This window comes from Phocoena phocoena, chromosome X (assembly GCF_963924675.1).
Source record: "Phocoena phocoena chromosome X, mPhoPho1.1, whole genome shotgun sequence".
Lineage (NCBI taxonomy): Eukaryota > Metazoa > Chordata > Mammalia > Artiodactyla > Phocoenidae > Phocoena > Phocoena phocoena.
In genome coordinates, this window is record NC_089240.1 from 116,095,076 (window position 1) to 117,248,508 (window position 1,153,433).

Here is a 1,153,433-nt window from a genome sequence, read left to right on the forward strand (position 1 = left end):
ATACATTAGAAGTAAAGCTGTGGAAATTCTGGCTAGGTCAGAAAAAATGGTATGGCTTCTGCTGGTGTGCACTCTCTTTTTCTCTGGCTCTTTCTTGGCATGATCACCTGTGGAGCCCCACTGCCATTCTGTGAAGAAGCTCAAACTTGCCCATAAAGAGACCACACAAAGAAACACGTGTGGAGAGGAACCAAGGCCCCTAACCAATAGCAGGAATGAACCATTGGACGTGTGACTGAATGAAACTTCAGATGACTAGAGATCCCAGTCATTGAGTCTTCCAGCTGAGACCTCAGGTGCTGGAGCAGATACAAGCCCTTCACACTGCTTTGTCTGAATTCCTGACCCACAGAAACCATGAAAGATAACAAGTGATTATTACTGTTACAAGACACTAAGTTTTTGTGCTAATCTGTGACCCAGCAATAAGTAATAACATACATGTACTCTGTAGACCAGACCAGTGGTTTATAACGTAAAAAAAAAATCTTATATCCATTTAAAAATCTGAAAAATTAAGGTGGCCTCTATTTTCCCTGCCTCCTGGTGTTTGCAGCCTTGTATACTCCCTTCCTCTTGAATGTGGGCGGTACATGTGGCTTTCTTATAATGAATAGAATATGGCAAAGTTGATGCGCTGTCACTCTACCTTATATAAGACTCTTTCTTGCTGTCGGACTGACTGTAGGGTCTTGCTCTCCTTGTTGGCTTCGATGAAATAAGCTGCCATGAGTCCTACAACCACAAGGAAATGAATTCTGCCAATAATCAGAGTGAACCAGGAAGGAGACCCTTCTGCAGTCAAGTCTGGAGATGAGAATGAAATCTTGGCTGACACCTTGACGGCAGCCTCCCAAGGGATCCTGGTAAGCCATGCAGACACCTGACCAACAGATCCTGTGAGATAAATGTGTGTGTTGTTTTAAGCCACTGAATTTGAGGTAATTTGTTATACAGCATAGAAAATTAATACAAAAGCTATGGATCCTCTCTGAGAAAAATGTACGAAGACTCATATTCACATAGAATTCTTAGGCAACATTTTAAGTTGTTTAATGGACCCCTGATTCCCATGAATGGATCCTAGGTTAAGAACCACTATTTGCCGTGCAGTCATATGCAGAAGTGTGCAAAGCCTAGAAGATTTTGTTCGTAATGTTTTATATTGAACATTTTATTTACTCACTTTATTGTTCACTGCCTTATAATTGAGTATTGTCTACTTCAGGACTGAGTTTTCCTTACTTCATCATCTTTGGAGGTGGGTCTTTTGTACAGTTTTATATTATTTTTCCACTCAGAAGAATTCCCACCCCCAGTCACTCTCTCCACCTTTCATCCCTGTCTTTCTAGAGGCAAAACCAAGGGAAGATCAGCAGATTTCAATAAGCAGTAAACAGGAACAGCTGATAGAGTGAGGCTAATGAGTTAACCATTGCCTAAAGGCTAATGAACACAATTTGGTAAATGGTTTACATTTTTCCTATATTTCATTGGGAAGTTAAATTTAGGATACAACAAAGTTTTTTCTTTTGATCATAATTAAAATGCAATACAAAAAAACTCTCTTCTAATCTCACTGTTTAAGCAAGTGTTTTCCTTACCGTCTTTCTTCATTAATAATTGCTATGCTCTAATAAAATTAGAGGATGTAGAAAATAATACTTATTATGAATTCTCTAACACTGGCATGCAAACATCCTCATTAAAGCCAGTAATCTATGTTTTGTTGTTTAGAAAAATGTCTGTAATTCTTGCTTTTTATTCTGACTGTCCATTTCTTTGCTAAAGAAACACAGTCAAGCTCTGACAGTGTCAACTCCCATTTTTGATGGTACTGAAAGGAAGGGTCAATTTTTCTAAGGGACAAATGGAATTGTAGGGGTAGCTCCAAAGCATTGAGAAGCATAGTACACGTGTCAACTGCTTTCTGTCTTCTCTTCCCCCTCAATTATACTGTTAAGGGTTAATCCAGGGAAGGCAGCAAGCCAGTGTCCACAAGGCTCCCTGGAACTAGCTTCTGCACTTGTAATATCCGGCTCGTGGAGATGTCCCCATCTGCACCACACATGGGGAAGGCAGCCTACGTCTGGGCCAAGTACGGATGACATGGAAGAGTCCACTTGCTTGCTTGGTAAAATGACAGTGACACAAGTCACATGTAGGCATGCCAAGTGATTTAATCTTTCTCTACTTCCCCAATCACAAACAATTTGGCTTTGCCTGTTAATTTTTGTAGGTACCATTAAAAGGAATACCATAGCTAATGTTGTATCAGACCCAATTACGCTAGTGAACTGCTTCTATTTTTTTTCTTTCATGCTGTGGCATTTCCTTTCCCCTGAAAACACTCTTTCACTCAGTCTAGCAATTAACTGCTTGAACAGTATAATAAGGAAGCAATTAAGAGGTGACAGAGAAAAATTAACACTCCATTTCACATTAAAGGCTAAGTGAGTATCCTTGCCATTGTGAGTTAAATGTGTCTTTGAAAACCTTAGTTTGGATGTATTTTCCTTTTGAATAAGGAAGCTAGCTCCATGTTTTTTGTCTAACATCCCAAACTGAAAATGGATAACTAATTGGGTGCTGTCTGCTTAAACAGGCTATATTAATTGCAGTTTGTTCTGTAAGTGTCAAGGAAAACAAAATCTTTGTAATGTGTAGGCATAATGTACGGCTGCCTTCATTTGAATATGCAGGCCATGTTCTAGTGCAAATAAAGCAAACTCCTGGATGCAGTGTTGCCATGGCAGGCTGCATTTGCATAATAAATAACAGCTATCATGAGACTTTCTTTATGAAGTTCTCTGTTGTGTTGTCAGCTGTAAGAGCCCCCACTAAAGCAGCCAATATTGAGGAAGTACAGTGTGTTTTGCTTGCAAATGTGACATCCAAACCCGAGTCACTGTCAAGAATCCATTATTTTAGTGTTGCTGTCTAAATGGGATGGACTGTGTTAAGTACGTGCAAGGGATGCATGTTGAACTGTATCAGCACACATCCACAAGATGACAAGAGTATGACTTAACTCCAAGACATTTGGTTGGATTAACTCAGGGACATACTAGCTTGTTTTTCTGTGCCAAGGTCTTTCAGCACGATAGTGGTATTTGCAGTCTCATCCTCTGTTATCGCTTAAGCCTGGGTCAAGCAAGTTAGAAAATCCCTCCTGTTTCTGGTGATAGTGATTGGAACGATATTTATTAAAGGAAAGTGGGGTTCTCAACGGCTTTATCCTGTGAGATTCTATTCTGACACTATCTTAGGGCTACTAGAAGTTTCCTGATACTTATTTGTGGGCTTGTCTTTAGGCACTATATCAACTTACTTTAAGTTGGTATTAGCACGGGAGACTGGTAAATAAGTGGTTATTTTTCCATTGATTTTATATCTTCCCTCCCTTTTTCTACTTTCAGAAACTTTTCTTTACTGAATACTTCCTGAGACTCAGAAAGATGGGAGGTTAATTGTGTGTATGTATGTGTGCGTGTGCGTGCGCCTGTGTGTGTGCATGGGTGTGTGTTTCCCAAACATTAACTGAAGTGCATGGAATGTGATTAATAAGAGCTTTGCCTTACATGAATTTACACCTTCTGCCAATCTTTTTGGCCCAGATGAGATCCTGTATTTTTGTTCCCAAGAAAAGAAATCATGGCCACCATCATCATCACTTTGGCTACTATTTATTGTGTGCCTACAGCCACCTGACACTGTGTTAAGTAATATAGTGTGCCTCGTCTCATGTAATCCTTACAATTCATATGGTCCCTATTTTAAGCCTGAGAAAACTGAGGCTCTGAGTCTGGAGCCAGGATTTGAATTTTGTGCTATTTTACTCCAAGGCTCATGCTCTCTTCACCACTTAATGCCCCAAGGGCAGAATTTTTTAAAGTGAACATTAATGAGAGCTTCCTTAAACAATGTCTATTTAATTTATTTTTTATTTATCTATTTTTTTTGCGGTACGCGGGCCTCTCACTGTTGTGGCCTCTCCCGTTGCGGAGCACAGGCCCCGGACGCGCAGGCTCAGTGGCCACGGCTCACGGGCCCAGCCGCTCCGCGGCATGTGGGATCTTCCCGGACCGGAGCACGAACCCGTGTCCCCTGCATCTGCAGGCGGACTCTCAACCACTGCGCCACCAGGGAAGCCCAACAATGTCTATTTTAATGACTACAAACAGCACTGTATTTTTTTCTAAAGTCAATGAAAATAGCAATATTCATGACTCTAGAAAAGAAATGTCCAACAAATCTGGAGCTGATTCTCACCTCTTTATAGCCTGATTTATAAGGGCAAAGCAGTTAGAAGTCTGCTCTAGATGGAGGCCTAATAGGTTGTCTTTTATTTCCAAAAAGCAAAAAATGAAAAAGAAAAAACCAACAGCAAAACCTCAACAACTCATTTTCAACTTTTAAGAGCTCAGAAAGGTAGTCTAAGCTATTAAAGACTATTTATTATCTTCTTTTTTTTTTTAACATTTCATCATCTTAAATTTTCCTTGATCATATGAGAACTTGCTGTTCAGGTATCTTTATAGGGCAATTTTCTGTAGCCAAGTTCCACATCTTAAAATCATGACTCATAATGGAATTCAGGCATGAGGTGGCTATAGCATTAGCTAAAGAGCACCATTAGAATATGCTGTATTACAAGAAGTAAACAGTTGGGTACTTCAGCTTTTAAAATGAAATCCTTAAAAGCAAGGTATCTATGGCAAATGCAGTAGTAATATTTAATAATTGTGGAGAGAGTGGTGAAAATGGCAAAAAGTGACCAAACAGTTGGAGAACCTGGGCAGGTTTGTGTAGTTACAATCTGTCCTGCACCTTTCAGAAGGATTTAGGTATAAGAAAGAATTTCTTGCAACCTAGTTTTCTTTCTCTTCTTTGTGGTTGACGTAATGTCTGATCTGCTGTGTGTTGGGAGGCAAAATTTTTTCCTCTTTCAATATTTCTTTTAAATGAACATGTTCTTCAAGCTATATCGTTGTCTATCCCATGAGGTCATTGGTGGATTATTGAAGTTTCTTCTGCAGATTGATGGAGTTATAATACCAAAGACTCTAGCTGTTCTTTTACTCTTGAAAATAAATCTTTGCAAAAATAAAATCATTGTTCTTTTTTATTACTCTGATATGCCAGTCCTTTGATGTGAAGCAGTAACAAATTCATGTTTCATTATTAGGAAGTAGCTGGAATCTTTTACCATCAGTGGGCTGGGCAGCATTTTCCCCAGTGAGGGCTCACCCACAGTCACATTTCAATGAATAGTTCGAAATTTGACTATGAGAGTACTCATATATAGCAGTATTGCTACCCAGTCAGGAACTTGCACAAAAAAGCCCTTCGTCTGATCATGAAGGGGATGAGTGGAGGTAGGAGGGATGTAAAAAAGGAGAGTGTCTGTATAACATATTTCAAGCAACCCCACTCATGTCTGAGACTTCAGGTACCATATGCCTGTGTGTGTGTGTTTGCGGGGGGCTGGGGATTAAAAAATATGTGCCTAGTGCCTTTCCTCCAGAAAGCATGAGAACTTTGCAGAATTTTCACGGGAGAGAAAGGCCAGGATTCTGCGAAAAGGTCACTGTTGTGGACTGAATGTTTACCCCTCCAAAATTCATGTGTTGAGATTCTAATGCCCGATGTGATGGTATTAGGAGGGATGACTTCTGGGAGTTAATTAGGTCATGAGGGTAGAGTCCTGATGAATGGGATTAGTACCCTTATAAAAGAGACCACAGAGAGCTCTCTCTTCCCTTCTACATGAGGACACAGAGAGAAGAGAGTCATATATGAACCAGGAAGTAGGCTGTCACCAGAACCCGACCAAGCTGGCACCCTGATATTGGGCTTCCAGCCAGCAGAACTGTGAGAAAGATATTTCTATTGTTTATAAGCCACCAGTCTATTAGGTATGTGTTAATAACAGCCCGAGCAGACTGACAGTCACCCCCATGAATGCCAAATGGCAGGAGCAGATGGGACATAACTCTTTTGTACATCTAATGCCCTCTAAAGAAGAGAGATTACTTTCTGATACTTGCTCTCCTCTTGTCTCCTGTCTACTGCCCTTGGCAATGCAGAGAGTCCCCAAGTCTCTTACTTCTTCTCACATTCTCTGCCTAGCTCTGGAGATAACACATACTCTAAAGCTCACCATATCTATCACAAGAGGTTCTCTAAGAAATTCTCTCCACCAGTATCCCAAACTTACCTGAATTTGTCAAGGAATTTGTTACCAGGACATTTTCTGTTAGACTTGTCCATTGCCACCATCTAAGACATTAATGGAGAGGTCCCAAACACTTCTAGGATGGAGATCCCTTTTTAAAAATGTCAGGTAACTCCACATGATTTAGTGATCGATAAAGTACAAAACACCTGAGTACAACTACAACTCATGAGTGTACAGCTGACCCTTGAACAACACAAGTTTGAACTGCGTGGGTCCACTTATATGCAGATGTTTTTTTCAGTAGGAAATACTACACTAGTACATGGTCTGCAGTTGGTTGAATCTGGAGATGTAGAACTGCATTATATGCAGATTTTTGACTGTGTGAGGGTTGGCACCTCTAACCCCTGCTGTTGTTGAAGGATCAACTGTTTTTATCTAAAGATAGAGTTTTGTTTTATTAATCACAAAGAGATAAACAGTTACCTGAAAAACAAAAAGTAGCGGAAAATGGTGGTATGTATGTATGTGAGAAACACACTGGATATGCTCTCTATCTATATATAATGCATGATAAGGTTTTCTTCCAAGATCCCTGGTCCTCAGGATGGGAATCTTGAGATTAAAGGGGTTTTCGTCTTGAGCCAAAAACCCGGAGACTCTCCTGTTCTTTCGTTTTCCTGAATGCCATTCCCCCTAGTAGTCCAGTCCCCTCGTGCCCCTCCAGCCATTTACAGAACAAATTGTATTTCAGTGCAGGATGACTGTTCTTAGCCCCAAATATTATATAGGTGGATATATTTGTAATTTACCACTCTGTGATATCAGAATCCAATTTGTTCTGGCAGGATAAAAACAAAAAACAAAAAACTAGCTTTTCAGTTCCTGTTTTCCTCAGCTACTAGTAGAAAGAAAAAGCCAGGTCCTTTCTAGCGACGTTTCTCCATAGTCATCTACTCGTCCTGCTTCCTTCCCCCACCACACACATCCGTGCCAGTCACTTTCTCTCCTAAATCCCACATTCTTTGGCATGTGCTCAGCCTAGGACAGAGTCCAATACCTTTTTTCTCTTGACATTCTAAGCTGAATTTAATTCTTTCAGACACTCCTTCCTAATCAGATACCTTTAAAAATGCATCTCATTGTACTTGCCACATCTCTACCGCCATATCTGCTCGGTCCCCTTGGGGCAAGTGTGTGAGGGCAATAGGGCAGAGGAAGAAGTGTTCATGCTTCTATCCCAGAGCCATCTTTAGGACCCTCAGATCTCCTCTTTCTCTTTGTTCTCTTTCCTGCCAGTCAAATTCTGTCTCATTACAGATGAATATTTTCAAGTACTCACATTTACATATAACATCCATAAGACAACTTTTGTCTCCTGCAAAAAACAGGAGGGTGATTACATTTCACATATAATTGAAAATGCGATTGTTCATCACACGCATGAAAACCTCAATCAGTTATTTGTAATTTGTCTTTGGTCCTCACATCAGTGCCTTGTTGAAGCCTTTCATTGAAAGTGAATGTTACTTACCTTGTGAAAGAACTTTCTGGTAATATATTAGTATTTATTATGTAATTATTGGGAAGAGTATAAGATATTTAGCTCTCTAATTCTGCTGCTGTCAGTAAAGCCTCATAGGGAGCTAAAGCAGAATTTAAAAAGCAAGTAATAGAGACTTCAGATCGAAAGCCAAAATGCCACTGGGAAAAAGCAGAGTCAGCTGGCCTTTATGCCTTAACAGAGTCTCACGTTGTATTATCACAAGTTTAAGAATAAGCATTTTAGAGCTGGGTGAAACTTTGAGATCATCTAGTCCGGCACTCTAATTTTGCATGTGGAGAAACAGGCCTAGTGAGAGAAAGGAAATCACCTCAGGTCATATGGTCAGTGGCAGAGATTCCCAGACATGCAAAGACAGGAACCAAGGTACTCAGTACGGCTAAAAATTAGCATTAGAGATGTGGTTAAATTACACAATTAATTTCAACATCCTTATTGCCCCCAACATATTTAAAAAAACACATACGGAAAAAAGTATGAATAGTAGGTTTGTTACTTACAGCCACTAGTACTTCCGTACAAAAGTGTTTCTTTAGATTTGTGACCCCCAGATCTAATCCAGAAACACAGCATGTGTCAGTTCACACTGTGTTATGTGACATAAAACTACTTAATATAACCTGACTTAGAGTGACATTTCTATTGCACTGCATTGCTGCAGAAAGAAGTAACACTTTCGTTCACAAGTGGGTAATTATCTTTGCCAGTTGATACTGGTTTGCTATTTGCAGGTAGAAATGAAAAGAGGTACGTTCTTTGAGAGTGTATCCTTAAAAGAGATACCAGGATAAGGAATTTGTGGGATATCTATTTGATAGGTTCACAGGAGTTCAGGCAACATGAGTGAAAGAAAACATTTAACGGAAGATGTATGTTTGCGTTGAGAAGAAATTTGATTGGAAGACAAAGTATGAAAACTTACATAGGAAGCAACCTTAAAGTGGGATAGTGATTATAAGCTAAGAGGAGCTTGCTGAAAGTAAAAGGCAAATATCTAAACCTTCCTTATAGAGATATCCACAAGGAAGTTACTTGGTTGTAGAAAGATAGATGGTTTGACAGAAAAAAATAACATCCATGATATAAATACCACACACTTGCTTATATTTTGAGCATCACTCTAAGCTCAAAGCAGTTTTTGGATTTTAAGTCTTTTGTTCATCACAACTACCCCATAAGGCAGTTCCTATTATGGTCATTTTACATTTGGGTTCGGAAACTGAAGCCTGAGAGGTTAGGTATATGAGTTTTCTAGGGCTTCTCTAACGAAGTACCACAAGCTGGTGGCTAAATAAAAGAAACTTATTGTCTACGGTTGTGGCAGTCTAGAAGTCAGAGATCAAAGTCTTGGCAGAGTTGGTTCTTTCTGAGGCTCTGAGGGAAGGATCTGTTCTGGGCCTCTCTCCTTCGCTTGTAGGTAGCTGGCTTTTGCCTGTATCTCTTCATATCATTTTCTGTGCACGTCTGTGCATGTCTTCTATGCATCTTCGGTGTCTGTCTGTCTGTATGTCCAAATTTGCCCTTTTTATAAGGACACTGGTTATATTTGATTAGGGCCCACTGTAACTTTAACTTAATTATCTCTGTAAAAACCATCTCTCAAAATTAGGTCACACTCTGAGGTACTGAGGGTTAGGACTTAAACATGAATTTTGGTGGGACACATTTCAACCCATAACACTAGGTAATGGTTCTAATGTCACCAGCTAGCCATTCAAACCCAGGCAGTCTGCCCCAGAGTCTGCTCTGAACCACTACTTTATCTCTCTCAATTTTGGCATCAATATCAATGTTATGCCAAGTGGAACAAAACTTGGGAAACTCATGGGGCTTAATGATGTAAACGTGCTTCCTCTCAGTCCAAAATTTATCTGAGGTTGAAACCAGACATTGTCCATGCCGAAAACAGTGTCTGATGGAAATCTCACCTGGAGGTCAAGCGTGAGGCTGGCTTCCCTTCGCTGACTGATCTCGCATTAGACACTACACACAGCCTGTGTTCTAAGCACAATCGTTGCCTTGTCCCAAACACTTTTATCTGCACTTTCCCACCTCTAGGCCTTTGCCTCTGCTATTCCTTCTACTTTAAATGCTTTCAAAATTTTAATTTGAAAATTTTATAATCCTTTGAAGTTTATCTCCAACCTCATCTCTGTCTCTTGAGATCCTCAACTTTATCAAGTCTTTCCCTCCTTTGAACTCAAAAAGCTTTTCGAGGATATCATAGCACTTCATGTCATACTTTCTCTTAGGACACATCATATCTGTGCATCTGAACCTTTTACTATTGCCCCCGCTCCATTCACACACTCCTATTGACAATACCTTTCAGTACCCTTAGTGCTTTTTAAAAGAAAATTTCCCCAGCCTTATACATGTATAATTGACAAATAAACATTTTATATATTTAAAGTGTACAAAGTGATGTTTTGACATAGGTGTACATTGTGACATGATTACTGCAATCAGCTTACTTAACATATCCATTACCTCACATAGTTACCTTTTTGTGGTGAAGACACAGATCTACTCTCAAAAAATTTCAAGTATACAATATACTTTTATTACGTATAATTACCATGCTGTAGATTAGATCCCCAGAACTTATTCATCCTGCATAACTGAAATTTTGTACTTTTTGACCAATATCTTCCCATTTTCCCCACTCCCCCAGCCCCTGGCAACCACCATTCTACTCTCTGCCTCTATGGGTTCGACATTTTTAGATTCCACATGTAAGTGAGGTCATACAGTATTTATCTTCCTGTGTCTCACTTATTTCACTTAGCATAATGTCCTCAAGGCACATTCATATTGTTACAAACGGTAGGATTTCCATGTTTTTAAAGGCTGGATTTCATATATATATATATAAAATCTTTATCCATTCATTAATCTATATACACTATTTTTTGCCTTTATTTTATTTTTTATACAACACGTTCTTATTAGTTATCCATTTTATACATATTAGTGTATACATGTCAGTCCCACTCTCCCAATTCATCCCATCACCACCCCAGCCCCCCCCCAACTTTCCCACCTTGGTGTCCATACATTTGTTCTCTACATCTGTGTCTCTATTTCTGACTTGCAAACCGGTTCATCTGTACCATTTTTCTAGGTTCCACATATATGCATTAATATACAGTATTTGTTTTTCTCTTTCTGACTTACTTCCCTCTGTAGGACAGACTCTAGGTCCATCCATGTCTCTACAAATGACCCAGTTTCGTTCCTTTTTATGGCTGAGTAATATTCCATTGTATATATGTACCACATCTTCTTTATCCATTCGTCTGTCGATGGCATTTAAGTTGCTTCCATGACCTGGCTATTGTAAATAGAGCTGCAATGAACATTGGGGTGCATGTGTCTTTTGGAATTATGGTTTTCTCAGGGTATATGCCCAGTAGTGGGATTGCTGGGTCATATGGTAGTTCTATTTTTAGTTTTTTAAGGAACTTCCGTACTGTTCTCCATAGTGGCTGTATCAATTTACATTCCTACCAACAGTGCAAGAGGGTTCCCTTTTCTCCACACCCTCTCCAGCATTTGTTGTTTGTAGATTTTCTGGTGATGCCCATTCTAACTGGTGTGAGGTGATGATATCTCACTGTAGTTTTGATTTGCATTTCTCTAATAATTAGTGATGTTGAGCAGCTTTTCATGTGCTTCTTGGCCATCTGTATGTCTTCTTTGGAGATATGTCTATTTAGGTCTTCTGCCATTTTTGGATTGGGTTTTTTTTTTTAATATTGAGCTGCATGAGCTGTTTAAATATTTTGGAGATTAATCTTTTGTCCATTGATTCATTTGTAAATATTTTCTCCCATTCTGAGGGTTGTCTTTTCATTTTGTTTAGTTTCCTTTGCTGTGCAAAAGGTTTTAAGCTTCGTTAGGTCCCATTTGTTTATTTTTGTATTTATTTCCATTACTCTAGGAGATGGGTCAAAAAAGATCTTGCTGTGATTTATGTCAAAGAGTGTTCTTCCTATGTTTTCCTCTAAGAGTTTTTTAGTGTCCGGTCTTGCATTTAGGTCTTGAATCCATTTTGAGTTTATTTTTGTGTATTGTGTTAGGGAGTGTTCTAATTTCATTCTTTTACATGTAGCTGTCCAGTTTTCCCAGCACCACTTATTGAAGAGACTGTCTTTTTTCCATCGCATATCCTTGCCTCCTTTGTCATAGATTAGTTGACCATGGGTGCGTGGGTTTATCTCTGGGCTTTCTATCCTGTTCCATTGATCTATATTTCTGTTTTTGTGCCAGTACCATATTGTCTTGGTTACTGTAGCTTTGTAGTATAAGCTGAAGTCAGGGAATCTGATTCCTCCAACTCTGTTTTTTTTCCCTCAAGACTGCTTTGGCTATTCGGGGGATCTTTTGTGTCTCCATACAAATTTTAAGATTTTTTTCTTCTAGTTCTGGAAAAAATGCCACTGGTAATTTGATAGGGATTGCATTGAATCTGTAGATTGCTTTGGGTAGTATAGTCATTTTCACAGTATTGATTCTTCCAATCCAAGAACATGGTATATCTCTCCATCTGTTTGTGTCACCTTTGATTTCTTTCATCAGTGTTTTATAGTTTTCTGAGTACAGGTCTTTTACCTCCTTAGGTAGGTTTATTCCTAGGTATTTTATTCTTTTTGTTGCAATGGTGAATGGGATTGTTTCCTTAACTTCTCTTTCTAATCTTTTGTCGTTAGTGTACAGGAATGCAAGATATTTCTGTGCATTAATTTTGTCTCCTGCAACTTTAGCAAATTCATTGATTAGGTCTAGTAGTTTTCTGGTGGCATCTTTAGGATTCTCTATGTATAGCAGCATGTCATCTGCAAACAGTGACAGTTTTACTTCTTCTTTTCCAGTTTGTATTCCTTTTATTTCTTTTTCTTCTCTGATTACCGTGGCTAGGACTTCCAAAACTATGTTGAATAATAGTGGTGAGAGTGGACATCCTTGTCTTGTTCCTGATCTTAGAGGAAATGCTTTCAGTTTTTCACCATTGAGAATGATGTTTGCTGTGGGTTTGTCGTATATGGCCTTTATTATGTTGAGCTCGGTTCCCTCTGTGCCCACTTTCTGGAGAGTTTTTATCATAAGTTTATGATAAAATTTAAATGTCACATTTAATCAAAAGCCTCTTCTGCATCTATTGAGATGATCATATGATTTTTATTCTTCAATTTGTCAATACGGTGTATCACGTTGATTGATTTGCATATATTGAAGAATACTTGCATCGCTGGGATAAATCCCACTTGATCATGGTGTATGATCCTTTTAATGTGCTGCTGGATTCTGTTTGCTAGTATTTTGTTGAGGATTTTTACATCTATATTCATCAGTGATATTGGTCTGTAATTTTCTGTGTTTTGTCGTATCTCTGTCTGGTTTTGGTATCAGGGTGATGGTGGCCTTGTAGAATGAGTTTGGGAGTGTTCCTTCCTCTGCAATTTTCTGGAAGACTTTGAGAAGGATAGGTGTCAGCTCTTCTCTATATGTTTGATGGAATTTACCTGTGAAGCCATCTGGTCCTAGGCTTTTGTTTGTTGGAAGATTTTTAATCACAGTTTCAATTTCATTACCTGTGACTGGTCTGTTTATGTTTTCTATTTCTTCCTGGTTCAGTCTTGGAAGGTTATAACTTTCTACGAATTCATCCATTTCTTCCAGGTTGTCCATTTCATTGGCATAGAGTTGCTTGTAGTAGCCTTTGATGATGCTTTGTATTTCTGCGGTGTCCGTTGTAACTTCTCCTTTTTCATTTCTAAGTTCATTGTTTTGAGTCCTCTCCTTCTTTTTCTTGTTGAGTCTGACTAAATGTTTATCAATCTTGTTTATCTTCTCCAAGAGCCATCTTTTAGTTTTATTGATCTTTGCTATTGGTTTCTTTGTTTCTATTTCATTTATTTCTGCTCTGATCTTTATGGTTTCTTTCCTTCTACTAATTTTGGGTTTTGTTTGTTCTTCTTTCTCTAGTTCCTTTAGGTGTAAGGTTAGATTTTTTCTTTGAGATTTTTCTGGTTCCTTGAGGTAGGATTGTACTGCTATAAACTTCCCTCTTAGAACTGCTTTGGCTACATCCCATAGGTTTTGGATCGTCATGTTTTCAATGAGATTTGTCTCTAGGTATTTTTTGATTTCCTCTTTGATTTTTTCAGTGATCTCTTGGTTATTTAGTAATGTATTGTTTAGTCTCCATGTGTTTGTGTTTTTTTCGTTTTTTTCCCTGTAATTGATTTCTAATCTCCTAGTGTTGTGGTCAGAAAAGATGCTTGATATGATTTCAATTTTCTTAATTTACCAAGGATTCATCTGTGACCCAAGATGTGATCTATCCTGGAGTATGTTCCGTGCACACTTGAGAAGAAAGTGTCATCTGCTGTTTTTGGATGGAATGTCCTATAAATATCAATTAACTCTATCTGTTTTATTGTGTCATTTAAAGCTTGTGCTTCCTTATTAAGTTTCTGTCTGGATGATCTGTCCATTGGTGTAAGTGAGGTGGTAAAATCTCCCACTATTATTGTGTTACTGTCGATTTCCTCGTGTATAGCTGTTAGCAGTTGCCTTGTATTGAGGTGCTCCTATGTTGGGTGAATATATATTTTTAATTGTTATATCTTCTTGGATTGGTCACTTGATCATTATGTAGTGTCCTTCCTTGTCTCTTGTAACATTGTTTATTTTAAAGTCTATCTGATATGAGTATTGCTACTCCAGCTTTCTTTTGATTTCTATTTGCATGGAATATCTTTTTCCATCCCTTCACTTTTAGTCTGTATGTATCCCTTTTTTTAAATGCAGATGTTTATTGCCAAAAAAATTCCCTCTTAGAAATGCTTTTGCTGCATTCCATAAATTTTGGTATTTTATGTTTCCATTTTCATTTGTCTCAATACATTTTTTAAATTTCCCTTTTGATTTCTTCTTTGATCCATTAGTTCAGGAGTGTGTTTTTTAGTTTCCACATATTTGTGAATTTTTCCGTTTTCCTCTTGTTGTTGATTTCTCATTGCCTATCATTGTGGTCAGAAAGGATACTTGATATGATTTCTGTCTTCTTAACCTTTTTTTTTCTTTGGCCGTGTCACATGGCAAGTGGGATCTTAGTTCCCCAACCAGGGATCGAACCCACGTCCCCTGCAGTGGAAGCGTGGAGTCTTAACCACTGGAGTGCCAGGAAAGTCCTCTCCTTAAACTTTTTAAGACTTGTTTTGTGACCTAACACCTGATCTGTCCTGGGGAGTGTTCTGTACACTTTAGAAGAATGTGTATTCTGTTGCTGCTGAATGGAGTATTCTGCATATGCATGTTATAGCCATTTTGGTTATATTATTATTCAAGTTCTCTGTTTCCTTATTGATTTTCTGTTTGGATGATCAGTCCATTCTTGAAAATGGGGTATTGAAGTCTCCTACTCTTATTGTATTGCTGTCTGTTTGTCCCTTCAGTTCTGTTAATATTTGCTTTATATATTGTTAGTGATTCTAATGTGAGCAGGAAGGGGCCTTCCATAGTCTAAAGGAGTATGTGAAAATTGTCATATAGGGAAAGCAATGGAACTGGAAGAGTGGGCAGTGTGATTTCAGAAAGCCCTTATCATACACTAAATATCCCAGAATATTATGTGGCTCAACTAGTTCAGAAAATGTACATTATAAACTTAGAATATTTTACTTCATTACAACCACAAATGGCATCCACAACAAAATCCTCCATTGCATGGATCCTAAAGGCCCTTCTTGGGAAGAGGATACCTCCCCTCCTATTTGAGAAGCCCTGTGTACCTTGAATTATTTCCCCACTTGATTTATTCACAACCAGTCTTGAAGCTCCTTGAAGGAATGATACTTCTTATTTTTAAATATTTATTTCCCTGACAGTTGCCAACACACAGACTTGCACATAATAAAAGCTGAAGAAATTCCTGTTGAACATAATTAAAATATAACTCCTCATCAAGGAATCTGAGAATGGTGTGTTTAAAAATCCCAAATAAATGCTTAAAAATAGAATGGTTTAATTTCCCAATTATATGGACTGATTCTTCAGTGTAGTAAAACTCACTACTCAATCTGTTTATGCGAAAATTTCCTTGCTTAAATAACTCAGGCCACAACTTTGATCATGGCATGAACCAGAATAATCATTTGTGTTTGAGTTTGTGAATCAGGCCTTGCCTGGTTATTTAATTTACATCTTACCAAGGTCTTACAGAAGGTGTAATCTGGACTGGTTGTGTCTATAGGTACATGGAACATGGCTCAAACCAGTTCCTTTGCTTGTAGCTTAAAGGAGTGGATAAGTGACTCTCAAGCAGCTACGAGCATATGGGGTGATAGAAGGGGTACTAGAATGACCTGTGGAGCATTGGAAAGTCACATCCGCATCCAGACATGTTCTGCCCCTTGGGACATGCCATATTTTGGGGATAAGAACACCCCTTATGAAATACATCAGAATTTTGAGATCAGGAACTAGAGTGTGGGAGCATGCATGTGTAAGTCGAAAAAGTTCCCCATGTGATTCTGATACCACGCTCACTGTACGCCCCCTGTTGAAAACTGCTGGTATAAAACAAGCTGAGGAGTAAATGCTGTACCAATGGATTGTTTGCTCACTCTGCAAAAATTATGCCATTTTTTGCTTTGACTCATCCATAAATATCATCTGGGGATACAAAAAGGGCCACTGCACATGTTTGTACAGGTTGTTCACTGCACAAGGGCTTCTGGCCAACATGGTGAATGGGGACTGAAATCCAGCCCATGCTCTACTTACCAAGCTATGAACTCCGGCTAGGAGCTGTAATTACCGGATGGAAGAAGCCCATGTGGGCTAGGGATGAAAGCCCTGAGCATGATACAGTCATTTTAGAGGTTATTACATCTTTCAGGAAACCAAAGCTCCTCCTAGGATAGTGAAGAGTGCTTCAGTGATCTCTAGACTGTTTGATCCTAATGTGATCTAACTTATCTCCGATAGGAAGCACTGGGGTTCCTGTGTTTATTTATTTGTTTGCTCGTAATTTTTATATTTCTAGAGATTGTGTGAAGTCCAACTACTTTTCTTCAGAGTTAGTATCTTGAAATTCCCTAATGAAGGGCATCTTTGTGATAGATCTGAATATTCATTTAATCATATGACAGGCTCTGTAACAGACATTGAGATAAATAAGATAGTCTCTGCTCTCAACAAGCTTCTAGACCAATGATGAAAGCAGAGAAGTAATCACATCACGACAGGAAGTGTGACAAGTGCCATGAAAAAGAGACACCCTAGAGATACTGAGAGTACCAAGGAGGAGCCCCAACCTTGACTACTTCTGGTGTGTGTGTGTGTGTGTGTGTGTGCGCACACGCGCATATGCACGTGCATATATGTACATTGGGGGAAAGACTGAGGCTTACCAGAGGGAAGGCGATGACTGAGCTGAGTCTTGAGGGAGGAGGAGTTTCAGTAACACTTCAAGTATGGAAGTGAGGTGGGGAGGAGTCACCCAAGCAGGAGAGGCCTGAAAACAAGAAGACCTGGGAGACTAAAGAATGTGTATGTGCAGAAAGACAAATATTGTGAGATCTCACTTATATGTGGAGTCTAAAACAGTCAAATTCATAGGAGCAGAGAGGGTAATGGTGGTTGCTAGGTGTAAATAGGGTTGGGGGAGGGGGAAATGGGGAGATGTTGATCAAAGGGTACAACTTTCAGTTGTGCGAGATGGATGAGTTCTGGAGATCTAACGTACAGCATGATTATGATAGTTAGCAATATTGTACTGTATACTTGAAATTTGGTAGGAGGATAGATCTTAAATATTCTCACCACCACCCCCACACACAAGGTAACTGTGCAGAGGTGATGGATAAGTTATTTAACTTGAGTGTGGTGATCTTTTCACAATGTATACATATATCAAAACATCAAGTTGTACACTTTAAATATATACACCTTTTATATGTCAAAGATATGTTTATAAAGTTGTTTAAAAGATAAAGACACATGTATAAAGAAAAGGATGCATGCGGGGGGGTGCCTGTTGGGGGTTAATGATGGGAGTCAGGTTTGGAAACATAGTGAGGGAGAGTGAGAAGATGATGGGAAACTACTGCCCAGTTCTAAGTAGGGGAACTGGGCTTCCCTGGTGGTGCAGTGGTTAAGAATCCGCCTGCCAATGCGGGGGACACGGGTTCGAGCCCTGGTCCGGGAAGACCCCACATGCTGCAGAGCAACTAAGCCCGTGTGCCGCAACTACCGAGCCTGTGCTCTAGAGCCTGCTAGCCACAACTACTGAGCCCGTGTGCCACAACTACTGAAGCCCGTGCTCCTAGACCCCGTGATCCACAACAAGAGAAGCCACCGTCATGAGAAGCCCACACACCACAACGAAGAGTAGCCCCCGCTCGCCACAACTAGAGGAAAGCCAGCACGCAGCAACGAAGACCCAACGCAGCCAAAAATAAATAATTAATTAAAAAAATAAGTAGGGGAACTGCCACTGTCAGTCTATAAGGGATGGAGTGGAGTGAGGACAAGTCTGAATGGAAGGAGATGGGTAAGAGGGTTGTAAGAGAGTCCTCGCACTCTGGGTTAGAGTAGATGAGTGCTTCAATTAGAGCAGGGGTCAGCAAACTACAGCGCATGGGCTAAATCTGGCCCATCACCTGCCTGTTTTTGTAAATAAAGTTTTATTGGAAAAAACCATGCCCATTCATTTATGTATTGTCAATGGCTGCTTTTGTGCAACAGTGGCAGAGTTGAGTAGTTGTTACAGAGATTGTATGGCCCATGGAATCTAAAATATTCATCAATACTCTGGCCCCTTATAGGAAAAATTTGCCAATCTCTAAACTAGAGCAGTGGTTGAGAATGAAGAGAAAGTAGATGATTCTAGAGATATCATAGATAGACTTTTAATCTTGTGTTTATTCTTTTTATTTCTTTATTTTACTTATTAAAATTTTCAAACAAGAAGAGAAATAGAGAATAGGTTAATGAATACCCATCATGTAAATTTAAAAATTGTTAATATTTTGTCGTATATGCATCATCTATTTTTCCCTGGAGATATAAAGTAAATTAGATAGTTACATCATAAATACATCCATATGAATCTCTAAAAAATTTAAGAACATTTTCTCAAATGGCCATACTGGACTTTACACACCTAACAAAATTAATTTCCTGATAACATGTAATAACCATAAATTTTTAATTTTCTCAGTTACTTCAGAAATACTTTTTCTAGATTGTTTATTCAAACCAGGTTAAGAATCTAATAGTAAGAATAACTAACCATTATAAAGCTCTTACTGATTTTCTTATATGGGAATCATGACACAAAGGGTTGTCAAGAATTATTTCCTTGAAAACTCATATTTATGCTGAGAAATATATATCATTACTTTTTCAAGCTTAAAGACGTAAACAGAGAAGCTGCTTTCCCTAAATTATGTAACTAGTAAATGGCAGAGCCTGGACTTGAACCCAAGACTGTCTTTTTTTAAGGGCCGTAGTTCACACTGTATGCTTTAAAGGACTTGGTGCCTGATTGTGAGTTGTGGATGAGTGGGTAGAGGTCAAGGATGAAGCCCAAAGTTTTGGATTGGAGAACTGGGGGCCATTCACTGAAAGAGAGAATTCAGACAAAGGAGCAGGTTTGGGGTCAGGTTTGAGCTCAGTTTTGAAACTTTTGTGCCTAAAGTACTTACGGGATAGAAATGCAAGTTTTAGAAAGAGCCCTCTAGGGGCAGTGTAGGGCAAGAATAGAAGGCGGCTAGCTAGGAGGCTATTACTGTGGTCAAGAAGAGAAATGATTGGGGGTCTGGACTGGGGCAAAAGTAGAAATGAATGGAAAGTTTGTGGCAGTTTGGTTCTATTTGCTGAGATGGGAAACACTGGAGGAGGAAAATCAAGAGAAGATCAGAGTGACCAGGGTGTAAAACATGAGGCAGAGACGTGATGAGAGAAGAGGTAGGAGACGTGGGCAGCAGTGGTAAGGGGTTTAGACTTTCTTCTCAGGGCAACGGGAAAGTATGGATGGGTTTTAAGGAAGGGAATGCAGGATCCGATTTATGTTTTTGCAAATTTACTCTGGCTTCTCTGTGGAAAATGGATAAGAGGAAGCAGGGTGGAGGCAGAGAGATCATTTAGAAAATGATTGCAGTGTTCCATTGAAGAGAAGACAAAGACCTGAACTAGAGCAGTGGTGGAGGGGATGGAGAGAAGGGAATAGTTATGAGAGGTGTTGAGGCATTATAAACAAAAGGTGCCACGAAAGGGGTTGTGGAAGTTTAACAAGATGGCCACGATTCTTTGACACTCTGCCCATTGATAAGTGGAGTCTATTCCCTCCCCTTAAATCTACTTGGGCTTGTGGCTGCTTTGACCAGTAGAGTATGACAGAAGTGGCACTATGTAAGTTCTGAGGCTTGGTCATAAAAGCCAAACCACTCCATCTTGTTCTCTAGAATACTTGCTTTTGGAGTTGTGAGCCACCATGTAAGAAGGAAAACTACCCTGAGATGGGCATCTTGAAAAAAACACAGCTAGCGTTTCCTATGGATAGTCCCAGCTAAGTCACTTCTTCAGCCATTCCCACCCAGGCACTAGATATATGAGTGACGAAGTCAGCTTGGAAGTGGATCCCCCAGCCCCAGCTGTTGTAGCACCCAGCTGTTCATGTTACTCCACCAGTCATTTGGGTCGTGGAGCTGACCCTCAAGCCGTCATGATGTAGAGAAGAGCCAACCCTGCTGTCTCCTTTCTGAATTCTTGACCCACAGAATTGGTGAGCATAAGAAAATGGTTGCTGTTTTATGCCACTAAGTTGTGGGGTTGTTTCTGACACAACTATTGATAATCAGAACAGGGCTAAATATAAATATGTATTGGATATGGTCTTTGCCTCCCAGGAGCCTACAATACAGGGAGGGAAGTGAGAAAAATACAAAGATGCAAAATAAAGGAATCATATATGCATGTTAATAGTCGTGTAAGGCACACTTTATGAAAATACTGGGCAAGGGCACTCAATAATAGCAATACTGTAGTACTTTCTGCCAGTGCTTTATAAGTATTTTACATATTAAATGAATAAGGTCTTGTGCATTTACTCCTCACAACAGACCTATGAGACATAACAACTTATTGTGCCTGTTTTTCAGATGAGAAAGATTAAGGCACAGAGAGGGTAAGTAACTTGTCTAAAGTCTCAGCAGTTTGGATTTAAACCCATAGGCTTGGCCTTAAAGAGTCCTTGCCTAGTACCCCTATGGTGTATGTCTTCTTTTAGTCATGAGATATTAGTCATGGGATAATAGGGACTCTGAGAACATGTGCTCACACCCCACGTTATCTTCCACAGGAAATTTTGAATTGGTTTTTCAGTGACAGGGGGATTATGGGAAACTCCAGTCCTCAATGTAATTAAATAAATTACAAGTTCCCCAAATTCCTCTTTCTTCTTTACCTTTGCATGGCTTGCGTCTTCACATTTTTTGTCTGTCTTTAGTTAAAACTCCATGTTTTCTTTCAAAACAAACTTCATTTGACAATCCTCTGAGTTTCCGCACGCATGCAAGGGTGAATGGAATGTTTCCCGAGCCCAGCATCCTACAGCTACATAGCAGCAGCAGCACCCTGTGGCTCCTAAGGAGAAAGGCACTTCGGGATTGTTCCACGCGCCTCCTCTTTTGCTGGATCACACCCACTAACTTGCCTTCTTAGAACATTCTCCCTGATCCTGGAGTTAATTCTATTCTTGGCTCAAAAATATTGTTTGACTTGGGCAGAGTTGGTCAAATACAAATATAATTACTCCACCAGGACCGCCACTGCTGCTCAACAATCCTTTTGATTAATTTGGATTTCCTAGGACACTCCTGCTCAGAACATTCCAGACTCCCTTGCTTTCTTCACAACTGCAAGCCCACCCCTCACCTCCTATTGTATGAGCTCCCCTTCTACCTCGACACATCTCGCACATAACTGTCCTCTCCTCACATCCCACCTCACCTCGCAGATTGTGCTGCTTCCCTCCACGTCTCCCTATACCTCTGGGTGTTCCTAACCCCACTGTGTGTCACTGCCTTCAAAACCGTGCTTCTCCAGTTACCCCCTTTGTCAGCTATATTCAGTGTCTCCTACAAAATAAATTTTAAAAGGCATAGGTCACCTCTGTCTTGAAACAGACAAGCAATCCCGCTCTCCAGGTTAGTGTCAGGTTTATTTTTCTCATTCTCTTTCAACCCCTTTCCGTATATGCTGTATTTCCATATAAGTCTGTTTTATCCCCTCCCCTCCATGCCTCCTTGAAACCTGGTCATTAAGCGTTGTACTCTCCTTGTACTGTTAGAGGTCCGGTGACCTCCCGAACTCCAGTCTACTGGCCTCGTAACAGTCCTTGCCCCCTTGAACGTCTTGCAAGCTTCTCGTAACACTTCTTCAAAACCTTTCATTCCTTGCAAATCTGGGATTTAGAGGAAGGCTGATTCTCCTCCTTTCTCAATAATGGCACCTTCTGTGATTCCTTTGCCATCTTTGCTCTGCTTCCAGCTGCGGCCATTCCCTGAGATTCCCTTCTACCTCTGTGGAAGATAGAGAACCCCAGTGCTCAAGACTGAGCATTTTCGCAGCATTCATCCTCCTGTATCAGCTCCAAATCATGTCTGAAACATTGTCCTCCCTTAAAGCTACTTCTCTTCCTAATAATGACTCTGAACTTCAGAGTTGCCTTTGACTTCTCCCTCTTTCTGCCACTAATTATGTGCTTGAGGCATAGAAATCCATGCAAATATTAGCATAAGAAAAAGTAATTAGGAGGCTACACCTGCCACACATACACACAAATCACATAGTGAATTCTCAGAACCAAATCTAAGTGATTTTTGGATTATTTACTGTTTCAGCATAATGTGTGCTCAGGCTTGGATTGTTGAGAGTGTGCTTTAACAGCCCCTTCCAGAGCTGTAGTCTGGCATCCTAATCGGGTTACATTGTGGAACAGCCATCTTATTTAACAGTTTGAAATTTGGGATTCTCCTTTCTTCGAACGCAGAAGAAAGCAATGTTCAAACCATGTTAATTGACGTGTTTTGATCAAGAAGAAACCAAGGTTAGTATGAGGCTTATTTCCACAGTGACTAAGTGGAAGAGTCAACACATCAGTCTTTCCGAGCCCACCATAGAACTCTCATTTCCATTCTTCTATCCAACAACTGACACTCTTAAGTAGCTCAGATTCAAATGCAAATGCAAGCACGAGAATGCAGACACTTTGAAATCAATAACATCGTTTTGTCAGGCAATTCATTTAGTATTTCTAAAAACCAGTGAAGTTTAAAAAACAAGGGAGTTGAAAGCTTGCTTTCCTGTTCCTCGAGTTTTAATGAGCCTATTCCTCACTCTGGGACAGAGAAGCTCTCATTATAACTTGTCAGTAGAACATTAGCACCCAAGATGGAGGGAGCCCTATGATCCCAGTTAATTTTCTTTCTTTTTTTTCCCCATCTGGATATAGTTGAAAAATCTTCTAATGGGAAAACTAGCCGTTTATTTGAACTGCCTCTTTCTAAATCATAGATTCATCTACTTAAGCGTAGCATGTTACTCTTACCATGTTGGTAAAAATGTTTTTGACTGAGACTTTCTATGCTGAGATATTATGTGCTCATAAATAACGTGCAGCTCTCTTCTCTCTCCATTGAGCTCTGTGAGGCTGCATGAAGAGACTCCAGGCAGCACACTGAGCAGTCCGTGCTGCCGGAACACTTTTATGCCCCCCTCCCCCATACTTCGCCTTAGCCTTTGGAAACGGGGGAAATCAGATTTAGGATTCCGTTTTAGAGGGGGCTTTTGGAGTTAGAGATGAACACGGGGGAAGAGTGGGTAGCGGAGGGAGCAACTCGCCTTCGCCCTGAAGTTTTCACTTGATGTTACAGCCCTTGAAACGGTCAACAAATGTGAGACGAAGCAAAGTATAAGCCACCCGGGTTTCCTTTGCTGTGCCTGGTAAGTGGTTTCATGTGCTACCATGTTATATGAGTTAGGTTTTTCTGTTTTTAATTATGAGGTCTCATTGACCATTAGGTATTGCTGTGATGTAACCTTTTAGGAAAAAGAAATCTTGCTGCTTTTTTCTCCATCTGCTGTACAGGTCAATCTAGTGCATGTAATAGACCGTTTAATCGTATAATGCTCTTTCGCTCTCCAGATCATCTACCGTACACCCACTAGCCAAGCCTAGTATTCAAAACTGAAAGAACCAGGCTCACATTCCGTGTCTTGGTGGAGTAGTCTAAGAGACTTCTAGAAATTGAACTGGATGTCCTTGTTCATTTCCAAAAGCTGTTTAAAGCAGCGAAATAATCCCAGAGACTAGAGTTTTCATGGTCATTCATATTCTACCAAAAGCCCTATTTGGTTTGGTTTCTAGGATGGTCTATTAAGTCCTGTGGATGTAGCTACAGTGCATTCACTCAGTAAACACGCATTCAGTTCCACAAGCCTTTTTATGAACATCTGTATGTGTCAGGCACTGTGCTTGGCACCAGGAATACAAAGGAGAAAACACAAGGTCCTCACTCTTTAGGGAGACTGTGTTCTGTCTGAAAGGAAAGATTTGTGAACAAAAAAATTACACTAAGGTGTGCTAAGCATTCAAATAGAAGGAGAAGCCAAAAAACTGAGTGCCGTGAGGAATAACTAACGAGCAACCCAAGGCTGTCTTGGCTCAAGTTCTTTTCTTTCCCTTTCCTTTAGTTCCTTTTGCCCTCACCAATTTTAGACAATTGTGAGTCAAAGCCCTTTACATGTGTCTTTGCGACAAAAATATCTGATTGACAAAGAGGTCATCAAATTCATGCAACTAGCCTGCTTAGTGATGCGATATTCTCCACAAAAAATTGGATTATGTTTACTGCATTTGGAGACATTTCTTGCTCCTTATGAGACTCCAGGTTCTGCAGTGTTAGTCAAAGTTTAAAATACAGCCTGGCAGGGTACTTAAAAGCACACTCTTGACTCAGTACTTTCATCTTCTTCACCTCATTCTAGAAGCAAGATGGCAATGTGCTTTATAGTCACATAGGTCCGAGTTAGAATTCTGGCTCTGATTCTTGCTAGTTGTGTAGCCCTGAGCAAGTTACTTTGTCCATCAGTTTCTGCATCTGTAAAATGGGGATAATAATAGTATGGGTTCATGTGTGGAAAGGGTCTGTCTTGGTGCCTGAGGTATAGTCAGTGCTCAGCAGATAACAGCTCTTACTTTTATAATTCTCTGTCCTTGCTTAAGAAAACATACAAATAAAAATGATACCTGGATTCTAGTCCCAGCTTTGGGACTAGCCCCATGGTTTGGAGTAAACTGCTAGTATCTATGTTTCCACCTGCACTATAATGACAGCTGCATTGTCCCTTTTAGTGCTGACAATCTGTGGTTGGCTTATTGCTTGGAGTGACATTGTGAGCTCCCGGGCCTAACAGTCACCCTGGATGTCCCGCAGGGTCTAGGAGCACCCTACGTCCTGTGCAGTATCAGGATAATGTTCTGCTCCCAGAAAGAGGTTCCAAAGGCGTTAAAAATGATGTCCCAGAAGGCTTGATAATGATTTGTTACCCAGAGTTTTAAATGGTATGTAACTGCTGAGGAGGCAAAGTCTTCTATTAACCCCATAGAGGTTCTCTTAACTGTGTAGAACTAAAGAGATTGTCACTCAAAAGAGATCTTAATTCTAGGGTTTATTCAGTCATGCTTCTTTTTCTTTTCTAGCAGAGACGCTGAAAATGAAAAAAAAGGAGGAAAGATCGAGCATTTTGCCATTACTGTTCAAAATTTCTCTGAACTTGTTAACCCTGTGGTATTCTCAGAAGCATTTGAGTGCTTGTTATAAAACCACCCTGCCTTTTTATTACACCTTGAGTATAAGCAACTCAGAGCACTTGAGTTGAAATCTCATCCTATCATCATGAAATCTCATCCTATCTCTGAAGTATTTCTCTGCAAAAAAGCAAGCACCATGTCAGCCATGAGTCAAATTAGTCACTTTACTCGGCTAGCCGTAGAGGATCACATTCCAATGACTCTTATCTCTCTAGCCAACACTCCTTGGTGTTGTTTGAATTTCCACAAGGTTTGAGGCAAAGGGTCTTGTACACTAGGAATCTATTTGATGACACTCCTCTGTCCGCCCCCTTCTGTCTGCCAGGGTCAGGGTGAGCCAACCCTTATTTGGCTTTTCCTATACCAAATAAGAAACAAAAGTGGGGTAATGTTGGAGGGTCCCCAAAGGGGGAAGTACCCTGTTCCACTTTCATAATTCAGCCCATGAAGATTACTTCCACACAGTTTTATCCAGAAGGTTCACACATTGAAATAAAGCAACTGAGCGACTGTGCTAGAGCATCTCTAAAAGGTGTTGGTCCAAGCCAGTTTATTCCCAGGCTGTGTCCCGTGTAGACATTATCTGACTAATTCTTTTTTTTCTCTCGAAGCCGTTTTCAGGTAACAGCAAGGGTGTTGTGATGAAATGCTTATAACAGCCTCAGGACTCAGTCTGATTTCCTCTATCGCCATACCCCACACTCACACTCCATATCCTGACTGGACTGAACTTTTGATTTCTAGGATGAGTTATGCTCTCTAAACAACTTAAGGCACGCGCACGCACACACACACACACACACACACACACCATGAACAACACTTATATTTTAGGTCTCAACTTAAATGTCACTCCAGGAAGCTTTTGTCTCCCATAAATGACTCTGCTCTGTGCTCTATGGTATCCTGTCCTTTCCCCAAACAGCACTGATCATATAGTTATCATTTTGCTCTCTTCCATTAGACTTATAGGTATTCTGAAAGTAAAGATGTTGTCTACTCAACTGTTTTGCCACCAATGCCTAGTACAATGTGCCACAACTGTCTGTTGAGTAAATTAAGAGATTGATTGGGTATTTTACTTTCAATTATTTATTTTGGCATTTCACATTTAACCTCATCACACACCACAGCTTTTGTTAGATAATCACTCAAATGTCTTTAACTGAGTCTTTTAATAAACCATACCTGTAGATTCCTGGTCTTTTGGGGCCTTTATATCCTAATCACGTCACCATGAATGTGTGATGCAAACATTTAGATCTTTGTAGTCCCTTCTACTTCCAAACTGAAACATATCTCCAGGTTAAACTGCTATGATACTAAATGGTTGCATATCCATTTCAGATTACAACTGATTTTCCAAGAGAAATTAAAGAAACTGGCTACTAAATGTCATGTGTAAATGCGTATCTCTCTGTACTAACAATGGATCTGAACGTTAATAAATCCCCCTACTTTACTATCACCACTGCATACCCTGTGATGAATGTAAAAATTTTCAAATGAACTATCCATTTGAAGATGAAGATTTACTTGCTATTGGTTTTGTTGCCTTGGAGTTGACTCTTCCTAGCTTTCTAGAATGAAGATGTATAAAACTTGTTTTTGTATCTAGAGGAATATCTGTTCGTCCAATTATCACTTGACGTATTTATGCTTGTGCATATTGGAAGCAGTTGTAATATTTGTTGGGCAAAGTGTAAATGGGAGTGGATAAAAATATAGACTCTGAACTGTATGCTTATCATCCATCCAAATCATTCCATACAAAGAGTAAAGAAGAATGTTTGCACGTCACTACCTGCTCAGCTGGGCCACCAGACCTGGCTTTCTATGCCTCTTACTCCTCATTTCTACCTACTGAAATTCGAACCATCCTTTAAAGATATCCTTAAATTTATCCTCATTAACAACCTCCCCTCCCCACCACCACCATGGAAAGGGATCTCAGTTTCGCACAGGAACTCGGAAATCATCTAACTCAGTAGTTCTCAACCTTGGCAAAGTGTTAGAATTGCTCGAGCGAATTTATAGAAAATACCAAGGTCTGGATCCCAAATGAGATCAATTAAATCAGAATCTCTTGGTCTGAGATACAGCCTGAGCATCAGGATGATTCAGAGTACGCCAGATGATTCAAATGTGTAGCCCAAGTTGATAGCCATTGCTCCAATGTGGCTGGATCTTGAAGGGTGAGGGTGTAGGGTGGCGGCAAGGAGGAGAGAATGGAAATGTTGGCAAGGCTCAGCTATGTAGGCCTTATAATCCCTGCCAAGGAGTTTGGCCTCTGTCCTGGAGGCCATGGGAGCCAAAAAAGGGTTTTAACTGGAAAGCAGTGTGATCCCTTTGGTGTTCAAGGAATTAAAGTTCTTTCATTTCTCTGAGCTTTCTTTTAACAATCATTTAAGCTGTGAGTGGAGTAGATGACTTCCAACGACCTTTCTTATCTAACAGGAAATTATTGGCAGAGTCATCATTCCTAATAGAAATGCTAGAACTAATGCCTCCTATAAACAGAGGCTCCTCATCTTACCCTAAATACAGGCTTGTGCACAACATAGTAATTCTTTTAGAGGGAAGATTCTTCTAAGGGATTTTTAGAGGGCATGGCTGCTAACAGTCAGCTTCTGCATCACCGAGGAACTGACCTCGATGGGATAGAGGGCCTGTTAATTAGCAGAAAAAGCCACGCAGGCCAAAGCTTACAGAAAGATTTCTCCTTGCTCTGGAAACGGAGACTGGCAGCTGTGGGACACGAGCTCCAGGCTCTTCCCTGCCCTTATAAGTATGGGTCAACAGTCCGACATGGATATTTGTTGAATTGAATTGAACACTGCTTTTTAAAATCATACTTGAAATAATTGTAAGCAGACAGGCCTTTAGTTTCTGACCCTCTAGTTCTTGGCTATATCATGGGTAAGTGAGGCTCCCAGAGAGGTGACCTCTGAATATGGCATTATGTGAGCATGTACATAGAAACATTTACAGACACTGTCAGTAATTCATAATTGTCACTATTTGAAAGGCTAGGGAAACATTACCAGCTGAAATAATGGAAACTGAATCTAGCTAAGTTGTCTTCAGTGGCATTTCAGGTCACCCTTCCTAAAACTAATAATGCCCGTCATTTGCATTGGGCTGGGAAACAGTCTGCTTGGTAGGTATTGTAAGTAGTTGCTTGGGCATGGGCAGACTTCGTTGCGATGCAGAGGGGGCCATGCACGTGGATCTAGTTCAGAATATGCTCCAGAGATCCACGCTGTGTGCATTTAAGTGCTGGAGTCTCATCTCTCCTGCCTTCAGCCAATGCCAGCTTCTTTTTGCTCTTTCAGATTCATAGAAAAACCAGCACATCTGTTTGAAATTATATTTACTTTTCATTGTCATCTGGAAGAAAAGGCTTTTGCTAATGAAACTGGTGAATTAATATGGAGTGCTTGGGACTAAATATGATGGATACTCTCGACAAACACCTGCACCATTAAAGGCAATTTTCTGAGACCAAATGCTGTTTTAGGGAAGATAGAAGCTACTGTAATTGAAGTCTTGGGGAAACGTGACCCTTTATGCCTTCCGTTGCACAGAAATCATCACATGTTGTTATGTTGAGGTAAGCATAAAATTTCAATTGCATTTTGAATCTGAAAATGAGAATGCCCTAGTTTGCCCCCATTTAATTCTCTGGCTATATCAGCTGTTTATCCCTTCCTTTGCTGGGCAAGAAAGAATTAGGGATTAAAAAAAAAAAAGAAGAAGAAGAAACCACCAGAAACAAGAAATCTTAATCCATGTAATTACTCTAATTGGCTAATGGGAGTCTTTTCTCAATAGCAGACAATTCCTTGCAGTTTACGGACACGTGTTTACATTTCAAGAGGATTCAGTAAGAGGGGTTCACTTTTCTGTCTCTCGCTACGCGGACGAGCAGAAAACATGAACATGCATGGTGCAAATTCTGGGCAAACAGATGCAGCCCTTGAAATTTTCCTCCAAACAACTTATTTTTCTTAAGTTTCCACTCCACATTTTTTGTTGAGATGCTGGCTAATGAAGTATTCCTTAATGGCAGCACCACTAATAAAACATAGATCAGATTGGGCTCAACATGCCGTTCATATGCTGGAAAGAGGCAGCAGTGTGAGCCGGCACTTGTTTCCAGCTGTTTTCTTGTCATTAGCTTTTAATTTCAACAGCTACCTACTTGGGCCGCCCCTCTCTTTTCTCAGCTCAGGTATTTGTGCTGTTAGTGTGATTGTCAGTTCTGTTCTGCTTGAAAGGTTTCAGTGTACGTTGCTATGGTTACAGGTGCCAGAATTGGAAAGAAATGAAGGAGGGATCAAGTGTTTGACGTAGCTGTGATGAAGGCTTAGTGCTGAAATATTAGCTATTACTTTGGTGGATTCTATGCTATTTGACAATGAATCCATTTTAATAGAATATTTAAATGCATTCTTGAATATATGGTACATCAAAATGGAAATACGGAAAGTTGGATTTAAAGTAAATGAATATTTTAAAACAGTTTTGAGTGCATACCCTATGGGACACTTGGGAACTAAACGAACACTGTTAGTGTCATAGGTAGTATCACCTGAGTAAGTAACGTGGGCAATTTTACTAGCTCCCTGCGACTCCTTAGCATACCACTGTCTTCTTGTTTTCTCTTCATTTGTTTTCTTTTTTCCTCAGCAGCAGAGCTTGAATTCTGTAAATTTGGTATTTTGGAGATGAGTGCTGCAGTTGTTAAGGTACGTGGGGAGACAGGACTGGTTCTGAGGTTCCACAAAAGTCCCTTTTCTGTTTGCTGCTGGAAATGTTAGAGGACAGGCCTGGGGTATTGGCTGTCTCCCTCTTTCCGACGGGAGACACTCAGGAAAGCTGATTACAGGGTGTCACCCTGGATCTTGCTGCGATGCTCTGTGTGCCTACCTTGCTGTTCAAGATGATCATCCCCTCTGAAAGCAGTCAGACATGCTGCTCCCTGTTGCTAATCTTCCTCCCCAGCCCCCATTCTTTGTGTCTCTGGGGCCTTGCTACTCTTCTCTTCACTCCCATGGTCTCCACGGTGGCCTCCCCGGCTTCCCACAGCACTCGCACCGAGCTTTTCGTGGCCTACTGTGTTTCGTATCCGTCTCGTTTCACTCAGTGATTTGAGGGAATGAAGACCTTTGTTTCTTTTAAAATAATCTTGATTTGAACAAACCTTGGAGCGGTCTTACTGCCTTCGTACTACTCTCTGCACGAGGAACACCACTGTCTTACTATTCTTGGTGTCTACAACATGCTTGGAGTAGAGCATAGTGGTTAAGAACATGGACAGGACATTGGAGCCCAAAGCCTGGATTCCCAGCTCTGCCACTTACTAGCTCTGTGACCTTAGGGAGATTGTTACTTAACGTCTGTGGGCCTCAGTCTCCTCATCTGTAAACTGGGATTAATAATTGAAACTAGTCCATATAGTTTTCATTTTATATATATATATATATATATATATATATATATATATATATATATATACACACACACATATATATATGTATATATATATATATGAAGAGAGAGTCAGTCTTAGAATATTAGATAGGCACACATTAAGTAGTATTAAGTAGTATATAAATGTTTGCTTTTATTCAACAAATATTTATTTTCTACTATGTGCCAAGCTCTGTACTTGACCCTGGGCATAGAATAGAGCAGGGGAAAAAATAGATTTGGTCTCATAGAGCTTATATCTAGTGGAGAAGGCAAGCAGTAAGGAAGTAATTACAGTAAAGGGCGATGAAAGCTTACAATTCTCGCAACCCCCAGTTTTCAGAACTGTCTAAACATGTCATCTCATGAAAAACACCTGCGGAGCCATGACAAGGAATGCTCTGCTCTCTGAAGTGTTTGGGTCTACCTAGACAGATCCATGAATGAGTAAAGGTAGTTGGCCTTTCAAGAAGAACTCCCACAGACGATTCAGGCTGGAGGGACCGTGTGACTGACAGCAATAAAAGTTTCACTTAAGCCAGGGTCTGGCTGGGACTTTCGTGCTTTTACAAACAACACAAAGGACCTAATTCTCTAATAAGCAGAGCTACCAACAGCAGTCTGTACAATAACTTTTAGAAACCTGACCTTGTGACCCAGAGGCCATCCTGAAACCACTGCGCCCGCCTCCCCCGCTTTCCCCCATCACTCAATAAACGTCCAGCCTGATCTATTGTCCTGTCGAAGAGAAGGCCCATGAAATAATTAACAATCCCCTCTCTGTTCTGCTATACTTACTCCAAACGTTGACCATTCAGAGGCTCTGGAAAGACTAAGCAAAGATGATGTTCTTACCAGGTGATTAGATGACAAAGAGCCCGCTGCCAGTCTTCCGGAGCACTGTTGAATGCAGACCATGCCTCAGCATTCCTGGAAGCAGCATAATTAAGAGCTGGCCCTTGTTAAAGGACTAACTTCTTCCCACCCTAGAGGCTTGTCTGGTTACAACAGGACTACTAAAAAAAAAATTGCGACTTTGCCTTGTTTTGAGTCTCTCTATTGAAAGATTCAAAGCTGTGGGTTGTGCTAATGCTTCTAGTTACAAGGGAACGGTTTAGCAGTCGATGTACCACTATGGTAACTTTCCATTGAAAAACAAGCCCTATTATGTAGGTTTGTGGAGCTCTTTGCTTTTAACATGTCCTTGCAGAAATTTCTGAGCGGTAACTTTGGTGGGAAATAGGCGGAGCAGAGGTTTAGAGTTCTAAAAGGGAAGGCTTGGGCTTTGTTTCGTCCCTAGTGCCAGGACTGAGAAAAATCACACAGCCTGTGGTCAGAGTAGATGGAGAGACTTGCCTGGGTTGGCCTGGAATGTATCGTAACAGAAGAAGGGATCCACAGGTCAGAACCAGAAGGGCTGCATCCACTTTCAGAGCCATAGTCATATGCGAGGCCACAGTGAAGAGTTGGAGCAAAAGCTCAGAAGATGAGGCTATAAGGACAAGAAGGCAGTAAAAACAGTGATTAAGAGCATATGGCCTCAGAGACAGGCTACCTGTGTGGGTGTAAATCCGGGCTTTGCCACTTCCTTGCTGTGTATGACAGTTACATGACTGTTCTGTGTTTCTGTTTCCTCACCTGTAAAATACAGGGAGAATAATGCTACGTGCATGTGCCATTCATTTATCTGCTTGGTCTTAGACTTATTTCTTGCCCTTCCCCTGCCTCATAGGGCTTTTGGGAGGACCAATAAAGCTTTTGCATATAAAGCATTTGGAATAGTGCAGGCAATTAGTAAGTGCTCAAGACATGGTGGTGTTTGAAAAGCTAAGGTCTGGACAATATGAGCAAATGTGACTAAGAGATTAAACACGGCAGCATAGTGACATTGCTATCTACGGCCCCTAGGACCGCCTCCAAACAGCTCCTTGAGCAGACATCTCCACGGCCTGCCTGGGTACCTTTCTGTTGTCTGCCACCACACAAAGAAGAACCTGGGAGGGAGGAAGACATCATTGTCCAAAATACAGGGCTTCTCTGAGGGATGACATTTGCCTCTCACTTCTTTGAGGGCACTAGAACGTACAGGTGGTACAGGCTGCCATCCAAAAACATTTTTACCGCAGCCAAATATGTGCTGTGAACAAGTTGTGTGATGCAGCACTGAACAAAGTACCTTAGTTTTTAAATCTGGTAGAACGGAATCTAAATTCCTGTATCGTCACTTTCTCCCCTATAACCATGGACAAGCCACAAATGTTCTCTGCACCTCAATTTCCTCATCTTTCAAATGAGTGATGGTACTACTTATTGCCTTGTGAGGATTAAATGAAACATATGTGTAAAGCAGCTGGCACACTGCCTGGCTTAGAATCACTGCTTAATAATAGATGCCAGTTTCTATCCTTCCTTCTAGGGAAATTACAGACGCAATCGTGACCTCTCAGCTTACTTAGCGTGGGGTAAAATGTCACTCACCCTCTTCGAGTCTGCCATCGTATTACCTCCTGTTGGCCGTTGTTCTTCCTTGCTGGTTTACCTCCTTGTCCAGGGCTGGACATCTACTAGCACATCTATTTGGAGCTTCGGCAATGTCCTTTTCTGTCCGTGCACTGACAGAGTGCACTCTAAATCATCGTGCACAGAGAAAGAGTGGGCTTGGGCTCCCTCCAGACCAGTGTTGCTGTCCAGAGAAGCCCACTGCGGCGTGGCAGCGGGAATCCCAGACAGTTCTGACCCTTGAGGTGAGAAGAGAGGGAGCAGAGTGGTACAGGGTGGTCTGGTTTAGCTGGAATGGGACCCCAGACTGCGGCTGGAGAACCTGGAGCGGTATCCATCCTCTAGTGAGGAGGACTAACGGGTACATGGTCAGCGGCCGTGGCTCTAGCCGAATGGGCTTCAAGTCAGGGTAGGTCTCACTGCCCAGTAGGATAGTAGTATAAGTTCATAACTGACATGACTACATAGATTTATGGATTATCTTCTACATGGCAGTGGATGGGACTTGAGCATGGCAGTGCCTGAGCTTAGGGTAGTGAGACTCATGGTAGGCCCTACCAGCTCGTGGGGCTGAGTCTTCGCGGGCCTCTCAGGCCCAGGGGCTATGTGGATGGTGCCTACAGCTGCAAGGGCTGGGGGAAAACCGACTCTCCTGCCGGACCTTCCGTGCTGAATAATCATAGTTTCTGCCATTCCCACAGCCCTGTTCTCTTACACAGTACCTTGTTTTACAGCCCTTGCTAATGGGCCAGCCCTAAGCAGCCAGGTCGTACGCCACACGATCTCGCCCTCACCGCTCTCTCCACCCGGGTACTACAGCTTATTGAAGAGCAGGTAGAAACCTGGCCAAAGAGCAGCCATTCATTAAACCAGCCATTCGCCTATGAGGTGGCCTGGCACTGACAACTCTATTCAGTAGGAATAAGCTAGACCAGGCAGGTTCTAGCTACAGGAAATATAAAGGGAACTAGATAGCAGTGGGATTCTAAGGTGTGAAAGGCCCAAGTAGAAGCGGTTATGAGGGTCCAGGAGCAAGCTGAGGTCATAAGGAAACAAGAACCATGAGCAGGCTGGAGCTACGTCATTGACAAAAATAGAGAAAAGTGGAAGGAAGCCAGATGAAAGTGAGAGAAGCGAGAAAGAACCCAAAGATCAGGTTATACATGAGTCAGATTAATCATAGAGCACTAGAGAAAAAGTCCAAGAATTCCTGCTATCGAGGTTCCCAGAGGTATCTTTGATCCAGTTCCAGTGATCTTAAGGCCTGGTCATGGTTTGGTCTCTGGATGTGGTGGTTAAGGGATGGCTAGCCGTTGTAACAATGAACCTGCATTCTCAGTGGCTTAATACAATCACCCTTTCTCGCTTCATGTCTAATACAGGTGCTTCCAGTGAAGCACCCTTCCACCTGTGCTCACTCAGGGACTCAGGCTCCTTCCGTCCTGTGGCTCTGCACTCCTCTAGGTCCCTGGAGTCTCCTGCATTCAGCTGTTGGATGGGGAAAGAGACCATGAGGAAGTCATACCTCCTCCTTTTTATCCACTTTGTCCTGTAAGTGACACACACTAGCCTCTCCACATTCCATTAGTGAAAACTAGTTTCATGGCTGTACCTGGGTTCAAGGAGTCTGGGAACTAGAGTCCCTGGCTGGGCAGCCTCATTCCAACAACAGTTCTACATTTTGGAAGGGCAACGTCAATGTTTGTCAGCTGACCTTCCCTACCACAGTTCTTGGATCCCCTTGAACTCTGTTTCCCTTATTGCGCCATATCTATAATATCCTTCTTTTCCCTGTCCTCCTTACTTAAGCTAAGCTGAACAAGTCACTCTTCTTCTCAACTGATGAGCTTAGTTAAAACCAGTGCCTTTGGGAGAGAGTGTCTTTCCCATGGTCAGTGGAAGTCTATGTATTGTTAGTGCTCCCAGAGGAGAGTTTTTGGGCAGGGAACACGTTCTATTGTCTAGGTCCCTTGTCATCACACCTGAACAGGACAAATGATACTGTCTCTCACTCCCTAAGCTTTTCTGTCATCTTGGGTCCTATTTCTCGTTTCTCCCTTTTGTCTGCAAGTTAGGAACCCGCCAGCTCCGGAGAGATCTTTCACAAAACCTGGGTTCTTCCAGGCATCCCCATAGGATGAGGGGGATTTTCTCTCAAGGTCAGGGAGTTCGTAGCATTGCCATATGTATGGGAGTGCTGTCACTCCAAGTTCCTCCTCATCCTATCAAGCTAGGTTTAGCATTCTCTGGAATATGCTCACTTACTTGGGAAAAGCCTAGGGAAACAGACTCTTAGGTTTGATGTCTTATTTGGGTCACTCCTAATTTCATGTTGATATTGGGCGTCTCTCTGCCGTTTGCGTCCTTCTTTTATGAATCAGGCCAACTCTGGGTGGGAAGGAGAAAGAGAGAAGCAGAGGAAGGGCCATGAAATTGAGGTCTGCACCCCGCCCCCCCGCACTGAAGCAGGGGCAAAATTGGGTTGGAGATTCTGTAGCATAATGATTCTTAACAATGTTTTGGATAAAAGTAAACATTTTTATTTTCAAATTGTTTTAAACAGTATCAGTTTAATACTGTCAGTCATTGAAATAATAAAAAAAACAGACAATAAGAACTAGAAATGAAAAGTGATGAAAATAAGCCATTTTATCATGGAGCTCCATCAGGAAATATAAAGAATATTCCTTTTCTAATATGTATATTTCCAGTTTTTATTTTTTAAAAAGTCTCCTCTTGCCTTTCAGATGACAACCTTGTTTTTATACCCAAAAGCTAAAATCACATTTCTTCCAATAAACTCCCTCCCTAGGGTCACACTAGAGCTGTACCACTTCAGCCAATTACATATTTAGATTTTCTCTGTCAAGTGTGGACTGAATATATGGGCAATGCTATGCAGTAATCCCAGAGCAGTACAAACACCATTGATTAGAATTTCTGAGCTCCTCTTTTTTTTTTTTTTTTTTTGCGGTACGCGGGCCTCTCACTGCTGTGGCCTCTCCCGTTGCAGAGCACAGCCTTCGGACGTGCGGGCTCAGCGGCCATGGGTCACGGGCCCAGCCACTCCGCGGCATGTGGGATCCTCCCGGACCGGGGCACGAACCCGCGTCCCTGCATCGGCAGGCGGACTCTCAACCACTGCGCCACCAGGGAAGCCCTGAGCTCCTCTTTTGAGGGTACCTAAATTTACTGAGGATTCCAGCTAAGTGGGACAAGCTTAGCATTTGTTTCTGAAGGGGCTTGTGCTAGGACAGGGCCCTACTTGAGGTTTCTGGGAGCTGAGAGAACCATAGAATGAGTCTGAGCCAAAGTCCTTAGTGGCTATAAAGGGTCGTGCCAGAAAAACCAGGTACCAGATGCAAAGTCTAGAGGCGTAATATTAGGGCTGTAAGCCCATGACCAAGCTGAGGCAGGATTCTTGTGGAAGTAAAAGCAGAATAAGACCAGCCTGCAAGGGAAGTAAGAATGGTCTGGGACAAGTCCTGGGGTTCATTTATTCATTCAATCACTTATTCTCCAAATTTTTACTAAGCATTTATTATATACCATGAATTGTATATGACCTTATTAGCAGTAATGATCAGCCTCATTTGAAGGTGTAGATTTAAGCAAGACAGTCTGAATTTAAGTCCTGGTTTAGCAGCTTACTAATGGTGTGACATTAACATCATATAACCTTTCTATGTGCCAGCTTCCCATCTATAAAATGAGGGATGATAGAAACCTACTTCATAGGGTTGCAATAAGAATTCTTGTAAAGCACTTTTAACACCTGGCACATGATAAGTACATCGAGATGTTTTGTAAATAACTAAGAGTTGGAGAGGACCCCTGTTATCAAGTTGAGATGGAATAGATATTGGGCTAAAGGATTCCTTTGTACTGTATGAAGAAAGGCTTTGAAAAGCAAATGAGTGGCATACAGTAGATTTTAGAAATAATTTTTAAACGAGAAAGAGAACATATCCATTTTATTTTATTTATATACATACTTTTAAAATTTTTTTATTGAGATTTAATTGATATATAACATTATATTGGTTTCAGGTGTACATAATGATTTGATATTTGTATACATTGCGAAATGATCACCAAGATAAGTCTAGTTATCATTCATCACAATACAAAGTTAAACTTTAGGATTTATTCTCTTGGCAGCTTTTAAGTATGCTCTAAAATATTATTGGCTGTAGTCATCATGCTGTATGTCACATCCCCATGACTTATTTACAAGTGGAAGTTTGTACCTCTTGACCCTCTTCACCCATTTTGTCCACTCCCCAAGCCCCTCCCCTATGTCAGTCACCATTCTGTTCTATGTATCCATGATTCTTGTTTTGTTTTGTTTGTTTGCTTTTTAGCCACAAAAGATTCTGTGTCTTACAACAAAAAATAATCACACAGAACTAATAATAAAAATAGAAATAGAAATTGAAAATTCAGTCTAAGGAAAGAAAATCCCTCAAATACCCCAAGCATGAGGGCCAACATAATTGCTGTGGTTGAGCTTCAAATCTGGTTCTCAACTTTTGAGTGGTGAAGGTAAAGCAGGAAACACAATCAACTGTGTAGTTCTTACTATCACTAAGTGGGAAGCATACAAATTCATTATTAGGAACCAAACGTTTTTCCTCCAATCATTTTAAAATACATTCCTCACATCAGACTTATCCCTCACTATATGAGGGATAGTAGATTTGTACAGAGGTACAGAATCAAGCAGATCTGGTTTCATTCTAGCTCCATACTCAGTAACTCTGTGATCTGGGGCATATAACTTAAATTCTTTGAGACTGACTCATATGCCTGGTACATATCAATCCCTCAATAAATGGAAGGTATTTTTTTCTATTTCCTCCTCTTCTTCCTCTTCCTCTTCCTCTCCTCTCCTTCCTATTTTTCATCTCCACCCCTTCCTCCTCCTCTCCCACTACCTGATATATCATATTTGGAAACCTCTCAATGTTCATTCTGGTGCATATAATACAAAAACAATGACAGCTAACAGATATGGGACACTTACTATGTGCCAAATAGTATTCTAAGCACTTTACACTCCTTGATTCATTTAATCTTCGTTTAAAAAAACTAGGCCAATTATGTGCAAAGGGTAAAAACCACGTGAATATTTAAAGGAAAGTGTTTTATTGGAATCCAGTGAAATATCAACAGATAGATGATGTCAAATGAGTTGCAGGGCTTAACAGGTATGTTTTATTAACATTTTAACCTTCCCATGTACTTATCTCTCCTTTGGTTAAAAGGTAGAGTAGGAGCCCAAAAGAGAAAGGAGGCCTGGGGTGGATGGCTTATGCCAACTCAGATCTATACCTTGTGGATAATGGCTCTTACTTGCCTTGGCTCTGCCTTCATTGCTAGACCCCTTCACTCAATCACAAGCATAAGACTCAGTAACGCAAACAAAGATATGATTCTTATAGAGGTTTGTATCCTGGGGTCCATCCATATGACCCCCCTTAGTGTCTCTGCATGGGCTGCAGGGGGTCTGGAAAACTTGTGTTGTTACATATGACCTTGTGTTTAGTCTATATGTGTAGGTTCCTGGGGTGGTTTTTCACATATTCCATTAGATTCCTCAAGAGGTCTACGCTCCCACAGTGTCAGGAAGTACTACTGTAAAGAAACCAAGAAGACTCACATGCATAGTTCAGTCTAGCTCACCAAAGTAGGATGGCTCCTTGATGTGGGGGGATTTTCTGGGAGATATTTTGAAACCATATGTTAAGTGTCTTGGGAAACTATAGCAATGATAAGTGGCTAAACAGTAAGGATGTTGGTATTAGGGCATTCTGAGATCTTAATGCTCTCATCGTTCTCAAAACTGACAGGAACATAGGTGTTAGCTGAAGCCATGGATGTGAAGTGGTGACTTATGAATACTCAACAGACGGAGAAAAGCAGAGAGCCAAAGAAAGATCCCTGGGGAACCACAAATGTTAAAATATGAGTATAGGAATAAAAATAGCAGCATGTAATATGCTTCAGACACTACTATACATGTATTACCTTTATTAAGGAACTTAATTTTGTGACAACTTCATGAAGTAGGTACCACTATTCTTCCTCTTTTACAGAGGGGGAAATTGGAACACAGAGAAGTTAAGCAATTTGCCAGAGCTCACACAGTATATGGCATAACTGAGACTCAAACCCAGGGAGTGTGGCACCAAGGTCCACCCTCTTAACCATTATACTATACTTCTTCACCCACTTGGTCATCGGGACATGTGTTTCATTGGTACCTGTCTCACACGGTAAGTCTTAGCCCATAAAGACAGTAATGAGCCTTCACATATCTTTTGGGTTCCCTTCTGGACCTAGCATAAGTACTTATGTGCATCTAACAGGTCAACAACAAGTAATTGTCGAATGAGTGGCCTGGACTACAGACCCCCTTGGTAGCTACAGACTCATTACGAGTGGCCCGTGACCCCGTCAAAGGGCACTGAGCATTGTCTGATGATGGAACAAACAAGATATCCATTACAACTATTGTAATTTTTTTAACAGATATGTGGATCCCCTTATTATCTGTAAAATACACATTCATTTAAAGGTGTTATAGAATTCCTAGTAGCTTTGTGTTATTATGAATTATCTTAATCAGTAGATACTTAAAATATAACTTCTATTATCTGTAATGTTTCTATAGAGTCATAGTATTTTAAAGGTTAGTAGCCACTGAGTTGAGAGCGTGTTAGAAGAACACTTATCAGTCATGGTAGGCTGGGTTATTCTGTGACAAACACACTCCAAATCTCAGTGGTTTAAAACAACAAAGACTGACTTATTGCTCACACTACATGTCACAAGACAGCTGAAGATGCTGTTCTATGTCCTCTCACTCCAGGACACAGAATGTTGCAAGAGCAGCCATTTAGAATTTTGCCTGTTGCTGTGGCACAGAAAAACAAGGAACTTAAATTTTCTGCTAGGAAGTAACATACATTACTTCTATTAACTTTTTATTGACCAGAGCAAGTAACATGGTCACATCTAAGTTCAGATGCGTGGGGAAGTGTCATTTTACCGTGTGCTAACAAGAAAAACTAGAAATACTTTGTGAGCAGTGCTAATAACTCCTATACATATGGGCTTCACTTTCTACAATGTCTGGGTGAAAAGCAAGTTTGTGTAGAGTCAACTTCCAAATGATGAATGGTATTTACTCTTTGAAGGACTCCTAATAGCTCATTATTTTTGCAATAAAGCAAAGACCCAACTCATAACGCAAAAAAATCAAGTCCTTTTTAAATTTCCATCCTCTTATAGACCTTTAGACTTTTGTGTAGTTTGTGCCCATACACAAATCTTTTAGTAGATGACATGGCAAGACCTCCAGGCAGAAATGTAGTCAAGAAGAAGGAAAAGATGACTAAGAGAAGAGGGAAACGGCAAAAATGGTACCACTTGTTATGTCACTTAATGGTGTCATCACAGAATGATATTTGACTCCATCCAGGTAAGGCTGGCCAGACTGTCTGGATTTGCAAGGAGCATCTTTTATGCTTCAGAAAGCAACTTCATACACAGTCTGAGTAATATAGATTTGACTTTTTGAATATTTCTCTGTGTCTTTGCTAGTAATCACAGGAAACTCTGAGGTCTGAATCTATTTTTTTTTTCATTTTTTTACCTTAAATATTTAAAAATTGAGGTAAAATTCATATAATATCAAATTAACCATTTTAAACTGAACAATTCAGTGTAATTTAGTACACTCAAAATATTGTGCCAACACAAACTGTGTCTAGCTGTAAAACATTTTCATCACCCCAAAATGAAACCCCTTACCTGTTAAGTGATAACTTCCATTGTCCCCTCCCTCGGAAACCATCAATTTGCTTTCTGTGTCTATGGATTTACCTGGATAATTCACATAAATGAAATCATTTCATATATTACCTTGTGTCTGACTCCTTTCACTTAGCATAATCTCAAGAGTTATCCATGTTGTAGCACGTATCAGTAGTTCATTTGTTTTTGTGGCTGAATAATATTCCATTGTGTGTTGTAATGTAATAAGATATATATTTGTTTTCTTCCCACAATTCCTGAACATAGAGCTTCTAAAACCCTTGTAATTTCTTTAGTGATGGGGGTTATAGGAGCATCCTACACAGAGCTCCTAAATCCCTTCGAATTTCCTGTTCTAATGAGGCAACTCTTGGTGGACTCCTGGATAGCTTCAGGATGTGGGCTGGTCACTAGAAAGACCAAGCCGTGATTAGAAGGTTGGAACTTTCAGCCTCACACCCACCAATCCTCCGTGGATGGAAGAGGGGCTGGAGGTTGAGTTAATAATCGATCACACCTATGTGATAGAGCTTTCATGAAAATCTGTAAACTATGGGATTCTGAGAGCTTCTGGGTGGATGAATACATCTATGAGCCAGGAGAGTGATGCAGACTGACTCTACAGGGACAGAAGCTCCTGTGCTTAACCCGTCCAAACCTCACCCTATTCATCTGGTTGTTCATTTGTATCCTTTATTACAACAGTCCCCAACCTTTTTGGCACCAAGGACCAGTTTCATGGAAGACAATTTTTCCATGGACCGGGGTGGAGGAGGATGGTTCAGGCAGTAATGCAATTGATGGGGAGCAGCACGTGAAGCTTCACTCACTCGTCCACCGGCCACTCACCTCCTGCAGCCTGGGGGTTGGGGACCCCTGGTTTATTATATACTTTAGAATAAACCGATACATGTGTATCTGAGTTCTGTGAACCATTACAGCAGGGGGGGCCATGGGAACCCTTGATTTGTAGTCAAGTCAGACAGATATGTGGGTAATCTTGGGACCCACTGCTTATTATTGACATGTTTCTTTTTTTTCCCATTAATATAGTGTATCACATTGACTGATTTTCTTATGTTTGTATTACTTTGCTTTCCTGGGACAAATCCCACTTGGTCATGGGGTATAATCCTTTTAATATGCTGTTGGATTTGGTTGTTAGTATTTTATGAAGTATCTTGGCATCTGTATCCACAAGGGATTACTTGTCTGTAGATTTCTTGTGGTGTCTTTGGCTTTGGTATCACAGTAATGCTTACCTTATGGAATGAGTTAGGAAGTGTTACTCCCTCTTCTGTTTGGGGGAAGAGTTTGAGAATGACTGGCACTAATTCTTTTTTAATTGCTTGGTAGAATTTACCTATGAGGCTATCTGGTTCTGGACTTCTGTTGTTGTTGGGAGATTTTCAATAACTGATTCAATCTCTTCACTTATTATAGGCTTTGTATATGTTTTATTCATTCTTGAGTCAATTTTGATAATTCATGTGTTTTAAAGAATTTGCTCATGTCATCTAGGTTATCTAATTTGTTGGTCTACAATGGTTCACAGTATTCTCTTATAATCTTTTCTGTATCTGTAAGGTCTGTAGTAAGGTCCCCACTTTGATTTCTGATTTTAGTTATTTTTACCTTCTCTCTCTTTTTTTAGTCATTCTAACTAAAAGTTTGTCAATTGTATTGATCTTTTCAAAGAAGCAACTTTTACTTCTGTTGTTTCTCTCTGTTGTTTTTCTATTCTCTATTGCATTTATCCAACTCTAATCTATTGCTTCTTTCCTTCTGGTAGCTTTAAGTTTAACTTCCCCTTCTTCTTCTCATTTCTTCAGGTGTAAAGTTAGGTTATTGATTTGTGATCTTTCTTCTTTTTAATGTAGGCATTTACATCTAAAATCTCCCTCTGAGCTTTGCTTTCACTGTATCACATAAACTTTGGTGTCTATATCTTCTGTTTTCACTCACCTCTAAGTATTTTCTAATTTCTCTAGGGATTTCTCCTTTGACCCCTTGGTTATGAATATGGTGTTTAATTTCCACATATTTGTGAATCTTCTAGTTTTCCTTGTTATTGATTTCTAGCTTTATTCCGTGTGGTCAGAGAAGATATTTTGTATGATTTCCATCATTTTAAATTTATTCGGTCTTGTTTTGCGGGTGTGGGACTTTAGTCCAGTGAAAATTTGGGGTCCTCTTGGTAAAGGTCAACTTGCTAGTAGATATGAAAAATAAACCCACTTAACATGTCTTTTGTACAAACTTACTTTCTAATATCATTGCTTTCATTTGTAACATTGGAGACGAAGGCATTTTCATATGGTAGTTAAATGCATGGTCTTGAATAAAAAGATATGGGGATTAATATTGATTCTGTTATTTACCATCTGTACACTATCTCACTTAATTTTCACAGTAAACTTGCTAGGAATGTATTATTATTATTTTTACTTTTGGCTTCGTTGGGTCTTCGTTGCTGCACATGGTCTTTCTCTAGTTGCAACAAGCAGGGGCTACTCTTCGTTGCGATGCGTGGGCTTCTCATTGCTGTGGCTTCTCTTGTTGTGAAGTATGGGCTCTAGGCCTGTGGGCTTCAGTAGTTGTGGCTCGCAGGCCCAGCAGTTGTGGCTCATGGGCTCTAGAGTGCAGGCTCAGTAGTTGTGGCGCACGGGCTTAGCTGCTCTGCGGCACGTGGGATCTTCCTGGACCAGGGGTCGAGCCCGTGTCCCCTGCATTGGCAGGCAGATTCTTAACCGCTGCGCCACCAGGGAAGCCCAGGAATGTATTATTTATTCCCACTCTTACAGATGAGGAAATAGAGCATCAGAGAAGTCTAGCAACTTGCCCAATGTCAGACAGCAAGCAAGCAGTAGGAATGGAGTTCATTCCTAGATTTCATTCCAGAGCTCATAATCCTCCTCTTTAAAAATGCTACCTCTAATATTATAAAGTGATTACTAGCACAACATCACAAGAACTCAGAGAATTAAATAAACTTAGACTCTCTTTACAAAAGTTCTTATGATCTAGATGATGAGCTCAGAATTCCATTCATTAAAATAAAATGAATTATAAATTACTTAAAATTCATTTATTGTCTTTTGCCCCAAATTCTGATCACAAACCTACCTTTTAATGATAGCTTGTTATCTTCTACTTTTCAATGTTTGGTTTGAATCTTGATGAAAAGGTTGACAACATTCTCAAATTAAAGAAAAGTGTTTGGAAAAAATGGAAACTAGAAAAATGGAAAATGATTTCTCATGAAAAGAAAGCATGTCATCTCCCTGAGGAATAGAATACTGTTTTGTAGTTTAGTTATGTCATTAGCCATCAAGCAGTGCTTCCCTGTTGTAAAAATATTTTCTGTGAGCAGTGTACGTTTAGCTGTTTCTGACTTTGTTTGTTATTCTAAATATGATTGACATAAACATTTATTAGCCCGTTACATGGCGAATAAATAAACAGGATTGTGGAAAGATTGTTGCTGTATTAATTCTGATTTTTATTCCTCCATTCTTGTCTCCTTTTGACTCTTCACCATCCCATCAGAAATAGCTTTAAGTTTGGAAGCTCAACAGTGTCCACTAGTGGGCAAATAAAAGAATAACATGTAAGGAAAACGTGTGATACTGAAATTCAGGCAGAAAAGGCTTTCTCTAAAGACTACCAGATATGTTATCAAAATGACATTTCCAGGTAATGTCCAGATTTTGTAACAGGTTAGAAAATAAGGTTTTCAAAGAAAAAGCTCCATTCTGTATTTGATTAATGAAGAAACCCTTATTCCACGTTGAACTCAGGTAACAATATTAGAAATAGTTTCTAAAATTGCTGAAACTTTTGATTTTCACTATTTGAATATCATAGAAAATCAAAAGTGTCTTTATCTTTGAAAGCCCATCTTGTCCTTAATCCTTACCTGAAATTCCAGCTCTTACAGAAATACTTCAAGGATAGTGAAGGCAAGTGTATATTTGATCTCCTGGGGCAGTTATTCTCAAACTTTAGTGTGCATCAGAAACACCTGGAGAGTTTGATAAAAATGCATAAGTAATGAATGCTCTGCTGCTGCCAACGCCACGTCCCCACTTCAGGACTGAAGAACTTATTTCCCCAGGTGGTAGGCGTGCTCTTCAGTGCCAGCTTATAGCTGCCAGTACTCTAGGAATTTCCCTCAGCTGAAGACCTCATCCAAGGTCATACCACATTCTCAACATAGGGACATCTGGGTCAATTCACTTCAAAATCTTGAATCCTGACATTCTGTTCCTGCATAAAAGTACATTCCTCCTTGTTAAGAGACAGCGCTTTCCCCTTACTTGACAACAATGCAGAGGCTTCTCCTCATCAAGAAAACATCTTCCCCCTATAGATCTGACCCACCTCACCTTATAGCTTCTAGGACAGTAACTAAGGTCACTCACAACATAATTCAGCTGGGGTATGTTGGCTTGCTGAAAGGAGAAAGGGAGTAGACCCCAAAGGAGCTATAGGACTTAGCTAGCATGTACTAGCTACATGCGCCAGGGAAGTAAGTATTGGACCAGGTTCTAAGGCATCTATATTATGGAACAAGGAGTGGGGAAATAAAGGTGAATAAGGATGAGTTTAATAATTGGGAACCACTCTTCCAGGATACAGGGTTTAACGATTTGTCCAGGACCCTGGGCCACAGGGTAAACCTGTTGCTAGAATAAATCCTAGAAAGCTGGAGGAGGTGATGGCCCACTCAAAGTGAAGTAGAAGTGGCAGAACTGTCTCAGCAGACAATGGAGGAAGGGATTAAAAGGCATAGAGATGTGGGCATCCTAGATACATTTACATAAGGGTAGAAAACTGTGTTCCACAGGTGGACCTGAAGGATACTCCATTTACCAAAGCAATAAGAAGTGGACTGGTGAGAGGTGCATCAGCATTCATGGGAAGTCCACTGGTTGCTTTTCTCTGTATGCTGGGGCTGGTGGTAGGTGAGGCCGTCACAGAACTGAGCTCACTGATGGCAATAAGGATAATAGGTTTCTGAAATAATCAACGACAGATGGTGGAACTTAACTGTCAGAAACCAGGTAGATGCAATTATCACAAGGAGCATCAACGACAGAGTAGTAATCAGGGGCTCTGACCATCAGGAAGCTGTGGAAATGGTTAATTGAATGCAGTGTTCCTAGTTCAAGATAGACGGACAGCCATGTATTGCTCAATATATAGCATCAAACAACCAAGATGGATGATCAGGAAGTTGAGGACAGCTGCCCTAATAAAAGAGTACAATCCTATGTCTAGTTTCCAGACGTGGGCCTGGTTTCTGACACAGAACCTGTCTGAAGGAGAAGATGGCTCCTTAGGAGTGAAGCCTCTGGAATATCATGGAAATGTATACTCTATTGATTCCTCCAGTCCTTCTCAAAAAGGACACATGACCACTTACCTGGGGGCCTATACACTGGGGAAAGATGAGCACTCAAACATTTTGAAGACAATTGGGCACATTGTTCAAGTTAATATTGCTATTTGGTGATCCAAAGTGTCACCATGGTTTCATTCTTAGGGAGGGGGTATATGAGGGCCTGATAATAAATGAATTCTTGGCCTAGGGCTGCTTCACAGTGAGTACACTAGGATCACAGGCCCACCCATGGATTGTTTCCCTATTTCCAAGTGTATAATTAGAATGGACATACATGGTAGTTGGCAAAACTCCTGTGAGGCAAGAGCACTTGTAGTAGGAAAGGTCAAATAAAACCCTCTAAGATTTATTTATTTATTTATTTATTTATTTATTTATTTATTGGCCGTGTTGGGTCTTAGTTGCAGCACGTGGGACCTTTCGTTGCAGCGTGCAGGCTCTTCACTGTGGTGCGCGGGCTTTTCTCTAGTTGTGGCACATGGGCTCCTCTCTTGTTGTGGCGTGTGGGCTCCTAGGCGTGCGGGCTCAGTAGTTGTGGCGTGCAGGCTCTCTAGAGGTGGTGCATGGGCTCCAGAGCCCACGGGCTCAGTAGTTGCAGCACGCGGGCTTAGTTGCCCCGTGGTATGTGGGATCTTAGTTCCCCAACCAGGGATTGAACCGGCATAAATATTAAAAAAAAAAAAAACCCAAAACCTCTAAGATGTGCCTCCCTACAACTATACTTGACTGAGGCAGTAAAAAAAAAAATCCCATGTTATGGGTTGAACTATGTCCTCCTGTAAAAAACATATTGGAGTCCTCTCAGTTACCTCAGAATGTGACACTTTTTGATGATGGCATCTTTACAGAGTAATCAAGTTAAAATGAGGTCATAAAGGTGGGCTCTAATCCAATATGACTGGTGTTATTATAAAAAGGGGAAATTTGGATACAGAGGCAGACACACATAGAGAGAAGACAATGTGAAGAGACACAGGGAAAAGATAGCCATCTACAAGCCAAGGAGAGAGGCTTGGAACAGATCCTTCCCTCACAGCCTCAGAAAGAACCAACCCTGCTCACACCTTGACTTCAGACTTCTAGCCTCCAGAACTTTGAGACAATAAATTTCTGTTGTTTATGCCACTCAGTTTGTAGTACTTTCTTTTTTATATATATATTTATTTTTGGCTGTGTTGGGTCTTCATTTCTGTGCGAGGGCTTTCTCTAGTTGCAGCAAGCGGGGGCCACTCTTCATCGTGGCCCGCGGGCCTCTCACTATCGCGGCCTCTCTTGTTGCGGAGCACAGGCTCCAGAGGCGCAGGCTCAGTAGTTGTGGCTCACGGGCCTAGTTGCTCCGCGGCATGTGAGATCTTCCCGGACCAGGGCTCGAACCCGTGTCCCCTGCATTGGCAGGCAGATTCTCAACCACTGCGCCACCAGGGAAGCCCCTGTAGTACTTTCATATAGCAGCCCTGGCAAACTAGCACAGGATAGAATTTTGACATCACTGACTCTCAACTAATATTCTCCCATTGTTACACAAAAATTTATCCTCCTTGTCTTGTAGTAACCTCCTGGTCTAGTCACCATATTCATTCAACTTCCCCAACCTTCTTTGTTGTCCTAAATGCTGTCATTATCCTGTAAGACCTCATTATCCACACAGAAAACCCTCCAGAGAGTTCCTGGTCCTCTTTAGTGAGTGACCCTTATTTCTTTAGTGAGTGACCCTTATTTCTGTTTCACTTCAGCTATTCTTATGGTCACCCTGTGGACCTTGTTATTACCAAAAACTTTTCAGCCTATGAAATCCTAATGTTAAGTAGCTCATCCATTGACTGCAACACCAGAACAGAAGGTAATCTTCCCTGCTAATTCTAGCTGAAAAATACCAGGTACAACTAAACTAATCTAGATCCTAGATTTTTCTAGATCCCTCATGCCTTCATTCCTGCCATATCTGCTTGAGGGCTGCAGTGAATGGAGAAGGGAAATCCAGGACATCTTAGAGCTTCTCAAGGCTCCTTTGGCTGGCGTGACTAAAGGTCCTCCAGCTATTGAATATTCCTTCCATGTTGTCTTGCTCTGTACCTCACCTTGCTCTGTACCAGCCCCTTAAAAGTAAACTCTTTTTTTAAAATTTATTTTATTGAAGTATAGTTGATTTACAATGTTGTGTTAATTTCTGCTGTACAGCAAAGTGATTCAGTTATTCATATATATACATTCTTCTTCATATTCTTTTCCATTATGGTTTATCACAGGATATTGAATATAGTTCCCTGTGCTATACAGTAGGACTTTGTTGTTTATCCATTCTAAATATAATCATTTGCATCTGCTAATCCCAAATTCCCAATCCATCCCTCCCACTGCCCGCTCCCTGACCCCCCGGTTGGCAACCACAAGTCTCTTCTCTATCTGTTTTTGTTTCATAGATGGGTTCATTTGTGTAATATTTTAGATTCCACATATAAGTGATATCATATGATATTTGTCTTTCTCTGTGTGACTTACCTCGCTTAGTATGATAACCTCTAAGTCCATCCATGTTGCTGCAACTGGCAATATTTCATGTTTTTATGGCTGAGTACTATTCCATTGTATATATGTACCACATCTTCATTATCCATTTATTGTATCAATGGACATTTAGGTTGTTTCCATGTATTGGCTATTGTAAATAGTGCTGCTGTGAACACAGGGGTGCACGTATCTTTTTGAATTATAGTTGTATCTCGATACATTCCCAGGAGTGGGATTGTTGGGTCATATGGTAATTCTATTTTTAGTTCTGAGGAACCTCCATACTGTTTTCCATAGTGGCTGTACCAACTTACATTCCTACCAACAGTGTAGGAGGGTTCCCTTTTCTCCACAATCTCTCCAGGATTTGCTATTTGCAGACTTTTTAATGATGACCATTCTGGCTGGTGTGAGATGGTGCCTCACTGTACCTTTTTTTTAAAGTTATTTATTTATTTATTTATTTAGTTTTGGCTGCATTGGGTCTTCGTTGCTGCACACGGGCTTTCTCTAGTTGCGGCGAGTTGGGGCTACTCTTCGTTGTGGTTCCCGGGCTTCTCATTGCGGTGGCTTCTCTTGTTGTAGAGAGCGGTTTCTAGACAAACGGGCTTCAATAGTTGTGGCACATGGGCTCCGTAGTTGTGGCTTGCAGGCTCTAGAGCACAGGCTCTGTAGTCATGGCACACAGGCTTAGTTGCTCCACAGCATGTGGGATCTTCCCAGACCAGGGCTCGAACCCGTGTCCCCTGCATTAGCAGGCAGATTCTTAACCACTGCACCACCAGGAAAGTCCTGCTCACTGTACTTTTGATTTGCATTTCTCTAATAATCAGCAATGTTGAAAATCTTTTCATGTGCTTATTGGCCATCTGTATGTCTTCTTTGGAGAAATGTCTAGGTCTTCTGCCCATTTTTCAATTGGGTTGTTTATTTTATCGTTGTTGAGTTGTATGAGCTGTTTGTATATTTTTGAAATTAATCCCTTGTTGGTCAAATCATTTGCAGATATTTTCGCCCAGTTCTTAGCTTGTCATTTTGTTTTGTTTATGGTTTCCTTTGCTGCATAAAAGCTTGTAAGTTTGAGTGGATCTCACCTGTTTATTTTTGCTTTTATTTCTATTGCCTTGGGAGACTGACCTAAGAAAACACTGGTACGGTTTATGTCAGAGAATGTTTTTCCTACGTTCCCTTCTAGGAGTTTTATGGTGTCATATCTTATATTTAAGTCTTTAAGCCATTTTGAGTTAATTTTTGTGTATGGTGTGAGGGTGTGTTCTAATTTCATTGATTTACATGCAGCTGTTCAGCTTTCCCAACACCACTTGCTAAAGAGACTGTCTTTTTCCCATTGTATATTTTTGCCTCCTTTGTCGAAGATTAATTGACCTTAGGCGTGTGGGTTTATTTCTGGGCTCTCTATTCTATTCCATTGATCCATATGTCTGTTTTTGTGCCAATACCACACTGTTTTGATTACTGTAGCTTTGTAGTATTGTCTAAAGTCTGGGAGGGTTATTCCTCGTGCTTTGTTCTTTTTCCTCAGGATTGTTTTGGCAGGTCTGGGTCTTTTATGGTTCCATATAAATTTTAGGATTATTTGTTCTATTTCTGTGAAAAATGTCATGAGTAATTTGATAGGGATTGCATTAAATCTGTAGATTGCTTTGGGTAGTACGGCCATTTTAACAATGTTATTTCTTCCAATCCAAGAGCATGTGATATCTTTCCATTTCTTTGAATCATCTTCAGTTTCCTTTATTAATGTTTTATAGTTCTCAGCATATAAGTCTTTCACCTCCTTGGTCAGGTTTATTCCTAAGTATTTCATTTTTTGATGTGATTTTTTAAAAGTTTTTTTTTTTTTTTACATTCCCTTTCTGGTCTTTCATTGTTTGTATAAAGAAATGCAACCAATATCTGTATGTTAATCTTGTATCCTGGTATACCTTGCTGAATTTGTTTATCAGTTCTAGTAGTTTTTATGTGGAGTCTTTAGTGTTTATATATAGAATCATGTCATCTGCGTATAATGACAGTTTTATCTCTTCCCTTCCAATTTGGATACATTTTATTTCTCTTTCTTGTCTGATAGCTGTGGCTAGAACTTCCAATATTATGTTGAATAGAAGTGGTGAGAGTGGATATCCTTGTCTTGTTTCAGATTTTAGCAGGAAGGCCTTCAGCTTTTCACTGTTGAATATTATATTGGCTGTGGGTTTGTCATAAATAGCTTTCATTATGTTGAGAAAACTGTTAATTCACATTAATACATATGTGAGCTTGATCAATCCAGTGATCTGAATTTGTAAACAACTATACTGAATATTTTAGAGGACAGTGAAAGCTCATGTGTTGTCAAAGAAATGTTCTTATCCCCCTCATTCTTTTTCTATTTACAACACTCTGTTCCTTTGGTATACTCTTCCATCACTGTATGTGGTTTGGGAATAGCTACTGAGTTCCCACTGTGTATAGTTACTGTGCTAGGAAATGAGACTACAGAAATGAGTAACACAGATGTGAATTCTGTTCTCATGAGAAACCTGAAAGGTTTCTGCTGAGATATTTGATGATAGCCTTGTGAGGGTTTTCTTGTATATGAGGAGTTTCTTTTCTCTTGCTGCTCTCAAAATTCTCTTTTTTTCTTTGATTTTTGACAGTTTTATTATTATGTATCTCATTGAAAACCACATTGGGTTGAATCTGTATGAGCTTTATGTAACTGGATGTCCATATTGCTCCCCAGATTTGGGAAGTTTTCAGCCATCATTCATTTTGAAAAAGTTTTCTGCCAGTTTCTCTCTCATTTCTCCTTCTGGGATTCCCATAATGTATATATTGCTTCCCCCCAGAATTAAAAAATAGAACTACCATATGATCCAGCAATATCATTCCTGGGTATATATCCAAAGGAAACGAAATCAGTATCTCAAAGGGACATCTGCACTCCCATGTTCATTGCAGCATTATTCACAATAGCCAAGGTATTGAAACAACCTAAGTGTCTATCAATGGATGAATGGATAAATAAAATGTGGTATATATACAATGGAATATTATTCAGCCATAAAAAAGGAATGAAATCCTGGTAACAATATGGATGTTGAGGGCATTATGCTAAGTGAAATAAATCAGATAATGACAAATACTGTATGATCTCATTTATATGTAGAAAGGAAAAAGAAAACTCATAGAAACAGAGAAAAATGTCAGTGTGGTTACCAGGGGCTAGGGGGTGGGGGAAATGGGGAGATATTGGTCAAAGCATATAAACTTTCAATACTAAGACAAATAAGTTCTGAGGATATAAAATACAGCATGCTGACTATAATTAATAATATTATATTGTATACTTGAAATTTGCTTAGAGTAGATGTTAACCATTCTGACCACAAAAAAGGTAACTATGTGAGATGCTGGAAGTATTAATAACTTGATTGTGCTAATCATTTCAATGTATATATATATATATATATATATATATATATATATAAAATCTTCACAGTTTTCACTTTATACATGTAACATTTTATTTGTCAATTATACCTCAATAAGGCTGAGGAAAAAAATAGCATTAGCTATGCCACAGGCATCATGAGATATTCTGATCAACTTTGACACTTCTTGGAAATATGCTTTCACTCATTGCCGGAGCAAATTCTAGGCACTTCCAGAGATCCAGCATTGTGAGCATTGAGGTTCTTCCAGGTGGTTCTGATTGACAAAGGATAGATGGCAAAATAATGATCTCCCAAAACGGTCCATGTTCTAATCCCCAGCATCTGTGAACATATTACTTTTATGTGTCAGTAAGGGTTTTGCAGATGTGACCAAGTTAAAGATCTTGGGATGGAGAGATTTCCTGGATTATCTTTGTAGGCCCAATCTAATCACAGGCATCCTTGGAACTGTAAAGAAGGAGAGTCAGAGTGAGAGAGAGATTTGAAAATGCAGTGTTATTGGCTTTGAAGATGGAGGAAGAAGGCTGTGAGCCAAGGAATGTGAGCGGCCTCTAAAAGCTAGAAAGGCAAAGCAATGGACTCTCCCTTGGAGCTTCCAGAAGTAACATAGCCCTAATGACACCTTGATTTTCACCCACTGAGACCCATTTTGGACTTCTGACCTCCACTATTGTCAGATAATAAATTTTTTGTTTAAAAACACTGTGGTAATTCGTTACAGCAGCAGTAGGAAACTAACCGAACCCCCAAAGATTATGATGTGAAGGCTGCAGTAGTTCTGCCATAGTAACAGAAATGGGACTTCAGCAGGGGAAGCTGAGGATCGGATGAATATTACTTCCTGATTATCCCAGAAGATCTGGTCTTCTGACTCTTGACAGTGATTCCATTTAGGGGTATGTGTGTGACACTGTGTTCAGTCCTTTGTAATATATTTTGGAGACATCTATCTGTATCCGGTAGCATGCTGGGCCCTGAGAATATGAGGATGAATCAGACATGATTCTACCCTTAAGGAACAATCTGTCTCATATGGAAGTTGATTAAATAAGCTGGGCATACAATTACATCAGTGTGATCAGGTGCTAAGACAAGCAAGGTCACGGCCCTGAGGGGGAGGGCCACCTCACCCAGCCTGTGCTCAGTCTGAGAAGGTTCCAGGAGGAAAGGGAAATCTAAGCTGAAGGTTTGATTGTGGGTCAGCAATAGAGAGCAATGTGGGAAGGGAGGAGGTGTGGAAAAGAGACGGAATGGAGAGTAGATATGCCCCTAAGCACCAAGTCAGCTGAAGTTCTAGTGTGGCAAAAATGCCTCTTTCTTAGTTCAAAATCATCTGCTGGCTTTCAGAGTATTTGTTTAAGACTCCAGGAATGTCAGGGAGTTGGGGAGAGAGAGTCATACAGGCATCATCAGATGCAAAGCTAAGTTTTCAGACCATCAAGTCAGGATTCTTGATTGCAAACAACAGAAACAGTCTCTGGTTGGGTTAAGAAAGAAAGGATTTATGGGAAAGATCTTGGGAATCAATGTAAATGCTGGCAAACCACGGTGGGACAAGACCCAAATGAAGCTCAGTGGTCAGAGTCCCAGCTAACATAGGAATGGAGTGTAGATGCTGAGCAGTCAACCACTTCCCCTGCTGCCCAGTACATAATAGAGTGGTGCATCGTAGGTTTCCATTCAGATAAGACCAGGGATGACAGGGAATGTGGGTGGTAAGTGTTGGTTGGCTGCAGTCGCTTGAGGGGTTCCTCAAGCTGAGTTCTTCAGGAATGACTTGTGACTGACAGGGCTGCCCAGCCACAAGTGTTCATCTATCCCAACTATCTAAGATCACATTCCAGGAACCAGCTGGTTAGGGTGATGCTCTCATTGCTGATGTTCTTGCTACTGCTCCCACCATTGGGTAGTTTCCAAAATGCCTGTGTTTCTTTGTGCCGTTTGCTTCAGAAATTGAGAACACTTGATCGGTCTAGTACAGATTATATGGCCATGACTTGGTCCCACGGGCAGGAAGAGTGATTATCTTGCCTTTTCAGTTTCCCTTATGGGATCTGGAGCCCTGCCGCCCACCAAGGCTAACAATGAGAGATTCCCCAAACATAAGAATGTGATGTGGATACTAAGTGGCCAGCTGTCCCCTTGCTGCCCCCATATATAGTAAAGTGAAACGCTGTGGGTTTCTAGTCACGTAAGGCCAAGGATGGTAAGAATGTGGATGGTGGCACTGTTCACTCTGAGCAATCCCTCAAGCTGAGCTATTCAAGGGTGGCTGCGGCCAGCAGTTTCCCCCTGCCCCAGACTCAGATGTCCATCTATCACCCCACCCACGGATGAGGGCTTAGGCTGAAATGAGCTACCAAGTTGGTCAATCCCCCAGAATCCACTGGTAGGTCCAGCCATTCTCAGTGTGATTAGCAGCCAACATATGCATTGGAAAGTTTGGGAAGTAGACTCAGCCTGGATCAAGGACTGGAGTGCCCTGGTTCTCTGATGCTGGATGGTTGTGACATTTCTTAGGATCAGCTGTACTGGGACTGTATGCCCCAGGTGATCTGTTCTACATGGTGTCACACAGTATCCACCATGTCAGACATGTGGCATAGGACATAAACTTCCCTTTTCATAGGCAGAGTCATCAGCTGACTCTGTCAATTACGTTTTCCTAGGCAGTGTCATCAGACAACTCCCAAGTTGACCAAAATCCCGGTGTAATTCTCTCAGAAGGAATTTTAAGGTTGTTAAATAAAAAGGAGAGGTTAAGAACATGGGATTTGGAGTCAGACAGATTTGGGTTTGAATCTCTACTCAGCCATTTATTAGCTGTGTTATCTTGGGTGTATTACCTAACCTCTCTGATCCTCACTTTCTACATATGTAAAATGAGGATAATCATAATATCTACCTTGTAAAATTTTTCTGAGGGTTAAATAAAAACAGTAATATATGTTAAGTCCTTAGCCCGGTGCTTGGCACATAGCGAGCAATTGTTAGCTATTGTTATTATTATTAACAATGTCTTTTTGATCTGTTAAGTACAGCATAAATTTCTTCCTTTCCCGGCCCACCACCACCACCAAATTGTACTTCCTAGGTGTCCATAAAGAATTGAGGCTGCTTAAAACAATAGAGGCAGTTTAACTATGTTGCCCCTATTTTTCTTTCTACAGGGAAACGGGACAGAACTGAGGATGCGTCAGCCCTCAACAGCAGAGGGTGAGCAGCTTTGCCCTCCTCATCCAACTAAGGAAAGAAGTTCGGCACCTGCTCTAGAGGTCTGTGTTTTCTCCTTCACTTCCATGTTCACTAGGCTTGGATTAGAAGGCAGCTGTCAGCTTATTTTTATTGCTATGGTAACAAGAGTTCTGTGGAATTAATTATTCACAGAAAATTTCCAGATCTCTTTCTTACAGGGGATGAGGTTAGTTGGCCAAACCAGTGGTTCTGGGCCAGGGGTGGATGCCTAAGGGACTTGTTAGGGTCTGGGGTAGGAAGAGCTCGTGGTATAGCACCCACTGGCCAAAGCATGTGATGAGGATCTGTGAGCCAGGCACACCGGAGAGTAGATGCAACTTCTTCTGTTCAAAGTGACAGGCACCAGACCATAAACAGGAGAGAAGGCTGCAGAAGAACCGTCAACAAACTAGGGTTTGGGGGCATTGGAAAGGGACTGGCTTAAAGTGGGAGAAAATCTAAAGCAAGGGACAGGGCTTTGCAATCATCTTGTCCTATAGAAACATGTTTCTGAGTCTGTTTCCCCCTAGACTTTGTGATTCTTGAGCTCAAAGTTCTCATCTTCTTTGCCTTTGTCTCCTCAATGCCTGGAACATATTAGGAGCATAATGGTTAAGAATATTTATCTTGGAGCCAGGTTGACTGAGTTTGAATCCCAGCTGTGCTACTTAATACCTTTGTGAACTTGTACAAGTTACTTAACCTGTCTGTGTCTCAGTTTTCTCATCTGTAAAATGAAGATAAAAATATTACTTATCTCATAATGTTATTTCAAGTTTACTATATGCAAACTTGTGATGGGTATGTATTAAGAGTCATTTAAAGGTTTTGCATTATTATTGTTATATCATTACTTTTATTATTTTAAAATTCAAAGTCTTTAATATGGCACACAAGGAGCTTCAGGATGGGACCCTCTTGCTTACCTCTCCAGCTCCCTCTAACACACATTTCCCCCATACATACTGTAATATTTACTGTTCCCAGATCCCACCTGGGTGCTTTATACCTCCATACTCTGCTCACTCTTGCTGTCTCTCCCCAGACAGTCTGTGAACTTCTACTCAACTTCCAAAACTCACCTTAAGAGCCATTTCCTCTAAAAAGGACTGCTTCTTTTGTTTTACTCTTGCCTGTATGAAGAGTTGTCACCACGCATAGGACATCCTTTTACCCATCTTTATGTACATATCTGTCTGTCCACTAGAATATGAGCCACTCAAGGATCAGGTCATAATTCATCTCTGCATTATAGCACTTAGCACAATGCTTGCCATATATTAGGCACTCAACACACACTTATTACATGAATGAATAAATGAACAAACAAATGAAGAAAGGAATGAATACATGTCTTGGGTGTGGCTGCAGATACTTCTGAGATGACAGTGAAAACTAGTGAAGGTGACCCTTGACAGAAGACTTCAATAGACTTGGTCTTCTGCAGGAAGATTTTATCCTTTGTAGAAAGGGCTTGCCTCTATCTGGATCAGGAGGGAGAGCCTCAGGTTCCTTCCTGATGATGCCCAGAGTGTCTGAGAGACCTGCAAACTTCTAGAAGTTGCTGTGCCTGGACAGGCTTGGAAGCATCTCACTTCGCCATCGGAGTGCAGTAGCTGACAGCTGCCAAGACACTGGCTGCCACCAATGTCCCTGAACATCAAAGATCCTGGGAAGTGTTAAGCGACTGAGGATCATGGGGCTGTTGTTATCCTTGATATTGCTCAGTGACAGTATTTTTCTTGGATAAAGTTTTTCCCGAAGTCAAGGTGCAAATTTCTTATACTCAAAAATAATCTGGTTTGGGTCTATAGGTTCCTTAATTGGATGGATCCAAAGTGATAGGTACATTCACGTTGTAGATATGTGTCCTGTGCCATTTGAAGATTGTATCAGTTGGAAAACAAATGACACACTCAAAGAGTTTACTTGAAAACTATTGAATGAGGAGAGTAGTCATAGAGTAGGATGGGTGGGGTTAGGGAAACACTATGGGATGCTAAAGCACCAGGAATTTATACCTGTGGGAAGCCCTTCCATCCCTAAGCCCGAAGGGACAAGTGGAAGGAATGGAATTACCAGAACCTGGAGAGAACTTGGAACCATGCAGTAGAGGCTACCAGGCAGGATTTATGGCTAATTATGAATGTAGTCACTGCCAGAAGCACGAGGGAGAAAGATATGTAGCTGCCTTTTTTCTCCTTCCACCCTTATATCTCATTCCAGCACTTTGCATTGGACAAACTCAAATGAAAGCCAGAGAGCATAGGGAGCCCTAGTTTTGCAATCTGTAATCAGCTTCCCAAGACACAGAGCTGGATGTGGACAGAGACATTTTAGCAGGGTTGCCAGATTTAGTGAATAAAAATACAGGGTGGGCAGTTAAGTTTGAATTTCAGGTAAACAATGAAAACTGTATGTCCCATGCAATATTTGGTACATACTTATGTTTTTTAAATTATTCATTGTTTTTCTGATATTCAAATTTCACTTGGCATCTGTATTTTATCTGGCAACTCTAACTATAGAATAACCAGCACAGAGATGTTTTTGTGTTCAGGCTTATGACTAAACAATGACTTTATTACTTTAAACACCTCTGTGTGTATCTCACTAACGTTGAGATTACATTTTTCCATATATAAGAAGAGATGATCTTTGACCCAGATCCCATCCTCACGCCCATCCCCAGATAAGCTCACTGGGTCCATTGAGATGAAGGACAATTTCTCAGGAGGAACCTGCTAGATTTTAGTGAGTATGGGAAGACTGCCACATGTGAAGCATTTCAGCCAAATAGCGAATAGGTGGCAGTCTTGATCAATTTATCAAAGAGAGTAACATTTGCTCTTTTAAAATAAATCTCTGCCAGTAAGGGGGAAATTATGTAGATAGCTGAATATAAAATAAGACATTTTGATTAATTCTGATATGACTCAGGATTGACACATTGTACTATAGTGAGACTTCATTTGTGTCTTAATGAGTTGTTTTTTCCTTTTCTGAGTTATTTTTAAAATTCGAACTGACTTTATTCTTGAAATTCCAAGCAGCCATGCTTGAAACTAAAGGGCAGTGGTGAGCCATAAGTAGGAGAACTGTGTGCTTAACCTGGTAGGGTAGCTTCACCCTGGCTTCACAGTAGGGCAGGGTGGCAGAGAAGAGGGTGCAGGGCCAGTCTCATGTAATTCACTCAAAAACGTAAGTGCCTGCCAGGGCCAGACATTGAGCTAGGTGCCTGGGGTGCATAGGAGTATCAGGCTCAGTTACTTTCCTCAAGAAGCCTACAATATAAGCTTATAATATAATGAGGGTAAGTGGCATTGATTAAGCTAGCCAGCTGATTTACATGTATTACTTCAATTAATCTTCACAACAACCCTGTTGGTAGAAGCTATGATTGTCCCATTTTTCAAATGAGAAACTGACTTATCCAATCTCACACACCTAGGAAGTGACAAGACCAGGTTCTGAACACATATACAAGTAACAGTAGGATGTACCAGTATTAGTGGTTTCTGAATAATTCAATGTGTTTCAGATCAAATGGCAGAGTAATCCCTTTCCTTGTGTATAATCAGAGGAAGGTTTAATGGAGGAATAAGTATTTGAACTGGGTTTTCCTTGGAAAAGAACAGATTCAGTACAATGATGGAGGTAACAAGGTCTAAAGAGTGGCGATTAGGAGAGAATAGCAAGTGGACCGGTTTGATTCCAACATGGCAATAATGCAAGTTGGGGGAGTTAGAGGAACTCAAAAGAAAGTTGGTAAGATAGATTGAGGCCTGAGTTGGATGGGCTTTGAATGCCATAGACAGCTATTTTTTTAAGTAAATATGAGAAAGCCATTGTAACTCTAAGCAGAGTACCAACATGATCAGACTGATGCTTTAGGAATGGATGAATACTTAAGGATGAATTGGAAAGATGAGACAACATGGGCATAAGGTCTGTTAGAGATCATTGCAATAGATCAAACAAGAGGGCTGGAAGGAGAGTATTAGGGAAGACAGTGCATTGTTTGGCTGGAGAAATCATGGATGAAGTTAGTCTTCAAAACATATAGCTAGTGGGAAGCAGCTGCATCTCACGGGGAGATCAGCTCAGTGCTTTGTGACCACCTAGAGGGGTGGGATAGGGAGGGTGGGAGGGAGATGCAAGAGGGAGGGGATAGGGGGATATATGTATACATATAGCTGATTCACTTTGTTGTACAGCAGAAACTAACACAACATTGTAAAGCAATTATGCTCCAGTAAAGATGTTTTAAAATAAAGCATATATACTGAAATGAGTACAAAAGAGTTGTTCTAATTGATGCTAGGAGGCAGAAAGCAGCTGGATAGAAATTGCTCTACATCAGAACATTGTCTTAGTTCATTCAGGCTCCTATAACAGAAGAGCATAAATTGGGTGGCTTATAAACAACAAACATTTATTTCTCACAGTTCTGGAGGCTGGGAAGTCCGAGATCAAGGCACTAGCTAATTCTGTGTCTGGTGAAAGCCCACTTCCTGGTTCGTAGATGGCTGTTTTCGCCTGTGTCCTCACACAGCCAGAGGGTGAAGGGATCTCTCTGGGGTGTCTTTTATAAGGGCACTAATCCCATTCATGAGGGCTCCACCCTCATGATCCAGGCACCTCTCAATAGCCGACCTCCAAATACCCTCTCGTTGGGGATTAGGTTTCTTGGTTTCAACATATGAATTTTCGGGAGACACAAACAATCTATAGCAAACACCATCAACAGTGATCTGTAAGACTTAAGTCCAAAATGCTGTTTTGGATCTAATCCTGTTCTCTGCAACAGCATTACCCAACATGAGTTCCAAAGAACAGTTGTCCCTTGTGCTGATCCAAAAATAAAGAGTTCTAAGATCAAATAAGTGTGGAAAATGCTGTGCATTCTTCATTCTTCTTGGAGGATCACAATACATATCAGCATAGGGAAGGCTCTAAGAATTTCTATAGCAAGGAAAGTAGCTTAACTTTTATTGGCTGAAAATTTCCCATACTTATTTGACCCCGGAACCCTTTTTTAATGTTGAAATCTAGTAACGCCTGGCAGAAATTGTATTTTATGAAATTCATACCAGTGTTATCATCTTCATCTGCGATGCATTCCCTCTGATGGACTCTAGAGAGCAGTCCCTTCTTTCAAACTTAGTTCACATAAAACTGAATGTCAGTGTTTGGTGGACACCTGCCAGCGGTGACCTCTGCTGCAGCAAGTATTGATTCTGATGTTGACTGCTGGTGTCACATAAAATAAAATTTAAAAAACCCAAGGATGATGTTGATGTCACCACGGTAGATGATGGTCATCAGACTGGGAGTCCAGTTCCCAGAAGTTGTCAATTAATTTTCTCTTCAAAGATGTTTTCATCAGTTGTTTATTCATGTGAACAAACTTTGGTAGCTTTCTAATTTTTCTCCCGACCCTAGCAGCCTTAGTGATGGTGGAAAATATGTCTGAGTAATTTTGAAGTGTCATTATCTAGTAATAAAACTCAAAATGTTTAGTTAATTTCATCATTCGTCATTGTTCAAAATCTTCCTCAGACTCCTATCACAGAAATGAAGATCAGAATTATTTGCATGGCCATCATGGCTCTCCATGGTCTGACCCCAGTACACATGTGCACACACATGTGTGTGAGAACACATACACACACACACACACACACACACACACACACACACACACCACTATTAATCATTTACCAATAAGAAGGTCTGCTCTTTCTTGCTTCCTTGTAGTTAGTTGTTCTCTGTGACTGAAATGTTCTTTCCCTTGGCTGTCAAAATCTCAATTAGTCCCAAGGTCCATATCAAATGCTTCCTTCTCCTAAGAGATTTCTCAGTTTCCTCCAGTTGGAATTAGTCCCAAGTGCACTTTTTATACTTTCTACGTAACCTTTATCAGAGATTAAGTGCAAACTAGCTTTGTATGAATCAGTCTTTCCCACTAGATGTTAGTACCTTGAAGGTAGAGAATGTTGTATTAACTTTGGTAATCCCTCTAACCAATTAATCAATCCATCAACAAATATTTGAGTGTCTACTCTGAGCCAGGTACAAAGTCTTACACACCGTAGGGGCTCTATTGACGTTTCTGGACTCAAAACACAAGCACTGGAAGTGGAAGTGGGCTATCTGATGCAAGGCCTCAGGGGGTGATTCATGTCACCACCATCAAACATGCCTGATGGGACCACACGATAAGTGTTGTTGTGGCCACCCTAGGTGTGATTTTGGTGCGAGAAGCCGCGGATTGCCAGGGAAGCATACGAGAGGAGCCTGCAATTCTGCTGGGAATGCTGATCAAGTCTAAGTGAGCCAAAGAAGAAGAGGGGCTCTTGTAATTATTTTATAGATTTCTGGCTTAAGCCAGCCTGGATAAACCCTCAACAGGAAAGACTCTGCCATGTTTCCGTAGTTGGACTAACATCTTTACACTGCCACCATTTCAGGAAAAGGGCGAAGGAGATCAGGGCTCCTGGATTTGGGTCTTCCTTTTTCTTTTCATCTATGGAAACTCTGACCCCAGTTTAATAATGATGACTACCCTGATGGATCAGACACTAGAAACACGTCTCTATGACTCTGATGACAATGCTAAGGCATTGCTATTGTTGTTATATTCATTTAACAGATCAGGAGATGCAGCTCAGAGAGCGAAAGTGCGCTTATACTTTCATCAAGGAAAAGCAGATACGTTAATGAGCCAGGTCACTTTGTGTCTGGATTCTGTGGACCTGTTCACTCTCAGCTGATCAATATTAATACCAGCTAGCAGGTATGAGTACGTGCTATGTTCCAGGCATTCTCACAAGTCTTATTTTATTGTAATCTTGCCAAAAATCCTTTGAGATTCCTTGCATTTTAAAGATGAGGAAAATGAGGGTTAGAGAAGGTCAGCAACTTGTCCAAGGTCATACAAAAGGTAAGGCCAGGATACAAATTCAAGTCTGTCCGACGCCAGACTCTCCACTCTTATCCGCTATACTACATGGCCTCCTCTTGCAGTGTGGCAGGCAGGCCTAGGGGCTGCTACCTAAAGGGTGAATATCCTGTTGGTGGAATCTAAGTGACTATATTCCATACAGAATAGTTCCATGTTAGTGACTCAGTCTCAACCTTACTTAATGCTCCTCCAAGCCCTCCCTGTTACTCCCTTGGGTTAGTTGGCCCCTCTAGTCATTCCATCTGCAGGGTCACTCTGAGCTTCCTTGCCATCACAGCCTGTGTTTTCCAGGGTTTCATCCTGAGGCAGAACCATTTCTTCTAGCATCATTAGTGTCTGGAAAAACAGATCCCTTTCCCAGGTTCCTCATCAATTTCCCTGAACAGTATGAGGGTGCTGTCCATAGCACTGAATTTGTCTCATCTCCTCTGGGCACATAGCTCTACGCTCAGCTCTCTTTAGCTGCTCCTGATGGGAACAGTCTTCTAAGGAAGGACAGCCTTTCTGCCTTAGATGGTTTCTAAGCCCCAAGCCCCTTCTTAGCTCATATCCCTACATTTCCTTCATCTCTTGGACCTTGTCTCTTTTGTTTGATAAATATTGGCAGGTTCTAATAGGAAGTGCAGGTGTGAAACCCATCTCAACCACTGACTTGTTATCTGACCTTGGACAAATTACTTCCCCTTTTGAGCCTCAGTGACGTTATCTGTAAAAGGTGATGAGATGATCTCTAAGGCTCCTTGTAGCTGTGACATTCTGTGTTTCAAACTTCAATGTCAAAGGACAGTATTGCATGAACAGTACTGGGATCTTACCCATTCTCATTTGACTGCCTGGGAAGGGGATTTTACTATAGAGATATAAACTCTTCTTATCCCTCCACCTACCTCCCAAGTTCGCAAATGTGTACCACAGAGGGAAGAAAAAAATTTTAATTACACATGACCCGAGTGATTAGGATTGTCCGCAATTAAAACAGTGTACTTGTTGAGAACTTCAGTCATGCCACTGATGGAATGGTTACAGAAACCACTTTTTCAAATTGAAAATTAAAACACAAGTATGAGTGGGACAGAATACTTGAAAAGGGAATTCTCCTGGAAAATCCAGGATGCATGGTCTCCCCTCTATATAAGACAAAACTTCAGAATTCTGACTGTAGCTGCTGCTACGCCTGCCTCTTGTTGCCTTCTGTCACCCCAAAGGAAGCATGTAGCTTTGGCTTGGCCTGGTGGGAGAATTAGGAAGGAATGATGGTCTTTTTCATTCTATCTGCATTTAGCACACCCACTGAAGGGAAAGTTAGCAACTTCAAACAACACCTTGGTAATGACAAACAGTGAAGTTAGTGCAGGCTCTGATAGCCCCTGGAACATACTCTGACTAAAACAAAGGGTTCTGGCTCAGAAGGGGGTCCCCCAAACCAAATGAAAGAGGAGTTCCCAAATGGATAGCAAAATCCAGAGGAAGAAAGAGAAATGAAGGGTGGGCGATGAGACTGTTTACTTGGAATTTGACTCTTCACACTAAGCCCAGCGACCCCCGTGGTCTTGAGCTTACTTTGAAAACACAACTTTGCTAAAAAGATCAGGATTCGATGGGAACTTTCACACTTGAACATTTGCCCAGCTCTTCAGAGAAGTGCTGAAATCAGAGGGAGGGGCTCCAGCACCTCTGTGACTGCCGTCATGGCCAAGCCCAGGCTCTTTGTCCAGGGATCAGTCTTCCTAAAACATCTCCAAGCTCAAGCACTTAAGCCTGATTTGGCCTAAGAAATCCAAGCTATTCAAGCCCATGACAGTGCACTGAAGTCACAGTTTGTGCAGAAATCAAAGTGGTGGCGGGAAGTATTTAAATTTAGTTGTTTGCTGAATTCTATGTAAGCAGTGTTTGCCCAAGGTTCTTAACATAGAAGAAAAAAACTGAGCTTTACTCTGAAAGGAGGAGATAGGAACAAATAGCAACAACAAAAAGCCTGCTTTCACATCTCTGTGTTTTTATCTTCCAGGATTGAAAAAACACAGAATGGTGATAAACTTGGAAGGCCTCTATAGATAATCTTATTCAACTGCTCAGTTTACAGATAGGGCAACAGAAGCCCACAGAAGACAAAGGACTTGCCCAATGTCCCACAGCTAGTAAGTGGCAGGATTGAGAGTAATAACCAGGGCTTCTGACTTCCTGTCCTGGGTTCTCTTTGGCTCATGTGTACGTAGTACATGTATGAAAACCAGGACTTTGGCTATCTAATATTCACTGCTTCCTTCTAGCACTGCCACCCCACCTTGTGATATGGGTGGGAGTGGTGTTGATTATCCTTCCATCCAGTGGAATCTTTGGACTGGATTGTTTTAACAACCACCGGCTTTGTCAGCCTCCATCCTTTCTAGGCTTCCAGCTTCTACTGAAGGGCATCTCACACTCTTCACTGTCACTGAAGTTCCTCTCCCTGGCTGGCTGCAGAAGCTCAGTTTTCTCTCCTTGATTACCCTGTCGTCTAAATCCCACTCCTATCATCATACTTGCACTGGTCTCCTTCTCTTCTATGCATAAGAAGTAGAGGTCAGAGTGAGTCTGTAAAACATGTGCTGGCCATCTTGAGCTCAGCAAGTCTTCCCCTTGTTTTTAATGTCATGGCAAATTTCTATGAACAACGCTTTCCCTCATTTCATTCTGTGACTTTAATACTAGGCTCTGCATTTACCAAAAAAAAAAACAATGCTCGTAGCACTTCTCCGGAACATTTTGAAGTCCAGCCCCTTGAAAATTCAAGCAAGCACCTTATTCCTTTGTCTTGAAAGATAAAACAAAATAGAATGATATATTATGGTGTTTAAGAGTAAGTTCCAAAAATAAACTACATCAAATATAGATCAGTAGAAGACAAACAATCCTTAATCAAAGGAATATCTGGATCCTTGTGGATATTATTCAACTAAAAATAAATCCCTTGGAAGAAGAAAGCAAAAGATATAGAGACCACAGTAAGCTGTTTCAGTTTCTATCAGTGCTTAAAGGTAGTGGCCGCATTGCATTGTGACCTGACTTATTTGATAAAACGTGTACTTGTAAACTACAGAGAAATGAAAACAACTAGTATTATTGAGCACCTACTGTGTGCCAGGTGCTATATTCTAGGTGCTTTGCAAATTACGTCCCCTTTACTCTTCTTGACAATTCTAAAATGTAGATGGTGTTTTCCCTACTCTCATAGGACAAAGCTGAGGCTCACACTGAAAGGTAGAATGACTCTCAGTATTATACAGCTAGTAAAAACAGAGCTGGGACTTATGTGCTTATACTTGGGACACTAATGCTTTCAAAAAGCTAATATCTATTCATAAAGGGGAATTGTAAATGATACTTAGAGTTAAGTGATTCTTGCTAGAATAATAACTCTAAAAGAGCAAAAAGTGTTTATTACTTTTAAGTGATAATCCAGTCCGTTTTTTTTTTTATCAGCGCTTACAAAAACTGATCTTAAAGGTTCAGATTTGTGACAAAGAGCCACAAATGGGAATGGAGTCCCACTGTAGTTCATTTAAGGTCTGAACTCGCAAAAGCAATCCCACAGCCAATTGGTAATTGCCTTTTAGAAGACCATGTCCATTTTGGCGAAGCACTCATCCTAGGCAAGTACACAAAACATCCAAACACCTGCACTGCACTCATGTGTTTAGATAAGTATCCATAGCGTTTGGTTGTTATCTTGACTTTAAGCAACAATCACAGGTAATGCATAATCTTTTCAAAAACTGAGTTACACTCAGAGTGGCAGGAAACAGTTTGATATCAATATTTAATGCAAATTTATTGATTTTTTAAAACTGGAGAATGCTCTCATAAGCACTTTCAAAGCACATGGGGTTCATATAGAGTGTTTATGCGCCCACTGTTTCCAGAGAAAAGTTCAGGCTGCTCCAACAAACACCTCTTTGGGGATAGTTTTGACAGATCAAAGTAATGTGTGGGAAACCAAACTCCAATACTAGTATGGCAATCACCAAAGAAAGATGGAATGAATTTTCTCTGGTTAGTAGTACTAGTGGTCCTAGAGATATTAGCCAGAAGGAGAGGAGAGAGTGTCAAAAATGGAAGCACCAAGTCTAATAGTTTGTATCTTCAGCTCCATCACTCTGGACAGCTTTCCCTTTAGACAGATGTCTTAGATATAGCTATAGCCTCAAGTTATGTCTAGGTCAGAAGTGGTCTTTAAACATTCTCCAAATATAGAGACAGTTGGGCTACCCCTTCCAGCACGTATCATCTTGGTGTGTTTCAATGCATAGTCATGCCATGGGGCGGGACAGAAATCAAATGGATCTTGGGGTCAGAAGGCAAAGCTTTTGGGCATGACAGCAGTGGTAAGCTGATAGGCCTGCCGAGAGTGCTACAGGCTCTAAAGGGGCAGTCCACAGGTTAGACCCTGAACCCACTGAGGGCATCTTCTAGTGCCTTTTTACTAACTCTCTTCTTGGGTGACAATGTGCATGTGTGTGTGCACACACGCTTCTCTCCCACTCCCATTCTCCTCTTTCAGCTGAATCCACCAGAGACCCAGCCTGTTGTCCTCAGTCATTTAAATTTTTTTTTTGTTCTGAGGTTGTCCCCTCCTTCCTCTGTCTCACCTTTGCACGGCTCCTCCAATTCCTTGTTAAACAGATTTTCTGGATTTTCCCTCACTGTGCCACTTCAAATATTCAGTTCCATTATCAGCCCAGGTGTGCCCACCTGAGGCTCAGAGAAGATTATCAGCAGGTGGATCACATCTGCTAATATTTGGGTTCCTTCTTTAGAAGGACTGTGTAATATCTGAAGCAATTCCAAAATGGGAGGGACTGCTTCAGTGGGCAGTGAACTACCAGAGGCGTTAAAGCAGAAGAGGTGATTCCTACGTTTGATGTGAAACTGGACTTAGAGATTGTTAGTCCCTACCAATGTTTTTGTTTGTTTGTTTGTTTTGTAAATTAGTTTTTATTAGAAAATTTAGAAAAATTAATACACATACTATTCAGTTGTTTAAACAACTCTAATCAGTGGTACTATTAAACTTCAAAAGTCTGAAAGATTTCTTTTAACTATATTGGTTTTATGATGATTCTGGTGATTTTATTGCTATTTCTATTTTCTGATTCTATTTGTATTAGGAAGAAATGAAAAATTATATTTATTTCATGTTTATGGGTATTGGATTTTTTTCCCCATAATCCCCCTCCAGCTTTTATGTTTTTATTATATTAAATCTAAAATTCCATACCTAAACACATTTTTCATAAGTATTATTGCCGTTTGTAGTGTATTTTTATGGCTATTAAAATATAATCTATTAAATCATATGTGCTTTTACTGATATTTTACAAATTAAATACTTCATATTAGTTTTTAAAATTATTCTGGCTTACTTTCGTAGAGTATAATTCCCACGGGATTCTCATATGAGAAGAAAATTGTTTGCTCTTGTCACCTTTATTATAAATGTCCATATCGTTCTTCAGAATACTTGTGCTATTTTACATTTTCGCCAGTTACGAGATTAAGGTTCTGTCTAGCTGTCTGGTATTGAGCATTTATTACCATTTTTAGAATCCATTATTTCAAAGAAGATTGATATGCAATGACATCATTTCCTTTAATTTCATTTTCATCTAAGTTTGAATATATTAATTTGATATACATTTTATTTTGTTTTATCTTTTTGATGATTAACTGATGATTTTTTCTTAATAGACTATTCTACTTTTTATTACAGATTTTGTGCATCTTTGTTTTTTTGTTTTATGTTTTTTTAATTTAATTTTTATTTTACATTGGAGTATAGTTGATCTACAATGTTGCGTTTGTTTCAGGTGTACAGCAAACTGATTCAGTTATACTTATACATTCTTTTTCACATTATTTCCCCATGTAGGTTATTACAGAATATTGAATATAGTTCCCTGTGCTATACAGTCGGTCCCTGTTGATTATCTATTTTATGTATAGTGGTGTGTATATGTTAATCCCAATCTCCTAATTTATCCCAGTATTTTTCTTTGAGGATTTCACCCTTTTGAGGATCTGCATAAGAAAGTGATAGAAAGGCCAGACTTGCTTGAAAGAGCATTGAGAAAGTGGGAATTGGTGGGAAAGTAGAGAAGAAAGGCAGAGATGTTGTAGAAGGAACTCTTGGTGTAGCTGCATGATCTGTTTGAGCAACTACTTTTGGGGGAAGGAGACAGAGGTGCTGCCTTCATCTCTGCTGAAGACTTTTCCTGCCTAACAAGCTGGGCCTATGGGATGGGATAGAAACTAACATTTGTTGACTACTTTGTATATACCAGACACCTTGCTAGGCACATTATTTTTTTTCAGTGCCCACAGCAATGCTGAAAAATAGAGTCACGTTTATGTTGTGGACGACGACAAATTTAAAATTGAGAAAGGAGGAATTCACTTGTCCAGTGTTTCCTTCTCAATTACAGAGTTGGAAATGTGATCTAGGCCTGTGTGACTCCACATCTCTGCTCTATGCCCAGCACTGTATTTCCCCTTCATTCCTCCCTGCCAGCTCCTCTTAGGAATTTCCTCGTGAGCACAGTCAGAAAAGGAAGAAAAGGGTGGGAAGCATTTTGTCATTTTCTTGGCAATCCCTCTGATTTCTCAAAGTTCCAAGCTGAGCTGGGACAAAGTGATGGGTTTCTCATCTCATTCATCCTTCAGTCACGGATGAGATGAGCAGGGTGAAACAGACTCTTCAAAGGGGACCCTATAATGAGCACTCATCACAGCGATACCCATGATCACCAGCCCTTGAAACGGTCCTCTGCTGTTCCTTGCTTCTTCCAGAGGGAGCGTCCTAGGAGATGCTGGCAGAAAGCAGCAGGTTGAGTACCCACGGCTGACCTTGCCTGATGCATGGTTTTCAACTATCCCAAGACTACTAGGCTCTGGAGTATTTTACACAGGGTATTAGGGTGGAGCTTCCTGTGCTCCATTTGAGTGACACCCACCCCCAAGCTGTGAGCCAATGTGGCTTTGATGGTACACACCCATGCCCCTGAAGTAGCTGAAGCCTAAAGACTGTTTGAAGACAACAACTTGCCCAAGGATTCCACATAACCAGTGTTGTGGCCAGGCCCTGTTGTGGCCAGGCCCTGGACTGGGGGATGGACTGCCCCAGTAGGCTGAATCCAGCTTTGATCCAAATTTTGGACCCCAACTGGATCTCAGGACAAAGAAAGCACTTTGGGTGTTACTGGTACCACAAAGAGTACTGATGATATAGTCCCAGGTAGCAGAATGGACCTTTAAATGTGGGCTGATGGAGAGGTTGATTCCTTAATATAATCTGTGAGGCTGTTGGAAGTTTGATCCGCTTCACAGTATCTATATTTCAGGCAAGACCTGACTGCCCCATCTTCAGCCATTCTTTTGGGCTAAGGAGGTAAGGATTTGCTAAATACAAATCAATCCCACTGTCTCCTAGCCACATGGTGATTTACCCCACGTGACAGTCATTGAAGCACTCCACAAACACATATTAGGCATTTACTACATGCCAGTGAGTGTGCTGTGTGCTGGGGCCAGAATGATAAGCCACACAGGCATGATTGCTGCCCTCTAGGAACCTGCAGTCTAGTGGGGCAGGCGTATTTTAACTGAGTGATTATGAAAAATAAGTACACAATTGCCAAGAGGCACAGAATTGGAGAAAGGGTAACCATGGAATCTGACTTGGGCTGGGTATCTCTGATGAGCCTGTTGAGACCCTAACAAGGTTTCAGCCAAACAAAACAGTAGGGAGAGGAGGTTCTAGGCCAAGAGAGCAACATGTGTAAATAACCAAGGAGGGGCGTTTTCTAAAACCGTATATATATTATTTTTAAAATGGAAATCTTAAGTAGAACTGTACTGTATAACATAAACAAATCAGAGCTGCTCCAGCTGAAACCGAAATGGGGCCTAGGCCGCATCCACCTGGCTCAGCCTATCTATCAGCCCCCTAGTCCCACGCCTTCATAGATAATCCCATGGAACACATTTAAAAAGTACTAGAATAGAGCACTAGTGTAGAGGAATGTGTTGGAGTCAGACATACAGGCTCAAATCCTGGCCTATAAGTATGTGATTTTGAGCAATGTACTTCATCTCTCTGAGTTCCATTTCTTCATGAGTGAAAGATGAATACTGATACCTATCTCACAATGGAGATATGGGGATTAATTCAATTTAGAGATTTCTCAGAGTTTAGTTCAGCAACTGGTATTAAGTAGGCTCTTGATAATGTTTGTTCTCTTCCCTTTCTCTTCCCTTCTCAGGCACACCTTCTATTCTCTGCCCCAAGTCGCTCATCCCTTCACTGTCAGTCAGGGTTCCTAGTAACAAGCAACAAGAAACAAAATCTTTGACTATTCTAATCAGAAAGGAATTTATAGGAAAGATTATTGAGTAATCCCTAGAATCACAGAGAGGTCTGGAGAACCAGGTTTGGGGTTACATAACCAGGAGCAATGGCTGAAATCTCACTGCAAAAGTGATCAAGTGAGAATACTATTTTTGCTACTGCCGCTGAACACACTGAAGATTGCCACTGCTGCCCCTGGAACTTGAGCTTCCTATAACTGTCACCACATCTTCAAAGAGTATCCCTCTCTGTCCCATAACTCTGGGACAGGAGTGTTTGTTGTGTGGTGTCTAGATGACCTGCCCGTGTAAGGGCAACTGGTAATCTTGTACAGTAGGAGATGGCTTTGTTTTCTATTAATACTCATAAGGTAGGAGAAAAATCCCCAAGCATAGAAGTTGGTGTCTGCATTTTGGCAGTGTAGTGGATGCTACAGTGCACTTCCCAGAACCTTTAAACAATTACTCCTCATTTCTCCATTCCCCCTTCCCCAACCCCTGACAACCAACATTCTATTCTCTGTCTCTATGAACTTGAGTAATCTATTGTAAAATAAAATTCATATTTTATGGCAAGACAAGAAAAATTTAAACATAAAAGTTCTTCTCTGCCCTTTGGCCTCCTCTCTCCCCCTACTGTGCATTGTGTATCTGCATTATGGATCCACCAAACCTCCCCCATTTAGAGGAAGACTTGCTCAACCATAAAGAGCGACATTCTCCCAGCATCAACAAGACAACTCCTTAAAGATAACATTCATTCTTGATCATGTAAGGGGCCATATGACCCACCACGATGGCACTTAGATATGGATTATGTAAATTGTCAATAATATATCTTTTGATGTATAACCCTCTGTCTCAAAAAATTTATATAAACTATGTCTTGACTTCTAACAGGTGGATCAGTTCTCAGAGCTTTCTGAGATACTCTTCCCAGGTTATAATCCTCAAATTTGGCTTGCATAAAGTTTTCCAGTTCTTTCTTTGATCAACCTATTAATTTTTCATTGACACTATAAACCTCATATAAGTAGAATCATACAATAGATGTCCTTTTGTGTCTGGCTTATTTCGCTTAGCATAATGTTTTCAAGTTTCACCCATGTTTTAGCACATATCAGAATTTCATCCTTTTTAAGTCTGAATTATATTCCATTTTGTGCATGTGTGTGTATATATATATATATATTTTTTTTATCCACTCAAATATTAGTGGACACTTTGGTTGTTTACACTTTTTAGATATTGTATTCAGTTATTCAATGCTGCTATAAACATTAGTGTACAAATATCAGTTTGAGGCCCTTCTTTCTTTTTTTTTTTTGCGGGGGGGTACGCAGGCCTCTCACTGTTGTGGCCTCTCCCGTTGCGGAGCACAGGCTCCAGACGCGCAGGCTCAGCGGCCATGGCTCACGGGCCCAGCCGCTCCGCGGCATGTGGGATCTTCCCGGACCGGGGCACGAACCCGTGTCCCCTGCATCGGCAGGCGGACTCTCAACCACTGCACCACCAGGGAAGCCCCCTTCTTTCATTTTTGAGTTATTTTGAGTTAGTTCTTAATGGTTGTCCTTAGGATTACAATTAGCATGCTAATTTATAACAATCTCATTTGGATTACTATCCATTTAATTTTAGTAGCATACAAAAACTTTGCTCTGTATAGCTCTATTCATTCCTCCTGAATGAATGACTTGTCTTTAGTATTTCAAGAGGGCAGCTTTGCTAGCAGTGAATTCTTTCAGTTTTTGTTTATCTGGTAATATCTTAATTCCTCCTTCATTTTTGAAGGAAAATTTTGCTATATATAGAATATTGGGTTGACAGTGTTTCTTTTCAGCACTTTAAATATATCATCCCATTATCTTCTGGTCTCCATGGTTTATAATGAAAAAATCAACTCTTAATCTTATTGAGGATCCCTTATAGTGAATTGCTTCTCTCTTGCTGATTTCAAGGGTTTCATTTTGTCTATAGGTTTTTTTTTTTTTTTTTTTTGTGGTACGCAGGCTTCTCACTGCTGTGGCCTCTCCCACTGCGGAGCACAGGCTCCGGATGCGCAGGCTCAGCGGCCATGGCTCACGGGCCCAGCCACTCCGCGGCATGTGGGATCCTCCCGGACCAGGGCACGAACCCGTGTCCCCTGCATCGGCAGGCGGACTCTCAACCACTGCGCCACCAGGGAAGCCCTGTCTGTAGGTTTTGACAGTTTGACTACGATGCATCTAGGTATAGTCTTTCTGAGTTTTTCTCACTTGAAGTTTGTTGAGATTCTTGGGTGTGTAAGATAATATTTTTATCAAAACATTGTTTCTTCAAATTTTCTTTTTGCCATTTTCTCCTTCTCTGCTTGTGGGACTCCTATTATACATACATTGGTGTGCTTGGTGGGTTTGCATAGGTCTCTGAGGCTCTCTTCCTTTTTCTTTTCTTTTTTTTTTTTTTTTTCTGTACACGGGCCTCTCACTGTCATGGCCTCTCCCGTTGTGGAGCACAGGCTCCGGACACACAGGCTCAGCGGCCATGGCTCACGGGCCCAGCCGCTCCGCAGCATGTGGGATCCTCCTGGACCGGGGCACAAACCCGTGTCCCCTGCATCAGCAGACGGACTCTCAACCACTGCGCCACCAGGGAAGCCCTCTTCCTTTTTCTTAATTCTTTTTTTCTGTTCCTCAGACTAGATAATCTCAACTGATCTATCTTCAAGTTCTCCATTCTTTCTGCTGTCTGCTCAAATCTTCTGTTCATCTCTGCTATGGTCTGAAAGTTTATGTCCCCCTATAATTCATATATTGAAATTCTAACCTCCAAAGGTGATGGTCTTAGGAAGTGGGGCCTTTGGGAAGTACTTAAGTCATGAAGGTGGGATCTTCATGAATGGGATTAGTGTTTTCTAAAAGGGGCTCCAGAGAGATGCCTAGCCACTTCCACCAAGTGAGGATACAAAAAGAAGAAAGCCCTCACCTGACAGTGCTGGCACCCTGATCTTGGACTTCCAGCCTCCAAAACTGTGAAAAATAAGTTTCTGTTGTTTGTAAGCTACCAAATATTTTGTTATAGCAATCTTAATTGACTAAGACAGAAAATTAGCTCTGAGAAGTGGAGGTGTCGCTGTAACAAATACCTAAAAATGTGGAAGTAGCTTTGGAACTTGGAAATGGGTAGAGGCTAGAAGAGTTTGGAGGTGCATGCTAGAAAAACCCTACATTGCTTTAAGTAGACTGTTAAAAGCATGTGTGGTGAGGGCTCAGAAAAAGAAGAGGAGAGCTATAGATAAAGCCTCAATCTTCTTAGAGAATAAGTGAATAGAATGTGAATAGAATGTTCATAGAAACATGGATGGTAAAGGCCATTCTGATTAGGTCTTGGAAATGAGGAATATGTTATTGAAAACTGGAGGAAAGGTGATCCTTATTATAAAGTGGCAAAGAAATCATCTGAATTGTGTTCCTGTCCTAGTGTTCTGTGGAAGGAAGAACTTGTGAGTGATGAAATTGGGTATTTGTATGAAGCTATTTGTAAGCAAAGTGTTGAAGGTGAAGCTTAGCTTCACTTGAATGCTTACTATAAAATGCAAGGAAGGAGATAGGAAGGAATGAAGGAAGGTTGTTGGACTTATATTTTATAGAATAGGACTATAAACTATTCAGCTGTGAATGTGTGTATTCTTCAGGACAAAGTAAGAAGGACTTCAGAGATGGTTCAGACATCATCAGGGATGCCTCCTCAGTTTCAAAAGGAGGCACCATCACCTGGGTTTCAAAAGATCAGATGACCCTACTCAAAGTCGTGGGGACCAGAGAACTGTGAGAGTGAGGCCTCCCTTGAGACATCAGACCAGTAAAGCCACAGGCATGTGATTCCAGCTTGGGAGAGCTCCCATGTGCACTGCAGAGAAATGGGGGCAAGAATGCCCCAATGTGTCTGGAAGGGAGTACCCCTGCCTCAGGGGAGAACATGAAGGTAAAGAAGATTATACTCAAGCCTTAGATTTAATGTTGTTATAATGGGGAACTGAGAAGGCCACTTTAATGCCCAAGACTGAAAATTGTTCCAGAAAATGACTGAGACAACCTTAACATTTCATCTCTAATTGGCCTTCAGGTTCTGCACAAATAGTAAATAAAGGCAAGGGCAGAGTTGTAAACAGACTGTCTAAGAACTGAAGTGCTCAGTAAAGAACGAATCTTCAAAGACTGAAAGAGTATTTTTTTTCCTTTTTTTTTTTTTGGCTCCAGGTGTTTAAGGTAACAGGTAACTTTGTCAAAATACAAGCTGACCATTAAGGTAACAGAACTCAGGCCTCAGTGAAAATACATGACAAAGAATACAGACTTTACAAAAATATTTTAGAAAAATCACTAGACAAGCAAAGAGCAACAACCCACAATAAGCAACAACAATACCTGGGAAGAATCTGATTTCCAGAATTGCCACATTATAATATTCAAAGTGTTTAGTTTTTGATAAAAATTATGACGTATTCAAAAAATGAGAAAAATGGGCCATTCATAAGGAAAAATGAAATTAATAGAAGCTATGCATGAGGAAGCTGAGACATTGGACTTAATAGACAAAGATTTTAAATCAGCTGTCTTGAATATGCACAAAGAGTTAAAGGAATCATTGACAAAGTACTAAAGGAACCAGGAAAGTGTTTTTTTTTTTTTTTTTTTACCAAATAAAGAATATCAATAAAGAGAGAGAAATTATAAAAAAGAAACCAAATAAAAATTTTGGAGCTGAAAAGTACAATAATTTAAGTGAAAAATTCATTAGAGGGTTTCAACAGCAGATTTGAGCAGGCAGAAGAAAGAGTCATTGGACTTAAAGATACATCAATTGAAATTATCCAGTCTGAGGAACGGGAAGAGAAAATAATTTTTAAAAATGAACACGGTCTAAGAGAACTGTGGAACACAAGCAAAAATACCAACATATGCATAATAAGAGTCACAGAGGAAGCGGTGAAGAAAGAATATTTGAAGAAATATGGTCAAACTTCCCAACTTTGATGAAAAACAAAAATCTACACATCCAAAAAGCTCAATGAACTCCAAACAGAATAAACTAAAAAAGATTTACACCAAGACACATTATAATCAAATTATCAAAAGACAAAGATTTTTTAAACCAGCAATAGAGAAACGACTAATCATATACAAAGCATATTTAATAAGATTAACATCCAATTTCTCATCAGAAGCCATGAAGGCCAGAAGCAGTGAGGTGATATGCTTCTCAGTGAAGTGCTGAGAGAGAAAAAACTGTTCACAAATAAATGTATATTCAGTAAAACTACCCTTCAAAAATGAAGGAGGAAACAAAGCTTTCTCAGATTAACTAAACTGAAGGAGTTCATCACTAGCAGACTTATCCTACAATAAATGCTAAAGGGAGTCCTCCCGGATAAAATAAAAGGACTAGACAGTAACTTGTATTAGACAGTGGAAAAAATAAAAGCAGTAAAGTTAGATGCATGGGTAAATCCACATGCAAAAGAATCAAGTTGATGGATGTTAGCTGAACCTATTATGGTAATTATTTTACAATATGTGTAAATCAAACCATCATGCTGTACACTTTAAACTTATACAGTGATGTACATCAATTATTTTTCAATTAAACTGGAATAAAGAAAAGAATGAAATTAGACCATTTCCTCACACCATATACAAAAAGTAACTCACAATGGAGCAACAAACTAAATGTAAGGGCTAAAATTATAAAATTCTGAGACAAAAGCAGGAGTAAATCTTAGTGATCTTAGAATTGGCAATGGATTATTATATATAACACCAAAAGCACAAATAAGAGAAAAATATATATATTGTACTTTATCAAAATTAAAAACTTTTTGCATCAAAGGATATTATCAAGAAAGTAAAAAGACAACTTAAAATGGGAGCAAATCATGCATCTAACAAGGATTTAATTTCCAAAATACATAAAGAACCCCTACAACTCAAAGACAAAAAGAAAAAAAATTAAATGAGCAAAGGACTTCATATGTAGTTCTCCAAACAACATATATAAATGGCCCATAAGCACATGCAAGATGCTTAACATCATTAGTAATCAGGAAAATGCAAATTAAAACCATAATGAGATATTACTTCACACTCATTTATTCCTTGTGTGAACGTAAAATGCTGCAGTCACTTTGGAAAACAGTTTTGTGCTTCCTTAAAATGTTGAACATAGAGATAGAATACAACCCAGCAATTCCTTTCCTAGTTATACACCCAAAATAATTGAAAACAGGTATTTGAACATAGCCTTGTACAGAAATTTTCATAGCAGCAACTATTTACAATAGCCAAAAGGTAGAAATAGGTGTCCATCACCAGATGAACAAATAAACAAAATGTGATATATCCATTCAATGAAATATTATTCAGCCACAGAAAAGATTGAAGTATAGGTACATTTGTGATGGTTAATTTTGTGTGTCAACTTGATTGGGCCATGATAAGCATTATTTTTGGGTGTGTCTGTGAGGGTGTTTCCAGATGAGATTAGCACCTGAATCAATAGACTGAGTAAAGCAGATTGCTGTTCCCAATGTAAATGGGCATCATCCAATTCACTGAGGTGCCTGAATAGAACAAAAGGGTGGAAGAAGGGAGAATTCAGTCTCCTCAGCCTAACTAAACTACAAAGTCAGTCTTCTCCTGCCCCTGGACTCAGATTTACACCATACTCTCTTTGTTCTCAGGCGTTTGGACTTAGACTGAATTATGCCATCAGCTTTCCTGGGTCTCCAACTTACACATGGCAGATGATGAGACTTCTCAGCCTCCATAACTGCTTGAGCCAATTCCTCATAATAAATCTCTCTCTGTATATATAGATGATAGATAGATAGGAGATAGAGATATATACCTTCTATTGGTTCTGTTTCCTGGAGAACCCTAACACAACATGTTATAACACGGATGGATCTCAAAAACATTATGCTAAGTGGAAAGAAACAGTCATAAAAGATTGCATATTATATGATTCAGTTTATATGAAATATCTAGAATAGGTAAATTCATAGAAATAAAAAGCAGAATAGTGATTGTCAGGGGCTCTGGGAGAGGGAAATGGGGAGTAACTAATGGGTATGGGGTTTCCTTTTGGGGTGACAAAAATGCTTTCAAACTAGATAATGATGATGGTTGTACAATAACGTGAATGTGTTACCAAGTCCAAGCTCACTCCACTCGCCGCACAACAGGCCAGTAAATCCAGAGACAAGGTGTTGAGGCAAGGAATAGCGACTTTATTTGGAAAGCAGGGCATCTGAGAAGATGGTGGACTAGTGTCCCAGAGCACTATCTTATCAGGGTCTGGATGCTGGTTTCTTTTATAGAACAGAGGGGGGAGGAGGTGAGTAAGTAAAGTAAAAAGGCCATTCACAGGTGGGCGGGGTCAGAATGGCTCCTTGTGAGCTGAACAGAGGCACTTTAGTTCAACATTCAGGCAGAGGGGCAGGGTTCCGTGAGGCAGGCCATTATGTATGATTATAATAAAAAGAGCAACGAGGGTTTCCCTGGTGGCGCAGCGGTTGAGAGTCCGCCTGCCGATGCAGGGGACACGGGTTCATGCCCCAGTCCGGGAAGATCCCACATGCCGCGGAGTGGCTGGGCCCGTGAGCCGTGGCCGCTGAGCGCGCGTCCAGAGCCTGTGCTCCGCAATGGGAGAGGCCACAGCAGTGAGAGGCCCGCGTACCACAAAAAAAAAAAAAAAAAAAAAAAAAAGAGCAATGAAAAGCAAAGGTTAAAGTAAGAGAAACAGATCCAACATGGAGTCAGATTTTGCTTTTCCCTGTTACAAATGTACCAAATGCCACTGAAGTGTACACTTTAAGATGGTTGACTTTGTTACATGAATCTTACTTCTATAAAAAGAATTTTTTAAAAGGCAGATTTTGCCTCAGTCTGACCAATATTTAATAAGAACCTGTTGTGCACCAGCCCTGTGATGGGCACCTGAAAGCCTATGATCCACATTAGAAGCAGAAACTGCTTTCCAAGGTTTCCTAGAGGAGGAACGCACACATATACCTACACTGAGACCTTTAAAATATTGTGAGGCAAACTAAGGATGCCACAAGAATGCACAGAGGGCATGGGAGAGTAGAGCTGGGAGGTGGGTGAAGAGGGCTGCATGGAGGAGATGACACTGGAGCTACCTCATTCGCAAGACATCTTGATGTGGTAGAAAGAACATGGGCATTGAAGTCAGACTATGTAGGTTAAAGTCCTGCCTATTCTAGCTGCATATTGTGGACAGGTACCTTCATTTATTGAAGGCTTTGTATCCTCATTGTAAAATAGAGATATTAATAACCCCTACTTCCTGGGGTTGTTTTGAGGATAAGATGAGAAATGCTAGTGAGTACTTGGTTGAGACAGGCAGGTGTGTTGCTCCTTTACTCATCTAGCTCACCTCCTCTGTTTAGTCCATTGCTCTACAGGCTATGGAATTACAGCCTTCACAAGAGGTGAAGGGGTTGGGGTAGAGGTCGGAGGAGGCAAGGTGATATTATTTAAGAAGTCTTCCCCTTCCAGAATCTCAGAGAGGACTCGGGAATTTCCACTTATTTCCTTTACCACCTAGATTTGTGTGCAACCCCTAGGAAAATACTTCACCCTAGGAGTCTCAAATCCAGTATGCAGATGGTTTCAGGGGGAATTCATCTTTGATAAGACTTTAAGGCCTGTAGGCGCCCTCTGTGTGCTGCTCTCTTACTTGGTATGCTGATAGCTGTCTGGCGATTTGGACCCCAGTAACTCTGGGGCACACGGTTGCGGTGTCTGATTTCAGGAAAACCCCAACGTGCTACACAGCAGCGCATAAATAGATTAAATGGATTGTTCAGCCATAACCTTGCATCTAATCATTTCACTGCTTTTTGCTTTGTAAGTGTTTTTCTGTCCTGAGGAACTAAAAATGATGAAATAGCCTTGGCTAAAAACAAGTGAGCCAGCTGAGTAGCTCTTCATTTGCATAGCAGCTCCTCCTTTCTGCAGGGACAGTGCAGTCTGAGGTTGCTGGTGTCTGCACAAAGGCAGCAGCTGACAAGGCAAGGGAGGTAGAGGCTGATTTTTTAACGGCATATATTTTTATAGGCTTTTTAGGGGTTTTAACACATTAGCTGCCCAAATTTGTTTAAATATGTTTATGCAATAACTTAACAATAAAAATGTACTCTCAACCAAATGATTAAGTAAACACCCCCACCCCTGCACTGCTTGGCTGGGTTCTAAACTTGGGTATTTTTGCCTACCAAAGGATTAAGGTAAGTTTTTCTTCAAAGATTGAGCACTTAGGATTTTCGGTCAATGCTCCTTTCACCTTTCTCGTGGTATACTGTAACCCTCAATGCCCACTACAGTGTGGCCCATACACTGCCACTGTGTAAAATAACTATTTTATCAGAGCAAATGAATATGATATAGTGGAAATGGCACCACTCCAAAAGTTAGCAATCTTAGAGACTCTTTCCTACTAACTAGCTGTGTGACTCAATGTATTTCTTGACCTCTCTGTGCCTCACACACTAAAGGTCATATCAGATGATCTCTACAGTCTCCCCAAATATATCATTCATTATGAACCTGGTAAATTGCAAGTACATAATCACACATTCTTCTATCCAGTTTGGCTTGCCTTGAAAACATTGTTAGTCCCATCCAAGTCCTCCTTGTTCACTTATTGGCTTACCAGCACTTACAGCCTAACCTATTGAGTCATCTACTCCTTCCAGTTATTTTCTGATCCTTTTATTCTGGAGGAAGCAAGGTCCTTGAACTCTGGGTCCTAGGTTGTTTTTTGCTAACTTGTTTGAAATATGAACTCTTTTCTTAAGAGCAACCCGAAACTGGAGTGAGCCATGTCCCTGAGAGGTATTCCAGAATTTCCCCAAACTATCTTTGCACTGACCTGGCCACACAGAACTTGTTCTTCTAAGTCTTCTGCCTAATGATTCATTTCTTCATAATCAAAAAAGCTTTCTTTATTCTGCCACCAAAAACTCCAAGTCATCACTTGATCTTTCTCAGACAAGCAGTAGTTCTAACCATTATTTCACCCTTCGGTTGTGTGTTGATCATCTGCATATACTGACACGAAACCTTTTACATTAGCAGTCCTCACATGTTTCTTTTTGGGGTGACAAATATGTTCTGCAGTTGGATAGCATGGATGTTGGTTCAATCTGTGGATATACTAAAAACTATTGAACTGTATAAATGGTAAGTTTATGGTAGGTGGAGTCTACTCAATTTTAAAAACTCTATAAGGTAAAAAGCTTGTTACCACTTAAAAAAATGCTCAAGCTCTGGAGCCAGAACAGCTCAGATTTGAATTGCAGCCTTTTTCACTTACTGGCTGTGTGACATTGAGTAAGTTACCAAATATCTTTGAGCCTCAGTTTCCTCACATTAAATGAGGAAAATCATAAGGTCCACAGGCAACGCCTGTAAAAACCTTAGACTGGTGTCTGGTGTATAATAAGTGCTTAATAAATATGAACAATTATCGCTGTCTTTAACCCATAGTGGTGTTATGGGAAGTTGGGAGTCCCATCCTCTGAGTCCTTGGAAATCCTCTACTGTTCCACCTACTCTTGCACCATATTAACTGGGTTTAATACTCTGATATTTACTGTGAAGAAGGAAATTAGAACTCAAGTTGTTTTTACCATCTATATTGACATTTTTGTAACTATAAAAATCTAGTTTCTTCAGCAAACTATTATAACGCTGATAAATATGCTCACTCATCCACACTATTCTTTTAAAATAGACTTGATTTTATTACGTAAAATAAAATACACATATTTAAAGTGTATACTTTGATGAGATTTGATCAATACATGCACCCATGTAATCACCATACATTCACAATAGAGAGCATTTCCGTCATCCTAAAAAGTTCCATTGTGTCTCTCTGCAGTCATCCTAACCTTTACTCCTGGCTCCAGGCAACCTTTAACCTACTGTAAATAATTATAGATTATGTTTTCCCTTCAGTTTTGTATAAATGGAGTCATATACATTTACTCTTTTGTACCTGTTTTGCTCAACAAAATGTTTTTCAGGTTTGTTCATGTTGTTGTGTGTATGAGTAGTTTGCTCTTTTTTTTTATTGGAGTATAATTGCTTTACAGTTTTGTGGTAGTTTCTGCTGTACAGTGAAGTGAATCAGCTATATGTGTACCTATATCCCCTCCCTCTTGGACCTTCCTCCCATCCCACCCATCTAGGTCATCACAGAGCACCGAGCTGAGCTCCCTGTGCTATACAGCAGGTTCCCACTAGCTATCAGTCCTACACATGGTAGTGTATTTATGTCAAGCCTAATCTCCCAGTTCGTCCCACCCTACCCTTCCCCTGCCGTGTCCACATGTCTGTTCTCTACATCTACGTCTCTATTCCTGCCGTGCTAATAGGTTCGTCTGTACCATTTTTCTAGATTCCACAAATTTACGTTATTATATGATATTTGGTTTTCTCTTTCTGGCTTACTCTACTCTGTATGACAGGCTCTAGGTCCATCCACATCTCTACAAATGACCCAATTTCGTTCCTTTTTATGGCTAATATTCCATTGTATATATGTACCACATCTTCTTTATCCATTCATCTGTCTTTGGACATTTAAGTTGTTTCCATGTCCTGCCTATTGTAAATAGTGATGCAGTGAACGTTGGGGTACATGTGTCCTTTTGAATTATGGTTTTCTCAGGGTATATGTACAGTAGTGGGCTGCTGGGTCATATGCCACTTCCATTTTTAGTTTTCTAAGGAACCTCCATACTGTTCTCCATAGTGGCTGTATCAGTTTACATCTCCACCGACAGTGCAAAAGGTTCCCCTTTCCTCCACACCCTCTCCAGCATTTATTGTTTGTAGATTTTTTTTTTTTTTTTTTTGTGGTACGCGGGCCTCTCACTGTTGTGGCCTCTCCCGTTGCGGAGCACAGGCTCCGGACGCGCAGGCTCAGCGGCCATGGCCCACTGGCCCAGCCGCCCCACGGCATGTGGGATCCTCCCGGACCGGGGCACGAACCCGCGTCCCTGGCATCGGCAGGTGGACTCAACCACTGCGCCCCCAGGGAAGCCCTGTTTGTAGATTTTTTGATAATGGCCAATTGACCAGTGTGAGGTGATACCTCACTGTAGTTTTGATTTGCATTTCTCTAATAATTAGTGATGTTCAGCATCTTTTTATGTGTGGCCATCTGTATATTTTCTTTGGTGAAATGTCTATTTAGGTCTTCCACCCAGTTTTTAATTGGGTTGTTTGTTTTTTTGATATTGAGCTCCATGAGCTGTTTGTATATTTTGGAGATTAATCCTTTGTCCATTGCTTCATTTGCAAATATTTTCTCCCATTCTGAGGGTTGGCTTTTTGTCTTATTTATGGTTTCCTTTGTTATGCAAAAGATTGTGTGTGTGTGTGTGTGTGTGTGTGTGTGTGTGTGTGTGTGTATTATAGGTTTCATTTTTTCCCCCTTTTTTCTCTTTTTTTTAACGTCTTTACTGGAGTATAATTGCTTTACAATGGTGTGTTAGTTTCTGCTTTATAACAGTGTTAATTTCTGCTTTAGAACAAAGTGATTCAGCTATACATATACATATATCTCCATATCTCTTCCCTCTTACGTCTCCCTCCCTCCCACCCTCCGTATCCCACCCCTCTAGGTGGTCACAAGGCACCGAGCTGATCTCCCTGTGCTATGTGGCTGCTTCCCACTAGCTATCTATTTTATATTTGGTAGAGTATATATGTCCATGCCACTATCTCACTTCGTCCCAGCTTACCCTTCCCCCTCCCCGTGTCCTCAAGTCCATTCTCTACATCTGAGTCTTTATTCCTGTCCTGCCCCTAGGTTCTTCAGAACCACTTTTTGTTTTGTTTTGTTTTGTTTTAGAGTCCATATATATGTGTTAGCATACGGTATTTGTTTTTCTCTTTCTGACTTACTTCACTCTGTATGACAGACTCTAGGTCCATCCACCTCACTACAAATAACTCTGTTTCATTTCTTTTTATGGCTGAGTAATATTCCACTGTATATATGTGCCACATCTTCTTTATCCATTCATCTGTCGATGGACACTTAGGTTGCTTCCATGTCCTGGCTATTGTAAATAGAGCTGCAATGAACATTGTGGTACATGACACTTTTTGAATTATGGTTTTCTCAGGGTATATGCCCAGTAGTGGGATTGCTGGGTTGTATGGTAGTTCTATTTGTAGTTTTTAAAGGAACCTCCATACTGTTCTCCATAGTGGCTCTATCACTTTACATTCCCGCCAACAGTGCAAGAGGGTTCCCTTTTCTCCACACCCTCTCCAGCATTTATTGTTTGTAGAGTTTTTGATGATGGCCATTCTGATTGGTGTGAGGTGATACCTCATTGTACTTTTGATTTCATTTCTCTAATGATTAGTTATGTTGAGCATCCTTTCATGTGTTTGTTGGCAATCTGTATATCTTCTTTGGAGAAATGTCTATTTAGGTCTTCTGCCCATTTCTGGATTGGGTTGTTTTTTCAATATTGAACTGCATGTGCTGCTTGTATATTTTGGAGATTAATCCTTTGTCAGTTGCTTGGTTTGCAAATACTTTCTCCTATTCTGAGGGTTGTCTTTTTGTCTTGTTTATGGTTTCCTTTGCTGTGCAAAAGCTTTTAAGTTTCATTAGGTCCCATTTGTTTATTTTTGTTTTTATTTCCATTTCTCTAGGAGGTGGGTCAAAGAGGATCTTGCTGCGATTTATGTCATACAGTGTTCTGCCTATGTTTTCCTCAAAGAGTTTTATAGTGTCTGGCCTTACATTTAGGTCTTTGATCCATTTGGAGTATATTTTTGTGTATGGTGTTAGGGAGTGTTCTAATTTCATTCTTTTACATGTAGCTGTCCAGTTTTCCCAGCACCATTTATTGAAGAGGCTGTCTTTTCTCCATTGTATATTCTTGCCTCCTTTATCAAAAATAAGGTGACCATATGTGTGTGGGCTTATCTCGGGGCTTTCTATCCTGTCCCATTGATCTGTATTTCTGTTTTTGTGCCAGTACCATACTGTCTTGATTACTGTAGCTTTGTAGTATAGTCTGAAGTCCAGGAGCCTGATTCCTCCAACTCCATTTTTCTTTCTCAAGATTACTTTGGGGTCTTTTGTGTTTCCGTATAAATTGTGAATTTTTTTGTTGTGGTTCTGTGCAAAATGCCATTGGTAGTTTGATATCCCCTGCTGCTTTTAATATTCTCTATTTATCTTTAATTTATGCCACATTAATTACAGTGTGTCTTGGTGTGGTGCTCCTTGGGTTGATCCTGTTTGTGATCCTCTGTGCTTCCTGGGCCTGGATGTCTGTTTCCTTTCTCAGATTAGGGAAGTCTTCAGCTATTATGTCTCCAAATATGTTCCCTGCACCTTTCTTTCTTCTCCTTCTGGGACCCCTGTAATATGAATTTTAGTATACTAGATGTTGTTTCAGAGGTGTCTTCATTTGTCTCCATTAAAAAAATTTTTTTTTCTGTGTAGCTTGAGTGATTTCCACTATTTTCTTCCAGTTCACTGATCTGTTCCTCTGTATTATCTAATCTACTGTTGATTCCTTCTAGTGTATTTTTTTGTTTCAGTTATTATATTCTTCAGCTCTATTTGGTGCTTCTTTACATTTTCTAACTCTGTTAGAAACTTCTAACTTCTCACTGTGTTCATTGACTCTTCTCCCAAGTTGTTTGAATGTCTTTATGATCATTACCTTGAACTCTTTTTTGGGTAGATGCTTATCTCCACTTCACTTAGCTCTTCTCCTAGGGTTTTATGTTGTTCTTTCATTTAGAACATATTCCTCCATCATCTCATTTTGCCTAATTTGCTGTTTTTATTTCTATATATTTGGTAGGTTGGTTACATTTCCCAATTTTGGAGAAGCAGCCTTGTGTAGGAGACATCCTAAGGGGCCCAGCAACACAGCCCACTCTGGTCACCAGAGCTATATGTGCTATGTTTGCCCTCCATGTGGGTCCTTCTTTTGTGGCCGGCTGACTACTCTGGGAATGCTGGTAGGCATGGCTGGCCCCCAGTCTGTTTGGTTTCACTAGGTCCCTACCTAGTGCAGAGGCTGCTGGCAGCTTGTGGGCAAGGCCAGATCCTGGCACAGCTGGCTGCATGGCTGGAGAGTCCTGGTCCTGATGCTTGCCCACTGGTGGGCAGAGCTGGCTCTTGGGTGGCTGGCTGTGGGGAGGGCATCTCAGAGCTAGTGTCAGCCTGCTGGCAGGCAGGGCCATGGCACAAGGGGGTCTCGGGTTTGTGTTCACTTGTTGGTGTGTGAGGCCAGTTACTTACATGGCTAGCTGTGGAGTCCAGGGTGCCTCAGAGCTGGTGTCAGCCCACTGGTGGATAGGGCCAGGGCCTGAGCTTTCTGGTGGGCAGGGCCAAGTCCCAGGGCAGCTGAAGCCTCTGGGGTTTCTATGGCAGTCAGCCTGCTGGTTGGTGGGTCTGTGTCCTTGCCCCACGAGCTGCTTGGCCTGGGGTGTCCCAGGACTAGTGCCAATAGGCTGGTGGGTGGGGCCAAGTTCCAGCACTAATATGCTAAAGGGAGGATTCCAAAATGATGCTTACCAACACAGGTGTAATCATGGTAGAATGAGCTCCCCAAAATGGCTGCTGCTAATGTCTGTGTCCCCAGAGTGTCCCAGTTGCTTCCTGCCTCTCTGGAAGACTGTACAAGATCAGCAAGTGGGTCTTACCCAGGCCCCATTCAAATTATTCCTTTTTCCCTGGGTCTTGGAGTGAGATTTTGTGTGCACCCTTTAAGAGTAGAGTTTCTCTTTCTTACGGCCCTCTGGCCCCCCTGAAAGTAAACCCCACTGGCCTTCAAAGCCAAATGTTCTGGTGGCTCTTATTCCCAGTGCAGGACCTCCAGGCTGGGGATCCTGATGTGGGTCTCAGACCCCTCACTCCTTGGGGAGAACCTCTGCAATTGTAATTATCATCCTATTTGTGGGTCACCCACCCAGGAGTATGAGTCTTGACTATATCATGTTTCCACCCTTCCTAACCATCTCATTGTGGTTCCTTCTTTATAAATTGGTTGTAGAAGATCTTTTCTGCTAGTTTTCAGGTCATTCTCATAAGTAGTTGCTCTGTAAATAGTTGTAACTTTGGTATGACCGTGGGAGGAGATGAGCTCAGGGTCTTCCTATTCTGCCATCTTGGCCACTCTTCTCTGCCTTCCTTTGGATTTGTGGAGTTTTTCTTTTAATGATTCTATTTTATTTCCACTGTTGGCTTATTTTCTGTATTCTGAGCTGCGGCTCTGGTGCTGGGGGCAGGAGTGACACCCATGCTCTATGAGCAGAGTGCTAGGTGAGAGCAGCAGCCTCTAGTCTCCTTGGTTTGCTTCTCCTGGTGTGGAACCTCTGCCCTACAAGCAGACTGGGGTAATGGCAACCGTGGTTCCAGTATTCTTGATGCCATGCCTGGGGCAGAGCCTCCAGCCTACAAGGCAGGACTGGGTAGAGGTCATGACCTCTCTGCCAACTCAACAGGAATTTAGCCTCTGCAACTTGGAGCTGGAAAAGATGAGAAATGCTGGTAGCCTGCTATTCCCAGGAAGATCCTGAAGGGAGAGGGAGCCCTGTCCTCTTGACCACGTGCACTCAGAGTAGAGCTTCTGTCACCCTGATCTGAAAGGAAGAAGGAGGGAGTAAGTCATGTCTCACATGCCATGGACTCGCTCTGCTTTTACTGAGATTTCATGTATTTTCTTGAATGTATGGTATTTCATTTGCTGTTTGCCTTCATAACCATTTCCAGACACTTTAAGTGTTTTTTTTTTTTCTGTTTGAGAAATAATCTTCACCAGTATGGATGTTTCCCTGGGGAACAGGTCCACAGAGCTCCTCACACTCCCATTTCATATGTGGGACTCCTATTTGTTTACTTAAAAAAATATTGTCCATTTTTCTCCTTACTGAGTTTACCTTTTCTTTCAAATACATGAATATAGTTATAATACTCTTTTCCCTTTCTCATAGTTCTATCTCACTCATTTCTGAGTCTTTTTCTATTGAGTCATTTTTCTTCAGTTGATGGGTCATATTTTCCTGCTAGTACAGCTAGGCCATGTCCAGTCATATTTTGTTGTAGGCTGAATAACTGTGGTTCAGTTTGATCACTTTGAGGCTTTTTAAAAAGCTTTGTAAGGGAAAGTCTAGAATAGTTTTTACTCTAGAGATAGTTTAACACCACTATGAAGATGTGGTCCTTCTGGATTTTCTACTGAATGCCCTAGTCATCAATGAGGATTCTCAACTCTGGCTTGTTGGAACACACATGCCTCACATGTGACCTCTGACGACTGATTAGCTCACGACTTCTTGGTTAGTCTCAAAAAGATTCAGTGTACCCATGTAGATTTTATTGTTCAACTAACAGTAAAGGGAACCCGTCTGATATTTTCTGTAGCTTTTTATTTCTGTTAGCTAACTACTTTCCAGAATTCTGCCCTGAAACTCGCAATTGTCTCAGCCTCCCTGAGCTCCAGCTCTGTCTTTTTCAACTCAGTGAGCCCACTGTGCTCTGTTTTTGATCACCCTGCTTACTCTGTGATCCAGAAGGTTTTACCAGATAGAAAGCTAGGGTGATTGTAGGATTGATCTCATCTGTTTCCATTCACTCAGGAATCACGGTTCAATGATACCTATTATTCAGTGTCTAAAATGAGTTTCATATACCTTGTCCAGTTTCTAGTTTTTATAGTGGTTACTGAAGTCCATCATGGCCAGAAGCAAAATCTTGAGATGTTTGTTTTAGGCTTTGCTAGCATGAATCTAGAATATGCTCTAGATTTTACTCTTGGGCTAGTTTAGAGCTTCCTAGATTCACTACTAAATTTCCAGTGTGCAAGGAAGTTTCTTTATTCTAGCTGGTCAGAACTTGAATATCTTCCAGCCTTATGTGAGTTCTGGGATGTGTTTATAGCTCTTCAGTAATTGTTTCCTCACTAGTAGTTGCTCTTTTGCGTGCCTCATGGAGTTTCTCCTGGTGCATGCAGTCTAGCACTCAGCAACAGTCTTAAGGGGACCGCTAGGTAAATTGATGAAGCTCTTTCTCTTGAGAGCTCCATCTTTTCTAGTATTCTTCTCAACAGATTCCAACTGCCTCAGTGTCCGTAAACTCTGATGTCTCTGTCCTCAACTCAGAGAGACTACTATGTTCTGCTTGGGACCCTCCTCCCTATGCCTCAGTTCAGAAAATGCCCCCTTGCCCCAAACTGGGACAATTGTAGAGTTTTCTCTCAGGCATTACAGCTCTCACCTGTCCAATATCTAAAGCAGCTATTTCATATATTTTTTTCTGCTTTCTAGTTGTTTATGGCAGAAGGATAAGTCCCATAACCAAATACTTTATCATGACTGGAAGCCCACTAGTCCATTTTTATTTCATTGTTTATTGTGATATTTATTTTTCTAATCAAATGTGGTCAAGACATAGTTTATAACTTCCATTCTCTCTATAAAATTATGATGTAGTTTAAAAGCAAGATTTTTCCCCTTGAGTAATTGGGGGAACAAAAACAGTTTCACTCTAATTGATGGTCATCATCAGATAAAAATGTGTCCAGAACATTGGGCTGGTTATTTTGTCTGCACAGAAATGTAAGGTGAAGGAAAGTTATAGTATGCTTAAAAACCTTCTCAATTCATTGGTAAAAAAATACTTTCTAAGAATTTTTTTCTAAAAATAAGTTTATGTATGTAAAATATTTTATGGAGAACAAGAGGAAAAGGGACACGAATATCAATAAATCCAAGGTTAGTTTAAAAATTAATTCCAGAACTCGTTCAAGATTTTAATGGCCTCAAATGTTCTTTTGTAATGAAGCTGTATTCTCAGAGAGAATAAGAGCTATGTAACCAATTGGGTTTCGTGTTTTTACTTGAAAGCCAGGAAGTGCAAGTTGAAAATTAGTGTTCAGTTACAGTAAATATATCATTTGTCGTTTCTGGTAAAATGAACTGTCAATTTTCGCTGTGTACTTTCAAATTTCTGGTATTATAATTTTAAGGGCCATTTTGTGCACACACATTTGAAACTGCCTCAATTGCTTATTTTGAATTATGAGAGGTACATTAGAGCTCAATAATAAAAATGATAAAAATTAAGAAATACATGAAATGGGGCATACCTTCAGTTTCTGACAGGTAGGAAAGATTTTACATATGATCATTTATTTATAGTTGTCTATACTCACTCTTTCTACCTCTACTTCATCAATTCTGGAGCTCACCACTTCACTGAACATTCTCTAGACGAAGTCCATACTGAACTTTGTACGGCAAGATCCAACAGACCCCCGTGAGACCTTATTTTCCTAGATCTCTCTATGGTGTTCAAGGCAAATGACCACATTACTCCTTCTTGAAACTCTACTTCCTTGACTTCTAAAATACTACTCTCCTGGTTGTACTAGTTTAAATTCTCAGACTGCTTCTTTACTATCTATTTTTCAGAGTCTTTACTGGCTGATTAAACTGGTTTGCCAGAGATCCATCATTGGCTCACTTTTCTTCTACATGTACAAACTCTTTGATTGCTTTTACACAGTTTCATTCTTAGCTATATGCAAACGATCCTCAAAGTGAATAGTGCAGTCTTCTTGCCTAAGCTCCAGATGCATATGTGGCAGAATAAAGAAACTTCACATGGGAGTGTTTACAGACTTCTCTCATTCACCATCCCTCCAAGGTAAATCTTGTAACTGTCATCTAATTTCTCCCCTCCTCTTAGTATCCTAAAAAGGAACAATTATTTCTTGCTGGAACAGAGGCCACTTATGTACATAATAAAATTTTGAGGGGTGGAGAAGAGAAAGAAGACCAAAAGCCAGGAAGGCTGGGGGAAGAAAAGTGTTATCTCCACCTTGGGGAGTGCAAGAGATTACAGTCTTAGGGACTTTGTGGTTTTGTGGTATAAGATTAGTTGATCAGAGAGGAAAGAGGATTTAAACAAGGATTGCTATAGATTGTGTATAGGGATGTCCTCTAAAGTCTTTAAAGAGAAGCAAATAAATTAGTTTTGGCTATTAAATAATGATTCTTTAAATCCCACTTCATACAGAGACTGAGCCACATGCCTTCCTCTATCAAGACTTATTTTGATTAAACATATGAATATCTAACAGTTAATGGATTTCCTTATGGGCATCTCAGATGCAATGTGTCCAAAACTGAACTTGTCCAAAACTTATATGCAAAGCTGAACTCAGTAGCATGTAAAGTGGTTAAGAGCACGGATTCTAGAGATGAACTCACTGAATCTGAAGCTTTTTTTACATCACTCAACATCTGGATGATCTTGGGAATATTCCTGAATCTATCTATGCTTCAGTTTTATCTGTATAAGGGAGATTCTATAAGTACCTGCCACAGAGGATTATTATGTTGATTAAATGAGTTAATATTTGTAAAGCACTTAAAAGAGTATCTGATGCTTACTAAACAATAAATGTATTAAGTGAATAAAACACAAATCTTCATCCTTTCCCTCACTTTCAATCTTGTCTTCTTCCAGTGATCACCATCTCAGTGAATGAAACCACCATGTATCCAAGAGCCCATGCCATGCCTTGACCTTTCCTTCCTCATTTCTCACCTCCAATAGGCTGCCAGATACCGTTAATTATGTGTCCCCAATTATTATCTCTTACTCCCTGAAACTATCAGAACATTAACTCATAATTTCTGTGCTGGGCACTAGGAATACAATGAACAGATGGGCGAGACTTTTCTTCTCATGAAATCTATGGTTTAAAAGAGGAAGATAGTCTATATAAGTCCATGCCACTCTCTCACTTCGTCCCAGCTTACTCTTCCCCCTTCCCGTGTCCTCAAGTCCATTCTCTACATCTGTGTCTTTATTCCTGTCCTGCCCCTAGGTTCTTCAGAACCTTTTTTTTCTTTTAGATTCCATATATAAGTGATAGCATACAGTATTTATATATACTACCAAATGTAAAATAGATAGCTAGTGGGAAGCAGCCGCATAGCACAGGGAGATCAGCTTGGTGCTTTGTGACCACCTAGAGGGGTGGGATAGGGAGAGTGAGAGGGAGGGAGACGCAAGAGGGAGGGGATATGGGGATATATGTATATGTATAGCTGATTCCCTTTGTTATAAAGCAGAAACTAACACACACACACAAAAATAATAATAAAAGAGGAAGACAGGCATGGAACAATTAATTACAAATGTTAGGTTTTCTTCTAGATAATATGGCTATAAAGATGGTTACTTGGTCCCTTGAGGAGTCTACAGTGTATAAGAGAAACTGACACATAAAGAGAAAATTTCAAATTACAATTGTGTGATTAGTGTTCTAGTGGAGAGATTTGCAAAAGGCAGTGGGAGCTCTGTAGTCCACACAACCAAATCTTCTTCAGTGGGAAGTCAGGTAGTTCTTCCTAGGGAAAGTGACATTTTTTTCTACTCTGGAAGGAAATTAAGGAGTTTATTATATGGCCAAGGAAGTAAAGACCATTTCAGGGGTAGGAAATAATATGTGTAAAGGCATCCAGTCATAAAAAAGGTATTGTTTTAAAGAGAATTATGATAAATTCAGTAGGACTGGAACATAGAGTTAGAAGAAAGGGGATGACAGGAGGAGCTAAGTAAGGTAGGTTAGGGTTTGATGGTGACAGTCTTTCTGACAGGCTAAGGAGTTTAGCCTTAATCCTCAGGAAATAGGCACTGCCAGAAGATTCGGAGCAGCAGGATGAGGTGATTCTACCAAAATTCTTCCTTGATAAAACAAGATTAAGTCAACATTACCTTATTCATTTTGCAAAACTGTAACATTTTCTAGAAATTTTCATTTGATTAAGCCCTTATAAAACCCCTGAAACTGCTAATTTGGGCTTATGGAATTTACACCGTAAACTCTTCAGGTTTTATGAAAATCAAGACCAAGACCAAACAACAAGTTGATCTGTTCCTTTTCCTCTGCTCCTGTTGACTCTCACATTATTTGTTCTCTCCTTAAATGTTTCTGATTTCTCACTTTATTGTTTTTCAGTTTTACTCATTGACTTTCTTTCCTTCCCATTCTCAGGCCTTAGAGCTTATCACATCATTTCCTTAATCCATCCCCCAAATTCCTTGTCTCATAACAGATTTCACCATCAGTAAAGGATACCATTTGCTTAAATCTGAAACCTGGGAGTCATCTTCAACCTCTCCCACTTCCTCATCACTCATACTGCATTTATCAGTAAACCATGCTGATTCTGCCTCCAAATTTACACAAGTTTCCAAGACCACTTCTAGAAGTAGCTCATATGATACTGCATTTTGTAGACACCATTTCATCTCTTTGATTTTTCTGGTAAGTGGGTAGGGAATTTTCCAACTCTGAGCTTCCAAAAGTGTAGTTTTATTCCAGAGTTCTCACATCAAATTTTCTCCAGACCTATCTTCCAAATATCCACTGCAAGCACCATGGTTGCCAATAGCATTTAGAGACCCTGACCAGATCTGGGATAATGTAGACGAATTGCTTAGTCATGTCTATGGATATAAGAACCTTACAAATTCCATCCTCTTTCCTACTCCAAGAACCAAATTGCTTCACCTGGATTTATGGTGGATGAATCCAAACAATGATTTTCCAGTTTCAGGGGGCTCAGGGAAATGTTTATTACTTGTTATGAAGTTTTCCCACCTATTTAATCTTGCAAAACTTTGTCTTGAGTTTCCAATATTTTCCCTGTATCTTCCAAAGCTAATAAATACCAGTTTTGAAAAAGAAAAAGAAACCAACCATAGCTTCTGTTGGTACTTGGCAGGAAGGGGCTGAAATCGAGGAAAAGAGAAACTGGATGAAATTGCAGGAGAGAAAATTTACAATAAGAATCACACAAAGCTTCCTGGAAGTAAAGTCTATTTGCTGTAGAGTTGGAAAACGTTGGAAGTACTATCCCTAGAGATAGTGGCTGAGGTCTATGGATGAAAAACAAGATGTAAATAGTATTCAAAACAAACCCATTTAGATAGCCATTAATCCATTTGCTTCACAGGATCTTTTTTATCTCAAATGTATGAATATTCCATAACAACATCAAGAAAATTGAGCTTAGTACTTAGGACTCAAGTTGCTCACCTTACAAACAGTATCTATGACACACTAAAAATCATTTTTTGTAATAAAACTTCTGTAAAGAGCCACAGGGTTTTAGAATGTTACAACTAAAAGGATCTACCTTAGAGTGTCTAGTCTACCCTGTAATTTTCTAGATGGGGAAACTGAGACCTAAAAAAGGGAAGGGACTAGCTCAATGGAAGACAGACAACTGACAGAGCTGAACCCAGGGCCCTGCACTTCCATCCCTTTTTCTCTACGTACTGGCCACATGGGCACATATTTGTAATTAATGAGAATATTTTTTATTTGTTAAACTTACAGAATTTTAAACTGTTGTGAAAAATAATAAAAGAGGAAAGGAGCTATAATCCCTGCAAACACTTTCTTCATTAGACTTCAAATAATAGCCCCCATTTTCCCTTTATTCCAAGGCCTTATGGACAGTTGATTGCTGAGCGTTTTTTTTAACTCAATCTTGTTTTGCTTTATTTCGTCCTTGATTGCATTCAGCTTCTCTCTCCAGCAGCCACTTCTTAACTGCTACCATTTTGTAAGCTTCCCTGCTGCTCTAAGGCTGTCATTGTGACTGATTAATTTCATTAGCACAATGATGCACTTAAGCAGGACTAACTCATCTCTTTTGTTTTGTGTTCTGTAGTACACATCACAGACAAGAGTATTTGCAGGAGGAGATAGCTGCTTAGATGCCGGATGGGAAGAGAAAAATATAGGGACTTTTGCTTGTAGTTCTTTAAGTAAAATGTTCAGTACCTCCCGGGTCCTTGAGGAACCCAGCTAAGGTGTTCATCTACACAATCAGAATTCTATTGTTTTGCAAGTGCTTTGCTTATCCTGGCAGTTGGGAACATGACTTTCAATCTATCATTTGTCAAGTGAAGAGGAGAAAGAAGGGCACTAACATTTATTTAACATCTACCAAGTGCCAGACACTATCCTAGTAGACCTTTTGTCATCAAATGAAATGCCTGCTTCACAATGATATATCCTTTGCTGCTCAGGAAAGCTTTTTAACTAGATGTACAGTTCCCCAAAATCATGTCACTGTTTCAATCGCTGGCTTCTACCCATGCAAGTTAACCCTATTAAAAGATAAGAAATGGGGGCTTCCCTGGTGGCGCAGTGGTTGAGAGTCTGCCTGCCTATGCAGGGGACACGGGTTCGTGCCCCAGTCCGGGAGGATCACACATGCCAAGGAGCGGCTGGGCCCGTGAGCCATGGCCACTGAGCCTGCACGTCCGGAGCCTGTGCTCCGAAACGGGAGAGGCCACAACAGTGAGAGGCCCACGTACCAGAAAAAAAAAAAAAAAAAAGATAAGAAATGGGAATGAGGAGATTGTAGGGAAGATGGTGGAAGAGAAAGACGTGGAGATCACCTTCCTCCCCACAGATACAACAGAAATACATCTACACGTGGAACAACTCCTACAGAACACCTACTAAACGCTGGCAGAAGACCTCAGACCTCCCGAAAGGCAAGAAAGCCCCGACGTACCTGGGTAGGGCAAAAGAAAGCAGAATAAACAGAGACAAAAGGATAGGGACGGGACCTTCACCAGTGGGAGGGAGCTGTGAAGGAGGAAAGGTTTCCACACACTAGAAGCCCCTTCACGGGCGGAGACTGCAGGTGGCGGAGGGGGAAGCTTCGGAGCTGCGGAGGAGAGCACAGCAACAGGGGTGCGGGGGGCAAAGTGGAGAGATCCCCGCACAGAAGATCGGTGTGGACCAGCACTCAGCAGCCCGAGAGGCTTCTCTGCTCCCCCGCCGGGGCGGGCGGGGCTGGGAGCTGAGGCTCGGGCTTCGGTCAGAGCACTGGGAGAGGACTGGGGTTGGCGCGTGAACACAGCCTGAAGGGGTTAGTGCGCCACGGCTGGCCGGGAGGGAATCTGGAGAAAAGTCTGGACCTGCAGAAGAGGCAAGAGACTTTTTCTTCCCTCTTTGTTTCCTGGTGTGCGAGGAGAGGGTGTTAAGAGCGCTGCTTAAAGGAGCCCCAGAGATGGGCGCGAGCCACGGCTAAAAGTGCGGACCCCAGAGACGGGCATGAGACGCTAAGGCTGCTGCTGCCGCCACCAAGAAACCTGTGTGCGAGCACAGGTCACTATCCACACCCCCCCTCCGGGGAGCCTGTGCAGCCTACCACTGCCAGGGTCCTGGGATACAGGGACAACTTCCCCGGGAGAACGCATGGTGAGCCTCAGGCTGGAGTAACGTCACGCTGGCCTCTGTCGCCGCAGGCTCGCCCCGCATCCCACCCCTCCCTCCCCCGGCCTGAGTGAGCCACAGCCCGCTAATCAGCAGCTCCTTTAACCCCGTCCTGTCTGAGCGAAGAACAGATGCCCTCCAGCGACCTACACACAGAGGCGGGGCCAAATCCAAAGCTGAGCCCCGGGAGCTGTGAGAACAAAGAAGAGAAAGGGAGATCTCTCCCAGCAGCCTTAGGAGCAGTGGATTAAAGCTCCACAATCAACTTGAGGTATCCTGCATCTGTGGAATACCTGAATAGACAATGAATCATCCCAAATTGAGGCGGTGGACTTTCAGAGCAAGATTTATGACTTTTTCCCCTTTTCCTCCTTTTGTGAGTGTGTATGTGTATGCTTCTGTGTGAGATTTTGTCTGTATAGCTTTGCTTCCACCATTTGTCCTAGGGTTCTATCCGTCTGCTTTTTGTTGTTGTTTTCTTTTAAAAAAATTGTTTTTCCTTATAATTATTTTTTATTTTAATAACTTTATTTTATCTTACTTTATTTTATTTTACTTTATCTTCTTTCTTTTTCTTTCTTTCTTTCTTTCTTTCTTTCTTTCTTTCTTTCTTTCTTTCCTTCCTTCCCTCCCTCCGTCCTTCCTTCCTCCCTCTCTCCCTCCCCCCTTTCTTCCTATCTTTCTTCCTTTCCTTCTGTCTTTCTTTCTTTCTTCTTTTTCTCCCTTTTATTCTGAGCCGGGTGGATGAAATGCTCTTGGTGCTGCAGCCAGCAGTCACTGCTGTGCCTCTGAGGTGGGAGAGCCAACTTCAGGACACTGGTCAACAAGAGACCTCCCAGCTCCACATAATATCAAGTGGCGAAAATCTCCCAGAGATCTCCATCTCAACACCAGCACCCAGCTTCACTCAATGACCAGCAAGCTACAGTGCTGGACACCCTTTGCCAAACAACTAGCAAGACAGGAACACAACCCCACACATTAGCAGAGAGGCTGCCTAAAATCACAATAAGTCTACAGCCACCCCAAAACACACCACCAGACGTGGACCTGCCCACCAGAAAGACAAGATCCAGCGTCATCCACCAGAACACAGGCATTAGTCCCCTCCATCAGGAAGCCTACACAACCCACTGAACCAACTTCAGCCACTGGGAGCCAACATAGGAGCCAACATAGGAGTACCTCAATACATAAGGCAAATACTAACAGCCAGAAAAAGGGAAATCGACAGTAACACATTCATAGTAGGGGACTCTAACACCCCACTTTCACCAATGGACAGATCATCCAAAGTGAAAATAAATAAGGAAACACAAGCTTTAAATGATACATTAAACAAGATGGACTTAATTGATATTTGTAGGACATTCCATCCCAAAACAACAGAATACACATTTTTCTCAAGTGCTCATGGAACATTCTCCAGGATAGATCGTATCTTGGGTCACAAATCAAGCCTTGGTGAATTTAAGAAAATTGAAATCATATCAAATATCTTTTCCGACCACAACGCTATGAGACTAGATATCAATTACAGGAAAAGATCTGTACAAAATACAAACACATGGAGGCTAAACAATACACTACTTAATAACGAAGTGATCACTGAGGAAATCAAAGAGGAAATAAAAAAGCACCTAGAAACAAATGACAATGGAGACACGACGACCCAAAACCTATGGGACGCAGCAAAAGCAGTTCTAAGAGGGAAGTTTGTAGCAATACAAGCCTACCTCAAGAAACAGGAAACATCTCGAATAAACAGCCTAACCTTGCAACTAAAGCAATTAGAGAAAGAAGAACAAAAAACCCCAAAATTAGCAGAAGGAAAGAAATCATAAAAATCAGATCAGAAATAAATGAAAAAGAAATGAAGGAAACAATAGCAAAGATCAATAAAACTAAAAGCTGGTTCTTTGAGAAGATAAACAAAATTGATAAACCATTAGCCAGACTCATCAAGAAAAAAAGGGAGACGACTCAAATAAGTAGAATTGGAAATGAATAAGGAGAAGTAACAACTGAAACTGCAGAAATACAAAAGATCATGAGAGATTACTAAAAGCAACTCTATGCCACTAAAATGGACAACCTGGAAGAAATGAACAAACTCTTAGAAATGCACAGCCTGCCAAGACTGAATCAGGAAGAAATAGAAAATATGAACAGACCAATCACAAGCACTGAAATTGAAACTGTGATTAAAAATCTTCCAACAAACAAAAGCCCAGGACCAGATGGCTTCACAGGCGAATTCTATCAAACATTTAGAGAAGAGCTAACACCTATCCTTCTGAGACCATCCCAAAATATAGCAGAGGGAGGAACACTCCCAAATTCATTCTACGAGGCCACCATCACCCTGATACCAAAACCAGACAAGGATGTCACAAAGAAAGAAAACTCAGGCCAATATCAATGATGAACATAGATGCAAAAATCCTCAACAAAATACTAGCAGACAGAATCCAACAGCACATTAAAAGGATCATAAACCATGATCAAGTGGAGTTTATCCCAGGAATGCAAGGATTATTCAATATACACAAATCAATCAACGTGATACACCATATTAACAAATTGAAGGAGAAAAACCATATGATCATCTCAATAGATGCAGAGAAAGCTTTTGACAAAATTCAACACCCATTTATGATAAAAACCCTGCAGAAAGTAGGCATAGAGGGAACTTTCCTCAACATAATAAAGGCCATATATGACAAACCCACAGCCAACATTGTCCTCAATGGTAAAAAACTGAAAGCATTTCCACTAAGATCAGGAACAAGACAAGGTTGCCCACTCTCACCACTCTTATTCAACATAGTTTTGGAGGTTTTAGCCACAGCAATCAGAGAAGAAAAAGGAATAAAAGGAATACAAATCGGAAAAGAAGAAGTAAAGCTGTCACTGTTTGCAGATGACATGATACTGTACATAGAGAATCCTAAAGATGCTGCCAGAAAACTACTAGAGCTAATTAATGAATTTGGTAAAATAGCAGGATACAAAATTAATGCACAGAAATCTCTGGCATTCCTATACACTAATGATGAAAAATCTGAAAGTGAAATCAAGAAAACACTCCCATTTACCATTGCAACAAAAAGAATAAAATATCTAGGAATAAACCTACCTAAGGAGTCAAAAGACCTGTATGCAGAAAATTATAAGACACTGATGAAAGAAATTAAAGATGATACAAATAGATGGAGAGATATACCATGTTCTTGGATTGGAAGAATGAACATTGTGAAAATGACTCTACTACCCAAAGCAATCTACAGATTCAATGCAATCCCTATCAAACTACCACTGGCATTTTTCATAGTACTAGAACAAAAAATTTCGCAATTTGTATGGTAACACAAAAGACCCCGAATAGCCAAAGCAATCTTGAGAACGAAAAACGGAGCTGGAGGAATCAGGCTCCCTGACTTCAGACTATACTACAAAGCTACAGTAATCAAGACAGTATGGTACTGGCACAAAATCAGGAAGATAGATCAATGGAACAGGTTAGAAAGCCCAGAGACAAACCCACACACATATGGTCACCTTATCTTTGATAAAGGAGGCAGGAATGTACAGTGGAGGAAGGACAGCCTCTTCAATAAGTGGTGCTGGGAAAACTGGACAGGTACATGTAAAAGTATGAGATTAGATCACTCCCTAACAACATACACAAAAATAAGCTCAAAATGGATTAAAGACCTAAATGTAAGGCGAGAAAGTATCAAACTCTTAGAGGAAAACATAGGCAGAACTCTTTGACATAAGTCACAGCAAGATCCTTTTTGACCCACCTCCTAGATAAATGGAAATAAAAACAAGAACAAACAAATGGGACCTAATGAAACTTCAAAGCTTTTGCACAGCAAAGGAAACCATAAACCAGACCAAAAGACAACCCTCAGAATGGGAGATAATATTTGCAAATGAAGCAACTGACAAATGATTAACCTCCAAAATTTATAAGCAGCTCATGCAGCTCAATAACAAAAAAACCCAATCCAAAAATGGGCAGAAGACCTAAATAGGCATTTCTCCAAAGAAGATATACTTTGTTGCCAGTCTTGGCAACAAACAAATGAAAGAATACTCAACATCATTAATCATTAGAGAAATGCAAATCAAAAGTATAATGAGATATCATCTCACACCAGTCAGAATTGCCATCATCAAAAAATCTAGAAACAATAAATGCTGGAGAGGGTGTGGAGAAATGGGAACACTCTTGCACTGCTGCCACTCTTGCACTGTGAATTGGTACAGCCACAATGGAGAACAGTATGGACGTTCCTTAAAAAACTACAAATAGAACTACCATATGACCCAGCAATCCCACTACTGGGCATATACCCTGAGAAAACCATAATTCAAAAAGTGTCATGTACCAAAATGTTCATTGCAGCTCTATTTACAATAGCCCGGAGATGGAAACAACCTAAGTGTCCATCATCGGATGAATGGATAAAGAAGATGTGGCACATATATACAATGGAATATTACTCAGCCATAAAAAGTAATGAAATTGAGCTATTTGTAATGAGGTGGATAGACGTAGAGTCTGTCATACAGAGTGAAGTAAGTCAGAAAGAGAAAGACAAATACCGTATGCTAACACATATATATGGAATTTAAGAAAAAAAATCTCATGAAGAACCTAGGGGTAAGACAGGAATAAAGACACAGACCTACTAGATAATGGACTTTAGGATATGGGGAGGGGGAAGGGTAAGCTGTGACAAAGTGAGAGAGTGGCATGGACATATATACACTACCAAATGTAAAACAGATAGCTAGTGGGAAGCAGCCGCATAGCACAGGGAGATTGGCTCGGTGCTTTGTGACCACCTAGAGGGGTGGGATAGGGAGGGTGGGAGGGAGGGAGACGCAAGAGGGAAGAGATATGGGAACATATGTATATGTCTAACTGATTCACTTTGTTATAAAGCAGAAACTAACACACCATTGTAAAGCAATTATACTCCAGTAAAGATGTAAAAAAAATAAAAATATAATAATTTAATAAATGGGAGTGAGATAAAAACCCAAGGTTTAGACGTGAGAGCACTAACACAGAAGGCCTCCCCCTCACGTAAACTGGACATAAGTGAAAATAAGTTTATTATTGCTTTCTGAAAAGTTTGCAGACTTCTCAGAAATATGGTACGGGAGAAAACACTTTGGGCTGAAAGACCAGGGTTCTACTCACAACTGTGCTGCTGACTAGCCTAGTGATATTGAATAAGGCTCATCCTCCCTCTGGGGCTTGGTTTCCCCACATGAAAAGGTGTGCCTTTTAGAGTTCTTTCAGGAGTCAAATGGCAGAGATTGTGGAGTTGTGATTTGGAGAAGGGTTGTGAAGCTAGCAGTACTCTGAGCTTCCTATCCCTGCTTTAATCAAGGCACCACTTTTTGTATATCTTTTCGTTAGTGGGGTTCCAAGAAATATTTCATGTTAACAAAGATTTATATTGCTATAAAAGTTTGAAAATCATTTGATTAGATGATGTCTACTGTTCTTTTCAGCTCTGAGTCCTGCCGGTCTGTGATATTTGTGAATCCAGCTGTTGACTGCCCAGCCCTTGAGGCTACAAAAGGGAGGTAAGATTCTAGAATATTTGCTTTCACTTCTAACTCCATTTGTTTTCATTCTTCTGCTCTTGAAAACCCACTTTAAATAAACTGGCCTTGCCACTGTTTATTTCATAAAAAGCACATCCTAAACCATTATTGTTTGATTATTTCTTTCTGGAGAGAAAACACCACCTTTGTTTCTCCTTAAGAATAATCACATGGTTTCGGATAAGCTATATGTTTTTTAATTAGAGATGGGGAAAAAAATCCAACCATTGCTGAAATTCTTTGGGGAGCGGCAACAACCTTTCCAGACAGTAAGCCCTGGAGTGAGAGAATAGACTCTGATATATTGACTCACCAACAGAGTGACCAATTCAAGGTCCCCTTGATCATTCATTCCTATATGAATCCCAGGTATGCCTCTGAGATTTCCTTCATATTTTACTGTAGAGCAAGCCAGAACAGAGAGACATTCATTTGGTATTATTATCAGCAGCCAAACTTGATCAGAAAAATATGGGTCTGGAGTGTATGTTTGTTCAACAACCTCCAAGTTTTTCTAGCCATTCCAGACCCAGAGGGCTCCAAGGTCTATATTCAATGGCCAGGTTATCTTTCCCACAAATCCTAAACTGCTCCTCTCTTGGCTAAGAGAATCAGTTAGAAGTTCTGGTGCTTTTCCATCAAGTCTGAGTGCAAAATTATTTTAAGGCAACCTCTTTTGAAAGCCCGGATTTTGGTGCCTCTTTTCCCAATCTTAAAGAAATACTATATATATATATATATATATATATATATATATATATATATACCCATCAATATAAACTTGTATTTACTGCTTTAGGTAGTCCTTTAAATCAAATAGGAGGAAAACAGTTAAAATCAAAAATATATTTTTTATAATTATTGATGTAGAAAACTTTACCAGTTCTCTTTATTTCTTTATGTGGATTCAAATTATTGTCTAGTGAAGGATAAGTTTGCTGGGTATAGAACTCTTGGTAGATGGTCATTTCTTTCAGCACTTTGAACATATCATCCCACTGCTATCTGGCCTCCATAGTTTCTAATGAGGAGTTATCTGTTTAATTTTTAAAATTATCTTATTGAAGTATAGTTATTGTACAATATTATATGTTACAGGTGTACAATATAGAGATTCACAATTTTTAAAGGTTATACTCCACTTATAGTTATAAAATATTGGCTATATTCCCTGTGTTGTACAATATATCCTTGTAGCTTATTTTATACATAATAGTTTGTACTTCTTAATCCCCTACCCCTATATTTCCCCTCCCCCTTGCCCAAGGTCAAACAGCTCAAAATAGCTGAGCTAGAATTCAAACACAGTTTGGTCTGATTCTTAACCGTATGCATATCTCTCTAATGTAATGGCATATTTCTTTGCCTGTCTTTATCACTGTAAAGTAGCCTGTGTGCTCCCAGAAAGCAAGAGCCATATCTTACTTATTTCTGCATTTTCAACACTGAGCACAATCCCTAGTACATGGTAGGCTCTCATAATGCATGTTGACTGACTAAATAAATGAATAAATGTTTGCAGCAGACAGAGGCTTGGCTTGGGGCAGATGTAGGTACTGGATTGAGGCAGATTACAGAGGACCAGCCTATGTGGCGGAACACCAAAGAAGTCTAGTCAGGAGATACTTCATCCAAGATAAATAAATTCTGAAATCCAACCCAGATCACAAAACTTGCTTTAGTAGTAGACATGCATTCAGAATTTTACCTCAGCACTTCAGAGGTGAAAGAAAACGTGTAGTTCTTCAATCATTTGAGGAAGATACATTTCATATTTCAAATCTGTCAGAGGGTTTATGTGCTTTAAGAGATATGTGACCTCAAAGCTAATCCTTATCCTCTTGGCTTAGAATTTCATGTCAAGCTAAATTTGAAATGCCTTAATATAATTCTGTGGAGGCCAGAAACCCTGAAAAACATTCTGTTTCTTACGGCTTAAATGTTGAAGGTATTATCCTTCTAACATGAAGTTTGGGATAAATTTAAGGTCTATGAAAGCATAGGATTAAGAGGCTGGGGACAGCACAAATGGCTTGGCATTCATAAGCAGAAGGGTACATTGGCCTCTGCCCCTGAGTAAATGGTATGTGTTTTTACCTTTCTGAATATGTCAGACATGGTGAGACTTGAGCCATGTAATTGCTGCAAGTTGGAAATACCTTGGGTACTTTGCATGTTGCTTCCAGTGACATGTGCCTGTATCTTTGGGTTCAGAGATTTAAGAGACTAAGGGCGATCTGCCTCAGTGAAGAAGGCAGACATGAGAGGATTTGGCCAAATTGCACTGTCCGAACCTGGCAGCACAATATGTCCACACGTACTTGCATTCTACCAAACTTTCTTGATCCTAACTCTGGGAATCACAATATATTTCACAGAGTCATAGCATGTCAGAGCTGGAAAGGGCCTTAGGGCTATCTAAACCCATCATAGCAGGATGGAGAAACTGAGACCCAGAAAGGGGAAATGATTTATCCAAGGTCTCAGAAATAGTACATGCTAGGACTAGAGCCCTGGTATCTGACACTTCAATCTGTTGTTCTTTCTACTACCCCAGAGTATCTCCTTGGAGAAAGAGCAAATCAAAGAAAATGTATCTCCTACCTTAGTGAGTGGCACCACAACTTATGGCATTCCTATCTTTCATTGAATCTTCCTGGCTAAATAACATCTGAAAATGTTCCCACACTCTGCTTCTCTGGTCCTGCCCTAGAGCTTCTTTGTGCTACAAAAGAAAATCTTGCTACACATTCATAGCCCTCAACCTCAGCTGGGTCGTTGACACTTGTTGGCCTTCATTTTTGCTTGTCATTTCTTTCAGTGATTCTCCCCAAAATTTCCTAATGCCTTTAAGTCGCTTACTCAACCATCAGCAGCAGATGTTGTTGCACTATCTCACCAGTAGAATTAAAGTCGTCAGACATGAGTTTACCCAGCTTCTTACTCTTCCACTTACACTATATTTCACCTACACCCAATTTTTCTCCTTTCCTCCATTTTCAGTGGAAGATGTATTCTTTCTCACATTCAAGACTATTTCCTTACCCTGGCTTTTGGTCCCAGCTTCATCTCCTCTTCTGAGACCAATTAGCCACTCTTTATTCTATGTCTTCATGTTCCCTTTCTCTCTACTAATTTCCCCACTGTCTGCCTGTTTGTCTATCTGTCATCTATCTATGCATCTGTCTATCTCTTTGTGTACACATGTATGCACATATATTTAAACAATTCTCTTTGCAAAACAAAAATTCCCATGAATTAACAGCCCCCATAATAATCACCCTATTTTCCCCTTTCCTTTTCAAACCATGCTTCTTGAAACAGTATTCTATGCTTGCTTTCTCCACTTCCTTACTTGCCATGCAAGCCTCATTGCAATGTAATTCGGCTTCTGATCTTACCACTTCACTGAAAGGATTCTTACCAAGGTGGCCCGTGATCTCCAAGTTTAAAAATACAAGATACCTCTCTATTTTTAACTTATTGAATCTCTACTACATTTGAAATTGATTTCTACTCGCACTTGGTTTTAAAACATTCTATTTCCTGGGTTTCCATAATACTAGTTTTGTTTTTTTTCTCTGTCTCTCTGGCCACTCATTTTTAGTCTTCTTCATCAGTTCCTTCTCTCCTTCTTTTCCATTAAACATTGATGTGATTCAAGCATCCCTCCTTGGCCCAATGTTTTTCTGTCTTTACATGCTTTTACATAATCATATCCCATGGTTTCAATGACAACTTGGATGGCCAGTGACACCTAAAATAGGATATTCTGTGGACTTCCCTGGTGGCGCAGTGGTTAGGAATCCCCCTGCCAATGCAGGGGACATGGGTTCAAGCCGGGAAGATCCCACATGCCACGGAGCAACTAAGCCCGTGCACCACAACTACTGAGCCTACTCTTTAGAGACCGCGAGCCACAGCTACTGAAGTCTGCACGCCTAGAGCCCGTGCTCCACAACAAGAGAAGCCACCGCAATGAGAAGCCCGCGCACCGTGACGAAGAGTAGCCCCCGCTCGCCACAACTAGAGAAAGCCTGCACACAGCAACAAAGACCTAAAGCAGCCAAAAATAAATAAATAAATTTAAAATAGGATTCTGCTCAGACCCCTCTCCTGAGCTCCAGATCCAAATTTCTAACTGCCTGTTGCATGTCTCCAGTATCTTTGTCTAAATGTGACCCTCACTGAACTTATTATCTACCATTATTCTCAGTATATTGCATCACCATCTACCCAGGCACCTAACAATGCAACCTGAAAGTGATCCTAGACTCCTTCATTTTCTTAACTGCCTACCTCTTCCCCATTCTTTGTCAGTCACTAAGTACTCTTGATTTTATGTATTAAACATTTTTCAAACCTTTTTCTTCTTCTTTATTCAAGCTCTTTTCTGTCCTAGTTCAAGCCTCCATCATCTTTTGTCTGTACTATTGCAACTGCCTCCAAACAGCTCTTCTTGTTTCTTATGGTCAGGATGATCTTTCTAAGACACAAATCTGACCACTACACCCCTGTATTTAAACATTTCAATGGATACTCATTATCTAGAGAATAAAGGTTGATTCTTTTGCCATGGTTTACAAGGTTCTTCATAGTGTTGCCCCTATGTGACTCTTCAGCGTCATTTCCTATCATTTCTCACTCCCTCTGTATAGTCTACTACTATTAAACAACACATCACTCTATGTAAATACTGCGCTGACTTAGACCTACTGTACTTTTCTTTCCCACCTTTTTTATCTAGAAAATTCCAACACACCCTCAGCAATAAGTTCTTCTAGAGGATGGGCTATATACTCCCCTTAAGAATTTCCATAATATCTATGTAGACTTTTAGTAAAACATGCCATATTATATTGAAATTATCAGTTCATGTGTCTGTCTTCTCTATTTGACAATAGGATCCATGAGGGCTGGACTTGTGTATTATTAATCTTTGTATTTCTGTGTTTGGCATATAATAGGCACTCAATAAGTATCTGTAAACTATTTAATCATATTACTCACTCAGGGTAGATCCCTGGATTCTACTTAGACAACTCCCTTTCATTCATCTTTCTACATCTAATCATTCACCAACTTCTAGAATATTTCTCCAACCTGTCCTTTCCCTTCTGTCACTACAACAACTGCCTTACTTCTGGACTTCATATTTTTCTGCCCATACTATTATAAAAATTTTCTTATAGGTCTTTTCCTCTCCAATTTATCCTCTACACTGCAGCCAGACTAACCTCTCTTACTTGCACATTTAACCGTGTCATTCATTTTCTTAATATTGTTTGATGCTTTCACTTTTCTCTTAGGGCAAATAACAAACACCTTAGTCTGCTTTTCATTGATAACCCCTCCTTTTATTTTTTTGATGCCTCAAAACTTTTTAAAGTTTCCTAGTCATATGAATCTATGTCATGCCACTGTGGCTTTTTCTATGAAACTCCTTCTGCTTAAAATGCTTTCCCTCACCCTTGTCCCCTGAGAAAAATACCTATTCAGTTGAGATACTCAAGACTCTAGAATAGTGCCTGGCATGGAGCAGGTGCTCAATGATTATTGTCCAGTGAATGAATGTATGAATAAATATAGGTGATATTTCATCTTAGGTACGATACAAAGACAAGAGGAAAAAGAATTTGAGGGGATAATGAACATGGAGTCGGGAAGTCTGTGAGATCACAGGAAATAATTCCTCTGGTCTCAGAGAGTTTTGCAGAAGGAACAAAGATGAAGAGATAATTATGGAATTAGACAAGTGATCTATTTCATACACCAGTCATACAATGCTGGTAGATGAAAAGGAAGTAACTTTTATATTCTACTGTCATTTCCCCTTCCCCCCACACATATATCCCATTTCTTTCTTCCCCTGTGATAAGTACTCCTCAGATGGCTCAAGGAAAGGGACTTACTATGAATTAGATCAATCAGCTTGCTTTTGTAACATTTGGTAAACAAGCTGCATGGAGAAAATAGAATGTTTAATACAGGAGGAGAGTAGGACCAGGGCCGTGTGTTGAATCTTGGCATGGGAACTGGGCCGTGAGCAAATCTCAGTGATCTTTGGATGAAGCAAGAGGGCATACAAAAGCACAGAATGGATTGGGTGGAGGAGGAGAAGGCTAAGAGTAGGATGAAAATGCATGAAAATAAATCATAAGTAGAGTTACGAATTGAGTCTAAGATGGTTTGAGCAAACAGGGGAAATGAAAGGGCATCCAAAAACCAGAATTTGTACAAAACAGAGCATACAAGAAGAAGAAAGAGAAAAGGACTGAAAAGAGGCCTCCCAAATGGCCCTTTAGTCAGGACAGAAACCAGGTTACTGTTAAACCTGCTGCCTGGTGTATTAGTTTTCTATTGCTGCTTAATAAATTACCACAAACTTAGTGGTTCTTAAAACATACAAATTCTTTTTCTTACAATTGGAGATGTCAGAAGTCCAAAATGAGTCTTGCTGGGTTAAAATCGAGGTGCTGACAGGGCTACATGCCTTCTGAAAATTCTAAGGGAGAATCCACTTTCTCGCCTTTCCAACTTCTAGAGACGGTCCACATTCCTTGGTTCATGGCCCTCTTCCTCCATTTTCAAAACCAGCAGCATGGGGCCAATTCTTCTCATACTGTCACCTTACTGGTTCTCTCTCTTCTCCCGCCCTCTTCTACTTCTAAGGACACATGTGGTTACGTTGAGCCATCTGGATAGTGCATCTCAGGGTCTACTGATTAGCGACCTAGGAACCTTCATTCTCCTTTGCCACGTAACCTAACATAATCACAGATTCCGGGGATTAGGACATGAGCATCTTTAGGGGGGAGGCTCATTATTCTACCTCCCACACCTGGCCTACCCAATGCAACATGAAGACCTGAAGATCAGCCATAATCAGGGAGAGAAAAGTCAGAAGTTACCTTTCATTTCCCTGAAGGCTGCTCAGGCTGAGCAGAGGCTCAAAACATTCCTTGGGCCTGGCCCTGAGGCGTCTCTTAAGCACTAGGTAGCAGCACTTGCTGGATGGAGTACCACGACCAGCAACTTATATGCTTGCTCTGGGAGTACAGATGGATGGATACCTGAGGTTCAGTCAGTCTCGGAGTTATATCCGCCCAGAGCCAGCGATCTGATAGATCCCCCTGAGACCCTCTCGCATCTTGGCAGGGGTTGGTAATGCCATCACCATCCCTTCAGACTCCAAGCTTTTATTTTTCTCCACTTTAAATGGGAAAAAAAAGCAGTGTCAAAAGAAAGCATCTGACCAAATGATCTGTGGAGTTACTATGGCTGCTCCTGCTGACTGCAATCACCCAGAGACAATTGAGCTGAGCTCAAGAGGAAGACAGCCTATGCAGAAAATCTTTTATCAGATTGATTTTTTCATTGAGTATATTGTATATTCTGCCACCCATAATTTAACAGGGTCCAGTGTTCCCATCTTGATAGTCATCTTCATACTCATTACAAATATAATAGTCTTTTCCAAATCAGCACAGAAATAGAGGGTTGACAGGTTAAGTGAGGACAGAAACATGAAATTGCCTGACCCATATGAAGTCTTGGGTCAAAGGGACACCCCACTTGTTAGGTTTACTTTTAGTTTCAGCATTTCAAAATGCATTGACATATTAATTAGAACCTGAAATGCCAAATTATGCTCAGAAGCAGCACATTACAGGAACAGAGATGAAAGAAGATTCCTATAAGAGAAATGACTTTTTTTTTTGCCTTTGAAAAGTAAACAAAACAGGAAAAGGACAGGGTTTGGTCAAAGAAGCAGAAACACAATGAGTGTTACAAAATAAGAGATTTATTATAGGAATGTGATGTTATACTCTTGTAGGATCTTGTTACGCCGTCTATGTAAGGCTGTTGCTTCTGCATCTGGTGTCAGGCATGAAGTCATCAAGTTCAGCAATGAGGGAGGAGAGAGGAGCATGGAGTGGGGAGAGCAGGGCCAAACTGAAACCTATGAGGATAAACTGGAATGTATGGGGATCAAAGGGAGTACAAAGTAAGCTACAAGAGCAAAGTGCAAAGGAAGTTACACGAGCAAAGAAACCTGTGAAGACAAACTGGAATCCATGAAGACAATTTGGAACCAATATCCCTCTCTCACCACCATGAACTTCAAAGATGTGGATGACCTACAGGTCTCCACTGCATGAGCCCATCACCACTCTTCATTGTCTGCTAAATGAGTCCCTTGGTCAGAAGCAATGCTGTGTGGAATACCATGAGGGGGAAGAAGATGCTGGTAGTGGTTTTGGCAGAAGTACTGCAGGCATGAATGGTAAATCCATATACAGCATAAGTGCCTATTCCAGTGAGAACGTACACTGCCCTATCCATTAATGCAAGTAGTCCAGTGTGGTCATTCTACCACCTGGAAGCTGGCTGATATCTCTGGGGAATGGTGCCATATTAGGAGCTCACTGTCGATCTCTGTTTTGGCAGGTTGGACACTAGGCAGTGGCTGGAGCCAGATAAACCTTGGTGGGCAGAAGTCCATGTTGCTCATGTATCATCTCCAACCCTGTCACTAACTACTTTGTTCATGATAAGTAATGAGAAGAGTAGCTGGGGAAATAGGCTGGCTGGCTGACTTCCACAGAACAGATAAACTTATCCATCTGATTATTAAGATACTTCTCTGCTGAGTCATTCTTTGAGAGACATTCACTTGGGACACACATATCTTCACACTCTGTGCCCATTCAGAAAGGTCTGTCCATATACTTCTTCCCAGGTCTTGTCACCACGTTTCCAACTTTATTTTTTTTCAATTCCCTGAACATCCAGCCAAACCATTAGCCAAGTTCATGAATCAATGTAGACCTGTGCCTCCAGCCATCCTTCCTTTTTTTTTTTTTGCGGTACGCGGGCCTCTCACTATCGTGGCCTCTCCCGTTGCAGAGCGCAGGCTCCGGACGCGCAGGCTCAGCGGCCATGGCTCACGGGCCCAGCCGCTCCGCGGCATGTGGGATCTTCCCGGACGGGGGCACGAACCCGTGTCCCCTGCATCGGCAGGCGGACTCTCAACCACTGCGCCACCAGGGAAGCCCCATCCTTCCTTTTAAGCACAATGAACAAACACTTGCGCTGATCAAAGTTTTGCCTACTAGGAGGATTTCTCTTCACAATTTTTTTTTCCAGGGCCATCCAGAGTGAGGCTAGAGTGGTGCATCTGTCTACTTTTGGGTGGCGCCTGCACATTGTAAACTGAGCTCAAGTTTTGTTCTTTTTCAGAAAACTCGTCATAGGTGACTCCCCATGAGATCATAGATGCGGGCTGGGAGAGAGAAGATAGTGTAGCAGTAAGAAGGATGATGGGCATCTGGGTCACTTGCTCATGCCATTTACTTGTGCCTCCAGAACTTGCTTGAGTCTGAGCAACCCGAACGAGCTTTTTGGCTGACCCAATATATACCTTCCACTTGCTGCCGTGCAGGACCAACTTTGTATGTCAGTGGGTCAGACAGCATCCAATTTATGAGTGGCAAGTTAGGTCACATAGTAACTTGAAGATCTCCACTGGGGCACAATAGCAAGTAAGAAGCTATTTATCAGAAGGAGCATGCCTATAGAGGATGGCGTTTTTCTACTCCCAAAATGTAAAGGCGTATACTGTGATTCGCCAACAGCGGCCTGACAAAAGCTCTGTACAGCATCTCTGTCTATTACTGACACTTCAAGCACCATCAGCTCTGTCAGGTCATATAACCTAAGTTGCTGTGTAGCTTGCATCGGAGTCTGAACCTGATACAGAGCCTTCTCTTGTTCTGAGCCCACTCAAAACTGGCAACCTTTTGGGTTACTCAGTAGATGGATTGGACTCAAACTAGGACCAAAATGAAGACCCAAATGTCTCCAAAATCCAAAGAGGCCCAGTATGCATTGTGCCTCTGTCACCAGGGAATATGTTGATTTGTTCCAACAGTGAAACCACGTCTGAAAGAGCAACTGTAATTGGAGTTTCAACTTGATTGAGTTTATGATAATACATTGTCATTCATTCCCCATGCTCACTCTGCCTTCTGTACAAGCTAAACAGTCGACTTGGTTGGGGAGTGGTAGGTAGAGGCAGTTTTAATGGCTTCCACTTGTTATTTCTTACCCTAATAACCCTTACTCCACAGATCATGAAACAAGGATTCAGCCAGTTGCTCAGTATGTCTATTCCAACTATGCATTTGGAACTGGAGAGATAACTACAGGGTGGAATTGAGGACTCGCGGTCCACTGTGAGATAGACCTGAGGTAACACTCTCCTGAAGACCTGACCCACAAAAACCCCTATTCTGACCGGTGGACAGCAGTGGCATTTTGGATCTCCAACAGTAAGTGTCATTCATAGTCAGTGTCCAGTAATCCTCCAAATTTCTGATTATTCCCCTTTCCTCGATGCACAGTCACCCCGATAAGTGGCCACAGGTCTCTTTCTTCACCTTCTCCAGCGCACTTAGAAGCAACCAACCAAACCATTATGCTCCCTTTCTTTTCGCTAAAATGTTGACATTATGACAACAAATACTTGGTCCCCGCAAATCTCATCCTTTATTACAGGTGTCTACAGTTTATGCTTAAGTAGCTGTTTACCACTACCTAACATGGACTGAGTGTTCCTGGTATCTCTGGAAACAAGATAACTAGTGCCTTTTGATCTCATCAGTTCCTAAAATCAATTATAGGTAACCTAAAAACAATAAAGAGAATTTATCCTTAGGGCTCTGTGGTTACCCTGGAACTACTTCTGGTACCAGATTCTGCATCAGCATTTGATCAGAGAAACAGACCACTAGGGAAGATATAGAATAAGGGATTTATCATAGGGTTTTGACTTTTGGCAACTCCGGGATTCATATAAGCAGTCTATGGCTCTTGCTTATGAATCTAGTGAGGGTATGAAGTGAGCAGAGCCAGCAGTCAGGAAGGGAAGTTGAATGTGACATGGGGGATAGCATGGATAAACTGGAGCTTCTGAGGACAAATTAAAACCTGTACTTTTTCTCACCTCCTCCACACTTGATGGAGACTTGCAGGATGAACTGATACCCTTAACCATAGGTGCACATGCTCCTGACTCAGGGCTCAGAGAAACTGAAAGCAAAGTCCTGCAAGAAGTTAAGCCAGATCAGTGACAGTATGGCTGAGCTGCAGAATACCTGGTCCTGTACTAAATTTCAGAGCATAAGAACAGTTACTACTTCACTTCTGCCTTCCCAATCTCATGTAGATTCCTCTTGTGGAAAAGCCTAACCCAAAACCACACAGGAAGAGAAATTCAGGGAAAAGTAGATCCAGCCTTAGCTAAGTTCACACAGTACTGAGGCACCATACTGTACATGAAGCCAACAAACGTTTCTCAGGCTCCTCCTATGATCAGGCTTTGTGCTAGGCATGGAGGATATAGAAATATGAGACACAGGCCCTGATGTCACGAAAGTTTACAGTCTAAAGGTGGGGGGAGACAGTTATGTCACTGTGTCACAGTATGTGCTCTGACAAATATCATCTAGAATCATAGGTGATGCTCAATAAATATTTGTTAAATTACTGTATATGATAGACGTATACACAGGTGCTATAGGAATGCAAAGTTAGCGGGGGTGGCTAAAGTAGTCTAGAAGTACTAAAAGAAATGTATACTGGAAGAAGTAATTCCTGAACCAACTCTTGAAGACTGGGTTGAAGTTAACCAGGTTATAAAGAAAGAGAAAGAAATTCTAGAGAGAGGAGAGGCATGGGAATGAATTAGCATAACATGTTTGGGGAAACAAGTGGAGCATTGAGAAGCTGGGAGAGGTGGAGAGGTATGCAGGTCAAATAATGAAGGACTTGAATCACATGTTAGGGAGTTTTGACCTCAGTCTTCTAGCAGTGTTCTTCTGGTATTGTCAAATTATTCTGCTTCAAGAGTGTTTTGGCTATTCTCGACTCTGTGAAGTTTCATATAAGTATAAGAATTAGCATGTCAATTTTCTTTTTTTTTTTTTTTTTTTTTTTGCGGTATGCGGGCCTCTCGCTGTTGTGGCCTCTCCCGTTGCGGAGCACAGGCTTCGGACGCGCAGGCTCAGCGGCCATGGCTCACGGGCCCAGCCGCTCCGTGGCATGTGGGATCTTCCCGGACCGGGGCACGAACCCACGTCCCCTGCATCGGCAGGCGGACTCTCAACCACTGCGCCACCAGGGAAGCCCCAATTTTCATTTTTCAAATGTTATATTCCTCCATTTATTTAGGTATTTTAAATTTTTCTCTCAATAGTGCTTTGTAATTTTCTGGTCTTGCCCAGCTATTAATTTTTTCCTTAGTATTTTATGTTTCTGATGCTATTGTAAATGTATATTTAAAAAATTTCACTTCCTGATTGTTTTTCGCTGGCTTATGTGGAATACGTTTTTCACATTGACCAATGGCCTTGCAAAATTCACTTATTAATTCTCATACTTTGTTGAGTCTTCCGTATTTTCTTTGTATACATCAGATAATTTTCAAATACTAACATTTTATTTTGTTTTCTTTTCCAGTCTTTATACCTTTATTATTATTTTTAACTTGTCTTTCTGCATTGGTTCTTGTCTCCAGTGTAAGGTTTTATACAAGTACTAATATAAAATATCCTTTTCTTGTTCCTGACCTCAGGGTGACAGGTGGTGGGAACCTTAAATATTTTACCATCACCTAAGATGCTTGCTGTGAGCTTTTATTGGGCAAATATTCCTTATCAGATTAAGTATGTTCCCTTCTCTATATAATTTGCTAAGAGGGTTTTTTTCCCTTAATTTTGAATGGATATTTAATTTTAACAAATGCTTTTTCAGTATCTATTGAAGATGTCATATGATTTTTCTCCTCTTCTTCTGTTAATTAGGCAAATTGCATTGATTGATCTTTGAATACTGAACTATACCCCTGCATTCTGGAATCAACATCACTTGGAAATGTTATAGTATCTTTTTTTTTTTTAATCACTTGGTTCAACTTGATTATTGTCGCAGGTTGGGTTCCCCAGGAAGCAAACTCTAAGATAGAGTTCAATATGTAGAATGTGTATTAAGGAATACCTTTGGGAGCAACACTTGTGGAATGGAGGGGAAAGGAATAGGGATGGTCAGAGGGAGAAGTCATGATGTGATGAAGCCCAAGAACCTCAGCTGATGCTATGGAAAGCCCTAGAGCTAGAATGGCCCTTCAGTATTGTGTTGAGGATATAGAGTGTTACAAGAAAAGAAGTCTGTCTCACTCTATTCTCAGCTTTAGCAGATTACCACCCCAGTATGGTAATCTGTATATCTATAGGACTAGCCAGCAGAGACACTGTACTTTTGAACTAAATCCAGAGCAAGCTCCATGAGGGTAGGGAGCAGAGGATCTGGCTACTGTTGCCTTTTGGATTTGAGTGTCAATCCAACCATCTGTGCCCCTCTTCAAAAAGAAATAAAAATTTCTGCTACTCCGTTTCCAAAGCATTCTATGAAGGGCACACACCTTTTTGAAGTTATTTCTGCTTTCATTTCAAACTGCATTTCTACTGATGTGCACAGTGAATATGCCAGCATTGATATTTACATTTAGTTATTCTTACCAGCAGTCAGAATGCCAGATGTCTGCTCACACACAGTTGAGAAGCTTTCCACTCTTTGCATCCCACTTTACTTTCTTAATCGCAGTAGATCTAAGAACAGCAACAAGATGCTGATGCACTAGTCATTAATTCAATATATTTAATTGGCAAGATGGTAACAGAACATCTAGCTCAGAGGGCAGCCAGAGCCTTAGAGGAAAGTCTTAACTCAAGAGCATTTCACGAGGATCAGTATCTTACTTTCCACCACCACCTTCATGCCAGTAATCTATAAGTATTCTTCAATAGCTCTTCCTGCACATTCAGAATTCACTCCATATCTTCAACCACCTACTGGACATCACACACCTCAACATTACTACAAACTCAGTATTTTCAAAACCTAACATCACCCTCTAGCCCAAATCAGAGTCCCCTTCTAACTTATTCCTGTCAATGGTACCACGATCCTTCCTGATATCTGGCTCAAGATTGTGTCATGCTTGATCCCTTCATCCCTTCTGCTTCATTCTCACACTCAAACCATACCTACATGCTCTGAAATCCTTGAGCCTGTATCTCTGAGCCCAGTCTCTACCCTCTTTAATCTATCCAGATACTGCTGTCAGATGAATCATTAAGTGTCATATCAGTTGGCTCCTCTGTGAAATAGACACTAGTTGGAGTTAGGAGTTCAAGAGCTTTGTCAGGAGTTGGGGGGAGTAATACCTGTAAGAGACAAAAATGAGAAAAAACAGGACTGGGCATGAAGAGCATTCAGACCATGACACAGACCAGATACTTGCAAAGGGAAGAGGGAGAGGACACAGAATTTGGGCAGGGGATTCTTTAGACCACAATGCAGATCTAGCAGTCTTGGCCAAACCAACATGGAACTGTGGAGCAAATACTAGAAGAGTCCTATATTGAGCGGAGATGGCCAGGCCTTAATACTCCTACCACACTAAGTCATTGAATGGGGCTGCCTGGGGAAAACATGCCTCAGATCAAAAGTTAAGGAGGTCCCTGAAAGTGCTAACAGCAGGAGGCTGGCAGCTAACTGCATCCCTTGCAGCTGAATGGCAAGCTCGTTGTGGAAGGAAAATCTAGGCAGCACACTTCCATGGCTGCCCAAAACATATTTTTCATTTTATTATAATTCCACTTAATAACTTGCTTAAGTTCAAATTTATTTCTAACTTTTTAAGATCTCCACAGTTTTGCCTATTGAAAATGCACGCTTCTGACTATGGTTCAACCATCAGAAAAATATGTATCAAAGCCTGCTCTGTGCTGAGGAAAAAAAGTGACCAAGACACAGTATCCAGTATCCCTGCCATCAGAGAGGTCACAGTCAGTTATGTGAGACAGTCAAAAACGGATAATTACAATGAAATGTGGAAAGAGATAGGAATAATTGACTGGTTTCTTTAATGATGTTGGACAAATGGGAGGGATCAGTATTTCAAGTGGACGGACTAATGTGTAAAACATGGAGATGTGAAAGAACCTGGTGTGTTCGGGAAGTGGTAAGGAGCTCTATTTGACCATACATGGTATGGTGGGAGCAAAATGGGGATTAATAGTGATGTCAAGTGCAGTTCTATGTCCATAGCTGTAAGGATCCTGATGGTGAAAATATAGGGCTATTATTAGATTATGAGGCAAGGATATTGCAAGTATATTATTCTCTGAAATGTGTCAACTTCAATGATTACTTCTTGGTGGCTTAAACATCTGGTTCCCTTCACTTTTTACCCAGGCAACAGTCCTATCTTTAGAATTTTCAGTTGCTCTTCATAATTTTTTCCATGCAAGAATAACAATGCATTTCTTTTTATCCTGCATGTCGTGGCTGAATGAAGACATGAGTCTGAGCCACCATCCATTTTGTGAATAATGCTGCATAGGCAATGGGGAATCTTATGGTGGGGTGTGTGGAGATGTGTATATATGTGTGAAAGGATGTAGGTAAGGAATACACAGGTGTTCAAGGAAAATCGTTTTTATAATGAGTCCATTATGAAAAAAATATTGCAAATTGCCTGTTGATTTACATAGCTCTCAGATCAACTGAGAAAAATACTTTTTTTCAAATTCTGTAAAGCTTTCTGATGTACATTCACTCTAAATTTGGAACTCATTCTTAGTTTAGCAAATGTCACCCATGCCACTATCTACTATTTAGATGATGGTAGTTCAGTCAGACCTTGAAACGAGAATATTCAGGTACCATTCCCTTCTGAAAAAAATGAATGATCAGAAGTGTTCATTTTGGCCAAAAATATGCAGTTTCTGTGAATATAATTTTGAACTCAGATTACTCCTAAAAAAGGAACGTATACATGCTCTATTATTTCCAGAGATAAGGCATTTTACTGTGAAGACTTTGACACATCTTAACAATTCAACAATTTATTGTTCATTTCAAGTTGTTGAAGTGTGAATAGACTGCTAATAGTCATACTTCTTTTCACTGAATGTTGACACGACCTTAAGTTTTTTCTGTTGTTTCTATCCATTTCCTTATTTAACCATATTTAATTCTGTCTTGCCGATGATTTTTTTCATAAAATTTTAGAAATATTTTGAGATAATTTTATTGCATCATATCGGTGACACATGACAAACTTTCCTTATTACTGGTGAGGTTAGCATCGATCATTTGGTTAAGATGGTGTCTACCAGACTTTAGGACTGCTAACCTGTACCACTTTGAGAAAAGAATACCAACTAGAGTAGGATATGTATGTATAGCTCTTTTTGCCTTTATCCTTACAATATCCAGTCAGCTCCATGTTTTACCCACCCCTTTCAGTAAGTTATGTCAGATATTTGTATTAAGGTTAACCTCATTCGTCACAGTTTGCATTCAATCCCAAGATCCCTAATATCCAGGTTACTTTCCATTAAAAAAAATAAATTCATACAGTTAAGTTCATTCTTTGTGATGTACAGTTCTATGGTTTTTTTGTTTTTTGTTTTTGGGGTTTTTTTTTTTGCGGTACGCGGGCCTCTCACTGCTGTGGCCTCTCCCATTGCGGAGCACAGGCTCCGGACGCACAGGCTCAGCGGCCATGGCTCACGGGCCCAGCCGCTCCGCAACATGTGGGGTCCTCCCGGACCGGGGCACGAATCCGTGTCCCCTGCATCAGCAGGCGGACTCTCAACCACTGCGCCACCAGGGAAGCCCCCTATGGATTTTTATAAATGCATAGAGTTATGTGTACACCACCACACTGCCATATAGAACAGTTCCATTATCCTACATATCACTTCATGAGGCACATCAGTATCATCTAAGAACCTCTGGCAATGCTGATTTATTTTCCTTCCCTATAGTTTGGCTTTTTCTGGAATGCCAATTTAGTCTAACTTCTTTTACTTGGTAGTAAAATGTATTTTAAATTTATCCGTGTTGTGTGAATCAATAGGTCATTCTTTAAAATTGCTGAATAGTATTCCACTGTATGATGCCTCACAGTTCACTGTCTGAAGGACAACTTGGTTATTTCCATTTTTGGGCAATAGTGACTAAAGCTGATATAACATTTACATCCATGTTTTTGTGTGAATGTAGGTTTTTAGTTTACTTGGGAACATATCTAGGAGTAAGATCGCTGGGTCATGTGGTAAGTGCATATTTAACTTTATAAGAAATTGCCAGATTGTTTTCCAGAGTGAATGTACCACTTTCCATTCCTACCAGCAATGAATGAGCATTCCTCTTACTTGGCATTCTCCAGGATCATTTGGTACTATCAGGTTTATTTATTTTAGCCATTTAAATAAATGTGTATGGGTATCTCATTGTGCTTTTAATTTGTGTTTCCCTAATGACTTATGATTTTGAGCATCTTTTCATATGCTTATTTTCCATTCATATATCTTCTTTAGTGAATTGTCTGTTCACATCTTTTGTTCGGTTTTTATTGGGTTGTTTCTTTTCTTAATGTTGAGTTTTAAGATGTTTTTATATATGCTGAATACAAGCCCTTGGTATCTGATATGTGATTTCCTTCCAGTCTGTGACTTACCATTTTGTTCTCTTAACAGTTTCTTTCAGGGAACAAAAGATTTTTTAAATTACATTTTTTATACTGTGATCATTGTAAATTCGCATGTAGTTATAAGAAATAATAGAGATCTTGTGTATCCTTTACCCAGTTTCCCTCACTGGTAGCATCTTGCAAAACTATAGCACAGTGTCACAACCAGGATATTGATATTGCTATAGTCAAGATAGTGAACATTTGAACTACCACAAAGATCTGTCATGTTGTCCTTGTATAGCTACACCCACTTCCCTCCAGACCCCACCTCTGGCAACCACTAATTGGTTTTCTACTTCTATAATTTGTCATTTCAAAATTGTTATATAAGTGGAATCATACAGTGTGTAAGTTTTGGGAATTGACTTTTCACAAAGCCTATTTCTCCGGAGTCTTCCAGCTTGTTGTATCAATACTTCATTTTTATTGCTGAATAATATTCCATTAAGTGGTGTGGATGTACCACAATTTGTTTAACAATTCACCCATTGTCCATTGAAGGACATCTGGGTTCCAATTTTTGGCTATTATAAAGAAAGCTGTTATAAACATTTGTGTACAGGTTTATGTGTGGACATGAGTTTTCTTTTCTTTGGGTTAATTACCGAATAGTGCAATTGCTAAGTCATATGGTAACTGCATTTTAGGTTTTTAAGGAACTGCCAGGCTGTTTTCCATAGTGGCTATACCATTTTACATATCCACCAGAAATGTATGTGTGACACAGTTTCTCTACATCTTCACCAGCACTTGGTGCTGTAATTATTTTGTTTTTTACTTTAGCTATTCAGATAGGTGTGTAGTGATATTGAATTGGCATTTCCCTAATGTCTAACGATGCTGAGCATCTTTTCAAATGCTTATTTGCCATTGATATATCTTCTTCAGTAAAATATCTTTTCATGTCTTTTGTTCATTTTCTAATTGAGTTGTTTGAATTTGTTTAACTATTGACTTTGAGACTTCTTTATATGTCTAGATATTAGTCCTTTGTAGGATATGTGGTGTGCACATTTTTTCTCCCAGTCTGTAGCTTATCTTTTCATCTTCTTAACAAGGTCTTTCATAGAGCAAAAGTTTTTATTTTGATAAGGTCCAATTTATCATCTTTTCTTTTATGGATCATATTTTTTATGTCAAGTCTATGAAATGCTTTCTTAGCTCTAGATCTTGAAGATATTCTCCTATGTCTTTTCTAAAAATTTAATATTTTTATGTTTTACATTTTAACTCCGTGGTATAGTTTGAGTTAATTTTTTCTAAGGTTTGAGCCTTAGGTCAAGGTTCTCTCTCTCTCTCTCTCTCTTTTTTGGCCTCTGTATGTTCATTTGCTCCAGCACAATTTGTTGAAAAGCCTATCCTTCCTCCATTGAATTGCACCTTTGTCAAAAATCAGTTGAACATATCTGTGTAGATCTACTTGTAGGTTCTCTATTCTATTCTATTGATTTATGTGTCTGTTCCTCTGCAACACCACACAGTCTTGATTACTCTAACCATATAAGTCTTGAAATTTGATAAATTGTTTCTTCCCACTTTAATCTTTTTTCAAAGTTGTCTTAGATATTAAAATTCTTTGCCTTTTCATATAAACTTCAGAATAATGTTGTCTATATCTACAAAAAATCTTGCTCAGATTTTGACAGGAATTGCATTAAATGTGTATATCAATTTGGGGAGAATTGATATTTTTAGTATGTTGAATCTTTCAGTCCATGAACATGATATATCTCTCTAGATAATTTAGATCTTTGATTTCTTTTACCAATGTTTATAGTTTTCAGCATGTCTTGTATCTATCTTGTTATATTTGCACACAGGTATTTTTTGCCAATTGTAAATGCTGTTGTATTTTTAATTTCAATGCCCATATTTTCAACCCTATTATATAGATATACAACTGATATTTGTATGTTTATCTTATATTCTGTGATCTTGCTGAAATCACATATTAGTTCTAGGACCCATTTTTTTTTTTTTGTAGACTTGGGATTTTCTATGCAGACAATCATGTCATATGAAAATGGGTCAGTTTTATTTTCTCCCTTCAGATCTGTATGCCTTTTCTTTCCTCTACTTGCCTTACTTCACTGGCTAACAATTCCTGCACTATATTGACTAAAAGTACACATCCTTGTCTTGTTCCTGATTTGGGGGGGCAGTGTGAGTTTTTAATCTTTTGCCGTTAAAAATGAAGTTAGCTATAAGTTTTTCTATATGCTCTTTATGAAGTTCCCCTCTGTTTATATTTTTTGAAATCATTTCTCATGAATGGGTTTTGAATTTTATCAAATTATTCTTCTGCAACAATTGATATGATCATGCAATATTCTTCTTTAGCCTGTTAATGTGATGGGTGGCATCATTTGATTTTTTTTTTTTTTTTTTTTGGTACACGGGCCTCTCACTGTTGTGGCCTCTCCCGTTGTAGAGCACAGGCTCCGGACGCGCAGGCTCAGCGGCCATGGCTCACGGGCCCAGCCACTCTGTGGCATGTGGGATCTTCCCGGACAGGGGCACGAACCTGCGTCCCCTGCATCGGCAGGTGGACTCTCAACCACTGCGCCACCAGGGAAGCCCCACATCAATTGATTTTAATTGTTGAACCAGTCATGTGTGATCTGGAGAGCAAAAGTTTTTACTTTTGATCTTTAAATGTAATTTAAATTTTTTATTTTTGAAAAAATTTAATTTTTTTATGGATCGTGCTTTGGTGTTCTATCTAAAAACTCATTGCCAAAGTATCACAGATTTTCTTCTACGTTTTCATTGAGAACTTTTATAGTGTTATGTTTTGCATTTAATTCTACAGTGCATTTTGAGTCAAGTTTTATAGAGATGTAAGGTCTGTATCTACATTCCTTTTTTTCTTTTTGCATATTGATGTCCACTCACTCTAGCATAATTTGTTGAAAAGACTGTCCTTTATCCACTGAGTTGGCTTTGCACCTTTGTCAAAAAATTAGACGAATATATCTGTGTGGGCCATTACTGGGCTCTGTATTTTTTTCCATTGATTTGTGTCTGTCCTTTCACCAATGCCACACTGTCCTGATTATTATAATTGCGTAGCAGGTCTTATAATCAGGTACTGTAATTCCTTCAACTTTTTTCAACATTGTTTTAGCTATTCTAATATCTTTGCCCTTCCAAATAAATTTTGGAATCAGTGCCTTGAATATAAGTTTGAACTCAGTAAGAGTGTGCTTATTTAGTAATGACAGCAACTACAATTCATTGAGTGCTTACTATATACCAGGAACTTAAATCATTTCATTTTCACATTAAACTTATGTGATAGGGGACTAATTTCCTTCCTAATTACATACATAGGAACATTGGAATTCAGAGTGGTTGAGTATCTTGCCCAAATTCATGCAGCTTGTAGGCACTTGATAAGATCTAAGCCAAGGTGTTGCGAACCAATATAAGGCACTTTGGTAGTTCAGCAATTGTTAGGTTATTTAGGGAAATATTGTAGGCCCTATGATCCTTCTACCTGGTGGGAAATTACAAAGAATGCAAGTCTCAGGCATATACAGCACTAATTAGTAAGCAGGCCCAAATGGTCCTGCCACCTGTTCCTGAGGACTTGGTGAAATCCCACTGTGTCCTTGGGCACTGGGCCAGTTCGTAATTTATTGCCTCTCAGCTCCAAAATCATCTTTCTTTGCCTACTTTATGACACTAGCGTTTGACCGTGCAAAATACATTTCTCCTTTGCTACTTGTTAAGCTCTGCCAATAGAGGGCACTGGATGGAGACTGCAAGGTGAGAGCTAGAGGAGATTTTTCTTCTTCCAGTGTGCTATTTTCCATGTGGTAGCAAGCAGATCGGCGTGTGGGGAGTCCCAGCCGCCTTCACAGTTCATCGGGGGGCTCCCTCTGGGAAATTTCTTCATCTCCAGGGCAGCAGGCTGCTCTTACACTTCAGAGGCAGGCACCCTCTGGCAAGTTTCTTTGTCACTGGAGTGGCTGCAGTGCTCACAGTTCTCCAGCAAATGCCCCCCCAAACCCCAGTTTCTTCATTATGACAGAAGTGCAGTGTGTTTCTGTGGCAGCTACCACCTCTCCTCAGAAATCTGAAGCTCAGCCTTGCAGGGGCTCTGTGTCTGTTTCTAAGTTCTCTTCCTGCTCACATATCCCTCAGCATTTGCGACCTCTGTACACCTTGGAATCTCTCTTAACCCTTTTAATAGTTAACTACCACTTACCTAATTAACCATTCCTTACATTAAAATTTCCATGTACAAATTACGAGTTTGAATTCTGTCTCATGACTGGACCTCCTGGCGCTCTATCAATTGCCTTACATAAAAGGGTTTTCCCAAGGCCAGCACGATGGTATCCTGACAGCAGGACAGCCAACTTCTAGTCAGATCATGGATCAGAGTCCTCCTTTTGTAGCAGCACTCCGGACCAAATGAGGTTCATTCAGGACTTACGATGATACTCTTCGTGGGTTATTAGACCTCGTTCATTCAAGGATGAATGAACTTATATAATCTTTCTTTATTGTCTTAATATAATATTGATATTTTATTGCATTTTCTACTTTTTTAAAGTGGGAAATCATTTTTTTTAACTTTTTCTTTTATATTGGAGTATAGTTGATTAACAATGTTGTGTTAGTTTCAGGTGTACAGCAAAGTGATTCACTTATACATATATAATCTTTCTACTCAGTGACATATTTTGAACAACATTCGTTTTGTCAATGATTAACTTTCTAATACCTTTTATGCCAATTAACAGTCTCTGGTATAGATTTGGATAACACTATTTGAAACATTTGCTCTAGGACACTTTGGACTATAGACCCCTGATTTAGGGTCCTTCAAATGCTTAAAGCTCAGTAAGCAGTCCTGGAGTGTGGATTCCTGATCAGGAAACTTTATATGGTAGCAAATTACCCCTGGGTATAGATTTAATGCTACTTTACATAATCGTGTACATCAACCTGTTTATACTATGCTTGACAACATATGAGGTATCACAGTGACTTCATTTATCTAATCTGGCTAAGAACAAGGCCCAGTTCTGCATTATTCTTTGTCTATAGCAGTGGTCTATAAACTACAGCCCAGTGGGCTAAAGCTGGCCCAAAACGTGTTTTTGTAAACGTTTATTGGATCATAACTGGGCTCTATTCTTTATACGTAAACTTTGGCAGCTTTGGTCTAAAATGGCAGAGTTGAGTTGTGCTGGAGTCACAAAATCTAAGATATTAACTGTCCGGCTCTTCATAGAAAAAGTTGACTATCCTCTGGTCTAGAGTCATGTTTAAGAAAAAGATACTGATTTTGATTATTATTGTAAGAGAACTGAAAGCTACCAGGTTTCTTTGTTGAAGATTGGAAGGAATAATAGTGAAATCATAAGTGTAGATTTCATGCATTTCCAGTTCCCATTATCAATAAGCAATTTAAAAGCTCTAAAGTGATACAACATATTAGGCCTGGAAAGGCCTTAGAGATATTGCGTGCCTTCATTCTCAGAAGTGAAAATTAGTACGCAAAAGGATCTTATAGAGAGAGAGTAGTGACATGCAGCTTGCTGACGTTATTTTCTTTTTAACATCTTTATTGGAGTATAATTGTTTACAATGGTGTGTGTGTTTCTGCTTTATAGCAAAGTGAATCAGCTATATGTATACATATATCCCCATATGCCCTCCCCCTTGCGTCTCCCTCCCACCCTCCCTATCCTACCCCTCTAGGTGGTCACAAAGCACCGAGCTGATCTCCCTGTGCTATGTGGCTGCTTCCCACTAGCTATCTGTTTTACATTTGGTAGTGTATATATCTCCACGCCACTCTCTCACTTCGTCCCAGCTTACCCTTCCCCCTCCCTGTGTCCTCAAGTCCATTTTCTACGTCTGCATCTTTATTCCTGTCCTGCCCCAAGGTTCTTCAGAACCACTTTTTTTTCCTTTAGATTCCATATATACGTGTTAGCATATGGTATTTGTTTTTCTCTTTCTGATGTACTTCACTCTGTATGACAGTCTCTAAGTCCATCCACCTCACTAAAAATAACTCAATTTCGTTTCTTTTTATGGCTGAGTAATATTCCATTGTATATATGTGCCACATATTCTTTATCCATTCATCTGTCGATGGACACTTAGGTTGCTTCCGCATCCTGGCTATTGTAAATAGAGCTGCAGTGAACATTTTGGTACATGACTCTTTTTGAATTATGGTTTTCTCAGGGTATATGCCCAGTAGTGGGATTGCTGGGTCGCATGGTAGTTCTAGTTGTAGTTTTTTAAGGAACCTCCATACTGTTCTCCATAGTGGCTGTATCAATTTACATTCCCACCAACAGTGCAAGAGGGTTCCCTTTTCTTCACACCCTCTCCAGCATTTATTGTTTGTAGATTTTTTGATGATGGCCATCCTGACTGGTGTGAGATGACATCTCATTGTAGTTTTGATTTGCATTTCTCTAATGATTAATGATGTTGAACACTCTTTCATATGTTTGTTGGCAATCTGTATATCTTCTTTGGAGAAATGTCTATTTAGGTCTTCTGCCCATTTTTGGATTGGGTTGATTGTTTTTTTGATATTGAGCTGCATGAGCTGCTTGTATGTTTTGGAAATTAATCCTTTATCAGTTGCTTGGTTGGCAAATATTTTCTCCCATTCTGAGGGTTGTCTTTTCGCCTTCTTTATGGTTTCCTTTGCTGTGCAAAAGCTTTTAAGTTTCATTAGGTCCCATTTGTTTATTTTTGTTTTTATTTCCATTTCTCTAGGAGGTGGGTCAAAAAGGATCTTGCTGTAATTTATGTCATAGAGTGTTCTGCCTATGTTTTCCTCTAAGAGTTTGATAGTTTCTGGTCTTACATTTAGGTCTTTAATCCATTTTGAGCTTATTTTTGTGTATGGTGTTAGGGAGTGTTCTAATCTCATACTTTTACATGTACCTGTCGAGTTTTCCCAGCACCACTTATTGAAGAGGCTGTCTTTTCTCCACTGTATATTCTTGCCTCCTTTATCAAAGATAAGGTGACCATATGTGTTTGGGTTTATCTCTGGGCTTTCTGTCCTTTTCCATTGATCTGTATTTCTGTTTTTGTGTCAGTACCATGCTGTCTTGATTACTGTAGCTTTGTAGTATAGTCTGAAGTCAGGGAGCCTGATTGCTCCAACTCCGTTTTTCTTTCTCAAGATTGCTTTTGCTATTCGGGGTCTTTTGTGTTTCCATACACATTGTGAGATTTTTTTCGTTGTAGTTCTGTGAAAAATGCCAGTGGTAGTTTGATCGGGATTGCATTGAATCTGTAGATTGCTTTGGGTAGTATAGTCATTTTCACAAAATTGATTCTTCCAATCCAAGAACATGGTATATCTCCCCATCTATTTTATCATTTTTAATTTCTTTTTTTAAAACATCTTTATTGGAGTATAATTGCTTTACAATGGTGTGTTAATTTCTGCATTATAACAAAGTGAATCAGTTATACATATAAATATGTTCCCATATCTCTTACCTCTTGCATCTCCCTCCCTCCCACCCTCCCTATCCCACCCCTCTAGGTGGTCACAAAACACCGAGCTGATCTCCCTGTGCTATGCGGCTGCTTCCCACTAGCTATCTATTTTACGTTTGGTAGTGTATATGTCCATGCCACTCTCTCACTTTGTCACAGCTTACCCTCCCCCCCCCATATCCTCAAGTCCATTCTCTAGTAGGTCTGTGTCTTTATTCCCGTCTTACCCCTAAGTTCTTAATGACCGTTGTTTTTTCCTTAGATTCCATATATATGTGTTAGCATATGGTATTTGTTTTTCTCTTTCTGACTTAGTTAACTCTATGACAGACTCTAGGTCCATCAACCTCACTACAAATAACTCAATTTTGTTTCTTTTTATAGCTGAGTAATATTCCATTGTATATATGTGCCACGTCTTCTTTATCCATTCATCTGTTGATGGACGCTTAGGTTGCTTCCATCTCCTGGCTACTGTAAATAGAGCTGCAGTGAACATTGTGGTACATTGACTCTTTTCAAATTATGGTTTTCTCAGGGTATATGCTCAGTAGTGGGATTGCTGTGTCATATGGTGGTTCTGTTTGTAGTTTTTAAGGAACCTCCATACTGTTCTCCATAGTGGCTGTATCAATTTACATTCCCACCAGCAGTGCAGGAGGGTTCCCTTTTCTCCACACCCTCTCCAGCATTTATTGTTTGTAGATTTTTTGATGATGGCCATTCTGACTGGTGTGAGATGACATCTCATTGTAGTTTTGATTTGCATTTCTCTAATGATTAACGATGTTGAGCATTCTTTATGTGTTTGTTGGCAATCTGTATATCTTCTTTGGAGAAATGTCTATTTAGTCTTCTATCCATGTTTGGATTGAGTTGTTTGGTTTTTTGTTATTGAGCTAAATGAGCTGCTTGTAAATTTTGGAGATTAATGCTTTGTCAGTTGCTTGGTTTGCAAATAGTTTCTCCCATTCTGAGGGTTGTCTTTTGGTCTGGTTTATGGTTTCGTTTGCTGTGCAAAAGCTTTTAACTTTCATTAGGTCCCATTTGTTTATTTTTGTTTTTATTTTCATTTCTCTAGGAGGTGGGTCAAAAAAGATCTTTCTGTGATTTATGTCATAGAGTGTTCTGCCTATGTTTTCCTCCAAGAGTTTGATAGTTTCTGGCCTTACATGTAGGTCTTCAATCCATTTTGAGCTTATTTCTGTGTATGGTGTTAGGGAGTGTTCTAATCTCATACTTTTACATGTAACTGTCCAGATTTCCCAGCACCACTTATTGAAGAGGCTGTCTTTTCTCCACTGTATATTCTTGCCTCCTTTATCAAAGATAATGTGACCATATGGCGTGGGTTTATCTCTGGACTTTCTATCCTTTTCCATTGATCTATATTTCTGTTTTTGTGCCAGTGCCATACAGTCTTGATTACCGTAGCTTTGTAGTATAGTCTGAAGTCAGGGAGCCTGATTCCTCCAGCTCCATTTTTCGTTCTCAAGATTGCTGTGGCTATTCGGGGTCTTTTGTGTTTCCATAAAAATTGTCAAATTTTTTGTTCTAGGTCTGTGAAATATGCCATTGGTAGTTTGATAAGGATTGCATTGAATCTGTAGATTGCTTTGGGTAGTAGAGTCACTTTCACAAAATTGATTCTTCCAATCCAAGAACATGATATATCTCTCCATCTGTTTGTATCATCTTTAATTTCTTTCATCAGTGCCTTATAATTTTCTGCATACAGGTCTTCTGTCTGCTTAGGTAGGTTTATTCCTAGATATTTTATTCTTTTTGTTGCAGTGGTAAATGGGAGTGTTTTCTTGATTTCACTTTCAGATTTTTCATCATTAGTGTATAGGAATGCCAGAGATTTCTGTGCCTTAATTTTGTATCCTGCTACTTTACCAAATTCATTGATTAGCTCTAGCAGTTTTCTGGTAGCACCTTTAGGATTCTCTATGTATAGTATCATGTCATCTGCAAACAGTGACAGCTTTACTTCTTCTTTTCCGATTTGGATTCCTTTTATTTCCTTTTCTTCTCTGATTGCTGTGGCTAAAACTTCCAAAACTATGTTGAATAAGAGTGGTGAGAGTGGGCAACCTTGTCTCGTTCCTGATCTTAGTGGAAATGCTTTCAGTTTTTCACCATTGAGGACGATGTTGGCTGTGGGTTTGTCATATATGGCCTTTATTATGTTGAGGAAAGTTACCTCTATGCCTACTTTCTGGAAGGTTTTTATCATAAATGGGTGTTGAATTTTGTCAAAAACTTTCTCTGCATCTATTGAGATGATCATTTGGTTTTTCTCCTTCAGTTTGTTAATATGGTGTATCATGTTGATTGATTTGTGTATATTGAAGAATCCTTGCATTCCTGGGATAAACCCCACTTGATCATGGTGTATGATCTTTTTAATGTGCTGTTGGATTCTGTTTGCTAATATTCTGTTGAGGATTTTTGCATCTATGTTCATCAGTGATATTGGTCGGTAGTTTTCTTTTTTTTGTGACACTTTTGTCTGGTTTTGGTCTCAGGGTGACGGTGGCCTTGTAGAATGCGTTCGGGAGTGTTTCTCTCTCTGCTATATTGTGGAAGAGTTTGAGAAGGATAGGTGTTAGCTCTTCTGTAAATGTTTGATAGATTGCACCTGTGAAGCCATCTGGTGCTGGGCTTTTGTTTGTTGGAACATTTTTAACCACAGCCTCTGTTTCAGTGCTTGTTATTGGTCTGTTTATATATCCTATTTCTTCCTGATTCAGTCTTGTCAGGTTGTGCATTTCTAAGAATTTGTCCATTTCTTCCAGGTTGTCCATTTTATTGGCATAGAGTTGCTTGTAGTAATCTCTTATGATCCTTTGTATTTCTGCAGTGTCAGTTGTTACTTCTCCTTTTCCATTTCTAATTCTATTGATTTGAGTTTTCTCCCTTTTTTTCTTGATTAGTCTGGCTAATGGTTTATCAATGTTGTTTATCTTCTCAAAGAACCAGCTTTTAGTTTTATTGATCTTTGCTATTGTTTCCTTCATTTCTTTGTCGTTTATTTCTGATCTGATCTTTATGATTTCTTTCCTTCTTTTAACTTTGAGGTTTTTTTGTTCTTCTTTCTCTAATTGCTTTAGGTGTAAGGTTAGGTTGTTTATTTGAGATGTTTCTTGTTTCTTGAGGTAGGATTGTAGTGCTATAAACTTCCTTGTTAGAACTGCTTTTGCTGCATCCCATAGGTTTTGGGTCGTCGTGTTTTCATTGTCATTTGTTTCTAGCTATTTTTTGATTTCCTCTTTGATTTCTTCTGTGATCTCTTCGTTATTAAGTAGTGTATTGTTTAGCCTCCATGTGTTTGTATTTTTCTATTTTCTTAAATTTACCAAGGCTTGATTTGTGATCCAAGATGTGATCTATCCTGGAGAATGTTCCATGAGCACTTGAGAAGAAAGTGTGTTTTCTTGTTTTGGGATGGAATGTCCTATAAATATCAATTAATTCCATCTTGTGTAATGTATCATTTAAAACTTGTGTTTCCTTATTTATTTTCATTTTGGGTGGTCTGTCCATTGGTGAAATTGGGGCCATACAGTCCCCTACTATGATTGTGTTACTGTCGATTTCCCATTTTATGGCTGTTAGTTTTTGCCTTATGTATTGAGGTTCTCCTATGTTGGGTGGTGCATAAGTATTTACAGTTGTTATATCTTCTTCTTGAATTGATCCCTTGATCATTATGTAGTGTCCTTCTTGTCTCTTGTAATAGTCTGTATTTTAAAGTCTATTTTTTCTGATATGAGAATTGGTACTCTAGCTTTCTTTTGGTTTCCATTTGCATGGAATACCTCTTTCCATCCCCTCTCAGTCTGTATGTGTCCCTGGGTCTGAAGTGCATCTCTTGTAGACAGCGTACAAGAGATGCTTGTATGGGTCTTGTTTTTGTATCCATTCAGCCAGTCTATGTCTTTTGGTTGGAGTATTTAATCCATTCACATTTAAAGTAGTTTTCAGTATGTATGTTTCTATTACCATTTTCTTAATTGTTTTTGGTTTGTTATTGTAGGTCTTTTTCTTCTGTTATTTTTCCTGTCTAGAGAAGTTCCTTTAGCATTTGTTGTAAAGCTGGTTTGGTGGTGTTGAATTCTCTTAGCTTTTGCTTGTCTGTAAAGTTGTTAATTTCTCCATCAAATCTGAATGACATCCTTGTTGCTTTAAATGAGATTCCTTTCATCACCTTAAATATGTCCTGCCACTCCCTTCTGGCTTGCAGAGTTTCTGCTTAAAGGGCAGCTGTTAACCTTATGGGGATTCCCTTGTATGTTATTTGTTGTTTTTCCCTTGTTGCTTTTAATATGTTTTCTTTGTATTTAATTTTTGACAGATTGATTAATATGTGTTTTGGCATGTTTCTCCTTGGATTTATCCTGTATGGGACTCTCTGTGCTTCTTGGAATTGACTATTTCCTTTCCCATATTAGGGAAGTTTTCAACTATAATCTATTCAAATATTTTCTCAGTCACTTTCTTTTTCTCTTCCTCTTCTGGGACCCCTATAATTCAAATGTTGGTGTGCTTAATGTTGTCCCATAGGTCTCTGAGAGTGTCCTCAATTCTTTTCATTCCTTTTTCTTTATTCTGCTCTGCAGTAGTTATTTCCACTATTTTATTTTCCAGGTCGTTTATCCATTCTGCTGCTTCAGTTATTCTGCTGTTGATTCCTTCTAGAGAATTTTTAATTTCATTTATTGTGTTGTTCATCATTGTTTGTTTGTTCTTTACTTCTTCTAGTGCCCTGTTAAATGTTTCTTGTATTTTCTCCATTGTGTTTCCAAGATTTTGGATCATCTTTACTATCATTACCCTGAATTCTTTTTCAGGTAGACTGCCTATTTCCTCTTCATTTGTTTGGTTTAGTGGGTTTTTGCCTTGCTCCTTCATCTGCTCTGTGTTTCTCTGTCTTCTCATTTTTGTTAACTAACTGTGTTTGGGGTCTCCTTTTCGCAGGCTGCAGGTTCGTAGTTCCCGTTGTTTTTGGTGTCTGCCCCCAATGGCTCTGTTTGGTTCAGTGGGTTGTGTAGGCTTCCTGGTGGAGGTGACTGGTGCCTGTGCTCTAGTGGAGAGGCTGGATCTTGTCTTTCTGGTGGGCAGGACCAAATCCAATTGTTTCTTTTGGGGTGTCTGTGACCTTATTATGATTTAGGCAGCCTCTCTCCTAATGGGTGGGGTTGTGTTCCTGTCTTGCTAGTTGTTTGGCATAGGGTGTCCGGCACTTTAGCTTGCTGGTCATTGGGTGCAGCCTGGTCTTAGCGTTGAGATGGAGATCTCTGGGAGAGCTTTCACCGATTGATATTATGTGGAGCTGGGAAGTCTCTGGTTGACCATTGTCCTGAACTTGGCCCTCCAACCTCAGAGGCACAGGCCTGACACCCTGCCGGAGCATGAAGACCCTGTGAGCCACATGGCTCAGAGGAAAAATGTGAATAAAGAAAGAAAGAAAAATAAATAAAGTTATTAAAAATATATATTAAAAATTGTTTAAAATTTAAAAATTAATAAAAAAAGAATGAAAGAAAGAAAGGAGAGAGCAACCAAACCAAAAAACAAATGCACCAATGGTAACAAGCACTAAAAACTATACTTAAAAAAAAAATGGACAGACAGAACCCTAGGAAAATGGTAAAAGCAAAGCTATACAGACAAAATCACACAAAGAAGCAAACACATACACACTCACAAAAAGAGAAAAAGGAAAAAATATATATATATATGAAAAGGAAGAGAGCAACCAAATCAATGAACAAATCTACCAATGATAATAAACTCTAAATACTAAACTAAGATAAACATAAAACCAGAAACAAGTTAGATGCAGAAAGCAAGTCTACAGTTGCTCCCAAAGTTCACCGCCTCAATTTGTGGATGATTCGTTGTGTATTCAGGTATTCCACAGATGCAGGTACATCAAGTTGACTGTGGGGATTTAATCCGCTGCTCCTGAGGCTGCTGGGAGAGATTTCCCTTTCTCTTCTTTGTTCGCATGGCTCCCGGGGCTCAGCTTTGGATTTGGCCCCGCCTCTGTGTGTAGGTAGCTTGAGGGCGTCTGAAAGGACGGGGTTAAAAGAGTGGCTGATTCGGGCCCTCTGGCTCACTTAGGCTGGGGGGAGGGAGGGGTACAGAATGTGGGGCAAGCCTGCAGCGGCAGGGGCCCACATGACGTTGCACCAGCCTGAGGCTCACCGTGCATTCTCCCGGGGAAGTTGTCCCTGGATCCCGGGACCCTGGCAGTGGCGGGCTGCACAGGCTCCCGGGAGGGGAGGTGTGGAGAGTGACCTGTGCTTGCACACAGGTTTCTTGGTGGCGGCAGCAGCAGCCTTAGCATCTCATGCCCGTCTCTGGGGTCCGCGCTGACAGCTGTGGCTCACACCCGTCCCTGGAGCTCCTTTAGGCAGTGCTCTGCATCCCCTGTCCTCATGCACCCCGAAACAATGGTCTCTTGCCTCTTAGGCAGGTCCAGACCTTTTCCTGGACTCCCTCCCGGCTAGCCGTGGTGCACTAACCCCTTCAGGCTGTGTTCACGCCGCCAACCCCAGTCCTCTCCCTGCGCTCCGACCGAAGCCGGAGCCTCAGCTCCCAGCCCCGCCCGCCTTGGCAGGTGAGCAGACAAGCCTCTCGGGCTGGTGAGTGCCGGTCGGCACCAATCCTCTGTGCGGGAATCTCTCTGCTTTGCCCTCCACACCCCTGTGGCTGTGCTCTCCTCCGCGGCTTCGAAGCTCCCCCCTCCGCCACCCGCAGTCTCCGCCCGCGAAGGAGCTTCTAGTGTGTGGAAACCTTTCCTCCTTCACGGCTCCATCCCATTGGTGCAGGTCCCATCCCTATTCTTTTGTCTCTGTTTATTCTTTTTTCTTTTGCCCTACCCAGGTACGTGGGGAGTTTCTTGCCTTTTGGGAGGTCTTAGGTCTTCTGCCAGCATTCAGTAGGTGTTCTGTAGGAGTTGTTCCACATGTAGATGTATTTCTGATGTATCTGTGGGGAGGAAGGTGATCTCCACGTCTTACTCTGCCACCATCTTGAAGGTCTCCTGCTGACTTTTACTTAGTACATTTCTCTTTGCACTACACAGTGCATCTCCAACTGGAATATCTACCCCTTGCAGATATACAAAACCATGGGAAAGAAATATGGTGCATCTCCACACCTCCACCATCTTCTAGCCTTATGATCTCAGACAAGTTGCTTAACCTCTGTGTGTCTTAGTCTGTCATTTGTAAAATAGGTTGTTATGAGCTAATAGTCCAGGTGATGTGCTTAAAACAATACTAGGCACAATTTAAACACTCATTAAATATTCGATATTATTACTAGTAACCTCAAAGTATTTTCATTATTATCATTACTGTTAGTCCCAATTATACGTGAAGATTTGAAAGGAAAAAAACTTTAGAAATTTTAAAACAAATATAAACATGTTATTGACTAGAATGCGAGATTTGTGTGAATTTAGAAGATAAAATATGAGATCTCAAAGCAATATATTATAGTCCGCCCTCTGTGGGGGAATTTGGCTGGGAAAGTTGGAGAAGCTCTATGAGCTACCCTGCTGTCTCTCATTTCTATCTGGCCACAAGTCCTCTGACTCCAGACACTGTGTGACTCCTGCTTCACTAGAGGGGCTTCGTGGCTCTGATAAATCTACATTTCCCTTTGGAGCGTCTTGGGGAAAAGCTCTCTGTAACTGTTAAAGTGAGCTGACTGAAAAATTATGACTGTAATTTTCCAAGAAATTTGCCTAATGAAGGAACTCAAGTAGAATTTTGCACTTTAACTTAGGAGTGATGCAGAACTATCCCATTCTTCTTCTGGTGCTGGTTTCTTAATTATAAACTGCAGGGGCCACACAGGGTGAATAGGTAAGGCCCCTTGGGCCCATTATTCCAACACAATGTAGGGAATGAGCTGCCTTGTTACTGCTTGTTCCAGAAGTTCTCATTAATGTGATTAATATAGATAGAGCTGTCAGCTTTTTTTTTTTTTCACTTTTTTTGTTGTTCTTGTTCGTTTCTGCTTTATAACAAAGTGAATCAGTTATACATATACATATGTTCCCATATCTCTTCCCTCTTGCGTCTCCCTCCCTCCTACCCTCCCTATCCCACCCCTCTAGGTGGTCACAAAGCACGGAGCTGATCTCCCTGTGCTATGCTTTCATTCTCACTAAACAATAAAACAAGCCTAACCTTGTACCTAGGAGGCTAACAGCTGAGAGGCAGATGAGACAAATTTGGGATCTCACTAAAATCGAGTATATTATGATTTTTGAAATTAGAAACTCAAAATATATTGCATTAACATGACTAAGTTTGCCATTTGACTAAGTAAGTCACAAAGTGATCAGTTTGGGGGAATGTCTAGACATAGCCTTTAAAGATTGGGACAAATTATTTCCCCAAAATATTTCTTGATGTTCTAGGAAGGATGTGAGGGTAGGAAAAATATTAATATTGCACAAATCTCTAAATGTGGACACTTCCAGGAAGCACTTGGATAAAGCAATTAGATAAATTCCTTGTGAGGGGGTGGGTTTAAAAGCAAACCAAATGAATGTTTGGGGTTGCAAAAAAGGGCCCGTCATTTTCTGAGAACCAGTATGCATTAGGTGAAATGCTAGAAGCTGAGAATGTAGTGCTAAAAAGGGAAAATCTCGGTCTTGACAGAGCTTCTAGTTAAATGGAGGAGAAGAGAAGAAAGTCAGCAGTTCTACAGTTCAGTCTAATAAGTAATAAGATAGAGGCATCCTATGGGAGCATACCAAGGAGGAGCACCTAATGAGGCTTGGGGATAGCAAGGGAAGTCTTCTTGGAGAAGGCATCCCTTGAACTAATTTTAAAGGGGAAATAGTGAGGGAAAGTATAGGCACGTTTACGTCGGGGGCAAGAAGGCTCCTGGCAAAGGAGGATGGACCTCAAGAATTTGAAAATAGAATATGATCCAGCAACTTCATTTCTGGGTATATATGAAAAGAATTGCAGGCAAGGATTCTAACAGATATTTGTATACCCAGGTTCATAGAAGCATTATTTACAATAGCAAAAATGTTGAAACAATCCAAATATCCATCAATGGATGAATGGATAAGTAAAATGTGGTATATACATACAATGTAATATTATTCGGCCTTAAGAAGGAAGGAAATTCTGACACATGCTACAACGTGGATGAACCTTGAAGGCATAATGCTAAGTGAAAGAAGCCAGACACAAAAAGGCAAATGTTGTATGATTCCACTTGTATGAGGTACCTAGAATAGTCAAATTTATAGAGACGGAAAGTAGAATAGTGGTTACCAGGGTCTAGGAACAAAGGGAAATGGGGAATTGTTTTTTAATGGGTACAGATTTTCAGTTTGGGAAGATGAAAACATTCTGGAGATGGATAGTGGTGATTGCACTATAGCTGCAGAACAGTGTGAGTGTACTTAATGCCTCTGAAGTGCACACTTAAAAGTGGTTAAAATGGGCTTCCCTGGTGGTGCAGTGGTTGAGAGTCCGCCTGCCGATGCAGGGGACGCGGGTTCGTGCCCCGGTCGGGAGGATCCCACATGCCGCGGAGCGGCTGGGCCCGTGAGCCATGGCCGCTGGGCCTGCGTGTCCGGAGCCTGTGCTCCGGAGCGGGAGAGGCCACAGCAGTGAGAGGCTCGCATACCACAGGAAAAAATTAAAAAGTGGTTAAAATGGTAAATACTGTGTTATGTATATTTACCACAAAAAAATAAAAGGGACGGAAATACGAATGTCTTTCCCTTTTGAGATTAAATGTTGTTAGGACATTTTTGCTGTTTGAGATGAAATGGTCCCAGCTGAGACCAGTGGGCAGGTACAAAGACCAGCAGTCCCTTAAGGAATAATTCATCATGGGGGGAATATGGAGTTTGGACTGGCCATCCAGGCTCAGCATTTGAGCCTACACTCTCCTTTGAGAGAAGAGGCTGCTTGCAACATAGTATGTTGGGAGGCTGGAAACTGTGCCTGGCCTTGCCCCTCATGTACTGTAAGTATGCTTTTGAATTGATGGCTATATGAGAGTGTATGAGTATAAAACAGAAAGCCCAGACCATGGGTGAAGGTGTTGAAAACCATAGCTGATCATAACTCCAGAGGAGAGAATTTCCTCTTTTATCCTCCTCCCGACCATGGAAAGTTACTGCAGTAGTAACAGTGAAGCCATCACAGTGATGAATAGGTAAAAAATCGGTATGTGGGATGGTTTACTTTTAACAGTGTATCTATTGTGAGCACATTTGCTGGTTCTGTAAGGTGCTTAAAAGAAGTGGGGTTGGCCTAATGGAAAACATGGTGGTAGTAATGTTGATATTTTGGTGGTAGTAGTGGTGTCAAGTCTCTTTGAAATTCCTGAGTATGGATTTATAGTCCTTTGCATGATGGCATAGTCCAGCAGGGCTTCCCAAAGCAAGAAAGTTCTGGTGTAAGTTGTAGCCTTCTCCAGTGTCAAGGGGGCTACCAGATTTCCACGTTAAGAGGCCAAGTGGGAGCTACCAGAAATGAGGAGTGCACTTATCCCAGTAGAGATGACCCTGTGGTGGAGAAAAAAGGGTTCTCATGGTGACAAAATGGGTGTTGAGTAATTAATTTTACTTTTAAAGACAAGTATGTGATCCTAGACTGGTAAAGTAGTGCATAGCTGTTACCAAGAGATAGACGGGGGAAAAAAAGACATTCTAAACCAAAAATGTAACATTTATCATGTCATTTGATCCTCCACACAATCTCATGATGTCTGCATTATTGTCCCTCATGTGCTGTTGAGGAAACTGAGATTCACCAAAGTTAAGTAACTTCTTAGGGCAAGCATCTAGTGAGTTGGTGGAACAGGAATTCCAGCTCAGATGTTGAATTCCAAGGTCTTTGCTCTCATCACCACAGTGTGTGACTTCCAGATATGATATCTGGCTGATGAACCCAGTAAAAAATATATCAACATTTTAATCTTCATCCAGCAATTTTGACAATGTGTAGCCATAAACAAAGGCAAGTTTGCCAAGAATCTGACAGACTTACTGGGGCTGCTAACAAGCTTCCAAGTCCATCCAAATCGGGTGACACTCAGATAGCAAAATGAGTAAAATTTGAGAACCCTTACTTTTCATACAATCTATAGAAGACACCTGGTAACTTGCAAGTCATCATTAACTATCTTTTTATGTATATAAGGCCTGTTTCAAAAAAAACCTCCAGAACTCAGTGCCTGGCACGTAAGTGTTATTCAGTAAATATTATAGTTAAACTGAATGAAAACAAATCCCTGCCTGCTCCCACTATGTCTATACAAAACAGTATTTTGAATATATTTGCATTTTTTAAAATTCCATATTTAATGAAAAAAAACCTGGTTCATTGGACTTCAATTTGATGATTTTTTCCTTCTTTAGTTGGTGCTTCTATCATTCTGTAAAAACTGCCAAAACTGGTGGGGGGCAGTGGCTAAGTAAATCAAAGAAAGGAGGCTACAGCCAGATGAAATCAAGTTTGCCTGTGCAGTTGAGGAGAAGGCTTTCCGTATGCAGCTCCTGTAACGTTTCTAGGTACGCTTTATCCAGGACAACTGTCTCTGAGGCTGTCAGGATTTGCCTTTTCCCTTGGACGTTCATCATGGCAAAAAAGATTCTCCTTCCTAAAAACAGAGGACTAAGGTGGCAGCGATGTAATTTAGCATCCTAGCCCAATGCCAATACAACTTTTGATGAGAAACTGTTTCTACACAGCACTCCACAGACACTTTGGGAGAAATGCAGTGGTGCCCTGGAGTGGGGGGCTCTGGCATTAACAGGTTCTACCCATCGAACATTCATCCAAATTGTACTTTTTCTATATGAGCACTGGAGGGAGATTTCTGTATATGAGCTTCTGATTGGCTACTTCAGAGTCTATTTTGAAGATTCAAATATCAAACAAATCAGAACCTTTTTCAACTGGAATGGCCAAAAAGAGGTGCTCATTTAGGCCCTGATTAGTTTCAGATCAGTCATTGTTTTCCTTCAGGCAGCCTCTTCTCTCTGGTATACTGGAATGATGTAGATCTGTTTCCAGCATCCTCTTCTAAGGGAGAGCAAAATTAGGTGATACACTGGCTTAATTTTGAGAAACTTTTTTGGAAAATTCAAGCAAATGCTAAAGTAGAGAAAATAATATAACAAATCCCCATATATTCACTCTTCCCTCTACTGGATTATTTTAAGGCAAATCTTAGACACCAAACCATTTTATCCATAACTACTTTAGTATGTATCTCTAAAAGGAAAGGATTTCTTTTGTAAAACATAAGCACAAGACCATTAGCATGCCTAAAAATGTATTGATAATCCTTTCATATCACCAGCTATCCAAGTAGTGTTTATATCTGGTTGAATTTGATCAAGATTTTCCTTAACCATAGTTCTTTTTCAAATTTTTAGATTATTTTTTATTGAGGTAACATTGGTTTATAACATTATATAAGTTTCATGTGTACAAAATTATATTTCTGCTTCTGTATACACTACAGTGATGCTCACCACCAAATATTTAGTTTCCATTCATCACCATACAGTTGATGCCCTTTACCATTTCACCCTCTCCCCACCCCTTCCCCTCTGATAACCACTACTCTGTTCTCTGTATATCAGTGTTTGTTTTTGTTTTAATCTCAGTTCTCTTCCAGGTCCCTCTGGGGATTTTCTCTTACTCTTCTGAGTTCAGTTCCAGTGATGTATATATATACATATATATATATATGTGTGTGTGTGTATATATATATATATACACACAATATAATGAGGAGAATTTCACTCATCAGAAATTCTCCATGAGGAGGATTTATGGTTAAAAAACAAACAAACAAACAGAGAGCGAGAGAGGAATTATGCCTCCCCAGCGGCTTTTTGCCTTTGTCTCCACTGTGATCAAGAGCAAACCAGGGGACATGGAGCCTCCAGCTTCTCTGGATTTCTGTTGGTACAGTGAGGCCAGTGGTGGGAGCACAGCACTGATAGACATTCTGGGGTACAGGTTAGGGTTTCCATATTTAGCAAGTAAAAACATGGGACACCTCATTAAATTTGAATTTCAGGTAAACAGCAAATAATCTTTTAGTATACATTTGTCCCAAATGTTGCATGGGACATAGTATAACAATAAAAAAGTCATTGTTTATTTGAAATTCCAGTTTAACTATATATGTCCTATATTTTATCTTACAACCCTGAGACGGGTGGTAAAATGGATTTGGCACAGGGGAAAATAACTAGAAGTGCTCATGAGAACTTGGTTTCTTGTACAGTTGAGAGTGCTTGTAGGAGCTGAAGGGCATAGGAGAAATGGAGGGGACAGGAGCTTTTAAAGGTGTTTTGGGGGTTAATGTTTTTGAATGAGTAAAATTCAGAATTATATTTTTAAATGTAATTGATTGCTGAGTTATATCTCTTTGAATGTGATACCACTCTGAGACTGAATCACAATTCTGAGTATGATTTTTTTTGTCTCTCCAGGTGGAATTGGGCTCCCTCACAGTGGTTTCTGGGATAACCTTCTATTTTTGCAGAACCATAATAGGGGAAATGAGAATATTTTTATATTTGCCTAGACACTTTAAATGCTCTCATTCTTTTCAGTTTGCTCCACATTTCTAGCCCCTGCCACAAAGTTGGAATAGTGTGCATGGTCTATTTATTCAGTGGCAAAAGGAAAACTTTAATCTGATTTCCATTTCTCCTGTTCTGAAACTTGAACAGAGAAAGTAATTAGTATAAAATCACCAGGCATGACACCTGTATAGTAACTCACTAGCAGGACCTATTACACTAAGTCCCCTACATACCAAAGAGTTCCATTCTGAGAGTGTGTTTGTAAGTCCAATTTCTTTGTAAGTCCAACAAAGTTAGCCCAGTTACCCAACTAACACAATCGGCTACACTGTACCAGCTACATTACCTCTGCTTTTACACTTGCTTCCAGACATCCAGGGCTTGAAATAAAGATACTGTACTACTGTACTCTATACAGTACTATACAGTAAACCACACAAAAGCACAACCCCTTGTAGAGGATGCACGCATATGACAATGAACGCCAGACAGGTGAACTAACTTATGTGATTGGACATGCAAACCCACATTCGCATCTTTGAAAGTTCACAGCTTGAAGGTTCATATGTAGGGGACTTACTGTACAAGATGAGATCTAGAAGAGCCATTTGGCCAAGATCTTAAATTCACAAATGGCCTCAAATTTAGGCTTTTGACATAGTTTCAAAAGATACATACAGGTATATTGTGTGTATATTAAATTTTTAAAGCACCCAAATTCTTATAAATGTGTTTTGGCACTTCTTAATTTTCAGTATACATGGAACCTCAAAAAATAGAAACAGTAAAAAAAAAATGTGTCTCAGGACTCCCTTCATTTCCAGTTGGCTCTGCTCATTGGTAATGAAAAAAGACCATATGTGGTTTCTAAGTCTTTGCATACACAGTACTCTACAGTTTGCAAATGTCTTAGGTGTAACTCCTCATTTGTATATTATTCCAGAGTTTACAAAGCCTTTTCATATTCGGTTCCATATCTGATTGGGTTCCACGATAGTTCAGTGGAGTAAGTGTAACACAGATGTATAGATTAAGAAATTAAGCCATTTGCTCTTGGTTATGTGGCTAATAGGTGGCAGAATCCATACAAAGGCACAGTCGTTTACTTCCTAGCTGATTTTCCCATTGTACCAACACTCTTGGGTTCCAGCTTAAGAAAAATAACATATTTCATACACATATTCTGCCTGCTAGCTCTATTTGACAATAGTAGACTTAGATGTTATATAATTGCATTTTAATTTTTCCCTTATTTTAAAGACTCCCTTTCCCAACAGAGGGCCATGAAAATGAAATACGTCACAAGTAAAGCATTTGCTAGCCATTTACTCTTTGGAATATTTTTAAGACCTTTGCTTCATTATGAAATACCAAGCCAATGCTGAATGCCATTCAAAATGAAAAGGTCATCATTTTTCTGGCCCTGCTATCTTCAGTATAATTGAAAGCAAGAATGATGCAGAAATTAAATAAACTTATCTGGGGAATGCACCTGTTTTTCATATTTTAATGTCACTTATCATGACTTTAGAAAGAGTGAAAGACTTCACCAATGGAATGGGTGTTTTTCTAAAGCAAACTCTTTAGTTTGGGTAAGAAAGTTTTAAGGAAATAAAATAATAAATTAACATAAAATGCTCTTGAAGAAATGATGGAATTTTTCCAAAGAGCTGATTGTGCCTTTAAAATTCTTTTCATATTTATTTGCACTTCGATCTGAATGCCCATTGGAGTGTTAAAAGCTAGTGAGTGACGATTCCAGCTCATGGCAGTGAGTCTCCGGTTCACAGCATTTCAGAACATCATCTGTCACTGCCAGGGAAGAGACAGTTTCTTACACACTAGTACGCAAATACAGGCTTAGAGCCCTCTGAATCATTGTACACTGAATTAAGGCTTACCTCTCTGGAGAGAGAAAACGAACCCCACTAGTTATTTAGTCCCCAGCCAGTGGGAACAGGGATAGGATGATGAAGAGCTGCCATAGAATTAATAAACACTAATGGTAGTTGATTGGAGTGGGTGAACTGTAGCAGAGAGACACTGTGGAATGTGGGTTGATTATGTTGAGCATGGGACTAACCAACCACTTGATTCCAAATTTGAACTTTAAAATCATGGTGGAGAAGGAGGAAAGAACACTGTTAAATTCCTTTCCTAGCTGTATGGTCAACATCAGTCTTGACTGGTCCTGGCAGTGGATAACTAGGCCTCCATTTCTTAGGGAAGGCATATATGTACTTTAAATGCGTTCCTAGTTTTAAATTTGGCCTCAGTCCTCTATTGAAATATCCACTTAGTCATCAGGATGTTACCAAAGAAGGAAACAAAGTATAATACTCTTTTCCTCATTATTGAAAGGATAATAGTGATGCCCAATATATCACGGATAGAGGAGGAAATTGGATTCTATTCCTAATCCATTGTTAATGACCTAACTTCACAAAAATACTTAGTCTTCATCATACCTACTTTTGTGTTAATTGTGGAAGCAATGAGGTAACTCTTCCTGTAAGAACCAATTATCCTACATGACACCTTTTAATTCTGTAATTCAGTGATCCTCCTGAAGTTGAGAATTCGAAACCAAGTTTGGCAGTGAGCAGTTAATTATAATGGTCTTAGCTTAATGGCTAGAGTGAAAGCTTGGAAATATTCAAGAATAGAATATGTAATCATCACAACTGGATATAAATGTTTATCTGACTTTAAGGACTAGGCCAACTGATACCTCTGGTTTATATTTCAAATATTTATTGAGTACCTATTATGTGCCTGACACTTGTCTGACTGCATATATACAAGTTTTGTAGTGGGGAGAGGAATAAAAAGCACCTGCTTGAATTGAATTAAATAAACCATGTGAAAGGAGAGCAAGAAGGTTGAATCTTGTCAAAAAGCAAGGTGATTTGCAAACCACCAGTAGTATTCAATCAATCAGCTGTTAACTGGTTATTTCAAAATAACTGAATGCAACCAGTTGACTTAAAATCACAAACACTGTGAAGGTCAACTGGTTGGTATAGAACTACCCTACTTCCATTCTAGTTCGTTATAGCATTCCTTTACATTCCAGATAAAGCAGGAAATGTCTTTTTGACCAGATTACAAGGTATAAAATCAGAGTTTCAAAGTTTCTGGTGATTTTTGGAAAACATATGCAATATATAAATATTCTGTCTCAATGGGAAGTACGCTTTAAGCTGAAATGCTTCATTACATTTGATTTTGCTTATTATTAAAGTATAATTTTCCTGTTGAAATACTGAAGTTAATGTATGGAAATAAAGATATTTCCCCAAGTGACCTAACAGACACTGATTTAGTGCCTACTATGAGCTCAGCACTCTACTAGGTGCTGCATACTGGAGAGGATAATTTCCCTTATTGGTGTTTTACAGTAACCAGTTAAATGAAGTATCTGGGCTGGTATTTATTATTATGTTTTTCAGATAGATAATGGAGAGAGAAATCACCATTCTATTTAATAGAGAAAAGAAGTATAATTAACTTTGAAAGTAGTTTTTCCTTTTAACAACTCCTAATTTCTTTCTGAGAAGGAAGAATTAATTTAAGAGTCCACAAGTAATAATTCTAACAGATAGCTGTCACATATCTTACTAGGAAGAGCTCATTGGGCTGGACCTTGGAGTTGAGCATCAAAGAGGACCTAGGATATATCCATGCTAGAAAAGAGTACAAAACCTTAGGTCTTAGAAGGACATTAAAAGCTCATTTTTCTAACATCGTTTCACAGTTTAGGGAAATTGAGGTCCAAGGAGAGGAAAAGACTTGTAGGAGATAATGCAGCAAGTTAGTTCACAGGACAGTTGGACTACAACCTGAACTTGTGCTCCCTAGTCCAGTACTCCTTTAGCCAACGCACAGCACCCACAGTGGTAAAATCCAGATAAATCTGACCAGTGTGCTAAGCTCTTCTGACTTGTTGAAGAAATGAGACCACACATATGTGACCTATAACATCTGTATATTATTTATTCTTTAAGAACTCTTCAAATAGTCATTTTTACATTTAGAATAACTGGCTCAGTGTGTGCTAGGTCAGGAAGTCGCTGGAATGGGAAAATGCTAGAGAAGAAGGAAAAAGGTACAATCTCAATATTCGAAAGAGAAACCTCTTCTTTTCCTTTGGATTATGGCATTGGGAATTTATCAACAGGGGAAATACAAACACTTAAGAAATTGTGTTCTTATTCTCTTCTGCCAGAGTTGTTCACAAGGAAAATCCAATCTTAAATTTCTAGACATTCCTCTGGATTACCAAAGAACCAGAAACAGCCTTGGTGTTCTTCTAGGTGCCAGGAGAACAAGTCCTTCAACTTTCCAGCGAAAGATTTCCAGCAACGAAGGGGAAATAAAATAACTCACTCTGATGAGCATCAAGTAAGTGCTCCTTGTCTGGGTAATTGGCTTCCTGGAAGGTGAATCAGAGCTCATTTAGCAGTCCAAGGCCCAGTGAGTCCTGGCCAAGGGAAAATGAAATGTTAACACATTTAGTGCTAAATTAGAGACAGGATCCACAAGCTGAGAGCCCACACGAATCAGAGACATGAGTCACAAAGTCTGTGCTGTTTAGGGCAAATTGGCCCTGAAGACAAGTAAAAAATCAATCATTAATTTTCATGCTCTGCTCTTGATATACTTTTTCATTTGAAGGCAATTACTATTATAATAACAATAATGACACCTTATAATTTTACTTTGTAAAGTGCTTTCCTGTCTACTCCTCATAGCTTTAATTTCCTTAAGTTCAGAGGTAAAAAGTATGATTTTTCAAAATTGTTGCAAAATGACAATTCAAAGAAGATCCAGAGGTAATAAAGCTTCAATTCTATAGTGCCTAACCTAGAGTGATTATGTTTAAACCAGTATGAATGACATTTATCAGGTAGAATCCAGAAATTTTTATGAGTAATTTGTGGTGATGCTGGCTGAGAAAACATAATATGTAGCCTTGTGAATTGTGGAATAAAGGTTAAAAGTAGCTTGTGTGTTTGTCAAGGGTACATCAGTTCAACAGTCAGCAGTAACTGAGTACCTCCTAGTCAATTGCCACATGTGCTAGATTCTGAAGTTTCAAATTTGAATAAGACATTGCCCATGCCTTTGAGAGAGGAAGGGCATTCTCAGTAGAAAAAAATAGCTGATACAGAGGCCCAGACATATGAAACAGCATCCTTTGTCTGATGAAACAAAATAGTTCATTATGGGCAGATCAAAAAAGGGTGGAGAGCATGAAGGAGTAACAAAAGATGAGTCTAGGGCCAGATCTCGGAGACACTTACGGGTTAGGCTGAGGCATACAGACCTCAAGCCTGAAGACAAATGGACATCACTTAGGGGTTTTAAGATGGAGAGTGATATGAGCTGATTTTTCTTTCACAGAAAGGCCTCTTAGTTGACCTGTGGATGAGGGAAAGGAGGGAGTCCAAGTTTGGACCTTGTGATAATAATCCAGTGGCAAGATGATGAGGACTTGGGCTATGACAGTAGCAAATGGAGATGAACAGGATGTGCCTGGTATGTAAAATCAGAAAATATTGGTGATGGAATATAGCAGGGAGGGGTGAAGGAAAGGGAAGTATTGAAGCATTAAGTTAACCCAGTAAGTGCTACCATGTCCAAATATCAACTGTACCTTAACCCCCGAATCTACTCCTCACCTCAGTCTACCCTGTCTCAGTAAATGACAACTCCATCTTTCCAGTTACTCTGCTTCAGACTATGGAATCATCCTTGACTTCTCTCTTCTCATTCCCCACATCCCATCTGGCAGTAAATTTTGTTGGTTCTACCTTCAAAACATACACAGAATGTGACCATTTCTCACCAACTCCACTGCTTCCACCCTATCCCAAGCCATCATCATCTCTCACCTGGAGTACTACTATAGCCTCCCGATTAGTTTCCTTGTCCCTACTCCCACTCCTAAGCATATTCTCCAATAAATCAACCAGAGTGATTAATTTAAATATAAGCCAATCTAATCAAGCCATTATTTCTAATTTCCAGTTTATAAAAATACAGAAGATGAAGGAATAAGTTAAATAACTCAAAAAAACAATCAGACAAAGCTCTGCAGGATAACTGGCTCAGGCTCTTCAGTAAGTTAATGCCATGGGAAAAAAGTATGGGGGTGGGAGAGCTTTCTACATAAAACGGTATGTAAGAAGCTTAACAATCAAATGCAAATATATTAGCCTTGATTTAATTCTGGTTTAAACAAAACCACTATAATAAATTATGGGGACAATTAGGGAAATATAATTACCAGCTTGGGACTCGATTTGGTAGTTTTGGTAGATATGATAATGCATATAGTGATTACACAGGAAAATGTTTTTTAAAGAGATTTATAATGAGCATTTTGGAATAAAATGTCATGATATCTATGCTTTAAAATACTTTAACAAATTAAGTATACCCGAAGCAAATATGGCATAATGTTAACATTTGTTAATTTTAGGTAATGGGTATCTGAATACTTGTTGTGTTATTCCTTTTTCTTTTCTGTGTATATATATATATTTTTTTTCTTCTTCCAGTTTTATTGAAATATAATTGACATACGGCACTATGTAAGTTTAAGGTGTACAGCATAATGATTTAACTAATATACATCATAAAATAATTACCACAATAAGTTTAGTGAACGTTCATCCTCTCATACAGATAAAAAATAAAAGAAATAGAAAAACATGTTTTCCTTGTGATGAGAACTTTTAGGATTTACTCTCTTAACAACTTTCATATATAACACACAGCAGTGTTAATTCTATTTATCATGTTGTATATTGCATCCCTAGTACTTATTTATCTTATAACTGCAAGTTTGTACGTTTTACCTTTTGACCCCTTTCATCCAATTCCCTCTCCCCTCACTCCCCACCCCCAGCTCTGGTAACCACAAATCTGATCTCTTTTTCTATGAGTTTCTTTGTTTTTGAAGTATAATTGATCTACAACACTGTGTTGGTTCCTGGCACACAACATAGTCATTCGATATTTCTATACATTTCAATTGTTTTTAATTTTTATTTTTTAAATTAAATGTATATTTAAAATTTTTTGTAAGTTAAGAAAAGTAGGTCATATCTGGTACTCCTTAAAAAGCCTCCAAGGGCTTCCCTGGTGACGGAGTGGTTGAGAGTCCGCCTGCCGATGCGGGGGACACGGGTTCGTGCCCCAGTCCGGGAAGATCCCACATGCCGCGGAGCGGCTAGGCACGTGAGCCATGACCGCTGAGCCTGCACATCTGGAGCTTGTGCTCCGCAACGGGAGAGGCCACGGCAGTGAGAGGCCCGCATACCACACACACACACAAAAAAAGCCTCCAATGGCTTCCCATCCCACTCAGAGTAAAATTCAACATTTTAACCATGATCTGACCCTTACTATCTCTCTGATCTCATCTTCTACCACTCTTTCCCTCACTGACTCTTTTCCAAGAACACATATCTCTTTGCTAAGTACAGTCCTGTCTCCTGGCCTATGCATCTGTTTTTCTAGTTGCCTGGATCACTCTTCTCTCAGATGTCCACATGACTCAAAGCTTCTCTTTATTTGGGTTTCTATTTTCCTTAATAGTGAAAACTTCCCATACTACCCTTTAAAAATATCCCTTCTATCAATTTTCCCTGTGCCTGTACCCTGGTTTTATTTTTCTTCTTAATATTCATCACCACCTGACATATAATATGTTTTGTTTGTTTATTGTCTGCCTCTCTCCACTCCAGCCCAGCACACACTAGAATGTAAGTTCAATATAAATAATAGTCTGCCTGGTTTTTTCTTATTGCAGTCCTCAGTGAGGACAGATGGAATAAATATTTGTTGAATCAAATTACAGGTAGGAAAAGCTGGTTTGGTGGAAAGACTAAATTAACTAAGTTCAAGGTGTGTTGACTTTGAGGACCTGTAGCATATTTAAGTGAAAATACCTTGTTCTCTGTTTAGCTTGGAGAAGTTGTAGTTTAGATTTTAGGGTGAAAAGATAAATAATTTTGCATGTGGTAGTTCCCATTTGTTCATAAAAGAAGAAGGTAATGTCATCAATTGAAAACAACACATGAGTGAAAATGAAAATCTTGGAAATTGATGGTCTCTTATTTTGTGTACTTTGCTAAGTGAAGAGAAGTGACAGGAAGAGAGCCAACTTTAAAGTCTTTGAGAACAGCAATATATAAGGGGCAGACAGACCAAGAGGAGGCCATGAAAAAAGACCAAAAAGATATGAACAGAGATAAAGGAAAACAACAAGGAAAATCTGGTGTCATGTAAACTAAGGGAAATAAAAAGAGTGTTTTTAAGCTTTTCTTTTTCTTACTGAAGTAGAGTTGATGTACAATATTACATAAGTTACAGATGTACAATATAGTGATTCACAATTTTTAAAGGCTATACTCCATTTATAGTTATTATAGAATATTGGCTATATTCTTTGTGTTGTACAATATATCCTTGTAGCTTATTTTATACATAATAAAATGTATTATTTTTCTTACTCCCCTACCCCTATATTGCCCCTCCGTCTTCTCCCTCCCCACTGATAAGCACTAGCTTGTTCTCTATATCTGTGAGTCTGTTTCTGTGTTGTTATACTCACTACTTTGTTGTATTTTTTAGATTCCATATATGTGATATCATACAGTCTTTGTCTTTCTCTGACTTATTTCACTCAGCATAATACCCTCCAAGTACACCCATGTTGCTGCATATGGGCACTTGGGTTATTTCCATATCTTGGCAATTGTAAATAATGCTGCTATGCAACCTAAGTGTTCATCGACAGATGAATGGATAAATAAGATAAGATAGATATATACACACATATATATGTGTGTATATATATATATGTATATATATACAATGGAATATTACTCAGCCATAAAAAGAATGAAATAATGCTATTTGCAGCAATATGGATGGATGTCGAGATTATTATATTAAGTGAAGTCAGACAAAGATAAATATCATATGATATCACTTATATGTGGAACCTTAAAAAAATTATACAAGTGAATTTATTTACAAAACAGAATCAGCCTCACAGACATAGAGAACAGACTTGTGTTTGCCGAGGAGGTGATAGGGGAGGGATGGATTGGGAGTTTGGGATTAGTAGATGCAAACTATTATATACAGAATGGATAAACAACAAGGACCTACTGTGTAGCACAGGGAACAATATTCAATATCCTGTAATAAACTGTAATGGAAAAGAAAAAAAATGTGTTTAATTTAAATAAATAGAAGAAGAACTACAATCCTGCAGCCTGTGGAATGAAAACCACATTCACAGAAAGATAGACAAAATGAAAAGACAGAGAACTATGTACCAGATGAAGGAGCAAGATAGAACCCCAGAAAAACAACTAAATGAAGTGGAGATAGGCAACCTTCCAGAAAAAGAATTCAGAATAATGATAGTGAAGATGATCCAGGATCTTGGATAAAGAATGGAGGCAAAGATCAAGAAGATGCAAGAAATGTTTAACAAAGACCTAGAAGAATTAAAGAACAAACACCTAGAAGAATTAAAGAACAAACAAACAGAGATGAACAAAACAATAACTGAAATGAAAACTACACTAGAAGGAATCAATAGCAGAATAACTGAGGCAGAAGAATGGATAAGTGACCTGGAAGACAGAATGGTGGAATTCACTGCTGCAGAACAGAATAAAGAAAAAAGAATGAAAAGAAATGAAGACAGCCTAAGAGACCTCTAGGACAACATTAAACACAGCAACATTCGCATTATAGGGGTCCCAAAAGGAGAACAGAGAGAGAAAGGACCTGAGAAAATATTTGAAGAGATTACAGTCGAAAACTTCCCTAACATGGGAAAGGAAATAGCCACCCAACTCCAGGAAGAGTAGAGAGTCCAGGGCAGGATAAATCCAAGGAGAAACATGCCAAGACACATAGTAATCAAATTGACAAAAATTGAAGACAAAGAAAAATTATTAAAAGCAACAAGGGAAAAACGACAAATAACGTAAAAGGGAACTCCCATAAGGTTAACAGCTGATTTCTCAGCAGAAACTCTACAAGCCAGAAGGGAGTGGCACGATATATTTAAAGCAATGAAAGGGAAGAAGCTACAGCCAAGACACTCTACCTGGCAAGGATTTCATTCAGATTTGACAGAGAAATCAAAAGCTTTACAGACATGCAAAAGCTAAGAGAATCCAGCACCACCAAACCAGCTCTACAACAACTGCTAAAGGAACTTCTCTAAGTGGGAAACACAAGAGAAGAAAAGGACCTACAAAAACAAATCCATAAAAATTGAGAAAATGGTAATAGGAACATACATATCGATAATTACCTTAAATGTGAATGGATTAAATGCTCCAAACAAAAGACATAGGCTTGCTGAATGGATACAAAAACAAGACCCGTATATATGCTGTCTACAAGAGATGCACTTCAGACCTAGGGACACATACAGACTGTAAATGAGGGGATGGAAAAAGATATTCCATGCAAATGGAAATCAAAAGAAAGCTGGAGTAGCAATACTCATACCAGATAAAATAGATTTTAAAATAAAGAATGTTAAAAGAGACAAGGAAGAACACTACATAATGATCAAAGGATAAATCCAAGAAGATGTAACAATTATAAATACATATGCACCCAACCTAGGAGCACCTCAATGCATGAGGCAAATGCTAACAGCCATAAAAGGGGAAATCGACAGTAACACAATCATAGCAGGGGACTTTAACACCCCACTTTCACCAATGGACATATCATCCAAAATGAAAATAAATAAGGAAACACAAGCTTTAAATGACAGAATAGACCAGATAGATTTAAATGATATTTATAGGACATTCCATCCCAAAACAGCAGATTACATTTTCTTCTCAAGTGCACACGGAACATTCTCCAGGATAGATCACATCTTGTATCACAAATCAAGCCTCAGTAAATTTAAGAAAATTGAAATCATTTCAAGCATATTTTCTGACCACAATACTATGAGATTAGAAATCAATTACAGGGAAAAAAACGTAAAAAAACACAAAGGCATGGAGGCTAAACAGTACATTACTAAATAACCAAGAGATCACTGAAGAAATCAAAGAGGAAATCAAAATACACCTAGAGACAAATGACAATGAAAACACGACGATCCAAAACGTATGGGATGTAGCAAAAGCAGTTCTAAGAGGGAAGTTTATAGCAATACAATCCTACCTCAAGAAACAAGAAAAATCTCAAATAAATAATCTAACCTTACACCTAGAGGAACTAGAGAAAGATGAACAAACAAAACCCAAAGTAAGTGGAAGGAAAGAAATCATAAAGATCAGAGCATAAGTAAATGAAATAGAAACAAAGAAAACAATAGCAAAGATCAATAAAACTAAAACCTGGTTCTTTGAGAAGATAAACAGAACTTATAAACTTTTAGCCAAACTCATCAGAGAGGAAGAGGATTCAAATCAATAAAATTAGAAATGAAAAAGGAGAAGTTGCAACAGACATGACAGAAACACAAAGCATCATAAGAGACTACTACAAGCAACTCTATGCCAATGAAATGGACAACCTGGAAGAAATGGATGAATTCTTAGAAAGGTATAACCTACCAAGACTGAACCAGGAAGAAATAGAAAGTATGAACAGACCAATCACAAGTAATGAAACTGAAAGTGTGATTAAAAGTCTTCCAACAAACAAAAGTCCAGGACCAGATGGCTTCACAGGTGAATTCTATCAAACATTTAGAGAAGAGCTAACACCCATCCTTCTCAAACTCTTCCAAAAAATTGCAGAGGAAGGAAAACTCCCAAACTCATTCTACAAGGCCACCATCACCCTGATACCAATACCAGACAGAGATACTACAAAAAAAAATTACAGACCAGTATCACTCATGAATACAGATGCAAAAATCCTCAACAAAACACTAGCAAACAGAATCCAACAACACATTAAAAGGATCATACCCCATGATCAAGTGGGATTTATCCCAGGGATGCAAGGATTCTTCAATATATGCAAATCAATCAATGTGATACACTGTATTAACAAACTGAAGAATAAAAACTATATGATCATCTCAATAGATGCAGAAAAGCTTTTGACAAAATTCAACACCCATTTATGATAAAAACTCTCCAGAAAGTGAGGAGAGAACCTACCTCAACATAAAGAGGCCATATATGACAAACCCACAGCAAACACCATTCTCAATGGTGAAAAACTGAAAGCATTTCCACTAAGATCAGGAACAAGACAAGGATGTCCACTCTCACCACTATTATTCAACATAGTTTTGGAAGTCCTAGCCAAGGCAATCAGAGAAGAAAAAGAAATAAAAGGGATACAAATTAGAAAACAAGAAGTAGAACTGTCACTGTTTGCAGAAAGGATGATACTATACATAGATAATCCTAAAGATGCCACCAGAAAACTACTAGAGCTAATCTATGAATTTGGTAAAGTTGCAGGATACAAAATTAATGCACAGAAATGTCTTGCATTCCTATACACTGACAACAAAAATCAGAAAGAGAAATTAAGGAAACAATCCCTTTCACCATTGCAACAAAAAGAATAAAATACCTAGGAATAAACCCACCTAAGGAGGTAAAAGACCTGTACTCAGAAAAGTATAAGACACTGATGAAAAACATCAAAGATGACACAAACAGATGGAGAGATATACCGTGTTCTTGGATTGGAAGAATCAATATTGTGAAAATGAATATACTACCCAAAGCAATCTACAGATTCAGTGCAATCCCTATCAAATTACCAATGGCATTTTGCACAGAATTAGAACAAAAAATTGCACAATTTGTATAGAAACATAAAAGATCCCGAATAGCCAAAGCAATCTTGAGAAAGAAAAATGGAGCTGGAGGAATCAGACTCCCTGGCTTCAGACCATACTACAAAGCTACAGTCATCAAGACAGTATGGTACTGGCACAAAAACAGAAATATAGATCAGTGGAACAGGATAGAAAGCCCAGAGATAAACCCACACTCCTACGGTCACCTAATCTATGACAAAGGAGGCAAGAATATACAATGGAGAAAAGACAGCCTCTTCAATAAGTGGTGCTGGGAAAACTGTATAGCTACATGTAAAAGAATGAAATTAGAACACTCCCTAACACCATACACAAAAATAAACTCAAAATGGATTAAAGACCTAAATGTAAGGCCAGACACTATCAAATTCTTAGAGGAAAACATAGGCAGAACACTCTATGACATAAATCACAGCAAGATCTTTTTCTATCCAGCTCCTAGAGTAATGGAAATAAAAAGAAAAATAAACAAGTGGGACCTAATGAAGCTTAAAAGCTTCTGCAGAGCAAAAATAAAGTGTAAACAAGATGAAAAGCCAACCCTCAGAATGGGAGAAAATATTTGCAAACCAATCAACAAAGGATTAATCTCCAAAATATATTAATAGCTCATGCAGGTCAATATTAAAAAAACAAACAACCCGATCCAAAAATGTGCAGAAGACCTAAATAGACATATCTCCAAAAAAGACATACAGTTGGCCAAGAGGTACATGAAAAGCTGCTCAACATTACTAAGTATTAGAGAAATGCAAATCAAAACTACAACGCGGTATCACCTCACACCAGTTAGAACGGGCATCCTCAGAAAATCTACAAACAACAAATGCTGGAGAGGGTGTTTAGAAAAGGGAACCCTCTTGCACTGTTGGTGGGAATGTAAATTGATACAGCCACTATGGAGAACAGTATGGAGTTTCCTTAAAAAACTAAAAATAGAATTACAATATGACCCAGCAGTCCCACTCCTGGGCATATACCGAGAGAAAACCATAACTCAAAAAGAGTCATGTACCACAATGTTCATTGCAGCACTATATACAATAGCCAGGTCATGGAAGCAACCTAAATGCCCATCGACAGATGAATGGATAAATAAGATGTGGTACATATATATAATGGAATATTACTCAGGTATAAAAAGGAACAAAATTGGGTCATTTGTAGAGACGTGGATGGACCTGCAGTCTGTCGTACAGAGTGAAGTAAGTCAGAAAGAGAAAAACAAATATCGTATGTTAACGCATGTATGTGGAACCTAGAAAAATTGTACAGATGAACTGGTTTGCAAGGCAGAAATAGAGACACAGATGTAGAGAACAAACATGGACACCAAGGGGGAAAAGCGGTGGGCGGTGGTAAAGAAAATAGTGCTTCAAACAAAATGGCATAAAACAAGAGAAACTGCTTGGAACAATTTGACAATAAATTAAGTCTCAAAAAATTTTTGAATAAATAAATAAAATAATGCTGCTATGAACATTGGGTGCATGTATCTTTTTGAATTAGTGTTTTTGGTTTTTTCAGATATATACCCAGGATTGGAATTGCTGGGTCATATGGTAGTTCTATTTTTAATTATTTGTGAAACCTCCATACTTTTTCCACAGTGGCTGCACTAATTTACATTCCCACAACAGTGTATAAGTGTAGAGAAATAATAATTTTTAAAAGAGATAGAGACCAAATGACCTAGCATTGGCCAGGCAAAATAAAGATAGTCTCCTTAAGTATGACATTATGAAGGCAAATGGAAAAAGGTTAAGTGGAGTGTCAGAGGCTTAATTTCAGGAAGGAATGAGAAATATAGAAATAAATATTGAAAATAGGTTATTCTTTAAAAAAGATTTGCTAAGTAGGGAACCAGTAACTTGGGCACTGGGACTGGCTACAGCTCAAATTGAGTGACTTTTCTTTAGGATTAGAAGGCATTTAAACATATTTATATGCTGAGGGTGAGTGGATAATAGAGAGAAAGAAATTTTAAAAATCAAGTACTGAGAGATAACATATGAAGGAGCAATTCTGAGGAAGAAACAACAGATGGCACAAGAGGCAGACCTTCAGTAGAAGAGAGACACTCCTGCTCATACAGTAGGGATGAAGAATGGATGGGTACAGAGAAAAATCTGTATGTGGACAATGGGGAAGATGAAGGATTTCATCCCAGTGGACTCAGTATTGATGATATATGAGTCTTTGAGTGTGAGGGAGTTGGGAATTGGGTAGAAAACTTGAGTAGAGAGGCAAAGAATTGGAATAGTTACTGTGAGAAATTGGAAAAAATTAATAATAGGTAAAGGGATTGATATGTGCTATGCAGGATTCAACTGCGGTGAAAAATCAGGGATCTGTAGAGGCACTCGTTTGCACAATTTTCTGAGATTTTCTTTACCAGCCCTCTGGTTCTAAAAATGAGGAAGGAAGATGGTGTAGGGCAGGTACAACAGCATCGGGGAGTATTGTGTTGTGGTTAAGAGTGAAGGTTTTAGTCACAGACATGGCTTTGAGTCCTGGTTCTGCTACTTACTAAGCGTGTGGGCTTGGGCAACCTACTTATCCTCTCAAAAACTTAAGTTCCTCATCTTTAAAATGGAGGCAGTAAAAGTAACTACCTCATAGGGTTGGTAAAATTAGATAGAAGAATCAGTGTAAATTGCATGATACTTAAAAGCTTTCTTTAAATAGTAACTAAACACAAAAGGAAACTAAAACAGGAGTGAGAGGGAGTTGAGAGGGCTGATGAAACAGGAATTCATGGTATTGACCATGGGTTCCAGGCAGCATTGGGAAGAAAGTGAGACTCCGAGGGGCTGCTAAACTGGAAGCAAATAAAGGAATCAAGGGAACAGAGCCTTTTAGTGAGTGTGAAGAGCAGTAGTAAACGGGGTGAGAATATATAACAGGTAACTCTAAGACTGGTATTAACATTTGAGATGTAAGAGATGGAACATTTCTTGTTAATTACAAATCCAGGTCGTGGTCTTACACATTCAATATTGATGATATATAGGAGTCTTTGAGAGTGAGGGAGTTGGGAATTGGGAATTGGGTAGATATTAAGGGATGCTACCCCTTTTGTGAAAGGTCACCAGGGTCTGATCGTTCACCTTTGAGCCTTATTTTTCTGGAATGATGGTGATGATACTCTCATGAAGAAATTACCCAGCTCATGTTACCTAAACTCTCATTAGCCTTTTTGATAAATCATACCTTAAATCTATTAATTTAGAATGATAAATAAAAGTTACAAGGAATCTGAAAAGTCCCTGTTAGCCAAATAAGCCCAGTCTCCTTCCAGAAGATCACAAGATCTAAAGGAAGATTTGTGTGGATATTTTCCCGGTTGGGAGAGGATGCAGGAAGGTCATAAGCTCTTCCTGACAAATGAGTGTTTGCTCCACTCCGAGTGCCCCAAACCAGGTGTTAAGTGGTCAAGGCACTATCTTCCTGGACATAGCTGGTGACACCGACAAGGGCACCCTCCAATTATCCTTTTTCTGGACTCTGACATGATTGTTCTACGACTGGTACTTGCCATTACATCATCCTTCCCATTTTAATAGATTTGTAGAACCTCTTATCACTTTCAAGTTAATAACTTATTTTACACTGATTGCATTTAAGGTTGGCTGCTTCTTAGGAAGACAGACACTTTTTAGTCTTACTAGTAATATATCATCCTGCCGAATGGGTAACTTCGGGGGTTTCCAATAGCCAGCTGCTTCCACTCACAGACAAGTTTCAAGAAGAAAAGATTCCTTTTCAGATCTTTTCCTATTTTGCCCCTTTTACTCTTTCATGTCCACTTTGGTTCTACAACATCTTAGCTATTTTCAACCTCCGGGAGACTGTTCATAAACCAATCAAATAACTAGAGTGCATACTGCTTATGATGTGTAGTTTTCCATAAAAGCCATTGTTTGAAAATTTGTTTCAAATGTCAAAACATAAAACATCCAAGTTGTAAAATGTAAAATGAAGTTTAAATTTTCAGATGAATCTTTACTACACAACTTTCATTGGGAAAGCCTTTCTGCAGAGAATATATCAATTAACACCAAATCATCCAATTATTAGAGATAGCCTCAGACAATTTCTTCATTTCATACTTAATGAAACAAATCCACAAAAGTTAACCTCCTTTCTCAAGGTCATACAGCTAGATCAGTTGCAGTTCAGGACAAACAGGAGTGTTCCTATGGCTGTTAAAGTTATATGTGGGGGAACTTGTAACTCTCATCCTCTCCTTCAAATCAGTGCTATCTAACTTTATATGGAAAATCAGTCCTTGATCAACGTTATCTAGTGAACATCCATTTATTAGAAAAAAATCATGCCATTAGTCATCTTGAACATGGTAATTATTGGTACCCTCAAACTCACTTTTAAAGGAGTCTAAGAGAAAAGCAGGTGAAAGGGGTAGATGCACTGACATATGTATCACATATGGTTTTGTTGATTTGGAAACGCAAGTGTACACATCTCATTATGTCCAAACCAGAAGTCAAGAGAATCTTCACAGGCTACGTGGACTTTTGCACAGATCCAATATTTAGGAATAAAGAGTAAAGTTAAACCACATTGCTCCAGGAGTATATGAAAGAAGCTTTGTTGACGTGGATTTTGATTGAATTAGTCATTCAGGCTGTGCCTGATAAATGCCACAATTGCTGAGTTCATCAAAATGTGTGAATCAAGACACCATTTAATTTTATCTAACTGAAGAGGAGAAAAGGTTGCCCTTTTAGTATGGTTATTTTCATCTTGTGTACTTTAGTTTACGTTATCGACTTTAGAAGAGACCAACTCTGCAGCCTTCTTGGGACCAGCAGAGGGAGCTCAAAGACAAGTTGTGAAGCTGTAGCAACATGCAGGAAAATGGGGGCTTTGGGGAAGGGGGGTGGGAGGGTGCTCAATAATGTATATCACTTGAAAGAAAGCAGCAAAAATAATTGCCAGAAAAGTGCAGAGATGACATAAATGAAGCCAAGTTTGGGAATCTATTAAAAGGGTCATTTTTCAACACCCACATTTACCCCTCCCATTTCCTTCCATCTGCTAATTAAAATGAATTCAACAAGGTAATATTAACATCTTTTTCCAGACATACGGGAGGAGTAGCTAAGCAGTTTTGGAAACTTTCTACTTGCCTCTTTTTACCATTGCTCCAAAAAAATCTTAAAATATTTGCTCTGATAAAATCGAATTAATTAATTATATGAAGTTAGTTTTACCACAGTGATTCTTCATCCATCTTTTAATATTCATGTACCTTTATTGTAAGAAATTTTTCTTTTCCTGAGCATATATTTACTCATAAGCTAGATCTAAGTAGATTCTATGCCTATATATACACGGAGTGCAAACTTGAACCATTGTTTTGTAAACTTGATGACTCACATACATTCACGCATTAATTTATCCAACATATGTTTATTGAGGACCTGTGGTGTTCCAGATGCGGTGCTAGGACCTAGGGACCTGCCAGGGAATGTGACAGGGAAACTTACTCTCTAGTGGGGTTAACAGGTAATAACCAATCAAACAAGTAAGATAATTCAGAGCAGTTCTGTGAAGAAATTAAGAGGATAATGTGAAAGAGTGACTGGGGTGGGAGAGGGGACATGTCTCTCTGAGGGGGTGGCATTAACACCAAAACCTAAACAAGGAGACAGCCATGCAAAGACCCAGCTGGGTTTGGCAAACTTTTGTTTATAGGGCTTGTGGGTCATATATGATAGCTGTTTCAACTACTCAACTCTGTCATTGTAGCACAAAGCAGCCGTAGTCAGTAGTAAACGAACAGGCATGGCTGTGTTCCCATAGAACTTTACTTACAGAAACAGACCCATGAAAGGGGAAGAGTCTTCCAGGCAAAGGGAACGGCAGACTCAAGAGTCCTAAATCAGGGATGAATCTGGTGTTTTCTAGGAACAAAATATCCAGTGTGACTGTTGTATAATGAGCAAGGTAAAAGTGACACCGGCTTAAGTCAGAGAGGTAAACAGTGGTCAGATCACAGAGGGCCTTATAGGGCATCGTAAGACGTTTGAATTTGATTCTAAACATGGGGAGATACTATTGGAGAATTTTAAGCAGGTGAGTAACATAATCTGCTGTGCATTAAAAAAAAATAAACTCCAGCTGCTGTGTGAAAAGTGGATTGCATGGAGGAAGAGTAGAAGTGGAAGGCGAGTTACTAACTGGTCCAAATGAAAGCTGATGGCAGCTTTGATTAGGGAATAACAGTGGAGAAGGACATCAGTGGATGGATTCAGCATGTGTTTTGGAGATAGAATCAGTAGGAATTGCTGATGGACAAGAAAGAGAAAAGGGGGAATCCAGGGTTTTAAACTTGATCCACTGGGTAGGTGGTGATGTTTTTCACTGAGTTGGGAGAGATTAGGAGAGAAGCAAGGTTTGGGGTAGGATAAAAATCATAAGTTTTGTCCTGGACATAAATTTTTATCTGCCTATCAGACACGCAAGGAGGCAATTGGATATACAAGACTGGAACTAGGTGCACAGGTCAAGTTTAAAGATACAACCTATGGGAGTCATTAGACAATATCAAAGCCATATAGTTGATGAGCTCAGCTAAGGAGAATGTGTCTGATAGAGAAGAAGAGGACTGGTGCCAAGCCCTGAAGCTCTCAATATTTAGATGATGAACACAGGAAGATAAGCAGAAAAGGAAACTAAAAAGGAATGGCCAGTGGGATAAGAGGAAATCCAGGAGAATGGGCACTTCCTGGAAGTTAAATGGAAAAATGTTCCCAGTTGAGAGAGAAGGCAATAGCGATCACTCAGTTCCAGTTACTGGTCAAGCAGGTAGCAAGCAGGGAAGCTGAAATCAGAGGACAAGGCCTGTTGTGCCTCTTAAGTGGGAAAACATGTATAGGGTATGTTAAGCACCAAATCATCACTGTACTTTTTTTTTTAATTATCAATTTTAACACTTTGGAGGTTGTGCTGTAGACTCAACCTATAATGTTCTTATTTTAATCATCTTAAATCGTTTTCACATTTGTCCCCCAAGTGACAAGGTAGTGTTCTCAATTAGAGAATGCCTAGTGCTGTTTTTTCCTTAAGATTGACTCCATCTTATCCAGCTTCCTTCTCAGCTTTCTGTTACCATCTCTAACCTGGAATGAAATGACACAAAACCTTATTTCAAAACCTAAGTGCTGGAATATTTGAAACCTCCATCTCTTGAATAAATGAGAAGAGGGGATAGGAGGCCACAGCAGGCATCAGGGAAATGCCTGGCAGGAAAGCAGTATTCTGGGTGCATGAAGAGTATATTCCTTAATTTTAGAATATTTTCATCACTCTAGTACCCAGAGAAGTCATTTTCAATTCCCCTCTCACCCCATCCCCTGGCTACTGCTATTTGGTATGTCTGTGGATTTGCCTATTCTGGACATTTCATACAATGGAATCGTATAATATGTCTGACTTCTTCCACTTAGTGTAATGTTTTCAAGGTTTTTCCATGTTGTAGCATGTATTAAAACATTCCTTTTATGATGAAATAATATTCCATTGTATGGATATAGCACATTTTGTTTATCCATTCATCAGTTAATAAACATTTGGCTTGTTTCCATTTGGGGGCTATTAAGAATAAGATTGTTATAAACACTCATGTAGAAGTTCTTGTGTGAACACATGTCTATAGCTCTCTTGGATATGATACTGGGAGTGGGATTGCTGAGTCATATGGTAACTGTATGTTGGACCTTTGAGGAACTGCCAAACTGTTTTGCACAGTGGCTCCACCATTTAACATTCCTACCAGCAATGTATGAGGGTTTTAATTTCTCCACATCTTCACTAACACTTGTTATTTTCCATTTTTAAAAAATTATTTTCATAGCCATCCTAGTGGATGTGAAATGGTATCTCCTTATAGTTGTGATTTGCATTTACGTGATGACTAATAATGTTGAGCACCTCTTGATGTGCTTATTGGCCATTTGTATATCTTCTTTTGAAAAACTATTCAAATCATTTGCATACTTTCATAGGGTTGTTTGTCTTTTTATTGTTGAGTCATAAGAGTTCTTTATGTATTCTGGATACTAGATCTTTGTCAAATGTATTGCAAATATTTTCTCCCACTCTGTGGGTTGATTTTTTACTTTCCTGATAGTATCCTTTGAAGCACTTTAAAGAAAAATTTTTGACGAAGTCCAGTTTGCCCAATTTTTCTTTTGTCACTTGTCATCTTGGTGTTGTATCTAAGAAACTGTTGCCGCATTTGAGGTCAAAAGATTAACCCATATGTTTCCTTCTAAGAGTTTTATAATTTTAGCTCTTACATTTAGGTCTTTGATCCATTTTGAGTTCACTTTGTATATGGTATAAGGTAGGGGTCCTAGTTCATTCTTTTGTATAGGGGATATCCAGTTGTCCCAGCATCATTGTTGAAAAGACTATTCTTTCCACCATTAAATAGCCTTGGTATCCTTGTCAATAATCAATTGACCATAGATGAATGGGTTTATTTCTGGACTCTAAGTTCTATTCAGTTGATGTACATGTCTATTCTTATGCCAGAATCAGACTGTTTTGATTATTGTAGCTTTGTAGTAATTTTGAAATCAGGAAGTATGAATCCTTCAACTTTATTCTTATTTTTTCAAGATTGTTTTATCAGCACCCCTTGTATTTTCACAGGAATTTTAGGACCAGCTCGTCCATTTCTGCAAAAAAAAAAAGAAAAGAAAAAGACACTTGGAATTTTGACAGATATTGTACTGAATATATAGATCAATTTGCAGAGTATTGCAAACTTAACAATACTAACTCTCCTATGAACATGGGATAGGTTTTCATTTATTTAAGTTTTCTTTAATTTCTTTCAATAATATTTTGTAGTTTTCAGAATATGTTTTACAATTCTTTTGTAAAACGTATCCCTAAGTATTATATTCTATTTGAAATTAGACGGGAGTTTAGACTTAACTTGGTAAGCAATAACAGGTTATTGTAGGCTCAAATTGGAATATAATGAAAAATGGCATTTCTGGAAGTTATGGAGATATGATGCTTGGATCTCTCTTCAAGAAAGAATTTGCCATTCAGCTGTAAGGAATGCATTTATCCGACAGCCTCCACCTGTTAGCACATTTAGGTTCTGCCTCAGCCGTGCTCCTCATGGGCATCTCTCTGTCAATGACTGAGTATAGTAAGGGTATTAGGGCTTGGATATCTCTCCTCATTGTGAGATTCCTGTAATGGGAAATTTTTGCTTGAGCGTTCTCCACTGGGTTGGATGCGGCTTTGTGAGATCTGAACCTCAGTCTGAGACTCTATCTAATCCTACTTCCTGTCCGTTTTCTTTTCACAAGGATCACATCAGCATCACAGTCTGAAATTTTTCCCTACCCACTTCTGCCTACCCCTTCTTTTTCCTTTCACAACCATTACCTCCAATAAACCTTTGCATTCCTAACTCTGTTTCAGTATCTGCTTTCCAGAGAGAGCCTAACTCACACCCAGCTGAAGAAAAGAAAATAATAAAAGGATTTTCAGAAAAAAACAACCTCTTTTAAAAATCTCTTCTCTTTGGGGTCTAATACAGCCCCAGTCAGGATGATACTGTTATAAATAATAAAAGTCAATTTAGTTATGCCATAGTTTGAAGAGTGACAGAATGTAAGTATAAACAGGCACTTATCAGTGCCAGTTTGCTGCCAAATATCAACTGTTGATCAGATTCCCATATAAATAAATTGTCCAAATTGCACTAAGAAATATTTCGTAAGCAAATAGTTAGCCCTTCATTCAACTGATATTAGCCAATGTGGCTCAGATCCACAAATCCAACACTTACCTGGTACTTAAACATGTGGATGAAAAATGAGGAAAAAACCATCCATCAAGATATTTTGTGTAAAGCAGCCAAACGCAAAGCTAAGTGCAGAATTCAGATGACCATCTGGTTAATTTGGGCTGTAAATGCTATCACCTGAGATATGTAACTAATCGAGTTATTGGGCTTCATGTGGTAGAAAGAACCTAAAGATCATCAAGGAGGATGTCTACTGTCTCACAGAACAGAAACAGAAACTGAGGCCCAAAGGGAGCAAATGACTTGCCCAAGGTCACACAGCAAGCTAGTAGTTGAGCTAGGATTAGAACCAAAATCCTTGTAATTTGACAGAGCTCCTTCCCTCTCATTTTTGTGGTCAGCATACTTGAAGTGTCACTGATTCTGGCATATTCCTGTCACCAGGGAGCTGAATCCAATAAAGTATACTCATCCTCACTTTTTACCCTGCAACCCAACAGAAAATCTTCTTTTTACATCTTCAGGGATGATCTTTGATATGCAGCAGAATAGAAATCCACTAGAGGTTACACAATTTAGATTATTCAACTCCAAAGCAAAAGAAGCCCTCAAGCAACACCATCTGATTATACAACTTTGCTGTTATAGAGAATTAATCAAATTCATCCTAGAGGCTCATCTGCTGCATGACACACTTATTCCTTGATATCAAAACTCCCTAACAAATTTTAACATGAGAATTGCTCTTGACTTCTTTTCCTAGTAATTTCTGATTTTATTAAACCCCCTAAGCTCCAGAAGTTGAAAATGTGTTGGTTACTAATCTTCAATTTTCCAAAATGTTTCATAGTCAGGCTTTCTGGCTCCAAGATGTCAAGAGATAGGTCAAGATAGGTCAGCTCCAGGAAGGACAGCAAATTTATTGTTACCTTTGTAGGAAAAAAAAAAAAATGGAGAGCAGGTACAATAGAATCAGGTGCAATTGGATATTTCTCCCAAAACACCAGGTTTGGTGATAATTGTACCTTTTGGTGATTCAGTAGCTGGCACTTTCTCTTAGTCATTATTTAACTCATGTTCCAACAAGATATCAGGGAGTACAAGGCTCTATGAAGTACCAAGCTACTGGCCAAGCCTAGCTGCAGAAAATCCTATGACAAATGAAAGGATCTAGCTTGACTCCTCTGTGTCCTCCCTTTCTCACTTTTGATAGTTGTCTCTGAGGATGATCTTGTGGTTTGAGATTGGCACTGCCTTGAACTGGTGAAACTCAGGCAACTTGGCAGAGTGAGATAGGCAGAGGTTGGTAATGGCTACAGCTAATCAGGGCTATAAAAGGCTGTAAAGATCATAGAGTTTATTTCTATATCCACCTTGGATGAGTAAATGCCCTTCCTGGGTAGGTGTTGGTTGGTATATGCTTCTATGTCAAATTTTCCTATAGCAGAATCAGGTTTAAATGAATTTCAATGATAGTTTACAAGGCAAAACTGTGTATGTATGCTTGTGATAGCAAGGTATTACAAAGGCAACATTCATTCATGAATGTGTGTGTGTATCAGATACTGGGCCAGACAGTGGGATTATAATACTAAATAAGACAGAAAAAGTATCTGACCCCAGAGAACTTATGATTTAATGGGAAATAGAAACAGATAAATAGACGATTATAATACATTATACAGTGATGGGTCCTATGGGAGTGCCTAGAAAGGACTTGGGGGATAATGAAAGACTTCTTAGAGGAAGCAATATCTAAGTTAAGACCTAAGGAAGGTGAGAAGTGAGGCACAACAGAGTGTGTGCTCAGTAGGGAGAATGACATGTACAAAGCAGATTAAGAGAGTGAGGAAACGTGGGAGAAAGGCTTGCTAGATGAAGGGACTGAAAGAAGTGATGTATAGATGGAGCATGACATGTGAAGTAAGGAACAATAAGGCTCTGAGGACTGGTTAATATTCTGAAGAATAAAGTTAGGACTTTAACATCATAATGTGTATATGTCTACTTCAAGGACACTATCTGTGAGTATCCACCTTATGTGGAACTCTGCATCGGGGACTCTGGGAGCCAGAGCTTTTAGTAATTTTTATAGCAAAAACTTTTGATCATTTAACTCTGTGAATAGGTGCTATAGTTATCCTACCCCCATGTTGCATATGAGAAAACTGTTGAATAAATGAGAGAAAAATATAGAGCTAGACAGTAAGTACCATGGACATTCATGAAAAGAAAATGTCACAGAACTTGAGTAATCAAAGAAGATAGAAGACCTTGAGACGAAAATACAGGACTGTAAGGGAGAGGTCACAGTTGGATTTGTAACAATAGCCTTAGCTAGATCACCTCCCTGAAAGGAGTAACTGTTTCTAGAATACAAGCAGAGGCTGATGACTGAATCTTAGAAGATTCATGGTTTACTAAAGAGTGAAAAAGAGGAACCAGCAAATGAGAACAAGCAGGAAATTAACCTACAGTGTCCTGGAGTCTAAAGGTGGAAGGAATTTCAAGGAATGTGTGAATGGGTATGTCACCTAAAACCAAAGGAGGAGGTTACTGTGTCCTCCAACAATGCAGTTTTACTTTTTCTTTTTTTTTGGTTTTTTGTTTTGGTTTTTTGTTTTTGCGGTACGTGGGCCTCTCACTGTTGTGGCCTCTCCCGTTGCGGAGCACAGGCTCCAGACGCGCAGGCTCAGCAGCCATGGCTCACGGGCCCAGCCGCTCCGCGGCATGTGGGATCCTCCCGGACCGGGGCACGAACCCGTGTCCCCTGCATGGGCAGGCGGACTCTCAACCACTGCGCCACCGGGGAAGCCCAAGTTTTACTTTTTCTTTTCATTCCTCCCCGAAATGTACTATGTAATGAAGTAAATGTTGATAGTTTTCTTACAACATACGAAAACTGAGATGCAGAAACATGATGTGTTGACAGGTATTGAAGACAACTCTTTGATGTAGTCAGATCCTAGAGATGTTGTCAGCATTTCCACAGCCAGAAAATTTTTGGGCTCATCACCAGATCATTTCTTTGCAAAAGTATTTGATGTTTCAAAAGTAAAATTATTGATTTATTTCACGAGAAGAAAGAAGAATCTTCTGCTCTAATAATTTCTTCTTCCCCCTCCAACAAAAGCCACTTCTCTTTAGTAGAGAAATCTGGCTCAATGGCATAAGCTTAGGATTCAAAAAGTGCTTCAGTTAAAGCCATATGTAACTGCTAGTTATGTGTTCCTGCTAGAATTAGGACCCAGGAATGTGAAGTTCTAAATTGTGTGCTTTTTCTTCTGGTGGGACTCTTAATATAAATCAAATTAAGAAGAAATTAATCCTTAAAATAGTAGCTCTCTTAAATTCATTCCTTCCCAAACAGTTAACATACCATTTGGATTTTTAAGGGGCCATGACATTTTAGTGAACACTTCCTAACTTATCATGAACCAGGCTGCTTGGTCCATTGATCTTTGACGCCACATACTAAACCACAGAAAGATAGGTTGAGAATATTACAATCCAAGTTTGCTTCTTTCACTTGATAAGCTACAACTTGTAGCTCGAGAAGCAGTACCTTATGTAAAGACATTTTAAAAATATATGTCAAATTTTCCCCATAACTTTAATGGCTGTGCCCCTACACACGTGCCTATTTGAATCTAGCCAACACTCGCAAGGGTAAAGGGAATGTGCACCATTTCAACTAACTAAACTAATGGAATTTTTGTTTTCAGATACTTTATCTTCATGTAGACATGGTCTGATAAACACATTTTCAGGGCAAAAACAAGTTAAAGATGCAGAATAGATGAGAACAAAGGAAGGCTGAAAGAATAAAAGAAAACCAAGAGAAGCTTGAGGCATTCTCTTAGTCTATCTGACCTTCTACTTAGGTGGCCACTGGAAAAGGTCAAGTCTCTTTCTCTAGACAAAAGTGAATCTGATTTAAATGGAATTATTGGATTTTTCAGATCACTGCAGAATGGCAATCATGCTATTCAAATGATTCATTTCTTCTGTTGACTCCACTTTGTCTTCTAATCTTTATATAACTGAATAGCAAAAGAAAGCTCCTTAAATAATGAAAGGAACTTCAAACACACAAAGAGGCTATTTGTTTTTCTCTGTCCACCAGCTGTAAACTTCACATTAACCCTAGCTAGCCAGCTCTCAAAAATGCTCTACCAGTTGTAAGGGTGATTTGTGGGGAAAGGAAGAAAGTCTAGGTCTACTTTCTAGGTTCCTCTTTCTATGAGAATGATGCATAGGGAACATTGTCTACAGAGGGGGCACACAGGGAGGTTAAGCGGAAGAAGGTATAATAGATGTTTGGTGTGTCCTCAGATTCCCACATCAAGAATGAGGCGTCCTAACTACAGAGTGTTAGCTGTCTCCAAGCTGAGTTTCTCTCTGAGAATCACCATCATCCAAAGAGACTTGTCTCACCCAAGGTGATTCTCACTCCCCAGAAACAGCCCACATCTAATGCCTGGCAATGTGGATGTACAAATCCAGAACCCCTTATGTTGGTTCAGGACAACTCAAAAGACCCATCCCAGCTCTAGAACTCCCCATAGGATCAGCTGAAGTCTCTGTTGCAACTGTATCTCGGTAGACCCTCTCTCTGCCAAATCCTGCTTCCTCCACTCCTTTATAGTGCTGTTCTACCCAGGAAAATGCCTGCACACAAATTTTCATCTCAAGGTCTGTTTATTGGAAAATTTGGCCTAAGACAGAGTGGGAAAGTAGCGATGTTGCTGGCTAGCAAAAGAAGAAGGCCTCTAAGGAGTTGATGTTCTTCCTTTCTTCTGCCTTAGTGGTAAAATACCATATTCCTTGCCTACTAATTTCAGCCTAGGAGTTTCTGAGACTTTACCAGTACAGAGTGGATTTCTGATCTATCTATACTTTGCTATATCTAGTGTGACTCCATTCGGATGAATGAAATACCTTCTGATATTTCAACTGAATTAACTAATCAATTCAGTTAAGATGGTAGACCAACCCAACTGTGTAGATAACAGTCAAAGAAAAGTGAGTAAAATTGGACTGGGGAATTTAAGAATAATGACTAAAGACTTATGTGACTCATAAATTTGAAACTTCTTTTCTCAGTAGAGTGAGTGATTAAATAAAGGGCTGAGGTACAGAGAAAAGGAACGTATTAGTGGAGGTGCTGAGACAGGCATTATTGATTAGTACATAAGCTATTACCCTTGCACTTTCAAGTGATCCAGGCTGACCAATAAGGGACAGGAATGTTTTGTGTCTCAGTTTGATCATCTTTAAAACAAGAGATTTTGACAAGTCCAGTGAGTTACAACTTTCTCACAACCAAAGACTCTTTTAAAAAATCCCTATCCCCACCCCCAATAATACCATGGACTCCATGATTTGAGACATTAAACCCACTACACAAACTGCTTTTTATTAAGTAATAACTTATTTTCTTATATTTAAGTGATTATATATACAGGGATCTTTCAATAAGACCTTCTGATGAATGTGAGATAACCACACATTAAACCACATTAAGCTGGTAAATCTCCAGCCCAGCACAGAGACACTTGGTAGTCTAGTTAACCTGTGCAGCTTTATTTTGAGAAGCTAGAGTTTCCAATGGAAACTAAATCCAGATATCCCATTATTGGCTTAGAAAACCTATAGGAACCCCAGGACTTCAGATTGAAACATAAAGTCCCTCTCAGGTCTAATGTTCTATGTTTTATGAAATTTCCAAATTATGTTTCATTTTAGCAATTTATTTTTACCCATTTTTGTTCAATAATGAAGAGTCACATCTGATTCTGAGCCTTTATAAATCCAAGAAGTAATTGCCTTGTCAATGGATTATACAGAAAATTTTATTATAATTTTTATAATTGTCTAATTAGAGGTGAGAATCAGAAGTTCATTATAACGACCTACAAGACAGCTGGTATCAACAAAGTCACAATGACCTTCACCTCCTATTATAATTCACCATGGTAAATCCATGGGCCCCAGAAATCTGGGATTCATTATTCTAGCAACATAGCCGATACCTTCCAGTGCATGAATCCTGCCCACAAAGCCAATTCTTTGCATATATAGTCACATCTATCATCTGAGTTCTATCAGCAATTCCACCTGATTTCATGGGTTTCTGTGTTTGTAAATGAAAAGGGGACATCATCTATCATCCATCAGGGTCAACATACATTTTGTACAGACATGGAAAACATTTGGCCCTGGCCTCACGGGAAAGTAATAGGATAGACTATCTGTGCTTATTGGCAGGACTGGTGCAATTTACTGGCATGCCTAAGGAATTCCCAACCAATATGCACAACCTCTCCATTTATGGACAAGATGGCTTTATCATGCAGTGGCAGGGAGGCTTGGCTGAAAGGAAAGCCAAAGCCTCCCTTCGAGCTGCCTAGCTCCACACTACAAATATCAGCCTGAGTGTGAAAATTAAAATCTTATTTGATTCTAGGTAACATTCCACTTTGGTGCGAGGAGAGTGGAAACATGTCACATGTTAAATAATAATGACATATTAATTATTCTCTCTTGAAAAAAAAATGACTGAAGGCACAGAAGGACTACAGAAGAGCTTCTTGGGCTACTTTAAATATACTTCTACAGTGATAAAAAAAATATGACATTAATAGGGTGCATTTTGGGTTCCTCTGATTCTTGTTTACCTGAATTCATCAAATGTTAATGGACCAGGATTAATCAGTTTAGAAATGCATCCAAAGCCATGTTCAGAGACCAATGCAGTCAGATCACATATGCAGATTTCTGCCATTTTGGAAGTTACTTGACATCAATGCCTTGATTAATGGTTTTGCTACAATGCAGAGGTGGTACAGAATGCTTTTTGTGACTTTATAAGAACCACCTCTGTTAAATTGCTTCCTGTCGCGGTGTATTAGCTTCTGGGAGACTATCACTGTCACTTAGACTCTATGAATTTAGTAATCTGGGATTTAGGATGACTTACAGCTAATAGAACTGTGATTATCTGTGCTTGAAAAACACCCAGGCTTCTTCTTTACTTGTTTATGAGATGCTTGGAGGGCAACCTTCTTTATTCTGTTCTTAGGATTCAGTCAGGTAGCCTCTCAGAGGCATTGGGGAACAGGCACCTCTTTAATTCTATCACAGTTTCAGTAGAATGAGGGGTAACAACTGTGGTGTACTGAAAGGCATACTGGAGTGGAAATTGAGAACGTTGCTTTAGCAGCAGTACTAACTTGCTCTCTGACTGAGGGCAATCACTTCATTCTCTAGGACGTGGTTCTCTGATCCATAAAGGGAGAGGCCCAGGGGCATGGGAAGAGAAGGAGGTTCCCTTTTATTGAGAGTTTTCTATGTATTAGACACTTAACAGATGCTTCAGTATATTATCTCATTTTGTCTTCACAACTCCCCTAGGAGGTAGACAATAGCATTCTTCCCATTCCCAAAGGAGAAAGATGAGGCTCAGAGAATCTAGAAGTTTCAAATATTGCTCAATAGAACCCTAAGAGTTCATAAAGGTGCCTCTGGAACCCTCAAGTTAGTGAGAAGGTAGATACCTTGACCCTCAATTTCAATCAAGTGTACTTTGTTTTCATAGGTTGTATATATTGAGCTACCATGTAAATTTTTCTTTGTATTCCAGATTCTGCCACAGAAAGACAGTTGAAAATGTTGAGTAATCCCAAAGATGCAGTCTGTCTCCAACATTCTGCACAATGTCCAGATACCACAAGAAAATGCGAAAAGGTAGGCATCTGCTGGGTATTCTCATCAGAGAGCGTCAATTTCTCACATGAGTTTGAAATAGTCCATGTTGTTCTTACTACAGAAACAGACATTCCTGAGCTTCATGTGACTCATGGTGTTTTGTTTTTTTTTTTTTGACTCATGGTGTTTTGACTGTACACAGAAAGCCAGGTTGGTCTGGACAGGGCCAGGGTGAAATGCACATGTGGATTGGCTGGGTAAATTTATGCCTTCGATTCAGTTATCCTGGGCAAAACAAAGCAAAGGGTGATTTCAAAGGCTGAAATCAGGACTGTCCCCAATTTTCTAAGTTACTTGAGGCAGAGGTGAGCTATTAGGCTTGTCCCACTTAGATGAGGCCTGGACAATCTCCAATTCCCTGGCTAATTAGGCAGCCCCTATTGCCCTGTGGAAGTTTCCAATACTGCATACTGTCATAAATATGAGTAAAGCACCCCATCTTGGCTGTGAAATCACTCAAAATTACAGCTCGGTTTCACTTTAACACTCTTTACCATCCATCTCTGTCCAAGTTTATTGCTAATGACAATGTAAAAAAGGAAATCTCATAGGAGAATGATATTTAAAGCCACCCAATCAACTTTAAAATGCTTTCCTGATCAATAAGCCGTTTTTGAAAAGAATTAGGCAAACAAAACTACCCAATGTTACAAATTAGAGTTTGTACCAAAGCTGGGAATGTGACCTGGAACCACATCAGTGTATTAATTCCTCCAAATAGGCAGTGGATTCTGCCATCAGGAGCTCCATTGTCTTTGTGACCCCCCAACCCATCAAGGCCCTGGGTTCCTTGGCCTTCTCTCCCTCCCATGGCCCTACACCCTGGGTATGAGTATAAGGAATAAGAGTCTACCCATTGGGCTTTAGTAATAATCTCTCGCTGTTGGTGTTTTATAGTCTCTACAGCAGTATGACAGTCATGTTTTTTCTCTTATTTCTCCAAGAAATGTTCCTTTTCGAGAGGGAGAGATATGTTCACTATATCTTGATTGTGGTGATCATTTTGCAGGTGTATAATATCAAAACTATCAGATTGTATAACTGAAATATGGGCAGTTCACTGTATGTCAATTATACCTCAATAAATCTGTTAAAATGTTTACTGGATGCTTCCTCTGTGCCAGGACAGTACTTGATACTGGAAAGACAGAGATAAATAAGACCTCACAATTTGCATCCTGTTTGGTTGAACCATATGAAATTGCTGTTGGTATATGTGAAAAAATCAACAAGTACTGGTAACGTTTCAACCTAACATAAGTTAACAACTACAGTCACCATGAAATAGGCAATGTGAGTATTAATACCAATGTATAGATGAGGAGATTGGGGCTCACACAGATAAGGTGACTTACCGGAGAATACTCCCCCTGGAATTTGCATGATTTAGCCACCCCTTGTCTGGGTTGTCTGGCCTGAGTATACTGAGAAGGCTAACCCATACAGGGCTGGACATACGGACGGACCGTTGATCAGAGTTACAGAAGAGTAAACTCTGGGCATGAGGTTATTGTGGTTTCTATGTTCCAAGTGGCCCTCGTGGGTGCTACTCCTGAGATTCTGTTCTCCATGTTGACACTGGGCTCTTTGCTGAGGTAGTCTCTTGTGCTTGGGACTTGTGTGTGGGTCTCAGGAGCTTGCCTCCATTTCTTGCCACATCACATAGTTTTTGGTGCTTTGGTTTCTACTCATCACCTGCTTTTTTACTCTATTTCCAAATGAACTGTCTTAGCCTCTGACTTTGATTTTTCAATGGCCCAACTATAGTTTTCCTGCCCAATAGTGAATATTACCCCCTCTAGTTAGAAACAGTGCCTTCAAGATCAGGGGCTAGAGGGTCCTCAAGACATTGCAATGTAATGACTATTCGTTAAATATTTTTTGAGTTCATGAAATGATTCTTTCCATCAGTGGATATTTATTATCTATTCTTATTGAGTTACTTTACATAGAATGGGGACAACGATAACCCCGTAATTCACGGAGCTGATACAAGCATTAAATAAGACAATCTATGCAGACAACTTAGAACAGTGCCTGGTGCATAGTTAAGAGTCAATAACATTAGCTAATATTACTATACACACAGTATTTATATTAAATGGTCAGTCCATGGGTACAGGTTGGGGTGGAATAGGATTAAGGACACAACAGAGATGAATAGCACAAAGCTACTGCCTGCAAGGAACTTGCAATCTTATCATCTGATTTTAGTATAAAGGTACAATATGATTATTCAAATTTAAAAATAAAGTATAGTAGAGGAAAGGTGAAATTCCAAGTTAGGAATAGGGGATTAGGGACAACCTCATGGAGAGTATGGCATTTGAAGAGGGCCCTGAAGGACAAGACAGCCTTTGACCTGAGAGACGGGTAGAAATGGAGAGGGTATGAAGGGCAAAGGGAACCACATGGGCAAAGGCACAGTGGTAGGAAAGTGTTCCTGGGCATCTGGAGGAAAGACAAAATAGGTAGCGTAGGAGGTGAAGCTATAGAGGCAAGCTAAGGCCATATTTCCAGTGGATTTTAGTGCGGAGGCACAAGTACCTGTCAAGGTCACTTTGTCCCTTTGGAGTCCAGTGTTAAGTGCAGCTGGGTGTTTGTTGCAACTAGTGCTGAAACTGATTCAGAAGCTAACCGTGATGAGTAGCCCTAAAATGTGCTTGTTTTTGAACCACGTGATAAGATGCTGTGAGAAGAACGCAGCATCACTTGTGCGGTATTGCTGCCAAATATGTACAGCTCGAATCTAATAATGAGGAAACATCAGACAAACTCAAAAGGAAAGGCATTCTATAAATATAATAACTAGCTGGAAATATTCAAAAGTGACAAGATCTAGAAAGTCAAAGAGATTGAGGGGCTGTATAGGAAGGAGACTAGAAAGACGTAACAACTAAATATAACACACGGTTGTGAACTGGATCCTTTTACTATAAAGGACATTATTGGGACAATTAGTGAAGCTTGGATGGGATCCAAGGATTAGACTATAGTCATGCATCAGTATTAATTTCCCATATTTCCAATATTAATTTTGATGGTCACATTGCAGTTTTATAGGAGAATGCCCTTGTTTCTAAGAAATAGTAAAGTATTTGATGGAAATGGGGCATCAGTATGGCAATTTGCTTTTAAATGATTCAGGGAAGAAAAAAACTCTTGTACTATATTTACTGTATGTAAGACTTTTCTGTAAGTTTGAGATTGCTTCAAAAATATGTATAAAATTACTAAAATAGATTCCACAGGGGAAAAATAAGATTAAAATAAAGTTAGCAAGTTGTCTTTTAAAAAAAAACGCTGTCGACTGCCTGCCGTGGTTTCCTGAAGAAGGCCCCTTAGACTGCTAGCCATCTGTGTGTAGGATGTGGTCCAGGAGGCCTGCAAGGCGGAGACTGCCATGCCTTTTGAGGGACCTCACAGAGAGAAGCAGTATCTGGGAATGGTCTTCTGCTTTGGACCCTTCAGTCATATATTGTGAGCTTTGGCCCCCTCTCCTTGCTGTATGAAATAGAGGGCAGAGAGAAATTAAAATGTGGCCCAATCAGAATTTGCTAATTGACACATGGGCTGCTCTGCTTTTTCTTGTAAGAAACATTAGCAGGTGTATTTATGCCCTACCTTATACGTTTTGATAAGCCCTATGGGAACCTAGAAAATAATTTATCATGCCTCTCCTCTTTACCCCAGCATAATAAGAAACAAGCTCTGGATCAATAGTTGAAGTGCGCAGGGACCACCTACTTAAAGTGAGGTTTCAGCAGGCTAAATTCCTCTTTGAGCACCGTTAGGGATTGTCCGTGTCTTCAAAACCTGTCACAAAGGAAATAAAGTTTAGAACATTGTCAGTCCCCACTTTATACCTCAATCACTACCATAGTCTCTGCCACCACCACTATTACCACAACTACAACCTGCCATCCAAACACTGGCGGCATCTTTCTCAAAAGCCCAAGACGTGTGCTCCCTTGCCCAGTTGGCTGAAACCCCTCCTGCTATCCAGCCTGTGTAGTTCCAAGGGCCAATGAGTCAATCCCTCAGCCAGCTGCCTGTTGAGCACTTTGAATAATTTATGCTAACATTTCTTTTGTGCTTACTGTATGCCAGGCACCATGCTATGTGCCTTATGTGTATTAGTCCATTTGATTGTCATAAAATCTTATTAGGCGGGTGCTACTTTTATTCTAAATTTTATAGATGAGGATGCTGAGATTTGGAGAAGGAAAGTGACTTGCTCAATGTCACATACACGCCTCTTAAGTTGTAGAGCTGGGATTTGATCCCAGATTGATTTGACCCCAAAGCCAATCAATCTCTTGGTCACTTTGCTATATTGTCTCTCAGGCCACTTGGTCATACCAACTAAATTATGTACAGATGTCAACACCTCAGTCTAACTCAGATTTTAGAGCCAGACTGTCACCTGTGAGTGAGACCTTGGGCAAGATACTTTAAGTCTTTGTGCCTCAATGTCCTCACCTGCAAAACGGGGATAACATTACCTACCTCTTAGGTGGTAGCAAGGATTAAATTGAGTTAATGTAGGTAAAGCACATTTAGAACAACACCTGGCACATGGTAAGTACAGAATGGTTAGTATTATTATTTAAATCCGAATGTGCCATGGGGAATACTGTGTCCCCTGAAACAATATCCGGATGATGCTATAGCCTAACAAACTATGGTAATCCCAGTAGGCAGAGATTATTTTTTGCTCTAACATCAGCATAATATATTTAGGAGTTCTGCTCTAGTCACTGTCTGTCTCCTATATAAATAGAGAAACTTTGTTTTTCCCTGTAAATCTCTTAATCCACAAGTATTATGGAGAAACTACTAGCTGTTTTAGCACTGTCTTCAAAGAACCAACAGTCCAGTGGAAGAGACTAGCGCGGGACAGAGATGTAAGAGTTCGGCAGACAGGAAAGAGGTGAATTGGAATCGATGTTCACATCTAAGCCAATTGATGAGAATATTCACTCCTAAAGCATGCCGCAGAGCTGTCTGTTTGCATGTTCACCAAAGCCAGAGTCAGTCTAGCCTAGTGGGCATTGGGGCAAATGTCACCTAGTCGCCCAGCAATTCCCTATTTACTCTCCCAACTGTTTCCTACCCAGCTACCTTCACTGCTTATCTCCTTAGCCTGTGTTTTTTTTCTTAACAGCGTTTATTACTATCTGACTGGACCATATATATTTACTCATTTTGTCCTTGTCCGTCTCTCCCACTGGATTCTCTGCTCCTTGACAGTGGGAACTTTGTTGTCTTCACTGCTCAATCCCCGGGCCCCACAAGAGTGCCTAGCTCACAAAATATTCTTTGGGACAAAGGAATAAACCCTCACCAGACCTGCTGTCTCCAGCTTTCTCCTTTGTTCTAAAGCCAGGCTGCCCCCACTGCTGCTGCAGGTAATAATAAAAGTTACTGTTTACTAAGACTTCCTACGGGCCAGGCTACGTAATGTGCTCCACACAGCCACCCCGAGGAAATCAAGAATGTTATTCTTTCCAGCTTACCAATGCAGCAACTAAGGCCTAAAGACATTGTGTACCTTGTCCAGGTCCACATACTTAAGAAGTGACTGACTTCCAATAAGGGTTGACCTTATGCTCTCTGGCTTTAATCTAGCAGTATTGGGACATGGCCAAAATTTGACTCTTTTTTTTTTTTTTTGGCTGCCCCATGCGGCTTGTGGGATTTTAGTTCCCCGACCAGGGACTGAACCCGCACCCTTGGCAGTGAGAGAGTGGAGTCCTAACCACTGGACAACCAGGAAATTCCCGAACATGCCCAGAATTTGAAGCAGAGAAGTAGAACCCTAAAGAGGCAGGAGTGGTGGAAGGGTGGATGTGAGAGTCAGTGGGTAGGTGTGATGGGTTGAATTATGCCCTGCCCCCCTCCCAAATTCACATGATGACGTCCTAACCTCAGTACTTTAGAATGTGACCTACGTGTAAATAAGGTTGTTGGAAAAGTAATTGCTTCTGATGAGGTTATACTGAGGTGAGGTGGAGCCTAAATCCAGTATGACTGCTGTTCTGATGAAAAGGGGAAATCTGGACACACACACACAAGGAGAATGCGCTGTGAAGATGAAAGCAGAGACTGGAGCGATTGCCAGCAAACCACCACAGACTAGGAGAGAGGTGTGGAATAGATGTCTTCCCCGCAGTTCTCAGAAAGTACCAACCCTGCCCATACCTTGATCTCAGACACCTAGCCTCCAGAGCTATGAAGCAATACATTTCTGTTGTTTAAGCCACGCAGCTTGTGACATTTTGTTACGGCAGTCCTAACAAATTAATACAGTAGGAGTAGGCAAGGAGAAGACTGAAAGAGAGAGAGGAAAAAACTCTCACAGCGCCTGGTGGGCGTTCTTGCTCGTATTCCGTCCTTGCCTCTTCTACCTTCACCCACAACCCAGTCTGGCATTCTGAAGACGTAGCTTTCTTCTGGCAAGACCCTGGCAAGCCTTCTGAAGGAACTAGTGATTTCCTAGGAGATGAAAGCGAGCTTCCTGGTTGTCCTTGTTAACTCTGTTAACCAGGCCCACAAAGTGGGTCATAGTGCGCAGACAGCCACTTAGAAATTTCACTGCTCCTTGCAAAGAAATCTACAGAGACTTCAAGGCTCTGTGGCCTCTCCAAGGCCAATGTTGCCCTGAACTATCCCAGATCTTTGTATGAACGTAAGCTTTAGAAAATCCCATGAAGATAGCTCCCTCATAATTCACAAGTTGGTGGCCCTGCTTGATGGGAAAAGTTGGAAACAGGACGTTCAGGAGGAAGATACATCCCTAATATCTGCAGCGTCTACTGCGGGATATTGATTCCATTGTCCTTTAACCCGCTGGCACTGGGTTGATAGTATATTACTGGTAAATGAAGAGAAAATCCTGCCAGGAATTGTTAAATGGTTGCAAGTCACTATAACAAATCGTTTCACAGTAAAAATAGTGAGGGCTCAAGACTGATTTCAAAAAGAATGGCAAGAAAAAATGTTTCTCTCCATCCCAGGCCCAATACCCATCCCCACAAACCTACTCAGGGAATTTCAGTAACGTGTAGTCTCCTTCCAAGCCCCAGAAATTTCTGTATCGGACAGAAATTCCCTGTCATGACAAAAGGAACCTTTCCTCATGAGTGGGGTAAGTGTTTGATTTCTATAACACGGTGGTCAGCAAACTTTTTCTGTAAAGGGTCAGACAGTAAATAATTTAGGCTTTGAGGGCCGTCACTGCTGCAACTGCTCAGTCGTGCTGTTGTTGTGTGAAAGTGGCCACAGATCACACACAGAAATGAATGGCTCTGGTTATGTGCCAATAAAACTTTATTTAAAAAAATATCTTCCTAGTAGAACATGCTCTACTAGATGGTTTCCATCTTGGGTATGGCACTTGGACATAGAGTACCAGTCAAAACTTTGGGGAGAGTTTTATATACCATCCTAAGCATGTGGACTTTGGAGTCAGAACTACTGACTTCAAATCCTGGCTATACCACCATTTGTCATATGGTTTGGGGGAAATTACTTAACTTCTGAGCCTTAGTTTCCTTAGCTATAAAGTGAGGCTTATTAAGGTCTAATTCTCAGGACTGTTGTGAAGATGATAGCAGATAATATACACAAAGCATGCTGCATGGGACCCGGCACATGGCAGATATTCAGTAAATGTTAGTTTCCTCTCTGTTCCCCCTTCCTAAGTATGAACTTAACTTGAGGGGGACAAAAAATTGTCTGTGAAATACTCTTCTATGATTAGAATAATAATGTTATAACTTCAAAAAGATGAAACTATTTCTCTCACTTTTGGAGAAGAAAAAAATAGTACCTGTCAAATCTCAAATACAGTTACAATAAAGCCTTTATAAAAGAATTTTCCAAATCTTAAAAAAAAAAAAAAAAAATAGGCAGGGGCCAGATTTGGCCTATAGACCATAGTTTGCCGACCCCTGGTGTATAGCACAAAAAGACTAGAACTTTGCTGCCAGTAGAAACAGTGCTCCTTTTTCCAAAGTTTTGGTGTCCAGCTGTTTCCTGAGAAGTGTCATCTCAGGGCTCACATTCTTTTGCATCGCTGTCATGAAACAGAAGAGGGAAATGAATGAATCTATCTCCTTATTCCTTTTAGGGCTCCATATTGCCAACACTGAACTAAAGTGATGCCAACCTGTGACCCTTTAATTTCTTCCCCTAGACTTTATCAGCTCATAAATTTTGTGATAAAGAACAAAGAAGAAATTGCCTTGCAGAATGTCTCCTTCAGTGATGAAATGGCATCGATAGAAGAGTGCTAGACTTTGTCTAGAGCCCTGGCTTTTTGTCCCCGTCTCTGCCCCTGACAAGCCCAGTGACCCCTCACAAGTCATTTCATCTTTCTAGTGTGACAGCTCCTCCCCTTCCTACTTTATGGGATTGTCACGAGAATAAACTAAAAAGACCACAATAACAGACATGAAAGCATTTTACAAAAAACTTAAATTGTCACAGATCTATTTGTCCAAGGAAGCAGGAGGATGAGAGGGGTGCTTTTCTGCATAGATGGAAATGGTACAACTAAAATAGAACCCTGAACCCTTGTGATGTAGAGGGACCAGGACAGGAGAGGGCAAAGGGCTGCACGTGAAGCTGCGGCAGTTTCAAGCCTTCCCATTAGACTGGCTGGCTGTTGTGTCATTTATATCTGGATTCCTTTCACTTTTGGTTGTTTCCCAGCAAGTCTGTTGGAAAGAGCAGGTGCTCATTATTGAATTCCCTTGTTTATTTTTCCCCCAAATCTATTAAATCAGTACCAAACACCTAGAATTCTCTGACACTAAAGCAAGTGATTTATTTACCTATAGCTGTCTATTGCATCTGGCTTTGATAGGCTTTACTTCTATGTGCTAAAAACACAGAGCCCTTTAAAAGTTTGATTTTATTGCAAAAAGGAAGACAGCTGTATAGGGGAACCTGGATGGGAGTAAAGGAGAGCAACTCTCTGGCTGACAAGTCTAAATGTCAGTGCTTTTTTCAAGTGCATCAAAACATATAGAATCCAGGTGTGGACCAAGAGGCCAGACTTTCATAAATCCTTATAGGGAACTTTGTTTGGGTTTAAGCCTAGGGTGGGAGATTAGGTGTAGAGGAAAGAGCGGTGGGATCAGGAACCCTGATTTAAGTCTGGGTTCTGCCACTAACTTGCTGTGTGATTTTAGCTAAGTTACTCAGTCACTCTTGACCAGTGTCTTCTCGTTTGTAAAGTGAAGAGATTTTAATTTTAAGACTCCTTTTCCCACCCACTCTCTAGGAATTAAGGATTCAGTCACCATGGTGCATAAACCAATAGTGCCTACTATGGATCTCATCATTCATTTGTTCAGGAAACATTTATTGAGATGCTACCGTGAGCTAGGCACTGAGAGTATAATGATAGACAAAGACAGACTCTGATCCATCCCCTCTTGTATCCCATGGAGTAGAGACGATCTCTCTCCTCCCTCCTTTGAATCAGAGAAGCAGAAGGGCTTTGATACGATCATTGTTCAATTGCTATTTTATTTTATTTTATTATCTTTCACATTATTTTATTTTTTAATTTTTATTGGAGTATAGTTGCTTTATAATGTTGTGTTAATTTCTGCTGTACAACAAAGTGAATCAGCTATATGTATACATATATCAATTATTTTAGCCCATTCTTTGGAATAGCACAAATTTTACCCAAGTCTTAACACAATCTTGACCTGACCTAGAAACAGATTCTGCTATGGTAGTGAACACATAGTTTGACTATGCACGTGGAAGATATTTTTTGACTTAAGGCTTATTGGAGGCTGGTTTCCAGTTTGGCGCCAGAGTTGCCAAGCTTTTAGACCTTGTCTGTTCAGCGACTCTGGTTAGCCCTGTAACCTCACCAGTGGCCTTGAGCCCAACTAGCTCTACCTGTGGACTGGGCCATGGGGGGCTGGACTGGATAGAGGAAAAAGCAGCTTGAACAGGCTCTCCAGAGAAAAAGACAAACCCAGAGCTCCAGAAAGCATAGGATGTGAAAGAAATGGGTAGGATAGCACAGAAGTGTTTAAAAGGGCTGGAATGACTAGGAAGAATAGGTAAGGGACAGGAAGAAGGAAAAGTTGGGCACAGTTTTCTGGGCTCATAATAGACAAGCAGAGCCATGCTGGGGCTACTATATAGCTGTGAAAGTTAAATATTCACCCACTGACATTTATCTGCTGAGCGCCTAATAGGTACTTTGCTAGATTCTGGAGATGCAGAGGTAAATTAAGACTTCATCCATGCTCTCAGAGAGCTCATGGTCCACTGAAGGAGGCAAATGAACAAATGGCCAATTAGAATACAGACCTGAACTAGGTGAGGACAGTGTTCTAGTCTGCTTCATTCACTGCTGTTTCCTTAGCTTAGTATATAAACCTGGGACAAGACTTTGTTGTAGACCAGATGATGGCTCAGAGAAAGAGGGAAGTGGAAGAATCAAAGAGATATTAAGGAGAGAGACTAGACCACGTTTGATGATGAATTGGAGTTAAGGGCAGAGGGAAGATTCAAGGATGACCTTCAGCCCTCTGACTAGGACAATTAAGTGGACGGTGATGCCATTCCCTGAGAGGTGAACCCAGAAGTTTGAGGCAAGTACAGAGACTGCTGAATAAGGATTGGGAGGCTGGTAAGTCATGACTTACTGTGAAGCTCCAGAGGCAGCCAAAGGAGCTGAATGTGGTACTGACCTTTCTGTTTCTAACTTCGTTTCTGCCCCAGGATGTCTGTTTGTGTGTCATATACTGAGAAAAAAAGAATTTGGATCATTTTGAAGAGTTAGTAGAAAGTGAGCATGGTCTGCAGTCTGACATGATGAGAGTTAAACAGATGTGTGTTCAGTAAATGGTGTCTAGTCCCTCTGTCTTCAGGAATTCCAATGCTTGAGTAACATCCTGAGGTTTATGAAGGGATAAAAGAGAAAATCCACTCGGGGATATTTCACCTAATGTTGGTGATGTATCTCAGCTGATAGACGCGAGTATAGGGTTTGCCTTTCATCTACAAAGGACTACGACCTCATGTGTGAGTCCCTGAAAATTTGAGATTATCATTCTCATAAAGGCTTCTTTTTAGCACTATTATGGCAATTAAGTTCAGGCAGAATGGAGCCACATCCCCAAATATTATATCGGGCAGCAAGATGAAAAACGAGCACGTTACCAGAGAAAAGTGCTTCTGTCTGGAACTTCTTCTTGATGGTTTCCTTGGGGACATAAGTTTGAGATTTTATTAGTTGAAACTGGCCATAATACAATACTTGGTATGTATTTATGTGTCTGTGGGGCAGGGGACCTGTACTGGCATATTTGACCTAGAAATTTTAGTAACAGAAATTAATTAATTAATTTATTTGAAGCATAGTTGATTTACAATATTGTGTTAGTTTCAGGTGTACAGCAAAGTGATTGAGTTATATATATATTTTTCAGATTATTTTCCATTATAGGTTATTACAAGATACTGAATATAGTTCCCTGTGTTATACAGTAAATCCTTGTTACTTATCTATTTTATATATAGTAGTTTGTATCTGTTAATTCCATACTCTTAATTTATCCTTCCCCCCTTTCCTTTCCCCTTTGGTAACCATAAGTTTGTTTCCTATGTCTGTGAATCGGTTTCTGTTTTGTATATAGATTAATTTGCATTCTTTTTTAGATTCCGCATATAAGTGATATATGATATTTGTCTTTCTCTGCCTGACCTACTTCACTTAGTGTGATAATCTCTAGGCCCATCCATGTTGCTGCAAATGGCAATATTTCACTCTTTTTTTATGGCTGTGATATTCCTTTGTATCAAGATGTATATATATACCACATCTTCTCAAACCAATCATCCGTTGATGGGCACTTGGGTTGTTTCCATGTCTTGACTATTGTAAATAGTGCTGCTGTGAACATTGGGGTGCATGTGTCTTTTCAAATTTCCTGTTTTCCTGATGTGTTTTCATCTTTTCCGGATATATGCCCAAGAGTGGGGTTGCTCAATCACATGATAGCTGTACTTTTAGTTTTTTGAGGAACCTCCATACTGTTCTCCATAGTGGCTGCACCAATTTACATTCCCACCAACAGTGTAGGAGGGTTCCCTTTTCTCCACACCCCCACCAACACTTGTTATTTGTTGTCTTTTTAGAAGTTTCAGCAACGGAATTTAAATTGGGGGTTTTGTACAAAGGCAACCTTCATGAGTGAGTTAAGTGTGGAAGGAGCATTGGACTGGAGTCAGAAAACCTCTACTCCAGTTTTATCCCTGTTGTTAACTAGCTGCACGACCTGAAGCAAGTCCTTTCCCTTTGATAGATCTGTTTCCTCAGCTCTAGAATAAGGGAGTTGGACTTAATGGGCTTAGTCTCTTTCAGCTCCACTGTTCTAGGAAAATGAACTGAGAGTAAAACCACTATGACATAACTACTATAAACTACTACGAAATGAACTGAGAGTAAATAACTACTCTGCTCAACAGCTTTGCTGCAGAGTTCGTTGAAAAGGCAGTAACTGGGCTTCCCTGGTGGCGCAGTGGTTGAGAGTCCGCCTGCCGATGCAGGGGACGCGTGTTCGTGCCCCGGTCCGGGAAGATCCCACGTGCCGCGGAGCGGCTGGGCCCGTGAGCCATGGCCGCTGAGCCTGCGCGGCCGGAGCCTGTGCTCCGCAACGGGAGAGGCCACAACGGTGAGAGGCCCGCGTACCGCAAAAAAAAAAAAAAAAAAAAAAAAAAGTCAGTAACTGGTAGATGAAAAGATCATTAAAACAGCTTGTTATTTTCATTAATCATGTTTTTATCCTAGAGATTAATCTAATGCTTTTATCCCGAAGGAGCTGGCCTAAGGAGCCAAATTACAGTTCTGAGCAGTAAAGAGCTCTATGTTCCTTTGAGAGAACACCAGGTGGCCTTAGTTTAGCCCAAGTGTGCTAGCTTGGGAGGCTCTGCTAATACAGAAGGTGACTACAGACTCAGATTAAGGGTAATCAGATGTTTCCATTCTGAGACTTAGGTGAGGGCTATGGAGCGCCCCCTTCCCACACACACACACATGCTATCCCTGAGCGCTCTTCTCCCTCCCCCTGAGTGGAAAGGTGGAGTGCCCCCATAATGCACTGGGGAACTGGGACTGCTTCTCAAACAGCAAACACAACCTTTCCAATTTCATAAAGAAAGAAGCTGAGCTAGCTGACACCTCTGCAGTTTGGCTGGGGATTGTAGGAACTAATCACCCCCACTAGAATTGTGGTGGGAGTCCTCATCACCTCTGGACACTGGGTCTCTCTGTCACTGTCAACCCAGAGCCCACAGGATAAACATAACCAAGTCATGTTCTCTTTAAAGGCAGAGGGTGGAAGGTGTGAAGCCAACTGTGTGGGGTGGGAGATGTAAAGCGCTTGACGAGTCTGAATCACTTTGCTGTACAGCAGAAATTAACACAACACTGTAAATCAACTGTACTTCAATAAAATAAATTAAAAGTTTTTAAAAATAAAAATAAATTAAAAAATAAGTAACGTGCTTGACGAGCAGTGCCAGATGTTGGACTTAAGCCCCTGAAGTTTCCCCTTGTTGCTCTAGTTTGGGAATGGACCCATTTGATGACAGTATTATTCACAGCCTCTGCTGACTATAGCAGTGCAAGAGAAAGAACGTGAGTGTTCTCACCCTGTGAACCCCACCAGTGCCTCACCACCCACAGCTCCTTTTCTCACACTTACAAAGTCAGCTGAGAGGGTCCCAAGAGATCTTTCTGACCTCCTCCCCCAAATCTGTAGCTGAAGAACCAGGAGTGCAGAGCCTCAGCAGCCGGGCCAGAGACATGCCTCAGGTCACAGTAAATTAATGGAAAATTAAAACTCAAAATCAAACTTCCTTTGATGAATAGTGAACTATAGCTCGTTTCCTTACCAGTGATTGTCAACTGGAGGGACACTTGAAAATTGTGGGCAGACATTTTGGGTTGTCAGAATGATTCAGGGTAAGGGTGCTCCTGGCATTAATACTCAGGGGTCTGCAGTGCATTAGACAATCCCACGTTACAAAATGCCAGCATGTGCCATTGAGAACCATTGCAGGCCTACACCAGGCTGTATCCACTTAGAAAAATACAGAAGAATACAGAGTCATGGCTTCACCTTGTCTCCTTCTTCTCCTCAGCAGAAAGCATGAGGAGGGTGAGACTGGAGACCTCGGTTCTAGCTCTAGCTCTGGCATTACATCATTGTGATCATGGTAATCTGGCATTACATCATTCACACAAGCTCTCCTCTCTGGACCTCAGTTACCTCATTTGTAAAATAGTGGTTTTGCCAAGATGGCCCTCAAGAACTCTTCCGATTCAACATTCTGGGCCTTCTTCTTTCAGAATAGGGTCCAGGCAGTGCTTGGGCTGCAGCTTTTTAAGAACCTAGATTTCTGGACCCCGCCATAGACACGCTAAATCAGAGCTGATGAAGGTGGGGCACTGGGATCTATATTCACCTCCCCCCACAGTGATTCTGAAGTACAATAAGTTTGAGACCCATGCTGCTGTGGCCCTGAATGGGAGGTGGGAATAATCTCTTTATACTCTGTAAGTGCTAGCCGATCAAGTACAGCTCTGCCGTTTAAAACACTAGAAGCCTGGTTCTCAAACTTACTGTGGGCTCCCTGCCAGACTGCTGAGGCCTGTGGGCAGGGGTCGGGGGGAGTCAGCTCAGGGACTGGGGCTGGTGGAGGCAAAAGGTCTCAGAGGGTGCAGTCTGACTTTTTAAGACTGTAGGGCTTACTTCTCTGACACCTGAGAGGAGACAGCCTGCGCCTGTTACAGCTGCCCACCTGGCACCTGCCTTCTCAAGCAGCTACCCTGACGAGGCTGCAAGCTCAGGCTCCATGCTCCGATGGCTGCTAGCTGCAGAACTTCTTGATTTGGTCTAAGTAGGGCCTCTGCAGCCTGTCTCCTTCATCCCAGCACCGGGGGTGGAGCCTGCAGTGAGCATGTTGTGTACAGCACACCCAGAGTGAATTGATGGCTTCTTCCTGTTGGCTCGTAGAATGCTTTGCCCTTCCATCCACCAGTCCAAACTTGAAGCCCTTCATCAGTGCTCAAAGCCAAAAGGCTAAGACATAGAGTTCACCTTTGGCTAGTTTGGTGGAAAAAAGGTTGGTTCTTTGAGCTTGGAAATAACGTGTCAAACAGACTGCTTTTATTCATCATGCAAAAGATGCGAGAGTTGTGTCCCAAGGAAGCTTTGAAGATTTATTGCCTGGCATTCTCTATGGCCTTCAGGCTGACAGGCCATCAGTAATCACCCTACTAAATAATGCAAAACATGTTGGCCACAGTTTCCTCGGGGAGTCTCAGGGATTTCGAGGCCTCTCAAGAGAATGGAGGAAAGGAAGAAGTTAATAGCCAAACATAAGCTAGGATGTACCCTCTCTCCTATAGATAGCAATCTCTCTCAGTTTATTTTGCCTAAAGTCATAAAATATAAGATGGGAGGTTATGAGTGAAAGTTAAAATAGCAAAATTCCAGCATACTTTTCGTATGTATTTCTTAGAAACAAACTGTGTTTTCCCCTCTACTGCCCCCACCCCCAGAGGGGAAAAAAATCACCAGTTCCTGAGCACCAGTTCCTGCTCAGAGAAAAGGCCAAAGAATACATATGTCCATCATTCAATGGTTGGATGTAAAGATTTCATTACAGATAATTAATTTATTGAGAGTAAAAAAATAAGTCAAAACAAAGGCCAAAATACGATGCACCGTCAGTGAGGTAGGGCCCACTTTACACCTGTTGGAAAGCTTGCTAGTTATTAATCTGCCCTGACAGGAAGAAAGCATTTTTGTACCTGACAGCGTTGATAAATGTGGCGAACACTGGCCCTACATTTTAAAATCAATATGGAGTGTTTTTCAGAACAAACCTGGCTCAAGCCAGCATACCAAACATAAATGGCTAACAACCAGCATGGAGACTAATTGTTTAAATGAGTTCCAGGGGACACACAAAAATCACAAGAGGGAAAGACAGAAGACAAGGCTGATAAAAGGAAAATGGGCTCAGCTTGGTTCAAGGAAACTTTTCTCTAATAAAAAGGATCTTTGGAATGTGAAAGGGACTTGTTATGGCAGAAAGCAATAAAATGCAGGCAAGAAATGAGCAGGCATTCATACAATACTTTACAGCTAGTATGCAATTTGGGGCTGAAAGTCTGAACTATGAATCAGAATCATACAAAGCTATAGTGCAGAAGCCCTAACATAACCTCAGAATCTTCCAGGTTAGAAATATCCAACTGTAGCTTATAATTTGCCTGGATTCATTTATTTCGTCAACAAGCATTTATAAAGAATTCTGGAGAGTCGTTAGTGAACAGAACAGTGCCCCTGCCCTCAAGAGGTTCACAGGAGAGAAAGATAGAGATATAGAAGATTTCCAGTACCATGCAATAGTGCTGTGATTGAAAGAGGCATGGGGGCCTGTGAGAGCACGGAGCAGGGGAACCGAGTCCAAGGTGGCAGGAGGAGAATCCAGGCAAACCTTACTAGAGGGAGGCTATGGGGTCGGACAGGCCTGAGTTCTTACCCAGATTCTACTGCCTTGTAGTTGTGTGTGGCTTTGAGCATTTACAGATGAAGAATAGGAGTCTCAGAGAGTCTGACCAACTTGTCATGATGGTTAATTTTATGTGTCAGCTTGCCTGGGCCACGAAGCGGCCAGATATTTGGTCAAACTTTTGTCTGGATGTGTCTGTGAAGGTGTTTCTGGGTGAGATTAACGTTTGAATCAGCAGACGGAGTAGAGCAGATTGCCCTCCCTAATGTGGCTGGGCCTCATCCAATCCGCTGAAGGCCTGAAGAGGACAAGATGACTGAGGGGCCGCCTCCTACCAGACTGCCTTCTAGTGGAGATATAGGGGTTTTTTCCTGCCTTCAGATTCAAACTGAAACATTGGCTTTTGCTTATTGGCTTTTAAACTGGAGTAACACCATCAGCTTTCCTGGCTCTCAGGCTTTCCTACTCAGACTGGAGCTACACCCCGGGCTGTCCAGGGTCTCCACCTTGCTGACTGTAGGTCTTGGGGCTTGTCAACTTCCATAATCACATGAACCAATTCCTTATAATAAAACACACTCATTCCCCCTATTGATTCTGCTTCTCTGGAGAACCCTGACTAATATACTTGCTCAAGTTCACATTGCTGGAAAATGGCAGAGCTGAAATTTCGGATAGGGTCACTCTTACTGCAAAGCCCATGCTCGTGACCAGTGCACTGCCAGGAGAGTGCATGCTACCTGGGAGCTACCATCCCACACCACCACCCCTTGGTAGGGCATTTCTGTATAGAGTGCTCACGGAAAACTTGCTTTCTAGACCTTTTCTTCTCTGACAAGGAAAGGAAGCACTTGTGCCTGCTTCTGATTCCCCTTACCCATACCTCATTCTAGGGCTAATGTGTTTTTTACACCCAAGACAAACTTAGGATTCTTTCTGTTCTAGATATTTGAAATCATCTTTTTTGCATGAAGATCTCAATTGCCTACAGATCAAACAAGAAACACAGGAATCATATGTGTATGTATTCAAGTTGATCAAAATGATATCGGGAGATTGAGTTATACATACTTTGCCTAAATTATTTTCTCATTAAATAGATAAGCCTTCTAGTTGCTTTAACCGCTGTGGACTATATCACTACTGTTTAAAGGCAAAGAAAAGTAAAACTGTCATTTGTTGAACATCTATTATATGCCTGGCTCTGTCACTGTAATGGTTAATTTTATGTGTCAATCTGACGGGGCCACAGGGTACCCACATAATTGATCGAACATTATTCTGGGTGTTTTCAGATGAAATTAACATTTCAATGTGTGGACTCTAAGTAAGGCAGATTGCCCTCCACAATATGGGTGGGCCTCATCCTTAGCTGAAGGCCTGAACAGAGCAAAAAGATTGACCCTCCCCCGAGTGGAAGGGAATTCTCTAGCTGACAGCTTTGGACTTTGCACCATCAGCGTTCCCGGGTCTCCAGCCGGCCAGCCCACAATGCAGATTTGGGCTTGCCAGTCTCCGTAATTACACAAGCCAGTGCCTTATAATAAATCTCTTTAGCTAAATATACACATCCTATTGGTTCTCTTTCTCTGGAGAATCCTGACTAATATAGTCGCATATTTTATTTTATTCTTTAAAAAGTTCTGTGAGATTTAAACATTATTATGCACAGTTAACAGACAAAACAGTGAGGCACAGAGAGACTAAGTACGTGCCTAAGACTACAGAGTTAACCCATGCTTTTCCCCTTCCCCAGGCTGATTCAAGACCCCTGTTTAAGCTTCCCATTTGCACAGAGCAAAATGTTACCAGTGGCTTAGAAACGTTACCAGTGATACCAGTGTCACTAGTGGTTCCAGACTATAGTGCATCCAGCCCAAACCGTAATACCCATTGAAGGACATGGCACAGCACACACAGACACACAAATCGATTTGCTCTATGCAAATAGAGCTATCAAGGTGGGAGTGTACTTCAGTATTCACAAAAGATACCTCCTTATCCAATACGCATTTCTCCAATCTGAGAGCCTGCTCTGCACAGCAAAGACAGACCTCCAGCAAATCTAATTTTTCTCCAATGCTGAAAAACTCCAAGTTTGGAAAACTCTTTCTCATTTCTTGTCAAGGTGCTGGATGTCCTAGGTTAAGTCCAGCCCCTTACGAAACTACTGAAGGAAAAGGGCATCACAGGACACTGGACAGCAAAGCAGAGTCAGGAAGAACTGGGGAGAGGATCAGGTGGTAGACAGGGATAGATTTAGTTGAGGACTGGGCTGGCCTCAGGTTTTCTGGTGAAAGGTTGTTTCATCCAACATTTATTAAGAACCTGTGCTGTGCCAGGCATGGGAAATCCAAACACAAGTAAGACACTGGCTCTGCCTTCGAGTCCATAACCTAGCATATCTCACAAGGTGACAGGGAATTCATTCATCTGTAGAACAAATAGAACAACTGCCAACTACGTGCCAAGCCAGTGTGCCAAGTGCTGGGCATAGAGTGGTGAGTAAATCATGTATTGTATACAGCAGAAAGTAACACAATATTGTAAATCAACTATACTCCAATAAAAAATTTTAAAAAATAAAATAAAAAGGTACAGATGCATACAAAAAATCATGTATTATAGACTCCTAGCCATAATTAGGCTCACAGTCTACTGGGCCATTACACCTGGCTTCAGAATCCGCAGAGTGGGGAGAGGACCCTGTAGCTCCTCTCAGATCTCCTTTAGTTGGTCTCTTTTGAAACAATGTGCTGTGTCTCTCTTTGTAGATTCTGAATTCACTCCCTACCTCAGGAATATTACCCTATGACTGGGGAGAGATTATTGTATTTTCAGTCATACAAAGCCTAATGCTTTGGGGAAAAAATAAGACAGACAGACACAATATTCAGACATTCAATCTCCTCAGCCAGGAAGCAAGGCAGCCAGGGGGAGCAGTGACGGCCATCAGTCTTCCCTAGCCCAACCCAAGAACAAACAATCTTCTCTGAATATTAAAGGCCCGGGAACAATTTAGAGAAAAAGTCTGCACTTGCTTTCTCTCCCCTACCATATTCAATGAAATGCAATTCTGATGTTCAGAGAGGCTCCAACTAAGTAGATAATACAGCCACATTTTTCAAAGGGCCTGTCATGGCTTTTTATCCTCCACAGCATCTAATACCTGTCAAACATTTTAGATTAAAATGAGCATGACAAACACAGCCTCACTCAGCACTTCCTTTGCTCTTTAGACAAGGGACAGGGATGAAAATCAGCCTTGGGGTTTAAAGTCCATACTGGGATGCCCCCCACCCTGTGTATTAAGCATCTACTATATTCAGAAACAGTATATTAGAGATAGCATTGACTTTGGAGTTGGGCATGCCACTGACCTGATGCTGACTTTGGGAAGTCACTTCAGCTCTATGAATTTCAATTTCCTCACTTTGAGACCAGGAATAAATAATCCTTTTTCCCCTGACCGTAGGATTATAATGAGAATCAAATGAGATCACATATATCAGAGCTCTGACACATTGTAGGCCCTCAACTGATAGCCACCCATCTCCTTCATGTCCCTCATCTTGCCCTAAGATTAGCTGGAGAGCAGTCTCCTTCTCAGGGATTATACCCCTGCTTTTGCCTGGCCTTCCTTTCTACTTCTTTATTCCCTTCAAGTAACCAGGAAATACCAGAATTTCTCCTGACTTTCCTTCAGGTTTTTACTGCTTCATTCTGGTCTCCCTTTTGCTGCTAATTAGGAGGTAAAGTCATCCACTCAGTATTTGTACAACCCAATCAAATGAGAACGTTCTGTCATCACTGAGAATCTGTATCATTTAGCTGATGCAAATCCTCCGATAATGAGAAAGTTTCATATTCTGTATGAAAACAAATCTCCGGTAATTAGCATCCTCTTGTCATCAGTGTGTTCCGGCAGGTTGGCTGAATGGCCTGGGCCGAGGGATTGGCAGCTCTCCAAAGCCTCAGTCTGTTGGGAGTTCAGGCCTCTCAATAGTCTGAAAGGAAATAACTTAAGAAAGAGGGAGAATGCCCAGCACTTTTCATTTCACACCATAGGAGTGGCCTAACACTCAGCACCCTCTGTGCAGAAAGCCCCCAAACACTCGCCTGTCGTTGTCACTTTCCCATTCAGCCTTCTCTGGTCTACTGCGAATTCAGTGTTTGACTTGGGAAAGTCTCCTTCCTTCTCTTTGTCTCAACCTTTTCTGTTAATTGAGTAATCTAGGGGAGGGCCAGGAGGAACTCTGGATCTACTGGATTTGTATTCTTTGACTGTCTTCACCCCCACCCCTACCACCAACACCGAAAAACTCCCCAGGTAACTAAAAGGGGTTCTACACTGAATTCCAGTGTGATGAGGGGAGGTTCCCCACACCAATGAGCATTTCTCAGACACCAGCTGGGCATTCTACAATCCATCTCAATTCTGAAACTATCTACCCGGAGACAGCATCAGATTCCACAGGTTAAGGGTTCAGTCCTACAAGGCTGCCCCGCCCCCTTCAGACGGCAGTCACAAGCCCAGGTTGTCACTTGTGCTTCTGACCGACCAGCTATGTATTAGAGGTTCCAATGGCTTCCTCCTTGGGTTTGATTAATGTGCTAGAGTGGCTCACAGAACTCAGAGAAACATTTTATTCACTAGATCACCAGTTTATTATAAGTGAATATAACTCAGGAACAGCCAGATGGAAGAGAAGCATAGGGCAAGGTATGTGGGAAGGGGGGCCACCCTCCCAGCACCTCCAAGTGTTCACCAACCTGGAAGCTCTCTAAACCCAGTCCTTTTGGATTTTTATGGAGGATTCATTACATGGGTATGATTGATTAATTCCTTGGCCATAGATGATTGATTCAACCTCCGGCCCCTCTCTTATCCCCAGAAATCAGGGGGAGTTCCAACTCTCTATTCATGGTTGGTTCCCCTGACAAGTCCCCCATCCCCAGCTGCTTTCCAAAAGTCACCTCATTAACATAAACCTAGTTATGGTGCAAAGGGGCTTGTTATAAATAAGAAGACTCATTTCACCTTCGTGGCTCTGAAGTGATTTCAGGAGCTGAGGACGAGACCAAATTTATGACAAAAGATGCTCGCATTGCTCTTATTGTTCATGAAATTCCAAGGGTTTGGGGAGCTATGAGCCAGGAACTGTGGACAAATATTGCAGTAACTGAGACAACAGCGAAAAAGGGCTTTATTGGCAGGATATTGGGAAGCTTGCAGATGCAATGGGAGGCTGGAGACAAGGCTAGGAGACAGAAAGGAACCAGGACAGAAACAATTTGAGCTTAGACTGCTGCTTGCATGGATGACTTTCAATCATGTGTGTTTTGTGCTTACATCACTCTGCTCAAGATTGAAAGTGCTGGGATTTAGAATCTAGTTGTCTCTATTTAGGTCACCTGCTGGCCTCTTGGATTTGGAACAAGGGTAGGGCAGAAGGAGCCTCCAGGAACCCTTTTGACTTCCATTATGGGAAGGCAAGCTTCCTGATCGCCTCTGCAAATTCAAATAGCATGATCAAACTATTCCGTTTATTGACCCGTTAACAACAAACAATATCTTAGCTTCCTACTTTTGTAGCCTGAGAAGCTGGAGTCACATCCTTCCCTTTTCATCTCCTCACTACCTTCCTCCAGCTTTTATCTGCTTGTTCCTTTATTTTTCCTATTGCCAAGGTTGATAAGTTGTATGCTTTATTTTGCAACCATGCTTAAGTTTTCCATGCTTTTTCTATAGATTAATTTTTTAAATAAAGTTTAACATTTATTATTTTTATTTATTAACTATTTTGTTTACACGTCAGTCCAGTTGATGTCTCTCTAGTTATTTTGGTTGTCTAAAGCTCATTTTCTAGTAGATTCCTCAGGAAGGACTCATGGGAATAATATCCCCTGATTTCTTACATGTTGACAACAATTTGTAGGCCTTTATTCTTGAAAGTCAGTTTTGCTGGATAAAGAGTCCTTGGCGCCCACTTTTCTTTCCTAGATGTCTTAAATTTATTATTCCATTTTCTTCTGGCATAAGGTCTGATGATAATCTAATTTTCTTTCCTTTATAAGTAAAATGCTCTTTTTTTTTTCTATATGTCCAAGGGATTTTTCTCTTTCTTTAAAGTCCATTGGTTTTACTAGAATGTGCCTTGGTGTTGTTGGTTTGGGGTCAGTATTCCAACACATGCAGTGTATACTTTCAATATGTAATTTCAAAAAAATTTTTCTAACCAAGAAAGGTTTTTAAATTGTATTTATGGCATTCTGTTCCTTTGGCCTTCTTCAGCAATTTTTATTATGTATATATTCACTATCCTTTGCCTATAATCAATATTTATCATTTTTGTCTCTCAAACTCATTTTATCTCCATTTCTAAGTTATTAAAAATATAGTTTTACCTTTTATTTTAAAAGGCTCTATTGTGTTTTTTCACTCCTTTATTCCTTCTAGTTAGTCTTTGTTTTTCAAATGATTCTTCTTTGTTTATAATTCTTTCCTGAGTTCTGTCACCTACTTTCTGAGTGTTTTAACTTCTGACATATATTGTTCTTTCACATACTGTATCATTTTCATAATATCTTGTGAGCAGATCTTTCTGGCATACTTTCATCATCTGTGGGATGTTATGCTTCTTTCTTTTTTTCTTATAATGACTTTGTGGGAGATTTGGCCTTGATAAACTTCGCTTGTCCGTTTTTAAGAGAAATTAATTTTATGTTCTTTGGTGTAGTGTTCACAAACATCACGTCTGGCCTTCTGAGATTCCCTGGCTTTCTCTTCTCCCCTAATTTATTCTGGACCTTCTCTCTGCTTCGTCTCTGTTGTCCCTCTCCTGATCAATTCTGATTCCATTACCATTAATTTCTCCTCACTCTGGGGCTCAAAGGAAGCCATGGGCCAATCAGTTTTTAGTTTTGACGGTTCATCGGGGCTGGAGTGCTTCAGTCCCTTTAGCAGTTTTTTCAATTTTCAGTCGTATGATTTCACCTATGGAGGCCTGAGTTTGTTTGTTTGTGTGTTTGTCTGTGGGGCCTCTCGAGAACACGCCATGTACCCACTCTAATTCGAACTTCAAACTGGTCATGTTTCACAGCCTACAGTGATACCTTAAGAATTTCCTTCAGTACTCTTCTAGGGTAGATCCAATAACTTCTTTTGTAATGATTTATTCTTATTTTGCTGGATTACATCTGTAGGGAATGCTTTAAGAAAAGGAGTTAGGAAGATGAACTTTCTGAGTCCTTACATGTCTAAAAATGTCTTTATTCTGCTATGAGGTTTCACTAATAGTTTCAGTGAGATAACATTGTAGTTTTCCTTATAACTTTGTATATACTTCCTGATTGTATTCTAGTTTCCAGTGTTGTTTATGGGAAGTCTGATAGCAGTCTGCTTCTTATTCCTTTAGAGGTGACCAATTTTGAACCTCTGGAAATCTTTAGGACTTTCCTTCTCTTTGTTGTTCTGAAATTTCTCAGTAATGTATGTGTGTGAGAGAGAGAAAACAAGTCATTCTTCATTATTCTTTTTTGAGGACTAGATGGGCCCTTTTCATCTGAAGACTTATGTCCTTCCACTCTGGAAGAAATCGTCTTCTACTGTTTTCAGGGACAATTTCCTTCCTTCCATTTTATCTGTTCTTTTATTCCAGAATTCTTATCAGTTAGCTGTTGGACCTCTCTGTGTTAGTTTTTAAAAATCAATCTTATTGAACTATTGTTCAGTTACAACAATAAGCATTCAGTCTGAGCATGCATTTACCCATGTGACCACCACCACAATCAAGATATAGCATAGATTCATCATCACAAACATTTTTTTCATGCTTTCTTGCAGTTTTTCCCCCCACCTCCAGCTGCAGTCAACTGCTCTGCTTTCTGTCTCTATAGGTTACTTTGGCCTGTTCTGCAATACCATATAAATAGGATGATATCAATACAATGTGTATCTGGCTTGTTTGTACCTGGCTTCTTTTGCTCAGCCTGATGGGTTTTTTTTTTGAAATTTATCCATGTTGTTGTACTTATCATCGTTGTTTCTAAGTAGTATTCCACTGTATGAATATACCAAATTTATTTACCTGTATTGATATTTTATATCAGAGTTTAGCAGTTCAGAGTACATGCTCTGTAGTTCATGATCTTTGCCCTCTGGTGTCACACTTGTGGTTATGTTCTGTTACTTGGCAAAAGGGACTTTGAAGTATTACTAAACTGATCTTAAGATAAAAAGGCTATTCTGTATTATTTGGTGGGCCCAATGTAATCACATGAGCCCTTAAAATCATCAGAGGGGCTAAGAGTGATATAGCGGTGGGGAAGTCAGAGAGATGTGAAGCAAGAGAAGGACTACATGTGCCCTTGCTGGCTTTGAAGATGAAGGGGACCATGGGCTAAGGAATGTAGGCAGCCTCTGGAAGGTGAAAATGATCTCAGGCTGACAGTTAACAAGAAAATGGGAACTTCAGTCCTACTACAACCTCAAGAAACTGGATTCTGTCAATAACTGAATGATCTTGGAAATAAATCATTCCTAGAGCGTCCCAGTAATAGCTCAGCTGACCAACAACTTGATTTCAGCCTTCTGAGACCCTAAGCAGTGGACCCAGTTAAGCATGCCTGGACTTCTGACCTACAGGACTGTGAGATAATGCATGAGCACTGTGTAAAGCCACTGTCTGTGGTAATTCGTTACGGCATCAATAGAAGGGTAGCATAGAGCCAGACTGTCCGGATTCGAATCCTGGCTCCACTGCCTTGTAACTGTGTGACCTCGCTCATGAAGTTCAGTTCAACACTTTGGATTACTGAGTATGGATGTCTTGCCAGCCCTCAAATTCAGTCAGTCTCAAAGTACACTTGCCTGTGCTTTTCAAGTCTGTCTTTTCCCTTGACTTTTTGTGAAATATTCATTTTCCAAGTGCCACTGAGAGAAATTCTGGCATTTGTTTTGCCTCATCCTTTTCTCAGTTCCCATATCTAATCATACACCAGACCCTGTTAAGTCTCCCTGCACAGTGATTTTTGAAAATAACCCATTCTTTTATTTTCACCCCTACTGCCTCTGCCTTAGTACAGCCTCTCACATTCTCTCACCTGGATCGTTGCTGCCCCTGCCTCTAATCTCAGCCTCTTTAATTCAACACTCCAGACAGCCATGAGTGCCTTCTTGTCTAAATACCACTCTCATCATGCTACTGCCTTATTTAAAACCAACAAACCAACTAACTAACTAACCAACCAGACAACCAAACAGCCAAGCTAAAAGCACCTTCTTTGGTTCCCAAAAGCTTCAGTACAAGTAAAAGTCAACTACTTATCCTGCCAGTCAAAGTCTTCCACAATCTTGTCCCTGTCTTCTTTTCAAACTTTGTACTGTGTTTCTCCCCAAAGGAACCCTTTCATTCCAGCCATATGGTCCATTTGACATCCCGATACTCATACTGCTTATATGACCTGCAGTGCAATTCTTTCACTTATTCTTACCTAATGTTCTTTCCATCCATTAAAGCCCAACTTGACTCTCACTTGCTCCATCCACCCTTCTTCCGCCCAGGAAGGATGCTGGGAATACAATACTAAAATCAATAAGCCTTTTCATTCACCTTTACCGAAAATTATCTGTCTCATCTTATAGAACCTTCTAATACCAACACTGAAAATTCTCACTGTTCAGGAAAGTGAGGTCCAATGAGGAGAAGTGTCCTGCAATGGTGACACAGTGAGTGGATGACTCAGAGGTGAGTCTAGAATCTAGATCTCTGACATCTCAAGTCAAAGCATTGACCACTCCCCCTGCTCATTGCATTATAATTTATCCTATGGTTCTTATACACTGCTGTCTTAGAGTATAGATTTTTCAGTTGGTTCCCACATCCCTCATTAGTACTGAGTTCCAGAAGGGCAGGTGATATTTCTCCTACTTCTCTGAATTCCCCACAGCACGTAATCCATTGTTGTGGGCAGAACAGGCATTAAGCAAATATGTATTGATTGAACAAGATACGATACATCACAACCTGACATAAAGAATCAATTTTCAGTGTCTCATTACCATATTCTATCAATTAAAATTAGTAGTGGCCTTGGGTCCCTGAGCAGTTACAATGACAAAGCATGATATTCCAAAATAGTCAGGTAAACTAGAGGCCCTAATGTATATTTCATAAAGTCTTTGAAGGGCAGAGCTGGAATTGCCCAGAAGGTCATTTGACATAGCAGTCTCCTTTATTCCCCCCATTTTATTGATGGGAAAATTGAGATTCACGGAAGAACAAACAGGGCTTGACCAAATGTGCACGTTAAATGAATGGCATAGTCAGGACCAGAAACTAAATCTCCAAATTCCTGAGCCAAAATTTTCCATAACCCAAGAGAACAGGTTACATACAATGGTTGAACTGTTAAGTCCCTAGAGTTTGGAGTCTGACTGACCTGGCTCAGCCACTTGAGCAAGTCATCTCATCCCAGTGAACCTCAGTTTCTTCATTTTCAGTCATAAGCCAGCCGAGGAGACAGTACTCTCTATAGGTTGTGACACTTCCTGCACTGGATGGAAAAGACCCAACCATCAGCTGAGGTCCAAGGCCATGCAGGCCCCTAAAGACTAAGGGGAAGCCATGGATGGCCCAGTACATGCACAGATGTGCCCCAGATGTCGTCCATAAGCCCGAGATCAAGCAGTGTGGTCCTGTGCCTGCCTGGCGTGGAGACAAACGTGAGGAGCATTGGGGAGATTAACTAATTACATACTGTGAGGAACCAGGGAGTAGGCACTGAAGTAATAGGACAGCACCCTCAGGAGCTGTCATTCCTCCATGAAGGGCCCATTGTGAAACTGTCAACAATGGCAGTTGAAAGTCAATGAGTGGAGGAGGACATCTTGTCTCCAAGGCACTCAGTTGGAACTGCTTAGTGCTAGGACAGCCAGAGGGACTTTGAGGTCTCACCAAATGTTACCAACCAAAGAACCAGAAAATGTAGAGAATAGTATTTCAAGGGTAAGTAGCACCAGCCCCTTGAGAAATTGTGACTACAGGGACAAAGATACTAGGGGAATGCTCTGACCTCCAGGTAGAGTTCAGACAGGACAAGGCTGGGTGTACGGACACCAGGGGCACTTAAGAATTAAGTCATGGGAGATGAGGTCTGATCCGAAGCATGGAAGACAAGAGGAGGAAACCCATGACATGGAGTCCAGATTTAATAAGTGTAGAGTGCTCAGATATCAAAATAAGTGGTAGAAGGAAACTGGTTTATTGAGCAGTTACTGTACATACTAAATTACCACGGACTTAGTGACTTAAAAACAATATCCATTTATTATCTCACAGTTCTGTGAACTGAGTATAGAATGGCTTAACTGGAACCTTTGCTCAAGGTCTCACAGACTACTGTCAGAGTGTCACCAGGACTGCGGTCTCATCTGAGGCTTGGAGTCCTCTTCCAAGCGTATAGGTAGTTGTTGGCAGAATTCATTACCTTGCAACTTGCTTCTTCAAGGCCAGCAGGGGAGAGACTTTTATATCTGATCTCCACTCTCTTCTATAAAAGGCTCACCTGAATATCTCAGACCCACCTAGAATAATCTTTCTCTTGATTAAGTCAAACTAAATAGGGATCTCATTACATCCGTTAAGTTCCTTCATCTTTACCATACAACATAATCTAATACAGATGTGACATCAATCACATTCACAGATTCTGCTCACATTCAAGGGAAAGGATTATACACCAGGAGACAGGAATATTGAAGACTGTTTTAGAATTTTGCCAACCACTGTCTGTCCTCTGGCCTCCAATGACGCGCATCCCTTCTAAGTGCAAAATACATTCACAATGTTCCCAAGAGTCTCATCTCATTATAGCATCAGCTCAAAATCCAAAATCTCATTTAAATCTCATCAGCTAAAAGATCCAAATCTCATCATCTAAATTATCTCTATCAGGTACAGATGAGGCTTTCTCTCCATCTTTTAAGCTCTTTACATGTATTGTACTATTATACTTAATTCTGAGGACAGTCCTGTGCATACATTTTCATCATCCCCATTTTAAAAATAAGGAAACTGAGGCATTTAGAAGTTAATTAACTTGCCCAGGGTCATTTAGAGATTAAGTTTCACAGTTAAAACTTGAGCCCAGTTATGTGGAAATGTGTTAACTGTACTCAGTGTCTCTAGAGAAGCATGTTCTGAAGCCCTCTTGGCAAGTAGGGGATCTTAAATAGTCATCCACATCACCAGTAGCCACGCTTTGGGGACTGTTAAGACTCTCAGACTGGAGAGTTAAATGTCAGATAGCATCACTAGCATTTTAGTATGGATGAAGTTCCCTGCTTATGTTTCCATGGTGGAGGTGAGAATTGGGTTGAGAGAAGAGTATGAATTAATGAGAAGAATAAAACAAATGTTAGTAGCTCCAATTACATGATCTAAGAACCAAAAAAAGGAGGGGGAAATATGTGAGTACTAGCTCCTATCCTGCCATAACTTGATATATGACCTTGGGCAGATAGCTTTTTTCCTCTTTGAGCCTCAGTTTCTTTCTTTGTAAAATGAACATGTTGAATGCCAGATGGTCTCTCTAGGCCATTTTCAAAGGCCTGCAATGTTAACAAGAGGAGCAACCAACAATGCAGACAAATGTCATGATTTGGCATTTGGTAGAGCAAAGAGACCTGGTTATTTAAATTCCATGACATTGTTCTTAAACAGAAAATGCTTGAGCATATGGACATAGCCTTGACCTCAGAACATGTGATGGAGCCTTACACAGTATTGCCAGGGAAGAGCCCAGGACCTTTGAGAAACAAAGGTGATATTTAAGCCATTGATGACCATTATTTTTATAGTCTTTAAAAATATAGACTGCTATATTTTTAAAAAGCAGGGTCCTGAGGAGCGTCAAAGTGAACAAAGCCACATTAGAAGTAGATATATCTTGAATGCCCTGGTTGGGGAGGGCCAGAGGACTTGAATGCCTGGATAGAGGAAACGGAGCTGTGGGCATGGGGGTGCAAAGTTAAACGGGGAGTAAACACCTCCCTCTCAGGACTCCACTGATTGAACCCAAGTAACCATACACATCCTGCAGTTCCCTTCCCTCCATTCATGAAGCCCTACCAGTTGGTTTCACTCATTCCACAAATGCTGATCGTACAACTCCTATGTGCCAGACACTATGGGGGACTATGTCAATGATAAATGATATATAGTCTAGAACCATCCTACTCACTCCTTTTTATTCATGATGTCTGTCCCTTGATCTTCCACAGAGTATCTGAGACAGTTATTCATCCTTCAAGTCTCAGGTCCGTGTCTGCTTGTTGCATGAAATTTTCTCCGGTGAATATGCTCTTCTCTTTTCTTTTCTCTTCTCTTTCTCTTCCCTTCCCTCCCATTCTCAGCTCCTTCTGTGACCTCCTCACATAATACTTGCTACTCCCAGTCTTATGCTTCAGGTACATATGCATAGCTGTCATCTCCCCTGGTAGTCTGCGTGAGGAACTTGAGAACAGGGAATGCTTTGTTTGTCATACAGTAGGTGTTCAGTGCTGCAAATTCTTCCTGGGGCTGCCCTTAGTGGCATGTTTCAGAATCATAATCACTATTATCACTGTTCTAGGGACTGTACTGAACACTTCATATACACCATCTAATTTAATCCTCATTATTCTACAGAGTCAATTGGCTATTAAAGTAGTACGGTTCCTACAAGAACCCAGGTCTGCCTGATCCTCAAACCTGTTAAAATACTATGCTCATCCACCTCCCAGAGGAGCCAGTAATGCACTGTCATCCTTTTATGGCTCCTATAAAGGTAGTTTTAGTTAAAAGCTAGCTCTTCTCAGCTTTGTTTAGGTCCAGTCAATCCTGAAGTGAATTTGCACTTGCCAAGCCCACCCAACTGCAGGTTTGGGTATGGAAGAAGGGGAGTGGAGGAAAGTGGGATGAAAGCAACCCCAAAGCTCACTGAGCCAGGGGAGATGATCCTCCAGGATCCCCAGTGTTAGCGGATATGATGGAAAAGAATCTTGAGATAAGAGAAAGAGAGAAACCAGCCAGAGACAAAATGATGACAGGTGGCATAGCTAGGTTTGCCAAGTGGTTACTTGGAGGTTGTTTTCAGGGAAGAGCAGAAGAGGGAAAACCCCTACCCGGTATATTCAGTTCCTTTGACCACAGAAGGGAACATCGGAGGTGCTCAGCTCCTTGAAGCCACCCCACACATCCTGCTTACTTTTAGTAGGAGCCAGTGAAGGCCAGTATTGGCTGCTTCAGTGTCACCTTCGTGCCCTCGGCAGTGATAGACTCCACTTGACACTAGAGGCTTTTACCAGGTCTGTGACACATAGATGCATTTTTGGCTGAAAATGTAGAAAATACTAGAAAATAAACTGGCCATTGTTTGTTAACAAAAAGCGAAGAGCAGCTTTTTGAGCAAGCATCACAGTGACCCTTCCATCTGAGCACTCCTTTTTACCTTTCTACACCAGAGGATGAATACTTCTTTATATATTTACAGTCAGTTGCAATAAACTCCGGGCTTTACAAAACTCATTTACAAATTGAGTTTTTAAAGCTGCATATCAGATACAAATTAGGTCCTCTCCCACTTTACTTAATAGTTTATATTCCAATCACCTTTCTTTGCTCATATTTTTGATTAACAATTTAAAATTTGTCTCTCGGGTGATTTTTAATAAATCATTTGGTGGTGCTCAGGCTGCATATTTCTGCATTCTCTGCACACACACACTCAGCTGCCCAAGGCAGTTGTTCACACCTCAGCACTTGGAAGACTCCAAGAGGCTCCTTCTTCAAATATATTTTATCAGCTGCAGATAGATAAGTCGCCGTGTAGCGCATTGTTAATATTGAAAATGTATTTGCACACACCTATATATTTATATCTATGTATTTGCACACACCTATATATTTATATCTATGTATTTATATATATTTGTTTCCATTTGTCAGAGATGCTGAAAGATTGCAGGTGCTGTTGGAGTTTTGCCTTTACCAAGGGCTTTAGGAGTTCACATTCTCCAGGGTGCAAACTAGAGCCCTAATAAGAGGATGAGGTACTGTCCCTTCCAAATGGGGCTGCTGGCTCCCCAGAAGTAAGAGCAAATGGCACTCCTGGAAGGGCAGGAGGAGATGGCATGACAGGAATGAGGATGTCCAGCTGCTACACACTCAAACTTCACTGTTCTGGAAGAAGGCAAGCTGCCTGGAGAAGTAGTCAGACTCACCCCCACTCCAAAGGGCAGCCAGGTACCCAGAAACCAGATACAGCCACTTCTTTGAAGCTGGAGCGAAACAGCCAGAGCACATCAAACAGGTTTAGAGTTCAGGGTGGTGCAAGCAGAGGGAAAACGCCCATCGTGGAAGGGCAGGATGAGGCGGAGATCCAGGGAGGCAGTAAGGTGGAGGTGTTTGTCAGCAGGTTCCAGGTCTCGTCTGAAGCTGGCTTCTGGAATGGGAGACGTTAAGTGATTAAAAGCACAAAGTCTTTGGAGTCATACAGACCTAGGTTTACATCCTGGCCTTGGGACTTAAGAGTGCGACTTTGTGCAAGTTGCTTATTACAGCTCTGATTCTCAGTTACATCATCTGTTGAACAGGTGTAATTGCAGCAGTCACCTCCTAGGGTTATGGGGATGACTGGATTTGTTGGTACAAGTTGCTCGGAAGAGTGCATAGCCCAGAGTGAGTGCTCAAAACTAGTACTCATTATTAAAATTAGACTAAAATAAAATAAGACATTTAGACTTTAGAGGAAGGGTAGGTGAGGATGGACCCTTACCCTTACCTGGAGAACCTGGGTGACCAGATCCCAGGTGGGCAAGTGTTTGATCATAAAGCTTTAGTTTAATGTGTGTCGGGGGGCAAAGCCACAGGAAAAAATAAGCTCAGTTGCTAGAATTTCGTCATTGCATTAGAGAAGGATTTTATGATGAGGTCCCTGAAATGTTTAACCAAGACTTCCTAAGTCCCCCTTATTGGTTAGGCATGATTCTCTGGTTCTGCAAGGGGTGGGGGACCGGTCGGCCGGTCCAGCTGTAGAGAAAGAAAGGCTGAAGGGACAGAGCACTAGATGCTTCCCCATCTTGTGGCCATAGCCAAGATGTTGACAGGGACACTCAAAGCCAACTCGTGCTCCTCTGGTTCTCAAAGCACCTTAATCCAAGGCATCACCAGCTTTGGCCTAGATTATTATAACAGCTTCCTAACTGCTGTTGCTGCTTCCACCCTTGTTCCCTCTGCCCAGAATCTGTTCTCAAAATGCAGACATAGTAATCCTGCTAAACAGTGATTCTCAGCCCGTAATGCACATTAGAATCATCTGAGGAACTTTGGAAAATACCCTATTCCAAAAAGTTAGATCAGAACCTCTGATGTAACATTTTATTTCTTGCTCAAACCTTTTAGTGTCTTCTTTTCTGTCTCAGAGAAAAGACAGCTTCCTACCATAGCTTATATGATTAGTTCATATGCCTGTTTTTCTGACTTGATCTTCTACCATTTTCCTCCTTGCTCACTATGTTCCAGACACACTGTTCTCTTTGCTCTTTTTTGAATGTGCCAGGCAAGCTTCTCCCTCACATACTTTTCACTTACTGTTACCTCTGCCCAGAGCACTCTCACCCTGACACATACATGACTCACTCGCTCACTTTCTTTAGGTCTCTGCTTAAATGTCATTTCATCGGAAAGGTCTTCCATGCTGAGTCTATCTGCAGTACCACTCCAGTCACACTCTGTCCCCCTGTCCTGTTTTCTTTTTTTCACACACTATCACTACCTGACTTTATATTTCAGATCAGTTTATTTCTGTTTTCCCCACTAGAATGTAACATCTATGAAGACAGGGATTTTTTTCTGTCTTGTTCATATCTATATGCCCAGCTCTTAGAGCTGTGTCTGGCACATAACAAATATTTTGTGGCTCGTTGGTTGAATGAATGAACGAGTGAGTGAGTGAGTGAATCTCTGTTCCATCTTGCTAGGCTCTGAGTGTATGGGAAGAGCCAGAGGAAGCTCCCTGGCTGTAACAGTGCATATTCAGCACACGGGTAGGTAGAACTGGTGTGCAAAGTCTTCGCTCAGGACTACATTAATTAATTGAAAATCTATTAATAATCAATATGTCCAGATGGCTTTTGTTTCAACGATCATAGGATGGATTTCTAGCCATCCTAAAAGCTTGTTGGTACATAACTTGATAGGTATCACAAAGCCTTGTTTAGAGTCTTGGAGTGGAAAGATTTCTGAGCTTAGCTCTAAAAATGTAGCAGATGGCTATGCAAATGTGGTAACTGATAGTAATACCACATTTGCATAAATACTGTATTTTCAAAGCAATTTATTGCTTTACAAAAAGCTGGACCAGAAATGGTACATTATTTGTTTCCCATTAGCCCTTGAATGTGATTCCAGTTCATATAATAGGCTGGGTGGCTCTGCAGTGCTCAGATTTACCCTGTAAAACCTTGTGAAGCCACCATGTGGATCCAAGCAGATCTCGAAATAGCATGAACCTTCCCCAAAATGGTTATGCCCTATTTTTCGTCATTGAGGAGTGACAGAATTGGCCCTCACTGCTGCCTTTTTGCTTTATTTCCACTTTACCCAGCCCAGCCCAGCTGGACAGTTCACTGTCACAGGAACAGTCCTGCCTTGAGCATTGCCACTTCTACAGCTGTGCTTCTGGAATCTTCCCTGCCTAGAAAACTCTCTGTCTTTTCAGCCTGTTTGAATTCTAGCCCCCCTCCAGGGACACATCAAGTACCCTCTGCCCAGTAAAGTCTTCTCTGACCATCCCAGATCAAACCGATGACCCCTCTGAACTCCGGGGGAAACCACTGCTCATGCCATCGACTGGGCCCTTCAGTAGCTTCATCTCTGGACGTCACACTGTAGTAGCAGAACTAAAATAGTCCTAGACTTAAAACTATTCTAGACCCCACTTGACAAAGTTTTTTTAGAAAGCCATAAAATGATCAAGTTGATCCACAAGTAAAATAACTGCCTGCCAAAACAAGTTCTTCATTAAAGGAAGACAATAAAATGTAGACACTTGATAAAGTAATTTTTACAATACCCATCAACCAATCAAAAATTAATAGGCCTCGGGGCTTCCCTGGTGGCTCAGTGGTTGAGAGTCTGCCTGCCGATGCAGGGAGCACAGGTTCGTGCCCTGGTCGGGGAGGATCCCACATACCGCGGAGCGGCTGGGCCCGTGAGCCGTGGCCGCTGAGCCTGCGCGTCCGGAGCCTGTGCTCCGCAACAGGAGAGGCTACAACAGTGAGAGGCCCGCGTACCGCAAAAAAAAAAAAAATTAATAGGCCTACAAAGAATCAGGAAAATGTGATGTATAACCAGGGGAAATGTTAATTTAAAAAATAGACCCAGGGCTTCCCTGGTGGCGCAGTGGTTAAGAATCCACCTGCCAAGGCAGGGGACACGGGTTTGAGCCCTGGTCCGGGAAGATCCCACATGCCACAGAGCAACTAAGCCCATGTGCCACAACTAATGAGCCTGCGCTCTAGAGTCCGTGAGCCACAACTACTGAGCCCGCGTGCCACAACTACCGAAGCCTACGCACCTAGAGCCCGTGCACCGCAACGAAGAGTAGTCCGCGCTCACTGCAACCAGAGAAAGCCCACGTGCAGCAACAAAGACCCAGCGCAGCCAAAAATAAATAAAATAAAAATTTATAATAAACAATAAAAAAATAGACCCAGAAATAACATAAATGGAGTTAGCATACAAATATTTTAAAACAGCTATTATAAATATGTTAAATAATGTAAAGAAAAACATACATATAATGAGAAGAGATCAAATCTCTAAAAATGAACTAAATAGAACTTCAAGAGCTGAAAAATACAATACCTGTAATGAAATGTTCACTGGATAGTTGTAGGAGCATATTAAACACTGCAGAAGAAAATATCATTGAACTTGAAGATGTTGTAGAAACTATATAAACCAAAGCACAGAATAGAATGATAGAAAAGAGCAGAACAGCAGTGGTCCATGGGACAATATCAACAGATAAAGCAAATGTGTAGTCACATTGCCAGGAGGAGAAGAGAGTGCAGAAAATTATTTTAAGTAATGATGGCCAGGGACTTCCCTGGTGGCGCAGTGGTTAAGAATCTGCCTGCCAATGCAGGGGACGCAGGTTTGAACCCTGGTCCAGGAAGATTCCACATGCCACGGAGCAACTAAGCCCATGCGCCACAACTACTGAGCCTGTGCTCTAGAGCCCACTAGCCACAGCTACTGACCCCATGTGCCACAACTACTGAAGCCTATGCGCCTAGAGCCTGTTCTCCACAACAAGAGAAGCCACCGCAATGAGAAGCCCACGCACCACAACAAGGAGTAGCCCCCGCTCGCAGCAACCAGAGAAAGCTCGCAGCACAGCAACGAAGACCCAATGCAGCCAAAAATTTAAAAATAATAATAATAAATAAGTAAATTAGAGTGGATTCAAAAAAAAGAGTAGAGAATATGTATGCCAATATTATCACTGATTCTAATTGGAAGAAAAGGCCTTTAGAAATTCATTATTTGGATCATCATTTGTGAAAATTATTAAAAGCTTTCATGAACCATTCTAAAGTAAAACGGGTTTTAAATATTGAGGTATAATTTACACAGAATCCCCAGATATTAAGTGTACAGCTTGATGAGTTTTGACAATTGTATACAACCGAGTAACTACTAGCCAATCAAAATATAGAAAATTTCCTTGTACCCCTTCCAAGTCAATTCCCACCACCCAGAAGTAACCAGTTTCTGATATCTATCACAACAGATTAGTTGTGTTTGTTATATAATTTCACATACACGGAAATCTGCAGTGTTTACTCTTTTGCGTATAACTTCTTCCACTTTTCATAATGGTTTTGAGGGTCATCCACATTGTTGCATATATCAGTAGTTCATTCCTTTTTAGTGCTGAGTAGTGTGTTTTTGGATGAATATAACACAAATTGTTTTTCAACCTCCTGCTAATGAGTTTTTGAGTTGCTGTTGTTTTTTCATATTATGGATAAGGCTCTTGCCCAAGTCTCTTTGTAGACATGTTCATCTCTGCCTACTAAAAGAAAATGTCACATCATTTTTGAATTTTCTGTATCAGAAATCCTGGGAGATTTCTTGACATGGGCTAGAAAGGTGATAATTAAGCATGTGAAGGATTTTCTCCTTGCTAGGAAAAGATTTTAAAAAAATGAGAGTGACTGTTGGGTTAGATAGTATTCCAAATGAAGAATTGATTGGTAAAAGCGCAGAAAGAGTTTTCATTTTCCGATACCAGCTCTCTGAGCCGGACTTATTTGTAAGGTTCCTTAAGTTCGGCTGACTCTTGGTAGGGACTGAAGGGCCTGTTGCAGACTGCTTCGTTTGGAATCGTGGGCAAGCACGTAAACGCAGAAACACAGAAAGGCAATGGACTTTTTACTGCTGTTTATTAGGACAGCGAAAAGTCAGAGACTGAAGTTCTTCATGGTGGGCTTCCTGAGTTAAGAAGGCCGCAGAGCCTCCCTACCTATATCCTCCTCCCTCACCCCTCAGCCGGGTTAGGGTGTGTTGAATGAGGTACCTGCCTCTTGGGATTTTATGTGAGCGTAAATTAGTGAGCTTCTACTGCCAGGGTAACAGCTTGATAGGCAATCAGCTTAATAGCTAAAGGTTACTCTTAAATATTACGTTGCACATTTATTTTTATGTCCACCTTGCAAAAGTGCTTACCAAGGAGGTGTATGCCAGAAAGCACTATTGATTCGAGAGCCCTTTGCTGCGCTGTGGTATGTACTCTCATTAGGCCAGCATCTGCGATGTGAAGGACTCTTCCTGCACCAGGAGCTGTGTGAAAACGGCCAGGAAACTGGTGTGTTGATGACATCACGCTCTCACTCCTGCTTTTCCACCGTTGAGTGCAGACACTCTTGGCCTTTGCTTGTGTTGTTCTTGGGAACTCTGAGGCCACTGGGCAGTGCAGGGATGCTTATCAGCCTGAGTTCTCTCAGCATTCCGCAGCTACCTTGCCTTCCTCATGCCATGCTCTCCTACTGTCCACAATTGCCTCTTGCTCTCTTACTGGTCACTGGGACTCTGGATGGAGGTGCGCATGCTTCAGCGCATTTAAAGCCAGCTGATACAGTGAAAGGAACTGTAGAGGGAGACAGACTTGGGTTCCACTCTGGACTCCGACCCTCACTAGATGTGTGCCCTTGGGCTAGTGACTTCATGTCTCAGCCTCACTCTTCTGATCTACGAAATCAAGATAACAAGAGCTCATTTATAGAGATGACAAGAGAATTAAATGAAAGAATGTGTCTAACAATTGGCACAATGCCTGGTACATAGTAGCCACTTGGCAAATATTACTCTATACCTTTTTCTTAGCATGAAGCAATCCCCATGGCCCTCCAGGATCCCCCAGAGACCCCAGGTTCTCTCTGCTCCCCTGACCCATTCACAGGCTAAAATGTGTACATGCCATCTGTCTTCTTCCCCTGACTCTGCTCAGGGCCTTCCTGCTAAGATCTCCCCTCTCAGTCATGACCCCCTATTCCTCTTCTATCAGTATTCCAAGGGTTTACAGAAATTAAGAGCATCTCCTGTTCTCACAATGGTTGAGGACCCTTGGCCTGGCCTGTAGCATCCAGAGATTAATCTTTTCCTTTACCTGGAGCCCTCTTTAATGGGACCGATGCCTTTGGTATCTTGACAACTGGTTTAAGCCTGGCTTTAACCAGCAGATCCTTGATTCTAGCTGAGCTGGTAATGGAAGGGGGAGAGACACTTACTTACAGCTTCCACCAAACTCTGACCAAATGCCTCAAGGACTGGCCATAGCCAAGACCCAGCTTTAAGGCAGGCAGAGGCACTGGGCTTTATTTTACTCACTCCGCAACTCTATGAGCTTGAACTTGGCAAAGGCATGGCTAGTGACAATGTCAGCCTCATGAGACTTCATGGAGGGAAGAGCAGAACTTTTAGTAGCAGTTGTCAGTTTTCTGGTGCCTCAGCTCGTGGAGCCCTGATGTTTACACTGCGGTCTGGGCTGCTTGTGCCTGAAAAACCTGAATGTCTCCAAGCTTCACAGAGCTTCACGGAGCTAGGAGGCAGCAAAAGCATCCTTTGACTTTACTGAATTCCTTGGCTGTGTCTACATAAACATAAAGCAAGTGATAGAAAGAAGAACCAGTCTAGTCAAATGAGCTCTTTGGAAGACAATCCAGCTGGTTTAGGTCAGAACTAGAGGGACTTCCTCAGAGGTAGCTTTTTCGAAGCAACAGGCTAAAATATCATATATTCTTACAAAGCAGACTGGTACATTGGAAGACAGATGGGTGTGGAACTACCTACCCGATCATGCAATGTGGTGATGAGTTGCCAAACCCCAAGTCACTTTGTTCTCCTATGTAGTATACTTACAGAATACTTTCCTGTAATAATTATCTGATCTCTTTGGCCTCTCTAACTACAATCTGTGTTACCAATTTCAGGAGATAAGGAGAGAAGCTGCTTTACCCTTCTTATCCTCAGTGACGTATTTTTGCTATTCTGATTTCAGCAGAGAATGAGCAAACAAGGCCGGGTACTAGCTCTGTGCCCTCCAGCAAGTCTTTCTGCCTCGCAGGCTCGGCTTCCTCACCGCAGAACGTATGCAATCATATATGTTGATTAAATGCAGGAATAAATGAATATAAATGGGGATAATAATAACACTCAGCTTATAGCAGTTTTGTGGAGAGTAAATGAGAAGCTCCACGCATTTATGTTCCTGGCACATAGCAGCAAGAGGTACAGTAGGTGTCAGCTCCTCCTCTCTCCCCTGCACACACATAGCCCCACCACCCTGCAGGCAGCCCTGTTCAGATTGCTGTAGCAAATATTTCGTTTCAGGCTGTCTTCCTTCAGCACCTCTCGAGACTGCCTTCCATGCAGCTGCTGTGTGCATGCTGACGGCAGGTGACTCAGGGACAGTGTTGTTAACAGGGTGATGGAAACCGCCACAAAAGAAGAGGATAGTCTGAAGGCAGAAATAACTACCGTGAGCGCAAGTGCCCATTGATCATTGTTCCCAGCAAGCTGAAAAGGTGCACTTTGGGGCTTCCCTGGTGGCGCAGTGGTTGGGAGTCCGCCTGCCGATGCAGGGGACGCGGGTTCGTGCCCCGGTCCGGGAAGATCCCACATGCCGCGGAGCGGCTGGGCCCGTGAGCCATGGCCGCTGAGCCTGCGCATCCGGAGCCTGTGCTCCGCAACGGGAGAGGCCACAGCAGTGAGAGGCCCGCGTACCGCAAAAAAAAAAAAAAAAAAAAAAAAGGTGCACTTTGTCCCATTGGAAGTTTTGCTGAAACTAAATTTCTTAGAATATTTCAAGATTCTTAGTCATTTAGATACTTTGCCAAAGCAGAGAAATCCCAGCAGGAAACAAACCTGATAGTTTACACACAGTACCGGAGGGCATGAACTAGGCTTCAGATTTCTTTGAGAGCTGATGCGTGCTCAGTGGTGTACGAAGGAAATGGGGGATATGGGGTTAGCTGCTGTCACCACTGAAGACCCTCGTGGCCCACCCCATGTCAATGAAATGTTGCTCTCTTTGTGGTCTCATCCTCCTGGCCCTAGCAGCTTTTTCTCGACATGCTTCTTTTTGACCCTTTCTATGTCATATCTGATATTTTTATCCTCTTCTTCCCTTTCCCTCTTGTGAACTCACTTCTTACAGGTTGTTGATTTTCCCCCTCTATCACATTGTCCGTTCTCCTGTGCTGGACGTGGCCTTCAATTTGATCTGCCAGATTATCCCAGATATCTCATCAAATTTCAAGTTTGCAGCTAGAAAGGATATCATTCAAGAAAATAAAACTGCCCAAGAATTAGAGTTGCATTAAAACAAATGGGCTTCCTAGATAGGTTGTGAGATCCCCTTCACAGGAGGTATGCAAGCAGTGGCTCACTGGCCCACTGATGTAGACGTTAGAGGGAAGGTTTTAATATCTGATGGGTCTCAAGAATTCTGAGATTCTATAAACCTTAGCAAGACAAACCTTCTCATTTTACAAATGAAAAAATTAAAGTTAGAGGTTTAAGGAGATGCATTCAGTACATAAACAGGGATAAGAGCCCAGATTTCCTGACCTGTAGTCCAGGGCTTTTCTCACTATAACATACTGGTGTCCTAATCCCACATTTGGTCTCACTTTCCCTGAAAAGTTCTCCTGGATTAGATGCATTTTGGCCTAAGTTGCACTCTACCTCAAGTATAACACCTTATCTTCCAAAAACATTTCACCACCACCATGACCCCCACTCACACACCCATAACATGAGGGAGGGGCATTAAAATTTTTATTAAGAAATGTCTTTGCGCCAAGCTATTGGATGTACCATTGCCAATAAAAATAATCAAATTTGGAAGAGGTATCTAGGAAGTTAGGTTAATACCCTCCCCTTTCAGGTGCTGCCCATGCCTTCCTTCTTGGTTACTTATGGCTACTTAGGCACAAAGACATAACTGAACCTTTAGGTTGGCCCTGCTAAGTTCAGCATTACACAGGATGAAGAAAACTAGAGTCTTGCCTTTGGGGAGCTGAGATTCTTGTTGGGAAGATAGCACACATGTGAGAAAAATACTTGAGGACAATTACAAGTAACATGGTAGCAAGTGTGCGATCATATGCTTCTAATTGAAACTGTAGGTAAGAGCTTAGGGTACACGAAGGGGAAAGATTAGGGCTATTTTTCCATCGATTTTTTTCACAATAATTGCTCTACCATCATCATCATCAACAAACAACATTGATATGTGCCTGCTCTGCTGGAAGGGGAAAAGAGGAGGCGTTCAGGTCAGGATGGAGGTCCAGGCCACGCACGTATCAGGCAGCAAGTGCTTCAAGGCCAAGAATGTTCAGGTACATAGGTGGGCAGAGGAGGTGGTGAAAGCAGAGATCCCCAAGGGCCTGAAGAGAAAGGGAGGACTTTCCTGCAGAATGCTGGTCTCAAGCTGCTACTTAAGGAATAGCTAGGAAACAGAGAAGTACAATGTATGTCAGGTGAGAGAAACTATAGAGAAAGGTTTAGTTTACTATGAGGTTGTAGAAGATAACGTTGAAGAAGGAGGCGCCCAACTGTGAAAAACCACAAAGGACACATTAAATAAGGAGTCTGTGCTTTATCCTATAGCCACTAGAATACAACTGAGGATTTTGAAAGGAAGAGGAGAGGGGTAAGCTTTACAAAAAGTCTTTTAGAAGGATTCATTTGACTTCCAGGTGTGGGCTGTTAGTTGTAGTGATAGTGGGGGAACGATCACTTAGATGTGCATATGGAGTCAAAGCCTAGAGCTACGGATTTCACGAAGAAATGGGTAAAACCAGAGCCCTTCTTTTGGTGTGAATATGTATGGAAAACAATACACTACATTTGAAAAACAAAGATCAAAGGAAGTTGTTTACTTAAAATCAATAGGTAAGTCTTTAGTGATTTGAGGTATTTCACCTCTTCTTCCAGTTTCATGTTTTGAAGGGAATATAAGAACAAGGTGAATATTGATTTCTTCTTTTAATTATGCACGAGTAAAAGTATCTTATATTACTGTGAATATCTTTTCTTTTTTAAACCTAAATATACCTAAAATACTACTTATTGCTAAATTAACAATTCAACAACATTAAAGTGAATACTTAAAAGTAAGCTCTTGTTCCTGATAGTACAACCCTTTCTCTTTCCCATATTCCCTTCCAGACTTAATCCTTATACACAATTTATTTCACATGATTGTCATTACAGTTATTTATGGAACTGTCATTAAAACCTACATATTAAATGAATGTGTTTTCATTGAAAACTCACAAGAATAAACCAAAATGTTACAGAGTTTAAAATAAAATGCTGTGTTGACACAATTTTGTTATGATTCCCCAACTTCTCTCTAAACTACACCTAAAGTCATGCAAGATGTCAAAAGGCCCACTCGTGTTTAAAAACCTGAGACTTGGCATCCCAAGAACATACAGTGTTGATATTTTTAGGATCATTATACTTTTCATAAAGATATAAGATGGGCTTTAAGATCTGGAGCTAATGGTGGCAATACTTATTTAATTTTTCCAATAATAACAGCAGTTGCATCTTTTGTATGTCTGTCAATTGCCAGGCACAGGTGCTGAGCAATTTACATACTTTAACGATCTCACTAATTCCTTACAGCATCCTAATGGGGTAGGTATTATCCTCATTTTACATGAAAGGGAACTGGTGCTCGAAAGATTAGTGACTTAGACAAGATCACAAAGTTCAAAATAGCAAAGGGGGATTTCAGATTTAAGTGGGCCTCATTCCTGTGTCTGAACTCTTAACTGGCTCTCAAGATAATATTTTCAATTTTAACAGGAAAGGAGCGATTTTTGTTCCTCTTATTTAGTGCCTCAGTCCCAGCTCCCGTGTAACTTTTTGTTTCAGCAGTAGCAACGCTACGGAATCCTTGATCAGAGCCATAAGCGGAGCGTGACCAACCCTGTGGCTGACACTAAAGGCGTGAATCCCAGGGGAAGTGGGCACATTGAGAGACTGCCCTGACCAAGCCTTTGGAGGATTCTACCTAGTAGGAAATTGCTTCTTCCTCCAATGATACGGCCCAGTTCTGAGCCGCTGGGAATCACTTACATAATCCATGTGTTCTCATATTTCCATGTTATAATACCTGTATGAGTTAGGAGATGGGGCAGGTATGTGACTAAACGCAAATCCATCCCATTAGTCTTTTGACAAATATTCTTTGAGTACCTCCTCTATGTCTGCCATCATGTTTGATCAACTCTTGTCACTCTCATTTGTGTTTGCACAAATGTCTTCTGTTTCTTTTATTGGAGCTTCAGTTAATCCTTTCATCTTACTTTTTGCTTATTTTTCTCTACTGTATATCTGAGGAAACAGAAACTTCCGTGGTAGTTTCTTGTAGGCAGTCCGGGCTAGCCATGCCAGGCACTCTGGTCACTTTCCTGATGGAGTACTGCCTGAGGAAAAGTCTTCCGGACACTCACTATTAGTGCTTTGGGCAGGGCAGGGCCCAGGTCCAGCCTCCTGGGCATGCAACCCATGTAGTCAGAGGGCTGTGCTTAGAAGGGCCCCAGACTTGGTTGAATGCTCTGCTGTTGCTGTCTTGAAATGCTTAGTGATTTTTGAACAAGGAGCCCTGCATTTTCATTTTGCACTTGGCCTCGCAAATTATGCAGCTGGTTCTGGATGGGGCCGTGGCGCACTGAAGCCAAAGGGAGCTGTGCTCACATACACAATCCTTCCCAGCCTCGCATAGATCCCCTTATTGGATTGCAGGTGGATGTGAAGATGCATGGCCAGTTCACCTCACTAAATGGTAGTCTGCTCTCCAATAACCAGGGTTAAACATCTTTCAGTTATATTTTGAAAATTGCTCTGCAGTCAGACATCCTCTAGGTATAGAATGGTAGAGCCAGAAAAGTGGCTTATACTTAGCTCTACCACTTGCAAGATGATCTTAGTCACTTAATGTCTTGAGGCCTCAATTTTCTATCTGTAAAATGGAAATAACAGGGTCTGCCTTACAGACAGGGTGTTTGTGAGACAAATAAGATAATGTATTTGAATATAATTGAGTGCTATTCAAGCTTTGAGATCAGTATAATCGTTTATTCTTTCCAAGGTATATGTACAATAGTTTAGAAGTTTTTCTACTTAACAGAATAAACAGAAGTGATTATTTTAAGAAATAACTGTAGGAGTTAGGAAATCCACAAAGAAATAGATCAAAGGAAACATAAAACTTTGCAGAGAATACATGACATTTCTGGTGTTAGAAACTACCGAAGTGATTAAATAACCACCATGATATTTTTAAGTTCTTGTTGCAGTTCTCATTATTTTAAATAACAGTTAAGATCTCAGGAGCATCATTTCTCAGCTACAAATCTATTGTCTTTCTGCACATTAGCCTAACACTTCAAAAAGTAGAACTGGAAATATTTGGGAAGAATTTGCGACTATGTGTCTAACTTCCAAATCCCTGTACTCATCTTTCTCCTGTCCTTCTATTTGTTGACAGCTGATATTAAATTCTTGTTGTGGTTGTTTTTAAAAAAGAAAGAAAGATGTTTAAAATAGTATTTCTCTTGGTAGTGTATATATGTCCATGTCACTCTCTCACTTTGTTCCTTCCCCCTCCCCGTGTCCTCAAATCCATTCTCTACGTCTGCGTCTTTATTCCTGTCCTGCCCCTAGCTTCTTCAGAACCTTGTTTTTTTTTTTCTCTTAGATTCCATATATATGTGTTAGCATACGGTATTTTTTTTTTCTCTTCCTGACTTACTTCACTCTGTATGACAGACTCTAGGTCCATCCACCTCACTACAAACAACTCAGTTTCATTTCTTTTTACGGCTGAGTAATATTCCGTTGTATATATGTGCCACATCTTCTTTATCCATTCATCTGTCGATAGACACTTAGGTTGCTTCCATGTCCTGGCTATTGTAAATACAGCTGCAATGAGCACTGTGGTACATGACTCTTTTGAATTATGGTTTTCTCAGGGTATATGCCCAGTAGTGGGATTGCTGGGTCGCATGGTAGTTCTATTTGTAGTTTTCTAAGGAACCTCCATACTGTTCTCCATAGTGGCTGTATCAATTTACATTCCCACCAACAGTGCAAGAGGGTTCCCTTTTCTCCACACCTTCTCCAGCATTTATTGTTTCTAGATTTTTTGATGATGGCCATTCTGACTGGTGAGGTGATACCTCACTGTAGTTTTGATTTGCATTTCTCTAATGATTAGTGATGTTGAACATCCTTTCATGTGTTTGTTGGCAATCTGTATATCTTCTTCTGAGAAATGTCTATTTAGGTTTTCATACACTACCAAATGTAAAATAGATAGCTAGTAGGAAGCAGCCACATAGCACAGAGAGATCAGCTTGGTGCTTTGTGACCACCTAGAGGGGTGGGATAGGGAGGGTGGGAGAGAGACGCAAGAGGGAGGAGGTATGGGGATATATGTATATGTATAACTGATTCACTTTGTTATAAAGCAGAAACTGTCACACCATTGTAAAGCAATTATACTCCAATAAAGATGTTAAAAATAAAATAAAATAGTATTTCTCCTGTGTGTCAGAAGATGCTGTTAATTTATTACCTCCCCTCCATTTCCACCCAGCTATATGCAGTTACCCTGGTATAACTTTTATTAAGTTTTTTTTTAAACCAGGGTAAACTATACCCACCAGAACTGCCAGTCTTCTGTCTTGTTAGCTAGTATGAGGTGAAGAGCCTAGCCATTTTTGAAGGTTGTGCTTTTTTTTTTAATTTATTTTTTCTAAAGTTTAGTTGTTTTATTGACACAATGTTGTGTTAGTTTCTGTTGTACAGCAAAGTGATTCAGTTTTTTTATATATATGTGTGTGTGTGTGTGTTTATGTACATATACATATATTTATATATATATGTGTATATGTATTCTTTTTCATATTCTTTTCCATTATGGTTTATCACAGGGTATTGAATATAGTTCCCTGTATTATGCAGTAGGACCTTGTTGTTTATCCATTCCATATATAATAGCTTCCATCTGCTAACCCCAACTTCCCACTCCGTCCCTCCCCCACCTCTCTCCCCCTTGGCAACCACAAGTCTGTTCTCTATGTCTGTGAGTTTCTTTCTGTTTCATAGTTAGGTTCGTTTGTGTCAATATTTTAGATTCCACATATAAGTGATATCATATGGGATTTGTCTTTCTGTTTCTGACTTAGTATGACAATCTCTAGGTCCATCCATGTTGCTGCAAACGGCATTTCATTCTTTTTATGTCTGAGTAGTATTCCATTGTGTGTGTGTGTGTGTGTGTGTGTGTGTGTATGCCACATTTGAAGGACGTGCTCGTAAATAAGCTTTCTCTTATCCTCCATGGCTGTCTGACAGTTTTCTGGGAAGTTGGCCCATCCACTGATTTATCTAGTGAGTTCATTTGCTACATTTCCAGAGTAAAATGCATAATGTGCATTTCTGATTTACAAGCTGTGCTTTGTATCTATTTCTTCCAATCTAGAATTTGCTTCGTGGTTAAAAACATCATATTTCCAAGTTAGCAGAGAAATAGATGGAGCGTATGCTGCTCCAAAAATTTAGGGAGGGGCTATCTCACAACCACTGCTAGGGCTGTTTCATCCCCAATCACCTCATTCTAGAGGTGGTCAGCCTTGCCTAATGTGTGCATAAATGATCCCAACACCCAAGCAGTACATACCATTTGACCATTAAGATGGTCAAAAGCGTCGATCAACCATTTGTGGTTCTGTTTTGCTTATCATATACACATGGCTTCACAGCGTAAAATGTAAAGTTAAAAAGTAATTTTACAGTTCCTTATATTTCATTTCATTTTGTCATATCACCAAGAGCCATTCATAAAAGAATCTTCATATTCCTATGGCTTAGCCCCTGGTCTTACACAGATCCTGCCTTAGCACTTCGGCTATTTAAAAAAAAAAAATAGGCAATAACCCTCCTGGATTAGTGTCCTCTGAGGTGTTTCACTAGATTTGTCAAACTCGCCTTCCCCGTAATACCGCGAGGCTGATAGGTTGGAGGACTTTGGAAGGTGCATATGTGCACAGCCTTAAGCAAAATATACCCTCACTCACAGTATTAATGACAAAAGGGAAACAAAATGGAATGATTCCATTTGCCTTCAAGCCAGCAAAGGGACTTTGTTTCTGACCGGCTATGCTTAAGCCCTTGAAATCAAGGCTGCTAATGACAGCGGGACCAGAATTGTGTAAGGTGCTCACGGAGAAGATGCCGCCCACCCAGCCCAGGAGGCTGGCTGCCCAACGTCAAGGACAGAGCAGGTTATGGCTGAAGTACGGGCTCTACCAGTGGCCACTTGGGCCCAAGGCAAGCTGCTTCTCCTCTCCAGGCTCCTTTTTCTGCAGCTGTAAAAGGAGAGTGTTGGGGTCCTCAGAATAAGTGGGTTTTGATAGGGAGATGACAGATAAGAGACTGTAGAGCATCGTGACAAAGAGCATGGGCTATGTAGCCAGGCTGCCTGGCTCTGCCGTTTAGGAGTTGAGCGGCCTGAGGGGAGTTGCTTAAACACTCTGTACCTTCAGTTTCTTCCTCCAGAGTAAACAGGAAGTTATAGTGCCTACTGCACAGCACTGTCAGGAGAGTGAAATGAACTCATACAGGGAAAGACCTTAGCACACAGGACCTGGCACACGGCAAATGCTCAGTAAGTAGTAGCTATTATTACTGGTGGTGGTCTGCAAGCTAAGAAAGATCCAGAATTTCTGATTAAGATAATGTCTGGTTCCGGAGTCCCAGAAAGCCCAAAATATCAGGCACCGCCCCTCCCAGGGCCCCTCAGCCACCCCACTGCTGAATACTAAGTCACTCTCCTCTTCACCTAGCTGAGCCATTGGTGACTGGAAGGTTCCCCCTCCCTGCCCCCATCAGCACACACACCACATACACCCTAACGCCCCCATCCCTTCACAGTGCTTTACCCAAACCGGAAGGACATCCACAGGCACACGCAGGTCCACCATATCACACTTCCACACGCACACATCATTCAGAGCATGCTCTCACATACACACACATACACAAAGTCTCTCTCTCTTGCTTGTTCCAGGACCATTAAATGCAATCATGACATTTCCACATGTAGGCTTAGGGCAGTGGCCCAAGCCTACGGTGTGCCCCAGGAGGCCGCCTCCCTCACAGCACTCTGCACCTCGCCTCTGTTAACAGAAGCGGTGCGCTCCGGCTGGGCTGGCGCTGCCCCCGTGCAGCTAGCTGCCGAGCGCACGACCGCGCCTCGCGTTCACTGACCGACTGAGACCGTCGTTACCTGAAGTTCAAAGCCCTCCTCTTTCCAACTCTGTATGGGCCCCAGATCACAGAAGGAGTCCCTTCCTGCATCACAATCACTGCCATAATTGCCGATGCAGAGGTCAGAGCAAAATTACAGCGAGAAACACCAGTGATCTATTCTCCTTCCTGAGCCTCTCCACTGCTTCCGTGACCTGTGTAAACTGTAAGTTGTTCTAACAAACAAATCATGTTCTTCCATAGTTTAAGGTCCGGGTACTAAATATTGGGCCTGAAGAACATAGCATGTTTGGAGCGCTAACTTATTTGGTTAGCTTGAATTCTCCGCAACACTGGTTCAGGGGCCAAGTCAGTCACTGAGAACAGTGGGAAGCAGGAAAAGCTGCTAGTGATGGAAATTCAGTTTAAGCAAATGAGTTCCCCCTATTCCAGCTGCCACCTTACACAGTGACCATCCCTTCAAGGTTATCGAACCGCTATGGAGCACCCTCTAGCCTCAAATTTTCTTTCACTCTGTTAAGACGCTTTCTCTCCACTGCCCTGTCCGTTGATGCACTAGCGCAGCAATGCGGGTGTCAACGTGCTACAGGAAAAGCACCAGCCCCCAGTAGACCACAGTCCTGCTGGGAGACCTTGTGCCAGACATGTCTCCACTTCTCCCTGGGTAGCAGTTCCTCCATTGGCTACGTAAAGGTTATAGGCCATGTTCTTGAACTTCCTCTTTGGTGAACTGTCTGAGATTATCATTTGAGCTGTGCTCACTTATTTCTAAGACCATACAAGGTCATGTCCTAGATTTGCAAAGTACCCCGGACCTAGGAGCTGCCCCTGTACCTGTAGTCATTCCCTGGACTCCACAGGGTTCACTGATCAGGGCACTGAGTGAGGGAGTGTGGCTTAAAAGCCTTTACCACTTATAATTGTAAAGCCGCTCTGAAGAAATCAGATCTCAACTTCCACAACTAGAGACACCTGAAGGCAGAAGCCAGGACTAAAAAGCCCAAGAGCCAGCACGGTGGGGAGGAAGGGGGTTGTTCTTGCGGTCGGAGGACCCAGCTTCTGGTCCTGCTTTGCCACCCATCTCCTGGGTGACCCATTTATGTCTCCTCTCAGGACCCTTATTTTTCCTTTTTAAAGAGAGTTGGACTAAATGGTCTCTAAGATCTCTTCCAATTTTGAGATCTGTTTTTTCTCCTAACGCTTTTACGTAGAATGTAACCCATTCTAGAGTTACACACTCTGTCCCCAGTCCTGGGCCAGTGTTTGGTTGCTAGGGGAAACAGGCAAGCAGACGTGTATGACAATCCTTCCCGCCCTCACCAGTCACCAAGGGCACATCCGTCCTCCTGACAGTGTCAGCAGGGTCACCTTTGTGTCTGGACAACAGCACATTCACATTATTTCTTGATTGAATAAGAGCGCCATTGACTACCTGACAGACAAAAAGGCAGTGGGTCCTGCATGACTGCAGTATGCGCTCCCACTGTCAAGGAAACCATTTGATCATGTGAGCTGATAGATGTGGAGGGGCTGTGTAAAATACAAAGTATGGTGGAAACGGGAGCTGTTATGAAAGTAGTGAAACACTTATCCAGTGTTCCACTGTGGCTGGTTCTTGCCATTTTTGTTGAAATAGGTAATTGATCTCAGCGTCTACGTAACCACAGGAAGATTACCCAGCATGTTGTTTTTATAAGCTCCTTCTTACCTAAGTGAAAGAAAAAAAATTATCTAGCCTTTTTATTCCTGGGGCACTGAATTCAATTTTAGACCTTCCTTAATAAGAAAATGCCAGCTTTTCTAGCCTGTAATCTGGTTATCTAACATCTTGCTAAAGTGATTAAAACTGATTAAAATGAGGAGGGAACGCTCTTTTAAAAAAAGAAAGGAAAAAGAAAATGATTGGATTTCTACGCCTTAGGTTACACTTAAGGAAGGATTGAATTAACTTGATCTTGAATGAATAAAGGACACTCTAAACAATTCTAAATTTATTCCAGGTCTGAACATTGTTTTCTGGAATGCTTCAGCACAAAATGTCACTGTCACTTTTATTTCATAAGCACAGATATCTTTTAATACATAGATAATGTACTTTATAGAGGCTCTTTAAGAGCATTCACACATGCATAGATATTTATTTACAACTGTTTTTGCCAGACCAAAATAGAAAAGGCTTAGTTGACTTTCAAGCACTTGCATTTTCCAATTTGAAGACGAGAATTATGACTGCAGAGTACCTCATTTACATAACCAAGAGGTGGCAGTGTTACATCCATTATGTATTCACTGCACCAAGTATCATTTAACAGTAAAAAAGTGCAACGTGTAAATAAAAATATGTAACAAATATTTCTGTCCTTTTTAAATGGCTGCTTCAGTGATAGCCACTAAAAACATTCATTAAAGTGTGATGTTTCCTTGTAAACAGCAATCCCCCCTCTCCCCCCAAAGAATCAAAGCTAGGAACCACAATTTATTACCACCAGTGAGTTTACTGCAGCTCTGGGAATCCATACACATCCCCTTCAGTAATCACTTGTTTTCTGGTAAAACATTCACCTCCTTCCCAAATATAGATAAAAATCAACGTAAAAAAGCAATCACAAGATTCCCCAAAGTAAGAACTTCTATGTAAAAAGCAATTTAGAAAAAAAAGTCAAAGAGTTGAATACAAACAGCATCCTACACACTGATTATTATCACAGAAAAATAACCATTTGAAATCAAACCCTTTTGGTGACCTCCCAAGGTTGTTTTGAGCATCTGCTAAATTATGCCTTGTGACTTGGGTTACAGTCCAATTAAATTTTACCTAAGCTACCTGAATCTGTTCTGTTTTATTTTGGGTTTTCTATTTCCAACCAGTCTAGGAGATTGAAAAACAATAACAGCCAAAGCAAGGAACATTTAAAAACTGGAACTGTTGGGCCCCCAGTTTCCTATAAAACTACTCTTGGTGAAAATCAATACCGTAAATGTATCTGAGCAGTCAGGAATGGATATTTGGAATAGAAGTTCTTAGAAAAGTAGTTTAAATAGAAACTGAGTACTTTACATCTGGCCTTATAGAAAGTTAGGCAGCTCAAACTTTCTGTCACTCATAGGAAAATACATTATTTATTGGCCGCACCTAGCGGCATGTGGGATCTTAGTTTCCTGACGGGGAATTCCTGACGGGGAATCGAGCCCGTGCCCTGTGCATTGGAAGCGTGGAGTCTCAATCACCCCCAAAATATGTTATTTTAAACCATGAACTACATAGTGCAACATCTCTAAATGAACACCATCCCCTAGAACTAAACCATTTGAATATTTGGAAATATTTTTATGTTATTTAGATACTTCCGCTACCTATTAGCCCACATCCAGAGTGTTTGTTGTACAGGTTCTAAAAGTTACCTAAAAACAAATAAAGGCCATTTAGAACATTAGTATCTGACACATACCGAAATATTACGAGCTTTCAATTTCTAAAAGAAATATTCTATGGAAGAGTCATGAGATTGGCAGTTCTGACTGATTGTGGGCATTTGAATATTTTAGATCTGTCCTTTTTATTTCTTCTTCTGTATTTCATTTTAAGTCAGAAATTGTGGTTGCGATGGAGAGTACTGAGTACTTTTTTTACATATGGCACAAACAGCAAACATTCAATGTATAGGCTGAGAACCTAGTCTGGGAAAATTCGATCTATGGACAGGATTCAAAGAGCACATTACGTAGTATTGTGCCAATGGCCACATGAGTGGATCGCAGACTCCCTTCCAATAACTTCAAAGTGGGCAAGGGTTTCAGTTTCTGAAAAGGGCTGGGGGAGTTAATTTAATTCTTGCAGTCGCCCCTAAGAAATCTTCCAGTTTCATCACTTTGTGGAATAATTTCTAGTCTCAATTTCATTCTTAATCAAATTGATGCATTATGTTATTTCCTCCAACATGAAAATAACAATGTATTTTAGTGTTTTAATTGAATTTATATTCTCATCCTGTGTATGAATTCTGTGGTCGTGTCATGATATCTGATGTCTCATCAATCAGGGGCTGATGAGACTATCACCTTCCTCTGTATACAGATACTCCTGTCATGCACTGAGATTCTCCCCACCTACCCACCATGCCTCTTATTTTTCCTCCTCACTAAGAGAGTTCTTATTCTGAGGAAAGATATAGGTTGGTCAAGAAAAGGAGGAATAAACAAGAATAATATCAACATTTATTCGTTTGTTTACAGCATGTCAGGTACTCTGCTAAGAGCTTTACACTGATTATTCTACATGATCCTCACAAGGCCGTTTCAGGTAGATACTATTATTATCCCTATTTGAAAAATGAGAACACTGAGGCTCAGAGATGTGAACTGACTTGCCTAAAGTCACACAGCTGGTGAATGCCAAAGACACAACACAGTGCCACTTAAAGGAGGCACCACCACCACCAATAACTTCCATTTACTAAGCATTTTACAAGCATCAGTTTGTTTAATCCTCACAAACCTCATGAAGCAGGGGCTAGCGTCGTCTCTACTTTATAGATAAGCAAATGGAGACACAAAAGTCATGTAACCTGCATAAGGGCAGATATCCTGTAACCTGGGATTCAAGCCCAGCTCTCTCTTGACTCCAAAACTCTTTAATGTCCTGCTCTAAAATAGACAGAACTGAAGGTGAAGGTGGGCTCCAAGGATGACTCACCTTATGAAAGCACATTCACATAATCCTGAAGCTGTCCAAAGATGTGAAATTCGACTTTATGCTTCCGATTGGTAGCTCCCCTTCAAAAGTAGAGCCAGGGGCTCTTTCTGCACACAAACTCACATTTCCCTTTCACTCAATACAGTGTTTGGGTCTGTCCCGTAAGTAGGAGTCAATCCAGAAAGAAACATGCTGATATCAACCTTCTGACTAAGAAAAAAATCTTTTTTTTTTAATTAAAAAAAACATTTGGGGGGGCTGCATTGTGTCTTCCTTGCTGTGCGCAGGCTTTCTCTAGTTGCAGAGAGCAGGGGCTACTCTTCGTTGCAGTATGCAGGCTTCTCATTGCGGTGGTTTCTCTTGTTGCGGAGCACAGGCTCTAGGCGCTCAGGCTTCAGTAGTTGCAGCATGCAGGCTCAGTAGTTGTGGCTCACAGGCTCTAGAATGCAGGCTCAGTAGTTGTGGTGCACAGGCTCAGTAGTTGTGGCTCACGGGCTCTAGAGCACAGCCTTAGTAGTTGTGGCCCGTGGGCTTAGTTGCTCCGAGGCATGTGGGATCTTCCCAGACCGGGGCTTGAACCTGTGTTCCGTGCATTGGCAGACAGATTCTTAACCACTGCACCACCACGGAAGTCCCCAGAAAAAAATCTTAATTGACCAGTTTCATCAAAAGAGTTGAAGGTCTTGCCCATATAGATATCACTTACAGATGTAAGTGATTCCTTGCCAACACTTATACCACCAAAGCATCATGGATGGAACAGATCCCTTTGGATTTCACAGATCCTTTAAAGAGTGGTGCTGGTTGAAGAGGGAGGGGACTCTGGCCCTGAATATTTGCATTTGAAGGGACAAATCATTGAACAGTAAGGTATAAGAGATCCAAAGAAATGAATTAGAAATGGTAGAATTTCATACACATTTTATGGACTACAGTGCAAACCTAGGACTACAGAGCATTCTTATTCTCAGGAAAAAAGCTTCTTGGCACTAAGGCACCAGGAAGCAGAGCTATCTACAAAAGACCACAATTTTTAAAAAAACTTTGTTTTACTTTGTACCAAAGAAATGATTTCTGTCTTAGTCTCCAAAGATTAAAAAAGCTCATGTGCAAAGACAGAGACATCTATGTCTTGAATTATTAAAGTTGTCAGTCCCTATTTTTAAAAAGTTAAATTAATGTGCAGTCCTGGATGTCTGAGCCTCACTTCCATTTGCAGGAGGCAGCAGGAAGGATGCTGGATCCCTCTCTCCATTTCTTTGTTAAGTAATGAACAATCTGAAAAGATGAGTTATTTGTAATCAACCCATCCACTTAAAAAAAAAAAGGGCATGTCTAAGAGAAATCCAGTCATCATCAGTTGAAGTTTGGGTTCAGTGGCAGGCTTGTCTTTGGAAAGCTAAGTATTAAATCTTATCTGTTGGTTTGTGCATCAGAAATTTATTGCAGGCTAGTCCACTGGGCTTTGCCTTGTGCGATGCAGTATGTTGCTGGTATATATAATGAAAGAGCTTGGTGGTACGCTCTTACATCAGAGGTTTTCTGTTTAAGCATTGTGCATAAATATGGGTAATTTCAACCAGAGTAAATACCATGAAGATATAACTTCAAGTCAAAGCTCTGTCTCTCTGACCTTGGACAAATTACTTAACCTTTCATGCTTTAGTTTTCTCTTGTGTAAAATACGATGTTTGATGCATTCATCCCACAGGTGTTTTGGGTATCTATTGTATGCTCAACACTAAGGTTGTCATGGTAAACAAGACAAACCCCTTGCCTTCACATTGGTTGTAGTCTAAGTGGAGAGACATCCAATAAATGTATAAACAAATAATATAACGTATAATTTCACAGAGTAGTATGTTCTGTGAGAAATAAAGCAGAATAAAGGAATGGAGGATGATGGGTAGGATGGATGGACTGTCTTTTTGGTAGACTATTTCACAAAAGCTTCTTTGAGGTAGAGACTTCTGAGCAGAGACCTGAATGAAAGAAAGAATCCAGCCATGCAAAAATTTAGGGGAAGAGCTTTCCAGGCAGAAAGAGACAGCACAAAAACTCTAAGGCAAGTTGCTTAATATGTTGGAGGTACCGGCTGGAACACAGGAAAGAAAATTGAGAGCAGTAGGAGATACGGCAAGATCATAGAGAGCTTTCTAGGCCATCGTGACTTTGGGTTTTATTCGAAGTCTGACGGGCAGTTACTGGGAGTTTAAGCAAGGAAGTGACTTGATCTGACTTACATTTTTAAAAAGAGAATTCTGTCTGCTCTGCAGAGAATAGACTATAAGGGGGCAAGGGTGGAAACAGAGAGCACTTGGAAACTATTAGAATAATCCAGGCCAGAAATGATAGTGGCTTAGATCCTGATTGTCTTGAGCAGAGGTGGTGAGAAATGGTCAGATGTGGGACATTATCTTGGAGGCAGAGCCAACAGAATTTCTTCATAGATTAGGTTTGATCTGTGAGGGCAAGAGAGGTGCCAAGGATGATTCTGAAGTTTTAGGCCTGATCAACTGAAAAGTTCAAATTGATATCAGCTGGGATAGGGAAGACTGAGGGGGCGGTTTGGGGCCTTCATAAGTTCTTATGGACGTGTGAATCTGACATTCCTATGAGATACTTAAGTGGAGATGTCGAGTCAGCTATTGAATATATGTGTCTGGAACTTAGAGAGTGCTTAGATATGGAGAGAAAGACTTGGGAATGTTGATGGTGTTTGAAGCCATGAAAATGGAAAATCACCCGCTAAAGAAGAAAGTGTACATGAAAAAGAGAAGAGGTCCAACGGCTGAACCTGGGTCACCCGTACATTAACAGATCAAGTAGGTCAAGTGGAATCAACAAAGGAAACTGAGAAGGAACAGCTAGTGAGGTAGGAGGAGAAATAAGAGAGTGGTACTTCAGAAGGAAAGTTTCAAGGCAGGAGGAAAGTGATAAATCGTATCAAATTTTGCTGAGAGATAAGTAAAATGATAACTGAGAATTGACCACCAAATCTAGCCACATGGAGGTTACTGAGAAATATAATAGTGGTGGTTGCTGAAGAATGTTTTGTGAAAGCCTGTTGGAGTTGGTTGAGGAGACAATGGAAGGCGAAGGAGAGACAATGAGTATAGACAACTATGTATTTTTAGGAATTTTACTATGAATAGGAGCAGAGAAATGATGTACTGACAATGCTGATCTTACCCGATTATAATGAAGTTGCTTCACAAACTTAAAATTTATATACAAATAATTAGGCTATGATAAAAGGGAATTACTTCCTAATATCCATAACTAGCAAATTCACTTTATGTGTTTCTATGTATTCATGCTTTGTAAAGGTTTATTAATTATTTTTTTATGTTTTGTCAGATGCTTGTTTTTTTATTTTTTTTAATTTATTTATTTATTTTTGGCTGGGTTGGGTCTTCGTTACTGCGTGCTGGCTTTCTCTAGTTGCAGTGAGCGGGGGCTACTCTTCGTTGCGGTGCGCAGGCTTCTCATTGCGGTGGCTTCTTTCGTTGCAGAGCACGGGCTCTAGGCGCGCGGGCTTCAGTAGTTTCAGCACACAAGCTCAGTAGTTGTGGCACACGGGCTTAGATGCTCCGCGGCATGTGGGATCTTCCCAGACCAGGGCTCGAACCCGTGTCCCCTGCACTGGCAGGCAGATTCTTAACCACTGCACCACCAGGGAAGTCCAAAGGCTTATAAATATTTTTAATTGGCCACCTCCATGTTTATTTTAAGCACATGACAGTTTTGACTGAGTCAGGCACCCCTTGATATGAAACACAAACCTTTTGCCATATGCTCATTGGCACTGTGGATGCCTTTGTTCACTGAGAGACAGAATCTAAGAGAATGTCTATAATTTCCCCATCAGCCTATATCCCCTGACACATATACTCCCCAGAGGGATTACACTTTCTCTTCAGTCTTCAATAGAAGCATGAGATCTGTGAGGAAAATAAAACCGGATGAGTCGAAGTCCTAGAGAGTGGCTTGAGGTCAGTGTCACAGTTATGGAAAGAGATGCATCAGATTAAAGAATGAAACATATCTTGATTTCTTTTTTTTTCAATAAGACAATCATGGAAAGGAAAGGGAAATAAAACTTGTATTGGAATGAAACTTTCAAAAAGACCTTGAGGGATAGACATGTGATTGTCATTTTTTTTTTCATTCCAAATTATTTAAGGAGTTCTTTAGAACCTAATCCCATTCAGTTAAAAAACGGAGATGGAGGAGGAGATTACGCCAATAAGTGGTTGACAGTATTCATTAGTTCTGGAAGTTCTGGCTCTCACCAAGATTCTCTGTATTCTCAAATGATATTTAGAGTAAAAGAGAAACAGTTTGACCTAAGGCAAAGTAAATATTGACTGCCATCTCAAGGGTTTATCTGGCAGGCATGGTAAAAGCAAACGATGGCCAGTGTGCCAAAGAGAGAAAGGGCTCCAGTCACCAGGTACAGAGTCTGTAATCATCACCCACAGACATTTAGGTCAGGAAAGGGAGCTCTCAGCTTGGAAAACAACCTACAGTGTGGATTTTAGCCTACATACACTCACATGCGTGCACACACACACACATGCACACAACCTTTATGCAGCCTAATACCTAAAGACCAACTCCAGATAATGTTCTTCATGGAGAGAGCAGTCAGCAGATGCATAAATTCTGTTTGTTGACATATTTATTCCCAGGGCTGATTGTGTTAATTTCCAAACACTCTTGCCTTGATGAGAGCTAGTGGGGAGGAAAGGGAAACAAACTCTGTGGCATTGTATAATTATATCCACAGTTAAAATTTTCTTTTTGTTTCTCATCAAGATGCAAGGCTTACCCTATATCACTGTGCACTGACAGCTCTAATAGAAGAAAAAATAAAGCAAACAATTAGCCTTGGGGAAAAGATGAACTAATGCACAATTCATGAATTTGCTACTCATTCAACCTGCTGTGATTCTAACAGAGTTGAGGAAATATAACAGTGAGTGATTTTGAACAATTTTGACTTACTCTTCTGAAAAAACACTTGGTGTTGGGATTATTTAAAATGTGACTGCTTCTTATGGATCATATGCAGAATACTCTTTCTCTGAGAGAGATTGTTTCATAATATAATTTGGTACAACCTTCCTAAGTAAGCCTGGGATGAGAATAAGGGCAGCTTTATTACTGACCGCAAAGCACCCTTTGATGGCATACGGTTTCACAGACACGGGTTCCATCTGCAGTAGTCAGAACTCTAGGTAGATTCCAACCCAAGCCAGCTTATGCAAAATGAGAAGTTACTGGTTTAGGTTACCAAGTATAGAAGAAGGAGGGGTATAGCTGGTTGTCAACAATAACTGGAGCCAGGAACTTCCCTACCCCCTAACAGAGCTCTTTTTCTCCATTGTCAGTTTCTATATCAGTTTTATTCTTTCAGGTTAGCTTTTAAAATGCTAGGGAAGAGAGACCTTCAAGATGGCAGAGGAGTAGGACGTGGAGATCACCTTCCTCCCCACAGATACACCAGAAATACATCTACACGTGGAACAACTCCTACAGAACACCTACTGAACGCTGGCAGAGACCTCAGACCTCCCAAAAAGCAAGAAACTCCCCACGTACCTAGGTAGGGCAAAAGAAAAAAGAATAAACAGAGACAGAAGAATAGGGAGGGGACCTGCACCAGTGAGAGGGAGCTGTGAAGGAGGAAAGGTTTCCACACACTAGAAGCTCCTTCGCGGGCGGAGACTGCGGGTGGCGGAGGGGGGAAGCTTCGGAGCCGCGGAGGAGAGCGCAGCAACAGGGGTGTGGGGTGCAAAGCGGAGAGATTCCCGCACAGAGGATCGGTGCCGACCGGCACTCACCAGCCCGAGAGGCTTGTCTGCTCCCCCGCCGGGGCGGGCGGGGCTGGGAGTGGAGGCTCGGGCTTCGCTAGGATCCAGGGAGAGGACTGGGGTTGGCGGCGTGAACACAGCCTGAAGGGGTTAGTGCACCACGCCTAGCCGGGAGGGAGTCCAGGGAAAAGTCTGGACCTGCCTAAGAGGCAAGAGAACATTGTGTTGGGATGCACGAGGACAGGGGATACAAAGCACTGCCTAAAGGAGCTCCAGAGATGGGCGTGAGCCGCAGCTATCAGCGCGGACCCCAGAGACGGGCATGAGACGCCAAGGCTGCTGCTGCCGCCACCAAGAAGCCTGTGTGCAAGCACAGGTCACTCTCCACACCCCCCTTCCGGGGAGCCTGTGCAGCCCGCCACTGCCAGGGTCCCAGGATCCAGGGACAACTCCCCCGGGAGAACGCACGGCGCGCCTCAGGCTGGTGCAACGTCACGCCGGCCTCTGCCGCCGCAGGCCCGCCCCGCACTCCGTGCCCCTCCCTCCCCCCCGGCCTGAGTGAGCCAGAGCCCCCGAATCAGCGGCTCCTTTAACCCCGTCCTGTCTGAGCGAAGAAGAGACGCTCTCAGGCGACCTACACTCAGAGGTGGGGCCAAATCCAAAGCTGAACCCCGGGAGCTGTGAGAACAAAGAAGAGAAAGGAAAATCTCTCCCAGCAGCCTCAGAAGCAGCGGATTAAAGCTCCACAATCAACTTGATGTACCCTGCATCTGTGGAATACCTGAATAGACAAGAAATCGTCCCAAATTGAGGTGGTGGACTTTGGGAGCAACTGTAGACTTGGGGTTTGCTTTCTGCATCTAATTTGTTTCTGGTTTTATGTTTATCTTAGTTTAGTATTTAGAGTTTATTATCATTGACAGATTAGTTTATTGATTTGGTTGCTCAGTTCCTTTTTTAAAAAAATATAGATATATATTTTGCTTTTTCTCTTTTTTTGAGTGTGTGTGTGTATGCTTCTCATGTGATTGTGATTTTTGTCTGTATAGCTTTGCTTTTACCATCTGTCCAAGGGTTCTGTCCATCCTTTTTTTTTTCTTTTTTTCTTTTTAGTGTAATTTTTAGCGCTTGTTATCATTTGGTGGATTTGTGTTTTGGTTTGGTTGCTCTCTTCTTTCTTTCTTTTTCTTTTTGTATTAATTTTCAATTTTTTTATTTTTTAATAACTTTCTTTTATTTTATTTTATTTTTCTTTCTTTTTTTCTCCCTTTCTTCTGGGCCATGTGGCTGACAGTGTCTTGGAGCTCTGGGCGAGTGTCAGGGCTGAGCCTCTGTGGTGGGACAGCTGAGTTCAGGACATTGGTTCACCACAGACCTCCCAGCTCCATGTAATATCAAACAGCAAAAATCTCCCAGAGATCTCCATCTCAACGCTAAGACCCAGCTCCACTCAATGACCAGCAAGCTACAGTGCTGGACACCCTATGCCAAACAACTAGCAAGACAGGAACACAAACCCACCCATTAGCAGAGAGGCTGCGTAAAATCATAATAAGGTCACAGAAACCCCAAAACACACCACCAGACGTGGACCTGCCCACCAGAAAGACAAGATCCAGCCTCATCCACCAGAACACATGCACCAGTCCCCTCCACCAGGAAACCTACACAACCCACTGAACCAACCTTAGCTACTGGGAGCAGACACCAAAAACAATGGGAACTATGAACCTGCAGCCTGCAAAAAAAAAAGACTCCAAACACAGTAAGCTAAACAAAATGAGAAGACAGAGAAACACACAGCAGATGAAAGAGCAAGGCAAAAACCCACCAGGCCTAACAAATGAACAGGAAATAGGCAGTCTACCTGAAAAAGAATTCAGAGTACTGAGAGTAAAGATGATCCAAAATCTTGGAAACAGAATGGAGAAAATACAAGAAACGTTTAACAAGGACCTAGAAGAACTAAAGAGCAAACAAACAATAATGAACAACACAATAAATGAAGTTAAAAATTCTCTAGGAGGAATCAATAGCAGAATAACTGACACAGTAGAACGGATAAGTGACCTGAGAGATAAAACAGTGGAAATAACTACCGCAGAGTAGAATAAAGAAAAAAGAATGAAAAGAATTGAGGACACTCTCAGAGACCTCTGGGACAACATTAAATGCACCAACATTCGAATTATAGTGGTCCCAGAAGAGGAAGAGAAAAAGAAAGGGACTGAGAAAATATTTGAAGAGATTATAGTTGAAAACTTCCCTAATATTGGAAAGGAAATAGTCAATCAAGTCCAGGGAGCGCAGAGAGTCCCATACAGGATAAATCCAAAGGGAAACATGCAAAGACACATATTAATCAAACTATCAAAAATTAAATACAAAGAATAAATATTAAAAGCAGCAAGGGAAAAACAACAAATAATATACACGGGAATCCCCATAAGGTTAACAGCTGATCTTTCAGCAGAAAGTCTGCAAGCCAGAAAGGAGTGGCAGGACATATTTCAAGTGATGAAAGGGAAAAATCTACAACCAAGATTTCTCTACCTAGCAAGCATCTCATTCAGATTTGATGGAGAAATTAAAACCTTTACAGACAAGCAAAAGCTAAGACAATTCAGCACCACCAAACCAGCTTTACAACAAATGCTAAAGGAACTTCTCTAGGCAGGAAACACAAGATAGGGAAAAGACCTAAATAACAAACCAAAAACAATTAAGAAAATGGTAATATGAACACACATATTGATAATTACCTTAAAGGTAAATGGATTAAATGCTCCAACCAAAAGACATCGATTGGCTGAATAGGAACAAAAACAAGACCTGTATATATGCCGTCTACAAGAGACCCACTTCAGACCTAAGGACACATAAAGACTGAAAGTGAGGGGATGGAAAAAGATATTCCATGCAACTGGAAATCAAAGGAAAGCTGGAGTAGCAATTCTCATATCAGACCAAATAGACTTTAAAATTAAGACTATTACAAGAGACAAAGAAAGACACTACATAATGATCAAGGGATCAATCCAAGAAGAAGACATAACAACTGTAAATATTTATGCACCCAACATAGAAGCACCTCAGTACATAAGGCAAATGCTAACAGCCATAAAAGGGGAAATCGACAGTAAGACAATAATAGGGGACTTTACCACCCTGCTTTCACCAATGGACAGATCAACCAAAATGAAAATAAATAAGGAAACACAAGCTTTAAATGATACATTAAACAAGATGGACTTAATTGATATTTATAGGACATTCACTCCAAAAACAACAGAATACACTTTCTTTTCAAGTGCTCATGGAACATTCTCCAGGATAGACCATAGCTTGGGTCACAAATGAAGCCTTGGTAAATTTAGCAATATTGAAATCGTTATCAAGTATCGTTTCCGACCACAACACTATGAGACTAGATATCAATTACAGGAAGAATACTGTAAAAAATACAAACACATGGAGGCTAAACACTACTAAATAATGAAGAGATCACTGAAGAAGTCAAAGAGGAAAGCAAAAAATACCTAGAAACAACTGACAATGAAAACACGATGACCCAAAAGCTATGGGATGCTGCAAAAGCAGTTCTAAGAGGGAAGTTTATAGCAATACAATCCTACCTCAAGAATCAAGAAAAATCTCAAATTAACAACCTAGCCTTACTCCTAAAGCAATTAGAGAGAGAAGGAAAAAAGACCCCAAAGTTAGCAGAAGGAAAAAAATCATAAAGATCAGATCAGAAATAAATGTAAAAGAAATGAAAGAAACAATAGCAAAGACCAATAAAACTAAAAGCTGGCTCTTAGAGAAGCTAAACAAAATTGATAAACCACTGCCAAACTCATCAAGAAAAAAATGGGAGAAGACTCAAATCAACAGAATTAGAAATGAAAAAGGAGAAATAACAGCTGACACTGCAGAAATACAAAGGATCATCAGAGATTACTACAAGCAACTATATGCCAATAAAATGGACAACCTGGAAGAAGTGGACACATTCTTAGTAAAGCACAACCTTCTGAGACTGAACCAGGAAGAAATAGAAAATATAAACCGACCAATCACAAGCACTGAAATTGAAACTGAGATTAAAAATCTTCCAACAAACAATAGCCCAGGACCTGCTGGCTTCACTGGCGAATTCTATCAAACATTTAGAGAAGAGCTAACACCTATCTTTCTCAAACTCTTCCAAAATATAGCAGAGGGAGGAACACTCCCAAACTCATTCTATGAGGCCACCATCACCCTGATACCAAAACCAGACAAAGCTGTCACAAAAAACAGAGAACTGCAGGCCAATATCACTGATGAACATAGATGCAAAAATCCTCAACAAAATACTGGACAACTACATGTAGCAGAATGCAATTAGAACCCTTCCTAATACCATACACAAAAATAAACTCAGAATGGATTAAAGACCTAAATGTAAGGCCAAACGCTATCAAACTCTTAGAGGAAAACATAGGCAGAACACTCTATGACATAAATCACAGCAAGATCCTTTTTGACCCACCTCCTAGAGAAATGGAAATAAAAATAAACAAATGGGACCTAATGAAACTTAAAAGTTTTTGCACAGCAAAGAAAACCATAAACACGCAAAAAGACAACCCTCAGAATGGGAGAAAATATTTGCAAATGAAGCCACTGACAAAGGATTAATCTCCAAAATTTAAAAGCAGCTCATGCAGCTCACTATCAAAAAAACAAACAACCCAATCCAAAAGTGGGCAGAAGACCTAAATAGACATTTCTCCAAAGAAGATATACAGATGGGCAAGAAGCACACGAAAGGATGCTCAACATCACTAATCATTAGAGAAATGCAAATCAAAACTACAATGAGATATCATCTCACACCGGTCAGAATGGCCATCATCCAAAAATCTACAAACAATAAATGCTGGAGAGGGTGTGGAGAAAAGGGAACCCTCTTGCACTGTTGGTGGGAATGTGAATTGACACAGCCACTATGGAGAACTGTATGGAGGTTCCTTAAAAAACTAAAAATAGAACTAAGTATCATACGACCCAGCAATCCCACTACTGGGCATGTACCCTGAGAAAACCATAAATCAAAAAGAATCATGTAACACAATGTTCATTGCAGCTCTATTTACAATAGCCAGGACACGGAAGCAACCTAAGTGTCCATCGACAGATGAATGGATAAAGAAGATGAGGCACATGTATACAATGGAATATTACAAAGCTGTAAAAAGAAACGAATTTGAGTTATTTGTAGTGAGGTGGATGGACCTAGAGACTGTCATACACAGTGAAGTAAGTCAGAAAGAGGAAAACAAATACCGTATGCTAACACATATGTATGGAATCTAAAAAAAAAAAAAACGTTCTGAAGAACCTAGGGGCAGGACAGGAATAAAGACGCAGACGTAGAGAATGGACTTGAGGACACTGGGATGGGGAAGGGTAAGCTTGGATGAAGTGAGAGAGTGGCAAGTACTTATATATACTACCAATTGTAAAATAGATAGCTAGTGGGAAGCAGCCACATAGCACAGGGAGATCAGCTCGGTGCCTTGTGACCACCTGGAGGGGTGGGATAGGGAGGGAGGGAGGGAGACGCAAGAGGGAGGGGATATGGGGATATATGTATATGTATAGCTGATGCACTTTGTTATACAGCAGAAACTAACACAGCATTGTAAAGCAATTATACTCCAATAAAGATGTTAAAAAAATAAGGATAAAAACAAATAATACTAGGGAAGAGATCTTATTGATCCAGTTTGTGTTAAGTTCCCATTCTTATACCAGTGAATAGTCCCTTGAGAGCTACCTCTGGGAAATACAAAACTATCCATGCCCCCGCAAAGCTTTCCAAAGCCCTTTTCTGAAGTGGTTTCTGGGTGTATGCCAGGCACATAGCATTACCTGGACTAAGACCAGGAGAAGTAGTTACTACCTGCCTAGAGTTTGGACCTATTCATATCTCAGACAAGATCAATGGAAAATCAAATGAAAGAAAGGGAAAGAATTCACAACTGTATTTTATCTCCCCAATAAATCAAATGGATTTAATTTTGCCGGACTCCCTTCTAGGGCATGAGTACCCAAGTTGGGGTTGAGGGGAGTTCATTTGTCAGCCTTTTTTCTTCTTTCTGAAAGCAGTCGAGAACTAGACACAGGAACCAGGTGGAACTCATATCTTGGTAGTTGCTAAAGGTGGATTGGAAGAAGCATTTTGGACTGGTTGCCAAAGTGCATGTTCCATATTACTCCCTCTCCAGTCTATATCATGGGATTTACATATGGGGAGAGTTGGGCGTTTCCCCAGTTACCCACACGGAAGGTCATGCCCTGGATGAGCAGGGGGCAGAGGGACAACGAGGAGGGAGACTTGCAGTCTTACCTGTGGAAGCTAGGTCCTGAGCCCCGATCCAGCTCTCTTTACCATATATGGGAGCAGGGTTAGGGAGTAGAGCAAGTGCCCCCAAAGACAGCAAGCAATAAACATATGTTTGCATGTATCCAGTGACACCTTCCCTATCTTGTTAATCAGATAAATCATTTTTCCTCCCAAGGAGAGGAAAATGTGACACATAAAGAGAAGGCCTTAAAATGTCACTTTGATACTACTTCCTCCTGGGGAGTGGAGCAAAACTTCTCTCATGGGAATATTAGGACAGGGGAATTGGGTTCTGGCCAACATAATATTATAACCATGATTATACTGTAGTTATACTCTTTATACTTTTTTCAGTTTTTATGTCTTAAGCTTTTTCTGTGTTATCTACATTATCTTCCAAATCATAATTATAATGACCGCATAATGTCTCATCATTTAGATCGGGGTCCCCAGACCCCGGGGTGGGACCAGTACTGTTAGGAAGCGGGCCGCACAGCAGGAGCGGAGCGGCGGGCGAGCCAGCGAAGCTTCATCGGCCACTCCCCATCGCTCCCCATCGCTCGCATTATCGCCTGAACCATCCCCCACCGTCCCCCACCTCAGTCCGTGGAAAAATTATCTTCCATGAAACTGGTCCCTGGTGCCATAAAGATTGGGGACCGCTGATTTAGATGATTACTGCTTCACCAGATAATTTACCTTTATTAAATATTTAGGTGGTTTCCTATTTTTCTACCCTAGGTACTACTTAAATGGACATTTTTATGACTATAGTTTATTCTCTCCTTTTGGATTCTTTCCTGAGGTTGAATTCTCAGAAGTAAGATTCCTATGCCAAAGGCTATGCATATCCAAATACAAAATGTTCATCCTAACCTACACTGCCACCAGTGATATAGGCATGTGCCAGTTTTACCACAACATCATGGATAGCCAATAGCATTTTGGTCTTGACTAGTTTACTGGCTATAAAAAGCACTTCGTTAGTGTTCTCTTTTGTATTTCTTTGCTTGCTAGAGGGTTTAAGTATTTTCCCATATGCTTGTTTACTAACAGCACTTCCTTTTATAAATTGTTCACCTCCATCGCCCACTTATCTATTGAGCTTCTTAATGTTTTTCTTAACAATTTGTATGAGCTTCTTAGATTATATACATCCTAGCCTTTGTCATGTTTACCGGTAATTTTTTTCTCATCTGTTGTTTGCCTTATTATTTTAACCATTTTTATGTGTATGTAGAGGTTTAGAAATTATGGAGTCTACATCAACCATTTCTCCCTTGTAAATTCTTCAGTGGCTTCGAAGCTAATGTTATCAATCTCTTGTTCTGATGTCTCTTGGGGGATAGAGTTATAAAAAAAAAAGACATGTCACACTTGGAAAAAAGTTTCATAAGGATCAAAGCAACCTTGAACTCAACCACAGTTTGTAAAGGAATTAGTTAAGCTGCGAGTTGATTTTTCCTTATTCATGCTGAAAAAGACTTTTTAAGCAACCAAATATGGATCACAGCGGGAAGTATTAACTTCTAACACTTTCCGGAGAGCACAAACCTTCTGTTATTCCATTCACATAAAATACCAGTTGACAGATGGTATTTGCCAGAAAATAGGGGAGAAAAGCATTCAAACACAGATTTATAAATTGAAAATTCTCTCAAGAAAAGTACCTGTCTGTTTGGTTGGATATTAAAGAGATAATAAGTCTGGGGTCAGTGTAGGAAAATGAAAAGATAGGATGAAAGGAATTTCGATCCTAAGCCTGGTTCAATTCTTAACTAGCTATGTGACTTTCATCAGCTATTTACCCTCTCTGGGCCTAAGTTTTCTCATAGATTTAATAAGGAAATTGGACTGGAAAATTTATTAAATTCCTTTTGGTGCTGGCATTCTATTCTTCTTCATTCATTCTTTCATTCATTCAACAAATACATCTTGAGCCCATAATATGTAGCAGGCACTCTGCTGGTTGCTAGGAATGCAGCGTTAAATAAGAAAGAGTCCCTATATTCATTGACCTCTAGTAGGGAAGAGAGAAAACATTGACGTGTCATGTGGTCAGTTCTAGAATGGTGCTGGAAAGCTAAGGGAGCAGAGGAGCACCCCATCCTCATGCCTTTCTCAGCACAAGCTGGGCTGTCAAGGGGAAGATTTCTGGGGGAGGTGACACAAAACTGAACCTTAAAGATGAATCTGGTTTCATTAAGGAGAGAAGGGATGTGGGCCTATGAGTTAGTCTATGCAGAGGAATCAGGAGCAAAGACTGAAAAGCATAAAATGGCAGGAAGCGGGCAGAGAACTACAAGTTCTGATGTTACAGGAGCTTGGAGTTTGAGGCACAGAGACAAAGCCAGAAGACAGGGCTCAGCTCGTGGAGGACCCCTTGTATTAGGCTAAGAAATCTGGAATTTATTCTCGAAGAAATGGAGAGCCATCATAGGACTTCAGGCATGAGAATACCATGGTCAGATTTGTGTTCTGGCAGAAGCAGGCAGGGTGTGCGAGAGGGGGCAGGATCAGGTAATCTACTGAAAAGCTATTGTCATAATCTAGGTATGACCCCATGGCTTAAATGAGAAGAGTAAGGGTGGCTGCATATGGCTTTTCAGGTTTTTCACTGCACAAGGGTGCTTGGCTGAGGGGGCAAATGGGAGCTGAAATCTAGTCTGTGTTCCAATTGGCAAGTACCTCAGTGAGAGGTTTCGCCCTCCTGGAGAAAGAGACACTGTGTTCTAATTCACACAAAGAAGTCATAAGAGCTAGCATTGACCCTGAGGGTAGTAGTCATAGATATGGAATAGATTTGAGAAATATTTAGGATGGATGTAGGCAGGACTTAAAAAAATTACTATTAATATTAAAGAAGCTAATTATTTGGTATTTTTAAAAATATCCTATTAGGTGGCATTGATCTTTCCCCTCATTAAATTTGCAAACATAAGTTCTGAACTATATCAAAATTAAGTTTATTTAAGAAAAACTGCTAGAGTTAACAGAAATTATCAGTCCAGATATTTCCCCCACCTGTGTGGCGTACAAGTGCTGTTCCATGGGGTGGGCTATGAAAGATGGAGAATGAGAACTCTTATGACTATAGTGCTTCATGGTCTCTTGGTATATTTATGTATTATATTGCTTTTGATTTTCACACAAATCTTCTAAGGAAGGCAGAGCAAATGGCCTTATTCCATTTTTGTAAATGAATAAACTTAAGATCAGGAAAGCTAAGGGGCTCGGCTGTGGTCACACACATAGACTCAGATACAAGATTAGAACCCAGCTTCCCAGGCTGTGAGACCAGTGCTGGTCATTTCTTCACACCAACTGGCATCCATGACTACCCTGCCTATTATGATCTCACTGCTAGACTAGTCTGAGAGACACCATGGCTGAAAATTCCTGTTAATTTTCAATAATCATCATGCAGAAATTATAGTGATACTTAGAGTTCATTAGTTAAGACTGTTTATTCAACTAGAAAAAAGTACTCAATGTCATTCCCATTAGAGTAATGAAGCTGACAGGATTGGAGGAGCCACCCTTTCTCTGGCGTTCTTTCCAGCATCTGGGCCTTTGGTTCCCATATTAATTATTGGGTGCTGCATAACAAATTACCCCAAGCCTTAGTGACTTAAAACAACAAAGAATTATTTATTATCTCTCATGGTTCCCGTGGATCAAGAATTTAGACAGACCACTGTGCAGATAACTTACCTCTGCTCCACAGTACCTGGGGCCTCAGCTGGAAGAAAGGCAGACTGCTCACTCACCCACATGTGCAGTGGTTGGTGCTGGCTGTAAGTTGATGGCTAAGCTGGGATGCTCAGCCAGAACATACCGTGTAGCCTGGGCTTACAAAGTGGTGGCTGAGTTCCAGAGAGCTAGAGAGAAAGGGGTGGCGGGGGGAAGCTGAAGGAGAGGGATTGAGAGAGATTGATTTATTGTAAGAAATTGGCTTACACAGTTATAGAGGCTGACACGTCCCATGATATTCAGTCAGCGAGCTGGAAACCCAGGAGAGCCAGCGATGCAATTCTAGTCCAAGTCTGAAAGCCTAAGAAGCAGGGCAGACGATGTAAGTTTCAGTCTGAAAGCCTAAGAAGCAGGGCAGACATGTAAGTTTCAGTCCAAAAACCAGTGGCTTAAGACCCAAGAAGAATTAATGTTTCAGTTCAAGTCTGAAGGCAGGAAAATACTGATGTCCCAGCTCAGCGGTCAGGCAAGAGGAATCCCCTTTTACTCATAGAAGAGTCAGCTTTTTTGTTTTATTCAGGCTTTTCAACTAATAAAATGAGGCTCACCCACATCATGGAGGGCAATCTACTTCACTCAGTTTACTGATTCAAACGTCAATCTCACCTATAAATACCCTTGCAGACGTGCCTAGAATAATGTTTGACCAAATATCTGGGCACCTCGTGGCCCACTCAAGTTGACACATAAAATTAACCATCACAGTAGATATGTCATAAATATTTATGAAATGGATAAATGGATTCAACAAACAGTCCTCAGTATCTACTCTGTGCCAACCTCTGTAGTAGGTGTTGGGGATACCGTAAGACACAGTCCCTGCCCTCACAGGTCTCACAATTTAGTGGGAAGGGCAAACATGCCAGAGAAATGGACTGTGGTGAGGGCTTTGGTCGCGGTAAGCCGCAGGTGCTCTGGAAGTGCAAAGAATGTAAGCTCCTCTCTCAAATTCTGTGATGAGGGGAGAATAAAGAAGGTTGTCACAGAGGAGTTAGCCTATGGTCATAATCCTGAAGTAGAAGTAAGTAAGCCAATGGGAACAGGAGCAAGGGGGAGGAAATAGCATCCCTGGAAGCCAGAAAAGAAGGTGCAACGGTCTAATGAAGTAATTTTGGGTGACTATTAGTGAGGTTTCTCCAGAGAAACAGAATCAATAGGGTGTTTGTGTATTTCTCCCTCCCCCACCCCCTCTCTAATAGAGAGACAGAGACAGAGAAAGAGAGACAGAAAGACAGAGAGAGAGAGAGATTAAGGAATTGGCCCACACAATTGTGGAGGCTGGCAAGTCCACATCTGCAGGGTAGGCCAGCAGGCTGGAGACCCAGGGGAGAGTTGGTGCTGCGGTTCGAGTCTGAAGGGTGTCTGCTGGCAGAATTCCTTCTTGCTCAGGGGAGGTCAGTCTTTTCTATTCAGGCCTTCAAGTGATTGGATGAGCACCCCTATGCTATGGAGGGTAATCTGCTTTTCTCAAAATCTACTCATTTAAATGTTAATCTCGTCTTTAACAATTTTCAAAGAAACATCTGGAGAAATGTTTTACCAAATATCTGTGTACCACAGCCTAGCCAAGTTGACATACAAAATTAACCTTTACAGCTGTTAAACATGGTCGAGTATGCCGAGAGCAGAACTCATGTGGAAAGAGATAAAACTAAAGAGGCAAATAAGGTCCAAATCCTTAAGGATCTGATAAGTCAAGCAAGGAACTGAAGATTTTACCCTGAGGGCAATGAATAGCTATGGAAGGGACAGATTTTCATTTTAGACGAATTTTTCTGATGGTAGAATTTTAATTGGAGAGTGTAGAGCATGGAGAACTAACAGCAGGAAGACCAAAGAGGAGAAAATTACCACAGTTCCAACGAGAGACAGTGGTAGCCAGGACTAGGGAGGTGATGGAGATGGAGATAAATGATTGTAATCTGGAGATAATTTGGAGGTAAAAGTCCTAGGAATTGGTCAGGGATCTGATGGATTAGGGAGGGAGAAAGAGCCTAGGATGGCACTCAGTTTGCTGGTTGGGGCCCTGGGTAGATAGAGATTTCAATTCCTAACATGAAGAAGAGAACAGGAGGAAGAGGTGTGAGAGAAATGAGGAAGGGTTCATTTTGGTACACGTTGAGTTTGAGATACTGTGAGATCCCGGGTAGGGTCATGATGGAATGGAGATAGGCAGGTATATCCCCTCTCCTTTCTAAAGCGGTGAAAGGTGTCTTGAATCTACCATGATTCATCTGCCCTTTTCTCTTCAATAGGCAAATACATTCATCGTAAATTCCTTATAATGTTTCTCTGATCTAATGATTATCACCCTCCTCTCCGGATTCACTGTGGATGCCATCTAGAATGACACAATGGAGCTGCACACACCAGCAACAGCAACAAAAATTCCTGAATCTCCTTGAGGATTTTAGATTAAAACAATAGAGTGTGTGTGTGTGTGTGTGTGTGTGTGTGTGTGCGCGCGCGCACAGGCGTGTGTGTTTTGGCACTAGATTCCAAGCCATTCCTATTGTCTCCAGGGTTCTGGCAACTTATTTGACTTAGATGATGTCAAGTAAACCCCTGCAGTACCTCCTAAGTTGTCCTTCTACATTTTTATCCATACAGAAGCCAGTGGATCCTTTTTAAATGTAAGGTCATGTTACTCCTCTGCTCAGAGCCCTCCCATGGCTCCCCATTTCATTCTGAGTAAAAACCAAAACCCTAATAATGACCCAGAAAGTCCTACAGGATCTGTCCCCTGGCGATTTCTCTGACCTTCTTCCATCCTTATTCTCAGCACCTCTGCTCTAGCCACATTGATTTCCCCGCTGCTTCACAAATGCACCAGTACACTTCTATCTTCGGCCTGAAATGTGTCTGCCAAATACCGACATAAACCCTTTCAGTCTGTACTCCAACATCACCTCCTCTATGAGGCCCTCCTTGGTCATCCTAAATAAATCTTGTGTAAGTATGCCAAATGCAACACCTGCCCCTCTCCCCCACCCCACACGCATGCAGATTCAGACATTTCTCTACGTAAGGAGAGTTGCCTGGCAAAAATGAATGTCATTTTACAAAAGGTCTCCTGGGATAAGGCAGTGTGGTGTGCTGGGAATGGGGTAATCCATGGAAGGAGGATGAAGTCAGCTTCCTTTGGGGCCACAGGTGGCCTGGTCCTGCCTAGACCGTACGCCCACTTCTGACGGCTTTCTCCTCTTTTCCTAACACTCCACTGTACTTCCCTAACATTGCCTTCTCCCATTAAAATGGCATGTCTTCAGTTTTGTCCCCAACTCCAGGTTCTCTGTGTTGACCTTCAGAAGAAAGGAGCCCTGGCCCAGCTATGTGAGTCAACGGCACTGTCCTAGAAGTAGTCAGGCCCACGGGACCACCAGGGCCTCTTCTCTCTCCCTGAGCCTTAGTGTCTTACATCTCTCCTCTGTACTGCGATAATCACATTTTTGTACATTTACAGTTCTTCTTCAAACAGAAGGACATAAGCTATCCTTCAAGAGAGGGGCTTAAAATCTCCCTGACATGAATGGTTGTCTTGGCTCAGAAGCCATGTGAGGGCTGTACCGGCAGAGGGCGCCATCTCAGATCTAGATCTCACCATCTCAGGAGTCTATGTCTTATTTCCCATTTGAGCCTCTGGAAGTAAATGTTCTATTCTCAAGTCGTAGAGAATATGATTATGCTCTTTACTGGACATTTATGTTCCCAGCCAACAACTTATTAGATACGCTAGGGAAAAAAATGGGGGTTGGGGGGCTGCTGTGAGGAGTAGGCCAAAGGGACAGAATGCCCTGAAACACTGCATTTGCTTTAGGCTCTCTTCCTGTCATGCCTCCCCCATCACTGTATCCGCAACCCCATTACGGTCCTCACACCAGTCTAACAAACACACCGTTATAACTGAGGAGCATTTTACTGTTGTCTGAAGGCATTAGGAGTTGGCTTAACAACTTGGCTATTCAACAGAGACTATTCAAATTATAAATAATGATTCATCACTAGCTCTTTTCATTTTAATTTTTCACCCATGTACGGTATCTCTGCTTGCCAGAATGACAGCTCACTATCAGTGAGCCAACACGAGTAGAGAAAGAAAATACCCAAAAGAGAAAATGAAACTAGCTGAGAAGTTCAACATACATCCTTCTATGCTGAGTCTGATCTCGGAAGAGAGGAGAACACTTTCAGTTAGAGTTGGAAATCTAGGACAATGTGTCTCTAAGAAATGGAAATTGCAAATCCTGTAGCTAGTTTGTTTCTCCAAACTGGGAAGCTATTTTATGCCTCTGCAGCTTTCCCAGGGGACTCACTGTACCTAGAGTGTCCTCTCTGGAGTGGCCTCCCTTTCCTTGTCTACCTAGCAAGCATCTACTTTTTTTTCAAGACTCAACTCAAGCCCCACTTCCTCTGGAAAACCCTCCAGTAATATTCAAAGATTGGCTTTATTTTCATGTACCTGTAACAGTTTTACACGTTTCAGTTTGAAATACGTTTATATTTACAAAAGAATTGCAAAGATAGTACAGTTTCCATAAACCATTTCCTTAGCTTCCTCTAATGTTAACATTTAACATCTCACAGAATCATTACACATTAATCAAAACTAAGAAATTAACATTGCTACAATACTACTAACTCAACTATAGAGCTTATGTGAATTTTACCAGTTTTTCCACCGATATCCTTTTTCTCTTCCAGTATCCCACATTGCATTTAGCTGTCAATGTCTCCTTAGTTCTCTACAATCTCTGACAGTTTCTCACTCTTTCCTTACTTTTAACCTCGACACTTCTGAAGAGTACTGGTCAGATATTTTTCAAAATGTCGTGTTTCTCCACTGTAAAGTTATTACCTTTCCTATTCATTAGAAGTGAGTCACTAAGTCCAACCCACACAGAAGAAGAGAGAAATGAAGTTACACCTCCTGGAAGAAAAAACATCAAATAATTTGTGGAGAGCTTCCCTGGTGGCGCAGTGGTTGAGAGTCCGCCTGCCGATGCAGGGGACGTGGGTTCGTGCCCCGGTCCGGAAAGATCCCACATGCCGCGGAGCGGCTGGGCCCGTGAGCCATGGCCGCTGGGCCTGCACGTCCAGAGCCTGTGCTCTGCAATGGGAGAGGCCACAACAGTGAGAGGCCTGCGTACCACAAAAAATAATAATAATAATAATTTGTGGATGTTTGTTAAAACCACCACAGTAACTAATAAATATTTGGAGGAACACTTCGAGGCTGTACAATTATGCCATTTTGCCTTAAAGTTTCACCTACTGACTTTAGCATTCATCATATCTTGCCTGCAGTACTTATCACTGTAGTGTTCTAAGAGTGATTTTATATCTCTCATTCCTTCCACATTTTAATTGGAATTCTTTTATAAGGAAGATTCGTCCCTTCTTCCCACTAATTTATTCATTTATTTATATCCATGTGGACTTATGGGAGTTGCTTTACACTTCGGGTTATAATTCAATACTATAACAATTGATTTTGTTGCTCAAATTTTCAAGTGTTAGATATAGGAGCAATTTTAGTTGGGTTCTTGTGTCATTTTAACATCACCTGTAATATTGTATTACGACTTGCCTGGGTATGTGTCCATCTCACCCAATTAGACTGTAAATCCTTGAAGACAGAAATGTCGTCTTATTTATGTTTGTGTTCCTAGTGTTGAACACAGTGCCCCACACATAGTAGGTCCTTGATGAAAACCTGTTGAATGCATTAGCAGTCAAGAAATGGGAGTGGGAGAATTTTCTCGCTTTATAAAAGAATCTGTCACTTCAGTCCCACACAAGCCCGTATGAGGCCAAAGGAAACTTGGATCCGAGTTGTTTGCGAAGAGTTCATCATTCTTATTTGGATATCATCTAACACAGTTGTAGACCAATTTGTGGACAGAACTGCTGCAGCCAAAGAAGAAGGGGTGTTGTTGAATGGGTGAGCAGAGAGAAAGCGTCTGAAATAGTGAGAGTGCTCCCAGAATCCTGGCCTCCCAGGTTGGCAATGTGCTTTGGAAAAGCACTTGGAAGCGGTCTGTTCCCTGACACCCCAGGCAGGAGCCGGAGAGCAGCATAGGTTTGAAAGTAAGGCTATTCAGGCAATCAGAATGTTTGGCCGAGCAATGTAATGCTTTAAGATAACATCTTCTATAGCTCAGCGTTTTTGACATTTATTTTAATTTTTGGTTTATGTTATTCTGGGAGAAAAAGCCAGCAAGTGGCAGAATTTTAGAAAATCTCTGACTTTCACCCATTTTTGTCTTTGGGGAGGACCATCAATCCAAGATTCTTGACAGAAAGCCCAAAGCTCCTGCAGGCAAAGCTGTATGAAACTGTGCCTGGATGTTGGCCCAGGTATCAGAGAGCTAGAAAAGGCTGCCCTCAGGCAACCATAGCACCTCTGGTCTTTCAACGTCCAGAAGAGGAAGATAACCAATGATCTTTGGGGCAGGGTGAAAACCTTTCTAGTAGCAGAGTTGGCTAAGGCGTCCATCAGACTTGAGTTGGAATCTTTTCAACCTCTTTCTTGCTATATTAACTTGAACAAATTACTTAGCTCTCCAAACCTCAGTTTCTTCATCTGTAAAACGGTGATGATAATAGTGCCAACCGGATAGGTGGGTATAATGATATCGTGGATGTGAAGCCCCTAATGGAGTGATTGACTCATAGAAGGTTCCCAAGAATGACACCTGTCATGAATGTATTCCCAAGGCTCCAAACACTAACATTCCCCGAGCACTTCCTCTTGCGCTTTCAGAGTTCTTACCTAGTCTGCGGTAAGTAAATACCGGATGCTGCTCTGTGCTGTTGCAAATGGGAAAACAATTAGCAAGACTTCCTCATGCAGCCCCCAGGCCCCCAGCCTGTAACCTTACCTTCTAAGCCTTTGATCATGTTTCTAGCTCTCCTCAAAATGGCTCCCAAAAAACTTTTAAATGGTTACCAGCTTCCAAAGCCTCCAAAGTCAACCCCCTGCTTGTATTTATTGCCCTCTCTTCAGACTGTCCTGTGGCTCTCTTGACAATACACCATGTTGCCATGGTTTGTTCCAGTAAAAGGAGATGAAGTCTCTTGTGTTTGTCCCTAGGTAGCCATGTTGCTTCCTGATCAAGTGTTACAAGCTTTTTTTGTTTTTCAGTAAGACTAGAGATGGGGAAAAATTCACTCCTTGTCAGCCAGAATCCCAGAAAAATCCTCCTGCGTGAGAACTGATCATTGCCTGGAAGCCCTGGTTAGAATGCAGTGATTAGTTTGGAATGTTGCCTGACTTCTGAGTAGCACGCACTAAAAACACAGAGCTCTAGCATGCATCTCAGCTTCACCTGCAGCCAGGCTTCCAGGCTTCCCGTCAGGCTGATGGAGATGAGTCTTTGAGAACAAGCCTTTAGGGCAGACTCTGGCCAGCACAGCACTGAACATTCTATAAGCCGACAATAAATAGTAGAAACACGTCATAAGCACCTATAAAAACTATATGGCCTGACCTCATGCAGTGCAAGATATAACTCCTGTAATCAGGAGCTAAGTGGCCAATTTTAGGACACTGGTTCCCTGCCATCAATCTCCTGCCTCCAGGACTGTGATTTGATCTGTGCAGTTGAGGAGAAAGTTGGTAACTGGGCAGGATATTTGTCTCTAAATATCTGAGGAGAAACCGTAAAAGGAAGAGCTGAAAATTATTCACTGTGGTCAGTGGGGCAAGAAAGAGATTACGAAGCTTAAATTGTGTTTTTCCAAGCATCAGCCTAGCTGCATCATTAATGAAAACAGCATGTAACCAAAGGTGAAACAGAGGGCATTCTGGAGACTCATCATTAAAATACTTTTACTGCCTTATATTTGTAGGCAAGTTAGTCAGGGATAGAAGGCTACGAGCCTCCTTATGAGCCTCCAGAACTGGGGGACAAGGTCAGACAGTGTCATTCTGATTGGGATAATAAGAATTGAAAACGAAATAGATGGGGTTAGCCATCTGTGGAAATCTTTTCAGAAGCAACCAACCCTAAGAGATAACTTGAAAATGTGTTGCTAATGAAATGAAGGCAAGTCCCTAAAATTTCCTCAGGAAGCTGCCAATCAAAATGTCACGCATTTAGGATCTGCTGTGATCTCAGAATTGTTAATTAGATTGGGAGTCAATAACAGCTGGCATCTTACACTTACTTGCTGAGTAACCTTGGGAGAGCTCTTTGACCTCTCTGAGACTCGGTTTCTTCATCTGCTGCATGGTAAAGGCTAATACCTACCTGGTAGAATTGCTGTATTATATGAAAACATTCATTAGAAAGTGTTTTGTAATGATATGAACCCTAAAATATTAGTTTGATGATGATGATGAAAGTGACAGAAATGCAAATGGGGGTGGGATATAGACAAAAGACCACTGCCTTGTATATTTCTTTTAAGTGATTATGACCAGGACTTTCTGTCTGCTTTAGTAATATCTTAGGATGGAAGTGTCCCCAGCCTATCTCCTTTAACCCTCAAATCGCTACAATTACCAGGATTTGTCCTCCAAAGCCCCCACTCATCTCAGAGTCATTCTTCCCACCTGGTGGCATGTATCTGCCCTTACTTTGCTGAGCATCCCCCTTTCCTTCTTTCCTTTTTCCTACCACTTTTCTTTTGCTTATTACTCTCTCAAATATATATATATATATATATATATATATAATAAGTTAAGTCAAAAGTATGTGCCCTTGATTAGGTCAATAACCTTAGCCTTTGATCTAAAGTCCGCTCATCCCCCAGTGGGGTAGGGACCATATTGGTTGATTTATTTTGTTTGGAATCTAGCTCAGAACTCCCCAAGTGTTCCAAGATATTTTGGGGTTAGTGGTGCTACAGTCCCAAGAGATCACCAAGTCTCTATACAATATGATATTTTATCATGTCATTCTGCTGTTGATTTCAACTATATACATATCTTCTACCCACGCCTCCATCTCCACCAGTTTTTTGTAATTTCTGCTCTACTGTTGACATGTCAACATTGTGTTCTACATTGGCTATTCATTGTCAATACACATAATACCATTTGATTGTTTAGGAAAGCATTGGAGATAGACTTCTGCAGTGGAAGGAACACTATAGCAAAGAATCAGGAAAACTGGGTTCAAGTACTCAGGCTACCATTAACTGGCTATGTGACCTTGGACAAGTCACTTTATTTGTTGAACCTCAGTTTCCTCATCGATAAAACTGAGATGATCGCTGCTTGGTGTGCTTGTTTTACAAGCCATTGTAAGGATTTCACACTTATGCTTCTCATAACATCTATTACATTGTGCTTTAACTGTTTGTTTACTTTTTTATGTCCTCCATCAGAGTAACAGTTTCCTGAGAGCAGGACCATCTGTATCCCCAGAATTTGGCAGAAAGCCAGGCACATAGTAGGTTCTCAATGATATTTGTGGAAAGAATGAGCACATGAATAAATAAGGTCATGATTGTGAAAGTGCTCTGCAAATATGAAAACGTGCAAAATTATTTCAAAATGTTCTAGTGAGGCAAGTATTTGCATACCCATTTTACAGATAGAGAATACTCATAGGGATAAAGTGCACCGTCCAAGGTGATACAATGAGTTGGTCAAGGGGAAAAGAAAAGCTCCCTGTCTCTTGACACCTTAACCAGCTCATTTCCCACCATAGTACACTGTCTCTAATTTTGCTATGAGCACTGTTATTCTTTTTTTTTTTTTTTTTGCGGTACGTAGGCCTCTCACTGTTGTGGCCTCTCCCTTTGCGGAGCACAGGCTCCGGATGCGCAGGCTCAGCAGCCATGGCTCACGGGCCCAGCCACTCCGTGGCATGTGGGATATTCCCGGACCGGGGCATGAACCCGCGTCCCCTGCATGGGCAGGCGGACTCTCAACCACTGCGCCACCGGGGAAGCCCAGTACTGTTATTCTTATTGGTTGGAGTTTTCAGGTATTCTACCTTGGGCTGTGTGGGATGAAGTTGTGGTAGTGCCTAGTTTGGCTTGGACCTTTCAAAGATATTACAGGGTGTAAAAAGTAGTTGGTTGTATATAAATACCATTCTGCGGCTTTGGGATTTTTTGGTTGTTTGTTTGTTTGTTTTGTGGTACGCGGGCCTCTCACTGTTGTGGCCTCTCCCGTTGTGGAGCACAGGCTCCGGACGCACAGCCTCAGCGGCCATGGCTCATGGGCTTAGCCGCTCCACGGAATGTGGGATCTTCCCGGACCGGGGCACGAACCCATGTCCCCTGCATCGGCAGGTGGACTCTCAACCACTGCGCCACCAGGGAAGCTCCAGTAGCTTTGTTTTTTATCAGTTTGGTTGTAAGGTAATCTCTTAGGCCAGTAAAGTCAGTGCAAAAATACACAACTTTTGAGCAGTCCAGCTCAGTAAGAAACTAGTACCGAAGTAATGGAGTTAAAAATATTCCCAGGAGTGATTATTTGCAGATTATCAGACAATTGACAGGAAGCCAGGCTCTCCTAAAGCTCTTTAAACCACTTTTTTTTTTCCTCAGGAAACCAAGTAACTCGCCTTTACTTTATTAAGAAATTGTTACCCTAGGATTTTTCCAGCTAGAATGGATGCTAAAGGAGTAGCAATCACCTTTGTGAAAAAAGTGTAGGACAGCTTTCAGGAGCCCCGCAATTGCAATGTGGTGTCTCAATCAGTTACACTGAAATAGCAGCAGCTGCAGAGGCATTGTTACCATAGAAATACAATGAGCATAGCTTATAGAAGTGGACAACTGGACCTAAGCACCCCACACACTTCTATGTGAAGACGGTTCAGACCATAATTATGCCAACTCATGCCACACACAAATACCCATTTTAATACGTAGAGCACAGTCCCTGGAATCTTCCCTAAATTTCCCTTTTGGGATTGTATTACAGCAGATATCCTGAGTAACCAAACCTAGACGCACTCCAAGAAAACCCTGTGTTTTGATTCAGTTCCACGCTACAATAGTCATCCTTTCTGCTGCAGTGTCATCCTCCCGCCCCAAGCAGGCCCTTAACTTTTCCCATCTGGGCTCTTGCAGTTACCCCTTAGATGGTCCCCCTGCCCTATTTTTGGATCACCTACAACTCTTCCTTTACATTGTTCCTGGAGTGGTCTCTCTAAATTTCAAATATATGATTGTGTTACTATCCTATGAAAATCCTTTCCAGTGGTTTCCCGTAACCTCAGCTGTGTTTCCAAAAATGTATTCTGGGGTTCCATTGTCAAATAAGTTTGAGAAGTGTTTCTGAAAATATCCCTGCTTCTGGGCGTTCACTGTGCATTCTGGTGTATTGAGAGCTCTGAGAAGAGTATTACAGGAAAACTGATTTGTTGAATCCCACTGCTTCCATACTGATTTGCCCACAGAATCCTTTTTTGTACCACCTTTATCAATGTGTCCAGAGCACTGATTTACCAATTTGACATTGAAGACAGCGTCAAAGCAATGTACCACTTTCCAAAAAATGGTTTGATAAGATGTGTTCTCTTTTAGTTACAAGTTACCCAGAAAACCTTGAGTTCTTTTTTTTTAAAGCTCACTGACTTGTATATTTTATTAATTCATAAACTTTATTTTATAGAGAAGTTTTAGATTCACAGCAAAATTGGCTGGCCATCATCATAAAATCTACAAACAATAAATGCTGGAGAGGGTGTGGAGAAAAGGGAACCCTCTTGCACTGTTGGTGGGAATGTAAATTGATACAGCCACTATGGAGAACAGTATGGAGGTTCCTTAAAAAACTAAAAATAGAACTAATATATGACCCAGAAATCCCACTACTGGGCATATACCCAGAGAAAACCATAATTCAAAAAGACACATGCACCCCAATGTTCGTTGCAGCACTATTTACAATAGCCAGGTCATGGAAGCAACCTAAATGCTCATCGACAGGCGAATGGTTATAGAAGATGTGGCATATATATACAGTGGAATATTACTCAGCCATAAAAAGGAACGAACTTGGGTCTTTTGTTGAGACGTGGATGCATCTAGGGACTGTCATACAGAGTGAAGCAAGTCAGAAAGAGAAAAATATCGTACATTAACGCATATATGTGGAACTTAGAAAATGGTACAGATGAACCGGTTTGCAGAGCAGAAATTGTGACACAGAAGTAGAAAAAAAACGTATGGACACCAAGGGGCAAAGCGGCGGGGGGGGGGGGGGGGGATGAATTGGGAGATTGGGATTGACATGTATACACTGATGTGTATAAAATGGATGACTAATAAGGAAATAAATATTAAAAAAGGCTAATCCTTTCCTATCATCAAGGGTATGATACCAAGAACAGTATTCAAACAGAAGAGATGTGTGCTGAATTTTGAAGGGGGGATAGAAGTTTGCCAGTTGAGAAGTGAAGTACTGGCATTTGCTATGGACTGAATTGTGTCCTCCCCAAATTCATATGTTGAAGCCCTAACTCCCCCCCACAATGTGACTATATTGAAGAGAGGGTCTTTAAGGAGGTGATTAAGGTTAAATAAGGTCAAAAGTATGAAGCCCTAACCCAACAGAACTGGTACCTTAATAAGAAGAGGAAGAGTCACCAGCACTCTCTCCCGCAGAGAGACGGTGGCTGTCTGCAAGACAGGAAGAGATGCCTCACCAGAACCCAACCATGCTAGTACTTTGATCTCAAACTTCCAGCTTCCAGAACTGTGAGAAATAAATTTCTGTTGTTTAAGCTGCCCTGTCTATGATATTATATAGTCTGTGGCAGCTCCACCAGACTAAGGCAGCATCCAAGCAGGGAGAATAGCGACATAAGAAAAGAGTTTGCATAGAGTAGTAGGGAATGAAGCCAGATCGTGAAAGCCCTTTATATTGTGCTAAGAGTTTTCAGAAGCACTAGGCTATAGGATGAAGTCCAATGTGTGTTCTCTTCAGCAGTAGTTATGGTGTTTTGGGAAAAATGTACAAGAAAAGTGAAACCAGTCTGGAAATAGGGCTGGAAACACTGAAAGTTCTGGGAACTGATTTTTTTTAAAAAAAGCAAGATTGATAAAGGATGATCTGATTTTCAGGAGTGGAATCTTCAGCACCCACATCATTTCTGAACTGAATTATCATAATAACTTCTTAACCATTCTCCCCACATCCAGTCTTGTCCCCTCCCACCTCCGACAACCCAGTTTTTCTATTGCAGCTAGAGTCATAGATCAGTGGTTTTCAGAATTGAGTGTGCGTCAGAATGGCCAGGAGGGCTTGTTAAAACAGATTGCCGGGCCCACTCCCAGAGGCTCTGCATCAGCAGGTCTAAGTTAGGGCCCGAGAATTTGCACTTCTGAACGCTCCCAGGTGCAAAATCTTGGACCGTACTTGGAAGGCCAACGATAGACAAATCTGATCAGTCTCTTGCTAGAAGTCCTCAATATCTCCTTAGTGCCTCAGGATAAAGTCCTTAATCTGGCTAATAAAGTTCTAGATTGTCTGGCCTTCGTTGTTGTCTTCTGCCTCATATCTCATCCCTTCCCTTGTTGAACTGTGTGATGCTCCCTATTCTTGCTTTCTGTTTAATCTTCTATGACTGAGCATGTATTTCTCCATCTGTCTGGAACTCACAATAGAACCCTTCCTCCATCCAACTACTTCATATTTATCTTTAAAAACTTAATATACCTATAACCTACAGGAATCCTCCATTCAGCAACTAATCTGAAGGAGATGCCCTTTATCTGTGCTGCTAAAGCATCCTGTACCAACACCCACTGTTGTACTTACCACGTGGTATTTTAAGAATCTATTTGCGTGTTTGTTTTTCTCCTTTAGAACATAGCATGTTGAAGGACAGGATCTTGTATTTCGTTCATTTATCTGTTTTCCACGTGCCTAGCACAGTGCCTCCACATACAGTAAGTTCAATTAGTGCAGGATAATTAAGAAAATAAATGAGTGCATGGGCTCTGGCTTCGGTAAAGACCACAAGTAAGTCACTGCTGCAATTTATCTCTTTAACAACCTCGGAGGTAGGTACTAATAGAACAGCCATTGTACAGATAAGGAAACTGAGTCTCAGAAGTCAAGTAGTCTGCCCACAGTCACCCAACTAGTGAGTGACGAATCATGATAGGAACCCACATATGTCTGACTCCAAAGTTTGCTCTTTTAACCACTCTCCTATTCCATCCAAATGACTGGCTATATAGAAATCAAACATCCTGTAAGCTGCATCTAACTTGCAAACATGTAGGAAGTAGAATGTGCCATTCTGGAAACCATATATGAGAAGTCATGTTACTGCTAATAGGCCCTTGCATCAGGTCTGAGTGATGCTTCTTTCCACCATCCTTTAATATAGTGTTTGAGGAATATGTGTCCATCCATGAGACTCCACAGCAAATCAAGGGGAAGAGACTCAGCTTACCCTTGTAGGACATCAAAATCTAATGTACACACACACACACACACACACACACACACAGTGGAAATGTTCCACATAGTTTCTGTTGGTCAGAATTGGAGGCTTGTAGAGAATTGTAGGTAGTTTTTTCCCAGAGCTCTGATTATTGCATTCAGAGAAACCCAGTTTGTGGGTACATTGCTGTTTATATCTGTAAACACCAAATATGTAAAGATGGGCGTGAGTTTAATCAATCAATCAGTTAGTTTTGGGCAGGAAATAAGTCAGATCTCTGGCTCATTAATTCAATTAAAATATCTCAACTGTAGCATATTATAGCCCCTGGATATATGTAGGCGTTTTCTATAATGCTTAAACACAGCTATTTTAGAAAATAAATTTTATAAATAGTGTTAAGAATTGGCAATGCAAACCTAAGACCACATCCTTGAGGAATCTACCACTTCTTTTTGTATCATGAGCCATTCCATGAGGACTAAAAGAGCGTCATGGCAATTTGCCTCTTGCCACCCTCCCACTGCCCCCCAACCAACTTATGCAGCCAAGTCAAAGATGGAGGTGAGGGTCAGGAGAACAGGGAGGCCAAATATGTGGTCAGCCCACATTCTGTTTTTCAGTATTGTCCCTAACCAGTAAATAGCAACAGCAATTCTGGAACATGTCAAGTAGGAAGCAGGTAGCACTAAAACCCTAGTTCTAGCGAGCACTTTATCACAGTGGCTCTAATTGCCACTCCCCTACTTGGCACTGGTCTGTGAGAAGGTATTCATTTGGGCAGTGGGAAAAGGTAAAATAAGTACACACACACACACACACACACACAGAGCTCTCCAGAAGCATACTATGAGACAGTATCTATTGTGAGTGATGTCTAGGCTTAGCACTTTGGGAAGGAAAGGGGAGAAAGTGGGATTATGCAGAGGAAGAAGTTGAACAGCAGGTCCCGCAAAGCCCCAGCCAACCCAGTGAGGAGCTCTGGAGTGCCGATTCCCTGACAGGGGTATCTCTGGTTGGTCTGGAACGTCCAGGCTCTTCTACTCTGACCTTGTTCAGTCATCGTGAGCCACCTCACGTTCGATTTCTCCACTGTCTAATCTAAATAGATTCCTCTTTTCTCCAGCCATCACACGTGCTGGTCTTGGTGGCTTTCCTGATGGCGTCATCTGGACCCTCATGGTATAACCTAAGCCCCTGATCACCATGTCTTTCTCAGGCTGGGGTTGCTGCTCTTGCACATTGAGAGTTACAGTGGGCGGACAGGGGAATCGAGAGATGCCCAAGTTGATCACCTGCCACGATGGTAACTTCTTTTCTTGCTTGTGGTCCCAGAACACAAGGAGCCCCAGGTGCTCTACTGGTAGTTGTAGCTTATAATTCAGTGTTACCTCCACTGTGTGCCCTGGTAAAAGCAGGCTTTCTTTGGTGACAAGGACTTCTACTCTAACTCTATTGAGCTTATAGTTCCAGGGACAAGAAACACAAGGTCTCCCATTAGGTGGCAGGGAGGAATAGTAAGTGGGGGCACTCCTGCTCTTGTATCCATTGTTTCCCAGACCATGTCTTCATCCTATTATGTCACAGAACCATATATAAGTCTTTGATTTTATTCATACACTGCATCCTGAAAAAGGGAATCCCATGCTTTCAGGGTATCGCCTTCAAGGTAGCCCTACAGCTGGGACTGCAGCAGGCCTACTGACATGCTATCAGGCTGGCAATTTCTGTGTGGTACAATATGTGAAACAACCAGTGGAACTCGTGGTTTGGAGCCTACCCCCATACTCCTTTTCCTGCAAATTGGGCTCTCTTTTCTGATGATATGTTATGTGGGATCCTACTTCGGTGAATCCTCTTAGAAGCCTTCAGATAGCGGTGCTGGCTGAAGCCCTGCAGACAAGAAAGCTAATCACATACCTGGGATACCTACCTGTTTCTGAGAACAAACCACTGCCCTTCTAGGATACAAAGGGACCGATTGGCCACACTCATGGCCAACTGATATCCTCAAGGAAAGATAGCATATTGGAAGGGCAGTGCTGGCCTCTATTGCTGGCCCGTTGGGCATTTGACACCCGAAGCTACATCAGCCTTGCTGAATGGAAGTCCATGATGCTGGGCTCATGTATAGCCTCAGTTTCTGCCTCCGTGTGTCTAGCATGCAGTTTTGGGGTAGCTGATGTCAGAGGTTAGCTAACATCAACTGATCAAGACATCTTAACAATGTGATTGTTCAGTCCCTCTCCCATAGTAGGTGCTCTCTGGTTAGTGTTAAAGTATGAAACAAAGACCTTCGCAGGTTGTGCCCACTCTGATGTCTATCCACGTGGCTTTACTCCAGAGTTCCTTCTCCCAGACCTTTCGATCCTTTTTCTTTTCAGGCCCCTACCAGCCAGACAAGCCGTTTGCCACTGCTCATGAGCCTGTACATATATTCCAACCCCTAAACACTTCTCCTTCCACAAAAGGTGGACGGTAAGGTGAACCGCCTGAAACTCCACCCATTGGGAGAATTTTCCCTCATTGTTGTCTTTCCTGGCCTCCCTTGAATGAGATTATAATGCAATTGCTATCCATTTTTGGTTTTATGCTCATCTACCAAGCTGACCCATCTTTAAACCAAGCTTGGGATTTCTCAAAATCAGTTGATCACATGGGACTCCCAATATGGCCATAGGCCATAGGGAGAGGAGATGGTGCAAATGTGGTAGATGACACTGGGATCTGGGCTACTATTTCATTCAGCTTGCTGGTACCCTCTGGTTTTCCTTGCACTCGGTCTCAGATGTAGCACTTCCATCTTATGATGGGTTATTTCTGGACTCACCAGACCTTACAACTGATTGATCTGACAGAACCCGACTCATAGTGGGGAATTCCAGATGCATGGTCACTCGGTGTCCTACAGTTAGATAATCTCTCACTCTACCAGTATCCAGTACCATAACAAGAGTTGTTTTTCAAAAGGTTTTAATTCTCTAATGCGTATGGCATGGCCTTACTCCAGAACTCTAGGGGCTCATGTTATGATTCTCCCTCCAAGCTTTCCACAAACTCAGTGTAACTTCTTCTTCCCCCTCCCCAATATCTGTAAAATCATAGTCTGCAGAAGTCATATGGCTCAAGCAGCAGGGCTGCTTGTACCCTGGCCTGCTGCAAAGCTCCTTCTTGCTCTATGCCCCACTCAAAGCTGATAGCTTTACTTTTTACCTGGTATATGGGCTGGAGCAGTATTGCAAGGTGTGAAATATGCAGCTCACATAACCTAAAGAGGCCTACCAGGCACAAATGCTTCTTTCTCTGTGGTGGAGCAAGTGCAAAAATTGGCCTTTTCCTTTGATGAGAAGGTCCCAGCGCTCTACTGATAGCTGGGCTCCTAAAAACTATAGTGATCTGGCAGACTCCTGAATCTTTTAGCATTTATCTCCTACTTCCTGTGTAGGAGGCATGTGTCTTACCAAGGTCTCCAGCAGCTTCACCATTTCATCCTGCTACAGTCCAATTAGCATGAACTCATTGATTTAAAAGATCAATGTGATATTCTACAGGATGTGCAGATTGTCCAGATTGCTTCAGATTACTTTATATCCAAGGGTCAGACATTTTTCATAACCCAAGGGCAAAACTAATCAATGGATATTGATTTCCATCCTTGAGAATATGAACTAGTTTTGATCCTCTTTGACTGGGTAGAAAAGAAAGAATTTGCCAAATCTGCAGCCACATGTCACGTACCTGAGACCATCTTAATCTCCTCTAATGAGCATATCTGACACTGTGGCTGTGATTTGAGCTACCACTTACTTGAGTTTATGGTACTCTGTGGTCATCATCTAGGATCGATTCCTTTTCTCCGGGGACCAGACTGCTGAATTAAATGGAGATACGATGGAAATTACAACCTCTGCATCCTTCAGCTCCATCCTTACTGTGATACCAATTTCTCCCACTCCCAGAATGTGATATTGGTTTAAATTTACCACCTTCATCTGGGTCGGGGTCGGGGCAGCTCTAACCCTGCAGGCCAAGGTTCCAGTGTGTGTGTTATTCAAACTTCCAAGTATGCCAATCCAATTATACATATGGGACCAGGGAAATGACCAGTAGATGGGTTCATGGACCCACTAGACCCACAGTAAGCAAATCTTGGCCAGGACATTGCTTATTTTCTGGCCTCTAATATTTCTCCACTCTAACAGAGGAGTCATGACTTTTGATTATATCTCATTTTCCAGAACTGGGTCACATAGCCACTCTTAGCTGTAAGAGAGGCTAGGAAGATGAGCATTTTTAGTATGGTGAATGGCTGGGGAAATTGTCAATGCAAACAAAATGTGAGTTCTGTAGGTAAGGAAGAAGTGGAAAATGGATGTTGAGTAGGTAACTAACTAGCTGTGTCTGCAACAGCAATACCTGTTGGATCCAAGAGGTTTACTTTTTTTGATATGCCATATCCCTTTTACTCTTGATGTTTACATAACCATTCTAGAAGAATTACAACAATGTTCAGTATTACTCCATTTAAGGTAATGTTTACAAAATACTGGGGTCTCCTGGCATCAGTGAGGCCATGTCCTCAGAGTAAGTGCCCACATGACTCTGAACAATATCTCTGTCTCCAGCTTTCCAACCTTCCAGAATCACATTTTCCCCAAATTAATATGAATTATTAAAAACATTTTCTGTTTTCTGCTGTCTGTAAGGGAGATAGAGAGGGCTAGTTGTTCATTAGTCTTTCCTGCTTTTTTGATGATAAAATTACCTCTGTTATGAAGATGATAAAAGCTGGTAATTAGATAGTAATTAATTTACCTAAAATCCTTATTTAGAAAAATTAATTTGTCAAACGTATGTAGGATCAGAATTTAACCCCTAAGAGTAAAGGAAAAATAAGAGTAAAAATAGAGAGTAAAGCAGACCTTAACCAAATTGTCTGTCAGATAATACACAAATGCCTGAGTCCACAGAACATAAAAGTGTCCTCTACTTTTGGTTTAACTGTATATTTCAAATCATTTGACATCCATAGAATAAAGACTGTCTCCTGTGTATCATTCAACTCATTCCAAGTTTCCTAATGGACATGAGGTCTTTTTTCTCTTCTCTCCGCTTACCCCATTTGACTAACCCTTCTCCGTCGGAGAGAAACCTCTTCCTTCTGAAATTACTCCAACTCATTTCGCTCTTCTGCAGCCACTTAGACCCACTGATTTTTCCTCTTGCCTGTGAAAAGGGTAATCAAGCATTCTGCTCCTTGGACACTTGAAGGATTGCTTAGTGTATTAGAAAAAGGGGAATTTTCTATTCTGAGGAATAAAAAGAGAAAGTGTGAAAGAAGCTGTTACTTTCATCTGCCTTCAGAGTGGAGTATTTACAAAACAATCAGATATTTAACATGCCCAACATCAAACTACTCTTAGCACTTTCACTCTGCATTATTCAGCTAAAAGAATTCTAGTTCTTTCTCAGCATGGAGTTGCATAACCAGAGAACAGTTTTAGTTATTCTGGCCTAGGTATGCTTTGTGCATCGATAAGGAAAGCAGGAACAAAGATTAAAAACAATACGCATCCCATCGCACCTGTATTACTCTCTGCCTCGAATTGATTTTTGAAATTTGATGGGTCTAATGAACTCCAGGTGTGTGCCAGTTAAATTATAGACCTGCACCATGTAGTTACAATCATCTCTTACATCTAATGCCACTTTAAAGTTACAGAAGACCTGCTTTTATACATTACCTCATTTGATTTTTCCTTGGACTCCTATGATGGTACCTGAATATGGTAGTCATTAGCACTGATCACAGATGTTTAGGCTCTTTCTCCTTCTTGGCACATGGAAAGATTGTACTTCCCTGACCTCTTGAATTTATGTATAGTCACATAACTTGTTTTGGCCAATGAAATATGAGCAGATGCGTCATTTCCAGGTGGAATTTTTTACAGCCTGTCTATGCTTTGACACGCCCTCTTTTCCCTCCATCAGAGCAACTAATCTCTATCTGGATTTTTATCTCTGTTTCTGTCTCTGTCTCCATCTCCATCTCTATCTCACTCATTCTCTTGCTTTTACTGTCTCTCTCTTAGTCACACACACACACACACACACACACACGCCGCGTGTGTTTCTCTTTACATCTCTGCTTCATTCTTTACTTCTCACTTGTCCTTTTGCATATGGCCAGCATGCCTGCCTCCAGCAAATGGCAGCCCTGGGCCCCAGGTCTACATGATCAGCTTTCCGGAAAAGAAAAGCTGATTGCCCAAGCTTGAGACAGGTTTTCATCCCTGGATCACTCAGCTGCAGCTAGGGGGTACAGGGTCATACGGAAAGTAGCTGCTCACTTTATGCTAAAGGCAAGGCACATTCTCTAAGAAAAGGGAATAGGCACAGTGAAATGATGGGCTTTTAAAGAACACCAGTCAAAGCTAGTAGGCTTCAGAACAAGAAAGAGAACTCAGGTGTTCTGACTTATAGTTCAGGATTATTTTCTACCACACTCCCTGCTGCAGCTTCAAACTCGTATTTGGAAGAAATGATTGGGCCTAAACCCTATCTAAACCCATGCAATAATACTGTTTATAACAGGGCACTACTATACTTTTTTAAAATAGGCATATACAGCAACACAAAAATAAACTGCTATCTGACAGAAGACATGCATTTTTCATTGAACAAAAAAGCATAACTTCCTTGGATTTATAGCTGTAGAATATTTTAAAGACTCTTTTCCCTTGTCTTTTCCCAATGTTTCTGTATTGAATGATCTGTTTTTGTCCTAAATCCATCTAAAAGAACTTGTCTTTGATTCTCTTCTCCAACTTTCATAGTTATATGTATTTTATATCAGATAGTTTTGGCTTAATTTATATTTTCCTAAGTTAACATTAACTCTTTAACTGTTAGTGTTCCCTAGGAATTTGTAACAGCATGAAGATGAACTTAGTAACTTGTGCTTCCCTCAGCTTAATAAATATATTATTTTTATGACTCCTGTGATGTTACTGTCACCATATGCGTAGTCTTTACAAGTTCAACATGCAAAACTCAATTTCCTCTGAAGGATTTTTGTGTAATTTGGGTAAGCTCCCATTACAACAAATGAGCGGTGGCAACTTAGTCATGGTTCTATGAATAGAACTTCTCCTCACAGGGTTAGTTCATCCAGGGGAAAGATGATAATTCTTCTATCCTCACTAAAGAAATAAGATATATCTTCTTCATTCACTTGTCCTCACCTGATGTATCATATATCTATACCTGACTATAGTGTAAAAAAAAATTTTTTTTTTTTTTGCGGTACGCGGGCCTCTCACCATTGTGGCCCCTCCCGTTGCGGAGCACAGGCTCCGGACGCGCAGGCTCAGTGGCCAGGAGCGGCATGTGGGATCTTCCCAGACCAGGGCACGAACCCGTGTCCCCTGCATTGGCAGGCGGACTCTCAACCACTGCGCCACCAGAGAAGCCCAGTGTAAAATATTTTTATCATATGTTCTCTTTAACAACCAATAATTGGGCTATGTTTCTTAAATCCAGAGTTTAAAGTTATCCAGATATCTGCTTAACCCTAACTTTGTTTTTGAGGCAGAATGATGTGGTAGGAAGAGCTCAATCCAGGATTGAGAAACATGGATTCTATCCTACTAGCTTTGTTCCTTTATTAACAGCAGAGAACCTTCTACAAGCCATCCAAACTCTGAACTTCTATTTCCTCAATTGGAAAGGATTTGTTATAATACTGTTCAACCCATTTCTCAGGCTCACTGAAGGCTCAAAGTCGATGCATGTGGGAATTGTTTTAGAAACTGAGACCCAATATATAAATGTGGTTTGCCATTAGTATTATTTTCCGTAGGAGTCTACCTCTTAACAAACCCTTCAAGATCAACATTCAAAGAGAAAACTTAAGAACAATCTTAAATAGAAAGATAAGCAATCCCTGACTTAGCAGCATCTGAGTCATAAATGATTCATATATGCAGTTTGCCACAGTTATCCCAACGGTTGCTGTCAATGTAAAAACACTGGAAACTTTTAGACAAGCTGTAGGTTCACAAATGGAAGGAGGGAAGACAGTGTTTAATAAATAAATCACTTTAAGAAGAGACCCAATGACAGATTCATAGTCACACCGTGTAGCTGATGCCTAAATCCAAAATTTCACACACACCCTCAAATTTTTCACTGCAAGAAATCCTACCAGTTATAGACTCCATTGCGTTAATATGTATCTTCTTCCTTCCTCTCCTTCCTCTTCCTCTTCTTCCTCTCCTGCCTGTTCTTCTTCTTCCTCTCCTGCCTCTTCCTCTCCTTCCTCTTCTTCTTCCTCTCCTTCCTCTTCCTCTTCTTCATCTCCTTCCTTTTCTTCTTCTTCCTCTCCTGCCTCTACCTCTTCTTCCTCTTCCTCTCCTTCCTTCTTCCTCTCCTGCCTCTTCCTCTCCTTCCTCTTCCTCTCCATCCTCTTCCTCTCCTTCCTTCTTCCTCTCCTGCCTCTTCCTCTCCTTCCTCTTCCTCTTCTTCCTCTCCTTCCTCTTCTTCTTCCTCTCCTGCCCCTTCTTCTTCCTCTCTTTCCTCTTCCTCTCCTTCCTCTTTCTCTTCTTCCTCTCCTTCATCTTCCTCTTCTTCCTCTCCTTCCTCTTCCTCTTCTTCCTCTCCTTCATCTTCCTCTTCTTCCTCTCCTTCCTCTTCTTCTCCTTCCTCTTCTTCCTCTCCTTCCTCTTCTTCTTCTCCCTCTCCTTCCTCTTCCTCTCCTTCCTCTTCCTCTTCTCCCTCTTCTTCTTCTTCCTCTCCTTCCTCTTCCTCTTCTTCCTCTCCTTCCTCTTCTTCTTCTTCCTCTCCTGCCTCTTCCTCTCCTTCCTCTTCTTCTTCTTCTCCTTCCTCTTCCTCTTCTCTCCTTCCTCCTCTTCTTCTTCTTCTCCTTCCTCTTCCTCTTCTTCCTCTCCTGCCTCTTCCTCTCCTTCCTCTTCCTCTTCTTCCTCTCCTTCCTCTTCTTCTTCCTCTCCTGCCTCTTCCTCCTCTTCCTCTTCTTCCTCTCCTTCCTCTTCTTCTTCTTCCTCTCCTTCCTCTCCTCCTTCTCCTTCTCCGTCTTCTAACAATGAGCCCTGTAGGGCTATAGAAAGTACATGGTTCTTAATACCTAAGGAGCTTCCTCACCCCTACATTTCAGGAACACAACTCTCAGGATCCAGATATCAGACCAGTGACATTATCTAAAGTTCCATTTCCAACTATAGTTTGATCTCTGCCACCTTTCAGATCAATCCCCTTAGACTGGTCAGTCTGCTGCCTCTTAGATCCATCTGCCTGTCTTATCACTCTCTGACTGTGTATATGGGAAGGACGCAAGTGGGTTATGCCAATGGTTACATTTATATTAGGCTACTGAAGGAAATGACCCTGCTTTTCCATTTAAGATTCTATTTTTATTGAGGGCAAATTAGACTCTTTATCTTGAACTACATGCAAAAGGTTAATCCCTCCAATAAACATTTATTGAGCACCTGCTGTGTGCCAAGCACTGTGTTAGATAATGTGGTATATGTAGAGAAGAGTAAGCCACTATCAACATCTTCAGGGAGCTTACTGTCTAATGGGAAAAGGGGTATCAAATTACAATGCAATATGATAAATACTGTGCTGAGGAATATACAGGGTTCTATGAGATATTAGGAAAGACTTTCTGGAGGACAAGTTTTTAGAGAGGTGAGGAGGAAGTTGGAAGAGTGCTCCAAACAGAAGGAATAGAGTATGCAAAGTTCAACATTGAGATAAGGCATGACATATTTGAAGAAGTGCAAATAGTTCAGTGTAGCTATACGATAGAGTTAGCTGAGAAGGTGGGAAGATTAGCAAGAGACCAGGCTGTGACAGAGAGCTTTATAGGTTTTAGTAACATATTACTGTGGTTTCCCAATTATGTGTAATAGGAAGTCTGAGAAATCTTGGAGTTGAATGAGGTCAATAAAAAATAGGTGGTTGCCAAGGGGGAGGGTGATGGGAGAGGGTTGGATTGGGAGTCTGGGATTAGCAGATGCAAACTGGTATATATAGAATAGATAAATAACAAAGTCCTACTGTATAGCCCAGGGAACTACATTCAATATCCTGTGATAAACCATAATGGAAAAGAATATGAAAAAGAATGTACATATATGTATAACTTAGTCACTTTGCTGTACACCAGTAATTAACACAACATTGTAATTCAACTATACTTCAATAAAAAATAAATTTTAAAAAATACCCCTCTACCACATCTAAGGTCAGAACGTGCTAAGGGAGAAACACAAGTCAGGCAAACAGAGGTAAAAATATCAACTTTATGTTGGAGAGCATGACTTTACATCTGTCAGTCAAGTAGACTTGTTAATATTGCATCCTTAATTTGAATCTATTCCCCCAACCCCAGGCACCACTGGAAAGTCATAGGTTTCTCTTGTAGCAGGTCACAAAGTGAGTTCACAAAATATAGTAATTCATATTAACGAGCATATACTTTGCTATGCATAATTGCTATACCAATCGACCCTGTTTATTTTCCTTTAGAAAGTTTTGTAAACTATATCATTAGACATAGACAGCACAGGGATTTAGCATTTTCAAAGTCAAATCTGATTCTGATAAATGATAAGATGCAATGAAATGACACATGGGAAATATCAAGTATGTGGAGGGAAATTTAAAGAGTCATTTTCATTGCTTTGTTTTCTGCGTATCTAAACTCAGGTACTGGGTTCAGAAAGCAGGGGAATTGACACTGAGATGTTAGGGCAAAGTAAATATAAATGAGATATCTATTCGTGCCCCAGGAAATTGCTACCTGCATAAAGGAGATTTTGTCTCTGGGCCATCAGTTAAAATCAAGCTGGTACTAGTCAATACTGCTACTAGGGCACTGGCCACACTCCTTTCTTGCACAAGCATTTGAATGCACTTAATATTACTTAGAATATGTGAGAGCCAGAATCTGGGCTTTGTCGTCTTGTTACAGAGGTTTATATTGTGTGCCTGTGTGTCTCTGTGTGTGCGTGTGAGTGTGTGTGGCATCGGCGGGGGAGGGGTGAAAAAAATAAAAACTGAGCCTTCTATTTTTTACTTGTGGTATGGATTAATTAGGTTGAACATGTTTCAATATAGACTTTCTTTTCAAAACAGAATAATTCACTCGGAAGTGAGTCAGTCAGAAGCACTTTATGACAGATAGCCCTTCAGTATATAGAAGTAGCAAAAGAGCCAGGAAAAATGGACGAATATTGGGTCTATGCAAGGGCCAAATTGACAAAGAATTGGCTGAGGGAGTAGGTCAAGGCCACCTATGTCAAATAAGTTAAAAGAAAGAAATTACCATTCCTTTCTTGTATTTATTTTGGTTCTTGAGTTGGCTACTTTATTCTATTAAACACATAGCACTGTGCTGAGCATTTTGTTTGTCCATTCTACAAATATTTATTGAGCAACTATTAGGTGGCAGATACTTTGCTCAGTGCAGGTATAAAGTGAGGGACAAAATAGATATTGTCTCTGTACTCACCAATTTAACAGTCTAGCAAGATAGGCAAATATTCAGCAAATTAATCTATAAATATATGAATGAATGTATACATACAAATTGAGATAAGTGCTCTAAAGGAAAATAATTGTGTGCAACAAGGAAACATTACAGTTGATTGTGTTAGGGAAGGCTTCTCGGAGAAAGTGACGCATTTCATTTAAAACTCAAATAACTGTAAGTGAAAAGTGTTATTACCTGTATTTTACAACAAGAAAGGGGAGATTTGTAGTGAGTAAGGAAAGCGCCAGCAGGTAACTCAGCTAGTAATTGAAAGAAATGGAATGAAACCCGGCCTACCTGATACTGCAGTTCATACTCTGCGCTCCTAGCCTACACTGAGCACCAGGTTGAGGAGCAGGTGTCTGTGAGTTGCTCTCAGCTGCTTGTTCAGGTTCATGCGTGTTATCAGCAACAATCCTGTCCTTACCACTTACTTAAACACCAGCACCACTCTCCCTTCTGGCAGTGAGCAGGGCACATGGCGTGGTCCCAGGTAACAAAGAGACAACAGACCTAACCACGGAGCAGTGCTCATGGATTCGGAGTAGGATGCATTGTAACAGCATTTGATTGCTGTGAAGTAGTCACTCCATATTTTGGGTTAAACTGGTTTCTTTCTACATAAATCTGTTCCCAAATTGAAGTTCAGTTATCATTGTAGAGTTGTGGAACTCTCTCCACCTTTTCCAGAAAATTGGTTAAAGATAGTGTCAGGCTAGGCACCTTATAGAACTGTTCTTGTTAATAAAGCATCTAGCTATGTATAGATCAAGTATTTGATCCAAATAGTCAGGAGAACAACTGAGGAAAATCAAATAACAGAGAAAAAATTAACAGAAGGACAAGAGCAAAAATGAATAAACTGACACCAAAATCATAGAGAATATTAACAAAAGCAAAAGCTGATTCTTTGGAGGGGAAAAAAGATAGACAAGCAGGTAGCAAGAGCCAGTGTCAGGTCCAGGAAACATTCTTCTATGTTCTTCATTGTCAAATGTGCCATCTTAGACTAATCTCATTTCTCTCACCACAAGCAGAAGGTAGCTGCACTGTTATTTCACACAGTGCCAGGCTTTTCTGTTTGTATTGGAACAATATATATTTCCTTTCCTCTGCAATTTCCTAATACAATTTATGTAGAGCTGGCTACATCATTACTCTGGACCCAGACCCCATGGCCGAGAACCCATCTCGGCCAGGTGGAATGGTGGGACCACAAGTGAGCTGAGACTCCACTGTGCCATCTGAATTCACTTAAAAAACACAATGTCAGGGGGGAGCTTCGGGACCGCGGAGTGGTGCACAGCGACGGGTGTGGAGGGCAAAGCGGGGAGATTCCTGCACAGACGATCGGTGCCGACCGGCATTCACCAACCCGAGAGGCTTGCTGCTCACCCACCGGGGCGGGCGGGGCTGCGAGCTGAGGCTCGGGTTTTGGTTTTGGACGGAGCTCAGGGAGAGGACTGGGGTTGGCGGCTTGAACATAGCCTGAAGGGGTTAGTGCACCACGACTAGCCGGGAGGGAGTTCGGGGAAAAGCCTGCACCGGCCGAAGAGGCAAGAGACTTTTTCTTCCCTCTTTGTTTCCTGGTGCGCGAGGAGAGGGGTTTAAGAGCGCTGCTTAAAGGAACTCCAGAGACGGGCGCGAGCCGCGGCTAAAAGCGCGAACCCCAGAGACGGGCGCGAGCCGCGGCTGAGGGCGCGAGCCCCTGAGACGGGCGCGAGCCGCGGCTAGAACCGCGGACCCCAGAGACGGGCGGGAGACGCTGGGGCTGCTGCTGCCGCCACCAGGGGGCCTGTGTGCGAGCGCAGGTCACTCTCCGCGCCCCTCTTCCGCGGAGGCTGTGCAGGCCGCCACTGCCAGGTTCCCGGGATCTGGGGACAACTTCCCCGGGAGTACGCACAGCGGGTCTCAGGCTGCTGCAGCGTCACGCCGCCTCTGCCGCAGCGTCACGCCGCCTCTGCCGCCGCAGGCCCGCCCCGCACGCAGTGCCCCTCCTTCCCCCATCCCCCAACCCCCGGCCTGAGAGAGCCGGAGGCCCCGAATCAGCGGCGCCTTTAACCCCGTCCTGTCTGAGCAAAAAAACAGACGCCCTCCAGCGATCTGCGCGCAGGGGCAGGGCCGGGTACGAAGCTGAGCTCCTGTGAGCTGTGAGAGCAGGGAGGAGAGGGGGAGGTCTCTCCCGGCAGCCGCGGAGGCGGCGGATTGAAGCTCCACAATCAACTTGAAGTGCCCTGCATTGTGGAATACCTGAATAGACAGGGAGTGATCCCAAATTGAAGAGGGGGAATTTAGGAGCGAGATCTGTGATTTTTTTCCCTTTTCCTCTTTTTGTGAATGTGTGCGTGTATGCTTCTGTGTGAGATCTTGTCTGTATACTCTTGCTTCCACCATTTGTCCTAGGGCTCTATCCGTCCATGGTTTTTTTTTTTTAAAAAAAAAAAAAATTTTTTTTTAATAATTAATTTTAATAGTAATAACTTTATTGAACTTTACCTTCGTTCTTTCTTTCTTTCTTTCCTTCCCTCCTTCCCTCCTTTAGACAGCGAATCACCCCAGGTTGAGGGGGTGGTCTCTGGGAGCAGGATTTATGATTTTTCCCCCTTTGCCTCTCTTTGTGAACGTGTATGTGTATGCTTCTGTGTAAGATTTTCTCTGTATAGCTTTGCTTCCAACAGTTGTCCTAGGGCTCTATCCGTCCATGGTTTTTTTTAAAAAAAATTTTTTTTCTTAATAATTAATTTTAATTGTAATAACTTTATTGTACTTTACCTTCGTTCTTTCTTTCTTTCTTTCCTTCCTTCCTTCCCTCCTTTAGACAACAAATCACCCCAAATTGAGGAGGTGGTCTCTGGGAGCAGGATTTATGATTTTTCCCCCTTTGCCTCTCTTTGTGAACGTGTATGTGTATGCTTCTGTGTAAGATTTTCTCTGTATAGCTTTGCTTCCAACATTTGTCCTAGGGCTCTATCCGTCCATGGTTTTTTTTTAAAAAAAAAAATTTTTTTTTCATAATAATTAATTTTAATTGTAATAACTTTATTGTACTTTACCTTCGTTCTTTCTTTCTTTCTTTCCTTCCTTCCTTCCCTCCTTTAGACAGCGAATCACCCCAGGTTGAGGAGGTGGTCTCTGGGAGCAGGATTTATGATTTTTCCCCCTTTGCCTCTCTTTGTGAACGTGTATGTGTATGCTTCTGTGTAAGATTTTCTCTGTATAGCTTTGCTTCCAACATTTGTCCTAGGGCTCTATCCGTCCATGGTTTTTTTTTAAAAAAAAAAAAAATTTTTTTTCTTAATAATTAATTTTAATTGTAATAACTTTATTGTACTTTACCTTCGTTCTTTCTTTCTTTCCTTCCTTCCTTCCCTCCTTTAGACAGCGAATCACCCCAGGTTGAGGAGGTGGTCTCTGGGAGCAGGATTTATGATTTTTCCCCCTTTGCCTCTCTTTGTGAACACGTATGTGTATGCTTCTGTGTAAGATTTTCTCTGTATAGCTTTGTTTCCAACACTTGTCCTAGGGTTCTATCTGTTCTTTTTTTTTTTTTTTCTCTTTCTAAATATTTTTTAGTACAATAACTATATTATACTTTATTTTATTTTTACTGTATCTTCTTTCTTTCTGTCTTTTTTCCTTCTTTCCCTCCTTCCTTCCTCCCTTCCTCCCTCCCTCCCTCCCTCCTTTCTTTCCTTCTTTGCTTCTTTCTTCCTTCCTTCCTTTCCTCCTTTCCTCCTTTCCTTCTTTCTTTCCTCAAACTTCTACTAATTCTCTCTACATTTTCTCCTTCTTTCCCTCCTTCCTTCCTTCCTTCCCCCCTCCCTCCCTTTCTTTCCTTCTTTGCTTCTTTCTTCCTTCCTTCCTTTCCTCCTTTCCTTCTTTCTTTCCTCATACTTCTACTAATTCTCTCTACATTTTCTCCTTCTTTCCCTCCTACCTTCCTTCCTTCCTCCCTCCCTCCCTCCTTTCTTTCCTTATTTGCTTCTTTCTTCCTTCCTTCCTTTCCTCCTTTCCTTCTTTCTTTCCTCATACTTCTAATAATTCTCTCTACTTTTCCTCCCTTTTATTCTGAGCCGTGTGGATGAAAGGCTCTTGGTGCTCCAGCCCAGGAGGCAAGGCTCTGCCTCTGAGTAGGAGAGCCAACTTCAGGACACTGATCAACAGGAGACCTCCCAGCTCCACATAATATTAAACGGTGGAAATCTCCCAGAGACCTCCATCTTAACACCAGCACCCAGCTTCACTCAACGACCAGCAAGCCACAGTGCTGGACAACCTATGCCAAACAACTAGCAAAACAGGAACACAACCCCACCCATTAGCAGAGAGGCTGCCGAAAATCATAACAAGGCCACAGACACCCCAAAACACACCACCAGACGTGAACCTGCCCACTAGAGAGACAAGATCCAGCCTCATCCAGCACAACACAGGCACTAGTCCCCTCCACCAGGAAGCCTACACAACCCGCTGAAACAACCTTAGCCACTGGAGACAGACATCAAAAACAACGGGAACTATGAACGTGCAGCCTGCAAAAAGGAGACCCCAATCACAGTAAGATAAGCAAAATGAGAAGACAGAAAAACACACAGCAGATGAAGGAGCAAGATAAAAACCCACCGGACCTAACAAATGAAGAGGAAATAGGCAATCTACCTGAAAAAGAATTCAGAATAATGATAGTAAGGATGATCCGAAATCTTGGAAGTAGAATGGACAAAATGCAAGAAACAGTTAACAAGGACCTACAAGAACTAAAGATGAAACAAGCAACGATGAACAATGCAATAAATGAAATTAAAAGTACTCTAGATAGGATCAATAGCAGAATAACTGAGGCAGAAGAACGGATAAGTGACCTGGAAGATAAAGTAGTGGAAATAACTACTGCAGAGCAGAATAAAGAAAAAAGAATGAAAAGAACTGAGGACAGTCTCAGAGAGCTCTGGGACAACATTAAACGCACCAACATTCGAATTATAGGGGTTCCAGAAGAAGAAGAAAAAAAGAAAGGGACTGAGAAAATATTTGAAGAGATTATAGTTGAAAACTTCCCTAATATGGGAAAGGAAATAGTTAATCAAGTCCAGGAAGCACAGAGAGTCCCATACAGGATAAATACAAGGAGAAATACGCCAAGACACATATTAATCAAACTATCAAAAATTAAATACAAAGAAAGCATATTAAAAGCAGCAAGGGAAAAACAACTAATAACACACAAGGGAATCCCCATAAAGTTAACAGCTGATCTCTCAGCAGAAACCCTACAAGCCAGAAGGGAGTGGCAGGACATACTGAAAGTGATGAAGGAGAAAAACCTGCAACCAAGACTACTCTACCCAGCAAGGATCTCATTCAGATTTGATGGAGAAATTAAAACCTTTACAGACAAGCAAAAGCTGAGAGAGTTCAGCACCACCAAACCAGCTTTACAACAAATGCTAAAGGAACTTCTCTAGATAAGAAATGCAAAAGAAGGAAACGACCTATAATAACGAACCCAAAACAATATAGAAAATGGGAATAGGAACATACATATCGATAATTACCTTAAATGTAAATGGACTAAATGCTCCCACCAAAAGACACAGATTGGCTGAATGGATACAAAAACAAGACCCTTATATATGCTGTCTACAAGAGACCCACCTCAGACCTAGAGACACATACAGACTGAAAGTAAGGGGATGGAAAAAGATATTCCATGCAAATGGAAACCAAAAGAAAGCTGGAGTAGCAATTCTCATATCAGACAAAATAGACTTTAAAATAAGGACTATTAAAAGGGATAAAGAAGGACACTACATAATGATCAAGGGATCGATCCAAGAAGAAGATATAACAATTGTAAATATTTATGCACCCAACATAGGAGCACCTCAATACGTAAGGCAAATACTAACAGCCATAAAAGGGGAAATTGACAGTAACACATTCATAGTAGGGGACTTTAACACCCCACTTTCACCCATGGACAGATCATCCAAAATGAAAATAAATAAGGAAACACAAGCTTTAAATGATACATTAAACAAGATGGACTTAATTGATATTTATAGGACACTCCATCCAAAAACAACAGAATACACATTTTTCTCAAGTGCTCATGGAACATTCTCCAGGATAGATCATATCTTGGGTCACAAATCAAGCCTTGGTAAATTTAAGAAAATTGAAATTGTATCAAGTATCTTTTCTGACCACAACGCCATGAGACTAGATATCAATTACAGGAAAAGATCTGTAAAATATACAAACACATGTAGGCTAAACAATACACTACTTAATAATGAAGTGATCACTGAAGAAATCAAAGAGGAAATAAAAAAATACCTAGAAACAAATGACAATGGAGACACAACGACCCAAAACCTATGGGATGCAGCAAAAGCAGTTCTAAGGGGGAAGTTTATAGCAATACAAGCCCACCTTAAGAAGCAGGAAACATCTCGAATAAACAACCTAACCTTGCACCTCAAGCAATTAGAGAAAGAAGAACAAAAAAGCCCCAAAGCTAGCAGAAGGAAAGAAATCATAAAAATCAGATCAGAAATAAATGAAAATGAAATGAAGGAAACGATAGCAAAGATCAATAAAACTAAAAGCTGGTTCTTTGAGAAGATAAACAAAATAGATAAACCACTAGCCAGACTCATCAAGAAAAAAAGGGAGAAGACTCAAATCAATAGAATTAGAAATGAGAAAGGAGAAATAACAACTGACACTGCAGAAATAAAAAAAAATCATGAGAGATTACTACAAGCAACTCTATGCCAATAAAATGGACAATCTGGAAGAAATGGACAAATTCTTAGAAATGCACAACCTGCCAGACTGAATCAGGAAGAAATAGAAAATATGAACAGACCAATCACAAGCACTGAAATTGAAACTGTGATTAAAAATCTTCCAACAAACAAAAGCCCAGGACCAGATGGCTTCACAGGTGAATTCTATCAAACGTTTAGAGAAGAGCTAACACCTATCCTTCTCGAACTCTTCCAAAATATAGCAGAGGGAGGAACACTCCCAAATTCCTTCTACGAGGCCACCATCACCTTGATACCAAAACCAGACAAGGATGTCACAAAGAAAGAAAACTACAGGCCAATATCACTGATGAACATAGATGCAAAAATCCTCAACAAAATACTAGCAAACAGAATCCAACAGCACATTAAAAGGATCATACACCATGATCAAGTGGGGTTTATTCCAGGAATGCAAGGATTCTTCAATATACGCAAATCTATCAATGTGATAAACCATATTAACAAATTGAAGGAGAAAAACCATATGATCATCTCAATAGATGCAGAGAAAGCTTTCGACAAAATTCAACACCCATTTATGATAAAAACCCTCCAGAAAGTAGGCATAGAGGGAACTTTCCTCAACATAATAAAGGCCATATATGACAAGCCCACAGCAAACATCATCCTCAATGGTGAAAAACTGAAAGCATTTCCACTAAGATCAGGAACAAGACAAGGTTGCCCACTCTCACCACTCTTATTCAACATAGTTTTGGAAGTTTTAGCCACAGCAATCAGAGAAGAAAAGGAAATAAAAGGAATCCACATCGGAAAAGAAGAAGTAAAGCTGTCACTGTTTGCAGATGACATGATACTATACATAGAGAATCCTAAAGATGCTACCAGAAAACTACTAGAGCTAATCAATGAATTTGGTAAAGTAGCAGGATACAAAATTAATGCACAGAAATCTCTGGCATTCCTATATACTAATGATGAAAAATCTGAAAGTGAAATCAAGAAAACACTCCCATTTACCATTGCAACAAAAAGAATAAAATATCTAGGAATAAACCTACCTAAGGATACGAAAGACCTGTATGCAGAAAATTATAAGACACTGATGAAACAAATTAAAGATGATACAAATAGATGGAGAGATATACCATGTTCTTGGATGGGAAGAATCAACATTGTGAAAATGACTCTACTACCCAAAGCAATCTACAGATTCAATGCAATCCCTATCAAACTACCACTGGCATTTTTCACAGAACTAGAACAAAAAATTTCGCAATTTGTATGGAAACACAAAAGACCCCGAATAGCCAAAGCAATCTTGAGAACGAAAAAAGGAGCTGGAGGAATCAGGCTCCCTGACTTCAGACTATACTACAAAGCAACAGTAATCAAGACAGTATGGTACTGGCACAAAAACAGAAAGATAGATCAGTGGAACAGGATAGAAAGCCCAGAGATAAACCCACGCACATATGGACACCTTATCTTTGATAAAGGAGGCAGGAATGTACAGTGGAGAAAGGACAGCCTCTTCAATAAATGGTGCTGGGAAAACTGGACAGGTACATGTAAAAGTATGAAATTAGATCACTCCCTAACACCATACACAAAAATAAGCTCAAAATGGATTAAAGACCTAAATGTAAGGCCAGAAACTATCAAACTCTTAGAGGAAAACATAGGAAGAACACTCTATGACATAAATCACAGCAAGATCCTTTCTGACCCACCTCCTAGAGTAATGGAAATAAAAACAAAAATAAACAAATGGGACCTAATGAAACTTCAAAGCTTTTGCACAGCAAAGGAAACCATAATCAAGACCAAAAGACAACCCTCAGAATGGGAGAAAACATTTGCAAATGAAGCAACTGACAAAGGATTAATCTCCAAAATTTACAAGCAGCTCATGCAGCTCAATAACAAAAAAACAAACAACCCCATCCAAAAATGGGCAGAAGACCTAAATAGACATTTCTCCAAAGAAGATATACAGAATGCCAACAAACACATGAAAGAATGCTCAACATCATTAATCATTAGAGAAATGCAAATCAAAACTACAATGAGATATCATCTCACACCAGTCAGAATGGCCATCATCAAAAAATCTAGAAACAATAAATGCTGGAGAGGGTGTGGAGAAAAGGGGACACTCTTGCACTGCTGGTGGGAATGTGAATTGGTTCAGCCACTATGGAGAACAGTATGGAGGTTCCTTAAAAAACTACAAATAGAATTACCATACGACCCAGCAATCCCACTACTGGGCATATACCCTGAGAAAACCAAAATTCAAAAAGAGTCATGTACCAAAATGTTCATTGCAGCTCTATTTACAATAGCCCGGAGATGGAAAGAACCTAAGCGCCCATCATCGGACGAATGGATAAAGAAGATGTGGCACATATACACAATGGAATATTACTCAGCCTTAAAAAGAAATGAAATTGAGTTATTTGTAATGAGATGGATAGACCTAGAGTCTGTCATACAGAGTGAAGTAAGTCAGAAAGACAAAGACAAATACCGTATGCTAACACATATATATGGAATTTAAGGGGAAAAAATGTCATGAAGAACCTAGGGATAAGACAGGAATAGAGGCGCAGACCTACTGGAGAACGGACTTGAGGATATGGGGAGGGGGAAGGGTGAGTTTTGACAGGGCGAGAGAGAGTCATGGACATATACACACTAACAAACGTAGTAAGGTAGATAGCTGGGGGGAAGCAGCCGCAAGGCACAGGGATATTAGCTCGGGGCTTTGGGACAGCCTGGAGGGGTGGGAGGGGGAGAGTGGGAGGGAGGGAGACGCAAGAGGGAAGACACATGGGAGCACATGTATATGTATAGCTGATTCACTTTGTTATAAATCAGAAACTAACACACTATTGTAAAGCAATTATACCCCAATAAAGATGTTAAAAAAAAAAATAATAAAGCAAAGTAGGAAGAAAAAAAAAAAAACACAATGTCAAAGGTAAAATTATTAAGAATTTCAAAGAGTGGATATATGTGTATGTGTGGCTGATTCACTTTGCTATACAGCAGAAACTAACACAACGTTGTAAATCAACTATACACCGATAAAAATTAATTTTAAAAAGTAACGAATTTCAAGACTGCAACCAAACAGCTTCAGTCCCCAACTGCAAGGTCCTTCTGAGCACAGGGCACTGTATGGCTACACTGATAACATGCTCACGAAGCCAGCTCTGGTGGATCACATGATTGTTCATTACATTGGGACTTTTGCCAATTCAGCTCTTAGAGCTTTAATAAGCAGACATACAGACCTAATTCCACCAGATGGTACATTCTCGAGACTGTACCAGTAGAATAACTCTTCCAACTAAAGGCTGCTTGTTTTACTTTAAAGAAATGGAGCCAATGAGCAATCAAATCAATCAGCAAATACTTGAGCTCCCACTGTGCTGTGGAGGAAATCAGCGAAGGTAGAGACAGACAAGCTTCCTGTCCTCCAAGAGCTCACAATCTAGTTGGAAACAGAAACAAAAGATGACTAACAGATGCATATCTAACTTATTTTTCTTAGTAGCCGCTTAATGTCTCATAATATGCCGCTGTTTATTCAAGTGTCCCCTTACTAATGGGCTCATATTGTTGCCAGTTACATGTTAGCTTTTTAAAAAAATAGATCAGTTAGCTCTTGATGTGTTACTAACCACTCTCCCAAATGTAGTGGCTTAAACAGCAATCGTTTACTAATTCCTATGATGCTAAGGATTGACTGGGAAGTTTTCCTCATCTGGGTCAACTCAGCTCATCTCTGCTGAACTCACTCTTATTTCTATGATGTACTGGCACATTACAGAAGGTTGGATGTTCAGGATGGCCCCAATCATATCGCTGACAGTTGGCAAGCTGTTGGCCACAGTGACGGGACTGACAAGTGCACACGTCTCTTGTCACCAGCATTCTGGCTAGGTTGATTCACGTGGCAGGCTTAAGCTTCCAAGAAAGCAAACAATCAAGTTTCAATGCACAGGCACTTTTGAAGCCTGTTTGTATCATATTGGCTAATGTGTTATTGGCCAAACAAGTCGCATGGTCAATCTGGATTAAAGGAATAGAGAAATAGAATCTACCTCTTAATGGAAGGATTTGATCACTTTTACAATATATCACATCAGTTTTTTTACACCGAATAATTTGCTACAATAAATATATCTATATGAGTATGGTGGCTTTATTTCTATGAGATAGATTTCCTGAAATGGAATCATCAGGCTAAAGGGTATGTGAATTTGTAACTTTAATAGGTATTACCAAATTGTTTCTAGAAGACTAGTAATTTATAGTTGAACAGCAATTCATCAGTGTTCTTTATCCTGCCTCCTCACCAGGAAAAGATGTTATCATTATATTTTTTTTGACAATCGAATGAGTGAAAAACAGTATCTCCCTGTTGTTTAATTTGTGTTATCTTGACGACTAACGTGTAGTAACCTTCAGAAGACAGTTATATTTGTAAAAGGTGATGTGTTAAGGTGACTGAGGACAAGTAAAGAGGAATGCTCAAGTGATTTACACATGGTGCCTGCTGGTAGTTTAGTTGTTGAGATAAGTCACGCATAGAAGTCCAGCATTTGGACTTGTTGTAAAACACCATAACAGGAGTACAGATAGAGTGCATGTAATAGAAGTACCGAGCGAGTTTTGTCTGACTGGGGAGATCAGGGAGGTTCCTCAAAGAGGTGATACAGGAAGTGCCATTTCTTGAATCATGGGCATATTTTATCACGTTTTGCATATCCGTCTTATCTTCATAGCTCTATTTTGCTTTCGCTATTAGAGTGAGGAATGAGAGAATATAACATATGCCAGTGGGTGGTTGGACAAAGCTAAACATAATGAAAATTTCACCGGAAAAAAAGTACACATAGATGACAGAGATGATTAGGTGTTTCAGTAGTATGGAAATTAGTCTTTTGGGGATTGATCCTGGAAAAAATAATTCTGTCACTTCTTATTTTTTTATACCAAACCCTGGGTTCGTTCTGCTATAGGTGGTGGGGTAATCATTTGTTTATGAATTTCCTCTCATCCTCAACCTTGTGGTTGAGTTGTTGCTGCTAAGTTTTAAATGCAGATATCAGAGAGAAACACAAGCCAGCTCCAGGCAGTCTGGAAGGAGAAAGAGAGAATGCTCCCAGACCTGGAACTAGCTGAAGGAACGCTCCTGGGCACCAGCAAGGGGAGGGCATATCCTCACAGGTGCCCAGAGGCCTTGGCCCACGACATGGGATGTGCTCACACACTCGCTCAGGCCTGACTGCTGCCGGATGGCCCCTCTCACCAGCCACTGGACCTATGCACTGCACCCTAGATGGGGGAGTGTTCTGGAGAAGTCCACTTAGGCATCTTTCCAACCCACGGCAGACAAGTGACTCTTAAAGATCTTTAAACCTCTACATTGGGCTGTGCTTGGTACTTGGATTGGGGGTGAGTGGGTAAGTGGCTTCCCGCAACCAAGATGCAGACCCAGGCTGGCCACGGACTAGACACGCCACTGTGCTGCTAGCCTGGAGTGGGCATGGCTACCACCAAGCCCCATCCCGAGATGCCCTGGGGCGTGCACAGCCAACTCCAACTCTCCCCACACCTGTGCCCAGGTTCCTACTCAGAGCAGAGGACAGCAGGGCCCAGGCAGAGAGGACAGGCCTAGCAGGGCCTAGGGTGCCAGAGGGTGGGAGAGCAGGTGGCTAAGAGCTGAGCCTGGGAGGCGGCAGGATATGAGACCTCACGCAAACCAAGACTCCAAGCCTCTGGCGCACACTCCAATGCCTCATCTACTTAACTTACAAAACACAATTTGTAAGATAAAATCACTTTTTAAATTTAAGACAGCAACTGTGGAGCATTTCTGAACATGGAGCCCTCTGCAACCGCACTGATCACACAGTGATGAAGCTGGTCCTTGTAGCAGGAATGTGAAAGGTAGATGCAAAGGATGGGTGAAGTTAAAAAATGGATACAACTGTGAGGCTACTGTAATAGTTTGAAAGTGCTGACCCTTCACATTCCTACTTCACACTTCTCACTAACACCTGCCACTTCCCTTTGCACACTTCACAAGTATAATAATCTCACAACAACCTAATCCCATTTACCCACCTCTTGCCACTTCTGCTACTGGTGTCGTATTTATTACTTCTACACACATTATGAACCTCATCTTATGGTATTATTACTTTTACTTTAATCAGTCAGTTGTGTTTTAATTGTATTTGATAAGAAAAGTAAAACCTATTATTTCATATCTGTAATTTCTGATATTCTTCTTTCTTTTATAGATGCTGTTTTCCATCTGGTATCATTTCCCTTCAGCTTGATAAGAATCATTTAGCATTTCTTGTATTACAAGTCACCTGATGACAAATAATATTAGTTTTTATTCATCTGAAAATGTCTTTATTTTACCCTCATTCTTAAACAATATTTTTGTTGGATATAGACAAGTTGACAAGGTTTTTTTTCCTTTTAAATACTTTAAAAATGCTGTTTCACAATCTTCTAGTCTACACTACTTTTGATGAGAAGCCAGTAGGCATTCTTACCATTGTTCACTATATGCAATGGCATTCCCTGTTATAGCTGTCCTCAAGATTTTCTCTGTTTTCGGTTAGGTAATTTGATTATGATGTGACCAATTTTGATTTATTTTTAGTGGCTTTGCTTGGGGCTTTTTGAGATATTCGGGTCTATAAGCTAATATTTTCTGTCTTATTTGGGAACTTTTTGGCCATTACTTTTATATTCTTTCTGCTCTATTACTTATCTCTTCTATTCCTGGGATTCTAGTTATAAGTACAGTGTACCTCTCAGTATTCCCCAAGCCTGTGAGGCTTTTTTCATTTTTGTCAATTTTTTCCCTCCATCTTTCAGATTGGATAACATCTATTGTTTTGTCTTCAAGATCACTGACTCATTATTCTGCCGTCTGCCATCTACAATCTGATATTAAGCCCATTTAGTAAATTATTCCTTCCGATTATTGTACTTTTCATGTCTAAAAATTCCATTTTTATACTTTCACTTTATCTGCTAAGGTTCTTTCTCCTTCACTCATTAAGGCCAGGCTTTACTTTAATTCTTTAAGGACATCTTCTTTTGGTTCTTTGAACATTTTTATCATGGCTGCTTTAAAGTCTTTATCTGCTGTATGTGAAGTCTGGACCATCAGTGGGTCAGTTGCTATAGACGTTTTTTTCTTTACTATGAGTCACACTTTCCTGTTTATTTGCATGTCTACTAATTTGTTTTAATTCTCTTTATGGATATTGTTGATGACACAATTTAAATACTTTAGATTCTTGTATCTTTGTCTGGAGAGTGTTGAGCCTTTAAATTATTAGCCCATCATCTTAAACTTGTGTCAGCTTAAGTTTGTACTTTGGTAGTTAAAATGTATGGAAATTCCACAGTGTTTCTCAAGCTCCTCTTATTTGGTGGACTCAAATTTCAAACTTTGTATCCCCTCCAAATGTTGTCAGGGTTTGGTTTTAGTCTTTGTTAGAGTAGGTCTAGAGTCAGCCATAGCGTAGTTCTTAATCTTAAGGCACACACTTTCTGGTGACTCACCTCAGGATGTTATTGTTTTTTGTTTTTTTTTTTTGGCCCTGCCACGTGGCTTGTGGCATCTTAGTTCACCGACTGGGGATTGAACCTGGTCCCGCAGCAGTGAAAGCTCTGAGTCTTAACCACTGGACTACCAGAGAATTCCTTTTTTTTCTTTTTTTAGGATGTTATTGAATTTTTAATGAGAACTTTATACAGGCATGCCTCATTTTGTTGCACTTCGCAGATAACGTTTTTTTACAAATTGAAGATTTGTGGTAACTCTGCATTGTCAGATGATGATTAACATTTTTAACAATAAACTATTTTAAATTAAGGTATGTACATTGTTTTTTAGACATAATACTATCACACACTTAATAGACTACAGTATAGTGTAAACATAACTTTTATATGCACTGGGAGACCAAAAAATTCATGTGACTTGCTTTATTGTGATATTCGTTTCATTGTGGTGGTCTGGAACCAAACGTGTAGTATCTCCGAGGTCTGCCTCTACTCTGGCTAGGTCAGACTTCCAGTGTTCCCCAATGCCAACTGACCTCTAGTATCTCTGTTCTCTTCTCAACCTCATAGCAGCTGCTCTCTAGTAAGCATCGTGCACTCTCAACCAGCACTTGCACAGGTCAGTCTAGAACTCATGGGATACTTCTGACTCAGACTCCTGGGCACCCCCCACCTTTGCAGCTCCTTTCTCTTCAAGTGCCCTGCCCTGCAGGTTCTAGCCATTTCTGATTCCTTGAACTCTCATTTCCTCCTTTTCATTTCAGTGAGACCACTGTGCTTGGATTCCAGTCCTCTGCACCATGTTTGGGAAATTGTCCTTGGGCAGAGAGCCATCTGTTGTCCAAAGTCTGAAAACTGTTGCTTTATGTATTTTATCCAGTTTTATGGTTCTTATGGTGAGGAGGTTTATCTGGTACCAGTTACTCCATCATGTTTGGAAACCATATTATTTTTTAGTCAACTCCTTTCCTACTGGTGGTTGCTTGCAATCACCAGGCCTTTGGCCAGAGACATGGGGTATAATTCTGGGTCTTTAAGTGGCCTACTTCTAATATACTGAATACTTATATAATTATATATAATTTATATAATTACATTTAAAAAGCCAGAATTAGTGAGTTGATGGTAAGGAGACAGTGTTGTTAAAGTAAGTATAGCATCATTTGTGCTGCTGTTTAATACTTCATCAATTAGCAGTTATTTTTAAGATTGGTTACTTGTTTTTCATTATGCCTCCCATCTGCCTTCACATTAATGAGCTTTCTAGTTTTTCATACAAGTAATATTTATTGAGCCTTTACTAGGTAATACACACACATGCACACACACGCACTACACTGTGTACTGTGGATACAGAGATTAAATGCAGTCCTACAAGAAAATTACTGTCTGTGTGCCAGTACCATACTGTCTTGATTACTGTAGCTTTGTAGTATAGTCTGAAGTCAGGGAGCCTGATTCCTCCAGCTCCATTTTTTTTTCTCAGGATTGCTTTGGCTATTCAGGGTCTTTTAGATCAATGGAACAGGATAGAAACCCCAAGATAAGCCCACACACCTATGGTTAACTAATCTATGACAAAGGAGGCAAGAATATATAATGGAGGAAAGACAGTCTCTTCAGTAAATGGTGCTGGGAAAACTGGACATCTACATGTAAAAAAAATGAAATTAGAACACTTTAACACCACACACAAAAATAAACTCAAAATGGATTAAAGACTTAAATGTAAGACTGGACACTATAAAACTCTTAGAGGAAAACATAGGAAGAACACTCTTTGACATAAATCACAGCAAGATCTTTTTTGACCCACCTCCTAGAGAAATGGAAATAAAAACGAAAATAAACAAATGGGACCTAGTGAAACTTAAAAGCTTCTGCACAGCAAAGGAAACCATAAAAAGACAAAAAGACAACCCTCAGAATGGGAGAAAATATTTGCAAATGAATCAATTGACAAAGGATTAATCTCCAAAATATACAAAGAGCTCATGCAGCTCAATACCAAAAAAAAAAAAAAAAAAACCCATCCAAAAATGGGTGGAAGACCTAAATAGACATTTCTCCAAAGAAGACATACAGATGGCCAAGAGGAACATGAAAAGTTGTTCAACATCACTAATTATTAGAGAAATGCAAATCAAAACTACAATGAGGTATCACCTCTCACTGGTCAGAATGTCCATTATCAAAAAATCTACAAACAATAAATGCTGGAGAGAGTGTGCAGAAAAGGGAACCCTCTTGCACTGTTAATGGGAATATAAATTGATACAGCCACTATGGAGAACAGTATGGAGTTTCCTTAAAAACCTAAAAATAGAATTACCATATGACCCAACAATCCCACTAATGGGCATATACCCAGAGAAAACCATAACTCAAAAAGACACATGCACCCCAATGTTCATAGCAGCACTATTTACAATAGCCAGGACATGGAAGCAACCTAAATGCCCATCAACAGACGAATGGATAAAGAAGATTTGGTACATATATACAATGGAATATTACACAGCCATAAAAAGGAATGAAGTTGGGTCATTTGTAGAGATGTGGATGGACCTAGAGACTGTCATACAGACTGAAGTAAGTCAGAAAGAGAAAAACAACTATTGTATATTAACGCATATATATGGAATCTAGAGAAATGGTACAGATGAACCTGTTTGCAAGTCAAAAATAGAGACACAGATGTAGAGAACAAACTTATGGACACCAAACAGGGGAATAGGGGGTGGGATGAATTGGGAGATTGGGATTGACATATATACACTAACTAATATGTATAAAATAGGTAACTAATGAGAACCTGCTTATAGCACTGAGAACTCCACTTCACTGTACAGTAGAAACTAACACAGCATTATAAGACAACTATACCCCAATTTAAAAAAAAAGGAAAGAAAAGTACTGTCTAGTGAGGGAGGCAGACAAGTAAATAGATCATTAACATAAGGCCTAACTTGTTGGAATATTTAGTAAAATATCTGGGAAATGACAAATAGGGAAGTGTTGATACCTTTCTCACTGATCTGTCATAAATGATCCATTCATTTGATTGAGCCCATGCTCAAACTTGTGTGTCATTCAAAAATCTTCCTGTGTTTTACTTTACATCTACAAAGTTAGTCTCCTTAATTCTGGCTACATCGAGTAACACAATATAAATGTTTTCATATATAACATTTTAGACACAAATATAAATTAAGTTTTAAATAGGTGTTTTGATCAAACTGTATAAATGTGAAATTAAATTAGTAGAAAAAATGAAATACAATTTTATTGCTCCTTTTTCTATGTTAGAAAAATAATAAAGCCATTCATTCAATATGCTGTACATTTTATGATTAATCCACAATTGAGGATACTATACTTGGCTTCTCCAAATGTATGGTGACACAGAAGGGATTGAGAGGAAGCACATGAAACACCTATCCCCTCTTTATTAAAAGGCTAAGAGTTGTAATAGTTCTTTTTGATGGGTTAAGTACTGACCTATAAAAGTGAAGAAAATAGGCCAAGGAAGAAGGGGTAAGCCGGGTGGAAAGAGGTTGAAGTGTGGTTGCGTTGCTATAGAGTTATAAAACTCCTAGACCTGATCAAAGAGAGGAAAGCCAAAGGGGTTCTTTCATGTGCTAGAATAGGACGTCTCAGAACATTCTTATGGAAAATAAGCAATGATCTTGCTTAACTGCTAACTGGGCTTCTTGGAGACTTTTTGTGTCCTTTTATTCCAACATCAGCAGTTTAATCAGGTTTATGAAGAGAGAGAAGAGCTTGTTAAAACTCCTTCTTTGTCTTTTTTTTCCCCCTCTTTCCTGCACACTGTTCAAAATCAACCAATAAATGAAAAACCTACATGGTAATGTCTCAGCTCATTAATGTGAAGAAAAATGGGAGGCATATTGGATAACAAATAAGTAACCAATCTTAAAAATAACTAATTGATGAAGTGCAAATGATGGCCCTTTCATAGTGCTATATTTAGTATGACTGAGATTCTTCCATAAAAACTTCATTTCAGAGGAGATGGGAAATTTAAGCTTTAGAAGAGCAAAAAGTTGATTTTCAAAAATGAGGAGGAAATGAGTGCAGAATATCCAGATGCTTAGGAAGATGGAAAGACTATAATCTCAGCGATAATCTATTCGGTTCTCTTGTTTCCCTGAATTTTTATCTTAGAGCGTCCAGGCTCTTAATGCATTGAACATAAAATTTGCATTAGATCCGTGGCAAATATTTAGCATCAGCGAAAATAAAAATTACCAATCACTTCTTGGTGCTTGTGGCATGGGATAAGAGAAGAAGGAAGAAAATGAACGTCTTCTCTATTTTGATTGCTAAATTTCAATGCAAACGACAAGGCTAGCATATATGTTTGTGGACAGAAATGCAGACATTTTTAGAAATGCCATGAGTCACTGCTTAATCAAAAGGTCAAAGTAGACTTTTTAGATATAGGTTTCTATATGGTCTTTTAAGATTGATTCTGTGTGAAAATTTGTGATCTGTGGAGCCAAACTACTTGGGTTCACATCACATCTCTCTGGTTTGTTAATTTAATCTCTCTATGCCTCAGTTTATTTGTTTTTTAATGGGCAGGGAATAATATCTTCCCTTTAATGTTGTAAAGATTTAAAGAAATTATGTATGTAAAGTGCCTAAGGTAAATTTTGGCATAAAAATAGATGGTAAATGAGTGGAAGTTATGTTATTCACCAGAATTGAAACTTCCTGAGGGTATAAACTATGCATTATTTGTGATTGTATCTGCAATATTTTCATAAGTGCCAAGCACAAAATAAACACAATAAATAAATGTTGAATGAATACATGAACTCCAGTCCCCCACTGCATAAAATCATATGTACATTGGTCATATCAATGATGGTGTTGGCTGCTATTAGTGAATTCTCATTGACCACAACCAATGTAGTCAATAACAGGGTCCTTGTAGGAAACGGTTATTCTGGCTCTGCTTCTATGTAATGCAGGTGCTTGAACTACAATATGGGACCACTAGAGGGCAGAGAGACAGCAACTGGCTCTCTGACAGTAAACAGTTGGAATAAATGAAAGGCATATGGTTTGGGTTTTAACCTTTTGGTATTTCTTCTTTAAATTATTTCATCCAGGGGACTTCCCTGGTGGCACAGTGGTTAAGAATCCGCCTGCCAATGCAGGGGACATGGGTTCAAGCCCTGGTTCAGGAAGATCCCACATTGCCACAGAGCAACAAAGCCTGTGCACCACAGCTACTGAGCCCAGGTGCCACAGCTACTGAAGCCCGCGTGCCTAGAGTCCATGCTCCACAATAAGAGAAGCCACTGCAATGAGAAGCCCATGCACCGCAACGAAGAGTAGCCCATGCACCGCAACAAAGAGTAGCCCCTGCTTGCCACAACTAGAGAAAGCCTATGCACAGCAACGCAGACCCAACGCAGCCAAAAATAAAAATTAATTAATTAATTATTTTTAAAAGTACTAGTAAAATAAGAAGAAATAATACCCAGATAATACAAGTTTAAAGTGTTATCTTTAGGATTTCCCATGTATAGTATCATGTCATCTGCAAACAGTGACAGTTCTACTTCTTCCTTTCCAATTTAGATTCCTTTTATTTCTTTTTCTTCTCTGATTGCTGTGGCTAGGACTTCTAAAACTATGTTGAATAAAAGTGGCGAGAGTGGGCATCCTTGTCTTGTTCCTGATCACAGAGGAAATGCTTTCAGCTTTTTCACTGAGTTGAGTATGATGTTAACTGTGGGTTTGTCATATATGGCCTTTATTATGTTGAGGTATGTTCCTCTATGCCCACTTTCTGGAGAGTTTTTATCATAAATGGATGTTGAATGTTGAATTTTATCAAAAGCTTTTTTTGCATCTATTGAGATGATCGTATGGTTCCTATTCTTCAATTTGTTAATGTGGTATATCACATTGATTGCTGTGTGAATATGGAAAAATCCTTGCATGCCTGGGTTAAATTCCACTTGATCATGGTGTATGATCCTTTTAATGTATTGTTGGATTCGGTTTGCTAGTATTTTTTGAGGATTTTTGCATCCATGTTCATCAGTGATATTAGCCTGTAATTTTCTTTTTTTTGTGATAACTTTGTCTGGTTCTGGTATCAGGGTAATGCTGGCCTCATATAATGAGTATCACCTCACACCTGTCAGAATGGCTATCACCAAAAAGAACGCAAATAACAAATGTTGGCAAGGATATGGAGAAACAGGAGCCCTCGTACACTGTTGGAGGAAATATAAATTGGTACAACCACTGTGGAAAACAGTATGGATGTTTCTCAAAAAACTAAAAATAGAACTACCATATGACCCAGGAATTACACTCCTTGGTATATATCAAAACAAAGCAAAACAAAACAAAACACTAATTTGAAAAGATACATGCACCTGAATGTTCATAACAGCATTATTTATAATTGCCAAGATATGGAAGCAACCTAAGTGTCCATCAACAGATGAATGGATAAAGAAGATGTGGCATACACACACACACACACACACACACACACACACACACACACACACACACACACAAAATGGAATACTACTCAGCCATAAAAAAGAATGGAATTTTGCCATTTGCAGCAACATGGATGGACTTGGAGGGCATTATGATAAGTGAAATAAGTCAGACAGAGAAAGGCAAATACTGTATAATATCACTTATATGTGGAATCTTGAAAATACAACAAACTAGTGAGTATAACAAAAAAGAAGCTAAATCACAGATATAGAGAACAAACTAGTGGTTACCAGTGGGGAGAGGGAAGCGGGGAGGAGAAGAATAGGGATGGGAGACTGGGAGGTACAAAGTATTGGGAGTAAGGTAGGCTACAAGGATGTATTGTACAACATGGGGAATATAGCCAATATTTTGTAATAACTGTAAATGGAAAGTAACATTTAAAATTTTTTAAATTAAGTGTTAAGTGTCAAATCCTCTTTTTCATCCATTCTAAACTGATTATATAAAGTTAAGAGTCAGAGAGAGGCGCAGTTTGCAGATATTTTTGAGTTTTAGATATGCAAATTTTTATATTCTTTTGTTGTTTGCTAGTCAGTATAATTAATTACATTTCACTGCATACATGGGACTTTTCCAAAATAGTAGAGAAAGTACCGAGCGTTGTCATTGCATTTCAGGAGAAAAGTAACACACTTTAAAAAATGTTTGCCAAAATGATGAAATGTTCTTTCTGATTGCAGTATAAGTAATATACTTCAGTAGCTTTCAGTGAGTAGAAAATCTAGCTGTGTCACTTGGTTTAAAGACTTATAGCTATCATTTTTTAGATTAGAAGTGTGGTAGCTAGGACGTTATCCTGCCTTTCAAAACTATGCCATCTATGTGTAAGGGAAATGGGAATGACTAAGCTCATTAGATAGGCACACAGATGCCTGTCAATCAGTGACCCACGTCTTCCCTCAGAACCAGTACAGTTGGAGAAATTGACCTCTTTCATTTTAGGCTGCATTATGAACAAGAAACAAATATGGAACTATAAAATGTACAAATGAAATTGGGCTAAACTGGGGGGGAAAAGGCAAAAACTGAAAGGTTAAAAAAAATCCAGAAAATTGCTATCCCATTATAGAGGTAAGACCAATGCAAATAACTTAATTTTTAAGTTTTATTGAAGAATAATTCATGTCATAAAAATCACCAATATAACATAGAGCATTCAATGGGTTTTAGTATACTCATAGTGTTGTGCAACCATCATCATTATCCAGTTTTAGAACGTTTTCATCACCCCAAAGAGAAACTCTATACTCATTAAGCTGTCAATCCCCATTCTCCCCTTCCACTTTCAGACCCTGAAAACCACGAACCTACTTTCTGTTTCTATAAATTTGCCTATTCTAAACCTTTCATAAAAGTGGGGCCATACAATATATGGCCTTCTGTATCTGCTTATTTCATTTAGAATGATGTCTGTATTGAAGCATACATCAGTACATCTTCCATATTATTGCCTAATAATATTTCATTGTATAGATACACCAAGTTTTATTTATCATTCATCATGTGGTAGACATTTGGGTTATTTCCACTTTTAGGCTTTTATGAATTGTGCCGCTATGAACACTCATATACAAGTTTTTGTGTGGACATATGTTTTCGTTACACCTGGATATATACCTAGGACTAGAATTCCTGGGCGCTATGATTCCCATGTGTTTACCCTTTTGAGGAATTGTCAGACTGTTTCCCAAAGCAGCTACACCATTTTACATTCCCATGATCAGTGCTTGAGGTTTTCAGTTTCTCCACATCCTTGCCAACACTTGCTATTACTTGTCTTTTTAATTATAGGTATCCTGATGGGTATGAAGTGGTACCTCATTATGATTTTGATTTGCATTTCCAGGATGAATAATAATACTGAGCATCTTTCCCTGTGCTTATAGGACATTTGTGTTTCTTCTCTGGAGAAATGTTTAAGACCCTTTGACCAATTTTTAGTTTTTAATATTTGTCATTTTATGAGTTCTTGTATTCTGAAAATGTCTCTTATGAGATGTATCATTTGCAAACATTTTATCCCATTCTGTGGGTTATTTTTCACTTTTTTTTTTTTTTCTTTTGCGGTACACGGGCCTCTCACTGTTGTGGCCTCTCCCATTGCGGAGCACAGGCTCCGGACGTGCAGGTTCAGCGGCCATGGCTCACGGGCCCAGCCGCTCCGCGACATGTGGGATCCTCCCGGACTGGGGCACGAACCCGTGTCCCCTGCATCGGCAGGCGGACTCCCAACCACTGCGCCACCAGGGAAGCCCCTATTTTTCACTTTTTTGAAGATATCCCTTGACACACAATTTTTAAAATTTTGGTGAAGTCCAGTTCATCTAGTTTTTCTTTTGTTGCCTGTGCTTATGTCATGTCTAAGAAACTGTTGCCTGATCCAAGATCATAAGATTTATTCTTAGGGGTTTTTTAAAATATAAACTTATTTATTTATGGCTGCGTTGGGTCTTCGTTGCTGCGTGCAGGCTTTCTGTAGTTGCAGTGAGTGGGGGCTACTCTTCCTTGTGGTGTGCGGGCTTCTCATCGTGGTGGCTTGCTTTTGTTGTGGAGCGCGGGCTCTAGGCACAAGGTCTTCAGTAGCTGTGGCACGTGGGCTCAGTAGTTGTGGCTTGCGGGCTCTAGAGCACAGGCTCAGTAGTTGTGGTGCACGGACTTAGTTGCTCCGCAGCATGTGGGATCTTCCCGGACCAGGGCTCAAACCCATGTCCCCTGCATTGGCTGGCGGATCCTTAACCACTGCGCCACCAGGGAAGTCCAATGCTTAGGTTTTCTTCTAATAGTTGTGTAGTTTTAGCTGTTACATTTAGGTCATTGATCCATTTTGAGTTCAATTTTTTTTAATATGGTATAAGGTAGATATCCAACTACATTCTCTTGCATGTGGGTATCCAGTTGTTCCAGCACCATTTGTTGAAAAGACTATTATTTTCCCATTAGATGATCTTGGCACCACTGTCAAAAATCAATTGCTCAATGGACTTGTAAAATAGATAGCTAGTGGGAAGCAGCCGCATAGCACAGGGAGATCAGCTTGGTGGTTTGTGACCACCTAGAGGGGTGGGATAGGGAGGGTGGGAGGGAGACGCAAGAGGGAGGAGATATGGGGATATATGTATATGTATAGCTGATTCACTTTGTTATAAAGCAGAAACTAACACACCATTGTAAAGCAATTATACTCCAATAAAGATGTTAAAAAAATAAATTGCTCATAATCATAGATTTATTATCCAATAACCTTTAAAATTTATTTTTTACTAGAGTCTTGATTTTTTAGGCAATCAGTTATGTCAACTACAAATAGATAGGATTTTTTCCTGAATATTTATGATTATTTTATTATTCTTATTGTAGTAGAAATAATTTCCAGAATAAGATTTAGGATTAGTGGTGATAGCAGGCATCTAGTTGTTTTTCCCAACTTAATGGAAATCACTTAGCATAATGTTTGCTCTGTGTTTGAGGTAAACAGACATTGTGTGGTTCACTTGTTTCCTTCAGTCCCTACTTAACTTTTTTTTTATTAAAAATGCCTACTGAATATTGTCAGATGCCTTTTGGCACATTGATACATTTTTCTTCTTGAATTTGTTAATGTGATAAGGTGTACTTTTGTCATTAAGGCAACATGATAACCGATGCAAAATGAACAAGTAGACCAATAGAACAAAATAAAGAGCTCTGAAATAGAAAAAAAAGAAATCAATTGCTCATGGATGTATGGGTTTATTTATAGATTCTCAACTTGATTACATTGATTTATATGTCTACATTTAGGCCATTAGTACACTATCTTTATTACTGTGGCTTTGTAGTAAGTCTTTACGGATTGTTTTGCCTATTCTGGGTCCCTTACATTTCCATATGAAATTTAAGATCAACTTGTTAATCTCTGCAGAAAAAGCAACCAGGATTTTGATAGGGATTGCACTGAATCTGTAGATCAGTTTGAAGATTATTGCCATCTTAACAATATTGTCTTGCATTTCATAAACATGAGATATAATTCCATTTATTTAGCTTTTCTTTCATTTATTTCAACCTAATAATCTTTAATAACTTAATTTTATAGAAGGAACTTTTTTATGGGGTGGGCTTTGGCAGTCATCCATCTCCTGTCACATTGTGACGCCTCTTTCTGGCATTTGTATTGTCTTATGCTTTAGGTATTTTCTTGGAAAATATAATAGATGATATGCAGTTGGACTTGGGTTAATACAATCTCTGTCACTTAAGAACCGTGGGATCATAGGAAAATTAAATCATTTTTGGTGCCCCAATAGCCTCTTCTTTAAAATGGAGAAAATGCCAGCTTCAGGATTACTGTAGGGAATCAGTAAGTATTGGAAAGTCTGCATCCTCTGGCACATCATGCTCATCAATAAATGGTACTCTCCTTTATACCCCTTGCTGACATACAGAAGAAATCTTTCCTTAAGATGAGTGCTAAGGGATAATGGGAAAACCAATCACTGATACTGTGCTACCCTTGCAGGTAGTAGATACAACTTTCTTAAAATAATAGTCATCTCAAGAATCTTTTGGGGGAGATTTTAGGACATGTATCTTTCAAATCACACACTATAGACTACTCTCCCACAATTGTATTAAGCATTTACTACACACATAATTTTGTTAAGAATCACAGTCTTGTGAAAGGCAAAAATAACACTGCCTAAAGGTACTGCCATTTGAGGTGAGGAGACAAGAAATAAAAAGTAAATAAGTTAGAGCTGTCATGGAGATCATACCTGTTAGTATCTTCTCAAGAGAATTATCCCAAATAAGCGATATGAGGCTTCAGAGGAAGGAATGATCGAATATGGCCTGGACTGATCTACAAGGCTTCAAGTAAATGAGGTGAACTTCGCCTTGGACTTGGGTAGCCTTAGATAGGAAGAGTAACGGGGGAGGAAAGGGAGGCATGAGTAAGAGAAAATTTGTGTGATTTTTCAGGCCCAATCATAGGCAATTACAAAGCTTTCCCTGGCTTCGTGGGGTAAAGCTGCCCTGCCCGTGCTAGACTTGGGTCTCAGTCACAGCACTGCAGCCTCTGAGGGGAGCTGCACTCAGGGACTCTGATCCCTCTGACCAGTCACCCACTTCACATATTTGCATTCCTAACTCCTGTGCCTTCATTCCTAGGTCTCGTTATCTGAGGCCTTGGACAGAAGTCCTCTTCAGGGGCCCTTGCCTAGGCCTCCTTATCAGGAGAGGAAGGGAAAACCTTAAAGACACTTGCACACTCTGATTTAGTACCCAGTGCTTTTCCACACCAGCTCAGGGTCTGTAAAAATATCAGAGCCCTTTTGTTCCAGACTCTCTCAACAGTGAGATGACCCTCCCATCTGTACAGATCACCTGACCCTCAATGGGTACGCAGTTCCACAGAGCAAAATGGAACAGGGGCTATCAGCACTTGCTTCGGGTTTAGCCTCTTGCTTATATTATCACAGAGAGTGATTAAAGGCTTAACTCTTTCATTTTTGGCTCATGGCTTTAATGGGCTACTCCAACAGCTGACAGCTCATCAATCTCTCCAAGCTCAGCTGAGCTCTTGATAATACGAGCAACTTGCCCTGACTATGCGAAAGAGCACATTTCTTGGAAGAATATGAGATAGCTTAGAAAATTGAAGGAAAAGCTAAGGAAGCAAACTTCAGAAAGGACAGAGGGCAGAGAATCCTAGGGAGTAATATCTAATTAACAATACTTCAGGGATCACTTTCTAGGTGAATCAGGCCCAAGCCTTGTGTTTAGTACTTATATAACTTCATTCTGAGTGAAAATTCCAGACAGAGAGAGTTTGGCCCGATTAGAGTCACATTCCCACTTTAGGTACCTTGCTTGATGGTCCACCAAGCTTGTATCCAGTAGGGGTTGGGTTGTTCCCAAGAGAAACATTTGCTACAGGAAGAGGATGACTGCATACTGGTAGAGGGGGAAAAAAAAGACACGTAAATTGTAGGGAAGCATTTGGAGGAATAGTAAGGATCCCAGCTTCCCAGGGCCACAGGGTTCATGTAGAATAAATAGTAGGGGATACACTAGGAATATCAGAGGTGTATTGTGGGGAGTCTTAAAAGTCAGACTAAGGAGTTTATTCTTTATCCTACAGCCACAGGGAGACATTTAAAATATTTTGTCAGTGAAGCAAATGATAAAAGTAATCATTTAGGAACGTTGCCCTGGTAACATGAGGATGAATTGGGGAGGGAAGGGGAGCAAGCTAGGAGGTTACTATAAGAACAGGCATGAAGTATTAGCTCCTGAAGGAGGATGAATGGAAGGAAATGGCTAGCCATTGCAAAGGTAGATTTTGGCAATTGACTGGTTGGATGAGAGTTAGGAGAGTCAAGATGGAAGCTGACCAAGAGATATATTGGGAAGTGAGGGAAAGCACCTTGTTTTAGGTGAAAAGAAAACCTCAGCTTCTTCATCCATCAAACAGAGTAAGAACTAGATCTTTAAGCTGACTTCTAGCTCTCAATTTTTCTGATTATGTGAGTTTTGTTTTAGACACATCTGTATGTATATTAGGCTTGTGCATGCATTGTTTAAACACATAGGCCTGTTCTCTGGGGCTTAGGGCTGGATCTATTATTCAGTCAGTCATTTTACTTTCTGTCCCTAGACTATTCTTAGTCAGGAGACAGTTGTGCTGTTCCCTGCCGTCCCACAGCAACAGGGGCACAGTTCCTTATATTTGCGTATCCCTTTGCAGATGGAGTATTCTTCACACCCATGATGGAGGATGCATTTCACTCTGTGAGGTAAGCAGTATGGTAATATAACCATTTTATTGATGAAGAAATTGAGGCCTAATAAGATGAAGAGACTTGTCCAGAGCCACACAACTAGGAGGTGGAGTTAGGACTAAGATTCAGTTATTCTGCTTTAGTCCAGGACTCTTACGCTATACTAGCTATGAAAAAGTCCTGGCCTTTGAAGAAATTAAGACAGCATACAGGGCTTGCCTGGTGACGCAGTGGTTGAGAGTCCGCCCGCCGATGCAGGGGACACAGGTTCATGCCCCGGTCCGGGAAGATCCCACATGCCGCGGAGCAGCTGGGCCCGTGAGCCATGGCCGCTGAGCCTGCGCGTCCGGAGCCTGTGCTCCGCAACGGGAGAGGCCACAGCAGTGAGAGGCCCGCGTACCGCAAAAATAAGACAGCATACAAAGGACTAGCTGACAGGGTACTATAGCAAATGAAAATATTATAAGCATTTGGGTCCTTGAAAATCAGGTCTGCCTGCTTTCTTTCCAAAAGTCAGAATATGGATTGAACAGAAGAGGGAGATGTGTGTGTTATAGAATGATTTCTGTGAGCTGGTTTCAATAATTTACTTTCTATCTCACTTCTCCCTAACATAACCACATAGTTCAATGAAATTAAGTATCCTTCAAAATTGGGCATTTAAGAAGAAGCTTATTGTTGAAAGGACTGATAAAAATAGAAAGATATAAGAAATGAGACCAGCCACTCAGTATTTCCACCTCTCATCCATTGTCCTTTGGCTGAAGTATGGAATGCTCTTATGGTTTGGGCATATGCGTCACCACAGGGATGAATGTCACTCCTGGTGGACAATGTTAATGGCTCCTCCTGGACCATGGCTCAGCTGCATGAGTACCCTGATAGCCACCGTTCCTCATTTTTTCCTATTCCAGGGAGCACTAGTGAATAGTCAAGTTGACTCTTAGGGCATCGCCCTGAGAGGCAGGGATGTTTGTAATGGCTTTTACCATTCTTGCCTATCACAGTAGAACCACCTTCCTATTGGATCTTCTCCCCCAAGCCCGCAACTCTCTAGAAGTGGAAAAAGGCGCTTATGATTCATTGATCTATTGCTTCCTAAAATACAGACAAAGGAGAGGGAGGTCTAGCAATATTGGTTCAGCTACATTATCTTCTTTAAGGAGAAAATTTTAAAAACTCAAAACACTCCTCTGATTGGGTCATGCAGACCAGTACAAAGTTACCTTTTGAACCCTGAGGTATTTTGAAAGGACGTTTAAAAAAGCCATGCTAATAAAATCTAAGCATCAGTTTGGCCTTTATTTGTTACAAAAAGAGGAAAACTCATGTGCAGAATCTCAAATCTGCTTCCCCATTCTTTAGCCCAACCCCTATGATCAGATAATCACAAATAGAGCTTCCAGAACCGTCCTCTGTCTGCTGTCCATCAGTCCATCTATCTCATAAAGGCAGAGGCAGAGAAATCATCCTTTTGAGCCACTGCCTTTATCTTCAAACCTGACAAATTCTGGCTAAGAAAAAGGCCAACATAACAAACTAGGTTTCACGGAATACTGATTATACCTGTTTACCATTAAGTTGTCTGTCTTTGTGTGTGTGATGGAGGGGGGAGGGCTGGGGGCAGGTAAGTCAATAGATATACTTTTTTTCTATTTTAATTATTTATTCCCATAAATATTTTTTTCTTAAACCTCTAGCTCTTGTTACAATATGTCTGCTAGTGAGTACTCACAGATAACAAAAATGAATTAGCAAAAATGGAAAACACGTACTAACAGAAAAAAAGCTACCAAAATCTTATCCACACCCTGTCACATGCGTACAGCTTTAAAGTGGTTGGTAAAATTTTTCAAGTTCATTTTTCAGGCAAGTTTTCCCTCAACGTATATGCATTCATGATCACTCTCAGCTTGGGACCCTTTTGAGAACTTTCATCTAAGTCAGTGTTTTATCTTCTGTTGAGGCTCTACCCTAAAAGAAATGAGTGAGCATCTTGTCCCAGATATTAGCAGTTTGAATCTGATGAACTAATTTGAGGAGTAGAAATGACACTTCAGTTAAACTAGGCCTCTACATTTCTTTTTTAATTTACTTACACCTATCCCCAGAACTTGAGTTCCAGTGAACTGAGCCCACATGAAGTGCCAGGCACTTTGCTCGTTGATGGAGATAGAACCCCAGATAGAGCATGGCCCTTACACTCAAGACCCTCAGAGCCTACTAGGAAATACAGAAATAAAAGCAAATAATTCTAATACAATGCAGAGTGATACCTGTGACAACAGAGGTTTGTTCCAAGCACTATATGTACCAAACAGAAAAGGTACAAATCTACTTAGGTGTAAGGAGGGGCTTTCCTGAAGAGGGGATATTTACTTAGGGTGTTGAAATATGATTAGGAGCTTTTCAGACAAAGCAAAATGAGTAAAGGCAATGTGAAAAGAGTAAAAACTGATAGGAAGCTAAGATGACTGTTAGAGCCAAATATATGGGGCAAAATAAAAAATTCAAAAAAGCCCACTGATTTACAGCTTAATCATATGAGCACAATGAATATTTAGAGACTGTATGATATAAAAAGAACAATCAGAATAAGCTATTATGTCTTCCTGAATCTCATTTAAAACCTAATTAGATCTGGGGGGAAGCTGGCAGAATCCTGTCTGGGTGGAAGGAGATAGATCTGTCAGTGTAAAAAAAAAAAAAAAATAATGAAAAGTCAGCTTATTTCTCTACAAGCCCAGCGTTTATCTTTAAACTCTATTTTGCAATGCTAGAAGAGTAGACACTCGTGTTAGAAGAGGTATTCTGGTTTATACATTTTTAAAATATATTTTCATCTGATCCATACAACCACCCTTTGGGGTATGGACAAATAGAACAAGTATTCTTATCCATTTTACCCATATATAAACTAAGCTCAGAGAATTAAAATCCTTGTCTGAAGTCACAAAGCATGTCAGTTTGCAGAGTCAGAACCAAAACCCAGATCTTCTGATGCTAAGTTCTCTGTTCTCTACTATGCCGCATACTTTATTTACCAAAATCTGCGACCAATGTACAGAGCAAATTATGCCATAAAATTGTAACTGTACTCAAATTGTTCTATGGTAATCTTCAATTATATCAATTAATTAAAATGAATTAATTCACTTCTTCACAGTAAATCTATTTATAATCATATCCACCTTGAGAGACATGTAGGCATGAGGTAACTTTTTTCCAGAAAGCCTTACAAGTGGAAAACTCTGTATTTTTCTGCACCTTGCTTATTGCCCTGGGAGGCTGACTTACGTAGACTTACATCAATAAGGTCCCTTGCCTTCAACTTCTTGTTGGGTTTGGCCAGTGGGAGACAATGACAGGTGAGAGAAAAAGATGAAAGCGAGATTGGGGTATGTATTCCCCTGCCTTGCCCCCTGCTGTTCTACAATGGGATGACAGTGTCCCTCTACTAAAGGCCACAGCTCCTGTCCTGTGGCCCTCTCCATATTACTACAGGCACACCTCGTTTTATCATGCTTCAATTTATTGTGCTTCACAGATAATGCATTTTTTACAAACTGAAGGTGTGTGGCCACCCTGCATCCAGCACGTATATCAGTGCCGTTTTTCCAACAGCATTGGCTCACTTTGTGTCTCTGGGTCACATTTTGGTAATTCTCACAATATTTCAAACTTTTCATTATTATTATGTTTGTTATGGTGATCTGTGATCAGTGATCTTTGATGTTACTATTGTCATTGTTTTGAGGCCACGAACTGCGCCCGTATAAGATGGTGAACTTAAGAATCGCATGTCTCTCACTTCACATCAAAACCTAGAAATGATTAAGCTTAGTAAGGAGGGCACGTTGAAAGCCAAGGTAGGCCAAAAGTTTGTTGTCTGTGCTCGATAGTTAGCCAAGTTGTGAATGCAAAGGGGGGTTCTTGAAGGAAATTAAAAGCGCTACTCCAGTAAACACATGAATGATAAGAAAGCAAAACAGCCTTATTGCTGATATGGAGAGTTTTACTGGTCTGGATAGAAGATCAAACCAGCCACAACATTCCCTTAAGCCAAAGCCTAATCCAGAGCAAGGTCCTAACTCTCTTCAATTCTATAAAAGCTAAGAAGAAAAGTTTGAATCTAGCTGAGGTTGGTTTATGAGGTTTAAGGGAAGAAGCCATCTCCATAACATAAAAGTGCCAGGTGAAGCAACAAGTGCTGATGTAGAATCTGCAGCAAGTTATCCAGAAGATCTAGCTAATATCATTAGTGAAGATGGCTACATTAACAACAGATTTTCAATGGAGATGAAACAACCTTCCATTGGAAGAAGATGCCATGTAAGACTTTCATAGCTAGAGAGGAGAAGTCAATGCCTGGTTTCAAAGCTTCAAAGGACAGGCTGACTCTCTTGTTAGGGGCTAATGCAGCTGGTGACTTTCAGTTGAAGCCCATGCTCATTTACCATTCTGAAAATCTCAGGGCCCTTAAGAATTATGTTACATCTACTCTGCCTGTGCTCTACAAGTGGAACAACAGAGTCTGGATGACAGCACATCTGTTTACAACATGGTTTACTGAATATTTTAAGCCTACCATTGAGACCTACTGCTCAGAAAAGAAGATTCCTCTCAAAATATTACTGCTCCTTGATAAGTGTCTGGTCACCCAAAAGCTCTGATGGAGATGTACAATGAGATTAATATTTTTTTCACACCTGCTAACACAGCATCCATTCTGCAGCCCATGGATCAAGGAGTAATTTTGGCTTTCAAGTCTTATTATTTAAGAAACACATTTCATAAGGTGATAGCTACCATAGATAGTAATTTCTCTGATGGATCTGGGCAAAGTAAATTGAAAACCTTTTGGAAAGGATTCACCATTCTAGATGCCATTAAGAACATTCGTGATTCATGTGAGCGGGTCAAAATATCAACGTTCACAGGAGTTTGGAAGAAGTTGATTCCAACCCTCATGGATGACTCTGTGGGGTTCAAGACTTCAGTGGAGGCAGTAGCTGCATTTGTGGTGGAAATAGCAAGAGAACTATTAGAATTAGAAGCGGAGGCTGAAGATGTGACGGGATTGCTGCAATCTCATGATAAAACTTTAAGGGATGAAGAGTTGCTTCTTAAGGATGAGCAAAGCAAGTGGTTTCTTGAGGTGGCATCTACTCCTGGGTGAAGGTGCTGAGAAGATTGTTGAAATGGCAACACAGGATTTAGAATATGACATCAACTTAGTTGATAAAGCAGTGACAGGACTTAAGAGGATTGACTCCAATTTTGAAAGACGTTCTACTGTGGGTAAAATGCTATCAGACACTGTTGCATGCTACAGAGAAATCTTTTGTGAGAGGAAGAGTCAATCTGTACAGCAAACTTCATTGTTGTCCTACTTTAAGAAAATGCCACAGCCACCCCAGCCTTCTGCAACCATCACCCTGATTGGTCAGCAGCCCTCAACATCAAAGCAAGACCCTCTGCAAGCAAAAAGATTACAACTCTCTGAAGGCCCAGATGATGGTTAGCATTTTTAGCAATAAAGTATTTTTAATTCAGGTATGTACTTGTTTTTAGACATAATGCTATTGCTACAATATAACTTTCACATGCACTGGGAAACCAAAACATTCATGACTCATGTTATTGCTATATTCGCTTTATGGCAGTGGTGTGGAATCAAACCCACAATATCTCTGAGCTATTTCTATATGCTTTCTGGGTACCAATAATCATTCTCTCCTTTGCCCCTTCAAGCCTAGCGTTGGTAACAGCTCCTGTTGTTATCCCTGGGGCACTTCACAATTCCTTGTTGCTTTTCCTAAACGCTCCCATGCTTTTGCAAATAGTCCCTATGCTAATTCCTCCTCAAATTATCCAAGAAGAGTGTGCCGTCCATTTCCTGCTTGGACCCTGGCTGATAAAGCCCCTAACTCTTTGTTTCCTTGTATCCATCTTCTCATACAAGCTCCTGGTTTTCTAATATCCATCATATATTCACTGACGCGTTCTTATTCTCACTGTTTCCCCAAATCCCCATGTTCTGGTCAGTGCTAGCTCTTAGTTGTGAAAGCATCCATATGAATATCTCTGTCAGATGTGTTTAGTGTTTAAGGGGGAAACCCTTTAGTCCCTAAAGGGCTATGAAGTTGTTGATGCTTAAAATGTAATTGCACTAGAGTCATGGCAAGACTCACGCCACGTTTCACAAATATGACACATGTGTATCTATCTCAGCTGGATGTAGGTTTGTTAAAAAGTTTCAGCTTTAAGCGGTTGATAGTGCAGTAGCAAATCCAAGCTGAACTATTTAATTATGATGACCATGCATCCTAGAAACTGTTTTTGTAACTTGGACACAGTGCCTTTCTCAACAGTTTATTTTCTTGAAAGAAAGAAAACTAAGAAAACCAACAATGGATTCTTATGCAAAGAATATTTCTAATAGGAAGAGAGCTGTTATTTTAAGTATTAACATTGTCATGGACACAGCATAAACTGGCTTCTCTGTGACTACATTTTTCTTCCTACATTTAAAATGGGAACCCTTTGAATATGGGTTACTGTGTTGCAAGTTAGCACCTGCAGCTCAGGCAAGAGTCTCTACACAAATCAGAGAGCTACTGGGAACAATTATCCATATGTCAGAGCAAAGCCTGTATATGTGCATGCCCATGGAAGAGCTCAAATGAACGTGAACATTTGAGATTCTGCAGAGCTGTTTTACTGAATAGTATTTTCTTACTGAAGTATAGTTTATTTACAGTGTTGTGTTAGTTTCTGGTGTACAGCAAAGTGATTCAGTTATATATATTCTTATTCTTTTCCATTATAGGTTATTACAAGATGTTAAATATAGTTAGTTCCCTTTGCTATACAGAAGGACCTTGTTGTTTATCTATTTTATATATAGTAGGGTGTATATGTTAATCCCAAACTCCTCATTTATCCCCCCACCTTTGGTTACCATAAATTTGTTCTCTATATCCGTGGGTCTGTTTCTGTTTTGTATATAAGTTCATTTGTATCATATTTTAGATTCCACATGTAAGTGATATCATGTCATATTTGTCTTTCTCTGTCTGGCTTACTTCACTTAGTATGATAATCTCTAGGTCCATCCATGTAGCTGCAAATGGCATGATTTCATTCTCTTTTATGGCTGAGTAGTGTTCTATTGTGTGTGTGTGTGTGTGTGTGTGTGTGTGTGTATATATATATATATATATAGAGAGAGAGAGAGAGAGAGAGAGAGAGAGAGAGAGAGTTTTCTATGGATATATGCCCAGGTGTGGGATTGCTGGATCATATGTTAGCTCTATTTTTAGTTTTTTAAGGAACCTTCGTACTGTTCTCCATAGTGGCTGTGCCAATTTACATCCCCACCAACAGTGCAGGAGGGTTCCCTTTTCTCCACACCCTCTCCAGCATTTATTGTTTGTAGATTTTATGATGATGGCCATTCTGACGGTGTGAGATGATATCTCATTGTAGTTTTGATTTGCATTTCTTTAGTAATTAGCGATGTTGAGCATCTTTTCATGTGCCTCTTGGCCATCTGTATGTCTTCCTGAGTAGTATTTCTGAAGTCCTACCTCAGAATACTATAGTACAGAGAAAGTTCGAGCAAATATGTCAACAGCAAACATGCTTGTTTGGTGTTAGAAAACTGCATCAGTTCATTTTTTTGTATTTACTGATCTGATCTGTGAAACAAACTCTCAGCTGATTCATATAACTCTTGTGTTTTGCTGTTATTGCCCACTAAATTGACCATTTGACCAAATTATTGGTTGCTGTGGTTTTCTGTAGAAGAGGGTAAGTTCTGACAAACTGTGGGGGATGGAGGAAAGCACTTTAGTTAGCTTTGTAATGAACATCCACAAATGATCCCCAGAAACAAAGCATCTAGTATGGGATGGCAGATTCCTAAACCATCATCACAACCTGATTCTTTAAAATAGCACAACAATGCAAACAATTTAGTGATAACTTCTAAAGCTGTACTTGAAATAGGGCAACTTCCACGCACAGAAATAGAGAATTTGTTGCCGGGATGTTTGTAGTGTCTGTGGATTTTTAAAATAAGTCCCAGTTTTACTCTTGATCTGGAACATCTCATTATCATCATCAAGAGGGATATTTGGTTCTGATGTCTTACATATTTGCTATCTTTAAAATATAGCCAGGGGATTGCAGTCCCTGACGTTTACATTTATCTAATTTATTGTCCACAGGCTTTGAATTGCTTATTTAATTTAAATTAATGGGCCATGTTCAAATCAAAGAAAGCTAAACAAATTAAGGCAGAATAGTCTAATCTGGCACTTTAAACTCTAAGATTTATTGCAGACATTCAAGATTTGAATTTGATTGCATTTATTGAATCAAGCCAGGAAGCTATTTGACTCTAATGGTTGGGCTAGGTTAATCTATGATGAAGTCCAACCTAAGATTAGAGGTGGGAGTTCAACTCAGTTCAACATCTGAGCACTGCATGCGCTATAGGTTCTGGGTACTGGGGAGCGAGAGAGGCTAGGCCTCATACCTCACCTTCAAGGAGCCCACAGTTTATTGAGAAGAATCAAAGGGAGGGATAATATCACAAAGGATGAATTTTCCTATCTTCTCTCAATTTGAGGCCTACCCTCTGAAGATGATATAACTTCCAGAGATACATTCACTTCAAAAAACTTTTCCTAAGCACCTACTACTATGTGTCAGAAACTGGTACCAGTGCTAGCGACTGGGAATACATAGATGATTTATTTATTTTTTTTGGTAACTGAGATGTACATGGAGAAGACAGAGAAAAGAGACAAATATTTACAATAGAGTAGGACTTAGGAAGATACATGGACCCTGTGAAGAGAAGCACAGTTTGTTCTGGAAGAATTAGGGGTTATGAGATGTTGCTAGCTGATACATTCAATAAGCATTTAATAAGTGCCCACTATGTGACAGGCCATGAGGGTAAAAAGATGAATAAGAAATACTTCTTTCCCTGGAGGAGCTCATGATTTAGTGGACCTATGTATTGCAAAGTTCTAAAAATGTCTGCATCAGACGGGTTGTTGTTCTTAACAACAACAAAAAATTTAGAAGCCTTGACCTTCTGAAAGAATAACTGGCTTAAAGTTAAAAACAAATAGAAAATGCTGTGGACAAAATAATGGACAATGTACATTTAAAGACTCAGAAATGTCTATTAGACAAAGATTAATAAACTATTTTACTGAGTTGTATTGTATATAAAAAATAATTTAAAAGCTGAAGTTCAAAAATGACTGGCAATGCAATTATGATTTCCATAAATTAAATTACATTAAGTGGCCTCAAATATTTTCCTTGGTTTAAATTCCAAGTTATGACACTAGATTGTTTATACAATATTAAAGTCACTGGTTGAAATGTGTAAGACTTGGTCAACTAGCTCTTATCTACTTTATGCTAAATGATTTAATTGTAACAACAATACTTTTCTATAAATATAACAATGTTCAAACACTGATTCACAAAATTTTTGCCTTAGTATATTTCTGTATGATCAGGAGTTGTTGAATCGCTTGGGTACAGAACTTTTTGCAGTTACATAAAGCAGTTTGTTTGCATTTACAAATGACGATACTTTTCAAGTTCCGAAATTCACAAATATTAAGATTACATATAATTTCCCCCCTAAAACTTCTGTGTTATGGCTAAGGATAATAAATTTTGGAGAATTTTTATACATTCATCACCAACAGTGGACTTTCTTGTGGGGTCTGTTTTTACCCACACAAGTTTTTATCACTTCGAATTATGTGAGGTTGACTAGAGAACAATCGTGCCCCTTGCAGAGGAAGTGCTTGCCAGTCCACCAGCCTAACCTGCCAGCTAAGTGACTCCTGAAGGTCGCTAACAGGGTGGGAGAGAGACAAATTATTACATCGTCAACCTTAAGGGCAACTTGAAATTATTTTAAACTTTCAATATGAACTCTATAAATGCTATACTGTAGTATATAAAAAATCATATCCTTATATTTTTAACATATATACCTGGCATTATCTCTAACTCTTTCCAAGGAATAGACATCTTAGATAACTCCAGTCGCCTCTCCTATCTTCCATGTTTTTGTTTTCTAGTATTATAGTCCCACCTTTTTTTATCACATCACCCCAAAATTCGTCATTAATATAATTGTTTGTACCCAAATCAGTCATTAACATGATTAGCCGTTGATTTGAAGTTAGCAAGCTTGTTCTGTAAAGATGAGGTAGTAAATATGTTCATCTTTGCAGGCCATACAGTCCCTATCACTACTACTCAATTCTACTGTAGTAGGAAAGTGACCACAGACGGTAGGTGAATGAATGAGAGTAGCTGTGTTTCAATAAAACTATAGGTACAAAAATAGGCAGTGGGCTGCATTTGGCCCAGAGGCCATAGTTTGCCAAATTCTGGTTTATACAGTCAGAGCTTTGTTCAGCTTTAGTTTCCCAGTCCCCCCTTCCTTTTCTTAACTTTTGCATCCTGCTGTTTGTAGGTTCAATTTCCTTCTTTCTGAAATGAATCCTCATGTAGGTTTTTCAGAAGCGATCTCTTAAAGTGTAACCACTCTTTGACAGTGAGGAATTCCTGAAGCCCTTCAGTCTAGAGTTCCTAATCACATTTGACTTGCAAGGATTTTAGGCTTTGTGTAAAAAAAAAACAAGTTCCAAGTTCGGATTTTTTTCTTCGAAAGGTCCTGCTCTAACACAAAATTTTATCTACCTTATATTTAAAACTATTTAATCATGATATAAATAGGGACAAGGACCGAAAAGGAATGTGAGAAAATAAAAATAATTTGATAGAAAGATAGGATTGGTAGGTGATTTTTTTTCTAGTTATGTTTGTTCAATAAATAAAAATTTTAAGTACTTGTCTCAACTGATTCAACTTTCTTTTCCTTAGAGAAAAAAGATATTTCTAGCTTTCAAGTAAATTGGTATAATATCAATATCTAAATAGAATGACACTGATTCCCCTTTGTAAGCTCCCAGTTTCCTCAAAGAATACCTTAGGGAAAGCTCCTGACAACTCCCTGCAGTTGTACTGTCCGGATGACACAAATGCTTTGAACACTGATTCCCAGAAGTGTATGCTGGATCCTTCCCCAGAGGCCTGTGTGCCCACCTCATGTGCTGGCAGTTGGCATCCTCTTGGCATAGGAGTTGTACTGCATAGTCAAACCCAGCTTCTATCAGTAGCATGTGAGTTGCTGATTTAATCTCAGATATATGTTGATTTTAATGCCCTTGGCCATGGCTGTTTGGAAAAAAAAAAAAAAAAACCTGTTACTAGCACTACAACTAGAATAACCTTAATCTTACACTCACAGCCTTTAATGATTACTGTTACAGTGTAATGTAATGTAATATTTTGTATCAGTTGTCGATCACTATATAATAAACTGCCTCAAAGCTTAATGGCTTAAATAAGCAACTATTTCTTATCTCTCAAGATTCTGTGAGTCACCTAGGATGTTTTTCTGGTCTGGGCTGGTTTGATTTATCTCTGCTGGGCTCACTGACGTGTGCGGTCAGGTAGTGGGTTGAATGGCACCCGGATGATCTAGGGTGGACTCACTCACGTGTTTGGCACTTGCCAGGCTATTGAATGGAACACTTAGATTCACCTCTGTAGTGAATACTATGGCATGCAAGCCAGATCCCCCTCTTCAAGGCCAAGACATTTTTCCCACAGTGACTAGAAGTGTTGCCTGTTGGCAACTTACTGCTGAATCTCTACCCCAATAGTTGTCAAAAGCAGCTGCCTAGCCCAAGATCATACTCCCTCCTTGAGGGCAGCCCTCATCCAATGACTGGCTGATGCAGACATCAAAGTGCCTGGCCCTTTGCCTTAACTTGAAACAACTTTGAGGGGCCATCTCAGCTCCAGAGTTCCCCAAGGGATCAGCTGAGACCTCTGTTTCAACTGTGCTGCATCTTAACTTTCCCCGTGACCAATCCTACATGTATTCCTGCCTCACAGTTGTTGCCAACAGCACTCCCCAGTAAACTTCCTGCTTGAAAATCTCCATTCCAGAATCTGTCTTCTGGGGATCATGACCTAAGACATCCTGAATGTGGCCTCTCATCCCCCAGCAGGTCTTGTGCTCACTCACGTAGGTGCTTACAGGGTTCCCGAGACCATAAAAGTAAACTGCAAAGTCTTTTAAGGAATGGGCTCAGAACTTGCACAATTTCTTTTCTGTCACATAATTTTGGTCAAACATATCAGTTATTAAAATAAGTGAGAATGGGTTAAATAATATTAATAGCATTGGTGGTGATGACAATGCCTTTTCAATGCTTACTTTGTGCCAGGCACTATTTTAAGCATTATATGTATAATAACATCTTTAATACCATAACTTTATGAGGTAAGTGCTGTTGTTTTTTACAGATGAACAAAGAGTAGAGTTTCACCAAATATTTCCCCAAACAAGCTAATCTACTACATGAAATCTGTGAAATACCTCTGATCCTAAAATGGGGATGGGTGACACAGCTCTGTGATGTACAGAACAGTCACTCCAATCAGCTGATTTCACGCTGGGACTTTAAATCACTGAGCAGTGCTGATGCTAGTGAGAAGTTTCATTAATTTGAGAATTTTATCAAATGACTAAGACTTGGGTGAAGCAGGGACGTTCTGAACTTTTTTGGACTCTTCAAATGTTGTGGCCTTCAGTTCACTTATGCTCATAGACCTTTACTGTATTTTATTCACTGAGGGATTCCTATGCCAAAAGAATTTCAGTTGAAGGATTAATCTGGTGAAGTCAAACCCTCTGTCGTGCATCAGAGCAGACATTTTAAGCATCAGTCCAGCTCACATTTGAGGAGAAGTGGATTTAGTTACTGATCCCATGTATTTATGCTGTCTGCCTTTTATTTTAATGATTGCTTTTCTCCAATCTCCCTTGATAATCAGAAACTCTGTATTTATGGCCACCCGAATACTACAGTGGCAGCACGGATTTAGCATAGAACTTCAGACAGCTAAGAACTGACTCACCATCCCCTCATTCCTCTAACTTAACCATTTCTAATGGAATGTAAGAGCAATGTTGTTGCACCCTTGTCACCCCACTGATTGGCAGGATGTATGTTTGGTCTAGCTGGCTGGGTAGGGATTCACTTTCTCCCTCACTACTTGACGCAGACATGACAAAAAGGCTGATGTGGCCATGGGAATGCAAGTTGCTATCCTCTTATACTAGAATTTCCAAGAAAGCTTCTGGAGAACAAAAAGGACAGCTTAAATACCCTACATTTACAGCCTGTGCATTTTCACCATTGTGATATTGTAAGTGGCCTAGTGCTGTCTCCGTGGATTCTCGACCTGAAGCGCTAACACTTCCTTGTCACTTTTACTGCAGCTAGAACACAACAGATACGATTCATGATGCAAACACATGTACTTTTTCCCTTAATAAAATAAAATCTCCGAAGTCATTTTCCAAAGTGGGGCACTGTTCAGTTGTGTTTTTAAACAACTTGTCTATAATGCGTTATCAGAAAACTTTGGCTGAGAAGGGAAGATGTGATTACTTCCTCTAAAATGTAGTCACTGACTTAAAAAAATCATAACCACGCCCCTGGGACAGTCAGTAAAATCATTCATGAAAGGTGACTGAGCATCAAGTTTGAAATGTTCCCCAATGAACAGCTGCTAGCCGAGTCAGAATAATAATTTTGATTTTATTGTATTTCCGTTTGTTGAGTATATTAAATTAACAGAGCTCAGTGTTAGGCTTCTTGACCTCAGTATTATTGCTATTACTCATGGAGTAAGATTTTCACCCAGGGAAATTATTTTGATTAATTTCTCAGTGGACTAAGGAAAGATTTTATCTCATTTCTGACTCATAAGGTTACTATTTCATTCACTTCAGTTGGCAATGGAAAAGAGAATTCTCTGAAATTGCCGTGCTGCAAGAGGGAGGAGATATGGGGATATATGTATATGTATAGCTGATTCACTTTGTTATAAAGCAGAAACTAACACACCATTGTAAAAAAAATACATTTACTGAAGAGTTTATGTGCAAAGAGAATTTTAATTTCTGATGAAAAGATAAGTGGCTTTTTTTCTTCCTTAGGAAAGAAACTTGAAAGTCTATATGCAAACTGGCTTTAGGAGACTGTACCTTCCTTAGATGCAAGGGGAATGTTTCAATGTTTAAACACTTTTGTATGTTTGTATATAAAATGTCAAGTGACATATTAAAATAGCATATTATAAATAAAACCTAAATGCTGATAGGTATGGCAAAAAAGAAAAAGAAATTGCCGGGCCACTCATGCCCTATTTTGTATTATATTTGGGGTTGTCTACTTCCATAATTAGGAGAGGACCATAACCTTGACAACAGAGTTCCCAGAGTTCCTGACTACTCTCCACAGACCACTGGGTATTGAGTGCACCTGACTCAGGGAAAGTCTCACCTCACTAAATATTAGGGCCAAACTTCTCAAAATGAGAGAACACTGGCATTTTCATTCATACAGTAATGTGCTAAAAATGCTTTCAGCAAATGGTTTGTTATAGCTGAGTTTAAAATGTGCAGAAATCCCTAGTTTTTTCAGCTGGGTCTCTATTCATTCTTGCCTTACATGACTGACATGTCAAGTAAGAGGTAGGGAAATGATTTTTTTACTTGCCCCAAATAAGAACACATAAAGGCATTATTGCAGTTTGTTTTCTTTTTTTAGGTCTTCCCAATTCCACAGAAGACATCCTGTTCCAAGAGAATTAAAATCAAATCATCAGTTAATTGTATCTATATACACAGATATTTTCTTCAATGTTCAAATCCCTTTGAAATTGTCTTCCCTTTAGCTCTTAACTTCTTACTAAGTATGTTTTTGGTGCAAGCCTGAAATCATCATTAAATTGCCACAGATGGTTCTGCTTTGATCACATTTTTCCTCAGTCAGTCTTGCCCTTGATGTAGCTAAGGGCTAGCTTTCTGCTTTGATTTTCCTGAGATTTTGGAAAGTAGAAATGCAAATGTCATTTTACACCATAAACTGGACTAAATTCTGTTTCCTCTTCATAATTCCTTGGAGGATCTTTGTTAATGTTGGTTTAAGTCTTGTGGCTATTTCTAACCATGTAGCATGTGGATTATTTCCCTGAAATTTGTTTGATTTAATTTAGTCTTCATGATCAGCTGAAGCATTTATCAAAATCATTAAAATAAACCCACTTTTCATTCATTCATCTCTCTGGATGTTGTAGAAAAATGTGTTTAGGATCAACATTTCAAGCCACTTCCCCTAGCTTTCCACTTTCTTATGCCACCATAAACCCAAATAGCGATAGTCCCTAGTAATAGCCAATTGTCCACTTGCCCCTCACCCCGCCCGCCAAAATAATGGATTTGCAGATGCCAATGCTGATTTTTGTAACCAGTTTTCCCAAATCCATCTGCAAAACTTTGTTTTATATGCTGGATACATAGTAGAATTCCCTTCCAAATATCTGTAGACAAAGGGCCACCTCTTAATTCAAACTTTGAGTTCTTTAAGGATGGAGACCTCCTTAACCTTGATTATGGACCTTCAAGAGCCAGCCTAGTGCTGGGCTCTGAGAAGATTCTTAGTGAATTACAGACTGATTACCTGAAAATTACAGGCTGTTAAAAGGCTGCTAATTAGGAATTGTAGAATTGATTAAATAATATTTTATACATTCTATGAAATTAAATTGAATCTAAAAGATATACTAGAGCCCTTTAAAAAGGATCAACACTATAGGAACCATAACTGGAGGTAAACATGAATGCAAACAGTCCAGAAGAATAAAAGGCAGCATCAGATTGTTGCTTGAACCGCCCCTACACACACACACATACACCTAAAGTGTGCCCCTCCTTCTTTCTCCTTTCCCATTATCTGGAGAAGAGTTAAAGAAGGGAAATCATATGGGAGATGATACTGTGCTTATCTTTCTTGTTCACTTAATATGCTTATAATTCTTGTCACTTCTGGTTTACTTTGTTCCTTATAAGTGTTTGTATTTGTATATGTGGGAAGTAAATAGTAGTAATAGCATAGAAATCAATTGTAGCTTAAAACAACATAACTAAATTTCTATTACTGTGACCCCAAACAATTGCAGAAAGTGGGTGGGTCTGGTTAATGTCCAACTTGAATCTCCGCCTGAATATCCAAGTATTGATGTTAAAATAAAGGAGATACTTTATAGTAGTTAATTTTAATTTCCTCATCTCTTTAGCAACCCCATGTGAAGCAGGAAGAAGTGGTGTCCAATGACAATACCATATTTTTTTTCCCTCTCTCTCTACTGGTCACCTCCAAGTTAGGATTGGCAAAAACTGCCTTAAGTGGCTTTCCACAGTCTGGTGACCCAAATGCATGTGTTCCTTTGTACCCTTCTGCTGAATCCCTAGTGAAATAGTTAATGGATTTTGTAGAAATATTATAGAATATTACCAATAAACCTTTTTCATTTTATAAGTGAGAAAACCAAGGTTCAGGGAGGTAAAGCTAGTTGGTTACACTCAGTGCAAATACAATTATGCCATATGACACAGTAAGTATCATGAAAACAAAGGGTACTTAGGTTATAATTTCAGCATTGGGGGAAAATAAAAATAATCATACCTCCAATAATAATAATTCTCCTTATTTATTTTTGTCCTTTTCTTTTCTTTTTTTTTTTTGTGGTACACGGGCCTCTCACTGTTGTGGCCTCTCCCGTTGCAGAGCACAGGCTCCGGACGCGCAGGCTCAGCAGCCATGGCTCACGGACCCAGCCGCTCCATGGCATGTGGGATCTTCCCGGACCAGGGCACGAACCTGTGTCCCCTGCATCAGCAGGCAGGCTCTCGACCACTGCACCCCCAGGGAAGCCCTGTCCTTTTCTTTTATCATCAAATTTACATATAGAGAATGCACATACAATATTTTAAGTGTACCATTGGTTTAATTTTGACAGTTACAAATACCTGTGTAAATACTACGTAATCAAGAATATAAACTATACCCATCACCTCAGAAAGTACCCTAGTTCCCCTTTGCAGTCAGTTCCAACCCAACCCTAATACAGCCATGTTTGGATTTTTACTACCATTGATTTATTTTCCCTGTTTTTGTACTTAATATAAATGGAATAATAAAGGGTTTACTTTTTTATTTTTCTGGCTTCTTTAACTGAACACACCATGAGATTCATTTAAATTGTCCACATATACCAGTGTTCTTTTTTTTCTTATTTTTTGGCTTAAAAAAAACCCAGACATTTATTTTTCACAGTTCTAGAGGCTGGAAGTCCAAGATTAGGGTGCCAGTATGATCTAACAGAAAACTACTAGAGCTAATCAATGAATTTGGTAAAGTAGCAGGATGCAAAATTAATGCACAGAAATCTCTTGCATTCCTATACACTAATGATGAAAAATCTGAAAGAGAAATTAAAGAAACACTCCCATTTACCATTGCAAAAACAACAAAATATACCTAGGAATAAACCTACCTAAGGAGACAAAAGACCTGTATGCAGAAAACTATACGACACTGATGAAAGAAATTAAAGATATCACAAATAGATGGAGAGATACACCATGTTTTTGTATTGGAAGAATCAATATTGTGAAATGACTATACTACTCAAAGCAATCTACAGATTCAGTGCAATCCCTATCAAATTACCAATGGCATTTTTCACAGAACTAGAACAAAAAAGTTCACAATTTGTATGGAAACACAAAAGACCCCAAATAGCCAAAGCAATCTTAAGGGAAAAAAACGGAGCTGGAGGAATCAGACTCCTTGACTTCAGACTATACTACAAAGCTACAGTAATCAAGACAGTATGGTACTGGCACAAAAACAGAAATATAGAGCAATGGAACAGGATAGAAAGCCCAGAGATAAACCCACGCACATATGGTCACCCTTTCTTTGATAAACGAGGCAAGAATATACAGTGGAGAAAAGACAGCCTCTTCAATAAATGGTGCTCAGAAAACTGGACAGGTACATGTAAAAGAATGAAATTAGAACACTTCCTAACACCATACACAAATGTAAACTCAAAATGGATTAAAGACCTAAATGTAAGGCCAGACAATATAAAACTCTTACAGGAAAACATAAGCAGAACACTCTATGACATAAATCATAGCAAGATCCTTTTTGACCCACCTCCTAGGGAAATGGAAATAAAAACAAATGCGGCCTAATGAAACTTCAAAGCTTTTGCACAGCAAAGGAAACCATAAACAAGACCAAAAGACAACCCTCAGGATGGGAGAAAGTACTTGCAAACGAAGCAACTGACAAAGGATTAATCTCCAAAATATACAAGCAGCACATGCAGCTCAATATCAAAGAAACAAACAACCCAATCCAAAAATGGGCAGAAGACCTAAATAGATATTTCTCCAAAGAAGATATACAGATTGCCAACAAACACATGAAAAGATGCCCAACATCACTAATCATTAGAGAAATGCAAATCAAAACTACAGTGAGGTATCACCTCACACCAGTCAGAATGGCCATCATCAAAAAATCTACAAACAATACATGCTGGAGAGGGTGTGGAGAAAAGGGAACCCTCTTGCACTGTTGGTGGGAATGTAAATTGATACAGCCACTGTGGAGAACAGTATGGAGGTTCCTTAAAAAACTAAAAATAGAACTACCATATGACCCAGCAGTCCCACTACTGGGCATATACCCTGAGGAAACCATAATTCAAAAAGAGTCATGTACCACGATGTTCATTGCAGCACTATTTACAATAGCCAGGACATGGAAGCAACCTAAGTGTCCATCAACAGATAAATGGATAAAGAAGATGTGGCCCATATGTACAATGGAATATTACTCAGCCATAAAAAGAAACGAAATTGAGTTATTTGTAGTGAGGTGGATGGACCTAGAGTCTGTCATACAGAGTGAGGTAAGTCAGAAAGAGAAAAACAAATACTGTATGCTAACACATATATATGGAACCTTAAAAAAAATGGTTCTGAAGAACCTAGGGGCAGGACAGGAATAAAGACACAGACGTAGAGAATGGACTTGAGGACACGGGGAGGGGGAAGGATAAGCTGGGACGAAGTGAGAGAGTGGCATTGACTTATATACACTACCAAATGTAAAATAGATAGCTACCGGGAAGCAGCCGCATAGCACAGGGAGATCAGCTTGGTGCTTTGTGACCACCTAGAGGGGTGGGATAGGGAGGGTGGGAGGGAGACACAAGAGAGAGGAGATATGGGGATATATGGACACCTACAGAGGAATGGATAAAGAAGATGTGGTACATATATACAATGGAATATTACTCAGCCGTAAAAAAGAATGAAATAATGCCATTTGCAGCAACATGGACGAACCTAGAGCTTGTCATACTGAGTGAAGTAAGTCAGACACAGATAGACAAATATCATATGTTATCACTTATATGTGGAATCTAAAAACAGGGTACAAGTGAGAAATAAAGTTACAGATGTAGAAAACAAACTTATGGTTACCAGGGTGTAAGGGGCGGGTATAAATTGTGAGATTGGGATTGACATATACACACTACTATATATAAAGTAGATAACCAATAAGGACCCACTGTAAAGTACAGGGAACTCTACTCAGTACTCTGTAGTGGCCTATATGGGAAAAGAATCTAAAAAAGAATGGATATATGTATAACTGATTCACTTTGCTGTACACCTGAAACTAACATGACACTGTAAATCAACTATACTCCAATAAAAATTTAGAGAGAGAAAATAAATAAATAAATTCTGGAGGATGTTGAGGTTTTGAGTAGGTTCACCATCCTGGTACTTCTTCTCTGAGCATATCCCAGTATAGAGCCTTCCAAACGTCAAAGCGTAAATTTTTCAGGGTAAATTTTTCAGGTATCTTTTGATCTGTGCAAAATAGAGCAAGCCTGTTGCCTCTTCTAGATATTAAACATCTGTTAGTATAACCTCATAATGCTATTGATTCATGGAACCTACTAAGACAGCTAGTCTTTTTTACAGGTCCCTCACTTTTTTAATATGTCACCCTAAAACTGCACTACTGTTTTTATAGAGCTTGTTTTATACACAAAAGCAGGACATTGAAATGTGTCACTATTAAATTTCATCTTTTTAAAATCAGAATCTAAAACCAAGAGGCTACAGAGATGGGCAAAATCTATTTTTCATAATAAGTCATTATCCCTACTGGCTTTGTGTCTACTAATGATTGGGTAAGCATGTCAGCTATGCTCACATTTAATTCATTAATGTAAGTGATTACTAGGACAAGGCATAAGATAGAGACTCATTAGAGATGTGTTAATTTTGACCTATCAATTAAGACAAAGATAATTTAACCCGATATGTAGCAGTACAATTGTCTGGTCACAATTTATCCCTCTTATGGATAGGATATGAGGAAAGGCTTTGTAAAATGCCACATAGAAATCCAGTTACACCATTTTCACAGAATACCCTTCATATGTCGGTCTGACAAAATTCAACATAGTCCATCTCATCACCTTACTCCATAACATATCTGCTTCTTAATTTCCCTATTTCTGACAAAGAGGCCCTTTCTCCTTCAGGCCACCCAGGCTTGAGAGTTAAACCATTTTTGATACCTCCACCTCCCTCTCCTCCTGGTCAATTAATCACGAAACCAATTGTTTGCTCTTCATTATAATGCTCTGCAACTCTTATGTCTCCATTTTCCATTTTTACCACCCTAATCCAGGCCTTTATTACTTCAGACATGGAGCACTGCAGAAGCTTAACTGATTTCCCTCATTCTTTTATGTAGTGACAGTGTAAAGAATGGCTCCTTTTATTCCTGTCACTCCCATCTAAAATGCATTCACTCATTTCTTCTGTACACATTTATTAGACATGGGGGGGCATGCTTTTTCTTGTCTCTTCAAGGAACAACCTCTTACAATCTCTTTGTAAGCAACTTGAAGGCAAAGATTATAGTATCAACCCCCCCATCATTGTCCACACAAATATTACACAAATACTGTTTAATAGCTGTACAGTACACAAATACAGTAAATAGCTGTTAACTAGAGATCAAATCCATTGAATCGATTCAGTTATTTCACTTATTCTCTTATTTCCTACTTATTAAAGATAGGTAGGGAATTTTTTGTAGTACCATAGTTATGTGAAGATATTTATATGCAACTTTTTAGAACCAAGAACACCACATTGAATTCATCTAGGTGGTCTTGTGGTAAAGTATTAGAAATTTGTCATTTGAGAATCTTCCAAATGTATAGGATACTACTCCAAGCAGAAATCTATTGGCAGACAAAGCACCCTGAGTTCGATACTTCACTTGCAGTGTTAGGCTGAATGGTATTTGGCAGCAAAATACATCCAGAGACCTCCAGAGACTCATTAAAAGCAGATAATGCTGAAGCATAGCAAAATGGTTTCCATTTGGACCATGGTGCCAACTTAGATGTATGAAAAAAAAAATGATTAAGTAGTTCCTTGCAAGGACATTCATCTAACTAGGCAGTTCTTAAAAACAGTTAATGTGTGTACACTTATTAGGTCAATGTAGTTGACCCCTAACTTCTTTGAACCGTACAACCTAAACACAAGTTACAGGAGAGATGGCCTAATACCAGGCCATGTATGTGCTAGAAAAGTAAAAACAACTTATGTGACTTTAAAGTTGAAGTGCTAGTACATAAATATGCCTGCTTTGTATGACATAAGAAATGAGAATAGTCGCTCTGTGAGAGAACAACTTACATTTATTTCAAACCTCAAAGCAAGTGCAAATCTTTTTCTAGTCACTAGAGTAATTCATTGTCATTGTAGAGCATTTGGAAAGTTTGTAAGCACAAAAGGAAAATGAAATTCACCTGGAATCCTACTACTCATTATGACTCCTGTTACCATTTGGTGAAACTATGTAATTTTAGTATGTTTTTATAATAGGGATCTTATTGTGCATATAGGCAAAAGAAATATTTTCTACAATCAAAAACGTATTTCATTTTCTTATGTCATTGATGCTGTGTAATTAATATCCACACATCTGTTTTTATCTATTTTAATTTTTTGTTGATTCTTATTAGTGCTTTAACGGAGGAAATCAAGAGCATATGCATTATAAATATAACTGTATGATGTTTGTTTTGGCAATTTTGCCAGCTATTACGAAGCCTCTTTTTAAAAGACCTCACTGAAGACATAGTAACCTCCCATGAAATATGAAGCACTTTGGTAGCTGCCAACAAGTGTTGAGTAGGCCCCTTGCAGAGAAGACTGAGGGTCTTACTTCTTGGAGCCTGTATAGTAAGGAACATTGGAACACTGGACATTGTTTGTCTGGGAATTAAGGAGATCTGAGCTCTAATTTTGACTCTGCCACTAAATCACCACTAACCTCATTTTCTTATCTAGATACGGAATTAGGGGGGTATTAGGAGAGGGAGAATATTTGAAATGATCCAAAAACTCATCAAAAACCTATTCTGATCTAGACAGAAGGTACAGGTGCTCAGTGTTTTACATATTGGATGTTGAACAGCATATCCAGGTCAAAAAGTTCATGATATTAAGCAGTTATAGCTATAGCATTAAATTAACTGGAAATGTGGTAAAGGGTAAAGGAAAAAGAAATTGTGTCAGCCCTTCTAAAAATGCTCTTCAGTGAAAAACACAACATAAAGTTCTCCTTTACAACTATAAATATTTGTAAATAGTCATTAGATAGCTCTAGGTCACTGGTTTGCTGAGGTTGGAGTCTTGACTCCCATTGCCCCCTTCCTATCATAACATTCCTTTTTCTGTGCCTATTTTTTATTCTTTCTAATCTCATAGCAATGGGTCAACACAGGCCCATGGTAAATACCAAGTCTCAAGTAGGGCAGTTCATTATATTAAGGCTTTGAATTATAATATCTTGTACCCAATTCATATTCTTATTAAAGTAGTTACAGTTAATCCTTCCTGAACTACATCTGCTGTTAATTCCTTTCAAAATGGACTAGGAGAACAATTGTTATGTACACTAATAAGGTTTACTAGTGAGACCTTTTTGGTTTGGGGGGGCTCAGTTTTATGGAATGAAAGTTGGAGAATGACATTATTTGGCTCTTCAAGACCTCACAGACTAGATTATAAATGATACAAGGGACAGAGCTCTGACAAGGTCTCACAGTGATAAAGCACTAGGGCCAGAGGCAGGCAAAAAAATGTAAGAATCTCAAATCCCTGTCACAGAAATCTCTAATTTTTCAAAACTAATCACATCCACACTTTCAGAATATGAGAGCGAAATTCCACTTTCTTAGCCACCTGCCATTTCCCCGTCACTGCTCCTGTGTTCACCTTCCTTAGATCTGGTTTCTCTTCCCTTCATTCAAACTGTTTATTGGTTTGCTTTGACCACTTAGAACACAAAGTCAGCAAGAAGTCTTTGAGGGGTGGGAAGAGACAAGAACACTCTAGGGGAATCAAGAGATTTTGCCTGGGAAGTGCATTGCCCTGCTATTCCCTGTTACTAGCCATAGGGAACTGGGAAAAAAGGATTGGGTGTCAGATGAAGAGCAGACTGAAAGCAAGGAAGCATCAAGGATCTTTTTTCTCTCTCTGGGATCTCTGGGGGCCTCTCTCTGAAAGATATGGTGAAATATGAGGGCAAGTGACAAAGCATTGTCACATGTAATTTGAAGTTTGCTGGCAGGAGAACAGACTGAATGACACGTAAACCTTCCTCATTGGCACTTGGACCCACGTGCCACTTGTTTCCAAAAGCACAACCATAAACACCAACTGAGGACTTTTTAGAAAAGAACAGAGGACCAAGGACTTTACATGTAAGTAGTGGCCAGTTTATAGCATCTCCAGGGAATAAGGCAGTGTGATAAGGGAGAAGGGCATTTAGAGAACCAGCCAAAAGCTCCATCTTCTTTTATTAAGTGTTCTGCTCACACCCATGAAGGTTTCTCCAAGACAGCTCTTGGCAGAGCCTTGAGAGAAACAAAAATTCAAGTTTCTATCTAATAATGGAAAACAAAGAGTTAACTAGATGACTGCTAAAGCATGTCTTCAATTGCTCTTGGTCATACATCCCTATGAGGAAAATAATAGCAACTCCCAGCAGGGCTAATGTTCAGCTAGTACATTCTCGTACGGCCCTACCTATTGTTTGCATCTGTTCTAACTGGCCAGTACCCATTTAGGCTATAGTACTTCTAAAGGGAATTTTTGAAACAGAGTTTCCTCTCATGATTTTGCCCGAGATACACTGCTCATGGACAGGAAGGCCTCTTCCAGAGGGTCACTGGAGAGGTCTAGGGAGTCCACGTGAAGGAAACTTCTGTACTTTACATTTGACAGCCCATTGCTGCCAGTTCTTTAAGGGTTGACAAAGTTAATAAGCCACAGAAGACTTGGGGAATGTGTGCATATAAGTGAAAAAGCCTATGTTTAAGCTCTAACTATGTCAGAAGCCACACAGCCAAAAGAAGTCTAGGAAACCTCAAATAGCTGCAGGGACATTCTGGGTGGCTCCCCTGAGCAGCACCTGTAGTAGGTGCGGCGGCTGAGGCAACAACAGCTGCGCAAAGTGGTTAGCAGTGACATCACTAAGTTTAACAAACCCCAGGGTGAGCCCCACATCCTACCTGGTTCCCTGAGATTTGGAAGCATTTAGTGTCTCTGGTCACATGGCTCTAACTAGTTTCCTGCTGCCTTTGCAGTCCAGCTCGTGGCTATTGGGTGAGGAGGAAAGCACCAGAGAACAAAGCCAACACCAGTCATTCACCCGTTCAATCTGAGGGGTGAGTGTGAGAAAAGAATCATGAAAATGCAAGTGTTCTGATTCTAAAAATGAAGATTAAATCCATTCCTATAAGCAAGTATAGGAGGATCTTGGAGGTTCATGATTCCTGCATGTCATCTCACAGTGTACGTGCAGCCCTACGAAGAGGCAGAGAGATGGGCTATAATAACCAAACATCTTTTTTAGTTTGATACACTGTTATCCGGCAATGAAGACCTGGTTCAAAATGTACACGAAACTCAGGGAGATGGGTGCCTTACAAAGTGGGCTGTATCATGCTATAACGAAAATTGCACAGATTTGGGGGCCAGGTAAACCTGGATTCAGATCCTGGATCTGCCATTGAAGGTATATTCTGTGACTTCAATCAACATGGTTTCAGTTTTCTCATTTGTCAAACGGAACTAGTAATAGCACCTATTTACTAAGGTTTAATGGGGATTAACTAGAATACTGTATATAAAGCCCCTAGTACAAAGATCTGGCACAGAATAGGTGCTCAGTAAATGGTTATTCCTTTTCCCTCCACTTTGCCCTCATTTTTCCTTGGCTTCTTGGAGCGCAAGGGTTTAAGTCATAGACACAGACATGAGCCCAGGAAGGCCAGAAAATGAAGGGTGACTAAGCATGGCCCTCCTTTTCTCCAGACAGTAGGTAAAGATAAGCCACTGCTGCCTTGCGGGCTCTGAAAGGTTCTTCTATATCAATGTGGGGCACATAGAAGGAGGTTAAAGTAAGTAATTTATTAAACCAGTGCAAGAGGCAGGAGGGAAAATGTAATGACTTCTCAAGTTTCCTTGGTCTTCTCTGTGCATCTTTGCTCTGAAGACTTCAGCCAGGTGGCTTGATAGGGTATGGGCTTGTCAGGGTTAGGGTATGCTATGGGAAGCTCAGCAGTTCCCCAGCTTCACCCCAAATGCCTAATAAAGATACCCACTCATGAAAACTCATAACGACCGATCAGAGAAGTCTAAGAATTGAGGAACTTAGCTAAAAATCTTTATGGGCAGCCTTTTGTGAGAATACTGAAGAGGAAAACCAAGAAAGAGGATGCAAGCAGCAGTGTCGCCAAGTAGGCTGCCCTACTTACCTTGCTTAGGATCAGTACTAAGTCTTCTCTCAGACAAACCTAATGGAGTAGTGGCGTAAAGCTCAGACATTACAAAGAATTTAGTTCAGAGAATAGCTGAAAGTTACAAATGCTTATCAGAGTCAAGTTGTTTCCCTAGCTCGACTCTGCAGGTGCTTTAAGGAATGCCAGGAAAAAGCAAACATGTTACAATCATGCCATATTTTATATGTAAAATTGGAATTCCCTATGTTGAATCTGCTTGAAGATCAATTAGAAATGATTTCTTTATAAAAAGATTCACATCAGGATTTCTTCCAACAGTGTGTTTTAGAAGGGCTTTTCTCCATACGCAACTCCTCGTGAACGCACCTATTGGGCAAAGGCAGGAAGTCCTGTACAAAGACGGAAAGAAGTGATGATTTATGAAGAGCCAAGGAAAGCAAGAGTGAACTGAAGACGATTCTTTCCATTTGTTCAAGTGCCTTCTCCGTTGGTTCTCCTATGCTAACAACCAATCACAAGGAGAAAAAGTTACCCAGGGGCTGAAAGTATAAGTGTGGCTCCTGAATTGTCTGTTTGGAATCAGACATTGCAACAATGTTGCTATATGTGCAACAGAATCTCTGGTAATAAGTATTATGTTCGATAGTAGCTATATACTCTCATTAAACCTCTTAAATACTGATTCTAGGGACCCAGGCAGTTCACGTGTGGCAGCTATAGCTTTTTTGCTGCTGATAGAGGAGAAATTATAATTTAGAAAGGCAAGAAGGAAATGAAATTAGTTTCTATTAAAATTAAAGGAAAGGGCTTCCCTGGTGGTGCAGTGGTTGAGAGTCCGCCTGCCGATGCAGGGGACACAGGTTCGTGCCCCGGTCCGGGAAGATCCCACATGCCGCGGAGCGGCTGGGCCCGTGAGCCATGGCCGCTGAGCCTGCGCGTCTGGAGCCTGTGCTCCGCAACGGGAGAGGCCGCAACAGTGAGAGGCCCGCGTACCGGAAAAAAAAAAAATTAAAGGAAAGCATTAACTGACATCATTCAGACAAGTCAGAGCCATTAGGAGATCAAGTTGCATGTCTAAGATCATGAAGCCCACAGATAAAGCAATAAGTATGGAATCCATTTCTCTTCTAAATTTATCCGATATTACTTCAAAACCCTGCTAGAAACATAGTTCATTTCCTCATGCCCATTTCCTAGTTAGAGTTATAAAACTTTATATAAAAGACTGAAATTATCCTACATTGTAAGACACTTACAAAGTTGTTGTTTTGTATTTACTCCGGAGTTGTATCCTGGCCCCAAACACTGCATACAGTCAAAAGTAATTTTAAAACAAGCCAAGTCCTTACTTGTATTTCTTAACATTGAAATATGTCAGAGTCTCAGCAGGACATAGATGGCGTACTCAAAGGGTATAAGTCGGGAAGGTTTAATATAGGGCCCATTTTTACAGAGGGGTAGGCAGGGTAAGAGAAACCCACAAAGATATAGAGTGCCTGGGGACTAAGAACAGAGGGAAGCTGCTACTGCTTAGGATTGAAGGAGCCAGGGGACGGAAGTGGTGTTACTAGAACTCAGTGAGAGCTGTAGTCATGGAGAAGGGCTCCTCAACAGGAATCGTGGCTTTTGTCAAGGACTGCAGCCACTGCCCTAAGCATGGACAGGTTGGGTGTGAGGTGGGGAATCAATACCCTACCCAACTTCTCTTTCTTGCCATCCTTTGATCTTACGCTAGTGCCTCCCACTGACTGAATCTGATCCTAGCCCAGCTAGAGACCCAGGAGATGCGGTACCTGGAGCCTCCAGGGGTACAAAACAGAGCAGAGAAAGGTAAAGAATGACTCTGCAAGAACGAATGGAGAATAACCATCACAAATGTGAATAGGGATTCCTAAACCGCATCAACACTTCCTTGAAGTGTCCTTAAGATGTCCCATTTCTCTTTCATCCATTTCCTTCATAAATCACAGCTCTCCTCTCCATAACCCCTGAAAAACCCTCCGTCTCTCCACTCTACATGCCTCTTATTAATGTCTTATGCTGCTACTCTTCACCCTTGATTCATTCTGTGTCACAGAACCCCAAGAGTAAATCTGATCAGGCAGAACCCCAGGATCTTTCCAGGATGCAGGAAAAGAAGAGACTGACACATACCACACTAGAATTCTCTTTAGCAAACAGGAGGGAAACACTAGAGGACTTCATTTATTAATCACTTTTGTCCTTTTACGGTAAGGTTTTCTAAAATTCTAACCCCACCACCCATTCCTTACCATCATAATTAGTATACCTTTAAAGTGTCCTTATTCTTTTTTCTTTTCATCCTTAAAACACATGCATACACTCAAACATATACAATGCTGTACAATTCCATTAAGATCTCAAGCTCATTAATTAGAATGATACCTCTGATGGAAGCCAGGGTTGCTTTCTGCTAACACTTTCACACTGAGTGGTACCATGTCCGTCCTGAGCCCAAATGGCTTTTCAGGTTGCTAAAGGGAGTTTTTCCTCATCATCGAAGTGAAATGCCAGGCTTATAATAACCACTGCCTGGAGACAGGAGCTAACAATCTATTACACCAAACCCTGAGAATCAATTAAACTACTTTATTGAATCAATGAGTCAAACTTTCATCAAGCATCCTCTCTAAGTCCCTGAAGCAGAGCCATCATTTCCTTGGATATCCATTTATCTCAGTGTTTTTCCTCTTTTTCAATTCTCCCATATATCTGTCCATTTTCTATTTTGGCAAAAGATACATGGTATATTTATTTGTTAGGCCAGGGAAGTGGCTGTTAGCATAAGACCACAAAATAAAATTTTTAGTGAAGAAGAGAACCATATGGTGAAGTTGGGAGGAGGAAGAAATAAAATACCTAAGGACTTTATTATTCTAAGAATAAATTATTAAGAAATATTTAAAATACACTAAAACAGCACAAAATCTTGTTTAAGGAAACAAAACTGCACAAGTATAAAAGAAGCCATGTTACCAAATATGAAGACTCAGTATTACACAAATGTTCATTTTTCCAAATTACTGTATACATTGAACACAATTTTAAAAACACTGAGGGACTTCCCTGGTGGTGCAGTGGTTAAGACTCCACCCTCCCAATGCAGGGGGCCCGGGTTCATTCCCCGGTCAGGGAACCAGATCCCACACACATGCCGCAACTAAGAGTTCACATGCCGCAACTAAGGAGCCCATGTGCTGCAACTAAGGAGGTGGTGAGCCACAACTAAGGAGCCCACCTGCCACAACTGCCACAGCTAAGACCCTGCATAAATAAATAAATATTTTAAAAATAAATAAAAGCAGTGAAATTTACTCTGGAACTTAAAATGAATCTTGTGCTTATAAACACAGGAAAAATAAACATTTGTGATCCATCAAGAAAATTGTGTAAAAAAAATTAGAGGGTTCTTGTATCAAAAAATAACTTTAAAAGCATAATATTACCACAGAAGGAGTCAACTCAATGAAACAATAGAGACTTTTGAGAGATATTATCAGATATAAATATATATATATATGATTAAAATGTCATGTCAATTTAATAAGAATAGTGTCATATATGACGTTTAAAAAAAAATCCAGCAAACCAACAAAACTTTATGTAAGGAAAAACTATGAAGAAACTTGAAGTCAAATGACAAATCAAAAAAAAAAGCCCTAATCTGTAAACCACTATTACAAATCAAAAAGGAGTAACATTTCCCCCAAATTGGTAACTATATGAATTTTAAAAAGAAATGCAGAAGGCAAACAGAGGACAAGATAAAACATGAAAAAGTTCAATCTCACAAATAATAGTGACATAAATAGAGACACAATTTTCAATTAAATTCATGGAACATTACAAATTGTAATAACTAGTGTCGGCAATGGAATGGGGAACGGGAATGTTGATAGGCTGAAATTGGGAGAGTGATCTGGTGAGTCTCTGGAGGCATTTTGGCAGAATGTACCAAAAAACCTTAAAAATATACATCAGCTGGGACACAGCAATTCTGCTTCTAGGAATTTGTCTGAAGGAAAAAAATCATGTTAATTTATAGAGATTTAGCTACTAGAATGCTCATTTCAGTGTTACATGTGACACCAAAAATGATTCCTTTTATTTTCTTTCTATCTCCTTTCCCTACATTTCTATAATGAACAGTTACTTTTGTTATAGGAGAAAAATAACTGTTGTTTATGAGCAGACCTAAATAAACAAGGGAGCCATGATGATTTAATGGAAAGAACACTGAGCTAGTCACCAGAGATGGTGGATTCCAAAACTAGATGGACATCAGAAGCACCTGAACGACTCGTTTTTAAAGATCATCTTTATTTGAGAATGTGTCAGTTTTGGCTTCTACCCTCTGCTACTTGATTACCCATCACTCCCATGGCTGTTAACAAGCCAAGCTTGGTGGTGACGTCTTCTAGCATCATCCCTGGCCTGCAGAAGAGAGCCACCTTTTAACCTTTTAGTGATGCTAGTGCCACTCTCACTAGCACATTCCTGAGGTCCTTGGTGAATTCTTGAGGTCCTTTGAGTTCCCCTGTGGAACATAATTATCTGGTGGTTTTTATGGCCCCACTTAATACATCTCTTACAATATCCCCACTTTCCTGAGCTTTTTTATTCTTTCCTCTACCATCTGCCAGGGTAACTCTGGCATTTCCACTTCCTACAACATAAGATGTATCTTTCTCCAGGTTTCTAAGAGACACACTAAGTGAATTTGTAACACTCACAGGGGTCCTTGCCAGGTGTTAAATCCTGTGCCCTAAGAAAATACCCTGAGTCAATTAATTCTTGATAACTCATTCTTAAATTCCACCTCTCTTGTAGAAGCATCCGCAAAATTCAATCCCAGGGAGTACGATGGCTTTTACAGGACATGCTAACAAATTCTTGCAGCCCCTTCAGAGTATAATCTCTTTCCTCCTTCTCAGACCCACCACATCCTGAGCTAGGTTACCCTGGGATTTAACCCATTACTGTCCTGGCAACCAGGAGAGGAGATGCATGATCCTTTTAATGTGCTGTTGCATTCTGTTTGCTAGTATTCTCTTGAGGATTTTTGCATCTATGTTCATCAGAGATATTGGCCTGTAGCTTTCTTGTTTTGTGACATCTTTGTCTGGCTTTGGTATCAGGGTGATGGTGGCCTCGTAGAATGAGTTTCAGAGTGTTCCTCCCTCTGCTATATTTTGGAAGAGTTTGAGAAGGATAGGTGTTAGCTCTTCTCTAAATGTTTGATAGAATTTGCCTGTGAAGCCATCTGGTCCTGGGCTATTGTCTGTTGGAAGATTTTTAATCACAGTTTCAATTTCAGTGCTTGTGATTGGTCTGTTCATATTTTCTATTTCTTCCTGGTTCATCCTCGGAGGGTTGTGCATTTCTAAGAATTTGCCCATTTCTTCCAGGTTGTCCATTTTATTGGCATAGAGTTGCTTGTAGTAATCTCTCATGATTTTTTTTATTTCTGCAGTGTCAGTTGTTATTTCTCCTTTCTCATTTCTAATGCTGTTGATTTGAGTCTTCTCCCTTTTTTTCTTGATGAGTCTGGCTAATGGTTTATCAATTTTGTTTATCTTCTCAAAGAACCAGCTTTTAGTTTTATTGATCTTTGCCATCATTTCCTTCATTTCTTTTTCATTTATTTCTGACCTGATCTTTATGATTTCTTTACTTCTGCTAACTTTGGGGTTTTTTTGTTCTTCTTTCTGTAAGTGCTTTAGGTGTAAGGTTAGGTTGTTTATTTGAGATGTTTCTTGTTTCTTGAGGTAGGATTGTATTGCTATAAACTTTCCTCTTAGAACTGGTTTTGCTGCATCCCATAGGTTTTGGGCCGTCGTGTTTTCATTGTCATTTGTTTCTAGGTATTTTTTCATTATCTCTTTGATTTCTTCAGTGATATCTTGGTTATTTAGTAGTGTATTGTTTAGCCTCCATGTGTTTGCATTTCTTACATTTTTTTCACAGTAATTGATGTCTAGTCTCATAGCATTGTGGTCAGGAAAGATACTTGATATGATTTCAATTTTCTTAAATTTATCAAAGCTTGATTTGTAACCCAAGGTATGATCTCTCCTGGAGAATGTTCCATGAGCACTTGAGAAGAAAGTGTATTCTGTTGTTTTTGGATGGAATGTCCTATAAATATCAATTAAGTCCATCTTGTTTAATGTGTCATTTAAAGCTTGTGTTTCCTTATATATTTTCATTTTGGATGATCTGTCCATTGGTGAAAGTGGGGTGTTAAAGTCCCCTACTATTATTGTGTTACTGTCGATTTCCTCTTTTATGGCTGTTAACATTTGCTTTATGTATTGAGGTGCTCCGATGTTGGGTGCATAAATATTTACAATTGTTATATCTTCTTCTTGGATCGATCCCTTGATCATTATGTAGTGTCCTTCTTTGTCTCTTGTAACAGTCTTTATTTTAAAGTCTATTTTGTCTGATATGAGGATTGCTACTCCAGCTTTCTTTTGATTTCCATTTGCATGGAATATCTTTTTCCATCCCCTCACTTTCAGTCTGTATGTGTCCCTAGGTCTGAAGTGGGTCTCTTGTAGACAGCATATATATGGGTCTTGTTTATGTATCCATTCAGCCAGTCTGTGTCTTTTGGTTGGAGCATTTAATGCATTTACATTTAAGGTAGTTATCAATATGTATGTTCCTATTACCATTTTCTTAATTGTTTTGGGTGTGTTATTGTATGTCTTTTCCTTCTCTTGTGTTTCCTTCCTAGAAAAGTTCCTTTAACATTTGTTGTAAAGCTGGTTTGGTGGTGTTGAATTCTCTTAGCTTTTGCTTTTCTCTAAAGATTTTAATTTCTCCATCGAATCTGAATGAGATCCTTGCTGAGTAGAGTACTCTTGGTTGTAGGTTTTTCCCTTTCATCACTTTAAATATGTCCTGCCACTCCTTTCTGGCTTGCAGAGTTTCTGCTGAAAGATTGGCTATTAACCTTATGGGGATTCCCTTGTATGCTATTTGTTGTTTTTCCCTTGCTGCTCTTTATATGTTTTCTTTGTATTTAATTTTTGACAGTTCGATTAATATGTGTCTTGGCGTGTTTCTCCTTGGATTTATCCTGTATGAGACTCTCTGTGCTTCCTGGACTTGACTATTTCCTTTCCCATATTAGGGAAGTTTTCAACTATAATCTCTTCAAATATTTTCTCAGTCCCTTTCTTTTTCTCTTCTTTTTCTGGAACCCCTATAATTCGAATGTTGGTGCATTTAATGTTGTCCCAGAGGTCTCTGAGACTGTCCTCAGTTCTTTTCATTCTTTTTTCTTTATTCTGCTCTGCAGTAGTTATTTCCATTATTTTATCTTCCAGGTCACTTATCTGTTCTTCTGCCTCAGTTATTCTGCCATTGATCCCTTCTAGAGTACTTTTAATTTCATTTATTGTGTTGTTCATCGTTGCTTGTTTCATCTTTAGTTCTTCTAGGTCCTTGTTAACTGTTTCTTGCATTTTCTCCGTTCTATTTCCAAGATTTTGGATCATCTTTAGTATCATCATTCTGAATTCTTTTTCAGGTAGTCTGCCTATTTCTTGTTCATTTGTTAGGCCTGGTGGGTTTTTGCCTTGCTCTTTCATCTGCTGTGTGTTTCTCTGTCTTCTCATTTTGCTTAACTTACTGTGTTTGGGTTCTCCTTTTTGCAGGCTGCAGGTTCGTAGTTCCCATTGTTTTTGGTGTCTGCCCCCAGTGGTTAAGATTGGTTCAGTGGTTTGTGTAGGTTTCCTGGTAGAGGGGACTGGTGACTTTGTTCTGGTCTTGAGGCGCGATCTTGTCTTTCTGATGGGCAGGACCGTATCCATTGGTGTGTTTTGGGGTGTATATGACCTTATTATGATTTTCGGCAGCCTCTCTGCTAGTGGGTGAGGTTGTGTTCCTGTCTTGCTAGTTGTTTGGCATAGGATATCCAGCACTGTAGCTTGCTGGTCGTTGAGTGGAGCTGGGTCTTAGTGTTGAGATGGAGATTTCTGGGAGAGCTTTCGCCATTTGATATTATGTGGGGCTGGGAGGTCTCTGGTGGACCAATGTCCTGAACTCAGCTCTCCCACCTCAGAGGCATGGGCCTGACACCTGGCCAGAGCACGAAGACCCTGTCAGCCACAGAAGAGAAGGGAGAAAGAAAGAAAGAAAGAAAAACATAAAATGAAATAAATGTATTAAAATTTTTTAAATTTTAAATTATTAAAAATTAAAAAGTAATAAAAAAGAAAGAAAGAGGAGAGAAACCAAGCCAAAAAAACAAATCCACCAATGATAACAAGTGCTAAAAACTATACAGAAAAATAAACAGACAGACAGAACCCTAGGAAAATGGCAGAAGCGAAGCTATACAGACAAAGTCACACAAAGAAGCATACACATACACACTCATAAAAGAGAAAAAGGAAATATATATTTATATATTTTTTTTAAAAAAAGGAGGAGAGAGAGCAACCAAATCAATAAACAAATCTACCAATGATTACAAACTCTAAATACTAAACTAAGATAAACATAAAACCAGAAACATATTAGATGCGGAAAGCAAACCCCAAGCCTACAGTTGCTCCCAAAGTCCACTGCCTCAATTTTGGAATGATTCATCGTCTATTCAGGTATTCCAGAGATGCAGGGTACATCAAGTTGATTGTGGAGCTTTAATCCGCTGCTCCTGAGGCTGCTGGGAGAAATTTCCCTTTCTCTTCTTTGTTCGCTCAGCTCCTGGGGTTCAGCTTTGGATTTGGACCCGCCTCTGCGTGTAGGTCGCCTGAGGGCATCTGTTCTTCACTCAGACAGGAAGGGGTTAAAAGAGCAGCTGATTCGGGGACTCTGGCTCACTCAGACGGGGGGGGGGGGGGGGGAGGGGGGAGGGGCATGGAGTGTGGGAAGAGCCTGCGGAGGCAGAGGCCGGTGTGACGTTGCACCAGCCTGAGGCGGGCTGTGTGTGCTCCCGGGAAAGCTGTCCCTGGATCACGGGACCCTGGCAGTGGCAGGCTACACAGGCTCCCGGGAGGGGAGGTGTGGAGAGTGACCTGTGCTTGCACACAGGCTTCTTGGTGGCTGCAGTAGCAGCCTTAGCATTTAATGCCCGTCTCTGGTGTCCGCGCTGATAGCCACAGCTCCCGCATGTGGCTCATTTAGGCCTCTCAGGATGGTGAGTGCTGGTCGACACCAATCATCTGTGTGGAATCTCTCCACTTTGCCCTCTGCACCCCTATTGCTGCACTCTCCTCTATAGCTTCGAAGCTTCCCCCTCTGCCACCCCCAGTCTCCACCAGTGAAGGGGCTTCCTAGTGTGTGGAAACTTTTCCTCCTTTGCAGCTCCCTCCCAGAGGGGCAGGTCCTGTCCCTATTCTTTTGTCTCTGTTTTTTCGTTTTCTTTTGCCTTACCCAGGTACATGGAGAGCTTTTTACCTTTTGGGAAGTCTGAGGTCTTCTGCCAGCATTCAGTAGCGGTTCTGTAGGAGTTGTTCCACATGTAGATGTATTTCTGATGTATTTGTGGGGAGGAAGGTGATCTCCATGTCTTACTCCTCTGCCATCTTGAAGGTCTCCTCCAAAAAATAAATATTCTGTAAAATCCCCAGAGGTCAAAGTGGAAATCACAAGGGAAATGAGAAAATATTCTGAGTTGAAGTATAACAGAAACACAACATACCAGAATTCATGAGACAGCTAAAGCAGTGCTGAGAGGAAAATTTATAACATTTAAGGCTTATAATATAAAAGAAGGAAAATCTATCAATGACTTAAGATTTCACCAAAAAACAAAACAAAACAAAAACTAGCTAAAGAAGAGCAAATTTAAGAAAAAGCAAGGAGAAGGAAAAATACAAAAATAAGAGCAGTGAAAATGGCAACAAAAATCAGTAGAGAGAATCAATGAAATGAAAAGTAATTTCCTTGAAGAAATCAATAAAATTGATAAACTAGCTGAAATGACCAAAAAAAGACACCAATTACAAATATAAGAAATGACAGAGAAGAAGTCACTATAGACAATGCAAATATTAAGAGGATAATAAGGGATACTTCAAACAATGGTGTGACAATAAATAAATTTTACAACTTAGATGAAATGGATGAATTCCTCAAAAGATATGAGCTTCCAAAGCTCACTGAAGGAAACAGTGATAACTTGAATAGTGCTGTTATCCAAAGAAATTGAATTTGTAATTTAAAAACTTCTGACAAAGAAAAATCCTAGTCCAGATGGCTTCTCTGGCAAATCTTAACACACATTTGAGGAAAGAATAATAACAATTCCACACAAATTCCTCCAAAATATGTAACAAAAGGAAACCCTTTCTAACTCGATTTATGAGATCAGCATTACGCTAAGGAAACCAGACGAAAACATTTCAACAAAAGAAAACTACACAAGAATATCCCTAACATGAATGTAAAATCTTCAACAAAACACAAAATAGACACAAAACACAAAAAAATAGAATCCAACAGTATATTAAAACAGATAATGCATTATGACAAAGTGGGGTTTATCTCAGGAATACAAGGCTAGTTCAATATTCAAATCCCAATCAGAGGAATTCACCATATCAACTGACAAAAGAAGAAAACCATATCATCATCTCAATAGATGAAGAAAAAGCCTTTAACAAAATTTTACATCTATTCATGATAAAAAAGATAACTCCCAGAAATCTAACAGTAGAAAGGAACTTCCTCAGTCTGATAAAGGCTATCTCTAAAAAAATTTTCATTTCTCCATTGATGATCTAATTTCACTATTTCTTTAGTCACAGAAAAAATTTATTTTTCAGTTTATACTGAACCATGACTTTTATTCACATGCTAAAAATTCACCATAATCTTTTGAGATATTGGATTAATGGGGAATATTCTAACCTTACCAATGATTAAACATCACACCAGACAGTCTAGAACCTCTTTAGCATGTATAATTTCCCCAGAAAATAAATGTCATTTCAATTTGTTGGGACAGACATGAGGCTACACAGATTGATATAGGAGACTAGGAAGTCTAAACAGCATTTTTTTTTTTTTTAGATTTTTAACTAGTTCGTATGCTTTCATATCACCTCAACTTTTACCCATGCTTTCTGTGGTACTCGGGACCTCCAATCAAAGTCTTGCTTAAGTTTGACAAAGAAAGATTAGTTCAGGTCTTATCATTATTCCCCTCTATAGCTACTTAGGCTTCAGTTCTTTATGTTCTAAGTCATTTACCAATCTTCTATCTACTGTAGATCTTTCAGATTTTTGTTTATTTATCTCTCGTGCTGTAGTCTTCTCTCCTGTTCTCTTTGTGGTTATGGTTTATATGTGTCTTATTTCTTTGTTGCTGTTTTTAATGGGATTTAAGGTAGTAGCATAGATAACCACATGTTTTCATCTGCCATTTTTTATAACTTTACTGTGGTATAGTTTATATAACATAAAATTTACCCACTCTAAGTGTAGATTTCAATGATTTTAGTAAATTTACAGTTGTCTAGTTTTACAACATTTCCATCCCTCCAAAAAGTTCCTTCATGTCCATGTGTAGTCAATACCCACCCCCAGACCCAACCCCAGGCAACCAGTGAACTATTCTGTCTCTACAGATTTATCTTCTCTGGAAATTACATATAAATAGAATCATACAATATATAATCTTTTGCATTTGGCTTTTTCTCACTTAGCATTATGTTTTTGAGATTCATTCATGTTGTGGAATGTATCAGTAGTCTATTTCTTTTTATTGATGAATACTTTTGCAATAAAACCACATTTTGTTTATCCTTTCACCAATTGATTGATAGATATTTGGATTGTAGCTATTATGAAAAAATACTTCTGTAAACATTCCCCCACAAGTCTTTGTGGAAATATGTTTTCATATCTCTCAGATAGGTATATAGGCATATATACTGTTTTTAAAAGTGTTTTTAAAAGTGGATGCAGCATTTTACATTTCCACCAGCAATGTATGACCACTCTAGGGTTTGCATTTTACTGGTGTATCACTGTGATTTTAATTTGCATTTTCATAATGAGTAATGATGTTGAACATTTTTTCATGTTTTTATTCACCCATTCCTATATCTTTTTTGCTGAAATATCTGAATCTTTTGAGCATTTCTTAATTGTGTTTCCTTCTTATTATTGAGATATGAGTAATTATTCTTGATACCACTTCTTTAGCAGATATAAGACTTGCAAATGTTTTTCTTCCAGTTTATGGGTTGCCTTTTCATTTTATCAATGTTTTCTATTGAAACACAAAACCTTTCTATTTATGTAAAGTGCAATTTATCAATCTTTTCTTTTATGGATCATGCATTTGGTGTCATATTTATGTGCTTACCTAATCCAGGGTCACAAAGATTTTATGCCAAAAGTATTATAGTTTGATATCTCACATTTTGGTATGATATATTTTGAATCACTTTTTTGTGTTTTGTGTGGAGTAATGGTATATTTTTTTTTTACATGTGCTACCCAATTGTCTCAGGACCACTTGTTGAAAAAACTATCTTTTCTCTATCAAATTGACTTCTCAACTCTGTCAAACATCAATTGACCATAAATGTAAAGGTATTTTGAGAATTTCAGTTCTGTGCCATTAATTGATATGCCTATTTGTACACCACTCCCATACTGTCTTTACTAATGTAGTAACTTATGAATTGGGAAGTGTGAGCCCTCCAGCTTTGTTCTTTTTTAATGTTGTTTTGGTTATTCTGGGTCACTACATTTCCCTATGAATTTCAGTGATACTTTGTCAATTTCTGCAAAAATGCCAATTGAGAATTTGATTGCAGTGAATCTATAAATCAATTTGCCACCTAATGTTAAAACTTAAAATGCATGAACATGGAATGTCTGTCCATTTGTTTGTCTTCTTTAATTTCTGCCAACAATGTTTTACAGTTTTCAGATACAAGACTTGCACTTCTTCTGTTAAATTTGTTCCTAAGCATTTGTTTTCTTTTTGATGTTGTTGTGAGTGAAATTTTCTTAATTTTATTTTTGGATTATTCATTGCCTTACATGAAACACTCTTTGATGGTCACTCCCAGCCCTTTCCTGTAAAATGCTAATTGCATGTTAGTGTGTGAACATGTACATAAATATAGCTTCCAGGACTGTTTGCAATAACTCCATATACCCTCTCCCTGAGAAATCCAAGGCCCAATGCTTAAGAATTACTTTCATATAAACAACTAGGTACATTAAAATGGGATTTTAAAAAAGAATAAATATTGCTCTCTGAATTTAGATGCAGATTTTGTGAATTTAGATTATCTTAGTTGGTTTAATTCCTGACAATCAACTTTTATTAAAGAATATAGCTAGGCTTTAGAGTTATAATAAGTAGACAGGCTGAGAGATGGAAATAAAATTATTCTGATTGGGTACATCTGTGTAATAACCTATAAATCTGTTTGGTCTTCGCTCATGATAATAGAGTTCTTGTTATGACATAATATTACAAAACTTTTTACATGTCTGTACACAACTTCTCAGCTTCCTATGGCCACAGTAACATGTAAGCAATTACAAAATCTCAGTGGCATAAATGGTAAGTATCTTTTTAGCTCACAACACTGGGTCAACTAATCTAGGCTGGACCCTGCTGAACAGATCTGCTAATCTCAATTTTGCTTGCTTATACATCTAGGGGTTGGTTTATCTATGTTGAGCTCAGCTAGGCAGCTCTTTTTATCTCAGATGTGTTTGCTCACACATCCGGTGGTTGTTTGATCTAGTCTGGGATACACTAGGCAGCTCTGCTAACGTCAGATATGCTTGTTCACACACCTGGGAGTTGGCTGATCTAAGACCGGCTCAGCTGTGGTAGAAACTCTGCGTCACTTTTCTCTCATCCTCCTTTGGGGTTCAGTGAGCTATCCTGAGCTCGCCACGTTCTTTCAGCAACAGCAGATGCTCAAGAGCAAGTGGAAAGAAACAAAACTGAGTTATTGGTAGTGAGGTAGATGGACCTAGAGTCTGTCATACAGAGTGAAGTAAGTCAGAAAGAGAAAAACAAATACCGTATGCTAACACATATATATGGAATCTTAAAAAAAATGGTTCTGAGGAACCTAGGGGCAGGACAGGAATAAAAACGCAGACATAGAGAATGGACTTGAGGACACGGGGAGGGGGAAGGGTAAGCTGGGACGAAGTGAGAGAGTGGCATGGACATATGTACACTACCAAATGTAAAATGGATGGCTAGTGGGAAGCAGCCACATAGCACAGGGAGATCAGCTCAGTGCTTTGTGACCACCTGGAGGGGTGGGATAGAGAGGGTGGGAGGGAGATGCGAGAGGGAGGGGATATGGGGATCTATGTATACGTATAGCTGATTCACTTTGTTATACAGCAGAAAATAACACAACATTGTAAAGCAACTATACTCCAATAAAGATGTTAAAAAAAAAAAGAGCAGGGGCTTCCCTGGTGGCGCAGTGGTTGAGAGTCCACCTGCCGATGCAGGGGACGCGGGTTCGTGCCCCGGTCCGGGAGGATCACACATGCCTCAGAGCGGCTGGGCCCGTGAGCCATGGCCACTGAGCCTGCGCGTCCGGAGCCTGTGCTCCGCAACGGGAGAGGCCACGACAGTGAGAGGCCCGCGTACCGCAAAAAAAAAAAAAAAAAAATGAGCAAGTGGAAAAATGCAAGCCTCTTGAGGGCTACGTTTGGAATTGGCTCACTGTTACTTCCAGCTTATTCTACAGTCCAAGGCAAATCACACAGTTCTACTCAAGTTTGAGTTTGGGAGGACACTGCTGCACCATGGGCATATGGAAGGATGAGGAATTTGAAGCAAATAATACAATCTACAACGTAACTTTAGAAATAACTGACTATTAAAATTCTGAAATCATTATGAATCTGTCAGGATTATTCAAACCCATACTTGAGAGTCTCACCCTCAGACCCTCTCAAAATGACCTCCAAAACTGCCAACTCAGTATGAGAGTCAGAGACTACTGAATGTCTTAGTATCTGTGCCTTTGTTCTGCTTTCTGCAATTTAAGTAAATACATGCATTTCTAATACAGGGCTACACTGGTGTGCCGACCTATACAGTATGCCCTGAACTACAGACATCTATCTAAATGATGCTTTGGAATATCACAACTAATATATTTAATTTGATAAGAAAAACAAATGGCTTTGTGCTTTTGAAACTGTGCTCTAAGCATTTGTTAGCCCTTTGTACACTGCTCCCTCTGTTATCCGCCTCTAATGGATATATGTTTCAACACTCCCTAAGCCTCTTGTGTTGAGGAGACTCTGAGTAGGATGTTCAGCAGTTGGCATATGATTCCTAGTTGGCAAGATTACAAATAATCACTAAATGGTAGAAAAAATCTCAGTGTGTCACAAAAAGAGAAAAAAAATTGACATGTAATTAGACTGTACTCACTTAGTAAATTATATTGGGAGCAAAGGAAAATTGCATTTTGAACAAATATATCAAGAAGCTAGTATTTTACTCTAATTTGTAGTTTGACTATGGGTTTCAATCCAACTGTGACTACGAAATTATTTCACCCAGTGAACTCTAAATATAGGAAAAAATGGAAAACAAGAATCAATTTATGTAAACTTGAAATTTCTTACAAATATTCTTCTGTTATTAAACCAAAAATAAACCTAACATTATTTCATAGTCTGAAACGCCATAAGAAGTCACATGACACTCAGATAATACCATGTCTACAGAATGTTGTGAAACTTAGGAGAATCATAAGTTTAGGTATAGTCAGATATATGTTTGGATAAGAACAAACAATTGGCTCAGTACAAATCCTCATCTATTCACAGATCTGTTGATTCACTAGGGAACTGGTCATAGTTCCTTTTGAATAATTCATTTTAACAACTGCTTATTGGGTCCTCATCAGGTACAACACCCGTGATAAGTGTTGTGTGCATCATCCAGACATGTCTTTGGAAGACTCAAGTCCAAAAAGGGAGAGAGACACTTAGAGAAATACTAATGAAAGAACTAACATTTATTGAGTGATTACTGGGCACTGTGTTATGGTAATTATGTCATTTAATCCTCACCACCCTCCTATGACAGAGGTATTATCATTATTCCCATTTTACAGATGAGGGAACAGAGGTCCCTTAAAATGGTTAATTAACTGGTGCATCGTTTCACAGCTAGTAAAAAAGGCAGAGCTTCAATTTGAACACAGTTCTTTTGGACTCAGTAGTAATCACCATTGTCTAATAGGTGATAAGTGCTCCTCAAAGAAAAGTGATACATTAAATATTATGGAAGGGAGCCAGAAAGGGGTGGGGTGTGGTGAGGAATGGAATTCTAGGCAGAGAGATACATGAGCAAAGCTAAAGCTCTACAGATGATATTCAGGCAATGGCAAGGAATTCTGGCATAGCTGGTGTGTTCAGGGTGTGAAGGGGAGGGAAAATGCAGGGAAAGGAGCCTGGAATACAAGTTTGGGGCGAATTTGTCCCAGGTTTTGAATGCTTTACATAGGAAATTGGGCTTTATTTTTTAAAGCAGTGGGCTGCCATAGAAAGTGTTTTAGAAAGGGGGTGATGAGTTTTAAATTATGAGATCTCTGTGCTGCCATGTGCTATTATTCAGAAAACTGCAAGTTTCCATTACTGTGGCATGCTGGCCCCGGGGTGGATGGGGAAGAAAGTCAGCTTGAAAAGCCCAGGCTTGGGCCAATTTCAGTACTAAATATATAGTGAAACTATCACATCAGTGCTATATTAATCTCCATATGTAGATATTTGTAAAAGCTGGGCCATTTGAAAGTTATTTCTCAAATGGATAAAATTGATAGTAAACATTCAGAAATCACACTTTTGGGAAATGCATGAGTTATAAAGTGAAAGAAATATACCATCTATATAGAGGTGACTTGCAAAATGAATTGTTTAGTGAGGTGATGAGATACCACATTAGGACCAAAAATAAACTTTTCTATTCCATTGAAGTTCTTTTTTGTTTTGTTACTTCCAGAACTCCCATCCTGACTCCCTCATGGTCCTAGCTCAATGTTTTGCACATACTGATCTCTCTGCCTGAAAAACCTTTTCCCTGTCTCTTTTCTTGATTCAGTCTTAATGGTCATGCAAAACTTGGGTTGGTCATCACCACCTGCTCCAGTAAGCTACCCTAGCATGTTTTCCCTACTCCATTCTTAATTAGGTGTACATGTTGTGAGCAACCAAAGCCTCTTGTTCTCACTTCCAGCTTCTCTTATAGTCCCTCTTATACTGGATTGCAGTATTCTGTTTACTTTTCCATGTCCCAATGACTGTGAGCTCCATGAATTAAAGGATAGGTCCCCGTCTTTTGTATTATTTTTCCACGTGACTACATATGCAATAAAAGTATGTTGATTGTGACTTCAAATTATATTACAAAGTGATCATAATCAAAACAGTATGGTACTGGCATAAAAACAGACATATAGACCAATGGAACAGAATAGAGAACTCAGAAATAAACCCATGCATTTACGGTCAATTGATATTCACCACAGGACAGTAGAACTGAGTTCTTTATATATATATATACTTTTAAAATATTGGGGTTTCCCTGGTGGTCCAGTGGCTAAGACTCCACACTCCCAATTCAGGGGGCCTGGATTTGATCCCTGGTCAGGGAACTAGATCCCACATGCCACAACTAAAGATTCCGCATGCCACAACAAAAGATCATGCCACAACTAAAGATCCCATGTGCCGCAACTAAGACCCAGTGCAGCCAAATAAATAAATTTAAATATATAATTTAAATCTTATAATTTAACTCTTGTTATATAGAATAGCATGATGAATAAAGTAAAGAAATTAAAGGCCCTTTCCTACCAACAAAACACGAAGAAACAGGAGATTACATTTTCATATGGTGTACTGAGTTGACTTACTTTATGTAATATTTTAAAAGTTTTTTGCATTAGCTATCTCTTCAAAAAGACATTATCAACATAGCTTCCCTTCATATTGTATTAGTGTTCTCTTAAAATCCAAGCATTTCTTTTTAAGACATCCTCAAGGATGAACATGGTTTAGTTACAAGGAGAGAAGCCAACAGAAATACTTTTGGCACTGAAAGTTTGCACTCTGCCAGAGTATAATTTATTCCTGGATTCACATAGTTAAGAGTATATATATTCTCTTCACAGAGCACATTGTTTACTACATCCCCATAAAGATGAAGGGAAGAAAGGTTAAATAACACACAAAGCCCATGATTTTCATATTTTGCAGAAGAAATGAGCATTCATTCATTCAACTAACCTTTGACTACCTTACAAATACCACAGTTGTGGGTTGGATTCCCTAGGGAGCCAGTTCTGAGTTGGACGTCAATGTGCAGGATGTTTACTAAGTAGTGCCTTTGAGATAAACACCTATGGAAGGGAGAAGAAAGGAAACAGGAGTGGGCAGTGGGAGATCTCAAATTATGATGCAGCCCAATGATAGCCTTGTCCAACCCCACAGGGATCTCTGAAGCTATAGTTGCCCTTCAGAATTGCCATCCCCAAGAATGGATATCACCAGGCCTGTATATTTCTAAATCAGTTACTCACTGTGTCTCTACCTTGGGGGGGGATGTGACCTTGAACAAAGCAGCTCTGTGTAGCTGAGATGTTTCCTGAAGGGGCTGACAACTGAAGGCTTTCTGCTGAGAGTACTCCCAACAACTAGGGGAATAAGTCCTTCACTGAAGGGGGATCTGGGTGGCACGTCATCTTGTCTACCATAGCTATGCACTACACCAGGAAACACGAAAATAGGTACAACTCTTACCCTTGGAAAGGTCAAAGTCTGGTAGGGTAGATTGTCTTGGAAACACACAAACAAATATAGTATTTTATTTGTTTTGTGGTTATGGTATTTAAGACATTGTTACAAACACTTCACATATATTATCTCTTTTAATCCCCACCAGGACCCAGCATGGGTGGTACTATTAATACAATAAGTCCCCTATATACGGACCTTCAAGTTGCAAACTTTCAAAGATGCAAACGTGCGTTCGCATGTCCAATCACGTAAGTTAGTTCATGTGTCAGGTGTACATTGTCACGTGCGTGCATCCTCTACAAGTGGTTGTGCTTTTGTGTACTTTACTTTTGTGTGAAAAGTATTATAAACCTAGTACAGTACCGCACTACATAGCCGATTGTGTTAGTTGGGTACCTAGGCTAACTTTTCTGGACTTGCAAACAAATTGGAAGTATGAACTCGCTCTTGGAGTGGAACTTATTCATATGTAGGGGGCTTACTGTATCTCCATTTAACAGAGGAGGAAAAAGAACCTATGGTAAAATGACTGGCCCAAGGTCTAATGGTAAGTGGCTGATGGACACAGGATTCAAACTGTTTCAGTTTGACTTAAGTCTGATAAGTGATAAAACAGTGGGTACCATAGAAACAGACACAAAAAACAGAATCAACTTTGTTCGCATAACTCTGTTTCAAAGAGCAGAATCATTTCTAAAGAGATAAATTAGGAGTTGGGATTAATATATACACACTACTATATATAAGATAGGTAAACAACAAGGGCCTACTGTATACCACAGGGAACTATACTCAATATCTTGTAACAACCTGTAAGGGAAAAGAATCTGAAAATGAGTGTGTGTGTATGTGTGTATATATATGTGTGTGTGTGTGTGTGTGTGTGTGTGTGTGTGTGTGTATATATATATATATATATATATATATATATATATCCGAATCACTTTGCTGTACACTTGAAACTAACACAACATTGTAAATTAACTATACTTCAATTAAAAGATTAAAAAGAATAAAAAATAAAGTGCAATGGAGACAATGTCAGTTCTTTGTTTTAAAGCCTCCAATGACTACTCATTGCCTTTTTAGGACAAAGCCAAACTCATCAGCATGTGGTTTTCCAATGCACTTTATGAGGTAGCCATTCTAGCTCTTCACCCTTATCTTTTATTAATTGCTATGGCCTCTCGCATCCCTCACCCCCTCATTCACCCACACTGTCAGATCGAAAAACTTGAAGTTTCATTACCAAGTAAGTTCATGTTCTCTTAAACTTATGAGCCTTTGCACACACAGCTCCCTCTTCCAGGAATGATTTTACCAGGATGATCCATGATCATCCAACCAATTCCTATATGTTCCTGAAGGCTCATTTCAAGTGCTACCGCCTCTCTGAAGCCTTCCTCAAGTTTCCCAGGTAAAGTAAATCATTTCCTCCTCTTCATGCCCCACTGTAACTCATGCATAAGTTTACTGTAGTCCCATCACACTGTTTTATAATTATTTATACGCATTGCTACTTCTTTCACCTGAAAACAAGGATTGTGTTTTACTTATCTTCAGATTTCTAGGTTCTAGCTGTTTGTGGCACGAAGTAGGAGATGAATATATTTTTTGAATGAATGGACAATCAGCCTTGTGGCATCTGCCTCTTAATAAAGCTTCTGAATCTCTGATATCCTCTTCATTTCCACAAGTACTGACTAGCTCAATACCTCATCATTTCAGACCCAGGCTATGCCAGCAGCCTCCTAGGTAGTCTTCTTGCTTGTAATCTTACTCCTTCCTCTCCCTGCTTAGGCTATCTTCTGCATGACTAGCAGAGTGATTTGTCTGAAACATAAACGGGATTACACCGATCCCTAGTTAAGCGCTTTCCGTGGATCCCAATGACACATAAGATAAATTTTATATTTTACGTTGCTTATATTTTCCGCTAGTTATTTGTCCCCTGCTGATCTCTGTAGCCTCATCTCTCATTACTCCCCTCTATTCAGAGTCAGAATGATAAAAAGTGGTACTCCCCGGATGGCTACTAATTTGGCACCCAATCAAGGCGATATTCTTTTTTTTTAAAATTAATTTATTTTTTGGCTGCATTGGGTCTTCATTGCTGCGCACAGGCTTTCTCTAGTTGTGGCGAGCGAGGGCTACTCTTCATTGCGGCGCACGGGCTTCTCATTGCGGTGGCTTCCCTTGTTGTGCAGCACGGAGTCTAGGCGCACGGGCTTCAGTAGTTGTGGCTCACAGGCTCTAGAGCACAGGCTCAGTAGTTGTGGCTTATGGGCTTAGTTGCTCCATGGCATGTGGGATCTTCCCAGGCCAGGGCTCGAACCCGTGTCCCCTGCATTGGCAGGCGGATTCTTAATCACTGCGCCACCAGAGAAGTCCCAAGGCAATATTCTTTAAACACATACTTCTTCAGCCTCGTTTTTTCAAGTGAGGTTGGAAAGATATGAATTTTCTAATAATAAAATTTGATGCTTCTTTACGTTTAAGGTAAAGGATTTATGACATTAATTTATTCCATACAATTTCCCAATCCTGACAACCCCTTGGGAGGCATGGTGAACCATTTAAAATGTAGCTACTAGATGACATTTCTTATTCCAAATAACTAGTCCTATACTTTGCTGCTGAATTTAGGTGACTGTCCACTGACTGGTCTTGGGTTTGGTTGTGCCACCTGCCTGTAGTTGGAACCTGCAACTTGCACATGTGTGTTGCAACAACCGTTCAACCATGAGAAGTCGGCACCACTAGGAGTATTTTTATTTCTACTTGAGGTACTGAATATTTCAGTCAAAAGCTGTCCGATTTCTGTTTTGCCAGTTATATAATGATTGGTAGATAGAAGCATGAATTAACTGGTTTCATTTACTATTTAACACTTCAATGTTTTAGCGCCCAGAATAGATTGACACCCTGTGCAGCCACCTGTCTGCCCTCCTCCTAAATCTGATTCTGTCTCTACCCACCTTGCTTAACCAAACCATATATCTGCAAGGACCCGTGATTGCCTAGAAAACTCCAATTCATCTTTTTTATTCTCAACCTAAGGGCCGCCATCTCTATGAAACCTTCCCAAATTCCCCAGGAAACTTAAGTTTCCTTTGTCTGTTATATATTTATATTGTTATGTACTTTAGTCGATCACTTATCACACAGTATTTTTACTACTGGTTTATATGTTTGTCTTTTCTGCTAGGGCAAAAAATATCTTAATAAAATACAAAGAACAGGGTTTCCCTGGTGGTGCAGTGGTTAAGAATCTGCCTGCCAATGCAGGGGACACGGGTTTGAGCCCTGGTCTGGGAAGATCCCACATGCGGCAGGGTAACTGGGCCTGTGCGCCACAACTACTGAGCCTGTGCTCTAGGGCCTGCGAGCCACAACTACTGAGCCCACATGCTGCAACTACTGAAGCCCACGCACCTAGAGCCCGTGCTCTGCGACAAGAGAAACCACCGCAATGAGAAGCCCACGCACCGCAACTAAGAGTAGCCCCCACTCACCGCAACTAGAGAAAGCAGCGCACAGAAACAAAGACCCAATGCAGCCAAAAATAAATAATAAATAAATAAATTTATAAAAAAACATACGAAGAGCACACTCATTTTTCTTAAGGTATATTTATTGTGAGTTTGATGAAAAAAGAGAGGGATATCTGAAATTAGGCTGATACAGGACAACCGTAAGTATCCACATCCTGAATAATCTCACACAGGGCAGAAGTATGATCGTGTTGTAGGGTAGGTTAGACAGGCTAAATTAATTTGATTATCAAATTCCTTTTTTCACAGACCACCCATTGCCATCTCTCATGACACTAGCATCAGATTAGTTTGGGAAGTGCTACACTCCACCATGACAGCAAATGTCACCCACGTAGAAATCTTATCTGTGTTTACAGAGGAAATGTATCAAAACAAAACTTGCATTATTTTTACCCACTCATTGTCACTCATCAGTTTTATTTATTTATTTATTTATTTTTTTTTTTTTTTTTTTTTTTTTTTTTTAGTTTTATTTTTTAAAAAATGGATCATGTGGCTCAGAGCTCCTACGAGCCAGTTCACATTGTTTGTTGTTAACTTACCATTCCATTACAGAGGTATCAAATGGAATGATTCCATGCCAGGGGCACTGACATTTCGCTTCTGACTGGCTCTGGATAGGAAAATGTTCCTCTCTACCTTAGAAATACTATCCAAGTGTAATTATACATGAACAAAAAAATCTGCCAGTGATCTCACACCAATTTTAGAAACACCAGTGTGAGTCTTCTTACACTAATCAGACTTTGTATGTAAAAGTCTTGATTACAGACTCTTCAGGAAAAAATACAGTATTCACTATTACACACAGCTAAGCCATTTACTCACAATTCCTCGATCATTGTTCTACTTTATATGACCATTTGGTATTTAATTGCTCACCTTATTGGAGAGCCCAGCCCACATTGTCTGCAAGATTATAAAGGCAAAGGAAGTTGGAGATATTAACTACCTAGAGGGGACCTTTTTTATATTTCCATATAGGTATAATTTAAGATGGTCGCATTTTTCTCGCAAGCTCAAAATAAATGTAACCCATACTAACTGTATTTTATTATAGGCAAGTGACATTACAGTTCCATCAGCTATTTAAAGTAAATGTATTCGAATAAAAGTTTCAATTTGGCATAGTAGTTAAAAGCATGGACTCTAGAACCACACCATGTGGACCCCATCCCTTACTAGCCACGTGACATGGAACAAGTAACATATTCTCCCTGTGCCTTAGATTTCTCAACAACAGAATAAAGGTAATACTAGTCCTTGTCTCACAGAATTTTAGGTGGATTTAATGAACTAACACTTATAAAGCACTTAGAATAGTAACTGAAACATTAGTAACGCTATATAACTGGTAGCAGATGTATTAACTGCAAGCCTTCACCATGCCTTTAATATGCTTACGTTCCTTGTGAATCCATGGGAGTCTAGCTATTAAGAAATGGACTAGCATCCTATTTATTCAACACTGCGCTAGAGTTCCTAGCACTGTAAATAAGAAAGGATTCAGCTACACTGCTGAAAGTGGTTTCAGTATACAAAAATTCATTTTATTTCTACACACTAGGGATGAAGAGTTATAAATGCAATCAAAATGTCTAAATGTCATTTATACTAGCAACAAAAATACTAGATACCTAGAAATAATCCAGTGAAAGTTGTGCAAGACCATTATATACAAAATCATAAAATTTTAATTGAAAGTTATCTTAAAAATCTAAATAAATGGAGAACAGTGGTCAGGGGAAGACTCAAAAGAATAATGATATCAATTCTTGCCAAACTAATCTATAAATTCAGTGTAATTCCAATTAGGAGAGTAAGTTGTGGGTTAGACTCCCAGGGTTCAAATTCCAATGCAGCCACTTACTACAGGGGTCCCCAACCCCCAGACCCGTGGACCACTATCAGTCCGAAGCCTGTTAGGAACCAGGCCTCACAGCAGGAGGTGAGCGGCGGGCGAAGTGTCACCTGCCGCTCCCCATCACTCGCATTACTGCCTGAATCATCTCTCGCATTACCACCTAAACCATCCCCCCCCAACCCCGCCCATCCGTGGAAAAATTGTCTTCCACGAAACCAGTCCCTGGTGCCAAAAAGTTGGGGACCGCTGACTTACTATATGACCTTGGGTAGGTTACTTCACCATTCTGTACTTCAGTTATGTTGTCAGATGAACACAGATAATGTACTGTTTTCCTTTGGGGTTTTTGTGAAGAATAAATAAATATAAAGTGCTTAAAATATTCCTGGCACGTAGTCAGGTCCTCTAAAAGTGTTACATATCGTTGATGTTATATTAAGAACTGCAGGTCCATAAAGAAAAGAAACAAACAACCTAATAGAAAATAGGCAAGCAAATGAAAAATACTTTACAGAATAAGAAATAAAACTGTCCAAAATGCATTTAAAACAATCTTTACTAATAATTGTAAAAGGCAAATTAAAACTCTAAATACTTCTTCAGTCATATTGGCAAAGACTAAAATGTGTTGGCAAGAATGTAAGAGAAACAAGTGTTTTTGAACACTGTGAGAATATAAATTGGCACCATTTTTTTTTTTTTAAATTGGCACCATTTTATAGGAAAATATAACAGTAACTAACAAATTACAAAGTGTACATACATTTAAAAAAATTATGTACATACATTTTTGATTGAGCAATTCCATTTATGAGACTTATCCTACAAAAACTGTCATGTAAGTACACTAAGATGGAAGGATGTTTATTGTCATATTGTTTGTAATACAAGAACTGGAAAAATCCTAAGGATCCATATTATTCAGTCAATGAAAATAAAGTGATAGAAAGTATACATTAACATGGAAAAATGTCCAAGATCTAATGTTAAATGCAGAAAAGTGAGTCCAACAAGGTAACATAATTTAAAATTTTTCTCATAAATGTTAGTATGCACATAAAAATCCTCTGGAAGGATGTACAGAAATTGTTCACAGTGGTAAACTTCGAGGGTGTGAGTGGAAAGGGAATGTATGTGACTTTTATTTTCTATTTGAAGCATGTCTCAACTGTCTAAAAATATTACAAGGTGAGAGCATCATTTTTATAGTAAATAGATTTAATTCTTCTAAGCTTTATTTAATTAACATGGTTCCCACTCTTAAGCATGTTTCTTAGCTTGATATAACTATGTTAAACTATTTATCTTAAATTATTTGAAGAAGTACTAAAGACTTCCCCAATTCAGTAGGATAGAGTGTTTAGTTTTTAAACTTATGAAAACTTTGTATTTTTGTTTTGTTTTGTATTTTTTACATCTTTTTTGGAGTATAATTGCTTTACAATGGTGTGTTAGTTTCTGCTTTATAACAAAGTGAATCAGCTATACATATACATATGTTCCCATATCTCTTCCCTCTTGCGTCTCCCTCCCTCCCACCCTCCCTATCCCACCCTTCTAGGTGGTCACTAAGCACCGAGCTGATCTCCCTGTGCTATGCGGCTGCTTCCCACTAGCTATCTACCTTACGTTTGGTAGTGTATATATGTCCATGCCCCTCTCTCGCTTTGTCACAGCTTACCCTTCCCCCTCCCCATATCCTCAACTTTGGAATGATGATTCATGAATGTTTTAATTCTACCTTTTCAGGTGCATGCTAAAACTGATTATATATTTCACCAGAGCCAAATAGCAAATGTTTTAGTTCTCTGAATGTTTGAACACTTTTTGTCATTTCCCTATATATCCCTCCCCAAGACAATGAAGAACTATGCCCTTGGGCTTTCTTTAGTCACCAAGGAATTTCCCCAGCCATAGTAACTCTGCAGTGGCTTGGACATTAAAAAGCACCACTCTTGACACCTTGGGATGGGGGTGTAAGGAGACCCTGGAAGACAACATGCTCTAATTGCATAAAGGGAGCATTTATTTTTAGCACTTCTAAAGACCCTTCCCAAAACGACCTTCCACTTTTCCTCATCTCCCCACCATCAGTTCTGACAGCCAACATGCCAGAGAGGGTATTTCCTCCAAGACTTTCACCACAGCCACTACATTCGGTGGTTCATTCTGTTCTTTTTCTCCCACCCTTCACCATGCATGACCTATTATTTTGGATGTCTTACCTAAAATCCCTCCAACATAATGTGACTACATTTAATATGTAAGTCTCAGTGGATATGTGAATCGTCTCAGTTCCTTCCTACAAATTTCCCTTGTATGCCTTGAAGATCATTCACTTCTTGGCTACCACCAGGTAACTTCTCCATTCTTCCTCATTTTCACAATGTCCACGTAGCTCTTCTCAATTCTCTGTTTCTAGCCTGAAATCACTGCCTTCATTCTGTCAAGACTTTAGTGAATTAAACTTGCCCTACTGAGTATCCTACTCTTGTTTTAAATCTGAGGGGTTATGTTCAACTCAGAAAGTGTATTACCCAGGCTTAGGTTTTTTCAATGTAGATGATGAGGAGGCAGATATTCACATGCTGAAAGTTGTTCTGGGTGTTTGCATTCAGGAAACCACCATCTAAACTGATGTGCACTCCCAGAGCAGGGAAGGGTTGTTCAACTTCATACTGAAGGTTCTGTCAAGTGCAACATGAGGGCGAAAAAGGTCTCCAGATCACAAAGGGAGATGTAAAAATGTCTTTATTCAGACTCTAAAATAGTGTATGTAGAATACTCTATCAATCTTAAAAAAAACCTTCAAAAACTGATATTTGGATTTAGCAAGGTTGCAGTATACAAACTCTATACACACACAAAATATTTTATTTTTACATATTAGCAATGAACAACTGCAAACTGAAATGAAAAAGAGTGCATTTTAAAATAGCATCAGAAAATATGAAATACATAGGGATAAATCTGACCAAAGTTGTAGAAAAACCATACACAAAAAACTAAAAGTCACTGCAGATATAAACTAAAGAAGACCTAAGTAAATGATAATATGAGGGGTAAAACATCTTATCTACGTTGAATTGTGGTCCCCAAAAAGATATGTATAAGTCCTAACCCCCAGTAGCTATGAATGTGACTTTTTTTGAAAAAATGTGCTTTGTAAATGTAATTAAGTGAAGAATCTGAAGATGAGATCATCCTGGGTTATCTAGATGGGCCCTAAATCTAATGACAAATGTTTTTGTAAGAAAAAGATGAGATACAGAATACCTCAGATAATACCATGTCTACAGAATGCTGTGAAACCTAAGAGAATCATAAATTTAGTTATAGTCAGATATATGTTTGGATAAGAACAAACAATTGGCTCAGCACATATTCTCATCTATTCACAAATCTGTTGATCCACTAGGGAACTGGCCATAGCTCCTTTTGAATAATTCATTTTAACAACTGCTTATTGGGTCCTCATTAGGTACAACACCCATGATAAGTGTTGTGTGCATCATCCAGACATGTCTTTGGAAGACTCAGTCCAAAAAGGGAGAGAGACCCTTAAAGAAATACTAATGAAAGAACTAACATTTATTGAGTGATTACTGGGCACTGTGTTATGGTAATTATGTCTGTCCTCCAAAACAAAGACTGGAACTACCAGAAGATGGAATAAACAAGGAAACATTCTGCACTAGAGCCTTGGGAAAGAGAACAGTCCTGCCAACACCTTGATTTCAGACTTCAGGCCTCCAGAATTGTGAAAGAATAAATTTATTTTAAGGCACCCAGTTTGGGGTAATTTGGCAGCTCTAGGAAACGAATATACAGATGCAAGAATTACACTGGACATCTCATCAAAAACTATGCAGAAAATAGTGAAAAGTGAAATATTTAAAGTACTGAAAGAAAAAAAAAACCCACCAACATAGTATTCTGTACCCAGCAAAATTGTTCTTCAAAAGTGAAGAGAAGTCGCTGGGTGAGGTGGGGATTCTGGTGCCAGGAGCCCAGTTAGAAGAAATGATACATTTCCTCACTGCCCTCCTGTTCTCTTTGTGAACAACATGTGTTTTCCAAGAAGTTAAGTGAAACTAAGGATCCAGTTGGTGGCCACTGAACAGAGCGAAGCCGTGTGGATGAAAGGCTCTTGGTGCTGCAGCCAAGAGTCAGTGCTGTGCCTCTGAGGTGGGAGAGCCAACTTCAGGACACTGGTCAACAAGAGACCTCCCAGCTCCACGTAATATCAAACAGCGAAAATCTCCCAGAGATCTCCATCTCAACACCAACACCCAGCTTCACTCAATGACCAGCAAGCTACAGTGCTGGACACCCTATGCCAAACAACTAGCAAGACAGGAACACAACCCCACCCATTAGCAGAGAGGCTGCCTAAAATCATAATAAGTCCACAGACACCCCAAAACACACCACCAGACGTGGACCTGCCCACCAGAAAGACAAGATCCAGCGTCATCCACCAGAACACAGGCACTAGTCCCCTCCACCAGGAAGCCTACACAACCCACTGAACCAACTTTAGCCACTGCGGGCAGACACCAAAAACAATGGGAAATACGAACCTGCAGCCTGCAAAAAGGAAACCCCAAACACAGTAAGATAAGCAAAATGAGAAGACAGAAAAACACACAGCAGATGAAGGAGCAAGATAAAAACCCACCAGACCTAACAAATGAAGAGGAAATAGGCAGACTACCTGAAAAAGAATTCAGAATAATGATAGTAAAGTTGATCCAAAATCTTGGAAATAGAATAGAAAAAATGCAAGAAACATTTAACAAGGAGCTAGAAAAACTAAAGATGAAACAAGGAACTATGAACAACACAATAAATGAAATTAAAAATACTCTAGAAGGGATCAATAGCAGAATAACTGAGTCAGAAGAACGGATATGTGACCTGGAAGATAAAATAGTGGAAATAACTACTGCAGAGCAGAATAAAGAAAAAAGAATGAAAAGAACTGAGGACAGTCTCAGAGACCTCTGGGACAACATTCAATGCACCAACATTCGAATTATAGGGGTTCCAGAAGAAGAAGAGAAACAGAAAGGGACTGAGAAAATATTTGAAGAGATTATAGTTGAAAACTTCCCTAATATGAGAAAGGAAATAGTTGATCAAGTCCAGGAAGCACAGAGAGTCCTATACAGGATAAATCCAAGGAGAAACATGCCAAGACACATATTAATCAAACTGTAAAAAATTAAATACAAAGAAAACGTATTAAAAGCAGCAAGGGAAAAACAACAAGTAACACACAAGGGAATCCCCATAAGATTAACAGCTGATCTTTCAGCAGAAACTCTGCAAGCCAGAAGGGAGTGGCAGGACATATTTAAAGTGATAAAGGAGAAAAACCAGCAACCAAGATTACTCTACCCAGCAAGGATCTCATTCAGATTTGATGGAGAAATTAAAACCTTTACAGACAAGCAAAAGCTGAGAGAGTTCAGCACCACCAAACCAGCTTTACAACAAATGCTAAAGGATCTTCTCTAGGCAAGAAACACAAGAGAAAGAAAAGACCTATAATAACAAACCCAAAACAATTAAGAAAATGGGAATAGGAACATACATATCGATAATTACCTTAAATGTAAATGGATTAAGTGCTCCCACCAAAAGACACAGACTGGCTGAATGGATACAAAAACAAGACCCATACATGTGCTGTCTACAAGAGACCCACTTCAGACCTAGAGACACATACAGACTGAAAGTGAGGGGATGGAAAAAGATATTCCATGCAAATGGAAACCAAAAGAAAGCTGGAGTAGCAATTCTCATATCAGACAAAGTAGACTTTAAAATAAAGACTATTAGAAGAGACAAAGAAGGACACTACATAATGATCAAGGGATTGATCCAAGAAGAAGATATAACAATTGTAAATATTTATGCACCCAACATAGGAGCCCCTCAATACATAAGGCAAATACTAACAGCCATAAAAGGGGAAATCGACAGTAACACATTCATAGTAGGGGACTTTAACACCCCACTTTCACCAATGAACAGATCATCCAAAATGAAAATAAATAAGGAAACACAAGCTTTAAATGATACATTAAACAAGGTGGACTTAATTGATATTTATAGGACATTCCATCCAAAAACGACAGAATACACATTTTTCTCAAGTGCTCAAGGAACATTCTCCAGGATAGAACATAGCTTGGGTCACAAATCAAGCCTTGATAAATTTAAGAAAATTGAAATTGTATCAAGTATCTTTTCCGACAACAATGCTATGAGACTAGATATCAATTACAGGAAAAAATCTGTAAAAAATACAAACACATGGAGGCTAAACAGTACACTACTTAATAACCAAGAGATCACTGAATAAATCAAAGAGGAAATCAAAAACTACCTAGAAAAAGGTGACAATGAAAACACGACGATCCAAAACCTACGGGATGCAGCAAAAGCAGTTCTAAGAGGTAAGTTTATAGCAATACAATCCTACCTTAAGAAACAAGAAACATCTCAAATAAGCAACCTAACCTTACACCTAAAGCAATTAGAGAAAGAAGAACAAAAAAAAAAAAAAACAAAAACCAAAGTTAGCAGAAGGGAAGAAATCATAAAGATCAGATCAGAAATAAATGAAGGAAACGATAGCAAAGATCAATAAAACTAAAAGCTGGTTCTTTGAGAAGATAAACAAGATTGATAAACCATTAGCCAGACTCATGAAGATAAAAAGAGAGAAGACTCAAATCAATTTGAATTAGAAATGAAAAAGGAGAAGTAACAACTGACACGGCAGAAATACAAAGGATCATGAGAGATTACAACAAGCAACTCTATGCCAATAAAATGGACAATCTGGAAGAAATGGACACATTCTTAGAAATGCACAACGTGCTGAGACTGAAGCAGGAAGAAATAGAAAATATGAACGGACTAATCACAAGTACTGAAATTGAAACTGTGACTAAAAATCATCCAACAAACAAAAGCCCAGGACCAGATGGCTTCACAGGCGAATTCTATCAAACATTTAGAGAAGAGCTAACACCTATCCTTCTCAAACTCTTCCAAAATATACCAGAGGGAGGAACACTCCCAAACTCATTCTACGAGGCCACCATCACTCTGATACCAAAACCAGACAAAGATGTCACAAAGAAAACTACAGGCCAATATCACTGCTGAACATAGATGCAAAAATCCTCAACAAAATACTAGCAAACAGAATCCAACAGCACATTAAAAGGATCATACACCATGATCAAGTGGGGTTTATCCCAGGAATGCAAGGATTCTTCAATATATGCAAATTAATCAATGTGATACACCATATTAAGAAATTGAAACAAAAACCAAATGATCATCTCAATCGATGCACAGAAAGCTATCGACAAAATTCAACACCGATTTATGATAAAAACCCTGCAGAAAGTAGGCATAAAGGGAACTTTCCTCAACATAATAAAGGCTATATATGACAAACCCACAGCCAACATCGTCCTCAGTGGTAAAAAACTGAAACCATTTCCACTAAGATCAGGAACAAGACAAGGTTGCCCACTCTCACCACTATTATTCAACATAGTTTTGGAAGTTTTAGCCACAGCAATCAGAGAAGAAAAAGAAATACAAGGAATCCAAATCGGAAAAGAAGAAGTAAAGCTGTCACTGTTTGCCTATGACATGATACTATACATAGAGAATCCTAAAGATGCAACCAGAAAACTGCTAGAACTAATCAATAAATTTGGTAAAGTAGCAGGATACAAAATTAATGCACAGAAATCTCTGGCATTCCTATACACTAATGATGAAAAATCTGAAAGTGAAATTAAGAAAACACTCCCATTTACCACTGCAACAAAAAAATAAAATATCTAGGAATAAACCTACCTAAGGAGACAAAAGACCTGTATGCAGAAAATTATAAGACACTGAGGAAAGAAATTAAAGATGACGCAAACAGATGGAGAGATATACCATGTTCTTGTATTGGAAGAATCCACATTGTGAAATGACTATACTACCCTAAGCAATCTACAGATTCAATGCAATCCGTATCAAACTACCACTGGCATTTTTCACAGAACTAGAACAAAAAATCCCACAATTTGTATGGAAACACAAAAGACCCCGAATAGCCAAATCAATCTTGAGAATGAAAAATGGAGCTGGAGGAATCAGGCTCCCTGACTTCAGACTATACTACAAAGCTACAGTAATCAAGACAGTATGGTACTGGCACAAAAACAGAAATATAGAGCAATGGAACAGGATAGAAAGCCCAGAGATAAACCCACGCACATATGGTCAGCTTATCTTTGATAAAGGAGGCAAGAATATACAGTGGAGAAAAGACAGCCTCTTCAATAAGTGGTGCTGTGATGACTGGACAGGTACATGTAAAAGTATGAAAGTAGAAGACTCCCTAACACCATACACAAAAATAAACTCAAAATGGATTAAAGACTTAAATGTAAGGTCAGACACTATCCAACTCTTAGAGGAAAACATAGGCAGAACACTCCATGACATAAATCACAGCAAGATCCTTTTTGACCCACCTCCTAGAGAAATGGAAATAAAAACAAAAATAAAGAAATGGGACCTAATGAAACTTAAAAGCTTTTGCACAGCAAAGGAAACCATAAACCAGACCAAAAGACAACCCTCAGAATGGGAGAAAACGTTTGCAAATGAAGTAACTGACAAAGGATTAATCTCCAAAATTTACAAGCAGCTCATGCAGCTCAATATCAAAAAAACAAACAACCCAATCCAAAAATGGGCAGAAGACCTAAACAGACATTTCTCCAAAGAAGATACACAGACTACAAACAAACACATGAAAGAATGCTCAACATCATTAATCATTAGAGAAATGCAAATCAAAACTACAATGAGATATCATCTCACACCAGTCAGAATGGCCATCATCAAAAAATCTACAAACAATAAATGCTGGAGAGGGTGTGGAGAGAAGGGAACCCTCTTGCACTGTTGGTGGGAATGTAAATTGATACAGCCGCTATGGAGAACAGTATGGAGGTTCCTTAAAAAACTAAAAATAGAACTACCATACGACCCAGCAATCCCACTACTGGGCATATACCCTGAGAAAGCCATAATTGTAAAAGAGTCATGTACCAAAATGTTCATTGCAGCTCTATTTACCATAGCCAGGACATGGAAGCAACCTAAGTGTCCATCAACAGATGAATGGATAAAGAAGATGTGGCACATATATGCAAGGGAATATTACTCAGCCATAAAAAGAAATGAAATTGAGTTATTTGTAGTTAGGTGGATGGACCTAGAGTCTGTCGTACAGAGTGAAAGAAGTCAGAAAGAGGAAAACAAATACCGTATGCTAACACATATATATGGAATCTAAGAAAAAAAGTCATGAAGAGCCTAGGGGCAAGAAGGGAATAAAGACAGAGACCTACTAGAGAATGGACTTGAGGATATTGGGATGGGGAAGGGTAAGCTTTGACAAAGTGAGAGAGTTGCATGGACATATATACAGTACCAAACGTAAAACAGATAGCTAGTGGGAAGCAGTCGCATAGCACACGGAGATCAGCTCGGTGCTTCTTGACCACCTAGAGGGGTAGGATAAGGAGGGTTGGAGGGAGGGAGATGCAAGAGGGAAGAGGTATGGGAACATATGTATATGTATAACTGATTCACTTTGTTATAAAGCAGAAACTAACACACCATTGTAAAGCAATTATACTCCAATAAAGATGTTTAAAAAAAAAAGACACAGGTAGTCAAGGTGATAGAATACAATATCTAATCACATTTTGTCTAATTGATGAAGAAATTCATTTTAAATATAAAGATTCAGGTAGGCTAAAAGTAAAGGTATGGAAAAAATATTCCACATTAACAATAATCAAAAGAAAGCTGTTGTAGCTATATTAATTTCACAGAAGCAAACTTTAGGACAAGGGAAATCATCAGGGATTCAGAGGGACACAACATAATGAAAAAGAAGTCAATTCTCCAAGAAGATATAGAAATGTTAAATGCATATGCAACTAAAAACAAAGTGTCAGAATATGTGAAGCAAAATCTGATAGAGATGAAAGGAGAAATAGACAAATCCACTATTACATTTGGAGACTTCAATACCACTCTGTCGTTAATTGATAGATCAAACACGCAGAAAATCAGTAGGTGACCTGAACAGCACTATCAATCAACTTGATCTACTTGACATTTATAAAATACTCCATCCAACAATAGAATACATATTACTCTCAAGTGACATAAAGCATTTATCAAGATAGGACAAATTCAAAACCATTAAACATACCTAAAAGAATAGAAATTATACAAAGTTTGTTCACAAACCACAATGGAATTAAACTGAAAATCAGTAACAAGAAGGTAGTTAGAGTATCCCCGAAATATTTGGAAATGAAATAGCATACTTTTGTATAATTTGTAGGTTAATGAAAAAGCCCAAAGAGAGATTGAAAATATATTTTTTAATCTAAATGAAAATGTGTTTAACAAAATTGTAAAGAAAGCAGAGAGAAAAATAGAGTAAAAAATCAGTGAAATTGAAAACAGGAAAACAATAGAGAAAATCAAGGAAACCCAAAGTCGGTTCTTTGGAAAGATCAATAAAATTAATAAGCTTCTATTTAGGCTAACCAAGAGAAAAGAAGACAGAATTACAAACATCAGAAATATCAAATATTACACATATCGGGTCAGCTGAAGGGGAAGGACCCACTCCCACCTGCTGGTCTCGCGGAGCCTCAGTGCGCCAGAGGGATGAGTCTCAGGCTGTGCCAGGAGTGAAGTGGAAGGTGGAGGGCGGGGCAGACTCCCTGCTGAAGCACAGATGGGGCCCGGCGCCTCTCTGACCCTGCTGTCAGCCATGAGAGGACACAGGGAGTGGTGGTTGAGTGTGGCGCCCCTTTGCTTCCTCCTCCGCTATCTCAGGGAAGTGAGGCCTTGGTTTAAGGAGGGTGACCTCGGGTCAACAGAGGGGGTGTCCCAGGCCTTAAGATAGGTACCGTGATGATCCATCTATTCCAGGAGATCAGGGTCCGCGGAGTTCATCCAGCCCTTACTGTCACCCCAGGTAGGCCCTGGGCAGGTGTGGCCAGATGCGGTGACCTCCTCTTGGTCTCGGGAGAGTGAGCTCTTGTTCTGCAAGTTCTGCCTCAGAGCAGCAGAGGGGTGGGGTGCAGGCCTGCCTGGCCAGGAGAAAGCCGAGGACTCCGAGTGGGCACTGATGGGACCATCCACCCCAGGACGGTGCAAGCAACCCAAAGGCCGGCCTTCCCCCTCCCGTCAGCGCTGGGGACTGGGGGCAGGATTGTGATTGCAGTCTGCGGCCTGAGGTGGCCCTCAGTTCCTCTTACAGGGACTCAAGTAACCCCGGGAGCGAGGATCTTGGTCTGAGGCAAGTGTCCTCGGGTGAGCAGAGCGGAGGAAGCCCAGGAAGGGCCGGGAGTCAGTCAAGGTGAGGACCCTGAATGTCGACCAGTGGACCCCCCCACACCAGAGCAGAGGGGACACCACAGTGCCTGAGCTCACACAGCCTACTGTCTTGCCTGGAATCTGCAGGCTGAGCGGGCTGGTGTCACCCTCAGGAGTTTCACAAGTCCTCCCACTGGTCCTTAGGGCACAGACCAGTCAGGAAGACGGGGGACCCCCCAGAGCACTGTCTAAGGGAAGACCTATTAAGATGGCCTTGGTCAGAGCTGACAGGGTCAAGTTTCTCACACTCTTCCTCTCTCCCTCAGACCAGTTGGCCGCCATCACCACGCCCTGCCCACACCCCTGCCTGCTGCCCCCAGCACGGGTCATCATGCTTCACAGTCGGAAGAGTCAGTGCGACGTGCTTGAAGTAGGCCTTCAGGCCGGAAAAGAGGCTCAGGGCCTGGTGGGCGCACAGGTCCCTGTAGCTGAGGAGGAGGGGCCAGTGCCTCCTCGCTCTGTCCTTTGACCCAGGGCACCGCAGAGGCTGTGCCTGCTGCTGGGACGCGGAGTGTGTCCCCGGAGGTCGCAGAGAGCCCGCTCCTTCATGGCCGTCGCAGCCATTCCACTAAGCAAGTCAAATGAGGGCTGCAGCAGGCAAGCAGAGGATGTGAGCACCTCCCAGGCTCCCGGGTTCTTGCTCTGTGACGTGCTAAACAAGAAGGTGGCCGAACTGGTGCAGTTCTTAAGTGTCAAGTATGTAAAACAGGAGCCCATCACAAAGGTAGAAATGCTGAGGAATGTCATCAAAGAGCACAAGGACCACTTCCCTGCGATCTTCAGCAAAGCCTGTGAGTGCATGGAGGTTGTCTTTGGCATTGAAGTGAAGGAAGTGGACCCCTCCAGGCACTCCTATGTGCTCGTGAAGACACTAGACCTCACCTACGACGGGATGCTGAGTGATGACCAGCGCGTGCCCAAGGCCGGCCTCCTGGTACTTATCCTGGGTGTGATCTTCTTGCAGGGCAACCGTGCCCCTGAGGAGAAAATCTGGGAAGTGCTGAGTGTTACTGGGATGTATGCTGGGCAGGAGGATTTCATCTACGGGGAGACCAAGAAGCTCATCACCAAAGAGTTGGTGGAGGAGAAGTACCTGGAGTACCGCCAGGTGCCCGACAGTGATCCCCCACACTGCGAATTCCTGTGGGGTCCAAGGGCCCACGCTGAAAGCAGCAAGATGAAAGTCCTGGAGTTTTTTGCCAAGATCAATGAGACTGACCCCACTGCATTCTCACGCTGGTATGAGGAAGCTTTGAGAGATGAGAAAGAGAGAGCTCAGGCCAGAGCTGCCGCGGGGGCTAATACTTCTGCCATGGCCAGTGGCAGCTCCAGTGTCATGCCCAGCAGCCTCTCCTGCCCTGAGTGAAGTCAGAGGAAGATTCTCCACTCTGTGTTTGAGGTCAAGGTTCTAAATAGTGGAGGGCTGAATTGCAGATTTTATCTTTTTTTTTTCTAAAGGTTTTTAGCTTTAGAGTCTAGGTTCGTGAATAACATTGGTCACATATTTATTGCTGTTTGTCAGGCTTTAGAATAAGAATTTTGCTAGTCTGTAACACAAATTGGGAAGTCTTTCATCATATTTTGCGATCTGGAACAGGATAACATGGCATTGGAATAGGAATTTCCTTAGAAACATGCAAGGGCCCAGGAATAAAATAGATGGGAGCGAGAAATAGAAGAAAAAAATGTAAAAGATGGTTATCCTAAGAATCCTGTATCCCATTTAGTCTGTTGTTTTGTAAGATTAAAGTTATACACCTCGATTTACTTGACTAATTAAACAAGGTGTGAGAAATTAAATCTTAATAAATGAGAGTCCTGGCTCACTAGCTCATTTATGCTTATAGGCGGGTGTTAGAGGTGAGAGAAAAGCCTAGAATGGAAAACTGGTCCTGGCAGTTTCTCTGGGATCGTGGAGAAGCATAGCCCAGTCTCCACCTGGAGCAGGTGTCCTGCCCTTCTGTCCCCACGCCACTGAACACAGTGCACAGACTTGGTGTTCTATACACATCATCTGCAAGGATTTCCTGAGAAAAGGCTGATATTTCTTTGAAGTGGTGCCCAGAGGCTGGCACTTTTTCCCCCTGGGAGAGCCAGAGCCCATGCCACTGAGAGGACATTTTAATTAAGTTATCTTGAGCGCAATTTGGCCAACTCTGAGCAAGGGCTAGATTTTTGGTGGGGCTGAGATGAATGAAAATAGTTGTTTGGAAGGAAAAGCAGCTGAGGGGGGAAAGGAGTTAGTCCTTGACTCAAATTCCGGAAGCTTTGAGTTGCATTCAACTGGGGAAGACCTCCCAATATCCAAATTAAAGATTATATCCACTAACAGGGAAAATTTACTGAGTTTTATTTACAAAGCAGCATTTGAGGCTCACTCGTTTTACGTCCTAGAGTGCTATGTGTTCTCTGAGATGCCATGGAGCACACACACACACACACACACACACAATCCCAGGAGAGACTGATAGAGTCTGGGGTCAAAATCATATTAGAATTACTGCTATTATTAAAGATCCATTAAATGCCAGGCCATGTGCTTGACTTACATTATATACTGTACATTCCAGCAGTCCCACAAGTCAGGGCTTATTAGACCCACTTCACAAATGAAGAAACTAAGGCTCACATTGGCCACATAGCCATGGACCCAGTATCACATGTCCAGTAAGTGACAGAGCTGGGACTGGATCCCTGGTCTGAATTCATCGAGGTCCCGGCTGTTCCCACTACTCCCAGCCTGAGGCCGACCTTTTGTCTCTTAGTTCGTTTCCCTCCCCAGTACTGCATCATGGCAACAAAAAGAAGGGCCCTGTGTCCAGTGTGCTAAAAGCAGGCCTAAAGAAGGAAGGAGACGGTGAGAAACTGGACTTGGGGATTGTCTGTGAGCTTTATTTACCTCTGGTCCTCCTGCCTGGGTCCCAGGGCTTCCTGAGAGCTGAGTGTGCCCAGATGCTGGCACTTCTGTCCGGGCCTGGCACTGTCCTGCATTATGCACCCTTCCACTGGTCTTCCTTCATGTGCCCTCCTGTCCAGCTCTGGATCCTGGCCTGCTGGCCGGCTCATCACTTCCTCTTCTCTGAAGACTGGACCCTGCTCCCAGTGGAACAGCCCCAAATATTGTGTCCAAGTTATTTTAGTATGTCTCCCATTTTCTCGTTAGGTTAAACAGAAAATTAACTTAATCCCTCACCCATATGAAGCTGGATTTATGCAGTGATGTCCTGAGAGAAGGGATTCCTCTGGGCATGACTTAAAGTTCTGAAATGTCAGCAGGACCTTTCTCCTTTACTTTGAGAAGCAAGGATTTGGCCAGAATGACCAGGAGCCAGGGAAGGATACTCTCAGTCAGTGAAGGTCATTGAGAGCATCCTGGCGAGAGCGATTGCCAGAGTCCACAAGACAGCACGTACAAAACCAAGTCCAGAGAGCCCCAGGCACGCTGGCGGTCAGGGCTCTCTGAGCCCAGAGTTCAGGGCCCAGAAGGAGAGATGGTGGGGAACCTGGGCGGGTGGTACTGGACGCCTTACAAGAATAGGCTGGGGAATCTCGGCATCCTCATGACCAGCCGGAAGCCCCAGTGTGGTCTGAGTGGGTAGGTCATTGGGAGGAGTGGACCAGCCACATGCCAGACACCACCCGCTGCCTTAGAGTCGCCCGTGTGTCCTGTCAGGAAGAGCACAGCTGCTCCCCTGCATCATTTGGGTGAGCTACATTTCCTGACACCTCTAGTGGTCCAGTGCTCCCTTGCCAGTGTCCCCGCGCTGGGAGCTGTCTTGATGCCTGCTGGAGGCTGGGATGTGCCCCTGTGCGCAGTGGACCCCTCCATAGCAGTTGGGCTATGTGAGTGAGTGGGGTGGTGACCGACGTCTGCCAGGTGAGACAGGCCAGGGGCACCAATGAAGAGTGGAAGGCCGTGCGCAGCCACAAGGAGGGGGCAATTGGAGGGGCGATCCCTGGGACTAATCACCTCAGAGACTCTGCAGCAAAAGGGCTGGGTGTGAACGCGCATTGAAACATGATCCAGGTGTTGTCCCCTGCTCAGGCTGCCTCCCACGGATTCTGAGCTGTTGGGACACTAGAGGGCGGGTGTCCTGTGGCTATGACTGCCGGTCTATGTTGCCACCAGATTCTGTCTGGGATTGAGGATTGGCCTGCATTATCTTCCCAGGCAGTAAACTGGGATATCGTAGGACTTTACTCATTTGCTTTCCATTTCTTAGAGATCACTGTCCTTCATGGCCTGATGTTCAATCAGTTAAAACTTGTTTCATATATTTCATCTGGATTTTTAGGTATATCAGGTAGGAGTTCAGTTCCTCTTACTCCATTATGGCCAGAAGCAGAAGTCCTATAATGCAAATTAAAACCAGAATTGAAAGACTATGGGACACATTTATGTTAATATAGACATACTTACATACAGCTAGGAGAATATACAGCAAAATGTCAACAATGTATTTCTCTGCTAGTGGATATGTAATTGATTTCTTTATTTTCTTATTCACGGTTTTAAAATTTTTCCAACATTTTGGAAACACATATGAATTACCTTTATAAATATTTTAAAATGTGACTTTGACTGCCAAAAATAAATACACATCCTCTAAATGGTTTGTTTGCAAAAAATTGATCAACCTCTTGCTGGATTCTACCCAGATTCTGGCATGCCTACTGCTTGTCTGACTAGAAAGAAAAAGAAATGCAATCCAATTAGTAAGCTATGTGTAGTCATCCAACTTCCCTCATACTTTCAAAGACAGTGCTGCACAGATAAGAACCCACCTCCTTTTTAAAGCCCTCTCTCCAGAAAAAGTATATTTACATCTAAATCATATTCTCCATGATATGATTAGATCCAATATTTATACGAAGGACAGTACACAGGCAATTTGGGGAGAAGGAATTATAATTATCACGTTCATTACTATGAGTGTTGTTTATGTCTCTTGTCAGAGCGCATAATAAATAAATCATGTTATTTTAAAAATACGTTCTTCCGTCATTACTGCATTAATTCCAAGTTGTGCCTGAAAATGCACTTTTATTTTCTTATGACTGACGCAACATTTTCATTAGAATGTTTATCATTTTCTTTCATAGACTATTTATCAACACACAGTTTCTCAACACATGGTTATCTTTCACAAAGTAAATATCATGTAAAAAGTGCTATAATTGATAATTTTGACAGTCTTCTCTACTGTATATGTTACGTGCTTTGTTGTTAGCTGTATTTCACATACTCATTTTCTACACTCAACAATTCCACTATTTTAATGGTTTCATTCACACACTGCCCTAACAAAGCCATTAATGCTTATTGATGTGATTCAGTATTATTTATACCTTAGGATATTCTCATCACTGTATTGTTTGTTCCTTGTTCTTTACTTTTCTTTCTTTTTCTCTTTCTTTCTTTTTATTAGAACAACCACATAGCCGCTTTCTTCATGTGAACAATTTCTCTTTATTAGACCATGGCCAACTTTCTGGAACTAATCAATCCCTGAGTTTAACCAAATGATTTTGATCCAAATGTGTTTCTGTGGATTTTTCAGTTGTAAAATATATACACATTATTTATTTCTTTGCAATGGAATAATCTTACAATACTTTTATTTTTCCATTTTTACAACGTAGGTTCATATTCTCCAAAAAAAAGGGTGCAAGTGAAACTATACTTCAATTTAAGAAAAAAAAATAATAAAGATACAAGTGAATTAATAAGCGCCAGTAACTCTGCCAATACTATTTTTTTTACCAATACCACTTAATAAATTGGCTAGCATTTTCCTCTTGAAAATTAAAACTGTTCCTAATTTTCCCACATTATCACCTTGTTTCCTTTATATGCATTTGCTCTAGATCTAAATAATTTGATCACTATTCTACACTTTTAAACAATTACACATTACTACTGTAAGACATTTTTTTGTTTATATGATTATAAGTATCCTGTCATTTTTGCCCTTTCTGCAAACTCCTATATTATCTGTCATTTTCTCTATATGCACAGTTTCATATACTTTAAACTATGTCTGCAATGGGCTGAATAGCTGTGTCTCCCCCAAATCCTTATGTGTTTGGAGGTGAGGTCTTTGGGAAGTAATTAGGTCGTGAAGGTGGAGCCCTCATGAATGGGATTGGTGCCCTTATAAGAGGCCAGAAAGCTAGCTAGTTCTCTTTCTGCCATGTAAGGATACTGAGAAGTTAACAGTCTGCAACCTGGAAGAGAGCTTTCACCAGAACCCAACCATGCTGGCACCATGATCTCACCCTTCTAGCCTTCAGAACTATGAGATATCAAGTTCTGTTGTTATTAAGTCACTCAGTTTATGGTATCTTTTTATAGGAGCCTAAGCTGACCAAGACAGTGTCCAAAACCATTGTTTTATAACAGTCTTTTAAGAAAACTCTCAGATATTTCAGCTTCTTTGATCTTTTCGAAGGAACAGTTTTTGTTCCATTGATATTATTTATTGTTTTTCTAATTTCAATTTCATTGGTTTCTGCTCTTATCTATATTATTACTATCATTCTTCTTGCCTTGGGTTTAATTTAGTTTTATAATTTCTCACGGTAGGAGCTGATGCTATCAAGTTGAGTCTTTTCTTCCTTTCTAATATAAGCATTTAATGACATAAATTTCCCACTTAGCTCTTCTTTAGCCAAGTCCCAAAAATTGTGATATGGTGTATTTAGATTTTCATTCAGTCCAAAATATTTTCTAATTTCCTTGAATAATTTCTTTTGAAGCATGTGTTAGTAAAAATGTGTTGTTTAATTTCCAAATATCTGGGAACCTTGATGATATTTGAAAAAAATATTGAGGCCTTAAGTGCTAGAGTGAGGAGTTGGTAACTAATGTGTTGAGCAATGGGGAGCCTTGATGATTTTTGAGAAGTATGCTGACATGATCTGAGCTATGTTTGAGGAAGGACAATCTTGAGGGATAGAATGGATTGGCGGCAGGAAGTAGGGAGGTAGCTAAGAGTCAGCTACTCATTCTAGCCAACTATGCCAGATCATGCACTTACATCTATTGAATTTCTATTTCTGAAAGACCATTTCTAAGTATTCAAGTCACTTTGAATTTAAATCCCAATTTAAATGTACTAGCAAATTCACTAGTTAGTGTCATCTGCAAACCTAATTAGCACATACTTTATCTCCATGAATGACTGGTTTAACCATTACCATGGCCAAGCCAGTTAAATTGCTCAATTTGGGCTAAAGTTGTTGCTACTGGAATAGATATTTGCATTTAATATATGCATTTCAAACTATAAGCAGTTGCTACTTAGCTACTTAGAACCTAAAACGTAATTGTCAGGAGACGTAATTAGTATGAAATCAGAATCTTATAAATCTCTGCCTAATTATTCTGAGTTATATATCTAGATGTCTGGTTGCTATATATTTTTCCAAGGTTTCATACTCTTTTAAACCAAAGCATTTAAACCAAAGAACTGTGAGACAATAAAGTTCTGTTGTTTTTAGCTATCCAGTTTGTAGTACTTTGTTTTGGCAGCCCAAGAAAACGAATACAGATTTTGGTACCAGGAAGCGTGATGCTACTGTAACAAATATCTAAAATATAGAAGCAGATTTGGAATTGGATAATGGGTAGAGCTTGGAAGAATTCCTAAGTGTTGATTTTTTAAAAAAGCTTAGATTGCCTTTAAGAGAAGATGGTAAAAATATGAACACTAAAGCACTTCTGGTGAGGCCTGAAAAGGGAATGATGAATGCATTATTGAGCACTGAAGGAAAAGCAATCCACGTTATAAAGTGGCAGAAAATTTGTTTGAATTGTGTTTTTTTGTTGGGTGAAATGTAGAACTTATAAACTATAAACCTGGATATTCAGCTGAGAAAATTTTCGAAGTGTGGAAGATACAGCCTGATTTCTTCTTACTGCTTATATTAAAATGCGAGAGTAAAGATATAAATTAAGGAATAAATTATTAAGCCAAAAGCAACTAGCACTTAATGACTTGGAAAATTCTCAGTCTATCTAGATATCATGATCTGGAAACAAGGCCAAGGGTGTGGCTGAACAACTGTTGGCTAAATTGATTAGGTACGTGCTTTGTGGATCCAATCAACCATCTCAGCAATAGGAATGTGGTGATCCTGGAAGGATCTGGGAGAAACCCCATGTCAAATGGGGTGAATTCTCTTGACATTCATGGAAGACAGAAAAGATTTTTGAGAAGTATACCAACATGGCATTTCTAGCCTAGATTGAAAGGGACAGAGGTGGGACAAGGTGAAGGAAGCATGACTCTAAGGGCAGAGCCATGGATGCAAAGGCCAGAAAGAGCACAGGCCAAGGGGGCAGAGTGGCCATCTCCTTGTTTCCAGAGGGTAGGGCTGCTGCCCAGGGCTAAGAGGACAGAGCATTCTTAGGTCCTGGAACCTAGTGAAACTTGCCCTGCTGTGTTGTGAACTTACTTTAGATTAATGACACCTTTTTTTTCTTCTTCCAATCTCTCCCTTTTAGAATAGGATGTCTATCTTTATATATATATATATAATTTATTTATTTTTTGGCCGCGCCACACAGCATGCAGGATCTTAGTCCCCAACCAGGGATCGAACCCAGACCACTTGCAGTGGAAGCGCTGAACCACTGCACCGCCAGGGAAGTCCCTAGGATGTCTATCTTAAGCCTGTTCTATAATTGTGTCTTTGAAGCAGATAATTTCTTTTCCAGTTTTCACGGGTCTATAGATGGAGAAGAATTATGCCCCAAGATGGACCATACTCATAGTCTCACCTGTAACTTATTTAAATGATGTATATGATACGATTTGAGACTTTAGTTGATTATGCTTAGATGATATTTTGGACTTAAAGTTGATGCTGGAATGGGTTAAGACTTTGAGGGATGTTGGGATGGGATTAATGTATTTTGTACATGGGAAGTACATGAATTTGGGAGGATGCAAAGGGAAGATTGTTATGGGTTGAACTGTGCCCCCCCCAAAAAAAAAGATATGTTGAAGTTCTAATTCTCAGTATCTGTGAAAGTGACTTTATTTGAGAAGAGGTTCTTTGCAGATGTAATCAAGTCATTATTGTGGGCTCGAATCCAATATGACTGGTGTACTTATAAAAAAAGGAAATGATGTGAAGACACAGATACAGGAAGAACACCACAGAAAGGTGGAGTCAGAGATTGGAACGAGGCATCTACAAGCCAAGGAATACAAAGTATTGCTAGCCGTCCCTGGAAGCTAGGAGAGGGGCACGGAACAGATGCTCCCTCATAGTCCTCCTAAGGAACCAGCCTTGCTGACATCATGATTTCAGATTTCTAGCCTCCAGAGCTGAGAGACAACCAATTTCTACTGTTTCAAACACCCAGTTTAGCCAGTTTGTAGTACTTTGTTTTGTCATCCCTCTCAAACTAACATGCCCACCCTCAAGTCCCATCCATATATTTTTTTAAGCAACCTGTGAAACCCAGGATCCTTCCATTTTCAGGTGTTTGTTCAGCCAAACGTAGCAGCACGATGTCTTGAGCACAGTATAAAGCAAATTTTGCTGCAATTTCTATGACTAAAACTAGACAATATTATAAGTTTAAGAATCATTGCATAAATTAAAGAACTACTAAAGAGTATGCTTTGAAAACAGGGTAGACGGGTAGCAGAAATTTCATCCCAGTGTTCAGATTCTCCATATGACTAACCTTTGCTTACTGATTGATGAATGTGTTTACCTGTCTTCTCCACAAGCATGGAATTGAATATCAAATTTGCAGCTGACTCACTTTTTAATGGATATTCAAACACATTCTTTTTCAAGTGCTAAGTAAAAGCTTATCCTTAGTGAAATAAAATGTAGGCAAGAGGCAAATAAACTTGTACCTTACTAAAGTGTTAGTGTGAGTTCCTTCTTAGGTTGTTAACTGGGATTACATCTGTCAGTTATCAATGCCCATAGGTCTTTGAAATATGGAAAATGTATGTTTAAAGATGTACGGGAGCATAAGTCAAAAATCAAATGATATGAGCCACTTCATTGTATAGTTTTGAGGTCAAAGAAGCTGCTGAAAATTCATGAAATATAATAGGTTTCACAATGTTAAAAAAAGAAAAAAGAAAAATTTGTTTCTATTAAATTTACTTTAATTGTTCAATCTCTAGGGGAAAATACACTGTTATATCAACTTTGAGTTTGGAGCTGTATTTTGGGAAGGGTTTTCTTCTCATTTTCTTTTGTGCAGCAGTAAAAATATTCTTCCTGTTGGGTATAAAGAGAAAATGTAACCATTAGTATGAGAAGAATCATATATTCATCAAATATTTACTAAGTATCTACTATGTATCTGTCACCAAGCTGGACAGTGGCAATACAGAGACAAGTAAGATATGGTCCCTGCCCCCAAGGAATCTCACTGACAGAGGAAGACACAAAAAATAACAATTACAGTATGTGACGTTAAGAGAGCTATCTGATTCTTTCAGGATTGGTGGGAGGGAGTGTGGAGGATGGGCACACTACAAGAGGTAGTAATTGAGTTGAATCTTAAAATCGGCAAGTGCATTACAGGGAGATGTGATAGTACGGACTACTGAAAAGGTACGAAACAGCATGTTACACGGGATACACTCATACTAAAAAAGCATTCATTGTTTGTTTGAAATTCAAATTTAACTAGGTGTCCTGTATTTATATTTTCTAAACCTGGCAACTCTTTACGTGAACTGAACACATTTCTGTGTTGCTGGAATGTCAAGTCCAAGTCAGGGGTTGTGAGAGACAGAGCTGGAAAGGTAGGCACATGTCAGATCATGAAAAACTAGGTTTATGAAGTCAGAGAGCTTGTACTTAGTTTTGAGAACAGTAGTGAGCCATTGAAACGTTTTTAGCAGAAGAGTCATACAGTCAGACTTCTCTTGCAGATGGGTTATTCTGACATCATATGGAGCATACATTGAAGTAAATAAGGGTAGTGACAGGGAAATTATTAAATAGACTAATGTTAGGTTTATCCAGGAGAGATGATGAGCTTAAACTAGTGCAGTGGTTGGGAGAGATGGAGATAAGGTGGTGGAAGAAACTTCTAGGAGTAAAATCCAGAAATTTGGGTAGTTGACCAAATGGGGGGATGAAAGAGAGGGGGAGTCTAAGAGGGCTCCAAAGATCCTGTCCTAGTGACAGGATGTATGACATGGAAAACATAGGAGAAAGGGCAAGACTTTCAAGGAAGATGACAAGTTATATGTTAGGCATGTTTATTTAGCTGGTAGTGCTAGTGAACCAGCCAAATGGAAATGACCAGCAGGTATCAGGGGAGTATTCTATGTCGGCAACATAGATTTGGGAATCGTCAGGATAGAGTTAAAACTATGAAAGTCAGAGAACCAATTAAGAGCCCTCATTCTTAAAGTTGGTAGAATTAAAAATCTTCTTGAAGGACGATTGCCACTCAGTGTAGTTCTTTTTAATACTGGCTCATCAATATACCATAAAAAGATTCAGTATAATGAATATACAATCACGGCAGGACACTGTACTTACTACAAACCATGTGGAGGAGTTCCTGTTTATCTTATTTGTGGAATTATTTCATATTTAATATAGCTCAATATAACATGAGATATTGTAGCTAGAAATAGGCCGTGTAGAAAAAGCTAACAGTCAACATTTTTGTGGAATGCGTGTATCATTCTCATCACAAGGTATGACCGGACATCAACAACAAGATGACTTATCTGAGCCAACGTCAGCATTTATAAAAGGGAATTTCTGGCCTTGCATCCAGTTTAAAACTTCTACTCTGTAACATTGGTTGTAGCTTTAGGTAGCAGAGGAGCTTGTTCAATTAAATGGCAATGTATAGAATAATGTGGGTGAAAAATTAAGGTTCGCATGAAGAGCAATTTAACTTGGAAAGAACACTTATATGCTAAATAAAACTGAGTCTTTCATTGCCTATCAAGGCTTTAAGGTATGCATATCAATAATAAGCGCAGGACTTCCCTGGTGGTGCAGTGGTTAAGAATCCGCCTGCCAATGCAGGGAACAAGGGTTCGAGCCCCGGTCCAGGAAGATCCTACATGCCGCAGAGCAACTAAGCCCGTGCACCACAACTACTGAGCCCACGTGCTTCGACTACTGAAGACCGCATGCCTAGAGCCCGTGCCCCGCAACAAGAGAAGCCACTGCAACGAGAAGCCCACGCACCGCAAAGAAGAGTAGCCCCCGCTCGCTGCAACTAGAGAAAGCCCGGGTGCAGCAACGAAGACCCAAAGCGGCCATAAATAAATAATAAAAAGCACGTAGGCGGATTATTGAGAGATGTGTCAGACAAAGAACTAAACAATTTCCATGTTTTTTCATATAATTTTCCTAGAAACCCTATGAACTAGGTATATGGTCATTCTCATTTTATCACTGAGGAAATTTAACTCAGAGAGGTCGCTTAACATTTACAGAGAGACAATTTTCAAAGTCTACATTTAAGAATTATATATATGTATATATATATATAATTTATATACACACATATATACATACATATATATGCACACAAACATCTGTGTGTATAGCCACTAACACACATATATTTATGAAAATGTATAGCCTAGTTACTTTTTATCACTGTCAAAATAACCATTTCTAATTTCAGTATTTGGTTCACAGTTCACACCATAAAATCTTCAAAGGGTATAGTATAACATGGATTCCTCCCTCTCTGAGCAGTTATGAAATTAAATAATCAACGTATTGCTTTGCCATATGTCAAGTTACCTTCCTAGATTTAAGCCATATAATCTCAGAGTTGAAAACTATTTGAAAGTTTATCAAGTCCAACCTCCTTTTTTGTGTAGGAATCTCTCTTTGACATTCTTGACATATGGCTTTTTCGTTTCCACTCAAATATTTGCAGTGACCAGGAGGAAAAAAAAGTCACTAATTCCGATGTTGGGGAGCTGTGGTAGGTCCTAAATCTGTCTTCTAAAGATGTACAGGTCTATCCTTGTTGTTGCAAATAAATGGCAAGATTTCATTCTTTTTTATAGCTGAATAATATTTCACTGTGTATATACCACATCTTCTTTATCCATTCATACACTGATGGGCACTTAGGTTGTTTCCATATCTTGGCATTTGTAGATAAGCTGCAATGAACATTGGGTGGCATATATCTTTTCGAATTAGTGTTTTCATTTTCTTCAGATTAATACTCAGAAGTGGGGTTGCTGGATCATATAATAGTTCTATTTTTATTTTTTTGAGGAACCTCCATACTGTTTTCCACGGTGGCTGCACCAATTTACCTTCCCACCAACAGTGCACAAGGGTTCCCTTTTCTCCACATCCTCGCCAACACTTGTCATCTCTTGTCTTTTTGATAATAGCCATTCTAACAGGTGTGAGGTGGTATCTCATTGTAGTTTTGATTTGCATTTCTCTAATAATTAGTGATGTTGAGCATCTTTTCATGTACCTGTTGGCCATCTGTATGTCTTCTTTGGAAAAGTGTTTATTCAGATCATTTTTTAAAAATATTTTTTCTTCTGACTCCTTCACAGTACTTCTTAGAGTACTTATTCCCACTTTTTGCTTCACTTTTGGTTTAGAGAACTAGAAGTATTTTAAACATTATTTTTTTTAAGACCGTGTGTCTTCAGAGAGTACCATATGAGTGAAAAACAACTTTCTTTATGATGTTTGTTTGTTTTACACTAATGTATCAGGAAGAATGCTTCACTGTTAATAGTGGGGTGGAGAGGAAGGACACATTATGATGATCTGTGCTACTTTCAATCCTAATATAATTTATCTTTTAAACTAATCTGAGAATGAGGCAAGCATAGCATTCATATTGGAAAAAATCACAAGAGGAAAAATAGCCTCACAGATCTACAGGCAAAAGTAAGTTAATCCAACTTTTTAGGCAAAATCTTTTCCTGTGTCATGTTCATGGATTTGAAGACATAATATTGTTAATATTCAAATACTACCAAAATTAACCTACAGATTCAATGTGATCCTATTAAAATTTCAATGTCCTTTTTTACAGAAATGGAAAAGCTGATACTAAAATTTATATAAAATTGGAAGGGGCCCTGACTAGCCAATACAATTTGGGGGAAATAAAGTTGCAGGGCCCACACTTTCCAATTTCAAATTTACTACAAAGCTACAATGATCAAAACAGTGTGGTGCTGGCATAAGGATAGACACAGAATTACAATATAACACAGCAAGTCCACTCCTGGGTATATACCCAAAGATTTGAAAACATTCAAACAAAAACTTGTGCATAAATGCTCTCAGCCTTACTATTCACAATAGCCAAAAAGTGGGAACAACTGAATTGTCCATCAGTGGATGAGTGAATAAACAATTGTGGTGTGTCCATACAATGGGACATAATTAAGCCATAAAAAGGAATGAAGTACTGATACATGCTACGATGTGGATGAGCCTTGAAAATATGCTGAGTGAAAGAAACCAGATACAAAATGTCACATGTTGCATGATCCCATGTGTATAAAATATCCAGAATTGGTCAATCTATAGAGACAGGAAGCAGATTGGTTTTGTCAGGGGCTGGGAGAAGGTTGAGTGGGGAATGACTACTTAATGGGTACAGCATTTCCTTTTGGGATGATGAAAATGATTGGAACTTGATATAAGTGGTGGTTGCACAACATTGTGGATGTCCTAAATGCTGCTGAAATGTATGCTTTAAAATGGTTAATTTTATGTTATGTGAATTTCATCACAACAAAAAATGAAAAGTATATAAATGCAATCATACAGCATGTAACCTTTTGAGATCAGCTGGTTTCATTCAGAATAATTCCCTTGAGATTCATCCAAGCCATTTGCCTTCTATGTCTTCAGAGAAACTGATGAAATGGCCAAGGCTAAGCACAAAGCCAGCTAGCATGTGAAGGCATTCTCTAGCCATGTTAACATTGCTCCATTCATATTTGTTTATATTTCCACCAGGTGTGACACCACACCTATCCTATCATCTAGTCCATGTTTCTCCCTTTTGTTTCTAAAGCTATAAACTCTTTACCTAATTTAGTGAGTATCAGTATTAGTTACTATAGCTGCTGTAACAAATTGCCACAAGCAGAGAAGCTTAAAACAAGGCGAATTTATCATCTTAAAATTCTGAGAGGCAGAAGTCTGAAGTGTGCGTGACTCAGTGAAAAAGGTATTGGTAGGGCTGCATTCCTTCTAGAGACTCCAGGGGAGACTATATTTCCTTGCCTTTTCCAGGTTTCAGAGAATGCTGGCGTTCCTTGCCTCAAAGTCCCTTCATCAACCTTCAGAGCATCATTCCAACCTCTGCTTCCACCATCACAGCCCCTCTCTCTGTGACCCTAATTCTACTACCTTCCTTTCATAAGATTGATTACATTGGACCCACCTGGGTATTTCACCTTAATCTCCCCATCGCATTTCCTTAATTTAACCTCCCTTTTGCTATGTAAATTAACATATTCACAGATTCTAGGGTTTAGAATGTGAACATATTTGATTCTGCCTACCTCAGTGTTTGTTTTTTTTTTGAATTCCAGACATATTGGTTCAACAGCATTCCCTTGATTTACCAGCCTAGTTAGACTTTCAAGGCTCATCAACTGAATCCATTAATTTAACTGCAATGCATTAAATGAATTGAGTAGAAAGCACCACAATAAACTGGACATGCCAATCATCCTGCATGTGTCTGGACACACACAAAATGACTTCTCAAGAGTCATAACTTTTATTAAAGTATTAATACAAGCCTTGCTTACTGCTTTCCATACTCTGCCTATTTGGGAGCAATGCTTGAGATATTTTGCAGACTAAATATGCATTGATTAATGGTTCTTTCCACATCTTTTCACCAAGATAGTATTTTAATGGTATGTATTATTGATTTGCATTTTCCCACAGTAATAATTTGTATTGGTAGATAAAACAAAGAGATGCTTAAATATTCACTTGAGTTGTTTTTCTAATTCTTTTTTTAAATTAATTTATTTATTCATATTTTATTTTTGGCTGCATTGGGTCTTCATTGCTGCACACGGGCTTTCTCTAGTTGTGGCGGGCGGGGGCTTCTCTTGTTGCGGAGCACGGGCTCTAGGCGCACGGGCTTCAGTAGTTGTGGCTCACGGGCTTAGTCGTTCCTCGGCATAAGGGGTCTTTGCGGACCCAGGCTCAAACCTGTGTCCCCTGCATTGGCAGGTGGATTCTTAACCACTGCGCCACCAGGGAAGTCCTCACTTGAGCTATATTATGATCAGTACTTTCAGAGGCACAAGATAATAGAGACAATATAAATAATCTCATAGAAGCTAAGCAATTCTTCCCACACTAAAATGTGAAGGCATGTCCAAATGGCAGCATTTTTTCCTAATCCCTACCATATTGGGTTTTCAAAGATAAGTTTCTCACTACCAAACTAAAGTTGATTCTCAATTTATAAAACTAAATCACTTTTAAAAGGCGTTCAGACTCCTTAAAAAGTTCCACTATTACTTGTGACAATTACTAGTTGTAAATGTAAAAAATATACAAAATCCCACCATATATTCTGGGCCAGTTGACACCAATGAGAGTGCTGGGACATTTATTCCCTCTTTAGTCTGAGATACCAAAGGAATGTTAAGAGGTCTTCTGGCCTAAAATCCAGCTCGCTAGATTTGTGGCATCTGCCCATTTAATAAACATGCCTCTGTGTATTCCTTGAATATGTTGACTTAATAGGGCCAAAGACAGAGACCAAAGCAGGAAGTTTCCTTGAGGACAATCTTGGTAGATAGACCTTCAAGCTTTGTTTGGACAGTTCCTAAGATTACTCTGGGGTTTTCTAAGTTACCTCTGCCCTCGCCCTTCTCTCCCTGCCCTCCCACCCCATGCTAACTGCTTGCTGATCATGCTCTTTGCTTGTATTTTCATATGTATCTGGTTGGACTGCTTTGATATAAGGGAGGATCTCTCTTTAAGCTTCAGTTTTATTGTGTGTCACTAAGTCCAAAGGATAGAAAGCCCTTTTTATAGGCTGTGGGCTGTAAACGTTTCTGGGATATCTTTAGCGCAGTCTGTAGCAACTGAGGATTTGCATTACCTTGCCTTTTCCCTATATGTCAAGACAGATAATTTACTAACTTTTTAAATGGACTGGTATATATTGATATTTCATTGTTTCTTTGTTTTTCTTTGTTTCCATTTGTCTCGCTAAGCTGTGAGCTGAGAGGTTTGAGAGCCAGACTTTGAAATGAGTCAGCTGTTTAGAGCCCAGACACTGAAAGAGGTTTCCGTAGCAACGGAGATGTGTGGGAAAGCCTTATGCACACTATAGCTTAGGAAGCAGGATTTACTGGCTGAAGTGCAAAGCTTCCCCTCCGTCCAGGAGTTATTTTCTTAGTACAGGGATACTTGATTATCAAGTGTTAGTTTTAGCTAACATTCAAACATGGTAAAATTTCTTCTCAGGGTGAACTTTGCATTTTGTGGAAATATATTAAATACTGATATTAAACACATACTCTTTCAAAAATAATCATAAAATCAATAAAGCACAATTAACTAAGGGAGCTAAGCTTTAGTCAATGGTAAATAGCAAAAGTATCTTATTGATCTCATCACAAACATATTCACTGCTACAATGAATTCAGTCTGGCAAATGTCTTGCCTCCATTCCTATCTATAAAGTGGTCATTAAATATATGGAAAACATCTGACACCTAGCAGCGTTCCTAGAAGAGATTTCAGACAACCAATCCTTATTCGACCTATGGCCAGCTGATTTAATTGGTTAGAAACTGACTAAGCAAACCAACACTTCTGGTCTGATTCAATATTCCACTCAACCCTAGGTAGTTGCATTGTGATGGAGCCATTGGGCAGAAGTGAAAGAATCAGTGTATTTCCACACATCCACTATTGGAGAAACAACTCCAAGGGCATTCCCTTGGTAACTCATTCCCAGGAAACTCAGCTTTCTGCAATATAGAGGCCACATATACTGCCTGGAGTTTTGCAAACTAATTACAAGAAGACTTGTGATCTAAGAAATATTGCAGTTGGACCATGAGGATAACTATAAACAAATTCTGCCATGTGGAAAATTTTACAAAATATTATATCTCAACCTAGAGCTAAACACTGTAATTTGCTAGGCCAGGGTTTTCCTCCCATAATCTTTGGGGCTATTGTGAGAACATTAAGAACCATTCTTTTCTCTTTGTTTCTGTTGATGACCTCTGCACTCTTGTCACCATTCTGCTGAAAGGAAGCCTTATCTCCCCTACAGAATCATTTTGATTTCTAACATGACCTCAAAATCTTCAGCTAAAAACTGCCTCAAATTTGTGGTCATGATAATTTAAATATTAAATGGTCTTTTAAAGGTGGCTATCACTGGGCTTCCCTGGTGGCGCAGTGGTTGAGAGTCCGCCTGCCGATGCAGGGGGCACGGGTTCGTGCCCAGGTCCAGAAAGATCCCACATGCAGTGGAGCGGCTGGGCCCGTGAGCCATGGCCGCTGAGCCTGTGCGTCCGGAGCCTGTGCTCCACAATGGGAGAGGCCACAACAGTGAGAGGCCCGCGTACTGCAAAAAAAAAAAAAAAAAAAAGTGGCTATCACTAAAAGCTATGTGGGAGTGCATACAAACTAGCAGCAATGCTTTGTAACTTCAAAATATGCCATGATTCGAGATTTGATTCCATATTTATAGAAACAGCAAGAATTGCTTGCGTGATCAAGTAGTACAACTTCCTCACTTTACGGATGGTGAAACCAAGGCTTTTATTGAGAGAAGAGCATTTCTCCTTCAATCACATTAAATTAAGTGAGGTTTGGAGATGATTTAATTTGAAATACATTTTTAATTCCCTGCTAACATATATTTTAATGTCAAATTACATTTGGTTTACATACCTGTGTTTCTTCAAAAGATCTTACATATCTGTAAGGTATTTAATGGAATTGGAAATAAAACTTAATCTTCTGTGTCTAGGGTCTGTAACTTTTCTTTGACAACTAAAATGGCCTTCCCTCTTGGTTGATGATAAAGTGGAAAATTTTGAAAAGGCCTAGTATCATCCAGACTTCTCTGCAATGGTCATAAATGCTAAGTATGTAAGTGGCACTAACTCTTATTTCTGCATGAATATAGCAATATTAAAGCCATAGCTGTAGACTCAACAAGCTACCTCATTCAAGACAAATAGTATCTTATGGTTCAAATGAAAGAATTTTTGTACTGGTTGTCTTTCATCAGGTAGGCTCTAAATAGAAAGAATGCCTGTAAAACAATGTGTACTTTTCAAATACGTGTACTGATTTAACTATTGTGCCTGCTTTCCATATTGGAAGCACTGAGATAGTTGAGTAATTAATATGTTTTAACAAATATACATGACAAATAGTTTGCGCTTAGTAAATGCTTGTTGAATGAGTGAATGAACATCCCCAGTTGGTTTTTACCAGTCTGTCTCATGAACTCCTTATCCTCTATCCCATCCTCCCAAGTTGGGGGTACTAATGTATGCATCACATATCATGTACATTTCCAACTGGATCTTTTTATTTGAGTCTCAGGGCTAATAGTTCTGCCCAGATACTAGACATATCTTCTTGAACTGTGAGCTCTTTCCTCCCAAACTAATTATATCCATAAGCGAACACCCTTTTCCATAGTTACCCCTTCCAATCAAATTCAGTTCTGTTCCAAATAACTTTGTCCCTGTTAATAACACTTTTATTCTCGTAAGCTATTCAGGCTTAAAACTTTGAATCATCTTTGGCAGTTTCTACTCACAGAGCTCTCGTTTCATTCAGTCACAGACCCTATCCATTTTCTTTCAAAATGACTGTCATTTTCATCCACCTTATTTCCCTTCTCTATGCCCATTTCCAAATATTTATCCCCTCACCCTTGGATTATTGCAACAGCCTCCTAGCCTAGCCCTCAGGTTCCAAGTTCTCCCTCACCCCAAATTATCTCCATTGTCCTCCCTCTCTGCTATACCTCCTTACAGCATTTCTAATTTGCATCTCTCAGTTTAGCACTGAATTCCATAATTTTGCACTGGTGTTTGTTGCTGTGTGGAAAGCTCGTTTCCCCAATGTATTATAAACCCCTTAAAGGCACGCATAGTATCTTAAACTGCTCTGTATTTCCTACAGCCCTGAGCACAGAGTGGCCACTCAAAAAAATAAGAAAAGCATATGAGTAAAAAATAAATAGAAGGCAGAATAATAGGAAGCAGACAAGAAGAGGAGAAAATAATCAAAGAGGAAATGAAAGGGGGTTTTCTATGCAAAAATACCTTTATGGAGTGAGATCTCCCAGTCCTGTCCCAGTCTGCCTCTGTTCCACTTGCCCTAGTGGAGCAGCTACCAGGCTTCTATTCCATGTGTTACTTAGCATGAAAATAGGACCCACTACAGAGCTGATACCTTGGCTGGAGTACTGAATTTTGAGATGGTTTGGAAAGACAATGGGAAATGAAGAGTCTTCGCTAGGACTTCCCTGGTGACCAGTGGTTAAGAATCCGCCTGCCAATGCAGGGGACGTGGGTTCGAGCCCTGGTCCGGGAAGATGCCACATGCCTCGGAGCAGCTAAGCCCGTGGGCCACAACTACTGAGCCCGTGCGCCTAGAGCCCGTGCTCTGCAACAAGAGAAGCCACCACAATGACAAGCCCACGCACCACAACGAAGAGTAGCCCCCACTCACCACAACTAGAGAAAGCCTGCACGCAGCAGCGAAGACCCAACACAGCCAAAAAATAAATAAATAAATTTATTTTTAAAAAAAGAGTCTTTGCTAAAGAAACAATAAACAGCAAATCTCGAGTAACCATGCCTTATGCTTGTGACACTGTTCACCAGAAGAGGCTTAGATATGTTTCAGTAACACATAACCCCCAAATCTCAGAGACTAGAGACACAAAAATTTATTTCTCACTCACACAAAGTCACTTGGGGGTCATTTAGGAGGCGGAGTTTTCAGCCATTTAGTGACTCAGAGATTGATGTTCCTTCTGTCCTTACAATGTATCCTCTTCCTGGTTACTAAAGAAGGGGAAGAGACAGCTTGGAGATGGCCTAGGAGCTCTTAATGCTTTGAATTAGCAGTTACATGTGTCACACCCACTCACAGCCCATTAGCCAGAGTTTTCACATGGTTCCAACATAAGTAAAAAGATACTAGGCTATATATGGGAACACGTGGAAAACTGGGAGAGCACTAGTGTCTTCCACAAGCACCTTTATGTTATCCAAGGAGTTTTACATCTATTGATCACTTGGTTCCCACAGTTCTGTGAGGTGTCTGGGACAGACAGCAGCTCTTTTGTAAAGAAGTAGCAACCAAGGCCCGGAGGGCAAAAGTGACTTTTCTCGGTTACAAATTTAACTAGTGGCAGAGGTAGAATTAGAAACACGGTGCCTCTTTTCACTCCTGAGTTCTTTATGCTTTAAAATATTTCCTGCTGTAAAGAAAAAAATCGACAGCCAAGAGCAAGCCAAGAGGATGAAGATGGTTGACTCACTTCATACTCAGCCACTTTCAGGCACTTCCAGATTAAATGAAAATATCTCTCTTCAGATTGTAATAATAATAAATAAATAAAATTATCCAGAAACTTTTCGAAGATATTATCAGATGTTTGACGATTTTTAACTAGACCCATGGATTTCTTTCACTGGCAAAAAAGAAAAAAAAAATCTCTGTTGACCTGAAAGTGGTTACCATCACAAAGTAGTTTAAAAGAATTAGTAAAGAACATCTTGCTTAACAGTCAAAAGAGATGCTGAAAGGAAATCCAGTCAGAGGAAGCTTAATATTAAATAGGTAGTCTTATGTTGGTCGTGTGACATTACACACATACCCATGAATATACTATGCCATACAGATAACTGGTCAACTAGACTTCAAAATAACGGATGTGTCCCATGCATTACTATGCTTCTCCTTATACTCGTCTCTCCTGCATGAATATACCCCTGATGTAATACTTGTCACATTGTGTTGCAATCATTGATGTGCTTGTCCCTCCCCTTTCTCCAACCTTTGAAGACAAAGATCATGTGTTATTGGTTGTTATAGTCACAACACATAGTGAAATGGTCCTACCTCTCTTGTTCCCCCTTTGAAGGTTCCTCAGCTTTAGTTGATCACTTCCATGTTCCTCAGTGCTCTGCCCCAGGTCCTATACTCTTCTCAACCTATACTAACCTCTTGGGTGGTTTCATCTACTCCCATGGATTTAAGTACCATTAATATTGTGGTTATGCCTAATCTCTGACTCTGACTGAACTTTAGACGCACCAGTCATTGTCTACAGGACCTGTCCATTGGTCCTGAAAGTCAATACAATGCTGGCTGACCCAATTCTCTCCCTCACCACCCCCAAACTGCTACTGTTCCTTTGCTCCCTGACTCTTTCAGTGGCACCACTATCCAACCAGTGACTCAAGCCAGATATTTGGGAGTCCTTCTCCTACTCCCTATTCATTTTCCACCATGATCAATCAATCACCAAATCCTGACCTTTCTATTTCCTAAAACATCTCTCAAATCTGTAAAATTTCTCCCCATCTTCACTTTCACTGCATTAATCATGACACTATCACCTCCCAACTGGAATACTCCAATCTTTCCTCTTCTACCCCATTTTCTTTACATCAAAGAGAGTGATCTTTCTAAAATGCCAGTATGATCTTGTCACTGCCATATGTAAAAGTAATCAATTATCTGTTATTACTAGGTGCTTTGAGTACACAAAGATAAAAATCTAGATGAGGGTGGTGTTATGGACTGAATGTTTGTGCCCCCCTCCAAATTCATATGTAGAAACCCCAATCCCAATGTGATGGTATTTATTAGGTGGGGGTCTTTGAGAGGTAATTAGGTTTAGATGAAGTCCTGCGGGTGGAATTCTCATGAATGGGATTAGTGCCCATATAAAAAGAGGCCAGAGATCTGGTTAACTCTCTTTCCAACCTGTGAGGATACAAGGAGATGTCAGCAATCTATAGGCTGGAAGAGCATCCTCATCAGAACCTGACCATGCTGGCACCCTGACATTGAACTTCCAGTCTCCAGAAATGTGAGAAATAAATTTCTGTTGTGTTTATAAGCTACCCATTCTATGGTACTTTGTTATAGGAGCCTGAATTGACTAAGACAGGTGAAGGTGCAAGGAAAAGGTAGTCTATAATCAGTTAAGGTTTTTGGATACAAATAATAGAAACTAACTCTGGCTAACTGAAGGGGAAAAGTTTATTGAAAAGATATTGGATAGTTCACAGAATCAACAGGAAATCTGTCAAGGTAGGTTCAAAATAGTCAAGAACCAAAGGTAACTAGGCAGCAAGAAATACAGCCAGTCACTCCACAGGAACAGCTGGTGCTGGCAACACTGCCACAGGTCACTTGACTACTGCCTCAGTGAATAATCTCTAACTTTCCCTGTTCCTTTTCATCTCTCTCAGAATTCCAACTCCCAAGATGGAGCATTCAATTGGTGAAACCTAGGTTATACACCCATGACCAAATACCAGGGAAGAAGAGGTTGAAGTACCAGGTAACTTCAAAGTCCATCATGGAGATGGAGCCCTAATTCCCACCAAGACTTACACAATGGCAGATTCTCTCAGAATAGAATGGTGGTCTAGATATTAGGTAGCCAAAAAAAAAAAAAAGACAACTGTATATAATCAAGTTTACAATCCCTATCCAAGAACCTTGGAAACAGATATATTTCAAGATTCATACATTTTCAGAGTTAGAACAGTAATAAGACCCACATACTGCATATGAAATAACACAATGAGAGTAGCCCATTATCAAACACATTTATATTTCTGAACTGAAATAAATGCTTATTAACACTAAACTGAGATAAATAAAGACTAGAGAGAGTCTCACATCACTTCAGATTAAATTCTACTACCAAATAAGTTCAGATCAGATCTGATTTTTTTAATGATTTTGAAAACTTTTCTATCTTCATAGCTTTGGGGGTTTGAGAATTGCAAGAAAGAGATGGTCAACCTATCTGTGTTAGCACCATAAAGACTCATCAGAGTTTCTGGAGAAAGGAGAATGTGATTATTCTGAAAGAATCAAGGATGACTTACTGAAGAAAGTAACATTTGAACCCAGTCTAACATAAAGAATGGATAAAATCTGAATGGACCTGAATGTGAGGGAGGACATACACATTAGAAGGCATAGCAGGAGGGAAAATCCCTGGATGGAAAGACAAGGAAACATGTGAAGAATAGCTGTGGTCAAGTTTCAGCATCTGTGAAGGAGAACAGGATATAACCTTGAAACATAGACTAAATCATAGAGCGCCAGATTAAAGGATTCATTTCATTCTCCAGCCAATGGGGAGCCATCGAAGTTTTTTGAGTATGGAATTACAAAATCAGAGCTATGCTTTTGGAAGTTTAATCTGGCTATATTGTGTCAGTTTCAAATAATCCATATAGATAAATTTTATCTGATATCACAGGAGATGTTTAATTTATACAATTGAAATCCATTTTCTCTTGCCCTTGTGTCAGTAAAGATAGCTGCTTGACACCGCCCAGTCAATATTCCTATCCTTTCAGAACACTCCTGCTCAATTGCCTACTAAGAAGTGTTGAAGAATTGTCGGGAGACTTGTGAGGAACTAAGTTATTGGTGTAAGATAAACCACAAATACACAATGTAATGCAGAATAATGGACTTAGAGGTTAATATTTAACGACTTCTTCAGTTGCTTCAGTTGTTTCATTTAATGGTCTGGTATCAGTATGCCAGATGCTGATCAGAATAATGAGTTAATTATAATTATTCCAAGTGAGGGAAAGAGTTAAAGAGAAGATCAACCCCAACCAACATTTATTGAACATTCAGTGAGAACCAGACATTATCCTAGATAATTTCTGTACATGATACTCATGTCAGGAATGAACTATTTCTTGGCCATGCACCAGGAAAACAATCTCTCTCCCTTCCATTCTCACCCCAAATTCACCCTCCTTTCTTGGATACAAAACAAAACTTCCATCTTCGGCATACTTTGTCCTTAGGAGCAGGAACTGGTAATTTTCTTCATTACAAAGTATCTGTAGTCACAGCTACCACAGAGACCTATGTATTAAAGACCATTGGCTGCCCCAGCTGATTAGCAGCCAAAGGCACAAACAAAATGCATTCTCAGCACTTTTTTATGACATTAGCCCATTACTTCCCACTAAGTGTGAGTTATAAAAGCGTCTTCCCTGCCCCCACCCTAACTACTGCATCTGACTCAGTAGTAGTGTCCTCCCTACAAGCTGTTATCTGCAGACTCTGCCATGACACATATTGGCCCGTTATGGATGAGATCAAACTGCAGAATATTTTTGTTCTATGGGCTAGAATATTTCCAGTAATTAAAGGGACTTAAGAATAAGTTGGTTTTTTAAAATTATATTATTTAATATAATTAATTCAAAATATTAACCAATCAATACAGAATCGGTTTAAAATATTAATGACATAGCTTACAAGGAAAAAGTTGTTTTAAAACCATTTATTTTTCATGTGTTTCACCAATGTCATTATAATACTATATACTCCATCCCTTTAAATCCCATAATCCCTCCCACCAACAACTCATCCTCCAAAGTTACTCCTCCTTAGCTTGGAGAAAACATTTTTGCCTCAATAGTCAATAGTCTTGAAATTTCCTGGCTATAGTTAAAGAGATTTTTTTAAAAAAAAAACTTCATATGTATCTGGCTACTGAAAGATAGTATGACTCAATGCAACAGTTCTTGACTTGCTTCTCCCATGGCACATGGAATGGAAAACCTGAATATGCTTACCCCATTCCTCTGAGCAAGTCCCAGTACGCTCGTCATAACTGCATCCCTTTTCTTCTCATTCAAGAAAGCAAATCAGAATATAAGGGACTGAGAGTGACCCCACGTTATTCTGGTTTTTTCCTACTCAGTGTTCTTTCTTGGCCCTTCCTCCACAACCTGATTTCAAGCTAATGGTTCAGTCATAGGGACATCTCTTCTCATACTATATTCTTTTTTAGGGACTTCCCTTGATATCTAAAGATCTATTTGATGTCTATATATTGACAACTCCAAAAATTTATATTTCCAAGGCAAATCTCTCTTCTGACCCCCGGAAACCCATCTGTTCCTCTGTCTACTTGATATTCAAGTTTTCAAAGACATTTCAAACTCAATTTTTCCTTGTAATCTTCCCCCACCAGCTAGGTCCTCTCTCACTACGCCATGCCTCAGTGAAGCGTTTCCATTTAGTTCAGTAAGTCAGAATCCTAGGTGTCAGCTATAATACCTCCTTCTCCCTCAACATCTGTATCTAATCTAAGTCCAAGTCCTGTCAATATCCCCAGCTAAAGATTTCTTGAATCTGTCCATATTTCTCCTTTTCTATAGCTTTTCCCCTAGTCTAAGCCATCACCCAATTTCACCTGGACCACTGTAATTTACTTTCTACACAGCATATATGGAATATAATGTTAATGGTGCCCTAAGGAGTTGCTCAACTCGGCAGTTCTCAAGCCACTGGAGAGGAGTAAAATCAGGGGATCATGGCCAGAAGTCAGTTTCTGGAATTGTGGAAGAAGAGATGCTCATCTTTAAGCAGATTATTGTGAAAGACACCCATCTCTCTGTGGAACAGTCTAAGATCACAGTTGATAGGAAAATATTAGTAGAGTCTACAGGAGGTAAAATTCAGGAGCTGAGAAGCCTGGATTCATTTTCTGGGGAGAAATTAGCACGCACCCATAACTCTTATGACAATCCTAAGCCTGCCTTCGAGGATGCAACGTGGCCACCTTAAAAGCTCAGTACTCGGGCTTCCCTGGTGGCGCAGTGGTTGAGCGTCCGCCTGCCGATGCAGGGGACACGGGTTCGTGCCCCGGTCCGGGAAGATCCCACATGCCGCGGAGCGGCTGGGCCCGTGAGCCATGGCCGCTGAGCCTGCGCGTCCGGGGCCTGTGCTCCGCAACGGGAGAGGCCACAACAGTGAGAGGCCCGTGTACCGCAAAAAAAAAAAAAAAAAAAAAAAAAAGCTCAGTACTCTGAACTGTCATTTATTTTCCACAAATGTCTGCTTTAGCTTCTAGATTTATTCAGCTATATCTGATAAATTCAATTTTCTGGAAGAGGGGAGAGAATGAACAGAGGGATGTGGATGAAGACAGGGATAAAAGGAACAGAGGGTCAATACTGGAAAAGAAAGGGACACATAAGATGATCTAAAACCATGAGAAAATGTTTCACCCATAGTCTCCTCTGTCCTCTTGCAAAATCACACAATCAGTCTCACCATACATTTCTAATTAGACAGGAGCCATGGTAATGGTAGTGTTCCTCATCTCTTACCACTCCCACTGCATTATCCCCTTCCAGCCACATTGTTTCTTTCCTATTCCTGGAGTATACTAGGCTTGCCCCAGCCTTAGGGATTTATACTTACTGTTGCCTCTGCCTGGACCCATCTTCTCCCAGGTATTCTCATCACCTTCTCCCTCACGTCCTTCATGCCTCTGCTCAGACAATTTTCTATCAGAGAGGATTCCCTAGCCTCCCTCACCTGCACTTACTATCCCTCTTGTCTTTATACCCCCAGTAAAGGGGTTACCCTCAGAGGAGTAAGGTCTTCTCTCTCTTTTTCTTTTTCTTTTCCTTTTCTTCCCTGTGGTATCTACAGCATTTTTTCTAATTGATATAATTGACATACAACATTGCATTAGCTTCAGGTTTACAACATAATGATTCAATACTTGTATACATTGCAAAATGATCACCACGATAAACATTTAGTTAACATCCATCACCCATACATGGTTACATTTTTTTTCTTGCAGTGAGAACTTTTAAAATCTACCCTCTTAACAACTTTCAAATATGCAATACAGTATTTTTAATTAGAGTCATTATGCTGTACATTACATCTGCATGACAGTTATTTTATAACTGGAAGATCGTACCTTTTGACCCCATCACCCATTTCACTCCCCTTCCCACCCCCTGCCTCTGGCAACCATCAATCTGTTCTCTGTATCTATGAGCTTGGTTTTTTTTTTTAGATTCCACATATAAGTGTGATCATATGGTGTTTGTCATTCTCACTACAACATTTTAGAACAATACCAGATTTATAGTAGGTATTCAATAAATATTTGTTATATGGAAAAAAGAATAAATAATCCAATGCAACCTAGTGATGAAATACCCTAGTGAAAATTTTTCCTATTAATTACTAACAAGTGCTAACAAAGAAAGTCTTACATATTTAAGCAGCATCAATTTGGTTGGATAGAATCCAGGAACTATGACAATCTTTGCCAACACCCACTCAAAACCCCTTTTGCCCCATCCATCTGCTAAATGTTTCTATTCATATATTTGCCTTGTGGCTTTGTTTTCAGTCCCATCCAAACTTTTTCTTGTCCAAAGGAAGAAACACAATCTCAGTGTCTGGTACATATTTAGCCTTTTCCCATTTGAGATTTGGTGTTCTATCTTTTCCCAGGCATTCTGAACCACAGCCTCATCTTCTCAATCGTTATTATACAGCCACGCCACCTGCTTTGCTCACCACATTGCGGATCTGAAACAGGTTCAGATCCTGTACAGACTGAGTTAAGTACCTACCTCCTATTGGGAATGTATAGGCAAGCTGAGCTGTGTGTAGGCGCTACAACCGTGGGAACGGGTTTTCAAGCAGCTTTTAGGAGCTGTTTGAGTTGTTATGCTTATGACAGTATGCAGCAGAAGATTGTATTAATGCTCACTAAACTCTAGAAAAAATACTAAGAACTGAGTTTTTCAGAATTTAAAAATAGAAATGTATACATATTTATACAGAACCAAAATAAAACACTAATTATTCTACTGAAATTATATTGGGCCTTTTGCCTGTGAAGGTTTTACATGGAGCATTTTATAAATGTGGATAAATCAGTCTAGCAGAGAGAATAAGAGGAAATGCAACTCTTATGCAATGGTTAAATGGCTATGGAAAGTCCATGAAATTTATACTAGAGTCATACCCAGAATCCCAACTCTTAATTTCTTCAGGGTGATTTTTCCAACAGATGATACTAATTTAGGACACAAGGAATAAAAATATTTCCTGGTTTATTTTACATTTTAGTTATAGTTAAGATATTTTTCATGCCCAATCTCAGAGCATGGTACAGCTAAAAGAGAATTGAAATGAGAACCAGGGTTTAGTCATAGTTCTGTTAAAAAAAATTGGTGTTCAACTTTAAGCCAGTTACCTATCCTCTCTGAATCTCAGTTTCTCCATCTGGACAATGCAGTCATGTAGTAATAATGGTTCTTTTAAAAAAATTTTTATTAGAGTGCAGTTGACTTACAGCATTGTGTTAGTTTCAGGTGTACAGCAAAATGAATCAGTTACACATATACATATATCCACTCTTTTTTGGATTCTTTTCCCATATAGGTCATTACAGAGCAATGGTTCTTAACTGAGGGTTGTATAATACTCCCAGATGGGACTTTGGAAATGTATGGTGGCATTTTTTGGCAGTTAGCAGGCAAGTGTATGAGCAAGAATTGTCTCCCTCAAAATACCAGTAGTGTTCCTCTGAGGAAACACTGGACTGGATTTTTAATATTCCTTCCAGCTCTGACATTCTATGATCCTGTGATACTGCCTCTCTTAGATTCACTATGTTAAAATGTAAAATACTAACATTTGGAACCTATAAAATCACTTTTCAAATGATTTTGAAATGGTTTTTCTTTAGGATGTGATATAAATTTTCAACTTTTCTTACAGATGATAAGTTGTCTTGGGTAGAAATACACACTGAATATGACAAAAATAGCATAAAGGAGGAGAAAAGGAGAAAATGGACCTATACAGCTCAAGGTTTCTACATATTCTATGAAGCAATAAAAGATCAACTCTAAGTAGACTGTTAAAATTTAAGGATGTATACTGTAATCTCTAGAGGAAACACTAAAATAAAAATATAAAAGAGATATAGCTACAAAAGATAAAATAAAAATGGATTTTTAGAAATAAATATTCAATTAATCCAATGGGGGAAGGGAAGGAGGATTAGTAGAATAAATGACAATGGAGACCTCAGAAAATAAATAGTAAAATGGTAGACCTAAATCTAATTCTATCAAATTTTACAGTAAATGCTGATGGCACAAAAACACTCCAATTAAAATGCAGAAGTTGTTAGAATGGATAAAAACCAAGACCAAGTATGTGCTATCAACTAGAGATATGCTTTAAATTTACAGACACAAATCGATGGAAATAATATGGATGGGAAAAAAAATACATGCTATATAGAAGTATGCATAGGTTAATTGCAGTAAAAAAAAAGTATGCATAGGAAAGTAGGGGTCACAATATTAATATCAGATAAAATAGACTTCAATAAAAGTATTACAAAAAATAAAACAGAAAATCTAAATTACACAATAAATCTTAAGGAATTTGAATTTGTTATATTTTAAAAATTACCCCAAAAGAAAACTTCAGGCAATTATAAATTCAATGATAAGTCTTATCAAGCATTTAAGGAGGAAATAGCATGAATCTTAAAGTCTTTCAGAAATAGAGGAAGAGGAATTGATTCACAACTTATTTTATAAGGCAAAGCATAAACCTCATTTTAAAATCTGAGACAGTCATTACAAAAGAAGAAACTAATAGAATATAGGCACAAAACACTTAACACAATTTGAGCAAATAAAATTCAAAACCATAGAAAGATATATCATAATAATGGAACATTTATCCCAGGAATATAGGATTGATTTATTTCAAAAATTAATCGGTGTAATTTGCCATATTTATTGAATAAAGGGAAACACCACATATGGCAAAATTCAACACCCACCCAGTGTAAGAACCTGCAGTAAACTAGATACAGAAGGGAAATTCTTATTCCAATAAAAGACATTTACGAAATACCTAGAGTCAGCATCACATTTAATAGTGAAATATTGAATGCTTTTCCCCTTAGAACAAGGGGTGAATAGCCACTTTCACCACCTATTCAGCACTTTCCTGGAGGTACTATCCACTGCATTAAAGCAAGAAAAAGAAAGAAAGAAAGAAAGGTATAAAGATCAGCAAGGAGGAAACAAAAATCTTCTTAGGTTTAGATCTCAGGAAGGTATATATAAAATATCACAAAGAATGTATAACTAAAATTACCAGAACTAATTTATATCATTTAGCAAGGTTGTAGGATACAAGGTTAACATATAAAATCAATTATATTTTCATATGAAACAGCTCCAATTGCAAATTAAAATTAAAGCAATGCAGTTTACAACAGCAACAAAAAGCATTATATTCCTAGGAGTAAATCTAACAACAGATGTACAAGACCTCTATACTGAAAACTACAAACCGTTGCTAAGAGAAATTAAGAACTAAATGGAGACATTTGCTATGTTCATGAATTGGTAGATGTAATATTTTAAAGATATCAGTAATCTCCAAATGGATCTACAGATTCAGTGCAATCTCAAACATAATTCCACCATGCTTTTTGTTGTAGAAACTGATAACCTAATTCCCTAAATGTATAAGGCATTAAAAGGATCTAGAATGGTGAAAGCAGTTAGAAAAAGAAAAACAAATTTGGAGACGTACACTACCTTATTTCAAAGATTATTTAAAAGTTACATTACTCAAGGCAGTATAGTACTGTCATAAAGACTAATGAAATGGAGTCCAGAAAAAGACCCACACTTATAACAGTTATTTAATTTTTGAAAAAGTCACTAAAGCAATCCAATGTTGAAAGGAACATCTTTTCAACAAATGGTAGTGGGAAAATTAGGTATCTGTATGGAAAAACAATGAAACTCAATCCCTGCCTCACATTGTAAACAAAAGTTAGTTTGAGATAGGTCATTGACATAAATGTAAAATAATGTATATTGCATATTTATACAATGGAATACAACTTAGCAAGAAAAGGGAACATACTACTGATACACACAATGTGAATGAAACTCAAAAATATTATGCTGAACAAAGAAAAGCCTTACACAGAGTACATTACACACCATATGATTCCACTTACATGAAGTTCTAGAACAGGCCAAACTAATCTACTGTGAAAAAATCAGAATATTGCCTCTGGTGGGGGTGTGGGTGGGATGTGACAGGAAATGAAGCATTAGGGAAATTTTTGGAGTGATGGTAATATTTCTATATTTTGATAGAATTTTGGATTACATGGTGTATTCCTTTATCAACACTCATTGAATTTCTGCATTTCATTTTATGTAAATTTCACCTTAAGAAAAGAGCTATAAACAAACATTTAACTATGGTTGATGATATGCATTCTGTAGTGTTTCCTGATGAAGTGAACTGATGTCTGCCACTTTTTTTGAAATGCATTAAAGAAAATAAGATGAATTGATTGGTGTATATGTGATACGTGATGAAACAGGTATTGTAAACTGTTAATTCTAATATCTACATAATGTGTATATTCATACTCACTGTATAATTCTTTCAATTTTCTGTGTTGTGCTTCAAAGATTTAATTGTAAAATGTTGGTAAAAATCAAACAAACAGATAGGGGTAAATACGTATATTTATAATGATAAGGAATTGTCTCCAGGATAAATCATTGAGTGAAAAAACATCAAAGTACAGATGCTTCCATATGTGGAACACATATGTAATATGTGTGTGTGTGTGTTTGTGTAGTTTCTTGTATTCTATGCATAAACTATTTTGGAAAGATAGACAAGAAATCATTAATGGTGGTTGTGTTGTGGCTACCTCAAGGGGTAGGGACTGGATTAGAGGAAGACTTACATTTCATTGTATAACATTCTACACTGTAGGAAATTTTATCCTTATGATAATGTATTACTTTTTCAAAAAGACCTACATAAAAACCTAAAAATAAGGAAAATAATAAAATTAAAATCTCCTTATCATCTCTATTTAATGAGCTAGCAATGAGCAAAGCTTAGGAGACTAGGACTTGGAATCCAACAAGGTCATGCCTGTGCTACTCATCTGAGCAGGCAAGTAATCGATTTCAGGAAGATCAGTCACAATACACATACTCACACACCTGTGTGGACTTTAGGCAAGTTAAATTTCCTGAGCCTTTGTTCATCTGTCAAAATAGAGATAATCATATAAGGCTGCAACTTTTAATTACATGGCATATTCAAATGCATGGGTGGAGCAAGGTCTACTTTTAAGGTCTTAGCCCGCACGATAATAGACCAAAATAGAGTGTAAAAAAAAAATTGATTGACAATCATTTGAATAGCTGGATTTCAATGAAGCAAGGTACATTTCTTCAAAAGAACCACCATAAGAGCCCAAATGCTCAGGAAATCATTGATAAACTGCCAGGATAAATTTACTAACTCGAGGGACTGTAGCATTCTACATGTGCAGATAAAGGGGCTTCAGTTCATCCTTAATGAATCCCTGATGTCTGAATGCCTGGGAATCTTTACTCAGGTGAACCAAAGTCATGTGGCTGGTTCCCTGCCCTTAATACATTTATTAAGGCCAAGAAGTACTCTTCTGGTGTTCTAAGACTCAATTTCCAATGTGTGTGTGGGGGTGGGGCAGGTGGAGGGAGTTTCCCCCCACACCAACGAAGGGACACCACCACGGTGCCTGAGAATTTAACTTAATTCTGACACAGTTTCTACCAGAGATAGCATTAGGTGCCACAGGTTAAGGGCTCAGTCCTGCAAGACTGCCCTCCACCCCCTCCCTGCCCCAACTTCAGACATCAGTCACAAGTCCAGGTTATCACCTGCATTTCTGACCAACTGACTACAAAGTGGGGGTTCCAACAACCCCCCAACTTGGGTTTCAGACACCAGCCTCAAGTCCAGGTTGTTACCTGTACTTCTGACTGACTGGCTTTAAATCAGAGGTTCCCACAACCTCCTCCTTGGGGTTGATTATTTTGCTAGAGCAGCTCACAGAAACATTTTACAATACTTACTAGATCACCAGTTTATTATAAAACGATATACCTCAGGAACAACCAAACAGAGGAGATGTATAGGGCAAAGTATGAGGAAAGGGTGTAGAGCTACCATGCCCTTTCCATGTAAACCCCCGCCCCCAAATCTCCAAGTGTTCACCAACCTGGAAGCTCTCCAAACCCTTTCCTCTGGGGTTTTATGGAGGCTTCATTACATAGGCATGATTGACTAACCCATTGGCCATTGGTGATTGAACTCAACCTCCAGCCCCTCTTCCCTCCTTGGAGGTCTTGGGGGTGGGACTGAAATTTCCAACCTTCTAATCACGTGGTTGGCTGCTCTGGCAACCAGCCCCCATCCTTAGGTGCTTTACAAAAGTCATCTCATTAATATAACAAAAGACCTTTAAACTCTTATCACTTAGGAAATTTCTAGGGTTTTGGGAGCTGTGAGCCAGGAAGTATGGGCAATGACCAAATATATATGATAAATATATTTTGGTCATCTGAATGACCAAATATAGATTTCTTATAAATTATAATATCACAAATACATTAAAAATTATAGAAAAATTCCAGTAAACTATTAATACTTTTCTGGCACTGAAGGGTTAATCTTCACCTATCTAGAAAAAGTGTTTATTCAAACAACTACTTCTTTAAAGATTTCAATTTTATAAGGCTTATTCAACTGCTGGAAGGTTGTAGGTATATGACACAACCATTGTGGCATATTCAAAATGCACATACCTATCTGCTTCAGATTTAATTTTATATATTCCCACATCTGGCTTTATACAAAGGAGAAAGGAAGGTGTTGAGTAGGCAGGAGAAGGCAAACAGCTCCTCTGTTCTCACTGATCTAATATACCGTGGTGTTCCGGTATCTGAGTGTTTCCACTAGATCAGTGTTTAATTCAGCAAATATTTATTGAGTATCTACCTATTCTGTGTCAGGCACTATCATAGGCACAGGAAGAAAGTGCTGTGAAAGAAAGATCAGAGTCTTGCTTTTGTGGAGTTTGCATTCTCACTGGGGAAGATAGACAATATATAAGTAAAGATATATACAGGAAGATAATTTTACATAGTGTTAACTGCTGTGAAGAAAATAAAAGAGGATGATATGAGAATGATTTAAAGGGGGGGGCAGGGCATCTTTCTCTAGAGTGGCCTGGGAAACCCTCTATGAAATAGTGACATATCATCTGAGACCTGAATGATGAGAAAAAGTAAGCTATACGTGAACTTGTGGGAAGGAATAGCAAGCAACAAGGACTGGTTCTTAAATATTCAGGCAGGTGAAAATCTCCCAGAGGACTGATTTAAATGATGATTTCTGGGCTCCAACTTCCCTATTCTGGTTCGGTAGATGTGAGCTGAGCCCCCAGATCTGCATTTTAGCAAGCTTCATGCCCACCCCAAGGCATTTCTGATTCTCATGATCTATGAACCACATTTGGAGAAACACAAATCTCGGGCCTGCTTATTGGTGTGTGGGATGAATTTTCATACTGAAGCCCAAGAAAGGTTGGGGAATCCAGAGCTTTGGGCCTAGAGAAAGGATCCCTAGAATCTTGTGACCCTAGAGGCACAGACAGTGGAATAGACAAGCCAGGTGGAACCTCGAAGGCTTGTTATTCAAGGCTGGAAAGGGGATGAAGGTATGGAGATCAACTAAGGTAGGGAGATCAACATTGATGGGTTTAGTCAATGTTCCAACTAGCAGAAATCAGGAAATCAGTGAGATCCGCAAGAGTCGAAGGCTTTTTCTAAGGCAGGCTGGCTCTCTGCCGTGCTTCACACTTCCTGCCATGTGGAGGTGGCCCTGAGCTCATAGGTGTTGATTGAAGACAGAAGGACCTCAGGAACCTGCAGGTGTCTCTAAGGGAGAAAATGGTCCATTTTACCTCTTGCATTGTTTTATCTCACCAGTAGAAATATCTCAGTGTTGACTGAGAGCAAATTGAGTAAGGAGGAGATGCAATCTTTTTATTTCCAACCCAGATGATGATAACGAGCTTCACCACATTCTAATTACTGATTTCTGCCTAGAGGAACATCTCGGCTTTTCCAATTAACAATAATTTAATATGTTATTGCTTATCCTTTGTTCTTTTTCTTTGAGCTCATCCAATTACTGCATACTGCTTTTGTTTTCGTAGTCCTAAACACTAACTTTATTATTTTTTCTTATGAGATTTTTTCTTAGATCTTGTCCTAATTATAAAGTATTTCCAGTTGTATTTAAAATCATGGTTAAATGCTTCATTTGGGGGGTATATAACAAAAGAGTGGATGAAGTATCAGCTTTTTGTTACTGGGGAAATAATGCAAGTAACAAAAAAAAGTTTTGAAATTTTTAAACAGCCCATTTTTATCTATTTAAACTATTATCAGCTCAAGGTATATGCAATTTAAACTAAATTGTATCTTCTTTGCAAATCAATGTCTTCGGAAGCAACCCCCTTGTTTGATTGTATAATCAGTCCAGGAGTCATTCTGCACTTTCTAGCCTTTCACACAGTGCGGGGCTCAAACCATCCTAGGAACACAGTGGTTTTGTGGTATTCCAAAAATATTTTAGAAGGAAACCAACCACGGGCACAAGATTTCCCCAGATGCTACTCTACCAATTTTTATTGAGTAGTAACTATCTGCTAGGCATTGTAATTAGTGTCTTCCAAACAGTGCTTGCAGGCTATACCTCATAATTAACTGTGTCACAATGTTTTACAGTTCAATGCAACTATAAACTTCCTGAAGACAGAAAACATATCATGCCTTTGTTTGCCCCCATAATAGCAAGCAAAAAAAAAAAAAAAATAGGGTCAGTGTGGGTTTCCAAAAGTAAATGGATTGATATGTTTAAGTGCCATTTCTCATTCAATGCACTGGCTGCATTTGTGCTATATGAATCTGTCCGAGTACAAAATCCAATAAAATTAATCTTTTTAACCCAGTCGATCATCTACAACTACACTGAGACCATGCTTTGTCCCTTCTGTGGGCTCTTAGATAGGCTTACTGATCTGTTGATGGGAGAAAAATAGAAGTGTAAATTAGACACATTTCTAACAGTTTTTCCAGTCTCTATTAAAAAGTTCCATAGCCTTGTGGCCAAAGGACAATTTTCATGACCACTCTAGTAAGAGAACTCATCATCTTTATTTCACTGACTTCATTTATAGCATTTCTAGTCTAATAGAAGAAATGATGTAACTTCTGAACCATTTATTAGTAGAAGAATACACTTTTAATCAGATTGTATACTTTGAAAAATGTTAAACATATTGGAATATCCCAATTACCCTTCCCAAGGGATTGGGCAGTTTGCCCCACTGCAATAAATCTTTGCCTTGTACAAATAAATTATTAGCAGTATGGCTGTGAACACTGTCATCCCATTCAAATATGCTAAAAAGCTCTTCGGTTGATTTGTGCTTCTGTAAGAGAATGTGTTGTAAATGTTGATCTAACTACAGCTGTGAGAATGTGGAATAGACAGAGGGTAGTAGAATAAATTTTGAACTTAAAATAGGAAGAACCGGTGCTAGGCCTAACCCCATCATTACTGGGTAACACTGGGCAAGTCATTGTACCTCTCTCAGGCTTTGACTTGTCCCCTGTAAAATGAGGATAATGCTGCCTGCCCTCCCACCTCTCAAGGCTGTGAGGATTTACAAGCTTTGTAAGCAGCGGAGCACAGTACAAATTTAAGGGATGATAGCCATGGCACAACAAACAAATTCCTTTACCTTGAGCTTTTCTTTATGAACAGAGCATAAATTTTCCTGGGAGAAATTCTAGTTTCTAAATAAATAAAACTTACAGCTCTACTGACTAAAATGTGTTCTTCTTTTCTTTTTTCTTTTTATTGAAGAAGTGTTGATTTACAATGTTGTGTTGTTAGTTTCAGGTGTACAGAAAGTGATTCCGTTATATATATGTATTCTTTTTCAGATTCTTTTCCATTATAGGTTATTACAGAATACTGAGTATAGTTCCCTGTGCTCTACAGTAGGTCCTTGTTGGTTATCTATTTTATATACAGTAGTGTGTATATGTTAATCCCAAACTCCTAATTTATCTCTCCCCTGCCCTTTCCCCTTTGGTAACCATAAGTTTGTTTTCTATGTCAGTGGGTCTTTTTCTGAAAAATGTGTTCTTTGCATGGAAACATTGTCCAGCTGTCTCTAGAAATGTGTCTCTGCCCCCTCTCTCTGACTTAGCTACCTTATTTCCAACTACTGCTCTCACCATGCAAATCCTCTCCATTCTTTCAGGCCCATTTAAAGCCTAGGTCTTCAGTGTTGATTCCACACCACATTGATTTCTTCCTACAATGAGCTCCCAGAGATCTTATTATGGTCTAAACCATGTGATTAATGCCAGGTCCTCTAGCAATCCTTCCCTGACCACCTCTACCAGGTCTAGGTTATGGGCCCTTTCTCTGTGTTCCCAGAGGCCCCTGGGCAAACCTCTTTTCTAGCACCTGTCACACTTCACGTTTTAAAGAGCATTATGCAATATATCTGACATGAAATTGAACAAAATGATATTTTGATTATTTATTTACTCATCATGCAGCTTAAGAAATAATGGCATCATCAATATGCTGAAGCCTCCTAGGCACCCCTCCCAAACTGCGTCACCCTCCCTAACTCTCAGAGGTGGCTACTTCTTTGAACTGATGTCCATTATTCCGTGCAATTCTATATCACTTAATGACAGCTAGATGTAGAACTATACACCATATAGTATTATTTGGCATATTTTAAAAACCTTATATGGAATTATACTGGAATGATCTTTCTGTGATGTTTGCTTCTGCTCAATATTGTTTGTGAGATCTCTCCATGTTGTATCCTTGAGTAGACAACAACGTAGTCATCAGTTCTTCTAATTGGTAGACTATTTTTTCAAAAAATATTTTAAGATAATTATGCTATGAACTTCCTTAAACTTGTTTTTTGCTGCATGTGTACCTATTTTTCTGTAGAGCATATACATAGAAGTGAAACTGTTGAGTCATAAGGTATATATGAGGTAAGCTTTAATAAATATTGACAAATCACGCTCGAAAGTGGTTGTGTGAATTCACACTCCCATCAGAATTGTGTGGGATTTGCCCTCAGTCTACATACTCTCCAACACTTCGTGTGGTTAGACTTGTAAAATCTGATGGATTTTGTGCCACTCCAGATCCACACTTCATTCTTTTCTATCCTGCAGCGTGATCCAGGGGGTGGAACTCTATGCGTGACCGCAAAGGGTTCCCTTGTCTTTGACTTCTATTTGGTTTCACATGGGGAACATCAGAAGGAAATTGAATGGAAGGTAGAATTTTCATTCCTTCAGTCCTCTCTCTGGGAGTCATCACATCACGAGCCAGAATTATACCTTCATAGCTTCTATTGAAGTGACATTTTCCTTACTGATTTGTAGGATTTCTTTACATATTCTGGATACTAATCCTGCTTTCAGTTATGTACACTGCAAATATTTTCTCCCAATGTGTGGTATGTCTTTTTACTTAAAAAATATTTTTGGGCTAATTTTTTTTACAGTGGTTCTATTTATCAAGTTGTTCCCTTTATAGTATATGTTTTCCTTGTCTTCTTAAAAAAACTATTTCTCTACTCTAAAGTCATTAAGATATTGTCCTAAATTTTCTTCTAGAAGATTAATAAAAGTTTTGCTTTTCACATTAGACTTTTAAGCCACCTAGAACTGATTTTTGTATATACTATGGAACAGAAATGCACATTTACTTAATTTTCATGTGGGTAGCCAATTTTTCTAGAACAAAGTATTGAACTGCTATTCTTTCCCTACTATGAAACATTTCATGTTTCTGTTTCATGCTACCTTTCTCTTTATCACTCCAGGTTTAGTATATGTGCTGACAAAGTGAGCATTCCCATTTCACTTTATTATCTGGTTCTGTGACTATCTCCCTGTAATAATTTTCTATTGCTGCTATAACAAATTACCACAAACTTGAAGCTTTAAAACAACACAGATGTATTCTCTGAACTGTACATTCTGGAAGCCAGAAGAAGTCTAAAATCAATTTCACTAGGCTGAAACCAAGGTGTCAGCAGGGCCAAGCTCCCTCTGGAGGTTCTAGGGGACAATCCATTTCCTTTCCTTTTCCAGCCTTTAGAGGCCTTCTGAATTCCATAAATTCATTGGCTCATGACCCCTTCCTTCATGTTTCAAAGCCCAATAACTTCAAATATCTCTCTCTCTGCTGAGCTTGTCACATCGTCTTCTCTGTTCTGTAGTAGAATCTGCCTCTGCCTCCCTCTTGTAAGGACGTTTGTAGTTATATTCAGGGCCCATCTGGACAAACCAAGATAATCTCCCCATCTCAAGATTCTTAATCACATCTGCAAAGCCCCTGTTACTATATAAGGTAACATTCACAGGTTCCAGGGATTAGGACCTGGATATCTCTGGGGGCCATTATTCAGCCAATCACACTCTCCATGAATCCTATGAGCTTCTTGAAGGCCTATACCCTTATTGGTCTTTAAACTCCTAGTGCATCAAAAGTAGCAAACGTTCAGCACACATTTTCTGAATAAATAAAATTTTGTTTCATCTCCATACTATTATTGTAAACTCCTTCGAGGAAGACTTTGTATCTTTAGCTTCTTTCATACCTTCCAATGTGTCTACAATAGCACAGATCTCTAATAAATTCAATACTCTTTTGAGGCAATATGGTAGAGTAGAAACAGATCTAGAATCCAGTCCTGGTTGTATCACTTATAAACAAGGAATTTTAAGGCAAATTCATTTTTCCTTCTCTGGAATTCTCTTTCTTCATTGATAAAATAAGATGAGGAAAGAGTAAGCCTAGATGGTGAGGGCCCAAGCCCCCCACTTCTAATTCATTCAGAGCATTTCTGCTTTTATCTGTTTTATATAACTACTGAACATTTTTATACAAAATTTTGTTTGAAAAAATAAAAGGTTCTCTTCCTTTAAACCCTTTTGAAAATTACTGTCCTCATCACAGTCTACCATGGGAATACTGAAACTCAGGTGTACTCTTTGTCTCCTGGATTTATTTTCTGAAACCACTGCCTTGAAACCATTGTGTTGAAAAGACCACTAGGACAACTTGTGCCCTCGTCCTGGTGGTTGCTAACGTCGTCTCTTGTCTTAACATACAGATCCAACTGTGTAAGCTCTAAGATACCAAATGAATATGTGATCAGACACATATTTCCTACAGGAAAACCAAGATCTAAATCTGCTACACAGACTGATCGAATTGCAAACCACAGCGATCACTTGGGGAGAAGGGATAGAGGAACACCGAGTCAATCGATAGGCCAGGGAATTTACTGTATTCAGTGTAGGGGGGTATACAAAATGCTCCTTGAAAGTGAGAATGGTGTCTTATTCATATTCATCCGCACACATTTATACTGAACAGATGACACAGTATCTGCCCCCAAGGGACTTATATCTTAGTATCTTGCATCCTATGCACAACTTTAATCTACCTCCATCAGTAAGACTGCTAAGCTGATTAGATTGACTGTAGGCCAATATTTGCAGTTACTCGGATATGACTTACATAGTTTCTCTCTAAACTTCATCACAGAGCCCCTAGAGCACACTGCCATATATCCCAGAGATGCTCAATAAAATTACTGATAAGGAAGATCTTAGTTTTGTTGTTTTGGGGTTTTTTTGTTTTTGTTTTTGTTTTGCGGTACACGGGCCTCTCACTGCTGTGGCCTCTCCCGTTGCGGAGCACAGGCTCCCGACGCACAGGCTCAGCGGCCATGGCTCACGGGCCCAGCCGCTCCGCGCACGGCATGTGGGATCTTCCCGGACAGGGGCACAAACCCGTATCCCCTGCATCGGCAGGTGGACTCTCAACCACTGCGCCACCAGGAAAGCCCGATCTTAGTTTTTTTTCATGTATTTCCATAGCTTTTCTGAAAAATAAAATAAAATCCCAGCCTCATTTTGTTATATGAGAAAGGATCATGTTTATGTATTCTGATAACTTACTATCTGTGTGACCTTAATCAGTCCCTTTCTACCCCTGTGCATCATTTTTTCCCATCTGAAAAAATAAAATGAGAATATTCAGACTAAATGATCTCTGAATTCCTCTTCAGACTCAAGGCTTTACTATCTATTATTACAGGAGTAAATGTATCATTTTAACCCACTGAATTGGTTTTCTTAGCTGTCTGCACCATTCAATAACTATTTATTTAATGCTTACTAGGTGCAAGAATTTCACTCAGAAAGAAAAAAGAGCAGCAGGAAAGTGTTGATTCTGTTGGTGACTGATAATATTATTCATTGGCACAAATTGTGGGGTTTCTGAATTTTGTTTTCAAGTCAACCAAGAGTAACCATGGCAAAATAGGTTAAGTTGACTATTGCCCTATGTTGAAGTGTCAAAGTCTTAAATTCCTCCTCTGCAGCAAAGGTAGGGAAATAAGAAACATGCCACTCTTTTCTGAAGCTCAATTAGTTAAAATTAATGCAGGAAGCTGGGTTATTTCAATCGACGTTTCAGAAATTCTGTGACAGATCATTTAAGGGTGGAAGTGCGATCCAACTACTACTTACAAAATTAGATTACTATTTTTTAACGCCCCGTTACAGCCATACAACTTAAAATCAATAGTCTGGGTTCTTGAGGAATGTGGTAATCAAGAAGAGATTAATATTGTAAGTTTTGTTATAAAAGTGAAGTCTGGTCAATTTTTTAAATGATTAAAATCAGGAAAGAATTTATATTTTAATTGCATCATAAATAGTATAAGAAAAGATGGATGGAAAAATCACATGATGTGTGTAAAAAAATGAAAAATAAACCAGGCATCATAAAAAAGAATTTTTTAAAAGGTAGAAAAATTTAGAAACACCACTCAAAAAAATCACTTGACATGTAAGTGAAATTAGTTACATTTGAACTGGTTATTTGTTTTTCTCTTGATTCTATCATTGTGTTATAGTGACTTATTTCATTAGAAGATATATATTGGCAGTGTTTGTTAACAAGTTGCTTCCTAGATAAAGCTATTTGAATATTTCTTATCAGTTTCTTAGTATGACATGTTAGGAGTGATGACACTCTGCATGCTTTTCATGCAAAGAATTTTCTGAACATTTCCTACACAGGTCAAGTCCCTAATCCTTCCTTAGCTCTTCTTTACTCTCAATTCAAACTTTACAGAGAAGACTCAAGAAGATCAAAGCCATCTTTGGTGAGTTTCCTTGAGGTCCTTCCCTTCTACTTCTGAAGTCCTCTCTCTGTTCACTTACTCCCTCATTTTCTTTTTGTATTTTAGAGAAAGAAACATCTCCCCACTATTTTAAGTCAAATTCATCCCTACAGTTTCTTTGATTCCATTACTCTCCACTGGTTCTTTCCTCCAAGCATACTCATCTCTGCTCTTCTGTATTCACTTCCTGTACTTCCATCTCTAGCACTCATCTTTCATCTAGGCTCCAGATCTAACCTTACCAACTGCTAGGTGGATATTTTCAGGTAAATTTTCCTTAGACTCTGTAAACTCAATGTTATTTTATTTTATTTTATTTTCCACTAATACTGGCTTAGAACTTGTGCTTTTTTTTTTAAATTGGAGTGTAGTTGCTTTACACTGCTGTGTACAGCAAAGTGAATCACTTATACATATACATATATCCCCACTTTTTTGGATTTCCTTCCTGTTTAGGTCACCACAGAGCACTGAGTAGAGTTCCCTGTGCTATACAGTAGGTTCTTATTAGTTATCTACTTTATACATAGCATGAATAGTTACTATAATTGCTCTCATTTTGCAAATTGGCTAAAAATACCTGAGGTCACACAACCTAGAGGGGTGGGATAGGGAGGGTGGGAGGGAGACACAAGAGGGAGGGGATATGGGGATATATGTATACATATAGTTGATTCACTTTGTTATACAGCAGAAACTAACACACCATTGTAAAGCGATTATACTCCAATAAAGATGTTTAAAAAAAAACAAAAACTCAAGGCCAGTTCAACTCCTCCATGAAGACTTTTTCATCCTTCTGTTTGAAATCATTCCTTCTTGCTTTGCAATCCCTTCAAGTTCCACTTGTTCCTACGAGGTTTTCGTTCCAGTTGCTATGTTCCTACAAATCCTGGCATAGCATAGGCGCCTGTTTGAAGTGAATTGAATCAATGCATAATTGGTACAATACACTGAGCTATGATTATGGTAATATGTTATACCATGAGAAATCAGTTTCTCTTAGTAAAAAATGATTATCAGTTGCTTATTCCATATGGTTTAACCTAATACTTAGCTCTCTAATTGAATTTTCTACTATTAGTTCTTTTTTCTGGAAATGAATTTTTACAGTATAGATGGGTCGTGATTCAGTCTGAGTCCATGGTTCTCATAGTTAGAACAGAAAATGTCAGTTAGATCTTCTTATTTGTATTCCTGCCTTTTCAGCAGTCTCATTTTATTCCCTAGATCATGTCACCTAAGTCACAGCACTAAGGTCATGTACACTCAAGGCTAACAGCTAAACACAGTGTATGGCTGGAAAAAGGTCAGCACATGCACTTAATGGAAAGCAGTCATTCTGGCCAAAGATAGTATGGCCAAACACCCTGAGTCATTGGAAAAGTTTAATTTTGCTTCAGCTGATCTGGTTCCACCAAGAAGATCCTACCACATGTTTGCTGCGCTTTACAAATGAACTGAATTCAAATTCCCTTCTTTAAATTCATGGTGATCTGTTCATAGGAATTACTAAGACCTTTTCACACATGCAAATTGAATACACTTGTAACCTCTCTATAATTCCCTCTACTCTGAGGAGCCCACCAAGGTAAATGATTTCCCGGAAATAGGTGGCTTCTCAGGATGCCAGTCAGTACATTTGAGTTACACTTTGCATTTCCCCAACTATCAAATATGTTCTTTAGAAGTCAACAATCAGTGGAAAGGATATAGTTTTATTCTCCTATATTTAAAGTATTCTATTTTTATTATTCTGGTCAATTAATCTCTTTGATGGTTATAATCCATTTTTAACTATATCTCAGATGTTACATTGTTCTGGTCATTTTACATAGTAGCAAATTATGTTTTTGTTTTGTTTTGTTTTGTTTTTTGCGGTACGCGGGCCTCTCACTGTTGTGGCCTCTCCCGTTGTGGAGCACAGGCTCCGGACGCACAGGCTCAGCGGCCACGGCTCACGGGCCCAGCCGCTCCGCGGCATATGGGATCTTCCCAGACCGGGGCACAAACCCGTGTCCCCTGCATTGGCAGGCGAACTCTCAACCACTGCACCACCAGGGAAGCTCAGTAGCAAATTATGGAAAGGATAGAATGATTCTTTAAACTTGACTGGCTAATGTCCAATTAATTCTATACAAATGTTCAATACGTTATAATTTGGAAATATATCGAGTTTTCTTATGTCATATATCCTTAAATACAATCAAGCATCTAATCATTGCCCCTTTGGAATCAATAAGGAAAGAAGTAGGTGCCTTGCCAGCTCGAATTCTGAAATAATTTCTAGGTGTAACCTATGTATCTGAGCCATCATGACACCCTTAAAAACTCTTTTCTCATTCATTGCCAAAGCTACCCGTGCACTGAAAAGAGGCTTAGTAAATTTCCCTAAGTTCTTCCTTCTACTCTCCATCATCCATTTTGCTCTGCTGCTACATTGCAGGTCCCTATCCCACTTCTTCACTCCTGGATTCTACCCATCTGCCCTACTGTCTTGTTTAGAATCCTTGTTTGAATTGTATGTTTTTCTGGCTTCAATTTGGATACTGTCATTCAGCACCCTATACACCACCAGCCAGATCCCTATGCCCTTGGGATTACAGCCCAGGTACAACACCCCAGGCTTCAGCTTGTCCAAGAACAAAGTTCAGACACTCTGCCTGATCTAATATTGACAATTCTGCAGCCACAAAACCAAACCCACATACCAAATGCTTTTGAAAGTTTTCAAAATCCAGGAGTCAAGGCCAATGCATTTTGATAACTATATTAAAGATGTTAAAAAAACAAAAAAAAGAACAAGGGAGAAAGGAGCCAATCAACAAACTGATTTGGAGTCAGTGGATGTAAGTTTGAGTCCCTGCTCAGCCATATACTATAGCTGATGACACTGGACAAGTTCATAGTTTCTAGGGGCTTCTCTTCCTCATCTGTAAAATAGGGTAACACCTTTCCTGCCAATTTCTTAGAGCTGTCGTAAGGACTAAACAAGGTAACAGAAGCGGAAATGCTTTTCAAGCAAAGGAAAATTATCCTTACTGAAATAAGGACAAATAAGTAACATTTTGAAAGGCATAAAGCCTTTGACACTTTACAAAGTGGCCAAGAAAATAATTATCTAAAACATAAAGGTATCCCAGCAAATTCTAGTTTCCTGTGGCTCCTGGAGCGTCCTAGAAAAGTTAATAATTCATGCTAACTGGCTCTTGCCATTTTTTTACTTACAATTTCTCCCATTACTCCATCACTCTTGTTTATTACATGCAGAAATGGCTGCCTTTATATTTCATGTATTCTTTCCAATATCAAGACGAATACAGCACGGTGACATGAATAATAGCCAATCTGCCACAGCATACGCTACAGCTCATAACATGATTCAGTGATGCAGTTTTGGTCGTGCAATGTTCCTTGATTTGAAGTTCTGGAGGTCTATGGTTTCCCTCCATATTAACTTTGAGCATGTCCTGTCAGTATTCTAAAGCACGGTGGCTTTGGACTGAAGGGATGCTCTATTTTAAGGGACAAGGACTCTTAACATTTAGTATAGAACGTTTAGTCCGTAGACTAATTCAATCCTTTTCTTAGTTTTCATGCCCTTGTTTATATCAGAAATAACTTCCACACCACAGCTTACATAAATATTGGCTTCACAAAATCTTCCATTGCTTTTCCTTAATTTTCTTTTCCTAAAGAGTAAGGCTCAGTTAGTAGAGCTACCACCAAAAGCGTTTTAATTGAATGAGCAGTCTATAAAGTAATCAGTGGTCATGCTGAGGGCAGTCCCATTTATGGCTTGTCTGCTTGCTTGTAATTTAAAAAAAAAAAAACAACAGCACTTTCTGGGAGATTCTTTCTTCAAGTCTCTGAGATATTCTCTTTGTTCTAGGACATCAACCATTTTCACATCCCCATACCTGTAAAGTCACTTATCTATAGAAGAGTCAATTCTCTATTTTTAGCGGTGCTAATGGTCAATTTTCACACAATAGAGCAACCTGACCAAACAGTGACCTGAAACAGCATGTTGAGACAGATGACATGCAGACTTTCTGTTACAATCCAAAATACTGGCTGTTAAAAGCTATATGTGGTAACAGTCAAATCCGGGCTGTTTAAAGATGGCAACCACAGCACAACTTTGGGAGAGTTATTTTCAGCTCAGCTTCAGATAGACATTGAATTCTTGCTCTGGGACAATGGAGCGAGCTCTTTTATGAGCCAAGGTTGACATTTCAACTGATTGATACATATTTCTTGAGCCCTTGCCATGGCTGTCAAAGTGACTGAATTGTTTGATTGAGTCAGAAGGCAAAAGCCAGGTTTTAAAGCACAAATTAAATTTATGAAGTGAAAAACTAAAATGAAAATGCCTGGGCGAACAAAGCTGAGATACCTTAAAAATTCCCCCAAACAGTGTGTCCAAAGAGCAGGCTGAAGGGCAGCCAGCCACAGCAAGGGGCAGCGAGAGTCATGGTGCATATGGTCTCCAAAAGGGATGGGGAGATGTGGGCAGATCGCCAGGCATTCTGTCTGTTTTCTCCCGCAGCCACTGGCTCTCTTAGAGGGGAAAAATGGATACCTCTATTCTCTTTGGCAGGCAGGCATTAATCAACTGGTAAATATGAAATGGAAATGCCTACCGTGTATAGTATTCTCTAGGTGCTGTAAGAAGGGGATACAAAGAAATATGTAATACGAGCTCCAGGCTCTAGCTGCTTAGTTAGGGAGTGAAGATACCTCTGCATAACAATCCTACACTAAAAGTTTGTGCCATGTGCCAAATGAGAGGTATACCTTATGAAGGTTATGGAAGTGTGTAGTTCTCCATCTGTTTGGACCATTTCCACCTTCCTTCCCTGACTTCACAAGCTAAGGCAAGTCCTTTCAGTGTAGGCTCTCCCAGAACCTCCACTTTCCTTCCTAGTCCTTTTTTGGAGTAACTCTGTGATTATTTTGTTTCTTGCCACCTCCTTCTATAACTGTAATTAACATGAAAGACCAGGGCATTTTCCTGCTCAACGTTTTCCTGTATCTTCAGTATTTAGCACATTGCTTAGTTTCCCTCTCATGTAACGTAGCATGTTTTTTGATATTTATTTTTAGTTAACTTTAATTGAATATGATTTACATACAGTAAGCTAAATTCATTCAACGTACAGGTTTTGGTAGATGCATACAGCCACAACCAGGATACAGGCCATTTGCATCACCTCCAAAAGTTCTCTTGAGCCTCTTTGCAATCCACCACTACCTCTGATCCTGGCTGCAGGCAACCACTAATGCTTTCGTCCACACTTTTTAGAATTTCTACAAAATTTCATTTTCTAGAATTTCGAGAGTTTCATATACATGGAATTATACAGCATGTACCCTTGTATCAAGCTTCTTTCATTCAGCATAATGATTTTTTAAAATAAATTTATTTATTTATTTATTTATTTTTGGCTGCGTTGGGTCTTTGTTGCTGCGTGCAGGCTTTCTCTAGTTGCAGCGAGCGGGGGGCGACTCTTCGTTGCGGTGTGCGGGCTTCTCATTGCGGTGACTTCTCTTGTGGAGCACAGGCTCTAGGTGCGTGGGCCTCAGTAGTTGCAGCACACAGGCTCAGTAGTTGCAGCTCACGGGCTCTAGAACACAGGCTCAGTAGTTGTGGCACACGGGCTTAGTTGTTCCGCAGCACGTGGGATCTTCCCGGACCAGGGATTGAACCTGTGTTCCCTGCATTGGCAGGCGGATTCTTAACCACTGTGCCAACAGGGAAGTCCCCAGCATAGTGATTTTGAGAATCCTTCATGTTATTGTGCTGCCACAATAATTTTTATGCATCTTACAACAGTATTTTCTGACAAAGAATGCATTTCTGTTTTATTATCATGTTTCCCTCATATATTATTTCAGTCATTTTATCATGGCAAATGAACAAGTGTGTTCCAAGTAGTGTGTGAAATTTTGTAGTTTGTTAATAAGTGAGAATCCTCAACAAAGGCTGCACATTTTCATCATTGTTAAATGAACTTGGGTAAAGTATTGGAACGAGGATCACATGATTTTATACATTTGAAACTCTGGAGTTAACTTTTTTTTTTGGCTCTTTGTCATGTCTATGAGATGGTCATTGTTTTCACCTTGTAATATAGCTAAGCGCTTGTACCAGGACTAGGAAATGTGTCAGATCTGCCAATTATTTGTCAATCATTTCTGCTTATGTTATTTATATAAGCCCCAAAGCTGAGTTTCCTTGAAGGAATATTTTTAAGTGACTTATCAATTTTTCAAAAAGTTTCTTTATTTCCAGCTAGATTTTTGAAAATCCACAAGTTGACTTTTCCGGGCTCACGGAAACTGTAATTAGTTGGAATCAGGAGAAAGTGAAAGGATGAGCAAGGGCATCACCTTAAGGCACTTTGTGGGGTGGAACGCCCCGCTTTCCTTGGGACACCTTGCCTCCCTTATGCAGTAGATGGTCATGTAAATACCAAGGGAGGGTGCCAGTATATATGCATGTATTCAATGTCAATAGTTTTTTCTTTATTAGTATTTGAGCTAAAATATATAAATAGAACATCCCTCATTTTGAAGACCATTGCTAGGCAGTGGAGAGTTATTGAGACTTGGTGAGCAGAGGAGTGACATAATAAAAACGGGTATTATCATTATATTAACTCAGTGCTACTATACAGAACGTGTTGCAAAGAGTAGTGACTGGTGGCAAGAGGAATAGTTAGAGGTTGTGTTTGTTTTTACTTCCATTTATTTATTTATTTTGGCTGCATAGGGTCTTTGTTGCTGTGCAGTCTTTCTCTAATTGCAGCGAGCAGGGGCTACTCTTCGTTGCGGTGCGCGGGCTTCTCATTGCGGTGGCTTCTCTTGTTGCCGAGCACGGGCTCTAGGGCGCATGGGCTTCAGTCGTTGTGGCATGCAGGCTCAGTAGTTGTCCCCTGTAATAGCAGGCAGATTCTTAACCACTGCACTACCAGGGAAGTCCCTTCCATTTATTTTTTAGTTAATATATTTAAGTAATATACACTCAAAGGACAATATATAAAGGAATAAAGAGGATAAAGTCCTCTTCCTCTCAACTTTCAGACCAACTCCTTAGCTAACTGTTAATAGTTTCTTGTGCATCATTCTGGATGGTTTCTATGTGGATGCAACATATGCACGCGTGCCTAGACTTGTCTATTTGCGTAAATGTGATTAACCGTTCACACTATTGTGAACATTGATTTTTCATTTAACAATATACCTTAGACATCTTCCCACACGTGTAAACAGAGAACCACCTGATTCCTTTTCAGGGCTACTGAGTATTCCACTACATGGATATGCCATGGTTTGTAAACCAGCTCTCTTTTTTTCCCCTATTTTTATCCTTATTAGAAAAAACTCCAGTGGCCATATGTGTACATATGTCTTGCATAGGGTTATTTTTAGAAGCAAAATTTGCTGAGTAGAAGCACATATCGGTTCCTATTGTTGCATAACACACTGCTCAGTCAAACACTAGCTGTTTGTTCATTCATGATTTCCTGGGTTGGCAGCTTGGACAGGGCTCAGGGGGCGTGGCTCATCTCTGCTCCCCACGATGCCAGATGGACCCACTCACGCATTTTCAGTCTGTTTGTGGGTTGTCTGCTCCTAGATGTCCCTCTCCCCTGTCAGGGGCCTCAGCATTAAGGACTGGGATGCCTGGACCCCTCTTTCTCACCTCATGATCTCTCTCTCCGTGTGGTGTCTCATCCTCAGAATTCGCCCGGGATGATTTACGAGGTTGTAGTGATACAAGCGAGTGAGAACAGAAGCTGAAAAGCTTCTTAAGGCCTAGAGTTGGAAGTCACACAATTTTTTTAATACATTTATTTATTTATTTGTTTGTTTGTTTGTTTTTGGCTGCATTGGGTCTTCGTTGCTGTGCGCGGGCATTCTCTAGTTGCAGCGAGCAGGGGCTACTCTTCGTTGCGGTGCATGGGCTTCTCATTGCGGTGGCTTCTCTTATTGTGGAGCACGGGCTCTAGGTGCGTGGGCTTCAGTAGTTGTGGCACGCGGGCTCTAGAGCACAGGCTCAGTACTTGCGGTGCACGGGCTTAGTTGCTCCACGGCATGTGGGATCTTCCTGGACCAGAGCTCAAACCCATGTCCCCTGCTTTGGCAGGCAGATTCTTAACCACTGCACCACTAGGGAAGTCCGGAAGTCACACAATATTAATTCTACCACATTCTATTGGTCAGAGAAAACTCATAGCATCCCAGACTAAAGGAGTGGGAAGATAAGTCACCTTTTGATGGAAGTTGCAACAATGTTACACGACAATGACACCTGTGTATAGAGATGGAAAAAGATGTTTAACCATCATTGTAAACAATTTTTGTAAACAATGCTCCCCAAAGGATGTGGACATTTTAATTTTGATGTATCTTTTCAATTAGGAGAATATTGTAATATTCAGATCACTGTAGAATAATAATGCAAGAATGATACAAGACACATTGTAAAGGAACTCACTAACTGATTAGATATGAGGTGCTAGGCAAGAACAGAAGATTCTTTTAATGTTGTTCAGAACTAGGTCTCTAACGTCATTGACCAAGTTTAGAATATTAGGACTGGGGGAGACCATAGGACTAATTTGTTCCAACCCCATCTAATGTTGAGATTCCCTCTTCAAACACATTCCTAACGTACTTGAGCACCTCCATTTGTAGGCACATCTCTGTCTCCTAGGATAGCCCATTCCTTTTTTGAAGAGTCCTGCTAAATGGGTCTCTCCTGATTTGAGCCAAATATTGCTTCCCTCCTCAGTCCTGCTGTTAATCTGTAGAGGCCAGAGAATGATTGCATTCATCCTTTGCCATAAGGGCTTCAACAACTGAAGTTCACTACTGTGTCCTCCTTTAGTCTTTTCTTCTCTTGATTAAACTTGCCCAGGTCCTTCTCCCATTTCCCATATCACGTAACTTCCAGAATTGTCATCCTCTCTAAGGATAGCAGAATTTGGATATGTTCCTCATCGTCAATCTCTCTCAAACTACAGTGTCCAGAACAGAACACAGTTCACAAGGATGGCCTGACTAGCATATAACAAAGCAGACCAATTAACTCTTTTTCTTGGACATGTCATTTTGGTTAATAAAACCAAGGCTGCACTAGCTTTTTGGGAAGCTACATCTTATACTTTACTCATTTCTACTTTCAGTACTTTCAGTTTCTTTTTTTCCAAGTATACTCCTTTCAGTACTGTGCCAGGAGTCACTTGAAAAATCCTATCCTTCCAAGCCAGGAGCTTTTTGCTAATTTTCCATGGACAATCCTTTATTTTTTAAAAAAAAATAGGTTTAATAAACTCTCATTCATATTCCTACAGAGTGATATTACCAGTACTTGGCCATTCTTTTCCCAAATGATAATTTATGCATTGCACGCTTTACAAGGGAAGGGAACAAAACATGAGGTGCTCTGCAAAAAATGCTATATCTTGCTTTCTGTCCTGAGGAAATACGTATGCTGGCTATTTTGTAATTTTTAAGTATAGAGGAAGCCCACTTCTCGCTGTCCCAAATGAGAAAGGGAAACTCCGATTAGACGTTAAGACTAAGATGAAATAAACAGGTGATGCCAACGGAGCTTGGTTCTTCTGAGAGAGTGAAGAAGGGTGGGGTTTATACTTTTCAGCAAGAAACATTATAAATAGGATTGAAAAACCATTACAGGTCAAAACTAATTGCTCTTTAATATTATCTCTATTATCTTTTGTTGAAAAATTCTTTTTTTTTTTGAGTTCAAAATCTTTCACTTGCTCCCTTATGAAAATAATCAGTTGATCAATTCAGAGCCTGGAAAGGAGAAGTATTCCCTCATCTTTGACTAAGAATTCCCCTAAAATAAGAACAGGCTTTTTCTCAACATAAATATAAAGTTTTATATTTATTTATATATCTGTATACATATAGCTGACTCACTTTGTTATACAGCAGAAACTAACACGCCATTGTAAAGCGTGTTAGACTCCAGTAAAGATGTTAAAAAATATATATTTATTTATATCAGTCAAGGTTCAGCTTTTAGATTCAGAGGAAGTGTTTAGCTTGGAAAGATCTTTAAGGCTCCTGATTATGTCACAAAAATACATTCACTGTCCTTGCCAAGTTCTTGTGATGAGCAGATTTTATACATATGTTATGGATGTCCTCCTCCAAGTCATTAAAAAATTGTTGAACAGGTCAAGACCAAATTTTCAGCTCTGATGTATGACACTAGAAAGTTCCCTCCAGGATTGCAGTGAGCCATAATCAGCATCTTTTGGCTACAGTAGATCGACCACGGCTGAATCCACCAAGCTCTACTGGGCATCCAGCCCATGCTTCTGTAACTCATCCAAAAGGACAACATGAAACACACCAATATCTGCTTTCCCAGTGAGATGCCATCTTTTTTCTTTCTCCCTGAATTCCTAGTTTTGAACTCAGCAAGTTTAAAGTTGTTCCACAGATTGGTGTTTATTTAACCCTTCATAAGGAAAGACATATCTAATGCAGAGATGTGTTTTTAAATGTCTGTAAAGTTCTCTAATCTAAAAATGCCAAATTCATCTATGCACCAAATAAAGTGAAGTAGCCCAATGCACACTATTCTTAGCTCAATCTGCCAAAGGACATTTGCATAATATCACAATGTACTGATTTCAGCTGTTTGTAATATCAGGCCCAGACGGAATAAGGCTAAGAAACAGAGTGGAAGTGGTGATAGATGCTACAATACTGCTTTTCATTAATGAGAAGTTTAAAGAATGACCTCTAAAAAAATAACACTTGTCAGAGCCTTAAATGGGTACTGTCTAAGGAGTATTGATTGATCTCGACTAGCCAGGAAATGAGAAAAAGGAGAGTCATAGTGGAACAATTCATCTTTGTCAATAAAAGGAATTTCTGTTTCTATTGGAAACCATTTCTCCCCTGGTTCATAGCATGCAGTCTTTAAGAATGGTATATTCTGTAGCAATTTGCATGTGTTACCTTGGAAAGTCCTCCAATTGCCAGAATTACGTGTGCTTATACTTGTCACCTTAAACCACTCTTAATCACATTCACCTACCAACGTGAAGTGCCATAGAAGTGAAATGTTGACCCAATGCACCCAAGAGTTGTTTAGTATGGTAACATTGAAAATGGGGAAAAGTTGTCATTTATGTCAATGAAAAGTAAAAATTACATTCTGTTATGTTGTCTAGATGGTATTGTTTTCATTAGAATGTAAGTCCCATGAGAGCAGGGATGTTACTTTGCTCAATGACATGTCCTCAGCACCTGGCAGAGTGCCTGGCACATAGCAGACACTCAATAATATCCGTGAGATGAATAAATGGATTAATGGATAACTTCTTCAATACACATATCTACTGAATGTCTACTATGGGCAAGGCACCAGAAAACATGCTGTTGGAAGTAGTCGTTCATTTATTCAGCAAATATTGAATGCCGACTATGTCTCAGGCACCGAACTAGGTTCTAAGGGTATAACTATGGAGAAGATGGAGTGTGCCTTCTTCGGAGCTTATAGCCCAATGACAAGTAGCCAGGAGTAAAAGATAGATTCTCTGCTCTTGGGAGCTAGCTATTTAAAAAATCAAGTTGGGGAGGCAAGACATAAACATAAGGAAGTTAAATAATGAAGAATTTAACCTATATAACACAAAGACTATCATCCTTCTTTAATGTATGATTCCAAGGCTTACAGACTCCACCTGCAACTAAGTTCATGTCCAGTTTTTTTTCTTTTCCTTTACGAGGGCTTCGCACTATTTTATTTTCATTTATCATTTTTTCTTTCCTGCATACTATAAACCCCCGACCAAACAGGAAGCAAAATAAAGTGTGATACATCTTGTTTACTTTAAAACATCACAACCTTTCTGCCTACACCACCAAAAGCAATCATACTTCAAAGTCCGTTGGCTGTATCATCTCAGCACTTTTAATTTAGATGTAGTTACATTTGCATAACAGTTTAGCTGTGAATTTGGCAGGAAATCTCTGAAGAGTTATTTTGGTTCTACAGAGAGCGTGCCCAATGTCTAATAAGCAGATCTCCTGTGCAGTATTGCATTTTTATCTTCACAAAAAAAGTACCCTGGAGGCTCATACCTTGGCAAAAGCTTTTTTTGCTAACCAATAATATGATTAGCAGCATTGTTTTTCCTGAGAGTGATAATGTGGTAAAGCCTGTTGAGTTTTTGAAACCATAGTAACAATACAGGAGAAACTCAATGAAAGTGATATTTTAAAATTTTTGTACGGTTTACTTTTCTGATTATAAAAGAAATGCATATTCATAGTTATATATTTGGAAGATACAGAAAAATAGAGAGAGGATAAAGATCACTCATAATCCTACCACCTGAAGCTAAACAGTCTAATATATTGGAGTAAGTTGTTCTAGTTATTTTTTTTCGCTCTGTGTGTGTGTGTGTGTGTGTGTGTGTGTGTGTGTGTGTGACAAACTCAGAAGTGTATGCTACAGGCCAAGGGCAAAAAAACACGTTATCTCACATGTGCTTCTGACTGATTATTAGAGACTACTCATGGACTAAAGCGGATTCTAAGGCAAGGACACCGTGAGGATTAATAATGGCTGCCTTCTTTCCTTCATTCTTTCATCCTTTGTTTCTTTTTAAAAAAATTTTTTTTTTAATTACAGAAAATTTCAAACATAAAACAGAATAAGCAAAATAATGGGAAACCCCATGTACCCATTACCTAGCTTCCACAAGTATCAACATTCTGCCATTTTTGTTTCATCTATATCTCCCGCCCAATTCCCAAGCTACTTGATTATTACATTTGTACACTTCTTTTATTGGTAAGAATGGCATATGTTAAAATGTACGTATTTCAACTGCACAATTTTGAAAAATGGATACATCCATGTAATCTACACCCATGTCCAGAGTTCCCTTTGCAATCAATCCTGCCCCTCCTCCATGGGCAACCAGAATTCTGACTCATCTAGAACTTCATATACATATCCAAATACATATACATAAACTTATACACAGACATAAACATATACATGTACATAAACATATACATATACAGTATGTTCTCTTTTGTGTCTGGGTTCTTCATTCAGCATAGTACCTGTGAGATCCATCCATGTGATTGTGTGTTTCAGAAGTTCGTTTTGGTTTTTGCTGAATGAATGAAGATACAATGGTTTGTTTATCCATTTTTCTGAGCTATTTCCAGTTTGGGCTCTTATGAATAAAAGTGATGTAAACATTCTGGTGCACATTGTGTGTGTGCTTGTGTGTGTGGGTGGGTAGATATAATTTTATTTTTCTTGAATAAATACCCAGAAGAAGAATGGCTGGGTCACAAAGCAGGAGTATGTTAGTTTTATAAGAAACGGTCATGGGGCTTCCCTGGTGGCGCAGTGGTTGGGAGTCCGCCTGCCGAAGCAGGGGACGCGGGTTCGTGCCCCGGTCCGGGAAGATCCCACATGCCGCGGAGCGGCTGGGCCCGTGAACCATGGCCGCTGAGCCTGCGCGTCCGGAGCCTGTGCTCCACAATGGGAGAGGCCACAACAGTGAGAGGCCCACGTACCGCAAAAAAAAAAAAAAAAAAAGAAACGGTCAGACTTTTTTCCAAAGTGGTTGTAACCTTTTCCCACATCACCAACAATGTAGGAAAGTTCTAGTTGTTCTACATTCTCACACACATTACGTATTATCAACCATTCCAGAGAGTATGTTAGTGTTACATGCTGGTCCAGTCATTAGGATGACCTAACACCCACACTTCTAGGTTAAGGTCGCAATGTCTATGGTGTCGCGAGGGCTGCTTCCTGACCAGCTAGCGGCTGCGTTATGGAGACAGAGTTGGCGGGAATAAGCACCGGTGACGGTGTCTTGGAAGGCTCAGGACAGCTGAACGATCAAGCTAGGTCTACAGAGCAAACCATCATGCTGGAAATAGAAGCTGTCAGAACTCTTGTGGGCTTAGGAAGCATACACCCTCCTGCCGCACGGAAACCAAGCCGCACTTCCCTGAGAGCCACGTGGACCACCGCGCGCACGAAAAGCGCTCTGCCCAGCACCTGAGCTTGTCCACGCAGGTTCTCCTCTCTGCCATTCTCTAATACATGAGCTCCAGCCACCAGCAACGGCAGGATTTGGAGGGCAGTGGCCGACAACTCGCAGCTCAGTCACCTCTTTGAAGATGACACCAATTCTCAGGTTCGTGAAATGTTGTATCGCAGGAAGGACAGCTGGTGCCTGGGCCCCAGCGCCCGGAAGGAGTCCCACATGGCCTCATCCAGCGCCAAAACCTCTCACGGCAGAAGAAGCCCTGTGCTGCTAACACCTGTCCAGGTTATTCAAGAATTTAAATCCGTGGGCATGCTTGTGGCTCCTGTCACCTGTAATCCTACTAACTTGAAGGTGTGTGTGAGGCATCCAAGAGAAGATGATTCCACAGAGAGCTGGAGGGATAGAGGATGTGGTCAGTGGGGTGGGGGGGCTTGAATCAGGGGTTCCAGAGGAGCGGTTTCCAATGGTAACGGTGAGGGGAGTGACCCCGGCGGGGGGACTACCGGGTTGAGGTGGTGGGGAAAGAGGACTCCCTCATTGGCTCTGAGAAAGTAAGGGCTTGACACCAGGAAGTCGGCTGCGTGCATTGTAGGCACAGTTGACTTCCCAGAGTGATGGTGGTAGCTGAGGCGGAGCTGAACATGACTAGGCTACAGAAGGCTCCATTCGTAGTGGGCAAATGTCTACAGGTCAGAAGGGAACAGCAATGGGGACGGGGAGCAGAGGGCTGCACAGCAATTGGCATGAACTTGGGGCAGAGACTTACACAGGAAGATTGAGGAGTGATGGAAGAAATATTGGTTTAGCCAAAAAGTTTGTTTGGGTTTTTCTGTAACATCTATGGTCATGCTGATTTCATTGATTATTTATACCCTGCCTCATTCCCAAAAAAGGACTCGAAGCAGGGATTATTGGTTAATCCCATGATTCTTTCTGTGGAATATATCCTTCGGTCCTCTCTTGTGAAAACATAAATAGGAATATTACATATAAGCCACTCTCTGGCCTTAAGGCATGCAATTCAAGCAGTTCTTAATGATTATTAAATATTAATGAATGGATTTATTTCTTTTTCAAACTTTTTACGTGCTGTCTGTCTTGCGGGATTTTAGTTCCCTGACCAGGGATTGAACCTGGTCATGGTGGTGAAAGAGCCGAGTACTAACCACTGGACCGCCAGGGAACTCTCCATGAATAGATTTATTTGTTAATGTATTCCATTGTAAATACAATGATTAATCTCATTCTCAGATGAAACACCAATAAGTCTAATGATCTTATATTTGATAGAGCACCATAGAATTATCAGTAGTTGAATAACTGTTTTAATAAGTATATTCTACGTAAATTCTGTTCCAAGTGGTGAACTCAAAAGAAAATACATAGGAGGGGTGGGGGAAGGAAGCATTGGGAGTTTGGGGTTAGCAGAAGCCAACTATTATATAGAGACTGCATAAACAACGAGGTCCTACTGTATAGCCCAGGGAGCCATATACAATATCCTGTGATAAACCGTAATGGAAAAGAATATAAAAAAGAATGCATGTATATGTATAACTGAATCACTTTGCTGTACAGCAGAAATTAACACAACATTGTAAATCAACTATACTTCAATTAAAGAAAAAGAAAATACAATTCTTAGAAACACTTTCATGCCCTGTATTAAGTTAAAAATAGCTGTCACATCACATGGTGTGGAAATCTGAGATTCATTTTTATGAACAGTAACTATTCACCCTCCCCTGTGAGTGTCAACATTTGAGGTTTTCACTCGACCATCGGATGCTCAAAGACAACCCTCTGCTGCTTCTGGGCCTTTTCATAGAGGGCTGGTAAGAGGCTGTCCAGATAACCTGAATAACAGAATTAGATGGGCTGGGTTCAAGATAGCAGTTCACCACTTACTGGCCATGTGATCTTGGACATCCATTTATTCCCTCTAAACATGTTTCCTCATCTGTAAAATGGGAATAATAAGAGTTCTGTCATCTTTGGGTTTTCACAAGGATTAAGGCAATGTTTGCCTGTAAACTGCAGTTTAGCACAGTGCCTAGCACAGAGTACCCTTAACGAGTAGCCACATGCAGCTTCTTCCATAAATACTAGACGTTTAGGCGTGCTTCCCTAAGGTGCAGCTGGGTCCAGTTCTCACATGATGACTGGATGCTTGGGCCACTGGCTCTGAAAACCATACCCTGCTAAACGTCGTGGAGAGACAAAGGAGTGCGATGAAGGTAAGTCAGAGTTAGAACAGAGAACTAGACGGTCCAGACACAGGTTTCCTCTTGTCTCCCCACTGCCTGGTGATCTACTCTCTCTCTCTGCTTTCCACCACTTGTCCAAGCAGAAGGACCCATCTTGGCCTTTGCCTGCTACACAGCAGTCTCCTGAGAATAAAAGAAATAGTATTAGGATTGGCTTTACAGCTCTTTGCAATATGTGCTTGTTATAGAGCCAAGAAACCTTTCTTGCCACATAATTTCATTAAACACCATACTCACAGATCACTCATTGTCCAGATGTTCACACCACAAACTTGTGATTCGTTATAGGCACCCCTGAAGCCCTCCTAGCATTAGCCAAGCCCAACCCTTACTCTGCTCTTCGTTGCAGTTGACAAGCAGGCCTGTGCCCAATAACTGCCTGTGGAGATTCACCTTCAAGACTGCTACCACCACCCCATCCCAAAATGAAGTATCTGTTTGTCCAGGGCATTGGTTTCTCATATTATGGTGCCCTTCAGCCTACAGTGAATGCCTCTATGGTGGGTAATGCCAGGAAATTAATCATTATACTAAGAACATAGCATGTTGGCTAAATAGCTAATTTTTTAAAACTGCTTTTTTGACCTATAGTTGTTGCTTGTAGCACAAAACATAATCTCCTGGATATGTCACTGAGCAACACAACAAAGGATATTAATGGTGTCAAGAAGCCATAGCTGGTGGGTAAACCATGTCAAGGTTAGCGATTCTCTGTGGCCGGGTCATCAGTCCTTACAGTCCATGAAGCGGCCAAGAAGTACTCCTGTAAGGAGGCAGGCTTCTGAGGTCTTTCAGACACCCTTTGATTTCTGTGGTGAAGCTTGGAAGCCGAGCATTTAGGAGCTCATGTTGGAAAGCCCTCTGGGGAGTCACATAGGTGTGGGAGAATCAGCAATACTACCATGCCTTTAAAGAATTATGTTTCAGGGCTTCCCTGGTGGCGCAGTGGTTGAGAGTCCGCCTGCCGATGCTAGGGGACGCGTGTTCGTGCCCCGGTCCGGGAAGATCCCACATGCCGCGGAGCGGCTGGACCCGTGAGCCATGGCCGCTGAGCCTGCGCGTCCGGAGCCTGTGCTCCACAATGGGAGAGGCCACAACAGTGAGAGGCCCGCGTACCGCAAAAAAAAAAAAAAAAAGAATTATGTTTCAGCTATGCTTGTGGTTTTTACAGGAAACCTGGAGACCATGACAAACATAGCATCTGGCCTAGAGCCTGCCTATTCATTTCCTAAATGGTATCTTGTGAGGAGGAGAACTTTTTAATTTTTATGAAATATAATTTTTCAATATTTAATCTTACTTTCTGTTAATATGGTGAATTATGTAGAATATTTTTACCTTATATTGCTAGGATAATTCCACTCAGTCATGAAGTATTTTATATTTTACATATTGCTAGATACAATTGCTAATACTTGATACAATATTTTTGGATTTGTGCTTCCCTTATTGGAATGCCTTTGACAAGTTTTAGTATCAGGGTTATTCTATTTTCTGAAAGACCTTGTGTAAAATTGTTATTATTTCTTTTTGAGATGTTCAATAGAATTTACCAGTGAAATAATTTGAGCCTGGGGTTTTGTTTGCATAGATGTTTCTAATAATAATTTCAATTACTTTGACACATATAAGGCTATTCAGATTTTCTATTTCATCTTGTATCAGTTTTGACCGTTTTGTTTTTCAAGTGCATTTTATCTCGTTTGTCTAATGTATTGGCATACTATTTCCCTTTTGACATCTGTAGAATCTATAGGGATATCTGCTCCTTCATTCCTAATACTGGTTGTTTGGTTTTATTCTCTCTCTCTCTTTTTTTTTTTTTGGTCTGTCTTGCTAGGGTTTCATCGATTTTATTAACCTCTTAAAAAAACCAACGTTTGACTTAGTACAATTTTTATATTTTTCATTTCATTGATGTCTGCTCTTATCTTGATAATTTCCTTTCTACTAACTTTGGATTCAGTTTGGTATTATTTTTTCTAGGATCATAAGATAGAAATGTAACAATTATTTTTACCCATTCTTTTTCTGTAATATAAGCATTTATTATGAATTAATTCCAAGCATGCTTTAGCTGCCAATAACAAAGTTTGCTATTTCGTATTTCCATTTTCTTTCCATTTGAAATATTATCTACCTTCCCTTTTGATTTATTTGTGCCATGAGTTATTTAGAAATATGTCGTTTTATTTCCAAATAATTAGGGCTTCTCTAGCTTTATTATTGTAATTGATATCTAATGTACTTTCATTGCAATCAGAAAAGTAAACTCTCAAAACAAACTTCTGAAATGTATTAAAACTTGATTTATGTCCTTGTATATGGTCTATGTTGGTGTACATTCCATACGTATGTAAAAAGAAAGGAGGATGTATATTCTGCAGTTGTTTGGTGTTGTATTTTATAAATGCCAGTTTGGTTAAAGTGGTTGATAGTGTTCTACAAATCTTCTGTATGCTTACTTATTTTCTGTCTAGCTCTATCAGTTATTGAGATGGGGTGTTTACTTCTGATTATGTTTGTGTGTTTATCTTTTTCTCTCTTTAATATAGACAAATTTGTTTCATTGACATTTTTGGCTGTGTTTTAGGCACACGTAGAGTTAGAATTTTTATGTCCTCCTAATGTATTGTTTATTATCATTAAGAAATGCCCCTCTTTCTCTCTAATAAAACTATTTATTTTGAACTGTATTTAGTATAGTCACTCTGGATTTCTTATAGTATTATTTATATATTATTTTCCATCTTTTAGCTTTCAACCTATTTGTGAATGTTCATTTAAAGTTCATTTTTTGTAGATATAGGTAGGTCCACCTGTTGTTTTGTCTGTTTAAACTATATTTTTTACATTTCGCCCCAGCTTTATTGAGATATTATTGTCATATAATGTACATAAGTTCAAGGTTTACAACATGATTTGATACACATATATATTACAAAATTATTACCACCATAAGGTAACACCTCCATCCCCTCATATAACTACCACTTCTTTTCTGTGGGGAGAATATTTAAGATCTACTCTCTTAACAATTTTCAAATATATAATACAGTATTGTTAATTATAGTCACCATGCTGTGTATCAGATCTCCAGAACTTAGTCATATTTTATTTAGTTGGGAGTTTGTACATTTGACCAACATCTCTCCATTTTCCCTACCCCCCAGCCCCTGCAAACACCACTCTACTCTCTATGAGTTCAGCTTTTTCAGATTCTGCATATAAGTAAGAATATACAGTATTTGTCTTTCTCTGTCTGACTTACTTAATGTAGCATAATGCCCTCAAGATTCATCCATGTTGTCGCAAAGAGCAGGATTTCCTTCTTTTTTGTGGCCGAATAATATTCTAGTGTGTGTGTGTGTGTGTGTGTGTGTGTGTGTTAAATGTGATATATATATATATACATATCTCATATTTTCCTTATCAATTCATCCATCAGTGGACATTTAGGTTGTTTCCATGTCTTAGCTATTGTGAATAATGCTGCAATGAATGTGGTATGGATATTTCTTTGAGACAGTGTTTTCATTTCCTTCAGATGTACACCCAGAAGTGTGATTGCTGAATCACATCGTATTTCTATTTTTAGTTTTCTGAGGAACCTCCATACCATACCAATTTCCATTCCCACCAACAGTGCAAGAGGGTTCCCTTTCCTCCACACCCTCATCAGCACTTATCTCTTGTCTTTTTGACAACAGCCATTCTGACTGGTGTGAGGTGACATCTCATTGTGGGTTTGATTTGCATTTCCCTGATGATTAGTGATGTTGAGCAACTTTTCATGTACCAGTTGGCCATTCATATATCTTCTTTAGAAAAACATCTATTCAAGTCCTTTGCCCATTTTTGAATCAGATTGGTTAGGTTTTTGGTTTTGGGTTTTTGCTTTTTTTTTTTTGCTATTGAATTGTATGAGTCCGTTACATATGTTAGATATTAACCCCCTATCAGAGAGATGGCTTGCAAATATTTTCTCCCATTCTATAGGTTGCCTTTTTATTTTTCTGATTTCTTTTGTTGTACAGAGCTCTTTAGTTTGATATCATCCCACTTGTTCATTTTTGCATTTGTTGCTTGCACTTTTGGTGTCATATCTAAAAAATCTTTGCCAAGACCAATGTTAAGGAGCCTTTAAGCCTCATTACAGTGTCCTTTACTCAAGATTTAATATATCTCCTCTGCTATGGTGCTATCTTCCTGACAACTCTACCGTATGCCCTTTGTGAGATGAAGTTTTTCACTCTGGCTGGTGAGAACACAGAATACTCCCATCCCTATGGGAGCTTTGGAAATTGTTCAGCCTAATGGTTTACAGTGATTCTATTTCCTGTGCCTGGTAGTTTCCTCTCATGCATGCACAGGAGTAATAAGCCTAAGACTCAAGGGAACACTTCTGCAGACCTCTGGAGTTTTCCCTCTGCAGCTTTCTCCTCTCTGGTACTCTGTCCCATGATTACCAGCTGCTTAGGCCTCCCTGAATCTTGTTCTTTGACTTTTCAAATTCAGGCCGTGTTTGGGTTCCCCCTCACTCTGCGCTGTAGCTTGAAAACACCTCCCAGCAATAAGTTGGGGCAACTGGGGGGAGCACCTCATTTATTTCTTTTCTCTTTATGATAATAGTCCTGTGCTTCCTGTTGTCCAGCCTGAAAACAATTGATTCATTTATTTATCCAGTTTTATAGTTGCTTAAGCCAGGAGAGTAAATCTGATCCTGATCACTCTACTGTGGATGACTGTAGAACTCTGTGACAAATTTCATGGCTTCTTATTTCGTGTTGATCTTTTTTTAAAATTTTTTTTTTTTTGCGGTACACAGACCTCTCACTGTTGTGGCCTCTCCCACTGCAGAGCACAGGCTCAGCGGCCATGGCTCACGGGCCCAGCCGCTCCACGGCACGTGGGATCCTCCCAGACCGGGGCACGAACCCATGTCCCCTGCAACGGCAGGCAGACTCTCAACCACTGCACCACCAGGGAAGCCCTCGTGTTGATCTTTTAAAGCTTTTCTTTTTTTTCTTTAAGTACAGCAAGCGTAGCTCTTTTATATTTGATTACACATTGTTCCAATTTCCCAGGTCTTTGTGGATTATGATTTTTCTATTGTTGTATAACAAGTTACTACAAATTTAGTCACTTAAATCAACAACCAATTACCAGCTCACAGTTCTGCCTGTCAGAAATTCAGGCAGAATTCTTTGCTTGGGGTTTCACACATCTAAAATTCAGGATTTGGGCTGGCTGCGTGCTCATGTGTAGCTGAGAGTCTTCTTCCAAGCTGACATTGTTGTGACAGAATTAAATTTCTTGCAGTTGTAGGACTGAGTTCGCAGTTTCCGTGTTGACTGTCAGCTGGGGGGCGCTCTTGTTCCCAGATACTGTCTGCATCCCCTGCCACGTGGCCTTCTCCATCTTCAGAGCCAGCAACAGAGATTCTCCCTTGTGCCAAATCCCTCTCATGCTTCAAATCTCTTCATCAGAAAGAGTCCAGTAAATTATCCTCTGTAGGCCTGATTAAGTCAGGCCCACTGAGGATAATCTCCTTATCTTAAAGTCAGCTGATTTGAGACCTTAATTATGTCTGCAAAATCCCACTACAGCAGCACCTAGATTAATGTTTGATTGAATAACTAGGGCAGGAATCTTGGGGACTTAGAATTTTGCCTACCGCATTTGGTATGTTTCTATTGCCTATTGTTTCACTTGATTCTTGCTCATGGTGTCCTGTTTCCTAATGTATCTAGTTCTAGTTGCCTGTTTACTTGATATTTTATTAGAAGCTTTATTAACAGGAATTATATGAGGCCTAGAATGATAGCTTCCTCCTCCAGAGGACTTTTTGTTTGCTTACAGGAGGGGCCTGTGGGCATTACTTTTCCAGGAACACCTTAATACAAATTTAAGGTGTGTGTTTGTCCAGACCACCCAAGACCATTAGTGGTCTGGTTTACTTCTGGTTCACCTCTACCCTGAGGATATAACCCTTTGGTGTGGCAACTTAAGAGTGGCTGGTAATTTATTCAGTCTTTTCCCCGCTACGAGGACCCTGGGATTTGATCACTGTCCTCCTCATGCCAGGATGTTGCCCAAAATGCAGGGCTGCTTTTTCAGGTCAGTTTCACAGTTGTTTCTCTCACAGTGGAAAATACACTCAGAGCCAATGTGGCTCTGAGTGTTGGGATTCCCTCTTCGTTCTCCTCCTAGATTTTGGTTATTTCTCTAGTTCTTTTGTGCTTTAATAATATGTTTTATATTGCATCTAACTTGTTTTAGATGTACTCTATAGAAGATTATTCTGATTGTCTAGCTGCCAGTTTTAGAAGTGGATGCTATCGCCATTGTTTTCTAGTTTTAATGTTATTTTTAAGGAACTTGATGCCATTTTGATTCCTGTTCCCTTGTATGTGACCAGTTATTTTTTTCTCCGTGGAACATTTTAGGACCCAGCTCTGGTTTTGTATAATTTCATGATGATGTGCCTAGTATGGGTAATTTTTCCCTTTGTGCTGAGCACTTAGTGGGTTCTTTTGATCTGGAAACTCATATCCTTCAGTTCCAGGAAGTTGTCTAATATACTTTGTAATTTCCTTGTCTATGATTTTACTATTCTCCCTTTCTAAAACTTTAAGTAATTGGATGTTTGGCTTCTTGTAATGATCCTCTAGTTTTCTTGTCTTTATTCCCTTGTATTCCCTTTATTCCCCTTTTCTCTTTTTCTTCTATTTCACTGAGATTTGCTCAAATTTATCTTCCAATCTTTCATTAAATTTTCACATCAGCAATTACATATTTAATTTCTGAGAGCTCTACCTTGTTTTCAGAATATTCCTTTAAAATACCATCCTGTTTGGGGCTTCCCTGTTGGCGCAGTGGTTGAGAGTCCGCCTGCCTATGCAGGGGACACGGTTTCGTGCCCCAGTCCATGAAGATCCCATGTGCCGTGGAGCGGCTGGCCCCGTGAGCCATGGCCGCTGAGCCTGCGCGTCCAGAGCCTGTGCTCCGCAACGGGAGAGGCCACAACAGTAAGAGGCCGCAAAAACAAACAAACAAACAAAAAAACCCATCCTGTTTATGCTCAGTGATGGGATTTTCTCTGATTATCAGGGGATATAAATTACAATGTCATTTAAAGTTTTCTTTTATTCAATGCATTATCTCTATTTCCTCCAAGTTCTTTACTTTTATTCATTCTGAACTCTGTTGTTAATATTAGAGTCTTTGCTTGAATGTGTAGTGATTATTTGCTATCCATTCATATTTATTAGTGAGTTACTAAAAATCTCACTGGAATTTCTACATTTGGGGACCAAGACTTTCTGTATGTGAAATGACCATGAATCAGGAACCTGACTCTTGGTGGGAGACAGCTAAGTGTGTGTGTGTGTAGCATTTTGTTTAGGCCAGTTTTCACAAAGAGGATTTCTCTGATCTCTAATCTTTGGGGCCCCTGTTTTGGGAGCCAACAGAGAAAACGGGGCTGTGGACTCTCAATGTTCAATATGAAAACTTGTAACTAATTCCCTTATTTTCAGTATAGAACCTTACTTCAGGCCTCATCAGTTCAATCTGGTATCCTCCAGTCCAAAATCCCTCCTGTCATTTCACTCTTTTGTCTTTTCTCTATATATCTGCTTCGTTCCTGTAGTGACAAAGTGACTTTCTCTGAAATCTCTTAGATTTCCCTCTTCCATATCATTTACTTGCATGAGGCTGTGGTATATCATGGTGGCAACTCCCAGCCAGCATTCTATTATATTTTTTTTCAATCATATAAGTGTTCCAGTGTATCGATGTTTCAAATTCAAGTTCTTAGGAAAAAGAATCAAATTAACCCAACTTAGACCAGGGGTTCCATTTTGGTCGTATCAGCTGCAAGGGGGGAAAGCAGGTCATCTACAGCTTATAGAAACCTTTTTAAACTTCTATATAGCAGAAAAACATCATAAACAAAATTAAAAGGCAAAGTACAAGCTGGGAAAAAATTTGCAATCCATATAAGAGACAAAGGGTTAATAGATGCATAGATGAGGAGACAATACATACGAATAGAACTAAAATAAACACCTGATAGCAGAAAAATGGGTAAAGGGCTTGAAAATGCCATTCACACTAGTGACAAGTAAATATATGGGAAAACATTCAACACCAAACAGTAATAAAAGCAATAAAATTTAAACAGAAAAGTTTTTACCTATGACATAAAAAGGAATAATGATATTCAGGATTAATGGTAGCCCATGTAAGTAGTCACCCTCAGACACTGCTGATAAATTTGTAAACTGAAATTGGTATAATCTTTCTTGAGGCTTTTTGGTATCATATCTAAAAGGAATTAAAAGGAAGCATTCCTGGAGCGCTTGGTGTGCTGGGCACTTGGGCAGAGGCTGGGGGTTGGCTGCAGGGAGCTGGGGGGCGTGGGATGCTGACAGTATGCAGCTCTGAGGCCCGGTATGGAGCCCCAGGGACCTGAGGTGAGGTACCCAACCAACCACGATGGGGCACCAGTGCCGAGGCTCTCAGTGGGCTTTAGACCACCCTTCCCTTTGCTGAGAGTGCTCCTGGGGAGTCTGAGGACCTCACAGTCAAGGCCTTGCCCTTAGGATCTGCTAAGCCAAAGGTCCCATTGACTGCATCAATCATCATGGCAGGCACTTCACCTGGATTATCACATTTAACCCTCACAAATCCATGGAGTGAGTGCTACTATTACCCTGGGTCTTGCAGAAGATGTCAATATTACTTTTGAAGATCAACAAGAGATAATTTTGCATGGACTGACTAGAAGAACAGAGCTAAAGGAAGAAATAGAAGTGATAAAGCAACAATTCCAAAAGCTAGAAGATGCTTGTGATGACATCACGCTGCCAGATGACTACTTAATGACACCTTATCCAATTGGTGATGCTTTCACTAGCCGTTTTCAAGAAGAAACACCATAAATGGTAGAAGAAAAATTTGCAAGAGGAAAATGACATCTTAGAATTCATAGTGGAATCAAATCAGCAAGTGTGAGCAGATTGGAAAGTTCAATTACATGCCAAAATTAGGATCAATATAAACCTCAAAGCTGATGAGCATTAAAAGTTCTATACCTTTTTTTTTGGCCATGCCACGTGGCATACAGGATCTTACTTCCCCAACCAGGGCCCGAATCTGGGCCCCTTGCAGTAGAAGCATAGAGTCCTAACCACTGGACCACCAGGGAATTCCCAATATACTTTAAAATTTTTATTTAATACATCCAAATATTGTTTAACATGAAAAAATAAGCATTTCTTTTGACCCAGCAATTTCACTTCTAAAAACTGCATCCTAAGAAAAATAAACATAGATGTATATTAAAAGCGACACGTGTTCAACAGAATATTACTGACAATAGAGAAAAACAGTAAACAACCTTAATGTCCAACAATAGGAGACCAGTTAAAGATATGTATGGCACATGCATGCAATGGAATAATGGAATATAATATGTATGCTGTATATAATAATGGAATATATTTATTCACTATGCACATACATATTTATTAACATTCATGTTCTGAACATATTTAATGACATGAATTATGTCATTTTAAACCTAAAAGCAAGTTACAAAATTTTATATATCTAACATGCTCTTATTTTTGTAAAAAATAGAATAATGCATAAAAACGAAAGGCTACACATTCTCAAGCTAATAATAGTTATCTCTGGGTAGTGACATTAGGAGTCATTTTACTTTTTTCTTTGTAGTTTTTTTAATTTTCAGAAATTCCACAGTGAACACATATCCCTTCTGTAAATATGAAAAACAAGTAAATGTTATTTTATGTATTAAATAAAGAGATCTTGTATTGTGGAACAATTTATTGGTTACTTCAAAGCACAGGCGGTCTTACAATAGGCAAACGCTTGTCCAATTTTCAGGTCTGTACAGACCTGGAATTTCTGTGCTAAAGGGCAAGTAGTAAATAAGAGATAATATGCCTTCCTGTCTTCTTGCGGGGAGGCCAGGCTACCCTGTTACATGGGGAAATGGGGAGGCGGCTGCTGATGGGGAACTGATCATTTTTTCAGTGCTCAATCAGTCTCTCTCTCTGTTTTTGTTTTTTTTTTTTTTTGGCCACGCCGCATGGCATGCAGGATCTTAGTTCCCCCACCAGGGATTGAACCCGTGCCCCCTACATTGGGAGAGTGGAGTCTTAACCACTGGACCAACAGGGAAGTCACTCAATCAGTCTTATAATTGGTAGAAATTCTTTCCAGAGTCTGTCAGTAAGTTGTCTCTCAATCTTACTTTTCACTGCTGCTGAGTTTTCATCTTTTTATGTGCATTTTAGAGGGAAATTGTATGAGACTGCAATAGATATGCTAGCCTGAAATCCTTTTAAAACTAAATGTATAGGAAGAATTCTCTCTCTTGATCTACAACTTTCTTGTCATATATGTGATGGTACCTTAAGTGGGCCTTTTTTCTTTTATAATATTGCTTCACAGAGACCAGTAATTCCTCCCACTTCATCATCACTCTAGGAAACTGGGCATGGATTCCTGACATATTGGGGGGAATTGTCTTGTTTTTTGTATTTATCCCGGATCTCTGAAACAGAGGACCTGTAACCCACTCCCAGATGCAGAAGAAAGGAATGCGACAGGCAGGGACTGGGTTCTGGGAACAACGAGCTTTGTCATTTCCAAAGATCACCTCTGGGGGCTGAGGCTGCTTTGGCTCTGGTTTTCTGAATCGTGACTCTGAGATCTTTTCTGAAACGGGAACATTATTAGGAGCCCAAGTTGAAGGCCCTGGAATCAGTTCTGCTCTCTTGGTCTGCAGGAAATCCAGACATCTTGTAGTTGTTAACGTGTTTGGGGTAAAATCACCCTGAAAGTTTGATTACACCTATATAGAAATTAAAGTGGCTGCAAGAAAAAAAATAACTGTACACAGATCCCACTTCTGGCATATCATGTGTTGATAAAACCACTCTTCGAAATTTTTTGCTAAAGTGGTAATAAAATGGATGGACAAAATGGCTAGTTACATGCGGCTTTTATAGAGATTGGGAAGCGAGGCTTTCTTAGAAGGTCACTGCAATTTTCTCCTAATATAATTTGCTTTGACCTGTCAAAATAAAACTTCTTTTGAATTACATATTTGCTTTTAATCCTAATACCTTATGTGTGCTCTCCTGCAAATGTATCATTAAGTTATACAGTTTTAAGTTTGAAATGGAGCGAATTGAAAAAATGTAAAAATTATCTTTCGAAAATAATGATGTAGCTCTAGAGAGGAGTTGCGATTCAGTTTTGTGTGTGTCTTTGATTTATTCTCACCCAAATTCACAAACCTGAAAAATCCTGAAAGCCAGTCTCAGATTTTTTTTTTAGATTGAAGAAAGTTTGGATATCATCTAAACCTAATTCCTAATTTTATAGAAGAGAAAACTAGGATTCTCTAAGATTAAATATGTAAACCTAGGATCATACAGCAGAGTCTTAAAATCACGCTTTCCAGCATATTTATGAGATAATGAAATGAACGATACGCAGCCTGCAGAGGACACCACTGCAAAATCCCGTGATAACGAAGTCCTGTACTCATTTGTGGAGCAAATATTTTCTTTCTGCGAAGAAAGAAGAATCAGAGCATCTACTGCTTCTGCTATCCCTTAGCTATAAATTGAGCTCAGAATTTTTTTCAAAAGCCTATTTGGTAATTGCATAAAATCACAATTAGGGATGAGTCACTCTACACGCAAGCAAATTTTTATTGAGATTAATTTATGCTAATCAAGGTGAATGGGCTGACCATAAGCAATGGTATTAGCTAATGTAGATACATGGTCAAATTATCAGAGTGGTGGTGCTTTTACTAATAAGACAGTTTTTAATGAAACAGGCTCCCTCAACCCCTGCGCTACCGCTATAGACTTGTCAGTCCTTTACACCCCCTAAGGCCTATTCTTCCTAAGCTTTGACGTTAGCTAGCAGAAACTAAAAACGATTTCATAATTCTTTCACAAAAATCTTTCTGGCATTTAGTGTCTCGTTAGGCACCTAAGCAGTAGATAAATCTCAGCTTCATGGAATCCAACTGCCTCTGTCTCTAATGGAGATAAAACTAAAGAAAAGACCATCGATTTCTGACACCATCATGATTTCCTGCAAAATTATGTGAATATATTATTGTCCTTCTGATACGGACCCCTCTAGTGGTTGCCTTGTGGACTTTTAGAGAATAGTTACTAATAGACTTCCCTGGGAATGCACTGGTTGTCTAATGATGCTTCATTTTTCCATATAGTCCCTCCTTTTCAGAATGTGTTTATTGCCCCCAATTCTACAAGCACTGCCACCCCCATCTCCTTACCCATCTCTCAGCCTAAAAATGCTGCAGTGACTTCAAACCAGTACACAGTTTCATTTGATTTCATCTTGAATACATGTATGCATACCTGAAATATTTAAGAGGCCAGTTTGGATTAATGAAAATTTGATATTTCTGAATGTTTTAGATGACTAGCAATAAAAAAAATTGTGTATGTAGAATGCTTTTATGCTTCCAGAAGAATTTCAAACCCATTGTTTCATGTGATCTCAGAACCTCACTGAGAAGTTCACAGCACAGTTATTAGCACCCTCATTTTCCATGTGAGGATCCAGAGGCTGAGAGGCTGAATGACTTTTACCAGCTTATTCACCGAGTAAGTCTTGTAGTAGAAACTGACACCTACATACCTTAACTCCTACCTAAATGACTTTTTCTCTACATGCAGCTAAAATGTTTCACTTTTTAGGCAATCTCATTGGTATTGGTGTTAGGCAATTTGCACCAAAGAATTGAACGATATTATTTAAATGAACTTTTACCATAACTAATAACTGAGTATTTCTAAAGTGTTTGAAAAGAGTTCATGAAAATTGTTATTACAAAACTATTCCTGAGATACTTGGAATTCTAAATAGAAAAAGCAAGAAGTCAGAGGATTCTAGGTAGAAGGGGAGAAAACAGTCCATCATTTTCTGATCCAAAGTTGGCTTTTTAAAAATGACAGCATGAGGTTAACCGGATTGCCATTCCCATTTAGCACACGGAAACGATTGTTTCTAGCGGTGAGTGCAAATCCATGAACGTTGAAGAATAAGACATTTTCACTCTTTCGTAAGACATTGTGTGTCCTCTTTACTTCTCTCTCACTTTACTGTAAGTCTTGGACCTAGCAAGTTGGCTCTATTTGGAAGCTTTTCTTTTCTGATTCTTTGAACTCCAGGGAAACACATCCTGTGCACTGCAGCTGGTACTACTGGGCTTAGAACCTCCTCCTCGTCTCATATTTATTAGTCATATCTCTCACTCCTTACCTTTATCGTGCTACCTTTCAAGGGGGTGGCAGTATAGTGTACTTATTAAAAACATAGGTTTAGGGGTTAGATCGCATGAGGTTTGATCTTATTACTTACTGCCCTCATCAGTTTCTAGACATATGACCTTGGATTTCTTACTCAGGGTCACTGATTCCTTTTCTGTAAAATGGTGTTCACATATTAATCTGCAGGAGTCTGGATGAAGCTCTCACATAGCAGGTGTATGGCTGAGACAATGCAGGGATGAGTCCTAAAAGTAGCTCAAATTGATCATTAAGCCAGACTGTTTAGACTGAGGAAGGCTGTGTCACTTGGTTGCTATAGCAACCGAATTATAGATAGGTAGGTAAATAGGTAGATAGATAGATAGATGGAAAATAGACAGATAGACATAGATATTGATAGACAAAATCTACATTCCACCATGGCTAATTAATTATGCTACCATCCAAGTATAGAAGTTTCTGCCATATATATGTGTTTTTCAAAGAGTTTCTGCAGTTCATTCAACTTGAATTCTTCTGGGACGCTAGTTAGGATATTTAGGTTGCAAGTAACAGAATACCTGACTTAAAAAATAACTTAAAATATAGGGATTTATTATCTCACTTAATAAAACTCCACAGTTAGACTTTCCCTGGGGTCTGTAATGGCAGGACTCCCACTTGATTTCTCTGTAATTATTTTGGCTTCCCCCTCATGGTTGCAAGATAGCTGCCACAGCTCAATATATCACTTTGTCAGAGGACTCATCAAAAAGTGAGAAGAGGACACTTTCTCCTACTGCATCCTCTGCTCTTCTTCAGGAAGGAAACCTTTCACAGAAGTACAAAATTCTCACCCTGAAAGAGTTCCCCTTACATTTTTTTAGACAAAACTGGATCACATGCTCAACCCTAAACCAATCACTGGCAAGAGAGCAATGGGGTTACCATGCTTGGTTTAGATTGGAGAGGTACCCGCCTTCTCTGGGCACTTTGCTACCTATCCTGAACAAAATCAGAGTCTGTTAGCAAGGTGGCAGTGGAGCATGGCTGTTCGATAGGTAATAACCAGCAGTATCTGCCATGGGTATGCAGAGACTGGTATCTGGCAATAGATTTCTGTCTGATGTAACCTTACACAAAGATCAACCTTCCCTGTGTCATAATACTAAAAAGGAAAGCCCATGAGATTTACTAAAAAGTGATGCTAATTATGGACCACTGCTTTGTGTTTTTTCTTTCTTTTTTGATATAGAAGTGAAATTTGATATACAAAACCACATAGGCTAAAGCTGAAGTTGGGAAGGAGGGTAATCTGGAATATTAACAATTCATAGAACTTTTCAAGATCGGAAGGAACATTAGAAAATATCTATATTTATAACTCAGAATCCTTTGCCCAGTGTTTGTTTTCAATAGAGCATCCATGTCAAATAATTTTTCCCCTCTTCTTGAACACTTTCAATGATGGGCATCTCACTACCTCATGATGCAGTCCAGTGCTCTTTTAAACAAGTCTATTAAATATTTCAAGTTTATGCTGACCCCCAAATCTATCATCTTCAGCCATTCATCCTAGTACTTGAATCCAGCGCCATACAGAACTGATCTAATCTCTCTTCTAAGTTCTACACATCCAGAAATTGCTTGGTTCTTCTTCCATGTAACAACGCTGCAAATATTTGAAGAAAGCTATTGTGTGCTTTTATGTCTCCTCTTCATGAAGTTATTTGTCCCCAGATCCTGCATGGTTTCATAGCCCATCACCATCCTGGTCCCTTGCTTGTAGCCTTTGCTCATCTTAAAGGAGGCAGCCAGAGAAGGATAACAAGCGCAGAGGGGGGCTTATCTCCTTCATTCGAGATACTAAATATCTATTAAGGCAGTCCAAGTGGGCACTACATTTATATTTAAACTGTGGACTTATACTAAAATAGATACTTAGTATACCTAAGTCTTTTTTTATGTGCAAATTTTCAGCCTATCACCTGTGTCCTGTAAAGGTACTATATTTATTATTTGCGGTATTTTAAAGGGAGGGGTGTAATTTGAGTAAAAGATGTTAAATTGATTTGCTTAAATTCATCTCATCAGATTAAGATTTCTCTTCTTACAAATCTTATGCCTTTTTTCCCCTTTTATTAAAGCATCTTTATTAGAGTATAATTGCTTTACAATGTTGTGTTAGTTTCTTCTGTATAACAAAGTGAATCAGCTATATGCATATGTAGAGCCCCATATCTCTTCCCTCTTGCGTCTCCCTTCCACCCTCCTATCGCACCCCTCTAGGTAGTCACAAAGCCCCGAGCTGATCTCCCTGTGCTGTGCTGCTGCTTCCCACCAGCTATCTATTTTACATTTTGCAGTGTATATATGCCAATGTTACTCTCTCACTTCGTCCCAGCTTACCCTTCCCCCTCCCCATGTCCTCAAGTCCATTCTCTACATCTGTGTTTTTATTCCTGTCCTGCCCCTAGGCTCATCAGAACCTTTTTTTTTTTAGATTCCATATGTATGTCTTAGCATACAGCATTTATTTTTCTCTCTCTGTCTTACTTCACTCTGTATGACAGACTCTAGGTCCATCTACCTAACTACAAATAACTCAATTTCATTTCTTTTTATGGCTGAGTAATATGTCATTGTATATATGTGCCACATCTTCTTTATCCATTCATCTGTTGATGGACACTTAGGTTGTTTCCATGTCCTGGCTATTGTAAATAGTGCTGCAATGAACACTGGAGTACATGTGTCCTTTTGAATTATGGCTTCCTCAGGGTATATGCCCAGGAGTGGGATTGCTGGGTCATATGGTAGTTCTAGTTTTAGTTTTTTAAGGAACCTCCATACTGTTCTCCATAGTGGCTGTATCAATAGACATTCCCACCAACAGGGCAAGTGGGTTCCCTTTTCTCCACATCCTCTCCAGCATTTATTGTTTGTAGATTTTTTGATGATGGCCATTCTGACCTGTGTGAGGTGATACCTCATTGTAGTTTTGATTTGCATTTCACTAATGATTAGTGATGTTGAGCATCTTTTCATGTGTTTGTTGGCAATCTGTATATCTTCTTTGGAGAAATGTCTTTTTAGGTCTCCTGCCTATTTTTGGATTGGGTTGTTTGTTTTTTCTATATTGAGCTGCATGAGCTGCTTGTATATTTTGAAGATTAACCCTTTGTCAGTTACTTCATTTACAAATATTTTCTCCCATTCTGAGGGTTGTCTTTTCATCTTGTTTATGGTTTCCTTTGCTGTGCAAAAGCTTTTAAGTTTCATTAGGTCCCATTTGTTTATTTTTGTTTTTATTTCCATTTCTCTAGGAGGTGGGTCAAAAAGGATCTCGCTGTAATTTATGTCATAGAGTGTTCTGCGTGTGTTTTCCTCTAAGAGTTTTATAGTGTCTGGCCTTACATTTAAGTCTTTAATCCATTTGAAGTTTATTTTTGCGTATGGTGTTAGGAAGTGTTCTAAGTTCATTCTTTTACATGTAGCTGTCCAGTTTTCCCAGCACTACATATTGAAGAGAGTTTCTTTTCTCCATTGTATTTCCTTGCCTCCTTTGTCATAGATTAGTTGACCATAGGTGCGTGGGTTTATCTCTAGGCTTTCTATCCTGTTCCATTGATCTATATTTTTGTTTTTGTGCCAGTACCACAACTGTCTTGATTACTGTAGCTTTGTAGTATAGTCTGAAGTCCGGGAGCCTGATTCTTCCAGCTCCGTTTTTCTTTCTCAAGATTGCTTTGGTTCTTCAGGGTCTTTTGTGTTTCCATACAAATTGTGAAAGTTTTTGTTCTAGTTCTGTGAAAAATGCCAGTGATAGTTTGATAGGGATTGCATTGAATCTGTAGATTGCTTTGGATAGTATAGTCATTTTCACAATGTTCATTCTTCCAATCCAAGAACATGGTATATCTCTCCATCTGTTTGTGTCATCTTTAATTTCTTTCATCAGTGTCTTACAGTTTTCTGAGTACAGGTCTTTTACCTCCTTACATAGGTTTATTCCTAGGTACTTTATTCTTTTTGTTACAATGGTAAATGGGAGCGTTTCCTTAATTTCTCTTTCAGATTTTTCATCATTAGTGTATAGGAATGCCAGAGATTTCTGTGCATTAATTTTGTATCCTGCTACTCTACCAAATTCATTGATTAGCTCTAGTAGTTTTCTGGTAGCATCTTTAGGATTCTATGTACAGTATCATGTCATCCACAAACTGTGACAGTTTTACTTCTTTTCCGATTTGGATTCCTTTTATTTCTTTTTCTTCTCTGATTACTGTGGCTAAAACTTCCAAAACTATGTTGAATAATAGTGGTGAGAGTGGGCAACCTTGTCTTGTTCCTGATCTTAGTAGAAATGGTTTCAGTTTTTCACCATTGAGAATGATGTTGGCTGTAGGTTTGTCATGTATGGCCTTTATTATGTTGAGGTAAGTTCCCTCTATGCCCACTTTCTGGAGAGTTTTTATGAAAAATGAGTGTTGAAGTTTGTCAAAAGCTTTTTCTCCATCTAGTAAGATTATCATATAGATTTTATCCTTCAATTTGTTAATATGGTGTATCACATTGATTGATTTTCATATAATGAAGAATCCTTGCAGTCCTGGGATAAAACCCACTTGATCATGGTGTATGATCCTTTTTTTTTTTGTATGATCCTTTTTATGTGCTGTTGGATTCTGTTTGCTAGTATTTTGTTGAGGATTTTTGCATCTATGTTCATCAGAGATATTGGCCTGTAGTTTTCTTTTTTTTGTGTGACACCTTTGTCTGGTTTTGGTATCAGGATGATGGTGGCCTCGCAGAATGAGTTTGGGAGTTTTCCTCCCTCTGCTATATTTTGGAAGAGTTTGAGAAGGATAGATGTTAGCTCTTCTCTAAATGTTTGATAGAATTCGCCTGTGAAGCCAGCTGGTCCTGGGCTTTTGTTTGTTGGAAGATTTTTAATCACAGTTTTAATTTCAGTGCTTGTGATTGGTCTGTTTATATTTTCTATTTCTTCGTGGTTCAGTCCCAGAAGGTTGTGCATTTCTAAGAATTTGTCCATTTCTTCTAGATTGTCCATTTTATTGGCATATAGTTGCTTGTAGTAATCTCTCATGATCCTTTGTATTTCTGCAGTGTCAGTTGTTACTTCTTTTTCATTTCTAATTCTGTTGATTTGAGTCTTTTCCCTTTTTTTCTTGATGAGTCTGGTTAATGGTTTATCAATTTTGTTTGCCTTCTCAAAGACAGCTTTTAGTATTATTGATCTTTGCTATTGTTTCCTTCATTTCTTTTTATTTCTGATCTGGTCTTTATTGTTTCTTTCTTTCTGCTAACTTTGGGGTTTTTTTGTTCTTTCTCTAATTGCTTTAGTTGTAAGGTTAGGTTGATTATTTGAGATTTTTCTTATTTCTTGAGGTAGGATTGTATTGCTATAAACTTCCCTCTTAGAACTGTTTTTGCTGCATCCCATAGATTTTGGGTCATCGTGTTTTCATTGTCATTTGTTTCTAGGTAGTTTTTGATTTCTTCAGTGATCTCTTGGTTATTTAGTAGCATATTGGTTAGCCTCCATGTGTCTGTATTTTTTACAGTTTTCTTTCTGTAATTGATACCTAGTCTCATAGCGTTGTGGTCAGAAAAGATACTTGATACGATTTCAATTTTCTTAAACTTACCAAGGCTTGACTTGTGACCCAAGATATGGTCTATCCTGGAGAATGTTCCTTGAGCACTTGAGGAGAAAGTGTCTTCTGTTTTTTCTGGATGGAATGTCCTATAAATATCAATTAAGTCAATCTTGTTTAATTTAAAGCTTGTGTTTCCTTATGTATTTTCATTTTGGATGATCTCTCCATTGGTGAAAGTGAGGAGTTAAAGTCCCCTACTATTATTATGTTGCTGTCAATTTCCCCTTTTATGGCTGTTAGCATTTGCCTTATGTATTGAGGTGCTCTGATGTTGGGTGCATAAATATTTACAATTGTTGTATCTCCTTCTTGGATTGATCCCTTGATCATTATGTAGTGTCCTTCTTTGTCTCTTGTAATAGTATTTATTTTGAACTCCATTTTGTCTGATATGAGGATTGCTACTCCAGCTTTCTTTTGGTTTCCATTTGCATGGAATATCTTTTTCCATCCCCTCACTTTCAGTCTGTATGTGTCCCTAGGTCTGAAGTGGGTCTCTTGTAGACACCATATTGTGGGTCTTGCTTTTGTATCCATTCAGTGAGTCTGTGTCTTTTGGTTGGAGCATTTAATCCATTTACATTTAAGATAATTAATGATATGTATGTTCCTCTTACCATTTTCTTAATTGTTTTGGGTTTGTGTTTGTAGGTCTTTTCCTTCTCTCATGTTTCCTGCCTAGAGAAGTTCCTTTGGCATTTGTTTTAAAGCTGTTTTGGTGGTGCTGAATTCTCTTAACTTTTGCTTATCTCTAAAGGTTTTAATTTCTCCATCGAATCCAAATGAGATCCTTGCTGGGTAATCTTGATTGTCCGTTTTTCCCTTTCATCACCTTAAATATGTCCTGCCACTCCCTTCTGGCTTGCAGAGTTTCTGCTGACAAATCAGCTGTTAACATTATGGGGATTCCCTTGTATATTATGTGTTGCTTTTCCCTTGCTGCTTTTAATATTTTTTCTTTGTATTTAATTTTTGATAGTTTGATTAATATTTGTCTCAGCATGTTTCTCTTTGGGTTTATCCTGTGTGATACTCTCTGTGCTTCCTGGACTTGGTTGACTATTTCCCTTCCCATGTTAGGGAAGTTTTCCACTATAATCTCTTCAAATATTTTCTCAGACCCTTTCTTTTTCTCTTCTTCTTCTGGGACCCCTATAATTCGAATGTTGGTGTGTTTAATGTTGTCCCAGCGGTTTCTGACACTGTCCTCAATTCTTTTTATTCCTTTTCCTTTATTCTGCTCCCTGGCAGTTATTTCCACTATTTTATCTTCCAGGTCACTTATCCGGTCTACTGCCTCAGTTATTCTGCTATTGATTCCTTCTAGAGTATTTTTAATTTTATTTATTGTGTTGTTCATCACTGTTTGTTTGCTCTTTAGTTCTTCTAGATCCTTGTTAAATGTTTCTTGCTTTTTCTCCATCTGTTTCCGACATTTTGGATCATCTCTACTATCATTACTCAGAATTCTTTTTCAGTAGGTTGCCTATTTCATCTTGATTTATTTGGTCTTGTAGGTTTTTACCTTGCTCCTTCATCTGTAACATATTTATTTGGTGGTGGTGCTGTATTCCTGTCTTACTGGTTGTTTGGCCTGAGACATCCAGCACTGGAGTTTGCAGGCAGTTGGATAGAGCTGGGTCTTGGTGCTGAGATGAGGACCTCTGGGAAGCCTCACTCTGATTAATGTTCCCTGGGGTCTGAGGTTCTCTGTTAGTCCAGCGGTTTGGACTTGGAGCTCTCACCATGGGAGCTCAGGCCTGACATCTGGCCTGGGACCCAGGATCTTGCAAGCTTTGTGGTGTGGTGAAAAAAGAAAGAAAGGAAGAAAAAAGGAGCAGTACAATATCAAAGAATAAAAAACAAAATAAAATTAGAAAGATAAAAAATATATTAGGAAAAATAAAACTGTAATTGAAACAACTGGTTGCTGGGGGTTCCTCCCATCTCCTTAGGTGTCCGTGGTCTCCCAGCAGTGCCTGGTAGGTGCCCTAGTTGTGCAGAGATGCGAATTCCATGTCCTCCTAGTATGCCATCTTGACTCTGACCCCCCTCGTGTGTTTCTCAGTTCTTTCATGTATTCACATTTTTATTCCTTTATTATTTTTATTTAGGGGGCTCAATTTTCTTTTCCTATGGTGAAGAAATCATTTCTTGTGTTCATTGTGGTTGTCAAGGCCAATGAGCGCCAGATCAAACAGGCTGTGAAGATGCTCTACAACCTTGATGTGGCCAAGGTCAACACTGGATCAGGCTGTGTCCTAATGCTGGGCAGCAAGCCACAGCTCCCAGTTGAGACAGGAAGTAAGGGGCATGGCACAACCATTAAAAGAATGACACAGCCCAGCCATTGAAGATACGACAAAACTCCTTATGCCTTTTTAAACGCAGCTGAGTTGTGGTAACTGTTGAAGTTCTGTAAGAAAAGGGGCTTTCAAATTTGTTTAGGTTGGGGATCTCAGTCCTGGCTACATAATATCATCTGGAAAATGGAAAACAAAACAAAACAAATCAAAACAAATATCACAAATAAAACCCTTGATGTTCAGGCCCAACCCTACACCAATTTAACCAGAACCTCTGGAGATGGGCCTGGGCATCACCAGTTTTTGGAAAACTTTCCAGATAATTCTTATGAATAGCCAGGATTGAAAATAATTGCTTTATAGTGACACAAGGCCAGAAGTTCTGGATACATTAGGAAATGGGTCTCTAATTTTAATATTATAGCCTAGTATCTTAGAAACAAGATAGTCTTCTCAGGTTCAGATGTTTTTCCAAATTTTTTAAATATTTTGGACAAAAGTTAGAAACCCCTTACATTTATTCATGTACAGTAGTTCCCCCTTGTCCATGAGAGGTACGTTCCAAGACCCCCAGTGGATGCCTGAAACCACGCATAGTACTGAACCCTATATAAACTATGCTTTTTCCTATACTAACAGGCGGGTAGCATATAGTGGGTGGATAAGCCACGCAAAGGGATGAATTACTGGCCCAGAGCAAGCAGGAGCACGGGAAATTTTATCACACTGTTCAGATGGCACTCAATTTAAAACTTATGAATTGCTTATTTCTGGAATTTTCCATTTAATATTTTTGGACCATAGTTGACCTGGGTAACTGAAGCCATGAAAAAGGAAGCCACAGATAAGGAGGGGGGTAATCCTTTGTAAATATATAATCCCTTTTCCTCTCTAATATAACTACTAGCATTTTTGTATGTTTTCTTACAGTTTCCCATGAATCTCTTTTTTATAGTTTGAATCATACTGATATTAAGCCAAAATATTTTCAAGTATTATTCTTTATACTTATCTTTTTAATGAATGTATAATATCCTAATGAAAGGATGTATCATACTTTCTTTACCCATTTCCCTGCTGTCAGACATTTAAGATAGCTGTTTTAGGTAATGCTATATGGAGTACTTTCATCCACATAACGTTTACTATATTTTGAAAATTTTCCCAAGCATAAGTCCCAGAAGTGGAAGTAATTAGTCAAAAGGCATAAATATTTTACTACATATTTTATAATTGCTTTCCAAGAGATCTCTAAAATTTGCAATAAAAGTTTTTACGTATGATAATACTGGTTCTGCCACACTGTAGTCAACATTAGGACTAACTTAATATTTTACAACTTAATAAGCAAAAATGACTTTACATTGTTTTTTTCAAATTGACTTTCCTTGATCATCCACATAATTAAATGTGTGCCTCCTTGTAAATATTTTCCCACTCTACTATTTTCTTTGTTATATTGGAGTAAAGGGGTAAGATTGAGGGGGAAATAATAATAATAATATTTTTAAAGTGACCATGGGGCTTCCCTGGTAGCGCGGTGGTTGAGAGTCCACCTGCCGATGCAGGGGACACGGGTTCGTGCCCCGGTCCGGGAAGATCCCACATGCCGCGAAGCGGCTGGGCCCGTGTGCCAATTTTGGCATGTTATATTTTTCCATAAATTAAGTCAACTTGTGTAAGTTTTAAAATGCTATTTCTTAGTGAATGTTTCTCCTAGTACGTATCCAATGGATAGATCCAATTTTCCTCATGCAATTTTTTCACTGGTGGTTTCAAGATTTTACATTTTATTCTTATTGCTGTCAGATGTCTCTAGATTCACATAGATATAAGCCTAGACTGATAAGAAGTGTTTAAGAGCTGGGTTTCCCAATGCTGAAGGGATGCATGGTTCCTGGACTCTGTGAACGTTGAGACTATGTAGCATTCTTGCATACAAAGTTAGGAGTTGTCAGGCTTTTTCACAGGGGTACTTGTGTAGTAGTTGCAAGGGACTGATCTCTAGGCATCACAGCTTTCCAAGGGACAGTGGATATCCTGGTGGCTGAATTTCTCTCAGAAGAATTGTAGGCTGTGAGCAGGAGAACTGACAGTATCTGAATGTATCATATAGCTGCATAGGTTTCACTTGATTTTTTAAAAAATAAAGAAATGCACTGTTACTTTCATGCAAGTGCCATGGAGCAAATTCATATGATGTTATTGATGTGTGTGTATGTGTATATATATATATATTTATATTTATATATTTATATTTATGTGTGTAATAGATAGATGATAGATAGACCTATTTCTTCCATCTATAGGTTCCCATTGTATTAATAGCCTGTATCAGTTTATTCATTACTTACATTTTTATATTCTCCTCTTACCTGCCCAGCTGGGTTGTAAGTACCTCAGTCACTAACATTTACTCCTTTTTCTGCCACTGATTACAGCCTTAAGCCTTTCCTTCTCTGATTGTGAGTCATCTGTATATTGGGCATTCTCATGGTCATCTGTATAATGTAGAAGGAGTGTAGAAGCTCCATGTAGTGTCTTCCAAGTCTAATGTCCTAGAATTACAAAGCTATCTTTGATGAAGAGCAGGTGTTCAAAACCTCATGTTGATTTCATTATCACTTTGTGGCAGGGGAAGCTGATGTGAAAGATCGTTAGCATCCTTTTCATGCAAATGTCATGTTTCTCACTGTAAGCTGGGAATCATAGAAATATATAGGCTTCCACACTGATAGCAATCCATGCCACTGAGCTGAGGAACTCAGAGAATGAAACTAATCCTCAGATCTGAAAGTCCATTGGTCATTGAACATTCTCCACAAAGCACTGTGTTCAGTGCTATGGGTTGTACAATATATTAGTCAGAATAGGCTTGTTATGCTGCAGAAACAAACAACCCCAAAATATGAGAGCGTCAAAATGACAAAAATATGGTTTTTCATTCATGCTACGTGTCCATCACATGTTGGCTGGGGAAAATCTTCTGCATCTCATCCTCACTCACAGGCTAAGGAAAGTTCTACCTCTGTGCTTCCATAATTTCTGAGCCAAAAAATGAGAATGTGGTGGATCGTATCTTAGTTCTAAAGCCTTCACTTGGAAGTGACAAGCGCACTTTCCACTCACATTTAATTGACCAACAAATGATGAGGCTGGACTTAACTTCAAGGGCACAGGGAAGTGTCACCTACCTCCTACCATTTCTGGAAGGAGAATCAGAAATATTTGGTGAATAGCTATAATGACTACCATGTTTGATGATTAATATGAGATAATATATACCTTTGAGGAACTCTAAGTTTATGACTCATACCCACAAAAAACTACAAAACAAGGCAGATTGTAATAAATGCCAAAAGAGAAATGAAATCAAGTATTGTGGGGCTTTAGTGGAGAAGAAGATCTATTTGGCCATGGTGGTCTAAAAGCACACCATTCCTTTCTGTAAAGGTACCTCTTTTACTTCAAGTTTGTGGGACCAAACTCATCTTTATGGGAATCATGTCCACTATCTAGATGTGGTCTTCAGATACCTCACACTATATATAAGCACAAGATTTCCAGTAGTACTGCAGAGGAAAGGTAAAAATAAATGTGAGATGGAGTCAGAAGCTCCATCAGCCATTGGGCTTGATCTATGATTTAGCTTAGGAGAGAGAATAAATTTTTGGTTCATGTATGCAAGTCAGTTCAACTGCTGTTACTGTGATCATCTATTTCAAACTTTCTTCCAAATGTGCAGACTCATATCTGAAATGTTTCCCACCAACACTGGCAAAGTGAAAGTGAATCTCATAGTAAACTTTTCAGGATGGTAGTTAGACCTTGGGCATTGAAACTGATTACACTTGGAAGCTTTCTATTTGCAGTACAAGTTCACTGAATTACTGCTCAATTCCTTTTAATCATGCTCTGAGCACTTCTCAGTGGATTTGAATTGAGGCATGTTTTATTTATTCATTTATCATTGATGGAGCTATTAGAATGCCAATTCCAAGCCTCATTATATATGTAGCTTCTTAGATGGTTTTGCTTTTGTATCTGTGGATTTCTAATTCTTTCATTATTTTGTAACCCTTGATAATTCTTAGCTGACCACCCAGCCAATTCCTGTTCTCCAGTTCTGACTGAGGCCAGGTTACTTAGTTCAAATTACACTGACTGGACATTAGTGGACCCAGATATCACAGCTCACAAATCCTAATCCCAGTTCCAGTGTTTGTCTCAATAGTGTGAGCTCTAAATGCCAAAGTTCCTCCATGACACCCTCAAATGCATATTCTTCTCCGTATTATTTGTCTGTGTATATGGTCCTCACAGATAGATCCTGCAAAGAAAACTTCCTGGGAATTTCTGTGGCAATTCTATTTAGCTGTGGTAAAGTTTATATTTATTAGATCTTTATGTAATTTAGGGAGAAGGATGCACAGTCTAAAAGCTTAAAGGAGCATTTTGACAACAGCTGAAAGAAATCAGAGTTACTTTGTACTGGCAACGGTTTTATTGTTCGCAAATGTATGAACTGTCTTTCTACCATAGGTTAATTGTTATAAAAGATTGCATATCACTAATTTAGTTTCATTGTCTCTCTTCATTCTTAGGTGGTGACCTTCCTTCTTTTACCGAGAAAATAGAAGCAATCAGAAAAGAATTTACACATCCTCCCACTGCCAAATCCACTAACCCCACTACATTGTACACAAACACAGTGCCTCATCCTTTTTTCCTATATAACAGCAACCCTTCCGCCTCAGTCCAGGATCCCTACACAAGGATTATAATTAGCGTCCCTCTCCACTGCATCATTGTATGCTGATGAGAATGATCTATGACAAACAGAAAAAAAAACATGCTGTAAAATCTCTCCATTAAAAAGGAAACCCTTCTGAGACATCCTCCCCACTCCTCCACCCCCGAACTTGTTATCTTTTGCCATGTAACAAAGTCTCCTAACCTTGGTAGCTGAAAACAATATGGATTATCTCACAGTTCATGTGGATCAGGAAGTTGGGAGCAAATGAGTTGGTGGCTTTAGCTCAGGTTCTCTCCGGAGGCTGTCATCAAGCTGTTGGCCAGGACTGCAGTCCCAACTCTACTGGAGCTGAAGGGTTCACGCCCATGCTCAATTCCCAGGTTGTTGGTGGGCCTCGATTTCCCGTGGGCTATTGGACGGAGGTCCCTAGTTCCTGGCCACACCACCTGGTCTTCTCCATAGAGAAAGAATGGCAGCTTGCTTCCCCCGTGCCAGTGTTCAGAGAGATAGAGAGAGAAGCTACAGTCTTTATGTAAATTAATCTCCCAGAAGTGACACCCTATAACTTCTGACGCATTCTATTCTTAGGAGTGAGTCACTAAATTCAGCCAGAACTCCAGGGGAGAGGATTACACAGGGGCGTGAATACCAGGAGCCAGGGAATCATGGGAGAGCAGTTTAGAGACCGACTACCATACTCCCCTAGGTATTGCCATAGTCCTCTGCTTCCCTTTCTAGCTCAACTCAAAGGAGTATCCAATACTTACTGTCTTTATTTTCTCACCTCCCACACCTGTATGGTTTTTACCCCCTCCACCCCATTGAAACAACTTTCACCTTGTCAAATCTAATGATCCATTTTCATTCTTTATATTAAGGATTTATCAACAATATTTGGCCCAATTAATTAGTGTCTCCTTCTTGAAACAGTCTCTTCATTTGGTTTTTAGAATTCCTTAGTCCCTTGGTTCTCCTGACACCCCACTGGCTTTTCCATGTCAACCTCCTTTGTTAGTTTCCCCCCTCTTTTATCTAATCTCTAAATCCTATCTCATCTTATCACCTAGATTATTTCATCCAGATTTACATCTCATAAGCATCTAAATCTTAAAATGTCCCAAACAAGACCCTTGATTTCAACCCACAAAATTAATTTCCCCAGTGTTCCCCATCTCGCTGAAGAGCACCTCCAAAAGCCAGATTGCATAAGTAGAGATCTTAAGTGCCTTCATGGCTTATCTCCTCTTCGGACACGGATTCAGTGTTTCAGCAAATTCAGTGTACTCCACCTTCAAATACATCCCAAACTAAACCCCTGCTCTCACCACTAGCATTTTGGTGTGACATACCGAAACTTAAGAGATGGACTTAAGCAGTGCTTAAAGGGAAATTTATAGCTGTAAATGCGGAGTGCTTATCTCTTTATTGATATTCTCTATTTGGTGATACATGGGTCTCCTGGTGTCCTTTTGTTCTTCATCCACACTTTGCTTTAGCTCTTGAACATATTGAAGATAGTTGATTTAAACTGTGCTAAAGTGCAACATCTGTGCTTCTTCAGGGCCAGTTTCTCTTGACTACTTCTCTTGCTGTTTGTGGGCCATACTTCTTGCTTCTTTGCATGTCTCACATTTCTTTGGTTGAAAATTGGACATTTTACATAATATAATGTGTCAATGCTGGAAATCAAATTCCTCCTCTTCCGTAGGATTTGCTATTTCTGCTGTTGTTGTTTGCTGGTTTAGTCACCTTCCTGAGCTAATTCTCTAAAGTCTGTGGGGTTGTTTATTTTTGTTTGTTTGTTTGTTTGTTTTTGGCCATGCACTTTATGGCATGCTGGATCATGCGGGATCTTAGTTCCCTGACCAGGGATCGAACCTGTGCCCCTGCAGTGGAAGCACGGAGTCCTAACCACTGGACCACCAGGGAATTCCCAGTCTGTGTTTTATAAGGAAATCATTTGTTGTGTGTGACCACTGAAGTCTCTGCACAGTTGATAGTCTAATTGTTGGACTAATGATTAGACAGAGATTTCTTAAACGCTTGCATTGTGAGCCCAGGGGCTCTGTTCTCATGTTCGGCACGCTGTCCACACTTAAGCAGATAGTTTCCAATTCTAGTCTTCCTGCTTGTGAAGAGCCTTAAGTTCAGCTCAAGGTGAGAGCTTAGGACCTTCTCATGTCTTCCCTGAGCATTCGCACAGCCCTGGGGATGCATGCAGCCCTACCCATGTGCTTAGCCTTCTAGATTTCCAGGAATATATTGGAGCTTTCCAAAGCCCTCTATGGACATCTTGCTCCCAAGCTTTCCTTTTAAGCTTTTTGGTTAGCCTCTTGTTTGCCCCAGCTGTTAAACACATCTTCAAATAGCTATGATTTTAAACAACTGCTGTAATTGTTTTCAACAAAGACCTTCAAGAAAAGGTAGTTAGCATTGGCTGAGTTCTGAGTCAGCTCAGATAAAGATAAGCTTTGGGGGTTTGTATCTACCAGGGAGCCACCAGGTAAAATAATGATGAGAATGGGGCTTTCACAGAGCTCCAATGCCACTCTGTCCCCTCCAGTGGCTGCCAGAATTTTTTGGCTACTGTGGAGAAGAGGGGCTTAGGAATAGGGCTAATTGAAATGCCACAAAGCTCGCTGTCCTTACCAAAATTCAACTACTTTTCTTGAACAGATGCTCCCAGATTGTTCTCAGCCTTTGGTTAATTTTCAGAGTTCTGAAAAAGTTGATTCTGATAATGACAATCTTTTCATCGCTTTTATGGAGGAGAGCATTTTCAAAGTTTTCTTACTCCATCATTCCCACTGATGGCACCTAATTGCTGTTATTTTGACTAGAACATTCCTTCTCTCAATTTTTGCATAGTTGGCTACCTCACTTTGGTCAGGTCTTTGATAATGTAACTCCTCAGAGTTACATCCACTCTTCCTGAAATACCCACCATCACCTTACCCTGATATATTGTCCTGATAGTATCTGGTATTGTGCTATATAGTGATCGTTCGCCCTGTAGAATGTCACTCTATAAGGATGAGAACTTTGTAAATTTTGTTTACAGCTTTAACTCCCTCATGTAGCACCATCTTTGGTACATAGTATAAGCTCCACAATTATTTGTTGAATCAGTCAATAAATTGGACTATTTAATTTATTATTCCCCATAATAAAATATCTGGCTTAATGACATCTGTTTTTAATAAAATAATATTCATGGTTTTGTATGAATATTAATGTAGTATATACTAATTAAAGTATGGAAAATGTAGAAACATAACCATAGATGCTCTTGTGAACATTTTGGTATATATCAAATCAATTTGTTTTGTAGAACCGGATTGTTTTTACCTGAACACATTTCTGTATGTGGATGAACCATAATTTATTTAACCTTGATGGACATTTAAGTTGTCTCTAATATTTTTTTGTTAAACTGTGGTGAACAGCTTTGTAAAATTTTTTCATTTTTATGGCTATTTCCTAAGATTAAAAGCCTACAATTAAATTTTCTGATCATGGAATATATAGAATGTTAAGTCATTTTTATACGTATTACTAAATTTCTCTCAAGAAATGATTTTATTAACTTTTACTAACTTATACCCTCATTAACAGTGTCGTAGTTTTCCTATTCCCTGAAAGCATTAACTTTACTTTTATATTTCCTTTATGAATTCTTAGGCCAATAAAAAATGATGTCTTATCTTAATGTTCATTAAGATAAATACTAATGAGGCTGTGCAGTTTTATATGTTTATTGAAAATCTTTAATTTTACAATTATTCACACTTTGACTTTTAAAATTTTTTATTGTTCAATTTTCCCTTATTGATAAGGGAGCACTCTATTAAGCAAATAATTCTTTATTGAACATATAAGCTCTTTGTTAGTTTCTCCTTTCTATTTTTATGTAAATTTTAATGCTTTTATTTCTAGTGCAGCCAAATGTCACAATTTTATTTATGTAAACACTAAACATTATTTGTTGTGTTTAATAATTGATATTTTCTATTTCCTTGCTACAGTGAATAGGACTTTTGTCCTTTATATTTTTAAGTGATTATATTGGTATGTAAAAAGGGTATTGATATTTATTTAATTTTAATAAACCCTCTTTTATATTCTAGATAGTGTTATTTGTGATGTCTCTTTAAGGAAAGCTAAGAAAATATAAAAGTACTTACTCATATGGAAAATAAGCAGCAAAGCCTACCCCATTATTTATGGCTTGACGTCCTAGGCAGATTCTTAAGCTATAATACTCAAAGTGAAACCAAGCATGTGGTTAAAATGTAATACAGAGGGTATTTACCTAACTGTCCATGTGCTTTTCTGAAGATTGCAAGTTCCTCTTGCTCCAAAATTTATAGAACCAACTGCAGTAGCTCTGGATTGAAAATTCTCACCGCCCAAATCTGCAGCTACTCCATCCCTGGCCAAAAAAATAAAGCTCACATTCTTATCGTGCAAAAATACAATCACTATATCCTCTCACTAATGATTTGTCCATTGCAGTTCCTTTCCTTTCTAATATTTTACCCCATCCCTGTTCTATTTTTTCTGCCTCATTTCTCTCTATTTTTCATTAACTTTCACTTCTTTCAAGCTCTTACTCATTTTTCCTCTGTTGCTCTTAAAACAGATCCTCTTTTATTTTTCTTAACAATTTATCAGTTTTTTTCTCTTTTTTATTTCAATTTTAATTACAATGTCACTTGAAAATAATGATTTACTCATCCCTTCTTTCAACACATATTTATTCAGTACCTACTCTAGGCCAGACATGGTTCCTCACACTGGGGATATGTCCCCAGCTACAAAACAAGACACACAATAACTCTACACTCACAGCAGAAACAAGATAATGATCAAACCAAACCTTCTACAGTATATCAGTTGGTGATGTGTTATGAAAAAAAATCAGCAGAGAAAGAGGATATTGAGTGATGATGGCAAAGAGAGGTTACAATTTTAGGTAGGGTGGTTCAGGAAGGATGCTCTGATAAAGTGACATTTGAGAAGAGACTTCAAAGAAGGTAGAGAGGGACTTCCCTGGTGGCGCAGTGATTAAGAATCCGCCTGCCAATGCAGGGGACACAGGTTCGAACCCTGGTCTGGGAAGACCCCACATGCCGTGGAGCAACTAAGCCCGTGCGCCACAACTACTGAGCCTGTGCTCTGGAGCCTGGAAGCCACAGCTACTGAGCCTGCGTGCCACAACTACTGAAACCCACGCACCTAGAGCCCATGCTCTGCAACAAGAGAAGCCCCTGCAATGAGAAGCCTGCGCACCCCAATGAAGAGTAGCCCCCGCTTGCCGCAATTAGAGGAAGCTTGTGTGCAGCAACGAAGACCCAACGCAGCCAAAAAAAATTGTTTTAATAAATAAATAAATTTATAAAAAAAAAAAGAAAGAAAGAAGGTAGGGAGTCAGCCATGCAAAGATCTTGATCTGGGTAAGCAGTGTTCCAGATAGAACAGCTTGTGAAAAGTGCCGCTCTAAATCAGAGATGAGTCTGAAAAGTAAGGAGGCCAGTGTACCTTGTGCAGAGTGAACAAGGGGGAGAGAGTTAAGAGATGAGGTCAGAGAAGAGGTAAGGATGGTAATGTGTATAACCTTGTAATGTGGTTATAATGTGTATAACCTTGTAGACTTTTACCGAAGTGTTTAACAGGTTTCAAAAGTCACATGTTCCATTTTGGGGGCTATTCATTTTGATGTGTATCACTTTGGCTGATGAACAGAAAGGATATTTTGGTCATTTTTTTCAGTTATGCCAAGGCTCAGAAATTACATCTATAATAATAAATTACTCGAGTTGATAATATTTGACTTAAAACATTTCTCTCAAAACTATGTCTGGGCTTCCCTGGTGGCGCAGTTGTTGAGAGTCCGCCTGCCGATGCCGGGGACGCGAGTTCGTGCCCCGATCCGGGAGGATCCCACATGCCGCAGAGCGGCTGGGCCCATGAGCAATGGCCGCTGAGCCTGCGCGTCTGGAGCCTGTGCTCCGCAACGGGAGAGGCCACAACAGTAAAAGGCCCGCGTACTGCAAATAAATAAATAAATAAATAAATAAATAAATAAATAAACTATGTCTGACATTTCCCCAAATCCATTCTATGAATGTGGAATACCAATCACTATTACACGAAAAAAGGGAATTCTATGGTCAAATGAATTTGGGGAACTATGGACTTAAAAATTAAATTTGTGTGGTTTCTTTGCCATACAAATTCTCAGAATTTTAAAATATATTGAATCTGCTTTACTGAACCACCAAAACAGACACATACCTGCAGCATTTCATAAACTTCTTTGATCAAACAAACAAAAACTCAAAACATTTTTCTGATGGAGAATGTCTTGGAACTTGCTGAAGCAAAAAATATTTTGGAAAGTTGTCTTCCAAACAAGCTCCATTATCTTCCATAAGCCTCAATAATCTGAGGCCAATCTGATTTTTCCTCCTCTGCAAATTCACTATATTTTCCTGCATGCTTGCTTTCTTGACTATAAAAATTAAAAGTTTTTGCCTGATTTTTTTCCCCATATCTTCAAAGAAAAGTCTTTCAGTTTGCAGATCCAGATCTTCACTTCTTCAGAAACATTTTCCTTCTTGAATCTTGCTTATTTTGGTTTCTCATCTTGTTCTGGTTCCTTGTACAAGAGCATGAATTGTCTGCATTTGCCTGATCCCTCATACCTACCCTTCCTTCCCTTTGCATAATCATCTTTTTAACTGGCAGAACCTCGATACCGTTGTAGTGTTGTTCTGATTGTTGTCACTTCTTCTAAAGATTCTAATTCTCTTGGTGAATTATGATTTTCCTTATATGTTTTCATTATTTCATCCAATTCCTTTTGATTTTTTCATTCTCTTAGCCAAAGACTTTCCATAAGTTTCTTTTCTTATACTCTCATATTTAATTTCTTATTTTATACTGTCCATTTTTAATAATACCCATTAAAAATGTTTCCTTAAATGTACTTTTCTTTTCTTCCATAAATTCTTTTTTTTCTATTTAAAAAAATTTTTTTGCCCACGTCATACAACATGTGGGATCTTAGTTCCTGACCAGGGATTGAACCCATGCCCCAGACCACCAGGGAAGTCCCCATTAATTATCGTTTAAAATATGCCCTTTCTCTTGAAAGAGGAGAGGTTGTCCATGATCACTATTTCCCCATTTGCAATGTGTGACTGACACAGGGGATGTGACATCCCAAAGACATTCATAATACCCTTTACCTTGTCTTTCTTCCTAGACTTCCTTGCAGCTGAGTGTGGCCACGTGACACAGTTTTCAGACAATGAAATTCAAGCAAATGTGTGTCTAGGGGAGTAGGGCTTGCTGAAAACTTTTTATATGGAGCATACTAAGTTGGCATGTCCCATTGACACTTTGTGTCTTCCTGCCTGAAATTCAGATGTGAGGCTTGGAGATCAAACAGCCACCTTGCAACCAGAAGGTGAAAAGCCACACACTAAGCAGATAGAAAGAGCTTAGATTTTTTATGACATCCCTGAGTATATATCACTAAAATAAATAGACTCATCTTTTTAGACACTGCTAGTCTGTTTCCTGATACACACAGACAAATGTGAGTGGATTTTCCTTTTATACATTTACTTTTTACCAGTTTGCTATGCAAGGGGACAGGCTGTTATATATTCAAAAACACTGTGTGATGGAGGAGAGTATGAAGAAGGAGTTGGTGCTTTGGGAAGTCCCAGAAAGAGATTTCCATCTCACTGTGATATCTTCCTTCTGTTTCGTAAAGACATTGAGCAATGGGACAGCTTTATATATTCAGATGCCTTTTAGATTAGCCTCCATTCCAGTTCTTTGATGGCTCTGTCTGGCCTTCTTCCCAGGGCTGTTGTCAGAAATGCAGCCATCTGTACAGCTGACTATCTGCTCCTGGTAGCTCTGTGCCTCCTGGAGCTTTCCAGGGTAGTTGTCGATATTATGGCACTTTATTGGCAAAGGGGTCTCAAGGAGGCTTGTTTCACATCTGCCCTATGTTTCTTCCTTGCCTGCAGCCCTTGTCCTTCCAAATGAGGTGGTCACTGTGATACTGAGCAGGACCCTGTGGGGCTCCTGGGCACAAAAGCCTTTCTGTGTCCCACGTTTCTTGATTACAGGAACTAGGCTTCATTCAGCCTCCATGACCTTCCCTGAGTTCCAAAGGGCAGGTTCAAGCAGTTGCTAATTAGGGAAAGGAGGGGATGCGGAGACAAGAGAGGAGCAGTTCAGAAACAATAGTGCATTTCTGCAGTGTCAGTTGTTACTTCTCTTTTTTCATTTCTAATTCTGTTCACTTGAGTCTCCTCCCTTTTTTTTTGATGAGTCTGGCTAGTGGTTTGTCAATTTTATCTTCTCAAAGAACCAGCTTTTAATTTTATTGATTTTTGCTTTCATTTCCTTCATTTCTTTTTCATTTATTTCTGATCTGATCTTTATTATTTCTTTCCTTCTGCTAACTTTGGGGTTTTTTGTTCTTCTTTCTCTAATTGCTTTAGGTGTGAGGTTAGGTTGTTTATTTGAGATTTTTCTTGTTTCTTGAGGTAGGATTGTATTGCTATAAACTTCCCTCTTAGAACTGCTTTTGCTGCATCTCATAGGTTTTGGGTCATCATGTTTTCATTGTCATTTGTTTCTAGGTATTTTTGGACAACTACATGTAAAAGAAAGAAATTAGAACACTTCTTAACACCATAGACAAAGATAAACTCAAAATGGAATAAAGACCTAAGTGTAAGGCCAGACACAGTAAAACTCTTAGAGGAAAACATAGGCAGGACACTCTTTGACATAAATCACAGCAAGATCCTTTTTGGCCCACATCCTAGAGAAATGGAAATAAAAACAAAAATAAACAAATGGGACCTAATTAAACTTAAAAGCTTTTGAACATCAAAGGAAACCATAAATAAGACAAAAAGACAACCCTCAGAATGGGAGAAAATATTTGCAAACGAAGCAACTGACAAAGGATTAATCTCCAAAATTTACAAGCAGCTCATGCAGCTCAATATCAAAACAAAAAACAACCCAATCCAAAAATGGGCAGAAGATCTAAATAGACATTTCTCCAAAGAAGATATACAGATTGCCAACAAACACATGAAGGGATGCTCAATGTCACTAATCATTAGAGAAATGCAAATCAAAACTACAATGAGGTATCACCTCACACCGGTCAGAATGGCCATCATCAAAAAATCTACAAACAATAAATGCTGGAGAGGGTGTGGAGAAAAGGGAACCGTCTTGCCCTGTTGGTGGGAATGTAAATTGATACAGCCACTATGGAGAACAGTATGGAGGTTCCTTAAAAAACTAAAATAGAACTACCAGATGACCCAGCAATCCCACTACTGGGCATATACCCTGAGAAAACCATAATTCAAAAAGACACATGCACCCCAATGTTCATTGCAGCACTATTTACAATAGCCAGAACATGGAAGCAACCTAAGTGTCCATTGACAGATGAATGGATAAAGAAGATGTGGCACATATATACAGTGGAATATTACTCAGCCATAAAAAGAAAGGAAATTGAGTTATTTGTAGTGAGGTGGATGGATGTAGAGTCTGTCATACAGAGTGAAGTAAGTCAAAAAGAGAAAAATAAATACCATATGCTAACACATATTATATGGAATCTAAAAAAAATTTTTTATGAAGAACCTAGGGGCAGGACAGGTATAAAGATGCAGACATAGGAATATACTTGAGGACATGGGGAGGGGGAAGGGTAAGCTGGGATGAAGTGAGAGAGTAGCATTGACATATATACACTACCAAATATAAAATAGCTAGTGGGAAGCAGCCACATAGCACAGGGAGATCAGCTCGGTGCTTTGTGACCACCTAGAGGGGTGGGATAGGGAGGGTGGGAGGGAGATGCAAGAGGGAGGGGATATGGGGATATATGTATACATATAGCTGATTCACTTTGTTATACAGCAGAAACTAACGCAACATTGTAAAGCAATTATACTCCAATAAAGATGTTAAAAAAGGGCTTCCCTGGTGGCGCAGTGGTTGAGAGCCCGCCTACCGATGCAGGGGACACGGGTTCGTGCCCCGGTCCGGGAGGATCCCACATGCCGCGGAGCGGCTGGGCCCGTGAGCCATGGCCGCTGGGCCTGCGCGTCTGGAGCCTGTGCTCCGCAGCGGGAGGGGCCACAACAGTGAGAGGCCCGCGTACCGCAAAAAAAAAAAAAAAAAAAAAAAAAGATGTTAAAAAAAAAAGAAACAATAGTGCAATCTTGGGGCAGGGTCCTGGTTCCCCCCAAGTGATATACATAGCAATATCTTTGAACTGTTTTGCAGATACTGAAATCTCCACCAGGTGGGAGAAATTAACGGTATGCTCCCCACAAGCACGTCGACCCCAGACCAGTTGGAACCAGAAAGTTGATGATGCTGACGCCTACTTACCTCACCACGAACCGGTCAGAAGAAAGTCCATGAGCTGATCACAACCTCTTTGAACCATTTCTATAAAACTCCTCACTCTCCCCTCCATGTTGGGACACACAGTTTTGAGGGCATTAGCCCACTGTTGCCCCCTTTGCCTGGCAAAGCAATAAAACTATTCTTTTCTACTTCACCCAAAACTCTGTCTCCAAGATTTAATTCAGTGTTGGGGTACAGAGGCCAGATTCAGCTTCCACTGTTGCCTTTTTCCATGATGGACTCTCCATATGACCATAATTCTCTGATGCCTTTTCAGAAGAGAGTTAGGACCAGGATTAGCACTTTTCTTCAATATGCTGACATGTTCATAATATTTAGAAGAAATTTCTTAAAATTTCAAGTAGGTGAATAGCACCCTTACCTGGTCTCCAGAGATGAAATAGATCCCCTGCCACCCTTTTAACTCCTTTGTTTATTCCACAGGTGGATACTCGGGAAGAAGTAGACACTTTTATTCAAATCCCATCTTAGGCAGAGTTCCCAAAGTTTAGTTTAAACTTATGAACACACATAAACATTCAGAAAGGAAATTAAATTTCTCAGTTCCAAATATAAATGTCCTGCTACATGACATTTGCCACTTAATCTAATGCACCTCAGTCCAATCAGTGAGGTACAGTCTGAAGTGCACTGGTCTGGGACCGGGAGGGTCACATAACGAAGTTTGTGACCAAGGTAAAGGGATTTAATTTTCAATTTCTCCTTTTTCTCATCTGTAAAAAAAAATGTTTGGATTAGAGTGAAGTTCTCAACCAAACTATACAGAAGTATAGGAAACTATGCAATATCTGTACTGTGAACCTCAGGAATGAACAAATAGGATACAAGGCAGAAGAGCGGAAGAGGGTATGTTTTCAAGGCATGAAATAGAAGGTACTAAATTAACGTTCCTTCTAGCTCTGATATTCTGCTACAGCATGTGTTTTAGTGTGTGACAAGACATTTCTTGGAATTACCACAGTCTCATCAAAAATGGGTTCCACATTCCCAAGTGGGAGAAGTGTATATATGTATTTACACACACATACCATAGTGGTTGTTTATTTTTATATTTTTAGAAAGTTTATGCCTTTGTACAGTTCTCAAATTTTCTACCCAGCCATATATTACATATTTTATAATTAAAAAAAGAAAATGATCATTCTCTCCCCATAATGACATACTCATTTGGTAGGGGGTTGTCCAACAAAAACCAATAGACTACATAATATGTCCCTGTCAGTTTCCAAAAGGGATCATACAGCAGCAGCAGCAATAATGATGATAGAAAACATTAAACCCTTATTTGAGCCCCCTTTTTGTTTTATACCTCTATTTTTGTGTTATATAATACAGTGAAACTTTCTTATTTACCATCTGCTAGGCCCTGTTCTAAGCTCTTTAATTTAATCTTCATAAGAAACCTATAAAAAAGGCACTATTATGATCCCTATTTAATAGATAAAGAAACCTGGGGATATGGAGTTCTACAATAACAGAATGACACACCAGCACATGAAATAGCAATGGGGGATCACATTAACACAAAGAACTCTGCCAAGGTGAAGTCCACTTCTCTGTCAGCAGAGCATTAAGGAAGTGCTTCCTCTCTTTGTTCCCTAGAGCTGTGGGTCTCAATTGTATTGACCTGACACATAAGTTTTGAGAGATGTGAGACATATTTTGTTACTAATACTAGTTCAAAGACCAAAGTTTGCTAATTATGTACTTTTTATTTTATTTTTACTTTTGCTGTGCCATTCAGCTTGCGGGATCTTAGTTCCCCAACCAGGGACTGAACCTGGGCCCGGGCAGTGAAAGCGCAGTCTTAACCACTGGACCTCCAGGAAATTCCCAATTATGTACTTTTTAAAGCTAAAAAAATTGTGTACAATTTAGTGGGTTTTATTATATTCACAAAGTTGTACAAACAACACCACTAATTCCAGAATATTTCAACACCTCAGAAGGAAATCCCATACCCATTAAAAGTCGTTCCTCAATCTTCCTTCCCCCAGCTCATGGTAACTGCTAATCTACTTTCTGCTCTATCAATTTGCCTACTCTGGACATTCCATATAAGTGGACTTGTACAAATATGTGTCCTTCTTTTTTTTTTTTTTTGCGGTACGCGGGCCTCTCACTGTTGTGACCTCTCCCGTTGCGGAGCACAGGCTCTGGACGCGCAGACTCAGCGGCCATGGCTCACAGGCCCAGCTGCTCCGCGGCATGTGGGATCTTCCCGGACCGGGGCACGAGCCCGTGTCCCCTGCATCAGCAGGCGGACTCTCAACCACTGTGCCACCAGGGAAGCCCCTATGTGTCCTTTTTTGTCTGCCTTCTTTCTCTTAGCATCTTTTCAAGGTTCATTCACGTTGTAGATATGTCTGTACTTTGTTCCCGTATGGCTAATAATATTCCATCATATAGATACACCACATTTTGTTTATCCAGTCATCAGTTGGTAGACATTTGTGTTGTTTCCACTTTTTAGTTATAGTGAATAATGCTGCTGTGAATATTCATGTACAAGTTTTTGTAAGCTACTATATGTAAAATAGATAACCAACAAGGACCTACTGTATAGCGCAGGGAACTATATTCAATATAGTTGAATATAGTTGTAATAACCTATAATGGACAAGAATCTGAAAAAGTTTTATATATATAACTGAAAAAGTCATATATATATATATATATAAAACTAAATCACTCTACTGTACACCTGAAACATTATAAATCAACTATACTTAAAAAAAAAAGTTTTTGTGTATATACCTAGGAATGGAATTGCTGTGTCATATGGTAACTTTATGTTTAGGTTTCTGAGGAATTGCCAGACTTTTTTCCAAAGTGGCTGCACCAGTTTACATTCCCACCATTGGTGTATGAAGATAGCAGTTTCATCACATCCTCACTAATATGTGTTATTGTCTTTTTAAAAAAATGTAGCCATTTTACTGGGTGTGTTTACTGCAATTTCATTGTGGTTGTGATTTGAATTATCTAAATTACTAGCAATGCTGAGCATCATTTCATGTACTTATTGGCCATTTTAATGTAGTCTTCAGAGAAATAACTATTCAAATCACTTAACCATTTTTAAGTGGGTTATTGTCTTTTTATCGTCAAGTTGTAAGAGTTATTTATGTGTTCTGGTTAATTTCTAGAGTTCTCAAAAAGTTGATTTAGAATTTTTGCCAGTGCTCTCATGGCTTTTATGAAGGAAAATATTTTCATAGGCCCTAGCTCCAACATTCCCAAAGGCCTTCCCTAATTAGATACATTTTTAAAATAAATTTATTTATTTATTATTTTTGGCTGTGTTGGGTCTTTGTTGCTGCATGTGGGTTTTCTCTAGCTGCGGCGAGCAGGGGCTACTCTTCGTTGCGGTGTGCGGGCTTCTCATTGTAGTGGCTTATCTTGTGGCAGAGCATGGGCTCTAGGCATGCAGGCTTCAGTAGTTGTGGCTTGCGGGCTGTAGAGTGCAGGCTCAGTAGTTGTGGCTCATGGGCTTAGTTGCTCCGTGGCATGTGGGATCTTCCTGGACCAGGGCTCGAACCCATGTCCCCTGCATTGGCAGGCAGATTCTTAACCACTGTGCCACTAGGGAAGTCCCACTAATTATATACTTTTAATAACCAATCACTGGAAGATAATTTGCAAGCTATATAACTGCCAAAGGATTCATACCTAGAATACATAACAAACTCATAAAACTGTATGGTAACTTTTTAAAACTCCAATAGAAAATAGATAAAAGTCATGAACAGACATTTCAAAAAATAGGATATAATAAAATGGAAAATTAAAACATGAAAAGAATGTTCAATATCATTAGCCACTAAGGAAAATGCAATTAAAATCATAATGATATATGTTATGCACCTGTCAGAATGGTTAAAATAAAATAGAATATTGACAACGGCAAATGCTGGTGAAGACGCAGAGAGTTTGGATCACCGTATGTTTGTGGTGGAACCTATAATAATACAGCCATGTGGAATGTAGTGTGTCAGTTTCTTTTAAAACTAATTATCAGGGGCTTCCCTGGTGGCGCACTGGTTGAGAGTCCGCCTGCCGATTCAGGGGACGCGGGTTCGTGCCCCGGTCCGGGAAGATCCCACATGCCGCGGAGCGGCTGGGCCCTTGAGCCATGGCCGCTGAGCCTGCGCGTCCGGAGCCTGTGCTCCGCGATGGGAGAGGCCACAGCAGTGAGAGGCCCGCGTACCAGAAAAAAAAAAAAAAAGAAAAAACAAAAACAAAACTAATTATCATACGACCCAGCAATCACACTCATGCATTTAGCCCAGAGAAACAAAAACTAATGTCCACACAAAATCCTGTATGTGAATGTTCATAGCAACTTTATTTGTAATAGCTGAAAACTGGAAGCAATGCAAGTGTAGTTCAGCAGGTTGATAATTAAACCAACCGTGGCACATCCATACTCAGAAATACTATGCAACAATAAAAAGGAATGCACTATTGATACATGTAACAACGTGAATGAACCTCAAGGGAATTTGGCTCAGTGGGAAAAACCAATCTCAAAGTGTTACATTATGTATGATGGCATTTATGTAACTTTTTTTTAATGTAACATTCTTGAAATAACAAAATTATAGAAGTGGGGAACAGATTAGTGGTTGCCAGCTTTTATGGATGGGAAGGATGAGAGGGAAATGGATGTGACTATAAAAGAACAATACATGGGATCTTAGTGGTGGTAGTTACACGAATCCATACATGTGATAAAATTACATGGATCTTCACACACACGAGTGCATTGTAAAACTGATGAAATCTGAATAAGCTCTGTAGATTGTACCCATGTCAATTTCCTTGTTTTGATATTGTAGGATAGTTCCCATTGGGGGAAGGAGGTAAAGAGCACACAAAGTTCTCTGTACTCTATGCATCTTCCATGAATCTATAATTATTTCAAGATGAAAATATAAAGAAATCAACCAGAGAAGACTTGTGCTTAGTCCTACAGTTGTAATGTTGCCCTCTACATTCTGATAGCTTCCCTAAAGTGCAGAGAAGAGGTGAGAGGAGTCAGAGCTAGTAATCAGGAAATTGAAAGGAACCACAATAGATCCATGTGAGTGAATACCATGGCAGAAAGAAAGGTTCAGAAACTCCACCTTCTGTTATCAGAGAGTAAAGTACAAGGATAATGTAATAATGGGGGAGAGTTGTGAGAGTATAAGTTTGCTTATTTATGTGTCTTTGTTGTTAAAATTTTACCCTGTAAATGTTTTAATAGTGGATTTCAAAATGACAGTCTCTCAACCTCACTAAGGGTAGTTTTAGATCTAGGGCATTTTCCCACTATATTTCTATTTTATACTGTGGGAACAATTCTGGTTCTGAGAAAATGTAAAATCTTTGATGTGTTCTCACACTAGCAATGCCAGGGAAGAAGAGGCAGATGAGTTTTCCTTAAAAAACCCAAGGGACTGAACTGACTCTAGTTCCATAATTGGTGGCAGAAACTCTGTTATTTGCTATGATATTGCTAACATCAGAACGTGGTCCTCGAACACTTTCTAAAGAGTATACCTAGCATTCTAGTCAATAGGGTAATTTAATTGTAGACATCCTATCTTCCTCATTAGATTATATTCTTTTCCAGGACAAGGATCATATTTATTTCATCCCCGTATCCTGAGCGCCTACGTAAGGCCTGGACCTTAGTAAGAACCCAATACGTTTTTGATAAATAAAGATTGAGGGTAGCAGATGAGGTCATCGTTCTTGGAAAATGTTTCTTTTGTGGTCCCCAGTCTTGATAGTAAGGGTAGCATATTTCATTCTCTTTACCATTTCTGTGAGTTTTACTTTCAGTGTTTGAGGTCCAAATATGGTCCAGTGATAGAATAGTTCTAGATCCAGGGCCAAGGTAATGTATGAATAGACTGGAAATTGCCTACGTACTATGTTTTGAGGGAAGGACTTCACACCCAGTTACCCAGAAAGCCTTTATCTTGGTCCATTCTGGTTGCTATAACAAAATACCACAGACTGGTATTTTCCTGGTAAAAAACAGGAATTTATTTCTCACAGTTCTGGAGGCTGCAAGTCTGAGATCAGGGTGCCAGCACTGTCGGGTGAGGGCCCCTCTTCTAGGGTGCAGATTTCTCGTTGTGTCCTCCTATGGAGGAAGGGGTGATGGATCTCTGTGTGGTGGCTTCTAAAAAACACTAATCTCATTCAATAGGCGTCCACCCTCGTGACCTAAGCCCCTCCCAAAGGCCCCGCCTCCTAATACCATTACACTGAGAATTGAGTTCAACATATGAAATTTAGGAGGGACGTGTTCAGACCATAGCAGCCCTCAGTAGACTCCTAGACTGGGTTAACTGGAGTATCCTTAAACATTGACTCTAAAACCCTCATCTTCCAAATAAAAAACCTGAGAGAGGAGAAGTGACTCATTGTAGATCATCAAGCAGGTGAGGGAGATGGCTAGAACTGGAGTGTCTATCTCCAAAATTCTAATAAAATAATGAAAACCACACTCAGCTTCTTTCTCCAATGATAGGCATTTCTTTAAGAAACAATGAGCTGGAATGGTCTGGAGCATGGACTGACGGATGCAGTGTGGGATTAGACACGTATAAAATACAAACAGGAAACTTGTCAGTATTTCCTAATGCACATTTTGAAAATAACCTCCTTGTTGTCATTAGAGCAAGAGAACAAAAGAATGAATGCCTAAAGCGTGCTCCCTACAGAAGTGTCTAGGAACACAACCAAGAGAAAATTCCTGTTCGGCATCCTTGGTCATGTCGCAGAGGACTTGAAGTTCTGATGGTCAGACTGGTCAATGACATGGTCAATGCCGAGTAGAAAGTGACAGCACAGTGAAGGGATCTAAGGTGGCTCTGGGAGCTTTAACCATCAACAGATGCAAGAATACTTTGAAAAGGTGGGACTTATTGGTTAAATAATCAAAGTTTATGCTGAAATGATTATTGAAAAGTGAGAACATTTAATGTAGTGTGGTTACTAAATAGTAGGAATGGTTTTTTCCTTCTGACCTGAGAAAATTTTTTGTAGCTACACCTTGTAATATCTGGAAAGGCTGAATTTTATGGATTTAGAAAAACATTGTTGAAAGGCTCAAATAACTACCAGATAGCACCTTTATTTATAAAGGCTACCAGGAGAGGAGGTGAGAGAGTTGGAGGAAGACCACACGTGGAAGAGCCTCCAAGGGCCAAATCCAGAGGTTTAGAATTGATCAGACATTGTCTAATAAGGAAATAATATGGCCTAAAGGATTTTTAGGACGTTTATCTAGCTGGGATAGGAAGGGGAGATAGTGGGAGACAAGAGCATTAATTCAGGTGGAATGTTCCAGAGAAGGTGGCTGTAAGAATGGTTAAAAAATAGAAAACAAAAAGCAAATAAATATTTGGCAACCCTCAATGATTAGCCATGGGAGATGAAGAGGCAATGCAAAGAACTTGTTTTTCTGAGCTTGAAGCTGGTAAGAATGGTCTTACTCCTGATTTGGGCCAGCTTGTGGGAAAGCCTAGTGAGTTCAATTCGTTATTGATGTGGAGAAATAGCTAAGCTTTAGGGGAATGTCTACATGGGCTTGGGGCATGAATTAGACTTAGCCAGATATTACGATTTGGAGATTCATTAGTCAGCAATGATTTGTGAAAACAGGAGATCAGGTGAGCACTTGGAGTGGATGGAAAGGTAGAAGATTAAAGTGCAAGCCTGTGGGACAGCTTCAGCTACCCAGATAAGGACCTAGAATGTTTAAAAGCTACCTGGGAAAGAAGAACAAAGTGGAAGGAATTATTACCAGACTTCAAGACCTACTACAGAGTTACAGTAATTTAGACAGAATCAATAACTATACCAGTAGGACTGAATAGAGAGTCTGGAAATAGACTCACACATACGTGGTTATTTGATTTCTGTCAAAGACACCACAGCAGCCTAATGTGGAAAGAAAAGTCTTTTCAGCCAGTGGGGCTGGATATCCATATTTAAAAATTAACCTCAACTAGGACCTTACACCATACACAAAAATTAATTTGAGCTGGATCATAGTTGTAAATTTAGAAGCTAAGGATAAGACACAAAAATCAATAATAAAAAAAGGAAATTTATAAATTAGATTTTATCAAAATTAAGATTTCTGCTCACTAAAAGACACCATTAAGACAATCAATACAAAGGCCATAAACTGGAAAAGAATATTCACAAATCATATATCTGACAAAGAACTGGTATCTGGGTTATATAAAGAATTCCTACAGATCAATAATAAAAAGACAATGTGATATACATGGGCAAATCAGGGGAGCACCCACGTCACACAGGAGGATACATGAATGGCCAATAAGCACATGAAAACGTGCTTGACATCACTAATCATCAGGGAAATGCAGATTAAAGCCAAATGTGATACCTCTACACACATACCAGAATGGCTAAAATTAACAAGACTGGATACACCAAATGTTGACAAGGATTTGGAGCAACTGGAACTTTTTTTTTTTTTTATGCGGTACGCGGGCCTCTCACTGTTGTGGCCTCTCCCATTGCGGCGCACAGGCTCCGGACGCGCAGGCTCAGCAGCCATGGCTCACGGGCGCAGCCGCTCCGTGTCATGTGGGATCTTCCCAGACCGGGGCACAAACCCGTGTCCCCTGCATTGGCAGGCGGACTCTCAACCACTGCGCCACCAGGGAAGCCCAACTGGAACTTTTATACACTGCTGGTAGGAGTGTAAAAGAAAGTACTACTTTGGCAAAAGTTCTGACAGGCTCATAAAATGAACCATACATCTACTCTAGGACACAGAAAATCCACTCCTTGGTATTTACCTAAGAGAAATGAGAGTCCATGTCCACAAAAACCTGTGTAAAACTGTTTATAGCAGCTCTCTTCCAAGCAGCCCAAATTTGGAAACAGCCCAGGTGTTGTCAACTGGAAATGGGTAAGCAAACTGTGGCTATAGTCATATTTTGTAATACTACTTATCAGTAAAAAGGGATGAAAGACACACGACAACATGGATGGATCTCAGAAACATTTTCCTGAGCAAAAGAAGTCTTACAGGGCTTCCCTGGTGGCGCAGTGGTTGAGAGTCCGCCTGCCACCGATGCAGGGGATACGGGTTCATGTCCCGGTTCGGGAAGATCCCACATGCCGCAGAGCGGCTGGGCCCGTGAGCCATGGCCGCTGAGCCTGCGCGTCCGGAGCCTGTGCTCTGCAACGGGAGAGGCCACAACAGCGAGAGATCCGCGTACCGCAAAAACAAAACAAAACAAAAAGTCTTACACAAAGAGCACATATGTATGACAATATTTGTAATAAGTTCTAAAACAAAAACAAGTCATCTAAGGTGAAAAAAAATCAGACCACTGGTTGCCTGTGGGTGGTGGATGCATATTGACTGGGAAGTGGCACAAGAAAACTTGCTGTGGTGCTGGAAACACTCTATATTACAGGGGTTTGCTTTCCATGGTGTATGCGTTTGTCAAACCAAACTAATTGGTACACTTAAGAAGTTTGTACATTATATGAAAATTTTAGCTCTCCTTCCCAAAGAAGTATACAAATAGTGTGTGTGTGTGTGTGTGTGTGTGTGTGTGTATGCGGGCATGCGTAGGTGCATGTATGTGGTGGTGTATGGAGAGGGAGGGAGAGAGGTTATTTTAAATAAATGTGTAAATCTGAAAATTCCAAATAAACTGTATTCAAAGGAAAAATCATTAAAATGTACATTTTAGATGGAAGGAATTTGCTTGAAGAAAGTTTTCCTTTCATTATCTTGCTGCTGCTTTTCTTTCTCTATATGATTGTACTGGTCAAACAACCCATATTGCTTGACAAATTCTTTTCAGAGCAGGCAAAGAACAGATTGTTCAGTAGAGAAGGGGGAATTAGTAAGACCCATCCACTCCAGTCTAATAAGCAAGGCTGTGAATCATACTTTGCTCAGACAATTATCTTTGATTTTTGTCTACTGAAGAGAGTAATTTACTCATCAGGTTTTTACAAAACATATAGAGCAACTAGGTTTCAAAGACAGGCCAATAATCCAGACTTAGGTGGCTCACAGCCTCTTTCTGGCAGTGAGACATAATGGAATGAAGCACTGCGGGGAGGTTATTCTTCTCTGGAGCATCACTTGCGTAGCAGGGGCTCTGCCTCCTATGGTCCAGCTACACTAGGCTAACTGATGTTATCTGGACACTCAATGCTATTTAATGACTCTATGCTTTGCTTATATTGTTTTCTGTCCTAGAGCCACCTACACTACCTTTCTAGCTCATCTTTTAAGACTCAACTCAAAGATCAACTCCTCTTTGCAACTTTTTCAGTTTCCCTGATCAATTTCTTCCTCCACTGTGTTCTCCCGACACCTTGGTTATACGTTTTACAGTGTTTATACTAACTGACTAAATTTGACAGTTGCATGTCTACTATTCTAGACTGAGCGTCTCTGGAAAGTAGAACCTGTGTATTTGGTTCCTAGCACAGTTTAGTCACATGATATATTACTTGATGCAGGTGACTCCAAGGAGATTTGAAGACCTCCTGACTGAAACCTCCGAGAGCAGGTAGCAGGACTCTTTATTCACTGCCCTGGCCGCTACACACACACGCACACACACCATAGGGCAGTGTTTTGTGTGGATTTGGCATACAGTATGTCGGTGAACGTAATGATGGTGTACTTTGAAATGTCCCTAAGACCCAGGAAACTCAAATGTTGTGCAAGCTGTTTTGTTCAGCTGTTTTATATTCAAGGGAAAACTGTAGTACAGCCAGCCTTTGAGAACTAATTGAACCTAGTTTTGCAACTTTTAAAGAAGAAAAGAACACTTGGGTTGTGACCATCCAGTTTGTACCAGGGTATTAGTGATGGAGAGGTTTACATATACGAAGAATGTAAAGCTGAGCAATTATTTCCAGTTGGAATTCCACTTTATTAATTCCAGTAAGGAAGGGAAATTTCCACGTTGCTAAAACCCCAGAATCTCTCTTTTTCTGCAAGACTGACTCAGTCTCAATCCGTTTGTCCTTGCGTGAATGCTTTCTCCACGGCTCAGCTACGTGCCGCGCTGCACTGACAGCTTATAAGGTGATAAACGACCTGAGCAACTGACTCCAGGAAGCCAAGCTTTTACTCATTCATCGCCCTTGTACATTTCTCTTACTTTAAGCATTAACTTTACAGAATCAAAAACAAATTATTTTAAGAGTGCACACAATTATTTAGAGTACAGAATGTTGCAGGCATGCTCATTTGTTGTGAGGACACACCTGGGCAATCCTCCTTAGTGAACAGAAGTGTCATAGCTTCAGAAGCCATCTTACTTTATTCTTCCTGGTATTTTTTGAAGTATGGCTGACATATAATATTCTGTTAGTTTCAGGTGTACAACATAGTGATTGATATTTTTATCCATTATAAAATGATCACTATAAGTCTGGTTACTATCTGGCCCCGCACACAATTATTAAAGTATTATTGGCTATATTCTTTGTGCTGTACATATCCCCGTGACTTGTTTATTTTATAAGTGGAAGTTTGTACCTCTTAATCCCCTCACCCCGCCTCCCCTCTGGTAACCACCAGTTTGCTCTTGGTACCTATGAGTCCGTTTCTGTTTTGTCTTGCTTTTTTTGTTTTGTTTTTTCCGCGTTGTCACAAATGGCAAGATTTCATTCTTTTTCATGGCTAGTATTCCACTGTATATTTATATACCACATCTTCTCTATCCATTCATCTATTAGTGGGCACTTAGGTGGCTTCCATATCTTGGCTATTGTCAATAATGCTGCAATAAACTTAGGGGAGCACATATCTTTTTTAGGTTATCTTATTCACATTGTTTTTTTTCAGTTGAAGTATAGTTGATTTACAATGTGTTAGTTTCAAGAGTACAGCATAGTGATTCAGTTATACATACATATATATATTCTTTATCAGATTCTTTAAAATTAATGTTTTTGTTTTCTTTGAGTAAATATCAAGAGGTGGAATTGTTGGATCATATGGTAGCTCTATTTTTGACTTTTTGAGGAATCTCTATACTGTTCTCCATAGTGGCTGCACCAATTTACATTCCCACCAACAGTGTAGGAGGATTCCCTTTTGTCCACGGCCTCACAACTCTTATTATTTCTTGTCTTTTTTTTTTTTTTTTTGCAGTACGCAGGCCTCTCACTGCTGCGGCCTCTCCCGTTGCGGAGCACAGGCTCCGGACACGCAGGCTCAGCGGCCATGGCTCACAGGCCCAGCTGCTCCGCGGCATGTGGGATCTTCCCAGACCGGGGCACGAACCCGTGTCCCCTGCATCGGCAGGTGGACTCTCAACCACTGTGCCACCAGGGAAGCCCTCTTGTCTTTTTGATAATAGCCATTCTGACAGGTGTGAGGTTAGGTATCTCACTGTGGTTTTAATTTGCATTTCCCTGATGACTAGCGATGTTGAGCATCTTTTCATGTACCTGTTGGCCATCTCTATGTCTTGAGTCCTGGCTTTTGAAACTTAGCTGTCCCAGCCTCCCTACTGAATAGACATACGTCATCTTCCCAGAGGAACAGAGCATCTCTGAGAACTTTCGGGGGCACATCTATGTGTGTGTGTATGTGTGAAGCGACTGATGAGAGACAGAGAGGCAGAGTGTGTGAAACAAAAATTAACAGGAAAGGAAATATTGGGTTGACATTTGGTAAATTAGTTTAGAATCCTAATACTGAAAACCATCCATTCCTGCATAAGGACAGAATTGCAGCTGTTACAAACCTCTTCGAGAATGCCCACATAGAAAATGAAACATTCCCCTAAGGATGCCATGTACTTTTCTGTATTTATTATTAGAGTAACTGTGATGAAGAAAATACCATGTACTCATGTGATATTAGCAAAAGGGCCGACTGATTTGGCATAGATTATTGTTCTCTGTGCAACAAATTCAAACTAACCCCTAAAGAGCAGTACAATGCTTAGCGATTAAAGAGGTCCAGGATGTGACGATCCATGAAAGAATAGCACTCAAATGCTATTTCTCTGTCTGGATTTTTCTCCTTTTTCTTTTTTTTCCCATTTAGAGCTAAAGAGCAGCCCAGAATTTGAGGCACATTCTGTTGTGTGTACACGCTTGTAGCGTTCCCATTCACTAGGGGGGAAAGAGTGTACCCAAGGTGACAGAACAAGCTAGCACGGCGGCCGGGTGTCTTCATTCCAGGATAGCTAAACACACATGGAAGTCAAACCATGGGACCACATGTTGGCATATAGAGTAATGGAAAGTATGAAAAGTTGTCATTGTCAATAAGGCTAATAATTTGGGGCACAAGTGGCCTACCCTAGCTACAGTTCTCCACTTGTTTTTCGTTTTTAACATCTTTATTGGAGTATAATTGCTTTACAATGGTGTGTTAGTTTCTGCTTTATAACAAAGTGAATCAGCTATACATATACATATATCCCCATATCTCTTCCCTCTTGCGTCTCCCTCCCTCTCACTCTCCCTATCCCACCACTCTAGGTGGTCACAAAGCACCGAGCTGATCTCCCTGTGCTATGCGGCTGCTTCCCACTAGCTATCTATTTTACGTTTGGTAGTGTATATATGTCCATGCCACTCTCTCACTCTGTCACAGCTTACCCTTCCCCCTCCCCATATCCTCAAGTCCGTTTTCTAGTAGGTCTGTGCCTTTATTCCTGTCTTACCCCTAGGTTCTTCATGACCTTTTCTTTTCCCCCTTGGATTCCATATATATGTGTTAGCATACGGTATTTGTCTTTCTCTTTCTGACTTACTTCACTCTGTATGACAGACTCTAGGTCCTTCCACCTCACTACAAATAACTCAATTTCACTTCTTTTTATGGCTAATATTCCATTGTATATATGTGCCACATCTTCTTTATCCATTCATCTGTCGATGGACACTTAGGTTGCTTCCATGTCCTGGCTATTGTAAATAGAGCTGCAATGAACATTGTGGTACATGGCTCTTTTTGAATTATGGTTTTCTCAGGGTATATGCCCAGTAGTTGGGATTACTGGGTCCTATTGTAGTTCTATTTTTAGTTTTTTAAGGAACCTCCATACTGTTCTCCATTCCACTTGGGTTTTCAATTGGAAATGGTCATCCATTATGCCTCTGCCATATCCCTGTAGAGATTTTGGTACTGTAGTGGGATGCTGCTATAATCAAGACCTAAAATGTGGAAATGGCTTTGACCAGAGGTTGGAAGAAGTTTGAGAAGCATGATAGGAAAAGCCTAGATTGCCTTGAAAAGACTGTTCGTAGGAATACAGTCGTGCCAGTGAAGGCACATTTCAATTTAACCTGTGAATGACACACCTCAGCTAAATGAGGCTTCTAAGGCACATCTGGATGACAGTTATTCAAAACGGTTATCAGCCCTGATTCCACCACCCCTTCTATGCAGATTGGTTACAACCAGACGGTGCAGATGAAAAGGTGATCCTACTGGATATTCATTTTCCCCCATGTGTTCACTTGGACAATGGGTGCTTGGAAAATTCGGAAACATGTAGCTGGCTCCTTTGAAAAGTTCTTCGGTGAAATTGACTGACTGGCTTAGGACTGGGACGGTGTGCTGCGGAGGGAGGTGAGGGCAAGGGCTACAGGTCACTTCTCCCCTCAATCCTTTAAGGATTCCATGGCAATGAGTACGTGTTCTCTCCAGGTACAAGCACAGGTCCTGGAGGAAAATGCTGGCATTTGTTTTTCTTTTAAATAACTGCAAGTAGCTTGAAGAAAGTCGCTGCAGCGGTTGTTGTTTTCCTTATTGGTCTCCTAGGCTCAATACAACGCAAGGATTGGATATACACTCACAGAGAGTGTGACGACGTGAGATTGACTGGGCGCCACAGAGCAGTGGGCTCAGACTGTGGTGGGAGCCCAATCCAGCATGTTCCCAGGCCTGGCCTAAAACCACAGATGGTCCTGGCACTGCCAAAGGCCTGAGGATCACCGTTCTCTGGCAGGGTTAGTATGTGCTCTGTGAAACTATGGCTTCATGGCCAAATAAGTCTGTTCATCCCAGCAGCTCCCAAAGTTAAGCAGGCTTCCTTAACAGAAGACTTTCTAGAATTCAATGTGCTAATGCTCATTTTCAATCCTGAAAGAGAGTGTGCGGGCCAGTGGTTCTCAAAGTGTGGTTCCCCAGGACCAGAGGCCTCAGCATCACCTGGGAACGTAAACATCCAAACACTTGAGCCCACCCCAGACCTACTGAATCAGAAACGCTGGAGGTGGAGTCCACCAATCTGTGTCTTACAAGCCCTCCAGGTGTTTCTGATGTGGACAAAGGTCTGAGAGCCAATAGTCCTTGTGATGTTTTTCCAAAAATATTTCATCACACGTGTGGCAGGGCTAATATTTTCAACCATGAGAAATGATACTGAAGTGTGTGTGTGTGTGTGTGTGTGTGTGTGTGTGTGTGTGTGTAATGAAGATGTGTGAAAGTATCACTGTTTGTAGGGAGGTATTTTGGAGGACGATTTAATTATTGATTTATTTAAACACCACCTTCTGTTAAAAACAACTTGCAGCAGCTCGTTGAGAATGCTGTGACTAAAGGATTATTCCTGGGCATTTTGGCCCCTTCTTATTTATGCCAGGCCTCCCCAAGACACCAAGGTTCTGACTTGTTTATGACTAGCAGACCTATGCTATTCCTGAACAATGAAAAAGCAAGAGCCACAAGCAAACTAATCAATAACCAAACCTTAAAGCCCTTGGAGCAAGAGTTAGACGATAGGGCTTCCCTGGTGGCGCAGTGGTTGAGAGTCCGTCTGCCGAAGCAGGGGACACGGGTTCGTGCCCTGGTCCGGGAAGATCCCACATGCCATAGAGCGGCTGGGCCCGTGAGCCATGGCCACTGGGCCTGCGCGTCCGGAGCCTGTGCTCTGCAACGGGAGAGGCCACAATAGTGAGAGGTCCACGTACCGCAAAAAAAAAAAAAAAAAAAAAAAAAAAAAAAAAAGAGACAATGCACTACTTTTCTCTACGGACTGAAAATGAGTGGGACTGAATAGGGGGCAGGGTTGAGCAAGTCTACTTATGGTATATGGTACCCAGGCTCCTGTCCAAGCTGGGCAGGCAGCCTCTTTCATGCAAGCTGGACCTTAGAGCGCTGGCAGGATGAAGGCTTAAGACGGGATCACAAGGTGACCGAGCTGGGCTGGACTAGGAGATCCTGCTGAACCTGGCCCAGACATCTTAGGAATGCGCAGCCTCCCCTCTGTGCAAAAGCATGCTGCCTGGGGCCCGGGTAACTTCATTTGATGGATGCCCTGAAAAGTGCCAGTCAATTATGTTTCACCTGTTCCTCCACTCCTACTTACCTACATCGACTACTCTGAAAGCGTCATAACCAGGCAATGGCAGCTTTGGGGAGCTAGTGAAAAGTCATCAACATTGAAAACGTTTATGGTTACACAAATGTATGCCTTTGGCAACTCAACAAACATACACTAAAGGTACGCGCACTTCATTGTAAGTTTTATATTAAGAGAAAAAACTGCAGGCACTTCCCTGGTGGTCTAGTGGTTAAGACTCTGCACTTCCAATGCAGGGGGCGCGGGTTTGATCCCTGGTCAGGGAGTAAGATTCCACATGCTGCGCGGTGCGGCCAAAAGATTAAAAATAAAAAGAGAAAAAACTGCAACGAACATTGAACTCTAGTTACAGATATACATAAGGAATTAGGAGGAAGTGTACATATGTCTGCAATCTATTTTGAAATATGTCAAACATAAGATGGATTGATAAATTGATGGACGGATAGATGTATAGTATAGTAATATGTTAATGGTGGAACACAGGTGTACGTTTACCGACGTTCACTGTAAAAATCTTTCAATTTTAATATATGTTCTGAAATTTTAATAAAAAGAGAAAATGTTTATGTTTTCCTTCAGTTTTCGGAGGTGGAAAGGACTTGAGATATTTAGTCCCGTTCCTTCCCTCTACTGAGAGAAATGAGAAACAGAGAGGGGAAATGACAGAGTGAATGGCAGGGAGGGTACTAGAACATAGGTGTCTTTTGTACAATGCATCGCTGAATGGGAATGAGAATTCTTCTGTTCCAATCTGAAGTTCAAGTACAACAACTAGTACAATAACTACACTTTCAAGAGTGTTCGTGTAAATGTAAATCTCTAGACTAGATTATCTGAGGGCAGTGACCTGATGTACATAATTCAGTGTGTAACTCCAGTTTCTACCACAGTTCACGGCACATAATGGACGCTCAACAAATACACGTTGGAGGATTTTTCTTTGAATGAATAGAAAGAGTTTATTCGGTGCGTATCTGGGTATACAACAACAAATATTAAACAACTTTTTTTAAACTTTTTTGTGCACAGGACAGAAATCTGCCTGTACATGCTATGTCCACTTTTGGAACACAGATTTTAACAATTATTAATGCACAAAATCTTACATATCATGCAACTCTATGCCAAGATTCCAACTTTCTTCCATGCAACAGATATGAAGATCTAAATGGAAACCTAGCTAAGTCTTAAACACTTTTCCAGAAGCAGGTATAAGTATATGTTGTTTAGGGGTAACCAGTCTTTTAACATTTCCTTGTACACAATATTCACGCGCCAAATACAATGACAGGAGGACTTATACATACACAGATAAGACATTTCTTATTTTAACAACACGAAAGACAACATCACAGTTCCACAGTTCCTGTCTTTACACAAGAAGCCACAATAGTAGTTTAACATGATAACACAAATGGAATTAAGAGAAATCTATACTTGAGGATAATCTTTTTTTTTTAAGTAATCTTTACTGACTGGGGTTGACAACACAACACAATTTCTACGCACAAAGTACAGCACAAGAACTCGATCAGAATACTACGAATGTAAAGGGAAAAAAAATTTGGTAAAATCACAAGAACACTGTTACTTTGAGCCTGAGATGCCAATTCAGCTTCAACCCTGAATTTGGTTGAGTTGGATGAAGTGACACAGAGTCAATAGAACCACTGAATTCCAGAAATCATAAAGTTGCGCTATGCTAAAGTAAAGAATACATACGACTCAAGCATAGACAGAAAACATTAAGCCAAGAAAACAACACGGGTCCACAGAATTTTGTGTGCCCCTACAAAACATTGAAGCAGTTAATTTTGTTCTGTTTTGTTTTGTCGTTTGCTTTTGAAGAACAATGGTGGTCTTTTCAATTTTCTTGGTTGGAGAGCGATTTTTTAAATCAGCATTAGTGCTGTGAAATGTTTTTGGTTTGTCTTCCCCAAAGCATAGGTGAGATCATGAGAAAATTGGGCAGTCCTTCTCCCAGATTTAATTCACTGACCGTGCTTGGCACTCTTTTTTCGCACAAGCTCGTTCTAAATTACGGGGCGTTTGTATGGATGAGAAGAAGGTTTGATGGCAGATTAGAGCAGTGAACTCTGCCTTGTTTGTTTGGTAAACATCATGGACAAATCTGAACTTTTGGGTGAAGGACTGCTAGAATTAACAGCACCTGGAGGTAAGGTTCTGTTACAGAGCCCTTGTTTTGCCCTCACTGGCTACGTTGATTCATTGTGGCTCATGGATTTGCCTCCATTCAGTACGCCGGAGACACTTCTGCTCTTGGTTGGGGTCCCGCTTCCAGATCGGGAGAACTCCGTGAGGTCGTGCAGAGACGGCTCCTTGTACATGGCCACTGCAAAGCACAGAGACACGGCATCAAAGGCCACCGCACTGGCCCTCAACTCCCCTTCTGCCCACTAGGCTTCCAGGCTGGAGGCCAAACCTGAAAAATGCCGCTTTCAAGGACTCAGGAGAGAGCGGACTGGACCAGATGAAGCAAAATCCAGTCTTGGTACAGAAGCGTGTAGAGAATTCTAACGCCTAATTTCTATCACTGATGGTTTTAGATATATGAGAGGATTAATGAAAAATGCATTTAATAAAGCTCTTAGAAGTTTAAACATTTTCAAACACTGATTTCTCTCAGACTTTAAAATGAAACTCTCCAAGACTCTAAGTATCAGCACAGTTCTTAATGCAACAAATGGTAAATATCATTGTTGTGCTGTAAATAACGGCCCTGGCTTACACTTATGGAGCACTTAGAATGTGCCAGATACTGTTGTAAGTGCTTCACGTGTGTTATCTCATTTAATCCACATGCAAATCCCACGAGGCAGGTGTTTGTATCCATATTTTACAGAAGGAACTTGAGCTCAATAATCTGCCCAAGACTACCTGTTTACTAAAGGCGGAAGCTGGGCTTCGGACCCAAGTAATCTGGCTGCAGAAAATGTGCTGTCAAGGGGCGCTGTGTTGATTTGACTGGATGTCTGCCCCTCCTGTAAACCGCTCTTCTCTGCCTGGATTTTCTACCGCTTCTCCACCACATCTCACTCCTTCTAACATCCCTAATTCCTGCAGCCCCTCCTGTAAACCGCTCTTCTCTGCCTGGATTTTCTACCGCTTCTCCACCACATCTCACTCCTTCTAACATCCCTACTTCCTGCAGCCCATTCCTATCCCTCACCCTTTCTCATTTACTACTAAGCTGCTATTAATGACAAAAAAACAAAACTATGAATGAATGAAAATTGTTGGGACAATACGGTTGGGCCCTTAGAGAGACAGGCCCAAGGAGCTTTCTGATAAGCGTTAAGTATGCACACATTTTAGCACCTGTGTTCCTGTCCAGGGATCATTTGGGCATAATCTGGGGTTCTTGGCTGTCCTGAGTTAGCAATTAAGCTAGTTCCACATAAGAAAGGTGTTACCACGTGCAGATATACTATGGAAAAGTTAAAATCAGGAGATTAGATGCTACTGTCAATGCTTTAGTGTTTTTTTAAGTGTAAAACGTTACTGAATTTTTGTATAAACGCCTCAGTATGGAAGAATTACATTCCACTTTCGAAAGCGTGAAAAAGGATTGATTTCAATACCGATACTCATTTAATCCATAGCTGGTATAATATCAAGTTTACCTTTCAGTGGTTTGGGCAGAAAGTGAGCTGCAGGCTTGTTCTTCTTCACATGGTTTCCTTTCATGATCTCTCCTTCTTTGTTCAGACCCAGATACCACCCTCGGCCTGACTGCTGCTGACGGTATATCATTGATGAATATGTCACATAATAATTTTCAAACACCGATTCTTTGAATTTGCACTCAGGTGTGAAATGTTCCTACAAGAGAAGTAGATAAACAAAAGCTCAATATTTATAGCTATGAATTTCATGGAGAACCATATCCTTCAGGAGTTCAGGACATACTTTGTTAGAGCTTGTTATGACTGGTGTTCTATTTTAATAGCAGAAACTATTATCATTGGAAACTAAAACTATATATAACATTTCATGTGATGCTTTAGAAAAGGCCCTAAGTGCAAGTGCTACTGATCAATGATTAGCTCTCTTTGTAATAAGGTAATGGAAAAATTAGAAGCAGCCACCTAAGTGTAATGTATTGGAAAAATACAGGAGCCAAAGATTGAAAAGACAAGCATAAAACTGTCACATGGAGCTTTGCTCCCTTCCGGATTAAATGAGAAAATAAACATCCGATCCCTGTACTTAATTTTCATAGATTATCCAGTTACTATGTACTATAATTTTCAATTGCCCCAGGCTGAAATCTGTGTTATACTGTTACAATGCTGGCTGCCTAGATTTCTAAAGAGATGCTACAAAGAAAGATTACCTTTTACTTTTAGATAAACCAAATTGATTTTTTTTTCAGATCATTGGACCTTGACTTAAAAAGAAAAAAAAAATTCCCTCATCACCCCATCCTTGCCTTACAGTAACATTTCACACAAATCAATATAGAAACAAGGAATTTACAGTAATTCTACAAGCAGACATGAGAGAGCAGGCCAGGAGACTTTGAACCCGGCAACGTGGTTTCCTGCCACGTACGTGGCCATGTTTTCTTTGGACTTGCCCGTACAAAAGAAGGGTTCCTGACCCAACAGACTGTTTTTGAAAACAAACAAAAAAACCCATAAAACCTTCTTTCAAGTTTTGTAATACGTGTATGTACGCAATAAACAGCTATTTAAAATATCCATTTATAAGCAAAGTGAAATGAACAGCAGATTTTAATCTCTAAGTAATCTACAGAGCAGCAGTGGGTCCACTTGGAGTAAAAGATGATGAGGAAAATGCGAAGTGAGCTACATGTGAAAGTGGCACTAAGGAAGCCATTCAATTTGTACTATTTTGCTGAGATATTATCAGGAATAAGTTTTTTTTTTTTTTTTTGCGGTATGCGGGCCCCTCACTGCTGTGGCCTTTCCCGTTGCGGAGCACAGGCTCCGGACGTGCAGGCTCAGCGGCCATGGCTCACGGGCCCAGCCGCTCCGCGGCATGTGGGATCTTCCGGGACCGGGGCACGAACCCGTGTCCCCTGCATCGGCAGGCGGACTCTCAACCACTGCGCCACCAGGGAAGCCCAGGAATAAGTTTTGATAAAACCCTGAAAAAAAACCCACCTTGCAATAAAAATACTGCAAGCTTTCTGGACACCTGTCTTTTCTGAATGATGTCTCCATGGTCCTACCTTCCTTCATGTTAGATAGCATTCCAAGCAAAGCACACTATCTGAGCGACAGACAGTGATTTACTATCAGAGAATCACTTCCGCAAAGAGGGACAGATTCCTCAAATGAGGCAGCCTTTTTCTGAAAGTTAAATAATTGAACACTTTTTTCTGGAAATCCACAAAATCTGTTTCACTCAGTAATCTCACTGGTTCCCCCATCTGGCTTCCAGGGTGCACAGATCAGAGTCATCTTTTGGCATAATTTCAGCCTAGGGGCATACTTGATAGATCCTCAGAAGATTCAAACAAATTCAACCTACTCAAGAAGCAATGTACTTTGAAGGCAACTATCACGTGGTAGGAACGAAAGTGTTCTATTTATGGGGCTGTGAACGCTCCTCTTTGTAGAATTCTCAACGTAGGGAAAGCCAAGGTATGTCTACAAAGAAATCTGACTAAAATAGTCTCCATGTGTCCTCTAGGGATGAGGACAGTTGTACAGAATGTTGGTTTCGCCTTGCCTAGCGTAAAATGACAATCTAATGTGACATTTAAAATTCTCCACAATTCAGGGACATCCCTGGTGGTCCAGCGGTTAAGACTCCATGCTTCCAACGCAGGGGGGCGCAGGTTCGATACCTGGTCGGGGAACTAAGATCCCACATGCCGCGCGGTGTGGCCATAAATAAATGAGTAAATAAATAAATAAATCTTCACAACTCAGTCGCTACCTTGCCTTGTCTCCACCATAGAACCATGTGTGCCTTTACAGACGCCATTCATGTCATTTCTGTACCTCTCCACCTACTGGCTTTCCTCTCATTCCTCAAGGTCTAGCTCAAATATGACTGCCCCTGGAATCATATATGATCTCTCCCAGTCAGAACCGATGACACTCATATTTGTGCTCCCGGAAACTCTATCTACATCTCCAGCATGGCCCCGTGACCCAGGCGTGTGCATTCCTTGCTCCAGAAGACAAGGAATTTGTCTTATTTCTGAATTCACCTTCCAGTCATAAAGGACTGGTCGTACTGTCTAGCACATAGCAGACCACTTGGTTTTGCTTACAGGATCTGCACTGCAGAGATTCAGATTGAATTCGGAAATTCCAGGATTCAGAAGTATCAACCAGTAAAAAGTCTGCAGGGAATTTCCCGAACACCATAGAACGAAATCAGCTGTATATAGAAGGAGGTTGTCATTGCAGGGACAGATCCTGCATGTGTGACTTCGTAACTGTTCAGAATAACAGATACTACACAGATACCGGCACCTACAACGTGAGGAGGAAAAACACTCGGCAATTGTTACAACTATTGGAAAATGGCAAGGAAGGACTCAATGAACTGAATGCTCTGTCACATCCTGGCAATTTCTTAGTCATCACCACTAAATTTGGACTCAAGAACTCAGTAGAGAGGGAGGAAAATGAGGCCAAAAAAAGAATGTTGAAGCAACCAAAGGAGTGCTCTGTTCTCTGTGTGTGACGCTGTCATTTTATCCAGTGCTGGAAGGAACAGGCAGAAGAGGCTTGATTTTTATCAAATGTGGAAAGACGTGAACATCCCACCCAATACAGGAAGGGCCACCAAAGGGAAGAGGGGGTGCAGGTGCCTCTCTGTCTCAGCAGTGGTTCACAGAAATAACAGAGATTGGATTGCATCCTAACCAGAGAAGCCCTGTTCAGAGAATACCAGGTAGACATCTGGCAAGGAATCAATCTCCTTTGACTGACCTGAAGCTGATTATTAGCGCTCTCGGAAAAGGTACCGTAGTGGCCTTGATACACAGTAGGCACTAAACAGAGGCAGCAGTCACTGTGCTCTGTATTTAACATGCATTAGATAAATACCTGTTATCATAATAAATGAATTAAAAAGATGTCAAGCATTCCTTGCACAGCCACTAAGAAATTATTTGGCGTGAATACAAAAGAAAAGGCGCTTTATATCTTCTAACCTTTTATGCATCGATTTCTCTTAAAAGTTGTTTACCTCTCTTGCACACCTATACTAATTTCAGAGGAATAATGTTAGTAATCTTCAGAGGAATAACTCTGAAAAAAATATAGATATTCAATCTCTCTAAAATCTCTTCTCTGTAATCATCATCTCTATTCCCCTTAAAGTTCAAGGTTCAGTGAATATTGAACTTCTTATCCAAGGAATCCATACTAGTTAGTTACTAGATCGTATTTTGGGTGATGAATGAAGAATCTACATAATGAGCAGATCCAGGAGCAAAACCTAATACCTCTCTCTCTTTTTTTTTTTTTTTTTTTTTTACCAATTTACTCACTATTAAGGGCAAAATAGTTCTTTGGAGGTTGAAATATCACTGACAAGAAGAAAACATTTGAAACCCTCAACATCAGGTCAGTAGAGCATATAGGAGAATACCTACAGCTACAAATGGTGATGGTCAGCTGCCCTTATCAGGACATACCTCCACACAGACTTGGAGAGGCATTAACGCAATCAGTAACATTGGATATATGCAAAGAACCCCCAGATGCAATGGTGTGCTACAAAGCATTTTGGTCCAGAACAAAGGCTCTGGACCTGGGTAAATTGCTATCCTCTTTAGGGTCAGAAGAAGCAAGAGTGCCTTGAGTTGCCCCTGGCACCAAGGGCAAAGTATGGAGGAGATGCGTAACTCTCTGGCCTCCTGGAGCTGGAGCCAGTTCAGAAGAAGCATGGGCTGTGATGGTGGCTTCCTTGAAGGGAGCCAAGTAAGGGGCTCGTCACTCAGCAGGTGATGTGCAACTGCATCCTCAATAGCCATATCCAAAAAGGTGAGAGCTCGAAAACACCTGTATATCATGTACGTCATTCCCGTGCCCTAAACACATCTACGACAACCACAATACACACACCACGACTAAGTGCCTTCCTGATTAAAAGAAGTCATTCGGCAAACATAGGCCTTAATATCAGGTTTTTCATACTTTTGCCCCCTGCTTTTGTATTTTCAGCTATGCTACCAACAGATAGGGCGGCAGTGTTTCACTTGAGTCTGTACCTCAGTAGGCTTTGAGGAGTGCCATGACTATTCTGGCCGTGCCATGCGGCATGCGGGATCTTAGTTCCCCAACCAAGGATTGAACCTGTGACCCCTGCAATGGAAGCGTGGCGTCTCAACCACTGGACAGCCAGGGAGGTCCTGCCATGACTATTGTAAACGTTTCCTTTGAACACATTTCTCTCAAAAGAAATCTTTTTTTAAATGGGTTGCGCTGATTTCCTTGCATCTCAAGAGAGCAGCAGAGTCTCCTCAGGTTGTCCGTACATAAAATGGCAACACTAAGGTCCTAGACTGTTGAACAAAGCCTGAACATTGAATATAAGCTTTCGCATATGTATACGCTATGTCAAGCGCACAAATCCCGGTAGAGGTGAATGTTTCTCAATACATTTTGTTCTAGTCACATGTAATATTTTCATTGGCATCACAGAACACAGAAAAACAGTTTAGACATCGATGAGTGAGCATTTAAAGAAACTTTAAAAAATGAACCTAGTGAAACATGATTTCCTCTTTTCAGCAGGTGCTATAAACATATTATAACTGATCTATCTCTCCCTTTAATCCTCTCACTTCCTTCTCTTTTCCTCCTCTCTTCTGGCCACATTTTCAGTAGCCTGAAGATCCAATTAATTTAACAATTACTGCCAATAGCAAGGGTCACTCTTCTAATTCTCAGCCACGTTCTGATGACAATTTATTTTCTAGGTTTAAAGTTAGCAGGTTATTGAAGCAGGTCTGACTTGTGTGCGTCAATTATTCCCCAGCCTAAAGAAAATAATATGCAAATTAAAATTAGATTTTCAACTCTGTTAAAAAAGAAAACAAAATAGAGTCTTTAAAATATGGGGGGTGACACTGTAACTACATATAGTCTCTATATAAGCTTCCCCTCTATCGGTGATTTCAAAATCCAGGATTAATGATTACATTCAGGATTTTGATCAAGGCGCGAGAAAGGAGAGGACTGGGAAGAGGGAATCAATACTTAGCCAGTGCACTGTAGCTGAACAAAATTATTAATTCAGGACAAACAGAGTTTGGTTTGTTCACTCAGATATCCTCTGGACTGTGGGATACTTGAGGGCAGCTCCTAGCATGGGGCCTGGCTTAGAGTCAACGATCAATGTAACTCTGGCGAAATAAATAACAGAAAGAATGAAATATCATAGGAAGAGGACTTGGGAGCTAGCTTATACAGATCCAAAAAAGGGTTAAACGTGGCGGGGTATGAATAGAGGGCTGTTTTAGAGAGACCGACAAGTCAGAACTTGCCTGCCGGGGCAGAAAGAGTAGGTGATAAAAGGAGGAAAGCAGTCTACAGGTAAATTCAATTTAAAAAACTGGAGAGGGAGGGAGAGAGGGAGGAGCGAGGGAGGGGTGGAAGGGAAGGATGGAGGGAGGGAGGTGGAGAGGGAGGAAGAGAAGGGGGACCAATAAAGACAAAACTGATGCTGAAGCTGCAAAATAAAGAGATTTCCTGGTAACCAAGATATAAGCATTAGACTGATATTCTTGGTCTTTGGGTCCGCAAATAGCAGACACTGCAACTAAATTCTATTAACTTGATTTTTGTAAAATGGCGCAGGGCGGGGGCGGGCGGGGGGCGAAACACCTGACCTTACAGGATGGACGAGGAGCCAATGAGATGATGTATGTGAAAGAAGCTCTGAAAATTGTAAAGCTCCATACACATGAAACGTGGGATTACTCTGATAATACATGCCCAGAAAACCAAGGCAAAATAAATAAATTCTCTCTTCTTTTCGAAGTTCTTTTCACCCTGGAATCAATTTCTAAAGAAAGCATCTGCCCATCTGTGTTTTATTAACATGGAAGGCGATAAATTCCGCCAAAAATTAGGACTGCACATGAAAGACACTCAGTGTTCTCCTCCAGGCCTGGTTCCCCGAAAACTGTTTCGCTTCCTTCCATTTGTCATTTTGGTCCGCAGTCGGCTGAAAAGGCTGCAGTGCTTCGAGCCACAGCACTAAACAAATGAAGTGCTGAAGAATGGGCCTCGTCAAATACCGTGCCACAGAATGACTTCAAAGTACCCATGCTAACTGGCAACCACTTGTAAAGAAACACATTATAATTAAGAATATGCACATGGGACTATTTCTCCTCATATGGTTATAGTGAAACTTCTTGGTAGCAGTTTTGTATTCCAAGACATCTAACAGACATTTTCATTTACCTTATGTTGAGCCCACAAAATAGGGAGCGGAGTATTGCTTTTTCTCAACTCTTCCCAAACAAAAAATGAAAAAAACCCCAAAAGTTAATGAGTTTGTCAACCGATGCCCTGTTTAAAACAGAATTAGGATGCAGATATGACCACATTTTAGCCCTGGGTTTCATTGAGTCCTTTGCATTGGCTTGTTCTGGATTGTCATACATCTCTGTAGAGCAGTCTCATGCAATGTCAAATTTCACAATCTGTTTTATAAAATACACTGAGATAAGCTACAATAAAGCAGGAGACAAAACAAAAACACCATATCCCTTACAGAGCCTAAGAGGGGTGATTTTTGTTGTGATAAAAAATTACATGATCCTAAGGCCTCACTCAGCTCCAAACCTGGTCTGCAGATACATTCTGAAATGGAAGTAACTTGCCGAGACTTGTGACGAAGCAGAGGGACAGACCATACGTCTCCAGGGCTGTATAACTGGCCCAAGGCAGTGTCAGGCTGACCCAAGCCTCGTGGAAGAATACAGATTGGTTAAGAATCCAATTAGCAGAAGATGGATTTCATTTTACATAAGATATGCTACAGAGACTGTGGCCATCATATTATTTTTTTAATCTTACTAGATTAAATCTTGCTGTTGAACAAAAATCTGTGGAAAAGCATGTTTTTTCAGCCAAAGAACAATTCTCTGAAGTGAGTAATTCTCTCCAACTTTGTCTATTATGTGTATTAACTCGTGGTGTTGGCTTTTCTTATAAGCAGGGCTGACCTATGTGCTTTGAAAGGGGAACCAAATATCAGATATGATTTCTAAAAATAAACTTTCCTGTCTTTTGGCTGGTTACTGGAATTAATCTGTGACCATTAGCTAACTATTCTCCATTACTGTGAAGCTTTCTAATTTGTGGCAAGATTCTTCTGTATAATAACTTCACAGGGGGATCTAAGCCCATCGGCAAGAGAATGACTTTGGGAATATTTATAGTCAGTGAGAGAATAAACTTAGTAGGCTGTATCCTTTTAAATAGCTCTTCCAAGCTCCTGTCCAAAAATTCAAAGCCTGGGAACTCTGAAAACTTTTCCTAGACATCCAACAAACTGTCATGTAAAGGAGAAAGGTTCTTTCTGCGTAGATCAATTGAAAAAACTCTGGCAAGGTAGGTGGCCTATTAAAAATAAAACCATACCCACGTGGGTGCATAGCTTGTTCTAGTACTGCAGGCAATTGTGAAGGTGGTAATTCTGATTTGTACTGGATAGCAGTTGTGTTAGATTTGATAGGGTCTGTCTCTGTAGAAGAGAGTCATTTACAATTGCCAGGAGTCTACTTCGTCAAAGACTTTCAAAGAAGACTTCTTATTTTTTCTCTTGCACAGGGAGGAAAGCAATGCCACTGCTCAGAAGGAAATCACTAATGCCTGCTTTGCACCGCAAACCAGAAAACCTGGAATCACAGGGCAGGGTGCAAAGGCCTCATCTATAAACCAAGGATGAGAAAGACGTCGTAGAGGGCTATTGGACTGCCACATCACATAACACCTGCAAATGACTTCTGGGGATAGGAAATCTTACAGAGTCCTATTTCTACGTAGAGAGCACATTTCCACTAACATTTGCCCCTTGAAATGAGCTAATGAAAGGAAGCTTGTGACAGTCACTTACCATGAGTCTGAGTAGTACTCAGGGGTAGTCAGTTCATTAAGTTAAGACTCAAATGGAAGAATTCATTCTCAACTACTCCTTGCCCCGGGAGCCTAGGCCCCTTTGCGCATCTAACGATCTGACTTAATCTCGACAGCAGGCCTCTGTACCAGCTTCAGAATGGCCTGAGAGAGGAGTTCTACCACCTCACAAGTGAGAAAGCCACAGGAAAGAAGCCCTTAACAAGCCATTCCCTTATGAACTCAACTGCAAGTGCGCCTTTTCACCCAAACAGTCACTGTGTAGACAAGAGCTGTGATGTCAATTCTCTTCTCAACGGACAGTTCCAACATTGGCTGACGGTTCAGCCGCCCTTCCTCCTATTCGTGTGCCCTGGCTCTCTGAACACCAAAGAGCTCTGTTCAAACCTGCCTCTTCCACCTTCCAGATTTCTGACTTTGGGCAATTTACCTGGGCTCTGATCTTGCATCTCTAAGAGGAGAATAGCATCACGTGCCTCCCAGGGAGGACTGCAGGGGAGCACGGAAAGCAGCTAGTGTATGTGTTGGTGCTCACAGACTGTGGGATCCCTTGCCTTCACTTAATTTTCTGTTCACGTGACAGCAAGGAGAATGCAGCGTCCTCCCAACTTGAAACTGGTATGAAAACTAGTGGTTATCAGTGCGAACAAACGGAGTAGAGAAGCACCTTTCCAGTTCACAGAGAGGTTCATGTTACACATTAACTGTATGGGTGAGGATTGCTTTCGTTAGTGATTCCTATGCAAGGGTAACAATACATGAGCTCTTAATATGGGGCTTAAGATATCCTAGGATTCTAAAATTGGAATTACTGCAATGTGTATCAGTGAACCCACATGATCTTAAAGAGATCTGTGAACTAATCCAGTATTAATGGCCCAAATGACATCTACATGTCTCATTTTAATGCCACAAAAGTACAACATTATCTCATTTCTTTTGTTCTAAACCAGTGTTTTGCTAGTTCTACTTTCATAATGCAGGTTACTAATAACAATACCGAAAAATCTAATAGTACCTTATGTTTAAGCAGTGCCTACTTTTAAAGTTTTCTACAACTGCTTAAACAGTTTTGGCATTCGAATGAGATAAGGGACAGTTTAATAATGATGATGATAAGAAAGGTAATGATTACAATGGATTTGGTGGACCTTTTTTTTTTTTTAACAGTTGAAGAAATGAAACCAGAGATATTAATATACTGGAATCTGGCTTTCACACTTTCTTTTAGAGAATGAATCCAGAGCAGGGAAGCAGCTCCTTCCAGAGGAAGCTGAAATCTGTTTAAGGTAGCTGCTGTTGACACGCGAGAGACCCTTATTTTAAGGCAACCTGATCTCTAAGGGCTGAAAAACACCGAGGACCCAGCAGTGCTAACTGGCCCTGGGCTGCAGAAAGAAGGAAGAGCTTTAACTCAAAGCACAAGCCAAGCCCGCCAGCCTGTCTGCCACTGGCTTCTCCACCAGGCCAGGCAGCTTCCCATGGATCTTAAGTAAATGTGTCCATGGAACATTCTCCTAGCTCATGCCATGAAAACTTCATTCTTCTACTGCAAAATACTCATCTCTGAATCTCAGCACACTTGGGTTGTTTTTTTTTTTTCTTTTCAGGGACCTCTCTACACTCAGAGTTTTTAGGGGATGACGCCAGAGCAATTTTACTGAAACTAGGCACAGAGGTGGGTAACCGGTCAGAGTCCTGCATGCGTGCATACGCTCGCAATAGAGACAGACAGACTGACAGACGGGGGTGGCAGACAAAAAGAGAACAAGAAGTGAACGCAGAGAAAGTCCATGCGATGATTTCTTCTTTTTCCCAATTCTGTAATCCTGTGGCCTTTGAGAAATGCCTGCTATTCCCCACCCCGTACAAGGGGGAAGGTGGGAAAGTGAGCCATCTCACTTGTTGGAGAAAATCTGTTTCCTGTCCCGATTCCCAGCTGTGCTCAGACCTCAGGGTAAAATCTGAGAAGCCACCTAGGGCAGGTTGTTCTTCTGTTAGTATCTATAGAGGAGCCTGATACACGAATAAACACATTTCTTCCCAGAGATTTTCCTATATGTAATGTACATCCATCTCTGAAAGAAAAAAAGGGAATCCAGGTCTTTCGAGAAACTCAGGATGAGTGCAAAGTTCATTAAAATAAGATACTTTGAAAGATGAACGTTGCTATCATAAAGTGAATTATATTTTCATAAGAGGAATGTAATGCTCAGATGTGTAGCTATGGTGCAGTAAACAAGACAACGGTTCCCTGTTTATGACCAAACTGTGGTCACCTGTGATGCCGTTTATTATAAGCATCACCTGATATCATGGTCAGGGAGAAACCACTGCAGGGAAGCCTGAATTCTAAGAACGCAATGCTTTACAGGAGTGTTTAGGCCGAGTATCCAGCTACAATTCATAAATGAGCTTTTGATAGCTTAGTTTAAATTAAATTGGGTCTGTTCTAGATTTCCTGAAATACCGCAACATTTTTAGATTAATTTTTTAAAGGGTTTTGATGACATTCAATTTTGAGATAGGCAAATTACAGTTCTTTATCAAAATATGCAATTTCAATTTTCAAATATTTGTTACCTTAAGTATTACCGGAGTTTGAAAACACAATGCAAGAATATAATATAAACTCCGAGGATATATCAAAATGATTAATACTTCATAAGCTTTGCACAACCATGACCTGTTTGCAATAATTTTCAGCTTCCATTTTCAACAGTGTAGACTGTTAAAGCATTTGCACGAGAATGCAAAATACATAAATTATCCCTGCAGGGAACACTTAAAACTTAAGGTAATTATATAGCATAGAAGTGACTTCAAAGAACTCCAACAAAATAACAAATAATTCTACAGTCACCCTTTAAAATGCTTATTATTCTGTGTTACCAGTGATCTTGACCACTAAAATCCCTCTCTTTACAATTATATTCACATTATCAATTCTTACTTTGTTCTTTTACCATCAAGCTCTTACAGCTGGCCCTGAAAATTTGCATGCTGTAAAAGCTGAACTAGAAAGCTAGTAGAGATGAATTCCCCAGTTATATCCATGCTGTGAACAGAACCATAACACCCCCTTAATATATCTTATCATTGCACTTTTATACTAAACACGCATCCAAATCAGGTCCTATTTTTTACATTCCTCCTGTTCAAAATCTTTTAAGGGCTCCCTGCTGCCTACAGGATAAAAATCCAAACTCCCTGGCCTGGTGTTCAAGCCCTCCACAATCGCGCACATGTGTTCCTACAACTTTAGCATAAGATTCCTCCAAACCAGCCAGACTGGAGAAATAAGGCCAGGACCAAAAGGAGCAGAGATTGTTTCTTATGAATGGAAAAATATCTCCTCCAAACCAATTAGTGTGCTTCGGAAGCTGGGATAGTCACTGTGATTAGAGATAATATATATATATATTTTTATATTATATATTTTATATATTTTAATTCAAACAAACGCCTTGCGCTTCTGGAACAACCGAGCAGCCTCATGTCATGGTTCCACGCGCTGTGACTTAGCAGGGGCTGCCCCCGGGTATGCAATTCTCTGGGGGCCACTTGCTAATAATCGGCACCTCTTCCTTTCACAGCACATGGAGGAAAAAGAGTCAAATGTCAGCGTGCTAGGAACCTCCAGGCTCAGCTTCGGCTGGGATGCAAAAGCACTTTACAATTGATTATTTCTGAAGACTTTTCACAGTATCGAGGAAGAGGGTAATGAAATCGTATCTGAACAGAAGGAAGCTAAATTATTTATCTCATACTAATTTATACCAGACGGCTGGTGATGAAAAATCTATACTGGCAAATCTGCTGTATATATTACTTTAAAGATAATCAAGGGGGCTAAAACCTTAAATGGTCACAATATATTTGGATTTAGTTTTATGGCTCCTATCGATTCCATACATAGGTTCTTCTACGTGCACGTGATTGGGACGTGATAAATCGTATCACCAAGTCATTAGAAGCTGCATCATCTATTCATGAATTACATCAGCATTGGATTGCTTCTCTTTCTTTAACCCGCAGAGAGAACACATTTGGGATGTTGCCACACGAGGGTGCCTACTATAGCCCCCTGCATCAGGAGGGTGCAAATGACACTCCTTCCCCAAGAAAGAGAGAAGGAGTTGGCCCTTCAGCGAGATCACAGTCCTCAGGATGAAACTCCCTCACTGAGCTTCAGGCAGAACGGGTTAAATGCTGACTTCCGACTACAATAAACAGTTGATGACTGGAAGGGAGATAGGGTGTACCAGATGTACATCCTTTTCCTTTTCTGCCCAAGTTATGTCTCCTGGGAGAGGGTTGTATGGGTTCAGCATCCAATTTGGGCCTGTCCTGGATCCACCTCCTCTCTGCTCTGAAGCTCACCCCTGGAGAAAGCCCAGCCTTGTCCTTTGGTTGACTCTCAAATGCCAATTGTTCGGGGAAGGATAGAAGACGTTCAATTACATGTGCTGGTTCATATCAAACGACGTTCACATGAGCCTAGCTACTCGATACTGTTCTCCAGGTAAAGCAGGTAAAACTTCTGGCCCTGGAAAGGAATCGGTTTGTGTACAGAATCCCAAAGTATGATTCGCCTAGTGAATCAGAGCTTCTCTGAACAACATCTTTATATAATGTTTATTATTTTGCAGAACGTGCAGTATCATCTCTGGTTGACTTATGAAGACCAATTATCTTACATAATTATGGGGGTTATATGCCTTCAAGTCAACAAAGATTTTTTGAGTGCCTATCACATGCACCATTTTTCCTGAACTAGATGCCGATACTCATGGTGCTTTAGCACTCTGGGGAGAGCAGCTGCTGTCCCCCAAGAGCTGTCCAAAGAGCACTTCCCAAGCTGCAGCCAGAACTCATGCAATGCCCCCAAGTGTGTCCTTACGGTGAGAGACAACAGACCAAAATTGAGTTCCACAGTCTATTGTGGCCAAGCAAGATACAGACCTACTGTGGGTGAATATCTTCCCACTACGATAACCTGATTGAGCATTTATTCCATTTGCAAAGGATTCATTTAGTAGTCTCATCTGTTACAGTTAGGTGTTCTGTCAGCAGCAGCAGCAGCTAAGCATTTACCAATCTCTGAAAAAGTATGACCATCCCAGGTCAAGGTATAGATTAGAATGGTAATAGCTTATGTTGAAACCTAAGAACAAATCCTTCAGAATCACGTGAGAATGATCGAAGTTGCCACTGTGATATTACCTAAAGGAACATAGAACCCGTACATTCTATGACTAGCCAAACTCGAGTTAATTTAATCATAGTAACTAACTGCAAGTGATACTGTACACCATCTGCCAATATAAGATAATAAGGCTCCATTGTTAAATCACTGTCCTGCACGGCGAGGTTACTAGTACTCCAATCACCAGCAACAGTATGCCGTAAACACACTTTGGTGTCGCTGAAGTTATACTTTCTGCAATTCTGATTTATTGAAAGAATGTTTTCAGAAGCCAGACATTTGCAGAAAATCATAGGGAAAAGGCATGAACGGGGGGGGGGGGCTGTGAGTTAAGTGACCAGAATAAAAGACAGTACGAATACTCCTTTGAGTGAACACTAACAGAGTTTCAAATCTCAGAGCTTTGGGGGTGACTCCATAGGCCATGCCCAGTTGTCAGGGACTTTGCTAATTTTCTAGCGTTACAAAGAACCAGGAGGGGGCAAATCAAACGGATGTGATGCCATCAGAACTTCGGTGTTTAACTTTGCGCCAACGCATCGAATTACCGGTGCGGTTCCAGTGAGAGAGCAGAGATGGGCGTATACACAGCAACCCGTCACTAAAGGACAGACGTAAACACAGAGTCGGTGTGAGAACTGCTGCAGATCACATTTTGTCTTCTTAGCAACATTAACTCTCTGTTCTTTTAAACAGTCTTAATGTTTATCCAAAGTTGCTTACTGTATCTTGAGTGAGCAATAATAGGTTCGATTTTCCCTGAGCCTGAGTCACAGCCTGGTAGTAAATTAGCTGCTCAGGAAGGTGCGTTACTTCCTTGAGGCCACTGAGCCATCATTTAAGGCATTAAAGCTTGCTTTCATTTATGAAGATGCTACTGACTCACTTCAGTAGGAGTTGTTTTTCCTGCACTGCTGATGCCTGAGTTGAAGGAATGTACTCGTTTTTTTTCCTCCTTGCAGTATGGATGGACTGGGCTAATGACACGTTCTTGTCAACTGCATTGTGACCCATGGAGCAAATGCCCACGATGTTTATTCTGCAGCTGCAGAACAAAGCGAAGTCCATGAGGGCTGGGGGAGACCGCAGATTCCTCGATAGCGTCCTCTAATTGACATTGACTGCGTAAGTGGCCACTAGTGCCACAAAAGCCACCCTTGTAGTAAAGCAATAATTTACCACATGAGGCAAATCCTGTCGCTCCTCTACTCAACACCCTCCAATGGCTTCCCTTCTCAAGAATCAAAAGCAAAGTCCTTACCTTGGACAATAAGATCATATGTTATCTGATCCCAGTTATTGATACTTCTCTATTCTAGTCTCTCACTTGCCCCTTTTTTTTTCTTTCACTTTATGTCAGTTACACTGGCTTCCTAGCTTGTCCCTTGAACATGCCAACCATATTCTCACTTAAGGGCTTTTGAATTTGCTGATACCTCTGTCTAGAATTTTTTTCCTTTAGATGTCCACCTGAACCCTTCCTTCCTGTCCATCAAATGCCACCTTAACAGAGAGGCTTTCCCTGACCACCCTATATGAAAGCTGCCCCTATCTCTCAGCATGCCCTGTCCCCCTAACCCTGCTTGTTTCTTCTCCAAAGCAAATTATGTATGAATTTGTTTATATCTACTTCTGTCTACCCGCTCTAGAACATAAGCTCCACGAGGACAGGGACTATATTCTGTCCATTGTTGTATTCCAGTACTTGGAACAGCGCCTCAAGCTCTGTATTCACGCCGTAAAAATTTGCTAAATGAATAGACGGGTGGATTCTGGTGGCGTGATAAATTGAAGGGACAAGTCGGTCCAGATTATTAAGGTCTCTGCATAAGTATTAAAGAATTAGTTTGTCATAAAATGATATTTTGGCTCCTTTGAGGTACAGTTATTGGGGCGTTCATTTTCACTGTGGTTATGAACTGCATTATAATTGTAAACCAGCAACTCTACCCGGAGAAACAAAATAAACCTTTACTAACATTCTTTTGAACTATACATGAAAGGCTATTCATAAAAAATGGTAGGTCAAGATGAAAGGAAATAGCTAAAGAGAATAATACCTTTGAAAAGTATGCCAACAGGTAATTAATCATTGAAAGCAGCAAATCCTGATGGCTAGTAAATTTCAAGGGCTTATCTTGTAACATATGAAAGTGCAATCTTCTCCTCAACATATTAGAAATGTCAGTTCATTGTACTGAACAAAAGAATAAATGAAGAATACGTCTTTCCCAAGAAGATGCTATTACTTTTGATGATTTCATTAAAAGACATTAAATAAAGATTAAAACACTAAAATATCAAGAAGAGTTTAGCTAGGGCCCTAGTGCTTCACTCTGATGTGTTCTTCATGGGGGTTTAATGCCTGATATGACTTGTGCTTACATTGCCCCGTGTAGAGCACAGGCACCTCAGGCTGAACAGATGCAGTGTAGAAGGGTTCACATCTCATTTCCTTGCCGTGGACCACATTTCGTCTTCCACTTACCGAAACAAAGATAACGATTTTTAAAGAAAGAGGGATGTTAAAGAAGAGATAAATGCCACAACTTGCTAATTAAGTACAATGGGATACAAAAACCACTTCAGTGCCACACTTTAGATGTTGTTTAGAGAAAGGAATAATTTGGAAGGAAGCACAGTGAAGGAGAAAGAAAAAAGAATGGTTTAATTGTGAATACACTTTGCATAAATAAACATTTACATTTGTCAACAGCAATAAATGCAATCCTTACCACTACTGCACTCACTGGATGATTACAGGAGACAAGTGCCTTGCTTAATATGGACCAAGAAGGAACTTTATCTAACCAAATGCCTGGGATGGTTCTGCCAGTAGTAGAGGTTCAGGGCCCTGATCCAGGTGTAATGAAGAGGTTTGGCTGTATTCCCTGTGAGATAGTCTCTTTTGGATATAAACTAATGGACTAGATACTGGAACCTTATAAAATAAAGCAACATGCATATTAGGCCTCTAGTTGTTCTTTTCATGGAAACTGGTTTGTAAGATATGCTCACTTCAATCAAACGTCTTGGCCTGTCGATTTTGACACACGGGGAAAAGGAAAAGTGGATAAACAGTCTTAACTAAAGGCTAATGGCAAATAGCAGCCCAGAACTGTCGTACTTTCCACTCTCTTCTTCATTTTATGTTCTATATTAAGGCAACTTTGCGCACTGGTTGAGAAAATAGGTTTTCAAGTCAGACAGTGGCCGAGCACAAATTAGAACCCAGGTCTGTCTAACCGGGTAACTTTGGGCAAGTACTGTAACCTCCGGCCTTAGTTTCCTCACCCTTAAAATGGGAAAAATAATTTTATTCATAGGGTTGTTGGGAGGATTAAATAGGTTAAGATTTGGACTAGGCTGCCTAGCCCATAATAAGGAAGAGAATTTTCTAAAGCAAATGTTTTAAATTCAGGAACGAAGGGCACTATTGTAGGACACTGGCATTCACGTAAAGCACAATTACTCTGTGCCTGAATGAAACATCGGGGCAGTGCTGGCTGCTAACAAAGTCGTGTCACTCCCCTGTGCGAACCAGAGCGGGGCTGACAACCAACTCACGCCTGCGGTCAGCATCACATCTGCTTCGGGATGCTTTAGGCGTTTGGTTCTGAAAATGGGGTGGTGGCAGGTACTGAAATTCTGTGAACTCATTTTTGGGGTAAAGTCGGTTTTTCTTTCTGTCCTTAACCAGTCGTCCTTCGAGCAGAGGTTGGGATCCTCTCCCTTCAAGAACTGAAACAACAGCTGGTAAACATCTGGCTAAGAAATCCCTGGGGGGTTTCTCTGGATATGCTCTTCCACTCCTCTGCTCTTTCTCAGCTTTTGAGGAGCAAAGCCGCTTCTCCTGTTGCCAGGCAATGAATTCCAAGAGCTTAATTTGGTTAGTGACTACTAAAAATGCATCTCCTTCTAGTGCACCTTCTTGCCTACATCCTAGTTCCTAGGCCTTTTTTGTTTTTTGTTAATGCTGACGTCTAAAATTACTGTTCAATGCTGCGCTGCAACGGTGATCTGTTCATGGTACTCTTCATCTGCGAGTGGTCGGGTATTAGTGAAAAGGGGACCTTGAGTGGGCACTTGATTGTAATTAACAGTTCAAAGTCTGTTTCTTCCATTTGACTCTAAGCTCAGAGAAGGCAGGGGCTGTGTTTGCCAAATGTCAGGCAATCAGTGGATTATTGCTTGAATGGATGGATGGATGGATGGATGGAAATATATATACTATAGGAATCTATTATGAAAGGAGTAGAAGAAGAAACATTTATTCAGGATCTTACTAACCCGCTAAAGTAAAACAAGAGGAGCTGAGATTGGGTGTGTAATTTGGTGAGACAGTCAATAGTAGGTGGAAAAAGTGAAGAGAGAAAGGGTTAAGATGTGCTAAGGAGGGGCTACCAGGGTTGATCTATGCGTGTGATAGTTACTTGAGAGGGAAACTGCCTTTTAGGGGCTGCTATCCTAAACAGATTTTAGCCAATCAGTATCGATATTACATAATGACGGCGTGAAAGGATAATTATTTAGTATCCAATCAAAGGATGTGTAATTAATATGAAAGTGTAATGATTATGTTGCATCCAACCTGAGGTTAACATTTGGAGCTCAACTGCTAATATGAATGCTTTGCATCTGTTCACAGCACATACGTTGTTATGCTAACCCTACGTTTGGGGGGTGTAACTGGAGAATGCACACCTTCTTTGGGGCCACTCTCGCACGTGGGGGTCATACCTGTGATCCTAGGATACTTTATTCATTCACTCAGCAAACATTTATTGAACACCTACTACGTGCATGAAAAGTTGAGACACTAAGCTAAGCACTAGGGCTACAAAAGTGGACGAGACATAGCTGTTTTCTTCTCTTTCGGAATTTACGGTCTGGTTAAAGAAACGAGAGGTAAATGTGCAAGTACTGTTGGCAAGGTGAGTATTGAAGTAGGAGTTATCACGGTACACTATGGGATCTTGGAGGACACACAGTTAAGCTATCTAGTCAGGGAAAGAGTTGCAGTTTGGTAGACCCAGGTTTAACAGCCATTTTATCCTGAGGGCCACTAGATAGGCTCAGTCACAACACTGGATATTTGATAATAGAAACGGCCGACATTTACTGAATGCTCACAGGATGTCAGTAACATGCACGGGGCTTATCCTATGGAATAGGAGGAAATACCATATGGAAATCCCACAGGTGCTGGGAGGAAAAAGAACAGAGTTGCCTTGGGAAGTTTTCTAAGAAGGCTTTCTCTAGGCTGCAGTGGCTTCTCACAGCTGATAGCAACAGAGGACAAGAGGCATCCCGTGGCCCTCTCTCTTGGTTGGCAAGGAGTTCACCTGAGCTTGTTGGAGGGTGGAGCACAGCACCTTGGGGTTCTCGTGACAGCCAGTGATTGCACAGTGCCCGTCACCAGAAAGAAGTATATGGGTCTAACGTGAGTAAGTTTTCTGGCAGACGCCAGCAGGTCACTAGCTTAATGCTGGAGGGTAAAAATGGTTTTAAAAATGGTGGGAGGAAAGGAAACAGCCTTCTCTTCAATCTTCCACGTAGCTATTACTAAAGTATGAAACAAATGACAGGTGGAGAGAAGACAGACGCAACGTCCAGGGAAACAGAGACGGCTGGGAAATCCTCATTTGGGAACATGGTGAGGCATCTTAACCATGGACGTGCCATATACAGAAAGGAAGAACGTGCCAGCTACAGGCATTGTTAAGGCCTAACTTCCGCAGCCTGACTGACAGTGTTGTATTTAATGACCCCTATTGAAGCTTTTCAGAAATGATGGCATTTCATAGATCACCCCTGTACACTCTGAGCTCGATGCCCAATTATTGGTAAAATGACTTCTTTATAGCGTCCTCCTTGAAGGAAGCCTTGTCTTTAGGAGTTACAGAAAATCAGTCTCAGCAAGAACAAAGCTAATTAATTGACATAGGTTCATGGATGGCCTATGGGCAGGGTACTATACTAGATTCTTGGAAAGGAATGAAAAGATTTAATTGAACCTCTGGCTTTAATTTTGACCCCCAAGGGTCGCATTTATTATGAATAAACACAACCCATTAAAATCACTAACTGACAGATTAGGTGTCTATGTGACTCCATCAACTATTAAAGTAACATTAATCACTCCATATTCTTCAATGATCTTACTAGAACCAAACACAGATTCATCTCTAGCAGGCACTGACTTCATACCAGAGTGAGCATGTAAGAGATGGACATTTGCCTTTACCCCTAAAAAGCCAGTAACGGGAGCCTTCACTCGAGTCACATGGGTATGCACAATCTATTTGAAAATATTTTAAAACTTTGACCCAATGTTATACGATGATATCGCGTGTGATGCTGGAGTCACATGGCTTACTTTTTATTATCTCAACTTTTCACTTCATGGGTACGGCTATATGCTTAAAGAAATCAAATCTTTTACCGATGACTGGGCTTTATGGAGGCTTACTCTGGGAATTCACAACAGAAATCCAGTTTATTTTCCAGTATTTCACCTGCTGAAAGAAATCACCAGCCCCCACCATGATTACTGCTCTGATGCCACCAATCACAACCTGAAATATTTGATGACCCCAGGCTTTTGACGATTCTGTTTCCTCCTCAATTACTAGAGAAGACAGCAGAAGAGTCTAGTGAAGATCTCACCTTATTGATTTGCTTCAGATTTTTAAAGTGAGCTGAGAGTAAGGTATTTATTATGTTTAACTGGTTGGTTTATTTTCTTGAGTATCAGCATGAAAGTACAGACTGCGAAATAAGTTCCATTTGCACTCAAGTAATTTTCCCAAGTCATTTTCAGAATGAGCAAAAAGCGTGAGCCTGTCGAAACGGACGAGATTCCTTTAAAGAAAGGTGTGACCAAATACAACCAGCAATTAGGAGCAGAAATCGCCTTCACTACAACAGCCATCAGCTAAGGCGCACAGCACATGTGGGAAACTAATCCTTGAAAATCTTCTTTCCTTTCGTACGGCTACTTAAATGAAAGCACCTAGCTAATCCAATTATTCTAACTGTCCCTTTAAAATTAAATTTTTGATTTATTTTGGCTAGGTAGATAATTCAAAAGTTATGACAAATTTGAATTCAGTTGACCGGTATAGAAGAATTATCATTCTTCGGAAGTATTACAGAAAAGAACTTTCCAGTTTGTCTGAAAAATGTTTGTGCATTCAAGGGTCTGGAGTAGCTTCTGTAAGTCCAGTTACATTCTTTTAGATCAAGGAGTTCTAATGCGGAGGGATCCTGGGCTCTGTCACCCCATTTCACTAAGACTCTTACTAACGTCTGGCAAATGCTTTGAACCTTGGGTTTCACAATTTATATAATGGAAAGTATGATACTGACCTTTCTCATTCATACGTTAAGGGGTGATGAATACTATTTCTACAAAGCCATATAATTACAGCTTGATGTTTTTCACATAACCGTCTTTAAAGAGGAAGTTATGTTTTAAAGTGGAAGCCCTCATCTCCTGCATATTCTGACAAATACCTCAAATTGAAAGAAACTGCCCCACATCACACTTCAATGATATAAGGCGAAATATAGGATCTTAACTCAAACTGATGGTGAAATACCAGCTTGCTTTTTCTATCAATCTTATATAATCCTGAAAGTTGGTCTTCTTATCTCTCTAATCCTTCTGAAATGTGAAGGACATGAGTAATGGCTTGAAAAAAAAAAAAAGAATGACAGATCTTCACCATCACATTAATACCTTCTAAATCAATGACCTAAAAAGGTTCCACAGAGTGATTTTTTAAAAATTAAATGTAAAACAAACATTGGAAACATAACCATCTTTCTTGTTTCCATTAGCCATGTACTTTTGTTAATTTAATGTATACTTGGAGTATTCATGTCTAAACAAAGGTATCACATAGATTATTAACTCATCATTGGTCAGGGGAAATAAAATTAACTGGATTTCCAATTTAATCTGTCAAAGGAAATCATTGTTAGAACCCACTCCTTTAAAAGTGAAATGGTATAGCCTTCCCTGAAAATCCTTTGGGTTGCAAATAAGTGATGGCAGCCTTATAATCTTTTGTTAATCCATCTGTATATTTTGTTTAAATAATTTACACCTTGTCTAGCAAGGCAAGCCAATGATTTGGAGTGCCCTTCCTAGAAGTACTCTATGGAATACATTCTATTTGAATGCCGCTCTATCTATGTAAGATATTTTTCATTTTTAGAATACGTGATTTGTAATTTATTATATTTGCAGGAGTTACATAGGGAATACATGCTCACTTTAGTATTCACCCAACAAAAATATAACTGAGAAGAATAATTTCTGCACCAAAGACCATCTTGTACAGTCCAAGGATCCAACAGAAAGACATCTGAGGAGTTCTGCTCCTTTAGACAATATACACTGTGTTCTTTCCAGAAGTCTATTACCACTACTACTGATTTTCTGGAGGAATCAAGAGCTGGTAAGTGGATAACAAGAGACCCAAACTGCGTGATTGCTTGGCTAGTATATGTCATTTTCCCTTCTTGCCCCAATCTCTATCAGAGCTGTCTTACTCAGCCTTCTCTTTCTGTTGCACACTGAATAAATAAGAGCTTGGGAAAGTTTATTAGCAGTATAACCCTCAAGTCTCACCCTGTCAGATGCTTGGTGTTCCTCTAGAATTGGCATTTGTGGACGCAGAATAGTGATTTGCTTTGTACCTATTCCATAAATCTGAACTGTGATTCTCTTCTTTACTGAGAGACCTACAACGAAGTAAGGCTCTAGCTTTCCAAGCTCCGATGCTGAGTCCACTCAGCACTCTGGAGCCCCAGTGGGGATGAATGAAAATATTTCACTGTGAACTCTGGTGATGTTACTGCCGCCGCGTTACTTTACCGTATTAGATGCTTTCCATACCCAGGAGTCCAGGAGGCAGCATGATTCTGTCGGGAAGTCTTCCTTGTTCCTCATACAGCCTTCTGTTTCAGCAATAATATTAGATAGTAATTTAATTTATCTGCCTATGATTACTTTGGTTAAAAAAAATGAGAGAGGGAAAGAACTGCTAGATTCGGTGAGATAAAGATATAGGAATAAAGATGGATACTTCTTTATTCACGTTCACGGGTAGTTTGCCATTTTCACGTGTTTCGTTCTGTAGGAATGGTTTCATTTTATTTGATTCGATAACTGGGATATAATGAGAAATAGAATCAAGCTGTGAAGATGTTCATGACAAAATCTCTCTCGCTAAACACTAGTTCTTTAAATGTGATGCAAATTTCATCAGGTGCTTTGAACCATCGTTATCACCTTAGTCTTTGGGAAGAAGAAAACACAATCTTCAGTAAAAATTCTAACTTGTATATTAACCAAGTTTTGCTTCTCTCTGGAGGAAGTAGGATAAGATGCAAATAAACAAAGCTTCACTATAAGAAATGAGGGAATTTGCACTTACATAAAGCCTCATCCGAGTCTATGTGAGAAATACAAAAAATTCCACGTCAGTCACGTTGAAATTCATGAGGTCCTAATGATGTTCCTGATTTCTATAGGCCTGGCACTGAATGATTGACTTCCTGAGCTCTGACAAAATCAGATCCATTGTCCTTTTAATTTTATTATTTTTTTCCTACGAAACAGTTCCTTTTTACACAAAAGTACAGTGATAGGCAACGACAAGTACAATAAAACGGAAAACGTTCCCAGTTAACAATGAATGATTAAACTGTCTCAGTAGCTGTCAATACGGTTCCATATTCTTGCTGAATGAAAAGACGCCTTTGGAATATGCTTTAACCATGATTTTAATTTATATATTGTTCAGCACGAAAAAATTAGCTTACTAAATAATGCTTTCTAAAAAGCATTATCCAAAACTAAATCGCAGCAATCAGCAATACACATACTGAAATCTTCCTGTCCAGGAAATTCCCACTTTTAGGTAGAGTAAAGCATGTCTCCGTGACAGAGGAATAAAATGTAATTCAGGTAAAATGGCACGTCTGACTCTGAAAACATTTGGATTCCGTTCAGAAGTTGCTTCTGAACACTAAAAGCAGCAAGGGCCTCGTCAGTTTTCCATTTGCTGATTGTTTCTAATCTACTCTGCAATGAAAAAACACGCCCACGCCTTACTAGTGGATGATCATTAAGAAGGAGAGAATGGCTTTTAGCGAGCTTCCATCCACAGTCCAGAGGAATGCATGGGCTATGGGGCAGAGACTCTGATGGCTGCTGAGTAGTGCCGGGCGCTGTCACCAGGCAGCTGACAGACAAGATAGTTGGAGGGTCCCTTTGCTCCAGAAGGCTCTCGGCTTTCACATTTCCTTTTTCATCGTCTGCTCCAAAGCCATATTTAGGGTTTCTAAACTACCCGTGCTTTCTAAGGAGCTTCAGCTTGGACAGGACCAGCTCCTCCCCCACTCCCCAAAGTCAGATTCTGGACTAATGGAAAGAAAAAAAAATCAGCGTAAGTTATTCAAGAGAACAGATTGACCTCAAATGTGTTCTTGGAATTCTGTATTGGGCAACATGGTGTTCAGGGCAGAAGTCTGTCTTCCTAATTATATTTTGCTGAGGTGAATATTAAAATGATTGTGTATTTTCTGAGCCTCCTTAGATACGGAGGAAGAACTGGGAAGTCTAAGGCTGAAATAGCATGGAATTTAAAATTTTCTACATGTACAAACCACAATTTTCCATGTCCTAGTTGCTTCTAATCAATTCTGAGCCTGACTGCTCAACAAAATCCATAAAGTAGTTAACATTACCTTGATTATTTATACACAGATAGTTGAAGGTTGACTAATGAGCCTTAAGGAACAAAATCTACACAGCAGCTGATGCCCTTCATGAACGAGTACACAGTAAATCCACACTAGAAACCAGGAAAGTTGTTTCCAAGCTCAGGCCTTGGGCAGAGACATCCATTAAAATCTTGAGAATGGCAATATTTGAGTTACATTCGCATTCTGTATCTAGTCCCAAATGAGTCATCCTTAACTACTCTCCCTCACTCTCCAATATGTAAGCATATAGTAAATGAATGGACATATGGTTGCGGATAACCTTAGCCACAGACATGCAAATAAACCAGCACATGTTTCACTTATTAAAAAGCAAACTGGCAAACTATCTAAAATCCAAATTTATATGAGAAATAAGAGCTGGAGTGGGGGGGGAGGGGGAGGCGTGCACACACTCTGTTCTATATTTTCAGTGCTTTGTACTTCACCAAATCGTTGCAGCTGAAACTAGTTATTTCAGAGTCACGGTGGGGAAGCCCTACAGAAAGTCCCACAGCATCTTCTGTGAGTCACCTGTCTCTCTGGTATTCTTTGTTATTTGACAGTCTACTAGTCCCATTTAGGTCCCTTAAATTTAGCACCCCTGCCTCCTCCCCCTCCCCTCCCCCACCCCCCACCACAAACAGGCAGCTGCTTCGAGAGTGTCTTCTTAAATGGCTCCATAAATGAATAAGTAAAGACTATGGCTGTTCCAGTGGCCTGTTTTGGCTCAATGGTACAAACTCCCAGCTGCTGAATTCCCCAGGAAGTACCGCTACAAGAACAATCTGTTTGATTGATGCAGCGAAGTCTGAAAATTGTTATGACATGAAGTTCCCTATCCAGATTGGAAGGAAACTTTGGCTAATACAATCTTTTGAAGACACTAATGTGAGGGTCCACCTTACATACTTTAATTTTTGGCCAGGGCCATCATGAAGCTCAGTTATTCCAAATTACTAGTTGGTTTTGAAATATTATATTCGATACTTGAACAGGCTCTGAAAAGACACATCATTCCTTTGTTCCAGTGAAATGACCTCATTTATAGGATATTTTAGGAGAAAATATTCAGAAAAGCAAGCGATAAAGTTCAGCTGAAGAAGGGAAGTTGTTCCAAGAGAGATTAGTTGCTCATTAATCCTCAACACTAGTCTGAGGTTGTGTGTGTGTGTGTGTGTGTGTGTGTGTGTGTGTGTGTAAGAGCGAGAGAAAAAAAGGAAAATTAACTAAAAAATTAAGAAAAAAAATTTTCCACAGATGGCTGGTTCTGGAACACCAGGCGGTTTAGAAAATGCCAGAGGGTTTCCCACATAGGGCCAAGAAAAACTATTATACCTCTTTTTAAAAGAAACAGGGGCAGGAGGACCAAGAAACAGAGAAAGAAAGAAAGACATGAAAAACCTGAACCTCTGTCTACAAATATCCAACGGTCTGGCTGCAAGAAGTCAGGCAACATATAGTAACTAGTTTGGTGCTGAGAAGTGCAAAGAAAAGAAAGTGTATGAGAGAAGTTCCCTTCTCACCCTTTCTACCTTCCTCACCACTGCCCCACTCAGTTTGCTTCCTCTGTTGTTTTTAAATTCAGCTGTTCATCGACCTCAACACTCAAGGACATGCTGGGTCCACCGAGCTCCCTGGAAATGAGGGGGCACAGCCAGGATCTCTGTCTGTACAAAAGGGGTTCTCAGTGCCCTAGAGTGTGCTCTTTTAGTCCCTTCCCTCCCCTTTAGCCTGCTAGCCCTGGAAAATATTCTCTAGGTCAGAGTGGGCAGAGGTCACCCCAAGTCAAGATCCAGGCCTTACTTAAGCCTAAAATTCCTTCCTTCGTAACTAATTCCTTCTTTCAAAGCCAGGCTGTCTGCTTCTCCCTGGTCTTGTGAGGCCTGGGAACCCATGTCAATTCTCCTTCAGGTATCGTGTTGATTCTGGGGCTCAGTTCAAGCCAAGGCTCCTGTGGTTTCAAGTTATTTTTGATCTGCAATTAAGATAGTTTCATCCCTGCGTGCTGAGCAGCTATTATACTTACTGCAGTCGTTCCTGCTTGGTTTGAGGGAATAGTGAGTGAGCCGTACCTGTGCATTTTAAGAAGACACAGGGAACTTAATTTTGCAAGATCTCACAAACTCTTAGAATCTATGTATCTACAATGTGCCCTTCTGGCTGGGCCTTTGGGAAATGTATCTTAAGCACCTAGCATACTATAGTTAATCAGACATTAATTCTGAGCAGAGGGACACTATGAAAAGCATTTCATTCCCGTTTATGAGGAATACGCAGGTTACCCTGCAGTAGGTTGTTTCAGTATCCCGTAAGTGCTCGTTACATGCAGGCAGTTTGGCTGAGACGTAATGGCACTTAATTCTTGAAAGAAAAGCAAAGTCTTTAGCTTCATATAAAACAGATGGCAAAAGTGTGTGCCCGACCACTTTCTTAACAGGCACCAGGATAAAACAGAGCGTCAAAAGGTGCTATTTTAAAAGAAAAAAAAAGCAACTTGCTGAGAAGAAAAAAAAAAAGCAAGGAGCAATAATGTCATCAACTAAATTAAGGCTGATACAGGACTGGAGGCACTTTGTCATCAGTTTCCCAGGTAATCAGGTGAGGAGGGACCCCATCCTGGGTACAAGCACGTGAAGCCTCTCTCTCATTCTCTCTGTATCTCTGTCTCCGAGACACACACACACACACACACACACACACACACGTGCACTTCTCACTCCTGTTCCACTACCTCCTGGGAGCCTAACTGAGAAGAGGACTAGATGACACACATCAACTTCAAGTCTGGCTACAGGGTAGGCTATTCTCACTCGTTAGCCAGTGCCATTTTACTTTAACACGTACTCTATCTCTAAGAAGCTGTAATAGGGACTTTCTGTCCTATGCTTTAATTCCCTGGCATTTACACTGTGTTTCTTAACCTGACCATCCACACTTTCAAATCAAGATGTTCCAACTGTGAATGACTGCAGTCCAGCCTCCCTAAACTGTTAGGGCAAAAGAATGGATTTCCCTCTTTCTGAGAAGAGCCCAAGTTGCTATATAAGGTACCTCGTGAACATCATCAATGCATATCCAACATCTAAGAGTTTTTTCCCAAGTATAATACACAGCATATTTGCATTTCTGAAAGGAAAAAATGTTTTTATTGTTAGAATCTAGCCGTATTCTCTTACTGCTAATGAGAAAATTGGTGAGAAAGCTACATTCTCCTAAGTCACGATCAAACATGTGTAAGAAGAGAATATTTGAATAAGAAATGATAGTAAGAAGCATTTAACTAAAGTGGAGAAGTTGGGACATGGCAAAATGGACTGGAAAGAGGACTGGTTTGGAATCAGAAGACTTGAGTTCAACTTCCAATTCTGCCACGTATTTTTGAACTGTGTGTCCTTTGGCAAATCACTTCATCTCTCTGAACATGTGTCCTCATCTATGAAGACATAATAATAAGCTGTGCCCTGTCTATCTCACAAGGTGGTTGCAGGGATCAAACAAAGAAATGAACACAAAACACTATACACTTTAAAGTGTTAGACTAGGTCAATTACCATTATTATACATGAGCAGGATACACGACAATATATAATCTGTAAGTCAAAGACCATTATTAACTATTCTGTTTCCTCCCATTTTTTCAAGGATTCAAGTGCCCTGATCTAGACATAGAGGTTGCACACATTTAGGTATTTGGGTGTTTCACAAAAACAAAACTGAAGAAACAGAAAACAATGTAAATAGACTATTATTCTTTAGCCATTCAAATAATGATGTGGAAGAATATATGAGGGAATATTCATGACAAAAAGAAAAGGCTTCAAACATGGTATGTGTAACACTCCTATATATAAAATAGATAACTAATAAGGACCTACTGTGTAGCACAGGGAACTCTACTCAATACTCTGTAATGGCCTATATGGGAAAAGAATCTAAAAAAGAGTGGATATATGTATATGCATAACTGCTTCACTTTGCTGTACACCTGAAACTAACACAACATTGTAAATCAACTATACTCCGGTAAAAATTTTAAAAAATATATGTATAGAGAATTCTAAATATATATATTTATAGAGAGAGAAAGAGAGAGGTAGAAAGGGAGAGGTAGAGAGAGAAAGAAACAGACAGCCACTCAAAGGAACTATAATAGAATGTTAACATTGGTTGTCTCTGTTTAGGAGGATTTTTTTAATGGATACTTTTTCGTATTTTCCAATTTTTCTACAAACACACATGACACTGATAAACAGAAAATTAAAATGCACAAAATCAGGTATTCTGTTAGAGACAGGGACGGGACAGAGGGAGAAAAGGAGAGAGAGGGATGGACAAAGAGAGAGGGAGGGGCTCAAAATTCTTGTCCCACCTACGATGATAAGAAAGTTACGAGGATATTTCAATAATTACTGAAGAGACTTATGAGGGTAGAGCTTCTTACGAGCAGACCAGCTGAATTTTCATGAAGCACCGGACTGGTGGGGTAGATTCTGGTGAAATGGCTTTGAAATCGAGTTCCGATACACCTTGGCCATGCAGTGGTTGCCCGTGCCCTCTGTATGGGAAACCCTGCCCTGCGCTCCCTTCAGTAAGCATACAGATAGAGTGCAGACCAGGGTCTCCCAACAGCAGCTGAGTAAACGTTCCACTTCAGGTTTTGTCTTCAGTTGTGATTTTAGGTGGAAATGGATGGCTCGCTGAGTTACCTTTTCCTTTGGAATTGTCCTCCTGCAGTGAAGAGTACTGGCTGATGAGGGGAGACCGTGACCATGTGGATCAGTTTGTCCCCTGTGAATAACTGTACTTTTGGACTTTCTATAAATCCTTTTAATTCGGCCTTAGAAAAAAAGGCAAAATCTGACAATATAATACATGATAAGATCCTCAGTCTTCCAAGAATTATAGGCTGAAGTCAGCATGTCACTATATGGACTGTAACAGCAAATAATAAGTTGAACATTTATTAACTCTCTGTGCTTTTCACACTGTAAAATGCTGTGCCTGTGTTATCTCATTTAATCAATCCATCCTCTTAAGGACTCCATGAGGTCTATACTACTATTACCCCCATTTCAGAAATAGGGAAACTAAAGGACAGAAAGATTAATTTCTTTATCCAAAATCAGAAACCTTATAAGCAGCTGAGCTGGGTCTCCAATCCATGTCACCTGACAGAGCCCTCCCTCGTAACTCTGCAAGCATCTTGAAGGCAAATATTAAGTGTCATTTATTAACGATACTGGAGCCTGCTTAAACCCAGGACATCAAAAGGCTGTTGCCACAGGGTGAGAAGTAGGGTTATTCTGTTCTATTTTGGAGATAGAGACCACGGCGCCATTGTTGGCTATCTATCTTGAGTCTGAAAAGCCATTAGCAATAGACAAATGTAGAGATGCAGTAGCCAGTTGGATATACAGGTCTGGTTCTCAAGAGGGAAGCTGTTTGCATATGGATAGGAACTGGAGCCTGTGAATAGATTTAATAACCTGAGAATGTGTGCAGAAAAGAAGACAGCCATTGAGGCCGAAACCTGGGGGTTAGCGACGGCACCAACATTTAAGAAGAGACGAAGGAAAGGGAGGAATCAAAAGAAAAATAGAGAGAAAGGAGTGTTGGGAAAGCCAAAGAGAAGAGTTCGTTTCCATGAGGAGGAGGTGATGAACCTAGTCCAATGCTGCATGAAGAAGAAATAAGGTGAGGACTGAAGGGAACAGTGGATTTTGTTTGGTGGTCACTGGTGACCTTAGCAAGAGGAGTTTAAGGATAGTAATAAGGGCAGAAGATAAAGTAAAAAGCATTGAGGAATTAAGAAGTAGATGAGAAAACAGACCCAGCAAAGGTAAAGTTGGCTCTTGGTTATCAAGGGAAAGAGACAGTTTGAGAGGGAAAGAGTCCCAGGAGAGACTTTTTAGGGTTGGACTCCTGAAATGATCTGTATGCCAATGGGAAAAAGCTAGTGGTCAAGGAGAGAGTTAAAGTATGGGAAAAAGAATAATTGATGGATCTATGTCTACATGGCTTTGGGAAATGACACAATCAAGGGAAAGATAGAGGGCTTGGTCCTGAAAAGGATTTCTTTTGGGAGAGGGAGGTTGAACTGAATGACCTGTAAGATCATTCTCAATATTAATACTCTTTGATGAAGGATGAAAAAAATCTTAACGCTGTTACAGTGAGTTTTGGATGGCGAGGAAGGAAAAGTACTCCTATGGACTCAGGCTTGTTCTATGTGGCACAGAACAAAGTAATGTTAAAAGGATCCAGTCTACTTCAGACAACTACCAGTAACCCCCTCACCTGATGCTAAACCTAGACTTTTTTCAGCAAAGAGGTCTCTCTCTCTTTTTCTGTCTTACTGGATTTCTTCTAAAAGCTCAGAACGAAATGTGATACCTTTGCATGAAAATGACATGCAACATACAATCTACATGTACACTGACAAGAATATATTGGAAATATGTCACTTTAATAATGTGGATTGGGGCTCCCTCCCCCACTCCTGGCCCCATGCTGTCCTTACTATCTCTAGATTCCCCTTCCTGCTTCTCCCAAAAATACCTTTAGGATTTCTCCTGTGTGCATAACAAATAACAGCATGATGTACATTTCAGCACTCCTTCAAAGAGGTTCCCAGGTGCGGATACAAGCAGTAGAAGATCTTGTGTTTTTTCCTTTAGATCTAAATAGTCTGAATCTCAGTATTGCTCATGGGAACTGTTTCAAAGGCTGAAGTGTCAGAATCAGAAAGGAAAGAAATGTGTGGGTGGCAAGTTGCTACATGCAAACCTGTCATATTCTTCTTTCATTTTCAGACCTGAATATTCATGGATGCAGAAATTATAGCTTATTCCAGAGTTTTTATTGTCAGCATCAAATATAGCAAAAAATGTCAAGAAGATAAGATTGGTATATTTAAGTGTAAATGTTCAACAAATTTGATCTTTAACTCAAATATCTCTATCTGTTAATGAGCCCTTTCATTCCCTTTGAATATACTTTAAGGGAGGGTTCTGGGGCAAAGTACAGAGTAAAATCTCATTTATTCAAATTTCACTACTTTGAAATTTACAGTAACTTAAAAACAGAATGGGGAGAAACTTATCCTTGTTTCGTGATCAATTTAGACATGAGTACAAAATAATGACACTGAAGAAGAAACTTTAAAAATATTTGTTAATCAAATTTTTAAAATGTATGCATAAAGACTGTTTTATGACAACAATAAAAAAGAAAACATTCTAAACATTCATCAATAGAGGACTGGATAAGCAAATTATGGTACATACATACAACAGAATATTACCCGCTTTTAAAAATGATATGGATGTACATTTACTGACAAAATATGTGCACAAGATGTAAGTGAAAAAAGCAAGTTACAGAACAGCACATACAGAATTATCACATTTATGTACAACAAAGTACATATATATGTGTGTGTGTGTGTGTGTATATATATATATATATATATATACACATAAAGAGGCATATGGGTGACAGACACTGAAATCTCTGGGTGGTGAGTTTGTGGTGATGTTTAACTTCTTTTCATTTTTATATAAAATAAAAAACAGAAGTAACAAAGTACCTCTGAACAAACTTTTCTGGAATTCACATGTAAACAACTGAGACATTAATTATACATCATTTCATTAAATCAGGTCATCTCAGGACCCTTACCAAAAAAGGAATAAGCATAGTTTGAGTTAATCTAGGGAACAGGTGTTATTGCATCTCTTTAAAAAAATACTTTATAAGACTGACCCACTTCGTAATTCTTTTTTAGTAGTGAGTGGGCTTTGTGTGTGTGTGTGTGTGTCTGTGTGTGTGAATTGAACAGCAAGTCTCAAAGTTGTTCTTTAGCTGTGGCACACACACACACACACACACACACACACAATCACCACCATCACCACCACCAACCACCACCACCATTTCCATTATTAATCTACATCATCATAAAGGATATTAAAAGATATTAAAATTGATTATATAACTCTTAGTGGGAATAAATGTATACTTAAAATACTCATAGTGTTTCCTAGCAACAAATCTAAACAAATGAGAAAGGAATCAATGGTTGGACTATAGGAGTTCAACATAATTTAGGCTGAATGATATCTCCACTTCATACAGTGGGATACTCTTAGCCAGAAAAACCTCTGGTTTTCATATTTATATTTACCAGTTCTTTAAATAAATCACCATTTCCATATAATGGAGTAGGATAAAATTATGAATCTTACAAACATAGTCAACACTTATCAATGTCTTCCTCATACAGAACTTGGATATTTACCCGTCATACTGATTTGAGTTTAAGCTTTACCCTTGGAAGTTGAAGCACCCACTGTATGTCAGGCACTGTTCCAGGCACTGAAAATAGGTCACTGAACAAAATAAAGACCCTGCCCTCAAGGAGCTGACATTCTAGTAGAGAGAGGCAATAAATAAACATGTACATATTCATTCAACAGAAACAGTGAACAAAACAAAATTCTTGCCTGCATATAATTTATGTTCTAGTACATGGATACAAAAAACATACAAATAAACAGTTTATTCAACAAATATACATTGAACATATTTATCATGATTTGACCTATTTATACATACTACATAAATTATGGACAGTGGGAGATGGAGAATAAGGGGGACAATGTGCTATTTTAAATTAGGGAAGCTTTACAGATGAACTTATTTGCAAAGCAGAAATAGAGACACAGATGTAGAGAACAAACGTATGGATACCAAAGAGGGAAGGGAGGGTGGGATGAACTGGGAGATAGGGATTGACATATATATACTAACTAATATATATAAAATAGATAACTACCAAGAATCGACTGTATAGCACAGGGGACTCTACTCAATGCTCTGTGGTGACCTAAATGAGAAGGAAATCTAAAAGAGAGGGGATAGGGCTTCCCTGGTGGCGCAGTGGTTAGGAGTCTGCCTGCCGATGCAGGGGACGCGGGTTCGTGCCCCGGTCCGGGAAGATCCCACATGCCGCGGAGCGGCTGGGCCCGTGAGCCATGGCCGCTGAGCCTGCGCGTCCGGAGCCTGTGCTCCGCAACGGGAGAGGCCACAACAATGAGAGGCCCGCGTACCGCAAAAAAATAAAAAAGAGGGGATATATGTATACGTATAGCTGATTCACTTTGCTGTACAGCAGAAACTAATACAACACTGTAAAGCAACTATACTCCAATAAAAATGGATTTAAAATAAATAAATAAATAAATTAGAGAAGTTTATTTGATAAGGTGATATTTGAATCGGGACCTGAGGGCAGTGAGAGAGGGAGCAGTGGGTCTAGCTAGGGAAGAGGAGTCCAGTCCGAAGGAACAGCCAGTGTGAAGGTTCTACAGCAGGGGAGGCTTGTCATGATGTGAGGAAGGAACAGGATAAAAAACACTGTCACTTGAGCATAGTGAGTGGTGAGTGAGAAGCTACTGAGTATGGGGAGGGTGCAGTCAGACAGAGAGCTGGGGGACCATGTCACAGAGGGTCTTACAGTCCATACTAAAGACTTTGAAGTTTGCTCTGAAGAAGCCATTAGAGGAATCTGAACAGAGGAGTTATTACACGATCTGACTTACATTTAAAAAGGATGAGTGGAGAATCGAGTGGGGAAGCATGGGCTGTAAGAAGGAAGACTAATTAGGAGGCTGTTGCCATAATCCAGGTATGAGAGGGGGAACCTAAAAGGTAGAAATGGAGGCGATGAGAACTGGCTTGGTTCTCAAGCTGCATATATCCCGAAGCAAAAGCCAAGATCTGCTGATGCACTGGGTGTGTAATGTTAGAGAAAGAAAAGACAAAGACAACTCCAAGGATGTTGACCTAAGCAACTGGAAGGATGGGGTTGCCATTTATTGAGATGGAGAAGCTTATGGGGTAGAGCAAATCTGGGGAAGGGATATGAATATTTCTATTTGGACAAGCTAAATGAAGGATGCTAATTACGCACCGAAATGGAGATGTTAAGGAAACGATTGGAAATAAGATTCTAGATTTTAGATAAGAGATCCAGGCTGGAGGATTTGGGGAGTCACCCATATATGGATAGTATTTACAAGTCATGAGAGCAGTACATCCAGAGAGTAAATATAGATAAAGAATAGATCCAAGATCTGAGTCCTGGGGCCCACCAAAGTCTAAAGGTGAAGAAGATAAGAAAGAATCAACAAAGGAAACTTGGAAGGATTGGCCAGTGAAGGAGGAGAAAAACCAAGAGAGTGTGGTACCCTGGAGGCCAAGTGAAGAAAGTGTTTTTAGGAGGAAGGGGTGGTGAATTGCAGCCACCGCCAGGGTTAGGTCAAATAAGAGGAAGAGTGAGGACTGGACACTAGATTTGGAAATGTGGAGGTAACTGGGGATTTCGAGAAGAGTAATTGGGTGGAATAATGGGGGGGGGGGGCGGCTGGCAAAAGCCAGACTGGAATAGGTTTAACGGAGAATGAGAGAAGATGAGGGGAGATGCACACACAATTCTTTGAGGGGTTGTGCTGTAACAGGAAACTAATAAATGGATTGGTAGCTGGTGAGGGATGTATAATCAAGGGAGATTTTCCTTATTTAAATGGGAAAAATGAGAGCATGTTTGTATGCTGATGGGGATTATATGTTAGGAAAATATGATGACATAGGAGGGATCATTTCTGGAGTGATCATCTTGAGTAAGAGATGTGGGATTGAATCCAGTGGAAAATTGTAAGGGCTGGCTTTATATAGGAGCAAGGAAAAAGTGACATAATAACAGGGGGGGAAAGGCAGAGTATGTAGGCACAGATATACGTAGGTAAGAGATAAGCTGGTGGAAGTACAAGGGAAATTTTATTTTCTCTTTTCTCTGTGAAACAAGAATCTTAGCCTGAAGAGCGGGAGGAGACATTCAGGATTTTAGGAGAAAGAAGTACGAAACAATTAAGTAGGTTGGTATACAAGTAACTCAACTAGGGAAATTCTAAAATACTAATACTAATATGGAAAAGGAGGTAGAAGAAGAAGGCTTTATATATGCTAACATATTTAAATCCCTCAACCTTATGACTTAGTTTTCTATTACTATCCCCATATTACAGATGAGAAAACAGAGTCAAGTCAGCAATTCATCTGTGTAGTAGGCTTATTGGGCAGCATGGATGGTCCACCAATGATCAAGAATTTAAAGTGAAATCAGATGGTGGCACTGTGTTCACTTCCAGCAGCACTTGTACAGATGTTGAATTGGCAAAGATGTGAATTTAACGAGGGCGGGGGTGTTGCCAGTGATTAACAACGGGGGGAGAGAGGGGAAGTTGAATTAAATTGATAGCGTGTGAAAGAATGATTATCATAATGAATTGTGTCACCTAAGCAGGGGAAGGAGATATAAGTGAGGAAATGGAATTGTTAGAGTCTGGGGACTAGAAAGAATGAACTGTATAGGCAGAAGGTGGTAGTCAAAGAATGGGATGCTTGAAATTGCGTTGGGGGTAAAGGCTACTTTGAATGATAGTCTAACGTTTTCCTTAAGAGTGGATGGCTGAGGTAGGGTGGACAAGATCATTGGAGAAGCAAAGTTCAAGGAACTGAGAGGTCAAAGCACTTGAGAGTCATCTATACGGACACCGAAATCATCAAGATTTACAGCAAGAGTAATGTGGGGGGTGTTTGTCAAGGGGCAATAGATATTAGTGTTGGAGAGAATGATAAACACAAGAAACACTCCCTTTATCTCCTATTCATAGAAGGTACAACCAAAGCAGGACTAAAAAGTGATGTATGGCCCAAGGGTAAACTAAGAATGGAGAAAAAACACTTGGGAGTTCTCACGGTTATGGTTCCGAAGACCACCCAAAACCCTTGCCATTTTCCCAAATAATCAGTTCACTGTTCCTATCAATTTGCTACTTGCTAACTTCTGCTGCTATGAGCCCGTTAATTCTATGGCTACTCTCTCGTGCCCTTTTTTCCCAATGAAGCAAACTAGACTCTGTACGATGCAAAAGCAGAGCTCAAGCATTGCGATAGCTCCAAACAGAAAGCTTGCTAGATATACACATTTTTTTAAAAAGTCCTAGTTGCCTAGTCCAAGAAACGGGATTTACTCTACACAAAGGCAAAAGATAAATGAAATCTAAATCTCTCTTAAATTTGAACTACTCATGATTTCGTCACGAAAATCTTGAGGAATCGTAATAGTCATCTGCTACACTTGAAACTACGCTCTATACCACACGCAACAGTAATTCTGTGAAAGGAAAATTCTTATGATTTTTCTATCTTATTATTTAATTAACATATTTTCACATCGGGGCAATTCTGATCATCTAATATGCATCTTAGTGACAATGTCACATATTAATTAAACCAACACACACACAAAAGGGAGTGAAAAGCTGAAGTAACTTAGACACTGTCTAAAGGACACCCTGTTTTGCTTTTTTATCTTTTATAAAGGTAATATAATAAAATTAATTTTGGAAACTTTGATAAAGGTGTAAAAATAAGAATCGCATATGATTCTACCATGCAGTAATAACCATTCTTTAATCTTTTGGGGTATGTGCCTCCTTTCTAGGAAATGAGAGCCAAGAGATGGGGCCTGAATCCTCTAAGAGGTTTTGTTCTTGTTCTTGTACCTTCTCAATCTTTGCATTTTGTAATAATTCAAATTCAGGCTCCTGTTAAATTATGGAGAAAATACATGCTAGTTGTTAAGGCATCATGACTATTAATGAAAGGTTTTGCTCTAGATGAGAAATAGCTGTTTTGAATGAATAAAAGCATCTTCAATCTGCAGCAGAATGGCTTAGTATAGAGGTACTGGGGGGTGACCAAAGATTAGAGACAGCAGAACAAAACACAGAGAGGAAAAAGCTAAAAAGCCCATACTTCAGTGAACCTGCAGCTGTTTGGTCCTTACAAGATCTGACAGCCCGGCAGCCTAAGAAAACAGGGTGAGCTGAAACTGGCACAGGCGAGGTCTATGGGGCCATTCGAGGTTCGAAAGCATGTCAAAAAGTGGATGGGATTAATGCACTTGGGAAACCCAGTTAAATGTCTAGCAATGATTTATTTCCATGAATATATGTTTTCTTCCCCTGTATGCATCACTGAACTCAGAAAGCCTTAACTGGTCCCTCAGTCTCCCTATCTATAAAAAAGGTAGGCTGTAAAGGGAAAATGGTACATTATCTGAATCTGAGTAGATCACTTTTGTGGAGACGGTAGTGATTTCCTTATAAGGAATTCACAAAATTATGAACTCCTACCCATAAATCAGCCAATCAGAAATTTAAAAGGCTGGGGAATATGATTAACATTGCAAACGGCTCTTTCAAATTTAGTTGATTCCTTCCCAGAGAGCTTTTCATACTTCACTACATCATGCACGGCCTGTTAGGGTCATGCACTGATAGAACATCTCTGCAAAACAGAAGAGTGGAGCTGGTGATGAACTATGGGTTGATATCTTAGGAAATAAAGCTGTGTTCCAAATAAATTATCCTGTAAAATGGATAACTAAGCAGTTAGATTCAGTCATGTCAGTTTTTCTTTTAGTATCTTTCATGTGTTCTGTGTTCCTTTGGATAGATGGCTATACCACTCACACCTATATTGGGTCCAAATCAAAGCTAGAAAGAGGAAAGCGCTGACTGTGAAACTATCGCGATGCCCTACTTGTGCACATTTATGACTGGACCATATGGTTTTCATGATAGATAGGTGAGCCATGGAAATTTTGAGCTCTGAAATGGTCCCAGACTTATATAACATGAACTTGCATGAGTGTAGTGTTTTTTTGGGTTTTTCCACTGCTATTCTTCAGTTCATTTAACTTAGAAGAGCTTTCAGCTGATAATGAGCAAAGAAGTACACTCAACCAAGTAAAACAGGATAACAAAGCACCCAAAGAGACGCTTTTCTTTATAAAAAAGTTTCATAAAACACTCAAAAAAAAACCCGATTGCCTTTTCATAAGCTGCACTTATATGCTAAAATTGAATCAGATTCTACAATTGCACGAGCCTCATGAAAAGTTTCTGAAACTTTTGTTACATAGAAGGATGCCTTAAGTCCAATGTTCGTTCAGCCACAGCGATGCGGAGGCAAACATTTGCTGAGGACCTATGTATGTCAGACAATTCACAGAAGTAATCTTCATGAACCCCAGACATATGTGTTGGGTTGGCCAAAAAGTTCGTTCGGGTTTTTGTAAGATGGTACAAAAACCCGAACGAACTTTTTGGACAACCCAATAATACCCCATGTTTTAGATGAGGAATCTGAAGGTCAGAAATGAAAGGTAACTTGCCCAAGGTCACACAGCGGGCAAGTGATAGTGAAGGATGGACACGCTTAAGATGTTTGTACTGTGTCTCAGGTGTGGGTTCTCCTAAGTCCTCTATTTTCCGTGACCCTATGAACATGGAAAATAAGGATGGTATAATTCTTTCCCTTACATCCCTATAAATGTGTTTTGAGAGAGAAAACTTGAAGCATTGCCATGTCTAAGGAATATTTACACTGCCCCTAAAGATTGTACCACTGAGGTGCGCTGTGTCCCTAAGACAGAAAAAAAACTACTGAGAGTAGAAAGCTCCATCGTGAACTCTTCAGCACAGTCCTACAAGTTAAATGTGCTCAGAATCCTCATAGCTCCTAACAGAATTATATACATCTCCATCTTCAAGTATATTTTCAAAGAAGGGACCTGGGAACATTGATCTCACTGTGTTTCTCTACAATGAAATAATTTGTGCAGAAATAGGAATTTTATGACAGATTCTATTGTCCTCTAAAAGTTATCTTTAATTTTACTGCCATGTAGAGATCGATGAAAGCAAGGAGACAATAAACTATGAAACAGCTTTTCCTGGCTCATTTATGAAGGAATAGGACAGAACTCCTCGGGTTTAATTTTCAGAAATCCCAAAGGCCAGCATTTTTGGTTCTCGAGGAAATTCAATATAAAGGAATAGATAAGCAAAACTAAGTCAAATCTGGTACATCAGACCTTCCTCTCCCTTCAGACCACCAATGTTTGGATGTTTTATCTGCTACCAGTTCCTCCAAAGAAATCTCAAGCATGTTTTCTTGCCAGAAAAAGTGATATAAATTCTAGGGAATCATGACTTGATAAATGTGTAGAAGAGAGAAAATGCCCATGAATATATCAGAAGCTTGCTGATACTTTGTAGTAACACTAACAAAACCTGTTAACATAGTATATTAACTAGGGTAACTTTGGGTGTAAATTTGTTTTAATTTGACCTCTGATTATATATTTGTTAAATCGTACATATTCAGTTATGCTCAGAGATCCCTTTTGATAAATATCAAGTTTTCAAATACTGTTTTACTGGGTTTGGAATGAAACTATAGAATGGATAATTACTATCCGAGAGAGGAAAGCCTCTAACTACCACAATTACCCACATTAATTCAAATTGCATGAAAAGAGAAATAACAAATGTTTAGAAGACTGCACTATGGGGGAAACTAAACAAACCAGCACAAAGAAAAACCTGATACTAACAGAGGGAGGAAATCATGTATTTTCTCCTGTTGTATGGGGTAATGAGATGCAAGCTTTGAGTCCACTCGACTTGTTTCCCGGGTCATTACCAGTGGGCAGGAATACAGGCTAGGCAAGTGAGCCCTTCATTAGGTGATGTAATAACTGAGTGCACCACAAAAGCCTATTTCTAAGCCCAAATGAGAAATTTTCACAGTTGAGAAATACCTAGTTACGTACCTTACCATTTTCAAAAGCTGTCTACCTCCCTTTATACAAAGCAAATTGCCATATTTTGACACCATTCAAACATTCATTTATTATATGAGTCACAGACCATGGAAATGTGACATTTCCCACAGTTCAGCGGGATGAATAGCAGGACCATTAAGCGGAGGCGATTAGAAGACACAGACAGTCATCCTTTATTGCTCAAGCCCAATTACGTCCCCAGTGGAATCCTAATGGTACTTTTATATAAATAAACCAGATAATCAAAGGCAGAGAAAAAGAAAATAATGTTATCATGAAAGATTCATTAGAAACTGATGACAATCGTTTTGATCACAAGTAGAAAATAACCGTTCCTTTCCCCAGGTACAACCCATCTATTTCAAAGATGATCCCCCGCCAACCAGTACTGAGGAGCGTTCATTAGGTCTGCACTCTACTCAACACCACTGCTGAGGATTTTATGAAAAGACTTAATGATGGATGCAAACTTGAGGCATTTATGGCTTGCAAAATAGATTCCAGGAGTCACAGGGATCAAATGTAATTTTCTCATTTCATGTAAGGAAGGGAGCTGACTGAGTTCATACATTCACTTGAACAGGGCTTAGAAGAGGCATCCTCAGCCTTCTAGCTCAGTGTGCTCACCTTGTAACTCCCCGTGCAACTGCGACATTACTACTTGTTCAACCAGTGTTTCTCACGTACGATAAAAAGGACCTGATTAACCAAGTGGCATTTTATGCAACCCTATTTTGGAATGGTGACAGAGACTTGGTAAACACGCAAGCCTCCATGAGGAAGGGGGAAACCCACGTGTAGTCTGGCTCTCCACATGGTTCCTTACTAAACTGTACCATTCTTGATTCAGTCATCTCTTACTATGTAAATGAAAGAAATCATTTCTTTTCTCTCAATCTTTGGCCTCTAACATAGCAAAATGTTCTTCTATCATTTACTAAGTGTTAGTAAAGTGTCTACCAGGTATTTAGTAATGAATTTGGTATGGGGGGAAATATAAAAAGAGAAGGCACCATTCTCATCCACAAATAGCTTAAAATATGGTTTGGGGGTGCCCGACTTACACAAAAGAAACATCTGGGGAATAAAAGAGGTACGTGAAAATATGACACACATTCTGCTCTGAGAACACAAAGTGAGGCCCTGTGATGCTTCTACAGGCTTTTATAAGGTTGTAACATTACAAGGAAATTGTCTGATATTATCAGATACTTCTTTAATCTCTGTACTTAAAATTGGCTTAATGAAGCCAAACAGAGTAGGGCCTTAAGGATGTGTAATCCAGCTTCTATCAAGGGACTTCTGCTAAATAAAAATTTGAAGACTGTAAGTTCTCCCGCGAGCAATTCAGGAGAGAAGGGAACGACTGAAGACAAAACAAACAATGAAGCAAAAACAAACAAGATAGTCTACCTCATTTGAATTCAGAATGTCACACTTGAAGGGAAAATGAACTACCAGGTATTCTTAAAAAAGAAAATTTCAATTAAAAGCAGGAATAAAAATTGAGTTGGTAAGGAAGCTTCTTTGAGCAACCACAAAGACACACAATAAAACTGTCTGGAGGAACAATTTTCCCTTGAATTAAGTGGGATGGCCACATAATTGTTTGGGGGACTACAGTCGGTATCATAACGGCAAGAAAAACTTTCTATATTTCTGGAAAATATATGAATCTGCCACAAGGTTGTATCAGAGGTGGTGATACTGAAATTCCACAGAAGATTGAGATGCGCGAAACAACTAAAGAAAAGTTCACGTATGTTGCAAGAAAGCCACTTAATATTTCTTGGCCACACTGCCTCACGTATAAACATTGCGTACATACCTACGACTTCTGGAACCATGAAGAATTCTTTCAGCGTGACTCTAGCCCACAATAATCAAAAAACTTTTAATGGACTAAAGGACGAATTTCACGTTACTCTTTTTTGGTTTATTTGTTGTCACAAAATATACCTATTTTGACTTCGCATTTAATCCAGCAGTATAACATCGTAACCCAAATATAGCAGTTTTTCCTGACCGTTTGTTACATACACATACCGTGATGTAAGCAATAGGGCTCGGAAAGAAGAAATCACCATATTCGATATTATGTATTTTGATATTATTATTACACTGGGTTGTCTCTATAATTCTACCGGTAGGGTCCTAGAAACAGGAAAAACTTAGAATAAAACTCCTTTTATGACAAGTTTCTTTCTCATGACACAAACTAAATTCTCTCAAATGGGATGCTCCTTTACGGAAAGAGTACATGTATATCAAGGGTCCCCCATGAACTTTTGACTCATCATGGATTCTGGTAAAGCAGCTCTGTGTATGGCTTCCTGAAAGATTAATTTCCTCAATATATTGAACGAAACACTGGCTCATGACGAAATGGTAATGGGTTTGGTGGCAACAATGACGACAAATAAAGGTTTAATAAAATCTCATAAAAAAAGACAAATTTTCTCTATTACTGCTGTACTTAGATAGACTCTCCATGAAAAATGTTATTGTTTTTTAATGTCTTGCTGCTAACTTTTAAGAACAAAGTTTTATCTTAAATTCTAAGAGAAAATACATTATTTATGCAAAAGCGATCCTGGTTGGCTTCAATTTTCCCGTAATGTTACAACAAATGTTTGAAAATGCAGTGTAGCCACTTGATTGGGTGAAGCCATATGCTAATTTATAACCTATGAAATAGTCATTCATTCATTAAGGAATTAAATGTTGGTAACATTCAGAAAATGAAAGTGTTATTATAAAAGTGAAATGGGAACACGATGAACATTTGTGAAGTAATTAACTAATGTGCCAGAAATGAGCAACTTCCTGATGAGACTTCCCAGGTTTTTTCACAGTGGGTCCTACTTTCATTTCCCCTAACTTGAAAACACCAGATGAAGTTTGAGATCCCTCAGGCTGAGGACTGCTGAGCCATTTAAAAATCAGGATTTAATTACTAATAGATGCTATTTACTCAGGAAATCAGTGGGTTGGTATCTCAAACTATTATGACACATTTCATATAGAGAGATCTCTATACAAATGATAGTGGGGTCTCGGTAGAATTTCTTGGATTACTGAAATCTGGGTTTGATGAAATCTATATACTGCTAGCTAGAAAAATTATATCATATTAAAGGAATGACTCAGAAACTGTACGAATGACACCTATACTTCAGGATTAAGCAGTTACACATAGAAAAATGCTAGAATGTATGTTTGTAAAGCCTCTCAAAGGATGACTTAAGTCACCATTCAACGATGCATAACAACACTCCAGGAAATAACAATAATAATAAACACTCAATTAGGCATGGATGGTTAAAGCAAAGTAAAAATCCAAACCCACTAACTGTCCATCTTCTTTCAGCATGCTTTTGTTTTCTTAATAAGGAATCAATTTTATTTGGCAATTTATTATTTTAATATCGTTCGAATTTAAGTATTTTTTATGTTTTAAAATGCAACAACATGTCTACAATTACCTTCTACTATGGAGAGTAAAGTTGGGTTTTGGTGAATGGCAATTTTTTTTTAATCTTTATTTTATATTGGAGTAGACTTGATTAACAGTGTTGCGTTAGCTTCAGGTGTACAGCGAAGTGATCCACTTATACATATATATGTATCTATCCTTTTTCAAATTCTTTTCCCATTTAGGTTATTACAGAGTGTTAAGCACGGTTCCCTGTGCTCTACAGTAGGTCTTTGTTGGTTATCTATTTTATTTATTTATTTATTGTTTTAACATCTTTATTGGAGTAGAATTGCTTTACAATGGTGTGTCAGTTTCTGCTGTACAACAAAGTGAATCAGCTATATGTATACATATATCCCCATATCCCCTCCCTCTTGCATCTCCCTCCCACCCCCCTAGGTGGTCACAAAGCACTGAGCTGATCTGCCTGTGCTATGTGGCTGCTTCCCACTAGCTATCTATTTTACATTTGGTGGTGTATATATGTCCATGCCACTCTCTCACTTCATTCCAGCTTACCCTTCCCCCTCCCCGTGTCCTAAAGTCCATTCTCTACGTCTGCGTCTTTATTCCTGCCCTGCCCCTAGGTTCTTCAGAACCATTTTTTCTTTTTAGATTCCATATATATGTGTTAGCATACGGTATTTGTTTTTCTCTTTCTGACTTCACTCTGTGTGACAGACTCTAGGTCTATCCACCTCACTACAAAAAACTCAATTTCGTTTCTTTTTATGGCTGAGTAATATTCCACTGTACATATGTGCCACATCTTCTTTATCCATTCATCTGTTGATGGACACTTAGGTCAGCATGCTTTTCTACATCAGCATTTAGTCAGTACAGTAACCACCCTATCACAGCACCGATCAAATCTCATTATGGTTCCAATTTTTAAACTCAAGCAGCTCACAATTATCCTGACAAAAATGCCAAGTACTTCCCTCTCCCAAAAGGAAGATCGACCATATAAAAAGACTATTGTATAATTGCTTCTATATTTGCCATTTAAAAAAAAAACACTTTGTCAAATATTCTGACAGAAAATTCTAAGTAAATTAACAGGAGAGCCTGAGCTTTAGGTATGTGATCAAACAATCTAAAACCTGCTTGCAGAGCTACCTGTATGAATATTCGCACAAATGGGCAAAAAAAAAAAAGCAATGATGGTAAACTTATTTGAAAAGATCTGCCATCATACAATCTCCTCTACTGACTCATTGAATTTCTGCCATATTATGGCAGATCTTTACCACTACGGTCGGAACAGGGATTACGGTGCCTGGGCCAGGTGCTCCCACACTGTTGACCGCTGAGGTTGGAGCACCGCCCTTACAGCCTACTCAGAATTTCAGAGAGTACTAATAACCTTGTGGAAGAAAGAGTGTTTCCTTTTTCATTTTGGGTCCCTGAAACTATCAAGACTGAGGTGTCCCCAGCTGTCAGAAGGAAAGTTCTGAAACAAACCTGGACCAGAACTGTTTCAAAAACATCTGGAATTCTTCTATTTCTTTACTGTTATTACTCCTCACCAGTTTGCTTGCATCCTTTGGATGTTTGGGCGGTACACAGTTACAAGAACAACACTACCATCCAGCCAGCTGTTTGCCAAACTGCCTCTGTGTCCACACAAAGGAGCAAGCTAGGAGACCAGAGCCCTTACCTCTCCGACAGCAGGAACCATGGAAATAGAATGGACTTGAGGACACGGAGAGGGGGCAGGGAATGTGTTATAGATGTTGAAAGACAAACGAACAAAACAAAACACCCCCCACCCTCACCTTGATGCTGAAATCCACCAGTCTTGCCAAGGCTTGAGAGGTTCAAGGCAGCTGCCGTTGAGGATTGGCAAATAAAAGGATGAATTACGGAGTGGAAAAAGGCCCCCGTCAGAATCTGGAGAGAAGGTACACCGAAAAAGCTTCCAAATCATGTAAAATAAAACGCTGCTCTGCGTGCCCTCAGTGTGGACAGAAATCAGGCCAAGGTCCAGAGCAAAGAAAAGTACTGAGCAAAACCACCCATCGCGGTTCTGTCGATCTCTTTTCTCCAGGTTAATTATTGGTTTGAATAAAGTCTCCTGCCTAGATCAGAGACACTGGCACTTAATGTGTTTCCTGAGCCTATTATCTTACGTGAAGTTTAAGAATTGTGAGATTCAAATACGCCTGTGACATAAATAATGCTTTGATTTATGGGCAGCCCTACTGGAAGCAGAACTTTTTTTGTCTGAGCAAATAATTCTCTTTGGGAATATAGGAGTACAAAGAATCAAAGTCAGTTGGCTGGGTGGCTTCCCTTGCTGGTAAGGATATTAAGAATGAAAATATAATAAACAGCTTTAATAAATGTGCTTTTTATCCACTTGCTGTCTCTAGTGTTAAACGCCTCTCTAACCAGCCATCTAATCAGAGAGAAATGGTCCCTGAGTAACAGGGATCTCAGAGCAAGAGGAGATGCGAGCGTCAAAACCTCGCTCCATTTCCTCATCAGTGATGAAAATCACTGGTAGGAAATGAATTCCATTCTGGATAAATGAGCACTTGGTATTCCCCAAAAGATCAGATGTTAATATATCTTGCATGTTGTAACTCCAAGAAGGCGCATCTCTATCGATGGGTCAGTATTGTTTCTCTTCGCTATGCCTACCTACTACTGCAGCATGACATTCCAGAAAAATGGAGGGGAAGATGTCCCCATGTCACTGTCCAAACGTGAGTTTGACTCTGATATACCTTGAAGCTTTGGTTGGTTGAATCCACTGTAATCCATCTGTTACCCAGGTGGGAGATTTTTTTTAAAGAGTTGCACATTTATAAAACTTCTAAAGCACTTCAACATATCTTTTCTTGATATAACTGAAAACCATTTTTCCCACTGCATTCAAGTTTACCTTGCTAGGACATATAAACGTGGTCTTAATGTGATCTGCTGAACACTATGGTGTCAATCACCCAATATATAGTCAACACAACCGGTAAATTTCCATAATGATGCCCCCCTACTCACCCCCATCCCCAAGGACGTTCGAATTATTTCCCTATATGGATTTTCTTACAGTGAGTTCTAGACTAAAAATAGCATTGCCAGGCTGTGGAAGTTGGGGAGGAACAGTTTATGCTGATCCGTCCAGTAGATCAACTGTTAACAGTTAGGGCTCTGAACTTAGGACGAATCTCACGTGCACTGTAAATTCCAGCCATTGTCAGTAGAGATCAATGTGATCACTGGGCTGCCTAGTACCTTGTGGATGTTCCACAGATATCTGGTCACTGATTGGTTGATGAAGCTCCTGGACCATTTCAGGCGCAGATGTGTGACTGGGCTTTCTGAGACTGGAAGAATGGAGGGAGTTTTCAGGAAACCTTTACTTGAAAGGTTATGATAACACAACATTGTAAATCAACTATACTCTAATATAAAATAAAATAAAAATAAATAAATAAAGGTTATGATACAGTATAGAAACACTCAGCTTCAGATCTCCCCGAGGCTCTTCCTCTAACTTCTTCAGCGCAAAGGGTCTGCAAAGTGTTAACACTTGTATTACAGGAAATCATTGTTATGATGTGGGCAGGAACCAGGGAATACCGTATACAATATTTTGGAGAATTCTTTAATCAGACCAACAACCAAACATTTTTGTTGTTGTAGCCTTGCTGATTTTGTGACCAGATTATAGGCATCTCACTTCTGAAAGCTATCACTGTCATTTTCTAGTGTCTCTTTGTCAATTATGAGACTATTATGGGATGATTCACACCCTCCCTCTGTTAAGCATTTTTCATTCTCTGTATTATTACAGTCTACATTCTAACACCTTGGGGCAGTTATTTACATTTGACTTTTCCAAATCTCTATAATAATTTTTTTCTCAGGTAAAAATGGACATCATCTCTCATTTTGGCTACTCCTGTTTTATGCTGAGCCAGAATTCCTATAGAGCCTACATCCGAGGCTCTTATGGAAGGGGATGTTATATATCATGGCTACTGGCTATATGTAAAATCTTTCCAAGAAATCAACTGAGGCTTTTCCAGTACTTTCACTTCCAGGAATGTCAAAAGCAGTTAGTATCAGAGTATCTGATGAACAACTTAATCAGAATTTTAGCACAGACGTGTAATCTATTCACACATTCAGCCTGGGCAAAACATATTAAATATATTAGTCGGGGGCTTGCCAGTTATTAACCTTGGTTACAGCTATTATAATGATCAGAGAAACGCTTTCATTTAAAGTTTCCCTGTTCAGAAGTCACAATTCCCTTTAAGTGGTGTAACCATTGAAACCAGTACTATTGCCTTCATTTTTTTTCTCACGTCTCAGTAATTCACTTTCTTATGTAATCTTGAAACGTTAACACTTGAGAGAATGCATGAAAAGTTATAATTGGGCCCTTTCACGTATTTTAAATATTCAAAAGCCTTGACAGAAATAATGTGATTTTTCTTTACTTTTTGTTATACACATCTTTATTAATTATTTTAATGAATATTTATTTAAAAGATAATTTTTGCTGGGTATTGCTCTATGTCTAAGAAGGGGGTGGAGAAAAATAAAACCAGTTATTACTTACTGAGCATAGGATTTGGTAGGTAAACTATTTTAAAATATTTAACTTTCACGGAAGAAAAAGCATAGCAAGAAAAAGGGTCTTGATGGGCTCTGTGTTTTTCTATCACATGGTGGATTAAAATTATACAAACAAGAAGGCAGGGACTAAAAACAATGTCTGCACCAAGACATGAGATTCACTGAACGATTAAATGAAATATAGCTAAAAAGTCTTATTTGCTCTGTTTTATAAAGCTATCAAGCATTACAGAATATGTTGCCAGAGCAATCTCTAAAGGTATTACACGTTCAGTGCAGGGTATGTATTTAAAACAGAATTATTTTAGGAATTCCAAAATAACTCATCCCGTAATAGCAACAGAGCAATGAGCATAAGATTGGTTTCTTCCATTTGTCTTTCGTGTATGTGTGTTGTATGCGTGTGCATATATGTGTACGTGTGTGCATTATCTCCTTATATCTGGTTTTATTGGCTAAAATTCTTCTTTGTTATTCTTGCCAATTATTTTATTCTTTAGCTCCAACACACTGGCTTTTTTCCTACAACTATGAATTTAGCTCCTGAGTTAAAGCCATGAGACACTCTTTTAAATATGTACCCCATGACCTTTCATTTGGATTATTTTTTCAACTTGGCCTCAAAAACGCAATACAGAGCCAATCTTACTCTATTTAGCCATGACTACTATTGTCTCCTTGATTTCTGAGGAAGTATCGTCCTCGGTCATTTTTTTCATCTAAGAAACTACGACCTTCACCCGGAATAATTTCTCAGTTTGGTCATTTTTTTTTACAGAGACCATAAAGAGAAGGCCCTTGACTCTGAAGGCACAACCAACCAGAGTCATCTAATTTCACTCACATTCAAATAATGTCAAGCTAGATTTTCTTTCACATTTGAATGAAACTTCCATTAACTGCAAAGAGAACTAAACATGTGAAATAATCTGTGACTTGGGAAATCTATTTTGGGTTTGAAAATTATGCTGATTCACTGGTATTCTGAAGGAATATCTAAAACGAATACAGAAAGTTTGGTATATTTTTCAGTACAATAATTGTAATGACCTCTAATTCAATAGCACCAACACAATAACTACAAAAGCCTCTTTAAAACATAAAGCTTGTCTGCTTGAGCTTAGCAGAGCGATTCATTAGCAAATAAAATCTGCTTGTTTTCTCTGCTTTTCTTCCTGTAAAATAATTCCATGTCTACATTTTCCATTTTTAGTGATACCACTCAGAAATAGGGGTGTATGTGTACAATCCATTAGTCTGAACTGAAAATGCCCATCAAAACTGTTTAACCCCATAGCCACTGAAAATGAAAAAGTTTTCTAGATGTAGGCACCAAAATTGGGAATCTAAGTTTTCAGAGTCAACATTTTTTAAATTTTATATTAAACAAATCAAATTCAACAATTTGTGAATTAACTGAAATATACAAATAAGCTAATGCTGTAGTTAGAAGTTAGAATTTATTCGTATCTACTCGTTTTGCAGGGGGGTGATATATATGATGGCTACTGGCTATATGCAGAACCCATAACGATCATTTTCTTCTATATTGGCTATGATAGCGCTCATGTTCATTTTAAATATATTTCCTTTTATAATTGAGTCAATCCCACCTCCTTAAAGAGCTGTAATGTTTAAACCAGTGCCCTTGCATTTAATTCTATTGAATTTATAAGTCTCTGTGATAATAACCCCAGAAGTTAAACTATACGAACTTGCTGATATACAGATTTGACATAACTCAAACATTTTACATGCTACAAATGTTTGCTGGGAGAACATTCATCACTCTGAAGTGATCGATGAATTCATCTAAATTTTAACATCCTTTCTGTACTACAATATGGTCTTGAGCTGTGAAGCCATATCACTGAAAATTAGATCTTAAACTGTCATACACTAACATCAGAGGAACTAAAGAAACCTGCAAATGAGTAAGGTCGCAGTTGACAGCGAAATGTCCTGAACATCTGAGGCATGTTAACATAAACCAAGACCCCACACATAGTATGAAATCAAAACATGTATCAGAACCGATTTTAATTCACCTGGACAATTTAAACTAACTTTCCATTAAATAATGGTATGGAAGCCCAGTGACTAGAATGGTGAACCCAGGAAATCCTTGCTGTTGGATCCTATTTTCTATGACACTTGTTCATTTGGGGGAAAATGTGTTAAATTTTCTCTACTTCAATTTAGCTATCAGTAAACTTATATGGCCTATCTAAAAAAACAGAAAACAATGGTCATTTCTCAATTTATTGACTAATTATCTTATTTTTCTAAAGAGATTTGGGATACCTGAAAATATAATGTTAAAAACTGGGTTCTTCAGAGCAGGTATTTACTCAAAGTGTCTCCCAATGGATTGTTTACTAGGTACAATAAAATAAAATAAATTTTAAAAAGCAACAACTACACAGTGGAAAATCAGTCAACATCTTGAATGGATCATCAAAATTAACATCTGTGAGGGGAGAAGAAACTTGCTAAGTTTAAGCTAAGTAAAAATAATTCAATAGAGAAGGAAAATATGCCCCCTTAGTTCAGATTCAAAGTCTGCCTGGGGCCCTGGGATCAGTAACACACACTGCCTCATTCCCATGGCATCAGGCGGACTCTTAGAGAGACCTGCTTCCTGGTCTTGCATCTAGTTTGCTGTGATAGTCCCAGGACCATGAAACACAGCAGTGAAATCACTCCTAAAAGCCCTCTCTAGAAATATCTGAATGGAAAAGGTTTACTTGTCAAAGGATTTCTACTTGTCTACACATGTTAGCTATCCCAACAACAACCCAAGCACCACAGTGTACTCTGGAAATGGAAAACTAGTGTTGAAGAACAGGAAATAATTAGGCAGGGAAAAATGCTGCTGCCAAGTTCTGGAATATTCCAAAAGCAGAAGAAAATGCTTTGGGCTCAGCTTTGAGTCTTTATTATCTTGTTTCTAATATCTGTTATTACTCCTCTATTAAGATAGTTACTAGGACATTAATAACATTTTTACATTTAAGACTCTTGTTTTCCTAGAGCGAATGTTCCTTTATTTCAAGCAGTTTTGAAATACGTATTACAAATGGCTTTATACTATTAAGTTTTCAGGAACTCTCAAAAGCTTGGGTCCAACTCATTATTCTTAGTAAAGGAAAACCAGAGGTATGAACAAAGTTCTCTATACACAATGAGTAATAATTTCCTTACAGTTCTAGAAAGACTTAGTTATATCATGGACAAAAGTAAATATGTTATGAAATAATGGCTAATTATGAGTCTCTGTGCCACAGGTGGTTTCCCACTGCCACTTGAGCCTACATCAAGTCTGTCCCCCATGGCAACAAGGAAAAAAGGGAGGGGGAAGGGTGCAAGGATCCTGAGATTAATCATGGAAAGCAAATTGCTATCTCTGCAGCAATAACAATGTGGAGGTATTGTTTCTTTATTTAATGACCAAAGGGGGTAAGAAATGGTAAAAGTGTAAAACTGAATTTAAAAGAAATCGAGGAGAAAAAAATAAAAGAAATGGAGGGATGTAGAAGCAGAAATGCAAAAGAAGATAGAAAAAAAGAAAAGGAATCTCTCCGAAGGATCAGCATTTTCTTTCATCTCAAGAAACAAGCCTTCAGAAATGTAAAGGCAATTTGTTTACAAGAACAGAAAAAGAAGGTCAGCTTCAGAAATTTCAGATATAGGACAAAAGTGCCTATAAATTCATGGTTTCTGACTTCATTGCGGGGGGGGGGGCAGTTCTCAGTGCTATTCAGCAATCATTTTTCTTAGTTGTCTATCAGTGGTTTTCAACCCAGGCTACACATTAGAATCATCTGGCGAGCTTTGGAAAATAGTACTGCACAGACTCCACCCTCAGATATTCTGATATTATTGGTTCGTGTTCAGCACAGAGAATGGAATGTTCTTAAAGGTCCTCAGGTGATTCTAATAGGTAGCTAAGCTTTCTATCATCTGACTAGGGCGTCAAGAAACGTTTTTCGGTAAAGGACAAGATAGTAAATAATTTATGCTTTACGGGCCACAAGGGCTCTTGTTGCAACTATTCAACTCTGCTGTTGTATCGCAATGGCAGCCATAGACTTTTGAATGGGTGTTACTGTGGCCCATGGGTCACAGTCTATCCACCCCTGGTCCGCATCTGTCCTCATCTCTTTGCCTCCTGTTGTAGAAACAGCATCTCTTCAAGGTGAATCTAATCCTCTCACTTCTACTCAGTTCCATCACTCTCTCCGACTCCTTTGGGACCCTACTCCACATAGGGTCCCATCTCCTATGTCTTTAGCACCTCCCTCGGTACTAGCTCTTGCCCTTCAGCTAACAAATATATTCAAGAGTTTAAACCAAAGAACCCTCAAAGCCTTCTTCAATCCCATGTCCTCCTCTAAATACTCACCCATGTCTCCCTTTCCCTTAGAAAGTCTACACCTACTGCCTCTACCTCCTCTCTTCCCATTCATTCCTCAAGTCACTGCAGTCTGGCTTCTGTCCCCACTACTCCACAGACAGTGCTCTTGCCAAGACTGCTGAAGACCTTCATACGGTGTGTTCCTAGTTCTTGTTTTACTTGTTTTCTCCGAAGCTTCTGACATTGTTGACTCTTCTGAAAACTCTCTCCCCACTTGGTTTTTGCAATGCTGTGATATCTGCCACAATTCGTTCTTTTGCTGCTGGCCGCTTCCATGCTAGTACTGCCTAATATTATTCGACAAACTCTTTTCTCCTTACGCTATGTATTCCTCAACTCTTCTCGTGGCATCAACCACCACCTACATGTGGTAACTCCCGCATTTTATCTCTAGCTCACATCTCTTCCTCAAGCTCTAGGTTCATATTTTCAAACATCTATGTCAAGTTGTACTCAGGTATCTTTTTTTCTCCCCCCAATCTGTAGTTTTTCCTTTATTCTCCATCTTGGTTAATAGCTCACTATCAACTCAACTGCCAAAGGTAAAATTCTCACTCTCCCTCAGGGGCCCTAATAACCACTGCTGTGCAAATTTTAAAAAATGTCTACCTGAGGATACTTTATTTCCATCTGTGCAGTAAATGGCAGCTATACATGTTCAACCATACATGGTGTTCCTACTCTCCCTCCAAATCCAATCAACCACCAAATCCTCACGATTCTACCTCTGAAATGCCTCGCAAATCCATCTCCATTAAGCCATTGCCACTGAAAACGTTCTAAGGCAGACCTTAGTCAGCCCTCACCAAGATAATTTTCAATAACCTCCTAACAGATTTTTTTACTTGCCCACATCAGTAGCCTCTACTTCCTTTTCTTATTTTTGCTTCCTCCCTAAGGTCTTTGTCCAAATCTTATTTTCTCTTTGTTAACGAAACTGCATACAGTATTTCAGTAGCAGAAGTGCCACAGTTTTATGTAAGGGAAGCTTTCCCTTTGGTGACCGACCCTCTCTTCCTGATGAAGCAAGATATTTCATCTAGCTTTTTGGTCTTGTATTGTTGAAGTCACTAAGACAGACAATATCCTGAGAGAGTCTGAGTACTATATTTTTCTTTTTTTTACTTTTATTTATTTATTTTTTTTGCGGTACGCGGGCCTCTCACTGCTGTGGCCTCTCCCGTTGCGGAGCACAGGCTCCGGACGCGCAGGCTCAGTGGCCATGGCTCAGGGGCCCAGCTGCTCCGTGGCACGTGGGATCCTCCCAGACCGGGGCACGAACCCGCGTCCCCTGCGTCGGCAGGCGGACTCTCAACCACTGCGCCACCAGGGAAGCCCAATATTTTTTAAAAGATGATAATAAATGGAGTACCCACTGAGGATAGTGATCAACGTGGTGATGGGACCCCAAACCACAATCAGTAAGAAGTAATGAGAAGAACTGGGTAACTTATCCTGGAGAAGATTCTGATTCTTTCCTGGAGCAGACTAATTTGGGTATTTCTTCCTCTACGAACTCTAGGATTATCAATCAGACATCTCTCCTCCTTAAAGAAAACCTCGTTTCTTTTCCTTAATAGGAAACACTTACTTAAGGTTTCCCTTCCTTAATAGGAAATGCATACAAAGTGGTCCACATTTTGCTGTATATTGGCCTGCCCACCAAAGAAAGGAAGCCCATCCATCCACAATGCTGATTCCCCTGGAAAGCCTTCCTTAGAAATGAGCTCACGTTGACATTTACCATCTGCTAGAATAACGGTCAACTTGAATGGTAGGCTATGAGTTTTTGACATCAATTCCCTACATGTAATACTGCATGCCCTAATTTTCTTGAGTGGGAGCATGTGACATACTGCCTAACTTACATGCCAGTTTCTCATTTTAACTTACATATTATTTGCGAACTGTTTTAAAAAATTTACTGTTGCCAGATTTTAAAAAAATCAACCTTTCTCATCAGGGCACCGCAATGGTGACCGCACAGGCTCAGTGAAATTCTGGATGCTTTACCAGTAATGATTTCCTACACCATCTGGTATTACCTTCTCAAAAGTATGCCCTGTATATTCCATTTCCTTCCCATACCTGCATAGTAGTTGCAGAAAGCAGTCATTTATTTTATGAAAAACCTACCTTTGCATCTGGTCCTGATGAGGTAGTCTGTTGATCTAAATGAGGTTAATTAAAATCCTTTGTTACTAAATTATCTTAATGCACAAATCTGAAAGACAAATCCCCTTTCCTATTGTTTATAATAATGGCCATGTATTAATAAAGTGACAGATGTCATGAAGTTTGCAATAAACTCAAATCTTGCATTTGTAAAAAGAATAAAACCCCTGCATTTATTAAACAACAAGACAGTTGAAATGGCCTGATAGGAATGCTGATCGTGATCAGGATTTGAAGATTACGCTTCCAATCTTTTATTGTGGAATCTGAAATGCACTACCCAGGTTTACCAAATGAATAGGCCCTTTGGTCTCACTCTTCTCCCGTCCCTCTTTCCCATCTTGGTCTCTGAAAAACAGAGTTATGACATGGTTTCACCAGGTCTGAGAGTCTTTCTACATACCTGGCTTTGAAATAAATTTAAGGAACAGGCCAGGGCAAGGGTGTTTAAAGGTAACCACTTTTGCAGTTTGAGGAACAGATTTCTCTAGTCATGGTAATAGCCTACTTCAAGGCTATCTAGAAGGAAGTTTGAGAAGCAATCTTCTCCATTTTTAACATCTTATCCTTTTCTTAGAATATATGAAGTTCAAAAACAAAGATTAAAAAATATTCATATATTAAGTGGTCTCCTGTACTCTGCATCTAGATCTACTGCTAAGAATAAAATCCTAACCCTGGTACTGTACCATTTCTGCCTATGTTTAAGTGTAAAAATTTTAAAAGTTTAATGTGGCCCCAGGTTCCTAGCTGAACTGTTGTCTACATGGTTTATAAATTTCTTGGAAAAAGTTTCATTTTGTACTCTGTACATTATAAACTTTTAAGAAAAGGCAAGCAGGAATTTGTAAGGAGATTGAACTGTGCTTGATGGAAAAACAGAATTTAAAGTAGAGACAGCAAATGTGACCTAACTGAACTGAAGATAAGATACAGAAACACTTCTAAAACTGTTCTTTATGTCCTAGAGGTGATTTGAGGATGAGGTTTCATTAATTTCTTTAGGAGTAAACATGGATAAATATATGTTGAACTGAGTTATAGAAATGGCTTTGCTTCCCACAGCTGCAAAGCACCACAGCAAGACAGACCATTATATCATATGCTACGCAAAATAACAACCCACATGCCAATGTATGCAAAAATGTGTAGTGAATCTTTGAATTTTATACCCAAACTGTTAGCTTCAAATGATTAATTAGTAATAGATATAATTTTCACTGGAAATTAATGTCTTTTCAAAGATATTTCCATCCAGACCACTCTTCCTCAAATCACTCAAATCTGCAATGATAACACATATGCAGCCTATTTCACTTCATATCAGGTGAAAACTAGAAAAATCAAAACATGAACACAGTGAAAGGCTTACCGAGGTGTACAGGTATCCCTCGCTGTTCATTGCCAAATACAGCTTGGTCTGAACTCCTTGAATAGCCACCACTCGAAGACCCACAGGGATGAGGTTAAACAGAGCTGCAACCAAAAAGAATTGAAAACAAGGTTATGATTTCGAATTCCATAGCTTTTCAATGTTTCCAGCAGGACTGTCTGGTCTTCCAAAAGTAATGTGTGCTTGGTAGGAATATTCATATATATATATAAATATATAACTCCAGATAGATAGGGCCTCTTCTACCTTTCAGTATTTTTTTTTTTTTTTTTTTGCGGTACGCGGGCCTCTCACTGTTGTGGCCTCTCCCGTTGCGGAGCACAGGCTCTGGACGCACAGGCTCAGCGGCCATGGCTCACGGGCCCAGCCGCTCCGCGGCATGTGGGATCTTCCCGGACCGGGACACGAACCCATGTCCCCCGCATCGGCAGGCGGACTCTCGACCACTGCGCCACCAGGGAAGCCCCCTTTCAGTATTCTTGATTCATGGTTGCAGTCATATAATGGGGACTATAGCTACATATTTTTAAACACCGCGGAGAAAATGGAAGACAATTCCATGGTTTGTATAGTGTTGGAGGTGGGAAATCTTGATGCTTCTGTAAAGATCCAGTTCCAGAAATTGGTCTACATATTAAATAGCTTTATTTTCAACCAGCCAAGGTTTTAAACTACTCCCTTAGACAACTGCTGAAATTCAGACACAGATATGATCTATCAGCTGGGGAGAGATTCCTAGAATCTTAGAAAAGACACTAGTCCAACTCCTTCACCTAAATTATCTGTATTATTTCCGACGCAAGCAGAAAAAAAGAGTTCCAGGCCTTGAAAAAAAAGGAGTCTTACGTTCCCACAGTAGTATTTCTTAAAGAACATTTTCTAAGATTGGGTTGAGATAGGTTGTCTTTTAGTCTCTGGGAGCAAAGGTTATAGGAATAAAAACAATGAACTTGAGAGGTTTATTTATTTCATTTTTTTTTTTTCCTAAATAGTTGTAAGTGGGCAGCTGGCTGGTGCCCAGGAGGCCTTCATTTCTCCATTTGAAGGTTTGATTGCGTGAAACTTACACCCCGGCTCTCCTCACAATCACACACCACTCACTGGATGAAACCAGTGGGCGTCTTCCCCCTACCAGCTGTCTACTCCCTCCTACACCAGGAATAAAAATAAAACAGTACATTTTTAAAACGTAGTGCTTGCCACACACATCTTTTGAAAATAGCCTGTGCACCTTTCTCTCAAGAGTCCTAGACCAATGTTGACGATTTTTGCCTTGGTATGATAGGATGATAAATTGGTCTGCTATCATTCCTGTGAACGAGAACGTAAAGCAGTCACCCCGTGGGTAAGAATAGTTTCTCTCAGATCTCTTATCTTGGTGTATGTATGTTCTACTACAGTAGGTGGGGTTACAGAGTTGAGAAATATTAATGAAGAACTCAATATTCCTTGGCGAGCCTACAATGTACCTTTCCCTTAAAGTCAGCGTGTCACCAGAGAGGAGCTAGGACATTGTACGGTTCAAAATACAAGTGCTCCTACCACATGCCACTGATGGCATTTCATTCAATACTCATCATATTTGAAGCTGTGCCCTTCTGTTATGTGAGGTGAAGGAAAGTAATTGCACAGATTGCGAGCCAGGATCTAATGCTATATTTGACCATGCAGTGCCCAGGAATGAAGTCTGATCTCATTGAGCATGTCACGTATACGTTCTATCTCTTTCTGTTGATGGTATCTTGCTCACGGCAGGTGCTCAACACACATTTGTGGACTGCTAGCAATCTGTATGGTGAAACCATGATAATATTACATTTTGGGAATGTAATCGATCACAATCCCATTATATAAAAGCTCATAGTTTTAAATTCTGATATCTAAAAAACCAAATGAAACCAAACAAAAACCTCCATATGGGTTTGGCTTAAAAGCCATACCACTAGACAACTAGAACACCAGTGTATGTCTGAATCCTAGTTTAGTCAAACTAATAGATGATAATAGATGATAGATGACAGGTAATAAAGGGCGCTCAGAATTGTTTCTAGAACTTCAATTTTTACAATATTCTGAACCTTCTTAGTTCTCTGAATGCAGGTGGTAACGAGCAAAAAACAGAGAAAGAGAGAGAGAAATATTTGATTTTCACCGTGTGCCCTAACTCCTCTCTGAGGTGGGTTTTAATGGGCAATAAAATGCTTAAGTCCCAAACATCAGATAGCAGTAGGAGGAAGAGAAGCAAAGAACATCAGTAACCCATGCCCGGCATTATGTATTCCTGAATAATGGTATGAACTCTATAGTGGCCATGGATTTTTCACTACGTACCATAAATTTCTGTGAAGCCTGATTCAGAAACAAAAAATACCACTCTAAAATAAAAAATTGAAGAGAGCAGCAAAAGTGGAGAGTGACGGGTGATACCAGTCCAATCTTTTTTCTTTTGACATTCAAGATAGATCATAAAACAGGTTTGTTTCAAGTCTGTCTAAAGGGACAGTATTTCCAGATAAAAATGCAAAGAAATTACATCAAGGGTGAGCTTGCACAGGTTCAATATTCTCCAATATGCCTTTGCTTCTCTAAATCTGGAGTACTTCATGGACTTAAGGTATTATTTTGATTAGGATGAAAATATGCTGAACATGAAAACACTTGATTTTATTTGTGTATCTAAAACACATTCACTAAACACCTAATATCTTTTTCCATTTCTGCCAAAATTTTGAAGATTTTAATAAATAAAAGGGCCTTCGTTTCTTGTTTTCTATTGTGTCTACGTAAAAACAAACTCCTTCTACCTCGAAGGGACCATTTTTCTCAGAGATGTGCACACAGTTGGCACTCAGTGTTTGCCGAATACGAAAGCGAGGCCATCCTTTTTTATCAGTTGGGTTAAGATCAATTTCTCAAAGGGAGTAATTTAAAAAGTATATATTAATGTAGACTGGAAAGAGTTGACCCATTGAACTGGTAACACTACTGGAGTTTTGAAAGGAAAGCTGCCTATTCTAACATCGCCCTCATTGAACCCATAGCAGGTATAATAAAACCACTCCCTTGAAATGTCTATCATCTTTTCCTTTTCAGGGGGCAGTAGATATTTTACAATGGTTGACTTGCTCATGATGAGAGTTTATTGGACTAACATTTATCATTGTACTAAAGCTACCTAAGGTCAGCTTGAATGCATAACATCAAACGTATGTTTTTAGAAACAGATGTATCTGGGTAAACGTGAACTGATTTGTTTTACCATGATCTGGCTTACCGTGTCAGAATTAAAATATCATAAAATCAACCACGTTGAATTAAGAAAAAAATGAAAAATCCTAAAAATTAATAAAAATATAAACATAATACCAGGAATGCATATTAAGGAAACAGTATTAAAATGAAAAAGTGATAGTTGGGGAAAAAAAACTTGTATTTTTGTTCCACTCATTTAAAATAATTAATTAAATAATGAATGCCAAGAAAACTGCTTGGCTTAGGGGAAAAAAAAGAAGCCATCTGCACGGCTAAACTTCCATTTCAATGATGATCATTTTAATGATCACTTTAACCATTAAACATTCTTGTTTCATGATGACTTACACCCTACAATGTACTTAAGTGGGAAGAAAAGCTAGCTCTCTGGCCCCTAGTTATACTTGGCAGCATGGGTAGAGTGAAGCCCCACAGACCTGCTATTTATTTTGAGATACTTTTCATTTGTATGCTTCATGTGATGGTAATACCATCAGCTGACGCACCTCTCATTATTTCATTGTGCCTAAACACAGATTCTGTCTCTTTAAAGGCCTGACAATATCATTAGTATACAGAAATGCCATGCATATCAGTCAGTTATAGGACAACCAAAAGGCACAAGCTATGCATATGCAAGAATTGAAAAGTAAAACCTACTACCTGATTCCATAGTTAAGAAATGGAACCTTGATTTACATACATATGTGTGTGCGTCTGTGTGTATATATCTACGTGTGTGTGACATCCTAAAATGACTACATATACAGTGTGATCTTGATGCGTATGCCATATTGCTGTTTATAAACAAATGAATTGTCTGGGTTTTTTTTTTCCCTTTTCAGGAAACGCATGTGAACACTGGACCAAAAATAAGTTTTTCACTGATTTCCATCTGCAAAAAAAGTTAAAAGTAGATGGGGGAAAACCTGACCGGGTGGGGTTCATTCGCAGCTGATCGTGAACTTCCTTCCAATAACGCCCAATGAATCTGTTTTGCTGAGGCCCTTTGGAAAACGGAGCAGCTTACATCCCCTAATTTCTTTCCCAAACACCTATTTAAACATACAATTTATGGGAATGTTTTATTACTGGTCATAATGGACTCATGTCTGTTATAGGAGTGCAGTAAAACCTTCTAGTTACCCTTGACTCATTTTTTTCGAATAGAAGAATGTATGCATGAAAGAACATCTAGCATACTCATCGCAGAACTTCAGGATCACAACAGTAACACTGCATTTTGCAAAACAGTGCAAAAAAACGAGTAAACCATTTAAGTATGGAACTTGTTCACCCTAGGTACCAACAGAGCTTTCTTTAAGGGTAATTAAAGGTGACTTCCTCTTGAGGTCTTGCATTGGCCGTCAATCAGCCCACCAGCCCAGGAAGGTTTCTTAAAGGATGTGAAAACTCTTTTAACACTCAACATTGGAACCCTTGTCTATGGCTTTGTCGTCTCTAGCCCCACATCTCTGAAAATGCTGCAGAGGACTTGTTAGCATTCAGATGGGCTTTCCTTGGCAATGGGACTATTTCTGGGAAAATAACAAAGCCTGAGGGAAATGCAATATAAATTAGGGAAAATTGGGAAGGAGTGGTGAGAGCTAGGTGGTTTAGCCTCATGGAACACTGAATAGGTCTGCAGCAACCTGCTAATTGCAAAACCCCACCAATTATTACCATTGAAGAGGGCGTTACTATTTGTGAGTTTATGTTTTGATGACTCCAAATAAATAAAGCATATGTAACAAAAGGTTATATAATATCTTGGAATCACTATCCTTCAGTAATTGGAAATAAAATTGACTTTCTTTTTGATGTGTTTCTCTTTTAGGTTCACCGTGATGGAGACTCTCCAATTCGGTCCTAAGACCACGGTTAAAAATAAAGCACTCAAAGAAATGTCTTTACCCACCTGTGGAGGTATCTCAGTGTTAAAATCCCAATTAGTCTGAGAGTTATCAGTGTCTGTGGAGGTGGGGGGAGCAGAAGTGAAAGCTTGTAATGATGAATTCTCCTGACATGAAACCTCTCCTCTCTCTTGGGATGAGACCGGTTCTTAAGAGTAGAGATAACCGTGCTATTTCAGGATCAGTGTGTGGGTGAGTAAATTTTCTGTGGGAAAAAAGTAATAAAATCCAAAGGACAGCCATAAATCTATCCAGATTACCATGGAGATGACATTTGGATTGTTCTTTAGAATGGTGTCAACATTATTTGCTACAGTTCACTATTCTAGATATTTTCATGTTCCCCTTCCTTTAGGTTAACCTGCTGAAACAGGATTATATAGTGTTGACTCTATTTTGGATTTGCTTTGGGATTTAGCAAGGGTTGTTAATTTAAAAAAAAAAGAAAGAAAACACAGTGTCAACAACATGCTGGGATATACTATTATTTATTTTGCAGTCACTTACTGTAAGTGCTGTCCTCATCTTTCGTGCCATCAATGGTTCCATCTGCCTGCAGCTGCAAGTGGTAACCTTGTCGGCTGTATAGTTTGGTAACTATACCCTTAAGCTGAGGCTCTGCAAGGAGAAGGATGGTTTGGATCAATTGATAAGTTGTACATATATAGTTGAAAAGACTCAGATTTCAGAACTCTAATTTTATTTAAAAATTTTAGTGGAAAAGGTCAGATGACACTTTTAAAGAGTCCCCTGAAAGAAAGAAAACAAACCAACAAACTCCAAGCTTCAGAACCAACCTCCGAACTGAAGAAACATTTGATTTCTACCTGGTAACACTGGTAAAGCCCTAAAGCTACTGACAGCAGAGACAGTTTCTGATAGCGTGTCCTTTGGCTTACAGAGTGGCACTCTATCTCACTGAGCATTCGAAATGGGTTGGCAAATGGCATATTCTGCCTTTTAACAACGTGCTACTTCTTATGTGGAAGGAAAAGGAGAAATACTAAGATGATTTAGAGTGGTTTACCAAGCAGGGACCAAAAACACACTAGCAATGATTTCCCTCAGAAATACCACAATTAGAATAAAGAACTCCCTCCATTCTAAGAAGGTTGAAAACGCATAAATAACCCGGAACCCCATCAAAGGACTTCTATTTAGAAAATTGAGCCGCGATACAAAAAAAGGGGGAGGGGAGAATAAAAGAACCATTATCATACCCTATCGTATTAATTATCCTTAGGGAAAATGGGTGCAAAGAGCAGGGGTTTTGTTGGTGGGGAGGAAAGAAAATTAGTTCATATTTATTTTCAAATTTCGTATCAAATATAATTATCCAAAATATTCTCAAAATGATTTTCAATAATGAATCACCATAGATTAATGAAGTGCCTCATTTATCAATAACAGCCATGTTATCCAAAATTTGCTTTTATTGAATACAGACACCTGCACTGAAATGATATTTACGTGATTATTCAGGCCACATAATCATGCTTTACCACAGCTTAAACCTGTTTAAAAACAAGCCTAATTTACAGCTAATGCCTTAAAAACTTCGAGCAAGCAGAAAATGTGTGTCTGCATTTCTATTCCAGGATGTGTAGAACACACAAACAGCGAAATAACAGATTGTTGAATAAGTCTGAAATTCTGTGATATTTATCTAGTAAAAGGAAGGAAACAGCTTAAAGGATACATTTGGTTGAGAATAGCCAAATAAGCTGCCTCTACGCCTGAAGGTCTACCTTGACGCAACCCAACACCTCTAGCTGTGTGAATTTCCCCTGGCACCGGAATACCGCGCTACTCTTCTCACTGAACAGGCTCAAAAGGACCCACGATCTGGCTCTGAGTTTAAACTCTCTTGAATCCTGCATTTTAGTAGCAAGTAACCACAGTTTGACTAGTCTCAACCAGATCACTAAGCTCTTTGCCACAGGTTCTAGGAATCCACCCCCTTCTCTCCAGCAAATATTTCAAAGCTGCACCACAAGTCTGTCCCGATAAGCTTAAAAGTGATCAAAGAAACAGAATGCCTAGATAGCGGAAGCCCACGGCCCTTGGGGGTGGAAGCTGGAGGGGAAGGGTCAGAGCTTCGGGGGTGAAGGCAAGGGAGGGATTCCCCGGGTTTCCTGGGGTGGGGGGTGGGCAGGGGTCTGCCCAGCTCCGCGCCTGCAATTACACGCCACTCACGCGATAGCCACGTCTGGGTCACGCCTGCCCAGAGCCCACGGGCTTGCACACATGTGGCCTGCCTGAAGCTGACTGCGCGCCCGCTGGGCAGGGTATGCCCCCAGGCTCTGCGCCTGTCCCACGGCAGTTGCAATGCAGCAAGCCTGTTACTGTTACGAAGGAGGCGAGAAAGCGATCGCTTCCCACGCACGCACACCAGCTAGGTGGCCACATCCGCACTAGATGGGCCGCCGACAAACTCACCTCCGCTTCCATCCACGCCCCCCAGCCCCCTCCACACCCGTAAAGTACGGGGGGGCGAAAAAGCCAGCCAAGAGCCCCTTCCAACCTGGTCTCCTTCTGCGCCTCTTCTTGGAGCCGAAGAGTTTGACCCGGGAAAAGACGTTTAACTTGTTCTTGTCGCAGCTGGTCTTGCCTTTGCTGGGGCTGCTGACACACTTGCAGGCGTTCGATTTCTCACGCTCCCGGGCTTGTCGCTTCTGCCGGATGAGCGAGCTGGCGATAGCCGCCGCCATGGCCACGACGCCCACCACCACCACTTCTTTCCGGGCCCCTCTCCGGGTTCGCCTCCTCCCCCCGCTCCTCCGCCGCTCGTCCGCTCGGTCTCGCGCCTCCGCCGCCTTCGTCTCCGGAGCCGGCGCTCGCCCGGGCTGCTCCGCGCTCGGGCTTCAGCCGAGGAGGGGGCTCAGCATGCCGGCCGAGCTCCTCCGGCGGTGGTCCGGATCCCGCGCGGGCTGCCGGCTGCCTGGGTCCGAGCCGACGCCACAGCCCCGGGCCGGGATCGCGGACGAGACTGCCAGGCGGAGGCAGAGCTGCGCGAGTGCGTGCGCTCGGCCCCTGCGCCCCGAGGACACTGTGCGAGTCCAAGTGGCTCGGGTCGGAGTTTGGCGGCACCCACCGCCCGGTGCCGCGCGGCGGGGGCCGGAGGAGGGAGGCAGGCGGAGGGAGGGAGCGCGGGCGGGAGAGAGGCCGGGAGCGCGGGCGGCAGCAGGGAGGGGGGGATGGAGGAAGCGCGCGGGGGAGCGCGCCCTCGCCCTGGCCCCTCCGAGCCTCCGACTAGTCCTTGCAACTTCTTGGCCTGCCGATCGGGAAAAGTTGGCCTGTGCCAGCTTTCCGACGGGGCTCAAACAGGTAATGGCCTTGCATCTTCGCTGCCGCCGCTGCCGCCGCTACCGCCGCTGCTGCTCTGGGCGCGGCACAGACTCAGTATAGGAATTCCGTCGCCGCAGGCACCCTCCGGAAGAGCGCGACGGCCTCCCGCGGCCCCCTCCCCCGGCGGCCCCTCCCTCCCGGAGCCCAGCCCGCTGGCTCCCTGCCGCGGGCCGCCCCCACCCGCCCCACCCCCCAAGTCCCCGGCGGGCCGCTCGGGCTAACACCTGTAGGGGCTCAATCTCCCAAACCCTTCTCCCCTCCTCTTCCCCGAAGGAGCTTAGGGAGGAAACCGTGATGGAGGAGGCACTGGGATGAGGCAGTTGGGTTGGAGGAGCCGGGGGTTGCTTGGCGATGGGGGCGGCGGAGTGGGATGTTCCGTTAGTGTGTGACTCTTAGCTGGCCAGGTTACGCCCGGGCTGGAGCCCCCGCCCCAGGCTCGGACTCACAACACCCACTCCCCTCCAAACACACACTCGCTGAGGTTTTTCGCATGGCGACACTTGTAGCCATTGAGGAAGGAGGCCGGGGCTCGCAGACTGCTTTAGCCCCCGCGGCCGCGGCAGCAGCAGTAGCAGCGGCGGCAGCAGCAGAAGGCACTGCAGAGCTGCGCCCGCACGCCACGCTGCCACCCGGTGCTTTTTGCTGACTTTTCATTTCAGGCCAATCTGTGCGGCCCGAACCCCGTTTTTCCTCTCCACAAAACAGAATGCGCCCCCTCATCATTCTGTTCGGCTTTGGGATCCAAACAAAGAGCTTGGGTGGTGTACCATAAGCAGTATCTGGGAAATGCAGGGCTGAGCCTCTTTATTTAAGCTCTGGCGCGTCTCCAATACCCTAACTTTCCCCACCCCCTCAAGCTCAGGCAGCCTGCCTCCCTTCAACTCAGGAATCAAGTCTGGCTTGTTGCTCACTTCGCTCAGTTCACAAGTTCTGTCCCTTCTCTGTTCTATATTTTAATCTGGAGAAGAAAGAAGGAATTTTGAGGTCAAATGTAACAAAAAGAATAGTCCGTCCACATCTCTCCCTTCAAACAGACATGATGGTTTTACTATGTTAACTTGATTTCTGATGCCAGAAAGGAAGCCCCCCAATAGTAAGTCTGCTCCAACGTGGAGCTACCACTATGCTGTTTACTGGACCTCCACCCCTTTGCAGATCTTTGCAGAGTTGATACAGATGCAAAACCAAATGCCTAGACTCTGGTCCTTTCCTGAGCTCTTTTGCCTGAACCTCAACTAAGAAACTGAAATCTTTCAGGCTCCTTAGCCCATCAGAGTTGAATCACTTGAACCTTCTGTAAATTTCATTGCTCCACCGGGGAGGCTGCTGCCACCTCCCTTCCACCTTTCCCCAACCTTGAAGTGTCTCTTGCCCTGTCAGAAGCACGATTATGTGTCTGCTAAAGTGGGCGGGGGTGAAAGTGCAGGGACCGAAATGGATAGATACAGGAGAATGATGCCGAATGGTCTGAAATCCCCTGCAGGTTAGTCTACTGCTCCTTTGTGCTTTGCACTTTCCCAAAAGAAAAGGAAGGACAAGGTAGGAGAGTTTTAGCACCTCAAGCCCATCGGAAGTATCTTCAGACCTGAATTCACAGGGGAAAAACCCTGGTCTGCTCCCACAGAACTCTGAACACCTTAAAAATTGGGACTGGGGCTTGGTCACCACTATATTCCCATCTCCTGGCACAGTTCCTGTCACATGCTTTATGCCCAATAAAAGTTTATTGAAAATAATTGACAAATGACTGATCGATACTGATTCTGAAGGGTAGGAAGATGTTCCCTGGCTCAGAGTGTATGTGATTTGAATTCCAAGTACCACGAAGGGAAATAATCTCACCAAAAGAGGGGTCAAAAGGAGCTCTGACCAGGACCAAATATCTGGGGTGTGGGACGGACAGTTATGAGATTCCTCCTCACTGGCCATGTTTTTACCTTCTGCTGAGTACCAACTCCAAGGGCCTTTTTTTTTTTTTTCTTTCTTTCCTCTTGCTTCTCTCTTGGGACCTTGAACCAAAGCAGGCATGACAAAGCTAAAGAAAGACAGAGTTCTGATTCAGGCAAGGGAGAGAACTTGGGAAGAATGAGGGAATGGTACTGAGAAAATGAGGAGGGCTTTCCCAGGCTCTTTCCTCCGCTTCTCCACCGGGAGAGCACTCATTGTTTGCTTGTCCAAATGCCATTCACAAGGTATTTTCAGGTGGGTATTTGAGGTAGACAGGCACGAAGAAGACTTCAGGAATATATAATGAAGAGGGGGGGAACGTCATTACAAAGTCACAAACACAAACATGTAAATACGCCAGCTCTGTCACTAACCCCTACCCACCACCTCAGGCTTTTTTTATTTTTTTAAATACATTAGAGAATTAAACTCTATGCCATGAGCATGGAACCACTGGGTCAAAGCTGATAACCAAATGATTCTATGGGTGTTTATAGATATCTTTCTTGCTCTAACGTCTCTTGAAAAATGAGAGGTATGGGGGAACCAGACTCTGTGTCCCATGTCCCTGTCAGCCCATAAAATGTACTTCTGCCTATTTATATCCCCCCTTTATTCTTTCAACTCCATGGACAGGAAAACGAATGACATGTGATGGGTGAGACTGGAGACAGGGGCAGCTAACTCTCTGTGGTGTGTCTGCCTACAGACCCCATGTGTTCTCCTGTCTCCTTCAGTGAGAGAACTCACAGAGGTCTATCACTGGAGAGGGATCATGGTGGGCAGGGGGTGGCGGGGAGGGACTGAATGAAAGCCATTTTGACTTTGGGTCCAAACTGTATTGTACAATCACGTTAACCACTAATGAAGCAGATATTTTCATCCTCTCCTAACTCTCGTGTGTATTTCTCAGGTGCTCTCAGAGAAGAGTGTGAATATAACTCTGAAACCCTCAAAGCAGATCTGTGCTAAAACCCCATTCATCTTTTTTATTTCTAAAAGATTTTTTTGATGTGGACAATTTTTTAAAGTCTTTATTGAATTTGTTACAATATTGCTTCTGTTTTATGGCCGCGAGGCATGTGGGATCCTAGCTCCCTGATCAGGGATTGAACCTGCACCCCCTGTATTGGAAGGCAAAGTCTTAACCACTGGACCACCAGGGAAGTCCCAAAACCCCATTCATCTTGGGAAGGCAATAATGAAAGAAAGACTCGCAGGCCACCCTAGAGAAGCATATTTTGCCTTTCCTTTCTGTCTTACTGCCACCTCAGGCCAGCAGCATGACATTTCAGTGGGAGGATGAATAAAGAACATTCCTTTGACACTTCCAAAGTGTCTTTTGCTCCTGTCTTGCTCTGTTGCTACCAGTTCCCCCTGCGCCCTTGTTAGGGAACTTCCTGGATCTCCTGCAGATCCAGAGTTTCAATTCTCCCTGCTTAACTCCAAGGCTCCCAACTCTTCTATGCTAGGTGGGCCTACTCGCTGCAGCTCCTCCCAGACCTTTGCTCCCCACTGCCCTAACCACCAAGCTCTCTCCTCCATCAGATTCAGGAAGAAAGCATCCTTGGCTCCTTTCTCCAAGTCAACTCACAAAGAGTTCTAGCCTGGGAGACAGGAGGCATACCTTTGAATCCTGTCTCTACCACTAACTGGCTGTGTGACCTTGGACATGTCGTATCTCCTGTTGGCGCTTCATCTTTCCCACCTTTATTTATTTTTAAAAAATATTTATTTATTGATTTGGCTGGGCCAGATCTTAGTTGCGGCATGTGGGATCTCTTAGTTGCAGCATGCAGGCTCTTAGTTGTGGCATGTGGGATCTTGTCCCTGACCAGGGATCGAACGCCCCCTGCATTGGGAGCATGGGGTCTTAACCACTGGCCCACCAGGGAAGTCCAAGCTTTCCCATCTTTAAAATCATCCTTGAGACTTGATGAATGGCTTTCAAATCATATCCTGCAGAGCCCTAAGAGTACACAGATGTAAGTTCCCTCACCCGTGTTTCAACCATAGCACTTCTTTCCTCTCTTTTATATATTGGGACTCATTGTGTGATTTCTTATGAAAAAGATAAAAATAAAAAGATTCCACTACTAAAAACAAAACATTTGAAGACCTCTGGATGAGATGTTCTGGAAAGTCTTTTGGGCCCTGGGAGCCTATGATTTTTCTGCCTGTTCCTCCTACCTCTTCACCTTGCCCTCCTCATACTTGCCCTCTGCCCTTTCTCTTCCCATCCCATCAGAATATAAACTCCACATGGGATCCCCAAGAAAAATACGAGTCTCTTCGGCTCCATTCTTCACGGCTTCACTTGAGAAGCAGGCTTTGGCATTCTTTTCAGGGAGAGTTATGTGAGTTATCAGAGGAGAGAATGCTGATTGTTGTCTGCCAATCTCTTTTGGCAGGCCTTGGCGGAGCTGGAAAGAAGCTGGGGGGACCTGCTCTCAAGAGGCATCTCCAGGAGAGAGGCAGAAACCCAAACAGATGTGACTGTGACGAGTAAAAACGAGAGAATTCAGACAGCCTAATCAGGAGCAGCCTCAGTACTTTCTGAGCAGGAAGGAACTGGCTGTCTTTCTGAAAAGATTTCAAACACCCTTCCTCCACGAAGTGAAGATAAACACACTCAGAGCCACTTGCCAGTTGGCTCTCCAACTTCACTGACAGTCCATCAAAACATCTCAGTGACCAGCTAGTTACCAGGTCAAGGACTGATGATGAGCTCAAAGGGAGGGAAGGGGGGCAGGTTCAAGTGCACCATGGTCAAGCAGCACTGGGATCCAGCTGGTAACTGAGTAGGGCAGCAGAGGGGGTATTGAAGAGACCGGGCAGCAAGTACCACCTTTTGTCGTCTATTTAATTATGTCCAAAAGCTGAGAGAAACGACTGGATAGAAATACAAATGAGGAGATTAGAGAAACGCCATTAGCAAAGGCTCCGGCCACTTAACTCCAACCAGGAAGAAAAATGAAATTTAAGGAAATCTCGTCAATGTCACACTGGAATTCTAGAGACAGAAAGAATGACTACTGTATTCTGTAACATAACCTGACAAATGTATTAGCTGGCAAAGAGTCTCTCCTAGTCAGATCATTTAGGGGTATTATGCTTCAGAAACAAAGATCTCCAGAATCAATTTTTTTAGCAATTGATTGGCTCTCTCCTGATTTGCATTCGGAATGAAAAGCCAGGGAACCCTAGGCTTGCACTGCTCTAGAATAGTGGGGTTGGTCTTCATTATGTCCCCTTTCTGAGATCATTCTCTAAATACTTAAGCTATAGAATGTACTGAAGCCACCTCTGGTTTATATTTAAATCAAATAAATAAATAAATAGATAGATAAATAAATAAATAAAATCAATTGGGAACACACTAATTAATTCTGATCCTTAAGAGGAAAAATCCTATAACCCATATGGAAATTTCATTGTGCAGTCATAATTCATGAACATTAAAACCATAAAGCACCCTGATGCTATTAACCGCATCTATGAATTCAGCTCCTTGCCATTTTAATTAGCCATAGCAGCTGCAGCATCAAGAGTTCAAGGTCCCCGATTACCTGCTTGGTCACTTTAATCAAGAAAACCTGGACAGGACATGGAAGCAACCTAAGTGTCCATCACTGGATGAATGGATAAAGAAGAAGTGGCACATATATACAATGGAATATTACTCAGCCATAAAAAGAAACGAAATTGAGTTATTTGTAGTGAGGTGGCTGGACCTAGAGTCTGTCATACAGAGTGAAGTAAGTCAGAAAGAGAAAAACAAATACCATATGCTAACACATATATATGGAATCTAAGAAAAAAAATGTCATGAAGAACCTAGGGGTAAGACGGGAATAAAGACACAGACCTACCAGAGAATGGACTTGAGGATATGGGGAGGGGGAAGGGTAAGCTGGGACGAAGTGAGAGAGTGGCATGGACATATATACACTACCAAGTGTAAAATAGATAGCTAGTGGGAAGCAGCCGCATAGCACAGGGAGATCGGCTGGGTGCTTTGTGACCACCTAGAGGGGTGGGATAGGGAGGGTGGGAGGGAGACGCAAGAGGGAGGAGCTATGGGGATATATGTATATGTATAGCTGATTCACTGTGTTATAAAGCAGAGACTAACACACCATTGTAAAGCAATTATACTCCAATAAAGATGTTTTAAAAAAAAAGAAAGAAAAAGAAAACCTGGAGAAAAATATCGGATTGCTGGGGTGGAAGTTTCTCCCTTGATCATTCGGAGAGGGGAAGGATCACAAGAAAATGAGCTTAAGCTTCAAGATGTGGGGATTGAAGTTTTGTACGAGGAAAACATTCTTTTCAGCAAGGGTTGTCAAATACCATAGCTGATTGCTGATTTTCCTATAGAAGCTTTTGTGACTACAACAGAAACCTTATCTACCTTGGTGGATATGTGGACTCAAGGCTCTCATTCTGTCATTAAAACTACACATTCACATACCCATGACCTGCAACCAAGAAGGGGTCACGAGGAAAAGAGTAGCAACACCATTACTGAGAAAGCGTAAGGTCCTGTCTGATGGGGCATGGAGATAACTAGTGCCTTTGCCTTTGGAAGATCATATTGGGTGAACTTGGAACATGTGGGTCAAGGCAGTCGCACCCATTTTCTAAAGTTTCTCTCGTTTAACGTGTGGGTAATACTTTGTACATACAATACATTTATTCTCTACTACATGGTTTGCCCCAGTGGTGACAGAGCATCCAGGGCCAGCAAAAGCACCAGCTTCTCTGAGATCAATTTAGTTTTATTCAATAATATTTGAAGATCTTGAAGGAACAGTTGTTATTTTATGAGGTGACTGGTGGCTAACAAACATAAATGAGGTGTTTCTATGATGAAACACTTCTGGCAGATGAGAAATGTGCAAAACTCAGAGGCAAAATATCTGTAACACTGGGTTCATTTCTTGCCCAGTGAACTAAGTAATCTAAATGAAAAGCTAGGGGGAAAAAAGAATGGAGGATTTGAGGCAGAAGCAGACAGTCATTTTTCTGGATCTAAGCTGTTTCAGGAAATAGGATTTCTGGAGGAAGGTGACCTAAACTCAAGATGTGTGGAAGGGAATGCAGTGTTTACAAATGATCTAATGTTCACTGTTACTCAGCATTAGGGGGGCAGGATTCACAAGCAGTATAAGGAACTCTGGATTGATTTCCTATTTGCCAATGGCACTGTTTCCATCAACTTCCTGTCAAGAGTTGCCATCTTTGAAAGGAGCAGAGAGGTATGGGAAACTACTTCAGTGCTCTTTCAGGATTAAGTCTTAACACATCTCTTTTCAGACAGCAGCCAGAATTTGGGCAGCAGAACCTGCCGAATTTGGAGAAAATGGTATCCTCCAGATTGTAAGGAGGGGTCAAAGGCCAGGTCAATGATCCCCCTGAGAACTGTGCAGATGCCCTAGAGGATTTTTAAACTCTCCACCCTGCTTTAGTTGTTGTTCATTTGTTTTTCCGTTTGGGTTTTGTGTTTTTGTTGTTGTTTTTGCCCAAACTGGGGTTTCAAATGGTGATAACACTCGATAAATACTGTGGTTATAATTGGATAAGCAACTTAAACCTTACAACACCTGTAAGGTAGGTGTTGTCATTATTGCCATTTTATAGAAGAGGAGAAGGCAGTCTAGAGAGACTAAGCGATATATCTATGGTTTCCTGGCCTGTACGTAGGTGGCAGTGCCCATATTTAAACTAAAGATCCTCAGCCAATACAATGTTATGTGTACAAGGCCAGCCCTTTTTCTTCTTGGCACCGGGTTTGGAATTTGGGTCGCTAAACAGTGGTGCTCGGATATGGCTATCTCTTGGCTTGGTTAACAGAAAAAGATGGAATATGGCATGCTTTTCAACTCAGCTATGCTTTTTTCTTTTTTTTTTTTTAAAGAAAATTTCACTACCTTTCTCACTAAAATTCAATGATTATAAATCACTGCTTAATGCTACTCTGGGTTTCTCAGTCCAGGGAGTAAGTACTTTGACACCAGGGCCTGGTCTGACTCAGGTAATCTGGGGTTTGGGGATGCTATGAGACCCAAAAGACATTCCCCGGACTCTTTCTTCACCCCTACTTAGTGGAGACAAGAAGTTAAAGCTACTCCCAATTCTCTCAGTTCTTTTCATACAGGGAAAACTGGCTTTCCACACTGTAAGCATTTTTGTGCCATCTGCTTCCAGCTACAGGAAGCTTGAGTTCAGCCAAAAGAGAGAAAAATATTACACACAATGTATTCACTTCCATGCTCTGACGCCCGTGACTATTCTTTTGCAATCGGGTTTCTCCAGTATCCATTCTAACGAATTTGCTCTAACTTTTCCCTTCTGACAAACAGCTAAAAGTATCATCAACAGATTGAAACTATTTACTAACTTCTCCTGTAACCACTGAAGACCTCAAGCAATTTGAGAAGCTGATTTCATAACAGGGGCCTTGATGCTCAATTAACAACCTCACTTTAGAGAAGGGATCTGAGGCAAGAGAAGTTAAATGAATTTGTCCTGGGCCAAATTGTTCATTCATTCATTTAAAATCGACTGAGAACCATTTGCCATGTACCAAGCTACACCCTGAAGGGGTGCGAAGGTACCTTGAAAGACGCAAAGGTACGAATAGCTACAATGGGTTTATCGAGCACTAACTATATCCCTGGCACTCTTCTAAGTCCCTTACCCTTATTGACTCACTTAATACTTAACAACCACCTTATGGGCTTATCCCCATTCTACAGATGAAGAAGCTGAGGCAAAAAGAGGTTAATGAGTTCATTCAGGTAAGAAGTAGAGGATTCAAATCCATGCATTCTGACTTACATCCCGTGTTCTTAAAACTGCTCTACTGCCTCTCCAGTGACTGTCCCTGGCCTCAAGTGGAGGAGAAAGAGAAGTAAATAAAATGACTAAAACCAAATGTGATGAAGCACAGTAAGAGTGGTACCAATGTCCAAAGTGCTGGGAGCATGCAAAAGGAGGCACAGCTAACTGTGGGCAGAAGTTGTCAGCTTCAGAAAACACACACACACACACACACACACACACACACACACACACACACACACAAAACCATCCCACTAAAGATGGATTTTGGAGGATGAGAAAGAGCTAGGAAGTCGGGGAATGAAACCGGGTAAAGCCAGACTTCAAACCTGGGTTAAACTGACTCCTGGTGCTGAGTTCTTACCAGGCTATGTTACTTCACCTCAGGTGAGAGGATTTACACAATCTTGGATTATGACGCCCCTACACTTTGAATCACTTGGCAACAAGTTGATCCCCTATTGTAACCATTCTCCAGGAGTGTACTTTTCTGTGAAATATTGATTACAGGTATGGTCGTGAAGCATTCTGGGGATTGTGCTAGGTGGAGGCTCTGATGCACGTTTGTGAGTTGTTTATTTCTTGCTTGTAAACCAACTGTCTTCCCTTCCCCACTCACTGATCGTGTTCCGCACAATATTGTCAATGGTGATGTTCAAGTGTACAGTAGTTTATCGATTTACAACTGCCATCAGCAGAGGGTTTAGTAGAAGTAATCCTTTTGGAAAGATGCCAATCAAAATGAAAATTAAATTGGCATGTATGCCACAGTGAGTCATGCATTCTCCTCCTGCAATAACTGGGGTGAGCTTAACAACCAGAGATTTGCGTGTGGGCAGTTATTAAATAATTTTATGATGATGATGATAAAACTTTAAGCTAACAAATGAAAGATTATGGGGAGGGCTTCCCTGGTGGCGCAGTGGTTGAGAGTCTGCCTGCCGATGCACGGGACACAGGTTCGTGACCCGGTCTGGGAAGATCCCACATGCCGCGGAGCGGCTGGGCCCATGAGCCATGGCTGCTGAGCCTGCGCGTCCGGAGCCTGTGCTCCGCAACGGGAGAGGCCGCAACAGTGAGAGGCCCACGTACCGCAAAAAAAAAAAAAAAAAAAAAAAAAAAAAAAAAAAAGATTATGGGGGGGGAAATGACTGTCCAAGCCACGTAATCCTAGTAATTCCTCTATGTAGATTTCAGTATTCCTATTGGAGAGGGACAAGTAGGATTTGGTTAGTGTTTGAATATATTTAAAACAAATGAAAAAATCTTCCTACTTACTCATTCCTCTTTCCTGCCGCTAAAATACCAGTGCCTACTTTCTCTATCAGAATATTGGTATCCTTTGGTCTGAAAAAAATATACTTAAACAGAATTGTTAAGGGAAACAACAGTGCCCTATTTCATTATAAGAAGAACCAAGACAACATGCTGTATGTACGTGTGTGTGTGTGTGTGTGTGTGTGTGTACACTCCGTGTAGGCTTCAGGCAATGCTGTAAAGCCAGCACCTCAGCCCAGATGCCCACCGCCCTTATGAGGCCCCAGCTCTTGCAGATAAGACTTTAGCATCCAGGTTGTCCTAATTCTTCTCCTTCATTAATATTGTCCTTCCCCATATCCCATCCCTGGGTCGGTGCTTTCCAATAAGACAGCTCCTCTCATCGGTGCTGGGTTAATGATTACTAATAATGTCCTCATGACCCCTGCCCCCTGCCAGTGGCTCATTCTAACAGAATTTATGGAGGCAATATTATATTGTACTACAAAAGAGCGCCTCTAGTGGTGATATTAAAATGACAGAACAGCCTGCCAAAGTAGCTTCGAGGGAACTAACAGCTTTGGAGAATCCCTCAGTTTAAAGGTCCCCTGCAGGGCTTCCCTGGTGGTGCAGTGGTTAAGAATCCGCCTGCCAATGCAGGGGACACGGGTTCGAGAGTTCATCCGCGAAGATTCCACATGCCTAGGAGCAACTAAGCCCGTGCGCCACAACTACTGAGGCTGCCTGCACTCTGGAGCCCGCGCGCTGCAACTACTGAAGCCTGCGCGCCTAGAGCCTGTGCTCCGCAGCAAGAGAAGCCCGCGCACCACAACGAAGAGTAGCCCCTGCTCGCCGCAACTAGAGAGAGCCTGCGCGCAGCAACAAATACCCCACATCTTTACCAACAATACCCACTTCCCTTCTTCATATTCACCACTCACTCTAATTTTATCATATATTATGTGTGTGTCTGTGTGTATATATTCCTGGCGATTCCTCCCTATAGATTTCAATATCCCTTTTAGAGAGGGACAACTAGTATTTGGTTGACCTTTGAATATATTTAAAACATCAAAAATATTCCTACTCACTGCATTCCTCTTCTTATGCTCCTTCAATCGTTCAATTGTTTTGCTTCAATTCTGGAAATTTAGCCATCAACTCTTCATCTACTGCTTCCCCTTAGGTCTCTATTCTTCTTCTGAAGCTTCTATTAGGTGTATGTGAGACGTCATTCTCTCCTCCATTCTTTCTTCTCTTTCCTAGTCCCATCTCTTTAACTTTGTAGAATCGGGGTGCTTCACCGATTCCCTCTCTAGTTGGATTTAGTCTATTGCTTGATTTTGTTTTTATTCCACTGATGCACACACAAATACTGTATTATACATAATATAACTCACATATAGCATATTAAAAATTATATATGTATATACATACATGCATGTGTATACATACATACATACACATATATACTTTTTATAATGTCTGTTTCATCTTTTCTAATATGTCTGCTATTTTTTTCACAGCATGCTGTTTATACCTTATGGTTTCCTATTCCTTCCTTTATCCTATGGAACATTTTGAAGATGCTTATGTTAAAGTCTCTTTCATATTGCCTTATTACACAACTTTTCTGGAATATAGATCACCCTGTTTATTGTCACTTCTGACTACCCCTGCGGTGTCTTATTTCCCTTCTTGCTCTGTAAATTTGACTGTGGGCTCACCTTCAGCCGGAGAGTTCTTTTCTGTAGAAGTCCTATGTGAACCCTGCATGGCAGACTTATCCATCTCTACGATTCTGTGTTCTTTCTCTGCCAGTCTGCCAGTACTCTCTGAGTTTCACTGGATCAAAGTCCATTTTTAAATTTTAATTTCCCAGCTTTTTAGTATCAATTAAGACGTGGGGCTTTGATTTCTTACATTCTAGGCCCAGAATGCACACTCTACCCATATTCTGCATCCCCAGGCCTTGAGTCCTGATTTATCATGAGCTGGACAGGACTTCTGGCTCCTAGCTTTATGCAGGAAGCTCGAGGCTCTGCATCAGGGCTGTGGCTTCACCTTAAGCCCCAAGATATATATCCAAGTCTAGTACTCTTGATGGCCATGTAGCTTTAACGGTTGCACTTTGCTTTGGCTTTGAATTGCTGCCTTGTTTCTGTCACCTGGAAAGTTTTCTTTTTAGATTTTGAATTTTCTTTCATACTGTCAAAGACATGCTTCTGTTTTATCCACTCTTTCTATGTTTTTATGGAAGGATAGGGGCTTCTGCAAGACCTTAGTTCAACATATTGACTAGAAGTCCTGATTCAAACTTCATTTCTACCATAACACTAAAATTGCTTATACTAAGATCATCAATAACCTTCTTATTGTTACTTGCAATGACTGCTTCTCAGTCATTACTTTACACAACCCTTCGGCAGCATTGGATGCCATTGACCATTCTCTTCTTGACATTCTTCCATAGGCTTCTCGAGGCTCTGTTCTCCTGGTTTTCCTCCTACCTATATTTCACTACTCCTTCTCAGTCTCCTTCTCCTGTTACTGACCATTTGAGTTCCTTAGGATTCTGTCTTAAGCTGTGTAATTTCTCCCTCATTCTCCTCTTTGTAGGTATTTACTCTTCATTCGTCCACTCAACGAGTGTTCTTGGAGTACTTACTATGTGCCGGGCTGAGTTGTAGGTATACAGCAGTGAACAAGGCAGATGGGATCGGGCTCACATGGACATGAGAGTCCCATGAAGAGCCAAAGAGCGAACTCTTAAACATAAATAAGTAGTTATAAATTGTGATTGCTGCCGTAAAACGAAAGAACAGAATGCTAGTCGAGAGTAATACCAAAGAAACTAATTGAGATTGGAAAGTCAGGGAAGGACTCTAAAAGGAGATGACACCTAGCTGACTCTTGATATATGATAGGAACCCAGTCTCACGAATAGGGTAGGAAATAACTACCTTTTCTACTGTAACAACTTCAGAAATATCCATCATTTTTGATGGAGTTCAGGACATCATGCCCCTAAATATGGCACATTGAAAATGTTAAGCTGAAGGAGTCTGAGAAAACAGCAAAAGCAGGAAAGTCACTCTCACCTTCCATCCTCCCTTCTCCCCAGACACACATCATAAAACCCTCATGTGATGGGCTTCCCTGGTGGCGCAGTGGTTGAGAGTCCGCCTGCCGACGCAGGGGACACGGGTTCGTGCCCCGGTCCGGGAAGATCCCACATGCCGCGGAGCGGCTGGGCCCGTGAGCCATGGCCGCTGAGCCTGCGCGTCCGGAGCCTGTGCTCCGCAGCGGGAGAGGTCGCAACAGCGAGAGGTCCGCGTACCGCTAAAAAAAAAAAAAACCCTCATGTGAGAAGTGCCCTTCTCGTACCCAGGGGAAAGGAGCATCATTATCTCCAAAGGCCTTGCTGAGTTTCCCCCAGTTTACTACACTTACCTCATACTCCTTGGCCTATTATATTTCTACATGACTGCCCATTCTTCATCAAAACTAGCATAAAAATACTCAGGTCTAATTGTTCCTTCTGGTCTGCATTTCCTTATGAAGACTCTTATGTCACGTTAACCTGACGCTAAGTAATTTTGTATGCTTTTCTCTTGTTAATTTGTCTTTGTGTGCTGTTCAGACCCAGCCAGGGTTGAGGCTGGGTCTGAAACCCAAAAGGGTTGAGGAAACCTTTGTCCTCCCCTACACTTTCATCAGCTCAGATAGCTCCTCTGAGCTCTACACATGGATAGTTCTACCCGAATGCCATTCAGGACCTCGAACTAAACAAATCTGAAATTGAACTCATCTCCCCAAACTGTTTCCTCCTCTCTTCTTCCACGTGGCTATTACATGTGTTTCTCGTAGCCTATTCCTTTCTGGATTCATCCACCATCTCAATCAAGCCAGGAACTTAGGTATGATCCTGTGTCCTTTGCTTTCCCACCTCACTTCCAAGGAGTAACCAAGTACTGCAGGTTCTGTATTCTTACTGTCTTCTGTAAATCCCTATTGTTAAGACTTTCACCTATTCCAGTTTTATTTCTCGCCTGAATTTCACCATGGCCTCCTCTCTGCTCACTGCTCCAACGTTAACAGACAAATCTGATCATGCATGCCCTGTTAACAACTCTCGGCGGCTCTCCACTGACAAGCCTTCCATTATGAGGCCCCAGACTTCCTTGGCACCCTTCCTTTCTCAGCCGCATTGTATTTCAGCCATACCAAAGGACTTCCCTTCCCCAAGACACCCCTTCCAGCCCTTCAGCCACTCCAAGTGCTACAGCTTTGAAAATTCTCTTCCCTCTCACTAGCAAATGCTTTACGATTTATTTCAGGCGTGATGTCCCCTGGGAAACCTTCCTCAACAATCCCCCTGTAAAGACAGTTTCTTCTTCTCTGCTCCATAGCTATTATGGCATTTACAGTGTTCATTTTCCGTCGACTTGTCTGTCATGCCCACCAAACAGTGAGCTCCCACGGCAGGGACTGAGCCCTCATTTCTGGATGCCCACAGCTACAAAGAGTAGGGACTCAATAACATGACTGTTTCTTGGCTAAATGAATTAGCTAACTGTCCCTTTCTCTGTTTATAAAGGAGGCATCTGGAAAACTGAAATGCAGGAAGGGTCTATTTTGATAAGAGTAGGTTCACCTACAAATGCATGTTAGAAGGTAGCCATGTTTTCACATAGACAGAAGAACTATATAGTTCAGGCATCCAACTATAAGCCGGGAATGACTGGATCCTTGTGAAAGGGAAAGAAGTTAAATCACGTTGGTAACTAGGTTGGCCCATATTTCATATTAAAATAATTCTTCAGAAGTATACAACACGTTAAGGTCTGACAGAGCCCTTTTACAACCATTGTCTGATTTGATATGCTTGAGAACTGGTGACAAAGCCAGAGGAGATTTCAATTGGCTCCATTTTACAGACCAGAAAACTGTTTCTCACCAAGAGGTCACGGTTTGCCTACCATCACACACCTAATTTATTGATTGATCAGTTGAGGCCCTGCCCCATTCCAAGGAGGCAGTGTAGTTGCTTACAAAAAGGTATCCAGGGAAATAGAGGGCAGCGGAGTGAAGAAAGAAGTCAAAGGGTAGCAGAGGCCAGCAGGCTTTCAAACCTCAGGTTTCTGAGTCCTAGGCTCCTTCCCTTTCAGCTCCATTAGGCTGTGACTCCAAAAGGGTTTCAACCACTGGGCAGTGATCGGCAGGAGTTCTGTTTGCATTTAAAAAAAAAAAAAAAAGAAAAGAAAAGAAAAAAGGAGCAACGATTTTGACCTCACAAAGCAAGTAGCCCGGTATCTGTTAGAATAATCTCCCCTCAAATGTAAGCACTGACAGTTAAATCCAAACTTGAATTACTGTAACTATCCTGCTTGGACTAGAAACCTAATCAACCAACAGAGAGAGGCATGGTGAAATGAGCTGAGACCACAAAGAAAACTGGCCCACGAGGGTACAGGGGCTTGGGTTTGGTTTTCAGAGAGAGAGAGAGAGAGAGAGAGAGAGAGAGAGAGGGAGAGAGGGAGAGAGAGAGGGAGAGATTTATATATAATTAATAAATATATTTAATACATATACATATTAAATATATATATTAAAATTAATTAGATCAAGAGGTGACTCGGTTTCTGAGGTAAATGAATTCAATTCTGATCACATCCCATTTTACAGTCATCCGCCTGCTCCTAGATTTTGATGAGAGTTTAAACAATGATGTGGCTTTAGTTGGATCCCATGCCTCAACCAGAATCACAGTTACCATTTTCCTAAGTGTTTTATTGAAATTGAAAATGATAATACCTATAAAACCTCTCCAGGGCTGACATTTCCAAGTCTTTTTCAGCACAAACAAAATTAGAAAATGGAAAATATAACCTTTCTCGCCCTGTATTTTCTTCACAGTGTATAAAATTGAAAGGTAGTCTCTATTCCAGAATCACGACCAACCAGCAGGAATAATAATAATGATGAGGAGTGATAACAGAAGCTAGCATGTTTTGGAGCTTTTACTCTGGACCAGGCTCTGTTCTAAACCCTTTACGCGTGTTGGCTTACTCAACGATCACAGCAACCCTATGAGGTAGGAACGATTATTATCCCCATGTTACAAAAGAGAACAATGAGGTACAATGAGGTTAAAGTTTTGGCTAAGCTAGTGACTGCTGGAACTGGGTTCCTAACCCAGACAATCCTGCTACACTCAGATGTGCAAATAATCTTTTTTTCTTTAATTTTTCTTTTCTTTTCTTTTGATTCTTTTCTCTTTTTTAAAAAATTTATTTATTTATTTTTGTCTGTGTTGGGTCCTCGTTGCGGTGCACGGGCTTCTCATTGTGGTGGCTTCTCTTGTTGCAGAGCACGGGCTCTAGGCGCACAGGCTTCAGTAGTTGTGGCACGCGGGCTCAGTAGTTGTGGCTCGCCGGCTAGTTGCTCTGAGGCATGTGGGATCTTCCCGGACCAGGGCTCGAACCCGTGTCCCCTGCATCGGCAGGCGGATTCTTAACCACTGCGCCACCAGGGAAGCCCCAAATAATCTTAATTTATAGTTGTTTGGTCAAACAGATGGATTACAGATTTCATGGGTCACTTCTGACTTTTTCTACTCCTTGTTGCTGTTTTCTGTTTATATCATTGTCAATTATCATTCCAGTAGTAGAGGCTCAGGGAAGTAAAAACCTATAGGAAGTTGTATGAATTTCTTCAAGAAGTGGAAATATGTTTCAGGGTTTTCTGTGGGTTTTTTTTCCGCCTTGATGCCCGTTGCAGTGATTTCTATCATACTTCGCAGCTTTGAAATCACTTTTTCCCCTGTACACAGCTAACCCTGGTGTTGCCATGGAGACTGAGATCAATGCCACAAGAGGGGCCCTCATCTGCATATTTTGTTGATTAGCAGGGGTATTTGCTAATCCCTTCCAAATTCTCCCATCCACTACCATGACTAATCTCACACGTTGGCAATATATGGGATTCAAGAATGGTAGGAACTGATCCTCTCAGGTTATTTAACACTTGAGTTCTGTTCAGTAACAGCTTAATTAAACCTCGAGGGAAAAAAAGTCAACAGAAAAATAAAAGTAAGTCTTTAAGGAAGTTTGTTAATACGAAGGGAAAGTCAGAATTCACCGCTGTGAGGAAGAGCGAAGAATACAATAATATAAGACAACATAAATGGTACTTTTCATCCTGAGTATTCAGGAGTTGCTCATCCTGACCAAGTCTCCTGTATTAAGAGTCTTCTCTGTGCCTGGCAATGCGCCAGGTGCTGTCATATCTGTTACTTCATTTCATTTTCACAATAATCCAATGAGGCCCAGAGCAGCTGAGTCACATGCCCCAATTCAGACACCCACCAAGTGATACTATCTTAACGAAGCTGGACCACCCAAGTGTCTGACTCCCTCCACGCCCCTGGAGTGAGTGGGACTGGAGATGGGGCTTACTTGCCATCCAATAACTTGATTCTCTAGAAGATAGCAATAGGGTCAATGAAGAGAAACTACAAGGAAACAGATCAGGGCTCACTTTGACAATGCCATTTCTAACAATAGGGGCTGTCCAAAAATGGATAGAACGGATTCTCTCGGGAGGTAATCAGTGCCCTGTCATTGGAAGTGTTCAGATAGGGGCTGCGGGGTTCACACAGGCCTGGTAAACTCTTATCAGATGTTGTAGAGAGGATTCTAGCATTTAGTGAACGATTGAATCAAATCATTATGGATCCCACTGTCAAAGCCCAACACAAAAAGACCACCAGAGAAGCCCGCTGGTCATAAAAACATGCTGGGCATGAGAAAGGCACCCCCTGAGTAGTGGCTCAAAAGGGAGAGTTAGTGGAGAATACTTCGAGCATTCTAGAGGCTGGGATTGATCATAAGGTGGTTTTAAAGCAGAATTTTGTTAAGCTCAGTCCTTTCAAATCCAGATCAGAATTTGTAAATTAGGTGAGTTGCTGGAATAGTTAGTGGTCTTATCTTTGAATCACAGGAGTAAATGTGGATTTACTGTTAGAACAGTCCAAGCTAAAAAACAATAAGACACAAAGAAGCTGTCACAGACCAGAAGAGATGAAGATGTGACGATTAAATGAGATATGGTACCCTGGATGGGACTCTGGAAGGGAACAAGGGTATTAGTGGAGAAACTGGTGAAATCTGAATAAAATCTGGGGTTTATTTGATAGTAATGTACCAGTGTTGGTTTCTTAGTTTTCATAGATGTACCATAGTAATTTAAGATGTTAACATTAGGGAAAATTGGATGAAGGGTAAGTGGGAACTCTCTGTATCATCTTTGCAACTTTTCTGTAAATCTAAAATTATTCAAAAAATTTTAAGTTTATGAAGAAGCAGTTTGAGTTTCATTTGTCTTGTTCATCATGGCTTGCTTCAATTGATCTAGTTTTTGAGTCATAGATCAATATGTTTTACAAGTTGTGGTCTGTTTTGTTTCTCACCTTGATTTGGAAAACATTTCACGGGCCTTCTAGTCTGAATAGAGTTTCTATGTAACCTGAACTATGGGGAAATAAGTAATCGGATTTGATGGGGATGGAAAAGATGTGTCTAAAATGAGACCTATTTTTTCACTTTTTTTTTCCAATTTTATAATTTCCTGAGTTAAGGGGACCATCTTGAGTACACAAATGATGCTGTACCAACAGGGCAGCGAGAAGAAAGCCGCTGAGTTTGTAGGGAAAGGCACGCACGCCCTCCATCACTGCTAATAGAAAAGCACTAAGCAAAGACTAGTGAAGCCCATGATATGGTTATTTACCAGGGGATACAGCTCGCCGAATCTAACACCCAGAGCACGAGAAGTTGACACAGGCCTAGGACAGCTCCTTTCTGTCTCATTGAATCAGAAACTGCACTCTTGTTCTTCCTAAGCTGTACTGGGAGATTTCTCAGCTAGCAAGCACCAGACGTTACGCATTTCAAGTTTTTCCCTCTTCAGAGGAGCCGGCTGCAGATGGTGTTTGTGACTGCAGCAGAGGAAATGCCACTGAAGGCAAAGAGTATTGATAATATAATAGCTTCTTTCCTAACTAAGGACATTTGTTTTGGCATGCATTTCCACTGACATTTCCTTTTACGTGCCCGGGAAGCTTGAAGTTCCTTTTCTCCTCCCTGCAAAAATATTGACATTATTGGTAATGGACAAAGCATGACTTAGCATTTGCAAAAGCAAGGACTAGGCGTTGTATTGAGGCAACTTTTGTTACGGGTTTGCACATGATAATTAGAAATAGTATTCAGTTGTGTCCAAGGTCAACTGTCATTTCCACTTTTCGAACTACAGGCTTGATGGAATGATGGAAAGAAGAATCCTGGGCCTGAGTCTCAGTTCTCTTCATAACTTGTCTTGAGACTTTTGGAAAACTGTCTGTACTCTGTCTAGATGTTTCCTCATCTAGAAAATAAGAGGCCTATGTACACAAAACCTCTTTGAATTTAATTAACCCACCACTAATCAGAAAAACAATGGTCATGGGAGTTTATCACATAGCCATAGAATTATTTGTCCATCATATTCACTTGCTTCATCAAATTGAAAAAGACATGAAGCACAGGAAGCCTGAAGCCCCAGGGCAGGTTCTCCACTTAATACAGAAGATAGTGGGCCATATGGCAAAGTGGTTAAGAGCACAAACTCTGCCACTAGAAAACTTAGGTGTGATTTTTGAGTCCATACCACGGGAGCTGTGTGACCTTAGAACACCAATTAATCTCTCTGTTCCTCAGTTTCTTCAGCTGTAAGATGAAAATAACTACAGTACCTATCTCCTAGGGTAATTGTGAGAGCGAAATGGATTAATATTGGTAAAGAGCTTAGCATGTATTTGGCATATAGTATATACACAATAAATTGTACTTGCTGCTTCTGTTATTCTTCTTGTTGACACGTCTTATTAAAGTCAATTTTATCTGCACAGATATCTTGACAAAAACAGCCAGAACCTTCCATCTAGTACAGACCAACAGAAATGACTAATATTCAGTTGAGACCTCCAATGGGATCCCATCTCCTGAGCCCGCCCTGGTCTGAACTGTCTGGAATGGAAGAGAATAATAGCAAATACTTACATCGTACCTACTGTATGGGCCAGACACTGGTCCATTGCATGTATTAATTAATTTTATCCTACTGAAGAGGTGGGTACTATTATTCTCCATAATTTGGGGGATGATAAAACTGAGGTATGAGGAGGTAAAGCAACTTGCCTAAGTGGCAGCTAGTATATATCAGAGGCAGGATTTGGACCCTAACCGTCTGGTTCCAGAGTCCCTGCTTTTTTTTTTTTTTTTTGCGGTACGCGGGCCTCTCACTGCTGTGGCCTCTCCCGTTGCGGAGCACAGGCTCCGGACGCGCAGGCTCAGCGGCCATGGCTCACGGGCCCAGCCGCTCCGCGGCATGTGGGATCCTCCCGGACCGGGGCACGAACCCGTGTCCCCTGCATCGGCAGGCGGACTCTCAACCACTGTGCCACCAGGGAAGCCCCAGTCCCTGCTTTTAACCCTATGCTTTGCTGCCATAATAATAGCTCATATCTATTAAGTGCCCACTGAGTGCTACACTCATTACAAACCTTATCTCTAACCCTTACGGTAACCCTGCAAGGAAGGTATTATGCTTACCTCAGTTTTTAACAGACATGGAAAGTGATGCTGAGAAAGCCTAAGTAACTTGCCCAACACCACAGAGCGACGGAGGGCTAGAGGCTGTCTCTTTAACCCGTGTTCTGCCCACTCTACTGCATTGTCTCTTAGCAAGAATGAAATTCCTGTTTTTTAGCTTAGTTTTTTTTTTTCTTCTCTTAAACTCAGAGTCTTTCTAGTGGGAGATGAAGGTAAATTTTGCTCAGTGACAAATTTCTGGAGGGGCTGGATAACTGCAACACCAACGTTCCCTCTGGGAAATCTGCATAGCGGGCCCATTATTGAGGGTCAGGAAGCAGTAGCCTTGGGTGAAGGCCCCCTGCTGCTGGCCCAGGTCCCACAGGCACTGAGGAGATCTGTAGATCTCTCCAACAAGAAGATTTTCTCTTCTATAAAGGGAAAGCGTTGCTGAAGCACATAAAGAAAGCTTTCATATGAAATTCAAATTTGCTCAACCTTCCTGAGAATGAATCTTAAGGGAACAAAATAACATTCTGACTAAAGCCCATAATCACATCACTTTTTACATGATGAAATACAATGAGATGCCTGGAAGAAATCACCGTGGAACAAATTCACCCGACTTAATTCTATGGGAGAACCGTTCTTCTAGATGTACTCTGGAAGTACACAGGCTATCAAAGAAGCCAACACATTTTTGTGATCTACTAGGAAAACATATCTAGTAAAATGTGAGACAGAGCCAATGATTAATATTCCTTGTCCTTAGATGCTTGGAACCATGGCCTACAAAGAATGCTCCAAAAGGCATTACAGTGAACAACAAAGGGCTGGAAAAATGTATCAGCTCTGCAGTGTTTATGCTTTTCCCACTGGACATTACTTTTATATAGCTCCTTATTTCAATTTTGTGTAAAAAAAGTCTCCCAAGTTCAAGAGGGTCACAACACTCAATATGAAAAAGAAGACAGACTGAAAAACTTATATTTTAAATAGAACAGTGAGTGACTTTCACTCACCCAGTATTTTAATATTATATTATCTTTTCCAAAGCTGCAGTTAGCAAAAACTGAAGAAAAATGTGTGAATTCATACTGCTGAGGAACCTTATAAGCAGTAAAATATGAACACATTTATATTAAATAAAAGCCTTTTATGAATCATAATTCATCATGCAATAGCTTATTTGCTTATACTCTAAGCTGATACATTTTTTGTAGCTTTCCTGTTTTGGCTCTGTGGATTATAACTCCAGGATATGCAAAGTTTCAGAGGGAAGTCACTCTCTTATCTAGCATTTAAATACGGGTAGACAAGAGATAACATTTTTCCCTTCTCTCGTTGCCAATGAGCCATAGCCCCTTGACCCTACAGAGAGCACTCGTGGAAATTTACCATGAACAAACTCTGACCTCCAAATTGGAGAATGGGTTTAACCAGGCCATATGCATAATTATCGCATAGTCAAGCACGCACAGAATTTTGGAATATTATGTGGTTGGTGGATTTTTACGAACATTATGTTGGGTGCTCTTACTTCTGCAACAATGGTACTCAAGCACAGATCTAAGATATCATGGTAAACAAAACTCAGAAAGTAGGAATTAGAACTCTTCTCATACTCTAGGCTTTACAATGAGTAGGAGACAGTGGTCATCTGCCACTGGAGGAGGGGCAGGAAAGCCGAGGGAGGCATCACCCGCTCCTCAATCCTAGGTGCATAGCGTGGGGAGGGCGGGAATAACCCGGAGAAACCCCACAGGCGCTAAGGACCTGGAGTACACCGAGTACCAGCCAGTGGCCCTCTACTGCTGTGATGGGCAAGAGAATAAAGAGAGAACACCCCCATCTGTCAGGGTTCCAGTTTAGAGCCTGCTAAAGCCCGGGGTTGAGGAAGGAGAACAGAAACAAAGGATCCAGGTACACAGATTGAAAGCCCTGCTAAAGAGAAAGCTGTAATCCTGCTCTTAAGTACGGTGAAGCCTATTGTGAACTGAATAGAACTAAAGCAACAACAAAATTCAGCTCCAGATCAATCTCACAGTGGACTGACCCCAAACCAAATACTAATGGCCTAATAGAAGAAAGGTATTCCCAGTTTGGGACACTGATATAATTTACCTCAGTTTCTGTTCTTTCACATATAGTAACTTGTATTCAAACGGAAATTACATAAACAAACAAAACAAAAGACTTCCAAAAAAGGAAGAAAATAGGAAACTTTCTCAAGAAATAGACTATAGAACCAATCCCAGAGATGGCCTAGATGAAGGAATTATCAAACAGGGACTTTAAAGTAACCATGATAAATATTTTAAAAGATCTAGTGGAAAAGGTGAGTAACATGCATGAATGGAGATAGAATTTCAGCACTGAGATGGAAACTATGAATAGAGAAAGATGGAAAAGCTGGAAGTGAAATGTAGACTCTCAGAGATGATGAATTTGTTTTAAGGCGTTATCAGTTGACTGGCTATAGCACAGAATGAAATTTGTGACTTGGATGCATGTGAATATGAAGTATCTAAAAAGAAACAGAAAGAAAGAAAACAGTAAAAAAAAAAAAAAAAAAAAAAGGAACGGAGCATCTGATATCTGTGGCACAATAGCAAACCAGCTGACATACGAGTAATGAGAGTCCCTGGAGGAGAAGAAAGAGAGAAATGAGCAGAAGGAATATATGAGGGGATAACTGCCAACAATTTTTCAAAATTTATGGAAAGACAACATCTTGACTATCCAAGAAGCTCAGAGAATACTAATCAGGATTAATACAACAAACAAAACCAGCTAGGCATATCAGAGTCAAACTACTAAAGACACTAAGATAAAGAGACAATCTTGAAAGCATCCAGAAAAAACAGAAATACTACATACTGGGCAACAATGATAAGAATAACATATAACATCTCATCAGAAATGAGGAGACAGAATACAGTGGAATACCATCTCAGCCCCTCGTTGAAAGAAAAATAAAGCCTGTCAAACCTGAATTACATATCCAGCAAAAAATAGTTTTCAAAGATGAAGGTGAAAGAAAGAAATTTGCAGGAAAGAAGAAGCTGAAAGAATTTTTATGCAGCAGAAATACACTATAAGGAATACTCAAAATAAGCTCTTTATACTGAAGCAAAATTATACCACCTAGAAATCTAATTCTGTAGGAAGAAATGAAAAATGCCAGAAGGAGTAAATATGTTGGTAAATATAAAGAATCATTATTTTAAAAAATAGCATGTACATGTTTACATGTGTGTGTGTAGAAATCACATCAAAGACTATTGACTGTTTATAGTAAAATAATAATAACATAACAAGGAGGGGTTATAGCACATATAGAATAAAACATATGAGAAAATGATCATAAAGGCAGTGAGTGGGATAATTAGAAGAATAATTCTGCAAATTTCTTACATTCTATGTGACGTAATAGAATATACATTGAAAGTAGCAGAGATAAAGATGCATACCGTAATCTTGTGAAACTGCTAAAAATAATACAAAGAATGTAATATAAAAATATCTGATTCACTTCAAAAAGGCTGGAAAAAAGGAACAGGGGGATGCAGAGAGATTGGACAAACAGAAATCAAGCACCCAAATGGAAGATTTAAATCCGAACATATTAATAATTATGATATGAATGGTCTAAGAGCCCTAAATAAAAGGCAGAATTTGGGGACTGGAAGAAAAGAAATGACTCAGTTACATGCTACTTACAAAACACACTTTAAACGTAAAGACACAAAGAGGATGAACGTCAAAGGATGGAAAATATGTATTTTGCAAACACTGAGCCTAACGTTGATGGTGTGGTAGGTAGGCTTCGTGGAAATGAATACCACCAGAGATAAAGAAGGAAATTTAATAATTATACAATGGTCAATTTATCAAGAATATAAATTCCTATATGTGCTTGCACCTAACAGAGGTATTACATATATGAAGCAAAATTTGATAGCAATGAAAGAAAATACGGATAAGTTCACGATCATGGTTTGGGGTTTCAATACTCATCTCCAAGGCACTGACTGATAGAACATGTAGACCAAAAATTCAGAGTATAGAACTGAACAACACTATCGGTCAATTTGACCTGATATAAATTTGTAGAACACTGCACTAACCAATAGCAGGAAGCACATCCTTCTCAAGGCCACCAAGTAGACTATGAGCTCGGCCCTTCTAAATACTTTAAATAAATGTCTAAAGATTAAAATCGAACAGAATATGTTGTCTGATTGCAACAATATTAAGTTTAAAATCAACATCAAGAAAGTATACTAGTCCCTCCACCCCAATTTGGAAATCAAATATCACATATTTAAATAAGCCATGGGTAAAAGAAAAATCTAAAAAGGAAGTTAGAAAATACTTTGAACTGAATGATAATTAAACACAATATATCAAAAAATGAAATGAGTCTGAAGCAGCCCTTGTAGGGAAACGTATAGCTGCTTTAAATGCCTTTACTCAAAAAGAAGAAAGTTGTAAAATAAATGAGTTATATTTCCACCTTAAGAAGCCAGAAAATGAAGAACTAAATCCCAAATGAATAAGGAGGAAGGACATAATAAAAATGAGGCTTTCATCAGCGACACAGAAAACAGATAATCACCAAAGCCAAAAGTTGATTCTTTGAAAACATTAATAAAAATTTAAACCACTAGCAATACAGATGAAGAAAAAGAAAAAAAATACAAACTATGAATATAATAAATGGAAATGAGGACATCGCTAGAGATGCTGCAGACATTAAAAGGATAATGAGAGGCTGTTGTGGACAACTCAATAATATGACAGAAAACACACTGAAAAATAGGCCAAACCCTTGAACAGATACTTCAGTGAAGAAGATATACAAAGAGCCACCAAGCTTATGAAACAGTATTCAGCATCCTTCATCATCAGGCAGATGAAAATTAAAACAAATGTAATACCACAATATGCACACAACAATAGGAAGAATGGAAGTAACTGTCAACCCCAAATGTTGGTGATTATGTGGAACAATCAGAATTTTCACTCTTGGGAGTATAAAGTGATGGGAAACTGTTTAGCAGTAGCTTAAAAGTTAGGGAATTCCCTGGCGGTCTAGTGGTTAGGACCCTGCGCTTTCACTGATGAGGGCTCGGGTTCAATCCCTGGTCAGGGAACTATGATCCCGCACGCTGGCTGCGCAGGCAAAAAAAAAAAACAACCCCAAAGTTAAGCTTCCATCAACCTTAATACCCAACAGTTTCACTGCTAGGTGTTTGTCCAAAAGAAATTAAAACATGTTCACGAGAAGATTTTTAAAAATTGTTTATAGAAGCTTTACTCATCGTAGTCAAAATCTGGCAGCGGTCTAGACGTCCCTGAGTGACAGAGTAGGTAAACAAGCTGGCATATTCATTCAATGGAATACTTCTCAGCAAGAAAGTGTCATGACTTACTGATACACACAGACACCTGAGTGAATTTCAAAAACCTTATTCTGGGTGAAAGGAGCCAGACACAAAAACCCCCCACCTACTACCATGTTTCCATTTATATGAAGTTCTAAAGTAGCAAAAACAACCTATGATGATAGAAATAAGTTCAGGGATTGCTTCTGGCAGCAGAGGGGTGTTGACTAGGAAGGGGCATAAGGGAACTTTCTGGGGTGACGGAAATGTTCTCTACCTTGAATATAGATTACATGAGTGAATGTATTTTTCAAAACTGATCAAACTGTCTACTTAAGATCTGAGCACTTAACGGGATGTAAATTATATCTAAATAGCAAAAAGCAAAGCAAAACAAAAAACTTTAAAAAGTAATACACACTCAACTTCTAATGTGTGGATGTGGGAGGCTGGTGAGGGAAGGAGACTGAAGACTGGAAAAAGAGTAATGAGTGGAGAATAGTTCCAGGAGGATTTCTCTAAGTGAGATATGATATGGAGTCCTTGTTAGAATGTATCAATAGATTCTTGGGTCCCAACCAAATCAGCCAGGAATCGCCAATTTTAACCAGTTTCACAGAGGATACTGATGGCACACACTGAAGTTGGGGAACAGCTGGGTTACAAAACTTTCAGCCCAGAATACAGAATTTTACCATAGGGAAATAGTGTAGTTAGACAACACTGAAGCTAAGGCTTGAAATGTGATTTTGGATATTTTCATGAGTGATGACTGTTATGAGTCTGCTTTCATATGTCTATAAAATCAGATCATTTTATTTTATTGAGAAGAGTTGACATTGTAATTTTTGGTTGGATGCTTGAAACTTTGAGCATCTGACAGAAACTATAACATTAACCGAGAATCTAAATTTTCCTGTTATTGAGATGAATTGTCAATATGTATTCATGTAAAAAATGTTTAAGGAAATGGAGTTATATTGTATCAAAACAATAATTTTGCTTCTATTACGCATAAAGCAGTCATAGAATTGCTATTGGAACAAAAAGACATGAGCTTGGGATTGATAGCAACCTATCAACTTTTTTTTTTTTTTTTTTGCGGTACGCGGGCCTCTCACCGTTGTGGCCTCTCTCGTTGCGGAGCACAGGCTCCAGACGCGCAGGCTCAGCGGCCATGGCTCACGGGCCCAGCCGCTCCGCGGCATGTGGGATCCTCCCGGACAGGGGCACGAACCCGTGTCCCCTGCATCGGCAGGCGGACTCTCAACCACTGTGCCACCAGGGAAGCCCCGGACTATCAACTTCTGACATTGGCATTTTAAATATATAAAGATCTTGCAATCAGAATAGTAACAATCAGCCAATCAACAAACCAGTATTTGTTCAAAATCGATTATACCTGGGATAGTATGGCATTACATGGACCTATTTTAAAGACTGGCTCCAATGTTCATGAACTGGAGAGCTCGGTCTCATTATTTAATCTCTCTGAGCCTCAGTTCCCCCAGCAGTAAAATGAAGAAATTATTCACCTCCCTTGCAGGATGGTTGTAAGAATTAGTTATCAGTGTACAGTATTTAAGCTGGGGACTGGCCCATAGTCGATACTTAACGAATGGTAGCTCTTTTCTCTTGGTCACACGGTCTAACCACTAGGGTTACTTTAGCTTCTTTTTCTTAATGAGGAAGAAGGAAACTGCTGACCAAGAACAAGGATCAAATGGATCACATATTTAGAGAATGAAATAATATGGACAGGAAAAAATAAGAGTCTGATTGGATGTTTTCGGAGTGTTAAGGTCTATAGAGCAGGATCATGATGTGATTTCGGGGAAAGGGACCAAAAAGGCTTCTTCTAGAGCCTTTTTGAGCTGCTTCTAGACTATATATGCCATGGTTTGTACTGTACATCCAGAAGCCGGCAGAGCACCTGTAACATAGTAGGTTCTCAGTGTATATCTGTTGAGCGAATGAAAGGGGCCGAAAGGAATCGTCACAGTTGTGCTCTACCTTGGTATTCTACTACGTAGCAGTGGTTAACCGAGAAGTCAAGGAATTCTCAGGACCCAAACAAGAGTTTGTGGCTTTGTGTTTTCACATAAATGGCATTTTATGTTACTACTGTGATTAGTCCTGTGCTATTGATTAGGGGGATAAACAAAAAGAAGGGTTCAATGTGAGCCTTGCCTCCAAGGAATTTATAATCCAGTGGGGAAATGAGCACAAGGTTCAAAACAAATGAAGGAGTTTAGAATGAGTGTCACATGCTTGGTTTAGCCAGTAAGTCCTATGAGAGCTCTAGGGGTGAAAGAATCTTATTTGTCTAGGGGAGGGCTTTGGAAGGGCATCTCAGAGGACATGAACCAAAGTCTAACATACATTTAAGTCCCTGGTTAAATTACACCTTCTGAATGAGGCCGTCCCAAATCCAGCCAGCAGAAGGCTGCTATCCTGGTCTTGATCCCCCGTGGCTTTTTGTATTTCCATTCCAGCACTTGTCACAGTGCTGGGCAACCAGACTATGCCTTCCTGGAAGCCAGGCCCTATGGCTCTTTCATCTTGGCACCTTCCTCGGTGTGTAGCACATCACGGAGAGGATGCTGCATAGAGGACACGTTAATGAATTGGACAAATTCCTCTCGATGTAATGGAGGCGATGGGATTGGTTGAAGCAGTTCTTTTAGGGAAGGATGGAGATAGGACTGGAAAGCTATGTTAAGCCAGCCTGTTGTGAGCTTTGCTTACAGAATAAAGTCGACCACCCCCTGCCCCCGACTTGTTGGCATACAGAATGAAGCCAGTGAAGGTTCTTCCAGAGAGAAGGAACATGGTGAATGTGGCATTTGAAGACCTCGTCATGTTCCCTTACACTAGCTAGTGTTAGAGCTGGAAAAGTATCTTCTTATTCAAGTATGCAGTTAAGCCCTAGGAGAACAATGAATAGTACAAAGAATGCCTGAGAGGCATGCAGATAACCAACCAAAGAAACAGTCCCGGTAAATACCCCCAACTCCGACTCCTCTAGAGGCCTCGTATATGCCTAAATAACACCCATGATGTCATGCAAGGAAAGGCTCCTGAATCAGCAGTCAGTCCTCTAAGAACAGAGTAAAGCATGGAGTATGTTGGGAAAGGGTTACTATTTGGACATTGCAGCTACATGTTGAACCAGACATGGGAAATTGGCATAGGTAACAGAGTAGAGTTTTGGGTCCAGGAGACATGCGCATACCCTCTTTAAATATGTAAATGACCATACCTGTTATTTACAACTCCCTTTGAGGAAAGTATTTTAAAAATTCTATTTTTAGAATAGAAGTAGTAGCATGTCATATCAGATAGCTGCTAAATCCTAAGAAATGCTAATAAATTACTCAGAAAATTGCAAAACAAGGTAAGCAGATTCAAATGCAACCATTTTTGACATTCTCACAAATGAGGCACTATTAAAACATACTTCAGCAAGTCCTGGTCAAAGAACTCCTTCTCAACAGAATGTAGATATGTTTTCATTCTGGTATACAATATTCAGACTTCCCAATGGATAGATTAAAAAGTAATCCTTTAAATTACATGTATTATAAAAGAAGTCTTCACTTTACAAAAACATTCACGAGGATCCTTTCTTACTACACACCCCGTGTGGATTTCAAATGGTACTTGATTTACATATAATTTTCTGGAAACAATTTAATTGTATAAAGCAAGACACACTTGTTCTGTAGACTGAGATATGCTTAAACTTATAGGCCATGCCCAGTGGCACTGCTGGAATTAAAAGAAATGTTATGGCATATTCATCTTTCTCCCACAGATCAGATTCCCATCTAATCTGTTTGGTTAGATTCAAGTACAAACCAACTTTATGCTTACAAAAGACTTCTAGATTGACTGATGAAGTGTTATAAATAGACGTGTCTGTAATATCCCCTGGTATTCCCAGGGGAACTTACAGAACTTTTTCTACCCAAAAGGCACTTGCTTCCTGTAGATACTCTCCTTCCTTCTCAAGAAGGATGAATTGTCCCACCACCCAAGATCTCTTCACTTCCAATAGTATTCCCAACTCCAAGCCTCCAGTTTCTAAAGCAAATGGCAAGGGCAAATACACACTTCCACTACACATTCTAAAGACACGATTTGAAGGTAGTCGTTTCGGTCCATTTTATAAGATCAGCTTAGATTGTTTAATCATTTGTCCAAAGCAAATAGATTGAAATATCTTTGAGTGTTCTCTATGCAGCCATTGTCGAGATATTCATTCGCTCAACAAACACTGAGTATCTACTAAGCCCCAGGTCCGGGGCCAGGCAGTCAGAGCTATGTATTATAAGAAAGTGCACTTTGAAGCACTGCCCAGGTTAACAGCGGCCTCAATGTTTGAAACGAATGATCTATGGAACAGCTGAAAATACACATCTGCATCCCCTGAAAAATAGACTAAGCGATCACTGATAAAAAAAAACAATTAATACATACATCATTTCCTAAGTGCCTATCGATAAGAAAATGAAACAAATATACTGTTTCCTGTAGTTCCCAAAGAAGGGGAAATCTGTCTTCGTATGTTCTAAATTTCGGAAATTCTCAGTCAACATGATACGTGGACTATTAGGCAGAGGTAGGCATAGCCACGAAGAGAAGGCCCACAACCAGCTAGAAAAAGAAAAGAACACGAAGGGACCTTGAAAAGCTGAAACAGTAGTCACGGGGACAAGCAGAAAGCAGCACAGCGAGGATATAAACACTTAGAGAAATAAATGGGTGAGCTACAACGGGACTGGTTAGACACAAGACTTTTAATAGGCTAGAGAGGCTTAGAATCCTTCAGCAAGCATGATCACGAGGAAGGGTTACACAGAGCACAGCTACTGTCTGTTCTCTGGTTTCCCTGCGGACCAAATGAGAGCCACCAGACTTAAGTAGAGGAGGGGGGATTTAGGGTGGATGTTCTTGCCCTGAGAGCCGTTGAAATGAATTCTTTAAAGAGCTTGTGTGTGTGGTGGCTGAGACAGTCTCACCTGTATAAGAGAGGTGAAGCGTTCTCCAGTCTAAACGCAAAGAGATAAACTACCTGACCTTTCTTGGGACTCATCGTTCTTTGGTTGCATAATCCTTTCTCCTGGTCTCATATGCACTGTGTTACCATGGACCCACAGCTTACCCTATATCGCATCAGGTACTTTTTAACTTTCCTTTCAAAGAGACACTGCAGCATCCTCGGTTGCTACCAACCTGTCCCTGAGTTTGCACTCATTTCTGCAAAGGGCCTTGGTTTGCCATGAACATACACCTATTTAAAACAGACACGTCTATTTATAACACTTCATCAATCAATCTAGAAGTCTTTTGTAAGCATAAAGTTGGTTTGTACTTGAATCTAACCAAACAGCTTAGATGGGAATCTGATCGCTTCCAATGAATCTATGCACTTGTCAGTGCAGTAACTGTTTGGTGAGAATTTCTTATGGCACAGACCTTACTCAGCAAAGAATTAATGTATGCATTCCACTCAAATACTTTACAAGCAAAGGGACGAGTTTAAATGTTTCTGCCACGTGTACTATAAGGGACGTGGAGTCCGTAGTTCCCTTAAGGATGATTATAAGCCGTGCCCCATCTGAGTGGTGGAAACTTTGGTGGGTTTCTTGCAGGCATGAGTTGTGAAAATAATCAGGAAATGAAATGCTGACCCGAACTCAGAAAGTCTCTAATGACTTCCATCACTAATACTGCCCGTGATGCCCTAACCGTTCAAAGAAGCTTTTCTCTCCTTTTCATGAGGAGATCAGTTGAAAATAACCAACTAAGCAATGCCCATGCAACGTGACAGATCAATCGTAACCTTCATCTGGGGATGCTCCGGGACCACTTCGAGTAGTTCAGGAGATCTTGTGAAGTTCTCAGAAGGGAAAATCTATCATCAATCCCAGTTAATTCCATGAATAAACACATGCTACTCAGCAGTTTTTGAACAGGGGGGAAGGATTTTGAAGAAACAAAAATTGCAAAGAGTAATCATGCATCTGGATGAAGTGTCCTAGCAAAATAAAAAACGTTTAGAGGGGTGAGCATTCTCCAGGGTCCTCTCGAGTTCAATGATCAAGGAAGTGCAAAGGGCTGCAATGGAAGCGTTTGCTTGACGATGCTACTTCATTCAAATAATAGGAAGCCTGGCATAAAGTTTCCAAAGAAAAGATGCCATTTTCCATTTAGTTACGTGTTAACATTCCTCATCAAAAAGTAGCCAGCGGAGTGGGTGACGCCCTCCCCAAGAATCCCTGTCCTGTTATTTTCAGAGGCTGGAAAGTGGCTGCTTGGGCAACCTTGCCTCATTTTGTTTTCCTCCGTGAGCCGGAGGCTCTTGGGCGTTGGTTCCATTAGCTATCTGCCGCATCTCCCTGGCCGCCATGGAGGAACCGATCGTCTCCTAGTTTCGCTTAGATATGGAGTGCCTATCTTCTGTGATTTCCCTGAAGATACGCCTAATAAGATTCTCAGAATTAATATGTGATTGTGTCCACCTCCCCTTAGCTCTATGTTGCCTTCCCTTTCCTTCCTTTCCTAAGCTAAAAGCAACATACATTCCAAGCCTATTATAATCATTTATTCCCTTTTCTTCCTTTAGAAATTCAAATGAATGTTTTGTGCTGTCTGCCCAGAGTAAAGGCAAATCTGGAGGTAGGAAATCTCTCTTGAAGCAGCTTGTGTCAGTTTCCTAAATACAAACAGGGCTTTAAATAGACAAACATTCACTCTTCTATAACAATTAATATCCAAAATTCCTTAGGCAAAAACCAAAACAAAACAAAGGAAGCAGTTTTCAAAGAGTCTATGTTCAACAGCCACACATCATGGAGTACGGGGGAAACTCAAGAGCCCCAGTCCATCCGGAAAGAAAAGATCTCGACAGAAAGATCGCCAGCATAATTTTGTTAATTTCCACAAAGGCGTTAATGTCCAGGATAAGCTCTCAAATCTCTGCCCTTCAAAAACATTGCTTAAATAAATCTTACCTGAATACGACTTCCTTAACAAAGCCATGCTTCTTTATAAGCTGGTCCTACCCAGACAGTTGCTGTCTACATTTGGAGCAGACACAGAGAAAGGAGATCAGAGAAAGTTTAGGGCATATCTAACGTATTCTCCAAGGTACTGGCCAGAAACATCAAGCCCATACTCGCGGTATAGAGAGATCATTAATGGGCATTAGTGACAGACCATTATGACTCTCACAGATCATTAATGATTCATCACGCAGCAGTATTGTTCTGGCAATAATCAGACCATTGCTTGGTCTCAGATATAAGCTTTGCCCATACTATTTGCTTAAACTTATTATTTCCAAGCAAAAATTGTATTTTGCCTTCTAGAATTACGAAAAATGGTCTGTAACAGGATCCCTCCACATTAGAGGAGTTTTTGGAACTAGCTGCCTTCTTTGGTAGATGCCTCTCCCACGGTCAGAAATCTTGTTGTCTGAAAGGCTCCCCAGTAGCTTTTGGGACGTAGACAATGTGTCTTTTATTTTGAAATTGAGTTACTGATGAACTGGACATGCTACAAGCAGAACCAACATTTATAAGAATTACAGCTGTTCAATCTTCTGTAACAATTACTTGTCAAATGTTGAAATTTTACCTGAATTTTGAGTTTCTTGCCAAGAAATGCATTTTCATATCGAAGTCCTTTGTTAAAAATTCAGAGAATCTACTAGCAGCTTATGATGAGGCTTTCAGCTAATTATAACAAAAAGCAAGAAACATTTTAGCATTATGCCATACACGTTACGGAAGCACTCAACAGTGTTAATGTAGGAATCAAAATTTTAAGGAAAAGTGAAACCCCAAACCAAATTGTCATTCTTTTTATTTCTGCCTTATGGAAGATCCACTATTTTGGTTAAAAATTCAAATGGAAATGGAAATAGAAATTTAGTTATTCCGGGAGCAAATGAGTCTTTCCTATTGAACAGATTGGATTCTCCTTCTGTGTGGCTCTGGGAAAATTTCCCTTGAGTCAGAAAGAAAGGAAATCTGTCTCAAGGTCTGAATATCGTCACTATCAATGAATATTGAAGGATTACTGACACCCACAAGGAGCTATATTTATTGAGCCCATCACCCATACTCAGTGCTATATGGAAAGGAAGATTATGCATACCCAAAGGCATTCCATAAACTTACATAATTTTTTTTCCCTTAAACGTCTCTGCATAATCAAAATTGCCTTGCGCTCTCTCCCTCCACTTTTCCATCCAACACAAGAGTATATGAGACAACAGCTGCAGACGGGAGCCCCTCCCAAAGGGATCCAGCCTCAAGCGAAATTGGTTTAGCTGTAAGGACGGGATTTCAGCAGTAGGCAGAGGATGGAGAAAATTTGTTCTGCCCTGAAATCAAGCATCCTCCCCCGCCCCTTTCCGCCGCCCACAGCCCAGGGGCCAGAGCAGCAGGAGCCCTCAGAACCCACAGGGGCCAAGGAGTTATTCCTCAGCAGGGAAGTGTGTCCCGGTTTTGTAAGCTTTGCTGTCACCGTTAGTTTTTGTTTGTTTGTTTTATTTTTTTTTAATTCTTAACAATTTTGGAACAGAGAGCAAACATTTTTAACATTTTCATTTTGCACTGGGCCCTGCAAATTAAGTAGCCAGTCCTGACCCCTGCCAGCCATTAGTCAGTCATGCTAAGAGGGGCAGAGTGTGGCCACGGGGTCTCCCCCATGGCCCTGGGGCTGGCAGGCCACCAGACACACAGTTGCATATGCTCGGATCCCTGTTTGCAACCCAAAATGGCTAATGGGAGAATTCAGGCTTCAGTGAACTCCTTACACAGGAGAGATGCCAGCTTCCTTCAAACAAAAATAGAAAACCCTAATACGGAGGCAGTCTCTCTTGGCCAATGGAAGAACTCTTTTTAAAAGGCATTTCTCAAGGGGTGAAATTAAGTCATCTCAACCTGGGTGGTCTCATGGGGTCTAATCAAGAGACTCAGTCTTTCTTGTAGCTGTGCCATAGCTTCTTCTGGCCGGGCAGGGGCTGCACTGGTCAGTGCACCGGAGAAGGAGGTTCCCCTGGGATGAGAGCAACGCAATCTTTGCCTGTCTAGACAGCACAGAAATAAACAAAGTGAGGCTGACACGGAGCCAAATTGCAAGGCAGGTGAAATTTATTTCTGCTCTCCTTTCTCTCCTTTCCCCCAACTAGTTGCCAGGCGCTCGGGGCCTAGGTGCTGCTGTCCAGCTGCTGGAACTCCACTGCAGGAGGAGCCCCCTACTAGGTGTGGCAACTCCCTCCGTACCCCAGGCCCTACCTTCTCTTGCCTTCCATGTCTCCCCAGGTCAGGCATCATGGAGGAAAGCAATCTGATTAAACTAATTCACACGAATTTGTGAATAAATGACAGCTCTCACAAAGGTGTTTTCATTTTGAAAGAAAGTGTCTTGTTCTTCGACTGGCATACCCTTGGGGAGTGGGACCAATGGAAGGACGTCAAGCAACAGAAAGGTACAGGGGATGTTAGTGCTCACCTGTTCTATTTAGCCTTAGGTGGGGATGGACTTCAACGTTTTCATCACTTCTTGCTTGATTTCACTTTCTAAACCTTAGGGCTAAGGTCCTCCCACCCTTTCAAAAGTAGCAAGGCGGGGATGGGTTTGGGCTGAGGCAGCCCATTGGTTCACGGTACCACTCCCAACCTCACAAGCCAGACTGATTGAGTTCTCGGAATGTACCAGGCTCTTTCACACCTCGGCGGGTCTGTTCAAGATCTTCCCCCAGCGTGGGGTGCCCTTCGCCCTTTGTCTGCCTACTAATCTTTCAAGTAGGACATCTACTGGGAAGACGTGTCTTCCAGCCTCTCCACACTTCTCAGTTGACCATAGCCTCCTTGGTCCCTTCACTGTACCCAACACAAACGTCTATCACTGAACCATTCAACTTGACTGCATTCAGCTGTTTATATTTACCAGCCTGTAAGTGGCTCGAGGGCAAGGGCCCCATGTGACCTGACAAGCACCTGTGGACAAATGAAATCAACAGAGAACGGGGTAACCTAAATGGTGAATGCACTAGGAGTCTGAGCCTACGCGGCTGTCATAATTGTGACAAACAGATTCGCAGGCTGTAGGGCGCAGTTTTGCGCTAGTTGACTTAGACAGGGGTTGCATGGGTGCCTTCACTTCCTTTACGAGGATTTCATCCAGGTAGAATTGATACTGGGGTCAGCGCTCAGTGCTGTGTCACTCACCCTCTTCTAAGAGATGCCATCAGCAACTAACTCTCTCTTTCTGCCCATTGGCCAACAGCACCCCTCCAAAGTCACAATCTATCGTCTGCCCCTACTGGCAGAGTCCAAACTAAACAGAAGTTGACAAATCTAGTTAACTCTCTGGCGAGTGGCCTTTCAGCCCAGCCCAAGAAGTTACAGATCTCCAAGCTTTCATTGCACTGTGGTCCAGCAGCCCGAGTTAGCATCCTGCCTTCCTGGAGGCCCCAATCAATACTCTGCCCACCTCTTGCAGCCCAGACACATCAAAAGCAATAATGCCTGATATTTAATCATTTCCCATTAAAATGCAAGGCTCTGTCTCCAGGCCCCCTTGACAGTCTAATTGTTTTAAAATGTCTGCAGAAGCCGATGTAAACAGATTTGTAGTACGTTGTTTACATGCTGCGCCATCACAGCCTCTTGGCTAATTAACAAGAGCGTTTTGCTGCAAACTCGGCATCTTGGCTGCACTGATCCCTCATGTCGGGAAGAAGTTATCGGAGAGAGGAATTTATGGGAGTAAGGACAGATACATTTTTCATTAAAAAGTACCAATGCCTTGAAATTTTATGCATACAAAAAAACCCTGCATGCAGATGTTTATAGTGGCTTTATTCATCATCGCCCAAAAGTTGGAAGCAACCAGGATGTCCTTCAGTAGCTGAGTGGATAAATAAACCGGTACACCCAGACAATGAAATATTATTCAACACTAAAAAGACATGAGCTTTCCGGCCACAAAGAGACATGGAAGAACCTTCAATGCATATGACTAAGTGAAAGCGGCCAATCAGAAAAGGCCACATACTGTGTGATTCCAACTCTGTGACATTCTGAGAAAGGCAAAATATGATGACAGTAAAGTGTTTGCCAGGGATTGGGGGGAGGAAGGGATGAATGGGCGGAGCACAGAGGATTTTTAGGGCAGTGAAAACACTCTGTATGATACCATGATGGATACATGGCATTATACATTTGTCCAGACCCACTGAATGTATAACACCAAGAGTGAACCCTAAGGTAAACTATGGACTTTGGGTGATTACGACATCACTCTAGGTTCATCAACTGTAACAAACGTACCACTGTGGTAAGGGATGTGGATAATGGGGGAGGGGACAGGGGTATATGGGATGTCTCTGTAGCTTCCCCTCAATTTTGCTGTGAATCTAAAACTGCTCTAAAAAATAAAATTGAAAAGTACTGAGTACCTAGTATGTTCCAGGAGTCCATGTTTTCTCACTGGATTCTCAAGACAACCCCGTAAGGTTTTCTTTGTTGTGCTTTTTGTTTTTGTAAATGAGGAAACTCAGGCCAAGAGAGGGGAAGTTCCTTGCCCAAGGTCACGTAGCGGGCAATTGGCTGGAGTTTTGTCAAGGGTTTCAAAAGCTTGCTTGGTGGTTAAACTGGATGCCCTTTATGGTTTCTCCCGAGCCAGAGTTTTCACAATCACGAGTCCCTCCTCCTCTACAGAGCGTTCTCCAGTGAGCCCAGCTGCTGGAAGTCCGTCACCAACTGCCCGTGTCTCTCATTTTCCACAACACCAAAGAGTCCCAGGGAGGAAAGGAAATCTCCCACAGGCAGCCCCACCCCAGTCAGAAGATAGGAACGGCTTCACCCCTGTCAACTGCCAAGGGCCACATCTCCCTGTCAATTTCTCTGAGTGCAGCAGGGGCAGAGAGGCAGCCAGGGAGATCCACTTCTCCCTTACCCCCATGAACACAGGAGTCAGCTTCAATAACAGTTCATTGTTTATCCTGCCCACAGCTCAAACCCCAATCAGCACCTGCACTGCCCTTAGGTACAAGAGGCACAGATGAAGCCTTGGCCACTCCCAGGAATACTCATTAAAATTGAGTATTTTAATGTAACAGTCACAACTGTGCAACAAGTTAGGCGGTGGGATCGGGGTGATAATCATTTCTTCATTGGGCTACTGTAAGAATTAGATGAGAAATTCACGTAAAGTGCTTAGGGCGGTGCCCGGCACACTGTGATCGGTCAGTGAAATGAGTCCTCTTCTCTTCCCCTCAGTCCCTACTGGCCCATTTACTTGTATCCCCTGTAATCGCATCATTATCCTTCCCGACGTTTTTTGGCAGCATTTTTATGGAAACTGATCAATAAGCAAGCAATCTATGAACACTAACTGAGTCCTTACAATGTACCTTGGTACAATGTACCTTTGCCATGTGCAGGAGACACAGATGGAAAGAACACACATACACACAGAGCTCAGACTCTAAAAGGATGATAAACATGAATGCAATTTAAAAGTATCACTCAGTACCCAAGGCCATCAGGGATATGCTAAAGGCAGAAACTGGAGCTACGATGTTGAAAACAAGATTTGATTTGTCTAAGTCACTGGTTATACAAACTACGGCTTCCCAAATATTGATCGTGCTGTCTGTGTTCTCCCATTACGGTCTTGTAAGAACTAGTGCACACAAGCTGGATACTGCTCTATGTGCTCTTAGTAACAAGAGCTGGCTGATAGCCCATCTCGGATACTTGGACGGGTCTTCTTCTAGAATAGTCTATTCTATGTCAGGGTTAAAAAGCAACGTAGCACACGCTTTGTTCTGCTCGATTCTGCTTCTGACATCGTAGTAAATAACACCTGAATTTGTCAATGAACAAATTCAAGATATACCAAAAATCATACATTTTTAAACTTGATGCCTGGTCTTTTAAAGGTGCTGAGGGTGTGTGTGTCTGCGTGTGCGTGCCCATATGAGCACACATGAGCAGGCAGGCACACATCGCACCTTATCAGCAGGAAGACTTGTTCCAGGCAGACGTGATTTTCAAGCATGATGGAAGACTTATTCATCTCTTGCAAAACTGTATGCAATGCAGGGACAATAGAAAAGTTGTTTGGTTTCTGCAGTTTCTCTGAGGGAGAACAAATTAATGAAGAACCGTTTCTCTTTGTGTTCATAGCACCCCCTGGCGGAGAGCTAGCATATTTCAGTTGCACGCTAATCCTCCCCGCTTGAACAATTTTTATTTTCCTCTCAATCTATGGAGGGAGGGAGAAAGAAATTAAATATTTTGACTTTTCTAGATTTATATTTCATGACCACAGGAATAAATTACTGTCCACTTTGTTCACTTACTCTGAAGATTCTCTTGACTGAATTTAAAATTAATGTCAAATCCTTATTCTAGGGAAATTTCTTTTTATTCACCAAACATTTCCTGAGTGCCTATTATTATGTGCTAGGCCTGTTCTGGGTGCTTGAGACACAGGAATAAAGAAGCCCGGGTCCCTGCTGGGGAGGAGCTTGTCCAGAGCTGAGAGGTATCTTGGAAGGCCATCTTCAAAAGTGCAAGGCTGGGAGGCTCAACCGGGCCTGGTAAGACTCACAGACAGTGACCAGGAACCACGAAGGCGTCATAGAGAAGGTGACGGTTGACCTGAGCATTGAAAGTTGAATAGTTGTTCACAAGGCAGATGTGGCTGGTGAGGGACACAAGGTATTCCAGGCCGAAAAAGTAGAAAGAGCAACCTGAACCCACATGGGACTTACCGGAAGGTGACGTCGTTTAGCATGGCCACAGGGTAAGGGACGAGCGAGCGACGAGCAGAGGATTTTGGAGGCGTGAACTGAAGAGGCAGGCAGGCAGGCGATCGTTTAGAAAGCCAGTTTAAGGAGTTTGGACGTTACCCCAAGCGCAACTGGGTTTTACACTAGAAATGATTAAAAGTGCTCTCATAAAGGTAACGTGGGCTGCAGCGCGTAGAATGCAGGGGAGGGGGGAGACGAGACAGGGAGCTCTGGTAAGTGATACAGTGAGAGATGATGAGGGTAGAAAGTGAAGTTGTAGGTTCCTTCTGAAGACCCCACCAAAGCCTGGATCATTGTCTATATCAAAACAAAAGACAAAACAAAACAAAACAACCCCACAAAAGACAAAACAAAACAAAAAAACCCCTAGTTCTCTTCACTATAAAACAATTGATTCTTGGGTTGGGGGAGGGGGCAGGCAGTGATTACGTCAAATAGTCATCTAAGCTGCTCTTTGATTTGGCCAACACCAGGCAGATGGGCTCCATCCCACCTGTAGATTCACAACGAAGTGAAACTAAGTCCCCCTAAAACCAAGTTCTTTTGCCAAGTTTATGATCAACCTCTCTACCCAAAACGTTGTTCCCTTCCTTGTCCCACCCCTGCTCCCCCTCAAGATTGAGGAGAATCAAAGAAAAGGAGGGACTGCAACTGAGTAGCACCCTCTGGGATCCTCCCAGGTACAAAAGCTTTTCCGTGTCCCCCGTTTCCTCTTTGTAGGAAAAAGGCTTCAGCCTCCTAGACCTTCCCCGAGTTCCAAAGGGCAGATTCAAGCAGTTATAATTAGAGGAGTGAGGGAATGCAGGAAGAAACAACAGTGCAGCCATGGGGCAGGGTCCTGGCTCCTCCTGCAGGGTGGTGCGTAACAATGTGACGCATATCTCTGAGTCCTTCTATGGAACTAAGATCCCCACCCAGGTGGAGGATGGTAACTTCAGGCTGAGCACAGGCACGTGGGCCCCAGACGGGTTGGAACCAGAAGGCTGATGACTGAGATTCCTAAAACACCACCCCATTACCTCACCACCAACCGTCGGGGAGTTTGGGCTTTTTGAGCACTACCCACCCGTTCTCCTTGCTCGGCCCTGCAATAAACCTTTCTCTGCTCCAAACTCTAATGTTTCAGTTTGTTTGGCCTCACCGAGCATCAGGGTGAAGTGGTGAAAAGCATGGGCTCTGGGGCCAACAGACAGAGACTCGAGTCCTGGCTCTGCTACTCGTCGGAAGCTATGCTTCCTTGGGCCTGTTTCCTCACCTCTCTGAGTTTCAGTTTCCTCCTCTGTAAAATGAATGTAATCATTGTACCTATCTCTCAGGGTGCTTGTAAGAACTCAATTAGGTAATGCACGTAAAGCACGTATTACAGTGTCTGGCACATAATAAGCAGTTGATAAAAGCTAATGTATCTCCCCTTCCCCTTGTTCAGCGCACCCAGGAAGGTGAGCGTTTTGTAAGATGCCTGCCTCGGGTACTCTACCTTGGGCTGTCAGGAAAGCCTCTATTTGAAAGGTACCCGATGATTTCAGCAGTCTGTTCCCTTCCTAACCAGGACAGAGTCTAAATTCCACAGGGAGAGCTGAGAACAAGCCAGGCTCTCTCGATCCAGACGGCCTGCTCTGCGTACCTGCCAATTCTTACTGGAAAGCACGGAGCCTGGAAACAAGGCTGGCAGCAGAATCCTATGGGATTTCTAAGTCAGCCAAGAAAGAGACAGGTGAAGAGGAAAAGGCCCAGGCAAGATAGCTGGACAAGTGGATTTGGCATTACTGGGTACGGATGCAGAGAGGCAGAGAGCAGAGCTAGGCCTGAAGGAAGTCCTTGGGTCAAGGTGCACCTCCCACAATGGCTTTTTACAGGAGCCTCCCAGAGTTAGCATTCCTAAGAGTGAGTCCTCGGGAACACTAAACCGACCAAGACGCTCTGACTGAAATGATTCTGTGATCAGTAAGTTTGGAAAAGGCCATTCACCATGCCCTACTCGTGGAGATTCATGTTCTACATGTGGATGGCTGAAGGTTCTCATAAAGCCTACAGTAAAGAAACCTATTATCTGTGAGAAACTCTGGGTTAAACATACTCATTTGCCCCTGGAATCGTTTATTTCCCACATTAACTACTAGTGTTACTTAATACCAGTATTTAGTGAAAAACATTGGGGACATGTCGGGCTAACGTCTCCTTGGGCACGAGCCTCTTTAGCCAGGGCAGAATCACTCAGGGGGCCCCTGTGAGTGGCTCCAAGGGTTCTAATCCTAGGTTGGCACTGTATTTTCCACATATGTATCAGATGACCCCAGAGGGATGGGGTCGGAAAGATGCCCCGGATAGGGCTGCCTCCGCGACTTCTGGTATTTCTGGTTTCCAGGTGAGGGCTCCCTTAAGGAGGTTTTGAAAACCTGGTACCCAGAAAAAGGTAAAACTGAAGCCCTTGAAGAAGGCAGTCCACTTGACCTAGAAGGAGTGGAGCTTCTGGGTCGGCCACAGTGCTTCTAGGCTTCTGAGGTAATGAAGGGCTGGAAAAGGGAAAGAACTCAAGTATCATTTCTCCAGCTCGAGGGTGCCCCGCAGGCCCACCTGCCCCAAACCGCTCCTGCAGCAGAAACTCCCTCCTTTGACACACGAGGTAACAGAGACTCAGGAAGTTTGATCATAGGTTGGTGTTACAACCAATCCTGCTGCTTTTGTTCCAAGACAATTTAAATATCGTGTTTCATGGAACTACACAAAATGCTGATAACCTTGCGATGTGATACTTGTTCTGGACTGAATTGTGTGTCCCCCCCAGAATCCGTATGTTGAAGCCCTAGCCCTCAGTTTGGAGATAGGGCCTTTAGGGAGGTAATTAAGGTTAAATGACATCACAAGGGTGGGGTCCTCATCTGACAGGACTGGTGTCCTTATAAGAAGAGGAAGAGACACCAGAGAGCTCAGGAAATCTCTCTCTAGCTCTTTCCTACCACCCCTCCCCCAAGACTATGTGAGGACACGGCGAGAAGGTAGCCACCTACAAGCCGAGAAGGTAGCCATCTACAAGCCGGGGAAAGAGGCTTTACCAAAAACTGACTTGTTACAGCACCTTGACCTTGCACTTCTAGCCTCTAGAACTTTGAGAAAATGAATTCCTGTTTAAGCCACACTGTTTCTGGGATTTTGCTATGTCAGCCCTAGCAGACTAATGCTGTACCTCTTTCTTCTAAAGCGTATGTAACTTTGCATTTCTTTTCCAAACAACCCCACCTAGAGGACAAAATAGTCCAAATTTGTAAAACTATATAACGCTTGGAAAAGATGCAACCAGGAGCAGTTTAAAAACAGGAATGCAACTGTAATGAAATAGAAATGAAGCAAAATCGCGATGTCCAAATGCAAGGTGGAATCAGTAAACATTTAATGAATGACTAATCTGTACCTGGATCTGTGCTTGACGACAATAGGCAGCTGGGGTGGGAAACACGATGTTGAATAAACTCTAGTCCCTTCCTTCAAGGGATTCTGCCTTTAGTGGAGGAGACAGAGAAACTTTTAAAAAGCAAAGGAGGAGTTCTGTGTTAGAGAGGAGGGACTTCTAACACATTGGTCGGGGTTTGCGAGGCTGGACTCAGGAAAGGCATCCAGAAGAGGTGATATGAAGCTGAAACTAGAAGCAGAAACAGGATGCAATCAGGTGAAAGCAGTTAACTGCTCTAGGAACAGGCACAACCCAGAGGAATCACACAAAGTCTCTACGCTTAAATGAGCTCTTAGCTCCCAGGAGAGAGCAACCAACACACATATAATTCATTACCTTACAAGGTAGTAAGTGTAAGGACACAGATGTGGCACAAGTCATTATGAAAGCACAGAGGGGGGCACCTACCAAACCTAGCCGTGGCGGCAGTCAGGGAAGCCCTTCTCAGAGCATGTGGTAGGAGCTGACTTTTGATGGCCAGTGGTCAGTAGTCAAGTGAATTGGAGGGGGTGGGAAAACGTCTGGGATTCCAGGCGGAGGGAACAAGTACAAAGACATACAGGCCTGAGTCGATCGGACCCAGCTGAGAAATGCAGCAGTTCGGAATGCTTGGCACACAGATTCGCAGGAGTGGGACGAGACGTGGAGCTGTGAAAGTTGCTAGTAGGCTGGATCATGTGGCACCTCGTGGACCACAGAAAGGGATCTGCTACAATCCTGTATGCCCCTGGGGGGAATATGCAAGTGTTTTAAGTGAGGGAGAGACCCGACCCGGTTGGCATTTTAGAAAGAGCTCAGCGGCTGCAGTGTGAAGATTAGTGTGGTGGTTGCCAGTACGAGACTAGAGGCAGAGGATGACATCTCGAGAGGATGTTTATCCAGGGAGCAATGTCGAGAGCCCAAATTAAGGAACTGATGCTGTGAACAGAGAAAAAGAGGACTTCAGAGCCGCTGTAGATGCAGAGTTGATAGAATTTGGTTATGGACTGGAGATGGAAGGTAAGGAAGAGGCAGGTGTCAGGGAGTACTCTAGGGTTTCTGACTTGGGCAACTGGATGGTTGGGGTGTTGTCATTCATCAAGATAGGGAACCTTGGAGTTCATTTTCCCAATTTTCTATTTTTACAGGTGAGGAAACTAAACTTGCCCCACATCATTCGAAAAGTGAGTGACAGCTGGCACTAGAAGCCAGTATTTTCTGATTCTTTGCCAACTGTTATGTGTGCACGCACACATATGCACACACATGCACAAATTCAGTTTTGGATATGCCTGCGGGGCCGTGGAGATGATCTAGAGTTAGTAGGCCTGGGATATGGAAGAGGGACCTGGATTGGAGATAGAGATTGTGGAGTAAAGAGCAAAGAGACGGTAATTGCAGTCCTGAGGGGTAGGGAAGATGAGATGAGATGCCCTAGGAAGGATGCCTGGAGGGAGATGCGAAGGAGGCTGAGGATGAAACCTTGAGAAGTGCTAACATTTATAATAGAGGAAGAGGAGGGAGTGAAGGAGGGGAAATAGCATCTTTCTACTAGCACCTTTTCTTCACTTTTTGTAACCTATGTTGTTGAAAGGTACCACTTTTGGAGATGTGCTTAAAGGGAGTAACCACCTCTTCCCTTTTTGCTTTTTTCCGTGTCCATTAGCAGGAAATTATGTCCACACGCTGCAAAAGAATTTTCCAGTTGGAACAGATCTTACATCAGACCCTATTACAGAACGTATCCTATCAAGTGGAATGTATGAGGGGTATCCACAATCAAAAGTAATGGGGTCATGAGGGTGAAGCCTAATTAATTTCATCTAAGAAGTGGGGAATTAACCATGTTTGCCACTGTTATCATCATCATCATCAACATAGCAATTATTATTTACATTATTCACTTATCCTATTTTATGGATGACAAAACAAAGGCCCAGATTATGGATAGTAGAACCTGCTCAGGTTCACACAGTCAGTAGAAGAACTTAGACTTGAACACATTTAAGTCTAACTGTGGCTATGACAGTCCTGAACAAGAAGGGTTTCCTAATAATATTCAACAAATATTATTATGAATTGAGCACCTTCGATGGACCATACTCTAGAAAAGTGGTCTCCCAAGTGGGATACATGAGTCTCAGGAATGGGCAAAGGAATCAGATGTGGGGAGAACATATTGGAACTTCAATTATATGTATTTTACTCATCCTTTTTTATTTGTATGCTTGTGTTTATTTTAGAATATATTTAGAATATAATTAAAATATATCAGTAGACATGTACATATACATAACTTGTACATAAATAAGTATGTACACTCAGGTAGAGGTGTGTGATCAAAAGGTTTGTAGATGACCGGTGTAGAGACAGCGATAAACAAAACCTCACTAGCCCTGACCTCTTAGAATTTACACATAACGCTGTCTGTCTCCTGAGCCCACGTTCCTGAGTCTCTTTATTTTATACACCTTTGAAGTACACAAATCCTTTGTATTGCTTGGACCAAAGCACAGACCACAGATGTAATTTAAAATATAGTTTTGTGAACAATTTATTTTCCAGACATTTATCCCCAGAGGCTATTTCTCACTGTCAGAAAAAATCAGAGGTATCTATGTTTGAATCAGCACCTTCCATTACTCATTTTTATCGATGATGATTTTCTTTATAGTTGAAACATGAAAAGAATTTTAAAATTTGAAATACATACCCAGATAACTGACCATATTACAGGTTAGCTTCAATTTTCACACATTCCCTAAGCACTATTTTTCTTTTATATGTTGAATCCACCAATTCTCTCAGACATTCACCAGATATTTGGGAGCATCCTGGATTCCAAGCACTGTTCTAGGCACTCAGGAATTCAACTTGTATGTCAGCATATCTCCAATTTTTGTCTTTTCCAAAAGCTAACTGCTAAGGAGAGCTTTACTTATCTGGAGTGTTATTTTTTTCCCTTGCTCTCAGTTACCCAGCCACCTACAGCAAAAAGGAAGGCCCTGTCAGGTATTCAGTGTTAACTGTCAGATAAGAATAGAGCAAATATGTAGGAATTTATTTTATTGGTAGAAATGAAGTCACAGTTCCAGAAGCGGTTTCCCTTTTGATGGCTATGAGCTACGCTTTGAATTTTTAGAGTGCAAAGATCAGGATGTATCTGAATTATTAAGCATCTGTCCTGTCAGTATGTTAGTTTCAAGAGAGCCTAATTCAGCCAAGAATCAACAATGCCGAACTATAAGATTCCTGGAAACTCTGAGACGAGAATATGAATCCTATAACCATCCTGACCGTTCTAGTTGTGTGGTCAAATCTGGGCACTGTTTGAGTCTGAGACTTAACTCTGTGAAAGTAAACTTGGCTTTCATGAAATGTCTCAAGGTGAGCTGAGAGTTAAGCTCAGTGATACAATATGGTGACAGGATTGAGATGGCTGGCTGGACTAGACAATTAACAAGCATACTTCAGTCTGTTAAGTAGCAGTATTCTTGTTGGCTTAATCAAAATTGATCAGAGGGCTTCCCTGGTGGCGCAGTGGTTGAGAGTCCGCCTGCCGATGCAGGGGACACGGGTTCGTGCCCCGGTCTGGGAGGATCCCACATGCCGCGGAGCGGCTGGGCCCGTGAGCCATGGCCGCTGAGCCTGCGCGTCCGGAGCCTGTGCTCCGCAACGGGAGAGGCCACAACAGTGAGAGGCCCACGTACCGCAAAAAAAAAAAAAAATTGATCAGATCCTAGGCTTCTAACTGTGCTCTTTTGTTTGACTAAAGCTGGTGAATGTTTTCTGGACTGGTTGTGTCTTCCTGCTCTCTGAAGAGCTAACAGATTATTCCTCACTCTTGTTATCACCACCATTACCATCACCACCAACAAAATCATGCTGCCAACATATAAACAGATTCAGATTAGGAGACTCACAACTGAAATAATGCCAGTCTTTGATCATAGCAGTGACAAGTGGCTCCCACTTTAAAAACCTACCTTATCAGCATTTACTATGTACATGTAATAGGTTACTTACACACAAGCCTAGCTGGAATTTTGGATAGAAAATACCTTCTTGTTTTTTTTCTAATGAAGGAGCATGCCAAATAGATTTAAATGTTCATGGTCTGCTTAAAACTAGAGAGAGAATTTCCAGTAAAATGGATGTGGTGTGATTCAGCCCATGTAGATAATAGGCACTAAAATGTAGGCTCTGTGAGGACAGGAACATTTGTTTGGATCCCTATCATGTCCTCAGTGCCTCACATGACAGCTGGCACATGGTAGGCAGTCAATAAATTTTGTTTTGAATGAATGAATAAATACAAGTATCACAAAGAATGTCCACTTGATTAACCTGACTCCTTCCCCTCTCCCCTCAGGCAGATGGGGGAGTTTCTTTTAGTTTCATGAATCAGCCATGCTCCCTCTCCCACTGGGACTCTGCATCTTTTGTTCCTGCTCTCTGGAATGTTCATTTCCAGAAAAATGAACCCCTTGGTTCCCCCTCCTCCCCACATTACTTCACCAACTTAACTGCCCTGATACTGCTGTCTTTAGAAAGGCCCGCTTGCACAGTTGGCCCCTTGGCTGGTGTCTGGAACTTGGCTGACAAAGAGTTCCCTACACTCATATGAGGCTTGCACAAAATGATAAATGTGATTCACTGCATTTAAACAATTTCGTACAAACAATTTCGTATTGATGCTGAATCCTATCTGTTTTCCTTCTGGGTATCTGGAATTTTGCCATGTACCAGGCAGGTGGTGCCTACGTGACCAGCCCTCAACAGAAACCCTGGGCACTGGGTCCCTAATGAGCTTCCCCGAGAGACAACCTTTCACATGTGTTGTCGCGCTTGTTGCTGGGGGAAATAAGGGTGTCCTGGGTGACTCCACTGGGAAAAGAATGTTGGAGGTTTGAGCCTGGTTTCCTCCAGATTTCTCCCCATGCATCTTGTCCCCAAGCTGACTTCGCTCTGTATCCTTTTGCTGTAATAAACCATAGCCATGAGCACGACTATATGCTAAACCTTCTAGTGAATCACTGATCCTGGGGGCGGTCTGCGCAACTCCCGACATATCTCCTACTATAAACTCATCACATTTCATGAAATAAACAATGGCCTCAGATCCACCCGAGACTGCAAGCTTTATGGGGGCAATAACCTTGCTGGTTTTGTTCACCACAGTATCATCAGCACCCAGCAGAGTACCTGGCACACTGTGGATATTTAAAATATTCGTGTGACGCACGGATCAATGAAAGAATACATAAGCTAGAGAACTACGTATGGGAAACTAAAACCTTAAGGCTACACGTACAAACTCATTGTTAAAGGTAGAAGGATGGTTAAACCCAATATTGCTTCTGATTTTTACACCTCAGGGTCCAACAGTTTCTTGCAGAATACATATTTAAAATTATAACAAGAGCTAATTCGAAAATATGATCTAATAGATTCAGCTTTTTTCTCTTGCCTTTAACATAGCACCTGGCATATATAAGACACTAAAATATAGTTACTTAAAAAAGAAATTTATATATCTATATCTATATCTATATATATCAAGTTCAAACTCTATAATGAAATTGCTACACTAGTTTGCTCTCAGAATAAGAAATCAGCCTGGACTGTGAAAATCCATTCGTTAGCGAGTCATCACAAATTTGCATTTTTTTTCTGGAAAACTTACCCATACTTCATAGAATCACTTATTTTTGGAAAATATTTCTAAGCTTCTAGCTCTAACCCATTTATCATAAAGGTCCAGAGAGGGAAAGAGCCTACCCAAAGTCTTCACTGTACGAGCAGTGTATGGGGGATTGAATTTTTACTCCAAATTCATATGCTGAAGTCCTAATTCCCCCAACACCTCAAAATGTGACTCTATTTGGAGATACGGCCTTTAAAGAGATAATTACATTAAAAGGAAGCCGTTAGGGTGGGCCATAATCCAACAGAAAGTTGTCCACACAAGAGCAGGAGATTTGAACACAAAAAGAACCAGACATACACGCACACAGAAGAAAGTCCATGTGCGGGCGCAGCGAGAAGGTGGTCATCTGCAAGCCAAGGAGAGAGGTCTTTGAAGAAACCACCCCTGCTGACAACTTGATCTTGGACTTCTAGACTCCAGAACTGTGAGAAAATAGATTTCTACGGTTTGAGTCATGCAGTCTGTGGTGTTTTGTTATGGCAGCCTGAGCAAACAAATACAAATGTCATCCTTCAGATGACAACCTTTTGCTAAGCATCCCCATCAGACCAGAGAAAAGAGAAGGCAGCTGGCAGCCATAGATTCTAGGAGCCCTGGGCAGCTTCACCCCCCCTCCCGCTGCCCAGTCAAATTTCCAGCTGGAGAAGCCAAGGCAGCGGGACGGGGCTGCAGTGAGGCATGGGGAGGAGCCCGCCCTGGCAGACGGTTTGAAAGCAGGCTGCTGGGTGCTGGTCATTAGCAAGCAGGTTCCTGGAGATGGCAGCATTAGCTAACGATGACTCCTTCAGGCAGGCCAGCTGCCTTTTTGCATTTTCCCTAACAATTTACAGAAACGGTAGGATAAGGAATGGATCCAAATAAAGCAAGGACTCTTGCCAGGGCCATATGTTTCTAACTGGGGTGGGAAGCCCTAGCAGAGCTTATAGAATGTCTTTCTCTTGACTAATTTCAACCCCCCCCACCCCCCCACCTCCCATCCCTTTAGCAGAGCACAGTCTCCATGAACGCCAGGCTGCCTGCGGGACGATTATACCATTGCATCACTCAGTGTGGGTTGCAAATTTCCCATCCCAGTCATCCTGGTGAATTTACAGTCCTGCCCATTCCCCTTCTCTCCGCCCATCCTTCCTCCCCGCTACCTCGGGGCAATGTACCATGCATATTTCTGGCTTCAGGCTTGTGTTCCCACTGTATCCTCCATCTGGAATGCCCTCCTTCCCTTTGTCTAATTCCAATCCTTTATCTACTTCTAGGCTGAACGAAGCCCCTGTCATCCATGACGGCTTCCTTGGGCACCACAACCTGCAATCAGGTCTCTTTCCCTGAATCACAATGATGCGGTGTGATGAGCGTCCTATAACAGAGCTGTATGCGAGAAGCTGTGAGATGGGAGCAGGGGGTGGATGGGGGCAGGGCATAGAAGCTAGGAGAAACAAGCCTGTGTGTATACCTGGTGTGGCACTTAATCACATGCTGCCCTAGGAACATGTATGACATTGTGGTTTGACTCCCAGGTCACATTACATTTTCTGTATGTTGATCACGGCTACGTCAGGGGTCCCCCTGCCAACATTACCTCCCTCCTCACACCCCACCCCGCCATCATCTCTGCTTCACCTACCGTGTGTGTGTCACTGGCTATTTTCCCAAGCTGCTTGCCACTCTGTTAACTTAGTACGTGTTGAATATTACTGTAGAGGTGAGTTTCAATCCAGCGTGGCACCTCACTGAGTTTCTGAGAAAATCTAAAAATAACTGTCTTGTGATTGTTTTCAGTCATCATTAAAATGTCAGGAAGCGCTTGAAGGAAGAGCTAGCTGCTCTCTGCGAACTCTTCTGTGCCTAGAAATGAGTGTGAGCCCAGAGGGAGCTAGCAAAGGAACAGAGGCTGGAGGCCACCAAAAAGCGCCTAACTCAGGATCCCTGACGTTGAAACGCTCAGATGACTGAGGAAGCCCATGTACTGAGTGCTGCAGTGAGCGGTGGGCGAGGAGACCTGGAAGCCGGAGAAGACAGAGAGGGAGCGGGAAGAGAAGAAAGCTGATTGAGGACCAGCTCTACACCAGTCTCTGTGAAGGCTGCTTTACCCGGATTATCTCATTCAACTCCTTTGGCAACGCTGTGAAGTTGGTACCATTACCCCGCCCATTTCTGACATGACAAAAAGCAAGATTCGTTGATTAGTCCAGAACTGCACACCTAAAAAGTAGCAGGGGTGGGACTTCCCTGGTGGCGCAGTGGTTAAGAATCTGCCTGCCAACGCAGGGGACACGGGTCCGAGCCCTGGTCTGGGAAATCCCACAGGCCGCAGAGCAACTAAGCCCGTGCGCCACAACTACTGAGCCCGCGAGCCACAACTACTGAGCCCGCGTGCCACAACTACTGAAGCCCGCACACCTAGAGCCCGTGCTCCACAACAAGAGAAGCCACCGCAATGAGAAGCCCCCGCTCACTGCAACTAGCGAAAGCCCGCGTACAGCAACGAAGACCCAACGCAGACAAAAATAAATTTATTAAAAAAAAGAAGTAGTAGGAGCGAGATGTGAACCCACGTCAATTTGACTCCAGCTGGCTGTTCTATCCACCCCTGGGCTGACCCGGCAAAAGTAGCACTGAACACCAATGCCACCTAATGCTTCAGCTCTGATGTCTTGGGAGGAATGAGAAAGTTGTGTCTGCCCCTCCAAGTCAAGGTGTAAGGGGAGGAGAAAATGCAGGAGCAGACAAAGCCACGCCTGACAGTCACCACCTGACAGTCACCATCACGGTACTTCCTCCTCCCATCAGACCCTGGAGGGCCTTTGCAGCTGGTCCTCCCTGCTCAGTGTACACAATGAGGGGACACACCCTGGCTAGTGGAAGGGGCCTGCTCTGGGTTCACAAGGCCTTCTCCAAACAAGGGTTAGGGTTAGGTTAGACTTTTCCATGCAGTCTTTCCCAGACACAGTCAAGGGAATCAACAGCCCAGAGGCCATCAACTGGGCCACTGAACTGATGGGGGAAACAGAGCAAGTTCCTGGGTCCTAGTGCCCGGCACCCAAGCTCTCAACTCAGCTCTCTTCTGGCTCTCAGACCCTCCCTTCTCAGTAACCACCATCTGAAGGTTGAGATGATGGGGCCTCACCCTCCCCTCACACAGGAAATGCAAAGCCCTTGGCATATCACACGCTCCCTCCTTAAACTGCTGGCCCCCTTGGCCTGCCCTGAAGCATTCTGGTCCTGCAGCAATTTTTGCTTTGTAGCAAGTTTTGATTACAAAATCTGTCCGAAGTAAAATCATTTATCCTTCTTAAAGGATGCAGCCAAAATCGATGTATGCATTCTATCGTCTATAACAGTCATTTTATTTATGCTAATTATAGACCCACAATCAATTATTTGGCTATTTACTAATGGAAAATAAGGAAAGCGGCTCATGTGAATAAATTCACGCCCCTCCCTCCATTTTTAACCATCTTGGGATGGTCTGCACTGCACCTACTTCACTTTAATACAAATGTGCTCGGATGCCACGTCTGGGGGAACAGCAGGCCGCTCTCCTGGCTGGTCTCTTTAAGGCCAACCAGTAGCCAAGAGCAAAGTGCAGCCCTTCGTAATGTGTGGGAATCGAGAGGGTAAAAAGGTTTACTGCATACAGCCTGCACTCAGTTTTCATGCAGGTTGGTCAAAGTCATGGTTGGCTTTTGATTCATAAGTAAAGAAGCAAATTTCTGGTTAACTGTAGACGCCCAGACCAAGGACTGAGGATGACATCACGAAACTGATGAAATCACTTTTGCTTCAAGATCTAACGCTCCTAAATTTTTGCAATAGATCGGGAACACTGCAAACACCAAGTGAATACTGGTGCCCTGACATCTCCTTAGAGCTTATTTCAAACTGGTCACCTTCCCTGTAAAGTGCCATTTCTGGCAACTGGCTGAGAGGGAGCTATTTATACTAAGCAAAGCAGGGCATTGCTCCCGCAGACACCTCAAGTGTGCTTGTCTCATCACCTGGTTCTCTGGGCTAGCAAACATGGGAAGAATAAAGTTCTAATATGGGCTGAGGAGAAAGATAATGTGTGGAGCAGTTACAAAGGCCAAGCTTGTTGATCCCAAGCCCTGGGTCACAAGGGGACAGGGCAATGGGATGACCTTTAACCCTGTTTTCTGCAGCCCTGCCGGCCTCACTCTGGGGCCGGATCCTGGCCTCCTCATTGTCTCCTTTGTCTTACTTCTTAAGCGCAGTGTGTACAAGTGGAAAGGGTACAGCCTCCAGAGTCACAGAGACCTGGACGGACTCCACCACTTAGGGGCTGTGTGACTTGGAGCAATTAGGTCACCTCTCTGAACTTCAGTTCCTCCTCTGTAAACTGGGGCTATGCAGGGTTGTTGGGAGGCTAAGGGGAGATGATTCGAGTAAAGCAGCTGACACCTAACAAGACTTCAATAAATGGCAATTGTTCCTGCCAGTACTGAAGGCCTGGATCCTGTATTTCCCTTCCCTATTCCTAACCATTAGCACAGTTACTTCGTGAATAAACATAGCCTTTGATGAGTCCCTGCTATGTGCCAGGAACCGTGCTAGCTGCTCTTCATGCCTTGTTGGGTGGGGGAATGTGGGGAGATGATGGTTATAATTAAAGGAACAGTTTGGTTCCTGAACTTCTGCCAACCTCAGCAACCATTATTCACCTTAGAGATGCTCGTGTCACAGACCCTAAACAATGCACAGTTAATCCAGATCAAAGTTATTTACACGTGTTCCCCTAGCACATCTGACCTCCTTGAGCAATTCCTTGCATCCATCCTAAGCTGAACAGGCAGAAAGGAGCTGCTGTATGATCTGAACGTCTGTGTGCGTGTGCATGTGTGTGCCACAGAGAAAGGCAAGGGCTAGAAAAGCTCTGCAAGGGTTTGCAAGTGTTTACTTTACATGAACCATCCCCTTCCAGTGCTGACGCTTGCAAAGAGGAACCAGGAAGCCATCTCAAGCCTACCTGGGTGTTAGTCCCACTTTGCAAGGTTGCAGCCCCCTTAGAGAACTGACATTCCAGAACCCAATGCGGGCGGGGTAGGGTCTTGGGGAACGCGGCCAAAACAAAGGGAGAAATTAACAGACAACGCATTGCAGATTAGAAGACTGAAGGCTACAAGGCTTGCCTTGGTCTACACCCCCTCACCTCATCCCGGCCTCCACTTCAACTACTGTCAAGGCCTCCAGTTTGCCTCCGGTAAACTAACGTACCAGAGGGACTTCAGCAAGAGGTCACTGAGTCAACAGCAGAGCTGGGTTAGAACCCACATCTAAACTGTGTGAACCCTGGCCCTCTAACACTCCACCGAAAGTGATACCTTGTAAGCTACAAGGAAAAGAAATCCTGGCACAATTGAACAAGGACAGGTCAACATGAGACCTCAACTTTCTTCCAGCTCCTAGGAACACGTGTCTGGACATACATTGCGCTATCAGAGACACTGGTCAAAATCCTGAACGTGCAGATTTATGTTCCTCTCTGGCTCTGATCTCAGCAGAATCATCATGTTAAGTGGGCTGGAAAGAACCCCAGGGGGTTCATTTAAGTCAACTCAAAGGGCCTCTGCCCGTGCTTTTTATGGTCCTTGAGATTTAATATTCTCTACCATGCTGCCTGGTCCTCCCTCACCTGCCATTCATTTCTTATTAATGATTACTTATGAATTTGACAAAGGTCACAGACACGATTTTTTACTCTCATTACCAAACTCAGTCATAACTTTTGAATTAAATAGGACTGCTCCCCCAGAGCTCTGAGCACTTCATCACTCCTGGAACGGCTTTGGAAATGTTCAAGGCCAAAGGCTTTGAAAGGGCCACGGAGGCAGCAGGCTGGTCAGGAGTCACGCTGCCGTCCACACTGTTAAAGCTGGTGGCAAGTTGGGCTCTCAGAAAGCAAATGAAGGGACTTCCCTGGGGGCTCAGTGGTTAAGAATCCGCCTGCCAATGCAGGGGACACAGGTTCGAGCCCTGGTCCGGGAAGATCCCACATGCCGCGGAGCAACTAAGCCCATGCGCCACAACTACTGAGCCTGTGCTCTAGAGCCCGCGAGCCACAGCTACTGAAGCCCGCACACCTAGAGTCCGTGCTCCACAACCAGAGAAGCCACTGCAATGAGAAGCCCGCGCACTGCAACTAAGAGTAGCTTCTGCTCGCCGCAGCTAGAGAAAGCCCGTGTGTGGCAATGAAGACCCAACACGGCGAAAAATAAATTAATTAATTAATTATTTTAAAAAAAAGAAGCAAATGAATAGTGTGATGTGTGCCCCACTGGACTTGGGAACAGGAGCCGGGGCTGGGCCCTCCACTGTCCAGCACAGTGTCTGTCATAAAGCAGCTCCACCGTCAATGCCCACCAAGGTGGCACCAAGTGCCCTCCTATTTATCAAACCCAGAGGGTATTTTTCAACTAGACTTCAAAAGATCTGTTTGCCAGCACTTGACATTGAGAAGCACACTTTGCTCTTGGATATTCCCCCACTCTGGGCTTTCCTGACCCCACGTTATCCTGCTTAACTTTCCAGCTTCTCCATCCCCTCTTCTGTCTCCCTGACGGCCTCATTTTCTACTTCAAACTTCTAATCATGGCTAGTACCCAAGATTCTGTCAACACCTCTCTTCTCTTCTTCTTCCTTCGCTTCTCTCTAGATCTGAGCTGTCCAGTGGAACTTTCTGCAATGATGGAAATATTCTATATCATTGCTGTCCAATATGGTAGCCACAAGTTAGATGCAGCTATTGAACAAGTAAGCATGGCTAGTGGGATTGAAGAACTGAATTTTAAACTTCATTTAATTACAAATAACTGAAACTTAGCTAGCCACACGTGCCTAAGTGTGATCTTATTGGCTAGCACAGCCCTAGACACTTGTGTGTGGCAGTCTCGTACCTTCACCTGCCTCCAGGGAGCACTTCCGTGTTTATCACTCCTCCATGTCCTTTGACTTGATAAAACCAAGTATATGTGGAAGAATTTCATAGATGCCACTTCCAATGAAATCTCCACTTACAGGCCCAGCACACAGGAGAAATACTCGTGAAATGAGAGTGTGAACAAAGGGCAGTGAGTTCATTTTAATTTCATCCATTGTTGTGAGAACTAGATTTTTGGAATGAGATCAAGACTGTTCAGATGAAGAACAAATGACTTAAGCTGGCTGTTGAAAGACAGAACCTACGTTCTTCTCCAAATGTACTGCATTCCTTTACCACCTGTAGGACAGGAAGAGCTCGGATTCTGTCCTCTGAAGAGGCAGCGTGGGGTTGGGTTTAACATCTTGGCACCTGCAGTTGGACTGTCTGGGTATGAATCCTGGCTCCACCACTTGCAAGACAGAAATGTGCGCAAGTTACTTAACCTCTCACTGCCTCAGCTTCCTCACTGTAAAATGGGGACGATAATCACAGCACTTACTGCATGGACTTATAGTGAGGATTAAGTGCAATAACACATAAAAGTGTACCTAATGCAATATCTGGCCTAGAATAATGGTTATAATAGTAGCGAATCTTGACCTAGATTACAAGCTTCCTGAGTTCACTAAATCTCCCTTAGACATGCCATCCATTAGGAAGTCCAGGTCTAAAATGAGGACCCAGGAGTTCCTGGTGGTGCAGTGGTTAAGAATCTGCCTGCCAATGCAGGGGACCCGGGTTCGAGCCCTTCTCTGGGAAGATCCCACATGCCGTGGAGCAACTAAGCCTGTGCGCCACAACTACTGAGCCTGCGCTCTAGAGCCTGTGAGCCACAACTACTGAGCCTGCGTGCTGCAACTACTGAAGCCCGCGGGCCTAGAGCCCATGCTCTGCAACAAGAGAAGCCACCGCAATGAGAAGGCCGCGCACCGCAACGAAGAGTAGCCCCCACTCACCGCAACTAGAGAAAGCCTGCACGCAGCAGTGAAACCCCACGCAGCCAAAAATTAATTAATTAATTATTTTAAAAAGTATATAATTCGATGGTTTAAAATGAGGACACCTTTAGGGGCAGAACTGCCTAGTAGGCCTAGTCCTGTACACTCACTTCTGGAGTACTCTCAGCCCCTGGGTTTCCAAGCCTCGTAGGGCTGCTCACAAGTTAATATAATTGTTTTCATAGCCGACTACAGAATTCTGGAAGATATTCTGGATTTATAAAGGGATAGTTCCCAAACTGGCTGAGTTTTTCATCATAGCTCATTATAACTAGAGACAATGGAGCCCCCCCCTGCTTGGCTCACAACCAGCTTGGGAAAAATACGTACATGTATACATAATACACAATACAAAAATATATGTATATATATTACATTGCATATTTATTTTATATAATATATACACATCAACATGTATGTATATATACATAATATGCATATGGACATATAAACATATACATAAACCTATTTTTTCCCAAACTTGCTTTGAGCCAAGCAGAGGGCTCCACTTTCTCTAGTTATAGTCTATCTACCTAGATATATAATATAAATATACAATATTACACACATCATATAATATATGTAGTATATATTATATCTAGTACATACATACATAACATATCCTATGTAACGGAGGGGTTTCCCCTATTTGAGGTGGTCTTAATACCTGGAACTCCTCTAGCTGGGAACCTGTGTGTCCTTGCTGGTTTGGGGATAGACACATGGCTCACTCCACGAATATTTGCAGTCCTTCCACGTCACATCCGCTACATCTGCCTGTGCACAAAAGCATGGCTCTTGTATCTGTAAAGACTGTGTCTCCTGTACAGCAAGCAAGACAACTGGATGCTAAGACCTTAAAGTCAACATTTGTTTGGGGATTGAATGTTCTGGTAACAGTTAATTAGCACCCTCATTCATAGTATTATCCTCAATCCTAAACCATGAACCTTAACACAAGGGGCTGCTTCGGCGGATACTGAAGAGTTGGCATCCTTCCCTTGAGGTACCACCCACTCCCTGCCTTGAATTCACCAGCTGTCCAGCAAGGCCTTGCATGCTTTGGCCACATGGTAAGTTGCAGTTCTGTGCTCCATCTGGTGCTAAGAATACATCCTCAGCCACGGGACAGCATGCCACTCTTGCATTTATGTACTGGGCAGAGAAAAAACAGAGCTGGAGAAGTGGTTGAATCGGGGCAGCAGAAGTACAGCAAGTACTCACACCGTCAGCTGGTTGCTCTGTAGAAAGAAGCAAGTGGTTACCAGCCAGACACCCTGCTTCCCACCCTGCGCTCGAGGCACAGAGGAAAGGAAGACACTGTCACTTCTTCGGATCCAGTGGTCCCAAACGAGCGTCCTTCCCCCCCTGCATGAGTAGCATTTGCTGACTGTGTTTCTAGCTTGTACCCTGAGCTGAGAAGCCCCTTCCTTTGCCTCGGGAGCCTCAGATCCAGGCCCCACCAGGACAGCCCAGCAGCGCAGGAACCAACTATGATTAGGAAGCATGTCAACCCTGAACCCGGGCCAATGGACTCTTGGCAGCTTTTCAAGATGAAAGCATGTGTAATTAACTCTCTGATACGCTCGTGGAATAAAATCAAATTCTATTGTTTCACCTGAAATAAAATTCGGGTATAGGGCAAAGCTCTAACCCTTGCTGATGGAAACACAAACCTTTTAAAAAATCGTACAACAGTCCCTAAGTGGGCACCCTTAGGCCTGCTGCTGGTCCTTTTAGTGCCGGGGTCGGCAAACTATGGTATGGCCCCAAGGTCAAATGCAGCCCACTGCCATCTGTTTTTGCCCAGCCACAAGTTAAGAATGTTTTTTTCATTTTTAAATGCTTGAGAAAAATCGAAAGAAGAATAATGTTGCATGATACATGAAAATTATATGAAATACAAATTTCAGGGTCCTTAAGCAAATTTTTAATGGAACACAGCCATGCCCATTTGTTTCTGCATTGTCTGTGGCCGTTTTCTAACTACAGTGGCGAAGTTGAAACGTTACAGCAGAGGCTGCAAAGCCTAAAATATCTACTGTCTAGCCCTTTATGGAAAGAGTTTTCCAACCTCTTTCTTAGTGTTCCAAGAGTCTCTTTTATAAACTGCTATTAACTGTACCTTTATCAAATTAGATGATGGGTTTAAATGCACCTTCTTGGGGATTCAAAAGGCAACACAGAGGCCAGGAGGAAATCTGGGGTCCTATAAGAGATGGCTGTTACTCCTCTTCTCAATCAGTTCCTTCACATTTATAGCAAGGATCTACTCAACACAATAAACATGTACTAAGCCTCCGAATGGCAAAAAGCAAAAAAAGAAAAAAAAAAGTGGTCAAGAACTCAAGAGTTGGAGGGACCTTGCTTTGGATATCGCTTCCATCACTTGCTTAACAGGTAAGCTGGAGAAGTCCTGTGACCTTGCAGAGCCTCTTTCCTTATCTGCAAAATGAGTTAATAATATATTAACCTGGGACTTCCCTGGTGGCACAGCGGTTAAGAATCCGCCCGCCGATGCAGGGGACACGGGTTCGAGCCCTGGTCCGGGAAGATCCCACATGCCGCAGAGCACCTAAGCCCATGCGCCACAACTACTGAGGCTGCGCTCCAGAGCCTGCAAGCCACAACTACTGAGCCCACGTGTCACAACTACTGAAGCCCGCGTGCCTAGAGCCCCATGCTCCGCAACAAGAGAAGCCACCGCAACGAGAAGTCCGCGCACCGCAATGAAGAGTAGCCCCCGCTCGCCGCAGCGAGAGAAAGCCCACGCGCAGCAACAAAGACCCAACGCAGCCAAAAATAAATAAATTTATATATAAAAAATAACATATTATCCCATTTAGTGCTCACAGCAGTCCAGTGTAATAGGGAAGAACAAATCTGACTCCATATCCCGTCTGTTTCTTTAACTTTGACCTTTATATTCTATAGCTTTTGCTACAAGTTAATCGCTATAGGGATGTTGCCTATAGCTTAAAGTATACCTAATGGCCCATCTCCCAGGACCCTGCCTCCTGAGCAATGAAGTTAAGCTAAAATACCTTCATTTACCCTCATAGGAAACATCCTGCCCAGGCTCACCTGTGAATGGCAGCAGGAAAGAAGACGTTAACACACGTCCTCCGGAGGCTGGCAGGAACCAGGAAATATTTGCAATAACGCATTGCCTTTTTAATTTTACCTCCTCACCCCCCCAGCTTTGCTCTGTAAAAGAAACTAGCATCCTGACGGGGGCAAGGTGGGACACTTTGGGACACTAGTCCACCGTCTTCTCAGTCTTCTGGCTTTCCAAATAAAGTCACCATTCCTTGCCCGAACACCTTGTCTCTCAATTGATTGGCCTATCGTGCAGCGAGCTGTATGGACTCCGTAACAATCTGCTAGGTCAAAGTGCTTTTCAAAGGCAAGAATAAAAATGCCTTGCATGCCTGCCAGTGTGATGATTATTACATGTACTGTCTCTCCTCTATTTGCTCAATTAGTCATCCCTTCAAGACTGTCAGACCTATTAAGCATGGCTTCCCCTTACAGAAACTCATTACATGTGTTGCCTTTGACCAGGTAGGACTCTGTGACCCTGTCCTCCAGTATACACTCCACCAGCTTATTTGACATGGAAAGTCAGACTCCCTCATCTCACTCATACCGTGCCAGGCACTCTGACCCCATGCCCAATTGTCATATAGCAGAAAGAAGCCAAGACATATTTCAAAACAAATCAAGGTATATACAATGTGAGTTAGAGATGGCCTGAAGGGAATTCCAGAAAAAATGTCACCACATGAAAACAGAGAAGTGCTATGTTGTCATGGTTAAGAGAGCTGGTTCAGCAGTCAGATGGGCTTGGATTTGAATCCTCCCTCTGCCCCTAACAGCTGTGAGGCCTGGAACAACTCATAATCTCTTTGAGCCTACTGAAAACCCTTCCATGTCTCCCCATTGCCCCAGAGATAGCGTCACCATCCCCAAGGCGACTGTCAAGACCCTGCATGATCTGGCTCGTATGCAACTCTCTTTTCTCTCCGCTCTCAAGCCTTCCTGGACTTGTTTCACATCCTTTGAATGTTCCATGTTCTTTCCTACCAAAGGGACTCTGCATGTGCTATTTCCCCAGCTGGGAATGAAATGCCCACCCCTACTCTACTCTTGCCTAATTCACCTAGTTAACACCCATTCATCCTTCATCTTTCTTGTCCTTTTAGGTGTTCAAGGTCTTCTGCTGGTGTTCGGTAGGCATTCTGTGAGAACTGTTCCTTGAGGCCTGTAGATGTATTTTTGATGTATTAGTGGGAGGAGGTGAGTTCCGTGTCCTACTACTCTTTCGTCTTGATTCTCCCTCTCCCATTCATGCTTCAGACCTTAGTTTGAATGTCATACCTCCAGAAAGTTCTTCCTAACCCCACCGCCATGTCCACACAACTGGTTTCTGGACAGCCCCTACGCCCACTGCATCCTATGCCTCTGTGGGCTAGCATCTGACACCAATACTTACATTTTTAAAAATGCAAAGCGGGGATTAATTGTTAAATGTCTGTCTCGCCCATGAGAACAAGGATCTGGTCACCATTTGGTCTAGCACCTAGATTTGTGCCTGCTACATAGTAGGTGATCAATAAATACTTATTGGATACATGAATGAATGACTCTGGGATGTGCTGTTTCTTAGAGGATATCAACTTTATCATGTCACAGAGCGAGAGGTTCCAGAAAGCTAACATCTGCACAGTCGTCAGTTCACTGATGACAAAAGGACTCAGAAAGCAGGAAGAAAACCCTCTCAGAGTAGCAGTTCCCACCTCCCCGCTGACATAATTTCAGGGCAAACCTCCTTCTCTGTTGCTAGCCAGAATGCTACTCTAAGCCAAATAATGCGGCCCACGTTAAGGGAATTTAAATATCTTTTCGACGTTGCACATGATTTATAATGTCTGCAAAGGCAGAGCTGAGATGGTTGATGTTTCCTTACACTGCAAGAAATTAAGGTGTCTATTTTCCCCAGCAGGTGTGCGAATACTGTAAATGCAATTAATGCTAATGACAGCACGTGCCCGCCAAGAGAGCAAAGTGAACGAGGGAAGTTGTTCCTGTTATAATCTTCTCGCAACTTCCCATTGCCTCAGCAAGGAGGATGCGGCTTCCTTTTCTGCCTCTTAAGATACGAGCAATAATCTCACTCTTAGTTTCCATGTCTTTTACCCAAGACAGATATAAGTTCCCTATAAACCCATTTTGAGCAGAGTAACACTGAACGTGGTGTTCTGGCATTCAACTCCGCTTCTCATACTTTCATGTGTGTACAGATCCCCTGGGTATCTCGGTAAAATGTAAATTCTCACAGGCCTGGGATCCTTCATTTCATGCCGTGGGTTCACAGACCAGACTTTGAGAAGGGAGGTCCTAATGGATACTTTAGCCTTTTTTGGTATCATCAGTAGTAAATGATGTGCTCAATGATCATTCTGACGCCCTGAAAATTCCTTCTGAACCATCCCCCAAAGAGCAGAAATTCAAGACATCAACTTGAAATCTTGGGGCCACAGTTAAGGATTCCCCAGTAAAGCAACTCTCTGGAATGCTAAGGGCTGTTTCAAGCTTGGAGTAGGATGGCTACAAGCAGAAGCTGTAGTCAAAACAGACATGGACATCCTGGTCCAGCCATTTACAAGCTGTGTGACCTTGGCCAGGGCATTTATCCTTACTGAGCATCAATTTTCTCACCTGTGAAAAGGGATGATAATTGCTGAGGGAATTTGGAGGATTAGAGACTAGAGATATAGTGCAGAGCCTGGCAGTGATTGTATTAGCACAGCCAAGCGTCATCTTGGCCCCATAAAACCTGGTTGCATATAAGACCCATGCTAGCTGGCCAACTAAGCTGAACTTTGTGGAGGGAAGCTGCCACAGGGAAGGGGGCCCCTGCCCAGAGAAGGGGGCCTCCGGAGGGACTGAAAAGTTACAGACGTTTGGGACTTGGTCCTTAGCCCTTTGAGATCACGACTGTCATCGGCCCCATCAGGAACAGCGTCTTGGAAACCCAGCATCACCCACAGGCCCCTTTCTACTCACAGCCACCCTTTCAGGCCTGGCTGTTTAGGTACCTATCACTTTACCTTCAGACACCATGAAACACTTTCTTAAAACTAGAAACATCCTTCTCTCTATGGAATTTGGAAAGTTTTATAGTTTTTTAGGCATGCATTTCATTATCTGATGTATAAGCTCTGGAGTCAGATGGTCCAAATTTCATGTCTGACATGTAGTTTCTTTTTTTTTTTTTTTCGGTACGCAGGCGGCACGTGGGATCTTCCCGGACCGGGGCACGAACCCGTGTCCCCTGCATCGGCAGGCAGACTCCCAACCACTGCGCCACCAGGGAAGCCCTGTAGTTTCTTTTAACTTCTATGCTGTTCAGAGTCAGGATAGAGGTTACCCTTAGAAGTTAGTGACCAGAGTGGCTCTTTTTGGGGTGCTGTTAATGTTCTGCTTCTTCACCTAGGTGGTCATTATTTAGGTGTGTTCAGTGTGTAAATATTAATCACTAATTACATATGCAATCTTCTGTATATGTATTATACTTTACTATAAATTTTAAAACATGCCATTCATATTAACTCATCTACAAAGACTAGGCAATGATGGGAATAAATGCTTTTATGTTCAAAAGGCGAGAGTAAGTAGGATAGTTTAAAAAACAAATCTCGCAAGCAGCCAGTCTCCGTGCCAGCAGCCTAGGAGGTGACATCTCATTAATCCTCCCCATCAGCCCACTTCCTTTTATTTTGGTCTATGTGAAAAAAAGGCACGAAGCAGATTCATGGAAGCCTAGAACTCCTGTGAGAAGGGTAGGAAGGACTGTACAGTTTGGGGTCTGGCAGAGCAGCGCCCGGACTTGCTTGGTTTGGTTCTGTCCCAGGTGGTGTCTAATTGTGTGACACCGCGGGAGCCAACATCCTGCGTCAGCTGCAGGTATGAATCAGCGTGGAGCACCACTCAGCTGACTGTTCTCATCCAATAACGCTGTCACCGAGCTTATCTCTCACGTAGAGAACAATGATACACACTTGATCCATGGCTACTTGGCAAGCAGTCATAAATGGATCCTATTTCATGGCAGTTACTGAGGTTAGGATTTTTTCTTCAAGATATGTTTGTGTGGACACAGGAGCTGCATTGCAAAGGAATCACTGGGTTGGCCAAGGTTCTTCCGGAAAGACCCGATATCTATAGTAGCCCTGACAGCAGCGTGGTGGGGTAGTTAAGCATGTGGCTTTTAGTGTAAGAAAGACCCAGGTTCAAGTCCTTGCTCTGCCACTGACTACCGGTGTGACCTTGCACTAGTTCCCTAACCTCTCTGTGCCTCAGTTTTATTAGAAATGGATCAGGTTGCTTGGAGGCGTAAACAAGCTAATGTCTGTGAAGTGTGCCTAGCCCAGGACCTGGCACAGATTTAAACACTCAATAAGTAATTGTTACTGTGGCATCATTATGCCCGCGACTGCCATGGAAAATCAATGAGATAAAATGTAGAAAATGCCTGATGCGAAGTTAGTGCTTGATAAATGTTAACTGTGATCACCTCGAGACCACTGTTTCAGAGATTAGCATTGGTGTGGGAACATCTGGCCCATAGGGAAGCTGGGTATTTTCCTGATTAGCTGGAGTATAATCTGACTTGTAAATGAAGAAAAGGAGTTACTGTCCCTGAAAAGGTCTTGCCAAACCCCCGGGGGCTGGGGCTGGCTCACCTTGTGCCTGGTTGCCCATGCTGCCCACCTGCAAGGAGCCATCCGGTTACAAAGTTGGACATGATCTTTTCCCTGAAACATTATCCTGGATCTCTCTCACTTTATATTTATTCATATAGCTATTCACTTGCAGGTCCTCCTTTAGCACATGATTTCCCCAAACGTGTTCCAAAAATCAATAGTCTTTGAAAATGTATTATTCAGTGAAACAAAAATGTTACGTGGTCAAATAAGGCAGAAACTCTGCATACTATACCCCTCTTTTGAGATCTGTAACATACACTGGCCTATTGAAGGTTCTGACAAGTCCTACCATTCATGCAATCACTCGTTCATTCATTCATTTAATACAACATGTATTGAGTGCTTACTGTTTGCCAGTCACTATTCTAGGCACTGGGAAGAATATAGCAAAGAACAAAACCACCTTACAGGGCACTGTTTAATCCAGTGTTTCCCGACAGCATTCTCTCTGTAGAGACCCTTCATGATTCGGCACCCAATGCCCCACCCTCACTACAGCTAAAATGAGTATCTAGAATCTCCAAAGCCTGGCATTTGATCTCACACCTCTGTGCATCCGCTTTGCCCTCCTCCCCACTGGAATGCTTTTTCTCCCCTCAACCCACTCCCACCTCACTAACCCCATTCTTCCATCTGGATTCTGCTCAAGCTGAAAATTCTCCGAGCAGGTCTCTTAGTTCACGCCACCAGGCTGAACGCCCCTCCTCTGCACTCGCGTCGTGCACAGGGCACACCCTGTACCGTGGCACATTCGTAATGATCTTTTTACTTGTCCATCCTCAACCAGACTCTGCATTCCTAGAAAGAAGTGACCGTGCGCCATCCATCTCTGTATTCCCAGAACTTAACTTGTGTTTGGCTCTCAGTACTGACTCTGCAAACAAGTGTTAAATGCCTGTGCGAATCGGGGCCAACAGTCTAGTGTTATGCAAATGATTTTCCAAAGGCACCAGCTCTTAGCAGGCTCAGCCTGGGAGGGTGTGATTTGGCAAGCGTTGGACTTCAGCCCCAACCGACCCCATTCCCCCATCGGCCTGCCACCTTTTGGCCAGCAACCCTGAAATGGAAGAATGGGGTTCCAGGCCGGGGTAGGGGATCTTAGGGGGAACATTAGACTGTCCTGCACAGCCCTTTCAGACCTGAAACACTATATAAATAACCTAAATAAAATAAGTAAACCAAAGAGAACTTTGATGCAATCCTACATATAATTAGCATGTTTCCTTTCTCTTAAGTGATTATTAATTATTAATAATTATTTAAGCGAGACATAATTATTATTATGTTATTTAATATAATTATTAATTATTATTAACTTGGCTGTACTCCGCTGATGGCCCATTAACCAAATCGGACATTCTGCAGCTCATTCTGTAGGATTCCCACTACAATGAAACAAGTTAAAAATTGGCCTTACTGCTGTATTTCATTTATATAACTTGGGAATTATAAATAACATTGAGGATTGCCAGATAAAATATAGGATGCCCAGTGAAATTTGAAATTCAGATAACAATGAATTTTTTTAGTATAAGTATGGCCCATGCAATATTTGGGACATACTTATACTAAAAATTTTTGTTGTTCTTTACGTGAAATTCATATTTCACTAGGCATCCTCTATTTTTATTTGCTAAAACTGGCAACCCTATATGTGATGTTTTTGTGTATCAACAGCTATAGGATAGTCAAATTTTCCTGGTACTGTACCTCCAGAAATAATTATAGGGCATTTAAGGGCAGTAATCAGTGGATAAACATGGGAACACCCTCGCTTCTTTCCCTGACATTCAGGATGGAGTAGACAAGGAGAAAGGAGACTGTCATGATTCTGGAAGAGAAAGAAGCTTTTCTCTCTGAAAGGAAGGGAGCAAACTCAGTTTGGAAGGATTTAGAACATCAAGGTTGGGTTGCTAAATTCTGCAGAGGCTGTGATAACAGATGCATTTAAAGTGAAAAGTAGAAAGAGCCTTCATTTTTGCTATTGATTGGTTAGGTTCTGTTCTCCGTGCTTTCAGAGAAAACGTAAATTGATGACTTCTTTAAAAGCAAGTTTTTCGAATATTACAATGAGGAGAATAAAAGTACCTATGCCTCAGGGCTTTAGCAAGAACTAAACCTGGTAACACATTTTAAGCACCCAACCAGAGAAAAGGTTCCAGAAATTGGAGCTGCTAATATTATTATCATCTCTATTGTTGGTATTATTTCTAAATCTGGGGCAATCTTCTATGAGCTTCCCTTCTTCCAGAATACAACAGGAAGGACTACAACACAGGAATAACTGGTTAGGTGAAGGGCGGGCATAGGGAGCTCGATACCTTCCATCTTGTCACTGCTGAATTTGTACTCTAAAATTACAGCAACCCCCAACGACAGCAAAGGTTTTACCCAGACAGAATTTTTTTTTTTTTTTTCCCGGGATCTTAGTTCCCCGACCAGGCATCGAACCTGTGACCCCTGCAGTGGAAGTGTGGAGTCTTAACCACTGGACTGCCAGAGAAGTCCCCCCAGACAGAATTTTGATACTGTTTATTTTCAATTATTATGTATTTTGTGTGTCAGTCCTTTAACTCCGTGCTGTTTTCAACCATGTTTAGCACTGGCACTGAGCAAACTTTGCTAGTTTTGTGAGTAAGTTGCAGAGATGTAAAGATGGCCAGAGGTTGGGTCTCATTTTCTATTCAAAAGCATGTTCTGTTAGCCGGATGGTAAATTAGAATCTCAAGTTCTAACACAAATTGATCGACTATGGTTTTGGCCACTTTTTCTTTTACCTCTGTGATTTATTTAACAGGTCATTAGCTTTGGTAACTTTTAAAATCCACGAAGTACTCTAACTACACATATTATAGATCTTGTGTTAGACTGGTGTTACGTCTCATACTATTGGTTACTAACAGGAATCTAGACAAAGTGTCATTCATTGAGTCTTGCTGGCAAAGCTAGTTATGAACGTATACAGAGTGGGCTCAAACCACAGAAGCAGAGAAGACTATTTCCCCACTGCGCTAACTGCTGCGTCATTGTGAGTTCAAGGTGATGGCTGGTCTATATTTAGTCCAGAAAAAGGGCCTCACTGAAAAGCTAAAGAGGTGATCAGTTGATACTCAGTAAAGGCAAATGATAGTAGCTGCGTAAAATTTAAAGAGGGATCAGGATTCCAGGAAGCAAGTTAATCCGAATAGAACCATGAAATTAGTTAGTCCACCCTTATGGCCTGTGCCCCCCACAGTCCGTACTGTGCCCGAGAACTGGTCCTGATGCACAGTGCTATTCCTTCCAGTGAGGTCACATGCGGGCCTTCCAGAGAAATCCTGATCTCACTGGGCCCCTAGATGACAGGAGCAAAGTTGGACTTACTGATGAGTAAGGCAGATGGGCTTCCCAAGTCTCCGGGACCAAGTGGGCGGTGATGGGGGAGAGGAGCAAACATGTCACTGTTCCCACTTGTACATGTTAAGAAACATTAAACATCAATAACAATTGCCCATTAGCCTAAGAACTCTGAAATACTGAACAATCAAATGATGAACATTATCCACTTTTCATAAAGCCATGCTACAATATATTGTTAAGTGGCTAAGGCATTACAACCAAAGTAAAATTTGGACTGTCCATATTCCATAACAGTTTATGTTTATAATCTTCCTTCTTAGCCGTCAATACTTTTGCTAAGGCACAAAAAATAATTTAGGATTAAGCAATTTAATACAAACTGTATTTCATGGAGGAGTTATTTCACAACTTGAGAACACAGACCATTCAGCATCCATCAAGCGTCTACAGAGCACACTTAAGGTACCATATGCTGGCAGTAGGACACACCCATGCCTTTATTTTGTTAAGATTCTTTCTAGTTTTTTCGGTTGATTTTGTTAAAGCCAACCCAGAAGGGGTTTTACCTTTACAAGTGTGTACACGGATAGATTCAAATAATCTTCCATACTCTTAACACAAGCCCAATGTACCATACAGTCCAGTGACACCAGTACCACTGTCCTCTGTCCTGTCATTGTGCCACTCCTTTGCTCTAGGCCCTGTCTCAGGACCAGACTTGAAGGAGATGATGATCTACTAGAAGGGAGGAGATAATGGTTTCTACCCACTCCTCATAGGAACTAGTAAAAGTAGGACCGCAATAAGTAACTTGTTTATTTATTTATTCTTTGGCTGTGTTGGGTCTTCGTTGCTGCATGCGGGCTTTCTCTAGAAGCAGCGAGCGGGGGCTACTCTTACTTGCGGTGCATGGGCTTCTCATTGCGGTGGCTTCTACTGTTGTGGAGCACGGGCTCTAGGTGCGCGGGCTTCAGTAGTTGTGGTTCATGGGCTCAGTAGTTGTGGCTCGCGGGCTCTAGAGCGCAGGTTCCATAGTTGTGGCGCACGGGCTTAGTTGCTCCGTGGCATGTGGGATCTTCCCGGACCAGGGCTCGAACCCGTGTCGTCTGCATTGGCAGGTGGATTCTTAACCACTGCACCACCAGGGAAGTCCCAGTAACTTATTTTTAAACTTAAAAAGTGAAAGAACTAACAGTGAAGTTTAGCTCACCCTACAAAACACACCTCAAATGCCTCCTCTGTAGCAACAGAGGTGATGATGATGAACCTGATGATGACGATGATGCTGAGAGCTAAAACGTATACAGCACTTACCAGAAGCTAGTCAAGGGCTTTGTACGTATTAACTCATTTAATCCTGACTTCATTCATGTGAAGGGGGCACTGTATTCTCCCAATTTATAGATGAGGAAACTGAGGTATAGAGAAGTTTAGTACTTTGCCCAAAGTCATCCAACTGGTAAGTAGCAAAATTAAGATTCAAACACAGACAAGTTGGAGCCAGAGGCCATGCTCTTATCCGCCACGCCAAACTGTTACGCCTTCCTAGAGCTTCCATAGCACCTCCACAGAGTCTGGCTTAACCTTACACAGTTGGCACTTAACAGAAATGACTAGAATACAAGGCATGTTATCTAAGTGTCCACTTCCCCCACTTAATGGTGAGGTACTTGAAGCCAAGACCCATGTCTTATTTGTCTCTGTATGCTCCAGGGCCTCGCACAGCATCTAGACCTATTGTATGTCCAGAATAAATTTGTTACATGAACTAGTTTGAAATATTAGGCCGATCCCTATGAAATTGACATTGTTACAAGTCAAAATAGTTCTTTTTCAATTTCATTTAGTTCAACCTTCTAGAACACAGACAGCACCTACCAGCTCGGAAGCAAACCTATTCTTCATGTTCTTTCAATGCTTTATTAATTCGTAGCACACTGATACTTACAGGAAGAGACTAACACCATCAGGTAGTTTACTCATCTACCACTGCCAAGACCAGAACATGGAAAAGTTGGTAGCCTGTGATTTACTTATGCAAACATTTCATGCCTCATTTTCCTCTACTGCAGGTACACAATAATGCCTCAGGGTACCCTACAGTACCATTTTTAAAGGTCTCCAAACCAACAACGGCCAGGGCATTAGACGTTTTATCAAGGTGACATCCACCTTACCAATAACTTTCCAAAGCAAGTCTCCACTTCATCCCTATCCCCTTCTCTCATTCATTCATTTATTCATCAAGTAATTTTCAAGCATTTCTTCCAGGCCGGGCCTTGAGGATATAAAAAAAAACACACACACACTCAGCTCCCACTGGTGGCTTTTTGTTAACTCCTAAGTGGTAACAGCAGCTCGCTCCACGAGATGGCACTCTTAATTCTTCTTTGTATTCCTCTACTACCATGAAAGGTCGTATGATTTTTCCACTGTTGCAAAACAAATAGAACCAAGAGGGGTTTTTTTCACGACTGGTGTAGCTGACTGCTCATATGAACATATTTCAGACACTTCAAAACAATGGTTTTCTCGGGGACATTCAAATGTTACTTTGGGAGAGGGTGTATGTTGCAACATGGAGGGCATGTTGTGATGCGAAGCGGTTGGAACCTTCTCTTATTGCTGGTCCTGACCAAGAGAGCACGCAGGCTTATGGCAGAGAAAGGCAGCAAGTTGCACAGAACACCGCAGGCAAAGAGCACTGCAGCAGAAATGCACTGAGGTAGGCGCTTTGAAATTCCTCATACTCAGCTGCTCCATCCCCACCATTCCTACCCACACTGGTTCCAGATGCCCATGCCCACTCTCACCTCGACCCTCTCTACCAAAGGCACAGGATTCAGCTGAGTTTGGCAAGTTTTGACCAATGATTTTAATTCAAGAGAACAGCCTAAGGCTGAAAAGAATAAGTAGGAAAATGACTATTTTTTGAATGCTGAATGCTGAGCAGTTGATAAGCAAAGTGCTTTAGCAAACTTATTTCATTTAATACAAGAACCCTATGAGAACGTTTTATGTACAAACACGTATGTAATACCTGATTCTAAGCACTTCACAAATAAGATTTCATTTCAACTGATCATCATAACATTCCTATGAGGATATACGCTATTGTTATTTCCCTTCTATGGGAAACTGAGGCATAAAGGGATTACTTGACTTGCCAAAGGTCTAACAGCTGGGGTTCACAGCCAGGAATGTCAAACTCAGTGTCTGGGCTTTTATGCTGCATCTCTGTTTCAGAGAAAAAAATATTAGGTCCATTGGATAAGAATGCCCTCAAATTTCTGTTACGAAACTTGTAAACTTACCTGACTCTGCACCTTCTCTGTTTGGCTAACATATTTACCAAAACGTCCATGACACAATAAAAAAATCACCTGTCATGCCAAGGACCAGGAAAATCACAATGTGAATTTTAACAAAAGATAATCAACTAATGTCAACATTGAGATGACTTTGATGTTGGAATTATCTGACAAGGATTTTAAAGCAGCCATCATACAAATGCTTAAACAACAATTAGAGATTCTCATGAAACAAATGAAAAAATATAGAATCTCAGAAAAGAAATACAAATTATAAAAAAGGACAAAAGGGAAATTATAAAAATGAAAAATACAATAATATAAATTAAAAAATCACTGGATGAAATCAATAGTAGATTGATGACAGAGGATAGAATCAGTGAACTTGAGAATGGATCAACAGAGTTCACAAAATATGAATAACAGCAATTAAACAGACTGTAAAAAAAAAATGAACAGAACCTCAGAGATCTGTGGAACAACAACAGAAGATCCAATATTCATATCATAGGACTCCAAGAAGGAGAGGAAGAAAATGGAACTGAAAAAATGTAAAAACATAAGGGCTAAAAACTTCCCAAGTTTGGTGAAAGATGTAGACCTATAGATTCAAGATGCTGAGCAAACTCCAAATAGTATAAACACAAAGAAATGCATGCCAAGACACATTATAATTAAACTTCTGATGAATAAAGACAAAAAAGAAATCTTGAAAGCAGCCAAACAGAAAGAACACATCACCCAGAGAGAATACCAATTCGACTGACTGCATATTTCTCATGTGAAACCATGAAGAACAGGAGGGAGTTTCACAATCTTTCAAGTGAAATTCAAGAAAACTTTTTCAAGAAAATTCTTTTCTCTGAGGAAGGCCATGCAAAGAGAATGAAAACACTAGCTACAGTCTGGGAGAAAATATTTGCAAACCACATATCTGACTAAAACTATCTAGAGTATCTAGAATATACAGAGAACTATCAAAGCTCAAGAGTAGCTTTTCCAGTCAACGGCCTGAGGTGACCTCTAAAAATGGTTCGCTATTCACTCGACCCAGAAAACCCCACAAAACCATGCAAGTCAAGAGGTTCAAATCTTTGTGTTCACTTTAAGAACGCTCGTGAAACTCCCCAGGCCATTAAGGGTACGCATATCTGAAAAGCCTCCAAGTGTCCGAAGGACGTCACTTTAGAAGCAATGTGTGCCATTCCGTCGTTACAGTGGTGGAGTTGGTAGGTGTGCCCAGGCCAGACAGTGGGGCTGGACGCAGGGTTGGTGGCCCAAAAAGAGTGCTGAATTTTTACTGCACATGCTCAAAAATGCAGTGAGTAACACTGAACCTAAGGGCTTAGATGTAGATTCTCTGGTCATTGAGCACATCCAGGTGAACAAAGGCCCCAAGATGCAGCGCAGGACTTATAGAGCTCATGGTCCGATCAACCCATACATGAGGTCTCCCTGCCACATTGAGATGATCCTTACTGAAAAAGAACAGATTGTTCCTAAAGCAGAAGAGGAGGTTGCCCAGAAGAAAAAGACATCCCAGAAGAAACTGAAGAAACAAAAACTTATGGCCCGGGAATAAATGCCGCAAAAAATAAATACAAATAAAAGTAAAAAAACAAAAAAACCCCAAAAAGCTCAAGAGTAAAAGTCAAAAAATCCAACTGAAAAAAAAATCGACAAAAGTCAAACAGATATTTCACCAAAGTGGATATATAGAGGGCCAATAAGCACATAAAAAACCATTCAAAACCATTAGCTATCAGGGAAACGCAAATTAAAAGCACAATAAGATACCACTGTACACTTAGTAAAATGGCTAAAATAAAAAATAACAAGAGAAAATTCTGGTGATGATGCCAATAACTGGATCACTCATCTATTGCTCTTAAGAATGTAAAATGGTGCAGCCACTCTGGAAAATGGTTTGGCAGTCCCTTAAAAAATTAAACATGCAACTAACTATCAAATGACCCAGTAATTGCACTCCTAAGTATTTATCGCAGAGAAATGAAAACCCATCTTCACACAAAAATCTGTACAAATATGTTTACAGCAGCTTTATGTGTAAGATCGGAAAACCAGTAGGTAACAGCTCAGATGTTCTTTAATGGGTGAATGGTTATGCCAAGGGTGGTATATCTATATCATGGAACTCAGGAATAAAAAGGAAAAAAAATTATTGATATGCACAATACCTGGGTGAATCTCAGGGAATTATGCTGAATGAGAAAAGCCAATTCCCAAAGTTTACATACTGTGTGATTTCACATATATAGCATTCAAGAAATGACAAAATTATAGAAATGGAAAAGAGATTAGTGGTTGCTAGCAGTTAGGGATGGGGGAGGGATGGTGAGAGGGCTGCAGGAGGGTGACGTATGTGGTTATAAAAGAGCAACATGAGGGATCCATCTGGTGTTGGAACCGTGTGTAGTCCTAAGAGTGTTGATGCACACACAACTCACACAAGTGATAAAACTGTACAGAATTTAATATGTATACGCACACGCAAGTGCAGGTGGTGCTGGGGAAATCTGGGTAGAATCGGCATTTTATAGCAGTGTCAATGTCCTGGGTGGTATATTGTACTGTGTTAATGCAGGATGTGATTGTTAGGGGAAGCTGGGCAGGTCATGCAAAAAAAATCTCTGCTTATTTCTTGCAACTAACTGCATGTGAATCTACAATTATACCAATAATAATTTCCATTAAAAAAAAATCAAGAGTTGCTCAGTCACTTAAGGCTCCATATTCCCCTCTAGCAGCCACCTATTTTTTTAGTTTCCCTGCACAACCAGCTTCTGATTTCTCTGTCTCAACTTCCTCAGCCCCAATCAATTCTCAGTCCACCACAATGGATACTATCACTCCACTGAAATGGCTCTTGCCAAGGTCAACAACGATCTTCTTGTCATTCTATCCCTATCTTTTTCTTTTCTTTTTTTTTTTTTTTGCGGTACGCGGGCCTCTCACTGCTGTGGCCTCTCCCGTTGCGGAGCACAGGCTCCGGACGCGCAGGCTCAGCGGCCATGGCTCACGGGCCCAGCCGCTCCGCGGCATACGGGATCTTCCTGAACCGGGGCACGAACCCGCGTCCCCTGCATCGGCAGGCGGACTCTCAACCACTGCGCCACCAGGGAAGCCCTCTATCCCTATCTTACTTGATGTCTCACCCTGCTGACTGCTCCTTCCTTCTAGAAACATTCTTTCCTTCTCCGTCTTCACAGGTCACTCCTCAATCTCCCTTTTGGGCTCCTCTTTCACTATCTGCCTGTTTCTCTTCCTCCCAGATCATTCAGTAATTAACTTCATCAAGACCTGCAAGGTACTCACCACCTTCTCACAGTTAACCATCTACCCTATGTCTTCAATTCACTCTATCCAAACCTTTGACTCAACAATCCATCACTGTATTCACTCTCTTGCAAACAATCTTAGCTCACTAATTTCTCTCTCCCTCTATCACATCTGCCTTGCAAAGTCCCAACTTCAGTCAGCTCTCCTCTCTGCCTACTACATCCCTCTATTTTAGCAGCTGAATATTGTCTGCAAAAGAACACAGCAGTGTTGGCAGGTTTCGTTTTAAAATTTAAAAGCCTGATTTTAAATTTCAAATGAGCCCTCTATGTTGCCTGAACATCACACCACTTGCTTTCATGTTCACATTCCTACTGCCAAAACAACGATTTCACAGCTTTCTCTCCCTTCTCAAACCTACAAACAAATCCAACGTCTAACCTTTCGCTCACAGATGATGTTTTAGGCCCACTCAATTGACAAAGGAGCAGCCCTATAGTAAAATGTCCCTGCTTCTCTCTGTGGCTATCTCCTCCACTTGTGCTCAGTGTTCATTGCATCCCCTCTAGCCTTCTAAGGGGTCCCCTTCCTCTCATTATTCCCTCTCTTTCTTGCATCTCAAATTTCTCCCTCTCCCTCTGATCATCTTCAGCAGCAAATGGGCTTGCCTTAGGTATTTGCCATTTTTACAAAAAATTCCTTTTACCCTAAATCTCCATTCCACCTGCCACCTCATTTCTCATCCACTTCACAACAAAATCTCTTGTGTAAGTAGTCTGTAGTCACCATTTTGACTTTACATCTCTCATTTTTAAAAAAATTATTTATTTATTTATGGCTGTGTTGGGTCTTCATTGCTGCACGCGGGCTTTCTCTAGTTGCGGCAAGCGGGGGCCAATCTACTGCGGTGCGTGGGCTTCTCATTGCGGTGGCTTCTCTTGTTGCGGAGCGCAGGCTCTAGGCGCACGGGCTTCAGTAGTTGTGGCACGCGGGCTCAGCAGTTGCGACTCGCGGGTTCTAGAGTGCAGACTCAGTAGTTGTGGCACATGGGCCCAGTTGCTCCGTGGCATGTGGGATCCCCCGGGACCAGGGCTCGAACCCCTGTCCCCTGCATTGGCAGACAGACTCCCAAGCACTGCACCACCAGGGAAGCCCCTACATCTCTCATTTTTTCCTCAACTCTAATTCCAGTTTCTCTCCTCACCACTCACTCTACAGACACTGTTTTTGCAAAAGTTATCAATGACCTTCATGTCATCGAAGTCAGTGGTCTCTTCTCTGCTCTTAATTTACTTGATTCCCAGCAGGACTTGACATATCTGACTATTCCATCCATTCTAAAACCTGTTCTTCCCTTGGCTTCCAGAACGCTGCACTCTCCTGGTTCTATTTCTATCACACTGGCCTCTCTCCCAAACTGTTTTGCAGCCTCCTTTTCTTCTCATCCTAAGTGACCTCATTCAGTCCTATAGCTTTAAATACTGTCTATGTACTGATGACTCCCAGGTTTACATTTCCGCTCATATCCAACTGCCTACTTGACATTGCCATCTGGATGTCTAATAGGCACCTTAAAACTATCACAGTCAAGTGAGGGGCACCGGCTTGGGGTGTGTGTGCCTGGAGCACTCCAGACTCTGGCCACTTTCAGGAATATCTCCGTGGATTCCCAGCCGGGGGTTGGGCCAAAGCTCCTACATTGGGAGCTCCAAGTCTGAAACACTGAATTAACAGAGAATCTCAGACCCCAGGGAATATTCATCAGAGTGAGGTCTCATGGAGGTCCTCATTTCAGCACCAAGACCCAGCTCTACCCAACAGCCTACAAACTCCAGTGTTGGAAGCCTTAGGCCAAATAACCAGTAAGACAGGAACACAATCCCACTCATAATAAATAAATAAATAAATAAGATGGCAAAAAAATATGTCACAGATGAAGGAGCAGGTAAAAACCTATAAGACCAAATAAATGAAGAAGAAATAGGCAATCTCTCTGAAAAAGAATTCAGAGTAATGATAGTAAAGATGATCCACAGTCTTGGAAATAGAATGGAGGCATGGATTGAGAAAATACAAGAAATGTTTAACAAAGATCTAGAAGATCAAAAGAACAAACAGAGATGAACAACACAATAACTGAAATGAAAAATACACTAGAAGGAATCAATAACAGAATGACTGAGGCAGAAGAATGAATAAGTGAGCTGGAAGACAAAATGGTGGAAATAACTGCCAAGGAGCAGAATAAAGAAAAAAAAGAATGAAAAGAATTGAAGACAATCGCAGAGACCTCTGGAACAACACTAAAGGCACCAACATTTGAATTATAGGGGTCCCAGAAGAAGAAGAGAAACAGAAAGCATCTGAGAAAGTATTTGAAGAGATTATAGTTGAAAACTTCCCTAACATGGGAAAAGAAATAGTCACCCATGTCCAGGAAGCATAGAGAGTCCCATACAGGATAAACCCTAGGACAAACACAGCAAGACACATATTAATCAAAGTAACAAAAATTAAATTCAAAGAAAAAAATATTAAAAGCAGCAAGGGAAAAACAAAAAATAACATAGAAAGAAATCCCCCTAAGGTTATCAGCTGACTTTTCAGCAGAAACTCTGCAGGCCAGAAGGGAGTGGCAGGATATATTTAAAGTGATGAAAGAGAAAAACCTACAACCAAGATTACTCTACCCGGCAAGGATCTCATTCAGATTTGATGGAGAAATCAAAAGCTTAACAGACAAGCAAAAGCTAAGAGAATTCAGCACCACCAAACCAGCTTTACAACAAATGCTAAAGGAACTTCTCTGGGCAGGAGCCAGAAGAGAAGGAAAAGACTTACAATAACAAACCCAAAACAATTAAGAAAATGGTAATAGGAACATACATAGTGATAATTACCTTCAATGTAAATGGATTAAATACTCCAACCAAAAGACATAGACTGGCTAAACAAAACAAAGACCCATACAAAAACAAGACCCATATATATGCTGTCTACAAGAGACCCACTTCAGACCTAGGGACACATACAGACTGAAAGTGAGGGGATGGAAAAAGGTACTCCACACATATGGAAATCAGAAGAAAGCCAGAGTAGCAATACTTATATCAGACAAAATAGACTTTAAAATGAAGACTGTCACAAGAGACAAAGAAGGACACTGCATAATGATCAAAGGATCAATTCAAGAAAAAGATATAACAATTGTAAATATACATGCACCCAACGTACAATCACCTCAAAGCAAATGCTAATAGCCATAAAAGGAGAAATAGACTTAACACAAAAATAGTGTGGGACTTTATCACCCCACTTACATCAATAGTCAGATCATCCAGACAGAAAATCAATAAGGAAACACAGGTGCTAAATGACACATTTGACCAGACGGACTTAGTTTATATTTATAGAGCATTCCATTGGAAAGCAGCAAAATACACATTCTTTTCATGTGCACATGGAACATTCTCCAGGATACATCACATGCTGGGTCACAAAGTGAGCATTGACAAATTTAAGAAAACTGAAATCATATCAAGCATCTTTTGCAACCACAACGCTATGAGGCTAGAAATCAACTACAAGAAAAAAACTGCAAAGAAATAAACACGTGAAGGCTAAACAATATGCTAATAAACAACCAATGGATCACTCAAGAAATCAAAGAAATTAAAAAATACCTAGAGACAAATGAAAACAAAAACATGATGATCCAAAACCTATGGGATGCATCAAAAGCGGTTCTAAGAGAGAAGTTTATAGCGATACAAACTTACCTCAGGAAACAAGAAAAACCTCAAATAAACAACCTAACCTTACACTTAAAGCAAGTAGAGAAAGAAGAACAAACAAAATCCAAAGTTAGTAGAAGGAAAGAAATCTTAAAGATCGGAGCAAAAATAAAGGAAATAGAGATGAGGAAAACAATAGGAAACTTCAATTAAACTAAAAGCTGGTTCTTTGAAAAGGTAAACAACATTGACAAACGTTTAGCCAGACTCATCTATAAAAAAATTGGAGAGGGCCCAAAGCAATAAAATCAAAAATGAAAAAGGAGGAGTTACAAGCAACCCCACAGAAATACAAAGAATCATGAGACTACTCCGAGCAACTATATGCCAGTAAAATGGACAACCTATAAGAAATGGATACATTCTTAGAAAGGTACAATCTCTCAAGACTGAACCAGGAAGAAACAGAAAATATGAACAGACCAAATTGCCAGCACTGAAATTTAAACAGTAATTTAAAAACTCCTAATAAACAAAAGTCCAGGACCAGATGGTTACATGGGTAAATCCTACCAAACATTTAGAGAAGAGTTAACAGCTATCCTTCTGAAACTATTCCAAAAAATTGCAACATGTGTTCCTTTTGGAAGGAACACTTCCAAATTCATTCTATGAGGCCACAATCACCCTGATACCAAAAAGAGGCAAAAATATCACAAAAAAAGAAAATTACAGGCCAATATCACTGATGAACATACATGCAAAAATCTTCAACAAAATACTAGCAAACCGAACACAATGATACATTAAAAGGATCATACATCATGATCAAGTGGGATTTATCCCAGGGATGCAAGGATTTTTCAATATCCACAAATCAATCAATGTGATACACATTAACAAACTGAAGAATAAAAACCATATGATCATCTCAATAGATGCAGAAAAAAATTTTTGATAAAATTCAACATCCATTTATAATAAAAACTCTCCAGAAAATGGGCACAGAGAGAATATACCTCAACCTAATAAAGGTATGATACACCCATAGCTGACTTCATACTCAAAGGTGAAAAGATGAAAGCATTCCCTCTCGAATAGGAACAAGACAAGGATGCCAACTCTCACCACTTTTATTCAACATAGTTTTGGAAGTCCTAGCCACAGCAATCAGAGAAGAAAAAGAAATAAAAGAATATAAATACGAAAATAAGTAAAACTTTCACTGTTTGGAGGTGACATGATCCTGTGCATAGAAAATCCTAAAGACACTACCAGAAAACTACTAGAGCTCACCAGTGAATCTGGTAAAGTTGCTGGTACAAAATAAATATACAGAAATCTGTTGCATTTCTATACACTGACAATGAAATATCAGAAAGAGAAACTAAGGAAACACTCCTATTTACTATCACATTAAAAAAAAATACCTAGGAATAAGCCTATCGAAAGAGGCAAAAGACCTGTACTCTGAAAACTATAAGACATTGATGAAAGAATTGAAAACCATACAAACAGATGGAAAGATATATTGTGTCCTTGCATTGGAAGAGTCAATATTGTTAAAATGAATGTACTACCCAAGGCAATCTACAGATCTAATGCAATCCCTATCAAATTACCAATGGCATTTTTCACAGAAATGAAACAAAAAATTAAAATATTTGTATGGAAACACAAAAGACCCCAAATAACCAAAACAATCTTGAGAGAGAATAACAGAAACATAACTGGAAGAATCATGCTCTCTGACTTCAGACTATACTACAAAGATACAGTCATCAAAGCAGTATGGTACTGACACAAAAACAGACATGTAGATCAATGGAACAGGATAAAAAGCCCAGAGATTAAATCCACATAGTTATGGTCAATTAATCTATGACAAAGGGGGCAAGAATATACAATGGAGAAAAGACAGTCTCTTCAATAAGTGGTGCTGGGAAAAGTGGACAGCTACATGTAGAAGAATGAAATCAAACATTCTCTAACACCATATACAAAAATAAACTCAAAATGGATCAAAGACCTAACTGCAAGACCAGGTACTATAAAACTCCTAGAGGAAAACATAGGCAGAACACTCTTTGACATAAATTGCAGCAATATTTTATTGGATCCATCTCCTAGAGTAACGGAAATAAAAATAAAAATAAATGGGGCATAATCAAACTTAAAAGCTTTTGCACAACAAAGGAAACCATAAACAAAACAAAAAGACAATCTGCGGTCTAGGAGAAAGTATGCAAATGATGCAACCAACAAGGGATTAATTTCTAAAATATAAAAACAGCTCATACAAATTAATATTGTTAAAAAACAAACAACTTAATCAAAAAATGGGCAGAAGACCTAAATAGACATTTCTCCAAAGAAGACATACACACAGTCAACAAGTGCATGAAAAGATGCTCAATATCGCTAATTATTAGAGAAATGCAAATCAAAACTACAATGAGGTATCACCTCACACCTGTCAGAATGGCCATCATTAAAAATCTACAAACAATAAATGCTGGAGAGGGTGTGGGGAAATGGGAACCTTCCTACACTGTTGATAGGAATGTAAATTGGGCAGCCACTATGGAAAACAGTATGAAAGTTCCTTAAAAAACTAAAACTAGAACTACCATATGATCCAGCAATCCCACTCCTGGGCATATATCTGGAGAAAACTCTAATTCAAAAAGATACATGCACCCCAATGTTCATAGCAGCACTATTTATAATAGCCAATACATGGAAACAACCTAAGTGTCCATTGACAGATGAATGGATAAAGAAGATGTGGTATACATATAGACAATGGAATATTACTCAGCCATAAAAAAGACTGAAATAATGCCATTTGAAGCAACATGGATAGACCGAGAGATTATCATACAAAGTGAAGTAAGTCAGAAAGAAAAAGACAAATATATGATATCGCTTATATGTGGAATCTAAAAAAGTGATATAAATCAACTTTTTTACAAAACAGGAACAGACTCACAGACAGAAAACAAACTTATGGTTACCAAAGGGGATAGTGGGGTGGGGAGGGAGAGAGAAATTAGGAGTTTGGGATTAACATATACACACTACTATTTATAAAATAGATAACCAACAAGGACCTACTGTATAGCACAGGGAACTATGTTCAATATCTTGTAATAACCTATAATGGAAAGGAATCTGAAAAAGAATATACATGTGTGTGTGTGTGTGTGTGTGTGTGTGTGTGTGTATAACTGAATCACTTGGCTGTACACCTAACACAACATTGTAAATTAACTATATTTCAATTTTAAAACATGGTTAAAAAAATCGTATCATTCATTTCCTTACTTAAAATCTTCCAGGGACTACGCAAGAGACTTAGAATAAAATCTAAACTCCCTTTCCTCCCTATTTTCCCAACCAGTCCTGTGGGAAAAGCCAGGGAGGGATTTCACCCTCCACTTTCCAGAAAACAAACTGGGGAAGAGGGCAAGGGAACCAACATATAAACACCCACTCTATATCTGCACTGGAGGAGGAGAAGGTTGTTTTATTTGTAGGAAATTAAAAGCCCTTGGCAGTTCTTTACCAAGCCTGGGTCAAATAGTCTGGCATCTCCAGGGTCTTCCCGGGGGACTGATTTCCATGTTTCTCTAATCTGAAGCCCCTGCTTCAGGTGGGCTGGTTTCTCCAAGGTGTTACAGTGAACCAGAGAACTTCCTGCCTCCAAGAGTTTGTTAGAATTCCCCCAACCATCTCTTTACCTCACTTCCTACTGTCCTTTCTCACCACCCAGCAAAATGCAACCATCATTCACTACCGTGGCCAGAGGGCAGCACTGACAAAAGGAAAGGCAATGAAAACCTTGGCCTTCTGTCTTCTGGTCCAGCTAGATCTGCAACTAAGTAGCTGTGTGACTCTGGGCAAGCCACATAACCACTCTGAGGCTTAATGTTATTGAAATGGTCCCTGTTAACACTAAGATTCCAAAATCAACTGCTAGTTTTCAAGTTGCAATACATTACCAATTCTACTAGCACCAGGTCAAAGAGAGGAAATGTAATAGTTTTATAAGAAGTAAACAAAGGGCTTCCCTGGTGGTGCAGTGGTTGAGAGTCCACCTGCCGATGCAGGGGACACGGGTTTGTGCCCCGGTCCGGGAAGATACCACATGCCGCGGAGCAGCTGGGCCCGTGAGCCATGGCCGCTGAGCCTGCGCGTCCGGAGCCTGTGCTCCGCAACGGGAGAAGCCACAACAATGAGAGGCCCGTGTACCGCTAAAAAAAATTAAAAATAAATAAAGAAATAAACAAAAAAAAAAATCATTGGGACTTTCCTCTTTTTCCCTGGAAAACCTTCATGGTTAACCAATGATTCAATCTTTCTTTAGTGAGACAGGGAAATCTTTAAGCTCCTGAACCAAACTGCCAGTATCTGCTCACTTACTAGCTTCCATTTGCAAGAGTTTGAGACTGATTTCTTTAAAGTGGTGGATCCTGCTTGACTTTTCAAAGCAGAAGATTTTTCCTCATTATCTGCACTGCGAAAATGTTTTAAAAGAAATTAAATGAGGAACGATTACTTGCTATTTGAATTAGCCCTTAATCACCCAGAGCTCCAGGGATGCACTGTCTCTGGTGGCCCAGATATTGCTGCACAGAGAAAGTACGCTGGGCAAACCCAAACTGCCCGCCCAGTGCCCAAGCCTAAGTAAGGCTTCACGGCCTTTCAGCCTCTTTCCTCTCCTATATCCTATCCATCATCTGGTCCCGGATCTACCCAGAAACACTTCCTAGATACGTTCAGACCCAAAGAGCCAGTCCTTCCCCCTTCACCTATCTTAATGTTTTTGTTTGTTTGTTTTCACATCTCTGTGCCTTTGTCCTTTGCCTTTAGTAAAATCTCTGCCTCTGATATCCAGGCTTAGTTCCCATTCCACCCTCTCATATGTAGCTGAAATTGCCCCTCCTCTGTGAAGTCTCTGCCCCTACCCTTCCTACAATGAGCAGGAGCGTCTCACAGTAACCTTCAGACGTTCCCCGTCAGGGCTGTCTTCTCTATCTCTGTATCGCCAGCATCTGGCACAAGGCTGGTGAATTTGCAAAGTAGAGTTGACCCTTGAACAACACGAGTGTGAATTGCGCAGGTCCACTTACACGCGAATATTTTTTTCACTAGATATATAGTACGGTACGTGCTAGATGATCCACGATTGGTTGAACCTGCAGGTGCAGAACCTAGGATACAGCCAGCCAACTATCAAGTTCTAGGCAGATTTCTGACTCTGTGGAGGGTCGGTGCCCCTAATCCCCCCATTGTTCAAGGGTCAGCAGCACTTACTCACTGTCTATTGAGCACGAGAATGGATCCTCAGAACCTGGATTTGCACATGCAGGAAACAAAAGTTCTACTTCCTTGGCCTGACGCTTACTATGATGTCAAAGCCCGCCTTCTGTATGTCACTGTTCACTGGCCGCTTTCTTTAGGGAAGTCCTTTTCCTCTACTATTGATTGTGGTAATGCATTTGAACTGATGTCCAAAGACTTAACAGCTGTTTTGTACTTGACTGCAATCAAAGGAGGCAGGAACCAGGCTAATGTGGACTGTTGACCTGGAAGGCTCCCTCGGGGGTCTGAATTGTAATATCTTGATGTCTGCAGCAACACTTTTAACTTCTGTACAAAGCAAGATATTTAAGAACAGTCAAGCTGGTTTTGTCACTCTAATGACCCCAATTGGAATTTGCCAGTAAAACAAGAAGAAAATCTCCATGAGCATTCGGCTAGAAAAGTAAAAAGCAATTAAAAAGGGTTCATTTGTTAGTTGTCTACATTTCTCAACTTTTCCCCAGGACATATTTAAAATCTGCGAATTTTGACAGGAAAGACATTAGCTTTGATCTGTGGTCTGGATATCAAAATGTTTACCATAGTTAAGATGTTGGCTCCTTAAAACGTAATTAATCCTTAGCCCCTTCACCCCTTTTTAAACTCTTCAAATTTATGCAATTTCACCCAAGAGTGCCTATAACTTAACTGTATCCCAAGGAATTAATTTTCAGGGGCATACGTTGAGTGGTGTTTCTAGTTTCTCACAATCATACCATCTTTCTCCTTCTAAAAGCTCAGTCTTCTCTACAGGAGGACCAAGATGCATCTCTGCATTGCTCCATAGTGCATGGTAGGACGTCTGGCATAGACTCTGCCCTCTCTGAGCTGTAGCTGATGACAACACAATAACAATAATGAATATAATAAACATGCATTGACACCAACTATAGTTTCTGTAACTTTTACTATTAAATCTTAGGATCTCTGTAAGATAAGGGTTATTATCCCTATTGTGTGTGCATGAGGAAACTGAGCTTTAAGAGATTTTCAGTGTCTTGCCCCAAATTGCGGTTAGTGGGTGGCAGAGCCAGGAAACAAACCCATGTCTCTCTGTCCCCAAAGCCAAGACACTTTTTTCTCTTACAGGAGCCTCTGACCAAAATGGATTGCTTCATCTCATTTCTTTTCTGCAGGTGAACAAACTGAGTCCTAGAGAAGGTCAGTGAACATGTCCAAGGTCACATCAAAAGGAAGTGTTTGAGTAACTTCAAACCCAGTTCTGTGAGATTCCTAAGTTCTTGCGATCTCTCTTATACTACCCTGTTTACACGAATGGATGGACCTCAGTTGACCTGAGGCTGATCTCATGGGGTGTCAGGGTAGCTTGGGGACTGGAGGGCGCAATGGGTGAGGGGCCGTATTTTAAAAGGTAGGAGGGGACGGTAGCCACCATCTTATCTTCCTATTCCTTAGTGACTCAGTTTGGCCCTGGGCAGCCTGATTCCCTGTGGTTCAGAGCACTGGTGGGGGACGCTGATTCTCACACAAGATATGTACACATCCTAATCCCTGAACCTGTGAACATTGCCGTATTTGAAAAAAGAGGCAGATGTCATTAAATTAAGGATCTTGAGATGACATCATCCTCAATTATCTGGGTGGGCCCTAAATCCAATTACAAATGTCCTTATAAAGGAAAGGCAAGGGATATTGGAGAAAGAGGAGAAAAAGACACAGTAGAAGAGGAGGTGATATGAAGACAGAGGCGTAGATTAAAGTGATGAAGTTACAAACCAAGGAACACCAAGGAATGCCTGAAGCCACCCCAAACTAGAAGAGGCAAGGAACAGATCCTCTCCTAGAGCCTCTGGACGGAGTGCACCACTGCCAAAACTCGATTTTGGGTTTCTGGCCTCCAGAAATGCGAAAGAATATAATTCTGTTGTTTTAAGCCACCAAGTCTGTGGCCATTTGTTATGGCTGCCACAGGAAACTAATCCACGCCCTGAGTGTGGCTTGAGGTGCTTCCATCTGCAGACACACAAAAAGAGAGCTCTGTCTACCTCTAGGACTGAGTAGTTTGATCATGAGAAACCCCCTACCAGGAAATCCAGGGTGCTTAGAATGCAGAGTGCAGGGCAATCTTAGACTGTAACGTACACGGAGTAAGTGGATGGCGGTCAGGGCCTAGCAAAGGCCCTGTGATTAGAAACATCTGGGCTAATACAGGTGCCATGAAAATCTTGATAGGCATGAAAGTAAGGATTCTAACAAACTAGGCATCAATACCATACAAGATGTACTAACCTATAAACATGAAGGATTCAGCACGGCTTCAATGAGGACAATTTGTCCTGCCTTTACACTTCACCTGAAGCTGCATGATGTGGAGAAATGAGCATAGACTGTGCTCTAAAAACCTTGGGTTTCATCTGTGGCCCTGTCCTAGGTCCCAGAGTCATCGAGCTGACAATGAGTAGACACTTTCTCAGTTTCCTTACCTGCAAAATTGAGACAATGCCAGGAACAATCTCACTGAGATGTCAGGACTGAGTTAAATATTACAAGTTTACATGAAGAATCACTGACACAAAACAAGTGCTCACTAAATACTAGTTGGTGTTCTCTTCAGTCATGAGACCTCAGCCTGCAGCTCTGTCACTGCCATCCTTTCCTTGCGCTGGTTCAAGAGTAAGAGGCAAGATCTATTCTCACAGCCAATGTTCTAACCTAAGTGTAAGATGGCTCAGAGCAGGAGCCTCCTCTCCATCCTGGACCGAAGTCTCAAAATGGTGAAATCCAATGGACTTCATAGCTCTGAAAAAGAGTGGATGGCTTCTCACTTTTATCTGCCCACTGTTTCTCAGACCTTATAGCAGAATTCCCTGAGTGAGGTATGCGACTTTTCTTAACCATTATTTATTTGTAACTTACGATAAAATTTTAGTCACATTCATGAAATGAATGATTCATTGAGATTACATTTTAAAAAATGAAATCAACGATACAATGCAAGCTACCATCCCAGTTACTGGGCTAGACTCTGGCATGACATTTTGTGACGGCAGTCACTTCAGTGGCTGGGAAGACTGGATGACGCAAGGGACGTGGCATCAGGAATGAGTACTTTCTATGAAGTCACATTTCATTTACATCGTGACATCAAACGACTGAATTCATTTTCATCTGTTACGCTCAGTTCTTGGGCCTTACCTGGAGTCTAATCTGTCAGATCCTTTCAGAGGTGTTACCAGTGAAATCTGTCAGCATGACAAGTGGTCTCTTTTATTCTTACTGTTAAGTGTTCCTGCATTCTGGGATTCTGACAACTGAGAAAACTCCTGTAACTTCTTATTTAATCATGGGAAGCCTCAGAGGTGAAGAAACAGACCTATTGTCTGAAAGGCAATAATTTTGTTTTAAAATATTCGCCAGTGAAAGGAGAGGTCAGGCTAGAGTAAGGAAAATTCAGTGCTACCAAGTCACAAGTTCATTCTGCTGTAGCGGATCAGTCATTTAAAGGAGAAAAAACCAGAATGGTAAGTAACTCCAGCCAGGAATAATACCACGTATGTGTTTGTCCTTAATGGAAGAGGTATTCTGACATTCTGTGCTGTGTCTGACGTCTTAGAGCTTCTCCACAGAAGTGTGGTTTTCTTCGTTTTGTTGGGAGTTCTCTTTATAACTATAAACACAGGGTATAAGAAGGGTCAAGTTATTCCCTCAAGAAGGTAAACTGTAGGTGGAATGGAGCCAAATTAATGAACTCCTACGTAGGTTTAAGTTATTTATAAACCTGAGAAATAAGCACAGCCTGGATTTACAAGTGCCTGTAGCTAACATACTTAACTCTTTATGAACCAGCTAAAAATACTCCAATCCTCATTTCTACACTGGGGAAATTTTGGTTTAGCCAAGTCAGTTCTGCCATAATGAATCCAGGCTAGTTTGTACCGTGAGTTATTTCTGTGAGTAACTGACAAACCCACTCTGAATCATCAAGATCCATCCAGATTGAACGGCTGTCATGGATTCTCGGCAGATAACACATGAATGGCAGGTCTTGAGCAGGTGAGCCTCAGGAACACACACAGTCTACGTTGTGAGACACGTTACACAAGTTGTAAGACGTATGTTTGGGAATATACAACGAGTTGTGAAGATAATCGGGGAGTGATTCTTTTCCTAGACAACATGGCTCACATAAGGGTCCCATTGCAGTCGAGTTCAGAAAGACTTTGTAGAAGCAGAAATAGTTATAGAACCGGACTAGACCAGACAAGTCTGAAGATGGGGACCGTAAGCAATAAATATAATTTATTGTCCAAATCAGGGCATTTTTGAAGATGAAATGAGGAGTTATTAATAATTGCATCAAGACCTAGTTCTAAGGCATGGGGAGGGCACTGCTAATATTATAACTGATGTTGGCAACAGACAGAGGACATCTTGCATGATGCCTGGCATGTAGAAAAGTTCGATAAAGTTTTGTTGAATGAATAAATAAAGTAAAATTGGATCCCTTTATTTCTCCGAACCTTTCAGTCAAACATCCACTGCGGCTGTTATACCATTATTAAGAACTTCACGGTAGCCATGGTTTTGATTCAATTTTGTTATAATAAAGGGAGAAACTGGAGTTATAACCACCAAATCCAATGGTTTTGTCTCAGCTTACGCTCTCCTTGATCTTTTGAAGAATCTAACAGTATTGGCCACCGCTCTCTTACCTTGGCTTCCATGACATTGTGCTGTCCTGGTTCGCTACTTACTTTTCTGACCACTGCTCCCTGTTCTCTTTTCCTAGTTTCTCTTTGTCTTTTTCTTCCTTGGCCCTAAAACCAGGTATTCAAGGGGGGCCATCCTCGACTCCTTGCCCTCTCTTTCTACCCATGTTCCCTAGTGGTCTCATCTACTCTGTGTACTCCTCACACAATTCTTAAATTTGGGACTCCCTCCAAAGCATCAATTCTACAATACGATGCTGTGCTTGCACCTCGGACTCATCTTTTTGAAACAGAACTCAACATGTTAAATCAACTCTTCCTTCTGCTGTCTTTCTTTGAAAGGCACCTCCATTTGTCAAGGGACCAAGTCTTGAAGCCTCAAGCTCATCATTTTTTTCTTCCCTCTGAGCCATGCATCCAAGACAACACCAGGTTCTCCTGGACCTTTTTAGCAAATTACTCCTACATTTGCCCAACTCTAAATGCAACTGCCTTGGTTGAGGCCTACCATCTCTTTCTTGCTATGGTGTTATCAACCTCCTAATTAGCCTTTCTGCTTTCATTTCTAGCTTCCCAATCCAAATCACTGGGGTTTGAAGTTTCCTCTATTTGGATGTCAAGGCATGACCTATCTTAGCTGCATAATTGCTACTGCTGAAAAACAAGAGAGGTGATTCATAGGTGATCCAAGCACTAGAGAAAGTGAGTAGAAATCGCTACAATCCCTTCTAATAGCTGAAAGGGCAGGTAGGAGATAGGGGACTGGAAACTGAGTCAGGACGACCATCCAGACTGCTGGAGGGTAGGAGCTGCTTCCTATTTATCGGGGTCCATTCGGTGTCATTCATCTCTACTCGGGTTGCCCAGGAACCAAATGTAAATGCAATGTTGCTTTCTGGGCGGCAGAGTGAGTCTTTCGATCTGATGCCAGATGGTGGGGTAGCACCCAGTCTGATTTAGGACTAAGAAGCAAATGACGGCAAGAACCCACCCTTTGAAAAACAGTGTCTACTTTGGAGCAGTCAGTGCCATCCTTTCTGACTGAGTTCCAGAAAGGAGTCAGTTTCTCTGGGTGACCCTTTCAAAGAGAGGCCTACGTCACCACATTTAGACCTAATGTACTTTATAAAGCGTGACACACTTTGCTCCCACAAAACTTAAAAATTTCTTCTTCATTTACTTGAAATATCCTCAGTTCCCTAACAAGGAAAAACTGTTGAAGCTCAATGGCAGGCACCCTGCTTCTCATCTATCCTCTCAAACCCCTTTGCTTAGCTTTTTGGTACCACTCACTTCACGCTCATGGACAGATTCTTCAAAGGTGACACTGCATTTTCTCGTAAAATGCCCTCTATCTCATTGTCACAGCTCTTCCTCCCACCATCATTCCCTGTCACATGTCACCTGCACCTGACTGGTGCAATGCACTGTGGGCCTGAAAGCATCACTCAGAAACCCAGACTCTTATTTTCAACATGCACCTATATGCACCCAGGGTGGGCAGACTCAATCAGTAGTTGGAGCCAAGAGTGCTTGACCAATGATGCTGCTGACGAGAATTCTTCATTGCTAATTAGCCCAGCATTACATATGTGTCTGCGGGATGCACACACACACACACACACACACACACACACATACACACACACTTGAAACAACACACAGTATCAAGCTCTTCCTGGTTCCTAAAAGGAGAATCAGTAACACGATATACCACCCTGCCTATGCGCGTCATGTGGCTTTTCTGCTTTGTCAATTTGACTTAGGTTCTTTTTGTATACACACATCTTATTTTTAAAAGGCTTCTTTGCAATTCAAATCTCTGTTGTGTAAGATTATCAGAAGAAACTGTTCAATTCAGTCCTGCTTTGTGCTATACTGTGGTTAAGTTTTGAAGGAGACAAATTTCAATTTTTGAGACTGTCCTTCCCACCAAACTACATTCAAATAATTTTAACTCTGAAAATTATTATCTACAGTCTTAAAAGTCTTAACAAATTTCTTTTTTTTAATTTTTAAATTTTTGGCCGCACCGAGTGGCACGCGGAATCTTAGTTCCCCAACCAGGGATTGAACCGCAGCCCCTGCAATGGAGGCGCGGGGTCTTAAACACTGGACCACCAGGCAAGTCCCTTAAAAGTCTTATAAGTTCGCTTCAGACTATGGGATACAAAAGAGCCCCACAGTACTTTTAAAGAAATATTGAAATTGCAACTTAATAGTAGGGCAAAAGTTAACAATCTTATTTCATACTACCTAATGTTATCATGACTCATTTGAGATTAAAAAGGAAGACTCATAATAATTACTTGTTGATACCAATTAAATGGAAAGGCAGATGTTTCAAGTAGGTGCAAAATTAATGTCAGATGTCAAGTTGACGTAGGTTTCTCTATGTTATATAAATACAAATCAGTATGTGTATAACCTCCTATACATTCAACTTTAAATAAGCACACTTGGATGTGGATAACAAAAGCCATCTATGGTGACTCTAGGGAAATAAATATACAAGGTAATAGCAGATGCCAAGTTATTTTCAGATACTGGTGTCTCAGGAAACCTCTCTTTTTCCTGTCCTGAAAGTCTTTCAAAATTCCTTGCTATATTTTCAGATAACTTGATACATTCCATGTGAAATAAAGTGAATTGATATAATGGCATAAAATATGTGATAAACATAAGCACCCACATACACTGAGGAAGAAATCTAAATATTAAAATGTCTGAAGCTCTTGTTAAATTGAATGGCTGGATTATATTTTGATTGGATTTGTGACCCAGCAATCTGAAGGAGGAGGGTAGGGGTGGAGGAGTCTGTTAGGGCCTACAGTTTAATTAGTCCTGTGCTAAGTGGCTGGAATGGAAAAACAAATTAAAATTTCATGATTCCAAAATGTGTAGGGCCAGTTGAATTCTGCAAGTGTTAGGACCTAAGCACTGTTAATTCTACAGGGCAAGGGGGAAGTAGGGGCACTATTAAACATCTGGTGTGGCTGACGACCAGAATGAAAAAGTCTATGAACTCTGTCCATCTTTGTGGCTCCAAGATGAAGCATGGTGCTTGGCATATAGTGGGTACTCAATAAACAGATATTAATGAATGAATAGATTAACAAAAAATGATACTTAAATAACAACACTGTTTTCCAAAATACTCTTAATTATTTCAGTCCATGGCAAATACTGGATCTATACTTCTCCATGCCCATCTTACTGTAGTCGTTGTTCTTGTTGAAGACTTACTCTCCCCTTACCACTCATATTTTTCTTGCTATATCACCTACCTAATCACTGAAATTAACATGTCCTTAGGTTGACCAGAAGTAAGGAAACAATTCTGAAAATGATCTCCCAATTGAATGAAGGAATCTAGTCAAATTAGGAGTTTGAATCTATTATTTATACTTTTAGAACAGCAAATTTCAAACTTATGTAAATGAAACCATTGGTGGAACTCAGAATAAGAAACAATTAACAGCAGAGCTGGTATGTATGGGGAGGTGGCCTTTAGTCCCACCCTCAATATGTCTGACCTCTAACTTCATCCTCTCTCTCCTAGCATTCCGCAGTTCAGAAGCCCTATGGTTTTGAAACGCAGAGTTTGAAAACTAGTGCCCTAGGACATGCCTTCAGCAAGGGTAGAGAAGGGAAGCCGAGTTCTAACGCAGGGTGAGGATGGGAGGCATGGATTTGGAGCTGGACAACAATAGATTGACTTGAAAGAATACATCACAAGGTGAAATAAGCATGAGCTACGATCAGATTATGGCAGCCTCCTGGAATAGCACGGCCATTGGTGGCTGCTGCCTTAGCAGAAACACTCAGAGTGCACTGGTGCAGCTCCTGTCAACACTTCCAAGTGTAGAAAGTGCTTTTCTCCCCATATGCTTTCCCACTGGCACATCTGTATTTCTTTCCAAAGCTCCACCACCTGAGAAACTGAGTTGATACTACACCAAGGAAACTACTCTGCATCCTGGTCCAAGCAGAGGGTGTAACCTCAGGGGGAAATGGTTATCTCTGGTGCTAGAGACACACCACACAGGGGACAGACAGCTGAGAGTCTCTGAAAGTCATGTGCCCTGCTGCACTCCACTGTCCACATCCTTTAACCAGGAGCGAACACTTTGGCAAAACTGGGGCATTTCCACCCCAAAGCCAAATGGAACGCAGCACCCAGGGCACTCTGAGGAAATGTTAAAGTCATCAAATCAAGCCATATCAAAGCACACCCTCACAAAGAACTAAGGCCACACTATATTTTAGCAGAGCTTTGAATGCTTACACCATTCCTCTCTCCCTGGGCATAGCCTTTAGGGCCCAGAACACATGCCACCTCCTGCAGGAAGCCTTCTTCTACTGCAGTCTTTAACGATCGGATCTCTCGCTTCTCAGGCGTTCATTTGCACTGACCGTTTCTACCACATCTCTCAGGCTAGACACCATATAATAGTACACAGTAATGAACCACTTAGCTCTAGGCCCAACTTCTAGAAATCAGCCACCTAGGTGAGAGCTGTGAACACTCAATCAATAGCTTCAGTATTGATTTCTCTCTTTATTGCCACATTCATAAAGCCAATGGCATATCTTTACTTTGATGTTTAGTGGACATCTCAAAACCGACATGACCATAGGAGGACACGAGATTTCCAATCCCATGACTACTCAATCCTGATTTTCCCCCAATATTCCCAACCTCCGTAAATGGCACCTCCATCCACCCAATTGTTCAGCCCCCAAGCCTAAAATTCATCCTTCATTCTTATCACTCCATCAACTCCTACATCCAATCCATCAATAAATCTCACTAATTCTACCTGTAAAATCTATTCCAAATCCAACTACTTTCATCATCTCCACGATTACTCTCGAGTCTAGACCAAACCACCATCATCTCCTGCCTGTACTGTGCCCACATCCTCCTAACTGAGCTCTCTGCTTCTGCTGTTTGTTGAGCCATCGTGGTCCATTCTTTCATTGTCATTCTCTCTCTCCCTACCCCCTTTCTCTTCCCTTTCCCTCTCCCCGACAAACGCTTTGGTCAACTGAAACTTTATTAGGAAATCCAATGGAACCAATAGCTGCCCCTTTGTTTCACTTTCCTTTTGTTTCTTGTTCTGGCCTCTAGAGCAGGTCTGAGCTCCTGACATCCATTTATCAAAAGACATGTGAGAGCTCCGAGTTTTCTCTTCTTTTTCTCCAGTATCCCCAGTTCTTTCAACTATTTCTAACAGGAGATGCTTTCTTGGCATCTCAGGGTGCTCTCCTCTGGATTCTCTCCAGTTTGTCCACATTTCCCTTAATTTAAGATTCTTCTTCATAAACAGAGGGCTACCTACAGATTGGTCCAACCAAGAAGTGCACAGCTTGCCTTGATCTGGTCACCACATTTGTTCTAGTCAAGCTTGGATGACTATGTTATTTTAACAGCTGCTAAACAGAAACTACTGGATCCAGTTAAGTTATGGGTCAATCTAGATACCTCCTCCAGATATCAAAAGCACTGCACCCAAAGCAGTTTTTCTACTTTTGAATCTCAGTGTAGAATTTTCTCTACTTGTTAAGTTTGGGCTGATCATTCCAGACTGTCAAGATATTTTTGAGTCTTCTTTATTATCACAGTCATGATCATCATCCCTTACAGCTCTTCTCTTTGGTTTTGATAAGTTGCTCTCTGGCTTCGGTGAAATCACTGATGAGAATGAATGAATGAGTAAGTGATGAACTAGGACATTTCCAGCTCAGAATATAATTGGAGTAGGTGTGGAACAGATTTGTTCTTCCCTTTTCAACTTATATATGTAAATGGAATGTTCATTAAACATATTTTCCGTATTCTGAAAAGCTTCAATAGTCCAAATAAAAATCTAATTTTCTTAAAGTTTTTCCATTCATAAAAGACACAAAAATAGACTTGAAGAAATGGAAAGTCATTCCTTGTTTTTTGATAGGATGACTCGACAGTATAAAGATGTCACTTCATTTATAAGTTTAATATATAGAGTTAAATTATAAATTTGACATAATCCCAATTAAAACATCAAGTTCTTAAAGAACCTTCAAGTTAGACAAGCTGTCACTGAACCTCACATGGAAAAATTAACAGGGGTCATAGAAACACAAAAATGAAAAACTATGAGCAGGTACTAGCCTTACCAGAAAATAAAACATACTATAAAGTCTCTATAATTGAACAGGTGTGGTACTAGCACATATTTACAGACCATTGAAAAAGAATAGGAAGTTCAGAAATAGACCCAAGTAAATATGGAACTTTAGAATATAAGGAAGACCATATATTGAATAAATGGAGCAAAGATAAACTTTTTTGATAGATGGCGCAGGGACAAAGGTTAACCATTTGGAAAAAGAAAATTAGATCCACACGTCACACCATACATTAGAATAAGTTCCAAATGGATCAGGGATCTAATGCAAAATGAAACCATACAAGCACTAGAAGAAAATATGGGTGAATGCCTCTTTAATCTGGATGTAGTAAGAGGTCTTCTAACTAGAACTCCAAATCCAGATACAATAAAACAAATGATTTTTAAATCTCATTGTATAACAATAATTTTTTAAATGAATGCGTGTCAATAAATACCATAAACAAAATGAAAAGGTAACTGGCAAACCAGTAGAAATATTTGCAACATGTATGACAGGTTAACAGCTAATATCTCTAATATGTAAGTAATGCTGAAAATCTGAAGGAAGAAAAACAAATCCCAGATAGAAAAATGGCCCAAAATATGAATAATTCACACCAAAAGATGATATAAAAATAATCTTTAAGCTTATGAAAAAAATTCACCCTCACTCATACTAAATGATATGCAAGATAAAATTATGTTAAGAATCCATCTCTCACCTATCAGATTTGCAAAAATTAAAAACGATAACATTCTCTATAGGAGAGGTTGTGGAGAAACAGGCACTCTCATATATAGCTGGTGGGAATGCAAACTGGTACAACTCTTGGGAAGGGAGTTTGGCAATATTCAACTGAATTATATATGTACTTACTTATTGACTCAGCAATCCCACTTATCAGGATTTATCCTGAACATCTAGCTTCAACAATATGAAAATACATAAGCATAACATTATTTATTGCAGCATTATAACAGCGAAAACGTAGGAAAACATGGTGTACTATAGAATACTGTTATTGTGATTTTTCTGCAAGTCAAAAATCATGTCAAAATAAAAGGGGAAAAAAAAGGATTTCTTCAGCCCTCCCTTCTCATAGTATCCATCTCACTTGCATTTTAAAAATAGAGAATCAAGGCTTTAAATGTATAAGTGAACAGAATATTTAACAAATCAGTAATCACACTGTTGTAGTCCTCCCCAGACCGACAATAAATTCTGTAAGAAGTCAGTCAATCGGGTCAACACCATTTATCTTGAGAATTCCTACTGTGCAGACAGCACTCCAGGAGGTCTCATCTCATGTCACGGTAAAAGTGATGGAGGTCGTTCTGCTTATTCTTCAATGTCTCCCTAAAGCTACTTATCGAGGACCTTTGAGTCCTGCTTACCAGGACTTAAGCATACTGCCAGGGCGGTTAAAGAATGCCTGCAGGGCTTCCTTGGTGGCGGAGTGGGTGAGAGTCCGCCTGCCGATGCAGGGGACGCGGGTTCGTGCCCCGGTCCGGGAAGATCCCACGTGCCGCGGCGCAACTAAGCCCGTGAGCCATGGCCGCTGAGCCTGCGCGTCCGGAGCCTGTGCTCCGCAACGGGAGGAGCCACAACAGTGAGAGGTCCGCGTACCGCAAAAAAAAAAAAAAAAAAAAAGGAAAAAAGAAAGAAAGAAAAAAAAGGAATGCCTGCAAATGCTGGGTTTTCATCCTTCTGTATGGGAAGGAGGACAGTCTGCAAGCCCTTACTCCCTCGAGTTTCCTACAGCTCAGTGTCATCAGCAAGGGCCCATCAAGAGCCTGAATTTGCTTCATTTGAAAATCAAACAGCAACCTGAAGACAAGTGGTTCATAAACCCTTTAGAATGCATAGGCCACCTATGGATTTCTTCTGCATACACTGGCAGGCTAAATTTTATAAAATTTTGCCACTTCTCTGTAGGGAGCATGTATGCTTTCCTTCTTAAAGAAATGTCAGTGTATCAGAGATGCTGTAGAGGAAATACGTAAAAGAATGGATGGGAAATGCAGACAGTTAGAAGCGCTAAGGTCTCTTCCCACTCAAAGACGGCATAATTATATGGTTTAACTCCTCTGAAAATTTTCTGATCGATCCTTCTTCAAGAAGATGTAATTATATGTGCTGCCTTTGTGCCTCCTCCAGTTTTGTACCTAGACCACTGGATTGAAATTAAAGATGTACATGTTTGTCTACAAGAAGCACTGGCAAACTTTTGCTATAAAGAATCAAATAGTAAATATCTTAGGTTTTGTGGGCTATATGGCCTCTGTTGCAACTACTCAATTGGGCTGTAGTAGTGCAAAAGTAGCCATAGACAACATGAAAATGAAGGGGAGTGGTTGTGTTCCAAGAAAATTTTACTTATGAAAAGAGATGATGGGTGGGAATCCATCTGAGGGCCATAATTTGCTGACCCCGGTCTATGACATTTAAGACAGAGGCCATGTCCTAAATCGTGACATCCCCAGTTCTAGTACAGTACATGGAAACCTCAAGGGTAACCAGTAACCAGTTATTGAATGAGTACATGATTGACCACAGGGTCACACTGTCTGGTTATGCCTGGAAATTTCAGTATACCTCATTTCTCCCAGAGTATGAAGCACAGAAATAACCTCAATCATAACTGTAATCCAATTATTCATATAATGTCTGAATAACGTCTACAACATTTCTACCAAGTCACTGTCCATTTCTACTTAAAAATGGACATTCCCCATGTCTTAGGGTATCCCAATTCATTTTAGGAAGGCCATGCCCAGCTGAAACAATTTCTTCTATTGAACCAAAATCTGTCTCCTTGAATTGGTCCTGGAACCTCCTAATCCTACTCCTAAAATCATAAACTATGGGCCAGAAAAGACCTTAGATTTCACCTATCCCAGGTTCCTCATTTTACAGATAAGAAATTCAGGCTCAGGGAGGTCTAGAGAGTTGCTCACAGGAGCCCAGGCTATCATCAGCAGAACTCTGAAAGAGGCAATTTCGTGTGTGCTGGCATCACTGGCTGGATTCCCCGCAGATTTGGTAAAAATCAATCATCTTTGGTGTACTTTCGGAGTACTGTTTTTTTTTCTTCTTTCAGCAGAAATACTTTTCTTAAAATGAACCTTAAAATAAAATAAAGTGGGTGTATGCTTGTTTACATCCAACCAGGAATGTCAATTGAGATGCAGGACGGGCAGCCCTGGACTAGCAGTCAGGAGACTCGAGTAGTGCATTTACCACGAACTCAGATGAGGTCACGTGGGCAAGTTGTTGAACCTCTTTGGGTTAAATTAGGTGACTTCTCGAGCCCCTTCGAGTTCTAGGATTCATCCTCTAGATGAAAAAGGCAGAATAATTCAAAGCATAGTTTAGGCACCTTTTTTTCCCAAAAACCTAATATCTTTCACCTCAGAAAATATTACAGCCTCTACAGTGGTTAACACCAGGGGCTCCTGAGACTTGGGTTCAAATCCCAGATCTGCCACTTACTTGTTATGTGACCTGGGTGCAGGGCATTTCGTCTTTTACAGGTTCAGTACCCTTATCTGTAAATTGAAGATAAAAGTACCTACCTCACAGGGTTATTGAGAGGATAAGAAATGAGTTATATAAACAAGATATATAGATGGTACTGTGAAATCAAATTCATATTTTATGGCAAGACAAGAAAAATTTAAACATAAAAATTCTTCTCTGCCCTTTGGCCTCCTCTCTCCGCCTGCTGTGCATTGTGTACCTCCATTATGCATCGACCAAACCTCCCCCATCGAGAGGAAGACCTGCTCAACCGTAAAGAGCAACATTCTCCCAGCATCAACAAGACAACTCCTTAAAGAACATTCCTTCTTGATCTCCTAAGGGATCACATGACCCACCACTACGTTGCTTAGATCTGGATTATGTGAACTGTCAATAATACGTCATTTGATGTACAGCCCCCTTCTCTAAAAAACTTACATGACTGTTCCTTGATTTCTAACCTGCGGAACAGTCCTTAGAGCTTTCTGAGATACTCTTCCCGGGTTGTAATCCTCAAATTTGGCTCGAATAAAATTTTCCAATTCTTTCTCAGATCAAGTGACTAATTTTTTGTCAACAGTACACAGTTGTGCTCAGTAAGTGAAATCCCTCATCACCCTAATAATTCTGAGAAAAAAGCAAGCTAGAAATTGCAACTATAAGACTGGGTGTGGGTGTGGATCATGAATGCTTCTAGCCACTGTCAGGTGGAAAGTCCTCCTAGAAATGGAACTTCCCAAAGACAGCCCCTCCCTCTTTTGCTCATATCATAAAGCCTCCAGACCTTTCTACAAGATGCCTTGTCTCTCACCTTCAAGTTCTTCATTCATAGAGGTGTGGCTCAAATGTGGAAACCATCTTCAATGTTTGCTTTCAGAATTCTAGTTTTATAATGCAACATGAGAAATGACAGATAAGTGGTCTTTTCGTATTAGTACAGAATTATGATGGTATAATTGATGGCCAACAATTTCTTCCCCCAAACAGGAAACTTTTAATAATGGAGTTAAAAAAAAAACCTAACTAATATGTAAAGTGGGTGCATATACTGCTTAGTTCTTGATTCTCTGTGGAGGAAAAATAGCTTCTTTTATTTTAGGAAAATCTATGTTATGTTAAGAATACTCATTACAAAATGCACATTGTATTCACACACACTTCAAGTAATAACTTGAAGGTGGGCTAATGTTATTTACAATAAAGACTCAGAAAAGAACACTAACAAGTCAGGTCAAGTGTCTTATCAAAAGCAGCCAACTAAGCCAAAGATCAAGCCAAGACTTGAATTCATACCTTCTGCCACTTCCCTGTGCTGCAGTCACTCACCTTCTAAGGATTTAATCAATTTGTGTCCCTGTGAAGCAGGTCAAATCAAACAGAAATTAAAGTACAAATGGTAGGTGGTACATCGCATTTTGCAAAAAAAGAATGAAGGAGGTAAAACAAAAATTGCTTCATTCAAGCAAACAGTTATAAAGTGGCAATATGGTAGATATCATGAAGAATTCTAAAGAGGTAGTAGCAAAAAGCATTTTCTATCCTCAAAAATCTTCTCAATTACAGACAAAAACATCAACTTTCATTCAACTCATCAATCCGATTTCATTCAATTCAGCTACTGTTCAATCCCACGAACATTTACTGAGAAGTAAATTCCACAAACATTTATTGCCACGTGCCTGGCGCTGTCTTAGGGCACTGAAGATAGGTAAGACAGAACCCCCAGCCTCCAGGACAGAGAGGTAGGTAAACTTCTCCTGTAAAAGGCCAGATAATAAATATTTTAGCCTTTGTGGGTCATTCAGTCTCCATTGCAACAAATAGTTGCAATAAACTACAAAAAAAAATAAAGAGCTGAATAAACACTACCGCTGGAGCATGAACACAGCAATAGACAACATGTAAATGAATGAGCATAGCTGTGTTCAAAATGGAAAAATGTTTTCAATCAGTGCTTTTAACTGGGAGTGTTTTTGCCCCCACTGCCACTCCCCACATCACGGGCACATTTGGCAGTTCTACAGAATTTTTGGCTGTCACACCTTGGGGAAAGGGGTGGTCTGCTACTTGTACGTCAAGGGTAAGCGACCAGGGATGCTGCTAAACATCCTATAATGCAAAGGACAATTCCCCACAACGAAGTTATCTGGCTCAAAATGTCAATAATAATTGAGAGACCTTGTTTTAAAAGCAAGCATTCTAGTTGAATTAAGAAAGTGAGAATGTGGAACCTAGAAAAATGGTACAGATGAACCGGTTTGCAAGGCAGAAATAGAGACACAGATGCAGAGAACAAACGTATGGACGCCAAGGGGGGAATGGGGGGGTGGCATGAATTGGGAAACTGGGATCGACATATATACACTACTATGTATAAAATAGATAACTAATGAGAACCTGCTATATAGCACAGGGAACTCTACTCCACTTCCCTTTACAGTAGAAACTAACACAACATTGTAAAATAGCTATACCCCAATTAAAAAAAAAGAAAAAGAAAGTGAGAATGTGAAAAAAAGAGGATAAAAAAATCAGAGATTTGGTACACCGAACCAAAGAATTTTTTAACAAATGCTATTTTAGCCCTCTAAGAGAAAGTATATTTTCTCCGAGATAATTTTTCTTCTGCAACATGAAATCAAAGCAGGCTCTGAAATTAAAGTGAGTTGCTTAAAATGTTCAGATGACTGTTTTCAAACCAGGCTCTAGTCTGTCAGATTGCTCACTAGGTAAATTTACTTATACATGAGAATTTTCAGACAACTAATAACAATGTATAATATCTTTCACCCTGTTTGCTCCTGGTTGAATCCAGGCATTCAAATTCTCACAAAGAGAGTGACCAAAGGAAAGTAATGGTCACAAGATGAAACTTCTTCATTGAGACTCTTGAGGACATTAATACATGTTTTCACATATCTGAAGGCAATTGAGCTTGTTCTGCAGCGTTCCATGGCAGGGGTGGGGATGGGACGGAAAAGGAAAATCAATTCGTAACGATAAAAGCCAACTTTCCCTTTGTCCTCTTCTGTTGAAGACTCACAATGATCCCAGTAGGTAGGTACTAATATCATGATCATTTTATATATGTGAAAACTAAGGCTCAGAAAGGATAAATACTATGCCCAAGGTAAAGAGACAAAAACAAATAAAAAACAACAACAAAACTCGTCAATGGCTAAGCTGGAGATCCAAACCACTGTGCTCAAGATAGACGTATAGACAGTACTGAAATGATTCAAGCAAAGATCAAAGAGGACAGATGTATTTGGATAAACTGACCTTTTAGGTCACTTCTAAACCTGAGGTTGCCAATAAGTAAAGAACTAAGTAGAAAATCCACTTTTGGAAGAAAGGGTCTGATCCTCTTATAGGAAAAGCAAGGGTCTTTAGGATATCCGTAGGCAATGCCTAAGAGGCAAACAAACTATCAGCTGTCACAAGATTGCCAACCTCAAAAGATAACGCAGAAACAATCCAGTCCCTTGGCTATGGGAGCCCTGCCTGCTTCCTCCCTCCTCAATCAATTTCTTGCCTACCAGCATCAAACCCCTGACCCTGCCGAGGGGACTGACACTCAGCCAATCGGATTCTCTTCTTGTCTGAAACTCTTGCAGAAAGCTGAAGGCTTGCTCCGCATCTTAAAAGGAGTAAGCTGGAAAAAAAAAAAAAAAAAAAAAAAAAAAGGAGTAAGCTGGTGATAATTACTGACTTCGCTAAGTGGCAGCTTTGTCTTTCAAACTGATGAGAAATCACTAAAATCATTCTCGCCCTCAGGGAGGTGAGAGAAGAGTGGCTGAGAAGGGATTCTGCTTACAGGAGCCAATTATTTTTAAGAGGCTACCTCCCCCTTAACATCAAGAAGCTAAAAGTTTCCATTTTTTAGCATCAATGGGAACAGAAAGCATGGAACCAAATATTGTACTAATTTCCCATCTTTAGAATGCCTAACAAAGGAGCACTGCTATTTAATAGCATTAAAAGTACAAAAAGAATCTCCAATAACATGATAAAAATAATGTTGTTAAAGTGGCCAAGCAGTTCCTCAACTGGTGGGCAGTGTCGTGAGGCCATAGTAGTTGTCCATTACCACAATCATCAGGCTTGTACTGAGTACTCAGCCACTGGAGATACCAAGCTTAACTCGCCCTAGTCCCCCAGGAGTTCCAAGTGGAGCAGGATGGAAAAGCAGGTCAACAATGAACATACCATGTGCGACAATACATGTAAAGGGTATGGGATCACCAACTCTGCCCACGGTGTGAGGATGACGAAAACAACACCGATCAAGGCGCACCATTCTAGGACTCACTCGGGGAGAAGGGGAAAAGGCAGGGAAAGCAGAAGGAACCTCATGAACAGAAACATGAGGAGGATGAAAGTCCACAGCATGACTGGGGAATGACAAGTAGGCCAGTAAGCCTGGAACAAGGGGGGCTTTGAGAGGAAATGAAATTGGGAGAGTTTGGATACAGCTGAAATATATTAAACACTGTGACAAAGGATGGGACAGGAGATTACAGAATCTAAACTTGTACTTGGACAAGTAAAGGGCACCTTGAAGGTATGTTGGTTCAATTCCCTGTATAATTATTCCCACTATAAGTACTATAAAAAATACCATGACCACAAATGTCACCATTTTTGAGCACTACGTTCCAGGTTTGGTGATACACATTGTTCAGTGATACTCACTGTTTCAAGAGAACCGTATCATGTTCATAGAGATCAGATAATGTCACTGATGAATTTGTTTTTATGCAGGGGATTGAAGCATGGGAGTGAACTGGTAACTCATTTTCCTGTGGTCTCTACCCATGCCAATTGGCACCGAAAGGCACCAGTCTCAGGAGCTCCTCTACCTGAGAATATTTACATTCCAAAGGCCAGCCTAGCCAGTGGGAAGCAAGAAATATAAGGGAAACAGAAATACTAATTGATATCAAGGTCATGGAATGGACAGGAAGAATGTGATCCAAAGCACATGTAGAAAGGACAAACTTCGGGCAAGAAAAGAGAAATTTTCTGTGAGGAGAAGAATGGGACAGAGGGTGACTGCAAATGCCTACAAGTTTGTAGGTGCAGAGGAGGGAAGCTAAGGGGGTTCACCTGGACTTTTTTCTGCAGTGTTGGGAGTTCCTCTGCTAAGTAGGTGAGATGGTTAATTTTATGTGTTAACTTGACTGGGCTAAGGCACTCTCAGATTGCTGGTAAAACCTTATTTCTAAGTGTGTCTGTCAGAGTATTTCTGGAAGAGATTAGCATTTGAATCCATAGACTGAGTAAGGAAGATTGCTCTCCCCAGTGTCCTTGGGCATCATCCAATCCATCCAGGGCCTGAATAGAGAAAACAGGCCAAGGAACGGTGAATTTGCTCTCAGCAAGGGCTGGGACATCAGTCTTCTCCGGCCCTCCTACACTGGTACGTGATTCTCGGGCCTTCCAGCTCTGACGGGGACTTAAAGCATTGACCCTTCCCCCATGCACACTGATTTTGGGGCCTTTGGACTCAGGTTGTGACTTCTACCATTGTTCCCCTGGTTCTTAGGCCTTCAAACTTGGACTGAATTACACCATCAGCTTGCCTGGTTCTCCAGCTTCTAGATGGCAGATTGTGGACCTTCTTGGCTTTCATATCACATGAGCCAATTCCTATAATCTCGGGGTGTGTGTGTGTGTGTTTCTCTGGAGGATGATACAGTACGCTTCAGATGGTAGAGGCTTGAGGCACGTGGCATGGGTTTAGGACATCTGCTGTGGGAGAAGAAAGCAGGAGACAATAGGCTACAATAATGGACCTGATGACTTCAGTGTCAAGACCGTGTATCCCGGATGCACTTTACTCATTTTTCAATGTAAAGAATCAAAAGGTGAAATTCTTCTCTTATTATATCCCAGAGTATAAACAATCAGAAAAATTAGGACATGACCCATGATGATACTTTTTGTAAAAACTGACCTTATGAAGGTCAAAAGTTAAGAGATAACTGAGGATGCATCACAAAAACAACTTCTTATTCTTAGTGATAAAAAGTACATCTTAAAAGTAGATCTGTGTCAAAGATCTTGGCCATAAATACAGACTAAGTTTCATGGAATTCTGCCTATATTCTGCCTGAGCATAATCAAAGAGCCCGTGATATGATAACACGTCGCCTTCAAAGAGAAAGAATCAGAAGTGGTTAGGATTGTCCACGTTAAAAAAACGTCTAACTCATCCCTTCCTTCACTTATCCTGTGGCTGCACAACCCCGAAGGAAGAGGAATGTTGTCATTCTGCTTCGGTAAGCAGTATTACAACTTATTGCAAGGGAATTATACACCCTACCCGATTTGTGCTTAAGAATGATATTTGTGCTCATTTTCTCCTTTTTTTTATAATGAGTTTTTGTGAATAACCCTTGTTATCATAGATCTTTTATTTAAAAAATTATAAACTAATTAATTATTTGTTTGTCTATTTTTTTATTTTTGGCTATGTTGGGTCTTCGCTTCTGTATGAGGGCTTTCTCCAGACGTGGCAAGCGGGGGCCACTCTTCATCGTGGTGCGCGGGCCTCTCTTGCTGCAGAGCACAAGCTCCAGACGCGCAGGCTCAGTAGTTGTGGCTCACGGGCCTAGTTGCTCCGTGGCATGTGGGATCCTCCCAGACCAGGGCTCGAACCCGTGTCCCCTGCATTGGCAGGCAGATTCTCAACCACTGCGCCACCAGGGAAGCCCTCATTTTCTCCTTTTGTGCATTTCCTCCACCACACAGGCAGCTGCCAATCCACTTCTTAGGCAGAGAGGACACTAGCCCAATGAGTTGAGCAAAGCCTTCCTTTGAAGAGGATGATTCTTGGCCCACTGAAAAAGACCATGGGAAGGCTGGCCTGTCATTTAACTCATTTCCCCTTCTCCTACCCATCACTGCAGGATCTCGGTTGTGAGGGATAAATGTGGCGGTCAAAATGACTGTTTCAATGGTCTTAGGAGTTGCTCATTGGGGCAATCAATATATACAGGGTAATTATGGAACATGTTCTATGGAGTCAGAGATGGGTTCAAATCCCAGCTCCACAATTTACTAGCTAGTTGACCCTGGGCACGTAAATTCAAATTCATGCTCCAAGTCTCCATTTTCTCATCTCAAAATTAGGGGCAAATAATAAGATCAAACTTACAATATTGTTGGGAGGATTATAAAGATAATGCACGTAAAGCTTTAGCATGGCACCTGGCACAGAGAGGTGCTCCATAATGTGCAGCTACAGAAAAACAATTCAGTGCTTCCTCTTGCTTTTGTTCCAGAGGGAAAAGGAACTTGTCCTTTGCCTTGCCAGGCCCCATCATAGGCATGAAAACCCTTTCAAAAATGGACTGCTATGGTTAAGAACTTGACCTCTGGACTCTGCCCAAGTTCAAGTCCCTGTTCTACTTTCCTGTGACCTCAGGAAAGTTACCTTTCTAAGCACCAGTTTTCTCATCTGCAAAATGAGAATTAAATGAAATCATGGATGTAAAGCACAGTGATTGGCATATGGTATACACTAAAAATGTAGGCAATTGATATTATTGTTGGGTAGGCTCACTCTGAGCTTATGAAGATAAGATGACATTTTTCAGAGGCAGTCTGACAAAAATTGAACTCAAGGTTTCCTACCAGTAGTGTCCAAAGCTCTGCAGTATACTTGGTTCCATGATGGCAGCCAAACTCACATCAGGCTTATTAATTGCTTGGCTTCTTAAACAGGGAGTTTCTAACTCCTCAGGAAATGAAGAAAGAGTTTGGCTACACTGGGCTGACCTGGGAGGGCTTCTAGAAAATCTGACCCACAATGGTGGTTCTCATACTGTGGGTAAGGGCAGTTATGGAAGTAGCATCTAACGAAAAACTTTTGCTGGTTGAACAGCAATACATCCTTTCAGTCCCCATCAGTTCAGCTATCTGATTTATAACGATCCTTTCTAGCTACCTGTCCTTTCTTAAATATTTGGCTGTGCCTTTTCCGACAGGACCTTTGTATTAACAAGTCTTCAGAATTTCAGGATGATTTGCCCAAAGCGTTAGGTGCTCTCGGGAATGAGTTTGCCATTTCTGAAAACCTCTTATCTCTTTTAGGCTAAGTGAATACCATTAGACAAAGGATGTCTACAATGTACTACTGGTACCCGAGTGGTCAAAAAGTTGGAATATCCCTTAAATGACTATTTCCCAGCAAGTCATTTATACCGTTCAAACAAAATCCATCCAAAATAAAACAAAAGAATGGTGCCTTTCCACAGAATATAGAACATAAAAACACAGGTCTAAAGTACGAATTTCTCAAGTGGTAAAAGGAAAGACCTGAATAGTAATATTTCACAGAATATTCTAGTCCTGAAAGCCTCTTCATGATCTGCCCGACTATGCAGAAACAAAAAAAGAATCAGATCCAAAGGATGCTATTATGGGTAGGAACCAAACAACATAGCCCAAGGCAGCTGTCCCTCACTTTATCTAATAAAATGCTTTGATGTTAGAAAGTTGTGTATAAATCAATGCTTATTTAAAAATACTTTCAAAAGGCCTTACAAAGCAATCTTGCAGTGGATCCATTAATAAAATGAATGATTACTCCCATTTTACATCTTTTACAAATTCAAATGCTCAAATAATAATACTTGAAGTGGGATTTACTTATGACCCAACAGACCCTAGCTCCACAGCTATATACCTTAAGCAACTTTTACCCCAAGATGGGCATTATGGCCCTACGCTGGTACACTGGTATATTAATACATAGTAAACTGAATTGCAAGCCACAAAGCTTGTGACACACGGAACTGTAGCATGGGTGGTGTATATATGGCACCGCAGCCTACTCTATATAAGATTACACTCCTGATCGTTGGCTACATTTTAATATTCAGCTGATATCAAAGGAAAAGTCTAACCCTAACTCCCAGAGCATGTCATGATTCTGTAAGAACTTGTATACGAACTAGAAAATGGCATTGAATACCAACCACCTGGAAACTTCCAAGGAACAGATGGGCATGCCGTATGGTCCTGGTGGCCTGATCGCAGTGACTGCAACTTCATAGCCCCTGTCTACTGAAGGTCTTTCCTGAAGTGGAAAGAGAGTAGGAGAGTGAAACAAGTCGCTGATATAAACATGAAGACAGCAAGAATAAAAGAGCTTGTACTATGGGGAGGTTCCTTGCAAGTGCAAGAACAATTTCATATGCATAAAAGAAGAATGATATAGGACTCTCCAGAGTCTTTAATATTATAATGTGCAGTGCAAATCTCCAGAGCAGGGAGATGGCAAACAGCTGTTTCTCAAACAGTTTTACTCTTGCGACCTTTCCTAGGGGAGCATTTCATTCGGGTAACAAATTTGGAAATGCTGCCTTAAAGTCAATTTTAACAACAATAAGAACAACTAACATTTATTAAGTGCCAGGCACAGAATATGTGATACTCAGGTACCAGTCTGGAAGGATGATGTAAAATGGGTCCCAATATGTAGCTTGGGACAGCGGCTAAAACCTGATGAGGACGCTGAAGGCCCATTTATATATGGCAATGGCTGGATTGGCTTAAGGGTGGCCTGATGAGTTAAAAGACTCACCCAGAGCTGCATCTTCATCATCATTAACAGTGATAAAAAAAAAACTTCATTATTCTAAAGGGCAGACAGCAGAAGCAAGAAGAACTACAATCCTGTAGCCTGTGAAACAAAAACCACATTCACAGAAAGACAGACAAGATGAAAAGGCAGAGGGCAATGTACCAGATGAATGAACAAGATAAAACCGCAGAAAAACAACTAAATGAAGTGGAGATAGGCAACCTTACGGAAAAAGAATTCAGAATAACGACAGTGAAGATGATCCAGGACCTCGGAAAAAGAATGGAGGCAAAGATCGAGAAGATGCAAGAAATGTTTAACAAAGACCCAGAAGAATTAAAGAACAAACGCCTAGAAGAATTAAAGAACAAACAAACAGTGATGAACAATACAATAACTGAAATGAAAAATACACTAGAAGGAATCAATAGCAGAATAACTGAGGCAGAAGAACGGATAAGTGACCTGGAAGACAGAATGGTAGAATTCACTGCTGTGGAACAGAATGAAGAAAAAAGAATGAAAAGAAATGAAGACAGCCTAAGAGACCTCTGGAAAAACATTAAACACAACAACATTCACATTATAGGGGTCCCAGAAGGAGAAGAGAGAGAGAAAGGACCCGAGAAAATATTTGAAGAGATTATAGTTGAAAAATTCCCTAACATGGGAAAGGAAATAGCCACCCAAGTCCAGGAAGCGCAGAGAGTCCCAGGCAGGATAAACCCAAGGAGAAACACGCCCAGACACATAGTAATGAAATTGACAAAAATTAAAGGCAAAGAAAAACTACTGAAAGCAACAAGGGAAAAACGACAAATAACATACAAGGGAACTCCCATAAGGTAAACAGCTGATTTCTCAGCAGAAACTCTAGAAGCCAGAAGGGAGCGGCACGATATATTTAAAGTGATGAAAGGGAAGAACCTACAGACAAAATTACTCTACCTGGCAGGATCTCATTGAGATTCAACAGAGAAACCAAAAGCTTTACAGACAAGCAAAAGCTAAGAGAATTCAGCACCACCAAACCGGCTCTACAACAAATGCTAAAGGAACTTCCCTAGGCAGGAAACACAAGAGAAGGAAAAGACGTACAATAACAAACACAAAACAATTAAGAACATAGGAACATACATATCGATAATTACCTTAAATGTGAATGGATTAAATGCTCCAATCAAAAGACACAGACTGGCTGAATGGATACAAAAACAAGACCTGTATATATGCTGTCTACAAGAGACCCACTTCAGACCTAGGGACACATACAGAATGAAAGTGAGGGGATGGAAAAAGATATTCCATGCAAATGGAAATCAAAAGAAAGCTGGAGTAGCAATTCTCATATCAGACTGGACTTTAAAATAAAGACTATTACAAGAGACACAGAAGGACACTACATAATGATCAAGGGATCGATCCAAGAAGAAGATATAACAATTGTAAATATTTATGCACCCAACAAAGGAGAACCTCAATACATAAGGCAATGCTAAAAGCCATAAAAGGGGAAATCAACAGTAACACAATCATAGTAGGGGGATTTAACACCGCACTTTCACCAAAGGACAGATCATCCAAAATGAAAATAAATAAGGAAACAGAAGCTTTAAATGATACATTAAACAAGATGGACTTAATTGATATTTATAGGACATTCCATCCAAAAACAACAGAATACACTTTCTTCTCAAGTGCTCATGGAACATTCTCCAGGATGGATCATATCTTGGGTCACAGATCAAGCGCTGGTAAATTTAAGAAAACTGAAATTGCATCAAGTATCTTTTCCAACCACAACGCTATGAGACTAAACATCAATTACAGGAAAAAATCTGTAAAAAACTACAAATATATGGAGGCTAAACAATACACTACTTAATAACCAAGAGATCACTGAAGAAGTCAAAGAGGAAATCAAAAAATACTTAGAAACATATGATAATGAAAACACGACAGCCCAAAATCTATGGGATGCAGCAAAAGCAGTTCTAAGAGGGAAGTTTATAGGAATACAAGCCTACCGCCAGAAAGAAGAAAAATCTCAAATAAACAATGTAACTTTACACCTAAAGGAACTAGAGAAAGAAGAACAAACAAAACCCAAAGTTAGTAGAAGGAAAGAAATCATACAGATCAGAGCAGAAATAAACGAAATAGAAACAAAGAAAACAATAGCAAAGATCAATCATACTGAAAGCTGGTTGTTTGAGAAGATAAACAAAATTGATAAACCATTAGCCAGACTCATCAAGAAAAACAGGGTGAGGACTCAAATCAATAAAATTAGAAATGAAAAAGGAGAAGTTACAAGAGACATGGCAGAAATACAAAGCATCCTAAGAGACTACTACAAGCAACTCTGTGCCAATAAAATGGACAACCTGGAAGAAATGGACAAATTCTTAGAATGGTATAACCTTCCAAGACGGAACCAGGAAGAAATAGAAAATATGAACAGGCCAATCACAAGTAATGAAATTGAAACTGTGATTAAACATCTTCCAACAAACAAAAGTGCAGGACCAGATGGCTTCACAGGTGAATTCTATCAAACATTTAGAGAAGAGCTAACACCCATCCTTCTCAAACTCTTCCAAAAAATTGCAGAGGAAGGAACACTCCCAAACTCATTCTATGAGGGCACCATCACCCTGATAACAAAACCAGACAAAGATACTACAGAAAAAGAAAATTACAGACCAATATCACTGATGAATATAGATGCAAAAATCCTCAACAAAATACTAGCAAACAGAATCCAACAGCACATTAAAAGGATCATACACCATGATCAAGTGGGATTTATCCCAGGGATGCAAGGATTCTTCAATATACCTAAGTCAATCAATGTGATACACCATATTAACAAATTGAAGAATAAAAACCATATGATCATCTAAGTAGATGCAGAAAAAGCTTTTGACAAAATTCCACACCGCGTTATGATAAAAACTCTCCAGAAAGTGGGCATAGAGGGAACCTACCTCAACATAATAAAAGCCATATATGACAAAGCCACAGCAAACATCATTCTGAATGGTGAAAAACTGAAACCATTTCCTCTAAGATCAGGAACAAGACAAGGATGTCCACTCTCGTCACTCTTATTCAACATAGTTTCGGAAGTCCTAGCCACGGCAATCAAAGAAGAAAAAGAAATAAAAGGAATCCAAATTGGAAAAGAAGAAGTAAAATTGTCACTATTTGCAGATGACATACTATACATAGAGAATCCTAAAGATGACACTGGAAAACTACTAGAACTAATCAATGAATTTGGTAAAGTAGCAGGATACAAAACTAATGCACAGAAATCTCTTGCATTCCTATCACTAATGATGAAAAATCTGAAAGAGAAATTAAGGAAACACTCCCATTTACCACTGCAACAGAAAGAATAAAATACCTAGGAATAAACCTACCTAAGGAGACAAAAGATCTAAATGCAGAAAACTATAAGACACTGATGAAAGAAATTAAAGATGATACCAACAGATGGAGAGATATACCATGTTCTTGGATTGGAAGAATCAATATCATGAAAATGACTATACTATCCAAAGCAATCTACAGATTCAGTGCAATCCCTATCAAATTACCAATGGCATTCTTTACAGAACTAGAACAAAAAAATCTTAAAATTTGTATGGAGACACAAAAGACCCCGAATAGCCAAAGCAGTCTTGAGGTTAAAAAACGGAGCTGGAGGAATCAGACTCCCTGACTTCAGACTATACTACAAAGCTACAGTCATCAAGACAATGGTACTGGCACAAAAACAGAAATATAGATCAATGGAACAGAATAGAAAGCTCAGAGATAAACCCACGCACCTATGGTCAACTAATCTATGACAAAGGAGGTAAGGATATACAATGGAGAAAAGACAGTCTCTTCAATAAGTGGTGCGGGGGAAACTGGACAGGTACATGTAAAAGAATGAAATTAGAACACTCCGTAACACCATACACAAAAATAAACTCAAAATGGATTAGAGACCTAACTGTAAGCCTGGACACTATCAAACTCTTAGAGGAAAACATAGGAAGAACACTCTTTGACATAAATCACAGCAAGATCTTTTCTGATCCACCTCCTAGAGAAATGGAAATAAAAACAAAAATAAACAAATGGGATCTAATAATAAAAAGAAATACTTCACCATTATAAATCACTTGCTATGTTTCAGGCACTGTGGTGAATCAGTCCTCAAGCGAGTCCTGTAAATTTCGATCCTACTATTGTCTCTATTTTACCCTCACTTATCCCAATCATCCAGTGAGTGTCAGAGGTAGGACTGAAACCCAGGTTTGTTGAACATGAGTTCGGTGTTCCTTCCATTCCACTAGCTGTCTCTCATTAACGCACTGGCGAAGACAGGTTCGGAAGGACCTGCAAGGATACCACGTAGAGCAGTATGTGCTGCAGGTAACTGCACCCAGCAGAAGGCACTAGGGGAAAATGATATGTATGAATGGATTCTCACAGCTCAGGATTAAAAATACTGAAAAATACAATCAGCAAACCAAACCTTTTTAACCTGAAATAACCTGCAAGCAAACTCTATGTGGACGCTAATTGCCTTGATGAAGTAATGAATCTATTGTTCACTCTGCATTTGAAAATTTCCATTAAGGTAAAACAACACTCGAGAGACAGACCTAATTGTGCAACATGATCTGTGAAAGCCTCTTACTAGTAAGACAAACATGCCCTTAACAGTGATGTGTAACACCCAGTATCTTCCAATTCTGAGAAGTATACTTTTGTGCATTAAGAGGTAACAGAGGTTCCTGTTTCCTTGATATGACACCCGGCCTCGTTTCTAAAACATCAGCGTTGCATCTTCAATTGAGACACCTGTATTGGGTACGCACGGTGTTCAAAGAAGATGTGGGTCCTGCCCTCTACCGAAAGATGAAACCCTTTAATCTTAGGCAGGCAGTGATAAGATCAAAATGGAAGGCCTCAACAAAGTGCTTTGAAATCAATGGGGAGGGATTGATAGCAAAAGTGCCTGGAGCAGGGGGAGCACTGGCAATAGATCCAGGAAGGCAAAGGCCGAGGTTGGAGTTGAGCAAGGCTTTGAAGGCTTTTGAACCTGACCAGTTTCAAATTTACAGGGATGGGCAGTGTTGCCCACATGAAAAGAAAAGTGAAAGACCCCAAGTTAAAGAAGAAAGTTCAGGGCTTCCCTGGTGGCGCAGTGGTTGAGAGTCCGCCTGCCGGTGCAGGGGACACAGGTTCGTGCCCCTGTCCGGGAGGATCCCACATGCCGCGGAGCGGCTGGGCCCGTGAGCCATGGCCGCTGGGCCTGCGCGTCCGGAGCCTGTGTTCCGCAACGGGAGAGGCCATAGCAGTGAGAGGCCCGTGTACCGTAAAAAAAAATAAATACATAAGAAGTTCAGAAATGAAGATACTCAATAAACCAGGTTTTCTATTTATGGACAAACACATTTGAATGCAAATTGATGCGGCTCCCATTTTTATAGCTAACAAGAGATTTACTGAAGCAGTGTTTTATGTGACTAGTATAGCTATTACTCTAGAATAAATTATTTTGTAAATAGAGAAGATAAATTGAAACTTAGTCACATCTTGAGCAACAGTTTAAGTCACCAACCTAGGTGATACCCCAGATGGAGGAGCGAATCTATCCAAAGGCTGGTTTAGATCACTTAAAGAGTTCAAACTTCAAATCAAACTGTGTTTTGAACACCTCCTAGATTCCTAGTCCTGGCTCAACTAAACTCTGTGAGCCTCAGTTACCTCATGTATGAAATTGGGATAAAATAGCTACAATACAGGATTTAAACAGAGATTAGAGAAACTTGACATGTACTTGGCTTAGACTGGGTCTTCAAAGAAATGGCGGCCATGGTAATTGCTGCTCGTCATCCAAAGCCCGGTGCGGTGCACAGGGGTGAGGAGAGGTGGGCTGGAGGCCCCGCTTGAGGCAATATTCCACAAGGTTCCCCCACTTCTTTTCACACAGGCGTATCACTCCGCTTTTCTAACCATTCATTAAACTCCTCTATCATCCAAAACATCAGCTTCCAAACTAGGTGGAGGAGTATTAGAGCAGCTGTAGTGCTCACAGGAGAGGGGAGCTGATTCTATGAACAATAGGCTATCACCTAAAAGACAACTGGGCAATTTGGAAAACTCTACCCTTTTAGTTAGATGAATAAATATCCCATCCTTGTACCTAACAGTCACCCAGCAATAGTTTCTATTCCAAGAGAATGTGGGTTGTTAATTCAACTTCCCACAGAACTAGGTAAACATGGGAGTAGATGGGAAAGCCCCAAGATGAGGGACAGTAGGCTGAGGAGGGATGTGAAGCTTGATACCTAGGATCCTGCGTCAGGAAATAGAGGTGTGAAGTGCAGTGGCTTGGGTGCTCGTCTACCAAACAGCTGATCCCTCTCACCCTCAGCTCTGACTTTCTGTGCTAAGGGGATCCTCCTTGCTCCGAAGCACTTCTCCACCAAAGGGTACCAAATGGGCGGTTCTACACATCAGGATCGTGACAGCATCAGGTCTCTGAAGTCAAGTTTAGAGGCACTAAAAGGAAGAGCTAAGGTCACCAAGGAAAAGCATGGTTAAGACCTCATCCTCCTTGAGGCAGTCCTGAGAGCCTCCCTTGCAGAGAAAGTAGAGCACAGCTCAGGCAAGACAATTTGGGTTTGAACCTCAATTCCTCCATTTTCTAATGGTGTGATATTGGGCAAGTTACTTAGATAATTTGATCATACTAACAAATGTTTGAAATAAAGACAGCCTGGGCCATTCCTCTTCTCAAAGCTGCCCAGAATCAAGATTACCAGTTTCAGCAAGAATCTGGAAAAGGAGAAGCCCATGGCCATCACCATTTGGCCACGAAGTCCTCGAACTTTTTGAACATTGAACCACCCAGCTGAAGGCAGCAAACACTTGGAACTTTTATGAAATCAGACTTCAACCATATCCATTAGTCCAATTTCCATCCATTCTGACTGTGCATAAAGTTGCTAGGAACCTAGCAACAAACTGAGTCTTATTTTGAACCACTGAGATACATACAGCAAGAAGTCAGTTCAGCCCCCATTCAACCCATTTTTCCCCTCATTTAAACACATGAGGATACGGAGACCCAACGAAGGAATGGACCTTGTTCAAGTTACATAACTCACTGAGAGCGTCTTACTATGATAAGGGAATAAAAGCAAAGCTAAAAACAGGAACCAGATAAATTGAAGCTGCTTTTGAAAAGAATAAATCAAAATCTATTAAATTAGCTGAGAGGTAAATTTAATTCTGTTCTTTGATTATCCTTCAGAGGACTGATTTCTCTGAACTTGGACGAGTTGAATTCCTGTTTGTCCTTTAAAATATTATGCAAGGCTTCACAAAATTCCTTTTTCCTGATCTCATGGAACCAAGAGGACATAGGGAAAAGTGATAGATAATTTTTAGGGATGTTTTAAGAACTAAATACTCTGAAGGAAGCAGCTAGCCCAGTGCCTGGCATAGTGATAGGTACCTAGCCTGTGTGAGTTCATTCTCAATGGTTAGGTTTAATATTCTAAGCTTTTGAATTTTGAACTAGATATGAAAACAGGCAAAAGAAAACACTGAAGAATACTTTCATCTCTGCTCATCATCAGCTCTGCTGAAGAAAGAGAGTGAACAGAGGGAAGCTTTCTCAAAGGATTTCATTGAAAAGAGTGAACGAGATTATGCTTGAGCCTGGGCCCTGGACATAAACTGACTGACATTACTTCTCCCATGTGGGAGTTTTGACACTAAGCTCCTGGAAGGAAGGAACTCTGTCATACTTCTCCAGATCTCCTATAGTAGACACAAGGGGGAAACAATGACTGGGTAAGGACTCATTGAACCAGAGCTCTCAGCTCTCTTCTGTGAAATCGTTGCATTGAGCTCTACTGGAAAGTCTTATAAATAGTTTAGATAACTTAAGAAGCTTTTGGTAGGGAGGGATAAATTAGGAGTTTGGAATTAACATATACCCATTACTATATATGAAATAGACAACCAACAAGGGCCTAATATATAGAACAGGGAACTACACTCAATATATTCTATAATGGAAACGAATCTAAAAAATATTTATAAAAAAAAGATAGATTTACATATATATGTATATACATATATATACATATGTATAACTGAATCACTTTGCTGTACACCTAAAACTAACACAACATTTTAAATCAATTATACTTCTGTTAAAAAATAAAGGAAAAAGAACTTGCACTTATAAGCTGGTAAGCCAACCATGGGAAAAACCCAAATATAAAATTAATGGAAAAAAAAAAAAGCTTTTGGAGGGATGAGGGAAGGATTGGGAGGCGGAATTTGGATTAAATTGAAATTATGACCTTAGCAATCTAAGGAAGCAGGGCATTGGTGGTGATTAAACAGAAGCATTATGAATGTCTCCTAAAGAGTAATTCTCAGACCATAGCTTTCTGATTGGCATAGTTATTATACAGCCAAGGGGTGCTTAACAGGGTGATGTGTCTTCTCATGAGACATGTGGCAATGTCTGGAGATATTTTTTGTTGTCACAACTCAGGGGGCGGGGGGCCAGCTGAGACGCTGCTACTACTATCTACTGCATAGAGTCCAGGTATCTGCTCCACACCCCACCACTTTCAGGATAGCCCCTGACAACAAAGAATGATCTGGCCTGAGGGCACGGGGAGGGGGAAGGGTAAGCCGGGATGAAGTGACAGAGTGGCATGGACATATATACACTACCAAATGTAAAACAGACAGCTAGTGGGAAGCATCCGCATGGCACAGGGAGATCAGCTCGGTGCTCTTGTGACCACCTAGAGGGGTGGGAGGGAGACACAAAAGGGAGGATATATGGGGATATATGTATATGTATTTATGATTCACTTTGTTATACAGCAGAAACTAACACACCATTGTAAAGCAATTATACTAAAGATGTTAAAAAAAAAAAAAGAATGATCTGGCCCCAAAGGTCAATAGTGCTGAGGTTGAGAAACCTTATTCTAGCCCAACATGGGGCCTGGAACTGACTGACTGAAGGAAAAAAAGGTACGTCAACTGATGTTTACAGCAGGAAAGAAGCATGAACAATTACGCTCCCTGGGTTTTAGTTCTCACTTGTGTTTCCCATGTTAATTTGGTGTCATTTATAACCCGATGCTATTCATTAACAAGCATATGAATGTGTTGGGTTGATCTGATGAACTCCTCTATGTACAAACGAATTAGGCACCATTGCATAAAGATGATACATACTACCCCTTGGAGCATTCTAGGGAAACAGGTCCATTTCTGATTTTCCGTCCCCACTCCTCTACCCCACACAGGAATAGAACTAAGCAGGAGAGAAGACAAAGTTCAGATTCTGTGTTAAGTCTAACCTCTTCCCCCTACTTGCAGAGGTATTATTCCTTTCTTTGCAAAGCTCTTTCCTGAGGCCAGGAGACAGGTGAAAAAAGGATGACAGGACGTCAAAAAGTTTCACAAGTCAAAGGAATATACAGACTCCTTGGTTAGCTTTCAGGTTCCACCATGGAGACCCCAACCTACATTTGAAGGTACAGGATACTGTCTCAGCACAGGTTTAACTGAGACACAGGAGAGTAGTACTGGATAGGCATAGGGGGAAAAGATGTTGTTAGAGGTTGGCGCATGAGTGCATCCTTTTCTACCATGACATTTTGCTGTCTTGGTAAAAAGGGTACTGAGCCGAGTCTAGCAGCTGTAGCCTCTGGTCTTAGTTTAGAAATGGGTAGTAGCCTAATGTAGTTTTAATTAAGGGGTAATCCAACTACAAGACTTCCTTTAAAAAGAATTGTCCCCCCAATCCTCCGGACCACCTTACACTATGAGAAGTTAACTAATTTTTGATTTTCTCATCCTGAAAAAACAAAGCTTCTTCCATTTTTTGAGGCCACTAAGAAGAGTTACTTGACCTTGGATGAGGGGACACCCTGTACAGAAAACTTTCATCCAGTTTTGCACGGTTAAGTTCACATATCCTTGAGATGTAAATTCGTAAATCCTAGATGAAAACTCAGCTCAATTACATGGACTCTATATCATATTGTCATCTCAACAGTTCTTCACCACAAAACTGTGTGTCTGTGCTTTTTATATACTAGCTCTTTGATTCTGCAAGAGACCCTCTCTGTTAGACAAGGAATCAATTTCCATCGTCTAGCAAGGATGCACATGTTTGTAAAGTTGGCAGAAAACTTGCTTTATTGGAAACTCACGTAATGTCATCCTTGATTGCGGCATATTAATACAACTTCAAAGAATGTCAGTTTGAAAATACTGAACTCAAGAGGCAATTTACTTTTAATTTGAATGCCCAGTGGTCCAATATTTTTAGGCTATTAAAAAATATCGAGCAAGCTTAACTATATTAAAAAGGACAAACAACAAAAGAATAAATCAGTCCTGGCAAAGGCTTAAACTTTACGTGCACTGTGGAGAAGAAAAATCGATGACATCTTTACAAAGACCTACTCTTTCTTTAGCAGTCTGGCAGTGTGTGATTAGTCATCACTCCCTCTATCAAGGGTCATTCTAACCGAACTCATTTCAATGATTTATGCTAGTTATTTACAAGAAGTCTAAAAAGGTGTGAGAAGTGGGGAGACATTTGTTCTGTATTGAAATGAACTGGGCTACGAAGTCCGGATGTTAAGAGGGACATATGAGAAGCTTGCATTCAATTACCTCCTTCCTGCATTCTGCTCTACTGATTATTTCCTGAAGCTCCGACCCCCTTGGCTTCCTTAGTACCTGCTTCTCCTGCTTTTCCTTCTCTCACTCCTGAGGAGTCCCTTCACTTCCAGATCACCTTCTCTGCCTCCCCTTCCTCCCTAGACGATCGCCTCTGCTCTGATGCTTTTACCACCACCCACAGGCTGCTAAGTCCTAAATGTCTGCCATCAGCCTAGAACTCATTCCTGAGCAATTTAAAGGCAGGTCCACATAGTGTCTGAGACACAGAAACATTGCTCAATAAGGGTTAAATGAATAAATGAATGAAATATAAATACAGATTCATGGGATTTCAGTGAAAGACACATGGAGGAAAAGTGAAGTTGTCCTAGACGAGCCCGTTCTAGAGCGATTGAGCTGTCCTTGACAAGCCCGTCCTAGAACCCGGCTCACAAGCTGACCACAAATGTATGAGTGAGCTCAGGAAAGATAAACAGAACCTATAGGCTATCTGTAACAGACCTAGCCACCCTATTGACTACGAGAAAGAATAAATTTTTTCCTCTTTCAAACCACCATGTTTTAGGGTGACTTAAAATACAAGAGCCAACTGATAGTTCAGAGTTGGCCGTTCATGCTAGTCTTTGTTCCTCAAGGGCAGAGATAGTACCTCTTGTCCGTGGTGTGCCTAATAACCAGCACCGTCCCTGGTCTGTACAAGACAGTAAATACCTATTGACAAATACATCAATTCTGTTAATGGTGACTGCAAGCGTCATCAGTCATTTGCTGCCTAGAATTACGGCAAATGGCAGGTTTAAACCAGAGTATCAAATTTGTTATTGGAATAGGTTAGTTGTAATGATAAATATTTACTGAGTATTTCTTGACGGACACAGTGCTAGGCCTGTGGTCTCTATATAATAAAGCTCTATTTAGTAGGGATGAAATAAAGGGTGTATGTTTAAATGGAGTCCTAATTGGGAAGGGAGGCAGATCTCTTTTTAAGACACCAGTAACTGCTCCCAAAGAAAATGCTGCACTAGAATAAAAGGCTCCCCAACTATTCTGATGTGCTTTGGGGATTTCTTCCTCCTTCAGTAAATATTCTGGGTATATTTAACCAATTATCCACTAAGTGAACAGCTAACCATGCATGTCAATTAGAAATTTACTGACCCAGTTCACAAATCTAACACGAATCCAAAATTGCTACCTTCTCAGAGAAAAATCAAGAGATTACAGAAGGAAAATGGCTGAGGAGGGAACAAAACAGAAAAGTTACTGGCTGGCAGCGCCTATAACTCCTACTTTTTGAAATGCCCTTTGTTCCTTATTGCATGAAAAGAAGTAGACTTTGTTCACAGCCTGAGGCAGCCTGCTAGACAAAGGTGCTCCCTGTATGAATGACCTCCTTGAGCCCACATTATCCCATAGAAGGCTGTGATTAGGCTGGGCTTTGTGGGCTGGATGTATTCTAGAAAGGGCTCCAGTAGAGGGGCCGTGGGAGCTCTACTACTTCTTTGCTTGTAAGTGTTTTTCCGCAATAAAGTATTTTAACTAGTGGTGTGCGTGCATGCGTACGTGCGTGTGTTCACACCTTCTTTGAATGCCAACTAGTGACCACAAGGGGCATGTTTCACTTGTCTTGGGGCTTTGTGTTTTGGGGAAGGGCTGTGTCCACAGTGCTGTGTGGGCAATGGCAGGTCTCTGGGAGAATTAAACTGAGACAGTTCCTGCTCCATTGAGGTCCCAAGTAGAGGACCTGCACATAACCTGGGGGAATGTGCTCACACCAAGAGAGAAGAAAAGAAGGAGCAAACAACCCCAATATGAACATGTGTGTCCCTATAACCTCCTTGCATTTCAGACAGACTACCCTAAAAAGAGGTCCACCTTTAGTGCACAAGATCACTGCATTCCAAAGTGGGCACAAAAATCCAATGCATGAGTGGAACCCCTGAGCTCTCACTGGGAGTGCCCAAAGCCGGATAACCTAAAAATGGGGGTTTTCAATCTGTACAGACCCCACCTCAGAATCACGGAAGTCCCAGAACTCTGCATCACCGCTGTCCTTTTCTTAGCGGGCAGCACATGGCACAACCAGTTAAGGCTGCTTCAAGGTCTAGTGGTTCCATGAGGAAAAGTATGGGTTAGAAGCATTCTTCCACTTAAGGAAACACTGCAGGAAAAATGACCTGCACTTAGTAGATGTTCATATAGGGAACAAAGGAGAAGAGGATGTGACAAATCTCAGGGATGACCGTTTGTTCAACCCCTTGCCCACTGCTGATACCAACGTTTCAACCAGGATGTGGGGAAACCCACAAGGGAAGTCTCCCAATGGATGCACTGGGTACGTGCACTCTGCTGAGAGGTGAGAGAGATTTCTGTAGCCCTTCTCTAACAGCAACTCCTACCAGCAGTGGACAAGATACTGCTGAGCTCTTGAACATGGATGGACCGGGAGAAAATCATACTAAGTGAAGTAAGCCAGACAGAGAAAGACAAATACCATATGATATCACTTACATGTGGAACCTAAAATATGACACAAATGAACTTATCTACGAAACAGAAACAGACTCACAGACATAGAAAACACACTTATGGCTACCAAAGGGGAAGGGAGGGAGGGATAAATCAGGAGTCTGGGATTAACAGATACACATAACTATATATAAAACACATAAACAACATGGACCTACTGTATAGCACAGGGAACTGTATTCAATGTCCTGACATAAACCATAATGAAAAACAATCTGAAAAAAAATATATAACTGGGACTTCCCAGTTCCAAACCACTGGTGGCACAGTGGTTTGGAATCCGCCTGCCAATGCAGGGGACATGGGTTTGAGCCCTGGTCTGGGAAGATCCCAGATGCCATAGAGCCACTAAGCCCGTGCGCCACAACTACTGAGCCTGTGTGTCACAACTACTGAAGCCCGTGCGCCTAGAGCACATGCTCTACAACAAGAGAAGCCACCGCAACGAGAAGCCCGCACACCGCAACGAAGAGCAGCCCCCGCTCGCCGCAACTAGAGAAAGCCCGTGCACAGCAACAAAGACCCAACGCAGCCAAAAATGAAAATTAATTAAAAATATATATATAACTGAATCATTTTGCTGTACGCCTGAAACTAACAAATATTATAAATCAACTATACATCAATTTGGAGAAAAAACAAAAGCAAAGCAAAACAAGAAAAATATGGTGCTGAGCTTTTTCTCAGGTCTTTTATACCTAAAAGAGGGAGTCAGGGGTCAGGGTATAGGATGAGCTAAGGCAACACAGTGGAGTAGAGGATATCAGGCTTGGGAGATAAAAAGACTAGGCTACAGATCCCAATTAAGACACATATTAGCTATATGACTCCGAAGAAGTTATTTCCCATCGCTACACACCAGTATCCCCACCATGTCCTGCAAGATTGATGACACCTACCTCATGGGTTGGGAAGAATAGCAATAATAAACCTGAAGTGCCTGGCACAGAAAAGATGCTTTAAAAAACTGATAGCTAAGCACCTAACCAAAGCACAGTATGGAACTTCCTACACAGAACAGACCACACAAATTCCCGAGACCTCCTTCTTCATGCTTTTGGAGGGAAGTGGACCACTTCCTGCAATCTCATTCCTTGTGAAAGTCACACAGAACAATCTCTTGAGAGCGACCCAACCCAGTTGGGTAAGACTTTCTCTTCATGTGCCTTTAAGTCAGTTCTCACTATGTAATGAAGGTTTTGTCATTCAGGGATTTAGGTCAGCAGGTATTTTGTGAGCCAAGGTTTTAAGGTAGAAGGTCAACTGGCCTGAGGTGATTAAGAACTGGCCCGCAGCTGAATACTGCACACCAGCACGGTGAGTAAATCCCAATTCTGACACCGCAGATGGTACAGCATTTCGACAGAGCCATATTTGATGAGAATTTGCCCTGTACACATGTTGAAGCTCAACCTCGCCGTTTCTCTTCTTTTCCCTGAAGAACAAGCCACCTTTTTAATCCATCGTTTTTCTGACAGCAGGCCCGTGGTCCCTCCATGTCTTAGCTGCATTGGAGTATTGGCTCTACCATGTCCCAGTCAGGTGATCTTGGACAAGTTATTTCACTTCTCTTAGTCTCCATTTCCTCTTGCATAAAATGGAGAGAAAAAAAAGTCGCCTACTTACTTCTAAGGATTTTTGTAAGACTTAAGATAATATTAGGTAGAGCACTTGGCACATAGTAAATTCTGGATAACTGTCCGTTATTGTTTTCATTATTATTTACCATAGACTAGAGAGTAAGGTTCCAACAAGTAATGAGAACTCATGGCTAATATCTAAACCTCTAGGTAAAAACTAATCAAACAGAAAAGGGGAAATGCTGAGAGCAGGTCTTAATAACATTCCTATTCATGGTGGTAATTTTTTTTTAATAAGAAACACTTCTAATTTTATTTATTTATTTATTTTTTTGTCTGTGTTGGGTCTTCGTTTCTGTGCGCAGGCTTTCTCTAGTTGCGGCGAGCGGGGGCTACTCTTCATCGCGGTGCGCGGGCCTCTCACTGTCGCGGCCTCTGTTGTTGCGGAGCACAGGCTCCAGACGCGCAGGCTCAGTAGTTGTGGCTCACGGGCCCAGCTGCTCGGCGGCATGTGGGACCTTCCCAGACCAGGGCTCGAACCCGTGTCCCCTGCATTGGCAGGCAGATTCTCAACCACTGCACCGTCAAGGAAGCCCCATGGTGGTAATTTTAATGAGCTGAGAAAAAAAATTTAACCAACAGAATCAGCTTTTTAATAATGAGAAATGATCTTTCCTCATTTCTGCTATTATAGGTGAAGAGCATCCTCTGGCTTAAAGAAAGATGAGGCAAGTGACCAGTTCTGTTATTTATCTAGGGAACGTTCTATTGCACTCAAATGGAATTTAGCTTTTCATAATCATTCTATGCTTTCTCTGTGTGTCCTTGACAAGGTCATCACCTCCTTGAGGGTGAGGGTCATTTCACTTCCTTCTTGTGAGTGCTACACTCCACCTAACTCTAGGCCTGCAGAATTAGCAGATACTTCCTGAGTCCCTTCTGCCTGTGACAACGTATTATCACAGCAAAGCTGAGAATGGCGTGCAGACAGCATTTTTCCCTTTAAAACTAAGATGTTTCAGCAACAAAATTGCTTTTAGACAACAAATGCACGTACAGGGCAAGAGGGGCAAAACTGAGCATATGGAGAAGACATGGAGGGGAAAAGGAGGCCAGAAAAACCACGTTTCAATCAAGTCCTGTCATTCGCTGGGGAAGTGACTTAACCTTCCCATATCTTAGTTTACTCATCCGTGAAAGGTTGGTAGCAGCCCCTACCTTACGGGGGTTTTGTGATCTTGCCTCTAAGGGGCTTTGCACAGCGCTCTCACTGCATGTAGAAGTGGCCCAGTGGAACTGTGCTCCCTTTTCCTTCCTCCTCGGAGATCCGATATTCCAGACAATGTATACTGGTTGCTTCCAAAGCTGGACATGCTTGAAGGTTGACCTGGAGCTGTTCTGAAAATATATATCTTAAAATAGCTGGGGCTCCTAAGTAGAAATAGGCTAGCACATGGGTGGAAGTGAACATGTGATTTTGATGTGTCGGAGTGAGTGTGGATAATGGCTGTGAAGCAAGACAAGGGTAAGTGTTTGATAAAATGCAGGATGTAATATCTCTTGTTCCACATTTTCCCACGGGCATTATTCAAGCGGCATATTCTCAAGCACGCTGACAAATGCTGTAGCGTATAACAAATAAATACCTGAATCAATGTAATTTAGAATGCTAGGAATGATTTAGAAACATAGATAACACTGAAAGTCTCCCAATCATGGCAAAGTCAGTTTTCACACGTTACGCTGTGGGAGCTGGTGATGTCTGGATGATAAGAGGGCAAATGCCCCAGTGACGACAGCCTCGGGGACAGATACCCAGATCAGGGGCAGCTGGCGGCAACTTCTGCAATCTCACCCTAGAGCAGCAGCTATCAAGTCAAGAAGCACGTAGAAGTCCTCCTCTGGCATGTGGATACGCTCTCCTCCTTCCCCTCCTCCCCCATCTTCTTCTTTAAGTATGATCACGGTGCTCCCGAGAATCATAGAGAGCAGAGCAAGGTTTCAACCACTGCTTGCAAGAAAGGAGGCTGATCACAAGGTGGCAGATTGCCACGCTCCTATGCAAAAGCCAGATTACATTTCTAAAAGCACAGAGAGGCAATGAGGCAAGGGAACGTCAAAAAGGTGAGAGAGAGAGAGAGAGGGAGAGAGAGAGAGAGAGAGAGAGAGAGAATGTGTGTGTGTGTTGGGAAGGATGGATACCTTACATGGACACAAGTTCTAAAGGTCATATAAGTGCTGCCTGTCCAGCAGTGACCTCTAATCACAGGGCACCTCCTGAAGAGGCTCATGCAACCAGCATGATAAGAATTGTAAATGGACAGCTGACATCATACAACCAACCTTATGCCAAGGTAATTTTGTTCTAAGGCAGCGATTCCAACCCTGTTAGTACATTAGAATCACCTGGGGAGCTTTTTTTTTTTAAAAATATACCCATGTCAAGACTCGGCCACAAGAGATTTTGCAGGGTTTTCATTTGGACAAGTTATTGGTTATTGCTTGATTTTGGTCTGATGTTGGGCTCAGGCATCACTACTATTTAAAAGGTCCTCAGATAATTCAAGTGTGGAGCCGAGGTTGAGAATCATTGACGTAATCTAAGCAAGTTTGCTGAATGTTGGGTCCAAAGACTTAGTGCTGATACGTGAACTTGTAACTAAGCACATTTTTTATTTAGTTCAGCTGACACTATTTTTCACAGCAGGACAGCAATACTTTCTTTTTTTTAGTTGAAGTATAGTTGATTTACAATGTTGTGTTAGTTTCTGGTGTACAGGAAAGTGAGATACACAGACACACATACACATATTCCATTTCATATTCTTTTCCGTTATGCTTTTTTACAGGGTATTTTTAAAATTTTATTTATTTTTGGCTGCATTGGGTCTTCGTTGCTGTGTGAGGGCTTTCTCTAGTTGCGGAGAGCAGGGGCTACTCTTCTTTGCGGTGCACGGGCTTCTCACTGCGGTGGCTTCTCTTCTTGCGGAGCACGGGCTCTAGAGCGCAGGCTCAGTAGTTGTGGCACACAGGTTCAGTAGTTGTGGCTCACAGGCTCTAGAGCACAGGCTCAGTAGTTGTGGCACACGGGCTTAGTTGCTCCACAGCATGTGGGATCTTCCCGGACCAGGGCTGCTCGAACCCGTGTCCCCTGCATTGGCAGGTGGATTCTTAACCACTGTGCCACCAGGGAAACCCTATTATGGGATATTGAATAGAGTTCCCTGTGCTATGCAGTAGGTCCTTGTTGTTTACCTATTTTATATATAGTGGTGTATATCTGCTAATTCCAAACTCCTTATTCCTCACTCACCCCTTTTTTCCTTTACTAACCATAAATTTGTTTCCTATGTCTGAGTCTGTTTCTATTTTGTAAATAAGTTCATTTGTAGCATATTTTAGATTCCACATATAAGTGATATCATATGATATTTGTCTTTCTCGTTCTGACTTACTTCGCTTAGTATGATAATCTGTTAAGTCCATCCATGCTGCTACAAATGGCATTATTTCATTCTTTTTATGGCTGAGTAGTATTCCATTTATATATGTACCACATCTTCTTCATCCATTCATCTGTCAATGGACATTTAAGTTGCTTCCATGTCTTGCCTATTGTAAATAGTGCTGCTATGAACATTGGTATGCATGTATCTTTTGAAATTAGAGTTTTTGTCTTTTCTGGATGTAATCCCAGGAATGGGATTGCTGAATCATATGGTACCTCTATTTTTAGTTTTCTAAGGAACCTCCATACTGTTGTCCATAGTGACTTCACCAATTTACATTCCCGCCAACAATGTAGGAGGGTTCCCTTTTCCACACCCTCTCCAGCATTTATTATTCGTAGACTTTTTAATGATGGCCATTCTGACTGGTGTGAGGTGATACCTCATTGTGGTTTCGATTTGCATTTCTCTGATAATCAGCAATGTTGAGTGTCTTTTCGTGTACCTGTTGGCCATCTGTCTTTGGAGAAATGTCTGTTTAGGTCTTCTGCCCATTTTTTGACTGGGTGGTTTGTTTTTGTTATTGAGTCGTATGAGCTGTTTGTATATTTTAGAAATTAAGCCCTTGTAGGCCACATCATTTGTAAATATTTTGTCCCAGTCTGCAGGTTGTCTTTTTGTTTTTCTTATGGTTTCCTTTGCTGTGCAAAAGCTTGTAAGTTTGATGAGGTCCCATTTGTTTATTTTTGCTTTTATTCCTATTGCCTTGGGAGACTGACCTAAGAAAACATTGCTATGATTTATGTCAGAGAATGTTTTGCCTATGTTCTCTTCTAGGAATTTTTTATGGTCTCATGTCTTATAGTTAAGTCTTTAAGCCATTTTGAGTTTATTTTTGTTTAGGGTGTGAGGGAGTGTTCTAACCTCATTGATTTACATGCAGAAAGACAGCAATACTTTCTTGATGAAAGAAACAGTGCATTGATTTGCATTCTGGCACAAGCTCCTCATCTCATCACGGACTGGTAACAAACAATTTCAGACCCAGCCCTGAACCACAGACCACATTTGGAGTAGGACTTCCCTAAAGATAGCAGGCGGGGGTCAGAGAACAAGGGAACGGCATCCATCTTCAAGTGTGTTACTTGTCAGAGCCCAGCTTTGATGGAAACACGCTGCTCAGTGGGGCCAGCATGGCATTTCCCAAAGCATATTTGTGGGATGTTACTACATATTACAAATAAAAAGGTTCTGATAGCTGGAGTATGTTGTTTACCACTGAACTGCCCAAAGAGAGACAAATTCCTAACCTGTAAGACTCCTTAAAACCTTTAATACTCTCTAAGAATGGTGTGGAATTCAGGAAACATGTATGTGATCTCTCTTTTCACAAAGACATATGATCAGCGCTTCATGAAACATAATTTGGAAAATAGTGATCCAATAATTATTGAAGAACACGTGCAAGCGAGTAGAGTTAATTCTGCATTCTCTTCAACCAGGCAAACAAGTTATCATTTAAAACAAAGGAGTGAAAATTAGAGCTGAAGCAGCAGCACATCTGGTGCATCTCCTTCACAGAGGCAGACCTCCAGGCCTTAGGGTTGGGCTTGACTGGGGAAACAGCTCAAAGTCATCCAGGCTATGCCTTTTCGGATGTGGACCACAGTCTACCTGGGTCATACCGTGCTGGGTCAGAAAGGCAGATTTTCTTAAGTGGTTTATTAACTGGCTGTGAAAAGGAAAAATGCAGTAGGTGTTGCTGAGACATCAGAGCCCCGGAAGCATGTTGGCAACGCAATCCCTGATGTAACAGCTTTGAAGGGGGCAGCGCTATATGGATAGATAACTTCCAGATTTTTTTCAAGGATCAGCACTTAGATTTTGACTTTGTTTTAAAATCAGAATCACCACCATCGTTCATCCAGTAAGACCTTTCCGGGAACTTTCCCAGGGCAGTGTTCATTTAAACATAAATACTTGAAATGGAGGCAGATAACCGAGGGAAACCTCAGTCAAGAGAGTTGTAAAGGAGAGACTACTTCTCAGGAAACATCACCACTGTCAGGACGGGAACACCAAGGCTCAAGGGGGAAGGGAGGCCTGTTGCTGTTGCTTTAAAAAGTGAATCATCAAAGAATAAAAGCTTGTTAGTTCCTAGCAGAAAAGCCAGCCTGGAGACTGAGTTGAGATGCGTGTATCTAATAAGAGAATAATAAATGCGCATCCTGGCCTGAAATTGAATTATTGGCTGTTATGTATACTTCTTGATCAAATTATGAGTTTTCCAGAGAGTAGAAACTATCCCCCAAATACAACTTAATGTTGTATTTGCTGCCATAACGTAGGGAAATAGGAGAGAAGAGAGACTGTGTTTCAGTGCCATTACTAGTTCCCTAACGTTGTTAGGAGATAACAAGTTGTCTTCTAAGAAGTAGCTGACAAGCAACCAAGAGAAATACATTTGATCACTTTATGGGGAGAGGACAGTGTTTATTCATTGCTAATCACCAAGGCCTTCAGATTTCTGGCTTTTTAATTCGATTTCCATATGGACCAATATTTTACTCCTTCTTGTGACTCTGCAGTTAAGCTGCCAATGGCTTCAATGAGCAAAGAAACCTCTCTGCTGTTGTTTTGTCATCCTTCATGTCATAAAACAAAGGCAGGGTGACCCTAAGTCATAGTTATTTTGAAATTAAAAGATTCAGAATAAGGTCTTTTATCTCTACAGAGCCACCCAAACATATGGCCCCATGTTGTTCTAATCAAATAGGAATATCCCCTCAATTCTCATCTTCAAGGGGACAGATATGGAAGCAGTTATACCCTTCCTATAAGTCAAGACATTTTTAGATATCAAGCATCAGAGGTGGCTTCGTTCTATTGAACTATTAATTCAAATAGCATTACACCCATTTTTCTCAAAAGGCAAATTAGTATGAAAATGAGGAAGACACAAAACAGGAGACAACAAAGTTAAAGAAAAGGTGAGGATGAAAATGAAAACATGTCCCTCGGCATGTTCCTAAATACTCTCCTACCGTCTTTCTCTCCTACCATTTAGGCAAGACTGATATTCATGGTGACATATTCTCTTTCTGGGATAAACAAACCAAGGCAGTATCAGAGTAACAGACATTGTGCTTGTTACAAATATGCGCCCTTAACATTTGGCGCATAGTTTTGCTCTCTTTTGGTTGGTGAAAGCTGGCACACTTCATCACCGGGCTGGAGCACAGATTCTCTTCTCCTCCAACCAAAGTCACTGTGGTTGGATGCCTCTCTGAATAAAAAGGTTATGGATGTCCTGAGGGAGGAGATAGAATATATATATAACATTCTTTTTTAATCACATGAAAACAGGACTGTAGGAAGGAGGCCAGATGCTTGATTAAAAGATGGTGACAAATCCCTGAGCTTTGTAATACTTTCCTATATTGCGTGAACTCCTTCAAATCTACTATTGTGATCAGGATTTTCAATCCTACAAGCAAATGCTAGGAATCCATGATGTCTTTTTCTCTGTAGATTTTCTCTGTAGATTATCTACTTGTAAGCATGTATATCTTGGTGTAATTCTTCTGAACAACCTTCAAACATCAGTAAAAGCCCAATGACTGGCATTTCGGAAGCAACAAACTATACTGATAATAGATTGGCTTTCAGAAGTTACTCTAAATCAGTGATTTCATTTTGGCACACATGACAATGAAAGGAAAAAAATGAACAAAAGAATAAAGCTTTGATGATTATACTTTCTCTTGCCAAGAGCCTCCTGGAACAGGAAGAAAAAGATTTTGGTAACGATCTCCACTCTCCATGTGGCTTTCTTATAACAAAGAGCGTTGCTGGTACTGGGCCAAATTAGACTCTCAGATATTTGTATGTGCTTCTTCACCCAAATTCCAGTACTCACATAAGATTCCATCATAAGTGGTTTTTATGGAAATAATCACATCACCGAAAATCACAAGTATCTGGAACAAACTAAAGAACTTATTTTGGAATTGGCTGCTCAGAAATAGAGAGCTGTTTTGGGCAAAGTGTAATCTGTCCTTAGTATATCCTGAAAAGCCAGGGAGGTATATCAGGCCTTCCATGTACTATTTTACATGAATTCTGAGGGCCCTGGACACAATACAAAAACGTCTTTTCAAAGATAGATGATTGTGAACAATTGTAACTAAGTTATCTGTACTAAATCTCAGATCATCATAAATTATGGAAATAACCTGGCCCTTATAAAAACATCACCAACCAAAAGTAACACCAAGACTTTATAATAATGCAAAAACAGTTGGTAGATTTTATCAATTCAGTAAGGAAGAAGAAAATTAATTCCAGCTGTATCATAATACACATAAACCTCTTTGACCTAATTTAATCATTTGTAAGACTTATCCAACTCTAACTCACATTTCACCCCCAAATTTCAATGAGTGTCTCATTTTTCAAATGAGTGCCGCACACACACAATCTCATTAGAAGAGGTCATACTGGCAGCTCGGCATTGCACAGATCAAACCATGGATGGCTTAGCCGCCCTGTCCATTGCCTTCACCTGCATTGCCTTCACCTGGAATTGGTGGGCAGCCACAGTCAAGGTCAATTTCATGCTTTGGCAGAAAGACCATGAGAGGAACTCTCTCTTCAAAATGCTTCACGTGAGAATAAAACGTTTCAAGGTATGGACATAGTTTAGACTTGAGAATCTATCCATTTGTAGTAAAGCGATCTCTTATTTCTACTAATCATAATAAAATGTTACAACAACTGAAAGAGAGAACTGAAGACTGTACCTTACAGAATTTAAAAACCAGTCTTGCAAAAATCTTCCAGGTCGCCAGAACGGCCACTGAACCCTTTTAAACCCACAGTTACTTCACCTCCTGGCAATGATGAGTTTCTGGCCTTCTGTATCCTACATGAAGCAAGCATGTTAATTTCTTAGCATAGTTTCCTTATTTATCCGAGGTCTCTTCCACAGCATGCTTCCTTTCGCCCCCATCTAAGGTCTTCAGGATCCTGTTAATTTGTACAGAGATCAAGTGTATTCATTTTAAGGTCTGGGTTCACCATTAGCTTGTGGCTCCTTGTTTAAAGGGGGTACAGTAAAATTGTAAATAGTGTCAAAATATCATCCCAGAAAACCTCTAATGCATCTAATACTATTTATAAATAATTCATACAAATCAAGAGGGAAGTATTAGCTTTCACTATTCCAGGAGAGCAAGACTAAGGGAAACCTTCAGTCTGAAAGCAGACAATGACCACCATCAAAGTATACAAAAGTGAAAGGCTGGAAGCCACATTTAACACAAGGACAGCCAGCTTAAAAAGTATCCAAACCTTGTACAAGAGAGCTTCACTGCAACCCATTCTCTAAAGAATTTTTCATATCTGAAAACATTCATAACATTATTCACGATACACTCCAGATATTCTGAAAACTAATAGGTGGGATAGGGAGGGTGGGAGGGAGTGAGACGCAAGAGGGAAGAGATACGGGAACATATGTATATGTATAACTGATTCACTTTGTTATAAAGCAGAAACTAACACACCATTGTAAAGCAATTATACTCCAATAAAGATGTAAAAAAAACACTATATGTAATAAGAACACACCCATTAAAATTAGTTATTTAAATGTTGTTTTTTTTTAAACTGAGAATTGTTAAAACAATTTGAAGTAAGTTTCTAACCAATTGCTTGACTGAATTTAACCAACTTTTGTTTTTCAGGACGATGTGCAAGTACAAAAACAGTATAGTATCTGTAATACAGATACACACATCCATAAGAATATAATTACATAATAAATAGTATATTTCTCTCATACAGACACTGTTTTGTGCTTGCAAATATATATATAGAGAGAGATATAGATATATATCACATACAGATATCATTTTATAGAAAAGAAAGAAAATATTGCAATGCATTATATAAAGTCATTGTCACTGGCTGAATTTTTTTGTTTCAGTGAAGCATAAAATCAAGTTAGTATCTTCTAAATGAAACCACCAAAAATTTGTCTTACTCACTGTAAAGGGCCACCATTTATATCTCCAGATGACATCAGCACTCATATGCAAAGTGGATAGCTTGCATACGGGAGTATGAGTGGAAAGTAAAGGCAAATGCTCTATTCTATTGCTGAAACAGAATTAAGCATAGAAAAGTGTACACTTCTCATTTTCTGCCAAAGAACATTTAAAGCTCTGTTTGGAAGGGAGGAAAAAGGGGAGACTTTGAGATGTAAAAATTTGCTTCCAAAACTATAGACTAGACTCAATGTGGAGTAATTTCCTCAAACACCAAACTTTGAACAGAACCACACAGCAGAAAGACAGCTGTACTCAAGATCTCATAATGTTGCAAAAAGGGCAACTTGAAATCGGAACAAAGGCACTTCTAGAAATTGTACCAGAACCATTTATGCGAACGTGTACACCGAATGCCAAAGGACTAGTGAATTTTGTCACCCCCAATGTCATTCACTGGTAAATTGCGTGGATAGTATTTGATCTTGGGTTGGGGGGGAGGGGCGTGGGAGAACATGAGCTGTTTTACGATAAGTATACTTCTCAAATGTCATTTTGGAAATCAAAACGTACACAGATGGCAAAAAGTTGACCACACTTGGTAATGTGAAAAATGTCCCTGTTTGATATATGCAAAACAGTTGGAAAAATGAATGAATACTCTTTCTAGAGATGAGGCACTTCACAGATAGATTTGTAGCACGGATTGAGATGAATACCTTATTGACCTCAGTTTAAGTAACAGCAAGTAGAGTTTTCCAAACCTGTACTCGAGCTGCAAAGAAAAACAAACTACTCATCGTTTCCTTGAGGCATGCATTTCACTATGGCAAAGCGCACCGGGCGTGCATGACAGGGGAAGTCTGGGCCTGCTTCAGCCAACTGAGGAGATCATGAGCATTCTTCGAACACAAGGCAGAAGGCTTTATGGAGTGGAGAAGAGGGAGAAAATTTCGAACAATCTTCTCATTATTTCATTTTGGAAGGGCCATTCCTCAGCCGACTGCTGCTTCAGGAAGGCGATGTGATGGGACCAGACTCGGCCAGATGCTGGCTACGGGAGCAAGCAACTTTAGCAGCCAAAACGGGGCAGTGTCATGACACCAGCTGAACACGTGTCAGCTGTGAGAAGCAGGAAGATGCTGCGCGCCCAGCCAGACCTGACTGTATTATACAGTGTCCCATCTGAGACTGCATAACACACTCACTGGCGAGCCACGGGGCCTCGGAACGATGTCAGGGGCCGAACAACACACAGCACAGCAGAGGGCAATGCACAGTCAGAAAGAAAGAGAAAGAAAGAAGAATGAGAGGAAACAAGCAAGACACACGTCCGTCGTGCACAAACCTTCGGGCTCTGTGTGTTCTTTGTGATGGACTTGCTTCAGCGGGCAGCAGAAGATTTCGTGACACTTAGCACGAAAGGGGGACTCTTTTTTCTTTAATTCCGCAGATTGGATGGAATCTTGCCGTAACATAATGTATTCCTGTGTGCCAGGGGGGGCGTCATCCAGAACTGTGGTCACCACATAACAAAATGAACTCAAGTTAGAGCTTCAGGAAAGCAGCGAACGTCTTACATCAACTCTACTCCCAGGAAGACTACAGAAACAACATTCCCAAGAAAAGTTTCAAAGAAAAGCATTGCATAGCTTGGGGGTTTTCTTTTTAAGGGCTTAGTTTTATAATACGAAAGCCCTGGGAATAGTTTACTCAGCTATACACACCTCGATTGCTTGTATAATGAAAATTTAACAGTGTTAAACTGTCCCGGATGAACAATAAAACATATTAATACCAATAACCATATTGTATCTAAATAAACACCATGGAGAGCTCACATGTTTCAGCTTGAAATCTAATCTAAATATTTACAGGTGAAAGTGGCAAATGTCCACCAACTTCTCAGTGTATTACTTTAGGTTTTCTTCCTCAGTCTGCTCCTGGAGAGGGCCCGGCTTCCGTGCACTATGTACTGAGTCTGACAAAAGAATTCATTTCTTCCCCAAAGGGAACTGGGGCTGTCACAACCATTCTTCACATATTCGAAACCCCCTAACGCAGAGAACCAATTCCAGTTGAGAGCCTAATAATCAACATTGGCTCAAAGACCTACCTTGAATTGCGGAACAGCAGGGCCTGGTTCACTAATTCTGGCCTCAGATATACACCAAGCCCCTCTCAGCTTGCTAGGCCCTTTGTGCATTTTCCTAAGCAAGACTGTGAATTTCTAGTGTTTTCTCCCTGCAAAAACAAGGTGTCTGCTTTTACAGGGTCTGCTGCAACATTCTTTAGCCTGGTAACTACCCACCAAAGTGGGTGCAAATTTGATCTGCATCTGCAGAAACAGAGAACTGACCCCAGTGTGGATTTTTTTCTCTGTCATGCCCTTCCCAATGAGGCCATCTCATTTTACCGGGAGTGAGTCACTGCCCCTAAAGATATGATTCACGGCGAGCTGACTCATTCTACTCCCCCCAGTACATACACTTAACATGCATTGAGAAAGACTGACACCAGCGGCACACTTCCTATGGGGAGAATAATGCTGCAGTGTTTGTAAAATACCAACAGCTTATGGCTGAAATTAGATGGGATCTCAAGCTTCCATGTTTGGCAAAACATTCCCAGCTCACTGGCTGGGATCCTAACGGACATTAAGAACTTTCTTTCATGTTGGAGTAAAAATGGTATAAAAACCAACATAACTTTGAAATTCGTATTATGAGTTTAGAACAAGTTCTTGATAGATTGCTTGTATGTGGAATTGTTGTCTTCCTTTATTAAGTCATTAAATTATGCAAGAAGGTGATGAATATTTTAGTTACTTCTCTTTCTATTTTCCTCTAGCGCCCAGCAGCACTAATCAAAAATATTATATAGACAAACCACCACTGCTTTTCCTGGCAGAGTTCCCTTCGTCTACTAGGAATGTGACTATAACTTCTTAGAACCTGGTCGTTGAAGGCACATCTTCGGTAGCAACAGCTGCTATTCAAACCATGTGCAACCATTACCTGCCATGAGCAGTTAGTTACGATACTATAGACACTTATCAAATTCCAGCATCACAGGTAAAGATAAATTCTGATTTTACCATACAAAATATTTTAGGGGGCTTCCCTGGTGGCGCAGTGGTTGAGAGTCCGCCTGCCAATGCAGGGGACACGGGTTCGTGCCCCGGTCCGGGAAGATCCCACGTGCCGCGGAGCGGCCGGGCCCGTGAGCCATGGCCGCTGAGCCTGTGCTCCGCAACGGGAGAGGCCACAACAGTGAGAGGCCCGTGTACCGCAAAAAAAAAAAAAAAATTTAGGGAAACCTCCCAAACTTGGAACTCAAAAAAAAAAAAGCAAAACCCTGCCCATGATTATATAGAAGGTGAGAAATCCCATTTTCATGCACTGTATATAAGAAACAAATTTTAAGATTAAAGGACAATTGGAGGATTAAAAAAAAAGAACTTTTGGATAATATGTAGAGAACTTGCTATTCAGAAGTACATGGTAAACACCAGTAAATTGTCTTCCATTTTCATTTTTCAATACCAAAAATGACGTCACAAATGGGCATTTCTGGAGATTAATGACAGGCTGAAGGTAATAGCCTTTGGCTGACTCTCCAGCCATCAGCTTTTCCCCGCTGGTCATTAATTCCCAGAAAATGCCTTGCACTGACATCATTATTGTTTAATTAGATACAACTGGTTATCCGTAACATACAACAAAATTCTAGTGAAAGCAACCCAGTGACTGATACAAGAACCAGCCCCCAAATTCATCATGATGGGAAAGCATGAAAGTCACAAAAGTGCAAGATAATTGCTTTCCACAAAATTCTCTCTCTCCTGTTCTTTCTTCAAACTGAATTTAGCAAGTGCAAAAGGTGCCAAGATGCGAGCATTTAAGGTGCCATCTGAGTAATGACCACAGGCACAGAACATTTCCTTGGAAATCGTGAACACCTGGGAGTTAACGGCTTAGCTTTGGGTCCTGGCCGTCTCTACTCAATGCCCCAAACATCAGTCAATTCAGGCAAAACAGAGAGAAAAAAAAGAATATTCAATCTATCAGTACACCTGGGTGCCGTGTTGACACGAGAGCTAAAAATATTTTGGACTTATTAAACAGAAGTAGCATCATCCACGCAACACCTCACACAGGTGTATAAAATCTCTGAACGTAAATTTATTTTGTATGAAAGATTAAAACTATTATATCAACTTCATTTATTCTTAGGGCTCCTTCAAGTAGGACAGTGGATGCATGTGCAATTGACAGCAGCGGGAATGACAGGGGACTTCGCACAAGACCCCAGCGTCAAGGCAGGTGGGTACCTTAATTCTACTTCTTTACAAAGAGGATGAGGAGACAATGCTTCCAAGGGGCACTAGCTCTAGAAAAGAGAGACTTGTAAAGAAGTCAGCTCATCGGAACAGGAAGGGTGGGATTTACCTTTCCCTGGCTTAGTACTATGACTTCTGCTGTTTTCCCCCTTCTAGTGCATTTCTTCTTGCACATCACTTCTAGCCTCTGAAAACCACTCTCGCCTTTGTTCACTGGAACCATTTGTCCACATTTACTCAACGACTCCTGCTGTCCTTCTAAATAATATTTATCTAATCTTGAAGGTGCACAAAAGACTCCGGTGATTAGGCAGATGATAGATTTACACCAAACCTCTTCCAGTTTCGGAGGTTCAACTTGACTCTTCAAGACAGATAAGATGGTAAGAGTGGCTTAGCCCTCATGGTTGATTTCTGGGCCGTGGGGCCCATGCTTTGAGAAAGTCCGTGAGCCCCATGACAACAGCAGTCAAGGAGTAGGCCTCTGCTGGGAAATGGCACCCACTCAGCCAGTGCCCTTGGCCTTGATCACCTACTCAGAATTCCAAAGTCCCACAAGAGTGGTTGAGATTTGGAGGAGACAAGTGCACACATGCAAATTCACACACCCACAGACACGCAGACACTGACAGGCGGCATAGGCAGAGATGAGGGTGGCAGAAATAAGTGACTTTACTGGTAGCATGACAGTTAAGAGCACAATTTATGAAAGACCTAGTTCCCATTATAAAAGGTGTTTATTTACTAACCATTAGGTGGGCAAGCCTGCATCCAGGATTGGTTTCCCAGCATCAGTACTGGATTGGCATTAAACCACCCCCACTCTCCCCCAGGCTTCTCAGCAATCACCTAGATCAAGGTCATGGTCAGGGGTTGGGGGGGTCATTCATGGTAAGGGAAGAGAGTTTATGTCTAAACCTGATGACCTGGTCTGAGGTACTCCTGATCACAGAAAGAGTGTTCCCATTTCAAACTGGATATAAAGAAAGCATCAATCTGTAGCAAAATAATCTTTGATAAAATTAAAGATAATTCCAAGTAATATACTTCTTAAATGTGTTTTTTTTACTTAAAGAAGTTAACAATCATTTATCCTTTCTATGTTTAGAAAATCCACTTCCGGAACTTCCCTGGTGGTGCGGTGGTTAAGAATCCACCTGCCAGTGCAGGGGACACGGGTTGGATCCCTGGTCCGGGAAGATCCCACATGCTGCGGCGCAACTAAGCCCATGTGCCACAACTACTGAGCCTGCGAGCCACAACTACTGAGCCTGTGAGCCACAACTACTGAAGCCCACGTGCCCTAGAGCCTGCGCCGCAACTACTGAGCCCGCATGCTGCAACTACTGAAGCCCATGCACCTAGGGCCTGTGCTCTGCAACAAGAGAAGGCACCGCAATAAGAAGCCCGCGCAACTCAACGAAGAGTAGCCCCTGCTCGCTGCAACTAGAGAAAGCCCGTGTGCAGCCCCTCCCCAAAATTATCCACTTCCTGTTTTACTCTATAACTTTTATCAATAAATATAACATAGGTGGGGCTTCCCTGGTGGCGCAGTGGTTGAGAATCCGCCTGCCGATGCAAGGGACGTGGGTTCGTGACCCGGTCCGGGAAGATCCCACATGCCGCGAAGCGGCTGGGCCCGTGAGCCATGGCCGCTGAGCCTGCGCGTCCGGAGCCTGTGCTCCGCAACGGGAGAGGCCACAACAGTGAGAGGCCCGCGTACTGCAAAAAATATATATATGTATATATACACACACATATATATATATATATATATCATAGGTTACATAAAATACCTACCCAAATATTTAGTAGTATCACGAACACTACAATCTTCCACAACATTCCAAACACAATTCCTTTAGCGATAACTTAATGCAACCCCTTTGTCTTAAAACATAAGGTAAATAAAGCTCAAGAAGGGGAAGTGACTTGACAAGCCACACAGCTATTGGAAAAGCACAGCCTAGAAGCCAGGATTCCAGTGTGTTTACCAAAAAGTCTAAAGTAAGACTGCTTTGTACAAACATTGATATATTTAACAGGGATGGGGATCACCGGTGTTTCTTAGCTTCAAAGATTATCTCTGTCTCCAATGAAGTTTTTTTTTTTTTTTGCAGTATGCGGGCCTCTCACTGTTGTGGCCTCTCCCGTTGCGGAGCACAGGCTCCGGACGCGCAGGCTCAGCGGCCATGGCTCACGGGCCCAGCCGCTCCGCGGCATGTGGGATCTTCCTGGACCGGGGCACGAACCCGTGTCCCCTGCATCGGCAGGCGGACTCTCAACCACTGCACCACCAGGGAAGCCCAGTTTTCTGTCTTTATTCAAAGACAGAAAAGCAACCAGAAACAACCTAGGAAACTAGTTAGACAATGCCACAAAGGCACCCGGTCCCTCACCAGGCCACTGTGATTCGCAAGGTGTGCTGGCTTCAAGCTGGAAGCAGTTAACAAGCCCTCAATTATTTGATGATGCTGTTTTTTCCTTTTTATTTTTATTTTAATTAATTAATTAATTTTTGGCTGAGTTGGGTCTTTGTTGCTGCGTGCGGGCTTTCTCTAGTTGCAGCGAGCTGGGGCTACTCTTTGTTGCAGTGCGCGGGCTTCTCATTGTGGTGGCTTCTCTCGTTGCAGATCACGGGCTCTAGGTGCGCGGGCTTCAGTAGCTGTGGCGCGTGTGCTCAGTAGTTGTGGCTCGCGGGCTCTAGAGTGCAGGCTCAGTAGTTGTGGTGCGCAGGCTCAGTAGCTGTGGCGCACAGGCTTAGTTGCTCCACAGCATGCGGGATCTTCCTGGATCAGGGCTCGAACCCATGTCCCCTGCATTGGCAGGCGGATTCTTAAGCACTGCGACACCAGGGAAGCCCTGTTGTTTTCTCTTTTTAAATGAACTCTTCAGAAAGATGACTCAACATAATTAATGACGTGATTTTAAGTCAAAGCAAATCTGAGATCACCAGGGCAACAGAAGTGAACACAGCCATGGGACTACCAAAGTTATTAGACATATGTTAGTGACTTCAACAAGCAAATACTTGAAAACATCTATGAAACAGAAAATATGGCAAAATGTACAGATTATCAAATGTCCTCACATAATGAGAAAGAAAGTGAGACGAAAAAAGGAGTAATTAGAGCGATTACTTTTCCCTGTCACTGAGCACCTGTCAAGCTGAAAGGTACATAAACCACAGGATGAGTTAAGACCTACATTTTGCCTCCCAACTTACACTCTATCTACTTATGTGTATCCATTGTTCAAGCTTTACTGCCACACTGGATACTATCAAGATGGCAGGTTTAAATGTAAATGAGTAACTTAAATAAATAATTCACTGAACTGAATTGATCAATACTAATGATCATTTGATTTGGCTAAGACAGAAATAACTGTAAAATATTTCTAGAAATTTCAGTTACCTTCGCCTTTGCGATCTCCCCCATCTCCATGCAACCCCCAAGCACTATCCAGCCTTCCTCCAATTCTGTTTGTTCAGGCTGTTTTGCTCTTTTCATGGTAGAATACAATGCAAACTCCATACCACGGTGGCCACCCACCTCCTCAGTTCCATCACATGCCTGTCTTCTTCCACACACTAGCTTTACATTAGTATCTAGAATATGCTAGGCTTTTTCCTGGCTAAAGACCTTGTACTTGCTGTTCACTCTGATGCCCCCTTTATGTCCTTCAGGCTCTACTCAAATGCCACGTCTTCTGAGATGTCTTTTCAGCCATGTTAGGTAGGTTTGCACTCGTCACAATCTGTACTTATTTTATGTATGTATGTAGGTATGTATGTATCTCTCATCTGACTCTTCCCACAAGAATACAAGCTCTCTGAGGCAGCAACATTCTTTGTCTCATTCGCTATTCTATATGTGGGGTCCATCATAAAACACACTCAAAGAATTCTTATGAATCAAATGAAGGATGCCCTTCTTCACCCAGCCTTCCCACAAAGCTCACTCTAACTCTTCATGTCCATATGACATTTTTAAAAATTAATTTTATTTATTTATTTATTTTTGGCTGCGTTGAGCCTTCGTTGCTGCACGTCGGCTCTCTGTAGTTGTGGCGAGCGGGGGCTACTCTTCATTGTGGCTCGTGGGCTTCTCATTGCAGTGGCCTCTCCCGTTGCGGAGCACGGGCTCCAGGCGCATGGGCTTCAGTAGTTGCAGCACGTGGGCTCAGTCGTTGTAGCGTGCAGGCTCTAGAGCTCAGGCTCAGCAGTTGTGGCCCATGGGCCCAGTCACTCCGCGGCATGTGGGATCCTCCCGGGCCAGGGCCCGAACCCGTGTCCCCTGCACTGGCAGGCGGACTCCCAACCACTGCACCACCAGGGAAGCCCCATATGACATTTTAAGAAATTTAACCTGTCATGCCTTGAGACAGCTTTCTGGTCATAATCCTAGGTTTTTACTGACAAGTTAGATTGATAATTATTTTCTTATATATGGTCTCTCCTCCACAACTTGAATGTCAGCTCCCAGAAGACCAGAACAATGTCTCTTTTGGTATCATCCTTGCTTTCCTAGTGGCCTACAATGCTTTGCACATGGTAATTTTGCATGCATAAAATTAGTGCCTTCTAGGGAGAGCGCTGCCTACCTTGAAGGCGAGTGCTAAGAAGAAGGGGTCAAAAACGGAAAGAGTCCAGCACATTGCCCGGTACCTGGCAGGCACATAGTAGTGGCTGCAATGGAGGAAACGCTGCCCATGACAGAGATGGAGCCGGTGAGCAGTGTACCAGGATCCCCACCCTGAGTCACAGCTGACTTCCCGGGTGACCTCTGGAATGCCATGTCAGATCTCTGAGCCTCAGTTTTCTCATTTCAAAAATAAGTCATGTGGACTAGGCCAGGGTAGCGCAACGTTAGGACTTTGACACCTGGGGCTGGATAATTCCTTGTTCCGAGAGGCTGTTCTGTGCACTGTAGGATGTTTAATAGGATCCCTGACCTCTACCCAGTAGATGCCAGTAGCATCCCTGTTCAACTTGTGACAACCAAAGAGGTCTCCAGATATTGTCAAATCCCCCTTTACCAGTGGGACGAGAGCAAAATCATCTTAGTTGAGAATCACTAGACTTGATGACAGGTAAGCCCCCTGTTTCCTATAAACCTCTCTGTAAAGCAGTCGTACCAATCCTGGAAGCCCCTTTGTGACCTTCGGAGATGCTCATCATCTTGCAAGGACTCAGCTCTTCTATTCAGGGGTGTTTGGCCCACACAGTCCAGACCAAAGAGTGAGGAAAATGCGCTAGTGAGCATGCCAATGATCCGGGTAACAGAAAGCCCCTAACAAGATGGAAAGCACTACGGCTACACACCAGTGGGGTCCTTACTCAGCCCCGGGCAAAGGCTTTCTCCAGTGAGTGATGACACAGAGCAGCACCAATGGCATTGCTCAACTCTAGGGGAGTAACTTCAGGCACGTGCTGTGAATAACAGACAGGGCACAGGCTACCAAAGACCCTGCTCAAATGGGGATGAGAAGCAAGGAGACAGAGCAACTCTCTGTGGCCTTATCTAAGGAGCTTCCTTGAAGGCCGGCATTCTCATCATCAAAGGGGCCATGTCACCAGGAAGGATGCATATCCCTACTGAAGATAGAAATGACTCCCTTAAGAAGAAAAGCGGCAGCTTCCTCTAGCAGAGCAGAGTGTGCTTTCAGAAGTCCCCTGCCCCAGCAGGAATGACATAGGTTTTGTCCCTACTGCCATTTCAAGCACGTGAGAAAGAAATGCCAAGAAATACATTCCACCTCAGAACACTGGGTGATGCTAACACATCTCAATACACCGTTCAGAGAGCTGATACCAGCCCATTACTTTCAAGTTTTCTAGCCGGATGTCATTGCATTCCTCTCCCGTGCACCCTGCTCAAGTCCAAGCGAAACTGAAGTATCCATCGTAGTGCACTGCAAGGCTTGTTAAGACACAGACTGCTGGGCCCCCTCCACTAGAGTTGCTTGTTTTTAATTAATTTATTGTATTTTATTTATTTTTGGCTGCATTGGGTCTTCGTTGCTGCATGCGGGCTTTCTCTAGTTGCGGCGAGCAGGGGCTATTCTTTGTTGTGGTGCGCGGGCTTCTCATTGCAGTGGCTTCTCTTGTTGCAGAGCACAAGCTCGAGGCGCGTGGGCTTCAGAAGTTGTGGCATGCAGGCTCAGTAGTTGTGGCACACGGGCTTAGTTGCCCCACGGCATTTGGGATCTTCCTGGACCAGGGGTCAAACCCGTGTCCCCTGCATTGGCAGGCGGATTCTTAACCACTGTGCCACCAGGGAAGTCCTCCACTAGAGTTTCTGATGGAGGTGTTCTGGGGTGGGTGTGAGTATTGTCATTTCTAACAAGTTCCCAAGTGCTGCCGCTGCTGGTCAGGGATCACACTGGGAGTATGATAGCCCCAGCTGTTCGTTTTACCTGCTCCAGCTACCTCTGCCATCTGCATTCTCCGCCAGGAACAAACATAATCCATACCAGTGGTTCTCAGCTGGGGTTGAGCCTTAGCGTCACCTGGGGAACTCTAAAAACTAAAGTACCCATGGTGCCACCCCAGATCAATTACACTAGAATCTCCAGCCTGGGGCCAGAGCACTGGCGGGTTTCCAAGCTCCTCGGGTGATTCGACTGCACAGCTAGAGTTAAGAATGACTGTTTTAAGCCATTCCTTGCTTTCTCCAGTGAAAATTCCTCTCTCATCTTTGGAGGGTGGGCTCTGGAGCCTGATTATCTCACTACAGTCGACCCTTGAAAAAGATGCAGGGTTGGGGTGCCAAACCTCCATGCAGCTGAAAATCCACGTATAACTTGTAGTCAGCCCTCCCTCTCCACGGTTCCTCCATACCCGTGGTTCCGCATCTGCGGATACAGCCAACCGCGGATCATGTAGTCCTGTAGTATTTACTAGTGAACAAAAATCCCACCATGTAAGTGGACCCTGGCAGTTCAGATCCATACCGTTCAAGGATCAACTGTATTTCCATTTCTTTGCACACCTCAGCCAACGGCGGCCACGTCCCCTCGGGCAGTGGTGCTATTCACTGCGAAAAACTCTACAGCAGCTCATATCTCCCCACAGCCGGTCCGTTCCAGCCTGAGCACTCAGCCCCGGTGGTTTGTCCATAGTTCTACCACAGCATTAACCCACCCCTGCCCTGTGTTTTTGTTGTGTTTCAATATGACTATCTCCTCACTAGCCAGTTTTGTTGCAGTGAGTCAAAGCAAGCTCTCTTCTTATTAATACCCCTCAAGGTCAACGTCTTGGGTTGGTGAGAACAGGTGTCTTGGCCCTGAAGCCAGTCTGTGATGCTGCATCTCACCCTCAAGGTCCACCCAGAGCCACTGCAAACTTCACATGTGCCCCAACTTGAACCACAGTGCAGTCTAAGCTCATGGTCACAAGACAAAATGGTACCAAGAATTCATCGGGAACCTTGTTGGTGACTGGCTCAATAAATACACTAGTCCTTCTTTTATGACATCACAAAATAGGGAGGTTTGCATTACATTTTCCAGAAATTGCTCCCTTGAACCCTGTAATTCAGGGGCTCTCCACGCTAGCTACAAAATCAGGATCACGTAGGGAGCTTTTATAACATGCCCATGCCCGGGCCCCACCTCCAGAAATTCTCCTTTAATTGGTCTTGGAGCGGGGTATGGACCTTGGTAGTCAAGCTCCCCAGGTGGTTCTAAGGTGCAGCTAGGGTGGAACCAGTGTGTCTAATCAAAGGAGCAAGAGAAAAATTAAGGCCGCAAACGTAAGCACAATTAACTGCGAAGATGTTTTCCCGAACAAAGAAGGAAGCGCTCTAGGAGATACTACAACTTCAGAGTTCTAAGCCCCTTAATTAAATATGGAATACAAATGGCTCTCTCAAGGAGTAAGGTTTAAAAGCCTAAGGGAATGAAAAACGAGGTACTGGCAAAGGCGTCATAATCCACCAGTCCTGGTTCAAATCCCACTTCTAATCCCAAACTCCCAGTTCTCCCCTCCCCCACCTCCCTCTCTCGGCAACCACAAGTCTGCTTGGGATTAGCAGATGTAAACTATTATATATAGTATGGAGAAACAAGGTCCTACTGTATAGCGCAGGGAAACATTCAATATCCGGTGATAAACCACAATGGAAAAGAGTATGAAAACAGAGTGTCTATATGTGAATAACTCAGTCACTTGGCTGTACAGCAGAGATTGCCACAGCATTGTAAATCAACTCTACTTCGATTAAAAAAACAATAATTTTTTTTTTTAATCCCAGTTCTGAGACCGGAAGTGGTCTCGACAGTGTGACCTCGGGCAAGTCCTGTCTCCTCTTTGAACCCATAAAATAGCCTGATAGCTATTTTGAAGTCAGGACCCTGGACCAGTAGCATGGGTACCACCTGGGAGCTTGTTAGACATGCAGCCCCGCATCCCTGCCAAGTCTAGACCCACAGAGTCAGAATCTGTATTTTCACAAGGTTCTGAGGGGACTGCTAGTCATATTAAAAGACTGAAATATGCCTAGAACAGTGGCTGGCAGATGGTCATGCAGTCGGCCCTCAGTATGGGTTCATTCCCTTTTCCCTTGAGGCCAAACAACTATTTGGGTGGCAATTAAATGTATATTCCTGGAAACCCAGCCACAGGGTAGAAAAATGAGCACTGAACTTGGGAGACCTCTGCCACCTACTGTATAACCTTGGGCCCGTCAATTTCCTACCTTTTACAGACGATCCAACTGAATCAGAGTTTAACTCCTAACAAGGTTGTTTTTAAAATTAAAAGAGATACTTGGATGGAACCATCCGGCACAATGTCTAGCCTTTGATAGTTACTCCACATGTACTAAGTACTCCCTAAGCATTAACGGAGGCTGAATCCTGTTTAACATGAAAAGTGACTTTCTCAAGAAAACAAATGCCAACCACCTACTTTCTAGCTGGTCCAGACAAGGCTTCACACGGCCCTCATGTTAGTTTTCTAACCAAAGTATGGAGAATGACCCACAGGAGAAAAAGACGGCTGTACTGCTCACAGAGTAATAAAATGACTGACAAATGGTATTTCTTCCAGAATGCCATCTGGAATTTCTTGAAAATGTTTCATTATGACTGGTTTCACTGAAAAGTTTTATTTGGTCTCACTTATTTTGTTTTTTTAATACAGAGTGCTTCTAGCCACGATGTCCTAGGGGCTGAAATATCTAGGCAGCCTTTAAAGATTACTTATAGATTGATTCTAGGTATGGCTTTTCCACCAAATCTTGCCTCTTCCTCCGTGCGTAATGATGGAAGCCACTGGCACCATTTTGTAAGCGGCCTTTCTCTTCAGACACAGTAAACTAAGGGGACTGCCCGCAGCACGCTGTTCCAGCCAGCTCTGCCGTGTGTGTGTGTGTGTGTGTGTGTGTGTGTGTGTGTGTGTGTGTCTGAGGCTAGAGACATGCCTTTGTCTTTAATAACTATTAGTACAGGAGCTCCGGTTAGGCTCACAAAATGATGTCATAGCTACTCACAGAAACGTTCTCGCCTGAAATCTTTGATCTTAAGACCTTTCTTGGGCAACATCACAGGCTAAATTGCTATAGAAAGCCTATTTTCTCCTATCAATCTTTTCCATTTTTAGAGCATTAAATCTCAGAGGAAGGAGGTTTCGTCACCTACATACTAGAGAGTGCACTCTCAAAGCATTACACCCGTCTTTCTAGAAAATGTGTTCACTGTCACCATACTTCTTCACATGGATGGCATGCTAGAAGAGGCCTGCAATACGCATGATCACTATTTCCTTCACATTTTTATTTCATGTTTTGAAGGCTAAGCTCTAATTAAAATCTCATGGCTGCTCCAAATCTCCTGAGATGTCTCGAGAGCCCGGGAAACCCCACCTCATAGGCTCTGCTGACAGCCAGAAATTTCTCAGTCCTGGTGACAGTGACTGGAAAATTATATTGTAATGTTGCTTAAAAATTATATGACTGGGGCTCCCCTGGTGGCGCAGTGGTTGAGAGTCCGCCTGCCGATGCAGGGGACGCGGGTTCGTGCCCCGGTCCGGGAGGATCCCACATGTCGCGGAGCGGCTGGGCCCGTGAGCCACGGCCGCTAAGCCTGCGCGTCCGGAGCCTGTGCTCCTCAATGGGAGAGGCCACGACAGTGAGAGGCCCGCGTACCGCAAAAACAAACAAACAAACAAACAAACGAAAAAAAAACAACTGTATGATTGGGAGAGTGATCAGTACCATCAAAGTCACCTCTACATCTCCATGTCCCCCCAAAAAGGTATCTAAGCAGCAAACTCATTTTACTTTATCAGTTATAAAATACTACCCTCACTTTTAAGCAAGCAGAGTTCTCTTACTTCCTCTTCCTGCCACTGTTCCATGAGCATATGTGCTTCTATCACTTACTGATGTGCCCTTCCAGCCCCAGCGACATTGAAGAAAGTTCACTCAAGTACATTAGCAGCCCATCATGGCTAACCCTTTGGCAGGAACCATGAAGTAAATACCAATATATGGGCTGATCTATAAAAACCCTTTCTCAAAAACTATTATAAAGTATGCATATGTCATTGTGGCTTTGTGATACCTGGCATTCAACATAGTATGGCTGTGCCAGTGGATTGAGAAGCAGTAAAGGGGGAAAGAAGGCCCCAGAAAAGAGAGGGGAGAAGGCTCTTTCAACTGATCAGGACGTGAGCCCTGGCATGTCTTATTTCATTTAAACGATGCTCTGGTTAAATCTTTCCCTCCCTAGTTAATCGCAAGCTGCACTCAAGCTTATCAGAAGACAGTTAGTTCAAAAAATGATACAAATGAACTTACTTACAAAACAGAAACAGACTCACAGACTTAGAGACCCAACTTACGTTACCAGGCAGGAACTGGGGGAGACAGACCGGGAGGTTGGGATTGACATGTACACACTGCTATACTTAAAATAGATAACCAACAAGGACCTACTGTAGAGCACAGGGAACTCTGCTCAATATTCCATAATAACCTAAAAGGGAAAAGAACTTGAAAAAGAATAGATACAGGTACATGTATAACTGAATGACTTTGCTGTACACCTGAAACTAACACAACGTTGTTAATCAACTACACTCCAATATAAAATAAAAATGTTTAAAAAAAGGCAGTTTGGGGGCTTCCCTGGTGGTGCAGTTGGGAATCTGCCAATGCAGGGGACACGGGTTCGAGCCCTGGCCTGGGAAGATCCCACATGCCGCGGAGCAACTAGGCCCATGAGCCACAACTACTGAGCCTGTGCGTCTGGAGCCTGTGCTCCGCAACAAGAGAGGCCGCGACAGTGAGAGGCCCGCACACCGCGATGAAGAGTAGCCTCCACTCGCCGCAACTAGAGAAAGCCCTCGCACAGAAACGAAGACCCAACACAGCCATAAATAAATAAATAGATAAATAGATAGATAGATAGATAAATAAATAAATAAACAAATAAATAAATAAATAAATGGGGGGAAAAAAAAGGCAGTTAGTTCAATTTGGCCACAACATCAAATTCATTTATTTGCAAGCTCAAATGGTCTTCAAAACCTCCAGGAAATGCAGTTCTCACCTATATTCTGTGAAAGAATTCTTCCCCCTTAAGATAGTTAAAAGAGTTGAACTTTTTAGCTAATGAAAAGCTTTAGAACAAAATTCCCAATTACAACAGCTGAAATCCAGAAAAGAGTTCTCAAACAGAAATATTCCAGTAAAATGAGTGCTGTTCTCTGCACTCAGGCCTGAAACAGTTTCTAACTCCCCATTCAATAAACAGAGCTGGTGTTTCTGCTGAGGAGGCCTGTCCCTGCAGGGATCACAGATGGAAGAATATAGTGTGCCAGGTTAGAACCTACTCTAAATTGTTTTTGAAAAATTTCAAAGCTAATGGTATTTGAGTTTGTTTACTCTTGGCAGCATTTCTGTTCAAGAAAAGAGGCATTATGAATGTCTGAAAAGCCTCGAGCCATTAAATGTCCTTAAAATAGCATTTAATGATTTAGGTGTAAATGAATCATGAACACTTAAATAAAACTTCCCCCTCATTCCCTACAAACCCGGCTGGTTAAGTGAGGTTTTAGCAAAAGAGCACTCCTTAATCCTATCAAAGGTAAGGTCTTCTGAGGTGGGTTCAAAGCTGGATTTGGTGCTCCCGTTTAGGACACTAGGAATAGTCACATATTTTTTTTAAGTTATTACAAAATTGCAAAGTTGCATTTTTCTTCTTTTTGTATTGAAGTATAGTTGATTTACAATATTGTGTTAATTTCTGCTGTAGAGCAAAGAGATTCAGTTATATATATATATATATATATATATATATATATATATATATATATTCCTTTTCATATTCTTTTCCATTACGGTTTATCACAGGATATTGAATATAGTTCCCTGGCCTATACAGTAGGACCTTGTTGTTTATCCATTCGATACTCACATTATATTTTTGCAAGGAGTAAAGTGGAGTGCCTGGTGTGTATACACACTTTCACATATTTCCAATATCCACAACAATCCCATAAGGCAGGTGTCATTATTGTCCCCTGCTGGCACAGAGGAACCTGAATGTCAGAGAGGTTAAGAAACATATCCAGAGGAACCCAGCAACAGGATGAAAGCTGGGATTCAAACCCAGGTCTTCACGTCTCCAGAGCCTTTACTCTTACTCACTACACTTGATTTTATATCCATGGTAGGCAGAACGATAGCCCCTCAAAGATGCCCACACCCTAGTCCCTGGAACCTGTGCATATGTTACCTGAAGGTTACAGATGTCATGAGGGTTACTAATAAGCTGACCGTTACAAGGATTAGCCAGGTGGGTGCAACGTAATCATATGAGCTCTTAATATCCAAAGAGAGAAGTCTCGGTCACAGAGATGAGAAGGAAGCAGAGACAGGCCAGAGTAAAAGCGAGAAAGGACTCAGCAGGATGTGGCTGGCTTTAAACACTGGCCTGAAGGAGGCCAGGACGAAGGTATACACGTAGCTTCTAGCAGCTGGGAAGAGTCCTCAGTTGACAGCTAGCAAGGGGGCAGGGATCCCCGTCCTACCAGGAACTGAATACTGCTAACAACCAAAATGAGAAGGGAAGAGATCCTCCTTTAGAGCCTCCAGAAAGAGATACAGCCAAGCCAAGCCAAGCCAAGCCAAGACTAAGGTCTTAGCTTGGTGAGCTGCGTGTCTGACTTCTGACCTCCAGGACTGTAAGATAATACATTTGCATTGCTTAAGCCACCTACATTGTGGTATTTTGTTCGGGCAGCAGAAAACTAATACAATATACAATGCTTAATGCTGAAAACCTAACTAGGTTCTACAGCTCATAAGCCTTCAACAGGTAATTTAATAACAATAATCAAATATCATTATGTAGAACTGACATATCGTCATCACCTTCAGCCTCAGAAGAAAACATATACACAAAGATGCTTCCTTTGGCCTTTTCATTTTCCACTGCCTCTCATAATACTACCTTTCAATATTCTTTCAACAAGTATTTGTTGGGAATCTACCATATACCAGGCACTATTCAATGTATACAGTATACAGGAAAAAAAAAGGAGAGAAAAACCCTCGCCCTCATGGAGTTTATACATATGGAGTGGAGCTGAGGGGTAAACAGAGAGTAAATAAATCAGGAAGATGAGACTTCCAAGGGTCTCTGAGTCACTCAAGGGAAGGCAGGGGCTCGGAATTGCCGCTAGACCCATGTACATAAGAAATAAACTTTTACAAGTTAAGCTCCTGCCACGTCAGTTAGCTTTCCTTTAGGGCAATGCAAGGAGATGTCAGAGCAGAGGCCTGAGTGAAGTGCCATGGAGATATCCAGGAGACAAGTGTTCCCAGCAGAGGGATCAAAAATGCACAGATCCTGAAGGAAGAGTAGGACTTGCTGTTTTGTGTATTTTTTTTTAAGAAAATGAAGAAAGCCAATGTGGCTGGAAGTCAAAGACTGAAGGGGAGAGTGGGAGGAGGTGAGGTCAGAAAAGCAACAGGAAGCCTGCTCACTAGGCCGTGTTAATACCTCTGGCTTCAATTCTGAGTGGTAGGGAACCATTGGATGGATTCAGGCAGGAGAGTGATGGGATCTGGCTCATGTGATCCACAGCTCATTCTTGCCACTATATAAAGAACAGACTTCAGAGGAGAAGGACAGAAGTAGAGAAACAGGTTAGGAGGCTACTGCTACGATGCAGGCAAGGGTTGATAGCAGTTAGGACTTCGTGGTATAGGCGGGAAGAAGTGGTTGTATTCTGGGTACATACTCTAGGAATATAAGCTTTTATGAACAAAAGTATAATGGCTAACATTATGCAGCATCTAACGATGCTGCTTAATATAGATACCCTTTGAAAATGGTAATTCCGTGGAATATACACTTCCCAGAGGGGAAAGTCTCTCCTTTCAGCCTAGGAGAGAAACCTCCTCACACTTCGCTCTCTCCTGCACCATGTCATTGTACTAAATGTGCCTGTACAGACTGGGATCCAGCAAACGTTCACACAGCAGGAAAGTATTAATGGCAGTGATGGAGATGAGGATGGGCAGTTTGCAAAACAACATTCTTGAGAAATCGATTATTTTGATCCTTTACACTGTTCTTGTTTCTCTTCCATCAATCTATTTTCTTCTGTCATTATGTCAAAGATTCCACCAAACCAGTCTAACACTTCAAGTGCTAGTGGGAGAGGGGAAGGGTGGGAAACAACCTTAGAACCGAAGCGCCTGGACACCTAGCCCAGCCTAGGAGCCCGTTAGTCCCTTTGACATGCCTCCAATATTTGCATTAATTAGACTCATACAGAGAAACCCAGTCATTTGAAGAGGGTCTGTTGGCACCATCAAGAAATTGAAACACTCCACACTTCACAAGCTTGAAAAATGTCAGCTGGGGCATGGAAACATTTCCCAGTTCTCATACCAGAGGGGGCCTTCTGCTTCCTTCCTAACGGAGAGTTAAGTGGAGTTCAAGATTGCACCAAAGAAAGCCAGGGCAAAATGTTCCACATAAATCCTCTCCCAGCCAATTAGGCATTTAGTTGCTGAGTGGTGGAAGAGATAGAGGGTCCTATGAAATGCAGAACTGCAATCGGTAACCTTCCACAGATATCTAGAGAGCAACTCTTCCTTCTTTCCTCTCCCAATGTCTCTATCTAACACTTGTTTAACTGACAACTTCTCAAAGGCAAGCTCAGGGCATGTGAGATAGTCTCAGAAGCTTGAGACATCACCTCTGAGGCAGTCAGTCCCTAGTTGGCAAAGAGATCCTCAGGTCAAGCTATGGCAACCTGGAAGAAACATCTTGGGCTGAGAGCAGGGTGGGTCACAGTCGGATGTAGGAAGCAGCAATGGTGGACTGAACCACAGGGTACTTTGGATTACCAGCCTTTTCCTGCAGGCTATTTTAGACTTTCCTCTGTTCTACATGGAACTTTGGGAGCCCCTTCTGATGAGCACAAGAGGAACATGGCTTTTATGCTGACATCCATATTTAGGGTGATTGGAAATAACGGAGGAAGTGGCAAAGTGAAGCAGAAGAGGCAGTAAGCATGCCGAGCTGGGAATCTCCAGCCAGGGGAGGCCTCCTGCCTCTGCTCCTGGCTTCATCTTTGCCTCTTTGCCCCTGAGCAAGTCCAGTTTACTTTTCTTCCCCCAGAAGCTCGCCAGAAGCATACTGCTGTGAGCAGACTTGTAACACGCCCCAGCAATGGCTGCAGGAAACAGGCTGAGGAAGGCCCCTCAGCTCACGGGGTAAAGCAGGAGCTGTTTGAGTCCTGTTGCCATGATAATTGGATTAGCCCCGCTTGTCAGGGAGAAGGGCCTGCGATTATTGAAGAGTACTGTAATGGTTAATTTTATGTGTCTCCTTGACTGGGCCATAGGGTGCCCAGATATTTGGTCAGACATTATTGTGATGACAGCAGCTACTGCTTCCTGAATGCTTATTAGGTCCCAGGCACTCTTCCTATGTGATCATTTTTATCAATGTGTCCTGCCAGATTGCTAGATTTGGAAATGCCCATACATACATTAACCAAAAAAAAAAAAAAGAGAGAGAAAAAAATCAAAAGGCAGACCCATTCCGAGATCGCAGGACATGAGCTGCCCACCTTCATGTCCCAGTCTGTCTCCTTCCTCCCAACTGATGACCCACTATTTTACTTCCTCTTTTTCCATATTTGAAACTGATCTAGCCCAACCATAAATCTAACAATTGTGGGTTTCAGTGTTTTCTCCATCATTCTGCTCTGCATGTGTCCCCAGTACCCTGGGCAAGTACATTGGGTCTGTGGAGTTGGAATCTTTCCTCCAACTCTTTCAGTGTTATGACAGAGTGAATTTTTACTTGATGGGAAGATATTTTGTATTTCATTCCATATTTTATAACCATGTGTTTATACACACTGGAAAAGGTTAAATTCAACACTTCAACATAATTCTGTGCTCTCCTTGCTCAGAGGTGATTATCCTAAGTGAAATTTGTCCATAATCAGCATCATTTCTCTTGCGTGCTATCAAAATGTTTTAATGCAGTGACTGAAAAACAGAGTGTTGTTATCACGATTATACAGACGAGACGCAAACTCAATACCATGTGTGACCAGTAGAATAGTAACCAGCTCGATGTGTTTAGCATTTCAGTTCCAAAAGTACATTTTCATATAGTGCTTCATTTTTATTTAATTTTGATCTACCTAACAACTCTGTGACATAAACAAGGCCAGCATTGATATTATCCTGATTGCTATAAGGAGGGAAGCTGAGGCTCTAGGAGTTATTTGCTTAAGGTTACCCAGAAAATATACGCCAGAATTAGGAACACAACCAGGTCCCTGATCCTAAAGCTGGCATCTAATACACAGATAAATTTCTTAGGTTCAATAAGCTCATTAGCATACCCATTTATTCAGCATTTACTACATATCAGATCTGTGCTAGACTCTGAGACATACAGAGATGAGCAAGCCAATGAATGTTTACACGAGGTTAACAGGTGCATGAATCGATCTCAGCTTCTTTTCGTCTCGTCTTACGCAGCTCTTCAGAAGGAGAAGGTGTATGTGCGTGGGGTATGTTGATGTGATAAGAGAGACATTTCTTTCCTTGAGGTACCACGCTAGACACCATGCATGCACGTGTACAAGCAGAAAACCTTGTGACCTAGGCCCACTGTGGGCCGGTGGCAGACACAGACGCAACCCTGCAAGGAAACACCCTTAGACAGGGATTATTCAATTGAGGCTTGCCAGCATTGGCCCTTGAGAGCAAGTTCCTCCAGACAACTTTTTAAATTTTCCTTCTTGAATTGGAATTCAGAAATAACAACAACAAAAAGAGTAGAAGGAGTCCCCCCAAACAGGCTGAACTATACTCAGCTGCTGGAGGAGATGCTAGTACTTTTCCTCATTGAATTAAAAGGAAACAAACCCCTAATTTTTTCCGTGTTTTGGCAAGAAAATTATAAGTAGCTGTGCCCCCTGGGTTTGGCATGAATCTAAACACAGGCGGGTGTCTGTAACCCTAACGTGGGAATGCTGTCACGCGGTGGCACACGCGTCACTCAGCATTTGGGGTGGGAGGGGCGGTGGGAGGCCTCCTGAGCTCGATGCCCTACAGGACCGCCCAAGCCCAGGCAGGTGGTTTTACAAAGGCTGTTTCGCCCAGGCCAGGCTTCCTTTCTCCTGCTGGATGGGGCCTCGTGCCAACCTGCAGGTGCCCTGGAAACAACGTAGAGGAGGGTTGGGCTTCTCTCACATACCCCGTTTCACCTCAGGGCCTGTAGTGACTCAGCTCGGCCACTTCATACACAACACGGGTAAACGTGAGGTGAGGGTTTCAGGCCCTGCCTGGCCAAGCATGTTACCCGGGCACAACCCCAGGCATAAGGAGAATGGAGTGACGGAGGGCAGATGACGCCACGGGAGCCAGCCCCACCACTGGAAACAGAGGCCATACAGTGTCTGCGAAAGCCTGTCAGTTTCCCTCCTTCTGCACTTCTGGGAAGTCCCCCTATCTTGGGCGTGATCAGCCACAAAGACAGCCCATTAACGTCATACGGAACAAGGTCCCTGGAAACTTTCCTACCGGACCCAGAATAGGGGTTCAGTCAAGGCTGGTAACTGAATTGCTTCCCTTTGGCCATCTTTAAAATAATGGCAAGAGAGGACACTGCCCCCTTGGATGCTCTGAATCATTGAGACAGTTCTATTTTCTTCTACAGAAGAAAAAGTAAAAGCCACAGCCAACCAGCTTCTCCATAGGACAGAGGTTTACCCTACCCCCCCCCCACTCCATTTCAGCACTTGCCCCCCGCTGTCTAAAACTTTTACCTTGCGGTTGAACTGAAAGCGAGTTGATCCAAACATACTGAGGAGGGTTGGGAGGTCTGTCTGTTTATCTGTTTGTTTTCTTACGCCAAATCCTGGGGGAGTAGTCGGAGCAGAGGCAGCCCTCAGACCAGTTCTCTGGAGTCTGGATCAGCATCCTACGCAGCAGAGCATGGCGCTCACTGATGACGTGTCTCAGTACTAACCAATCAGGAACCAAGGCAATAAACCAGCGCGACAAATATGCTGGCAGATAACGGAGATGGACAAGGGCATGAGTGGCTGTGCAAGTGATGTAAAATGAGGCCCAGGAACAATCCAGAATTCAGAAGCTCAAGGCTTACAGAAGCACTCCGCGGGAAGCACAGGCAGCCACTAGGAGGCTTTAACGAGGAGAGCACGTTACTTGGAGAAAACAAAGATCTGGCTTCACTAAAAACGGAGAGAGGCACTGGCATCCCCATGTCACCAGGAAGTAGAATGACCATATTAAGAGAATGCCAAAAATAAGTCACTGCCTTTTCATAACACTGGAAAGGCACAGCAATTAGAAGACCTGCGGTCTATCTCTGACTCTGTGGCTCACTAGCTTTGTGATCTTGGTGAGTCACTTAAGTCTCCGAATCTTTACTGCTTCATTTGCAAAGTGGGAACAACTGTACCTCCTCTGCCTACTCCACAGGGTAGTATTTAATTAAGGTGTCAGAGAGGGCAGCTGACACCAGCTGAACGGCTCTAGGTGAATATGTTGGGGGAAGACTGAGCTGGGCAAAGGGGCCTGAATACATGGGGATCCGGTTAGAGCTAGTGTCTGGCTGAGACCACAGCCTTGCTTGGTTCGCACCCTCCCCTGACCTCTCCTGCCTACTCCCTTCTCCCCCAAAGAATCCCTGTCCCAGAATTTGCTTCTAGGGAAGCAAACTTAAGACAACCAACTTTCAACAACACAATTAAGAAAAACTAATATACGCTATTTTTCTCCTCAAAGGTCGACTTTGGGCTATATTTGATTGAACTAGGCACCCCAGATGGTGAGGCAGATCGTTCAATCCAGTCTCCACTGCCTTCCGTTGTCTTCAGGAGTCAGGAGAGAGATCTGTGAGCTAGATGGCACTACAGGTGACATTACTGATACCTGGGCCTGTCTCTCTAATTCTGTTCCTCAGGAGAGGAGGGCATTTTCACTAGGGTCTGGATGGATCTGTGCTACAGTGATCCCAAAGAATCCCGAAGGATCTTACACAATGTGACTTGCACTGGTCTCAGACCTTAGGAGTGGCTCTGTGAAAGGGGGACCAAATGTCCTCAGGACCACGGGCAAATCCTATGTTGAGAGCAGGGAGTGGGGAACCTCAGAGTCGGAGAGGCCCTTCAAGAACATGGCTTTGTTCATTCACAGCCCAAGCAAGAGACAGCCTTCAGCTGGAGTTTTCTCACACTCATTGCTAAAAGTCATACTTATAACCAGACACTTGTTACCCAAAACAGTCGTTCTCTAAACCTTGGCCCTGATAACCAAGTCAGTTTTGGCCACACTAGTGAGAAGTGGGGGAAAGGCAAATTTATCGCCTGCTAGTTTTGAGATGGGTGCAGATTTTCCAGCCACAGCTTCTTTCCCGTTCCTAAAGTAGATGACAGGAAGAGAAGGCTGCAGTTAGACAAAAGATGTGCAAAACACTGCCGTTTCTCACGAAAGGACTATATTCTATACTATACTATATCCACTCACACATAATTGCCAGACTGCAGGAAGTCAATATGTACTGACTAGGATTCCAAGTAAGTAGAGTGAGGCATCGAAAGGGACCCTCATGTGGATTCACTCACCCACATAAAAGCAAGTCAGTCATTGTAACACAATCCCATCAAGACCCTGGTGAAAATGCCCTCCTCTGCTGAGGAGTAGAATTAGAGAGACAGGCCCAGATGTCAGTAATGTCACCTCTAGTGCCATCTAGCTCACAGATCTCTCTCCTGACTCCTGAAGAAAATGGAAGGCAGTGGAGACTGGCTTGAAAGATCTGCCTCACCATCCGGGGTGCCTGCTTCAATAAAATACAACACAAAGTCAAACTCTGAGGAGAGGAATAGAGCATAGTTACTTTCTGAAATTGTGTTGCTGAAAGTTGGTTGTTTTCGGTTCGGTTTCCTGGAAGCAGAGCCTGAGACAGGGATTCTCTGGGGGGAGAAGGGAGTAGGCAGGAGAGGGCAGGGGAGGGCCCTAAGCAAGGCTGTGGTCTCAGCCAGAGACTAGCTCTAACTTGATCCTGCAAGGAGTCCTGGACCACAAATGGCACCATGGGGTTGGTCCCACCTTCAGGCGAAGGGGTTGAAAGTGTCGTTGGCTGTGGGCTGCCCCCAAGGACGAGGAGGCAACACCCCTTAGGCGAGAGGCCTCCTGCTACAGAGAAGGGGGCAATTATGAGCCTCAGCAACCAACACTCCCAGCAGCGTAGGGAGAGGTACACGCGACTGGTAAAGGGAATGTGGGCAGGGCACCAACAGTGTCCACTACGCCTGCCAAACATCAACCAGATACCCGGTAAACAAAGCTTCTTACCGTGGGCCAGCCAGCTCCCTGGCGACCTGTCTATCCTCACCTCACACTCCTCTCCCCCTCGCTCACTCCACGCCCACCACATTGGTCCTTGCCCGTGCTCTCATCTTAGGGTCTCTGCACTCACTCTTCCCTCTGCCCAGAGCGCTCCGTGTGCACATATCATCTTCCCACCTGAGCCTTCTCTAGCCATCCCCCTCTGCACACACCCACACACCTGAGCACCCCTATCCCTCTTCCTTGCTTTATTTCTCTCCACAGCACTTATCACCATCTGACATAACGTGTTTTATTTATATTTATTGTCTCTTCTCTTCTTCCCCCCTTGAATGTCAGCTCCAACAAGGCAGGAATATTTGTCTTTTTTTTTTTTTTTTTTTTTTTTTTTTTTTTTTACTCACTGCTGTATCTCCAGTGCTAGAACAATGCCTGGCTCATTAAATATTTGTTGAATAAGTAAATGAATGGCTCCTTAATTTTAATGCCTTCTCCCCTAAGCTCGAGCTAGCTGGAATCTATTTCCAATGTTCACATTTTCCCCCTCTGGTTCATTTATACCATTTCCAGTGCATTAGGTTCGCTTTTAAAAGAACCTTTATAGCAATGGTTATGTTTCTTCCCACTTCATATTTTCAAATGTCCACCAAATCAACGAGTCATCATATCCACATTGGTTATGAGTCATATTTGTTTTGAGAGTGAAAATACTTAAAGCCCCCAATCCTGCCAATCATGAGGGACAAGACACCGCAAGAAAGAATCCATTGACACTTACCCAGTAGACAAATAAAATTCTAATGGAGTAAAGGTATGTCGTATATCCTAAAAGGTTCCCAAGCCCCCAGCCTCAACCCAGGAAGCTGTATCTGAACAGAAATCTATGTTGCTTTGGTCAACTAAAGCTATCCATATAAGCTACTTATTTTAGGAAACCTACAAAATAATATGTGCTCCTTTTTGTACCCCTTCTGTAGTATATAATACAGTGTTGTGAACACAATCAACTTATTAAGAGTTTTTGGATCTGGAATGAGAAAGAAATCTTGGTATATCACAGTACACTTGCATACACAGTACCTATTTTGAAAAGGCAAATGCTTTACTAACTGCTTCAGTTCATTGGGGGCACAAAAACAGAAGTGAAAATTGGGTTGCGCTTCCTGAAGAATCGGTATGCTTTCTCCTACTTCCAACAGCAAAGGTGCCCAGCAGTGGCTCCAAAACCCTTCGGGCTACGTGACCTTGGGCTGTCTCAGCCTTACCCTTCCTCAATTATAAAATGGGAAGAACCTCACTGGGGTTGTTGTGAGGATCCCATGAGATCATAAATGTGAAACGACTTCCTAAACAAGATACACGCATAAGGTTTGAGGTAAATCTGTTCTCTAAGTTCAGCTTGGACACGGGCAGTGTTCTGTAGCTTTAATTATCTAGGGAAAAAAAACAGTAGTAAGGTAGAAAGGCCTTATAAGTTATGACCACATGGATGAGAAGGTAGGAAATCGGGATTCAAGTCACTTGACATCTGAAACTGGCAGATGTGGCCAATCTACTCTTCCACGTCTAATCTTGTGCTTTTTCACCTGTTAAAGAACTCTGACAGGTCCTGCCAGAAAAAGCAATCTTTGGCCTTTTTCCCAGGCTGTCCCCTTTGTTTCTGGGCTAGTGTCATCGACTCCATTCTAGTCTGATAGATAGCTGCAGTGTAGCGTGGTGGTTAAGAGCACGGCCTATGGAATCGGAGCACGTGAGTTTGCGTACAATAGCCCTGAATTACTAATCGGACATGCTCAGCAGTGCTGCATGCCCTTGAGGAGCCTCGGCATCCTCATGTGTAAAACTGGCAAGTGAGTGTGACTATGAACCTCATTCACAGGGTTGTTCTCAGGATGAGATACATGACACGTATAAAATGTCCAGTCCAAAGAATTAACTCCAAAACGGGCAGCTGTGGTTGTTCACACAGATGAGCTGTGTTCTTCTGTTTCGGTTTCAACTTTACCTTTTACAGTTCCAGGCCCCAATGTCCTCGAGAACATTAAGGAAGCCTTCCCCAGCTGCTAGAACCAAAGCTAAGCCGCCTCATCGAGCCAAGGCATCATGGATGTGACTGACAAGGCCTCTTCCTTGTTTGAGCCACAAAGTGACAACGTGGAAAGAGCATTGGGCTCGGAGTCAGAAGACTTCAAGTGTCAGCCCTACATCTTACCAGCAACTGTGATCTAAAATTTCCTTTTACTTCCGCCCTAGAAAGTAAGCTCCTGGAGGGCAGGGACCATATCTAAACGTTCATCCAGCACAAGCACGGTGACTAGAACCTAATAGGGCTTCGATAATGACTCGTTAACTCAATTAAAGACATGAACATGTCCGAGTCTCAATTTCCTTATGCATTCAAAAGAGTAATAACTGTGGAGCTGCCTATCGCTCAAGGTTGTTTGGCAACTAGGCAGTGGCTCTTGCAGTATAGTATCCTCTCCTTCCTCTTTCCTTCTATTTCTCCCATTCAACTATGACTGCCTTTTGAAGTTGGCACCCTCTGCCTAGTCTCTCATGATTTCCCTCCTTCTATTCCCTACTTGTTAATACCTATTCATCCATAAATTCTCAGCTCAAAAGGCCCTTTCTCTGATTCTTCATACCTCCTCACGCTATTAGAACTCTTCCATATGTCCTCCACGGAACTCAGATTAGATTATATTTGCCCGATGGTTTCATTCTTCCCGTTAGACTGTAAATACCACCAGGGCAGGGCCCCATGTCTTCCCTGCTCACCACTACCTTTCTTGTTCCTCGGCCAATTGTTAACCTACACGGACAGCTTATTAAATGGCTGTTGGATGAATGAGTGAAGGGGCGGTTAAATGAATGAATGAGAAGCAGTTAAAATAATCATTGTTTCTGCCTCACCCTTTTCCAGAACCTTCCCATTGTTAGTTTAAGACCATTGCCATTGTGTGGATCGTTCCATTCCAACGCACTCAGGAATATCACTTTGCAAGCCCTACTACTTAACAGGAAAAATATACTATAACAAATTCTCAGACACTGAAACTGAGAAAGCCAGCACACAACCTTTGTGGGCACCCGTCTACCTCATCATGATCACAAAAAGCTTTCCTTTCCTTGGACCCGCACCATCTCTTCTGCTCTAGCATTCGAGCCCCCTGGCTCTCATTCCTCCAGCTTGCCTGGAACCTGATTGAGTCCTCTACTGTTCTGATCCTCTAAGACCTGTGTTCAGCAGGTCCTCATCTCAGGCGGTGCTTCCCAGACTCTATAAGGTTGATGGCTGGCACTTAGCACTTCTTTCGGCTTAGCAAAAATGGTGGGGAAGGGAAAGAGGAAGGGAAAAGGGAAGAGGAGTCATCTCTGCTTGCTTCCCAAGGCATGACCATTTTTCCTTCTTCCCCATCCTTCTGCCGGCTCATAGTACTGGGGGTGAGGGGGAAAGCAAAATCCCTCCTGCTACAATAGAAGTCATGAGCTAGCTCCGTTTAGAGAATCTTCCCACTGAATCTCTACAACCTTCCCGGGATTTCACTATTATCACTGTTCCTATGTTCCAAATGAAGAAAGTCTATGACCAATCATTCCCCTGGCAGCAGTCCCATTAATGCCACCATTCTTCTGATATCTTCGTCCACAAGAAGTCCTTTGTGTGATATAAATGTGATGCCTGGCACTGTGATTGTTTTTGCTGTCCACCATAAGCATTAAAATCATTCATCCAACTAATATTTTCTGAGCATCAAGCATCAGCTCAGCACTTCTCAGCACTGGGAAATACAGCAGTGGACAAGACAGACACAGAACTGCAGGAATGAGAGTGGGGGCAGAAAGAGAGACACACTACTGTACAGCACAGAAAGAAATCACTTTCTCTGCTGCAGTACAGATGAAAATGGACAAATCAAAACAGGCCAACATAAAGTTTTTACAGTCTTCCACTTGCAAAAGATTCATTTAATCAGCAGACGTCTATCACATATCTACTCTATGCCAAGCATACTGCTATGCACTGGGGATGCAAAGTGAAACAAGGTAAACGTGGTCCCTGCCTTTACCTGGGAATTTCGACCAGATGGTCTCAAAGGTGCCTCCCAGCAAGAATGTTTGATTGTTTTTCCACCCAACAGTACAAAAGTCCTTTGATTTGATGCCACCGTAACAAATCCCAAGGGTAACAACAGGCAATCTGTCCAAGATTAGAAGGGCATCTCCTTAGAATCCTACAAAAAGAAAACCCACAAAATCTCCCTGGTGACTTAGACAAGACCAATACACATGGCTTTCACAACACATCCCATAGCCAAGCTCTCTTGAACAGGCCCATTAAGGAAATGACAAACAACTCAAAGCAGCAGGCATGGAGAGCTCCAAGAAAAATCATTCTCATTCATATGCCAGAGAACAGAGTTATTACGGTGGCATCCTTGCTTATAACTGTATTTCAAGGCTAGAACAGAGAAAAACCTGCCATGCTGCTAAGCCAAAACATGGGCTGTGGGGGCTCAGAGTGGAGGAAGAGACTGAATGTTAGTGTATATTGGAAACCCACTCGTTTTGTAACATGAGGGAAAGAGGATACCCAACCTCTACCTTTGGAGCTTATTCTACATAGATATTTCAGCACAGTGAGGGTTTGAAATCAGTCCACCACTTATTCAATCTACACATTTCTGTAGTGCCTGTTATGTGTCAAGCATTGTACCAACTTGCACACGAGACAGTGATAGGGCTTCTCTTTCGCTAAGTCACACAGATCCCCGGCGTCGTTATCGAAACACCTCTCTCCAATTTGTATCGTTATACACATTAACAACAACAACAATACCAATAGTAGAAAGCTACAGGATTTTCCATTTGCCGGGGACAGTTCTAAGTACTATACATATATCAATTCACTTATTTTTCAAAATAACCCCGTGAAAGAGGTACTATTATTATTCCCATTTAGTAGATGAGTAAACTTTAAGGCACAGACAGGTTAAGTACCTTGACCAAATTGTAGCTTTTTTTTCTTGCTCAATTAAACAATCTGGTGTTGAAATATATCATCCCAGGAATGTTCTCAGTACACTTACCACGTTGCAAACTAAGATATGCCATGCTGGCTTTTACTGAAGTTCAGCAGCCCCTCAATTATTAAGCAATCAAGAAACAAACAACTACTGAGGACCAAAGAGGTGCCTGGCTCTGGGCTAATGGAAGCGATGTAGTCTGCTTGGGCTACTATAACAAAATACCACAGACTGGGCAGCTTAAAAATAAAAATTTATTTCTCAAAGTTCTGGAAGCTGGAGGTCCAAGATAAGGGTAACTTTTTGAGGAAAAGTTTTCCATAATTGCTACACCAATGTACATTCCCATCATAACCATACTGCTTTGATTACTATAGCTTTGTAATACACTTAGAAATCAGAAAATGTGATGCCCCCAGCTTTGTTCTTCTTGCTCGAGATCAATATTGCTAGTAGGGGTCTTTTTGGTTCTGTATGAGTTTTAGGATCGTTTTTCCTTTTTCTGTGAAAAATGCCATTGGAATTTTGATAGGGATTGCATTGAATCTAGAGATCACTTTGGGTAGTATGGACATTTTAACAATATTAATCCTTCCAATCCATGAACACAGGATATCTTTTCATTTATTTGTGTCTTCTTCAATTTCTTATATCAATCAGTGTTTCCAGGGTACAAATCTTTAACCTCCTTTGTTATATTTATTCCTAAGTATTTTATTCTAAGTATTTTTATTTCTTTTTCAGATAGTTTGTTGTTAGTATATATAGAAACAATAGATTTTTGTATGTTGATTTTGTATCCTGAAAATTTACTGTATTCATTTATTCTGATTTTTCCATGGAGTCTTTAGGATTTTCTTTTCTTTTTTTTAAATTCAATTTTTTTGTCCTTAAAATACCATCTAAGAAACCTAGAAACTAGCAAAAGTCATGGCTAGGCACTTGAGGAGACATAGAAAAATACAGACCTGAGAACATAACATGGTAAACCAAAGCAGTGTGCAAAGTTAGGTTATTGGCAAAGATGACCATACATGAATTAAAGAAAGTGACTGGTTAAGAAAGAACACAATGATGCAGATAGGACAAACATATAGACCCAGAGGAGGAATGATCAAGAGAGTAGCCACTCTCACCCTTGATAAATTTCTATTTACCCTCTTAGAACTACAGGAGGCCCAACTATAGTCATTTTTTTTAATTTTTGAATTTTATTTATTTCTTTTTATACAGCAGGTTCTTATTAGTCATCAATTTTATACACATCAGTGTATACATGTCAATCCCAATCGCCCAATTCAGGATTTTCTATATATAAGATCATGTCATCTGCAAATAAAGAAAATTCTTCATCTTCTTTTCTGATTTGGATGCCTTTTATTTCTTTTTCTTGCCTGATTGCTCTGGCTAGAACCACAAATGTGATGTTTAATAGCAATGGTAAGACTAAGCATCCTTGTCTTCTACCTGATCTTAAAGGAGAAGCTTTCAGCTTTTCACCATTGAGTATGATGTTAGCTGTGACCCTATCATATATGGCCTTTACTAGATTGAGTTACTTTCTTTCTATACCTAAATTGTTGATGGTTTTAATCATGAAAAGATGTTCAATTTTGTCAAATGCTTTTTCTGCATCTACTGAGATGATCTGTGATTTTTCTTCTTCACTTTGTTAATGTGGCGTATCACATTGATTGATTTGCTTATGGTAACCTATTCTTGCCTCTTAGGGATAAATCCCACTTGATCATGATTCTTTTAAGGTGCTGTTAAATTTGTTTTGCTAATTTTTTTTTTGATGATTTTTGCATCTAAGTCCAAAAGAGGTATTGGCTTGTAACTTGCTTTTCATATTGTGTCCTGTCTGGCTTTAGCATTAGAGTAATGGTGGCCTTCCAACTTGAGTTTGGAAGTGTTCCCTCAATTTCAATTATCTGCAGGAGTTTGAGGAAGACCTGTATTCATTCTTCCTTAAACATTTGTTAGAATTCACCCGTGATGCCATCTGATACTGGACATTTTGTTGAGACATTTTTGATTACTGATTTTATCCCCTTACTCATGACTGGTCTGTTCAGATTTTCTCTTTTTCATGATTCAGTCTTGGTAAATTGTGTGTTTCTTGGAATTTATCCATTTCATCTGGGTTACCCAACTTGTTGACACATAAGTGTTCACAGTAGTCTCCTATGATCCTTTGTATTTCTGTGGCATCTGTTGTAATCTCTCCTCTTTCACTGCTGATTTTGAGCCTTCTCTCTTTTTTTCTTTCTTCGGCTAAAGGTTTGGTAATTTTGTTTATCTCAACAAAAAACAAACTCTTAGTTTTGCTGATCTATTCTACTGCCTTTCTGGTCTCCATTTCATTATTTTTGCTCTGATCTTTGTTATTTCCTTCCTTCTACTAACTTTAGACTTAGTTTGTTCTTCTTTTCCTAGTTCCTATACATGTAAAAGTAAAATCTTCCTATTTTCTTAACGTAGGCATATTGCTATAAACAATCCTCTTAGAACTGCTTTTGCTGCACCCCATAAGTTTTGATATGCTGTACTTCCATTTTTGTTTGTCTCAAGATTTTTTTTAATTTCTCTTTTGATTTCTTCTTTAACCCATTGGTTGTTCAGCAGCATGTTCTTTAATCTTTACCTATTTGTAACTTTTCCAGCTATCCTCCTGTGATTGACTTCTTGTTTCATTGCATTGTGGTTGGAAAAGATGCTTGGTATGATTTCAATCTTGTTAAATTTGTTAAGACTTATTTCGTAGTCTAACATATGATCTACCCTGGAGAATTTTGAATGTGCACTTGAGAAGAATGTGCATTCTGCTGCTGTTGGATGGAATGATCTATATACGTATCTTAGTTCCATTTGGTCTAAAGTATAGTCCAAGTCCAATGTTTCCTTATTGATTTTCTGTCTGGATGAACTATCGTTTGTTGAAATTGGGTTATTAAAATCCCCTACTGTTACTGTACTGCTGTCTATTTCTCCCTTCAGATATGTTAATATTTGCTTTACATATTTTGGTGCTTTGATGTCAGATGCATAGATATTTAAAATTATTATATCCTCTTCATGAGTTTACTCATCATTATATAATGACTTTCTTTGTCTCTTGTTACAGTTTTTGACTTAAAGTCTTTTTTATCTGATATAAGTATAGCTTTCCCTGCTCAATTTTGGTTTTCTTTTGCATAGAATATCTTTTTCCAGCCTGGCATTTTCAATCTATATGTGTCTTTAAAGCTGAAGTGAGTCTCTTGCAGGCAGCACATAATGGGGTTTTATTTTTTTTTATCCATTCAATCACTCTATGTCTTTTGATAGGAGAAATTAGTCCATTTACATTTAATGTGATTACCAATAGATAAGGGCTTGATGTTGTCCTTTGTTCAGTTGTTTTCTAGGTGTTATGTTGATCTCTGTTCCTTTCTTCCTCTCTTGCTGTCTTCCTTGTTGCTTTGATGATTCTCTCTGGTGGTACGTTTTGATTCCTTTCTCTTTAGTGCATCTACCATATGTTTTTGTTCTGTAGTTGCCATGAGACTTACATAAAACATCTTATAGTTATAACAGGCTATTGTAAGCTGACAACAACTTAACTTTAATCACAGAGAAAAACCCTGCATTTTTAATTCCCCTCCCACATTTTATGTTTTTGATGCTACAGTTTACATCTTTTTATACTATGTGTCCATTATCAGATTATTAAAAATAACATAGTTATTTTTAATAATTTTGTCTTTTGCCTTTCTCTTCTTATAAGGGGTGCTAGTTCCATCATGGGGGCTCCATCATCATGACACGATTACCTCTCAAATGCCTTACCTCCTGATACCATCACAGTGGGACTCAGGGCTTAAACACATGAATTTTGAGGGGCCACAAACATTCAGTCCATAAAAAAGGAGATAGATGATGTCAAACTCTTATTGTCCCATTTAGAGTGTGAGCTCTTTTAGGGAATACATTAATACCTGATAATGCAGTAGTTAAGAATATAGGCTGTGGGCTTCCCTGGTGGCACAGTGGTTGGGGGTCCGCCTGCCGATGCAGGGGACACAGGTTCGTGCCCCGGTCCAGGAAGATCCCACATGCCGCGGAGCAGCTGGGCCCGTGAGCCATGGCCGCTGAGCCTGTGCTCCACAACGGGAGAGGCCACAACAGTGAGAGGCCCGTGAACCCAAAAAAAAAAAAAAAAAAAAAAAAAAACAAAGAAATATAGGCTGTGAATTCATATTAGAACTGCATTTAAATCTCAGTCACACCATTGATGAAGTATGTAGCCTTGGGCAAGTTACTTAACCTCTCTGAACCTTATAAAATGGGCATAACGAACATTCTGAGTGGGACAGATTAAGTGATATTATCAATATAAAATAATAAGTACACTGCCTATCCAAAAGCAAATAATGTACACTGGTGAAATATCAATACATATGTATATCACATGTAGCAGAGAATAAGTAGGAATCAATGGTACTGAGGACAAGAGCTGAAGGAGGTCAGCAGAGCAAGGATCAGTATAAATAGCAGGTGTAAGAGAAGGCTTCATGGAGGATGTAGAGTTGAAGGATGCTTCAGAATGAGCAAAGTAGAGGAGGGAGGGCGTTTTGGACCAGGGAACAACCTGAGCTAATAAAGAGGCCTAGGCATAGGAAGCACACAAGAAGTGATCGGGTGGGGGTGTGTGTCAGGATACCAGGAACAGCTTCTGTTTCATAATATTTGCTATTACCTTTCTCATTCCAAAATAGTTCTGTATTCTGAAATGCACTGGGTCCCAAGGGGTATGGAGAGAAGACTGAGGTCCTATACTACATTCCCTGCTTACCTTAGGTAATTATTCTAAGGAGAAATCCTCAAATGGTGTGAATATTGCAGGAATATTTCATAGGAGAAAAGGTTCTCTGAAAATCAAAGTGATTATCGTATAATGTGAAATTGCAGCTACGGCCGAACTTGTATTATAGCAGTGACAATCTAAGTGGTGGCAATGACTGTCAAATCATTGCAAAATAAAAGACTGTCAATCGGTTCAATCCACCAGGAAGGCTGGTGAGCCACTGACTGTGACAACGATCTAGTTAGTTTAGCCTGAATTGCGTATTTCACTTTCCCGTGCAAAGGCTCCAGTGGCTGTTGTATAGTCTCCACCACAATCGGGGGACGAATATGTGTCTGAGGTTGGCTCCCTTGAGGTCCCATTAGCCTCTAAATTCTACTTCCTGTGGCACAGAAGCATCTTAGTAGTTTTACATATCTGATTTGGAAGAATCTTTCTCCAGGTCCTTCTGACATCCTCAGACTCAATATTTCACTAAAAAAGGAACAAGAAGAAAAACAGCATCTGGGCTACTGCACCCTACTTATGAGCCCCATGTTCACAGCACAAAGAGGTATCTGATCATGAAGACCATGTTATTATTATTAAGGATGTAGTGATGGTTTCACAAATAATTAGAATCTAACTCCCTTCAGCAAAAGAAATGAGTAAAGCACATGTTGTGACACAGTGCCTACAGCCTCTTTACTTTGCTAACTCTCCAGTGTACCAATTCCTGTCATTTCCAGCAACTCATTCCAATTTTCCTGGGACTCTGTAAAGCCATACTATATACACGTGCCATCAATGTCTTTTAAATTTACTCTTTAATGATGGTTCACATTTTAAAGCTCAGTCTCCAAATGGAATTACTTGGTGGTTTTGAATTTACTGAATACTTTTAGTTGCATCTTATTTATTGGAAAGCCAAGCTCCTCCTGCCAACATGACCCCATAAGTATATTACTGCATCTGTACTGCGTTCACAAATAGCCCTAGAGAGATTTAGTCCAGCAGCTCTATGAGTGTTATAAACAATAAATAACTCAAGGGAACAGAAAGCAAATGGCATATTCAGAAAAAAACAAAACAAAACAAAAGAATGATATTCATTTTCAAAGCCTCCTGATGCCTTACTGAAACTTTCTGGTCAATCCAGTGTATTTGATATTCATGAAATGTAAGTTAAAATAAATAAAGCCCATATTACCACTACCACCCAAGTATACTCCATTCCAACCACCCTTCCATCAGGAATGACATGTGTTAAATCAATATGAGACCAGTAATAAGAGTGTACCCAAGAAGGGAGAGCAAGCACTAACAAATTTCCTTTTTAGATAATGCTGTATTGATATAAGCTAGTGCTCACAGAGCTGACCATATTATGTTAAATAAAATCTACGATCCCCATCCCACCTCACATCACTGAAGTGTAATTGGAAAGGACTTTTCATCCTTCCCTGCCTATAGTCTCTGCCACAGATACATTTAAATTAACTTACTTCTGCTCTTAAAGCTTCGCATGCCCGCTGTGGAAAATTTGGAATTAGAAAAAGCATAAAAAAGCGAACAACTACACACAGGCCCACCAGTTGGAGATTGTTGACATCTTGGTATATTTTTTCTTCCAGTTCTTTTTTCTACATATTGTTAATTTTTGCCCATACGATTAGAGTCAAAACTTTTATATCTCAATCTTTTCACATAACACTATACAATATAATAAGCATTATCCGTGTTATTAAAATTCATCACACAATTAAATTTTAAATGACCATATAATATGCTATCAAACTATCTTCTAGCGTCAAACATTTAGGTTGTTTCCATTTTTGTTACAATAAATAAAGCAGCTATGAACACCTAAATCAGATTTGTAGACAAAATGCCGATAAATAACAATAAAATGTCTTAGCTTTTGTTTTAGATGTGGAATTACAACTTCAAAGGATATATACATATTAAGTCTTTAGATACATCTGGTCAACACGATTTCTAGAAAGATTGGCTGGATGTACATTTCCAACAGCAATGTACTTGAATACCAGTCTCGACTTAATTCTCTTCAACAATGTATATTATCAGTAAAACAGAGATAAATCAAATCACTTTTTGCCGATATGGTAAATGTAAAATGGATATTTTATTAATTTGAATTTCCTCGATTACTAGAAAAGGAAGTTCTCATAGGTTATTGGCTCTTTGTAGATTATATTTTGTAAATTGACTCTTTAAGCACTTTGAGACTGCAGTCATGTTTAAAAACAATGAGATTCTAAATGTTTTCAAAGTAGAAGAAATCAGGATTCGTTCCATCTCCCTAAATCTATCCTAAATACCTCGTTTTTGTCCAAACTTACTCCCAATTGTGCTTTCCTCAGTGGGGATAGCTGACTTTCTCGATGACTTTATATATCAATGAGTTTATCCTCAGACTCCTCCTCTTGCTTTAAAATAAAGATCCCTTAGTCCGGTGGTTCTCAAGCTTCAGTGCACATAACAATGAGTTAGAGTGCTAGTTATAATGCAGATTCCTTGGCCCCTCTCCCAAAGATTCTGATGCAGCAGGTCTTGGGTGGGATCCAGAAAGTGTTTTTAACAAGCACTCCTGGCTATTCTGATACAGGTGACGTAGAGACTGTGCTTTGATAAGCACCACTTTAAGCCACTCATCCTAGATCTTTGGTAACGTTAGAAATCTCACAGAACTCTCCTGTGCTCTTTCATCAGTTTCCTCTCCAGGGTCTCCCTGTAGGGGCATCACTATGGCATTAGGGCCTGGATGCTTCCTGGTAGAGTAGGACATCCCACTCAATGCAGAGCATTTCACAACACTGGTGCCTGCCCACAAAATGCCAATAGTTCCCTTCAGTCAGTGCGACAGTGCAAAAATACTCCCACCACTTTTCCAAATGCAGTACCGCTCCTGGGCATGAAACACTGCCAGAGCCACTTTGGCTCAGATTTTTAGGGGACGTCTGACCACTGCCGATAGACACTCACTGTGTGCCGTGTGTGTGCGTGTGTGTGTGCGTGTGTATGCGGGTGTGTGTGGGTGTGTGTTTAGTCCAATATCATGTTTGTTTCTTTTTAACAACCCTGGATCTACTTGTTACCCCTCAGAGAAGATGAAGACACTTGACACATACGCAAGATGGCAGAAATAGAGCAGAAAGGGATCTAGGGAACAAAGAGAATAGGACTGTCTCTCTTGGACTGTATGGATCAGTATCTTTTTTAATCACAATGGAAGAACAACAAGGTGCTGTAAGGCTAAACCATGATGGCTCATATGTCTCTCAGGTCATAAAGCCCTCGCTATACTCTTTGCCAAAGCTGTCGTCCCATGTCCAGGCTGACTCTGATTTTAGGCAACCAGGTGCCTGCTGGCATTGGAGGCTAAGGTGTGTGTGGAGTATGCTGCCTTGGAATGCCCACCACTCAAGAGCAGAGATGGGCTGTACGAGATGGTGGGTACACATTGGGCTGTTCTTGGTAGCCAGAGGGCCATTTGCGTAGAAATGCACTGCTATTTTGGTCGCTGCGAGTTTTGATGACCCCTGGGCCTTCCTTTTCTTCCTTCCTGGCAGTGAAGCCACAGTGAGGAAGGCTCACCATGAAAACAGCTACATCGGTAGTTGGTAAGCTGTCAGTAAGTCGAAAGAATCTATTTCTGTCTCAGTCTATGGAATGTAATAGTCCAGCTAGCATGCTTCTTGGGTCCATTTAATTTTTTGTCCTAAGTGGTCTGGAGGAAACAGACTAAAGTGATTCTTCTAGGGACACCTTCTAGTTAATTTCATCATGAAGATCCAAGCCCAGGAACCAGTCAAAACATAAAGCAGAAAACTTGCAGTGGAACCAAGGGTGAGCAGGCAGGGCCATATTGTACAGGTGGCTGGGTGGGGGCAGGCGCCAATGCTGCCCCTACTCCTGCAGCTACCACTATGGGGATGAGCAATTCTGTCCTCTGGTGGATAGACACAGCATCCAGGAAACAACTGCAAGATCATTTTTGCAAGTTCCAAAGACAAGACCCCAGAGCAATCGTGACTCAGTAATTCTCTGGCCAGCAGTACCATCAGGATGTTCATAGATGCACAATGGTAGCAAGGACAATGAATGAATCCCTCTCAGGACTTCTGCCAGGACACTCACTGGCCATGTGACCTTTTTAAAAATATATTTATTTATTTTTGGCCGCATTGGGTCTTCATCGCTGCAAGCGGGCTTTCTCTAGTTGCGGCGAGCGGGGGCTACTCTTCACTGCGGTGTGCGGGCTTCTCATTGCAGTGGCTTCCCTTGTTCGGAGCACAGGCTCCAGGCGCGCGGGCCTCAGTAGTTGCAGCACGCAGGCTCAGTAGTTGCGGCTCGCGGGCTCTAGAGCGCAGGCTCAGTAGTTGTGGCGCACGGGCTTAGTTGCTCCGCGGCATGTGGGACCTTCCCGGAACAGGGCTCGAACCCGTGTCCCCTACATTGGCAGGTGGATTCTTAACCACTGCACCATCAGGGAAGCCCCGGCCATGTGACCTTCTGGCAGCATAAAACACTAATAATAATCGTTCCCTCTTCCAATTCCCCATCACTCAGCTCTCACATCTGTACTTTGCCTTGCCCCTTCAAGGACCCCAATATGTCCACACTTATACTTTCTAATGGGAATACAGAACTCCCCATCTGGCTCTGTATGGATGCTCCAGACTTCTCTGGGGTCCCCCTTACTCGAAAACCTATTTTGGAAGTGTGTTAGTGCTCTGTTACAGAAATCTCCCTCAGAACAAATCTTTGGTGTTCCTATTCCTGCCTAGAACTGTTAGAGGAAGAAGCTCCTGGGGTCCCTCCTTCCACCCAGGCAATCAGCCTGTGGGGCCCGTGTCTTACCCGAATGCTCAGCCGGGGGAAAGGACAAGCGTCTACTCTGCAGGCACTCCTCCCACTGCTCCCGGGTCTCTGTCTACACTACTCTAGTCATCTGACCTTGGGGAAGACACATCCTTTGTCAGCTCCTCTGCCTCGCTTAGTCTGCTGAGTACAATTAACGACCCGGGTGGAGGCTCTGTGCCTGTGATCTCCACGCTCTACGTTCTTTGTCTTGAAAAGACTCTCTGAGTATTACCACCTGTTGCCCCCATCCTGACTGCTGCTGAATTTCTACCCCCAGCCTGACTTCTCATCTAAACCCCATTTCTGTATCATCCACTGGGTGTCTCATCTGTACTGGGCTGGCCTGATGGTACTTCAAGAGGTCTAAAACCAAAATCTTCAAAACCACAGACCAGTAAGCCAAAAGGGAGAGAACACAGTCTCTCTTTTCTGACTTCCCATCTTCAGTCTTCAACCCCAAGTTCTCCCAGTTCCTCAACAGGGTGCTTATAAGTACAAGCTTTGGAATCAATCAGACCGGGGTTTGATACACATGCTGACTCAGCGTTTTCTGGCCATTTGGCCAACGATTCTAAGGCTTCTTTTCAGCTTCATTGAGATATCATTGGTAAATAACATGGTGTAAGTTTAAGATGTACAACATGATGATTTGAAACATACATATTGCGAAATGACTCCCACAATAAGATTAGTTAACACATCCATCACCTCCATTGTTAGCTTTTCCTACATGGGTGGCCAGAACATTTGAGATCTGTTCTCTTACCAACATTCAAGTAAACCATGTGGTATTGTTGATTACAGTCGCCATGCTCCATTCTATTCCTTCTTAAGGGGAATTTCCTTAGCTTTAAACTAGTTTTAAACAGGACCTATTTTCCATGGTGGCTGTGAAGATGAATTGAGAAAATATAGTTAAAATACTTGCTTAGCTCAAAACAGCTCCTCCTGAAACGGTAGCTGTTACCGTCTTTCCGCTCATGTTTTAAAGGTTTATCTACTTTACCTTAGGCGAACCGTTTCAAACCTTCTCTCACTGTCCTTCATTCACGTTCATTCATGTAACCGACAGGTATTTATTGTGTATTAACTACGTGCCTGGAACTGAGTGGGCAGTGAAGATAAAGCAGTGAACAAGAGAGACACAGTCTTCATCCTCACCAAGCTTACAGACTAGTGGGCAAAGACCAACTTTAAAAAATACAACTCTGATCAATATTATGAATGGGGAAGTAAAGATCAATAGCTCAGCACACAGAAATGAGTCCTAAATCATTTATGACTAGGCTTTTACAATGTCCTCCAACTGGTCTCCTATTTCTAGCCTCTCACTTTGCTAATCCAGTATACACACGGCCACCAAGGTAATCTTCCTGAAACACTGCTTTCTTCATGTAAGTCTCCTCCGTAACCTTTCCACGGCTGCCCACTTCAGGAGGCAGCTTACGTGCAAATGCACAGGCTTTGGAGTTAGACACAGATTTAAACCTGGTCTCTGCTACTCACTAGACGTGTCAACAAAGACGCCTAGCTCTGTAAGCCTCGGTGACATTAGCTGTGCAATGGGAAAAGAACTGCTCTCCACATGTGGACTTTTACACATTGCTCGCCCTGCCTAGAAGGCCTTCCCCAACCTTTTCTCTGCCATCTCGGTCTGAATGACTCCTACGTATCCTTCCATCAGTGCTTCAGTAGCAGCAACAGATGGGACGGAAGAGCAATGAGATAAGGTCAATGACGGTAGATGACAGTGGGCGTCTAAATCCCTGATCCAGTCAGAAGTTCCAGGGAGGGCGGGGCTCATATAAGCCTTGCTTGGCTAAGTGAACATGGATCCCAGGCCTGGAATGGTTCACATTCCATTGAGCACTAACTACTATGAACAGTTATGTGAGGAGACGCTAAGGCCACATGACATGACACACAGCTGTTAAGTAGTCTGCTGGGCCGGCGCTGTCCTGGGCGCAGCAAAGGCCTGGACACGCCCCCAGAGCTCACCCCACCAAACCACTCCGAGGACGATGGGTCTCAGCCCTCACACCACATCTGGGGCCCGCGCGGTCAGCCAGAGAAGCTGTCACGTGAAAACATTTCAGGGCCAGGGCACTGGTCCAAATTCAGATCTGAGCCAGGATCCCTCCCTCCATGACAAAGAAATCCCTGGCTTCTGTTTTTTCTTGGTGAGGACTCTTGCAAACAGCCGCTGCATCAGGGAACACGCTCTCGGGCTTTCCACAGCCCAGCTGACAAATTTTTCCACCCATCCGAAGCTTAGCCACACCACCATCTACCTCTGAAGTGAAATCCCACTTGCCTGAATAAATGCCATGGGATCTTTCTCCAGCTGCAAGAGGCATATTTGCTCTGGTGTTTAAAAAGGCTTCTTCTGACATCAACAATAACAACACAAACCAAGATTTCCTAGTGGAGCTGGGGACGAAAGGAGGCAAAAGGGAAGGAGTCAGAACACTGGCTTACTCCACTGCACACCTTTTAATTACCTAAGCTGTGTAAGTTGTCCGGGGGCAAGTACGACCTGCGTTGTTCGCCTCTCCGACATCAGCAATTCGCACAGGTCAAACCTAAGAGCACTTGGTCCGTAAATATTTCTTGAACATCCACTAGGGGCCTGAACAGACACTACTAGACACTAGGCAGGTGCTCAGTATACATGTGGCGAACTCCATTCCTGGTTTCCTCATGCCTCCTGACCCTGAAGGGCCCAGCAGCCACTTCAGACCTCACTCCTTTGCGGGAGAAACACGGGACGCAGGTCGCTTTCAGTCAACATGTCCAGACCACTCCCTTTCCCCGTGTCCTCTTCCTGTTTCAGAGCATTCATAGCTTTTTTCAATAGAAGGTTCAAAAAATACTGAGAGATGATGATATGCCCAAAGCTTGTCGGGGAGGAGGAGATTCATAAGGGGGAGAGAATCAAACTCCCTGCCCCGACACAACTCCCGAAGTCAGGACTCAGATGCGAAGCTCTCTCTCGTTCTCTCTCACATTTCTCCAGCCTTCAGTCCGTTCTTTATTCAGGACTAAGGAGGTTGTTGCTGTGACTTGCATATTGGAAAGGTTTAGATGAGGGAAAAAAAAAAAAAGCAGCAGCTTGTGGGCGGGGAGAAGTGCGGGAGGGATATCAGAACTCGAAGAAACTGAACACGTACAGGCCGTGGGTTGAGGTTGATATGTTCAGCCGATTGCGATCCCCCTACCATGTGCAGCAATGGAGTCCACAGCCCAGGCTGGGGAATGCCATCTTTTCGGCCTGTTCCTTAGTGCAAAAAGCCAGTCACACGGGCAGAATTCTCTCCATTTCCAGAACAATGGTTGCCAACTGGAAAGGCTGGTGAGGTTTCACGAGGAACTGATGCTTTTGACCCAAGCAACACTTGCCCAGAGAAGGTCTTCTATATCTCCAACCAGAAAGCAGTCAGAGTTAGACAGAAGGGTCACTGCTGCATACGTGGTGGACCGGGACGAGCATGAACCGGCTGCCCTTCCCCTTGGATTTCGCCAAAGCAAAAACTTCCATGCAGTGTATCAATATTTACCCCTCAAAGCCTATTTTTCGCCTTTCCTAAGGTAGCTAATAAACGAGGAACTAGCTGTCAGAGCCCTAGGGAATTGCCTGCAATTAGAAGCATGAAATGGAGAGCGAGGCCAGCTCCCTAAGTGAGGTCACTCACTCTCTGTCAGCAAACGGGAAATAACACAATTATGTGTGTGTATGAATGTGTCAGCGTCCTCGTGTGTGGGTCTATGTGCATGTGTCCTGGGCTTACAATCGTGGCAGGAGCTAAGTTTTAGAGAAAGAAAATGGGAGAAGAGAAAAAGAATAAGAACAGGCTGTATGTTACAGGTCCTATCTGCTCATAGGAGCCCAAACCATTTTGACTATACATATGTCAACATTTCACGGCTCCCACGGGATGCCCAGCTCCAATCAAAATCCCACAAGCAGATCGTCTTATTTACTAGTGTCCAAAGCTCCACTCTCTCAGATTTCCACAGAGGATCATGTCCTAGCTCCTTCCCAACACATCCTTATGCGATATCACCACTCTTAAGACTTTACCCTTGGCCATGTCTGAACTTGAACTCTGGACACTCATGCCCTCACTGCTCTTCCTCCTGCCAGTCTTCACCATCTGATAACTGAGTACAGAGCCTGGGTCTCCTCCCTTTCCCACACCCTGAATTCCAATCCATCACCAAGCCCTACGGATTCTACCTCAGAAATGGGTCCCCAGTCCGAATCCTCTCACCATCTGCACCCCACCACCCTATGCCAAGCTACCATCACACGCCTCCACTGGACTCCTACAGTGGGGTCCTAATTTATCTTCAAACTTGCCCTTTTCCACTTAATTACTCAGATAATCTCCAGAGAAATCCCTTAAAGACCAAAATCTGATCGTGCTGCTCCCACTGCCTGCACACGTTGCTTAGAAGAAAATCCAAACCCCTTAGGATACCTTGCAAGGCCCTAGGTGATGGGCCTCCAGCCCACCTTCCTGGCTTCATCTTCTCTGACTCCGCCCCAGGTTCAAGGCTCTTTTCTGCCCTTTGGACATAATCCACTAGTTCCTGCCGTGGCAGCTTTGCACCTCCTCTGCCCTCTGCCTGGAACACTCTTTCTTCGTCCTTTTGCTTGGCAGCCCCTGCTCATCATTCAGGTCTCTCTTAATACCCCTTCAGGCCCCTGTGGCTAAAGAAGCTTTCCCCTCACTTCGTCCCCCCCGTCCACTCTGCCGTATTTCCCCAGTGCATTTATGACCATATGATAGTAGCTCTGTATCAGGTTACACGTTGATGGCGTTATCTCCTCGCTTTGGCTTGTGCGCCGCTACATCCCCAGAGCATCGTCTGGCACATAACCAGTGCCACTGTGTGGAAAGGCAGGCCAGATTTGCTTCTCACTTTTCTTTTGAAGTTGGTAATTCCTCTTGGCTCCCGAGTTTCAGGATTTAGCATCTGGACTGAAATACTTGATTAAATTACGACACAGAAGGTGGGACTGTTGGCTGGAATCTTACCCGGGCCTGGTCATTCCGCCACAGGCCCAAAGGCTGGTGGCCATCCCACCGTTCCCTCTGTTGTACATCACCAGGAAAGCTGCGCAGGGGAGCGGGCAGCTCGGCATGCTGGGGGCAGAGCTGGCTGTGTAAGGGGCCAAGGGCAGAGGGTACGTGCTCTTACTTTTCTTTTAAACATATTTTTAAAACATATTCCCTTTATGTCCCTCGTTAGGAGCCATCAACACACCCATCTCCAGGAGTCCTAGGCTCTTGGGAATCTCCGAGCCTTTGACTACACAGTGCTTCCCCTCTCCCGTCCGTCCCTCATCCACGGGGCAAACTCCTAACGATTCTGCAAAATCCACTACGAGCGGAGCCGTCTCTGAAATACTTCCCTGGCTCCCATTCCTTCATCTGGCTCCCACCATATCTGGAACAGGTAAATTAACAATGACAAAGCAATGTGATGGCTTCTCTCCTAAAGCGTAAACTCCATGAGGTCAGGGGCTGGCTTTTTTGCCTTTACATAGGGGAATGGGTTCATTGATTCATTCGTTCATTCGATTGGTCTTTCACGAGACATTTATTGAGCACTTACCATCAAGAAAAAAAGTTCAAGATCAGTGCTTGTCGTCCATCCCACGGCACACACCACACCCCACGGCACACACCACGACTACTGAGAGTGACCTCCTGGCTGCATTCCCTACTCCAGATGAATTTCCTATTAGTCTGAAGGTGTCAGGAATCATGAAAATGAAATGATTAATCCCTTGAAGATCCACACGGATATGAAAAATTGGTAAACGGGAAGCTTTCTGAGAAAAGAAACCCAGACTGCAGTACAGAGAGAGAAACAGATGGAAATGATGAAGACAAGGTTAACAGACAGAGAAGGCGAAATGAGGAATGCCAACCAAAGTCTACTAGGATTTTCAGTAGGAGATAATAACAAGAAGGGGGAGAGGAAATATTCTAAGATGTAACGGCAATCATTTCCAAGAATTGCAGAAAAACACATGAATCCTCAGGTTTAAACATGCCAAGTTCCAGGAAGGCTAAATAAAAACAAATCTGTACTCTAGGGGCTGGAAGAAAAATCAAAAATAGTTAAAGTGACCGAAGAAAAACAAAAGATTGCCTGCAAAAGAAAGATAATTAGATTGACAACAGCCTTCTCCACAGCAAGACAAAGAGCAGTGTTTTGAAACTGCTACACTTGGCGGGGGGGTGGGGGGGGGGGATAAAGCCATCTCTACCCAGCTAACCCATCGTTAAGAGAATGAAAGTGAAATTTCAACATCTTCAAAGAAACACTGAGTTTCTTGCTTAGAGAACTTCAGTACAAGAATATTCTATAGTTTGAAAAGAAGGCAACCGAATCTAAATGAAAGGAGTAGAGTGTAAGAGACAAATGGCAAGCAAAGAAGTTGCTAACGAATCTAAATAAACACTAACTGGAAATAATAAAGGAAAATAATAGGTAACGGCGGGAGTGCAAAAACAAGGTGGTTCTAAATACTAGCAGACAATAATCTGGCACATGGTAATTGGGAGATCAAAGATAAAACGTTCCAGGTTCTTTACAATTCTTGGGAGGAAAGTAGAGAAACTGAATAGTCTTAGATTTGTAAAGCTAACCATGAACTTCTTAACATTTAATGAAACCCAGTAAAATAACAGAAACAAAGACTAAAGGAGGTCTGGTCTTGGTTCTGAGTGTTCATTCTACTGCAGACTCAGAAACCCACTTTCCTTGAGACATTATAATTACGATGTCAGGTATTTCTGTTAGGCTGCTAGAGCAGGGCACTAGACAGTCGTCATTTTGATGGCTATACTGAGGGGGAAATGCGGCACCTGTTTCGTTATACACACAAACGTTCTTAATGTGGCCAGTCAGCTGAAAAACCAACACAGGGACCATTTCCCTTATTTTAGGAACGCCATCTCATACTCACCGGGTCCCTCCTCGTCCTCTGAAGGAAACCATCCTTCCTTTTCCATCAGAATTCCATCACCCCTGCAACTTCTCTTCCTTTCCACAGATGCTCTCACAATTTCATTGTAACTAATCATTTCAACCTTCTATTCATCGACTTTACCTCGTTTTAGGGAAGGAAAAAAGTCTCAGTGGGAGCTGTGCCTCTCCCCCATCTTCCTGTCAGTGCAAAAACAAGCAGGAAGGATAGAAGAGGAAGACTAGAAAATCAGAGTGACGAAAACCCTGCCTAAGAAACAGCTTGGCAGAAATATTTAAATACCATCAGTACATTTATTCAGGCAACGGCTTTTTGAAATGTATTAAGGAATTCTGGGTGTATTTGATAATGGCCTCTAGATTTAAAGCAAAACACAGATTGTATGCAGCATAACATAAATGCTTAAATAAAACCATAAAATCATTAACAGGTGTCTCTGAGGGGCCCATCACCACATTTGACTAAAAATTCTTGGTGTCAAGAAACACACCGAGTTAAACATCGAAAGAATCAACGGACAAAGAAATGTTGAGTCTCATGATACGGAAAAGAGCAGCGTGCGATGATGAATACTCGAATCTAGAGAACTGGGCTAGACAGAGTCAACTTTTCATGATCTGTTATAGTAAGAAAAGGGCTTAAATGAAGATTAATCTCATAGAAGCTGAGATCTGCTATGGTTTCTGGGAATGGTGAAAAGAAAAAGGAGAAAACAAGATCTAGATCCCAGTGAAAGAGTTTCCAGTCCTTACCAGTTTAAAAGCAGCTTAACAATGAAAACCAAGGGAATGAAAATACGAGTTACCAAGCACTGATGACTGTCCCTTGCATACAAGCTTCTAGGACATCGATAAAAGTGACTCTTCAGATTTCATGACTGAATATGCCAACAGTCAAATTTGAAGGTTGATATGCTGCTGCAAAATGTTATTGCAGAACAGAAGACAAGAAAACTGACAAGTCCATAAAAAATTCAAATGGCGAAAAGAGTAGGGACCAATAAAAGTCGACTCCTTCAGCTGAAAAGCGACCAACCTAGTCTAGGGAACCCATTTCTCCTGGTGCGCCTGTTTCGTGGGGTAGAACCCAGCCCCCGGGAGGTTTAGAGGAGCCGTGTCCGGGTCAGGCTGAGAATTTTTCTCAAGTAGTTAAAGTACGTATTTTCAAAGCCTGTAGCTTTGTTTCATAAAATGGAAAAGCGCGGTCCAAGAGGCTGCCTCATGGTTACTGCTCCTTCCAAACAAGAAGTCCCCAAACCCACAGCCAGTCGATTAAAAGGACACCACCTTGTGTCAGGACACTTGAAGTGTGGTCACATAGAAGTAGCCCGAAGAAGGTTTCAAAGACGCACTGTCATTTCCAGGAGGACCTGACTTAGTATTTATATGTATGGGGCAGGGGTGAGCGGTTGAAAATGAAACATGGTCAGAATTGCATCGCTATTTCTGGCAATGATGCCAAATGACCCTTACAAATTGAATTCTTTGGAACATCTATTATCTCCACACACATGTGTCTAGTACCTGACAGGTTCCCAACCCCGTGCTAGGCACTGGGAAAACAGCGCCATTCAAATACAGGCCCTGTAATTCAGTGGTTCTTGATCTTAGGTACATATGAAATCCCCTCAGCCTTACGTCCAGACATTCTGATTTACGTGGCCTGCCGTAGAGCCTGAACGTTGGTAATTTTTGGAAGCCCTTCCAGGTGATTCTAACATACAGCCAGGGTGAGAACTACCAGGCTAGTTGCGAGCAGTGACACGTGCACCCCAAGAGAACAAGTCACATGGACTACTTTTCTTCCTTGACAACTTATGACTTGAACTGATATATACTGAAAAGAAAAACTTGGGTAAAAACTAGACCGTTCTCTAATGTGACAGAAATGCAAGTGTCAGGAGTCTGTACTCCTATTAGGGACTTACTCATCCTCTACAAATCAATATGAAACATTGAAGAATACTTTGAAATCTCAGTGAATGCCTCATAGACCTAAGTATAATTGTGACTCACCTAGAAGAAAAGAAAGAAGAATGGCTCAGGAAATCTGTTGGTGGTTTGAACACTAAAAAGGAACCTAGGCCCAGATGGGGTTGGGTGGCCCAGAATGTCCCTAAAACCTGGGATTCTTGGGATGGGGAGGTGACTGAACACAGAATCCTCGAAGTCAATGGTGCTGGAGCCTGCTTTGGAAACAAGGCAGTGATTCCTTGACTCCTCCACGGAAACACAGAGTCTCTCACCCACTTACATGTAGGTCTCCTTGAAGAGGAATAATAGGACTCTCTAACTGGCTAATTATAATACAAACATGAGAGAGACCTTAATTTTCATAAACACAAGATAATGATGTGACTACCCTGACAATGGACTGCGCCAGGTGCTACGATGTGGATAAGCCACGCTTAGGAGGAAAATGAGACTCCATTCATGCCCCGAGCCAGCGTGCTGAGGGCACCTGGGAGCCCCCAGAAGGAAATGAGCCTCTGCAGGGGCCTTGGGGACTTTGGGGTGCACATATAAATATACCCTGCCCTTGGGGAGCTCCGTGGACCGCTTGTCCTTGGTGGGGCGTTTTGGTCGGACATATTTTTGTTGCATTTTCTTTGGGAAGAGGGGTGCATGCAAATCGCAATTCCGTGAAAAACAGTGATGACAAAATTAACTAAGAGGCCCTAAAATGCTCTGGCTTTGAAAACACTTCGTCAGTAAGTGGTGTTGTCTAGGCCATGTCTTCAGCAAGCGAAAAGTCAACAGTGGAGCATGTCAGAATGGCTGTTAACCTTTATTCCCAAATCTTCAAGGAAAGGAACTCCCATTACCTATGTGGTAACGGCTTCACTACTGAGCCACTACTGTGACAAAGAATGGGGCTCCTTCTGCCACAGAGCAGTGCTCTGCCAGTTTGAGTTTATGATGACAAGTTCAAGGGCGTCACAGGTTTAGTAGATGCAAATGAAACATTCACCTCATGTGGTCATTTTAGTGAGAGCTTTATACAGTTGGATAAGAATCATGGAAAGAAATTCCAAATAACTCGATTCACAATACTATCAAGTGAATTCTGAATCTGGTGTGTCTGAAAAGATGGCCCCCAGGCCCGAGATCAAATCCTGGCTCTTCCATTTACTCACCTTGTGACCCCAGGGTCACAGAAGCAAGTCACTTAACCCCCAAGTCTATTTTCCTTCACAGCAAAACGGGGACAGGGACAGCATGCAGGATGCAGAGCTGCTGTGAAGATTCAGGGAGCTGATCACGGCATTCAAGACGTCATCTGCTGTTGCTGTTGTCCTTGTGGGGATTGGTCTACTCCTTGTCTTGCTCATACTAGGTTCGTTCATTCCCACAATCCATTGACTTATTTCACTTATATTACCTGAGCTTCTGCCATGTGCCAGGCCCTGTTCTAGGCCCTGGGGACACAGCAGTGAATAAACCCAACTCCATGTTTTCTCGGACCTTACATTCTAGTGGGCAAGACAGACAATGGAAAAATGAATAAACAGATAAAAAGCATAATGTCGGGTAGTGACATGTGCAGGGAAGAACAATAATGCAGGATAAAGCGAGAGTCAGTGACAGGGCCTGCTTTAAATAGAGCGCCAAGGAGACCTCACTGAGGGCGACACTGGAGCAGAGACTTGAGGTTTCAATCCTCCCCAGTGACTAGGCCACCTTCTTTTTTGATTCAATCACTCAGGCATTTGGTCTAGCAGGCTCCCTCGGCCCTCCGTTCCTGTCTCCTTTTCCCAGCAACATGTTTTGCTTGCTCGGGGATGTGTGATGACAGCATCTCACAGAGGCAGGGGGAAATGTGTCGTTTGCAGCCCAGCTAAAATGAATGCTGCCGATCCCTAAAGAGTAAGCTGCTACCTTTTTTTCCCCTCCTTCTAAAAATAGCTGGCTGCTTCAGGAACGCGCTGTGTAACAAAGATGCTGCGTGGCTCCCCAACATTTCTTTCCTATTATTCCAGTCTGCCAGGACAGTAGAGTTAGCTCCTGCCTCCTCAAGGAATTGTGGCCAGACAGCCAGGCACACAGGATGCGGAGGCCTCTGTTAGGAAAAGCCTTGGAGGAGGTTTCTTAGCTCAGCTGAACTCAGAAAGCAGGGGAGGAGCAGGTCGGGACGGGGGTGGGGGTGGGGGGTGGACTCTCCCAGCACACAGGATGCTACAGCATCACCTCCATGAGAGCAGAATCGACTGGAAGGACATTCTGACCCGTCTCAGGCCCCCTTAGTCACGTCTCCACGAGCTTCTCCTCCCCCTTCTCTGACAGACCCGAAGTCGAACGATAACAAGATTGTGGGCTGGGAAGAGAACGGAGAGTTAAAGTGCAGGCTGCAGCTGGAGTGCTAGTCATTCAGCCTTCGCACAGAGAACAGAAGCTGAGTCAAAATGCTCTGGGGCCCAGGCATTGCATGCCTGACGGTAACAGGGCTGTGGGAAGCGTCGCATGCGGCCTCTTCATTTTCTGCCCTGATTCCAGCTGGGATGAACGCAGGCTGAGATCAGGTCCAGTTTCTAATAGCAGCTATGCCACTGAGGGTGCTTTCGATGGGGTGTGGGGTGGGAGCTTTGGGGGAGTCCCCTGAAAGTCTAGCACCAACTTGGCTTCCTGCTCTGAGCCATCCTGGTGATCTGATTGGTTCCTGATCTCATTATTACACCTGTTTTCTTAATGCGCCACATACATCTGGGGGCTCGTGGGCAGCTTTCCTTAGCTTTGAGAATTAAAAACCTATTATTGATCCAATATCAAATAAGGATGCTGATTAGAAAGGTGGCCTGATATGCCAGCGAAAGCATTGAGTGTGAGCTCAGAAGACCTGGGTTTTACCGTGTCTCTAGGTAAGTGGAAGAAAATGCATTGAGAGAAGACGGAAAGGAAGGAAATACACCAAAATGGTCAGAGTGGAATTGTCTGTGCAGAGGGATTACCGGCGTTCTGTTCCTGCTTTATCATTTTCCACATTTTTCAAATCTTATCTAATAGGCATGACAAATCAGAACACCAACGTCATGTAAGATAAAAGATCAGGGTTAGAATCTCATTTTTATCATTTATGATTTGTGTCGCTTTGGAGCCAGCTACAATCCCTTCTTTGGGTCCTTTGTTTTCCCATCTGTGAGGAGAGGCAGAGGCTGGAGGAGGAGATGGTAGTTCTAGCATTCTGTGTTGCTAACACTTTTTTTTTAATACTAGTAGATATAGGCAATTTAAAGAGCTGGGACGTTACCTCTATTTCAAGTCACCCTGACCAAAGTTGCCTTGTGCCGCGGAGCTAACCCTTTTCGCCGGGGCAATGACACTCGGCCCAAGGGCGGGCAGGTGTGAGTATTTTTCTGCATTTGCTTGGAGTCACAGTCATCCTGATCTTGAAGTGTGTGATTAATAAGTATTCATGACATCTGCCTTCGGCTGAAGCCATTTCTTTATTTTGAATTCTGCTTTGGAGTGTTCCTCAGAAACATAGATAACAAAGCACATCGATTATTTTCATTTCAGCCTTACGACCATACTGTTAAACAGCAACAGTATTATTATTATCCCCTTCTTATGAATGATGGAACAGGCTCCGAGAAGCACACAGAAAGGTTCCAACATTTGAACCCCTGTCTGCTCAGCCATGCTAAATACCATTCCTGGAATTTTACCGAAGGGGAAAAAAAAATGTGGGCAAGGCTTTGCTGGGGGCGGGGGGATGGTCACTGAGATTCTAGTCATTGGTTTTTCTGTGACTCAGGACGATCGAATCTTCTAGCAAGGATTCTGTTCTTGTTGTTGTTGTGCTGTTTCCCTGGTCCCTGGGCCATGAAAAGAACAATCCGCACAGCAAAAGCCTCTACCACCACTCCTACCAGGAACTCGAGGCTTGGGAGGCTTGGGAGTGGGTGTGGAAGATGCTGACAGAGCCCCCAAGTAGCAGGTGGTAATTCTGCTAAGATCTGTGCACCTCCCATCTGAGAATTCCTCCAAGCCCGGGGAGAGGTGAAGATGACAGCAGTCCCCGTGGCAAGCCCCTGGGTGTAACACTGAATGACATACAGGTGACAGGCTTCCCGACTTTGTTTTATGGTCCCAGTCCAATTCAGTCCCCAAGTAGAGCCCGTCCAATTTCTAAGATTCAGGACGTTAACATGGGCTTGTGATGGGCATGGGCAGCCTCTGGAAGGGTATGGTTTCTCAACGTTGTGCTAACATGACGTTTCTATCCCAAGAGCCGACGGCAGGGCTGTGCATGCAAACACAATGGGTGTGAGCACCTCTACAACTTGCTCACTAGGTGACGTGGGACAAGTCTTGGAATCTCTTTGCACTTCCTTTTTTGCGTCAATAAAGTGGAGATAATAAGTCTATCGTACAGCACGTTTATGAAGATGAAATTAGGACATTTCCCCTAAGTATGGACAAACTATTTTCCAGGTATGTTCATAGGTGTTTGGTGGATATGTACGTGAATCAGGGCGTACATGAGCAGAGTCCATGACCCCATGATCTGGAAAAACACTGGGTTGAACAAAGCTAAGGTATTGTATTTATACTCTTACACCAACAACTTCTCAGCCTATCAGGGCGTCTAGGAGCTGCTCAGAAGCCCCATGGACAGCTCGAGGTAGGCCAAGAGTGTTAGGTTAGCCCAACGAAGCCATTCTGGACCGCCAGCTTATCCAGAGGATGTAGAGAAAAGATCAAGCTATGACCCCCAAGTCCTCCTCCCTTTGCCTAAAGAGCATCATCTGTCCAGCTCAAGCACTCAGGCTGGCACCAAGCTAGTGCCCAAGGCCACCAGTGACGACCAGGTTGGTGACCTTTGACCCCCAACAACAATCCATGAGACTGGCTGGCAATATATGTCACGCACGAAGACTGGAGTCCATGTAAGAAGACATTAAGGAAACGCAGACTAGAGGCGACATTGCTACCTTGGTAGGGTTGGGTTCAGGTTCCCACGCAGATAGGACAAAGCCAGCAAGATTAGAAAGTTCAGGTAGAGGCCAGAGTGTCAGAGCAAAGCCAGATGGGAGCATCCGCTGAAAGAATCCCCAAATGAGGAAGCCACTGCCAGTGCTAAAGGAACGGTCTTTCTTTCTGCCAAATCACGAACACTTAACTGAGCAACCTAACCGTGGCTAAAGCCAAGCAAATAGCTGAGATGTGAAGGAGACATAATAGATTATAAAACAGTGAGAGAAATAGACTGTGACACGATGGAAATGCAGATGAGCATCTATCATCCCTCTTTGGAACTTGGCCTCTACACACGGGACTCAGCCGTTTATTTACTGACCATTTACAGTGTACCAGCTGTCCCAGCGACACTACACCAGTTATACTTACTGATTGCCTAGGGTAACACTGGTAAAAGTAAGTAGCAGGACCAGGATTGAAATCTGGGTCGATCTGATTCCAAGCCCAGGCTTTTTCATTAACCGGTGAGAGAGGCAGTTTGCTTGGCTTTCCTAACCCTCTTGGCCTCTTTCAGTAACGTGTCCCAGTGCTGGATCCTTACCAGGATCCCACAGCTGGCCCCCAGGCCTGAGCACTGGTATTTGGTCCCGCGTTCCCACAGCCCACAAACCCTGGCATCTCAGGCCTTTTTCTTTATGTAAGAGGGGTGTTGCCATGTCTGCATGCCTAACAAATCCTTGACTGACTAAATAGTAAAAAGAACCCCAACTTATGCCAAGAAAGGGGAAATTACCCCTTTCCCAAGGCAATCTGAAAATCTTTCCGTGAATTTGGGAACATTTTCAAACATGCTTTGCCTGTGCCTACCGTCAGGCCATCGTTCTAGCTGTTTTCTTTAGTGGGAATGTCTCTGTGTGGTCGAATCCGGCATGTTTTTCAAAGTCCATCATAAATCATGGTTCCCACTATGAAGCATTTGCTCATTTTCCCAACATGCTGGGGCTTTTCGCTGCTCTCAATCTCATTGCAAATATTTTATCTTGTATCACGGTCAGCTAATAATTTACCTCTACCCCAAACTTCCCAATCATTACCATCAACCGGTCAAAGCAGGGACTACATATTCCTCACATCCATGGGCCCTAAAACAGTCAGAATAATAAACACCCAGAAGAAGACTCCTGTCCCCAGAAGGTACCCAGGAGCGATTCCATGACTTGAATGGATACACAGATGCCCAACACAGATCCTGACAGCTCCTTCCACTTCCTGGGAAAAGGAAGAAAGAGGAGTGACCCTTCCAGGTCCCTGAGCAAACAGCCTCTTACTGGCTTGGAGGCTGGTCTTTGTGTATACTCCCAAAGTGACAGGGCAACATTTTAAAACAATGTTTAGAGTTGACATAAAAAATAGTAAGCCAGGCAAATTCGGTCCAGAAATCTATAATTCCTTTGAAATCACTCTATTTAAAATGACAAGCAGAGATCGATTAATCCAAGGCTGATGAATGGATAGTCTCATCCCCCGATCTGTCTTCCCCTTCATCTGCTGAGTATACATGTTTTATTGACGCAATAACGTTTCCATGGCAGTTTACATTTTGAACTTTTCACAGTCCTTTTCCTTTTGCATTCGGCATGCTAAACAGGAGTCGTTAGGTCCACATAGAAGACAAGGAAAGACTGAAGAACGGTGATGTTAAAAGGTCATCCTCCAAATCATAGGCAGATCTGAGAACAGAACACTGACTTCGGAGACTTGCGCTCTGAAGACATATTAACCAACTAGCCTGCTGTCCATACGGAGGAAGGGAAGAAAAATGTCACCGAATTAGAGTTAGAAAACTCTTCTATCAACATAGCATTATTGAATCAATTTACAGTAAGGGATTGACACAAACTGACCAAAATTAGGCAACCCACGGAGCAGATTAAAGATCACAGATACCCAGACCCCACCCCGCGCCCACTGTCAAAATCTTGGCAATAGCGCCCAGGAATCTACATTTTAACAGGCTTCCATGTGATTCTGTTGTGCAGCTATGGCTATGTCCCATGGGTTTATGCCACTGCAAAGGTGTCACATTTGAAGTCTCGCGCCAGGGTTCTGGTCTGCCTTGCCCTGAAGACCTATTCAAAATGGCAGTGGGGGGAGGGGGGGGGAGGGAGAGTCGTCAGGCTGCATTCAGGGAAAATGAACTCTGTAAATAGGCCTGAAAAAGTCCCTGGAAGAGAGCATCCAGACCCTCTGGTTGCACCCCACATTTGGCTCTGACATTTCCTCAGAATGTGCTTTTCACTCCTCCATCATCCTGGCAAAGAGAAGCCATTCAAACCCAGGCTATGATTCCACAGTAATAAACGGCAAACACTATTTCATTACATCTCAAAACCCATTTGTAAACAGACAACGTCACTCCCCTTTCAGGGACAGGTCCTCGTCATGATTTCCTTCTCTTGCACCTGGACAGAAAAAGCCTCTACTATCTAGAAACCCCAAATATAAGTCGGGTTACTATTAGACGTGTGAAACTATGATGAATTAAATTACCCCAAATTACAACAATAAACAGGGCCGGAAGGAAAAACAAACGAACAAAGAGCCATCACATCGAATAAGTAGCATTTCAAAACCATCCTTAAAAAAATAATCTGATTTGACCAGTTTTGTCAATCCTTAATGACTGGAAGAATTCAATAGTTTGTTTGGGGGTTTTGGTGCAAAGATAAAACAGGAAGAAAGAACTTAACAGAAACAACCTGCCTCCCCCCCCCAGGATTAAATCCAGACCAGCCCTGAGGGAAGGTTCTCCCTGTTTCCCTGTTAGCATTATTTGTACTGTGCTTGAACCAGGTGAGCTAATGCCTCATTAATGAGAGCAAGGCTACCACTGAGATAATTCCTCCCCTTCCGGGCCTTAAAAATAAAGAAAATACAAAAAGCCATGGAAAATTTACATGTGCCTTTCACAAACTTCATTCACTAATTACAAATCAATCATCAGTGCTCTCAGAGACCCTCCTCTTAGGACTCCTCCAGAGAGAGCTGCCCACCCTCACCTCCTATGGTTCCCCTGGGCAGCAAGCAGCTAAAGACCAAGAAAGAATTGAGATGCAGGCAAAGCGGCCCTAAAGCAGAGGGTTCGCCCCACGCCTGCCCCCTGAGCAGCTACTGCGTCTCACACAAATACCCTTCCAGTCCTTTCAGCCCCACCCCATTTCCTTGAATGCTCCCTCCCACCGTGATTTTGCAGCTACACCACTCTGTAATCTAGTCTGAGTTCCTGGCCTCTGCCTCTTCCTTTTCCCATTCCCAAAGAATACAGCCTAGCCCCTCAAGCTGCATTTCTTCCCTGTTCCCGAGACGGCAGGGCTGGGGCATCCGTGGCTCAGAATACAATTTATAATTTACCTGTGCCCTTTTTCTGGAAAACCAATCTGCCTGACACGTTGACAGCTTCCAAACCCACTAATGGTTTCCAAAGCTTCTGTAAAGCCAAGACCTTGCTACTGTTTCTGGGCCTCTCTTGGACCTTTCTTGCCTTACAAAAAAGAAAAGAAAGAAGGAAAACATAATTTTTCTTCTTTGGACCCACACACACAAAAAACCCTCATGGCCAGGCTGGGAGAATCCTGGTGCAAACTCCTTGGGGAGGAAAGGAAGTAGTGGGCAAACAAAGGCTGAGTTCATCTTAGAAAACCCTTTCAGGTGTCATAGCAAATGCTGTGCTGTACTATACCCCACCCATATCCCCTCGGCACTCCCAGTTCCTATACAAACGGACAACTTTCTACTGCGATGATCCGCAATGTCTGCCTGCCAGGAACTTCCTCTGGGGCCGCAGGAACTTGCTCAGTCTGGGAATGGGGGATGCTGGCACTTAACGGACACGAGCTGATGAAAAAATGCTCCAGTTTCTTCAACTCTGAGGCATGTTCTGCACAACTCCCATGATCCCCCACGACGACTGAACTGACTGAAGCCCAGGTGCCCACAGCGGAAACTTACTAAATAATGTACTGTGTATACTGGCTTACATTCCTTGCTTCCTACTCCCCCCGCCATAACAGTGCTTCCTGGAAGTACCTCCCAAATAAACCACTTGAACTCAAATCTTGTCTCGAGGTCAACTTCAGGAAGAAGCCGACTCAAGCCCCCTATCATTATCATCCCCAGTCCCATGACTGCCTTTCCCCAAGCCCTGCCGCCGTCACTACGTGGTAGACTCTGTGGGAAAGCCAGCAGGCATGGGAACAGGGCACAGCAGCCTTCCTGCCTGTAAGCGAATGCTAGCGCTCTCTGCAAGGACTGTTCATATATGCAGTTTACATCCAGAGCGGCGTGAGTCAGGACACTTGCCAGGCCTGGCTCAGCCCTGCAGGAGGGGCCTAGGGCATTTCTGAGGCATCTCGAGGATTTTACTGTTTAGGATGCGGAGGGACGCTTAGTGAGCTGGCCAGGATGTTCACTGAAGGGTGTCACCTTAAAACCGCTACTAGAGGACTTCCCTGGTGGCGCAGTGGTTAAGAATCCGCCTGCCAATGCAGGGACACGGGTTCGAGCCCTGGTCCAGGAAGGTCCCACATGCCGCGGAGCAACTAAGCCCGTGCGCCACAACTACTGAGCCCGTGTGCCACAACTACGGAAACCCGCACGCCTAGAGCCCATGCTCCGCAACAAGAGAAGCCACCGCCATGAGAAGCCCGCACACCGTAACGAAGAGTAGCCCCCGCTCGCCACAACTAGAGAAAGCCCGTGCGCAGCAACGGAGACCCAACGCAGCCAAAAATAAATGAATTAATTTAAAAGAAAACCTGCTACTAGCATCATTCATCAGGAGATATATGCTAAGACTTCTTGCTGAATCCACCTGACTGGCACTCTAGAAGATTCCCAAATTAGGGACTATACTTCTTGGCTCTGGTCTGGAGAACTAGGCTTCCCTGGAACTGACCTAGTTCATTCAACAGTACACTCTGTATCTATGAGGACAACTTTCTTCTGGCATCTTGATGATTCCACGTGGAGGGCCTGCCTATACTATAAGAGAGTTATAACCCGGCCTCTGCCACCAACTCACTCACCCCTCCCCTCGAAGGAGTGACCAGTCTGTTTTATGAGTTTGGAGGAAGGAACCAGCATATCTGGCTCAGTTCCCTCCCTTCCCTTGGAGTCTGCTTGCTTGAAGGAACATGTGTTCTGGTCTGCTTGGCCACAGACCTAAGCCAAAATCTCTAAATAGCTTTATCACAAATCAAGGTGATCTGTTCCTCTCCATCTATCTCACTACTGTGCCTCATTTGGTTCAGGACTCAGATGGAGAATGAAGGGCTGTATTCACTGATCCACTAAAGCCTCAAGAGGACCCTGTGACTTGTCGTCTTCTACTGTCAGAAAGGCTCTACAGGGGAGGAATCCCAGATCCTCAAGGGTTCGAGTTGATGAGTTCATGGCCTTCTCTTCATCACTCTCATCAATTTCCACACACTCTTCAGAGAAGTAAAGGTACTCATCACTTGTCATGTGAACTTTGGAAAACTGCTTAAACCTTCAGTACCTCCATCATAGGACTGTTGTGAGGATTAGCTAGCAAGCCAAGTGCCTTTAAAAATACCTGGCATATAGTATGCATAGAACACGTGGTAGGGAAGTTTACATGGTGGCTGTCCTGGTTTCTCCAATTCCCTCTGGGTTCTGGCACCATCGCTGATCACACTTCGCCCATTCCACAGCGAGTACTTCTATAGATACATTTTTGTCCTGGATCATAAGAAACTGCAAAGTGAACAGCAAGCAGCTCTGTGATGTCTGGATAATTTTTCCTCAGTTGGTCCTGCTCCTGTTGCACAAAGGGTACCTCCAGGGCTTTGGGAGGCCTACTGATCGCAGAGCAACGTCTACTCCATAATCCCCAGTGAGGTGACTGGAAAACAGCAGGAGATGACTTGAAAATCTCATGCCAGGTCTGGGGTGGCACATTCCTAACATATTGACTGCTCTGACAATCCCAAGTCCACAGCGGCCAAACAGTGCGCACGACGCTTCTGAACAGACTCCTGACGTCTTTCACCAGCTCATTGAAGTTGGCAAGTGAAACGAACACATTTGAAATCTCTGATCTGGGTAAACCAGATGACAGGAGAAACAGGCTTTATGATGAAGGCGGGGAAGCTTGTAGGGGCCTCTAGACTGCAATGCAAAGAAAGCGTCCACATTCTGAGAGGCCACCGTCAGAAGGGGGCAGCAATGAGTCAGAAAAGGGCTGCTTTCAGCTTATCACGTTGATTATAAAGTCCCACTTCTGATGTGGTCAAAGTTATCATTAATAAAGATATTAAAATGAAGCAAGCAGAACGCACTGACAAACTGCTTTGAGAAAGCTGCTTCAGTTAGGAGAACGATCACATGACTGCTGGTGGGTCAGGCATCACATCGATATCCAGCTGAGTAGTGATCACATTTCAACGGGACCAATATGAGTAGAAGCAGAAGAAACCTGAAAGCTCAAGTCTCTAAAGCCTCTTTTTTTTGTTTGTTTTTTTTGCGGTGCGCGGGCCTCTCACTGCTGTGGCCTCTCCCGTTGTGGAGCACAGGCTCCGGACGCGCAGGCTCAGCGGCCATGGCTCACGGGCCCAGCCGCTCCGTGGCATGTGGGATCCTCCCGGACCGGGTCACGAACCCGCGTCCCCTGCATCGGCAGGCGGACTCCCAACCACTGCGCCACCAGGGAAACCCTAAAGCCTCTCTTTGTACACATGGGCTCACTGAATGCTCCAAAGGAGAAGGAATGTGCCCACGTTCACTTGGTGAGAGTTCAGTAGCAGCGCCACTGCCACAGCCAACACATCCTGGCTTTTGGACCAAAAGCTCTTTTTACTAAACCAGACTGTCCCTAAATTACACACACACACACACACACACACACACACACACACACACACACCACAAAAAAAAAAAAAAAAAAAGGTGGCAGCAAGAGTGAAAGAGACGAAATGGAAATGTGAAAGATTTTTTTTTGAAGCTGATCCTAAATATAGTGATGTAGTGGCCTCAAAGAGCACTATGAATTATGCCAGAATAAAGAGAAATTTTAAAGGAGCGGCATCGTCCTAAATAGCGAAGCAGTCGAGGACTTACGTAAATGCACACTGAGCTGTGTGCCTTCCCCACCCTTCATGTTACCTGGTGAGCAGCAAGTCTCGCCTAAGGGAATTTCCTTTCCTCTAACCTACCACAAATTCGAAATGATAGTTCTCTTTTGGACAACTGCTTCCAGTTCAGTAACATGATGGAAGTGTTCACCACGTCTGCTTTCTCGAAGTTTGCTCTTCATTTTCCTCTTTTTACTCTTCAGTCGCCTGGGTGTGGCACATTTTGTTCCAGGCAGCATCCGGAGAGTCTATTTTGGCTGCAACAGGTGGCCGTGACATCAAATTAGGCTTTCAGCTCCAATTAAAAAGAACCTTCTCGCTTCCCGGTGGCAGTCGCAGCCCGGGAGCAGCAGGGGCTGCCGGAAAAGAGGCCCTATTTTCTCCTCAGTTGCCGGTGGAACGATTTTCAGGAGCTACACTGAGTCCAAAAGGAAAGTACATGATCGCTTCATCTGAAAAAAGGAGCAGCCGGGAATTTTTTAAGGTCTGGCCCATCTCGCTTGGAAAGAATACATGTCTGTGTCTATGTGCCCATATCTGATGGAGGAAGGGAGCCATACCACCAGAGAGTTTAACCATCTTGGAGCAAAAGCTTTGCTGAACAGCTGACACACTTCTCTGCTTCCTTAAATAGAGGAGAGAAAACAGTGTAAGTCTCCCTGCCTACCCGTGCTTCAATGTTACTTTCATGGAGTTCTTGCTTCTTGACACTGAGGCTTGTAGTTCATACATGCTCTCTCGGGAATTGGTCCTTGGCTTTCCTTTACTCTGTTTGGTTTAATCAGGCCCCTTTCACTACCAAGACCCCCGCCCCCCTGCCATGACTGCCTTGCGCTTAAAAGCCTGTGACCCCCAGACACTATTCTGCTCTAAGCCTCTCAGCCCACAGAGCCCTGGCCAGCCAGCTTCTCCCATGAGTAAGGGAGTCCTGGATCACAAGAGAGTTTGCCTCTGCACCAAGCACACTGAGCAACTGTGCTTCGGGAGGTCTAAGGTCTGCTTATTTTCCATGGATCTCCCTCATCCCCACATTCAATCAAGGTCGCTGGTTACCTACCAGGGGATCAGGCACTTTGCTGAGGGTACAACTGTGAAACCGACTGACACGGTCTCTTCTCTCATGCAGCCAAAGCCACGTGGGGGACACGGGGAGTAAACATGCAGTTACACTGCAGTGTGAGACGCACTATAACGAGGGGAGCACAGGGTGATGTGGGATCGTAGACAAGGAACTCGGAAGAAGACTTGAAAAGTGTCAAGGAAATCTACTCCCAGAGGAGTAGGAGATTGAAGGACGAATAGAATGAATGGTGGGCAGAAAGTACAATGAACTGAGATGCAGTGAAAATCATCATTATTTGCTGTTATCAGTGTAACTGTCTCCAGAATTTCCCTGACCCCTTCCAACGTACTGGTGTGTGAAGTACTTCAACATCAGATCAGCAGGAATGGTAGTACTGGGTATAATTAAGAGCAAAGAGACTGTTTGAGGCTCTATGAAGTCTCATCTATGAATAAACTGCAAAAGGATTTCTTATTCAAAACCCACAAACCATAAAGGGAAAGAATGATGAATGTGACTACATGAAAAATTTAAATGTGAACATAAAAAAGATACCACGAAGAAATTAACCCAACAGGTCACAGGTTGGAAAACATGTAATATATTTAACCAACAAAAGGATTACCATCAACAGTAAATAAAGAACTGCAACAAAATCAGTAAGAAAAGGGCCAAAAAGCTCATTAGGAAAAAATAGGCAAATGATAGGAATAGGAATTTCAAGGAAAAGAAAGGCCTAAAGGCCAAGGAGCATATAAAAAGATGATCTACACCAAACATCATCTTGAAGAGGTAAATTAACAAGGGGGAGAACGGACAGCCTCTGGGGAAAATAGTTTGGCAGTGCCTTTCCAAACTAAAAATGCATAGGACCACGAGGCCCAGCAATTGCACTTTCAGGCATTTATCCCAGAGAAAGGAAGACGTATTTTCAAAAACTATAAATTATACAAATGTCCTTCAAAGGACAAGTGGTTAAACCATGGTCCACCCATACCATACAGCAAGCTACATGCAACAATTTGGATGAACCTTGGGACTGCCCTCGTGGCGCAGTGGCTAAGAATCCGCCTGCCAATGCAGAGGACACGGGTTTGAGCCCGGGTCCGAGAAGATCCCACATGCCCGCGGGGCAACTAAGCCCGTGCGCCACAACTACTGAGCCTGCGCTCTAGAGCCCGCGAGACACAACTACTGAGCCCGTGTGCCACAGCTACTGAAGCCCACGCGCCTAGAGCCCGTGCTCCACAACAAAAGAGGCCACCGCAATGAGAAGCCCGCGCACCGCAATGAACAGTAGCCCCGCTCGCCACAACTAGAGAAAGCCCACGCGCAGCAACGATGGCCCAACGCAGCCAAAAATAAAAATGAATTAATTAATTGTTTAAAACGCTTATTAAAAAAAACAATTTGGATGAACCTCAAGGAATTTATGCTGAGTGAGAAAAGTCCATCACCAAAGTTTACATACTGTATAATCCTTTTCATGTAACATTTATGAAATAACATAATTAGAGCTGTGGAGAAGAGGTAGTAGCCAGAGATTAGGGAGGGTGAGAGGAGATGGGTTTGGCTATAAAGGAGTAACACAGGGACATCTTGTGTACAGTGGGTATGTTAACTGTGGTGGTGGTTACATAAGGCTACACACATGATGAAATTACCTAGAACTGCCTCCCCACCGCACACACATGAGTGCACTTACAACTGGAGAAGTCTGAGTAAGCTCTAAGGACTGTCAGTGGTTTTGACATTGTACTACAGTTGGATAATATGTTAACACTGGAAGAAGCTGGGGCGGGGGCTCAGGACTGTACCTTTCTTTACAACCTCTTGTGAATCTATAATTATTTCAAAATAAAATGTTTTAAAAAATTAAAAGCGGGCACAGACCTGAGGCAAAATTTTAACTTTTGTTTGATATTTTTGGCAGGCATGTAGGAGGAGTTAATATTATTTTCTGTACCAACAGTCTATGTTGGAATTCTTTTGTGATCATAATACAGAATAACAGCAACACAAAAAAACGCAGGTTAAAGAGCGAACAGGGTAGTTACCAGAGATTAGGGAAAGGGGATGGATGTGGCCATAAAGGAGTGACACAGGGAAGTCTTGTGGAAAGTGACTAAAGCATAACTCATTTCAAATCACAGATCTATCACTTACTAGCTGTGCGATCATGAGAAAATTACTTCGCTCTCAGAATCAGTTTCCTCTCTTATAAAGTCAGCACAATGCTCCCTGCCTTACAGAGATTTCTTTTTGTAAAATTAATTAAAATAATGGCTATAACGTGCCTGGCATAGTACGAATGTGATGAATGGCTGCTATGAAATGATGATAATGATGATGATAAGGTTGCCCCCTTTTTCTATAGCCTCAGCTGAAATTAATTTGACATGTTGCCACAAAGTAAGCCAAAGATGATTCGATTTAACCTATGGAGGCTTCCTTACATGGACAAGTTTACCTTTCGTGGTCTTCTTGACTTTAGTAACATCAAATCATATAGACAATTCCATAAACTGTTAGAGAAGGTAAATGAGGATAACCGATGTGCTATCAAGTCTGCCAGAGTTGTATGACTATTGGTCAATGTTTTAACCACAAAGAAAGGTAGAACTTGAGGAGGTATTGAGAACAGCTGCTGGGGAAAATGCTCCGAGTTCTCTTGGTCTTCCACAGTCTCTGTCTCATAGCCACTGACAAATGTTTCAACAGTCCTTGGCAAGGCTCCGCGAACTCAGCCCAACTCTACCCAGCTATGTGCAAAAGAACTGACACTGATTTAAATGATCAAATGATAAAACCTACTTCATAGGGTTATTTTAAGGATTAAATGGAATGATCTCTGTAAAACACTTAGTACACTGTCAGGTCGATATTCAACACTAATATTAATTTACCCAGCTCCCATTAAGTATGAGTTATATCAGAAACAAACTCTACTGACCGTGAGGTTGTGTCTGAGAAGTTCCTGATGAAATTCAGCGGTCATCAGAAGTGAACTGGGTTAGAACATGCACCCACTCATCATTCCTACCAGGCAGAATTTGTGCAGTGTGAACTCCTAAGTCTTGTTTTGCTGTGAACCCAGGTGTTGATGCTATGGACATTTATCAAGTTCTTTGCAAATTTATCATTTCGTATGGTATTAATTCTAACTCCAAAGTGGCCCTGCCTTTTTAGTGACAATGTTCATGGGATATGTATTCTCAGAAATGCTATTACCAAGTTCCTTATGGTGTCTCCCAATGATTCTTTTTCATCTCTATTACTGCTGATTCCCTTGACATTTCTAACTTCCAGCCATAAAGAGCCCTTGAAGCTATGGTTTCTCCATATGACTTTCTGCCTCAGCCTAAGAAAGATATCTTGGAGTTTATATGAAGAAAGTCGATATTTATGGGACAGCTTAATTGCAGCAGTGCACACAGGCATGTGAACAGACTTGACCGTGTTTCAAGGATTTTTCTATCTAGGCTGAGGATTCCACTTGTAATTTAATTTTTTTCCACAAAAGATATCTGAATGCATGTTGCACTAGGCCTACACTGTTCTAGGAACTGTAGGGAGATCCAGAAATCATGAGGTCGAACCTATGCTTCAAAAGAACTGAAAATTCATTGGGGAGGTAAAATTTCCATACATGAAACAATCAGAGAAATCGGCCAACCAGGTCCGTCTCATGGAATTAAAAGAAGATACAAAACCACTGCATTACTGTTCCTCGTCCTGGTCTTCGGGTCAGGGTGTCAATAGCCGATTTTGCTGCTGGCTATGCCCCCAAATAAACCTCTCCAAGAAATCACTTCCCATTTCTGAAAATGTTTATATGTTAAACTAGGGATTCCTAACTGCATGCTGAGTGGATGTAACGTTTATTCTCAATGTCTGAGGTCCATCATCCAACCATCAAACAGGCTTCCAGTGGCAGAATTTGAATGTTCCTATAAATTCCCCTCTTCCATAGTATAAGGCTTGAATCCCAAATCAAGATGGACCCAATGGTTCTAATCACCTAATGGGGAAAGGCATGGTGGGTGACTGCAAGGTGGTCTGCATAGGACTCTGCAGGCCTCCATCTGTGGGAGTTCTCTTCTCTTGCTACATTTCCTCACTGGAGGAGCTCATCCGTTGCCATGGCTTTCACAATCATCGTCAGGGGGGTAATCTCCCAAAGTAAATCTTCAGAACCTGACCCTCAACTCTAGACCTGCCTTCCAGATGGCTGCATCATCCCAAAGTAGATTTCCTCAAGGATTCCCAGTTCTATCAAAGCACCATCACTGTCCCAGGCAGTTGGCCCCTGTCTGTTGATTCCACAGACATAACATTTGATTCTCGCATCTCCCTATTTCCCCACATCGAATCTGTCCCCAAGTCCTGATAGTGTAGCCCCCAGATATCTGCATCTGCCCACTTACCATCTCCACTGTCACTTTCATAGCTCATGCTAATATCTTCTCTTCCCCAGAATGTCCTTAATAGGACCCCTTGTTTCATCTCTTGCCCCTTCATCCAATCATTCTATCTAGACTGCAAATCCATATCAAGCACTTCATCTATGTTTGTTGAACTGAGATGAATTAAATTGCATTATCCAATTTCCTTAAATGGCAGCTTCCATATTCAGAATGCGTGCACATTAATGACTTAAGGATGCTCTCAGTGCCAGAGAATAAACATGATTTCAAGGTATTTTGTAAGCATACCGTCCCAGGACTTACAAAGAAAGATACACTTTTATTATATTCACATGCTATTAAATCACCAGCACGTTTGAAGTATGATGAGCTTCATAATATCCAATTCATTAATGTTACAAGTTCATATTTTATGGTGCTACCCTGTGAAAACCGAGCAAAATTCTGAGAGTAAGGGGCTCACGCTCAGATAGGGTGTACTGCTGGCCCATCTACAGCAATGAGGAAGCCATCACTAAATTAAGCCCTGGTGAATGTGAGAGGTTAATTTATGTGTCAAGCCTGAGCCATTTATTCCCAGCTCTGCTATCTTTCTAAAGGATCAACCTTACAGGCATCAATCTTGTACAGCTACACTGAACCACACAGTGCCCGCCAGGCAAGCCGCCCTGGGACGTTACTGAATGAATGCAGGCCTTTACTGCCTTTGTCGTTGCCCATTTTCCCTCCTGTCTCATGTCAGACAGAGGGAGATTCCCAGACTGCTCTCAAGTCATGCCTTCTCCGGAAAGATACAGGTCACCCTTGGCTACCTCTCCACTCCCATCCAGATCCTGTTTCACAAAGCTCTAGCCACGTGGACCTTCTGGAGGGTTCTCAAACCAATAGCGAGCCCTTTCCTGTCTCTGGGCCTATGTACCTGCCGTCTCCTCTACCTGGAATGCTCTTCCTCCGCGTACGCACGTATCTAGCTGCTTTTCATCATTCATTCAGATGTCAACTCAGGTGCCACTTCCTTTATTGAAAGTAGCCACCACCTCAGGTGCTCCTTAGGCCAGTGGCATCATTATCTCTGCATTCCTGAATCGATCAAGGCAGAAAAAGAAACTTTAATAGCAGAATTTATAACCTTTTGCTGATGAAAAGTTCCTTTTGATTTTCCCGAAGCTTTAGGAGGTAGAGGAGCGATGGTGTATCAGTCAGTCCTCTTTCGATTGCCAATGGCAGAAACCTCAGTCAAATGAGCTTTAGTAACAATGGGAATTCATCGGCTCACAAATGGGATGTTGAAGGGCACATGTTGGCTTCAGGCGTGACAAGATCTGAGGGTTTGAACAATGTCAGCAGTGCGCGGCCTCTGTTGTCCATCTCCTAACTTTGCTTTTCTGTGTGTCGACTTCATTTTCGGGCAGGATTTGCTCACATTTGGAAAAGATGGTCACAGAGCACTAGGCTCTGTGCTGAGGACACAGCCATGAATAAGAACGGCAAGGGCCCTGCTGTCTTGCAGGCATGACTTGGCGCACGGTGAACTGTCTGGGCATCTAACCCCTTCTGACACGACACGGGGGTAAGATGGGCAACACTGCAGGCAGCAAGGACATATATGTGTGCAAATAAAGAAATAAGCCGAGTCATTTCAGATAGTGACAATGATATTTAATCCACCCTCAGGACACCTTGTCACAGCTTCCCATAAATTTTAATTCTAGACAGTCTTTACTGAGCACCTACTCTGGGCCAGCCTACGCCAAAAGGCTGGGAAGCAGACCCAGGGCTACGTTCCATCCCAGTAGGTGAACTTCTAGGTGGTTGAGATGGGGGGGGGGGGGGTGGTTCAAGAAAAAAGTACTGGTACAAGAGTCCCTGTACAAAGTGATGAAGGGCAGAACCGGAGTATCGGAAGTGGTAATGGACAGGAAGAGATCAGCCATCAAGGATTCTGAACGAATGCTGCTCCCTGAGAGCTACAGGGAAGTCAAGAAAGCAGCAGTTCTCAACGAGAACAGAAGGGGAGGGAATGATGAGCTTGGTCTGGGACATAGTTATTTGAAGGCTATATGGAAAGCAGTTACCATTATCATTCTGTTCCTATTTGTTCAGGACCTGTATATACCTAAAAGTATGCTTCATAGGGGCTTCTCTGGTGGCTCAGCGGTTGAGGGTCCGCCTGCCGATACAGGGTACGCGGGTTCGTGCCCCGGTCCGGGAAGATCCCACATGCCGCGGAGCAACTAAGCCCGTGAGCCGTGGCCACTGAGCTTGCGCATCCGGAGCCTGTGCTCTGCAACGGGAGAGGCCACGACACTGAGAGGCCCGCGTACCGCAAAAACAAAACAAAACAAACAAAAAAAAAGTATGCTTCATATACATTATTTCACTTAATTACACATCTAGTGACTCTTGGCAAAGGAGGTGCTGTTAGCCCCACCTTTTACATATGAGACACATGAAAATCAGAGAGGTTATGGAACCCATAGAAGGTCACACAGCAAGTTAGTGACACAGCTGGCCTTTGACCCTCTACCCCTATCTGACCCTTTCTACCTTATCCCCCTACCTTATAACCAGCATCTTCAAATACGGCAACCACAAAGATCTTACTGGCTCATCTTCCCATTAAAACCATTTCCATTTGAAGAAAGAAGCAAAGGGGATGACTAAACCCCATGTTGATTTATTTTGGAAGACTTTTCACAAGACTCTTTAAGGAGCTCTCTGACAGTGCTAATTTTAACCAAGTCATTGTAGAACAACCTTGGATTCCTCCATGGAAGGCAAAGTACAAATACAAGCGGATGACTCAGCACAAACCAGTCCAAACTCGTGGACTTCCCTGTGGCGCAGTGGTTAAGAATCCGCCTGCCAATGCAAGGGACGCGGGTTCGAGTCCTGGTCCGGGAAGATCCCACATGCCGTGGAGCAACTAAGTCCGTGGGCCACAACTACTGAGCCTGTGCTCTGGAGCCCATGGGCCACAACTACTGAGCCCACGTGCCACAACTACTGAAGCCTGCGCTCCGCAACAAGAGAAGCCACCACAATGAGAAGCCTGCACACCGCATTGAAGAGTAGCCCCCGCTCGTCGCAACTAGAGAAAGCCCGCACGCAGCAACGAAGACCCAACACAGGCAAAGATAAATAAATAAAAATTAATTAATTAATTTTTAAAAATCCCAAACTTGCTTAGAAATTCCCCCACCTTCCCTATACTGAGGCCGCCCATACTGAGGCTGTGGCACTACTTCCCAAAGAGTCTACCGGCAGTGAATCGTCTTCTTATAATCCTCTTTTGTCCTGGTGTTGAAGGCAGGCCCGAGTTGGGCTATGGGACATGTCCTGCAGATTATATGTGGCAGTAAGCATCTGTTTGCTGAGACCACAGATCAGAGGGGGAGGTGACCAAGGAGGGGCTGAGACTGTAGTCACAGCAGTAGCAGCAGCCGTGGAGATCTGGTCTCAACATTTGCATGAGGTCCTTCACTTTAAGAGCTCCGAGATGCTGGCCTGCATTACTGTTACCATGACAAAGAGGCCCAGGACACTCTAAACCCAAATTCTCCCCAAGATGCTGTCCTATCCCTCTGGCTGATCTCACCACCATCCCCAAGGAATGGAGTAGGGTGTTTCTTCAGACTTCAACCTGGCGCCCACAGCCCAGGGGATGGGGGATTTTCTCCCTTGCTCTTCTGAACATGCTCTTCAACGCCATGCTGCCAATCACATGATCGGTTTTTCATTCCACAAACATATAATGCTCCCCTACTGTGTGTGCAAGACACTGTTTTAGGCTCCAGCAATACAGCATGACCAAAACAGACAAAGATCCTTGCTTTCATGAAAAAGTGGGGAGGGGCAGACAATAAAGAATCAGCATAATAAATCAGTATATTATAAAATTTAATAAAAAGTATAGTATAATTTGATGAAAAGGGAGAAATGTGAGCAGATTAAGGGGGAGCAGGAGTGTCAGAGTTGGGGTTTTTAAATAAATAATAAATCTAATAAATTAAATAGGGTGGTCAATGTAGGCCTTATTGATGTTGTAAGAGAAGAGCAAAGACCCGAACGAGATGAGTGATCTGGTCCAGTGGGTACCTGAGAAAGGCCCATTCAACCCTGAAGCAACAGCCAGTGCAAAGGCCCTGAGGTGGGAGCCTAGCATATTTGAAGAGCAACCAGAAGGCCTCTGTGGCCAGAGAAGAGTGAGTCCTGCCCAGTCAGCCTCTTAGAAAGCCAAGATGATTCCTTTAGGCCCAGAGTGCAAACCTTGTACCAACTTCCACACCTAATGCATTTGAACGAAATACCAGAACAGGAGCTGCAACACTGTTCACAGCTGCATCCCCACTAGGAAAATAGTGCCGATTCAAAAACTATTCGTTAATGCATGGCTGAATAAAGGAAGGAAGGAATATAAAAATATGGCTTTTATTATTACAAGCTGACCTCCCCGTCACCTATCCAGTTCTTACTTAATCCCAGGCCCAGGGGATCCTCATTTACAAATGTGCAAAGTGCTGTAAATCAGCTGAGAATCCATTTGAACTGCCTAAAATAAAAGAGGCAACTAGATTGGAGGAGTCTGTGAGTACAACCTGCCCTGGGTCGTGTGGCGGGATCCAGGAACGGGTAGGTCAAGAGATAAAATTACTTGTTCCATCATCCTGGGTCACATAAGCACTCAATGCACAGTGTATTCTGCAGTTCCCTGCACTTTGCTGCATGGGGTAGACTACACTGTATCTTTAACATCTTCCTCTCTCTGATCCGATTTGCTGATATTAAGTTCCAAAGCATTTAACGGCATCCTCGTTCCCTAGCCCTTCACTTCTCAATCCCATCTCTCCACTACTTCCTCCTACACGGGCTTGAATTAATTTTGTCTTGACGTCCCCACAGACCTGGAGCAAAGCACGTGCCACCCTAACGGATCTTACCACCTTCCCTGTTGGCGGTGGCTTATTCAACAAACATGCGTATTGTGCCTGATAGGTGTTGAGCACCATAAAAGAAGTTAATGTCGTGGGCCCTGACCTAGAGGAGCCTTCCGGCTCTCCAGCTGATATGGATTACAAGCCACGCTATTACTTAGCACCGGAGAGGACGGACTAATCAACCTCCCTCAGGTACTGCCTGTGGATGTGTATATATTGGTACACTCTTTGTAGAAAGCCATTTGGAACTCTGTAACAAGAGCCTAAAATCTCATACCCTTTCCCCTAGTAATTTAAATGCTGGAAAGCTGGAGTGAGGAAACAGAGAAGGGGTCAAATGTTTACACACAAACGTATTTATTTGCATTGTTATTTGGGAAGGCGGGAAGCTGACAATTAAATTTGCCCAAATAAGTGAATACTTAAATATATTTCTGTATAACTATATAACCACTAGGAATATTTACTGATACGGGGAAATGCTCACTATATAATGCTAAGGGGAAAAAATGGATACAAAACCGTATGTACCACATTGTTTTAATTTTATTTTAAATATATACAACATGTATAAGACATTGGGAAGAATGACAACAAAACGCCAACTTGATCTTCTTTGGGTGTTTAGTGTGACAGGCACTTTGTGTACTTTACTGACTCTCCCATGATAAGCAAATATTCTAACTTCTGTATTAAATGTTTATAAATGGATATTTTATAACTTTCTAAAAAAATGAATAATTTAAATATTCTAAGATGGGCGATAGGCGTTTATTAAAACATTGACCTTATCTGGGGGGTTGGGGGTTCCTCCAAGAAAAGGGGATGTGTATTACACATGTATATTGCATTCCATCTAGAGAGGGGGGAGTTGGAGGAGATTTTTGAATCTCTTCCATTTCTGCCTTTGAAGGACACAGTCGTCTTGTAGGAAGGCGTTTAACACGGAGCTCTCAGGAAGTCAGGCCAGGCCCAGGGTGCCCTCACCTCCCAGGAGTCTCCTGATCCCCAGAGGGCAGCACAATCTCCAGAGGAGAGGGAAATAAATCACCAAAGCTCCTCTCACAGAGGAATCCGCAGGAGCTTCAAATCAAAAACCCAATCTCAGAAAACGCTTATTCCACTCCCACGAGCCCCCGTCCAGGGCAGGAATTTTCTCTACTGTTTCTCTAGGAGTTTGGGCAGTCAGAATGTACCTCAATACCAATGAGACCCGAAGACTTCCTCTTCCATACCTGAAACGATCTCCTAAAACACAGGCCCACACTACTGACCTTTCCAGTCTACATTCTCACCACAGTGAGCCCGGTTTTCAGTGATACCAGGCTCCCCACTGTTTGTTAAACACACTGTGCTTGGGTCAAATATTAAGCCTCTGCTTGGGCTTTTCCCCTTTCTCTCAACAATGGCTGTCTGTACCTGAAATGACAATCATTTATTTCTCTTTCTCTCTACTCAAAGCCATTATGACTTAACCCATGAGGCATAGCTGATTGGATCAGAATGGCCAATGTGGCAATGGAACACAGGAATTCTGGCCCATCTCCGCTGGATCCTTGAACTAGGGAGTGGATTTAAAGCTGAGGCTGATGTGGCCATTAAGTGTGTGAAAGTAGAAGAAAGAAAACAAACAAACAAAAAACTCGTGTGTGTGTGTTTGTGTTTCGTGTGGGGAAAAGGAGAGAAGCGATAAACTTGAATCAGTCTTAGAAGCCGGGATGAGTGCCTATATGACCCAAGATGATGGAACAAGTAATCTTAGCTCTTGACCTACCCGTTCCTGGATCCCGCCACACGACTCAGGGCAGGTTGTACTCACAGACTCCTCCAATCTGATTGATTGCCTCTTTTATTTAGGCAGTTCAAATGGATTCTCAACTTATTTACAGCACTTTGCACTTCTGTAATAACTAAGCCAGTAAAATATGATTAAAAGAATTGTCTTCAGCCTAAAGGATAAGCTCCACGATAGCCTAGATGATGCTTGACTTATTCGTCTCTTTGCCCCTGACATTGACCAAATAAGAGGCCCTCAACAAGTAGTTGCCTTAGTTGGGCAACATCATGACTCCCTCTTCTTTGTGCTTACAATGTTCTCCCAGTTCTCCTTAGTCAAGTTCAAGCTCCAATTTCCCTGGCTCCTTGAGTTCACAGTGATGACCTCCTTTCCCTAAACTCCTCTACAGCAACCGCGGTCCACACGATTCACCGTCGTCCTCGGTCATACACTGTCATGAACTCTTAACTCCCTGTGTTAGCTGTGTGCGTGCACATATGCGCGCGCTCGCGCGCGTGTGTGTATCTGTGTGTTCAATCTTCTCAACAGCTTGTAAGCTCTTTGAAGGCAGGGGCTACCTGCCTTCCACTTCTCACTGTACTTCCAGTCCCTGCCACTGTTTTTGCTCACAGCAGACGCTAAATAAATATTTGCCTAACAAATGCAGCATGTATTCTAAATTTGCCTTTTTCTGTCTCTCAGCCAGTCTTTGGCAGGAAACTAATAGTCTTCAAAGCCACGGCTTCAAGCCAGCAGGGTACTGGGTGCCTAGCAGCAAGTGGCCTGAAAGAGTTAATGAGCTTCATCGAGTCTGAGAGAATATAGCTTGTTTACTTTGAGGCCAACATATTTGTCAAGTACCCAGTGAAACATGTGTTGTGCTAGGGTGTTTAGATTTTTTTTTCTACTGCATTTGTGCCATAATACAATAATGTTTCTATCTGAAAGCTGCCTGAATTCAACTAAAAACTACTGTGTTCAGTTATATCGAAAAAGCAAAATTTAGGTTGTAGGGTTTTGTTTATTTTAATGTTAACAGAAACAAGGTAATGGATAGTAAAATGCATATAGAATGGAAAACATACTGCTTTCCGGATGGGGCAAATTTCCCCCTCAAAAGACTTCACCAAGGGAGGGATAAATTACAGATCTGCAACTATACTCCAATAAAATAATTTAAAAATTAAAAAAAAAGAGGGCTTCCCTGGTGGCGCAGTGGTTGAGAGTCCGCCTGCCGATGCAGGGGACACGGGCTCGTGCCCCGGTCCGGGAAGATCCCACATGCCGCGGAGCGGCTGGGCCCGTGAGCCATGGGCACTGAGCCTGCACATCCGCAACCTGTGCTCCACAACAGGAGAGGCCACAACAGTGAGAGGCCTGCGTACCACCAAAAAAAAAAAAAAAAAAAAAATTAATAAAATTTAAAAAAAAAAAGAATTCTCTGAATCCAGAAAAAAGGCAGGAATGAAGATATATGAACAAAACATTCCGCTGCTACTTAAGGAGGACAGATCTGAAAGTCTTTTTATCTTTGTTTCATCTTTAAAGTCAAAAATAGTCATTTGCCAAGCATCATTTTTCTTCATGAACCTAAGAACCTACACTAAAACACGACACGCTTTCGCTTGCTAAATCAGCCTCCCCATGCACTTATCTCAGCAGCTTAGTAGAGATGATAACAAATAAGCCCGGGCTGCTCGTGTACCACAACTGGACCAAACGGATTTATTATTGAACTTGAAAAGTCAAGGGCTGCGGAGATACCCCCAAACCTCCCTCAACTGCTCTGGGATGAAGCACTTGATGTATCTCTAGCAACTTGGGTCACCGAGGTACATACATTTCCTCGATGTAATAACTGGTTGTCTGCAGGAGATGAAAAATGAAAAGAAAGGACAGTTGAAATGAAGGGGAAAAAACCCTCTAAGACCGCTTCTCTTAAATTTCTTATGAACTGTAAGTCAAAAAGGATGTTCTACCATAATCAGAATTCCAGTCATGTTTTCTCTTCCCTCAAGGCCAATCTTTGGGGCTATTTGCTCCCTAATTACCCACAATGCTTAGCAATAGTGAGTACGTGCTGTGGAAGATACTAGAAGAAATACCTGAGCACTGGATACAGTCCATTTGCTATAGTACACTTGGTTCCTTACTGATAGAAAAGGACTCTTTTTTAATAACTGTTAATTTTTCCCCAGCCAGCAGTGAGGGCTACAGGCCTGTCTACAACTGAGAGTAGAGACTGACAGGCATGCTGCTGGTTACAGCTGTTTATGGGGCAACCTTCTAGCGAACACTGTCTAGGACAGCATGAATCCCTTTGCTTTAGTGCAGATGTTTTTGTGAAACTCTAACCCACCAGGGAGTTGAAAGTCGAAGCAGAATCCTTTGTCAGGAATCAAAATGATGAACCAACACCTCTAAACTGAAACAGGAAAATACACTCATTAAAAATAGAACATGTAAAATAGATAGCTAGTGGGAAGCAGCTGCATAGCACAGGGAGATCAGCTCAGTGCTTTGTGACCACCTAGAGGGGTGGGATAGGGAGGGTGGGAGGGAGACGCCAAGAGGGAGGGGATATGGGGATATATGTATACATATAGCTGATTCTCTTTGTTATACTGCAGAAACTAACACACCATTGTAAAACAATTATACACCAATAAAGATGTTAAATAAAAAAGAACGTGTCACATTGTCTCGTTTTGGGGATGAGTTTTCTTCCAAACGTGAAAACAATTCTCTATGGCCAAAGGGCTCCAGGCCTCCAACAGACCTAAGGTAGCTACATCTGAATAGAGTCATCAGCTCTGTAAATCGATACACAAAAGCCTTCGTGTTTCCAATTTTACCCAAGGATATAGAGACAGGAGAATTTGCTGTTTCCAAAAACTCAGGGTGTGCTTCTCCTCAAGTGGACCCTAAATGTATATGTCTAGTAAGAGCCTGACAAAGGGCGATTTGCAGCATTCAGAAATAAGTTTGTGGGCTCAAATAAAAACAAACAAGCATATGAATAGGAAAGAATGACCAGAGCTCAGTTTCTAAGAAATGTAGCTCCTGTTTTCCCACGTCCATTTCCTAAGAGCTTAGGTACACGTGGATTGAAAAACCAGCAGCAAACTAACCCCCTCATCAAAAAGGTCGCTCCTCTATGGAATTCAGGGGAGCTCACCTCTCCTGAAGGCAGGCTTTAGCCATTTACTGTTCCTGAGATTGGCTCCAATGGTATACTTGTCACTCCCAACAGTGGCCCTTTAAGCCTAGATATGGTCTCGAAGATAAGTGGTACAAGCTATAAAGCCAGAAGAGGTTAGTACCTTTTACAGCAAAACAAGCCCACTAATCCCAGCCTCCCATCCCAGATCCCAGTTTACGGTGCCATTAAAACCAAACCCCTTTCCTGAAATAAACTGAAAAATAACTCCAGCACAAGATAGAAGGGGGGGAAAATGTCTAAAAGGAGTGTAATGTGTTTGTTTGTGTTAAGTTTTGAGTTTGTTTGCTTCCTGGTTGTTCTGAAATCGCAGCACTGTGTCGGTGACAATCAACCAGAGTCCCTTGAGTCTGGGCTTTGTTGCTGGTCCCCCAGCTCTAAAGGCCTTGGTTTGCAGAGGCTCAGCCATCTTCTCCAGCCTGGACGCAACTTGCATTTCGTGGCCGGGTCGTGGTAGAAGGAGTCGGGAGTAAAATTTGAGGCCCACCTTTGCCACCTACTCACAATACCAAGACCTTGGGCAAGTATGACCTTTCCAGGTCTCCTTAACTCGTCTATAAAATGCTAGGTCTCCGTGGCTCTTCTAGCTTGAAATGTCTTTGGGTCTATACCATTCTGACCAGGAGCATCCTGAGTTTTTAAGAAAATCTAAATTTCTTTTTTTTTTTTTTTCCCCTCTGGTCACACCACACGGCCCACAGGATCCTAGTTCCCTGACCGGGGACCAAACCCACGCCCTCGGCAGTCAAAGTACAGAGTCCAAACCACTGGACAGCCAGGGAATTCTAAATTTAAAATCTAGAAAATCTCCATTTCTTGGAGAGTCACAGGGGTAGACTTGGGGAAGATTCTCCAAGACATTTCTTAACATGGATCCCCAGTGGCTGCCTTGCGGGTTAAAGAAAAGTCCCCCCCAGGACCCGGGTTCCGCAGTGTGGCCTGGGAGCTCAGCCAGTCAGAGAGAGAGAGAGAAAGCGTTGCCTGCCACCCTTACAATGAGGGGCTCCTTCAGGCCCTTGGTGCTCAGTCAATGTGAATGGGGCAAGGCTACCCTCTAAGTCTCACTCTTGGAAGCCCCCAGGGTGAGTAAGTTGGGAAGGAGGTCACTCTGGTTGAGTGACATCATCTTAGTCTTCAGGCCAAACAGCACACGTGTGGCCTCTTAGCGATGGCTTCCTCACTGGCCTCTATGCTTTAGGCCTCGCTTTCTTCACACCATCCTGCGTACTGCTGTCGGATAAATATCCCTTAAATATTTTCGTCTTATCAGTGTCCTGCTCAAAACTCGTACTGGCTCCCAAATGCCTGCAGGATGAGGCTCACGTATCTGCCTTCCCCACCAATCTGTGAGGTGGTTGAGGGCACAGGCCACGCCATATCATCTTGAGATTCACAGCATCAACCATAGTAACTGTACACACACAGGAAGCTGGATTAAGAGATGAACCTGTTGACCTAAGTGGTGGATTATAGCCGATCTTCATTTTCTCTGTTTTGCTAATCAATATTTCAAAATTTTCTGTAATCAACGCATTTAGCTTTGCTTTCCTAAATGAAAAAAAAGCCACTGTTTTCTTAGAATTCAATGTAACCTCTTTTAACTTTCAACTCAAGAGCTAAATCCCAGATACCAGCCATGCACAAGCCACTACACACTCACAGTGCTCACCCTGGAAGGGCTTCTAGACCAATCAGGGATGCGGCAAATAGAGGAGCAATGATGCCATAGGAAAAATACAGCAACAGCTGTAAGGGTGGTCCCAGCAAAATGTCACGGGAGTTCGGAGGAGAGGAGAGAGTGGGCCCATGGCCACAGGAGAGGGTGCCTTCTCCTCAAAAAGCTGATAGGGATGAAGAAGCCTGGTTGTTCTACCCCCAAATGACCACACCTCAAGAAATGCTTGGCTTGATTGCAGGTAAGCACAAATGAATTGCTGTCATGATAGAAACTGCTTTTCAATGCTGCCTAATTATTCCGTAGCACAGTAACAATTTGGCATCCTGTCTAACACGTCAGAATACCTTGATGGGAATTTGTATTTTCTTTCAAAAGTGTTTTGTTCACGGAGCGTGGCTCTCTGCTCACGGCTTTGAAAATAAACTGGATGAAACGTGCTCTAGGTTTCAAAACTGTGTCCGCCATTGGGTGGCTTAGGAGGTCGGAAATCACAACACGCAATCCCAAGGGAAGAAATGGTAGGTGTCCAAGCTAGTCCAGCATAAATCCTATTAAACTCATCATCATACGAACGTACCCAGCACTTTGACATTTGACCCAAACGGTCTGTCTGGAAGTTATGCAAGGAAGATATTGTTATCCACATGTCCCAGATGAGGAAAGAATCAAAGAAGGTTAAATGCCTTGCCAAAAGTGCAACAACCAGTAAGGGGAGGAGCTTGGAAAAAATACTATGCATATTACCGAAGCTAGTCCAGTTACAGTATAATTGGTGACAAATCATTCCCTCTCTTTCCTCCTGCTCTGCACTAGAGCATACCCAAGACTTCAGGACAAGAAACAAGAGAGGGAGAGGGGAAAAGGACAGCTCCCCAGTCTGGCAGAAACGAGTGCTCCTTCTGCCCTAGAGCACCTGAACTGAAGGTTCCAGAGTCATTAATCTTTGCAGAGAGCTTGGTGGGTGACCCCTCCCGAGGGGTCAGGGCCTATGGAAGTCAAGGTCTGCCTGCTCTGGGTTGCAAGTACTAACAGGAACTGAAGTCACATCTGACACTGAGAAAAAGCTGCAAAGGGGAGCATTTGAGGATCGTGGGCTCCAACTTGGGCAACGATGCTCTTTTCACACTACTTCCCCGGAGCGTGCCCCAGCATCAGGCGTCATCCCACATTGCCTATGTGGCATCTTCCAAATAAGGGCATTCGGTAGCTTAACAACAGAGATGGTACATGGGAGGATAAATTAGCTTCTCATGACTGAAAAAGAATCAAGGGCCGAGTTCAAGCAGTCTTCCTTATTAGCCTTCTTCCAGCCCTGCCAAGTCATCAAAGGCTGTAAGTGCCCGTGTTTCTGTGCAGGAACTAAGAGATGAGAAATAAAAACTATGTAGGTGGCCTTGGCTCTTTCTGAAATTTTGCTTTTAAAAATTAACATACAGTAAACCTGACTTTTCTTGGTGTACGGTTCTATGAGAGTTTTAACACATGTATAGATTCGGGGAAATACCACCACGATCTACACGATCTGTCACTCCAAAACACTCCCTGCTCGGGCTACTTGCCTGCCTAACTCCTAATTCCTGACAACTGCTTTGATCTACATCACCATAGCTTTGTCTTTTTTTTAACAGTGTCACATAACTGAGACAAATGGAACCTATGTGGTGTGTGTTTCACCTGGATCTGCATGAGCCACACTTGCAGCCCTGCTGCTTCCATCTGCAAGTGTACAGCCTGGCTGGGCAGAGGGTTCAAGAAATACCTGTGAAGACTGAATCTCTCCACTGCTTCTCCTGGGTCCCTTATGGATCCTTAGGGCCACAGACAGGGACAAGGCATACCGGGTGATGCCAAGGTCCCACTGTGGCATCTGAGCAGAGATGAATCATCTCAAAATTCTTACTAAGGCTCAATCACCTTTTGGACATAAGGCCCCATAGTCTGCACAGGGTGTGCTACATGGACCGTTAAGCCTACTACATTCTACTACTTCTCCCTAAAACTCCATCCCTGGGCTCCCTCTCTTTGCACAAAACGAGCTCTCCCACAGTGAGCTTACTGATGCTTGCCAAAATTCCCTCAAGCTTCAGCCCAGACCCAAAGACAATGTCAACAGCACTTAAGAGCCCAAGTTTTAGAGCCCATTGGCCTGTTCTGAAACTTGCCTTTGTCCCTTTTTTAAAAAATTTAACCTCACTGTGATGGTTTCTTCATCTGAAAAGTGGGGACTAATCAAAGATCTCACATAGAGTTATTGTAAAGATTAAAGGAGATAATTCCCATGAAGTATTACCTGGACATAATACTTGAATACTTAATTCCCATGAAGTATTACCTGGACATAAGGGCTCAAGAAGCATTAGCTGTTATTATAACAGTGGTACCACCAGTGGCATTGACTTGTTAACATTTCAATCTCTTGCATTAGACTGTGACCTGAGCTCCTTGATGGCAGGGACCTGGTATCATTCATCTCTCCAGCCCTAGTGGCTTGCCTAATGGCTAGCCAGCACAGATTCTGGCTAACTCCCGCTTACATTATAATACATTCATTCATTCATTCAACCAATATTAATTAAGCACTTCCTATGGGGTGGAGGTGAGAATGAGGGTGACTTTGGCTTTCTTTTTCTCTGCCTAAGACAACACCTCCCTGTAAAGCCAGGCCATCTCTCTCGATTGGTCCTCTTACATGATTGGTGTCACAGGCTTACACAGCATAGCACCTGGTGCACTGAAAGATCCCAGTTAATATTTGCCAAATGAATATCTGCAAGGAAGATGTACATACGAATGACTGCATGGATGAACACACACACTTCTCTACCATCCCATGCATACACATAGCCCAGTGCACTGCAACTGGCTCTCCCCCAACCCCCAATTTCTACAGCAGCTAGCACTGTGTCTGACACAGTGTAGATAACCTGTTAATGTTTGTTGAAAGAGTCTCTCTAGGTGAATGATCTAGAAATGGGAACTCAAAGGCCAAGGAGAAAAAGAAAAGGCCATTAAACCATCAGTGTGCATCACAGGCAGCCCTACTTCAGTCTTCTGCTTTAGAGAGAATATTTAGCACAACACGTTTGGGAGAAGAGATGAGGACTGGAGAAAGAAATATGGCCGTCAACTGCACAAAACGTTAAAGCACCAAGAATAATAGATGAGATCACCAGGGCAGGGTATATAGAGATGGAGAAGAGGAGAAAGCCCAGACGCAAGCTCCAAGGGTCCTACCATTTAGAGATTGCTTAGAGGAGGATAAGCCAGTAAAGGAGGCCGAGAAGGAGTAGCCGGTGAGGAAGGAGAAGCAGGAGAACGTGAAATCAACTAAGCCAAAAAAAGAGAGCAGTCAGTCATGGATGCGATTAAGAGATCAAATGAGATGAGGAAAGAGAAGACCATTTTACTGGGCCACACAGGAGGTCACTGGCGACCTTGACAAGAGTAGTCTCAATGGAGGGATGACTGGAATGGGATGAGGAGAGAATGGGCAAAGTGTCGGCTGTCAGTACAGACACTTCTTCTAACCTTCGGGGGAAACAATCTGCTTGCCAAATACCTTTTCAGTAGTTCATTTCCTGCCCACTACTTAAAAAGGCCTTTCTCCTGGCCAAATCACAGCAGTTCTAGGATGCAAATAACAGGCATCCAGAAAAGGGAGGCAAGCTCTTAGCCTGAGAGTCGCTGGCTTCGGCAGTCCCAGGGAGCCAGGACTTGTCTGCCTGTGCCGCCCTCTGTCCGCCGCTGAGGCCCTGGCACAATCTTGTCCTCTCCACTCCATCCACTATTAACGACATCACTGTAATCAAAAAAGAGTTAGGGAGAATTTGGAACGTATCACGTAGGAGCTGCAACAAAATACTCTTGTTATTCGATGATGAATTTTTAAATGAAACATCTCAATACAGATTTCTCCCCAAGAGATGTTCTGATTTGAGGCTGACCTTGATGTACTTCCAAGAAACTGTCTATTTACAAATTAGGCCCTAAACCTAGATGCTTAGGGAAGATTGCAATGCAGTCTTCTACCCTGCTCCTCCTGTGGGCTGGACTTCAGAGCAAGGGAAGTGCCAGAGAGGCTCTGATGAGAAGCTTGTCCACCAGGCCTTGAGAGGCATATGCAGAGGTTTCCCCGTCCTCAGGGGGATTGGGTTTAAGTGTAATTTTAATTTTACTTTGCTTTTAAAGGGATCGAAGAAGAAAAGCTGGTATTTAAAGCCATTTCCCAAAACAAAGCCCAAAAATCTGATGAAGATTTTCAAGCTTGGTTGAGACAGTGCCAGGAAAATAATGAATCTGGAACTAGCCTGGCCTCCTGTTGGCATTGCCGAAGCTGCTAGTGAAAATGTATTTATGGAAACCAAGCCATAGGTCAACTGGCCCAGCGCAGCACTTCAGTGAAAAGACCTCCCCCTTTATTCATCTGCTAAAAGCAAGAAACTACAGATGCTGCTTCATGCTTCACAAATTGCAAATCCCCAGCATGGTCCAGAGAGAAAGTTCTCGAACCTCACAGGATGGCATTCAGGTGACAAGTCCCTGCTCCCCAAACTCATGGCCAGATTGGGTTCTACCTATGACCTCTCATTCCTCTGAAAAAGTGGGACTTTTGCTGCTCTGCAGGTGTCTGAGGGCCCTCTCCATTCTGTATCTATACTCAGGCCTCTTTCACAGGGAGTCCCTTGATACCAATGCCCCAAACTGAGGAGCACCAGACAGCACTTCAACCTGCATCCGGTAGCCGTGTGTCAGGACTCTTCCCCGAGTAACTCACTGGCCCAGAAGATGAGGTCTCCTCACTAGTGCGGCATTCAAAGAAATAGTCTCCAAGCCCAGGCAATCCTTATCCTGCAAAACCCTGCGATTCTCATCTATCTTTCACTGAGCAGCTACTTCCTTATATCCCTGGCATGGAGAGAAGGGTCTTTACGTGGAATATCTCATTTTGAGTCATGAAACAACCCTTGGAAGTTGGTATTATTATTCTCTGCATTTCTTAGACAAGCCAGCTGAGGCTAAGAGGATAAGCCATTGGCCCCAAGCCATATATGTAATAAATGTCCGAGCTAAGACCCCAGAGCCCAGGCCCCCTCTCTTGCACTCTCTCCTTGGGAGCAAAACGCCTGCCCGAGTTAGTAAGTAGAGTGCTAACTCCACTGGGAAGGGTGCCTCCCAAAGGGCCAAGGCAGGAGTATGATCTCACACACACACACACCCGTACATAACAATTTGACAAAGAAAGGGACAGTTTGGAGGCAGCCTAGAAGACTTGACCTGAGGTCAGCTATGACTCAGCCACAGTTCTGGGTCCAAAACACCCCGTCATTTGAGCAATGAGATAATGTCCTCTTTGGTGCCCTCTCCTCCCCTGGCTTCCTCAGAAAAGCCAGTAAGAAGAAATATAACCTTTTGTTTGCTTGTTACAGAGCTAATTCTTCCTATCCACAGAAAGAACCGACTCAGAATTTGACCTCACAAGACAAATCTCTGGACAGTTAATTAAGAATCCATTCTTAACTGGACTCAAAGGTACTTTCCATCTCCTTAGTTCACAAGGAAAAAAAAGCCCCAAGATACTGCAAGAAAAACAAAACCGGGGAAATTCTCATTATACTGGTTCCTTGTACACGGTGCTCTTCAAGTATTTGGTTTGTTTGTTCTGCCTTGCAACATACAACTTTTCATCTTGGAGATTGCTCTAGGCCATTTACAAGATGAAAACTTTTCATTTGAGCCTGACAAGCAGTTTCTGCAAACATCAGACCAGCCAAGATTCTACTCTGCTCATGAAATTTCTATCAACTCTACACCTAAAATTCCAGGGGTGGGGGGGCGCAGTAAATCTCACCTGCTCTCTCCTACTGACTCTAAACCCTCCATAATAATCACACTACGGGGTTTTTTTTGGGTGGGGGTGGTCTGTGGGTTTTGGTGGGGTGGTTTTTTTTTTGCGCTATCCGAGGCAGGAGAGGGGAGTGGTGATCAAAGACTAGGCCACCTGGTCCTCTCCAGGGCATCAAAGTGGGCTCCGGAGCTGTGCATGAGGATGTTACTGCCTCACCCTCACAGCCCACGGCCAGTGACGACGGGCTACAGAGGCCTTCTGCGACCCGAAATGTGGGATGTGTAGCAGGGTCTGGCCATCTCATCTTCCAGGCTGTGCACAACTCATTCTTGTCAACGTGAGTGGCACCCTACACATAGGGCCATATGTGGCAACCAAAGCCCTACCATTAAGGCTCTGTCTCAACATTTCACTGAGCTAAGAGAGTATGCATGAGCTTGCCAAGTTTCCTAAACATGGATTCCAATGAAAATCACATAAAGAACACACCGCTAAAGCTTTATTATCTGACCTACTGGGAAGTAGGCATATCTGTCAAAAATGGCCTGGTTAACTACAAAGTATCCAACAGTCACAGAGCCATGGGGCTAAAAGAAGGAAAAAAAACAAAAGCTTAAGTGGATCTTCCCTCCCTCTAGAAGGACTGGGAATGAGCCATGCTTGGGTATTTTTATTCAAATTCTAATCATTTTAGCAAAGACCATCACTGGAAAAGGGACGAAGGCAAAAGAGGAGAATGAACTTCTCTGCTGAGAATAACACCCTGCCTTCTCAGCCCTCAGGGCCAGTGTGTACAGGATGACACCGATACCCTTTGACTGTCTAAATGAACCTTTTCAGGAGCAACAGTGCCTGAGATAGTCTATAGCGAGATGCCTGAAATTATTCCCGGAAAGGAGGCTGGGTACAAATTCAAAATTAAAAATTGGTTATTAGTATAACTTTACAGGTTATTTAATGAATGCATGGTGGATTTTTATTTTTTCCATCTCTTATGTGTTAGGCACATTATAGGAAATCCATTTACATCATTTCATGCAATCCACACACAGCCCCATGAGGTAAGCACCACTGTCCTGATTCTACTGATTCAGCAAACAAATACTTAGGGAATGCTTACGTGGGCCAGACACCTAAGTTCAGGGTAGTAAGGAACTGACCTAGGGTCATACAGCCACTAAGTGCAGAGGAAGACACGGAACCCGTGTATTTTTGACTCCTAAGCCTGGGCCCTTTCCACAAAACTATACTCTCATTCCAGCTTCCGTGATGCCTTCTGTTATCCAAAAGTTCTGTACCCAACACTGCCATCCTCAAAGTTACCCAAATATAATTTGCCGTTTTCTCCTTCCCATCTCCTCATTAAAAAGTCCTTGTCACCAAAGAATACAAGACAATATTAATTACGCTCTTAGACTCAAAGCACATGAAAATTGAGGATGTGAAGAAAGAGGAGGGAGACACAGGAGACATGGGTTCTGGTCCTCCTTGCCATGAAGGCGTGTGTGACCTTGGGCCAGTCACTTGGGCTACTAAATCTGAGTCTCCTCACCTGTCCTCATAGGAGAAAAAGGTGACTGGCTCTCCACAAGGATTACAAGAAGGTCATGACGGGAGTCTATGAGCTATTTTTAACACTTCAATAAGCCTAAGGGAGCTGGATTGTAAAGATCCCTGAGATCTAGCAGACCCCAGGGAAACTCAACGAGTGCCTTTGCTTTGGGAAGGAATTCTATAAGCTTACGGTGGTCACACTGATTATTTCATGCTGACCAGATGCTCTAATCGGCAGTTATCAATGGCCCTGAGCAACAAGCAATGGGAAAAGAAATTATGATGTGATAAATGTCATTTACGTAGTAGGCCAGACATTTTAAAACACAGAATGCAGGGGAAAATTAATTAAGGGTGCCCTTGGTGATGAAAACTTTTGGACCCACTAGACTAGATCATATCCAAGGGCCTTTCCAGCTCAAAAATCCTCTAAAGCACTCCTGAGTAGCCGATAGATGATAGGCTGCATCTTAGAGCCAGGCACGCTAATTACAGGATGAAAGATTAAAAAGCAGCTTCTGTGTTGCTGCTTCTCAAATATGCTTAGATATTACATTTTTTAGTGGCTAAAAAGCAGTGGCAATTTTCTCGCCGGTATTATTCTATTCAGGAAAGGGGTAATCTAGAATTTTAAGAATGAACGTTTCCCAACACCCTATCACCACCATGGGATTAATAAAGCATTTTAATTTCGAAAACCATCTGTCCCTTCCTTCCTTCCTTCCGGTCCCATGTATTGAAAGTGTTTACTACTTATCCCATATGCACAGTTCTCCTTTGCCCAGTGTGACCTCCCACATAAGCTACTGGTCACCATTGCTCTAAGGATGCTGCTCCTGTAAGTGGCGGGAGGGCTGAGATGAGGCAGTAAGTGGACAGAGGCGGCCCGCGCTGAGCAGTCAGCGTGCACCTGCAAGGAACAGCCCGGGAAAAGGTAGCCAACTGTATTCCGAAACAGAGTCTCAGGATGGACCTGTAGCGTCACAGAAGGCTTGGACTTTCACCCCCTCCATCTTTACATCCAAAATGGCGTTCTTCGCTGCTGCACAAGGAGATGTCCACGGGACACGCACTGAGCCTTCCAAATCAAAGTCCTAAGTCCTAAAAGCACGTGGAGTCATGAAGATGATTTGTCTAAGCACTGCTGCTCTGCTCCCCCAGCACAGATGCTGACCTCTGCCAGCTCCTGTGAAGAGGGTAGACTACAGCTTGCAACAGAAGTGATAGATGTCTACAGATCATTCGGACAGTGGAGTCTGAAGGAAGCCAGTTGAGTTCAGGGCTCCTGCTGGCTCCATGCACAGAGGGGACTATCCCTAGAAGAAAGGATCTACCTACCCGGGGCTCTTCATTCTGATGCTTATCAACACCACTTGCCAACAGAAGTGATGAACCCTTCATCTGGAAAGCATCCAGGAACTGAGACTTCTGTTGGTGAGGCCGTTTTCAATTAAGTGATTACATAGGAACCAAAACTAATACGTGGAATGGAGAAAACAGATTCGGTGCGGTAGAGAGATAGGAGGTCAGAAATCGTTTCGTATCAAGAATCAGCAAAGAAAGCATCCTCTGTGCGCACACAGTGATGGTGGGTTACCCCCAGAGAGGCTTGGCTTACATCATAAGCTTTCGCATACAACTCTAGAAGACTATTACCTAATTAGATGACGCAGATAAGTTGACAATTTCACCTTCCAGGTACATATTCCATTGCATTTTTCTAAGATTAGTATTTATTTTCGTCAACTGATTTCCTTAGGAATGGACTTCTCCCAATTAAAGAGACAGAGTGAGTAAAAGCAACGGTCAGAAGCTACATTCAATGACTTCAAATGCTCGCTTTGCGGCGTACTCTCTGTGTAACCTTGGGAAAGTTTCTTCACAGTTCCAAGCCTCCGTTTCCCCATTTGTAATGTGGGTATAATACGTCTCTTGCAGAGTTCTTGCGAAGATCAGATACCAGGCAAAGGCAGCACCTGACAAATGGCTAATATTCCATATGTGGTGGCTAGTTGTTATGAGTTATTAGCAGCAAGCGCACTACATGGAAGACTGAAATACGGCCTGAATTTAGTAAATGTTTGGCTGCACACGGCCTGGACAGAAAAGAACCCCTGCACCTTGATTGGCACCCACTGGGCAGTTGAAACTAGTAAGCAATTATTCATGGCCCCAATCCTACTTATCAATTGTTCCAGGAGGACAAAATGTTCAACCGTTGAAAGGGAATGAACTCAGTGTGCTGGACTTATAAAAAGTAATTTAGCAAGAAAGTCAGGGGTGATCAAAAGACCTGGGAGTTTGCTCTGCCTACATTTAACCTCTTTGAACCTCAATTTCCACATCTGGATAGTAGATATAGCAGTCTCTAACTGATCACTTCAATATATTTCTGTGAAAATCAAATGAGATATAGAAGGTCCGTGTAAACCAGAAAGAATTCAACAGTAGGAAGCATGGCTGTTATCGCTGCCATCATCATTTTTAACTGGCCCTGCAATCCTTTGAAATGTATTTTATCTTTCACTTGAACTGCCAACAGCCCCTTCCTCTGCAAAGAATTCATCCTTAGGAACTGAACCATTCACTGGGTAGAAATAGTATCACAAAATATGTCACAATCACAGAAAATTTCCGGAGAACAGGGATGCTCCTGGCTTCTCCTGTATAATCTCTGACCATTTTCAGAGTTTGGGAACAAAACTGCATAGGGAACAACACACATAAACAGGCCGTTTTTGGTACTGCAAGCCAATGTGCTGTGAAGTGGAGCTTGATTGCAGGGGCCATCGGATAAATCTGAATCACTTCATTACACCAGCATGGCGGAAAGGGCTCTCCGCACCATCACCCCCACCCCAGTTCCCTTTTCAATTTATAATTAACCACTTTGCCGTCCCCATTTCCTAATTCTTCAGTTGTGCAATGTGCATGGCAAGCTTTAAAAAAAAAATCAGCTAGTGAGGCAATACTAAAAAGAAAGCACAGTCAAGTATGCGTATATGATAAATAGAAGGACGAAAAAATGAAGACTGTAAACTTCTAGAAACTCTGTCAAAAAGTTGTTTTGTTTTTTTTTTAATTTTAGTGCAACATGCTTGAAATGGGAAAGAGGAAACTTGTTTTTCAAATCCAGATAAGGGATGCATGGGGAAAGGGCATGGCTCTGAAATCAGACGGGTTTATGGTTAAATCTCAACTCTAGTATACTTATTGGCTGTGTGCCTTTGACCAAATCACTTTAGCCCCTCTGAATCTTAATTTCCACATCAGAGTGATTGTGAGGAGTAAATTAAACATCCCATTACAGTGGTGATGCAATGGTAGGTGTTCACGAGTGCTAACTTCTGTCAATTGTTTGCCTCTCCTGACGAGGAAGACCTGCAAATTGTGCTGGAGTAATTTCTATGTGTATACCACGACCCTGAAGTCTCAGCGTGTAGAAGATGTGATGTTTGGAGAAACAAGGCTAAATAACAAGCTCATCACAAAGTGATTTCAAAGCATTTTGATCATAAGACAACTACAGGTCTGCTTACGGTTTCTGTCCATCCAAAATTCATATGTTCAAGTCCTAACCCCCTGTTAAGAATGTGACTGTATTTGGATATAAAGCCTTTAAAGAGGTAACTGAGGTAAAATGAGGCTATTAGGGTGAGGCCCTAATCCAGTATGGCTGGTGTCCTTATGAGAAGAGAAAATTTGAACACAAATATGCACTCACACAGAGGAAAGACGACGTGAGGACAGAGAGGGAAGACGGCCGTCTACAAACCAAGGACAGAGGCCTCAGGATGAAATCAACCCTGCTAATGCATTGACCTTAGGCTTCTAGCCCCCAGAACTGTGAGGAAATAAAGGGCTGTGGTTCAAGCCACCGCGGTATTTTTTTAACGACAGACTAGCAAACTAATACAAGGGCTAACCAGACAGAGGGGGCAGGCGTTTGTGCTTATTAACTCTGCCACGCTAACCGGGGTACCAGTCAATGCCTATAAACACTTCAGTGTGATTTCACAAAAAGGCTCTCAACTGATATATCTGGAAAAGGAGATGACGGACTAAAAGTAAGGGGATGATATTACTCTTGACCTTTTTTAAAAGCTTGGTGAGGGTGGGGACTGAGGGTGCAGACAGTCAAAGAGAACTCAGGACGAGGAACACACGCTGAGCTCCCGACTTGGGCCTGGCAGTCCAGACTCCAGGAGTGAAAAAAGAGAGAAACTCTCCAGGGATGAGGCCTTTTCAGACAGTGTCCTGGAGGAAGAGAGACCAGCTTTCCAGGTGAAAGACTTTTGGATTTATCAAGTGTAAGGATGTCCCAGTGCCATCTACAGGAGCTGTGCAATCAGCAGAGGGCTCTCACTTTTCCAAAATTCTTGCTCCACATTTAGCCACTGAAACAACATCCACCCTGGATCTTACAACCAGGAACGTTCAGGAGCTAAAAGCAGACTTCCCTGTTTATCTTTTACAACTCAATCGACAGACTTATGGCTGGAACTCCCAGTGTAGAAAACTGGACTCCTAACACCCACCACTTGGAACGGTAGACTCCTGGAAATCTGCTTGTCTCTACCATTGGTGGGGACTGCGTTCTGTCCTGTGTGATACGCAGTTAACTACACGCCTACCCATGCTCCCTACAGCACTGGAACCAGTAATAACAGAACTATGCCCTTACTACAAAATTATCGCGATATGAGGCAGAATGGGTGAATCAATTAAGAAAGGGAGGGAGAATCATATTTATGATACAACAATCCTATTAGGTAAGCATCATTAATTCCGTTGAACAGACGAAGAAATCCTGTCAGTAGCTGGCCAGGGTTAGAGCAACGAAGTTTGTGATCTTTGTAGTACCGCCTCGCTACAGAGGTCAGGAAGAGTGAGAAATTACATCTAATTGAGGAGACCTGGGAAGATGTCATACTTCAGCCTGACCTTGAAAAAGGGTGTCACGGTTGCCTAGGGCTACCATGGCAAATTACCACAAACTGGGTGGCTTAAAACAACAGAAATTTATTTTCTCACAGCTCTGGAGGATGAAGTTCGAAATCAAGGTGTTGGCAGGGCCACTCTCCTCCTGAAGGCTCTAGGCATCTTTCCTGGCTGCTTCCTAGCCTCTGGTGGTGGCCAGCAGTCCTTGGCTTGTGGCCGCATCACTCCAGTCTCTGCCTCCAACTTCACACGGCCCTCTTCCCCGCGTGTGTCTGTGTCTTCACAGGACCTTATAAGGACATGGGTCTTCAGATTTAGGGCCCACCCTAATCCAGTATGACCTCATCTTAACTAATTCCATCTGCAGAGCACCTATTTCCAAATGAGATCACATTCTGAGGTTCCAGGTGGATGTGAAATTTAGGGGAACACTATTCAACTCAGAACAGATGGTACACTTTCAGCAGAGAGATATGAGAGGAAAAGCTTCTCCAGTTTGGGTAAAGAAACAGCACGAGCGAAGATGCAGAAATAGTACAACATGGGAGTTGTTTGGAGAACGGTAATTGGTTTGCTCTGGCAAGAAAAGAGGTAGGGCTATAGTGGTAGGTTGAGACCAGTGTATGATGGGCCTAGAGTGATTCCCGTGGGGAGGACATCAGCAGATGTCACTCCAAAGGCTTGAGGAAAGTCTCTGATGCCTTCAAAAGGCAGAAAGAATGCTCAGCCAATAGCCTTCTGAGTTTGGGTGTGTGTATTCATTCTGAAAGCAGCAGTAGTAGCAACAGCAGAGAGCAATTTCCATGCACCATCTTCTCCTTCCTCTCCCCACGATGACAGGAAGATGTTGAAAGGGAAGGTATTAAAGGCGGAAATGTATAGAGCAAAAGCCACATTCTTCTTCTTTACCCAGGATCATTGGAACGTGTATATCCATCATTCCGACATGACAAATGGCCAGGGATGCTCCGCTCTGATTCAGAAATGCACTGAATCAGTGAGTGTTCTGAAAATGGCCTCACTTATCAAACAGATGTATTTTGTGAATATAATTCCAAAACACAGAGGAGAAATCCATAAAAAATATTGCTTTCCTCTTTTAGGATGTAACTCATTTGAAATTCGATAGCTCACCTTTGTTTGATATTATCAGTACACATAAAAGTAATAATACAATCACTAAAAATATGAGGTTAACCAGTAAGTACCATTTTCAAGGGCCTACTATGTGCCAGATTATGTACTCATATTCTATGTAACACTCACAAAATATTCACCAGTACTTAGTTAAACTACGTTTTACAGATGATAGAAGTGAGATTCACAACAATCAAGTGATATGGCCAAGAATTCAAGGTCCATGTTTGTTTCATCTCAAAGTCCCTGCTCTTTTCACTGTACGACGTTGACTTAAAAACCTTCTACACAACTGCCTTTAACCACATTTAACCAGCGCGTCGCATTTCTGGAAAAACATTGCATCTGCTCTGTCATACAATTTCAGTTTTCAATAAAATTGTCCTCTCTGCCAGGGAGTTGTATAATCATATCTGTCATATCTGTGCCGGGGGATTCTGTTATTCGCATTAATCAAAAGTATAAAAACGTGATTTTAGACTCACGTATAAATAACTCTGTCCATAACTATAGCCGGTTTCTTCTCAGGTGGGTCAACTCTACGTTCAATGATTCTTCTTTTTTTTTAACGTTCAATGATTCTGTTTGAAGTCGGTTAAGGGGAAGAAAGGCAACGCTCCCTGTTTTTGCCTCTAGCATTAAGAGCTCTTGGTGAGACTGATATAACATGAATGGAAATTATTCTATCTACAGCAGTTACCATTGGTTGAGAGCTTACTATGTGTTATGTCCTGTTTTAAGAAGTTATCATACAATTATTCATTTGATAATCATAACTTCCTTGTAGGATAAGCAGCAGGTATTATCCCCTCTATACAAATGAAAAAACTTACACGTAGAAAGATGAATTAACTTGGCCAAGGTCACACTGCTGGTAAGTATTAGAGCCAGGATTTGAACTCAGGTCTGTCAGACTTCAAAGCTGTCAGTACACTGCCTCCCATCAGCTCGTTCTAATAAAAAATTATCTGATGAACTAATGCATCCGCTATAAAAAATAAGGTCAAAGAGAGGGTGCATGTTATAGTGATTAAAGTGGAGGCTTTAGAAGACACTACGGAAGAATGTCTTCACAGCCTTGGGGTTGACAAATATTTCTTAGGACACAGACAATATGAACCATAAAAGAAAAAAACTGATAAATCAGACTTCATTCAATTAAAAGATCCTATATATCAAAAGAGCAGAAAAGAATAATCAAGTCACAATCTGGGAAAAAATATTCACAAAACATTTATCTGACTTGTATTGGAATATATAAAGAAGAACTCCCACAGTTCAATAGTAGAAATATGAACAAGCCAATAAAAAATAGGCCAAAGACTTAAACACGCTTCACAAGGAAGATACACGAATGGCCCAAAAGACATGCGACCATGCTCACCAGGCACACGTCAGGGAAACACACATTAAAACCATAAGGATACCACAACACACCCACTAGAGTAGCTACAATTAAAACGACTTCAAATATCGAAGTGCTGTCAAGGATGTAAAGCAGCCACAACTCTCATACGTTGCTGGTGGCAATCTATTTGGAAATATGCTTGGAGGTTTCTTGAAATATTAAACAAACTCTTTCCATATCACCCAGGAAATCCATATCTAGATAAATACTGAAGAGAAATGAAAACACATATCTACAAAAGACCTGAACACAAATGTTCGTGGCAACTTGATCTGTAGTACCAAAAACTGAAAACAACCCAAATGTCCATCAACAGGAGGAAAATAAACACACTGTGGTATATTCATACACTGGCATGCTACTTAATAATAAAAAGGAACTACTGACAATCTTAACAACACGGACAGGTCTCAAAATCATCATGCTGAATGGAAAAAAACCAGACTCAAGGGACTTCATAATGTATGATTCCATTCATCTAAAATTCTAGAAAAGACAAAACTGACCTATGATGAAAGTAGAAACAGAACAGGCCTTTGTCTGCAAAGTGGGTGGAGAAGTTCTGGGAAGGGACAAAAGGGAACCTTGGAGGGTGATGGAAATGTTCTATATCTTGATAGGGTTGAGGGCTGCACAGTTGCAAGCATCCGTCAAAGCTTATAAAATCGTACACTAAATGTTGGTACATTTACTGGTATGTAAGTTTAACCTAAGTCAAAGATGTTTGTGTATAAGAATTACTGCAATAGAGACTACTATATATAAAAGAGATAAACAACAAGGACCTACTGTATAGCACAGGGAACTATACTCAATATCTTGTAATCACCTATAATGGAAACAAATATGAACAAAATATATACATATATATATATATCTGAATCACTTTGCTGTATACCTGAAACACTGTAAATTAATGATACTTCAATTAAAAGTAACTAAATAAATGTTTAATTAAAAACAATAAGTACTGAAAAGTGAGTTTTGAAATCAGACAGACTTGGGTTGAATCCAGGTCCCATCATGTAACTTATTCCACTAGTATTTATTTACTGAGCCTCTGTGATACGCCAGGCACTGTTCTCATTACTGGAGATACAGCAGTGACCAAAGCAGACAAAAATCACTACCCTCACAAAGTTGCTTGGATACTGTGCTAAGACTAAGGGATAAATCACTGAAGGATTTTAAGAGAGGGAGTAAGATGATCCAGTTTGTACTTTGAAAAGCTCATGCTCAAAAAAAAAAAAAAAGAAAGAAAGAAAGAAAGAAAGAAAGAAAGAAAGAAAGAAAGAAAGAAAAGAAAGATCACGCTCATCCCTATTCAGTAAATGAAGATCCCTTATCAGCTGTGTGCCCTTAGGTAAGTCACTCTACCTCTCTGAGCTTTATCTTTGTTTTAAAATTGGGAAAAATATTAACGCCTATCTCAAGGATTATCATAAAGATTAAGGAAATACACGTAGCAACTGCTATTTAAAAGGTGCTCAGTAGCTATTACTATGATCAACCCTGAGATACTTCTACTCCATTACATGAATTGTTCAACTTCATTACTGCAGCTGGAGTCATAAAATAAAGAAAAAATGCATTTTCTAAATGATGCGACTGATCATCTGGGGAAGCCAAAAGAAAGCAGATCCCTCGAAGTTCACTCTGTCCTAACATTACATCCCTGAGAATCTGACCTCAAGCCACTAAGGCAGGAAAGAAAAGAATTCTCCACGGGGAAAAAATCTCATCTTTGAGGCCCTCTGGAGAAAGTGTAAATACTCCCTGATTTGCTGTGTGAAAATCAGCATGTGTCAGTGGTGGGCCTAATTAACGGGGAGACAGTTTTGTGAAGGTAAAGAGTTCTGAGACTGATGGAAGTCAGGAAAGGGAAGACCTGTAGACTCTCCTGAATCAGGGGTTCTCACACCTGCCTACTCATCAGAATCCCCTGGGGGACTTGAAATGTCCTCTAGATTTGTGACCATGCTCTACATCTCCTCACTCAGACTGTCTGGGGGTGGCGCCTGAGCATCTGTACTTTAAAAAACAAACGAACAAACAAAAACTCAAGATAATTTTGACAGACTCGAGTCCTGGATCAACAAACAGAACCAGTGTTTAAGGGCAAACCCCTCCTTCCCTAAAGGGGACACTGAAGCCAAAGAGAGGAGCGGAAACTAAATCATGGTTCCCCCAATAGTCAGTGGCCGAACAATCGGGATACAGAGGGTTGGTGGAGAATACGATTGCGTGCGGGGGACACGGGAAATGTGGTAGGACACGGGGAGGAGAGCACGGGTTCGGCCCCTGATTATTGGGGGAACCACGATTTAAGTTTCCGCTCCTCTCTTTGGCTTCAGTGTCCCCTTTAGGGAAGGAGGGGTTTGCCCTTAAACACTGGTCTGTTTGTCGATCCAAGACTCGAGTCTATCAAAATTATCTTCTAACGTAGACATTACACTCTCCATCTTGATAGATGAGGGAATGGAGGTCCAACAAACTGAACTCGGCCAAGACCCCACAGACAGTAAGCGGCAGTGCCATGATTCAAGCTCATATCTGAGCCATCCAAAGTGTGTGTTCGTAACCACTCCACTGTGCCGCTATCCTGGCTGGGAACACTGGCCTGGCCACCTGTCACTAGTTCTCGGGTCCCATGGATAGGCTGAAGCCTTGTGTAAGTGGATCTCTGGCCCAGCAGATGAACGATCTTTGCTTCCCACGCAGCACAGAGAAATTCCACCCAAAGAAATACAGATCTTCAACTCAGGAAGTCTAGAGACCAGCTCACCCCTCACCCCAGCAACGGTGTCTGCCTGTGAACTGCCGTTTTGCCTTCTTGAGTTTGTTTGTTTCTCTCTCTCCACTGTGGTGCCCAGAAGCAGAGCAGTTATCTTCATCCTGGACCAATGCACAGCAAAGGGAGACCCAGACAGACTCAGCATGGCTCGCCCATTGTCAGGTCCACAACAAGTCTGCAGACTGCAGCTGGGGCTCAGTCGGGTTTCTTGACAGTGACAAAGTAGGTTAGAAGACTGGGGAGGAGACCAGCCCAAGAATAGCCTGGATTGTCCAGCTGGTGGCCTGAAGCCAAGCAGGAACCGTGCCAGGGCCACAGCCGGCTGCAGCTTCTTTACGAATTATGGCAAAGCCAACGGGACGTTACTTTGTGGAGGGCACGCAGGATACTTTTGACTGTGATGTGTATTCTAATAGAGTGCGTGCTGTAAAATGGATGCAGGTCACAAAGACAAGAGAACCAGCAGAAATGAGACAGAATGAAGACGTCCTGGATGGACCGAGGACACGCAAGTCAGTTGTGTATTTCCATTTCCTCCTACTTCAATAGCAATGATTATATATAATTGTGGGTTTAAGCCATGTTGCGCCCAGGTTCTTTGTGACGCTAATGTGGTACGGATGATAGAAGGTTTGCAATTAAGAAGATAAATAAGGGAAGGTCGAGGCTCTGCCCTGGAGGTCTCCGCTCTGCCACCGAGTGAACGCGTGACCTTCGGTTACGTCATTTCTCCTCTGTTTGAATCAGTATTCCCAGGTGAAGGAAGGAAGGGATTGGACTAGATCACTGGGTTTCAAACTGTGTTCCTCAGAACCTCCTTAGGAAGCACTCTGGGGGGAGATAGGTGTGGGCAGTATGCAGCATCTCCCCCTTCCCTTTACTCCCTTCAACCAGAGGGCTCCGTGGTTAAAATAATTTTGAAAACCAGTGAACTCAATGATCTGTAGGGTTGACCCTGTAGAAATTCTATGGTCTTCATGTGCTGTGAGGAAACATCCACGGACAGGCTAAATCCTTGAGACCCCTGTAACTGGATGTTGAGTTATACGTATTTATGCAGAAGTACACTTCTCTGGGGAAAGGGTTAATATTGAATAGTTTGCATCAGATTCTCGACGGTATCCATGAGCCCTGCTAGCAGGAATGTGGAGTGTTCAGAAGGCCCTGCACCACAGAAATCCATTACACTGTAAATCTAGATAGGGTATAAATGAGGATATTAGGATATATCTACAAAGAAAGAAGAAATCAAAAGGAAAGGAAAGGAAAGGAAAGCAAGAGATCGGTTCCCATCTAATCTAGCCCATCAGAATTAGAGAAATCATTACAAGCCACACAGAGTCTGTTCAAAGAGGAGACCGAGAGCATTGTCCAAGCTAATTAGAACCCATTATAGTGACGAGAAACAATTAATACTTCCATAAGACACTCTCAAAATGCGCAACTGATTTCCTGGCGTTCAGAAAGGCTTGGCACAGCTCCTGGGAACTATTTAACAGAAAGGTGTCTGAAGAATGAACAGGCACAGAAATAGCTTTCCTTTGCACTTCCACGTCAGACTGATGTTCACCTCAAGACAAAGAAAACAGATGGGAGTAACAGTTCAGCTGCCAGAAACAGAATCCCCATTAGACTTTCTTGGCGCATAGTAGGCACTCAATAAACACTTGCGGGTGGGTTAAGAGACTGTCCCAAATCAATCACTGGTAGGAACAGTAAACTCTTTCAGGCCCCGAGAGTGCTTTTTCATGAGGCGTGAGATCCCTACTTGAACTTTCTGGGCAGCTGCTAAGACTCCGATCGTGGCCAGGCCCTCTGCAGAGGCAGACTGGTACGTGGCAGTCTGGAGAACAAATTACCTGGGAAAGAGTTCATGAGGGTCCCTACACACCTGCCTTAGAGGTTACTGTTCCCTTGGCACCGGCTAGCCAACCCGCATGGAACTACCTCCCTGGGGTGATGTAGCCTGGGGGATTAACATGGCTTGGCCCAGTGCGTGCCTCTGCCTTTCTCTGCGTTCCCACGTCACCGCAGCAGCCCACACCTACACAAGCTCTCTTGGTACTTGCCTCACACTACCTTGGGTTGTTGGACTTAATCTGCTCTGCAGTTACCTGACCTCCCTCGTTACACTGCATATACCCCATGAGAACAAAGAGAAAACAAACCAAAAAGAATCCTCAGAGTCGGTGTTTTGCTTCTGGGAAGTCCTTATTTAGCTGGTCTCGTTAGTGTCATTTCTAAACGTGTCTTTTAAATGTTTAGAAAAGCAACGTGAATAGCTGGAAAGCTGTTTCTATTTTACCACCTGACAGCTCTTTGACTTTGGTCAGGATCAACTAGCTCTGCTTTCGTTTCATCATCTGTAAAACGGGGATAGTAACACACCACACATTCATATATACATTTGTCAAATACTTGCTGAGAAGCTGCCCTTGGCATTTATGCTTGGCACAAAGGGTAGACTCAGAAAAGTTTGCTAAATTAATGAAGGAACACGGGACTTCCCTTGCAGTCCAGTAGTTAAGACTCCGAGCTCCCAATGCAGGGGGGCACGGGTTCGATCCCTGGTCGGGAAACTAAGACCCTGCAAGCCGCACGGCGCAGCCAAAACATAAGTAAATAAAAATAAATGAAGGAAGGAACAAATGAATGAATGCCAGGATATACGGAACACTACCAAGGTATCAACGTTTAGGTGCCCCTCTATATTCCCCTTGAAGCCCAATTTTACTGAGCAGGTAGTGTCCTATATTCTTTTGCCAAGCATAATACAAGTGGGCCTGATGTAAAAGTTATCACTGGCAGCAGGAAGGTTCTAGAATGATTTAAGAGACTCAGGGCTAGGTACATGATTTGGGGGGCCCAGTACAAGATGGCAACCGCAGAGCATTAGACCAAGCACAGAACACACACCCAGGAAACCAGCCCTGAAGAGACCACTAAAGTTCGGAAGTCTCTTTCATGTCTATAGCCGATAAAAGGGAGTGTTAAAGAACAGCTTTTTTTATTTTTGGTATTTTGACGAATGGAAGTTTTCTTGCTTTTTTTTTAAAATTTTGATCTGTCAACTCTTTCAATCATTTTCTTTGTGATTTCTGCTTTTCTCCTTCTTGTAAACTCTGACCATTATTACACAGCAATAGGATATGAGGCAAAGATGAACTTACCTGCGTGTGAGGGAGATTTCATTTAATTTCTTAGTTTAATATAAAGTTGAGAGACAATGACTTATAAACCAGATCAGGGAGGGAATACTCATTCCTTCCATACATTTTAGGAAATATCATCCGTTGTAAAATTCAGTGGCATTTTCTTGACTATGCAACCCCACTGGGGCATCATTTAAAACTAGTTAAAACTTTTCCAAGCTATGAAGAAATGGAAGTAAATGGCTTTCCTTCCTTCCTTTAATTCTTTCATGGGCTTAAATGCGTTTCTGGAGTCCCGATTAAGTGCTGGCAAAGTGCTGGGTACTCTGAAGACAAAGAGAAAAAGATACTGTCCCCTTAAACAGAGAACATCATGAGGGATGGATATGACATGAAAACAATGAGAACAGAAAACAGAAAACATGAAAACAGAAAAACAAATGCTATACTCAAAATATGCCAACGCACAGAGAAAAAGAGGAAAGCAGGCTGAAATTTACCTTAGCTGTAATGCTTAAAAGCTAACTCCTGAAAGGGCAGCGGGCTAGATGTAGACAGACAGAGGGCAAGGAAGTTTCTTCAGGGAGAGCAAAGGGCATATGGAAAGATAAAGAAGTTGTACAAATAATGTGTGTGTTTTTTGTTTTCCCCACTAGAATGGAAATTCTATGAAGAAAGGACCTTGGTTCTGTTTTGTTCACAGCGGTATACCCAGTGTCTAGACATAAATAGCTGCTGAATGAACAAATGAACGCTCTATTCTGGAACTCTTAAGTATTTTGGTATGACTGGGAAGTTAACAGGGATGATGAGAGTTGAGACTGGATAGAGAGGAGACAAACTGGGCAGAGTTTTGTGTAGCACGCCAAGGGGTTCAGGCTTTATTCTGTATAAGCAATATGGAGCCACTGAAAGACACTGAACGGGAAAGCGACACGGTCACCATGAGCGAGTAAATGGCTTCTGAAGGAAGGGGGGGTGGGGAACGTGGAGGAGGGCTGACTGGAGGTGAAGAGGCCTCTACATTATTGGTGTCATTGATGATTGAGATCATGAGAGCACGGACTAAGGTAGTGGCCGCGGGGCTGGAGAGGACATCTGTTTAAGGAACAAACTCAAGAGAACTTTGCGACGGAACAGATTTGGGGGAGGGTGGGTGACCGAGAAGGAAACATCTAGGCTGGCTTTCAGCTTCCTGACTTGGTGGAATCACTCACAAAGACCTGACCTACCTGGTGCATGCAGGGCAGCGTGTGGAGGTGGATGATCAATTAGGACATACAATAGCAATATAGCAAGAGAACTCGTGCAACGCCTGGAAAATGAGTTTGCGGGATGTCATACTCATGAAACTTGTCAGAAGATAGCACAGCGCAGTTTTCATTACTACTGTCATTTTCTCGTAAGAGCACAGGCTTCTGAACCCCAAATGCAATGTATTAGGGATGTCTTTTAAGCAGCACATCATTACAACAAATTGGAGAGCTGATAGCTTGTCACTGACTCCCATGTATAACCAACCACAGCAGCAGGAAACTAAATTTGAAATTCTAACACCAATGGGAACGCTGAAAGCCACCTGACTCAGTGACTATATCCGTTCATCCACCTGTTCTAAGGGCTGTGCAAGAAAACGGCAACAATCTTGGACTAAAATAAATGAAAGTCATAGAGATCTGAGGGCATGTGTGCGGGTACACGTGCATGTGTGCGAGTACACGTGCATGTGTGCACGCCTGAGTCAAGTACACCGAGTGGTGTAACGCCAAGATGCAAGACAAAGAAAGGATGGCCACACTTTGTGAGCCCTGACTATGTTTTGGCCACTTTTACATCCACCACGCTCATTCAATCCTCACACCAGGCTGAACTGACAGGAAGGTAGGTACAATCGGTTACATTCTAAGTTTCCTGACGGCAGGGTGAGTGTTTCGTTCACTCTGATATCCGTACACCCCAGCAGAGTGCCTGACACGTGGTCCACTAGGTCTTTTTGTAAATAACTGAATGGAGAGAGGGAAGGAGAGCAGGCATCAGCCTCATTTTACAGTGAGCCTAAGAGGTCCAGCTGGGATTTATATGCTCTTTGACCCCATGGTGCCATTTGTTTCATTTTCTAATCCAGCCCGCTTCAGATCCCCCGACCCCGAGAACAAGGGCTCAGGCAAGACTGCCACCATATAGAAGCGCCATCTCTATAGCTCTGCCAAGTCACCACTCTGAGACCTCACCCTCACCTCTCAACACCCTTTTCACTGAGTCACTATCTCCTCTGTCTACTTCTAAGTCTTCAACTCTTGAATACTTAATGAAGGTAAGGAGAACCCCTCAACATTGTAGGAAAAGGAATGAAGGAGAAAAGTCTAACAGTATATCAGATCAGCAGAGTATGGGTTTGGGAAACTAACAGCTAGGATTTCAGGTACACGTATTAGTTTTTAGCATCCATCACTAAAGGAGACTGAGGATGCGTCCCTGCCCCTGTGGACCTCACCCGTGTGAGCAAGCACTGTAAATCCAAACATGTAGTGTGACTAAAGCTTTCCACGCGCCTTCTAGTGCTGGAGGCCATCTGGAAAGTCGAGTTTAGAGACTGAAAGACTACAGCTTCCGGGACAGTTTGCTGGTCATGCTCAGGGATTGGGTGACAAACATCTTCCCTCGGCACCTTTCAGAATGAGTTTCAAAGCAGCCTTGCTTGAGTTTTCATTGAAGAACAATAATAAAAGGACCAGTACTGCCCATGTTCGTGGCATTTCATTGTCTACTTAAGACCTTGGTGTGCGTCACCTCCTTCAAGGGTCACAGCAAGCCTCTGACATGTGCAGGGGAGGCGTTATTTTCTCCATGTTCCAGATGAAGGCATAGGCTCAGAAAGTGAGGTTCAATGTCTTGTCCAAGATCACAAATGGCAAATGGCAGAGCTGGGATTCAAACCCAGCGTTTCTGAACGCAAGCTCTTCTATGACACCGTAGTTTCCAAGTGCCAGAGGACTACAGAGAAAAGGGCCTTGAGTACGTTTGGGGGCTCTGGGAAGGCTCCTTGGAGAAGGGAGGATTTGAACTGGGATTAGAAGAATGGATAACTCTTTGGTCGACAGATCCAGAGGAGAAAAAGGACGCTGGGGGAAGAGTGGTGACAAGAGAGCTGAAAACATTTGACTGGGGCTTCAGGAGAGCAGACCCATGAGAAGTAAGGCTGGGGACGAGAGTAAGAGCAAAGTCATGCAGGACTTTGACTTTGGGACAGAAACGACTGCATCTGGCCGACATTAAGGTGGTACAGAGGTCTGGGAACAGCAGAGGGCAAGATCGCTAGGCTATACTTGAGAAGGCTTACGCTTGCACCAGTGTGGGGAATATACTGGCAAGGCAGCTCTTTGCCCCGTACAGGAAAACGGGATTGGAGGCAGCTGTCTGGGACCTGCTGTATTCGATTTTGCGTCACTGTTCATTGGATACTTCTCATCCTCTCTCAGTAGAAAAAAGAAATTTTTTTTGAAGCCTGGACTTGTATTCATGGCCATTCAGTGGCAACTGCTGTTTGCAGTCTGACCTTCAAACACTGTATTACCTGGGTTAGACACAGGACTCCGAAAAGCTCCTGGGCCCCGGGGGGGCCACCCAGAACAAGGCCTACCTTCCCGCTTTCTGGGTGAATTACAGCTATAATCTATAAATTTCCCCTACAAAGATGTGTAAGAACTTACAACGGTTACCTCTATTGTAAAGAAAATGAAAAGTATTTGTGAGAATTTCCTGTGGAAAAAAAAGGTCATTGAAAATGGATTAAGGTAGGTTACGAGCAGACAGACAGAATAACACTTTGTAGAAAGAAAATGCGCACGAGAACACTCTGGGGATTTGATTGTTGAAATTATGGTCCTCTTCTCCACGGTCAAATGGAATAAAAGGTCAGAGCCACCATTTTCTCCACAGAAAGCTGCTGAAGTTATAATTTTAATATGGATGGGCTCCACAAATAAAAAGAGGTTTGCTGGTGCCCTGCAAAACAGCTGCTTTGACAACAGCAAGTGTTTGAGCCACTTAAGATCCTAACTATAACTCAGTGCACATTTAAAATATTGAAAATACTAACAATGAGCTGTTTTAACCTGGATGTGAGAAATGCAGAAAGGAGTTGTGCTACAAGGTATGTAACTTTGTTCCCATGGTGAACACCGGCCCCAGACACTGCCTGGATGCAATTCTCGGTTCACGTGGTCTGGCTAGGACCTCGTCACTTTCCAAATATCATAATCGCAATTCATTTTCTTGACTTATATTAAGTTTCTCTTTCCCTTGTAGGACTAGTTAAGCCTTCAAAATAGAATGTGTTCCAAGATGAGGAAGGTATTTCTTTTTGCAATTTTTACTGAAGTAGAGTTGATTTACAATGTTGTGTTAATTTCTGCTGTACAGCAAAGTGATTCAGTTATACATATATTCTTTTTCATATGCTTTTCCATTATAGTTTATCATAGGATATTGAACATAGTTCCCTGTGCTACACAGTAGGACCTTGTTGTTTATCCATTCTATAGATAATAGTCTGCATCTGCTAACCCCAAACTCCCAATCCATCCCTCCCCCGCCCCCCTTGGCAACCATCAGTCTGTTCTCTATCTCCATCATTCTGTTTGTTTCATAGATAAATTCCTTTGTGTCATATTTTTATTTATTTATTTATCTATCTATCTATCTACTTATTTATTTATTTATATTTTGGCTGGGCTGGGTCTTTGCTGCTGTTCACGGGCTCTTCTCTAGCTGCGGCGAGCGGGGGCCACTCTTCGTCGCGGTGCGCGGGCTTCTCGTTGTGGTGGCTTCTCCCATTGTGGAGCACGGGCTCCAGGCACGCGGGCTTCAGTAGTTGTGGTGCGAGGGCTCAGCAGTCGTGGCTCTCGGGCTCCAGAGTGCAGGCTCAGTAGTTGTGGCGCACAAGGGCCTAGTTGCTCTGCGGCATGTGGGATCCTCCCGGACCAGGGCTCGAACCCGTGTCCCCTGCATTGGCAGGCGGATTCCCAATCACTGTGCCACCAGGGGAGTCCCTGTGTCATATTTTAGATTCGACATATAAGTGATATCCTATGGTATTTGTCTTTCTAAGACGAAGAAGGTATTGAAATATCATCTGTATCTAGCTCGGGTAAACAGTGGGAGCCTCCACTGATGGTCAACAAAATCTTAAGTGATCTTGCCCATGATCTACTACTTAAAAGATGAATGGAATCAATACCAAATTGATGGAGGGTCACTCTTCGTATGACAATAGTGTGAGAAAATGTCTCTTTTTGCCACAGCTTGTGACTTCCCCCAGTCAGCTTCTGTTCCTAAGGAATTAGCCGTTGCCCCACACGTCTTAATAGACTTTCTCATGGATATGTTATTGACCTTAATGGGTAGGAACTTAGCTACATCTGCACAGGTCTCAAAATATACTTGGCTAAGGAGCCTGGCCACAGGGAAAGAAGGAGGAATGATGGAGGGGATACAGAAGAAAGGGGAGGAAGGAGAGCAGAGCTAGAGGGAGAGGTAGCAACAAAGGAGGGACAGAACCAGAAGAGGGACACAGGAGAGCCCACTTGGAAGCAGCCCCTAATTCCAAGTCACCGCTCCCAACTACATGGCATTCACTCTCCTCGAGTCAGTTTTACCTCCACCGTCTCACCTGAAGCTGGCTTCCTACTCAAAGATTTAAGGTAACTGACAAAAACAAGGCTGAAGTCTTGAACCTGTACTGGCCAAAAGGATGATAGCCACCAGCTACACGTGGCCACTGAAATTTAACTGTAAGTTAATTACTATTAAATAAAATGAAAAATTCAATTTCTCACAAGGATTATCCAAATCCCAAGTGCTCAAAAGCCACACGTGACTAGTGGCGACCATATCAGACAGTGTCGATACAGGACATTTCTGTCACCATAGAAAGTTCTATTAGATAGCACTGTCCTAAACTATTCTATGTGGGACTTGATGAAACCTCCATAACACTGTCTAGACCTTCCCTTTCTGCAGACCTGCGCTCTCTCCCTGGGAGCTGGCCTCTGGGTGAATTTAATGTACTTTCCAACCTGTTTAATCTCCATGGGCTAACTCCCCTAATTGTCTTAAGGAAAGATTACTTAACGGTTTCAGTCAACAGTAATGATAACGATAGCTAACATTTACTCAATAGTATTATAATTATACCAGGTATACTTCCAAGCACTTGACATATCGTGTACTCAATCCTTACAACCTATTTTACAGAAGGGGAAACTGAGGGATTGAGCGGTTAATTCTTTGTCCAAAGTCATACTGCTGGCAGGCAGCAGAACCAGTATTTGAACCAAGGCAGTTTGACTCCAGAGACATTTAAGTTACTGAGTGTTTTAAGGGACTCTGAGATAAAGAAATAAAAGACAGAGTTTATGTACTTTGAGACCTTGCAATTTAACCCAGGAGACTAACAAAATGAGGTGAATAGTAAACTATTCAAAAAGCTGATAGCTACCATGAGGCTTTGGCCCCATAGTAAAGCGCCTTTTCCACTCATATAGAACAGCCTTGTTAAATTACAGGCTTTTGCATGAAGGCTTGTTAAGTGGTAACCCTACCTGCTTAACCTGCAATGAATGTCAGAGCAGATACAAATAACTACCATCCTTGAGTTTTCTATGTAAACACACCTCCCTGCGAAGAAACGTCAAGGTCAGAGCTCATCTTCTATGAGAAAACTCCACTGTGACTGCCAAAAGAGACTACAGTCGCTTCACCGTAGGACGGGTTGAGACATCATGGGGCAGGAAGCACACTAACTGGGAAATCAAAACACCTATATTCCCACACTGGCTATGCCACTGGTTAACAAGCATCACCAACTGGGGTGGGTCCATGCTTCTTTCTAGATCTTAGTTGGCCTATCAGTAAAATGAGAGAGAAGTAGACTTCTCTCAGAAGTAGAGAGAAGTAGGTCAGAGATTTCCAAGTTTGGGTATCTGACCTTCCAGGCGGTCATTACGGCAGGATATCTGCCCATCATTTGTAGATTTTCCTTTCCCACCTCCATTTTCACACTGTCCTTTTTCCCACTTGACAAAAGAGAGACAGACCTCTTGGCCACCCTTAATTTTACTATGGAGCATTGTCTCAGGGAGTAACACCCTCTGGAGTACAAAACAACAAAGGGAAGATTCAAGAACATGGAACTCCTGAAGGAGAGTCCTTGTAGAACAAACCCAAGAGTGCTGGGGTAAGAAATATTGATGAGGCAGGGCCTTTATTTCATCCAGGTGACAAACCATGGCAAGACTCTGTGCCTTATCGACCTCTCTTCACGTTAGAATTTCAGTTCGGTGGTACCTGTCACAGGAGAATATAATCAAATCAAACTCTTTTAACCAGAAAGTCAACCTTAGCTGGCTGATTGGTTTGACAGTGAGGGCTGGTTTCACAGCTGAGGTTATATGGTGGACACTTTCCATAAACTGAATGAGCTAACTGATCATTTCCAAGGTCGTGATGAAAATATACATAAAGTATGTAATAAATATACAAAACTGTGAAAACTACATCCTTTAAAACCATTTAAAGTCATGAGTTATATATGTAAAAATAATGACATGTGAACGGTTATATAGTTTTTCAAAATACTTTTATCATTTTAGGGGGAGTACAAGCTCTATTAGTCTGGGTTTCTCTAGTATTCTAAAAGCACTTCTTACTCGTTCCTTTTAATCCCTGAGCCAAACCTCGCCTCATTTTAAGTCTCCAACATTTGCATCACTGGATTCTGCAAATTTCCTTGAAACGTGTAACATCCTACCTTTCAACTTCTTAACTACGAATCAAGAAGAATCTACTACTTCATCTCTCTCCTGGCTCATGAATGCTGATCGGTAGTAATTTGATGTTGTCTTTCCCATGTGGACTTGATTAGGGAGAGACTGTTTTCTTTTAAAAATCAAATTTTGCACTGGTGCGAACACAGCCACTTTGTTCCTGAAATTAGCTACAAAATGCAAAACAACTGCTAAAGCTCTTCCCGTGAAACAGCTGGTTGATAAATGTTAATAATCTCTAGAGAATAGTAGTGATAGTCAGCACCAGGTATGCTTCCAGAAGTATTTTTTGTGTCTTTAGTGGAGGGAAAGCATGGGAGAAATTCATGGTTAGGAGAGATACCGGTATCTTTTGTTTCCTAGATGATAAGAATGAATAGGGTTTGCTTGTCAATGCCTTTTAATTTTGGTGACTTCATGATCTGTGTATTCAGTTTATAGACAAAAACAATGGAAGAGGTGAACAAAAGGATCGAATGGAGCAGACATGATAAGTAGGAAGACGCTTTCCAATCACATATTCAGGAAACGTATATTGAAAGCCTAATACGTGCCAGGCCACGGGTTAAGCACCGGAGATAGAAAGGGCTGAATGAGATGCAGCCTCGGCCCTCTACAAGCTCACAGCTCAATATGAGATGAGGTCGGAAACAAAACTGTCAACTTTTGTTTATCTCACTTTTATGACGATGATGCCATAAGAGCGGAATGCTATCAGAACACAGAGAAAGGACATCTGGGGGGATTCTTGGGTCATTCTTGGGTCATTATTTTTGGACAAAATAAGGCCTGTGCTACGACTGGAAGACTGAACAAGAGGTAGAGGGAAAGGACATGGTACACAGAGAAATAGCAGGTGCAAAGGCAAGACTGTCAAAGCATATGGCCCATTCACAGTTGGAATGGAGGTGTGCGTGCACGTGTGTGTGTGTGTGTGTGTGTGCGCGCACACACACACGCGCCCGCACACAAGAACAGCAGAGCAGGGGCTTACGGTGGTGAGAAATGAGGCAGGTAAGAATTAAGAATTTGAGAATTACCCTGAACAAATGAGTCTACACTGAGCAAAAGCTATATGCTAGGTACGCGCCAGGATGCTAGGAGTGAAGGGGTGGATGTGAGGATGGGCAGGACGTATTCTTTGAAGGGATCACAGACCAGTTCATCACACTACCAATATTCACCCACATAGGGTTCCAGAGAACTTTCAGTCAGCCCTTCCCTTCAGATTCAGGCGATACAGTCCAATAATCCACTTGTTCCTCAGCCCACCGGGTGATGGGAATCGGGAACTGCCTATGTAATTTATTCAACGCATCCCCAGAGTCTTCATTCAAAAGCACAGGGCATTCATTTCACGCTAGGAGCCACATCACAAGGCCCCTCTCGTCATCAGCGCACTCCATCTTCTCCTCACCCCTTACTTCTCTCTCCCTCCCATATGACCTCTCGATTCTTTTAATTCCTTTGCTCCCACCCTCTGCCTTAGATCTGGCTTCCGGAATCAGTCACCAGTAGGTAGTCAGGATCAAGGATCATTGATCAGGGCTGAGCAGTCTGGCAAGGCTTGGAAGAACACCCAGGAACGTTCAGTACTATCGGGGAGCGTGAGGGTAAGAGTGTAGCCAGCAGTGGAGGACTTGACTTATGGGGTAGGAAGGTCTCAGCTGAAGCGAGTCTTTCAGGTTGAAGGATGTAATCAGGGTTGGGGGAAGGTTCCCTAAGGTCAAGAATGCAGGTGGGACCGGAGATGGGGTATGGGCAGGTCTGGGGGAAATCATCTGAGTTGTTGGGTGTTGTCAGAATCCAGGAATCCAATTTGAGCTAAGCAGAGTAGTTGTGCTTGGAATAATTACACTTTTCTTATTTCAAGCCCATTTTCTCTGCTTTAACAACACCATCAACCTTTCCCCTATGTAATGTCACAATCCTTGTCCAACCCATCCATATAGTCAGGACACACATACAGCAGGGGAAAACAAAAGAAGATGAAACCCAAACTCAGAATGTATTTTTCAACGTATATGTATTTTTCAATGAAAAACAAATTATGATAGCGGGAGGAAATGCATTTCAGTAACAGACTTCTGCATGGAACTCAGGAAGACACTGAAAAGCAGCCACTGAGGAAGTTGTACAAAAAAAAGGTTGAGGAAATCATCATTTCAGCCAAATAGAATCAAATACATGCCTTCACAGACTGGTGCAGGAGAAACCTTCATCTATATGATCCAGGGGCCTGGCAGCAATCAGCCAGGGTCCTCGCCCCAGCTCTGCCACCAGCTAGCTGAGAGTCTTCGGGAAAATTCTACTTCTCTCAGACCCTCAGTTTCACTGTCTATAAAATGAGCACGTTTGACTATGAAGACCAGAGTCAGAAGGGACTTCAGCATTTCTTTGTGGTATTTTGTTTTGTTTCAGAAGCAAGCTAAAATTGTCATGTCTTAAGATCCTGTGTCAGTTCACTGTGGGTTGTTTTAATGGAGCAATACCATCATCACTTCTCATTAAAATGGAAGCACGAATGGAGATGAACCCCAGCCACAAAAATTACCTACAGGCACTAATAGGATAAAGGAAGTTTGGGGAAATATTAATGGCACTGCACCTAATGATATGAATGCCTTTTAGTTAGAACTTAGTAGCTTCCTCCCAAAGAGCTCAAATGGTGTCACCTGACTTTAGCACGCTCGTCCTCACCATACTGCTGGGAAGTGAGGACGAAAATGATTCGCATCGTCCACTAGTACTGCGTGGAAGAGAAAGTTGAGGCCGTGTCTAGCTGACAGCAAACTTGGGAAGGAACGCATGTTTCACAGGTTCACAGACAAGAAGTGATGTCCCTGCTTTGGGGGGTAATTGTGGGAGGTTTTGTGTGTGTGTGTGTGTGTGTGTGTGTGTGTGTGTGTGTGTGTGTGCGCGCGCGCGTTCTACGGAGACACCAAGAGGGGAGGGGACAGTGAATAGTGGCAGGGATGCAGCAGACCTCAGGTCACCTGTCTCTCACGCATGTCCTTCCCACCTGATACTTCCGGTAAACTGTATGGAGTTTCCGGCAACAACACATCCCCAGCCATGCTTACAGAGTGTAAACATAAAAGTGACTCAGTCAACAGCCCCTGCTCTCCTCTTCCCTGAGTACAATTTAGAAGATGGGAAACACTGGTAGCTGAAGAGGCTAAAAGAGCTAGTAAGTGCTTCTAGGCTTTGGCCAAGGTTACTCTGGACAAGTGGGGACCCTCAGAAGAACCTGCAGGGCTCTTCCCAGGGACCCAAGTGTGCCTGCTTCCAGCTGAGAGGAAGCAAAACGAAACTGCCTGGGGACAAAAGCAGTCAAAAGGACCTTGCCCCTTCCCAAGCCCTAGGAAAATAGTTATCTACAACTATAGCTATCTATAGTGATTGCCAAGTGTGGTTGCCAATTTACCAAACACTAGTCTTAAAGGAATGGAATAATTATTACCCAAACTCTTGTTTTTTAAAAAAATAAGTGGTAAATTAGAACATCATTTCCTCAATAAAATGATTAGCATTAGAATAATCTTACAAGGTGAGACTCTTATCCTTCTGATAAGTAAAAGCCCTCTGGTCATAAACTTAGACATGGCATTTTTTTTCTACAGGGTGCCTTGAGAGAGAAAAAGACGGCTGCATTATGTGTCCTATGTAGATACCATATAGCTTAACTAACTAAAAAATTTGTAGCACCTTGTTTATAATGGACTCTTGAGTCTGCAGGCTTTACAGACCTTAACTTATTTCACCCTTAAAACAACCAGGTAGGGCTTCCCTGGTGGCGCAGTGGTTGAGAGTCCGCCTGCCGATGCAGGGGACACGGGTTCGTGCCCCGGTCCAGGAAGATCCCACGTGCCGCGGAGCGGCTGGGCCCGTGAGCCATGGCCGCTGAGCCTGTGCTCTGCAACGGGAGAGGCCACAACAGTGAGAGGCCCGCGTACAGCAAAAAAAAAAAAAAAAAAAAAAAAAACCAACCAGGTAACTAGGAACTATTTTTATGCCCATTTGACAGATGAAAAAACTGAGGCATAAAGCCATGGAGGAACTCACCTAAGGTCATATAGCTTGTAAGTGACAGAGGTAAGATTCAAACCCAAACAGGCTAGCTCCAGAGCCCAGGCCCTTAACCACTCTGTTTTTCTGACTATGGGTAAGGAAACTTACCAGGGGTGGGATTGTTTCTATTTTTTTGCTCTATTAGAGCACAGAGCCCAGCTCCATGGCTGAACATGGTAATTATGGCCAATGTAGCACTTTGAGCTCATCTAGCATAATTTCTCTCACCTTACTCATAGGGAAACTGAGACCCAAGACAAGTCCAAGATCAAACAATAAGAGGATGGCAGAGCCAGAAAGTGAAAGTATATGCCATGACCCATCATCGCCCCAGCCTGAATTTCTTCCTCTCCATCATGTCCTTAAAGCCGAACTTGCCCTCTATTGGGTTAACAGATCTAGATAATCACTGCATCATCAAGAGTCTGTGTTGCCCACACAGGGAGGGAGAAAGGCACATTTTCCCACATAATGGAAATATTTTTAAAGAAAAGGCTGACATACCAAGTAAATAGGCTCTAGAACTAATTTCCGTAATGCAGTCCTATTTTCCCACTGAACACATTTTTAAAATAGGAATATGTAATATTTGATTTTCTTGTCACACGATATTATGAAAAGTGTATCAAAATAAAGAGTCACAGGAAGGAAGCAAGGAAAATTAACAGAACTACAAAGAACATTTTAAAAAGTCACCCATGATCTTCCATCTCTTCAAGTCAAATGTTGAGTACTGTTATAATGTTGCTGTGCGACAAATATTTTAAATGTACAAAACTTCCAAAACCTCCCAAGAAAAAAAAAAAGCAAGCAGCAGAGCTTTTGCAATGTATGTGTCCCTCTGGAGGCGTGTACTAAATTAAACGGCCCAGCCCCGCTCCAGGAGAGATGACCCCTATATACCAAGGAAGTGGAGGTACCAACAGGAGGCTGAAAAGACTCCCCAAGAAGATGTCTCTGGGGTATAGAATGAATGTTGTGACACAGCCACAAAGGCAGCAACAGGCTCAGTAGGAGTGACAGTACGTATCCTCTGTTTTTTTAGGGTTCGAGTTATTTTCAATATTCAGATCTCGGGCTTCCCTGGTGGCACAGTGGTTGTGAGTCCGCCTGCCGACGCAGGGGACACAGGTTCGTGCCCCGGTCCGGGAGGATCCCACATGCCGCGGAGCAGCTGGGCCCGTGGACCGTGGCCGCTGAGCCTGTGCGTCCGGAGCCTGTGCTCCGCAACGGGAGAGGCCACAGCAGTGAGAGGCCCGCGTACAGCAAAAAAAAGAAAAAAAATTCAGATCTCCCCAGCACCACTGACCACTCTGCCCCATCCTTCCTCTCCCCCTAGAGGGTTAGCTCCTAGACTCTGCTCCTAATCTACTGATAACCCCATGGGTTCTTCTACGTTTTTTTTCATGTCCACTTTTTTCTTTTCTTTTTTTAATTGAAGTATAGTTGATTTACAATGTTGTTTTAGTTTCAGGTGTACTGCAAAGTGATTCAGATAGATATAGATGATATAGATGACGTATTCTTTTCAAAAATATTCGTTTCCATTATGATTTATCATAGGATAGAGGGTATTGAACATAGTTCTCTGTGCTATACAGTAGGACCCTGCTGTTTATCCTGTGGGTTCTTCTGAATACCCTGCCAGGACTGGGGGAACCAGCCTTAGTAACAAACTGTAAGATGCAAACCTTGCGCGTAGCTCCAGATGTGCAGCTCCGCAGATGGAACTCAGGGATTAAATTCATTTAATCAAATTTTGAAATTCAAAATTGGATAATTTTCAGTTAAGGCAAAGATTTGGCTGGCGTTCACTTAGTTGAATAAGCTCAGCGATGACCAAAATGACTTCTTATTGGCTTGGATGGCAGAGAGACTGGTGGTCCAAATGATGTATGAAAAATGTTAACATCAGCAAATTAGCTTACGGTAATAGTAATAGTAGTCAGGTACTAGTAGTACCTGATGGTAATAGTAGTCAGGTACATTGGGGGTGGGGGGTGAATTCTTGAACTCATATTGGAAATTTCTCAAGGAGGGTGAAATTAATATCTGTTTTCTTAACAGCTATTATTCAGATTTTGGCTATAAAACACATGTACCACATTTTGGTGATAAATCAAGTATATATACAACATACGCTATTCATTTGTGACTTCACTTTTGCAATCGAGCAGGACGCTATGGGGCTCCTAGACGCAGAAGTCTTTCTGTGCCCCCTGTTTCTTGTTTGTAGGGAACAGACCTTCAGCCTCCACGACCTTCCCAGAGTTCCAAAGGCCAGATTAAAGGAACCAGAGAAGCTCATCAGGAGACCACCTGAGGCCAGATTAAAGGAATGCAGGCCCTTCGCACACCCGGATCCTTATCAGCGACCCGGCCCTTGAACCACTGCTATACAACTCCTCACCAATTCCCCCCGGAGGTGGGACACACTGTTTTTGAGACACTAGCCCACTGTATCCCTCTTTGCCTAGCAAAGTAATAAAGCTATTCTTTTCTACTTCACCCAAAACTCTGTCTCTGTGGTTTGATCTGGCACCAGTGCACAGAGGCTGAGTTTTTGGCATCTCTTTCAAGTGTTGATGAGGGGAAACAAACATAATCTATATGATTTTATTAGTAACCCATAAGACCTTGGAAGATAGGAAAAAATCTTATCATATAATAATGAAAATAAAGCAATTTTATTGTTACAGATAAAATTAATAATTTTATTTATAAGACTCAATCTCTCTCTCTCTGCCTCCGGTTTTTACCTGTTCCCTAGTGAGGAACAAGAAGCAGAAACATTTCCACCTAGCTCACTGTGTGTCTCTGTGGTGGACTCTTTTACTTACACACCCCAAGCGTCCTTCATTAACCCCTTTCCCTTCTGCCCCTATACTCTCCCCTGCTGTGAATGTCTTCTGCTCTTGGCTTCAACTATCCCTATGCTAATGACCCTCAAATGGCCTTACTTTCTGTAGCAGACTAACTTGTCAACTAAGTCAGCAAATCAAATTTCTCATTCTCGTTACAGGTGAATAGGCACAGAGCAGATGCTCCATAAATATGTGCTGAATAAATAACTGAATGGGTCTATGCTATATAACAACGAGCTATAATCATAGGCTCCTCAGCTGGGGTCTCCAAATCATGTTGCATAAATGTGCAGGGAAGCACGCGGTTTGGAAATATGCCGAAGTTTATTACTGTTTTTCTAAAAGGCTCCGGGGAAATACTGTCATTCGAAAGGGCTCTGCTCTCTTACCAACATGCAGAAGGGTCAGGCTTGAAGGAGTATGCAAACACTAATATATATGATTGCAACATGTCCATCACACAAGGGGCCCAAACTTCTAGTCCGGAACCAAGAACTTCATTTTATTTGAGATGAATAAGTTCTAGCGATCTGCTTACAACATAGCACCTGTCGTTCACGACACCGTACTGTACACTTCAAAATTTGTTAAGAAGGTAGATGTCATGTTAAGTGTTCCTGCCACAGTTAATAAAAAACTTAGGTGAATGAGACGGCCAATCCATCTAGATGCACAGAAGGCAGGATAGAATGAGCATCAATGGAGCTTTGAGGTTTAAGTAAGGGCTGAAAGAAGAAATTGTACATGGATGCCTCATCCCGAGCATGCCTGCTGGCATCTTCCCTATGGGAGCTGTTCTCTCAGTGGATTCCTGTCTTTCATTTTCTGGCCACTGAGAAGTATATACAATTATCCTGGAGATGGCTGAAAAGAAGACAAAGTAATAACGATCAACTAATTGTTTTTAGAAGCAAGATGAGAACGAGGGTTTTTACACTCTTCCCTTTAAGTTGTATCCCTGGCTGTCTGTTGCCACTTACAGATTAATCAAACCTATACTGTCCTTCCACAGCAAGTTGGGAAATAAGTTTCTTCTTTTATGCTAATGATATGTTTTAACTATTTCTAACCAGGAACGATGCCAAGAGGAGCGAAGAGAGAAATGGCACTTGTATTTAACGGTGAAGGATCATTGGGAATTATATCAAAATGAAAATTGTACTCCCGAGAAGCCAGTGTGCCAATATTGAAGAAATCCATTTAGCAAGTCAGTCGATTTGGTGTCCTGGGATTTTATTTTACTGCTGAGTTGTCCTATCCAGAACACCAAGAGGCTATGCTGATCACAGCCACACTTTTCACAAGCGCCTCATTGGGTCTTTCTCGAGCTGGGGTGGACAGCAGCTGATACCTACCTTGAAAATTTCCTAACCCGAAGTATTTCCTTAGAAAGGACCTGGCACACGGTAACTCTTCTTACCGATTTTTCGTTAGAAACTTCTATGCTAAAGAAACTTCCTGGTATTGTCATAGATATCTGCAGTGGGAAGATGCCATCTGAAAATAACATTCAAACTTAGGGGGTCGTGCAGAGGTAGAGCTACAAGGGAAATCATCACCATTGTGGGAAACAACAGAGACATCTAACCATAATAGGAGACTGATTAAATGTGACAGTCGAGTCACACAATGAATATTATGCAGACATAAAAATAATGATGTAAAAGAATAATGACACGGGAAAATATTCATGATTTACTATTAAGTGGGGAAAAAGCAGGATATCCATCTCAGTGGGGATAAATATCCTGCCTAGAGTAATATAACTACCGTGGAAAATACCAGGAAAAGAACCAAGACTCGCCCAACCCCAAACCATGTTCATGCCCCTATGTTACATTAAACCCCAAAATTCAAGGTGGGAATCCCCAAATAAATTACAACCTCCACCAGTCTTGACTTAAATGAAGCCTTGGCACAGATTTCTAAGCAGAGTTTGTAAAAAACTTCGTAAAAATTGTTTTTGGCATCTTAAAAGAATCTATCTAGACAGTATGTGTCCAAGCCTGGAGACTTCCTAATTTGAGAAATTACAGGTTTCCCTTTATCTCTCCAGAAATGCAGTGTATGGTACCTTTAGAGTGAGCCTTTTTGATATTACGAAGAGCCCTGGATTGAGTCTCGCTCCTGGATTCTAGGCTGGGATCTGTATGTACGGCGTGACCACGTGCAGGTCTCTTAAGCACTGGGAGCCTTAATTCTTTATCTCTGAAGGGTAAGGTTTGGATTGGATATTCTCTCAACTCTTTCAGCTTTCTGAGTAAAGACGGAAAAACACAGGATTTAGACTCAGGCGGACTTGGCTTTGAATCCTCACCAGCACCTCCACTAGGCTACATGGCACCTCTGTGATTGAGAAAAGCTCAAGGTGGACAGAGCTCTGGGAGGAACAGTGTCTCTGCACAGACTGGACTCTAGTCCCATTAGCTCCCTCCTGCAAGCCTTTGAAATGGAGACTCCAGGCCCAGTACAAGCCCATAGGTACTGAAGCTGGGAGTCAAACCATCTGTAGGAAAGGATAATGGGGCTGGCTCATAATTTAATAGTCAACACACACTCACCTGTTGGTGCCTTTTCACAGTCTTATGGCTGTCATTGCTAATGAACTGCTACTACCTAAGGTTCCTGGAAGGATCAAAAATAGAGTATTCACTTTCCCTCAACTTTGGTATACTTAGAAGACAAGTTCCGCTCAAGGAATGAAACTGAATCGGTTATTATTGCTCTCACAGCCTACGTGGCTACTGTGTGTCTGGTACTATACATGTGTCTTACAAGAGATAGAGAAGCATTCTGGCCAGGAGCCTTTTCTTCCAGGCTTGGCTCACTGTGTGACCCTGGGCAAGCCACTGACCCTCTCTGGACCTCACTCCCTCCTGTAAATCATTCAGGGATGGGCTCGAACATCTCTAAGGGTCCTACTGGTTCTGGTCTTTATGACTCCATAGCTCCCAGAGATATATAGATATACAGATCTATGCATAGATATAGACATAGAGATCCCAGAGTCCAGTGGAGAGTAGAAGCAAAAGTAGCAAAATCAACAACCATGGAGACGGCTTCTCGATCACAACTTGCTTCTTTAATGATAATGATTAAAAAAAGGTGTGTGTGGGGGAGTATTTGGGAAAGTATTTCAAGTACCTATAAATGCCCGTTGAACAGTCTTAACACAACTTGTATTACCAGTGACCTTCAAGAACATTGTAAAGCAGCCTTCTCCTAAATGTCACTAGAAAATAAACACATTTCTGCTTTCAACCTCTCTCTAACCTCTGGACTAGGTAGTTCTAAAAGTCCCTTTTTGTACCAGCTTGCAATTCCCATCCACAATGTATGAGAGTACCTGTTGCCCCACGTTGTCATACTTTAAAATTTTCACCATTCTGATAGGTGGGAAATGGCATCTTGGTGCTGCTTTGATTTGCATTTCTCTCATTATGAGTGAGCCAGAACATTTTTCCTATGGTTAAGGGCCATCTTTAGATGAGATTTTGGTAAGCTGTCTGTTCACGTCTTTCTTCCCATTTTTCTGTAAGGTTTATAGTCATTTAATTCTCAAGTTAACAGTTCTTTATATATTAAGTATATTAGACCTTTGTGGTAGAGTGCAAATATTTTCTTCATATTTTGTCAGTTGTCTTTTGACTTTGTTTATGGTGTTTCATAGTACAATTGCTTTTAGTTTCATACAGTCATACTTATCAGTCTTTCATGTATTTACTTTTGCATCTGGACTTTGAGTGATGGTTAGAAAGCATTTCGCTACAACAAGGTTTAAGGGGTAGGCACCACATTTTTTCTAGCATTTATATGCTTTCATTTTTTATATTTCTTTGCCTGTACCATTTGGGGTTTATTCTTTTATACAGTGTGAGATAGAAGCTTAATTAAATGATTATAGTAATGGCGTACAATGCATACAATAAAATAGATATCCTTGAGTACATACTGATATAAATAAATAAGTAAATAAAGAAATGATGGAAGAGGGCAGATCCTCTTTACAGTAGAATTAATAAAAAGAGAAGGAATGATATAAGTAGAACATGATCATTGGGAAAACGCCACAAAAATAATTGTTGCAGTCAAGAAATATTGATGGGTGGTAAAATTAGTGAACAAACACATGGTGAAAAACCACATATTTCCCCACAAGATACTCATTAGTATCAAGAGAAAATTAGTTTCTTTACAGTGGAATGACCTCGTGTCCCTGTATCAGCCAAGCGATCAAAGTTAACATGACCAGTAAGGAGACAGACTGACATCATGTACCTCTTGATAAGATGCATTGGAAAGGTCACGATATTGCTTCTGTGTTATTCCTGCCAAAAATTCATACTCTGAGTTTAATTATGAGGCAGCTTAAGACAAAACCATATTGAGGAACATTCTGCAAAAAAACTAACCAGCGGGCTTCCCTGGTGGCGCAGTGGTTGAGAGTCCGCCTGCCGATGCAGGGGATATGGGTTCGTGCTCCGGTCCGGGAAGATCCCACATGCCGCGGAGCGGCTGGGCCCCTGAGCCATGGCCGCTGAGCCTGCACGTCCGGAGCCTGAGCTCCGCAACGGGAGAGGCCACAACAGTGAGAGGCCCGTGTACCGCAAAAAAAAAAAAAAAAAAAAAAAAACACTAACCAGTACTCATCAAAAGTGTCAAGGTCATGAAAGACAAGAAAAGACTGAGGACTGTCACAGACTAGAAGAGACTAAGGTAACAGGGCCACTAAATGCTATGTGACATCCTGGATGGGATCCTTGACCAGCAAAGGGACAACTGTAGAATAACTGGTGAAATCCGAATAAAATCTACAGTTTAGCTACTAGTATTATATCAATGTTTGTCTCCTCACTTCAATAATTATGCTATGGTAACACAAGAAGTTAAAGTTAGGGGAACCTCAGTGAAAGGTATATGGGAACTCTTTACTAATTTTTCCACTTTTCAGTAAGCCTAACATTTCAAAATAAAAAGTTTTATAAAGGCCCTCCTTGCCTTCTGATCAATTTCATCCAAAGTGAACAACTGAAGGAGTAAAGCAGCTTTCCTCATCTCTGCTTAATGAAAATGGGCCTCTAGGACAATAGGAAACTCAGGCTTAAAACTCCAGTTACTGGTTAACGACCATAGCTGAATACCGCCCCTTCTAGAAACTCTTCCCTGGCATGGCAACAAGCAAACAAGGAGGCATGGGAACCAGACAAACCAAATTCTCCCTCTGTTGCACATAGCTATATCATCTTGATTAATTAAGTGTCAATATCTCAGAGCCTTACTTTCTACAACTGTCAAATTAAGATAACTCCCACCTTGTCGTAAGTTGGAATAAAGATTAAATGGGATACTGTGTTGTCAAAAGGATTAAATGAGTTAAGGTTGTAAAAGAGTCTCTCACGGTGTTGGACACTGAGTAGATGCTTAGTAGGTAATAACTACTGCTTTCATTATTTTTATTATCATGCCAGTTGACCCAATCTTTCCTCTCAGGATCAATACATTTAAAATTATTGAAACTATTTCTAGTGATCAGAGACATCACGATTTTCCTCCTCCATCATACTGGAGACGACTGGATCCCTGAAGTAGGAAGCAGCCGCTCCAGTTTTGTTATTGTCTGTCTTAGTCTGCTTGGGCTGCTATAACAAAATATCATAGATGGTGGCTTAAGCAGTAAGACACCCCTTGTCCTAGAGGCCTGCAAGCCTGGGATGGAGGTGGTAGCATGATCAGATTCTCGTGAGAGCTCTCTTCCTAGCTTGCAGACAGCTGCCTTCTCACTCTGTCCTCACCTGGCAGAGAGAAAGAGAAAGCTCTGGTCTCTTCCTCTTCTTATATATAAGGACACTAATCCCATCAAGAGGGCTCCACCCTCATGATCTCATCTAATCATAATTACCTCCTAAAGTCTCCACCTCCAAATACCATCATTTCAGGGATTAAGGCTTCAACAAATAACTTTTGGGGGAACATAAACATTCAATAATATATAGCACTGCTGTACCTTTTTACATTTCAAATACCATTTTCCTCGGTAGATTTGAGAAAGTGAAAACATTTTAAACACGTAATTCTTTGACTAGAAAAGATGACATTATTTTCTCTTGTGTTTTCCTAATTCATATAATGTGTATATACAGATATTATGAATTATACTGAATATAGTGTTTTTTTTCACTCAGCATTTGCATCAATATACTTACTGACTTATTTAGGAAACAGAGGAAATTTAGGGGTTTTAACCATGCTTAATATTTCATCAATGCTCACTACCCCTCTATTGCTGGGTATTCTATGGTTTGCTCTGCCATCATTCCTCTAAACAATGTTCTAATGGGCTGAAAGATGCATCAATAAGGATCCCCACGTTTGAGAACATTTCCCTGTATCAGTAAATATTCTTTCACAGTACACTTTTTAACAATTGCATTATATTTCATTATGTGTTCCATTTTCTCAACTAACTTCCTGTTACTGGACTAGAGGTTGTACTGACCATTTTGCTCTGAGAAATGACCCTGCAACAAAATTCCTTGAAAAAGTGGCCTTATGCACATCTTTGATCCTTTATTTCAAATGAACTAGAAGTGGAATTGAGGGATCAAAGGTTTCACGACTTTTTAAGGTTTTGATACATACTGCCAAGTTGTCCTCAGAAAAGCATATTATCTCAACCCCGAGAAGGCTATGAAAGTACCCACTTCCATCTACCCTTACCAATGTCATCACGCTTTGAAAAATCTCTTATTTTAATACGTACAAAATATTTCACTTTTGTTAACTTTTTTCTTTTACGACAGCTAAACATTTTAGTCTCATTTAAAATGTGAATTACTTAAATTCGTGAAGGGGTTTAAAAAATACCATTTAAGTGATGATGAGGAAGTTTGGTGTTTCATATTTTGATAACAAGCAGTATGTGGAAAGGGTAGGAAAGGTACTATTATCCCTATCTCTATTTTGGTAAATGAGGAAGTTGTTCAGAAATTCAAAGTGATTTTGCCAAGGTCGGTGAAAGATCACGACTCCCAGCGTTTTTCCCAGTCCCTTTCCAGCCTGAAGTTGCTAAGTAAACACGGAGTGGGTAAGGAATCTAAGCTTTTCCAAATGCAAATAGAAAGATGACACATAAAATACAGTGATGGGAGTCAGATCAGCCCTCTCCTCTCCCCTTTCCCCTCTGAGCATTAACTTGGCAAAAGAAAGCAAAGGCAGGAGGCAAGTGAGGCAGCTGGGCCCGCGAGGTCTCCCAAGCATAACTAGAACATATTTTATTTGCTTCAGCATTTGGCTCCAGAACAGTACTTGGGATGACAGTCTGCGAGGTGCCTCGGGGCCAATCACATGGCTTCCCTACCGATGTCCTATCTAGGTTGCTGGAGCCTCCCTGGTCCCAGCATGTCTCCGGTTGGCCTTCTGCATGGAGATCCAGAAAGAAATGGGCCACTCAAGGGACCGTTACTCTCTCCCACGCCACACAAATATGCTCCTTTCTTAATTTTCGTTTCTGTGTTTTTAAGAAAGATGCAAATGCACCACTTCTTTTCAAGCAGTCATATTTTATTTGACGTCCTTTCCAAAATATTCATTTCCTTCCCTCACAACAAAAATTCAAAGCTGACCTCTGTGGTGAATAATTCAGCATTCTTTTCAGTGACGTAATCTTAAGTAACTACTCATTTTACTCTAGAAGATAGATGATAGATTTTTACATATGCAGAATCTATATTATATGTACTGCATATGTGTTTATATATAATATATATGTCATACACACATATTTATGTCCTATATATACGTACATACATATACACACACACACACAATAAATGACCTTTTGGATGTATGAATGAAGGCACTAATGTGGGTCGAGAAGTAGGGAAGAAGGAACGAGCATTCATTCAGAGACTACTATATGTTAGGTATTATAATTGTATTATCTCATTTAACCTTCCAAGTAACCCTGTAAATGGGACAAGATGATGCTGGGCTGGTCTCTCAGACCAACTGGACATTTTCATACCTCAGGTTCCCCCCAGACATACGAAAGGTTTTCGGTATATCTGCATCAAGTGATTTCACTTTGGGCTGTGTTAATTCAGCATGGTTTAAAGTAGAGACAACTAGACAGAACTCCTTACAAAAATCAAGGCCCAAGATCATGTTTTGTTGTGCAGATCAGTGAATGAAGCCCTTTACAAAACGGAGGCCCCCAAGGTATGTCCCCAACTCTTAAATCTTCCAGATGGTATCAAATGTCTCTCGTAAAGCTGTACCACAGTAAATCCACTCTGGAGTATCTTTTTTAGTGGAGATGAATAAATCAAACTCATTAAAAGGCATGCCCTCAACTCTATCAAATGTCTCAAGTAATTCAGCATTGGAATTACCAGCACAGCCAGGCCAGGGAAGTTTGCAGTGAAGACAAGTAGATCAAATCCCTTAGAAAACTGAGGCCTGAGGTGTCATCTCGACTTTTCAGCTGGGGGCCTTGGAAGGTCACTTGCTCTCATCTGCCATGAAGCCCTAGATGACAAATGATTTTTGCACTTGCTTACCTTAGGAAGCTGCCAAAAGTAACTCCCAAAATCTGTTCAGGACTAAAAATTTTCCCAGCTGTGATTCCTAAAGGGAAGCAATCCTTCCACAGTGGCCACTATGATGCAGCTGAGGAGACTTTGTCCAGGCCCCAGACCACGTACCTGTGGTGGCCAAGCTCGAGTAGGGAGAAGGTTGGCCTGGGCCTCCAAAGCCCAAGGGACTCCATTTTCCGTCATTCAGGAAATCTTCCTCTCTTTATTCACTAATTATTTTTAAGTTTTTAAAAAGCTTTGTTGAGCTATAATCTACATAAAACTCACCCTTTAAAGTGAACAATTCAATGGTTTTTAATACATTCACAGAATTGTCCAACCATTAGTACAATTAGTTTGAGAACAGTTTTCATCACCCCAAAATGAAATCCCATATCCTTTAGCAGTTAATCCCACTCATCTCCTCCCCAAATATATTTTCTATCTCTATAGATTTGCCTATTCTGCACATTTCATATAAATGGAATCATACAATTTTTTTAATGTTGCTGTGAAATGTAGCGATTTTCGCTTCTTATAAAGAAGGAAATGGGGGCTCAGAAATTAAATAATTTGCCCATGGTCACACAAGTAGAAAGTGTCAAGCCAGGAAACAAACCAAGGTGTGCCTGGATCTAAAGGCAATGCTGTTTTTATCTTTCCATCTTATACCTTCTAGAAGACCTGGTTCTAGCCCTGCCTTGGCCATTATTTTGCTTCGTGAAATGGAATGATTCAACACATACTTTGGAATTTGGCAGGAAAGGCTTGCTGATGATCTGTCTGTAGGTATTCAGAGACAGAGAGCTCCTAGCTCGAGGAACAGGGACGAAGAAGGTTCCATTGGCTGACATGGGTAAAAAGTGGAGAGAAAGGTAAAAAGTGGAGAGAAAGGTATGTCAAACTAATAAAACCAAATACTCACATTCTGAAGATCTCCAGAGTGTAACAGACATAGACTAAAACATGGTGAAGAAGAGAGAAAGGAGGATAGAGATGAAGAGCAGAACGAGCTTCTGCATCACAGGCATCTCCAAGGAAAAACCAGAAGGACTGGAAGACAACAATGGTTAAAAACATAACTGAAGATAACCCTCCTAAGCTGAAGAAAAAGCTGAGTCTACTGATAAAACGGGTTCCTCACATTCCAGGCAAAACCAGTGAAAAGAGATCCACACTTGGATAAATAGGGTGTATGTCTTATGTAAGTAAAATCCCACAAGAATCCAGTCTAGAAAAAAAAGAGGTCAATTACAAAACAACTATCAGTCTGGCCTTCTCTGGGGATGTGTGGGTTTCTTCCTTCCGATATTTAGTACTGCAGAATCTTTCTAGGAAAAACTAACACCTTAAGGGTCCAAAAGTTGTGGAATAAAAGGACAAGCAACCATTGTTACCATCCTTGAAAACTACAATATGATGTTTAACCCGTAGAGGCACTACAAGAGTAATGGAAAAACCATCAAACTCGATGCCCTACGATCTGCTGGTGGTGTGGACATATGAAACCACTTAACTTCTTTAAGCCTTGGTTCCTTCCTATTTAATATCAGGATAATTTTAATACCTTCTCATAGCTTTGTAAGAAGGATAAAACATGATGGTTTTTACTTAGAATTACCAGTTCACCAGTAGAATCAGCCTAATGGTTTTCACTTTCCTTTCTTAAAGTGGGTCTGCTCTGTCCTCCCCTTCTCAGGAGAGATTTGTCGTTGAGACAGCATGACCCACGGAGACATAAACATTCCCTTTCTCCTTTTCTCAGTGTGGCAACAACACAGCTACAAGCATCTCTCTTTTGCCCAGGGAGTAGCAACTCTCTTGACAATCTAGGTGCTCCAAGCTTTGGTCCCATCTTCTTTAGTGAATCATATCACCCCCTCTCCCTAGAGTGGAGCGGATGCGTCTTCCTTTATGTTACTGATGGCTACTCTATCTTCCTTCACCTCTTCTGTATTACGGGGCCTGGTTCATGCCTGCCTTACTACCCTCATTAGATGGAGCTGACTTAGCATTGAGGAAGAGAGCAATGTTAAGCTTAAATTCCACCTTTTGTATTTTTTCCCCAAGGACTGCCACCACCATTGAAATTCTACAATTCAAATTTTCTAAACTATGGTATAAATAATGTGATTGATATTCAAGTCATATTCTTTAATTTCTATACTTCACGATTTGGTCCTGTTCTATTTGCTATTTTAGGTATATATGAGTGTATCCCAAAATCCATTTTAATTCCCTTGGTGGTTAGGAATATGGCAATATGATGTCCATAAAGAGCTTATAATAACATGAGAAAATGTTTATGGTAAAGTGAAATTAAAACAAATCAAGATATAATATTGCATTTTATATATGATCTCAACTAGAAAAAATATATAGAGGGATGAGTGGAAAACTATGTTAAAAGGTTGGTAGTGATTATGAGTGGGTGATGGGATTGCGGTTAAAATGCGTACATAGGTAAAAGAAATCAACAGTAATTGTAATTCCCATAATGACCAGGTATTGCTTTTATAAGTTAAAAAAAATTAAGATATACTTCAGGAGGTAAATATTTAGGCATCCATCTCCTAAATATTAGAATACTTCTAAAAGGTAAGTACTTATTTAAGGTTTTATTAATTTTATTAGAATTAAAGAGGTTTATTATATAATGATTACATATAAAATATATCAAATACACATCAAATATATCAATATAACCTAAAAAATAAGTGACACGGATTTCCCTGGCAGTCCAGTGGTTAAGAGTTCGCCTTCCAGTGAAGGGGGTACGGGTTTGATCCCTGGTCAGGGAGCTAAGATCCCGCATGCCTCACGGCCAAATAACCAAAACATAAAACAGAAGCAATGTTGTTACAAATTCAATAAAGATTTTAAAAATGGTCCACATCAAAAAAAGAAAAATCTTAAAAAAAAAAAGTGACACAAAATTGGCATACTTACAAGGAAAAGTCAATAAATCCACAATGACAGCAGAAGAGTTTTAACTAACATCTCTCAGAAAGTGACAAATCAATCAGGCAAAAAATTAATACAGTCATAGGAGATTCGAACTACATAATTAACAAGCTTGCTCTAATTGAACCGTATAGAGCCCTGCACTCAATGATTAGAGAATACACATTCCTTTCAAGCACACGCAGGACATTAAGGAAATCTGATCACATATTAGCCATAAGTAATTCTCAAAAATTCCAAAGAAATGCTTTAAAAAAAGAACACAAGCTCCTTCAGAAAGCCCAAGATCCAAAAACAAATGGTAACAAAGGAGGAGGGAGGGAGAGAGCCCTACTAGGCTGTGTGTTTGGAAACTGAAATAGCAATCTAAATAATTCATAGGTCAAAGAAAATATTGTAATGAGATTTAAAATATGTTGAACAGAGTAAGCATGGTATATACTTAAAAGGTGAATACTTAAAAAAAAAAAAAGAGCCGCCATATTAACTTTGCGTTCCATTGATCTGGATGATTGAGAACTGACTGTGTCAGGAGACACCAGTGACTGGTCTCTTTCATCTATGTTACCTTTCCTGCCTTGTATTCCTCCAAATACCAAGGAGGACCCTGTGATAAAGTTTCTGTAGAAAATATCACTTGGAATGTTTGAAGATTAATTGAGACATAGTGGAGATAATTGATGAAGAAGACGGGAGATTTCCAAGGCAGGGATGAGACAGGAGCAAGAGGAGGAATAGGAAGAAGAACAATGAATTAGTCTTGGTACGAAAGGAAAGACCTTTTTCTCTAAGATTGGACAGAAGGGAAAAAAAATGATGGATGTGAAAAAAAGACAGAAAAAAACCTAACAAGTTATATAAAAAGGATAATGACCAAACTTTGGTTACATGGCAACCCTGGGTTCTGAAGTCATTCCCTAAAACAGTGTACTGAAAGTCTACTTTCCATACATTTTTTGCTGCATTCTTTTTTGGAGCACACAATACACAACCATTTAAAAACTGATTGTCCTAAATCTAGCTAAAGTTTAAACTCATCACATTCCAAAATTTCCCCTTCTGTCTGCCTCTACTCTGTCAAGTACCTTTTCTCTTTCTTTATATACTCTTTATCCAAACCAGTTCTTATGATTTCCTTCCCTGTCGTCGTTTTCTATAAATCGTTAATTGTATGAGCATTTGTAATTCATGCACTGCTGATGGTGACTTTCTAGCGGAAGTGAAACATGTCCGACCACATTCAACCACCCAAGGTAATCTCTACCAAGGCCGGCAACCCAAAGATGCTACTTGATCAGGGAGAACAATTCCCATGCCAGCCACATGAGGGAGCATCTGCAATGGTCTTAGAAGGCACATACATGTGGAACATATATGAAAATCACCAAAGCAAGCAAGCTTGGACTTCCTTCCTTCGAAATAAATGGCACAGCTTCCAATGGAACACCTGCCAAGCTCTCCAGTGACAGTGTTTATCAGTTCTAAGTCAGGCATTATTCCAAGCACTTCAAATGTATTAAATCATTCTCTCTTCGCAAAACCGACAAGAGACTGCCATTATAATTACCCTCACTCTACAGATGAAGAAACAGGGGCAGCACCGATTTACAATATACATAGAATAGAGCATAAAAGCAAATTATTCTGGAATCAAAATAAAGGATTGGCGTATTACCTATAATAACTTTCTAAAGCCCTCTGGCCTAAATCAGGAATCATCAATCTTTCTCTACAAAAGGCCAGACAGTAAATATTTTAGGCATGGTGGGGGCCATATAGTCTTTGTTGCAACCACCCAACTCACCCATAGTATGAGCACGAAAAGAGCCATGAGCAATACAGAAACAAGTAAGTGTGGCCGTACTCCAAATTTTACTAATGGACAATGAAATTTAAATTTCATATAATTTTCACATATCACAGAACATCATTCTTCTTTATACGTTTTTCAATCATTTACAAATGTAAAAAGCGGGACTTCCCTGGTGGCACAGTGGTTAAGAATCCGCCTGCCAACGCAGGGGACACGGGTTCGAGCCCTGGTCTGGGAAGATCCCATGCGTGGGATCTCCCATGTGTGGAGCAACTAAGCCCGTGCGCCACAACTACTGAGCCTGAGCTCTAGAGCCTACGAGCCACAACTACTGAAGCCCGCACACCTAGAGCCTGTGCTCCGCAACAAGAGAAGCCACTGCGATGAGAAGCCCGCGTACCACAATGAAGGGTAGCCCCCGCTTGCCGCAACTAGAGAAAGCCCGCGCACCGCAACAAAGACCCAACACATCCAAAAATAAATAAATAAATTTATTTATTTAAAAATAATGTAAAAAGCATTCTTAGCTTATGGGAATTGTTCTCCCTGATCAAGTAGCATGTTTGAGCCATATAAAAACAGGAGGCAGGCTGGATTTGGCCCGTCAGCTGGAATTTGTTAACCCTTGGTCTAAATCAGTAACACATCTGATAACAAATGCACTGCACCATAATCACAAGGATAAATTAGATTTCAAGTGTAAATTGTAAGAAAAAAAGGCATAAAAGAACGTCAAGAGGAAGACAGGGAGAAAGGGAAAGAAAGAAGAAGATGGGGGAGGGAGAAGGAAGAAGGAAGGACGGAGGAGAGAAACCACTTTGACAGTTATGTTTCTAAGCCATTATATTTCTAAGACTGTATTTAAGTAACCATGAATGTGTGCAAGATTAATTCCTTCTCAAGGATGTTCATACCTACATGATTTATAATTACAAAAAAACGAACAAAACCCAGATAAATAGCCCGAGGAGAGGAGTTAAATAAATACAGTAAATCAATGGAATAATAACTACGTTGAACGCCATGTTGTCAGAGTATCGATGGCATCTGATCATAAGGAACTCTGAAGAGTTTCTAAATGTTTACACTGATTTTAAACATTTGGGGCTTAGGAACATGAAGAAAAAAATATTTTGTTTTCCCTGATGGGCTCATTCTCCTATCCATGGTGACATCAGCGAACCCACAGAAGACCGTCATACAGCCATGCCACTAGGAAAGCAGTACTCAGTGAAATCCAAACATAGTGCCCCAAACATCATTTTGGTGAGAAGTTTCTCTAGAAGCCACTTTTTTTCTTTCTTTTTTTCTTACTTTTTCTTTTGGCAGCTCTGTGCGGCTTGCAGGATCTTAGTTCCTGGACCAGGGATTGAACCCGGCCCGCCACGCCACGCCCCACCCCCACCCCGCAGTGAAGGCCTGGAGTCCTAACCACTGGACTGCCAGGGGATTCCCTGGAGGCCACTGTTTAAAGACTGTTGCAAAGTAAATAATTTGAATATTTCATCCACGTTATAATCTTATGGGGATATTTTCAGGTCACAGAACATCCAAAAACTGGGCGGGAAAAAGGTCAGATCAATCCCGTCAAAAGCTTTCCCAAATTATTAATGACACATTCCCAGTCAACTCCATTGACGCTTCACACCAGGAAACTCACAGCACTGAATACCTGCCTTACAGACTCCTTGAAATAAGGCAGAGCCACAAATAAATGAACAAAAGGTATTAAAAGCAACCAGGAGATAGAGTATTAAGGAATGAATAGTGTCCTCAAGATACCACTGGTCAAAGATAAAGCTGTATTGAAGCAAATTGTCAGCCTGATATGAAACATTGACAAAGTACTAAGCCCTGAAGTTTGGGATCCTTATCTAACCTCAAGCTTTGGACTCCAAGACCTCTCACCCATGACTCACTTCTCTACAACTCACAGGGCTGCAAAGAAGTGCCATAAACCTTCTCATTGGCCTCATGCACCAACCCGAGGCTAGAAAATGTCAATGATTCTTCCATCCCATACCCGTCATCCTTGGTCATTAATCAAAATGTAAGCCCCTTCCTCACCTACAGTCTCATTCTCGCCTCCCTGTGCTGCCCTTGCCCATAAACCTTCCCATGTGTGCTCTGATTCCTCAAGACCACGGAAGAAGCAGCTTGACAGAATGCTTCTCCAACTCCTACCTTTACTGGAACCTAAGTATCTTCTGTCGACACTGCCTTCCCAGCAGGCTTTCAAGTGAAGACTGGTTACTCTTCCACCTACTCTTCATATCTCACGAAATAGGAATATTGGAGATCTGGCCCTGTTATTTACTAACCTGACACCATGTTCATCATTCCTGAATGCTCATATAAAAACCCCTGGTCTCTTGAAATGCTTGCCTCTTAGCTATCTACCTCTCTGTGCCGCGTAATAACTCTTCACATTCATGACCTACTCAGAACGATTTTAGTTCATGGACTATCACCTCCTTCTCTACCCCAAGTCCTGACATCATCCTCGAGAGACCTGCATTTCCGTCGCGTCTACCAGACTTCTGTCTTCACTTCCGTCCCTACCCTGCCTGGATCTGACGGTTACAAATCCAAGCTACTTGCCCTCCAGCCCCCTCAGATTCTTTCCACCACTGTCCTTCTGCCACCACCCCAAATTCCAATATTACAATCTACCCTTTCAGGTTCACCCAGCAAGAGAAAGAAATGCAAACCGGGCAGTTAAGCAACATTACAAACTCATGATCTCCAACCTTTGCTAGAGTCTCAGCAACAGCCCTTTATACTTTCAGTCCATAATCTACTCTCCTCAATGACCATGTTAATTAAGCCTTCACTACCTTGCTCAAAAGCCCCCGCCCCTTCCAATTTCAATCTTTGCCTTGACCCCATTTCACTAACACAATTGAGGCTTTCAGCTATATTCTGCTTAACTTTCTCCATCTCCACCAAAGTATTTACAAGTCACATCCTTCCTGATTTTCTTCCCTCAAGAATGAGGACTGTGGCTTGGTCCACATCCCCTCCTGTCATCTCTTGGACACTGGCCCTCAGGTCACCTCCTAAATCTCAAACCATTCTCTCCATGCAGGCCCTTTCCTTTCAAAATATAGTTAAGCTAGAGTCTTTTCACGGCTTAAAATTTTAAAAGATACCCTCCTGTAAGGATGTGTCCCCAAGAAGCCACTCCCTTCTCCCCTCCCTGCCACATCAAAACCATTAGAAGTACCAAACTACTCACTAACGGTCTTCTTTTCCTTCACTTCCTACTGACGTCTCATTCATCTGCGTCTTGCCCTTCCCACTTCATAGAAGGGGCTCTTGGGAAGGTCAGCAATGACCTCCCAAATGCAAAAGCCTGGGGTTCTTTGTAGGCTTTATCTTTCTGGAAGTCTCTTGTACATCACACAGTGTTGAAACACTTGCTCCATCTTGAAATTTCCTCCTTTTTTGGCGTCCATGACAACGCATTCTGGTTCTGCTTGCACCTATCTGACTCATGGCCTCCTTGTAACGTCTGCCACAGGATTCAGGACTGGCCCCGACATGTGTAGACTCAATGGTACTCACTGGATTCCAATCCCTATTGCCCCAACTTCCCGGCCTTCACATCACTTCACCAGTGACATGTCCTTGTTATAACTGTCAGTGCGAGGTTAGATTTTTAGCAATGATATATATATTTTAAAAGATGATGACCTTATCATCATGTCACATTACATGATATAATTTTATTTATAAAAACATTAATATATTTACCCCTAAAGCAAGGAGAGCCATAGCGCGGGTTAGCAGAAAGGGTCTTGGTTTAATCATTTAAAAATGAGAATAGTAACATTACCCTCAAAATCTTATGACGATTAAATGAGATAAAGGGGCTGGAGACACCAGAACCATGCCCGGTACACAGCAAGTCACGTGATACACGTTTGCTGAACCCAAATCTAAAGTCATTGAGTGTCCTTGGCCATTAAACAATTGGTCAGTTGCAAAAACTCAAAGTTAGTCAAGACAAGTAAAGCATCAGCCCAACAAATTGTCTGGTACACTCAGATCGAGGCCAGAGGTTAGTATCCCCTGGCGTATGTACCCAAGCACGCACGTGATGACATGGCAGTCCACCGTCTCTGGTGGGAGGCCCAGTGCTGGCCTCCATTCCTCTCTCCATGATTCCTGCCAGCAGCATGATGAGTACCAGTAGCAGCAAAGAGTTGGGAGAGCTGGAGCCTGAGCTCCCGTGGCTGGCAGGCAAGGCAGGCACGGAACACATTTGCTGCTGTTCCAGCCAGCGTGCCGGCAACATACTCCTCCCCCAGCTGTGATCCGGCGCAGATTAGCAAACCCCTTTATAAAGGTATCAAACACCAACATCAAGAAAACCAGTGGCAGATGGACTGGAATTGGATTTCTGTAAGCAGTCATGTTGGCAGGACGCAGCCAGTCTTTGAGTGCCTCACGCACCACCCCCGACCCCCTCAAGATTGATGAGGTCACCATGGGACTTTGTGAATAGATGCAGGAGGTGAAACTGCCACATTTCTTTAGCTCCTCTTTTTTGGCTGTCAAGTGAAATTACCTAGTGTGGCTTTGGTAGGGCCCAAGGCAGTCACAAATTTAGCACACATTACACATATCCATTGCATCTCTTCTACCATGCCCCTTATTCAAAGTGGCATTTGATTGTATTGGGAAAGTATTTGTTCTTACGTAAGCTTCCTTAGACCATATAAAATATACTGTCACTACAATCTAACTGATACAGAGATGTTCACAGAATGTGATACTGATCTTTTTTATTTCAGGAGTGGCATTAATATATAACATTCTCCCATAATAGCATACAGCTTTTTTTTACATTTTCCTAAAAACATGTTTAAACACTTCCCTACATAGTCAATACACAATATGATGTAGGATACTTTTAGTCCAAAGGAATACAGCATGTCACATATTATCTTTCATGAGTCCTAAAGACGTATCTGTAAGACTTTAAGTGTCTCAAGCCATTCATCTGTCTAAATATAATCTCATTCACACTTTGTGGATTGCTGCATGGATTCAGTTTACATCCAGAGGAAGACACTAATGATGACATTTAAATCACAAGATACCAATTAACATCTGTGCTTCTTTTGTACCAACTACACAGATTCATTTCAAGTCAAGTTTTCACGCAATACTGACAAGCCAGAAACAGAGATACATCTTTAAACACGCGAAACAAAAGGCCAAGGGCGTTTTGTACCCTTTCTTTAATGTCACTGTAAATAAAGAGGCTGAGAAAAGCAGGCAGACAAGGAGTGAAAGGACAATGCAGGACTCAGAGAGGAAGAACTAAGGAACCAACATGCCTCTATTCTTCCAGGCCAGTCATTTCATCTCCAATTGTTGGAACAACATCAGGAAGTGTCACAACACAATACATGCAGACACATTTTCTCTGCAAATTGACTTGTTTCTGCATGCTTTCAAAAGAATGGACAAAAGGCAGACAATGACCATCACACAGAACCCCTCCGCCCAGAGGTCCTGGGTCTCTCCAATTTTATTTGACTGGGGTGAGCGGTTTAAGACACACACTGCTACCCAAATACATGATGCAAAGTTGAGATCACAGTGTATACAGAGCTATTTTTATCTGCATTATGGTATAGTTTCCACATCACTAAATAGCTTGAAAAACATAAATTTAATATGTATATATAAAACACCATTATATGGATATACAAAGTTAAAAATAGGGTTTTAAAAAAACAATTGTATTCAATTTACTTTTTTAAAATTTAATTTATTTTTCTATACAGCAGGTTCTTATTAGTCATCCAATTTATACACAGCAGTGTATACATGTCAATCCCAATCTCCCAATTCATCACACCACCACGACCACCCCCCCGCCACTTTCCCCCTTGGTGTCCATACGTTTGTTCTCTACAATCTGTGTCTCAATTTCTGCCGTGCAAACCGGTTCATCTGTACCATTTTTCTAGGTTCCACATATATGTGTTAATATGCGATATTTGTTTTTCTCTTTCTGACTTACTTCACTCTGTATGACAGTCTCTAGATCCATCCACGTCTTTACAAATGACCCAATTTCGTTCCTTTTTATGGCTGAGTAATAATCCATTGTATATATGTACCACATCTTCTTTATCCATTCGTCTGTCGATGGGCATTTAGGTTGCTTCCATGACGTGGCTACTGTAAATAGTGTTGCAATAAACACTGGGGTGCATGTGTCCTTTTGAATTATGCTTTTCTCTGGGTATATGCCCAGTAGTGGGGTTGCTGGGTCATATGGTAATTCACTTTTTAGTTTTTTAAGGAACCTCCATACTTTTCTCCATAGGGACTGTATCAATGTACATTCCCACCAACACTGCAAGAGGGTTCCCTTTTCTCCACACCCTCTCCAGCATTTGTTGTTGGTAGATTTTCTCATGATGCCCATTCTAACTGGTGTGAGGAGATACCTCATTGTCGTTTTGATTTGCATTTCTCTAATAATTAGTGATGTTGAGCAGCTTTCCATGGGCTTCTTGGCCATCTGTATGTCTTCTTTGGAGAAATGTCTATTTAGGTCTTCTGCCCATTTTTGGATTGGGTTGTTTGCTTTTTTGATATTGGGCTGCATGAGCTATTTATATATTTTAGAGATTAATCCTTTGTCCACTGATTTGTTTGCAAATACTTTCTCCCATTCTGAGGGTTGTCTTTTTGTCTTGCTTATGGTTTCCTTCGCTGTGCAAAAGCTTTTAAGATTCACTAGGCTCCATTTGTTTATTTTTGTTTGTATTTCCATTACTCTAGGAGGTGGATCAAAAAAGATCTTGCTGTGATTTATGTCAAAGAGTGTTCTTCCTATGTTTTCCTCTAAGACTTTTATAGTGTCTGGTCTTACATTTAGGTCTATAATCCAGTTTGAGTTTATTTTTCTGTATGGTGTTAGGGAGTGTTCTAATTTCATTCTTTTACATGTAGCTGTCCAGTTTTCCCAGCACCACCTACTGAAAAGACTCTCTTTTCTCCACTGTATATCCTTGCGTCCTTTGTCATAGATTAGTTGACCATAGGTGCGTGGGTTTATCTCTGAGCTTCCTATCCTGTTCCATTGATCTATATTTCTGTTTTTGCGCCAGTACCATATTGTCTTGATGACTGTAGCTTTGTAGTATAGTCTGAAGTCAGGGAGTCTGATTCCTACAGCTCCGTTTTTTCCCCTCAAGACTGCTTTGGCTATTCAGGATCTTTTGTGTATCCATACGAATTTTAAGAGTTTTTGTTCTAGTTCTATAAAAAATGCCACTGTTAATTTGATAGGGATTGCATTGAATCTGTAGATTGCTACGGGGAGTGTAGTCATTTTCACAATGTTGATTCCTCCAATCCAAGAACAGGGTATATCTCTCCATCTGTTGGTATCATCTTCAATTTCTTTCATCAGTATCTTATAGTTTTCTGCATACAGGACATATGTCTCCCTAGGTAGATTTAGCCCTAGGTATTTTATTCTTTTTGTTGCAACAGTAAATGGGAGTGTTTCCTTAATTTCTCTTTTACATTTTTCCTCATTAGTGTATAGGAATGCAAGAGATTTCTGTGCATTAATTTTGTACCCTGAAACTTTACCAAATTCAGTGATGAGCTCTAGTAGTTTTCTGGTGGCGTCTTTAGGATTCTCTATCTATAGTATCATATCATCTGCAAAGAGTGACCGTTTTACTTCCTCTTTTCCAATTTGTGTTCCTTTTATTTCTTTTTCTTCTCTGATTGCTGTGGTTAGGACTTCCAAAACTATGTTGAATAATAGTGGTGAAAGTGGACACACTTGTCTTATTCCTGGTCTTAGAGGAAATGCTTTCAGTGTTTCACCATTGAGAATGACGTTCGCTGTGGGTTTGTCGTATATGGCCTTTATTATGCTCAAGTAGGCTCCCTCTATGCCCACTTTCTGGAGAGATTTTATCATAAATGGGTGTGGACTTTTGCGAAAATCTTTTTCTCCATCTATTAAGATGATCATATGGTTTTTAATTCTTCAATCTGTTAATATGGTGTATCACACTGACTGATTTGCATATATTGAAGAATCCTTGCATCCCTGGGATAAATCCCACTTGATCATGGTGTATGATCCTTTTAATGTGTAGTTGGATTCTGTTTGCTAGTATTTTGTTGAGGATTTTTGCATCTATATTCATCAGTGATAATTGTCTGTAATATCCTTTTTTTGTAGTATCTTTCTCTGGTTTTGGTATCAGGGTGATGGTGGGCTCATATAACGAGTTTGGGAGTGTTCCTTCCTCTGCAGTTTTTTAGAAGTGTTTGAGAAGGATGGGTGTTAGCTCTTCTCTAAATGTTTGATAGACTTCATCTGTGAAGCCATCTGGTCCTGGACTTTTGTTTGTTGCAAGATGTTTAATCACAGTTTCAATTTCATTACTTGTGATTTGTCTGTTCATAGTTTCTATCTGTTCCTGGTTCAGTCTTGGCAGGGTATACCATTCTAAGAATTTGTCCATTTCTTCCAGGTCGTCCGTTTTATTGGCATAGAGTTGCTTGTAGTAGTCTCTTAGGATGCTTTGTATTTTGGCGGTGTCTGTTGTAACTTCTCCTTTTTCATTTCTAATTTTATTGATTTGAGTCCTCTCCCTCTTTTGCTTGATGAGTCTGGCTAACGGTTTATCAATTTTGTTTACCTTCTCAAAGAACCAGCTTTTAGTTCTATTGCTCTTTGCTATCGTTTTCTTCATTTCTTTTTCATTTAATTCTGCTCTGATCTTTATGATTTCTTTCCTTCTGCTAAATGTGGGTTTTGTTTGTTCTTCTTTCTCTAGTTCCTTTAGGTGTAAGGTTAGATGGTTTATTTGAGATTTTTCTTGTTTCTTGAGGTAGGCTTGTATTGCTATAAACTTCCCTCTTAGAACAGTTTTTGCTGCATCCCATAGGTTTTGGATCATCGTGTTTTCATTGTCATTTGTCTCTAGGTATTTTTTGATTTCCTCTTTGATTTCTTCAGTGATCTGTTGGTTATTTAGTAAAGTATTGTTTAGCCTCCATGTGTTTGTGTTTTTTATGGTTTTTTCCCTGTAATTTATATCTAATCTCATAGCGTTGTGGTCAGAAAAGATGCTTGATATGATTTCAATATTCTTAAATTTACTGAGGCCTGATTTGTAACCCAAGATCTTATCTATTCTGGAGAATGTTCCATGCGCACTTGAGAAGAAAGTGTAACGTGCTGTTTTTGCACGTAATGTCCTATTAATATCAATTAAATCTATCTTGTTTATTGTGTCATTTAAAGCTTGTGCTTCCTTATTAATTTTCTGTCTGGATGATCTGTCCATTGGTGTAAGTGAGGTGTTAAAGTCCCCCACTATTATTGTGTTACTGTCGATTTCCTCTTTTATAGCCGTTAGCAGTTGCCTTATGTATTGAGGTGCTCCTATGTTGGGTGCATATATATTTACCATTGTTATATCTTCTTCTTGGATTGATCCCATGATCATTATGTAGTTTCCTTCATTGTCTCTTGTAACATTCTTTAAAGTCTATTTTATCTGATACGAGTATTGCTACTCCAGCTTTCTTTTGATTTCCACTTGCATGGAATATCTTTTTCCATCCCCTCGCTTTCAGTCTGTATGTGTCCCTAGGTCTGAAGTGGGTCTCTTGTAGACACCATATATATGGGTCTTGTTTTTGTATCCATTCAGCGAGCCTGTGTCTTTTGGTTGGAGAATTCAATCCATTCACATTAAAGGTAATTATAGATATGTATGTTCCTATGCCCATTTTCTTAATTGTTTTGGGTTTGTTTTTGTAGGTCGTTTCCTTCTCTTGTGTTTCCCACTTAGAGAAGTTACTTTAGCATTTGTTGTAGAGCTGGTTTGGTGGTGCTGAATTCTCTTAGCTTTTGCTTGTCTGTAAAGCTTTTGATTTCTCCATCAAATCTGAATGAGATCCTTGCTGGGTAGAGTAATCTTGGTTGCAGGTTCTTCCCTTTCATCACTTTAAGTATATCATGCCATTTCCTTCTGGCTTGTAGAGTTTCTGCTGAGAAATCAGCTGTTAACCTTATGGGAGTTCCCTCGAATGTTATTTGTTGTTGTTCCCTTGCTGCTTTCACTAATTTTTCTTTGTCTTTAATTTTGCCAATTTGATTACTATGTGTCTCGGCGTGTTTCTCCTTGGGTTTGTCCTGCCTGGGACTCTCTGTGCTTCCTGGACTTGGGTAGCTATTTCCTTTCCCATGTTAGGGAAATTTTCGACTATAATCTCTTCAAATATTTTCTCTGGTCCTTTCTCTCTCTCTTCTCCTTCTGGGACCACTTACAATGTGAATGTGGTTGCGTTTAATGTTGTCCCAGAGGTCCCTTAGGGTGTCTTCATTTCTTTTCATTCTTTTTTCTTTATTCTGTTCCACAGCAGTGAATTCCAGAATCCTGTCTTCCAGGTCACTTATGTGTTCTTCTGCCTCAGTTATTCTGCTATTGATTCCTTCTAGTGTATTTTTCATTTCAGTTACTGTATTGTTCATCTCTGTTTGTTTGTTCTTTAATTCTTCTAGATCTTTGTTAAAGATTTCTTGCATCTTCTTGATCTTTGCCTCCAATCTTTTCCCAAGGTCTTGGATCATCTTCACTATCATTATTCTGAATTCTTTATCCAGAAGGTTGCCTATCTCCACTTCATTTAGTTGTTTTTCTGGGGTTTTATCTTGTTACTTCATGTGGTACATATACCTCTGCCTTTTCATCTTGTCTATCTTTCTGTGAATGTGGTTTTTGTTCCATAGGCTGCAGGATTGTAGTTCGTCTTGCTTCTGCGTCTCTCCTGTGGTGGATGAGGCTATCTAAGAGGCTTGTGCAATTTTCCTGACGGGAGGGAGTGGTGGTGAGTAGAGGTCTACTTTTTTCTTTTTTTAAAGGAACTTTTTTTTTTTTTTTGGCTGCGTTGGGTCCTCGTTGCTGTGCACCAGCTTTCTCTAGTTGTGGCGAGCGGGGGCTACACTTCGTTGTGGTGTGCAGGCTGCTCATTGCAGTGGCTTTTCTTGTTGCGGAGCACGGTCTCTAGGCGTGCGGGATCAGTAGTTGTGGTGCGTGGGCTCCGTAGTTGTGGCTTGCATGCTCTAGAGCACAGGCTCAGTAGTTGTGGCTCTCGGGCTTAGTTGTCCGCGGCATGTGGAATCTTCCCAGACCAGGGATCGACCCCATGTGCCCTGCGTTGGCAGGTGGATTCTTAACCACTGCACCACCAGGGAAGTCCCTTCAATTTACTTTTTTTTTTTTTTTGCGGTACACGGGCCTCTCACTGTTGTGGCCTCTCCCGGTGCGGGGCACAGGCTCAGGACGCACAGGCTCAGCGGCCATGGCTCATGGGCCCAGCCGTTCTTCAGCATGTGGGATCTTCCCGGACCGGGGCACGAACCCGCATCCCCTGCATCGGCAGGCAGACTCTCAACCACTGTGCCACCAGGGAAGCCCCCTTCAATTTACTTTTGATTTGGCTAGGAGATTGGAAGCTTGGCAGTGGTGAAAGCAGTCACATAAACAAATAGTGATCCTTGACTTTTATTTTTCTTTTGCAACTGTACGGAATGCCTTGGGAATCACTGGCATTGTGGCAAAAGAGCAATCAGACACCTGTGCTATGAGAAAGATGAAGACCGAATGATGATGGCCCAAATCTCTTGTCATTCCATCTCTCGTTATAGGTCCCAAGAAGGTCCATGCTATGTTTAGGTGAAAGCTGAAGTAAAAGTGTTTGTGAGTGTGTGTGTGTGTGTGTGTGTGCACGTGCGTGCATGAGTGTGTGTGTGTTGCCCAGAGGAAGGGTGTGATCATGGAGTGTGATCAAAGAAGTTCTGCTTTAATCTGTTTTATATACATCAGGCTCATGGATAGCATTTTTTGAGTAAAAGAAGGTTCTGCTGCCAAACACATAAGTGCAAACATACACACACACACGCACACACATGTACACACACACAGACCTACACACATATACAGATACATAAAATATCAATAAAATAAAAATGTGAGAAGCACTGGTGTGGGAGAAAGAACACAGTATTGGAGCCTGTGGACTGGGTTCACATCCTAGGTCAATCATGTTAGCAGCTGTATGACCTTAATGAAATCATTTTTTCTTTCCAAGTCTGAAATTTCCTGATCTGTAAAGTGGAGACAAAATATCCACCTCATAGGATTATTATATGCATTAATGAATAATACGCAAGAAAACACATACCCAAGCACTAGGTACCTAGTGCATAGTTGGTACTTAATATACACTAGCTGAGCCTGAATTTACCTGCTTAGTGGTCCCAGAAAAGATGAAATTAGAAGGACATCATCATGAAGTCAACTTGTCAGATTCAGTCTACATATAATACTGCACGTAATCTTAAATACTATCAAGCAATTAGCTCAATGGTTTAGACAAGGGCTGGGCAAACTTTTTCTGCAAAGGTCAGATAGTAAATATTTCTGGCTTTGCACGCCATATCGTCTGTCGCAACTATTCAACTGTGCCATCGTAGTGCAAAAGCAGCAATAGACTATATGTAAACAAATGGGCAAGGTCCAATAAAACTTTACTTAAAAAAAAATAGTTAGTGGTCTGCCTGCAGGCTCTACTTTGCCAACCCTGGTTTTGACAAGCACATAAGGTAAGCCTGGCAAGGAATTTGGGGAAACAAGAGTACAAAATCCCCAATGGAACTTGTCTTACAAATAAGAAAGAAGGGATGAACTTGGATACCAAGGAGTCCGGTGGGAGAGATAGAAGTTGTATTCTTGTTGAAGTTGTATTCTTGCCCCAGTGAATTATTGGGTTATTCTTAACCCAGTAAGAATTATTGGGTTATTCTTAACCCAATAATAAGTGACATTCTAGATGAGGGTTAAGGCTCATCAACTTGTGTCAATGGCAACCAACGTGGACCCTCTTACTAGGAAGCCACAGGTCCTCCAACAATCCTACCAGATACTCTGCTGGCAGCGACATGCAATTCACCAGTGTTTCTGTCTGTATGTGCCTGCCCACCCCCGTGTGTGACTCAGGCATCCTTTTTGGTTATGCATCGCTATTAAAAAAAAAAAAAAAACACCCAAACTAGTGGCTCCAAACAACAATTTACTACATTATCTCACAGTTCTGCGGATTAACTGGGCTAACTTAAGAGTACTTACTTGGGGTCTCTCTGGCAGCTACAGTCAGATGGAGGCTGATGTCCTCCAAAGTTTCACCTGGGCTGGATGTCCAAGATGGGCTTTTCACTCATGTGTCTGGCACCTCAGCCAGGATGGCTGGAGCAGCTGGGCGCTGGGCAGACATCTCTCTCTCTCTCTCTCTCTCTCTCTCCACGTGGACTCACTATCTGAGCTCCCTGCATCATGAGGAACTAGAGCAGTTGGATTTCTTACCTGGTACCTAGCTTCTCCCAGAATGAGCACTGCAAGAGACTCAGACCAGTGTGGCTCCAAGGCTTCTTATGATCTAGTCTAGAGAGTCATCAGTGTCACTTCCACCGAATTCTAACGGGCAAAGGCCAGCCCAGGTTCAAAGGGATGGCCTACATGCAAGGAAGCATTATTCATCTGGATGCCATCTTTGGAAACTAGGTGCCACAGGCATGTCAAAAGTTTACCATTTTGAAGATCAAGTTTCTGGACCTGTTCTTGGCTGACTTATTTAAACGTCTGAAGTCAAATCAGGTCACAAACTCTAAGCTTACTCGATCTCCTCATAAATGTGTGTTTCCCTAGACAATTTGGCTACGGAGTACAACGTGTCAGAAGTTTTGGTCAAAGTCTCCTCACCTTCCTAAGGAACACGCAGAGCCCCTTTACAATAAAGATGTAAAATGTCTTCAAAGAAGCTGCAGATAGCTTAAAGACATTTTTAAAAACTGACCTTTGAGGTGAAAAGCAATCACTGCTCAAGATTCTAGTCACAAAGCCTGTTTGAGGGTAAATCCAAAGCAAGAGGATAACGGTTCCTAGATTATTCAACAAAAATAGCGGAAAATATAAACCAGAATCACAAGGGATCTTACAGAACACCTAATTCACTTTCCCACACAAGGAAGGTGCCCTTTCCGCAATAAGTTCTAGGGAACTGATCTTCAACCAACTACTCTATTCCATGAAAAAACGATTTGCATGCATTATTTCATTAACTCATCACAACACCCCTATAAGGTCATTATAAAGAAGGCAGTAGCACTATTCCCATTTTACAGGTAAGGAAATTGAGGCTCAGATAAGTTAAGTGATTTGCCCAAGGAAACATGTAGGAATTGGCAACAATAGGATCTAAAGCCCATTCTGGCTGATGTCAAGTCCAGCGCTTTCTTCCACTATGCCACCCTGCTCGTCTGGCCAGCCAGCATCTGTACCTATGAAGTAATCAACCATTCTCTCATGAAATGGCCTGTTCCAATACTGGGCAGTTCTAATGATCAGGGGGAAATGCTTCCTTAGTGAACATTTACCCCAACAGTTTTTGTGTTCCATCAAGAGAAGCCTTTCCTGCAGGGATTCTTAGTCTCAGAGGGCATGGCTGGGTTTCAGTGGGACCATAATTCCTTGAAAGAATATGTAAATTGTACTGTTTACAAGCATTATTCATGGCAGTGGGTCTACAACTTTGATCAAATTCTCAAAGAAGATGACACAAAAATATTCAGGAGCAACCAATCTATAAAGAAAGCAGAGCTGTGTCCGATGGGAGCGGATGAGCTGTCTAGTCATAAAGACCCTGGTCTTCACAAGTTCACATTCCACTTGGAGAGATAGAAAACGCAGCTGTGCAACCACAGCAGGTACAAAAAATACAGTTCACAATCAATAGGTCCCTACCCTTGCATGGATATGTAACAGAGCTGAGCAAATGTTTCCCCCACAAATTATTTTGGCCATAAAATCATTTCTTTAAATGAAATCTCATGCTGATTTCAAATACAGGTTGCAGATAAAAAGAGAACTTCTCTGGTCAAAGGAACGAAAGGTTCCCCACAGCCTTGTCCGTTCACAGTCTTTCTTTAGCACCTATCTCCCACCAACTTCCTCTCTATGAAGCCCTGGATACCCCTCCAGAGTACACCTATAGGGTCTTTGGAGAAGAGTTTGAAAACCAAGTGTAGCTCTGAGGGTGGTCTCTCAGAGCCCATTTCCTTCTATACTTTCCTGTAGCCTTAGGTCTCTGTATTGTACCTAATTACCAAACGAGCTTTCCATGTGTTCCTAGCTAGGTTACACCAGAAGTTGAGAGCGAATGGCATAAAAGACATGCCAAGAAGGAAAGAGAAGAAGAACCCTCAGAAGCCACAGACAAAGGAGGACTTGGCTTAGACATCGGGAGACATAGGTAGGAAGGAAGGCGTCAGCCAAGCTGCCGAGGAGCCTAAGGAGTTTTGATACATTGGCAGCAGCAAGTGGGAGCTCATATCTGCACTTTGCCGCTCACCGCTTCCTGCTCTCCCGGGGTCTGAGTGACAGAGGAACCATGACAACAGGGATGGATGGATGTTTTCTTTACTCGTTTCTCTACCACCTTCCTGGCTTCACTCAATAACCTTGCAGTCTCAGGAGGGAGATCGCACACATTTCAAAAGAACAGCGGAGGACTTCAATGGACTTTCTGTTCTTTTTTGAAATTTCGTGGAGGCAAGGAAGAATCGGGCTTATTTGTCAGCTCTCCTTCCCCGGCCTGGTGAAATAATTAGAAGACCAGAGTCAGAGTATCTGATTATACTCGGAAAGAAATGTGGTTGATATTCAGGGGCTAACGTGGAGAGATCCGTGGGCCTTCGTCTTCCCCTCAGCTCTGCAGGGAAACTTTCAGTCTGCGTATGGATTACATCAAAGCAGAGCAAAACCGGAGTTTCTGGCAGCTATGCTTTATTAAACAAATCAATTTTATTTGGAAAGGTAAGTTACATGACATTCTTTTTTCTGTATCTTTTTTGAAGAAAGGTACTGTGTAAATAAGTAATGTTAATAATAACAATAAAAGTGTTCAAATTCATGCACAAACTTTGAGAAAGAAAGGGGAACGAAAGCCAGAACATTTAGACTTATTCATCCCAATGGGGGTATATCTCTCTTGGACATTTGAATTTAACAAATCTTTATCAATCACGTACTAGGTATGAGATAACTTTCACCAGGGGTCATGAGGCTTACATTACTGTCCCATTTTAGAAACGAGGAAATCAAGGCTAAGAGTGATCAACCAACTTGCCCGAAGGAACACTGTTGGGTAACAGAAAGGTAAGAAATTTCACTTCCAAAGAACCCTCCGATACACCATCCGCTTTCTCACAGGAAAATACACGAAATCTTATTGGCACAAAAAGCCACGTAAATGCACATTTCATGACACCCACTCCTGTGCTTCTACCCACAACTGTCGTATTCCAGGCACCGTCCACTTCATGACCAAATGACTGCAGCACAGGGTAAAGCCCCCAGAAGCCCCTTCGAGTTGTGGAAATAGTCATCTTGGAAACAGTCAAGCTCCCAACTGATGTGACCTTTTCTTGCATAGAGCAAGTGTTAACTAAAAGTGAAAGTTAGTTTCGGAAGAGCTGATTTCTCTCCATTGTTGCATGTCTTATTATCCCTCACATAATGTCTCAAGAGCAGGGGAGAGGAATGTTCAGCGACAGGGTCCACATGCTGTCTGAGCATTGCCTTCTCTCCCTGAAAGATTATGACTGTCCTGCTCCAAAAACCACTCCTCTCAGCATTATCAACATTTACCAAGTGCCTTCCAAACAAGGAAACACACACATTATAATCACAGTAGCAAATTCCACATACTGAGTACTTACTCTGTGCTAGCCACTGTGGTAAGTGCTAGAAATTCAGTGACAAAGACAGTATCCTGGAGCCTACGTTCTAGGAGGGGACACAGAGGTTAACCGGGTGATCACCACTCAGTAGGAGAAGTAGCCGAACAGGAAAAGAAGCTCCAGCAGGGAAACAAGTCTGGACACTCAGGGAGAATTTCCAGCAGGAGGAAACATCTAAGTTGAAACATGGCAAGAATGAGGGAAGTTAGCTAGGTGAATGGGGAAAGGAGGGGGAGAATATGATCCTGACAGAAGGAACAGTACGTGTGAAGGACCAGAAGCAAGAGAATGTTCTGGAAACTGAAAGAAGTGCATTATGACTAAAGTTGGCAGTGCAGGGGGAAGTGGGGGGAGGGAGATGGTTTGAGAGCTGAAGAAGTAAACAGGGGCCCATTCTCAGAAGGTCTTGTAGGCCATGGTGTCTGGAGTACACTGAGAAGGCACTACAGCCAATGGCTTATTCTTTGGTCGCCATGATTCACAGGTGGTAATTGTGGAATTTCAAGTGCCTTGAATACTGGGCTGATTTTTCATAAATACTTGCTTTGTTGATTTTTCTACTCCTTCTATTTATTCTGCTTAAAGAAAAGCCCTCTGAAGACAGATTGGTTTTCTGAAAAAAATCAATGTTTTTCTCATGTTGTGGAGGGGTGGAATTAAACATTATTTCTGGGACTTCCCTGGGGGCGCAGTGGTTAAAAATCCACCTGCCAATGCAGGGGACATGGGTTCAAGCCCAGGTCCGGGAAGATCCCACATGCCGCGGAGCAACTACGCCCGAGTGCCACAACTACTGAGCCTGCGCTCTACAGCCTGTGAGCCACACCTACTGAGCCCACGCGCCTAGAGCCCGTGCTCTGCAACAAGAGAAGCCACCGCAACGAGAAGCCCGCACACCGCAATGAAGAGTTGCCCCCGCTCGCCATAACTAGAGAAAGCCCGCGCAACAACAAAGACCCAACACAGCCAAAAATAAATAAAATTTTTTAAAAATTATTTCTTAAATTTACTTGTTTCAATGCTTTAAAAGATTGCTAACATTCCTCTTCAGTTAAAAAGTAAAAGATGTATGGGCATGTTTTTATAATACCATCACCAAGGACAACGTATGCTATTATCTCTGCATCAAGAATGGCCAGTGCAGTGCCATTTGTGGTATCTACTGCATGAAAATATCCCATGGCAGTGAAGAGACCCATTATAAACACTGTATGGCACTGGTCTGTCTTTCCATCATCTCGCCACCTACCAATCCATCTTTTGCCTCATTTTGAAGATCATTCAAAACAGCCCCAATAAATACACAATGTGATTTTTTAAAATTAATTAATTAATTTGGTTGTGCCAGGTCTTAGTTGCGGCATGCATGTGGGATCTAGTTCCTTGACCAGGGATCAAACCCAGGCCCCCTGCACTGGGAGCATGGAGTCTTATCCACTGCACCACCAGGGAAGTCCCGGCAATGTAATTTTTTAAAACAGGTAAAGAAATTGAGGAAGGGTAAATCAAAATGTGTCACTAAGATCAAGTGTAGATCAGAATTGCACTCAGAACTACACACCATGAAGTCCTATTTAGATGTCAGAGAACGACCCAAACTAGGGACTTCCCTGGCGGTCTAGTGGTTAACATTCCATGCTTCCATTACAGAGAGTGTGGGTTCAATTCCTAGTCGGGGAACTAAGATCCCACATGCCACGCAGTGTGGCTATAAAAGGAAAAAACAATTTTTTTAAAGAGACGACCCAAACTAGATTCTGACCTTTCCAGTGGCCAAAGCAATTAGACCCAATCAGTTTTAACAGTGATCCGCTCAGAATCACTAGAGGGAGGGAGCAGGGTTTTGGGAAAATTATCCTCACCCTAGAAAGATTAACTTCCTGAGAGTGGGGATATTTCTAACATGTAGTTATGGTTGTGTACTTCAGTGGATGTGACCATTGAATAACAAAATTCCAAATCTCCATAAATTAGAAAACACATTAGTTGCTCATAAGAAACACAGCTTTTCCTGGCAATGAGGATGGAGAGAACAGCCTCCCTCCCGTGGGCTCTTCTAAAGGGTATAGAATGGGATATGGTGGACAGTTCTTTCAAAACCATCCCTCCCATCAACACGATGACAGGCTTCTGACGAAGAGCTCCAGTAGTGCCCTCCATGGGCGATCCAGCGCCTCGTGCTGAGGTACAATTGAAAGAAGGTGAGCTTAGGAGGTTTGAGGTGCATTTCAGGGACACAGTTCTCAGATATACTCACTTCATTCAGAAAGAGCATTTCTAGAGGAGCAGACAGAAAAAATATAGTTTCTTCACCCACTACCCCCAAAAGAGAAGCCCTTTTGAAACTCGGGCACATTTCTCAGCCCCCAGGCAAAGCAACAGCTCAATGTGCAATAATTCTGGATGATATATTTAAGGTATTGGAGATATAAAATGTCCTTTGTTTGCCAAGGGACCAGTAAGTAAACCTTCAAAGGCATTTTTATGTCAAGCAAATACTTAAGGATCACAGAGAAACTCACTAGTGATCTGTGGAATAATAGTACACCTGACCTACGAAATAGGGGAAGATTGGAGAATTATACTGATTCTGACCTTTACCAATGCAACAGAAACACCCTGGCTTCACAAATATGTTTAAGCCGCCTGGGTGATGGAGCTCCAACTCTTATAATCCACTTTAAAAATCAAATAGCAGCCCAGATGCTGTCAAATTCATGACATTCTGCTGCTTCTCACAGCCACCCTCTGCTTGGAAGCTGGAAGGCCAGGCCTCCAGGGTCTCTCCCAAATCTGGTCTTCCTCCCTTTCTCTGAGTTCCATGGGGTTTGATCGCCACAGGGTCTCTGCTTCTTCTTGTCTTCTACAGTGGCAACTTGCAGAATGTTCCACCAGTATTTTCGAACATCTTTTTGAGCCCCAGGATTGTGTATGCATGTGTATGTGTGAAATCTAACCTGGAAGTCAAATATTTAAAAAATAAATACATGTAGAATTTCTCTGGTTGAAGGCACCCCATCATCCCATCATCTCCTGTAAAACACCTTAGGTCTCTGGGGGCTCAGCTTGAGACCACAGCCTCGCAACAAGCACGGGTTCAGATGAGGGCTGATGCCCTGAAACTGAAGGCAGACTCAGATCCCGTGGCAGAATATATTAGCTCTAATAAAGGCAGCCTTTTTTTACCATCTTTGGATGGGTTGGCCACTTTACTCTTCCCCACCTATTTGTCCCCTAACTCCTTGTGACATGGCTTCCTTTGGCCACCTCTCTACAGTAGAAAGTGTGCTGTTGAGTGAAAAGGACACTGGCCCTGGGTTCCATCTCCAGCTGCCTCCTTTCCTAGCTCTGCACAAGTCTCTTCAAATCTCTGACCCTCACTTTCCCTCTCTATGCGCTGAAGGAAAGAACTCCTTCCTCAAGAGTTGCTGTGAGTATTAAAGGAGGTGATGTTTGTGAACCTGCTTGTAGATCTGAAAAATACTATAGAAATAGAAGGTTATGCTATTCATTTCCTATCACTGCTGTAAAAAAAAAAGACCATAAACTTAGTGTCTGAAAAGACACAAAATTCTTCTCTTGCAATTCTGGAGGTCAAAACTCCAAAATAGGTCTCATTGGGCTAAACTCCAGGCATCAGCAGGGCTGTGTTCCTTCTGGAAGTTCTAAGGGAGAATTCACTTCCTTGACTTTCCCAGCTTCTAAAGGCGGCCCGCATTCCTTGGCTCGTGACGGCACATCACTCTGACCTCCGCTTCAGTTTCCACATCGCCCTCTCTGAATTTCCTGCCCCCCCCCCTTTTCCTTATAAAAATCCTTCTGATTACATTGGGCCCACCCAGACAACCTAGGACAATCTTCCCATCTCAAAATCTTTAACTTAATCACACCAGCAAAGTCCCTTTACCATGTACGTTAATACATGCATATGTTCCTGGGTTACGTGGGAGACATGGGAGGGGGCACTATTTAGCCTAGCACAGATACATGTCAGATACTTATCTTTCCAGATCTATGCTCCATCCCTCTCCACCGTGCTCTGTGCTCCAGAAGGCTGACCTCCAATGGACTATAATCCATTCGGTTCCCTTCCCCTCTGGATTCCAGTTGGGTTTGGCCAATAGGAGGCACTGGCAAGAGAGTGAATGAAGGGTGAGGGGTATGTATCCCCACTGCCAGATTCCTTGGTGCTAGGCTACAGGCTGGTGGTCCCTGTGTTCCTCCACCAAAGACCACAGCTCTGTCCAAACAGCTGGTGCCCTCTCCAGGCTCTGCGGCCACCCCCTGCCCCAGCTTCATCAGGACAGGGGGTGATAATAACTCCCAGCTGCTGTTTGCCCTGGACTGTGCCCCCTCCCTTGTTGGTTTCCTTTAGTTGTTAACCCTAAACTCTGACCACAGCTTTGTAAATAGTCCTTTCATTAAATTATCCTCTAATTACTCCCTTGGGTGCACGGCTTGTCTCCTGCTGGGACCCTAACTGATAAAAATACCAAAAGTACTTTTAGAAAGCTTACCAGGATCACCGTCTATAAACCTTCTTGCCTGCCCTCACCCCCTTGACCTCTCTAGAATATTTGATGCTGTCAACAGCTCTTCCTTACTTTTCTAAATACAGTATAGGTATATTCTTTCAAAATAATCAGGACATTGGGCTTCTTTTAGCTCTTTGAACAGGCCAACCTCTTCCCACACTATTCTACATGCTGTTCCCTCTGGCGGTAATGCTCTTCCATTGCTAGTTCCTTCTCAGCATTGAGATCTCAGTTTAGATGTCATCTCTTAAAAGAAGTCCTCCCTGTTCCTTCGCTTTAAAAGTAAGCAACTATTGGTCACTACAGTAGCACTGTTTGTTTCCTTCATAACATTTTCACCATCTGGGCTTAATTAATTAATTAATTTTTTTGTCTCCAGGAGAGTTAAGGGATGTCTATCTTGTTCTCCACTTGTGCCCAGGGCTGAGCACAAGACCTTACAACACATGACAGTGAACGAAGTCAGAAGAGCAGAAGAATATGTTGCACACAGTGTCATTAAATTTTTTTATCTCACTTAATCCGTAGAACAGTCATGTGGATAAGTAGATATTCAATTCCATTTGCAGAAAGGAAGCCAATCCTCCATGAAAGTAAGTAATCTGCTGAATGTTAATCAGCTAGTAAGCTTGGAACAGAGATTTGAAACCAGGCATCCTTTACTCCGTGGCTCTTTCTAGTAATAGCTAACGTTTCTTGAGCACTTACTTTGTGCCAGGCCTGTACGAAGTGCTTTACAGACATCCTCTCATTTTAATGCTCACAACAACCCAAGAAAGAGGTAATAATCATTATCCTTAATTAACAATGAGGAAACTGAGGCTCAGAGAGGTGAAATGACTAGCGGGAGGTCACACAGCTAGGAAGCAGTGGAGTTGAGGTGAGTCTAGTTGGGTCTGACACCCTTTCCTTTGCACCAAGAAGTGCTAGCCCCCTTAGAACAGAGTTAGAAAACCTAACGCCTAGAATAAGGTAAGGCTTAACCTAGAAACGACTTATTCCAGTATTTCCCAGACAGGATGAAAGAGGAAGTGTTAGGCTTATTCCTGGAAACAACAGCCTGCTGTAACCAGAGGAGGGAGAAGGCAGAGAATTTCAGCTCCTATTTCGCTTCTATATTCTCCATCAGAGGTAATGAGCCGACCATTGGAAAAGGCAACACAAAGGTAGTTTATTGGAGAAAGGGAGGGGCAGGGCCAAGTCGGGCAAGGAGGCTGGAAAAGCAGCCCTGGCTATCCTAAGGCATTTCAACTGAACTGGGATAGAAGCTTCAGGAAAGCAGGGATGTTGTTTTGTTCACCCTGTTATCCCTAGAACAGCAACTGGCACATCGCACGCACTACGTCCATGTTTTAGGAATGAATTAAGCGAGTCTCCTGACCCACTTAGATGACACCACAGGCACAGAGAGCGCGTGTAGATTCGATTTCCGAGTGACCCTTTGTAAATTGAGGGAAGGAGGAGAATGTGAGCCATGTCCGAAGACTAGGGATGGGCCATCAATTTTCCAAAAGGTTGACTATTTACATTTTCAAGCAAATTAAACTAGATCAATGGGATACTTTCCCAGAGCAGTTTGTTTAACAGGGTGGCTTGGGAGAACTTTGCTGTGAGGAACCCCAGTGTTCACTATCATCTTTTGTTCTATTAATTAAGCATTTACTGTGTGTAGGGGCTGTACTAAGTGTTTCTAGTGCTGTATCTCATTTCATCCTCATAAAAGCCCTATAAGGCAAGTACTCTCATTATTCTCTTTTCACCGGTGAGGAAAGTGAGGCACAGGGAAGTTGAGTACCTTGTCCTGGTCTGACTCCAAAGCCCAGCCACAAAATAGCCCCATCTCATCACTGTAGTAAAGAAACCTGCCAAGATAGTTAGAGACACTCTCCAGTCATATGGGTTAACTATGAGACTCAGAAAATAAAGAACTCAGTTCACTGAAGCGTTACTTATGTGAGGGGCTGGCAATTTAGAAATGGAGGGCAAGAGAGGTGTTAGCAGCTAGGAAGAGAAGGCAGATTAGATTGGCAACACCAAAGGACACTTAAGAACCAAAATCCTTGGAGGGGGTTAGGGGATGAGGAGGGGAGATCAAGACTTGACTAAGAAAACAGAAGTTCAGACAACCTTCAGGAGACTAATACAATGTGTATGCTGACAGAGCAAGGGTTTCTTTTAAATCCCCTATTATGTGAAATAGAATGGGCAGATCTATTTTCTATCATAACACATTTAAATGAATAGAATAGCACTCTTGAGAGGATTAGCTAGGATTAGAACGTGCATACAAAAGCACTGATGCTCATGTATGGTGAGCTGATTGGAACAAGAATTTCAATCTGAGTTTCTTCTGCAGGATGGACTTCTCCCACTGACACCTAAAATTATATTCTGGATGACTTTCTTTTTTTTTTTTTAATTTTTTTTTTAATTTTATTTTTTCAATTTATTTTTGACTGTGTTGGGTCTTCGTTTCTGTGCGAGGGCTTTCTCTAGTTGCGGCAAGTGGGGGCCACTCCTCATCGCGGTACGTGGGCCTCTCACCATCGCGGCCCCCCCCGGCCCCCCCCCCCGCTGCGGAGCACAGGCTCCAGACACGCAGGCTCAGCAATTGTGGCTCATGGGGCCAGCCGCTCCGCGGCACGTGGGATCCTCCCAGACCAGGGCTCGAACCCATGTCCCCTGCATCGGCAGGCAGACCCCCAACCACTGCGCCACCAGGGAAGCCCGACTTTCTTTTTTGTTTTTTTTTTAAATTAATTACACGTATTCATCCATTTAACTCGCATATACTAAGCACCTAGTGTATTTTCAGTATTGTGCTTGGCCACCTCTTAGCTTTGCTCTTCCAACTAAACCCCAATACTTCAACAGAACTCAGTTGCTTGGATAACTTTGATTCTGTGTTCTAGTTCCAGTCATGGCTCCTAACTTTTTCAGGTGACTCTAATGGGTATTTTTCAATTATACCAATCACACCAACTTGGATTTTTAATTTAATGTGAAAGCAGGCATTTGAACCAAATGTTACTAACTGAACTTGGGTTCACTCGCCTGACGTGCAGTAAAGCCAATCTACTAACACTGAGTTTTGGTGAAGGAAAGTACAGTGTTTATTTGCAGGGCACCAAGGAAGGAGAACGGGCAGCTAAAGCTCAAAAGACCCAAACTCTCTGATGGCTTTCAGGGAAGGGTTTTTAAAGGCAACATTACGGGGAAGGGTCAGAGGGTGTGTGATCAGCTTGTGGACATTCTTCTGACTGGTTGGTGGTGAGGTAACAGGGTAATGTTTCAAGAATCTTAATCATCAACTTTCCAGTTCTAACCAGTCTGGGGTCTATGAGTTTGTGGTTAGCATGTAGTCATGTCCTCCACCTGGGTGGGGGTTTTAGTTAATGCAGAAAGACTCAAAGATATTCATCAGATTGTTACCTACATCCCTTCAGGAGGAACTAGGAGTCCTGTGACTCTATTGTTCTAATCATTACTGCTTGAGTCCGCTATCTGGAATGCTTCTAAGGCCAAACAAGAAGCAGGAAGCATGGAGGGGCTTGTGCCTGAGATGGTCACGCAGGGTCCTACTCTGTTTCAGTCCCCCTTTTCTTTGATATTTCTAAATCCTAAGAGTAACAGGGGCAGGACAAGAAAAGGAATAAAGTTTTGGATAGAGAAGTTAATCATAAACTCACCCAGGAACTCGATTTTAGGGGGATTTGGTTTCAAAAACATCACAATACTCAATGATTGTGGGTGAAAGAACAACCTGGAAAATTCACTAGTATGATTTATGAAAATCTTATGATAGCAAACCACAAAAGCAGTTATTCTCTAGAAAGAAACTGATGCCCATTCTGTCCAAAACACTCAAAAATTGTTTACATGTTTAGTAGCCTGTCATGGAGAGGAAATGGCTTGAACATTCAAGCACATGAGTAAAACTGCTGACCTGTCAGAATATTCCATCATGGTATTTGACAATACTGGGCATTTAGCCATTAACTAGAAGAATGGGCACGTCCACATTACCTAAGAGTTTAAATGAAACTTACACAGAGTGATAAAGTAGGCATTCTTACCTGTGTCTATTTCCATTTCAAAAGCCTGAGCTACGCTCTATCTGTATAATAGTGCTGTTATTCTCAGCAAGAGATGGATATTCTCTGTGGCCCACGCTAATGTGGTAACCAATCACGCAGAACATAGGTTTGGGTATGTGAGTCATTTGGACCATGAGTCATTCCAGGAATGGAGAACTGTGGTAGTATAATATCCCAGGCAGTGGTTTAGTGCAGTAGGTAAAGATATAATCAGCTCATTGTTGGTACCTGAACTTAGCAGTTTAGGGACAGATTCACATTTTACATGATGATGGTCAATTCTCAACTGTAAACTGAAAGTGACAAATATAAAGTAATTACTGCAGTGTAGCTTGCCTACTTATTAACATCCATTTAAGTAAAAATATTTGACTTTAATAATAAAGGACAGCTAATGATTCCTGTGGGTCTCTTAATTTAAATATTATTTTTAAAAGACAGATGACCCACTGTAATTTATTCAATTTTGTACAGTGCTCATCTCAACTGAACTATATGTAATTTTTTAGACATGGCCCTTTTAATATTTTATGAGCTGACATAATGTGAGAGTGAGCTCACTTATCATTGAAAGACATCACCGTTATAATGTTAAATCTGTATTTCAGAGAATTAGATTTTCAAATGTATCATGGATTCTGATTAGTACCTTATTATTTCATTTTTAATAGTCTACGTGCAGCTTTTAAAATCTGAGCCTATGGAGGACCCAAAAGTTTCCTTGTTTCTGTACCCACAATGGTTGTCACATTCCCTGGCACATTACTCCCTGCTCCTCAATCAGCTTGTGTTTAATATGTAGATGTCAGTTATTCCTCCCAGCTGTGTGTCATCTTTGGGTATGTGTGCTACATTTCCGCATGGGACGTGCGTACACGAGAATGGACTTCAGCTGGAGTAATAGCCCTGGCTTCTACCCACCTGTGACTTACCCTACTACAAGGAAGAGGAGTAAGTTACCAAACTTGGTAGTGCACTTTCATTGGGCTACACTGCTCAGTCAGGGAGAGCTCATTTATATTAAAAGGAGACAGGTGTAGGAAACAGTTTGGTGTTTTCTCAATAAGTTAAACATAAAATCCCCATATTATCAGAGAAGAATCGCGAGCAGGTATTCAAATAAATACTTGAAAATGAAAAGTTCATAGCAGCACTATTCACAATAGCCAAAAGGTGGAAATAACCCAAATCTCCATTAATGGATGAATGGATAACCAAATATGGTATATCCATACAATGGAATATTATTCACCCACAGAAAGGAATGAAGTAGTGATACATGGTACAACACAAGTGAACCCTTGAAAACATGCTCAGTGAAAGAAGCCATACACCGAGAGCCCCATAAGGTATGATTCCTGAAATTTCCAGAACAGGCAAATTCATATAAAACAAAATAGATTAGTGGTTACCAGGGGTTTGAAGGAGGAGGGAATGAAGGGGTACAGCCTAGTGGGTATGAGGTTTCCTTTTGGGGTGATAAAAATACTTTGGAACTAAAGGAGGTGGTAATTGCATGACATTGTGAATTGTACACTATAAAATGCTTTCAATGGTAAATTTTATGTCATGTATACTTTACCACAATTTTTTTAAATTCCACAAGTACTGGGGATTCAGCCTTATCTGTCCCTTTCTGACCAGAATCAGCATCCTGGGTAAATGTAGCTGCACCTGTGGACCTAACCTTTCCCTCAAGTTCGCTGTCCCCACGTCTGAACGTGAAGGCAGTTAGGGGGTAGGTACAACTGTCAGCAAACACTTCTCACTATAGATCTAATGCCAAATTCTCCCATCAGCTAGCTTTATTGGTAAAAATGTTGGCATTCTGTCTCCATCTGTCTGCCTTTTGAATTTTCTCTCTCCACTGACTCTTAACTTGAAAAGAATGGAATGTTTTTTTACTGGCATCCCCCACCCCATCAGCAGAATTGGAAAAACCAGACAAGTGTGGTTCCTGTGGCCTCGTCTGATTCAAGATTGAACAGTAGAGGATTAAAGATAGAGACAGGCCTATAAGCCCCCTCCACTACTGCTCAGCCTCCCAGGTGTATAAAGGAAGGCTGAGTATCTGTTCAGAGAATACAGCAATGAAGGAAACTTGTCTGCCCACAAGATACCAGGACAATGTAGATACAAGCCCTCATTCAGCATTCTCCTACTTCGGTCATTCAGGCCGCTCACATAACCACTTCAAGAGATCTGGGAGGCATGCCCATGATTGCCCAGTTGAGTCAGTGGTCAACATGGAATCCAGAGACTGGATTCCCTGGCTACTCAAAGTCCTCTTTGGACTATAACGCACATCGTCGCTATGCCAACAATGTCTGGGTGTATCTTCTTAATGATCTAAGAACCCATCTATGTCACCACCTATAACACATCTTCCCAGGTTCTGGATAGTGCTGGGTTTCACACTGATTTCAGAACCCATCAGAACTGGGTTTCAAATGTCGGTTCTGCCACTGATGGGCTGCATGACATCAAGCAAGTTAGTCAAACTCACGGAGCCTCAAGTTCCTCACCTGTAAAATGGAGATACAGCACCCCCTTCCTCTAAGATTAGTTGGAGGTTTCAATGAGAAAATGTATTCAAAGAGCTTTGCACACTGCATGCTTTGTGCTATTAGTTTATATCCTCTGTAATGGGGGTCCTTTCCAATGTCCTTAAACAGGCGTTATTTACATTTCAAGGGCTGTTTAGTTTTAACGAAATAATTCATCTTTTTGGCTCGTTGTAACTTTTCTGACAAAACAGAAGTAACTTAATCAAACATGATAGCATTCCCCTCCCTCACCCAATACCAGCCCCTGATGTGACCACCATCAAAGAGTTTTGTGTTTATCTTTCCACATAAACAAACAAAACTATATATGCCCATATTTAGGCTTGCTTTTTAACCAAATAGGATCGTACTATACATGCAGCTGTAAAACTAGCTCGTTTTATTTAATTATATACAGTGACAGTCTTTCAAGTTTATAGATAACTAGACAGGTCTATAGAATTCTTCTTCTAGCTGTATATTACTCCAAAGTAGAGGACTGTAACAATTTATTCAACCATTCCCCTATGGAAGGCCATTCAGGTTCCTTCTAGTTTTTTTAATATTCCAAGTAAATGTTTCAACAAATTTTCCCGTAAATATATCTTTATCGAACGATCTTTCATCTATCATATAAATTCTAGAAATGGGATTGCTGGATCAAAGAGTATATGCATTTAAATGCTAATAAATACTGCCACATTCATCTCTCAACAAGTTATAGTCATTTGCACCCCAACCAGGACATCAGGAGAGCACTCCTACCCCACACACTTGGCAAATGTCAATGTTATTGATCTGTTTTATTTGAACCAGTGTCAAATAAAGTGACATCTCATTTTAATGTGCTGTTACCTGATGATTAGCAGAATTGAGAACCTGTGCAACTTTGTATTTTCCCGATGGATGTTCATTCAGGTTCCTTACACTTTTTTAATACTCCAAATAAATGCTTCAACAAAACTGTACTTTCTCCTTTCAACTGCCTGTTTAAATCCTTTGTTTACGTAGCCATTGGGTAGCTCCTTTTTGTTACGAATGTAGGTGTATTTTGCGTATTAGCAATATCAAATATTTTCTGTCAGACACATGCAAATTTTTTCTCCCAACTGATCATTTTTATGGAATAAAATCTGTAAACTTTTTTTTTTCTTTAAAGAGTCTAGATCTGTGTCTTGCTTAAGGAGAATCACCCGAAAGTCATATATATATTCTCTTCCACTGCTTTTTAATACTTTAGTAGCTTTCTCTTTACACTTCACCTTTAATACATCTACAATTTATCTTTGTATGTTGTGAAGAAGAGGTTCTATTTTTATTTTCTTCACCATATATTTAAACACTTGTATGTAAGTCAAGCCATGCTGTACACCTTAAACTCATGTAGTGCTGTATGTCAATTATATCTCAATAAAGCTGGGATAAATACATAAATAAATAAATTTAAAAAGAAAAGGCTACAAATAGGAAGGAAATAAAATATTCTAGATTCATAAAAGAAAAAAAGAAGCTAATGTCATTAAACATATATGATTACCAATATAACCACAAAAATTAAAAGGCTATTGCAAGACAGTCCTTCAAAAGGTTAGTCAGAGTTGCCATGTGATCTCTCAATTTCTCTCCAAGCATCTACCCAAGCGGGATGAGAACGTATGTCCACACAAAAACTTGTACACAGCAGCATTATTCATAGTCACGCCAAACTGGAAACAACCCAAATGTCCATCAACTACTGAACAGATAATGTGATATATCCATAAAATGGAATATTATTTAGTCATAAAAAGGACTGAAGTACTGATACATGCTACAATGTGGATAAACCTTGAAAACATTATGCTAAGTGAAAGAAATCAGTCACAAAAAATTATACAATTCCATTTATAAGAAATGTCCAGAATATACAAATCGGTTAAGAGATACAAAGTAAAGTAGTGGTTATCTAAGTCTGGAGGGGTGCAGGCTGGGAAGAAATGAGGACTAACTGCTAATGGGTATGGGGCTTTTTTATGGGATGATGAAAGTGTTCTAAACTTGACGGTGGTGATGGTAGCACAACTATCTAAATATACTTAAAACCACTGAACTGGGACTTGAGGACACGGGGAAGGGGAAGGGGAAGGGGAAGCTGGGACGAAGTGAAAGAGTGGCATGGACATATATACACTACCAAACGTAAAAGAGATAGCTAGTGGGAAGCAGCCGCATAGCACAGGGAGATCAGCTCGGTGCTTTGTGACCGCCTGGAGGGGTGGGATAGGGAGGGTGGGAGGGAGACACAAGAGGGAGGGGCTATGGGGATATATGTATACATATAGCTGATTCACTTTGTTATACGGCAGAAACTAACACACCATTGTAAAGCAAATATACTCCAACAAAGATGTTAAAAATAAATAAATTTTAAAAAGAGGAAAAAAGCAAACCACTGAACTGTATACGTTTTTTTTTTGCATTTTTGAAAACATTTTATATTGGAGCATATTTGATTAACAATGCTGTTAGTTTCAGGTGTACAGCAAAGGAACTGTATATTTTAAATGGGTGAATAGTATGGCATGCAAATTTTATCCCCCTAATAATAAAAATTAAAGAGATTTTTTTAAAATAAAAATTTTAAAAGCTAGTCTTTCCCTACGGACTTCAGTAACTCCTTTAGCATTAGCAGGTTCCCATATATACTTACATCTATATTTTCTACTCTGTTCTGTTCATTTGTTTGTCCAATTTGGATTAATATCATACTGATTTGTTTATAATCAAATTCACATCTGACAGGAGAACTTTCCCCTCACACTTCTTTTCCTCCAAGACGTCCTTATCAATGCTATCATGTTTATTCTTCCACATGAATTTCAGAATCATGATCTCAAGTTTAAAAAAATATCCTAGGGCTTCCCTGGTGGCGCAGTAGTTGAGAGTCCACCTGCCCATGCAGGGGACACGGGTTCGTGCCCAGGTCCGGGAAGATCCCACATGCCGCAGAGCGGCTGGGCCCGTGAGCCATGGCTGCTGACCCTGTGTGTCCGGAGCCTGTGCTCCGCAACGGGATAAGCCACAACAGTGAGAGGCCCACGTACCGGGAAAAAAAAAAAAAAATCCTAAGTATTTAAGATAATAATTCTTGCCATGCAGGGGCATGGTATGTCTCTCACTTTGAACAGGTCTTCTATTCTGCCATTATATAAAACGTTATTGCTTTTCACATAGGTTGTATCTTTATAATTAATTTTATTCCTGGGTGATTGTTTTAGTTACATATTATTATGAATGGAATTTTGTCTTATTTCTGGCTAGCTAGTGCTATTATAAATAAAATCAATTGATTTTTTATATTTATTTTGCATCAAGCCACTTAATCAAATTCTTATTTATTCTCAAGATTTTACAGTTGAATCTTCTGGTTTTCATAGATATATATTGATATTGTATTCAATAATGACAATTTTGTCACTTTTCCTTTTTATAAAACTGATTTCTTTTCCTTGACATCTAATATTATGATTACCTTTAAAACAATGTTAAATAGTATTGATGATGTGGGAATCCCTGTCTTGTTCCTAAGTTTTTGGAAATGCCATTTGTATTTCTCCATCTATTATGTGTACTATTGGTTTGTAGTAAATATACTACATCATGTTAAACAAGTAGCTTTCTATTCCTATTATACTTAAAACTGAACATTCATTCCTGATTTTTAAATCTCTAAAAGTACTTTCTTTGTTTCGTTTCTACTGATGATATGGCTTTTTTGCTTCAAATCTGCCACACTGATAAGATTTCCAATTGTTGAACCAGCCTTGCATTCCTGGAATAAACCCAACTTAATAAAGTGTTTCTGTCACTCGTCCCTTCCGTCTCTCCGCCTTCTCTACCCACCTGTCAACCTGAGTCCCTGGAGAGAATGAGTTCATGGGAACCTATTTGTTCAGGAGTGTCAGAAAACCGGCTTGTGGGCTGCCCCTGCCCTTTCTAGTCTCTACCCTGGTAGGGTGCCTCTGATCTGCAGTCCTTGGCTTTTTTGGGCTGGAAGCTCGCCATGAGTCACAATGGCAGCTGGGTCTCAGAGGGAAGCTCGTCTGAGTTTGTTGTCTGCGTAGGCAGATGTTACTTCTTTCTTGCTGACTAAATGACTTCTCAGTTCAGCCATACGTGGCACAGATGGCAGTTAAGTTTTGGAATCCCATGGCATTCCTTCTGATTTTGGGGCTCAGTGCATTTGTGTAATGGGTAGTCAGGAGAACAATCTGATCTACCTTTGGTATAAGATTGGCATGAACATTTGGGAGGGATCTAAATCTTTACCTGTCACGTTCAAAGCCCAATCAACTACAATTGTCCTCACTCTTGACATAAATGAAAATGTTGAACAATGCATAGCGGTATATCTTCACCACATTTTGCTTTTCTAGAGAAGCCCCTCCCAATTTATAGCTCAGACCCCCTTCTCTCATGTATTGAATATGATGTGCATAGCCAATCCTATGGGCAGTGTGCTAGGCCCCAGGAATCCCACGAGTCAAAACCCTGCTCTCAAAGCAGTCATTTTCGTAAGGAACGAATGAATCAACATGATATAGTAAGATAAGATGTGACAAAAGGAGGACATACAGGACCCATGTCCTTCGAGTCTTCCCCCCAACCTCCATTTGGATTCAATAATGGATTTTCTTTCATGTCTTAAACAAGAGCCTCGGGCTTCCCTGGTGGCGCAGTGGTTGAGAGTCCGCCTGCCGATGCAGGGGACACGGGTTCGTGCCCCGGTCCAGGAAGATCCCACATGCCGCGGAGCGGCTGGGCCCGTGAGCCAAGGCCGCTGAGCCTGCGCTCCACAACGGGAGAGGGCACAACAGTGAGAGGCCCACGTACCGAAAAAAAAAAAAAACAAGAGCCTCACCTAGAGTGATAATCCCGCAAAACATTACCTTACAAAATGCAATAACATACTAACAAGAGCAGCTCATCATCCCTGCATCCCAGCAGTGCCTACCACAGAACCTGGCTCTGTAGCAGCAAGCGCCCTGTCTGTGTTTTGGATTGCATGAACGCATGGATGCAGTCAAGTATCAAAAGCACTAGAGCCTACAGAGGAATAGGGTGAAGCAAAAATGAAGGAATGAAGAGGTAAATAGATAAGCAGGCTGAAACTAAACGAAGAGGTGCACATAAAAGCATCACTAGTGCCACAGAGTTCTCTCCCCCATGTAAAATGACATGAATAGCACCACTGTCACTCAGAGGGAGGTCATTACGTTTTAAACTAGAATGTGCAATACGCCTCCAGTTTATTTTCTTGGAGATGCTGGGTGTATCCTGACAAAAACTAGATTTCTGCTTTCATGCATGTGGTTTGTAGTCACTCGGAAATAGAAACGCTCCAAAGAACCATTTTCAGTTACAGTGAATTCAGACTGCCTGAAATAATTCTATGCCTAAAATAAATCAGCCTTTACTATATGTCTATAAAAAATTGACCAACACTCATACACACGCCTCGTCTCTGGCTCTTCCCCATGACATCTTCTATGTAAGTGTGAGAAGCACTGCCCCAAATTCAAACTGTTCACTGTCTGCTTCAATACACTTCCTGCTGCTTAGTATAGCTGGGGAACGGCACATATGGATTAATCCAACATCCTAGTTATTGGAGACCCACCAAATATACTTAGAGCCCTATTAAATATACTAGGCGTAGATAGAAATGTGCAAGAGTAAGATGACATTAAGTCAAATTCGACCTTTCTGTGATGATCCCGAATCATCACAGAATCCAATAATCCAGGTGTAAGATGTACCTGGGTAGTACACAGAGCAAATCTATTACCACCGTCATTCCAGGCCAAGGGCTGGCTAACATATCAGTAATTTTTTATTTTTTTTGTGTGGGGGGAGGGAGGTCTGCGCGGTTTGTGGGATCTTAGTTCCCTGACCAGGGGTTGAGCCACGCCCCCTGCAGTGGAAGCGCGGAGTCTTAACTGCTGGACCGCCAGGGAAGTCCCCACATATCAGTAATTTTAAAATGTCACAGATATCAACTTTGACTACTCGGATACGACAGAACCTTAGAACCGAAAACCCCTGAGGATCACTTAGCCTAGTGGATGACAGTTTTACTCAGGGCTTGGAATGGAGCCCTTTACTCAGATGCAACCCTGAGAAGAGCCCCTTTGTATACATGGAACTTGGGATTCCGGACTGAGGTCTCAGAACGCCTCCTTCAGTGATCTGAGGCACCTCTGTGGAACCCTACGAATCTGCAGAATGCAGTTGACCAATTTTCCCTGGATAGGGCATTTTCAGATGAGAGAACTGAAGCTCACAACATCAAGGTGACTTGTTCAGGTCCCACTCTAAAACAGTGACTGATCTGGAGTGAGAAGCCAGGTCTCTCGACTCCCGGTCAGGGGCACTTTCCAGCCCTAGCAGTCTTCCTGAGAGTTTCTCCTGCTCTGTATTTGCTCTAGGAAATAGACATTAGCCCTGGTTTCTGAGAGTTGCAGGTTAAGCACGTGACTCATTTCAGCGCCATTCTGAAAGTCTTCCTAGCTAAAAGAAAACTACATTTTCCCCTTGTTTTAGGCCATTAATCCAACAATGAGGTATCCCATATCCAGGAGCTGGTATAAATTACAAGTCCCTGAAGCTTTATTTCTAACATTTACTTAGATAGGAGGAGTTGCTTTAGCTCATCCATCTGTTCATAGCTTTTTTAAAAATAAATTTATTTATTTTATTTATTTATTTTTGGCTGCATAAATATAAATAAATAAAATAATTGATTTATTCTATTTATTTAGATTTGGCTGTTGCGCACAGGCTTTCTCTTGTTGCGGAGGGCGGGGGCTACTCTTCGCTGCGATGCGCAGGCTTCTCATTGCGGTGGCTTCTCCTGTTGCAGAGCACGGGCTCTAGGCGTGCGGGCTTCAGTAGTTGCGGCTCACGGGCTCAGTAGTTGTGGCGCACGGGCTTAGTTGCTCCGCGGCATGTGGGATCTTCCCGGACCAGGGCTCGAACCCGTGTCCCCTGCATTGGCAGGCAGATCCTTAACCAGTGGGTCATCAGGGAAGTCCTCATATCTTTTTATGATATGTGATATATTGGGGTATTTTTGATTGAAATATTCTTTCCAACATTGTTGGCCTTGTTTTAGTCTGCTAGACTTTAGCATTGGTAATAATGGTTACTTATAGAAATCTATAAGCTAAAACTAGTATAGAGTGTGACATGCTTGAATGTTGAAATTTTGTTTGCATATCACACCCACCCCCACTACAGGATTAGGAAGCAGTCAATCTATTCACAATAAATGAATAAGTGAATGAATGAGTTTGGGATATTTGGGGGATTTGGGGAATCAGCAAAGCCTTCTTTTCCTAGTCCACAGCCTTCTCCAGCAGAGAATCTAACAGTAGCTACCATAGAACGAATATCTACTAAGCACGAGGTGCTTTACATACATTATTACTCTGAAATGGGTACAAGATCATCACATTTTACAGCCTAGGAACTGAGGGTCAGATAATTACTGAAGAACTAAGGTTATGTAAATTTGCAGTGAACCAAGGGGTCAAACCTTGAAACCTGGAAAGCCAGGCAGTGTGTTAGCATCTCCATCTGAGGAGCAGGTGTTAACAAGATTGGCGCAGGTCAGTCACTGTATGATGGGGGATTAGGAAGTTCATGTTTACAGCATCTTCCCCTAATCTTGTTTGAAAGAATACAAACTCCATGAAATTACAGAGCACTGTTGTTATTAAAAGGGATTTTGAAAACTGCTGAATGTACTTTCAGCTCGAAAGACTGTGCTGGGAATCATTTTAATTCAGATTCTCATTTGGTATGAAAGCAATAAACATCTTTTGAAAAGATTTCTTTCTTTGCTCTAAGTGCTTATGTGTAAAACTGTGGGTGTAAATCTTCTTAATTCTTCCTGAGCTATTTGAAAATCTTAATCATGATCAGAGTATAAAACAGAACAAGGTATTATATGTGTATCATTAAAAACTGTATTTGCTGAAACGTCACTTTATGTTTCTTTTCTCTGGCTTAACTGATGGTAGTTCTCAGTGCTGGATAATGCAAACTCTCCATGATAAGAGAGTTGCTTCTTTGACTTTCAGTTTAAGCCCTGGAAATGTACAGGGTTTTTTCCTGCCAAGATTAATTTCAATCTCTGCAAATTAACAGGAGAGGGGAAGCAAAGATGCATCGAGGAGCTCTTCTGGGTAGGTAGAAAGAACCCCGGAATAGGAGTCAGGAGACCTAGCCACTAGGCCCAGGTTGTCTGGCTATGCCCATTCCTCTTTCTGAGTTTCAACTTTCTTACCAATAAAGTGATGGGACTAGGCAGATGACCTCAAAGGCCCTTGTAGAACTTGGGTGCAAAGATTCTTTGAGATAATAGGGTGCAGAATAGGAGTCTACTAGTAAAATAGGGTCACTCAACAAAGGTGCATTTGCGCACCTACTTTGTGTCAGGGCAATGCTGAAAGACGCAAAAAAGGAAATGAGCCTTCAGAGAGAAGCCGCCACATGCAGACCCAGCAAAGAAGAGTCAGAGAAGGCTTTCCAGTAGAAGAAGCATCTGAGCTAAATCTTGACGGCTCTTTCCACATATTTCAGAAAAGACAGGGAAATATTACTTGTTCCAATTAGTGCCCTGGATAGGAAATGACCTAAAATTAGTTAATTAAGAAAAGTTAGCTTTGGAGGTATTTTCTGAGTATAACAACAAGACATAAAAACCTATAGAGAAGAAAACATAGATTTTCCGTCAGAATGGCTAAAATTTTAAAGTCTGACTATACCAAGTGTTGGCAAGGATATGGAGCAGGTAGAATTCTTACAAGCTACTGAAAGGAACGTAAAATCGTGCAGCCACTTTGGAAAAGTTTGGCACTTGATCAAAAAGTTAAACCTAGAGTTACCATGTGGCCCAGCAATTCCAGTACTAGGCATCTACCCAAGAGAACTGAAAACATACGCCCACACAAAAAATTGTACATAAATGTTTAGCAACATTATTCACAATAGCCAAGAAGTAGAAACCTACAACTCCATTGGCATATCCATACAATGGAATATTACTCAGCAATAAGAATAAATGAGAAATGACATATGCTACAATATGAATGAACCTTGGAAACATTATGCTAAGTGAAAGAAGCCATTCACAAAAGATACATATAATCCCATTTATATGAAACATCCAGAAAAGGAAAATCCAATCTATGGTGCTCGAAATTATAGTGGTTACCTTCGTGGTGAAGAATAAACTCTGGAAAAGGGCAGAAGAAGGGCTTTTCAAGTGCTGGTAATGTTACCTTTCTTAATCTGGGTGCTAGTCAGAATGCTTTGTTCAATTTGTAAACATTTAATGAGCTGTACACTTAGGATGTGTGCACTTTTCTGTGTGAATGCCATTCTCCTAAATTAGTTTACTAAAAAAGTCTAAAGAGGTTATTTACACTTCAGCTGTTTCTATCTTCTGGGAGAATATTAACTCTACACAATCAAATATCTGCATCATCTTGAATGCTATGTTTGAACTTAAAACCAAAAGAGGAGCGGTGCCTCTTTGATGTGATCTTCTTCACTTACTCCCTGGAATGGGCTTCAAACATTTCTAAGATCATAAATAGCAAGTATCCTGTGGCTGGCACTCTGGGTATCCAAAGTAAGAGGGCATACATTTGAAATATAAAGGGCAATTTTCCAGCAAAATGAACACCTTCATCATGGAAGCCCTTTTCAAAGCAGATTTATCCCACCGTCTCTCCTTCCTCCCTTCCTTTCTTCCTTCTTACCATCCATCCATTCCTCTAACCATCCATCTATCCATCCACCCATTCATTTAACAAATACTGAGGTCCTACCATGTGCCTGACACCGCGCTAGGCCCTACCACAATGAACAAGACAGATAAAGCCCATGCCCTCGTGGGGTTTCCCAAAGAATATCACCAAGGTGATTGAGAATTCTAATATTGCATCTAAGATCAAAACTCTTTTTGAGGCTTATACAGACTTTTAAACCTCCACAGCCATGGATCTAGTCATATAAATGACTAAAATGTCTTTTCTTAGACAGTGGACTGGGTCCAGTTTCCTATATTACTTGCTGATTTGACCATTCATCTAGTGATATTAAGAGTGCCCGTACATACTGATTCTCAACATAAAGTTGTAAGAAGTGTACCAAAATAAGTTGAAAAAAAGTCTATTCGTCAATAATGATATCACAATAGTTTCTATAATTAGCACAAAGCTAATTATTATTAAAAGTATTATTAAAAGCTCTTATTATTAAAAGTACATCAACAAATGTATATAGTTGCAGGCTCCCAGAATGGACAAGAAGATCCAAATGAATACATAATTCAGTCACGTTCTATCATATATGCAGAGAGGATTTGAGATCAAACACCAGGACCCATTCATCCTACCACCTAAAATATGGTAACAGGAGCCTGGATAGCCACATGAGATGAGGCCCTGATTTGATCCATGCTGGTGGCCCCTTTTCTCTTCGAAAATTACACTGAATTCAAGAGGATTAATCAACCCAAAAGTTAATCTTCAGAACTGCCCTCATCTTTTATGTTCTAAGATTGAAAAGGGTGGGCGGGGGGCAGGGGTGGGGGGAGAGATGGAGAGAAGGAAAAAATGTTAAGCATCTAAGCATCACTTTCACAGTCAAAGGCCTGAAGACTCTGCTGAATATTTAAGAAAAGACTTTCTAATCTTACACAAAAACCAACCCAAAGTTAGGTGATTTAAAAAATAACCACTGGGCCCTTTTCTTTCGAAAAGTTTTCAGTGATGCATAAAAAGATTTTAAAAACCCACAATTTAAGTTCCTTTGTTTCAGCTATAAACTCTGCCTTTTCATCTAAAATCCTGAGTCACCTGACCCCTTAACTCTCCCCTGCAGAAAGCCACCACACAGTGTGCCTGAGTCACTGCCACAGTAATAGTTGGTGTGACACCAGGCTTTTCTTCAAGGGTAAGAAAAGATTTCTTCAAGCGTAAGAACATTGACTTAGCAAATATTCTAACGGAAAATGTCCAGGAGGGTCTTCCTGCTTCACTGCCTCAGGTCTGTCAGGCTCCAGGAGATAGGACTAAACGTTTCCAACCGTCTCCTCAGGGGAACCTTCTGGGCTATGTGTGGGCCACTACACAAAGGCCCCAAGAGACCCTCCTGGCATGGCTGACTATTTTCCTGTCCTTTTCCACAAATGTACTATAAACATACTTTTCCAAATTGCTTTGTACACGCAACATTATTGTTCAGATTCGTGTGTGTGTGTGTGTGTGTGTGTGTGTGTGTGTGTTGGCATATCTCCATTCTTTTCATAAATTTTTTTATTGAAGCAGTCGATTTACAATATCGTGTTAGTTTCAGGTGTACAGCACAGTGATTCAGTTATACATATACATGTGTATATATGTATATATATATTCTTTTTCAGATTCTTTTCTATTATAGGTTATTACAAAATACTGAGTATCGTGCCCTGTGCTATATAGTAGGACCCTGTTGTTTACCTATTTTACATAAAGTAGTGTGTCTCTGTTGATACCAAGCTCCTAATTTATCCCTCCCCTCCCCCACGTTTCCCCTTTGGTCACCATAAGTTTGCTTTCTATGTCTGAGTCTATTTCTATTTTGTAAATAAGTTCATTTATATCATTTTTTCAGTTTCCACATATAAGCGATATCATATGATATTTGTCTGCCTCGCTTACTTCATTTAGTATGATAATCTCAAGGTCCATCCTTGTTGCTGCAAATGGCATTATTTCATTCTTTTTAATGGCTGAGTAATATTCCATTATATATATATATCCATTCATCTGTCAATGGACACTTAGGTTGCTTCCATGTCTTGGTTACTGTAAATAGTGCTGCAATGAACATTGGGTTGCATGTGTCTTTCTGAATTATGGTTTTCTCAGGGTATATGCCCAGTAGTGGGATTGCTGGGTGGTATGGTAGCTCTATTTTTAGTTTTTTAAGGAACCTCCATACTGTTCTCCATAGTGGCTGTATCAATTTACACTCCCACCAACAGTGCAAGAGGTTCCCTTTTCTCCACACCCTCTCCAGCATTTATTGTTTGTAGATTTTTTTGACGATGGCCATTCTGACTGGTGTGAGGTGATATCTCATTGTAGTTTTGATTTGCATCTCTCTAATGATTAGCGATGTTGAGCAACCTTTCACGTGCCTTTTGGCAATCTGTATGCTTTCATCAGATTCATCTTTATTGATGCATGGGGATACAGTTCATTCATTCAAACTGCCATAGAGCCTTCCATTCTTTCAATATGTTGCCATTTATAATATTAATCCACTCTCATATTCTTGCACATTAATTTTTGATATAGCAATAAACATTCTTGTTTATGTCTTCGTACACGTGCAAGGAATTCTCCCTAGTAAACATCTAGAAGAGGGACTATGGGATCATAATAAGGTATGCACATCCCCAAGTTTGCTAGATATTGCATTGCTGAAGTGCTCTTCAAAGCAAGTATATAAATTTATACTCCCATCAGAACTCCTAGTTCCCTGCCTCTTGCTTTGGTATGACCACTTGGCATGCTCATGTTTTTTAATGTTTGCCAATTTGACGGTTGTGAAGGACTGTCTTATTTTGAATCTAATTTACATTTCCCTCATGACTAGTGAGGTTGAGAACCTTTTCTAATGTGTTTACAGGTCAATTGGGTTTTCCCTTATGTAAAATGCCTGGTCATATCCTTTGTATATTTTTCTAACGAATTGCTTGTCTTTTTCATAATGATTTTTAGACTACAGCTTCTGGATATTAATCCTTTCTTATTTATAAGAGCTAAAAATAGTTTCTACCAGCCGGTGGCTCATTATTTTAAATTTTCTTTGTGTTATACTTCATCAATTAGAGTTTCTATTTTTAATGAAGTCAAATTTATCAATCTTTTCTTTTCTGGTTTTCATTTTGTGGTTTTAAGAAATCTTTCCCTAGTTTGAGAGCATTAAGATATTCTTCAAATTTTTCAAAAGCAAATAATTCTTGCTTTTAACATTTAGGTCTTTAATCCATTTGGAGGTTACATTTCTGTATGGTATGGGGTAGGGAATTTTACTTTTTTCCATCTAAATAACCAATTGTCCCAGGACTATTCTATTGTAATGTCCCCTCTGTCATATACCAAGTTCTCATATATGTATGAGATTGTTCCTGGAATTTCAATTTCGTTCTATTGGCACTTTTGTCTATCCCTGTACTAATATCATATTTTTTATTAATATGAGTTAATAACAATGCTTCCTACCTGACAGAGCTAATCGCATCTTATTTTTCTTCTCTAAGATGATCTTCACTAATCTTTACCCTTTCTCTTTCCATACAAATTTTAGGGTAAGTTTGCCAAGTTCCACGAAAAAAATTTGTGGGGGAGTTTGATTAGAACTGCACTGAACTGCAAGTTAATTTGTGGAGAATTGATTTATGTATGATATTGAGTCTTCCAAACCATTTAAATGGTACATATCTTCTATTATTTATACTTAGGTCTTTGTTCATTATCTTCAATAACATTTCATAATATTTCTTTAAAAGACACATATTTTGTTAGGTACATATCCAGATTTATTATGCGTTTTGCTATTATGTAAATGGTTTTTTTCCTTTCCAATTTAGCAAGTTATCTTCCAAATAAACTCTAATTCTAGTATTTGTTCATAAATGACACGAATAGCTACGGAAATACAGCTTGTGTGCTTGAAAGTAGCTGACATTCTGAGCTCACCAAATTAGAGTCAATTTTGTCCTTTCATTAAACAAAGTACGATAATTCCTATTATGTTCAGAGACTGCTTTTCGGTTAGTGTGACAGTGTTTCTATATTTCAGAAATGATATTTTTTCCTAAGAAGGCTTCTACTTTTCCTGCCTGGGGCTCACACCACTGTCGTAGTTCTAAAAGCAAAGGTTTTTCTTCTTATTCTTTAGAATACATTTTTATCGTTTATTTTCATTTAACGTGTACACTTGTTCAAAGGCATGTTTTTTCTCCTAAGATTATTGCTTTAGAGGACACACAAGCAGGCGTGCACACGCGCGCGCACACACACACACGCAAACATACTTTATCTGGGTTCTTCAAATATATGAAGTGTTTCCTCTTCCTTGTTCTGCACTTACATTTCTTTCTAACTACTCTCAAGTCTTTCTGTCCTGATTTTAACCATTATTTTTTTCTTCTTTAAAGATCTCTTTTTCAAAGACAAAGCAGCTTCTTTACCATTTTCCTCTTGTTTTAGACAGAGATTCATACTCTTCAGTAAATCCGTACTTATCATCAAAGAACTATCTTCTACCAACTTTACATCACACACATCTGCATATTAACAATAACACATATCCTCTGTAACAGACTCTCCAACAGATGAAATGACTCCAAAGCCATCTAAATATTCATATCTATAATCATCAATGTCCTCTTTTACTAAATTTTCACCAACATTCATAAGTTTCAAGGTCTCCTTCAGGTGATCCCGTACTTCAGTTTTTCAACACAGTTTTAAAATCCTCTTGCAATGATTTGATCAAAGGTTAAAATTGTTTTTCAGAGGAATGGTTTATTTCCATTCTATGAATATACTCACAGGAACCCTGGGCTTTTGTATTTAGTTTCTTATTTATTTCTGAAAGCCTTGAAGTATTTATATTTACCTTTGGTCTTCCTTTTCTTTTTTTTTTTTTTAATAATTCTCTTCTTCAACTTTTTCCAAAATAGCTTTTAAAAGTCAACGGGGACAGGAGGAATCACATGACTGGGTAGGACGTGGGGGAGAAGGGGGAGGAGGAAAAGTGGAGGCGGGACAGGACCAGCTTCCCTGAGGGGTGCCTGGGGGAGAAGAGGGGTTCCCACGATTGGAAGGGCCCACCCACGGTACAGGGATCAGCAGGGATGGGAAGAGACCTTCAGAGAATGGGGGATCAGAGGGTAACACGGCGACCGTCTCACCCGACTGCTCGGGCCATGGCGAGCCTGCTGTGATACTGGGCCTGAACCTCAGCCCGCTGCGGGCTCCCTCCATTCCAGCTGAGTCTCAAGCCCGCCCCCCAAGGCGTTTTCCAGCCACTCAGGTTCTGAGCCTAAGCACCACGACACCCGGGCCTTTTCCAGCACACAGGTACTGAGTCTAGGCCCTCACTCCACCTAAGCCCTGTCCACATGGCCTTTTCCAGACCTTTTCTTTTTTCTTTTTCTCTTGTGATTCTGTTTTGCCTTGTTATTTCATTTATATTTTTATCCTTTCTAATATATTTTTTATTTTTCTTAATTTTATTTTATTTTTTATTCTTTGATATTTTTCTCTCTTTTTCTTTTTTTTGCTGTACCACGTGCCTTGCAGGATCTTGGTTTCCAGGCTGGGGGTCAGACCTGAGCTCCGGTGGTGGGAGGGCCAAGTCCAAACCACCAGACTAACAGAGAACCTCAGAGCCCAGGGAATATTCAACGGTGTGAGGTCTCCCAGAGGTCTTTATCTCAACACCAAGACCAGGCTCCACCCAACTGCCTGCAAACTCCAGTGCTGGACGCCTCAGGCCAAACAACCAGCAAGACAGGAACACAAACCCACCCATCCAAAAATATGAGATGACAAAAAAATACGTTACACATGAAGGTGCAATGTAAAAAACTCTAAGACCAAATAAATGAAGAGAAAACAGGCAATCTACCTGAAAAAGAATTCAGGGTAATGACAGTAAAGATGATACAAAATCTCAGAAAAAGAATGAAGGCACGGATCGATAAACTGCAAGAAATGCTTAAAAAAGACCTAGAAGAACTAAAGAACAAACAAACAGTGATGAACAACACAATAACTGAAATGAAAAATACACTAGAAGGACTCAAGAGCAGATTACCTGAAGCAGAAGAACGAATAAGTGAGCTGGAAGATAGAATGGTGGAAATAACTGACGAGGAGCAGAATAAAGAAAAAAGAGTGAAAAGAACTGAGGACAGTCTCAGACACCTCTGGGATACTAAATGCACCAACATTCGAATTATAGGGGTCCCAGATGAAGAAGAGAAAGAGAAAGGGTCTGAGAAAATATTTGAAGAGATTATAGTCAAAAAAATCCCTAACATGGGAAAGGAAAGAGCCACCCAAGTCCAGGAAGGGAAAAGAGTCCAATACAGGATAAACCCAAAGAGAAACACACCAAGACCCATATTACTCAAACTAATAAAAATTAAATACAAAGAAAAATATTAAAAGCAGCAAGGGATAACATACAAGGGAACCCCCATAAGCTTAACAGCTGCAGTTTCAGCAGAAACTCTGCAAGCCAAAAGGGAGTGGCAGGACATATTTAGTGTGATGAAAGGGAAAAATCTACAACCAAGATTACTCTACCCAGCCAGGATCTCATTCAGATGCGACAGAGAAACCAAAAGCTTTTCAGACAAGCAAAAGCTAAGAAAATTCACCAGCACCAAACCAAATTTACAGCAAATGCTAAAGGAACTTCTCTAGGCGGGAAACACATGAGAAGAAAAAGACCCACAAAAACAAACCCAAAACAATTGAGAATATGGTAATAGGAACATACATATCGATACCTACCTTGAATGTAAATTGCTTTCAATGCTCCAACGAAAAGACACAGACTGGCTGAATGGATACAAAAACAAGAGCCGTATATAATGCTGTCTACGAGAGACACACTTCAGACTGAAAGTGAGGGGATGGAAAAATGATATACCATGCAAATGGAAATCAAAAGAAAGCTGGAGTAGCAATACTTCTATCAGATAAAAGAGACTTTAAAATAAAGATTGTTAAAAGAGATAAGGCAGGGCACTACATAATGATCAATCCAAGAAGAAGATATAACAAGTGTAAATATTTATGCACCCAGCCCAGGAGCACCTCAGTACATAAGGCAAATGCTAACAGCCATAAAAGGGGAAATCGACAGTAACACAATAATAGTGGAGGGATGTTAACACCCCAATTACACCAATGTACAGATCATCCAGACAGAAAATAAGTAAGGAAACACAAGCTTTAAATGACACAATAGACCAGATAGACTTAATTGATATTTGTAGGACATGCCACCCGAAAGCAGCAGAATACACTTTCTCCTCAAGTGCACACAGAACATTCTCCAGGATAGAACACATCTTGGGTCACAAATCAAGCTTCAGAAAATTTAAGAAAATTGAAATAATATCAAGCATCTTTTCCGACCACAATGCTATGAGATTAGAAATCAATTACATGAAAAAATGTGTAAAAAACACAAACACACAGAGGCTAAATACTCTACTAAATACTCAAGCGATCACTAAAGAAATTAAAGAGGAAATTAAAAATACATAGAAACAAATGACGATGAAAACATGACAACCCAAAAGCTATGGGACGTAGCAAAAGCAGTTCTAAGAGGGAAGTTTACAGCACTTCAATCTCACCTCAAGAAACAAGAAAAATCTCAAATAAACAATCTAACCTTACACCTAAAGGAACTAGAGAAAGAAGAACAAACAAAACCCAAAGTTAGTAGAAGGAAAGAAATCATAAAGATCAGAGCAAAAATAAATGAAATAGAAACAAAGAAAACAATAGCAAAGGTCAATAAAACTAAAAGTTGGTTCTTTCAGAAGGTAAACAAAATTGATAAACCTTTAGCCAGACTCACAAAGAAAAAAAGGGAGAGAATTCAAATCAATAAAATTAGAAGTGAAAAAGGAGAAATTACAACTGACACCGCAGAAATACAAAGGATCATAAGAAACTACTACAAGAAACGGCATGCCGATAAAATGGACAACCTGGAAGAAATGGACAAATTCTTAGAAAGGTACAACTTTCTAAGACTGAACCAGGAAGAACTGGAAAATATAAACAGACGAATCACAGGTAATGAAATTGAAACTGTAATTAAAAATCTTCCAGCAAGAAGAAGTCCAGAACCACAGGGCTTCAAAGGCGAATACTATCAAACATTGAGAGACAAGCTAACACCTACCCTTCCCAAACTCTTCCAAAAAACTGCAGAGGGAGGAACACTCCCAAACGCATTCTACAAGGCCACCAGCACCCTGATACCAAAAAACGACAAATGTATCACAAATAAAGAAAATTAAAGACCAATATCACTGATGAACATAGACACAAAAATCCTCAACAAAATTCTAGCAAACAATCCAACAACACAGAAAAAGGATCATACACCATAATCAAGTGGGATTTATCCCAGAGATGCAAGGATTCTTCAGTATACACAAATCAGTCAATGTGATACACCATATTAACAAATTAAATAAACACCATATGATAATCTCAACAGATGCAGAAAAAGGTTTTGACGAAATTCAACACCCACCTATGATAAAAACTCTCCTGGGCTTCCCTAGTGGCACAGTGGTTAAGAATACAACTACCAATGCATGGGACACGGGTTTGATCCCTGGTCCAGGAAGATCCCACATGCTGCGGAGCAACAAAGCCCATGAGCCACAACTACTGAGCCTGCACTCTGGGGCCCGTGAGCGACAACTACTGAACCCATGTGCCACAACTACCGAAGCCCACATGCCTAGACGCCATGCTCCGCAACAAGAGACGCCACCCAATGAGAAGCCCGCACAACAAAACAAAGAGTAGCCCCCGCTCGCCACAACGAGAGAAAGCCCGCCTGCAGCAACGAAGGCCCAATGCAGCCAAAAATAATAAATAAATTTATTTAAAAGAAAAACTATCCAGAAAGTGGGCATAAAGGGAACCTACCTCAACATAAAAAAGGCCATATATGACAAACCCACAGCAAACATCATTCTCAATGGTGAAAAACTAAAATCATTTCCTCTAAGATCAGGAACAAGACAAGGATGTCCACTCTCACCACTATTATTCAACATAGTTCTGGAAGCCCTAGCCATTGCAATCAGAGAAGAAAACGAAATAAAAGGAATATAAATTGGAAAAGAAGAAGTAAAACTGTCACTGTTTGCAAATGACATGATACTATAGACAGAAAATCTTAAACATGCCACAAGAAAACTACTAGAGCTAATCAATGAATTTGGTAAAGCTGCAGGATACAAAATTAATGCTCAGAAATCTCTTGCATATTTATGTACTAACAACGAAAGATCAGATAGTGAAATTAAGGAAACACTCCCATTTATCATTGCAACAAAAAGAATAAAATACCTTGGAATAAACCTACCTAAGGAGGCAAAAGACCTGTGCTCAGAAAAGTATAAGACACTGATGAAAGAAATCAAAGATGACACAAACAGATGGAGAGATATACCATGTTCCTGGATTGGAAGAATCAATGTTGTGAAAATGACTCTTCTACCCAAAGTAATCTACAGATTCAATGCAATCCCTATCAATTACCAATGGCATTTTTCACAGAATTAGAACAAAAATTTTACAGTTTGTATGGAAACAAACAAAAGACCTCAAATAGCCAAAGCAATCTTGAGAAAGAAAAACGGAGCTGGAGAAATCAGGTTCCCCGACTTCAGACTATACTACAAAGTTACAGTAATCAACACAGTATGGTACTCGCACAAAAACAGAAATATAGATCAATGGAATAGGATAGAAAGCCCAACGATAAACCCACACACCTATGGTCACCTAACTTATGACAAAGGAGGCAAGAATATACAATGGAGAAAAGACAGTCTCTTCAGTAAGTGGTGCTGGGAAAACTGGACAGTTACATGTAAAAGAATGAAATTAGAACACTCCCTAACACCATACACCAAGATAAACTGAAAATGGATTAGAGACCAAAATGTAAGACCGGACACTATAAAACTCTTACAGGAAAACATAGGAAGAACACACTTTGACATAAATCACAGCAACATCTTTTTTGACCAACCTCCTAGAGTAATGAAAATGAAAATGAAAATGAAAACAAAAATAAACAAATGGGACCTAATTAATCTTAAAAGCTTTTGAACAAAAAAGGAGACCATAAACAAGATGAAAAGACAACTCTCAGAATGCTAGGAAATATTTGCAAACGAAGCAACTGACAAAGGATTAATCTCCAAAATATACAAACAGCTCATGCAGCTCAATATCAAAAGACAAACAACCCAATCAAATAATGGATGGAAGACCTAAATAGACATTTCTCCAAAAAAGACATACAGATGGCCAAGAGGCACATGAAAAGATGCTCAACATCACTAATTATTAGATCAATGCAAATGAAAGCTATAATAAGGTATCACCTCACACCAGTCAGAATGGCCATCATCAACTAAATCTACAAACAATAAATGCTGGAGTAGGTGTGGAGAAAAGGGAACCCTCTTGCACTGTTGGTGGGAATGTACATTGATACAGCCACTACGGAGAACAGTGTGGAGATTCCTTAAAGAACTAAAAATAGAATTACCATATGACCCAGCAATGCCACTACTGGGCATATACCCAGAGAGAGCCATAATTCCAAAAGACACATGCACCCCGGTGTTCAGTGCAGCACTATTTACAATAGCCAGGCCATGGAAGCAACCTAAATGCCCATTGACAGACGAATGGATAAAGAAGATGTGGTACATATATACAATGGAATATTACTCAGCCATAAAAAGGAACGAACTTGGGTCACTTGTAGAGATGCAGATGGACCTAGAGTCTGTCATACAGAGTGAAGTAAGTCAGAAAGAGAAAAACAAATACTGTATAGTAACGCATATATGTGGAATCTAGAAAAATGGTACAGATGAACCTATTTGCAGGGCAGGAATAGAGATACAGACATAGAGAACGGACATGTGGACCCTGGGATTGGGGGAAAGGGAGGGTGGGATGAACTGGAAGATTAGGATTGACATATATACACTACCATGTGTAAAACAGATGGCTAGTGGGAACCTGCTGTATAGCACAGGGAGCTCAGCTCAGTGTTGTGTTGACCCAGATGGGTGGGATGGGGGTGTAGGAGGGAGGTCCGAGAGGGAGGGGATTCATGTATACATATAGCTGATTCATTTTGTTGTACAGCAGAAACTAATACAACATTGTAAAGCAACTATACTCCAATTAAAAAAAAAAGTCAATGGGTTTAAAAAGAAAAGAATTTGATAAATTTCTTCTTGAATACACTCAAGTGAGGGAACATATTCTCTAATGGGGTGTCAGCTCCTTTACTTAGAAATAGGAACAAACTGAACTTTGAATAAGCGGGTACAGCAGAATCAGTGCTATACTCTGGTTTTCAATTTCCATAGCAGTAGCTACAGCAAAGTCACTATGGACTTGTAAGAAGAATCATTGGAAAGGAATATTCTCTAAGTTCTTCCCAACGATCCTGTCTCGTCTTCATTTGTTCTTTGTTTTAAGTTAGTTAATTTCTCTTTAGAGAGCCCAGAAGAAAGGAAGAACAAACCTCTTCACCCAAGCATACTGAGGGGAGATGGGCAAACCTCACAAAAACAACGTAGGACCTGAAAGAAAGTGAAACATGGGAAAAGAGATACCAATGTTGCATGCCATGTTGGTTGTCAGAATATACCTTTATAACATTTTCTCCTTGATTCTTACTGTTGAAGAGGAGCACTATTGATTTTTATATATTAAGCCTATACCCAGAAAACCTGTGGAACCCTATATTAGTTCTATTCATTTGTCTACATATTCTAGTACGTTATCTGTGTAGACAATCATGCCATCTGTGAAAATAAAAATCTGTTTTCAACCCTTCTATTTTTCTTCTCCCAATGAGCTGGTTAGGATCTCATTTATAAACCTGAATAAAAACTCTGACTAGAGGTTTTCTTGTCAGTTTTGCTCCTGACTTGAAAGAGACATATGCACTTCTAATACTTTACCATTAAGCATAGTGTGTGCCATAGGGTTTTGGGAGATAGCCTTCAACAGGTGAAGAATCTACTTCTAGTTTGTTAGGTAGGGTTTTTTTCTTATTCATGTTGACGTTTATTGAATGACTTCTTTACGTCTTGAGATGACAATAGGTTTTTTTCCTCCTTTAATCTATTTTATAGTTGTGAATATCACACAGTATTGCATTTCTGTCAAATAACCTGGTCTGTATGACACTGGCTTATTGGTATTAGAGATTTCCTTTACGGCTTACTACAAGGTCGATTTTTACACATGTGCCCTATTCGTTAGAAAATCAATATTATTCTCTAATCATTGGGTGTAGGGTTCTATACAGGTCCTCCGCATCAGGTTTTACCATTTTGTTATTCAAATCTTTTATATTCTGAACAATATTTGTTCGCTTGCTAGATCCCCATCATTGCCTTCCCCAAAGATGTCTAGCACCGGGCACTGTCCACAGATCCTGAGCTACAACAAGGATCAATCAAATGGAAGCGAACCATTTGAAAGGCTTAGTTAGGCAACTGGTTTCACTGTTTTCCTACCCTCACCAGCAATGTTGTTTGGATAACCTAGAATCAAACACTTTACTCGCAGAGCCATTTGTTCCCTACTGACCATTGTGCAAAGTTATAACACAGCTTACTGTGATGAGCTGGCAAGAAATGTTTGCCAAGTTTCACAGGTTTGGGGGAAAGATATTATAACCCTGAAAGGCATTTTCTTTTTATTTTTGTTTGGAAGTGTTTGTAACTCTAAGAACAAAAGGTAGTCCTTTTACTGTCTCTTCTCGGATAGCTGACACTAAACTTCTCTACTGTTATCAGTTCCCTAAATGAGTTGAGTTGTATTTAATTACTGCTGAATACAGGGGAGATGTGTGTTGGTCCTTTTGTTTAGTACTTTAGGATGAGAGGAATAACAGGTGTGGTGTTGTGTCAGTGTTCCTTTATTCATTTCAAAGCCACTCTTTATCACAAAAATGTACAACTCATCCAGGCCACCAGCCTCAAGGAACCGCAATAGATACAATTCTAAAGAATTCCAAGCTAGCTCTGTCTTTCCCTCATATATCAAGTGTGGACAGAATGTTTTGTTGAATAGTTGCCATCTCAAGGGAGGTTATAGCTGGCAGATGATCTGAGCAGCAAAGGCTGCTCTTAAATCACTACATATGACAGACCAAACCTTAAAGAAAATAAGCCTATCTAGGCTCAGAGAGGTGAAGCAACCTGCCCAAGGTCACACAGTCCATCCATGTTTCTCTTCCACTGTTTCCATCCCAGTCTAAGCCACCACCGTGCCTGGTCCAGTCCACTGCAACAGCCTCCTAAAGAGTCCCCCTACCTCCAGCATGGCTCCTGCTTTGATCCATTCTCTACCTTCTTACAGCCAGGGTCAACTGTCTTACTGAAAACCCGCAAATGGCTTCCCGTTGTTCTTCCAAAAATGTTTAAACACTTTACCACAGATGGGTATGGCCTGGAAGGTGCTGTCCCCTTCCCATCTCTTCAGCCTCAGCTTTTCCCACTTCCCCTCTCATGTGCTCTGCTCCGGCCATGCTGGCCTTCAGGTCATGCACTAGAACATGTTGCATTCTCTCCTTATGCCTGCTCTTCCCTCTCTCGGGAAAGTTCCCTTTACACGCCCTTGCCTAAACAGCTCTTTGTTCTTCATATTCCTTCCTCATCTCCAACCTCAGGTCTTCACGACTTCTGGTCATGAAGTTCCATCAGTGAAGTTCACTGATGCCCCAGACGGGGTCAGGTCTCTCGTAACACGTACTTTTTCTTCATAGCACCCACCATGTTTGTTACATAGTAAGTTCAACACCTATTTGGTAAATGCGTGAATCAACTGTTTAAGGTCTCTCTTCTTGACTAGATGGGAAGCTCCAAGAGGATCACTAGTGCCATTTGTTAGATGGACGAATCAGTAGTAGATCCAGAATTTGAACCAGGATCTACTCCCTAGTTCCTCCTGTTCCCCAGACTCTACGTTCCCACTCTGCCTTACTCCTCTGTTCCTCTGTCCCCCACCTGTCAGACCAGGAGCCTCCTGCAACAGGCACTGCCTAATTCCACTGGTGGCTGGCGGCGGCACTGGGGAGGCTATTCCCTGTGCCGCCCAGACACTCGTCGGCAATTACTCCTCGTCTAGGGAGAGTCTTCATCACCGGCAGAAGCAGCAGCTACCTGCTAATGCCTCAAATCAGGATATTGTTCCTTCCCATTAAGGATGGCTGTCTCCATGCAGCCCTCTTTTTAAACGCTCACAAGCCCATTACGGGGAAGGTAACACTTGCTTATCCATCCCTCGGTCAACGGGTTTGACTTCACGCTCTTCACCTGGCTCAGCGTTGGCTCAGGTGCTCACACAATTAAATGGAAGAAAGAACTGAAATCAGAAAGAATGGAGGGGAAAGAAAGAAAGAAAAGGCTCTCAATTTGGCCACAGGCTGAATCTGTCTTTCTATTCTGGCCGATTTTTCCATGAGTTTGGAATGGATAATTTAATTTTAAATTAAATTACCCGAATATTAAGGTACCCATCTAACAGCAAATGGTATGTGTGTGTGTATTTCTCCAGTTACCTTCATTTACATAGCTTGAATCTATAACGACCAGCCAACATTCCCCATAAGAAAAAGTGCTCTCTGATGATTATACCGGTGCCCTATTCTGACCATGACAGTCTGTGTGTGTGGAGCTAGCCTTCCCTACATGTAAACCTCCCCAGTAGCAAGAACGTCACACGAATGGCTTTTCTGGTCACCTAACACCAAAGCACTCGGTAGGCCATTAGTGCATCCTGGATTAGAAAACCCAAAAGGTGTAAAATGGGAATTTGTGATCTGAGTGTGGCCTAATTATCACACGGCCAAATACAGTCAGTGCATTCACTGGAATAAATGCACTGGCACGGAAGCATAATTTGCAGCTCACCTGGATACCTAACTATTTACCTGAAGCAGCGTCTGTTTTTCACATTCACCAGAATCTAAAATGAAAAGTAAAGGGAAGAGAGGGGCCACAGCATCTTCTGCACGTACAGGGATTAATCTGCTTGAAAGTAACCAACGTTAGTGGGTGGTATCTTTTTATTTTAATGACCTGATGTGTTCTCCCCTGTCATCTCTTTGGCCAGTGGCTGAGAGTCCGCCTGTCGACGCAGAGGACACGGGTTTGTGCCCCGGTCCGGGAGGATCCCACATGCCGCGGAGCGGCTGGGCCCGTGAGCCATGGCCGCTGAGCCTGCGCGTCCGGAGCCTGTGCTCCACAACGGGAGAGGCCACAACGGTGAGAGGCCCGCGTACCAGGGGGGAAAAAAAAAAAAAAAAAACACCAGTAAGTAGAAATACGAATAAAATGCTACCATAATGTTTCTAATGAGTTATGATTCCACACCAATCTGAATACTTCAGAGGTGAAAAAGAATCCATTAACTGAGGCTGGAATCTGATTCTCACCTGGGAGCCCGGGAGGAGGAAAATTCCCATTTTTTTTCTCAGTGCCCTCCCCAGACATTTTGGCAACTCTGAGAACTCAGTACCTTGAAGGTGGCGAGGTCACTTGGCCCAGGTAACAAATTGTGCCTCAGGTCTGCCCAGAAGTATCAGAGGAGGTATTTCAGCCCATGGAGCAAACAGCGCCTGGCACAGGTGTGCCGATTTGATGACACAGAAGAGGAGAAGGAATGTTCTCTCTGAAATGTGCAGACTTGAAGAGGTGGGGTTTCGTGCGGGATTGTTTTTCCTGTACCGCTGCACGTGAGCTGCTTTGCAGATCGATTCATCATGCTGCAAAAGGACTGGAGAATGTGATGTTGACTGACCCTGAGGGCACGGCTTCAATTCAAGTGCATTGATTCAACAAGGATGGCCCTGTTTGCTAGTAGGCTCCAGCTGCCCACTCACCAGACCCCTTGGTGCTCCTTATTTAAAGAGCAGGAGGCATCTCTGAAACTTTAATCTGCACCTTAATAGAACAATTCAGGACCAAAATGTAAAATAAGACGTCGTTTTGCTGCTGTTGTCGTGTTTTTAGTATTTGATCCAAGTGCATGTAAACTGTGAACAATCTCAAACCTATGGTTCAAGCAGAGGTCACGGGAGGTGACTTAGTCGAGCTGAAGGATGTTTAAATGAATGGTATTGAGGACTACACAGTAGATAACCACAAATGATTCATTCAATTCATCAGCCCAATAATCAAGACCAACTGTGAAAAACATTGGATCCACTCCGTGGAAAAAGAACCTGAAAGAACACACGGCCCATTCCTGACATTATAAGTGATCTCTAGGCCCTAGGCAGCTAATATTTCTTGAGCACTTATGTGCATTTACCACAATTAGCTATTTAGCCTTCTTTACAAACATCAGCCAACGTGGCCCTTTCAACTTTGCTCAGTAATTAGCTCCCATCTTTAACTCCTACGTGCACGAAGGAAGGGTGGACAGAAAATGTGACTTGGAGTCAGACAGGTCTGGATTCAAATCCTGACTTTGCTGCTTACTAGCTATATGACCGTGACCAAGTTACTAAACTTCTCAGAGCCTTTAGTTCCTCATAAATTGTCATGAGGACAATTTCATAGATTGTCACGAGAATGGAAAGAAAGCATCAATAAAAATGCCTAGCACATGGCACTACTCAACAGATGCCAATGGTACCTCCACTTAAAAAGCCACTGGAAGAGAATTAAAATAAAGATTACCGGGCTTCCTTCGTGGCGCAGTGGTTAAGAATCCGCCTGCCAATGCAGGGGTCACGGGTTCGAGCCCCGGTCCAGGAAGATCCCACATGCCGTGAAGCAACTAAGCCTGTGAGCCACAACTCTACTGAGCAAGTGAGCCACAACTCCTGAAGCCCACGCGCCTAGAGCCCGTGCTCCGCAACAAAAGAAGCCACCACAATGAGAAGCCCGAGCACCGCAACGAAGAGCAGCCCCCGCTCGCCACAATTAGAGAAAGCCCGTGCGCAGCAACAAAAGACCCAACATAGCCAAAAATAAATAAATTTTTTAAAAATGTTAAAAAAAAAAAGAAAGATTGCCAACAGAACGTTTGTTACTGATTAGTTTAAAACAACTATGTTTGGAGAAGTTTAGGTTTCTTTAGAAATCAAACCCACCTTTGAATGCCACAGGGAATTTTTGCTATCCTGTATTTAGAAATACTGTGTCACCTCATCACAGAACAGAATGCAGTATTAGGCAACTCAGTTCTTAGGGGTAGGGACCATGTTTCATGGTCTCTGTGTCCCCAGTACCCAGCACGGTGCCAGGAACAACATCAACACTCAAACAGTACCTACGTACATATATACATACATACATACATACATACATACATAGTTTTATGGAGCGGCATCATAGCATGGAATCTGAACCAGCCCCTGAGGCCAGATTTGAGGCAGATGCTTCCGTTTTCATATTAACAGCCATCTTTTAAGAATCTTTTAGGAGCATCAATTCTCAGTGGGGATAGAACTCCAGATATCCTGTAAACTTCTTAAAATGCAGAAGCCTGACTGCCACCTAAGAGTCAATAACAGTAAGCCCTCAAATAGGAAGTATATTTTTTACTTACGTACAGTCCCCTATACATCAACGCATTCACGCCTCTCGACAACCATATGAAAGCAGTGGCAACATTTTACCCATTTGACAAATGAAGAAAGTGAGGGGACTCGGAAAGGGTAAGTGATTTGCCCAAGGGCACACGACTAGCAAATGACAGAATCAGGATTCAACCAAAGTCCACGTGTCTGCATCTTTCCTACCATTTTCCATCTACTTGAGCTACCTGAACAACACCTATAGGGCTTAAGCTTGTGCCTTTCTTTTTTTTTTTTCCTTAAAGATTCCACAGTGGTTCTGATTCATATGCCTAGTTAAGAGTCAGTCAATTAGGAAATGATTAAAAACATGCGAGAGACAGAGAAAGAAAGCAACGGCCAAGGCCATTAGCCCAGTTCTCCAAATCTGAAAAACAGTATGTGAAATAACCCATCCCTGTGAGTCAAGCAGAAGAAATTAAACCTTCACATGGCTGCGAATCAGCTTTACAAGCTTTCTAACACTTCTGCCGCTACTGGCTCACCCTAAACAATCTGTCACCACATAGCGAGGCTGGCCCGGCTGTTTCCAGAAAGGACACGATTGCATGATACCCACCAGGCCTGATAGAGGGAATTGTAAGGCCAATGACATGATCTATGAGGTATCCTAACTTACTACCAAAGAGTAGATGTTATTAGCAGTTAATATTGCCTATCCTTTTCCCAACTGAATTTTTAAAGACTTTGGAAAATAATCTAAACCTCAATGTTATTGCAGAATCAAGAAGCAACTACTGCCCTAGTTCCATAACGAATGCTGATCAAATACACTTGAATTGGAAAAGTATATTTAATTTGCAGGTTTCTGTCTACATGTTCTGCTTCTGTTTTCTTTGATAAGATCAGTGAACAAAGTTGAGAGGACTTTTTTTAGTTCAAACGTTTTCCTATAATGGCAAATCAATCTTCTCGGGCAAACAGAACATCAAAACGCTAACCATCGGAAGCTATCATTGGAAGTTGATCCGATTTACACATAAAAACATCCACTAAAACTTAAATGAAACTTTATAGAGGAACAAAACTGACTAAAGGATTTTTTTGAGTCTTTTAAAGCAGCTACTACAATAACTGCAGAAGTATGCACAAATCGTGCCAAATCTAATCAATCTTGTGTATTTCTTCCGCACCGTTGCAGAATACGCTTCATAGAAGGGTAGCACAAGCTCACAGCAGGCAAAATGTGGTAGCTGAAGTCAAGCACAGCTAATTTACTGTTAGGACAGATGAGATCTACAGAATTCCCCAATCCATCCTAATCAGCTCTGATATGGAGGACCGATTCCCAGCATGCATTGCTTCTATGGGTTTTAATGTCGATGATATAGACTTCTTGGATCTAGATGGATAGAGGAAGATGGTAGCAGTATGTGAGCAGAAGGCCTATCCTATTTTACATGGCAGCATTAAGTATGATAGGAAGGCCGAGCCTAGTAGGTGGGAGCCAGGAGCAGGTCTCAGACCCTCCCACCAGAATTAAGAGCTCAGAGAAAGGGGCAGGGGCAGGGGCAGGTCTCATAGGCCTAGACATCAGTATATATACTACAAGCCTAGAACATAAGTCTCCAGAACAGTTTCCCAGGACAAAGGCCATTCCCCCTCTAGCTTCTTTTTTTGGGAAGAAGAATTTGGGGCTGAACCGCCACCCGCACACCCTCTCCCCACCCAACAGCTACCACAGTTACATGCTTGGAATAGAATGGGCTACGGGAGAATTCTGTTGAATGGAGAGATGGATGAGTATACCAACTCTAACATGCAAAGTCATGGGCACTGAAGAATAGTGCAGAAGGGGTTAAGAGGGTGGACAATATGATCGCAAAGTTCTGAGTTCAAAACCTAGCTCTGAAGCTTGCTAGCTGTGTCCTAGTGGGTAAATTACCTAACCTTACCTAAAAATGGGGGTAGTAGTACTTCACCCCTACGACTGTTGTGAGGATTAAATGACTCAGTGCGTCTAAAGCACTTAGTGAAGCGCCTTCATCACGGTAAGTACTCAATAAATGTCAGCTGTTGCTATTATCATGATTAACAAATGACCGGAAGGCTTTTACGTTGACCAAAATGAAGAGACTGCTACCTCAAAAGATCATAAAAAGCAGAATCATAGCCAGTTTTTCCCCAACACACCTGTTATGTAGTTTCTTAAAATTAAATATTCTACAGCCCCAGTGCCAATCTCTTCTGGAGCTCTGCCATTCTCTCACTCTCTGCCCCATATCTATTTGTAGCCAGGGAGGACAGATTTCATACCTGTGCAGAAGTGTTACCTGCCAAGTGATGAAATGAGAGAGGACATGAAAAGGCAACGAGGAAACATTAAGGAGGCGGGTGGAGGGAGACAAATCCAAGAAGAGGTTGGTACCTGGCCTCATTTCCCCCTCTCCCCCGGACTCCTCTCTCCCTCTCTCGTGCACCCTTGACAACATCCCAACTCAGGTTACACCTAACTCTTGAACGACTCCACACTGCTCGCAAGCAGCTTAACATGACTGGACCACCATGCCACCGTGCTGTCTGTTCCCCTCTAAACTGATGCCCTCAAACCTCAAGTGTGCGCCTTCAGTGCTGCCTGCCACCCCGCTCTACCCCCTACCCCAGACGCTATTTCATGTCTCCTCTCTGCTCACACCTCTTAACTCTTTCTTCCTCCTCGCTCTCAGCTGATGACCTAGCTTCTAATTTCAGAAAGAAAAAAGAAACAATTAGGAGAAATTCCACATCCTCCCACCACGCTATCTGCCCACCTACCAGCATCTGTACCCACCGGCTCTGGCTGCTCTCTGTTAACTGTGGATGAAGGGTCTCTGCTCCGAAGGACAACCCTCCACCAACACTAGGAAGCTAATACACCTGCTTTATTTTTCTTCATAGTATTATGACATTATGGTAATTTCCAGATAATATAATATAGGTCCATTTGTTTACTGTCTGAGCCCCCCCCATGAGAATATAAGCTCCTTAAGGAAAATGTTAAGGGGTACCAGGCACTTACTAGGCACTCAATGAATATGTATCTCTGGAATGAACAAAACAGCGAATGAAGGAAAGAAAAACACGAATTTCTCACTGTGTGAAATTCCCTTTTGAATGCTTATAGCTCTCTCCCTCTCTCTCCCCCGTGTCACTCCCACCCCATCTTTGGGATAGAAATCTAATGTCCCAGGAGGCTAGGTTATTAAAAACCGAAGCTCTACAGGGAGGTATGCCCTGGACAGCCACGTGAGTGACGATGCCTGCATAGAACCTGGTCTTGGCTAAAGAGTGCCAGTGAGTGAGGCCCTACCCACAGAGCAGGGCCAGCCAGACAATATGGGAAGTAGGCTTGCCAAGCCAAGGTCTGTGTAGGCTCCAGATCCAATGAGAGGAGAGCTTCTTAACTCCCTTCCTTCCTTGCCACTGAGCCTGAGGCTCTGCCAGGGAAAGTCCAACACTCAAAGGTCTACGGGAAAGTATCCCAGGGAGAAAGGCTATGGCTTGTATACACCATCTGTACAACGCTCAGGAAGCCAGCCAGCCTGAACGTGGGAGGGGGCCTCTAGCTTGTACTTTCTGTCCATGCATACGATATTCAGTTTCTGAGCGCTGTGGCCAACGTGGATGAAGGATCATAGGAGATAATGGATGTAAAAGTGGCTTGTTAGTTAGATCACATGCTTGACACACATCAGGAGGTTGTAGAGAAGATGGAGATGAAGGAGGAGGCGGAGGAAGGGAAAGGGACCTTGGGGGAAGGGAAGAAGAGGTGGAGAAGGGAGAAAAGGAGAAGGTAGAGAAATAATTTAGTTCTACACATCACTGGTGAATATAAGTTAACCTGAAGATTGCAAATGTGACTACTGGACTCTGACAGTCACCGGTTTAGGCACCTTGGCCAAGTCCCTTTCCTTGTCTGAGCCTTGGTTTTCAATCACCAGTCAATGCAGAAAGCTGTCATCTCTAAGGACCCTCGCAGCTCTGACCTCTGTGAATCCATAATCTTGACAGGCACCAGCTTGGCTCCGTGATCTGGGTCAGTGGAGCCACCAAGCACCGAGGCCAACCAGGACAGTCTGGAGCTTTAGCAGACGTCCTTAAAAACAAGCAGAGACTCCGGGTGCCAGAAGTACTTTGGTCCCGAATGGAGCCTTAGCTGCCTTCCCATAGACCCCAGCTTTCTTCCCAGGAAGACATCCTCCCGGGGTACCCATTGACGGTACATCTCATTTCACGGCTTCTTTTTCCTGAGAAATAAACAGCACAAAGCATCATTTGTTCCCCAGCACAGAATGAGCCAGTCCATTGAAGTTCGGCCAATTTGTCCTTTAATACCGTTTATTGGCTCTTTAATGATGAATTCATTTGGGCACTTGGCCCCAGATTCTAATTCACAATGACTCAGTGTAAATGAGACCTCTCCCAAGCTCTGCTCCTGGCCCCTTTTGAACTTTCGTAAATCACACCTGGCTGCCTCAGGAACAGGCCACTCTAGTCTTACTTTGGGAAAGGATCCAGCCTGGCAGGCAGTACACTTACAGATTTTATGGACCACATGGTAAAATCAACCAGAGACAGGTATCCCCAGAGGCAGCCAGCCCGTGGGAAGGGAAGAGACACAGTCTGTGAACACCCTGTTGTTTCCTTATTCTTGAATCTTTCCAAGTTAACCGGTGTGGAATCTAAATTGCTCGCCCGTATACAGCCTTGGACTATCTTATACAGAGACGTCATGATGTACTGAAGAGAATACCGCAGCTGGGATCCAAAAGACCAAAGTAAAATTTTGGCTCCAACCACTGATCACACTTTGGGCAATTTACGCAATTTCTCTGGGCCTCCTAATTCTCCCCATCTCTAAACTGGAGATAACAATAGTACCTAAGAAATAAGGTCAACTAAGATATCTTTGTCTCAAGTATATGCACAGTGTCCAGTACAAACGTATACAATAAATATTAGCTACTAGCCACTGATGGTATTAAATGAAATCAGCATATGTATAGGCATGCTGTGGGAAATAAAAAGAGCCCCCCAAAGCGTGTTTCCAAAAGAGAGGACCGCGAAGTGAGCAGCTAATTGTTAGCCTTCGTTTCCGGACACGGCATCCTTGTCATCACGAGCAAACCGCATGGATTCACATTTGTCCAAAGGGACTAAGCATCGATATGGGCGCAAATTCATGGGCACAAATTTTGTGTATCCAACACGTAAATACTCTGCACAGGCTGCAGCATCATTCTGATAGCTGACGAGTGGCAATGTCCCAAATGTCCAAAATGACAAAGGTCCAAAACAGAAGCCTAGCTGAGGAAACGAAAATACGCATATAATCGACTACCAGGCCACAATTAAGATGATGCTCGGAGAGCATATTTATTGACAGAAAAACATGCCCAAGATACGCTGTTGAATGGGGGGGGGGAAAGGCAAGTTAAGAAACAGATGTTCTGAGTTACACTTTATACACCTCTCTTGTATGGATTTTCACAAATATATTTTACCTTGGAAATAGAGTAATAAAAAGTGTCCCACCTGATCTCACTTTTGCAAATATGTGGTACACATGTTAAAATGCATAGAAAAACTCTCAAAGACTTTATTTACACTTCAACATGACTCTTTGGGCATAATAGGAATTTAGGTGATTTTCACCTTCTCTTTGGACTTTACTTGAACTTTCTGGGTTTTTTTTTTAATGATTTTTTTAAAAACAAGGAACATGTATTTATTCAACACCATGACAGACAGCATCCCTAACCATAAGGCTCTAAGTCTCCTAAACTAGCCATCACTTGGTTTGAGAGGCTGATATGCCGGTTTCTGGAAGGCCCGGACCTCCATTTACTCTGTCAGAGAGATGAAGGGAGGGATATTTCTTGCTTTCCCTGGTGCATCTGCCCGAACACTCAAGCCACCTTTGAAATTGCTTTGAAGGTACATTTTAAAATTAAAATGCCACTCTGGGAAGAGAGGGGAAGAGAAAATGATTGCTTAATGGGCATAGGGCTTGCTTTTGGCGCGATGAACATGTTTTGGAACTAAACAGAGTTAATGGTTGCACAACATTGTATCTGTACTAAATGCTATTGAATTGTACATTTTAAGATGGCTAATTGTATGCTGTGTGAATTTCACCTCAATAAAATAAAAACAAAAATTAAGCCATGACAGTGAGTGCTGGTAATTTCAACATGGATGCGGAAAATTTGCCTCTTAGAATTTTTGTGTATCCAACACGTAAATACTCTGTACACCTCGATCAAAATTTTCATAGATGCCTTTTTACTTTGTTTCCAGGAGATGCATATTATGAACCAATATGCAGTTTTCATCATGTCATTACCACAGCCATAGGATATTAGAACTGAAAGACAGTTCAGCCATTTTGTTTTACAGAATAGGTAACTGAGGCTAGAAAAGAGAGAACTGGAACACACAGTAATTTACAAAATCAGATTTAGAATTCAAGTGTCCTTGTCCAATGTTCTGTCCAGAATAATCCACTCCTAGTCTTTTCTTAATTCAATTTCCTGGGCTTCTTTATAACTATTTTTAAATATGTATTTACTCTTTGATCAAAGTCTCAGCCTCATGCCATTTTCCAGAATTTGCTTTCTGCACCCAAAGTCCTTTCATATACTGTATACTGGTCGTATGCTTTGATAGTTGTATTGAGCAAACTCATCCTTGTTTAACACAGTTATACGAGTTGTGAGAAGCAGGTGATGGGTTGCGGATTAACTCAGTAATGCTCCACACCTTCTCGGCCCTACCACTTTATCCCTGGGAAAACTGAAGATCTGGCTTTCATCTGGGTCTCAAGAACACTGTCATTAACACAGCGGTTTCAATGTCTGCACCTCTCACACTGCCCTGACTCCAAATCGCAGCTAGATTATTTACTTGAAGGACAAAGAAATCTTTCCATCCACAGCCAAGAAAATCATACCTTACTTGTATTTTGCACAGATTAATTTCTGAGAAGGCTTACGATCAAATGTTTCTCAAATGTGTCTCTTCGTAGTAGGACTGCATGCTTGCCTGTGATCTGTTATTTGGAATCCAAGAAGCACTGGCATGATGGAGGCAGCAAAGATCTGGGCATTTTGTTAAGTTACATGTCACAAATTTGCAGTTTTGCGACACCTGCACTCAGCACTTTGGAGTCTGGGCTGAAGCATGACCGTTCCTGCAAAACGGTAGGTTTTAAAAACATTCTGGGCACCTCTGGCATTCTGAGGAGTTTAGATACATTGGGAGACTATGATCTGAATTGAATCTGGATCCCAGCCTCCAGCAGTTTACCCACTGCACACCCCACTGGTGAAGCCCTGTATGTTTATTTAACATCAGTCCTTAGGCTTGCAAACAAACAAGACAAAAGATCTCAACTTGTTTCCTGGTTATCAGAGAGCCAATGATGACGTGTTAAGAAGTAACTTGAGCAGGAAGGAAAGGAGAAGAAATCCTATTTGGTTACCACCCCGATCTGTGCACAGATAATTTAGAATCAGAGCCTTTTTTTTTTTTTTTTTTTGCGGTATGCGGGCCTCTCCCGTGGCGGAGCACAGGCTCCGGACGCGCAGGCTCAGCGGCCATGGCTCACGGGCCCAGCCGCTCCACGGCACGTGGGATCCTCCCGGACCAGGGCACGAACCCGCGTCCCCTGCATCGGCAGGCGGACTCTCAACCACTGCGCCACCAGGGAAGCCCCAGAGCCAATTTTATGGTGGGGTTTTTGAGGCAAGGGAACAACCTATGAGTTTTCCCAAATGGATTCAACAAAGCCAGCCACAGTGGGATTTACTCAGCATTACTTGAAAGAAAAACTCCCCAAACAAATAACTCCCAGAATTACATTTGAATTCTATACATAAGTCAACATACAGCAAACTTCAAAAGGAATGTCCATGATATGTCCCCTCCCAGAGCCTCCAATCCAGGGATAAAATGGGAAGGTTGTGATTTTCTCAGTGATTTTCCCACAGTGTGACACACATGTGAGGAACACACTCCACTGGGGGCGGGGGGGTTGGTACCCAGATTATGATACAACCTCAATAATAAGTTCACTGTGTTCGTGCGTGCGTGCGTGCGTGCGTGTCGTAGAAGCCAGGCAGCGGGGCAGCTGAGGACTGGTAGCTGAAACATAATTGTTGGCACCCAGGGCAACAGGTAGCCCATGGAGTCTGCTAGTGCACTCAAATTTATTTCAAAAGATAAATCAAAGGTGAAAACTTCTGGACTACATAAAGTTTCCTTCAAGCTCTGCAAAATAAATGAATCAAAAACAGTATCATCATTACAAGATTTTTAAATATCTGAACTTCCTTGTGGCCACATCTAGGTGGTACCTAATTAGACTCTTAAGAAAGGATGGAAGCAATGCTTTCGACGCCCTGTTCATGTCCATGTAGACCTCCACGTAGTTACTGCCCTTCGGTGGTTATGACCTGATGGAAGTAATGGGTTTTGGAGATAAAACCTGTGGACTCAGATTTGAGCTTTGCCACTAACTAGTTTTATATACCACAGTTTCTTCATGTGGATTCAAATCCTGGGATGACATTCTGCAAATCCCCCAACTCTTCTATGGTTTACTCTCCTCATCTATGAAATGAGGATAATGGTAGTGTTTATCTCCTAGGCTTATAGCTAAGGATTTAATGAAATGACACATGTAGAGCCCTTCAAGCTGCCCACAGCAGAGGCTGTGCCCAATAGATGTTGTGACAGGTAATAGTAACATCGTCTTTGTCCCCTTATCATTTAGGTGTTTTCATAGCTCCCTGAATATACTAGGAACGGGAAATTGGCTTTTGGATGAATTTATTAAGCTTTTATACTATGATGTACATCATCAACAACACAATAACTACATTTTTGAGCTATATATAATGTCTCATGCACATGACTACGCTAGGCAGTTTACCATGAAGTAACTTACTTAATACTAACAATGCATCTGCAAGAGAAGTCCCCAGTAGAGGTTCCTATAGGTTAAGAAAGCGACACTGCTAGTCACATCACCAGTAAGTGACAAAACCAGGATTTGAACTCAAGTCTCTCTTATTGGAAAGTGACTATTAATAATGACAATGACAACAGCAAAGCTTCAGTGCATTCTTACTATGTACCAAGCATTGTACCCAATGTTAAAGCTGCATTACACCTGCATTAGACAGATTCTGCATGACTGTAAAACACTGCCTTGGTATCACAAATCACATAGGAACCTGAAATACTGGGAGAATCGGGGTCCCAGAAGGGAGGAAAAACAGAGGCTATCCCTTGGTCTCTGGCCTTATCCAATGATAGCAAAATGTAGCAAAAGCCCATGCTGTAGAGGGAACCATTTGGGCCCTAAGTAGAAAACCTACTTACACGAACCCTTCCTGGGAAGTTGGGTCATAGACTACTAGAGCTAGCTAGGACCTAAAGAAATCAAACTTACAGCCGCCCTGACTGGTAGACCAGAAACTTGAAGACATGATAAGTGGAGCAATGCGTTTTCATCGCCTCCCACAGAACCTCAGGGGTGTTGCAAGCTTTTTCTTTTTGGGCAGGGGTGGGGGCCAACTCCAACAGTTACCAAGGGCTTTGTAAGGGCCCCAAGGCGCACAGAGGGAGACGGACAAGTCACAAGCGACATGAATTCAAGCCAATTGCCAGTTTTCAGAGGAGGAAAACTCCTTTCCAACGGGGCCCAGGGTGTCAAGGAAAGCTCAGTAAAGTAGATGACGTTGACAAATGACAGGAAGAATTACGAGGAGAAATACCTTTAAGTAAACAGCTGTAGCAGAGGCAGACAATGTCAAGGTGTGTTCAGGAAGCACTGAGGGCTCCAGTCTGGCTGGAAATGAGTCAGGTGAAGGAGAAGAGAAGGGCAAATGGCTGTTCAGTTGCTTGGGAAGCCCAGACACACGGAGCTGAGAAGGGTAGACTATTTCTTAGCAGCCCAAGTCCGCATGTGGGACGAAGATGATTCGAACTGGGCCTTAGAAGGATGTACCTGGCACTGCTTTAGGGTACAGGTCGGAGGCGGAAGAGGCCAGTGAGGAGAGACACGTGACACTGGAGAACAATTAGAAGGATGTTTGTCGCAACAGCAAAGACAAGGGGTAATGAGAGTCTGCCTGCAATGGAGGAATGGCCTGGGAAGTGCAGAGAGGTGGCCGCCGGAGATACTTTTCCTTCCCTTCCTCTAGGTCTGCGCTTAATGGCTGAGTGGCACTGAAGTGATCTGAAGCAGTAAGTAGTCCTCATACCTTACTCCCTAGAGGCTCTTGTCCCCTGAAGGGACATGACTAACTAAACAGCTTCTGAATACTCACTCGTGTCCTCTGGGCTGTATCTGGCCAAACTCTGGCACAATTGAGCACCTTCCTACATCCTCAAATTCTAAAGTTCATCACCTCATCAACCCATTTCTACCGATTGCCTTTTTCTCAGGGAGGGGTTTCGGGGTAGGATGTGTAGACAGAAGCCAGCCGGTTCCAGACAACAGCCCTTACCGTGACCACATCAACAGCTGCATCTCATTGTCGGTGGCCACTGCTTTCCTGGGTCTTGGCCCCTCGCTAGGGCTTTTCACTGCACCAATCCTCAAACAACACAGGTATCAGCTCCCCCTGACCTCCCCCCACCCCCGAGATCAGAGCTAACAGAAACAGCTACTTGGCAGTTAGGTATGTCCATTCAGAAGTCAGTATTTACCAACTAAAAACTCCGCGAAAGTAGCCGGGAGGCAAACAGTAGTTATCTAGATATTCCAAGAACACCCAAAGCCCCACCAGAGCAACCAGTCCTCAGTACTGCATGTTTCTGTTTGATCTACTCAAAGCAATTTACATGATCTTCCCACCGTTTCCGTTAAAAGTTAACTAGGTGGATTCAGTTTTCTTCCTTAAGATGAGTTACCTACCGATCGCAGGATCAGGCGATATAATACTCGATAAAGCCTTGTCTCTATCTACAGAACACATCTCAAATCTTCCTCTAACAAAACCTACTTCACAGCTCTCCCCAAGACTAAAAAAGGGATAACGTCAAGCAGAGCTTGCAGTCATCAGCAAGGACATGGACGATCAAGTCTTCTGAGGCCGAGTGCTGGGGCGGGACTAGTCAACTGTGCAGTACCAGCACCTGAGCAGGACTAGTTACCAGAACCGACTACAGGCAAAGTCACCGCTACGAAATAAGATGTAAAATTAATGGGCCTGTCAGCCTTTTGCAACACACTAGGTAGAAAACGTGGCTTGAGTGGACTGGGGAGAGCCGTTCTCCCAATCACGCCCCAGCTGACACATCCATGTGCTTTCTCGCCTTCAAAATTGTCCCGTGCTAATTCCACATGTGCTTACAACTGTCAGATGGCACCTCCTTGGCAGAAAGATGAGATAACTTGACCAAGATCTTTCTGTAGAGGATGCCAGGTAGTTACGTGAATGAAGAAGAACGGAGCAAGCCCGATACATCCTTCAGAAATAAGGTTGTCCCACCTAAACGTCCGTCGACAGATGAGTGGATAAAGATGTGGTACATATCTGCAATGGAATAGTACTCAGCCATAAAAAAAGAATGAAATGATGCCATCTACAGCAACATGGATGGACCTAGAGCTTATCGTACTGAGTGAAGTAGGTCGGACAGAGAAAGATAAATATCATATGATATCTCTTATATGTGGAATCTAAAAAAAAACATAGATACAAATGAACTTATTTCCAAAACAGAAAGAGATTCATGGACATAGAAAACAAACTTATGGATACCAAAACAGAAAGGGGGGCGGGGGAGGGATAATTAGGAGTTTGGGATTAATAGATACACACTACTATATATAAAATAGATAAACAACAAGGACCTACTGTATAGCACAGGGAACTCTACTCAATATTTTGTAATAACCTATAAGGGAAGAGAATCTGAATAAGAATATGTATGTGTAACTGATTCGCTGTGCTGTACACCTGAAACTAACACAACATTGTAAATCAACTACATTTCAAGTTTTTAAAAAGTTTAAATAAAATAAAGAAAGAAGGTTGTCTTTCATACAGGCCCTCTAAAGTGCCTGTTGGTTTGTAGTTAGATCGATATCCCAAGGGAAACTTGCTAAAGTGGCAGGACCCAGAAAACCAAGATTCTTAGGGACACGGTAGACATCACTATACACCTTTCTTAACAGCGCTGCGTGAAGAATCAGCATATATCTCTAAAGTTAAGTGAAAAACAAATCACTCTACAAACTTTATGTATACAGTGCAAGACCATTTTAACAAATCCGCATGAGTTAGAAGCAAAATTTGGAACGGACTTCAAGAAACTGGAGCTAATGGACGGGCTGGATGTGGAAGTACCGAGGCTCCGCGCAGAATGGGCCTCCTCTGGGCGACAGGAGTTGCAGGTGATGGACGACCACACCTTTTCGAGGGCAATGCCATACGGAGAGACTAGGAGTCCTGTTGAAGAAGAGCCAGAAAAGGAGAGGGCGACCCTACTGAAGCACCAATCCCCCACTGAGGGCCAACTATGTGCGAGTCATGGTACCGAGTCCAGGATCAAGTAAAAAATGTGCTCTCTGGCTTCAAGGCACTTAAAGCCTAACTGAAAACAAAAAGCATGTTCCCTTGCAAAGATCACTGATTTCAAAAAAAAAAAAAAAAAAAAAAAAAAAGGGCAGTGTACACTGAGGGCCAAATAAAGTTTCCCAATCCGGAACATTCTATCAAAAACCGTGAGTTGTTTTTGTTTTTGTTTTTGTTTTTTTTTGCTGTGTTGCGTCTCTTTGTTTCTGTGCGAGGGCTTTCTCCAGTTGTAGCAAGCGGGGGACACTCTTCATCGCGGTGCGTGGGCCTCTCACTGTCACGGCCTCTCTTGCTGCAGAGCACAGGCTCCAGACGCGCAGGCTCAGTAGTTGTGGCTCACGGGCCCAGTCGCTCCGCGGCACGTGGGATCCTCCCAGACCAGGGCTCGAACCCGTGTCCCCTGCATTAGCAGGCAGACTCTCAACCACTGCGCCACCAGGGAAGCCCCAAAAACCCTGAGTTTTAATGCAGGCTTGACTCCCACTCTATGTGAGCCTGGGTGAGACAATGCCCCCTCGCTGGGCTCCCAGTTCCTCATCTACACAATGCTGGGTTTGGACCAGATGACCTGTAGACTATTGATCTGGCACCCCTAAATTGGCTCTGTGGATTGGTAGGGTGAGGGGAGGGCAGAAAGTGCTCTCCCAGTAGTTTACTGTTTCCCAGCCTGGAAACAGTAAACTACAAAATTGCCCCCAAGTACACACAGTCATGGTCTCTGGTCGGCCCTCTGAGCTATTTCCCAGCTTCTCTGGAAACATTTGTTTCCCTCCCCTTTAATCAAGGAAACTGTTGTTTCCAAAAGCCGGATGTTTCAGGAACAGCCTTTGGACGAGGTGGGAATGACATGACCTAAAGCAGAGACTTCTGCTTACAAAGAAGTTCCAGACCCTTGTGAAACCCAGAAGCCCCCACTAAGGGAGCAGAGAGAGATGCTATAGGGACAGGAAGCAACCCAAGCAGTTGCACACATTCTTAGCTCATTCCAGCAGCTTCCAAGATTGGCCAGCAAGCAGGAGGTGACTTTTGACCACTAAAATACCTGAAAAACTGACTGTGGGATAGTGGTGAGCCAGACAGAGGCAACTCCCATAACAGGGACTCAATAAGAAGCTGAGGTTTTGAGACGAGGTCATAAAGAAGAGATTGATTGGGTAGTAGAAGAACACAGTCCGTCAGACCTCGCTTTGCATCTCAGCTCCGCCATTTGCTAGCTGAGTGGCCTTGGCTAAGTTGCTTCACCTCCCCGAACCTCAGTTTCTTCAAATGTAAAACTGGAGATGATAATAGTATCTACCTCTTTGAGCTGGCATGAAGATCACATACGACTTGGCGCAACACTTGGAATAGAGTAGATCCTAAATCAAAGATAATAAATATGAGTATACCTGGCCATCCCTTTCTGCATCCTCGTTCCCCCTAAGAGATGCTCCTTATTTACATCTCATCAATATATCTGCTCTCAGGAAAAGATCTAGCAAATCCATCCACTTGTTAGGGACCAGGGAAAATTCTGAGGGGTGTGATGTCAATATCTGATAAGGTCTCCTATGCTTCCCCCTATCAGGTAGCGTTTTTAGCAAGGAGAAAATGTATTAAGACAAGTAAATGAAGCTCAAATGACGAACTTTCAGACTTCGGCCAGTTCATGAAAGCGGTAAGAGCATCTTCACATTATGCCAGATTACAACACGTGGCCAGCATTTTTGCAATTCTACATTTTGCCAAAGGAGGAATAAATGCCTGTTCAATTCCACTCAGCTTCATTCGGTTCAACTGAATTGAACAGATTCTGTGCAGTCCCGTGCTGGGTGCTTAGAATGCAGACAAGAAGAAGACCCTGTCTTGCCTTCAAGAGGCTCAGCACCTACAGGACTTTGCAGACATGGAAGCAACTCTTGAAATATGAACAGACCATGATACTTGCTATGGAGAAGTTGGGGGAATATATCATGGGAACACAGGAGAAGAAGAGATCTATTCTGTTTGGGGGAAAATAGGGGAAAGCTTCATGGAACAGGTAGAATCTGAGATGAGCCTTGAGAAACAATGAGTATTTTCAAAGGATGAAGATGGAGAAAAGGGAGGTCAAAAATGGAGGGAAGCTACCGGCTCATGGAAGATAAGAATGCACCAGGATAAATACAGAAATCCAATGTGGCTGGGAATCAAAGTAATGAGTAAGAAAATCGTTTTTTAAAACTGGAAAGCTAGGCTGTGACTAGATCAGAAAGGGCCTTGAAAGTCCCCCTGTAGTTTGTAACTGTGGAAGAGAACTAACTATATGACTGGTACCATGTTTTAATGACACTGTTTTGGTGATTATGTGGACTTAGAAATAAAAGGAAGTCATCGTACTGGAAAAACAGGCACAAATAAACAATATTAAGAATTAAAAGGGGCATAACTGCAGATGCAGCAAAGAAAAAAATGATTAGATAATGTTATGAGCAACTTTACAGCCATAAATTTGAAAATTTCAATGAAATAACCCAAATTACTAGAAAAATGTAAATTTTAAAATTGACTTCAGAATGGTCCTATAACCATTAAAATTTTGAAAGCATCCCATTAAACAAATGTCAGACCAATGGGGGATTTTACAGTCTAGTTCTACTAAATATTCAAGAAACACATAATTCCAATCTTATATAAACACTTCAGAGAGAAGATAGGAACATTTCCCAACTCATTTTATAAGCTAACTCTCATCTGGGCACAAAAAATAGACGTGAATAATAGAGAAAGGAAAAATACATACTAGCCTAACTTGTGAACATAAAAGTAAAAATGCTCAACAAAATATTAGCAAGTGAAATCTAGCAATGTATAAAAAAGAAAATAAATCGTGACCAAGTTGGGTTAATTCCAAGAATTTAAGTTTCTTCTAGCATTAAAAATTTTATGAGTGTAAAGGAATGCACTGCTTTAAAGGATTAAAGGAGAAAGAAAAAAAAACTATGTTATATGACCACCTCAAAAGACACAGAAAATATGTTTGGTAAAAATCAATATCCATTCGCAATAAAATCTATTAGCTAACTACAGGTGGAAATTTCTCCAACCTGATAAAATCTATCTGTACAAAATATTTTGGAAGTATCATAACTCAACGATGAAATATTATAAGTACTCCATTTAAAATCAGGAACAAAAGAAGAACGTCCACTCATATCGCTTTGGTTCAACGTTGCGCTACAGGTCTTAACCAGCACAGTACGGCAAAACAATGGAAAAGTCGGCCAAAGGACTAGAAAGGAAGAAATAAAACTGTCATTATTTGCAGATGATATGATTGACTACACAGAATAAAAGAATCTTAGGAATTGTTAGAATTTTATTAAGAGAATTTAGCGAGGTTGTTAGAGGCAGGCTTCGAAAGTACAGGTAGTACTATTCTATTTCCCAGGCTATAGGATGAACACACAGGGGTTCATTTTATTTTTTCATTATAATCATTTTTATTTTCAGGCACCTGTTATATGTACTCTTCAGTATGTGTATTTCACCATAAACTTTAAAAAGGAAACGAAAAGCTTGGAGGCAGAAGGTCAGTGCTGTGCTCTCGCGGTAGTCCAGGTGAGAAGAGGGGAGGGCTTTAAACAGGGCAGTGGCAGTGATCGGGAGGACAGGCCAGCTGAGGGCTTAGAAGAAGCCCCCTACGTGGCCTCAGGGCTCAGCGGAGGATGGCGAGAGAAAGAGGGGTCTCAATAAGGCACAGAGGCCCCTTCACCTCCCGGTCAACGAGGCCTCCGCTCTGCAAGCGACCTTTGCGCCAGAGCCCCTTTCCTGACAGCCCCACTCTGTACCCCCTAACAGCAGACAGTGGAGCTGCTGTCTCTTGCCCCCAGGGCTACGACTGGGCAGGAGCCCATCTTGGCTCCCTGCCTGGCTTCCTCTGGCAGCTCCAGGCCTGGGAGCACAGCCCGTCTTAGCCCTGGCCTTCGAATGACATGTCCAAATGGGTGGAGTCAATGCGCATTTACTGGGTCTGACTGACCCAGCCTCTCTTCTTAGTATAAAAGTTGGAAAAAACAACCTCATAATAAGATAAGAACAAATCTTACTCACTGAACTAATCTCTGTCAAAGGCATGGTAACCTGGCAAACTGCTGTGTCTGGCTCTGTTTCGGGCTTTTGGCTGCGGGGGACGTTGATGGAGAGGATCTTTTCTGTCTCAGAGAGAAGCATGATTGTACATCCTAAGCCCCAAGAGCAGCCGGACGGCTGCGAGAATGCTGATACAAATGTAGAGACTCGAGGGTTGCCCTTCGGCTTCCTTCAGGACCAAGGACTGGGCTCCTAATCGCACAATGCTTCAACTTGCCGTCCTTGAGCCTCTCTGTACCATGTCCTCTCCCCTGTCCCTAGCTCTGGATCTCACCTGTGAATTGAAAGGGAAGGGGACCAGGCCAGGAGTATATCAAACTCTTCTCCAAAGACCCACAGCCCTCTTCTGTGGAATCCCCTGGTGGGTCCCTGAGGTGGGGAAGGATGAGTTTCCCACCTGCATTTCACGCACAGCAGCTCCCATTTGACCTGCTGGAAATATAGGACTTTGCATAAGATTTCAGAGACGATTTTTTAAAATCCCTGTTAAAAATATATAAAGCAGAAAAAAAAATATGTGTGAAAATCGCTATATTAGAAGAACTCTAGGTCATGCAAATGACAACATCTTAGATCAGTAAGTCCAAGAAAGCCAGAACCATAACGGAAGTACTGGTGGCAACTGAGTGGCAGATTTAAGTATGAGGACGGCCCATCCGTACTCCAGAAATAATGAAAGAGCCATGTGGGTCCTCCTGCCAGTTTCTGGGCAAACACACACGTGTGCACATGTGCGCGCGCACACACACACACACACGCAGCCACCACCGGGGAGGCAAAACAACTTCTTTGGGTCATCATAATGCTGCATCCAAAGACCGGGTTTGAGCTGGGTTTGCAGAGCAGATGGCCTCAGCTCGGAACACAGCTTCACCACATTCAACAGACCACATCCTAAGGACAAACAGGCAGAAGATTTAAGGACGAGAGGAAAAGCAAATAGGTACCTCAGCGGGGACACACTCGCACCTAGAAGTGAGAGGAGTGGAGAGATGGAGGGAGTGAGAGGGAGCGACAGAAGAAAGGAGGGAAGAGAGGAAGGACAGGGAAGAGGGAGGGAGGGCGGAAGGAGGCGAAGTTGCAGAGAAAAGCAACAGCAGGGCGTCCTGAAGAGCACTGACAGCAAACACCACCAGGAATTTGCCCAGAAGACCGAACCCCAAAAGGTGGCCGATGCAGGGAAGGCAGACGCTACCTAGAAACTTGGCACTCAAGGGACCAAGTTGAGGTGACTTCAGGGGAGCTGGAACACAAGGAAGAGGAGGGGAAGTTTTTTTCCTCCCTTTAAAAAGTACCAACACCTGCGAACAATAGGCTTCCTCCACTAGCCAGGAAAGGTGAAACGCTTCATAGTAATTCCCACTTCCTTGAAAAGTAGAAGCTCAGAGGCCAAGCCTCGATGCAGGGATGTAATCTCTCGTATGCCAAAGGGAAGCAGGCATGGCTAACTTCATATGTGCGCCATCTTCCTCGGTCCAAGTGGAAGAAACGGCTACATTACCATCCATCCTCAGCTCTCTTCCCACAATACCAGGAGCCAAGAAAGGCAGCTGCTAAGGCAAAGCGTCTCGAGAAGACACAAAAAGATGAAGCAAGAGGAGAAATCTTTTGTAAGGATGAGATGCTCCGAGTTTGTCCAGTCGCCAAACATGCCGCATGCCCCTGCAAACTGAACAAGTCCATCAAGACTGGGGAAAGTTTGCTGCTAAACCGTAAATGCACTGGACTCAGAGACCCAACTCTGACCTCTGCCGAGAAGCTGGCGTTAGAACCGAAGGCCATCTTCTCCTCAAAGCCATTTTGACAAGAAGCCAATAGTCCACTATGCCTCCAGAGATTACTGATATTGTGGTTCGGTTAGAAATCAATAAATGTACTGTTTAATCATCCTGAAGCCAAAAGCTATCGAACAGTCTGCTGCAAATACCTAAAAACTAGCGCGATTTGTACGTGACATGGTAACATATTTTTAAGTAAGAAACAGGTTTGCAATTTTGAAAAAAAGAATATTCAATGGATTGCATATAACTTTGCCTTTCAAGAGAGCTGGAAAAGCTATTATTCTTGAGGAATAAAAAACAGATTTTGAGGAAGGATAAAATCTTCAGAATAAAGATAAAATACTTCTGCGATGAAAAAGAAATACTGTTAAGGCCTCCATCTATTCCCTTTAAAATTGCAGCAAATGAAACGAGATGCAGATTTTTAAAATCGGTTTAATATCTAAGGAAACTATCAGATGGAACAACCCAGTAAACACTTTAACCACAGAACAGTTTCAGAAGATGAGGAGGGCAATAATGCTCTGGAAACACAAGTGAAGTACATAGAAAGGGATCGACTCTTCAGGCTTTCAAGTCAAGTTTACAACTGGAGTGTCCTGAGGTCAGAGAAAAGCTTTTGAGAGAAACGCAAAGCAGAGCCCAAAGTAATAGTAGGCTCCCAGCCAGCCCAGGCTCCCCCCATTAGAGACCCAGGCATCTAACACAGGCCGTCTTCCTTCCTTGTGGTCTCCTGGCGGACCTCCTGGGAGAATGCGGCCGAGGCATCCCATAGGACGATGCTTTCTTATCGCACTGGGCTGTTCAGAACTTGGATCAATTCAATAGTTCAGGCCTGGGGAGTTCCCTGGCGGTCCAGCAGTTAGGGCTCCACGCTTCCACTGCAGGGGGGACAGGTTCGATCCCTGGTCAGGGAACTAAGATCCCGCAAGCTGCGCGGCATGCCCCAAAATAAATTAAGTAATTAAATAAGACATTGTATCCGTTAAAAAAAAAATTAGTTCAGGCCTGTGCTGTCTGCTTCCATATTTCACAACGCAGAACTAAAACAAGGGAAGGGGAGAACCTCTGCTTAGGGTGATGCCCTAGTGAGAAGGGCCAACTTGTGATGGCCACGAGCAGGCTGAACTCCGTCTCTGCGTGACTCATACTTTGAGGTATAGATGGGCGCATCTGTGACCCCTCCCACAAATTACAGTCATTGAAAATGGGGCTGATATTTTCACCATAACAAATTTATTTAAAATACAGAACTTCAAGTAATTCTGAGAGACATCGTCCAAATGTGTAATGTCCTTACCTGTCCCTTTGAGACATATAAGTATATGACAAAGCCACACGCCCACTTCCATATTATGCAACTCTTTGTTTCTTTCTCACAGCTGTCCCAATGGTGGTAAGACCAGTGCCCAGACTATTAGAGAATTTGGGTCAATGTGGAGAATGGCCCCACAGGAAGATTTTCACCTCTCGCCCTCCTCCCCCTCTCTTTGCCTCTCACCTCTCTGCCTCGCTAAACTCACCCTTCCTTCAAGGTCTAGCACCAGTATTCCATCGTCTAGGAAGCTGTCATAACTTTTCTATTCTCAAATTTCTATGGCATTTATAATCCTCACCACGATACAGTATCTTACACTCCTCTAGTTATGTACGTGCATCTTCCCCTCCCCACTGTTTTATAACATGATAATTATCATCATCAAACAGCTCGCTGAAGCCATGGTACAGTTGGGGAAAATAAAAATGGGCTTAGAGACAAAAGTGCTAATTTTTTTTTCCCCCGGTACGCGGGCCTCCCACTGCCGCGGCCTCTCCCGTTGCGGAGCACAGGCTCCGGACGCGCAGGCTCAGCGGCCATGGCTCACGGGCCCAGCCGCCCCGCGGCACGTGGGACCCTCCCGGACCGGGGCACGAACCTGTGTCCCCTGTACCGGCAGGCGGACCCCCAACCACTGCGCCACCAGGGAAGCCCCAAAAGTGCTCATTTTAAAGTCCCTGCTTCATCATTTACTAAGAACGTGACCCAGGGAAAGTCACCTCTCTGTCTGAGCCTTAACGCCTTCATCTGCAAAATGGGAGCGATGATTCGTGATGATAAAGGAGGAGGAACGGCAGGAAGAGAAAATGAAGTTCTTGTCAGCAGGGCATTGTGAGATGTCAAACTCTGGCATCGGATGGACCTGAGCTCTGTCATTTACCCACCGAGTCACCAAATTCAAGCTCTTGAGACTCTCGCAGTCTGTTTCCTCATCTGCGAAACTGGTACAATAGTACCTACCCTGATGACTTGCCTTGTTAGTTAACAGAAGAAAGGACCGAGTAGAGGGCCTGGCACACACAATGCCTCAAACAAATGACAGCTATGATTATTCCACTCATGATCCTGAATATGAGTCAGACTTGCTCCCTGACCTCAAGGGGTTCCCAGTCCAGCAAAGGAAAAATGAGAAACACAGAGAAGCATCTCCCTCCCAGTGCGCAGAGGCACACGCTGACGGCCAAATGGGTGGTCCAGACATGAGAGCTCTGGCTGGTGGAAAGGAAGGGAGAGCTCGAGAAGGCTCCATCCATGTGGGAGGGCTCCGCGCTCGATTAAAGCACAGTTCCTCGCCAGTCCTTCCCAGCGTAAGTGCCCACTCCATGCCAGGCACTTTCCCACAAGAAAACCCAAACTCAGGAGTTTAAACAATGTCCTAGAGGCAAAGTGAAATCTGTGATGAGAGCTACGCTTTAGGAAAATTAAGCTGAAAGTGCTGTGCAGAATAAGACATTTAAGAGGCCAAAGAGTTCATAATGTCCAAAAGATGGAAACAACCCAAATGTCCATCTAATCAACTGATGAAGGGATAAACAAATATGGTCTGTCCATACAACAGAATATAATCTGTCCAGAAAAAAGAATGAAGATCTCACATATGCAACAACATCGATGTACCTTGAAAACATTAGGCTAAGTGAAAGGAGTCGATCACAAAAGTCCACATACTATACAATTCCGTTTATATGGAAGTCCAGAATAGGGAAATCTGTAGACAGAAGGTAGATTCGTGGATGCTTAGGGCTGAAGCGAGGGGGTACAGGAGGATTGTGGCATGACAGCTCAACGATTGGGGCTTCTTCTGGAGGTGATAAACAATGTTCTAAAATTGATGTAGGCAACTTGTATGGTATGTGACTTATATCTCAATAGAGCTGTTTTAAACAGACGCCAGTCAGGAGCCTGAGACTGAGACTCAAAGACAGGTAGGAATAACGTGGGAGAGGAAGGAGTGAGGAAACATTCTCAGATTCGGACTCAGAGAAAGATGGAGATTACAGAGGCGGTGTGGAGAGTCCAGCGCTACTTCCCACTACACCTTCAATGCCAATTCGTTCAATTCTCATGCCAGAAACTTCTAAAGGAAAGGTTGGGCTTTGCTTGTAGGAGCCCAGAGTTTCCTAATTTCCTGCTAACTGTGGTCTTATGGCCCTTGTACTTGCAAACTTTCAGGGCTGGATGGCGAACCAGCCTTGTTGGGAGGACGGCTTGGGATTTGGGCCTCTGAGATGTTTATCCTCATTGTTTCTGGGAACTAATTTAAATATTTTAATGAATCATTTTATTGGGCTCGGCCTCAAAGAATACATGAGCAAAGAGAACAAACTTCTAAGATGGAGTTAGCACTCCAGATTTACTAAGGAAAATATGTGAAAGCTGTGACACAAAGTTAAAACGGGGCTTTGACATTCTTTATAGAAAGATTTTAAACTCTTCGTTGTCAAGTGCGACGGAGCCTGGATCTGCTGACGCAAGTACTGCCCTAAAGGGCAGAGAGGATACCAAGAAGATGGCGAATAAGCTGCGGGGGAGGGCGACAAGAGTCCCCGAGCAGCAACTCTGTCAAATCACTCTCACGCCCCGCTGAACAGATGAGGAACTCAGGCCTCAGGATATTTCCAGAAAGCTTCAAAGCCTGTTAAATGATCCTTTGTGCAGAGGCCATGTTATTTTTTCATTGTGATTCTACTTTTACCACGTATCAGGCCCTGGGGATATAAAAGTGGTTAAGCCGCAGTCCTACCCTTAAGGAGAGTGAGGGGACAGGTGTGGACAAGGGAATTGACAAGTATAACAAAGGATGATAAACAGAGGCACATGCTAGCCACTGTCATAAGGGGCACCTGGCCCCTTATGAGAAGGCTGCTAGATGTTATTTTATAACATGTAAAATTACGGTTGTAGGGGAAAAGAAGATTGTAACTTGCTCCTCTAAGATGACTTTCCTTGAAACAAAAGCAACTAGTTATTTGTCACAAATACATTACATACTAGAAACCTCTTAAAAAGCCAAGGCGACAAAACGAACTAGGCCCCGCAGATGGAGCATAATCAGAAAGCCTTAGGTCATCGATAAAATATGCTGATCGTGAAATACTTATCCTTCACCGCTGAAAAAAGAAGGATCAGGCTATGAAAGCCGGCCTCACAGGCCATCTGCTAGGGCTATGGCTGGATCTCCAGTGAATCTTGGGAAGGAGAGCTTAAAATAAATATTTATATAATGAACTAAAGAATGAGAGAAAGATGGAGGGAGGAAAGGACAGAGGGAGGAGAGAGAAGAAAGGAGATGCAATAGGGATGATTTTGTGCCTTTGGTGTCACCCCTCCTCTTCCGGGGGTTCTAGCACGTAGGAATCATGAGGGTTCATTCATGAACAGATATTCGTTATCTCAAAATATACACTTATCAACTGCTATAAGGATACTGAATCTAAGAAGAAGGGGAGGGGGAGAAGAGGGGGAGGGGGAAAGGAGGAAGAGAAAGGGCCATCATTTTATTGAATACCTAGTATTATCTCAGTTAATTACCGAATACACTCTGGTGAACTGGCAACAGTCAAGGAATATGGACTCTGGTCTTAGCTCTGCCACATCCAAGCTGGCCACTCTGCACCTCAGTTTTCTCATCTTTAAAATTAAACAACCATCCCTGTCGTAACCATCTAGAAGACTGTGAAGACCAAAGGAGAAAATGGAAGAGAACAGGCCGTGGAAACTCTAAAGTCCTATACACACATGATAGTCACTCTTAATAATTTTATTTTCCATTATGGAAAATACACTGGCGCACAGTTAGAGAACTACAGTGGCAGCTCTTCTTGCAGCCGTCCTGGCAACTCAACCCAAGCAGCCCTCCTAAGCTGGAAGAAGCCTAGGGGTCACAGGGTCCTAGCCCTTCATTTCTCAAAGGAGAACACCAAGGCCCAAAGAGGGGAAGATGGTTTACCGATGACACACATCGATGTTCAATTAATTCAGTAAGTATTTATTGAGCATTTGGGCAAAACACTGCTCTAGGAGTGGGGTTGGGGGGATGGAAATAAAATGTGTCTCGTAGGTGAAGATGCCTACAATCCATCCAAGTTACTTCATCTCTTTGTGCCTCAGCTTTCTCACCTAAAAGACGGGGGCAATAATTGTATCAATGCCTACCTCATAGAGTGAACTGAGTGAATACATGTGAATACATGCCTGGAACATAATAAACTATATGCATTTTAATATAAATATATGAAATATATTTATATTTTAACATGCTTTTTTTTTTTTTTTTTTTTTTTTTTTTTGCCATACGTGGGCCTCTCACTGTCGTGGCCTCTCCCGTTGCGGAGCACAGGCTCCGGACGCGCAGGCTCAGCGGCCATGGCTCACGGGCCCAGCCACTTCGCGGCATGTGGGATCTTCCCGGACCGGGGCATCGGCAGGCGGACTCTCAACCACTGCGCCACCAGGGAAGCCCCACATGCATGTTTTATATTTGGAATATATGTGTGCATGTATTTGTGTGTATACATAAACACATATATTCACTTATGTATTTAGTTTTATATACTCATATATTTCGAAGACTAGAGTGAGGCAAGGGCCACCCTCCTACATCTTCAGCTGTTTTTTTTTTTTAAATCCTGGCAAGCAAAGTCATGGAGACGTGGGTCACGCCACAGCAATGGTCCAGCGGCCCGTCATTCGCTGGGAGGGGGTTGAGACACAGTTGCAGTGGCTGTGTGGTGGCCTCCTCACCCTGGGCTACACCATTAGGCATGTATGTGTCCTGAAGTCCAGCGCTCCAGCCTCCCGGTCGCCCGCCTCCCTTGGGTGGGCCATTTCAGTGGTGGTGCTCTAGGTGTCACCCCTGAAGACCCAGCCTAGAGGCCTCACGACCACGCATCCCAGTGATTTTGTCAGTGCCTGACTGACAGCACTAAAATACCTGTCTGCTTAAGACAGCAAGAGTAGCTTTGGCTGCCTTCAGAGGAACGCAGACTGCTACAGATGGGGACGATCTCAAAAGGCAGAGCTGGAGTGCAGAGAGAGAGTAAACACGCCCCAGCTCGTGGGAAGAGCCTGGGCACAGGTGCAGAGCGGGGACGTGCAGGATGCAGTCAGGGGAGCTTGCTCTGGGGACCGATGCCCGTCCGTGACGATGGTATCAGACATCAGAGAGGCCTGGGAATAACTGTGCACCACCCCAGGGAGGCGAGGCTGGCAGATGCTCAGTGCCATTACAACCTGTGAGAGCCCTCTTTTTTTTTTTTTAAAAAAAAAAAAAAAAGCCAATTTCATGGAGACAGAGAACAGAATGCTGGTTGCCAGGGGCTGGGAGGAGGGGGAAAGGGGTGATGAAGGTGAAGAATACAAACTTCCAGGTATAAGAAGAATAAGCTCTGAGGACCTAACGCACACGGTGAGTATAATTATAATACGGAATTGTATACTTCAAAGTTGCTGAGAGTAGGCTGCAAGCATTCTCAACACACACACACGCACACACACACAGGAGTTACCTATGTTAACTGTGTAGGGTGATAGATGCATTAATTATGTTTATCTTGGTAATCATTCTACAATATATATAAAATCATCACACTGTACATTTTAAATATTCACAATTATATCTGTCAATTATTCCTCAATAAAGTTTATTTAAAAAAAGAGTTCTCTTTTGGTACCAAAGAAAGAAAATTTGAAGATATATAGTTATGGCATCATCCTCCAAAGATGAAAGATGTTTTGAGCAGGAAGGCTAAGGATAGAACCAAGGCTGCTTAACTAAACAGAAAATTTTGATCAAAGTATATCAATATTAACTCTATTTTATAGGATTCCAGTATTTCTGCCAAGAGTGTTCTGTCGCAGTGCCACAGAAAATTTCCCCAATGAAACTGTTTCAGTTTATGAATGCTATCTATTTGTAGAAAAAACACACACGCGCGCACACACACGCTGCTACGTGTCATAAATGGGGAAAGTTTACATAAGAGAAACAAAACAGAACACCCAAAATGAACAGTACATTTAAAATAAAAGGCTTCAGGACTGCCAAGAGTGAGCACAACGAACAGAGGACACATTTTCCCCGCTCTAAAATCCTTAGACGCGAAGCATTTTTCAATCTCCAGTTTACACCTGACACGTTAAAATGCCATCACTAAACTGCTGGATGAACAACATCCCTGCCACCCCTGCCCATCTTCTGCTACGTGGACAAATGATACATGTGAGTGGTGATGTAGCAGAAACGCTGCAAAGGTTTCTTCTGAGGGCATCTCGTAGCAGAAATGATTATAAATTCTAAGACCAATAAAAACTGGGGCCAGATTTCTTTGATACCAGAAAGAAAACCAATCTCTATCTTGTTTCAGGGAGACAGAAAAAGCACAATCTTTAGAATCAAATATCCATGGGTCTGAGTCCTAGCGCCAACGCTTCTTAGGTGCATGATCTCAGTCAAGTGTCTTAGTGTCTTTGAGCCTTGACTTCCTCATCTGTAAAATGGGCATTGTGGCACACCTACTTCACAGAGCTGTTATGACATTAAATAATAGCTGTAAAACCCTTCACCATTGCCCAACATATAGGAGACATTCAGTTAGCATTAGTCACCGAGTTACCCTGCCTTTTTATGATAACTGCTTTGAGATATAATATACATACTATACAATTCACCCATTTAAAGTGTGCGATTCAATTATTTTTTGTATTAATTCACCGCGTTGGGCAACTCTCACCACAGTCTGTTTTTAAAATATTCTTGTCACCCCAACAAGCTTTTAGCCATCAGCAGTCACTATCCTGCCATTTTAATCCCCACAAAAGACCACTAAGAACTTGGGCCCTGGAGCCAGACACAACTGAGTTCAAGTCCAAGTTCCACTACTTGCTAGTTGTGTGATCCTCAGCAAGTTACTCAACCTTCCTGGGCCTCAGTTTCTTCACTGTAAGAGGGAGATGATAATACCACCTACTCTGTGGAGGCCTGCCGTGAGGATCTGGTGAGACATGCATTTATATCACTCGCCAATGGCTGGCCCAGAACGAGCACCAGATACGTGGCAACCATCGTCCCCACAATCCTTTTCATTCATTCTGCTCGTTTTCCTCTTCCCCTTCTTCACCTGTCTTTCATTATCATTCCATTAAAACGCACCCCCAGGGCCCAGAATAGTACCTTCCTTGCATATAGTGAGCATAATGTGTATTTCATGAACTAATTACTTAATTATGTAGCGGTTGTGTGTGTGCATGTGTATAGATTTCATTTAGACCAGATCTTCTTCCAGAAAAAAAAAAATTAAAGTGGCTTCTTGAATAGTAGTAAAACATCGTGAAAGCAAAAGGAAATGTTCACATCTAATAATGCCAACTAGAGGCAAGTTCATCTCAGGGCTGTGTCTATCAACACTGCTCCAAATTATCATGATCACTGTCTAAATTCAGCCCCAGGGACCCAGTGGCTTTCAGTCACATTCTAGAACTCCAGACCAAGCTGTCACCTCCCTCCCCACCGGCTTTTCTCACATCCTTTAAGTGTATGAACCTACAACTGCCAGATACACTATCAGCTCCAAGGAGGTTCTTACCAAAGGCTCACGAAGCTAGTAGGTTGTTAAGCCATGATTCAAAGCCAGGCCACCTGACTCCAAAGTCTACGTTTTCTTGGCTGCATCACACAGCTGCCTTATTAGGATCATTAACGTTTTTTTCAGAAATCAAAAAAGAAAAGTATATTTGCCTCTATATGCATTCTGCAATGATGGCAGGTAACACGGAAGTGGAAAAACACTACTAAAAGATACAACCACTTAGGGACTTCCCTGGCGGTCCACTGGTTAAGACTCTGCGCTTCCACTGCAGGGGGCATGGATTCGATCCCTTGTTGGGGAACTAGGATCTTGCATGCTGCACTGCGTGGCCAAAAAAAAGATACAACCACTCAATAGCAGTAGATGTTGCTATTTCAAACCAGGTTGGGGTTGACTATACTTGGCTTATCATTTGAAATACATGGTTAAGTTTTAATGAATCACTTCTTCACTCTTAAGAGTCCATTCACAAATGCCTTATTTTTGGTGAGAAATCCTTCTGACCTGCTGCGTAAATGGCAGCATGATAGAGTAGAAAGAGCACTGGAGTGGGAGTCAGATGGCGGGGCCACTAACCGCTAGCCTTGGCCAAGTGCCTTTGTTCCTCTGAATCTCCATTTCCTCTTCCAGGGAAATGAGGGGGACTGAACCAGGGATGACTAAGGGCCCTCTGGCTCTAATATTCTGGATTCTCTGATGTCTCTGGGCAAAACAGAACTGACTGGATTCTCTTAACACCCACTTAATTTAAATAATTAATGTCTTTACAGCCTTGGATGGCAAGTCATCAAGTGACTTAATCATGAACTCCTCAGAGAAGAGCAGAAAACTCAGGTCTCCATCCAAGGCCTCAGGGCCCAGATGACTGGCAGCTGACTTAGTAAAGGGAATGAGAGGAAATTCACAGCCACAGAAAGGATGTCCCCTGTGTAGAATGATTTGCCTTGGAGAGTCTGAATTGTTTTACCTTGAAGTAAACCAACTCCATAAAGCAAACAAGAGAACTGAGTTTGCTTTAGAAAAGACAATTATCTAAAATCTGGATGTATGGTGATATTGTATTAACACTCCAAGGCAGTGTGGAAAAATAAACAAATAAAATCTAGATGTACAAAATAGATGTATCGGGGGCAACTGTTCACAGTACAAAAGAACATGGGCTTGGTATAAGAGCTCCAGCCAGTTCTGTTCAACAACTGGACGTGTACTAGGTCCTGATTAAATGCCAGGTCCTGGGTCAGCGGGTAGGGCTACCAAACTCAGTAAAATCAGCCCCTGCCCATGAAGATCCATTATCTCCCCGAAGAGACTGACACTTAAACAGGAAGCATTCCTGGATGAGGTGACATGTAAGCCAGGGTTTGAACTTGCTTTTACCCAAACTCTGGGCCTCTGTCTCCTCATCCGTTCAATGGGGAAATGAAGCCTACCTTACATGACTGAGGCAAGAGTTCAATGAGGCAATCGGTGGAGAAACTGAACACAATAAAAAATCCATAACAATAGTGGATGCATGACATCATAGCCCACGATGTTTTCTCAATCTTCTGTAAAGCATGACCTATATAATCAACTTATTTTTGTGTTATTTCTTTTCTGCCTCACTAGAATGCCCTATATGAGGACAGGGATCTTTGGTTTGTTCTTAATATATATCACCAGTATCTAGAGAGGTGCTTTTACTTATGTAAGTACTCACTGGATAGTTCTGGAAGGAAGGAAGAAAGGGACAGTCTTTAGAAAACTTTGCTATTTTTAGCAAATTCCATAAAATACAACCTAAGTTAAAAGTGTGTGTGTGTGTATTGGGCTTCCCTGGTGGCGCAGTGGTTGAGAGTCCGCCTGCCGATGCAGGGGACACGGGTTCGTGCCCCGGTCCGGGAGGATCCCACATGCTGCGGAGCGGAGCGGCTGGGCCCATGAGCCATGGCCGCTGAGCCTGCGCGTCTGGAGCCTGTGCTCCGCAACGGGAGAGGCCACAACAGTGAGAGGCCCGCGTACCACAAGAAAAAAAAAAAAAGTCATGAGGGGCCCTTTAACTCAATGAGGAAATGCAGAGATCCCCAGAATCACTTCTGTTAGTACAATTCAACAAAAGTTTATGGAGCACCTACTGTGTGCCAGGCCCTACGCAGGGGACTAAAGAGAAGTGTTTTGAAATATTCATTTCATAGTACTTTATACAGAAACTCTCAATCTCAACAGCAAATTAACAAAAGCTGATGTTCATGAAAAACGTACCAGCTCCAAAATAGTGGGATGTTCATATTATGGCATTAAGATTAATAACCTTTATTTATTTTGCTGATTTCTAACATACTTTTTTCCATTGGTATTTTTCCTCCTGGATCAAGAAAATACAGAAACAAATACTTGTCATTTATCCCAAAAGACCAACTTGTTTGGGGTAATTAATATACAACAGAATATAATAATTCTATTGTAGATTTGTCTATTCTGGTAGTTGAATTCTTCCCATGAATATTATTTTGGCATTCTCTTGCATCTGAAAAAAGAATACGAACACTAACATGAAAATGGCAAACGCCCCTTCTCGCTGCAAACCTAAAACTAAAAGCTGATTTTAATGGTCTTTCAGTGGAAGTGACCTAAAGCGACCTAAAGTAAAGGAAGTCGTTCTGGAGGTTGGATCGTGTTGCTTCTAATGGGTAAAGAAAGAAAAAAGGGGAGTGGAAAAAAAGTTCCATTTGGCACTGTGTCTAGTTAACGGAGAAGAGAAAAGAACACCAGGGGGAATGTTAGTGAGGACAGGAAAGGCCAAATTGAAGAACATCCAGCAGGAAGGAGAATGGTACAGAGTGACCATATTCCTGCCTCTGCCATGGCAACCACCTGATTACTGATGGCTAGACCTCCCTGGGGACTGCTAATGAGAAAGCAAAGCCAACCATTTTGCTATGAGATATGCTACCAAACTGGACATTAAAAATCTCAGCCACAGCATTAGACGAGGAATAACCAAACTATAACGACTACTAAAGGGAAGCATATAACAGTAATAACAGCCACCATTAACAGAGAATTTAAAAGATGCTCCTGACACTGTGCTAAGGACCTAGTAGGAGTAACCATTAAAAATGTTTCAAAAAAAAAAAACAAAACAAGGCACCAGAGACCATACAGCCCAGTGGTTCTCAGTTGAGGATGGTTTTAGCCCCCTGGGGACATTTGGCAGTGTCTGAAGACATTTTTGGTTGTTACAACTTGGCGGAGGGGGAGATGCTACTGGCACCCAGTGAGGAGAGGCCAGCGATGCTGCTAAACACAATGCACAGGATGGTCCCACACAGCAAAGAATTATCCAGTCCAAAATGTCAGTGGTTGAGAAATCTGGCTTAAATTCCACCCCTCACAGTACAGAGGAGATCAAGGTCCAGAAGAAGTGTGTCTTGTCTAAGGCCATTCTTATCTATCATCTATACATCTATCTTTCTACCCATCCATCTATCGGCCATAGTTTAAAATTTCATTTGAATCAAGGGTCCTGTTACTTTGAAAAATGTGAAAACCACTGATAAACTGAAGCAGTGCTTATTCCCTTTTCCAAGAGGCCCATAACGATCCAGAAAGGTATACAACCCTCTGAATTAAGTTCTCTTACTATCATTCTTCAGATGAGAAGCACAGCCATAAGCAGAGGGCTCCATTCCGTTCCTCCCCTCCACACGCATATCCTACATCCCACGGGTGCCTGGGGTGATGCTTCCCTGCTGCTCAGGACCCAGACAAAGCACTCCCTGCCCTCCTCCCTCAATTACTGCCCACTCATTTGCTCAACGAAGCATCCCCTCTCCTGCTTCCTCATGAACCCCATCCTCTTCATATCATCTCCTTGGTAAAAGGCACTAAGCTGGGGCTGGGAGGAAGCAACCAAGGTAGTCTAGAGAAAAACAAGGCACAGTCCAGGTCCCCTAGAGGCGCTCCAGGCTGGTAGGGGATGCGGAGGGGGCAATGAATGACTTCCACCAGGTAAGCTGGACTAAGAGTCTCTGGAGGCCACACAGTGCTGTGGGAGGCCTCAGCAGGAAAGGATACATATGGCAGCTGGGAGAATCAGAGAAGGCTTCCTGGAGGAGGCAGCTGTTGTCCCTTTACAGAAGTGCGTACACTGTGAAACGAGGAGAATCCACAAATGAGGAGACAAACACAAAAGGAGCCTCAGACTCCCTGGTTTTAGAACTTCTGACAGACAAGAGAATATTCCTGAAGTCCTCCCCCACCTACCCCCCCCCCCACTGTCTCAATGATTTTTACAGCCTCTGCTGCCAGGGAAATAAAAACCAAATTCCTTACCTTGGCATCCAATGCCTTTCACTCCCTAGTTTAAACCACATCTCGCACTACAGGAGGCTGCCAAGGGATCCGAATTGGTCTGCTCATCACCACCAGCACTCCCCGGGAGCTTCTCGCCTCCCAGCCTTTGCCCATATGTAAACCTCTCCCTCTGAGAGCATCCAAGTCCTTGCTCACCTCGCACACCGGCAGCTTGCACTCTGCCTGATAATAATAAATGTAACTCCTTGAATTTACTATAAATATAAGGATGAGTAGTAATTAGTAAACAACATCTTCATTTATTGAGTACTAACCACACGCCAGGCACCTTACATTTATTGCTTTACTTAATCCTCCCTGTTATCATCCCCATTTTGCAGTCGGAGAAACTGAGGCAAAGAGAGACGCGTAAATTGCCCAACGTCCCTCCGCTAACAAGTGGCCGAGCAGGGATCCCCGCCTAGTTCTGGCAGGCCCCACGGTCGAGCTGCATCCCCCAGCCTCTGCAGTGTCTGCCTGCTCTGTGATGCCTTCCTGGAGCCCCCAGCTCTCCGAGCTCCCTTGTTCGTCTGAACTCTGAAGCACACGGGGCCTGCCCTCTTGGAGTCCATGCTGCCTCTGGCTACTGATAGAAATGATCAATGGTAATAATAGCAGACGTTTAAATAGTCCTTCCATGTGGCAGGGACCCTTTAAATTCCTTGACTCAGGTTAGCTCATGTAATCCTGCCAACAACCCTATTATCGTCATCTCTGATTTACTGATGAGACAGGTGAAGCACAAAGAGGTTAAGACATTTGCCAAAGGTCTCACAACTAATTAGTGGCCGAGCTAGGATCTGAATGTAGGCAGTCTGGCTCCCATGTAGTCTTCCTAATTGCTGTATTACACAGACCACCTCTTGGGCACTAACTCATTTAATCTGCACAGCAGCCCTCTGAGGCAGGTACCATCATCCCTCATTTTATAGATAAGGAAATTGAGGTTCAGAGATGTTGCCTGAGGTCACACAGCCAATAAGAAGAGGATCTGGACTGGAACCCAAAGCCTGTGCTCTTAACCACCACAGGTCAGCCCCTCCGAACAATGACTTCTCTTGGGTCTCCCCAGCTATATCCTCTACAGAACACCATCAACCAAACACACCAAAAACAGCAGGTTCTAGCCATAGAAAATTCAATATCCTGTGATAAACCATAATGGAAAAGAACATTTAAAAAAAGAACTGTATGTGTATAACTGAGTCACTTTGCTGTACAGCAGAGATTGGCACATTATAAATCAACTATACTTCAATAAAAAAATAAATTAAAAAAAATCAATGGAAGCATCTTTTGTTATTTTTTTTAAAAAAAAAAGCATTTCTGATTTTCAAGCTACATTGCTACAGGCCCCCAGGAGGTCTACTTGGACCCTGACCTCAGTTAATTGGGAACATGCCCTAAGGGCGGCTGCGGAGCCTGGGTCTCCCAGCCCTCCAGGCCCTGTGGGCTGTGGACCAGCAGGAGGACTAAGCCCCTGGCTCCCTGGCCCCAGACTGAAGTCAGGTCCAAACTGACAACCAAGTTCACTATTGAAATACAGATGACTAATGAAGCAGAGGAGGCAGGAAAAAATGACAAGTGGATTACTCATTTTTAAGCTACAAACGTACAATTATAACCTTACTCACAAATAATTTCAGGTGGCGCTCTCCTGACAAGTAAGGATGACTCTCTGCATGCAGTAGCACCATTTTATAGTAGTGAGCGGTATGGGGAAAAGCATATCATCATTTATTGTTGTTGTTATATCCCCTAAGGGCCGCCAGTGTTACCATTCTGACATCACTATAATTGATTACATTTCCTTCTATTCCTCATCCATAGAGCCTGTCACAGAATGAGTTACCAGTTTTCGTCCTCCACAAAAAACAGATCGGACAGGATTTTAAATGTTTAGGGTGTTTTCTTGAGACCAACATCTCCGCATCATTTGTAAACAAAGCAACTATATGAGGTAAAAGAAAGCATATGTCTGTATCTGGGGGGGATCTGGATTCCAGAAGTGGCTCCATCACGACCTGTATGATCACAAGCAAGGCAGTCACCACTCTATGCCTGTTTGATGGTACCCAGGATTTGTTTGAATCAAGTGTAATCAGACATGCAGACGCAAGTTCTGGGGTCCAATCAGAGCTCTGCAGCTTCCGCTCTGAGTCACCCTGGCCAGTTCCCCCTCAACTTTGGAGTCTCAGTTTCCTCATCTGGAAAATGGGAACAACAGCAAGACCCTCACAAGGTTTCCTTGAGCCTCAACTGAGAGCACGTCTGTGTGGCTCCCGAGCCACAGTTGGTGCTCATGAAGCACTTGCTATTATTACCACAATCAAGTCAGAAAAGACAAGTGGGACCCAGGAGTGAACTGGGGCTGGGGGTGGAGGGTGCGCTGGGAGTGGGCTGGCGATGGACACAGCCAGCCTGAGTTCCAAATGGAACTTCTCACACGGATCCTCTGGGGAGGGGGTGGTACTACTGAGGTAGGAGGAGAGAGAGAGGTCCTGGGTTAACCTGCATGCTGACACTTTGGTACCTCTCCAGGCTCCAAAACAGAGTCCAATGACCAAAATCACGTAATACAGGTTTTATGCTTCTGTCTACGTGAAAGAAAAAGAAAAAAAAAAAAAACGCTTTGAATCTTCTTCTCAAAATTATGAGGCCAAAATGGTCATGACATGGAACAAGGACCCCACTAACTGAAATCCATTACAGAAGGGAGGGGAGAAGTCACAGAAATAGAAATTGTTACACATATGATTTCAGGGGTATTTTTAACTCTCCTTAGAAACAGCCTCCCTATGGGAATATTCATAGTTAGGACTGATTATTTCATAAACGTCCTCAGTCTGATCCAGAAGAAAAAAAAAACAAAACTGTTGTCACTAACACCAGTGAAATAAAAAAAAAAAATTTTGGCAAGAAAAAGATGTTCAGTTCTTTTTTCAGCTTGCAAAATTATGGATTTTGTAGTGTCCCACCTGCCATTCATTTAAAAAAATAGTTAAGAATGAAAAGTATTTTTTCCCTTCGAAGAAGCTCCAACATAATCTGGAAGAGCTCCTATGTTTATGATGTGGTTCCACAGAGCTGAATGTCTTCGTTTGTACGAGCAGGAAGTTGTATCAATTAAAACAACAGAACAAGCAAAAGAATTTGATGCCAGTTATATCAGAAACAGCATTTTAAACGACCCAGAGCCCTTAACTGAATCCTAGGTAGATCAATTAAGCAAGCGTGGGCCGGGCACCTGCTCGCTGCCCAGTCCTGTGTGAGGGGACATGGTTTGAATGAAGATGTGTGGCTGATAAGCTCACAGCTGCTGCAGAGCCAAGGTCTTGCAAAGAGGTAGTACAGTAGCTGGAAAGGCCAAGGGCAGAAGGTAACAAGAGGTTCGACTGCTAAGACCAGCGTCCTCCTGCTCTCCCATCTGCCATATTCCGCCTGCATCTCTGGCCCCTGCGACTAGTGCCGGGATCCCCTTGTGCCTGGTTGCACTGACGGGCCTTGAGCGAGTCACTTCACCCCTATGAGCGTCCAAACATCAAATGGGGACAGTAAGTGTACCTACACCTCGTATGGCTGGGCACACTCTGGCAGTCAGCCTTGGCTGGAACACAGCCAAGTTCACACCTGTTTACATCCTGTCTATGGCAGCTTTTGCGCTACAAGGCAGAGCTGAGTAGCTGGGATAGAGTCTAAAATACTTACTATCGGCATTTTACAGGAAACCTTTGCAGACCCCTGCCTTAGAATGCCCTCCCCTTTCTCTCCTACTTCGATAAATCCTCTTCATCTTTTAAAATTTAGCTCTAGTCCTCTCCACCACGAAGCCTTCCCAGAACTTTCCACCCTGCCAGTGTCCAAGGGAATTTGAACCTCCCTCTTCTACGCACCCCACGCCCACTTTGCACTCAATTCATTGCCCCTATGAAGCACTGATCACATGGGGATGGAATTATCTGCCCGAAACCCAAGACACTGACCTCCCTGGGGGAGTGAACACCCAGCACCAGGGCGTGACCCGGAAATGGTACTAAGTAGTTCAGCAGTGAACACCCAGCACCCAGGGCATGACCCGGAAACGGTACTAAATAAGTCCTGCTGGAGTGAACGGGCTGGGCACTCCTGTATTCGTAACGTCGCACAAAGCTACCACAACTACCACTCAACAATTACCTTGGCACTTGCGGAAGTCACCGTACAGCCTGCCCTGCTGCCGGCAGGGAAGGGTCACACACCAGGCAGAGCACAGCTGGGTCCTCTTGCCTCTCCCAAGGGCTGACCTCCTTAACTCCAGCTGCACACCCAGCTTTGGCCAATCCCCCACCTGTGGCAACACACCCACCACGTCAAGTGCCACCTACTACAGGTGTCCCAGCATGCCCACGGGCCTGAGTTTTTTGAGCCTGCCATTTTCCTCTTAGGTCCTAATCCTGGTATCAGGGATGGAGCCTAGTGCCACAAAAGCACTGGACTCGGAGTCAGAAGACCCAGCTGTTACTACCGGCTCCTCTACTTTCTAACTGTGAGAACCTCGGGCAGCGCAGGCCCCAGCTTCCTCATCGATGATTTGGTCATGATAATGCCGCCAGATCAGAGGAAGCCAGGAGATCATAGGGGTGAAAAGAGCTCTTCTCGCTGGAAAGTAGTGATGCTCAAGGGATCGGAACATGGCCTCCTGCCCCAGGAAGACAGCTCAGCATCATCTGGGGGACTTTCTCAAACCCTACCCAGCTCTGGGAGATGCGGAACGCGGCCTAACTCACTTGAGAATCAGAGCTGGGGTGAGGCACTTTTACCCATTGGAGGAGTACCGTCTCTCAAGGGTCCAGGTGCTGTTGGACTGGGTTGCCAGTGGTGGCATCGTTAGAAAGCTGTGCTTGGGCAGGGGTTGGTAACTTCGAGATAAATGACCCCCTCTCAGGAGCAAGTAAGCCAGCTGTATCTACCTCCCCCAGCATAATGAAAGTTAGGAGCCAGCCTGTAATAATCAATGTCCCACCAACCCTCAGCACATCAGAAGGAGTCAAAACACCGCTTTACAAAGTTTGCCAGTCCTGCAATCCCTTTTCACTTTGGTCTGGGGCTTGATCTCACCTTAGGACCGCTCTCTGCCTTGGAGGTGCTTCTTGGCTCTCTGACCTGAGTCTACTCTCTCTCCACCTCTGAAGTTCATCCTCCTGGACCTGCAGGCATTGCCCTACCTTAACCCGGGTCCTAGCTTATTCTCAGTTGGGAAACACAATCTGCCCAGGGCAGGAGCTGAAGAAGCTCGGCATGAGCACCAGGCTCACCCTCAGGACCAGGGATGCTGGCGCTGCCTGGCCCTCAGCTCTTGTTGCCGGAGTCATGCCTCCTTCCTTATCAAATGAGACCCCACCTTGTCGCCCCAAACCCAGTAACATGCTTCTTGCTTTGCTCCTCTGTATCCAAGGCTGTGTTCCCCAGTTCCTCCAGATCTGGGCTCCTGCCTTACTCTTTCCCGATCTCTGTTGGCCTGGAATGCATACTCTCAGTCCTGACTAGGCCCGCCATCACTGTGTGTTGCCAATCCCCCAGGCCCACGTGACTCTCCGGACCATACTCTCAATTTGATCCAAGGCCTTGCTGCTAACTGTTCTCCCCAGCACTCGAGCAGTCCCGCCTGGGGTGTCTGCTGTCTGCATCTGTGCCCTTCCTGGCCTGGCCCCCGCCTAGTCCATGGGGTGGAAAGGCTCTTTCTGCCTTATGGCACAACTGCTCAAGGCCTGGCCTTTGGAATGGCCAAGACACGAAGGAAAAGTGCAGCTCTACTGCTCACTGGCTATACGTCCTCAAATATGTCAGTCTGCTTTAACTTCCTCATTTATGAAATGATAAAAAGAGTAGCCATCTTAGGAGAGTCATTGTGAGAAGTAATTTTTAAACATGTTGCATTCATTCATTAAAGAGTTGAGGGCCTACTCTGTGTGAGACACTGAGCTGAGCTAGTCCGTCACTGGGGTATACAGTGGTGCCCCCTGATGCGAACATTCTAGTGGCAATTAGCAAATGTTCTTTAACTATTAGTTAAAATCATGAAAATGCTGGTTAGAGATCATCTCGTTTTAAGTGTTTACTAGGCCCTCTGCAGTATACTCCAGCACCTGCAACACCCATGCGGGCATAGCAGCAACTATATAATCATTCTGAACACTGCGCCTACTTTAATCCCTTTGTTTAATAAATGGGGGTGGGGGGGCGCTCCTCTGCGGAGATGCTCTGTCTGATGCTATGGAACCAGTGTTTCCAAACCTGGTTCTTCAGCTAAATAGTCTGGAAAATCCATATATATATATATATATATATATATATATATATATATATATATATATATATATATATATAAAATGCATAATTATAATGTATATATAATGTATATATAATGCATAATTATAATTATAATGTAATATTTAATATAATATATAATACTATGTGATATATAATACAATGTAATATATTTTTCACATATTATACCCCCAGATCTGTTGAATCTGAATCACCAAGGTCAGGGATATCTGTCTCTTAAAGGTTCCTCAAGTGACTCTGATAACCGGCCCAGTCCAGCTTGGGAACTGATGCTGTGGAGAAAAGAGAGATGGAGGCCTAAATCCCACCCTCAAGGAATTTGGTGGGGGAGCCATGCTGGTACCAGAGTTCACGTGGCCTGCTTTAGACCCTTCACGAAACAGGTCAACTATTGCACACGTGCGGAGCGGGGAGAGGCATTTTTGTTAGGGGCATTTGAGAAAGATTTCACACCAGCGATGGGCCCCAAAAAATGAAGGAGGATTTCTTGCATCTGCAAAGTAGAGGGGTCAGACCCCAAAGCTGCAGCAGAGAGCAATGAGATCCAGGCTGGTACTCCTGTTCAAACTTCTGAGGTTTTCTCATGAAGATGGTGGCTGCTGAGTGAGAGCGCCCAAGTGTCAAGGTGACAAAGAAGCCCCGGCAGAGAGCTAGCAGGCAGGTCTGACTTTGCTAGAAAAACGTCAGCAGGATGACTACAAGATCCTGAAATTCTGACTACGACCACTGCTGCCTTCCTTTTGCTTTAAGATGAGGCCACGTCCCCAGTGTTCCATCTCATCAGTTCTCTGACACCTTGGGGAAAGCCAGCAGTCGATCCCTAGCTTATGTTCAAAGCCCTACAATAAGGATCCCTCCCTTTCTTCTTTCAACTAGTATTAATGGAGAACCTTTTATGAGTTAGGCACAGGGCTATAACTGGATGGATATGGAAAAAGAGATGCTCTTAAGATTGAACAAATATACGACAGAAAGTATAAGTTCAAATGATTAATTTTAAAACTCTTTAGTATTTCTGCCTGCTTATTTTTCTAGATGAATTTCGCTAGCAATTTGTCACATCTCGTAAAGTATCCCACCAGGTCTTTAACTGGCATGCACTGACAACTCAGGGGATACTGTAATCTTTCCCATATGTTGTCTTTTCAACTGGAGCGAGGTATCTCTCCCTTCATTTATTTAATGCCTTTGATTCCTCCCTTTAGGATTGTATAATTTTATTTAAATAAATCTCATGTCCCCAATTAAATTAACGCCCTAGTATTTAATGTATTTTGTCTCCAATGCAAATGATTCTCTTCCTCATTATATTCTTCAGTTGTTGGCAACTGGAAACATGACTGTGTTCATGTGCCTTGAATTTCAAGATGTTGTTGACCTCATTTACACCGACTAGTATATGATGACCCTGTATGTTCTAGGTATGCACAGTCTTTCCAGGGTATATCCGCAGTAACTATCACAATGCCTTGCATATAGTAAGTGCTAGGCCTATTGAAGAAAGGTACTCATCTAATTTCTTTTTCCTTCTAATGACTATGGCTCACATTTCTAGTACAGTGGTAAAATATGGTAGAGCTTTAGTCCTACCGTCATCTGTAATTTTTTCTATTTTTATGGGAACTCTCTTCTCTATGAAAGATAGTGTTATATCTTTTATTTACATATATAAAAATCATATTATTTTTCAGGTCTCCAAATACATTGTCCGAGAACAGCTGATGCCATTTCAACATGTATGGAGGTATTATTTTAACTATGCTTTTCTATTAATAGGATGAATTGGCACAGTAATTTTTTTTTTTTTTTGCAGTACGCGGGCCTCTCACTGCTGTGGCCTCTCCCATCGCGGAGCACAGGCTCCGGACGCGCAGGCCCAGCAGCCATGGCCCACGGGCCCAGCCGCTCCGCGGCATGTGGGATCCTCCCGGACCGGGGCACGAACCCGCGTCCCCTGCATCGGCAGGCGGACTCCCAACCACTGCGCCACCAGGGAAGCCCGGCACAGTAATTTTCATTTTATCATCTTATCCTGTGCTCCTGGATTACATCTCACTTGGTCAGAGATCAATTTTTAAGTAAAATTACTTCTGTTTATAATTATTTAATAAATAATGAATATCCATAACTGAAGTTGGCCTATAATTTTCTTTCTTTGTACTTTTTCCCAATTTGAAGATTGAAATCATATTTCTTCAAAAAGTAAATTGGGAATTGAGTTAAAGCAGCATCAACTCAACATTTAAAAACAATTTAGGGGAGACAAATCTTTTATACTTGTGGAAAGTATAATGTAGGGAAAGATTATAAACTTTGTAGCCAGATGGATCTGAGTTCAAATCCTAGCTCTACCACACTTACTTGCTGTGTGATTCAGGCAAGTCACCTAACTTTTCAGAGCCTATAATTATTATAAGATCTGTAAATTAGTATTACTAATAGCTCTCATATATAATCATTATATAAATTGGACCTTATAGATACGTGTGTGTATAGATGTATGTATGTATGTAAATGATCTAGTCAATAGTAGGCAGTCAAAAAATATCATGGCTTTCAAAGTTTGGGTCTTTTTATTAATGTATTAAGTCCAAATACCCACAGTTTGTGTGGGTTTCACGGTAAGACTTTAATGACTTCTTCTTTCTTCCTCTGTAATAGGTGTAGTCGTGTTTTCTATTTAATCATGCATGACTTTTTATATTTTGTAATTTTTCAAGGAGTAATTCATTCCCACTCTGATTTATCTGACTTATTAGCATACAGTGGAGGGTACTGTTTCTCTGCAAATTTCTAAACCTTCTGTATTTGCTGTCAGATCTCCTGTCTCATTTCTAATTTAACAAATTTGTGTTTTCTCTTTTGTAGTTAGGCAAGCCATTGTTCATTTTTTCCCCAAAAATCAGCTTAGGGTATATATCAGCTTTTTCTCCAGTTTATTTATTTCTGCTTTTAAGTTTATTACTTCCTCTTCCCACTCTCTCTGTCTTCTGACACTGCTCCTGTTGGAAAACATCTAGGTGCAAGCTTAATTCATTATGTCTTGCCTTTCCTTTCTTAGCAACATAAACACCTAGAATAATGCAGCTTCCTCTAAGCGCCACTTTGGCAACATCCCATATTATTTTGATATGTTCATATTTATGTTTGTTTTGCTCATTAAAAAGTCTGGGTTACTGGGTTCTGCACTTCTCTCAGAATCATGGTACTATTTAAGAGAGTATGTTGTTAATTTCCCTTGTTTGTTTTTCATTTCATTACAGCTTCATAAAGTGTTTTTTGGGTACTTTTGTCTTTTATATTTACAAAGCATGTATCTAAGTCCAGGCATATCATTGATTTTTATAAATGATCTCCATGCATTTGCAAAGAAATTTTATCACGTTAAAGTAGTAAATAATGTGATTAGTTTGAAATTTATGCTGTCATTTCTAATTAAAATAAGAGCAAGGGGACTCTGAAAAATGTGCATTTTCTTTGTTAGATTCTAATCTTAGTTATGGGAATTCTTCCAAAGGAAAATGAAATGCTATTAATTTCCTAACATTACCACTTAACATAAGAATGACAGTTAGTCTAAACAAAATATTATAACGTGTTAGTTCTAACCAAATGTAGTAATTCGTGATATTTAAACTTGGGAACACAGTGAAATCTCATTTTAGTAGAACTGAAATATACCAGTGTTGCAAAATGCACCTCTTCTAGAGAGATGGCCATTGATCGGAAGAAAAAAACCTACATACTTCTTTTCTGACAATTGATCAGAACTTTCCAAGTATATACATTTCCCATTGATGGGGATTAAATGGGAAAAGGGCTTCAGTGGTCAAATACACTGGGAAATGCTACCTTACACAAAGGTTTCCTTTCTTCAAAATTTCTTAAGGGGGCTTCCCTGGTGGCACAGTGGTTGAGAGTCCGCCTGCCGATGCAGGGGGACGCGGGTTCGTGCCCCGGTCCGGGAGGATCCCACATGCCGCGGAGCGGCTGGGCCCCTGAGCCATGGCCGCTGAGCCTGTGCGTCCGGAGCCTGTGCTCCGCAGCGGGAGAGGCCACAGCAGTGAGAGGCCCACGTACCGCAAAAAAAAGAAAAAAAAATTTCTTAGGGTCTTCATAGACTAATGTAGATTATGAATCTCTAAAAAAGGGATATAGGTTCCCCAGTATTTGACCATGGAATGCATCATTGCTAAGCATGTTGAAGCACTAGTGTTTTCACGGAATATACCTTGGGAAACACTATTAGTAAAAGACAATAGCAGCTTTACAAAGGCAGGACTGTCTGGCCTTTGCAAGCAGGTTTCCCAGGCAAGCACACAAATACACCCCAGCAGGAGGCTCTGTGAAGTCAAGCTGGCCATAGTTCTTGCAGGACCATGAGAAAAAGTCTTCTCACCAGGAGGCTGGGGCAAAGCAAATGTTGGGGCAGGCAGTGAGAAGAATGCACTGTTGACTGTTCTACAAACTTCAAAGGATGCCTATCCCTTAGGATCAAAGCAAAAACCGTCCCAAGTCAGAGTGAGCTTTAGATGGCAGAGGAAGAAGAGCAAGCTTATATTACAGTGTAAGAAATACGCCCCGGGCTTCCCCGGTGGCGCAGTGGTTGAGAGTCCGCCTGCCGATGCAGGGGACACGGGTTCATGCCCCGGTCCGGGAAGATCCCACATGCCGCGGAGCGGCTGGGCCCGTGAGCCATGGCCACTGGGCCTGCGCATCCGGAGCCTGTGCTCCGCAACGGGAGAGGCCACAACGGTGAGAGGCCCGCGTACTGCCAAAAAAAAGCCCTAGAAATACGTCCCTTCTCCTTTGATGTTCACAACCAAATAATGATAGTGCCCTCTCCCCTTCACCGTCACCTCAGGCCTCCAGAGCAGTTTCTCACATTCACTGGGGGCCTTGGCAACTGGCTCCCAGCTTTCCTCTCCACTGCAAGTCCCACCTTCACCCTATATGACCTCAATGTACACAAGGATGACATATCCAACCACTGGCTTCTCAGTTTCTTCTCTCCCCTCTCCAAAGATCACCTCCGCATACCGACGCTGATCGCTAGAATTTACAGTCACCTGGAACAGTTCAACTCTGATATCTTAAGTTCAGACAGCCTATTTTCTGGTCACTAGTCTTCTCCACCTATTACTCTCACTCTTTCTGCACTTACATAGATGGCAGCGGAGTCAGAAGATTCTGAAGGCCCCAGGAAGTCTATTAGGCCACTCTTGCCATCCATCTTAGATATCGTTTTACCTGACTTCAATCACCCTTTTGCCAATAACCTTAACTTCTGTGCCTCCTTTTCCATCCGTTTCTCCCACCTGACAACCCCTAATCCCAGATCAACATGGTGGAACATATGTCATGGATCCATACAGACTGGTGCCACTACATATTCATGGGTCTTCACCCTGCCCAACAAGTATTCTACATGACCTACTCCATTTTCTCTCCTGTTCCTCGCTGAATCTTTTCTCCCGTTTCCTCAAGCCTGACCTCACTACCTGTCAAAATATAGCTCCCGCCTACCGCCCCTTCACCTGCTACTCTCCAGATACACTGAACGACTGATTGTTTTTAGAAGACGTCATGGTCTCCCTTGCCACGGGATGCTGTTTCTTCTTCCTGGAGTGCCTTTCTCCTGCTCCAGGTGAAACTTACCTGTCCTTCCACCTAGACACTGCCCCTCGGGGAACCTTCACCCGACTCCCTGCCCTTGGGCTAGCTTAGGGGCTTTCATGATCATGCACATTGCCTCCTGAAAACCCAACCTCTCAACCCAAAAATTGCCAGACTCTCCTTGAAAGCGGGCACCATTCCTGTCCGCTCTCGGGGCCCCAATATACATCACAGAGTAGGTTAGGCTAGTCGGCCCTCAAACCATGTTTAGTGAATGAGCACAGAGCCAATAAACACGTTTTTAAAAGGAGTGATTCAAATGTAAAATGATTTTAGAAGAGCATGCTAGACTTTACAGGGGTCTTTTCCTCCTGCTTCACATAGCTAACTTCTAATCACCCTTCAAGATTCAACTCAAGGACTTCCCTGGTGGCGCAGTGGATAAGAATCCACCTGCCAATGCAGGGGACACAGGTTCGATTCCTGGTCCAGGAAGATCCCACATGCCACGGAGCAACTAAGCCCGTGCACCACAACTACTGAGCCTGCGCTCTAGAGCCTGTGCTCCGCAACTGCTGAAGTCCGCGCGTCCAGAACCTGTGCTCCGCAACAAAGAGAAGCCACCACAACGAGAAGCCCGCACACCGCAACAAAGAGTAGCCCCCGCTCGCCGCAACTAGAGAAAGCCCACGTGCAGCAACGAAGATCCAATGTAGCCAAAATTAATTTTTTTTTAAAATTTAATATAATTTTTTTTAATTACAAAAATAAAAAGATTCAACTCAAAAAGTTCACCCCAACACCCTAGAGCTAGGGTCAATGTCCCTCCTCAGGGCTGACCCAGCCCCCTGCACTAATCTCACTCACTGTATAGTAATTACTTACATGTTGGGCTTTCTACCTAAAGTGTGAGCTTTCTAAGGGCAAAGAACGTGTATTACATTTATATCTGTATCTACGCACTGAGGTCCTCAGGCCATGCCCAGGTTGAATGATTTGCTAGGACTCATGGGACTCAAGAAATTACTCCTCTCACAGCTATGATTTACTACCATGAAAGGATACAAAGCAAAATCAGGAACAGGAAAAAGCACATGGGGCCAAGTCCAAGGGAAACCAGGTGCAAGCTTCCAAGAGCCCTCTTCCAGCAAAGTCACAAAAATATGCTTAATTCCCACAATGACGAGTTTCGGCAACATGTGTGAAATGTTGCCTCCCAGGGATGCTCATCAGATCAAGTGTTCAAGGCTCTTCTCTCTGCCAAGCACGTGTCAACATCCCAGATGCCCCAGAGGAGAGCAGGTGTTGGGCAGAAACCACCTTGTTTGCACAGTGGTAACGGATGGAACCCTTCTGAATCCAAATTCCCAGACACCAGCCACAGACCAACCTTGTAAGCAGGCCTTTCAAAGGAGAGCAGCCAGGCCTGCTGTGGTTACTCTTTTCTGCATAATCCAGAACACCTAGTACTTGAGCTTGGCGCCGAGTAAATGCATGAAGAATGAATGAATGCCAGACATTTTATTTATTTATTTTTATACATTTATTCTATTTATTTATTTTTGGCTACGTTGGGTCTTTGTTGCCGCACACAGGCTTTCTCTAGTTGCGGTGAGCGGGGGCTGGTCTTCGTTGCAGCACGCAGGCTTCTCATTGCGGTGGCTTCTCTTGTTGCAAAGCACGGGCTCTAGGAGTGCAGGCTTCAGTAGCTGTGGCACATGGGCTCAGTAGTTGTGGCTCGCGGGCTCTAGAGCGCAGGCTCAGTAGTTGTGGTGCACGGGCTTAGCTGCTCCGCGGCATGTGGGATCTTCCCGAACCAGGGCTCAGACCGTGTCCCCTGCATTGGCAAGCGGATTCTTAACCACTGTGACAACCCGGAAGCCCAATGCCAGACATTTAGATGGGCAATTTACCTATGTGACCCCATGACTTTTCACAATCACCCTATATTGTATGCGTTATTATTCTAATTGTCGACAGGGCGAAACTGGCTCCGCGAGGTTAAACAACATGCCCAGAGTCATAGCCAGTAAGATGGCAAGGCTAGGATTTGATCTTATGGCTGCCTGATCCAGACCTCATGCCTTTCGCACTTTACCCCAACTGCCCACTCAGTGGGGATTATATTGTATAAGCAGCAAACGAGTAGAGTAGGGTAGGTAGACAACAAACACACAGATAAGCTACTGAACTCACAAGACACATACACAACCAAACGAGTTTGCAAAAGTTCTCGGAGAGGCGCCTGACGCGGAGTTGCTGAGGCCTCTTCTGGTTTCCATCCACTCTCCAGAGGCAGCTATGCGGCAGGGCGATTGCTAAGGCACGGGGCTACGCCACCATTCAGAACTCAGGCGCTTGCCAGATGTTCAGCTCCGCTCATTAGGGCTAAGAAGACAGAAGCCCACCAAGGATGCCATCTGTGCCCTGGCCCAGGGATGGGGAGCTGGAAATAGCCAAAGCACAAGAGTGCTGAGGCCCTAACTGAGGTGCATTCACCTTTCTGTGCCAATCTTGCCTCCCCCAAACATTCTGAGTGTGCCAATCCTAGTAGTACCCACTCATCTCAGGAGCTGGTGTTATGTGTGCGTTTAGGAAAAATCTTTCAAATCACTGTGAAGCAACCTTTACGTATCCAGTTCAAGTTCTTTGCCTCATTTTCAATGCCTGCTCTGGCCAGTACCCTAGCCTGGGTCCTGGGAATACAGAGATCAACAGGGTCCGGTCACCGTTCTTGAAGCCTGTGTCACAGAGTAAGGCTTCAAAAGTGGGTGTTCCCTTGCCCCCCTCTCCTAAGATTGACTAGGGACTGTCCTCTATCAATGCAAAGTTGAAAGGACCTACTGGAATCAATATCAACAATACTAAGCACATTATATGCATCATTTTAGTTACGCCTCTTATTAGCCCCACGTTGCTAAAAAGTCATTTCAGGGGGTCTGGGCATGGGGTAAGCATTCTTTCAAACAGTGTGGAATACTACTCAGCCATAAAAAAGAACGAAATAATGCCATTTGCGGCAACATGGATGGACATAGAGATTATCATACTAAGTGAAACAAGTCAAACAGAGAAAGACAAATATCATAGGATATCACCTACACGTGCAATCTAAAATACGACAAAAAGGAACATATCTATGAAACAGAAACAGACTCGTGGACATAGAGAACAGACTTGTGGTTGCCAAGGGGGAGGGGGGCTGGGGGAGAGATGGATTGGGAGTTTGGGATTAGCAGACGCCAACTATTATACATAGGATGGATAAACAACAAGGCCCTAGTGTACAGCACAGGGAACTATATTCAATGTCCTATGATAAGCCATAATGGAAAAGAATATTTAAAAAAAGAACGTATATACGTGTATAACTGAATCGCTTTGCTGTAAAGCAGAAATTAATACAACATTGTAAACCAACTATACTTATTAAAAATAAATTAAAAGTTTGTTAACATTTTCTTGTATTTTGAGTGATCTGACCATTTTCAAGCAAGTGTTTCTATATGCAAATGAGGACACATAACTCATGCCTATTTTTGTAGACTCCTGGGTGTTTTCTATCATTCTTTGTACACAGTCAGATGGTCAATAAATCTGTACCTAACTAGCTCGGTAGTATGCTGACAGGTTGATATTAGTTAGTAACAAATGCGATTTGGTATGGACAAGCTCAGGCTCTGGAATTAGACGACCCAGGTTAGAGTCCACACTCTGTCACATACAACACACGTTGTGACACTGGCAAGTCACTTGACATCCTTGAACCTCAGTCCCCTCTAATCAGAAGCAAGAGAATCACACCTCTCTCAAAAGGTTGCCGGGAGGATCAGATGAGGTTATGCATGTGAAAGTGCTTTGTAAGCTGGAAATCGTTCCGTGGAAGGGATGCTAGTTATTAAAAGCCCAGTCAGAACATCCTGAAGCCTGGGGAGACAAGATCCGTCCCCAGTCTGCGCTGTTGTTCCCCTGCAGTGTATTAAGTGAGCTTGGGTAGCCTTGCACTTGGGCCTCTGTGGAGGGAGCTGCTGACGGCTGACGGCTGACGGGCTGCGGTCACAGACCTCTCTTGGAGCCCACGTGGGTCTGCTGTGGCCAGACTATTCCATCCTTAGTTCAGAAAGAGCCCTTGCGTCGGGAGGGCAGGACAGACTGGCTCAATCCTGCTGCCTCGCTTCTTCAGCCGGCCTTCTCTAAGTCCACACCAGCTTCTCAAAGGCAGTGAGTGCTGTGGTTAAGAACTTGGGTTTTGCAGTCAAGTAGAAGTGAGTCTGAATCCCAGCTTTACCACTGACTGGGTGTTTGGGCTTGAGAAAGTTATTTAACCCACCTAAGCCTCAGTTTCCCCATCTGCATTCCTAGCTTCCTCATGGTCAACTTCCCAATCTACATCTCCATCCTGCGTCACATTTCTTTTCTTTTTTTTTCTTTGCCACACCTCACAGCCTGTGGGATGCTAGTTCCCCGACCAGGGGTCAAACCCGGATCCCTGGCAGTGAGAGCACGGAGTCCCAGCCAACCACTAGACTGCCAGGGAAGTCCCCAGGTCAGACTTCTGAAAAACACACTTATATTTCCAATGATCTACTCTTTTGCTTCCCTTTCGGGCTCCACAGCTCAACCCCGGTTCAATCAAACAGGACTCATTCACCCACCTCACTCACTGCTCTGTGGCTAGTGCGCCCAGTAAATGACAACACTCGGCGACTCCAATCAGAAACCGAGGAGTCATCGTCAGGTAAAGGTACCTTTCATCCTTTACCCTTATTCCCCACATCCCACCCATCAGCAAGTCCTGTGGGTGGGCACAGACGCTCTAGCTATCTCTCAGATCTGCCCACGCATCTCCCTCCCCAGGGCCCGCACTCAGCTTCCTCCCAGTCTCCCAGCAGGTCTACTGCACAGCCTGCTAACGGGTCTCCCTGCTTCTACTCCTTCCCTTCTTCAGATCTGCACTCAGTCAATTCTGATCTTCCCTCCTGTGCACAAACCCCCGGGTCCCAGTCATCATCTCCTTGTTTCCACCTTTGTCCCTTACAGTCTACAAAGTGAAAGATGACCCCCAGAATGGGACAAAAATATCTGCAAATCACACATCTGGTAAAAGACCTGTATCCAGAACATATAAAGAGCTCTTATAACTCAACAGTAAAAAGACCAATGACCTGATTTTCTAGATGGGAAAAGGAGCCATATAGACATTTCTTCAAAAAAATATGCACAAACAGCCAGTAAGCACATGAGTACATAATTAGTCATTCAGGAAATGCAAATCAAAACCAATGAGCTACCACTTCACATCCACTAGGATGGCGTGAATCAAAAAGTCCACTCCCAGGTATATATCTGAAAAAAATGAAATCACTAATTTGAAAAGACACATGCACCCCAATGTTCACTGCAGTACTATTTACAATGGCCAGGACATGGAAGCAACCTAAACATCCAACAACAGAGGAATGGATAAGGGTGTGGTACGTATATATACAATGGAATATCACTCAGCCATAAAAAACAACGAAATAATGCCATTTGCAGCAACATGGATGGACCTAGAGAGTGTCATACTGAGTGAAGTCAGACAGAGACAAATATATGATCTCGCTTATATGTGGAATCTAACAAAAGGCTACAAATGAACTTATCTACAAAACAGAAATAGAGTCACAGATGTAGAAAATAAACTTATGGCTACCACAGGGGAAGGGGTGAGGGATAGACTGAGAGATTGGGATTGACATATACAACCTACTATATATAAAATAGATAACTAATAAGGACTGACTGTATAGCACAGGGAAGTCTACTCAGTACTCTGTAATGGCCTATATGGGAAAAGAATCTTAAAAAGAGTGAATATATGTATATGCGTAACTGATTCACTTTGCTTTACATCTGAAACTAACAACTCTGTAAATCAAATCTACTCCAGTTAAAAAAAAAAATTATGAACATTGTATCACCTGTCCAATGGCTCCCCATCCCACTCAGCATGAAAGCAAACATCCTTATGTTGGCCAAGACGGTCCACCATCTGAGTCCCGACTGTCTCAGGAATTTCAGCGCCCACCACTCTCCATTGCCCACCCCACTCCAGCCACCAATCTCCTTCCTCCTTAGGGCCTGTGCACCTTGCTCTTCTATGCCTGGAACACTCTTCTTCCTCATGCATCTCTCACCTCCTTCTGGCCGTTACTGAAACGCCACCTTCAGCATGAAGTCTTCCCTCCCCACTCTATATGTATAAATTAGCATCCTTCCCCCCCGACCACTGCTACTCTTCACAGCACCCATCACCACCTGATATGCTCCATGTTTACATTTACTAGTTCCCCCCACCCCACTATAATGTAAATTCGACAAGCACAGGGATTTTTTTTTGGTCGGTTTTATTCCCTGAGTTATCCCCAGAAACCAAGGATAAGGCCTGGAATGTAGTAAATGCTCAATAGTTATTTGTGGGATTAAGAGCAACTGCACTGACCTTTTCAAAATGGAAATACAAATTGAATCATGCTACTCCAGGCTTCAAAGCCTTTAATGACTTCCCATTGTGGTAGAAAAGGTTTCAATCCAGCATCGTCTCCTGCCATCGCTCACTCACTCTCTCTGCTCCAGCCCTGCTGGACTTCTCTGGTTTTCTACCACGCTCTTCTTTTTCCCACTCAGGGGCCCTCACATCTACTGGTCACTCCTTCTGCAATTCTCTCCTCCCTTCTCATCCTATACTAACCCCTCCACACCCTTCCCTTTCTACCTGGAATATCACTTAACTTGGGGAAGCCTTCTTAGAATCCCTAGACTAGTACAAGTCTCTCAATTTTGTGAATCTCCTTCACAGCCCTATCCCATTTCTCTTATTAACTTATTTATATTTACCTCTTCGATGTTCTGTTTTTCTAATGTTTATTTTTTATTTCTTTTTTCTTATTAGTCATCCATGTTATACAAATCAGTGTATACATGTCAATCCCAATCTCCCAATTCATCACACCACCACCACCACCACCCCACCACTTCCCCGCTTGGTGTCCATACATTTTTTTCTCTACTTCTGTGTCTCAATTTCTGCTCTACAAACCGGTTCATCTGTACCATTTTTCTAGATTCCACATATATGCGTTACTATACAGTATTTGTTTTTCTCTTTCTGACTTACTTCACTCTGTATGACAGACTCTAGGTCCATCTGCATCTCTACAAGTGACCCAAGTTCGTTCCTTTTTATGGCTGAGTAATATTCCATTGTATATATGTACCACATCTTCTTTATCCATTCGTCTGTCAATGGGCATTTAGGTTGCTTCCATGGCCTGGCTATTGTAAATAGTGCTGCACTGAACACCGGGGTGCATGGGTCTTTTGGAATTATGGTTCTCTCTGGGTATATGCCCAGTAGTGGCATTGCTGGGTCATATGGTAATTCTATTTTTAGTTCTTTAAGGAACCTCCATACTGTTCTCCGTAGTGGCTGTATCAATTTACACTCCCACCAACAGTGCAAGAGGGTTCCTTTTTCTCCACACCTACTCCAGCATTTATTGTTTGCAGATTTTTTTGATGTTGGCCATTCTGACTGGTGTGAGGTGATACCTTATTGTAGTTTTCATTTGCATTGATCTAATAATTAGTGATGTTGAGCATCTTTTCATGTGCCTCTTGGCCATCTGTATGTCTTTTTTGGAGAAATGTCTATTTAGGTCTTCCATCCATTTTTTGATTGGGTTGTTTGTCTTTTGATATGGAGCTGCATGAGCTGTTTGTATATTTTGGAGATTAACCCTTTGTCAGTTGCTTCGTTTGCAAATATTTCCTCCCATTCTGAGGGTTGTCCTTTCGTCTTGTTTATGGTGTCCTTTGCGGTTCAAAAGCTTGTAAGATTAATTAGGTCCAATTTGTTTATTCTTCTTTTCATTTTCATTACTCTAGGAGGTGGATCAAAAGAGATGTTGCTGTGATTTATGTCAAAGTGGGTTCTTCCTATGTTTTCCTGTAAGAGGTTTATAGTGTCCAGTCTTACATTTAGGTCTCTAATCCATTTTCAGTTTATTTTTGTGTATGGTGTTAGGGAGTGTTCTAATTTCATTCTTTTACATGTAGCTGTTCGGTGTTCCCAGCACCACTTATTGAAGAGGCTGTCTTTTCTCCATTGTATATCCGTGCCTCCTTTGCCATGAGTTAGGTGACCATAGGTGTGTGGGTTTATCTCTGGGCTTCCTATCCTTTTCCACTGATCTATATTTCTGGTTTTGTGCCAGTACCACATTGTCTTAATGACTGTAGCTTCGTAGTATAGTCTGAAGTCAGGGAGTCTGATTCCTCCAGCTCCGTTTTTTCCCTCAAGACTGCTTTGGCTATTCGGGGTCTTCTGTGTCTCCATACAAACATTAAGAGTTTTTGTTCTAGTTCCGTAAAAAATGCCATTGGTTATTTGATAGGGATTGAATTGAATCTGTAGATTTCTTTAGTTAGTATAGTCATTTTCACAATATTGATTCTTCCAATTCAAGAACATTGTATATCTCTCCATCTGTTGGTATCATCTTCAATTTCTTTCATCAGTGTCTTATAGTTTTCTGCATACAGGTCTTTTGTCTCCCTACTGAGGTTTATTCCTAGGTATTTTATTCTTTTTGTTGCAATGGTAAATGGGAGTGTTTCCTTCATTTCTCTTTCAGATTTTTCCTCATTAGTGTATAGGAATGCAAGAGATTTCTGTGCATTAATTTTGTATCCTGCAACTTTACCAAATTCATTGATTAGCTCTAGTAGTTTTCTGGTGGCATCTTTAGGGTTCTCTATGTGTAGTATCATGGCATCTGCAAAGAGTGACAGTTTTACTTCTTCTTTTCCAATTTGTATTCCTTCTATTTCTTTTTCTTCTCTGACTGCCGTGGCTAGGACTTCCAAAACCATGTTGAATAATAGTGGCGAGAGTGGACATCCTTGTCTTGTTCCTGATCTTAGAGGAAATGCTTTCAGTTTTTCACCATTGAGAATGACGTTCGCTGTGGGTTTGTCGAATATGGCCTTTATTATGTTGAGGTAGGTTCCCTCTATGTCCACTTTCTGGAGAGTTTTTATCATACATGGGTGTGGAATTTTGCCAAAATATTTTTCTGCATCTATTGAGATGATCACATGGTTTTTATTCTTCAATTTGTTAATATGGTATATCACATTGATTGATTTGCATATATTGAAGAATCCTTGCATCTCTGGGATAAATCCCACTTGATCATGGTGCATGATCCTTTTAAGGTGTTGTTGGATTCTGTTTGCTAGTATTTTGTTGAGGATTTCTGCATCTATATTCATCAGTGATATTGGTCTGTAATTTCCTTTTTCTGTAGTATCTTTGTCTGGTTTGGCATCAGTGTTATGGTGGCCTCATAGAATGAGTTTGGGAGTGTTCCTTCCTCTGCAATTTTTTGGAAGAGTTTGAGAAGGATGGGTGTTAGCTCTTCTCTAAATGTTTGATAGAATTCATCTGTGAAGCCATCTGGTCCTGGGCTTTTGTTTGTTGGAAGATTTTTAATCACAGTTTCAATTTCATTACTTGTGGTTTTTCTGTTCATAGTTTCTATTTCTTCCTGGTTCAGTCTTGGAAGGCTATACCGTTCTAAGAATTTGTCCATTTCTTCCAGGTCGTCCAATTTATTGGCACAGAGTTGCTTGTAGTAGTCTCTTAGGATGCTTTGTGTTTCTGCGGTGTCCATTGTAACTTCTCCTTTTTCATTTCTAATTTTATTGATTTGAGTCCTCTCCCTCTTTTTCTTGATGAGGCTGGCTAATGGTTTATCAATTTTGTTCATCTTGTCAAAGAACCAGCTTTTAGTTCTATTGCTCTTTGCTATCGTTTTCTTCATTTCTTTTTCATTTATTTCTGCCCCAGTCTTTATGATTTCTTTCCTTCTGCTAACTGTGGGTTTTGTTTGTTCTTCTTTCTCTAGTTCCTTTAGGTGTAAGGTTAGATGGTTTATTTGAGATTTTTGTTTCTTGAGGTAGGCTTGTATTGCTATAAACTTCCCTCTTAGAACTGCTTTTGCTGCATCCCATAGGTTTTGGATCATCGTGTTTTCATTGTCATTTGTCTCTCGGTATTTTTTGATTTCCTCTTTGATTTCTTCAGTGATCTCTTGGTTATTTAGTAACATATTGTTTAGCCTCCATGTGTTCGTGTTTTTTACGGGTTTTTTCCCTGTAATTTATTTCTAATCTCATAGCGCTGTGGTCAGAAAAGACGCTTGATATGATTTCAATTTTCTTAAATTTACTGAGGCTTGATTTGTGACCCAAGATGTGATCTATTTTGGAGAATGTTCCGTGCGCACTTGAGAAGAAAGTGTAATGTGCTGTTTTTGCATGGAATGTCCTATTAATATCAATTAAATCTATCTTGCCTATTATGTCATTTAAAGCTTGTGTTTCCTTATTAATTTTCTGTCTGGATGATCTGTCCATTGGTGTAAGTGAGGTGTTAAAGTCCCCCACTATTACTGTGTTACTGTCGATTTCCTCTTTTATAGCTGTTAGCAGTTGCCTTATGTATTGAGGTGCTCCTACGTTGGGTGCATATATATTTATAATTGTTATATCTTCTTCTTGGATTGATCCCATGATCATTATGTAGTGTCCTTCCTTGTCTCTTGTAACATTCTTTATTTTAAAGTCTATTTCATCTGATATGAGTACTGCTACTCCAGCTTTCTTTTGATTTCCATTTGCATGGATTATCTTTTTCCATCCCCTCACTTTCAGTCTGTATGTGTCCCTAGGTCTGACGTGGGTCTCTTGTAGACACCATACATATGGGTCCTGTTTTTGTATCCATTCAGCACGCCTGTGTCTTTTGGTTGGAGCATTTAATCCTTCACGTTTAAGGTAATTATCGATAAGTATGTTCCTATGACCATTTTCTTAATTGTTTTGGGTTTGTTTTTGTAGGTCCTTTTCTCCTCTTGTTTCCCACTTAGAGAAGTTACTTTAGCATTTGTTGTAGAGCTGGTTTGGTGGTGCTGAATTCTCGTAGCTTTTGCTTGTCTGTAAAACTTTTGATTTCTCCATCGAATCTGAATGAGATCCTTGCCGGGTAGAGTAATCTTGGTTGTAGGTTCTTCCCTTTCATCACCTTAAGTATATCATGCTACTCCCTTCTGGCTTGTAGAGTTTCTGCTGAGAAATCAGCTGTTAACCTTATGGGAGTTCCCTTGTATGTTATTTGTCGTTTTTCCCTTGCTGCTTTCACTAATTTTTCTGTCTTTAATTTTGCCTATGTGATTACTATGTGTTTTGGCGTGTTTCTCCTTGGCTTTAGCCTGTATGGGACTCTCTGCGCTTCCTGGACTTGTGTGGCTATCTCCTTTCCCATATTAGGGAAGTTTTCGACTCTAATCTCTTCAAATATTTTCTCAGGTCCTTTCTCTCTCTCTTCTCCTTCTGGGACCCCTATAATGTGAATGTTTTTGTGTTTAATGTTGTCCCAGAGGTCCTTTAGGGTGTCTTAATTTCTTTTCATTCTTTTTTCTTTATTCTGTTCTGCAGCAGTGAATTCCACAATTCTGTCTTCCAGGTCACTTATCCGTTCTTCTGCCTCAGTTATTCTGCTCTTGATTCCTTCTAGTGTATTTTTCATTTCAGTTATTGTATTGTTCATCTCTGTTTGTTCTTTAATTCTTCTAGGTCGTTGGTAAACATTTCTTGCATCTTCTCCATCTTGGCCTCCATTCTTTTTCCGGGGTCCTGGATCATCTTCACTATCATTGTTCTGAATTCTTTTTCTGGAAGGTTGCCTATCTCCATTTCATTTAGCTGTTTTTCTGGGGTTTTCTCTTGTTCCTTCATCTGGTACATAGCCCTCTGCCTTTTCGTCTTGTCTATCTTTCTGTGAATGTAGCTTTTGCTCCACAGGCTGCAGGATTGTAGTTCTTCTTGCTTCTGCTGTCTGCCCTCTCCTGTTTTCTTTAATAAAGCATGAAGATGGAGACCATTTCTATCGTATTCAGTACCCTGGTGCCTAATAAGCACATAGTAGGTGCACATAACTATTTAACGAGCTGCTAAAAGTACCTGCTAATGGAGCTCAAATCACGTTAACTTCTGAAATGTAAGGCCATGGGTTTGGTGTGCCCTGGGACTGACACACTGATTAGTCTGGGGACCGGACAAAGAGGCCCCTGGAGCTCAGGCCGAATTAACACTTTGCAGGGCTCAAGCACTTAAGGTACAGGTTCTACCTGAGAAGCCCACAGGCTGAGCGAAACCACCTCTTCTACAAGATCTAAATTGCTGCTACAAACAACAGTTATTTACAAGTGCATATGTCACCTGAATACAAAGACAGATAGTTTCCACAACTGAGTTCCAAAAAATGTGTTTCACCGCATCTTTTTCTAAGCTGCAAGCAATGACTGCAATGTTTATTGTCAATATTTTTGTTGTCAAGTGAGAAAATAGCACAGATAATCAGCTATAGTTTCTGTAGATAAAAATGACAGCCAACAGAAAGAGAAAGATAAAAATACCAACACATAAAAACATCATCAATGGCATTACAGACAATAAAAATAGACAAGTTGTAAACTACCGGGGAATAACAAAGTACTCTCTCCAAGAGGCCTTTAATTAAATACATGATTCTTCAAAATCTGCCACTAAATAGTCCATCCCTCTAATCCTTAACACTTTGGGGGAAGAAGTGGCTTTTGGATTTTAGGTATAGTATAAGGGTTAAGAGAGAGGACTTGGGGGAGGTTTCCTGGCAGTCCAGTGGTTAGGACTCAGCCCTCTCACTGCCGTGAGCCCGGGTTCAATCCCTGTTCAGGGAACTAAGATCCCGCAAGCCACACGGTATGGCCAGAAACAACAACAACAAAAAGGAAGACCTGGGCACCAGTCTGCCCGGATTCAACCCCTGGCTTGGTCACTTCCAAGCCGTGTGACCTTGGGCAAGTTGTGTTACCTCTCTGGACCTTGGTTTCCTCCTCATCTGTAGAACAGAGCAAAAATAATACTTCCCTTATAGGTTTTATGAGAATGAACTGCACTAATACATGAAAAGAACAGAATAATTCATCCAATGTTATTTTCTTTGGGGCGGTGGCTGTTATCATCATCCACATGCAACATGAGCTAAAGGCTAAGGAGATATTGGCACGCAGAGGTCCTGGTAGACAGTCGTTAATAAAAAGAAGAATGTCTGCGCATTTGGAGAATCATCTAACACCATTCAAGATAACAGTGTTGTAACAACACACTGTCAAAAATAGGGCGTAGTGATACAAACACTGCATTCCCTCGAAATTTGATAAGCAGGATAGAAAATACAAGGAACCCATGAGATTAAAAGGCCAACGGGAGGGACTTCCCTGGCAGTCCAGTGGTTAAGACTCCAAGCTTCCACTGCAGGGGTCACGGATTCAATCCCTCGTCAGGGAACCAAGATCCCACATCCCACATGCCCCCCACCAAAAAAAAGGCCAATGCGAACGTTCTTTCCTCTAAGAACCGTGCTATGACGATTTTGAAAAGGGAGCCAGGAGTCTCTAAGGACATTTATGTTTGGATATTTATTTGGTAATATGGGTTACTGATTCCCCCTTACTCGTGCCCAAGATAACAGGCCCAGTAGTTTGGAAGAGGTACCAGAGTCCAGATAAAAACGTTGGAGACAAGAAGTTGCGTCCCTCTTACCCACTGCCTGAGACACTCCCCTTTCTGGGAGGCCAGTTCATCTCCGCATCCTATGAGAAAAATGGCCTGGGACTGTCCCAACTCCTGTCCTGATGATCCCTCACGACAGATCCCTTCTCTCCCGTCTCTGTGGCCCTGCCCCTCGGGCACATGCTCCCCCCATGCTTGGACCCCTCCTATCCTCCCCCAACCTTATGCTTCCAGAGGCCTCCTTCTAAAGCCAAGCCAGATCCTGTCACCGCCTGTTGAAAAGGTCTTCAACAGGTCCCCACTCCATCGGGAAAGAAAGTCCAGAAACCTTAGCAGAGCATTCAAAGCCCTCTATGGCAACAGTGCTCTAACTTTTTCATCTCAGGATCTTAAAACTAATTGAGACGGGAATTCCCTGGCGGTCCAGTGGTTAGGACTCTGCACTTTCACTGCCGAGGGCCTAGGTTCGATCCCTGGTGGGGGAACTAAGATCCCACATAGCACCTTGGCCAAAACAATTAAAAAAAAAAAAAAACCGAGAGGTGGCAGAGAAAAGGGGGGTAGGCAATTTCTTGAAAAATCGTAATTACTGAGGAGCCCAAAGAGCTTCTGTTTATATGGGCTATATTTGTCAATATTCATCCTACTAGAAATTAAAGCTGAAAAAAGTTTTTAAATATTCATGTACTAATATAATTAAAGTTAGCGATAATAAACCTACTACATGTTAATATAAGTAATAGAATTACATGGTAACATAAATACCATATTTTTATGAAAAATAACCACACTTTACAAAAAGCAGCACTGTTCTGTATTTTCTGATTTTCACGTCTGCCTGTCCACTTGATTTGTTGTGATAGGCTGTTTTAGCTGAGATACACGAAAAATCTTCAGTCTTACACAGATATGCAATAATAAAAGGTAAGGTTTCACAGACCCCTTCAAAGGGACTCGGGGACACCCCGGGGGTCCTCGGACCACACTTTAAGAAATCCTCAAAAATCTTCAGTCTTACACAGATATGCAATAATAAAAGGTAAGGTTTCACAGACCCCTTCAAAGGGACTCGGGGACACCCCGGGGGTCCTCGGACCACACTTTAAGAAATCCTCAAAAATCTTCAGTCTTACACAGATATGCAATAATAAAAGGTAAGGTTTCACAGACCCCCTCAAATGGACTCGGGGACACCCCGGGGGTCCTCGGACCACACTTTAAGAAATCCTCAATCGGCGGCTTCCTGGGGACGGATGTATGAGCATCAGAGTCAGGGAGGGATTATAAAAAGTCACAGGAAAACTTTGGGGAATGATGGATATGTTCATTATCTTGATGGTGGTGATGCTTCCACAGTGTATACATACATCAACACTTATCAAATTGTACATTTGAAATATATGCTGCTTGTTGTACGTATGTCAATTATACTGCAATAAAGCTGTTAAAAATAGGAAAAAAGGAGAAAGAAAAAGAAACACTGCTATTAACGGCCTCAGCCTTCCTCTCCTCTTCTCCCTCCACTCTCCACAAAGCCACACACAACCTACACTCCCACTGCGTTACTAACAGCGGTCCCCAGCCCTGGCCCGACCCACCCTGGTACCTCTCTGCCTCCCTCCCTCCTCCCACTAGAGAACTTCCTCAAAATCCACATCAAATGTCACCAGCCCAAAAAGGCTTCCTAGATCCTAACACCGTCCTGAGGGAAAATTAAGCTAGTGTCTCCTCAACTTCTGTGGCTCAGGAAAGAATCAGGTGAGAGCAGCTGGGGGCACATCTCCATCTGGATTTCCTCAGATTGACTTATCTCCTCTTAATCTTCATCGAATCAAGAAGAGACACCCAGGGACTTCCCTGGTAGTCCAGCGGTTAAGACCCTGTGCTTCCACTGCAGGGGTAACTAAGATCCCTGGTTGGGGAACTAAGATCCTGCATGCCGCGTAGAGCAGCCAAAAAAGAAAAGAAGAAACACCCAAAAAGGAGATCAAAGAAGGCTATAAGCAGAAGAAAGCAGCCTAGTGTTACAGGGCCTGGGAGGAAGATCCATCTCCACTTCTAGGGGCTCTCCCACAATACAGAGGGAGTGGTCACAGCTCCATATCCATACTCAGGGACCTCTGTGGGGACAAGGGCCACATTTGGCCAATCCTTCAAGTGCCTGGCCCCCATCGCAGGTACTCACAAAGTACCTGTGCTGCAAGTGACATAGGACCTCCTCAGTAAGACTCAGCTTCTCAGTCTACAAAAGGCATCTAAGAGCATCTACCTGTCCAGGTTGCCCTAAATCCTTATATACAGTGCCTTAGTTTCCTAGGGCTACCTTAACAAAATACGACAAATCAGGTGGCTTAAAACAACCGAAATCTATTGTCTCACAGTTCTGGAGGCTAGAAGTCCGAAATCAAGGCACCAGTAGGGCTCTTCTAGCTTCTGGTGTTTGCCAGGGATCCTTGGCTTGTAGACGCATCATTCCACTCTCTACCACCGCCTTCACATGGCCCTGAATATCTCTATGTGTCTCCAAATCTCTTTCTCCTTATAAGGACATCCGTCATTGAATTTAGGGCTCATCTGAATTCTGCAGAAGCTCATCTTAACTTGATTACATCCGCAAAGATTCTATTTCCAAATAAGGTCACATTCTGGGGTTCAGTGTAGATGTGAATTTTAGGAGGGATCCAAGTCCACCCAGTACACAGAGCATGTGTGAAAGTGCTGGGTAGGTACCCAGCTCGTGGGAACATCCTCCTTCCCTTCTGCAATCGCAGAAGAGGAGCAGAGGGCGCCCTTCTCAGAGGGAGGCCCCGGCTTGCAGGAGGTTTTCTCCTTCCATACTTAGCAGATGTGAGGGACCAACAGGGAAATGACAGACAGCCGCGGGTAATGACTGTTTTCCCCCTCAGCTCCTGCTTTCCTCACACGCTCCTCAGCTACCCACGTGGTCAGTGCCGCAAAGAACACACACCTGCCAATTCAGAGAGAAACTTCAAATGCTATCCAGGAATCACCTCCGTACATTTAGGGACTATAATTTCATGCTAACATTTCTCAGTGAGGGGGATAGAATTTCCCAGGGAGAGTATATGTTTGGTGGATGCAGCCTACACAATAAATCCAAAAGGCCAGCTTTTTCGAAGGAGTAAAAGGGAAAGAATGACTCTGAGTCTAATTACCCTAAAAATGCCTTCCCAAATCAGCTCTGATCCAGAGTGTTGCGATGTAACTGGGCTTTCTAATGTCAGTGGCCACTGGTTACAAGAAAGCATAAAACACATTGGGAAAGGATCACAAAGTCTTTGTTGAAAAACAGAAACCAAAGAACTATGGTATGTCCATCTTTAACACCGCGAGGCCAGGAATGTTCAACAAAACCGACAGGAGGCGTGAGCTGGAAGCAGTGTGTCCCTAAGGTCAGTTTTCTTTGTCAGCGCATAGCAGGCCCCCAGGGGCTTGGATGCCCGGGGAGTGTTTCGACATTCTTGGGGGCGCATCCAGTAGGGTCCTGACCCCCACCACCCGCCCAGAACACAGGGATATGTCTGACAAAGAGGTGGCGGGCCTCGAGTCCTGCTCTGATTCCCTTTTGTCCTCAATATCAAGCCTTAAGTACAATTTTGGGTTACTCAAAATATCATTACTTCTCAGAGGCAACCTGGACTTAGTCTCCTGCAAAGTTAAAATGGCTTTGACCTTTTCCGGTGTCAGTCTTGGCGATTTGGCCATGTATTTACAAAACCCTAGATGATTTCCCTTAAGGATTCTTTTTCTCTCTCTGCCTTTCTTCTGTCCATCGCTCTTCCTCTGTTCGTTCAGGATGTTTGCCTTGGCTTCTTCAAATTGTGATACCTAACGCATGGTTACTTTGCAACATTTCAAAGATTTTCCATGTCTAGAACTACCTACATAACGTGTACTACTGAAATACATAAAATTAAAGATTTAAAAATTAAATTAGAAACATGGAATTGACATCAAAAGGGGGACCACATGGTGTGTTACATCGAGAATACTTTGTTAAATGGACACAGGGTCAATATATAAGGACTCTTTACAAACACTGGAAACTTTAAGTGCTCATACTTATAAGAGCTACTAATATTATACCTGGTTAGTACACTTGGTGAAAGAAAAGTGTGTTTAAGTTTAAAATGTCCTAAGAAGAGCAGCTAAGTATCTGGGCCAAAATTCCCATTCAAGTAATTACATTTTCCCAACCAAATGTTAATTAGCACTTCTTAAAAACACCATTGAATAATACTACTTGATAAGATTACTTCAGCAGGTACAGGTCACCATGTACAAAACAACCTGGATCTCCCATGGGTTACTTTTTCTATGAATTGGAAATCTGTTGCCCCTGATTCAGGGATGAGTCCCCACAAAAGGAACCTGGGACAACCCACTGAGACACAGAGAAACTTCTTCATATGTATACTTTCCACAAACTCTTCTGAGAACACTTTACACCAATCCTTTGCTTATCCAGCACAAAAGTGATCTGTGCATTTTGCCCAACCAGAACTCAGGTGATAACAGGAAGAGGGGGCAAAAGAGGTCTCTTAGAGGTGCTCAAGGGTGCTCACACACACACATAATATAAAGTTCTAGAAATTTATTCACAGAACAGCTCCTCAACTCCGCACCGAGAACTTCTTTTCGCCTACTTTCCAGAAAGTTTTTAAAGGTTGGATGAGCAATCTCCGAACATCCAAGAACTATCAAGTGGGAGGGAGGCGATCAAGTACCACCAGTGCACCATTAACAGCAACTCAAAGTGACAGGGAACAACTTCCCTGCCAGGGAAGGGGACCAGAAAAGAAAAAAAAGAAAAAGAAAAGAACTCAGAACTCAGAGAGTAGTCTCAGATCATTTGGTGCAGGATAAAATGCTCCTCATGCCTCAAGAACTGATTCTTATTAGGAAGGTTTTGAGTCTCCAATAAAAGGTAGATTACATTCAGCAGTATTTGCTTCAAAAAAGCAAAGTAGTGGGCTTCCCTGGTGGCGCAGTGGTTGAGAGTCCACCTGCCGATGCAGGGGACACGGGTTCGTGCCCCGGTCCGGGAAGATCCCGCATGCCACGGAGCGGCTAGGCCCGTGAGCCATGGCCGCTGAGCCTGCGCATCCGGAGCCTGTGCTCCGCAACGGGAGAGGCCACAGCAGTGAGAGGCCCGCGTACCGCAAAAAAAAAAAAAAAAAGCAAAGTAGTGACTAGGACATTTTAGAAAGATACTCACTCATACTTTCCACATTAAAACTATTCTGCTACCACACTATTCACAATAGCCCAAGACATGAAAACAACCTAAATGTCCATCAACAGATGAATGGATAAAAAAGGTGTGGTACACATATGCAATGGAATACTACTGAGCCATAAAAAGAACAAAATAATGCCATATGCAGCAACATGGATACAACTAGAGATTATCATACTAAGTGAAGTTAAGTCAGACAGAGAAAGACAAATATTGGGTTGGCCAAAAAGTTCATTCGCGTTTTCCTGTAAGATGTTATGGAAAAACCCGAACGAACTTTTTGGCCAACCCAATATCACGATACCGCTTATATGTGGAATCTAAAATATGACACAGATGAACTTATCTATGAAACAGAAACAGACTCACAGACACAGAGAACAGACTTGTGGTTGCCAAGGGTGAGGGGGGTGGGGGAGGGATGGAGTGGGAGTTTGGGATTAGCAAATGCAAACCGTTATATATAGCATGGATAAACAACAAGGTCTTACTGTATAGCACAGGGAACCATATTCAGTATCCTGTGATAAACCATAATGGAAAAGAATACGAAAAAAAAGTGTATATATGTATAAGTGAATCACTTTGCTGTACAGCAGTAATTAACACAACACTGTAAATCAACCATACTTCGGTTTTTTAAAAAATGTTAAAAAAAACTATTTCGCTACCTAAATGGCAAACAGTCAAAGCCAGGTGTCCACAATGACATCCTCCCTAGGGTGCCCGAAAATGAGAAGACCCTAAAGAGGTTTATTTCGGAGGCGGTGATTTGAGATTCTTATTCAATAGTGCACCTTCTTTCTTCCCACTGGATCCAGCCCTCATGTAGCCCACGACGTAGGCCGAATCTATGTGCAGTGCCTTCCCTTTATTCCAGAAACATTTACTGAGCACTTTCTGTGTGCCAGGCACTATGGCAGATTCCAGCAACAGAACAAGGTACAATGGCCAACGCCTGCACAGACTAGACAGCGTATAATAGAACACCAATTACTCACTGGGCGGTAAGTGGCGGGATGCAGTAAGCCACAGAGATTAAATAACTCCAAGGAGGGGCCCCTAACACTGCTTTGACCCCAGTGCTGTAGTATCCTCACTCTGGGGGCCCAGCCTCTGCGTTCAGTGCCCCACTTGGACTGCTCTCCCATGGCAATGGTTCATGCCCTGAATCTATTCTGATCCTCTGCCTGAAATGGAGCAAGGACCCTGTGGGGCTCCTGCGCACAAAAGCCTTTGTGTGCCCCACCCCCCCGCTTTCCTGTTTGCAGGAAATAGGATTCATTCAGCCTCAGTTCCAAAAGGCAGGTTCAAACAGTTGCTAATCTGGCAAGAGAGGGGATGTAGAGACTAGGGAGGAGCAGTCAAGAAACAGCAGTGCAGCCTTGGGCCAGCGTCTGGGTTCCCCCTCAAGGGATACACATAACAATATCTTTGAGCTGTTTTGCAGATACTGAAACCCCCAACAGGTGGGAGAAATTAACGTTATGCACCAGCACGCAGACCCCAGACCGGTTGCAGCCAGAAGGTTGATGATGTTGACGCCCACTTACCTCACCACTAACCAATCAGAAGAACGTCCAAGAGCTGATCACACCCTCCTCTTTGACTTCTCACTACCCCTTCCAGGTTGGGACACACAGTTTTGAGGGCATTAGCCCACTGTGATCCCCTTTGCCTGGCAAAGCAATAAAGCTATTCCTTTTCTACTTCACCCAAAACTCTGTCTCTGAGATTCAATTCAGTACCGGGATACAGAGGCCAAATTTTGGCTATATGCCCTATATCCTTCTTTTTTTAAAAAAAAAAAAAAAAAAAAAAAAAAGCTTTATTCTTTTGGGGTTTTCTTTTTTTTCTTTTTCTTTTTTTTTGGTGGCGTCTCGCAGCATGTGGGATCTTCACCAATCCCTCGTGCCCTCAGGAATGCCAGGGAAGTCCCACTCTATATCCTTTTAATATTCAGCTTTCCTGGGCCCTGTATTTTAAGGAGTCAGACTCCTAAGAGGACACCATCATATAAACCATGCATTCTCTCGGAGTCAATATAGCCTTCAAGGGGGTAAAATTCGGTTCTTAGTGAAGGAGGCAAGAAAAAAATCTTACCTATTACAATGGTGTGTGGCCCTCCAAAAGCTCAGCCCTACCGAACAAAATCTTACTGCTTTGTATTCAATTTCTCCTGTTGGGTTTTCTTGGCTATCACACGAGCGACAATGACAATGAATTCACAGATGATAAACAAAACACATGTAGGATCAGCGCTACAAAATTATGGTCAATACATGGTTGTGATTGGAAGACTCTCTGGATTGACTGCTTTTTCTAGAAGTTATAGAGCAAGAAGTGGCCTGTGTGTGTGCCTATTAGCTGCCACTGGCTACCCCTGTTAATGTTTATATTTGATCTTCAGATTATATTTTAGTGTTTAATTCTAAAAATGTCATTCAACCCATCACTGATTACGTCAAATGCAAAGAAAAACTGTCGGCAAGATCTGAATGAGTATCTAGCAGCTAGTTAAATTAGAAGTTATTTTCCTAGGGGAATTTCCTTGCAGTCCAGTGGTTAGGACTTGGTGCTTTCACTACTGTGGCCCAGGTTCAATCCCTGGTCAGGGAACTAAGATACTGCAAGCCATGCATTGCAGCCAAAAAAAAAAAAAAAAAAACAAGTTATTTTCCTATATGAAGCAATAGTTAAAAGTTAAACTCACTAAAAATATTTTTAGGAAGTTAATTTATTCAATTTTTTTTTTACTTTTGTTAGAAAAACAAGTTTTAAATGATTTTTAAAATTTGATCACATTGCTATTATTACATATTTCTATAAGTTGGAAATTTGCATATGTAATTTGATACATTGTAATTTTTTTTTTTTTTTAAGGTATGCGGGCCTCTCACTGTTGTGGCCTCTCCCGTTCCGGAGCACAGGCTCCGGACGCACAGGCTCAGCGGCCATGGCTCACGGGCCCAGCCGCTCCGCGGCATGTGGGATCTTCCCGGACCGGGGCACGAACCCACGTCCCCTGCATCAGCAGACGGACTCTCAACCACTGCGCCACCAGGGAAGCCCGATACATTGTAATTTTTAAGTAAATAAATTACTCAGCAAATACAAATAAATCAATAAATTTACTGTTAGTACCTTTTTAATATTTAGTTTAACTTTTACCTTTAAAATGTTTGTCATTCTTAATCCTGCATGTTATAAAGAGTAAGTAAACCATACACTTACTCATTTTATGTATAAAGTACAGATATACATATAATACATAAACAGATATACAAGCATATCTCTGGTATTAAAATATCATAGAAAAATATATATATATATCATAGGGAAGTAATAAGGAAAAAATATCTAGAAAGGATCTTTAGGGGAGCAACAATAAAAAAAAAAGGCTTGAGAAACACTGAGATAAACTAATCTCCATTGCCTTGACAGGAATTAATCGTAATACTATGAACAGAGTTGGGAAATGAGAAGATGCTCCATGTACCAAAATTTGACGAATTCCCCGAGGATGGAAAGCACATGGGATCAGATCGACAAGAAACGAGGAAACCATCGTTCAAATCATATGTAGGAAGATAACAGGAGATAAAGTGCCAGTTAGAGGAACACACACACACACACACACACACACACACACACACACACTCCCTCCCTCCCTCCCTCTCTCTCTCTCTTTCTCTCTCTCTCTCTCTCACACACACACACACACACACACACACACACACACAACAGAAGACAGAGGCCTTTAACCACAGACTAAAACCTGCAAATTATACTCTAAGGAACTCTGGCTTCTGGGCCTGAGACAGAGGCTGGAGTTAATTCCGAACTAACAGAGATCGAGGGGAAACGGCTGGAAAGGTAGCTCAACATAGACAGAGATACCCTGAAGCCTTCTTTATCCAGAATAAAGGTCTGCTCGTCCTCATCAGGGGGTCAAGAGTCCCCGGCCCAAGTGCTTACTCCATGCCCAGACCCCCTGAAATGACTTCTCACTGCATCTGGGAAAATAATTCAGATCCCTGAAAGAAAGCTGACAAAGCTATTCACGATGCCATACCTGTGCTTCAGCCAGGATCTCTCCCTTCTTCCCACATGTGCTGTCCCTGCTCACGCACTCCCCGGCACCCCCAACCCTGCTCCACTCTTCCTTTTCTGGATGACTCTGCTCAGCTTTTGGGTCTCAGCTCCTCGACCTTTGCCCACTGTTGCATACTTTGCTCACAGCCCTCAGGTAAACGGACAGACAGCTGCATTTACCCTGCTTTAGCCCCCACGTGACCATGAGCTCTGAAGGCAGAGTACCTACTCTTCTGGTCAACGACTCCCCAGGGCCTAGTTCAACTTCATAGCTCAGGAAAATATTGATTAGATTCACCTACCATGGGTGGAAGAGAGATCTGGAGCCGGTCAGGGCTTTTGACAGTCAATTCACAAACTCCCTCCCTGTCCCAGTCAGCCAAGAACCCCAACTACTGGCAGGACCAAACCTGGCTTCCACTTTCCCAACTACCTCTGATTTTATAGGAATTTACCTCAATGTATTATTGCCACATGAGGATTTCCAACCACAGCTGCCAACGTCTTTATCAAGAGGTAATAACAACAACAACAAATTCCTGACCTGGAAGTTAAGAAATCTGAAGAGTTTGATGACTGGTTCTACACCTCATAGTACCCTCCCCTCTCTAGGTTTCAGTTGGTAAAATAAAAGAAATGGGCCTTATCTTCCAGTTTCCTCCTCCTGCTCTAACAGTCTGTGACTTTTAATCCTAATTTATAAATCAACTTATTCCTGTATGACTGGGTTGACTGGGGGTGGGGGGGAGGTTCATCTTGTTAAATATAAGAGGGAAAATAAGAAAGGGAAATATCTACTGTTGTGGGTTGAATTGCGACCCAAGAAAGATGTTTTCAAGTCCTAACCCCCATGCTGTGGACTGAATCTTTGTGTCCCCCCACCCAAATTCATATATTGAAGCCTTAATCCCCAATGTGATGGTACTGGAGGTGGGGTCTTTGGAAGGTACTCAGGTTTTGATGAGGTCACAGGAGTGGAGTCCCCATGATAGCAGTGATGTCCCTGTAAGGGAATGAGGAGACATGGGCTCACTCTCTCTCCACCATGTGAGGACACAGCAAGAAGATGGCCACCTATAAACCAGGAAGAGGTCCCTTATCAAGGACCTGACCGTGACGACACCCTGACTGCAGACTCCTAGCCTCCAAAACTATGAGAAATAAATGTTCACTGTTTAAGCCACCCAGTCTACGGTATTCTGTTACAGCAGCCCGAACTGATTAAGGTCCCTCAGTACCAGTGAACATGACTTTATATGGAAAAAGAGTCCTTGCAGGTGTAATCAAAGTAAGATGAGGTCACAGTGGATTAAGGTGAGCCCTAACCCAATGACTGGTGTGTTTCAAAGAAGAGGGGGGACAAGCTTCAAGATGGTGGAGAAGTAAGACGTGGAGATCACCTTCCACCCCACAAATACATCAGAAATAAATCTACATGTGGAACAACTCCTACAGAACACGTACTGAACGCTGGCAGAAGACCTCAGACCTCTCAAAAGGCAAGAAACTCCCCACGTACCTGGGTAGGGCAAAAGAAAAAAGAATAAACACAGACAAAAGAATAGGAACGGGACCTGCACCACTGGGAGGGAGCTGTGAAGGAGGAAAGGTTTCCACACACTAGAAGCCCCTTCGCGGGTGGAGACTGTGGGTGGCGGAGGGGGAAGCTTCGGAGGCTCGGGGAGGCTCGGAGGAGAGCACAGCAACAGGGGTGCAGAGGGATAAGCGGAGAGATTCCCGCACAGAGGATCGGTGCCAACCAACAACTCACCAGCCCAAGAGGCTTGTCTGCTCACCCGCCAGGGCGGGCAGGGCTGGGAGCTGAGGCTCAGGCTTCTGTCGGAGCGCAGGGAGAGGACTGGGGTTGGCGGCGTGAACACAGCCTGCAGGAGGTTAGTGCGCCACGGCTGGCCGGGAGGGAGTCCGGGGGAAAGTCTGGACCTGCCGAAAAGGCAAGAGACTTTTTCTTCCCTCTTTGTTTCCTGGTGTGCGAGGAGAGGGTATTAAAAGCCCTGCTTAAAGGAGCTCCACAGACGGGCGCGAGCCGCGGCTATTAGCGCAGACCCCAGAGACGGGCATGAGACGCCAAGGCTGCTGCTGCTGCCACCAAGAAGCCTGTGTGTGAGCATAGGTCACTCTCCACACCTCCCTTCCGGGGAGCCTGTGCAGCCTGCCACTGCCAGGGTCCCGGAATCCAGAGACAACTTCCTCGGGAGAACGCACGGCGGGCCTCAGGCTGGTGCAACGTCACGCCAGCCTCTGCCGCCGCAGGCCCGCCCCGCACTCCGTGCCCCTCCCTACCCCCCGAATCAGCGTCTCCTTTAACCCCGTCCTGAGCGAAGAACGGACGCCCTCAGGCGACCTACACGCAGAGGCGGGGCCAAATCCAAAGCTGAACCCCGGGAGATGTGCGAACAAAGAAGAGAAAGGGAAATCTCTCCCAGCAGCACCAGGAGCAGCGGATTAAAGCTCCACAATCAACTTGATGTACCCCGCAGCTGTGGAATACATGAATAGACAACGATTCATCCCAAATTGAGGAGGTGGACTTTTGGAGCAACAATATATATTTTTTTCCCTTTTTCTCTTTCTGTGAGTGTGTATCTGTATGCTTCTGTGTGTGACTTTGTCTGTACAGCTTTGCTTTTACCATCTGTCCTACTGTTCTGTCTCCCAATTTTGTTTCTTTTTTTTTTTTTTTTTTTTGCTGTACGCGGGCCTCTCACTGCTGTGGCCTCTCCCGCTGCGGAGCACAGGCTCCAGACGCACAGACTTAGCGGCCATGGCTCACGGGCCCAGCCGCTCCGCGGCATGTGGGATCCTCCCGGACCGGGGCACGAACCCATATCCCCTGCATCGGCAGGCAGACCCTCAACCACTGCGCCACCAGGGAAGCCCTGTTTGTTTCTTTTTAGTATAGTTTTTAGCACTTGTTATCATTGGTGGGTTTGTTTTTTGGTTTGGGTGCTCTCTTCTTTCTTTCTTTCTTTTTTTTTCTTATTACTTTAAAAAGATTTTTTAATAATTATTTTTTATTTTAATAACTTTATTTTACTTTAGTTTATGCTTTTCTTTCTTTCTTTTTTTTTCCTCCCTCTTATTCTGAGCCATGTAGATGACAGTCTCTTGGTGCTCCAGCCACGAGTCAGGGCTGTGCCTCTGAGGTGGGAGAGCCAAGTTAACGACATTCGTCCACAAGACACCTCCCAGCTCCACGAAATATCAAATGGCGAAAATCTCCCAGAAATCACCATCTCAACGCCGGGACCCAGCTCCACTCAACGACCAGCAAACTACAGTGCTGGACACCCTACGCCAAACAGCTAGCAAGACAGTAACACAACCCCACCCATTAGAAAAGAGGCTGCCCAAAATCATAATAAGGCCACAGACACCCCAAAACACACCACCAGATGTGGACCTGCCCACCAGAAAGACAAGATCCAGCCTCATCCACCAGAACACAGGCACTAGTCCCCTCCACCAGGAAGCCTACACAACCCACTGAACCAACCTTAGCCACTGGGGGCAAACACCAAAAACAACGGGAACTACGAACCTGCAGCCTGTGAAAAGCAGACCCCAAACACAGTGAGATAAGCAAAATGAGAAGACAGAAAAACACACAGCAGATGAAGGAGCAAGATAAAAACCCACCAGACCTAACAAATGAAGAGGAAATGGGCAGCCTACCTGAAAAACAATTCAGAATAATGATAGTAAAGATGATCCAAAATCTTGCAAGTAGAATGGAGAAAATAAAAGAAATGCTCAACAAGGACCTAGAAGAACTAAAGAGCAAACAGTGATGAACAACACAATAAATGAAATTAAAAATTCTCTAGAAAGGATCAATAGCAGAATAACTGAGGCAGAAGAACGGATAAGTGACCTGGAAGATAAAATAGTGGAAATAACTACGGCAGAGCAGAATAAAGAAAAAAAAAAAAAAAACGAAAAGAATTGAGGACAGTCCCAGAGAACTCTGGGATAACATTAAACGCACCAACATTCGAATTATAGGGGTCCCAGAAGAAGAAGAGAAAAAGAAAGGGGCTGAGAAAATATTTGAAGAGGTTATAGTTGAAAACTTCCCTAATATGGGAAAGAAAATAGTTAATCAAGTCCAGGAAGCACAGAGAGTCCCATACAGGATAAATCCAAGGAGAAACATGCCAAGACACATATTAATCAAACTATCAAAAATTAAATACAAAGAAAAAATATTAAAAGCAGCAAGGGAAAAACAACAAATAACACACAAGAGAATCCCCATAAGGTTAACAGTTGACCTTTCAGCAGAAATTCTGCAAGCCAGAAGGGACTGGCAGGATATATTTAAAGTGATGAAGGGGAAAAGGCTACAACCAAGATTACTCTACCCACCAAGGATCTCATTCAGATTCGACGGAGAAATTAAAACCTCAGAGACAAGCAAAAGCTAAGAGAATTCAGCATCACCAAACCAGCTTTACAACAAATGCTAAAGGAACTTCTCTCGGCAGGAAACACAAGAGGAGTAAAAGACCTACAATAACAAACCCAAAACAATTAAGAAAATGGTAATAGGAACATACATATCGATAATTACCTTAAATGTAAATGGATTAAGTGCTCCAACCAAAGGACACGGACCGCCTGAATGGATAGAAAAACAAGACCCATATATATGTTGTCTAAAAGAGACCCACTTCAGACCTAGGGACACATACAGACTGAAAGTGAGGGGATGGAAAAAGATATTCCATGCAAATGGAAATCAAAAGAAAGCTGGAGCAGCAATTCTCATATCAGACAAAATAGACTTTAAAATAAAGACTATTAGAAGAGACAAAGAAGGACACTACATAATGATCAAGGGATCGATCCAAGAAGAAGATATAACAACTGTAAATATTTATGCAACCCAGCATAGGAGCACCTCAATACATAAGGCAAATACTAACAGCCATAAAAGGGGAAATCGACAGTAACACAATCATAGTAGGGGACTTTTAACACCCCACTTTCACCAACGGACAGATCATCCAAAATGAAAATAAATAAGGAAACACAAGCTTCAAATGATACATTATCAAGATGGACTTAATTGATATTTATAGGACATTCCATCCAAAAACGACAGAATACACTTTCTTCTCAAGTGCTCATGGAACATTCTCCAGGATAGATCATATCCTGGGCCATAAATCAAGCCTTGGTAAGTTTCAGAAAACTGAAATCGTATCAAGTATCTTTTCTGACCACAACGCTATGAGACTACATATCAATTACAGTAAAAAGTCTGTAAAAAAACAAACACATGGAGGCTAAACAATACACTACTTAATAACCAAGAGATCACTGAAGAAATCAAAGAAGAAATAAGAAACTACCTAGAACAAATGACAATGAAAACTAGAAGACTCAAAACCTATGGGATGCAGCAAAAGCAGTTCTAAGAGGGAACTTTATAGCAATACAATCCTACCTTAAGAAACCAACATCTCGAATAAACAACCTAACCTTACCCCTAAAGCAATTAGAGAAAGAAGAACAAAAAAACCCCAAAGTTAGCAGAAGGAAAGAAATCATAAAGATCAGATCAGAAATAAATGCAAAAGAAATGAAGGAAACGATAGCAAAGATCAATAAAACTAAAAGCTGGTTCTTTGAGAAGATACACAAAATTGATAAACCATCAGGCACACTCATCAAGAAAAAGGAGAGGACTCAAATCAATAAAGTTAGAAATGACAAAGGAGAAGTTACAACAGACACAGCAGAAATACAAAGGATCATGAGAGATTACTACAAGCACCTCTATGCCAATAAAATGGACAACCTGGAAGAAATGGACAAATTCTTAGAAATGCACAACCTTCCGAGACTGAACCAGGAAGAAATAGAAATCATGAACAGACCAATCACAAGCTGAAATTGAAACTGTGATTAAAAATCTTCCAACAAACAAAAGCCCAGGAGCAGATGGCTTCACAGGCAACGTCTATCAAACATTTAGAGAAGAGCTAAGACCTACCCTTCTCAAACTCTTCCAATTACAGCAGAGGGGGGAACACTCCCAAACTCATTCTACGAGGCCACCATCACCCTGATACCAAAAGCAGACAAAGATGTCCCAAAGAAAGAAAACTACAGGCCACTATCACTGATGAACATAGATGCAAAAGTCCTCAACAAAATACTAGCAAACAGAATCCAACAGCACATTAAAAGGATCATTCGCCATGATCAAGTGGGGTTTATCCCAGGAAGGCAAGGATTCTTCAATATACGCAAATCAATCAATGTGATACACCATAGTAACAAACTGAAGAATAAAAACCATATGATCATCTCAATAGATGCAGGGAAAGCTTTCAACAAAATTCAACACTCATTTATGATAAAAACCCTCCAGAAAGTGGGCATAGAGGGAACATGCCTCAACATAATAAAGGCCATACATGACAAACCCACAGCCGACATCGTCCTCAGTGGTGAAAAACTGAAACCATTTCCACTAAGATCAGGAACAAGACAAGGTTGCCCACTCTGACCACTATTAGTCAACACAGTTCTGGAAGTCTTAGCCACAGCAATCAGAGAAGAGAAAGAAACAACAGGAATCCAAATCGGAAAAGCAGAAGTAAAGCTGTCACTGTTTGCAGATGACATGATACTATACATAGAGAATCCTAAAGATGCTACCAGAAAACTACTTGAGCTAATCAATGCATTTGGTAAAGTAGCAGGATACAAAATGAATGCACAGAAATCTCTTGCATTCCTATACAATAATGATGAAAAATCTGAAAGTGAAATCAAGAAAACACTCCCATTTACCACTGCAACAAAAAGAATAAAGTATCTAGGAATAAACCTACCTAAGGAGACAAAAGACCTGTATGCAGAAAATAAGACACTGATGAAAGAAATTAAAGATGACACAAACAGATGAAGAGATATACCATGTTCTTGGATTGGAAGAATCAACGTTGTGAAAATGACTCTACTACCCAAAGCAATCTACAGATTCAATGCAACCCCTATCAAACTACCACTGGCATTTTTCACAGAACTAGAACAAAAAATTTCACAATTTGTATGGAAACACAAAAGATCCCGAATAGCCAAAGCAATCTTGAGAAAGAAAAACGGAGCTGGAGAAATCAGGCTCCTGGACTTCAGACTATACTACAAAGCTACAGTAATTAAGACAGTGTGGTACTGGCACAAAAACAGAAATATAGAGCAATGGAAGAGGAGAGAAAGCCCAGAGATAAACCCACCCACATATGGTCACCTTATCTTTGATAAAGAAGGCAGGAATGTACAGTGGAGAAAGAACAGCCTCTTCAATAACTGGTCCTGGGAAAACTGGACAGCTACATGTAAAAGAATGAAATTAGAACACTCCCTAACACCACACACAAAAATAAACTCAAAATGGATTAAAGACCTAAATGTAAGGCCAGACACTATAAAACTCTTAGAGGAAAACACAGGCAGAACACTCTTTGACATAAATCACAGCAAGATCCTTTTTGACCCACCTCCTAGAGAAATGGAAATAAAAACAAAAATAAACAAATGGGACCTAATGAAACTTCAAAGCTTTTGCAGAGCAAAGGAAACCATAAACAAGACAAAAAGACAGCCCTCAGAATGGGAGGAAATATTTGCAAATGAAGCAACTGACAAAGGATTAATCTCCAAAATTTACAAGCAGCTCAATATCAAAAACTCAAACAACCCAATCAAAAAATGGGCCGAAGACCTAAACAGACATTTCTCCAAAGAAGATATACAGATTGCCAACAAACACATGAAAGAATGGTCAACATCTTTAATCATTAGAGAAATGCAAATCGAAACTACAATGAGATATCATCTCACACTAGTCAGAATGGCCATCATCAAAAAATCTAGAAACAATAAATGCTGGAGAGGGTGTGGAGAAAAGGGAACCCTCTTGCACTTTTGGTGGGAATGTACATTGATACAGCCACTATGAAGAACAGTATGGATGTTCCTTAGCAAACTAAAATTAGAACTACCGTTTGACCCAGCAATCCCACTACTGGGTATATAACCTGAGAAAACCATAATTCAAAAAGAGTCATGTACCATAGTGTTCACTGCAGCTGTATTTACAATAGCCAGGACATGGAAGCAACCTAAGTGTCCATCGACAGATGAATGGATAAAGAAGATGTGGCACATATATACAATGGAATATCACTCAGCCATAAAAAGAAACGAAACTGAGTTATTTGTAGTAATGTGGATGGACCTAGAGTCTGTCATACAGAGTCAAGTAAGTCAGAAAGAGAAAAAGAAATACCGTATGCTATAACACATATATATGGAATCTAAAACAAAAAACAAAATGGTCATGAAGAACCTAGGGGCAAGACGGGAATAAAGACACAGACCTACTAGAGAATGGACTTGAGGATACGGGGAGGGGGAAGGGTAAGTTGGCACAAAGTGAGAGAGTGGCATGGACATATATACACTACCAAATGTAAAATAGATAGCTAGTGGGAAGCAGCCGCATAGCACAGGGAGATCAGCTCGGTGCTTGGTGACCACCTGGAGGGGTGGGATAGGGAGTGTGGGAGGGAGGGAGATGCAAGAGGGAAGAGATATGGGGGTATATTTATATGTATAACTGAGTCACTTTGTTATAAAGCAAAAACTAACAAAACCGAAAAAAAGAATGCATGCCGGGCTTCCCTGGTGGCGCAGTGCTTGGGAGTCCGCCTGCCGATGCGGGGGACACGGGTTCGTGCCCCGGTCCGGGAGGATCCCGCATGCCGCGGACCGGCTGGGGCCGTGGGCCATGGCCGCTGAGCCTGTGCGTCCGGAGCCCGTGCTCCGCGGCGGGAGGGCCCGCAGCAGTGAGAGGCCTGCGTACCGCAAAAAAAAAAAAAAAAAAAAAAAAAAAAAGAATGCATGCCTCTAGTCACAGAAAAAAAAAAAGAAGAGGGACACTTGGACACAGAGAAAGAGGAGACTCACACAGCCACACTGAGGAGGAAGCATTGGGAAGACAGGAGCCATGATCGGAATGCCAAGGATTGCAGGCAACACCAGAGGCTAGTAGACGCAAGCAAGCATTCTCCCTAGAGTCTACAGAGGGAGCATGGCCCTACCGACACCTTGATTTTAGACTTTTAGCCTCCAGAACCATGAGACAATGAGTTTCTGTTGTTTCAAGGCACCGAATTTATAGTAATCTGTTACTACATTCCTAGGAAATGAGCACAGGAACCACCTTAAGGAAAGACCAAACACAGAAAAAGTATTCTCGTTTTACCTAGGATCTGCTGCCGCTTGACTATCCCTGGTGGGCATGTCCTTGGATCCTGGTAATAAGAGAGCTTCCGAGGACAACTGCTAGTGAAATGGGGTTCTGGCTATACAGGAAGGAAGCACGTGTGCAGGAATAGACAAGAGGACTGAAAATAGCCCTGCTTAGAGTCGCCATGAGATTTTTTTCTATTCAGAACATTTTGTGCTGCTCACAAACCCTGCAATAACTCAACCACTCTAAGAGCATCAATGAAGGGATGTGTTTACCAAAACCCCGGATCAGCAACAGAGAGGTATCCAGGACAACATATCCACTGTCTCAAGAAAGGGTTGGATGAATATCCAACATGACCATGGAAGCAAGCAATCATGAACAAGGGCTCTTCTGGACATATGAACTGAGGGGAGAGTGCCCAGACAATCACTGCTTGCTAATTAGAGAGCACCCCAATATCAAAGTATGGCTACTAAATGACAATAGGCCCTGAACAGAACAGCAAAATTTCCAATTTATTCTCATTAAACAAAGACTCTAAGAGACAAAGAAGTAGGATCTGCAACAGCAAAAATGATGAGGCAACTGTAGTCAGGGGCCCTGGGCTCCACCCATTCCCAGCTCGGTACTCATTCAAGGAGCATGACAGCAGCTATACTTTCAGTATCTTCTGATGATGAAGACACTGAACCAGAAACAGCTAGAATGCATTCAGTAGTTCTTTTAATTTGTATGCTATTAATAATAAAAGTTAACACATACGACACTTACTTTGTACCAGGCACTGTTCTAAGCCCTTTTGGGGAACATCTAACTTAAGCCTGACAACAGCCTTCAGAGGTACAAACTGTTACTATGTCCATTTTCCAGATAACAAAACTGAGGCTTGGAGAAATTAAGCAATATGTCCAGCATCATCACACATCGCACAGTTTGTGTGTTCTAGATGGAGAATCTCAAACCAATCGGATTTCAGAGCCTATGTTCTTAACTTGCCATCACAACAGTAAGCACAGACGCTAATAAGCAGCAGCACAGATATGGACCACGTTAATCACTGAGTCAAGGGCTAATACTAGCTGTGCATATTTCATACCTGAAGCATTCACGTCACCCCCACTTTCTTAGGGTCCAGGACTCACAGGTTGGGACCCAGTGCTGGAGACACTTTAGAGCTTAGTCCAGCTCTGTTTCTCTATGGAGGACCCTGGCAGGTCAGTGATGGCCAAGACGAACCTACTAGACAGAAAGCTCTCCTCGACTCCCCATCTTAGGCAAAGAATCCCCCAGCATTCAGATGGCAGGAAGTGTAGGGATACAACTTCTTTGACTTGTTAGGTTGTCCTCCACGAGTCATCTTCAGGAGACTGCAGCTAACGGTGGACTCCGTGACTCACTATTCTGGGGTAGAAACTTGGAAAGCCCTGGATACCGAAAGAAAAGCAGAAACGTTCAATGGCTCTTACTGGCCACCACACAGGAGCCTGGACCCAGCCGTCTTCAGAGGCGTGTTTGCCCTGCAGATGCAGACGCCTAGTGGATTACAGATGGGTAGCAGAGGGCATGGCTAATGCCTGCCTGAGAGTTCTATTTTCTCCTCCTTGCTTAGCATGAGCTCCCAAAGAATGCTGGACCAGATACAAAAGCAGTCTTCTGGAACTGGTCCTCTCCACTCTTCAGAAAGTGCTTGCGATAATGATTCAGGGATTCCCCCTGCGAATGACCGTCTCCTGGTAACAGCTGCGAGGCCAAGGTTACGCAATCCCCAGCTAGGGGCTGTCTGTCAGGGTAAGCCCTGGGCAGCAGAGCCTTCTCCAATGAGAGCAAAGGAAGCACCTGAAACGGGGCTCCGAGGACCTGCTGTGCTGGGTGGTAATGGAGAGCTTTGCCGTTACTGCCCTAGGTTACCCATGCTCGCTGACTGAACCTTCTGCTGAGCTACAGACCCAAGCAGCTAACTTCCTACCTGACCTCTGCCACCGGCAGGGGCAGATCTGCGTTTTGTGAGGCCTGAAGTTCATGTAATTCAAAAGATTCTTTTTAGAAACAGAAAATGAAATTATGGATACAAAATGAGCCAATGAGCCATATGCCCTTGTAAGGGGCCACGGAAGTCCAGGGCCCCGAAGCTGATACTTCTTTAGATTCATGATAAATCCACCTCTGCCCACAACTACCTTAAAGGTCACACGTGGAAAACTGAAGTCACCATCTCTCCACTCCTCTCACATGCTGCGAGGGGCAGACTCTAAGGTGGCCCCCGTCAGCCCACGCTCCGGGGGTCATGCCCTCATACCATCCCCGCCCCTTGAGGGTAGGTTCCATTCCAGTGCAATATAATCACGGACACATACTCACATACACCCCATCACCTTTGCAAGGAGACCCCCTTGCTGGCTTTGAGGACGCAGCCATGTTGAGAAGGCCCAGCCAACAAGAAACTGAGGCCCCCAACCCTACAGCCCACAGACCTAAACCTAAGTAAGTGGTCCTCAAGCTTTAGTGCACACAAGAATAATCACGGGAGCTTATCAGAAATCAGGGCCCACCCCCAGAGGGTCTTAGCAACCGGCCACGGGGCGGGGCTGAATCATTTTTCACAAAATGGTGGTTCTGATGCTACACTTTGCTAAACCACGATCCTAATTGCTGTTCATTTGCCTGCCTGGAGTCCTTGTCATTTGTCCCCTCCTCTCCACTCTCATTGACACCTGCTTAGTGTGTCTCTTGTCTTGTCTTACCTGCACTAATGGAATATTCTATCTCCCCGTTCTCCCTGCTTCAAATCTCTCACATCTCTTTAATCTATTTTTCATAGTACCCCCAGAATGATCCTCCTAAAACTGAAACGGGATAACGTCACTCCCTTTCCTCAAAAACCTTCAGTGGCGATAGAAAGATTAACAAGGTCATTCCTCACAGCCCTCGTATACAGAATTATAAACTTCTTAAACAGCGAACTACAGAAAAATGATTAGAGAAGATACAATACATCCATATGATGGAACAGTATGCAGTCATGACAAACGATGTCTTAAGGATGTTTTAATCACATCAAAAACTGTTCACAATGTGATAGGTGAAAAAATATAAATAGTAGAGCTCAAAACATGCATGATCCCCATTGCATAGATAAACACCGAAAAGAATTCACAAAAAAACCTGAGTGGTTTTTCCCTTGGGTGAGTTATGTGGTCTTCTTTGTATGTTTCTATATTTTCAGGTTTCCCACAACAAGCACGTGATGAAAAAAAACAATAAAATAACCTGTAAATAATGACTAGGACTCCTCAGTGTCAGGAATATGCTGCCAAACCTGGCAGTCAAGGCCATCCAGGACCCTTGCCACTTTATTCGGCCTCAGCTCCAAATACATCTACCCTCCAGCCACAATGACCAACGTGCTCTTCCCTTAGCTACACACCATGTCTTTGCTCACATGGTTCTTTCCACCTGGAATGAGGCCTCTTCCCTTGCCATCTCCACCTTTAGATCCCTTACTCAACTCCCCAGGTTCAGGTCAAAAGCTACCTCCTGCGGGAAGCCCTTCTCTGATCCCTTCCTGATGCATGTCCCCCCTCCTGTGCCTTCCTACAGCAGTCACTTGCTAGCTCATTTGCTCCTTCATTTATCACTCAATCAATTTCACTTTCAAGCACATAGTTTACAGGCCTCTCTATCCCACAGAAGGCAAGTGGTGGGAAGGCACAGGCCAGGTCACAATCAACTCCCAACTCCTCACTCGGCCCAAAGGCTTGGACATCACAGACGCTCTGTAAGAGGAGTGCTGAAATGCAATTAAACATACAGAGGATTTATAGCAAGTAAATCACTGCATCTTTAGGAAAGTGGCTGAGTGTGGTTTGGATCCAGTGGGACATCATCTCCTGATTAAATTCAGCATTTTACATGATAAATAGTGCCATCAAACAATGTCCTGGCTACAGATTACCGCATATCTTCATGAGGAACAAACTTAAAATCTAAGGCGAGACAAGGTACAGCGCAGTCCATGAGCCGACACCTCTGAACTTTACGGGTCACTATCAATGAAGGTGAGGAGAAAGAACCGGGTCCTTAAGCTGCTGCTTTAGGTCAAATTCATGTGGGGAGTCAAAAGCTAAGTGAACTACACACCACAAAGCCATTGGAGGAAAACAAGACCCAAGACAGACACTGTTGGGAAAATCTCAGAACAAAATAGGCTCTTCCAAGGCATCGTTTGAAGGGCAGGAGCACAAATGTAAGAAGAGAATAGGAAGGGAAGTGGCATTTCCTGAGAATCTACCACTTGCCGGGCGTGTGATACAGGTGGTACATGCCTGGTATTATTCAGTGCTCACGACAGCCCTGCAAGGTAGGAACTGTCATCCCTGTTTCACTGATGAGCACCTGAAGCCTAGAGAAGTTACATCGTTTGATCAACATCACACAGCTAGGAAGTAGTAAAACAAGGACTCAAACCCAGGTCTTTCTGATGTAGCGCCAAGCTCTGTGCATTAGACCAGATCATAATGGGGCTCCCCATCCGACATGAACTCAGCTAGAGTTCCTCCAAGCTGCCACCAGAGAGCTCTTCCTGAAGCCCGATCCGAACACGCCACTTCCCCGTAGAAAACGCTCTACCAATTCTCCGGTACCTAAGAGAAAATGGCCAGGCTCCCTGTATGGCACATGCGATTCTTTAGAATCTGGCCCAGGCCTACATTTTCAGCCTCCCTCTTATCTCACCCACATGCTTCCCAAACTCACCATCCTCTTTTGTGATTCTGCATCTTGGCAAGTGATGTGCCCTCTGCATTCCAATTTGGAAAACTTCTACTCGCCCACCAAGACTCATATCAAATATCACCTCCTCGGAAAAGGCTCCCTTGAGCCATTATCCTTTATACATTAACACTTCTTTCCTCTGGTGTTCCTCTAATACACTGCACATAACTCAATTAAAGAACCTGCCAAAGTATACGGTCTATCTGCCTTCCTGGACCATCAGCTCTTCAAGGATAAAATAATCTCTAAACAGTCTGTATTTGGCAGACTAGCTGGCATATAATAAAATGCTGATGGGAAAATGGCAGGTTTAATCTAAACATTAAGAGAAAATACATTCTAATTGTAGATATGAAGATAAGCAAATGTCAAGTCAGCAATTACATTCACTTACGAACGCGCACGCACACGCGTCAAGCCGATATGTCAACACGACATTAATTAGAGCAGAGTAGAAACTCAGTCAATGTCAATCATCTCAACTCGCTCTGGGCATCTTTCTGTTAACCAATGTCTGAGATATGAATGATGGTGACACCGGAAGAATGAGGACATCTCACTCAGGGATGTGGTAATATCAGTGTCCCAGATAAGTTACAACCAACAAAGGGATTACACCAAATACACGACCAGGTGTCAAAACCCCAACTGGCCATGACCTCTCACGAGTGATACATAATGATAAACATTCTGACCACCAGCGTCTCTGGCATCTCAGCTGGTGATCTCAGAGCCCATAAGCGGTACCTGCTCTGATCAGCCACACTTTTGATCCAGAAGATAAATAGGGCATCATCCATCAGCCCACAAAGTCAGACAGATTCCACTTAGCAAGAATGAAGGGGACTTCCCTGGTGGTCCAGTGGTTGGGACGTCACGCTTTCATTTCAAGGAGCAAGGGTTCGATCCCTGGTCGGGGAACTAAAATCCCGCATGCCGCGTGGCTCGGCCAAAAAAAAAAAAGAAAAAAAAATGAGGGAAAAGGTTATAACGTACATGCCATAAACTGCTTTTTTTAAAAAAAAAAATAGGTGTCCTCTCAAACAATAAAATGGAAATGCTGTGGAGTAATGATTTGCAAAGAATAACAACGCAACTTTACCAGAATATAAACTACAAATATCTACCCTTTCAAAAACCAAACAATTACACTTAAAGAGAAGACATCATACTTCACAAATATAAGACTCTAGAGTTCAAAATGAAAACTAGGATACTATTTCACGCTCAGATGAATAAATGTGAGCGCACAGTCTAAAGATGCATGGTGTTCCATTTAAGACCACGAGTAAACCGAACTATTTTTCATGAAAGTTTCATACTTAATAGTCAAAATGCCAAGTCTCTAAATCCAGACGAGTGTTGTGTAGACAAAATTCTGGAAGTTTCATCCATCTAGCCATCCAATCAAGGTTCAGTAAGATGCACGTATTGGCACCCTGTACTTATGACTGGCCTGGAGGTATATCAGCTCAAATTCCCAAAACTCAGTCACTTGCTGCCTAAAGCCTACAGAAAGCCAACTTCCAATATCCTTACTATTTAAAAAAGATTAACTCTTTGTATTTTACGATAAAAAGGTAATGGTCTTCTCCATAATAAATAATAACATTTTTACTTCCCTACCTCATGTACTACAACAAATATATATTAATATAAATGTTGAGGGGGAGAAAGTGAGCTGCAGAAGAAAAAATATAGTAAGAAGATGTTTACGTAAAGTAAAAATTTAACAAAAAAGAAATGATATCAGGGACTTCCCTCGTGGTGCAGTGGTTAAGACTCCGTGCTCCCAGTGCAGGGAGCCTGGGTTCGATCGCTGGTCGGGGAACTAGATCCCACATGCGTGCCGCAACTAAGAGTTTGCATGCCACAACTAAGGAGCCCGCCTCCGCAACAAAGACCCGGAACAACCAAATAAAAAAGAAATGATATCTTCTTTCCAGATAGTCCCAAATGTAACAGCAATATAAAAACATGAGTGGAAGTATTCATGCCTAAGTCAGGATCCTAATAACGTCCACGCGTGGGGGAGGGGAATATGATCAGTGAGGGATCAGTGAGGGATACACAAGGGGCTTCGAGTGTATCGGTCATATTTTGTTGAGTGGCAGGTCCATCAGTGTTCACTCGATTATTCTTCATGTCATTTTTATATCTGAAATACTGATATTTCCTTGTCATCTTTTTTAAAACAGGGCTGGTGTTAATTCCTTGAATTCCCCTCATATGACGTAACTAAAAATAAACGCTGCTCATGTTGTTGAACTGAGAGGCGTTCTCTCTCAGTAAAGAGAAATTTATCAAGATGTGAAGTCTGAAGCCACCGCTGTCATTGAGTAGACAGTCTTCTGATTCCAAATAAGAACATTAATACACAAATTCTCTGCTTTCGTCTTCATAAAATACCCCTGAAGGAGACACTAGTATTATTTTGTGTTTGGTTGATAATGAACTTGATGCTCCAAGAGGTTAGGGAAGTTATGTAAGGTCACACATCTAGTAAGGGTGGGGCAGGGACTTGAATCCAACTCCAACTCCTAAATTCTCTCCTGCTTCTCACCCCCTCTTCATACTGTTTTGCCAAATATCCAGTGCATCCCGGCGTGAATCAGAAAAGGGTCCCCATCTGGAAGAGCATTGTCTGGACTTCAGTTCCACTCACCCCCAGGCCTAGGCGCCCTCGTGCACAGGCCCTACCCCCTGCTCACCTTGCTTCTCTCTGGCCTACATACCTCTTTTACCCAAGGCTTTCTTCCTAGATCTCCGAGACCCCTTTCACAAATTCAGCCTGACTGGAGTCCGAACAATTGTTCAGAATGATTTGGGATCTATGATGACCCTGGGTATCAAAGAACATCCCGGACACCTCACCAGAGAGCCCCCAGGAGCGGTGAGGGCCTCTGAAACAGACCAGGCTGCCTGCCCCCAGACCCACCTGCCAGCTCGTGCCCAACCGGCCCAGCAGGAGGCCAGTTTCCCTTACTGGGCGGCAGGGAGGAGCTCCTATAAGATTTCCTTTGAAACCAGAGTCCTGTTGCTAAAACTACAGTATTAGTTAAAAGTATAAAAACCGTTCCCCTAAATCCTTTCAGTCAACTCTTCAAGTCTATCCTGGACTCTAGGCCCCAAACACTGCTTATGCGTTTCAGGCCCACGGCTTCCCCTCCCAGAAAGCCAAGCTTTTCTCATCTGTGCCAATGCACCATCCTTACCACTGTGAGGGTGATGTCTCTAAACCACAAGTCTGATCAGGCCTCCTTTCTGCACTTGGCCTTTAAGTCCAAGCTGCTCAGCCAGGCCTACCGGCTCTGTTGCCATCTGGTCTCTACCCTCTTCCCATATGGCTACCTGCTCTACACCGAAGTCATCTCCTGTCCCCAGCATGGCATGTTCTCACAGACCTCTGGGACTTTGCAGTTGCTGTTCCTTCCGCCTGGAATGCCATTCCCCACCTCCTTCCCTGGAGAACTCATATCCACCCAAGACTCAGCTAAATGTCATCACCTGGGTGACGCCTGGGTGACCGTGCCTCAGCTTCCACACCTCGGCAGCTTAGTGGCTCCCTCCTCCATGCTTCCAACCACTTCTCACTCGTTTCTATCACGTTTCTTGCCATGATATGCTGTAAACAGCTGTTTGCGAGGCTGCCTAGCTAATCCTCTGCATGTGTCTCAGCACTGCCTATAAAGTCCGAAACACTGGCCTGACATCCAAGGCTGTCCTTACCAATCTAGCTTCAACTTACATCACTAACCGGACCTCCCATCACTTCCCTTCCTATACTCTTGCCTTTCCCTATCGTCCAAGACAAACCTACTTCTCACTGTCAGCCACCATGTCACATGCCTTCTCAACCCTTTGACTGCCCCCTCTGCCCTCCCCCAGATCCCACCTAGCTGTCAAGGACCAGCTCCCAGTGCCCCCTTCCAGGAGCCTCCCAGCAGGAATCAATTTCCTCCTGCCCTGAATCCCCATAGGCCCTTGACGGTGCCTTTACGTGGGCCTCATCGCATGGGGCCTACTAGATTGTGAGCTCCTGGCAAGCAGGGTGCGTCCCATTCATCTTTGCGTCCCCATAGCTGACAGTGGGTGCCCAATGCAAGCTTGAGGAAAGAGTAAGGATCCACTCTCAGGGCTATTTTTAAAAGAAGAATCCTTATTAGGAATGTGTGAAAATGCAAATTCCAGACTGTGCTCCTTTCTCCTCCTTAAGAAAACTATTATTAGATGCCTAATTTCTCTTAGCTTGTACAACAGAGTCCCCAAAGGATACGGAAAAAGCTTGTGAAAGAAATAAGTGCAAAAGAGTGTGGGGAGGAGACAGCCTATGAAGAGCTTCTATCTGAGGTTCTAACCCAGCCCTGAGATAGATGACGACCTGCCTTCAGCAGAAACGGGGTGTCTATAGACCCCACGTCCCAATCCAAGCTCTGCCTTGTGGCCTTGTTTGTCTACCTGCTGGTCTCCTTATGCCCTTTCATAGTAACTTTTATTTTGTAAAAAGAAAACATTCAATTTCATACCTAAATCCAATGCTTTTTTTTGTTGTTGTTGCGCCATGTGGGAGCGCAGAGAATACCCCCAATGCTTTTTCTAAAATATATAAGGCATTACTAGCAACTCAGGCTGCCCATTAGTCAACAGCTTCCTGAGGCCCCGTCCCATCCCAGTCCTGCGAAAGAGTGCGCTAATTGTTTCCTTGTCAATGTGTGATTTCCAAATGAATGAATAAGTTAGAATGCTAATGACTCTATACAAGGAAACAATGGATTATCTTCCCTACATTGTGATTATGATATTGCTTTGACATATGCAGCCGATTCATAAACTTTTCAAGGGTGAAATGCATTGTTCTATTATTTTCCTTTCTAAACATTCACGTCACCTCAATGTGACTGGTACTCTCTTTCCTGCCATAAAAAAACAGAACACAAAAAAAAAACCCGAAAAGCATACCTAGGATGTGTTTTGCCCCCAGTGGGTCCTCAAGAAATACAGTTGTTTAAAACTAACTTCAATCAAGAAGATATGATTCCAACATAAGAACTCAGATATGACTCTGTATTTCTATTTTATTGGTATTAAATTCCCTACTGGTCTATAAAAATCCCATACACCTTCAGAAACAGTGGAGACGGTTTTGAAATGGTTACTTTTTTTTTACTCTTTAATATCAGGACCCAAATCCAATCTGATAGTTCTTGGGCTAGTTCTGCACCAGGGCTGAAGGCCAGCCTTAGCAAAGGGACTCCTTAACTCTTTCTGGCCAGCAGGTCATGTGAGGAAAGGACAATGAACCAGGCCCACAGGAGCCTTGTCCCGATTCCACATGGGGCTTGTGCCAGACTCCTGCTCGCATAGCCTACGCTTGCCATTTCTTCCTTCCTCTCCGCCCTCTCTCCATTTTCCACCCTTGCTTAATCTGACTTCCGCTTTCTTGGCTCGTAGCACAAACCAGGTACTTGATCCATCCTTGGTTTGCAAGGTCCTCGTTCTCGGAGTAGACCATTACTCTGTGAACTTCTGCACAAAGTCCTAAAGACAGCAATCTTTAAAGGAGAGACAAGATCAACTTGTTCACTACTGGCAGACGCCGTAAAGCTCTGGGGATAATTTAGACGGTTTTCCACCAGCCCTATGCCAGAACGCTGCAACCACAAATTAATCTGTATATTCATGTTCGAACAGTCAGAATCTGCCGGCAGACACAGATTTTCTCAAATCAAGATACAAATTTTACATAACACCTGATTAGGCTAGGAGACTTGGAAATTTTATTACCCATGATTTTTTTTTACCCTGCGCCAAGAACCAAAAGACACATTAATTTCCAGATTTATATCAGATATATGCCAACACCCCCTGCCCCGTTGATTTCTACTATCAGTCAGTCAACAAACATTCATCAAGTGTGTATTATGTGCTAGGTATTAAGGGGGATTCAAGAGGTATAAAACCTGTCTATCCCCAGTCCTCAGATTATAGTATAGTTAGTGCTGTGGTCTGAATATGTTCACAACTTAATGCTGGGGACAAAAATTGCAGCCTGCCGTTCCAGTTAGCAAGGAATGCTGCCAGCCATCAAGCCACCAGCCACTGCAGCCTCTTACCCCAACGCACGGTGCGCCTCAGAAGAATTCAGGATGGAGAAAAAGCAGGATACTGGCCCTGGAGGGTTAAGATGCATATCTAAGGAATAATTTCAGTGAGCCCAGACTCGGGCAACTTCCCCTACATAAGACAGACACTAAAATCATTAACTTGAAATGTCTGTTTTTAGCGATTAGCAGTAATCTTTTGACGCCCCTGTAAGTTTTTTTTCCAGCAAAAACTCCTATATATCCTGGCTCGTCCTTTACCTCCTCAGAGCATTTCCTCAAGCTGTCTGAGAGGCTGTCTCCCAAGGTTAGTCCTCGATAAGGTCCCCAAATAAAACATAACTCACAACTTTTAGGTTGTGCGTTTTTCTGCTGCCATCAAACACCCGCCAAGGTGAGAGTTTTAGGTGAAGCCTTTGTAAAGTGATTAGGTCACGAGGGCAGAGTCCTCACGAATGACGTCAGTGCCCTTATTTATAAAAGAGACACTAGAAAGCTCCCGCACTCCTTCTGCCATGAGTACAAAGCAAGGCATCGGCAACGCGGAACAGGACCCTCACCCAAACATGTTGGCATCCCGATCTTGGGCTTCTGGGCTCCAGAGCTGTGAGATGTAAATGTCTGTTGTTTATAGGCTACCCAGTTTGTGGCACTGTGTTATAGCAGCTCGAATGGACTAAGACAGAGAAACAAAATACATACCAATTTAAATAATTACCAATCTAAGACAATTTGCAAGAGCCAATGAATAGTAGTGTCAAAAAATGATGTAGGAAGTACTTTGCGAAAGTCCACACAACGGAAATGTCTGTTCAACCTCCGCGGCTCTCCACTGTCTCCTCTATACAATGGAACAAAACAAACTGCCCCACTTGCCTCATCCAGTTGTTTTAAAGAGCAAATGATACGCAAGCAATGGAAAGCAACTCCAGAAGCTCTATTTTGCCACACCAAGAAACCTTGGGCAAGTCCTTCACCTTCTCCAGGCCTCAGTCCCTTCAACTGTAGAATGCTGGGTTGATCTCTGAGGTCACCGAGTTTAGGGCGATGACACGGAAAATGGAAAGAAAGGATGTGAGGGACATCACTGACACCAGACTGCCAGGGGAGACTTCCACACCCATCAGTGTTTCTATACCTTCGGATCTAACAGCCCCAGAGAACGGTGCTGAGTACTACACAGGTGTTGATATTTTCACGCTAACAGGCCAACAATCCCATCACAAATGTAGAGCCACGGGCTCACACTCCACACCACCTGGTCCCATCGGGAATTTGTGCACTCTTGCAAAGTTTGACACTCTCCATGAAAACCTCGAGGTGGGCAGGTCCAGAATGTCATTACCAGAGATATAACTTCTCCAGTCAGCTTCAGATCTACGTGCTTTAAAGAAAGATCAAGTGAGCCATGCCTAGAAAAACATGATACCATGTGTTTCGTGTGGTCTCAATCTGCATAATTTGGGTGTGAGGTCTGTAATCACAGTTAATTTCTTTCTTTCATTCTTGGCCACAAACCCATTCCAGTTGTCTCCCTGCTCTGTCCTCTGTTTGCAGGAAAGAATGAGGGATTAAACCGCGAAAATCCTTTATATATCTCTTTCCTTATCTTAAAATTACTGACTCAGCGGAAGGAAGGAAGGAAAGAAGGAAGGGAGGCAGGGAGGGAAGGGAGGAAGGAAAGAGAGAGAGAAATCTACCACCCAAACCACCTAACAGTCTTTCTTTTGAAAAATACATTTATAAACCGCAAGCCAGCAAGATCAAGAATGGACACATGCAAGAGACAAGACACCATAAGTGACTTTTTCACAATAGTTTTACTTTACAGGACATTGAACTCTATGGTCAATATTCCATGATGCTAATTGGCTTGTCTGTCGGCAGCCTAGCACGGGTTATTTGGGAAAGAAACAGATCACAACAATCCTGAGAGTGGTGTGAATGGGGAGAGTTTTGAATGGAAGGGTTAGGGTTAAGGTCTGGTAAGTTCTCATTTTTAAGCAAAGTCCTCTCCAAATATTAAGACTGTCTTAGTCCTCAGGAGTCAGTCTGGAAGGATTCCATAACTGAATCTGCACTCCTAGGCAAGAAAGAATAGCAGGGAATGATGGCCAATCCAAGTGGGGCATCTCACAGTGGACTGGTGAAGCAACACACCCAGACGTGGTCCCCTCTTATTTTTATTACCCTCCCATTACATGTCTTCAAACTTTTCATAACTTGACCTGAGTTGACAGCAATTTTCCCATTCAGAGAAATCATTCTTTCATTTCTTTAGGAAAAGATGCACGCACCTCTTTCCACAATCAGATTACAAACTTTATTTCTGCTCATACAGTTCTGAGTCGGGCAGTCTTGTGATTCCAGGACATAAATAAAAACGTACAGAAGTTGGATCGTGTCCCAGCTCAGCTGCTTCCTAGCAGTGTGAACATAGGCAAATCGCTTAACTCCTCTGCGCCTTAGTTTTCTAATCTGTGAGATGGGGATAACGGAAACAACTTCTCAGGATTGCTGAGGATTCAACCTGCCCTGTGTGTGAAAGAGCACTTGGCAAATGGCAAATGGCAGATTGTATGTTTTAATATGTGTCTACCTAGAAGATGCAAGTGTCCTGGACTAGTCATATTTATTTTTGTATGCCCAGCATCCAGCACTGAGTGAGACCCAAATGAGACCTTTATGAGATGCTTGAAGAAACCATGAATCGCTGATGAGTAAAGGAACGCACTCCCTGGGTGTCCCCATTAGTACCAAGAGCAGGGACCACGTCCTGTGTGTCTCTGTTCCCCAGTATCCAGCACAGGGCCGGGCTCAAAGCAGCTGATCGAGTAAGTTTCACCTGATGAATGAATGAAGCTCCTGCCAGGTTGGACCCATCACCAACACCTCACAATCATTTTTACTTCCATCCCTGTCTCCCCTTGCCCCCACCTGGACTGCACTTCCGACTCCCCTGGCTGCTCTCATCCCAGCCCTTCCCCCTCACAGAGCCTTCCCCGATTTAGCCCACCTAGCGCACAGAACGGACAGCTCAGCTTTAGCGTTTCTATCCTTCCAAGCTGCTCACTGCCGTTTCAGATATAACCTCCTGAGATCAATGAGAATGCAACCTCTTTGGGGACCAAGACCAGGCCTTATCAATGTATGAAATTCCTTGCAAAGACTGGCACCAATGCTGGGCACTCAGCTAAATGATGACCTTCTAGAACTGATGTTCCCTAAGGGTATTCCACGCACAAATTGCTCCAAGCTTGGGTGGCCACTGCAAAACTTCTATTATCCAGAATCCTCAGAAATTGAGTTTTCTGGGACTTCCCCAGTGGTCCAGTGGTAAAGAATCCGCCTTACAATGCAGGGGACGTGGGTTCGATCCCTGCTCAGGGAACTAAGATCCCACGTGCCATGGGGCAACTAAGCCCGCGCGCCACAACTACTGAGCTCACGCACCTCAGCTAGAGGGCCTGCGTGCTGCAAACAACAGAGCCCACGCACCCCGGAGCCTGGGCACCACAACTAGAGAAGAGAAAACCCGCACGCCACAACTAGAGAGAAGTCCGTGAGCCGCAACGAAAGATCCCGCATGCCTCAACAAAGATCCTGTGTGCTGCAACTACGAGCCGACAAAGCCAAAAATTAAAATTAAATAAATAAATAACTAATAAGTAACTAACCAAAAAAAAAAAAAGAAATTGAGTTTTCTGAAATACTGGGGGTTAAATGTTTTGTTTCTTAGTGCTGTTTCTCTCTGGATGAAGAATCTCATTCTAACAGATATCATATACTTCCTTAACTTCTCAAGTAGAGGATCTCCAACACGATTTGGCCACCATATGTGCATCAGCCTTGCAACGGGCTGGACATACAACCTCAGATGCAGTTGAAGATGGTGCACGACGGGGCAGCCTGATCTAGCTGGTACATGTGTGACCGGGTGTGGTCACCGCTGCGACCACTTCTAGACAGGCTGGCACACTGACCCCTCCTCCAGGGAGTACTGTATAAGAGGTTGCTGATCTGTATTCCTGCCCCCAGGTACACCCAGAAAGTAGGAGTACCCTCAGGCCGTGCTGCTTTCAAGCACCATTCAATTCACCAAGCGTTCACTGAACCCCTCCTACGGACCAGGTGCCCAGCGGGAGCGAAGGGTTCCACGGTTCGCTGCAAGTTGAAAGGAACAGAAAACAAGGAACGGGATACGCTTTTCCACAGCGTTGGGGCAGACTACTGACGCAGCAGCAGGAAGATAAAGCGCCTCCGTTACTGACTCATCCACCAACCACTGACCCCAGGCTGCTCGGCAGAACCAACAAGTCCCTGCCCTCTTGTGGCTCACAGTCTAGGGAGGAACAGACAGGCAAATACAGCATGACTGATGTAGTATTATTAGTTATTTATTATGCAATAAGATCCCTTCTTTCAACAGAGATGTCACACGTTAGCAGTGAGCACACGGGAGGAGCAACAGCTAGGTGTGCCTGGGGGCCCCTGGGAAGGCCACAGAGACACCAGCCCTGCCCTCCACGAGCTCAGTCCAGCTGGAGGGGCGGCAGCAGGAAGGGAAGATGGACTGTCATTCTAAGTGCCTCTTCTCCTCCTTTCTGCCGCAGCAACGCCCCGGCCCACTGTGGTTGGGACAATCACTTCATTCGGCCGCCCGCTGCAGAGATGCAGGCCTCCGGCCAAGCAGATCACGGCCACTCGGGGCTGGCTCTCGTCTAATCTTCTGGGGAAGGCAGTGACCACAAGGAAGGACAGCCCTGAAAGAGAAACGGCCTGCCCGGCTACCATCAGCCACGGCACAAGCACAAATTGAGCGCCTACTGTGTACCGAGACACTGTACTCGGATTACATCAGTCCCTCACCCCCCAGAGGCCATGGTCCGCGAGGGAGACAGACCCGTAAACACAGAATATGACGCGTGTGACAAATGCCATAATCCAGGAACGCACTGGATAAAGTGCTGAGATCGTAGTGGGAATTATCTGCTGGGTTTAGGGAGAAGGGTGGGGAAGGCAGGGAGGGTGGACGTTTGAACTGGGTCTTGAAGGGACTTGAAGGGCTTTGCCAGGTGGCTGAGGTGGAGAAGAACACTGGTGGCAGATATCGTCGGTTACTCACTGAACGGAATTCCCTTACCACCTCCTCTTCCGTCTCTAACAGAATCCAGACTGTATTCAGACTTTTGCTTTAGACAGAGACCCTCTAGGCCAATCTGATCTCAGTGATGAGGGCTTAAGTAATAACAATAGTAGCAAACATTCACATGGCGCCTACTGCGTGTCGGTCACTGTTCTTAGTGTTATATACATTAAGTGATTTAATCCACGCAACAACCCAAGGAGGTAGGCACTATTGTTATTCCTATTTTACAGATGGGAAAACTAAGGCACACACTCTGTATGCTTCACCACTATACCCTATTGTCTCTTTATTACGAGATGTTGATGGTCCACATGGCAAAAGTGACTCTGGTGAGCAGTCTCGGGGGGACCTTCACCTAAACGTCAAAGGGTCAAGCCTGAAAGGGAACACTGGAAGGGAAATCCTAAATATGCTAAATTGTCCTTAGTGAAAAACGTCCAATCTCTGAACTTCAACAGGACCGTCAGTCTTCTCTGTAAAATAAATTGAAATGTCATGAGGTTGCGTCTTCAAAATCGCGTATTGTTCTAGTACATATAGTATTAAACGTCCTATAATATTTCCATCACTGAATGACAGCCAGGAAGCAGAAATGTAAGCTCTCCTGCTGATTCGGGCCTGTCGCTTTCACAGTACACTATCTTCTATTTGTCAACAGTAAATTGTTCACTGGTTCCCTTGGGGTGCGGTGGGGAAGGTATTAAAATGAAATTATCTGGGCAATGAAATCTTAGGAAGCAAGCGTGTGACTTCAAACGTGAACAATGCTAATTTGGGGGAACTTCCTGACAAAAGGCCGCGTGTCATTTGTATGGCTGAACACCCTTCCACCAATAAGGGCCTTCTAAGGAAAAACCATTTATAAAGGCACACTTACAGCTACAGTGCTACACCAGGTGCGCTCACGCACCGTATCTCGTTTTATTCCCCAACAAAGCTTGGTAGGTGCATAATATCATTATTCTCATTGGACAGGCTCATGAAACTGAGAACCGGGGAGTCAAAGAGGCTCACCCAAGGGCACCCAGTTCCTGTCCTCTTTCCACAAACATGCTCCGTCCCCTCCTTCCCACCCCCACCCCACTCGAGTCTTCATACAACAAATGAGCACTTCGCTGAAGAGGCGAAGGTCAGTCGGCAGCCCCATCCCGACTACAGCAGCCGCTGTGCATCACACACCCACTCCCACGCTCCAGCTCTTCGCACACACACGGCAGGCAGGTCACACCCGACGAGTCCAGCACGCCCGGATCTTGTCCAAGGGAGGCTGGAGCAAGCAGTTTTCACTTTGGGTTGGCGGTCTCCCCACCGTAGGATCGGCTCTCCCTTCCAGGCCTGCTAGGTCCTCCCTCCTAATCTACCCGGCCAGTGGCAAGGGTCAAGCACAGCACCGCTGAGAGAGAGAGAGGGAAAGAATATGCACCGACTGGTCCTAACAGTAATCCACAACTAATACTGACCAAGAACCTCTCCTCCCCGTGACTCTGACTCACTCACTACTCCTTGCAAGTGGCCCAACACTGCTCTCACCCGCCCCTTTCAGGTCCTCAAGAGAGCTGATCTAGCTAGCTGCCGCTCCCTCCTAATTTCAGAAGTCAAAGAATCCAGAGGAGCTCCAGGTGAATCCCCGGACCAGGGAGATGTTCATTCTCCCAAGATATCAGAATGGTTCAGGCTTTCTTCTGCAGAAACGAAAATCTGGCATGCTTGCATCCGCCAATCAGCAAGTGGTTTTCCACACCAAAGCAGGTATAGACACGGGTAGAGACCAATTTAGTCCGTGCAAGTGTTATATGTATGCATCTACACACACTTTAGAGACTGCAATTAAAAAAGCTCTTTGTGCACTTTACAGAGTCAAATAGCTGTAGACTACATTTGAAATTCTGCCTCGCAGAATTTATACAGGAATGCAGGAAGGACCTCACTCCTGTTCAGTAGAAAACAACTCTGACTGCCTGACTGCCGGGCAATTCTTTTTTTTTTCTCCCCAAGCAACACGCAAAAGTGTGCAATCCTCTTCCCCCAGATTATCTGTGTGACTGTCGCTCAGGTTTTTACTCAAATGCCACCTTAGCTGAGTCTAGCCCTGAACACCACACACAAGACCTCAGCCACTGACTACCATTTTGTGTGTTGTATGCCCCCCAAAATACACACGTACATACACACGTGCACACAGGAGTGTAGGCCCAGGAGGGCAGAGATCTCAGTTCTAGTCACTGCTGTGTCACCTCTACCTAGAACAGTGCCTAGCGCATACCAGATAGTCAATACATATTTGTTGAATGAATGTTATATGAAAAATCCTTGCTTTCCAAGATGAAATAAAAATTTCCCAAACCAACTTAAAGTCTCATTTCAGAATGTATAACCTTCTATATTTCTTCAGGTTTGCTAATGCATTTCTGACCTGGCAGGACCATCTTCTTCAGAGGAAGCACTCAGATGCATGTTCCAGGACACTTTACTGGGACAGCTCTCACCATTATAGCCTCAGATGTAGACCATTTAGGTCTGGTTCATGCACAGATGAAACCAGCCCTGGGCAGTACCTGTATTACCTTTGTTTTGCACTGGAGCAAAACTCATCAAATCAGACTCAGTGCTGCAGGATTCATAAATCCCACAGGGGCCAAGCCTGAACTGTCTACGGGGACAGGGTATGCTGAGCACGTTCTGACACTTGCCCGACCACTCGGGCAATAACTACTTTTTAAAAACAATAAGAAAATTGTAAAAAAAAAATGTATTTATTCATTACGGCAAAATCACAAAATCCATGAACTCTGTAAAGTTTTGCTTTGCTAGAAGTTCATCTCACTTTTGCTTTGCTAGAAGTTCGTCTCACAAGTATACCTGGATACTTGTGCATAATGAAGTGTCTCCTTCAATCCACTATCTGATCCCAGCTTTCCTTTCTACTGTTCAGGACACACCAATCCCCTGATTCCACAGCAGTGTGACTTCACAGTGTTGACCCTAAAATGTAGCCTTTGTCAACAGCATCACCAATATCCATACATTTCCCTTGAACTGGGATGGGCTTCTTACCAGTTGTAGCTTTGGTTTTACATCCGGCATTGCTGAAACAAGAGGAGACCATGTTGCAGGAGACTGCAGAGCAGCGTCTCTCCCCCGGAATGAGCTGAGGGATTCCCGGGACAGCCGCAGCCCACCCCACGGGTCCAGCCCACATCCCCACGGCAGTAAGACCACAGTCAGGACACAGACGCTCTGAAAAAGCTCTTCAGGGGCTTCTATTCTCTGCCTTAGCCCACCCCCAATGACAACCACCCTTAAGCCCTTAGGGGAATGATCTATTATAAACACTAGATGCTTAAAAGCTATTATCTTGTTAATAACAGCACCCTTAAAACTTAAGTCAGGATCTGGCATTATCCTCTATATTTTACAGGCATGAATATTGATATAAAGCTCTGTAGTGATTTTCTCTTGCATAAAATAAAGCAAGATAACAGCAAAGCAGGAAATAAAACCTGAGTTCTCGGGTCCCAGTGCAATACGGGGACCATTATGACACACACACTCTAAGGTTTGATTTCCACTTTTAACTGGTCTAGTCATCTGAAGATAATATTCCCATCAGTCAGCTGCAGATAAGAGAGACCGAATACGCTAACGTGCACCTAACCGGGAATTGGACCTGCATAAGAAATGAGAGGTGGCTCACCAATGTGCCTTCATTTATTTGCCCAATATTTATTGAGGATCTGCTATATACCTTAGAAGTAAATGATATGAAGGTCATTACCAATCACTGTTGAAAATGGTTCTGCAATCACATTGGGGAAACTTAAGAGAGGACGGGAAGGAGATGCAGAGAGAAGTGACACTGCCCAATCACACCCTTTCTAGGTGCTAGAGATGGAAGTGGACTCCAGAAAATGAGAGTCATCATTCTGGACTCCTCTCGCCCCCCTAATTAAATGAGATATAAATGGACCACTCATGTTACTGTTGGCCTTAAACCCAATCTCCTCTACCCCTTGAAGAGTGCCCTCAGGTCTTTAGACGTCATCCATCTTCGTTCCTACTTTGCCGAGTCTAAGCTTGGACCACCTGCATCAGCTTTCCCACTGCTTTCCCAGGCAGCCAGAGCTTTTCAAAATGCACATCAGGGCTTCCCTGGTGGCGCAGTGGTTGGGGGTCCGCCTGCCGATGCAGGGGACACGGGTTCGTGCCCCAGTCCGGGAAGATTCCACATGCCACAGAGCGGCTGGGCCGGTGAGCCATGGTCGCTGAGCCTGCGCGTCCGGAGCCTGTGCTCCACAACAGGAGAGGCCACAACAGTGAGAGGCCCGCGTACCGCAAAAAAAAAAAAAAAAAAAAATGCACATCAGGTCACAGGGCTCTCCACCATACAACCCTCCACAGGTCTCCCAATGCATTTAAAAATGACAGTCAAACTCCTCATCCTGACAGATCAAGCCCTCAACGCGTTTTGCACTGGCCCCTGCCTACGTCTTGAGGTGCACCTCATGCCTCTCTAGTCATAACGAATGTTATTCAACTATTCACATTTATACTTACATTTGCAAACCCTCTCCTTCTCCTTCCCTCTCTCTCTTACTTCCCTCCGTTCCCCTCCCCTTTCTTTGATTTCAGATGCGCTGTTCTCGCTGCTTGAAATTCTCCCCGCCCTCCTCTCTGCGCGGCCAACTCCTAACTCGCTTTTCTGATCCCAGTTAAACGTCTCTTTCCCCAGGAAGCCTTCCCTGCACTCCTTCCAGGCTGGGTTAGCTGCCCTCCTCTGGGCTCGCACTGCTCCCTGGGCTTCTCCTATTACACACTGCTCACACTGTGTTTATCCCAATCGACAATACCCTTGTGCGTATTCCCCACTAGACTGTGAGCCCCATGAGGGCAGGGACCATCTATAGCTTGTTCACCTTTGTATCACCAGCACCTAGAATCAAGCCTGACACAGAGCTGGCACCCAACACATGTTCAATGAATGGATTAAGTGAAATACATGGAACTGTACTGAAATTTCTTCATGGCAACTTCTGGGTAATATTTGGGAGAGCACATTTACTTTTCTGCAACTGCTGAAGTCAAAGCTGAGAGCCACCAGGAGTGATGTAAGTTGGAGCCGTTAATGAGTTGCATCCTGCCTGGCTATACCCCCAGCTCTCAAGAATGACGTTATCTGTTAAATACCAATGGTCTTTTTGACTTAATAAAAATTCATGACCTACTAATAACTAGCCATATTACTTCATACTTTTGTATGAATAAAGTTGATTAAGCTGCTTTCTGGGCTGGTAGTATCTCACTGCTAAACAATCCATATTCTGAATAGCTAAAAGGTTATCTCACACTCCTGTTACCAGTTTTAAAACAAAACAAAACACTGCAAACGCATATATGGATTTCTAAGCACAGAGCCTACAATTCACAGAACTCCAAGGCCTTTGATCTTAGTAGCACAAAATAAACAACATTAAACCACGAGACGCCACTTCACACCTCTCGGAATGGCTATTATGGAAAAGACAAGAAATAACAAGTGTTGGTGAGGATGCGGCCAAAAGGGAACCCGCATAAGCTGTTGTTGGGAATGTAAATTGGTGCAGCCACTATGGAAGACAATATAGAGATTCCTCAAAAAATTAAAAATAGAACTACCATAGGATCCAGCAATTCCACTTCTGGGAATTTACCCAAAGAATACAAAAACACCAACCCGAAAAGATATGTGCACCCCTATGTTCACAGCAGCATTATTTACAATAGCCGAGACATGAAAACAACCTAAATGCCCATCAATGGATGAAGAAGATGTGGTATATACATACAAGAGAATACTACCAACCATAAAAAAGATAAAATCTTGCCATTTGGGACAACATGGATGGACCTTGAGGGTATCGTGCTAAGGGAAATAAGTCACACGGAGAAACACCGTATGACTTCATTCATATGTGGAATCTAAAAAACTAATCAACGAATAAAAATAAATAAATGAATGAACAAACCAAACAAAACCACGTAGATACAGAGAACAGAGCAGTGGTTACCAGAAAGGGGAGGGGGAGGGTGAAATGGGCAAAAGGATCACCTGTATGGTGACCCATGGAAACTAAATTTTTGGTGGTAAAAAAAAAAAAAAAAAACTTTAACAACAAAGGCTTCTACTTAAAAATCTAATGAGTTTTATTCACTTAAAAAGATCATATCCCACGGTTTTGTTCACAGTCAGCATTTAAACTCATCCGTTGTTATCACTGAGCCTGCTTGAATTCTGTATAGTTTCGTCTTTTCATATATTTCTTCCAATCAGGGAACCTGCTTGTTCATGCAGAGAGAAACGGTGTTTTTGAAATTCTTCTTAAAAACTGGAAATCACTGAGAACATCCACTGCCACATGAGTGGCATAACTCAGGGCATGCAAGGCCGGGCCTGTCACTAGGCTGACTCGCTGCTCAAGAAACCCTGCCTGAACTTCCTTCGGTTCTCTAAGTAAGCCCGGTTCTCACTGTCTACCAGCCTTCGCATGTACCGTTCCCACTTGCCATGAAACTGGTTCCGTCTCATCAACTGACGAACCCTTGCTCATCCTGCAGGTGTCAGGTCAATGTTCCCGCTACTAAATGCCCCCCAGCTAGGGCAGTGCCCTTCTCGCAAGCTTCCCCAGCTCTCCATCCTTCCCACTGTCAGCCCTGAGGGAGCAAGGACAGGGACTCTCTGCCCCTCAGTGCCTGGCACTGAGCCTGCCAGTGGCTGGTGCTCTTTGAATGAATGGTGTCCAGATTCTCAGGCATGTGTTTCTAAAGTATTGTCTATCACCCAATAAGTGTATCTGCGCGCTCTCTGCTCACCAATGGGAAGCAGAATATATTAAACATTGCTAGGGCTTTTATTAGAAACCAGAGTCCACTTGGGGAGATTTCTATTTCGGGAAACATATAAAAGATGTTCTGGAGGGTTCTGAAGATGGCAAGGGGCGTGAAGAACAAGGCTTAGGAGCCGGTACACAGAGTGGGAAATATGTGCCCCGATACAAATACAGCACTCACGGCACTGGCTGTACAAGCCAAAGCCACACACAAGACGCGTGCAAACCATCTCATGAGAGGGCTGGGAGGAGAGAGGATGCACAGTGAAGATGTTCAGAGGGGCTACACAGATCAACACTAAAGTCCAGGCCTGGATATTTCCTCTATTTCATGCCAAGTATTCAGCAAAGGATTGAGAGAAAGAAACTTAATTGTCACATATTTAAACCTAATTTGTGCGCCTGAACATAAGCCATGTCTCACACGTAAAAGAAGCAGAGGAAAACAAAAATGTCAAGTTGTTCCAAGATTAACTAGGAAGTTACAATTTTCCAAATGACAGAATGAGTCAAATTTCTGTTCAAACAAGCACTTAATGTACTTGCTTTATGGGCCAGTCTCTGTCCTAGGCTACTGGACATCCACAGATGAATGACAGCGGCCTTGAGCTCAAGAAGTTTACAGTACAGGGAGAGAGACTCACAAAGCAAAAGGGAAATGGAGATAAACTGCAAAGGCCACTGGAAGGCACAGTCCACTCCAAATGCAGGGATGAAGGATCATGAAGGCTATCTCAGAGAAACCACATTATTTCTACCAAAACATCACTGTACCAAAAAAAACCCACCATAAAAAAAATACACAGACAGAAGAGGACCAACAAAAGCCCTATTCTCTCTTCTCATGGTTCTCAAACTTGCAAGCCATTTGGATTAACACCTCCATCCTCAGGTTCCAGCCTGATGGTTTGGGCTCTTCCTTCACTTCATTCACCATATTATTTTGATGACCTAGGACTAAGACTGAGGAAACAAATCGAGTACGTTAAAACAACTTCTCCCGGGAACTCCCTGGAGGTCCAGTGGTTAGGACTCAGTGCTTTTACTGCCGGGGCCCAGGTTCAATCTCTGGTCAGGGAACTAAGATCCCACAAGCTGCCCAACACAGCCAAAAAAAAAAACAAAACCAGGGCTTCCCTGGTGGCGCAGTGGTTGAGAGTCCGCCTGCCGATGCAGGGGACACGGGTTCGTGCCCCGGTCCGGGAAGATCCCACGTGCCGCAAAGCGGCTGGGCCCGTGAGCCATGGCCGCTGAGCCTGCGCATCCGGAGCCTGTGCTCCGCAACGGGAGAGGCCACAGCAGTGAGAGGCCCGCATACCGCAAAAAAAAAAAAAAAAAAGACAAACAAAAAGACCCAACTTCTCCCATCACTTAAACAACAACAAAAAAATAATCAACACCCATGCTCACAGCAGCATTAGCCAAAAGGTAGAAGCAAACCCCAAATGTCCATCAGCAGAGGAAATGGATAAAGAAAATGTTGTACATACATATGTGACAGTTGATTTTATGTGTCAACTTGGCTGGGCTATGAGATGTTTTACCAGATAGCTGGTAAAACATTACCTTGGGGTGTGTCTGTGAGAGTGTCCCTGGAAAAGATTAGCATTTGAGTCAGTAGACTTAGTACATAAGATCCCCCTCACTAATGTGGGCAGGCACCATCCAATCCCTTGAGGTTCCCAACAGAACAAAAGGCTGGGGGAAGGGCAAATTCTCTTTCTCCTTGAGCTGGGATGTCCATCCCCTCCTGCCCATGGACATCGGAGGTCCTGGTTCTCAGGCCTTCAAAGTCCAGGACTTACACCATCCGACCCCCCACCCCACCCCCAGGCCTTCGATCTTGGAGTAAGAGTTACATCATCAGCTCCCCTGGTTCTCAAACCTTTGTACTCAGACTGGATAACACCATCGGCTTTCCTGGTTCTCCATCCTGTAGATGGCAGACTGTGGGACTTCTCGGCCTCCATAACCACATGAGGCAATTTCTATAATAAATGTCCTCTATCTCCATCTCTATCTATATAGAGATATCTTATTGAGTCTGTTTCTCTGGAGAACCCTGACTAATACAATATACACGGGAATATCATTCAGCCTTTTAAGAGGACATTCTGACACATGCCACAACATGGATGGACCATGAGGACATTATCTTAAGTGAAATAAACCAGTCACAAAGAGATAAATACTATAAGATTCCACTTATATATAAGTTCTCTAAGACAGTCAAACTCATAGAAACAGAAAGGAGAGTGGTGGTTTCCAGGGGCTGGGGGCAAGAGGGATGGGGAGGTGTTGCTTAATGGGTAGAGTTTCCGTTACACAGGATAAAAAAGTTCTGGAGATCGGTTGCACAGCAATGTGAAGATACTTAACACTACTGAACTGTGCACTTAAAAATGGTTAAAGATGATAAATTTTCTATCACGGTTATTGTATCACAATTAGAAATAAAATTTTTATGAAGGATCATGCTGTAAAGCTACATGGTACATTGTCTTGAACCTCTACTCCAAGAACAAGTGGTTATGGTACACAAAGGCCCCAAAGAGTTTAACTTGTGTAGAAATACCCTACTCCATCTAATGAAAGTCTCCTTACCTAATGTAATAAACAGGACAAAAAAAAACCCCAATGTTCAGCTCTTTTAGTCACAGGTAAGTACACTGGTATGAGAGACGAACACACTTTTAAAAACTGTTCTTGCCTTTGTGGGGAAAAAACAATACAGGCAAACTTTATTTAGGTCACAGCAGTTACTGTAAACATCTCAAGGAAAGCTTATTAATAACAGCCACCCACAAAGAACCTGGTTTCATCCATGGAATGTCAAGGAGTCACTGGAAGGAAGACTGGGGGAGAACTGGACTGAATTTTGGAAATCAGAATGGTAGCATCTTTTTGTAGTTGAATTCGGATTTAGAAATAGCAAATGGAACCAATATTTTAAATTTGGAATTGGAACTAGATGATGTGTGAAGGGCTTCTGGCTCTAAATCATAAAGACTGATGGCTTACTTCATTTAGAAAAAAATCAGGGAAACATCCTAAATATTTAGGCCAATCCTTGACTCTGCTACCAGTAGAGTCAAAGATGACACCTTTACTATCAATGTGGTCACATAGAAATGCACTGGGCTAGGCTCCTGTTAATAAGTTGCTTTCTGGCCTTGGGCAGATCACTACATCGCTGTGGGCCTGATTTCCCTCTTCTCTCTAATGGGAAGGTTGGGCAAAATGGTTTTTATGGTCCCTTCCAGCCATTACAATCTCTCATTAAGAACCTTGGAAGTATGAGAAGGCAGACAGCAGAAGCAAGAAGAACTACAACCCTGCAGCCTGTGGAACAAAAACCACATTCACAGAAAGACAGACAAGATGAAAAGGCAGAGGGCTATGTACCAGATGAAGGAACAAGATAAAACCCCAGAAACACAACTAAATGAAGTGGAGATAGGAAACCTTCCAGAAAAAGAATTCAGAATAATGGTAGTGAAGATGATCCAGGACCTCGGAAAAAGAATGGAGGCAAAGATCGAGAAGTTGCAAGAAAGGTTTAACAAAGACCTAGAATAATTAAAGAACAAACTCCTAGAAGAATTAAAGAACAAACAAACAGAAATGAACAATACAATAACTGAAATGAAAAACAAACCAGAAGGAATCAATAGCAGAATAACTGAGGCAGAAGAACGGATAAGTGACCTGGAAGACAGAACGGTGGAATTCACTGCCACAGAACAGAATAAAGAAAAAACAATGAAAAGAAATGAAGACAGCCGAAGGAACTTCTAGGACAACATTAAACACAACAACATTCACATTACAAGCGTCCCAGGAGAAGAGACAGACAGAGGACCAGAGAAAATATTTGAAGAGATTATAGTCGAAAACTTCCCTAACATGGGAAAGGAAATAGCCACCCAACTCCAGGAAGTGCAGGGAGTCCGAGGCAGGATAAACCCAAGGAGAAACATGACGAGACACGTAGCAATCAAACTGACAAAATTTAACACAAAGAAAAATTATTGAAAGCAACAAGGGAAAAACAACAAATAACATACAAGGGAACTCCCATAACGTTAACAGTTGATTTCTCAGCAAAAACTCTGCAAGCCAGAAGGGAGTGGCATGATATATTTAAAGTGATGAAAGGGAAGAACCTACAACCAAGACTACTCTACCCGGCAATGATCTCATTCAGATTCGATGGAGAAATCAAAAGCTTTACAGACAAGCAAAAGCTGAGAGAATTCAACACCACCAAACCAGCTCTACAACAAATGCTAAAGAAACTTCTCTAAGTGGGAAACACAAGAGAAGAAAAGGACCTAGAAAAAGAAACCCAAAACAATTAAGAAAATGGGCATAGGAACATACATATCAATAATTACCTTAAACGTGAATAGATTAAATGCTCTAACCAAAAGACACAGGCTGGATCAATGGATACAAAAACAAAACCCATATATATGCTGTCTACAAGAGACCCACTTCGGACCTAGGGACACATACAGACTGAAAGTGAGGGGACGGAAAAAGATATTCCATGCAAATGGAAATCAAAAGAAAGCTGGAGTAGCAATACTCATATCAGATGAAATAGACTTTAAAATAAAGAATGTTACAAGAGACAAGGAAGGACACTACATAATGACCAAGGGATCAACCTAAGAAGAAGATGTAACAATTGTAAAAATATATGCACCCAACATAGGAGCACCTCAATACATAAGGCAACTGCTAACAGCTATAAAAGAGGAAATCGACAGTAACAAAATAATAGTGGGGGAGTTTAACACCTCACTTACAACAGTGGACAGATCATCCAAAGAGAAAACGAATAAGGAAACACAAGCTTTAAATGACACAACAGACCAGACAGATTTAATTGATATTTATGACATTCCATCCAAAAACAGCAGATTACACTTTCTTCTCTTCTCAAGTGCACATGGAACATTCTCCAGGATAGAATACATCTTGAGTCACAAATCAAGCCTCAGTAAATTTAAGAAAACTGAAATCATATCAAACACCTTTTCTGACCACAACACTATGAGATTAGAAATCAATTACAGGAAAAAAATGTAAAAAACACAAACACATGGAGGCTAAACAATACGTTACTAAATAACCAACAGATCACTGAAGAAATCAAAGAGGAAATCAAAAAATACCAAGAGACAAATGACAATGAAAACATGATGATCCAAAACCTATGGGATGCAGCAAAAGCAGTTCTAAGAGGGAAGTTTATAGCAATACAAGCCTACCTCAAGAAACAAGAAAAATCTCAAATAAACAATCTAACCTTACACCTAAAGGAACTAGAGGAAGAAGAACAAACAAAACCCAAAGTTAGTAGAAGGAAAGAAATCATATAGATCAGAGCAGAAATAAATGAAAGAGATACAAAGAAAACAATAGCAAAGATCAATAAAACTAAAAGCTGGTTCTTTGACAAGATGAACAAAATTGATAAACCATTAGCCAGACTCATCAAGAAAAAGGAGACGACTCAAATCAATAAAATTAGAAATGCCAAAGGAGACGTTACAACAGACACGACAGAAATACAAAGCATCCTAGGAGACTACTACAAGCAACTCTGTGCCAATAAAATGGACAACCTGGAAGAAACGAACAAATTCTTAGAAAAGTATAACCTTTCAAGACTGAACCAGGAAGAAAGAGAAAATATGAACAGACCAATCACAAGTAATGAAATTGAAACTGTGATTAAAAATCTTCCAACAAACAAAAGGACCAGATGGCTTCACAGGTGACTTCTATCAAACACTTAGAGAAGAGCTAACACCCATCCTTCTCAAACTCTTCCAAAAAATTGCAGAGGAAGGAACACCCCCAAACGCATTCTATGAGGCCACCATCACACTGATACCAAAACCAGACAACAAAGATACTACAAAAAAAGGAAATTACAGACCAATATCACTGATGAATATAGATGCAAAACTCCTCAACAAAATACTAGCAAACAGAATCCAACAGCACATTAAAAGGATCATACACCATGATCAAGTGGGATTTATCCCAGGGATGCAAGGATTCTTCAATATACGCAAATCAATCAATGTGATACACCATATTAACAAACTTCAGGAGAAAAACCATATGATCGTCTCAATAGATGCAGAAAAAGCTTTTGACACAATTCAACACCCATTTATGATAAAAACTCTCCAGAAAGTGGGCATAGAGGAAACCTACCTCAACATAATAAAGGCCATATATGACAAACCCACAGCAAACATCATTCTCAGTGGTGAAAAACTGAAAGCATTTCCTCTAAGATCAGGAACAAGACAAGGATGTCCACTCTCGCCACTATTATTCAACATAGTTTTGGAAGTCCTAGCCACGGCAGTCAGAGAAGAAAAAGAAATAAAAGGAATACATATTGGAAACGAAGAAGTAAAACTGTCGCTGTTTGCAGATGCCATGACACTATACATAGAGAATCCTCAAGATGCCACCAGAAAACTAGAGCTAATCAATGAATTCGGTAAAGTTGCAGGATACAAAATTAACGCACAGAAATCTCTTGCATTCCTATACACTAATGATGAAAAATCTGAAAGAGAAATGAAGGAAACACTCCCATTTACCGTTGCAACAAAAAGAATAAAATGCCTAGGAATAAATCTACCTAGGGAGACAAAAGACCTGTATGCAGAAAACTGTAAGACACTGATGAAAGAAATTAAAGACGACACAAACAGATGGAGAGATATACCATGTTCTCGGATTGGAAGAATCAATATTGTGACAATGACTATACTACCCAAAGCAATCTACAGATTCAGTGCAATCCCTATCAAATTACCAATGGCATTTTTTACGGAACTAGAACAAAAGCTCTTAAAATTTGTATGGAGACACAAAAGACCCCGAAGAGCCAAAGCAGTCTTGAGGGAAAAAAAAAAGAGCTGGAGGAATCAGGCTCCTGGACTTCAGACTATACTACAAAGCTACAGTCATCAAGACAATGGTACTGGCACAAAAACAGAAATATAGATCACTGGAACAGGATAGAAAGCCCAGAGATAAACCCACACACCTAATCTATGACAAAGGAGGCAAGGACACACTATGGAGAAAAGCCAGTCTCTTCAATAAGTGGTGCTGAGAAAACTGGACAGCTACATGTAAAAGAATGAAATTAGAACACTCCCTGACACCATACACAAAAATAAACTCAAAATGGATTAGAGAGCTAAATGTAAGACCAGACACTATAAAACTCTTAGAGGACAACATAGGCAGAACACTCTTTGACATAAATCACAGCAAGATCTTTTTTGATCCATCTCCTAGAGTAATGGAGATAAAAACAAAAATAAACAAATGGGACCTAATGAAACTTAAAAGCTTTTGCACAGCAACGCAAACCATAAACAAGACGAAAGGACAGCCCTCAGAATGGGAGAAAATATTTGCAAATGAATCAACGGACAAAGGATTAATCTCCAAAATATATAAACAGCTCATGCAGCTCAATATTAAAAAAACAAACAACCCAATCCAAAAATGGGCAAAAGACCTAAATAGACATTTCTCCAAAGAAGACATACAGATGGCCAAGAAGCACATGAAAAGCTGCTCAACACCGCTAATTATTAGAGAAATGCAAATCAAAACTACAGTGAGGTATCACCTCACACCAGTTAGAATGGGCATCACCAGAAAATCTACAAACAACAAATGCTGGAGAGGGTATGGAGAAAAGGGAACCCTCTTGCACTGTTGGTGGCAATGTACATTGATACAGGCACTACGGAGAACAGTATGGAGGTTCCTTAAAAAAATAAAAATAGAATTAACATATGACCCAGCAATGCCACTACTGGGCATACACCCAGGGAAAACCATAATTCAAAAGGACACATGCATCCCAATGCTCACTGCAGCACTGTCTACAATAGCCGGGTCATGGAAGCAACCTAAATGCCCATCGGCAGACCAATGGATAAAGAAGAAGCGGTACATATATACAATGGAATATTACTCAGCCATAAAAAGGAACGAAATTGGGTCATTTGTAGAGACGTGGATGGATCTAGAGACTGTTATACAAAGTGAAGTAAGTCTGAAAGAGAAAAACAAATATGGTATATTAACACATATATGCGGAACCTAGAAAAATGGTACAGATGAACCAGTTTGCAGGGCAGAAATTGAGACACAGATGTAGAGAACGAACATATGGGGACCAAGGCGGGAAAGTGGCGGGGGCAGGGGGGTTGTGTGATGAATTGGGAGATTGGGATTGACATGTATACACTAATACGTATAAAATGGATAACTAATAAGAACCTGCCTTATAAAAAATATATGTACAATTCTAAAAAAATGAATCTTGGAAGTATGTCGGTGATGGTCGCAGAACAACCTGAGTGCACATAATGCCACAGAACTGTACACTTAAAAAAATCACTGTGTATTTTCCCACAATAAAAAGTAAAAATGAAGATTTTTAAAAAGAACCTGGGAGGTGAAAACAGCCACTGCGAGCAATAGCTTATAATGAGAACTGCAGGAAGCCCAAATGCTTCAACAAGAGACCTCTAGCCTTGGCCTTTATTTCTTTATTTTTAATGAAGTAATCCCTGATCCGTAAAGAAACATTCAGACACTCCAGAGATGATGCTATGAAAAGAAAACCTTTTCATAAAACAGTAAGTCCTTCAATATCGCAATGACCTCCCCATCCACCATTTAAATCCAACCTGTATATATCAGGCTTTCAGAAAGCGAGCCTCTTCTCTATCAATATGGTCAAGTGAGAGGCACCCTGGTCAAAATCTCACTCTCAGTAAACCAAGCAACTCAACTCCTGGCTCAAAGGCAGGAGAACAAGTTTATTATCTTCTACCAGGTTTTCAGATCCTAGGGAGATGCCTTTGCACTAAAAAATCAATACAAGATTTTTCAGCGTATTCAGTTTTGTCACTTGCCTGGAGACAATGGCCTCAGAAAAGAGGACGAACTGTCTTACTTCCCTTTCCTCCCTTTCTGTGTGCACTGCCGTTTAAAGACATGCTCTTTGTTCCATAAATTCAAAGATTGCTTTTATGTCCAGTGGGGTAGAGACAAAAAGCTGTGTTTTTTAAGTGGTGAAATCTGTCAAAATCCCAAAGGCTCTTGTGATACAAATCGGGTCGTTCTATACAGCCTGAATCCCCAATTCCACAGGGGAAATAGAAACCATTTATAACTCAAAGTAACTAGCAGTAATAGGTCAATGCACCTGACTGCTCATGAACCAGTGACAGCGACACTGCTGGCTGCCTGGGGGAGACCAAGTAGGGAAGTGTCTGAGCCTGGCCCAACCCTTGCAATCCCACCCCGCCCCACCTCCTGCCACGTACAGGCAGGAAAGTGGTACCAAGAAGGGGGAATGCCCTTGCCCACCCGCTCTGGACTGGCAAAGGATTATCTTAGAAGTCGCGCTTTCCAGACCCTTATCCCCCCCACATGAAGATCCATTGAGGTCCAGCCCCCAGAAGGGTCAAAATAACTGCTCACTGACCTCCACCATTCTCACAGCTATGCTGGGATGGCCAGCTCTGGATGGCATCCCCAAAGCTCCCTCCCAGCCCCGCCCTCTCTGGAAGGGCCCAAGGCTTTGAAATTCTCTTCCTGGAAGCAACAGAAAGAACGGAGGCCAGCCTGACAAGAGAGAAAGGAGCAAGAATGGAGAAAGGAGGCTTCCAAACAGAACATCTGCCTGTGGAGGATGAGCAGGGCTGAGAAAACTGAGGACCCAATGCACACAGTTCATGGACGACAATGCTGGGCACAGAGCTCAGGGCTATTTTTGGAGATACTGAACCCTGTGAGAATCCACTGAAAGCTATGGATGCCACCACCAGAAAAATGCACATTTACACATAATAGCCAGGGGTCCTTTGATGTCTCTAGGACAATGTTTCCCCAACTTGCTCAATGATAAGAATCACCCAGATGCTGATTTACAATTCACAGTACCAAACTCGCTTCCTAAAGTTCTTTGTCAGCAGGTCAGGGGGAGGGGTAGTTTTTTTGTTTTTGTTTTTTAACAAACCCTACAGGTGACTGTTAACTTCCTGCAAGCTAGAGAAACACTGCTCAGGAGCAGTAAGCCCCGTAATTGGCTGTGCGTTCAAATCACTTAAGGAGATTTATAAACCATATGGGTTCATAAGCCCCATACTCAGATCTACTGAGTCAAATTCTCATGGTGGAGATGTATGTGGTGGAAGGTGGTGCTGATGCCCAAGCAGGTTTAGGAACCTCAGCTCTAGGGGTCCCTGGACCAAAGATGAATAACCCATGTCCAACTTCACCCAGGTTCCCTCCCTGGTAGCTTGGGCTGGCCAGGGCCCGGGGGCCCGGATGGCTATTATGGGCATCAGGTCACTCACTGCTTGACATATCACCAACATGGGACAGAGTGCTTTGTGCACTGAAAGTCCAGTTCCTCTAAGTAAACCTCTAAAATATCGGCTCCGTGAAAGCCGGGATGATTATGTGTTCTGCTCACTGCTGTCACATAAGAGGTTCAACAAATATTTATTGACAAAGTAATGGATGAATTACTTAATACATGAATTAGTAGAGTTGGCACTCTGTATCCACAAATTCCACGTCTGTGGATTCAACCAACTACGGATCTAAGAAACGTTTTTTTTTTTAATTCCAGAAAGTTTCAAAAAGCAAAACTTGAATTTGCCCCAGGCCATCAACTATTTACATAGCATTTACATTGTATTTACAACTATTTACATTTGGTATTAGAAGTAATCTAGAGATGATCTAAAGTCTACAGGAGGATGTGCATAGGTTATATGCGGATACTACACCATTTTATATAAGGGGCTTGATCATCCACGGATTTTATTTTGGTATCTGGGGGTGGGGGGTCCTGGAACCCATCCCCAGTGACTGTATAACTAAAATCCATTAAATTGGAGTATGACTGTCAGATGCGTCAATCTGTAGATTTATTTCTATGGCCAACAAGCCCTTTAACAAGAACCCTCTAACTTGAATAATCAATACGAAAATCACTACTATTTTAATAATATTATCAATATGACCATTGACCAAATTCTATGTTTGTTTTTCACACATTATTTCATTCTATCTTTAAAATAGGCATGTAAGATAAATATAACTATCTCCATTGCGAAGAGGCTTAGAAAGATTATTTGCCCAAGATCATACAACGACTAAGCAGAGGAACTTCTATGTGAACCCAAGTTTCTAAAATCCATGCTTTTAACCATGCAGCCACTTTCACCTGGAATATGGTCCACTGTAAAGTGAAAATTATACCCCAAATCAAATTAGCAATATTAAATCCAGATGGATTGTTGCTGTCATTCTAAGGGCTTCTGATATGGCCTGGAGTTTCAAAAGGTACAAGAGCATTTAAAGAAACCTAGGAAGGATGCTGAGAGTGCTGGTTAAGTAACACATTTACTGAGTACTGTACCTCTTTTGTGAAAAGGGCCCTCGAGGAGGTTTAAAATCTAGTTGGGGAGATAAAACATGAGCAGATGAAAAATGCATCATCAGATTTATCCAAAGTAGTCCACGGACACTGCCAGATGGGTAACCGAGAAGCCCAGTGCAAGGGGTAAACAGATCCTGTAGGGAGGGTGGGAGAGAGGCTTCCTGGAGGATGTGGGTTAAGCTTGGACATGAAGGATCACAAAACGTAGAAATAACAGGTAGTAGAGCATTCCAGATCAAGAAATGGTAAGAGCTGGAGCAGAAGAGTCAGTTTGAAGACAATCCACAAGCAATATATTGTTTATGTTAATTTTCATTATATCATTATGATCATTATATACGTCCACTGTAGAGAAAATAGAAGATACGAATAAACATACATATACATATACATCCTCTGTACATCTTCTATAAGCCAACGACCCAGAGATTCCTTTTGATATATATTCTTTCAGGGTTTATTCTAAGCATATTTGTGTGTGTATTTATTTAGACATATGCATATTTGTCTACATGCATTTAATTTTATATGTATAAATTTATACATGCATATACGTATCTTTACATACGCACAGATTCATATACATATGTTTATCAAATACGAATAATGTTTGTGGTGCCCAGTGAGAAAGATCAAGGCAGCAGAGGAAAACTTTTCACAACCACAGGCTCCAAATGACCATCTCTCCTTTGTCACCCCCAAATCCACACCCAGTGCATGCACTAAAAATGATAGTGTGGAAGATTATTTAATGACATAGAAAAACATTCTAACAGGGTGCTGAGGGGAAAAAAGCAGGTGATAGTATCTACTGTGTAATCCCACACACGTACTTAAAGATGTATACGTGTGTATTATAAGATTGAGAGAAAAAAGACTGGCAGGAAAATCTCAAAAAGAACCTGGGAGTACGACCCTTGGGGGATATTTTCTTCTTCATGCTTTTATGATTTTCCGAATTGCACGCATTATTTTGTAATCTGAAAAAAATCGACACCACGAAACAGAAGCAATAGTAAAAGCAGACCAATTCAAAACGGTCAGGGGCGTTCTGGTCAAGATGCATCCTAGGTTTTTTACACAGCTGAAACCGAATTAACATTGACCAGAAAACAGAGAAAGCAAAGCACTTCTGTTTGGCCAAGACCTGACTTCCAGGCTTTGAAGGGTATCCGCCTTTGACGGGCCCAGCGGGAGGGTCAGGCGAAGGCAGGGCAAGGACGCCCAGATCGCTAGAAGGGGGTGGGGGTCAGGACACTCTTCCTCCGGCCCCGCCCGCCGCCACCATCTTAACGCTGCCTCCCACCGGCTGCAAAGCGCCCGCGGTCTAGACCTCCAGGCCGTGGGCTGCCCCCGGCGCCCCGCCCCCTCGGCGGCATCCCCACGCGAGCGAGCCGGGCCGCCGGCACCCGGGGCCGGTGGGCAAAGCCCTGGGCTGCACGCCGCCGCCGCCGCCACCGCCGCCGCGAGCAGCTTTGTCATGCCCGGCGCCGAGCACTTCTTCGCCAAGTTTCACCTTCCGTGACACAACTTTTCCGTGTTTCTTTTTTCGGCAGCCGCCGCATCACGAGGCTCATGAGCACACAGGTTTGTAAACAACCCGCCGGCCGGATCCGCGGCGACTGAGGGACACCGGTTAAGCGGGCCGTTCGGCGTTCGCGCCCGGGTCCGAGCTTGTCGGGTCCCAGTTAGTCGGAAAACAAACGCTCCCGGGAGCAAGAGCCACGAGGAGCGCCGGCCCCGTTTCCAGGAGAACCGCTCACATTGTTCCCGGGGCTCCGAAAACCACGCGCAAATCCAAGAGCTCTTGGAAGTCTTTTCAATAAGCCCCCCAAGGGAAGAGGCGAGCACACACACGGAGAATCAAAGGCAAAAGAAGCAGGTCAATTCACAATACTTTCAAAGTCGTGGTTGAAAGAAGATTCTTAAAATAGCTGTAGGCATATATTCAAGAACTGCGCTCAGCCTGCCTTCTTTAGCTTGTTTACTTCTACTTTTAACAGCAAGATAAATATTTGAAGAACTCGATCTGTTTACTGACCCCCAGTGCAAGAGCAGGAGACCTGCTACCTACATAATTTGGAGGGATTTTTTTTGAGAACTGGGTTTCACATTTGTTATTAAACTTACCTATAACCACGCGATAGACCCGTCACTGTTCATTACGGCTGTTAAACCTAGGTTCTGCAGCACCAGAGAAACACGGCACGAGTCCTAACTTTGAGAACTATAATTAATAATGCTCGTTCAAGGCGTATGTCTCTGTTCACAAGGTATATTTTTGGAAATATTATCGAACTGAAGGCAGCATAAACAGTATAAAAAATAAAGCTCGCACTTTATTTTTCCATTTAAAATGAGTTATATAATAAGTAGTGGAATGCTTCTTCCATGGAGCCACATGTTAAGGGGGGGATTTCTTTTACTGAAGTTATAGCTATCAAGGGAGAAAATCCAGACATGAGGATCCTCCAATGAGCCCAGCATACCCTAAGGAACCCCATTCACTTAATGAAAACCACTGACATCTGTAGACAAGACAAGGGGGCAGAACAGGAGAGAAAAGGAGGGAGGGAGGGAAGGAGGAGAGGGTGGGGTGAGAGAAAGAGAAGGGAAATGAGACAGATGATTCTGCCGAGAGGCAGACTGAAAGCATATGCCATGTAATGGAAAAAATAAATAAATAAACAATTGGGAGTTTTACCCAGTTGTGAATTAAGAGGAAGTGTAATCGATAGAACACAGGTGAAACAAGCTCCCAGACTCAGTTCTGGGGAAGAAATACCATTATTTTCAAACTGACAGATGCTTACATCTTGAAAGTCAGAATCATGGCCAACTGAGGGGAGGTGCACTTTGGAAAGTACAAGTGAGGATGTCCAAGGCCAAAGAGGAAGGAAAAGGCACCCCTAAGGCTTAAGGTAGGACTGGGTTTCTCTCATCTCTGCGGGGGCGCAGCACAGTGCCGGAGATAGATAAGTCACTCAAGAAATCTGTTCGGAGATCTCTTTGGCTGTACAAAGATCACAGCCATGGAGCAATCATGCCTGTATAGGCAAACTCTTCCTAGTCATGTCCACGTTGGCAAACAGCAAGTAATTTGGTCCTTGTGCAAACCTGGATTAGAAAAGAATCAACTGGGCTTCCCTGGTGGTGCAGTGGTTAAGAATCCGCCTGCCAATGCAGGGGACACGGGTTCGAGCCCTGGTCCGGGAAGATCCCACATGCCGCGGAGCAACTAAGCCCGTGTGCCACAGCTACTGGTCTCAACCCGAGACTGTTTTCTCATCTGTCAACTGGGAATAATAGTAGTATGTATATCTATCTTGGATAGCTTGAGATATTTCATGTCAATCCCTGGCATATGGTCAGTGCTCAAAAAAACTATTGCTGTTACCAAATGCAAGTTCGTGTGCCTATGTCAGAGTTTGGAGTGCAGAACCCCAAACTCCACAAAGGGCTTCAGCAAAGCATTTTTAAAGGCCAGGTGAGGGGGCTGATCACAGGGTGTGTGATCAGCTCGCACACAATTCTCTTGATGGTGAAGTAACAGGGCAATTAACTTTCATCAGTCCTTAGGCGCCAGAAGGTCTAGGGGCTCCTGATCATCAAGTAGTTAACTTCTTCCATTGCTGGTGGGTTTTAGCATCTGAAAAACTCAGGAAATATGCATGAGATACTATTGTCTGGGTACTTCAGAGAGGAACTACAGCAGAGGATATGGGGGAGGGGTCTGTCCCCAGCAGGACCCGTAGCGTCCCGCTCGGGTTACATTATTTTTAAGACTCCAACCAAAATTACTTCCCCATCCTATCTAGATGTCAGAAACTCAATCACTGACATTAATTCCCCGGAGTTAAAGCGCTGCCTCTGGCAATCCTTAGTTCAATGCCAGGTGCTGTGCCAGTAATTTGGGACCCACTAGCTATGTGACCTCGTACAAACTACATAATCTCCCTCAACTTCAATTTTCTCATCTCTAAAGTCCATAAATACTATTCACTATTTCACTTGGCTGTCATGAGGATTAAATGAGATATATATAAAAATCATGCATGCCTAGTAAATAGTAAGTGCTCCGTAATCTAGAAGCTACTATAATAATGATAATAATAACTATGATCATTATTAAGGATGAATAAGACGTACCCTGGCTTAAAGGAATTCCCTACCTTGCCTAGATCATTCAACAAATGCTCCTTATGGGCTGCCAAGTACAAGACCCTGTTGAGTGCCCTAGGGTGGGGGTCTTCCAAGAAACCAGATGCCAAGACAAGAAGAAGGGCTGTCAACTGGGAAAGGAAGCATGCTGACCAGAGAGGTGGCTAGGTCTCAGGGACCATGAGTGCATCCTGCGAGATTCCATTTCCATTCAGTTCAATAAAGGGAGAACTAAAATATGACGACAGAAATCAAAATAGTAGTTGCCTTTGAAGGGGGAATGATTAGAAAAGGACACAAGAAGACTTTCTGGCGTGATGAAAATATTCTATCATGTGGGTGTAAACATTTGTCAAAATTCGTGGAGATGTACACCTAGGATTTGTTCACGTTGTATATAATCTTCAATTACACAAAAGGAAATTGGGTTCGTACCATTTTTTTAATAACTCTTTTATATATAATTTGGCCTCTGACCAGGCCTGCCTTTCACCAGAAGATTTTTTTCTTTCTTCCCAGGCCCTACTGACAGGCTCCATAAAGGACAGACATGTATACCTGAGAATTCCTTTGGGCAACAGTGATTGTCCAAAACCAAATCTGAAGTCTCTGCGCAAGGCGGAGAGCAGGCAGGCCAAGCAAACGCCTCAGCTCAGCCCAGCCCCAATGCACCCCCTGGAACGTCAACCTAAACCTTACACCGACATAAGCCAAGGGTGCTGCCAGAGTTTAAAAGACTCAGCAAGGACACCTACTACGCTCTGCCCACTGCCTGTGGGGAGGGTCTTAGCCAGTGACACTAATACCATTTCCATTTGAAAATCGATGCTATATGTAACGTACAAGGGCAGAGGCATGCGTAGGGCATGAGAACTGCTTAACAGTGATCTCAACGGACAGTCCTTCACATTTCCGTTGTGCCCCAAGAATCAAGAACTTATCTCTTTTCTAATATAAAACTCCCATTTTCAGGATTAATACCCTGGAAAACAAGGCTTTAGAGAAACACAAATGGCCATCCAATTCAAGGAGGAATTCGACCTGCAGGCTGGAGTGGGGGGCATAATGATTACTATTTCACTTTCTTTAGGAAATTAGTGCCATTTACCCAGAAATTCACACCCCTAAGAAATGTTTCATCAAGATATGGCTTTCACCAAAGTGATAAAATGTCACGTTTTAAAATGTCAGAAATCTCATTCAAGTGAGTTCGTAGAACTGGTATATCACAAATAAATAAGCTACATCTAGAGTTGGTGAGGACTGACGAGGATGAACCACGCTACACAGGATGAGAAATCCTGCTGCTAACGTGTCTTCTGGATCCTCTGGATAGGGAAATGTAAATGGGTGGCTGCAGACAATGATTTATGCAGACATTTGTCTCTGCTAATTGCTAAAGCTATATTTATGTGCCCGATCCTCGCATTCCAAAGACCACTTAAGCTTAGCACGGTAATAGACATGGAGGATCCCCTCCACCTGCCACACTTTAACTCATGGGAGGTTTTTTTTCCCTCTTTGAATTGTTTAATCTTGGCAATTATCTTGTATTCCTTTCAAATTTCTCAACTCCAAAAATACAAGCCATAATGAAGCAGACACTAGAAAGCCCTTTTATTGGATATATTTGAAGAGCTGCAACACATTCCGGTTGTTCTGTGTTGATTGTAATTCCCAGAATGAGGAGTTGATTTGAACATAAAACAGCACAGCTGCAAAGAGACCTGGAATGTTAAGTTTCCTCTCCCTAGTGACTGCCTCAACAAATCAGCCCTCCAGCTTACCACCCAGACCCTGACTCCAGTTCTCTCCCAGTTCTGGCCCTGTGCTCAGAGCCACCATACATGTCCCTGCGCACGAGGCATGGACCTCAACCCCACAGCTCACTTTCTGCTCCTTGCTCATCCTGCAACATCCTTTCGGACTCCAACCTCCCTCACACCTCCAGCCCGAGGATGCATCCTAACGCCTTTTAACAATTTGAACTGTACTGGCAAGAGACTTAGAGGAAGCAGAGCTAAGAAGATACAGTGCCCCTAACCCGCATCCCACTCCTGCTCCAGCCTGTCAGTAAAGAAGCTGCACACCACTGGAAATAATAATGACGAGGATTTGGGGACACTGTGCACTCATCTTCTGCACCTATCCCCAAGAACAGACCAACGCATCTGATTAGAGATCTCCCTGGCCACAACCCCTCACTGAGGCTGTGATCACCATCTCGGCCACGGAAGCAAATCTGGGGCTTATGACACTCCATAATACCGTACTGGTCCATGGTGACACGCACCAGGTGAAAAAACAAGCCCCTGTATGAGTAATAGGGAGATTATGATTGCTAGTTTTTTTTCTCTCTCTCGTTTTTTCCCCAATTTATTTATTTATTTTGGCTGCGTTGGGTCTTCGTTGCTGCGCACGGGCTTTCTCTAGTTGCGGCGAGTGGGGGCTACTCTTCGTTGCGGTGCGCGGGCTTCTCACTGCGGTGGCTTCTCTGGTTGCGGAGCACGGGCTCTAGGCGCACGGGCTTCAGTAGTTGCAGCACACGGGGTCTCGGTAGTTGTGGCTCGCGGGCTCCAGAGCGCAGGCTCAGTAGTTGTGGCGTACGGGCTTAGTTGTTCCGCGGCATGTGGGATCTTCCCGGACCAGGGATCGAACCCGTGTCCCCTTCACTGGCAGGCAGATTCTTAACCACTGCACCACCAGGGAAGTCCCTGACTGCTAATTTTTAATAAGAGGTCACCAACATCATGACTTCCTGTGGGTGAAATACCTCTAAACACCTGCTTCACCTGGCCCAAGTCTGAGAAAGACACTTCACGGAGGCGACTGCAATAATCCACCAAGACCAAGATGAGCTTTTGGAATGGCCTTCCAGGTTCAAGACTTGATACGCTGGCTGCCTGACCACAATGCCCTGTCCTTCTTAGGTATGGTTAGAGAGGCTACTGGAAAAGGCCAGGGAGGGAACTGAAAATGAGTTGCACCCATAAATGCACGTGTGTAACGTAATCTGTTACAGCGACAGCTGTGCAAGTGGCTGGCGTCTCGGACTCTGCGTGGAACTGTCCTCCACTGCCCAGCAGCCAGCAGAAACCCAGCCTGACGTTAGTGCTGGCCTTCTCAGAGAGAACCCACAGCCCACATGGCCTTTAAACCTGCCCAGATGTGATGGCTCTCAGGCTAAGCACAAGGGAAGGGGTTGCTGAAAAAACACACCCAAACCCAAACTCCAACTACAAACCAAATAACAGTTGTGGGGTTTTTTTGGCCATGTCATGCGGCATGTGGGATCTTAGTACCAGGACCAGGGATCAAACCCGTGCCCCCTGCAGTGGAAGCGCAGAGTCCTAACCGCCGGACTGCCAGGGAATTCCCAAACCAAATGACAGTTTTGAAATCAAGAATTGGCTAGGACTTTCTTTCACTCAATCTACAAACAATTTGGTTTTATCTGTAACAGGCTACACAGTCTCCGAATGCCACAGGAACACGGTTGCAGTAAACCAGACACAGCCTTAACTGAGTGCTTTTACAACAGAGAACTGCTGAAAAGATCTTATGTGACAAGGTAGAGAAGAGAGTCAAAGCTAAGTGAATAGCTGCTTGAACAACCAAATGTTATTCTTCCCTGAAATGGAAATAGGTCCTCCTGTTCAGGAGCTGAGTGCCCTAAACTATATATTCATCTGCCAATTTAAAAGTTTATGCATGGGACTTCCCTGGAGGCGCAGTGGTTAAGAATCCGCCTGCCAATGCAGGGGACATGGGTTCGAGCCCTGGTCCGGGAAGATCCCACATGCCGTGGAGCAACTAAGCCCGTGCGCCACAACTACTGAGCCTGCGCTCTAGAGCCCGCAAGCCACAACTGCTGAGCCCGTGTGCCACAGCTACTGAAGCCCACGCACCTAGAGCCCGTGCTCCGCAACCAGAGAAGCCACCGCAGTAAGAAGCCCGCGCACCGCAATGAAGAGTAGCCCCCGTCGCCGCCAACTAGAGAAAGCCCACAGGCAGCAACAAAGACCCAATGCAGACAAAAATAAATAAATAAATTTTTTAAAAAAAAGAGCAAATGTTAAAGAACTTAACCTAAAAAAAAAAGTTTATGCAAAGCCTAAATACACAAAAGATGATTTGCTGCTCAAGAGGCCATTTTAATACTTTCAAACACAATCAAGATTCCCCTCCCGCCTCCCAAAGAGGACAGTCCATCTTGTCTGGCTATGTTACTGAAAAAGGTTAGAGAAAACATCATCGTCCATCATTGGTCTTAATAACTCAATGAGTTGAAGAACATCATTTAAAAAGACAAAGAGCAATTTATATGCTCTGAAAGCCGTATTTCATTAAGGAGCACAAAATAACTAATTACCTGCTACCTGTGATAATCTTCTATGCAGTTATGATAGGCTGTGAGCATCAACCCCAGGTGATGGGGTGGGAGGCCAAATTTAAATGAGCAGTAGGCTCCGAAAACATTATGAAATTCATTCAAACTGTTGCTAAATTTTGACTTGATTCAATCATTTGTCACACCATCATTCAAAATTAAGTGTGTATATTCAAAGTACCCAATAAACGTTCAATCCTGTATCTGTTGCAGTGTGCTCCCGAGTCACTTAGCTTTAAAAACTCCAAAAATGACTTCTATACATAGGAAATCTGTAAATAACCCAACCTCTCCATGAATATGGTCAATAAACTTTATTAGCTAAAAATATAAATAGACCTGGTATCTTTCATCTCTAACATAAAAAGTAGTCTTTAAAATTTAGTCACACAAGACTTTTAACATATTTACCTGAAAGGGTAAAATACCAAGGGCTACTAGGCATTCACTATTTTGAAAATACTCTATATTCAACAACCAACAGAAAGACAGAAATGGGATTCGGGCTCTTAGCAGCCATAAGATTCCCATCTCCTCGGGAAAGTAAACTCCCTTCTTAAAAGTTGTCTTGTAAAATTACTTTAATTTATTCTAATTACAACCATAATTCCAAATGCTAATTACACAATTCATACAGAGAGGTGTTCGGTTTCAAATGTCGTGAGTCAACGTAAGAAAATGTTATGACGTACACCTAGTAAAAATTTTCATTATCAAGTGACAGAAACTTGTCCTAATGTTTCCAGACTTCTTACTCCGTTCTGGACAATTACAAATTATATTCCTAGAACAGCATCTCATTTTCTGTGAATGAATTTGGTTTCAGGGTCCTCCCTAAAGGTAGCCTGAAATAAGCCTTAGGTAACCACCTGATGGAAATCGGGGACCAAAGTTCCGGAAACAAATGAAATACTCCCAGAAGCAGAAGGGGAATCACTTGCCTAGGTCAATTTGGTGCTACCATCTCCAATTGTATTCACCTGTCTGGGCCCTCAACGGAAAACAAAACCTTCTAACGACCCGGAAGTCACGGAAGTCACTTTCTCTTATCATACGAATGCCTGTTTGAAACGCACAACAATTAGGGAAGCTCTGGAAATGTGTAGCAGGAGTTCTACTTTCCGGGTGACCGTTTCAATTAATCTGTGCGCCTCAAACAGCCTGCGGGTATCAGAAGGTCCGAAGGGAGTGACCTCTAGCCTTGAGCCGATGGCAACACTGACCCTTAGTACAGCAGATCTAAACGCCCCACAAACTTCTGGAGCCTCTCGTCGGCGCTTCGCCTAGTTGGAAGAGAACCGGCTCCATTTAGAAACAAGGATAAAGGCCCTGAGCTGAAGACTTTGACAACTTTCCGCGGGGGAGGGCTGACGCTGCCCCAGAATCTCCCGGGAAAGAAAGCTCTTGAGAGATGGGGAGAGGCGAGAAGGAGGAGATGAGAAAAAGGAAGAGGGAAAGGAGTGGGAGGGAAGGGAGCCCCAGGGCTCAAGGAGGAATCGGGGCCCCGTGAACGAAGGCTGGGGCTCCCCCCACTGCAGCCCCACTTCTGCAGCAGCGTGGACCCGGCGTGGGTCGCTACAGCTCAGCATGCCTGGGGCCCTCCGGGCCGGTCCAGCCCACTCCGGCGTCCGCTCTGTGGCCGTTCCGGACACTTGCACCTAAGGCACCTGCCGTTTCCCCACGGCTCTAACCACACCCCCTCTTCTGTGCCTCTCTGCACCCGGGTCTCCAAGGATGCTGTCTCCAGCTTACATTCCGGAGCTAAGCCGGGTCCTCAGCAAGGCCACGGCTAGGACTGGTGGGGGTCGGGGGGACGCCCCTTCCTCCTCCCGAGTTCTCCCGGGCCTGAGCCCTGTTCCGCTGCGCCTCCCCAGCCCGCCGGTGGGAGGCCCGAGGCCAAGAAGCGCTCTTCGGGGGACCGGCGGCCGGGCGCCGCGGGCCAGGTGGCTAAACCCCCCAGAGTGGAGGGAGGGGACTCTCCCCTCCCGCGGGGACCCGCTTCTGCTGGGCAATGGTACCAAGGGGACAAGAGCCTTTGTTCTCCCGGGGCTCGGCGAGGCTGCGCTGCCGACGCGCAGCGCGGGCGGCGCCGGGGCACCGGGATCGCTCACTTTTGCACGCGGCGTGTGGAAGGTTGCAAGCTCCTGCCTTCTGGGGAGGGGACGTAGAGAGTTGGGGAGCGGAGGGCGTGAGGGGGAAAGGAGCGTGGGGGGAGGGGTTGTGCGTGTCGGCCAGGCTCTTTGTTTGCATTGGGGGCGGGGAGAGGGGGGTTGAAGGTGGATTCGAGCTTTGGTTCTATGAGTGGGGCAGATTCCTGAGTATGTCACCATGTTGCACCCGCGCAGCACACATATGCACACTCGCGCACACGCAGACACAGGCAATCGCACGGAGAGGGGACCGGCCGGTGAGAGGCAGCGCTGTTCCCGGCGCTCGCGGCTGCAGCAGCTTCTTCTGCCCGCAGCGCCACCCCGGTGCGTCCAGAGGGGGAGCGAAGAGGCTGGAGGCACTCGCGGGGCGACAATTCCACGAGGAAGGAGGGAAAGTGGTGCAAACCCAGGGCCCCCAGCGGCCCGGCCCCCGCCTTTCTCGCCGGGGTCGCAGAGGTCACGGGCAGCTTAGGCTCCGGGAGGGAGGCCGGGAGCCGCCGGAGGGCGGCGCGCACGCGAGTGGGCGAGGGAAACCAAGGGAAGGGAAGCTGGCGGACTCGGCGGGCGGGCTTACCCTTGGAAGCATCTTTCTCCTCTTTGGGTTTGGTCACCTTTCCACTCATAGATCCCAGCTTGCTTGACAAGGTTCGGCCAGGAGACGGAAGTCCTCGCCGAGCGGGCCGGACTTGGGAGAGTGCTTAGGGCGGCAACTCACGACCGCGAGCTCCCTTCGGTGTGGCTCCGGGCAGAAGCCGCTTTCCCCCAGCGCTGCCGCCGCCGCCGCTGCCTACGAGAGAGTGGGGAGGAAAGGAGAGGGGTGAAGGAGGAGCCGCTGCCGCCGTCGCCGCCGCCGCCGCGAGCCCGAGCGGCCGGCCGCGGGAGGAGCCGCTCGCCTGGCTCCAGAAGTGCAGAGACAAAGCGGCGCGGCGCTCCCTCCGCGCCCCGCGCCCGCCGCTCCTGCCCACCCCCGCCCGCCCGCGGAGAGCCGCGCTCGCCACCCCCGGGGCCGCCGAGAGGTGCGGCTGGGACTCCCTGGCTCGGCCGCCGGCCTCCCGGGGCTCCGCGCCGGCCGCTCGCCGGGCCGGCGCGGGGCCGCGAGGGGAGTTGCCTGGGTGGGCTGCCCGCGCGCCGGCGGGCCGCTTCCCCCGCCTCTGCCCATCCGCTGCGGGCCGCCAACTCCATCAAAATAAAACGCCGAGGAAGGTTAAAAAAAATGAAAACAAAGACGAAAATATTCACTTAAAAATGACGAGCCTCCCCGAAAGGGAAATGTTTGAACATGTGATGAGCAACGTGTGAGCCTGTTACACCGCAGAGCCGCGCAGCTCCTCGCCCGCGGAGAATCGAGAGGGGAGGGTCACCTCTTTCTTTCTATTGAACCAATTTTCAGGTTCCTATAATTTTGCCAAAGGGGGGGGGTCCCGAGCTGCTGGCGGGCGGAGGAGCGGGACGCGACGGCCCTTACCTGCTCTCTCCGTCTCCCTACACCCACACCCCCTAGGAGCTCACCCGCTCCCTCGCTTACGCTCTCCTTCCAAAGAACTCTCGGGTCCCGGAGAGCCGCGATTCGGCACGGCGGCGCATTCTATATAAACGACAAGGTGTGGGCACGCGGGGGGCGGGGGCCGGCGGGGGGCGGGGCCGGCACAAAGCCGCCGGCGGGCTGTAGTAAAAGGAGATCTCGGCAGGGGCGCGCCGACGTCAGCCGCCGGGTGGCAAAACCCAGGCGAGCCCAGAGGAGTGCGGGCGAGCGTGTCAGCCTGGCGTCCCCCGGCCCCTCCGGGGCAGGCAGGGCCCTCGGACGCCGCCGGAGCGGACTCGCACTGTCGGCCGCCGAGATCGAAGCCCGGCGCCCCCCGTCCCCCCTCCCCGCTCCCGTTACCCCCTCTGATCCCGGCGCCCGCCTTCCCCGCAGCGCTGCCTGGGCCCGCGCTGGTCGCCACCTACACTTTGGGGACTCCGCTGTTGGCAAGTGCCTGCACCGAGCGGTGGAATCTCAGTCCGGGAGTCGGCGACTCCTCGCCTCCGGCCAGCTGCCCAAGTTGAGACAGCCGGACTCTCCGCGAGAAGGGCGCGCTGGGATCTGGGTGTCAGTAGGGCACAGAGTGAAACTGACCGCGGCGGCTGCCACCTCCCACCCCACCCCCACCCCCGCACGCAGGCCCCTCCTCCTAGGGCTGGTCGCTCTGGCTGGCAAACTAGGCGCAGAGTGCCCACCACCCGGGATGGCCAACCCCAGACAAACGGAGTAAGGTGGGACTGGGGGCGAGTGCTGGAGAGGGATTAAGGGATCGACACGTCGCCTGGGGCACGCTAGTGACAAAACAGGGAACGTCCCTGAAGATTTGAACTAAAAGGAAAACTGCTCAGAAATTGTACAAGAGAGGGGCGGATGGGGAAGAAGAGAGAGCCTGGGAAAGGGAAGGGGGGACAGGGTGGCCCTGGGACATCCTGGGAAACCCTTTCCGCGATGGCCCTTTCTCGGCGCGCGGATACCCGGAAGCCCGGCGCTCTGTTGGGGCACTGGGGTCGCCGCTGTCAGGACTTGGTCCTCAGGGCGGTCCATTAATCAGACCATAGGCTCCAGCCTGGCGGTGGAGACGCAGCAGCGACTCCAATGAAGAAAACCCGTTTCCCCTTGTCCCACCCAACTCCACCCGCTCCTTAATTCGGTTTCGTTAATGGCATTAAACCAGGCGAAGAAATTATATAGATGGATTAGTCCTACTGAATCCCAGGCGGTGACTCAATTACAAGAGCCTGCTGTGGCTTTCAAGACCAGGAGAGTGGGCTGCCCCTGCCTCCAGCCCGGGTCTAAAGGTTGGCAACCCTCTAAATTCAATTTGCAGCCTCTGTCCTTGGTCTGGGAGGAACTCCAGGCCTATTTTTCTTGTAAATAATATCTAATAATCTGGAGGTTGATGACACAATGTGATTATCCAACCCAAGTTTAGATCATTAGTATCAGTACTCTGGGAAAGAAAGAATTTCTCTTCAAATGACCGGAATTCAAAAGGGGTGGAAACTTGGGTGGGTTTAGAGGAAAGATGAAGGGGAAAAGGGTAAAGAGTCCTCAGTTTACACCCAATAATAATCAGTTACTATGGATTTAGCACCTACCCTGTGCCAAACAGTGTGCTAAATGCTTTACATCATTATCTTATTTCATCTTCACAGCAGTCCTAGGAAGTGTTATTTCCATTTTACAAATGAGGAAACTGAGGCTCAGAGAGGTTAAGTAACTTGCCCAGAGGTCACACAGCTCGTAGTGGTGGAGCCTGGATAAAAAACTAGGAGAGCCAGGATAGGAAACCAGGTGGGTCTGTCTTTTCCGTGCTCTTCTATTAGACCACATGGTCTCTCAACACTCCTATCAGCCTGTTAAAAAGAGGGGGGAAGCACATTTTCACTGAACCTATCTGTCAATCTTGAACCCCTCAGTCTTTTTAAACTCCCTTAACTCAGCACATTCAAACACACATACACACACACACACACACACACACACACACACACATACACACACATACACACACTCCTCTCTTCTGTACACATAACATTTGCTTTGTCTACATAACTCCAGTAAGCAACAAGACCCTCTTTTGGGAAAAGGGTCAGTCTCTGTCTTGGGGGTTATTAAGCATGGTCCATCCTGAGTATCTCAGCTTTCCTGACACACTAAGATTTCCAGGGAAGTTTTCTGCACAGAGAAGACTCCCTCATCCCGCAAGCCCTATCACCTCTGGCACCTCCGGCACAGTTAACTTCCAGCTGGAAGCCAGATATCAACCCTGTTCCTTGAAGGACAATAATAGTTAACATACGACTAAACCTAGGTTAGTTAATATGATTGAGGTGAGTTGAAGAGACGTCTGCTTGGGAGTATTAGTGGAGTCTGCCTGTCCATGAACGCAAAAAGATAAAGTGTGTTTCTTCACCATAAACCACTCTGCCAAAGAAATAATCAGAAGATAAAGAAACTAGACATTTCATGCAAGAACAATATAGTGATGTGTGTTCGTATGGGGGCAAATCAATGACGTCATAAAGGCATTCGTGCCAGAGACCAAGAATCATGAATATTCAAGGAGCAGGACAAGCAATCTGCTCTAAACAAAGCTTCTGAAGACCCTGCTAGGGGGGTCACGGGCAGCCTCTTTCATGAAAGGCATGGAGGCCTTCCCTTTTTCCAAGCCCTGTGAGAATATGAACAAAATGTCGTTGGTACTGGCTCAAAAAAGGCACGCTCCAGTGTGTTCAGCCCCTGAGCTCCTTGGTAATTTCGGATGATCAGCCACAGGAAGATCTGACCTCTGCGTGAGGGTATTCAGAGGGTGGTCTTTTCCCCACCACCAAATGGACTCAGTGTGGAAGCATCTCAATGAGCCCGGGGTTAGACTGTAGCACTTCTCTGCCCCTCCCAGATCCTTCTGCCCCATCCCACTGGGGTGGAAGCTCCACTTTCACTCTAGCAACTGGTGCTATCTGATCCCTTCACTCCTCCCTGCCTCGTCACTATGGTAAAATGGTCCCTTCTGTCCTGTCTCTGCCCCTCCTATGAGAGAGAACTCCATTCATCTGACACAACATGGGGCACAGGGATTACCCTGTATAGTCAGGTAACTCAGTCCTGGAATTAAGGCAATATTCTAAAACAAAAGGCTGCAGGGCCACGCGCCTAAAGAGGGCCTGGTTGTTTTCCGGAGGGAGGAGCTGAGCTTGAGTCTTCGGTAGGAAAGTGGGAAAGCTACTGAGAGTCTTATCCTCTTGGCCCTGTCATCTCCCTGGTGTCTGTTTCATGCCAGTCCCCAAATGTCCCAAGACACCAGCCTCTGGATTCCAGGTTCGCTCATCCTCCAGCAGCTCTGAGCAATGCTTCTGGGCAAGATGCCACTCGGTTCCATTGTCTGCGTGGGAGGGTAAGGGTAGGGTGAGTGGGGTCGTGGAGGACAGATACACTTAGGGCTTTTTCCTGTCAGGTTTGAACTGGCTGAGTGTAGAGCCATTGTCATCAGAAACCACCAAATTAGACGTTTCAGTGACAAGACTGCTTCTCACTGGACCAAATGTGTTTTTCATTTGTGAGAGCACTTCACAGCAGAAAGCTGGTTCAGAAGGAGGCAGCCTGGCAAAAGCTACACTTCCAGCCAGGATACTTGAGACAAAGAAAGGCCCAAGGGACCAAGATCTGGGAGTTGGAAGTCCCTTTAATTTTTAAGCTCACATCTCAGCACTTTGAATTTTGAGATCCAAATGCTAGAGCTCTGAAAGGACTCATTTCTGATGCAAAGTCTACAGTGTTTATCTATGTCATGACTTAAGATTGCTTTCTAGCAGGATCATAGGTGAGCTGGTGGATTTCTGTGACGTAAGAGTTGGGTAAAATATAATAAGACCCTACTGTATAGCATAGGGAACTCTACTCAATACTCTGTAATGGCATATATGGGAAAAGAATCGAAAAAAAAGAGTGGAAATATGTATGTGTATAACTGATTCACTTTATTGTACACCTGAAACTAACACAACATTGTAAATCAACTATACTCCAATAAAATATTTTTTTAAAAAAGAGTTGGGTAAAATAATCTCCAAAGAGGGTGACTGTGGCATGGCCATTGCGAGGTGGGCACTGACTCCTCCCCTTGATTCTGGGTGGCCTGTAACCGCTTCACTGGTGGAAGTGATGCTCTATTCGTTTTAGGCTAGGTTAGCAAAGGCCATGCAACTTCTGCCTGGCCCTCTTAGGACGTTTGCTCTGCGGAAAGCCAGCCGGCATGATGTCAGCTTACCCTCAGACCACCGTGGTGGAGACGTGACATCTAGGCTCTTCAGCTGACAGTGCTAGCTGAGCTCCCAGACGACAGCCAAACCATCAAATGACTGCAGCTCCAGGTGACATCTGACCTCAACCTTGTGAAAGACCCCTCAGTGGAGAACTACTCAGTGGCACCCTTCTCAAACTCCTGACCCATAATATTAGGAGCAGAATTAAATGGATGCTTTTAGGTGCTACATTTTAGGGTAATAAGTTATGCAGAAATCGTAACTGGAATAGTGACCAACAATTTCTCCTAATCCTGTATGCATATGCCACTCCACCCTCTAGAGGTAATGTCCTCTTAAATCCAGGCTGGCCTCGTGGCTTGTTCTTACCAAAAGAATGTGGCCGAAGTGATGCTGTGCCAGTTCCCGGCAAAACTTTAGGAGACTTGGCAGCTCCACTTTCTTTCTGGGGGAAGCCAACCACCACATAAGAAGGCAGACACCTTGACACCCATGTTGCGAGGAAGCCCAGGCAGGCTATGCAGAAAGACCACGTGAAGAGCCGAGAAACCCAGCTCACGGCAGGAACGAGGGTCCAGAACACGACCACAGTCAAGCCACCCAGCCAGCGCCCATCCATTCAGCTGCAAGGCTCCAGAATTCACGGAGTAGAAAAGAGCCAACTTTGCTGCGCCCTGTCCAAATTCCTGACCCACAGAACTGTGAGTAGAACTGAGAGTAGGGAAAAGTTGTAAGACAGAGAGATGTCCACGATTTCTCTGAAAACAGCTTAACACTAAGATCTTTCCAATCTATACCAAACATATAAGTGATTCTTCTGCCTCCCTTGAACTTGAACATTTAGACCATTGTAATGCAATGTTGGCATGCCTGTCAGGAGTGAACATCTTTAAATGTTCTGTCACTTTCTTCTCTAGTGAAGGAGGAAACAATGAGCTAGAACTTGTTCAAGGATTCTCCCAAACAAGGAACATCACTAGGCAGCATCAGCTCCCCACCCAGAGTCCCTATCAGTCCACAGCCTTCAGAATCTCCCGTGTCAAGAGGAAGGGGTCATCAAAGGTGGCCTTTTCCTCACGGCATGTTCCTGATGTTCTCTACATCTGAAACAGAGGACCTAGCCATCGTCTCTCCCAGTAAATAACACCCAAAAGACTTTGGCCAAGGTGGGCCAAAGAAGATTTTCAGACGCTGCTCTTCCCTCCATGCTACTGGATACACTGCAATGCTAACAGAAAACATGTCAGGCAGAAAAATATTATGTCTTACAAAATTCTTGGCTATAGCGGTGAATTGTTAGCACACTCCCATTTGCCCTTATCTTGAATCCTCAATGAGACTGTAAACTCCAAGGTGACAAGGACTGGGTTAAACTCTCCTAAGACGAACTGCCCCCATGCCCACTCCACGGTTTACACAGCGCCTGGCACATCAAAGGCGCAGGACATAGTCTCATCCTTGTAACAGCATTTATTTAATCTACTGGCTTTCCTGCTCCGCACTAAATCGTTATCCAGATTATGCCATTTTATACTCACAGCAACCCTCTGAATTAGTGACTATTATTAGCTCCATTTTCCAGAGGAGAAAAGAAGCTCAGAGAGGTGAAACAACTTCCCCAAGATTGTAGTAAACGGATACACCCAGGAATGAGACTCAGGTAGGGTCTCCTGTTTCCAAAGACCCTGCTCTTTCTACTCTGCGACACTGCATATTTTGTAAATGTTAGAAAATAATTAGTGGCTCTAAAACTTCTCTTTATTTAAAAATAAAGCCAAGCAGGGACTTCCCTGGCGGCCCAGTGGTTAAGACTCCACACTTCCAATGCAGGGGGCACAGGTTCAATCCCTGGTCGGGGAACTAAGATCCCACATGCCGCAGGGCATGGGCAAAAAAAAAATTTTAAATAAATAAAGCCAAGCATTAGAGCAAGAACAGAGATCTCAGGGCTGACTTGGCTTTCATTCGTTTTCTGCCCATACCCGCCCCCCACATGGTAGACAGAGAGGTGTGCCAGTGGGTTTCCCCTTCCAGGAAGGTCTTCCTATCCAGCTGTCAGGGGCCTGTCAGGGGGCAGTCTCTAGAGGTCAGCTCCTTCAGGGTCTGCCTCAGCTGCAGAACCCTGACCTCACCGGAAGTCATGTCCTTCCTGGGGCGGCCCACATCCCAGTGAACGAGGCCTGGCCATCTGCGCTCAATGCAGGCTCTCTGGCAGAGGGCACTCACGCCACAGCTCCCCACCTGAAGGGCCGAGGCTTTGATGCGCCTGCATCGCAGTTCAACTTCTCCCTCTGCCCGATCCCACCTCCTCCCTCTTCCTTTTACAGGTGTTGATCCCTAATGAGCATCTTCCAGCACAAACTCCATCTGCTTTCAGAGATCCCAGCCTGTGACTCCTCTCTCTTTCTCTCCAACACTGTCTGACGGCCCAGGCTTTTGGTAAAGAGAGATTCTGAGAAACTTCCTCTTCTTCTGGTGATTTAAGTGACCATCACTGTGTTGCTAGTGCCTTTTGCCTCCAAGTTGCTTGGAACCCTCTTTGGAGCGTCAGGGTTTGGCGCTTGGATTTATACCTGCCCACAGAGCCCGGATACCCAGCTGCTACTGTCTCTAACAGTTACATTTTAGGAAAAGAGGAATAACTTGCAGATGGTCAAGAAATTCCAAGCTGGGTTTCTAATGATGTGATGAGACACTTGTACCTGCACCCTCCTTACCTAGAAACTGTAACCCAGTTGGTGTGATTTTACTTGGCACAGAATGGATTTGCACCTGGCACATAGCTGGGGTGATGGTAACCATCACACTGTTGTTGGTAGAGCTGTAGCTGCCAGTCTGCGGCTGTGTTCTTCTCTAAGGGACTCGCCATACTCGGTTTCCCACTCCTGCGATTCTTCATTCTCCTCTGTTCCGCTTCTGCCAGTGCAGCCTCCGGTGGTATTTTCCTTTCCATGTTGTCATCCCCTCTCCCACTACCGGGGTCTAGCATGACTGTTCCCTATCACTTTCTTCTCCATATTTATTCACTCTGTTACATAAAGCCTCCCTTTTCCCTATATCACCCAGCCTGAAAGGTCAGGATTTACTGTGGTCTCCTTCTGGAGAGAGTATCTCAGATCAGTGATAGGAGATCTGCCTCCCTGCCACTCAGCCAGCAAAAGAGGAGCCCCTCTGAGGGTCCCCACTTACTACGGAATGAATGAAGCAGCAGCAGCATTTTTCTTCCCCATAGGCAAGCACTAGAAGCATTGTCAAGGCAGCAAGACTAATGACCCAAAACAGGAGAGGCAATTAATAGATGGCGCTTTATATAAATTGTCATTTCATACTTCTAACTGTCCTAGAAGTTAGATATTGTCACCCTTCGTTTACAAATAATGAAAAGGGCTGAGAAAGAGCAATTTACCTGCCCGGGTAGCGGACAGCAGTAGAGGGATTTGAACGTAGGTCTTTCCGTTGCAAAAATCTAAGCAGTTTGCACTGCCAGATGCTGACATAGTCAAGAAGGCTCACCTACCAGTCTTGGCACTGGGCCACAGGATCCTGGACGAGTCCATGACCAGTGAGTGAGCGATGGCTGTGGCTTTGGTGTTAGTGGAGAGGACGTCTCTGAGAGCCACGTCAAAGCATGCGCTCAAGAGAGCTACACACTGGGGCCAAAGGCAGAAGTCTCTCCAGAGGCCACTCCTCCACAGCCACAGTCCTACCCTGCGCCTCTTTGGTCTTCCTGCTGGGGTACTGAGCTCGACTGTCTGTGGTCAGCTCAGGTACCACTGCCACTCCTGACCAAGGCCAGGAACCAGGTTACCCAGAAGGCCCTTCGTTGTGTGGTTCCAGCTTAGACTTTGCCACTGAGAGAAACAGGCCTGGAAGGTGGGAATGAAGCAGAAGTCACCGTTCTCGGGACGCTGCGACATTCAGACGGTGTGACGTCACACATCTCTCTATGAGCTTCCCCTTCCGGGTCACCTTTTTCAGCGAGACCTGGTGACTTCTCAGAATTCCAGTGAGTTCTGACTTCCTCACCCCCTCCAATGCTTCAAGTTGGAGTCATTATGTAACAGGGAAGAGCTAAATCGGACTCCCTTGTTGGATCTGTTTCTTTGACTTTAACCTTTGCTTTTCGTTGCTCTTGTTATTATAATCACACATAAGGGCCTGCCTCAGGGAACTCTGCCCCTCTGCCTGAACGTCGAACTAAAGTGCCTCTGTTCAGCTCACAGGGAGAGGATCTGACCCTGCCCACCTGTGGATGGCTGAAATTAACACACCCCCTCACAGAGGCTGGTCATTCCAGGAAATGTTTTGCAAGACTGATGGCCCTTTTTACTTCACTTCCTCACCACCTCTCCCTCTCTATTTTGCCTTTTTACTTACTTTACTTCCCTCTCTGAATCTATAAAAGAAACTGGCATCCAGACCCTGATAAGATGGTTATTTTGAGACATTAGTCTGCCATCTCCTCCGTCTGCCGGCTTTCCGAATAAAGTCGTCTTCCTTGCCTCAACACCTCGTCTCCGATTTATTGGCCTGTCGTGCGGTGAGCAGAGCAAGCTTGGACTCAGTAACAATCAGAGACATTTGATCCTCTGGCATAAACCTTGTGGACCTTCACTCTCCTAGCTACTCCCACTTTTTATAAATATATACATAGATATGGTTAGATAGATAGATCTCTTCTTACTGCAATATTTCAGTAGTTCTATTTTCACGACTGTGCCCAAACTAATATAGGTTCCACCCTGAGCCTCATCACCAGCCCTGTGTTATTAAAGAGCGACTCCCTGGAAGTAATGTAACTAAGGTCCAGTCATCTAAAAGCCTTTCTTCTTTCTCTTTAGAAACCACAGAAGATTCTGGGAAGATGGTGAACTAAGCATGGGTTGTTTCCATTCTCAACTCCAGGCTGCCTGCCTCTCCTCAGCCAAAAAGCTACTGAGGTCTGTGGAGAAAACTCGGATGTGAGCGAAGCCCTAGGCATTGTGGGAGTCTCAGCAGAAAGAAGTGTTGTCGCGCCTTCTCCCTTGAGGGCTGAACAAAGATGGGGATGCAGCACCAGAAAGGCCCGGCCCAAGGAGACCAGGAGATCGGGAAACAGTATCAGACCTGTATTGCCCGTCTCCTAGGCCTCCTGCGGGCCAAGAACGAATGAAGTAAAGGAGCAGAGAGGCACTCTGCGAGGAGACCTAGGAAGAGGGCGGCTTCCTTCAGGTACTTAGTTTCCCACCACTTGAGGGCCTCCTAGCCTCTGCGGAGCTCTCAGAGACCCCTTCCACCATGAGCTGACTACTATGGGCCAACAACAAAACCCTTTATAACCATCTCTGTGCAACCAGCACCCAGTGGAAAGTTGATGAAGCAATGTATGTCTAAAGAAATGAACTGATTGGGGGATAACAAATGCCAACTTGAACAACAGCTATAACAACAAAATAGGAAATAGAGTCACAGATGTAGAGAACAAACTTACGGTTACCAAGGCGGGAAGAGGGGGTAGGGTGAGTTGGGAGATTGGGATTGACATATATACACTACTATGTATAAAATAAATAACTAATGAGAACCTACTGTAGAGCACGGGGAGCTCTACTCAGGGCTCCGTGGTGACCTAAATGGGAAGGAAATCTTAACAAGAGTGGAGATGTGTACGTATAACTGACTCACTGCTGTACAGCAGAAACTAACACAGCACTGTACAGCAACTAGACTCCAGTAAAAATTAATTTAAAAAAAGGTGCTTACACAGAGATTCAAGTGCAGCCTAAAAAGAGGCTTTCTGGAACTACAAAATGTGATTCCCCAACTATACAGTTCAGAAAATGAATTGAAGGAAAGGATGATCACTGCTGAGACCCAAAACAGTGACCTGGAAGAGAAAGTAAAAGAAGAATCGCAGAGCACAAAGTCGAAAATACTAAGACAGGGAATCATGAAGGAAAATGTAAGAGACTTGTAGACCCTGAAGAATAAGAAGTCTTCTAGAAGAAGAGGGAAGAGACAGAGGAAAGGCAGTAATATTTTTAAAAGATAATAGAAAAGAGATTTGCTGAGCATAACAGCTATAAGATTTAAATAATTTAAAAGATGCAAAGAATAACTGTTTGGAAATTAAGAAATATACCCCTAGAACACCACTGGATCAAAAGTGAAATTACAAACTATCTAGAAAGCAATTTAAAAGAACACTTTATTCTAAAACCTACTTGAGGCTTCCCTGGTGGCACAGTGGTTGAGAGTCCGCCTGCCGATGCAGGGGACGTGGGTTCAAGCCCTGGTCCGGGAAGATCCCACGTGCTGCGGAGCAACTAAGCCCGTGCTCCACAACTACAGAGCCTGTGCTCTAGAGCCCATGCACCACAACTACTGAGCCCACGTGCGTAGAGCCCATGCTCTGCAACAAGAGAAGCCCACGCACCGCAACAAAGAGTAGCCCCCACTCGCCACAACTAGAGAAAGCCTGCGCGCAGCAACGAAGACCCAATGCAGCCAAAAATAAATAAAATAAATAATAATAAAAAAATAAAAATAAAACCTACTTGGCACAGTAAACGGCCTTTCTCAGAAAAAAAATTATATTCTTAAATGTCTTCAGTATTAATGAACAAAGATAAAAGAACTTAGTATTCGTCTTAAGATATGTGGGAAAGAACCAGAAATTAAACTAAAAAGAACTAGGAAAAGGCTTTAACAACAAAAAAGATGGAATTAATGAGATAGTCAAAACTTGTTCTTTGAAAACACATATAAAACAGATAACCTTCTTGCAAGTCTCATTAAGGAAAAAGGGAGAATAAACATTGACAACACTGGAAATGGAAAAGTATACATAAAAGATTTAAATAATTATAAAATGACACTACATTAAACTCTACCACAGCAAATTTGAAAATTTAGACAAAAGGGATGATTTTTCAGAAACCAAAATTAACCCAACAAGAAGTGTTGAATAGGTCAATTATCAAAAAAGAGATTAAAAAAGTGAATAAATATCTACCACTGAAAAAGTCATCATAACAGAGTGGTTCAGCTATTTTAATTCAACTTTTTTTAAAAACAAGTAATTTTAATATTATTTAAACTACTTCAGGCCATAAAATAGAAGGAAAGCTCTTTAATTATTTTTTGTCCCCAGCTTTATTGAGATATAATTGACACATAACATTGTGTAAGTTGTTTTGTTTGTTTTTTGGGTGTTTTTCTTTCTTTTTTTTTTTTGGCCGTTTGGCTTGTGGGATCTTAGTTCCCTGACCAGGGATTGAACCCGGGCCCTCAGCAGTGAAAGCACTGAGTCCTAACCACTGGACTGCCAGGGAACTGCCCAACATTATGTAAGTTTAAGATGTACAATGTTATGATTTGATACACATATATTCTGAAATGTTTACCCAAATAAGGTTAGTTAACCCAGGTTTCACCTCACATAATTACTATTTTATTGTTGTTGCTGTTGTTATAGTAAGAACATTAAAGCTCTAGTCTCATAGAAACTTTAAAATATTCAGTACCTTATTGTTAACTGTAGTCTCCACATGCTATATATTAGATCCCTGGAACTTCTTCATCTTATAACTGAAAGTTTGTACTCTTTGACCAACATCTAACCATTTCCATCAACCCTCAGCCCCTGGCAACCACCATTCTTCTGTTTCTATGAGTTCAATGTTTTTAGATTCCACATACAAGTGAGATCACATAGTATTTGTCTTTCTCTACCTTACTTATTTCACTTAGTGTAATGCCATCAGGGTTCTTCCATGTTGTCACAAATGGCAGGATTTCCTTCTTTTTCATGGCCGAATAATATTCCATTATGTATATATACCACATCTTCTTTATCCATTCCTCCATCAGTGAACACCTGGGTTGTTTCCATGTCTTGCCTATTGTGAATAATGCTGCAATGAATATGGGGATGCAGATATCACTTCAAGACAGTAATTTCATCTCCTTCGATATATACCCAGAAGTCAAATTGCTGGATCATATGGTAGTTCTATTTTTAATTTTTTGAGGAGCTTCCATACTGTTTTCTACAGTGGCTATACCAATTTACATTTCTGTTAACAGTGCACCAGAGTTCCCTTTTCTCTACATCCTCACCAGCATTGGTTATCTCTTGTCTTTTTGATGATAGCCATTCACACAAATGTGAAGTGATATATCATTTTGGTTTTGATTTGCATTTCCCTGATGATTAGCGACACTGAGTACCTTCTCATGTACCTGTCGGCCATTTTTATGTCTTCTTTGAAAAAATGTCCATTCAGGTGCTTTGCCTATTTTTTAACTGAATTGTTTGGGTGTTTTTGCTATTGAGTTGTGAGTTTTTTATAGATTTTGTATATTAATCGCTTATCAGATATATGGTTTGGAAATACTTTCTTCCATCCTGTAGGTTGCCTTTTCATTTTCTTGATTGTTTCTTTTTCTGTGCAGAAGCTTTTTGGTTTAATGTGGTTCCACTTGTTAATTTTTGCTTTTGTTGCCTATGTTTTTGGTGTCATATCCAAACAATCATTGTCATGACCAAGGTCTAGGAGCTTTTTCAAATTCTACAGTTTCAGGTCTTACAATTAAGTCCTTAATCCATTGCAAGTTAATATTTGTGAGTGGTGTAAGATAGAAGTCCAATTTCATTCTTTTGTATATGGGTATCCAGTTTTCCCAACAGCAGTTATTGAAGAGACTATCCATTCTCCATTGAGTATTCTTGTCTCTCTAGTGGACTCTTGATTCTGTTTCATTGATCTATGTGTCTGGTTTTATCTCAATACCTTAACGTTTTGATTACTATAGCTTTGTAATATAGTCTGAAATCAGGACGAGTGATTTCACTTTCTTCTTTCTCAAGATTGCTTTGCCTATTCAGGGTCTTTTGTGGTTCCACATGAATTTCAGGACTGTTTCTTTCTATTTCTGTGAAAAGTGCCATTGGAATTTCGATAGGGATAGCAATGAATCTATAGAGGGCTTTGGGTAGTATGGACGTTTTAGTAGTATTAACTCCTCTGATCCATGAACATAGGATATCTTCCTATTTGTGTCTTTTTCAGTTTCTTTCATCAATGTCTTTTAGCTTTGGGTACATAGATTTTTTGGTTAAATTTATTACTAAGTATCTTATTGTTTTTGATGCATGGTAGTGGAGACCAGTGTTGGGAGAAAGGCTGGAGGTGTACAAGTGCACAGATGCAGGGTCTAGCTGCAGGTGAGCCTAGTGGTGCCAGTGACAGGAGACAGGGCCAGATCCAGGCCCACAAGCAACTGCAGAGGCCCTGGCTATCAGTGTGCACTTCCACAGCTATAGGATGTTGCCACAGATGCACACATGCCAGTGAAGGCTGGTGATGGGTGTCAGGCCCGCAGTGTGCGAGTGCACAGCTGGAGGGTCTAGCCCTGAGAGCACACACAGTGGTGTGGGTCAGCTGTGGGGGGTCTAGGTTTGCGCCTTGCACTCCTGCAGCCACAGAGGCCTGGGCTGCCTGCCTGTGCAAATTCAGGGCTCGGGTGGGAGCAGGGTGAAGGGAGTGGGGAAGGACTCGGATGGCTAATGTCAGTAGAGGCAAATAGCTGTGGGGCAAAAGCCTAGTGAAATCTGTAGGGGGTTTATGGCGGGTGTGTTGGCCACTGGTTTCTTCGGTGGAGAAAGCTGGGGTCATCTACAGAGCAGGTCAATGGGAACCCCCTTAATTCTTTTGTAGGAAGCCAATCTAAATTTAATATTCAAATCTACAAAGGAGGCAACCAAAAAGAAATCCATAAACACTCACTTTTAAAATGTAGATGCTGGGGACTTCCCTGGTGGTCCAGTGGTAGAGAATCTGCCTTCCAGTGCAGGGGATGTGAGTTCGATCCCTGGTTGGGGAAGATCCCACATGCTGCGAGGCAACTAAGCCTGCGAGCCACAGTTATTGAGCTCGCATGCCACAAACTACGGAGCCCACGTGCTCTGGAGCCTGCACGCCACAACTAGAGAGAAACCTAAGCAGACCACACACCGTAACAAAAAGATCCTGAGTGCCTCAACAAAGATCCTGTGCGCCGCAACTAAGACCTGACGCAGCCAAAAAAAAAAAAAGAAAGGAAAATAAATAAATACTTTAAAAAATGTAGATGCTGAAATTTTGAATACAACATTAGCAAATACAATCCAACAATCTTTCAACAAAGTAAAATTATAGCTACATAGGACCATAATTCTTCACCCTTCCTTGCGTCCAAGAATTTTTACATGTGATTTTGGAGTTTCTGCCATCAACGTGGTATACATTTCCCTGCCCCTTAACTTTGGGATCAGCCAAATGCCTTTGGGTGAATAAAATGAAGTAGACGGGTACCACTCCCCGGGCTAGGCCTCAAGAGGCCTTGTGCATTGCCGCCTCCCTTCTTGTGCTTCTGCCTGCTTGCCCCACAAGGAGGATAAGAGTCACCTGGGGCAAAGCTGCTCCCACCACCACAACCTGAAGCAAAGCAGCCCCATCGGACCAACAGACTTACAGCAACAAGCAGAGCCACTCAGCTGAGCCCAGACTAGACCAACCAGACCCCAACTAACCTGAAGAAAACATGAGCAGGAAGAAATGATTGTTGGTTTTGAAGCCACTGCAGTTTTGGCTGGTTTGTTTCACAGGAATTACTGACATATAGGATTATATTTGGAAATGCAAAGGAGGTTCAGTATCAGCAAATCTATCAACATAATTCATTACATCAGCAAATTAAAGAGGAAAACTGTATGAATAATGATATCAAGAAAGGCTTAAAAGTCAACTGATAAAATTCAGCTGCTCTCCTAACACATTTCTAAGTTAAATAGGATTAGAAGGAAATTTCTTAAAATAATACAGATTGTTTACCCAAAATGGATGCCAAATATTATCCCAAATGGCAAAACACTGACCTACTTGAATAAAATTCAGAAGTAGACAAGAATGCCTCTTACCCCCATTATTATTCAACATTGCCTTGGAGATTCTAGCTTATAAAAAAGGCAGAATAAAAAGAGAGAAAGAACTAACAAATATCAGAAAAGCCATCTATTTCTTCGTCTGCTAGTGGTATATTTGTACAGCTACTCAAACAAAACACTCTAATAAAATCTGTGAGACTTATTGAGAGAATTTGGTATGGTAGAGCATACAAGGTTACTATACAAAACAAATGGTGCTTCTCTATTCAAGCAATCAACACCAAGAAATGAAAATGGGAAAAATCGTGTTCATAATAATGAAAAAAACCTATATAACAAAAAAAGTGTCAGGCCAGTATGAAGAATTACAATAGCTTACTGAAGGACATAAAATCTGGAAAAAGGGAATGAATTAAAGAATCATAAGACTTTATATCATAAAATGTCAATTCTCCCAAAACCAGTACCCTTTTTAAAATCCCAAGTTAAATTCCCAACATAATTTTTCAAGGAAAAAAGAGGGAATTTATTTTTACAGATGGTCCCCCATTTATGATGCCTCGACTTACGAGTTTTCGATTTTACAATGGTGCAAAACCAATATATACTCGGTAGACAGAGAAAGACAAATATCATATGATATCGCATATAGGCGGAATCTAAAAAAATTATACAAATGAACTTATTTACATAACAGAAAGAGACTCACAGACTTAGAGAACAAACTTATAGTTACCAGAGGGGAGGGGTGGGGTGGAGGGATAGATTGGGAGTTTGGGATTGACATGTACACACTGCTTATTTAAAATAAAATGTCTTTCCATGAAAAAAAAATAGTGATTTTGCTTATGAATTTTGATAATATGAATATGTTGTATATCTGTGAACCTTTATATTAAATAAGTGTTTGCCTTTATATATAGATATAGACACAGATATAGATATAGATATAATGAAACCATACTTCGAATTTTGAATTTTGATCTTTTTCTGGGCTACTGATATGCGGTCAGATACTCTCTCGTGATGCTGGGCAGTGGCAGCCATAGCAGCTCCCCGTCAGCCACGCGATCACCCGATACCCTTACAATCATTCTGTACCCAGACAACCATTCTGTTTTCCATTTTCAGGACAGTATTCAATAAATTACATGAGATATTCCACACTTTATTTTAAAATATGCTTTGTGTTAGAGGATTATGCCCAACTGCAGGCTAATGTAATTGCTCTGAGCACGTTTAAGGTAGGCTAGGCTATGTTGCTCTGTAGGTTAACTGTATTGAATGCATTTTTGACTTAGGATATTTTCAACTTATGATGGATTTTTGAAGATGTAACCTCATCATAAGATCAGGAAGATCTGTATACATAATCTTAACACTTAGTTGGAAGAATAAAAACCTTAGAATAGCCATGAAAAATAAGAATAATGAGAGAGAAATATCTTAACCAGATATCAGATATACCCTAACGTCACCATAATCAAGTCAAAACATGGTAGTGGCATGGGAATAATGGCAATTAGATCAGAGGAATGAAATAGAGAATGCAGAATTAAGTCCCATATATAAGCAGTTAATACATGGCAAAAGTATTATTTCACTTTAGTGGGAAAAAGATGGATTGTTAGTGAATAATAAGGATGCAACTGGCTATTAATTCGGAAGAGTAAAAAATTGGACCTCTATTTTATGCCCCAAATCAGTAGTTTCCGGGTAAAGACATATTTCAATATAAAAGCAGTAAAAGTCCTGCGAGAAAATCTAGTAAAATACACGCGCAACCTAGGAGTGGGAAAACCCTCTTAACCAATCTTTAGAACCCAGAAGTTATAAAAGAAATTTAACTATATACATGTTTTCAAAATTTTGCCACAAAGCCCAATAATTAAAATCAATAAAACAAGAAATTGGAAACAGCGCTGCACACAGGGAGTAGATGTGGGGCTTATAGCAATAATATAGGAGGAGGTCTTAGAAATTGACAAGGAAAACAACCCATTCAAATAGGGAAAGGATATGAAGAGCCACTAAGAAGCAAATCCAAATGGCCAAAAAGTTTTTCAAAAGATACTCAGACTCATGAATAGCCAGAGAAACTCAAGTTAAAATAACAATGAGACGACCTTTTTCATAGAACTGTTAAAACTTAAAAAGAGCAGAAAGATCAACTGTTGGTGGGATTGCAGGAAAAGGTGTACACCCGTACATTACTGGTGGAACTGTGCCTTTGTTACATGCTTTTTAGAAAGCAATATGGCAACATTTAATGAAATTTAAAACAACATGTATACACTCTTCAACAACTTAGCTATTTCATTCCTGGGAATCTGTCCCAGAGTAAGAAAAAAAGTGCAGGTAAGGGTATATATACAAAGGTGTTTATTGCAATGTTGCTTTTTCTTTTTTTTTTGCAGTACGCGGGCCTCTCACTGTTGTGGCCTCTCCCGTTGCGGAGCACAGGCTCCGGACGTGCAGGCTCAGCGGCCATGGCTCACGGGCCCAGCCGCTCCGCGGCATGTGGGATCTTCCCGGACCCGGGCACGAACCTGTGTCCCCTGCATCGGCAGGCGGACTCTCAACCATTGCGCCACCAGGGAAGCCCTGCAATGTTGCTTTTTAGTGACCAAAAAAAAAAAAAAAAAAAAAAAAAAAAAATGGAAGCAAAGTGAATGTCCACTAAAAGTCGAATGGATAGAGAAATTGTTCTCCATCACAAAATTCTGTGCGACCATTAAAAAGAATGAAACCAATCAACTGCAGTTGACTTGTGGGTTTTGTTGAATGAGAATAATAGTAATGATGCTAATAGCAAACACTCACATATAGCGCTATTTTAAGTGCTTTATGTATTTTAACTCAATGAATCCTCATAATAAACCTATGAGATAAGTACTATCATCATCGTTTTCCAAATGAGGAAACTGAAGCCCAGAGAACCTAAAGTCACACAGCTAGTAGATGGTAAGAAGAATAAGATCCAGAGATATTTAAGTAACATGACATAATTTTTGTAAAATAATCTATAACAAAAAAGATACATTCATGTGTCTATGTGTACATATGCATGTTTTATATAATTATATGAGAACAGAAATATGGAAGGATACATGAGGCTAGCAATGCGAGTTATACATTTTTACATAATTATATATGTGTTTAAGTAAATTACAAATAATTAAAGAGCCACAGCATTTCAATAATGGACGATTCTAGAGGAACTGCAGTTGCTACACCAGGTGAGGCACAGAAGGGAAGTCTGCCCCAAGTGAAGCCCCTGCAGATCTCCATCACCCAAGGTCTCCTGCCCCGCCTCTGCATCCCTTGGCACTATGTTCAGCCCTCCCTTATGGCAGAACTACTGTATTTAGAAATGCCAGGTGCTTTCCCATCCTACCTAAGCCAGGAGACTTCCTGGAATCCAGTCATCATTGTGCTCTGAGATTTCCCAACCACAGAAGGCTTCTCAGATCCCTTTCTGGTGCATAAATCTCAGATTTGGGGCATAGAGACAGAGAGGATCTGCCTCACATTCACCTTTCTTAGGGAAAATAAAGCTTTATCTTGGGACAGCTTCTATCCTCGCTTCATCTACCGCAAGGTGATTTAAACTTTACGATTCCACCGACACTGCACACTCAGGCCTAAGGTGTTTACACAGATAAATGGACAGAGATCCCTCCTCCCAAGGAGCGTGCGTTCTTGAGGAAGGATATATCTTTTATATTAGGCGCTCAGTGGATGTTTGTTGAGTGAGAGAAATGATAATGTACAGGAATAATTCAAATAAAAGGTAAAGAGTGAAGTATTAAATTACGATCTATAAACAAAATGCTTTGGGAGTGGAGAAGCACGAACACCTTGAGAAATGGTTTCACAAAGAGATGACATTTGAGCTAGATGTAGTGTTTCTGAAAGCGTGGCAGCATCAGACCCTCTGAGGCACAGGAGAACTCCAGACCTGCTGAATCAGAATCTCCAGAAGTGAGTCTCAGGAGTTGGTATTTTAAAGAAGCCCTCGGAGTCCTTCTTATGCACGCTGAAGTCTAGACGTTAAGTTGTGTGTTACGGTCCAAACTGCAGTCTATCTTGGCGACTGGTCCATGGTAGCTTGAGAAGAAGGTGTATTCTGCTGTTGTCAGATGAAGTAGACTATAGATATCACTTATATCCAGTTGACTGATGGGTAGTTCAGTTCAACTCTGTTCTTACGGACTGTCTGCCTGTTGGATCTATCTTTTTCTGAAAGAGGGATGTTGAAGTTTTCAACTATGATAGTAGATTTATCTATTTCTCTTGGCAGTTCTATTAGTTTTTGCCTCACATAGTTTGATGCTCTGTTGTTCTCCTTCTAGTAGCTGCTAGGCTACTGGTTTTCAAGGCTGCCACTGATTTGGCGAGAGGAGGATGTACATAGGGAAAGTTAAAACACTACAAAGTCCTCTATTCTTATCAAGGTCCAGCTATTTTTCTTAAATAAAATGCTTCATGGATTTTTGAAGCCTTTGGTTAATTTCCAGAAAAAGTTATAAAAAAGCTTATTTTGACAAATTTCCCAGTGTTTTCCCCGCTTTCATGGAGGAATGCATTTTTGGACACCCTTACTCCTCCATTCTGTTAAGTGCTTCTCTCTTTCTACTGCTTTTTGCATCTAGACCCATACTGTTTCTGTGATAGACCACGAGAAATGGGGCAGATTTGGGTGTGCAGAAAGGTAAGGAAGGACACAGCAGTCAAAGGCATTAGTAAAGTGCCCAGGCATGGAAGCAAAATGGAAAGATGAGGAATGAGATTGGGAAGGTGGGTTAGGGCTAGAACATGGAGGGCCTGGGGAATGCCAAACGAAGTATGAACTTTTCCTGAAGGCAACAGAGAATCATTAAGAGATGTGGGACAAAGAAACGAACAAAAACAGGAGGACCTTGACTTTCACAATGCTTCTCAAATCTGCCCACGCGTCAGAATTATCAGGATGGCTTGCTAAAAGTCCAGGTTCTGGGGCTCCATTCCCAGACCTTTGAATCTGAAGTTCCGGGGATGTGGCCCAGAAACTGTATTTTTAAACAATCTTTCCAGGTGATTCCTGGGCAGCCAGCCTGGCATTGGTTCATGAAATGGAGTATGGGAAGCATTGCTTTACTGAAAAATGCATTCCTGAAAAGTTGTTTGTTCATGGAGTTTTTCTTAGCGGAGTCATTTGTTCAAAGTACTAGACAAGTGTGCTATTTAGAGGCAACATCCAGCAAATCGCCTTCTCTAGAGTGTTTCGATAAAACGAATACCCAGTTTGAACGCAAAACCCCTGACAACTTTCAACAAAATGTGATAACACGTTTGGGTGGTAAGACCAGCGCCTGGTATTAATGGTGCCATATGGTCGCACAAATGCAACATGGGGAAAATAATTCAAAACATTCTAGCTTCATCTAGCTTTGCAACAACATGAATGAACCTTAGAGTATTATCGGAAAGGAGAAAGCACTAGTAGGATGCGGTGTCAATAGAACCACGGCTTCAAAATGGAAATAGCCACCATGTGTATCCATTTTGAGGTCACAGGGAAAGCTGAGGCAACACTCTAGATACAGACCAGGTCGTCACTCAACCCAACTCATGCTCCTATAAGGAGGATTAGACAAGATGACTTCCAACATTTTTCCTCTAGGTTTAAGTTTTTTTGTTTTGTTGTTTGGGCCTATGTGGCTTGTGGGATTCTAGTTCCCCGACCAGGGACTGACCCCGGGCCCTCGGCAGTGAGAGCACGGAGTCCTAACCACTGGGAAGCCAGGGAATTCCCTAGGTTTAAGATTTTAAATTTATGGTATTTAGACACTCATCTACCCCAAAGATGGGTGAAAGGAAAAAAAAAAAAGTAGGGATATAATGTTCAAGTATCAGTCAGTAATCCATTCTTCTACAAAATGCACGCAGATGATTCTGAGTCTAAAGATTTGCTTCCTCCAGCCATGTAATATTTTAAGATTGTAGTTTTCATTTAAAGTAAGCATATCTGCTACTAAAGTGTCTCTTCGTTTTCATGAAAACACCTTGATTTGGCAAGCTGGAATGCTGGCATAGTACTTTGCATAGCGAATGCTCAAAAGTTAACCTTAAAAGCAAGAAATTGTTAGCGTTTAACCTTCCCACAGCCAAGGCAGCTTCTTTTTCTCTCAGAGGGCCCCTAACGTCTCCCCCAGAACTTTCCAGCTCCCCTTCAATTCCAACTCCTTCCCCAAGGCCCATTGCTATAAACGGACTAGAAATCAGAGACGAGTCCCGACGGGTATTGCAGGGAGGAAAGGGAATCCAAGCAAGTCTTTTGTGCACCTGGGGTGGATTCCCTCTGTCACAGGGCCTGCCTGAACTACAGGAATCTCTGCTCTAGGCAGCTCTGTGTCACTCTGTCACCGTACAGCAGAAAAGGCAAACACAGATAACCAGTGCCCTGAGCCAAGTTCAAATTCTCAGCGTTAGTAACAGGAGAGGAAGGACAAGGCACCTAAAAAAAAAAGGCAACTCTAAGTAGAGATGTTAAGAAAGGGTTAAATTTAACATCTGAGGTGCTTTCCTGCTGGCTAATATCTTCGCTTTGGGGCAGGAGGGTGCAAGGAAAGGACTCAGACTTTTATCCCTAAGCTACGTCCTGCCCTGACATTTGCCTCCCTGACCCAGGCTGAGGAAACCTGGGCTGGGGTTACCCAAGAGGATCACGGTTCCAGTAGCATTTCCCCCAAGGAGTTTGGTTTCACCTACCTTAGAAGTGGAGATGCAGTGGGCCCGGTGGTGAGGAACAAAAGATATTCCACCATGGACCAAACTCTTAAAGGGACCCGTTGTTATTAGTGCCGACGGTCACGCGCTCCGGGGGGGAGGAAGCTTCTCGGTCATATCACCACCATGCGTGTCTGAGATTTGCAAGAGTCTGCATCTGAGCCAAAGCGCCCCCAGCTCCCTAAGCCCCTCGTGGTTTCAAGGGCTCCAGGCAGGACAAGCAAATAGTCCAAAGTGATGGCAGGGGTCAGTGGACCCCGTGCGGTGCATATCAGACTGTTCTGAGGAGTGGTAAGTCACAGGGTCTATACTGCAGCTATTTTTAGTGAAACCAAATTCCTTCCCCAAGTTCTCTAGCCTCCAACTTGTTCTAAGTGTAGGAGACCAGCTGTGGTCAGATCATCTTACCGGACCAAGGCTCTGTCAAGGCGAAGGAAGCAAACCAGGGAGGTGGAGCTAAGAGCTGGCGACTGCTGGTGCTTTGGTTCCTCACCATCTCAGACATCTCCAGAGGAGGAGCCTCTGGAGAGGAAAGTGTTACCACCCAGGGGAGTGGGCATTCCCCTCCAACCTGGCAGAAACCTGAGAGGTAGATGACATCAGAGGGAAAAACTGAGAAGTTGGCAGTCCTTCCCCTCTCCTCCCCAATTCCTACTAACTCTCTCTCCCTCTCTCCCATGCGCGCACACACATGCACTCGCACTCCGAAGTGCGTGCCAGGTCCTACAGGCCAAACCCGGATCTTGGCCTGGAGTTGCTAGAAGGGTCTAGAAAAGAATATCATCATCCAGAAGGCAGGCCAGGGGCGAAAGTATGAGGACTGGTGTCTAGTCACTTTGCAGCTGTCATTCATTGTTCTCACAGGTAGTTTTAATGGGGAAGATAATTCACGGCGAACATTTATTTTGGATCCAAATCTTGGCCAGAGATGTTAATTCAGAAGAAGACAGCTCTCTGGGACTTCCCTGGTGGCGCAGTGGTTAAGAATCCGCCTGCCAATGCAGGGGACACGGGTTCGAACCCTGGTCCGGGAAGATCCCACATGCCACGTAGCAACTAAGCCCGTGTGCCACAACTACTGAGCCTGTGCGCTCTAGAGCCCATGCTCCACAAGAGAAGCCACCGCAATGAGAAGCCCACGTACCGCAATGAAGAGCAGCCCCTGCTCGCTGCAACTAGAGAAAAGCCCGTGCGCAGCGACAAAGACCCAACACAGCCAAAAATAAATAAATAATAAATAAATAAATTTCTAAAGAATTAAAGAAAAAAGAAGACTGCTCTCTGGGATCCTGAGAGCGCTAACTGCCTTTCCCAGGTTCATCTAGGTGAGTGCTTTACATACTGTGGGCCACGAGCCACTTACACAGTAGTGAAAGCTATTTAGCGGGCTGTGATCAGCATTTAAGAATGAAAAGAAATAAAATAAATAGAGTAGAAAAGAATAGAATTTAATAGAATAGAATAGATTGCACCCAGTAAGGGGGAATATTGTTCTGTGAAACTTTTGTCTCTCCTATGGACATGTGTACTCAATCACTTCATAAAATGTGTCTCACTGCTGGTCATCATAAAATTTGTTTGAAAAACACTGAGCTACATGATTTGGTAGAAAAGACCATGAAGATAAGCCCTCGGGCAACCCCAATTTCATAAATATTACTACTAATACTACTATAACCACTATTCTGGGGGTGTTTATTATGTGTCAGGCACTACTCTAGTTCATGTTCATCATCTTATCTAATCTTTATCACAACCTTCTGAGGTAAATTTATCCAGTTCTCCAGAAGCAGCAGCAAGGCTCAGTATCAATTTCAGGCAGCAAGTCAGGGGAAGCACCAGGGTATAAACCAGGTCTGTCTGTCTCCAAAGTTTGTGTTCTTAACCACCCTAGACCCCTCCCCTCTTTAATTGGTCAATGTATAGTTAAATCCACTAGTTAAACACATATGAAAAGCCTGGCTGTGCTGGTGGCTTTATATAAAATAAGATGAGATACTTAGAAAAATAATTTCAGATTCCCAAAAGCTTCTAGTAAACTCTTATTAGAAAAGAGGGCTTCGTTTTGCATTAGAATTAGTTGCCTATTAGAACCCCACACCTCACCCCCAACCTCAAGACCCTCTAAGGGGCATCTGGAGAATCAGCTGGAAGAATATGATTTCCTGGTACTAGATTTTCACGGCCTTACCCCTCTGGCTGCTTCCACTCTCTTCCACACAGAAATCTTGTACCGGGCCACATTTGGTGATCATCTTTTTATAGTTCGAGCTAAATCAGTTCAACCACTTTTGAGTTGATGAGGGAAAAAAGAATCATACTTCTTCCACTTCCAAAATAAGCTTCTCTTCTGGGCACACAGAAAGCTCAGAAAAGGCTGAAACTTAAAACTTCCCACTTCACATATGGGTACTTTTAGGCCCTCATTACTTTTAAATTTACTTTTAAAAGTCCTAGTGATTTGCTCATTTTGCAGGCTCCTATGTTCTGTTGTCATTTTTGTAATTCCCACAGCACACACCCTACGCGCAGACTCAGTGTGTTGTCGACCAGAGGCATTGGCCTCAATAAGTGCCAATAAAAGGCCGGCTGAGAAGGGACATAAGTACCGAACACAGCCTCCTGCAGGTTAAGTAAAAAATGCCCCAAAGGGCAAGCCCCGCTTTTGTTTCCTGGCTGCTTGCATGGGCCAGAGCAATACCACCTGGCTGCTGGCTTCAGAAGGGACTTTTCTCCCAAGCACGGCAGGCTGAAACTTGACCTCACTGGCTTTTCACTTCTCTGTAGTAATTCTTGGCCACTCATCAGAGCTTCTGTGATCTCTTTGTTTGAAATGAAAACTAATTGACTCATAACCACGTGCAGAATTTCCAGGCAAGAAGCTCTCCATTGTCACCAGGACCTGACCAGACCCTGGGGCCACAGGTGCTGTCAGGAGTACAGCCCGAATCTCAGCTGGGCACCATGGGGGCCCAGCCCCTTCCTGGCTGGACTTCGCCCTCAGGGGCTGACATTTATCCCCACCTGTAGCTACATCCTTCCGAAGCTTTTCAAAACAAGACCAGTTGTCTCAGTCCTCGCATTCTCCTGGCTATTCTATTTTTGCTGGGATGGCATCGGATCTCGCAGGCCTGCCCCAGCCAGAGCAGGGCTGACTTGTTGAAAGGGAGCCCTGGGGCTCCCCACCCCAGGACGTGGCCCAAGCCCTGCCCGTTCTAGTGGCCACACTCGCGGAAGCAGGGGCGAAGGACACAGTCAAGGGGTTCTACTTCTCAACCTTACCGCTCTGCCTGAAGCTCCTATGAACAAAGGACATTTAATAATAGAATTCCTCCTCTGGTATTTATAGCACCAATTGCTCAAAGCTGTGTTAGGCTTTAGGTTTTAAATCCCAGCCTTTGTCATAACCTCCCCAGGAACTGGAGTAGAAGGCAGGTATTAGCAGCCCCACTTTGCAGACCAGGAGACTGAGGGATGGATGAAAAGGGTATTATTCCAAGGACGGACAATGAGGAAAGGCAGCCCCGAGAAGAGGAAAGGCCGCCCAAGCCCGGCACCAGGCTGAGGAAGTTTGGTCCTTCACTCCTTCATTCATTCATTCGCCCGACGTTGATTAAGTTCTGATTCTTTTCTAGCTACTACGCTAGACACCAGGGAAACAGAGAGGAGCAAGTTTCTGTTCTCCTGTTTCCTTAACAAATAAATTTCCAGGAAAGGAAGGGGGAACTTATGATTAAAAGAGATTTGAGAGACCAAATGCAATGTACGGACCTTGTTTAGATCCTGAATCAAATATAACAACTCTAAGAACACATTTGTGAGGGACTTCCCCGGTGGTGCAGTGGTTTAGACTCACGCTTCCACTGCAGGGCGTGCGGTTCGATCCCTGGTTGGGGAACTAAGATCCCACGTGCCCCGAGGCCAAAAAAACACCACATTTGTGAAAGAGAGGGGGAATTTTAATATGGACTGGACGTTTGATACTTAAGAGATTGTTAATTTTCTGGTGTGATAGAATTACATTGATAAAATTACCTTACCATTTAGAGACAAACTGTGAAGCATCTGTAGATGAAATGATACGATATTTGAGATTAGCTTTAAACAATACATGGTTAATAGGAGGAAATGGGCAGGGATATAGATGAAACAAGAATGCGCTTGAGTTGATGGTTGTTATAGCTGGGTAATGAGTACAGGGTAGTTCACTGGACTTTTCAGTTTTGTGTGTGCTAGAAAATTTCTACAACGGATGAATAAAAATCATTTTTCAAAAGAAAAGTCATGGTACCTGCTCTCAAGGAACTCCCAGAGTCAGAATCACCTGGAAACCTGTACTGACAGTCATTTATGATGAACCCCCGCCTCTCCTAAGCTACAGTGGCCAAGTTCAAGGAACATAAGGACCCAGCATGGGGCCCCCGGTCCAGAGCAAGTGACGGTGGAAGGGGGGGATTGGGAGGGAAGCTTCTCAAGTAAAAGGAAGGCTCTGAAATGGGAAAGACCTTGAAAGAAGGTCACTGAGGTTGGTGCCTATAAAGCAAGGGAGGGCATGACCCGAGATGAAGTTAGAAAGTAGGAGGGGAAACAGATTACACACAGGGCCTCATGGGCCACGGTAAGGAGTGGAGACTTTTCCCTGAAAGCAAAGGGAAGTCAATAAAGCACTCCAAGCAAGGGGCTGACATGCTTTTATTTGCATTTTTAAAATATCCTACTGGCAGCACGGTGGGAAATGTAATGGTGGAGATAGGAGGAGAAGCAGGGGACCGGCTGGCCGACTATTAGAGAGGACCAAGTGAGAGACACTGGCGGCCTCTTCTGGAATAGGGGGATGGAAGAGAATCGAACAGATTTTATAAGAATTAGGAAACAGAATTAACAGAATGAGGCGCCTATGTGGAAGTGCGCGTGAAGGAGTGGGAGAAGTCAGGGATGTCTCCTAAGTTTGTGTCCAGAGTGGGTAGATGGCGGAGGTGGGGCTGAGGGCGGGGTGAGCACCTGCAGGAGAAAGTGAAGATCAGGAGATTTGTTTCGGATCTGGCGCCCAGTGTTTGCTGGGCAGTTCAGCCAGGGTGGTGTGGCTTCACCAGGCGGAGGGCTGAGTTCAACTAACATCCTCCCACTTGGGCAATCCGCAGGCTAATTGAGCTACTTGGGGTGTCACGGTGCCCCACTCATTACTGCCCCGGGACCATTTCCAAAGTGTCCATGCTGGGTCTGTGCTCTCTGTGATCTCTGTTTTCTAGGAGTTTCTTTTCGGGGACCTGGCATGGATGAGTCCAACTGCTCGGTAGGATGGCACAGGCAGAGTAAAAGACGAGGAGATTCTGGATCAACCTGGAAGGGCTAAGAGAGACCACAGGACCACTACCACACCCACCTCCCACCTGGAGAGACCCTCGAATTGCCTCCCCAGCCATGAGCTCACCTGTTCTTCACAACAGCGCTGTGACAAAGGCAGGAAATGACATATTTGACAGATGTGGCAGTGAGTGTGCCCTGATGACAGGGACAGTGACGTCTTTTTCCATCTCTCTCTCTTTCTCCCCCTCGGTACCCCAGTACCCAGCACATGCCTTGGCACAGAGAAGGGACACAGCAAGCACGTGGTGAAAGACAGAAAATGATTTCATTCAATCTTAATGAAACACAGGAAACAGCAGCACCTTCCCCGAACCGTCCAGACACTATCTAAGGTTCCTATCTAAGGCTATCTGGACACCGTTTCCAGAAACACAAAGCTCACCCTACAAAACAGGTAGTTTGGCGGGGGGACTGTTTTTATTTATTGTCATTTGTTTTATATATAATTTCAAAATGCCAAATATAGTAAATGCTGGGGCCTAGCGTCCCAGAAGCCATACGATCCATAGTGAAGAAGAATGTAGTCAAGGAATTTGCTTCAACAGGCACAGAGATTGTCATCTGGGAGAATGAGATTTGCAAGGAAAGCAGCAGGCCTTCATCCCAGGAGCCTGGGGTCATAAACATCCTATGAGGATGGCAACAGGACGGGCAGGGCTGGAGACAGGGAGGCCAGGTTAGAGGGCTGTGGGAAAAGAGGAAGACAGCTCCCTGTAGGGGATCCAGAGAGGCAGAGAGAGAGGGAGAAGGCCCAGATCTGAGGAGAAGGCCAGCTCTGGAGCTGTTCAGGTCCCTCAGGCTGAGGTCTGCATGTGGTCACAGCTACGTTACCCAGGGGCCAATGGATTTCTGGTTTGGAAGGTAAGGGGGAAAGACAGAGGGGGCTTCCCTGAACGTATCAGTTAGGACTTCACATCCAAAGTGATAGAAACCCAACTTGAACAGGCTTCCCCTATCAGGTGGGTCCCTCTCTGATAACCTCAGAGATGCAAGTCTAGTGGAAAGAGACCTACCTCTTTTCCAATAACACCAACCAAAATTCCAGAATTGAGTCTCATTGAACTGGATTGGCACTGTGCCCTAGACCCTGGAATTCATCAGTAGGCCAGGCCCAGGTCACACGCATAGGCATGTGAGGTGTAGGTGGGGGTCAAGCCCACGCAAACCAACTGTACTGAGAATAGGAGCCGAACGGTTCCGCAGTGAAAAATTAGTGTCATCAGAAGATGGGGAAATGAAAGCTGGGTGGGCAGAAACAGCAGAAGTCCAGTGCACTGGAGGACAAGACTGTGGAAAATAATACACACAAAACCCCTTGAGGGGAATGAGCCCAGGCAGGAGACGGGGAAACAGCACTGGATGAGGACGGGGAGGAGCGTCAGTGGAGAGATGGACGTGTGATGGGCTTCAGAGACTTTTGCCCTGTGCTTGGGGCAGCAACAGAATTCTTCACAGGATTGAGGAAAAATGCTCTTCTGCCGGGCTAGTCCCAAAAAGAGGGCCTCAGCCTGGTCACGTGTCGGCGAGCAGCTAAACACCTATACTTTGGGCCAAGCAAGTATTGTTCGTTTGTATCCTTATTTCTCCTGTCAAATCACTCTGGTCCAGCCTCCTTCATGAATCTCAGCTATTATAAAGGCTGACATGATTGATACTGTACAGCAGAGATCCTGGAGCCGTCATACAGGAAAGGGCTCCTGGACCACCAAGCCAGAGTCTGGCTCTTCCGATTCCAAGGTGAGTAAGCGAGTAGGAACGAGAAACTGAAAAGCTGTGTATCAGCCTGTTGGGATCACTCCATCTCTTTGAGTTTTAGTTCTATGATCTGTAAAACGCAGATAATGTCTTTGGAAATACCTAGCATCCTACCTGGTTCATAGTAGATTCAAAAATTACCATTCCTTCTTCTGTTCTACCCCCCATCCTCCAAGGTGACATGGAAAGCCGAAGTACTTCCTGAAAGCATCTGTTAACTCATCAGCTGAACCATAGTCTGAAATCCTGAAACCAGAGCTAAACCACCTTATGCCTCTGGCCCTCCTGACCCCTTGGTGTCACTGGGAATCGCCTGATGGGCCGTTCCCTCTTCTTTTGTGGAAGAGTGGAAATAGTCATACCCTATCCTTCCCAGGAATCTGGGGGTGTTACTCATCTGCTCACTCAGGTGAGCCTCAGAGGTCATCTGGTCTAATTCTCTCCCACATATTACTTACAAGGAGACGGAGGCCCAGAGCGGGGAAGAAGTTGGCTCAAGGTCACACAGCATCTTAGGGATAGACTCAGGAGTAGGCATTAGGGCTGAAAGACCAGTGCTCTTTCTATTGCTACACAGCTGCTTATAAACCTTTTTTATTTTCACAAAATGAAGTATATTTATTAGCTAAACCAACTTCTTTTCAACATACATCTACAGTAAAGGCTTTTCAGAGATGTGGCAGAAAGATGAAATGAAGACTTCCTGAAAGAAAAGAGTCACCCTACTACTACTCATCCAACCGGGGCTGATGATGTGGAATGTGGGGTGTGAGGAAAGGAAGCCACTAGGCCTAAGCCACATATTCACAGTCTCAAAGTTCTACTTTTTACACCATCTAACAACAACAACAACAGCAAACATATAGTATTTGGTATGTACCAGACTCTGCTCCAAGACCTTTACTGATAATAACTCATATAATCCAAATAAAGTTATACTACAGTGATGTTTTAAGTGCATGTTAAAAATGTTAATATATTAACAATATTTTAAACATAGCACAAGTGTTGTAACACTATTTTGGCATTCCTTCTTTTCTTAATCTATCACAAGCTTCAAACAATGAAAGAGGCCTGGGTATTGACCTTGGAAAGGCCCTGCTACAATCCACTCATCCATCCATCTATCTATCCACTCATCCACTCATCCATCCATCTACCCACCCACTCATACACTCATCAGTCCAACCATCCATCCAATCATCCATCCATCCATCCAGTTATCCATCTATCCATCCATCCACCCACCCACCCACCTACCCATCCATCCGACAGTTGCCGCGTTCCTCCCATACACCAAGCCTTGTGTTTGGTGCTAGTGATGCAGAGATGAAGAGAATACACTACCCGTGCTTTAGTAGTGGGGAGAGGAGGGATAAGTATGAACTTACATGGAAACCACTGTGGGACAGTGGCATAAAGGCATGGAGGAGGGGCACCTTGCCAAGTCTGTTGGCTTAGTTATTTTTAGTGGGAAGTGTCAAGGAAGACTTCCTTAAGGAGGTGACACCTCAGAGGAGACCAGGAAAATAACAGTAGGAGACTTCAGCTTCTGGAGTAATAATACCCTTGGAAAATCTGATGAAAATTGTATCTCTCTAGATAAGTGCATATGTACACTTACACACACATTTTACCTTTTCACAGGTGAGTTTAAAATCCAGCTCCGTCACGTAGAGCCTTAGAGCCTCTGCTCTCTAATTGGTAAAATGAGAGTAACAACAGAACTTGTCTTCCTCTCAGGGTAGCTGTGACGATCAAATGCAAATTTGTGTGTAAAGCACCTGCAGAGACTTGGCAATCAATAAGTTGGCAATCAATCAGTCTCTATCCTTCTCCTAAGTGGAATTTAATTCTCAAAAGCAATGAGATGACAGTGTAGCCAAGAGGGTAAAATGATCTTTTTTTGTCTCCTACAGAGTCTACTGTATTTTTTTTTTCCTTCTTCCATCATGCAGATTAGTTTGTGTGGCTTCATTTTCCCAAGTAGCTTTTTATGGCCAGCCCCTTAGATTATTTGGACTCCCTTAGGGTACCCGTAGAGATGTGATCCCTGCTTAGGTCAGGAGGCCATTCTTTCCCTTTGGGAATCTTCTTTTCTACCCGAAAGGACTTTAATATGTATCTTCTTCTAGGGCTTCTAGAAGTCCCTGGCTATATATAGATCAGCGATTCTAACAGGGTAATGACTGGCATGGCCTGGAGATGCTGTGTCAGGCCTGCAGAACAATACACCACCCCAACTCATCTCTTAGCTTAACTTCTAGGGTCTGTATTAGTTTCCTAGGGCTCCTGTAACAAAGAACCACAAACTGGGTGGCATTAAACAACAGAAATGCATTCTCTCACAGTTCTGGAGGCCAGACGTCTGAAATCAAAGTGTGGGCAGGGGTGATTCCTTCTGGAGGTTCTGAGGGAGAATCCATTCACTGCCTGTCTCCTAGCTTCTGGGGGTTGCTTGGCATCCCTTGGCATTCCTGGGCTCCTATGTGTATCACTCCAATCCCTGCCGCCATCTTCACATCCCGCCTCTGTGTGGTTCTGTGTCAAATCTTTCTCTCCTTTCTCTTAGGAGGACACTTACCATTGCATTTAGGGCCCATCCAGATAATCCAGGATGATCTCGTCTTGAGATCCTTAACTTCATTACATCTGCAAAGACCCTTTTTCCAAATAAGATCCCCTTCCCAGGTTTTAGGAATTAGTACCTGGACATTCTCTTGGGGAACCACCATTCAATCCACTGCAGGTCTTAATTCCATAACCAAAGTCTAGCTTTTTCAAGCCTGGCGATTTGGCTTTTTCAGGATGTCACTACCTTTGAGTAAAAGGGAAAAATATATCAGTTACAAATTGGTGCCAGACCCAGGGCTGGGGGCTGCATCTACATCCCCTCACTTAATCTCCACAGCCCTGTAGAAGGCAGATGCTCAGATCATCTTTATTTTGCAGATGACGCTGAGAGTACTTCAGTCATTAGCCCCAGGTCATACAACTAGTACATAATGAAGTTGCTTTCCAACTCATCTCTGCCAGATTCTGAAACTTCATTTATTGAGGCCTGAGCCTGGGCAAGGCACTCTCCTATGTGCTTTACAAATCAAAACACATCGAACATTCATGACGACCACACAAGTTAAATACATTATTAATAGTTCTCCCCTCCCTGTAGATGAGGAACCTGAGACACAGAGACATCTAGTAACTTGTCCAAGGGAACATGGCTAAAAGACCATGACCCTGGATGTCCTTCATTTGTAAGATTAAGAATGAAGATTTAATAAATGTGCACTACGTCAGTCACTTTGTGTTTTTCACATGGAGTCTTCCCTGGAAACTGGCAAAACAGATTATTATTATTATGTTTTACAGAAGGGAAACCAAGGCTCAAAGGGGGGAAATGACTTGTCCATGCACGATGAAGTGGGATACCAACCTAGGTCTTTGCAACCCATCAGGGAGGCTCTAGGGAGATGACGTATGTGACTGGGCCTCACTTTGAAAACAAGATGCGGGTTTTAGGGAAAAGTAAGTACTTAGCCCTGTCCTTACAGTCTTCTTCCTCTTCATCATCATCATAATCGCCATTGCTGTCAGCAGCATCAAAGTACCACTGCCGCTGCCCAACCTGAAAAGTCCAAGGCCGGGGTCAATGATGCCCAGGGGGTGCTACTGGCTCACACAGCTCTGATCTCATCCTGACACTTCTGAGAAAAATATTACATAACCCGAGGGAAGAAGGATGAGTTGGCATGAGGCACACAGTTCGGTCACTTTGCAGTCACGCTTGGAGTGTCTAATTAAGCATCAAGTGTGTGCCTCCTGGCAATGGCTGCAAAGAGGTTCAGGACAGAAAGCCTCACCCCCGACATGCACAAGGAACCGAGAAAGTAGAATATGGAGAGCCACGTGTCACCAAGGGCTTCTCAAGGGGGGCCCAGCTATTAACAACGCTGGGGCAGGGCCGGGGACTGAGGGGAGGCTGGAGTTGATGCCACCAGAAATGCTGGAGATCAAGGGCAGCAGGGATCTCCCCTCCCAGGGCACGCTCCCCAACACACCAGCTCCAGCTCCTGCTTTCCCAAGGCTTCATTTTGAATGATACCATTCAGCCTGTCTGACTCTTTCCTCCCCCTCAACTCCCGTGGAACCGGCACTGTGGTTGTTGCCCAGGTCCTAGAAGTCTCCTCACATGCTACGCTTACGGCCCCACCTCTCTTCTAAGAAGCTCTTCCCCTTGCACTCTGACTGTGTGATCTAGGAAGCACCCCACCTCCCATACCCACTGTGACCGTGGAGGTAGGGTCCAAACAGCACTCCTAAGTCTGGCCAAGCTGCACCTTCTACTGGGCATTTTCAAATTGGAGCTGGAGGGGAGGACCCTCTTTGTTCTTCGGTCAATGGCAGGATGTGAGCTTGAGGTAGCCCTGCGGTCAGCTTTCTCAGCTCATGGAGAACGCCAGCCTCCAGCAGGAAAGGATGAAGATGCCCCATGAAGAAAAGAGAGATGAAAGAAAGAACCAATGCCTACAAGCATTCTTCTTCCTGTTTGCCGGCTGTCCCCAAGGCTAGCTCCATTCTTGTCCTTCCCCTGGCTTGATCACAGGAGCCCACACATTCCTCCCTTCTTTGGTTTAAGCTGAATTGAATTGTGTGTCTGTCACTTTCAATGAACAGTTCTTATACCCTCCACTTGCCAAGGAGAGTCGTAATTATCCTATCCAGTCCATGGCATTGGGGGCCTCATAACATTTCTCTGAGGCAGCTGGTCCCATTCTACAGATGAGGAAGCTGAGCCACGGAGTCCTAAGGCGCCCAGCGAGTCAGTGGCAAAGCCCGGAATCTGTGTTCTTTCCCTACCCTTGCCCCTCAAAGTTATTAACCTAATCCCTGCGACATGTGTCAGAGCCCTCCCTCCATCCTCTCTGTCCTCCCTGCCCATCCGCCTAGGCTAGGGCCTCTTCACTCCTTCCCTAGTGGAGTGTACTAGCATCCTAACTAGCTCCCCTGCCTCTCCCCATCTCCAACCCACTATTTCCGGCCAGGATTCCTAAAGCATACCTACTGGTTATATAATTTGCTCAGTTAAATAATCGCTGTGGCCTTCCCATTGCCTACTCAATTAACTTCGGAGCTTGGCATTCAAGGCTCTTCCCAACCTGGACCTAATCAACCCTTGTATGTTTCTCTTCCTTTCTCTTGCCACCCACTGTTAAGGTTCCAGCTGTACCAGCTGCATTCCTGTGCCCACCCCTTGGCTCAAGTAGATCCTCCGCCCAAACTGCCCCTGTGCCCACTGTGGAAATCCACCCGGTTCATTAAGGCCCAACTCAGACACCGGTGCTTGCATAAAGCCTTCCCAAGGTCACTAACTGCACGTCATGGTCGCCTCTCGGAATCCTCATGGACCCTTCATTCTGTCCTTTCAGGGCACTTTTCATACTGCTCTGGATATTATAGCTACCCTGAGATTTTTCTCAAAATCTTTACCAGGTCAAGAGGGCCAGGAAGACAAGGTCTGTGCCTTCCTTCCTGATTTCATTCAACATACATCATTCAGCACCTTCTGCATGATTGGCACTCTTCTTTGCGCTAGAGGTAGTAAATTATAGTAGATAACAAGCCAGGCACTATTTGAGAATTTCATGCACGATAGCTCTTACCATTCTCACAATAATTCTACAAAGTAGGTATTGTCATGCTCATTTTATAGTTGAAGAAACAGAGGCCCAGAGAAGTTAAGTAACTTGCCTGAGGTCACACAGCTAGTAAATGGCAGAGCTGGGATACAAACCCAGGCAGTCTGGCCCTGGGGGCAGCGCTCTTAAGCACTCTGCCAGGCTGCCTTTAAGCCCTCTTCCCTTTCAGCATTCTCTTCAGAGGTGATCCTACCTGCATCTTCATATCTTTTTTCTTTCATCCACTCATATCACACAGTTTTATTGATGCCTGCTGTGAGCCAGGCACTGATGGTGATTCAGCAGTGTGGTGGGCTGAATGATTGCCCCAAAGATATATCCACATCCTAATCCTTAGAATCTACGAATATCCACTTACGTCACAAAAGATAAGATGAAATTAAGGATCCTGAGAAGAGGAGCTTTTGCTGAACTATCCAGGTGAGTCCACTGTAATCACAAGGGTCCTTATAACAAGAAGGCAGGGTGATCAGAGTCAGAGAAAGAGATGTGACGACAGAAGCAGAGATTGGAGTGATGCAGCCACAAGCCAAGCAATTCTGGAAGCCACCAGATTCTCTCCTACAGCCTCTAGAGGGAGTCTGGCCCTGCCGACACCTTGATTTTGGCCCAATGATACTGATTTCAGACTTCTGGCCTCTAGAACTATGAGAGAATACATTTCTGTTGTTTTAAGCCATCCAGTATGGGATCATTTGTTATGGCAGCGCTAGGAAATTAATACAGACAGGGAGCAAGATAAATGTGATTTCTGCTCTCATGGAATGGACAAGACAGATACTGATTTTTTAAAAATTAGAAGGTCACTCTATTAGGTATGTGAAATAAGGCTAGTCCTAACTGAGATATGCTGTGTCAATTACACATGAGATTTTGAGGACTTACGAGGAAAAAAAGTATAAAGTAGCTCACTAATTTTCTACCGATTACATGTTGAAATGATAATATTTTAGATACATTGAGTTAAAGAAAATATATTATTAAAATTAAAAAAAAAATAGAAGGTCACTCTGTGTTCCAGATGGGAACTACAGGGTACAATGAAAGCTTCTCGAGCAGCAGCCCACGGCCACAGCCTTCCTGTCCCTTAACACATGTGAAGGGGACAAAGGGATGAGATTGATGGCTGAGGGCTGGAAGAGAGACTTAGTACACTAAACAAGCATGACAGGGGAGCATTTTGAACACTGCTACTGAAAACATGAAATTCATCATGAGATCACCTTATGAGGCTACGAATGAAGGGATCTAATCCTCATCCTTGCTGCTGTCAGCATTTTCATAAAGGCTACCCAGAGGCTCTTGCGGCCCTTGGCCCAGAAGCATGCCTCTCTCCTTTGTTAAGAACCGCACACAGGTTACCGTGCAGGCAGTCCTGTAGCCACCTGTGCTGGGCTGACAAGTAGGTCACCTCCATTCAATTGCTAGTGACGGACTAGAATACTGTTTGGAGAAAGACTCTGAGGCCATGTCCGGGCTCGGTCATCATGACTGATTAGCAAGACCTGCCATGAGCTGCATCTAGTGGAAGGGGAACACGGACACCGTGTATTTCTGACCATCCTCTAGAACCCTGTTCTCAACCTTTAGCTCACATAAGAATCCCCTGGGCAGGGGGGCTTATTAAAACCCACACTGCCGGGCCCCACCTCGAGAATCTCTGAAACATTCGATTTGGGGTGAAGCCTGAGAATGTATATGACTCGCAGGTGCTCAGATGATGCCGGTACTGCTGGCCCAGGTACTGCACTTAGCAAACTGCTAGTCCAGAGCGCATCTCAAACTTCTCCACGAGCAGCAATCACACGGAGTCCTTGGGAAAAGGCCGCTCTGAGTCAGCAGGCGCGAGGTAAAGACCAAGATTCTGTATTTCTTGTAAGCTCCCAGGCAGCGCCCATGCTGCACTAGAGATTACACACACCTTGGGTGGAAGGAGCTAGAAAGACAGTCCTCCATTATGGTGGCATGGCACACGAGGGTGCCAAGGACAATTGTAAGGTGTCACAAATAATTTGGAATGAATCGCTTTCCCTAAAAGTAACCTCGGGAAGATTCGTTCTTTTCTCTATTTAGAAAGCCTGTCTTTTACTTGCATTCTTGTATATGATGAAACATGCGGGATTTCCCTGGCCGTCCAATGGTTGGGACTCCGCACTCTCACTGTTGCCGGCTCGGGTTCATTCCCTGGTCAGGGAGTTAAAATCCCACAAGCCGTGTGCCTCGGCCAAAGAATGAAAAAAATTTTTTTTAAAAGAAAGATGCAATTACAGCAAATCTACCAGGAACTGTATATAGACTCAGACTCAAAGACCATATTCCATCTCTCTCCCTCCATTACAATCCCATTTATTTATACAGATACACAGGGAGTTGTGGAGGGACCCAGAGGACCCTAGTCCACCCTTCCTGGCCCAGGGAAGTTCAAAACAAGGGGTTACTGGCCCTGGAGGTGTTGGGAAGGATCTGGAAAGCTGTGTTGAGGGAACTGGAGGGGAAGGTGGTGGGCCAGGCCGGGCACTCCCCCCGAGGACAGCCCAGGGTCCGGCTGGCTCCACGGCTCACTGGGAGGACGCAGAGGAGGGGGTGGGGAATCTGGCACCTTCTGGCATCTTGGAGAAGCTGGTCCCCAAGGACACCCAGCCCAGGTCGTGCTGCGCCCGAGCACCGTGTAACTGTCCAGAGCGCACGGCAGCCCTCTGAAGGTCACCTCCCACAGGCGGCAGCAGACAAAGGCCAAGACCACTGGGCTGGAGTGTTAGGATGCAGTTCCTTGGAGAGGACATCCCACTTCTTGCCCCTAAGCTGAATTACAAGGACGACATGAAGGCTGAGGAAAGAGAGACAGTGAGCTCTGGAAATAGAAGGGCGAGAGGGAACACAGCAGGGTGACCGGTCACTCATCCTGCTTTGCCCAGACCGAGGGGTTGCTCAGGATGCAGGAATTTCAGTGCAGAAGTCCGGACAGTCCCAGGCAAACAGGGACGGTCAGTCACCCAAGCACCCAGCCTTTCTTTGGGCCTCCTCACATCTCACGTTCGGGCACTACATAATTCCCTGCCCCTCCTCAAACACACCATAGTCTCTGGAAAGTTCATGGTGCAGTTCTGGAGCATCATTGCTTACAGAAAGTTAGCCATTATTATTGCAACTGTGGGCACGTTTAGAGACACACAGTACAACCTACAGCTCACTCAGTCTTCTATATCTCTGAAAAGGAAGAGGCAAAGAAGGGAAGAGGAGGGGAGAGGAGAAAGAGAAGGGTGGGGAGAGGAAGAGGACATGCAAGTGAATAGGAAGCTGTGTTTTCAGAGGGGAGGGAAGATCCCACACCGTTTCCTTTTCCTTCCCGTGGGTTCCCTTCTGGCTAGTTTAGCAGGCTTTTCTTTTTTTTTTTTTCGGTACGTGGGCCTCTCACTGTTGTGGCCTCTCCCGTTGCGGAGCACAGGCTCAGTGGCCATGGCTCAGGGGCCCAGCCGCTCCGTGACATGTGGGATCTTCCCCGGACCGGGGCACGAACCCGTGTCCCCTGCCTCGGCAGGCGGACTCTCAACCACTGCGCCACCAGGGAAGCCCTGCAGGCTTTTTTTTTTCTCTGCTCCCTACCTTGCTTGGTATAATGGGCCTATAAAGTGATCCTGAAGCTGCCTTCTTCTAGGTTCTGGTTCATCATATAAAAAAGCTGTGATCTTTGTGGATGAGGATGGTTGGACCAACAAGGGAAAAGCCCTCACCCTATATCTGCTGGCCTGGGCTCACCTATGGGAGTGCAAAGCCCACGTATCCTCTAAAGATAATTGACAAGCCCTGATCATACTTGTATGTTTCAGGAGTCCCGGGCTTGGGTTTTTCCACACCAATTTATCAGCAAACGGAAACAGCAGAATTGGGGTCCCTCTTTTTTGGGGGGAGTTATCTCCTTCTTGGGCTGCAAGGGAGAAGATATAAAACTAAATTCAAACCAAAGACTCATATATAGAATCCTGATGCTTTAAAAACCCAAGGTAAATATATCTATATATCTCTCTATATATATATCTCTGAATGTATTGAATTTGACTCTATCATTTCTGGATTTTTGGTCTTTTTCTTAAGGCCTCTTTCAGGTAAGTACTTAACAACCCAGGATACTTTCTCTCCCCTTTCTGATTTCTTTCCTCATGTCAGGTGGGCAGGGGGTGGTTTCATAGGGTCCAGATATCTATGATTTGCTTCTTGTCTTTGACCAGTTGCAGTCCAAAATTGACATTTCCTGGCCATGTAACTTATCCTGTCTGTTCTTTGCAGTCCTTAGGCAAAGGACATCCCACTTCTTCCCCCTAAGCTGAATTACAGGGATAACACGAAGGGTGAGGAAAGAGACAGCTCCGTAAATAGAAGGGCAAGAGGAAACACAGTGGGGTGACTGATCAACCTGATTTGCCCAGACTCGAGTGGATGTTGCTGCATCCACCGCTGAAATGCCCAAGTCCTCCTCTAATCTTTATTCCCGTGGACCCTGCAGGTTGTTCTGTATCATCCATCCTTTCTCTGACTGTGCAGCCTCCTCAAGTCCACTAGCCTACATCAGAGCCCCATCCCAAAGTAACAGGAGCCAGGAGAGTATGTCAGGCAGTATCAGGGTGTGGGGGAGGTATATTTCTCTACTGGCCCCAGAATATCTCCTGATCAGAGGATGCCTCTGTCTTCAGATGGCAGAGAAAGAACCAGAGTGGCTCCAAAGGAAAAGAGGAAAAGCAGCATCTCACCAGGGGAGGACTGATGACACAGGGATCTGTGGCCAGAGGCCCAGTTAGCAATGTGTTCTTGGAGATGATTTCAACTTCAAGAATCTATAGCAGTAGGAGGAAATGGCTTGAAACTTAGTAGATTTGGGGCTCTGGCCAAATCGTTTGTAACATCCAGGGACCAACTGAGCTTTCTTCTTCCCTTGCTATCAATTAGTTATTTCTATTATTTCTCCCTATCTTTCCAGTCATGTTTTTGCCATTAGCTCATCTCAGTTATGTTGGCATTTCAAGGAAACACTTTTTCCCATAAGGCAAGTTGATGTAAGTTGATCTTTACACATTCTCAGGAGACTTGATTATTGAAGCCCCCAAAGAATCTCATTATCAAATGTTTTAATGACGACAATCCTAGCATGTGGTCCTTCCCATTAGTTTAGAACTATGAAACATTTTTTTAAGACATCTTTTCTTTGTTCAACAGACAAAACTTTTAAATCAAATACATACACGCCTTAGTAAATGGATAGCTTTTTGGTGATATGGGAATTATAATGCTGAACTACTACAGCAGTAGCTGAAGGAAGCATGTGTTCAAAATTCTCCCAACAGCATTTTAGCCATAGGTACAAAGAAGTCTTAAAAATGCGTTTATTCATATCCTTTGTTTCAACTGCATTTCTAGGAATTTATAGTAAGAAATAATTAAAGATGTATGCACAGAGACTGAACTTCCACTTAGAATGTAGAAAGGTGCACGAGAACATCGCTTCCACCATAACAATGAAAAATAAAACTGGGTAATTTATAAAAACATAACATTTCTTGAGCCCAACAGAAATCTGAAGTCACAGGGAAAGCAAGCAAAATGAGTTCCAGGAACATGAAATCTTCTGAGAAGAGATGAGACTCATGATCTATTTCATCTTTGGCAGAGCAGAGGGAAAAAGGAGTCCGCCACACAAGTTGTATCAGCTAACATTTTAATGAATTCTTAAAGGCCAAGTATGGGTTAGCACATCAGTTTGGAATAGCTAAGGACCACAGACATAAACAAATCTCACACTCACTTCCACAAACCTTCACTGGGTGTTTACTCGAAAGATTGAAGGGAAGGCAGGAGACTGGAAAGAACTCTCCTCAGTGACAGAGGCCTGCAGGAGGTGATCGCTGATGCTGGTATCTGGACCAGCAGCATCGGCATCACCTGAGCACTTGCGAAGCAAAAGCTTTAAGTGACTGGGGGAATGGCAGCAAATCCTTTTGCTCCCAGGTTCCAAGCAGAAATCTATTGCCTCAGGAGGAAGGGTAGAAGCAAAAACCTTCTGACCCTGAAGGAGGGGCAGGAATCCATCTTCAGCTCGGGAGCCTTCAAAGATCCCGAGCAAAGATCCCGAGCAAAGATCCCGAGCAAAGATCCACATCGTCTGGGAGAGGGGAAGGGAACTTTCACACTAGATCAACCATGAAAACAAGGCAGAATTGGGGTGTCATAGGAAAGAAGGGCAAGAACATTGAGAAAACCCTACCCTTGAGGTCCAAGTATACAGGGCTTGCCTAAGAAGGGGGCTGGACCAGGACAACAGAAAACTTTTGCATCCCCTACCATGAGCCTAGCATTGAGTAACAAGGAATAGTTTAGCAAGAGTGGAGAGGCAGTCAACCTCTGTAGGGCAGGTGGATAAGAACTAGCAATTTCCCCAATGGTGGGTAATAGAAACACTGAGAAAAACCCATGAGCACCCCAGTTCCATTCTAAGAACAAGGTAACAGCAGCCAAGATCTGGAGAAATTTGAAGCCTGTAGCACACTTAGGTAAAGATAGCAATAACAGAACAACCCAAACCCTGCTACACTCCTGACTAGACTGACTCAAGTCCCAGTGGCCTAACAGAAGAAGAGGGGTACTCATTGCTAGGCTAAATACCATTTACCTCTGTTTCTTGTTCTTCTAACCATGATGGCCAGGATTCAATAAAAAATTATAAGAAACACAAAAAAGCAAGTTTAAAAATAACATTGTCAAGTGATGACATAGTCAACAGAACCAGACTCAGAGATCACCCACTTGTTGGAATTCTTAAAGAGACTTTAAAATAAATATTAATAATATGTTAAAGGTAGAGGAGTATGATATTAGTTGGAAATTTGGATATATGCATATAAATTGAGTAGAAAGTGGTAAAAATTAAGGTAAACATAAAATATATTATTTTCACATTTAATTGCCTAATTTAAAACAATTTTTTATTAGAGTACAGTTGATTTACAATGTTGTGCTAGTTTCAGGTGTACAGCAAACGGTATTTTTAAAAATTTCCTTGAGATGTCCTTTTTGACCTATGGGTTATTTAGGAGTGTGTTGTTTAGCTTTCAAATGTTGGGAGATTTTTCTATTATCTCACTGTTATTGATTTCTAATTTGATTCCATTGTGATTGGAGAACACACTGCATTATTTCAATTCCTTCAGATTTGTTGAGGTTTGTTTTATGGCCCAAGATATGGACTATCTTAATAAATGTTTTGTGGGCCTTTGAAAATAATATGTATTATACTGTTTTGGAGTGGAATGTTTTATAAATGTCGATTAAATTCTGTTGGTTGATGATATTCTTGATTTCTCCTATACTCTTGCTGATTTTCTGTCTAGTTGTTCCATCAATTGTTGAGAGAGGGGTGTTGAAGTCACCAAATATATCTCTGGATTTGGCTGTTTCTCCCTTTTTTTTTGCTTCACATATTTTACAGCTCTGTTTTTTTCATGCACTTACATTTTAGATTCCTATGTCTTCTTGGTGGATTGATCTTTTTGTCATTATATAATGTCTCTGTCATTCGCTGGTAATTTTCTCTGCTCTGAAGTCTACTTTATCTGATATTAATATAGCTACTCCTGACTTCTTTTTGTCCTCCTTTGACTTTCAACCTACCTCTATCATTATAAAGTGAGTTTCTTATAGACACTATATAATTGGGTCATATTTTTAAATCCACAATGAAAATCTATGTTTTTAATTGGTGGATTTAGACCATTTACATTTAACTTAAATGTTGCTATGTTAGTGCCTAAGTCAGCCATTTTATTTTTTGTTTTCTGCTTCTCCTCTGTATTTTCCTATTCTCTGTTTTCTTTTTCTTGCTTTCCATGGGAATTCCATTTTGATTTATCTATAGTGTTTTTGACTGTATCTCTTTGTATAAGCATTTTTGAGATATTTCTAGATATATCATTATATATATCTTACTTATTACAGTCTACTGGTGTCATCATTAAACCAGTTTGAGTGAAGTGTAGAAACCATACCTCCACTGATATCCCTTTACTCTCCCCAGTTTTGATATAATTGTCTTAAATAGTTCCTCTACATACAATTAGAAATACATGAGACAGTGTTCTAATTTGTGCTCCAACTGTCAAACATAATTTGGAAAACTCAAGAAAAGAAAAAAAGCCTATTTTATTTACTCATATTTTTACTAAATGTCTTCTTTCTTCCCTCCTGATATTCCAAGGTTTTTTTTTAATCATTTCCTTTTAGTTGAAAGAACTTCCTTTGGCCTTTCTTTTAGGGTAGGTCTGCTGGTGAAAAATTCTTAGTTTTCCTTTATCTGAGAATATTTTGATTTCCTTTTTATTCCTGAGGTATATTTTCATTGGGTAGAGGATTCTGAATTGACAGTTCTTTTGTTTCAGCACTTGAGAAATACTGTGCCAGTTCCTTCTAGCTCCATGGACTCTGATGAGAAATCCCTCATTCCAACTGCTTTCTCCCTATAAACAAAGTGTCATTTTTCTCTTACGGCTTTGAAGATTTTTTCATTGGTTTTATTTTGCAGAAGTTTAATTGTAATGTGTCTTGGCATAGATTTTCTTTGGGTTTATCCTTTTGTAGTTTGTCCAGCTTCTTGAATCTGTGTATGTCGTTGCCAAATTTGGAGAGTTTTCGGCCATTATCCTTTAAGTACTTTTATAGCTCTGTTCTCTTTTTTTCTTTCCTCCAAGACTCTTGTTTCATTAATGTTAGATGTTTTATTACAGTTTCACAGGTTTCTGAGGCTCTATTTGTTTTTGTACTATATTTTCTTTTTTGTTGTACAGATTGAGTAATGTCTATTATTCTATCTTCCAGTTCACTGATTCTTTCCTCTGTCTCCTTTTGTTGTTGAAGCCATGCACTAAGCTTTCCATTTCAGTTATTGTGTTTTGCGATTGTAAAGTTTATGTTTTGTTCTTCTTTACATCTTCTATACCTTTGTTGAGACTTCCTATTTCTTTGTTGAGAGTTTAAGTCTTTTCATTCTTTTCAAGTATAATTGCTCCTTGAAATATTTTTATTATGGCCACCTTTAAATCTTTGTCAGATAATTCTCACACCTGTGTCATCTTGGAATTGGCACCTCTTTTTCTTAATTTTAATTTTTTGTTTTTTGGCTGTGCCGCTAGGCATGCAGGATCCTCATTCCCTGACCAGGAATTGAACCCACGTCCCCTGCACTGGAAGCATGGAGTTTTAACCACTGGACCACCAGGGAAGTCCCGGAATTGGCACCTCTTGATTATCTTTTTTTATTCAGGTTGAAATCTTCCTGGTTTTTTTGTATACGTAATTTTCTATTGAAACTTGGAGAATTTCGTATTGTATTCTAATTCTTTGGATCTAATTTGTTTAGCTGGCTTTCTCTGACACCACTCTGGAAGAGAGAGGATGACAGAGCCTCATTGCTGATAAGTGGGGTTAGAAATCCAGCTTTCCCACTTGACCTCTGTTGACAATCAGGAGGAGGCACCCCATTACTGTTGAGTGGTGAGTAGGATTTCTGGCTTCCCATTAGGCCTCCATTGATACCTTCCTGCCTTGGAGGGGTAGGAGTTCTTTGTCACTGCTCCCCCAAAAACTTTGACTGACACCATGAGGTGGGGGGCTCACCACTAGCCATCAGGGATGAACACTGCTCCCTACTGGGTCTTCCCTGACATCATCTTGGTGTGAGCTTGGGTCACCTTGTAACAATCTGCAAGGATAGAAGTCTAGGCTCCCCATTCTGTCTTTGTTGGTATGAGTGGGGGTGGGGTCATAGTTTTTCTGTGGTGTTTGGCTGGAGTAGAGCAGTATTGTCTAAAAGTTTCTGGCTTGCTAGGCTGCCCCTTTCCTAGTCCTTTGGCTAGAGAGAGCAGCCTTTTATTGGGGCTTTTTTATTTTCTTGGTATGTGCCTATTACTCTTTCTCTGTTACTGACTTCATCAGCGCCAAGTCTGGGACATATGAGGAAAAACAAAACCCAGAGAATTCAGTAGCATGTTGTACCTCAGGTCCTGAGGTCCATACATAGTTTGTATTCTTCTCCACATTTCACAGTCTTCTTACATTTCTTTTATATATAATTTCTAGGGCTTCTCATTGTACTTAGTAGAAGAAAGAGGATAAAGTATGTACATATTCTCAGAAGTGGAAGTCCTCCAAAAATATTTAAAGAATTGAAATTATACAAAGTATGTTCTCTGGTTACAAAAGAATTAAACTAGAAACGAATAACAGAAAGATATCTAGAATATCTCCAAATATTTGAAAACTAGGAAATACACGTCCAAATAACTTATGAAACAATAAAGAAGTCACAAGGAGAATTAGAAAAAAAATTGAGTTGAATAAAAAATAAAACATAATATAGTCAGAATATGTTGGGTATAGCTAATGCAGTGCTGAGAGGGAAATTTATAGTACTACGTGCATAAATTAGAAAAGAGGAAATGTCTCAAATCAATCACCTAAGTTCTACTTCAAGAAAACTAGAAAGAGTAGAGGAAATTAAACATAAGACAAGCAAAATGAAGGAAATAATAAAGATAACAGAAATAAATGAAATAGAAAACAAACAATACAGAAGATCCATGAAACTAAATTGTTTCTTTGAAAATATCAATAAAACTGATAAATCTCTATCAAGACTGTTCAAGAAAGAAGAGATAAAACACAAATTTTCAACATCAGAAAATAGACTAGTGTTATAACTACTGCCTCTAAAGATACTTAAAACATACTAAGGTTATATTATGAACAACTTTGTGCCAATAAATTTAGTAACTTAGATGAAATTTAGTAACTTAGATATTCTTTGAAAATCACAAACTACCAAAATTATTCAAGAAGAAATAGATCACCTGAATGTCCTTATGGTTACTAAAGAAATAAAATTTGTAGTCAAAACATTACTGCAAACAAAACCACAGCCCCAGGTTAAAAACCTCCCCAAAGAACTATTGACTCAAGAGGAAGGAATAATTAACTCAGTTTACAAGGCCAGCTTTACCCAGATACCAAACCAAAGACATTACAAGAAAAGAAAACTACAAAACAATATCCCTCTTGAATATAGATGTAAAAATCCTTAACAAGATGTTAGCATATTTAACAATATATAAAAGAATAATATATCATACCTGAGTAGAATTTAATCCAAGAACATAAGTTTGGTTCAAAATTCAAAGACCAGTGGATAAAGAAGATGTGGTACATATATACAATGAAATACTACTCAGCCAGAAAAAAGAACAAAATAATGCCATCTGCAGCAACATGGATGCAACTAGAGATTATCATACTAAGTGAAGTAAGTCAGAAAGAGAAAGACAGATACCACATGATATCACTTATATGTGGAATCTAAAATATGACACAAACGAACATATCTATGAAACAGAAACAGACTCACAGACATAGAGAACAGACTTGTGGTTGCCGAGGGGGAGGGATTTGGCAGAGCGATGGAGTGGGAGGTTGGGGTTAGCAGATGTAAGCTTTTACATGTAGAATGGATAAACTACAAGGTCCTACTGTATAGCACAGAGAACTATATTCAATATCCTATGATAAACCATAATGGAAAAGAATATTTTTTTTAAAAACAAGAATGTATATATATGTATAACTGAATCACTTTGCTGTACAGCAGAAATTAACACAACATTGTAAATCAACTATACTTCAATAAAAAATTCAAAGACCAATAAGGCAATTCACTATAAAAATAGATGATTTTAAAAGTTTTCCTTTTTTAAAAAAACTTTTAAAATTTATTTTATTTAGTTTATTTTTGGCTGTATTGGGTCTCTGTTGCTGCAAACGGGCTTTCTCTAGTTGCAGCGAGCAGGGGCTACTCTTCATTGTGGTGCATGGGCTTCTCATTGCAGTGGCTTCTCTTGTTGTGGATCATGGGCTCTAGGCGTGCTGGCTTCGGTAGCTGTGGCTCGCGGGCTCTAGGCGTGCTGGCTTCGGTAGCTGTGGCTCGCGGGCTCTAGAGCACAGGCTCAGTAGTTGTGGTGCACGGGCTTAGTTGTTCCACGGCATGTGGGATCTTCCTGGACGAGGGCTCGAACCCATGTCCCCTGCATTGGCAGGTGGATTCTTAACCACTGTGCCACCAGGGAAGACCTGAATTTTTTCAAGGTTTTTATTATCTCACTCCATGCAGCTAAAATATTTGACAAGATTCAGCATTCATTCATGTTAAAAACCCTCAGGAAACAAGGATGGAAGAGAAATTTCTAAAACTGATAAAGGGTATCTATAAAAAACCTCAGCCTGTAGACCTTCTTTAAAAAAAAAAAATTGCTCTATCATACGCAAATGATGAAAGAGTTTACGTTTTTTTCCCTATGATCAGGAATAAGACAGGAATGTCCACTCTCACCTCTCTTATTCAACATTGCACTGGAGGTCCTAGCTACAAATATAGTAGAAATAAGAGGATATTTACTCTCAAATCAAAAGAGATTTGAAAGGAAGAAATAAGTCTTCATTCATAGAAGACATGATTGAATCTGTAAAAAATTTCAAACAATCTACTACAAAGCTTCTAGAACTAATAAGTGAATCTATCAAAGTCATAAGATATAGGGTCCATTTACAAAAATCTATTTCTATATGTTTACAATGAACAGTTGGAATTGAAATTTTAAAAGAAGCATTTCATTACCTCTTACAATGCCATCAAAATACATACAAGATCTGTATCCCGAAAATAAATCTTCCCTGTAGTACTTTTTAAAATTAATTAATTATTTTTGCCTGCATTGGGTCTTTGCTGCTGCATGCGGGTTTTCTCTAGTTGCGGCGAGCGGGGACTACTCTTTGTTGCGGTGCGTGGGCTTCTCCTTGTGGTGGCTTCTCTTGTTGGAAGCATGGGCTCTAGGCGCTTGGGCTTCAGTAGTTGTGGCACACGGCCTCAGTAGTTGTGGCTCGCAGGCTCTAGAGCGCAGGCTCAGTAGTTGTGGAGCACGGGCTTAGTTGCTCCGTGACATGTGGGATTTTCCTGGACCAGGGCTTGAACCCGTGTCCCCTGCATTGGCAGGCGGATTCTTAACCACTGTGCCACCAGGGAAGTCCTCTTCCTTGTAGTTATTGTTTTTAGTAGATATGGACCTCAAACTAGATAAATGCCAATAATAGAGTTCTGGGTAAATTATATATGGGTCTTTCAAATAAAGGAATGCTATTCAATCACTAAAAAAGACATTGTAGATTATTATTTATCAAATGTGTTTTAAATATCTTATGTTTTTTAAAAGTTTAAAAATAATATATGCAGTAAAATGTTGTTTAAAACTATCTTATACATAGTGCATAATAATGAGCTGCAATAGGTAAACAAAGATTTACATGACAACTTCCTCTGGATGATAGGATTATGAGTGTTTTAAACTTTTTCATTTATTTGCTTATGTGCTTTTCTTCATTTTTATACATGAGCATGTATAGCTAACATCATAAAAAATAAATAATGCTTTTATACATTAAATTTGGTCTCAGGACTTCCCTGGTGGTCCAGTGGGTAAGACTCCACGTTCCCAAAGCAAGGGGCCCGGGTTCAATCCCTGGTCTGGGAACTAGATCCCACATGCCGCAACTAAGAGTTCACATGCTGCAACTAAGAAATCCGCATGCCAGAACTAAAGGTCCCGCATGCCACAACAAAGATCCTGCATGCCGCAACTAAGACCCAGTGCAGCCAAAATAAATAAATAAATAGATAGATAAATATTTTTTTTAATCTATAAAAATATAAATAAATTTGGTCTCTATCAGCTCTCTTGTATGGTTGAGATGGAATATTACAGAATGACGTACATGTATTAACTTTCTAAATTTCTCTTCATCTTTTCCACCTTCATCTGAGTAGCTCTCTAAATTTGGTCCCAACCTTCTCACATAAGTATAGTGAGATTTGGGTGGTTCAGTTTGACCTTCATATATTCAACATTCTAGAATCTCAATTACATTTCCTATTTCCCCCAAATACTTTGAGATACACTGATATTTTACCATTCATATACGATTCTGCCTTTTCTTTTTTTAAACACCTTTATTGGAGTATAATTGCTTTACAATGGTGTGTTAGTTTCTGCTGTATAACAAAGTCAATCAGCTATACATATAAATATATCGATTCTGCCGTTTTGAATTTCCTTTATTTTACCCCTAGTGCAGTTGGTATGACAATATAAAACATCATTAATTCCAAGATTAGTTTTAATGAAACAATAGCTTAAATGATCACATTTCTATTTGCATTTTAAAATATCATTTAAGTATTCACATCATGTATATATTTAATTCAGATACTGCTGAGAAACATAATTTCTGTTTTACTTGTACTGTCTGCGTTGGGAAAAAATCACTCATTTACATCTTGAAATTATTATGTTAAAATGTTCCTGAGCAGAAATCAGATCCTGTATTGTCAACAAAGTCTTTTGCCTGATATTATTTCTAAAAGTCACCTATTCTACCCTGTCTATCAAAAGAGTATTGAAATCAATACACACTGGTCAGTCACTGGATTTGAAACAGAAAACTGGTCCAGGGCTCTAGCATATGATTATGGAATTGAGTGAAAAACACTGGTAACTGAGTTAATTAGGACACATCTGCAGCATATAGCACGGCATTTAAGAGAACAGGTTCTGTAGTGAGACTGCTTGGGTTCCAAATCTTCGCTCACTAGCCAGAGGACTTGGGGAACTTAACCTCTCTCAGCCTCCATTTCCTTCTTTGTAAAATAGGGGTAATGCCAGTACCTTCCTTAGAGGGATGATATGAACATTAATTAAGTCACTACATGCAATGCACTTCGAATAGTGCCTGGCACGTTGTAAGGACTCAATAAATATTATCTATTATTATTTGATAAACTGGTGGTTTGGAGTGAAGTCAGTTCAGGATACAGATGGAACGAACACTGGATTAAGGGGCCCTAATTAATCTAATGACAGCTATGTGACTGGCAAAATATACCACCATTCACCAACTGAGTATTGAAGTACATATACCTGTGCTAATTGCTATCTCATAGCATTATCTGGTTTAATGTAATCCTACCAGACAAGTATCAGCATCTCCATTTCATTTCATAACACAGTGGTAAGACTTCAGACAGAGAATCAGATTTCCAGGGTTTTAATCATGGCTCTATTATTCACTAGCTACGTGATCTGGGGCAGATCACCTAAACGTTCAAAGCTTCAGTGTCCCCATATCTAAAGCGGGGAACAGTTGAAGCAAAAGGCCTGCATCATAGACTTACTGTGAGGATTACATGAGTTACTACATATTAAGGTCTTTTAGCACAATGTCTGGCCCATAAGTGATCAAGACGGCTTAGCTGTTATTATTGCTACTAGAACAGATGATCATAAATATCTAGTCGCAGGTCACAAATCTGTCTAATTCTCCGTTTCATATTCTTTGCATGGTTCTGTGCTGATTGTGATGGCAAGTCAATTCTTTCTTGGTTTCAGTGAAGATCCTCATCTTTAAAGTAAGCATTGTGATCTCTTGTTATAGTATAAAGCTGTCTTGCTTCTCTAAAAAGCAATGACTTCTGGATGGACTTACATAGTCAAAAGTTGGACAAATAGTAGCAGTGCATTCTTTCCTCAATAGCACTTAGCGTGACAGCACAGATACAAGGCTGAAGAGGGGTACCAGTAAAGATGGCACTGTGACCTAAAGCACAGGTATCTGCATGATTTGTGAATTATTTTTAGTTTTTCTAGTGGTTATAAGAGTATACAGCATATATGCAGCATATATGATCCGATACGCTCGCAAACCTTACTGAGAAGCATTGGGAATGTGCTTCTGTCCAAGCCAAAGGTAACATAAATTTGGTTCTTGGTCTTCCTCTGTATTAAGGATGGGAAAGGTTGTGTCTAAAGAGAAAAAGGCAGGGCTTCCCTGGTGGCACCGTGGTTAAAGAATCCGCCTTCCAGTGCAGGGGACACGGGTTCGATCCCTGGGCCGGGAAGATCCCACATGCCATGAAGCAACTGGGCCTGTGCGCCACAACTACTGAGCCTGTGTTCTAGAGCCCAAGAGCCACAACTACTGAGCCTATCTGTCACAACTATTGAAGCCCACATGCCTAGAGCCCATGCTTCGCAACAAGAGAAGCCACCGCAATGAGACGCCCATGCACCGCAACGAAGAGTAGCTCCCACTCGCTGCAACTAGAGAAAGCCCAAGCACAGCAACAAAGACCCAATGCAACCAAAGATAAATAAATAAATTTATTTTAAAATAAATAAATAAAGAGAAAAAGGTAAACATCAAAATCCACATTCAAGGAACTCCCTGGTGGTCCAGTGGTTGGGACTCTGCACTCCCAATGCAGGAGGCCCGGGTTCAATCCCTGGTCAGGGAACTAGATCCTGCATGCTGCAACTAATAGCCTGAATGACACAACGAAAAAGATCCTGCATGCCACAACCAAGACCAGAAGCAGCCAAATAAATAAATAATTTTTTTTTAAAATCCACATTCATGAGGAAATCTTTCTATGAAGATGATTGAGGAGCCTGTCTAAGTCCATTAGGTCTGTTATAACAAAAATACCTTAGACTGGGTGGCTTAACAACAAACATTTATTTCTCACAGTTATAGAGTGTGGGAAGTCCAAGATTAAGGCACTGATAGATCAGTGTCCGGTAAGCACTCACTTCTTGGTTCATAGAAGGCCATTATCTCCATGTGTCCTCACATGGTGGAAGGGGAGAACTCTGGTCTCTTCAGCCCCTTGTAAGGGCACTAATCCCGTTTATGAGTGCTCCACCTTCATGACTTAATCACCTTCTAAAGGCTGTACTTCCAAACACCATCACATTGGGTGGCGTTTATTTCAACATATGTATTTTAGGGGGACACTGTCTTTAGCAGAGCTCCAAACAACGATCTCCTCTGGACAGCCTCAAATACCCTTGTAAGATATAGCCTCTGAGTTTGCCAGCCAAGGCATTTTTGTTTCCTTTGACAGCAAAAAGAGTTCATTTGAATACTTAGATTTCAGCTACAACATTAAATTGGTACCAAACCAACTTGAGTTTTTGTTATATTTGAACAATGTGATTAAAAGATCTTTTTGAAAACTGTGAAGAACAAAATTTAGAAGTCAAAAAGGTCATAAGAGACATCTTAGCAAGAATACAGAATTTGGTGAAACAACCCAGGAAAAAAATGAGAGGAGGTGGCTAAGTGTAATGTCTCTTTACTTCATTCTTTTTCTTCAGTTTTAATGAGACATGATCGACATGTATCACTGTATAAGTTTAAGGTGTACAGAATGATGGTTTAATTTACATATATTGTGAAATGATTACCACAGTAGGTTTAGTTAATATCTATCATCTCATATATCAATAAATACCAAAAAAAAATCTCCTTGTAATGAGAACTCTTAGGATCTACTCTCTTAACAACTTCCTATACATCACACAGCAGTGTTAACTATAGTCATCATGTTGTACACTACATCCCTAGTACTTATTTATTTTATAACTGAAAGTTTGTTCTGTTTCCTCTAATCCACTCCCCAGCTTGCCTCTGGTAATTACATACCTGATCTCTTTTTCTATGAGTTTGGTGTTTTTGGCTTTTTTAATTAGATTCCACAAATAAGTGAGATCATACACTATTTGTCTTTCTCCGTTTGACTTATTTCACTTAGCGTGATGGCTTCAAGGTCCATCCGTGTTGTCGCAAATGGCAGGGTTTCCTTTTTTTATGACTGAATAATATTCAACTGTGTGTATGTGTGTGTGTGTGTGTGTGTGTGTGTGTGTGTGTGTGTGTGTATCACAGAGTCTTTATCCATTCATCCATCAATGGGTACTTAGGTTGTTTCCATGTCTTGGCTATTTTAAATAATGCTGCTATGAACACGGAGGTGAAGACAGCTTTTCAAGTTAGTGTTTTTGTTTCCTTTGGATATACTCCCAAAAATGGAACTGCTGGACCATTCAGTAGTTCTACTTTTAATTTCTTGAGGAACTTCCATGTGTTTCTCCATAGTGACTGGATCAACTTACAATCCCATGAATAGTGTGCAAGGGTTCCCTTTTCTCCACATTCATGCCAGCATTTGTCATCTCTGGACTTTTCAATGATAGACATTCTAACAGGTGTGAGTTGATAGCTCACTGTGGTTTTAATTTGCATTTCTCTATTGACTAGTGATATTGAGTATGTTTTCATGTACCTGTTGGCCATTCATATACCAAAGAAATCCTGAGAAAAAAGAACAAAGCAGGATGCTTCACACTTCCTGATTTCAAGCTATACTATAACATTATAGTAACTAAAGCAGTATGGTACTAGCATAAAAATAGACAAATAGACCAATGAAATGGAACTGAGATCCCAGAAATAAACCCAAGCAAATACAGTCAACTAATATTTAACAAGGGAGCCAAGAACACTCAATGGAAAAAAGAGATTCATTTCAATAAATGATGCTGGGGAAACTGGATATTTACATGTAAAAGAATGAAAGTTGGGGCTTCCCTGGTGGCGCAGTGGTTGAGAGTCCGCCTGCCGAAGCGGGGGACACAGGTTCGTGTCCCGGTCTGGGAAGATCCCACATGCCGCGGAGCGGCTGGGCTCGTGAGCCATGGCTGCTGAGCCTGCGCATCCGGAGCCTGTGCTCTGTAACGGGAGAGGCCACAACAGTGAGAGGCCTGTGTACCGCAAAAAAAAAAAAAAAAAAAAAAAAAAAAAAAAAAAAAAAAGAATGAAAGTTGATCTCTATCTTACACTACTCACAAAAATTAACTCGAAATGGATTAAAGACTTAACTATGAGACCTGAAACCATGAAACTCCTAAAAGAAAACAGAAAAAAGCTCTCTGGCATGGGACATAGTAATGATTTATTTGGAAATCACACCTAAAGCACAAGCAACAAAATCAAGAATAAACAAGTGGGACTATATCAAACTAAAAAGCTTCCATACAGCAAAAGAAACCATCAACAAAGTGAAAAGACAATCTACAGAATGGGGAAAAGTATTTGCAAATCATATATCTGATAAGGGGTTAATATACAAAGTATATAAAAAGTACATACAACTCAACAGCCAAAAAAAAAAAACCAGCCAAATAATTTTTACTTCATTCTGAACCGTGTACCATTTATATTGCATTCAAATTGTCCTCTAAGGAAGCTATATGAAATGTTCAAAAACAAGTAAGAATGCAACGTAATTAGTCTATATTTATGTTTGGGGAAAGTTCTTTGAAGCAAATTATACACCAAGAGTATAGCTTCAAATAAGTAGGACTAAGTACTGTAAAGCAAAAAGCATGTTAACAGGACTTTTATCATTGCAGCTTTGGTCTGCGATCAACTGCACCATTAAGCCCCCTTACCAACTGTTGGCACCTAACGCATATCAAGCCAAAGGTACTCCTTGTCAAGATGGTGTACTGAGATAACAGTAACAAAAACGAAAACAACCTTCTCCTTCAAACACAAAATAGACGCTAGATAAAATATGACAAAATCATTTAAAAATGCATGGTCAAGATTAAAAATAGGAAGAGGAAATACCTTTGTGCCAAAAACCAAGAAGGAACTCAAAAGTTAGAATGGCGAGCAGATATTTACATGATCACAAGGACAGGTCTTAGAGTTTGTATTTTAACATCTATTCAAGGATAGCAAATAAGGACTCAGGCCCATGTAGAAAGCTAGAATTGAGCTCCCTGCATAAAGCTACATGCCCCCTCCCTGCCCCCACAATAAACATGTCCTTTATGTGAAACAGAGAATCGCAAAACTTTGCCTACCAGCCAAGGGAAGCAGCAAAGTAGCTTGTCATATTCTCATCAGTACGGGTAAAAAAAGTCAATTGCAAGAATGAGTCCCCAAATCTGCCTGATCCATGGAAATAAGACTCAAATTCACAATACCTGCATGGTTCAGGAAACTGAAGCCAAGAAATAAATATAAAAATAAATTTGAAGCAAGAAAATTCTATAGGGATCTGAAAAAAAGGGCCAAATTGACCTATAGGATTGCATCTGCAACCAAAGGGTCTGGGATACCTACTGAAAATAACTTCCTCTGAAGACTAGTTCATATTCAAGAATTACAAGAAAACAAAAGACCATGAGTGAGATTTTGGACCCCCTCAAAACTAGAAATAATTCAGCATTTAAAATGTACTTAGTTTAGGGCTTCCCTGGTGGCACAGTGGTTGAGAGTCCGCCTGCCGATGCAGGGGACACGGGTTCGTGCCCCAGTCTGGGAAGATCCCACATGCTGCAGAGCAGCTAGGCCCGTGAGCCATGGCCACTGAGCCTGCACGTCTGGAACCTGTGCTCCACAACGGAAGGGGCCACAACAGTGAGAGGCCCGTGTACTGCAAAAAAAACACAAAGTACTTAGTTTAAAATCTCTGAAATTGTTTTTTAAAAAATAAAGAAAAAGGGCTTCCCTGGTGGTGCAGTGGTTAAGATTTCACCTGGCAATGCAGGGGACACAGGTTCGATCCCTGGTCTGGGAAGATCCCACATGCCGTGGAGCAACTAAGCCCATGCGCCACAACTACTGAGCCTGTGCTCTAGAGCCTGTGAGCCACAACTACTGAGCCCAAGTGCCACAACTACCAAAGCCCGTGTGCCTAGAGCCCATGCTCTGTAACAAGAGAAGCCACCGCAGTGAGAAGCCCATGCACCGCAACGAAGAGTAGCTCCCGCTCGCTGCAACTAGAGAAAGCCCGCACACAGCAACAAAGACCCAATGCAGCCAAAAATAAAATAAATAAATTTATTAAGGGAGAAAGAAAGAAAGAAAGGAAGGAAGGAAGGAAGGAAGGAAGGAAGGAAGGAAGGAAGAAAGAAAGAAAGAAAGAAAAAGAAAAGGAAACAATATAGTAAGAATAGGTGGATTTAACAGATGATCCAAGTAAAAACTTCCAAATTTGAAAAATGTAACCATCGAAATGTTTAAAACTCAGTGTATTAGACAATATATTAGACATCATTGGAAAGAGTTAAATGAACTGGAAGATAAAGCTGAGGACATCACCAAAAACACAGCACAGAGAGATAAAAAGAAAATATCAAAGTGAGGTGAAGAGACATGAAGGATAGAATGAGAATAGCCAACACATAGTCATCAGGAGTTCTAGAAACTTACAATGTAGAAGCAATCTTCAAGACAATACTTGCCAAAAACTTTAGAACTGAGAAAAGCTAGTGTCTCCAAATTCAAGTATCAGCATACTGAATCCCTAGCAGGTTAAGTTACAACAAATCACAGGTAGGCACACTGTAGTGAAATTGCAGAACAATTAGCAGCCAGAGAGAAAAGACAGATTAATTGCAAAGAAAAGAATGCCACAGTGTATGTCAAATATATCTCAATAAAAGTGGAAGGAAAAAACAAAGAATGCCACAGTGGCTGTAGATACTGAATCACCAGTAAGAGATGTCAGAAAAAATAATATATTCATAGTGCTGAAGGAAAATAACAATCTAATAAGCTATACACAGCTAAGCTCTCATCTTAGGGGAGCATAAAATACTTTTATAGGCATATAAATCCTGAGTTTATTATTCACAGACCATCACTAACAGAAACACTAAATGACACGTTATCACAAGAAGGAAATAAAACTAGAAGAAAAGTTTGAGATACAAAAAGCATTGTAAACATATAAAGCGTTATAAACAATTTGATATACCTAAATAATGTTACATCCACTACTACAATATAATACTTATATAGCACTTGCTACGAGCCAGATACTATAGTTAGCACTTTACAACAATCTTTTGAGATAGGTACTGATATAATCCTATTTTATAAAGGAGAAAACTGAAGACTCAGAGAGGTTAAGGGACTTGCTCACTGTCTCACAGCTAGCAAGTGGTGGAGTCTGGCTACAGAATCTGTGCCCATAACCTGTTTGCTGTATTGCCTCTCCAATAAATATCAACTCCAATATAAATCACTAATAAAAATGGTAATGCTTGAAGCAAGCACATATGTTAATAAATGGTAAATATAAGGTGAAACTAAAAATCTAAACAATAGTAGCACAGAAGATGGAACGTGTGAGCTCAGAATTAAGGCATCCTAAACTCATTTTATTTTTTAGGAGGAGAGAAATATTGATTAAATTTAATCTGTATTGAGTATAAAGTGTAAAACTTTAAGGATAATCACCAAAAGAATAGCAATAAAATGTATATCAAACCAAGAGAGGGGAGAAAAGGAATAAGGAATCCTTGACTACTCCAATGAGTAAGTAATGAGAAAAAAAATACGTGTAATTCACCAGAAAGGAGAATTCAATAAGTTCCAAGAATACAATGCCATACAGACTTCTTTCTTTAACCACATTTAATACAATTAGAAGTCAATAATTATAGCAAAAATGTGGACTTTAAGGAAGTTATAAGTGAAGTATTGATTAAAGAAGAGGTCATAATGGATATAGTGTTTGCAATAAACAACCCTGAAAGTAATAGGAATACACATCAAACTTTGTGGGATTCGGTTTAAGGGGAATATTTAGGGGAAATTTTATAGTTTTAAGTACATATATAGAAAACAGAAAAAAAATGAAATTAATGAGATAAAAGTTCAAATCAAGAGGCAAGAAAAATAACAATAGAGTAAACACTACTAAAGCAGAAAGAAGGGAAAGAACAATAAAAGTCAAAATGAAATATTAATAAAAACAATAGAAATGATCAACAATATCAGAAGTTGGTTCTCTGCACACACAAAAAAATGTTGGAGGATATTACTACAGATTTTGTAGAAATTTAAAGATAATACAATAATACTGTGAATAGTGTATGCCAATAAATTAGAAAATGTAGACAAAATGAATACTTTCCTTTTAAAATGTGCTTAAACTGATCAAGAAGAATATCAGACTAAAAGTACTAGAGAAACTGAATACTAGCAAAAAAAAAAAAAATCTAACCACTAGACCAAGGAATTTTCCAGACTATTTTGCAAAGGAAACTTAAAGGAAAAAGCAAAAGAACATTCATTTATTTAAACAGCTTTACTGAGGTATAATTGAAATTCAAAAAACTGCACATATTTAATGTATACAATTTGATGAGTTTGGACATAAGCACACACTTGTGAAACCCTCATCACAATTGAGGTAATAAACATACATCACCTCAAAAAGCTGCCTCGTACCCCGAGTTTTGTTTGTTTGTTGTTTGTTTGGTAAGAACACTTAACATGAGCTCTACCCTCTTAACAAATTTTCTAAGTGCACAAAACTATTAACTCTAGGCACAGTGTTATAGAGCAGCTCTCTAGAACTTACTCATCATGCAAAACTAAAACTTTTAGCCATTGAACAACAACTCCCTACTTTTCCCTCCTCCCAGCCCTTGTCAACCACAATCCTACCATCTACTTTCATGAGTTTGACTACTTTTAGATACCCTATATAAGTGGAATCATGCAGTATTTGTCCTTCTGTGACTGTTTATCACTTAGCATAATATCCTGAAGGCTGGTCCATGTTGTTGCATGAGATAGACTTCTTTTCCTATTTACTTATTTATAAATATTTATTTATTTGGCTGCACCAGGTCTTAGCTGCAGCACGCAGGGTCTTTAGTTGCAGCATGCGGGCTCTTAGTTGCAGCATGTGGGATCTAGCTCCCTGACCAGCGATCAAACCTGGGACCCCTGCATTGGAAGCATGGAGTCCCAACCGCTGGACCACCAGGGAAGTCCCTCTTTTCCTTTTTAAAGTATGAATAATATTCCATTGTGTGTAATACCACATCTTCTTTATCCATTCCCATGTCAAAAGACATTTTTGTTTCTTCCATATTTTGGCTATGGTAAATAATGTTGCAATGAACACGAGAGTGCATATATCTCTTTGAGATCCAGATTTCATTTCTTTTGGATATATACCCAGAAGTGGGATTACTAGATCATTCATTCCCACCAACACATTACTCCACATCCTCACCAACTTTTTAAACTTTTGTCTTTTTTTTTTGACATCTGTCTTCCCTCCTCACCAAAACATTCACTGTAAGCTTCACAAGTCTTTGGTCTTTTTGAAAAATAGCTAATCTAACAGGTGTGCAATGACATCTTATTGTGGTTTTGATTTGCATTTCCCTGATGATTAGTGATATTGAGCATCTTTTTTTTTTAAACATCTTTATTGGAGTATAATTGCTTTACAATGGTGTGTTAGTTTCTGCTTTATAACAAAGTGAATCAGCTATACATATACATATATCCCCATATCTCTTCCCTCTTGCGTCTCCCTCCCTCCCACTCTCCCTATCCCACCCCTCTAGGTGGTCACAAAGCACCCAGCAGATCTCCCTGTGCTATGCGGCTGCTTCCCACTAGCTATCTTTTTTTTTTTTTTTTGCGGTACGCGGACCTCTCACTGTTGTGGCCTCTCCCGATGCGAAGCACAGGCTCTGGACGCGCAGGCTCAGCGGCCACGGCTCACGGGCCCAGCCACTCCGCGGCATGTAGGATCTTCCCGGACCAGGGCACGAACCCGTGTCCCCTGCGTCGGCAGGAGGACTCTCGACCACTGCACCACCAGGGAAGCCCATAGCTATCTATTTTACATTTGGTAGTGTATATATGTCCATGAGCATCTTTTTATACACTCATATTGGCCATCTGTGTGTCTTCTTTGGAAAAATGTCTTTTTCCCATTTTTTAATCAGGTTATTTGATTTTTTTGATGTACTCCCACTTGTCAATTTTTGCTTTTTTTGCCTGTGCTATATTAGTGTCATATCCAAGAAATCATTCCAAGCCGATGTCAAGTGGCTTTTCTCCAATATTTTCTTCTAGAAGTTTCACGGTTTCTGGTCTCCTGTTTAAGTCTTTAATCCATTTTTAGTTGATTTTTGTGTATGGAATAAGAAAAGGGTACAATTTCATTCTTTTGCATGAAGTGCAGATATCATTTTCCCAACTTCTCCATTTGTTGAAGAGACTATCTTTTATCTATTGTGTATTCTTGAAGATCAGTTGACCACGTCCTTATGGGGTCAATTGAGGGCTCCCTATTCTGTTCCACTGGTCTATATGTCTGTCTTTATGCCAGTACCATACTGTTTTAATTACTGTAACTTTGTAATAAATTTTGAAGCCAAGAAGGTATAATGCCTCCAGCTTTGTTCTTTCTCAAGATTGCTTTGTTATTTGGCATCTTCTGTGGTTCCATATGAATTCTGCGATTGTTTTCCTCTTTCTGTAAAAAATGCCATTGGGATTTTGATGGGAATGACATTTAATTTGTAGATCACTTTGAGTACTATGGACATTTTAACAATATTAAGTCTTCCAACTCATGAACATGGGATGCCTTTCCATTTATTTGAGTTTTCATTAATTTCTTTCATCAATGTTTTATCGTTTTCAGTGTACTATTCTTTCACCTCCTTGGTGAAGGTTATTCCTAAATATTTTATTCTTTCTGATGCTATTGTAAGTTATTTCCTTTCCAAATAATTCATTGTTAGTGTATAGAAATGCAACTGACTTTTTATGCTGAATCTGTATTTTGCAGATTTACTGAATACACTTATTAGTTCTAACAGCTTCTTTGTGAATCTTCACAATTGTCTACATATAAAATCATGCCAGCTGCAAACAGACTATTTAACTTCTTTTCTGATTGGGATGCCTTTTATATGTTTTTCTTCCCTGATTGCTCTGGCTAGGACCCCAGTACTATGTAGAATATAAGTGGTGAGAGTGGGCATCCTTATCTTAGTCTTAGTGGCACCCCTTATGCATACATTTTGGTTATACAGATTGTATATTGATTATTTTTTTCTACTGGTTAATTTGAGATGATTTCTGAAAGAAGGAGGCAGTAAAGTCTTTACTTCAGCGGTCTTCAAGTGTTTCTTTGCACATTTTAAAGCTGACACTTTTTTTGTCATATGTGTAAGTAGGCACAAGGAATACAATTTTCCACAGATTGTGAATAAAATAAAAACTGCTAAATCATTATTTACTACTCACCATTATCTACTTTATTCTATTTTACTTTTTAGCTGTGAACTAGTATGATTCTTTTTTATTTTGGCTGTGACTCAGGGCTTGTGGGATCATCTTAGTTCCCCAACCAGGAACTGAACCGGGGTCTTCAGCAGTGAAAGCACCAAGTCCTAACCACTGGACCACCAGGGAATTCTCTAATATGATTCTTTTTTTTTATTCTTTTTTTTATAAATTGAAGTATAGTTGATTTACAATGTTGTGTTAATTTCTGCTGTACGGCAAAGTGATTCAGCTATACACATATATATACATTTTTAAATATTCTTTTCCATTATGGTTTATCATAGGATATCGAGTATAGATTCTCTGTGCTATACAGTAGGACCTTGTTGTTTATCCATTCTATGTATAAAAGCTTACATTTGCTAACCCCAGCCTCCCACTCCATCCCTCCCCCCACCCTCTCCCCCTTGGCAACCACAAGTCTGTTCTCTATGTCCATGGATCTGTTTCTGTTTTGCAGATAGATTCATTTGTGTCATATTTTAGATTCCACATATAAGTGATATCATATGGTATTTGTCTTTCTCTTTCTGACTTACTTCATTTAGTATGATAATCTCTAGTTGCATCCATGTTGCTGCAAATGGCATTATTTCATTCTTTTTTCTGGCTGACTAGTATTCCATTGTATATATGTATCATATCTTCTTTATCCATTCCTCTGTTGGTGGACATTTAGGTTGCTTCCCTGTCTTGGCTATTGTGAATAATGCTGCTATGAACATAGGGATGCATATATCTTTTTGAATTAGAGTTTTATCTGGATATATGCCCAGGAGTGGGATTGCTGGATCATATGGTAATTCTATTTTTAGTTTTCTGAGGAACCTCCATCCTGTTTTCCATAGTGGCTGTACCAACTTACATTCCCACCAACACAGTAGGAGGGTTCCCTTTTCTCCCCACCCTCTCTAGCATTTGCTGCTTGTAGAGTTTTTAATGATGTAGAGTTTTTAATGATGGCCATTCATCATTATATGCAGATGACATGATACTATATATAGAAAACACTAAAGACTCCACACAAAAACCACTAGAACTGATAAAGAAATTCAGCAAGGTGGCAGGATACAAGATTAACATACAGAAATCAGTTGCATTTCTTTACACTAACAGTAAAATATCAGAAAGGGAATACAAAAAAAAATACCTTCTCAAATTGTATTATACAATTGTATATTTAAATACATAAAATTATATTATTATGTATTTAAATATACATAGTTCCTGTTTTTCCTTGACCTCATACATCCATTCCATCCCTCCCAATATTTTTAACATAATATGTTTTTATACTTGAATGCCTATAATTAAGCCACATCAAAATATACATATAAATTGAAATTAATTTAAAAAAAATTTCTACAAACACACGGCTCTATATTTCTTTTTTCTGGATTACATTATAATTACAATATCACTATTACACACTTTTTAAAAATAACATAAATATATTTAGTATTTTGATAAAATTATTAACCTAAAGATAAAATTTTACTGCAAATTCATTTCTGAGTGCATTGGTTCTGAATTAACTTATGCACCTCTGAATTAATACTACTTTTTGAGGGAATGAGAAAGGGTTCAGCATTAATTCTATCCCTCTTTTACATTTTTGTATGTGTGAGGGCTAAGAAACTTTGTTCACATAAACAAGTATTAAAAGAAGTTTGGTATAGCAAAGTCACTCAATTCCCTGAACCCCTTCTGAATCATATGCCCAAATCACTTAGCCATATTTCATCAAAAATTATGTTGAATGATCTATCAGTGGGCAAGTCTATTAAGTCCTCTTGACATCTTTCTGAGGCCGATCAGTTTCAGGAGAGACTACATAAGGAGAGGATATGGAAATAGATACAGAGTACCTATGCCTTCCCAGGGATATATCCACCCAAACTCAAAGAATTGATTCTACCATCTCAAAACTGGAAGTTTCTGTAATATAACTTTTTATTAAAAAATGAAAAAAATGGGCTTTCCTGGTGGTGCGGTGGTTGAGAGTCCGCCTGCCGATGCAGGGGACACGGGTTCGTGCCCCAGTCCGGGAGGATCCCACATGCCGCGGAGCGGCTGGGCCCGTGAGCCATGGCCGCTGAGCCTGCACGTCCGGAGCCTGTGCTCCGCAACGGGAGAGGCCACAGCGGTGAGAGGCCCACGTACCGCAAAGGAAAAAAAAAAAAAAAACAGAAAAAACCTGACAAAATGTTAACATTTATGAATATTGGATGTGATATCTTGGTGTGTCTCTTCTAGTACTCACTATACTGTTCTATGAATTTAAAATATCTCATTTGACATAACTCATTTCAAGTTGACAATGGTTAAAAGGACCTAATGAGAACATTCTGCTCAAGTCTGAGGACAAGTCCACCCACTGTCTAGCACAACTGATTCCATTATGGCATTTAGTTGCTTTGACTTCTCAGACTTCACTGTGAAGTTCAAGATGTACTTTTTAAAATAACCATTCAAATCCACTGAGAAAGTGCGTAGCGAATGTGGAGGCTTGTCAAATTTGAAAGTCCCAAATATGGCGGATGAGCTTGTATATTTAACCAGCCTCCACCACCACTCCATCACCACTCACCATAACCACATCCACACACACTGAAAATGCACTGTGTAGCAGGATCCTTGAGAACAGGATGATAGCCAAAGCTTGATAACCAGGATATTTGACCTAGGGAACTGATGGGGTTGGGATAGGGTAAAGAATGACTCTGAAACTACCTAACCTGAAAGAGGTAGCATAAACGGTAAATACTAAGCTTGACTACATAGCTTAGATGGCCAAAACGAGTACTACCACACCAAGGCTCTGTGAAGATCATTGCAAAAGCAGCCTGTCAGGTGAGAAGTACAGACTGATCGACCTGGTGACCTGGGTTCCAATGCTGGCTCTCCTACCATGTGCTAGCTTAGTGATCTTGAACATGTTCCTTAATCTATGCAAGGATTAGTGTCATTGCATGTAAACTGGGGGTTATAACTATCTGATTGTTGTGAGAATTAAATTAAATGTTTTGTTTGTTTGTTTTGGCCAAGCCATGCGGCATGTGGGATCTTAGCTCCCCGATCAGGGATTGAACCCGCGCCCCCTGCGGTGGAAGCATGGAGTCTTGACCACTGGACCATCAGGGAAGCCCCTAAATAAGATGATTCTATGTAATAGGTCCTGGTTAAACCTAGCACAGAGTACGCATTCACTCAAAGCATGTTCCTTTCATTTTATCATTTTCTAAAAGACATTTTCACACGATTTTAGGTATTGGAGGTTGAGAAGAATAAACAGATAAATACATGAATGATGGTTTGACATTAGGGAGCGTATGAGTTCTGAGTAGACACTGATACTCAAGTTTGGGATAGTGCCCTGGTTAAAGAGCTCTGGTGTCCAACTGTCTGGGTACAATTCCTGGCTCTGCCATGTTCTAGAGATATAAACATAGACAAATCATCTGTCTGTGCTCAGTCCCTCAGCTAAAATAGTGCTGCTATAGACTGAATGTGTCCCCCTAAAATTCATACGTTGAAACCTAATCCCCAGCATGATGGTATTAGGAGGTGGGGTCTTTGGGAGGTGATTAGGTCATAAAGGTGGAGCCTTCTTGATTGGAACCAGTGCCCTTACAAAAGATACCCCAGAGAGTTCCCTAGCCCCTTCCACCAAGTGAGGACACAGCAAGAAGCTGGTCATTTATGAACCAGAAAGTACGCCCTCACCAGACACTGAATCTGCCAGCAACTTGATCTCGGATTTCCCAGACTCTAGAACTGTGAGAAACAAATTTCTATTGTTTATAAGCCACCCAGTCTAAAAGACCAGTGCCTTCTTCATGAGATTGTTATAGGGACTGAAAAGGGATAATCAACGTGATGCTTTAGCATTGTGATTGGCACATTGTAAGGACTCAGTGTTTATTTTGCACACATACACACCCAACTTTACTCAAGGCCCTATTCCCGACCATGCCTCTATGACTTTCTATTACAGTCGTTTCTTCAAAACACTGCTGAATGAATGCTTTAATTGACAGCCAAGGTGAACAATCATTCCTTTATAGCCTTGCTTCTCAAAGTATGTTCTGCAGAGATCAGCAACATCAGTGTTACCTGGGAGCTTGTTAAAAATGCAGAATCTCAAGCCCCGCCCCAGACCTACTGCAGCAGAAGCTGCATTTTAACAGGATGCCCAGGTGTTTCCAATGCACGACATAGACCGAGAAGTGCTCATTTATACCTCGACCTATTCTCTTGTCCCCACTGTGAAACGCCTTACAGTCCGGTAGCAGGCAGAACTCCCTCTAATGCTTTCAAAAAAGCCTCCACTGTGACTTTGATCTCTTTTGCAAGTTCTCGGTGTCCTCTGGTCTGGCCAGCCCTTCCAGGACAAAGACAGACAAATCTACTTCTGCTTCACTTCCACCACTGAGCACAGCACTTGTTAGCCTGGTCTCTCCAACTCAACTGTAAACTCCTTGAAGGCAAGGACCAGGCTTTATGTTTCTCCTGTATCCTACCCTTTCTCTCAGCTGCTCAGTGTAAAGGAAGTATAGCTGTCAACCTCAGTGTCTTGATTATGATCATTTCGGCAGAACTTCTTGGAGGGAGAGATTCTCTAACTGCCATGGCTCAAGGTAGCAGTTCAAAGGGAGTGTCAGAAAGAGTAGCCAAACCCCGTCCCTAGCACTCCCGATTCTATTCCAGAAAGCTGCTTTCCCAAGTGAGCGATGATGCTGACAGGGTCAAGTGCATCCTGGGATGGCTTGCCTGTTAGCTATACTGTTGGCCTGCCCATCAAGTCACCTGTCCTGAAGATTCAGAAACCCTCAGAATAACAACCCTGGAGGCAGCCATGGCACCAGTCATGGAGTAAGAAGAAAGACTAGATAATTTGGGGGGAAATTTTTCTCTTTTTTTTTTCTTTTCAGGCACTGAAAAGGCAAGTAAGAGAAGGGGGAATAAGGTTGAGCTTGGATGAGCACCATGCTAACTAAGCACTTTATACAGATTCTTATTTATTTTATCCAACCTAAGTTGTTTCTTTTTATTTTTATATGATTTCTAACTCACAAAAAGATTTGCAAGGGCTTCCCTGGTGGCGCAGTTGTTGAGAGTCTGCCTGCCGATGGAGGGGACACGGGTTCGTGCCCCGGTCTGGGAAGATCCCACATGCCGCGGAGCGGCTGGGCCCCTGAGCCATGGCCGCTGAGCCTGCGCGTCCGGAGCCTGTGCTCCGCAACGGGAGAGGCCACAACAGTGAGAGGCCCGCGTACGGCAAAAAAAAAAAAAAAAAAGCTTTGCAAGAACAGTACAGGAACTTCTGTATACCCCTACATGGACTCACCAACTGTTTACATTTGTCCCATTTGTTTTATCATTTTATCATTCATTTTCTCTCTCTCTCTCTCTCTCTCTCTATATATATATATATATATATATACACACATATATGTGTGTGTGTGTGTGTGTGTGTATGATATGTATTTATTTGTATACACACAAACACGAACATAATTTCTTTTTCTGAACCACTATGATGGAGACATGTGCCACTCAACCCTTAAATACTTCAACGTGTATTTCCTAAAAACAATGCCATTCTCTTTTTTTATTGGGTAAAATATACATCACAAAGTTTACCATTTTAACTATTTTTAAGTGTACAATTCAGTACAATTAAGTACGTTCACATTGTTGTGCAATCATCACCACCATCCATCTCCAGAACCTTTCCGTCATCCCAAACTGAAACTCTGTACTCATTAAACAATAACTCCCCATTTCCCACTCCCCCCAACCTCTGATACCCAAAATTTCGTTTCTGTCTCTATGAATTGGCCTACTCTAGGCACCTTATATAAGACGAATCATGCAGTATTTGTCTTTTTGGAACGGACTTATTTCACTTAGCATAATGTCTTCAAGATTCATCCATGTTGTAGCATATGTCAGAATTTCCGTCCTTTTTAAGTCTGAATAACATTCCACTGTATAGATGGACCACATTTGTTTATCCCTTCATCTGGTGATCGATACTTGGATTAAGTCCATCTTTTGGCTACTGTGAAAACTACTGCTGTGAACATGGATGTACAAATCTGTTAGAGTCTCTGCTTTCAGGGGGTTTTTGGCATAAACCCATACGTGGAATTGCTGCATCATATGGTAATTGTATTTTTAACTCTTTGGGAAACCACCATACTGCTTTCCACAGGGGCTGCACCATTTTACATTCCCACCAGGAGTTGCATGAGGGCTCCAATTTCTCCACATCCTCACCAACACTTCTTATTTTCTATTATTTTGATAATAGCTAACCTAATAGGCATGAAGTAGTATCTCATTATGGTTTAGATTTGCATTTCCCTAACAGTAGTGACAAGGAGCATCTTTTATATGTTTGTCACTCATTTTTATATCTTCTTTGGAGAAATGTATATTCAAGTTTAATTTAGTTCTTTTGTTGTTGTTATTGAGTTGTATGAGTTTTTTATATATTTGGATATTAATCCCTTATTAAATATATGATTTGCAAACATTTTCTCCCACATCATGGGTTGCCTGTTTACTCTGTTCATAGTATTTCTTTGATGCACAAAAGTTTTTAATTTTGATGAAGTCCAATTTATCTATTTTTTTCTTTTGTTCACTGTGCTTTTGGTGTCATATATAAGAGATCACTGCCAAATCCATTTTTATGAAGTCTTCCCCTATGTTTCACTCTAAGAGTCTTACAATTTTAGCCTGTATATTTAGGTCTTTGATCCTCTTTGTGCTAATCTTTGTATATGATATAAGGTAACGGTCCAACTTCATTCTTTTACATATACATATCCAGTTTCCCCAGGACCACTTGTTGAAAGACTGTCCTTTTCCCATTAAATGACTTTGGCATCCTTGTCAAAAATCAATTGGCCTTATATATATGGGTTTATTTCCAGACTCTCAATTCTATTCCATTAATCTACGTATCTACCCTTATGCCTTTACCACACTTTTAAAAATTACTATAACTTTTCAGTAAGTTTTGAAATGGGGAAGTGTGACCCCTTGCAATGGATTGAATGTTTGTGCTCTTCCAAAATTCACATGATGAAATCCTAACCCTTAGTGTGATGGTATTTGGACGTGAGGTCTTTAGAAGGTGATCAGCTCATGAGAGCAGAGACCTCATAAGTGGGATTAGTACCCATATAAAAGAAACCTCAAAGAGCTCCTTTGCCCCTTCTGCTATATGAGGACACAGTGAGAAGATAGCCATCTATGAACCAGAAGGCAGGTCCTCACCAGATGTCAAATCTGTTGTGCCATGTTCTTGGACTTCCTAGCCTTCAAAACCGTGAGAAATAAATTTCTGATGTTTATAAGCCACTCAGTCTATGGTATTTTGTTATAGCGGCCTGGATGGATGAAGACACTCCTCCAAATTTGTTTTGGTTTTTTAAAAATTGTTTTGGCTATTCAGGGTCCCTTGAAATTTCATATGAATTTTAGGAGCGACTTTTCCATTTATGCAAAAAAGGGGCTATTGTGTTATTGATAGGAATTGCACTGAATCTTTAGATCAATTTAGGGAGTATTACCATAGTAATAATATTAAATCATCAAGTTCATGTACACTGGGTATCGTTCCATTTATTTAACTCTTCTTTAATTTCTTTCAGCAATGTTTGTAGTTTGCAGTGTATAAGGCTTGCACTGCCTTGGTTTAATTTCTTAGTATTGTGAATGAAATTGTTTACTTAAATTCCTTTATGGATCGTTCATTGCTGGCATATATAGAATTACAACTGATCTTTTTACATTGAGCTTATATCCTGAAAATTTTCTGAATTTGTTTATTAGCACTAATAGTTTTTGTGGATGCTTTAGGAATTTCTATATATAAGATCATGTCATCTGAGAACAGAGGTAGTTTTACTTCATTTCAATTTGGATATCTTTTATTTATTTTTCTTGTCTAATTGCTCTGGCTAGAACTTCCTGTACAATGTTGAATAGAAGTGGGGAAAGCAAGTTTGCTTGTCTTGTTCCTGACCTTACAAAGAGAGTTTTCAGTCTTTTACCATTAAATATGCTGTTCACTGTGAGTTTTTCATAAATGCCCTATATCATGTTGAGGAAGTTCCCGTCTATTTCTAATTTGCTGAATGTATTTATCATGAATAGGGGAGTTGAGTTTTATCAAATGCTTTTTCTGCCTCAGTTGAGATAATCATGTGGGTTTTTTTTTCCTTCATTCTGTTAGTATGGTATATTAAATTATGTTATGGACTGAATTGTGTCCCCCCACAAAAGGCATATGTTGAAGCCCAAACCCCCAATGTGGCTGTATTTGAAGATAGGGCCTTTAAGGAGGTAATTAGATTAAAGGAAGTAATAAGGGTAGGGTGTTAATCCAATAGGACTGGTGTACTTATAAGAAGAGGAAGAGACACTAGGAGTGCATGAGCACAGAGGAAAGGCCATATGAAGACACAGCAAGAAGGAAGTAAGCCAAGGGAGCGGTCTCACCAGAAACCAACCAGCACCTTGATCTTGGACTTTCAGCCTCCGTATCTCTGAGAAAATAAATTTCTGTTATTGAAGCCACCCAGTCTGTGGTATTCTATTATGGTAGTCCTAGTAGACTAATATACATTGATAGTTGTTTGTTTTTTCTTAATGTTGAACCCCTTGCATTCCTTAGACAAATCTCAGTTGCTCATGGTTTATAGTCCTATTAATATACTGCTGGATTTGGTTGCTAGCAATTTGTTGATGATTTTTACATCTATGTTCATAATGGATATTCTATAGTTTTCTTTGCTTGTGATGTCTTTGTCTGGCTTTGATAGGGGAATGCTGGTTTCAAAGAATAAATTAGGGAGTATTGCCTCCACTTACATATTTTGGAAGAGTTTGAGAAGAACTGGTGTTAATGCTTCTTTAAATGTTTGGTAGAATTCATCAGTGAAGCCATCTGGTCCTAGGCTTTTTTTGTCAGGAGGTGTTTGATTACTGACTCAATCTCAATTTGTTATGGGTCTACTTAGATTTTCTATTTCTTCTTGAGTCAGGTTTGGTAGTTTGTTTCTAGGACTTTATCCATGTCATCTCGGATATCTAATTTTTTGGCATGCAATTATTCACAGCATTGTCTTATAATACTTTTTATTTCTGTAGGTCTGTAGTAATGTCCTCAACTTCATTTCTGATTTTAGATTTGAGTCTTCTTTTTGTGTTTCTTGGCCAGTCTAGCTAGAGGTTTGCAAATTTTGTTGATCTTTCTGAAGAACCACCTTTTGGTTTGGTTGATTATATTGTTTTTCTATTGTGTACTTTAAAATTTTTCCACTCAACTCATTCCTTCCTTCTGCTACTGTAGGATTTAGTTTGCTTTTTTCTTCTTTATGGTGCAAAGATAGGTTATTGATTTGAGATCTTTCTTCTTTTTTAATGTAGGCGTTTATAGCCATAAATTTCCCTCTGAGCGCTGCTTTCACTGCATCCATTACGTTTTGGTATAATGTCTTTTCACTTTCATTCACCTCAAAATGTTTTATAATTTCTCTTGTGATTTCATTTTGATCCATTGGTTGTTTAAGGGTGTGTTGTTTAATTTCCACGTATTTGTGAATTTTTCAGATTTACTATTTTATTGATTTCCAGTTTCATTTCTTTTGAGTTGGAGAAATTATAGGATTTCAATATTTTTAAATTTATTGAGATTTGTTTTGTGGCCTAATTTATGGCATATATCTCCTAGATAATGTTCCAAGTGCACTTCAGAAAAATGTATATTCTGTTGTTGTTTACAGAGTATATTAGGTCTAGTTGGTGTATAATATTGTTCAGCTCCACTATTTCTTTATTGATCTTCTTGCTATTCTATTCATTTTTGAAAGTGAACTATTTAAATCTCCAAATATTATGTAGAACTGTCTATTCAGTTCTCTCAGTTTTTGGTTCATATATTTTGAGGCTCTATTATTAGCTATGTATATACTTATAATTGTTGGATCTTCTTGATGGACTACCCCTTTTATCAATAAATAGTGTCATTCTTTGTCTCTTATAATGATTCTTTAATTAAAGTGACTCTCTTGTAGAGAGAGTATAGCTGGATCATTTTTATTAAAAGTTTTTAATAAAATTTCAGAAAAATCAAGGGGGAAGTACAGAGATTTCTTATATATCCCTTGCCCCACACATGCATAGCTTCCCTCATTATCAACATTCCCCACCAGAGTGGTACAGTTGTTACAATTAATGAACCTCCATTCACACATCATAATCACCTAAAGTCCACAGTTTATATTAGGGTTCACTCTTGGTGTTGTACATTCTATGGGCTTGGACAATTGCATAATGATTTTTACCCATCATTACGGAATCATACAGAGTATTTTCACCGTCCTAAAAATCCTCTGTACTCCACCTATTCATCCATCCCCACACAGCCCCTGGCAAACACTGATTTTTTACTGTCTCCATAGTTTTGCCTTTTTCAGAATGTCATATGATTGGAATCATATAGTATGAAGCCTTTTCAGATCGGCTTCTTTCATTTAGTAATATGCATTTAAGTTTTCACTATGTCTTTTCATGATTTGATAGCTCACTTCTTTTTACTACTGTATAATATTCCACTGAATAGATAGACCATAGTTTATTAACCATTCACCTACTGAAGAACATTTTGATTGCTTCCAAGTTTTAGCAGTTATGAATAAACCTGCTATAAACATCAGTGGACAAGTTTTTGTGTGGACATGAATTTTCATCTCCTTTGGTAAATACCAAGGAGTGCAAATCTTGGATTGTATGTTAAGAAAGTGTTTACTCTTGTAAGAAACCACCAAACTGTCTTCCAAAGTGGCTATACTATTTTGCCTTCTTACTGGCAACAAATGAGAGTTCCTGTTGCTCCACATCCTGGCCAGCATTCGGTGTTCTCAGTATCCCAGATTTTGACCATCCTAGTAGGTGTCTCATAGTATCTCATTGTTGTTTTAATTTGTATTTCCCAGATCACATATGATGTGAAGTCTCTTTTCATATGCTTATTCAAAATATGTATATTTTATTTGGTGAGGTGTCTGTTAAGGACTTTGGCCCATTTTTAAATCAGGTTGTTTCTTTTCTAATTGTTGAGTTTTAAGATTTCTTTATATATGTTGGACAACATGCCTTTATCAGGTGTGTCTTTTGCAAATATTTTCTTCTAGTCTGTGGCTTGTCTTCTTATTTTCTTGACATTGTCTTTTGCAGAACAGAAGTTTTTAATTCTCATGAAATCCAACTTATCTATTATTTCTTTCATATATTGTGACATCGGTGTTTTACCTGAAAAGTCATCACAATACTCAAGGTCATGTAGATTTTCTTCTATTTTAGCCCCTAGGAGTTTTATAGTCTTGCATTTTACATTTAGATCTGTGCTCTATCTGGAGTTAATTTTTGTGAAGAGTAAAGGTCTGTGTCTAGATTCATTTTTTGCATGTGGATGTCTAGTTGGTCCAGCACCATTTGTTAAGGAGACTATCTTTGCTCCTTTGTCAAAGATCAATTGACTATATTATGTGTGTTTATTTCTGAGTTCTCTATTCTGTTTCACTGATCTATTTGTCTACTCTTCCACCAATATCACACTGCCTTGATTACTGTACCTTTATAGTAAGTCTTGAACTCAGGTAGTGTCAGTCCTCCAAATTTATTATTCCCCTTCAATAATGTGTTGGCTATTCTGAGTCTTTTGCCTCAGCATATAAACTTTAGGATCAGTTTGCCAGAATCCATAAAACAACTTGTTGAGATTTTTATTGGGATTGCATTGACTTTATAGGTTAAGATGGGATGAACTGACATCTTGACCATACTGAGCCTTCCTATTCATGAACTGGAATACCTCTCCATTTATTTGGTTCTTCCTTGATCTAGTTCATCAGAGTTTTGTAGTTTTCGTCACATAGATCGTATACTTATTTTGTTAGATTTATAACAAAGCATTTCAGTTTTGGAGGTGCTAATGTAAATGGTATTGTGTTTTTAATTTCAAATTCCACTTGTTCACTGCTGGTATATATGAAAGTGACAGACTTTTGAGTATTAACTTTATATCCTGCAACCTTGCATTCATAATCACTTATTAGTTCCAGCAGTTTTTTGTTGCTGTTGTTGATTCTTCCAGATTATTTACATAAACAATGTCATCTCCAAAAAAGTTTTATTTCTTCCTTCCCAGTCTGTCACCTTTTATTTCCTTTTCTTGTCTTATTGCATTAGCTAGAACTACCAGGACCATGTTGAGAAGGAGTGGTGAGAGGGGACATTCTTGCCTTTAGACTGATCTTAATGGGAAAGCTTCAAGTTTCTCATTATAGAGTATAAGGTGAGCTATAGGATTTTTGTAAATGTTCTTTATCAAGTTGAAGAAGTTCCACCCCAGCTTACTAAGAGAATTTTTATCATGAATCAGTGTTGGATTTTGTCAAATGCTTTTTCTGCATCTACTGACATGATCATGTGATTCTTTTTCTTTTTTGTCTGTTAATATGATGGATTACATTGATTTTCAAATGTTGAATCAGCCTTGCATACCTGGGATAAATCCCACTAGTCATGGTATATAATCTTTTTTATACATTGTTGGACTCAACTTGCTAATATTTTGCTGAGGATTTTTACATCTATGTTCATGAGTGATATTGGTCTATAGTTTTCTTGTAATGTCTTGGTCTGGTTTTGATATTAGGGTAATGCTGGCCTCAGAATGAGTTAGGATGTATTCCCTTTGCTTCTATCCTCTGAGATTGTAAAGAATTACTATAATTTCTTTTTTAAATGGTTAGTAGAATTCACCAGTGAACCCAATCTAGGTCCACTGCTCTCTGTTTTGGAAGGATATTATTGATTTGATATCTTTAATAGATATAGGCCTATTTAGATTGTCTGTTTCTTCTTGTCTGTGTGAGTTTTGGCAAAATGTGTCTTTCAAGGAATTGGTCTATTTCGTCTAGGTTATCAAACCTGTGGGCATAGAGTTGTTCGTAGTCCTCCTTCATTATCATTTTCCATTTTTTTCTGAGAGGAGACATTGTATGATTTAGTCTTTTAAATTTGTTAAGTTGTGTGTTACGGTCCAAACTGCAGTCTATCTTGGCGACTGTTTCATGGTAGCTTGAGAAGAAGGTGTATTCTGCTGTTGTCAGATGAAGTAGACTATAGATATCACTTATATCCAGTTGACTGATGGGTATCGTTCAGTTCAACTCTGTTCTTAAGGACTGTCTGCCTGTTGGATCTATCTTTTTCTGAAAGAGGGATGTTGAAGTTTTCAACTATGATAGTAGATTTATCTATTTCTCTTGGCAGTTCTATTAGTTTTTGCCTCACATAGTTTGATGCTCTGTTGTTCTTCTAGTAGCTGCTAGGCTACTGGTTTTCAAGGCTGCCACTGATTTGGGGAGAGGAGGATGTACATAGGGGAAGTTAAAACACTACAAAGTCCTCTATTCTTATCAAGGTCCAGCTATTTTTCTTAAATAAAATGCTTCATGGATTTTTGAAGCCTTTGGTTAATTTCCAGAAAAAGTTATAAAAAAGCTTATTTTGACAAATTTCCCAGTGTTTTCCCCGCTTTCATGGAGGAATGTATTTTTGGACACCCTTACTCCTCCATTCTGTTAAATGCTTCTCTCTTTCTATTGCTTTTTGGTTCTCGACCCATACTGTTTCTGTGACCTTAGGCTACTCGTGTTATTTCTCTGGGCCCTCTTCCTCTGTACGACATAGAGGGGTCTGTGGGTGTGAAGGCCAGATAATCTTAAGATCCAAGATTAGAATGTAAGTTACAATTGATGCATAAAACAGCATTGTCTCATAGTTTAATTTTAAGCATTAAAAAAATTTCTTAATGGTATGTAAGAGAGCATCTTACCAGAGTGGCATCTTAGATTGCATAAGGTACATTAAGTTAGTCATACTCAGGAGGCTTTAAAGCACATTAACTTCATGGCCAGCTGATTCAAGCTTCATCATAAGGGTGATCAGATCCTATTGCTTCTCCTCAAGCCCTGAGCCCAGGGTCTATTATTAGACTTCTCAAACACCCCCTTCTCTATAAACCTGGAAAAAGGGGTAAACTTCAGCCTATTGATTTTTAATCCTAGATCATTAAAACTGGCAGGAAGCCTAGAGATCAATGTCCAACCTCCTCTGCAAAAGCACTTCTCAAGGACACGCAGAGAGTTAGTGGCAGAGTGAAAGTTAGAACCATGGTCTCTTGTTCTTCTCTACTAGACCAGGCTGCTGCTCTTTTATCCCTTCCCTCTCAGCTTCACATTTATCTGCATATCATTTTTTTCATTTCATACCAAAGGCATTCTCACCTTAATGGGCAATTAGAATGGAGACAACTACACATTTTAAAAATCCTTAAACCATGTTTGTACTTTAAGTAATGTGATTTCCATTTGGACATGAGTAAAAATGCCAAGACAAGCCATAGCCCTGTTGTAGACCAGGTCTTCCTCCTTCCAGGCGGCAGCCAGATCACTACTGGTGAGGAAGAGTGGGCTGGCGGCGGCCTTTGTTAACCCTGAGTGGCAACCCAAATGTTTATAAGTCAATTGGGTCAGGAAATGCAGGTTTTAGCTTCAGCTCTGACAATAGCTAGCTGGCTGTATGACCTGAGGTCTTGGTTGGTGGGGCAACACTTGGTCTGAGGTTTCTGCAGCCAAGATGGAGCAATCCGGAAGGCAATATTTTTATGAGAAGCTGGATCAGAAGCTAAACAGTTGAGATCAGGCATATTCAGGGTGGTATGCCCGTAGACTCAAAGGCTAAACAGATAGGGATTAAGAACCTCGAAAAAGCGTATACCCCTTGATGTAGAAATTCAGTTTCTAGGAATTTACTCTCTGGAAATAATAAGATAAGCATACAAATATGTGTACATATAAGGATGAATACAGAAATACCGCTCATCACAGTGAAAAACGGGAAAGAATTGAATAGTCAACAACATGTGATTAAGTACATGATAGCTCCTCTTTACAGTAAAATGTTATGCAGCCACTAAAAATAAAAATGAAGTATGTATTTGTGGTCATGGAAAACTTTTCCCAGTTTATCAAAAGGTAGGTTATAAAATAATGTCTGAAATATAATTCCATGTATATAAATTTAAAGTATATGTAGCTCTGTATGCATAGGAAAAAAGACTGAAAGCATATCGTTAAAGAAAATAAAGCAGAAGAGACTACGGAACAGGGAAGACTATGAGAACGAATCCATGAACCTGAAAAGATGGATCTTGGACAAAGCAGTACTAACAGAGGGAAGACAGAACTTTTCTTTGTGGTCAGAGCTGCTCTGACTTTGTGGAAGGCTCTTGTGGGGAAATATAGGGGAGGGGTCCCAAGAACTTAAGGGCCTGTGCCCCAGAGCAAGGCACGTCTTTGACCCACATATCCGCATACCCCTCCAAGCAACACCTAGCCCAGCTCCCCAGTAAGTGCTCTGTCAATGTTTAGCGACTGAATAATGAGAAACAGATACACAGCTATTGCTCACTCATCAAGAAACAATTTTTTTACATAACACAGCAGAGGCAAGAACTGCATGATTTCAGGCAAATCTCCAAGTTAACATTTCAGAAAAAACACTTCATTTACAATATTCTGATATTTTCAAATACATATATAGACAAAGAGATTACTCACTAAGTTATATTTCCATAACTTACCCTGAGTTGGGGGAGAGACAGGCCTGCAAGCCTGCCATATTGTAGAAGATTTATTACATTAAAATGACTTCTCATTTCTATAAAATGATTAAGCCCAAGTTGGCTTTGAAAGGATATGGAGCAATCAGCCTTAGTCTAGTACTCAGGCTGGCACTGACCAGCTGTGAGGTGATGAACAGGTCATGTCCAGCCCACTCTGAGGCCTCCATGTCTCCATCCATACAACCTATTAAAAACCTCCTCCAAATCTAAGAGTAAGGTCTCCACAGTGGATAAAAGCTACAGTAAGCCTCCGTGTCACCTGTTAAAAATATAGAAGACTATTTGCATTCCTGCCCAAAGTCTTGTCTCCATTGGGGCTTCTGGTATTGAACGTGCCTAACTCCCTTCCCCCAGTGGGATGATTCTGCTTGCGTTGACTCTCATGGGTCAGAGTCACTGCTGAAAGGACTGAGAGGACAAGTTGATCTCCAGAGAGAACCATGAAGACTGGTGGCGGGAAAAGAAGACCCCACTCTGGTCAGTAGTAACCTCCACACATTAGATTCCTCCTCAAAAATATCTCCTGCATATTCCACCAGTTGGAGAGATGGTGGTGTTGACCAATGGGTTTGCACATACATAGAAGCCATTCACCCATTGGTGTCTACTGCTTTTAATCAGCTCTATATGGGGAGGAAATGATCTTGCTCAAAGTTGTGCTGATTCCTTTGCAGGAGGGAGAAGAGAGAAATAAAACTAAAAATAGAACTGCCATACGACCCACCAATCCCACTCCTGGGCATATACCCTGAGAAAACCATAATTCAAAAAGAGTCATGTACCACAGTGTTCATCGTAGCACTATTTACAATAGCCAGGACATGGAAGCAACCTAAGTGTCCATCGACAGATGAATGGATAAAGAAGATGTGGCACATATATACAATGGAATATTACTCAGCCATAAAAAGAAACGAAATTGAGTTATTTGTAGTGAGGTGGATGGACCTAGAGTCTGTCACACAGAGTGAAGTAAGTCAGAAAGAGAAAACAAATACCGCATGCTACACATATATATGGAATCTAAAAAAAAATGGTTCTGAAAAACCTAGAGGGAGGACAGGAATAAAGACACAGATGTAGAGAATGGACTTGAGGACACGGGGAGGGGGAAGGGTAAGCTGGGACGAAGTGACAGAGTGGCATGGATATGTATACACTACCAAATGTAAAATGGATGGCTAGTGGGAAGCAGCCGCATAGCACAGGGAGATCAGCTCGGTGCTTTGTGACCACCTAGAGGGGTGGGATAGGGAGGGTGGGAGGGAGACGCAAGAGGGAGGAGATATGGGGATATATGTATATGTATAGCTGATTCACTTTGTTATACAGCAGAAACTAACACACCATTTTAAAGCAATTATACTCCAATAAAGATGTTAAAAAAAAATGGAAGGAAAAGAAAAAAAGATACACAAAAATGGAGAAAGGAGGTAATTCATTCACCATATATCAGATTCGTCCTCATCAGTGATTCTGCTTTTCTTGGCCTGTTATACCTCCTTCCTTTCCATCTAGGTTTTGGATATCCGGAAATTATTATTTTCCTCTATATTAGTTAAGGTAAGTAAAGCTGGGCTCTGTAACTCAAACTTTAGTAGCGAAACAGAAAAAGAGTTGTTTACCACTCGTGTCATAATCCAGTGCAAATATTCCTGGCTGGATAGCTCTCTCATTGTCATCCTGGATCCAGTCTCCTCTAATCCTCAGAGTTCTTTCCATCAACCTGATTGATATACAGGAAAGGGATTGAGGATTACATGGAGTTATTCTGGGCTAAGTCTGGACAAAGTTCACATCGTTTACACTCATGTTTTATGTGGAATAGTCACATGTCCACACCTTACTGCAGGGGAGCCTGGGAAGTATAGTTGGGCTATAGGCCTAAGAAGAGTAGAACACGAATGTTGGTGAGTGCTAGAAGTCTCTGCAACATCCTCCAAGGTCAAGTCCTCCATTCTTTGATATTCAATCAGGAATGCAAACCCCTAAGTCATTGCAATAAATCTGGAGATAAGAAAAGACAAAAGGAAAACAAGTGGGGATCCTGAAACTGACCACAGCATGACTAATACCTCTTCCAAGTAACCCAAAGGGAATAGTCAGCCCACAAATTAGAGGTTACTTGAATGAAGACAGAACACCTACTGACAGGAACTGCTTTCTGACAATAAAGCACTCGATGGCTGAGTCACATAATTAGAGGTGAATGACAGGTGATACAAGCCATGCACACGCTCTCTCAGCCTATAAATCATGCTGCTAATTAGGGGAAGTTACAACAAATGTGGCCAATGGGAGACATGCAGTGGGAGAGGATGCAGAAGTCCACATATGTCTGCAGACATATTTCTAGACTTTGGGAGGCAGTGGGTTGAATGGAAATAGAGCAGCCTCTGGAGGTAGACAGTCTGGTTTGAGGCCCAGGTCCTGCCATTTACCAAGTCTGTGGTCTTGGGAAAAGATCTCAGCCTCTGCTAAGTCTTGGTTTTCTCATCACTAAGATGAGTATAATAATGATACCTTTCTCACAGAGCTACTGGGAAGGGTAAATCGTTGCTGTAAAATTCATTGGCATGAAATTTGGCATAGAGAAGATGCCCAAGAGAGGGTCTCTTTTTCAAAACATTGTCAAGCTGATTTCTAAATGTGGGGCCTGGGCTTCCCTGGTGGTGCAGTGGTTAAGAATCTGCCTGCCAATGCAGGGGACACGGGTTCGAGCCCCGGTCTGGGAAGATCCCGCACACCGCGGAGCACCTAAGCCCATGCACCACAACTACTGAGCCTGAGCTCTAGGGCCTGCGAGCCACAACTACTGAGCCCATGTGCCACAACTACTGAAGCCCGCGTGCCACAACTACTGAGTCTGTGCTCTAGAGCCCGCAAGCCACAACTACTGAGCCCATGTGCCACAACTACTGAAGCCCACGTGCCTGGAGCCCGTGCTCCACAACGAGAAGCCACCGCAATAAGAAGCCCACGCACTGCAACGAAGAGTAGCCCCCGCTTGCCGCAACTAGAGAAAGCCCGCACGCAGCAACAAGGACCCAACACAGCCAAAAATAAATAAAATAATTAATTGATTTAAAAAAGAAGAGATGCAAAGAAAATAGTCTTTAAAAAAAAATGTGCAGCCTGCTGTTCTAGCCTGTCCTCGACTCCCAGATAGCCAAGCAGACAAAGGCGAGAGAGGAGGAAATGAGATCAGAGAGCTAAGAGCAAACTGCATAGGAGACTTGCAGACCGCTGCGAAGGCTTTTGGCTGTTATTCTGAGCGCAGTGGAGGAACCTTCGCGGATAATGTTAGTACCTACCTCACAGGGTTGTTCTGAGGGTTAAATGAAATAATACGTCCATGCTTAGCCCAATGCCTGGCACATAGACGTCGGCATGAGTACTCATATTATTTATTATTCTTCTGAACAAAAGGAGAGTGGTACCGGCTGGGTGAGGAGAAAGGGAAAAGAAATTGTGGCGTCCCTCTGGCAGGCCTCTGTCTTCTTAGTAACGTAGAGGGTGGAGTGGCCGTGCAGTGGAGGTCTTGCGGGGGAGTCGCAAAGGCCTGGCAATGCTGCAATGACGAGCACTGTCTTCCTCAGTCCAGCCTCAGAGGGGAATGTCTGAAGACAGGATGAGATCATGCCTGGAAAGTTCTCTGTGCTCCAGAGGAGAAAGACGGCCCGCACATTTAAGTCACCATTATTTGGAAAGCCAAGTGCCAGGCTTTGAAATGCAGCCAGTCTCTCTTCAATATCTAGTTATGTTTCCACAGCACAGGAAGAAAAAAACCCAACTGTTTACATGCAGTAGTATTTCTGGTAACTGAACTTATTAGTTTAAAAGGCAATATTTACTGAGCTCACAAAATAGCATGCTTTCTGCCCACAGAGACCTGTTTTAATTAAAGCTCTACCTTTAAAATTCATTAAAGTAATCAGTTCTAAGAGATTAGGAGCCCGCATATTAGATTTCAACCTGGGACTGCCACATATTCCCTTCTGCAGGTGCAGGAGGCAATGATTTAAACAACTGTGAACATCTCTCCTTTCAGTGGATTTCAGTTTTATTTAAAGGCACTGGCCGGCTAGCCTCAAGAATTTCTCTTTTTTATTAGGCATGAGCGGCTCAGTCGCCTTACTACGTGGATCACCTCATTATTCTCGTCACCTGGGCAGAGCCGTCACTCAGAAGCTGTCTCTCCCAGGGCAGAGGGGATGGGAAGGGGAAGGTGACTACGGAGAGATGAAATGCCACCATGTTCCCCGGCCCCAAAGAGGCTCTGCTCTTACACCCTGGCCCCCTGGCTGTGGGGTAACAGGGATGGCTGGAAGAGCTCAGTGGGGACAGCTTAGAGGGGTAAGGATATAGTAACAACAGCAATGACAACCACAACTATAATTGCTACAACGTATGCAGCACTTACTATGTGCTAGGTCTACACACTGTGTGTTTTGAGCCTCTTAGCAACCCTACGAGGTGGGCGCTCTGATCAGCTTCATTTCACACATGAGGAAATAGAAGCTCAGGGAGGCCAGGTGCCTCGCCAAAGCCCACATGGAGAGGAAGTGACAGGAAAGCAGCGTAGGCAGAAGACGACTGGCCTTGGAACTCCACTGTGGCCACTTTCTAGATGTGAGCTCTGCGACGTCATTTTCCTGACCTTTGGTTTGCTCGCGTATAAAGGGTTGCATCTACCTGACAGGGTAACGGCAAGGATCCCATGCGGTGACGTGAGGACAGCATTCAGCACAGAGCCTGGCACAGAGGACGCACCCAACGCAGGGTAGCAATTCGTATCCGGTGACGGTAAAACGTGAAGTCGGGCATCCAAGCATCAGAGAGCCAGCTCCCCTGCACCTGGACGACCTCCCTGCAACCCCGACTGGGAGACAGGGGACGGGAGCTCAGTTCACTCGTGTGGGGATGAGGCAGAGCTCCGAGTGCGAGGCCGTGGCAGCAGACGACGGGCAGCCCCGCTCCGAGGGTCGTGGAAGGCATGCGGCGGAGATGTCAGGGACAGGCTGACGGCACAGAATGAGGCCCGGGAGGCGATAGCTGGGCTTGGAAAGGGGCCTCAGTCCTTTGTCCCTGGAAAACAAGCCGTCGCTGCCAGATCGAAACACTAAGAAAGGCCCTTGATGGCAATCTTGTCCAACCTCTTCACTGTTCACGCGGGGCTACCGAGGCCCCATGAGTGCAAGTCTATTTTATTTTACGTCCAGAGAGCAAGTGTCTACACTGGAGTTCAAGGTGACTCCGCCACCTGACTGGCTATAGGACCCTGACAAAATTATGTCATCTCTTCATGCCTCAATTTCCTTACCTATAAAAAAGCACCTATTTCACAGAGGTTTTCAAGGATGGAATGAGAGAATGACTGTAAAACCCACAGCACAGGGTTTGGCACCTGCGAAGCATTCAGTACAAACCCTCTGGCACTTTGCCCCCGTCACAGTCACCTTCTCTGCCGGCCCAGAAGCATCCTCGAAGCTGACTCACACTGGCCCCTGTGACAGTTGGGCCCGGTGAGGGGTCTATTCTGTGGGGCTCTGGAACACGGAGGCCCTGTTTCAGTGCTCCCACGCTGGAAGCCCCTTTGGGATAACTGAGCCCCAGAAGGATGGGTTCCAGGAGTCCCCTCTTGGGGGATCTTCCTCACCAGCTATGGCTTCTCCTGCTGAGACTACTGAGCCGTGTCTGCCACAGGCTGGCGTTTGGCAACAGGCTCCGGGAGTCCCTGAAGTGAGGCCGTGCCCACCCCTGAGCCAGGCTCGCTCCCTCGCCAGGCACTGAGCGGGGCACGGAGACTACAGTGGCATGCAAGGTGGATGCTGGCTCAGCCCTCAGTGATCACAAACAATACTCAGTTGGGCAAGAAGTAACAGTAAAAGGTGATTCGCGCTATTCACATATTTATTTAACCCCTATGGATTGAGTTCAATTTTGTGCCAAGTCATATGCTCAGTGTTAGAGAGATGCGGTGATTTAAAAGCAGACACCACCCCTGACCATAAGGTACTTACAATCCAGTGAAGGGGACCACGTTATTGCAACGAATACTTCTTGTTTGAATTACTTGCTTGGTGTGTAGGTGATGGAAAGAAAAGAACCAGATTGCTAAGAGAGCAGATATTGGAGGCTTGACCCAGCTTGGAGGATCGCAGAGGCAGTAACATTTGGTCTGAGCTCTAAAGGATGCAGAGTTTTCTAGGCAGAGGCAGTAGGAGGCGGGGTGGCGGGTGGGAGAAACCATTAGAGGCAGAGGAAACTTTGAGGAAGGCCCCAAGAAAGGAAAGCCCGTGACAAGTTGAAGGAGTTGAGAGACTGCTAGTGAGTCTAGGGTATCAGCAAAAGGAAGAACGGTACAGGATGAGGTGATGAGGCCAGTAGGCCCACATCACCCAAGGCCTTTGGTCCAGAATAAGGAGACTTGCTTTCAGGGCCAATGGGGAGCTGTCAACGGATTTCAAGCCAGTGAGCAACATTACCTGACTTAGGTTTTTGAAAGATCTGGCTGCCGTGGGGAGAATGGATTGCGGGAAGGCAGACCAGAGCGGAGGGCAGAGCCCTGTTCGGATGCTACTGTCCAGTGAGAGGTGATGGGAGCTCAGAGGTGGAGAATGGGAAGAGGGAATAAGCACAGTGGGTTGATCCGAGAGAGACGTCAGAGTTCTTTTTTTTCTCGCGTTTTTGTTTGTTTGTTTGTTTGTTTTTGTCCTCACCGCAAGGCATGCCGGATCTTAGTTCCCCGACCAGGGAACAAACCTGATTCCCCTGCAGTGGAAGCGTGGAGCCCTAACGTGGACCTCCAGGCAAGTCCCTGTCAGAGTTCTAACTGAAAAGCCTTGCTGATGAGTTGGACGTGCAGTGTGAGTGAGCACAAGTGGTCAGGAGTGACTCCTTCTCAGGCTTGTGCCCTGGGTAGATGCTGGGACCTGGTCATGCGGATGGGAAACCCGCAAGGAAGAGCCGCTGCAGAGTGGTTTGGAAGAATGGGGAGCTCCTTTTGAGATGAGTTGAACTGAGATGCCTGGGAGGCAGGGCAGTGGGCAGTTGCATATACAGATCAGGAGCTCAGAGGACAGGAGAGAGAAATCTGAATTCCGTCAGCTCAGTATAGAGGCGGGAACTGCAGCCAAGGAGTGAACGAGTTCATCCGCAGGGGCGTGGAACGTGAGCACAGAGGAGGACGGAAGACAGAACCGTGATCGACTCCAGCAGGTCAACGTCAGGAAGAGGACAGACCAAGGAGGCTGAGAGGAACCAGGAGGGATGGTAGCTGGGAGAGTGAGGGCTTCAAGCACAGAGTGACCAACAGTAGCTCTGGGACAGATGTCCAGTAAGATGAGCATGGGAAAATGTCCATTAGATTTAGCAACCTAGAGGTAATTTGGGACGATGAAGAATCAGCCCTGCTCCCCCCTTTAGCTGACAGGTATTTTTTAACGTGACTGTAGTTAAGTTGCAGAATCTAACCTCAAATTCTTCACATGTCCCTTTGCCCCTTTCCCAGGCCCAACCCACATGTTGAGAACTCCAGTGGTTGGCAGGACTCCCCCAGAGTACTGCCCATCTGGTCCTTCAGGTCTCTGGGTAACTCCCAACTGCTAGCTGTTCCAGGCATCATTTCTCTAACTACCACTTACCACTAATTTGGTCCTCATGTCGGCTTCATGTTGTTTGCCTTTTACTGAAGGCTAATAGTTAGGCATTAGCTACAATTTATTCCTACAATTACTTTTGAAGGGCTCAGCAATGATAGCAGTTTCCAATCCTCGCCTATCAAATGTGTTTCTGATGCCATTATAATCATAGAATTATATAAATAAATGAACAAGCAAATTACCCAAAGCAAAATGTGATTAGACTCCAGGCAGCCCATCTTATTCTTTGGTACTCCAGATACCCTCCTTTTTAGGTACCTCCCAATCACTTCCCTCACCCCTTCATGGATACACAAAAATGAAAGCATAAGACTGGATTACTGTAGTGGCAGACACAAATTTTCAGTTCCATCTTAGAAAGTTCGATGATGTGGATGTCATTGAGAAATTAGCAGTTCTTGCAAACCACAGAAACTCATAATTAAGTAAACCAAATGCAGGATCACAATTTGTTTCCAAATTAGTTGTTATTTTCTTATACAGGAAAGCAGAGCATAAGTGAGGATGGATTTATTTCATATTATACAAATTCATCTATTAACATCTCCTTTGAGGATTCTCATCAAGTTTAGTTTCAAAGATGTCACTAGTGGGCTTCCCTGGTGGCAAAGTGGTTAAGAATCCGCCTGCTAATGCAGGGGACAGGGATTCGAGCCTTGGTCCAGGAAGATCCCACATGCCACGGAGCCACTAAGCCCGTGCACCACAACTACTGAGCCTGCGCTCTAGAGCCCACGAGCCACAACTCCTGAAGCCCATGCACCTAGCTCCGCAACAAGAGAAGCCACCGCAATGAGAAGCCCGCACACCGCAACGAAGAATAGCCCCTGCTCACCGCAACTAGAGAAAGCCCACGTGCAGCAATGAAGACCCAACACAGCCAAAAATAAATAACTGGAATAAATAAATTTATTAAAAAAAAAAGATGTCACTAGTGACTACTTAACATCTGGACAAAATGGTTCCCTCTTACTCTATACTTGTTTTTGAATTTATTAGGAATGTAACCGAGTATTATCTACCCAGTTTGGCATCTCAAAAATACCATATAGTTACGGGTAACAAAGATAAGACCAAACGTGAGCAGTCTAGAGGCTTCTTCAAGGGGTTGTGCCCATTGTTCTGGGCTCCAGGCCCTACTCAGGAACTTGCGGAATATACCCTCTCAGCCAGTTCCTCCCAACAACTCTTTAGCTCGATTCACAAATAACTTTAAAGACCAATTACAATTTGACACCATGCCCTCACAACAATCTACTTGGTCTCCATTCCCTTTTCTGGGCCACCCCCTCCCCTCCCACCATCTTTGAACTCAGATAAGGATCTACTTCTAGAAGTCTTGCTTCTCACAGGCTGGTCTCCCTGCTTCCCCTGAGGTTTGCTGGTCTGTGTCCTTGTTACTTCTGGAAAGCCCTCTCCTTTAAGAAAGAGGCCAACGCTACTGGGATCACCACCCCACGCGTAAAGTCTGCTCAGGAAAAGACATCTCCTTCTTTTATAAAGTCCCTCTTACTCTGCTATTGCTGGGGATCAATGAAACAGATCTCTGCGCAGCTAGAGTGACCAATGCCATAGCCCAAGCTAATTGTCCTTCCAATCTCACTTCAAAATTGGTCCTTTCTTTTGCAGAGGCCTTCACCCTCAATCTCAGCTGGCTGCTCCAGCCTCTGCTTCCTGCCTCAGCTATCCTGAGGGAACCACAGAATAAATTAGTTGGCAAGTTAGCCAACTGAGAAACAAAGAGGCCCCAACACCCATCAGAGGTTAGAAGTTTAAAAAAAAAAAAAAGGCAAAATTTTCAGGTTTCGAATGATTTCTTTTTTAAAAGATTTCAGTGCCCTAACTCCAGTTTGAGAACTGAAAAAAGGTCTTTCTGCCACGGTTTGGAATGCACAGACCACTTACTTCCTTTTTCAAAGGGAAAACAAAAACGAAAGCAAAACCAAGGGTCTCAGTGTCATTATCCATTGATGTCTGCCTTCTCTTTTATTTCATGATCCGCTTGATTTTTGTCCTTGTTAGTTTTGAAAATCTCCGGCAAGTTTCTGAAGCTTGATGTGACAAGGTGAAGTGGCTGAAAAGAAAGTCAGCATTTGGCAAGACTCATTAACAATAAAGAGAAACAATGGGATATGAATTTCTAGGTGGGCTGTGTTCTAAAATGAGTAGCTTATAAATAAACACTATAATTGTGATTTGGGGCACTACTAACAGATCCTCTTTAAGAAAATCCTAACCACAAAACTCAGAGACAATGCGGATAGATTAGCTTATTTGCATTACAAAAAAGCTCTTCCTGTTTACCAAAGGATTCACCACAAGACTTCTTTAGTGAGAGCGCATTTGTACAAGGTTTCTGCTTACAAAAAGAAAAACATCAATTTGTACTAGAGTTACAGGAACTCTCCAATGGGTAATATGAGAGCCACCCTCTATTAGATGATTTATCTCGGGTCAGCTGGGATGGAAGGCCACGCTCGGGAATGTGCTGGCTCACTCTGCCAGGACCCTGGAATCCACTGAGTAATTCTAATCTCATTTTCCCCAGATGCCCCACTCTCCTGTTTTCTGAGTGCACATGTGTGGAAGAGCGTCCTCAGAAAACAATCTTTGGGGACATTTCGACTCAGATATCGAGGGATCACAACATTCCTGCATTCCCCTGCCTTCTGACCTCCAAGGTGGGGATGGGTGAGGTGGGCGGTCAGGACTCCCAGAGCCACTGGACTTGACCTGAACTCTGATCTGTGGATATCCCTGTGGATCTGAGGCCTGGATGAAACTGCTTGAAGTCTCCGTTTAAAAACTTTGTTGATGATTAGATTAAAACAGCTCCAAAGTTCTGTCATGGTACAAGCCTCTGTTTGTGTCTGGAAGCTCTGCCAAACAAGGCTGTTTGTTAGTCTCAGCAGTTATGGAAGGAAGCTTTAAAATGTAGCGTAATGATCTTCCATCTCTTCACACTTGGCAGTTTCCAGAGAAAGAAGCAGATAACATAAAAAGTCGACCGTTCTGTTCTCCCCCGAAGAAGAAATCAGTGAGCAACCTTTACCATTAAGGGGCCCATCCTACCCTGATGGGGCAGCTTCTCCTCCTATTTTGGCTGGGGGAAGAAACAAAATAAACATCGCATAAACCAGCACTGATTCCCCCTGATCTGCAGCTGGAAGCAGATGAGCATATTATTAGAAAGTGCCTGTGGAGCTCAGCAGACCTGGGTGTGAATCCCACCTCCGCCACCTCTTCTCTGTGGAACTTGGACACGTGATTTCATCTCTTTAATGAGATGATTCTTCATCTGGGAAATCGGGAGGATACCATCAACCTTGCAGGGTTGCTGTAAGTGTAAAGGGCTGAGAGAGTATGGAGGCTGACACAAAGTAGGCCCTTAATAAATGTGGAATTAATGACCACTTATACATATCAAAACTAACACTGTCCCTTTAATTCTATCTAAAGCTTAATCAGGGTCAAAAGAATACTGATGGATTGTGACAGAAAGAAAACTAGACAGGTCATTAGGCTTTTGATGCAAATCCTAGACCCAGGAAGGATTCGATTCTCAGATTTCATTTCGAGTTAAGTTAACGAGGGTGGTCTCATCAGGGTCTGTGAGTGAAAACAGAATTCGATTAAATGTGAGTGATGACCATTAATGGATGGTAAGATTGTCAACTCTGCATTGCCACAGTTAAGCCTAGCACCTTGGGTCATATACCAGGGCACGTGGTGATAGTGTGACTTCTTTGCACACAACTCACCTGGAAGGAAAAACAGTGCCAGCGCAGAACCTGCTGGTCTTATTACCTCAAAAGTGTGGACCCATGACGACAATCCTTCCCAATCACTTGCAGTGACTGAACTCAGTACTTTAGAAAAGGGGAGAAGAGTCAGATGTTTTTCCTTTCAAGCCTGTGGCCCCCAATCATAGACGCCTTCAGGAACAAGGTAGCCCCTTTCTGAGGATCTCCTTCTGAGAGCAAGAGGACCCTTGGCACTTCTTTTCGTTGCCTTGGATTAGTTCAATGAGAAACATGGCTAAATAGAGAGTAACATTAGCAGGTGTCCTACAGAGCAAAATAAAGCAAAACAAAGCATGAAACTTGCTTTGGCTTTAATGAATCTCTTCTTCTTCATCCAATTTAGTACGGGAGAAAATATTAGCTGACTCCTCTCACTCAAGCTGTATCAGTAACCCTTTGCCCTGACCCCCAGTTGAATTCGCCTTATCTCAGGGTGGAAGATGTTTTCCTACGACACCCTCTCCAGAAGTGCAGGTAGCCTTTATCTCCCCTTATTTGCTGTGAGAGGATCTGAAGCCTGGTGCTACAGAAGCTTACTGAGGGCTCCAAAGCGCTCTTTGCAGCGAGACCCCATTCTGGCTACCCCGGGTCTCTTCAGGCAAACACAAAGATCAGTCTTTAGGCTACACTAATTATCTCAGGTGGTGTTTCTGACCTTTTGCAGTTCAAGTTCACGTTCCTCCTTCCCCAGGGACCATTCATGTATGCCTTCATAAAGTATTTCTTGAGCACCACAAGTGATGAACACTAATTTGATGGGTAGATTTGGGTAGATCACTGGACAAGCTCAACTCAATGCAGTCCCCCTTTCTCTTGGGAGCAACTGTACTCCAGGGAGTAGGTTTCTCCTCTGCTCCTCTGGGTGGGCAGCCTGCCCTGGTTCTGTGCTGCTTGTACTGAAGTTGGGTAAGTCTGCCTAATTTTTACAATTCATTTAACAGACACATTTCACTTGCTCATTAAGCTAGGTTTCCTAGCCTGGCCTCCATCAGCATTGAAGTGATAGTTTAAAGTCCACATTTACTGTTTTGTATATTTCTCAACTTGTTCAGAATCTGGATGATGAAATGGAGATCGGGACCACCCCCCGCCCCGCCATAAGCACCAACCGTGTGCCAGGCGGACGGTCTAAGTCACAGGGATAGAATAGTGAGTGTCATAAACAGAGTTCTTGTCTTCATGGAGCTTACATGTCTGAGTCTCCCAGGAAACATTTCTGGTGTGAACTGCCCTTTTCTCACCATCACTCGTGTAGCATGCTATCTTCATGGAGCAGGTGATCAGGATAGCCCCCCAGCCAGAGGACGTCAGTGGCAGAGCCAGGAAGATGTTCTGCCCTGCTTTCCTGCTCATGCCTTTTCCTAAGATATCTTTGCTCAGAGTTGTGTTCCTAAAGGATAGGACTGTTGCTGAAATAGAGAAAGAATCCTACCTATTATAATGTCAAAACTTGGCACTTCTTTTTCTTTTTCAAATACTGTTCTCTTCTTGTTTATAGATCACATCAATGCCCTGTGGCAGAGTCAAAGCTTTTGAAGTTTCACTGTTTAGGATTCAGCATTATTTCAAAGCCCAGGAAACTTTAAACCTGACCAAACATCAGATATAATTTTCCAAATAAAACCGGAGAGTTTCCAAAAATATTCTATGTGGTGCACTGTGCTTAAAGTTTTGAGGTTGTTTCAATGTTTTTAGGTGTGCAAGTCCACGACTTGGAAGCAATTCTATTTCTACTGGGTAGATTGGCATTACCTCCAATAAGTCGTTTCAATCAACATGCTTTGACTGGGTGCCAATGATGCACCCAGAAGGGTGATAACTGTCATCTCCTATTTGCCCGAGCTCTGCCCAGCTTTACGTAAGAAAAGCCTATAAAATCTATGCAAAGTAAGATACCAGAAGCCCAGTCTCCAACATGGGTGGGGTTAGTCTCAGTCTTGCTATCTGGACCCTGCTCTCTGGTATGTATATCTGAATGGAGACTTTGGCTCTCTATGCCCACCCAAATACAGCCTCCAAGCCAAATCTCACTGTATGTGCCCAACGACAGCTTCTAATTACCATTCCAGCTCCTCACGGGTACTGGAGCTCTGCTCTGCCCCCACTACGAACATTTATCTCGTGCTCAAGAGTTCATGTGATAACTGGCTTTACAATCATCTCTTTCACATGCTATAAGGTTCGACTGCCAAAGTCACAGTCACATGTCAGCTAAGGCTAATCTCAGTGAGAGTCAGACCTAAAGATTCCAAAGGGATAGGTGGAGAGAGAGTCAGGTGAGAAGTTAGGGATGATTGGCTTGGAGGAAGCGAAGGAGACACAGTCTGCTTTATCACCTCTCCCTTCTCATGCACTGACTGAAATACGGGTTAACTATGATGATTATTTTCTAAACCACCGGTCTTCAGGACACATGGCCTGTCAAATTTTATATGATTTACGGTGTTAAAGACACTTAGAAGTTCTGACCCCAGACATTAACAGTTCTTGTACATTTTGATTGTTTATATCAAGGGTTAAAAACTCAAACATCAATCAATCGATCGATAAATAAATTTGTAAATCCAAATTTGCAGATTGTAAAAGAAACTCAGATGTATGCAAGGGTCTCATATATAACATAAATGAGTGAATGGGCTAAATGTAAGACAACAGGAGTGCTGGGGACATGGGGGAGCTAGAGTGTGCCTACTCTATTTAAAGACATACCAATTCAATTAAAAAAAAAAACAAACGATGGGACAAATTAAGCAGGTCTGTGGGTTAGATTTGTCTTGGGATCCACCAGTTTGCCAAACTTAGTTTTACAGAGATAAGAGATAATTGTACCATCCTTGGAAGTTCAGGTTTTATCATCTCTATAGCTAACTTCTTCTAGATAGAACTGTTGAACTTTGCACAACTGTGGAACAATGGAAGGAACGCTGCATCCAGGAGCAGAAGGCCTGGGCTCTAGTTTAGATCTTATAAAATGTGCTTATAAATAAAGTGATATTGGATAAATCCCTTGTCTTCTTTAGGCCTTAGTTTCTTCATCTGTAAAGCTGCCTGTCCTAGACAGCCTTTAAGGCATCAAAGCACCTTCATCTCTAAGATTCTTTTTTCCATTTCTAATGGTTTTGGGAGACGGGAAGAGAAAGATATTAGACTACCACTGTTTACTTCCATGATGTGCAACTAAGATGTCCACGATCAAGATCTGAAACAATACATTCTATTAAGACTCATGACAAGCACTTAAGTTCAGTGTGTATACACGTGCACAAGTGGTTTGGGACAGGATATAGTGAGGGACAGCAAGGTGGCACCGTTCCATTTTGATCTTTTTCCAATAATGCCGATGCACAAGTCTGCCTCATGAATAGCTGTGAGCAGGGAAACAGGAAACGGATGCTGCCTAAGCATTTTTCATTCACCATTAACTGATTATTCACTCAACAAACATTGAGCACCTCAGATTCTGGTGATGCTGAGCTAAATGAGCAAGGTCTCTTGTCCCACAGAGCTCGGTGACAAGCATTAAGAGGCATCTGGTTTCAATGAAGAATATAATGAACAACAAGAATGTAGTGGCTGAAGTGTTGCCAAATGGTGTCCTCCCTTCAGGTATAAATCGGTTGTATTCAAACTGGTCCTAGAGCCGCAAGGTTCCCCTTGGGTGCTTCTGGGACCATCACGGTTAGGAACTAGTAGAGGCTAAATGAGTAAGACTTTAACTATACCTGCTGGGCTTCCCTGGTGGCGCAGTGGTTGAGAGTCCGCCTGCCGATGCAGGGGACACGGGTTCGTGCCCTGGTCCGGGAAGATCCCACGTGCCTCGGAGCGGCTGGGCCCATGAGCCATGGCCGCTGAGCCTGCGCGTCCGGAGCCTGTGCTCCGCAGCAGGAGAGGCCACAACAGTGAGAGGCCCGCGTACCGCAAAAAAAAAAAAAAAAAAAAAACAAAAAAAACTATAGCTGCTGTGCTTTGATGTAATTTATGTACTGGGGTTCCTCACACGACTTCACTTGAAAAAATGATTTTATTAGTTGTGGTAAGCTAAATCATGCTCCCCCCCATCATGTCCACATCTCAATCCCTGGAAGCTGTGAATGTTATCTCGTATGGCCAAAGGGATTGATTGGTAGATGTGTTTTAAATTAAGTATCTTGAGATGAGGAAATAATCCTGGATTATCCTGAAAGAACCAATACAATCACAGGATCCTCAAAAAAAGGAAGCAGGAGGGTCAGACTGAGAAGGAGAGAAGGCAATGTGACAATGGAAGCAGAAGTTTAAGTGTTGCCGCCATGGGACAAGGAATGCGGGCAGCCTCTAGAAGCTGAATAGGCAAGAATGGATTCTCCCCTAGAGCCTCCAGAAGCCCTGCTGACACATGGATTTTAGTCTAGTGAGACTCATTTTACTTTCGACATCCAGAATTGTAAGGTAGTAAGTTTGGGTTGTTTTAAACCACTTAGTTTGTGGTGATTTGTTACAGCAACTATAAGAAATGAATACACTAGGATAAAACATGACGTTTGGAGCGTACTAGTTAAAACCAGGTCTCCTTTAACCTAGACGTAGAGAGACATTTTCCCAGGGCAGTGCCTCTCCGTGACTCTTTCTAGGGTCCCTCTAATCCTGGCATTGCTGTTAGAATTCTAGGTATGAGCTACCCAAGTGCCCTAATTTTGAACTAGTTCCACCCCCACCAGCTTCCCCAGGCCAGAAGCTGATTGTCTCTTGCTTTAGGGAGAGGAGAAACCTCCAGTTTCCCCCTCTGTAACAGCACTGACCCACTTCTGCAAGCCATTGCTAGTTAACGATCTGAAAAGGATAGGGGAAGGCTCATTGTTCTCCATCTTATTTTCTAACCTGGCTGGATTAACAGCTAATCAGAAATTAATGCTCTGAGTAGGCACTTCCTCTGACTCAACAGTGAACAAGTCAGCAAAAACTTTAAGTAACCACTTTATTGCCTGCCTCCACTGCAACAGGGTTAACAATTATGAGGCAGGGAACTTAGCCGTCATCGTTTCCCATTGGGATTTTGGCTGTTCTTTCAGTTCCTGAATTTAAAATGAAACAGGAAATAAACAGTGCATGGTAAAAACTTATTACGTAGTGAGGTCGACAGAGGTTTTCTTCAATGCCTCTTTCCATTTGGAGCATCAGGGCAGGGGAGAGGAAGGGTCCGTACGCTGGATATTAGGTGATGGGATTCTAATCCTGGTTTTGCTACCAACTTGCTATGAGTTTAAGTCCCTCAGTTGGCTTATCTGTAAAATTGGGATAGGGAGCTTAATATCAAAGAATCTTGTCATCTTTGGTAGTCCAAATCAATGGTTCCCAGATTTTTGAATTTCATGGACCAATAACACTTCCCATGAACATTTTGGAGACATACATAGGATTTACAAAGCTTGACTGCCAAGTGAAGGCATTGTAAAAAGCTACCACAATAATTTCAAAAAAGAAAAGACAGGGGCTTCCCTGGTGGCGCAGTGGTTGAGAGTCCGCCTGCCGATGCAGGGGACACGGGTTCGTGCCCCAGTCCGGGAAGATCCCACATGCCGCGGAGCGGCTGGGCCCGTGAGCCATGGCCGCTGAGCCTGCGCGTCTGGAGCCTGTGCTCCGCAATGGGAGAGGCCACAGCAGTGAGAGGCCCGCCTACCGCAAAAAAAAAAAAAAAAAAAAAAAAAAAAGAGAACTGGTCATTATGTTGAATCTTTTTGGCTTTATGAAAAACTCACTCCCTTGTCTATTTTTTTCTCATTTAGATACAGATATAAGAAACATTGTCGGGAATTCCCTGGCGGTCCAGTGGTTAGGACTCTGTGCTTCCACTGAAGGGGCACAGGTTCGATCCCTGATCAGGGAACTAGGATCCCACAAGCTGCGTGGCCAAAGAAAGAAAGAAAGGAAAAAAAGAAACATTTTCAAAGATTGGCAAAGTTCCTCAGATCCACTTTTGGGATTCAATGTTCTATGGCACCAAACTTTCTTATTTCTCCCTTAAAGTCACCCTGGGTGGATGATCCCTTCCGCCAGGCCTGCTTACTGCTACTCCAGTCAGAACCTTGTCAAGGGGAATGCCACTGGGCCTCTTCCTCCCCAGGAGGGAAAGGACATCTATGTCTAAAAGCCTCAGCAGAGAACAAGACAGAGAATAAAGTGGCAAAGGAAGCTGGGTTTGATGAGTCGGAAAAAATCAAACAAACAAATCAAAAGGACACGCATGGCACATCATGCATGCATGTGCATGCATTCTGAAAGAGGAAATCTAGGAAATTTGAAGTTTGGCCTCAGGCATCTGAAGCTGGGCATCATTCATGTGACTCTGGTTAACGGAGAAAAATGCCATACTCCAGATCTCTCTGCCCCTTAGGGAGAGTAGGCGTCTCTAAGCATCTCAGCAACTGCTACAGAGATAATCCCAGCTCAGAAATCTTGGGGCTGCTTACTGCTTCTCAGGATGGATCAGTGGCCAGTGTCGCCACACCGTGCTGACTTTTTAAAAAAAATAAATTTATTTGTTTGTTTATTTATTTATTTATTTATGGCTGCACTGGGTCTTCGTTGCTGCACGCGGTTTTGCTCTAGTTGCGGCAAGCAGGGGCTACTCTTCGTTGCAGTGCGTGGGCTTCTCATGGCAGAGGCTTCTCTTGTTGCAGAGTATGCGCTCTAGGCACACGGGCTTCAGTAGTTGTGGCACGCGGTCTCAGTAGTTGTGGCTCGTGGGCTTTAGAGCGCAGGCTCAGTAGTTGTGGCGCACGGGCTTAGTTGCTCCGAGGCACGTGGGATCTTCCCGGACCAGGGCTCGAACCCGTGTCTCCTGCATTGGCAGGCAGATTCTTAACCACTGCACTACCAGGGAAGCCCGTGCTGACTTTTTCTCTCACGGGCTCAGAGAAGTTGGGCGACTTACCCAAAGTCACAGGCTGGTCAGTGGGAAAGCTGAGATCCCATTAAGGACTGCTGAAATACAATGCCTGGACTCTCTTTTTTAAAAAATTAAGATAACATTGGTTTATAACATTATATAAGTTTCATGTGTACAACATTGTATTTCTACTCCTGTGTACACTACAGTGTGCTCACCACCACAAATTTAGTTCCCATCCATCACCATACAATTGATGCCTTTAACTCATTTGGCCCACTCCTCACTACCCCTTCCCCTCTGGTTACCACTACAGTAAGTCCCCTCCATACGAACCTTCAAGTTGCGAACTTTCGAAGATGTGAACGCATGGTCACATGTCCAATCACTTAAGTTGGTTCACGTGTCTGGCGTACACTGTCACATGTGCGCATCCTCTACAAGTGGTTGTGCTTTTGTGTGCTTTACTGTACAGTACTGTATAGAGTACAGTAGTATGGTATCTTTATTTCTTGCCTGTTCACGCTATGCTACCCCCTGTATGCCAGCTGTTGTACTGTACTGTAAGATTAAAAATGTTTTATTTTTTGTGTTCGTTTTTTATGTATTATTTGTGTGAAAAGTATTATAAACCTATTACGGTACAGTTCTATATAGCTGATTGTGTTAGTTGGGTACCTAGGCTAATGTGTTTGGTTTAGTTTGGCTTGGTTTGTTAATTTATTTTTGTTTGTTGGTTTTTATATTCCATATATGAATGAAATCATATGGTATTTGTCTTTCTCTGACTTATTTTACTTAGCATAATACCCTCAAGGTCCATGCATATTGTCACAAATAATGCCTACGTTTTTTTTGCCCATTTTAAATACAGTTCTATTTAAGACATTTTTGCATTTTCCACTTACTATACAGTGCTTGTAAAGTGCAGTGTTATTTCCTTTCCCTGTGCACACGTTCCATGTTCAAGTACCAAGAAGGCCCAGTTTACTACAGCAGCTCAACTTTGAAACTGCCATGGAATTTGCTACAGATTTGGGTCCTTCAATGTTGTGTGGAACAATGCTCACCCTGTGCTAGGCTGGCTTAATCAACCTCTTCAATGGTGGGCCCAGAGGAGGCACCAGCAGACGGAGGAGCTCCACCACCAGGGAAGCCCCCGGGCATTCCTCCTGGCATGCCTCCTGCGCTCTGGTACAGCTTGGCAATGATGGGGCTGCAGACTTTTTCCAGCTCCTTCTGCTGATGTTCAAATTCTTCCTTCTCTGCAGTCTGGTTCTTATCAAGCCGGTTGATTATTTCATTACACTTATCAAGAATCTTCTGTTTGTCCTCATCATTAATTTTGCCTTGAAGTTTCTCATCCTCAACAGTAGCTTTCATGTTGAAAGCATAGGATTCAAGAGAATTCTTCAAAGACACCCTATCCCGCTGCTTCTCATCTTCAGCTTTGTACCTCTCTGCTTCCTGAACCATGCGTTCAATGTCTTCCTTGCTCAAACGGCCCTTATCATTAGTGATGGTAACCTTGTTCTCTTTTCCTGTGCTCTTATGCACAGCAGAGACATTGAGGATGCCATTGGCATCAATATCAAAAGTGAGTTCAATCTGAGGAACACCACGGGGCAGGAGGTATGCCTGTGAGTTCAAACTTGCCAAGCAGGTTGTCATCCTTGGTCATGGCACGCTCACCTTCATAAACCTGAATGAGTACACCGGGCTGGTTGTCCAAGTAGTTTGTGACAGTCTGTGTCTGCTTGGTGGGAATGGTGGTGCTATGCTTGATGAGGACAGTCATCACTCCAGCAGCAGTTTCAATCCCAAGGGAAAGAGGAGTGACATCCAACAGCAGCAAGTCTTGAACATTTTCAGATTTGTCTCCAGATAGAATGGCTGCCTGGACAGCTGCACCGTAAGCAACAGCCTCATCAGGGTTGATGCTCTTATTCGGTTCTTTCCCGTTGAAGAAGTCCTGGAGAAGTTTCTGAATCTTGGGGATGCAGGTTTAACCACCCACCAGGACAATATCATGGATCTGAGACTTGTCTAGCTTGGCAGCCCGAAGGGCTTTCTCCACAGGGTCCAGTGTGCCAAGGAACAGGTCAGCATTCAGTTCTTCAAATCGGCCACGGGTAACTGAGGTATAGAAGTTGATTCCTTCACAGAGGGAATCAATCTCAATAGTGGCCTGGGTGCTGGAAGAGAGAGTGCGCTTAGCACGCTCACGAGCAATACGAAGGCGACGGGCAGCCTTCTTGTTCTCACTGATGTCCTTCTTGTGCTTGCGCTTGAATTCTGCAATAAAATGGTTGACCATCCGGTTGTCGAAGTCTTCTCCACCTAAGTGGGTATCTCCAGCTGTAGATTTGACCTCAGAGATCCCATCCTCAATAGTGAGGACTGACACATCAAAAGTGGCACCACCTAAATCAAAGATCAGCACATTTCTTTCTGCTCCAACCTTTTTGTCTAAGCAATAGGCAATAGCTGCAGCAGTTGGCTCGTTGATGATTCTAAGTACATTGAGCTCAGAATAGTTCCGGCACTTTTGGTAGCCTGATGCTGAGAATCATTAAAGTAAACGGGTACTGTGACAACAGCATTGGTAACAGTCTTCCCAAGGCAGGCTTCTGCTATTTCCTTCATCTTTGTCAAAACCATGGATGACACCTCCTCTGGATAGAAACTTTTTGTCTCTCCCTTGTATTCTACTTGAACCTCAGGCCTGCCTGCATCATTCACCACCATGAAGGACCAATGCTTCTTATCAGACTGGACAAAAGCATCATCAAATCTTCATCCAATGAGGTGTTTGGCATCAAAAACCGTGTTGGTGGGATTCATTACAACTTGGTTCTTTGCAGCATCACTGATCAATCGTTCGGTATCAGTAAAGGCGACATAGCTTGGGGTAGTTCGGTTCCCCTGATCATTGGCAATTATTTCCACCTTTCTGTGCTGGAAGACACCCACACAAGAATAGGTGGTGCTAAGATCAATGCCAACTGCAGGTCCCTTAGACATGGTTGCTGGAGTGCAGGCCCAGGTCCGCTGGAGGAGAAAACAGCAATCTGTAAAGCTGCTGCCACGTTCAATGAGACCCAATGCCTACATTCTTAACCATGGTTATTTACTGCCTCCCAAATAGTCCAGTTTTACCACAGCAGAGGATATATGACGGTTTGGTTTCCCATTCATCGAGAAGGTTTTTTTGATCCAGGTAATAGAATGATTATGGTAAAATCTAGATGAAGGGTAAATGGGAGCCTTTGTGACTATTTCTGCAAGTGTGAAATTATTTCAAAATGAAAAATTAACAAAAAAAAGACTGCCCCAAACTATCACTATTTGTAGATAACATGATTTTATATATAGAAAACCCTAAAGACTCCACAAAAAAAACTGTTAGAATAAGCAAATTTAGTAAACTTGCAGGATACAAAAATCTATATACAAAATCTGTTGTGTATCTATACACTGATAACAAATTAGCAGAAAGAGAAGTTAAGAAAACAATCCCATTTATAATTGCATCAAAAAGAATAAAATACCTAGGAATAAATTTAACCAAGGAGGTAAAAGACCTGTACACTGAAAAATATAAGACAGTAATGAAAGAAATTGAAGAAGACACATATAAATGTAAAGATATTCCATGCTCATGGATTGATAGAATTAATACTGTCAAAATGTCCATACAACCCAACAGACATAGAGAACAAATGTATGGATACCAAGGGGAAAGGGGTGGCGGTGGGAGGAATTGGGAGATTGGGATTGACATATATACACTTTTGATACTATGTATAAAGGAGATAACTAATGAGAACCTCCTGTATATAGCACAGGGAGCTCTACTTGATGCTCTGTGGTGACCTAAATGGGAAGGAAATCCAAAAAAGAGGGGATATATGTATACATACACCTGATTCACTTTGTTGTACAGTAGAAACTAACACAACATTGTAAAGCAACTATACTCCAATAAAAATTAATTTTAAAAAATGTCCATACAACCCATACTACAGATGCAATGTAATCCCTGTCAAAATTCCAATGGTATTTTTCACAGAAATAGAACAAACAATCGCAAAGTTTCTATGAAACCATAAAAGACCCTCAATAGCCAAAGCAATCTTAAGAAGAACAAAGCTGGAGGCATCAAGCTACCTGATTTCAAACTATTTTACAAAGCTATAGTAATCAAAACAGTATAGTATTGGCATAAAAACAGCACAAAGATCAATGGAACAAAACAGAGAGCCTAAAAACAAACCCATGCTTATATGGTCGATTAATCTGTGACAAAGGAGGCAAGAAGATACAATGGGGAAGGGACAGTCTCTTCAATAAAAGGTGCTGGGAAAACTGCACAGACACATGTAAAAGAATGATATTGGACCACTATCTTACACCATACACAAAAATTAACTGAAAATAGATTAAAGACCTGAATGTGAGACCTGAAACCATAAAACTCCTAGAAGAAAACATAAGCAGTAAGCTTCTTAACACAGGTCGTAGCAATGATGTTTTTTTTATTTGACACCAAAAGCCAAGGCAATCAAAGTAAAAATAAATAAATGAGACCACATGAAACTAAAACCTTCTGCTCAGCAAAGGGAACCATCAACAAAATGAAAAGGCAACCTACTGAATGGAAGAAAATATTTGCAAATCATAAAGCTGATAAGGGGTTAATATCCAAAATATACAAAGAACTCATACAACTCAACATCAAAACAAACAATCCAATTAAAAAATGGGCGGAGGACCTTAACAGACATTTTTCCAAAAACTACATACAAATGGCCAACAGACAAATGCAAAGATGCTCAACATCACTAATTATCAGGGAAATGCAAATTAAAACCACAACGAGATACCACCTCACACCTGTCAGAATGACTACTATCAAAAGAACAAGAAATAAACAAGCGTTGATGAGGATGTGGAGAAAAGGGAACCCCAGTTCATGGGAATGTAAACTGGTGCAGCCACTATGGAAAAAAGAACGGAGGTTCCTCAAAAAACTAACAATAGAACTACCATATGACCCAGCAATTCTACTCCTGGGTATTTATCCAAAAAAAACCAAAACCAAAAACACTAAATTGAAAAGATATATGCACCCCCATGTTCACTGCAGCATTGTTTACAATAGCCAAGACATGGAAACAACCTAAATGTTCATCAATGGATGAATGGATAAAGACAAACATGGTGTATGTGTATGTGTGTGTGTCTCTGTGTGTATTGATATAGGTATAAAATATTGGAATATATAATGGAATATTATTCAGCTGTTAAAGAAATGAAATCTTTGGAATTCTCTGGTGGTCCAGTGATTAGGACTCCGAGCTCTCACTGCCGAGGGCCCTGGGTTCAATCCTTGGTCAGGGAACTGAAATCTCACATGCCACACAGCGCAGCCAAAAAAAAAGAAAAACAAATGAAACCTTGCCATTTGTGACAACATACATAGACCTTGAGGGTATTCTGCTAAGTGAAATAAGTCAGACAGAGAAAGACAAATACCGTATGATCTCACTTATATATGGAATCTTAAAAAAAAAAAGAGAGAGAACTCATAGATATAGGGAACAGGATGGTGGTTGCCAGAGGTGGGGCGTGGGTGAAATGGCTGAATGAGGGTCAAAAGATACAAATTTCTATTTATAAAATAAGTCACGGGGATGTAATGTACAGCATGGTGACTATAGTTAATAATACTGTATTGCATATTTGGAAGCTGCTAAGAGAGTAGATCTTAAAATTTCTCATCACAAGAAATTTTTGTAACTATGTATGGTGACATGTTATCTAGACTGAATGTGATGATCACTTCTGATATATACACATATCAGATCATTATGTTGTACAACTATAACTAATATAATGTTATATGTCAATTACACCTCACTAAAAAAAAAAAAAACACCAAAAATTAAAATTTGGCAAATTTGTTGAAAATGATCACAAAGGCCAGAGTGCTGAGTATTTATGTATCAGGCACGGGGCAAAACACTTTATGTGCATTGGTTCATGTAATTCTCACAGCGATGCTTTAAGTACTACAACTATCCCCAATTTACAAATGAAGAAACTGATGTTCTAAGAAATTAAGTAATCTGGCAGTGGTCACACAGCTAACAAGCAGTAGGTCCTGCACTTCAACCATGATCTAGGCTGATGCTTCTCTACTATAGCACCCTGCTTGGAGATGGGGTATTGGTATTTTAAGCATATAGATGTGAATACATGATATTAACAAATATCCATTTACCCACATTCTGTGTTATCAAATCTTAATTTTAGCCCATTTTTGTTTCAGACCTCATTTATTTTTAAGAAAAAAACCCATTTCAGATAGAGTTGAGAACCCCATTGTACTCTTTCCAATCCATTCCCCATTTTTCTCTTCTTCTTGTTAGTTAGGAATACAGTATTAAAGTTCCCATGCATATTTTTAATAATTTTACACCATACATATACATCCATAAACAATGTACACTATTAGTGTATGTATTTTTCAACATTTAACAAATGAGGTCATACCGTATCATGAGGCAACTTGGTTTTTTCACTCAACATTATGTTTTCAAGATACTAAATGGTGTCTCTGTGCAGATTTTTTAAATTACAGAATCAAATTTATCAGTTGCTTCCTTTATGATTTGTGCTTTTCTGTTTTGTTTTGTCTCGTTTTGTTTAAGAAAACTTTTCCTGTCCTGTGATCATGAAGATTTTCTCCTGGGTTTGGTTTTACATTGTATGTAATAAAGGTTTAATTTTATTTTCCCTCAAATTATCCCCAATTCTACCAGAAGCATATACCGAATGATGCTTCCATCTCCCTGCTGATTTGATATCCCACACCTGACATATATCCAGGGTCCATGCTCATCTGAGTATATTTCTGGGCTCTCTATTCTGTTCCAGTGTTTTTGCCCCTCCCTGCACCAAGCACAGTGTCTTAATTACTGTAGCTTCATAGGAAGTTTTGTTTTGTTTTGTTTGTTTGTTTTGCCTGCACTGAGAGGCTTGTGGGATCTTAGTTCCCTGACCAGGGACTGAACCCAGGCCTCAGCAATGAAAGCATCGAGTCCTAAACACTAGACTGCCAGGGAATTCCCATGTACCTTTATAGGAAGTTTTGATATCAGGTAGAGCAAGATACTCTGCTCAGTTCTTCCAAAATCTCGTAGATATCTCTCCCCCATTTTTCTATTCTCTGCAACAGTTTGTAAAAGAGGGACTATCTGATCCTGGAAGATTTGGTAAATTTCTTCCGTAAAACTGCCTGAGCCTAGTATTTTTTAAGGTAGAACATTTTTGAATATTAACTCACTTTCACTAATGTTTATTGGTTTATGGAGGTATCTGTTTTCTTCTTGAGTCACTTTTGATAGACTTTCTAGGAAAATATTCATTTCTTTTAAGCTTTCAAGTTTACGGGCATAAAGTTGATTGTAGTTTTCTCTTACGATCACTGAAATCTCTAATTTACCAGCAGGACTGTCATATTCCCTTTTTTGTTCCTAAAATTATTTGTCTTTTCTTGACCATTGTTGTTATTTTCTCACTGTACTCATTCCTTTTTTCCCCAAAGAACCAATATTTAAATTTTGTGGATCCTCTCTCTGATTTGTTTTCTACCAAACTCATTAATTTATTTCTGCTCTTTACAATTTCCTTCTTTCTAATTTACTTTGTTTTTCTTTTTTCTGCTTTCTTGAGTTGAACATTTAATTCATTTATTTTCAATTTGCCTTCGTTTTTAAATGTAGTTAAGATTGTAAAATTACCTTTAATTATCACTTCAGCAAGATAACACTAGATTTTTATTTTTAAATAATTTAAGGCTGACAGAAAAGCTGCAAAAATAATAAAAGAATTCTTATGTACCACAACTCAAATTCCACAAATGTTACCATATATATACACACACTTAATGGTATATATTATATATTTTTCTAAACTGCTTTGTTTGAAAGAAAGTTGCTGACATAAAGTCTCTTTTTCCCTCATATTTTAGTGTGTATTTTCTAAAAACAAGGTCATTCTTTTACACAATTACGATACAATAATCAGATATCAGGAAATTCACAATACAGTATTATAATCTATAGATCTTATTTATATGTCACCAGTTATCTCACTAATGTCCTTTATAGCAAAAGGATCCAATTTAGGATTATGTATTGCATTTAGTTGTCACGTTTCTTTGGTATCCTTTAATCTAGAACAGTTCTGCATTTCTTTGTCTTTCATGATCTTGACAATTTTGAATAGTACAGGCCATGTATTTTGGAGAATGTCTACCAATTTGGATTTGTTTGATTTTTCCTCATGATTAAATTCAGGCTATTTCTATAACTTTGGCAGAGATGTCATACAAATGATGTGTCCTTCTCAGGGCATCTTATCAGGAGACGCATGATATCTATGTCCCATTACTGGTGATATAAATTTTGATCACTTGGTTGCGGTGGTATCTCCAGGTTTCTCCTCTGTAAAATTACTGTTTTCTTCTTTGTTATTACTAAGTGTCCTATAAAGGAAATTCTTTGAAAATATGTAAATATGCCATCTTTCAACAAAATGTAACCCACTAGTTATAGCATCTATTAACGATTATTGCCAAATGGTGATTTTCTATGATTCTGCCTACATTTATTAACATTTTCTGTGAGGAAGAGCTTTCACAAGTTCTCCATTTATTTATTTATATTGATATTTGTATGGACTCGTGGATTCATAGCAGGGCCTGGGGGGAGAGTAAAGCAGCTGGGGCACAAAATTTAAGGAGGTACTTACTCTCAGCATTGTGCAAGCACCTTCTGAAAAACAACATGTCTAGGGCCTTTTTTTCCTGTCTCTGCTTCTGTTCTCATCCCTTCCCATCTAGCAGTTTTACAGTCATCTCCACCCAGCCCTACAGGTCCCTATTCCAGAGCCAGGTCTTACAGACTCAGTCTGGAGTTTCCACCCAGTGGTCATATTGTGGACTCGGCAGATCTTTTCACTGAACTAATGGGCCACTTGGCTCACACCTAGGTCATGAGGCTGTATCTGTGTCCTCCTATTTCTTAAGGCCTATATCTTGCAAGGGATGTGGTCTCAGGTAACATTTTGCAGCTTCCTTTCATGAAACAAGGTAAAGTGTTCTGTCCCCCACTCCCAGTTCTTGCTTTTAAACACTGAGCTGGTCCTGATCCCCCTTTATATGTGGAGCACATTAGCTGCCTCACCAAGGACCTAACCACTTGGCCATCACTGCCTATTACTAGATCAGGAGCCCAGCAACATTCAGCCCTGCTCACACTTGTGCTTTGCTTTTCTGTATCTGATCCATGGAGATAACTTGTGTTCTATCCAAGACCAGCTGTGTCTTTTTGTTTATCTTTTCTGTATATTATCCATCAATACTATTGTCTACAGCAGAGGAATTACCAAAGTATGTGACATCTCAAAGTATGTGTCACCTCTTATTCTTCATTCAGAGATATTTAACCTATGACTGTATAGACACATTATAAATGACCTATTACATTAGTTATGTTTTTCAAACTTCCTAATGAAATTTATATGCTCTCTCTTTATTTTATCTAGGTATTTGAAATCTAGCTAATAATATATTCCAGTGTTAAACACAAGCTTTAGATTTCAAATAAGGGAAGCTGGAGAATTAAATGCAAACAAGATAGGACAGCTTCGTAAGAAAATTTGATTACCACTGTAAGATAAAGAAAAAGAATAAAATGAAGGAATTAGTCCTACTAGATATTACAGATTCAGCTTTTTGCTTCTGTGTCAAATACATAAGAGAGAGGGGTTATTTTTATCTACGTATGCATGTGAATTTTGTTTCATTAGCAATTATGATAATGGATCTGCTCACAGAGGAGAGGGTAATTGTCCATTTACTCAGGCTCTAACCAACTTTAAAATTAATTATGTGGCATATAACATATGTTTGATGATCAACTAATAAACTCATTTTAAGAAAGGGCTGGAGGCTGGCATTCTAGGATTTTTTACTGTGGGCTGAATATTAAAATCAAAGGCAGGTTCCATGTTTTGAATTCCTAAGTTCATTCTCTCCAGGGTCTCATTTATGTACCAAATAACTGACATGGGTTTGTGGTGGAAACATTCAGTTCTAGCTACCTAAGACAAATGACTAATTACCCTGGACAGCAACTACATGAACAGACAACCTCCTTTTAATTAAATATCAGACTTAGTATCTATAACATTCATGCCACTTCAGAAAACATAATGGAAATGATGAAACTGCAAGTCTTTTGGAAACATAGACTAAAAGGTTGTAAATATGAAACTCAATCTTCCATTTTAGAACTCATTTTCATATATACTCAAATCCCTTGCTTTATCTCAAAACTTTTCAATTCAATAGTTACAAAATGGAAAGGCTTTGGGAGATATGAAATCAACATGCTGAATGCTTAAAGAATGATAGATATAGACATTACAAAATTGGAGTCAATGTCTTGCAGTCTAACAAAAGCCTGACAAAAACTACACTGCACATGATAGATAATTTTCATCTTCAAATCTGTTTTACATTTGACAACAGAATATTCTGGCTAAGGAAAGATGTTTTTTCCCTCAACAACATAGTCACTGTCTTACACTTAACATCATTATTTCCCCCTTTCCCAATCTCTCTTGTCACCATCTCAGGCTGGGTCCTTATCACCTCGTGCATGGATTACAACAGCCTCCAAGCTGGTCTCGCTCTTTTTCATGAAAAAAATAGGGGCTCCCATTTACGGCATGATTACTATGGGTCAGGCACTGGGCAGAGCATTTCATATATTTTGTCTTGTTGACTCCTTACAGCACTCCTATGAGACAATTACATTCTATTATCAGCTTCATCTACAGCTGAGACAGTTGAGGGTCAGGAGAGAGAGAATGCCTTGCCTGAAATCACACAGCTAATCAATGACAGCGCTCAGCTTCAGACTCAGGCCTCTGGGGCCCATGCCTATTGCCCTGTGCTTGGAGTAGAGAAATAGTTGTCTTTACTCACTCTAGGTCCTGCCACTCAATTCATCCTTGCAGACCAATGCCCGAGAATCTTCCTGAAACACAACTCTCGTTACCTCCTTTCTGCATTCTCAGGAAATCTGAGTAACTCTCCATTGTCAATTCAACAGAGTCCCAGAATTTCTGTAATCTGGGCCCAGTGGACCCCTCTGATATTACTGTGTATTCTCTGTAAAAACAATATCTCTCTTTATGGTCCATGGGCCAGGCGTTTGTTGATGCCATTCACCCACATCTGGCTACATCATCTCTTGCTAGCCTTTGTTTCAACATCTACAAACTGGGGATCATGATATTGTTCTTGTGAGACTGAGATTTTTAAATAAATTTAGTTTATTTTATTTATTTTTGGCTGCCTTGGGTCTTTGTTGCTGCACGCCAGCTTTCTCTAGATATGGCGAGCGGGGGCTACTCTTCATTGTGGTGCACGGGCCTCTCATTGCGGTGGCTTCTCTTGTTGTGGAGCATGGGCTCTAGGCGTGCAGGCTTCACTAGTTGTGGCACGTGGGCTCAGTAGTTGTGGCACGTGGGCTCAGTAGTTGTGGCGGATTCTCAACCACTGCACCATCAGGGAAGCCCCAAGGCCGAGTTTTAATGGATGAAAGTCCCTAGTGCAAGGCCTGGCATACATATAGCAGGTTCTAAAGAAAAGGAGGCACTGTCTATTCATGTCTCATCCCTCCTTCAAAATGCACTTCCTGCCTCCTCTTCCATGGGTATGATGGGGAGACCTTCAAGATGGCAGAGGAGTAACACGTGGAGATCACCTTCCTCCCCATAAATACATCAAAAATACATCTACATGTGGAACAACTCCTACAGAACACGTACTGAACACTGGCAGAAGATCTCAGACTTCCCAAAGGGCAAGAAACTTCACATGTACTTGAGTAGGGCAAAAGAAAAAAGAAAAAACAGACAAAAGAATAGGGATAGGACCTCCCCTCTGGGAGGGAGCTGTGAAGGAGGAAAGGTTTCCACACACTAGGAAGCCCCTTCACTGGTGGAGACTGCAGGTGGTGGAAGGGGGAAGCTTCAGAGCCACAGAGGAGAGCACAGCAACAGGGGTGCGGGGGGCAAAGCGGAGAGATTCCCACACAGAGGATTGGTGCTGACCAGCACTCACCAGCCCGAGAGGCTTGTCTGCTCACCTGCCGGGGTGGGCGGGGCTGGGAGTTCAGGCTCGGGCTTCGGAGGTCAGATTCCAGGGAGAGGACTGGGGCTGGCAGCGTGAACACAGCCTGAAGTGGTCAGTGCACCACAGCTAGCCGGGAGGGAGTCCAGGAAAATGTCTGGACCTGCCTAAGAGGCAAGAGACCATTGTTTCCAGGTGTGTGAGGAAAGGGGATGCAGAGCACCACCTAAACAAGCTTCAGAGACGGGCGCAGCCGCGGCTATCAGTGTGGACCCCAGAGACGGGCATGAGACGCTAAGGCTGCTGCTGCCGCCAACAAGAAGCCTGTGTGCGAACACAGGTCACTCTCCACACCTCCCCTCCCGGGAGCCTGTGCAGCCCGCCACTGCCAGGGTCCCGTGATCCAGGGACAACTTCCCCAGGAGAACGCATGCTGCGCCTAAGGCTGGTGCAACATCCCGCCGGCCTCTGCCGCCAGTCTCACCCCATATCCGTACCTCTCCCTCCCCCCGGCCTGAGTGAGCCAGAGCCCCTGAATCAGCTGCTCCTTTAACCCCATCCTGACTGAGTGAAGAACAGACGCCCTCAGGCGACGTACACACAGAGGCGGGTCCAAATCCAAAGCTGAACCCTGCGAGCTGTGCGAACAAAGAAGAGAAAGGGAAATCTCTCCCAGCAGCCTCAGGAGCAGTGGATTAAATCTCCACAATCAACTTGATGTACCCTGCATCTGTGGAATACCTGAATAGAAAACGAATCATCCCAAAATTGAGGTGGTGGACTTTGGGAGCAACTGTAAACTTGGAGCTTGCTTTCTGCATCTAATTTGTTTCTGGTTTTGTGTTTATCTTAGTTTACTATTTAGAGTTTATTATCGTTGGTAGATTTGTTTAATGATTTGGTTGCTCTCTTCCTTTTCTTTTAATATATAGATATATATTTTTTTCCTTTTTCTTTTTTTATGAGTGTGTATGTGTATGCTTCTCTGTGTGATTCTGTCTGTATAGCTTTGCTTTTACCATTTGCCCTAGGGTTCTGTCTGTCCGTTTTGTTTTGTTTTGTTTGGTTTTTGTATAGTTCTTAGCATTGTTATCATTGGTGGATTTGTTTTTTGGTTTGGTTGCTCTCTTCTTTCCTTTTATTTTTTTACTTTTTAATATTTTTTATTTTTAATAATTTTAAAAATTTTAATAACTTTATTTTATTTTATTTTTCTTTCTTTTTTTCTCCCTTTTCTTCTGAGCCATGTGGCTGACAGGGTATTGATGCTCCAGCTGGGTGTCAAGCCTGTGCCGCTGAGGTGGAAGAGCCGAGTTCAGGACATTGGTCCAGCAGAGACCTCCTGGCTCCACGAAATATTAAAAGGTAAAAGCTCTCCCAGAGATCTCCATCTCAACACTAAGACCCAGCTCCACTCAACAACCAGCAAGTTACAGTGCTGGATACCCTATGCCAAACAACTAGCAAGACAGGAACACAACCCCACCCATTAGCAGAGAGGCTGCCTAAAATCAGAATAAGGTCACAGACGCCCCAAAACACACCACCGGATGTGGTCCTGCCCACCAGAAAGACAAGATCCAGCCTCATCCACCAGAACACAGGCACCAGTGCCCTCCACCAGGAAGCTTCCACAACCCACAGAACCAACCTTAGCCACTGGGGGCAGGCACCAAAAACAATGGGAATTATGAACCTTCAGCCTGTGAAAAGGAGACCCCCAACACAGTAAGTTAAGCAAAATGAAAAGACAGAAAAACACACAGCAGATGAAGGAGCAAGGTAAAAACTCACCAGACCAAACAAATGAAGAGGAAATAGGTAGTCTACCTGAAAAAGAATTCAGAATAATGATAGTAAAGATGATCTAAAATCTTGGAAATAGAATGGAGGAAATACAAGAAACGTTTAACAAGGACCTAGAAGAACTAAAGAGCAAACAAACAATGATGAACAACACAATAAATGAAATTAAAAATTCTCTTGAAAGAATCAATAGCAGAATAACTGAGGCAGAAGAACGGATAAGTGACCTGGAAGATAAAATAGTGGAAATAACTACTTCAGAGAAGAATAAAGAAAAAGGAAAGAAAAGAATTGAGGACAGTTACATGGACCTCTGGGACAACATTAAACACACCAACATTCGAATTATAGGGGTCCCAGAAAAAGAAGAGAAAAAGAAAGGGACTGAGAAAATATTTGAAGAGATTATAGTTGAAAACTTCCCTAATATGGGAAAGGAAATAGGTAATCAAGTGCAGGAAGAACAGAGAGTCCCATACAGGATAAATCCAAGGAGAAACACACCAAGACACATATTAATCAAGCTATCAAAAATTTAATACAAAGAAAACATATTAAAAGCAGCAAGGGAAAAATAACACACAAGGGAATCCCCATAAGGTTAACAGCTGATCTTTCAGCAGAAACTCTGCAAGCCAGAAGGAACTGGCAGGACATATTTAAAGTAATGAAAGGGGAAAACCTGCAACCAAGATTACTCTACCCAGCAAGGATCTCATTCAGATTTGATGGACAAATTAAAACCCTTACAGACAAGCAAAAGCTAAAAGACTTCAGCACCACCAAACCAGCTTTACAACAAATCCTAAAGGAATTTCTCTAGGCAGTAAACACAAGAGCAGGAAAAGACCTACAATAACAAACCCAAAACAATTAGGAAAATAGTAATAGGAAGATACATATTAATAACTACCTTAAATGTAAATGGACTAAATGCTCCCACCAAAAGACATAGACTGGCTGAATGGATACAAAAACAAGACCCGTATATATGTTGTCTACAAAAGACCCACTTCAGACCTAGGGACACATACAGACTGAAAGTGAGGGGATGGAAAAAGATATTTCATGCAAATGGAAATCAAAAGAAAGCTGGAGTAGCAATTCTCATATCAGACAAAATAGACTTTAAAATAAAGTCTATTACAAGAGACAAAGAAGGATACTACATAATGATCAAGGGATCAATCAAAGAAGAAGATATAACAATTATAAATATTTATGCACCCAACATAAGAGCACCTCAATATATAAGGCAAATGCTAACAGCCATAAAAGGGGAAATCGACAGTAACACAATCATAGTAGGGGACTTTAACACTCCTGTTTCACCAATGGACAGATCATCCAAAATGAAAATAAATAAGGAAACACAAGCTTTAAATGATACATTAAACAAGATGGACTTAATTGATATTTATAGGTCATTCCATCCAAAAACAACAGAATACACTTTCTTCTCAAGTGCTCAAGGAACATTCTCCAGGATGGATCATATCTTCGGTCACAAATCAAGCCTTGGTATAAATCGTATCAAGTATCGTTTCTGACCATAACACTATGAGACTAGATATCAATTACAGGAAAAAAAATCTGTAAAAAATACAAACACATGGAGGTTAAACAATACACTACTAACTAACCAAGAGAGCACTGAAGAAATCAAAGAGGAAATCAAAAAATACCTAGAAACAAATGACAATGAAAACATGACGATCCAGAACCTATGGGATGCGGCAAAACCAGTTCTAAGAGGGAAGTTTATAGCAATACAATCCTACCTCAAGAAACAAGAAATATTTCAAATAAACAACCTAACCTTACACCTAAAGCAATTAGAGAAAGGAGAAGAAAAAAACGCTAAAGTTAGCAGAAGGAAAGAAATCATAAAGATCATATCAGAAATAAATGAAAAAGAAATGACGGAAACGAAAGCAAAAATCAGTAAAACTAAAAGCTGGCTCTTTGAGAATATAAACAAAATTGATAAACCATTAGCCAGACTCATCAAGAAAAAAAAGGGAGAAGACACAAATCAACAGAATTAGAAATGAAAAAGGAGAAGTAACAACTCTCACTACAGAAATACAAAGGATCATGAGAGTTTACTACAAGCAACTGTATGCCAATAAATTGGACAACCTGGAAGAAATGGATAAATTCCTAGAAAAGCACAACCTCCCGAGACTGAACCAGGAAGAAATAGAAAATACAAAAAGACCTATCACAAACCCTGAAATTGAGACTGTGATTAAAAATCTTCCAACACTTTCAGATTTTTCATCATTAGTGTACAGGAATGCAAGACATTTCTGTGCATTAATTTTGTATCCTGCTACTTTACCAAATTCACCGATTAGCTCTAGTAGTTTTCTGGTAGCATCTTTAGGATTCTCTCTATATAGTATCATGTCATCTGCAAACAGTGACAGCTTTACTTCTTCTTTTCCGATTTGGATTCCTTTTATTTCTTTTCCTTCTCTGATTGCTGTGGCTAAAACTTCCAAAACTATGTTGAATAACAGTGGTGAGAGTGGGCAACCTTGTCTTGTTCCTGATCTTAGTGGAAATGGTTTCAGTTTTTCACCATTGAGGATGATGTTGGCTGTGGGTTTGTCAGAAATGGTCTTTATTTTATTGAGGTAAGTGCCCTCTGCGCCTACTGCCTAGAAGGTCTTTATCCTAAATGGGTGTTGAATTCTGTCGAAAGCTTTCTCTGCATCTATTGAGATGATCATACGGTTTTTCTCCTTCAATTTGTTAATATGGTGTATCACACTGAATGATTTGCGTATATTGAAGAATCCTTGCATTCCTGGGATAAACCCCACTTGATCATGGTGTATGATCCTTTTAATGTGCTGTTGGACTCTTTCCTAGTATTTTGTTGAGGATTTTTGCATCTATGTTCATCAGTGATGTTGGCCTGTAGTTTTCTTACTTTGTGACATCCTTGTCTGGTTTTGGTATCAGGGTGATGGTGGCCTCATAGAATGAGTTTGGGAGTGTTCTGCCCTCTGCTATATTTTGGAAGAGTTTGAGAAGGATAGGTGTTAGCTCTTCTCTAAAAGTTTGATAGAGTTCTCTGTGAAGCCATCTGGTCCTTGGCTTTTGTTTGTTCCAAGATTTTTAATCACAGTTTCAATTTCAGTGCTTGTGATTGGTCTGTTTACATTTTCTATTTCTTCCTGGTTCAGTCTCAGAAGGTTGTGCATTTCTTGTATAGCACAGGGAATTCTGCTCAGGACTCTGTAATAACCTAAGTGGGAAAATAATTTGAAAAATAATAGATACACGTATAACTGAATCACTTTACTGTGCACCTGAAACTAACACAACATTGTTAATCAACTATACTGCATTATATAAAATTAAAAAATTTTTATATTAAAAAAAAAATCTTCCAAACAAAAGCCCAGGACCAGACGGGTTCACAGGCGAATTCTACCAAACACTTAGAGAAGAGCTAATACCTATCCTTCTAGTACTCTTCCGAAATACAGCAGAGGGAGGAACACACCCAAACTCATTCTACGAGGCCACCATCACCCTGATACCAAAACCAAAAATGCCACAAAGAAAGAAAACTACAGGCCATTATCACTGATGAACACAGATGCAAAAATCCTCAACAAAATACTAGGAAACAGAATCCAACAGCACATTAAAAGGATCATACACCATGTGCAAGTGGGGTTTATCCCAGGAATGCAAGGATTTTTCAATATATGCAAATCACTCAGTGTGATAAACCATATTAACAAACTGAAGGATTAAAACCATATGATAATCTCAATAGATGCAGAAAAAGCTTTCAACAAAATTCAACACCCATTTATGATAAAAACCCTCCAGAAAGTAGGCATAGAGCGAACTTACCTCAACATAATAAAGGCCGTATATGACAAACCCACAGCCAACATTCTTCTCAATGGTGAAAAACTGAAAACATTTCCTCTAAGATCAGGAACAAGACAAGGTTGTCCACTCTCACCACTATTATTCAACATTGTTTTGGAAGTTTTAGCCACAGCAATTAGAGAAGAGAGAGAAATAAACGGAACCCAAAATGGAAAAGAAGAAGTAAAGCTGTCCCTGTTTGCAGATGACATGATACTATACATAGAGAATCCTAAAGATGCTACCAGAAAACTACTAGAGCTATCGGTGAATTTGGTAAAGCAGCAGGATACAAAATTAATACACAGAAGTCTCCTGCATTCCTATACACTAATGAAGAAAAATCGGAAAGAGAAATTAAGAAAACACTCCCATTTACTACTGCAACAAAAAGAATAAAAAACCTAGGAATAAACCGACCTAAGGAGACAAAAGACCTCTATGCAAAAAACTATAAGACACTGATGAAAGAAGTTAAAGATGATACAAATAGATGGAGAGATATACCATGTTCTTGGATTGGAAGAATCAACATTGTGAAAATGACTCTACTACCCAAAGCAATCTACAGATTCAGTGCAATCACTATCAAACTACCAATGGCATTTTTCACAGAACTAAAACAAAAAAATTCACAATCTGCATGGAAACACAGAAGACCCCGAATAGCCAAAGCAATCTTGAGAAAGAAAAATGGAGCTAGATGAATCAGGCTCCTGGACTTCAGACTATACTACAAAGCTACAGTAATCAAGACAGTATGGTACTGGCACAAAAACAGAAATATAGATCAATGGAACAGGATAGAAAGCCTGGAGATAAACCCATGCACATATGGTCACCTTATCTTTGATAAAGGAGGGAAGAATATACAATGGAGAAAAGACAGCCTCTTCAATAAGTGGTGCTGGGAAAACCAGCCAGCTACATGTAAAAGAATGAAATTAGAACACTCTCTAACTCCACACACAAAAATAAACTCAAAATGGTTTAAAGACCTAAATGTAAGGCCAGACACTATCAAACTCTTAGAGGAAAACATAGGCAGAACACTTTATTACATAAATCACAGCAAGATCCTTTTTGACCCACCTCCTAGAGAAATTGAAATAAAAACAAAAATAAACAAATGGGATCTAACGAAACTTCAAAGCTTTTGCACAGCAAAGGAAACGATAAATAAGACGAAAAGACATCCCTCAAAATGGGAGAAAATATTTGCAAATGAAGCAACGAACAAAGGATTAATCTTCAAAATTTACAAGCAGCTAATGCAGCTCAATATCCAAAAAACAAACAACCCAATCCAAGAATGGGCAGAAGACCTAAAGAGACATTTCTCCAAAGAAGATAATCAGATTGCCAACAAACACATGAAAGGATGCTAAACATCACTAATCATTAGAGAAATGCAAATCAAAACTGCAATGAGGTATCACCTCACACCAGTCAGAATAGCCATCATCAAAAAATCTACAAATAATAAATGCTGGAGAGGGTGTGGAGAAAAGGGAACCCTCTTGCACTGTTGGTGGGAATGTACATTGATATAGCCACTATGGAGAACAGTATGGAGGTTCCTTAGAAAACAAAAAATAGAACTACCATACAATCCAGCAATCCCACTCCTGGGCATATACCCTGAGAAAACCATAATTCAAAAAGAGTCATGTACCACAATGTTCACTGCAGCTCCATTTACAATAGCCAGGACATGGAAGCAACCTAAGTGTCCATCGACAGATGAATGGATAAAGAAGATGTGGCACATATATACAATGGCATATTACTCAGCCATAAAAAGAAACGAAATTGAGTTATTTGTAGTGAGGGGGATGGACCAAGAGTTTGTCATACAGAGTGAAGTAAGTCAGAAAGAGAAAAACAAATACCATATGCTAACACATATATATGGAATCTAAAAAAAAAATAAAAAAGGTTCTGAAGAACCTAGGGGCAGGAGAGGAATAAAGATGCAGACATAGCGAATGGACTTGAGGACACGGGGAGGGGGAAGGGTAAGCTGGGACGAAGTGAGAGAGTGACATAGACGTATGTACACTACCAAATGTAAAATAGGTAGCTACTGGGAAGCAGCCACATAGCACAGGGAGACCAGCTCGTGCTTTGTGACCACCTAGTGGGGTGGGATAGGGAGGGTGGGAGGGGGACGCAAGAGGGAGGAGATATGGGGATATATGTATATGTATAGCTGATTCACTTTGTTATACAGCAGAAACTAACCCACCGTTGTTAAGCAATTATACTCCAACAAAGATGTTTAAAAAATGGGTATTATAATAATAGCACCTAGCCCACATGATTGTTTTCAGCTTTGGTGATACTATTAGTAAAGCATCCACTAGAATATTCCAGCACACCTGAGGTGCTTGATTCTTTCACACAATTGATGCTCAGCAAAAATCAAATCTTCATTAATTAATCTATTTTATATTTTATTTTCATAGCAGGAATGGGTTTATCGTATCTGCCATACTCTTCCCGCTCTCATGGTGATGGCTGGCCCTGGCACGGCAATACACTGCACTCAGTGGTCTGGGGCTAATGACACAAGCCTACTTTCTTCACTAGGTCTCTTGGAGGGATATGGCTTGCTTTGCTTTCCCATTTCCCAGCTCGAAGACTAATGTACACGGTAGTGATGTGTTCCCCAGTAAAATTATAGTCACAACTCCAACAGAGAGTTGTGTCTGGGTCTAGCCTTGCTGGAATATATGGCTTTGATAACAGAGGACTAGAGAGTCTCACTCTTCACATTCACTGTTCATAGGAAAAATCCAGCTGGAATCGCCACACCATGCCTTTCAGTGGTAAAGGGAATACCACTAATAATTTCTCCCAGCCAAAATGACCTCTTCCTTCAAAACAGGGGTGCAGCTTCTCCTCGGAAAATTATAGTTCTGTTACTAGAATGTCTCTTCATCAAATTTCCCATTCATACAGCCAGGCAAGGATGAATAAAACATGCTGGTGGTGAAATATACTAGGTACAAGGTCCCATTTAATTCCATTCTACTGTTTCAGCACATTCGGCAGAGGTAAGTTTCCTAGACTGCCACAGGATTTTGCTGTTTAATACTTAAAATAGCAAGCAGAGGGTACCAAGTTGCTTCCTATCATGTTGAAGCAGACTTGTATCCAAGTATAGTGTGTAAAAGTAGAAGTGTCCCTGCTTATCAAAGATACGTGAGAGGTTGACACATTGAAAATAATGCCTCTACTTAGAAGCCTCTGTAGCTTCAGTACCAATCTGAGGGTCTCGGGGTTAGCCAGCTTCTTCTAGCTAATCAGCAACTTCCAAAGGAGGCATTCTTCATGCAAAGTGGAATCAATATTTGCAAATCTCGCAGGTAGTGTTTGGTCTAGCAAGACAATGAATGACCACAATGGTCCTCAGTTGAGGACACAAGGATTAACAAAGCAGAAGAACTCGTTACCCTATCCTACTAAGGTATTATCATACTAAGGACAATTAGCAGCAGCATTATTAATATTTACTCTTATCTATTGAATGCTTACCTTGGGACAGGCACTTTCCAACACGCATATAATACTCTGAACAATTCTAGGAGACGGGTATTATGATTTCTACTTACATTATCAGCTATGTGACCTTGACTACATTATTTTACCTCTCAGTTCCTCTACCGACTCGGTAAAATGGCGCCTATGGGAACTGTCAGGTCATCACAGGTGCAAACACACGCAAGGGGCATACACCAATGTCAGGTGAAAAAAACCCAATGATTTGTCACTATGTGTTTGTGAGCAAACTTGGTCTGTGCTTGAGAGACTCTTAGCAGTGTTGGGCATTTCAAATGCGGGCTGACATTGCCAACGGCACCCAAATGGCTACGGTGGAGCTTCGGTGTAGAGGAAAGATCGCTGAACACTGAGGCCTGGATGTGGGCTCCAGTTCAACTACTTAGTCTCTGGGAGACGTTTTTTTCCCAGGACTTTATTTTTTAAGTTTTTTCCCTTTCTAAAAAAATTTACTATAGTTGATTTACAATATTGCATTAGTTTCAGGTGTACATCTTCAGATTCTTCTCCATTATAGGTTATTACAAGAATATAGAAGAATATAGTTCCCTATGCTATACAGTAAATCCTTGTTGTTTATCTATTTTATTTATAGTGATGTGTATCTGTTAATCCCATACTCCTAATTTATCCCTCCCCCTCCCCTTTCCCCTTTGATAACCATAAGTTCCTTTTCTATGTCTGTGAGTCTGCTCCTATTTTGTAAATAAGTTGATTTGCATTATTTTAAAAAAATTTTTATTGGAGTATAGTTGATTTACAATGTTGTATTAGTTTCAGTTGTACAGTGTATTTTTTTTTAGATTCTACATATAAGCAATATCATGATATTTGTCTTTCTCTGCCTGACTTACTTCATTTAGTATGATAATCTCTAGTTGCATCCATGTTGCTGCAAATGGCATTATTTTGTTCTTTTTTATGGCTGTGTAGTATTCCATTTTGTGTATATATATTTCACATCTTTATCCTTTCATCTGTTGATGGACATTTAAGTTGCGTCCATGTCTTGGCTACTGTAAATAGCGCTGCTATGAACATTGGTGTGCATGTATCTTTTCAAATTAGTTTTCTCAGGATATATGCCCAGGAGTGGGATTGCTGGATCATATGGTAGCTCTATTTTTAGTTTTTTAAGGAACCTCCATACTGTTCTCCATAGTGGCTGCACCAATTTACATTCCCACCAACAGTATAGGAGGGTTCCCTTTTCCCCACACCCTCTCTAGCATTTATTAATTGTAAACTTTTTGATGATGGCCATTCTGACCAGTGTGAAGTGATACACTGGGAGACTTTAAAGAAGGCAACAAGGCACTTAACCTCTCTGAGATTTCTCTGGAGACAGACTAAGTGGGTTTGAATCTCAGTTCTGCCACTTGCTAAATTTGTGACTTTAAATAAATTATTTCAAATTTTTGAGTCTTAATGTCCTTATCCATGAAAGATAGTACCTAGTTCATAGATTTCATAAGATCTAACATAGATCCTTAGATAAGGAAGAAGACTTGGCATTTAGAAATTATCTAAATCTATTTTGTATTCAATGACCAAATAAAAAAGATGCCTCTAGAAATGGTTAGAATCAATTATGAAGTATATTAAAGTCAATTAGGGCTGAGTGATAGAGATACTATCAATAATCCATTATATTTGACAGTGTGTGTCAAGGACCTTAAACATATGCATAGATTTAAAACAGTCATTCTACTAGGAATTTATAACAAGAAAATAATCAGTCAAAATACAGTCAAATTGATTCATGGTAGAACTATGTATAATTGGTTTTGAAATAGCAAAAACTGAAAGCAGAAAAATGTCCAGTAATCAAAGATCGGTTAAATGAATTATGGTAGAGTTGTGTGGTAAGTAACCATGAAAATGCTTTCAACAAAATTTAGTGACTTGAAAATATGCTCACAATAGAGGTTAATATTAAAAGCAGAGTACAAAGCCATGAATACAGCCTGTTCATTAAAATATTTTATCTATCTACCCATCCAGGGTAAAGACTTGGAGAAAATGTACCAGATATAATAGGCATCTCTAGGTTAAGGTATTATGGATAATTTTTATTCTTATTGTTGTTTTCTTCATTATATTTTATCTTCTTTAAATGTGCCATAATAGTTAAGTATAGAGGCAGGATTTGGTGGCAGTAAAGTGTGAAGTTTCCAGTGTCAGAAGACCCAGGTTCTAATTCTAGCATTACCACTTCCCAGCTCTGTGAACCTGAACAAGACACTGGATTTCTTTGGACCTCACTTTCCTTCTAAGTTAAATGGAAATCATAATATTTACCACAGAAAGTTGTTGGGAAGATTAGTCAATGCATGCAAAACACTGAGCCCAGTCCTGAGCTCTTAGCATGTACTCAAAAGCATAAGTCATTGTTATGTATTCCTTTTAAAATCAGAAAGAAAATGTTACTTTAAAAATAGCTCTGGACTTCAATCAATACCTACGGTCGGTCATAGGCCCCAGGTATTTTGTTTGCCTAGCAGCTTGTTGGATAGCAAAAGATGAGCAGAACAAGAAACTACTTAAATAAAGGCCCCATCTAAAACACAACACAGAAAACTTGTCCTTTTGAAAGGATTTATACTCCAAAGGCCCTATGAGAAAGACACAAAGAGTGTGAGCACAGAGCTAGCAAAATCAGACCCCGGCTTCCTGGGATATTTATCGAGGGTTTGTCCTTTATGACCACACTGAATGTTTTCACCATATCCTGCATTTTGATATTCTGTGGGAAGGTGATGGTGCCAGGTGTCCATCAGTAATCCTTTCCAAATGACATGTCAGGCTGTACCACATCCATCCATCAGCTTCCTTACACAAACTCAGGGTACCAAAGGACACTGGGCAAGGCGCTACATGCACTGAACTGTAAGTAGTTCATCAATCACTCTCCAGAAACCAGGGCAGGGAAAATGATTCCCTCCTTCTCCAGGAAGTAATCAGCCCTAAGTAAGATGATACAGAGTCCTTTAGAGATGCCGTCCTCACAACCCAGTGCCAGGTCAGGAAGCAGGAGATGGACTGAGTTCAGACACAGAAAGAAATGTAGACAGTTCACCAAAGCACTGTACATAGAGGAAGCAGCGTCCAACATAGATGATGGTCAGATACTGAGTCAATTGACTGAAGATGCCAAACCAGAGCAGATGTAAGGTGGGGAATCAGAGTCTGAGGATTCAATTTCAGATTGGCAATGGCTCAATGCACAAGAAGGCTGAACACAGGTAATAAGATACCAAGAGATTTGCACGGGAGGGAGGCGCACCTCTCCTTGTTCGGTTATTCAGGTACAATCTGGGTACTCTCGACAACTTCAGGAAAGCTCCCTGGGAAGAACACTCCCAAAGCCAAATAACTGCCCTGGGAAATGATGCAAAAACACTACTGCAAAACTGTAAATGCTCACCAGATTCACTAGAGTCTGGGGGTTCTCCCAGACTCCATGCTCTCTTCTTCCTGAGCACACAGCTAGGTGACATTGCCCAGTCACCCTTGCAGCTGGATATGGTCATGTGACTGAGTACAGGCCAATAGAATGTGAGATGAAGTGACTCTAAAACCTACTATATGCAACAGCTCCCCTCTCCCTGCCCCAGTTCCTGTTGACCTGCATTAGACTGTACGAAAGAAACAAACTTTTACTGTTTCCAGCCACTGCGTCTTTGGGGTAGTTCATTACAGCACTCAGTCTACCCTGACTATGCAGTTAGTTAATCATGTTGTTCCCTTCCTCCCTATATGAGCATCACAAGCATACTCCAAAGTTATATCTCTTAATTATATTGTCAACTTTCTTTTTAAAATATTTTTTTCTTCTTGATATAGCAGTAATGCATGCTTACTGTAAGAAATATGGGAAACACTGAACAACACAAAGAAGACAACAAAGGGGAATTCCCTGGTGGTGCAGTGGTTAGGACTCCACGCTTTCACTGCTGAGGGCACGGGTTCAATCCCTGGGACATTCAGAAGCATCGTCCATTCAGAGATAATCAAGGTTGATATTTTGGTTCATGTCTTGTCAATATATTTCCTAGGAGTCTTTATATTTGTGTATATTTCAAAACTGGAACCAGGGTGCTCATCATGTAGACTCAATACACATGCTTCCCCATCACAATTTTTATAGCTGCAGCAGAGATTCTTTAATAAAAATAACATTAACTTTCCGATATATAACAAATAACTAGTTAGAAAACAGAATCAAAGAAAATAACCCATTTAAAGTAGCAACAGAAATGATTCTTACTAAAACAATTCTCTCAAGAATATTTATAAATTTCAACAATCCAGATAACATACAAATAGGATTCTATTTTGAAGCAGCCCAACTTATTCTTAAAGTTCAAGTGGAAACACAACTTGTAAGAAACCCGAGGAAAATTCTGAAAAGAAAGAGTTGTGTGAGGATGCTAGCAATAATACCTATTAAGATATCATAAAACGTGTGTAATTAACACAGTTTGATGCCATTAAATGAATGGACAAAATTAATGGAACAGAACACAGAATCTAGAAATTGCCCAAAATATATCTCTTAAAAATCTGTTTTATTATTAAGGAGGCATTTAAATTCAACAGGGGAAATGAATTATTCAATAAATAGTATTGGGCCAACTGGCTAAGCATTTGAAAAAGAATTAGGTTGGATACCTGCCCCATTTCTTATACTAAAATAAATACCACGTGGATAAAAATGTTAAATGTTTTCTTAAAAACTGATACCATTAAAGTAACAAATGTAAACAGGGAAAATTTATTACATTCTCAGAAATGTTTTGTAAGTATGACACATACACCAAGAACCGTTAAACAAGAGACAAAGACATTAAAATTTAAAACATTCCATGTATCAAAATACCATGGATACTATGAATAAAATCAAAAGATAAGTGGCAGACAAAATACTTTCAACATATCTGGGAAAGAATCTAAAACTTTAAAGAGGTTTTATATACCAGTAAAATGAATTTAATAATCCATAAGAAAATGGGTAAGGAACATGTATATAGAAAAAGAAACGACTCAAATATATGAAAAGATGATCAATTCCCTCATAGCAACAGAGATACAAAATTAAACTAAAACAAATTATCATCTTCCAACTAGAATTGAAAAGCATAACCTATACTGTGTTCCAGGATGTGAAGAAACACCCTCATTCATTGTTAGTGGTAATTAAACTGGGACACCCTCTTTGAAGGACAATTTGGCAGTGTTTATCAACATGGCAAATGTACATACACTTTGATCCAGTGATTCCAGTAATAGCCATTTATCTTATGATTCTACGTGCCCGTGCGCAATGATGTGTGCATGAAGATAATGCCTTCAAAATTATTTGTAATAGCGAAAGACCGTAAACAACTTTGGGACTGTTTACATAAATTATAGGATATCCATATGTTTGAATACCACACAGCCATTAAAAATAATGAAGAAGATCTATTCACACTGAAATGGAAAGATTGCCAAGATACATTGTTAAATAACAAAAACAAGGTTCAAACAGTGTGTAGAATATGCTATCGTGGTTGTGAAAAAAGGCAGGGAGATAAAAATATACAGATATGCCTGTACGTGAACAGAGTATCTCTCTTGAAAGACACACAACATAAGCGAAGTGGTTACTTCTAAGAAGGGTAAGTGGGGAATTGAGAGCGGTGGGAAAGAAGAATTTATTCTTCAGTGTAAAGCTTCAACAGCTTTTGCCTTTTCCCACATGTGCATGTATTATTAAAATTATAAAGTAAGAAAAAAAGCCAAATTTTGGAATCCTCTGTCATGTACATTCTTTGGGAAGTTAGTATTTCTATGTAAGCACAGAATGCTTGGATTTTTCGGGGTGGGGAAAAATCAGACACAAAATTGTTCCAGCTTAATTTCCCCAATGTATCCAAACTCTAATGTAGAAAAATCACACATTCCTAATGTGAAAAACAGTTGAGCTACATTTCAGCCATGACTACGGTAAAAGTGAAACAGATACCTGTCAACTGTCCACAGAAGGGCAAGATCAATAATTATTGGAAAGGGAAGGGTCATGAACAGATAGATGCTGGGCTAGATAGTCTGCACGCACCTTCTCATTTATTCTTGCTGGCAAGGTTGTGACGTAGGAGTTATCTCCACTGTACAGATGAAGAAACTAGCTCCTAGAGAGGAATGAAATTGCCCAGGGTGACAAGGCTAGTGACTCCGAGGAAGCAAAGAGGTAACATTCTGTGTCATTTCTGAGAGGTCCACTGATTAAAAAGAACAGGAGATTTTGCCTTTCCTACCAGCTCAGGAGGTATCTAATACAGCAGTGTACAGCCCTCGTGCCACCCAAAGGCATTCTTATGCTTACCATTCCTCCTCATCATGAAGGACGTGAAGTATTCCTCATCCATAAAATGAGAAGTATCTATTTAGCAGGGTGGTTACAATGATTCAAAATAAATTATGTGCAGTGCCTGGTACATCATAGATGCTCAACACATGGTGGTCCCTAGCACTGTTCTCATGATCCACTGACACTGACAGCCGCGTGGGCAACAGGGGAATCCTGATTCCAGATTATGGAAATATCTGGAAGCAGGATAGTAAAGGTTTTAAGAATGTGAGCTCTGTCTGACTTATCTCATTTAGCAATATGCCCTCAAGGTCCATCCCTGCTGTCCCAAATAGCAGGATTTCATTCTTTCTCATGGCTGAGTAATATCCGAAGATAGAATATCTATATCTGTACCTATATCTATATATAGCCACACACACACACACACACACACACGCACCCCACATCTTCTTTATCCATTCATCTGCTCAGGGACACTCAGGCTGTTTCCATATCTTGGCTATTGAGAATAATTCTGCAATAAACTCGTCAGTGTTATATGGTATCATTTATATGTGGAATCTAAAAAAGCCAAAATCATAGAAACAGAGGGTAGAATAGTAGTTACCAGGGGCTGGGGGGTAGGGGAGTTGAGGAGATGTTGGTCAAAGGGTACAAACTTGCAGTGAGAAGATGACTAAGTTCTGGAGATCTAATGCACAGCATTGTGATGGTAGTCGACAATACTACAATATATACTTCAAAGTTGCTAAGAGACTAGATCAAAGTTGTTCTCACCACAAAAATGAAATGATGATAATGTGACCTGACAGAGGTGTTAGCTAATTCTATGGTGGTAATCGTATTATGGTGGTAATCATATTGCAATACATAAATGTATCAAGTCAACACATACGCCATAAACTTACACAATGTTACCTGTCAACTATACCTCAATTAAAAAAATAATAGGGCTTCCCTGGTGGCGCAGTGGTTGAGAGTCCGCCTGCCGATGCAGGGGACGCGGGTTCGTGCCCCGGTCCGGGAAGATCCCACATGCCGCGGAGCGGCTGAGCCCGTGAGCCCTGGCCGCTGAGCCTGCGCGTCTGGAGCCTGTGCTCCGCAACGGGAGAGGCCACAGCAGTGAGAGGCCCGCGTACCGCAAAAAAAAAAAAAATAAAAAATAATAATAATAATGCGAGCTCTGGAGTGAGAAAGACCTCTGTCTGTATTTTGATTCCACAACTTCCTAGCTGTGTGACCCTGAACAAGTCATTTAACCGCTCTTAGCCTTCATTTCCTCTCCTTAGAAAGGGGATGAGCGTTCACAGGCACCATCTCACAGGTTTGTAAGGATTCAGTGAGATGCTGTGCAGGACTGACTTAGCACAGTGTCTGGTGCCTAATAAGTGATAGATAAATGTTATGTACTATTTTTTTTATTAATTAATTAATTTATTTATTTTGGCTGCACCGGGTCTTAGTTGCAGCATACGGGATCTTCGTCGCGGCACGCGGGATCTTTAGTTGCAGCATGCATGCGGGACCTAGTTCCCCCACGAGGGATGGAACCCAGGCCCCCTGCTTTGGGAGCGAGGAGTCTTACCCACTGGACCACTAGGGAAGTCCCCTATTTTTTACTCATATGCTTTTCTGTGCTTAGACGGAGACCCCTATGTTTTATACCAGAACTCATTGATCATGGCTTTGAACATCCAAGTACAGAGATACTCATAACAAAGGAAAAGGAGAAACATATCAAAAATTGTCACCTCTGCTGTCAAAAATACTACTTAGTCATCCTCAAATTCCACCCTCTCCATGACCCTCTTCCCCGATCCCACCCGAGGGAGATCTAATTGCTCCTTATTCAGGAGTCCCACGGTACTCTGGTTAGACTTCTGAGTCAGCATATGTGAGGACCCGTGTGGCTTAGTGAGGCTGACCATATAATTTATTGTTCAGATCAAGACACTTTTGAGAGTGAAAAGGGTGCCATTAATCATTTCACTGGAACAAGAATAAACCAGGACTGTCCCAACAAAATCAAGACAAAAGTAGCTCTATGCTTAGTGAAATGAAAAGGAGCTTTGGTTCAGATGAAGCCCTTGTGCATAGTAGGTATTTTAGCAAATGATAACTATAATTTTGTCTACATGTAAATCATGAACCTCTTGGGGTGGAGAGGCCAGGTTTTAATTACTTTTCCACGTCCCCAGAACCTCACTTACAGGATGCCCGGAAACCATGAGGGGCTTGTTGAACTGGCCAGCAAGTGACACCTGTCACCACCTCCAGGGCAGGCATCCCACTGCATGCAGGACAGCGGAGAGCATAATGACGCCTGCCCCCAGGAACCACAGTCCCAGGAGATCAATCACGGTTTGAGGTTGCCAAGATATGACTCACGCAGGTACCAGATGGAGCAACAGTTCACCCCCATGGAGAAGAGACAGAGCAACATCAGCTTCCATGGTGGGCGTCAGCCCCTCCTGGTCAGCAGGTCCTGGCCCACAGGGAGATGGTCTGCACCCACCACTCTCCTGCTGCAAGCGAAGGACCCGTCCCGCCCCACCAGGAACAGATAGAGCAGTGGAGTTGACCAGGCACCATATGACACACGTAACCAGAGCAAAGGAGCACGCGTTAAGTCTGAAATGGGGAAAGATCCCCACACAAGGTGTGAGGACTGTATCTGTGGTAAGGGAGTGTTCCAGGCCCAAGGCCCATTCTTATGTGGCCAAACTGGAGGGAAGGAGTGTCCATAAGACTGCATGCACACACGAGACTGCTTCTCCCAATGACGCTTAATGAATACGTGTTGGCTGAGTGAACTGGAGTCAATATCACATTCTCTCGTCTGAAGCCTACATCCCTGACTAGGGCTAGCAGGGCTGTCTGAGAGGGAGAAGCAAATGTCAGCAAGTAGGTGCTGGGAATGGGAATGTCAGGTGGCCCTAAGGGGCTCATAGTTACCTATTGATTGATATTTCAATTTAATATTCAAACATTCATCAAGTGCTAACTACACGCCAGGCACCAGACACATGGTGACTGAGATTCAGTTCTTGTCCTCACAGAGCTCATGCACGGGGACGGTACAGGCAAGGTAACTGGTGATCATGGCAGTGCCCTGATACCCCCTCCACTGACTCTTCAGGACAAGCCTCAACTGAGCCCCTAAGGATGGGGTCTGCCTTCACTAGGCTTCCTTCCTCCAGCCAGAAAATCCAGAGTCACAGATAATCCAGATGCCCTGAAGTCCAGCAGAGGACAGAGAGAGCCCACTCAGAAGCACAGGCTGACCATCCTTTCATCTCTGAAGGCTCTCCTGCCCAGGCCGGGAGTCAGAGGCTTGGAAATATTTCTGCAAGTTGGAGTGGGTGTAGGAAGAACTCAGGGATCACCCTGTATGGCTCCCTGAGAAATCAGTAGGATCTGAGGCAATTCTCATAGAAAATCCGTACCTTCAATAATGGTTCCTGAAATGTACTTGCCTGAGCCCTGGACCGCAGAAGAGCCAGCTTGCATGTCCCTTGCACCCCTCTTGTTATCTTAGTCTCTAACTACCTTAATCTCATCCTGTCACATCTTTTAGTTAATGTTGTTGTATCCATATTGGGAAGAAAAAAACAAGGCAAACTTCTGGAGTGACACACAGATGAATTAGAATCCGACTCTTCCACCCATTGGCAATGTGGCATCATTGGATCCCCCCTGGACCTCCATTTCCTCATCTGTTAAATAAGGGCTAATGATGCTTGCTTTGATGGGCAGCTATGGGCACTGCATGAGGAAATGTATTTAAAACGGTTTGGGAAATGTAAAAATGGAGTAGGTAGCCTAGTACCTGACATACAGAAAGTGTTCAAAAAATGTAGAGTTGTGATGAAATGTGAGTTAGGGAGCTCTCCAGAGATGGGTAACTGGGCTGTTGAAAAGTCATACAAGAGCCCAGATGAATCCTCTCCTCAAAGGCAGCCAGTGGCTTTCTCTCAACACCCCCCAGCATGCTATTTATTATCCCTTCTAACTTTGTTGAACCCACGGTTGAGGCTGGCTAATCTATAACAACTGTCTCTAATGGTAATCTACAGTTTGGCTAATCTAATGTTTTAATATTAAGTATATAATGGACTGAAATAGAATTTCTCAAATTTATTCAGAGTAAACACAGCTTTGCAAATTAGCCACTTTTGCCCCTTCCAGATGGTGGTTAGAAATGCCGGCCAAATGCAAGCATTTATCAGGGTCATTTATTTAGGGGCCAATTTGAGTTCAAAACCCTGCTCTCTTTACTTGTGTGCAAATAAACAGAAATAGACTTTGAGAATTTGAAAGCAAAATTTTTACACTGGCTGGTATATAAACAATCAATACCCAAATTGTTCTCAGTGTTCACCATCTTTGCTAGCATTTTAGGATGTAAAATGAGGTTGATAAATCCTACCCATAATGAGCACCAAAGTCAAGGCTTCCTGCACCAAGATGATGGGCAGTTCACTTAAGTGCTTCCATCTGGAGCTTGAAATACTTTGATATCCTCATCAATAGGTGAAAGCAACTTTAAAGCCATGATAAAGTATGAGGCTTTGCCATACTCTAATCCAAAAGATTTACCATGAAATTTAGGGCCATTCCAACTGAGTCGCTAGCTAAGCATAGCTGAATAACTCAAGGAACAATACAAGCCTAAAAGATTGGTTCAGTTTCCTGATGACTAACAAACATCAAATTTTACTTTCCAAGGTAGAGGCATGGAATAAACCTATCTCAAGTTGCCAACAACTGGAAATACCAAAGCAGATCCAGCCTGAGCTGTGAACATTTAGAGTCTCCCACACACAGCCAAGTTGGCTCTTTGGATGACGCTAAAGAGTGAATAAACCCAGTGAATAAACATACATTCCCAGCCCCTCCTATATCAAAGGATAAATACTATTTATTTATTCAATAAATATTTCTTGAGCACCTATTGTGTTCACTGAGATAGAAACTGGTAGAAGACACTTCTCTCAGAGGGATTACATTTTTGTGGGTGAGACACCAAACAAACAAGTAAATGGATGATCAGATATTATGATAAATGGCAAAACAGAAAAACTGGGGAGCTATCATAGAGAATAATGGATTTGGGGGAAAGACACAGCCCTTTCTACCTTTTTTTTATGCTTAATATGGTTTGTGAATATTTTCTCCAAGCATTTGGCTTGCCTATTCATTTTCTTAATGGTACCTTTTGATAAACAGAAGTTCTTTATTCTCAGCAAGTCTAGTTGACCAAGGTATTTGCTTATATATTTATTTCTTGCTGTGTCCTGCCTACAAAAAACACTGGTGACCCCCTGACTGCAAAGATATTCACTTATGTTTCCTTCTAGAAGCTTTGTAATTTAAGCATAATATTTATATTTATGAGCCATCTTGAATTATGTTCTGTGCATAGTGTGAGGTAGGGGTTAACAGTATATTTTTAATATGGTTATTCAGTTATTCTAGTACCATTCCTTGAAAAGACTTCATTTTTGCAAGTGAACTACTTGGGCAGACTGTCAAAAATCAACTGAATTTAGAAATTTAGGTTTAATTCTAGAATCCCCACTCTGTTGCATCGATCTACTTTTCTATCTGTATGCTAGTACCACACTGTCTTAATTACTGAAAATTTATAGTAATATTTGAATTCATATATATAAGCTTATTAACTTTGTCCTTTGTTTTCAAGATTTGGCTATTTTATACCTCAACACAATAAAGGTCATATATGAAAAGCCCACAGCTAACATCATAATCTATTGGGAAAATGTGAAAGCCTTCCCTCTAAGATCCAGCACAAGGCAAGGGTGCCCACACTTGTCACTTCTATTCAAAATAGTACTGGAAGTCCTAGCCAGAGCAATTAGACAAGAAAAAGAAATAAAGGCATCCAAATAGGAAAAGAGAAGTAAAATTATCTCTGTTTGAAGAAAACCCTAAACACTCAACAAAAATTCTACTAGAACTAAAATGAATTCAGTAAAGTTGTAGGATACAAAATCAACATACAAAAAACAGTGGCATTTTTACACAGAAACAATGAACTATCTAAAAAGAAATTTAAGAAAAGAATCTCATTCACAATAGCAACAAAAAGAATAAAATACTTAGGTATAAACTTAAAGAGTTGAAAGACTTGTACACCAAAAATTATAAAACATCAATGAAGGAAATTAAAGGAGACACAGATAAATGGAAAGACAGCTTGTGTCCATACTACCCAAAGAGATCTATGAATTCAGTACAAACCCTATCAAAATTCCAATGGCAGGCTTCCCTGGTGGTGCAGTGGTTGAGAATCCACCTGCCAACACAGGGGACACGGGTTCATGCCCCGGTCCGGGAAGATCCCACATGCCGTGGAGTGGCTAGGCCCGCAAGCCATGGCCACCGAGCCTGTGCGTCCGGAGCCTGTGCTCCGCAACAGGAGAGGCCACAACAGTGAGAGGCCCGCGTACCGCAAAAAAAAAAAAAAAAAAAAAAAAAAAAAAATTCCAATGGCATTTTTCAGAGAAAAACAGTCCTAAAATTTATATGGAACTGCAAAAGACTCCAAATAGCCAAAGCAATCTTGAGCAAGAAGAACAAAGCTGGAGGCATCACAGTTCCTGATTTCAAAATATATTACAAAGTGACAGTAATCAAAATAGTATGATACTGGCACACTAAAGAGACACATAGACCAATGGAACAGAATAGAGAGCCCAGAAATAAATCCACACATTTACACTCAACTGATTTCAACAAGGGTGTCAAGAACACATAGTGGGAAGAGTCTCTTCAATACATGATTTTGGGAAAACTGGAAATTCACCTGCAGAATAAATTGGAACCATATCTCACACCATATACAAAAGTCAATTCATAAATAATTAAAGATTTAAACATAAGACCTGAAACTGTAAAACTACAAGAAGAAAACATAAGGAAAAAGCTTCCTCACATTGAACTAGGCAATGATTTTTTTTGGATATCACCTCAAAATACCAGGCAACAAAAGCGTAAATAGACAAGTGGGATTGCATCAAACTAAAAAGCTTTACCTCAGCAAAGGAAACATTCAACAGAGTGAAGAGACAGCCTACATAATGAGAGAAAATGTTCGAAAACCATTATCAAGCAAAAAAGGGGCGAATATCCAAAATATGTAAGTAACTCATAAAACTCAAGAGCAGAAAAATCAAATAACCTCATTAAAAAATGGGCAAGGGACCTGAACAGACAGTTTTCAAAAGAAGACACTGAAATGGCCAACACGTACATGAAAAGTTGCTCAACATCACTAATCCTCAGGGAAATGCAAATCAAAACCACAATGAGATATCACCTCACACTTGCTAGAGTGGCTATTATCAAAAAGACAAAAGACAACAAGTGTTGGTGAGGATGTGCAGAAAATGGAACACTTGTACACTGTTTGTGAGAATGTAAATTGGTACAGCTATTATGAAAATAGAATGGAGATTCCTCAAAAAATTAAAAATAAAAGTACCACATGATCCAGTAATCCCACTTCTGGGTATATATCCAAAGGAATTAAAATCTATATCTCTAAAACAACTACAGTTCAATAAAAGTAAGCAAAAATAAAATAAAATCTATATTTCAAAGAGATATCTGCACTTCTTGTTCATTATAGCATTATTCACAATAGCCAAGATATGGAAACGACCGAACTATCCACTGACAGATGAATGGAGAACGAAAATGTGGTATGCATATACCACAGAATATCATGTAGCCTAAAAAAAGAAGGAAAACCTGCCATTCAGAACAACATGGATGAACCTGGAGGATATTATGCTAAGTGAAACAAGCCAGATACATAAAGACAAATATTGCATGGTCTCACTTATATGTGGAAGCTAAAATAGTCAAATTGATGGAAGCAGAGAGTAAAATGATAGTTGCCAGGAGTGTGTCTGTGTGTGTGTGGGAGGAGTGGGGAGATGTTGGTCAACGAGTTCAAACTTTCAGTTATGCAAGAATAAATTATAGGGATCTAATGTACAGCAATATGAATATAGTCAACAATGTTGTATTGTACACTTGGAATTTGCTAAGAAGGAAGATCTTAAGTGTTCTTACCACTAAAGAGAGGAAAGAGAAAGAAAGAAAGGAAGGAAGAAAGGGAGGGAGAGAAGGAGGGAGGGAGGAAGGAAGAAGTAACTATGTGAGGTAATGTGTTAATTAACTTGATTTTGGCTATTATTTCAAAATGTATTATGTATATCAAAATATCGTCATACACCTTAAATATATATAATTTTTGTCAACTATACATCAGTAAAAATGGGGAAATCTGTAGAAACAGCTTGTCAATTTTTTCAAAAGAACCTTCCAGGATTTTATTTTATTATATGATCTAGCAATTAATTTGGGGAGAATGAACATCTTAATAATATTTAGTCTTTATCCAGCAATTTTTACACTCTTCAAAGTAGAGCTCACGTACATCTGTTATATTTTTCCTAAATTATGTTATAGTTTTGATGCTATTGTAAATAGAACTGTTTGCTTAAATTTTTTCCCAAATGTCTTGGGTCACTATAAATATATACTACTCTTTTTGGAAATTGAGTCATGTCAACTTGGTAGACTCACTTATTTGTTTGAAGAATGATTTTGCAGATTCCTTAGAATTTTCTACATAAACAATCATGTTGTATGCAAATACAGGTGCTTTTAAACTTTCCTTTCTAATATTTATGCCTTTATTTTACCTTATTGCACTTGCTAGGATTTCCAGAACAATGTTCAGTGGAAGCGGTGAGCCTGGGCATCTGTGCCTAATTCTAAATTTAGGGGAAAGTATTTGTATTTCATCAATAAATATCATGAGACCTGTAGCTTTTTCTGTTTCCAGTCTGCTGAGGTTTTGTTGTTGCTGTTTATCATGAACAGGTGTTGGATTTTGTCCAAATCTTCTTACTCTATTGACGTGATCATACTTTTCCCCCCTTTCCCTTTATTCTTTTGATATATTGCTGGTTTCGACTATATATTTTGTTAAGGATTTTTGCATCTATGTACACAAAGTATATTGATTTGCAGTTCTCTTCAAACCAATTACTTTGCAACATTTTGGCATCAAGGTTTTGCTGCTTCATAGAAAAATGTATGAAGTGTACCTCCTCCTCCATTTTATAAACAGGTTTGTGTATGACTAGTGGCGTTTCTTCTTTAAATATTCACCAGTGAAAATTCACCAGCATCATCGTCCAACTTGCTGCTCAAACTCAAAAGTTATTTGAGATACTTCACTGTCAGTGCAAAGTGATGCCTTCCAGCCCTTGAGGTCTGTGAAGAGGGAGCCAGAGGCCCAGAGTATGTGTTTTAAAAGCTGTTCCTTCTGTTTTAAACAGCTGCTTGTCAACGCCTTCCTAAGATATAGAGCAGGATGTAAAAATAAAAATAAGGGCATAAACAGATCGGTTTTATGATGAAAATGTTGCTGTGGAGTAGTGATTTAACAGAGATCTCTCATCAGTGTCAAAAAAACCCAAACATTTTCAAAATTACATTAGCCCAAGGTAACCTAAGTGTGACCCACTACCTTTGCTGTTTACACAGATTCCGTTGTTTGCGCAGTCTTGCCTCTGTTATGTGGCTGAGGCTTACATTTAGCTCAAAAGGTCTCAGAGAATTTATACATCAATTAATTGTACCACAGACTTGTTCCCTAGCTGTTCCTCATTTAGTCAGAATGGATCAGGCTTTTCAGGAGTTCTGACACACCCATACTTAGGCGCAGCTGATTTATTACAATCTGCCCATCAGTTCCTCTCTTCCCTGCTGGTGGGCTGTAGGAAATATTAGACACCAACTATTGCCAACATTCTTGATATTTACAAGCGAGCATTTAGGAGGATATAAACTCCTAAATTATATATGCCAGTTTTCATGAACAGATTTAAATTGTGATCAGTGATCAGAGTGATCAGGATTAAATGGCAAAATGCTAGCACAAAGAATTATTTCTTCCATACAGTTCGACATCAAAATACAGTGCCGTCAGGAATCTTTTTTTTTTTTTTTTTAACTACCATCAAGCTGATACCAGAACTCATCCCACTCCCTTGTGATAGCTTCCTCTGCAGTTGGCTCTGGCCCGGAGTCTAGGGGTTCAGGAATATCAGAGCAATGGCAATCATTTCTTGATGAAAGCTTCCTCCTCCAACAAAACTAGCAAATGTGTTTTCCCCCTGTGAGATTTTCCCCACAGATTCTCTGTAATAATTATGACAGCACTGAATATATAAATTCATATTTAAAAACACTGAAGTTTATATTTCATGTAAGATATTCTTATTTCTACGTATTTTTTAGTATAAATTAACACAAGCAATATAGGCACAGGGTTAAAAGAAAAATAAAGGACCTTGTTGCTGATCCACTTGGCTGTACAGCAAAGACTGGTACAACATTGTAAATCAACTGTACTTCAATTAAAAACAAATAAATAAAGTACCACAAAAGGGCCTATTTTGAAAAGTGGGTCTCCTCCCATGCTAGACTTTCCAGTGGCCACTATTTCAACAATTTCCTATGTCCCCTTCCAGTACTTTTCAATGTTGATATACAAATATGTATAGATGCATCCTTTTAAATCATAAGTGGGAACACACCACACAAGCTATCCTGGACCTTGTTTCTTTTCACTGAATAACACCCTGGCAAGAGCTCCATCATCACCTAAGTCCAATTTCCTCATCTCTTCTCTAGATTTCTGCTGTAGTACGTTTAATTGAAATTCTTATCGAGATAACTGAAGATTCCAGGCAGTTGTAAGAAATACAGAGAGATTGCTTGCTCACCTTGCTCAGTTTACCCAAACGGCAACATGTTACAAAACTATAAACCAGGCTACTGACAGTAATATAATCCACCAATCTTATTCCGATTTCCCCGGTTTTAATGGTTCCCATTTGTGTGTATGTGTGTGTACGTGTTGCATTTAGGGCTACACTTCTTTTTTCTTTCTGTGTAAGTTTGTGCATCCATCACAAAAGTCAAAATACTGAATAGTTCCAAGGACACAAAGGTCCCTCCTGTTGCCATTTTATAAACACACCCACTTCCCTCCTGCTGCCCGCTCTCCTGTCCCTAATTCCTGGTAACCATTAATCTAGCCTTCATTTCTAAAATTTTGTCCTTTCAAAAATGCTATAGAGGGACTTCCCTGGTGGCACAGTGGTTAAGAATCCGCCTGCCAATGCAGAGGACATGGGTTCGATCCCTGGTCTGGGAAGATCCCACATGCTGTGGAGCAACTAAGCCCGTGCGCCACAACTACTGAGCCTGCGTGCCACAACTACTGAAGCCCAGGCGCCTAGAGCCCGTGCTCCACAACAAGAGAAGCCACCACAATGAGAAGCCCATGCATCACAACAAAGAGTAGACCCCGCTCACCGCAACTAGAGAAAGCTCGCACACAGCAACAAAGACCCAATGCAGCCAAAAATGGATAAACAAATTTTTAAAAATGCTATAGAAATGGAATCATGCATTTTAACTTTTGGGGATTGGCTTTTTTTCCACTCAGTGTAATTTCCTAGGGGTTTATCCACGTTGTGTGTTTCAGTAGTTCATTCCTTTTAACTGTTGAGTAGTAGCCCATGGTATGGATATGCCACAGTATCTTTAACCATCACTTGTTGAAGGACATCTGAGCTGTTCCCAGTTTTTGCCTATTAAGAATAAAGATGCTATGAACATGTGTGTACAGGTTTTTGTGTGAACATAAATTTCCAGTTCTCTGGGATAAATGATCAAGGGTGCCCTTGGTGGGTTATATGATAATTGCATGTTTACTTTTTTTTTTTTGCGGTACACGGGCCTCTCACTGCTGTGGCCTCTCCTGTTGCGGAGCACAGGCTCCGGACGCGCAGGCTCAGCAGCCATGGCTCACGGGCCCAGCTGCTCCGCGCCATGTGGGATCCTCCCGGACGGGGGCACAAACCCATGTCCCCTGCATCGGCAGGTGGACTCTCAACCACTGTGCCACCAGGGAAGTCCTGCATGTTTACTTATGAAAGACTCTGCGAAACTAGTTTCCAAAGTGGTTGTACCATTTTGCATTCGCACACCAATGTAGGAGTGAGCCAGTTTCTCTGAATCCTCACCATCATTTGCTGTTATCGCTGTTTTTGATTTTAGCCATTCTGATAGATGTGTAGTGATGTTTCATTTTGGTTTTAATGTGTATTTCCCTGATGGCTAATGATATTGGACATCTTTTCATGTGCTTATTTGCTATCTGTATATCCACTTTGATGAAATGTCTCTCCATGACGTCTCTCGGTCATTTTATAATTGGAGTTTTTGTTTTTTTGTTTTACTGCTGAGTCTTGAGAGCTCTTTACATATTCCTGATACTAGTCCTTTGTCAGATATGTTGTTTGCAAATATTCTCTCCCAATCCATAGTTTATCCTCTTCACACAGAATTTCACAGAACAAAAGTTTTTAATTTTGATGAGGTTAAATTTTTATATTTTTCCTTTTATGGATCATGCTTTTGGTGTCAAGTCTAAGAACTCTTTGCCTAGCCCAAGTTCCTAAATATTGTCTCCTATGTTCTTTCTAAAGTTTTTATAGTTCTATGCTTTACATTTAGGTCTGTGATCCGTTTTGTGATGATTTTTGTATAAAGTATGACGTTTAGTTGAAAGTTTTTTGTTGTTGCTGTTTTTTGCCTGTGGATGTCCAATTGCTCCAGCACTGCTCATTGAGAAGGCTATCCCTCCACTGAATTACTCTTGTACATTTGTTAAAAGCAACTGAGCAGATTTGTGAGGGTCTATTTCTGAATTCTTGATTCTATCCCGTTGACCAATGTGTTTAGCCCTCCACCCAGCAATGTAACACTGTCTTGATTACTGTAGCTATAGAGTAAGCCTTATTACCAGGTAGAGCGATTCCTCCCACTTTATTCTTTGTCAATATTGTTTTATCTATCATAGGGCCTTTCCCTTTCCATATGCTTGAAAAAAATGTGCATTCTGTTGTTGTTGGACAGAATCTTCTGTATATGTCAATTTGATCCTGATTGGTTTATAGCATTGCTCAAATCTTTTATATCTTTGTTGATTTTCTGTGAGGAAGTTCTATCTGTTGCTGAGAGTGGAGGTTTTAGAGTTCCCAACTATAATTGTGGATTTGCCTATTTCTATTTTCAACTCCATCAGTTTTTGCTTCATATATTTTGAGACTCTGATTTTGGGTATACACACCTTTAGGATTGTAATATTTTCCTCAGTGATTGATCCTATTATATAATGTCCCTCTTTGTAGTGATTATTTATTTATTTATTTAACTTATTTATTTTTGGCCATGCCACGCAGCTTGCACGATCTTAGTTCCCTGACCAGGGATCGAACCTGTGCTCCCTGCGGTGGAAAAGTGTAGTCCTAACCACTGGACTGCCACAGAATTCTCTGTCGTGATTTTTTAAATTGGAAGACTATTTTATCAGATATTACTATAGCCACACCTGCTTTTTAAAGTTAATATTTGCAATTTACATCTTTTTCCATCCTTTTACTTTCAACTTATTTATGCCATTGAATTTACTTATGACATTCAAAAATAGTGTTGAGAAGGAATTTAAGCCACTAAACGCTTACATTAGAAATAAGCATAGGTCTCAAATCAAAAAAACCTAAGTTCCTACATCAAGAAACTAGAAAAGCATTAAAGTTTTGTAAGGAGTATATATTTGTATCATGTTTTTTTACTTGTGTAATCTTTGTCTTTTAACTATTGTATTCACACCCTTTATATTTCATGTAATTACGGATATATTAGCACTTGAATTTGTTGTTTTATTATTTGTTTTCTTTTTTTAATCCTTTTGGTTCCCATTCCTCTGTCCCTCTTTCCTTGCCTTCCTGTGGGCCAGTTAGACATTTTTTAAATCTCATCTTGACTCATTAAGTGTTCTTGAGTCTCTCTTTGTGTAGTTTTCACTACACAAGTGTAGTAGTTGCTTGGTGTATTACATTATAAATATGTGCCTTACAAAAGTTTACTGGTATCAACTTTTTACCATTTCAAATGTGGAAACCTCACTCTGGGTTAGGTCTCTCTACCCTCCCCACTTTTAAATATCATTATTTTGAGTATTAGATGGTGTTATTATATTGTATTTAATCACTAATAATGCTTTAAAAAACTCGTGAGGAAAACAGTTTACTATATGTACCCATATTTCTGCTCTTTCCATTGTTAATCCTTCTTCCTTCCTGATGCTTCAAATTTCATTCTTTTATCATTATCTTCCTGTTTGAAGAATTTCCTTTAGCCAATATTTAATGGCATGTCTGCTAGTGAAAAATTCTTTTAGTTTTCCCTTGCCTGAAAATGTTTTTGCTTTCTCTTCATTCCTGAATGATACCTGAAACAGAATTTGCGGTTGACAATTCTTTTCTCTCTGCATTTGAAAAATGTTGTGTCACTTCCGGCCTCTATGTTTTCAGATGAGAAATACATTTTTGAACTGGTGTGCCCGTCTAGGTAATATGTCGTTGCTCTCAGGCTGCTTTTGAGATTTTTTTCTTTGTCTTTATTTTTCAAAAGTTTAACTATGATGTGTCTTAGCATCTTTCTTTGATTTTCCTATTTACGGTTCACTCAGCTTCTTGGGCCTGTAGCCTTGTGTCTTTTGCCAAATTAGAACTTTGCAGCCATTGTTTCTTCAAATACTCTTTCAGCCTCCCTATCGCCTATCCTTTTGAGGCACCGATTATACAAACATTGGGATATTTTATTATCCCACAGGTCCCTCAGGCTCTGCTTCTTTTCAGTCTATTTTCTCTCTCTGTTGTTCGAAATGGGTGGCTGCTATGGTTCTGTCCTCAAGTTTATGTCCTCCGTCATTAAACCCATTCAGCAAGTTATTTATTTCAGTTATTGGAATTTTCAGTCCTATAATTTCCATTTGGTTCTTTTTTATGACTTCTACTTTTTGCTGAGATCTTCTATTTTTTCATTTGTTTCAAAAGAATGAGTAATTGATTGCAGAAGCATTTTTATGATAGCTGCTTTGAAATCCTCGTCAGATCATTCCAACATCTGATTCATCTCAGTGTTGGCATCAGTTGATCGCTTTTCCTCATTCACGTTGTGATTTTCTGGTTCTTGTTATGATGGGTGGTTTTCAAGTGTATCCTGGACATTTTGTTCATTAATTTAGGACTCTGAGAACTATATAATTCTTTTATTTCGGCAGGCATTCACCCTGTTTTAGTTTAGCGTAAGGTCTTGACCTAATTTTGTGGGCTGTGGTTCAAATGGCAGTTTGTTTTCAGAGACTCTGGTATTACGTTGGTCAGCTTCATTTATCTGGTGCCCCCGGGGGCTTCCTGTGTTTCCTGCTGCTGATAACTGAGGGTTTCATAAGGTCAGGCTACAAGGTGTTCCCAGTGGGGGAAGGGAAGGGTATGTTGAGATTACCTTGCTGACGCCCTAAACTGCTCTGGTGTCTCTGGGTAGGGGGTAAAGACATTTTTAACTATGATGATAAAGAGGTTTCCAAGATCTGGCCGTTTGCCGTTGACTGGGTGCCTCTCGCCTGCCCTGGTGTCTCCGGTGCATTAGGACAAACGTGCTCCCCAGACTGGGCCTCGGTCAGCCTTTATAAAAATGTTTATTTAAGTTTTAACACTTCTATGGCAGGATAATTTACATAATACAAAATTCATCTATTGTAAGCATTAAAAATGACTTTTTTGTAAAGTTATAGACTTCTTTTTTTTACATCTTTATTGGAGTACAGTTGCTTTACAATAGTGTGTTACTTTCTGCTTTATAACAAAGTGAATCAGTTATACATATACATATGTTCCCATATCTCTTCCCTCTTGTGTCTCCCTCCCTCCTACCCTCCCTATCCCACCCGTCTAGGTGGTCACAAAGCACCGAGCTGATCTCCCTGTGCTATGCGGCTGCTTCCCACTAGCTATCTATTTTACGTTTGGTAGTGTATATATGTCCATGCCACTCTCTCACTTTGTCACAGCTTACCCTTCACCCTCCCCATATCCTCAAGCCCATTCTCTAGTAGGTCTGTGTCTTTATTCCTGTCTTACCCCTAGGTTCTTCATGACATTTTTTTCCCTTAAATTCCATATATATGTGTTAGCATACGGTATTTGTCTTTCTCTTTCTGACATACTTCACTACATATGACAGAATCTATGTCCATCCACCTCATCACAAATAGCTCAATTTCGTTTCATTTTATGGCTGAGTAATATTCCATTGTATATATGTGCCACATCTTCTTTATCCATTCATCCAATGATGGGCACTTAGGTTGTTTCTGTCTCCTGGCTATTGTAAATAGAGCTGCAATGAACATTTTGGTACATGACACTTTTTGAATTATGGTTTTCTCAGGGTATATGCCCAGTAGTGGGATTGCTGGGTTATGACAGCAATGGTAGTTCTATTTGTAGTTTCTTAAGGAAGCTCCATACTGTTCTCCATAGTGGCTGTATCAATTCACATTCCCACCAGCAGTGCAAGAGTGTTCCCTTTTCTCCACACCCTCTCCAGCATTTATTGTTTCTAGATTTTTTGATAATGGCCATTCTGATTGGTGTGAGATGATATCTCATTGTAGTTTTGATTTGCATTTCTCTAATGATTAATAATGTTGAGCATTCTTTCATGTGTTTGTTGGCAATCTGTATATCTTCTTTGGAGAAATGTCTATTTAGGTCTTCTGCCCATTTTTGGAATGGGTTGCTTGGTTTTTTGTTATTGAGCTGCATGAGCTGCTTATAAATTTTGGAGATTAATCCTTTGTCAGTTGCTTCATTTGCAAATATTTTCTCCCATTCTGAGGGTTGTCTTTTGGTCTTGTTTGTGATTTCCTTTGCTGTGTAAAAGCTTTGCAGTTTCGTTACGTCCCATCTGTTTATTTTTCTTTTTACTTCCATTTCTCTAGGAGGTGGGTCAAAAAGGATCTTGCTGTGATTTATGTCATAGAGTGTTCTGCCTATGTTTTCCTCTAAGAGTTTGATAGTGTCTGGCCTTACATTTAGGTCTTTAATCCATTTTGAGCTTATTTTTGTGTATGGTGTTAGGGAGTGATCTAATCTCATACTTTTACATGTACCTGTCCAGTTTTCCCAGCACCATTTATTGAAGAGGCTGTCCTTTCCCCACTGTACATTCCTGCCTCCTTTATCAAAGATAAGGTGACTACATGCGCGTGGGTTTATCTCTGGGCTTTCTAACCTGTTCCATTGATCTATATTTCTGTTTTTGTGCCAGTACCATACTGTCTTGATTACTGTAGCTTTGTAGTATAGTCTGAAGTCAGGGAGCCTGATTCCTCCAGCTCTGCTTTTCATTCTCAAGATTGCTTTGGCTATTCGGGACCTTTTGTGTTTCCATAAAAATTGTGAAATTTTTTTGTTCTAGTTCTGTGAAAAATGCCAGTGGTAGTTTGATAGGGATTGCATTGAATCTGTAGATTGCTTTGGGTAGTAGAGTCATTTTCACAATGTTGATTCTTCCAATCCAAGAACATGGTATATCTCTCCATCTATTTGTATCATCTTTAATTTCTTTCATCAGTGTCTTATAATTTTCTGCATACAGGCCTTTTGTCTCCTTAGGTAGGTTTATTCCTAGATATTTTATTCTTTTTGTTGCAATGGTAAATGGGAGTGTTTTCTTGATTTCACTTTCAGATTTTTCATCATTAGTGTATAGAAATGCCAGAGATTTCTGTGCATTAATTTTGTGTCCTGCTACTTTACCAAATTCATTGATTAGCTCTAGTAGTTTTCTGGTAGCATCTTTAGGATTCTCTATGTATAGTACCATGTCATCTGCAAACAGTGACAGCTTTACTTCTTCTTTTCTGATTTGGATTCCTTTTATTTCCTTTTCTTCTCTGATTGCTGTGGCTAAAACTTCCAAAACTATGTTGAATAAGAGCGATGACAGTGGGCAACCTTACCTTGTTCCTGATCTTAGTGGAAATGCTTTCAGTTTTTCACCATTGAGGACGATGTTGGCTGTGGGTTTGTCATATATGGCCTTAAGTATGTTGAGGAAAGTTCCCTCTATGCCTACTTTCTGCAGGGTTTTTATCATAAATGGGTGTTGAATTTCATCGAAAGCTTTCCCTGCATCTATTGAGATGACCATATGGTTTTTCTCCTTCAAATTGTTAATATGGTGTATCACACTGATTGATTTGCGTATATTGAAGAATCCTTGCATTCCTGGAATAAACCCCACTTGATCATGGTGTATGATCCTTTTAATGTGTTGTTGGATTCTGTTTGCTAGTATTTTGTTGAGGATTTTTGCATCTATGTTCATCAGTGATATTGGCCTGTAGCTTTCTTACTTTGTGACATCCTTGTCTGGTTTTGGTATTAGGGTGATGGTGGCCTCATAGAATGGGTTTGGGAGTGTTCCTCCCTCTGCTAAATTTTGGAAGAGTTTGAGAAGGATAGGTGTTAACTCTTCTCTAAATGTTTGATAGAATTTGCCTGTGAAGCCATCTGGTCCTGGGCTTTTGTTTGTTGGAAGAATTTTAATCACAATTTCAATTTCAGTGCTTGTGATTGGTCTGTTCATATTTTCTATTTCTTCCTGATTCAGTCTTGGCAGGTTGTGCATTTCTAAGAATTTGTCCATTTCTTCCAGGATGTCCATTCTATTGGCATCGAGTTGCTTGTAGTAATCTCTCATGATCTTTTGTATTTCTGCAGTGTCAGTTCTTACCTCTCCTTTTTCATTTCTAATTCTATTGATTTGAGTCTTCTCCCTTTTTTTCTTGATGAGTCTGGCTAATGGTTTATCAATTTTGTTTATCTTTTCAAAGATCAGCTTTATTGATCTTTGCTATTGTTTCCTTCTTTTCTTTTTCATTTATTTCTGATCTGATCCTTACGATTTCTTTCCTTCTGCTAACTGTGGGGTTTTTTGTTCTTCTTTCTCTAATTGCTTTAGGTGCAAGTTTAGCTTGTTTATTCGAGATGTTTCCTGTTTCTTAAGGTAAGATTGTATTGCTATAAACGTCCCTCTTAGAACTGTTTTTGCTGCATCCTATAGGTTTTGAGTTGTCGTGTCGCCATTGTCATTTGTTTCTAGGTATTTTTTGATTTCCTCTTTGATTTCTCCAGTGATCACTTCGTTATTAAGTAGTGTATTGTTTAGCCTCCATGTGTTTGTATTTTTTACAGATCTTTTCCTGTAATTGATATGTAGTCTCATAGCGTTGCGGCTGGAAAAGATACTTGATATAATTTCAATTTTCTTAAATTTACCAAGGCTTGATTTGTGACCCAAGATATGGTCTATCCTGGAGAATATTCCTTGAGCACTTGAGAAAAATGTGTATTCTGCTGTTTTTGGGTGGAATTTCCTATAAATATCAATTAAGTCCATCTTGTTTAATGTATCATTTAAAGCTTGTGTTTCCTTATTTATTTTCATTTTGGATGATCTGTCCATTGGTGAAAGCGGGGTGTTAAAGTCCCCTACTATGAATGTGTTACTGTCAATTTCCCCTTTTATGGCTGTTAGTATTTGCCTTATGTATTGAGGTGCTCCTATGTTGGGTCTGTAAATATTTACAATTGTTATATCTTCTTCTTGGATCGATCCCTTGATCATTATGTAGTGTGCTTCTTTGTCTCTTCTAATACTCTTTATTTTAAAGTCTATTTTGTCTGATATGAGAATTGCTACTCCAGCTTTCTTTTGGTTTCCATTTGCATGGAGTATCTTTTTCCATCCCCTTAATTTCAGTCTGTATGTGTCTCTAGGTCTGAAGTGGGTCTCTTGTAGACAGCATATACATGGGTCTTGTTTTTGTATCCATTCAGCCAGTCTGTGTCTTTTGGTGGGAGCATTTAATCCATTTACATTTAAGGTAATTATCGATATGTATGTTCCTACTCCCATTTTCTTAATTGGTTTGGGTTCATTATTGTAGGTCTTTTCCTTCTCTTGTGTTTCTTGCCTAGAGAAGATCCTTTAGCATTTGTTGTAAAGCTGGTTTGGTGGTGCTGAACTCTCTCAGCTTTTGCTTGTCTGTAAAGGTTTTAATTTTTCCATCAAATTTGAATGAGATCCTTGCTGGGTAGAGTAATCTTGGTTGTAGGTTTCTCTCCTTCATCACTTTAAATATGTCCTGCCAGTCCCTTCTGGCTTGCAGAGTTTCTGCTGAAAGATCAGCTGTTAACCTTATGGGGATTCCCTTGTGTGTTATTTGTTGTTTTTCCCTTGCTGCTTTTAATATGTTTTCTTTGTATTTAATTTTGACAGTTTGATTAATATGTGTCTTGGCATGTTTCTCCTTGGATTTACCCTTTATGGGACTCTCTGTGCTTCCTGAACTTGGTTAACTATTTCCTTTCCCATATTAGGGAAGTTTTCAACTATACTCGCTTCAAATATTTTCTCAGTCCCTTTCTTTTTCTCTTCTTCTTCTGGAACCCCTATATTTTGAATGTTGGTGTGTTTAGTGTTGTCCCAGAGGTCTCTGAGACTGTCCTCAGTTCTTTTCATTCATTTTTCTTTATTCTGCTCTGCATTAGTTATTTCCACTATTTTATCTTCCAGGTCACTTATCCGTTCTTCTGCCTCAGTTATTCTGCTATTGATCCCATCTAGAATATTTTCAATTTCATTTATTGTGTTGTTCATTGTTGCTTGTTTCATCTTTAGTTCTTCTAGGTCCTTGTTAAATGTTTCTTGCATTTTCTCTATTCTATTTCCAAGATTTTGGATCATCTTTACTATCATTATTCTGAATTCTTTTTCAGGTAGACTGCTTATTTCCTCTTCATTTGTTGCCCTTCTTGCGCTGTCACGTTTCAATCCTTACGAAGCAGCCAGATCATATTCCTTCCCTACTTACAACACAGAACTGGTTTTCCACAGCGCTAAAAATAAAATCCAAACTCCTTAATGTGGCCTGCCGGGTCCTGTATGATCTGGCCTCTGCTAGCCCCTAAAATCTCCTACCACTCCCCCACTGCTGTCCCCAGTCTGCCCACAACGCCTGAGCCCCAGTTCCCTTCTTTCTGTCCCAGCAATATATGTGCTCTCCCCTTCTCGGTGCGCTTGTACTTGCCGTCCCCCACCCCCTGAAATACACAATGCCTGCCTTCTTCTCGTCACTTAGATCTCACCTCCTTGTAGAGGCCTTCCCACTCTACCCAAGCTGAAACACCCCCTCCAATCCCAGAGCTCCATTTCATTTTGTTCACTGCAGTTACTGCAAGCAGTAATGACAGCGTTGGTGCTAGTTTATTGCCCGAGCCGAACCTTCCGGTGACAAGCTCCGTGAGGGTAGGGTATTTGTATTCCCTGGCACTTAGAACTGTGGCTGACATGTAGTAGGTGATTGTTGGGCATTTTTAATATAAAAAATTTTTTAATATATATTGGATACCTTTCCATATTTTTATCATTTTTGTAACGGCTGCATATTTTCCCACTGTGAAATGTACTACCGTTTGCTCCCTTGAACATCGAATTACTGTAACAACTCAGCATCACATGAGTTATGCGAATGGACCTTGGAATCAGACAGACTTGGGTTCAAACCCTGGATTTACTACTTACTAACTATGCAATTTCATACCAGTTCTTAATTTTTCTGTGTGTAATCCAGTTTCTTATCTGAAATAATACTATCTGCCTCACAGAGTTGTAGTGAGGATTAAATGACAGGATGTAAGGGGCTCGGGATCGTGCCATGCTCCCAGGAAATGGAAGTGAAATTGCTCTATTTCGCTTTCGCCTGAAGTGGCAAAGGCCCTCCCTAGTGCTTTCCCCTCCCTGGCAATCCTTCGCAAGAAAGACATAACCCAGCCCAAAGAGACTAACTGAAGCTCTCCCTTCTTTTTCATGTGACCCTCCCTTTGTACAGACTCTGATGGAATCTGGAGCCCTGCACTCTGTCTGTGAGCAGCAGCACATGCCCAGTGAAGAGGATGGGGCTAAGGATGCACCCAAGCGCATTAGGTGAATAAACGGCAAAACGGAGACTGAAAAATACCTTCTGCTCCTCCTGCCAGAATTAGAGGACTGGGGAATTCCTGGGACCCCGGGAAATTGTGAAATAAAATGAGAGGAACTGGTTTGATTGAAATTTTCCTATGATAAAGTCAGCCACACTCCAGCCACCACTGTGACTTGTGCCCCTGGTGTTTGGAACCTTGTTCTTAAATCAGGAGAAAGGTGACGCAGCAGCGGACTAGCTTACTTATCAGGAAGAAAAGCGGCATGTTCTCTGGACTCTGAAAATTTATGTTCTTGCCTTTTGCCCATAATCAAAAAGTACTGACAAGCTGACACCAAAATAGGAGATCACTGTTGTAGACCTTACAGAATTAAACATCATTACCTTATCTTGACAGATTAACTAGAATTACACAACCAATAAGGCTTTCTGTGATACCACCCAAATTCAGGAAGTTGTGGGGATCATTAGTGTTGCTTTCTTCTACATGAACACCCTTCTGTGAGCCTGGCCTTTCCTCCCATCAGCTGGCACAACTCTGTTGAACAACCTACACAAAGCACCACCATGTGGGAATGGCTACAAACCCTGGCAATCCTGCAGCAACCTGGACATTTTCCATCCATAAAATAAGAATTTGGACTTTGAACGAGCCATTTCTTTTTATGTTTTTTCTCTTCCTCTTCCAATGATGAATGTAGTAAGTCTCTAGCTAAAGGCATGTTGAATCTTTTGCAAGCCCCGCCCACCCATCTCTCTCGCTGATATTCTAAATATATGTCTTGTGTCCAGATGGGAGGAGGGATGAGAGGGATAGGGACAAAGAAATATTTATTTGATTTACATCTTATCTTGCAGTAAACTGACGCTGCTGGAAAATGAAATTTGACACCTTAGATTTTTCTTAAGCAGAATCTTATAAAAACAGAAAAAATAAGTCTATTTTATATGTGGTAATACTTTTGACAGAAGGTTAACTCCAGATAACAAAAGCTGAATAAATTAGGCTTCCTGTCATGTAACCCAGATGTGGTAGGCTCTCCCCTTTTTGACATGAAAGGCATCCTTGCCAACCTAGCGCAGCACCAGGGGATTCGGTTTGATTGTCTCTTGCACCTGAGCGCTTGTTTGTGGTGTCTTCTCCTGCAGGTAACCAGTAGAGGCACCCCCTAATAATCCAACTGTCAGGGGGATACCTTTCCAGCACCATCTTCTTCTGAGCAATATCAACCAAACTATACCATTTGCAGACCCATGACATCCCTTCCCTCCAACCTCAGCACAGCGCACACCAGATTACAAGGCGAGAATACAAAATTCTTTACTGAAGAGGGAGAGAAAGAGAGAGTAAATGGAAGTCGTGGTCTTTTGTAACCTAATCACAGAGACTCCAGTCACTTTTGCCATATACTGTTCATGAGAAGTGAGTCACTGGGAATTCCCTGGCAGTCCAGTAGGATGCCGGGCTTTCACTGCTGAGGACACGGGTTCGATCCTTAGTCAGGGAACTAAGATCCTGCATGCCACGTGGTGCAGCCAAAAAAAGAAAAAAAAGAAAAAAAATAATGTGGGGATCCATGGAGCCATTTTAGAGACTGTCTGCTACATGTGATACTCAGTGAAGGCGCTACTGAAACCCAGGGAGAGAGGGATGATCTCTTCAATATATGGTGCTGGGTTAATTGCATATCCATATGGAAAATTAACCATGACCCTCGAATTGTATACAAAAATTAACTTGAGATAGGTGGTAGACCTAAATGTAAGAGGCGAAACAATAAAACTTCTAAAATAAAGTATCAGAAAATGCCTCCATGACCTTGGAGTAGGCAAAAATTTCTTAGAGCATAAAGAGTACTAACTACAGATGAAAAGATTGATAAAGTGGACTTCATTACAATTACGAACTTATTAATGAGTTTAATTAAAATATAAAAAAATAATATATTAGCTTAATTAGCACTAGCTACTAAAACAAACAATGCAACAACGGTTTATTTCTCACTCACATTACAGTCGGATGTGGATTAATTCTCTTCCAGGCAGTGACTCAAGGACTCAGAGTGCTTCCATCTGGTGGCTTCAAGGTCACACCAGTGTTATCCAGACAGCAAACAGGGGCAAGAGTTTGGAAAAGGCAAACTGGATACTCACCCATCTAGGTGCACAGGTGACACATGTCATTTCCACTCAAACTCCATAGACTAGAACTAGTCCATGGCCAATCCAGCTGCAAAGGGATGCTGAGAAGTGTAGGGTAGCTCGGGGCTGTCCATGAGTACTGACAGGCTCTGCCAAGAAGATGAAACGGAAAACAAACTACTGATCACTTTGGATACTGTTACTACTTTAAGTTGAAAGAATTTTGAAACGGACACAGAAAAATAAATGTGAAGGAAAAAAATGAACTACTACCTAAATGAAAACATTTAGACATTCAGGTCATCTCCTGCTCATCCGGATTTGTAAAGATCCTTTTTCTGCCATCCTGACCACTGAGACCACTCGAAGAATTTACATTGGACAGAGCAGAAAGGTACTGGCAAGAAAGAGATGAATAAATCTTGAAGATGAGAGGAAAGAACAAGACCAGAGTAGGCAGCACAGGCTAGGTTTGGGGAAGGTTTTGGAGAGGTTGAGAAAGAAAAATGAGAGAGTTTGGGGCACCTGTACTGGGGGTAAGCAGTTGAGAGAGAAAGACAGGGAGGAAGAAGTTTTAGAAAGAACTTCATGAAGGTGTGGCGTACACTGAGATTGGAATGGGGACCTTTGGATCCTTCTGAGACAACATCTATAATGCTAATTACATTGGTTTTTACATCTTTTTCTTGATGTTCAGAATCTTCTTTCTTTGACTGTGACTTTGTGCCCAGACTGGTCAATAGGTAGATGAACTTCATAAAGGTTATGTAAATTTCTTTAGAAAATTCTGACAAACACTTGCATGAAGTGCCTACTTTCAAGAGGTGATAGCAAAGTAGATGTTGTGTGGAATGACGGCATCTGCTTCCTTGTGGCTATAAGAGCATTACGAACCACGAACGGGGCTCTTACGCCCAGGAACTTAGACCCCCACTGGATGTCCTCCCACTGATACCAGCAACTGATGTTTCAAATGGTAATTTTAACGTCAAAATGAGAACAGCCAGGGCACTTCTACTGGGAGGTTAATGAACAATGAGAAAGGCGATAGAAGCAACTTGATGTGTAAGAAAGAGCAGTATCTTTGGAGTCAGGCAAGCCTGAATTTTCATCTGGGTTTATTAGTTCAGCTATATGACATTGGACCAAGTATTCAAGATTTCTGAGTGCCAATTTCCTCCTCGGTAAGATGGTAGGAAGGGCATTACCTCACAGTGTTAGGGCAGGGGTGTTAAAGATCATACGTATGAAGGACTCAGCACGAGGCTTGGTGAAGAGCAAGTGTTTAATATACATGAGAGCCCTTTGCCTTCCACCTCCACTTTCTGGATGCCAAAGTTCAGGGAACGAGATGAGTAAGGCTTTGCGTAAGAGATGGATGATAGGGAGAATGTTCCCGGGACAAGAACAGTACAAGGAAAGAACTGAAGGTGAGGAATGATCATGGCATTTGCTGAAAAGAGCAGAGACTTTGTGAGGGAAACTACAGAAGACAAGAGTTGCACAGGGCTTTCCAGACTGCCAGGCCCTTCACGGACTGGCCCCATGACCTCTCCATCTTCACCTTATACCATACCCTAGTCTCTGAATTTCACCGAGAGCAGCCCTCTCTCAGCTCCTTGAATATTCTGTGCTTTCTCTCACACCTCTCTCCCACGGGGCATCTGCCGATGCTGTTGCCTCTGTCTGGAATGCTTCCCCCATCTCTGCATCCTTTACTGTTCATTCCTATTCATCCTTTATATGTTAACTCAAATGTCAGGCAAGCCTTCCTTGAAAACCTCAACTAAGTCAGACCTGCTCTGAAAATAATCTGTAACTTTCCCTTCTATCACTAATCACGGTTTAGAATCATCTATTACTTTGGGTAATTCTTTATTTGATGTATATACCCCCCCTCAGTGGGCCATCATCGTATCCCTAACATCTAGGGCATAGAAAGCCCTCCATAAATGCCTTTTCAATGGATGAATGAATGAGTACATGTCTTCTGATGGGATTAAAAGTCAATCTTGTCATTCAAAGGTCTCTCCAATAGGCTCTCTGGCGAAGCAATGACAGATTGGTCTGGACTACCCATAAATGTCCCAAATCTCCAGCCCGGAGGCAGTGCCCCATTGCAATCTTCTTTGCAGGCTGAGAGTTGATGGATAGCTCTCTAGTAATCCCTATTGTATCACCTAGCTGTGTGTGCTATCTGTGAAACTGGTCTCAAAAACTGAAAGTTAATTTAGACTCACTCCCTAAATGCTATACCAAATGCTTTATATAAAGGAATCAAAACCTCTGCTTAAACGCTTGCTTTCTGAGCAAGGGCTCTCTCTGCTGACATAAGCCAATAAGAATGGCAATGTGGAGGTAAAGCCAGAAGCACCAACTTCAACTCTTTTGCTACTTTCCAACTTGTAAATGATTGGTTTGGAGTCTTATTCTGTGGATCCCACAGGGAAGGCCTAGAATCAGTTTACAGAATGACAGAAGGTTGTAATTCACATAAGAAACAATTTATCAGAACTGCTTCAAGATGAAATGGTTGGCTACTGTATAGCACAGGGAATTATATTCAGTATCCTGTGATAAACCATAATGGAAAAGAACATGAAAGAGATTATATATATATGTATAACTAATTTCTGCCATAGAGCAGAAATTAACACGTTGTAAATCAATTATACTTCAATAAAATAAAATTTTTGTAAAAAAAGATTGAATGGTTGGGACTGGAAAGCAATGAGTTCTCTGTCACTGGAGGCATTCAAGGAAAGACTGAATAACCCCTTTACAAAATTACTGCATATCAGACGGGGAGGAAAAAGAGAAGAGCCCTGAGATTCTTCCCAACACTGACACTGGGAGATTCTGCAATGGGTGTTCTTTGAGCTGTCTCTCTAGTCATGCGGAATGGGTTTACACTGAATCATCTCCTCTCTTCCCTGGATTCCCTTGACCCCAAGAGTCCTCTGGCCAGGATTGGGGTAGAGTCTGCGGCCAGGAAACATAACGAAGTTAATACTCTTACAGAGACTGAAACCATGACTTTGGTTCTCATTAGCTCCGTCCTCTAACCCCCCCAACTTCACAGGCACATTTCTGATAGGCAGCAGCAAAATTAATTAGAGAGACAGAGAGAATCAGAGAGAGAGAGAGAGAGAGAGAGAGAGAGAGAGAGAGAGAGAGAGGGAGAGAGAGAGAGGGAGGGAGGGAGGGAGAGGGAGAGGGAGAGGGAGAGGGAGGGAGGGGGAGAGCACTCCACACCAGGCAAAGTGATGGAATCCAATGACATCTATTTCATCATGATAACTTTGTACTCCTGTTTAAGAATGAAATTTTCAGGGGTGATAAAAATTAAAATGCTGGTTTTGAAGTATTCTGAGTGAGAAATTTTCTATCAAAGCCAGAGGAAATGTTATGCAAAAGGATTTGCAGCTTCCACCACGAGAGACATAAATCTCACATATTAATAGATTTGACCTAGTTGCAATCATAGTCAGCTTCATTCTCATCTCGTCTCCCTCCCATGTTTATTCTGTATTTGGCTATAGCTCACTCTGAAAGTCCACGGGATATCCGTGGATATGCAAAAAGAATGAAAAGTAGGCAGTTAGCATGATAATAAACAGAAATGAAAATAAACTGGGCTCGAAGATCTTTCAGTGTTGTTAACGACTTTAAATTATTAGGGCTTGCAAATTATTAGTCTTTATTACTCTTGCTGTCTCCAATTTAAGATCATACATTAGATTATCTCATTACACAGTTAGACCTTCAATTATGCTTGATGATGGCAAATATGAAAAGGCGCTCACTGGGCTACCTGTTGAATTTCCCATCACTCTCCCCTCAACTAAGGAAGAGCTGTAATGAATCTGCTTAGCAAATCTCTTTGAACTTTAAAGTCACACAGGATCTCGGAAAGCATCTAACTCAGAAATTCTCAATTTTCCCATGAACATCGTAGAATCTGAGAAAAGCCATAGACACTTTCTTCAGAACACTGCACATATGTATTTACACACACACACACACACACACACACATACACACACAATTTGCATACAGTTGCCTGGAGCTTAGAGACTGCCATGAAGCCCATCCATGGAGCCCAGATTAAGAAGTGTTCCCACGCAGACATTTCCTGTGAAAGACAAGGAAGCTAAGTGTAAAGACCTATCTAGATTGATCTTCCCAGAGATGCTGTTCCAATTGCAATCTGATTAAAAATGACAATTTTAAAAAGAAACTGAAGACATGAGGTTTAAGAGACGTCACCTGATTAAAAAAACACTATGAATAAACTTTGAGAGTCAGGAGTCATTATAAAATGTGGGACTTGCATATATATTTTCGAAGTGGAATATCATTTTTACGTGACATGTCCAAAGAAGAACAATGGCCCTTCCACCTGTTAAACTTGCTACACATTCTTTTATTTCACACTGTCATGTATATTTTAACATATAAGTCTACACTTTCCTTCCTGCTAGTTTCTTTTGAAATTGCACATATCAGTTTAACTATATTTTCCCCCCATTCTAAGGAAGGCCTACAAAGGTACTGTTTGTATGGTTACCTGTTTGTCTATTTTCTTGAGGAAATAAATTTAGTGTGGACCCACTGAAACACGAAAAGGTTTTCACCTTGCAGTTAAGCTTCTTGAAGGGTAAAGTGAAGATTTACACATTGTCCAAACCCTGGTTGCTTCCATACTCTCTGCATTGCAATTACTTCCCTGGGGTACCTTTTTATTAGGGTCAACCACAGAATGTTACCTGCAGAGGTTGCTATAGACCAATGTAGCTAGAGACCGAGCGCTTACCAAAAATTCATCATCTGTGATTCTATCAAATCCCAGTTACCCACAGAGTCATGTGAAGGCTAGGACCAAACACTGACGCCAGGAATCAAAGACAGCATCACCTATGGGCTTCCACAAATCCTCTCTTTCCTTGAGTATAATGGAATTCACTGAGCTATGATATGTCCTATAAACCTGAAAGCAAACATTGCCATCCCAAAGGCTAAGCACAGATCCAGGTGAGAATATTGACGCTGACGGATTGGATGCCATGGAAACTGAGATAGACCTAATTTAAGCAGAAGCCATTGCTATTTATTTATTTATTTAGATCAGCCTTCTAAACCTAGAGTGGAGTAAGAGGTTAGGGGCCTCTAAAAATAACATGTTTGATATATTTAAAACCACTGGTGTTCTTCTGAATGCAGGGCAACAAATATCAAATTCTATCAATATTTGCCACTTCTTTGTAGTGAAACACTGGGGTCTGGGACTATGAAATTCTTGAGGTTGGGCTTGAAAATGCTTTTGGCAGTTGGTGGAAATTGCAAAAACGCTGAGTATTCCCAATTTTCACGAGCAGAATTGTGTACTTTTATAGCTGAAAGTTATCTTGGAACCGGTCCAATTCAGAGATGATTTGACTACATACACGACTGATGAACGTGTCTGCTCACTCTTCTCCAGAGAGAAGACATAACCAGGTGAGCGTTGGTTTTACCTGCACTCATGTGAACAACAGTTTGATTTGGTCCACAAAAGAATTAGCAGGCGTAGATCCAACTGACTAGGAAAAAGGGAACAATTTTCAGTTTTGCAGACTTCTGGTTTCCTGGATGTTGACCGTTCTTGCTCTTGGTAGCCTTGACGTGAGCCTCATAGGACAGGGAGGGCAGACAAGCAAACAACCATACACGGAGCATCAAGGTCAGCACACCACACTCCAGTCTCTGTCAGTGGCCTGGCAAGTGCCAAGGCCAAGTCAGAGTCAGAGCACAGGCAGCCTGTCCTCAAAAGTGACTAGCCTGTCCTCAGACTAGTGAAGGGGGGACATACAGGCATACTTCTGGGCACATCTGACAGTCTCATACTGTGGCCAAGCAGTGCCCACATGGCTCAGTGTTTAACATGTGGACTGTGACGTCAGCTCGGTGTGAATCCTGGGTCTGCAACTACTTGGTCTGTGACCCTTGGCAAGTTATTTAATATATTTGTGCCTCAGTTTATCATCTGTAAAATAAAGATAATAGAACCAACCTTGGAAGATTACAGTGAGGCTCAGAATGAGATCATACAGCTGTGATAGCTAACCCTTAGTTGCCTCACAAATTGAGCACGTAAGCACACAACACAACAGCTGACCTAGAGGAGGGGCTTGATGTTTGGCAACTATTATTATTTCTCCTCTTTAGCATGGGGCGCAACCTTTTCTCACCAGCCCAGAACACTCACTAAATCACGTGGCCCTTTGAACACTAGTCTGGACCCTGCTAAGTGTACTGCTTAGGAGGCCAATGCCATAGTATACCAGTATCTTACCCATGTAAGTGTGGCTCATCAGTGTCACGGCCCTGACTTAGGGACACAGGTCAACCCTCAGCAGCAGTTTTGTCTTTTTTTAAATTTTATTTATTTTTGGCTGCGTTGGGTCTTCGTTGCTGTGTGCGGGCTTTGTCTAGTCGTGGCGAGCGGGGCCTACTCTTCTTTGCGGTGTGTGGGCTTCTCACTGCGATGGCTTCTCTTGTTGAGGAGAACGGGCTCTAGGTACGTGGGCCTCAGTAGTTGCGGCACACAGGCTCAGTAGTTGCGGCACGCAGGCCCTAGAGCACATGGGCTTCAGTAGTTGTGGCTCATGAGCTCAGTAGTTGTGGTGCGTGGGCTCTAGGCACACGGGCTTCAGTAGTTGCAGCACGCGGGCTTCAGTAGTTGTGGTGCACAGGCTCAGTATTTGTGGCTCGTGGGCTCTAGAGCACAGGTTCGGTAGTTGTGGCTCACGGGCTCTAGAGCGCAGACTCAGTAGTTGTGGCGCATGGGCTTAGCTGCTCTGCAGCATGTGGGATCTTCCTGGACCAGGGCTCGAACCCGTGTCCCCTGCACTGGCAGGCAGATTCTTAACCACTGTGCCACCAGGGAAGTCCCCAGCAGCAGTTTTAGTCACTTCCACTTCCAGGTCCACACCCTCCCCTGGGCCTCAGCCTCCTCATTTATAAAATGAAGGGGTTAGGGGAGAAGATCATCTCTAAGGGCCCTTCCAGCTCTGACACTCTAAGTCTTTATGGTTTTATACCTAGAGATATAGACGTGTAGAAACATCATGTTCTTGAGATTTTTAAAGAAGTGATAGAGACACAGACAGGGTTGAGGTTAGTAGAGGTAGTGATGAGTTCAACCCTTAGGAATAAGTGATAGAGAAAAGAGTTACAAAATTGCCATAAGAACGTCTAAGTAGGGAGCAAGGAAAGGGGTATATGAGAATTAACAACCCAACCTCAATCAGTTTCAGTGAAGACAGGAGACGCCTGCTGCTGGTGGGATACTGACCTGTCTCCACTCATCTCACCCAAAGACATGGCAGACCCCTGACAACTCAGAGCCATGGGCCACGTCTGCCCTACTGAACACTCCCTGACTGGGATCTCGGACGGGGGCAGATCTGACCAAGGCCAAGGGTTTGTTATAGAAGAAACAATGCTCCATGCACCAAGGCCAATTTGAATGTAAGTTTACACACTGTAGTTCTTGGCATGAAGCAAGAAAGAGATTTGTTTGAACAGAGCAGTATTTCTATTTGCAATCATACCCCCGTGTGCTGCGATCCTATTAATTCTCACAAGCCAAGGGACTCTGGAAGGCCACCTTCTACCCAAAGCAAAAGCATGGTCCCGAACACTCCTTGAAAAACCACTACCTATTTTAAGGTGGAGGGAAGGAAATCAGATCGGCTCCCCACCAAGAGGAGGGCAGAAAAAAACAGTGCATCCATTAATAGGAGGCAATCTGGTATGGCGGATAAAAGCATGAGCTCTGGAGCCAGATGGCCTGGGTTTTCCTCCCGAGTCTGCTGCTTCTTAGCATGTGACCTTGGGCAAATTATTTAACCTCTCTGTGCCTCAGTTCTTCATATGTAGAGTGGAAGAAATAATTGAGCCTAGTTCATAGAATTGTTGGGAAAATTGAATGAGTTAATATTTATAAAGCAGTTATAACAGTGCCTAGTGCCTTTTAATTGTTTCCTAAACAAAATAATCTTTATATGCCTGGCACCAACTAAAGTATATGAAGGTCAGTAGCAATTTAACTGCTTTTCTCCTTTATTAAAAATCTTCCTCTACTTGCAGAGCGTAAGTACTAATTGCCAAAATCAGTAGAGAGGGTTTTAGATAGCCTCACATTACTTTAAATCCAAGACTGCCAGATAGAATGTTTTTGTCTTCAAAATTCATATGTTGAAATCCTAACCCCCTCAAAGTGATGGAATTAGGAGGTGGGGTCTTTGGGAAGCAATTAGGTCATGAGGGTGGAGCCCCCCTGAATGGGATTAGTGCCCTTATAAGAGAGATCCCAGAGAGCTCTCTCTCTCTCCCCTTCCAATACTTGAGGACACAGTGAGAAGAAGGCCATCTATGAACCAGGGACGTGGCCCTCATCAGACATCAAATCTGGCAGCACCTTGATCTTGGACTTCCCGGCCTCCAGAACTGTGACAAATAAATTTCTGTTTTTATAAGCCACCCAGCCTATGGTATCTTTGTTATAGCAGTCTGGATGGACCAAGAATGACCAAACTCAGGGAATGTTCTGATCTAAATGATAAATCGAGAAAGATGCATCTCACATAAGGCACTTGTATTAGTCAGAATAAGGTAACTGCTAGAAAAAAACAGACTCAAATACGTCTGATAGGCTGAAACACAATAGAACTTTACTTCTCACACATTTAAAACTACCAAGAGGTGTTCCTGTTAAGCAGCTTTGTTCTAAGCAGTGACTCAGGGACCCAGGCTCCTCCTACACTGTGGCTCCTTTCTCTTCCACACATGGCTTCCTAGATCACTATACTCCTCTGTATCAGGCTAGTGAAAAGAGAAAATGTGGCGGAGAAAACGCACATGATGGCCTAGAAGTGATACACATCTCTTCACTCACATGCTATTGGTGAGAACTAGCCACAGGATCCCATCAAACTCTAATGAAGACTGGGAATGTAGTCCCCAACTGGACAGCCACTTTCCTGTGACCACTCCACACAGTGGAAGGGGAACATGAATTTGGTGGGACAGTTAGCCATCTCTACCATAGGCTCTAGGGTAACAATTGTGGAATTAGCAGAGTAAGGGTGGGGTAAGACTCTGAGCTCCTAGAGGTCAGAGGCTGTCTTTTATTCTTCTCTGTGTCCTCAGAACCCAACACAGGAATGATATCGTTGTAGGGAACAAAAAAGTCAAGTTGGCAATATGCCAGTAGAGTACCCAATTCTTCTTTCTTGTGAGCTGTCTCTTCTGGGTCTCTCTACCTGGTACTCTCCATTCTCAACCTTCATATGTGGGCTGAAACCTAAAGTTTCCCAAACCTTTTCCATCACCACATAAGAGAGATCCAGGATTCTTGGCTTTCAAATACCTCTAGTACCTCCCCCTCCTCCCACCTAATGAAGACAGTGGGCCTCTCATTTGTACATTTTTTTGAGACAGGTTGAAAGTACAATTTATCTTCTGTAGTCACTCATTTAAAAACTCCTTTATGTTGCAGAAATATTAAAGATCTCCTCTCTAATTTGGGGTTTCTCTCTTTGTCTATTTTTGTGATAGCTTTCACTCATACAAGTTCCCTTTCTCTCTGAATTCTAGTCAGGGATCAACTCTTTCCAAATTAGACAGTGGAAACAATTCCCAGCAGCACTGGTCTCTCCCATGCAGTCAGGCTTTGGCGATATAACCCAAGTCCAAATATCTCCCAGAAGTTAAGGATTTAAACGTGAATGGCTGATGTCACCAGTCTTTTCTGAGTAGGTAATATGGATAAATGGTTTAAAAGCAGTATTGCAATCTTCCAATAATGATTATAAAATGCTTCTGGCGTGATCAGATGTTTCTCCCTAGTGACACCATGTGCGCTAGGGTCTGAGGACTGATCTAGTCTGAACATGGATCAGAGGCAAAGGCATACCTGAAATCTGGAACCTGATTCTCATGACAACAGAATAGTGCTGTATGTATTATATAGATATATGTGGGTGTGTGTTTGTATTTGTGCAGGTGGTATATGTCTAGGTGTGTGTGAATGTATATTTATACATATATGTGTGAATCATGTTTGTGAACATGTATCTCTGTGTGTATGTGTATATGTGTATCTATTGTATGTGTGTGTGTTAGTGCATGTCTCCATATGTGTGTATGTTCATTTGTATTTGTGTGTGTGTATATATACATAAATGTGTGTATATGTGTTGTGTATATGGCTTTATATATGTTATGAGTGTTTACATGTATCAGTGCATTACATGTCTGTAGATGTATGTGTATATGCATGAATATATATCTGTATATATGTAGGTGCGCATGTGTGTGCATGTCTGCACATGTATATGTGTGTTTGTGTATCTGTGAATGGGGATGCCATTGTTTATGTGCATATGTGTATGCATGTGAATATGTGTGTTTTTAAGGGTTTGTGTTTGTATAAGTAAATGTATATATTTACACATATAAGTATGTACGTGTTTTCATGTATACCCATGTATATGTGTGTATTGGTGTTTATGGTATGTTCATACATGTGTGTTACACATGTACACACATAAACACCTGAAGCAAGTTTCATGAAACATTTACAACATTCAAGGCACTCATATTTTTCATCCAATGCTATTTTATTAATGAAATACCCAAGTCACGACTACCTAAATGATTTTTCTCATCTATTAATGGGTTGAAACCACAGTGTGAAAAATATGGTAGGAAATAATAATAATAGCAAATATTTGTTAAGCGCTAGCTAAATGCCAAACACTTTACATACACTATCTCATTTAACACTCATGACAATCCAATGAGGTAGGCACTATCAACAGTTCCATTTTATGGATGAGAGAACAGTCATATAGAGGTTAATCAACATGCCACACTCCAGTGCCAGAATGAATAAGTTACTTGCGGTCACTAAGCAGGCCAGAATCTGGAGCCAGACAGTATGGCTCCAATGCCCTAGCTCATAACCAACAGTCTGTACAACCCTGCCACTTATTTATAAAGGGGCCTCTCTAATCCCCTTGCCCAAGCTTTCTGTTGAAAGTACATCCCTCTCCACCTCCTTACTCCATTTTTCCAGCTCCAGTGCCTGCTGCCAGGGCCATAGCTGGCAGCCTCCCTAACTCTGGCTACAAGTACTCAAGTGACTCTGGCACTGCTGACTGAGTCGATGGGCACAGATGTAGTGGAATCAGATGCAGCTGTAAGATGTAGTCATTACTCTCCAGCAAGTTTCATTATCATGATTTTTCCTATAATAATGCTCCCATGTCTTTGAGCCCCATTCAATCACAAGAATTGGGAGACGGGCCCCAGCAAATCGAAGTGACTGAATCTTCCTGGCGTGTCGGATTGCACTATGAGTGTAAATCCATGCCCTTCATTATCTTTCTGCATCTTGTTTTGACATCCACTAAATGAAGATAATAATAACTGCAACCTTTATTAAGCCCTCCTTGCTGGTTGCATTTAGTTTTCATACTTAGCAACTGGACTTTTCTCTGTGCCTTTTTGTGCTCGTCTTTTTTTTTTTGTTTTCCTTTTCCAAATTGCTCTATGCTTTCCATCTCCCTTTCTAGATCATAAGCAGCTCAAGGCCCAACCCATCCATCTCATTCCCTGGGTGGTCCCCAGCCAGTGGAGGGAAGTGCTCTGCATACAAAGGTTCCCGTGCAACTGGGACTCCCTCACTGGGGTACAGAGCTCCCACCCTGTGCCTGGCACAGTTCTAGAAACTGCGGACACAGAGACCCCAAAAGACACAGCCCCTGCCAGTAAAGAGCTCTGTATAACTGGTCCCCTAGGACATATCCACAGTCCCGTCTCATTTGGCTTGAAGGAGTCCTTTGCCCCCCATGAGGAGGGAAGGAAAATGCCCACAACGTGCTCTGATAACTCTCTACTAATACAAAATTCCCTCTCCCAAGACAACCCTACCTTCAAAAAACCCCCTTCTTCTGCTTTACTAGGTTGGATGGGGTGGGGATGAGGGTCTAAAGGAGCAGTTTAGCCACCTCTTAGCAAGTGTCGGCAAGGCGCGTTTGGTAGCTCCTTGGCTGATCCCTTGAGACTGTGAAGAGCAGCTGAGAGGTGGCTGTGAAGGGCACGGACTCCAGGGTCACACCACCTGGACCAACTCTTGGCCCCAGCACTCACCGTGTGTGTGTGAATTCTGCCAAGTTACCTGTCATCTCTGTACTTCGGCTTCCTTTTCTGTACAACGAGAATGATAATAGTAACCGCTTCGTGGGGGTGTGTTTAAAGGAGTCCATCCACGTGAAAGCACTTAGACGCGTGCCTGGCACATAGTGAGGAATAACTGTAAGCCTCCATTGTTATCGATTTACTTAACACCCATTGCCCCCAGTTTTGAGCTTCAGCCAAATTTCCAGGACTCCAGGGAAGGTCCCCTCACGCATCCCATAACATTCACTTTATCTCATTTCATGCAGTGTGGATGGAGCAGAGTGAGAGAGGAGGAGAGCGGAGATGAGGCTTAAGAGGTCAGTAGAGCCCAGACCACGCAGGGCCTCGGGGGGGTGTGGCAGGAAGTATGAATGCAACCAGAAGTGGTTAGAAGCTTCCGAGCAGGAGAGCGACATGATCTGATTTATATTAATAAAGGATCATTCAGGCTGCTATGAGAGAAGGAACGGATTGTACAGGACAAGAGTGATCACTTAGTGTGACCAGAGACTAGTTAGGAGGCTATGGCTGTGGTCCAGGCTAGAGGTTACACACACACACACACACACACACACACACACACACACACACACACACACACACACACTGAATAAATATAATCACATTGTGGATTTGTTTTTGAAGGTGAAGGCAACTGGATTTGCTGATAAATGTAATATATATATGTATATTTATTATATATACGTGTATATTTCTTTTTTGTGAGAGTCAAAATAGAAGACAAGAGGCATACGCTAGACCAAAAGAACATAATATCACTCAATTTTGAGTGAATGATGGCAGTAAACTGTCAGACTGAAGAATTCTGAAGTGGTTTCGGCAACGGGTCCTGAAGAAAACAGATTTAGGGGAGACTCTATTCAGGCACAGGTACGACCATGTTCTATGATGATAATGATGATGATGGTGATGGATACAGTCTGTAGACGGGCAGGTAACCATCTGACAGTGGCTGCCTGGAAAGTCAGCACTCACGTGAGAAGATGAAGAACGTGATGTATACCCGCACCCCTGCCCGACCTTCAGTCACCAGGAGTAAGAGCAGAGCTGGTATTATTTCTGAAGTACATGGAGCCACAGAGCTGGTGAGTCTTCTTACGGTGCAGGAAAGCTAAAATTAGCAGAAAATGCTTGTTTTCAAAGCTCCTCACACCTTCCTAGCACGTGCACTATCATATCGCTGACAGTTCAAGGATTCTAATACTCAGCTATGGCCGTTAGATATGAAGGGTTCATTCACCAGTCAAGGTTTAATCCCAGCTGTGAGTCAAGCCTAAAGTGAGCATTACATAACATGCTCTACACACTTTCCAAAGCACATGAGATCCTGGTCCTGAGATTAAAGATGAAGATCCACAGCTAGCTGTGCATTTGAGAGCCCTGGGCAGGGGTAATTATGGCCTGGTTTCACCTGGCCAGAAAGAGAGCCATTTTGCCGGATTCAGGATTCAAAGGCCATAGGAGAGGAAGGGAAACAAAGAGCTCCAAACTGGCTCTTTGGGTGTCTTGAAATCAGTGTTTCATCAGAAGGTACTTAGTGGACTTGAGCTTGGTGAATGGAGCATGCTGGTGGGATTGGGGCCATGCCCTTTGGAGGGGCCATTTTGCCTAGACTTCCCCCAGCACACTCCATTCCCCAAGCTACCAGCATGCATCAGTAGAGAGCTAAGGAAGAGTGTAAGAAAAACTTGGGGCAGTAGAAAGATGTGCTTTTTAAAGTGTGTAAAGCATGGTATATAATACGCCCTCATTTTAGTGTTGGTTCACAGCTACGATTGACTGATGAATGAACCTTCTTCCTTCACCTTCGACTAATTTCTTGCTCTATTATCAAAAGTCTATATTTCGGGAGCCTGCTCTTTGAAAAGACAGAAGGGTGGATAGATCCTCCAGGGTAAGGCATCTATTCTCAAGAGAGTCTAAAGAACTATCAAATTTCCAGCAGCTTCAGCCTTTGAAAATGAGACTGCCCTGCTCTGAAAAGGTGGACCATCCCTTTTCTTCTGTCAGAAAATCCACTCCCTGGCCAGTACTTCAGTGTGCTGATACAGATGACCAAAAACTGGAAGTTGCATGTGGGAAAGAGCACAGGTATTTGAAGCACAAAGATCTGGGCTCCCATTCTGGTTCACCAACTTACTGGCAACACGACCTTCCCCTTTCTGAGCCTCGGTTGCCTCATCTGTAAAATGGTGAAGATACTCGTAGGAGTTAATGCATGTAAAGTGTTTAGCGCATAATCATCATAAAGGTCAGCATTTATTGTGCACCAAGGTTTTTGATTCATTCATCACACACACATTCACATATCTGAGCGCTACCTCAGGGCCAGATACTGTTCTTGATGCTGGTGATATAGCAGTGAACAACTTTTCATAATTGCCTTCTTTGCTTTATTTCTCAGAACGAGCGTGTGGTAGGTGCTTATTACTCCCATCTTCTAGAGCACGAAGGAGGCTTAGAGAACTTAAATCACTCTAAATCACTTCAAAACTCCTCTCACCAATATTTATGGACAACCGAGTAAGTGCTGGTCACGTAGCAAGTAAGTAGCAGGGCAGGGATTTCCACTCATCTCATGCTGACTCGACACCATGCTCTCCCCACTCTACACTGCTTTCCTGTGATTTTAACTCCTCTGCTCTACTGAAGCTTTGTATACTTGGATAATGTGAGATGATTTTTTTAAAAACGGAAAGAAAATGCCATCTTGGGGCCATGGACCAGTGTGTCGGATCTTTTGCTCAAATGAGGTGCTGGTCTCAGACTCGCTGGGGTAATAACACTGCACTGTGCTCTAGAGCTTTTGATTCATGAGATAGTTCCCACACTGTAACCAGCACTGACACGGGTGACCAGATGGCGGCGGAGGTGGGAAACAGGGACACACACTGGCCAGATCCTGCTTCAAGGAAGGCCCTGCCGCCCCCCTGCAGGGCGTATGGTCACACCCAGCCACCAGCTGCCAGCTCCCTTAGGGTCTGCCGCGGACGCACAGAGCTGCCTCGCCCGAGGTCAGGACTACAGAGAGCAGAGGGACACGAGGTACTGCCATCATCTGGTGGCTGAGCAGAGTGGGTGAGGGGGGATGGGTAAAAAGGCCTGGCCATTTCCACCCACCCCAGGGCAACTGTGAAGGGCAACACTTGCTCCAGAGCTCCTCGCTGGGTGGGCCAAGGCGCTATCAGCTCTGCCCTGCACTTGGACTCCTTCCTCTCCTCCGTCAGGCTTCCTTCCACAGGTGTTGGTCCCTAAAACATATCCTGTCCTCTAAATTCCATCTCAGCATCTGCTTCCAGAAAACCCAGCATGAGGAAGTTGGTGTGAGGAGTGGTCCAAGAAAGCAGGTGACAAGACAGGCCTCCGGAGCTGGATCCCTCGCTGCCAGGCTGGTGATGAGAATCCTCTCACTAGTGATAGGGGGGCACACAGCTCCTAGCCAAAGTGGCGGTCCAATTGTTACAATATTCACCAGAATCAGAAGAGTGGTCCCGTGGAAAGGAAGTCACTAGTGGGCAGGAGGTATCAGGCTTTTATGGAGGACACAGCAGACACTTCTGAGCCTTGTGAGCCTACAGAAGTACTTTGCATCAAGTTCAGGCTTTACTGCAAGCACTCCTGCCTCTTGGACGTTGTGGTCCAGCAGACACTATGATGCTGGAGGTATCGATGGTGAGAAACAATACCATGGAGAAGTTTTGGCAAGCCCCAGGGGAAGAGACACAAAACACACTGCTGGGATTCTAGTGCAAGACCATGGTGACGGCAGTGGAGACCTGGAACACTTAAAACAAAAACTCCTCATGGTAGACTACTGGTAGAGACAGAATGCCTGACCCTTAGACACCAAGAGTCCATGAGTCCAGAATCTCCCCTGTGGTCTGGGTGCTGTCAGGCACACCAAGTCACAAGATGAGGTGAGCTGATCAATAATCCATCATAAGATAGAAGGAGTACATCTTGAATTAAGCATGGGCAGAGCCACGGGGCACAAGCATGATGCATGACGGCATCTACCACTGCTGCCCCAGAGTCCTCCACGAGCTGACATTCGAGGCCACGTGGGGGAGCCCATACCACCAGCTGACAGAGGACGGAAAAGCCTGAGTTTGGTGTATGGATGCAGTCATCCATATGTGAGTGTATTTGGGTGCTAGCCACACATATAACCTCACTCAATGATGACCTTGAAAAACAGTGGGCAGGAAAGAAACTTGCAATGGGCAGAGTTTTGGACAATGTACCTGGGCAACCAATATCTTTGGAAAAAGAAGTTGTGAATGGTCTGGCCAGCTGGTTAGGGGCCTGGAAGGAGGGAGACGGGAGTACCGAGGGCAAGGAACTCAGCAGTAGAGGCATGTGGATGGACAAATGGGAGTGAGGACAAAGCGTGAAGACCTTTGTATCCCATTTCAATATCCACTAGAAAGCATCTACCATGGACGAGGCACTGAATAAGCAAACTGAAACAATGGCTTGGCCAGGTGACCTTAGTCAGCCTTTATCATCGAGCATCCCCAAACTGGCGTGATGGGTGCGTGAACGGAGTAGCTATGGTGGCAGAGATGAAGGCTGCATGTGGGCCCAACAGCATGAACTCCCACTTCAGAAGATGGATCTAATTACTGCGGCCTCTCAATACCCAACTTTTCAACAGCAGAGACCAACACCGAGCCCCGACCATGGCACTATTCCTTAAGGAGTCCTCCTGGCCAGTTGGTGGCATGCTGACCATATTGAGCCTCCCTCACTTGGAAAGACCAGTGGTTTATTCTCACAGCAATAGTATGAGTTCACCTCTTCTGTCTACAGGGCCACAGCCAGCAGTACTCTCCGAGGGCTTGCAGAATATTTGACGTAGCACAGGAACCCACATCGCAGTGCCTCCGACCAGGGGACCTGCTCTACAGAACACAATGTGTGGGAGTGGGACCGTGACCATGCGAATCTACGGATCTGACAGAGCACTGGGATGGCCTGCTGAAGGCACAGCTAAAAGTACCAGCTCATAGGCAACATTTGGTGAGGACAGGGAACCACCCTTCAAGATGCCATATGTGTACTGAATCAAACACTTCCGTTTGGTGGTATGACCCCAGCAGAAAGAATACATAGGTCTGGGAACCAAGGAGTGGAAGCAAAAGTGACCACACTTGTTATGGGCTGAATTCTGTCCCCCTTGAAAAATGTATATGTTGATATCCTCACCCCCTGTACCTCAGAATGTGATCATATTTGGAAATAGGGTTTTTATACAGGTAACTAAGTTAAAACGGAGTCATTAGGCTGGACCCTAATCTGACTGGTATCTTTATAAGAAGAGGGAATTTGGACTCAGACATGTACAGAGGGAAGACAAAGTAGAAACACAAGGAGAAGATGGCTTTCTACAAGCCAAGGAGAGAGGCCTGGAACAGATCCTTCCCTCATGGCCCTCAGAAGGAACCAACCCTGCTGACACCTTGATCTCATACTTCTAGCCTCCAAAACTGTGAAAAAATAAATTTCTGCTAAGCCACCCAGGCTGTGGTGCTTTCTTACAGCAGCCCTAGCCAACCAATACACCACTTACTTAGCATCACTCACAAAACCCATTGGGAGAATCTGTGCTTTCCATCCATGAAACTCAGGGCTCTGTTAAGTTCCTGTGATTCCCAAAAGGGGAACACCTCCTCCAGGGGACACAACAAGAGTTGCATTGAATTATATTAGCTATGGCTGCCACTTGGGCACTCTGGACATCTCATCAGGGAAACACAGGCAAGAATGAGCCACTGTCCTGACAGGGACAATTGACCAAGGTCATCAGGGAGAGGTCGGGATGCTGTCACACAATGGTGTAGAACCCAGTACCAATCGTGGTCCTGAGACCAACTGTAGTAGCAGGGACTGTAGTTCATCCAGTTAACCTCCCTCACCTGCTTCTTCTCAGTTTCTCCTCAGGAAGAGCGGCCTACTGACTCCAGTGGTTCCCGGAAGACCTGTCCCTTGAAGTTGGGTGGAGAAGTGAATCCAGATGGCATAACAGATAGACTGTGATAGATGTGGGAACGCCCTAATCCAGATCCCTCTCCAAGGAAGGACTTGTGGCCCAGTTGTGAGGCGTGCAGTCAGCAGACAGACTCAACTGCAGAGAGCTGTCACCCGAGGTGACACTTCCCACAATGGGGACTGAGGGGACTAGGGCATAATGCCTGCTGCTGGGCAACTCTGACAAGTAATCCAGAGCTCCCTGCCTGGTTAGCTGAGACTTTGTTGAGCCTGCATTGTACTTCAAGTTCTTCCTCTCCCCAGTCTGACTCTTCCCCAGTGCTTTGGTAAGCATTGACCCATAATAAACACCTTGAACCCTCCAGTCTGTTCGATGTCTCCTTCCACAGAACCCAATCTGTGACAGTGCAGGGAAGCTATGTCCTCTGAGGAAGAGCTGAAATATTTGGGGATTTTCTGAAAAGAGCAAATTTCAAAATGACAGGAGAACTCTTTTTAAATATATCAAGGCTTATCATCATGTACAGTAGAATCCATTAAGTTTACTCTGGGTGGCTTCATGAGGCGAAACTAGGTAGGCCTAACGGGAGGGCATCACAGGCAGATAGATTTGGGCTCAATATAGAAAGATAACTTTCTAGCATTTCGAATTGTATGAAAAATGAAATGGCCTGGACATCAAATCCTGCCCTAGAGAACGTGCAGTGGAAACTGAATGAGTCCTCATAGGGCGATGGTAGCAGAGTTTCTTTCACTTGTTAGGGGCACAGGCTGGGTGACCTCTGAGCCTACTTGCAGACTCTCTGGGCTCATGACATGGGAGTCAGCTTCTTTTGTCTTTTCTTGGCACTTTCAAAACTTACAAAGGTAGGGGCTTCCCTGGTGGCGCAGTGGTTGAGAGTCTGCCTGCCGATGCGGGGGACACGGGTTCGAGCCCTGGTCTGGGAGGATCCCATGTGCCGCGGAACAACGGGGCCCGTGAGCCACAACTACTGAGCCTGCGCGTCTGGAGCCTGTGCTCCGTAACAAGAGAGGCCGCGACAGTGAGAGGCCTGCGCGCCGCGATGAAGAGTGGCCCCCGCTCACTGCAACTAGAGAAAGCCCTCGCATAGAAACAAAGACCCAACACAGCCAAAAATAAATAAATTTTTTAAAAAATTACAAAGGTAAATTACGCCATCTATAAATTTAAAGCAATACAGGGGCTTCCCTGGTGGCACAGTGGTTGAGAATCTGCCTGCTAATGCAGGGGACACGGGTTCGAGCCCTGGTCTGGGAGGATCCCACGTGCCGCGGAGCAACTGGGCCCGTGAGCCACAACTACTGAGCCTGCGCGTCTGGAGTCCATGCTCCGCAACAAGAGAGGCCACGATAGTGAGAGGCCCGCGCACCGCGATGAAGAGTGGCCCCCGCTTGCCACAACTAGAGAAAGCCCTCGCACAGAAACGAAGACCCAACACAGCATAAATAAATTAATAAAACTCCTATCCCAACATCTTCTAAAAATAAAAATAAATAATAAATAAAGCAATACAAAAGGGTATAAAGTAAAATGTGAAAGTCTTCCATTTCCTCCACCCTCCCAACCCCACGGCCCCGAGGTGACCCCTGAGGGTATTTGACGTGTGACACCCCCTCCCCAGACATTTACCTGATCCAGGCAGTGTGTTATACTTTACACATATTTGCTGATTTAACCCTTACCCTCAACAATAAACCTGTGTGGTAGGTACTAGCATCCCTGTTTTACAGATGAGGAAACTGATGCTCAGAGAATGTCACAAGGTTAGGATACATCATAGCGATCGAGCCAGGGGTCAAAACCAGCTCTTCCCTAACCATGGGCTCTTAAACATGACATTATACTGCCAGAGATGAAATGGAGAGAGGGGGGCAGAGATAAGCAAATATAACCATGACAATTATTTCTTAGTGAAGGACCAATGTTTCTGAAACTTTTCAAGTTGTCAGTGGCCATATACAACACACTGTGAATCAAAAGATTTATCACCTTGCAGTGGCTCATCAAGTTCTAGGAAGTCATCTGGCATTTCTGCCATCCTGACCCTTGGGGATTCATTTCCAGCAACAGAAGCCTCTGGGGATCTATGCTTGTCACAAGTGCTTACGTTCAGCTCTTGAGGATTCAGATTATTCAATAGCTGAGGATCTCAACCCTGGCTACACATTAGAATCATCTGGGGAACTTTTACAAAATACCTAGGCTGGGCCTCACCCCAGAAATTCTGAATTAATTGGTCTAGGAGAGGCCTTGGACACTGATTTTTAAAAAGGCTCCTCCAAGGCCCTCAAACAGGGAAGCCACGCCGAGGATAAACTAATAACATTTGCATCTGGACAATCCTGGGAAAACAGGATTCATATAAAAAGTAGTACAGTGGCTGCCTTCCTCTGCTAGGGTTCCAGAATAGTCTGTGGTACATTAGGTTGTATTAAGACTCCTTGCTGTATTTCCCAAGAGATGAATGCCTTGTAACCCTGACCAGGAGGTTCAGAATTTGAGATTAAGCCTGACCTGAGGGAGGCAGCATTTTAAAGGACCAAGGTCTGCCCTTTTGGTGACTCAGGGACAAATCAAATTTGCACAGGAACTCACCCTGAGCCCGATCTTAATAACAATTCTTTGTTTACTGCTGTATCTCCAGCATCAAAGCAATGCCAAGTACATACTTGGTGCTTATTAAATATTTACTGAATGAATGAATGGACGTCCATGACCAGCCGCCACTTCACAGCACTTTTTTTCAGGTCTGAGCTACTCCTGACCACTCTCCTTACAGCCCCAAGCCCACAGCTTAGATCAGGGTTCTGAGATCTTCATCCCAGGCCAACAGTATCAGCATCACTTGGGAACCTGTTAGAAATGCAAATTTGTGAGCTCCAACTCAGACTAGAAAGTCAGGAAATGAGGCCCACTCATCTGTGCTTTACAAAGCCCTCCAGATAATTAGAATGCACCCTGAGGTTTGAGAACCACTGCTAGAGAAGAGGTTCCAACTCTTTAGGATGTGACACAAGGCCCTTCATCCTCTGATCCCAACTTCCCTTTCAGCCTCTGCTCCCTTGACTTTCCTCCAGGCACTCAGGGCACCAGATACACTAAACATCTCCCTCTCTCCAAAACACAGCATGTTATTCCTATCAAACATTGACTCATTCTTCTAGAACCCACCCCTATCTCTTCCTTGGCATTTTCTTCCCTGCTTCTTCACTCTTCTATTCATTCGATCACTCCTTCAGTCAGCCAAGAAGCGTGCATTAAGCCTATAGTTGCTGGGTGCTAGCGATCTAAACATAAAGAAGTTTGCTGTCTAGTGGGTGTCAACTCAAAGCAAAACATACAACATCAGAGTTGTGAGTTTAGGTTTTATTCAGGGTCTTACTGAGGACTATAGCCTGGGAGACTGCCTCTCAGTAGCTCTGAGGGAACTGCTCCGAAGAGGTAAGGGAGAAGCCAGTTTATATATGAGTTTTGGCTAGGGAATACGTGCAGTCGAGCATACATTCTTGGTAAAAGATAATTGCAGTTCATGAAGAACAGATATCTCAAGTGAAGATTTTAGTGCTTTTCTATGTATGGGAAGACGCAAGAATCTGGGGTCATGACAATTCTTCTTGAGATAAATACATCTATCTCTGGGGCCTGTTTATCCAAACCACAAAGTACCTCATCCTGTTTTTCATCCTGAATTCGTCTCTCTCAGGGAGAACTGTTTGTCAGTGACTGCAGTGGCTAGAACTAATCCTTGTAGAACTGGGTGATGAGCAACACTTTGTTTTTCTTTGTTTACATGGAAGAGACTGAAATACAAATGAAAGGTTAAAACACAATGTGGTAAGTGATACAATAGAGATAATCACAGGGTCCCACGTGAGTCGAAGTTGAATTGAAACATCCCAGAGTCTGCCTGGATGTGAGGAGAGTGGTGGTCTGGAAGTCTCACAAATGAGGTGACACCAACAGAGTCCTGAAGTACCATAATAAATATTCCAGGATCCAATATACAGTATGGTGACCATAGTTAACAATACTGTATTAAATACTTGAAAGGTGCTAGGAGAGTAGATCTTAAAAGTTCTCAACGCCCCCATCCTGAAAAAAATGGTAACTTATGTGAGAGATGGATGTGTTAACTGACCCTACTGTGGTAATCATTTTTCAATATGCATATGTCTACCAAATCATCCCATTATATGATGTTATACGTTAATTCTATCTCAATAAAACGGGAAAATAAAGGATAAAGAAATATTTCAAAGGCACAGCAAGTTTTTCCAGACTTTCCTTACACAACTTCAGTGGCTCCCTCACATGAGCTCACCATTCCTTGACCTGCTGCTTTCTAGGTACCATACCTGGTGGGCCAGCTCCTGCCTCAGGCCCTGGGTCTACCCTTCCAAACTGCTCTGGGGTTCATCTCTGGGCTCTCACTCCACTGTCTTCCTAATATGGCCCTTCTTCTGTGGCCTAGAGCTCTAAATACTCATGCCCCTGTTTTCCTGCTGGAAGAAGCTCTAACAGACCCTCAGACAGGCCGGACACCAAGCTACAGTCTTATTTATTAGCACACTGCATTGCAACCCGGAAGGCAACGAGAGAGCTGCAACCTGGAAACACACAAAAAAATAACTTATTCATCTTCTGTTTAAAGCTAAATGGCCCATTTGGGTTTGAATCTATGACCTTGGCCTCATCAGTGCTGGGCTCGAGCCAACTGAGAGCTGACTGGCCCAGTGGGGGTTTGCTACAACTAATATCCTCAAGGCACTTCTATATTAGAGATAAGACAGCCCTTTATAAAATGGATGGTGTCAAGAACTCATTGGTAGCCATGTTGTGTATAATAAACAAGGAATATGTGCATTGGCTTCTCTCAAGCCACTTGAAATCTGCCAGAAGGAAGTATTTTAGAAACTGTTCCATAGGCACTTGTTCAAGAGCAATACGATCAAGCTGAGTAAAGGCAATGAACGCCTCAGGGCACCAGAAGGTCTATTTCCTGCTCACTTCATCTCTGGCTGTTTAATAGAAAGAATGTCTTATAATCATCAATGCAATGATTTGCAACTTGAAAGCATCTTACTTTTCTAATTTCGGAGAACTAAAGCTATTTCAGGAAGGAGTGATTTTTAAGTATTCCTAGACTTGAACCAACTAAAAATAACCAGTGAAAATAAACATAAAACTGAAAGTCGAAATGTGGTTTACCTTCTATTGCTACACAACTAGGACCGAAATATAGCAGCTCACCTCCCCTCTGCCTCACTGAAGTAGACATTAGTCCCTAGAAAGTTAATCAGCAAGCAAGTGACGTGGGAAATATCTGCTCGTGTGATGGGTGGAAAGCCCCGGAAGGACCCCATTTGCCCCCTGCCCCTAAGTACTCCCCAGTTACCATACCACTTCCGGTTTCTAGCTTCATCCTTTTGAGTCCCATAAAGCTTTTCAGCCTTCTAGAGCCCTCTATGAAATAAACATGAGAAACCCTGGAAGGCATCCAAGCATGAACCCTTACATTTATCATGTACCGGGGAGGGTAAATGAGGCTCACAAGAGATGTGCTGGTACAGTATTCTGGGGAGGAGCTACTGAGAAGAGAGGCGGGATACTGCCAAAGGTGTGACCATAGGGCTGGCTTGGGTGTGGCTGAGTCAGAAATAAGACTGCATAAAAGAATTCATTGGTCCTATTGGTGCTTGCTGTTTCCAGAGGGGACCCCTTTCCTTAAGCAGCCTTAGAGTCCAAATTTGTAGGCTAGGTCATGACAACTCTAAATATTAAACTGAAAGTTTTGGCCCCATGCATGCCGACCCTGTGGGCAGCCAGGATCTGTTGGCTTTTTTCCGGTCTTCTGGGTGGTTCCTCTGTGCGACCTCAAACAGCCCCCTCTTCTGGGCTGGGTTGAAAGGTCACTATTACGAGTCCCTGTTGATTCTGCTAAATTCTGCCCAGATTCCACGAAGGAAATGCATATCCGGAAAGCACTAAAAGAGAGCAGCAAGATTTTGCTCACAAAATCAGGATCTATTTCTTCATGCTTGAAATCCCAAGCTTTTCTCTCCTTATTGGACAAAAATAGTAACTGGGTCAAATATAGAAAATTCACCACCTCTCCCTTTTATTTACTTCTCCATCTGTGCACAGGCTTCATCAATGATGACAGCGGGAACTGGCTTGGCTTTGGAGCTCTGGTTGGTTAGCTATTTGATGTGAGGAAGCAGCTGGGAGAACAGACAGACACACACACACACACACACACACACACACCCCGTTCCTGGGCCCTGCTCCGGGGGGGCCCCCATTCACCAAGCGAGAGGTTGCTCTGGGAGCTGCTTACAGGACCCTTAGAAGAGATGCCTTCCCTAATTTGTTTTAAAACAAAAACATACAGGAAAGGTATTTTAATAATATTTGTTGTATATTTTTCTAAATAACACAAGTAATAAATGCACACTCTACATCACTTGGGAAACAAAATAAAAAGAAACTAAAGTCCACCTAGAGGGGTGGGATAGGGAGGATAGGAGGGAGACGCAAGAGGGAGGGGATATGGGAATATATGTATATGTATAGCTGATTTCACTTTGTTATACAGCAGAAACTAACACACCATTGTAAAGCAATTATACTCCAATAAAGATGTCAAAAAAAGAAACTAAAGCCATCTATTAGCCAACTATTACAAATTAACCCAAATAATTAATTTTATTTATGTCTTTCCAGGGTTTTCTGTGCATACCTATGAAAATAAAGAAACTTACTAGTTATGTTCAATCTCCCCACCCTTTCCAGGTTTTTCTAAGCAAGGTAGATGCTGAGGAAAAGTCACTGAATCACCCCTCACATCTCCTGTACTCAGCAAAGCAAAGTTGAAGATCCAGACGTGACCTAGCTTGTTCTGCCTAAGAAGGAACTGGAGCTTTGCTGCCCAATATGGCCCTTGGCCACATATGGGTAATTTAAATTCCTTTCCTCAGTTACACTAGCCATATTTCAGATGCTTAATAGCCACATGTGGTTAATTTAAATCAATTACAATTAAATAAAAATAAAAACGTATTTTCTCAGTTGCACCAGTCACACTGCAAGTGCTCGCTAGCCACGTGTGGCTAGTGACCGCCATATTGAACAGAGAAGTTTATAGAACATTTCAGTCATTGCAGGAAATTCTGTTGGATAATGCTTGACTAGGGAATCACGGAAGGCTGCATGGTGGTGGCAGTGGTCATGGCGATGGTAGAGGAGTAAGAAGAGGAGGAGATGTTGGCAACAGAAAGGGGGAGAGTCCCTGAAGGGGTCTGAGAGAAAGGGAAGGGAGGAAAGTAGCTACAGAAGGACATCAAACTTTGGCAAGAGAGAAATGTTTGAAGGGAAAGTGATTTAGAAGGTTTTGCTGTTTGATACGTGAAATAACTCTATCCCTACTCCATCTTCTCACGAAATTGTCAATAAAACTCACATCATTTGTCTATTTTTAGACTTGGATCTGTAGGTGTTTGTATTTTAATGTGTATTTTAATGTGATATATGTCACTGACCTCAAAGTAGACCCCTGGTGGAAACAAGACAGGCCTACGTTTGCGTTATGTACGATATACGTGAGTATATAAAATACACAATATGAGATTTTAAAAGAAGATATATTGCCTTGCCCCTTGACATTTTTTCCCTTGCACTATAACAAACATTTCTTGTGTTCGTTCTTTTCACAGACCCAAAATATATATGTAATTGAATGCACACAAACACACATACATTCCTTCAGGCTGTATTTCTACAAGTCAAATATACTGGATTGGAAGACATGCACGCTTTTAAGGCTCCCAACACATACTGATATATTTATCATAATTGTCAGCAGTAATGTTTGCCCATTCCCATTTCTTCACACCCTCCTCAAACCTACATATTTTTATTCTTTTTATTTTTGATGTTTTCAGAAGCAAAAACATAGTATTTATTTTAATTAGAAGCACTTCTGAAGTTTCTCCAAACAAGTGCAGAAAGAACAATGCCAATGCTGATCGTTTAATATAATCTTCAGCTTCTCGAAGCACAGCAGAAACCCTCTCCATGAAACTCAGAAGGGGCACCTCAAACCAATAATTCAATTTGAACAAGTCTCTTCTCTCATCTCCAATTACTTGATGCCTTTATGAGAACACTCAGCAATCTGCTCGCACTCGACATATTTACGTACATCTCCATTGACCCTCACTGGACCCGGATAATATTTCACTTCCCTATAAAACACCTCTGGGATTTAGCACAATGCTTCATATACAAAGACAGTGAATGATGGATATACTGAGTTGAATCAAGGAGCTTTTGCACTTCCTTGAAACCTCAAGCTCCCGGTGGGGAAACACGGTGCCAAGGGTATTAGAAGAACTGGCTTTGAGTCCTGGCTCTGCTCTGTACCACCTGTCTTTGAGCCTCAGCTTCCCCATTTTTATAAATTGAGGAAGTTGGCCCAGATGATATTTCTGGTCCGTTCCAGATCTAACACAATTCTGCTCCTGAGCGGCCCTGAGTGTTTGCGGGGATTGGGGTGGGATGGGACGAGGGGTGTTGTGTCTTCATGTGAGCACGTGCATACGAGAGTGTGTGCAGGGGGAGGGAAGGTGTGATTAATGGATGCTTTCTCCTCTCTGCTGGGAGTCCTTAGAGATAAAAGGAGAAGAGGCAGCAACAGGTTTGGACACCAATTAGATAAGGCTTCAAGATACACAAGCCCATCCTAATAAATTATTTGGGGATGCCTGCTCTGGGCCATTGGGGAAAAAGTTCCCATGATGCTTTGTAAAGCTGAAGGTCACCTTAAAGTGCCAACGTTTGTACTGTTCTTTCCCTTCTGAAGTAGCAACTGCAAAAAAGTCTGGGTAGCTTAGTTCTTGAATAAAAGCAGCAAGAGACTTTCCGACATGTGTTAGTAGTCCCCTGAGGCTGACCTTGAATGGGTCTATTATTGAGAGCTTCTATTCTAATTACCACTTCAGAAAAAGCTTTATGCCACCGACAGAATACTACACTGGTGGAATGTCTTGATGCCATGGCCTCAAGAATAAATGACTGCCTGGCTTGTAGTTGGAGATTTTGTGTGGTAATAAGGGTTTGCAGAAGGGCATGTCTCTATCCTGATAAGGAGACAGTCATTTAATATGGTACCACAAGCATCCAACATGCCGGTCACAGAGAAGGCAGCTTTTTTAGGTGCAAACATGAAGCCAGAATCGCACTATGTTACTGTCAGCCTGAGGGAGTCTGCTCCTCTGCCTTGTTTGTCACATTTGAGGTCATTTGAATCAGGGAGGCTTTCTGTAGATTTATTGTGAAGAATCCCAAGCTGCAGAATTTGAGAACACAAAGAACACTGGAAAGCAAGTTCACATTCATGGGTTAACTGATGTCCCGAGAACAAAAAAGATTTTCCCAAGGTCACAGAAGTGGGAAAGTGGCAGAACCAGGATAAAAAGCCAAGTATCCTACTCTCAGTTCAGTAGTACATACTGAGCTCCTGTCTCATTCATTCAAGCAATATCGATTATCTACTGTGTACCAGGCACAGTGCTAGATATTGGGGATACATATGTGAACAAGGCAGATCTGTCTTCCTGGAAGCTTCCTAGGATGGCTGCTTCCCGACTGACTATAAGCCACTTGCCAGAGCTCCAAACCACATCTGAGGTCCATCTGTACTAGCACCAAAAACATCAGTGCTCTCTTACTGTCAAGAGTCCAAAGGACCTCATTTCGGTCACTGAGCGACGTCCAGATTTCCACTTATTTGTACACCATCCAATGTATAAAGGACTAGGAGCCATTGTATTCCTCTTTGCTGATAAATTTCAAAAAAGTGCTCTCTCTTCTCTATCAGCTGTATTATGGAAACACTAAAATAGAAGTAGCATTCTGTCAAGGGCATCAGTGCCAGTCATGGATTTTACCAAATTCACAGTGCCTTTGAGGCCACATTTTCACTAGTTTAGAAATGTTTAATATTTGTATCAGGAGGAAAAAGATAAATCAAAAACATATTCCATCAAGTCAGGCAGCTGTAAGTGACTGAGCCAGGACCAGGAACCCAGGCCTGTTTGACTCCACAGAGACCAGATGAGAAGTAATTTTCATTATTTCTGGAACTTGGGCAATGGCTGTGGGAAGAAGATGAACAGACATTTCCAAGATAGAATCATCAGGACTAATGGGTCTACATTAACTCAATAGTCATGCATCCCACAGATATTTATTGAGCCCTTGCTATGTGCCAAGCTTGTGCAAGGGGATGCATGTGGAATGATGCACCAGATAGACACAGTCTGGACTCTCCGATTTTAAAACCAGCAACAGCCAAGCTTAGGAACGTGACAAGGCTAACGTTCTATACCTTCGCCTTCCTGCTTTATATCATCTAGTTCACTATTTGTCTTAAGTGTGGTGACTGCAATTAGAGTAATCAGGGTCCAGGGGAAATAAATCACTATTTTGTTTTGTCCTCTGAGCTGATTCTGAAAGTAACCCATATGCCCTCAATTACAGATTTTTTTTATTTCTGCCTACATTACTGAATATTCTCAGAAAGCGAAGGAGAAAAGGAAGACCTCAGCTTCCTGCCACCTTGAGAGTAAACCCCTACTCTGTATATAACCCCCCAAACGTATTCCTAGCCCCAATCATCTTCCTGACTTCTAGCTCTAAATGTCCAGTTTTCTGCTTGCCATCTTCACCTGTTTCTCATGTTGTGCTCCTTGGTTCTGTGACAAATCGCCATCCTCCCAGGCATCCAGGCCCAAAGGCTCGTCTTTGATTCCTCCGTTCTCCTTGCTCCCAACCTCTAATGAACTGTCACGTCTTCTCTATTATGCCTTCAGAGTAGCTCTCCCATCTGTTCCCTCTTCTCCATCTCCAACATCTGAAGGGCCTGTGATGGCTAATTTTGTATGTCAATTGACTGGGTTAAGGGATGCCCAGATAGCTGTTAAAACATTATTTCTGGGCATGTCTGTGTTTCTGGAAGAGATTAGCATTTTAATCAGTAGACTAAAGAAGACGGTTCTCATTAATATGGGTGGGCATCATCCAATCTGTTGAGGGCCTGAATAGAACAAAAAGGCAGAGGAAGAGGGAATATGCTCTCTCTGATCTGGGACATCTATCTTCTGCCTTTGAACATCTGCGCTCCTGATTCTCGGACCTTTGGACTTGGACTTCAACTTAAATCATCAGCTCTCCCGGTTCTCAGGCCTTCAGACCAGGGCTGAATCACACCACTGGCTTTCCTGGTTCTCCAGCTTGCAGACAGCAGTTTGTGGGACTTCTTGGCCTCTAAAGTCACATGAGCCAATTCTTATAATCTATCTATCTATCTATCTGTCATCATCTATTTATCCATCTATCTATTAATACAGGGACTGAGATTCAAGACAGGACAAGTGACCGGCCCAAGATCACACTCTTCATGAACAGCAGAGTTGGTGTTATATAGAGTCCGTATATGTCTGACATCAAAGTACATATACAGGCACTATGGCAGATAAGACCTTTATTAACTCTCACGTGTCCAACTTTAATGCCTTACTGAAGTTTTTCTTCAGCCTTTAGTACAGACAGTTTTCAGGTTACTCTTGCTAAAGCACAGTTTTACTAAAAGCTTTTAAATTGCTCTCTAAACCTTACAAGTCTTTCACTGCTTGGCATATCCCAGGAATGAAAATAAATGGCTTAGCCGTAGTAAGTGCAAGCATATGTTTTCATCATCTTGGTATCTTTGTTCTTGTGCCTAGAATAGTGTTAACTCATAAAAGCCACACCTCTAATTGTACTTGTGTGCCACCCCTTAATTCATGATTTGTCTCTAGTGACACAGATGTGCCTTATCTTCTCGAGGGCATGTTAACTCTTTGAGGTCAGGTGCCGTGGTTTACATGTCTTTGTATCTACCACCCACAGCATCTGTGGAGAAAAAGAAATACTTAAATACTGAGGAAAGAGGGGTTAAGTAATGCACAGAAGGGCTGCTTTTTTCTTCCAGCTGTCCTGAAGACTTCTTGTATACAGAACAGACCACTGCTGCCCGAAACTTTCCAGTTGGAAAACTTGCAAGTGCTTATTTTCCCACACTCAGCATTCTGTTTGTTCCCACTTACCCCCAACAGTCATCCCATCTTTACCTGTATCCACTGCCTTGTACATTAGTTATATTAAAATAAGTTCAACGTTATTTTCTTGAAGGCAAGCACTACATCGCACTCGTCTCGGTGTTCGCTCTCCCCCACATACCCAGCGTGTTACTTTTGGCACATACTAGGTGAACGATCAATATTTTTAAAATAAAAAATAACAACTGTGACAGGTTAATAGCAGGTACTACACCATAGGCCATGGACCTTCAGTTTGTGCTGGTTTGCCATTCTACCAAATGGATCATATCCTGAATGGAATTCTTCATTTCCCCAAACCAGTCCCTCTACCATTCCTCATCCCTGTCTTTGGCATCAAAGAATCTTCCCGTCTCCCAGGCTGAATACTTTAGAAGTGTCTTGGATGAAAGTAAGATGTACATGGCAGTACATCAAGGCTAAACCATTCAATAGCCATTTGGAAACTAAGGCAGAGGTGGAAGGGATATTTTTAGAGAGAAGGAAGGGACCTGCTCTTCCTTTGAGGCTGGAGAGAATAAAAAATATGTATACAGACAGCAATGAGTTGAGGTGGGGATAAGAGCACATACGAGGGACTCAGTCTTAGCCAAGTAGGAGAGGTCATTTGCTAAGGCAGTGGGTGCGTGGAGCTTGAGGAGAACAGAGGAGATCTAGAATAACTGGTGTCAGGAACTCCCTTGGGTACTGACAAGATTAAACTTCTGCATCAAGGATCCTGAATCAACATGACATCCTTAAATAAAAGTCCCATTGTTCGTAGTTTTTGAAAAATGACTGTAGAGGCTGACTAAATTAAAAATTCATCCCGCACGATTCATGGTTGTAAGATGGATGTTCTTTGAGTAGAGTGGCCCATTTATACAGATGCCATTTATAGTACAGTTAGCACACATTTCCTCTTTAAAAAATAAAAACAGCATTCTAGATACAGTGTGAGATGATTCTCCCTTGCAGTTCTTCCCCTGCAATATCCCATAGGATGGGACAGAGAGTCAATTTCTAATCATTAGTCTTTTTTATCATTATTATAATATTAACTTTACTTGAAGAAGTATGCCCACAACCCACATTTTTGTTCTTCTCATCTCTTTCAACCTATAGGTTTATGTAGATCATTTTTTTAACCTTATTTTAAAATTAAGACATAGAAAACCACACAAAACAAATGTAGAGCTTAGAGAATTATTATACAAATAATACCCTTGTAACCACCATCCCGGCTAAAAAACTAGCCATGCCAGAAGCTCCTCCAAATGCCCAACCCCAAATACAGGCCCCTCTCTCCCTCCAAATATAACCACTATCCTTAATTTTATAGTAATCATTTCCTTGGATTCGTATGGTTTCATTACCCAAGGGTGAACCACTAGAGAATATAGAACAGTCTTGCCCAATTTCTTAAAAACGTGATATGCCTTTTAAACCTATTTTAACCTATAGGTTTTCCCTCCATCCACTTCCTTTTCCTACAATTTACATGCCAAGGAACTCATGCTGTTTTACCTGCAGAGTTCCTCATAATCTGCATGGTGCTGATTACACATTCATTGTGACGGTCAACACGTTCCTCTGTATATACTGGCGGATTCAGGCCTTGGTCAGTTTCGGGTCTTCACTATTTTGTTAGCAGCCACTGATGTTCAATTTCAAAAGGACCATGTTCTATCATTTTAAGTTATTGGCTGGAATGATGTTTTCTGAGATATAATTCACAT

The 1,153,433-nt window shown here is 41.5% G+C and overlaps 3 protein-coding genes and 3 pseudogenes across 4 annotated transcripts; 3 read left to right on the forward strand and 3 right to left on the reverse strand.

The window, feature by feature from the left end:
• The first annotated feature begins 297,686 nt into the window (after window positions 1-297,686).
• On the forward strand, window positions 297,687-299,850 carry LOC136142271 (tigger transposable element-derived protein 1-like; annotated as a pseudogene).
• Window positions 299,851-356,297: 56,447 nt separating this feature from the next.
• Window positions 356,298-357,332, forward strand: LOC136142272 (putative MAGE domain-containing protein MAGEA13P). The gene is given in 3 exon segments (XM_065900276.1): window positions 356,298-356,405; window positions 356,408-356,482; window positions 356,484-357,332. Coding segments are annotated over 3 exon segments (1,032 nt in total).
• A 56,159-nt stretch (window positions 357,333-413,491) lies between these two features.
• LOC136142273 (prefoldin subunit 4 pseudogene) lies at window positions 413,492-424,692 on the forward strand (annotated as a pseudogene).
• A 44,787-nt stretch (window positions 424,693-469,479) lies between these two features.
• Window positions 469,480-974,346, reverse strand: FGF13 (fibroblast growth factor 13). Of its 2 annotated transcripts, XM_065900451.1 has the most exons (7): window positions 974,252-974,346; window positions 973,361-973,573; window positions 670,428-670,595; window positions 534,127-534,237; window positions 528,434-528,537; window positions 472,185-472,383; window positions 469,480-470,893 (listed from the first exon to the last, which is right to left on the reverse strand). In XM_065900451.1, exons 2-7 carry the CDS (start codon window positions 973,407-973,409, stop codon window positions 470,757-470,759), a joined length of 768 nt encoding a protein of 255 aa, XP_065756523.1. In that variant the 5' UTR covers window positions 973,410-973,573; window positions 974,252-974,346; the 3' UTR covers window positions 469,480-470,756. The 2 variants fall into 2 exon arrangements, with proteins under 2 accessions (XP_065756523.1, XP_065756524.1); XM_065900452.1 differs by lacking the exons at window positions 670,428-670,595; window positions 973,361-973,573; window positions 974,252-974,346 and adding an exon at window positions 536,144-536,672.
• A 96,027-nt stretch (window positions 974,347-1,070,373) lies between these two features.
• On the reverse strand, window positions 1,070,374-1,072,311 carry LOC136142570 (heat shock cognate 71 kDa protein-like). Its single transcript, XM_065900816.1, is given in 3 exon segments — window positions 1,070,374-1,070,914; window positions 1,070,916-1,071,816; window positions 1,071,819-1,072,311. Coding segments are annotated over 3 exon segments (1,935 nt in total).
• Window positions 1,072,312-1,119,617: 47,306 nt separating this feature from the next.
• LOC136142834 (small ribosomal subunit protein eS27-like pseudogene) lies at window positions 1,119,618-1,119,872 on the reverse strand (annotated as a pseudogene).
• Window positions 1,119,873-1,153,433: the final 33,561 nt, after the last annotated feature.

Excerpts from the sequence above, each read along its gene's own strand:
- FGF13 (XM_065900451.1), bottom strand. The coding sequence starts at position 973,409 with ATGAGTGGAAAGGTGACCAAACCCAAAGAGGAGAAAGATGCTTCCAAG. Across the intron at positions 534,238-670,427 it reads AGAACACACAGAGCCCGAAG|AGCCTCAGCTTAAGGGTATA; the intron begins GTTTGTGCACGA and ends TTCTCCTTGCAG. Across the intron at positions 472,384-528,433 it reads AGGGATACCTGTACACCTCG|GAACATTTCACACCTGAGTG; the intron begins GTAAGCCTTTCA and ends CTTCTCTTGTAG.